This window comes from Pleurodeles waltl, chromosome 1_2, assembly GCF_031143425.1.
Source record: "Pleurodeles waltl isolate 20211129_DDA chromosome 1_2, aPleWal1.hap1.20221129, whole genome shotgun sequence".
In the NCBI taxonomy this organism is placed as follows: domain Eukaryota; kingdom Metazoa; phylum Chordata; class Amphibia; order Caudata; family Salamandridae; genus Pleurodeles; species Pleurodeles waltl.
In genome coordinates this window covers 958,440,262-959,483,475 of record NC_090437.1, presented here as the reverse complement: position 1 = coordinate 959,483,475, position 1,043,214 = coordinate 958,440,262, and the positions used below count along the sequence as shown (strand labels likewise).

The following is a 1,043,214-nucleotide window of genomic DNA, read 5'->3' as shown; positions in this document are numbered from 1 at the left end:
ATGTATTGACTGTAGGTTGAAATATGCCATTCATAGGTTCAAATCTACTTAACTGTAGAAAAAAAAGATTTGATGTATACTTAAAAGACCTTTTTCTTTAATATACACACACATTTTTCAAAATAGTTATACTCACTGTCTCTTCCTTTCACTAACCTTTGCAGTTTGCTGTGGAGTCTTTAGCAACAAGTGAAGAACACAGAGATTTCTAAACCTAAAATGAATTAAGCCGCATAACCATATTGAAAAAGCATGCAATTGGACAGTGGACCTCAATTACTGGATTGCTGTCACCACTTAATGCATTGTTTTCTTAACAACAATGGCCGATCAATTCAAAGCATGCTTAAGGTATCATTGAACATATTACTTTACAATTGGAACCTGCTATCACTCCATAAAAACGCATCTCTGATTTCCTTATTACAGGTGATGCCTCCAGTCAGTCACCTGCAATAACGAAATTACATAGCCCCTCAGTTGTAACATCATAATGCCTGCTGCTAAAGCCAGGAGCCAAAGTGTTAGATTGGTTACAGACATCATTACAGCTGCAGTTAACAAAAACAATGATTATTGGCTTTTCATTATTCTGATCTTTTTACCTCAAAGTAATGAGCAGAAAGGTGATATATATGAGAACCTTTGTTTTTTCTCAACAGAGGGCCGATTTAGTGTGTGTTGGACGGGTTGCTGCATCACAAGCATGAGAGATATCCCGTCTGCTGTATTATGATTTCCGTAGTATGTAATTGAATCGCAATACTCCAGATGGGATATCTGGCACATTTGTGACGGAGTAACCCCATCCGTCAAACTCTAAAGCAGGCCCAAGGTCATTATAGGAAAAATAAAATTTCCCTTCATTTACCTGCAGATTGTGAGCCCCATATTTGTTTAGTCTGGTTTACATTAAACTGATTGTAATATCTTTTTGCAACAAATTACTAACTGTTTTGGTCTGTTTAACTTTGCTTTGTATTCTGCTATTACTCGTCATGTGTGTAAGAGCAAGATACCAAGGTTTTAAGCAGTTTGAGGGAAGGGTGTTGGTTTGACCATGTATTATAAGGAATAAAACATCCTCTTCTGTTACATTTTAAGGATAGTTCAAGTCACCTCGGAGTTCCATGATCTTAAAAAGTAACGTGACCTTCGTCCTCATTCCTCTTTCTGGTCATGGAACTGCTCGGTGTCTGCAAATATCCCTATAATGTACAGCTAAGGGTGCTTTATTTCATCGAAGTCTGCAAAGCCAGTTTAAAAACCTGCGTCTGATTTACTTATTACAGTCAAGTTGTGGCATCTGTAGTCAAACAATGATGTAGCTATTCAACTTATTACAGTTGAATTGTAATGTCATAATGCCTGCAGCCAAGGCGGAAGGCAGGTCATGGAGCATTAGTGCAGGTGAAGCTTAAACAAAGAAATTGAAAACTGGCTTTTCATGCTTATTATCTCCTTTGGAAATAAACAGTGATCAGTACAAAGAGATTTATGGCAGCATGTTAATTTTTTTCCACCCAGTTCATTTTAGGAAAGAAAGAATCTCTGGATATTGCTACAGCATTTAGAGCTATAGCCATTTGTTCTGTTAATTAATTTCGGACTATCTTGTAAAAAATAATTTTATTTTCAAACAAGTTGTACATAGTTACATTAAGCTTCAGATAAAAATCACAAGTCCAGACATTTACATATAAAGTTCCTAATACAGGCTCAGAAGTCTCAATTCCTCACCCGTGAATATTCCCCAGTCAGACTGGATCCAGAAACTTTAAAAATTTCTCCTGTGAGCTAGTAAATGGGCTCTTGTGGATTACATACTAATGTCAATCCGCTCCAGAAGTAAGGAGGGGAGTTGCATATAAGTGCCACCCATGTGTGCTGACGTCATTTCATTTTTTCTCTGCATACATTTGCAGGTTCAGAGATTTTCCTTGGTCTTTCAGACCACTATTTGTCTCCAGAATTAACCAGTGTGCAAGGATGAACCCCCTAAAACAACGGGCTTAAAACAAGTAGGGAATGTCACAGACCGTTGTGTGTGACAGATCTTCACAAGGCCAGCTTATGGTGCTTTGGATCAGAGGATGACTCCAAAGCCTGAAATGGCTACACCCAGATTAACCTGAAGGCCAAATGTGATGGCAAGCCTAAAACTTACATCACCAAACACAAGAAGACTTCACATGTTACTGGTCCCAAATTCATTCCCTCAGCAGATTTCATCACAGTCGAAGTATTAGGGTAAGTCCAAGAAAAAGCATAAAAAGTCAGAGAAGGAATTGTTCTCTTCCCCACCACTCATGGACTCCACTAAGGGCATCATTGTGCCTCTCGGTCACACTCCTGATCTCTTTCAGAGCCGATTTATAGTCTAGACCTGGCACTCCCTCTATTTCCTGGTCCATCAGTGACATAACACCAAGTAGAGACCATTAGAAAGGACATTGTGCACATTTTGACTCTTTATTGGCTCCCTGTGGTGTGCCTTTGGGCCTCAAGGATCCATATGGGCAATCTCGTCTGTGCCTCCCAAACCCATATCCAGTCCAGCACCAACTTCCATGCCAGCTTTGGTCCAAACGCCATCGGCTGCACCAGTTACCTTCACATCAGTACCGGGAAGGATATACAGCCATTCTGCTATCCGACTCCAAGCAGAATCCACGACAAACCTAGATCACATCGGGCTCTTACACACAACCACTAGGCAATCCTTTGGCTTCTTACCAAGTGGTAGGGCCCAAACATTACACAATCTTTTTGGCACTGACTCAGATAATGACAACTATGACGAGGGGGGCATCTTAGTTCCCCAACATGATGATGGGAAAACTGGGATGAAGAACCTCAAGGTGCCAGTGGCCTGGATACTTCTGCAGAGACTGGCCTTGTGTCTTCCCCTTGTCTGGCTACACAGCAAAGTGCCTCCTTCACAACTGTTATGCAAAGGCTAGAAGAAGTTCTAGACTTACAGCTCCCCTCTATGAAAGTTGAGACCTAATTTGTTAACGGACAATCTTCAATTAGGTCAGGCTGCTACAGAGCCCATGTGACCTTTTACTGAGGCTGTTACGATAACCTTTTGGGCTCTGGGTCAAAACTATGTTCAGGTCCACCTGTTAATTGAGAGGTAGCTTTTTGCCATTTTCCTGTACCAAGCGACCCTTACGCAGGTGCTGCTGATGGTACAGGCATCCAAAAACAGAGTACATGGCAACACTTTTCACTCCATTCCACCTGATCTAGAATCTAAACCAATAAAGATGTTTTATAAACAAAGTTTTTCTTTCACAGGCGTTGCCCTGAGGTCAGAGAATTACAACTGCCTTATAGCAGCTACTCCCATGCTCTTTATGATACAGTGACACAAGTTGAACCAGCTGTTCCAGATGACCTTCAGGTGTCCCTCACCCAGGCTGTTCAAGACAGTAGTGACACTACGCTGCAAAGTTAATTATACGTTCTGGTTTGGGCACAACAGACTGTTTAGGTCTAGCGATGCGCATTAGTGCTGTTCAGCACCACACCTGGATGAGGTCTGAAGGCTTCTCTGGAGATGTCCCAGCATCCCTAATGGACATGACATTGATGGCTCTCGCATTTTTAGTGAAAAAGCGTACTCTAGCTTGGAACGGGTCAAGGAAAACAGAGCCACAGCATGTTTCTTGGGCCATTCTGCTCCCAGAAGACAGTTCCATCAGCAATTTTTTACTCTCTGGGGCTACGGTAGAGGTTTCTGTTTCACCAAAGGCCTAAAACTGCCCAGCAGGCTTTTCAGCCCTTTCGTGGCTGGGGCCACGGTTCTCAGAGACAATGCTTACGACAGTAGGGACAATGTGCTGCTTAATCCCACACCTCTCCAGCAGCTACAAACCAATTTAGTGCGCCCTTGCAGGCACAAACACCACCCTGTCAGAGGCTGGATTCTATATTTCCTACAGGATGGCAGGCCCTCACTTCAGAAAGTGGATCCTCCAAATTGTCCATCAGGGCTACTCCCTCCCATTCCTCTCTACCCCAAGACACCTTCCACCACCTTCAGGGTAGCTGACTGAGGACCATCTGTCCATCTTGCAGCAGGAAGTGCAAGCCCAGTTGGCCAAAGGAGCTATAGAGAAGGTTCCAGCCTTGGAAGTAAGAACTAGGTATTACTCCTTCTACTTTCTTGAACCAAAGAAGGACGGAGGTATTCATCCTATTTTAGATCTTTGCTCTCTAAATGTCTTCCTGCAGAAGGACAAATTCAAGATGTTCACACTAGCCCGGGTCCTGTCTGTCTTGGTCCTAATAGACTTGGATGGTGGTGATGGGTCTGCAGGATGCTTATTTTCATACTCCTGTCCTATAGGCCCAGAGACATTTGCTCCCTTTCAGCCTCACCAGTACCCCTTTTGTGTTCAGGGAAGTGATGGCATTGGTCACAGCACATCTTCAGAGGTTAGGGATCCCAATCTTCCCCTATCCCGAAGTCCGGCTTGGCCAGGCAGTTGTCAGCTACTTTAAGATGATAGTGAACCTCTTATTGCTGGGGTTCACTATTAACATGCCATAGTCGCACCTGACTTCGCAGATGTTCCCCTTCATCAGATCTATTATGGATATAGTATGGTTTTGTACCTTTTTCCCAGATAAAGAGTCCAGGACATTAAGGATATAATCCTAATGTTTCAACCTTTCTGTCGTGGATCTATGTGGGGATGACTGAGGCTCCTGGGCTGTTGACCTCCTGCATCCTGCTGGCCGAACATGCCAGGTGGCACATGCGGGCTCGGCAGTGGGATGTCAAATCCCATTGGGCTCAACATCAGGGGAGCCTGTCAGATTGTATCCAGAATTCAGTGGAGACTGCAAAAGATCTCCATGGGTGGCTACTGGACCTCGATTGAGTCTTATCCCACCCAGAACTGAAGGTGGTCAAAAATGCATCATTAATGGATTGAGGAAGGCCGTCTGGTTTTGGTGGATGCTAGAGGCCTCTTGTTGATTTGACTCCACATCAGTTTGTTGGAGTTAAGGGCGAGTCAGTTGGAGTTGAAGCCCTTCCTGCTTACCATCAGAGGAAGACTGATGCAGGTGCTCATGGACAATACCACCGCCATGTGGTGCTACAAGTAGGGGGGGGTGATATTTTGGGTCCTGTGTCAGGAAACTTTGTGCCTCTGAAGGTGTTTGGACCGTTAATGAATTTCTCTGGTGGTATACTTCCTGGCCGAATCCTTAAATGCCAGGGCAAACAAACTCATCCACTTAGTGGATCTCAAATGACAGTTGGATCCAAAGGTGGCGCAGGGCATCTTCCAGCAATGGGGAGGACTCAGGTTCGATATTTTTTGGCCAAGAACATGTGATATCAGCACTTTTGTTCGTAGGAGATGCCAAGTCAGATCTGTCTCTAAGACACCTTCTGTCTAGAGTGGAGCTCGCAACTCCTATATGCCATCCTGCTACTGCCTTTCCTGCCCTAAATTTTGAAGAAGATCAAGAACGATCCGGCCCAAGTCACCCTAGTGGAATCGGACTAAACCAGGACAGTGTGGTTCCTGGAACTCCTGGGCATGAGCTTCTTTCCTCTGATCAAGGTACCACTTTGGGAAGATCTTTTGCTGAAGCAGCAGGGCAGGAAACTGCACCCTGGCCTTTACAATTTGCATCTCCATGCTTGGAGATTCAGCGGCAACAGTTGACCTCCTTCAAACTTCCCCCTGGGGTCATTTATGTCATCTTGGCAGTGAGACATGCTTCAACAAATTCAGTGTACTCCAGTAGCTGGGACAAAGTTTGGGATTGGTACAGCACCTGACGAAGTGACCTACTACAAGCTAAGTTGACTGAAGTTTTGCTGTTTGTTCTGTCTCAGGCCCAGCTTGGTTTTTGTACAGTTAAGGGCTGCTTATCAGCTTTTTTGCAGTTGCCAGAACAGGCTTTGTTTAATCACATGTGATAAGATTTGTTTCTAAATATTTGATTCCACCAAAACCCTATGTGATACCACAGTGAGATTTGAACTTAAGCCTCATCTTTTTTGATGTGCTCCGCTTTTGAGCCACTGCATAGTTGTCCTTTGAGAGTTCTGATGGCCTTTCTCATTGCTGTTATTCCAGGCAGGTGTGTGAGCAAGCTACAGGCTCTTTCTGTCAACCCACTTTATACAATCAATGCCTTTTCCAGATAAGTTGGTGTTGCAGACAAGAGCCTAGGTTCCACGGAAAGTGGCCAATCCATTTAATGTCAGGCATGCTATCACCCTTTTAGCATTTTTGCTCTAAGGAGAAAGATAGACTCCATCATTTGACCCCAGAAGGGCACTAAACTTTTATATCAATCACACCAAAGAACATCGAGTGGATGATTAGCTCTCTGTATGGCGTTCTGCAGCAAAGAAGGGCAAGGCAATCCAAAAATAGACCATTTATTGATAGATTGTTCTCTGCATGAAGAACTGCTACACTCGGGCACAGAAGTAGCCCCCAGAAGGCTTGCAAGCTCATTCCACCAAAGCTGCTGCTGCTGTGTTGACACATAGCACTACTGCCTCAACTGTCAGGTCAGTTGAGAAGGGTATTTTGCCTGCTCGGTCCTAGAAGACTTTTTATATTGAGCCAGTTCTCAGACCCACCACATTGGGAGATACCTATAGAGTATCTATTCACAAGGTGGGGAATCAGCAATTAGAAAAATCCATCAGAAGAACAAGTTACTTACCTTCTGTAACGATCTTTCTGGTGGATATAATACCTAATCACAGATGCCTCACCGACCCTAAAGATCTGCACACTGGTCATGCCAATTTGCATATGGCCTCTGTCTGGGCACACAGACAGCCTAAAAAGCAACAGACATTACCACACATGGGTGGCGCTTACATGCGACTCTGCTTGTCCCCTCCAGAGCAGAACACCACCAAGAGCTGCACTATGCTACCTACTGACACGCAGAGGTACAGCTTTATAGCTTCCGGGTCAAGTCTGATGCCTGAACAAAAGTCACAATGTGAGGAATCTATAGATGGAATATCCACCAGAAAGATTGTTACCAAAAGGGTAAGTAACACAATCTTCTTGTCTTTGCTCTTTTCATATAATTAGTGCACAATCGCACAAAGGACTGTTTGGTTGACACTCTCCAGTTATGTGTTTACTGTAAGTACATTCCACTGTGCCTCTATAACATTATTGTTGTCATTACTTATAGCAAAGCTCTGTGTTTAGTTTTTGTTGTACCATGGCAGGTGTATTTTAGAAATCTGTTTATGGAGTGTGTACCTATATTTTGTTTCTAAATACAGTTTGTGCAGCAACATTTTTCAAATGCTAAGAACTTGCCTATAGAAGTTTATATAAGAACAGAACTTATTAGCATTGATGGAATCAAAATACACAAAATCAAATATGTAATTACAATCAGTATTTGTACAAATGAGGAACTAAACCTTCTGCATCAGTGTGAATTTAGTTAATTTTCTGTCTCCCTGCACTGAATTATCATTATATATGCCCAGTCAGTGTCTCTCTGTAGATTTTGTGCAGTGACACGCCATGATAAAGACCTAACATGCTCCTCCCATACATAGTCAATATAATAACATAACAGAGAATGTGGACAGATGTCCATTATCAGACTGGGTTCATCGCTGATCCAGGAGGATGCCTTGGTGAGTTTAGTGTTTGCTGCTTATACTTAGCTTGACCTGAAAGGGAAAATACCTCCTTCAGAGGTTAATATATTATGTGTCTTGGGTAAAAGTAACAACAGCTACTTAAAAGCAATTAGACAGTGGTGTTTAATATGGTTAGCCGACTATTGGACTATGAGAAACCAAATTTGGCGCCTTTCCCGGATCTAGTAAGTTGCTGTGGAGGAAACTAAGGCTAACTTGCTTACTGCGATCCTTGAAACTTCTGCTGCCCTTTAACAAGGCTCTCTTAACCCCTTAGCTGCTGGGCCTACCCACTGCAAATTCCCAGCACAGAGCCCTCTTGGCTATTTGGGGTAGTTCGTTCTTAGGCCTTCACAACTTTTTGTCCACATAAGCTACCCACGTCAAATCTGTGTAATTTTTTCCAACATCCTAGGGATTCTAAAGGTACCCAGAGCTTGTGGGCTCCCAGGGAGGAGACCAAGAAATTAGCCAAAATACAGCTATAATTTTGTTGTTTTCACAAAAATGGGAAAAAAGGGCTGCAGAAGAAAGAATGTGTTTTTCCCCTGAAAATGGCATCGAGAAGGTTTTGAGGTGGTCAAATCATCATTTTCCCAGCTTTCAGGAACAGGCAGACTTGAATCATAAAACCAAATTTTTCAACAAAATGTTGGCATTTTACTGGAACATACCCCATTTTTACTATGTTTTGTGCCTCCTTCCAGTTAGTGGCAGAAATGGTTGTGAAACCAATACTGGATGCCAGACAGCTAAACATTTCTGAAAAGTAGACAGAATTCTGAATTCAGCAAGGGGTCATTTGTGTAGATCCTTCAAGGTTTTCCTACAGAAAGTAACAGGTAAAAAAATTAAATTATTGAAATTGAGTTGAAAAACGTAGCCATTTTTGGCCACGTCTTCTTCTTCTATAACTTTTTCCAGCTATGGCAGATTTTTAAAAACAATATACCATTATGCCTGCTGGACTCTTCTGTTTGCAGGGATATATAGGGCTTGTAGGTTCATCAAGAACCCTAGGTACCCAGACCAACTAAAGCTGCACGTTGCAATGGGTTTTCATTGGATACCGGGTATACAGCAATTCATTTGGTGAAATATAAAGAGTGAAAAATAGGTATCAAGGAAACCTTTGTATTTCCAAAATGAGCACAAGATAAGGTGTTGAGAATCAGTGGTTATTTGCACATCTTTGAATTCCGGGGTCCCCATACTAGCATATACAGTACAGGTCATTTCTCCAATAGACTTATTTTTTACAAACTATCTTACTTTTGGAAGAATAAAATGTAGAGGAAGACAAGGGGCAATAACACTTGTTCTTCTTTTCTGTGTTCCCCAAAGTCTCCCGATAAAAAATGATACCTCACTTGTGTGGGTAGGCCTAGTGCCTGCGACAGGAAACGCAACATGGACACATCACATTTTTACATTGAAATCTGATGTGTTTTTTGGAAAGTGCCTAGCTATGGATATTGGCTTCTAGCTCAGCCGGGCAGCACCTAGGGTAACCTACCAAACCTGTGCATTTGTTAAAGCTAGACACCTAGGGGAATCCAAAATAGGTGACTTGTGGGGCTCTCACCAGGTTCTGTTACCCAGAATCCTTTGCAAACCTCAAAATTTGGCAAAAAAAAAAAACACCTTTCCCTCAGATTTCGGTGATAGAAAGTTCTGGAATCTGAGAGGAGCCACAATCTACCTTCCATCCACCATTACTCCAAGTCTCTCAATAAAAAAGGTACCACACTTGTGTGGGTAGGATTAGTGTCCGCAACAGGAAATGCCCCAAAACAAAAAGTGGACACATCACATTGTCCCAAAGAAAATTGACCTGTTTTTTGCAAAGTGCCTCGCTGTGGATTTTGGCCTCTAGCTCAGCCGGCACCTACAGAAACCTTGCAAACCTTTATATTTTTGAAAACTAGACACCTATTGGAATTCAGAATGTTACCCAAAATCCTTTGCAAACCTCAAAGTTTGGCAAAAAAAACAAACTTTTTCCTCACATTTTTGGGTGACAGAAAGTTCTGGAATCAGAGGAGCCACAAATTTCTTTCCACCCAACTTTCCACCAAGTCTCCCGATAAAAATGGTACCTCACTTGTGTTTGGAAAGTGCCTATCTGTGGATTTAGGTCTCTAGCTCAGCCAGTACCTAGGAAAGCCTACCAAACCTGTACCTCTTTTGAAAACTAGACACCTAGGGGAACCCAGGATGGGGTAACTTGTGGTGCTCTCACCAGGTTCTGTTACTCAGAATCCTTTGCAAACCTCAAAATTTTGCTAAAAAACACTTTTTCCTCACATTTCGGTGATAGAAAGTTCTGGAATCTGAGAGAAGCCACAAATTTCCTTCCACCCAGCATTCCCCCAAGTCTCCCGATAAAAATGGTACCTCAGTTGTGTGGGTAGGCCTAGTGCCCGTGTCAGGAATGGATCACACAACAGTCAATGTTGGTCCTTACCTGAGGGCAACTGCTGACCCTGGGGTGATCCATTCCTGACGCTGGCACTAGGTACCAGTATTTAAGTGAGGTAGCGTTTTTATCAGGACAGGTGGGGAAACACTGGGTGGTAGGAATTTTATGGATCCCTGCATATGTCTGTAGTTTGTGACATAAATATAAGAAAAAATAGAGTTTTTATTCAATATTTCACCTTTGCAGGGTATTCTGGGTAAGAAAGCTTTGGGGAATCCACACCTCTGTAGACTTCCACGGATGTCTAGTTTTCAGAAATGTACGTGTTTGGTAGTTTTCCCTATATGGCTGCTGAGCCCTGGACCAAAAATGCTGGTGCATGCTTTACAGTACCAGGTTCTTTGATGATAGATAAATTTGATGTCTCCACAATATGATCCAGGCGGTGGAATTTGGGGCTGAACTAAATTGGGGAGCTCCCAAGAGAGCACTCTCTCTGTGCTTGCCGCCACATGCACCTACCCTCTGGGTTGGGCTAACCTGCTATTGTCCCACTGCACAGACTGTACTTGCAAAGGGACAGGAGGGCTGTCTTCATCACCTCCCTCGGAATCACAGGAAGCGGAGTTGTTGGAAAAATCACTCCCAGAGTCTGCGCCATTCTCACTCTCCCTCAGATGTTGTCTCATTATCTGCTGTCTCGGATCTTACGTTAGAGCTGTCCTCTATAACCCAAGTTAGGGCTTGAGCAACAATCCTAGAATGAGACGCCATCTCTCCTACTGGCTAAACTCTTGCTCTAAAACACTAGCCTATGTAGACAATCAAAAAATTGCTGGTGGGTGCGTGTAATACGTGCAACAGTAAAGGTCGGTCACCTTACCTTTGCTTCTTCCCTCAATCAGCACGTTCTCTCAAGACACTAAAAAAAACGAAAAAGACACACTATTACTTCACCTTGCCACATACCTATTATACCTATCGTCACAGTCTTTAGCACCTCCGGGACCCAGTCAATCTTGGTGCTCCCACTCCCATGACCACCTCCTCAGATTCTCTCACTACCACCCAGCAAAAGTCCCCTTCATCTCTTCATAACCCCCCTCGCACATACGTTTAATTTGTATCATAGCACAGGTAATGGCTGGCCTTAATAATCCACTCAGCTATTTACATAAAATGCAGATTTGATCTTTGCAGTAGGCATATAAGCCTTCTGCGCTACTTTATGGCATCAAAACTACCACTAGACATAAGTCAGATCCTTTTGTTGCAAAACATAATCACAAGTTACTTGACTTTTTTATTGCTGCCTAAAAGCTACAGTTGAAACTTGTCAATTGAAGTATGTATGTTGCTTTCAAGATGCAAGATGCAATGGCAAGAGATTACTTTTATATGTGGGTGTGGTTTTCCTAGGGGCCCATCGCAGCCCCCAGGGAATCCACACACACATTGACAAAATTGATCTCTCTCTCTCTCTCTCCCTCCCTGCTCACGGACGACCCTCTGTCAATTTAATTTTCAAAACATTTTATTTTTATTTTTCAAACCCATCCCTGGTGTCAGCCAGGGCTGACACCCGCACCCATGGGGTAAACTTAGTGCTTGATCCCTGTGACAAGCCTCCTCTGCACTGGCAGAGAATAAGCAGGTGGCTAGGTACGAAATTTTATTTAGTTCTGTTAAGGCCTCATAAAGTAATTTGGCCCCTTTAAGGCCTTAAAAAGTGTTCATTCATTTCGGGGTGTTAAATAAACTACATTTGGATTATGTTCTGATGAAGTGAGAAACACAGTATTTGGATGGAAAGCTCGAATGCCGGACCTTAAGAAGATAAGAGTAAAAATGGCCAAAATTGATTGTTTTCAATTTCAAAATGTCATCTTGGCTCATCCCTCACCTGATAGTCTCTTGTACAGGCTGCCTCCTTCAAATAGAGATCTGGCTCTTACCGTTCCAGTCCCAAGACCATAGGAGTCCAAGTGCATTGAAGCTCTGAGGGAATGTTTTCTAGTCTGGAAGCCTGACCTTGCACTCTTCAAGTCCCATAAGAGACTTCTCATCACATTCTCTTGTTCATTGTGCTTTAATTCTAGATGGAGTGGTGGTACCTCTTGATGGTACTCCTGTTTCTTTATGGTCCCTGTAGGAGGCTGGACTGGCTTGTAGTGAGTACCAAGGGGTACTTGCACCTTGCACCAGGCCCAGTTATCCCTTATTAGTGTATAGGGTGTCTAGCAGCTTAGGCTGATAGATAATGGTAGCTTAGCAGAGCAGCTTAGGCTGAACTAGGAGACGTGTGAAGCTACTACAGTACCACTTAGTGTCATATGCACAATATCATAAGAAAACACAATACACAGTTATACTAAAAATAAAGGTACTTTATTTTTATGACAATATGCCAAAGTATCTTAGAGTGTACCCTCAGTGAGAGGATAGGAAATATACACAAGATATATATACACAATAGCAAAAATATGCAGTATAGTCTTAGCAAACAGTGCAAACAATGTATAGGATGCAATGGGGAAACATAGGGATAGGGGCAACACAAACCATATACTCCAAAAGTGGAATGCGAACCACGAATGGACCCCAAACCTATGTGACCTTGTAGAGGGTCGCTGGGACTATTAGAAAATAGTGAGAGTTAGAAAAATAACCCTCCCCAAGACCCTGAAAAGTGAGTGCAAAGTGCACCAAAGTTCCCCTAAGGACAAAGAAGTCGTGTTAGAGGAATAATGCAGGAAAGACACAAACCAGCAATGCAACAACTGTGGATTTCCAATCTAGGGTACCTGTGGAACAAGGGGACCAATTCCAAAAGTCACAAGCAAGTCGGAGATGGGCAGATGCCCAGGAAATGCCAGCTGCGGGTGCAAAGAAGCTTCTACTGGACAGAAGAAGCTGAGGTTTCTGCAGGAACGAAAAGGGCTAGAGACTTCCCCTTTGGTGGACGGATCCCTCTCGCCTTGGAGAGTCGTGCAGAAGTGTTTTCCCGCCGAAAGAACGCCAACAAGCTTAGCTAGCTGCAAATCGTGCGTTTGGCGTTTTTGGACGCTGCTGGGGCCCAGGAGGGACCAGGAGGTCGCAAATTGGACCTGAAGAGAGAGGGGACGTCGAGCAAGACAAAGAGCCCTCACTGAAGCAGGTAGCACCCGGAGAAGTGCCAGAAACAGGCACTACGAGGATGCGTGAAACGGTGCTCGCCGAAGTTGCACAAAGGAGTCCCACGTCGCCGGAGACCAACTTAGAAAGTCGTGCAATGCAGGTTAGAGTGCCGTGGACCCAGGCTTGGCTGTGCACAAAGGATTTCCGCCGGAAGTGCACAGGGGCCGGAGTAGCTGCAAAGTCGCGGTTCCCAGCAATGCAGCCCAGCGAGGTGAGGCAAGGACTTACCTCCACCAAACTTGGGCTGAAGAGTCACTGGACTGTGGGGGCCACTTGGACAGAGTCGCTGGATTCGAGGGACCTCGCTCGTCGTGCTGAGAGGAGACCCAAGGGACCGGTAATGCAGCTTTTTGGTGCCTGCGGTTGCAGGGGGAAGATTCCGTCGACCCACGGGAGATTTCTTCGGAGCTTCTGGTGCAGAGAGGAGGCAGGCTACCCCCACAGCATGCACAAGCAGGAAAACAGTCGAGAAGGCGGCAGGATCAGCGTTACAGAGTTGCAGTAGTCGTCTTTGCTACTATGTTGCAGGTTTGCAGGCTTCCAGCGCGGTCAGCAGTTGATTCCTTATCAGAAGGTGAAGAGGGAGATGCAGAGGAACTCGGATGAGCTCTTGCATTCGTTATCTAAAGTTTCCCCAGAGACAGAGACCCTAAATAGCCAGAAAAGAGGGTTTGGCTACCTAGGAGAGAGGATAGGCTAGCAACACCTGAAGGAGCCTATCACAAGGAGTCTCTGACGTCACCTGGTGGCACTGGCCACTCAGAGCAGTCCAGTGTGCCAGCAGCACCTCTGTTTCCAAGATGGCAGAGGTCTGGAGCACACTGGAGGAGCTCTGGACACCTCCCAGGGGAGGTGCAGGTCAGGGGAGTGGTCACTCCCCTTTCCTTTGTCCAGTTTCGCGCCAGAGCAGGGCTAAGGGGTCCCTGAAACAGTGTAGACTGGCTTATGCAGAATTGGGCACCTCTGTGCCCAACAAAGCATTTCCAGAGGCTGGGGGAGGCTACTCCTCCCCTGCCTTCACACCATTTTCCAAAGGGAGAGGGTGTCACACCCTCTCTCAGAGGAAGTTCTTTGTTCTGCCATCCTGGGCCAGGCCTGGCTGGACCCCAGGAGGGCAGATGACTGTCTGAGGGGTTGGCAGCAGCTGCAGTGAAACCCCAGGAAGGGCAGTTTGGCAGTACCAGGGTCTGTGCTACAGACCACTGGGATCATGGGATTGTGCCAACTATGCTAGGATGGCATAGAGGGGGCAATTCCATGATCATAGACATGTTACATGGCCATATTCGGAGTTACCATTGTGAAGCTACATATAGGTAGTGACCTATATGTAGTGCACGCGTGTAATGGTGTCCCCGCACTCACAAAGTTCAGGGAATTGGCTCTGAACAATGTGGGGGCACCTTGGCTAGTGCCAGGGTGCCCTCACACTAAGTAACTTTGCACCTAACCTTTACCAGGTAAAGGTTAGACATATAGGTGACTTATAAGTTACTTAAGTGCAGTGTAAAATGGCTGTGAAATAACGTGGACGTTATTTCACTCAGGCCGCAGTGGCAGGCCTGTGTAAGAATTGTCAGAGCTCCCTATGGGTGGCAAAAGAAATGCTGCAGCCCATAGGGATCTCCTGGAACCCCAATACCCTGGGTACCTCAGTACCATATACTAGGGAATTATAAGGGTGTTCCAGTAAGCCAATGTAAATTGGTAAAATTGGTCACTAGCCTGTTAGTGACAATTTGAAAGTAATGAGAGAGCATAACCACTGAGGTTCTGGTTAGCAGAGCCTCAGTGAGACAGTTAGGCACCACACAGGGAACATATACATGCACACCTATGAGCACTGGGGCCCTGTGTGACAGGGTCCCAGTGACACATACATATAGGCCACAAACCTATGAGCACTGGGGTCCTGACCAGCAGGATCCCAGTGACACATAACAAACATACTGAAAACACAGTGTTTTCACTATGAGCACTGAGGCCTGGCTATCAGGATCCCAGTGAGACAGTGAAAACAGTGACAAACACCCTGACATACACTCACAAACAGGCCAAAAGTGGGGGTAACAAGGCTAGAAAGAGGCTACCTTCTCACACAACCCCCCCCCAAACAAAGGACAATAAGGCTAACCTTGGCCAGTTGAGACTTTATTGTCTAAGTGGTGATAAGTAGAGAGTAGCTCTGCAATAGACTGGTTACTCCCTTTATCATCCACTATATGGTTACTTCCCTGTGGGGATGTAAACCACCCTGTTTGAAGTTTTTTAGCTAAGCAACAATGTGAAGGTGTATTTTCAGAGTTTCTATCAGTAAGTTTTAGTTTAGAGCAGTGGGAATTGTCCACTGAACCTATTTGTAGTGATGGAAATGCCAGACAGGGATGCTGTCTCAGAAAAGCCATAGCTGGGCAAAAACTTTGTCCATATGGCTGGAAGAGAGAACAGGGATGCTGTTTCTCTTGGGTTGGAGCAGGGCAGGGATGCTGTCCTATCAGCTCCACACTAGGGCAGGGATGCTGTCCTAAGTGTTGTGAGGCAGTGCAGAGTTTCTGCACTAAAGTTTCTCTGGGAGGGTTGGAGGGATGCTCCATGGTAACTAAAATGGTGCTCTTTTTTTCACCAATGTTAGTTATCCCACAGAGAGGTACTTCCACCTCAGGGAGTACAGTTTTGCCAACTGATGATTCCCTTGGAACAGGTGCCACCCCAGGAGAGGTTTCTCCCACCACAGGAATGGTATCCTGAATGGTAGGGTGGTTAGGGGATACTGTGATACCCTTTTTACCTGTTGATGGAGAGGGTTCCTGAGTTTTCAGGCCTTCTCTCCTTTGCTTTTTCATTTCAGTAGAAATGAGAGGGAACAATTCCTCAGGGATGCCCAGCATGCCTGCATGGGCATAAAACTCTACATCAGCCCAACCTGAGGCCTCTAGGTCATTACCTAAGAGACAGTCTACAGGTAAGCTAGGTGATACCACCACCTGCTTAGGGCCAGTAACTCCACCCCAACTAAACTGAATTATAGCTAAGGGAAGAAACTTAGTGGAGTTATGGACATCAATAATCTTATACTGTTGTCCAATGATGTATTGATCAGGGTGCACTAGGTTTTCAGTCACCAAAGTGAAACTGGCACCTGTGTCCCTGTAGGCCAAGGCCTCAACACCATTTATTGAAACTGTCTGCCTGTACTTATCCATTGTAAGGGGACAAGCAGCCAGTGTGGCAAGGCCAATGCCACTAGGTGTGACAGAAACTGTCTTGGGAGTGACTACCCCAGTTTCTACTATGGACCCAAAAGTGAACCCAACTACACCCTTAACTTGACTGTTGCCAGCAGTCCTACCACTAGTACCACTACTGCTAGGGGCACTAGAGCTTGATGTATTAGTGGTGGTAGGCTCAGGGGGTTTACCTGGACAGGACTTATCCCCTGGCCTATGGCCTCTGTTTTTACACACAAAGCACCAAGGCTTTTTAATGTGTGCAGGTTGGGAAGAAGAGGAAGAATTTGTTTTATCCCCACCCTCTGAAGAGTGTTTAAGATTTGAAGTGGGATCTTTGGTTTTACCCTTATCCCCATGCTTATCTTGAGATTTTTCACCATCTTTCTTCTTATTGCCATCTTTGTCACCCCCTGTATGAACTTTTCTGTTCACCCTTGTTCTGACCCATTTGTCTGCCTTCTTTCCCAATTCTTGGGGAGAGGTCAGATCAGAGTCTACCAGGTACTGGTGCAACAAATCAGACACACAATTATTAAGTATATGCTCTCTCAGGATTGTGTTATACAGGCTTTCATAATCAGTAACTTTACTGCCATGTAACCACCCCTCCAAGGCCTTCACTGAATGGTCAATGAAATCAACCCAGTCTTGTGAAGACTCCTTTTTGGTCTCTCTGAACTTTATCCTGTACTGTTCAGTGGTTAAGCCATAACCATCCAGGAGTGCATTCTTAAGAACTGTAAAATTATTGGCATCACTTTCTTTCACAGTAAGGAGCCTATCCCTACCTTTTCCACTAAATGATAGCCATAGGATAGAAGCCCACTGCCTTTGAGGGACATCCTGTACAACACAGGCCCTCTCAAGTGAAGCAAACCACTTGTTAATGTCATCCCCCTCCTTATAAGGGGGAACTATCTTGTGCAGATTCCTGGAATCATGCTCTTTTGCAGGATGACTATGGGGAATACTGCTGCTGCCACCATGGGTATCTAAACCCAACTTCTGTCTTTCCTTCTCTAATTCAAAAGACTGTCTATCCAAATCCAGCTGTTGCTTTTTAAGCTTCAGTCTGGTTTGTTCCACCCTCAACTTATTGAGTTCCCTCTCTAACATTCTGTCATCAGGGTTGGTGGGAGGGACATTTCTAGAAACAGAGCTATGATGGGAATGAACAGAAGGAGACCTGTCCCTTACAGAAGCCACCCTAACAGCTTGGTTAACAGAAACATTACTACCAGTATGGTGAGAATAAATGCTTTTGCTATGATGTGAGACAACACTATTTATATGGTGTGGCTCATCATCATTACCATCTATGCTAGACTGTCTAGTAATGGGCAGGCTAGGAAGTTTCTTTCCTGAATCTTTTCCTGGGGGAGTCCCTGAATCAGATTGAGAACTATTAGGTACTTTTTCAACAGATGAGGCACCTATGGCCTTATCCTGTTCTCTAAGCATATTAAGTAACAGTTCCAAGGAAGGATTCTTCCCTACACTCAAACCTCTCTCTATACAGAGACTCCTTGCTCTTTTCCAGCTAAGGTTGTCATATGCAAGTTTGGACAGATCAACATTTTGGCCTGTGCCAGACTTTTTAGAGAGAGTTAAAGTGATAGAAAAAGAGAAAAAAGTTTTCAGAACTTTTTGGAAAGACAGAAAAAAACTTTTTAAACTTTTAAGAACTTTTTGAAAGTTTTAGAAGTACTTTTCAGCACTTAGAAAAGAGTGAAAAGAGGAAATGCAAAACTTTTTGGCTATGTGTATATACACTGACCTTGTTTTGTATATTTTTCTCTTATGAAAAGTACAATGACAAGAGTGGTAAGTAGTCTCAAGCACTTATCCCACCACTGCACAACCAATGTAGGAGGCTGGACTGGCTTGTAGTGAGTACCAAGGGGTACTTGCACCTTGCACCAGGCCCAGTTATCCCTTATTAGTGTATAGGGTGTCTAGCAGCTTAGGCTGATAGATAATGGTAGCTTAGCAGAGCAGCTTAGGCTGAACTAGGAGACGTGTGAAGCTACTACAGTACCACTTAGTGTCATATGCACAATATCATAAGAAAACACAATACACAGTTATACTAAAAATAAAGGTACTTTATTTTTATGACAATATGCCAAAGTATCTTAGAGTGTACCCTCAGTGAGAGGATAGGAAATATACACAAGATATATATACACAATAGCAAAAATATGCAGTATAGTCTTAGCAAACAGTGCAAACAATGTATAGTTACAATAGGATGCAATGGGGAAACATAGGGATAGGGGCAACACAAACCATATACTCCAAAAGTGGAATGCGAACCACGAATGGACCCCAAACCTATGTGACCTTGTAGAGGGTCGCTGGGACTATTAGAAAATAGTGAGAGTTAGAAAAATAACCCTCCCCAAGACCCTGAAAAGTGAGTGCAAAGTGCACCAAAGTTCCCCTAAGGACAAAGAAGTCGTGTTAGAGGAATAATGCAGGAAAGACACAAACCAGCAATGCAACAACTGTGGATTTCCAATCTAGGGTACCTGTGGAACAAGGGGACCAAGTCCAAAAGTCACAAGCAAGTCGGAGATGGGCAGATGCCCAGGAAATGCCAGCTGCGGGTGCAAAGAAGCTTCTACTGGACAGAAGAAGCTGAGGTTTCTGCAGGAACGGAAAGGGCTAGAGACTTCCCTTTTGGTGGACGGATCCCTCTCGCCTTGGAGAGTCGTGCAGAAGTGTTTTCCCGCCGAAAGAACGCCAACAAGCCTTGCTAGCTGCAAATCGTGCGTTTGGCGTTTTTGGACGCTGCTGGGGCCCAGGAGGTCGCAAATTGGACCTGAAGAGAGAGGGGACGTCGAGCCAGACAAAGAGCCCTCACTGAAGCAGGTAGCACCCGGAGAAGTGCCAGAAACAGGCACTACGAGGATGCGTGAAACGGTGCTCGCTGAAGTTGCACAAAGGAGTCCCACGTCGCCGGAGACCAACTTAGAAAGTCGTGCAATGCAGGTTAGAGTGCCGTGGACCCAGGCTTGGCTGTGCACAAAGGATTTCTGCCGGAAGTGCACAGGGGCCGGAGTAGCTGCAAAGTCGCGGTTCCCAGCAATGCAGCCCAGCGAGGTGAGGCAAGGACTTACCTCCACCAAACTTGGGCTGAAGAGTCACTGGACTGTGGGGGGCACTTGGACAGAGTCGCTGGATTCGAGGGACCTCGCTCGTCGTGCTGAGAGGAGACCCAAGGGACCGGTAATGCAGCTTTTTGGTGCCTGCGGTTGCAGGGGGAACATTCCGTCGACCCACGGGAGATTTCTTCGGAGCTTCTGGTGCAGAGAGGAGGCAGGGTACCCCCACAGCATGCACAAGCAGGAAAACAGTCGAGAAGGCGGCAGGATCAGCGTTACAGAGTTGCAGTAGTCGTCTTTGCTACTATGTTGCAGGTTTGCAGGCTTCCAGCGCGGTCAGCAGTCGATTCCTTATCAGAAGGTGAAGAGGGAGATGCAGAGGAACTCGGATGAGCTCTTGCATTCGTTATCTAAAGTTTCCCCAGAGACAGAGACCCTAAATAGCCAGAAAAGAGGGTTTGGCTACCTAGGAGAGAGGATAGGCTAGCAACACCTGAAGGAGCCTATCACAAGGAGTCTCTGACGTCACCTGGTGGCACTGGCCACTCAGAGCAGTCTAGTGTGCCAGCAGCACCTCTGTTTCCAAGATGGCAGAGGTCTGGAGCACACTGGAGGAGCTCTGGACACCTCCCAGGGGAGGTGCAGGTCAGGGGAGTGGTCACTCCCCTTTCCTTTGTCCAGTTTCGCGCCAGAGCAGGGCTAAGGGGTCCCTGAACCGGTGTAGACTGGCTTATGCAGAATTGGGCACCTCTGTGCCCAACAAAGCATTTCCAGAGGCTGGGGGAGGCTACTCCTCCCCTGCCTTCACACCATTTTCCAAAGGGAGAGGGTGTCACACCCTCTCTCAGAGGAAGTTCTTTGTTCTGCCATCCTGGGCCAGGCCTGGCTGGACCCCAGGAGGGCAGATGCCTGTCTGAGGGGTTGGCAGCAGCAGCAGCTGCAGTGAAACCCCAGGAAGGGCAGTTTGGCAGTACCAGGGTCTGTGCTACAGACCACTGGGATCATGGGATTGTGCCAACTATGCTAGGATGGCATAGAGGGGGCAATTCCATGATCATAGACATGTTACATGGCCATATTCGGAGTTACCATTGTGAAGCTACATATAGGTAGTGACCTATATGTAGTGCACGCGTGTAATGGTGTCCCCGCACTCACAAAGTTCAGGGAATTGGCTCTGAACAATGTGGGGGCACCTTGGCTAGTGCCAGGGTGCCCTCACACTAAGTAACTTTGCACCTAACCTTTACAAGGTAAAGGTTAGACATATAGGTGACTTATAAGTTACTTAAGTGCAGTGTAAAATGGCTGTGAAATAACGTGGACGTTATTTCACTCAGGCCGCAGTGGCAGGCCTGTGTAAGAATTGTCAGAGCTCCCTATGGGTGGCAAAAGAAATGCTGCAGCCCATAGGGATCTCCTGGAACCCGAATACCCTGGGTACCTCAGTACCATATACTAGGGAATTATAAGGGTGTTCCAGTAAGCCAATGTAAATTGGTAAAATTGGTCACTAGCCTGTTAGTGACAATTTGAAAGTAATGAGAGAGCATAACCACTGAGGTTCTGGTTAGCAGAGCCTCAGTGAGACAGTTAGGCACCACACAGGGAACATATACATGCACACCTATGAGCACTGGGGCCCTGTGTGACAGGGTCCCAGTGACACATACATATAGGCCACAAACCTATGAGCACTGGGGTCCTGACCAGCAGGATCCCAGTGACACATAACAAACATACTGAAAACATAGTGTTTTCACTATGAGCACTGAGGCCTGGCTATCAGGATCCCAGTGAGACAGTGAAAACAGTGACAAACACCCTGACATACACTCACAAACAGGTCAAAAGTGGGGGTAACAAGGCTAGAAAGAGGCTACCTTCTCACAGTCCCTAGCTCCCTTTTGGATTTTCGTGTTTTGAATTATTTTCTCCACAAGATGTTTAAGATGGTCTCACTTGACAAGTACTGTTGGCCTGCGAACCTGGAGATTGGATAATTTATAGGATCCTCGTTTGTATATAGCTCCGCCCAGTACCCATTTGCGGTGCTCCCTTTCAGCTGTAAATCTGCCCTGCAAGTGCTTACGGTCATGTCAGTGATCGCAGCCCACTGTTGCCAGTCATGGTACATTAATATTTGTTGAAGGGCAAAGCTGATATCAGACCACCTCCAGAGCAAGGTGCCTATTTTCTTTGCTTCAGATAGCCGATTGTTAGAATTTGGGCCTCTAGTTTGCAGAGGATTGCACTCTGTCCAAGTAGGGACCACAATCCTAGTCACAACAAGTAAGATACACACAAAAAGTTCACATGTGCTCACTCTCTGGTAGCTTGGCACAGAGCAGTCAGGCTAAACTAAAGAGGCAATGTGTAACGTATTTGTGCACACAAACACACAAACACACAAACACAGTGAAAACACCTCAAAAGAACTCCACACCAGTTTAGAAAAAATAGTCAATATTTATCTGAGTCAAACAAGATCAAAATGACAAACATCCAACATACACAAATCAAGTTATGAATTCTCAAGGATTAAATCTAGATGCTTAGAAGACAATAACTCCAACCGGAACTCTCTCGTCGTGCTGAACTGGGGTGAATTGAAAAGTTCAGTCCGACCGCCATGAAGGGCGGACGGGTGCAGGAGTCACGCAGACCCACTGAGAGTACCTTTGTTGCATCGATGCTCGGTGATGATGCGTTGACCCAGAGGAGGGTATACGTTGCACTTGCGGGCGATGCAAGATTTCATGATGCAATGTCATTGATTCATCAATTTCTAGAAGCTATGAGTAGTGGTTCTGATTTGTCGGTGCTGCGTCGGCCTAGCTGGGGCTGCATTGTAAGTCAGGGTTTGTAGCCGGGAGACGGACTCCCCGGCTACATCCCACATAGAATCGGGAGCAGAACGGCGCTCCGATGATTCCTGGGGGTACGAAGTCAAGGCTATCGGGAATCCGGATGGCCGGATTCTCGAACACGTACCTGTGAGAGGCGGGGAGGAGGAAACAATCGCCGGAGTCGGGAACCCGGATATCCGGGTTCCCGACAGCTTAAACAGAGAGGAAGGACTACACGCAGGGCGCGCGCTGAAAACGGGAGACGCCGAAGGAGGAGAGGACGAGCAAGGAGGAGAGCAAGTCAGCGAAGGCAAAAGGGTGACCCACGGCCAAACTCGGGTGAAGAAACAGCCGAGTACAGGTCGAGACGACCCCACTACGGGACAGGACGGTCCTAAGAAACTTGAATGCCACCACATCCCTGGAGGGACGTGGCTGAGGCAGGTACGGTCCTGCGTAAAGGACAAATTTCGTTATGTGGTGGTCAGGGAGGAGGGTGGTGGAGACGAGTGGGGAGGGGGAAGAAAGAAGGGAGGTGGGAGTTTGAGAAGGGCACAAGAATACCACTACTGAGCACGGAGACAAGAAGGGTCTATTACATAGAGACAAATTAATTATATCTGGAAACCCTTCCTCCTCTCACCCGTAGTTGGATTCGTCAGCACCCTAATGTGGATACAACTATGGCTGTAGACTTACCCTGTGCATATCATAGGTCAACTGAGTTTAAGAGCGGAACCCCTAAAACAGCAACTCCTTCAACCCGACTGTCGCCGATATCGGTTTGGTCTTTTCTCCGGAAACCCACAGAGGACATGGCGTTACCCAGGGCGGGTGAAAAACCGCCTACGCAACAACCCCAATGTTACAGTTGTGGCGAGTGGGGACACATAGTACGGGTATGCCCTCGCAAGGAGGATAAAACCGAGCCTATGGAAATAGGGATTACGAGGGGAAGAGTCCTATGCACAGGGGGGAGGGGTAACCCCAGGTACAGGCAGGAAATAAGAGTGAACGGAAAATCCATTACAGCCCTGATCGATTCGGGATGTAGTGAGTCCGTCATCCGAACCGACGTGATAGACCTGCCTGGACAACAGACACCACAATGGGTCTCCATATGTTGTATACACGGGGATAAAAGAAAATACCCCTTGACCTCAATTCGGATTTGGTGGGAAGGGAGACAGGATCTGGTTCCTGTGGGGGTTATTGACCGCTTGGTCGAAGAATGTATCCTAGGGACGGACTACAGTATATATGCTTTCCTGAAATGTTACAGAGGGTAAAATCTAGAATCCTGTCAGACTCTTGGTGGGCCGAAGCTCCCTTTTCTGATACCCCTATAGAGAGTGAACCTCTCCGTTATAGACCCACCAAACGGGAGAAGAGACATGTAAAACAACTCTATTGGACACAAGAGAAAGAAAAGAACATAGGGAAGGTCTTGGGCACTATTCCACATTCCTCCCTCTCCTTCCGGGCCAGTCAACGGGAGGACCCATCTCTCCACAACGCATGGAAAAACAGCTAAAACAGAAAGCACCAACGAGGTGGGTCCATATTTCCTTATACCAAAAAACCTCCTGGACTGAGTCATCAGACGGGATAATAGGGAGAAAAGACAATTAGTGGTACCCGAACCCTACTGTACTCAAGTACCCTTTCTTTCTCACAACCAACCGGGAGGGGGACATTATGGTAGGGAGAAAACTGAGGAATATTTGTTACGCTGATTTTATTGGCCGGGAGTGTATGCACACATCCGACAGTATTGTAACCAATGTCCCAGATGTCAACTAGTAGACCTAGGACCCCAGAGAAAAGCACCCCTACAACCCTTACCAATAATAGACATCCCATTTTCTAGAATTGAAATGGACTTGGTAGGCCCCCTTCTTCCATCCACAAAAGGACACACATATATTTTAGTTCTCGTTGATTGTGCCACTAGGTATCCCGAGGCTATACCTCTCACTAGCATGACAACTAGAAATGTGGCCCAAGCCATGATTGCCTTTTTTGCCAGGGTCGGGTTTCCCAATGAAATCCTAATGGATCAAGGTTCACCTTTCATGTCGTCCTTGATGGCACATATCTGTAGACTTTAGGAGTCAAACAGCTCAAAACCTCGGTATATCATCCTCAAACGGATGGCCTAGTTGAAAGGTACAACCGCACAATAAAAACACTATTGAGAAAAACTGTCTCAGAATCAGGGCGAGACTGGGACCGAAAGCTCCCACTGGTTCTCTACGCCATAAGGTCTCACGAACAAGCCTCTACCGGACATAGTCCCTTTGAGCTCATCTTTGGACGACAACCCTGTAGTTTATTAGATATGGCGGCTGAGATGTGGGAAGAAGAAGAAGAAGAAAGCTAAAAACCCCTATTGGACTATGTACACAAACTTAAATCCCAACTACAGACAGTGTGGGAAGACGTACGCAGTCATATGGAGAAAGCCCAGAACACACAAAAAAGGTATTATGACCAGGGTACAAAAACAAGACACCTCCAACCCAATGATAAAGTTCTTATATTACGCCCCAGTTCTGACAATAAACTATTAGCCAAATGGCAGGGTCCCTATACAGTATTAAAACTCGGTTTCCCCTGTTACTTACCTCGTGGAGCTATCAAAGACTCCAAAACGAGTACAAATCTACCATATCAACTTACTAAAAAAAATAGGAAGAGCCCACTATATCCCTAAACCCTACAGCTACAGGTTTTCTGATAATGCCCGAAAAATCTTTAGATATTGAATTGTGCCCCACCAACCCAGACACATCCCCAGAACGGCCCCAAATTAATCCAGACATCACAGAACAGCAACTAAGACAACTAGAGAACCTTTTGTCTCAACATAACAGCTTCTTCTCAGGAAAACCCGGTAAAACAAATTTGATCCAACATCATATTAGAACCCCGGAGGGTCAAATAGTATGACTACGACCCTACCGTATTCCTGAGGCCCGCCGACATCTAATTGAGCAAGAAGTACAGACCATGTTGCAAATGAAAGTAATAGAACCATCTGTCAGCCCTTGGTGTTCCCCCGTCGTGCTGGTGTCGAAACCGGATGGTTCTATCCGTTTCTGTATTGACTTTCGCCGATTGAATGACATCTCCCTATTTGATACATACCCCATTCCTCGAGTTGACGATCTGCTCAAGAGGTTAGGCAAGGCCCGGTATATGTCAACTCTTGGCCTAACAAAGGGATATTGGCAAATACCCCTAGCTCCAGCAGACCGGGAAAAAACAGCCTTCTCCACTCCCTCTGGGCTTTACCAGTTTACCGTACTCCTGTTTGGCCTCCACGGGGCTCCGGCTACCTTTCAAAGGTTAATGGACCATCTCTTACGACCTCTCCAAAAGTATGCCGCCGCCTACCTAGATGATTTAGTGATCTTTAGCGAAACATGGAAAGACCATCTTGACCATCTAAATCGTGTTTTCCGTGTTTTACACACGGCCGGTCTCACAGCTAATCTAAAGAAGTGCCATCTGGCACATGATCACATAGCATACCTCGGGTACTTTATAGGGAAGGGGCAACTTCGACCTCAGAAAAATAAAGTAGAAGCCATCCAACAGGTACCTATTCCCACGACAACGAAAGAGCTCCGTTCCTTTTTGGGATTAATAGGTTATTACCGACGGTTCATACCCAGGTACTCCACCTTAGCAGCATCCCTTACAGACCTCCTTCAAAAAAACAACCGTCCAAACGATCAACCCTGACAGCAGACCAACTATCTAGTTTTCAACACCTAAAAACCTGTCTCACTACGGAACCTGTCTTAAGGTGTCCAGACTTTACTAAGCTCATTCACCTTCAAACTGATGCCTCAGACGTTGGGTTAGGAGCAGTATTGTCCCAGCCAGACGAGGATGGTCATAATCATCCCATCGTATTTATTAGTAGGAAATTGTTGGCTAGAGAACGACATTATCCAGTAATCGAGAGAGAGTGTCTCGCTATCAAGTGGGCCATTGAGAACCTGCAATACTATCTCTTAGGACATCCCTTTATTTTGTACACAGACCATGCTCCTCTAACTTGGTTGGCCTCCAATAAGAACATCAACTCACGCATCCTCAGGTGGTTTATGGAACTCCAACCCTTTTCTTTTCAGGTCCGACACATTCCGGGCGCTCTCCAATGTACTGCAGACTATTTGCCCCGGTTTCCTGAACCTTCTGAACTGTATCAGTCCGGCTCTTGGGAAGGGGTGTGTAGCCGGGAGATGGACTCCCTGGCTACATCCCACATAGAATCGGGAGCGGAACGGCGCTCCGATGATTCCTGCGGGTACGAAGTCAAGGCTATCGGGAATCTGGATGGCCGGATTCCCGAACACGTACCTTTGAGAGGCGGGGAGGAGGAAACAATCGCCGGAGCCGGGAACCCGGATATACGGGTTCCTGACAGCTTAAACAGAGAGGAAGGACTACGCGCGGGTGCGCGCTGAAAACGGGAGACGCCGAAGGAGGAGAGGACGAACAAGGAGGAGAGCAAGTCAGCGAAGGCAAAAGGTTGACCCACGGCCAAACTCTGGTGAAGAAACAGCCGAGTACAGGTCGAGACGACCCCACTACGGGACAGGACGGTCCCAAGAAACTTGAATGCCGCCACGTCCCTGGAGGGACGTAGCTGAGACAGGTACGGTCCTGCCTAAAGGACAAATTTCGTTATATGGTGGGAAGGGAGGAGGGTGGTGGAGACGAGTAGAGAGGGAGACTTACCGGTCTTTTCGTTCCTCTTTTTACGGTCTTCCTGGAAACACTGTCGGGGAAACCATCTTCAGTCATCATGAACCCTGAGGGAGAAGAGGACAGCGGACATCACCAACCAAAAGACCATAAACATTGAATATTATAAGTTATAAATACTCCACAATAAAACCACGTTTATTCACCCTTCCAACTGAGTACCTTCGTCCTTCATATCGCTATACCCACTGCCACAGGGTTGTTGCATCGTGCAGTTCGCAAGTGGTGTTTGCAGCTTCAGTGCAGGCACTTGACTTGGAGCTTGCGATGGACACTCTGGTTCCCTCTAGAAACTGAGGAGCTGTGACTTAGGGTTAGGATCCAGTTACATTGTAAAACTAAAACATTTTTGAACTGTAAGAGATCATGAAATGGTTTAAAAAGTTCCAAAATCTAGGTGATTACCCTAAACATAAGAGGACACTTACCATTAGGTCTATATGGAAACAGAAATGTGCCTTGTACCCCTTTATTAGTAGAGACGGGGTAATACTGCCCTTCAAAACTAATGTGTAGCATAGTCATATGGTTACAAGGTGATGTGGAATAATAGTAATACTCTATACAATGCCTTCTGTTGATATGTGGTTATTGCAATGAGTGCTATTAAAGGAGATACGACATATAATGACACTTCCTTGCCCTTGACATAAAATTAATTCTCTGAATCTACTGAAACCCTGAGGTAGATTTGTAATGTTGGGCATAAATACGTTCATGTCTGTTTCGTGGGGTCTGTGAGACTCCAAGGCAATAAAGAAGTCCTTGTGTCAAGTATTACCGTTTTCCCAGGAATCACAGAATACGGAACCTCGAACCAGTTTACCGATTTGCCTTGATCTCAAGTATTTACTCTAGTAAGATCAAGGCTTACTCCGGATGGCTGGTTCTTAGGATGGAATGTTATTTCTTATTAACATGTATCCATTGAAATAAGTGGATATTCAGATAATTGTATCTTTTCAAGTAAAGAAATAAGATTTTACCTCAATCGATTCTAAATTGCTTTAGCTTGTAGTAAAATATCACATTTACGATTAGAATAGAAGGCCCTGTGGATACTTTGTGTCATCTTCTGTGCTATTAAGGTGTAGGTTCCTATGTGATCAAGTATTAGACTACAGTAACAACCAAAGGTTTGAAATCAAAACAATTTATCAATATCAAAACATTTTTCATTAACATCCCGAACAGAGGATAGCGAGGCAAACCTGACGTGATGGTGTGCTCAGGAAAACAAAGTGATACACGTGACTTAAAAATGCAAGCTTTGTATCACTATCCTAGTAACTAAAGTACAGCCTGAAACATTTTCAATGGTTTACTTCCATGTTTTGTGCCAGAGCTCGCTTTGCTCCTGTGCATCAGCACTTTTTCCCGCAGCAACGGCTTTCACCTGAGTTCAGCTTCAGCCCTCCTATTATCCATTCACATGGTGGTCAAGTGGGAGGGCGTTATGTCATCATAACCACACTTTGGTCTATTCCTGCATAAGATAATCAGACATCTCACAATTTGTGAGGCCGTTCCCGTTTTTTGGGCATCCCAACAGTTTTCAGTGACTTACATGAATGTCTCAGTTTTGAAGGAAGCGTTGTGAGCATGTGCATAAGCAGTGTTAGAAAAGAGTGCGATCCTACAGGATTCTGTATGCGCCAGTTACTCTTGAGCGGGATACGGAACAGTGCAGGAGAATCACACAGTCTGTCCCCGGTGGATGAAGAGTACCTACCCCAGGGCTCTGCAATGGCGCCAGATCACATTCCAGCCTCCAGAGCTCTAGAGATGCCATTGCTTCTCATAAAGGGATCATCAGCCCCCTGGGTGTGTCCCAGCTGGAGCTCAGGCAGAGCTGGAGCCTAACACAATGATCAATGCAGACACCTTCAGCAACATACCAGTTCACACCCATCAAGAGGTAAACCCGAAGGTGAGGGGCAACCCAAGAAGAAGACATTTCATGTACCTTAAAATAATGAAAGACTGAGTAAAAAAACAGCAAGGTTTCGAACTTGTGCCTTGCAGATTACATGGAGCAGTTTAAAGTGGTCACATTACTAATTCCTCCTTTTTTGGGGTGATAGTAACTTATGATCTACTGTAAAGGTAAGAGAAGAACCTCTGCACCAACATCATTAACACCTGACAACGTTACATTATATGCACTATGCTCTGAAGGCAGCACTTTATACCTGAAATGTGATCCTTTTCACCTCTAACAATATATATTTTTGCATTGTTATGCTAGCATGAAAGAATGCAAAAAACACTTGTCGTTTGCATGTTCATCTGTGTAAATACCTCAGATGTCTGGTGTGTATAACAAGACTGGGTTTCTGCTTGCACCTCTTTTTTTTATAGACAAATAATTGGTTCCATGTGCATCACTAACAGATGGATGTGTTTGAGTTCAATGCTATTACAAATAGGCATCATATACTCCTAAAAGAGCAGCCTGTCACATTTGAACATACATATTTGTTCACCTTTGAAACTCGAGCCGGCCGATATTCTGAGCATATTAAATCAATCGGGTTCAAATCTCTCGCTTGGCACAACGCTGGTCTCAGTAATCACTAGTTGTTTATTTTCCTCTCTTTAACGTGTCTGAGGGATTTAAATAGCATAGATGGGGCCTCTTTTACAAGAATCTGATGCATTTGGCTCTAATGCGTCAGATTTCTTGTGCTGTTTCTAAGGATGCGTCAGAAATTCTGCCGCAGCTGTAGCACTAAAGTCATGCATTACTGGACTAGCAGGAAAAAAATATGACGCTACAGAGTTTCCGCCCGCTGGCCCAGCTGGAAATGGCCTACAGCATTGTCGCTGGCTCGTAATAGATCTGGTGGCAATGATGTAGTGCATAGTGTGAAAAGCAGACAGTGAACTTTGCGATGGGACTGGTCAGGCGGGGCCCTGCACTGCCCATGCCAAGTGCAGGGGCCCCACTGGGGCACCCTGAACCCCATCTCCGCCAGCCTTTACATGGCAGGGTTAGGAGAGGGGGGGTCGTAATCACCAGGGCGGTGCTGCTTGCGGCGCTGCCCTTGCAGATTATGCCTGCCAGCACCACCAGACCCTCCGGTGTAGGAAAACTGATGGTGCTGGAGGTCCAACCGTGGCGCTACCGCCACGGTCGTAATGTGGCCATCGGACTGCCACATTGGCTGCGGTCCAACAGCCACCAATACTCTGGCGGTCTTAAGGCTGCCAGGCTCGTAATGAGGGCCTATATTCCTTTAACAGAGAGAGATTTTTTTTAACTGCAATCACAATGCTTCCTAATTGCTTCTTTTTTTCACACGTTACCTATCAGAAAGCCTAAGAATTATTTTAAAAATATCGAATCAAATGATGACAAATAGTTTTATCTTCAACTACAAAACACATATTTTATTGAAAAAGCAATATTGACCCACAATAAATTCTTAATTTAACAAGCATTATTTCAGGAAATATTCTATCTATGGGGTATTGAAACATAATCCTACCCTTCCACACCTAACAACGCTATTTCACCCTATAACACAGCTACATACCTTATTTAACACTGTTTCGGTCTTCAGGCCTAACATATCAATTATCAACACTCTCACGACTTGGATGTGAATCACATCATTAAAATACTATGTTAACATATACTTCTTTAATTTGTTATAATGTTTAATTCAGAATTATGCATGTTCACGCACGTTAAGACAAATATGTTTATGTACCCTCGTTCAGATTTTATATATCTGATGTATTACACATTGCTATGTAACATGCTATCATTTGTTATGCATCATGCATCGCTAAGCCCTCTATACTACATGCATTACTACAATCTATACAGGATTGTAGTCTTTTCTGTTCCAATCCCCTAAAGAAATACAATGGCACCTATCTCAAATACTCCCCACTTTCACTTGAAACCCAAACCATTTCAAACTACTGGTCAGAATGTTATACAAACCATAATGCCTATTCCCTCCCCGCGACAGTATACTGTTCCTCTTGGCATTTTCCTTGGCCGGGCTAGGACTTCACACGTACTGCAGTAACTCGCGAGTCATGACTAAATATGCATGCTCTATCCCACTGTTTATAGCACAATGATGATGGTACCTACTTCTCCAATGTGAGTTGGGACTACACAAATAGACACTTACACCACCATTTATATCACTTTGGTGATGGCATCTTCCTATAATAAATACAATTGTATCAATAATAATAGACATATATATAATTACAGCCCTGATGAAGTCATTGGGATAATCCCAGACGAAACACGTGTTGGCTGGCTGTGATTTCTAAAGTCAAACCATGAAGATCATAATTTTATTTGAACTGAAGAAATTGGGACTTTGAATTTGGACTATACCAAGAATTTGGAGCATCACATCATATTATTTGACTACATTGGATACGAACATTGTTACTCTACGGAAGGACATTGTTATATGTTATTTATAATTTTATTTTCTTGTTGGCAATAATACACAGTATATGTATATAACAATATTGACCTGTAAGTACTCTGTTATTTGACCACATACTATCATATATAGTGTTACTACAATATTGATTACTACGTATGTATGAGTGCCTCTTGTAGTTATCGGCACTTCACATGCAGTCACGCTGAGGAGTAGGAGACTGAGCGGTGAGAGCTAAAGAGTCTCCTCCTGGGCCTGAGCGCCTCACAGCTCCTACTCCGCAAGCTCAGCTGATAAAGTCTCAATGTTAGGACCAGGCAGAAACCAGCTTCCATTTAAATAATAAATTAAATACTAACCACACCCAACATAATTTCCACACCCAACAGCGCTGCAGAACTAAAATGTAAAAAAAAAAAAGAGTTAGGGCGGCGGCAGCAAAGCGGGTGCTGTGCTGATCATAAGCAAAATGTCACAAGCAGGCGTGTGTAGAAAAACTAAAAGGTTTGTGGCCTTCTGAAGCACCCGCCATGCTTACAGAAGAAACTTGGTGGCCTTGAAGCAGGTGCTGCTCTGATCAAGGGAAATGCACAAATGGTTGCGTGACCAGAGGAGGCTCCTCCGCAATGGCGAAGGAGTGTCACCCTACTGGCTATGAGCCAGAAGCTAAAAAATAAAAACATATTTTATCATCATTTCATTTTTCAGCTGCTGACTGAGCTAACATTTGCAGGGAGGGGCAGGGCTTGGCAATGATAGGGCGATTAGGGGGAAAGGGTGGAGTGCACTTAAGTGCACATGTCAGTTTGGCCGGCCACCTTAGGCACAGCTGGTTGGAGAAACAGCACAGACACCTATGCACTGTCTGAGCGGCAGATAAAGCTGCTCAGACAAATCCTGGCGCTGCTCTCATGCTAGGTATAGTGGGGGGGAGCCTTTGCTGATGCCCCAGGGACTACAGGGACATCATCACCATCGGGAGAGAAGAGGCAGTAGCACAACAGTTTTTTAAAAAAAACATTTTTTTATTTTATGGTTTCTCCCATCCCCGTCCCCACCCTCCCTTTGAGATTTGTGGTGGCCACCACTGTGCGCGACATTCCTCTTTAAGAATACAAAAAATAACTCCTCTAAACAATCAAATAAACAACCAAAGCATAAAGATACAGTGCTTGGTCCCTGCTTCTGGGAGGAAACAAAAGTGAAAAGGGAGAGACAAAGAGAAAGGATTGACCACTAGCAAGCAAGAACTTAAAGTCCTTATACTAAAGAACACAAGAGTCAAAAGCTTGACCTAAAATTTATACAGGGAGTTCAAAGCATTCCCTGAACCACAGGAGTTTGATTTTATCTAATTTTACACAGCTCTGCTTCCCAGCCCAAACAGGTCGCTTTGTGCTACAGCAACTGTCCAGGACACATATCCATCTATCTAGCCAAGGGACGTATTGACCAGGATAGGGCACATAGAGGCTCATTTACAAGGTCTTTGCACCACCTTTGTGCCATTTTGTTGAAGCACCAGTTGCGCTTAGCAGTGCTTACACTGCTCCATATTTACAGACTGATGCATTGGGCCAATGCATCAGTTTGTAAAGCCTTGCATCACATAATACCTGTGCCAGGTATAAAGTATGCAAGGTAGGCGTTCCTGGGCAAAAATCCAGGCAGAACTGACGCAGCGAAATTTACATTTCACTGCATCGGTCTGCGACTACACTGAGTCAAAAATGTAACACCTGCTCAGAGCAGACGTTAAACTGATGCAGGGCTTTTTCCTATGGGAGCCTTACATGCATTGCTGTAGTAGCATCGCTTTTTTATGCTAGTCCAGCAATGCTTCAGTTTAGCATTGCAGATGCGTCCGAATTTCTGACACATCAGTGGAAACTTGCGCCATGGAGCTCTGTATTGTAAATACAGCACATCCATGACATTGCTAGGGAATCATTACGCAGCGCAAGTAATCTGACACATCGGGGTCAATGCATCAGTTTCTTGTAAATGTGGCTGATTGTATTTTACAACACATATGAGCATCAGTGTAGAAACGCTATTTTCACCACAGTAACGTGACTCATAATGGAAAGAAGCTGTTTTTCCAGAAATCTACTGAATGACTTAGGCAAGATATCATCCTCACCCTCAAATACCTGAAGCTTTCTTATTCCCAATCCAGTACCATATTCAAGAGGAAGTAATCCTCAGTGCATCTCAAATGCCCCAGGGGAAACAGCCTGTACTTACTGCAGTTGGTAAACCTGAAACTGCTCCACACTTTTCTAGTTCTTCTAGTGGCTGAGGACTTGTTGGATTTAGTCGTCTCTGCGGGATCATCCCCACACGTTTTGACTAAATTGTTATGTTTTCTGAACCTGTTTTTTTTTGTTGGCTTTTAGGACTCCATGCACTTTACCAAAGTTGATCAGTTCTAAGGTTCTCGTGCTTTCTCCATTAAACATGGTAAATTTGGCTTACACCCAATTGGCATATTTAATTTGCTTGTAAGTCCCTAGTAAAGTGGTACTACCTATAACCAGGGGCCTGTAACCGAAATGTTACTACTGGGCTTTCAGCACTCTTGGTGCCAACCGCTTAAGCAGCCCTTTAAACATGCCACCTGTGTGTGCATTTCAACCTGTCTAAATAAACCTTCTGCCAAGACTAAACCTTCCTTTTTAATACATATGTCCCTCCTAAGGTTGGACCTAAACACCCCATAGGGCAGGGTGCAGTGTACATAAAAAGTTGAACTTGTACTTTTAAACTTTTACATGTCTTGGTAGAGAAAACACATAAATTCATTTTTCACTACTGCAATATTACCTTTTTACACTTAAAAAGTGATAACTTTCAATTAGATCAAGAAGAAAAATCGAGTTTGATGTCTAAAGAATTATCATTTTAAACCATCTTTAATACTAAAGGTGGATTTTAAGTCACAGTTCTGAAAATGCCACTTTTAGAAAGATGGCGTTTTCTTGTCCCAACCATTTGGTGCCTACAGCCTGTACCCTGGGTCATGTGACTAGGTGTAACTAGCACTTGGCTTTTGTGTACTGCTCCCAGAAAGTAAGACACAGGTGTTGGCAGGATGGGCCATATCTGTCTTGATAGAGAGGCAGAGTTGTCACCTATCACACTTATAAAGGCTCTGCCTCAGCACACTCGAAAAGAGTTCTACACTAGTCTTTTGTACCCCCTACACTAGTCTTTTGTACCCCCAGACAAGCTGGGGCCCGGGTAGAGAGGCAGGGAATTCCAAACACCTCTGGGGCTGGTAACCTCCTGAACCTTCTCCTACTTCATAGCTGGCACCAAATATAAATATTGGACTCTTAGACCGAACTCTTCATTACACTTCTGGACCTATGGATGCTACATGAGAAAGACTGCTGAGCTGCTGTTCTACCAAAAGGACTGCTACTCTGCAGCCCTGCTTGCCGAGAAGGAAGAAATGGACATGTACTCTTCATCCCAAGCTGAAGTGACTACAGTGGAACAGCTGACTGACCTCCTGTTCTGAGCTACACGGACATTACTAATTCCAGAGGCCTCCCTGCATCTGCCCCACTGACTTGCTGCCTGGACATGCAACTGGCCCTGCACCTGGACCAGCCTGAGCCCTGCAGGCCTCTGCTGGAGTGGGTTCCTGATTCTCAAGAGGTGCCCTCAAGTCCTGGACCCCTGGTGTACCATCATTTGAAAAGGAGAAATCTTGCAGTTTGGGGCTCTTTGCGACCCTGATCATACCTGTTTATGCCAATATCTTTACACCTGCACTGACCGGCAATGCAAAGGTCTGTTGAACTCTGCTCTTCATGCTACGGCAACTGCCAGTGACAAAGGCAACACAATATCTGCACTTTGCACAACAACATCGGCAGCCCGCAGTGACCGCCAACCCGAATCTTCAGCTATAGTTTCCTTACATTTTGGAAATTGCATATCTGCAGTTCTCCTGATTGGATTTTTGTTGTTTTGGTCTCAAATAATTTCAGAAATTTTACTTTATTTGTCTATATCTGTGTGGGTTTTTTCTTGTGTTGTATTTTTACTTTATTACTTTTTTGAAGTGCTGCATAAATACTTTATTCATTGCCTTTGAGATAACACTGACTGCTTTGTCCCAACCTACGGGAGGGTTAAGAAGAGATTAATTTGGGGTTTTCTTGGGTTTCACCTTGACAAGAATTGTAGTTGCTGCCTGAGTAAGGTTTCACCCCCTCAACCAGTAACCCAATCTTCTACAGGATTGATCTGACAGTTCCCCTCAAATACACCAATGCATCATCTACTTATACTTAGTCATATTGCCAATCCAGATACCCCACGAAAGGAAACCTTAGTTGTAACCTACAATCGATAAGTACAATTGCCAATACAAATAATAAGGGTGATATTAGGCACCTTTGTCTATCTCCCCTCTCAAAAACCCAGGAATCCAACATTATGTTCCCCCACCTCGTTCGTACTTTGGCCTTGGGTTCCACATACAACAATTTAACCCAGTTTATGCACATAAGACAAAAGCGCATAGATATCAGGACCGCCCATATAAAATGCCAATTCAAGATATCACAGAGCATTCCAAATCAAGGGATACCAAAATCATCCTCTGGCGTTGCCAGTGAGTACATAACGTGTGAGCCTCCTAATTTGAAAACTCATGCTTCTTCTAGGAATAGACCCTCTTTGATAAACAGCAATCAGGGAACCTATAACTCTGATTAGTCTGTTAATTAAATCATTGCTTAATAACTTCCCATTTATCATTGACATGGGTCTATACGAGAATAACAGATTAAATTGATACTTACCCTCCTTAGGAATCAGTACTGTTGCAGTTTCTCTTTGGGGGAGGGGAATGCTGTCCCCTTTTGAGTCCCCCAGAAAACATTGTCTTTAACATCTTCCAGTCTGCCCTACAGCAGTAGTTCGCTCCTTTGTCAAGCCAGCAACTAAGACCAATAGTCATCACACCCAAGTATCACAGTCAAGCAGATTAGAGGGCAACTTCTCTCAGCCTACTATCGCTCTGCTTCTCTGGCAACATTTGCATATGCCTTTACTCTAAACATAAGGCCTCTTACATGAAACCTAGTTGGACCCAGAGGAGCCAAGCACATCTCTGTATGTTTAGTCAAGGTCACCACAATCGCAGAGGGCTCGCCTCAAACCAACCACAGGGTCGATATATAATCTGGAGCCCTTTCCCAGTTAACACCTCAAAGTTCAAACACATCAACAGGTCCCTGTAGTCCTGCAATCTAGGTCCTCCCATCCTGATCAATACCTTCAGAGCCATGTGGATGCCAAGAATGTCTTTACAGAGAGGATATGCTCTTCTCCATCTTCAGACGCCATAGTCTTCTACCCCCACTTCGGCGTGCCTCTCCTGTCTCTCTCCTCATCAGGAGGAAAGAGGTCCCTATGGGGAGCCAGCAATGGCAAAGCGCCAGCTCTGCTGGCTGTATCTTGGCCATTCCAGCTCCAACGCCATGCTGGCCCTTGTAGGAAAATGGCCAAAAGCAGCATGCTTCCGTCTCCCTTCATTGGCTTTTAGAGCTGTCGGGTCTGCTTGTGCAACCGCCAAACTCACCAACTTCCAAACTCACCAACCATGATAGTCATGCAGGGTGGTGTGGGCCACTTTTTTCAGTGTTTTGTTGTTGTTATGTTGCAGGATAATTTGGGATTGTTGCTTAAAGGACCAAGCTTGTTAACTCTGCGTCATATCGGTCATCTTCCCAGACCATGCCCTGATATGAATTTTAAACATTTTAAGTAAAACTAGTGACAAAGAGTACTAAGCACCAGTGATGGAGAGTGAGTTGGATGCTCCAAGCAGGTTAGCATCAGCCAAATATTTTACCGTCGGACTTCTTCTTTTTTTTTGGACTTCTAAATGGTCCAGCGGGACAAGGCTGAGGAAGTATCAGAAGAAACTGCATTGAAATAGGGCACCTTTGTCACAAGGTCCCCTAAAGATTCTGAGAGCCTCAGAAGTCCAAATACATTTTCTAAAACTCAACTTTTTAGGGTTTCTGGACCACAGGGACAGCACTTAGGGGACAGGACCCACTCCAGCTGAGGTCACCAGCATGGTCCAGTCCAGGTCCAGTTAGTACTGGTCAACTGCTCACTTCAGGAAAAGGCCTTTTGCAGCTTGCTGTGTCCTTATAGCCACCAAGGAGGGCAGCCAACGACCATTGGATTTCACTTGTCTTGGGTACCAGAGGAAGATGATGCAATTCTTCATGGTCCCTCTCATGTTATAGTAAGTAGGGCCCAGCCCTCTTCTGACCTTCCACAGTTCCAGAAATGGTTCTGAGGATGGTCATATGGGGTGCCACATTTATGGTTGGCACTAGGTGGTGGATGGGGGGGATGACTCCTAAACACTCCCTAACCAATGGAGAAAAGGTTCTGAAGGACAACCCTATCTGCTTTTTTAGCAGTTCCTGTTTGACCTACTGCAAACAATCCCACGGTGTCCCTCACTCCTAAAATCCAGGATGGGAAAACCCCTTCTCGCTTGTGCAGAGCTCTTGTGTCCACTTTAGTTGTGCAGCCAGGGAAATGAGCAGTCCTTCCTCTGTGGCCACTCCAAACCATTTCTGAGGGTACCTCCCCTCCCTCTGGGTACCAGCCTCACTGAGGAGATAAAAGGTTGCCTTCTCCAGGTCTCACCTTACATTTACTTGTGAAAGGACAGGCCCTTTTAAGAGTTAATGAAGTACTTGAGTCCACCCTAACTGGTAGTGCTGTGAGACGAAGAAAAACACCTCCTCACATCCACGCCATTTTTTCTGCTCTGGGAGCAGTTTTCATACCACATTCATGTCAATGAGTGGCTAGGTAGCCCCTGGAAAGCTAATGCCAATAAGCCTCTGGTTGCATTAGGCATTGGAAACGTACCTTTCTAAGAGTTATTTTTCCTACATATGTATTAAAAATCTAACTTCACCAATGTATTTAACTTTTAATAAACATAAAAATGGTCTTTGTGTGGCATTTGTTTCCACTTTTTGTCAAAAGTTACAGATTACATTTATAATTTGTTCTTCAACATTTTCTAGGCTTCAGGTACAGCTCTGCCAGTTCAAATATATTTAATTGGAGGAGCATGGCTGTTTTATGTTTGCAAATGTTCCAGTTTTAAATATCAGGTATTCAACCTTCAAACGGTGACATATTAATATTTAAAATTAGGGGTTCTCATATGTCAAAGGGGCTATTTTGACAGATCTATACACCAGGTTTTAGGCTGCTGTCATAACGCTATACAGGGTGACCTGGAGCCATGTTTTCTCTGACACTGTAGTGAATGGCACAATCAGTGCTGCGGTCCACAAATTACATTTACCTTTCCATGTCATTGGTGTGTTTCTTCACCATATGCTAAGGTCTTACTCCTGGTTAGCAGGGGTAAAGTGCACCGAGTCCAAAACCCCTCAAAAATTGGGTCCAAAAAGAGAAAAATCGGGGATGATCATGCAGATTTGCTGCATGGAGGGTAAGATGTCTTAATGATGTATGTCAATATTAAATGAAGGTGAAAACTAGTGTCTAATTGTTAGTTATGGCAGAACCTGTCCTTATGCAACTCTTGGTACTGATGGCTCTGGGCAGTGCCCTAGGCCGTATAAAATTAGGCAATGTTCGGTCTGTACTTTTAATGAGATCTGCAATATACGTTGTAAAACCACTTAGATGTCAATGACATCTACTTTGATGTTGGCCTAATTATTCTGGCCAAGAGAACTTACCTGTTAGACCTGACAGCCTTAGGATGGTCACCCCTAACTTTTTGCCTGCCCCCCTCCACTTTTTTGGACACTTTTTTTGCTGGTTTTTAGACTCTGCGCACTTTACTACTGCTAATCAGTGCTAAAGTGCATATGCTCTCTCCCTTTAAACATGGTAACTTTGGATCATACCCAATTGGACTATTTAAATTACTTATAAGTCCCTAGTAGTGTGCACTATATGTGCCCAGGGCCTGTAGATTAAATGCTACTAGTAGGCCTGCAACACTGGTTGTGCCACCCACTTAAGCAGCACCTTAACCTTGTCTCAGGCCTGCCATTGCAAGGCCTGTGTGTGCAGTTTCTCTGTCAATTCTACTTGGCATTTAAAAGTACTTACCAAGCCTGAAATCCCCCTTTTCTACATAAAATACACCCCTAAGGTATGCTCTAGGTAACCCATAGGGCAGGGTGCTGTGTAGGCAAAAGGCAGGACATGTACCTATGTAGTTTACATGTCCTGATAGGGTAAAACTCCCAAATTCATTTTTACACTGCTGTGAGGCCTGCTCCCTTCCTAGGCTAACATTGGGGCTTTCTTCATATATTGTTTGAGTGGTAGCTGCTGATCTGAAAGGAGTAGGAAGATCATATTTAGTATGGCCAGAATGGTGATATAAAATCCTGCTGACTGGTGAATTTGGATTTAATATTACTATTTTAGAAATGGCACTTTTAGAAAGTGAGCATTTCTCTGCACTTAAACCTTTCTGTGCCTTACAATCCACGTCTGGCTGGGTTTAGTTGACAGCTCCTTGTGCATTCACTCATACACACCCCAAACACAGGATACTCAGCCTCACTTGCATACATCTGCATTTTGAATGGGTCTTCCTGGGCTGGGAGGGTGGAGGGCCTGCTCTCACACAAAGGACTGCCACACCCCCTACTGGGACCCTGGCAGACAGGATTGAACTGAAAGGGGACCTGGTGCACTTCTAAGCCACTCTTTGAAGTCTCCCCCACTTCAAAGGCACATCATTTGGGTATATAAACAGGGCCTCTGCCCCTTCCAACTCACACACTTCCTGGAGAAGAAACTTGTAACCAGAACCTGCATCCTGCCAAGAACTAACTAACTGCCTGGCTGCCCAAAGGACTCACCTGACTGCTTTCTGTGAAGGACTGCTGCGTTGCTGTTGCCCTGCTGCCTTGCTGCTCCCTGGCTGTGGTGAAGAAGTGCTCTCCAAGGGCTTGGATAGAGCTTGCCTCCTGTTCCCTGAAGTCTCAGGACCAAAAAGACTTCTCTTTTGCAACTGAACTCCTTGTGCGGCGAAAATTCGAGGCACAGTTTGCTAAAACCGACACACAGCCTGCCCCGCAGTGAGAAATTCACCGCACCCCGAACCGGAACGACGCAGCGCGACTTCGCAAGGAGAAGATCTACACGACACCTGCGTTGCGACCGGAACTTCGACGCACCGCCCACCGGATCGACGTACAGCCGACCTGGGACAACGCAGCCCGACTTCCAGAGGGGAAATCGACACAGCGCCTGCTGTGCGGAAGAAACTTCCACGCAACGTCTACCAGAACGACGCATCACTTGTGACTTCGCTCCACAAGCCTAAGATTCCACGCACAGACCCCGGGGCGTCTGAAAACCCTGCAACCCAAAGAGGATCCATGACCGAGTGCCGTAAATCGATGCACAGCCATCCCTGCATGGAAATTAAATGACGCATCACCGTGTGCGACCAGAGAAATCGATGCACACCCTTTGTTTCCACGCTTCTCCTCTGCGGCCCGCTGTGGAGATTTGTCCCGCGAACCAGGTACTTTGTGCTTGAAAGAGACTTTGTTTGCTTTAAAAAGGCTTAAGACACTTTATATCACTTGTCAGTGCTATCTCTACATTTACTTATTGCATCTTTGATTGTTTTGACCTGCAAATATCCAGATACATATTATATATTTTTCTAAACACTGTGTGGTGTATTTTTGTGGTGCTATATGGTGTTATTGTATGATTTATTGCACAAATACTTTACACATTGCCTTCTAAGTTAAGGCTGACTGCTCAGTGCCAAGCTACCAGAGGGTGGGCACAGGATAATTTGGATTGTGTGTGACTTACCCTGACTAGAGTGAGGGTCCTTGCTTGGACAGGGGGTAACCTGACTGCCAACCAAAGACCCCATTTCTAACATTACCCATCTCCAATTCTACAGTAAAGTGGATTACCTACTGGTATTATAGCTTTTGATTTATTATTTTCCCTGGCTGCCCCACTGACTGCCCTGACCAGTTTGACTAAGAAGGTGAGGTGATGACTTTTATTCTATCTAAGTTCTTATATGCCCATTAGTTGTGATTATTTAAAAATTCTTTATATGAACATATTCTGTCTAAACTAATTTTAATTAAAAAACATGTAACGGTTTTGGTTTGATCTAAATCATTTGACGGAAGTGGTGAAAAAATGAACTTTAAGGAAGGCTTCAACCATGAAACGTGATGGAATCAAACCTGATAGTTATAAAATATTTAATTTACCTTACAGTTAAGCTCTTTCATTTGCAGATCTTGACAGCAGCGTTTAATTGTATTATTGGCAGAACAGTTATTCTTTTCAGGAAGCTTGTACACACTGTTCAGTATTTAAATACATCTGTGAATGTAATTGACAAGAAAGAAGAAAGAAACAAGATGTGTTGCTGTGGGAACACGCTACCGTGATTACCAGTGTGTTCTAATAATATTACAAAACAACACGTTTCTTCTTTTGCCTGTGAAAAGAAAGCAAGTCCCAGTGTGAGCTTACTCCTTCTCTTCTTTGCACTATATGTAAATGTAAGAGCTCTCTCTGTCTTTCTCTCTAAATGCACATCCATATTCAGTGATCTACATTTCATGAAAGTATTATTGTGAAAATGCTAAAATTAATCGTGTCTGAAAATGTTAAGATTAAGGTCCTTATTATGAGTTGCCTCTAGCGGTGTCCACTGTAGGGATACACTCTACTCGACAAGTATTCTGGTGTCTGCTGGCCCAAAATTATCGGGTCCTCAAACTCTGCGCCCGATAATTCCAGGCCCGGAATCGCCAGACCTAGACATGTGTGAGGAGTTGCATTGACTGTGGGCAGTTGTTACTCCTAGCCCTCCCTCCTTCATAGGGCAGCATAGGGAGCAGAAAAATCTCTCTCTAGCTGAAGTAATATAAACTATGCTCTTGATGAAGCAGAAAATGAAGGTTTTACATTTATTAGCGCTTAAACGTAGTGTTGAAATAATCATGTGTGACTTTAACCGAACTAATAAAGATTGTACGGGGACAAAATGTGCCCTCAGAATAGTTCGCCAACATTTATAAGCGTGCTTTATATAACGTGATGTATTAGAATTGCACTAATCCGACATAATCGTAAACGTGTGCTATGATTTGCTTGTTTGAAATGTTTTAGCTTAGCTTAACTTTAGCGGAGGCTTTGGCCTAGTTGCCTGGTCTCACGGTTTAGATGCTCGTATTTTTCCAATGTGCTATTAAACGTGTATTTTTGCTTGAAGCTGTACTTTTCCACTGAGATCGTTCACATGCTTATCTTAAAGTTTCGTGCCAGCTTGGCATTTTTCTCTTTACTCCAAGGTCGATCTGCAGGTGCGGACAATGGAGGCTCTGAAAGTGAGCTAATTGGTATAAAATGTTGCAACTTGCGTACCCATCTCCAAGGATAATGTATGCTTAAGTAAAAGCTTGAGAACTGTTGTTTTTGATTGGACAATTTGAAGCTAACCTATGAACCCTCCAATGGAAGACCCTACTGGATTTGAACTGTTGTCTATAAAAACCAGGTGCACGAGAAGAAGGTAGCCATTACCCGGACATTGCAGCCATTACAGCCATTACCAGCTCGATACTCGCCATTTTGTAGACTTTGCAGCTATTATGGCCCACTTTGCTGCGACGCCATTTTGAAAGAGACTTTGATGCTTTCTCTAATCGAGAGAAAGAGACTTTAAATGATTCTTACCCTAGAGACTTTAACTTTGACTTGTCCCCTTGCATGAAGTAGTAGTTTTACCTTGCCGCCGTGAGGCAATTGCCCCGTCCACCTTGCCCCTTTGCCCCGTCCCATGCCGGTCGAAATGGTACCCATGCTGATCGAGAAACGGTACCTGTGAGACGAAGACTTCCTTGTATGCTGATCGTAATTGGTAAATATGAAAGGAAATTGTACAATTGCATTGTGTTTCTTTTAGGTAACCAACTGCTGATTTTTGACAAGATCCCTAGTTAGGAGTTTTCTAAATTAATGTTGCTAAATTGTTTTTTGCATGAAGTCCCACATGCCGATGCTAATTTGAGGTTAGATGAGGATTCCTTTTGTTGCACGATGCAATTTGAGACCTTGTTATGCTGACTAAATGTATGCAATTAGTTCATTACAGATTATCGTATTAGTGATTTGCATTGCTATTATCGAATGCCTTGTGATTCAAATGCTGCATAGATTGCACCTGTTTCGCCGATATGGACAGCTACTAATGTTCATTTACGTTTATCATTTGGTGTTGAGACACATCTATATCGTGCTAGCTTTGTTAATATAGGGAAATAAATTTACTAACTTTGAATAAACTGGTGTGGTTATTCCTGACTGAAAGGTCAGGGTTCGCCGAAATGTATGCTGGATTAATTGTTAAGTGTTATGTCGATCAAGGTATTGCTTATGTTCGTTATTGATTATTGATCTGATTAAATTGACTGATTAAGAGTGCGGAGAGTCCCACTTAGTCAAAAGATTCATCGGCCTAAAGAGCGTCCGAATACAGGTACATTATTAGTACGGACCGCTCTATCAGTAGATGGTAGCAGAGGATGGTTTCGTCTTTTGGGACCCTGTACTCCTAGAGTACATGGTGTTGAATTAACGGGTACGCATTTTGAGACCCCACTCGAGAAGTTGAATTAGATTTTTCTTGGGTAAAACAGATTGACAGAATGATGATGGGCTAGGTCCACCGCGACTTTCCCGGGATCTCGGAGCTTGCGAATGGAGAGAATGGAGGTGCGGAATCAGCGTTGGCGGTACTAGTGATGGTTTGAGTGAAGTTAGGGTTTTGCGCTTGCACAGCTTATTGCCGCAGGGTGTGTGAAAAGGTTGCGAGGATTTTTTATTTTTTAGAGGATAGCGGAGGTGCGACTCCGAGTGTAGAAGTAGAGAAGTCGTCGAACTTCATAGAAATAGCGGAGGTGCGACTCCGAGTGTGAGAGTAGGGAAGTCGTCGAACTTCATGTGCGTGTGGCGCTTTGTGCATAAAAAGGTCCACGTGGTTGTTGTTGTTGAGACGGGCCCTGCGAGGTCAAGAGACTCCGGAGTATGTTGTTTTATGTTGTGGTCTGGGCGGTTTAGTAGGTTGATCGGGCGTGGTCAACGAGTCGGTACGTGTGTTAGGGAGTGAAAGAAACTTCGACTTCGGGCTTTGACAAGATTCTAAGTGCACTAGAATAGATCATTGACAAGTTGAGAGTAGGTCTGCGGGTCAGATTTGCTTGCGAAAGTGGGGACCGAGAAAGATGGAATAACTGCCGAGGCTAGTGAAAAGTCCCTAAGGTCCTGAAGCGACTGTGTTACCCTTCCTGTAGTAAACCGACAGATCTGTTTTATATTTTTGGTAGCTCGCGATATATGCAAAAAGTTGTTACGAAAAGAGCTGAGTGAAGGAGGACTAGCCGCGAGGCTTTGTCAGCTGCAGTGTGTGTGAGTGTGACGTCACTAGGAGCCGCGCTGGGATAGGTTGGTTGCAGAGAAGGGTCGCGCACGGGTTGGACGCAGTCCGTGGGACTCGATTGGAAGGGGGAAAGGCAAACGAAGAGTATTCCGGGAATTAAAGTCACCTATTGATTATAAACTTTGTGAAATAAAAGACGAGAAAATGAAATTCTTTAAAGCATTCAGGAGTGCGATGAAGGGGGAGTCTTACATTAAAGCGAGCGTAGGAGAGGAAACACCGCCCGAAGGCACACCAGATTACATTGTAATGGAGGAAAAAGGGGTAGCTCCGTGCCTTTGGCTAAAGCAATGGCACAAGCTGACAGAGAAACATGGGAGTGTAGCATTCCCGATCCATGGGACATTCAATATAAGGATTCTAGAGAATTTGAGATTCACGATGTATGACATGAAGGTGCCTCCAAGGCCAGCCCAGTTTGAGGCTCTAGCGATTTGGGAATTAATGGCTAGACAGCAACAGAAAAATAAGTTCGAAACAAGGATAAGGAAGGTAGAAAAGACACTAGCGGATGTTAGGTGGGATAATGCACAGAAGGTGTGGAGGTCAGATGTATTGCAGGGGATAAAATTGTTTCCCGCAATTACTGAGGAAGAAGAGGAGACAGGTAAGAAAGCTACCTGTAAGACAAACAGGAGGTGTTCCAAGGATAGAGAGGACGAGGAAAAGTTGAGAAGAGAAGAGGAGTTAGAGGATGAGGAGTTAATAATGCAATTGCTGAACGACCGTCCACCACCTTATGCAGAGAGTGGACAAGGTCCAAGTACCAGTTCTGCCCCTCCAGCACCGGTACAGAACGGTGGAACTCAGAGTTCAGGAGCATCATCGGGGTCTAAGGACCCGAGTTTACTGTTCACCCCGCAGATACCGCAGGTTAGGAGAATATATCCAGATGTGCCCATGCTGAAACAAGCAGAAAATTATCAGCCGCAGATGCCAGGGTACTACAGCAGTGACAACAGTGCAGGAATGATTCTAGATCCAACCGTAAGAGGAGTACAGAATGGTCACAACCAGACATTGACACAAGCTGAATCAACTCAGTTTTTGATGCCTCAAAAGCAGATGCAGGGGGGAAACGCACATGCTCAGATGACGGGGAGTCAGATGGGCATGCTGGCAATGATGACCTATGGTGTGGGAATGAACATGCCTCAGAACATGGGAAATGGACAAAACCCAGATGCGATATCGCTACCCATTACTGTATGTCCACCGGTACCTTTGTACAGTCAGCCTAACTTAGGTATGAGCGGTCAGGGATCAATGCTGCAGAGTGGGACATAAAGGAGGTGCATAGAAAACACTCCAGGGATAACTCCGATAGTGGCTCAGCCAACCGGATCTGGGTCCTTGATGGAGTTTAGTCCCATATGTGCTCAGTCGACACTGGTGAGGTCGAGTCCCCCTCTGATAATACCTCTAACATCGAACACTGAAAAGTTGCCGCAACCATCAATGGCAGTCGATGTAAATGCTACACTGATGGGGTTGAATGCGCAACAGCTGACACAATGGTTCAACAGTCTAAATTCCACACAAAGTTCAGCCAGTGGGAAGGGAGAAGATTATATGAATAGGGTTAGGTTGAACATGGAAGCACAAGAATTGGTGGAAGGGACTATGGGTGTGAATAGGTTAGAGTCCTACTCGGAAGACGAGCTGAGGTATCTATGTCCCAGGATTACGAGAGAAGTGAACAAGGTACATAAAAGCTTGCAAGAAATAGCTGACAAAAACGGGGTTGACATAGACAAGACAAAACACTTGAGCAGAAGCTACAGGTTGGATTTCGGAACCACAGATTTTGAACACATGAGGTCAGCAGGCATGAAGGCGCACCTTAGAGAATTGTTGCAGAGTGCACAAGTGTGGAGGTGCTTAGACAAGTGGGAAAGCAGGTGGGTAAAGAGAAAGGAAAAGAGGAGAGACAGTGCTACAGAGCACAATGAGAAAAGACCACAGAGTAGCGAAGCAGTAACCATGTTACCAATGAGGGAGACAGCAGGGAGAAAATTAATACATGTACCATGGCACAGAAGCGACATTCAGTCATTTACGGATGATTTTCCCAAACTGAGGGAGAAGCCGATTGAATGGTATCAGCAGACTGATAGGTTTGTGAAGCTTGCAAAATGTCTTTGGGAAGATCTGAACACTCTCTTTGAGATTGTGGTTCCGGCAGATTTGTGGGAGGATTGCAAAAGAGCTGTAGGTTGGCCGACAAGTGAACCAGAGAGAGACAGGGAGACGGGTGCACCATCACCTATGGTGATGAGCCTGTACTATAAGGTGATTGAGCATTTGAAGACAAAGGTGGCCGCGAAAAATGTGGATTCGCAGAAGATTGATCGAACGGCCCAAGAGGCTAAAGAGTCGATTCATAGTTACTATGAGAGGTTGTTGAAGGCGTTCAAGAACTACAGTGGCACGGAGACAATAGAGGCGAAGGACATGCTTCATTTTGTATTTAGATTTGTGGAAGGGCTGAGACCAGAAATAAGTCAGATGATAAAGTCGCATTTGATTTGCTGGCAGTCGAAACCGATTGATGAGGTGTTGAATTATGCGAAATACTGTAGCGACGAAATTGAAGTGAAACAGAAAAGGTTGAAAGAGAAGGTGATGATGATGCAACTTAAAGCAGCCCAGACAGGTCTGCAAGGTTTGCAAGGGATGCAAGGGTTCAAACAGCAGGTACCGCAACCGCAGCCGCAGTTGCAGGGAAACATGGCGTTTCAGCCACAGGCCAGAGGCAGAGGCAGAGGAGGTTTTGTGAATAATGGTCCGGATTTGAACACTGTTGTGAATGGTGTGCAGGCAATGAAGAAGGTGATGCCGTGTTACGTGTGCGGAATCGTCGGTCATTGGAAACGCGAGTGCCCGATGGTGGTGCAGGAAGGTGCAGGTGCAGGTGTTGGTCAGCAAAACAATGATGTCAATGCATTTCAGACAATGAGGGGACCGAAAATGAGAGGTCCAAACCCAAATTTTCAGACCGTAAATCAGTTGCAGGGATTACAACCTATGCAGCCGCAGCAGATGCAGATGCCCCGTATGCAGATGACGCAGATGCAGCCAATGCAACAGCAGTTTCCCATGGTACCTAATCAGCAAATGGAAATACCTTTGGCACCAATGAGTCAGCAGCAAGTGATGGTTCCTCCACAGGTCTCGGGTCAGGTAATGAGTACAAATGGCACCGTACAACAGTTCCCACTACACAATGAGAGTGGAATAAACAATGTATGGGAGAGTGAAAGCTCAGAAGAAGAAGGAGATTGTGTGCTTGCAGCATCCTTGGAAGTTGATCAAAAGGGTCCGTACGTAGAGGGAAGAGTAATGGGTCATCGTGTTTCATTCTTGGTTGACACAGGAGCCACACGTTCAACTGTTAAGAGCAGTGAAGTACCAAATTTGCCACTCTCAGGGAGGACAGTTCAAGTGGTGGGAGTAGCAAACAGGCACCTGACGAACCCAATAACAGATCCGGTACCAGTCAGCATCGGTAACTATCAAGGGGTGCATCAGTTTGTAATATGTGACTCAAGCCCGATAGCACTGTTAGGAAGAGACCTATTGTGCAAATTGGGTTGTTCGATCATGTGTTCGAACGAAGGAATAAAAATACAGACGAGCAGTGATGGGGAGGAAGAGGACAGTGTAGAGGGGGATGAGATGGAAACTGTCGATGAAGAGTATCCTCTGATTTGTCTTTTCCCGATGATAACTGAAGAAGATATTCCAGCCGAATTACGGGAAACAGTCGGAAAGGAAGTGTGGGATATGACAGGGAAAGAGGTGGGATTGATGAAAGGAGTGGAACCAGTGAAAGTGACTGTAAAGCCCAATGCGATCTTTCCCCAGACCCCACAATACCACATGGCACAGGACACCCTCATGAAAGTTGCCCAACTCATTGACGAATTTGTAAAACAGGGGGTACTGAAAGAAGTGTTAAGCAGTCCATGTAATTCACCAATAATGGGACTAATAAAGCCAAGTGGAAAGGTTCGACTTGTGCAGGACTTGAGGAAAATAAATGACATCATAGTCAAGTGTTGCCCTGTCATACCAAATCCAGCTGTGATAATGTTTCAAGTCCCTTGCGATGCCGAGTGGTTCTCAGTCATCGACTTGTCACAAGCATTCTTTTCTGTGCCTCTTCATGAGGACAGCCAATTCCTCTTTTGTTTCAAATTCCTAGACAGAGTGTACAGTTGGTGTCGAATTCCTCAAGGGTTCTCTGAGTCACCGTCAATATTCAATCAGATTCTAAAGAAGGACTTGGAAGCATTAGAGTTGCCATTCGAGTCAACTCTAGTACAGTACATTGATGACTTACTGGTTGCATCGAAGACAGAAAGTGGCTGCACAGCCGATACCATTGCTCTGTTGAACCATTTGGGAAGGAATGGACACAAGGTGTCTCCTTCCAAATTGCAGTTCTGTCAGAAGAAGGTGAAATACTTGGGTCACCAGATAGAGAAAGGGTCAAGGAGAATAATGAAGGAAAGAATAACAAGCGTACTTCAAATGAGTCCACCAAAGACAAGGAGGGAGGTGAGGAAGTTTTTGGGAATGGTGGGCTACTGTCGCCAGTGGATTCCCAACTTCTCAACTCTAGCAAAACCTTTACTGAAACTGACCCAGAAGGATGCCTTGGATCAAATTGAGCTGAAAGGAGATGAGATGGATGCTTTTGTTGAATTGAAAGAATGCATGTGCAGGGCTCCAGCTTTAGGTATGCCTGATTACACAAAGCCTTTCACATTGTTTTGTCATGAACGTGATGCATGTTCTTTGTCTGTCTTGACTCAAGCCCACAGTGGCATAAACAGACCAGTAGCCTATTTTTCAGCTACTTTGGATCCGGTCGCAGCAGCACTCCCAGGGTGTTTGCGCGCCGTAGCAGCAGTTGGTATCAGCCTCACTCAGAGTGAAGGAATAGTGATGGGACACCCAGTAACAGTCATGGTCCCTCACTCAGTTGAGATACTTTTGACCCGCTCCCGAACGCAACACATGACTGGAGCAAGACTCACAAGGTATGAAACGATAATTCTGGGCTCACCGAACGTGCAGCTGAAAAGGTGCACTACGTTGAATCCAGCAACCTTGCTCCCTGGTGAAAATGCTGAAATTGAGAACGCTGAAGACGTCGAGCATGACTGTCTTCAGGTGACTGAATTTTGCACAAAACCTCGACCTGACATTAAGGATACTAAACTTGATGAAAATGACCAAATTGTTTTTGTTGATGGTTCATGTCTAAGAGATGGAATGGGAATTCTGAAAGCAGGATATGCTGTATGTACTGTAACAGGTGTCTTGGAAGCGGGGTGGCTTCAGGGAGTCTATTCTGCGCAAGTAGCAGAACTTGTAGCCCTTACAAGAGCATGTCAACTGTCTACATTGATGAAAGTCACCATTTACACTGATAGTCAGTACGGGTTTGGGATTGTGCACGACTTTGGACAACTATGGTCACAGAGAGGTTTCCTGACTTCTTCAGGATCCCCAGTGAAAAACGGGGAGAGAATAAGGGAATTGTTGCACGCCATTCAAATGCCAGCTGAAGTTGCAGTGGTAAAGTGCAGTGCTCATACAAAAGGACAGGACTATGTCTCTCTGGGAAATGCATATGCGGATCAAGTCGCAAGATTTTGTGCCTTGAACTGTATATTACTCAGAGATGAATGGAATTCGATAAGTGAGCCAGAACTCGAACCAGCTGAAGCATTTGCCTTGAAGGTCGTAGATACAATAGATGAATTAAAAGCATTACAGAATAGCGTCAGAGAGGATGAAAGAGACTCCTGGATTAAATTACAATGTATAAAGAGACCAGATGAGTTATGGGTTTCAAATGAGGGAAAATTTGTTTTGCCAAATAGTCTCTTATCACAGCTTGCGCGGTTCTATCATGGGCAAGCTCACCTAGGGAGAGATGCCATGATAAGATTGTTCAAAACTGATTGGTTTAACCCCAGATTTCGTCAAGCTGCAGAAGCAGTTTGCCATCGATGTGTCACTTGCCAGCAGATGAACCCAGGAAAGGGAACAGTTGTGAACGCCAGCCACATTGGCAGGGCCAGTGGCCCATTCAGTAGGATGCAGATAGACTTCATTGAGATGCCTGTGTATGGAGGTCTGAAGTATGTGTTGGTGATTGTGTGCATTTTTTGTCACTGGATTGAGGCATACCCCACACGTAGAAATGACAGCCTTACAGTTGCAAAGCTATTGTTGAGAGAGTTGATACCACGTTTCGGATTCCCGATCTCTTTAGAATCAGATAGGGGAAGTCACTTCAATAACGAGGTGATAAAGTTACTCTGCGAAGCGCTGAACATTGAGCAAAAACTGCATTGTAGCTATCGCCCTGAAGCATCAGGATTGGTGGAGCAGATGAATGGTACACTGAAATCAAGAATGGCGAAAATATGTGCATCGACAAATTTGAAATGGCCTGACGCATTGCCCTTGGCGCTAATGTCAATGAGAAACACCCCTGATAGAAAGACTGGATTGTCTCCGCACGAAATTCTCATGGGCAGGGCTATGAGACTTCCTGCAGTTCCCGCAAACGCGCTTTTGAATATTACAGATGATATGGTGTTAGACTACTGCAAGGGTCTGGCTGACGTGGTTCGCTCTTTCTCTCACCAGGTGGAAGCAACCACCTTGCCACCGATCCAAGGTCCAGGACACGCACTGAAAGCAGGTGACTGGGTCGTGGTAAAGAAGCACGTGAGAAAGTCGTGTCTGGAACCCCGTTGGAAAGGCCCTTTCCAAGTGATCCTGACAACAACTACCGCTGTGAAGTGTGCGGGGGTTCCCAACTGGATTCATGCCAGTCACACAAAGAAGGTGTTGTGTCCCACAGATGAGGAAGTTGAAGCGCTAAAACTGCCAGTGCCTGATAAAACAGTGCTGAGTGCTGAGACAGAGCAAAACCGAACTGAAAGCGAACAGGCAGGAACGGAAGAGAGAGAGATATTCTCTGAGGACGAAGAGACCAACTCACTTGGGGGAAACCAAGGAGAAAGTTCAGACAGCGACGAAGCAGCTGAAGGTGACAAAGAACCTGAAGCAGCTGAGGGTAGCAAAGAGCCTGAAGCAGCTGAAGGTGACAAAGAACCTGAAGCAGCTGAAAGTGATAAAGAGCCTGAAGAAAGTAACGGTGACGAAGGGCTCGAAAAGGGTGAAAAAGCAGGAGAGCCTGATCAGAGGAGGGCTTTCCCAGAAGCAGACGATACAGAAAAAGAAAAAGAGAACGTGATTGACTCCCCAGAAGGAGGGGACAAGGCCGAACAGAACGAAACAGTTCAAGCCTCCACAGAAAAGATCGCAGGTCCATCAAATGGACATGGTGCAAAGAGGAGACTAAGCATATCACCAATAAAACAAAGGACTGAAGAAGGTTTGAACGACGGAGGAAGGCCAAAAGTGAAAGAGAAAAGAAAGGAAGTGTCTGTCGTGGTACCACCCCCGAGTGAAGAAAAAGACTTGACAAAAGTGGAAAGTACCAGCGAAGCAGAATCGAAAAGAGAAGCAAAATTGAAAAGGAAAAGGATACCGAACAGAAGATATTCCGGTCCTGAATGGGCATATGTAGTCAATGACGATTGGACTGATGAGTTTGTATCTCTAAGCATCGAGAACGAAGAAGAAGAGATACCAATAGAAAAGAAAAGTTTTATGGACAGTGTTGATTGAAAGGGTGATAAATGACATTGCCTGCTACAATCTAAAGTGATAAAACCAGCTGAGATATTGCTAAACCGAATGAGACTTTTGCTGAATTGATAAAGACTGAGTTATTGCCGAATTGAGACAAATGCTGCTAACCGATAAGTGACTGGCCTCCTGAAGAAGACGGTGTGAACATTGCGCTCGTTCAGCTTTGTAACTGAATTGCTAAATAGTTTCTTTATAGGTGCTTCTAGCTCTCTGATTCTATACAGATCATGACGCAAAACAGTAGAAAGAAATATTGTAAATATGTGTATATAGGCTTGATAATTGCATGTGTACTAATAATAATGGCAATAGTGCTTGGAATGCATGGAAAGGGTGAGAATGAGAAAATTGATGCTTCTACTTTTGCTCCTGTTACTGTCACTGAACTAACCGCATTGAAAAGACTAGAATTAGATGAGAGGCTCTTGCATGATAAGAAAGAGCTTTTGTATAATGTTTTCTATCGCTTATTAACAGAATATGTTGAGACTATGGATGCGAAAGATTGTTATGTGTGTACACAGATACCGACATCAGTAAAGGAAGGGGTGACTTATCATCACATGCCTCTTACATACGGGATTACATGTAGTATAGTAATGTCTAGATTTTATGGTCAAACTAACATACAGTATTTTTACTCAAATTATGATGTTACCTTTGCATATGTTCCTATAATAGCGCAGCTAAGCCAGATTGCTAAAGATTGGGATGCTAAAATAATGAGGGAATTTTTCGAGCCAATGCTACCTTTTGAAACGGCTCACGCTCATAGGGAAAACCTTACCTGCTCGCTCTCTGCAGTAGAGATAAGCTTTTTAGATCGCACAGATGATAGAAGGGCACAAATGAATGCAAAGTTAGAAAAGGAGCTACATAAGAGAACTTCAGTAGACAATTATGATTTTGCCGCAATAAAGACACAAGGGAGAATAGCTTTAGATGCTTGGCATGTAGGGAAATTTTGTATATATCGAGGTGAATCTTATTATGACAACATTTTTGTAGGAACGAGTGAGTGTAAACATACGTTTATCTTTAAGGCCAAATGGACATTCATGATGAACGGACTTGACCCTGTCATTCCAGGTGTGTATTACATTTGTGGGTATAATGCCTATTATCGTCTTCCAAAGGGATGGTGGGGGAGATGTTATTTGGGTATAGTGTTCCCAAAGGTTTATCAACTGGATGACCTATCGATGATTCAAAAGACATCTGGATCCCATCGTATCCAGAAAAGAGAGACCGCAGCTGCTGTGGTAGGAGATATATTTGGAGCCATGATTCCTTCATTGGGAGTTGTGCTGAATTCCATCAAAATAAGAAAGTTGTCTACTATAGTGGATAACATGTTGACAAAGTTTTCAGGTGCTATAATCCTGATAGATGCTGAACTTGCAGCGGAAAGAGCTATGACTCTTCAAAATAGGCTTGCTTTAGACATTCTTTTAGCAAAGGATGGCGGCGTTTGCAAAATGCTTGGTGCACGACACTGTTGTACGTATATTCCCGACAATAGTGTGAAGATTAAAACTATGCTTGCTAATCTAACAAAAGAGAGTGCAGATTTGAAGGAATTTAAAGAACCAGGAGTGTGGGAGAAGGTTGGAAAAGGACTTGCTTCAGTGGGAAATTGGATTGGTGGAATTTGGAATGGGATACTGCTAAAAATAATAGAGGGAATTATGATAGTTATAATTTGTGTATTTGGGGAATAAAAAGGGGAATAATAATGATTATGGAAAGAATTAAAAGAAGGAAGGAAGAGAAAATAATGAAAAGAATGGCAGAAGAATACAAAGCGAAAACTAGGGGAATTAAAAGGAAAAGAGAACTGACAGAATTTTAATGGAATAAAATTTGTGGGCATAATTTGGTGTGATGACAAGTAGTCATCAGAGGAGGGATTGATGAAGCAGAAAATGAAGGTTTCACATTTATTAGCGCTTAAACGTAGTGTTGAAATAATCATGTGTGACTTTAACCGAACTAATAAAGATTGTACGGGGACAAAATGTGCCCTCCGAATAGTTCGCCAACATTTATAAGCGTGCTTTATATAACGTGATGTATTAGAATTGCACTAATCCGACATAATCGTAAACGTGTGCTATGATTTGCTTGTTTGAAATGTTTTAGCTTAGCATAACTTTAGCGGAGGCTTTGGCCTAGTTGCCTGGTCTCACGGTTTAGATGCTTGTATTTTTCCAATGTGCTATTAAACTTGTATTTTTGCTTGAAGCTGTACTTTTCCACTGAGATCGTTCACATGCTTATCTTAAAGTTTCGTGCCAGCTTGGCATTTTTCTCTTTACTCCAAGGTCGATCTGCAGGTGCGGACAATGGAGGCTCTGAAAGTGAGCTAATTGGTATAAAATGTTGCAACTTGCGTACCCATCTCCAAGGATAATGTATGCTTAAGTAAAAGCTTGAGAACTGTTGTTTTTGATTGGACAATTTGAAGCTAACCTATGAACCCTCCAATGGAAGACCCTACTGGATTTGAACTGTTGTCTATAAAAACCAGGTGCACGAGAAGAAGGTAGCCATTACCCGGACATTGCAGCCATTACAGCCATTACCAGCTCGATACTCGCCATTTTGTAGACTTTGCAGCTATTATGGCCCACTTTGCTGCGACGCCATTTTGAAAGAGACTTTGATGCTTTCTCTAATCGAGAGAAAGAGACTTTAAATGATTCTTACCCTAGAGACTTTAACTTTGACTTGTCCCCTTGCATGAAGTAGTAGTTTTACCTTGCCGCCGTGAGGCAATTGCCCCGTCCACCTTGCCCCTTTGCCCCGTCCCATGCCGGTCGAAACGGTACCCATGCTGATCGAGAAACGGTACCTGTGAGACGAAGACTTCCTTGTATGCTGATCGTAATTGGTAAATATGAAAGGAAATTGTACAATTGCATTGTGTTTCTTTTAGGTAACCAACTGCTGATTTTTGACAAGATCCCTAGTTAGGAGTTTTCTAAATTAATGTTGCTAAATTTTTTTTTGCATGAAGTCCCACATGCCGATGCTAATTTGAGGTTAGATGAGGATTCCTTTTGTTGCACGATGCAATTTGAGACCTTGTTATGCTGACTAAATGTATGCAATTAGTTCATTACAGATTATCGTATTAGTGATTTGCATTGCTATTATCGAATGCCTTGTGATTCAAATGCTGCATAGATTGCACCTGTTTCGCCGATATGGACAGCTACTAATGTTCATTTACGTTTATCATTTGGTGTTGAGACACATCTATATCGTGCTAGCTTTGTTAATATAGGGAAATAAATTTACTAACTTTGAATAAACTGGTGTGGTTATTCCTGACTGAAAGGTCAGGGTTCGCCGAAATGTATTCTGGATTAATTGTTAAGTGTTATGTCGATCAAGGTATTGCTTATGTTCGTTATTGATTATTGATCTGATTAAAGTGACCGATTAGGAGTACGGAGAGTTCCACTTAGTCAAAAGATTCATCGGCCTAAAGAGCGTCCGAATACAGGTAAATTATTAGTACGGACCGCTCTATCACTCTCCTGACTAACTAGATCTCCCACCCTTCTCATAAATGTTATATTTTCCACCTAATCACAAATAATATCACAAACTATATTGGTAATCATGTTACAACTGCTACTGGTTGAGCACAGAGTTTAATATATCATTTAGGGCCACTTGTAGGAACATTCCGAATTGCGAAAAAAACAAGAAGAAATAAACATATTTGTCTTTGTTATGCTTTCCCTGTGGAGGCATAGGATTTTGATGCGGTCCCAGGTCTACCACTAATGGTAAATCTTGGAATGCACCAAAATACATGGATGGATGAGTGGAAACACCGCGCTCCACCCATGTAACAGCTCTCTGGGTAGAGTAACGCAAGGCATCGATTTGCGCTGCCTTGTGTTACTCCATATTTATCAAGTCATGTAGGGCCACTCAAGGTGGCCTTATGTGGCTTCATAAGTCTCTCTTAGATTTTGTGTCGCTCTTGCGTCCCCTTGTGCGGCGCAAGAGCGATACAAAACCTTAATAAATCTGCAACTAAGTCCTGTACATTTGTCTCTTTAAAGCACTTCAAGCCATGTTAAGCACTACGTAATTAACATACAAGGATACTCTTCCAGGTGATGGTCAGGCAGCTTAAGGCTCATCATTGTGACCAATCATGGTCATACTCTTCTTTCTAAATTTGACAGAAAAATCCTGCGTTCAGGGTCCTCTTAAGGGCATCAATCTTTCTTAGCATAATCAATGAGATGCTCTTCAGAAATGTTGTCACTGTGCCTTTTACATTTAGGCCTTGGAGTGATAACAAGACCTTCATTTCAGGCTTTTCCTCATCTAGTAGCTGAATTCGAAATAGATCATCATACGGCATGCCTTACAACAAGTCCCTAGTTGGTGTCTGCTCATTGCATAAAAAAGGGTTTTACATAAGGTGCACATGTACTTAGCTGTAATAAGTCCCATCAAGTTGAGATCACCTGAGCATGGCTTGAGGTGATGCAACACACGTTCTTCATTGGACACATTTTATATGTCTTTTTATCCATTCTTGTAACTGACAATGGCGGCTCGCGGCGTGCAGAATGGGTAGGGCTGCGCACAGGGTGGAGGGGAATGAAAATTAAACTAATTAAAAAGGATAAAAATAAACTTACCTTCTCCAGCGCAGCGCCCCGCTCCTCTGCTGGCGGCAGGCAGGCACCAGCTCCCAGCCTGCCTTGCAGCCAATCCTGACGCTGCTAAGAGCAGCGTCAGGATTGGTTGGGAGCTGAGGAGCAGTAATACTGCAATGCAAGGATACCCTTCCGGGTGATTGTCATGTTATACAAACGCAATTTGATTAGATGCTCCCTGATTTTAATAGAGGCACTAGTTTTTGTATATTTCATCTTGATTATAAGATTTTCTGCCAGGCTGGGGAGCCTAAAAACAATTTGTGTTTAGTTTTAACAATATTACAAATTATTTTAATGCACTGTTTATTATTAGTGCGTTTAATTTGATTAAACACACTGATAGTTTGCAGCTGCTGTAATCCCTTGTGATGCAGTTAGTATCACAAAGGATACAAAATCTGCAGTGTTTAAAAAGAGCTCTGTTTTATTTTATTGGAAGGAGGCTTAATTAGATTACTTCCCATAATGGACAGTTCTAACAAAGGCACCAGCAGCTATTGCAGCAATGGCCAAATGACTTACAAATGACTTATTGTTTCAACATGAAAACATTTTTTATTACACGTTGGTAAGGAGTTTCTAAAACAATTTGCATCATATGCTCTTTAGGATGTCCAAGTCACAAAGCGTACTTGAGAGAACCAATGACTGCTGCCAATGCTATATCCTTTTCTAGCTTTCCTAAATGGTCTAGCAGTTTGAAGTGTGTAGAGCAGGCACATGTCTTATCTTATCATTCCCCTTTTTTTTCAAACTGCAAATTCATAAATACTGTATTCATCTAATAACATCTTCCTAGGTGACTTTAACCGTAATTAGAACATTGGAATGTTTGCGCTCCATTGGAGACAATAGAGTGCTCTGGGCTTTTACTGGCCGGTAAAAGCCCGGAGTGCCAACATTCCAATCTTCTTTGTTCACAGCAACAGCTGTGAACAAAGCCTCACGGAGCCTGAGGGGATTTTGATCCCCTCCGGTTCCGTGAAGCCTTTGTTTTATTTATGAGAACATTCTGCCCTCTAATGGCAGAATGTTCTAATAGCCTTAGAACCCGCCGTAGCAGGCTCTCCCGGCTATGAAAGGCCCTCTCCCTTGTTAAAGGCCCGAGCCAAAGGCTCGGGCCTTTAACGCGGGAGCGGGCCTTTCATAGCCGGGAGAGCCCGCTACGGCGGGTTCTAAGGCTATACTAGAAAATTGGAATGTTGAGAGCTCCACTGAAGACAATGGAATGGTTCCAGTTTTATAATGGCTGGAAAAGCCTTCTGCTCCAGCATTCCAATGTTATCTTTCTGTTTCTCCTTTTTTAGTGAAAAACATTCTACCCTTAGTGGGAGGAATGTTCTAATAGCCTAATAGCCCTTCTTTCTTGAGCTATACATGTTGTTAAAGGCCACCACCCTCATTATAGGCACTCACCTGCGGCTCAGGCCTATTGTTCAGGGCCTTTAACAGCCAGTTTTGCCTTTGACATTAGATTATAGGTATCTATAGGGATTATGAGTCTGATCAAGCTGCTTTACTTCTATCTCTGTTTCTGTGCAATAATGACCTCTTACAATCATGTTTAATCATATTCCACACACGTGAAGGGCTCAGTCCTCAACCTCATCATATACAGAAATAAGCTCAGTGAAAGTCACTCTCCGAATCCAGCTGACTGGTCTGACCACTTGCTTGTTACTTTCTCCTTCTTGTACACCAAATTGTCAACCTGCAGATAAGCAAAGAAACAAAGGGTTTTGATCAGGAATTTTATTGACATCAACAAGTTCCCCCTAAAAATCCAAAACAGCAAAAAAGCTTATGAACTCACATAATGAGTATGATCCTAAACATTTGGTAGAGAACTTCCACTTATTAAGTCCCAAATGCACTTTAACCTCCAAACTACAAAAACATGGTGTTGGAAATGTCCCATTTTGCAGGGTTATCCCCAGACTTTTTGCTTCTGACCTCCTGTTTTTGGTCCTGTGCTGAATGTCATGCTTGCTGGCTTTAGGACTCTGGGCACTTTACCACTGCTGACCAGTGTTAAAGTGCAAGTGCTCTCTGACTAAATTGTATGGATATTGGTTTATCCAAGATTGGCATTTGTGATTTACTAGTAAGTCCCTATAATCGTGCACCATGTGTGGCCAGGGCCTGTGAATCAAGCGCTACTAGTGGGCCTGCAGCACAGATTGTGCCACTCACATAAGTAACTCTGTAAACATGTCTCAGACCTGCTGTTGCAGTGTCTCTGTGTGCTGTTTAAAGCTACCATTTTGACCTGGCACGTGCAACCACTTGCTAGGCCCAAACCTTCTATGTAAGTCACCCCTAAAATAGGCCCAATGCAGCCCCATAGGCAGGAAGCAGTGCATATAAAAGGTAGGACATGTACTGGTTATTTTACGTATTGTGGTAGTGAAATACTGCTAAATTCAGTTTTCACTATTGGAAGGCCTATCTCTCCCATAGGGTAACATGATGATTGCCTTGAAATATCTTTTAAGTATAATTTCCTATTGGGAGCAGTATTAGATCTAGAGTTTGGGGTCTCTGAACTTACAATTTACCAATACATCTTTTGGTGAAGTTGATTTTTAAATTGTAAGTTTGAAAATGCCCCTTTTACCAAGTGGCCATTTTCTTTTGTGACCATTCTGTGCCTCTGCCTGTCTGTGGAATACAAGCCTGGGTTAGGATGATATCCTGTTTGTGAATAGACGCTGGACAGTCACTCAAAGGGAGCTGAGGTGTGCCCTGCATAGCTTGATGGGTCTTCCTGAGCTAAAGTGGTGGGAGGAGCTAACACTTGCACCTGAATAGGGCTGTGCCATTCCTTACACAAAACAGTCTCCAACGCTCCATCCTCTAACCAACAGTATTTGGTTTATATATGGAACCCCATTCCTCCGTCCTAAGTATGTCTAATATCACATTTCTTCCATACATGGGAGATATACAGCTGGATAGCAAGATCTCCTCATCAGAGGACATAGTAAATCAAAAAATCTTCAATCCTGGATGTCACTCCAACATCCGAAACTGTAATCCTCAAAAATGCAATTTCTTTTACTCTCTCCACTGAACTGCACCATCCCGATAAAGGCGTGGTTAAATAGTTTTGTCCTCAATACCAAACCACACATTGTAGAGAACTCAAAATTTGTCAATTTTATCCTTGACAGAAACCTACATTTCCATATTCACATTAGTGCTGAAACAAAGGCCACCCAACACCAAATCAGATTGCTCAAGAGAGTCATGCCTCTTAACCCAGGGAACAAATTCAAGACTGTAGTTCAATATTATGTGATCTCTAAACTAGACTATGGCAACTTGATCCTGACTGGCATTCCTAGAATGCACCTAGCCTCTCTGAAGGCAGCCTTTAACTCTGCAGCTCGCCCAGTCACCGGTGCTAGAAAATCAGATCACATTAGCCCTATTCTAGCCAGTGCTAACTAACTACCCATCGAGGCCAGGATCATTTTAAAGATGTCTCGCGTAATCCAGAAAGTTGTTCATAAGAAGTGTCCCTTGTACTGGGCATGCAAAACAATCCTTTTTAGGAGGCACTTGCACCTTTTGAAATACAGTCTATGAGTGAAAACCCCTCCTTTCAAGAAAACCAGAGCACTGGAGCAAGCCTTCTCAGGCAACATTTGTAAAATATAAAACATCATTCTACCTGCCATCAAGACAAATCTCTTACATAAGTACTTCAAAAGAGACCTACAAATCTTTCGTTTTCAGCACTATCTCCCACTGTACTCCCCTGTAATTAATCATTTTTCTTCTGATCGGTGCTCCACTTTACGGTGTATATGACATTGTCCACATGTTGACCCCAGTGCTACCCTGCACTGTGCTCATCTATATCTCTCTCTGTCTTTGAATAGGGCTATTGTTGATGTTTAGCGTCATGTCCCTTGTTTTTAGGGTCGAGCGTGCAAGCGCTCCGACCCCTGTTGTAATCTCTCTGTGGACTTTTAACCACACCCATGTCACGCCCATCAGGTTGGTTTGTTCGTGGGCTTGCCTTTTAAAATTAGCTTGATTTCTTTAGTGAAAGTCTTAAATACGTCATGCCTTTTCCAGTGTTTAGCCCTCCGCGAGAGCACTGGTAAACTACTGAAAACATACGAAGCTCCATGTTTTTTCCGCATGGCTTCTGGACTACTTTTTCTTTTTCTTTCCTAAGCAGCGTGATCTCGCTGGGCAGTAGTTGAGTGCTTTGCATGACATGTTTCCTTTACATGGATAATTGCACTTTTGCCGGTTACATGGATAATTGCACGTTTGCCGATACGTTTGACAGCAAGCAAACTTTTGTTTCCTTTTGTGTGTCACCTTCACACTCATGGTGGCCGTCGTCTCGCTTCTGTGAAACTGTTTTACTTTTAATTTTCAGTTTATTTGCCAAGAAAAGTCCGGTTAGGAGTTTACAACGTTAATAGCTCCAACTCGAGCAAACGCGGTACCCATTGCATTGCAAATGCTCGTTCTACTTTGTAGCTCTTATTCCTGCATCACCTCTGTGACGCACTCTGATACCCTGTGGAGCCTGGTTCTCTATGTAATATCAATCAATTATTTAATTATTTTAATGCTTAGTGCTCATGTTGAACTAGTAGAGTCTGCTTTCTTTTAAATGCCACGTCAGTCATTAAAGAGGTTAAGCGAGCCATGTCCCCCAGCAACATAAGTTACCTTAACACCTTTGCTGAGAACTTTGCTGCATCTCTCCCTGTTCTGCACCATGATATGTGGTGTATCACTGTCCCCGTGTTTGTATTAACGCTGTCTTTGCATTTAGGTTTTATCATAAAATGTTGTATGGGATAAAACTCTTTTAATCTACAAACTGCCTGGACTATTATGGAGTCTCTTACCATTCATTTCCAGCCTTTATTCTGTGATGCCAAATCACAAAACATATCAGTTGATTGATTACTGGCAAGATTGATTTGAACATCTAATTTTGCAGAACTTTGACTTGGCTGGTTTAATAATGGTGAGATTGAATTAGAAATGTAATTTTGGGACCTTAATAAGCAGAAATATTTGATTTAGAATTTAAACTCTGGTCTTCTTCAGAACACCTCTAAGTTACAATATTGCAATTGTGAAGCAATTACTTTCGTCTTTTGAATAACTCTGATAGAACTGAATCAAAAATATTTCAGTAAAGAGTATTTTCTAGTGCTTTCTTTATTTTTCCCCTGACTGCACTGATTGTAAAGGACTTTCAGTTTGGTTATTGGCAGATAAGATACCGGGTAGTATTGTAAGTGGCCTCAGTGTGTTTGCAATTTAATTGAACTTTAATGTATTATTACGTATTTCAAATATTATATTCAAACAGTGAATGCTATGATTCTGTTGAGTCAACGAGAATTCTATGTCAGGAGCGGAGGCTCCGATTATGCTATCTCTTTCTTTACTGTATAAAAATAGCAGCCAATCAAATAACATGAAACAGAAAAACTGCACATCTCAGGATGCTGTCCATCAAGTATCACATGCTCCAATCACTGCACATGACCTTAGTCTATATTAAACATGACCCCCAATGCCATATCCTCTTTCTTTGCTGCTCCGCAGCAGATAAGTGTATTTTCCTTTTCTCTCCGTGATTGTGCATTTATTGAATGTGATTGTGATTGTTTTAGAAGCGGCTTATAGCGACGCAATTCTGCTCGTTTTCCTATTAATTTACTTTCACCTTCGGCTTCGTGACGATTTCATTGCCCTTTTATTTGTTTTTTTTGGTGGAGCGGGAGCGGTAGTTAGACGCGCCTCGCGCGCGTAGTCTGTTTTCTATTTTAGGCATGCTTGGTTTCGTGCGCGCGCATTTTCACGAGCCAATCCTTCCTTTCCCATTTTTGTTGGAGATCGGCTTGTGACTTCAGCGCTGAGCCTTGGAAACCACTTGCCACGTGTTAAATATTATTAACTCCCTGACGCCCAGCATTTTAACGCTAGGGTTGTCAAATAAATTAAGGCAGTGCCTATAGTGTAATTGCAGGCAGCTCCCTCCACATCTTATTGGGCCTCATAGTATATAGTGCCTACAAGGGGTTTTTACACTCCCCCTAGAATTTTATATTATTACTGGAAGTTTACTTTTACTTGACATGGCTCAATGGAATGAGCAAGATGCAGGATTTTATCCTGATGATTCTAACAACCAGTTAGAAGTAAATTTGGTTGAAGCATTGGACTCAAGGGTTCAACAGTCTGTTAATTATGCCCTAGTAAGAGCGTTAGGACCCTTTTCTGGTCAACGTTTTGACTACGCTCAGTCACAGGACTGGATGTCTGGTCAAACAGCACCCTTACCTGAAGAGGAGAAACCTAAAACAAAGACAAAATCTAAAACCAAATCCAAGAATCTTGAAGGTTCTGATACCCCGGCTGGGGATTTTCATGCAGATATTTTCGAGAAACTCCACAAGAAGAGAGTGGCGGAACATAATCATAGTACTAGAGATACTTCTCCATCTTCTTCAGATAAGAGTTCTTCAGACAGTGACTCTGATAATTCTAACAATCCTGGTCCCAGTAAAAAGTCAAAGAAACAATCCTCTTCTTCTCACGTTTTGGACTTCGACCCTTCTGAAATAATTCATCCTAGATCTTCTAATTGGCTTCCGTCAGATGAGGTAGCGCAATATATTCATGCTAATCTGAGACGTGGATTTGATAAAGAGGTTCGCTCTCTGCTGAGAGCAGAATGTCCTAGACCAGACTTAGATAATAAAGTTTCAGACACTCCTGAAATTGATCCTACAATGGTGACCTTCATGAAAAAGTTTGGAAAGGATCCCAAAAAAGGTTTGGATAGATCTTGGCGCCTGTGCCAAGACAAGCTTCGGTAGACACTGAAGTTCTGATGGGTTGGGCTCAAAGATCCATTTGTCACCTGGGTAACACCAATTGCGCTATTTCTGCGGAACTCAGGAAATCTGTTCTGATGCGAATTGACCTTAAATTAGTGGATTTAGCTTCTTCTGAAGTAGGTCCAGCAGCAGAAAGTCTGCTTTTTGGCTCCTCATTTATCAAAGATCTAGCAAAATTTTGCTCTACTTTTTCTTCATTGGATAAGGCGCATATGTCTCTTTAAAAAGTCTTTTAAAGAGGCCTTTTTTTCAGGGCCGGTCGTTTTGGTGGACGAATGTCCGGCCGTGGATCTTTTTCTAGTCCCCAGAACAACTACCCTAGAGGACGGGGTAATTGGTACGGAGAACAATCCGACTCTACATTCTATCCCACTCGCTCCAGAGGTGGTAGACCCAGATTCCAGTCTTTTTGGAGCTCATTCTGTTAGAGGTGCTATGGCCTCGAAATCTTATGCTTTAGGCTCTAGACTGGAAGATATTATGAAGGCAGCAGACTGGTCTTCTGAGGTTACATTTACATTTTTTTACCATAAACCTGTGGTAGATGTTGCATCTGTTGTAATTAATCAGCTTTGAATGAGCATAATCGGAGCCTCCGGTCCTGACATAGAATAAAAATATTTCTAGCTTATGCGTCAAGAATTTTCAATTCTATTAAGGACATGGAGGCGAGGATTATCCCTCCCTTAAGCGTATTAAGATGTTATACATGTATGTAAATAAATGCATATTTCTTTCAGATTTTGTATTTCTATTGCCCACCCTGGGATATTGAATACGTTTGATATACTTTTACTGACTATGTCAGCACTATGAGAGATTACCTTTCATCATTATTCTTTTAGGTTCTGATCAGTAGAATACCTGATTGCCTGTTTTGGTGGATATCGAAGAACATGTTCTTCTTCAGTCATTCGAAGGTTGTCCCGACTTCCAGTTTCCTATGAAGTCCGGTCATGTTGGGTTCGTCCTGGAAAAGTTTTGTTTCTACATTCAGAAAGATGTTTGTTGCAGAAGTTCAAGGTTATCGGTTTGGTCAAAGAAAGAGGATATGACGTTGGGGGTCATGTTTAATATACACTAAGGTCATGTGCAGTGATTGGAGCATGTGATACTTGATGGACAGCATCATGGGATGTGTAGTTCTTCTGTTTCATGTTATTTGATTGGCTGCTATTTTCATACAGTAAAGAAAGAGATAGCATAATCCTCGCCTCCGTGTCCTTAATAGAATTGAAAATTCTTGATGCGTAAGCTAGAATTTTTTTTATTGTTCAGTGTTAAATTGGTTATTTAAATTTGAATACCTGGGGTGCTGATTCTATAGTGCTTGGTTCTCACCGTGTTGATAAACTGCTGCGTGTTGGTGGTGCGTTTTCTGTTCTGTTCTATGAATAAGTTCTCAGTGGACGGAGACCCGGAAGACGCAAGAGAGGAGATGCGAGACGCAAGAAGGGGTGGCGGTTTGCAGTGTGCGGACTTCTGAGGGTCCCCAGGGCTCCTGGATGGGGGTCCCAGATGCTGTAATGGTGAGGGGTGCTGTGAACAGCTTGTGAATTGCTCGCAGTTAGCCGCGGTGGACCGGAGCACTCAGCAATTGGCACTCGGACCTGGACCACCGACCCGAAAAGTCAGAGAGTGAGCGTGGTGCCACCCGCTGCACCGCCCCTCCCATCTGCCCCTCTACCTCCACCATAGTGCCCCCAAGGAGATAGGAGGTGAGTGACCAAGTGCACCCACCGCTACCGTGCCTGATACCAACAGACACTGAGATTTGATACTTTGGTATCGAAACATTTTAGCACTATCCATGATACTATTTGTGGTTTGACAATCTAATCCATCCAATCCACACAATCAACCTAATTACTCAGGCTGACTACCTACCGACATTCATCGAGATCATTGGGGGAAGGTCAAGGGAGGACTTGGAATGGCAGAGCGTGGTGGCTATAGTCAGCCTCCTCAAGAGTGTGTCCCAGAGCCCTGCAGAAGTGGCCTGGCTAGTGCTGGGTGCGGCTTGCTGGGGTCTGGAGAGCCTCGCTCCGAACCCTTAACCTCAACCCCTGAGCGATTAGCCCTCCCCTGCCCACATCTTGCTCAGGCCCTGCTTGCTCTGCCACTGGCACGCTATTTTTTAAGATCTAAATTTAACTGCTAAATTAAATTTCTGTCGCCTACTCTACTCTGCCCATTTCACCCACCTTGTTTATCTTCACTTACTTTAGCGACATAGACGCTGGCATAGATGCCTGCAATACAGCCTGCAATGCAGTCAACATTGACTTTATTGTACTCAAATGCACATTAGACGCTTGCCTCCAAACCCGGGGCTTGACACAAGCAATGTCTAAATTACGTAAGGCCACCAAGAACAGCACAAGACAGCCCTCAGTCCCATCAAAAAGACCAAGCTTGCATTTGCATGCCTGGAAAATATCTAGCTTACTGTCTTTCCGCCGCCGATTTAAGTGAGTGGCAAGGCGTCTCATTGCCAGATGGGCCTCCAATTTAGGGCTATCAATAACATTATCGAAAGCTGCTCAGAAAAATTCATGGAAAGCAGCCCCCAGGGGGCTCATGCTCAGCCTTTCTCCAGCCCTGGATGCCCTGGCCCTCATGGCCACATAACACCTTGAGACTGCATTACAGTGGTGCTACCAAAGATACACTCTCTAGTTCGGCACAAAGCTTTGATCTATCGATGGATAGCCGCCCAAACAGGAACAGTGCTAAAGTAACAACAAAACAGGGCAAGCCAGCTAAAAGAACAGCACAAAGATCGGTTCTGGACTTCTTTAACCCTTTAAACACCACAGACGTAATGCTTACGTCCCGTGGCACAGCGCTCAAGCGCCACGGATGTAACCATTACGTCCTGGTACTGGCCCTCAGGGGAAGTGCTAGCGCTCCCCCCGATGGCCACCAGGGGAGGGATGGAAGGGGAATTGCTTCCCCTACCACCTCCGCCTCCCCTCAGTGACGTCTGATGACGTCAGCGTGCGATCGCACACAGGTGAGGTACCATTTTTATAAGGAGACCTGGGGGAATGCTGGATGGAAGGAAGTTTGTGGCTCTCCTCAGATTCCAGAACTTTGCAGCACCGAAATGTGGGGAAAAGGTGTTTTTTTTGCCATATTTTCAATCAATCAATCAGGAATTTGTAAAGCGCACTACTCACCCGTGAGGGTCTCAAGGTGCTGAGGAGGGGAGGGGGAAAAGGGGGAGGTGCTGCTACTGCTCAAACAGCCAGGTCTTGAGAAGTTTCCTGAAGGTAAGGAGGTCTTTGGTCTGGCGCAGGTGGGTGGGAAGAGTGTTCCACGTCTTGGTGGCGAGGTGCAAAAATGATCTACTGCTGGTTGTAGTTCTGCTGACTCGTGGGACGGTTGCGAGGGTGAGGTCGGCGGAGCGAAGATGCTGGGTTGGTGTGTAGAAAGAGAGTCGTCTGTTGAGGTATTCTGGTCTGGTGTTGTGCAGTGCTTTGTGAGCGTGTGTGAGGAGTTTGAAGGTGATTCTCTTGACTGGGAGCCAGTGCAGGTTTTTCAGGTGATCTGTGATGTGGCAGTGGCAAGGGATGTCCAGGATAAGGCGTGCGGAGGCGTTCTAGATGCGTTGCAGCCTCTTCTGGAGTTTGGCCGTGGTTCCTGTGCAGAGGGCATTGCCGTAGTCCAGCTTGCTGATTACGAGGGCTAGGGTGACTGTTCTTCTGGTTTCCGTGGGTATACATTTGTAGATCTTTCGGAGCATGCAGATAGTGTTGAAGCAGGAGGAGGAGATGGCGTTGACTTGCTGGGTCATGGATAGTGAGGGGTCCAAGATGAATCCTAGGTTGCGTACGTGGTCGGTGGGAGTCAGAGTGGTTCCGAGAGTGGCAGGCCACCAGGAGTCATCCCATGCAGAGGGGGTGGAGCCAAAGATGAGGACTTCTGTCTTGTCAGAATTGAGTTAGAGGCAGCTGCTCTTCATCCATTCGGTGATGGCCTTCATTCCTTCGTGGAGGTAGGTCTTGGCGGAGTCCTTAGTGAGGGAGAGGATCAGCTGGGTGTCATTGGCGTATGAGATGATGTTGAGGTTCTGGGACTGGGTGATGTTAACGAGCGGGGCCATGTAGATGTTGAAGAGGGTAGGGCTGAAGGACGAACCCTGTGGTACGCCGCAGATGATTTTGGTGGCCTCTGAGTGGAAATGGGGGGAGGCGGACTCTCTGGGTTCTGCGGTGAGAAAGGAGGTGACCCAGTCCAGGGCTCTGTCGCGGATTCCAGCATTGCTGAGGCGTGAGGTGGCAGACGGTGTTGAATGCGGCCGAGAAGTCCAGGAGGATGAGGGCCGCGGTATTGCCGCTGTCCAGTATGGTTCTGATGTCGTCGGTGGTGGTGATGAGGGCGGTTTCGGTGCTGTGGTTTCTGCGGAATCCGGATTGGGAAGGGTCCAGGGTGTGGTTCTCCTCGAGGAAGCGGGTTAGTTGTCTGTTGGCAGCCTTCTCTATGACTTTTGCCGGGAAGGGGAGGAGGGAGATAGGCTGGAAGTTCTTGAGGTCCTTTGGGTCTGCCTTGGGTTTTTTGAGGAGGGCATTGATCTCTGCGTGTTTCCAGCTCTCCAGGAAGGTGGCAGACTCGAAGGAGCTGTTGATGATCTTCCGTAGTTGGGGTGCGATGATGGAGCTTGCTTTGTTGAGGATGTGTTGAGGGCAGGGGTCAGACGGAGAGCTGGAGTGGTCTGGGTGCTGAAGCTGTTGTGGATGTCTGCAATCTTACGATGGAAGTAGGAGGCTAGGGAGTCGCAGAGGTCTTGGGATGGCATGGAGCTGGGGTTGGAGAGTTCCTTCATGACGTTGAAGAGCTCCTTGTGGCTGTGTGACTTGTTGTTGATTCAATCTTTCAAGGCGGTTCTCTTGGCGGCTTGGATGAGTTGGTGGTGTCTGCAGATGGCATTTTTCAAGGCTGTGAGGTTGTCCAGAGTCTGATCTTGGCGACATTTTCTTTTGAGTCTTCGGCAACTTTGCCTAGATTGGTGGAGGTCGGAGGTAAACCAGAAGGCCTTTCTGTTGGTGCGTCTGTTGGAGGGATTCTTGATTGGGGCAAGAGTATTGGCACAGATGTTGACCCATTACCTGAAGTTGCGGACAGCTGCATCAGTGTCAGTGGTGTCAATGGGTGGGTTCTGGGATAGGGTGGTGATAAATTGGTCTTCGGTGACCTTGTTCCAACTGCGGTGGGGGATCCGTTGAGGGTGGTGGTGTGTTGCTGTGGGTTTCTTGAAGGAGAAGTGGATGCAGCGGTGGTCTGTCCAGTGGAGTTCGGTGGTGTGGCTGAAAGAGACGTGATTGCTGACGGAGAAAACGGGGTCGAGTGTGTGTCCTGTGGAGTGGGTTGGTGTCTTGACGAGCTGTTTGAGGCCGAGGTTGGAGAGGGTGTTGAGCAGGGTGGCGGTGTTGTTGTCGTTGGTGTTCTCTAGGTGGAAGTTTAAGTCTCTGAGGAGTATGTAGTCAGTGGATGCGAGAGCGTGCGTGCTGATGATGTTGGTAATGGAGTCGGTGAACTGCTGTCGTGGGCCGGAGGGCCTGTAGACGAGGGTCCCTCAAGTCAGTGTGGATTTGAAAGTGCAGGTGTTCGCCGGTGCTGAGGGTATCTTTGGTGTTGGTCGTGATCCTGAGGATGTTCTTGTGGATGATGGCGATGCCTCTTCCTGGTATGTTGGAGCGGTCCCTGTGTGTGATCTTGTAGTCGTCCGGGATGGCTATGGTGATGTCAGGTGCTGAGGAGGGGTTCATCCGGGTCTCGGTCAGGAAGGCGACGTCTGGGGAGGCCGAGTCGAGTAGATTCCATAGCTCTACTGCATGCTTGTAGACGGAGCGGGTGTTGAGGAGGATACATCTGAGATGGTTGCGTCCTGCCTTGGAGGCTGGGCCGTTGGCGTGGAGGCTGGTGAAGGTGCAGTTCCGGCAGGAGAAGGGTCCGCAGATGGTCTGCGGGGAGGCTTGAAGGTAGACAGGAGAGTGGCAGGTGTTGAGGGCGCGGAGGGTGGGATTTTGAGGTTTGCTAAGGATTCTAGGTTACAGAGCCTGATGAAAGTGCCACAAGTTACCCCATCCTGGGTTCCCCTAGGTGTCTAGTTTTCAAACATGCACAGATTTGATAGGTTTTCCTAGCTGCCGGCTGAGCTAGAGACCAAAACCCACAGCTAGGCACTTTGCAAAAAACACGTCAGTTGTCAATGTACAAATGTGATGTGTCCATGTTGCGTTTTGGAGTGTTTCCTGTCGCGGGCACTAGGCTTACCAACACAAGTGAGGTACCATTTTTATCGGCAGACTTGGGTGAATGCTGGATGGAAGGAAAATTGTGGCTCCTCTCAGATTCCAGAACTATCACCGAAATGTGAGGAAAAAGTGGGATTTTTGCCAAATTTTGAGGTTTGCAAAGGATTCTGGGTAACGGAACCTGGTGAGGGCCCCACATGTCACCCCATCCTGGATTCCTCTAGGTGTCTAGTTTTCAGAAATGCACAGGTTTGGTAGGTTTCCCTATGTGCCGGTTGAGCTAAAGGCCAAAATCCACAACTAGGCACTTCGCAAAAAACAGGTCAGTTTTCTTTGGGAAATGTGATGGGTCCATATTGTGTTTTGGGGGCATTTCCTGTTGCGGACACTAGGCCTACCAACACAATTGAGGTACCATTTTTATAGGGAGACTTGGGGGAATGCTGGGTGGAAGGAAATTTGTGGCTCCTCTCAGATTCCAGAACTTTCTGTCACCGAAATCTGAGGAAAAAGTGTTTTTTTGTTATATTGTGAGGTTTGCAAAGGATTCTTGGTAACAGAACTTGGTGAGAGCCCTACAAGTCACCCCATTCTGAAATCCCCTAGATGTCTAGTATTAAAATATGCACTGGTTTGATAGGTTTTCTGAGGTACCGGCTGAGCTAGAGGCCAAAATCCACAGCTAGGCACTTTAAAAAAAACACGTCAGATTTCAATGTAAAAATGTGATGTGTCCATGTTGCAATTCCTGTCACGGGCACTAGGCCTATGCACACAAGTGATGTACCATTTTTATCAGGAGACTTGGGGGAATAGAGAATAGCAGAACAAGTGTTATTGCCCCTTGTCTTTCTGTACATATTTCCTTCCAAATGTAAGACAGTGTGTAAAAAAGAGGTCTATTTGAGAAATGCCCTGTAATTCACATGCTAGTATGGAGATCCCGGAATTCAGAGATGTGCAAATAACCACTGCTTTTCAAAACCTTATCTTATGCCCAATTTGGAAATGCAAAGGTTTCCTTGATGGGTATTTTTCACTCTTTATATTTCACCAAATAAATTGCTGTATATCCGGTATACAATGAAAACCTATTGCAAGGTGCCGCTCTTTTATAGGTTCTGCGTACCTAGGGTTCTTGATGAACCTACAAGCCCTAAATATCCCGCAACCAGAAGAGTCCAGCAGACGTAACGATATATTACTTTAAAAAATCTGCCATAGCTGGAAAAAGCTATAGAAGAAAACGTGGAGAGAAATGGCTCTTTTTTCACCTCAATTTCAATATTTTTTTATTTTAGCTGTTACTTTCTGTAAGAAAACCTTGAAGGATCTACACAAATTACCCCTTGCTGAATTCAGAATTTTGTCTACTTTTCAGAAATGTTTAGTTGTCCAGTATCCAGCATTGGTTTTACACCCATTTCTGTCACAAACTGGAAGGAGACCGAATGCACAAAAATAGTAAAAATGGGGTATGTCCCAGTAAAATGCCAAAATTGTTTTGAAAAATTGGGTTTTCTGATTGAAGTCCGCCTGTTCCAGAAAGCTGAGAAGATGGTGATTTTAGCACCACCACCCCTTTGTTGATACCATTTTCAGGGGAAAAACCACAAGCTTTCTTCTGCAGCTATTTTTTCCCTTTTTTAAAACAAAAAAAAAATGTTGCTGTATTTTGTCTAATTTCTTGGTCTCCTCCAGGGGAACCCACAAACTCTGGGTACCTCTAGAATCCCTAAGATTTCGGAAAAAAAGGTGCAGATTTGGCATGGGTAGCTTACATGGACAAAATGTTATGAGGGCCTAAGCGTGAACTGCCCCAAATAGCCAAAAGAAGGCCTGGCACCTGAGGGGGAAAAGGCCTGGCAGTGAAGGGGTTAAGAGAGCATCGAAACCACCAGCAGCACTTTCAGGCCAGAACCCCCCATACCCGCCCCCCAGGGTCACCCTATGTGCCAAGAAATTCGCTAAGAAACAATCTGCAAACCTCTTGGACCTGGCGCATAATAGGTTGGTCCAGCCGAAGGATTCCACAATTATAGAAATATCATCAAACAGTACCATAGATAACACAACAGCAGTTCCAAATCACATAAATTATGAGGAATAGATTGAATATGCTAGTAGAAAGGTCATGTCGACCAGTCTCTCAAACCCCTCAGCTTTCCCACCGGTTTTATATAAACAGGAACACAGGATCTGCGCTGCCACAACTCACACAGCACCTAGTCCACTGAAAAGAAGTCTGCCATTGGAAAGAGGATGTTTTCATCTCAGCGCAGAACCATTAGGGCCATTAGCTCTCATGCATGACCCCTATGCTGCTGCGGAAGGCAGACAGGTGGTCAGCAGTGAAAGAAAGTATAATGACTCTGTTGAAGCACAGCACTACTTGTCTTACAATCTTAGCCAGATGGACTTACCAAGCGCTCAGAAAGGGCAGCTTCCCCAGTACCGCAAATGGATGCAGACCAGAGTGATCTACTGGCATTGATTAATACAACCATGACAGCCACAATAAATGCTCTCACCTAGCAGTTGGATAAGATAGAGATGCAATTGGATCTCATACATGCACTAGCCAAATCCATTATTAAACTAAAAGCAAAGTTTACAGTCCTGGAACTAAGAGGGCTAGGCATCAGCACTAAAGCATCCAGCATTGTTACATCTGCATGTGCCTGCAAGCCACTAGTGGAAAAACTATCATCTTTGCCAGAGGTATTGACCACCATGACCACAGAATGGAAAATAGCCTTACAAAGCTCAGGCTCCGCCAGGCCACCTGTGTCTGCCACAGTGCAAGCCAAATTACTAAATCAGACTTCAGTGATCTAATTAAATCATACATCAATCCAAGATGCAAAATTATCTCCAACACTTATTGCTTCCTCGTCTCCTCTGCCTCAGTCGGACAACTTGCTCAACCTCTCAAATATTAGGGAGAATGTGCGAATAGAGGCCAAGACCACTTCACAACAATCTTGTACTGTGCCCCAATGGGAGACAGAGATGAAGAGAAAAACAGACGTTTGTAATGACTTAGCAAACAACAGAGATTCATACTGGTCAAAGGCGCTATCGAAGAGAGCCAAAAAGAGGTTCAAAAAGGCAAAGAACAAAGCAAAAAAGAATAGATTGCAGGCCCAGCAAAGCATGGAACAAACCGTGGTATCTCCTGATGAAATAAGCACCTGCCCCATTTTTAAGTGTAGGAAGACTGACAAAATAAACTCAGGAAAATCAGAAATCTCCGCAATTGTCAGACAATCAGTCAACAGAGTTCTCTTAGCAATCAGTTACTGGCCCAAGTTTGTACACATAGTAACAGTAGTACACGCACAAAGCCCAGCGAGCCATCCGGCCACTTAACCTTAACAAAAACCACACTAGATCCCAAACCTGTCACCTCTGTTCTGGTCAGTGCCGGTGTTTTGCTTCACAAGCTCAAAGCGCAAAGATTAGCTGACCCATTATCTAGCGTGTTACGATCCGATGCCACAGCTGGACTTAAACTGGGAAAATCAAAAGTCATGGGAAAAAAAAACACCAGGAAGGAAAAAATGCTTCGAAGAACAACACATCCTCTGCCAAGTTAGTCCTTACACATCAATACCACTCAGAAGGCAACCATGACATTTTGAATCGTTCAAATCTGTTACGGCTATTTAAGGCAGTACCAGAGGTGATCAACATCAATTCCTATGACAGCTTGAGAGTGGCATTTAAGGTGCTACCTGAATACAGTAATTACCATGAATCAACTATATTGACATTAAGCATCTCAGCACTGGCCGAACTGATATTGATAAACAAGCGGACTCTCGAGGAATGGGGCATAATGGCAGAGATGATCTGCCAGCCTAAATATCCTATTCCCTTAAAAAAATCAAGTGAAATTCCACTCCAAAAAATTTAACATTGATAGTGTTTTAAAAGGGGTAGGTCACCTCAAGGTAATGGGGTCGAACAATCATCTCTCGATATCTTGTACTTATTCAACCCCAACAAATGTCATCAGAAAGGTGTTCCTTGACCCTGGAAATGAAATCAGTACAAACTGGAGTCCCGCTACCTCTTATAGAAAGACCTATCAATATAGCTAGCAACGAGAACCAGGCATGGACGACAGAACGCCATCTGTCAGTTGTCTCTTGGAAGGTGGCGGGCTTAACAAGTCTTCTGAAACATGATGCAGCTCAACAGCTCCTGAAGAATGCTGACATACTATACCTTCAAGAAACTTGATTGACTTCCCCCCTGGTAATTCCCGGATTCCATGAAATACAACAATTTGCAACGAAAAGAAACATCTTCAGGAGGCCTTCTAGTGGCCTTTTGGTATATTTAAATGTCAACCTAGATTTTAAAGCCTGCAAGGTTACTACCCAAGATCCAATGCTGCAAGTATTAAGGTTGGAAACCTCAACACCAAAAGGCCATCCGCTAAAATCCCTTATAGTTAATGTCTACTAAAATTCTTTTGGCCAAACTAGGGCAGAAAGGATGTCACAATTAGTAGAAACCCTGAACGGAGTACTCTGTGACCATGTTGGCTCCAATACTACAGTATAATCTGCGGGGACTTCAACCTCAGATTCTTAGGAACAAGGGCAGACGTTCACCAGCCGGTATGCTTGGCAGCCCAACAACTTCAATATCTGCTCAGCAAACATGGCCTTTGTTCTATCCAGCATACTCAAGAAATAAGTTCCCCTGCAGAGATGTTTCCAAAACCTTTTCAGGGTAAAAGTACCCTGGACTACATCTTTGCCTCAGAAGAAGTTATTAAATGACTGGTATCTTTTGAAATCCTACAAATAAATGCCATTGATCACCTCCAACTTATAGTAAATCTTGAGGGGTAACCAAGGCATTTGGAAACTCAAAAATTAATTGGAACTTCGCTGGGGTGAAGATCTACAGCCAATCAGGCAAATAAAATGGGGACCGATTGCATTAAAGATATGCAATTCTTGGAAGAACTCCAATGGCTTCATTCTGCTGTCAATGACAGGCGAAACCCTTCAAATCAATTGGCCAGACATCACCAAGAACTTTTTATAATGAGCTGGATCCTCCACCGCCCCACAACGGAGCTACGTAAAAGCCCTTCCTCAGCATCCTATAATGGAAAGTGAGCCGAGGCTTGGCAGGCTACGAACATTCTATGGAAAAACTTGGAACTCTTCAACAAAAACGGATCTAGCATTAAAGTTATGAGCTCATGCTAACCAACACAAGCAGTTGATCTGGTCCTTAAAACGTAAACAAGCAGAAAGGGAGTCTGTCCATATTTACTCCCTGATAAGAAAATATAATCATGGTGACCTATAGAGGTACATTAAAAACAAGATGGGCCAGGGAGACTTACGAACCAATGTGATAAATGAAGACTCCTGGATAGAACACGTAAAAAAACTATATGCAGCTGACCTACTCCCTCTAGAAGGGACAAAGCCGGCACGCATGATACTTACCCGGATCCAGGACTTGCCCCCTCTCTGGGTGAAATTTCCCTCATTTTGTGCAGCATGAGGTCGTCTGGGGCCCCCGGACTCAATGGTATTCCAGCACAAATCTTCAGGGAATATATGGAGCTTTGGTCACCAATTCTCTCTGCCCTTCATTGCTCCTGCCTAGAGTCTCAGTAAGTACCACCTCATTGGAGAGGCTCCATACTACACCCAATTTATAAAAAAGAGGACAGACAAGACCCAGCTAATTACTGACTCATTGCCCTATTGGATATCGAAGCAAAGGGCTTCGCCTTAGTTCTTCTAAAAGAATTACAAATCTGGTCGGAGGCCACGAGGATAGTCACCCTCTGTCAAACTGGTTTCAGGGCAAAATCTGCAACCACCGATAACACTGTGGCCCTCTCTTTTCTGATACACGAGGCTGCCACTGAGAAGTCACATCCACTCTTTGCTTGCTTTGTGGATTATTGTGCAGCCTTTGATGCAGTGGACAGGACCTTGTTGTGGAGTAAACCCCAAAGCTGGGGGATCCCAAGCAAGTTATTAAGGCAATAATTTTACTTTACACATCTACTTGGGGAAGGATTAAGCTGTCGAGCTCTGCCATCAGTAAGGAGATCCCCACCACCAATGGGTTAAAGCAAGGATGTATGTTAGCACCACTTTTATTTAACCTTTATACAGCATATATGTCACAGGAGCTAAGCCATGCAAACCTTATCCCGCCAAAAATCTGGAATCTTAAATTCACCCTCTTACAATATGCAGACGATATTGTGCTGCTAGACCATTCAAAAATCGGGTTACAAAAAGCTTTAACTGCCCTGCATAGTAACAATATGGCAAATAAAATTAAGGCAAATGCTTCCAAGACTAAAGTAATAATCTTCGGAGGGCCACTTAAACATCAGCATTCCCGCTTAATGGGGCCACTCACCATTAGCAGCACTGACGTGTATAACTATCTGGGCATGTGGGTATCGGCGAAGGGAAAGCCCAAAGTCCATCTACATCATCTGAAGGTAAAGGCAGATTTCATAATAACCAGAATATGCCAGCTAAACAATCTCATAGAAAGTCCCTCTCCAAGACTAATTCTTCTAGTCCTCAAAACCTCTCTTCTTCCAGCCTTAAACTATGGACCTGAAGCCTATTCAGGCCAATTCACCACACTGACAGAAAAGCTCCAAGTTTAATCTTATAAAAGAGTGTTCAAGTTACCACAATACATAAGAAGCCACCCGATAAGGCTAGAATTTGGCCTGGGAGACCAGAACTGGGCCCAAATGGGCGCCTTCCTGACATACTATCACAGGACAATTATGGCCTCACCTAACACTCTGAAATTAGTTCTCCACCCTATTTTTGAAACAAAAGTGAATACCTGGTCGCAATACCTAAACATAGCATTAATTGTCCTTCAAGTTGATCAAGCAGAGCTGATCAAATAGACGGAGTCACGTATTTCCATCAGGTTTGTGCTAAAAAGGCAGATAAAAATGCTTTCCCAGGCAAGTGACCTGAAAAAACTTTAAAGGTTCCACCGGCTTTGACCTTGACAGACGTTCTCCATGCTATGCAATGCCTCAAATGAATGCTAGCCCTCAATAGTAGTGCATGCTTAGCATGGAGACAGATGTTCTCAATGCTATGCAATACATCAATTAAATGATAGCGTTTGATAGTAGTGCACTCACTAGATTAGACTTTTAGGTTTTCAACTTTGGCTCCTTTATCTTTTTTAAGTATTTCCTGTTAATGCCATAATAAGATAGCTTGTTGACCTTTTTGGAAGTGGATGATGGTATGCACTTTAAATTCTTATATATAAGCAGAAATTGATCCGTTATGATGAAATGTACCATCTTTTTACCAATATCGCAATGTTAGCTCTTGACAGTAGTACATCTCTTAACAGTATCTTATTTACTGTCAGTAGATGATTAGTACTGAAAGCATGCATGTCATACTGTTCTACACATAGGCAGGATATGATTTGACACAATGGAATGCTCTGTGGGTTGGATATTTCACATACACATTTCTTCTGATTTCTCCTTGTTTTACTTCTGTGTATTTTTGCACCGATTTTAAGAAATTGCGCAATAAAGATATTCCTTCCTCCCCCTTAAAAAGTTCTCATTGGACTTTTTTGTTCTTAGAGATGAGATTGAACAGCTCTTTTAATTGCTTGGCCATTCATTTTGATATTGGCTCTCTCCATTCTATGTGTGTATCACAGTGGGTGTAAATTGTGATGTATTACTTTTTATCATAGTCATTTATAGGCTAAATTATAATTTGGTTCCTTTGTTGGCATGATGTCTGGAGGGTTTGTGTGTGTGTTTTTGCTTGTGTGAGTTCCATGATATTTCTCCAGTAATATGGTCTCATCACTCCTTGCTTCACACTCAATTGAATTATCCTACTCAATTTAATCAAAGTACCAGCCTTCGCCCCTTTTCCGGAAAAGATCACACCCTACTATCTCTATTAACTATACTTGATTATTTTGATTGATTTCTTTATTTGTAGACTATCTGTTCATTAAAATAGGCATCTTGGCAATGCAGAATGATAAAATGCAAAAATTAGAACATTTCAACAAAAGAAGTACATTTTGCAGCTCAAAGGTAGGTAAGACTGAATGCTCTTGATGTGTTTAAGGAGAATGTTTCAAACTTGAGGCCCCAGAAGGTAAAGAGCACGACCCTCAAGTTGAGATAATTCAAAAGCAGGAACCAAAAAACTGAAGCCGTGAGATAGATTGCAAACTTCTCCTTAGAATGTAATGAGTGAAATTCTCATTAAGGAGAGCTCTTTCTACTTGATGTACAGACCTTGTGTGTAAGGCAGATCATTTAAAAAAGTTTGTTCTTGACAAGAAGCCAATGCAGTTGAATTATTGCATGGGTTACAGGATAGATTTGCACAAGTGGCTAACCAGCCAGACTGCAAAGGTCTAGACCCTTCAGAGTTTCACTAGTGAGGATTCCAGCAAGCTTGGGAAGAGAAGGTCATAGTACTCAGTCCTGGAGAAAACAGTAGAAGAGAGTAACTGAGCGTGCAAATGACAAGGAAGATATGGCAGGATTTTCCTCAAAAGAATGAGAATATGGAAGGAAGTTAAAGTGAGATGCTGTATGCATCCCCTTACAGATACATCCACTAGCAGTGTCAACAACAGACCTGACTTAGCCACATTCAACCACGTAGTAATTGTGTGGGAGAATAAGGTATGCTAATATTATTCCAAAACTACATCCTTGAGAAAGCCACCTTGTGTGGCATGCTCATTGAATGGCCCAATTTTTAAGGATTCTCAGTTTGTATCTAGTGAGGAAGTCAATACCCACATACCCGGGTGCAAGGCTATAATTATATACTCTCTTTTTCTTTCACATTCTACATTATATCCCTCCCCCCCATCTTCCATACTTCAGTCTACCTTCTTCTTCCTGGTCTCGCCACACCAACAGACATTTCTACACTGGGTGGAACATGGAAATGAATGCCTGTCATCATCCTTACCCATCAATCTCCTCCTGTTCTCACTTTAACTCTGACACACCAAGATTCTGTCCATAGTCCATTTACACTCATCCTCACATTTTACCATAGTCCATTTACACTCATCCTCACATTTTACCACAGACCCTCACTCTAGCCCTACCCTCTGCAGGTCCAGCCACTTATTTTTCAACTCTGTCCACTACTTCTGGCTTCCTGATCCTAACTAATTGGCTTACTTTGACCACAAACCAACAAGTGTCAGCCCCTTCTGGTGAATGTAACCTCTCATCTTATCTTGATACTTCTTAGATATCTTTTAACTTTCCACACCCTTCATTCCTGTCATCTTCAAATCTTGACTTCTGACTGTCCACCATGGAACAAACTTGGAAGTAGGTTTCTCTCTGTGATATAATTAGGTGGAATGTGGGCCCCTGGGATTTCTTCTGACACAATCCTGAATTCAACACTAGCTGGATGGATGCTTTCACAATTCTACCAAATAGCTCAGGTTGTCCATTTTCCTGTGGGTTGTATAATGCTACTCTTAAATGTCTGCTACCATTACATCCCAGCAAATCTGCACTTTGGCTGAAACAATTTGTACTCAATTGTCAGAGGTCAATTCTGTGATCAATTTCTTTGTAAACTTTCTCCACAAAAGACATTTTCCAAAACCCCAATCACCTCTTCAGTGGTGAAATTAAAATACTTACCTAAGTCTATTTGAAGAAGTAATCAAGTAATTCCTTCTGAAGAAGCATAGAGAACGGGTCCATGTTATCAATCTCTAACTTGCTCAAGGGACCACTAGGTAATTGTTCAGAACAAGTCAGCATACCACATGCCTTAGCAAACTTGTCACTTTTGCAAGAGATTGTGAAATTCCTATCTATCCAAGCATCAATTCCTGGCTACCAATAATGTTCTCTGGCCTTCCTTTTAGTGTGCAATATGCCACTACACCCTTAATGACACAACTCTGGTGAGGGAAGTGGAGTTATTCCTCTAGAAGGCCTGTGGTGGAAAACTGTGATTTTCCTACCTTAATATAGGTTTTGTTAACGACAAGGAGGTATAACTATGGTACAATGGTATATATTTTTTTGATTGCACTACCAGCAGCACTCACACATCAACAGTAGGCATTCTGATGGGTATGTACTAGGACTATTAGAACTTTAGAGAGCTCCAGAAACATGACGGAATGGGAAAAGGCCATGACTATGCAACATTGTCATGTTCACTTCATGTATTTTTTTAATTTGTAACATTTTAGGCTCAAAGTAGCAGAGAGGTTGATGGCTATATTAAACCAATAGGTATGAAAAAGGTCGATTTCTCAGTCGCTAGCCTCAATGCATGTTAGCCCACACAATCTTTCAAATCAGCTGCATCATTTACAAAGCCATCTCAACAAACTCTCCCACTTATCTTGCAGACAAATGCATCATCTCTGAAGGCTCTTGGCACACCCACAGCCAAGGCAACAGGCTTTTCTGTTTATGCTTCCAGGATATGGAACAACATCCCTTTAACCAACAGGACTGCCCTAATACTTGATCTATTTCAGCAACAAGTTGAAGGCTCACCTCTTTAAAGAACACCACATCACAATGAGTTAACCATCCATAACTCACCTTCTTGTCCTAATACTCGCTGACTTTAAACTTGCCTTTGACTATTTAAAGTGTTTCACTGACTTTTGGCTAGGGTTGTGCTACAGAAATAGCATATACATGCATACATGTTTTATTTTCCACACATGTGAATCTGTGCAGTAGCTCTGATGGTACTTGAGTGTATCTACAGTTTGATTGTTTGCTGTGCATGATGTGAGCATGATGCAAGATTGAAACCTCACTAAAGTGAGATGCTTTATGCATCCCCTTACAGATACAACGACTAGCAGTGTCAACAACAGACCTGACTTAGCCACATCCAACCACGTAGTAATTGTGTGGGAGAATAAGGTATGCTAATATTATTCCAAAACTACATCCTCGAGAAAGCATCCTTGTGTGGCATGCTCATTGAATGGCCCCATTTTTAAGGATTCTCAGTTTGTATCTAGTGAGGAAGTCAATACCGACATACCTGGGTGCAATGCTATAATTGCTCAACTCCATAATCCAGTGTTTTAAAGACCATAGCACTCCTACCGTTTTACTTGTAACAAGTATGTTTAACCAAGTCCTGAGCAGAGACAGAGCGTTTTTCTTCCCCACTGATCATCCATTCATGTAAAAGAGGAAAATACTTTGGCCCATATTTATGGGCTTTTGAAGCTCGGCAGCGCAGCAAGGTGACTTGCTGCGCTGCCCTGCATCAAAGGGAAAGGACAGAAATGCACTGTATCTATGCAATATGGTGCATTCCTGTCCTTTCTCACTGCGCTGGAACCATGTTGGCTGCCTAGGGCCAATGCCGACTGCCTTGCACCAAAGTGTAAGGGTTTCCGAGTTGTAGACAGGACTGTTTTTGTGCAGGAAGGAGCACCTTCCTGCACAAAAACCACCCTAGGAGGCTTTTTTTCCACTTGCTATGTGTGCTGCAGAAAAAATGAGGAGAAATTAAGATATTTTTCCTCGTTGCACCTCCCCTGCGGAGGCATAAGGTTTTGGCGCATCCTTAGGTTTAAAAGGTCTTGTATTTCTGGGGATACATCAGAATCCGTGGGAACACCCACCGCAGTGCCCATAGATTGCCTCCTTTGCGCATAATAAGGCAACACGGCGATTTGTGCTGCCTTGCCTTACTCCATATCTATGAGGTCATTCAAAGCCACGTAAAGTGGCTTCGCGTGGCCTCATAGATAGAAGTTCAACATTTGCGCCACTGTTGCATCACAAAAAATGACGCAAACTCATGTTCGTGCCTTGCCCCTTCACCAGACTTTATAACTGAAAAAGTTATTTTGTAGGAATGTTGTTCAACAAATTAGCAGACACAAGCAAAGATCAATCATTACTTTCCCTCCCCTCAGCTTTTTATGGATATTTGTTAGCAGTCACATCTTTTATGCACCTGTTTATTGCACTTGGTGACATTTTGCAATTTCTCCTAAATAAACGGTTATGCACCAATAGTTGTTTTGTATCAACCCATAAATCAGCCCGCACCAACTGAGCAGGCATAAAATAATTGAAGAGATCAGTCATATACTTTAGCAAAATGGAAGACTATAATCTAGTCCACCGCAGCAGGTCCTGAATAGCTACACATAATGACAGCTTCTTTACATCTCACAATGAAATTCAGATATGGGATGATAGTAGCACAGCCCATCCCATCAGATATCACCAAAATGTCTCTCTCCAACCATGCTTGCTCAAGACCAAGACTTTAAATCTAGTTGGGAAACCTAGTGCAGTACCCATCTCACTAAACTCTAATCAGAAAAATACCATACAGGGGTATGTAGAGACGCTCAAAGCTGCCAGCTTACTGAAAACCATAAACTGCCCATCTATCTCTTGCGCTTCTTCAATCCCACATTGCTCAACACTGCATCCCATAACACAAAAACTGCATATTGAGGGTCATCACGCATTGCATGGAAACACTTCCCACATAGGATCAGAAACAAAGAAAACCATCCTTCCAACCACTAGCCAAATATGTGACGAAGAACTTAATGCACAATTTTCACTTTTCACAGTTTTTTCACTTTATTTAGTGTTCAAAATTGCTTTATAAATTATAAACCAAACACTAAACAAACATTGGCAAAGTCAATTGGTCTCGTTTTAATCTGCTAACTCTTGCAAACAGCCTTTGTGAATATCTATGTTTGCATGCACTAACATATCATTCCAGACCTATTGGCTATGCCAATGGTTGTTCTGTGTGCAGTTTAGCAATATAACCCTTTCTAAACCGTCTTTATGTTTTTTGTCAACAAGAATTTTATTGGGACAACTTGCAAACCTTACAGTTTCTCATACACACACACACACATATATACATATAATAATACAAAATTGTCACTATGTATTTACAGTTAAGACCTAAGTATCATTGAAAGAGTGTTTGTTGGTTTGCTAATAACTTTGGTGCTGTTTTTCAACTCTTCAGGAAACGTCCACCTCAGCTCCTTTCTTGAAAGTTTCAGGGTGATCCATCAAGCGGGGAGGAGGGGTGAGAAAATTGGGGTAAGGGGATCCCAAAACACAATTTACCCATGCAGTTTGTGTAAGATATCCCCTCACCCAATTGGGGGACTGGCAGGTTTTGGCCCCCAGTGCTGCTCACTTGCAGAGCTTCTTCTTGCACAGCTCGACTGGCTGCTTGACAGTTGACAATTTTGGGGCCATGAGCTTCCTTTCTTATAGTCCATTCCCAGACACCTGATATGATTGAGAGTCTGAGGGCCTGATTATGAGCTAAGGTGTTATTTATTGCACCTGATAAATGACGATACCATGGGGTACATTATTTCTCGGGAGCAATAAATAACACCTCTTATGAGTTCATGTGGAATGTCGTGAATTTTGGTGTTTAACACACCAAAGTCTGCATGGTATGTAAATACCGTAGATTTTCCCCTGTTAAATTGAATAAAGGCTGAGTTATTTAATGCATCAGATAACCATTGGATGTGCTAAAAACCTTCAAATTCGTAATTCCGACCCACGCGTAAACAGGAATTTGCACATGGGTTGGAATATTATGAGGAACTCATAATCAGGCTTTTGGTCTTTAAAATTTATGTTGAGGGTCTGCTTCCTGTTGATGTGCCCTCTCCTCTGCCCTGCCCTTCCTACAAAAAGCAATCTGTTAGAAGGAGTAATTCCAAATCTGATAGCCCCACAACACAGGCCATGGGAGTGACTTGACGTACACACCTGGATGTCAGCCACAGTGATATGTGTATCAAAGGGGAACCACAGGGTCTCAGCCCTGCTCTTTATGATTCTTTTATCAGATCCTTCTTGAGATGTGCCTAAGCCCCTTCCCAGTGACCTCTCTCTGAATCGAAGAGTAGTCTTTGAAGTTAAGTGAAGAGCCTGAATTTTCCTTCCTCTAGTGTGTCCCACCCAGCTCACAGGAATGCAGCACTCCTCAAATTCTATCTAGGGGATTCCTCTACCTCCTCATGTTATGGAACCCACAACCTTCCATGTAGTGTACAGCTCACAGGCAGACATACAGCCATCACATGCATATAATTTGCACGCACTGCACAGCACTACATCTCTCATGTACTGTACCATTTATAGGCACACGTACACCATGCATATATAACATACATGCACTATGCAGCACTGCACACCAAACCACGCCATTGGTGAGCTAAGCACACAGCAGCAAAACTTTAAATAAGTGAACTCCTAAGCATCACTCCAGTGGCACATGTAAAAAAGGCCTGTTCGCTCCTACCGATCAAAACACGGTACGCTGCCACTACTTTGATTTTGCTGCGTAATTGCTGGCAGAGACAGTAGCCTTTTACCACCATGAGAATAGCACTTTAGTCACCCTGCCCAGTCCCAAAAGACTGCAGTCCGTGACACAGGCCTATGTCAAGGTGTACACACGTGAGCCGTATTCACCATGAAAACAAAAATCTGGCATCCAGACATCATTACAGTTGGGTCACTGAGGGCAGGGGTGCACGTTCATCACCATGGATGATGCAAGGGACTTTTCTGTCCCAAAAAGAGGCAAGTAAATAATAATAACCATTGCTATATAGGTATATGAAAACTCTATCGGATATGGATTCTAGTTAAGGCTCCTGGTTTTTACATATAAATACAGACGGAAAACTATCACCCCCTACGAACCCCTGTTTATCTTCACTCTGACCTGCGACCACCGCCAGCACACCCTCATTGAGGAAAGACGCCTCCCTGTCGCCTGACTCCACGTGTGCTCTTGGTCCTCGGAGATACAGGAGTCAGCTGTAGGTTGCTGGCCCACCCCTTCTCTAAGCAACATGTCTGAGGCTCCGGCGCTCCAGTGAGCTCTGCGCCAGCCCCCAGCAAAGGTAAGTGAAAGGGTGGGTGGACTTGTGCTTCGTTTTCTGCACCAGTACAGCCCGTGTAAGACAAGCTGCTTTAGCAGGTGGGGGACACTGCAAGAGGTGTGAATACTGGGTTTTTTAAAGCAGTGACAACCAGGCTTGAGGGGTTACTATGTTCATTAGCACTGATAGAAAGCTGCAGGAACCATCTGACTGGGCCTGCTGGGGTCAGCGCTGATAAGGCAGCCTGTGAATACTCACTGGCGGCAAGGCAGAGGCCTTTTAGCAAGAAGTGGTGTGCTCGGCAGCAGATAGCAGGCATTGGGGAAAAACAGACACACCAGCAGTGTACAAACATGATGCTGACCCCATTTCATAAAAACATTAAATTATTCGTGTTTTTACCCGTCTGTGTGAGGAATGCCAGCTGGTTCTGTGCAATTAGCCCTCTGTGGCAAGATGTGTGGATCACAGTCTTGTTCCTTTTTCGCAGTTGCCTTTGTAAAGGTAATTTCCTATTTGCTTTCATGCCACCTTCATTCCACTTCTGATCGTCCTCATTAACATGTGCTTGCTCTTTGATGAGAGATGTTGTAACAGTGCGTGTTGACAAGTATTTTAAGTACAATGCCAAAAGAGAGGCTGCACCCCATAGCCCCTTCCTAGAATGCGCTGCTTATGCTACCTGCTTAACGTGCCCCAGATGTCTGTAAATGCACACTTTTTGTTTGAAATAGAACGTTCCGTTTTTAAGTGTTTTCAATTTTGTTTGGCAACTTTTTAAGTGCGTGCCAGCTTTAAAATCTCTCCCGAGCCCTTTGTATGTATTTAATTTGCTTAATGGCCCCTCTCTTTCCAGCACAGAGTGTTGGATCACTTCACACCATACACACTTACAGAGACAATGAATCATACATGTGTAAATCAGTGTATAGAAATGTAATGTAAGACAAAGTGTGTAGGTGCAGGATTCACGTCATCCATACTGGTAGGCATTTTTTAAAGATTGCCTGGTCTGGGAAACAGAAACTCAGGATTCAGAACATAACACAGTGGTTAGGGTTGACATTACTAATAATTTATTTCTAACCAAACAAAACCTTTGTAGCAAAATTAGGGTATTCAAAAACTGGGAAAAACATAACTTTCTAATCTGTACCATGCTGTTGGCATGCAGCTCTTTGATGCCGTTTCATAGCTCACTGTGATAGATTATGTTTATGATTGTCATTTATTAACTGCACAGTAAGAGAAGGATCCATATGACAAAAGCAGTTTCCCAATGAGCTATGTACATAAAATACTGTTCTGTAATCTGCATAGTACACCTTCTTTGCAGCAGGCACATTAACGCTTTAGCCTACCTCAGATGAGTCAAAACTGCTTCTAGACAAAACTCCAATATCCTTCCAGCAGGTACATTAATCACCAGAGTTATCCTGGTACTTTTTGTTGTTGCCTGAAAACTATTGGATATACAAGGAACTCTACAGTACTTTTAAAACTACTGCACTGACACAGAATCACCCCCCCTGCCCTTCCAGCCTCCACTGCCCAATGCCCAATCCGGCCTCGCTTCTTCCTATCCACCCAAAGTATTAATGCCACTGTTGTGTGTAGTAGTACTCTATTACAGAGCTCTGGCTGTGTTGTGGTTAAAACAGTTGGGCACTGTTTGGGATGTGAACAACTAAAATGACTTATCCTAGTCTATATTCAATGTTTAAACGACCTTTGAAGCAACCAGCTTATTTGAAATGTATGGGTTCTCTTTATAAAAAATAGTGGCGTGGATGCAACTTTGATGTTATCCACAACTCAAGCCTCTTCACTGGCTTCCCTCTGGTTTAGATAACCAGAAACCAAATTAGTTATCTTGAAAGGTATGGACATATTTTGATAAAGACGATAAAATAAATTATTTGCAACTAAAAAAGTACAAGCTAACTAAAATCAATGAGAAACATTCATAGATTTGCATTTCTTTAACTTCTTCTATGTCGAGGACGAGGTGGTCTCGTCCAAGGCACCGGATCTCCGGTACCTTGGACGAGATCACCTCGTCCTGCACCCAACCCACGGGGGAGCGCTAGCGGTCCCCGTGGGCCCCCCACCCACACCCCCCGGTCGTGGATGGAAGGGGAATCCCTTCCCCTTCCACCCCCGACCCCCCCTCGGCAATCTGATGACATCAGTGCACTCACAGCGCATCGATGTCATCAAGTATTGCTGAGGACGCGCTGAAAGCCATTTGCTTCCAGTGCGTCAAGGACTTCAAACAGGTGAGTCCTTCCCTTTTTGGTGGTGTGGGGGGGAAACCAGACACGGGGGAAAGGAAAGGGTTTTTCCTTTCCCCCTGTGCCTGTTTTCAGTGGATTCCTGCTCCACGATTGCGGGCGGGGCCCGCGAACGTAGAGCAGGAATCCCCACTAGGCACCAGGGATTCTTTATAATGGGATTTAGGGGAGCGACCCCTTGGGCAAGGGTCGCTCCCATTGGGGGCTATTTTTTTTCCCTATTCAGCCCCCCTGGGAGCAGATCGGCTGATTTTTTGGCCGATCTCCCCCCAGGGGGGCCGAAAACCACTGGACACCAGGGAATTTATTTTGGTCATGTTTTTTTGGGAGTGACCCCTTGGGCAAGGGTCGCTCCCATTGGGGGCTATTTTTTTCTTCCTATTTCGGACCCCCTTGGGGCAGATCGGCAGATTTTTTCGGCCGATCTGCCCCCAGGGGGGGGGGGGGGGGGGCGAAAATCTGTAGACACCAGGGAATTTATATTTGTTATGTTTTTTGGGAGCGACCCCTTAGGCAAGGGTCGCTCCCATTGGGGGCTATTTTTTTAATCCTATTTGGCAGATCGGCTGATTTTTCATCCAAAAACCACTAGACACCAGGGAATTATTTTTCTTTGTTTTTGGGCAGCGACCCTTTAGGCAATATTTGAGGGACAACGCTGCCAGACTTAGGCCTCAGTCTAGAGCTAGTCAGTGGGTTCCCACATATCTGGAAGAGATGAAAAAGTTTTTAGGTTTGACTTTTTTGATGGGGTTGATCAGGAAGCCGTCACTGGCTTCTTATTGGTCTACTAGTCCCTTGATGGCAATGGCTATATTTCTTGCAACTATGACACGTAATCGCTATTTGCTTCTTCTTCGTATGCTGCATTTTGTAGACAATGCTTTAGCCTTGCCATGAGATCACCCTGATTGTGAACGTCTTTTTAATATTAGGCCTGTCCTTGATCATTTTGTAGATCGGTTTTCAGAGGTCTATGTTCCAGGCAAAGAGATAAGTGTGGATGAGTCTTTGGTCCTTTTCAAGGGGTGTTTAGTTTTTAAGCAGTACATTCCTAGTAAGAGGGCACGGTATGGGATTAATTTGTATATGCTGTCAGAAAGCAGTACAGGATATGTGTGTAATTTCCGGATCTACACTGGTAGGGATTCCAGTATTGACCCTCCTGGTTGTCCGGCCACTTTTGGAGTTAGCGAAACATTTGTGTGGGAACTTGGTAGACGACTGTTTAACAAAGGTCACCATTTGTACGTAGGTAATTTCTACACTGGAGTGCAGTTGTTCAAGGAGTTGTTTAGAGTGGACACTGTTGCTTGTGGCACAATCCGTTCTAACCGGAAAGGCTATCCAAGGGAGCTTGTCTGTAAAAAACTTGAGAGGGGACAGTGCAGTGCCTTGCGGAATAATGAGCTGCTAGCTCTGAAATTTTCAGACAGGAGGGATGTGTACATGCTATCTACCATCCATGATGAGAGTACTTCCCCTGTGACTGTTTGGGGTCAGGTTGCAGAAGTGCACAAACTTGCGTGCATTTTGGACAACAATAGGAACATGGGTGGTGTTGATAGAGTAGATCAGAGGTTGGAACCTTACACTGCTCTTCGTAAGTCTTCTGTGTGGTATAAAAAGTTGGCCCTACATTTATTTCATTTGGCAACTTTTAATGCTTTTATTGTGTTCAAGAATTGTTCACCTTAGTCAAGGATGACATTTGGCACTTTCCAGATCACATTCCTCCCACTCACAAAAAAGACTTGCCTACAAAGAAATGTAGAGTATGTGACCGGAGAGCAATCCTGAGGGAGAGCCGGATGTACTGCCCCGATTGCCCTTCAAAGCCTGGGCTGTGGGTGCCCGGCTGTTTTAGAAGTTACCACACCAGGAAAAACTTTTGGGAAATACAGTGAGCGTAAACTGCCTATTTTATATTTTCATATGTTCAGTTTCACGGTTGGCATTACTGTCATGTATTTAGTTAGAGATTTTGTGTTTGTAGTTTTGTACTTATTTTATAATTAGTTAGCGGTTTCTTTGTTGTTTATAAACAAAAAAAAAGTGATGGCGGTGTGCGCTTGGCTGGCGGTGTGCGTGGGGTGGCGTTTGGCTGGCGGTGTGCATGGGGTGGCGCTTGGCTGGCGGTGTGCGTGGGGTGGTGCTTGGCTGGCGGTGTGCTTGGCTGGCGGTGTGCGTGGGGTGGTGCTTGGCTGGCGGTGTGCGTGGGGTGGCACTTGGCTGGCGGTATGGGTGGGGTGGCGCTTGACTAGCGGTGCCAACCAAACGCCAGTCCACACACTCATCAGCTGGTGTGATTGCTGTGTCAGGCATGTGGGCGTATGAAGGTGGTGGGCCCTTGACTGGCGCTGTCTGTCGATGCGAGTGTTGTAATATACTGGGCCTGTTGCTGGCGGTGTGAATGGTCTTGTGCATGTCATGTATGAAAGGTGTGTGAATGGACTGTAAAGCGGTTGGTGCCTTGCTGTGCCTTTACAGCTCACGAGCTGTGAGTCATTGGATCAGTTTTTTGGCCTTTCAGTTATTAACCGTGCATTTCACTTTTGTGAAATCTCTTGTTAATAAAATTTGATCTACTGAACCATCACTCACCCTCATGCCAAATCCAACCAGTATGTGTGGTAAAAATTAAAGATGTATAAAAGAACATGTGCTTATCAACTCGCTGTGCTATCCCCATAATCTCTACAAGTTTGTGGCCTTTTTCTGTTGCAGGCACCTGGTCCACCCACACAAGTGAGGTATCATTTTTATCGGGAGACTTGGGGGAACACTGGGTGGAAGGAAATTTTATGGCTCCTCTCAGTTTCCAGAACTTTCTGTCACCGAAATGTGAGGAAAAAGTGTTTTTTTAGCCAAATTTGGAGGTTTGCAAAGGATTCTGGGTAACAGAACATGGTGACAGCCCCTCAAGTCACCCCATCTTAGAATCCCCTAGGTATCTAGTTTTCAAAAATGCACAGGTTTGGTAGGTTTCCCTAGGTGCCGGCTGAGCTAGAGGCCAAAATCTACAGGTAGGCACTTTGCAAAAAACACCTCTGTTTTCTGAAGAAAAATGTGATGTGTCCACGTTGTGTTTTGGGGCATTTCCTGTCGCGGGCACTAGGCCTACCCACACAAGTGAGGTATCTTTTTTATCGGGAGACTTAGGGGAATGCTGTGTGTAAGGAAATTTGTGGCTCCTCTCAGATTCCAGAACTTTCTGTCGCCGAAATGTGAGGAAAAAGTGTTTTTTTTAGCCAAATTTTGAGGTTTGCAAAGGATTCTGGGTAACAGCACCTGGTGAGAGCCCCACAAGTCACCCCAGCTTGGAATCCCCTAGGTATCTAGTTTTCAAAAATGCACAGGTTTGGTAGGTTTCCCTAGGTGCCGGCTGAGCTAGAGTCCAAAATCTACAGGTAGGCACTTTGCAAAAAACACCTCTGTTTTCTGTAGAAAAATGTGATGTGTCCACGTTGTGTTTTGGGGCATTTCCTGCCGTGGGCACTAGGCCTACCCACACAAGTGAGGTATCATTTTTATTGGGAGACTTGGGGGATAGCTGGGTGGAAGGAAATTTGTGGCTCCTCTCAGATTCCAGAACTTTCTGTCACTGAAATGTGAGGAAAAAGTTTTTTTAGCCAAATTGTGAGGTTTGCAAAGGATTCGGGGTAACAGAACCTGGCGAGAGCCTCACAAGTCACTCCATATTGCATTCCCCTAGGTATCTAGTTTTAAAAAATGCACAGGTTTGGTAGGTTTCCCTAGGTGCCGGCTGAGCTAGAGGCCAAAATCTACAGTTAGGCACTTTGCGAAAAACACCTCTGTTTTCTGTAGAAAAATGTGATGTGTTCACTTTGTGTTATGGGGCATTTCCTGTCGCAGGGGCGAGGCCTACCCACACAAGTGAGTTGTCATTTTTATCGGGAGACTTGGGGGAACATAGAATAGCAAAACAAGTGTTATTGACCCTTGTCTTTCTCTACATTTTTCCTTCCAAATATAAGAGAGTGTGTAAAAAAGACATCTATTTGAGAAATGCCCTGTAATTCACATGCTACTATGCGCACCCCGGAATTCAGAGATGTGAAAATAACAACTGCTCCTCAACATCTTATCTTGTGCCCATTTTGGAAATCTAAAGTTTTTCTTGATAGCTATTTTTCACTCTTTATATTTCAGCAAATGAATTGCTGTATACCCGGTATAGAATGAAAACCCACTGCAGTGCGCAGCTCATTTATTGGCTCTGGGTACCTAGCATTCTTGATGAACCTACAAGCCCTATTTATCCCCACAACCAGAAGAGTCCAGCAGACGTAACGGTATATTGCTTTCAAAACTCTGACATTGCAGGAAAAAGTTACTGAGTAAAACGTAGAGAAAAATTTGTGTTTTTTTCACCTCAATTTCAATATTTTTTTATTTCAGTTGTTATTTTCTGTAGAAAACCCTTGTAAGATCTACACAAATTACCCCTTGCTGAATTCAGAATTTTGTCTACTTTTCAGAAATGTTTAGGTGTCTGGGATCCAGCATTGGTTTCACGCCCATTTCTGTCACTGACTGGAAGGAGGCTGAAAGCACAAAAAATCGTAAAAATGGGGTATGTCCCAGTAAAATGCCAAAATTGTGTTGAAAAATTGGGTTTTCTGATTCAAGTCTGCCTGTTCCTGAAAGCTGGTAAGCTGGTGATTTTAGCACCGTCAACCCTTTGTTGATGCCATTTTCAGGGAAAAAAACCCAAGCCTTCTTCTGCAGCCCCTTTTTTCCATTTTTTTGAAAAAAATGAATTTTTCACTGTATTTTGGCTCATTTCTTGGCCTCCTTGAGGGGAACCCACAAAGTGTGGGTACCGTTAGAATCCCTAAGATGTTGGAAAAAAAGGACGCAAATTTGGCGTGGATAGCTTATGTGGACATAAAGTTATGAGGGCCTAAGCGAGAACTATCCGAAATAGGCAAAAAAAGGGCTGGCACAGGAGGGGGAAAAGGCCTGGCAGCGAATGGGTTAAGGTAAAATTTCTAAATATCTGTGTCCAACTCTGCAGTGTTAATAATGGCTGAGTGTTTTCAGGCACACACAGTATTTTAACCATCAACCCAATGGGCGCTTATTTGTTGAATCCTTACATTTAGAGACATGGGTTACAAACGTAGGGACATTGATGATTACCTACTGGAGTTCACAGAAATTGTAGGCATGTCCCATAAAGGAATGAAAATGTTCACCTGCAAGTCATGTCGGACAACTGTGGACATTGAACACAGGGCGATGGATAATATCAAAGCTCACCTGAGGATCAAAACCCATGAGAGACTTTTTTCTCCAATCGTAAAGAGGGCCTGTATGGCGCAAATGACTATGGAGCAATGAAAAAATCGTACATGTCAAACCAGTGAGGAGGCTGCAGATATCCCACACAGAGTTGTGAAAGTAGTGTTTCACTTCACCAGACTGATGGTCCAACTGGAGAGCTGATTAGTCTGCTGTGCCCTACAGCAAGGACAATGTGCAAATCCAGTCAAATGTATGAGAAGTATTTTCCTGAAGTGTTTGAAGCACAGCTTGGAAACATACATAATGCGAGGCAAATGTTCCTATCTGTTTAACAATTGATGAAACCACAGAGGTGCATGGTAACCCAGCCGTTGGAACATTGGTCACCTATTACACTGATGATGAAGAAAAGGGTTGCTGCTCAGCCTTAGTTGACATCACTGTATCTGATGAGTGTAATTCTGCTAAAGTTGCCTTAATTGTAAACAATGTGCTTCAGAGGTGGGGTAAATCATGGCATGACTTTGTTGCTAAATGTTCTGCATCCTACATGACAAAGGCAGTAAATGATTTGCATGCTGCTCAGAGGGTTAATTTCATTCATGTAAAAGATGTATGTCATCTTATCCGTGCTGCAATTTCCTATGCTCTGCCTCAGCCTGAGAATCAGGGCATGTATGATTTTGTAATAAAAGCTGAAGCAGTATTTAAGTATGCATGAAACTTAAAATACATTTATTCTCAAGGAAAAATGGACAGGAGAATGAAATATTCAAGGCCTGTTGTTGTGATCTGATGGTTCAGCTGGTATGGGGGGAACAGTAAGATCTTTGGAATTATGGCCCTATTTCCTTGCTTTTGTAAAGACTGAAGAAGCAACTGGATCCAAAATGGATCACCTATGAAAACTACTCGGCCCCATTAGTGCAAACCACTAGTTTTTCTATGCGAAGTTGCATTTCAATGTTAAAACTCTCACTGGTATCATCAACATTTGGTAGAAGATGGAATCAGAAGACACACATCTTCACCAAATACATTCAGTCATAGATGTTGACATGGCTTTGCAATGGAGCAAGACTATACTCAAGACCCAATGATCACAACTTTATTGCAAATGTTACCACAAAAAAGGTGAATGCCCTTATAAAAGAGATGATTACTTTTAAAGAAACAGATAAAAGCAAGTGGGATGCTATCCTAGCTAGGAACATAACAGGGCAAATGAGTTACAGCTCTTTTTGGAAATGAGTTTCAATCCTGGATCTATTCAAGAAAGTTTAGTACAGACAGGATTTTAATGATTACAAAGATGTATTCATGTTGGTTGGACCTTCTGATGACATAATGAATGTTGATGAAGAAGAATTCAATAAATATTTATTGCACAATATTCCACTAAAATAGATCAGTTCAATGACATACTGGTGTTCTAAGAAGCAAGAATGACCAACACTGTGTAATCTTTCCTTGAATCTTAAGGCCATACCAGTATCATCGGCAAATATTGAACTGGTTTTCAGTGTTCTTCATTCCATTAACAAGCCAGAAATAGCTTTAATGTCCTATAAATCTCTTGAGATGCACTTGTGCTTGTACTGCAATGGCAAAGTTTTTAGATGAATGTATTATGTTTACTAAAATGGTGTGCAATTGTGCCTTGACTATTTAAATAAATGTGTAAAAATACTAGCTGCAACGTCTTTTTTTGCTTACAACAAAAATAAATGTGGATAAATACAGATAAAATTACCAAAAAATAAATATGGATAAAAACAGATGAAAATGGTAAAAAAATAATACCATAAAGCGGGGAGCCCTGATTATAGTTATTGATAAATTATTGTGGTGATTTCATGTTAAAGCCAATAAGTCTCCTTTATGTAAGTTGATATGGTGAGCCTTTGCTAAAGCCCATAGGCCAGACTTTTAAAGTTTGGTACTCTGACACTTTGAAAAGGGCAGTAGATCTACTGTATTTAAAATTATTTATTTTTATATGTTTTCTTCACATTAAAAACATCCCTAGAAATTCACTGAAAATAACAAATGTTAAAGTGACATAATTAAGTATGGTAATAATCTTACTTTACAGTAAAAAAAAACGTAGAAATTCACTAAAAAACAAAGGTTTAAGTAACATTATAATTAGATGGAAATGTCACTTTTAACATGATATTTTACACTCAGATAAAAAAATGCACAGAAATTGATCAGTTAATTTAACTGATGTGACTACAACTCTGACCGTTGCTAGGCACTGCTTATGTCCTCACATTTTCCCCAGTGATGACATATTGTGTGACAGATCAATAACATCAATATGACATCCAAAAATGACATCATTGACAACAACACTGTGAATGTAGGGGGTGGGAATTATAGTCAATTCAGTTAACTATAATTTTAGCATTTTAAAATGTTACATTAAAACAGCGCCACTTTAACCGTTGATATTTTTCGGTAAACTACAAATGTGCTTTATAAAATATTTTGAGTAACACATAATCTTCCCTTTTGGTTGCAAAGTTCAGTGTTTGCCCATCCCAATTATGCATGAAGAGCAACAGGTGACTGCAGCCATGACCCTTGCTGTCGCATTGAAAATTAAGGCCCATATTTATACTTTTTGACGCAAAACTGCGCCAACGCAGTTTTGCGTCAAAAAAATTAGCGCCGGCTAACGCCATTCTGAAGCACCATGCGGGCGCCGTATTTATTGAATGACGTTAGCCGGCGTTAGCCGCCGGCGCTGTCTGGTGTGCGTTAAAAAAAACGACGTACACCAGGCAGCGCCGGCGTAGGGGGAAAATGGCGTATGGGCGTCCACAAATGGTGCAAGTTAGGCTGAGGCAAAAAAATCGCCACAACCCGATTTGCGCCATTTTTTTACGACGCCCATCCCCCATTGAAATGACTTCTGTCTTAGCAAAGACAGGAGTCATGCCCCCTTGCCCAATGGCCATGCCCAGGGGACTTCTGCATAGTGGCATGTAGGGGGGCACAAATCAGGCCCCCCTATGCCACAAAAAAAAAAAAAAAAAAAAATACTTACCTGGACTTACCTTAATGTCCCTGGGGTGGGTCCCTCCATCCTTGGGTGTCCTCCTGGGGTGGGCAAGGGTGGCAGGGGGTGTCCCTGGGGGCAGGGGAGGGCATCTCTGGGCTCATTCTGAGCCCACAGGTCCCTTAACGCCTGCCCTGACCCAGGCGCTAAAATCCAGCGCTAATGTGGGTTTTTTAGACCCGCCCACTCCCGGGCGTCATTTTTGCCCGGGAGTATAAATCCGACGCATATGCATCGGAGTCATTTTTTAAGGAGGGAACGCCTACCTTGCATATCATTAACGCAAGGAAGGTGTTCACGCAAAAAAATGACGCTGACTCCATGAACTTTGGCGCTAGACGCGTCTAACGCCAAAGTATAAATATGGAGTTAGTTTTGCGTCTAATTTGCGTCGAAAAAAACGACGCAAATTCGGCGCAAACGGAGTATAAATATGCCCCTAAATTTAAAATATAGCGCACACTGTTGATATAGACAGGTTAATTATAAAACCCAAATCTGTGATAGAGAAATAGCCTCGGGTTAATAAAATATGATTTGCCGGAAACAGCGATAATTTCCGATAATTATTAGTGGTTTAAGGGACCATATTATAATACATTTGTATATAGTGCTGCATATCACACACCTGTATTTTGTAAGCAACCCAGTTATTGAGACGTAATTTTCCCACTTTGGAAATGATGTTTATCATGAGTTGACCTTGCTGGGTTCCAGACTTGTGACATGCACATCACTGTATGCCTTAGCAGCAAGTGTTTCAATTGCTTAGGCCCTCATTCTGACCTTGGCGGGCGGCGGAGGCCGCCCGCCAAAGTCCCGCCGTCAGGTTACCGTTCCGCGGTCGAAAGACCGCGGCGGTAATTCTGACTTTCCCGCTGGGCTGGCGGGCGGTCGCCTTCAGACCGCCAGCCAGCCCAGCGGGAAAGAGGCTTCCACGATGAAGCCGGCTCGGAATCGAGCCGGCGGAGTGGAAGCCGTGCGACGGGTGCAGTTGCACCCGTCGCGTATTTCACTGTCTGCGCAGCAGACAGTGAAATACATGTAGGGGCCCTCTTACGGGGGCCCCTGCAATGCCCATGCCAGTGGCATGGGCACTGCAGGGGCCCCCAGGGGCCCCGCGACCCCCCCTACCGCCATCCGGATCTCGGCGGTCCGACCGCCGGGATCTGGATGGCGGTAGGGGGGGTCGGAATCCCCGCGGCGGTGCAGCAAGCTGCGCCGCCGCGGAGGATTCAATGGGGCCGCGGTACACTGGCGGGACCCCGCCAGTGGTGGCGGTCCGACCGCGGCTTTACCGCCGCGGTCGGAATCCCCATTGGAGCACCGCCGGCCTGTCGGCGGTGCTCCCGCGGTCCTCCGCCCTGGCGGTCAAAGACCGCCAGGGTCAGAATGACCCCCTTAGTCTTTTCGGGGCCTCAGACTTTTTTCAATAATATAATGTTACTCTTTATTATTATTAATTCCATTTCAGCATTATTTCTCAGTCAGATAGTCTTTTCATCTATATCGCGTTTCCTTTATGTAAGCATTTTTGTTACTGTCTTCCATTTTGTGTCCTGCATTCGCCACTGAAACAAGTAGTGACATGAATGGACGGAAATCACAATTTGTAAACATATCATAGCAGCAAAGGTGCAAAATGAAAGGTTCCATGGTGGAAACTAAAATAAATATCACGTTTTGCATTGTAACTGTGTTACTATAACAAATCTAGAAACTACTCTAGCTTTCCTCTTCCTCTGACATATCATGTTTCAAAGGTTGCAATGTATAAAAACGGAAAGATAGGCAAAGTATGTAAAAACGTAATTAAAAGGATAACGATTAGATAAATGAAAGCAATCCTCAATTGGCCAATTTGGCACAAGTTAAAACAGATGTAAAATTAAAAAATCAAAAATGTGTAAACAACATTTGATAATGTTTGGACACATAGGGGGTTATTCTAACTTTGGAGGAGTGTTAATCCGTCCCAAAAGTGACGGTAAAGTGACGGATATACCACCAGCCGTATTACAAGTTCCATAGGATATAATGGACTCGTAATACGGCTGGTGGTAAATCCGTCACTTTTCCGTCACTTTTGGGACGGATTAACACCTCCTCCAAAGTTAGAATAACCCCCATAATGTTAGTCAACAAATAGGTTAAACAAATTATATTTTGGGTCAGTTAGTAAGACATATATAGTTTTCGCTTTTGAAATGCATTGGAATTAATTAATATTTAAGAGACAAAGAGACACTGGACTCTGGCCCAACATTTTGGTCCCCTTGTCTTCACTTATACTGCTCTCACGAGGACGGGCTTTACACACATTATATCCCCACAGTAGCTTGTGTTACCCTATTTTTCTTTAAATGGGCTTTCAAACTGGTACAACGGCTTTTGGAAAGCGCATTTAGGACGATGCATACATTAATGCTTCAAACAGGTTTTATAACCCGCCTCTGCAAACTAAAAGCAACACAATTTGTCTCGTAATTTGAAGCCTGCAGTTTTTTTTAGATAAATTTTTTTTCTGGGCCACACATGATGACACAAATTGTGTTTCTTCGTCATTTGAAGTCTGCAGTTTTTTTTAGATACACTTTTTTTTCTAGGCCACAAATGATGACACAAATTGTGTTGCTTCGTCATTTGAAGCCTGCAGTTTTTTTTTAGATAAACTTTTTTAAGCCACGAATGATGACGCCAATTGTGTTGATTTTAATTTGCAGACGCTGGTTTTGAAGCCTTTTTAGCAACTGTGGGTGTAAGTGCAAGGTTTGATGGATTCCGTCTCTTATCACCATATTCCGCAGTGTCTACTTGCAAGTGTGCCTTCAGACAAATAGAATGGCAGATGTGAAATTAGATAAATCCATGTAGTAACAGCTGTAATTATCGGGGCCTATCCACTGCCATGCGCTCTGAGATCAGCCTCATGGCCTGGAATCAGCGAGATGCCCATTCCACCAGTAATTATTACAAAGTAAACAACATCCTACTAGTAAAGAAACATTTCTATGCTCAAATGGAAACGTATCCTGCAAATTGCAAGGCTTGAGTTAAAGACAATATGAACATTATAAAGGGCAGTTGATTAGAATTTAACAAACTAATGACTTTATATAAGACCACAGTGCTGCTGTGTCACCAGAGCAAACAATGTAACGCCCGGCGCTATGGTGACATAGGACTAACAGATGACAAGGGTTATGTAAACAGAAATGAAGGACAAGCATGGAATTCTTGTAAGAGATCATTACACCCATGAGTCTCAACGAGTAATATGCATATAAATAAGGTTTCTTTGGTACCCCATCTGCACATGGTCAGTACCCTGGAGCACACAAGGCAAAGCTGTTGTAGGACAGAAACTTGAAGACATTATCATGGAGCCAAAATATTGTCAGACCAAACTGGATATTTGTATTGTTAAGAAATTCAAAAAAGTGTGTTTACAAATAAATGGGGCCAACATATTAGGTAGGCTGCATGTAGGTAAATATAGATTTAATATTCTTAACTCCACATCTACGTACCATGAAGGTATATATTGTCCCAAGCCAGTCATATGCTCTACTTAAGAGGTTCTCCTAGCAGTATGTAATCTCACCCTCTCATTCTGTAATGACATACCCCAGGAGAGAGAAGCATACAATGGGGGGTAAGAAGCACAAGGTGTTGATCTGCAGCTCAGATGAGTAAGAGCGGTGCTTAATTTGAGCCAATGGTTGCAGGTGGGGCGCTAATTTTTGAGGAAAGGCACTTACTTTTTCCTCAGCAGACTTTTTAATTTTTTTGCGTTTGAATTGTTTTATTAAGAATATAGGGCGATACATACTGTATACAAATAAGCTTTCAACTTTCTAAGCATTTACTTTTTACCACAGGTGGTTCCATAATAGGAATATAAGCTCACACAATCAAACAAACATATATTCCTGGTTGGATAATTGAAAATTGTACACACATTTTAAAAGAGAGCAGGTGGGGGGGGTAAGAAGAAACAAAAAAAAGGATAAGGTGGGGGATTGGTCTTAGAATAGGGGAGAGATGGGGATGTCTTGTGAAATGAGGGATAGGGAAAGAAAGTTGGGGGGGAAGGTTGTTAGGTGAAGAGACAGGGGGATGGATAAGGGAGGCCATGAGTCCTGGAGCTAGCCTGGCAGGACCGGAGGGTAGGTTGCTCCATAGTTCCCCGTCTGAAGTGAGTTACCGCCTGGAAGTGGGCAGTGTGATACATGGACCTAATTTGTTGTGATATGGAGCAAAGCAGAGGTAGGTGCACCAGTATCTGTGGGGAGATAGCGCCAAAAGGGGGATGGATGAGCAAAAAAAAAAAAAAATTGTCCATAGGGGCATGTTAGTTGTAATGAGGTCAGTTAAAGAATGGATTCTTCTTACATGTATTGGTTTCTCAAACACTAATTGCGTAAAAGGGCAATGGAAGGTGTCAGGTTGGTTAGTCCAAGGTCCAGAGCGTTTGTCAAGGTGAGGGATCTAGGAGGTGATAAAGGGAGAAAAAGGGGAAGGAGAAATAACTGGAGAGAGAGGGAGAGAACGGGGGGGAGAAAGAAAATGATAGGTTCTAAGAGGGCGGTTGATGTTCCTTGGCTGTTGGTCATTGACCATTGACCATCCGCCAGCTGCTTCATGGTCTTGTCAGGAATGGGCGCCAGACTTCTGCGAATAGCGCTGCTTGGTCCTGCAGGTTATAAATCACTCGCTCATGGGTGGCAGTTTGGTACATGGCAGTCATCCAGTCTGTCGGTGTGGGGGCAATACTGGACCTCCAATGCCGGAGTATGCATATTTTGGCCGTAGCAAGTGCCTTATGGAGTAACCTTTTATGGGCTTGTGATAGGGAGGGGTACGGGCGAGTATTGTGTAAAAGAATAAGTGATGGGGGGATCAGATTTGGTATCTGTATGAGATCCGATAGGGCATGGCGTACCGCGTCCCATAGGGGCTGTATCGTCGGACAACGGCATAGGATGTGGAGTAGATCACAATAGGGTTCTATGTATCTCCAGCAGGTCGCGTGCGGCATCAAGCCTGCCCTGAGAAGTTTAGCGGGGGTCCAGTACAATGCTTGAAGGATTTTGAATAGGAAAAATTTCCGGCGGGCTTTGCGTACTCCCCTGTCAAGGGCTTCTAGTATATCTGGCCATTCTTCGTCCGTATAGGTTATCTCAAGTCTGTCCTGCCATTTTAAGCATAGTCGTTCGAGAAGAGGCTGCGAATAGAGGTGGTTTGTTAACTCGGCATAGAGACCAGCCATAATGCCTCTGTGTCGGCCCCATTTCTGGAGATAGGTGACGATGGGTGAGGTTTTAAGTGTCCACGGGGTGGGCTCCTAATATTCTATGCATACAATGTTTAAGCTGTATATATCGCCACTCTTGATTGCTGTGGATACCGAACTCTTCCTGGAGAGAGGCGAAGGTGCGAAAACTATTTCCATCTATAATATGAGATATATTGTGGATCCCTGCCTCGAGCCATTGGGGCCACTTGAGAATATTTCCTCCTATTTTTATGCTTTTATTCCCTGCTATGGGAGCCTGGGTATGCAGGGAGGGGTGCACTCCTAACAAGCGATGGGCTCTGCGCCACGCTGTGTTTGTAGCCATGAGAATGGGGTTAGCTAAGGGAGTATGGTCAGCGTATATCCCTCCCATCTCTGTGTACTGTCCACTTAGGAGTTTCTCTGTGGCTACCCATTGCGGTGGATCAGGTATATCTGGGAGTGTGTATACTAACTGTGAGAGTTTTAGAGCTAGTGAGTATTGTTCTACCGAGGGTAGGCTTAAGCCTCCATAGGATCGTCGTGCCATTATGATTGTAGGTTTCAGTCTTGGGCGTAAGGAGCCCCAGACGAAGGTCCTTATGGATGCGTCAATCAAGCGGAGCAAAGAGAGGGGTATCTGTAAGGGGAGCATACCTAGTACATACGTAAAACGTGTCAGGGTAACCATTCTGACCGCCTGTGTCCTGCCCCACATGGACAGGCCTAATAGTGACCACTTGGCAAAGTCCTGTTTCATTTTAAATATAAGGGGGTCTAGGTTGTCCCTGACCATATGTTCCAGGCCTCGGTTAATAAACGTTCCTAGGTATTTCGGACGGGTCGGGGTCCATTTAAATGGGAGGCCATGTATTGCTGCTCTCGTCGTTGTGCGGGACAGTGCTTCGCTTTTTTCCCAGTTTACCCGGTATCCGGATAGGGATGGGAAGTCCTCTATGGTAGAGAGTAGTGCTGGTAGGGAAGTTTCCAGATCGGACAGGGTTTACAAAATGTCGTCTGCATAGAGATAGATTTTGGATATGCCCCCGGTTATATGAATACCTTTTATCTGTTGGGAGTTCTGTATGGTGGCTGCTAGGGGTTTCATGGCCAATAGAAATAGGAGCGGTGACAGGAGGCAGCCCTGGCACGTGCCTCTTCGAATAGGGAATGGTTCTGACAAGAAACCCCCACAATTAACCTGTGCCGTGGGATGGTCATATAATAGACGTACTTTGGAAATAAATTGTTCCCCAAGGCCAAAGTGCTTTATGGTAGTGAATAGATAGGACCATTTGATGCGGTCGAATGCTTTCTCTGCATCTAGGGACAGAGCTAGGGCTTCTTCATGTAGTTGCAGAGATTCCAGCTGTGTATGGCAGAGAGTACGCATGTGATTTCTGGAGGTGCGGCCCGGTACGAACCCCACTTGGGTATTGTGAATCAGAGATGGTATCACCTTGCGTAGGCGTGCTGCTAAAACACTGGCTAGGAGTTTAACATCTCCGTTCAGAAGGGAGATAGGACGATAACTGCCACAGAGGAGGGGGTCCCTTCCTGGCTTTGGCAGGACGACAATTGTGGCCTTGTTGGATAGAGCGCCCAGGGAGCCTTCCTGACATGCTTCTGTCAGTGCTTCATGTACTGAGGTGATTGCCTCTTCCCCGGCCCATTTATAAAATTCCGCAGGGAATCCATCCTCTCCTGGAGATTTATGGTAGGGGAGGTTTGTTATAACTTGCGTTATCTCTTCTTTGCTTATATCGTCGTCTAGGAGAGCCCTACCTGCCTCTGACAAACGAGGTAGGTTAACCGAGTTAAGGAATACCTCCAGGTGTGTCTGATCAGTCGTTGTTTTCAGGAGTATACAGATGTCGGTAGTACTCGGCAAATTCATTCACAATATCTTGCGGGCGAGTCAGCACTGCTCCTGAGGAAGATGTTATGGCCGGGATGGCAGAAGCAGCCTCTCTTTGTCAGAGCTGGGCCGCTAGGAGACGTCCTGCTTTTTCTCCTTGTTCGTAATGGCGGTCTCGTAATTTTTGCAGTGCGTATTCCGCCTGAGATGTATAGAGTTCATTGTGTGCCATGCGGGCCTGTTCTAAGGAGCAATTGTGGCCTCTAAGGTGGTTTGGCGGGCTATTCTGTCTTTATTGGCCAATGCTGCGTCTCGCATCATATTCCCTCTCAGGGTCGCCTTTGCCGCTGCCCATAGGACCCTTTTGGAGGTAACAGTACCTGTATTCTCGGTCATGTATGTGGATACGTGGGCTCTTAATTGTTCCTTCCCTTGGGGGGAGCGGTATCTGCGTACAGCGAGGCGCCATGGTTTTCGGCCAGGGGGGGATAATCCTACCTGATCAGAATGAATATTGGAGAGTGATCTGAGAGGCCACTTTCTAGGATGTAGGTGTCTTGCATGTGAGGAATTACAGTGTGTGATACCAAAAAATAGTCCAGGCGTGACTGGGTGCCATGGGCAGCAGATAGAAAAGTATATTCCTTATCTTTCGGGTGTTGTATTCTCCAGCAATCAACTAGACCGACATCCGTAGTTAGGTCCGTCAGAAGTGCCCTATCATCGTTGTTGCTTACGTCAATGGGGCCTGTCCTGTCCATTATGGCGTCTTGGGCGAGATTCCAGTCTCCCCCGATTATATATCGAGTAGTTCAGGAGGCGATTTAGTTGTATGAGGAATGGGTGTTTTAAGCAGGTTGGTGCGTAGATGGAGCCCACACATAAGAAGGTATTCCCTAGTTTTAGTTTGGCAAATATATACCTTCCTTCCGTATCATTCCATGTTTTGATGATTGTGATCGGAAGGGATTTACGCAATAGTTTTGCCACTCCGCATTTGCGGGGCGCGCTGCTTCCAGATTCTTGGTTCACTGGGCAGCAGCTGAAAGCGACCCTCCCTACCCAATCCCGCTTAAGTTTACTGGATTCCAGAGTGTCAAGGTGGGCCTCCTGGATCAGAGCGATATCTGCTTTTTTGGATTGAAAATAGGACAGTATCTTATTCCGCTTAACATAACTCGTCATGCCATGTACGTTCCAGGAGAGTATCCGTAATGGTCGTGTCGCTTGGGAGGGCGTTCCTAGACATCCTGGATGAGTGTGAATAATCACACTTGTTCCGGGGTAAGCGCTGGCGGGGGGAGGGAGGGTGAGGGGGTAATAACTCAGTTGTTAGAGTGGGAGTTGTGTTTGTTATAGTACAGTAGTTTATGGGGGAGGGTAGCAGCTGGCGGAGGCCAAGGGTGTTCTCTGGGGAAGGGAAAGAAAGGGAGGCAGGGGGTGAAGGGAGAGAAAGCAGAATAGATAGAGCAAGAGCCGGGGGAGGATATGGAGGAAAGAGGAGGCAAGGAGAAGAAAGAGAGGAAAAGGAAATAAGAAAAGGGGGGAATGAAAAGATCGATGTATATACTGAATTTAAGATTAAGAAAATAATGAGAAAGCGTGCAAGAGGGGGAAATGAGGAGGGAAGGGATGGGGGAGCTAGGAGTCCAACCTCCTTAGTTAGATCCGTAAATGGCGGGTCCGATTCCTCTCGGAGTTCACGTGCCATCGGGGTGGTCCCTGTCAGAAGGGGTGAGGGGGGGCAACAGACAGCCAGCTGTCGATATGTCAATAGCAAGGAGGGGTGGAGAGTACATGATTGTGTCTCGAGAGACGGGCCTCTTCGTCGGCGGTTGATAGCAATTATAGTGTTTATATAGCTAAAGTGTGTACTGTTAGAGGTAGGGGGTAGTTGATAGTCGTCGTGTCTGGGCGGTACTATTGTGAAGTGTTGCTGGTCGTGCAGGAGAATTAGCAGGAAAGGAGAGGGAGAGAGGTTGATGTAGGGTGATACTTAATGGGTGATGCCTAATGCTTGATGGTGTAGGGGACGTGGAGTGTTTTATGGGCTCATAAGGTAGTATCGTGAAGTAAGGACATAGTAGATGAAAAGATAGGGATCGGCAGGTGGGGGGAGGTCAGGGCGGGGAGGGAGGGTGCAGACAGGGCAATATAGTTCTAGTACAGGCGAAGGTACATAGAGGTGCAAATATATAGTACATCCTGGATATTTCTTTTCAACTATAACACCACTTCATCACGCACTACGACATTTCTGTAACCTATTAATTCAATTAACATAATACGTCCTAGTACCTTATCGCATTATTATATTATGAGCTGTTGAACTAGGCGTCAAGCTATTTATCATAGAATAGATAATGAGTGTTGCTGAGCCCCAGGTTATGCGAGGGCAATATGTGTCTCACCCCGTTGTAGATATCTTGTCGTGTATTATTACATCATAATACTGTAAGGAGGAGTGTATTCATGTATTGCCAGTTTGCTAGATTGGCATGTGCTACCATCATGGTCATTCTGTCTTAGATGGGAGTTACGGGTAACGGCAATAGTTAGTCTGGGGGCGGGTACATGCGTTCGGGGGAGGGGTAATTGGCAGTTTATATTGTAATATCGTAGTGTGGGATACCATATTATTTCGCTATATTATGTGATATTGTATAATATTATAGTATTTTATTTTATTATAGTACTGGGGGCATTGATGTACCTTAGGTCGTGTTGTGTTGTGTGTCCCAGGGTTTAGGTTAATTTATCTTTGTTTGGTCTAATCCCAGCCCCTGGGATAATTATGGGGGTTAGTTGATTCTAGTGTAGGCGTTAGTCGTATGTGTTATGTGTTGGGGTAGGTTTGGGTTGTACTGTGTTGTTTGCTGCTATGGAATATTTTGTAGTGCGTTGAGAACGTGTCAGTTTCTATAATAGTTAGTTGTTATTTGTTATTTGATACCCTTTGTACAGTGTTGTAAAGCTGGGTCTGGACCCTTATGTAGCTTACGAGGAGACGGTCCCTGCATTGGTGAGTGTACCCTATCGTTCCCTGAAAATAAATTACAATTTACTTGATAGTTTCACATTATAAGGCCTCATATCTAATCATGGAGAACATGGGCTTTTCAATCGCCTGGTTTTAACAACAACACTAGCAATCTTAGACAATTATAGTAATGATACACATATATGATCTAAATAGGTACTCATCCGTCATCGGGATCAGCAGCTGTTGTTTTTTCGATTTTCAAGAAATTGTCCCTCATATACACAGCATCGCGTCGTCTTCTCAAGAAGATGAAGTCGTTGGCTTTGAAGGAGAGCAGGATTTGTCTCTTTCCGATAGTTGGGTGTGGGTTACTACTGCGTGTAAGACCTGACCTCTGTCAACATATGATCTGGCTAGTCTCTCTATGTCTCTGCCTCTTTGGCTGGCTTCAGTGTCATATAGAGCCGTATTCGTCTTCTCCTTTCCCAAGGGGAAGGTTCCGACACCTTCACTGTCTCCTGCGATATCATGTGAGCAGTCTGTATTAGTGGAGTACATAGGTTGAGATTGGAAAGAATCAAGGAAAAGTGTCAGTTCGTCTGGGTTGTAAAAATCCTTGGATACTCCGTTTTTGGTAACCCACATTCTTGCAGGGTCAAAAAGGCCATATTTCATCTCTAGTTGGCGAAGCCGGGGTCGTAGAGCTAGGAAGGCCTTTCTGCGTTCATTGGTCTCCTTGGAATAATCAGCAGTTCTTCGGATATCATGCTGATCTATTCGGAAAGGACCATGAGTGCGTGCCGCTTGCAGTATTTGACGGGTTTGGTTATGCCGCAGCAAGCATGCGATGATAGGTCAGGGCCTTGAAGAGTTGTCGGAGCGTTTTGGGCCTATTCTGTGTGCCCGTTGAAATTCTAGCGGTGGATCGAAGTCCAGTGAGGTCAGTTTTGGGAGGGTGGAGCTCAGAAAGGCCTGCGTATCCGTGCCTTCTTCATTTTCCGGGATCCCAAGTAGGCAAATGTTGTCTCTCCAGCTTCTATCCTCCATGTCCGTTAGTTTACTCCTGAGGTATAAGAGATCTTGGTCTCGGTCCTGAGACACATTGGCCTGCGCCTCTAGTGATCCCATGTGCTGTTCCAGTCCCGTCACTTTAGATTGAATGCCTGCAATGTCAGATCGCATGGATTTGGTCTCTAGTGTTAGCGAAGTTATAGAGGCGTCCATCCCCTCTATGCGGCGACTGACAGTGGTGATCTCCTGTAGTATCCGGTCCATAGTTGTTGAGTGATCTTTATCAGACATTGTGGTAGGCTCGGTTGGAGGTGGCGATGTATGAGGGCTTGTCGTTGTGGGGGTTAGGCGTTTGTGATGTAGCGCTTCTGAAAATAATAGCTGTCGTGCAGGTTTGCTGGCGGGTTTATGGTTCGGTTTGTTACCGGGCATCGCCTCAACTGTCTGCAGAGACTGTCCACTTAGGGCCAGTGTTTCCCTCCTCAAGGTCCGATAAAGGTATGGATTTTCCGTGCCAGACAATTCTCGTTTTTATTCTGTCTCTCCCCTTTTTTTGATTCTTGATTTTTGATTTTTCCCACCCTCTTGTTTCTGTGTCCGCTTATTTATTGTCCTCCACTTTCCTTTTCCCCCCCTTTTTTTTTTATATCCGCCTAGCAATTATTGCGGGTTGTGATGGCCTGTCATTGTCTTCGGGTCGGAAGAGAGGTTATGACAAGAAAAATTCAGCTGCCGTGGAATGGATGTAGAGCCTACCGTAGCCCAGAATGTTGAAAAGCTATGTCCACTATCTGCCGTGTCTGGCTCTTCTGTGATTGGCGTTGATTGTGGTGAGTATTAGAGGGGAGGGGTGGGCTTGCTGTCCTCCAAGTCTTTTGCCAGCTGTCTAACCTGGGCGGGGGTATGTATGACTGCGCTCTCCACCTGTCGTCGCCAATAACCCCCTGGTGAATGTGGGTTGCAGTAAGGGCGTTGGTTCCTACACTTGAGCCGACGTGACCTGGGAGGAGGGGGGAGGGGCAAGTGAGGATGAGGGCCTCCCCTGTATTCTAGCTTGGGTCACTTGCCCCTGATGTAGCTTTCTTTTCAGTATATCTATTCGTGGCTGTTGCCTTGTCTTTCTTTTGTTGTTATTCCTTCTTTACTTTGGGCACTTTTTTTTTTTGGGTACCCTCCCGTTGTTCTCTGGTCCTCTCTTACTCCAACATGTCCTATGGGGAGGAGGGCATGGGGTGTTTGTCCCTCTCTGGATGTGGTGAATTTTCTCGTCCCCCCTCCTCACCTCCCCTCTCTCCTGTCTCCCTGCTCCTCCGGCTCCCTCTGTTCACCTCTCGCTCTCTGCGTCTCCTCCGGTCTCTCCCCCTCTCCACCTCCCCGTCTCCTCGCCTCTCCTCCGCTCCTCTCCGTTCCCCTCCCTCTCCCTCTTCCACTGTTCTGTTCTCCCTCCTCCTCCCCTGCTTTATTGATATTGACTGTTTTGTGGGGGGAGGGAGAATGAGGCGTGGTGTCCCAATGGAGTGATATCGACGGCGTAGCTCACTGTTCCACGGCATCGGAAGAGAGGAGGGGGGAGGGATGGGGGGGTTGTAACTCTGCTGCCAATGGTGTTCTTCTGCCGTGTTGACTGCTCCGTCTTGTGTTCGAGAGGCACAGTCCCGCCTCTCTAACAAAACTCCTGCTCCCTCCTCGGCCGTCAGAGGATCCGTGCCGCTTCAATGGATCTCCCCGCCGGGGGCCGGAGGTCCATAAATAGGATTAAATAAAATAAACAAGTAGCCGCGGGTCGTCACAATACCCGCGGCTCTCCAGACTGCCTCGCAGCCGCCACGAGCGCGCTGGCCATGGCCTTCGGGTGACGCAACTCCGCTCCTCCGGCCAGGCCTTCTCAGCCGGGAGCGAGCCGCGAGTTTCTGGCCCTCCGACCCGCTCTTGCGGAGTACCAGGACGCAAGTCAGAGGCACAACTGTTGCAGGTATGAGAGGCGCCGGGAGCGATGGATTCTCCGGCTGTCCCTGCGCCCCAGTCGCCCCCCCCGGATCGCCGCGCCTCGGAGCTCGCGCTCTAAGCGGCCATCTTGTTTCGTGGCCTGGCCCCACCCCCCTCCTCAGCAGACTTTGATCCAGAGCAAGAGAAATTAAAACAGGAAAAGGGGAAAGAAGGATGAAGAGAAAGATGAAAAACCAGTGACAAATGGTGAAAGCAGGGATGAAGAAGAGCCCAAAAGACTTCGATACAGGGGCAGGGAGTGTCCGGTGGTAGATTAAAGAGGCAGGAGGTGGAATCAAGAATACACTCTCTTCACATTCGGCACCTCAATCTTTGATAGTGCAGGCTTCTGAACAAAAACATTGAGACCTGGCACCTATTGCATTACAAATTAAGCACTGAGTGGGGGAAATAACAGTACAGTACAAAGGGCCCAATTCTGAGGAGAGCAGGAGTGGAACATTCCTCAAGCAATTATCAGAAAACTAAACTTTGAGTGATGGTAAATCTGCTTCCAGTTTTATTGGGAAAGTGTTTTGAGAGCAGAAAATTTAACTCTAAAGCTGTGACACTCAGAGTATGACCTGGGGGCTGCTTGCGGCCCTCCTGACCTTTTTATGTGTCCCCCTGTTGAACTGCAGCACTAGGCTGCTGTTACGTGACTGAGCACTAATATTCAGAAACATGTTAAATAAACAGGCATTCATTTGTTTACAGGTTAACTGAAGTTACAGAAAGGAGAGGTGTCCTGCCTCACTTAAGTTTAGGAACACTTTCATTATAAAAGATATCTTGCAGCAAATATGTAAAAATATGCTAAAGTGTTTTAAAAATTCAAAAAGAGTATTTTTTTAACATGCAGAAGTGTTTAACCTTAGTACATCAGATTATATCAGTGCATTGAGAAATATTTGTAAGTGATAATTTTCAAACATGGATTTAGAAACATTAATGCTTCCCTGTCCTCACAATAATGCCAATAGTGATCTAAGAGGCAAGTCAGTTGTTATGTTCACCCTCTGGGTGGTCTGGGTTGCTATTATAAATGGACAACATTATAGTTCATTAAATCCAACCTAAGAAAAGATTTTATGCAGTGGTCATCCTGCATTTCGAGGTCCTAATATGTGATAATGAAGAAAATGGAGGCAAAATGAAATAAAACATTTGACTAGGTTCACACAATTTGGCCTAATGTGGAAGCCAGATTGATTTCAGGTTTTCTGGTTTCACATTGTGCAATTAAGCCACTAGATGTACTTGCGCTGCTTCCGCTATGGCCACCTTAAACTACCCCCCATCCGCCCCTGCCGAAGAACCCCCTAACTGCACCCCCACCCAAATGATGCAGCCCTTCTGGCATGAATGCGGCCCTCAGTCACACCACAGACCAAACCTTTTGGCCCCCTGGTAGAATGTTTGAGAGTACCCATGCTCTAAGGACTAAGGGCCTCATTACGAGGCTGGCGGTTTTGAGACCACCAGCCTTGCTGTGGCGTTCAGGACAGCCACTGCTGTGCCGGTCCGACTGCCACATTAAGGTCCTGGCGGTCAGACCACCAGGGTTCCGCCATCTCTGCCGGGATCAGTGATTCCGACGGGTTGACTGTGGATGGAGGTTGCAATCAGCCAGGGTGGCTCTGTATCCAGCGCCGCCCTGACGATCACAACCTTTTTCCCTGCCAGCCTTTTCATGGCGGTTTTGCCACCACGAAAAGGCTGGTAGAGAACAGGTGCAGGGGGCGACAGGGGGCAGTGCCCAGCACCATCGCAATGTTCACTGTCTGCTGTGCAGACCAGTGAACATTGCAAATGTGCTGGTGCACCTTGCAGGCGACAGCATTGTCGCCGGCTCGATTTCGAGCTCAAGAGAATGCTGCTGCCAGTTTCCTGCTAGGCTGACGGGTGGAAACCTCTCTTTCCGCCCGTCAGCCTAGCAGGAAACTCGTAATAGGTCCGGCTGGGTGTTCGCCACTACGGCAGCAGCCACCCTGTTAAGAGTTTGGCGACAGGTGTTCCTGTCTGCCAAACTCATAATTAGGCCCTAAATGTAACAAAAAAACACAATATTGAGGAAAAAATCTATCAATTCCTATTGATAAGTTAAGCTTTTAACAAAAAAGAGTTTAAAAAGACGTTTTACTTAACAGAAGTTAGATTATTCTAAAATTACAGACCGAAACACAGTTGCATCAAAATATCTTAAAACGCCTTGCCCACATGCACAATGCTGTTTTTTTTTTGCCTAGCTTGTTGAATCAAATATTTAAACTGCTTTCTTCTGAAGATGTATCGCCTTTTAGGTGAAGGTCAAAACGCACAAAGTCTGTCATGATACTACACATTTAAGAACTAAAATTAACGCAGACCTTTAACAAATTTTCACCCATCAGCATAATATGAAAAAGGCACTAATTGTTCCTTTGGAAACATCTAAGTCTCATTGAAAGGGGATTGGCTAAACGTGGCATACTAACTACAGGGTGATGACAGATCCACCACATTAGTCCCTGTTATCTGAGATAAATTTTTTGCGTATTCACTTCTTGACAAGGACATAATTACATTCAGAGTCCTGTGTCTACTTTGGAAGCCATAACGTGGATCGGCTCCAAACTGCATGAAGGGGTGTTTTTAATTCAAAGGCCTGTTAGAGTCTTGCAGCATTCTACAGGTACTTGCCTGGTCAGCCTAGGGGGAGATGCACTAAACATGATGGCAGGGTGGTCAGAGTGGCAGGCGCTAGGATCATGAATGTATTACCCTTCCATCTAAGGCAAGTCAGGTCTTTTTGTATCTTAGGTATTAATTGAAGTCTTACTGAATGAAGTCGTCTGCATTGCATTCTTCTTTTAATTATTTTATTGTAGTATGAAGTCGTGTGTTTAATCTTTTGTTTGTACGCCTCGAAGCTTGAATTGATCTGGTATTTTTGTGCGATACAGGTGATATGAATGAAATTAATTAAATTGTGACCCCTAGATAGAAATGATAACAGTGAAGCAACATTCTAGAATAGATTCATTCTCCCAAACAGAAACCATGCAGTTTTCCTACTGATAACATTTTTCAGTTGGGTCCAAAGTAGGCTACCTGATGTCATAGTTCCAAGTGATCCGTGCTATAATGGGACAGTCAACGAGCTTGATGGATCTAGCTAGTATTCTCGGCTGCTACCACTAGCATAAGAGTACATATATGCATGCATTCACAGATGTAGGTGCCTACTGCCAATTTCAAGAAAAACTAAACTATGCAGGCACAAATATGTCGGGCTGCTTTTATGAATAAAATCGCTTCATAATTGATTGCAAGTGTGTATGTGTTATTCTATTGGATGGGTGTGTGCGGTTATTCAACACTGAGCCAACAGCTGGAGAAAGAAGTGCATGGATGAATGTCTGAGTTATTGAGTGCATGGATGTTGAATAAGCGTATTCATGATGGGTGAGTAAATTCAAGGTGGAAAGCTTAAATTAATGAAGGAATGCATAGGTGGATGAATTGATAATTGAGTTAATAAATACATGGATGAGCAGTACTTGTTACAAATGTTTACATGGCCAGGGACATGGCTTGTCGTAAACAGAGTAAGATGCAAGGTTCTTATAACGGCTTCAGACACCCACCATCCACAGCTTTACTTTTATATAATATATAGAAGGCAAATGGGTGTCCACAAAATTATCTTCTCAAGTCTCACCTCCCCATCTAAGGTCTGTTATTATTCCTCAGTTATGTGAGGTGACGTCCAAGCTAGGCCTCCTAATGAGTTCAAGCTTTAGAAGTTCCACTGTTGCTCGGCGAAAGTCAGAGCAGGTTCCCCCCCAAGTCCCCATGGCTTTCACTGGAGTGTCCAAGGCACATGTCTATGCCCCAGAGATGAGCAGAGATCTGTATCCTTCAGCTGGGGTGCCAGATATTTATGGTGCTCGCTGGTTACACTCTAAGGCCCTCATTCCGAGTCTGGCAGTCTTAAGCCTTCCAGACTCCTGGTGGCAGTTGGACCGCCGCCATAGTGGCGGTCCGACCGCCACATTACAAGCCGGCGTCAATGTTCAGGCCCTGTTCAGCGCAGGGCCAGTGGGCGCAAACACTGTTTCCGCCCGTCAGCCCTGTGGTGAACTCTTAATAGGGTGGGTGGTGTTTAGACCGCAATGGCGAACTACCGGCGGTATGAGTTTGGCGGGCGGCACAGAATGAGGGCCTAAGACTTCCTGAATCTGGTGGCAGCTCTGGGATGCACCTAGATTTGGGTAGTTAAATAGTTTTTCTTCTTTAGTGGGTCATAGCTTGCGCCTTCTTCACAGCTGCATGATGCCTCAGGGTGAAGGCCCTTTCACTTCACAAAGACCCTCTCACCCTGATGGCATACAGGGCATTGTGAACAGTGGCACTTAGGATGATTACCCTCTCTTGTCATAGCAATGCACCAGGGCAAAGATTCTCAATCTTCCCCCTGCAGCTCCCACCTTCAATACAAGGGCTGTAAACAGTAATAACAAGGTGACTGACCTCTTCACATCACGTTGCTGCACAGGGCGATGACCCGTCTCTCAAGACCGCGCAGCACCAAGAGTAATGACCGTTATCAGCAGACTGACTGATCAGTGCATCGGTGTGGGTGACCTGAATCTCACACTCTGCTCCTGGGATCTACGTGCCAGAATCTCCACTGGACCTCTCTTCCTCTGGGCAATCTCCCTCTTCTTGCAGGGTCCTCTAGTCTTGGGTCAGGCAGGAGCTGGTGGTCCAAGCTCCTTTTAAGTTTTCTTGTAATCTTGTGTTATGTCCCCTCCCCCAGAATGGGTGACTGGCAGACCCGTTATCCCCAGTCCTGGTCACAACAGGCAGAACTCATGCTGAGCTTCTCCATGCTGATGAACAGCTTCAGTTTGACAATTTGGCAACATCTAGCGCCCTTATTAACAATGCATTTCCAGACACAAATGTGATTTAGTGTCTCTGTCTTTGACTTTTGTGTTCTGGGGTTGATCCCCCAAAAGTTCCCACTTCTCTGTTGTACTCTTCCTCCAGAGAATAATCTATCACAGAAGGACATCTCCAATCTATATTGCTCCAAACACTGGTTATGGGAGTGACTAGAGGGTCACACCTGTATGTCAACCTCTGTGATATGTGCATCTAAAGACTCCAGCCCTATTCTTTATGGTTTATTATTCAGCCCCATCTCCTTCCTGAGATGTGCCCAGGTCCCTTTGACCAGTGACTTCTTTCAGAGTCAAAAAGTCCCTTTTAAGTGTAGTGAAGAACCAGGCCCTTCCTTCTTCAAGTATGTCCCATCCAGCCCTCAGGAATGCATCAATTCATAAATATGTCTGGGGGAATCCTCCACTTTCACATGTTTCTCCAGCCAGCCCTGTGGTTCCATGTCTGTACCCACAGGCCTCATGCACTGTATCACTCACAGGCTTATCTTTAGTGCTCGTGAGAAATGTGGTTGTTGGTTGACTGGGCTGTGAGCCTTGGTCAAGCAGCAACCACAATTCTTGTAAGGGTAAGGCACAAGGAAACCCCAAATTAACAGGTGCTCAACCCCCTTGTGGCTTGGCACAGAGCAGTCAGGCTTAACTTGGAGTCAATGTGTGAAGTATTTGTGTAACACTTCAAACAGTAAAACAGTGAAAACACCGCACAAAAATATCCCACACCAGTTTAGAAAAGAAAAGCAAAATTCAACAAATAAAACTAGACCAAGACAACAATAATCCAATCAGTAGAACTGGAGTTATGAAGAATTATGAATTTTTAAAGAATAAAGTGTAAGATATCATCTTAAAGCACAAGCACCAACCGCGGCTATCTGGTCACACTGGACTGGGTCAAAGTCAAAAGTTCAGGCCGACAGCGATGGAGCACAGGTTGGATACAGTCCCAGATTAGTAGTGCTGGAGGTTTACCTTCTCAATGTTTGTGCCAAAAATCCTGTTTGTGTTGGAGAGGGCCTCAAGGAGCAAGGAGAGCTTTGTGGGACGTGGTCAGTGTAGTTCTAACAGAATGCCAGGTGGTGGGGACAGGCTGACTGGAGCTTCTCATTGGTGCCCCTTCGTGAGCAATCGATGCGGCAGTGCGAAGAGATGGGCTGGCGGCACTCCATGCTGATTTTCAGTGTGAGTGGCACAGTCTTGGTGAGAGCTGGCCCATTTGCGGTTGCAAAGAGCTCAAAAGCTTGATTTAAGCTTCCAGAGCCAAACCAAGGGTCCAAAACCTGAGGAGCACCACTTTGGGGTCAGGAACTTGCTCCATCTGGGACCAGGAGCTGATTGGGGAGCCTTTCATGTCCCTGATGCTCATATCAGGAGGCCAACAGGCCAGCTCTTTTATTGACTCTGGGGTCCAGGGTTCAAAATAAAGTTGCAGGTCCTTTTATTCCTCCACAGGCAGCAGGTCAGCAGGTCAGCAGGTCAGCAGGTCAGCAGAGCAGCAGTTCCTGTAGAGCAGCAGTTAATCAGAGAGGCAGTCCTTGTAGCATCACAGCAGCCCATATCCACAGGTCCAGAGGTGTACTGGTGTCTGAGGTCTAGTATTTATACCCAGATGCACCTTTAAATTGAGAGAGACGCTTCTAGAGGTTTCCCGTTGAAGTCCCAAGGCATCCTACCTTCTGCATCCTGCCTCTCGACTTACTACAAGAGGTATGCAGCCTACCTTCCGCATCCTCCTTCTCAACTTACTACAAGAGGTAGGCAGCCCTTTGTGTGGAGGCAAGACACAGCCTATTCAGGTGTGAGTGAGGCTGTGCCCAGCTCCTCCCTCCCATCCTGCCAGTGATGGCCAATCCAAGCACACCTAAGCTCCCTATTGTGTGTGACTGTCTAGGAGGAATACACAAAGCTCAACTGTCAGTTACAACCAGTCATGTGACCAGTGAAGGGATACAAGCACTAAATGGCTAAGGCAAAAAAATGCAAACTTTCTCAAATTGGCACTTTCGGCATTGTAATTTAAAATCCGATTTAACTGTAAGTTAGGATTTTAAATTTAGATTCCAGAGACACCAAACATGAACTGTTTACGCTTTCCTATTTACACTTATAAAATATATAAAACATAAGAAGGTAATTCCAGTGAAGTACATAGGAGAGGTAGGCCTTGCAGTGGAAAAAAACAAATTTCACTACCAGGACATGTAAAACTTAAAGGTACAAATCCTACTTTTTAAATACATTACACCCTGCCCTCTGGGCTGTTCAGGCCTTCCTTAGGGGTTACTTATATGTATAAAAAAGTGAGGTTTGGACCTGGCAAATGTTTTATTTTGCCAGGTGGACATACCAGTTTACAACTGCACACACAGGCTGCAATGGCAGGCCTGAGGCAGGTTTAAAGGGATACTGAAGTGGGTGGCACAATCAGTGCTGCAGACCCACTAGTTGCATTTAAATTACAGACCTTGGGCACATATAATGCCACATTCTAGTGACGTATAAGTAAATTAAATATGCCATTTGAGTATTAGCCTATATTATCATGTTTTTGGAGGCGAGAGCACAAGCACTTTGGCACTAGTTAGCAAAGTTAAAATGCACAAAGTCCTAAGGTCAGCAAACAAGATCAGAACAAATAGAGGAGGAAAGCAAACATTTTGGAGGAATATCACCCTAACGTTGACAGGTCTAACAATGCTGCAAGCAAACCTGTGTGTGGCTTTCCAGGTACTGCTGCCATGGGTACACATACATAACAAAGCACCATGTAAAGTCCCATACAGGAATAAGAGTGGGACAGATGTTCAAGTGGCAGGTATGTAAATAATAGTGTGATTGCTACAACCATGTATGTGCCTCCATATGAGTGACTTCATGGTTTCTGTATTTCTCAGTCTATCAGTATAACAGAGTAGTCAATAATCTGACCTCAAGATGTTGAGTTGTAAATGCAACCATTGCTGGAGAAGTCTCTTTGTTTCCCTCAAGAGATTTGAAAAGTTAGCCTAAGCCATCTCTGCCAAGTTCTTAACCACCTTTACCCCTAGATATTGAATTTCATCTTTCTCTAAGGTATTGTCCTGTGGGCCACTCCAGGTCATTAGCTCTGACTTATCACTATTGACTAAATAGCCGGAGATTTTCCCAAAACATGTTATGATTTCTAAAAGTGCTGGAAAGGACCTTTGGAAGCCCTGTGTATAAATCAAAAGACCGTTCTCATATAAGGGTTACTACTTAACCCAGCTTTGATACTGAAAGGCTACTATTCTCTGATCTAGTCTAATTCTATAGGTTAAAGAGGAGTGGAGAAAGTGAACATCCCTGTCGTGTTCCTCGTTCAATTTGGAAGTGTGGCAAAAGATTACCATTAACAAGAATCCTGGCCATGGGTGTTTTGTAAATTGCTTTAATAGCCTTAAGGAAATTGTCTCCTTAATTATTCTGCTTCATTACTGCCTGCAAAAAAGGCCAGCTCACTCTATTGAATGCCTTTGTGGCATCAATTGTCATTATGGCAAGAGGAGAATTAGTAGTAGTTGCAATGTCAATAGCGGAAACCAGGTCATGAGTCAAATCTGCTAAGTATCTATCTCTCATGAAGCCTTTCTGATTGTTATGTACTAGGCCACCAATCAATTTATCCAACCTCCTGCCAAGCACTTGTGCGAAGATTTTGTAGTCATTGTTAAGCAATGAGATAGATAGGTCTATACGCCTCACATCTCCTAGCATCTTTCTGTGGTTTTAATATTAGAGTTATTGTAGCTTCGTTCCATGAAGCCGTAACCAGGGAGGGTTCTATAAACACCGAGTTCATCGGCTGAGTTAAAAGTGGGGTACATTCTTCTTTCAGGACTTTATATAATTTGGCTGGTATTCCATCTGGGCCTGGTGCCTTCCCATTTTTTAATCCAGCAATAATTTTGTCTACTTCCCCTATTTGGATCCATTGATTGAGGATCTGATTCTTATCTTGCTCTAGCCTAGGGAGAATATCTACCCTCAACCAATTTTCAATTTCCTCCTCCGAGGCAGATGTATCTTCTCTGTAAAATTCAGAGAAAAACTTGACAAAGGCCCCTTCAATATCTCAGTCTTCTAGAGACATACTACCAGACTCGTCGATCATTATTTCTTTAATAGTATTTCTGGTATTATCAGACCTGGTTTTCCAAGCTAGTGACCTCCCACAGCCTTCGCCATACTCAAAATGCGCTAGTTTACTAGCCTCCTATTTACTCCTTACTATTGACTCCAGAAATACCTCAAGTGAGTTTTTAACTTCCCGGATTTGGTTCTGTAGGTCAACTTGTACTATCGGATCCTTAGAGATATCCATACGGGCCGGTAATTTACAGAGCTTACCCTCCAGAGTCTTCACTGTGGCTTTGGTTCTTTTTGCTCTAAAAGCTGCATAACTAATCAACTTCCCACGAATAAAGCCCTTATATGCTTTCCAAACTGCGCTTATCGGAGCCAAACTTTAATTAATCTCAAAGAAGTTATTTGTGTCCCTTTTTAACAGTTTTATAATCTCTTTGTCACCCAAGAGTGACCTGTCAAGTGTCCCTCTGATACCGCATGAGAGCCATTTAATGAAAGCTCGACTTGTACAGCTGAGTGATCCGAAAGGTGGCTTGGCTGGTGGGTGGCCCCTACTAGCTTATTTCAAAGCCTTGCATCTATCAAGAAGAGATCAATCCTAGAAGCATGTCCATATTTTTTATTTTTTAAATGTGAACTCCTTAATCTCCCCACTCTAGTTCGCCAGGGGTCTATCATCACCACATTTCTCATTATATTGTATAAACAATTTCTCATCCTGATTGTGCTAACTGTCGGTCTAGAGGTGGACCTACCTAGGGTAGGATTTTGCAAGACATTAAAGTTCCCCCAACTATTATCAGGCTCCTAACATCTGACAACTGGTGATAAAGTTCCTTAAGTGGGCCTGGGTCATCCATGTTGGGACCATAATAGGAGACCAGGGTATACTCGACCGCTTCTAATCTAATACTCGCAATCAACCACCTACCCCAGGGTCAGACCTTACATCAGTCAAGCAAACGTGGACCATGTTTTTTACAATAATTGCAACCCCTTTCACATTACAGGTTTGATTTGCACATGTAAACCGGGTAATCGATCTCTGCCCCTTGAGGATGTTCGCCCACTTGTCATGTCTTAAATGTGTCTCTTGCAGGAAAATAATCTGATTGTCTGAAAGTCTTAAAAATTCTAAAATTCCCCTTCTCCTACTACTTACCCTAAGTCCATTTACATTCCAGGTAAGAATTTTGAGTTTAAGACCGACCCCAGACCCCTTCATCCTATTCCTGTTTCGAGTGTTTGCTTCCTGTCCAACAAAAGAATTGTGTTTAAACATGAGGACTTTTCTTTTTTTATTTTTCCCCACATGCTCCCCACCCTTTGAAAACTGAATCAAGAGAACCAATTCATTCTACTTTGTGCCCCTCTACCCCTGAGTTACCCTTCCCCAACCCTCCCTGGGGAACCCTCCTTTTTTAAGCAGACTGGGTAATCCATCCTACCCTTGAGCCCGCCTTTCCGAAGCCAGCTAGCTCTTCCCTTTTATCTGTTCAATTAATGCCACAACTTCTTGGGGATCCCTAATATTATGCATTTTGTTTCTCCACATTATTCTCAGGGTAGCAGGGAATTTCAGTTGCAGGGCAGCACCTAAAGACTTAAGCTCCTGCATGTCCTTCCCCAACTCCCATTGTCGATCTTGGGTTGTCCTAGAAATGTCTGATCTTATTAAAAAGGTCCAGCCTTCATGCTTTAAGCCACTAACTTTAAGAGCTTCTCTGAGGATCTGCTCCTTTACTCGATATGAGGCAAAGTTGACCAAAACCTTTCTGTGTTTATCCCTATTAGAATTCCTCTTAAAGGGATCCCGATGGACACTCTGTATTGCCAGGTCAAGATTGGTGGGGGCTACCATAGTGATATGTTCTTTAATTAATGTTTGACAAATTCTTTGATTTTATCACCTTCTACTTCTTCTGGGATATTAAAAAATCTAAGGTTATTCCACCTACAGTTATTTTCCAGGGATTCTGGTTTATCTCTCAAGTCTTTCTCGCTTTGCTTTAAAGTTTGAACTTCGTGCCTATTAGATTCCACCTCTGCCTGCAATGCTCTGAGGGAGGATTCAATAGCCCCTAGTCTCTCTGTCAGATTAGTAATTTTTGCATCAATACTATCACAGAACCCCTGGATTTTAGCTTGGTTAGATTCCGATGTTGCAAACATATCTCTCATCTCTTCTAATAATGACTGTAGTATAATGTCAGTGTGGGTTATGCTACTCTGCACATTACCTGCCTCATGTGCAATACAGAGACCCCCCCAGTTACACAGGGTCCTACCTCCTGGATAACAGAGCTCTGTAATAGATCCAGCGGTATTGAGAATGCACCTGCCAACGTAGACTCCATATTTGTGTGGAGGTTGTCATGTCCTGTTGGTTAGCGGGGCTAATATGCTCTTGAGTATTTTGTATCTTGAAGAAAGATCTGAGTGAGGGGGTTATTTTCACTCTCCCAGTAGTAGGTCTTGTTGTAACCTTTATTTCCTTATTAGTCTTTGTTGAAGGTGATTGCTTACTTTGAGAAGGAACCCCTCTCTCATGCTGTAGTGGGGATAATAGTAAATTAGAGAGCTTAACTTTAGCAGCTCACTTACTTATTGCCCCAGTGCCCAACAGTGATTGATTTTAGACAGGTGCTGGGCCCGGATGGTCCAAAATGGGCTTAGATAAGCAAAATCTCTGTCCCTGGTGCGTGTCCTGGCGCTGGGCCTCAATCGTCATCTGGGGGTCATACAGGAATACTCAGGGACAGCCTGAATATCCCGATGTGCATTTGAATGAGCCTGTCTTCCACTGACAGAAAGAGGCTCTTCAGGCATCCTTTCTTCCAGCAGAGACAGAGTCAGTGAGGAACCTGTGCTGACTCTGCCCAGGCTGCCACGGAATCTCAGCCTGGCCGCCACGCCTCTGCCCCAGTGGACCAGCCAGGCTGCCTGGGACCATTGCGGCAGCAACGGCAGAGAGCGCGGCAAAAGTCCAGGCCCCAGGGAGGTTTCCCTCCGCGTTGGTAATCCCATCCGACGAAGGCGCGGCGTCCTGCACAGCTGGGAGGCCCCCCACTGAGGTGAGCGAGCGTTTTGGAGGTCATAGGCTCGCAGCCGGTGTACCTAGCTGGCCGCCATGTTCCCCCTTAGACATTATCCACAATGCTAGATTTCTTGTTTTGATTATATCTTGATTTTTAATGCTTTGCCCCTATTATTTAAAGCTGACTGGCTACAGAAATTGCAGGGGGAAATAGTCAGTTTTATTTTGTCACATAAAAATCCAAGAATTGCTTGAAAGAAACTGAGAAAAAAAGAAGCTAGATGGAGGAATTGCACTTCTAGACTTTCAGTTATATTATTGGGCTTTTCAACTGAAAAACATCAGACTACTATTGTCCAAGGAATATATGTCCTCCCGATTGCGGGCTTTGACAGAAGGTTTCCAGGAGCAGGGTTCACACTTTCTCTATAAATTTGGTCATCCACAGTACTACAAAAAAGCAAGATCAAAAGTTCTTAACACGGTCTGTAGGATATGGTTTTTAGTGAGAAGAAAATTAGGAATCCCATATAACAGTGCGTTGGCTCCAATCTGGGATTCGCCCGGCACACCAATATGTTTACAGGATCCACTAGCAATCCCATTAATAGAGGCGGGAATCTCAGGATGGGGACAAGTAATCATGGGGGGGGTTCTGCGATTTTGTGGGATTTCCTATCAGACCTGACAAATGCCACGCTATCTAGGTTTAAATATTTACAAATCAAAAGTTGGCTACAAGGAGAACCCGAGATAGGGCTCATCACAGAGTGGGAAAACGCAATAATAGACTCTGGGAAATTAAAGAAAGAAGTTTTAAAATGGTACTGGTCACTAATACAAGCCGAAGACAGTTCTCTCCCACTACTGGAAGATGTTTGGAAATCCGACCTGCAGGCCCTTGATCTCTCTCAACATTGGCAGGTATCAATGAATACACTTTGGTTTGTTGTGAAATCTGCACTCCTAAGGGGGAATCACCTGTTTGCTGTATATAAGGCCTACTGGACTCCCAGAAAGTTAGCGAAAATTGGACTCCATAGGAATAGTAACTGCCCGAAGTGCGGCCTGGAAGATGCGGATGACACACATTTTTGGTGGCAGTGCCCAGAAATTCAAACTTTCTGGAAAAAAGTGGGTAAGACGATTTCAACAATTACGAACAGATGACTAGAGGTAAGCCCACCAATGATCATATTTGGATTACAAGAGGGGTTTGGGAAGAGCTCACATGACAAACTGGAGAAGCGTCAGGCTCATTTTATTTTTTACCTGGTATTAATAGCTCGTCAGGAAATATGTATCAATTGGATATATAGATCTTCCCCCACTCATACAGACTGGCTATTGTCGGTGAAGAGAATCTCTGACCTAGATTGCAGTAACGGTTCAGACAAATGCCGGCGAATGTGGAAACCCTTTCTAGTCTTCTATATAAATATTTCTCCTATCCTTAGTCTGGGGGATGTATAACATGACTATGCCTCTGATATTTGCATAGGTAAATGTCCAATGATTAAACAATAAGACACAACAGAGAGGAGCTGAGGGTATGGGACTGTTTCTTCTCTTCCTCATGCCTCCTTTCCTCAGGTTTATGGAGGTTACCTCTCTGGTATCAACTTTCTGGTTAGGGGTCTGACCAGAGTTGAGACACAATTCGGGCTCCTCCTGTCTTTTGTTATAAAATGAGGACTTATTAAAAAAAAAAAAAAAAAAAAAAAAAACTCTGACCCCAATATCAGGTGACCCAGGGTATCTGGTGATACTTACTTAACCTTACAACATACTGGGTACATCATTGACCTCAGGGGATCTACCAGTGGCATGATCATAATGATTCTTGAGACAAAGGTGGCACTTTTGCCATAATGTTGGTAATCATGGCATGATGGTGGCCACCCTTACTTTAATGATGTTCCTAGCACGAGGGTGGAAAATATTAGCATATTGTGGGCACATGAGGCATGATAGTGCTTGCTTCTGGCATAATTCTGACTGTTGGGCCAGAAAAGTCCCTCACTTGATAATAGACATGTACACCTGCCCTGAGTGCCCCAGATTCGGTGATATCTGGATCCTTGGTAACGCTTTGAGGTCATGGGTGAACAGAGATCATGCACGTGCTCCATGACCTAGGCCTCTCTCCTGTAATGAGTAATCAGTAGCATGGCCAGGCCAGTTTACCTGCTTTTCCAGCCCTCCATCCATCCTGAGGTATGCCAAGGACAAGCTAAGCACACAGCAACAGAACTTCGATTGAGTAAACCCCACTCCTATGACACAGATTTTGTTATTTCAAATAACATTTTTTACGTCTATTATTTTTTTAAAGTATTGTGTAAATAATACATTTTAAATGTATTACTTGCACATTTAAAAAAAAGAAATTCTCACAAATGTCCTCAACTGAAGTATAAACAAAAATGCAAACTATGGCATTTTACCACAGTAACGCACTAACTACTACTATTTTTATTTCTTTTAAAATGAATAACATTTGCATTTTCTATGTGTAAACAAACTAGCCACCATTTTGAGTGGTTGTGATGCACTTAACATTCACAAACACACGTGTTTCACAACCTAAAATGGTGGCCATCTGATCTTGCCATAAAGACATTTGCAATCAGACGGCTGTTGGTGGAAATTGATGGTGCAGTGTGTGTAAAACTCCATGACGGCACAGCCATAGGCTAACATGTGTGACAGCAACATACGAAAGCCAATGGATTTGTCAGTCTCTGTTGATGATCATGAACATTGTGTACATGTACGTGGTATATCAAATAAAGCTCACTTGCCTTCTAACACTCTAGCCAACCACACGTCCCCTATGATTGCTGGTGTTTCCAACCTCTGAGAGCTATGATGCCCAGAAACGCATGTGACACAACCCCTAACTTCTCAGCAGAGGAGCTTGATTTGCTGACTACAGAGGTCCTGTCCCTGTACAGCCATCTGTATGCCTCACCAGAGGAACAGCCATGTTTAAAAAGAAAATGTAATTCTCACTAACATGTTTTTTTCTAAACACAGGCTAAATATCCCTTTTAGTTCATGAGTGAAGTGTAGTGATTGGAGTGAAGTCAATTCAGTATTGGAACTATGAACAAAATGATGTTTCTGAATGCTTTTAAATGCCATGAAATTTAAATGAACATTTACTTTGATGATTAAGGTAACTCTTCATTTGAATTTACTCACATTTCAAAGTTTTGCATTTACAGACTGCATGCCCTTTACTTCCAGTGGCCATGATACAATGTGCCATAAGTATAAGTGTAAAATATAGTCATTTGGTCAAATGAGAGAAATGTAAAGTGCAGAAACATTATTCATGTTTTGTAGCCCTACCAATTTTCTCATGTTCATGCATGATGTGCTGCTCCAGTTCAGTTTTATATTTGAATTTTGGAACTTGTAGTCTTGTTTATTCCATTATAAAACAAGACTACAAGTCTCAGAATTCAAAGAAAATAATCTGGTCGGGAGAAGCACATAACTCATGGACCTGGGAAAATTGGCAAGTGTGGTTATAAAGATGTGTGCAGAATACTTTTCTGCACTTTAAGTTTCCCCCTTTCCCCAAATCGTGAGTGCATGTTTGTATTATACTTATAACAATGCCACATACGGGGAAAGTTATGTGCTGCTAGTACATATGACACAGGCTATCAGTCACCTATGCAAATATATCTCATTCCTAGGCACACTTGTTCCCACATCACCAAAGACTGCACTCTCACTGAAACAAATGGCAGCCCTTTCATAGTATCCTTAGTCATAGTATGTGGTTCAAAACATAGTATCTGACTAAAAAACATTAGGCATTAAGTTGATGGGGTTGTATGGTAACAATGTGCAAGTTTAGCCTTCAGAACTCACAATGTTTTTCACTGATCAGAAGTAGCTCACTCTACGGAAATGTTTTAGACCCCTGGCCTAGATGATGTTAGCGGCCTGGATTTGTAAAATAAGGACATGAAAAGGGCACTCAACAGGTCACTACACATTTTTGGTTTCATGTAAGAAATACATTTCAAAATATATGCTGTATTAAATTTTCAGAAATGTTTGTGATAGATTTATAAAAAGTGTGTTACATCAATGCAAACAAACAAAACCTCACAAAAAATGTTTTCTTTCATTTTTTGTATCTACACGTCAACACTCATCAGAAGAAAAAAACACTGGAAGGCCATTATGAAGAAGGTGCGGACCCTAGGGGTCTTCAAGCAGCTCAGCATCCTTTGCAGGAAGAGGTGGGAGGACCTACGATGCTGGACCAAGATGTCAGCAGATGTACAGCTCGGCCAGTCCTCCTAGCATGGGAAGCATGTGCACTGCACCCTGATCCCCCCTAGAGGCCTATATACTTGTGTTGGCCTATACCCACTTGATGGGCAGTTGAGAGTTCAACAACAGCATCAAGAGGGTAAGTTATTTTTTGAGTTATTATTATTAGATATCTATTTTTTGTTACACCAACAAATTATGGCATCAACATAAAGGTTGACACAACTCCAGTACACAAGAAGAGTTCTGGAAGGCGTAAGTTTTGAACAAGGTGTATAAAGATGTGTATTGTATACTTTTTTAAACATGATACCACTATGTTTCTGATCATTACCAGAGGACTGTTTTGAGCAGACACGTGCCTGCCTAAGTAAAAAAAAAGGTACTTGATTTGTTTTATGTTATAAGAGGTAGTTATACCAAACAGGCCACAATTTATGATTGTTTCAGGTGTGAAGCACCATCACAATTGTGATAACGGTGACATAGCAGAAAATTGACTTTTGATACAGTGGATGTTCGAAACGTCACATTGGTGATTTGGTATCAGAGACAAAAAATGAAGAGCATGTGAGACAAAATGACTAGAAAGATGAGAATAATGTCAATTGTTTTTTGTAAAAATGTGTAACAAATATGTTTTCACTAAAAAATACAAGTCAATTTATTTTAAAAGTTGCAGATTGGCATGATGCCTTAATCCTTCACAAATGTGCATGAAAGCCAATCTGTTATTTCAAACCATTTGATAGGCATACATTTCTGAATAAAACAAACAGGAATGTGTACACATTAGTGACAGAGTAACACATACCCAAAACCATCTTTTGCATGTCCTTTGTTATATTAAGATAATAAATCAATATTGAAGAGAAGGGTATTAGTGAAAGGGTCTTTTGCAGATGGACAATACATTGAACAAAGTTTTTTTTGCTAGATATTGATTTTTATAGCATGGGTGCACTATTCAGGAGAAATGATCAAAAAATTAAATGTGAGTAATGATGGAAAATTACTAAACTGTGAGCAAATGGGTCCTGAAGATGTTCCCTACATGCATGAACTAACGATAAAGTATAACTACGTTTGAAAGCCTTGAAGCAGGTGAAATGTGAAAATGAGGAAATGTTTTTTTTTAAAACCTCATGATAACATGTATTTACATGGATACAATAAAAATAATGTATATGTCTTTTCAACATCTTCCGGAGCAGGCGGAAGGGACATTGGCCACGAAGGCATGGAAGCAGCTGGCCACTGTGTGTCAGGGGGTGAGACATAGGACACCGGTGGACCCAGTGGCATGGAGGTTGAAGGGACTGGAATGGAAGCCACCAGCGCATCATCTTCTTTGGAGGCATCCACAAGTGATCAGTCCCTACTGGTGGCGAACCCTACAGGACCTGCATCCTTATCTACCACCCAGATGCCCATCTCCACCCTCATTTTGCTACCCCTCAGTTGGCCAAACCCACCCTCCTAAAATGCCTAGGGTCAACCTTGCCGCATGCAACTCCCCCAACCCCTGTCCACCCCGCTGACGCTCAGTGAAGAGGCTATTGACCTGTTAGGCAGCATCTTCATAGGCCAGATTGCAATTGTGAATGACATTCAGGGCCTTAATTGCCAAATGCAACAAATGGTTGCATTTCTGGATGACATTCATAGTTCAATGTCTAGCATGCGGAGATAGCTTACAAAAATAACCTCTGCACTGACCGCAGCCCCCCAACCAGCCCAACCTTGTGCCTCAACTCGAGTCCCTTCATCAATTTACATCCCAACTCCCACCCTTATCCCAATCACACTCACTTCTTTAAGGCACCCACTCCAACAGACAATAGCAGCACACCCAAACACACGCACACATAACCTAAATCACACAAAGAAACTCAAACCCCCATCCAACATACACCCTCTACTAACACTACATCTGCAGGCACCACAAGCACCACCACAACCACCACGACCACCACAAAACCCACAAGTACCACAACCACCATTACACAAATAAGAACCACCACCACACCCACAACCACAACACCTACCACCACAGACACAAGCACTACAGCTACCACCACACTAACAACCACCACACCCAGAATCATCACAACAACCAGCATACCCACAACCACCACCACACCCATTAGGACCGCAACATCCACCTCAACAGCACACTCATCCAAACAAACACACTCACACAAATGCACACCTACACAGAAAACACCACCCACCAAACACAAATACACACTCACCAGCTAAACTCCACACATCCAAACATACACCAGACACACATGCAGCAGCAAAGCATACAGACACACAAACCATAACCACATCAACCACACACTCATCCATACAAACACGCTCACACAAAAGCACAAATACCAACCAAACCCAAAAGCACACCCTGACCTGAACGCCAAACACCTTCCCAAAAAATACACCCAATCACATACACCAGACCCACATGCATCTGCAAAACAGACACACACACATCACCCACACCAGCTCCCTCTATCTCCCAACCCCAATCCTCTCCCACCCCTCCTACCCATAATCCTCTACCTGAATTAAGGTTGTACCTGTCCCTGACCCCTGTGTAACATATTTGTACAGTGCATACATTTGTGATAAACATTTGTAATGGACATGGTAGTTTTGGTGCAAGTATTCAACATGATAATGGACACTTACAACAAAATTCAAAGTTTATATCTTTTTAACTTGTTTAAAATGATGTATTAAAAATGAACACATATGCATTACACATTAAATAAATGAGAGTTAAATAAAAATTAATGATATACAGAAAATGCACTAGACAAGGGGAAATGTGACATTAATACCTGTTTGAGATGTTTCAAGTTAAGAAGTAACATTGACTTTGCATTTCTTGTAAACCAACTTTTGCCTTGTCTAGTACAATTTCTTCATTTTATTAAACGTATGTTGTTCCAAAATGTTTAATGCACATGTGCCTGGCTTGATAGTTTAGTAAAAATGATTACACACACCTGTATGGACACATTTTGAATTTGTGATTGATGTAACTTTTTTGTATGTGTCCATTAGCATGAAGGCAGCTTGTACCAAATTTGTAAATGTAAATGAAATATACAGGTGCGTTTCTTTAAAATTCTTAAACCACCACTTTACACACATATACATTGCACATTATTATATTATTGCTTGTAAGTATGAATTGAAAATGCAAGTGTCCAGAGCTCATGTAAACAGATAATTTCGATGGTAACAGGTAAAAACGACACATCTTCAATTCCGGCGATGACGGGGTTGATTTGCTTCATGGTCAAGTACAAAAAGATAAACTTGAACCTTATATGTCTTCCAATCCACCAACTTAGGTGTGGAGGTTTCCCTGCCACAGTTATGTCAGTGGGAAGGGATTTCATGATTGGCTGTGGCCCCACTGACAGTCACTTTTGCCTTTGGCGCTATTGATGTGGGTGTAAAATTCTGGTGTGATGGTGGATAGCCGACGGGCTATCGTCTATGTGCCCGCCAACATCTATATAGAGCGGGCGGACCATGTACTTGGTGGACAGATTATCCGACTGAAAAATAATGGAGGGACCAGTTCTGTTAAGATCTAAATCAGGCCCTAACTGGCTCAGGTACACCACATACCCCTGCTCCACCTGCCACTTGCTGTACTTTACAGTCAGTCCTGCATGAGTAAGGGCTTGAAACACTCTCTGAGGTGCTTCACTTGTTCCTGCCAGATGAAGCTAGATATGCTGCACTAAATGTCTTCGGCTCAGATAGTACCTTGTTCACCAGCAGGGGCTTTCTTCAATAAAAGGGCATTACTTTAATTGGAAGTGGCCCTCAGAAGTTGAGAATACTGATCTCTCCTTTACTCCCTTACACAGGGCAATCTGCCTGTACCTGAATGTCAGATCAGATGTGTTGAGATACTTGGCAGCCCCCAACCGATCAATAAGCTCATCTCCTCAGTCGATATTAACATTAGGTCCTTTGAAGTCCCCCTTTCAGGTTGGCCTTGGGTACCAGCTCACCCAAGGACAACATTTTGAAATCTTCTTCCTAGATGCTGGCCCTTACTTTGATGACAACCTGTACATGTTGCTTTTGAAAATTAGACTATCATCAGTGCTAATATGGGAAACACACCACTACATCAGTCCTGGAGTCAGTGAGAACAATCTAGCAAACTATCCAACAATTGGTGACAGTGTCTGTGCTGCTGTTCTGTTAGTGTGGAATAGAACATCTGGGAGAGGTTCACTCTCCTCTTCCTTTCCTCCATCAGCATGGTCATATCTGCTCAGCTCAAAGTGGGGGTTTACTTGGTTGACATGGTTCATCCGGTCTGAGTTCTGGTGACACCATGGTATTCCAAGTAGATTACTTTTTTCATGCCCTAGTCTATTTGCCCTGGAGGGTCCAAGGAGCCACAGGCTCTACTATCCACTCCTTTTGGCATGGTCGATACTCCACTAAGGTTACTCTTTAGTCATACCAGTGCTTGATCATCTCTTGGCTGGCCTCCAAGGTCTTGTTAGCCCTTCACTCATTCCACATAGCCTTCAAGTATACATACATTAACTTTGCACTCCTATCTTACATCACAAAGCAGGGTGCTGGCCATCAAGTGTGCAGTTACCATCCTTAGAGGTATGGCTTCAGTATATTTAGTGACATTCTTACCACAGGGAGTGAGATCCAGGGTGCCTTGGGCTGCTCTCCTGTCTTGCCACTGGTTTGACAGGTGGTGCAGGAGCAACATAACTCCTTCACCTTTTTGGACATCTGGGGCCAATAAAAATAGTTGACTAACCTGCCCCAGGATTTGGCCTGCCCCAAATGCCCAGCAAAGGGGATATCATGGGCTAAGTTCAAGAAGAATGCTCCATAAGATTAGGGGACCACCAATCTCCCTGGTTGTTTCAGGTTTTGAGTTCTTAGCCTCACTGTACAAGACCCACTCTTCCCAATGGATCTTGTAGGAATCCCCCTGTTCCTAGACTTCAGCCTGGTGATGAAGGCCTTCAAAAAGAGGGCAGTCATTCTGGGCTTGGCAGAATTCCTCCCTGGAGGATCCTCCTGCCTCATGCATCACATAGAGTTCTGGCAGGTCTCAGGCGGTCGGCTCTTCTTCCTCTATAGGCTTCAGATCTGCCCCTTATGGGGTCAGATTCCTTCTGGGCTGAGGGAAGTTTTGAAGCTGGTTTTCCACGCCTCGTGCTCTTCCTCTCTTTTGTGAGCACCTGGGAAATTGTTCCAGACTCCAGGCTCCCTTGATAGTGTGTATGGCTTGTGCAGTGCAGGCATACCCCAGCATTAGAGGGACCAAAAGGTTTCTACCCCTTGTACCCTTTCCACTTAAGTTTGGAAAGGCATGGAATTTCCCCTCTAAATGAGATTTTGGGGCCATTGTCAGAACATCTAATTTTTACCCTTGTTGTGCTCCTCATTCTGCTCAGTGTGAGTGAACATACTTCCTTGGAATCACCCTCCTGGAAGTTCTTAGACACCATAGTGCACACCCACACATCAATTGCCTTCCCAAGCTGCCTGAGGCTAGTCCGCTTGGAATCTACTAGCTGTTGGTATAACTCTGAATGATAATTACTCAAAATGTGCTGTTTCATGATTAAATTATATAGTCCATCATAAGTAGTGACTGTATTGCCTTTCACCCAGCCCTTTTACAGAGATATCTACAAAGTTAACCAAACATTGTTGTGTGTCTTTTTGTATGTCCCAGAACTTCCTCAAGTACTCCTCAGGTGTAAGCCCTAACTTCTGAACAAAGGCATCTTTCACATGAGTGTAGAAGTCAGCTGATCCCTCTCTCAGAGTCGGACTGCATTCCTTCCCAGTGTTGGTGCTAACTCTCAGAGTGAAGTCCCCAGTATTGTTGATCTACTGTGTGCATTCTTAATTCTCTTTCATGGGAGGCAAACCACTTGTCAATGTCATCCCTGACCATAAAGCTAGGCACCTTGAACAAGTGAGGGGTGTTTGGCCCCCTGTAATCACATCGCCTTTGCTGACACCATCTTCTTCGGACCTCAGGAGTCCTAGGCTCGCTTTCCTCTCTTTCAAGGCCAGTCTCTTTTCTTCCAGTGCCTGTTTCTTCTCCTTCAGTGCTATTGCTGCCAGTTTGGACTACAGCTCCCTTGTGGTCATTGAGCTCCATTTGTGGACAGCCAGTTCGGAAGGACTTAGGCTGAAAGAGCCTCTGTCACTCCTAGCCCTGGATGACACACCAAACAATTCTTCTCTGCCTTTGCTTCTACCTCTTCATCCTCAGAGGAGATCTGTGCTTGACAGACTTCTTCCCAGGCTCCGAGAGCCCTTTCATAGTCTGCCTTTCTGGCATTCTAGCCCAGTTTCAATTGCCTTTCTCTGCATAGGGTCTTCATCTCCACTACCTACCTTGATGGTTGTGAGCATAGCCATATCCAACTCCTTGTTCCCTTAGACTTTTAGAAGGTACATCACTTATAATAAAAAGTATTAGGAAAAATTGAAAATGACCCAATCACAGACCCATCGCCAACTAAAAATCAAAAAAACAATTTTTGCTTTCAGTTCAAATTAGGAATTTTTCAATTCCAATTTAACAGCTGAGTGATACTGCTAAACACAAGTTTTGGCTTCCATGGTTGAATGCCAATATTAGAAAGTGGTTTATTAGTTGGGGTGGATTGAGGTCTACCATAAGGACTAAAGGCACTATCTTGTTAGATTCAGTTAAAGGTTTCAGTAATTTAAAGCTGAGCTCAACCCCTGGTAGCGATGGCACAGAGCAGACTAGCTTTCCTTAAGAAAATGTTTAAAGCGTCTAGAAGTACCACAAAGAAACACAATAACAACTCACTCCAATTTGTAAACATAGAAAATAATTAAACTAACAAAATGAAACCAAACAACAAAAATTCAATAAGGGGAAACAAAGATGTGAATTCTTAAAGGTTCTAGAAAGAATTGCGCCAAAAAGTTCAAAGCGCCAGTGGTAGTCAATGGTTTAGGTAGACCAGGACCTAGGCTGATTTCAGGCCGACTGTGATGGCGCTGGAGAGATACACCAATCAGTTTCCAACCAGTCAGACGTTTAATCTTGGGGAAAAGGTATTTTTCTGGATGTCAAGATCCTTCAGAGTGGCAAGGAAAAAGGTTGCATTCATGAAGGGTTCCATGATGCTGTATAGGTGTTGGATGAGGTCCTGGTGAAGTCATTGCTTTAATCCTGTAATGCTCCAAGTAGCAAAATTAAAACTTTGCTCCCAGGAACTCCTCTTGCTGATGGGATACTTTTAATATCTCTGCCTAGTCAAGTTTTCTATGTTCGTACATAGGCACTTTTTTGGAGCAAGAATTACTCCAGCAGAGCAAGGCTACGGGCTTTAGTTGAAGAGTGCTCCACGAGGTCGGATTCCTTTTCTGCAAGGTCCAGGTGAAACATATTTGCTGCAAAAACAAAAATGTGAGGTGCAGAAGCCTGAATCTTCAGCCCAATGGCCATGCACCTTGGTTGGACCCACTTGGCAAGTTTGTCCCGGTACCTTGGAGGTCTTTGGAGGAAAACATTTCTAAGTCATAGATTTTTCAGGATGGTAGGAGTAGCAGAGACATCTTAAGGAGTTTTTGGAGCCTCTGCGCAAGTCAAATTCTGGGGCACGGTATGGAAGAACTTTCAAATTATCATCTCTTTTCAGATAATTCAAGCCCTGATGATGCCAAATAACATTGAAATATATGCCAAACCTTCAGAAATGAGGCAGGAAAAACAGCCAATATCTTAAGATGCCTGGTGTCAGCCAGCCAATTTGTTCCAAAAAAAGCTTGAGCAACTGTTGATAAACAATTCTTTTTTAACATGGATCTATATTTTTTGGACTTGCAACAACATTTTACCTGGAATATAGGCCTTCATTATGACCTTGGCTGTTAGTACCACTTACAGCCATGCTGACTGCCGCCAATATACCGCGGCGGCTTACAGCTACCCATATTATGACCCACACATAGCAATCCGTCACTACACAGACACACACACAATTCCGCCAGCCCAAAGGTCAGTGATAAACTGGCGGTATCCAAACCCACACCGTTACGCCAACAGAACTATGCCCACAATATTATGACCCACGAATCACCACTGCGGTCATTCAACTGCGGTAAACCGTTGGTGGTACATACCGCCGCACTCAAATTACACACACACATACAAAACAACACCACATTGGACAATTTGAATAACACACACCTGACACATATACACACACCACATCCACACCCACACACCACTATGAAACACACACCCACACTACCCACAACCCCTTATGACTCAAAAATATTGCCAACTGAGAGAGACAGACCAACAGCTCCCAAAGAACCAGAGCCACAAATCACCATCACCCATACATCATCCACGTACCTTACAGCACACACCCCAACACATCACCCCACACACCCTCACACACATCACACACACTACACCCATGGCACCACAACGACACCTCAGGTTCTCAGAGGAGGAGCTAAGGGTCATGGTGGAGGAAATCATACGGGTAGAGCCACAGCTATTCGAGCACAGGTGCAGCAGACATCCATTGCTAGGAAGATGGAGCTATGGTGGAGGATCGTGGACAGGGTCAACGCTGTGGGACAGCACCCAAGAACAAGGGACGACATCAGGAACAGGTGGAACAACCTACAGGGAAAGGTGCGTTCCGTGGTAATAAGACACCAGATAGCAGTACAGAGGACTGGCGGTTGACCCCCACCTCCTCGCCCACAACTAACAACATGGGAGGAGCAAGTCTTGGCAATACTGCATCCTGTGGGCTTGGCAGGAGTAGCAGGAGGACGGGACTCTGGTAAGTCAAATCTTTACTAATATCAACGGCCTACCTGCATGTCATCACATACCCCCACCCTCACCCTCACTCCTATCACTTCAACACCTCACACACACCCCACCATCACAACCCACCCCTCCCACAACAAAGCCCTGCATGCAACACCAATGCATGGACATCCATCACAGACCTGCATGGACACCCATCACCAAAGCATGCACACTTGAGAAAATCACCTAGCCCACCAATTCACCACTCACACAAGCCTAAGCTTCCAGGGCAATAACAGCCATAGAGGGCAACACACCCATGCACAAGATGGCACACGCAGAAACAACAACACTGCATTTACGTTCCCACAGGTCCCCACACAACGTCACCGGAGAGGATTTGCCAGCAACATCCAGTCCCCCTCCCCCACAGAGGAGGCCAACAGGGATGACAGTAGCTCTGCATGCCTCAATCTGGATGAACAACCTGGCCCATCAGGGACCTCCGGACAGTGGGTTACCCAGGCACAGTCCCATACCACCACAGAGCCTCCTTCCAGGAGACACCAGCACAGTACTCACCCAGCGGGCCCATACCTCTGTCTACAGGACACACCAATCAGCAGTGTGTCCACCACTACAGGGACCCCAGGCAACCCCACAAACACAGGACGATCAGGGACTTGGGGTCAGTGGCAGTGGGCACACAGTTCAGGGGACAGAGGCACAGGACAACAGGGAAGCTGGGAGGACTGCTGTGCGACAAGGGAGGAGAGGCCCAGGGAACTGACCCTCCACGAGTCACTCACCAACATCTTGGGAGCATACCACCATTCCCAGGAGACAATGGGCCAGATACTGGCCAAGTTGCAGGAGACCCAGCGGCTGCAGGAGGGACAGTACCTGGGGATTTGGGAGGACCTGAGGGACATCCACACCACCCTGGTCACCATTGCCGGGGTGCTGGCAGACATGGCCAACACCATGAGGGAGGGAGTGGGACACCAATGGGCCCCTGACACTAGACACACCGATGAACAGCCTTCCACCTCCGCTTACGCTAGTGTACAGGAGGCCCCGCCACAGGAACAACAGGCCACCAGCACCCCTCCCCTGCAGAAGGAGAACCACCATGCAAACGGTCCCTGCGATCCAGGCAGAAGCCAGAGAATATTGCCAAGACCCCCGCCAGGAAAGAAGACTCTCCTGAATGTCACCCTTGTGTGCCACTCTGTCACCCTGTCAACCTTGAACTGCCATTTCTCCACTTCCCATGCCCCCTTGGACAATGCACCTGGGAGAAAAATAGACTAGAACTTTACCCTGAACTCTCCTCCACCACCACCCCAGCCCATTGCAATACCCCCTCCACTTATTAGCACATAAATAAGCACCATTGTAAAAAATACAAGTATGGAGTCTGTCAATTGATTGAACTATGTAATTGTTTAACAAGCTTTAAACATTGCATTTCAACTGTACAGTAATGTATACATAGATATGACCTGTAGTTGGCTGCAATCAACACACCAGGAGCCAGATATCTGAAAATAGACATACCAAAGGGTACAGTAAGTGGCCATAGTAGTGGGAAACTCAGCCTGCCAGTATCAATTTCCAAAACAAAACTGTCAATGGAAGGTGAAGTTACAATGTCTTACCTGGTTGTCACTGGAAGTACTGTTGTATGATTGCTGTTTTGTTGTCCTCATCCTCATCCTCATCCTCTGCCTCCTCTTCGTCACTGTCCACAGGGTCCACTGCTGCCACACGCCCGTCTCCAGCCTTATCCTCCTGCAGAAAAGGCACCTGGCGACATAAGGCAAGGTTGTGCAACAAACAACATGCCACGATGATTTGGCACACCTTCTTGGGTGAGTAGCACAGGGAACCAGCTGTTAGATGGAGGCACCGAAACCTGGCCTTCAGGAGGCCGAATGTCCTCTCGATTATTCTTCTTGTTCGGCCATGTGCCTCATTGTAACGTTCCTCTGCCCTTGTCCTGGGATTCCTCACAGGGGTCAGTAGCCATGAGAGGTTGGTATAACCAGAGTCACCTGCAAATATGGAGGGATACCTTTTAACCAAACACTAACCCTTAAGGCCGTCCCCATACCCATACACCATATACTGGGTGAGAACCATGGGCTCACCTATTAGTCACACTCGGTGCCTCTGGAGTTGAGCCATCACATATGGGATGCTGCTATTCCTCAGGATGAAGGCATCATGCACAGACCCAGGATACTTAGCATTGACATGGGAGATGTACTAGTCCACCAGGCACACTATCTGAACATTCATTGAGTGAAAGCTCTTTCAATTTCTGAACACCTGTTCATTTCTCCAGGGGGGGGAGGCCAAAGGCAATATGTGTACCATCAATTGCCCCAATAATGTTGGGGATAGGACCCATTGCATAGAAATCAGCTTTCACGGTGGCCAAATCCTCCACCTGGTGGAAAACAATGTAGCTGCGGATGTGTTTCATCAGGGCAGACAACACTCTTGTTAGCACTATAGAGAACATTGGCTGTGAAATTCCAGCTGCCAAGCCCACTGTCATTTGGAAAGAACCAGTTGCCAAAAAATGGAGCACAGATAGCACCTGCACAAGAGGGGGGATCCCAGTGGGGTGACGGATAGCAGATATCAGGTCTGGCTCAAATTGGGCACACAGCTCTTGGATTGTGGCAGTGTCAAGTCTGTAGGTGAGTATAATGTGCCTGTCTTCCATAGTAGCCAAGTCCACCAGGGTCTGTACACGGGGGGATGCCTCCATCTCCTATTCATCTGAAGCGGTTGCAATCCAGGGGGCAAAACGGTAAGCAGCTGGTCAGTATTCCACATTTCCAAACTGTACAGTGCATTGCATGTTGTGACTGAAACAGTGTGTTGTGTGTACTGTGACGCAGTTAGGTACCATGGCCTCCCCCCCCCCCGAAATGGCGTCCGCATGTCCTGTGTGGATGGACAGGTGGAAGTGAGGTAATGCCGCTGACGTTGTGCACCGTTGCGGGAGGCGGTCGAGTACCGCTGTGCAACTCCTCAATATTTGTCATTGGGCCCTATGGGTTACAGTGGCCAATGGTGATGTATGCCGGCACCACCCTGGACGTCACCACCATTTCCCATCTGTTCCCTTACTTGCTACCTGAACTTCAACAGGAGAGGACCTACACTGCAAGTGCTGCTGTGACCTGTGTCTGGAACCGACCATGGCTCTAATCATTGGGGAAAGGGCCCCTGCCTTCACCGCTGCAGAGTTGGAGAGACTGGTGGATGGGGTTCTACCCCAGTACCGAATGCTGTATGGGCCTCCAGACCAACAGGTGAGTACACTGTGAGCACGATGCATGGGGCATGAATGCATGGAGTGCTGTGTGTGAGGGCCTCATGCAATGGGGGATGGTGGGGGAAGGGTCCTGAGCAGCCTGCTGCATGTATGGTGGTCAATGTCTGTGTGTAAGGGTATGTGAGGGATATGGTGGGCCATGAGTGTAAGAGGCCGGACGGTCGGACTAATAGCTTTCCCTGTGTCCATTTCCCTGCAGGTCAGCGCCCATCAGAAAAAGGGTATATGGCGTACCATCGCCAAGGACGTGCAGGCCCTGGGGGTCCCCGGCAGGCAGAGTACCCACTGTTGGAAACGGTGGGAGGACCTGAGACGCTGGGCATGAAAGAAGGTGGAGGCCCAGCTGGGGATGGCCTCCCAACGAGGAAGGGGTGCCCACGAACCCTGACCCCCACTGATGTTCTGCATACTGGCAGTGGCCTATCCGGAGCTGGATGGACGATTGAGGGCATCACAGCAGCCACAAGGGGGTGAGTACAGTTTCCAAATCTACAACTAGCGCGTGTTAGGTGGTCTCCGGGTGGGGGATGTGGGCCTGTGTTGTGCCCTTAGGCCAGGCCGGTCATTGCATGGTAGGTCCAATGTTGGGCAGGGTTCTGATGTAAAATTCCTCCAACCAAGCTAGTAGGCCTCCACTACTGGGCAGGGGTCTGTGGGTCTCAGGTATGCTGCTATTGACCTTAGGTATTCCTGTCCCAGGGCTGGTGACTAGTACTGTGACTGGTAGTGCATTGCATAGTGCGTAGGCCTGTTCCCTGTGAGTGTGCTGTGTATGCCAACGGTGGTGTTGGTGCAACCATTGACCAAGTGTATCCTTTGTCTCCCCCCTTTTTGTTTTGTCGCCCTGTCCTTGTGTGCATCAGCATGATCTGGTGGAGGAGCAGAAGCACCAGTGACGGAGGGAGCTGCATCCCACATGGCCCAGGAGGCCGAATCCACCGAAGGTGAGGGTACCAGTGGGACGGAGGGCGAGGGGAGCACCACGGCGGAGACAGGATGGGACAGTTCTGATAGTGATACCTCCTCCGATGGAAGCTCCCTGCTGGTGGCGGACACCTGTGTGGCCACCCCAACTACAGGTACAGCAGCCACCCCACCCTCCCAGCAGCCCGTCAGTGAGTTTCACGTGCCCGCTCACCCAGGAGGGTGGGCATCTCCTTCGCCCCAGGCACCTCAGGCCCTGCCCCAGTTAGCCCAGCTGCCCTGAGTGAGGAGGCTATTGACCTCCTGCGATCCATCTCTGTTGGGCAGTCAACCAGAGGGAATGCCATCCAGGGGCTGGCAGGCTATTTGCAACAAACAAATGCATTCAAGGGAGGCTTGGCGGCCCAACAGAGATGAATCCAGGCTCTGGCTTCCTCCCTGATGGCAGCCATTGTCCCTGTCTCTAACCTTCCCCCTCCAACTTCCTCTACCCAGTCCCATTCCCCTGAACCCCAAACTATCCCAAGCAAACATTCAGACCAGCATGCACCCAAGACAACACACAGGGTGGCTCAGGCAAACACAAGCACCACACATCATACCACAGGCACTCACACAAACACCATCCACAATCAGACACTCCAACATCCACTACCTCCACTGTGTCCTCCTCCTCGTCCACCACCCTCCCATTAGCGTCTCCACTCACACCTGCATGCACTACATCCTCATCCACTACCACCATCACCATCACGCTTATCACTACACATCCCTCACTGGCAGTCACCACCCCCACATCCATGCACACGTCCCCCGTGTCCTCTCCCACTGTGTCTGTGCTCCCTCCTCCCAAAGTACAGAAACGCAAGCACTCAGACACCCAATGGCCATCCACCTCACAACAGCATCCAGCCCATGCACCTGCACCCAAACACAGCAGACAAACACCTCCTACAACCACTCTTCCTCCATTCCCAAACCTTCACCCTCTTCCCACCCCAGTGTCCCTAAGAAGCTTTTCCTCTCCACCTTTGACCTCTTCCCTATCCCTCCTCCCACGTCCTTCACGTCGGGCCAGGGTGGTCAGAACCCAGGCTAGCACCTCAGCCACCCAGTCCACGGCCACAGTAGTGTCGCCAGCTACTGCAGGTGGGAGAGGCTACAAGAAACCAGCTATAACCACTGACAGTGTGCCTGCACCAGATGGCAAAGGGAAGGACAAGGAGGCACCACCAGCTGGGAAGGGCAAGGTCAAGGAGGCACCACCAGCTGGGAAGGGAAAGGACAAGGAGGCACCACTAGCTGGGAAGGGCAAGGAGGCACCACCAGCTGGGAAGGGCAAGGGCAAGAAGGCACCACCAGCTGGGAAGGACAAGGGCAAGGGGCCTGCCCCTGCAGGCCGGAAGGTCAGGAGGCCTGGTGCAAGGACTGAATCTGAGCCCCCACCACCAACCATGGCGGTTCAGCCTTCTGAGGCTGCAGGGGAAGAGCAGGACCCTCCTACCACCACGAGCATTCCCACCATCAGCACCACCACCAGCACCGCCACCAGCATCACTGCCTGCAGCAGTGCCAGCAGCAGCAGCCCCAGTGGGCAGCCGTCTGAGGCTACAGGGGACGGGAAGGAGCCTCCCCCCACCACTGGCAGCACTGCCAGCAGCCCCAGTGGGCAGCCGTCCGAGGCTGAAGGGGACGGGCAGGAGCCTCCCCCCAACACTGCCAGCACCGCCAGCAGCCTCCCACTGCCACCACTGAGCAGGTGGGCAGTATGTAGTCCTGCCTCCATGGACTGTAGTGCGTCCTGGCCCCTGCAAATCCTGTGGGTGTGACACCCAGGTGAGAGACTGTGACCTTGCACTCCCCAAGTGCTTCATCACAGGGCACAAAGGCCCCTCTAGAACCAGTGGAAGAAGTGTAACGCCGTGCCTTGATGCAGCGTCTTTCTCTGCCTCCGCGGTGGGAACACGCTGCCGACATTCGGAGCACCGTTCCCCACGTTTTTTGGTTTCCTTGGTAGCGCGTCCTGGGAAGCATGTATTACGCTCCCGGTCGCGTTACCCTTACCTGTAAAGCATTTTTTCTCCTTTCCTGTCGGTGGTGGCTTTTCTCTGGTCTTTTTTCCTTCTTTTTTCTTTGCCTTTGTTTTGTACCCTTTTTCATGTCCATGTTGTGTCCATCTTGTCTTCTTCCTGTTTGTATTTCCCAGCATGCTCACTTTCTTATATACTGCTTTGTTTTTCCTATTCTTGTCTATGGGCTTTTCCCATTTCAAGATGGTGTTCTTTTCTTTTCCTGTGATGTCACTTCCACTTTTTCAGTATATAAGTCATTCAGTCTTGCTCTACCTTGCGTTGCAAACACTTGCCTTTGGTTGTGCTCTTCACTCCTGTTCTTCGTTCCTGCTTTTTTGCCTTGGAGTATTTTTGCCTTGTTTTGTTCCTGTTGTCAAGTCCTGTTTTTTCTTCTTCTTTTTTAGGAGTTCCTGTTTGAGGTTTTTCCCCAGTTCTTGGGTTTTTTTCCTCTAGGACTCCTTCTGGGGGGTACGGTCTGCTGTGGCGTTTCCTGTCAAGCGGCACCGTGGCTACTAGAAAGGGTCGCCCCTATCTGGGATTATCCAAAACCTGTAGAAGACCGGGTGTGTTCTCCAACCCTGTATCCAGAGGTGAGAAGTCAAGTGCAGTTCGTGACAAGAAGCCATCAACTCACCCCCTCCTTGCCAGGATGAAGCACACTGGGCACAAGGCCCCCTCCAGAACCAGTGGAGAAGCCATCCACTCACCCCCTCCTTGCCAAGATGAAGCACAGTGGGCACAAGGCCCCCTCCAGAACCAGTGGAAGAAGCCATCCACTCACCTCCTCCTTGCCAGGATGAAGCAAACTGGGCACAAGGCCCCCTCCAGAACCAGTGGAAGAAGACATCCACTCACCCCCTCCTTGCCAGGATGAAGCACACTGGGCACAAGGCCCCCTCCAGAACCAGTGGATAAGCTATCCAATAGAGAGACTATGGCTTTGCACTCCCCAGGAGCAAGCAGTGGACAGACCACCCACTTGATAGACTGTGGCTTTGCACTCCCCATGAGCAAGCAGTGGGCAGACCACCCACTTGAGAGACTGTGGCTTTGCACTCCCCAGGAGCAAGAAGTAGGCAGACCACCCACTTGAGGGACTGTGGCTTTGCGCTTCCCAGGACAGTGTAATGGGCATGTAGCCCCCTCCAGGACCTGTGGTGTTGTACCATCTTCTGGCTGAGGTGCCCCCATTCCCTGTCCCCCTGAGGTGCCTGTGTCTTTTTGACCTGATGCCCCTGCAATATTCTCTCTGTGTTGTTTCAGGAATCAAGTGGGGCCTTGGCTTATGTGATGTGGCCCTGTGGCCCACAGACATTGTGGACTGGGCAGTGTCCCTCCATTTGTATATATGTATATACTGTTTTGATTTTAATGCACGTATTGCTACAATTTTATCTTATTACACTCACTTTGATCAATTCCTTTTGTCCTTGCATTATTCCTGAGGGGTACGTTTGTAAATGTAATGTTACTGCATCTGGTTGTGTGTATGGTGTTGGGGGTTGGAGTGTTGCGTGTTGTGTGTGTGTGTCACTCTCTTTTTCCTCCCCCCTGCCATGTGTGCTAGGCGGCAGTACTCACCGTGGTCATCTTCGCTGGCGTTGGTATTCATGGTGAACAAGGAGATAGACGAGCATGGGGAACACCTGCAGCTCGGGCTCCTTGGCAGAGTGGTTCTTCCTTGAGTCTCCAGGGGTGAGTCGTTTCCCTTCTGTGCAGTGTTTCCGCCATGCTTTTGATGTCGTTGGTACCGCCCTGGAAAAGGTGGTGGATTGGTGTGTCATAATACAGTGGGCGGTACATTGTCTTCCGCCTGGCTGTTGGTGGTTACCACCGTGGTGCTTGTTGCTACAGCTATGGCAGTCAGTGTGTTAAAGTGGGTGTCAGTGGGAGCGGTTTCCTCGTGGTCATAATTCTTTTTTTTTACCGCTGGCCTGTTGGCAGTATTACCGCCGCTTTCTCACCGACCGCCAGGGTTGTAATGAGGGCCATAGTGTCTAACTATTACTTGGAGTACACTGTCTAACTATCCTGTTCCTCCCATTGTAGCGTAATACAAAATAAGACATAAGCATATTGTGCTTGATAGTCAAACTTTAGTTGCTGTTTACTCGTAATCACAAGTAAATTCCACTGCCCAACTGGTATTGTTTGTGCACGAGTGGCTGTCCAGATCACAGCTCAAAGGATTTTAAATGTTACATCCAATGTTCCCTCTGAGCTGCTCGCTTGTGGGCCCGCACACAGCTTTATCAATGCACAAGAGGTCATTGAGAGCGTGCATTATACACGGTTTTTCTGAGCCATAAATCATTGAACAAAGGAAGAGATCTTTGCAGGCTCCATGGAAAGCAGAATAAAACAAATAGAAGCTGGGAGGGCAGTCACATTTTTCAGAGCTAAAGGATTCTTTGTGTTGCTTTTCTCACTGTTCACGCTTTTAGTCCTGTTTTGGTTTCCAAGATTTGACTATGTTTTTTAGACCTCCCTTGAATCCTTCTGCAGAACCCCACACTTTTGGTCTCGTCCACCAGCCACTACACTCCTCGTTCTCCAAAATGTATGTTGATTCCTTCACAGACTGGAACACCACAAGGCACCTCAATGTGGACACAAATGTGATTGTTACTGTCAGAGACAAAATAGAGCAGCCTCATTTCCTTTATTCACTTTCAGCATCTGAATGCAGCATGTAATTCAACAAGAGGGTTCACCTCTGAAAGGTGACATTAAAGCTGTGGGAAAAGTGAAATATTCTAATTGTGCATACTTTAAACTACCAACTACTGGTATGTTACACTGCTATAGCTGTTTATACTGCAAGTTCCTGCTTTGTTTAAATTAACATTTGTGATGTCTGCATGGTGACATTTAGCAAATAGTAGAAGTGTAAGAGTAAGTAAGCATAAACTGTAAGCTAGAAAAGGTAACAAGTTTGAGAGTGATCATATAACACATTGGGTGAAAGTATAACTGTACCTTCACCAGCCTCCAGGCCAACGACCCACCCACCAAAGCAGGACGCAACCATCTCAGATGTATCCTCCTCAACACCTGCTCCGTCTACTCGACTCAGCCTTCCCAGATATCGCCTTCTTGACCGAGACCTGGATGGACCGAGACCTGGGTGAACACCTCCTCAGCGCCTGACATCTCCATAGCCATTACGGACGGCTACAAGATCACCCGCAAGGACTGCTCCAACAAACCAGGAGGAGGCATCATCATCATCCACAAGAACACCCTCAAGATCACAACCAAGACGGAAGACACCCTCAGCACCGCCGAACACCTGCACTCCCAAATCCACACTGACCCAAACACCACTTCCAAATCCACACTGACCCAAACACCACCCTCCGAGGGACCATCATCCCAGGCCCATGACAGCAGTTCAGCGACTCCGTTACTGACATCATCAGCACGCACGCTCTAGCATACACTGACTACATACTCCTCGGGACAAAAATTTCCACCTCGAGAACACCAACGACAAAAACGCCGCCACCCTGCTCGACAACCTTTCCAACCTCAGCCTCAAACAGCTCGTCACAGCACCAACCCACTCCACAGGACACACACTCTACCCTATTTTCTCTGCCAGCAATCATGTCTCTTTCCGCCACACCACCAAACTCCACTGGACAGATCACCGCTGTATCCACGTCTCCTTCAAGAAACACACAACACACCACCACCCACAACGGATCCCCCACCGTAGTTGGAACAAGGTCACCGAAGACCAACTTATCGCGACCCTCTTCCAGAACCCACCCACCAACACCACCGACACTGATGCAGCTGCCCACAACTCCAGTCAATGGGTCAACACCTATGCCAATACTCTTGCCCCAATCAAGAATCCCTCCAACAGATGCACCGACAGAAAGGCCTTCTGGTTTACCGCCGACCTCCACGAATCTAAGCAAAGCGGCCGAAGACTCGAAAGAAAGTGGCGCCAAGATCAGACTCTGGACAACCTCACAGCCTTCCAAAACGCCATCTGCAGACACCACCAACTCATCTGAGCCGCCAAGAGAACCGCCTTCAAAGACCGAATCAAGAACAATGCACACAGCCACAAGGAGCTCTTCAACATCCTGAAGGAACTCTCCAACCCCAGCTCCAACGCCAACGACATTCCGCCGTCCCAAGACCTCTGCAACTCCCTAACCTCTTACTTCCACTGCAAGCTTGCAGACATCCACAACAGCTTCAGCACCCAGACCCCCATGGCAACCACCAACACCACAGATTCACCTCCCACCAACCTCCTGTTCTCCTCGGCCCCCTTCAACGACAACGACACCATCTAAATCATGAACACATCCACTCCAGCTCTCCATCTAAACCCTGCCTTCACCACATCCTCAACAAAGCAAGCTCCGTCATCGCACCCCAACTACGGAAGATCATCAACAGCTCCTTCGAGTCTGCCACCTTCCTGGAGAGCTGGAAACCTGCCGAGATCAACGTTCTCCTCAAAAAACCCAAGGCGGACCCAAAGGATCTCAAGAACTTCCGGCCTATGTCCCTGCTCCCCTTCCAGGCAAAAGTAATCGAGAAGGCTGTCAACAGACAACTAACCCGCTTCCTCAAGGAGAACCGCATCCTGGACCCTTCCCTATCCAGATTCCGCAGCAACCACAGCACCGAAACTGCCCTCATCGCCACCACCGACAACATCAGGACCAGACTGGACAGCCGTGAAACCGTGGCCCTCATCCCCCTGGACCTCTCGGCCGCATTCAACACCGTCTGCCTCCACACCCTACGCTCATGCCTCAGCAATGCTGGAATCCGTGACAGAGCCCTGGACTGGGTCACCTCCTTTCTCACCTACAGAACCCAGAGAGTCCTCCTCCACCCATTCTGCTCGGAGGCCACCAGAATTATCTGCAGCGTACCCCAGTGTTCGTCCCTCAGCCCGACCCTCTTCAACGTTTACATGGCCTCGCTCGCTAACATTGCCTTATCCCACAACCTCAACATCAACTCATACACTGACGACACCCAGCTGATCCTTTCCCTCACCAAGGGCTCCGCCAAGACCAACCTCCATGAAGGAATGAAGGCCATCGCCGAATGGATGAAGAGCAGCTGCATCAAACTCAATTCCGACAAGACAGAGGTCAGCATCTTCGGCTCCGCTCCCTCAGCATGGAATTACTCCATGTGGCCTGCCACACTCGGAACCGCTCCAACTCCCACAGACCACACACACAACCTAGGATTCCGCTTGGACCCCTCACTATCCATGACCCAGCAAGTCAATGCTATCTCCTCCTCCTGCTTCAACACCCTCTGTATGCTCCGAAAGATCTACAAATGGATACCCACCGAAGCCAGAAGAACTGTCACCCAAGCCCTCGTAAGCAACAAACTGGATTACGGCAATGCCCTCTACACAGAAACCACGACCAAACTCCAGAAGAGGCTGCAACGCATCCAGAACGCCTTTGCACGCCTCATCCTGGACATCCCCTGCCATTGCCACATCATAGACCACCTGAAAAACCTGCACTGGCTCCCAGTCAACAAGTCAACAAGAGCATCACCTTCAAACTCCTCACCCACGCTCACAAAGCATTGCACAACACCGGACCAGAATAGCTCAACAGATGACTCTCCTTCTACACCCCGACCCATCATTTCCGCTCCGCTGACCTCGCCCTCGCAACCGTCCCACGTGTCCACAGAACTACAACCGGCGGGTCGCACCTCGCCGCCAAAGCGTGGAACACTCTTCCCACCCACCTGCGCCAGACCAAAGACCTCCTTACCTTCAGGAAACTCCTCAAGACCTGACTGTTTGAGCAGTAGTAGCACCATTCCCCCTTCACCCCCTCCCCTCCTCAGCGCCTTGAAACCATCACGGGTGAGCAGTGTGCTTTACAAATTCCTGATTGATTGATAAATGAGTGCACGAGACAGAGAAAAACAAAGTGGAAATGATTAGTAAGTTAGACAGTCAGATCATGACGGAGCTAGAGTGATGGCATGAAGATTTTGACAGAGAGAGAGAAAGTCAGTTTACAACAAAGAATTAACGAGGGAGTTAAGAGAGTGTCTGTGAAACAAAGCTTGTGAGTCAAGGTGAGTGAGGAAGTGAGTTTTTGAGGGACGAGGTTCCATTTAAAAAAATGCCTAAGAGAGAGACAGAGCTTGTGACAAAATGTGAGCAAATATTAATTATATATGAAAGATTGAGAGTGAGAAGGAGAAGTCTGACGGGCAGTGAGTTTGGAGAAGGAGATCTGTTAATGGAGTCATGGTGGAATGGAAAGCGAGCAATTATAGGCAATGTGAGCCATTGAGAAGTAGAAGAGGGGATGAGAAAGATGCCAAGTTAGGTAGTTATAGTTAGGACCATGTTACCATAGAAAAAGAGTTTTTGCCTTGACTATATCAATAGCACTGTTTGACGAATCTTCACAACATTTTCCCAAAAAGTGTACCAGTGATTCTTGTTGCATGCTGGAATTTTGGGGGTAATCGGCCAAGAGGGGGCCGAGAAAACGGGAGGTAAAAAAAGTTGCGATCACATGGTAATTTCCATAGGACCTTTTAACACAACTACAACCCAAACCAATGGACAGAATTACACCAAATTTGTGTAAATCTGTTCAGTAGTTTAGCAGAAATTTACGGAAATCCAAATTTGTATATCTGAGGTTGCAAAGACTTCGTGAATCATAACAAGCTCATGCAGGGAAATGTAGAGCTCTGATTGGCTGCCAATACTTCACCCAGGAAGTGTTTGCAGCCATCTTGGGACTCTTTGTCAGCCGAGCCCCACAAAACAAAACATTAAAAAAAGGAAAGGGTCAAGGTAGGAACACTCAGACCCCTTAGCTCTGGTGTTGGGATCGCAGAAGGACCCCGCCAGGGAAAAAAAGCACTTTTTAAAACATTTCTACAGTGAATTTGTGGTGTTGCTATGAATTTGCAGTAAAAACATTTTGTTAAAAACAAGTGCAGTCTCCTGCACTTGTTTGATGAAAGCTCCCAGGTAAGTCAGGTCTCGGAGGGCATGTTTAAGATAAAGGGGAGGGACACATGGGGCCCCCCTTCTGGGCTTATCTGTGCCCAGGGGACCCCCCCCCTCCCAGGGCTGAATGCTAGTTGAATGCAGGGGGATAACGTGGCCCCTCCACAGTCACGGGACCTCCACCTCCCCGGCGCTTTCAATAAATACAGTGTGGGGTGCCACATGCCCCCCCCGCAGCCCAGGGGACCGTCACCTCCCTGGGGCTACAATAAAAGAGTGAAGGGGGCCCATTACAGTCCTCTGAGCCCTGGGGACCACCCCCTCCCTCCCGGACAATGCTCACTGGAGGGGGGCCGTGTGGCCACCGTCATGGAGCCAATAATGGCCGTGGTGACTGCCACCCCCCAGGACCGGCTCCTGCTATGTCCTGGGGTGCCGACCCCCAGGACATAGCTGTTTACTTTTGCTTGGTGGGAGCTGTCTGCTCCCACCAAGCAAAAGCAAACACAGTCCACCTTCTGATAGTGAGAGCTGTCAAACAGCTCCTGCTGGCAGAAAGCGGAGTTTTCATCTGTTTCCCTGCACGCAAATGCTATTTAAAGCAGCTCCCTGCTTCTGGGGGAGCCAGCTAGGACCATGGGGACCTTCAGGCATCTCCTGTGATCCTGTCACTCTACCTCTCTTCCATCCCATAACGGGATGGAAGAGAGAGAAAGATTGTTATTGCAATGGTCTCTCCGAGCAGTGACTTCAAAGAGTAAGACTAGCCAGATGTTTGGTATGAATGTTATCGTTTCATTTGGATGCAAAGCAGAACAGAGTGACTTCTGAGTTAATGGTCATGGTCATGGTCAAGGTCTTGTGCTGTCACTCAGTAGGCTGAAAGTTCAAATCCTAGTATCGCTTGGCAGTGTGTTTGTTTATATACTAGTGTTTTGAAACATCTAATTCTAAGTATTTAATTCATCAAAGCATTAAGAACTCTCTCTCTCTCTCTCTCACGCTCTTTGCCTCTGTCTCTCAATTTCACTTTTTCAATCTCTTTCTCCCACTCAGACCCTTGTGCACCCACTGACAGACCCTCTCACTCATGCACCCATTCACAGACCCACTCAGACTCTCACACATCCACTCACAGACCCACTGAAACCGTCACACACCCTCTCACAGATCTACACAGACACTGACGCACCTACTCACAGACCCACTAAGACACTGATGCACCCACACACACCCAGGCAGACACTCTCACAGCCACTCTCACACCCAGATACACCCTCACACTATTCTCACACCCAGAGAGACAGGCCATGCTCAACTCCTGATGTGCCCAACATGCGGTTAGGTGGTTAGGGGGTTGGCCACAGTGTTTGGACAAAGGTCATGTGTGGCACAGGTTTGGGTGTTGATAGGGGTTTGGTGCATGGCTTGGCTACAGGCCAGGCCCTGGGGCCAACACTTGCTGTGCACAGCCAAAGGCTATGTGCAGCGCAGTGTTGGGTTGGTATAGGGGTTGGCCACCAACTGGCACTGCTTATGGCCAAAAGCTGCGTGCTGCAGTGGTTAGATTAACTTATAGTAATGAAACTTACTTTACGTTAAAAGAAGTAAAGAAATTCACTGAAAACACCAAAGGTTACAGGGATATTTTAGTTAGGAAATAGAATTAAAAAAACCTAGAAATTCACTTAAAAAAACAAAGATTACAGGGACGTTGTATTTAGGCTCACATTTTAAACATACAAAACCATAAACATTTATCTGTTATAGTTAGAGTTATGTCAAGGAACTATAACTCGTGCCCTACGGTAACTATAACTCGTGCCCTCGCCATGCACTTCTAATTACCCCACAAATTACGGCACTCATGACACCTTTGATAACATCATTGATAAACTCAATGTAATATTTGCAGTACATTTCTTTACAAAAAAACTGTGCATGGTGGGGACGCAAGGTATAGTTACTATAGGACATGAGTTTTAGTTACTTGAGATAACTCTAAGACGTGAATTTCTATGGTTTTGTACGTTTATAATGTGAGCCTAACTGTAACGTCCCTAGATATCACCTACTGACAGTCGCCATTAGGCAGTTATAGTTACGACCTAGTTTCCGTAGGAAGTGTGTTTTTTTCTTTGAATACATTTTACTAAGCAGAACAGAAACAGTGTAACATAAGTAAATACATTGCAATTCTAAGCATCGAATTATGAGATAACATGAGAAAAATACTAAAACTGATTAGTTGACATAGAGATTTAAAGGAGCTAAGCAATGTAGTTAGAAGGAAAACATGTTTTAAAATAAGAGAGAGAAGAAAAGAAGAGTAGAGAGGAAGGGAGAGGGGAGGAAGAATGAGATTATATATCAATGGCCTTGAAAAATATAAATATGAACAATATATTATGAAGCATTGAATGTAAAGAAGTGAAACTTATGTACAAGGATCATAAACAAACAGTCAAGAAAGAGGTAATTCAAGTTTATTAGCATTACGTGTCAAATAGTTAATGAGCGGCATCCATATCTGAGAGTGCTTAATTGATAATTACAATGAGTCAACTTTAACAGTGGTTAAGATTGTCTGAAGATTTCAAATTGGAGGTAATGACCAGTACAAAGTTCTTTCTTTTTGTTTAATTAATTAGTTATACCAATTCAGAAATTGATCTGTGGTGGGAAGAGTTGTAACATAATAAGGTTTCAAAAGCGCCAAAATTTGGGAGGGTTTGTAATAAAAAGAATCTGCTTATGTGTAAAAGGTGCTATCAGGCTTGATTAAGAGTTATCCATAGCTTCTGAGGAGCTTCATTCAGTGCCGATAAGTATGTTTGTAATTGCTTTATGATAATTCAAGAAGTCAGGAAAGTTAACTCCTGAGTAATTTCAACTTTTAAAAAGAGGGGGCATGCCATAGGAATAGAGATAATATTTTATCTATTGAGCCAAAAACGTTTTGGGGTATACGAATAGGAAGCATCATGAGATAAAAATTTATAATGGGAAGGAGCATCATTTTGATGGTGTCTGCCCCACCATGAGAAATATAACAAGGACCATTTCTGGGTAAAGTTAAGAGTTTGCCAGATAGGACCTCTAAATTAATTTTTGTGTATGCTTAAGAGATTGTCCATACAGAATACCTAGGCATTTAATTTTGTTCGGATTCCATGAAAGACCTGCTTCTTCAAAAATAGTTTTGGTATAATATTTGTTGAGCAGTAATACCTCTGGTTTGTCCATGTTTAATTTGTATTCGGACATTGGGGAATATAGGTGAAGTTCATGTAAAAAAAAAAAGCAGGAAGGGAGCTCTCAGGGTGTGACATAAACAAAAGGTTGTTTGTGCATTTGCATGTGAATCCTGTAAATTTGGTGGAAGTTTTCAGTTGATGAAGTAGGAGTTCCAATACTAACACAAGTAGTAAGAGGGGTCAGGGGCAGAGGAAAATAAGGGGCTCCAATGCATTAAATAAGACCAAAGATTTGGGAGATAAATACAATAGTGAAATAAGTTGAAGGAGTTTTGAGCCTATTCCATGCCATTGCAAAGCCTCATTAGAAAATCCCAACCTACTCTGTTGAATGTTTTTTCTGCGTCTAAATATAAGGCTGCTAGAGATTCATGTATTTTGTGAGCTTTATTAAGAATATTTAAGAAATTACAAGAATTGTCTGCAACATTCCTGTTTGGGACAAAGCCGGATTGGTGTACATCAATGAGGGTAGGCAGAATGGGGAGTAAGCGAAGGGCTAATGCTTTGACATAATCTGTGCTGATCAAAGACATAGGTCTATAATTCTTAAATTGTGCCAGATCTCAATCTTTTTTGGGGGATTAAGCATGTAGTGGCTTCTAGAAAAGGGCCTGAAGCGCAGTTTGAGTTCATAAAGTATTTGAAGTCAGAAGAGTTTGGGAAGGAGAATTTAAGCAAAGTGAAGATAAAATTCTAATGTAAAGCCATCAGGGCTGGGCGCTTTACCTTTAGGAAGAGATTGGAGGGTGGGCTGTAATTCTTCAAATACAAGTGGTTACTCTAATATTGATATTCCAAGTGTGATTTATTTATTGGTTTTAAAAGAGAGAACCAAAAGGTAAGTGCCTCATCTGATGGTGAGCTATCTGGAGTATTTAAGCGTTGATAGTATGAGGTAAAGTACGCTGCAATGTCTTCATCTCTAAACATTTTTTCTCCCTGTGTTGATTAATAACCAATTTAATCTCTGTTTTCTCCTTTCTGCATTTTGGATATTGAGCAAAACGTTTGCCAGCTTTATAATACCTTGCATTTATTTTGAGAAGTCTACCACAAGCTTGCTTGTTGTTCTTGTTCGTATAATAAACATGTTCAAGAGATTTAATATGTGCCAGAGCAGAGGCAGATTTTTGTTGAGTTCATTTGTTTTTTGAGTGAGTGTAGCTAGTAATAAATCCTCATGAAGCTGCTTTAAAAGCATCCCACAAAACCTGATATGATGTTTGTGTTTGATCATTATCATTAATCTGAAAATATTAATTGATGAAGTTGGTATAAGATTTGAGACAGGAGGTCTCTAAGAGCAGAAAATTATTAAATCTCCAAGGAGACTTATGGGTTCTTCTGGGAAGGATATCAAGATCTGTGAGCACTGGGGTGAGGTCTAAGATTAAGATAGACCCAATCTTTGAATTGACTGTTTGTTGCATTAGATTTTTATTAAGGAAAATGTAATCCAATCTGGATTGGGAGTGGTGAGTGGGAGAGTAGAATGAGTATTCTAATTGATCAGGGTTATGTAACCACCAGGTATCAGAAAGTGAATGATCAGAGATGAGATTCTGAAAGCTCTATGTAAGTGATTGGGAATGAAACGTGAGTTGAGTGTCTGTCAAAAAAGGGGTTGAAAACTTGATTAAGGTCTCCTCACAGTAATAGCTTATCTGATATGTGTTGGGTTATCACATGTGATAGATTTTTCCAAAATGTAGGATCTTGGATTGTTTGGAACACATATATTAAGAAGGGAAAAAGTGGTGCCATTGATTGTGAGAATAACCAGTAATGATCTACCCTCTGTGTCATGCTGTTGGGATTGAATCGTGATGTTTAAAGATTTATGGCAAAGGATTATAACACAATTCTTGTTTGTGTGAGAAGGGAATGAAAAAATGTCACCTACTCCTTTTGAGTTTGGCAGATTCCAGTTCATTTAGATGCGTTTCTTGTAGCAAAGCTATATGGCAATTCAAGCGAGCTAAATGAGTTAAGACATGTTGACGTTTAATAGGTTATTTAAGCTCCTTAATATTCCATGTGATTATTCTAAGTTGCATTACCTAGGTCAAACATGCACACTTTCCACATCATTGAGAAGACAAGGCCTAGAAAACATTGCAGAGAAAGTAAAGGCAAAATGGAACTGAAAAGGAACAAGAAATATGAAAAGAGGGAATTGGAGGTAGGAAACCTCCTAAAACAATATATACATGAATATGGCATAACAAAGAACAAGTCCACCTATGCTGAAGTAAATAATAGAGACAGGAGAATACCCATAAGGTATGGGAACATATGAACACCAGAGAAAGATGAGCAAAGCAACGTTGACACAAAGACATAGGGAGGAGGTATCTGGGAAAGAGTTAGGAAGAAGATAACAAAATAAAAGATGTCAAGTAACATATATGTAACATTACTAATGACACCAATTGCATACATATTTTGGATGTACGAAAACTTAGAGTTGAAGACTGGACTTACCTTTGAACATATGAGGAGTGAAATATGGGATGCAGTGAGAAAGGCACGTAGGGAAGCAATACAGGTTGTCCATATTAGGGTCCTAAATGGAGGAAGGGGAACATGAAGAAAAACAGTTAATAATGGACATTAAATTGCAATGAATTAACATAAATATCACAAATAAAGAGGATGTGCAATGAGTAATTATGACAATAAAAATATGAAGAATAACTTTGAATGCAAAGTCAATGCATTAAAGTAACAATAAATAGTGAGTAATTGATACATTCATGTGATAGAGGATGTTCCTGTATCCATGACTTGAGCTTTGTGTCAGTTTGGAAAATGCTGTTATTCCACAGGATCTTCAAAGGAGTAACATTGGTCTTTGAAAGTAATTTTGAAGAGGCATGGATATAACATACCAAAATGAATATTCATGGATAGGAGCTGAGGAGGAAAGTCTAAAAACTGTTTTCGGTGGGCTGCTGTGGTGGGAGATACATCTTGTGTAAAAAACACCTTATGGCCTGACCAATAAAGAGAACCCAATTTCTTGGCAGTAGAAAGTCGATGTGACTGTTTAGCAAACTGTAGAAAAAGAATGATGAATCCTCTGGGGCGTGCGTTGATGCCAGATGAAGGTCGAGGTCCTAGACGATGACCCCATTGTACAGACAGATGAGTAGTAAACGTGAGATGCTAAATGGAGGGTATCGCTGATTGTAGAAATGCAATCATGTTGGATCCTTCCAAACCTTCTGTGATGCCAAACAGGCAAAAGGTATTCCTCCTGTTCCTATTGTACAGATTTTCTGTGAGGTATTTAAGCTGATTTATGTATTTGGTAATGTGGGAAGTTTTAAGAGACACACCTAGGTCGCTCACTCAATGTCTGCTCCAACTCTGAAATATGCTGCTCATGTACTGACCATTTTACCTCAGTGTGCTGAAGTGAAGCATTTGTGTCGATCATAAATGGTCTTACAGTTCTTAGTTCCTTCATGACACCTTCTAAAGTCAAGTGAGTAGGTGATTTGGCAGGGAAATTGAGATCTTTTTTTTGTCTTTATGGATTTTTTTAGGTATTGTTACCAGTATGTTGAGTGGAGAAAGTACATTCCTTCAAGAAGTCTGTTGCCACATCCATATTACCTGTTGAAGTAGGTTTCATTAATTGAATGTGACGTACACAGAGGAGCAGCCTTAAAGGATGACTTATGGATAGCTTATAGTTTGCAGGGTTTCTACATATAATTTACTGCTTCAGGTAAGTAAATTGTTATTTGATTGTAAAGTAATATAAGTTCATCATGTGAAAAAGTAACTGATAGTCACATTGCATGAAGTAAGTAGATAGACTCAATTGTGCTGAACTTCCATAAAACATTCTCTAGTAAACTGCTGTTTTATAAGAGATGGCAAAAGTGTTTCATAACTGAAAATGTAGTAAGCAGATGAGAGTTCTTGATTTTATAATTATGAAAGAAAGATCTAAAATAAAGCAGGTCGTCTGACTTAATGAGAAGTTCGATGTGAAATATCATTCATTAATTTTGGCACCTCAATAGTATTAAGAATACAATGAACAAAGTCAGAGAGATTATGTGATTTTACAGGTTAAATAGAACAATTTGAAGAAAACCGTGTCTTCCGTATACAGAAAATTACCTCAGGTGCGCTAGGCTTGAAGAGCGCGCATTGCGTCAGGGCTCAGGAATGGCTGTAGTGTCATAGTTGAGTCAAAATAAAGACACATTCCGGTGGCGGAAAAGTTTCTGTGCTCAACCTGGCAGAAAAAGTCCATCTTTATGAAAGGAAAACATTTTGTTCCCTTGGAAAGGTGCCAAAGCCGCATGGAGCTCTAAGGAGCAGCGGCCATCTTGCATTGCGTCTGGCCACGTCCCCGTTGAGTGTTTTTTGTTTTGCCAAACCCTTTGGCGCCACTTGAGAAAACATCACAAAATGTTCAAAAATAATATGACAGTCGGTTCAGCTGCTGTCTTAAATGTTTCAGGGTGATCCATCAAGCGAGGGCAGAGAAAAAGGGGGCCTAAAATGCATTTTCCCCATTAATTTTCCAATAGGGTCTTTATATACGCCTACACCCTGAACTGCTGAACAGAATTACACCAAACGTGGCAGGAAGCTAGATTTTGGTACAAAGATTGTGCTTTTTGTGATTTGGTGCAAATCTGTTCAGTAGTTTTAGAGACATTAAAGATTAAAACATATAGATACCTACCAACGCAGAGGATCCATGGATCCAACTGTTCCCGGGCTGCCATCTGATCGGCTGCCAGCATTTCAAACAGGAAGTGTTGTCAGACATTTTGGTACTCGGCTTCTGAGTCTCAAAAAAAACAAAACACAAAAAAAAGAAAAGAGGGCAGTGTAGGCATACCCTGAGCCCCTAGCCTTAGTCCATGAGTCCGTCTGGGGCCCTGCCAGGGCTACAAAGCATTTTTAAAAATTTTGAAAAGATCCATGAATACACCAGAATTTTTTTTTAAAGACAGCCCAGTCCCTGCGCTTGTTGCTTTAATAGTCCCCTGGTGGACCAGGTCAAAGGGTCATTGCAGGGATGTAAAAAAATGGAGGCGGTGGACGGGACGGTTGGATTAATGTATAGTAATTAAAATTACTTTACATAAACAAACATAAAAATTCAATAAAAAAACAAAGGTTATAGGGGAGTTACAGTTGGGGAATAGAATTTAAAAACACATAGAAATTCACTTAAAAAAACACAGGTTATAGGGGCGTTATAGTTTGGCTCACATTTTCAAAGTATAAAACCATAGAAATTCAGCTGTTATAGTTGGAGTTATTTCAAGTAACTATAACTTTTTCCCTAAGGTAACTATAACTCGCGCCCTTGCCATGCACTACGGCTCCCCTCCTCTTTTTAGGTTTCTCCTGCACACATGCTGGCACGCTGCTTGCAAAATCTATTGTGAATAAAAAAACTTAAAAGGGGTTTAGAACCAGCCCCTTACTTACCTGAACTTACCATTGCCTTATTCCAATGTTGCTCGAATGTCCTTGCTTCTGATTGGTCAATACGTCGTCTGATTACACTTCCTGCTGTCTGCTTTGCAGTCCTGTAGTCATGTTGCTTCGGGACCAAGTACTCCTTCTGGTTACAGTCATTGGCTAATGGTCAGTGTCCTTCCACTGACCATATGCTTGTAAACTTACTTTTTTGTTTACTTCCAGTGTCTTAGTAATAATGATGCAGGCATTCCACATTGATCTGATATCGGCAGTTTATTTGTAAACCTTGCACATGAGATTAGCTCCGCTACATCCGTCATTAGCAGTGCTGTTACCTTGGACCATGCTCCTACCACAGCCGCACACTGTGTGAATGTCCGGGGCTCATTCCAAGCCCTCGGTTTGCAGCTTCCCATTAGGCAAGGCTGGCAGACAGGCAGAGTGCTCCTCAGGGAGGCGGCCATTAATGGGGGTTGCCCCCCTCCGCCAGCCCCCACTCATGCCTAATTATCGAGGCGCTCTGGGGGCGAGGGCTAAAATTTCCTGCAAAGGAAGCTCGGGGGCTTGCTTGCCCCATCATCCTAATGAAATTATTTGCATTATTTCTGCTACATGGAGCGATCTTACTATGGGCGTGGAAGGCAAAGAGTGGTTTGTCATTACTGTAGGGCAGGGGTTTTCAAACTGGGGTGCAGGCCCCCCTAGAGGGGCCTCAGATGATCTTGGGGGGGGCACCAGGCTCTGGCCAAAAGAGATATTATGCAGATGACACTGCTTTGTTTATGCAGAAAATAATTTTTTGCACCTTTAAAACTGTAACAGAAGTTAACTGCAATATTTAAAGAAGTCTAGACATATTTAAACATTGCCAACTTAATAGAGTAATTGTAAAAAATTCTGAGGGGGGGAGATGATTTTTTTTTTTCCCCATTGATGGGGGGGCGCAGCATTAAAAAGTTTGAAAACCACTGCTCTAGGGCAACTCCGTTTTTAAAGAAGAGAAAATATATTTATTTTACGCCTGTGTTATTGTGTATGCATATGATCGAATTCGGGTGACTGGTTGATGTTCTGCGTATCAACAGTTTTCAGTTTTGTTTTTTTTTAAACTGCCTGCCGAATTCCTTTGCCCTTGAAATATGTCTGTTTTCTGAGCACTTTGTGCCTTCCCACAAAGGGCTTGTTTACCCCCACTGATGCCTGGAGCCAGTGCTGGAGGAGAAAGGGGACAATCCTGGAATTGGTTAGTAATGGTTGATCCCTCTTCTTCCCCTTTTGTGGAGGCTGTGCAAAATGAGTATTAGCACAGGGGGCTTCCACCACATTTTAAGCACTAATGGTCTACTGAACTGGACACTGGATGCTGCTGAAAGAACTTGCCAGGAACCGCCTTGGGACTGCTGCTGTTGTGCTGACCTGTGACCTGCTAAGTCACTGAGAGAGACTGCCACTGCCTGTGAACCCTTGCGCTGGCCTGCTTGCTTGGGGCCTGCAGCCCTGTGCCCCCCATTACTGTCTTCAGGGGCTGGGTGATGTGACTCCCTTTCCTTCTGTTTGGATTACTTCGGCATAGAAGGAGAGTCCCAGTATTCTCCTGCTTGAGTGCAGGGAGGGTGCTCTCTGTTTTCCTGCGTCAGAGCATGAAGTAAGCAATCTTGTCCCTTTTTTTACTTTCACGCGTGAATAGCACTTTAGTGAAACAAAGAACGCGAGGGGAGCGCGTTAATCCCTGTTGGTCACAGCACAATAATGGTTTTATTTCAACCGCATGTGAAGTACGTCTGCCCTAGGTGCAGGACAAGTGCCCCCACTGTCCTTGTGGTCGGGCCCCCTGACGTGAGGAGGCACTGAGAATTTGTGGAGCTAGTATGGGCTACTGGACGTCCGGCAGTGCCCGCGGGGCAGAAGCAAGAACTGTTTTGCAGAGAAGACACCGCTGCAGGCGGGAACCACCTAGGAGAAGGACGCCTGCGGGTTGGGCAGGAGGTAAGAGATCCTTACTGACCAGGAGGCCATCCGGCGAGGAGACAAATTGTTACCTAGCACGGGGGAAGAGAGGAGCCAAGGGGAGCCACCCCCCCCTCTCCACCCCACTCCAGCACACTGCCCGAGGTGGGACCAACCTGTAGGAGAGGGGCCAAGAATCTGGGGCGGCCATGCCCGGGATTCACGGACTGCTGCCTTAGGGTGCAACAGATTACGTTGTGGAGGAGGGTGGGCCCTCGTGGTGGGAGCAATGTGGCCCTGGGGCACTATCCCGGCTGGAAGGTAGAGGAGGTCCTGCGTCTGTCCAGCTGTCCTTCCGATACCACATTCCTTGTAGTAGGAGCAAATGAGCTCCTCAGTGACCAGAGTGCTCATCAGAGTACAGCATTTCTTCTAGTAGGAGCACAGGAGCTCCTGTGCTTCATGTGTGAGTCTGCGGTTTACCGCCCAAAGTGTAATATAAGCGCAGGTGGATTTCCGATGTCTTGGCATTCCTGATGATATGTTCATGATGGCAGCTGCATTTTGGTGAGTCTGACATGTGCCAGGTAGGAATGTTTCCACTTGAGGATGTCTAGTATGTTTATTCTGACATGCGCCTAATAGGAATGCTTTTATGCTATGTGCATTCATGATATTGTTTTTGCATCTCTAGTGATCTGTTTATTGTGTATTTATGGTGATAATGACAACCTGACTACTGCTTGAGTTGCAGAATAACCAGTAACCTATATGTTTGCCTGACTACTGCTATTCTTGCAGAGTACTAGTAACCAATGTGATGTTCTGACAACTGCTTGTGTAGCAGGGTATTACTGATACATATTGTGTTTGGTCTGATGATGTTTTATACAATACAGTTTCATTTGTGGTGTATTTATTGTGTCACATGTGTTGTGTGTGTTGTGCAATCCCTTTACACATTCCCTCTGGGATAAGCCTGACTGCTCTTGCCAAGCTACCAAGGGGGTGAGAAGGGGTTATCTTGGATGTGGAACTCCCTCACCCTGACTAGAGTCGGTGGGTTCTGCCTGGCTTAGATGCATAGCCTAGCCAATCAGAAACCCCATTTCTAACAGTTACCAATGTTTTTTATCAATCAATGTGTAAGGAGAACATGAATCTGCCCACATCCAGATATATTCCCCACATACCTTTACCAAACATTTGGAAGGATGATACTCATCATTTGAATTCATATTCTCTATATCTAATGAATTTATAGAATCTTGTACCATTAACAGTTGAACTTCCGCCTCAGATTCTGATTTATCCTCCATGTTGTTTCTATTTCTTATATGATAGAGAAAATATTAACAGACTTGAACTTGCCACTACCTCCTTCAGTTTTACATGCTCTTACAAAATGCCCTACTTTCTGGAATTTGCAACAATTTACTTTTGCCTCTGGGCAATTGCAGGATGTGGCTATTTTCTTTGTACTACCACATCCATAGCATGTTTTCATGTTAACATTTTCATGACATTTTGTTTTCTTTTTCTTTCTTTTGTCCTATTCCTAGACCCGGACTCCTTTATTTTACACACACTATCATGAGATTTCAACTCTTCTACATATATAAATGTGTTCTCTACTCATCTGGCTGCTGCAATAGCTTTATCCAATGTTGGTTATTTCATTCCTAAAATGTTTTCCTTGATTTAGCATTGTTAGTTTGATTTATCAATTGATTTTGAATTATTCCTTCATGTAGCTCCTTAAATATGCACACGACTGCTAAATTACATAAAGCTGCATTAAACTGATCTATAGATGCATTGTCACTTTGCTCAGGTGAAAGAAATGTGTCTTTTTACGACCACACTTACTTTACGTCCAAAATGTTCATTTATAGCATTCATCACACTTATATATTCATCTTCTAACTCTTCCTCCATATCTGAATTTTCTTCTCCCTCTTTTTCAATATTTCTCACTCCTAGCAACGTTTTTAACACCTTCCTACCCTCAACTCCTAAACTATGTTTTAACACAGCTACTTTACTTTTGCAGTAAATATATCTCCACCTATTGCTTCTACATTTGTTTCAAATGTTTTGCGCCAATCCTCCAAACGCATTATAGGTTCTCCTGGACTAGCTAAGAATATCGGTGGAGGTAAAACTGCTCTATAACAAAAAAAATCTTTCAATAACCAACAAGTTCACAACTCACTTTAACCAACTATAATTATACATTTCAACATAGACGAGTCTTTGACAATATATATATAGGTGGTCATTACAACCCTGGCGGTCGGTGTTAAAGCGGCGGTAAGACCGCCAACAGGCCGGCGGTAAAAAATTTGCAATTACGACTGTGGTGGAAACCGGCAACAAAGACAGCCACTTTAACACTCCAACCGCCACAGCGGTACAAACAAACAGCGCGGCGGTCACCGCCAACAGACAGGCGGGAGACAATGTACCGCCCACACTATTATGACAGGCCAATCCGCCACCTTTTTGGGGCAGATTCAACGTGGATAAAAACACGGCGGAAACAGGAATCCTGAAGGAAAAACGCTCACCTTTACACACCCCACGAGGAATGAGGACGCCATGGACCCGTAACTCCAAATTCTACCTGCAATAGTCTCCCTGCTCCTCTACCAGGACCACAAACGCCGGCGGCGAAGGCCACGGTGAGTACTGCACCTATGACACAGGGGAGGGGGGAGGCAAAAAACAGGGACACACACACGCAACACCCCCACCTTCACCCACTACAACACACACACTAATGCATATCAATACATTACAGTTACACCCCCAAAATCCCCCGGAAGTGAGTGTAACCATTGTAATATATTAAAAGCAAGTAGGCAGAATATATATATATATATATATATATACACCATGTACATAATATATACCAAGCATAGTAGTCCAGGTAGTGCACTAAGAAAGTCCGTGGAACACTGGGCCCACACGGTATGGGTGAGGCCCACACAAGATCCCTGACCATGACGGAGAGAACACTGCAGGGGCATCAGAGAGCAACTAAACAGGCACCTCAGGGGGAGGGAAAGGGGGGGCACCTCAGCCGCTTGAGTGCACAATGCCAAATCCACGAGGGGCCACATGCCCACTGTTCAATCCTGGGGAGTGCAAAGCCACAGTCTCTCAAGTCTCTACAGTGGGTGGTTTGCCCACTGTTCAATCCTGGGGAGTGCAAAGCCACAGTCTCTCAAGTCTCTACAGTGGGAGGTTTGCCCACTGTTCAATCCTGGGGAGTGCAAAGCCACAGTCTCTCAAGTCTCTACAGTGGGTGGGTTGCCCACTGTTCAATCCTGGGGAGTGCAAAACCATTGTCTCTCAAGTCTCTACAGTGGGTGGATTGCCCACTGCCATATCCTGGGGAGTGCAAAGCCACAGTCTCACAAGTCTCTACAGTGGGTGGGTTGCCCACTGTTCAATCGTGGGGAGTGCAAAGCCACAGTCTCTCAAGTCTCTACAGTGGGTGGTTTGCCCACTGTTCAATCCTGGGGAGTGCAAAGCCACAGTCTCACACTGGTTTTGGAGGGGGCATGGTGCCCAGAGTGCTTCATCCTGCTAAGGACAGAGGTAGTGGATGACAGTCTCCACTGGTTCTGGAGGGAGCATGGTGCCCAGAGTGCTTCATCCTGCTATGGACAGAGATTGTGGATGACAGTCTCCACTGGTTCTGGAGGGTGCATGGTGCCCAGAGTGCATCATTCACCCCGTGACGGACTTAGTTGCGTCAGTGCCTTGCCGCTCATAAGCCAGCGGTACTTGAGATGGCGGTGCCCTGTTCAGCTGTGCTGGAGATGGCGGTGCCCTGTTCAGCCGTGCTTGAGTTGGCGGTGCCCTGTGCAGCGGTGCTTGAGATGGCGGTGCCCTGTTCAGTGGTGCTTGAGTTGGCGGCGGTGCTTGAATTGGCGGTGCCATGTGCAGCGGTGCTTGAGTTGGCGGTGCCCTGTGCAGCGGTGCTTGAGTTGGCGGTGCTAGAGATGGCGGTGCTAGAGATGGCGGTGCCCTGTTCAGCGGTGCTTGAGATGGCGGTGCCCTGTGCAGTGGTGATAGAGATGGCGGTGTCCTGTTCAGCGGTGCTTGAGATGGCGGTGCCCTGTGCAGAGGTGCTCGAGATGGCGGTCTCCATTGCAGGGTCTCAGCTGCTGGCAGTCCTTCATGGCCCAGCGGGGCTTTTGCTGGCGGTCCTTCATGGCCCAGCGGGGCTTTTGCTGGTGATCCTTCATGGCCCAGCGGGGCTTTTGCTGGCGATCCTTCAAGGCCCAGCGGGGCTAGTGCTGGCAGTGGCCTCCTGGGCAGGTGGGCTGGTGCTGGCGGTGGCCTCCTGGGCAGGTGGGCTGGTGCTGGCGGTGGCCTCCTGGGCAGCTGGGCTGGTGCTGGCGGTGGCCTCATGGGCAGCTGGGCTGGTGCTGGCGGTGGCCTCCTGGGCAGCTGTGCTGGTGCTGGCGGTGGCCTCCTGGGCAGCTGGGCTGGTGCTGGCGGTGGCCTCCTGGGCAGCTGGGCTAGTGCTGGCAGTCCTGTCCTGGGCAGCTGGGCTTGTGCTGGAGGTGATGGCGGTCTTCTCCGCTGTGCTGCTTTTCCCAGACTTGCCAGGTTTCTTGTGTCCCTTCCCCACCTTTGAAGGTGTCACAGCTGACTCCACACTCCCACCGGGACCCCTGGGAGCAGCTTTGGTGGCTGGAGTCTTCCCCCTCTCCCGCCGGGCACTGGCCAACTTCTGATGCTTCACAGGTGGGGGACTGTCTGTGCTGTGGCTCCGTGCCACACTGGCTGCCCTGGTGGTCGGTGCACTCCAGATTCTGGTGAGTACAGGCACCACTGGATCCGGAGATGTTGTGGCTGAGGTGCTAGTTCGGGACCTATGAGACGGACGGGGTGGGGGAGGTGTGGGAAAGAGGTCAAGGTTGGACAGGAAAAGTTTTTGGTGACACACTGGGACGGGTAGCTGGAGGGGGTTTAGGAGTGGAGGAAGAGGTGGTGGTTGTAGGAGGTGTACATTTGGTGACTTTGGGTGAAGGTGCATGCGCTGGAGGCTGTCGTGAGGTGGATGGCTGTTGGGTGGGTGTGTGCCTGCCTTTGTGTATCTTGGGAGGGGGTGTCACAGACACAGTGAGAGAGGACACAGGGGACGTGTGAATGGTAGTGGGGTGGTGACTGCACGTGAGCGGGGTGTGGTGGTGGGTGTGCTGGAGAGAGACGTAGTGGCTGTAGAGGTAGTGCATGCAGGTATGACTGTAGATGAGACTGGGAGGGAGGAGGGAGATGAGGAGGAAGGGGACACAGTGGAGGCAGTGGATGTTGGTGTGTCTACATGTGTGTGATGCTTGCGTGAGTGCCTGTGGGATGTGTGGTGCTTATGTTTGCCTGAGCTTCTCTTGTGTGTTGACGTGTGTGTTTGTTGGTCTGTAGGTGTGCTTGGGATAGGCTGAGGTACAGGGGATTGGGTCGGGGTGGAGGAAGTTGGAGGGGGGAGGCTAGAGACGGGATAATGGCTGCCATCAGTGCTGAGAACAGAGTCTGAAAAGCTTGCTGAAGGGCCGCCTGACCAGAATGAATGCCCTCCAGGAATGCATTGGTTTGTTGCAACTGCCTCTCTATACCCTGGATTGCATTCAAAATGGTAGACTGCCCAACAGTGAGGGACCTGAGGAGGTTAATGGCCTCCTCACTGAGGGCAGCAGGGGTGACCGGGGCAAGGCCTGAGGTGCCTGGGGCGAAGGTGATGCCCACCCTCCTGGGTGAGCGGGCACGGGGCAAAGGCTGAGGGGCTGCTGGGAGGGCGGTGCTGATAGGGAGGGGTGGCGGCTGTACCTGTAGATGCGGGGGGCACAGATGTTGCCGCCACCGCAAGGGAGCTGCCATCAGAGGACGAGTCCGTGTTGCTGGTGTCAGCTCCTGTCCCTGCCGTGGAGCTCCCCTCGCCCTCCGTCCCACTGGTGAACTCTGAGTCCGTAGTCTCGCCCTCCAGGGCCATGTGGGATGCAGCTCCCTCGTGCTCCGGTGCCTGATGATGCTAATGCACACAAGAACAGGAGACCACAAAAGGGGGGGGAGACAGAAGAAAGACATGTTGAGTACATGCATTACCGCTACCGTTGGCGGATACGACAGACACAGAAGCCCCCTGCACTGCGCCGTGCTCTTGGGGTCCACTGTTCAATTCCTGGGAATGGCCTACAAGGCTATGGATGACATCTGCACACATAGATGACACAGGGGCATGACTAGGTGTACTTGGCACTCTACAGAGGTGTGGTGGGGTGCCACATGGCCTGCCTTACGGAGAGGCCTTGCCTACAGAACTCGCCCTGGCCTAGGGAAACCCACAGCCCACCTCCCCCACCCAGACACCTCCACTGCGTGCAAAGTCACCAGAATGAGAGTGTACTCACCCCCTTGTGTCTGCTGTGATGCCCTCAAGCGCCCATCCAACATCAGGGGGGTCATGGTGCGACGGGCACCCCTCCCACGTCATCCCCAACTAAGCCTCCGCCATCTTCTTGCTCCAGCGGCGAATGTCCTCCCATCTTTTCCGGAAGTGGGTGCTCCGTCTGTGGTAGACCGCTAGGGTCCAGACGTCCTTGGCGATGGCAACGCTAAATATCTTTTTTCTGGTGGGCGCTGACCTACATGAAATGTACAGAGGAAAAGGAGAAGTTATTACCAGCTGCACCGACAAAGTGATTGGCCCCCATCCCTACCCTTGCCATGTGGCACATGCATTCACCGTCTTTCCTGCACGCAGCACTCTCCCCCCTTCCTTCTTACATCCAGCCCTCTCCACACAGGCATAGCCCATACAACATGCTCCCTGTGTACTTACCTGTTTGTCTGGAGGACCGTAGATTAGCGTGTACTGGGGGAGGACACCATCCACGAGCTTCTCCAACTCCTCCGATGTGAAGGCAGGGGCCCTTTCCCCAGACACTCGAGCCATTGTCCAGACCGAGGTCACAGCAGCACTTGCAGTGTAGGTCCTCTCCTAAGATCAGGTATCGAGTGATTAAATAGATAGAAAATGGCGGTCACGTCCGCGGCGGTGCGTACCGTCACCGCCGGCGTACATCGTCATTGGCTCCTGGGACCCATAGGGTCCAATGTTGACCAATACAGCATTGCGCCGCGGTCTTCGACCGCCTACCGCAACGGTATACAACGCCAGCGCAGTTACCTCACATTGCATTGTCCGACTTTACAGGTCAGGCAGATGCCATTTCAGGGGCCCACATGGCTTCATTTTCAACTGCGTCACACATACCTAGGCCTAGACTCAACACACATACAGGCCACCTTTTGTGTATGATTGGTGTTCTGGGTAAACTGTGGGTACGTACCTCTGAGTCATTTCACTCTGTGCTCGCTGTTGTCCTTCATAGGCACTGTCCGCTGGGACATGTGAGGAGATGGCGGCATCCTCCGGTGTACCGACCGTTGGTGGACCTGTCGACAATGGAGGAGCGACATGTGATTATCACATACAGGCTTGACCGTGCCACAATCCAGGAACTGTGTACCCAGTTGGAGCCAGACCTGTTGTCAGCAATCCGCCATCCCACAGGAATCCCCCCTCAAGTGCTGGTGCTGTCATTGCTCCATTTCCTTGCAAGTGGGTCATTTCAAACAAAAGTGGCCATAGCATCAGGGATGTCCCAGCCTATGTTTTCCAACGTATTGTCCAGAGTGTTATCTGCCCTTCTGAAACACATGCGGAGCTACATCGTTTTCCCTCAGGTGGAGGATTTGCCTACAGTGAAAGGTGATTTCTATATCCTGGGACACATCCCCAAAATCATAGGTGCCATTGATGGGACCCATGTGGCTTTGGTCCCCCCCCCCACAGGAGTGAACAGGTGTACAGAAACCGGAAGAGTTATCATTCTATGAATGTACAGATGGTATGTTTGGCAGACCAGTACGTCTCCCATGTGAATGCCAAGTTCCCTGGCTCAGTGCATGACGCCTACATCCTGCGTAATAGCAGCATCCCTTATGAGATGGGTCAACTCCAGAGGCACCGTGTGTGGCTATTAGGTGAGCACCTGGAGGCAAGTCAGTGGGAATGGTTGTCTGGGTCTGGGGATATCCCTCCAGGTTAGTGCGTGTCTAACAGTTGTCCCTCACCATTTGCAGGTGAATCTGGTTACCCCAACCTGTCATGGCTACTGACCCCAGTGAGGAATCCCAGGACAAGGGCAGAGGAACGCTACAATGAGGCCCATGGGCGAACTAGGAGGGTGATCGAGCGGACCTTCGGCCTCCTGAAGGCCAGGTTCAGGTGCCTCCATATGACAGATGGATCCCTATTCTACTCACCAAAGAAGGTGTGCCAGATCATCGTGGCCTGCTGTATGCTTCACAACTTGGCTTTGCGACGACAGGTGCCTTTTTGCAGGAGGAGGATCCAGATGGCGGTGTTGTTGCAGCTGTGGAGCCTGTGGACAGTGAAGACAAGGAAGCAGAGGAAGAAGACATGAACAACAGGGCCTCAATGATCCAGCAATATTTCCAGTGAGACACAGGTAAGAATACAGACCTGCCTACTACGTGTACGTTAACACTACTACCTCTCTACTGTCTGTCGTTTTCACCCAGTGTATGGTCACTGAGTTGTCACTTTCCCTTACGATTTCACAGATGTGGGTCCCACTGTGTGACATCTGCTTAGATTCCTCATGGACTAGAGCTGCGTGACATAGGTTTGTTGACATTATAATTGAAAGAGCATTTTGTCACTGCAATTGATAATACACTATTTCGAAATCACAGACAGACTCCAGATTGTTTTGTGCTTTAAGTGTGTTTATTTTAGTGCTCAATATTGGAGGGGGTAGTGAAATGATGAGGGGTGATGGCGGAGGAATGTCCATGGCAGAGTCCAGTCTATTAGTCTCACAGGTGCATTGCCCAAATGGGCATAGGAAGTGGAGCTGGGGCAGTTTAAGGATGGACAGGGTGACAAAGTGGGACAGTAGGATGACAATCAGGGTGGTCTCATTTCTTGGTGGGGGTCTTGCCCTCGTGCTCTGTCTTTGTCCTGGATCTCAGGGACCATTTGCGGGGTGGTTCTCCCTCTGCAGGGGGTGGGGTGCTGGTGTGGTGGTCCTGTGGCGGGGCGTCCTGTCCACTAGCACCGGCAAAGGTGGTGGGCAGTTCATTGTCCATGCTAGTGTCAGGGGCACCCTTGTAGTGCCACAGTGTCCCTCCTGGTGTTGAGTACTTCCTTCAGCACCCCTACGATGGTGCCCAGGTTGGAGCTGATGGTCTGAGTTCCTCCCTGAAGCCCAAATACTGTTCCTCCTGCAGGTGCTGGGTCTCCTGAAACTTGGCCAGTACCGTTGCCATTGTCTCCTGGGAGTGGTGGTAGGCTCCCATGATGGAGGAGAGGGTCTCGTGGAGAGTGGGTTCCCTTGGCCTGTCCGCCCCCTGCCGCACAGCAGCCCTCCCAGTTCCCCTGTGTTGCTGGGCCTCCGTCCCCTGGACCGTGTGCCCACTACCACTGCCCCCAGGTCCCTGTTGTTGTTGGGGTGGTGGGTTATCCTGGGTTCCCTGTAGTGGGGGACACACAGCTGATTGACGTGTCCTGGGGACGGAGGTATGGGCCTGCTGGGTGGGTGCTGTGCTGGTGTTTCCAGAGGGGAGAAGGTCTGTGGTGGCCTGTGCCAGTGTGAGGGAACCGACTGTCCTGAGGTCCCAGATGGGCCGGGCTGGTCATCTAGATCCAGTTGGACAGAGGTGCTGTCATCACTGTGGGCCTCTTCTGTTGGTGGTGTGGGCATGTGTGGACCCTCCTGTCCGGTGACGTTGGGTAGGGGTCCTGCAGGGGTATAAAAGGATGGTTATTACATCTGTGTGTGTCATGGTGTGCAATGGGTGGGTGACCGTGTACCCCAGTGCTTGCATTCCTGTGTGGGACCTTGTGTGATGATGGTTTAGGGGGTATGTGCAATGGGCATGCTTTAGTGATGGGTGTCCATGCTTTGTTGTTGCATGCAGGGCTTGGTGTTGGGATGTGTGGTTTGTGATGTTGGGACATATGTGAGGAGTTGGGGTGCTGGGGGTGAGGGTGAGGGTGGGGGTATGTGATAGCATGCAGGTAGGGTGGGGGATATAATAATTAAGATTTGTCTTACTAGAGTCCATTCCTCCAGCTACTCCTGCGAGGCCCTCAGGATGCAGAATCGCCGAGACCTGATCCTCCCATGTTGTTAGTTGTGGGGGAGGAGGTGTGGGTCCGCCGCCAGTCCGCTGAACCGCCTGGTGGTGTCTTGAGACCACGGAACGCACCTTCCCCCGTAGGTCATTCCACCTCTTCCTGAAGTCCTCCCGATTTCTTGGGTGCTGTCCCACTGCGTTGACCCTGTCCACTATTCTTCGCCATAGCTCCATCTTCCTTGCAATTGAGGTGTGCTGCACCTGTGCTCCGAATAGCTGTGGCTCTACCCGGCCGATTTCCTCCACCATGACCCTGAGCTCCTCCTCCGAGAACCTGGGGTGTCTTTGCCGTGCCATGGGGTGGTGTAGGTGATGTGTGGGGTGGAGTGTGTGGTGATAAGTGTGCTGATATGTAGTGGTGTGTTGTGTGAGGTGCGTGGAAGTTCTGTGGGTGATGGTGTTGTGTGCCTGTGGATGCTGTTGTTCTTGCTGGTGGTGTCTCTCTCTGACCTTCTTTCGGAATTTGTGGTTGTAGGGGTTTGTGGGTGATGTGGTGTGTGTATGTGTATCAGGTGTGTGTATTTCGAATAGTCCAATGTGGTAGTATTTTGTAAGAGTGTATGTATTTTGAGCGCGGCGGTGTGTACCGCCAATGGAATACTGCGCTTGAAAGACCGCCACGTGGATTCGTGTGTTGTGATAGTGTGGGCGTATTTCTGTTGGCGTGACAGTGGAGGTTTTGTTTTCGCCAGTTTATCACTGACCTTTGGTGTGGCGGACTTGTGTGGGTGTCTGAATTTTGGCGGATTCCGAAATGTGGGTCATAATAGCTGTGGCGGAATTCCGCGGCGGTGTGTTGGCGGTCTTCTGCACGCGGTAAGCGGCTTTTACCGCCAATGTTGTAATGACCGCCATCGTCTTTTACAATTTCCCTGAAAGAAATGATGGTGTGCACATCACCAATGTTCCTAAAATTCCTCTTGAAGTGTGCATGTCATCATTGGTTAATTACCCATAATCAATCTATGGTATGCACGTCACCGATGCGCTTCAAAATTCTTATCAGAATGTTCTCATTACCGTTAGGCATGCCATCTTTTAGGTGAGCATGTCACCGTTTAATCATTCCAGATGCACACGTTGCGCATATTGCCCAAACCACTTTGTATGCGCAATCAGTTTTTTAAGGTGTGCGCATCACTGATAGACATGCAACGTTGAGGTGTGCGTATCACCGTTCTTGTTTTATGGTTTATTATTATTTCCCAATCTAAAATGTCAATTTAATGTCACAATACTGATGATGGGACGCACACAAAACTCAAGATGCGTCATGCTGAAATAATGACGCATGCAAGTTTACGCTTGCTGGCTCTTCACTATGGAGCGCTCAAGCTCATGTTCGTGTTTGCTGGCTCTTCAACATGAAACACTTGCGCCAATACAATCGCTTGTGCCAATTAAAATTGTTTTACCTTTTTCAATGGCACAGTACAATACCTCGAAAGTATTTTACAGCTTGTACATGCATAACTCCGTGTAAGTACAGGTTTTTTTTTACATTGCACTCCACATCTTTGCTTGATTTCTTGGGCACTAAAATCGCAATCTCACGTTCACATAGACAGCATTCTTTCCACCAGTAAGTGCAGATTCCACTCCATATACTTACACTTTCAATTTTGAATTTTGAATGTTGCAATTGCTGCCAATTGCAGTATTCTCAACTGATCCTTCTAGTTTCCTATCAGTGTTCACTCGTTATATTCTTTATTCTGAATTGGGCTGGTCTTCACTGCTCGAAATCATCATCGTTGTCACTGAAACATCACCAATTCAATAAAATCCTTCTCTCAGTTTAGGTTTTCTTGTATTTTATCTCGGATTTATATAAAACGACCAGCCTGAGGTAATGACCGGCTCAACTGCCCTCTTCCCTCAACTCGCCTTCCACATTCCAATTCTATTTTCACTTCATTGCCATGACAAGTCATTGTCATGGCAACATTAACATATGTACAACATGGAAACTTCATTATCAAGTAGATTGCAAAGGTTATGGGCCGGAAGAACGATCCTGGAACCCTCTGATAATGTTCATGCTCCTTGACTTAAAAGGATATTGCACACACTGCATCCTTTGAAACTAAGGCTGATAAAGCAGGCATTGAGAGGGGGTACTGTCAGGAGTGAGGCATGTGTTTCTCTTATTAGTTATGGAGCAAAGATTAGAGTGTTCACTAAACGTCCAATGATCAATCATTGGAAAACTGTATGAATCTAATGAGTTGAGATGGACTCCAAGATGGCTGCCACTTTAGTAGAAGTCCAATGTCCTCAAGAACTCTCACGAAACTTCTCTTAAGCTCATTGGTGTGTGTGCTCCTTTTGCATACCAATGTGAAAATCTTGAAGAGACTAGTGTCTCTGTTTGGCGCCTCTGTCCTAAGTCTGTTCATAGCCTAAACAGTGAAGTATTTTCAGTGGTTTACAACGGGAGTAGAGTCTCCTTGTTGTTCAGTCAATCTAACTTGAGTCTGCACTCTGGAAGCCTTGGGAGTAGTGTCTCCATTTTCCTGGAAAGGCTCTTAGAGTTCTGTCAAGTGCGGCACCTCCTGACTAACCTGGTGCACGCTCCAACATTCCATTCGTTTTCCTGCCAGGATTTTGTGGAATATTCAACCTGCAAGGAAATTCAGTTGTTGAAGACAGTAAGGCACATAGCAACAGAGCCGATAAGCGTTCTTTCATCAGTCCTTTTTTGTTATTTTTCTTTGGTTGCACTTGGTCTCTACAAGTTATATAAGAAGCTGAATGAGATGAGAGCAAAGAGGAACGATAAAGGAAGAAACTGAGATGGAGACTAAACAAAGCATATATAACAGTGACATTAAGCAGTCAGAGGAGTCCAGAAGATCTTTCCTGGAACTACTGCAAAGATTTTGATGTGTCTCAATGAAAATGACAGATTGTAATCTGATGTCATGGCTTGAGTCACCATCAGAAGGGAGATTGGTGTAGCAGAAATGTTATTGCTACTTTTGCATCAGAATTATCTGTATGTGACAATCACTGCATTTTGTTATTTGAAGCACAAATAGATTCATTGTAAAATGGTGAACTGTAATCCTATATTAATGTGAATTCACTGTAAAGTGGAGGACTAAAGCGTGGTTGTATAGCCCTAGACCTTCATGTACATCAAATTAATTGAATTCTATGTCATTCTTTATGATGTTAATAGTTTGCACTAAAGCGACAAAGAATTTCTGAAGAGAAATGTTCAAAATGTTACATGCAAAAATCAAAGATTACAGTTCTGCACTATAGTTAAAGCAATGTATTTACAGAGGTATTTCATTTTCAACTTATTGTGGCACGAACACTGACAAAGCTTATTAATGATTAATTCATATTCTGGATGTTGTCTATGCCTTATTTTGTCAAAATGAATGTGCCATTTTAATTAAGTTACTTAGCTTAAGTGAGGCCTGCAAAGCCCTGTGCAAACAGTGTTTCGTCATTCTTGGTAACAAGTCATTCTTTTCAGATTTCGTTCCCATGAAACGTTAGCTCAGTAATAGATGTCCTATTGTTTTATGCTTAGTGAGTGTGAGAAATTAACCTTGAGCCCAGTACATTCAGGAACTGTGCAAGTAAAATGTCTACATTTGTTTCAACCCATACGGATGATCTAAGATGGATGCTTTTCTCATGTTGGTAGTGAGAATCTACACTTGTCTTGCAGTTCCATGCTGCATGACGGACTTTGATTGGAGAATTACACATTCCGAGTCATGTTGAATGATGGATGAGCAAGTCATCTTGCACTATGAGCTTTAATATACTGTTCCCCAGCTTGATTAGCAGCAGACTGCTCGCTCCTCTGCCCAGCACTTTCACTTGGCTTTGCTTAGGCACTGAGAGGTAAAGATCTTCCTAACCTTATCCCTTCTTTTACAATGCTTTATGAGACTTGGAACTTTTTCTCCTGACCCCAAAAAGAAGACTCTTGACCAACTTTCTGACATGGTGGCACCTTTGTTGTAGGGTCAGGAAATTAAAGAAGGACACAACTCTGTTTGGCAAATAATATGAGCATGTATGAATAACGGCCATGGGGGCCGCACAGCTCTCTGACTGATACCGCACTCAACTCTGTCAGTACAAACACCTTCGTTTATACTTTTAGGTGCTTTGAATGCGTCTTATCACTCGTCATGCATTTTGCTGAGTGCTTGCTTGGTACATTGTTATCTCTACGTACGTTAGCACAAAGCCACATTTCTCCTTGAGAAAGCATCTAATTACGCATTTACAGAAAAGCGAAGGTTACACATCTGTCATGAAAACATTTGTTAGTAAACCGCGGTAGCCTTTTGATCTCACGTTCTGAGGCTTATCAGTACGTCCTTCCTCAGCTAGCTCCGCGCTTGGAAACATTTTTGTCTGTCCTCCCTTGTGCAGCTGCTGGCCTTCAAGCATCAAAGCTTATCGTGTTCCCTTTACAAAAGCATGGTGTACCCTTTCCCTTGTGAACGTGGATCGGAATTTGCGTCCTTCCTGTGCGTGTGTTATCAAGTTATGACTCAAGCTTTCTATGGCCTTCTACTTCCAGCTGCATTAGAAATAAATGTTTCTGCTTGTCCCCATCCTTGCTTCTATGCATCCTATCCTGGGCTCTCTATTTGGACATCATGAGCATTCTAGGCCTGTATTCTTTCCTGGTCATGCACGATTCTGCACATTTTCCTCCTAATTTATGTATTAGCATAAGTGGGCCTTCTCCTTTTTCCATATTTTCAGTAACACCTTCCATTTTTACTTACTTTTTGCCAACTTTGGTTTGTCACCTTTTGACATAGATTTTCCAAATTATTTCTGTCCTTTTCCTTTTTATCCACATGTGGTTCAGTCCAGCACGTTAACTTTTGATTTGCTAATCTGTAGGGTTTTCCCTCGCTCTAGCTAGCTAAACTTAGATTACTTTCAAATTGCCTTAATGCTTAAAAGAACTGAACAGCTCTTGTTTTCTGCCCATCAGATTATCCTTCTGATGTTTTGTATTGCTTTGGTTGAATGGTTAGTCCTTTTGATGTTGGTTCATTTGTATCTTATCGTTCGCCTTGGTCAACCAATGGTGATTCTGTATCTTGATAACTTGGATGAGAGACATGTGAAAGAGAAATTAGATATGTTCAGAGAAGTGAGGTAGAGAGTTGTGAGCTAAGGACAAGGCTACAAGGGAGATAGAGGTGTGTAGCATAGAGTGAGATAAGGTTGACAGCGAAGTTAAGTAAATAGAGGAGAGGTACAGGAGGATGAGATGTAAAAAAACAATTAGGTATACAGAAAGAGGTACGGGAGAGAGAGTTGAGGTAGCAAGAGGGGGTTAGAGAGGATACATTAAGGTAAAAACACCCAGTGGTAGAGAGAGAGAGGCAAAGCCGTGCGAGAGACGGAGAGAGGTTAAAATGAGTAATATTGAGAAAGAGAATAGGGAGACACAGTTAAGGCAGACAGAAAGGTGGGTAGGTAACGATGTAGAGATAAGTAGAGAAAGAGGTAAAGAAATGGGTGAGATAAAACATAGAAAGATTATGTTTATTCTAATTGCCAGCAAGTCCTTGAGAGCGAGGGAGTTAAAGTTGGGCAGTCCAGACATACACATGAAGTTATTGTTAAGTATGCCCAGCTGTAAAATTAGAAAAGGTCCGATTTTTTTCATACACACCATTATTATGAAGTACATTTTGACTGTCTAAATCGCACTACTGGGGGATGGGTCAGTGAGGGGCCTTGGTAGGTGAGGGGAGGGGGCCAGTGCTTAATTTGTTAAAGAATAGGTGTGGGGCTCAAGGATTTTCTAAGAAGCCCGCTAGTCTGTTTCTAATCGAGGACTGCTGTGTCGAGCGATTGCCCAGGTGTGCGGAGACAAGAGTGTTTTGGGGAACTTTCTTTCCCCGCACCTGCGGAAACGCACTTGGTCCAGGTGCTGGGTCCACGCGCAAGGTCGGGCACCGAGCCGCCAGACTACAGCTGAGATCAGGCATCACTGCCGACGCTGCTGTCACATTTAATGAGCGCGCGTGGAGCATCGCGGTGGACAGCTGGCGCAAGTGCATCATCAGGTGACGGGCTTAAGGTTGTCCCGCCTGGGGTGAGCTCCGGTTCCGGGGCTGGAAAGCGTTCTCCGGGTGACAGAGCCGTCGTTGCCGATCCGGCCGCACGGTGGCAGCACTAACGCCAATGATCTCTAAGGGGGCCGCCTGGCAGCGGAGCCGGGGCAGCAGTGCTGCTAACGCTGCTGTCAAGGCAGCCTGCAGAGCCGTGCCCAGACCTGGCTCTGCCGCTGCTGCACCGAGAGAAGACTTACCGGAGCACCGCCGCTCTCGGCGGAACATGTGAATGGGACAGGTAAGGTCTTCACTCCTCCCCGCCGGTATGTACATGTTTTCTTCTTGCGCGTCTCAAATGCAGGCGCGTCTGCGATAACCTGCACCCCGAGATCCGACTTGGCCATAAACGCACCCTGCATGCACCGCCGGCCGTGGCAGCGCTCAGGATGCATCTTTGCTGAGGATAAGGGTTGTGTGGTGCAGTGCACGGTGCTAGTTGTGCGAGATGTGTGTCTGCTGTGACCAGCGGGCAGTAGCCGGGCCTCGGCTCCCCCCGGTCACAGCAGGTGGATTGCATGACGGAGATCAGACATCAGACTGTGACACCAGGAGGCAGACGCCACTCGAGTGTCGCCTCTTGAGCTCGCGCTCGCAGGGCATCCTCTGCAGGAGAGCTCGCAACCCCGGGGAGCCGGTTTGTAGCGCCCTTTGTTTGCACGTTCTCCGCGCACAGTCTGGCTGAACGAGCACCCCGCAGAGCACGGTGATTGTAGGGCACCGCCGAGGTCATAGTTTCCTCGCGGACACCTCTTATTACTTGCGCCATTGCAGCCTTCAAGCACAGGATGCCACTGTGTGACATTTGCCACATACCTCTACTGCCACTCTGACATCACAGAGCTGATGGAAACAAACGAATTGCTTCGCAGGGTTTGGTCCCTCTCCCTTGCACAGCAGGTACTCGTACGGCAAGTAACAGATGGATACGACATTGTCGTTCTCTTTATATAACCAGTTAGTGTATTTTTCTAATCCCCTAGGTGTTTTTGTAACTGTCTTTGTCCCCTTATTAACACCCCTGCAATACTGAGTCCGCTTGAATAAAGATAACTTGAGAAACACCCTTTCCTGATAGCTTAATAGACAAACAACAGCTCATTAAAGGCCCATCCCTGGCTTTGGAGGGTTAAACATCCTCGAAACCAGCCGCACGCTTTCTGATAATGCAATGTTTGGCAATAAAGGGGCTGGGAGCGACCAGCCGTCTGGAGGGTGGGGGATGGGCGGACTCATAAAGGGCAGTGACGATTTATGGCCGAAAGGCGGGCGATAAGTGTTAATTAGCCCATCGTCAATTCATTTTGCTGTCGTGTGGCTCCGCCGTAATGTGCACAAACAACTGGAAGACAACTAGACAGCATATCACACCGTCATGTGCTGTGTTTTGCACTAGCGTTAAAGGTGTAGATATCAAAAATACAAAGCGGGTGAGGTTCTTGAGAGCATGACTGCGTATTGCTCTGAGAGTACCCTTCCTCTTACAAATAACGTGCTTACACCTGTACCCATATTGCTGGTATGCACAGCAGCATCTTACCTCCGAAGAGTGTTAAGGCTAAAAGTGATTCCAGTCGGCGTGCCAGACTTCTGAGCATGCAGCCGGAGACACAGGGATGCTGGGTGACCGCTCTCTTGTGTATACTGACGCCACAGACGCAAACACTTTGATAACCTCTTTGTTTTGTTATATTTGTTTAGGTATTCAATTTCTACGTTTAAGCTGCTTTGCGTTTTTTTTTGTACACGGGTCACTGCAACAATTACATTTCTTTTTTCGCTTCAAAGTGTTACAGAGCCACGCTCGTGCAATTCCAAGTCTTGCAACTATAATAGTAAATGGAAAAAACCCTACCATAGGACGAGGAGCCTGATTTGAATAACATAATATTAATATTTTGATATCCCTTTTGGCATCCCAGAAATTTTCAATACCTAATAATTGAATCAATTCATAAAATACCGGACACCAGTAAAATGCTATTCTGGAACGTGCAGCAAAAATATTGGTAGAGCCTGCATTGATGATATTACAGAGAAAGCACTTAGAAGAATCTATAGGACGCCAGTTCTACAATCTAGGGGCACAGTAAAGATAATTTAGTGTTTTAAAACGATGGATTTTAAGTTGAGAGATATTAAGAATTATTTGTACAAGCTGAAAACTGTTCTTAATATTATCCTGAGTGATAGGTATACTCATATGCCTGGTCTATTTAGCAGCCGAAAGGTCAACGTTGTTTTCTTTGTTATTGATAAAAAAATACAGGCAACAAATATAAATAGACTCCCATTGAAGTGTCTTTATAAAATTATCTAAACATTCGTTGGGTGTCAGGTTAATCTCTTTCTGTGCAACTTTCTCTAAAAACTCCTGCAGCTGAACGTATCTAAAAATCCTTGATGAGGAATTGTGTACGGTCTTTCCAGGTTCTCAAACGATAATATGATACAATCTCTGACTACCTGTTCTAGAATTGATAAGTCTAGATCTTCCCAATTTCTTAAATACCTCATGTTAAAATGAGAGGAAAGTGAAAAATAAAGGAAGGCCTGTAATATAACAAAAAATTTGGAAGAGACATAAGATGTCAAAACTGACAGAGATAAAGAGAAACTTCGCCTTGTCCCACTGTTAATACAAATATCATCTGAAAGGGTGCCCATACAAAGTACACAAACTGTTAGAGAAGATTATAAAACTCTGATGCGGTTAAAAAAACCCAGAACCAATACCCATAAAATCCATAGCAGCCCACAGGATCTGCCAGGAGTCACTGCCAAGGGCCTTTTTCGGCACCCAACAAGATCGACCTTGCAGGTCTTGCAAGTTTCTCTACAGCTTCGAGCCCTGAGATAGTCAGATTAGTGTGGGAAGCGGTATCTCGTTGAGGTATAAATCCATGTTGCATAGGATAAACAAGTGAGGTGATAATCCAAGAAAGACAATTAGAAAGAAAACAAGTATATATTTTTGAGTCTGAATTAATGAGCAAGATCAGGCGATAAGAACCAAAATCTAGGGGTCCTGAAAAAAACAAGATATGTGTTTCATCCCAAAAGGATGGTACATCATGACAGAATGCTGCTGAATCGAGAAATGCAAGCAGCATTGGAATAAGAATATTACTAAAAACCTTATAAAAGTCAGTTGGAATCAAACCTGGGCCAGTTGCCTTACCAGCTGAGAGCTGGGATATAGCGTCCTCTACCTTATATGTGTGACACAGGAATCCAAAATACATCGTTGTTGGTCAGTTAAATTTTGTAAATGGACAGATTTCGAGACGTTGTCTATTTCTTCTTGAAAAACTATACATTTATCCATGCAAAGAATGTCATAAAATTGCCAGAATACCTCAAGTATACCAGGGCGACCTGGTATTAATTCACTAGCAGTGTTTAAGATATTTATAATTGCGTTTCTGTTCTGTCTTTGGCTTGAAATGCCATGAGGTTTGAAAACAGTGGTGTTTCCAGATCCGCAAGTTTGAAAAGCCTGTGTTCTATTATAACTCCTATCTTAGATTCTTTTTAGGTCAAGCCTCGGCAGTGCATGCGCTGTCTCTGCGAGACATGCTGTGTTCAGTATAGGGGTTTAAGCCACGCTCACTCGTGCCATTTGTTCCTTGTTGTGCTTGTCTTAAATGCTTCACTTTTATTGGTGCATTGTGCTAAATGTCCCTCCTTTGTGTGCTAAGTTCCTGCCCAGGGAGCATTCACTAAGAGAACATTTTTGTTGGCCACCACACTAAGTCACGCTTCCTCCTGCGTGTGATGGCACCGCCCCCCCCTCCTCCTGTCTGATTTCAGTTTTCCTTTTAATCCGAGCCGCGATCTTTTTTTCTCGCGGCTCGGCGCCATGCTTCATGTTCAATGGTATGTTTTATTTAACTATTGAGCCTTGTTTTCGTTTTGTGGCTCTCCTTCTGGCTCATGCTTATAGCAACCGTGGCGCTTTGAATCGTTCTGCTTATATCAACTGTTTTACTTTTCATTTTAAATTTATGTGGCAAGAAAACTCCAGTTAGGAATTTACAACGCTAATAGCTCTAACTTGACGAAACACGAGACCCATTACATTGCGAATGCTTGTTTTAATAATATTTGTGTAGTTACAAACTGACCATAAATGAGGGAGAGACTGAAATGTTAAACTGGATCTCTAAGGAAGGATGAGTAGGCTTCCAAGTTGTTTCTTTGATTTTTACCAAAATAGGTGCATGGGAATACACAAAATGTGTTTTAATTAGATCGTTAAATGTAGGGAATCAGATTGTTAAACTATGTGACAGAGAGACCACAATAAAGTCTTGGTGTCAGCTGTGACTAAACTCGCACAAACATTATGATCCACAAAGATAAACTGATTTCTAACAAAGCATCATCCTTGGGAAACACTTGAGGCTTCATTAGAACTAATGTAGCATTCTGGGTGCCAGTTACCCTTCTAACATTGCAGGGAATAGTATTTACTGTGTGCACAATTTGCAAATTATTTTGAGTTTGAGACCTCAGCCTGGGAGATAACACGCTAAAATCATTCATTTCCCCAATTCCAAGGAGTCCAAATTAACATTTTGTGCTGTTTATCCGCAAAATTGATGCCAGGTTTTCATGGCAAAATCGTGCTGACAAAAACGCTCCAGATGTGCAATTAACACTGAGCTAGACAAACAGATCAGAAATATGTTAAAGGTAAACACCGCTATCTACAGAGAAATCGTTCCTTTCTCAAAGTATCCAAAAGCTGTCATCAGTGCAGTTGTTTTTGGCACTAATTGGAAGCAATACCTGCACAGCAGCTTCTTCAGGCAAAGATGTCTTTTGGAAGGAGGTGCATTTAAAAACAAACAAATCCTCCAAGGTCTTCTCAGTTGCAACTCTAGTACCCAGCTTTGCAGAAAATGTTCTTATAGCACTGTTAACAACTAAAACGTATTTGAAATCTCCAGGACTGCTACTCCAAAACTTAGTCAAAAGTCTCCATTTACAGTAGGCTTTGCACAGCTCTATTTTCTTGTAAATAATAAACTGCCCAGTTCTAGGTGGTCACGTGGTATTCCCTGGAGCACCACCAGCTTCCCTTGTTCATGTGACCTTGTACACCCTCCAGTCATAGGTAGGAAGATCCACAAGGGCAAGCATGCTTTTCTGTTTTAACCTTGACCCTACTTAGCACTTTGGCATCATTTGGAGACTGTTGCAACCAACCCTGGCCTTAGAGGTTGAAGTCAAAAGAAACCCTGTCCAGTGCTTAGTCTGGTAAGAATTCTTCAGCACATCATGCAGGAAAATGTTCTTATTCCCTTTCCCCAGCAGTTCTATCCTTGGGTTAAGTTTCTTATTTTGGGCATCTTCAGGGTACAACCTGTCTGTTATTGGTAATGACCTGATCAATCAATCAATCAATCAATCAATCATTGGATTTATAAAGCGCACTACGTACCCGTGAGGGTTTCAAGGCGCTGGGGGTGGGGAAGCTGGTGTTACTGGTCGAAGAACCAGGTCTTGAGGAGTCTTCTGAAGGTGAGTAGGTCTTGAGTCTGATGCAGGTTGGTGGGGTGGGTGTTCCAGATTTTGGCGGCGAGGTATGAGAAGGATCTGCCGCTGGAGGTCTTTCTTCGGATGCGGGGGACGACGGCGAGGGCAAGGTTGGTGGAGCGGAGCTGATGGGTGGGGGTGTAGAAGCTGAGTCTGTTGTTTAGGTAGGCTGGTCCGGTGTAGTGGAGCGCTTTGTGAGCGTGGGTAAGAAGCTTGAAAGTGATCCTTTTGTCCACGGGGAGCCAGTGAAGGTTTCTGAGGTGGTGGGAGATGTGGCTGTGGCGGGGTACATTGAGGATCAGCCGGGCGGAGGCGTTTTGGATGCGTTGGAGGCGTAGTAGGTCTTTTGCTGGGATGCCTGTGTAGAGTGCGTTGCCGTAGTCCAGCCTGCTGCTGACGAGGGCCTGTGTCACTGTTCTTCTTGTTTCTGTCGGGATCCACTTGTAGATTCTGCGGAGAATGCGGAATGTGTTGTAGCAGGAGGAGGAAACTGCGTTAACCTGTTTAGACAAGGTGAGGGAGGAGTCGAGGATGGAGCCCAGGTTGCGAGCGTGGTCGGACGGTGTCGGTGGGGTTCCTAGTGCGGTGGGCCACCAGGAGTTGTCCCAGGGGGAAGGGGTGGGTCAGAGGATGAGGACCTCCGTCTTGTCCGAGTTCAGTTTCAGACGGCTGTTTCTCATCCATTCGGCGATGGAATTCATTCCCTCATGGAGGTTGGTTTTGGCGGTGTGTGGGTTTTTGGTGAGTGAGAGGATGAGCTGGGTGTCGTCGGCGTAGGTGAGAATGTTGAGGGTGTGTTGTCGGGCCATTTGTGCGAGGGGGGCCATGTAGATGTTGAACAGCGTCGGGCTGAGGGATGAGCCTTGGGGGACGCCGCAGATGATGTCGGTGGCTTCGGAGCGGAAGGGGGGAGGCGGACTCTCTGGGTTCTGCCGGAGAGGAATGAGACGATCCAGTCGAGGGCTTTTCCTTGAATTCCGGTTTCGTGGAGGTGTGATTTCAGGGTGCGGTGGCAGACTGTGTCGAAGGCGGTAGATAGGTCCAGGAGGATGAGGGCTGATGTTTCGCCGTTGTCCATTTGGCGTCTGATGTCATCTGTGGCGGCGAGAAGGGCGGTTTCGGTGCTGTTAGTCAATAATAATAAAATGCATCCCCTCTCCTCTTCCCCCAGATGCTACTTCAAAGTGATCCAGTTCAGGCTAGTAACATTTCAGTGCATCCAAAAAGTTGTTATGATGTTCATTGTTGACTGCAAGGAGCTATCTTCTCCCCCATCACCCTTTTACCTGCTCACTTCAGACAACTAAACTTCAGACAGTAATTCCCGCCTATGGACTCAAACTCTCTTTAAATTGTTCCAATTGCTGTTCCTGCCCTACAGTGTGGAAGGGAAAATATATTAAAGGAATGTCCAGCAGCAGATTACACCTTGGAAAAACATGAAGCTACTTCTTTCCCCTCATCATGGCCAGTATGCTGCTTTCTATTGTTCAAGGAAATGCTGGCTGAGGCTGAGCAGGAAGGTTAAAATTAGGTGCGAAGTGACAGGAACACCAGCTAAGGACATATGTGCCTTTTGAGAAAATCTTAACCAGTCCCCCTTACAATATACATCACATTCCCAACTAGTAAAAGAATAACGGGCAATAAACAAAGGTTCTGAACATTGTTTGTTCCAGCACAGATTAAAGCTAGAAAATCAAAAATGTTACAGTACTTTTCATCAAAAATCACTTAGTTATATTTTTGATGCATTTTGCATATTGAAAACAAGTCCTGCAATCCACGCTGCAGGAAACCTGCCTTCCGAAATTACACATTGGATCAGAATTGCAAAAATAGTACACTTACTACTGTAGTTTCCGTCCGAGGGATGCCTCCAACAATAATATTTTGTCCTGATGATGACCCTGTTAAATAAATTTCAAATGTTGGGTCGAAACGTCAACATAAAATTGTAATGTGGACTGGACTTTGAAAAATGTCAGCAGATTCTAAACACCTACATTAGGGGTGTTCTCTAGGAGACTAAAATAGTTTTAGCCACATTTGTTTTTATTGCCTTGCAAATAGCACTGATGCACTTTATTGACATGTACTCACTTGCGCTGCATTGTCACTCTTTGGGAGCACCTGATATAGTACTTTACTTCAGTTGTTCATTTAAATATATTTTTCCTAAAAAAATGGATATAGTAATGAATAAACCTTAATGAGTCAGAGGGTTTTAGTGGTACAACCACCACCATTGCAGTTGAGGATTACACTTCTCCCAGGAAGACCATTGTTTGTTGTTACTATGGGTAGGCCAGCAAGACTAGCACTTCTGTAATCTAATTGGGAGATGACTAGAGATTGTACTGCTAACTGAAAATCCACTGGGGGCAGGAATGGTTTGATTTCCCTTAGAATTTTAATTTGGTAGTTGGCTCCCCTGATGGTTGCACTAATATGAATTTGCATATTTACATGTTTGTCCAGTGTTATGCCTAGAGATCTAGTAGTGTCAATAATGTTGGGGGGGGGGGAGTTGAGGGCTGTGAGTTGTGTAAGCTGTTCTTCTATGGGGACAGAGGGATTGTGAGGGGCGATCAAAAGGAATTCCGTTTTGAGGGTGTTGGGCAAGAGGTGATTATGGGTCAGCCATTTTGGGGTTTTTCAGAGGAGTGCAACTGAGTGTTTTGCTATCTTCAGGTGACGAGCTTTTCAAATATAATTGTGTGTCATTAGCATACATGTGAAATGAATGTTTGAGAGCTTTAAAATGTCGGTAAGAGGTTCGATGAACTAGTTGAATAACAGGCGAGAGAGGTACACTAATTGTTACCAGTGTAATGTCAGATAGGGATTGATTGACTTTGATTCTCTAATTTATATTTTGAAGGAATGAAGCAAACCAGTTTAAAACTGAACCAGATAACCCCATCCTATTTTTGAGGAGGTCAATCATGCTGGCATGTTTGACTGCATCAAATGCAGAGGAGGCATCACGAAGTATAAGTAGACAGGGTTTCTTCTGATCAAGCAATCTTAGGGCATTGTCAGCTATGTGTGTCAGAGCTGTTTCAGTGCTATGACCAGTTCTGAAGCCAGATTGGTAGTAATCTGTGGTTGCAGAGTTGTAGGTGTACACACTTCTCCATAAGCTTTGCAAGAGTCGAGATATTGAAATTTAGGAGAAAATTGTTAGGTTCTGACGGGTCTGAGTTAGGTTTTTTTAACATTTGGGTGACATGCCCCATCTTTAGGCTATCGAGAGCCATGCCCAGAGAGAGAGGCTTTGACAATCTTCGTTGGTAATGGGAGCATGGAAGATCTAAATTCTTTGATGAGCTCAGTGGGCAGAGGATCAAAACTATTTTTCTTCTGCCATTTGCTTGAGTAAATCATTAATTTCACAGATTATAATAGGCAGAACAAATGTTTATTAAAACTGCAAACTCGTACGTTTGTGGGCATGCACAAACTTTCCAAGGCATCCCTGCTATGGGGCTTCTATGCCCCCTCCCATTGAGCAGATTTCCTCTTATCTAATATTACACAATGCTGGTGTAATGCTAAAATCGAACAAATGGATGTATGACTGCAAATTTATGTTTTGTGAATTTGCATTCGTAAATCAAGCCATTTGTACATGTAAATTGAAGCTTTACACTTTAAATCTGCCTTGTTAAATTTTAGGGGTAAGTCAGAAAATATTTCCTTCACACAAAATCTGCATGCCAGCAAAACTGTGCAGGAGGACTATTCTCAGTTTATGTACCAAAGTGACAGATTTGACAATTTGTACTAAAACATGTGTCCATTTAAATAGAGTAGTTTTTATTGAGGTCTTACTATGGAAGACCTTAGGTACTACAGATATAAAAAAACTGTAGCTGTCCAGAACAAAAAAAGTGGTGACATTTTCACATTTCTGTCATTTCACTCATGTAGAGAAATAGAATATTGCACCAAAGAATAACCGTGACAGTCTACCACCACTGAAAGGATGGAATAACAACACACACACATGTGTAACCAGCGCTGCGAAATACGAACCACTAACGTACATCGGCGTGCTTTGTGTTTCTTTGAATTTTTCACACACGCTCTCCGTATAGTAACGGTCCGGCATTTGAGTTTGGTTGAACTCTATTTATTTTTGTTTTGGATTCTAATTTTTGAATGAAGCGTTTGATTTTTTCTTTCTTCTTCGTTTTTTCTATCTGGAACTCTGTATTGGGACTGATTCTGAATAGACAACGTTTTTTTCACATATTTTTACACTGGTAACCTGGGCCTCTTGGTACAATTTTTTGGACTCATTTTATCAGTTTTTGAATTGTTTAATGCATCATGGCGAATCGGAAAGCCCTGTGGGAACAAGCTGCCACTACTCTATTTGATAATGTTTCTGGAACCTCAATGCCTTCGGACTTATCTACACGCACAGCAACCACCATTATTTCTGAACTAGAGAAGGCAAGAATCTTAGAATTAAAAAAATGGTGGGAAATGACTTCATTGACCAAATATATACAAAATGGTCGTGTGCCACGAGGTCTCAGAATTCTAATATTGCCTACCCTGGGTGATATAGATCCTGATCTTCTAGAACAATGGAGAGCGCATACATCTGAATGCTCAGTTAAATTGATGGACACTTTGATTATTCAATCAAAACGTCGTATGGAAGAACAAACCCATAAAATTGAACTTCTTACTAAAGAACTAGAAAAAATGGGTACTTCCTCAGAAATACAACAATTGTTAATGAAGATGGAAGAACGTATAACTAAAAAAGAGGATGAAATCAAGCTCCGCAAGGCCTCTAAATTCAATAGAGACAAGAAAGATTATGAAATAGGTAGAATTTATACATTTGCTCGTAAATAAAATACACTTAGAGCACAAGACAAAGTTATGATGATGGACAGTCCTAATATAACAATTAATACAGTAGAAGACAGCTCGGATTTGAGCTCATCAGCTGACGAAGCTTCTGCTAATAAACTGGATTTTCACGGGGAAATGAGACTACTACGATCAATCACGCCACAATCAAACAGAGGTCGAGGACGAAGTCGAGGAGGTTCAAGACGCGGAGGGGGAAGAGGCAGAAATCACAAATATCAAGACTAGAGAGGACCTTTCGATCTGACAATTCCAATATCATTGTAAATATCTCTAAAGTACAGCTCACCTCTAATCAGGAGCGAATTCTAAATTTAGGATTAAGTTTTTGTCCTGATAATCATTGGGATTATGTTGACACCAGAATAGAATTGTATAAATATACACGTAAGTTGCGGCTGTTGAAATATTTTTCCAAGACAACACAGGCCACTACATCTTGTTCCAACATTAATGTAGACACTTTATCTGGTTTTCATGTCAATGAAGCGCCTGATTTAGTAGAAATTGGCAGGTTGGGTTGTTTGGATGATGTTAGCAATGATATAGGTGAAGACAATAACACTTTGACTGATATGGGATTTGTTACTAATAAGACCGTTGCCAGTAGGCTTAAGCCCTCCAGCAGATTTAATCCTCAATTACCGACTGGTAATATGATTGATTTGTTCTATGAATTGGTAGTTGATGACGTTGATCGGTTTCGGAATGATTGGAAAAGGGTTAAAATGAAAAAAGCCCAAAGAGTGAATTTCTCAGCCTCAGATTGGAAAGATCTAAATGAGCTTAAATCCAATAACACAATTATCATCAAACCCTCCGATAAAGGAGGGCATATTGTTATTATGGATATTAATAGCTATATGAAGGAGGCTAATCATCAACTTTCCAATAAACAACATTATCAAAAACTAACTACTAATCCTACTAATGAATATCAAACCATCTACTGGGAGATGCTTGATAGCTGGCACACTAAAGGGCTAATTGACCAAAATGAATATCTTTATCTCAAAGTTTTGTTTCCTAGAATCCCTTGTATTTACTTTCTACCAAAGATTCATAAAAATACAAAACATCCTCCTGGTCGACCTATAGTGAGTATGAACTCATCCCTATTAGAAAATACCTCCCGTTTCTTGGACCTTTTCTTATGTCCTTTTGTCACCGAATTGCCGTCTTATCTTCGAGACACCAATGACTTTCTTGCTAAGATTCACAATGTTCCATGGCAACCCAACTATCTATTGGTAACCATGGATGTGACTGCATTATACACTTCCATCAAGCATGAATTTGGCATTCAAGCATGTTGTCACTTCCTGGGCACTCGTAAAATTGAATTTCTTCAACATACTAACATGCTAATTAGCATGTTAAGATTTTGCCTCACCCACAACGCCTTTCTATTTGACAATCAACATTACTTGCAGAAACAAGGGACTGCAATGGGAGCTTCATTTGCTCCCACGTATGCCAACCTTTACATGGGCTGGTGGGAAAAGGAGATAGCTTGGTCTGACTCTAATGGTAAATACATGGAACAAGTGATACTATGGGTCAGATATATTGATGATCCCTTTCTTATCTGGGATGGTGACGAGACTTCTCTCAAACAATATGTTGATATCTTGAACAACAATGAGTTGAACATTCACTTAGACTTGAAATATAGTGCACAAACTATAGAATTTCTTGATGTCCAGATCTCTATTGAAAAAGATGTCTTACAGACAACCATTTTCCGTAAACCAACAGCCTGTAATTCAATCTTGCATGGCAATAGTGGTCATCCAAAAGCTTTGAAATGGAGTATTCCATATAGTCAATTTTTACGGGCTCGTAGAATCTGTTCTAATGATGATTGCTTCAAGACTGAAATCATGACGATGACACAGAGATTTTTAGAGAGAGGATATCCTTTGAAGATCCTTAAAGATGCACACTTGAGGGTCTTGAATATGTCTCGAGAAAAATTGCTTTTCAAGCCTGATAACATTCATAATCAAGATCAAAATAAGGTATCATCACCTAGACTGTTCTTGGAGTTTAATTCTCAACATTCGCATTTAAATAATATCATACAGAAAAATTGGCATGTTTTGAGACATGATTCTGCCATTAAGGACAGTATAGGTCCACATCCATGTATCACATTTCGCAAAACTCAATCTTTGGGTAACCATCTTACCAGAAGCCTATTTCAGAGTCCCAAAACTAATATGTCATGGTTGGCTAAAAAAAGCTTGGGCTTTTGGAAATGTGGACATTGTAAATCTTGTTTGTATGCACAGAATACTCAGACATACACCACGTTTGAAGGAAAAATTTGTGACATAACTGAACGTATCACATGCGAAACTGAATACGTTGTATATGTCATTGAATGTGGGTGTCGCAAAAAATATGTGGGCAGTACCATTCATAAACTGAAAGTCAGGTTCCTGCAACATCTCAGAGCCATTAAGAATCATGATCCATCTTATCCTTTAGCTAAACACTTTTGGGATGTACATGAAGGTAACTGTAGTTCCCTAGCATTTTATGGTGTTAAAACCATTGCGGCCCATCCCCGAGGAGGCAATAGAATTGCACATTTGAGACAAATGGAGTCCAAAACTATTTTACTTTTAGGTACAGAACACCCTTGGGGTCACAACTTGGACGCAGAGCTTCATGTACATCTGTAAGTTTTTAGATTTTCCCATACAGATATATACACATTTTTTCACATTTTTTCACACATAGATTTTGTCCAATAGAAAACATGAAATGAAATTGATGACTTTTTTAGAATATTGTGTTTTGTTAGGATCCTTACTGATTGACTTTATCATTATTGTTATTATTATTATTATTAGCATGTTGCCGGATTGAAACTTAGTGTATTTTGGTAATAATTTTTTATTAATATTTTATTCACTTTTAGGGTGTTATACTCATCTATTTTATTCCTATACTGTTGCATAGGTCTTTGGGGAGGATAGCGGCGCACATATACATTCTCCTGTTGCTGAATTTGTGGGGTTTATTTACAATTTCCTAATCGATAACAATTTGACCTATGATATGGATCTATTAATTAATCTCTTCAGATTCCTTTTAGAATATATTAATTTATAGGACTATGACTAATTTTATGAATTATGATGATGAATATCCATTTATTTATTTATTCCACGTTGAAATCCCTTTTACCTGTATTTTATTTTGTATTTTTAGAATTGACTGAATTTACTCTATTTATTTGTCATCATTTGTCATCTATTTATAGCCTGTATATGGAGTGGATATATTGCAATCAATTGGCAGTACATATATTCATATATTTATATATTTATATTATTAATTAATTACATTTATATATCAGGCTTTTAAAATTAAAACTAAAATCAAAATTAAAATTATTAGGTATAAGTGGGCAATATGTGGACATCAAGAGTAAAAGGAAAAAGGAAAATTGAAAAAGAGAAAGAGAGAAAAAAATAGCATACATGGGATTTGTTTTGTATTCAAGAATTGTAAACTGTGATTACAATTAATTAATTTTTTAGTGTTCACAGGTGACCAGACTATATTTGTGATAATGTATTATAATATGAGAGAAATATATAATGTCACATTTTTAGTTCATAGTTTATTTCAAAACATGCACAGGATTAGGAGTTTCTCATTTTTAAGTTAAAATTGTGACGTTATAAAATGGCCGCTCCATTTGCACTTCTCTTGAGCTATGCAATGAACATCAAAGAAGGACTATATGGTTTAAATAGTTGAGTGTAAAATGTCTGCCAATGTCCTGTTGAAGGCTTCGGCCGAAACGCGTAGACATTTGGTTGGGACAGCGTGTGTGTCTTTTGAATGGTGGGCACATTGTCGATCTTCTTTTTGTGCTTTTTGTACCAACTTTTGCTGGTGTGATTTACCTGCAATTTAATCTTTTTTCAATAAATAGCAGCCGATGAATTTATCGATAATAAGTGGTTTTTTGAGTATTTTACCAGCTGGTATTGAATGATGTGCAGCCCTTGGTGTGCGATTTAAATACACCATTTTTCTGGATATATATATATATATATATATATATATATATATATATATATATATATATATATATAATATTAATAATATACACATGCAGAAAAACGTAAGTAACATTGCTATGGTTGTTGACCATTTATTGATCACAAGACCTAAAACCAAGAGTAATAACACACCTTACAATTTCAGAAAAATGAATAAGCACATTAGAGCAAATTAGAGCAATACTCCCAGGATGTGTCCCTTCTCCTCCTCATCTTTTGCAGTATTTCAAGTGAATATTACATCTTATGTTTGCATATTTTCTTTATTATTAAGCCTGTTTCGACTGCTGATGCCGTGAATGCCGCTTCCATGCATTTTTCACTATTCACTGGGGACCATTTCTATTACTTTTTTTTCCATTCAGTTTCACAATCCATTTGCCTGCTTTGTCTCAAATAAAGTTACATGCTAGTTGGACTTCACTCGACCTTGAGTATATCCGCCATTGTATTGTATTGTATTGTAATATTTGCATAGTGCTTTCTACCCCTGCATTGGTGCTGAAGCACTTACCCACATGGAGAACCAGTGACACTGTGTACAGTAGGTGTTCAGAAGGATGCAGTCTTTTGGTTTGAGCCTATGTGGGAAGTACATCTTATTGTTGTGCATGATGACCACCCAGGAACAGTTTTCGAATGATGGGACTCACTGCATGCCTGTATGATGGTGAGAGTATATGAGAGTTGGATGTGCAAATTATAATTATAGTGAGATATAAAACATAGTCAGCTACTCCACACCAGCCTGGCCATAAGAGTCACAGAATGCTCAGTGTATGTTAACCAAAAAAGAGAGGGTAATTAGAGAATGTCACTCCTCCACATAGCAGCATGCACGAGGAAGAGATGGTGTTGAGTGAGTAAAAGGATATTAAAAGGGCAAAAACTGCAATTGGTGACATGAGGAGTAGCCACACACTTTTTTCAAGGCAAGGATACTTCTTGTTGCAGAAAAAATACACCCCATGAATGAGGAAGGAAGTGGAAGAGCAATCAAGGCTGCTAACCTGAGCAGAAACTATACAATCTTTGAAAGGCCTAGGCTACACCTACTCCTGTTGGGCCTCCAGAAGTTAAATGTTTGAGTAGGGATTCATGCCCCATGCCCCTCTGAATCTCCCAAAAGCAGAACTCCCCTGTTTGGGCCAGCTCTAGTCGAGTAGTGGCTCAGACCCTAGCCAGACCTTCAATCTATTTGTGCGAGGGTGATTAAGAAAGCATTTTTCAGTTAGTGCCCCGATAGTGCAAGACTGCATTGGCTTGCCTCATGAAAGCCTTCTGTCCCCACCTCTATATGCGAGCCCAATACTTTTATTAGATCCCAGAGAACCTTGCTCTTTCTAGTTTACCTAAGGATTGAGCCTCCTGTTTACAATTTCCTCCCAGACAACTCCTATTTCATGATTAGTAGTGAATGATATTTCAGCGCACAAAAGAGATAATGTAGTGAAAGGAAACTTACCCTGCATCGAGTGTTGTGGCTAACTTAGCAGCATGGTACAGATTTGGTAGTTTTCATTTTGTTCAGTCTTAGCCCAGCTCTTCCTTAACCTGTTAACCTTGTGAAAAAAACCTTTTTCTATGTCTCCCCAAGTTAACTTTACTTCAGCTGGACTCTGTCTGAACCTTCCATTCTGTACTAAACAAAACCCTCAGTGTACCATGAAGGCTGCATCTCTGATCAATGTTCACAACCACTCCACTGATGGTCTGCCAGTGGTGGCTAAGCAGCTGTTTGCAGGATAGGTGGGGTTAGTGTGTATGGTGGGGTAGAGGGGCTTTGGATGGAGGGGGCGTCTGGTGTGTGTTGGGTGGTGGAGGAGCTGGCTACCGGTGACAGGGAAGGAATTCCCTTTCATTGGTAGGGCCTACCACCATGGTTTTCGTGGCATTGCTAACACCACGAAAACCATGGTGGTAGGCAGGCTCATAATGCCACCACCAGCGGTACTGTGCCGGCCGCCGGGCTGGAGACTGATATCTCCGTCCCGGCGGCTGATACTGCCATGGGGGTATGAGTGGAGAAGTGGTGGGCTGGTTGCAGCCAACCCGCCATTCATAATGTGGTGGTATTTACCGCCAGCCTGTTGGCGGTACTACCGCCACGGTCATAATGACCCCCTAAGTCCTTTATACCCTCGGTGAAACTTGTGTACTTTCCTTTGCACACGCTGCCCCAAAATTATGCACATTTACATGAAATACTGGTCTGGCACTCTGCACTATTTTTCCAGTGAAATTTGTCCTAATGTCCATTAGGGCTCCTTTTGCTAAAAAAAACAGTGCAAAATTGCATGTGCTGCGAACAACAGACACTCTCTTTAGGTTTGTTTGTGTTGCCCCTGTGCCCTGAGATAGAATTTTTACCTGACAAAAATCTCAGTTACATGACCAGGTGACACGACTCAACCATAGCATCTCACTACACACTTCCATGCGGGTCACTTGTGCACCCCTCGAGCAATCACCAATGTACTTTATGGAGTGAACGTTATGATTAGTTCTTTAGGTTTTTCCTTTAGTTTTCCCATGGAATGCCTCCCTCAGAATGCATTTTTTTAAAAATATGTTGAGTGCAACCAAGTAATGACTCAGGCACTCATTATGAGTTTGCCGGGCGGCAGAGGCCGTCCTTCAAACTCTTTGGGCTGGAATACCGCCACTCCGGTTTTCCGCCCGCTGACCCTATTACGAATTTCCGACTGGGCCAGCGGGACGAAACAGGCCACAACATTGACTCCGGCTCACAGTCGATCTAGCGGTAATGTTGTGGTGCGTCGGGTCGACACCACCGTCCCACTTTTCACTGCTTGTAATTCAGGCAGTGAAAAGCTTGGCGGGGCTGTCCACAGGGGCCCCTGCACTGCCCATGCCAATTGCAGGGGCCTCATGGGGGCCCCCAGCACCCAGTGTCCACCAGCCTTTAAATGGCGATGGAACCACCATGCAAAAACCGGCAGAGGGGACTCATAATCCCCAGGGCAGCGGCAGGCTGTCGACCGGCGGCAGCCTGGCAGTGCCAGTGGTCAGACCATGGCGGACTCATTATCCCACTGGCACTGCTAGGCTGTCGACCGGCGGCAACCTGGCGGTGCCAGTGGTCAGATAGTGGGGGCTCTGCTACAATCATAATGTGGAGGCTGGACCCCTGCTTTGGACTAGTTCTTCTCTGTACACTCAACTGTAAACTTAAAAAACACTTTAACATACAGTAGTCTGGCAAAGTAAGAATAATGAAGTGAGACAAAAGGAATGAGTCTAACATTTGCTGACATTAACATTTACTTATTAGGAGTAAGTAAGGCCATTTATAGTTTTTTTTTCCTGAGTACGTGTTGCTCTTCCATAAGATGGCTCAGTGGGTTAACCCTCAATGCTGACATTTTTTGTGTCCTGCAGGCCATGCGTCTGAATCTTGGAAAGACTAGCTCAGCCTTTCTTTGTTCTGAGGATATTAAATTGTTTAACAGGAACACCTGTTATTCAAAGCACGTAGAAACAAAAGTGCTTTCTAAGTGCTATATAAAAACAAGTTATCAATCAGCAATATGAAAGCAGTCCTTCAATTGAGATTTTCCCGTGCCCCTTGCCCTCTCTTGTGCAACTGCTAAATAGAGTTAATAAATAAACCCCAGTATAATGCTTGTTGTACCAAGAGACTGAGTACTGGGTTAGCTTTACTTCCAGGCCTTATTGCTTACACATCCCATGACAACATGTCATCGACTTTTCAACCACTTATATGACCTCATTTTTTTATGTACCTTATTCAGGGCACAAGCCCTAAAAAAAGAAGTAGGGGGACTTACCAAGTTAGGCAGTATGCAAGTGACATCATGGACCATGACATCACATCGTGTGACGTTGCACTTGGCATCACAACCCATGACCTCACAAGAACTGGCATCAGAGTTTAACACCTCAGACATATGTTTAGCAGTTCTATCACAACAACATTTGAGGGCATTGCGAGATTTAACAAGTGAGATTTTGTACTGGGGTTGTGCCAAAAAAGCTATAATTTTTTTTTTTTTACAACTTTACCACAAAGAAATTGGCAACAAGGAGAAAGGCGGCAGTAAATCTGTTCTGCTTAATTGGTTGCAGTCTGCTTTTTAATACCATTAAGGGTTAAGGCATCTGCTGCAGAGATCTTTGTATACCCAGTAAATCTCAGGCAAAGATAATAATGGTAAAATAACTCTGGAGGTTAACGCATTTGCTGGACAGATCTGTGCTTTTCCCAGTCCACATTTTGAATCAAAGTAGCATTGAGGGTTAATGTGTCTCCTTCAAAACACATGATCTAATATGCAGATGACAGAACATGTGAATCCTACACCTTGTAACCCCCACTGTATTATTTAACACATCCTATACATTGTTTTACACACATCATTTATTGTCAATGTATAATGTTTATATATGATGTTATATATGATGTTTATATATGAATCGGACTCCCTGCATTGGGATGAGTAGCGCTATAAAAGAAATAAAGCAAAAATGTGGTATTTAAATTATTTGTGTAAATACCGAAACAGACCAACACATCCGACATTCTTACACAGTATGACTCCTATATACAGGGGCTGAACAAAGTGAAAACCATGCCTGTCTTAAGTACCTGTGAATTGATAACGAGCGGTGTGCCTTTGTTTCCTTTATTGCAGTTAGGTATGAGGCTCCAGACCACTTCCAGGCAGGCTAATCAACCAAAAAGGGGCCTTTTGGCCCCTTAATTTCGGCCTTTGTCCTGGGCCAGCAGGAATTTAAATAACCTAAGAAAGCCCTGTCCCATCTTGCATGAACAAAAGCATACAACATGTAGGTGCTGCTGAAAGTGTGTGCAGGGGCTGCTGAAAGTGTCCTGCTACATCGGGACAAATTCATTATTTTTTTACTGGGGCCCAACTTCTTGATACGGTGGTCAGCATCTACTCTGTGAAAATAGTGGGTGGATGCCGTCCATCCACGTGTGACACGGACTTGTGCCCTGACCTTAGGATTGTCTTTAACTGTCAGTTGAATTTGCCTTTGTGATGCTATGACTGGAGGTCATGATGTTCAATTCTGCATACATACTGTGTGTTTGTGATTAATGTATATATGTGTGGGTACTTGTATTGTGTTGAGACTTAGCTAGAGAGCTACAGATTGGTGAACAGGGGTAAGAGCCTTGATCTTCCAGAAAGTATTCATGTGAAGGATACACAACTGAGTAGCGTTTTATGGTTTACTCACTTCTTGTATGTTATTGTGATAAAACAATTGGGTTATTTGTTGAAGGGGGTGAGACCTCACTTTAAATAATAATCCTAATCCTTTTCAGGGTGAACCACAAAAGTCACTAAATAAGCCTGTGCTTAACTAACACTCCAGCAGCTTGACACAAAAGCAGTCAGGCTTAACTAGAGGCAATGTGTAAAGTATTTATGCAGCACTCAAACAGTAATAAAGAGAAGCATAACACATGAAAAATCCCAAACCTAGTTAAAAAACTAGAGTAAATTTCAATAACTAAAATGACAACAAAACAACTAGAATCAAATAAGGGGAACCAGAGTTATGAAATTGTAAAGGCTTTAGTAAAAATAGCACTAAGAAGCACAAAGTGCCAATAATAGTCAATGGACGTGGTACACGCAATTTGACCTTGACCGCGAGGGAGAACAGGTCATATACACCAACAAGGTTTTAACTGATCAAAGATTTGAGCTTCTGACTTTAGTCCCTTAGGTTTCAACCACTGCAACAGTACGCTTGTAATGCCCCTCAGGATCTCAGGGCAGTCCTTCTTCTGTTCTTCTCAGGTCCAGAGAGTGTTCTGATTTCAGGTTCTGTGTTTGGGTGAACACATCCTCCGAAACTAGCGCTGCTCAGTTCTTCCCTCTTCCCTGTTTTTGGCTCCAGTCTGACCAGTGAAACAAAAGATAGGAGTAGGCTGGGTATCAGGTTCCTTTGTGTGGGCATGCTTCTTTGGAGTGTAATCAGGACATGACACATCTCCTTCCCTGCCATCCTGTCAGGAGGACACACTCCCCTATAGACCCAGACCCCTTTATGCACTGTCTGTTCCCAATTCACATTTTTCAGTGGGGGAGCCATCACCTGCCAAAGAGCAACTGGTCACATACAGGAAGACCATAGAAAGTTTAGGCAGGAAAACATAAACTTTTTAAAAGTGGCATTTCCAAAAATGTAATTTAAAATGTGATTATACTAGCATTTAAAATTACAATTACAATGAATGGAAGAAATATTTCTCCAGCTGTTCACAAACAGCGTTAGTCTATGGGGAGCTAGCCTTACCACAGTGAAAATCACTTATTTTACTGCCAGGACATGTAAAACATTAAAGATACATGTCATACTTTTTAAATACCATATATGTTGCCCTTTGAGCTCTTAGGGTCTGCATTGGGGTGACTTATACGTTTTTAGAAGGATGGATTAGGCCTGACAAAAGGTTTATTTTCCCAGGTCGAAATAGCAGTTTTAAAACTGCACACATGGGCTGTAATGACAGGCCTAAGATGTTTCAAGTGGCTACTTTATTGGGTGGCACAATGAGTGCTGCAGCACACTAATAGCATTTTATCTGGTCTAATCCTATAAAAAAGACAAGTTTCCAACAGCGATTCAGAAGTAGGCCTAGGCAACATTGCCCATTAGCATTTGAAAAGTTTGCTATACATTTTTATTTGGTATAATTACATTTTACATTTTTATATTCTGATTGGTTCAGTAGAAAGTGTTTGTTTGCTGCCAGATTTAAGCCTTACATCTGTGTTTCTTTATTTTGGTTTCCGTGTATTTTTTATTTCTTAACTGTAAAGTTCTTCTGATTAGTAAATACACCTACCACATGAAACTCCCTAAGGAAAACTGTGCAGTTTGAGCCAAGGTATTAAGGCTAAGCCATGGATTCCTCACATAAATTAGTTTACCATTTAAGAACCTGATAGTTTGGGGATTGGGAGAACTTAGTCACAACTTCCTTAAGACTATGGCTCTCTTCAGTTACCTACTTTGTTAATTGAATACTTTTTTATTTTGCGTTAAGTTCTTTGTGTTATCAACTTTACTAAAAAAAATGGCATTCATTTTATTTACAAGTTGCTTATAGTTCAAAATGTTTAGTGAAGCATTGCGTATTCCCTTCCTAAAATCACATTGTGGCAGTCACAAGATTAACTTCAACATTAACTTTAAAATATTGTTTCTTTTGACTAACTGTGCTTTCCTTTAAAAACACTCATTGTGTGAAGGTGTTACAGGAGGATACCAATCCATTAGTAGTGCCAGTTAACTAGAAAAATGCAAAATTACCCCACATGCCTTTTGACCACAGATGTTATAAAAGAATACACATCACAGACTTTTTACTTTGATAGCAGTGAATTGTTCATTTTCTTAAACAATAATAGGTGAAATCTAAAAGCTTCAGCCTGGCAGAAGGAGGATTTTAGCAGGCAAACTGGAGCACACATTCCAAACAACCATTGGCATACTCAAACTGCCTGGATTTGACAAGCTTATGATATTTATGTTGTTTATTTTTTGCAAACATATGCATTCAGTATTAAAAATGTAAAGCAATATAATGCAAAAATACCACCATCTAAAGGTGGTGTACATACCTTTGTTTAAAGGCAAAAAATAACCCATTACATAAATAAAAGCAGAACTGAAAGTAGATATTATCTCACCAACCCTTCACTGGTGCAGACTACTTTTATGGCGGATATGCACATCGGACAAGCAAAATACTGTCACTCACTGTGAAGATAGCCCTTGTCTGAGGTGGGTTGATCTTTATCCCCATGCAGTATGCTGTGGTGGGTGGAAGCAAAATGTGAATGACAATAGAACAGACCATTAGATGAAGAGTGCTTTCCGAAAGTCCCTGTATGCATATATAGATGCATGTTTTTTATTATTACATTTTTGTAAAACATGAGGCTGGTGAAACAGCTAGAGCTGTCTCTAGCCCAGACCAAACTTAATACATGAAAGAACCAATTAGGATATGAAAAGCACAGTGACAGCACATGAAGTAGTGCCAAAGGAAGTGACATAGCACTATTGCTGTTGTTGTTTGGCACATGCACAGCATACTATCTGAAATTGATATGGCATTGCAGTGCTTTTGATGCTATCATACCCCTCACTGAGAATGGGCCTACTTAAGAGTCACAACTGAAATATTAACTTTGATTTGTAGTTTATGAATGTACTTCTTTGTGTATCTTGTGTTTATTTGCATCTAAAATACACATTAAAGTTCACTTTGTTGTGTGGAATAATGAACAGTTGTACACAGCTGCTAATCAATTAAATATAAATTAAATAATGCATGTAATGCTCTTTTAGACTGTTGTCATGTATGTTTCAAATTCACATGGAGTCAAATCCAAATGCATTTGGTTTTAAATAAAAAATATAGCATATACTAATTGAGTGAGAGAATTGTATTTTGTTAGTGTACTTTGATAAGAGTGCCTCCCTGAAGTGGCCTCTTGAGGACATGAGACATATACAAAAAAACAATTATATTCACACACAGAAATATGAAAACAGTTTTCAGTCTAAATGTTTACCTTTTGTTAATAAAATGGAAAATGTAATTGAGTTTGAAAAGTAACCCAATGAAACAACATTTTTGGTTCTTAGTAGATATATTTAATGCTAACACATTTGAGTCATGCTTGCATTTTGTAGAGTCAAACCATAAAATTGCTTATCTTAACCCATTGGAAATATTGGTACTCTTGTTTAACAATCAGAATTATAGGTACCTTGTTAAGATGGTTTGTTATGGATACAACATGAGGCTATCACAGTCATTTTAAAATGAAATATAGGAATGGAACTGGAAGGAGACAAATGCCTGCCATAATGAGTTGTGACATAACATGATTCTCATTTTATTATTTCCTCTTCTTTTGTGGACTCAACCATCCTTCAAAACACAAACACCAAACTGCAGATCCAAATCTTAACATAAATAGATAGATGATTTAAGATTTTGATTTGGGCCTCTTGGGGTATCCTATTTGTAAAAAAATGTATAAATATTTATTTTTGAATACCTTTATCACATCTTTGTTATTTAATATAACATTATTGTTCAAATGTTCATTGTTAATATGAATTGGTTTAATGGATGTTTATTTCGAAATGCACTAGTTTTACTGCTACTCATGCTATGCTTATAAGCATAATGTAATGTGTACTTGTAAGCATTGGATGATCCCTTGTGCACAGTAAACACAACAGAAGTTCACCTATTCACCCCCTGTAGCTTCAACCTGTAGTATGTGGTGCATTGAAACCCATGTGAGTTACTCTACACTTTTTAGTAGTAATATTTCAGTAAAAGCATTGGGGCTGCTGTAAGCTGCTCTTGCACAATTAACTGTATATTTGAGTACCTTCAATATCATGATCACTTTAATTGTATTGACCATGGGAAATGCCACAGCACAGTGCAGTGACAAGGGCACACAATATGTAGAGTCACAGAGAGTTATCAAATGTACAACAAAAAACAACAACAAAAACTAAAGCATTAGTATATATCATGCATGAAATGATACCAAAACATGTATCCTTAAACAGTATGAGAAAATAGACCTGCATAGGTAAGTAAACATCATAATACAAATCTGTTAAATTGCTAAAATCACAAGGATAAAGAATTATGCATTTAAAATATGAGTCATAAGAGTATGAGTATCAAATTACCCCACAACAAAATCCTTTAGCTTCACATGAAGTGCCACAGCAAATCCTGACTAAGTTACACTGGGATTTACAGCAACAGCAGTATTTTCCTTTGACAGTTTTATAGACTCTGTTGGAACCAGGAGGGTTGCTCCAGTTCTCCTACACCTCTAGCAGAAACACTTACGTTTAAAGGTGGAGTTACATTTTTCACATTCAGGATGGAGTAGATGGAGTTCCATTCAGCGTAATAGATGGCGTTCCAATTCCAGTACCACTACTTCTCCTCCCACAACCACAGTTTGGAACTCCCAGAGCCCCGCCCATTCCTTCCTACCACAATTCCATGACATCATTTTACTGCATCTTGAAAGTTTGCTGAAATGCCAAACTTTCCCATTGCTTAGCCCGGCTGAACAAGAGTACACTTTAGTCACTCTGAATGGCTCGGAGAAATGTCTATCTCCTTTCCTTGTTCTTTTGACCAACTTAACACACACCCAATCAACTTCCTAAACTTTTTTTTTACCATAATATATTTTATAAGTTTGACATGCTTCTAGAATGGCTCTAACTACTTCGGATGACCACTTACTCTGACATTCTTGAGACATCCAAGCACAGATGTCTTTAGTGAATGGTTCAAGTCCCTTTAGGATTTTAAACAGACTATAACCTGTTATTGTGGGTGCTATTCTGTATGTCAATACCAGTTTATCAGGCTCATGTTCCCAGTTCTTTCCATCATTGATGGCAGCCTAGATACTGCCCATGATTATCCAGTTGAATATTTCTTTTATGAAAACTTCCATTCTCGCTAACCTTGTGACCAAAGTATGTCACAGACTGTCTGCAAAACTTATTTTCTTTTGCTTTTCCTATTAAGCAAAATATCATCCTGGAAGTAGGCTTCCTCAGGAAGTTCCCTCAATAGTTTGTGCACCAGCCTCTGAAATACAGCAGTGGCCACTGCCAAACCAAAGGGCATATGAACAAAACAAAAATACCCTATAAGCATAATAAATGCAGTAAAGTTTCTGCTCTCTGGATGTAGAGTCACTTGATGGTATGCTGATGTGAGGTCGACCATGGAAAACCAAGTAACTCATTGATCCTAGGTAAAGGAAATTTGTCCACTGTGATATTCTTGTTTAAATCTCAAAGATCTATGCTCAACCTTATCTTTCCACTGGTCTCCTTTGCAACAACTAAGGGTACAAGCCACGCTGTGCTTTCAATAGGTTCAATTACACCCTATCTTTGCAATGTTTCCAATTCACAGGCAGCGTCATCCCTGACACTTACCTATATATTCCTGACCTTATGGCAAACAGGTATAGCCCCTTCCTTAAGCACAATTTTGTGTACTATATTCAACTTACCAACCTTGCCTAAAAATACTTCAGGACATCTCTTCAGCTTATCTACAAGAGCCATTTCCGATTCCTCCAACAAAAGCATTTGATCGACGCTGTTCAAGTTTAACAAGATGTTTAAAGCCATTTGATCCACCCATCCTAATACAGAGAGTCCTACTTCAGTAACATATAACTTACTTACAGTTTCCCTGCCCTTAAACTCAAATGGTAAGACCTTAAAGCCTAGCATGGGAATTCTCTCATTCTTGAATCTAACTGGATGTATGTCAATTTCTTTTAAAATAATTGCCTAATACATTAGCAAACGTATCTTCTAACACCTTTTTGTTAATGATAGTGTAAGGTGAGCCTAAGTCAGCTACAATTCTGACTTCACCAATAGACATATCACATATGGGTGTGCTCTTGGGAGCAGTGTCTAAATTCAATACTGGACAATCAGCACATAACACTCCCTCAGTTTCATTTGTGTTGTCCTCAGCAGAGTGTGTGGGGTCAGATGTTTGTGATATTAACTTTACACTCCACAGTGCCTTATTCTTTTTCCTGCATGCCTTAGCATAATGTCTTATGACCCCGCAAAACAAACAATTGAGTTGTCCTTAGCTTAGTGACCTTTATTACCACCTCATCACAAAAAAGTAACCCTGTACCTACTCAATGGTTGTAATACTGACCACAAATCACTATGTGATTCCCTTTCTCAGAACAAAAATATTATTTCTTTTTTAGTGACCCTCAGCCACTCTAATAATGGCATGCTTCATCATCTAGTCCGCCTTGGTTCCTAAAGACCATGGTGGGCTCAACCGAGTTATGGGAGCACTTAGTATAGTTCCTGCTTGGGTCTAAATATAAAAATACCTTACTGGTCACCAAGGTGTCCCTTTATGTGTGGTGCCAGTAGCTATGATTAAAATAAAGCAATAAGGGAGATCGCTAAGTGTATAATGGTCCTGGACCATAATCTACGTGGATTTATTAATCAGGTGTCAACATGTTTCAGCCCTTATAAAGGCCTATTAAGTCCTGACCTTTCATCACAACAAATATAGGATAATATGTCCCTGGTTGGTGATCACACAAGCAGCATGCAAACACTCCTGTGGTCCTGCGTGCAAAGTGGAAATACCTTAACTGGCATGTATGTAAAATAAAGCAAATATATGGTCCCGTTGTTTGGGACCACCAAGTTTCTCATGGAGAAACCCGCAAATGGTGGGGAGAGCCTGGAGGAAGAGGAATGATAGGTACTAATGGTGGTGCGAACCCCTTGACGACAGAGGCACACTCCCTCCCTTCCAATAGTTATGACCCAGTTCAGAATGATCAAAGAGGCAAAGATTTATGAGAAGGAGGCTGATGAAAAACAAAATTAGTTCTAAAAGCCAGACTCCATTTCTCCTCCCCAACATGGTTTAAATATGGGTAAATGGAACATTGTGGGAGCAAGGTTGTCATGATTGCACACTAGGATCTGTTGAATTCATTTACTATAACATGACCTGTCAGAACTGACTAAATTCCCCATGGTAATATCATTGACCTCACACGTGGTCTCACAAATTATGTTACCAATTAACCCACTAATAGAAATACAGATTTATTAATATCACTCTTTGTATTAACCACATTGAGGGTTTCAACACAAAATGTACATAGCGATCTCAAAATCTATGGAAAATAAAGGAGCTGTGCGACCCATTAATAAAAGTACACTAATGCCTTCGTTATTTATGCAGTCTTTGTAGTTAGTAGAAATTCAACTTCTGCAGTTTCTGCTTGACAGTCTAAGTGATGAATATGCTGCTTTATTTCACCACAGCCCCCAATCCTCCTCCTGAGTGCTGCAGGATGTTTTTTTTTTCTGTAGAACTGACCACCACTTCAGTGGAAAAGAATATAGAGTAGCATGGGTGTGGTAAAAAACCCTTCACATCAGTTACATGGGGTGGAGAAATTGGCAGCACTATGGTATCTTCTCATTTCAGTGATTCTCATTTGATCCTGAGTCAATTTAATTTTATTAATAGAATAGGCATTAACAAGGCAATCATACAAACAGACACACACTCCCCCTCCCCCACCCCCAACATTACATCGCTAAACTTTGAAACCCCAGATCAGCTGCACTAAAGAGACGGACGGACCACCTGCAACACCTATCTGTGTATCTTTATCTCCCCCTTTCCTGGTTAATAGAAAGGAAAGAGGCATTTTGCAGAAACAGGCACTTACTTTGTGCCTATCTTTGCAGCCTGTTGCTTCCTTGTCACTGTACCAGAGACCATGCAGTCTGCTGCTTCTATTTAACTGTATTGAAAACAGAGAGAGGGAGAATGGAACCACAGAGGGCATTGCTGTTCGTACTGGTGGAACTGTGTGCGCTGGATAGAGTTTGTGCCTGCTTGTGTGTGTGCTTCTGTGTCTCTTGTTTCCCTTGTGCTTGTTCTTAGAGCAACACATGGTAGGAGTATGCAGACAGGGTAGACCAGGAAGAGCAGGGGTTAATAAAACTTGGGCAATCATTACTCGGTTCAAGGCCTTGACTGATGATCAAGACATGAAGTGGGCTGCATAACTGTCCAACACATTTCAAATATGCTGCATAATTTATACAGTGTCCCTAGAAAGATAAATGCATAAATGTTCAATTGGTGCTCAGCGTATGCAGCATACTTGGGCATCACTGTAGATTTTGTGTGGAATACTGACAGCACACACTGGTGGAACATTGCACTGCAGACATGGGCAAGTGGGAGTGTGGTAGGCAGCATGTGTAAATTGAGCCAAACATAACATAGAAGTTCGGGCCCAAAGGGGTGGCAGGGGAAGAAGGGAATGCCAGTAGGGGAAAAATCGGCAGAATGAGATGAGTTGCTGAATGGAGACGTAAATGGGAGAAAAAGGGACAACATCTGAGCATTACAGAGCACAATACCACACACACACAAGAAGATAAAGAATAGGGATGAGCATTAGGAAGTTCTGTCCATACTGCACTGTGCTAATGGTGTCACATGTGCATGTGGCGACTCAGCATCACATCTGACCAGACAAAGCAAAAACTGCAATATTCATAATAGTCATAACTACCGTTTTAGCCAATGGAACAAAGAGTCTTCCAAGATGGCGGTTAGTCCTCATAAAAGAGATCCATGCCCTTCACTGCATTGAGGGCTTCACCATTTATTCACTGAACCAGAATTACTCCTTTGCCATTATAAGGCCATGTGATAGCTGCAGCTACTTCCTGCCAAGTAGTCAATTTCTTGAAAGATACACTCCAGTACTTTTACTATGCGAAATGTAAAACTTACACTTCTAATATATATATATATATATATATATATATATATATGTATATGTGTGTGGATATATATATATACATATATATATATATATATATATATATATATATATGTATATATATATATATATATATATATATATAAAATAAAATGTTTATATTTTATTTCTTTTAACGTTTAAGACATACTTGATATGCAGTGAGAACTATTTATAGAATTAAAGGTGCAATATAGGGGTTAACTATGTTGAGGCAAGAACATAACATCCTTAATGTGTCCGAAAATTCACGCAGTGGGCTGTTGGAGGTACACTGGTAAATGACATAAGAGAGGAGGCCAAAAGGTTCAACGGCTATTCAGAAGATTAAAGCAAAATGAACACTCACACACCCAACCCACTCGTAGACATACACGCCTTTTCTTGTACATAAATACGAGGACTGACAATTTACCGAAATGGATTTGACGTGTTTATTTACTGATCATTATACAGCGGACTAGTCTTTTAGATTTCCAATGCACTCGCTCGAAAGTATCTATGTACACTGTCTCCTTTTCACACACGAGCGCACCGCCCCCACACACAACCACACGAATTACTGTATGTTTTATATGTATTTGTAAATAAAGCATTTCTATCAGATGCACTATACTTAGTACCAAGGCGGAAATTCGGTCATAGACGGCAGAATGGTTACGAAGATAGGTGGTGGAGGCATTAATTGGAATGACAAATTGACTCATTTTTTAATATCACATTATTACATTTTCAGGCCCAAGGGTATGAAGAAATTAGACCACATTCACACATTCTCCTGTGGAGTCAGAAGGCCATGATTTGAATCAGATTCCTTCGGTTTAAAGTCAGTATCTTAGCATTTAAAAAATGATAACCCGTGGCTAGAGCTCGTGTACTAATGCTGTAGAGGAAAGGTTCATGTGAAAATGAGGAAAGTCATGTGGAAGCAGGTGAGCTTCACACAGCAGACCTTGAAAGGAAGACATAATATGTGCATGCGAAAGAATATGTATGCATATCTCTCAATTTATTTCAACTTCATGTAATTATACGTGACTTAGTAACGGACATCATCGATGACGGCATCACTCATGTTATGCTATGAAGGATGCCATAAGCAAAGCTTGATGATGCGAGGTTGAATTGCTTCTTAATCCTTTTTTTTTTTTGTTTATTTGGATGCAAGTGCCATCCCTTCTACTGAATATCAACCAATGGCTGCCAAAGATTTTTAGATATAAGCTGCAAATCTTAGCATACTACATTTTCGATGCTATGACAGTGGAATGCCGCTTCATACCGCTTATGAAAGATCCATTCCACAACATCACACTTGTCTTACTTCAAAACACTTTTCGATTGACTGTAAAGTCGTTTAATAGTTTAACTCAACCATATTTCCTCTGCATTACCTTTCCCTATAAGACCATGTGTGAACAGTGCATTGGTCCTCCACCGTCTCGTCTGTCAGTATACAACACAAAGTCTACAGTGATGCTCTTCCTAAGTATGTTGTATATGGCTAAGCTTCAAGTGACCAATACTGTATATATCTCTGTAGGGACACTGTTTAAATTATGCAGTGTATGTGAATTTACCACTCTCCTTGTGTTTTTATCATCAATCAAGGCATGAAACTGAGTAATGGTTGTGCTGTCCAGTGAAATTTTATTTAATTACTTATTAATGTTTTTTCTATCTTTATTACGTTTTATGCAGCAGTTACATCATCATTTTCATGATAATACACAGCTTACGCAGCAACATACATTAATCATAGCTAAACGGTAGCGTGAGGTGGTACTGTTGTGTAAATATATCACCAGAAAACAAGATCATAACTGTGAGCCTAGTCCCATACAATACTCAGGAACGAAGCAGGTGTGTTGTGGCAACACCTGAAAGCCACCTGGGGGAGGGGGAGGCATGTGTGGTGGCAGTAGATCAGTCCTAGGTTTGCAGGTGTGTGGACGCAACATTGGAGGCCTGTTGGCATACCACGTCTGGGCAATGAGAGGAAACTGACGCATAGGTGGGGAAGAATTGTGGGTCAGGGTGGTGTGTGCCTTATTGTTCGTATGGATCTGGCTTTGTCTCCTGGGCCCCCTTGAATGGCACAGTAATTTTGAGAGTGAACAGTTTGACAGGAGTTCAATAATGTGCTAGTGCATACAAAAGTGGATAGTTTGGACCTCTAGGTATAGAAATATAAGTTTTATATGTTAGTCCACCTTCTGCCGTAGCGTAGGATGCTTTGTTTCTATATTTAATGGAACACCATTTGCAGTTGGAGGTGTCATGAATGACTATAGCAAGAATTTTCACTCCATGCCAAATTTAATGTGGTTGCAAACATCGGAGATCGGAATAAACTACATATGTGACCATGCCTTACTGTTGGTTACACTTCTGATCCTTACTTTTTTGTTTGGTTATAATGGGTCCAAAGCCAGTAGAAAAAGTTCCAGCATTACTCAGTGGATATTTCAATTCGTGTATTTGTGACATTACCTCCATTCCTTGTCTCCCTTGTCGCAGTTCTCATATGCGAGGCATCCGTTATGTTAAGCACCGTTAAGTTTCTTCTTTGTTTACATATTTATTTTTACAGAGAAGAAATGTGTTTCAAGTCCTCTCTGTTTCACTTATGAAATAGCCCCTCCCGATCCCCTATCCATAATGCTAGAGTCCTTCAATCGCACTCCCTGAAATACCAAGATTTGAAAATTGTCTCAGACTGTGAGTAAGGTGAAGAGGGATGTTTGGACTATGACTAGAAGATTTAAGCTAGGATTAATCATGGACGTCAATTCACAAAAATGCTAGGGTAGCAGAAGTGACATCATATACCCTTTAACGTTAATGACATCACAGGAAGTAACATCACATGACCTTTGACTCTAAATCTTCCTAGGCAGTGATATCACATGACCTTAATCCCTATGGCATCACAATAATTAACACTGGTGAATTCTCATAATTGCATGATTATTATAACACAAACAAATGTCTATTTTTGGATATAATCTATGTAAAGGTGTGGATATATTATGTTGAGAGAACTGTTATCTGAATTGTAGTAAGCAAGCAAAATGAGTCTGTTGTCTTCTAGTGGAGACTGGAGGGTGGGGGTGGGGGGGGGGGGGTTCTCTCCCTGGTAAATGTGTGAAAAACAAATGGCCTCCAACAGTGCATTTTAAGTCCTTTCATGGTGTGCCAAGCTATTGAAATCTGACAGTCCCAATGAGTTGAACGAATAGTGTTTTTAAAATATCCTACGTTTGCCCCATATGTCCAAAATTACCTCCAATGCTAGGGCCAGCATTTTGCTATGGGCGCCCTTTTGCCAGGCATTACATACAATATGCCAGTGCCATTTTGCTAATACTTCTGTCCATGTACTAGGGGAGGCTTTTAAGTAAAAAGCTATGTCTAGTATGTCGAGGATCACATTTTGTCATGGATTGCCCCCTGACATATGCCACCTTGCCCTCACATATGCCAAGAATTACCTCCAGTGTGCCAGCACCAGCAATTTGCCACAGTTATCAACTATGCCAAGAATATTCTCCAGTGTGCCAGTGCTGACATTTTTCTGTGGGTGCCCCATGCAAAAATTAATCTATACTGTGGCCAGTACTAGCATTTTGCCATGGGTATCCCATATGCAAGTTTTGACTCCAGTACGCCAGTGATAGCATTTTAACAATGGTGTTTCTATAAGCCAAGAAGCATGCCAAGTCCAACATCAGGCTTTCAAGCGTGACACACTATCAATTATGCTTACTTATATTCACTTACTAATTCACTCACACTCAGTGTTGCTTTGCACTCACTTGCACTCCTTCATTTTCACTGTCTCTTGCATTCACTCTTACCCTGACTCATTCACATTTTCTCACTCACACTTACTCACTTATATTTACTCACTCTCACACACACACACACACATGATCCCACATACAAACATAAATGGTCACACGCAAACACACTCTCTCAGATAAATTCCCTCTCACCCACGTGCACGCACACAACATATCTTTAAAGCTATTTTGTTTTTCTTACCTTAAACGCCAGTGAAGGTCCCTTCCAGATCCTGCTGCTCTACTTTTCACCACACTAACAGACTATTATTCGCTATTACTGTAATAAAAATGAGCAGAAAACGAGTTTGGAGTCAGACGCTGGGCAGCCACTTCTATGCTCTTGCCACTGATGTTGCCATCTCTGAGGCCAGGGGTGGCAAAGGCAGTGCTAGGGGAGTAAGGGGCAGGCTAGGGGTCGCAGCTGTGACCCCTGGCGACCCATAAATGACGTCCATGGGATTAATTAAGATTACCAGTAATTAAACTGATCCTTTCTTTACACTACAGTTTTGAGGGAAGTTTTAGAAAAAAGGGTCGTTTTGCTACAGTCATTGAAGGTGGCAAAATCATCTGCTTTAATGTACGTTCCATATGGAAAAATGTGTAGTTTTTCTCTGACTAACAGTGCAGAGGGGTGCAGTTTAAATTGTTTGTGTAACTAGAAGCTAGATTAGCGGTGAGAATGATAATGTGTTGAACGATGCTCTGACCTAATTGATTTATTTAGATGCCACGTTTTATGGGTAGTTGCAAGATGTCAGGTCTGTTGATCGGATGCTAAAGTAGAAGTACCTTCGGGAGATTATCAGGAACTGTCTGTTAGGTCCGAGAGATCTGTGGAAGAGAGGGCTAAGCTCGTACATTAGATTCGAGGTACCAAGATAAGAGACAGCAGTTACTAGGTGATCAAGCCCAATCTTCTGAGCCGAACTGTGTTGGATCCACCACACTTTTGCCATACATTTCCATTTACACCGTGAATGTCTTGCATGAGTTTCTTCTCTGCAGAGAAGCAGCTTGCTATGAATAAATGACGGGTTACCCAGCCCGCTCCCAAGCATCACCTCACCGGGACTTTGCAGGCGGCTGCCGGGGAAGTATGAAGAGTTGAGATGTATGTGTATGTAAATTTTCTTTCTCTATCTTATATATGTTACAAAATCATATGCTAATAAAGCAAAAAGAACATAAAGACGCACCACCCTTTGACGAAGACACAGTCACCTTTTAACCAGTGTTCCCAAACACCAGAGAAAATGCACAACATTGATGGTATAACTTGTAAATGAAGAAAATAATACCCTATCACACTAGAATCAAATATTTTAGTGTTCACAGTAATGAGGTATGGAATCAACAGGATATGTTTATGTCCCAGTTTCCATTTAGGGTATGGCGATCCCTTGAAAAGTGAGTATCTCATGATCTGTAGGGTCTGAGTGACACAGAGTTAGCAGCTCCACAGTGATGGGAACTGAGGTACGTAGTAGTGGGGCGGAAAGATGTCTGACCCACAGAGGTAATTAATGTGTGATCCAGCCGGTCCAAGGCCACACACCAATACCTTTATGTGGACATCTAGGTTCTGTTCCTTTTAGTTTCTGGGGCCTCTCCACCGGAACACCAGCTGGCTGAAATGTGCTCAGTCCCTCTGCTTGCTCTCAAGGAACACTTCATCTTACAAAATTGTATTGTAACTGACTGTTTTGCAATACCCACCTATGAGACAGATTAGAACTGGTCAGTTGCTCTGACCAGTTTGCATATTGCTTTGTGTGGCAAGCATGCCTGTAGCTCTGTGCTAATCAGAGACTATTTATGTCTAAAGGTCTGCTTCAGTAGAAAATCTTGTGTATTTTCCTCAGACAGATGAGGTGTTTTTGATTATTGAAGGGCAATCAAACATTCAGGTGCCCTTAAAAGGATTGCAGTCAATCTCCTGTCAACTGAAGTTCACATTTATTATAGCACCAATTACTCTACATGTATGGAGCTGCATACACTTTAAAAATATAGTTTCTATATAGGTTTTCCAATTAATTGCTTCATCAGCCAACCACATCAATGACATCCGTTTAGACTTCCCGATGATTAAATAATGCAATAAAATATTTAAACACAAACATGTTGTTTTAGTTGTAGGTTTTCTATTTCTAAGCATGGTTTATAAAGCTGTTGTGTGTCAAAGTCTCATTTGCAAAAATCCTGCATAAGGGAATTATTGGAGCCTACGTATCCTTTCAGAAATGTAAGAAAATTGAGAGTAGATTTTCTGTGAATAAATCCCAGGGGGTGATACTTTTGTGAATTATACATAGGACACAATATTTCAGCCAGACAATATTTTAGTTGCAATATTCTGGTATCAAATCTCCTAAACCTCTACATTCTCTCGTAAATGTGTTCTAGCTATTCCCGAGAGATCCGAGCACAAATATTTCAGTGGAAGTGTATTCCCTCCAAGTTTAGTCACATAATATATATTTGCTAACGTGCACTGAAATAGTAAATAGTAAATTTCCCCCAAGATTTCGGTATCCTGTGGAATGACCTGGTTACAGCAACTCCATCATTCTCATGTTCCAGTATGTGGAAGGTTCAGGATGAAGGGCCGTCAGGTGAGCTAATGCAAATGTGGCAATTTGAGGGACGTGAGGCAAGGCAGAGGGGCATGCAGGCAGGTACCCATCTCCTTTGCCCCTTGCTCTAACTGTGTTATTCGCCGGCAGAAAATGAGGCTCCATCCTTTTGCAAGAGAGGTCAAGGAGGGACGAGGTGGGGAGTCCATAAAAGCAGCTGGTAAAAGGCAGTGACAGGAAGGTCAGATGGACATTCATTTTTTACACTTTGCTGCCCTCTGAGCGGGCTCCTTGTTTACATGGGAAAGGTCCTTGTAGGGTGAGGAGGGGAGCCCTAAAACATAATGGTGCAAAGCGTAAGTGGAACTGTAAAGTCATTATTTGTAATAGTTATACTTGAGTGAGGGTACAATTGATATATTGCAGTCACATTCTTGTATTTGTAGCTTTATATGGCTTGGCCAAAGATCGAAGATGGTCTCGACCCTGCCCAACGTCTTGCCTTGTCCCAACTGCCCCACCTTGCATACAGACATTAGTGACTTCACTCCTCACAAGGGCTATGGCCCGATTGGCACCTGGCATATGGGGATCCGCACACAGGCGATGACCCAATTGATGTAGCAAACTTAATAGCCCACTTTACAGTGGCCCTTCTCTAGCATAGGGGGTTACAGATTTTTTTCTATGCTCTCGGGCAATGACCTGATTGGTGCAGCAGCCATCTCCTCACACCTCACTACAGGGATCAGTGCTTAATTTGTGCTTGTTATTTCCGGTGCTGAGCACCAGCACTTATTTTTGAGGGCCGACGCTTTGTCTTCTGCCTCAAGCATTGGCTGCGAGCAAAAGACACGTTTGGGAAAGACGGAAGAGGAGAAAAACGAAAAAGGGTCACAATGAGAGAAAGCAGAAAGCCACAGGGGTGAGCTGAAAGGGCAGGGAGTGGCTTTAAATGGATTGAAGAGGTCCGAGATGGCTTCGGGATTACGCTGCCTCAGTATTCCGTGTTCGGACATTTAATTGCAGCAGCTGCGTGTTTAAGAGGAAGGCTTTGGGCACCGGCACCTTTTTATTTACACATTAAGCACTGACAGGGATCCAATTGCCAGGACCCCCCACTTGGCCTTGCTCCCTCCAGAGCTCTTCTCTTCCTCACAGGGCACACTGGTCTTAGCAAGCAGGCAGGCACTGCTGCTCCAGGCTCCAGGGGTAGGTGTTCTTGGATTCCTTGGGTTCATGTCTCATCACTCACATGAAAGACTGGCAAGCCTTATCCTCATGTTCTGCACACAGGCTGAAGTTTTGCAGAGCTTCTCTTCTTTGAACAGCCTGACTGACTGCTTGACAACTGACAGTTTTGGAGACCTTGAGTTTTCCTTCTTATAGTCCATTTCCAGACACCAAAAGTGATTTAGAGTCTGGGTCTTTGATGCTTATGTTGATTTGTCTCCTTTGCTCTTCCTAAAGAAGGCAATTTGTCACAGCAAGAGTGACTCCTAATCTGAAAGCTGCATAAACACAGACAATGAGAGTGACTAGAGATTCACACCTGGCTGTCAGCCTAAGTGACATATGTATCAAAAGGTTACCCCAGGGCCTCAGACCTACTCTTACCAGCCCAATTTCCTTCCTGAGATGTGGCCAGGCCCATCTCAGTGACCTCTCTCCGAATCAAAGAGCACATTTTGAAGTAAACTGAAGAGCCTGGTCTTCCCCCAGTGTATCCTGCTCAGCTCACAAGAATGCAGCAATCCACAAATCTGCCTAGGCTGATTCCTCTCCCTCCTTGTATTCCTTCAGTTAGACAGGGGTCTCCAAAAATGGAACCCAGAATCTTCCATGTATTGTACCATTCACAGGCACACATATACTCCGCACATGCATATAACACTCACACAGCACTATATCTCCCACGCATGGTACCATTTACAGGCACACATACACCCAACACATGTACATAAAACAAGCACTGCATCATCCCTGCATTGTACCATTTACAAGCCCACATACACCCAGCACACGTATAACACACACCCACACACTGCTCAGCACTAAAGACCAAACCGATGTAGGCCAAGAGTGAGTCAAGCACACAGCAACTGACGTAAAGATATGTGAGCCTGTCGGCAACGCTTCAGCAGCACAAGTAAAAAGGCCTGTTCACTCATACGGATCACTACACAGTATGCTGCCCCCACCGTGCTTGTGCTGCTTAACTCCTGACAAATGCAATAGTCTTTCACCACTATGAGGGTAGCACTCTAGGTGCCCCTTCTGGGCATAAAAGACTGCAGTCCATGAATCATGCCCAAGTCCTGGTCCACACATGATCCGTGTTCACACATGAAAACAAAAATCAGCATCTGGGATCCAGTCATCGTTCCACTTGGGGTGCATGTCCATCACCATATTAAGGACTTTTTCATCCCAACATTTACAAAACCAGCAACAAGGCAAACATTCAATGCACTGTTCCTGTTCAGGGCACCGGTGACCCAACTGGTCACTTCCACTGCAAATATGAAACTGTGGCCAACTTGGAGGTAGGACTAGAAGGCCTGTACCACCAGTAGGCTAGCTCACTCTCTACCCAGCCCTTTACCCACCTGAAACTTTATTGAAGAGAGTTCAGATACTTGGCCCCAAATTTTAGAGTTATAATCTTAAGCATTCTTTCTGGCACAGGGTGAGGAAGCCATTATCAAATACTCCTTCCCTCACAAAAAAATCCACTTTCAGAACAACATGCCCCCAGAATTATCTTGACTTATCTGGATGGGTAAATCATGCCCTGGATCAGGAAGATGCACTCTATCCCTGACAAAGAAGTGCCTTATTAGGCCTCTGCCATACTGAGACAGATTAGAACCGGTCAGTTGCTCTGACCAGTTTGCATATTGCTTTGTGTGGTGAATCAAAGACCACGGCAAGCAAATTCATGCCTGAGGACCAGAAAACGGAGGGAGAGGGAGAGGGACATATCTTCCCCAAACAGGAATAAATGGAATATCCCAGACCGGCATTGTTCCAGCACTGAGTACCTGATATGGTAACAATAGGTTGAGTATTAAAAAAATCCATTATACAAGGTCGGACTCAGCATGGATATCAAGCACACCTGGGACTGGCATTTCCCCTGTAGCAAATGCGATTCTGAGAAATATTAGCAACTGTACCTTCTTAAACCTTTGCCCTGCACCCACCAGAACAGCAATTTAGGTTCCATTTAAGAATGCAGAGGACCCAGTACTAGCCAACCCTAGTGAGCTGTGGTGACGTCATAAGAACACGGTGAGACAGAGGATGTCCTCAGGATGATGCGTTTAAATACCCAGTGTACTTCCTCTGCTGCTGACCACATCAGTGTCAGATAGTACTAGCTGAAGTGGTGCGGGCAAAGGGCAATAGAGCACCAAGTCATTAGTGCAGAGGAAGTAGCCAGGCCACCAAGATGGCCAACAACACTTTTTAACATATATTCTGAGCAGGCTTTACCCACACCTAATTTTGATGTCAGATGCGATATACAGACATATGAATATATGAAGTCCTTCACTCATCTTTCCCTTTTTCAATTGGTCCATATTCAGTTGTTTGTCCTTTGTCTGTCTCGGGGATTTTAGTATTTCTGTCATTCGGTTAACCTTTGTTTCTTGTAGTAACGTATAATTTATGATTCCCAATTTTCTATATTTTTGTCTGTACAGTTCTCTTTTGCCAGTTGGGGGCCTATTCAGATTACGTAAACTCCCCCCCCCCCAAAAAAAAAAAATAGAAGGGAGTAGAAAAAGGAGGAGTGAATTGAGAAGGGCTGAGGTCTGGAAGTTAAATTAATGCAGTAAAAAGATGCAGTTAGTTCACAGGCATGTCGAGGAATAATACAAAGCAAGAGATGATTTGTTAAACGTAAATAAACGAGAATTACACGTTGCACTAATGTTTACGGAGACAAATGGCTTTAACTGAAATATTTCATCTTTGTCTATGTCTGTGCAGTGACCTTGGTGAAGGTTTTTACACTTTATTAAATGTCTTAGTATTCTTGTTCAGTGATATTGTTAGTAGTGCAATACCATGCAATGCAGCATGAGACTGGTGTTTATTACAGAGACCTTTTAAGGCATGTGCAAAGTGGGCTCTGGCCCCGGGCCCCATCCTTTCAGGGGTCCCCTGATAAAGTTGGTTGTGTTCTGGACCGTCCTGCCCCGATGACCTTGAATGATTCTTAAACATAGCTGGTTTTAACTACTGTTTTTCTTTAATGTATTTTTAATACAGGTAATGTGTGGGGGTCTGTTACAGACATTTTCAGATAAATGTTGTGTTTGTTTTTCAACACTATGCAACATCCATTAAAAAAGTTTATTTTAGATGGAAGCAGGACCTCACGTATTTGGAATGGGACAGAGTAACAGAGATTGTTTGAAATAATATAAGTGAGTTGCTGCTGTATTACAGTATTGAAAACACACGTTTCTATTCCTAAATATTAGATGGAAATACATTCAGAATGTGGGCCAGTGTGCAGGTCAGTGTGTCAGTGGCCTAGGGAAACAGAACATGAAAGCGCTGTAATTAGATCATAAATTCAAAGCTGTTCTGAACAGGGCCCCCAAAATACGTATGGCCCGGCCCCCAAAATCCTTAAGATGTCCCTAGTTTCTTAGAGAAATATAATCACCAGCGGTTCTTGATCAGATCACTGTGACCAACCCCTTGGGCGTTTAACCTGCCTTTCATTTCTATTTAACAAATTGGTTTCTCAGGCCTTATGTATATGTCCACAAAAACAGGATTATGCTGACAGCATCAGATTACAGTCTTGCTTGTTATCTGCATCAGAACTTCATTCTAAAGAGTAGCCAAATCCCTAGTTTTCCACGTATATGCGATTTACTGATATTTAGAGGATTCTAAGCCTCATCTATTGGCTGTAAACTGCAGATGGCACGGCGTGAATGTCCTTATCTAGCGACAACAGAGAGGTGCGGCACCTGAAGGGACCGTGTCTGGCCCATTCACTGAATATGACTAATTACACGCAGGTATAGATGTGCCCTTACAGCCGCCTACGCCACTAATTCGCATAGCATGAGTAATGGTTTCACATTCTTTTAATACATGCATATGTCAGTGAATAATCTGTTGTACGCTTGTCACCCATAACCCCAAAAATGCGGGGTCTAGCAAAGCAGAAAATCTGCAGTGGGTTGGGGAGAATGTGCAATTGCAGATTTTATTTTTTCTACCTGGAAAATATTTCTATGTTGAAGTCGAACTTTTCAAAAACGGAGTTATGTAATAAATTAAATCAACATATCCGACACGTGCAAGGGCTGCAAATTGAGATTACAAGTAGCAAATGAGAGGGCAGGAATAGAGAGGTCACATTCCACAATCCAAAACAATGAAAACACGCGGGCTTAATAATAACCGGTACTGATTATTTAGTAGACGTTTACAAAAGGTTTATGCTCATAATACCTGTATGATTATTGCCATTTCAACGAAAATATAATGTACATGCGCTTAAGCAAAAATCACTACTTAACAGGTGCATGATGTCCTGTCTAGAGATTCTCGAACAGAAACACAGCAATTTGCGTAACAAATAGCAAGGCAAGTCCTAGGCCCCGTGCCCAGAGCCGATGTCGTGGCAGATAACCAAGACAAGATGGCTAATGGTAAATGTCGCTATTAGTATTTCTTTCTTTGTTGATGCTCTGGTTCAAAGGATATGCAAGACGTGGGATATCCTCGATTGACATTTGCACAAGTGAATAAAAACGAAAGTTTGTGCTGAAATTAACACATATTTAGCTTCAGCTCACTCCATTTTAGACAACTCTACAAGAAATGCTATAAATATCAACAAATAAAGATACATAGGTGAGGATCAGATTGGTTGGATACAGTCAAGTGAAGGTAGCTGATGTAAAGATTTGCAAGTCATAACAACTAGAAAACGTACAGTGCATGAAAAAATGTATATTTGGAACTTTTTCATGTTATTCATATTTCCAGTAGTATATTTGCTGGGGCTAGAGGGCTTCATAAGCGGAGTATAGGGAGTCATTAGCCGGTGTGGCTAAATGTGCTTTGAGTGCAGTCTTGAAAGCATGGAGTGGGGAGGTTGTGCACTGATCAGCTGCGTGCAGGTTCCAGTGTACGATGCCCCACTAAGGTAAAGAAATGAAATCTTGATGTGGTACAAGGAAATTGGGGCGTGCCTGGATTTTAATGGCTAAGCAAGTGGGGATCTTACAGATAAGCGTGCGAAAGTTCGTTTGGGGAGAAGCCTTTGACAGCTTTAAATACCAAGATCAGAATAAAAAAAAAAAAAAAAAAAAGTCCTGTTTTGGGCTGAAAGCCGGCCAATCTAGTTGTGATAGGTCAAGAGAGAGATATGTCTGTGTAGGCTGTAGATGGTACTCTTGGTGAAGTTTGTCTGGTGAGGAGAAGCAGTATGTGGGGAACAGACTATTGCAGTAGTCAAGTTTGCTTTGGAATGGCACATTAATCAATACCTTGACCGAACTGATGTTTATAAGGATCTTGCTTATGTTTATAATGTGATACCAGGTTGCCATGGTTGTGGACTTTCTGAACGATTCCAACTATATGAAGCACTTGAGAAACATGCCAAGGCTTCAGGCTCACAGTGCCAGGGGTCAGATGTTTAGGGGAAAAAGGACAAAGATGGGTGGGGTAGAAGGTGTGGAGAGAGCAAGAATAAAGATTACATGTTTAGACAAACTCAGGGTGAGAAAGCGGGGAGCCATCTTGTGGCAGACTGCTTTGAGCAAGCCAGAGAACCTCAACTGGAGATGAAGGATACATGCTGAAAATGGGAAAAAAAATTGGGTATCATCTGTATATAGATGATGGGTGAATTCAGTACGGGTTAGGAAGAGGAGATTAAGTCATGTCAATGTGAGAAATGGATAGATGTCAAATAAAACTGCAGCAAGAACTGAGCCTTGGGGGACCCCAATGTGCAGAGTAGTGGGTAGGGACGTGTTGAGCCCCAGGCGAGGAAGTAAGAGCAATCAAGGCTGAGACAATAATGTCAAGGGTAGTGAGCGATCGGAAGTATTTAAGGCTACCGAGAGGTCCACTAGAATAAGTAGATGAGAAAAGCTGGTGACTGGCAGAGTTAATAAAGTTTGCCACCTGACAAAGGACTGCTTCGGTGGAGTGAAGCGCTCAGCACTCCAAGGGAAGTGGACTGAGCACACTATATGTTGCAAAATGGTGTGGTAGTGATATACAACATATTTGAAAAATATTTGGTAAGAAGGGGAGGAGGCTGACTAGGCAAAAGTTGGAGGGGTCAGATGGACCAGCAGTGGGGTTTCTTTAGCAGTGTTAGGAACACTATAGCATTAAAGCAGAGTAGAAATGTGCCTGCATTGAAGAAGTGAGTAAAGAGTGAGGTCCGACCTGACAGGATCGGGGAGGTGAATGCCAGGTTCTTAATGATTTGGGCCTAAAAGAGTCTGACGTGGCTCACATTTATCTGCAAATTTTAGAGTGGGGGCTAACTCCTCTTTAGATGAGTAAGTGAAGACAGAGTTGAGCAGAGTGGGTGCAGGATAAGGGGAGCTTAGGAGGCAGGGACAGGAGGAGTGGCGTGACAGTGCTCTGATGACTGACATTTTTGATAAGACGTAGGACGAAAAGTTCACAGATGAGATAGTGGAATAGGTGAAGGGCATTTGAAGAGAGACACCTAAGGTGTTGGTTGTGCTGACAACGCATTGATGATGGGCCTCCTGGGTGGCAATTAGGTCTTAGAAGTAGGATGATAATTAGGCGTAGCCAGAGCTTGTTTGTAGGAAACAAAAGAAGGCGTAAAGAATGATTGGGTAATCAATGTAACTAATCAAGGCAGTACATAAAACCCTTCAGCTATAAGACGATCTTAGTGAGCGAGTTAGTGAGTAAATAAACCATACCCTTTTGAAACAGATGTCCATCTACTTGCAGCATACATACTTATTTTTACTGTAAACCAAAAAGAATGCATGTTGGTGACCGTAAAAGGCGAGACACAGTCGAGAGTGTTTGAGCAGGGAGAGCAGGACATTTCTAGACTCCTCTCAAATCGTAAAATGGCTCTGATCTACTACTACAAAATCTACCTAAAAACAGAGGCTCGACCATTTCAAATTCTGGATATATATATACAACCTGTAGGAAACAAATGAGAGTGACAAAGATATTTACATTGCAGAACAAAAGAATAAGAAGACTGGTCAGCAAAATAGTTCTGATGCCGCTGTAGGCCATGACATTAGAGCTAGGGATACAGTAGGGCGAGGAACACAATTTAATTCTTATGTACATTATTACCATTCACATTGTACTTTAGCAAAGTTAAACAGGTTCAATCAAAATCTTCACAACATAAATCCCCCGAAAATATATGAATGAAATAGCATTATGAAGCCTTCCCTTTCCATAAGAATAGCACAATTCCTCTAATCCTCGAAAAACCTTATATTTCCTCTTCGACCATCAAAACTGGCTACTGTCCTGGGTAAATAGGTAAATAGCCCTGCTGCCAGAAACTAGAGGTACATTTTAATACATACTGTTTGGCAGAGATATTTCAAACACCAAAGAATTAATTTCTGATTGTCAACAGTCTGTCTTTGATGTGCAATTTACAGCCGACACCAGTTTTAAAATTATTGTAAAGCTTATGGCCAATTCCTGACAGTGCCACAAATAATGCACAGTCATTTATGTGCACAGGAGCAGTAACGCCCGTTCAGCATCTGTGTGTACGGACGCTCCACGAGACTTGAGGTACCCAGACAGCCCCGGGAGGGTTCTGCTGTTCTAGATGTCACCCACCCTCACGGAGGTTTTCAGGGCTCCCTTCAAGGGCTGTGCTTCAAGATGGCCTCGGCTGCGCTGTTAAACTCTGTAAATGGGCACCCTGTGTCCAGCAACTCCCCCAGAGAGAAATGCGCCGTGTGTGGTTGCATCCACCTGCTACAAGGAATGACTAGGGATGGTTTCATAACCCTCCAAGCTCCCTCACAAGATAATCCCAGGGGTTGTTCACTAACGTCCTCATTTACTAAAGTTTGTTGCAGGTGCACGTGCGACACAACCGGACGGGAAATGTAACATTAATTTTCTTGCCATTTAAAAGGCCCGCACATAAAGGTCTTCATTACATTAGGTCAAGTGAGCTCACACGATATGACGGCCTCACTATGGGGATGGCCACAGTTATAGCAGGTGAACAGAAGAAGCCTTATGGCCATATTAGCAGTACCAACAATGCCCTCCCGCATGGCATCCTATTAGGAGGAGATACAGTGTGGTAGCGTCAGCCTGTGGTGTTTCTTTTCTGCATCTCATGTATGCTTATTTCCAATTATTCCTGGGAGCTTTATTCGGCAGAAGGGGCGTCAGTGTATCTTAGTTTCAAAGTCTTATCCCTCACTTGAAAGGATATTTGCCCATGTGTAATAGTAAGAACTTGCTTTTCATAGCTCACTTGAGGCATTTATAAGCACTGCAACAGGTTTACTATTGCCCAATTAAATGATGTCTATGTTACCAACGTCGGAAGGATGGAGAGCCTTGCCACGAGTCGAAATTATAACCTACAGATCACAACGGATGTTAGCAAAGGATGTTTTTACTCGTGAGCCATCTTCTGCTTGTACGGCGTTAAGTAGCTTGGTCGTGGCACTGCTTAAAATATTTGGCTACTCATTAGCATCTTTGTTGCCTGATGCCGTTTTATGGTAGTGTGTTCAAACGTGTGATACTTTTGAGCTATATAGCCCAATAATGGAGACTAGGTAAGAATTTTTTTCAAACAAAATCTTATCGCGATTATGGGATCTGTGACCCCTTTGTCAAATTCATTTCTAATGAAGTCAGACATAGTTAGAGATCACAAGAACGTTGCTGAGTGCATATAAGAGTTAAATTATTTATAAATAAACACATTTCAAAGCAATGCAATTATTTCAGTAGAACAGTTTAAAAAAAACATTTTTTACATATGTAACAGGTATTACATATGTCCGTAACTGACGAATTACAAATAATTCCTCTTTTTTGTGCTTAAGGTTACCTTTGAAAGGGATGGTGCATTGGAAGCTTTTTGTTATCATTACTTATTATTGTTAGTAATTCTTCATAAGCATTTTCCAAGAGCTCTTATTAAATGTGGCCAAGAACAGTGGTTGTCACTCAGCTTTCCCTTGACAGGTGTTGACAATTTGGGATCAACATCATGAAGGTGGACGGGCAAGACAGGCAGTCCGACTGACAAAATGTTTTGTTCATCTAAGTTCCACGTAGGTATAAAAAGTGCTCACTTTGCAAACTGAAATTATCAGTTCTTTTTCACCGAATCAAGCTAGGTGGCATTTTCCATGCACAAAGTTCTTATCCATATGGATAAAATCCACCGGCATGGCGGATTTTCTGCATCCATAAATATAGTTTTAGAGCTGAACGTATGAATGTTATTGTATCAGTCCACCTATAAAAGTTGGAGAACACTCACATATGTCTAATGTTGTGGATATTTATCAACCATTTGTAGATGTCCCACTCTTGAAACACATAAAAATCCTACTCCTTCCCTCTCCTGTCAGTGGCATGAGTGGGTGCATTTCCAAGGTAGGAAAAGAGATAGAATATAGCCTTATTTCATCTGCGTTTATGGAAAGGATTTGCTGCACAGGGAAAATGATTCCCCTTGAGAAAATATTCAGTGAAGTAAATACACTATTGTATATTTGCATATGGATAAGTTTTCATCTGGAAGAAATTCTGAATGCAATTAATGTCAGGTATACAGTACTCCTGGAAAACTGACACTGTCGTTGTTTTCCAGAAGTGGTCTTAGCATTCTCCTAAAATTAATAGTAAATAATACATTTTCTCTAAAAGGTGCAATAGGCCTACAGGTGCAGATTTCCAGCTTTGCTCCTTGACATTTTCAAATCTGCCCCCTAAGTTGCTATGTGTTTATGTCTGTTAAGACATGATCTCTTGGATGTTCCACCTGGTGATCTGTGCGAGAAGGCAGGCTGACTGTGAGCTGTGATGCTGTTGACATCAGAGAGCAGCAGCACTTTACCCCGTGTTCTCACTCGTATGTATGCTTCAGAGACTCACTCTCTCTGGGCTAGTATTATTTCAGAACCAGTTTTCTAAATGATATCCGACTCTCATTTCAGAGGATCCAATCCATGTCGATGCAAAGATAATATTATACATTTACATTATATAACTAATTGGGTGGCACAATACAAACACTTTTCATAAACTAATCTTGCAAGGACAGTTCCCTGCTTGATTCCCCTCACTCAGCAAATATGGCCCTATTGAGGGATTAGTAAACTGAGATAAACTGTTTTGGTGTTGGAATTGCTCTACTCTTTAAGGACTAGGCAGTAAAAGCTATGACGGAATGACCCATGCGCAATAAAATGTCCTTTATTGTCTTTGTTTGTTTTGCTTAAAGAAAATTATTCGCGCAGATTCCATAGCTGGACCACCAAAGTGAACATCAACAACAAGTGAATGGTGGTCTCCATGGCGCCTTTATCGCTCATGCACGGGCAATCAATAATGGGTTTATTATTCCACATGGCGTTCTCAGCCATGAGAGTGAGCTGAGCCGTGTGACACCAATGTACAACTGCTCGGGTGACACAGACCCCGTGAGTCACAGATAGAAATCGAAGAAGCTCGAGGCATGTTTCTTTGAAAAACAGGAAGCCATTGCTTGGGTTAATTAGCTTCTTTAAACAGGCAGAAGTCTGTCCACTCTTGAGTAAGGTGAACATTAATTATGTCCAAGTTCTCTTTAGATGGGCCACGTATTTCATCCCAAAAACGGCAGATCTCAAGATCACTTAAAGCAGACATAGCCAAAAGGACTTTGTCCCATTTCTCTGCATCAGACTTACATTGAGGCTGTTTTGTATTCCGTTTTATGGCAAATAGGCTAAAGTTTGACCCAGAATATGATGATTGTGGCTAGTGCTTGTGTTTCAACTAGATAGATTCCCATCTCATTTGGAGCTACAACAGCGGAGGTAGATGTTGGTACGTCTAGTAGTTTTATACCTTCCTCAATGGTCTAATGCCACATACAAAAGTGTTATAGGTGCTTGCCACTTCTATAGCACCAGTGTAATATTATTAGCCCCCTTTCAGCTTATTCAAGGGTCTTCCTAGTCTTCTTGAATGGTTGGTCTAAGCTGCCTATTTACCACACATCACTCTCCCAGATTGCGAGATTTCCACTATAGGCTGGCATCCAATCAACATCCACATTGAGAGGAGCAAGGGAGCACCGCTGCCTAAACCCCTCACTGCATATTTATAAAAGCTGTGTACACTGACCTCCTACACTATAACAGACCTTGGAATATTTAATTCCATAGAGGACACTTGTAGGCCCCATGAGAGCCAGATTGGCTCCATTTAGATAAAGACTGCAATCAGTGGCCTTCTTTTAAGCTGCACATACTTGATCTAAGCAGATACAAAATGAGACATTCCTCGTGTGCCACAGTCTGTTCCTAGAAACCAGACTGCACATCTAATACTCTAATCACACTTGTGTCCCATCAGAACTTTATCATGGAGGTTTACATGGGAATGTACACTTATGATCAGTCAACAAAAGAAAGGATCTATTTTGTAGCCTTTAAAACACACATTATCAGTATCTACCAGGATCAAGCAACAACAAGAAGGGTCAATTATGCAGGCTTTAAAAACAGACTTGAACAATATCTTCCAACATAGTCGAGCTTCAAAGCCACATTTGACAGCCAGCAAAGTGTGCATATCTCTACAAATCATATCAAGGTCAAACGGTTTGCTTGACTTTTACTAGATTACAGCTAGGTCATTACAATGAAACCCTAGTCTGCTACACTGGGGAAGCGGGAGCCCTTCAACTACTAAAGTGTACCTAATAATTCAAATGATGGCTGCTGTATTCCACCTTAATTGTAACTCCAGAATATCATACTACTGGAATTTTGTGTACACAATATGTTTGGACAAAATATCGAGAAGGTCAGTGCATGTAGTCAAATATTGGTTTATGTGCAAACAGTGTACACATTTGTGATATATTAATTAAATTTAACCTGTACTTTCCCATATGCACTTACCTTCTCGATATTATGGCCACAATAGTTTGGTAGTCATTTTTTTCTGTGCTCACTATTTTGCTAATCAACTGATGTTAGCAACAGAGCCTCAAGTTACAACTAACTCCAAAAAGACCCTGATATCTTTTTCAGCTACCACTTTTTAAAAAAGTTTTCATATACTGAACTTTGAATTTTCTTAGTTCTTCATCGGTATAGGCTTCCTATAGGATTTAACAGTTTAGAAGCTCAGCCTGCTCTCTTAGTACATCTCTGTGGCAGTTTTGGTTTTGAAATAGTATTTCACATTGCTACTGCTCTGACATTTTAGGTAGTACTCGGCTGAAGAGCAGCAGAATCTTATGAGATAAACTATGGGAAGGGCGCCATTTCACATGAGTTTAGTGCCCCTCCTAGAAAACCTGTCACCATGTTCTGTACAACCATGTCGAAATTTGCATACCCTTAATGATTCCTGGAGATACTTCCTCTTTTACACTTCACCTGCATACATGATCTGTCGATGCGCAGATCTCTCATTTACCCTCTTATACGCTTCAACTCCTGGACCAGGAATGATGTAGTCCCTATTGGACTTTGGTGCTCCTCACTGTATCTGTCTCTCTCTTTGTTAAATCTTACTATGTAATATTAGATTGGATGCATTTGTGCTTAAAAAATGACAGAGAAGGAGTAAAGTTGAAAGATTTACTTGAAAAATATCAGTTACAGAAATGCATAAGCTGAACCATGAATTTACTAGTTCAATTAGCTTACAGATGAAAAAGAATGTAGCAGAGAACTCAATAGGTTTCTACAGGAAATCCTTCTTCTAAGAGTGGGGAAGGGGCCTCCTCCTTTGTGAGGAGAAATCACATTCTTATAAAATGATTTCATCAATTCAGCACGAGTACATGGTTCACAGGCTTTTCACAAATAGGAGGCAAGCAAAAATAAACATTTACTATAGACTACATTAGGACATTCTTTCACCATTCTACTACATTAGACTTGGGTATTTCCAGAGTCTGCACATGCAATATGACTTGTTACATTTTATGTTGTCCAGCTTGAGACAGTTAGGTTGTGCGCGGAAAAGTACAGGTCCCAGATCAGCTCTTCATGTTCTGCTTCATCATTCTTACTTCTTCCCCGCCTTCTGAGTGCTTTCTCCTGCTTTTCACTGTTTTTTACTGCTTTCTCTTTCCTCCCCCTTTTCTGAGTGCTTTCTCCTGCTTTTCCCTTGTTTTTTTAATGCTTTCTCATTCCTTCCCCTGTGTTTTCTGAGTGCTTTCTCATGCTTTTCTGTTGTTTTTACTGCTTTCTCTTTCCTTCCTCGTTTTCTGACTGCTTTCTCCTGTTTTTTCCCTTTTTTATTGCCTTCTCCTTCATTTCCCCTGTTTTCTGGGTGCTTTCTCCTGCTTTCCCTCATTTTTCACTGCTTCTACTTGTCTTTTCGTCATTTGGTACTCCCACCTGCCTCCCATTTTCCCACTTCCACTTAGCACTGCCCATCACATTCCAGTGCCCCTCCCTCCTCCCAGGACCTACTTAATGGAGGCTACATCACGGCCACGCTGCCAGCGCCAAAGGCAAGCCCTTCTGCACCCGTTCATGCCTGGACCGTGTCTAGCACCAGGAACCCTGGTTCTTCCACCCAGCACAGCTACAACTCCACAGACCTCCAAGCCCTTAACCCCAAGCGCATCAACAACAACTGCTGCAGCACATCTCTACACATGAGAGGACCACTCTCCTGCCAGCACTGCCACTTCACCTGCATCACCAAAGCAACCAACAATGTGGGAAACACCACAAACATGGCTGCACCCACCACATCGACTGAGATCGCCATGGCACACTTCAGTACATTCTGCTGAACGTACTACTGCTCTGCAAACACACCATGGATATCTGGGACATGATCTCATCCCTCACCCTGGACGTCTTCTTCCTCACAGATACTTGGCTAAAGCTTGCCTCTGTACCAGACTTCACCATACCTGAAGGCTACAAGATTATACACCGGGACCAAATCGACAAACACAGAGGTTGAATTGCCTTCATCTACAAGGACAGAGTCCACTGCACAACCTCCTCTGATGACCTGACCCCGATCATGGAGCATCTCAATTTTTAACTTCACACAGATGGAAAAAGCACCATCAGAGGCACTCTTGCATAAAGACCACCGGGACCACGCCCCAGCTTCTGGAACACTGTTCCTGACCTCATAGCCCTGATCACCATCGATTCAGAGCACTACATCTTCCTAGGAGACCTCAACTTCCACCCTGACGACTTTGATGACACGAACACAAGTGACCTCCTGGAAAGCATGAGCAGCATCAACAACTTGTTATCAACCCGACCCACATCGCAGGACACACACTTAAACCCATCTTTTTGTCCAGCAACAAAACCAAGCACCACCATGTCTCACAGCTCACCTGAACTGACCGCTATAGCGTCCACCTCACCACCTCAGGATCTACCAATACTGCCACCACACCCCCAGCTCCACACACAGAAACTGGAAAATAGTATCAGAAGACCAGTGGAACATTACTCTCAAGTCCCAGACGCATCACCCGACCCAGAACAGGCTGTAAAGAACTCCAAGGGGATCACAGAATGTGCCGACACAATTGCCCCCACCAAGCCAAACACACCCAAAGTATTGGCCAGGACAGCCAGGTAATTCATAGCAGAGCTGAAATCCTCCAAACGCAACTGCGGGCAGCTAGAAAGGAAGTGGCATACTAGTGAAAAGACCGAAGTACCACTACTCAACCTGTACCACCGCCTCCTGAGAGAAACAAAGAAGAACGCTCTAGCAGAGCACATTGAAGCCAGCACAAACCACAGCAAGGAGCTCTTGACCACCGTGAAGGAGTTCTCCAACCCTGCAGCCACAGGGAATGACATCACCCTCCCCCAAGAACTATATGACATCCTGGTGGTCTTCTACCACAACAAGATCTCAGCCATTTATAAGAACTTTGAACCTCAAACCCCCACCACCAACAGCATCAGCCTCCTCACAACCATGAACACAAACCCCAAACACCTGCTCACCCGTTGGTATCCTCTCACAACTCAAGCCACAGTCTCCATCATTAACTCCATCCCCACCACATCTTCAACCTCAGTAGCAAGATGATTAGCCATGAACTCAAGAAAGTCCTGAATGCCTCCATCACCACAGCCTTCTTCCCTGAAGACTATAAATGTGCTGAAGTGAGGCCATCCTGAAGTAAGCATCCGCTGACCCACCAGATCCAAAGAACTACAGACCCATCTCCCTGCTTCCCTTTCCAGCATAGGTCCTTGAAAAGGCAATCAATTAGCAACTCATCAAAAACTTGCAACGCTACAACCTTCTGGACCCCTCTCAATTCGGATTCTGAGACAACCACATCACTGAGACAGCCGTGATCACAGCCACCAACGACATCAGAGCCCTCCCAGACCACAACGAAACAGGAACCCTCATCCTTCTGGCCCTGTCAGCCGCTTTTGACACCGTCTCACACCACATCTTGATCAACAGACTCCACCAAATCGGATTCTAGGGAGACAGTCTGAAATGGATCACCTCATACCTCACTGGAAGAACTCATAAAATCCATATCCAAAAATTCACCTCAAAACCAGTGCTTAATTTATAAGAAAAAACGTGCCGGTGCCCAAAGCCCTCCTCTTAAACAAGCGGCTGCTGCAATTAAATGTGAGAACAAGGAATACTGAGGCGGTTTAATCCTGAAGCCATCTCGGGCCTCTTCAATCCATATAAAGCCACTCCCTGCCCCCTCAGCTCACTCTTCCAGCTGTCTACTTTCTCCCTTTGTGATGCTTTTTCATTTTTCTCTTCCTCCGTCTTTCCTATAAGAGGCTTTTGCTTGCAGCAAATGCTTGAGGCAGAAGAATAAGCCCTGACCCTCAAAAACAAGTGCAGATGCTCAGCACCAGAAACAACAAGCACAAATTAAGCACTGCTCAGAACCCAAGTAGATCATCTGCGGAGTCCCACAAGGATCATCCCTCAGCTCCTCCCTCTTCAACACGTACATGACCCCCTGGTCAACACCGTCAGATCGCATGGACTCAACATTATCTCCTATGCCAATGACACCCACCTCATCCTCTCGCTATCAGAAGACCCCTCCACCACTAAAATCAGCTTCCACAGATGTATGGTAAACATCGCTTACTGGAAGAAGGACAACTGTCTCAGGCTCAGTATGGACAAGACGGAAGTCTTCATCTTTGGGAACAAAACCTCACCATGAAATGACACTTGGTGGCCTGCTGACCTTGGCCTTTCCCCTGCCCCAACAGACCACGTCCACAACCTCTGCGTCATCTTCAAAAGCAAGTTATCTATGCAGAAACAGGTAAATGCAGTCTCATCCGCTTGCTTCCACACCCCAAGCATGCTCAGTAGGATCTTCAGGTGGCTCCCAATCGACACCAGAAGGACCGTCACTCAAGCCCTCGTCACAAGCACGCTGGACTATGGTAACACTCTTTAAGGAGGAATCACTGCACGCCTCCTGAAGAGAAGCTCCACTGGCTCCTGATCCAGAAGAGATGCCAGTTCAGTATGCTGACCCACGCATACAAAGCTCTGCACAACAAAGGGCCATCATACATCAACAAACAAATGACCTTCCACCAACTTCCTTCTCCTCGCAGACATCCCCCGGATCCGCCAGTCCAACAGCTGAGGTTGCTCTTTCTCTCACCTGGTGACCAAAGCCTGCAACAACTTTCCCCTCCACCTCATGAATGCTGCATTGCTCCACGAATTAAGGGAAGGACTCAAGACATGGCTGTTCGAGTGAACACAGCATGGTGAAGCAGCTAGCAATGCCCATTCGACCCTTACGGGTGATGTGCTGCACTTTATAAATCCTGATTGACACTTTTCTTTCAGTGTAGCTGGGAAAGCCTTAGTCTTTTCATGACAGAGCCTAAAATCTTTATTACAGTGACGTAATAACAACAATAATAGTTACATGGTATACATGAAGATGGGCGACAGAACAAAATTGTCCAAAGTTAGTGAAAGCTCATTTTCTCATACACTATGCATTACCTTTTGAAAAACAGGTCCCACAAATATTGCCCTACACATTCAATTATCAAGAATGGCACTACGTAAGGCTGTCCTGAAATGTTATATTGAGCTAGTGACGAAAAATCCAACAGTACCTAATTTAATATGTATCCTGCACTAATTAATTCATTACTTTAGTGAGGTATGGTTGTGTTATGAAGCTGAGTATGTGTAACTGCAGACATTCTGGAACCATTCTACTCTTGACAATGTCACCTATTCTGCATGCCATAATTTTCAAATTTTCTATCTTTTCTTAACATGTGTTTTCATACCCCTTCCTTCTAACTAACTAATGCAAATGAAAAGAGTTACAAAACTATAGTGGACTGTATCTTCTCAAGTGTTTGCACATCTAAGGGTGCAAAAATCATACTCCCAATTTACAGAATTTGAAAAGACAGTCTTTTACCATTGCACATAGGATATGCTAATATGGATATTTTGCCTACAAGGAGGGACTTCTGCATTCGATATCCAGGTTTAGGGGAGAATCTGTGGTTCTCGAGCATAGGTCTTCTTGCAAAAGTTGGTTAACAAGCACAAATTGAATGTTTGTAGTTATTCACCAATGATTTAATATAATTTTTTATGACAGTCATGCACATTCGTTCGAGGTTGCTGATTAGAAAGGAAAACACTGTAAATAGAGACAGGAGTGTATAAGAGGAAGGCTGTCGACACAGGAAGACAAAAAGGTTAAATGTGCAAATGCCGTTTTGCATTAACTTCCCACTATCAGAATAGTAAACCTGGTTACAACCCCACATGCAGTAATACAAATATGAGTGTTCCTGTAAATCTGTGACTGTCGAGATTCTTATATACGAATCCTGTAATTCTTTGTGTATTAAAAGTATTCAAAGATGCTCTAAACGCAGGAGGAGTCATATTGAAGCAAATTTCTTTCACTAACCACATTTCTGAAAGAAGCCTATGTAAATTTCTCAAAAGTCAGAACTTTTCTTCAAGCGTGGTAGTAAGTCTATGGAGTATAGTTCTGCCTGTTTCCCCTACACGTTTGTGAACTGGGCTGTCAAATAAGGAGGTGTAACACACATGTCTCATTATCTGTGTGGTAACCTTAGCAGTCAGTGTTAAGGACGAAACTCTGCTATCTTGTCCTGTCCACTCCCATCCATGGATATCAGATCCTCAAAGTTATTTAAGTTTCAAAGAAATTGCATACACTGAGTTACAAAATAGCATAACAAGTGATCTAATCCACTACATCTTTCACATGAAGGAACCAAGAGTAAATTATTTATTATGCACTATGACGTCTTAAACAGATGAATAATAAACATGCCTATGTAACGGCTTTTTTTAGGTCTCAGATAAACAGCACAGGTGCTATCTCTTTGACACCTTTGGTTTCCTATCAGTGAGGTCAGAGAGCACACATTGCTTACCAGTGGTTGGCTTCATTGGCACTCTCATTTGGTTGGTTCATATTGGTCAGCTGCCATACACTTCATATCACATCCTGTGTTTGTCCCTTTCCTGAAGTATGGGTACATTACTTGTGTCCTTCTACTGTTCACTTTTGTAGGTGCTACTGTTTTTTGAGGTTATGCGCTCAACCAGAGTGCATCTTTTTCAGCTGGCTCCCTCGTATACTTTTCCCCAGCTTTCTGTTGATGTTCTTACTCACACCCACCCTCCCTCTATTGTTCCCCATATTGCTTGCCCCACCTGCCTCCTTCAGTTGTTGCCTGTGTTGCTTGCCACTACCTGAACCCCCTTTTGTTGTTGCCTGTATTGCTTGAACCCAACTGACCCTCCCCTCTTCTGGATCCAGGAGAATGGATGGTAGCGTTGGACTTGCAGGATGCTTATTTCCACATCCCCGTCCTGCCTGCTCACAGATTTTTCCTGCATTTCATTGTGGGCTATGAGCATTTTCAGTTTGCTGTGCTTCCTTTTGGCCTTACAAGTGCCCCTCGGATGTTCACAAAGGTGATGGCAGTGGTTACAACTAATTTGCGTAGATCAGGGATGTCAGTTTTCTTCTATCTCAATGACTGCCTGTTGAAGACGGGCTCGCCTCTGGCTGTCCCTCCCACCTCCACTATGGCAGACCGCCTGCATTCACTGGGGTTTACTATAAATGTATCAAAGTCACACCTGACTCACTCTCAGACACTCCCTATCAGCGGGGGTGTTCTGGTTACAGTGGAGTTTCGGGCTTATCCTCCCAAGCGGCAAGTTCTGGATATTCAGGCTATGATTCTGATGTTTCAGGCTCTATCCTGGATTTGAGTGAGACAGGCTCAGAGGCTGTTGGAACTAATGGCCTCCTGCAGCCAGCTAGTAACACATGCACAATGACATATGAGGTCTCTGCAGTTGGACATAAAGTCCAGTGGGTGCAACATTAAGGGAATCTATCTGACATGGTCCAAATCTTGCAGAAAACTGCGAAAGATCTGCAGTGGTGGCTAAAGAACTGCAATTGAGTCAGAGGCTGTCTCCTCTGCCTTCCCCAACCAGATCTCACAGTAGTGACAGATGCGTCATTCTGGGATGAAAGGCCATCCTGGAGAGGTGGAGATCAGAGGACTCGGGTTTTAGGCAGGATCCAGATTCCATATCAACTTGTTGGAGCTCCAAGTTATCAGGCTGGCATTGAAAGCCTTTCTACCCTCCATCAAGGGGAGGCTAGTGCAGGTGTTCACTGACAACACAACCATTTTGTGGTACTGCAACAAACAGGGAGGGGTGGGGTTGTGGACCCTTTGTCAAGAGGCTATGCATCTCTGGACATGGCTGGAACATCACACATATCTCTGGTGGTACAACACCTGGTAGGTTCTCTGAATTCAAGGGCAGATGAACTTAACTGAAGATGCCTATCAGATCACGAATGACATCTCCATCCAGAGGTGGTGCGAGGCCTCTTTCAGCAGTGGGGACAGCCTTGATTATATCTGTTCACCGCTGCTGAGAACATGCAATGTCAGCAGTTCTGTGCACTGGAGTTTCCAAGGTGGCTCTTGCTCGCAGACACTTTTTGTCTCAAGTGCAGTTCAGGACTCCTGTACGCCTTTCCACCCATAGCACTTCTGGCCAGACTTCTCCAGAATATCAAGAACAAATGGGCCCACGTTATTCTTGTGGCTCTGGACTGGGCATGGAGAGTCTGGTATCCCAAGCTACAGAGTGTGGCTATCGATCCTCCGATTAAGCTGCCCCTTAGGGAGGATCTTCTGTTGTAGCAGCAGGGGAGAGTTCTCCACCTGACCCTCTCCAGTCTCCACCTTCGTGGGGGCAGATTGAGCGGCAACAGTTGACAGATTTTGACCTTCCTCCTAAAGTATGTGATGTCATCTTTGTGGCCAGGCGACCCTCCACCAAGAAGTTGTATGCCTGCTGATGGAAGAAATTTTTGTCATAGTGTGCAGAGAAACAAGTTGATCCCCTTTCTGCCCGACTTTCTCAGGTTCTACTTTTCATACTTTCTCTTGGGCATTCTTAAGAGCGACCTCTCTGCTGTTTCTTCCTTTTTGCGGTTGCCTGACCAGCCACCCCTCTTCAAGTCCCCTTTTGTAAAAAAAAGTTTTTCAAAGGACTTGCATATCCCTTTCCTCCTTCAGCATTTATCATGCCTCAGTGGGATCTTAACCTTGTGTTATCATTCTTTGTGTGTTCTTTTTGAACCTCTCCATAACTGTCCCCTTTGACTCCTTACAATTAAAACAGCCTTCCTTGTGGCAATTACATCTGCCCGAAGTGTGAGTGAACTTCAGGCCTTGTCATCCAAGCCTCCTTACCTCACCATATATCCTGACAAAGCTAAGGCTGCAACCACTGCGTTAGCACATGGAGTTCCAGTCCTGGATATTTCCCAGGCAGAAATGTGGCCTCTATGCACATGTTAACAGTGCACTACTGCCTGGAGATTCCAGTCCGTAGGGATGGGCACTTTGCCCGCTTGGTCCTGCAGGACTTCCTAATTTGAAATTGGTCTGCAGACCCTCCTCTGGGGATGGTATTGCTTGAGTATCTATAACAAGTTAAGGATTCTGCAGCTACAAGTCTCTATCAGATGGACAAGTCACTTGCTTTCAGAAACCTCATATCTGATAGAGACTATATCTAGCTGCCGATTCCTTAGCAATCCACCCAGCCTCCCCTCTCTTTCTAGGGACAGGACTGTTCCTTTTCAGGGCCCACAACAGTGGTCAGTATTCTTCATGGCTTGTGCTACTGGTGTATTAAGTCGTGAAAAGAAACTGAGATCAGCATGCGTAGGTGGCATCACTTCTGACGTCGACAACACCAATGATCCACACGGAGCTGATCAACACCACCTACCAGCATGCAGAGGTACTGCTCATGAAAAATCTTCCAGATCCAGTCTGACAACTGGAAATAATTCTAAGGTGAGGGATCTGCAGCTAGAAATAGTCTCTACCAGATAGGCATTACCGAAGTTAAGTAACACCGCCAACACTTACTGTGTGCTACTGCTTTTTTTCCCACTTGGGCTCTGTGTTCTCTCCCCAATCCCTTGTGTTGCATCCAGCCATTCCTTGTGTTACCTCCCACCCTTCCCCCTGCCAACAGTAAAAAGAAAACTGTCATGACACAAAGCCAATACCTTGTGTAGGCAAGACCTTTTGGCTTTGCCAATATTTGTTTATAAATGCTGTGACAGCTTTTTTTTCTGTGAGTAGCAGAGTTGTTTTTTTCCTAATAATTTTTGTGCCATCTATTTTTGTATTAGGGAAGAATTCCACCATTTCTACTCAATCTGCCCCTTCTATGCATCTCCTCATGTTATGTTTTTGTAATCTGTACCCAGGAATGTGGCTTCTAAGGGGGTGTTTGGGGTGTGACACCCCCCAAATAAATACATTCTTACCTTGGTAGTTGGATCTTGGGGTTCCTGAGTCAGATGTGCTATGTTTGTGTCGGTTTTTCTGGTCATTGTGATTTCATAAAGAGGTTTTTACTTGTTCAACTTTTGGATCACAAACTTAAATATAGTTAGCCACTGATTTACAAAGATTTTGTGTTTGAGCTGCATCACTTTTTTGACACAGCCCAAAGCAAAATCCTTTCTGGTGTTTATAAAGCCAGGCAAATGTGGATTTGCGTGGCTTGGTAAGAAAAAGTGATGCAGCACAGCACATTGCACTACCTTGTGTTACTTTGCGTTAGGTAGGTGTTCCATGGGTAGTGCGTGGGCATTCTCATAACATCATGACATCTAACTAATGGATGATGATGCAAACCCATATTTACAAGGAGTTGTAGACATGGAGTTATGCCAAAATTGTGGGCCTGCATGAGGCTTGTGTAACAAGGAGAAATATCTTGCAACAGATGCCATGAGGAAAAAACCTCCAAGGATAGCTTTTTGTGAAGGAAGGTATTCCTTCTTGAACAAAAACTATCCTAACCGTAATGCAGATACCCTTGCACTATGACGCAAAAGTGCCTGCGTTTGCGCTAGGCAGCCCTAAGTGAGCCAGAGTCTGGAGCAAGCAGAACTAAACTATTTCTTTGATAATATGGTGCAGTTTTGCTCGCTTCAGTTGACACAAGGCAGTGCAGAAACTTTGCGTGCTGCACTGTGTTGAGCCACTTCTTTGTAAATATGTCCATTACTGACACGTTAACAAAAAAAGTAAGTACTCTTTGAATGGATGCAAATGTACTATATAGAATTCACAAATACTGGTAGTAGTAGGCTTCTAAAGCTATGCCAGTCTCAGGTTTCCAGCATACTACTAGCAATCAAACACCCAAAAGTTGATAGGAGGAATGCTTGAAAATATTCTAACAACTGGCAAACCTTTAGAGTAGCATTCCAAACCACTGTTAATCACGCACTGTGCCACTCTAGACAGAGTACCAGATTCAGGATTTTGTGTATCGAGGTGAGGCATATAGGGGTGATGGAAGACTTTACTGTCTTTACTTTGACTGTCAGATTTAGAGATGTCCGCCAGCCCAGCAGAAATCTCTATACATTGGCAGGAGTCACCATTCCAGTCAGTGTAGGAAAAGTTTAATAGGCAGCTCCATCAAATATGATGTCTGGCCATCAATCGTTTCCAAAGTGTTTTATTTTTCAAAAACAAACTCCGATAGTTTTCTCCCACAGTGTGGGATCATTTTTCAGTGAGGGAGAGTTTAAAAAAGAGCCATATAACTATCCACTCTAAATAGGACGGACTGTTGGATGGCCTGCTTCTGATGGGACCTACTCCAATGGGCTGTGAAAGGAAGTTTTACACTGACAAAATAAACCTTATGGTCCACTCACCTCAAAATCAGATGGTCAGACCATGGTTTTGGCAGGCAAGGTAGTATGTCTCTGTTGTAACAGAGTACTTGTCTACCAATCTCTAAACTAGCCCCAGAAGACCACCTTATGCAAATCAGTACTAACCATGCTCCTCATGGAAACAGTCCATTCCAAACTCTAGTCACTTCGCACATTCACCTTGGGGCCCAGTGCATTTTAAGTAGGGAAGTTTGAGATTCAGGATCCCCCTCAAATCTCACTGGCTGAGCTACACCGCTGTTGGTACTAGTGTTAAGTTCTCCTGATTCACTGTTGTGTTTTGCTTTTTATAATTTTAGAACTGTTCAATCATTTCCCCCTCCATCATTTGTCATAGGTTGGCATAAAAACAAACACCTACACACAGACACATGTGCACAGCCTCCCCCTTCCTCCCCCCCTGGAATTCCTTTTCCTTTCCCCCTCATCCCCTTTCTGCCTGTCACGTTGTTTTTGAGAACAGTTTGAATAATCCACCAAACTGCATGTTGATGGTCCTCATATTTACTATTTTTGAGTGGCTTCTGAGCAGGACATTTTCATTGGCCTCCACATGCTCTTTAACCCCTACGGTGACTGGGACGTAATGGTTATGTCCTGGGCAGCACCCCCTAGTGACGTCTATTGACGTCAGTGCGCAGTTTGCGCGCTGACCTCATCAGAGGTCACCTCGGATCGTCCCGGAAGAGAAATGCAAAAGCATTTCTCTTCCGGCCAGGAGGTGGGGAGGGAGAGGCATAAAAGGAAAGGACCTTTCCTTTCCTTTCATGTCTCTTGAAGCATTTCTCCTGCCCGATCGTGATGCGATCGGGCAGCAGAAATGCCCACTAGACATCAGGGATTTTTTTTTTTGTAGATTTCAATAAGGGGAGCAGCTAATTAAATTAGGCCGATCTGCCCCGTGGAGGGGCAGAAAACCGATAGACACTAGGGATAGTTTTTTATTTATATATTAATTTTTTTATGTGTGGGAAGTGACCCCTTAGGCAAGGGTTGCTCCCGGGAGGGCAAATGATTTTTTGCCCATTTCTGCCTCCAGGGGGGACAGAAACCACTAGACACCAGGGAATTTTTTTTAATCAATACTTACGCATAAGGGGAGCGGCCCCTTGGGCAAGGGCGGCTCCCTAGGGGGCCAAATTATTTTTAGGCCGCCATTTCTGCCCCCCGTGAGGGCAGATCTGCCTAATGTAATTAGGCCGATCTGCCCCCGGAGGGGGGGGGGTAGAAAACCCCTAGACACCAGGGATGATTTTTTTTTTTATATATGTGGGGAGCGACCCCTTTGGCAAGGGTCACTCCCCGGGGGCCAAATTATTTTTAGGCCATTCTGCCCCCCCCCGGGGCAGAAACCTGTAGACACCAGGGATTTTTTTCTTTTTTTATGCTTATGCATAAGGGGAGCGGCTCCTTGGGCAAGGACAGCTCCCCCAGGGGGCAAAATACCTCTAGACACCAGGGATATATATATTTTTTTATTCACGTTATGTTTTTATGTATGGGGAGCAACCCCTTAGGTAAGGGTCGCTCCCCTGAGGGGTAAATTGTATTTAGGCCATTTCTGCCCCCCTTGGGGGCAGTTCTGCCTATTTTTGTTAGAAACCACTGGACACCAGGGATTGGTGTGTGTGTATATATGTGTTTTGTTTGGGGGGCAACCCCTTGGGCAAGGGTTGCTCCCCATGGGGGCACATTACTGTTGGCCATATCTGCCCCCTGGCAGATCGGCCTATTTTTGGAAGGCCCTTCTGCCCCCAAGTGGGTCAGAAAGCCCACCAGAGACCAGGGAAGATTTTTTTTTCAAAATAAGAGGATGGGGGTGTGGCCATACCCACACTCCAAATAAATGGGGCCAGAGTTGTTCTGCCCACCAGTGGGCAGATTGGGCAATTACCCCCGATCCACACCCTAGAGGAGGCAGAAAGTCTATTAGATCCCAGGGAATTAAAAAAAAAAAAAATTGTGGGTTGGTGGCTACCAACCAGTATGGGCCTGGTTATGCCCCCACCCCAACTGAAGGGGGTAACAGTCTTTCTGCTCTCCCCGCACACTAAAACATCTTATCCCGTGGCAAGCAAGAGGACATTGGATTATTTTGGGTTTTGGTTTTACATTTGGGCCATGAGAGCTTGGTAACTCTCAAAATCCTCCCACTTGAAATGGTGAGGGCTGCACTTTTTTGAATTTGGGATGCTGCCATGTAGAAAAACCCACAAGACGTAGACACATCTGAAAACTAAACATCTGGTTGATTCCAGGATGGTGTGCTTCACATGCACACCGCACCATTTTCTTACCCACTAGGCCCTTCAATCCTCCAACTTTGCTGGAAATCACACATTTGTCCCACATTTTTGTGATGGAACCTTGCGGAATCTGTAGGAATCCACAAAATTCCTACCACCCAACATTGTCTCATCTATACCGATAAAAATTCTGCTGCACTTGTCAGCCTAAAAATGTTTTTTTTCAAACTGCCCTTTTGGACCCGCTTTGGTTCGCCCTCAATGTTGACATGTTTTTAGCTCTTCCCTGTCACAGGCACTTGGCCCACCTACACAAGTGAGGTATCGTTTTTACAAGGAGACTGAGGGGAACGTTGGGTGGTAGGAAATTTGTCCCAGTGTGGTGATCCCTCACATAAATGTGGGAACAAATGTGATTTTCATTTAGTTAAATTTGAGGTTTGCTGAGGATTCTGGGTAAGAAAACATTGGGGGATCCACGCAAGTCACACCTCCCTGGGATCCCTTGGGTGTCTAGTTTTCAGAAATGTCTCGGTTTGGTAGGTTTCCCTAGATGGCTGCTGAGCCCAGGACCAAAAATGCAGGTGCCCCCCGCAAAAACAGGTAGTTTTCCATTTGATAATTTTGATGTGCCAGATAGTGTTTTGGGGCATTTCCTGTCACGAGCACTAGACCTACCCACACAAGTGAGGTACCATTTTTATCAGGAGACTTGGGGGAACGCTGGGTAGAAGGAAATTTGTGGCTCCTCTCAGATTCCAGAGCTTTCTGTCACCAAAATGAGAGGAAAAAGTGTTTTTTTTGGCCAAATTTTGAGGTTTGCAAAGGATTCTGGGTAACAGAAGCTGGTGAGGGCCCCACAGGTCACCCCATCCTGGATTCCCCTAGGTGTCTAGTTTTAAAAAAATGTGAAGGTTTGATACATTTCCCTAGGTGCCGGCTGAGCTAGAGACCAAAATCTACAGCTCGGCACTTTGCAAAAAACACATCAGATTTCAATGTAAAAATGTGATGTGTCCATGTTGCGTTTCCTGTCGGCGAGGATTAGGCCTACTCACGCAAGTGAGGTACAATTTTTATCGGGAGACTTGGGGGAACACAGAATAGCAAAACAAGTGTTATTGCCCCTTGATTTTCTCTAAATTTTTTCCTTCCAAATGTAAGACCGTGTGTAAAAAAGATCTCTATTTGAGAAATACCATGTAATTCACATGCTAGTATGGGCACCCCGGAATTCAGAGATGTGCAAATAACCACTGCTTCTCAACACCTTATCTTGTGCCCATTTTCGAAATACAAAGGTTTTCTTGATACCTATTTTTCACTCTCTATAATTCAGCAAATAAATTGCTGTATGCCCGGTATAGAATGAAAACCTATTGCAAGGTGCAGCTCATTTATTGGCTCTGGGTACCTAGGATTCTTGATGAACCCACAAGCCCTATATATCCCCGCAACCAGAAGAGTCCAGCAGACGTAACGGTATATTGCTTTAAAAAAATCTGACATCGCAGGAAAAAGTTAGAGTAAAACATGGAGAAAAATGGCTGGGTTTTTTTTCACCTCAATTTCAATATTTTTTCATTTCAGCTGTTATTTTCTGTAGGAAACCCTTGTAGGAGCTACACAAATTACCCTTTACTGAATTCAGAATTTTGTCTACGTTTCAGAAATGTTTCGGTTTCCAGGATCCAGCATTGGTTTCACACCCATTTCTGTCACTAACTGGAAGGGGGCTGAAAGCACAAAAAATAGTAAAATGGGGTATATCCTAGTAAAATTCCAAAATTGTGTTGAAAAATTTGATTTTCTGATTCAAGTCTGCCTGTTCCTGAAAGCTGGGAAGACGGTGATTTTAGCACTGCAAACCCATTGTTGATACCATTTTCAGGGAAAAAGCCACAAGCCTTCTTCTGCAGCCCTTTTTTCCCTTTTTTTTTTTGTTTTTTTTTTAAAAACCGAAATTTCTTGGTCTCCTTCTGGGGAACCCACACACTCTAGGATATTGGGGAAAAAAGAACCCAAATTTGGCGTGGGTAGCTTATGTGGACAAAAGGTTATGGGGGCCTAAGCGCGAACTTCACCAAGTAACCAAAAAAAGGCCTGGCACCTGAGGGGAAGAGACCTGGCAGCAAAGGGGTTAATAACAACACCTTTGTTGAATGCCACTACTTACAGAAAAATCAATAACTGTTTACATTGCTAGGTGTCATAGTTTTTACAATGCTTGACTTAGATGCTACCTTTTGATTTTCAAAAGTCCCAAGGCAGAAGTCAACTTTTGCTCTCTCTGCATGAGCCCTGCCTAGTGGAACCTTATTCAGTGTTTTGTGGGATGTCGTAAGTGCACTCCAGGGAGTTACCTGTTTTTGTCCTTCCTGTGTAAATTAATTCCAGTGGCGTTTGACTAAGTAGAGGGAGGGGAATAGGTGGGGTGGAGGATTTTTGTTTTTACATAGCAAACATTAGAATGAATGAGTATGATAAATGCTCACAAACGCCACTGGTGCACCCAGTGATCAAAAACATTTACCGCTATGCAAGAATGACATTTGCAAAATGGATAAAGAGCAGTGGCCACAGAGGAAAAAACTTCTTTGTTGTACTGCCTATTTATAAGGAATCCACATTGCTCTCTGCCAAAGCCTCCTCTTGGATTATGTACCTGCACCTCTGCATACAAGTAGAGGTCCATGTAACACAGTCTAGGGAGAAGACCTTCCTATATTCTGTCTGAAAACAGAAAGACAGATAAAGGGCCTGATTTAGAGTTTGCCAGATGGGTTACTTTGTCACAAACATAATGGATATCCCATCCACTGTATTACAATTCCATTATATCCTAAGGGAATCAAAATACAATGGACGCAACATCTCTCATGTTGTGACGGAGAAACCCGTCCACCAAACTCTAAATCAGGTCCAAAGTCTGGAAATTTTAATTGTAAGCCTGCACTAGACATTGATTGGCAGTGTAATCTAACTTTGTGAAAATAATCTGAGGTTGCCTAGCAATTGACTGGTTATTTTTTGGATGAGACCTTGTTCCTGAGTGGTGCACCTCACGTGTGGAACTGCAGGTTGTGAGTGATGGCTAGAGTTAAGGCTGAAAGCCCTGATGAAGCTCTGCTGGCTGGTCATTCTGCTGCTACTGGCTAGACTGCGTGGAATTCTCCAGGCAGCTCAAGGCAGCTGAAGGAGACCATCACTTTGAGGCATGCACCTACTGGAGGGGGGCTGCTGAAAAATAAATTTTGCAAATATCCACTTTCACTCGTGCATTTGAGAGTATCTACTAGGACATACAGGTCAGATGAGTGGTGGCTTTTCCTGGTAAACTCATTCCACAATGCACTGACTTTTTTCATTGGTCCATGACCATATCACGTATTGTGGTGAAGCACCTGGTTGGCTGGCTAGTCACCTGATTTCAAAAGGACTAGAGTGGGGAGGAAAGAGAAAGGCTTGGAAAATTTACTTGTAAGGGAAAACGGTAAAAACTGTTTTCTAACTGTCCTTAATGGTAAGATCATATATCAGACAAGCCAGTTCGAGATTGGTGTTGTACGAACATTACAGTGTTTCAACCTCTGGCTTTTTAATCAATATTCTCCTGACAATAATCGGGGCTACCTTCTCCAGCCATTGTGATCTCAATGAATGTGGCCTCCCTGAGATGCCATTCAAGCCTCACTAATCAGGCCCATCCAATCTTTAGAGGTTTAGTATCTGTATAAAACGCGTTGGTGAAAATGCACGCTTTAAAGGACGCCAGGAAAACTACCAACCAATTCCAATAGGAATTCAAAAATAGATCCTGTGTTTTCCTGTTGTAATATTAAGAATCACTTTATGAGCATTGCAGCCCAGCACCCAAATCGAATTACTGGTATAGAAATGTCAGTCTGGTTCACTTCAGCTATATTCGGTTTTGTAACGTGATTATTGGTTTCGAACCATCACAAAGGAAACATTGATGAGCCTTTAAGTTAATAAAACTACCGTATTTTGCTTCCAACCCATTTCCAACGTTTCCATTATTTTAATGAAGGTCTATCGTGTAACACTATTTTCATAGCATTAGAGTAATCTGGAAAAAATCGAAGCCGCATGGGGATATCACTCTGCTGGCGGGGGTATGTTATCTGATCTTGTTTTTTTGCCATTGTGCATTTCCGATCCATGGGTCTGTCTCCCCTTTCTCTTTGGCACCCTCTCCCCATCCGTGAAGGACGGAGAGGTCGCGCCTCTTTCAGCTCCTGGTTTGGACACTGAGAATGCGTTCGCATGAGATAATTACTCTGGTAACAAATGGCGCTGCTCATTGCAATGCACTTGCATAGTAGATAGTGTATTTATCAAAATCCACTAACGCTACATTCGTTTTGCATATATTTAGTCACCAATCAATGTTTAAGACTTTTTCAACTGTGCTGTTTAGGCGAGGACTTGACGAAACCACGCAGTCGAGTAATTTAATACAATTCTATAATGGGATTAACTCAGGGGACAGAATGCGAAAACATTGTTAGAGGACCACTGTCTGAATTTTATATTTCACAGATTTGAACCCAGTATTGCACCACCGTGTTGTGTTCTGTCATTCTACACTCAAATAGAAACAATGAATTCCATAGTATAAAGCATTGCTGTGTTTCTATATTATGAACACATTTAGTCCTACTCACAAAGGCATTCCGTACTACTCTTTTATATACTCTAGCATGCCTTTTGTGAATTGGTCCTAAAACATCTAAAATCAGAATACAATGGTAAAATTCAGTATTCATATAAATAGTGTAAATATAAAGGAGTATGGTCTCTTTGTACTATTACTAATAGGGAGTTAGACAGTTTTGGGCCAATTTACAAAGGCATGTAGGAGTATGTAAAAGACTACTCCTGTTGTACTGCTTCCTGTCCTCAAAAATGATTTTTTGAATAGGCTCCATAATGTCATAAGAATATTCAAGTTTTTTTCTGTGACTCGAAAGGTACACGTTATTACTGGACAATATCAACCATAGACTCCGTCCTTCGCTATGGGTGTATCATGACCACAGGTGCTTTTACACTTCATATGAATAAAAATCTTACTTCTCTTGTACACTTGCTTCTCCAAGTGTAACTGCATTGAGCATTAAAGCTAACTCCAGGAGCTGGTAGTAGGTTCAGAACTGAGAGCTTGACATTCGAGTAATTGCTTTGAAATAAATAGAGTCCTTTAGTTATAAGTAAGTAGCATAGAGTAGTTTAAGTGATGATCAACAAAGAAAAACAGCAATCTTGAGCTCTTTCGGGGTTGAAATACGACCCAACATTTTTATAGTCGTTTTGCTGTAAGTTACTACTGTAAAAAGCAAAAATATTGATGTCTATGTGCATTCTTAGTCTCTGAGCCAGGGGCCAGGGGTTTCTCAAAAAACTACAGAAATCCTCAAGTGTTAGTTATATTACTATATTTTCTGAACATTGGCACCACAACGAATGTTACATGTATTCAGTATGTTATGTCTGGCCTTTCTATCAATATCTCATCAGCACAGAGTACAAGGAGTTTATTTCAAAGAGTTCAGATTACTGTTGCTAAGATCTTACTAAACCTCTTATGCCATGACCAAAAAGTGAACTGGAATTCAAAACCTGCAAAAGGGACATTCTTGGTTAGGAAAGTGAGACTAGTCCAATCTCAATGTTCCCATTGCCAATGTATTAGGGCGGAATAGTGGAAGGATGGGTGAACCAGGCACAGTTCTGGGTGACCAGTCCTAAATTAAACTGGGCACGTCAGTGTGCTGTACTGGTGTACTTAGGACTCCATAGGGATCATCCACTACACCTTAATTGACTGACCAAGACGTTCAGACTTGGGAGCCTCCATAGGACATGGAATTAAATGCAATCACTATGTCCTCACAAATGGCACCATTCACACACTACAAAGTTTAATTATGTGACACACAAGTACAACATGCATCTCAGGTGCACCACACAGAAGGATGCAAAGGACTCTATTCATGGGACATTTAACACATTTTAGAAGAAGGTACTCATGTAGCCTTTCCCAGGAGAGCAGTTAGAAAGGCCTGTGCACTAATTATTACACTCACAACAACAGTGAGTAATCTGCTAATTGGCAAAGGGGTGATGAACACATTCCACTATGAATGAGGGACACTTTGGGTCTACACCATGTTCAGCAGATACTTTTGCCCTGCTGGTGAGTAAAACAAAAGCGTGGTGCACACACAGTCGACTTACAGATGTGGAGATTTTTGTAGGTAAAGGTCCCAGAACAGGCCAGAAACAAACAAAACCGGGAATGACGGCATAACTTTTCAGCAGTCCAAGAGCACTTATCCCTAAACATGAGTTTTACAATAATAATAATTTGCTATTGTAAGATAAGTAGCATTGGCGGAGTGGAGAACGTTTTGTACCTTTCATCAGTAACTGCCTGATAAATAAACAAAAAGGGATTCACAAAGCCAGTTTTTGTTCCTTATTACTTAAAAACAACTGCACAAATTCTGATCAAATAACAAAAATGACACTTTGCACACCATAATTTATATTCCTTTCAAATTTCATGTAAATCAGTTCAGCCATTGTGGTGCTACATCTGTTTAAAAAGTCTGTGGAAAGTCCTTTGGTAGCAAAAACAAGTTTGGGCTCCCTTTTTTTCTTAGCACCTTCTTAACTAATCGCCAAGAAAATCTGCATCATCACATCAGCCAATGTTGAAAAAAGATTAGGTCTGCAAAGTTTTGTGGAGGTTCATCAAACAGTGACAAAGTTATTAGCAAGCAAAAATCTGAGGAATTCCTATCTCTCGAAATCTTACCCATAACCACAGAGTGTATATATATAATAAAAAAATAAATATATATATATGTATACATATATATTACTTAAAAAAACAAAGGCTACAGGGACGTTATAGTTAGGATCTAAATTTACTCGTACAAAACCTTAGAAATTCACCAGTTAAGTTAGTTATTTCAAGTAACTATAACTTTTGCTCTAAGGTAACCATAACTCACGCCCCTGACATGCCCAGTATTTTTTATTAATAATTTTACAACAAATGTTACAGTGATAGTATCAATGATGCTATAAAAGATGTCATGAGTGCTGTAATATCTGGGGTAATTAGAAGTGCATGGTGAGGGTGTGAGTTATAGTTACCTTGGGCACTAGTTATAGTTACTTGAAATAACTCTAACTGGGCAATTGCTAAGGTTTTGTATGAGTAACCTTTGGTTTTTTTGAATGAATTTCTATGTTTTTCTAGTTCCTAACTATATTGTCCCTGTAACATTTGTTTTTTTCAGTGAATTTCTTTGTTTTTTTTAACATATATTAATTTTAATTACTATACGTTAATCCAACCACCGCTGCGCATGGCTTTTGGCTGAGTGCAGCGGGGGCTACCCCCCTATAACCATCAAGCCCCTTGCAACGCACCACCTTCGGCTGTGTGCGGAGGGGGTTGGCCGCAGGGCGTGGCCTGCAGCCAGTACTTGCTGGAAACCACCGTATCCACCCAACCCCACGCTGCACATGGCCTTTGTCCTTTCCAGAAGCAGGGCTTCAACTGGAGCACCTGCTATGTTTATATTTATAAGTGCTTCCTGTTGAGGTTTAATTTCTGTGAAATGAGCATCTAGCCCAGAACGGCCTAGCCTTTCAATAACTTTTTTGTGGGGTGGAGGGGTCATGCGGCCCCGGGTTCCTCATTCCCGGGGCCTGGCCTCTTATTTCATTTTGGAGGAGAGGGGACTCGCGGCCCCACTCCCCAGGCCGATTTCTGCTTTTATTCTTCACTTCTGCCACCATACTTTTATTTCATTTGAAAGAGCAAGGCACAAAGGATATAAGCGGTTTATGGGAAGGGTGATGGTATGATCTTCGGCCTTGTTCCTCTATGTGGTCACAGAACTGCAATATCCTTGTAATGTACTAAAAGGGGTACTTTATTCTGTGTATATTAGTCATATAGTAAAATCATAGATATATCTACATATGTAAGATTGTGCTTATTACTAGAATGTGTTTCGTAAGACCACATTTTTATATCCTGCATATATAAAATAATTTGAGTGCCACTTATTATTTTGTTTCTAACTTTTGTTTTTATATATAATTTGTTTAACATTCATTTAGTACAAATAGTGCAACGGGGGGGCCTACTTGACACTACCATTTTACACTGCACTCACTGATTTTAAGAAGGTCATTTTGTTAGGGATTCCCCAAAACTGAAAAATGCCAATGAACTGTATTGGCTAGAAGTAGGGCAGAAACATGTTGGCGTACAATAGATGGTTGGGCCATTAGGCCTACATCCCATCCCACTATTGGTTTTAGTTGCACTAGAGGTACCCACTAATAAAGGTGACAACTTGGAGTTACCTCTATGTATTTTTATAGTGACCTGGATCCCTTTCTGTCCAGTAAAGTTTTCTCTAAGAACACCCTCTTCCTCGAGTCTGCCCTGGTGGAATCATCTTACCATGGTAGGGAGAGGTCGCCAATGATGATGCATGCCACAAACAAAGGGTGAGGCTTCCTCTTCTAATGAAATTGGTGTTTTGTAAAAGAAATCACCAACACCCAATGTGAGGTATAGTCCTGACAGAACTTAGTAGGCACGTCTTGCTCTGCGTTCATACCCTGTTGTGATTTTCATATTTTTATATGCCACATCAACTTGCCAAGTCTTACGTGTATTTTTAATTGGAGCATAAAACTATGTCAAACCACCCATACCTTATTAATTATAAGTGCCATCCACTTTAAGGGTCAGTATTGATTAGGTGTTCAGAGCCTTTTCTCATGCTGGGTATATTTTATGGGCAAATACAGTTTTCTTTATGTCATAATGTCATTATAACAAAACCGTTTTTCAATGAGTGCATATTTTTCGTTTATAAATGAATGCACTTTTAAAGTTATGCTAATTTTTACATCAAAAACAGCCGCTCAAAATATTTCCATCACTTTGCTTGAAAGCCTGTGAATACCAATAAAAACTGCTTGGTCACCAGGGCATCGCCCCTCGTGTGTATCTAGCGTGACCCATTTAGGGTGATGCAGGTCACCTGAGTAACCATGGTTCATTAACATAGCGTGCAATGTCTTCAGGTGTTTTCAGCTCTAAACCCAGGCCCATCTCCTGCTGGTTTCAGTTTCCCTTCGTATCCATTATTGATGCCTTACTACCTAGCACTTCAAAAAGCAAGCCAGCCAGCCGGAATGCGTCTCCCGCAGAACAATCCAGCCTCATTTGCACTTCACCCGCGTCAGAGATTGCTTTGTGCTTGGCCTCATTCACGTAAAAACGGGACCGTTATTCCTCATGCGGAGTGGGTGACAAACGTAGCGGCGGAACGGTGGGCTCTTGCAGGACGTTTGAAAGAGAAACCAACGAGAACCGAAAAATAAATAACACGAAACGGGCTCTAATACAGATGCGAAAACCCAGCTGTCGCAACCAAGAAAGGGGAGGCCGGTGATGAGGAGAGGGTGCTGCGCCTCGGGACAGTGGAAGTGGAGCGGGCGGAGCGTTGTAAACCTGGCGTCGAATCAAGCTACCCGTGCAGCACAGGACTGCAGCGGGTGGAAGACGGGAGATTTCCCGACGCGTTAGTACAGCGTGGGCACGTTTTGCTGATGGAGCGAAACAATGGGTCTTTTGCGACCCAGAAGTACAAAACATGCAACTTTCCTCTCTGCGATTGTCTAGGTCTGGCCTAGCCAAGCTTTTGCCAGCCTCACTTATATATATATATATAAAAACATAAAAATAAATGCATATACATCTTTCCTCTCAAAATTGCAATTTCCAGAGCCAACATAGACACAAGGTGTTGGGAACTCTTAGTGTGAAACCACAGATGAAAAATGCCCTGCAAGACAGCTTTCTATAGAACAATTACAAATACTTTTACCGCAGTAAATTGTAATTAGATTCTCAGCTGAGCAATGATTCTTAGAATTGGAACAGACAGGCATTTTATATGTCCGAGGGCGGCAGGCTGCTGGACTACCAAGTGATCTGAATCGCACTGAACATTTTTGTGATAAATCAATTGATGGCCTTTAAAGCCAAACCACTAAACTTGTGAGTGTGACACAATAAGGGCAGAAATGATTGTGTAAAAGAAAACCTTTTTATGAGTAAATTGTCACTGTTATCCGCAGCAGGCAAATCATCTGTTATTTTAATTTGAAAGAGGATAACGTGCAACGTATCTGCTTATTTGGCTCACATGCACCTTTTTATTATTTTAAGGGTAGGAGATGGTCAGCCAGCCTTTGGTGATATAAAATCCATGTAGTTGTCTACAGTGGATTTGGTGACGATTTTGGCCGAGTGCGCATATGACGGCATTGAAACAACATCGTTTCTGTATCTGTATTCCCTATTTTTGAAATTGAAAAAAATAATTAATGTTGTGTTTGAATGTGAACAGTGACAAATTCTAGTTCTACCACTACCACGGCTATCACTACTAGTGCTACATCTATTATTCCTACTGCGATGTAACTGGCATTTACTAAATTTGTATAATTTTCTTTTGCGTAATTATGAGAATTTTCTGAGAAATTAGATAAAATGGCTTAATAGTGTCTTCACGTCCATTTTGACACCAGTACGCATTTCACCTTAGAAAAATAGAGTGAAAAGCATAACTGGGATTGAGAACAACAGATACTCGCATTCTGTTTGTAAATGTTGTTCCATTGCTGCTGCAATAGGATTTTTATCTGAATGATCCTTAACTAAGCAACCAGGTGCAATAGCGTAATGTGAGTTTTACGTAATGAGCATAATGCAAAAAGGCTGGGAATTATGCAAGATTATGTGACATAAGGTACATTTTGGCCAGTACTACCAACAATTAATACTACTACTACTACTACTTCTATTACTACTACTATTACTCATACTAATTTTACTCATCACACTACCCCTGCTACTACTAGTATAACAACTATACTGCTACAGCTACAACAGCTGCTCTGTTCAATGCACTCAGAAACTAGCACAACATCACTTTGATGATTATTAAGGGAACTGGATCACACACTCTTTCTAAAGCATGTAGTCTTCTATTTTTATTGGGCGCTGCTGCAGTTGCTTTTTAAAGGAAGTAATATAAATATTGTATTTAACTTTTTTTACTTTACTTGTGTGTGTGTCGCAAAATTGTACTAGACATGTGTGCTTTAGTGTACTTCTATATGGACAATAATATTTAATAAACCAATGTTAAATGGTTATACAATATATAGTCTGTTTGGATTCCTGTCTCGAATGGGTTTGCTAAATTTGAGCTAGAATAAGTAGAATGACTGGAGATGTGTTCTGCTGCTGCTCTCTCCAGCTAATTCTATATTGCTGTTTAACTACCTACACTGGTTGCTTCTCCAGTAGCTTCTGTTTTATGGCTATTATTATGAAACAGCAAAGAATATGTATGGATGGAGACTATGCTTGTTGGACATGGGTCCAGTAATGTGATCGTTCAAATACTTACCTCACTTTAGTCCACTTTACATAAACCTTAAATTACTCTAGTGGTCTAGAAACATTTCATATTTTTTTATTTTAACATTTGTTTCAGTATCTTCTTTCAAACACTAGCTTCATCACTGCCACCTACCCCTATAAAAACTTGGCCTGCATGCTAACCTCACGGTATAACAACCTTGATTCATGATCAGTGGCCGCTAAATTACCAGTATTACACTCTATGCCTGGGGTAGAGCCTCTAAATAGCTGCCATCAGTAAAGATTCAGGACCTGATTTAGTTTTTGGAAGACAAGTTACTGTGTCACAATGCTGAAGGAAATCCCGTCCGCCGAAATATAAATCCCATTATATCCTATGGGATTTATATTTCGGCAAACAGGATATCTATCCATCACTGTTGTAACAGAGTAGCTCTGTCAAGAACTAAATCAGGCCTTCATTCTTCTTACTTGTACAGCCTTCTGTGCAATTGCAGTGAGTCCAAAATAATTGTTACCAGGATTTGATCAGCTACATAATGAAGTTGATCCTAAACCTAACAATATTACAGAGAGCACTTTCAAAGTAGTGAGAGGGAAGTGAGGCGCTGTTGATGACTGTGATGGAATACGTTGGTGCTTGTTAAAGAATATTAAAGGCCAACTAAGGTGGATTTATCAATAGCTATTCCTTAGCACCTTGAAACTAGCCTTTGAGGTGTAATATTTTTTTTCTATGCTGTTTTATACAGCACACATTAGACTGGAAAGGTAAGACATCACATTGCATAAGGGCTGTTTTACAGGAATAACTTTTAGGTTACAAATTAATGTAAAAGTCGCATAGGAGAACAAATTGACTTTTTAGGAATTAAAAACCGGTAAGAGACAGGGTAAATACCATCTCAATACATTACATCCAAATGAAAAACTAGTATTTCATGGAAGTTTAAAGTCTTGTCTTGATCTGGACCATCGAAGGTGAAAGATGACTCTATAGCAGGGTTCTGCAAAGTCGGTCCTGGAGAGCTGGGTCCATGCCAGTGTTTTAGCATATTCACATTTAGAAAAATGTAGATTTCTGAAACATCTTTTTTCTAAATGTGGATATGCTAAAAACCTGGCATGGACCCGGCTCTCCAGGACCGACTTTGCAGAACCCAGCTCAATAGCAATAAGCAATTATGTTATTTTTTTTAAGATGACAGGTGAGATATTTATACCATAGTGGTGCATGATTATTTTGATGTTTTAGATATCTTGACTAGTGAAATTTTCAGGTGGGAGTGCTTGTACTCATAAGAAAATGTTGGACACCAGTGATAGTCACTGTTTTTAGACAGTTGGTGTTCCACAGTAAAGTGCTTTGTGGGTGATGCAAGACAATTTTTTAGAAACCACTTGGTATGGAGGTCCAGAGTGAAGTGCTTTGCACATGATACTAGGCAATTTATATGGAATTCCTGCAGTGAACTGAAGCAATTGGAAAGGGATCAGATTTGGACAGAGGTGTTCAAATGTTTCTTTCAATGCTGTTGCCAGTTTCCCTGCTGTTTTATCATTTTACTTGTTTTACATTTTATTGGGTGAATTTATATATTGTTTATAGATTGATGATACTGTATACAAAAGATCATTCATGGCTATGAAGCTGTTGTCCTACCCTAGCTCAGGAAACTTAGTTATGAGCAATACTAGGCTGCTGGCTACCGGTCTGTTTCAAAACCCTCTTCCTTCTCTACAATTTGGAACACTTTGATTTTAATCACCTCATTGTATTTTGTACATTTACTTTCCAATGTGGTTTTAGTATGTTATATTCCACTAAAACTGCACTTTGTCACATTCATAACATAATCATGTGTGCGTTATGAAAACTATCGTCCTTAATAAAACTGCATAGCCTTTTAAATGTGCTTGATACTGTCAACTACATTGCACTCCAATGATCAGTTCTGGGTCTTTTGCTTTAATGTCTTTTTGCTACGTCCCTAGCACACATAATCTTGCCATTCAGCTCTTCTTATCATCAGTAAGGGAATGACAAGCAGATTTATTTCCTCCCAACATACAACTTTGACCTCCAACCCAAATTTCCCACTTGTGTCACAGTCGCTCTTTGCTGGATGACTATCCACTCCTTAATGCTAATCCCCTCCAAGATAGACATGATGTACTTTTCTGGTAAGTCAGGACCCACAAAACTGCAGATTTCCTTTTTGCTACTCCCTGCCACTCTCATCAATAGACCTTTAGCCATAAGCCTTGGCGTAGTATTTCAGGTTCTTAGCTGAAATGTACATCACTACCAACAACTATTGCTCCCAGACACCAAGTATTTAATATCGGAAGAAATTGTCCCTACATTATCCCCGCGTACTTGTTCTGCACATATTGGATGGCAGCAACAGCCAATAGTTGGACATCCTCAATATTTAATTCTTCAGTTGGTCAGAGTAATACATTTCTATGTAAGAACTCTTTGGAACCTTCCTAATCACACTCCTGCATACTACAATTGTAATCCATTATGCTGGTCACTACTAAAATACAGGGCAACATGCAAATTTACTAACAATTTTTTAAAAGCTTTACATTATCTTTCTGGAATGTCATGAAGATAGTTGCTTACTTGCAACATTCACTTGTCTAAATTAAACTTTCTTGTATCCCCTCGCCCGTCTGGTGCTGCTTCACAATTCCACCACTGAGCTACATACTATACCTCTTGAACTGACTCAGCTGAACTGCACTCCATCTCCCCTCTTTCCTCTTTCAAAGTTGCCTTAAGGATTTACCCACTTATCCTGCTTGAAAGCAGTCGCAGCCAATTTTTATCAACTCACTCTTGCATTCCAGTGCCATTCCATTGCTCACTTATTTAAATATGTAGATATGTATATAAACAAATCAACCTGTTACCACCCAAACTGCATACGACCTTTAGTTACATGGTTAAGGTTGCTTTGTACAGTATTTTTTCTAGGAATGCTTATTTGTGCTCAATTAAATAAATAAATATAAACAAGTTTTAAAGAACGCTTTAAATGCTTTGAAGATTTCTAAACCTTGTTATGAAAAGAAAGGAAAACTTGTTTTTCAGAAAGCCCATTAAACATTTCCAGTCTTCTTTATTCAGTAGGTATCCCCATCGTTATTACAAATTGCCTTGGTTAAAAAAAGCTCCACTTATAGAGCATTTTTATATTGATCCTAATGGACAATGTAAGCTGTTTGGTTGCGAAAGGCCAATTATCAGCTTATCAAGATTTTACAGCGGGCTTAAAGCCTGCCATTTCTTGCTATTGGTTGGCTTTTTTGCACTCTTGTTTGCTTGCTTCTTATTCAGTGCCTTTTCTTGTCCATCTTTTGTTTGTCCCTCACCTAGAACATAGTCTCTTTACTTGTCTTTCTCCTGCTCACTTTTAGAGAACTATGTTTTCTTTTTGTTTAAGCACACCACAAGTGTATGTATTTTCAGCTTTCTCCTTCATTTACTTCTCTCTCCCTTACATGTTGCTCCCTTGTCCATCTGCTTTGTCCCCCTGCAGTGTTTTCTCTTGTTTCTTTTTGGTTAAGCACTCCATAAGTGTATGTGTTTTCCAGCTGTATTCCCTGTGTGCTTCTCTACCACCTCCTGCTCCATGTTTCTCTCTCTCATTTGTGTGCTCTTTCCCCATCACGCTGTTCTCTCTCTCATCCGTGTGCTTCTGTCCCCCATCCTGCGCTCCATTTTGCAGTCTTTCACCTGTGTGCTGCTTGCTTCTCTGGTGTTCTCTCCCTCTAGTGCCCCTGCCCTCTGCTCTACATGTGTGGCTTTTTCACTTCCTCACCTCCACTCATTCCTCCATTAACTCCCCCATGCCTTCCAACATTTCGTTTATAATTTGGCACCTTAGTGCTAAAAATCTTTATTTTTTTTTAACCAATCCAAGTATGGTCTGCCATCTTGAATCAATGTAAATAAAAAGCTAAAGCAAATTGTGAATGCATTATTCCCCTGATGCTTGTCCACATTATTGGAATGATGTAACTGCCAAGACATCTTTTTTACTTTTTATTTTGATGATGCTGCACAGCTGTCCCGAAACTGTACAGCAATTTCAAAACCAATTGGCAAAGCCAGAAGGCCCCAAGGAAAATACCTATTAGCTTCTCTGTTGCTTATATTTGGGTTTAACAAATTAACAGAATTAACATGCTACTTTCACCTGTGTAAATATTTAAAATATTAGTTATTAAATGTTTTTAAGCCCCGTTTATAGGGCTCAAAATATTTGGTGACTATACACACCATAAAGACCATATAACAAACAATTGTTACCAATTCATGTTTTATTTTGTAATCTTCTCTGTGATAGATACTTTTTCATTATTGTTAGACCTGACTTCCTTGGCATGGTATTCCCAAGCTTTTTGCCTTTATACTCTGATTTTTGCTGAACTTGTTATTTTGCATCACAGCTCTGCACACTTGTTAACCAGTGCTGAAGTGCTAGTGCACTTTCCTTAAAACATGGCAAATTTGGACTATACTTAATAGACACATTTAATTTACTTGTAAGTTCCTAGAAAATGGTACTGCATGTTTCCAGTGCCTGTAAATTAAATGTGACAGTGGTATTCAGTACTCATTATTCCACCCGCTATAGTAGCATTTTAAAAATATGTCTCAAGTGTGCCCCCGCAGCTTCCAGTGCAGTTTAAAACAGCTCTTTTGACCTAGCAAAATAAAGTTTTGCCAGGCCAAAACCTTCTTTTTTAATACTTATAAGTCACCCCTAAAGTAGGCCCTAAAGATTCATGGGGCAGGATGCATGATATTTGAATAGTTGGATATGTGTGTTTAAGTTTCACCAGTCTTGTTACATGTCCTGGCAATGAAAAACACCTTAAATCATTTTTCACTACTGTAAGGCCCGGTTCTCCCATAGCCTAAAACTGGGCTACTTTATTACATTTAATATGTGCTAACTTCAGACTGGTAGCAAATAGCGAAATGGTGTTTACACTCAAATTAATTGTAATTTAAAATGTTGAAATGCCACTGTTAGAAATTTGGCATTTTCATGTCTAATGTTTCTGGGGCCTTTCTGGGAGTTTCCATCTGCCTGGGCCTCTTAATGGTTCCCCCTCAAGAATTTGTATTGGCTCAGTGAACAGTGGGACCTGGGAGATGGTCGTCCTTTCAGAATGGCTTGAGAGAAGTTGTACTCTGCCCTGATTACATATTAAAGGGCTGTGCATGCAGCACAAACAAAGAAACCAAACACCAGGCCTACCCTGTGTTTTTTCACCCTCGATGGTTAGGCGCCTAGACCAGGAGAGGGGGGAAGAACTGATCAGAACCAGTTTTTTGGGGTAGACCGGGGAATTCCTCACACAAAGACTGGCATGATGTTTAAAAAGAGGACCTTCAGAACCACTGATCCAAAGACTCCTGGACCTGTGGAAGAATCAGAAGGACTGCACTGCTTCCAGAAGGACTTCCCTGGTGCTTGAAGGACTGCCTTGCTGCCTGAAGAAGAAAGGTTGGGCACTAGAGTACCCAGAGTGACTCCAAAGGTCTGTTAGCTGACCTTCCGAGTGAGCTACAGGGGCACAACAAGCTTCCAGAAGTTTCCTCTGCTTCCCAGCTAACCAGACTCAACTGGACCTTACTTTGTCATATCTGCTATACTCTGTGGAATTGAGTCCTGCACCCTTGGCTGGAATCAGATTGTACTCCTCCCATGGACACTGACGGTCTCAGCGGAAGTGGTGTGGCCTGATGCAGGACCTCGCATCTCACACCAAGGACACAAAGGTACAACTCCCAGGGGGCCACACTCAGTCCTGTACCCGCCCACGCTCTGTGATCTGCCTGAACTTGTGACCTAGTCCTGGTCCAGCGTGACCAGATAAATGCAGTTGGTGCTTTGTGCTTCTTGGCACTATTTGCACTTAAAATGCAATATCTCAGGTTCTACTAATTGGACTTATGTAATTCAGAAATCATTTTATTTATTAACATTTATTGACACCCTTAGCTGCTGGGCCTCCCCTCTCTTCCCCCCTCCCCATGCTGAGCCCTTTTTTGGCTATTTGGGGTAGTTTGTGCTTAGGCCTTCATAACTTTTTGTCCACATAAGCTATCAACGCCAAATTTGCGTCCTTTTTTCCAACATCCTAGGGATTCTAAAGGTACCCAGCGTTTGTGGGTTCCCCTGGAGGAGACCAAGAAATGAGCCAAAATAAAGATAGATTTCCTTTTTTTCAGAAAAATTGGCAAAAAGGGCTGCAGAAGAAAGCATGTGTTTTTTTACCCCTGAAAATGGCATCAACAAAGGGGTTGTAGTGCTAAAATTCCCATCTTCCCAGCTCTCTGGAACAGGCAGACTTGAATAAGAAAACCACATTTTTTAGCACAATTTTGGCATTTTACTGGGACATCCCCCATTTTTACTATTTTTTTTGTGCTTTCAGCCTCCTTCCAGATAATGACAGAAATGGGTGCGAAACCAATACTGGATCCCAGAAAGCTAAACATTTCTAAAAAGTAGACACAATTCTGAATATAACAAGGGGTCATTTTTGTAGATCCTACAAGGTTTTCCTACAGAAAATAACAGCTGAAATAAAAAAATATTGAAGTTAAGTGAAAAAAACCAGCCATTTCTCTCCACGCTCCACTCTTTAACTTTTTCCTGCGATGCCAGATTTTCAAAAGCAATATACCCTTATGTCTGCTGGACTCTTCTGGTTGTGGCGATATATAGGGCTTGTAGATTCATCAAGAACCCTAAGTACCCACAACCAATAAATGAGCTGCACCTTGCAATGGGTTTTCACTGTATACCGGGTATACAGTAATTCATTCGGTGAAATATAAAGAGGGAAAAATAAGTATCAAGGAAACATTTGTATTTCCAAAATGGGCACAAGATAAGGTGTTGAGAAGCAGTGGTTATTTGCACATGTCTGAATTCCGGGGGTCCCCATACTAGCATGTGAATTACAGGGTATTTCTCAAATAGACTTCTTTTTTCACACTGTCTTACATTTCGAATGAAAAACTGTAGAGAAAGACAAGGGGCAATAACACTTGTTCTTCTATTCTGTGTTTCCCTAAGTCTCCCCATAAAAATTGTACCTTACTTGTGTGGGTAGGCCTAGTGCCCGCGACAGGAAACACAACATGGACACATCATATTTTTATATTGAAATCTGACGTGTTTTTGGAAAGTGCCTAGCTGTGGATTTTGGCCTCTAGCACAGCAGGCACCTAGGGAAACCTACCAAACCTGTGCATTTCTTAAAACTAGACACCTCAGGGAAGCAAGGATGGTGTGACTTGTGGGTCTCTCGCCAGGTTCTGTTACCCAGAATCCTTTGTAAACCTAAAAATGTGGTAAACAAAACACTTTTCCCTCAGATTTCGATGATAGAAAGTTCTGGAATCTGGAAGAGCCACAAACTTCCTTCTACCCAGTATTCACCCAAGTCTCCAGATAAAGATGGTACCTCACTTGTGTGGGTAGGCCTAGTGGTCACAACAGGAAATGCCCCAAAACACAACGTGGACACATCACATTTGCCCAAAGAAACCTGACCTGTTTTTTGCAAAGTGCCTAGTTGTGGATTTTGGCCTCTAGCTGATCCGGCACCTTGGGAAACCTAGTAAACCTATACATTTTGTAAAACTAGACACCTAAGGGAATTCAGAATGGGATGACCTGTGGGGATCTCACCAGGTTCTGTTACCCAGAATCCTTTGCAAACCTCAAAAGTTTGCAAAAAGAAAACACTTGTACCTCACATTTTGATGGTAGAAAGTTCTGGAATCTGAGAGGAGCCACAAATTTCCTTCCACCCAGCATTCCCCCAAGTCTCCTAATAAAAATGGTACCTCACTTGTGTGGGTAGGCCTAGTGCCAGCGACAGGAAATGCCCCAAAACACAACATGGACACATCACATTTTCCCAAAGAAAACTGTTCTTTGCAAAGTGCCTAGCTGTGGATTTTGGCCTCTAGCTCATACGGCACCTAGGAAAACCTAGTAAACCTGGACAGTTCTGAAAACTAGACACCTAGGGGAAACGAGGATGGGGTAACTTGTGGCACTCTCACCAGTTTCTGTTCCCAGAATCCTTTGCAAACCTCAAAATGTGGCAAACAAAAACACTTTTTCCTCACATTTCGATGATAGAAAGTTCTGGAATCTGAGAGGAGCCACAAATTTCCTTCCACCCAGCATTTCCCCAAGTCTTCTGATAAAAATGGTACCTCACTTGTGTGGGTAGGCCTAGTGCCCACGACAGGAAATACCCCAAAACACAACACGAGCACAAACAACAGATGATGGACGGAATGTAGAGCAAATCAAACATTCACCCCCAGTCACAGATCTGGGTTTAATCCATCAGTTTTTTGCCATGCCATTCCATTTTGGACCCAGACATATGCAAATCAGTCTTGACCCTGTTCCCCTGGAGAACAGTCCAACCCGAACTGCCAGGCCAGGTCCTCCCTGGACCAGAAAAAAGCCTCCTTGGATCAGTTTCAGGGTATCACCCTTCATCAGCCAGGCTAGTTTGAATCTAGTGGCATAACCAGCACAGGACCCACGTCTGGGCATACCCTTCCCACTTGCCACCAAATGTATTCCAAATGCTTTTTTTTCAATGTAGTTAGTACATTATGGGCAAAGTATAAAGTTGGACGTGGGGTTCTGTACAGGCTTTTTTTTCCTCTATTTTTAATGCCTGCTATGGTTGGCAGACAAGGTTTGATTGTCACTGATTTGAAAGTATCAGTTTTACCTACCACCATACTTTACTTTAGGCTTTGAATGAGTTGACCTAAAGGCTGCTTGACAGAAAATAGGTATTAGCTATTTAAAGATGCTATTATTGTTGTGGTCAAACTTCCAAATACAGCTGATGTCAGTGCAGAGGGGTTCAGTCATGGATGGTTATTTGTTATCATCAAGATGGAATTTCTGTTGGGGAACCCTATTACAAATTGAGTCTCTAGTTGGCGGAGGTACGTACCCTGTCCAAGTAGGGATCCCAATCCTAGTCTGGGTAAGTCAGATACACACCATATATTAACCTGTGCTCACCTTCTGGTAGCTTGGCACAGAGCAGCCAGACTTAACTTAAGAGGCAATGTGTAAAGTATTTGTGCAACACTTAATTACAGAAATATAGTGAGAACACCACAAAAAGGCTCCACAGCAGTTTAGAAAAATAGAGAATATTTATCTGAGTAAAAAAGAGACCAAAATGACAAAAATCCAATTGGTAGAAGTCAAGATATGAATTTTTAAAGATAAAGGGCCTGATCACAATCTTGGCGAATGGGATACAGTGTCACAAACGTGACGGATATCCCGTCTACCGTATTACAAGTTCCATTATATACAATAGAACTTGTAATACGGTGGTCGGGATATCTATAACATTTGTGATGGCGTAAACCCATCCGCCAAGATCCTAATCAGGCCATAAATGTCAAAACAATGCTTAGAAGGCGATAGCTGTGAAAAGGACACTTGAGGTAGCGAGGGACTAGTGCAAAACCAAAATCCAGGCCAACCTCGATGAAGGGTAAGCCAGCTACAGAACCCACGCAGGGCCCACTAAAACAGTACCTATGATGGAGCAAAGCATTGATGGCGAGGGCATGATGCATCCATATTTTCCACACAGTTGGGTCGCTGCATTGTTGTTGGGCTCCACTGAAGTGAATGCGATGCATCATTGCCGAGCCATGCAGGCTGTGAACACATTGTAGTCGATGGAGCAATGCATCAGAATTTCTCCACACTCAAGGCAATGTGTCAGCTTTTGCGCTAATTAGCAGCAGAACCCACTTCTGAGGCCCAGGACTTGAAAGGGACAACACAGGCAAGTGTAGGACTCACAGATGGCAAAGTCCAGCATCATCAGAAGAGTTGCAGGCAGGCTTCACATGAACAGGGGGACAGCCAACAAGTTCTTAAATAATCTTGGGTGCAAGGATTTAGAGAACAAGTCCAGTAATTCTCACTGCAGGCAAGAAGCAGCAGGAAGAAGCCTTTTTTTTTGTTCATTAATTTTGACAGACAGTTTACTAGAATGTAAGTGACTGTAATTTATTGATACATACACAAAGTAGTTTTGTATTTTATTTAATTAATATTTAATTCCCCTTAACTTATTATGAGTCAGGAGAAGTTCTGTTAACTGTTGGTCCTGAAGAAGCGTCATAGGATCTGTATAGACCACCGTACGCGAAACATGTTGACCATGTCTTAGGGGATAGGTGATAATTTCCCATATCTCCGTGTTTAGTTAGAAAGTGGTTGAGCATGAATTCTCAATTTCCACTTTCCTTTTGCTTTTAACCTTGGTCTTAGCCCTTTCCTTCTGACACATTAAATAGTGCTGACTCTTGTGGGGCTAAGGACCAATTTTAACTTATCACTCTCCTGCCAGAATAAGTGCCTGACCTCTACAATTCTCTAGTGAGTGTTTATCACAACGGCAGCCACTTATAAAAAGATCTCTGGCAAAGAGCCCCCTAACGGGGAGCCCGTCAGATATTGCAGTGCCAGTCTGACGAGGAGCAACCCGATGATGAAGCATGACATCCATTTGGATGTGTGAGGGCTCTTGCTCCTGAACATTCATATTCCCCTACATTTATTTTTCTTTGAACTGTGTACCTATTTAGTGTGTGAGCAGCAGGAAGAAGGCCAGCACAACAAAGTAAGTAGAAACGTGTCAGTCCCTCCTACAGCACAGCAGTCCTTTTTGACAGAATGTCCTTGGTTTCAGAAGAGTTCAGATTTGGTGGGGTTTGGGATCCAGTGATTACACACAAATATGCCTTTGAAGTGGGGAAGACTTCAAAGGGGCCTTTGAAGATCACAAGGTCCTTGCCCTTCCTTCCCTGGCTCCAAACACTATACAGGGGGTTATGCAGCCCTTTGTGTTAGGTGTAAGGGAGGCAGTGCTAAACTACACTCCATTCCCCATCAAGCAAGTAAATGGCCCACTGAGGCCCATTAAGTAACACCTAAGCTCTCATTGTGTGTGACTGCCTAGAGGGAATGTACAAAGCCCAGCTGTCACCAACCCCAGACATCTATTCAAAGAGGCAGAGGCACAGAATGACTAAAGTAAGAAAATGCCAACTTTCTAATAGTGGCGATTTCAGACTTACAATTTAAAATCTGACACCATAGGTTGTGATGTTAAATTGCGAGTCCAGAGACACCAAACTCCATATTTCTATATTTTCCCAATTGAAAGTTACACTTAAAGGCTGCTTCAAGGTAACCCCAATGTTAACCTATGGGGGAGATAGGCCTTGCAGTAGTGGAAAACGAATTTAGCAGTAATTTTTTCATTACCAGGACATCTTAAACTTAAAGGTAAATGTCCAATGTTTTAAATACAATGCACCCTGCCTTTGAGGATAACTAGGCCCTACTTAAGGGGTAACATATGTAATAAAAAGGGAGGTTTGGGCCTGAAAAGTGGGTACACGTGCCAAGGTCAAAGTGGCAAATTAAAATTGCACACAAAGGGTCTGCAGTGGCAGGCCTGAGACATGTTTACAGGGCTGCTCTGGTGGGTGGTCCAATCAGTCTTGCAGGCCCACTAGTAGCATTTAATTTACAGGCCCTGGACATATATAGTGCACTGTACTAGGGACCTACAAGTAAATTAAACATGTCAATTATGGATACACCAATGTTACCATGTTTTAAGCAGGGAGCACATGCCCTTCTGCACTGGATAGCAGTGGTAAAGTGCGCAGTGTCCTAAAGCCAACAAAAACAAGGGCAGAAATTGAGGCGGAGGAAGGCAAAAAGTCACAGGATGACCCTGCAGGAAGGGCCATTTCCAACAAACCTGTTGGGCACCCTAGTGTGGCAGTGCATCGGTGTGTGGGTTAAGGTGGCTCATGCCGGAGAGGAAGGAGCTAGCGAACTCTGGTTGGTACTGGGATTTGATATGATACTGAGGTCTGGAGTGAAGTAGTTACTACATGTTTAGTGCCTAGGAAGTTATGCACAGTGGTCTTGTGTACATGCAGTACAGAGGGGCTACCAGCAGCTCTGGGTGCATGGCTTGTCTGTGCATTTGCAGTGTTGGGAGTTGGTGTATAACATTTTTGTAATAGATACCTCCTATGTTTGCCATTGAGCATACAAAATAATACATTGGTTTTATGTAGCGTTCATACTGCATGTATTCCATTTCTGAACACTATGTGGCTGCTGTTACTGTTTCCCAATTTAATGGATGTGTGTCAATGGCAGTTGTAATATGGTTTGATGGGACTGTAGTTTTGGGTTCCAGGGCCTGTCTGGTGTGTGGGTCAGCAAGCAGCCATGGACACATAGGTGGTCATTCCAACCTTGGTGGTAAAAGCCGCTTACCGCTGTCAGAAGACCGCCAACATACCGCCGCGGCCGCGGTAAACCGCCACGGTCATTCTGACCCACAACAGGCAAACCGCCAAAATACAGACATCCACAAAAGTCCGCCACACCAAAGGGCAGCGAGAAACTGGCGATGACCAAACCTCCACCGTCACGCCAACAGAAATACGCCCACACTATCACGACACACGAATCTACGCGGCGGTCTTTCAACCGCGGTATTCCATTGGCGGTACACACCACCGCGCTCAATATACACACACACTTACAAAACACAGCCACATTCGACAATTACAAATACACACACCTGATACACATACACACACCACTCCCACACACCCAACACAATATAAAACACACACCCACATCACCCACAAATCCCCACTGCTACAGAATCGGGACCACGCACTGAGAAAAAGAGAACTGAGAACCTAGACGCGCATTTTACTTTCACCCAGCAATATTTCCACGCACTTCACACAACACACCAATACACATCACCACACAATCCACCCCACACATCATCCACACCACCCCATGGCACCGCAAAGACACCCCAGGTTCTCCGAGGATGAACTCAGGGTCATGGTGGAGGAAATTGTACGGGTAGAGCCACAGCTCTTCAGGACACAGGTGCAGCACACCACCATTGCCAGGAAGATGGAGCTATGGAGCAGAATAGTCGATAGGGTCAACGCTGTGGGACAGCACCCAAGAAATAGGGACGACATCAGGAAGCGGTGGAACGACCTACGGGGGAAGGTGCGTTCAATGGTATCCAGGCACAACATCGCGGTGCAGCGGACTGGCGGCGGACCCCCACCTCCTCCCCCAGAATTTACAACATGGGAGGAGCAAGTCTTGGCGATCCTGCATCCTGAGGGCCTCGCAGGAGTATCTGGAGGAATGGACTCTGGTAAGTCAAATCATCACTACTTCATCCCCCCCACCCCACCAGCATACCAACTCATACCCCCACCCTCACCCCCATCACATCCTGCTCCTTGCAAATGTCTCACCATCACAGCCCACCCATCCCAACACCAATCCCTGCATGCGACCACAAAGCATGGACACCCATCACCAAAGCATGCCCACTGCACATACCCATCCCCCACCAAATCACCATTACAAAAGCCCCCACACGGGAATGCCAGCACTGGGGTACAAGGGCACCCACCCATTACACGCTATGGCACACACAAATGCAATAACCATACTTTTATACCCCTGCAGGACCCGAACGCCACGTCACCGCGCAGGAGGGTCCACAAATGTCCACTCCACCCCCAGAAGAGGCCCACAGTGAGGACAGCACCTCTGTCGACCTGGATCTAGATGACCAGCCCGGCCCATCGGGGACCTTGGGACAGTCGGTTCCCCTCACACAGCCACAGCCCATAGCAGACCTTCCCCCCTCTGGGAACACCAGCACAGCACCCACCCAGCAGGCCCATCCCTCTGTCCCCAGGACACGTCAATCAGCGGTGTGTCCACCACTACAGGGCACCCAGGTTAACCCACCACCCCAACAACAACAGGGACCTGGGGGCAGTGGTAGTGGGCACACGGTCCAGGGGACAGAGGCCCAGGGAAACAGGGGAACTGGGAGGGCTGCTGTGCGACAGGGGGGGGGGACAGGCCCAGGGAACCCACTCTCCACGAGGCCCTCTCCTCCATCATGGGAGCCTAACACCACTCCCAGGAGACGATGGCGACGGTCCTGGCCAGGTTTCAGGAGATCCAGCTTCTGCAGGAGGAACAGTATTTGGGGTTCAGGGAGGAACTACGAAACATCAGTTCCGCCCTGGCCACCATTGTAGGGGCTCTGAATCAGGTAGTCACCACATTGCGGTACACTGTGGCAGGACAAAGGGCCCCTGACACTAGCATGGACCAAGAACTGCCTACCACCTCTGCCGGCGCTAGTGGACAGGAGGCCCCGCCCCAGGACCAACAGGCCACCAGCACCCCACCCCCTGCAGAAGGAGAACCACCCCGCAAGCGGGCCCTGAGATCCAGGAAGAAGACATAGTAAGATGCCAAGACCCCCGCCAGGAAAGGATACCTCCCTGATTGTCATCCCACTGTCCCACATTGACACCCTATCCATTCTTATACTGCCCATGCTCCACTTTCCACAGGCAATTGGACAATGCACCTGTGATACTAATAGTCTGGACTCTGCCATGGACAATCCTCCACCACCACCCCTCACCGATTTGCAATCACCCACCAATATAGAGCACTGAAATAAACACAGTTATTGCACAAAACAATAAGGAGTCTGGCTGTGATTTTGTACTAATGTATTAGACATTACCGTCCCAAAATGCATATTTACATTGTGATGCCAACATACCACTGTCACACAGCATGTAGTCCATGGGGAAACAAAGCAGATGTCACGCAGTATGGCCCACATCTCTGAAATTGGAAGGGAAAGTCACAACTCAGTTACCATACACTGGGGGAAAAGGTCAGACAGTAGAGAGGTAGTAGGGGTTAAGTATATGTAATATGCCGGGTTGGAATCTTACCTGTGTGTCATTGAAAATACTGCTGTATTACTGTGTTCCTGTTGTCTATGTCGTCCTCTTCGGCTTCCTCGTCTTCACTCTCCACAGGCTCCACAGCTGCTGCAACACCACCATCTGGACCATCCTCCTGCAGAAAAGGCACCTGGCGTCGCAAAGCCAGGTTGTGAAGCATACAGCAGGCCACGATGATCTGGCACACCTTCTTTGGTGAGTACAATAGGGATCCACCTGTCATATGGAGGCACCTGAACCTGGCCTTCAGGAGGCCGAAGGTCCGCTCGATCACCCTCCTAGTTCGCCCATGGGCCTCATTGTACCGTTCCTCTGCCCTGGTCCGGGGATTCCTCACTGGGGTCAGTAGCCATGACAAGTTGGGGTAACCAGAGTCACCTAATAGCCACACCCGGTGCCTCTGGAGTTGACCCATCACGTAAGGGATGCTGCTATTCCGCATGATGTACGCGTCATGCACTGAGCCAGGGAACTTGGCATTAACATGGGAGATGTACTGGTCTGCCAAACACACCATCTGTACATTCATCGAATGATAACTCTTTCTGTTTCTGTACACTTGTTCACTCCTGTGGGGGGGGTACTAAAGCCACATGGGTCCCATCAATGGCACCTATGATGTTGGGGATATGTCCAAGGGCATAGAAATCACCTTTCACTGTAGGCAAATCCCCCACCTCAGGGAAAACAATGTAGCTCTGCATGTGTTTCAGAAGGGCAAACAACACTCTGAACAACACCTTGGAAAACATAGGCTGAGACATCCCTGATGATATGGCCACTGTTGTTTGAAATGACCCACTTGCAAAGAAATGGAGTACTGACAGCACCTGCACTAGAGGTGGGATCCCTGTGGGTTGGCGGATGGGTGACATCCGGTCTGGCTCCAGCTGGGCACACAGTTCATGAATAGTGGCTCGGTCAAGCCTGTATGTCAGTATGACATGACTTTCCTCCATTGTCGACAGGTCTTCCAGCGGTCTGTACACGGGAAGATTCCTCCATCTCCTCGCATGTCCCAGCGGACGGTGCCTATGAAGGACAACAGCGAGCACAGAGTAAATCAACCCACAGGTACGTAACCACAGCTTGCACATAACACGATTCCCAATGCATTGAATGGTTTGTATGAGTGTTGATGCAAGGCCTAGGTATGTGTGATGCAGTTAAAAGTAAGCCATGTGGGCCCTTGAAATGGCGGCTGCCTGACCTGTGAAGTGTGACAATGGGATGTGAGGTAAATGCGCTGGTGTGGCACACCGTGGCGGTAGGCGGTCGAAGACCGTGGCGCAAAACAGCATTGGTTAACATTGAACCCTATGGGTCTCAGGAGCCAATGACGATGTGCGCCGGCGGTCGCGGTACGCACCACCGCGGGCGTGACCGCCATTTTCTATCTGCTTAATCACTCGATACCTGATCTTCGACAGGAGAGGACCTACACTGCAAGTGCTGCTGTGACCTCGGTCTGGAAGAGACAATGGTTCATGCGACTAGGGAAAGGGCCCCTGCCTTCACTGCTCAGGAATTGGAGAAACTCGTGGATGGGGTCCTCCCCCAGTATTCGCTACTCTACGGTCCCCCAGACCAACAGGTAAGTACACTGGGACCATGCTTTCAGGGCAATGGCTGTCTTGAGTCGGGTGGATGAAAGATGGTGGGGAGGGGAGCGAATGAGGCATGCATCAAACGACGGATGACAGGATGTGCCACATGGCAAGGGTAGGGATGGGGGGCCACTCACATTGAGGGTGCAGAAGGTGATGACTCTTTTTCTCCCCCTGTACATTTCACATAGGTCAGCGCCCACCAGAAGATCGACATTTGGCGTGCCATCGCCAAGGACGTCCGGGCCCTGGGGGTCCACCACAGACGGGGCACCCACTGCCGGAAGAGATGGGAGGACATCCGACGCTGGAGCAGGAAGACGGCGGAGGCTCAGCTGGGGATGGCCTCCCAACGTGGGAGGGGTGCCAGTCGGACTTTGACCCCCCTGATGTCCCGGATCCTGGCGGTGGCCTACCCAGATTTGGATGGGCGCGTGAGGACATCACAGCAGACACAACGGGGTGAGTACACTCTCATTCTGGTGACTTTGCGCGCAGTGGAGGTGTCTGGGTGGGGGAGGAGGGCTGTGGGTATCCCTAGGCCAGGGCGATTTCTGTAGGCTAGGCCCCTCCGTAAGGCATGGCCCTGTGCCCCCACGCCCACCTCTGTAGGGTGCCAAGTACAGCTATTCATGGCCCTGTGTCATCTATGTGTGCAGATGTCATCCATAGGCTTGTAGGCCATGTCACACGGATTGAGTAGTGGACCCCAAGTGCGCGGCGTAGTGCAGGGGGCTTCTGTGTCTGTCCTGTCCGCCAACGGTGTCGCCAATGTATGCACTCAACATGACTTTATTTTCTCCCCCCCCCTTTTTTGTGGTCTTCCTGTTCATGCGTGCATTAGCATCATCAGGCGGAGGAGAAGTGGCATCGGAGCACGAGGGAGCTGCATCCCACATGGCCCTGGAGGGCCATGCAACGGATTCAGAATACACCAGTGGGACGGAGGGCGAGGGGAGCTCCACAGTGGGGACTCGGGCAGACATAAGTGACATGGACTCGTCCTCTGAAAGGAGCTCCCTTGTGGTGGTGGCAACATCTGTGCCCCCCGCAACAACAGGTACAGCACCCACCCAGCGCACCAGCACCGCCCTCCCAGCAGCCCCTCAGCGTTTGCCCCATGCCCGCTCACCCAGGAAGGTGGGCATCTCCTTCGCCCCAGGCACCTCGGGCCCTGCCCCAGTCACCCCTGCTGTCCTCAGTGAGGAGATCATTGACCTCCTGAGGACGCTCACTGTTGGGCAGTCTACCATTTTGAATGCCATCCAGGGTGTCGAAAGAGAGGTGCACCAGAGTAATGCATACCTGGAGGGCATTCATTCTGGTCAGGCTGCCCTTCAGCGATCGTTCAACACTCTGGCCTCAGCACTGATGGCAGCAATTGTCCCTGTCTCTAGCCTCCCCCCTCCAACTTCCTCCACCCATACCCTATCACCTGTACCTCTGCCTATCCCAGACACACCATCAGACCAGCCTGCACACACCTCAACACCCAAGGGAACCTCATCCAGACATAAGCACCACACATCACACAAGCAACATCCACATACAGACATACCAACACCCACTGCCTCCACTGTGTCCCCCTCCTCCTCGTCTCCCTCCTCCCTCCCTGTCACGTCTCCACTCACACCTGCATGCACAACATCTTCAGCCACTACATCCATCACCAGCACACACCCCAGAACCCCCCGCACACGTGCAGTCACCACCCCCACTACCATTTACACGTCCCCTGTGTCCTCTCCCAGTGTGTCTGCCACCCCCTCTTCCAAGATACACAAACGCAGGCAGCCACCCACCCAACAGCCATCCACCTCACGACAGCCTCCAACCCAAGCACCTGCACCCAAAGACACCAGACTTAAGACTCCTACAACCACAACCTCTTCCTCCACTCCCATACCCACTACACCTACCCGTCCCACTGGTCCTAAATTGCTATTCCTGTCCAAACTTAACCTCTTTCCTACAACACCCCCACCCCGTCCATCTCATAGAACTCCAGTCAGCACCTCAGCCACCATAAAACCGGGCCCTGTGATGACAGTCTGCCATGGACTGTGGAGTCCCCCACCCTCAAGGGCAGCCAGTTCAGTACGGAGCCAAGGCAAGGGCAGCCCACCCCCGGAGAAACAATCGAAGATAGTCAGCGGCTGGCGCGAGAGGGTGAAAACACCAGGCACTAAAATCCCTACCATGGCTCCGGCACGAAGTGTGGAGACAGGTGGCACACCGCCCAAGGTGGGGAAGGGCCACAGGCGAACAGGGAAGGCTGGGAAGGGCAGCACGCCTGAGGAGAGCGCCATCAGCCCAGCTGGCCAGGAGGGCCCCGCCAGCCCCATCCCAGGTGGGCAGGAGGACACCAACAGGCCCGGTACTGCAGACCAGGAAGGCCCCGCCAGCCACCCGACAGATGGGCAGGAAGGCCCCACCAGCCACAGGACAGGTGGCAAATGACCTGCACGCCATGGCCTAATCCGCTGAACTGGGCCCTTCATCTCAAGCACCGCTGCACTGGGCACCGCCGTCTCAAGCACCGCTGAACTGGGCACCGCCGTCTCAAGCACCGCTGCACTGGGCCCTTCATCTCAAGCACCGCTGCACTGGGCCCTTCATCTCAAGCACCGCTGCACTGGGCCCTTCATCTCAAGCACCGCTGAACTGGGCACCGCCGTCTCAAGCACCGCTGAACTGGGCCCTTCATCTCAAGCACCGCTGCACTGGGCCCTTCATCTCAAGCACCGCTGAACTGGGCACCGCCGTCTCAAGCACCGCTGCACTGGGCCCTTCATCTCAAGCACCGCTGCACTGGGCACCGCCATCTCAAGCACCGCTGAACTGGGCCCTTCATCTCAAGCACCGCTGCACTGGGTCCTTCATCTCAAGCACCGCTGAACTGGGCACCGCCGTCTCAAGCACCGCTGCACTGGGCCCTTCATCTCAAGCACCGCTGCACTGGGCCCTTCATCTCAAGCACCGCTGCACTGGGCACCGCCGTCTCAAGCACCGCTGAACTGGGCACCGCCGTCTCAAGCACCGCTGGCCCATTAGCGGCAGGGGCAGGCCCGCATCTGTGTCGGGCAGGGCTGCACGAGCACTCTGGGCACCAGTCCCCCTCCAGAACCAGTGGAGACATGCATCCACTTGAGAGACTGTGGCTTTGCACTCCCCAGGATGGCACAATGGGCAACCCACCCACTGGAGAGACTTGAGAGACTGTGGCTTTGCACTCCCCAGGATGGCACAGTGGGCAACCCACCCACTGTTATCCACTAGAGAGACTGTGGCTTTGCACTCCCCAGGATGGCACAGTGGGCAACTCACCCACTGCAGAGACTTGAGAGACTGTGGCTTTGCACTCCCCAGGATGGCACAGTGGGCAACCCACCCACTGGAGAGACTTGAGAGACTGTGGCTCTGCACTCCCCAGGATGGCACAGTGGGCAACCCACCCACTGCAGAGACTTGAGAGACTGTGGCTTTGCACTCCCCAGGATGGCACAGTGGGCAACCCACCCACTGGAGAGACTTGAGAGACTGTGGCTTTGCACTCTCCAGGATGGCACAGTGGGCAACCCAACCACTGCAGAGACTTGAGAGACTGTGGCTTTGCACTCCCCAGGATTGAACAGTGGCCATGGAGGCCCCTCGTGGATCTGGCGTCGTGCCCTCATCTGGCTGAGGTGCCCCCCGTTCCCTTCCCCCTGAGGTGCCTGTAGTTTTCCTATCTGATGCCGCTGCAGTGTTCTCTCCGTTGGAGTCAGGTATCCTGTGTGGGCTTTGCCCATGTGATTTGGGCCCAGTGGTCCACGGACAATGCCTGCTACAATGCTCGGACTTGTACATATATGTATATAAGTGTTTTTGATGTGTAGATATATATATATATATATATAATTCTGCCAGTAATACAATATATTCCAATGTTTAGAATCATTTCCTTTTGTGTTTGCATTCTTCCAGGGGCTTTGGGGGGGGGGTAACTGTGATGTATTACTGTGCATTGATGTGTGTGTTGTAGTGGGTGAGGGTGGGGGGTGGGTGTGTCGCGTATGTGTGTCCCCGTAATATTTTCTCCTCCCCCCTCCCCTGTGTCGTAGGTGCAGTACTCACCGCTGTCTTCTGCGCCGGCGTTCGTGCTCCTGGTAGAGGAGCAGGAAGCCAATCGCTGGGAGGATGTGGAGTTCGGGTTCCATGCTGTTCAGATTCCTCGTGGGGTGTATGGAGGTGAGCGTTTTCCGTTTGAAATGGCTGTTTTCGCCATGTTTTTATCGGCGGGGCTACCGCCCCGGAAAAGGTGGCGGATTGGTGTGTTGTGATAGGGTGGGCGGTACATTGACTCCCGCCGCGCTGTTTTTTTGTGCCGCCGTGGCAGGCGGTGTGGTAATGTGGCGGTCTCTGTTGGCGTTTTCCGCCAGTGTCGGAATTCCATTTTTTTACCCGCCAGCCTGTTTGCGGTTTGGCCGCTGGTTTAACACCGACCGCCAAGGTTGGAATGACCCCCATAGTGAGGGTTGTGAACCCTGCCTTCAGTCATGCCAGGTCTTTTATTTGGGATGCCCGCATGACACGTGGGTGATCCCCCCCTTAAAGCCACGGCCCCAGGGGACCATAAAAAAACCCAACAAACTCTAAATCAGGCTCTGGGTTCCCCAGTTCCAAAGTTGCCAGCTCTAGTCATTAGGGTGCATCTCCTCTGATGAACGCTACATCTGCTGTAATCTTTCAACACTCCACAGTCACTCATTTTCTCACTATAGGTAGGGGTCTTGCAAAGGAAAAGCAGACAGTAACAATGCAATGACACCAGTGTTGAACGCACTCTCAGTTGCTCGTGAACACTGATTTTGAATGGTTCAATCAAAGAATAGATCAAGAGAGCTCGTACAAGAAAATATATACATTTATACATGCTCAACACTCCCATACGTGCACCCTACTCAGCATGGATTCAGATCCAATTGACATCCACCATCTTTGACTGGTAAATTTGATAAAAGCAAAGCAAATGGCCCCAGTGGAATGACACAACCACATTATCTGAGCTTTCTTGTTATTATTATTTTGCTGCTAATACTCGGCTGTGTTTCCTTTCTATCCTGCCACCTCCCACCCTCTCCACTATAGCTTCCCTGCCAGGACGCTGGGCTTAAAGGCAGCCATTTAATCAGTTTGACAGACCACCTTCCTGCCTTTCTGTTTTAAAAGTTTAACACATACTTATTGTCCACAACACATTCTCTCGCTCTCTCTTTCTCTCATATTTTCATATTCTAGTCCCTGTCAATATTAATTGTGTACTTACAATCCTTTGCACACTGTGCACTTCAAATAAATTCGGTATTTGTACGCATTGAAACTAGAAGAATTCACACCCTCTGTGCACCACAAGTGATCATTATTAGAGTCAGACTATTACGAAGACTTACCCAATTCCTCCTCCCTCCACTACACAAAGTTTAATAATAGTGTGTTGAGTGAAATCCAGAGCTGGGCAAGCCAACATGAGTCTACTATACATTTGAACCTGCAAAACAAGGGTACTGAGAAAAAATGGTTATATAAAACAGTTTTGTGACTTGTGCATTTGTAAGGTGTTGACAGGCGTCAGAAAAGGGTGCTAATAACCAGGATTAATCAATGACTTATCTGAACGTGACCCTGTGTGTGGTGTGTGTGGTAGGGGTTCACTTACTATCACGTAACTATCATAGGTCGTTCTGTGTTTCGTATGCTATTGAATTGTGAAAAGCTTTAAGAAAAAATACTTTCTTAGTGTCTCTTTCTTGCAAATCACGAAACATCACTGAATTTATGAAAACAGCAGTGCCAACAGCTTGAAGGGGAACATGTTTTTGGTAAATAGTATCTCTCCTTACAAAGAAAACACATGCCCTTTGACTCCAAATTCATTATACTAGGTAATACCTGTTAACCAAGTAAGAGATGATTCAAACCCCATAAAGCTTAAAATGTGTTAATGCTGATTTTATTAATGAATATTCATGTATTCTGAGTGTTGAAATTGCGTAGAAAATATAATAACTTCGAGAAGAATAATGCACGCATTTGAAGGTGTGCCTACCTGAGTGCCCACCAATGTTCACGAAGTGTATTTATTAATGGCTTATTAATATGAAATTATGAGCTTTTTTTATTAATGTAGTAATATGTCATATTAAGGGTTATACATTATGTATTAGCTTTATTAATTGTAGGGCTTAACTTAGAGAGGTCTTGGCCTAGTTGCACAGCCTCATGTCAAGCTACATTTCTAAGGCGTTTAATAAAAAATGTCTGCTTAGAGAATTAAATTGTGATTTTCCTCTGTACTGTCCATGTGCTCATAGCTAAAAGTATTTCTCGTGAGAACTGCTTGCTAGAAGATGCAGGACTTGCTAATGCAACAATGTTTAATGTAGTATGTGTGAGACTGACTTTCCCAGGAGAAGACAATGGAGACTGACTGGAGTATAAGCTGCAACAATATTGTTACCTGACGAGCTAAATGACGGGAGAGGGACAAGAGGAGCCAATCATCGACATGTGAACCATGTGCTAGTAGAAATGTAGATTTGAAGCTTTAGTTTCATTGGACAAGGTGTGAACATGCGATCCCCTGACCAATTAGGATGTGGGAAGTAGTCTTTGGAATGGTAACGTAGCCAGACTGCACCTGGAGGAGATACTCCATTCTCCCCATTCTTCTTGAGAGTTTAGACCATATGCTAATTTTCTATCTTGCCGTTAAGACAGCTATTACTTTCTTAGCCATCTTGAGAAGAGACATGTTTAACTTTACTGCTTAAAGAGACTTTGCCTTTTCTGAACTCTGATGCTGAATCCTGATACCTTGCTGACCAGACTGATGTCCTGATGAGGAAGACTATATTAGCTTGCTGATCCAATTGAGGAGTGGTATACTATCACTGATGATTTTTGCTATGTCTATTTGTTTTTGTTTCTAGGTACCAACCGCTATTTTGATAGAGCCATAGTTAGGTGTTTTTACAAATGTTTTGCATGAAGCCCAAATATGCTATTCTAATCTAGTTAGGGAGCTCACTGATGAAATTCGCTATATGAAATAACAGCAGATGTCTTTTCCTTGCTGAAACTAAATGTATGTAATATCGTATGCACAGTTATTCTTTCTATTAATTTGTACTGTAACATTGGAATGTGTAGTTGCACAAGCCTTGATTAGATTGCGATTTTTTCGCTGCTTTGGACAGCCAATTGATTTTGAGATTGGCTTATGTTACATTAGCATTGTAAGTATAAAGCAATAAATATTCAAGTTTTTACATAAAGGTGTGGCTATTCATGACTGCAGGGTCATAGTGTGTGACAATATCTGACTCCTACTGATTACTAATGTTATTGATTGTTATTGATTATTGATCTGCATGTACAGGATATATGGTGGGAAAACCTTGAAGCGAGTCAAAAGGTTCACCAACCTATTCGCGTCTCTCTTGTAAGTTTACTTATTAAGGTCTGACGCGCTAACAAATGCAACACTCGATTTTCAAACCTTCCATTTTAGGATTTGAATAAAGACATTTGTCCGCCAGGGTCGACGACCACGGAAGCACCGCCAACAGGCTGGTGGTGCTTCCTTTTGTATTCCGACCGCGGCTGTGAAGCCGCGATCGCCCAGCCGGGTCCGGCGGTTTCCCGCCGGATTACCCCCGGCTGGGAGAATCCTCCATGGTGGCGCTGCTTGCAGCGCCGCCATGGGGATTCCGACCCCCTTCCCGCCAGCCTGTTTCTGGCGGTTTTCACCGCCAGAACCAGGATGGTGGGAACGGGTGTTGTGGGGTCCCTGGGGGCCCCTGCACCGCCAATGCCACTGGCATGGGCAGTGCAGGGGCCCCCTAACAGGGCCCCAGAAAGATTTTCACTGTCTGCATTGCAGACAGTGAAAATCGCGACGGGTGCAACTGCACCCGTCGCACCCCTGCAACTCCGCCGGCTCCATTCGGAGCCGGCTTCATTGTTGCAGGGCCTTTCCCGCTGGGCCGGCGGGCGCTCCTTTGGCGGGCGCCCGCCGGCCCAGCGGGAAAGCCAGAATGGCCTCCGCGGTCTTTTGACCGCGGAGCGGCCAAGTGGCGGTTCCCGTTTGGCTGGCAGCTACCGCCGCCAGCCTAACTCGGAATGAGGGCCTAAGTTGTCTCTACTTGAAGAATTTGTGTGAATAATAACAATATTTATAGTGCCTTTGGGTCCATGCATTGCTTAACAATGGTTACTTCTTTGTTAATCATGTTTGCTTGCATCTTATTCAGTAGCTTTCCTTCCTTTTCTTGTGTTTGTCGTTTCCCTGGAGCATAGCTTTTCCCCATCTTTTAGTGTAGATTAATTTTATTTCTCCAAGCCTCTATATAACAGATATACGTTTATTTTTTTTCTTTCAGCTCTCCATGGATGTGCATGTGTTTTCTTGCTCTCTCTGCTGCTTCTCTCTTATATCCCCGACCCTCACTGCGTTCTCTGTGTTACTCCCACCAAGCTCGTCAGTTGCTTCCCTCCCCATCCTGCTCAGGTTGTGTTTTTATCTTTTTTATTTAATCCTCTCACATATGATCTGTTGTTGCCACTGTTGGGCAGTGTTTATTTTTAGTCCCTGACACTTACTCATTCCTCTCTGTCATGTTCTGTATTCAAATTTTCTTTTTGTCTTTTTAGGGAGGCCAGACAGCTGCAATCTATTGCTAGGCTTCTCCTGTCTAAAAAAAGAAAACATGAATTCTACACACTTTTTTAATGTTCTACTCCAACATAAGTGACTGCCATTTTGGAATGGTAAAATAAACAAAAACAATAGCCACCACTTCTGATGTATACAGGCGCACATGTGGTAACATACGCATGTACATCATCACTGTGGGGCCTCTAGCATCATGACCTATATGTGCATTTGTCATCACGCTGAGCTTTTTCATTTTTGCTGATGCTCTTCAGCATCTGCATTAAACTCTTGTCTTTATTTACACGAATGATGAACAGCATCATTTAAAAGCATTGCTAAAGGAAAGTCAAACCTTTGCTAATAGTTGTTACAGATTGATATGGGTTTGGAAACTGCTTTCTCACAAAAAGCTTCTCAAAACCAGCAAAAGATAGTAGAATGTAGCTGATCCTATAAGGGTTGCACCAAGAAAAATGGCAGGCGCCAACAATAATATTGAAAACAATCTGCAGCCTCCATTTAAAAAGAGTGGAATTCAAAAATTGTTGTGGTAGATTACTAAATGTTATTATTCTCTGTAGGCAGTTAAAGTGAGCATAGTTCGACTGACTTGTTTTTTACGTGCACACCTCTGAAATAAATATCTGAGTGCCAGTAAATGCCAAAAGCACTCACTTTTTGTGCTTTATCAAGATGGCAATTTGCCACTTTTAATTCCCACCCTGCTCTGCCATCTTCTTTCATCCCCCTACCTTCTTCTTCCCCCAACTCCTTATTCTCCTTTAGGTCAGTTATGGTCATTCTCCTTAGGTCTCTCCAGCTTCTTTTGTCTTTCTGCTTCTCTCCCAAGTTCCTTCCCACCCTCTCCCTGCAGCTCTTTGCCACTCATATACCCCAGCTCCTTTACACCTGGCTCCCTGGCACCTTTCTTGTCCTCTCGCACAGCATGTTTCCTCCCTTCTCCCTTTCACCCATCTCCTTCACCTCTTGTTTTAATTTAAGCTGCTATTTTTCTTTTGCATTACATGAAATATGTCCACTTTCTTGTACGGAAATCCTCTTGCTAGTCCAAACAGCTACCCTGATCGACTGCTTGACTAGAAGCATCATCGACTGCTTGACTACAGCAATATTTTGCTAACAATGTCATAGGGTGCCCTGTTTATAGGGAAGAGTGTATCTCAGGTGTGAAAGGGGAATTCCCTCTGTTCTTGGTCAGTGTCTTGCTTCTGCAGAAGCTAGCTATGAGGGATAGACATACAAGTAACAACCAGTCACAAGGACTCATTGATTGGTGAGTTTGTGTTTGTGCATGTTTGTAGTAATGATGATAGTTGAGTGGGTGAATGGAAACATTTGTCATAGTGTGGGTGTAGGAGTGGAAGGATGAGTGCACAGATGAGTGAATGCATGGATCAAAGTGATATTGATTCCCGAAACAGACTCCATCTTTAAATATAGTTAACATCAGTTTGACTGAGTTATTTTCCATTGTCAGCCTCAAACAAGCTGTTTACACACTTCACGATACAGATGCTTATAGTTTGTACAACACCATCTTCTTGTTTGATTATTAGCAGAATAGGAGACATAAGTCTGAACAAGATGCCCTGAATATCTACAACGCAGGGTCATCTGACATACACATTAAGCTGGAGAGATGGTATGTGCACAAGAGTGAGTTGATGTGTATTAGGAACATTGGCTGCAGCTGGATTTTTTGGTACCATGTTTCATTATAAACATTTAGATTTGAAAGTCAGGTTAGAGAAGGCTTCACACCCGAGCTATCCAGAAAGAAGTCAGATTCCATATTACTAGTTGCTGTCCCTTTTTTGAACTGAGAGTGGACATCCACACGGAAGCCGAGTTCAGCTGAGATCCACTGACCGAGAGCTTCCTCCTCCCATTCTGCTAATTCAGCTAGGAGTCTGACAACAGAGAGAGACTTAGGGGGTCATTACGACCCTGGCGGCCGGCGGTATGTTGGCGGTAACACCGCCAACAGGCTGGCGGTGTTCCGCCAGCAATTATGACCGTGGCGGAAAAGCCACGGTCATACCGCCGGCCCCTCCACTTTCCCGCCAGGTTTCCGCCTGGCGGGCATAATCCCCAGGGCAGCGGTGGAAGCACCGCTGCCCTGGGGATTATGAGTCCCCGACCGCCAGCCTGTCCGTGGCGGTAAACACCGCCATTGAAAGGCTGGCGGTAAGGGGACTGGGGGTGCCCCTGGAGGCCCCTGCACTGCCCATGCACTTGGCATGGGCAGTGCAGGGGCCCCCAGGCATAGCCCCATCGCGCATTTCACTGCCCGAATTGCGGGCAGTGAAATGCGCGACGGGTGCTACTGCACCCGCTGCACATCAGCATTGCCGCCGGCTCCATTACGAGCCGGCTGCAATGTTGATGTTACATTTTTGCTGGGCCAGCGGACGGTAACACTGTTACCGTCCGCTGGCCCAGCGGAAAAGTCAAAATTGGGAGACAGGAATACCGCCGGCAATGGCGGTATTCTGTCTCCTGCGGCCTCGGCGGTCTTTTTGAAAGACCGCCGAGGTCGTAATGATCCCCTTAGTGTTGCAGGTATGCCGGGCTAGGGTCTAGTTAGTTAACTTTATGCTCTCAGAGTAGTGCTAACATAGGGTGTAGGAGTTAGCAAATATTTTCTCGGGAAACATGCTAGTATGTTGTTATTTTCAGATTTATAGTAACTTTGATGATAGCAATATTGTTTATGTATCTTGTGGTCAATATGCATGTATAAGTAGCAGGATACTATAATAAATCTTTTTCAACATGCGTTTTGTCATTATTAGTACAGATGCTTGAGGGTGACATTCTAAGCATGAAAAGGCTGGCTTCCCAATCAAGACAGTGTTCCTGAGAATGGGGCTGTTTTGTTTACCAGAAAGCACTTCTCAATACAACAGAGCAGAGTACAAGTCTGCAGAAAACCAGACCTGCCTTCCTCATGCATGGCACATTGAACTAAGTCCTTCTGTTATAGGTTTAGGGGATCTACACCTGTAAGGTTAGTGTATACCCTTAAGATACAGAACAGACACAGCCACTGGCTTATTCGTACCTACACACGTTCGCAGACTCTCCCATGGACAGTATCACACTCGAAACACACCTATCATTGAAGAAGCCCTTAACAAACCAGACCGATTGTTTTTTTCCAGCTCTTGATAAAACATGACTTTTCATCATCGGCAATTTACACACACTATCTTCCCAAAGAGCGTTGTTATTGGTTAAGGATGACAATCACAACAGAAAAAAGGCTCTTATTTTGTCATAAGGGGTGGTTTGGTGTGGTAAGAAGACGGGCAGAGTCCTATAAAAGAGAATACTGTTTTCATAGTGCTGGAAAAAATGGTATCAGTGAAACTGATTTTCCTATCAAAAATGATTTGTGTAAGCTGAGGCTTCTTTACTCCACCGTGGCTATGCCCTGAGAACTGCTTTTGGATGGGAACCTTTGTTCCAAAACATAGTTGAATATTGGTGACCAAAAGTAAGCAATCTGCAACCGCATTCAAATGAATGACTGGCACACAGAGAAAAACATCAGCAACTTCCATGTGAGTGCTACTATGCTACTTCGAAAATGGTAATTAAATGCATGGCGCATAAAACATTGAGTTTATGCTTTCTGATAAAATTGAGGAACTTCAGCTATACTCTGTTGTGTCGTTTTCCAAATTTGATATAATGCCAAAAGCTGAATAAGACAATTTATCTCTTTTTGGCAAAAAAAAACTTTACTATGCAATTAAAACAGGCGAAAGAAATTTGATCTTGAAAGTTGGTGAAAGAGTCCCTGTTACTTGTTCTTGATGCATTTGTGCGTCAATTGTACATCAATTCGTATCTTTCACATCACAGGAGCTGTTTCAGTCATCATAGTAGTGAAGAACCTTAAAAGAGCAGGGCTCATCCACTTTTATTTTAAGTTAGAGATTTTGAGTTTCAGTGCATTTTCTTTCAACAGTTACTGGCTCAGTTTCTTCTACCGTGGAATTTTAAGCATTCATTTCCAGGGTGTAGATACATACCAATGATCAAGCCTCGCCTCTTAAGCATACTCAGTTAAAGGGGTCAGAATTTGTGACAGTGTACATGCAGAGCCGAGGAGCCTACTGTGAGTTAACAGCCACAAAACCTTGTTTCTGCTTGTTGCTGACACCACGGCTGAGAACCAGTTAAGGTTGCCACCTTTTGGAACCTATATTTAAATATGGGTTTTCGTTTTTTGTGACACACTCAAACCCTTATCAGCACATAAGCCTTTGTTACACTCCTAAGGTCTTCTACTTTTCATTGTATATAAAAGTATAAATCACCTGTAGTCAAAACGCCTTCACTTTGTTAGTGTATATCTAAAATACCTAATCTGGGTTTAGTACTATTCGTACATATTATCTATGATAACTCTTTCCTCCTTTCCTCACCACCTAAAGGAGTATCTGTTAATTAATCCCCATCAGTGCGCATGTATGTTTGGTGAGCCGTCTCAAGCCGGCCAAGCACACATGCGCACTTGGCTCTCTCAAACCTGCACTCTGTTGCCGGGTTGAAGAGAGCAGGCAGAGACTTCCAATCTGCCTTGGAGCACCCTGGCTGGGCACTCCGTCCAATCCTAACACTGCTTTCATGCTACTAGCAGCATGAAAGCAGTGTTAGGACTGGACGCAGAACAGGCTGGGAGGCTGTGCCTACAGTGGTAGAGAGGAGCGGATCGGAGCGGCGCGAAAGGTTAGTTTAAAAAAAAAAAATGATATCAATTTTTTTTATTGCTGTCCCCCCTGCCACGCCCTGCTCCTTTTCCCTCACGCAAGCTGCCACTGCCCTGTGCATGCCTCTCACTTTAGTCCAACCTGCTGTCTAAGTTTTTCAGAGTAGGGGGAAGGGAAAGTAACCTTCCTTTAAAGATGCTTAGCTTGGGATCCTGCCTTTCACCTATGAGCACAGGGTCTACCATTTTAATATAGTCCTTGATATGTATTTTTCCAGAAGAACTCTGCCGTGGAAGGCTGGGACAACTCACATGAAGGCCTTTTCAGGAGATATGGCGAACAGCTCCCTACAAACTTCAGCTGAATTCATATTATCTCTCTTCAGCTGCATGGCATGGGCTTTCCTTAGCTCGAGTTTCAACATTACATGAAGATATTGCAGCACTGACTAGTTCTATAATGTTCCCTGATTGAAAGCACACACGGGAGGTCAAAAGGTATGCACCAAAACATACAAACGAGGCATATGATAACAAAATATACTCACTTTAATGTATAAGAAATGAATCAGTTGCAGCCCCAATTCCACTTTTGTTAACGTTGCTGTCAGATACAGGTTATTAACAGTACACTTCATGGGTTCCACATCAGCACCTGTCACCGCCTGTTTGTTATAGTCACTCTGTTCTGTGATTCAAATCACATTTTTATGAGGTATTTTTGGTAATTGTTTCATGATTAGACTCGCACATAAATTCCTGAATCATCTGCTTTAAGTAACTTTTTGTGATGAATGCAAAAGAAAACTCGCTCTTCAGCAGTGCGGGTCATAGTGTTTGACTATGCATGCATGTCTTTTTGCTCTTCATACTCTGTTTACTGCCTCCTGTAAAGTATAGGACCATGAGCAGAATTTGTATCAAATTGACATCCCAGCATATGTGTTGTCATCAATGTTGTAAACAGGGGTGTGTTTACAATTTCCTGGCGTTGTGCTCCTTGTTAGGCATCATTGTTTTTTTTTTTTTTGATAACCAACTTTATTGATTTATGTGTATAGCTACTTGTCACATTACAGGAGAAGGCAATTCGTGACATCACAATATAGTACCATTTCAACAACCCACAGTAAATATCCAAGACAGTCATTATCATGCAGCTTCCAACCATCCAGCCCACACCATATTGTCATTTTTCAGGCAGCCCATCACTTGATACACAGGCCTCTCCATTCGGGCACAGACATCAGTCCACCCCCTGGCCCTGTCTGCACCGGAGTGGGTCACTTGTTGCCCAACACATGGCGGTCTCTTTTTGCCAGAAGTAATGCAGTGCCCAGAAATGTTTGGAGTGCCAGAGTGCCCCCGACTCCCTCCATCACACTCAACAGCACCATCAGCGGCAAGGGCTCCTGGACGGGACCCGACACCCCACAGAGTTCATTTAGGATTTGCGTCCAGAATCTCATAATGCTAGGGCAGGACCATGCCACATAGAAAAAGTCAGCAGGTGAGTGGGGTCATCTGTTACACTGTGAGTTAGGTCATAACCCAGCTCAATGAAGCCTGGCTGGGTTAGATAGGTGCAGGTCAAGTACCAAGCGTGCCCGGGCACAGATTGAGATACTACGTGGCGCCATCATTGCATCCTGCTAGTCTTCATTTTCTATTGGACCGATCCATTCCTTCCAGCGAGATCGTAGGGGTTGGAGTGAAGGAGAGGCATTCAATATTAAGGGAGCGGTATATCTGTGATATCCCTCCTGCACCCAATGTCCCCCCCATTGCCTTTTCCTCCAGAGGGCTACATTTAGGTATAGGGATATCTGTGGAAATGTGTATTTTTTTAATTTGTCTCATTTGTAAGAACTTATGAAACTGTGTTTTAGCAAGTGCATAAGTCTTCTGGAGTTCTTGAAATGACATCATATGGGTACCTTCCCAGATATCTCCCATCACTGTAAGGCCTATAGCATCCCATCGCGAAAATCCTTCCAGGGTTGCGACCTCCCGCTGCCATGTTCCTCGCCAAAGTTTCATGTGCTGGGTGATCCGGCCCCACCATCCTGTCTGTTTTTGAGCTGAGTGCCATCCGTGAAGGGCCTGACTTGTTACCTCTGACAGGGTCTTGGGTATGTGACTGCTGCATAACATATCCATAATGCGTGAAAACCCCATCATAGAGAGTTCCAACCGGTAGGCTGGATCATCCCAGCCCCCGTGAGCCATTCGTTAATGGTGAGTACCTGAAGAGCTAGACAATAGAAATATAAGTTCGACACACCTAGGCCACCGTCATATGTACCTTGCTGGCATGTATCCCAGGAGAGGTGTCGCCTATCATTTTGCCAAGTGAAGGAGCGGGCAACAGTGTCCATTTCCTGAAACCAATGGCGTTGGAGTTGAATGGGGAGACTTTGAAGGAGATAAAGAGAGCGGGGCACAATCACCATCTTGTAAAGTGCCTTATGGCCCATAACATTCAGCAGCAATCCTTGCCATTTCCCTAGGACAGCTTTCACCTCAAGGTCTCGGGAGCCCGAGAAGGGAACCAGGAGAGATTTTTTCAAATATGCACAACAGTTGGAGACACCAGGGTCCACTCACCACCGGATGCGATAAATATAGTTACACATTGTCGGCGCAGAGTGCAATGCTATCCTGACCCCCCCACCTATTACCATCCCGAAAGGAAGGGATCTTGGCGAATCAAATTTACTAGCGGCTCTATAGCCACAGTGAAGAGAAGTGGGGACATAGTACATCCCTGCCTCCCATCTCTCCCAATGGGGAAGGCTAAGAGAGCACCCCATTCACCAGAACACAAGCTGTCGGTGTGTGGTATAGAAGCTGTATCATGTGGCGGAAAGAACCCCTCAGGCCCACCTCTTGAAGAACAAGGTCTACTGTATTGAACGCTTTTTCAAAATCAATTATTAAGTGGGCCAGCAGAGAGGGGAGCATGCGCTGGTGCGCCAGGGCAACATGCAGCCTTTGTAGCAATGCCTGGTGCTGCGGTACGGCATAAAACCACATTGATCAGGGTGGATTAAGTGGTGCAGGACTGTCTTTTGACAGGTGTCCAATATAGTGCCATATATTTTAATTTCGCGATTGATTAGTGAGATTGGTCGATATTCTGCACAGGCCACTGAGGGGGGATGAGACTTTGGAAGGACCACTATTGTTGCCTTGTCAAGATTGCAAAGAAAGGCGCCTTTCTCCAGGGAGTCTGTATATAGGCCATGGAGATGGGGGATCAGAATATCTTTGAATCTAGAATAGTGTTCTGCAGGATAACCATCTGGGCCGGGAGTTTTGCCTGACTTCAGGGCCTCAATAGCCTCACCGATCTCCTCAATGGTTATGGGTTTATCGAGACCTTTGCCAGCCGAGACTGGCAAGCAAGGCATATCTATCTCATTCAGGAGTGGCACCTCACGTTTGATGACTGGTCTAGGCATGCTGTATAGAGTGCAGTGTACTAATGTGGCAAAGGTAGGTGCTATGCCCTGGTGGGATATATGGATTATCCTGGTTCCATCTGCTATCTAAGGGATCACCCTCCCCACCCATGGTCCGGTGGCCAGCCAGTAGAGCAATTTACTATTCTTGTCTCCCCATCCATAAATGCGCGCCTGCGAGGCTCACGAGATTTGTCTCGCCTCCTCTAGTGAGTGAGTCCCGATTTCCTCCCTTGTCATCTCCAAGGCACATTCAGCAACCACCCTTCTGATTTGCCCTTTAATAGGAGCGCTTGAGCTTCAAGGTATGTTATACATGCCTGTTTCTCCTTCTCCTTGCAAGAGGGCTTTGGCGTGACCACAGATGGTAGCCTTGCTTGCAGCCCAGAGTGTGACGTTAGACTGAACAGTGCCCTCGTCATCATGGAAATAGTGTTCAATCTCCCTGCAGAGGCTAGTAGAATAGATCTCATCCAGAAGGAACCACGCATTGAGGCATTTGGGTACAATCAGGGTGGCCAATAGTCAGGAGGGTCAACGCGTGATCAGAGACCCCGCGGGAAAGTATCGTGCCTGGGTGACTAAGGGTAGATCAGTAGCAGGAATAAGGATCATGTCTATCTGAGCATGTGTGTGATGTGCCGCAGAGGTGTGAGTATATTGCCAGGAACGAGGATGCTAGGTCTGACATACATGACAAAGGCCTAGACTCTCCACCCATTTGCTGAGGGATATGAAACATATGCAGCGGGCCTCTGACAGGTGGCAAGTGATGTCTAAGCCCAAATCTAGAACAGCGTTCATGTCCCGGCCGATGATGATGGAACCCACGGGCATCTAAGCAAGTAAGTCTGCGAGCATGAAAAAAATAGGTCAAGGGCCGTAGGGGGGCATACACATTAAGTAAGTTAATAGAGTGACTGTCTATCTGGCTTGTCAGTGCAAGAAATCTCCCCTGAGGATCCAACCACGTCTTCCACACCACCAGAGAGTAGTCACAGTGTAGGAGTATCGTGACCTCTCTAATACCACACGCGAATCCTGCATAGTAGACACGATCAAAGCTGTATCGAGCAAGGAACGGGCATGAGGTCCCCAGTAAATGTGTCTCCTGGTAGAACAGAATAGAGGGGTGAAGCCGCTGTACATGGCGTAGCACGGCCACCAGTTTAATCTTATCTAAGAGCCCATTCCACAAGATTACAGTGGAGAGTATCAAGAGTTGTCCAAGAAAGGTAAGCCATTTGAGAAGGATCATGTGATGAGGAGCGCCGTCAGCTCGCTAGGTGGGACTGCTATGTGAGGTGGAGCTTGTGTTTGTGTGGGGATCTGAACAATCCATGACCTTACATGACTATGTCACATCAGTGGGCAAAGCAAGCAACCTTTCAACAACATAACGATGCATTGAAAAAAAAACAGGAAGGATCTCCACTTGGGTCACATGAAAAGCAGAATTGACCTTAGGTACGAAAGAGGGAACTGGAACAAGAACAACACTATCCAGAAAGACCTTACAGAAAGGGAACGTGCAGGACAAAGCCCCCAAATTCCCGAAGCGCATGGCAGATGTAATAGCTACCAAGAAACATGTTTTGAAAGTTAGAAGCTTCAAATCAACCCCCTCCAGAGGCTCAAAAGGTGGACCAGTCAAGACATTCAATACCAACTGGAGATTCCATCTAGGAGAAGAGTGAGTTGGTCTAGGAAAAAGTTTAACAGACCCTGAAAGAACCTAGGCATCAAACCCCCCTCATCCTTCAGGTTCTGCCAAGGACCATGAAAAACCTGAATCGCCACCCATTACACCTACTAGTTGGCCACAGACAAACCCATGGTAGCCCCATTATGCAAAAACTGCGTAACCAAAAACAGAGACCACCGTAGGAGCCACCTGTTTCTGCAAACACCAAGAGGAAAACACCTTCCACTCTCGAGCATAAGAATGCAGAGTGAACAATCTCCTAGAAACTTGTAAAGTCACAGCCAACTGTCAGACCCCTCTGTTCATCCTCCATGCTGTCACATGCAGTCTCCTCAAGGACCCCAAAGACAGGCTTGGAAAAAAACAGAGGAGATGGATGTATTGGAAAAGCCACTCCTACTCGGTCGTCAGCAATTGTAGAAAAGGGAACCAATTTGCCGCAGGCCACTGAGGAGCTACCAAAATCACCTGAGCCCTCTCCCCCCGCACCCAGAAAGACCTGACCAACTGAAAGGGTGGGAACACATAGAGGAGACCCAGTGGCCAATGACAAGTCAGCCTGTCCACCGCCTAAGTCAGAGGACACCAAAACCGGGAACAAAACCTCTCCACCTTTGCATTCCCTGGGGAAGCAAACCTGTCCAACACTGGGTGGCCCCACCTCTGTACCAGGAGACTAAACAGCAATGGCAAAAGGGAGAAATCATTGGAGGAAGGAATTTCCCTGCTCAAAATAACTGCCCTGACATTGTCCACTCCCCGATTGTATAGGGCCTGAAGCGAGAGAACAGAGACCTAAGCCCACAAGAAAATGTAATGTGCAATCAAATTCAAAGCCCTGGACTGGGTCCCCCTTTGTCTGTTGATGTAGGCCCTGGTGACTAAATTGTCCATTTGAACGAGTAGCGCCTTCCCCCTCAAGAGCCCCTGAAAGTGCACCAGTGATAGAACAGTTTTCAGTTCTCTCCAATTCAAAGATCTCTGTGACTCCCTGAGGGACCAAAACCCCTGAACCTGCTCTGACCCCAGCCAAGCCCCCTCACCTGAAGAGACTGGCATTTTTTGTCACAAACACCAGAGCCGGGGGAGACAGGGGAATCTCCTGCATCAGGTACTCCCTTTCCAGCCACCACATTGAGGCCCTGCGGATGGGTACAGGCATCGGAATCCACTCCAGAATGCTGGTGACTAGATAATAGAGGTGAAACCTGGCTCAAGGAGCCAGAAACACCACTGAAGCCAAGTGACCTTGTATCCTCAACCACTGAAGTGCCCTGGGAGCAACCTGAGTCACTAAAGATCTCACTTGATCCTGCAGGCAGAGAAACTGCCTCTCTGACAACGTCACCAGTCCCAGAAGTGTCAGAAAGCGAGCCTCAATGAAAACCAAGTCCTTAGAGGGATCCAAATCTGACCCCGCCCCAATTTATCAAAAACCAGTGCTCCTGGAGGACCTGCAATACTCTTAACATAGGAACCCTTAACTGGACCTCGCTGGGATCCTGCACCAAAAGATTGTCCAAATAAGGATGCACAAACACCCTTTCTGCATGAAGGAGAGCCTTCAGCAGAGCCAGCAACTTTGTGAACACCCTGGGTGAGGACTTGAGCCCAAAGGGAAGAACACAAAACTTAAAATGATCATCCCCTATTGCAAACCTCAAGAATCTCTGAGAGGGCCCTGCGACAGGGACGTGAAGGTAGGCATCCTGCAGATCCAGGGACACCAAAAACTCTCCCCGACCAATCAGAGGGACAATCGCTTGCAGAGTCAACATCCTGAAATGAACCGTTCTGATCCAGAAATTGACCCATTTGAGATCCAGCACTGGGTGAAAACCCCCGGACACTTTCTAAAACAGAGACAGGATGGAATAAGCCTCTTCCCCACTTTCCCTCAATGAAATTCTGGAGATAGCTTCATTGGCCAACAGCTCTTGGGCCCCATCTACCAGGGCCAATATTTTTACTCCTGCCACAGGGACTGGCGTCGGCCAGACACCAGTTGTAGGAAGCTGGTTCTGTATAATCAATGGCTTTGGTAGGAGAACAGTCCTCAGGATTGACCACCGTCTTCCCAATCAAGGTAGCCAGCATGTAATCCAGAGGAATTGAATGAGGTAGAGCGTCCTCTCCTTCAAACAAATACCGCTTGTGCATGAAATGTGGGACCTGAACCTTATCCACATCCTTCCATTCCTTGACAGGACCCTGGAATGGCATAGCAAAGCGAGATGGCGTAACATGCTGGGGAAACAAGTCCAACTCTGTCTCTGCTGGCTGAAAGGAAGGAAATGCCAGGTTTTCCCTTACATGTGCCAGGATGTCCCACATCTCCTCCCGGGACACATATTTCTCCCCTGAGGAGGTAGAAAGAGTCTCCAAATCCAAGGTTGAGGAACCCCCCATCCGCCATCGACTTCTGCGGCCTCGATTACCTTCGAGATTTCGCAGCACCCGCCTGAAGGGCCCTAGACATTGCCACCTCAATGATTTTGTTTTTGTTGTTTTAAGGGTACATCATGCACATCTACTTCACGGCACAGACAGTTCACACCTTAGATTACTGATCTCGATCGGTACATCCATTAGTAGTAACAGAGCGGCGTTGGCAGGGCGCCTTTACGTTCCTCCTTATATTATGGCCACAGAATACAAGATAATCACATGGAATGTTAGGGGCCTAAATAACATGTCCAAAAGGTACAAAGTTCACAATTTCCTTAAACGAAGGGGAGTGCACATAGCTATCTTGCAAGAAACCCATTTGCTAGAGCAGGAGGTTAAAGCCCTGAAAAAGCGCTGGAGGGGACAAATCTTCGCCACTGTCCACTCGGCGTTTGCGAGGGGAGTGTTGATATGGATCCGACCAGGTGTTCCATTGCAGGTTCTCCATACCTTGATTGACACGGAAGGGAGATATGTAGTGATTTCTGGTAGATTGGACGGGAGGGAGGTAACCATTGCGGGACTATACGCCCCAAATCACGACCAGGGGAGATTTCTAGATCAACTATCGCTGGTCATGAGCACGCTCCTCACCAGCACCACACTAACAGGAGGGGACTTTAATTGTGTAACGGATGCCACAATGGACAGATCGCACCCACCATTGTTTCGGCAGTGGCAGAGACACTGGCAACTGACTGATTGTTGGCGCAAACTTAATCCCTTCAACAGAGAATATTCTTTTTACTCAGCAGTCGACGACCTGCACGTACGACTGGACACCTTTTTGGCATCTCCGGAGGTGCAATCTGTGGTGGTGAAGGCCGAGTATCTTGGCCGCACCATCTCAGATCATAATCCCTTGCTAATTTGTTTGACCTGGTGCAGCGAGAGACCTTTGATTCCCACTTGGCGCCTAAGAACAGTGTCACTTGAGGACGAGGCTTTTAAGGCTCTACTGAGTACGCAGATGACTGACTTCTTTAGGAAGAATGCTGAAACTGCCTCGTCCAGATCCATCGAATGGGAATCCTTTAAAACAGTGGTCAGGGGATATTGTATTAGCACGACTGTAGGAGTACGCAAGGTGTTGGAGACTGAACTAGGTGATCTTGAGAATTCCCTTAAAGATCTCGAACGCAAACACCCGGCACAGCCCGACCTCTCAGCACAACTAGAAGAGACAAGGGCTGGAATAGCGGAAGCTAACATTAGACTGTCTCGTTTCGATTACAAGCAATTTTTGCAGAGGCAACACGCGGAGTGAGACAGGGCGGGTGCCCTCCTGGCCTGGTTGGCTAAACCACCTCAGCATCAAACCATAGTGGTAGAGCTGGAGGCTACCCTGGGTACTAAAGTGCATGGGCAGAAGGAGATCAATGCTACCTTTCTTGAATACTACTCGGAGCTATATGCCCCCCCCACCGAAATACTTAGCGACGCTCAATTACAAGAACTGGGAAACCTCAACCTCCCAACACTGGGAGGGGAGGATAGAATAGCCCTGGCGACTCCCATATCACTTACAGAAATAAAGACTGCAATTCAAAGTATGGCCAGGGGCAAGGTCCCGGGAGCGGATGGTCTCCCCCTGGAGTTTTACCTCACGTACCAGGATGCATTGGCTCCCCAGCTCAGCATACTATATGCGGAGGCATGGAATAACAATAGCTTGCCTCCTTCCACTACGGAAGCTATAATGATTCCTCTTTTGAAACCCAGCAAATCCCCCACGGACGTTCGATCATACCGCCCACTATCAATGTTGATCTTAGATTATAAAATACTAAGCAGGGTGCTAGCTAATAGACTTCTACCGCACATGTCCTCGTTAATCCATCAGGATCAATCGGGATTTATCCCACAGCGTAGCACTGCCCAAAATATTCGACGATTGATTTCACTCCTTCATGCCCTGCCTTCTGATGCATCTAGAGCAGTGATCATCTCGATTGATGTCGAGAAGGCTTTTGATAGCCTGCAATGGGACTACTTAGAACGAGTCATGCTGCAGCTGGGACTGGGGGAAGGTTTTGTCAAATGGACGAGGCTTCTTTATACAAACCCCACGGCGCGAGTGCACACAGGCCGTACAATATCCCCTTCTTTTGTCATAGGTAGGGGCACCAGATAGGGCTGCCCGCTGTCACCTTTACTTTTTGCATTGGCGGTTGAACCTCTCGCCCAGTCGGCTAGATCCCAGAGGTTTTATAAAGGCATTACAATCAATGCCCGGACACATCATATTGCCCTATATGCGGACGACTTGTTACTTTTTCTCCAGAACGTAGAGGCCGACCTGCCGGGAGCAATGACAATGTTAGACAACTTTGGTGCGGCATCCAGGCTCCGGATTAATTGGGGGAAGTCGTCCATTTTTCCGGCTACCAGGGGCATCATAGAACCAACAGATAATCGGGGCCTCCCGTGGTCCCCGTCCACATTCAAATACCTAGGGGTTAATATCTATCATTCTGCTGAAGAACTACTGGAGGCGAACATACAGAGCACGATTAGGAATATCAAAAACAGCATGGTATTCAGGCAGACACTTCCGTTGGCGGTCACTGGGAGAGTTGCGCTGATTAAGATGATAGTGCTGCCTAGAGTGTTATACTACTTCGCAACCATTCCACTCATAATTCCGAGGGTAGTATTTAAAACAATCACGTCCTTGATTACAGGATTTATATGGGGAACCGGCAGACATAGGATTGCGTTGCGCACCCTCCAAAGATCAACAGCGGAGGGTGGTATAGCCGTTCCCGACTTCAAATTATACTATTGGGCGAGCCAACTCCAGTGGCTGGCGCGATTTCTCAGGGCACCCCCAGTGGGAGAGGCCCTGAGAGCCCCTCTCCACTGCTCCCGAGATAGAATTTTGGGCATACTACTAAACCCCAAGAAACAGAATAGACCGCTGCCGGTGGAATGGGAGGCATCACGTTACTGCTGGGAACAATACCTAAAGCGAACGCACACCAGAGCTCCATACTCACCAGAAGCCCCCCTGACTTGCGTGAGATCTATTGCAGAAAATCATGTGATAGGGGGTATCACCCGATTCATGTCATTTCAGATCGACACCATAGGGGCTCTATATAATAATGGGATACTATGTACCTATGCAGAACTGCAAGAAAGGTTCCAGCTCCCACCAGGGCTGTTCCTAACCTATAAGGCGATTGCCAGAACTCTTCGTAGACAGTGGGGTACAGGGCTGGGGGAATCCCCCAGACATCCTACCTGTGACCAAATATGCACTATAGGAGACCAAGGGAGGATGATATCAGGGATATATACTTCCTTGCTAACCAGCACATGTCTTCCCTTAAATAAACTTAAGACCAAATGGCAGGGGGAGCTGGGTGTTACAATAGACGACGCACAGTGGTCCAGAATAACTTCACACATATTTACAGTTTCCAGAAATGCCAGGTTTAAATGAATAAATGTATATGTCTTTTATAAGGCCTACTTAACCCCCTATATGATATCAAAGATTTATGGTGTAGAAAATACCAGTTGCCCTCGCTGTGCAGAACTGGCAGCGGAATTGTTGCACATGCTCTGGAGTTGCCCACTAATCGGGGATTACTGGGTGGGGATATTTGAGGCGCTCTCCACCTGCACGGGTAGAACATTACTCTGAACAGCCATGGTGGTGGTCTTGGGAGATTTCCCACGCCCCAGCAATCATAAAATCACAAACCGGTTCATAGACCTGGCCCTGATATTAGCAAGGAGAGAAATAACCTCGCACTGGAAAGATCCGAAGGGCCCACAGATAAATCGTTGGAGAAATGCATTAATTAAATGGGCGGAAACCGAAGGGGCAGTACTACTGAGGGAAGCTCTCAAGGGCCTTGGAACTAGAGACAATGCTCAGCATTGGAATACGATACTGGACAATTTTAGAACACCCAACACTTCTAATTCTGATACTAAGGCTAATTTATCAGAGCCAGATCCTGCATAACTAACTAAGATACTCATACAGGAGATTGTACAAGAGGTCAAATATGTTATCCATTTGTGAACTGATCAAACACATTTAATGCAATTGATAGAATGTGCAGAAGGGAAAAGGGAGGGGGAGGGGGGATCAAAAAATTAGGAAGTTATTTTGTTATGTATGCGTTGTCAGGCAAATATAAAGCAATAAAAGAGATTTCCAAAAAAAAAAAAGACACTGCCACCTCAATTATGTCCTGCACGTTCCCTCTAAACATGAGAGGTGCAGTCTCTCCTTTAGAACCCCGGGGGGTCTTAGACCTCTTCCGAGGGACAGGATCTTCATCCCCCTCTGATGAAGAAGAGGTAGACAGCATGCGCCATTGCTTCCCGCTGCACGTGCCCTCCATTGCAAGACACAATGCCAACACCACACTGGACAGCATTTAAATAGGGGAACAACCCTGCAATCACACCAATGGGAAACCTTCCAGGAAGTCCACCAACTGCATTTTTACCTGTCTTCCCCCCAAAAAGTAAAGAAAAACGGGCCAAAAACCCGTTTCTACCACAATATTCCCCACAACATGCTGCTGAGGATGCATCCTGCCCAGCAAAGGTGCCGACCCTGAAGCACTGCTCCAGCCATCCTTGAGCTGCCTGACTCCGTCGTAGCAGCCGGAAGCCACGTCTCCACGGAAGCCATGCTGACCGTGAGCAGACGCTGCCAAGCTGAGAGACCGCTGCTGGGAGCACCGCAACCTGCAGCAAAGAAACAATGAAGGTCCCCCAGGACTGCTGTAGAGGAGGAAGAGAGGTAAGTCTATGGGCGTAGACAAGTAGAATAGGAAGGGGTTGGGGTGGGGGCCATTTTAAGTTGGAAAGGTAGGGGTCTAGGTGAGGCAAGGAGCCTCATTGTTTAATAAGGAAGGCGACGGAGGGACGGGAGGTAAGAGATAAATACCCTTTTCTAGGTAGAGAATAGCTCCTGATCACAGAGCACTTTTGCAACGCCAAAGGCAATCTAAATAGGCTTGCCTATCACAAATGACTGGTTTTCAAGGGACATTTAGCCGTAGGATTATCTTAATTGCTGTTCATGCTGAGCTCGAAAAGTCACAGAGTTTTGCTATTTTCTACCAACGTCTTTAAGCAAAAGATTGTGCTCAATGAACAACTTTGGGTAAGTCCCTATTTTTAAATCAATTGCCGGTTTGAAAAAAAACCATCTTGAAAAAAGTATAATTCATAAGAGAGGGCAGACTGGTCTAGTTGTTCTTTTGAATTTTGCCAACTATAAAATCAACCAATCAAAACTGACGGATTATTATTTTTAATTAAGTAATTATTGTGGGAACCACATCGCATCTTTTTTAACGACAGGGAAAACAGGATCACATATGTCTCCAAAAGAGTAAGACACAATCGAGGCTTCAGACCTGGTTACCGGGTCTAGGACCTAAGCCCACCTGAGCAATGTGACAGTCTCCGGGGATCTTTTCTGAGACCACGTGATCATCATCATATCTGGTCTGCACCTCCTTCATGCAGAAGGGGAAATCCGCAGCCCCAGACGTTCGTAGAACTACACTTCTCTGTAATCCGAAGTGAAATGTGGGGCATGGGGAAGGTAATCAACAGAAATTGTATTTTTTACACATTCTTTTAAATATTTTAGAAAGGTAGCAGAGATATGTTTTATGCATCATACTTATGAATATAATGCAGTGCCGCACAGAGCAGATAACAGATCTCCCCATCCTGCAGGTAAAACTGCACATTCTCCAATAAATGAGGGGCTGGATGTAGCTGGCAACTACTGTCAAATCAAACGGAGATGGAAGAACATAGAGTGCTGTTATCGACAGGCAAGTAAGGGCAGTTTATATGAGAAAGCGTATAGGGGACCCGTCCTCTCAACCACCAGGGCCACATTACGGTTTGTCAATGCCATGGACTATCTAATAGCTAAAAGATGCACTAAACTCTCAGCGCCAGACTGGAGAAACAAAAGCAGCCCTAGCAATAATGCAGGGGCTTAGCTTGGTCAGTAAGATTGGGGAGTGTGAGCTCAAATTTCCCAACAATCCCGCTGGTATATGATGTTAAAATACATTATAGACCAGCAGGGTGCACGAGAGGGGCCTAAGGGGCAATGGAAAGGGAGAGGGTACTGAACGAGAGAAAACATATTTGTTTGTGTAATAACCAACATTTTTGAAGTTTTTCCAAAGCGAGAGATGGAAAGAGTGTGTGCGTGGCAAATCCGACTGAAAGCACTTATACCAAACTGTGTATCACAAAATTCATTTATTAGCGGGGTGTAACACCCCAAACACCCGCCTGAAGCTACGCCCCTACAAAATGCTCTAACCAGCCACACTCACTTCCTTTCCTCACTCTATCGCTCCATTTTCTGTCGCTCTCTCCTCTCGTTCTTTTCCCTCCCTGAGTGCTTTCTCCCTACCCTCCTCCCTTTCTCTCTTGAATCGTTCCTGTCCCTACTAACCCCTGAGAGCTCTGCATAGTGACAGACACCAGGAGCGTCGTTGCGCTTTTAAGGTCGGTCTCCAAGGGCTCCTGCCCACTGGGGAACTCCCCGGCAGAATAAAAGACTTGTCGGGCCACGAGCTCAGTGCATGGAGGAAAGCTCTCGGCACGCCTTCTACACAACACAACGGGGCAACGTATTTGAGCCGTGTGGGGCACAGTACAATACGTTTGCCCATTAAAGTTCAGCCAATGCAACGCCCACGCCGATTCTGAGAGCTTAATTCACAGAAATAGAACATGCGAATTTATAGGGTTGATGGTAGAATTCACTACTGTGAAAATCTGATAGCATGTCTGATACTCACTAGTACTAAATTAACGGGATAGGCCTTTAAATGTGGGTATGTATGTTGGTGCAGACCAGAGCAATGACGGCCATCCAATAGGTATGATTTCCAACGTGGTCTGTAAATTTGTAGATACTCACAAAAACCTTTTCTAGTCCGCATCCCGTCATATAAGCCCATATAAATCTACTCCTGCAAAAGTACATGTTTCCTAGGTTAGACAATAACGAGAATCACTCCAAAGTAATGTGGATATGGTAAAAGGGGATTCTGTATAAGGCAATACAACTTCATGCTGGAAAGAGTTAAAAAGTGGTATTTCTGCAAGTGGGCAAAACTGCTGCACTTACACATGGAACTCTCTGCCCTGAACTCAGTCCTCAAGGGTAAGTTTTGAGAAGGAGAGGAGTGTGAATTGAAATCTATATTGTCTATAGATTTCCATGTGTAATCCTGAGGATTTTTCTGAGTACTCAAACAGACAGAAATTCACAGAGCTCATAGGTGTAGCTCTACAACTCATAAGGTTCCCACTTTACTCAAGAATATGGTTTGGGCAACTCACAACCCTTCCTGGAGAGGATGGAACAGATAAGACTCGGGAAAGAAAGTATGCACAAGAGATAACACGCTTGGTACCCATGGTATCGCACGTTGAACAGAAAGTATTAAATCCACTTGTAAAGAAATCTAACATTAATTCTGTTACCTGGCAGAAAGGATGGGGGAAACGCATTCCATTTATTGTCCTTATTTGTTTAGCTTTTTCATGCTGCTTGTGACTCTTTCTGTATGGTCAGATTGTATAATTTATATAGCACTGCATACACCTGGTGAGGTGGGGAAGCCCTCTGATTTGCACCAGGATCCTGGGCGCCCTTTAGAGTGTGTGTGAACCTGCATTGTGTTTTGATGAAAGAGCGAATGACTCCCTGCCCTTCGCTAATGCCAAGCGCGGAGAGATTGAATCCCTGCCATCATCTGTTCTGGCATCCAGGTGATGGCACACATGGAAGAGAAATTTGTTCTCATCCCTGAGTCTACTGACAATACCGTGGAAGACGGCTCAAACGGGAATGGAAATGGCGAGAAAGTGGTGGCAGCATAAATAATGTGACACATAGTTACCTAGGGCCATGTCGAAGAGAGGCTTCATTGCCAACACTGTATATTCCAAACTAAATCTAGTAATTCATTCTTCAGGTACCACATTTTCAATACCTTATGCACATTAACTCCACATTGTAAGTTTCGCAAATTAAACTAAAGTCGCAAAAAAAAAAAAAAATCACAATCAATGTTTTTAATACTGTTTAGCCTAAGCTATGCTTTTCAGAGCTCCCATCTGCCTTAAACTATGGCTCGTTATTTTTCACTGTCAATTTTCGCAGCAATACATTGTGCTTTGGCATATCCTGTAAGAGTTTGCTATGCTGATCTTCAGTGAGTGGAGAGGAGAGATTGCTTTCTTATCGCAGGACACCATAATAATTCAACCACCTTTTTTTTGCACCAAGTAAAAAAGTTACCTCAGGGGTGAATGTTCCGAATTTACGGAAAACAAATATTAATTTCACTCTACAAGTTACCACCCCTGGCTCACATTAACACAATATTCCGTGGTCTGGTAGACTGGCAGTCGAAACACGGATTTTAAAAAGTCACTGCGCTTATAGTGTGTTTTTAATGTAATGTCATTAGTGCTTGCATGTGTAAAGAAGAGGCATGCCTCTTATTTAGATGAAATCTGCACACATATGCCATACTTCACTGGAGCGCCTCCGCTGCAGATACCACTGCAAAACATGGAAAATGTAAAAAAAAAAAATAATAATAATAAAAGAAATGTAAAAAAACCGAAAAACTGCCCCTGTTCGGCTCTTTACCTCTTTTCTGGACCAGTTCATGCCTTACTTTCACATTTTCCAGTTTTAGGTAACGAAAGGTGGGCGCCTTATTTTATTTATTTATGTCCTGATTTCACCAGCAGCATCTTCACGGGTCTTCCTTAAACATGAGTTTAGCGCTTCCTGTTGATGTCTGTGTGTGACCTGTTGGCAAAAGTTTCAGCTCCCAGCGTTGCTAACTCAGCCCTTCATCTTCAGTGTGGTCCATACATTCAGTGCCAATCAAATGGGAATAGAACCATCTGTTCTTTAAAGCGCCACAAAACGGCAAAACTAGTAGTCATTGCTATGTGGGAAACAAGTTGCTACTAGAGATCAGGAATGTCACTTTCTCGGTACGAATGCTGTAGAGTGTACGAAAAAGTGTTTCTTGTGTGTTTTAACTAGGCTTCACCTTCAAGTCTACACACTGTTACATTCTGAGTTTCTGACTGGCAGGCAGACCTCAGGTTGTTCGAAAGATCTGAATAAAGTGGGAAGAACAGACATTGGTGAGACCGGCATCCAGAGCAGAACAGTCACAACTCATTTATTGAATTCAAGCAAATTACTAGTGACTCTGAAAATAGAAACCGTTTGTTCTACAGCTGTGCAGCAGCAAGTGAAAAATATGCTTCCTGCAGAGGTTTTATTTTGGCTGGCTCACTGACTGAGCACGCAAATGAATAACAGACATATTTGAGATTGCTATGTCCTCATCCTAATAGGATGATACTTTCGGTCTGTTTCACAGAACGAATTGCAGTCATTGTAGGATATCTGAGATGTGAATATTAGTATCTGAGTGAGCTAATGTAAATCCCTCAAGCAATGTATAGTTTGTGATTGTGGGTGTGCGCATACCTGTGCGTGGGAGTGTTTAATTTTTGGCGTTTGTGCTTGAGCAAGTATGTGTGTAAGGGAGTCAAGCTCATATATGCATCAACATATGTTTAAGGAGGGTGCATATGTATGTGCATATGTGTGTACCTGCTTGTATGGGTGTGTGTGAGCACATGCCTGGGCATATGTGTGCTTCTTTACGTATGTGTATCTGTACCTGCTTGTCTATGTGCTCATGATTATCCATGTGTCTACGTCTTTGAGAATAGGCAAGTGTGCATCTGCAAGCACATGTGTGCATGTTGCGTGTGTGCAGACCATGCATGCACTTGTGTGGGCATGTGGATGTGCTTGTGAATAAGTGTGTATACGTGTGTTTGCCCACACCTGTTTGCACCTATGTCAGATACTTTCTTCCCACATCTTTCTTGTGACATTGCAGTAGGTTGTGCTTCACGGTAAAACAATAAATTAGGTCCTACTCTGAGCTGGCACTAGTAACCGTCATCTGTGCTTAAGGCATGTTTCTATTTTTTATGATGTGTTCGAGGCACTACAGATGTAGAATAATTCTTGCATGGATGATTTTAAGCCAGTCACCTACCAATAAATTGGTTTTCAGCTTCTACCTGTCAGTTTCTCTGACAAATCTCCTATAAACGTTCTTTTAACAATGACATATGTTTAATTAGAGCGCAGGACCAGCCTATTTGAATCATACAGCAGTGACATTATGTTTATCTTATTAGGTCTGCAAGACACACAGTCACCAACTCTTTCAACTATACATAGATTGGGCTTCGACTCCACCTAGAGAGTAATGCTCTCTCACCTCATGGTATCTGGTGTAAAATTCCGCCTTCTGGGAAGTGAAAAGGTCACTCAATCATCGCATTGTTTGTCACATTCATTTCTTTATTTACTGTTTGCATTCTACACAGATAGTAAATTTTGCTTCTCTTTTTCCTAGTATTAGCAACGTCCAAATGGCAGCTTTAATGTGATAACAGCATTTGTTCATGCAAAGTATATAAATGGCATTTGTAAAGGTTTGTCTTCACATGTGTTTGCACATTAAAGTCAGATCTACTGCCCTTGCCAATACTTGTTTGTACTTCACATTGATTGCCTGAAGTCCTCTGGCAGAAGTACAAGGTCAGGCATAAAAGAAATTGAATAACTATTTGGAGGTAACAGTTACAGGATAGGGAGGCTTTTAGGGTTCAAAAAGCAATAATGTGGATAGAACATGTGTATTTACTGAAAGAAAGAACGTGGTTGTCAGTGTAATTAAAATATGTGTAACACAATTCAGCAGTAAAGTGAAGGCCTTACTTTAAGGAAGGTGCAATTCCACTTATGAGTAAACTGGGGAGACATCACTTAATGGCTGATCGGAGATTTCCAAAGGTCTTTTATTGTTTGGGTCTTTTAAGGCCTTTCTCGGTATAATTTCATACTCAGTGTTTTAAATATAAAAAATGCATTTTTCGAACATTTTGTCCATTGTCGGAACCAGCCCTTTGAAAGCTCATCAAGCAATATAGCATTACAGGGGAGACACTCTCTACTCACTGCCCTTAAATTTTTTCCAAGCATACCCGAAAATCTCCTTCCTAACATTAATTTAATCTGTCCCTTGCCTTTTGTATTTACTAATTTTTCTAGATCTTCTGATGGCTTGTCTTATTTTAGACATTTCATTAATTATTATTTCCAACTAGTTGCAAGGAAAAACTTAACTAGCTCTTGCCAGCAACATTTGCTGAATGTTTCACTTGATGGATACATTTATTGCTCCCTACATGCTTTTTGAGCATTCAAGCTGTAGGCTAGGTTGGCACCTAACATTTCTCTCAGTATTCCTTATGCTACACACAGGATCTCTTTCCACATTTTTCTTTCACATTTTAACTCTAATCTTCTGCCTTCTTGGTATGCCATGCTTCTGCTCTGAAATAATGTTTGCATTAATGGCTTTATTGAGGGATTTCATAGTGTTGTTTGGATCTATTTGTCGTGCTCTTCCTATAATTGTAATAAGACTGCGTATTTAGGGCGGCAGCACCACCATGTGGAAGACTAAGTCAACCCCACACCACTTTGGAAGCTGTCAGCCTAACTCCTGGTTAGCCCGCAGTGCCTCACCCACCCAACCCTAGAAAGCAAAAGGTGGCCCCTCTCACTCAGTTACTCAGTGATGCATATATGCAAAGGCAGTACACAAGATGCAAACTTGATTTCAATGCATTTATTGAAGCCATTGCATCCTAGTATAAAAAGCATGGGCTGCGATAATGAGGCAGATGAAACATAATGCGGTAATGATCATTACAACCAGTGTAAAGAGAATAAACAACCCCACCATTTTGAAGGGATCTAGAAAGTCTAGAAATTCCTGCCTATACTCTGTCTAAATCTGACAGCATAGTGATTGTAATCCTTTTGCCTGTCCCGATCTAAGGGAGTAACCTTGACCCCATACCTGAATGGGTTGGCAAGGGTCTGCCTGTTGTCTGGGTGGCAATCTTCTTGGTAAGCTGAAGACTCAGTGCCAGGATCAGCAAAGCTGTCCGTGGAATGGTTTGCCAGGAATGACCTCTGCCCCCCTTAGCCCTATGTATTGTTTATATATTAGCCCGTACATTGTTCTAAGAACAGGCCTGACATACTGTTGTGTCTAGAAAACAAGGACTGTCTCCTGTGCTCCTGGATTGACAATACAAGTTAGAATATCACAAACCATACATGACAGCCTTGAGCAGAGCACAGAGTGCACGTTGTACAAACGGCTGATAAAATGTGCAGCATGAACAACTCTTTCTTCTTGATAACAGGCAGCTCATTAAAATATAAAACAACAAGCTAAAAGCTGGCTGTGCTAAAAATATGAAAAATGAACAAAACTGATATGAATGTAAAAGGCACAGGCTATGGGCCTAATGCTATAATAAGGATTCTCAGACTAGGTGCTAAAGGGATCCTGCAACACCCTCTCCTTGCTAAGTGCAGAGTCTAGTTTCTAAAAAGCAACCAAGAAGTCAAGAAGCAACCACAATCTCATGGGACAACCGTGGCAAAGAACCCTTAGCAAGAATATTATCTGATTTATTTCCACAGTAAGTACTTGTTGCTGGACAAGATACACTTCCAGTGCACGTCCAAAAGAGCACCAAAAGCAATGGAAAATAGGCTGCTTTAGCATCATGCTATATTGGATATTGAGTTTGTATTTGTCGATTGGACTGCATAGGTATGGCATGATAAGGAAAGCCCCTATCCCAACACACATGATGGCAGTACACTGCTGGTGCCTGTGCCCGAGGCCCATGTTCAGCATAGGCTTCTATTCATGGATCTGGAAAAAGGGGCTGAAAAAGATGGCAAAATGACATCTTCCCCTTGTCACAGTGTTCGGACAAACTCTGGCAGCTAATCCTTTTCTACCAGAAAAATGTCATAGCTTAACATTAATCTGTCCCAGAAAATTGCTTTAATTGCGTGCTTAATGCCCCCCTTAATTTCAATTTTTAATTTGTAGACCCTATCGGGTCGGGCATTGTACCAGTCTGGGGTTTCGACTTCAAGGTAGTCGTTAGTTGTTGTCACCTCCAGAAGCTCTTGAAGAGTCTGCTGTACTATTGTGACCTCTGCTGCGCTGTCTAGCAGAGGCACTGCCTATGTCCTGTTATTCAGTAGGGTTTTTAATATGTGTGGCATACTTAGCCAAAAGTGCTGCAACCACTGTCTGTTTTTTTTTTTGTTATTCTCTCTGTCTCACCTGTCTTACTCATTTGTTGCCCTCTCATTCTCACCCCATCTTCTCCTGTAGCTCAATTTAGTCTTTTTCACTGATCTCCTTAGAATGTTGAACACATATTCTCCTTTCTCACTTGACATTCTCACCTGTCTCTTTTACAACTTTCTCTTCACTCATATACTCTGTCTTTTTGTCAGTGGCCCTTGTCTCAATATCACCTTTTATCTCTTACATCTCCCCTCACCAACTGTCCATCAGCTGTCTTTTATTAAACTTGTCTGTCTCCTTATCACCACTTTGTTTCACTCCCTAATTTGTATAACCTCTCTATCTCCCATTCTTCTTTGTCACTTTATCATCAGTTTCTCAACTGTCACCCTTCTTTTTTGCTGTCACTTTCAAATGTCTAGCTCACCTGTTTTTCTAACATGTTGCTTCATTGTACCTCTTTCACACTTGACTCTTCTTCTATGTGCTGTCTCTCATCTTTTTTTCTATCACCTCTCTCACATGCCTCCCACCCTTCACTCCATCTACTTCTCCCTGAATATACTCTCTCTCACTAGTCTCTCACATCTCTCCCCCTCAGCTCCCTCTTTCTAATGTCTCCTACCTGATCAGCGCTGATCTGTACCTGCCTAATGAGTCTCACCTACCTCCCTTTGCCTCCCAGTTGTTTTCACTCATTGTCTTTTAAAAATATTTGCACACCTGCCTCTACCCCTCTCTATGTTAATTAATTATCTCTCTCATCTATCTATAGCACATCTCTTATACTGCCATCCTCTCTCATCAGGCTTACCCTTTAACTCTCAGTTGTCCCTTTGTCACATGCCTGTGTGTCTATCACCTATCCTTCTCAACTGTGTCAGACTCTTTCACATCTGTCTATATTTCTTTCACAACTGTTACCTCTCTCCGATGTCTTTAATCCCTCTCTCCCTCACACTTCTTTGTCTCTGTCTCCCACCTGAAAGTAAATAAAGCTCATTATAACCTTTTTAGCTTCTGTTTCTGACACTGTTGTTTCACCTCTGAGGCCACTAGCCAAAAGGACACTGCTAGGGGTTGAAGGAAGCAAGCCAGAGTTCGCATATATGACCCCAGGTGACCTTTAAGTGGCTTTCATGCATGAAATACTGCAGACCATCGTTTTACTTTTATTCTAATAATTCTCAACTTGTTGGGTGGCCATTTTCTCAATAAGATATCTGAGGACAACTGTAAAAAAGACCACATTGCCTTGTAACATATGTGAACTTTATTGCTTGTCTGGATATGGAAAGACTTCCCCACTTTATAGTCCAGTCAACTCTAAATGGCTGTTGGCCCTCTCAGCACAGAGGGAATGTTGCCATACAAGGTAAAGGACTGGAAAAGTGGTGAAGAAACCAGTTGGTTCAAGTAAAGGTAGATAAGAAGGCCTGCTGGGATATACCAAAGGGGGTTACAGAAGAAGAAGGATATTATAAAATATCTCCCTGCATCACCACAGAACAGTAAAAACACAGAAGAACTTCACAAACTGGCTTGCAGAGGATGCCATGGAAATGATTGAGGAGTGGATATTTTTCTGGTGCTGTATCTGGATGCGATGGTCAGTTTAGTTACTGTATCTCTTACAAAGACTTTGATCGCTGCATCACGGGAGGAACATTTCACAGTTGATCAATGCTCCACGTTTACCCATTTTACTCAGATGTAAAATTTAATTACCACCTCAATCGTATGCAATCAGAAGACATTGAACCTATGCCCACGATAATTTTTCTTAACATGAGCTCAACAGATATAATTTATATTGATATGGGTGCAATGTTCTACTTTCCAATGAACATCCTTGACACCATGATTACGATGACTGTATACCTATGATTGAGTTTGGTGTATTATGGTAAGCCCCTAACATCTAATTCGCTGTCTTAAATAGGAATCTATTGCTTCCTATTAGTTGAGGATTTTCTTCGATTAATATGTTTACCCTTTCTTCTAGGGCACTGGCTCTTGGGCAATAAATTGTGGTTTTGAAATGGGATGTAGACCTTTCCTAGAGGAAGTATCTAATTTCTTCAGAAGTGAATTGCACCCTATTGACATTATCAATGTCTGTATATATTTCCATATAAGAAAGTGTTTCTTAAGAAATCTATGAAGGTTCAGGAAGTGACTTTGCATACAATTTTAGCTATGACCCACCAATACTGGTAATCCACAAGTAGAAGTAGTTGTTTCCCAGCCCTATGTAGATTTTAGACAGGCTCAATTATTTCTAAGGCTAATTTGTTCCATGGGGTGGCAGGTATTCTTATATGGTAAAGTTGAGTCCTTTGTACAATCCAGATGTTATCACTAGCTGTGCATTTGTAATAGTTTTTACCCTTTCCTTCTATCATTTTATCTGTATCAGGCCACCAGTAATGAGTGTGCACTCAAGACTAAGTTGACATCTTCCCAAATGTCCTTCATTCCTAAATGTATTATTTTGACACACATACGGAAATCTTCTTTATTACCTCTTATAGCCAGAACAATAAGCGTAAGACATTCTAAGAATTCAATAGGTTCAATAATCTTAGCTTCAGTAAGTTTCCTTAACTCTTTCTTGAGCTGTTCTCTAACCAGACTGAGAACTGAGTGAACTTTGTACTATGGGAAAGACCTCATCCTTCAATTTAATCTAATGCTGAAAATGCATTAAGTGACCGACTTTAGCTGAAAATACTCCCAGGCATTCTCACCACATGCCATTATGACTTGGGTATCTTCAAACTATTAAGACTGGATCTTTTATATTGGTGTTAAGTCTTATTCCTAGTTTCTCCTGAAGTTGCCATCCCAACAGGTTTTGACCTTCCTTTGCTATATAAGTTGTTCCTGCTTTGGGCCGGCCTTTAAATGCAATGCACATTTTTGGCCATTCCTTCTAAAGGAATGAGATATTCATTGTAATCACGAGGATTGATGTCACCTTTTTCAAGGTTCTCTTTCCACATATGGAGCATGGAGAGTTTCTTGCCTAACAGTTAGTCCCAACAGTAATGACATAGGATACTAAAACCTCAATTTTTCATAGAAAGATTGTTTTTATCTGTCATTGAGAAAAAGAGAGGGCTGGAGCATGCTGGCTTAAGCCATGGTGAGCAGATGCATGTAGAATTAAAATAAAAAAAAACAATACAAAGATTTAAATAATAAATTATGCAATGGTGAGTTCAGTAATTTTAGCTGTCAATTAAAAAAAAGTTTGCAGTTACTGTTTGGGGACAGTGAAGCTTTGTCCAGTGAATTCTGAGGATGATATGGATATTATTTTTATACTGCCTTTTTTTAATATGGTGGACAGGAAAAAATAATTTCCAAAAGATAATTGCACATAGGACTTCCTCTGTCTGAGGAAAAAAAATATAATAGGAATGAGAAAACTTGCTGATGAAGTCAGCACACGTGAGTGTCTGCTGCTTAAACATTCAATCACCTTTGTCCTAGATCAATGGCACGCTGATTGCAGGGTGCCAGTAGCAGGTAAGAAACATGCCTGAGGAGAACATTTGCTCCTGTCTCTGTAAGCGCTGTGTCAGTTGTAGTATGTGGGGTTCTTAGCAGAATGTGATGGCGGCAAGGCACAAATGCTGCTTAGGAAACTTGGCTTTGCGAGGTTTACTCATGAGACGGTACCTTGAGGAATGGTATTTTGTGGTACGGTGGCTGGTAGAGGGACCAATAACAATAACAATGAAACTGCTTAACTCTAGCAGTATACAGTCCTCAATGAGGAGAGATGGCACTATAGGACGCAACATACCAGTATCTCTGCACAAGAACATCAGTAATCCATCATGGCAGGAAATAACTTAGTGGCATATACAAGCTACGCCAGAGGACAAATGTGCCTCACTGACCCCCAGCAGGCAGTGGCTCAAATTCACATAAATGATAATCCAATGTTTACATTGTCAGCATGAGTTTGTGGTAGCTCTTTCTAAACCTGCAATTTTGGGTGACAATTTACTTCTGAATACTAATGATGTTTATGATTAATCTAGCCCTAACTGATACATTATTGATGTTGCACCTGAAACAAGTTTTATTAGGTGTTTAGAAGTGTGATTATTAAAGTAGTTTAGTTGTGCCACGTTTTTGCTGAGACACCATTTTAGCACTTTGGATATTGTTTTGGTGCTGTGTTTATCTTGCTCCTGTTCATTACTCCTCTCAATCAATGGCCCCCTGCATGTCTTCTCTCTCCACAGTCTTTGCACAGCACAGAACACTGTGACACAGCTAGTTATTTTCGTTAGAGCGCATGTATTATGAATGAAACTTTCTTCATGTGCCCAATGTAATAAACTGAAGGACACTACAGCTAAACGTTTGCTAGCGTACACTAGAATACAAATCTTTGTTTGAAAATGTTTCATATTGTGTTGTACATCTACAGACTGTGCTGTGGGAGCCAATAGTTTCCTTTTTCGTTGAAATGGACTTGCGATATAACTTCATGATGATTTTCTTTCCTGATTTGTTCAAAATGTGTTATCACCAGTAATAGCATTTGTTGTTGCTTATTGGGACTTAGAATAATTCCTATTTCTGACTATATACCCTACATCTGAGCCTTCAAGGCATATATATTTAAAATTACTCTGTTTTTAATATTTTTTGATTTTTGTAATAACACCCATTAACTTTTCACTGATTGTTGACTCATTTATTGACTGGCCCCAGTCACTATTTTTATTACTCTGTCAATTTGACTTGTAGAGCCTGATGTCGAGGAGGGTGGGGACTCTTATTGCGAGATCAAGGGTGGAGGAGCTGAGCCGCTACAGGTAAATTTTGTTGTGATCAAAATATTGGGGCTTGTCTCCCACAAGGTGACAACAAGCAAGTAGATGATTACCTCTGGCTCGATGGTTGTCAAATGACACTGGATCGTGACAATCATTCACAATGGTGGTATGGTGACTCTGCTCCCTTTATAGCCAATGTCCTCTTTGCCAGTGTAAAAAAAAGTCTCATAAAAGACGACAACTCTTTTGCTCAGAAAGATGGGAAAGGAGAACTATGGGCAATATACCTTAAAGTGTTGAGAAGGGAAAGAATATTATAACAACAAAAATGTAGAAATGTAGTCTTAGAAAATCTTTTCCTGAAGCCCACTGCAACAGTGCCAATATGCTATTCTCAATCCAGTTTTGTTCGACCTCTACAATACATTTTGGCCCATATTTATACTTTTTTGACGCAAAACTGCGCTAACGCAGTTTTGCGCCAAAAAAATTAGCGCCGGCTAACGCCATTCTGAAGCGCCATGCGGGCGCCGTATTTATTGAATGGCGTTAGCCGGCGTTAGCCGACCGGCGCTGCCTGGTGTGCGTGAAAAAAAAACACGTACACCAGGCAGCGCCGGCGTAGGGAAAAATGGCGTTTGGGCGTCCAAAAATGGGGCAAGTCAGGCTGAGGCAAAAAAAATCGTCTTAACCCGATTTGCGCCATTTTTTTGTGGCGCCCAGACGCCATTAACATGACTCCTGTCTTAGCAAAGACAGGAGTCATGCCCCCTTGCCCAATGGCCATGCCCAGGGGACTTATGTCCCCTGGTCATGGTCATTGGGCATAGTGGCATGTAGGGGGGCACATATCAGGCCCCCCTATGCCAATAATTTTTTTTTAGAAAAAATACTTACCACAACTTACCTTTTCTTCCCTGGGGTGGGTCCCTCCATCCTTGGGTGTCCTCCTGGGGTGGGCAAGGGTGGCAGGGGGTGTCCCTGGGGGCTTGGGAGGGCACCTCTGGGCTCATTCTGAGCCCACAGGTCCCTTAACGCCTGCCCTGACCCAGGCGCTAAAATCCGGCGCAAATGCGGGTTTTTTAGTCCCGCCCACTCCCAGGCGTCATGTTTGCCCGGGAGTATAAATCCGACGCAATAGCATCGCAGTCATTTTTGAAGACGGGAACGCCTACCTTGCATATCATTAACGCAAGGAAGGTGTTCACGCAAAAAAATGACGCTAATTCCATGAACTTTGGCGCTAGACGCGTCTAACGCCAAAGTATAAATATGGAGTTAGTTTTGCGTCGAATTTGCGTCGAAAAAAACGACGCAAATTCGGCGCAAACGGAGTATAAATATGCCCCTTTGAATTTATGTCGATCAGCCTTATTGAGTGTTATTGTTCAGGTCTTTTATTGTAAATCAGCACCACTGTGAAATGTAACCGTAAATTATGGAAGTGTTATGGAGCTAAGGGTGCTAAAATGACTTGCTCAGAAATAGCACCTAGTCCTTATTCCTTTCCATCCCTTTGTTGGCTTTATTCAGATTTATTGTAGCTAAATTTGCTCCTGGCATTGTGTAGATGCCTGCTGGTACAGAGGTGGTGCTGGTCCCTATCCATTCGTTGAGAGCCTTCAGCTCTGTGAAGATTTTCCCAAAATATTTGACCATGATATCATAAGTAGAACATACCTTAAAAATGTGAAAATGTTTTTTGCATTCCTGTTTTAATGAATGGACATCATTTATTAAAGTATTTGGTCATAGATGTTACCATTTCCACCTTGTAACTTCGCTCTAGTTTAATGCCTCCACTTTACAAAAAATAAAATATCACCCTGACCAGCCAACCCCTACCAGACCACCATTTGGAGGAACGAGCAGTTGTCAGAATAGCGATGTGTTGTTCATTCTGATTTTCCTGTTGGCTGGAATTGTAGAGACAACCTGGGCCCTCATGCACGCAAAGCTGCTGTAGGATAGTGAATTTACACTGCAGCAAAAGGGTGGGAAGGAAGGGAAATCAGGACCACTTAACGAAGTAAAATAACAAAAGAGAAATACACAGGTAAATGTCTCCCTGCAGGAAAAAAGAGGTTAGGCTTACCAACTTGATACTTGATAGGCCCCTTATGCACCCTGTACAAGCAAGAACCACCACCTCTAGTCAGGATAAGCTGAATACACACTTAGAAGTAACTTACACTTAGGCTCTGGTAGCTTGCCACAGAGCAAGCAGGCTTATCTAAAGAAACAATGTGTAGAGTATTTGAGCAACAAACACACAGTAACACAATGAAAACACCATAAAATGACTCCACACAGGTTTAGAAAAATAGAGAATATTTATCTGAGTGTTTTGAAAGAATAAACTAAAGATAGTGCTTAGAAGTCATAGCGCTAAAAGGTTACTTGAGGTCACACCTGCAACCCGGGTAATTACAAAAGTTTAGGGCCGACCATGATGGACAATAGGGTGGCTACAACACAACACAGAGAGCTGCTGAAAAAGTACCTTGGATGGAGCAAGCATTGACATCAAGGAGCGATGCGAAGGCGATGTGTAGGTTCCAATCCACACAATCAGGTACATTCATCTGTGTTGAGCCTCACAAATGGGCCACGTGTTGAACTCCGTTGAGATGTTTGCAATGCATCTCGTCGAGCTGTGCAAGGATGTCCTTCAATGGGTGCTGCATCATCATCAAACATTGCAATCTGGTCCGTGTCATCGTCGAATCGGTGTTAGAGGGCACTGGTTCGCTTCCGAGCAGTGCAACAGCCCACAAGTGTCAATTCTTGCAGAGAAACAGCTGAAAAACCCACTTCTTAGGGCAAGGGTAGGGCTCACTGAGTCACCGAGCCCAGCAGCAGGAGCAGAGTTGCAGGCAGTCTTTAATATCCTTGAGACTGCACAAGAACAGGGACCACAACAGCAAGCCCTCGGACTCACTCTGGGTCAGATGAGAAGGTCTAGTCCTTCCTCAGCAGGGCAAAGATCAGCAGGCAGCATGGTGGCTCATAAAGGGCAGAGAGCAGTCCTCTTGAAAACCAGTCCAGCAGCATGGCCCTTCAGATAGCAGAGCAGTCTTTACTCCTGGCAGAGTTCTTCCCAGGTCCAGTACTGTACTGATTTGGTAGGGCCAGAGACCCAGTTCTTCAGTGAGAAGCCTAAGACATGTTTAAAGGGCTACTTCAGTGGGTGGCACAAGCAGCGCCGAAGGCCCTCTAGTAGCATTTAATTTACAGAGCCCTGGGTATATGATATACCACTTTACAAATGTCTTACAAGTAAATTAAATATGCCAATTGTGGACATACAATGCTACCATGTTTAGGGGATAAGCACATGCACTTTAGCACTGGGCAGCAATGATAAAGTGCTCAGAGTCCTACAGCCAACATAAAGAACAGAGCAAAAATGCGAGGCAAACGAGCAAAAGGTTTGGGGGAAGTCCACCCTAAGGCTGACAGGTCAATTCCCCATGACTTCTCTTCTCACTGAAGCAGAGGATCCTTCCTGGGGTTGGATACTGGGATCTTAGTTGAAGATCCTTTATAACTTTTTGTTCCCTTTAAAGGAGAAGTACACAGGTCAATCATGGGTTCTCTAAACTAAACTAAACCAAACCTCTCAGCTCACATTTGCTTTTGCTTTTGAGAAGGTCGACTTACCAGAATGTGCCTTCGCTATGTTTCCCTGTTGACCCCCTGAGCGGGTTGCCTTTTTTCTGTCAAGTCCTGCGACCAACATATAAGGATGTTTGAACTTTTGAAAACTCATATTTGCTTTAAGCACTAGACCTACGAATAATGGAAGTATGACCAAATGTACAGTTATGGAGGGTGTTTGAGCATCACACCCGATCTGCGTACCATACATGAAAGTTCTAACATGCACTGGTCTCTTAAGGACAGCTGGTTACACACTGAACAGTTATACAAATTCACACACACTCTACAGACTTATCATCACTGGCAAGAGTTATGAAACCAATCAGTTTCTCGCACTCGTGAGCCTTGCTTTAAACACACAATAAATTACATGGTTTTACTGTCTAAAAACAAGTATGTATTGGTAAACAGCGTACCCAAAGACACATATCTATCTATCTATCTATCTATCTATCTATCTATCTATCTATCTATATATATATATATCTCTCTCTCTCTCTCTCTCTCTCTCTCTCTCTCTCTCTCTCTCTCTCTCTCTCTCTCTCTCTCTCTCTCTCTCTCTCTCTCTCTCTCTCTCTCTCTCTCTCTCTCTCTCTCTCTCTCTCTCTCTCTCTCTCTCTCTCTCTCTCTCTCTCTCTCTCTCTCTCTCTCTCTCTCTCTCTCTCTCTCTCCCTCCCTCCCTCCCTCCCTCCCTCCCTCCCTCCCGACAGAGTGCAGTATACATAGTCTCAGTCTTTCAAAATGGCCTCTGAGACTTCAGGAGCTCACAAGAGCCAGAAGTCTCTAAAGAATTCAGGCAAAAGGTGGCCTCGGAGGTAACCATTACCTGATCTATGGTGCCAAAGGGATTCCCAGGAAAGGGGAAGATCTGAAGCAAGGTTTGTTATGCACCCCACTCCTTACACATGGTGGCACAGAGCCGTTGTTTTGTATGTTTGCCTGACATCAATGCAAGAAAACCTGTCCAATTACCTGACCCAATATTGCATAATGTAGGAAAATCTCTGGCCATCAACACATTTGTTATTGAGAAAATAAGACACATTCAAGACCACATTGCATCAGATGCCCTTACCACTGGTTTAATGTCTATCCTTTTCATGACTCATAAAATAGTTTGGCATGCAGATGTACTAGTCATGAACTTCTCAGGCATTCTTGCATCACTGAAAGAATCATTCGATGACAATGGTATCCTCTGACCCCAGTCATGAAAACACTCACAAACAGGGTTCATGTACCCACGTGTACTATTCCTGTGAAAAGTCATCCAGCCAGTCTCCATGGGTCCGTGAGGAGTGAAAAATAATCTCCTCCCACCCTACATAAACCTCCTTTTCTTAGGGAAAGTAACTGAGAGACTGGTGGACTTGAAATTCCAAGATCCTATTGACATACAGACCGTGGGACAGATTCATAGTATTGCAGGAGGACAAAACACGACTCCGAAATGGCCAACCTCCAAAGACTGGACCCTGCCCTTTGATTCCTTGTCCACTGTGACCTCTGTTTCCCAGTGCTCTGAGACCTCCTGGCAGCCTCCATCCCATAAACCATTATCCTCAGAATTCACATGTATATGTCCCCTGTTTGTAGGGAACATATTCTAGAATGACTGTCTTTATTAATGAACAGCTAACACTGATTTGTGTCTGTTCACCTCTCGTGCTTGTATCCTGAAAAGACACTTGGGGTTCCATTTTCATTCTGTGAATGGACCATAGAGGACTTCACTTGAAGACCACAGTACCTACATTAGCTAATGATATCTGCAGTCTCGAAACATATATGTCTATCATCTGAACATAGATGTCAAGTGAATACAGCACATCACTGCATATTCCATCACAGCCGACATCTATAATCCCTGGACGTTTCTCTTACAAATGACCCTTGGGTCTAAGCTTTCATTGTTTTTAAACACTCTAGAATTGCATCGAATCTCTAGCGCCTTCCCAGTAGTTACATTCCGCAGATTGCTTGCTGGTATGGAATAATATAGTTTATGTGCACAAAATGGTCAGTTCTTTGGGGTCTTAAGCAAGCTGCATGTTTTGAAAAGATTCAATGATCCTGTTGATTTACACTCTTCAAACACGAACGCCGTTTGTTACAAAATTACTTATTTAATGCAAAACAGAATATCTCATGTATTGCTACTTGTATTACTATAAGATAGCTCATGCAACTAACGCATCCACTGTAGAGATCAAATCCGTGTGGGTCTACTCAGCTTTGAATTCTTCTGAAGTCAATAAAATGAATACCTGCAAGTTGAGTAATATTTAACACCGTTGCCAGACAAGTTATTGTTATCACTCAACAAATTATGAACTTATGCTTAGAGACGAGTTTGCACAAATATGTGTTTCATAAACTATCAGATGACTTGAATTGAGTTGGAGGATCATTGAAAAATCATTCTGAAATTAGTCATTAGATCCATATGGTGAACCGTCATCAATATACATGATGGTTTACAGGAGCATAGCTGTTAGTGGTGCAGAAGGTGCAGTGGCATTCCACTGATTCCTATACTACCAAAACCACAATACTTTGGCAATTTTCCTTGCTTGCACTGGGGCCTAGCACTCTTTCTATACCACTGACGGATTTAGAATAGTCTATGGAATGGACCTTGAGATCTCCCAGCTTTGTGGTGTGCAATGTGGCAGGATTTGGAGAGGGGATGGGGCCTCAAGCCTGTTACTGGTATTGAAGATTTTTGTGCATTTATATATTTGTGCATCATTTGCCTCATTAACAACACGAAGAATGTAGTTTTACTCTTGATTACACATGTACACACTGCTATTGCGCTAATATTTTTTTAACTAATTTCCTATGACGTGTAGAATTGTGTTTTCCAGACCCTTGTTAACTAGGCTTCAATTTAGCAATAGTAGCTATGTTTTTCCGATGCCTTCGACCTGCACATTTCACCATTTCACTGTTGGTAATTTCTGCAGCACGCAGTCGAGCAGAGTGATGTTGACTTCGACTAGCATTGTTCATGTTGTTCTTGATTAATCTCCTCCACTTGGTCACAAAACTGTAACTATCTCCATGGCCTTTCCATTATCTCACTGTACCCTATTCATTCATAATAGTTTCCTATTGTTCAAATATCTACTTTCTTCCACCATCTTCGGATGACATTAGCATAGAGTGGGCAGAATCAATTTTCATGTAGAGGGATATTTCTTAGGTGCTAAGGCACTATGGTCCTCATTATGACCCTGGCGGTCTATTGACGGGCAGGGTTAATGTGGCGGTATCACCGCCAACAGGCTGTCTGTGAATACCACCACATTATGAGTGTGGCAGGTTGGCCTCTGCCAACCTGCCACATCTCCACTCATACCGCCATGGAGGTATGAACTGCCGGGCCAGAGATGTTCATCTCCGACCTGGTGGTCCACAGAAGACCGCCTGCAGCATTATGAGCAGGCCTACCACCATGGTTACCGCGGCGGTAGCACCATCACGAAAACCATGGTGGTAGGGCCACCGGTGACAGGGAATTCCTTCCCTGTCACCAGTAGACTGCTCCCCCACCCCCCAAGCAAGCACTTGACTCCCCACCCACTACTCACATAGCATCCCCCACCTCCCTACAGTCACTGCACCCCAACTCCCCTACAGTCACTGCATCCCTACCTCCCTTCCTGCATACATGCACCCACATGCACCACACATACACCCATTTAACTCCACTTCCATACACCCATTCACTCATACTCATCCATACATGCATTCACTCACGAATACACGCATTCAGGCACGCATCCATACTTACATGCTCACACGCATACAGACTGACATGCAGACATGCACTCACTGCGACATTCATTCACGCATTCACTCACATGCATACAGGCATGCATACACCACAACACTCACAGATGCATTCACACACACACATTCAAAAACACAGGCAGACACCACACACAACACCCCCCCCCCCCCCCCCCCCCCCTGTTGGACGCCGACTCACCTTGTCCAGCAAGGAGATCATCCAGCAGTGAACGGGAATGGGTGCTGGCCATAATACGGCTGGCGGCATCCTTCAGGCTGGGCGGTGCAGGTGGTAGCACCGCCCAGGTGCCTCGCCCGCCAGCATGGCTACTGCCGGATTTCCACCCTAATTGTGGCGGAAGTCTGGCAGTGTCCATATTATGGTGGTCTTCTGGCGCCCGTGGCATCGGCGCTCTTGGTAAAAGACCTCTGATGTCATAATGAGGGCCTGTGTCATTTAATAAAATTGTGCTCTGATTTGCTGAGAATGTAACATTTCTGATCGTACCAAAATAATTTAGCATTTTCAGTGATTTAATGTGTGAAATTAGTGTACATAAACCCTCAATTGTGGGGGTGAGCCAAAATCCCGAATTCTACTAGGGATTCTGTGTGTTTATTGATTTTGCTGCCCACTTGAGACTTAAGATACTTTTGATTTCACACTATTTTGTAATATTCTATTGGCTGAGAGCCTTCATGACAATTATTCTGTCCTGCCTTTTTAAATTTTGTAATACAATCCTTATATGTATTCTGCCGATTTGGAAGTCAGTTATTTACTTTAATTAATTGACAGTTTTTCTGATATGAATTGGGCTTTAACCTGGAGACACATTGCCTTATGAAATTTTGGTTTAATGCCATTTCGACTTATCAAACTGTGGGCATTCTGTTAAGGTAACATGTTTTTTGTGGGTGCAAGAATTATGGGGGACCCCTAACCCACACGGGATCCACTTGTGGATGGATCTATAAGTGGGCAGAGCCTTTGAAAAGGGGCGTGGGTCATTGTAGAACATTTTTAAGAGCCAAAGTTACCCCCTCCCCTGTAATCAAAACAAAAGCTTATGAGGCTTGCACGGATGTCCTGGGAGGTTATGAACCACCCAGTGGATGTTAGCTGCATAGAACCTTCTCAGGTGGCCTGGAAGCCGATTTTCCATCGAGATTTTCATATTCTTTTGTCTCACACATGGTGATATTGGCTCTGTGAAGGGAGGCGACATAGTGAGGCACACAGTGGGAACCTGTGAGTTTGCACTCATGGGTTTTATTTTATTTGTTTTATGAATCTTCTTCTTACCTGATAGAGCATGTGATGTGCTTTTGCCCTATTGTATAGCATTGACTACACTATAAAAATCGATTCATCAAAATGCAAGGGGTAGCAGAGGATACATCATTTGCATCTTGACCCCAAACTCCTCACTGCAGAATCCGCATGCTTACCTGTGACCACTCAGCAACTTCCTATTTGCAGCAGAAGGATAAGAAAAGGGCAAACTAGAGGAAGTACCGACAGAAACGGACAAGATGTGCTTATTTTGTGTTTCTGCTACTGCACCCCAGAGTCTAGAAGCAGCAAAGATATTGCCATGGGTACAATTGGGAAACCAGCAGTAGTAGCTGTTACTCTTCACTACACCTAATTGCAGATTGCATGCATTAATTGATGTGAATAAAATCACCTGGTTGATAACCATCCCACTATTCTGTTTGAAATTAAATAAAATTAAAATGTATTTTATAAAGCGGCTGTTGCCCGAAGGAGTTGTGGTGCTGCCAGAAACAGAAGGAAATCAGTGAGAAGAACAGTAATATACAGAGACAAAGAAGCTAGAAAATGAAGCCAGAAACCTATTGATTGAAAAGCTAGGTTTTAAAAGCTTTCCTAAAGGAAAGAAGGTCGGTGGTTTTCGTCAAGTGAGACAGAAGTGAATTCCACAATTTGGCAGTGCAGACAACAAAGCTTCTGCCACCCCAATGTGACCTTCTAAATTTGGGAATGACCATATTGGTGTCAGAACGTAAAGACCTGGATGGAATGTATCATGAAACATTTTGTTTGAGATAGTCGGGGCTTGAGTCATGGAGAGCTTTGAAGTCAATACACAGAACCTTATAATCTATTCCTTACTGGTAGCGAGTGTAACTGGATTAGGGCCTGTGATGCAGATTGGTGCTTAGGGATCCCAAGCAGCAGGCAAGCTGCAGCGTTCTGCAAAACTTGCTCTTTGTTTAAATGTTTTTGCTGTGTGTTGGTGTATGGGGCATTACAATAGTCCAGTTTGGAAAGCATGAGTGCAGTGACTACCATCTTCTGCAACCCCTGAGGGATAAAAAGAAGCACTTTCCTGAGAATTTTCAAAATGAACAAGGACAATGAGGTCACAGCATTAATGTGATTTTAAAATGACAATTTGTCATCGAAAATAGTCTCTAAACTTCTAACGTTTGTAATGGAGGTTGGCAGAGTACCCAGTTCCTGCAGGCACCTACTTGGGCACCAATAGGTGGTGTTGTTACCCTGCAAAAGGACCTCGGTTTTTCCAGAGTTCAGTTTAAGGCAGTTATTAGACATCCATTTGCCCATGCATAGCATGACATCTGGCTGCAGTGTTGACCGGATTACCAGACAATGAGACTACAATCTGGATATCGTCCCTGAAGGACACTACTGAGAAGCCAAATGTTTTTAGGAGCCTAGTCAGAGGAGTGACATATATATTAAAAAGGTTGAGGCTCAGGGACAAGCCCTGAGGCACACCGCATGGTAAAGAAAAAGGGCAGGATGTGAACTCATCCACAGCAACAAATTGTTCTCCCTCTGACAGAAAGGATTTCAGGAGAGTGAACGCTGATCCCCTGATTTGAGTGGAGTGGAGACGGTCAATCAACAAATTGTGATTAACCGTGTCAAAATCAGTTGAAAGATATAGCAGGATCAGGGCTGCATTACCTCCTTTGTCCAAGGGAGCTCTTATATGTTTGAACGCAACTATTAGGGCTGATTCGGTGTGGTGTTCACTCCTGAATTCAAATTATGATGGGTCAAAGAGATGATTAGAATTAATGAACGAGTCAAGTACTTTATTTATGGCCTGTTCCACAACTTTGGCCAGAAAGGGGAGGCGTGATATTGGCTGATAATTACTGGGATTCAATGGGCTGAGATTAGATTTCTTCAGTAAAGGCAGGATGGAGGTTTTTTCCATGCATTAGGGTAATATTCAAGGCTAAACATTTCATTGAAAATGTTAACCCGCTGTCTTGATATCTTGGGGGCTAATTGAATTATTTTAGAGAGACAAGGGTCCAGAGGGGAACCAGATTTTATGGATTTAAGTAGACCCAACACCTAATTGGCCAAAAGCAATGGAAATGAAGAGAGTATTGCTGTGCTGGTGGAAGAAGGGGAGTTCCATGATAGCACAGAGGTGAGGCCCCGGTTTCTATATCAGAAGATATAACCTGTTGAAAGGGTGAGGACAGCTGACTATTTACAGTAAAGATGTTGTAGATGTCCTCTACCTTTGCCTAAAAAAAGGGAGGCTAGCGTGTTGCACAAGGACTGGTGGCTGTTGGTCTTATTTTTGTCTGGAATATTAGCAAGTGTTTATACAATCATGAACAGCTCTTTGGTTGAATTTTTTTGAGGTACCAATCTTCTGGATGAAGTAAGAGTTGTTTCTTTTTGAATCAGGGATTTATATTAACTGATCTTTTGTGTGTAAATATCTTTTTCAATTAAATCCTAGTTCTGTCTCCATCTGCTCTCCTGTCTATGCCAGAGTTGTTTAAGGCATCTAAGTTTATCTGAGAACCATGGTTGTGATGGAACGGCTCTCCAGCTGGTGGTAACCATTTCCATGGGCTAACTGATTTATTGATGATTTGATCCAGAGATGGTATTCAGCAGTGGCTAAGTCAATATTTTTGTATAACTATAGGCATGGATGCAACTAGAGCTGTGTCTTGCAGGGTGGAGTCAATTTTGTGCCAAGGGCGTTTTTTCCTGGCTAAACGTGAGGTAGTGGCCATCATAGTTTTGGCCAGGATATTTAACACAAATATAACCGCTATGTGGCCAGACCAAGTGAAAGGCAGTAGCTCCATTGGGAGAAAGAAGGGATTATCTGAGAAAATTCTAACAAGTGGCCAACCAAATGAGTTGTAACGTTGACTAGTTGAACTAGGCCTAAACCAGTCATCATGTTGATGAGTAATTCCGAATCCTTATCCTGAGAATTCTCTAAAGGAAAATTAAAGTCTCCAAGGACCGTATAATCTATGAAGTTAACTTTAGATTCAAATACATGACTAAAAGCTTGAATGAACAATGATCTAGGACGAGGTGGACAACAGATCAACTGTCCATTAAAGGTGGTATTGTTACTAAGTTCAATTTTAAATGAAAGTGCCTCATACACAAATGAAGGGAGAACACCTTAGAAAGTAGCCGTTAGATGGTCATGGTAGATCATTGTGAGTCCTCCATCGCTCTCTGCTGTTCAATTGAGCCTGAAGACGGTACACCCATTTGAAATCGCAAGGACCACGGAGGGTCCCACGGAGGGATCCACCCAGGTTTCCCTAATGAATGTTAATTCTAGTTTTTGGGACTGAAGAAACTAAAAAAACTTGAGTGTGTTTTTCACAAGAGATCTGGCATTAATTAAGGTGCAGCGTATTATTTGCTGAGAAAGAGGCATATTACTATCTACTGATTTTAACTAATTGTCTATTCCAATGTTAAAGTTAGTTAGAGCGAGATAATAGTCCAGACACTTCAGCCTGTCAGTAGTCTTAAGAGCATCTAGTTTCGAGCATTTGCAGTTTTTGCAAGAGGAATTAAGCTTCATTAAGTCTTCCTTTGTGTAGCTGAGTGAGGTTTTAAATTTGGGAGAAAAGGGTGCAGACGGGCTTGCCTTTGGCGCACCTTTGGAATAGCAGTCTGCATTCTACTACTGCCAGTAAGTCATTTGTATAAACAAAGCCCTTCCTACACTTGAGAACTTAAAACCTGGATGAAGGTATGGCTTCATACTTGTTGATTCTGGCTTCATACATGTAGGGTTCTGGTACCAGAACCCTAAGTGAGACTGATGTTTAACATTCTGAATGTAGTAAAAATAATACTATGAATCAGAGCAGATGTGACACGTGACATGTTATTTGATATGTGCTATGCGATTAATACTCCACTTAGGAATAACATGCTGGAAAGCAGTTTGTATTGTTCCCATATGCAGGGGCGTCGCTTATTCAATTACATTTGGGTGTTGAGAATCTTACATTTCCCAACTGAAAAAGCAGTGGTCTCCAGGGTGGAGGGATTGATGACCAAGGTTTGAGATTAACTGTTCCACGAAGAACAGGGCCAATATTGATTTGCATTAGTTAGACCTCTGTCTAGAGTGGCACAGTGGACAAAAAACTATTGTTTGGAATGCTACCCTGAGCGATTGCCAAGTGGTTATGCTATTTGCAAGGGTTCCTCCCTTCACATTTTGTGTGTTTATATTGCCAGTAGTACTTGCCAGTAGTACTTCTAGAAACCTGGTGTAGCTTTCCAAACCTACTGCCAATGTTTCTGAATTACAAAAAAAATTACATTTCTTCCCATTCAATGAGTACTTCTATGGGTTCACATTTGCAGTTTTTTTGGTAAACCGGTCACTATTTAAATATAAGATCCCGATCCAAAAGATGAACAAGTTAAAACCTCTCAGTGAAATGAGAATGACCAAGAATGCATCTGAGGGGAGTCACAGCTGAAGGTTGGCCCCGCTCTGTCCCACCTGGGCCTAGTCGTTCTCTCTGAGAACTCACAGCTATGATCACGTGTAACACAAGGCCCAAAGTACTAAGCCCAAGTGGCAAATAGAGGAGGGTGTATAGGCAAATCAACAGGGAGAGCCGAGCCAGAAACGAGCCATGTGTCCAACTGAGCCACGAAAATGTTTGGTATATGTATAATTTTCACATTATGTTTTTGCAGTATAAATAAGTATATATTTATACTGCAAAAACATAATGTGAAAATATGATTCAAACTCTTCAGAATTCAAAAATGTCTATTTCCTTAACATGTGGTAGTGTTTCACTTTAGTTCATCAGATTACATCGCTACATAGACAGACAATTTGTGAACTTGGAGGCATGTCAATAGTCATGTAAACCCTAAAACATGGCCTAGATTATTATTATAGATTGCACAACATTACAGTTGAAAAAAATATATATAAGAGTAGGCCTGGGCAGAGCTCACGGAGTTCCACTCTGTGGAATTCCACGGAGTTGATTAGAAACTCCATGGAATTCCACGGAGGAGCAGTTCCGTGAGCCGCAGAGTCCTGAATGCGCCTGATCTCAGAAGCACTAAGCAGACCCGACCCTGCTTAGCACTTCCAAGATCAGGCGCATTCAGGAGAGAGCCCCAGGCAGTGAAAGCTGCCATTTCAGGCCTATTGTGGACCCACCTGTCCCGTGTTCAGTGCACACGAGCCCTGAAAAGGCAGCTTTCTTTCGCTGCCTACAGCCCTAGTCTGAACTCAGACCAGGGCCGCAGGCAGCAAAAGCTGCCAGGCCTCTCTGGTCACTGGCCTGTCCTGTGTGCACTGCACATGGGACAGGCCGGTGCACAAGAGGCCTGAAACTGCAGATTTTGCTGCCTTTTCAAGCCTCTTGTGAACCAGTGTGGACAGTGAGAAGAAAACAAGGATTTACCTGGGTTCTCTTCTCTCCCAAGGGGCCTCATTGTGAAACATCAGCCTGGCTGTCTGCCTCCGCCAAAGTCCACACAACTGTTGCTGTTGCTGTGAACAAAGAACATTGAAATGTTGATGCTCCAGGCTTTTACCAACCAGTAAAAGCCCAGAATACTCCATTGTCTCCAATTGAGCCCCCAACTTTCCAATGTTATAATATAGAGTAATAACAATCCCCACCTAAATGGCTATCAACTCTGAAATATGCTTTTCACAACACATTGGCTTAGTGCCTTTACCATAATGTTTCATAAAAGACAGATCAAGGCTGTTAGACTTTTCATCCTTGGCGCAGTCTCCCTTAACTTTTTGCCTCTGTTTCCCAGGTTGTTGATGTGTGCTGGGCTCTGATTTTGCTGTTTTTGTTACTCTGGGCACTTTACCACTGCTAACCAGTGCTAAAGTGCAGGTGCTCCGTTACAAAATGTGTATGTAATTGGCTTATCCATGATTGGCATATTTGATTTGTTAGTAAGTCCCTAGGACAGTGCACTAGAGGTGCCCAGGGCCTGTAAATCAAATGCTACTAGTGGGCCTGCAGCACTGGTTGTGCCACCCACATAAGTAGCTCTGTAATCATGTCTCAGACCTGCCACTGCAGTGTCTGTGTGTGTAGTTTTAAACTGTAAATTCGACTTGGCAAGTGTACCCACTTGCCAGGCCTTAACCTTCCCTTTTCTTACATGTAAGGCACCCCTGAGGTAGGTCCTAGGTAGCCCCAAGGGCAGGGTGCAGTGTATGGTTAATGTAGTAATGTGTTTTATTTGTCCTGACAGTGAAATACTGCTAAATTCGTTTTTCACTGTTGCCAGGCCTGACCCTCTCATAGGTTAACATGGGGGCTACCTTTAAAAATGATTAAAGTGTAGATTCCCTTTGGGAGCGGATGGACATGTGGAGTTTGGGGTCTCTGAGCTCACAATTTAAACATACATCTTTTAGTAAAGTTGATTTTAAGATTGTGTGTTTGAAAATACTACTTTTAGAAAGTGAACATTTTTCTTGATTATACCATTCTGTGACTCTGCCTGTTTGTGGATTCCCTGTCTGGGTCAGTTTGACAGTTAAGCTGGTAGCACCTCACACTAGACAGTGACACAAAGGGAGCTGAGGTATAGCCTGCATATCCGGATGAGCCATCTGTGCTAGGAGGGGGGAGGAGTGGTCACTCACACCTGAAAGGGCTGTGCCTGCCCTCACACAATGCAGTCTCCAACCCCCTGGTGAGTGTCTGGGGCCTGGCCTGGGCAGGGCAGGATTTCACAATCAAGAGAGACTTTGCTTTGAAATAGGCCTACTACAAAGGAGAAAATGGGTATAAGAAGGGCAGCCAAAACCACAGACTTTAGAACACTTCTGGAAACCGAGAGGAACCTCTGCCTGGAGAAGAGCTGAGGAAGAAGAGCTGCCCTGCCTGTGACTGTACTTTGTGGAGCTGTCCTGCAGTTGTTACTTCTGCCAGAGTAAGAGGGCAAAGACTGGACCTTGTGGGCCTTCGATCTTGTGAAGATCTCCAAGGGCTTGATTTAGAGCTTGCCTCCTGTTGTTGAAGTCTCAGGGACAGCAAAGACTTCTCTCTGCCAGCACCTGGAGTCTCTGGAGAGACTCCTACTCTCCCCTGTGGTGCCCATCGAGTTCCTGGGACCCTGAAAGGAGAAGCTGGCAGTGTAACAGAAAGAAATCCACGCATAGAACGCGGTGCGGGAAAAAGATCGACGCAACTCCGATCTGCGGCTGGAAAATCGACGTGCTGCCGGCTTCGCGGCTGAAAATCAACACTCGTCTGTAACGTGACCGAAGAATCGACGCACGGAGCTGGAGGAACGACATGCAGCATTGCTGACGGAGGCTGGTGAGATCGCAACCTGCAGTGCGTGGTTTTCGGATCATCGTGCGGCTGGATTTCCGACGCAAGTACCGCTGGGCGTGTAAAAACAACGCAAGGCCTGCCCGGACCCGAGAGTGCGGAGAGAAGAAACGGCGCACCCCGAAACAACAAAAGGAGTAACTACGCAAGGTCTCACTCGTGAGTGAAATCGACGCATCGCAAGCCCTTTTTGACACACACTCGCCCGTGCAGGGTTATTTTTGACGCACACAAGGTACATTTTCACGCTAACAGTGGTAACACTTGGGTATTGTGCATTTTTTTCATTTTGGTCTTGTTTTGTATAGATAAATATTCTCTATTTTTCTAAACCTGCGTTGTGTCATTTTGTAGTGGTTTCATTAGGTTACTGTGTGTGTTGGTACAAATACTTTACACCTAGCACTCTGAAGTTAAGCCTACTGCTTGTGCCAAGCTACCAAGGGGGTAAGCAGGGGTTAGCTGAGGGTGAATCTCTTTTACCCTGACTAGAGTGAGGGTCCTTGCTTGGTCAGGGGATGACCTAACTGCCAACCATAGACCCCATTTCTAACAAAGGCTATAGCCAAGATCAATGGTTTGTCACCATAACCAACTCAGTCCTGCTGCATTGAGTGTAAACATTTCCACAAGCCAAAAAGTTCAATACATGCAGTCTTTTTAGTGGACGCACACAAATTCTGCCCAATAAAATCCTGTACTCAGGGAGTTCATGGAGCCTAAGCCCCTCTCTCAGTAGGACTCTGAAAGCTCTTTTTGTTGATCACAAATAAGGGCAGGTTACAGATGCCCTGTACAGCCATTTCATGTTTTCCTCCCATCTGTGCCGGTGGCAGAGGAAAGCACCATAAATGATCTAGTTATCTAGGACACTTAAATAGCATTACAATGTCATGTGTATTCCCCTGAAATGTCAAGCTCCCAGATACCTGGATAAATAAGTAAAATGATCACAGGTGTGTAGAGGGTAAGCTCTTTTTGTAGAAGCACACAAATTATCCCTAATCAAAATTCCTGCCTCCCAAAATACAGGCGTAACCAAAGCCTTCTCCTGTTTATTCTCACATAATTGTCCAGTGACAGCAGGCTGTCAAGCTGGACCATAAAAAGGAGGCCCTGTGAAATAAAATATGTGCATAAATTCTACAATTTGGACAAGCTGAGAGGCCAGTATTGAGTTCAGGTTATGTGGTTTCACATTCTGACATTCATCTACCAGATTGGTATCTCTCTCGCTCCGTTTACATCAGAGGACACTGTTATGTCTTTCATTCTTCACTCACAGCGAGAAAAAAACAACACATAGTTAACAGACTTGACTAGTGGGGCCCCGGACCCAACTACCATGCCAAGACTACATTTATCATGGGGGCTTCACAACCCAAGCAACCTCCATCCCCCAAATTCGCCATCCCCGTGTGATATGCGAAAACGACATCAACAACTCTGATCTGGTGCAGGTGAAAGCAGTCGAGGCTGCTCAGTGGCAGTGTGGATCAAGAACGCACTCACACTGCGGTACTACTCCCCATCATTAGGGTCCGAAAAGCACAAATGCAGAAATAAGTTCGCTTGCAGGCTTTATATTCGGACACGCATTCGTGTCTCCCTTCCAGGTCTGCATTTGTACATTTTGCGCCATTTTCATTCTCGAAACTTTGCCCGCACAAGTGGAACACATTTTGATGAATTGCTGCTTGGGTGCTTTTTCGGAATGGAAACATTCCAACATTGCATTTTAATTTTAATTTTAATTTTTATTGAAGCTGTAAAGTCCTCGCCAAGGCCCCGGAACACATATTTATACAATCAGTACATTTCAGGGGAAAAAATGAAACAAAATAACAAGAAAACTCTCAACTTAGCATCTGCTTTCGTTTTGGAGTCCGTTCTTGAGTAAAGCCATAAAGAATACAAACTAGAGAGCAGCAGGCATGTCACTGCCTAGCCATTTGATTCTAAGATCGCCAAATGGGGTGGAATGATTTTGGTAGGGTTGTGGTGGGAAATGCCAGCTCATGGCGCCGAGTAATATCTGGAAACTCAATCAGCCCCTAACCTGGAAGAGGTCTCCTTTCAACCCTGCAGATGGATGCACAGTGGTAGTCACATGGTTTGAGGAAAGGGAAATCATGCGGATTCCTTTCCTGACACTTTTGTTAGGTGTTGTGCGTAAACCCCAGCGAAGGCAAGGCTTAGAATTACCTGTGTGCCTTTAGACCCCACCCTGTGAGGCACCCTGGTATTCTCTCACTAATAGCACCTGGATGCATGGTTCTGGCTAAGAAATCCCTGAAGATTCTCCTGGACCCAAACACCCAGTGCTTTTAATGGGCCGACACTAACTGGTACTGAGTACCTGCACTATTAAATATTTCCCCATTGAGTACCAAAACTTCTCTGAGCCTACCTGTGCTGTTCAGTCACTGCATTCATGTCACCTGCACGTCGCCTGCACTAAAAGCACTTAATGAGACTCACGATAGGAGATGTGGAGGATCAATCAATCAAACACTTATAGAATGTGGCAAATCACCAGTGAGGGTCTTGAAGCACTGGAGCTGAATGCTGCTCTGTGGTGGTATATTCATTTGAACATCCAGAAAATCCTGATATTGAGTGAACAAGATTCCACCCATATAGTATTACAAAACCATTACACTTTAGGTCCTGCTCCTTCAGCTACTCAGATTGCAAGAATCCTGTGAACTCTTGACTACAACGTCTCACATACCTTGAAAATTAGTGCAGTGGTCAATTAACTCCAACTGCATTTATCCTCACTCTGCAAAATCCTCTCTCTCCTGCAAACTTCTAACCGAAAATACCTCACAAGAAGTCTTGTTTTTGAATGGATAAACTACTGTACCGTGATGAAGACAGGTCTGCCAAAGAACTTGATCAATTTATAGAGACTACATGACCATTAAAACTATACCCCCAAGATGTGCCTAAATCTACATACATTTTATCATACTAAACCTGCACTGAAAATGCTCCACTGACTCCCAGTATGTAAAATTAAATTCAAGAGACTATGGCCCTCATTAAGACCCTGGAGGTGAGTGATAAAGTGGCAGTAATTCCGCCAACAGGCTGGTGGTAACTACCGCTAAATTATGACCATGGCGGTGATAACTCCCATAGCCAATGTACCACACCAAGCGCCAGGGCGGAAACAACACTCACCATGGCGGTAGCCGCCAAAGTACCGCCCACCATATTATAACACTGCAAACCGCCACCTTTTCCGGGGCGGTACCAACACCATCAAAAGCCTGGCGGAAACGCATCACTGAAGAGAACTGACTCACCATCGGAGACACAGGGAAGAAGAACGCTGCCATGGAACCCGAACTGCAAGTTTTCCCGATGATCTTCTGCATTATGTTCCACCTAGAACATCAACACCGATGAAGACGACGACGGAGAGTACAGCCGCCTAGCACCCAAGGGAGGCAGGGAGGGAGGAAAACAAGAGTGACACACACGCTCGACACACCCCTGAAACACACACAACATACACACGTCCAGCTGCACACAAAAAACAATTCCCATCCGATACACAGCAGAATAATACAAGGATAACAGGAATGCACAAAAGTGAATATATTCATATCAACAGCTAATAAATGATCGAATTGTCAATTAAACAGATATGTACACATGTACACAAAGGGACACTGCCCAGTCCAATGTTCAAAGGTCCCACATGGCCAGAGGGCACAGTCTAAGGCCCAACTCGAATCCTGACTTCATCCGGATAGAACTCTGCAGGGGCATCAGTTTGCAAGTAGGCAGGCCCCTCAGGGGGTGAGAGGGGGCCCTTCAGCTGGATTCGGGAACAAGCCCATTGGTTCTGGATGGGGCTCCATGCCCATTGCTCTGTCCTGGGGAGTGCAAGGCCACAGTCTCTCAGGTGGGTGCCTTTCCCACTGTTTCTGGAGGGGGCAACATGCCCATTGCTCTGTCCTTGGGAGTGCAATGCCACAGTCTTTCAGGTGGGTGACTTTCCCACTGGTTCTGGAGGGGGCAACATGCCCATTGCTCTCTCCTGGGGAGTGCAAGGCCACAGTCTCTCAGGTGGGTGACTTTCCCACTAGTTCTGGATGGAGCAACATGCTCATTGCTCTGTCCTGGGGAATGCAAGGCCACAGTCTCTCAGATGGGTGACTTGCCCACTGGTTCTGGATGGGGCCCCTCGTACAGCAGCCCCTGGAGGGTGGCATACATGGCGTACAGTGGTGGTGATGGCTGCAGTCTGGTGGCGGATGGAGGTGCCTCCTGGGCAGCCTCTGCAGTTGGTGATGGCTGCAGTGTAGTGGCAGATAGAGGTGCATCCTGGGCAGCCTCTGCAGTTGGTGATGGCTGCAGACTTGTGGTGGATGGAGGTGTCTCCTGGGCAGCCTCTGCAGGTGGTGATGGCAGCACTTCCTCAGCTGGCGGTGGGGACCCCATGACCGCTGGTAGTGGTGGAGGTGTCACCCTGACACCCTCCACTGGATTAGAGGGCTTCGTCCCCTCCATGACATGGGGCATGGATTCCTTACCCTTCCTGGCAGAGGTTGATGGCTTCTTCCCCTTCTTGGATGGAGGTGCAGGCTCCTTCCTCTTCTTGCCTGGAGGTGCAGGCTCCTTCCCCTTCTTGCCTGGAGGTGCAGGCTCCTTTCCCCCTTCTTGTCTGGAGGTGTGGTATCCTTACCACCACGAGTAGATGGTGCCGACACTGTCCCTGTGGACTGTTTTGCTCAGGTGCTGGGCTGGGTCTTTGGTACCCTGCTCATATGGGCAGGACAGGGGAGGGGGAGGAGGGAAGAGGTCAATTTGGGCACGGAAAAAAGCTTTCTAGGGACTGTGGGGCGAGAGGAGGGATCAGTGATGGTAGTGGAGGGAGTGGGTGTAGGAGGTATATATCTGCTGGATTTGTGTGCAGGTGCATGGGCTATATGCTGTTGTGAGGTGGATGGCTGTTGGATGTGTGAGTGCTTGCGTTTGTGTCCTTTAGGAGGGGGGACAGACTGGGTGGGAGCGGACAGAGGGGACGCGTGCATGGATGTTGTGGAGATGTCTGCTAGTGAGGTGTGTGTGTGCTGCTTGGTGTGGTGATGCTGGTGGTGGATGTAGTGTATGCAGGTTTGAGTGTGGATGTGACTGGGAGGGAGGTGGAAAAGGAGGAGGAGGGGAAGACAGTGGAGGGAGTGGATGTTATTGTGTCTGCAACTGTATGGTATTTGTGTGAGTGCTTGTGAGATGAAGTGTGGTGCTTATGTTTGCCTGTGCCACTCTTGGGTGTTTTATTGTGTGCATGCTCATCTGTATGTGTGCCTGGGATGGGTTGGGGTTGAGGAGAATGGGACTGGGAAGTGGTAGTTGGGGGGATGGTAGAAACAGGGACAATGGCTGCCATCAGAGAGGAGGCCAGAGCCTGAATCGATCTCTGTTGGGCCGCCAATCCACCTTGAATGCCCTCCAGGAATGCATTGCATTGCTGCATCTGGGATGCCAGCCCCTGGATGGCATTCACAATGGTTGATTGCCCTACAGAGATGGATCTCAGGAGGTCAATAGCCGCCTCACTCAGGGAAGCAGGGCTCACTGGGGCAGGGGCTGAGGTGCCTGGGGCAAAGGAGATGCCCACCCTTCTGGATGAGAGGGCACGGGCAACTCATTGAGGGGCTACTAGGAGGGCGGTGCTGGTACGGGGTGGCAGCTGTACCTGCAGCTGGGGTGGTCACAGAGGTGTCCGCCACTACCAGGGAGCTTAAATCGGAGGAGGTATCTGAGTCAATCTTGTCACCTCCTGTCTCTGCCGTGGTGCTTCCCTCACCCTCCATCCCACTGGTTCCCTCAAAGTCAGTGGACTCTGCCTCCTGGGTCCTGTGGGATGCAGCTCCTTCTGTTGCCGGTGCCTCTGCTCCTCCGCCGGATGATGCTAATGCACCCAAGGACAGGAAGACAGAACAAAAAAGGGGGGGAGAGACAAAGGAAACACTGGGTCAATGACTGCACCAACACCAGAGTTGGCATACACAGCACCGTCACACACAGGGAACAGGCTTAAGCACTATGCATTGCACTACCAGTGATTATGGCTAGATGCTAAGGCAAGATTAGGGCCACACACCGCCAACTGCAGCACTCTTGGGACCCACAATGCCCTGCCTGAAATGGACCGCTAACAAGCTAGGTTACCTGTATTTGCCATACACCCATTACCCTAGAGATGACCCATGCTGCAATGTCTGGCCTGGCCTTAGGGGCACCCACTAACAAACATCCACCACCCGGATCCCACCCCACCTGCCAAAATATGTAATGATACCCACTGTGATTCCCTCAAGCGCCCATCCAGTTCAGGGTAGGCCACTGCCAGTATGCGGGCCATCAGGAGATCAGGGTCCGATGGGCACCCCTTCCTCATCGGGGGGGCCATCCCCAGCTGGGCCTCTGCATTTCTGCAGTCTTTGTCCAACTGGGGACTCTTCTTTTGCACCCTTTTCTGGGTTGGCAGGGGCTCCTGTCCTTCCTGGAACTTCTTTCAACTTCTGGACTTGGTCTCCTTCATTTGTAGGTCTTCAGGTCCAGGAATCCACTATTTGTTGTTTGCAGTCTTGCTTGGTTCTTGCAATATCTCTAATAACGGCTTGTAGTGTGTCCTAAGGAAACTTTACAGTACTTTACTCCTGCTTTTCTGGGCTCTGGCATAGGGTAATTTACATACATTTACTGTATTCTTACTCTCCCAGCGATTCTGCACACACTACACTTGTCTAGGGGGGAATTCGTGATTCGCATTCCATTTTCTTAGTATATGGTTTGTGTTGCCCCTAGACCTATTTTCTCCCTTTGCATTCTATAGCATTTCCTATTGTTTGCACTATCCTATGTCTAATTACTTACCTTATTTTGGTGTCTAGTGTATATATTGTGTATAATACTTAGCTCCAGAAGGAGTATTGCCTCTAAGATATTTTTGGTACTGTGTCACCCAAATAAGCTACCTTTATTTTTGGTAATACTTAGTATTGTCTTTACTTGTGTATAGGTACTGTGTAACTATAAATGGTATTGCATGAGCTTTGCATGTCTCCTAGTTCAGCCTAAGCTGCTCTGCTATAGCTACCTCTATCAGCCTAAGCTTCTAGATCACTACTACATTTCACTATTAAGGGATAACTGGGCCTGGTGTAAGGTGTAAGTACCCAAGGTACCCACTACGAACCAGGTCAGCCTCCTACACAGGCACATTATCCTCAACTATAGACTGGACAGGGCCACAATCACAGAGCTGTGTCCCTAGTTGCAGCCAGACCTGATCTCATCTATCCATCATCCAACTGGGATCCCCCTCTTGTGCAAGTGCTATCAGTGCTTCATTTCTTGGCAACTGGCTCCTTCCAAGTGACAGTGGGCTTGAGTGCAGGAATGTCACAGCCAATGTTCCCATTAGTGCTGGCAAGAGTGTTGTATGCCCTGGTAAAACACATGTGAAACTACATTTCTTTCCCCCAGGTGGACGAATTGGCCACACTCGTGGCTCCAGTTTTTAATCTCTTTTCGCTTTCCTTGCAAACCACACAATCTTCCGCCCATTGAGAAATCAAATCATCCATACCAGGCCACCAACAATTCTCTCTAACCCTTTTTTTTTTTTGTCAAAGTCTGCCCCAGATGACCCTCATGAGCCAATGCAAAAATCTTCCTTCTGATACCCTCTGGAGGTACAAATTTGTCATTCCTCATTAATAGCTTTCCATTTATTAATGTCAACTCATCAACTAATTTTGCATAAGTTCGCACCGCTATACTGACTGCGCTCTCTCTCCTTTTTCCCCTTAAAACCATACGTACCACTTCACTCAATATAGTATCCTTCTCCATACTCCGCTCCCAATCTTTAGCCCCGAAGGTGCCAGCCCCACAGTCTACCACATCAGACAGCCAAGCTACCGCACCTTCCTCATCTCCACAAACCACATGTTTGTCATTGACATCTTCACACTCCAAAGGCAATCTAGATAAGCAGTCAGCTTGGGAATTTTTCCAACCAGGAATGTGTTCAATCACAAATTTATACTCTTGCAACTTGGAGGCTAGTCTAGCTAACCTGGCAGAGCCCTTACCAGCCCCACCTGGACTTAAGATTTTTAGTAGAGGTTTGTGATCAGATCGCAATGTAAACATTATGCCCCATAGAAAGGTTCTAAAATGCTCCACAGACCAAGTAGCAGCTTACGCCTCCCGCTCAATCACGGAATAGTTACGTTCACTCTCCGTTAAGGGGCGCGAAGCAAAAGCTACCGTCACTTCCTTCTTCCCAACCACTTGCGATAACACTGCTCCTACGCCACACGCACTAGCATCTACAGTTAAAATCGTCTTGCGAGGCGTGTCAAAAGGTGTTAATATCCCTGCATTGCAAATCTCTTGTTTCACTGTATCAAACGCTTCCTGTTGATCAAGCTCCCAATGAAAACTATTACCTTTACATAACAGTTTCCGCAGGCACTCTGTTTTCATTGCAAAGTTTTCTACAAATTTTCTGTAGTATTCAATGAGCCCCATAAAAGAACGTAGTTGTTCTTTGTCACATGGAACAGGTACAGACTTAATAGCCTTTAACAAGTCTTCCTTGGGTTTAACCCCTTCGCCAGAAATTGTGTGGCCCAAGTATTCAATTTCCTCAACCAAAAATTTACATTTGTCTTTCCTCAGTGTTAACCCCGCTTCTCTGAGTATGCACAACACACCTCTGAGATCTGGATTGTGCTCTGTTTCTGTTTGACCAAAAATCAGGATGTCATCCTGAAAAAATATTACGTTTCGTACTCCTCTAAAGATATGTGACATTGCTCGTTGGAAAACACTGGCGGCTGAAGACAGTCCAAAAGGCATTCTAGTGAATTGGAAAGTGCCTTCCATAGTTCTAAATGCTGTAAACTGCCTGGAATCTTCATGCAACCTAATCTGATGGTATGCACTCTTGAGATCTAACTTAGAAAATAATTTACCTCCCTTAAGCAATAACAAGAGTTCATTTATATTAGGTAGGGGAACACACATCAGTCACCACAAATTGGTTCACACTTCTCAAGTCCACACAGAAACTAAGTTTTCCATCACACTTCTTGGTTATAACAACTGGAGAAATCCAGGAAGATGCCTCTACAGGTTCGATGATACCCTCTTTCATCATGTCATCTAGCATTTTCTTCACTTCACTCCTAACTACTACAGGCACCCTCCTAACCTTGTGTTTCACAGGCACGGCTCCTTTTTGTAAAATTATTTTGTGTACATACCCTTTCAACTCGCCCAACCTTTCTCCAAAAACATCTTTCGCGTCACTTAAAATTTCATCTAGACCGACCTCACTCACCATCAACACCTTCTCCGCAGAATGAGGATCAATGACAATATGTAAGTCATATTGATGAGCCCAACCTAATATGGGAGGACCACTATCAGCTACATATACTTTCCCTTCAATGCTCCTTGACTTAAAGAGAATGGGTGAAATAAAATATCCTAATACGTTGATCTTTGATCCCTGATACCCTCTAGGGTTGATATCTTTGGGTAACAACAGCACCTCAGACCAATTCTCAATCCACATTGACTTTGGTACAATGGTATACAATGAGCGTGAATCTACCATCAACTCTACACTTTTGCCTAAAATAGAAAAGTTACCCCAGGGTCTCACTTCTCGTTGTATATCAGTTTCGTCTGAGCACACCAGGAGTACACGATCATCCAATCCATTCTCCTTTGCAAAAGATTCAGTCGTAGCCACACGCATTCTATACATATCCTTGCACATTCGCGCAAAATGCCCTTTGTGACGACACTTTCTGCACTCCTTGTTTAGTGCATAACACCACTTGGCATCATTGTTGTGAGAAAAGCTCCCACACCCGGAGCATCCTTTTGATTTGGATGGTTTACCTTGTATACAGATTGTTTACTAACTAAGCTGCTATTCTTAGAGGCCGAATTTTTCTTTGAAACAAGTGCTACATCTCCCTCTCCCGAGATGATGTCCTTTTTACTAATTTCCTTCATGCATTGTTCCGATTCTTCAACAATTTTGGCTTTGCCAATCGCGTCCTTAAGAGACGGAGTTTTCGCCGCCCATAACCGCTCCTGAGTCTTTTTGCTCTGACAATGTACTATAAGATGGTCTCAAATCAGTTCATCCGTCATTGCACCAAACTTGCACTTCACTGAAAGTTCTCGTAGGCTCGAAATAAAGTCATCTAGTGACTCTCTGTGGTCTGGTGTAGAATTTATATTGTGACATGACGATGTTCTCTTCTTTAGAAAATCTCTTCTCCAAGCGTAATTTCGCTTCATCAAAAACATTCTGCAAAGGTTGTCCATCATCATCGCAGATTTCAGGCAAATACTTAAATATGTGATGAGCTTCCTTACCAATAGTACTTAATAATAAAGCTTTTTTCCTCAAGGGTGAAATGTTTTGTCCATCCAAAGCTAATAGATAATTGTCAAATACATCTATCCACTCCTCCCACTGAATGGCTGGTTGTCCATGCAGATCTAACAAGGTAGGAGGTAAATTGATGGAGGAAGCCATAGACATATTACGAATAACTGTAGTGAAGTTGCAAGCACAACTGCACTACAGTAAATGAAGCTGTTATATAGTCCACTTTCAGTTTCTACTCTTACACAGAAGTATAGCTGCTAAAGTACTTTCCTCTAACAAGAGGTTCTCATGGCAGAAAAAAAACAATGCAGAAGCTTTCCCCAGGGAGAAATTCACACGAGTTTACTGTGCACTGAGTGTTGTGGATGAGCGTTGCTAGGTGACAGCCGTTGGAAGTAAAAAAAAAAAAAGCTGTGCGTGCCCGCTCTCAATAAAAAAACGCTCCATCCAAAAATAACAACACAGACCTCACCCGAATCTCATACGCAGAAAGGCCTCTTCACAAGTTCAAAAGTGGCACAGGTCTCCGGCCTCAGCAACCACGGCTCCAACCAAGTTCCCACTTCGAGATCGCCGCTCGTCAAACTCCGGTTCCATCCATCAGCTGACCGTGACTCGGAGCACGTCTTGTTCGAGTATCAGCACGTCACGGATGTGACAGGATCACATCCCACTCTCGTCGCCAAAAATGAAGTAACGGGACTGACACGCAGGATTGATTATTTAAAGTAATTTCCATCAGATTTATTGTGTCAAACAAGTACGTCTCCTTCCCTCTTGCCAGTCACATCCAACTGCTGCAAACTGAACAACAGCTCTCGCTCACACATTCCATTCGAACACACACGGCACCATGACAACATAACACCCCGCCACCCCATGACCAACTCCTCAGATCCCTCACTACCACTCACCAAATGTGCCACTCATCTCTCCATAGCCCCCATTTCACATACATTCATTAGTTTTAAAGGGCTTGTAAAGGCCGGCTTTACTAATCCACTCAGCTATCTATGCAAAATATCATTCTGTTCTTTGCATCGGGCACATTCACCCTCTACGCTACTTTATGGAGAGTCAAAGCTGCTGCTAGACAAACCTCCCATATGTCTCGCTCTGTAGCAAGAACATTAATCACAAGAGGTATCTTGACATTTTAATTGCTTCCTTAAGACTGAACGCACAAGAAACCTTTCAACAGATGCTTTTAAATCTCAAGTTTCGTAAGTTATTGCTAAACACAGCGCCCCTCTGAGGTCAGCACCCAGCGCAGCCACAGCACTTGCACCACCCTAAAGCCGACCCTGTTTCTGATACTTGAGCTAATGACTCAGATCTCATTAAAGCCACAAACAACTGATTAAGGATATAAAAGTCTCATTCTACTCCTCCAGCATTCTTGAAGGGAACAATTCCTCTACAGAATTTTTTTAACATCGGAGAATATCTATTTGAACTATCTACTTTCTTCTATTTTATAAAATTCTCTGAAGAGGTTTGGGGCTCCTTATTTGATTTTTTTCCACAGAAAATGCAAGAGCTCTGTTATTACTTCGGTACATCCACTAATATGCAACAGTCTTCCAACCTGACCACTAAGGAAAGTACCTTTTCATTTTTTCTTGCTCCAATGTTTATCTCAACCCCAAACTCTTTTGATTTCATCCTTCAGCTGCTCATTTACGTCCTATGCAGAAGACACACAGATTTTAGACTTGTTCAAGGACAATTAGGATGGTACCCGGAAACATGCAAAAAACTGCCTATACACAGTTTCACTTCAGGATGAATAACTACAGCCTTAAATTGTATGGCGATTAAACTGAGGTCCTGATAGTTGACTCCCACTTGGTCTTCTCAATGGTGGGCTACGGAATTAGGCTTTCCTCCAACTCCAACAAACTCTGCTACAAATGTGCCTAGACACATTGACTGCAAACTTATTTTCATTGCTCAAATAAGAATCATAATGATGTTCCATTTTTTTTTGCTCCATTCACAGGCAAAGAAAAATTATCCCTCCTCTTCCTCTCAATTGTTGGAAATTAGGCATTCAAGCCTTCATTTGTCTCAATCGACTATTGTAACTCTTTGAACTTAGGCCTCTCCAAAAGCTCAACCCATAAAATGTAACTCAACCAAAACTTGGCAGTTGGGCTTCTACTGGATATTCCTGATTCATCTCATTGTTCATCATGGGCTGCTGGTAGCCAAACATGATCTATTGCAAGCACTCTATTTTGGGTACCGGGCTCTTGGCCCCTCTTTCATCCTACAATGGTTGCTTCCCTCATTTCCTCCCAGATGAGGTCAATCTTCTTCTTTCTCCTTCTTACAAACCTCATCTGTCACAAAGACCTGTAACTGTGCCATTCCTTCTCTTAATGCTGGAAATCTCTTCCTTTGCTATGTGCTCTGACCAGTGTCACTGACCAACTTAAGACCTGGTAGTTTAGGAAGCCTCGCTGCTTCAGAAACCCACAGCGCTAGGAAATCCTTTTCAGGGTTTCAAAGTGCTCTACAAATTTCCGTTCATTGATTCAGTCAGCATTCAATGTATGAAGTTGAAATATCCCAGCTGGCTTCCCTGCATGGCTTACATTTTTACTATGCAACTGTTTTTGTTCCTAAATTCTGTAAGCGGCAACAGTGCAAAGTTATTGCGACAGTCAGTAAGGCACTTAGGGCTACATGTACCAGACTTTGGTTTTGTGACTCGCAAAACCTTATGTTGCACAGTGTCAATGACACTATTTGCGATTCGCAAGGGGCCGCAAATGCCCACCTCATGAATATTCATGAGGTAGGTCGCAATTTGCGATCCCCTTGGGAATGGCCACCCTCACAGGGATGGTGGCCTGCTGGAGACAGCAGACCACCATGTCTGTGACTGCTTTTAAATAAAGCAGTTTTTTTTTTTAATGCAGCCCGTTTTCCTTAAAGGAAAACAAGATGAATTTCAAAAACAAAAAAATGAAACGTTTTCGTTTCATTTTTTCAGAGCAGGCAGTGGTCCCTAAGACCACTGCCTTCTCTGATAAAATGTTTTTACTGCCATTCACATAGGGACACTTTCCCGTTTGCGAAAGGGTTAGCACCAGTGTGACACTGGTGCTAACTGCTATTGTTTTGCGACCGCATTCGTGGTCACAAAACAATCATACATGTGACTGCGACTCGCAATTAGGAAGGGAACAACCCTTCCTAATTGCGACACCCCTTCCTAATTGCGACTCGCAATCCCTTTTTGCAATTCGGTAAATAGTTTTCTGAATCGCAAAAAATGGGTTTGTACATGCCAAACTGCATTTTGCACATCGCAAACGGCCCGATTCGCTGTTTGCGATGTGCAAAATGCTATGGACATGTAGCCCTTAATGTATTAAATATATAAAGAAATTATTAAAAGCCAACAGCAACAATGTGTTTAAGATTTACACGGTCAGGGAAATCCTCAATGGTTTTTAAAAGTTGACACTGAAGTCTTGTGACCCAGTGGCCTTCTGAGAATGGCCGTCTCCTCCCCAGTAGGTGCTGATTTTGCCAAACATACATCGAGAAAGGGTACTTTGAAAGATTTTACGAACTGAAATACGCTTAGATTTACCTGGGTCTTTTAAACGCACAGCTTAGACAAATCATGAACTCAAGTCAGAGAAAGTTACAATCTCTAGATAACACATAGATTGTTCTTTCCCGGGTATATTTGTCATTACAAGACAATTTGACATTTACTATCCAGGTCCCATATGCATTACTTTAGGTTTGGTTAAATTATTAGCAAGATCACGTTGGTGCACACATATCATATTACCAATTTCTGCAAACCATTTGGTGCCTCACAAAAAAAGAACGGTGGTGCCTGCATTAAAAAGAACGGGATGAAATGCAACCTCCCTTCATCGCTAGTGTGTATTTATCAATACGGCTCGTAGGACCTTATTCAGAGTGCCCCGGTAATCACCACGACCCTGTAAAGGAAGTTAATGGCCCATTGGGTTCACAAGATCCGAGGTAACTATCCAGATCTAGATGATTGTATCTAGAGACTGGGGATTCTGAAAGAACTGAGAATTCTAGGTGAAGTGTTGGACAAAACGTGTTAATCAGCGCAGAAACACTGATTCCCGCGCATTATTTCCCAAACTCCCGTAATCAGAATTTTTTTTAACCGCTAGGAGTTACTCATGCCTTTGGCATCTGCATCTCCAAGGAGGGAATAACGCACTGGGTAAGCGTCTGACTTGTAAATGGCCCCCGTGTTGCATCTGTAATTATTGATCGAGAAAGAGGCCAGGGCAAACCCTTGCCCGGACCTATGAATTCAAGAACACGAGACAGGAAGAGCCCCTTTGAGTACCGTACTGCACCATACCATCGTAGTGCAGCCTGTAAAATTCCAGAGAATGCCCCCGAGTTTGCTCCTACAATTACGCGAAGTGAAATTGATGGAAGCTCCTTGACACTAACGTGATGGCGCAACATAAAACAATTTCAACTATCTATTACTTTGATCGGGGAGTTTTATGGTTGCTTTTAGCCTCTGTGAATGTTAGCATGCAGCTTAATTCCATTCTAAAAGGAATATTACAGTTCGTAGCATCTTCGTAAATGGATTCTACTGCCTATATACATAAATAACCCAACCTCTCAGTTCAAAGCCAGTTAAACTCTTTCAGTAAGTGTTTTCGAAGCCGTGTTTTCTTTACTGGCTTGGTTTAACAATGCTGCAATTGCGTGAGTGCTGCAGACCAGAGTGCGTCATGGCCTCTGTAGCTCCAGGGTCACGTCTAGCGAGGCAAATTCACTTTACTTGCATTCTAGTCTCGCTTTGCCACCGTTCTACAAAATCACTACGTGGGAATTTGAGCTATGTCCACACGAATTGTTTGAAACAAATCCCCAAAAGCCACGCGACTATGGTTTACATGAGATTTATTCTTCCTGAAAAATAAATTAAAGAAAATGAAGGTAGATGGAGGCAAACTACATCATCTTCAGATAAATGTCCTAAAAAACAAGCACTGAACACTTCTAGGTTATTGAAAAACAAGTCAACAACACTTCACCGCCAACAGGTTTATGTAACAAACACTTAATAGTAATAACTAAAGCATGCTTAATACCACATTTCTGCATTTTCTAAACTCTATAAATCAAAGATGTTACTATCAAATAATCTAAATATTCTCTGTATACTGTCCTGGAAAGGATGGGTGTCCCAGTTGACCCCGACATACAAACTCTTGACCTTGTAATAGTAGATGCCAGGGAAGAGAATTTATTGCCTATTTCTTTTCTGCTCCTTTTTCCCATAATCTCTTTTCTTTTTTCCGTTTTTTTCTCCCCAAATGATTGTAACGAGCTTTTAATATTGTGTACTGCCAACAAAATATTTAATAAAAATAAATCAAATCAATAATATGTCTTGCCGGCATAAAAACTCCTTTCAGACTATTGGCATATTATTAAACCCCTTCAGCACACGAGCATTTGGTATTTATCGTGCTCCAAGGGTATTCAAAGATTTATAATTATTTTGTGGAGAAAATTCAAAACCTACCCTTTATTACTTAATCACCTTGAGCCAAAACTGCGTTCTGAGTTCATTCTGAGGCTTGCTTCTAAGAGATAAAAGTTAAGTCGGCAAAGTGATATAGTCCATTCAGCAACTGTTCAAAAGTGTCCGTCAGAATATACTATGCCGCTGTGCACATGCCAGAGCTATGCACATGGCCGGCAGTGTGACATGGCACGACAGAAGATGTAGGTCCAGATGCTTCGTTTTGAAAGAAAGCAGAGGAGCTGATTTCTTTTTCTATCAACACCACCTTGTTCAAAATGTCTCATCGGGCTCATTCTTTATGTTTATCCTGCACATAGTCAAACAAGATGTAGATTTATTTATTTCCAGAATGCCACTGTCATTGAAGAAGGGCCTCTAGCATGGGCTCATTACTATAACACTTTTTCAAGGATCTTCTACTTGCATGTAGTAATACATTCCTTCAAAATGGTTCACTGTTTATGTTGCTAGTTTGTTCTGACATCTTTGGATGACAATAGGTCAGACGGGTTGAATTAATATTCATGTAGTGGGTTAGTGCTCAGGTGGTACAGCTGTGTAACAATTTAAAAATCTGATTCGTGACTTGTTAAAATGTTTTTCTTTACTCACACCACAATATTTCTGCTGTTTTTATACTCCTCTATGGAGAAATTTGCGATATAAACTTTTGAATTTTGGGTGGAAGGGTGAATCAGATATTTCGTAGTTCTGCTAGTGATGATGTTCAATTTCTTACAGATTTTGCAACACATTTGGGACTTAACATTTCTCTGATCTTGTCATTATTCTGTATAATTCTGAATTGATGGTAATTATGACAACTGGATTCTATGTAACTGAGCAATGTTTGTATTCCACCACCTTGTATTGTAGTTTCTGAATTTTTGTAATAAACCTTCTTGATGTTTATAAATTCCGCTGTAGAACTCACTTATTGAGTTACTCTTTTCTTATTTAAATGTTTTTGATAGGCTGCTTTGTACCTTGGCTCTGGGGCACATAGCATCATGAAATTCAGGTTAACACTGCCCGATCCACCCAACTGTTTGGAGTGCTTTTGAGCTGTAAGATTTTAGGGGTACAACATGCACACAACAGTGATATATTTTCAGGATAACCACTATGTTATTTAGCCTATTTAAATTTATTTGCATATAACTGTATCTTATGTGTATAGTCTAAAAATCTGGTATTGGGTCTGGCTTTCCTGGACCTATGCAGGACACCCCTGCTTTATGCTATATCATCAGGCATTTCTTATCTTCTAGGAGCAGGATAAGAACTTACATCAAGTTTGCTTAGCTGTGAGTGCTGGGGGACTGTATTGTCATTGGTTTCAATAAGACATTCCTGATACATCAACTCAATTTTTATAGAGAAATATAAAAAGGCTGGCTGAAAATGCATTGGTCTCCTGGAATCCTAGTTCTTTTGGTGGCCTAGTAACCAGCTGAACATTTAAAGTACAACTACAATCCAGCGTAGACCGTTGCTAAGCTGGCAGTATTTCCCTCGTGTTTATTTTAAGAAGTGCTCTGCAGGTGATTTCATGGCAAGAAATGTTTGGGTAGTGTTTGTTGAGCAAATAGTTAAAGCAATGGTTTTACATTGTCCATGCGTGTTGATCTTGTAATTTTTCTTCTTTTATGTGTGTGTAGTTGCCACTGTTTTAGCTGCTTCGAGCATAAATGGCACAATTTCAAACACTTTTTGACGTACAGCACTTTAAAATTGGTGACGTGTGACCCGGAGAATAGTGTAGCGTGTTTTTGTTGTTTTTCATGTTTGTAAAGCTCGGCAGTAAAATAATGCATACATTGCCTTAAAAGAGTACCTGGGATTATAAAAGCAAAATCCAAAGTTTAGTAAAGTTATAAATGGCATTGATGTAACATAAAGAAATAGTATGCGTTGATATGTTAATTTTTGTGAGGCATGGGCCGATCACCATTGAGCACGGGAATTTAACACATTTGTCACAACCCATTAAACATTCACCAAATGGAAATGTATTTACCTCAGTCCTGGATTTCAGGAGACTACTAAAAAAAGACTGTCCAAAATGAATCCTAGAAAGAAGATCTTTCCTTTAGAAGCACTCGCGATTAAGGTTTTTGCCAGTGAGCAGCCTCTTGTTAGCCCAGCAACGTTCCTGGTAAGCTCATACAGGCTCCGAGGAAATATTCCTTGAAGAGAACTACCATAAATTTCTGCTGCAATTTTTCAAAGTACTCGGTTTGAGTGTTGTACACATGCATTTCCTGATGGAGAAGGAGAGTGCAGAGCATGAGCTACAATGCGCTTTGAGTGAAACTTATATGCAGTGTTCTGCACTCCCTGTTCCAGAGAGGCGTACAGTAATTATGGAAAAATTAAAGATATATTTTGGATTGAGTTAAAACGGATGCTCCAGTAGTAGGAGAGACTGATCAAAATTTAGCCTCATTGCTCTGATAAAAAGTTGTAACAGCAAAACTAGCATTCAGATTGCCTTTAACCAGTTTTGAATGATGTGAAATGGAAAATCGCTGCAGATGCTGAGTGGGCCTTAGAATACACAGTTAGGCTTCAACAGACAAAACCACGTGGCACATCACTTTCCCACCTCATCTTTGTGTTAAACAGGTCAATCCACAAATACTAGTCTCGTTCTTCTTGAGACTACCGCAGGTGTTGAAGGCACCCCAGAAGAAAGGATACGGTCCTAGCAGCCAAACAGAAGCAGCCTCCTTCTTATCTATTTAGGCGCCCTCTCCGGGCATCCCGTCACTTGTGTGTCATCAGGTAAAACTTGATACTGTTCATGGCATCACCTCTCCTATTTTGTCCTCTTTCCCCCAAGAAGAGTCTGGAATGAATGCTCTCTATGTAAGGATTTGCTATATGTGCAAAAGACTCACTGTATCACACTCCAGGCCTACACTCAACACAAACCATGCACTCATATACACCATACCTATACAGAAAAAAACTCCAAAAACCTCACCCACATCTCAACAAAACACACACAACCAGTACTGCACACCCTTCAACTCATTGGTGCCCAATCTGAAAGTTTCTACTCTCATGACCTTGCTAACATCATCAAACAATACACGTTGATACACTCTTCATCATAGAAACATGTTTCACACCAACACCCTTAATCAAATTCATAGTTTCTCATCCATGCATTTTACAGCATCCAACACCCAAACCACACCTACACCAGAGCGGATGAGAACATTCACAGATCTATCTGTTAGTTTAAGCATGGAGTCCCCAATATTCTGAACCTCAAGCAGCACATAATCAAATCCACCCATTCCAATGGCAAACAAAAACCATTGACCTCATCATAACATTGCCATACACATTTCCTTGGAAGGCCCCAATACCCCTGGACTGGATAGATCACTTTGCCCTCTCCTTTTCCCCCATAACACTGCACCTAAGCATCAAGGACAACTGAAGCAAGAAAAACACATTTACTGCTCATTCCATGAATTCTCCTTAGACATCCAACAAGAACAAGTCACAAACGTTCTAAATTTCACCAGCCCGCAACAGATGTCAACACACATACAACATAGCACTGAACAAACATGTGTTACTCAATATTCCACTGTAAACATGGTCTTCCAAACCGAAACCCTGAAATCCGTGGTACACACACGGCCTTTCAGAGAGCATGCTTGGCATATGTAGCAAAAAACAAAACCATTCTCTGAAGTGGACTGAACTCAAAGCACTCCACCCAACTTGAAGATCCCCCATCAACACAGCCAAAGCCATCTTCTCCAAGTGCACTATAAATGAAATGACTATATGAAGAAAAGCATTTTTCAAGTCAGTCAAGCACTGTATTTACCCAGATCAAGACCCTCTAATCAGATAGTTAGTTGACAATGGCAAAACTCTCAAGCACATTTTCACTGAAATGAAAACTAAAATCAGAATCCACAATGTTGTAGTGAAGCAGGCATCCACTTTACCTTCAATACCCTATTGTTCCACCCCCCAAGTGGATAATCTTGAACCTTCTCGCACACACTCTGCTCACATCCATTGTCCCCCAAGGGTACCTCCAAAGAAGGCAACATTATATCCTCATCCACAGTGACATCTTTTCATTATGAGGCCCTTGCCATTCTCCATATTTTCAGTGCATCTCTAGGTGAATGGACCTCCCCTAGTTACCTTAAAACAGGACATATTTTCATTCTGCTCAAGAAACCTGTGCTGCACCCTTATGACTTTGCCACCTACTGTCCAACATCCCACCTACTTTTAATTCGGAAAATCAAGCAATTCTGTTCAATGAACTACATAATCTGTTGTACAATAGCAATGCTTTAGAACTGCCAGTCCAGTTTCAGATCACCCAGCAGCACAGTAACGGCCACCCTTCAAATAGTAGATCATACTGTTCTATTGATGAAACTAATTACTCTGGCCTGTTGATGCTGCTTGACCTCTCTGCAGCTTTAACACAGTCATCTATCAAGCACTTTCCATGCCTCAGAAACATATATGGGTTTCTCTGACAGAGTCCTACCTTGGTTCATCTTCCACCTCTACACTCATCCAGATGGGAACCTCAGGAACCCAAACTCTCTCTGTTTCCTGCACAGTACCCCAGGGGAGCAACGTTTCCATCATAATCTCTAGTCTCTTTGGTTCCATTCTCACTAACAACAACATCAAGACCCGTTACTATGCCAATGACAAACAGCTCTACCTGAATATATCCACAGTGTGTGACACTCAGCAGCTCAAAATCAGCATCAAACTAATCTAGAAATGGCTATCTGGTACCCATTTAAAGCTCAATCTGATAAAAACAGAATTCTTCCTTTTTGGTACAACATTAAGCAACAACAGATTAAAGTCTGACTCTCCCACAGAAACCTCAGTGGACAACCTTACAAAATTATTTGGATTCACGCTCAACACAGATGACGACTTAAAAAAACACATCACCAAGAAACCCAAGACCACATGATGCAAGCAGTCTTCTCTGAAAAAAAAGCACATCCCTTCCTACAGAAAACTCACTTAAAAGAAGTAGTGCAAAACCTGACACTCCTCCAGCTAGATAGAAACAAGGCTTTGCTCCGTGATCTCCTTGACATCACATTAGCTCCACCAGAAGGAATCCTACATGCTCCAGCTTGCCCGTCTCAAGGGCTTGAAGAAGGTTACACATCACTCTAGCACTGAAGGAGCTACATTGGGCACCCATCCAGTCACATACCATTTTCAAGCTGACCTGCATCACTTTAAGCTTGCCGGGCACAATACCCCAGAATACCTTGTTAAGAAACTCTCATCACTGAACAATACCTTCCTAAGTAACTCATCATTGAAAAATACCTTACTGAGAAACTCTCCACTTCAGGAGACAAACCTGCTTCAGGAACCAGGACATCAGAAGATCGAAGACTAAGAAATGCAAGAAAGAATATAGCAGAAGTCGATCTTTTCATAATATGCACCAAGAATTGAAAGAATAGCCATATCGATGTCTGAATTGACCCTACCCTGCTGCAATTCAGAAATAATCTTTAGTTACTTCTCTTAAAAGAGCATTACCACTAAATGCCATATGCAACCTGCACTCCTTTTACCTATTGATTGAAATCTTGAATCATTTAACTAGGCTTCACCCACTGTACACCACTCTGATGCTTCCTAGCTAGATTTGCACTGTATAAGCCCACCTATATAAATACATACATACATGCAGACATATATTCAAACAGCACATAAATCCAATAAACCAATCCCAAATGCCCTGGAGTTACTAAAATATATAGATTCACATATGCATACAAACCAAGGATTATATAGGAGTCCTCACAGAACATGAAAAAGGTGACCAGAAGTGACAGATTCCTTTACGAGACACCCACACAGATTGCTGAGTGAGAAACGTTGTGCTTCACCAGCTATTTAACACTGACCTTATGTTTTCTAAGTGCCTGATTCATGAGCGTGGAGCTGAATACCGTATCTAGCATCCAGCTTGAATGAATTTGGATATTTTATTGCACCCCGCTTGGTCCTTACATTGTTCCAGTGATGTTGTGAACAAACTGCTCTGATGCTGACTCCTCATCAAATAAAGATATATATATATTTTTTAATTTAGATGCTAGTTAAGTTTCTCTTGCTCACCTTGGGCTGGCCACTATACTATCCCCATAGACAGGTACTGGTGTTTCTCTGACTTATTGACTGTTAATGTTATTGTCTCCATTTGTGTCCCTCTACTGCTCTCAGTCTATAGAGATTGTTGTGCTGGGCGGATGTGGGGGTAACACAACAATACACTCCTTCAGCAAGCCAGAAAGTGAATTCAAAATTCCGGCCTTGCCTCGATCTCAAACAATGTCATGAAACACACCTACCTAATGCAACAGTCAACTTATCGGTCAACCTTTCACAAAATGTTATCTAGCTTAAATCTACCCTAGCATTTTTGGGCGCTAGTCTGACAGAGCTGCCGCTGTTGGGGCCTTATGATCCACAATCAGGGGATACTATCAGTATAACAGAAGAGGCCCTCATAAACAGAAAAACAGAGATAAATCACATTCCCCTTTGTATGCTGCACGCCGTATGAAGGTGTGGAATATATTTCTCTCGCACTTGAAACTGTGAAGAAAAGTTCCAAGTTTCCAACAAGGCACAGAAACATTGATCATCCGCCAGTCTTTTTTCTGTATCAGTCCTCGCTATTTAGTGCTGTACATGGGGGTCCAATAACATGCCTTATACCATAAGAAAATAATAATAAAAGGATTCCCTCCCACCTTTAATGCTTAGTGAGTCCTTGGGCCATGGTGAGCTCTTTAGAATGACCCACTGCCAACAAGCGCCCTGCCCACGTGGTTGTCAAAGGGACAGAAAAAAGAGAGAGTATTGCTTATTAACAAATTGAGCTTAGCACCTAGTACACGCTTTATGAACTTTCTGACTATTCAAGGGGCACATTTTCAATTCCACGCCGTCCCTACTAAGAACTGTTCACAACTAGCTCTGCATTTAACACCTAGAGTGTCCCTGACCCAGTAAACTGGTTCTATTTGAGGGAGAATAGACGAAGATATGAGAAGGAGAATGTCAGGGTAAACTGGGGAATGCCCAACTTGCAAAGAAAAGAATTTGATTGATTTTGTCAAACCACAAGATAACGCTCATATGGTCTCTTGCAGCAAAATACCTCAGGTGATGCTTACATGAACAGAAAATGGGATTTGGGTCAGCCCCCTCCCTCTAATGGCTTGTTTGGGTCATCTTCCTCCAGCCATTGATTGTCTTACATGTCTGACATATCCTTCAGAGTCTGTGTCATCCCACGGTATTTTGCGAACATTTACATTTTGTGCATTTACGTTTTACATTGGTGATTGGCAATAAAGCAGGCCTCTCAGCGTTCTTCTGCTCTTCACTGCCCTGCACCAAGAAGCATATGCAAACAGTCTTTCAGTTTGCCGTTGACAAATATGGGGAGACCGTAGTGTGCCTTAAACCTTTCAGAGTCAGGTCCTGAGAGAAACAGGACATCACCTGTGTAAACTCTTCATCACAGCATTTCAACTGTGCCTGTAGATCAAATAATGGTTGAATTAAATCATTTGTTACATTAAAATGAAAGAATTGAATAAAGAATATCAAAAATCAAACTAGAGTTAAAACATAAATGTTACAGTTAGAGTTAATCGTTTTACATAGTCCACTACAAATGTCGTACAGGGTATATCAGTTATATCATTTGTAATTTAGAATCTCTCCAATTCTTAATTGTATTACATACATAGATTATAGTCATCCAATATCTTTCTATAAGACAAATGAAAGACAACAATTTGTGTTCAACACAAGGTGTACTACTGCATGTGCATTATGATCTACTTTTTGATAAAACTGATATTTAAGTTTTATAAGAATCGCAATATTTTTTTTTCATATTTCCTTTAATGAAAGTGCTCTCTTAATCCCTGTCTCCTTATAACATAGTACGCTGCTTCCTCCTTTATACATGCATAATGTGTTAGATGATGTGCAGAACTCAAGTATTCTGTCTCTGTCGTGAATTTCTAATCCAATTACATGGTGGCTCAGCATTTCATGCTCAGCTAAATTTCCATCTACATTTCCTGATTTCAAGATGGCTGCCGGCTATCCCTTCTTCAAACTAGTATGATCTTGTGACCGGCAACTAGAACATAACTTTCTTTTTAGCCTCATTTTATATCAAATCTTTATAGGCAATAGTCATGATTCAAAAGTGGTAATATGTATATTACAAAAATGGGAAGCTAATTTTAAACTGGCATCAATTAACACGATCAAACAACTTATTGAAATATCCCAAGAAGAATACGAAAAACATCGAAAAGAGGTTGACAACCTTACCCAATGCATAGAAGAAGCCAACTGGGGAGAAATGACAACAAGAAACTATGCGATCCTAAACAGCATAATTGATCGTTATGAGGAGGACATCATTCAAAGAAAGAATCGTAAATTCAGAAGGGATCTCCACGATTATCAACAATGGAGAGTCTATACCTTTAGTAAAAAGTACGACAACATTAAAGACTCTAATCTCTCCTTGGACACACAAAGTTGCCCAGACACCTTACCGTCTTCAGAAATTGAAGCTTTTGATGACACTGAAAGATGCTCATAAATTAGACCTCAAGTACATTTTTCCGAAGAGGCTAGGCGATATATCGCCTGGGAACTTTAAAAGATATACGAGTAAAACCACCAGATACCTCAATGGAAGTACCAAGTACATCAGGGATACAAACAAGAGCTCGCAGCAAAACTATAAGACCATGAAATCTGACGAACAACTGATAGTCAATCTCTCTGATCACGAGCTTTCCTTAACAGACCATCACATTCTCACATTCTGAATAGAGGCCTTTCCTTTTGTCCCACCAATCAGTGGAATATTACCCAAACCAAAATTGACTTCTTTAAATTCATATGCCATTTCAAACTTAAATCTTTCTTCTCTACTATTTCCCCTCTTCCCCATCCCCTTCTATCATCTCCCTTACAAAACTCAAGTGATTTCTCTGTTCAACACCTTGAAGATATCGGTCTTCTACAAAATCTGCCTAATACTGATGAACCAGACCTCCCACTTTCTTCAATAGCACAAGAACTAGACCTAGATATCAACCAATACCACCCCTCTGACTTACGACCTAAATCTACCTTTACCCCCATTCTTCCGGCAGGTAACTCTATTGATTTATTTTCAACAGCTGTATTGAGGGACCTTGACCGAGAGAACAAACGCTATTGTGACAAACGGAAATATTTACCTTCTAACATTACCAGACATCAAGCACTAGCTCTGTCACAACTGAGCAAAAATAGTCAAATTATCATCAAAGAGGCTGACAAAGGTGGGAATATAGTTATTCTTAATACCCATGACTATCTGCAGGAGGCTTATTGACATCTTCAGGATAAGAAATGCTATGAAAAACTTTCTCATAACCCAACAGTTAAAATCCAACAAAGGTTGTCTGACCTTCTGGAGCATTGGCATTCTCGTCAAATCCTTTCAAGTAAAAAAAAAAGTGCTCTCTATCTTCAGTTTCCCACCATCCCTACTCTATCTTTTACCAAAAATACACAAAAAAGGCCAACCACCAAAGGGCAGACCGATAATATCAGACATTAACTCAGTCTGTTCCAAACTGGGTACTTTAATTGATAAGGAGTTACAGCCTTTTATGACTAACTTACCTTCCTTTGTCAGAGATACCAAAGACACCTTACAAAAATTACAAAACATTGATTGGCAACCTGACTATTTTCTTGTTACTATTGACGTAGTCAGCCTCTACACATCCATAAAACATAGTGATGGTTTAGAAGCTGTAAGAAAATGTCTCTCCACTAAGTCTGTGAAATATATGGTACGCAACTCGATGATTTTGGAAATGTTGAAATTCTGTCTAGAAAACAACTATTTTCTCTTCGACGGTCAATTCTATTTGCAACTCCAAGGGACAGCAATGGGGGCAAAATTAGCACCACCGTATGCCTGTATCCTGATGGGAGCGGTTGAAGGTTTCTGGCTTTGGAATGATAAAACTGAACATCTCTCACCACACATAATCTTCTGGGGATGTTATATTGATGACATATTGTTAATTTGGCAAGGCCAGAAGGACCTTCTCAACCAATTTTTACAGACATTAGTACCCAACAGATGGGGAATTGATATTACATATCAAATCTCTAACTCATCAGTAGAATATTTGGACCTCTTGATTTTCATTGAAAACGACAAGCTACCGACCCGGTTTTTCCGGAAAAAGACAGCGGCCAACTCAATCATTCATGCTACCAGTTGTCATCCTCCTAGCACCATCCGGAATATTCCTCAAGGCGAATATAGGAGAGCCAGATTGAATTGTTCCAACACAATAGACTATGAAATCATCTCTACCCAAATGACTGAGAGACTTACAGCCAGGGGCTACAATCGGAAATCACTTAACACTATAAAGGACAAACTGAGAGATATGGATCGTAACAAGATGTTAAACAAATCACAACAGGCTAGTAAGAATTCTGTCATTCGGTTCATTACTGAGTTTCACAATGGCCACCACCTCATCCGTAAACATCTGCGCAAATACTGGTACCTACTACAGAACAATCCTTCCATTAACAAACATATTTCGAACTATCCACAAATAGGCTTCAGACGGGCTCCTAATTTAAGAGACAAACTTTGTTAATCTTTCTTCCATGTCAAGCCACCCACTACATTCCTACCGCCAAAACCAAAAGGCTTTTATACCTGCAACAAATGTTCTATTTGTAAGTTGGGTCTTTCTAAATCTAGAACAATTACCATAAATGACCAATGCTGCCATATCAATGATTTTATAGACTGTGAAAGCTCTAACGTTGTTTATGCAATATGGTGTCCATGCCATCAAGCCTACATAGGCAGCACCACTCGCTCACTCAAAATAAGGATTCAAGAACATTACCGCAACATTCAGAAATTGGATACGAAGGCACCACTTGTAGAACACTTTACTGAATCTCATCCTCATGAACGTACGTTTACATTCAGTGGCCTTCGACGAATTATATCATCACCTAGGGGTGGCAATTCTCTATAACGACTGCGCCAGGAGGAAAGCCGACTGATAATTCAATACTACACAGTCAAAAATTGACTTAATAAAGACCATGAGTGGCATTATTGGCTGATATAAAGGGCCAATTATGTACTATTACCAATTGGTGATTACCATTGCCAGACAGGACAACTCACTGATTCATCTAAAGTACCTGTTCCAAGTTTGTTGCCTAATCCTTATACCAACCATTGTTTAACTATACAGGTACATTTTGCCCATTGAACAGCTTCTTTTTTCTCAATAGTTCTTAAAAATGGTTAGTGTTATTTCACTGGTAGGGGGATACACAATGTTGTTAATGAGCACATTGGAGTTCATTGAATATATCTTTTTGTCAAATGTTTTCCAAGGTGTATCAGCTTTTTTAACAAAAACAACATTGCTTTAGAATTCCATCTCACTCTGAGTTAGCATTACTATTATCAATATACATTTTTATAATATTTGTTTCGCTCTACACTTTCACTCTGTTGTATTCATCGTCCTTTTTCTGGCCGAAGGTTACACCATTACAAGATGGCGCCGCCTTTTCTGTGAACCCAAGATGGCGCCGCTTATATTGGTCATGGTATTCAATGACGTTGCATTTACATAGTCCTTCCTTTGTGTCCGTACCTCACAGACAACATTGAGGTAGGACACACATCACACCGGCCATGCATAAAAGATGCGATGCAAAATCAGCGCGTCTCCTCTCTTTTGAAAAAATGGCGACGGACGCGAATACTTAAAATTACACAATTCTACCTGCACGAAATAGGTGAGTTTGGGCTCCAAAGCAGTGCCTTCTGCTATGATATATGCATGTGATACCAGTTCCACGTTGTGTCCCTCGACACTTTAAAAATAACAACCCTTAATGTATTGGCCACTTGTACCCACCTGATTATGCACTCTAAACTTGCATCAGCATTTAAACGAGAGCACAACAACAAGTTTGACTCTTTTTAGGACAATAACGTTTTTTCTAATATTTTCGGTTTCTGTTATGATTTGTACATTTGTAAAGCATTCCCTTGTGAGAGTCTACCCATACCTGGGCTAATAGTGCATTTTCAAAGTCTTTTGTATCCCTCATGAAAAAGACACAATTTCTTAGTATGTAATTTAATATCAGGCGTTATTACCTTGATTGTTTTTCCCTATGACATTTACCTTTGACTGCCAACCGTGCTTCCAATTTTACAACAATGTTACATGTCGATATGTATATATTTATCTTGCAGATTATCTATTGAACTAGTGTTTACACAACTGATTGTTTTTGCTAGCCGAATTTAGTCTACATAGTATGGTATGTTGCATTTACTTGTTTTGTCATAAATCTGTTCTTAATTACACTATCTTTTTTCTGTGTAATACTAATTAGCCCAATCAAATCACTCTCCCTTGTTCTCTTTATAAGTCAGTACCGGCACCATTAATACTGTTCTTAGATTACTACTCGTCTCATACTTTTATTCTTTCCAGCTACACCTTCTGCAATAACAACTTTTAGGTTATTTCTGCATGCCTTTCATCCTCCTTCATAATTTTCAGCTTGCAATAGCATTTGGTATTACTCTTTTCCTTTAAATTTTTTCACTTTTCATTCTCTTGGATCACCAATCACTAAGAAAAAGTTTTCTTGGAATGATGAATTATGTTTTGAGTTGCATGACCCTCCTCACGGACTTTGGGTTTCCACTTTTTCGGTGCTTCTTTCTTCATAACCCTTTTTAATATAATTACACTATATTCCCTTGTCTAATGACGTTTCTCTTTTTCAGCCTTGAGAAAGCTCTGTTGGCTTTAGGACCCTGGAAACTTTACCACTGCTGACCAGTGCTAAAGTGCAAGTGCTCTCTGTCTAAATTGTATTGGTGATTGGTTTATCCATGATTGGCATATGTGATTTACTAGTAAGTCCATAGTAAGTACGCTATGTGTGCCCAGGGCCTATACATCAAATGATACTAGTGGGCCTGCAGCACTGATTGTGTTACCCACATGAGTAGCCCTGTAAATATGTCTCACACCTGCCACTGCCTTGTGTATGTGGGGAGTTTGGAACTGCCAATTCGACCTGGCAAGTGTACCTACTTGCCAGGTCCAAACCTTCCCTTTTACTGCATATAAGTCACCCCAAGGTAGTCCCAAGGTAGTCCCATGGGCAGGGTGCAGTGTATTTAAAAGGTAGGACTGGTGTGTTGTACATATTCTGATAGTGAAATACTGCTAATTTCGTTTTCACTATTGCACGTACTATGTCTCCAATAGAGTAACATGGGGATTGCATTGAAATATCTTTTAAGTGTAATTTCCCATTTGGGAGCAGATAGAGATGTGGAGTTTGGGGGTCTCTGAAATCACAATTGAAAAATACATCTTTTGGTGAAGATGTTTTTTAAATTGTAAGTTTGAAAATGGCACTTTTAGAAAGTGAGCATTCTCTTGCTTAACCCCTCAGTGCCTCTGCCTGGCTGTGGAATACAAGTCTGGGTCAGGATGACACTTGAGCTGTTTGGGCATTCACTCTAGACAGTCAGGCAAAGGGAGCTCAGGTGTGCCATGCTTATCTTGATGGGTCTTCTTGGGCTAGAGTGGTGGAGGAGTTGACACTGGTACCTGAATAGGGCTGTACTTGTCCTTACACAAAGCAGTCTCCAACCTGCTGGAGTGTGTTTGGGCCCAGGACAGGGAGAGGCAGGGTGCACTACAAAGACTTTCTTTTGAAGTTTTCTTACTTCAAAGGGAGAAATGAGTGTAAGTATTGGGCGTCTTCAGAACACTTCTGGACAGAGGACAATCTGCCAGGAAGAAGAGCTGGATGCTGTAGGAGGGACTGCCTCTCTGCCTGTTGCTTTGCTGTGCTGGCCTGCTGCTTGCTGCTTCTGTCCTGGGAGTGAAAGGACTGGACTTTGCTTTCTACATCCTGCTTTCCAAGGTTCTCCAAGGGCTTGAACTGAGCTTGTCTCCTGTTAGAAGTCTCAGGGACTTCAAAGACTTCATCTGCCAGTCCTGACTTGCCAAGTGGCACCATATCCAGTTCCTGGGCCCTTGGAAGTGAGTTCTAGAGAAACCAAGAACAAACCAAATGCACTTACTCTAGAGCGACTTCGGAACCGGACTCTGCCTGCACCAGGAGCAGTGGTCCCCGCTGAATGTAAAGACCATGACCGATACCGCAGGCCCGATGCTGCTGCACCACCTCTGAAGTCCCGCCACAGTGTGAGTCCTGAGTGTCATATCCCCAATGTCCTGGACACCCAACTCCAACCCCGCTGCTGCACCTGAGGCCCTGTGATGTGATTGCGACACTGCAAAGTTGACACTGCATGTCTTGACCTGCTGGATTTATCGACCCCACCGGTTTGTAAGGAACCGACACCTCGCCACCAATACCACATCACCTTCTCTGCAACCGTAAGGAACTGATTTCTCACCTCCCCTACCTTGCAGTAAGGAACTGACGCCTCACCTCTCCGGTAGCAGTAAGGAACCAATGCCACACTGGTACCAGCAACGCCTCACCTCCCTGACTCCGTGAAACGTCTTTGCTTCCTCATCGTTTTCCAAGGTACTATTCTTATGGGTCCATGTGACTCCATGGCGGCCCCCACTCCCTTGGGAGGGGCATTGGACTGTTGGGAACAACTCCGTTGCTGATGTTGTGACAGCTCTAGTTGAAGCTATTGTGTTTCTACGCACTTTACTGAGATTTAATCTTTAAAAATAAATATTGGCTGTTTTTCTAAACTGGTGTGGAGTACTTTTGTGCTGTTTTCACTGTGTTACTGTGTGTGTGTGTGTACAAATACTTTACACAATGCCTCTGAGGTAAGCCTGTCTGCTCATGCCAAGCTAACAAGGGGTGAGATGGGTTATCTTAGATGTGTGACTCCCTTACCCTGAGGGTCCCTACGTGGACAGAGTGCAAACCACTGCCAAATATGGATCCCATTTCTAACAACATCATTGGAATTACTTTATTAAATTTAATAAGCTGTAATTTCCAAATGGGAACAGGTAACCTGTTCATGTTTGGTGTTTTTGGAATTGCAATAAAAAGTCCTAACAATGGCGAAGTCTGATTTTAAATTACAATTTAAGAAAGGCACTTTTAGCCTGTCTCTGGGTCACATGACTGGGTGTAGTTGACAGGCTTTGTTTAATCTTCCAACATACCTCTAGAAGTTTCTCCCCACTTCAAGGGCAAAACTGGGTATTAATAATGGACCTCAGAGACTAACTCATCTGCACCTGTGAATACTCTGTCACGAAGAAGGACTGTTGTGCTGCTTAAATGTCTGCCACTCTACTGGACTGCTGCTCTGATGGATTGCTGCTCTGCTGTGCTGACCTTCTGCCTGAGGGCCACCTGCTTGGGTGAGAAGGACTGGGCCTTCATCGGTTGAAGCCATGACCCCAACGTGACTTCAAGGGCTAGTCAGCGGGACTCCTGACTACAGCCGCAGGGACAGAAGGCTCCAATAACCTTGAACCCAGCACCTGGGCTCTGCCATATGTGAGTCTACCCTTCCAAATGATGCCACCCCAGGCCTGGACCCTTGTAAGTGGACTTAAGGTGCTTAGCCAGCCATTGTGAATTGAGGAGAACTCACTCATCTCCTCTGCTGCATGGCACAACCCAGTGCAGAACATCGCAGGCTGTTGCCTTATTTGAACCGCTGCTGCTTGGTGCATCCTCACAGCCCTTGTCAATGGCAGCCTCGATGATGATGCTGGACTCCACATCGCAGGTCCTTGAAACCAATGCATTGCCCAACTGCGCAATGTTTGCTTAAAGCTGGATTTTGCAATGCAAGCCTTTGTCAACAGAATCCTTTATGATGATGCAGGACCTTTCACCTTAGCCTCCCCACATTTCGGAACTGACGCATCAATTCGGCTGTGCAATGCATTTTCAACACAGACCTTCACAGTGCTCCACAAACCAGGATTTAAGGTACTTTGTTCAGTGGCCCTAACTTAGTCCCTGTAGCCAGCTGTGCTCCATTGCGGTCAACCTGAACCAGTGACTTTGTCCTGGTCTGGCGTGATCAAATATCCACAGTTGGGGCTTTGTGTCCTTTGGTGCTATTTTCTCTGAAATCTTTAAAATTGTATAGCTGTGGGTCTACTGATCGGCTTTTTGTAGTTTTGGTCTTGTTTTATTTATTAATAAAAACTCTAGTTTTCTAACGTGGTGTGGTATCCTTTTTATGCGGTGTTTTTCACTTTATTACTCTTTGAAGTGTTGCACAAATACTTTGCATATTTGATCTAAGTTAAGCTGGACAGCTTTGTGCCAGGCTACCAGAGGGCTGAGCACAGGTTAATTTAGTGTTGGCTTGTGCCGCACCCTGACAAACAGTAAGGTTGCTGCTTGACCTGGGCTCATACCCCATAACTCATACCCAGTTAAACAACAACCCAGTTTCGTGTATCCATGAAAGTAGTTTGCTTGCCACAGGTGTATTACCAGCAATTCCAATTTCCACATTTATAAAAAGCCTTTCACGTAGTTTGAATTCAAAGCTCTTGTATTTTCTTTCTTGGACTGAATTGTATTTCTTGGACTTAAGATGTTTCATCGCAGGCTGTTGCCTTATTTGAACCGCCGCTGCTTGGTGCATCCTCACATCCCTTGTCAATGGCAGCCTCGATGATGATGCTGGACTCCACATCGCAGGTCCTTGAAACCAATGCATCGCCCAACTGCGCAATGTTTGCTTAAAGCTGGATTTTGCAACGCAAGCCTTTGTCAACAGAATCCTTTATGATGATGCAGGACCTTTCACCATAGCCTCCCCACATTTCAGAACTGACGCATCAATTCGGCTGTGCAATGCATTTTCAACACAGACCTTCACAGTGCTCCATAAACCAGGATTTAAGGTACTTTGTTCAGTGGCCCTAACTTAGTCCCTGTAGCCAGCTGTGCTCCATTGCGGTCAACCTGAACCAGTGACTCTGTCCTGGTCTGGCGTGATCAAATATCCACAGTTGGGGCTTTGTGTTCTTTGGTGCTATTTTCTCTGAAATCTTTAAAATTGTATAGCTGTGGGTCTACTGATCGGCTTTTTGTAGTTTTGGTCTTGTTTTATTTATTAATAAAAACTCTAGTTTTCTAACGTGGTGTGGTATCCTTTTTATGTGGTGTTTTTCACTTTATTACTCTTTGAAGTGTTGCACAAATACTTTGCATATTTCATCTAAGTTAAGCTGGACAGCTTTGTGCCAGGGTACCAGAGGGCTGAGCACAGGTTAATTTAGTGTTGGCTTGTGCCGCACCCTGACAAACAGTAAGGTTGCTGCTTGACCTGGGCTCATACCCCATAACTCATACCCAGTTAAACAACAACCCAGTTTCGTGCATCCATGAAAGTAGTTTGCTTGCCACAGGTGTATTACCAGCAATTCCAATTTCCACATTTATAAAAAGCCTTTCACGTAGTTTGAATTCAAAGCTTTTGTATTGTCTTTCTTGGACTAAATTGTATTACTTGGACTTAAGATGTTTCTTAAGGTTCTGTGTCTTCTGTACATGAGCTGGGAGTTTGTTCCAGTGTATTGTGTGATATGTGGTCCTTATCTTAGCAGATGCTGGTGCTTATTCAAAATTGTGTATACTTGTCCCAATTCATTGGATTATCTGGTGATATATCTAATGTTAAAATAATTTAGATATCTTTCCTTGTACTGTTTTATTCAGCGTTCATTCTCTTTAGTTGGCTGTACTTTCTTGAGTGCCTTGGTAATGGCAGACTTACAGTATCCTCTTTGAGTATTTTGCATATTATCTGTTTTCTTTTTCTCTTTCTTCAGTACATAGTGTTTCTGCTCTGAATAATTCAATAAATGGAATGTTGGATTTCTGGTACTCAAAATGTCCAGAATCGGCATGTAAAACACTGTTGGTAGATATTGGTTTTCATTTACTCTTGTTTGTCACATATTTTTCAATATTTAGATGTCAGTCTAAAAAGATTATGGGGGTCATTCTGACCCTGGCGGTAGACTACCGCAAGGGCCAACGACCGCGGATGCACCACCAGAAAAGGAAAACCGGCGGTGTCCCGCCGGTTTCCCGCTGCCCTGAGGAATCCTCCATGGCGGCGCTGCAGGCAGCGCCGCTCTGGGGATTCCGACCCCCTTACCGCCAGCCTGGTTCCTGGCTGGCGGTAACGGGTGTTGTGGGGCCCCTGGGGGCCCCTGCAGTGCCCATGCCAATGGCATGGGCACTGCAGGGGCCCCCTAACAGGGCCCCACTAAGATTTTCAGTGTCTGCATAGCAGACACTGAAAATCGTGACGGGTGCAACTGCACCCGTCGCACCCTTCCCACTCCGCCAGCTCCATTCGGAGCCGGCATCCTCGTGGGAAGGGGTTTCCCGCTGGGCTGGCGGGCGGCCTTCTGGCGGTCGCCCGCCAGCCCAGCGGGAAACTCAGAATTACCGCGGCGGTCTTCTGACCGCGTAGCGGTATTCTGCCGGCTGAACTTTGGCGGGCGGCCTCCGCCGCCCGCCAAAGTTAGAATCACCCCCTATATGTCCTCTACTATACTCCAGACTGAGTTCTGTATTAAGTTTGTTTCTGTTTAGTAGCACATGAAATTCTTTCATATCATTGAATTCACCTTTCCAGATTAGAAAACTGTCATTGATGAAGTACACCCACAATGCAATGTTATTCTCAAATTTCTGTATGTCATCCTCCATTATTCTGTCCCCTTCATATTTAACCAAGAAAGATTTACATATGATGCGGCAAAGTCTGAGCCCACTGCAGTACCTCTTGTTTTCCAAATGGAGATTGCCAGCTCCAACAGCATCTCATTCTAGTTTAGGTAGTTGGCTCATTGAGTATTTGGAAGCTATGCATGACTTCAAAATCATCTATTTGATCTGTTCATGCCTATAGTGCATTGACATCCATTGTTGCCATCATAAAGTACGTCCGCATGGAAAATCAGTTACATTGCACAGAAAGTAATCAATGTCCTTAATACATAATGAATGTGTAGAAACCAGAGGTTGGAAAAATGTATTTACAATTTATGAAATGTGTTCTTTTAGGAACCCAGCACTTGTATATGAATATCGCAGTTTATAACCAATGTAATTTATTATACATTTCAGCTAGTTTTCAAGTCTTTTCAGAATACTTAATCCACTATATATTACGTTGTGGATGATTTTGCTTAGGAGCAGGTTATGAAGCAGCTGACTGTGATAGACATTCAATCCTAAAAGCAATGGTACTTCTTGATAATGAACAAAATTACTACGTGATGAAGTAATCAGTGTTCCATGCACTGAGCACCCATGAAAAATGTAAAGTTAGCAGGTTACTTGCAACAATGTAATTCTTTATATTTGTGCATGTGTCTGCACTGTACTAAAATCTTAGAAATTCAATTCCATTGAAGCAATGCTGGAACTGCCCAAATCGCTTAAAACCTCAATAATAAAACAGAATGCTTTTCACTTAATTGATGATTGATGTACTAAACTACAATTGTGCAGATTTTCTTTTTCAAACTTTAGCTATGTGATTTCACTACACGCTTTGTTCCATTTCATAGATCTGTATTATGGACCGGGGAATATGAACTCTATACAAGCTTATATGGCACTGTAGTTCAGTTGTTTTGTATAAACTAAACTCCTCACTGAGAAGTCCAGATTTAAGGTGATGTGACATTTAGCTATTGGCAGAAGTCATGTAGAAGTGTTGTCGAATTTGCTCCTATGAGGTGAAGATGGTGAACCATACAAGTGGGTGCCCAACCAAGCAAACGAAAATCCATCAAGGAGCCTTCGTCTTTCTGTTAGGAGACACTTACTGAAATGGAAACTGATAACTATATGCATTTAACTTTGTTAAACAAATAAACAGCCCCACCCTGCGAGTGGCAAATCACTATATTAGTACCTCTGTACCTGTGCATTCCCTTATTCCTCTGATGTCAAATGATCCTTCTAAAACCTTACACCTAAGTATATAGACTATAAAAATAGCCTGAAATGCATGTTGTAAATATTGAGATATTCATGTTTATAGTAGTCAGACATAATGTTATAGTCTTTATGTCTGCATATTTAGGTCGTTATTTTTATAGTCTAATATTTTCTATTCATATAGTTACTCATAGATTTATTCTCCAAAATATGAAGACAAAGTTTTTCTCTACAATACCGTTAAGTGCATGGAAGTGACTACCACTCTATATAAGTATTTGGAAGTAAGTATAAATGTAGTATTCTTATCTCCACATCCACTATACATACTTACTTTGACCATATAGGGTTGCTGATATTCTGCACTCACAATTGTAGCAGACCATCTTTCACATGGGGTACTAAGAGCAGTAAATAGGAAAAGTATGCCTGACATGGGGTAGAGTAGCCGAAAGGGGGAACATGAAATTCTCCAAGACAAAGTAAATTAAAAGAAGAAAATATGCCTCACTTCATAGAGTGCGAAATATTCGAAACCCAGCTCTTAGTGTTAGGCAACTGATGCTTGACAAGAAAATAGCAAATGTCCCCCAGACTGACGTACATAGATAATAGATTAGATCCTGAATCTTTTCAGAGGTAGTTAGCTATTGAAAGTACACATTCAACAATACACATGGCAGACAGTATTAAGACGAAAAAGTGTGAGAAACACATCAATCATTGGCCTGCTGTCATCTTCTCAGTCCCAAACCGTATACACAAAAAATACTCGATTCCACAATTTCAGACACCCTCAGCCATTCATGGTGCAGGGAGGGTCGAACACATGTCTCACCTGCTAAGCAACAGGTAACATCACATTATACAACACTCTTACATCTTTCCTTATAGTTAACCTGCATATGGTGGCCAAATACTCAATGCAAAAATCTTTCCCTGGGATTTTACAGTTGCAGGCTGCTTAGCGAATTGGTCAAACTCCTCATTACAGAAAAAAAGAGCAAAATCCCCTAGCAGCTTTTGCTACTGCTAGCCATACTACTTCTATTATTGACAATGATGATTTGTTTTTACAGAGCTTATGAAACAGATAGACCCACAATATTTCCTGTTAGCAGAAAATCCATTGTTTTAGGGTTAGGTTTAAGGTGCAATTCATCTTATACACTGACAAAAAATATCTGTTCTCCTGGTGTATTTCACAGCAAGTTTGCAACTTTCTCGAATTGTTTTGATAATATAGTTAACAGTTCAATTGTAGTGTGAAAATCAATGGAATGTTTTGTGAATACCAACAAAGTTGCAATATTGTAAATGAAGACCTTCCCCATTCCTAGCGGCATAGGATCCAGCTCCTGTTCTCTAAATGTACACTTGTGGGAGATTACTCGATCTCATCCATACAGTCTTCCACCAACAGGAAAGGTCTACATGCCTCTTGGAAGGCAGGGCCCATATGGACCTAATGAAGACTTGGCACTGACCTCTTCCTACACTAACTTTAAAAAAAAGGCTGGTTCAGCATTACAAAGCTAGCAAATAAAAGGAATATACCATTCAGGTTCTTGGGTGTTCTCCAGTCTCCTCGAGAATGGCTGCCATGTTATGAGCTTTTGGTCGATCACCCACAACCTTTGTGGAATGGCCACAACATGGACGTCTCTGCTTGTTGAATACATCATCATCAGGCAGGTTAGTAGCCTGCCCGCTTTGGTAAGACATTAACACCCAGCATTATGAATCCAGTCAGCACGGGCAGACATAAGGATCGCCATCTTAAACACCACCTATTTTTAGCGTGTTTTTTTTAGCCATAGTACAATATTGCAAATTGTGCTATGTCACAAGAGTGAGGGGCTATAGGCAATACTCGTACGCCTTGACTTTGTTAATATAGTTTAAACGCCACTCCTATAGTGACCTTATGAATTCCTCAGTGAAATGAAACCAACAAACATTTGGAAGCTGAATAGTTAGTTTGGCATTATCCGTCTGATTTTTCTCACGACTAAGCAGGTCGTTTCACTTGACAGCTTGACAGCTAGGAAGAGAAAATGCCGTGTCTGGTTGACAGTTCGAGAGGAACCTTCTCTGAAAAAAGTCTGAAGCAAATGTCAGTATGCCACAGAGAGAATCTGAATAAACCCAGCCAGACTGTGCTGGCTCCACTCCAGAGGGTGGCACATCGCTTAAAATGCAGGAATCTAAAGTATTCTACACAGGGAATGCTTTCATATATCTATAGGGAAAAGACAACACAATAACACATGTAATTTGTGTGAGCTTGCTTTGCCATTTTTGCTATTTGTCATAAATTAGTCTTTCACAATAGCTTATAAGCACTATGAAATTTTAACAGAAATTCTAGAAATATTTGAGACCAATTTCTTATATCACTTAGCATTTTTTAACTTTCAGGTCGTCATTTTATTACATTAACCTAGTAACTGAAAATACACATCAACATAACATGTAAAAATTGTGCTACTTACGTAATTATGTTATTGAGCATAGGTGTGTCAATTTGGAATTACAAATGTATGCTCTGTTTGTGCAGCAGCAGTAGTTAATTTCATAGTACGCTTTTCAGATTCACAAAGTTTGCCAACTAAGTGATAATTTGGTGCCCAAAAAGTTTAATTTGAAATTGTAAATCCCTAATCCCCATTCACAAATTCAGACTGTATTGGGCCGATATTTTCTGTCAGTGTAGGAGTAGAAATTGCACCACAAAAGCTTTTATGAGTGGGTGACGTAGCACTACAGGAGTACTGCATTTTAAGTACTTTTACATGTTTGTGAATGAGTCAAGAATGCCCAACTCTCTAGTAGTAAACGTGCAAATATGACACAGTCCGTTGCATATGCATATGAGAGCACTTGAAAGCGTACTACAGAAGTACCCTTTTATGTACTCTTACATGTCTTTGTGAACCACCCACACATTGTGTTTTTGAACCTTAATGGGTACAGACAGAGAAATGGAAATTAGCTGAATGTCGTAGAGGTGACCTTGGTACATGCTTGAAACACTACTAGAGCCAAAACCTTGTGGTATTTGCAAGCAATTTACATTTACATGCAGTGGTGTAGCTATCAATAGGGTAACAGGTACAGTGGTACCAAAAGTGTGAGGTGTTCACTGCGCCATGATTGTGGCATTCTTTTCTGTTTCAGTCTGGGGGTTGGGCTCATTTTCCTTGCTTTCATTGAGTCCCATGGGGCGCTTTTAAGTCTGCTGTTGTTTGGATGGCCATTCCAGCCATGGGGACCGTCCTAAATCGACATAAATAAGTTGTGTGTTTCAAGGTTGAACGGCCTGGAAACATATTTCCAGTCCAGAAAAATAGGAAAACATTAAGCATTTTACATGTAACTGCAAAACAATAGCTTTTCTGTCTATGGAATATCTCTCATTCTCAGGTTAGGTACAGACATGAAAATCTGCCACTTTGTAAATTTCCTTGCATATGCTATGGGTGTTTTGTTAAATGAAAGACAAGAGTAACTTGACAATATCAGGCAGATGGGAACATAAAGAGGACTTGTCTGCAGAAGGAGTGACGCCCTGTCTTTGGTACCACTTGCAATAGTGCAAACCTGGAGGTCTGTGTCAGGTCACCAAGACGTTGGTGTGTACAGCTGAACTGCAAGCTGAAGTGTTTCTGTCTTTTGAGTGTTCTTTGACCCTAAGAGGTAATTCAACTTTCTCAAACAGGTTGAAATCAGTCACAGAGAGTGCTAAAGATTCGCAAAGCCAAATGTATTCAATCAGAAATCACCAACAAGATCTAGCCAGAGTTGTCAGGCATTTTGTAATGTCACAGGTGTTGGACCAGGCCCTTTTTGCAGGGTCATCCCCAAACTTTTTGCCTCCTTCCCCCTTCTTTTTCTGACCTGTTTTTGTTGACTTTAGGACTCGGGGCACTTTACCACTGCTAACCAGTGCTAAAGTGCATATGCTCTCTGTCTAAATTGTATTGGTGATTGTTCATCCATGATTGATATAATTTGATTTACTAGTAAGTCCCTAGTAAAATCCACTAGAGGTGCCCAGAGCTTATAAAGCAAATGCTACTAATGGGCCAGCAGAATTGATTGTGCCACGCACATGAGTAGCCCTGTAAACATGTCTCAGACCTGCCACTGCAGTGTCTGTGTGTGAATGTTTTGCACTGCCAAATTGGCCTGGCACATGTACCCACTTGCCAGGCCTAAACCTTCCCTTGTACTACATCTAAGTCACCCCTAAGGTAGGCACTAGGCAGCCCCATGGGCAGGGTGCAGTGTATTTATAAGGCAGGATATGTACTGGTGCGGTTCACATGTGCTGATAGTGAAATACTGCCAATTTAGTTTTTCACTATTGCAAGGCCTATCTCTACCATAGGTTAACATGGGGATTCCCTTTTAATATCTTTTAGTGCAGTTTCCCATTGGGAGCAGATGTGGAGTTTGGGGTCTCTGAACTCACGATTTAAAAATACATCTTTTGGTGAAGTTGGTTTTTAGATTGTCTGTTTGAAAATGCCACTTTGAGATTCTCTGTGCTGCTGAACTACCAGCCAAAGCATTTAACCTGATTAAATCAGGGCTGCAGATCCTTAACTTTAACATAGGACGACGCCAACAAGTTTTAAAAAGGACTTTAAACACTTGGCTCATTTTCCTTGGAACGATCTAAGACCTTCCTGAAGCCATTAGATGGCAAAGTAAAAAAGTAGTATTATTAACAAGACACCAGGGCTATATGAGATGGAAGGCAAACTGGTATAGTTTTATTGTTAACATGACTAGGATGTGTCTGAGTACAATTAAATAGGGGTGCTTCCTATTTCAATATTCTGTCCTGATGATGGCCTGCCTGAATTAATTTCTTTGTTTTGGGTCGACACATCGACATTGTATTAGAAATTGTGGATTGACTTTGAAAAATTCAGCAGGCTCACAGTACCTATGGTTATCGGGGCTTATTTGCGACCTGATAATTTTAACCACAGTTTGGTTTTAGTTTTCATGTGAATAGCACTGCAACACTTATACTAACACATAATTCACTCACACTGTGCTGTTATACAGGAGCACATCAACTACTTTACTTTAAATTGTTGAATTTAAGTTTCTTATAAATGTGATATATTACTCACAAACCTTATCGGTACAGAAAGTTCTTTATGGTACAACCCCTATCGTGGAGGTTAATTCATATCCTTCCCCCAGAGGCACCAAAACATTTTTTGAACATTATATACTTTTAGAACATAGGCATTTTCTTGCTTAACCATTCTGTGCCTCTGCCTGGATGCTGAATACACATCTGGGTCAGACTGACAGTTGGGCTGTTTGTGAATTCACTCTAGACAGTGATAAAAGGAAGCTGAGGTGTGTCCTGCACATCCTGGTGAGTCTTGCTTAGCTAAAGTGGGAGGGAGGAGCTGTCACTTGCACTGCTGAGAAGAGCTTGATGCTTGAGGAAGACCTGCCACTCTGCTTGTTGCTTTGCTGTCCTGGCCTGCTGCTTCTGCCTTAAGAGGAAAAGGACTAGACTTTGCTTTCTGAAATCCTGCTTTTGAAGTTTCTCCAAAGGCTTGGACTGAGCTTGCCTCCTGTTAAGAAGTCTCAGGGACATCAGAGACTTCACCTGCCAGCACCTGGGTACTCCTGCTGAGGACCCCTACTTGCCACATGGTGTCAATCCAGTTCCGTGGCCCTTGGGAGTGAGTTCTGGTGAGAAACAAGAAGACTAGGGCACACCGACTCCAGCAGACTCCAGAACTGGCTCCGCTGCATGACTCGCACCACTGCCTGCAACACAAAGCCGTAGTCCCCGCTGGAGTGGACAACCCTGGCTGACGCTGCAGGCCTGATGCCACCGCAGCCTTGCTGAAGTCCCGTGGCTCAGTGAGTCCAGAGGGCGAACGTCTGTGACACCCGAGCCTACTGCGGTGCCTGGAGCCCGTGGCGTGACCGCGTCTTGATACACTGGATTCATCGACTCCGTGTCAGCGTAAGGAACCAACGCTTTGCACTGACCCACATCACCTCCCCTGCTCTGTAGTAAGGGACCAACGCCACACCAGATCCAGCGATGCCTCTTCTCCCTGACTCTGTGCACTGGCTTGTTTCTTCGTTTCCAGAGGTACTGCACCTGGGGTCACGTGCAACTTTGTGCCTGGCGCCATTGCTTTTGCATTGTTGGGAAAGACTTCATCACGATGCCATGATAACAGCCAACTTGAAGCTTTTGCGTTTCTAAGCACTATATTGAAGTTTAATCCTGAAAAATTCATATCTTTGCTTGTGGATGTTGGATGTTTGTCGTTTTGTTTTTGTTTTACCCAGCTAAATATTGGCTACTTTTCTAAACTGGTGTTGAGTGGTGTTTTGTGGTGTTTGTGCTGTGTTACTGTGTCTGTTGGAACAAAATACTGTACACATTTCCTCTGAGATAAGCCTGACTGCTTGTGCCAAGCTGCCAAGGGGGTGAGTAGAGTTTATCCTAGGTGTGTATCTCCCTTACCCTGACTAAAGTGAAGGTCCCTACTTTGACAGGATGTAAAGTGACTGCCAACTAGAGACCCCATTTCTAACCACAGGTTGTACCAGTAATCTATAACAATATTTTTAATACTGATAATCAAAAAATTAAATGATGTATTTGAAGTTATGTATTGTAATATGTTGCATTACATGTAGCACACAGGAAGTGTTACTCTTTTTTAAGAATATTAGCAGTTCTAATTTATTTTGTGGTTAGCACAGAAACCCCATGTGTCTATACCAGCTTGCGTTCTCTTGCCAGGTTCATGCTCACATTGAATCCTTACATATTCCACTTAAATATTTTGCAAAAAATATTCTTTATGGATATCTTCTAGTGCATCTACATGTAATGAAAATCTTTGGTCAGATATTCTACGTACCATCACACAACCTACTTCGGCCTATAATATCTTTTAATGATATATGTATATAGGATTATACACACACACACACACACACACACACATATATATATATAATATATAAAATCCTTTTATGGTTAATGTTTTTTAATTGCTTTTCATTCCAACTTTATGTTTTTTTGTAAACTGAAAGGAAGTAAAGCAATAACGGACAATGGGTACATCTGCTGGTCTGAAATGGGCCTTGCCATCAGTGCACATTGATCTCAGCAGTGGGTTGTATAACGATATTTCAAGCTTGTCCTAATAACCAGTAACTAGTTACAACTTTGTTCTAACAGGAGCAATACAAGAAAAGAAGGGAAAAAACGCATTTAAACTTATACACATAGCATACTTGTCATTTATTGCATATCTGTTTTTCACCTGTAATGATGGCGGCCCTCCACTTGACCTATGTCACACTTACCGTTACAGCTTGATAATAGGCACAGCTAACACGTTTCTTAAGTAGAGGGCCCCCTCTTTACCACCACCCACAACCAGCACATCCCTCAATACCTGATTTCTTCTGACTTTGCATTAAGGTGGTCAGGAATCAGACTTGACCTCTAACGCTAGTCTGTCCTAGACTATACCCACTTGTGCCCCTCCTTTCCCCTCTTTAGGGCAGTGAGTGTGTCAGCTTTCTCAGTAGCCACCTTCCAGAGGTCTTTAAAGCTCAGTTCTGGGCCTTGGGCGACCTCCATAACATCACAGCGCGACGTTTAAGGACAAAATCCAGATCTATAAAAGTGCTTATCTATTTTATGTTCTTCGACCCGTAAGCCTAGTTGAGACAGTGTGGGTTCTGGAACCACTGTTTTACTTGTTATCACCACCACCACTTCTTTAACAATTGATTCATGAAATGTATGACATCACGAAATATGGCACTGGCTGTTCCTGTCAATTGTAACTGAGAGAGTGTAGTTTAAATAACATATATTAAAATGAAATGCTCATATCAATGCTTAACGATGTTGCATAGAAAACGACAATAATAGTGATTTTGCTTAAATGTGCATCTGAATTATGACTATAATGTGTGTGGCTACCAATGTATATGTGAACTAATAACTCATTAATAGAATAATTAATGCTGTGGTTAATCAAGTTATATTAACGATTATGATATTGCATTAAAATCTCATAGGCCTTAAGTTAGCGTGAGCTGCGGGTTTTAGTTTGCCTGGCTCTCATATTAAAAGCATTTTTCTGTTTTCCAGTGTGCTGACTCGCAAAGGGCCACGACCCTGCAAATGTTCTTTTCTTCATTCTAATGCATCAGTGCAATTCCGTTCTCATCCGCATGCTTGCTGCTTTAGTATGAGTTTATACACAAAGTTGAAACAAAAAGTAGATTAATGTAATGTACAAGGACGTTTAAACCATGGACAAAAGAACTCATGACCCGAGGAAACGTGCCAGGTGATGAAATAACCCCCGGATGTGCCACCTCCGAAGACTTCAATTATGAAGACCAATCAAAATTTTATGAATTATCGTGGGGTGACAATTAGAATTACCTAATGTATAATTTGATAGGTTAAAGATAGTGGGGTATAGTAAATGTCCAATAGAATTTTGGGGGAAGGTATTACGAAAAAGGGATAAAAACCCATGTCACAGGAGGGTCATCAGAACTAGGTAGAGAATGCTATTGATTTTATCCAGAAACTCTGTCACTCTGTATGGTGACTTTGAGACTTATTAAAACCATCTTCACCCATAGACTGCCCAATACACTTCTCCTCCTTATGAGGAAAGTGTCCCCTGTCCTTTAGACAAAGTTTAGACTGACGGCATTTTGACTGATGTCCTGAAGACGAAGACTGATCCTGCGTGCTGACCTAATCTCTGGAGGGTAATTATGAAATTTGTAATTTGTCTGTTTGCTTTTCCTTTCTAGGTACCAACTGCTCATTTTGATAGAGGCCACAGTTAGATCTTTTCTAAATTGGTGTCCTAAATTGTTTTTGCATGAAGCCCAACATGCTGATGCTAATCAGTGGTTAGGACAGGAGTCCACTTCAACTGACGCAATTAGACAAATGACTGACGTTACGCTATGCTGAACGGAGACATATATTTGATATTCACTGTATTCTAATCTATGTTCACACCGTGCTATGTTCTTATATTTGTAATTCTTGCATTAATGAAATCTTATCACAGTTGCCATATCGTGACTATGCTGTTATGCTTCCTGGTATTAAGATTAACTCTTCTGCTCGTAGATTGTAATCAATAGGGAATAAAATTCATGAAATTCTATCAAAGGTGTGGTTATTCATGGCTGAAAGGTCATGGTTGCGCCGACAATTTGATTAATGTCTTTATGTAAAGTAAAGTGCATTGTGGTGGTAAATATTGATGACATTATTGATATATTGCTTGACATATTGATCAGTTATCTCGTCCTACGGCGACTCACCACTGGGTCACAAGATTAATTGGCCTAAAACAAGTCCTAATGTGTATAAATTAACATAGAAGGACGCGTTATCAGTTCAAACATGTATGATGGCAAACTAAAAAACGACAATACTGGGAAACTGACAAGGTAAGAACGAATTATTATTTGCTTTTACCCATTGTGACTATTTTAGCCTGGCGTGTAGACGGTCATAGGTGTACTTAAATGGTTCTCTATTTTTCAGCCCCATTGATCAGTTCATTATAGAGTTAAAGATCAATTTTTTCTATTTCTATATATCACCGTCTCATTTTTTTGTGCCCGATATCAAACAAGAATGGTCTTATTCACCTAGACTGCACTACATTGCCCAGTTCTGCAATCCTGTAAGCATTGGGTCAAATCATCAACTAACTTGCGTTGATGATGGAGAAGTCTTTTGCTTTGTCCCCTACCAAATTACAGCATCTTTGACTAGGGGGAACACATTTTTTATCCAGTATTCTTCAGTTGTAAACTCAATTTTTAATTTTCTGCACAGTAATTGTCATATTAGTTTTAACTACCCATGCACACCAAGTGCCCTCTGAAGACATCACAACATACACATACTCATACATGCTGCTGCATGGGGTAGAGTTTAGGAAAACAATGGAGGCAGAAAATGGATGTATTTTATGTGGCACCGAAAGTGCATTATGTTTGCATGAAAGTTACAACGTGGTGCATTTTCTTAAACTCATGCATTATTCTACCCGCATACTGTTGCTTTGAATGGTGCATAGGTGTTGAATTATGCCTAAGGCTTGTTCAGAGATTTATTCAAAAAGTATGCCACGTGCTTTGCTAGAGAAGTGAATTCAGGCTAGTGTGCTCCACTGGACTTCTAGCCATATGCAGGGTGAAATTTAATGAGAGCCTCATTCCAATTATTGCTTTGAGGGGTGGTGAGTGTCAGTCCTAGCTTTGTTGGTCACCTAGTGTAATGTGCTCTTCCTAAAGATCACTATTACGGTCTTGTGGGTGTTCAGCTTTAGACTGTTGGTCTTCATCCAGAAGGTGGTTTCAGGCATTGAACTTGATCCAGGTGCAGGGCGTCTTGTCTGTGAGGGAGAGAATGAGTTGTGTGTTGTTGGCATAGGAAAGGATGTTGATATAGTGGCAGTGGATTATGCTGGCTATAGGGATCATGTATGCATTGAACAGGGTCAGGCTCAGGGAGGATTCTTGTGTAGCTCCGCAAACTAAGTCGTGGGAGTCTGAGGTGTACATTACCAGGTTGATGGACTGGGTCTTGCAGTCAGCATGGAGCAGATCCATTGGAATGCATGTCCTTGTATTCCAATGTCGTGTATGTGTTGGATGATAATGGGAGACTGTGTCAAATGCTTTGGAGAGGTCCAGGAGGATGTCTCCTCTGTACAGAGTCCTATAGATGTAATCTGTGGCAGAAATGAGGAAAGTTTCCATGATATGGTTGGGTCTGGAACCAGACTGAGTGATTTTGAGGAGTTGGTGGTCGCTGAGATATCTATTAAGATGTCTATTGATGATTTTCTCAAAGACTTTGGTCGCGAATGATAGCAGGGAGATCGGTCTGTAGTTGGGGAGCACTGAAGGGTCTGCGAAGGGTTTCTCCATCAATGGTAGGACAATTCCTTGTTTCCAAGCATCTTGGAAAATCACGGAACAAGTGAATGCATTCAATATGGGTGCGAGCATGACGCTGAAGGGGTGCAGTCCTCTGGAGTAGGTGTGGTGCAGGGCCAGGGGTCCGATGAGGCCCCTGAGTGGATGGACTTCATGGTGGCTGTGTTTTTTTCTCAAGTGATGGAGGTCATGTGGTTAGCATTGTTTCTTTGAATAAGATCAGGAGGCATTTGTCGAGGTTTGTTGGGTCCAGCTGTGGGCTGAAGTTGCTTTACATGGTAGTGATTTTGTTGTTCAAGTCTTTAGAGAGATTGTAGCAGAGGTCCTGCAAGGGAGTGATCGAGTTGGAGGTGACCGATGGTGAGGTGAAATATTTCACAATGGCAAAGATTTCTTTCATTTGGTGGTGGTGTCTCTGGGAGGATTTGAACGTGACCTTTCTGCTTGTATACATTAAATGTTCCATCAATAAAGTGAGCACATAGACTTTTTGACTCAAGATGTTAATTAATTATATGATCTTCATCAGTACAACATGGTGGTAGCATAGTACAGAGTATCAATTAAACAAAAAGAGGAGACAATGTTACCCTTGTATTCAAATTTATGAAATGAATTAAATTACAATTGGTTAGAGCCTTGCCTCTTATTTGCAAGGAAATATGGATTTATGGGTAAACTGGACCAACTTCCAGTGATCTCGGATTCAAAAAAACAGTCCATTAAATTTTTATATTCACTATGTCGCTTAATGCATAAATACAGAACTAACTATATTGGAGATTATATCTACATTAAACATGGTTCAGGACAGCAAACCATCATGTAACTGACTGTTTTGGAGATTATATCTACATTAAACATGGTTCAGGACAGCAAACCATCATGTATACAGTGCTTGCATTAAAACGATTAGCTGTAGGAGCTCCGATATTTTACAACATGAATAGTGGTTGTTACATTGTGAGTTAAATTTAGTCTGTATAATATATCACAATCTGATGTATCAGATAATAGCCATTTCACATAGTACCAATTTTAGTCAGCATCAGGAGGAACATATTTGTGTCTTTTACCTCTGTGTGTCCATCAATTCAATCTCTGTAGACATGCCAATGTATAAAAAAATGATCTGTTGAAAATATGGAAATGGTCCCATCAAGTAGAACACCACTGAGTTAACACAACACTCACTGCCTCCACAGTGCAAGATGGCTATGTGTATGCATGCACACAGTTTCTAAAGACTGGATTAGCAGTTGGGGATGCAGCATGCACTCATTATACGTCTCTTGTATAGCGTACAATTAAGTTCGAAATACAAGAACCTTGCATGCAGAAGAATACCAAAATATTAACAGAGGCAGTGCTTAATTTGTAAATAAAAACGTGCTGGTGCCCAAAGCTCTCTTTTAAAACATGCGGCTGCTGCAACTAAATGTGCGAGCATGGAATACTGAGGCAGTGTAATCCTGAAGCCACATCAGGCCTCTTTAACCCATTATCAGTCACTCCCTGCCCCTTCAGCTCGCTCTTGCACCTTTCCGTTTCTCTCTTCATGATGCTTTTTCATTTTTCTTTTCCTCCGTCTTTCCTATATGTGTCTTTTGCTCACACAAAATGCTTGAAGCAGAAGAATAAGTGCTGGACCTAAAAAATAAGAGCCGGTGCCCTGCACCGGAAACCACCAGCTCAAACTAATCCCTGAACATAGGCCACATTGTAAATCCAGGATTTCAAATTAGTAGTTTTATCGACATTCATGGACTCTAATGATAAAAAGAAAAGAGACTCAATTTGTCATTGCCCACATTAACCAAGGGTAATGATGAGTTGTAAAAACCAGATAAGCTCCAGGACTTACATATTAAGACACGTGCAATTCATATCATTCATAGTCAATAATTAAACATAAAAATTGCAATGAGAAGACAGCATTTGTGTTCGGTGGAAATCCCCCACAAATGCAAACTACACCTGCACAATTTATTTCACAAAAAATTATAATTGGCAAAGAAGATCAGTTGGTAAACAGAGCACTCTGAAATAAGTCACATTACACAATTATTTTACCAATTTTTTTTTCTTGCTTGGCCCCATTCTTCTAGCTCCTTCAAGCACTGATCAATTGATTTGCATTAGTCAATCCATTTGAGCTCTTGAAGCCTCAAAGTGGCTGTAAAGCTTCAGCCACATGAGTCTGCATAGGCTGACTCCACACCTTGCTCCACACCTTGCCAGATTAGCTCTTCAGAGCCATGGCCTCGTGCCTCAAAATGTTCAACTAAAGATGCGCCAACTATTCTCCCTCGCTCAGAGGGAAACGTTCCAGAAAGTATGGAGCTCAACTGTTCGCAGCCTATTTCTGCATTGAAAAGTATGTTGATAGGTGTTCATGTTTACAAGCTTGTTTTTTTGTACTCATATATAATACAACCTTGTTGCTATCACATCATTAAAAAAGAATAAAGATCAAAACTAAACATTATAAACACTTAGTTAAATGATGACGTGCAAAGACTAGCAAGAATAAATCACCATAAAGCAGAGGTCTTCAATCTGGGGGTTGTGACCCCCAGGGGGGCCGTGGAGTCCTGGAAAGGGGGTCCCGCATTCCCCCAGCAATCCTCAAAAAGCCTCAGCTGAACTTTGAGTCTCCAGTGCTGTGAAAGCTGCACAGACAGCTAAGGAGGCCTTCCCAGGGCGTCTGCTTCCTGAATGAAATGCAAATGTGCTCTACCAGCTCATCTGCAAATGTAAAGGGTGCTTGGGAGCAACTTTAAATGATCCAATCACTCAAAGCTTTGGGACCACAAATATTTATTCTTTTTGAGGGTAGTGCAAATAGTTAACAACTGCGCTGTGAAGTGCATGCTCTTAATTGTAATTGTATTTCCACAGTGCTTACTTCACCTGGAGGTGTTGAAGGGACAGCTATTAAAAAAAAAAAAGGTATTGCATATGCTCTGGTATTACTTAAATCTACATTTTGGAACCACAGTTTTATCTTTAGCCTTTTTGTAGTGGCCTATCTTATACTGTGTGTAATGCAAGTATAAAATAATGCCTCACATATTCACAGTGCTTTCTGCCACAGGCTGTGACCTCATGGCACTAAAAATACACAAGTCACTATTCTCAAATTCACTAACCAAGATTTAGTTCTGTCGCTCTCTGGTTACACGCAGACCTCTGCAGTGCATTAACTAATAGAGGTTTCATAATGCACTACAGTGCATTTACCAATGAGTAACAACTTTTTTTTATTTATTTTTCATTTAAGCTGGCTGTTATTTTATATGTAGCTACCTGACAGTGAAAGACCTAAAAAAAAATGTAGAGAATGTTTTGAGTTTATTTATGGAGGCTTGCGCTGCTGGAGCATCACTTTTTTTTGATGCTCCAGTGGCACAAGCCTCTCAGTCATACCTATGAGGTGACGCAAAGCCTTCCTGAGTGGCTTTGAATGGCGTTGTAGATATGGAGTAAGGCAAAGCAGCGCAAGTCGCTGCATTGCCTTACTTTGCGTCGAAGAGGCGTTCCATGGGAGTAGTGGTGGGTGTTCCCATGCAACACGCATGGATTTTGACGCGGCCCCAGATTTACAAAATCACATAAACTTGAGCAGTGCCAAAACATTACGCCTCCCCAGAGGCATAATGAGGAGAAATGTTTTCATTTCTCATTGTTTTTTCCTCTTTCCATGTGTGTTGCTATCTGCCGCACATATAGAAGAGGTACAATGCCTCTCTGGATTGTTTTTGCGCCGGAAGGTGCCCCTTCCTGCACAAATACAATCCTGCCTATATTGGCGCTAGGCAACAATTGTGCGCCAGCGCGGGGGAAAGGACAGAAATGCACTGTATTTCATAAATACGGTGCATTCCTGCCCTTTTGTATTGGCGTGGGGCAGTGTAGCAAGAAGACTTGTGGCACTCTCCTATGCCAAATCCTCATAAATGAGTACCTTTGTTTTTAGCCACACTCTTGACCACGCCCCCACACTCTCTGACCTTTGGTTTGCTAAACACTGTTTAATATTATTTCCTCACAGTAAAAATGATTTGCTGTGGGAAATGGGGACGTTTATTATTGTTGTTGATGATGAGGAGTACCAGGTTCTAGAATTTTTTATCAGAAGGGGGTCCTTACACCTAAAAATTTTTAAGAGGGGGTCCCAGCATCAAAAAGTTTGAAGACCTCTGCCATAAAGGGAAGGGCATGCTCCATGCTTCTAGATTGTGGGGATCTGTTCATGTTGATCAACATGTTTGGAAGCTATAAATAACGAAAATATCTGTCATTTGGATACTATGCTATTTAGGAAATGGGTGCTCATCGTGAAGGCAAAAAATGAGGTTTGGATAGGAGCTTCCAATCCACATTTTTTATTAGATTGATTGTAAATCATTTTTTGGCTCCAACTCTGTGATTGAAATTGGGAAGTCATTTAATGATATGAGCATTTCCTGAATTATTCAGAAAAAAATAGATTTAGATTAAGAAAGTGCTGCATATGAATAACACAAATTTAGCTTTCGAAGCATTAATGATTTATTTGAAGAGCTGGCGGTTTCACTATCTGTGCGCCACCCTTATCTCTTACTGTATGTGTAAAACACTATGGCCCTAATTCTGAGTCTGACGGGCGGCGGAGGCCGCCCGCCAGACTTCCCCCCTCCGAAATACCGCTCCGCGGTCGAAAGACCGCGGAGGGTATTCAGAGTTTTCCCCTGGGCTGGCGGGCGGTCTTCGCAAGACCGCCCGCCAGCCCAGGGGAAAACTCCCTTCCCACGATGACGCCGGCTCGTAATAGAGCCGGCGGAGTGGGAAGGTGCGACGGGTGCAGTTGCACCCGTCGCGTATTTCAGTGTCTGCTTTGCAGACACTGAAATACTTTTAGGGGCCCTCTTACGGGGGCCCCTGCCGTGCCCATGCCATAGGCATGGGCACGGCAGGGGCCCCCAGGGGCCCCGCGACTCCCCCTCCCGCCATCCGGTTCCCGGCGGGAGAACCGCCAGGAACTGGATGGCGGGAGGGGGAGTCGGAATCCTCCATGGCTGCGGAGCGCGCTCCGCAGCCATGGAGGATTCCTACGAGCGGCGGAAAGTCAGCGGGAGACCGCTGGCTTTCCACGTCTGACCGCGGCTAAACCGCCGCGGTCAGAATGCTCGTAGGAGCACCGCCAGCCTGTTGGCGGTGCTCCCGTGGTCGGTGGCCCTAGCGGCCACCGACCGCCAGGGTCGGAATGACCCGCTATATGGACTACTGTACTTTCAGCTGGTGATTTCGTTTCAGTACATTTGTCTCCTTTCCAGCATACTTCAAGCATATCCCATATCTATCCGTTATTATTTGTGTAATATTATATTCAGCAAGATTTGGTAGGTATATGCATTGAACAGAGTAAATTATGTGAATGTATTTCATACCCACTTAAATTGAAAAGCTTGTTTCAAGTGTTTGATTTTATTGATTCAGTTTCATTCAGTATATGATGGATTTGTCAGGATTAAACTCGAAACCTACAACGTTGTGGGAGGCATTGAGCTCATTTATTGCTGATTTGGATGTTTTTGTTTCCTATCCTACATTTGATGTCATTTCCTAATAGTGCTAATTCATCTTTAATTTTTGTACTAAGTCTTATCTTGGTAAGGCCTGATCTTCTAGTCCAGCACTGAAAGGAAATATGTAATGGAAGTAGTAAAGAGAATAAGGAATGCTGCATATGTCAGTTATGCAGCACTGATGCCAAAATTATATTTTCCATTGCCGATTACAAATAGATCTAATTAATGCAATCACGTGGCAGTGCTCTTTTAGTTTTTTGAGAAATCCACCACGTTGAGCACTTTTCCGATGTCACCACAGGTCTGCTGTTTATAGGAAACTCTGCCACATCAAAAATACATTTTGGGCTATGATATCTATGTCAGAGAATACTTTTGTTATCAGTGTTCTGACATTCCAACATTTTGGTATATTGAGATAATATTTTAATGGATCTTTGGCTGGGTTTCAGATTAAAATTACAGTGATGCTGTCCTGGATTTGTAATTGCACCTGTGGTACACAGCTTTGCTAGCTCTTCATTGATTTCCTTTATGGAACAAGATAGACAAACACCTGTCCCTACACCAAAATGAACATAATCAGATATGTATAACCAGAGTTATGGATTTTAGAATGAAAAAAAATCAGTGACGTTGACTTTTGTCAAACTTTAACACTGCGGTCAATCGAGAAAATAGCTAGTGACAATCATTCACTTGCAGATCAAGTCCAGGACCAGATTTCAGCAGTCAGTACAATTTTACCTGGCTTGTAGGGCCCGGGTGAAGAGTTGTTCTGCCTGATCCTGGTGCTGAAAATGCGAGCCACAGTTGCTGGAAAAACACACTTGTGACACTCAGTCACTTGCAGGTCGAGTTCAAGGGAATCCATTGGAGGTTAAGCTGGTGTGGGTCCCTAGAAAGGTCTACCAGGAAGTACAACTTTACCTGGCTGGTTGCAGAGTGTCCTGGCTGTCCTTGGTACTGAACACGGGAACTGCTGGTGCTGGATTTCCAACTTAGATGGTGCTAGAAAGGAAACGGATGAAAAGTCTTGACAACAGAGCCACTGAGGTGGGTTGTTGAAGGTGTTGGAGAGTTCCTGCAGGGTGTAGCATTGAGAGAAGGTGGTGATAGCCTGGCTGGCCACCAACAAGCCTTGGCAGCGGGAAACAAAACATCCTGGAATCCTTGCTGGAGGTCAGGACCACATTTCCCACAATGCACTAGACTATTTACTCTTGAGTGATCCCTCGGCGTGCCCGATGCGCAGTGATCCTTTGTTTCTAGGAGCGTGTTCGTTCCTGCGGGCTGCAAGGGACTAGTACCTGTAATCCAACGGAGTTTAGGAGTTGCCCATGGTGCTCAGAGAAGTTCCTCTTGCCTTTTGAACCGGTCTCTGGTCAGGACAAGTTGCAGTGGTGCAGTTGCAGAGTAGATGCCACAGGTGCCGAGTTTTGCAAAGGTCCTGAAGTAGCAGGCTCAGATTTCATCTTTGTCCTTGGGTGCAAGTTGAATCATATCTGAGGTTCAGGTGTCAGGGGTGCCCCTTAAATCCTAGATTTAGAGGCATTATGGGTGTGGGGACAAGTGGTCAATGGGCTGCTAGCCCCAGCGGCTAATCCATCCTTGACATGAAACATCTGGAAGTGTGTGTCACTTTTTCTACCCAGAACCCTGTTTTGTGCAGTTTTTCAAAATGGTAGAACCCATCCTTGGTGGTACAGACCAGGTAGCCCTCCATAAAGGTGTGGCTAGCCTTTTGGGGGTGTACACCTCCTGACTTCATAATTTTCTCACCTGACCAGGTGCAAATGTGCCTGGGGGCAGGAGGATGGCTTTGCTCTCCTCTAGGGGACAGCCTACTTTTAAATGACAGGCAGTGCGCCCTTTGAAGCTCACCACCTTGATGTGCTACTTCACTAGCCATCCTGCCAGATAGGGGGGTCAGATTCCTGTCTTGGCGGCAGCTGTTGCACGCTGTCAGTTGGGGCACAGAAAATGCTGGGGCAACCAGGTGAGCAACCTCTAAGGTAGCCATCTGTGTGCATGTCACATTAAATCTGACATCGGATTCAAGTCAGGTTTAATGAGACAAGTTGTTTGATACCAAACTTGAAATACTTCAGCAGAGCCATTATGGAGTTGACCACCTCGGGATGACCAGGAGCCAGTCCATGTTAGTCTATTGCCCGCTGACCAATTATAGTAGCCTTTAACGGAAAAGGTTGCTATAAGGACATATACATATGTCTACACTTTTAATACAATTCACCCTGCCTCCTTGCCTCAGGAGGCTCACCTTAGGTGTGATTGCCATATAAAAGTAATGCCTCAACACATGGTGAGGGCAAAGTCGAGTTGGAGCAGTTTGCACTGTTCCTGCAGTCTCAAATGTCAGGATTGCTGTCATTTGTTTGCTTGGGTCACTCAGGGTGGCACAAATAGTTCTACAGGTCCTGGTGACCCCTTAAATTTCCATGCCCTGGGTACTAGTAGTACCATTTATCAGGGACTTATAAGGGGGTTAAAGTCCTTGTCAACTGGGTATACCAATTTACAGTTGTCATACTTAAGGAGAGGGCACTGCCACTGGGTTCTGGTTAGCAAGCTCAAGTGCACTTTCAGATTCATAACCATCAGCACTGGGGCAACAATTGTATGGGTGACCTTACAAAAAAGGCACTTTGCTACATACACAATACAACCTGACATACAAGTTGCCTCTACTAAGGTGAGAATATGATATGATGGTATGAAGGTATTATGTTTAGGATGGGGCTGCTGCCATTTTTCAGAACAAGAGGAGCAGTATATTGTACTCCAAAGTAAATGCTATGTCTGTATGGCTAGTGCCTTGAGACAGCACAATATATTTTTACTGATTGTTTTCACAACGTAATATTCAGCTATAAACCACTAGCACCTTTATTAGGATTATGTGGTCTGGTTTTGAAAGATTGATGCCACATAGGTTCTCATTACAAGTGGTAGAAATTCACTTGAAGAGATAACTTTGGGTGAAATTCTACCAGTTCAGAGTCTCTGTCCCTGAAATGATCGGATCTGCAAAGCCAGGACAAGATAATTTCAGACACAGGGACATCGAACTCTGTTACATGGCGCAGGGGTTGAGGCAGGAACATAGACGGTTCTAGCTAAATACCTGGTGCTGCATGGGGGGAGCTAACAATGCCCCCTCCCCCACCCCCCCCCACCAACAAGCTCAACCCTGGTCTGGCTCTGTGACTGCTGTTCCCTGGTATGCCTGTGCCAAATTCTGATACACTCATGATGAAAGCCATAGTGTTTGAAATACTCTTTTATGTGAGCTCCAGGCACATTACATCTAAATGTGATCTATTACAGTCAAGAGTCTGATCGTTGCACTTCGGTCACACGCCGAACCTGTTTGAGACCCTTTTATAGATATGTCCAATCGTTTTATTCTTGAGACTGCCATTTTAATTATATATATATGGTGCATAATGTATCAGGTGTATAAAGTGTTGTGAATTGTGTTTATCTTTTTATATGTGTTTACATGGTTTGGACACACCAGGGAGGAACATAATCAAATACAAATAAAAAGTGTTGCTCCCCCTGCCATTCCGTTCAAATGAATGAGGTTTGGATGTCAGATTGGTTTAACTTTTGGCATGAAATTATGATCAGTGTCATGACTTTAAACCTGGTCACTTCCTACTTCTTGCGGTTGTGTGAGGGCCATCTGCGAGCCTGTACTTGTGAGTGTGATGAAAGTAGGAGTTATGGGCAGGTCTGTTCCCTTCGGAGGGACAGGAATGAAGGATATTTTCGCGGAAACTGTTTTCATTTAAATAGAATAATTTTGAAGATTAGTGGTCTGTTTCTCATTAAAATAAACACAACATTCAAAGGAAGGTGAGTGGAAAGTTGTGTTTACAGGTTTTAATCTTCAGGAAAATGCCTGGTGAGGCTACGGTTTGGATGATTAGAGCTCTGTAAATCACGCAAAGATTTCTGAGAGTACTGCTATCGAGGAATTCTTAGTTTATGAGGAGCCTGTGGAGCGTACATGACAGAGAGGACCCTCTGAGGGCATATAGGAAAAAATGTTACTGTGGCATCAGTGCTTTCTCTTCCGGATGTGTAGAGCTGAGATAGTAGTGGCTTTCTTAGACTTGAATTGGTCCTGACCACATGGTCATTTGTTTTCACCGTCGACAGCTTTGTCTGAGCACAAATATCACTCTTGTCTCCCTCTCACCCTGCTAGCGAGAGATATTTCACTCTTTCACAGAGTATGATTGTGCTGGTCTAGTGCTTCCTCCAGCAGTGCTTGGAGAGCAAGCTGTTTGCCATCACTTTCAATCAGACTCACCATGGTTCACTTCACATCTTCAGGAGCCCTCTACCAAAGGCTGATTCACTGCCACCTCCAGCTAAGCATGCCAGAGGTAAGCAAGCGCAGCGGGGATAACAATTATACTACCTCAGCGGAAGCACCCACTGAAAGGGGAGGGGATAAATCAGCAATGACTTTATTCAGATTCTGATGTACAGCACTATAATATGTCCCATAGCACTTTTAATCGAGAGAGCTAACGACTGCTGATACAGTCAGCAAGACCCATTGGCATCCTCGTCTGATAAAACTCATTGGCCGGGTCAAAGATGTTATGCATCTACAAAAGCACTTTCTCTCTCCCATTTGTCTGTAAGAATGAAGAGACTGAAGCATAGTGCAGCTCAGATGACTCCTGGAAATGGCTTACACCCCAACTCCCATTAATCCATATTCCTTTTCGAATGACCCTCCCTAAAGTATGGTCATGGTGAGTGCCTACCATAATTAGGGGCAGCGGTCAAAGTGCATTAAAGTATGAGAATTGTGATGTGATGCTGTATGCAAAGGGGGCAGGGTCAATGAGTGTGTAGATGGGTGTAGGAGGCTGGCTCAGTTTATGGTGTACACCTACGGTGTGTCACCCTATACTAAGTCCAGGCAACCCTTAGTGACAATGAATAGGTGTCCAGATAGCAGAAGCTCTCTAGGGGTAGCTAAATAGAGCAGCTAAAGCTTATCCATGAGTAATTTAAAACACTAGCAATACCACAGTAGTCAGAAAGTAACTCACTCACAAGAAAGAATCACACAATTGTTGCAAAAATATGGGATACTTTATTACAGCACTACTACTAAACTAGCATTGGTATATTTCCTTTTGGAGATATATACACACAATACATACACAAAATATTCAGCATAAATAGCATAAAAACACACAGGGCCTTATTGGGGGGGGCAAACCATATACTAAAAAAGTGGAATGTGAAACAATGACCCCAACCAAGGTAAGTGTGGTAGTTAGTTATGGGCTGGGGACAGTTAAAAACACCAGAGGTACGTACAGTGAATGACCCCAGCAGCCAGGAGTAAAGTAGTTACTCACCCAGTTGTCCCAAAGACTAACATAGAGAGTAGTGGTTGGAGATTGTGGAATTCAGTGCCCCTCCCAGTAGATCCCTAGGAAACCAGCAGACAAGAGGATGGAGGAAGAATGCCCCTACCCCAGGATACCCAGAAGACAGGAGTACCTACAACAGAGATCAGGATGCAGAGGGGAGAAAGGACTCTTTCTGAAGTCAGTGGATGCCTCAGATTGTCCAGCTGCTGTCATGACTCAGGGACCAGGCTGGTGAACCCAGGGATGGATTCTGGATGTGGAGAACCTGCAAAGAACGGGGACAGACTCCAGCACCCTTGGAGGTGAAGTGCCTGCAATTTGGTGGATAAAGAAGTCCAGCTGTGGGGTCCAGGAGCTGCAGAAGATCCCAGGAGTCACCTACAAGCTGTCGCTTGATGGTCGCTGGATTCCAGAAGTGTTAGTGACCAGCCAAGTCACCAACATGCACTGGCAAATGCAAATAGGAGTTGCAAAAGGGTTTGCAAAGTGTTGCGGACCAGCAAGCTCCAGGAGACTCTTCCTAGGAAGTAGAGTCAGAGCTGGCCCTCAGCAGACAGGAAGGCCAACAGAAGTCAATGGAGCCCCCACGAGTGACCCACAGGTGCTGGACACAGGGAATCACAAGGAGACCTTACCACCAGACCAGCACAACAAAACAGAGGTCCCACATCTTAGGAGCGCAGGACAAGGGCTGATCTTCATGTTGCAGAGTGCTGGAGACTGGGGCTTCCTGGTGCCTGAAGATCTCCCAGAGGAAGAGTCATAAAGCTTTGGCAAGTGCAACAGTTGTGGTGCACAGGGGTTCCAGTCTAGTGGCAAGGTGAGAAGACAAGCAGGACCCAGAGGAGGCCATAGACTCACAACCTGTGTTGCACGATCTTGAGATGTCCATGGACAGCAGACCCCACCAGCTGGTCAATGTTGTCTTGAGGTGCCTGTGTATGCAGGGGAGTGACTCCTTCACTCCAAGGGAGATTCCTTTTTGCTTCCAGGTGCAAACAGAGTCTTGTGACTGTGGAGGATGCACAACCGTGGATGTTGCAGAATTCTTGCAGGATCCAGAGAAACAATGTTGCAGTGGGATCCTCCCCACCAGAAGCAGACTTGTTTGGTTCCGAAGAAGACCAGTAGTGGTTTCAGAGGGCAGGAGCAGAAGATGTCTTGCAGAGAGTTCCTTGGTGAGTCTTGTTCGATGAATCTGAGGACCCACTCATGAGGGAGCCCTTAACTAACCCTAACATCTAAAATAGGGTTGGTCACACTCTGCAGTGACCAACCTATCAGAGGGGGTCATGGACTTCATCTACCTGGCCTAAACAGTCAGATGCTCCCTGGAGCCTCTGAACATCTTATTTCCATGATGGCAGAATCAAGTGGCCACCTGGCAGAGCTCTGGCCACCTCTCTAGGGAAGGAGCTGGCCAGGGGGTGGTCACACCGCTCCCTTGCAGGAAATCCTTGTTCTGCTTCTCTTGCCCGAGCCTGGCTCACCAGCAGAAGGTCAGAACAGTGTCTGGGGTCAGCAGCAGAGTGGGCTGGCAGCTAGTCCCTGTAAGGCTGCACAGGCAGAACTGGGGGTCCTGTAAGGAACACCCAGAGTACGTGGTATCATGCAACTAACACTGGAATCAGGGTAGTTGCTTGATTCCAACATGTATGATACCAAACATGCCTAGATTTGGAGAAGCCATTATGTAGTTGGACCACTCATGATGACCAGTGTCCACTACATACCTTAAGATGGCGTCCCCATACTAACAGAGTCCAGGAATTGGCTCATGCAGGGATACCCTCACACTTAGAGACACGCACCATGCCCTTGGGGTGAAGGGCCTACTAGAGGGGTGACTTATAATGTCTAAGTGCAGTGGTCCAGTTCGGTGGTGAAAGGGTGCATACACCATTTCACACAGGCTGCAATGGCAGGCTGGCAGTCACAGTTTGCGTGGACTCCCATGGGTGGCATAATACATGCTGCAGCCCAGGGGGACCTCTGGTGTACCAATGCCCTAGGTACCTAGGTACCAAATACTAGGGACTTACTTGGGTGCACCAGTATGCCAACTGTGGGTGTAAGAAGTTACAAGCAACTAAATCTAGGGGAGAGAACACGGTCACTGGGATCCTAGTAAACAGGATCCCAGTGAACGACTGTCCAAACACACTGACATCAGGCAAAAATTGGGGGTAACTATGCCAGAAAGATGGCATTTTTCTACAGCGGGGTCAAAGGTGTAGCAAAAAACCCAAAATGTTCTCCTTCAGATAGCTACATATAAAATAACTCACAGATTAAATTTAAAATACATTTAAAAAAGTTAAGTTAATCAGTGGTAAGCGCACTATTATGTATTATAAAACCTCTCTTAGTTAACTCACTGAGAGGTCTGTGTGTAACCAGAAAGCCACAGAATAAAGGGGGTCATTATGAGTTCTGGATGTTTTTTACCGTCCACAGAACTTCTGACGGGGAGGTTGCCGCCACACAGGCTACCTCCCCGCCAGCCCCATTAAGAGTTTCCTGCTAGGTCAGCAGGCGGAACCCTGAGTTACCGCCCGCTGGCCTACCGGGGAAGAGGTTACAGAATTGTCTCCGGTTCATATTCGAGCTGGTGGCAATGCTGTAGACTGCAGGGTGCATCAGTACCCTCGCAATGTTCATTGTCTGTAAAGCAGACAGTGAACATTGCAATGATGCTGGCTAGGGGGGCCTGCACTGCTCATGCCAAGTGCATGGGCAGTGCAGTGCCCCCACTGGGGCCCCCTGCACCAATTCTCCACCACCATTTTCATGGCAGTGGTACCCCCATGAAACCACTGGCAGAGAAGGGGGTCGTAGTCCTGCCCTGGCGGATTAGGCCCACCACCATTTCCAGACCACCAGGATCTCTGATCCTGGAGGAGCTGGCGGTTCCCTGGTGGCCCGAACGCCAGGGTTGTAATGTGGTGCTCAGACCATCGCCTTGGCGGCGGTCTGACTTCCATCCTTGGCGGCGGTCTGACTTCCATCCGTCAGACTCGTAATGACACCCAAAATCTTGGTTGGTGCAATGGAAAATGGTGGCTTGTGTATTGTTAGTGCTATGAGGGCCCAGCCTATGGCAGAAAGCACTGAGAACATGTAAGTCATTTAGTTGAACTTGCATTACACGCAGTATAAGACAGAATTCTACCAAATGGGCAAAAAGGTTTCAGATGAAATGGTGCTCACGAAATATAGGTTTTAGTAATACCCAGACTGTACGTAATTATTTTTTATTTAACTCACCTGAAAAGCGCACACTTCACAGCTGAGCTTGTAAGTCCCTTGCATTACCATTGAAAAATAATAAATCTTTGTCATCACAAAGCTTCATGTGATTTAATCAATTAAACCAGCACTGGCTCCCGAGCCCCCTTTACATAACCAGTTGTGTGCATTTGCATTTCTTTCAGGAAAGTAGACATCCTGGCAAGAAGGCCTGTTTATTGTTAAGCTGTCAGCCACTCCGGAGTTTCACAGCACAGGACACTCCCCGAATGAAACTTCTGGTGAAGCATTTGAACTATTGGAATTTACCGTCCTGGGGAGGTTGTCTTTTCACAAAAAGTAGGGGAACATTTTTTTATAAATTTAAAAAGTAGGGCCACGTCGTGCCCCTCTGATCTCACCCACTTCGACCACTGATTATAGGAAGCCAAGCCCTAGATGCAATAGGAACCCTAGCATTGGGAGCCAAGCACAACTCTAGCCCTTTCAGCCAATTAGAACCCAATCCCTAAGCCCTAGGTCCAATAGAAACCCTTGCCCTTGGGGCCAATCAAAACACAGGTGCAACCACCAATAAAACCGTATTCTAAGAGCATGTGACCCTAAACCTAATGGGCTGTGCAAGGTGTGAGAGGAGGAAGAAAACCTCAGGTGACTCTAGCCTAATCATGTAACCAGAAATTGGAGTGTAGAGGAAGGAGGGAGTTGTTCTTTATCTGACAATAGCCTTGGATGCAGACTGGCCCAATATACACTTAGAAGTTTTTGTTCAACCCTGCAAGTATGACCCAGTGTAAAGCCACTAAATGATGCTGCTCACACTCTTACAAAACCTTCTCTCACCAACCCAAATCAAGTTCTAAACACACTCCAAAGCACAATTTAAAGCACTGGAAACAGATTAAGCTGTCCCGCACACTCAGGTTAAAGTTTGAGGTTTGTTTTTTTTGCCTTTTTGATTGTGTTTGGGGTGAGAGGATGGGCTTGCCATTAGTAATCTTAGTACGATTTAGGGAAAACAAGCAAAGAGAGTTAACCTGTCACATATGCACAAAAACAGCAGATTTAGAGTGAAATTACACATCATAAAGTGAGTGCTCTTACTACTTATCCTTTGGTCTCGCTGTCTTGGCTGGGAGGTACAACATAAACCTCACTGATTCGTCTTGTATTCATATTGTCAAATGGGAAACTTGTTTTTAAAATCAGCCCATTACCCTTAAAATGGCAGATGTTGCTTCAAAAAAATAATTTTGGGAAGACATCTTTCAGGGGGCTACGAGCATGCAGTAGCATTTGGACCACTGTCTGGCTCAAGGTTGCCCAAGACAATTCACAAAGGGGAAACTTTTCCCAGCATACCTTCCCATTTGCGAAAAAGATACCGCCATAAGTTGGGTACTGGTATCTAGTCAATGGTGTGTAACTACAATTGTAAAGCATGGATACATTTCATTGTCTCACAAATGGGCAAGTACACCCGTTTCACATTTCATCCTTGTTGTAATTCAGAATGAATTACTAAACCACTTTTGCGAGTCAGAACGACTTGTCCGATTTGCGAAACAGTTTTAGTACATCGCAAACCCATCTTTTGTAGTTGCAAATCCTGTGATTTTGCAAGTTGCAGGGTTTGCAACAGCAAGAATGTTTCGTACATTGGCCCCTAAATGTGGAGAAATGTGAAGACACGTCCGTGGCAATGAACCTAGCGCTGCTAGCGGCTTCCGCTCTTTCGCGGCCCCTTGCCTTCTGTAATTTGGCGTGAATTCCCTCCAATGACAGTTTCATCCAGGGATATTTCCTGAAAGTGGAAACCTTCGTGAACAGCAATGCAGTAAATATTTTTCTATACTACGGTACACAGATGGTAACAGATGTGAAATAATTAGTCTCCAGGCTTGGAAAATGCATAATTTAAAATGATTTGCCTGTTTTTTTTTTAACATCTCTTGATCAACTGTACCTGCCTACTGACAGTGGGATAAATAAAACGCAGTGGAAAAAGAACTGTTTGGTAAAATCTGAACATTGTGCACATCTTCCTCCCTGGACTGCCCTAGTGATCTCCTAAGGATACAGCAGTGTAGGCTTGTAATGAGTTGGCCCTTGTGACACTTCTTTCATCCTCGTCATCATTGCTGACAGTTGTTGAGAGACATACAATAGGAAATACTAACAGACTGGCCTACAGTGAACTTCACAGATCAGTTTCTCTTGATTGACAGATAAGAGTTCAAGGCTAATCTTTGAAGGAAGGCAAAGAAAATATCAAGGGTCTTGTGCTCAAAGGTCATTTTCATTTTCAAAGCCACAACATACAAAGCACTAATTCACATTACACATACGTACAATGCTTTTCTCAATTGCCATTATGAATCATAATGCAAATATTACAGTTCCTAGAGAGTCTCAAGGGCAAGGGGTACCAAAGGGGTGTTACTCACTCCATACAGCTCACACGTTTATTAAAAAATTATTTGTGACCACCTTTGTAGTCGCAAAACAAGGAATTGTTATTGAAGGCTGAGGGCAGGCGACAACCAGCAAATTGTAAGCTATCTTTTTAGCTTTCAGGAAACAGGAGGAGCAGTCAGTGGTCCCATCTGCACCTTCACCCAGATGTCCCATACACAGCATGCCATTTTTTTGTAATTGTGATCTCAGAGCTTCCAGAAGAACTGAGAACAAACTAAATGGCTTCCATTACCAAGAACGCTAGATGAATGCCAACCTGTATGCCTTAAAACTGTAAGACCTCTCAGTAGCACATGGCATTATGACACCATAATTTATTGACAATAACAATACTAATTACAGAAGCTCGTGGGATGCCCAGGGACGACCTTTTAACGTGGTCATATACAAGAGATACCTTTAGACCCATTTATTTCAGAAAGCAAGAAGCAGCCTCTGGGTCCACAAACATTCAGCTGTTCTTCGGTGACTGCATGTATATGCATATATGCCCCTAGCCAATATTACCGACCAATGCAACGTCCCCTTTGAAAAGGAGGATTATGACACACAAATCATACTCCGTTTAGGGATTGGGCCTGGAAAGAGACTTTACACCTAGGTTAATTTTGTTTATTCTTTTAAAATGTGCCACAGAATGTTTACTCTTTTTTATTATTGTCCTGTCTTGTTTGTTATCCATTATTTGCCTGTCCCTAAACCTCATCTTCTAAGGTCGGTATGCTGTTATCATTACTAGAGGCAAATTAATGAATGCGCCGCTATGTACAATAGTGTAGCCAGTGTATCATGGCCCCTAATGCAAGGAAGGAAATTACAAAATACAGCAATAATCAGGGCCCAGTGGGCCCCTCAGGCTTCTGGACCTTGGTACCACTGCTACCGCGGCAGCAATGGAAGGTACTCCCCTGGTTATATATGTTTTGTGCAGAAAACCTTTATTGTAAATACAGGCTTCACTGTTCTGACGTCAAGGCAGTTCACAGTTCTGACATCAGAGCAGTGAAGCACCGGGCCATGAAGCACGGGTTCTCCCTGGCATCAATCTGCTACCTGGGAGAATGTGGAGGGCGCTGCTGTGCCACCAATTGTCAACTCTCCTGTCAGCACGGGTAATTGCAGACCCGCGGTGACAAGGGAAACTAGGCCTCACCCACGAGCACCTCTCACAAAGCCGCTGTCAGCACAGTCAGCATGCCACTGTCCATGTTAGAACAAAGAACAGTTTCAGACAGACAGGGGATGGAATGGTCAGGGGGTGGTATGGAAGGACTGCCTGGATACCAGTGTCTTATGTTGTACTAGGGAGGGTCATAGGATGGTTTACAGAGTGTGGACTGGAGGGTGTCAGGAAGCCAGGTACCTGATTTTTTGTCTGTCACACGTGTGCACCAAGTAATTTTGTTACATTTGGGCTGGGGAAGGGAGGGATAATGCCTATGGTGGTTTGCAAAACACCAGTTATTTATATATTCGGGCTGGGGAAAGTGGTGCAGGGGTTTGTGACAGGAAGCCAGGTTATGCTTCACCCACCATGACTGCTCTACCCCACTCTGATAACTGAAGCAGCGTAAAAGAGGGTTTGCTTTCATTAGGCCTGGCGTGGGAGCGCACCTGCCTGCAATCCGAATTGTTACCAGTGTTTTTTAAAATATACATTAAGTGGACTCTGGCTTCACCCAGAGGAGTAATACTCTCTCCCTTCATGCAACTGGCTGTTAAAGAGTATGGAGCTCTACCACTGCAGTGCACGAGGGACTATTTCACATTTGCAAAATACAAACACCCATTCCAGTTTTTAACTCACACATGAATGGTATAAAGAAATTGTCTTTTTTTTTTTTTTTTTTGGTTATTTATTACAATAGTGTTAAATGTGAACTATGTCTTCCAATCCATGGCTACATGTAAAAAATGTTCTTAGTCTTCAATGATGATTTATCTAAAATTAACATAAAGACCAAATCTTCCAATTATGTTATGGGTTCAATATTTGGAAAATTACCAAACACCTGCTGTTGCCCAATTGGGCTAATTTATTACATTTCTCTCTAATCAAAGGAGAGTTTACCTGACAGCTGTAAATAGGCCAAATCAGCTCACTTCTCAATTAACCCTCCCAGATGTGGAAGATCAATAACTTTCACCCTGTATCTGGCCTTCCCTTTCCTGAAAAAGTTACCAAGAGCTGTATTGCAATGAAACTTAGTTAATACATTTGTGAGAATGAGCTCTTTGATGAGTACCAGTCATTCGTCAGTCAGGGTTGCAGCACAGAAACTGTACTGTTAGCGGTGGTGGATGACGTCCTCCACATGATTGATTTGGACAGTTCCTGTCTCCTTGTCCTTTCTGAACCATCTGCCGCATTTGATACAGCAAATGACTGTATGCTCATCGAAACCCTTAGGGAATATATGGGCATTGAAGGAGTGTTCTCCAAGTGGTTCACATTTTGCCTGACAAACAAGTAGCAGAAGATCAAAAAAGACTCTTGCCTTTAAAAATCCTCTGGCTTCACTTTGGGCTCCATTGTGGCACCTAGTGTGTTGAATCTGTGCATTGAACCACTTTGAATCATACTAAAAACTCTTGGATTCTTTGCCATCAATATGCAAATAGCACAAAGGTATATCTTAAAATCTCTCCTAACACCAATTCTCATTTAGCTTACATCCTAAAATCTATTAAAGCCCTGATGGCGGATCATCATTTAAAACTTAATTAATCTCAAATGGAATTTCTCCTCATTTTCTCTTCCCAAACACCACTACCAGAGCAATTATAGATTAATTCAAATAGCATTGTTGACTGCTGACCTACCATCAATGATTGTGCAAATCCCTGTGTGTCATTCTCGACAAAAGGCTGAATCTGAAAATATAAATCAACACAAGGGCCAGAAATGCATACTTTCCGGTGCTTCTGGCTTAGATCCTTTTCTAGGCACCAAAGATTGCTCAGTGGGGGCAGGCATTGAGTTTTCAAAAGGCCTGGTCACTCTGAGTCATTGTTCAGTTGCTCAGGTCGTCCCTGGGCAGAGGAGGTTGGCAGTCCTCTTCACCAGGTGGGGGGCTCTGGCGACACACATCCAGGTGAAAATACTGCATTACCATGGCAGTACCTCCGTATGATGCTGAGTACTTCGGGGTCACAGCTGCAAGGCTCTATCTTTGCGACATAGTGCCATGGGGTGACATTTTTGGGTCTTCTAAATAAGGCTTGTTCCCAGATACATCTGATGTTATCTCGGGTTCTCTACTCACGGAAGAGTACTCTGGGGGAGGTGGGGGTGACACCTCTGAATTTCAGTCTTTTTTGGGGCAGTTGGTGCATCACGGCGTGAACTGGCAATGCTGCAGTGACACTATCTAGGTTCAGCAGCACACATGAATGTGCCACAGGCAGATACCTATCCCTGGTTGCACAGTGGTCTTCACAGTACTCTTTGGTAAACCCCATCCTCTGTTGAGAAGAACGTGGAACTGGACCAATTAGTGGGTCAGTTGCTTTTAATTCTATACAGGATTGGCAGAGAGAAAGTGTGGTTTCCCAGTCTGTCTGAGTTTGGGTTGATTCCCTTTTCACGTGCCATTCACAGGCTGTCTTCAAGACTCTTTCTTGATTGTTGTTTCTCATAGGAGGGTTGCCTCCAGGCTGGAGCACCCACAACATAAGCACAAAGAGGTGTGAGCAGTCTGCACCCTGGCTATGAGTGATCAGGAAGGACTGTTCCCTTCTAAGGGACCTTCACACTGTGACAACAGAAACTGTAGTCCCCCTGTCACCCACCCAATTGCAGTTCCTGGAAGAGTAACCAGCAGCCCTCTTTATCGGAAAGGATGTGATAGAATTTCTAATGGGAAGCCTGTCCTTTTTTTCCCCACCTTGTCATCACTCTAGTTTCAGCAAAGTCAGAAATACAATTCTACTATCTGGGAAAGCAACCTCATCCCCATCTTGTGCAGAGGAATAGACAGCAGGCTTCCAAAATGGAACCCACAGGCATTATGTCACTCTGGCTCACTCTTACACTTATGTACTGCACTCCATTGCACTAAGATATACACACATGCTCAAAACACATGCAACAAGGTCTGGAGTTTGGTTGTGTTATTTTATATGCCCAAAACTGTCAATACACTTAACTGAAAGTACAATTCAACTACATGGATACTCAAATGTTGCATGAAGGTTTCACATAACAATTATGTGCTCTCTTGAAAATTCAAATTCGGTCCTCACATCATGAAAGTAATTTTGATATACTTCCCAGTGAACAAATTCAGGGGGTTATTCCAACTTTGGAGGAGGTGGTAATCCGTCCCAAATGTGACGGATTTACCACCAGCCGTATTACGAGTTCCATAGGATATAATGGACTCGTAATACGGCTGGTGGTATATCCGTCACTTTACCGTCACTTTTGGGACAGATTACCACTTCCTCCAAAGTTGGAATAACCCCTTCAGTGTTTAATACCTGAGCTCCTGATTCATACAGTGGTCACTGGATCTCTACTGGTTTGTTCTAGAGAACAGTGCTACCATGTTGTTACTTTACCCAATGTAGATGACGTAATGTAGCACTGACCAGTGATTTCATAATGTGAACCAACGTGTATAAGTGTTAGCGATCATAGTGCTTTGCAGCATGCTTAACAGAATGAAGGTGGAGCGTTTGAACACCACGCTGACCGGGCTCAAGCTTGTAATGCAGATGAAGGTGGAAACGCTGAACTTTATTAGTTGCCAAGATTTTCCAGAGTAGTCTTTGAGAACACAAAACCAAAAAAAAAGCAAGGAAATAAAGTGAAAAGCAGCCGCAGTAGACTATACAAAAACAGTACTCCGAATATAAGCAAATTTTGATTATAGACCTTTCTTGGTCATTGGGTGTTGAGACTTCCAGTGGGTTTGCCTGCTCAGTAGCTGCCAGGTAGTTAAAAATGTCCACAGGGTGATAAAGAAGAGCCTTAACATCAAAGATAGAATTCAGCAGTTAAGTTTATTCTGTTGAATACATTAAGGTAATGACGTGTACTTTTATTGCGTTCTGTTTTGCTAATTAAATGACACAGTTGCTCACACCATAATGATGTTACAATTTTTCTAATTTGTTATGCAAGTAATATGTGCAAGAACCTGTTAATGTTGGGGGCAAGCCACAATGTTTTTAGAGATTTTGAGAAGATTTTCCTAAGCTGGTAGGGATGCTGCCCAACTTATTTCTAATTTTGCTGTTCATTGGGGACTTAGATTGATTTTTCATACTTCGTATAATTTTGCACTTGAGAACCTTTATAGCATGGACTCTGTAATGCTTATTTCTGACATTGTAATGAAACCTTTTAACTTTTACTGATCTAGAATACAGTTATCGATTGATTCCCATTACATATTTGAACTTTTATACTGTTTTACTCTGCTATTGATTGATTTGATATTTAAGGTGTGTTTTAATTCACAATTCAATCTGCTGGATAACATGATGTGGTAAATTGTTAGGTTGTCCACATTTTTGAGGTGTCTAAATTATGGGGTGCGTTTGCTCCCACACCCCCAGCTCACTGATATGTGAGCCTGGTAGCACACTCAAAAATGCCCACCAAACCACAACAGACACTCCAATACCCCCAAGAAGCCTTCTTGTCCTCTCTTCCAGCTCTGCAGCGCTCTATTCTGTCTCATACCATCACCTTTACACTTTAAAAAAGTCCATGGCTGGACAAACTGAGCTTTGCACTGTTTCGACACACATAAACTGCATCAGGTGGGTTATACCATGGGCCATATAACATAAAGTGAACACTGGCAGTGCTAATTTAAAACACAGTCTCCACCGCACTTGTGGGCTGTCTGCTGTCTTAAATAGTTGAAGAGTTGGAGCAGGGGAATTTTACCACCTTGGGCAGTGGTAAATGCACTCTACAATATCAGCCGATGGTTGCATGGGGACAACTGACAGTCATTTAAAGTCAGAAAAGGTTGAAAGAAGGTGGAAGAGAAATAATAAAAAAAAGTGTCAAAGAGAGAAACGGAGATTAAAAAGAAACTAAACTGCAAGAGTTAGTAAAATGTGCAGAGATTGTAGTGAGGTGGATGAAAGAGGCATGAGATGGAATAGAAACTAGTCCACATTGTTAACTGGAAATCCTGACAGTCAGTCAGTCAGCCAGCCAATACTTAGTTTATTTAGACCTTGTTCTTAAACAATTCTACCATAAAAAATATTTCAATAAATCTACAATAGACATTATAACATTTACATCGAATATAAACAAGTTAAAGATTTCATTTCTAATATTAAAACAATTCTAGTTAATTTAGCCTTCTGCCTGGTATGAAGATGCTGTAATCAGTCTTGTGTTAATGCTTTGTTGACATATAACAAATATCTCCCTAGTGCACTTTACATTCAAATGTCCCATTTACAGCAAGAAGGATGCAGCTTGTTCCCTACCCTAAATTCATATTACCATAAAATAAATCTCAGACATGAATTTTCCAATATTCTAAAAATCACACTTACCGATATTATCCCTTTTCAAAAGAAACAAACTCTTGAAAGTCGAAAGTTAGGATTGGGTGTACACCACATCTAAATTATGAAAGTGCCAATCTTAATGCTTTGTTATGTAGGCTTTCTAAATATGGAAATAATTATTCCTCTATCCAAGCTGATCTTAAATGGATCACAGATCTCTTATTATCCAAGTTTCTAATATCATTTTCTCACAACATATTTTTTGTTAACGTATGAAGGTTGCGTTTGCCGATTCTCAGTAGCTGGTGCAAGTTGTGAGTTTTAGATAACTTTTATTATGTACCAATAATCCTTTTCCTTACAGATATTTCCCCTTTTACTGAACATTTCCAGATCTCCATTTTACATAAAGTAGAGTGGAGATTTTAAGAGAGTTAACCTGCTTTTACTGTTTCCAGAATCTAATTATCTGGGCGAATGCTAAGTGGAGTCTTTTCTAAAACCTCCCATCCTCCAGATCCCACTTAATTTTACTGCTTAAAAAGAAAAGCTTCACTCCATATTGAAACTGTGGCTTGATCATAGTTTGATAAACTACCAAAACAGATCTTAGGGAGGGCCATGAATACTCTTCCAAATTTCTTAAGACCACTTGCAGTCAATAGAGCCTTTACCTGCAGCGCTTAAATGACGTCTTTCCATGACAACTTGTCACCTAACTGCTTCCCCAGGTTTTAATATCGATTGACAACCTCTACTTATGCACTGTCAATGAACCACTTAAACTTCATTTTTTTCCTGAACGACATCATAGTTTTTTTCCAAATTTATAGTTCTTCCTTTTTACAATATTTCGAGAAAACATGTGATTTTCTCTGCAAGCTGCTTTCTGTCAGATCAAAAATAGCCAGGTCGTCAGCATGAAGACGTCAGCTGAAATGAGTACAACTCATCTTGGGGCTAAAACCATTTGTTGTTCCAAAAAGACTGGGTAAATCTCCTAAAAATACGGGAAATAAAAGCAGGGCCAAAATGCATCCCTGCCATAGGCTATTTATAATATAATTTTTTCTTAAAACTAATCCTCTGGTATCTATTTCCATCTGTTCTCAAATTTCCCCTATACTTTTTTTTTAGAATCACAAGGAGGCCCTTGGGTATTTTGTAATTTCTTAGAATTTCCATAGCAGTTCCTGATTGACTGAGTAGAATGCCACACGGAAGTCCACTAACAGCAAGGCTTCCTCTTTGCTCCAGAGAGTTTTGAGCTATAGCCCACAAGCTGAAACAATGGTCAGTGGTTGAATATCCCTTCTTAAATCCCCCGTTCTGCATTGGATTTTTCAATTTCAATGTTATAGTTTATCACCATATATAAATGCCTCCTTATTGCTTCATCTACAATTAATATACTTGGATGTGGGCTGTTCACAGCCCCTTTGTTATCCAATTCTTCCAAATACAATATCCATGAATCTTCTTCCACCAGACACGTCAATATTCCTCATTTCTTTCCTATTCCAATTTGTACTAGGACCCAGAAATTCCTAATGTTCTTTGACTCAAGTACTTCTAACATAGCTTTCCAGCACTTTTCTTGAAGAATTCTCTCATTATACAACATTAACCCTTCATACTCTTTTCATACTATAGTACGCTTTTTAATGGCCTCATTGTTCCTAGAAAGCCTTGTCAGTTTTTCCAATTTTCTTACCTGTTTTTTAAACACGTACATTCATCGTCAAGCCACGTTTTTCTTCCACTTATCAAGCATTTTCCTGTTTTCCTTAAATTTGATTACATTTAGTTTGACTTTAAGACATAATACCACCTGTTTAATCCTTTCCCCATACCAGCCAACAAATGTTACCACTACCTCCTTACCCCTGATCACATTGTACTTGTGCTGAAACATTTTAACAATGTTAGATGCTTCTTTGTTGGCCTAGTCCTAAGGTATTTTGAGTAATCCATGTTCAGGGGAAGCACTTGGTCTTTTCTTTTCTTGGTCTTGATACTTATCACTATGTGCAGTAGGCGGTAGTCAATTTCTCTCCCTTAGTTTCCACTTTTTTCCTTTCTCTGTTTCCGTCTAGTTAAAGTATTATTACGGTGTATGGAGTAACAGCTCTCTTTTTTTATTTACTTGGGCCATTTTGATATGTATACCGATGGAAGAACTTCAATTTTTGATATATCAGACCCTTCCATCACTATCTACTGTTCCAGTGAATCTTCCACTTTTTCAATAGGACTTACTAAAGACAGCATAGACTGTAAGTAGGTCTTATGTTCTTTTAAGGTCTCATTGTTTAAACTACATCCTCCACAATGCCTTGCAAGGTATTTTGGATTAGGATCATTAGTTCTAACACTGAGGCGAATGGGACTGAAGACCTCTCCATATCCAAAGTAGAGGGAAAGTTTTGTGACAATATGCTTGCACTGTCCTGATCACAAATTTGGGAAGTATTAATCCGGAGGTAACTATTTAAATGTTCTCCATCATGCTCAATATCTAGGTTTCGGTTCCCTCGCTGGATGTCTAGACCCTTACTTGTTCTTCTGTTTGAGTTATACTTTGGACTTTTTCTAATAGACTCTTTTAACATACAAGGGAATGGAGAGAGTCTGGTTTCCAACCTCTGAGCATCCAACTCGGCAACGTCAGGAAACTCTATGATGTCTGGATTATTAAAGCCAGTGAGAACCGTCCTCTGATCCAGAGTTGACCAGTTTAGACTTTATTTCTCTTATGGATTTAATTCTAAAATGCTTCCCTACAAAGCCTTTTATAGATGTTACTACTGGTGAAGCTTTAAGCAACTCTGTCTCTTCTGGCATCAACTCACTTTGCTCAACCCTTACCTTCTTCTGCCCCCTCTTTTCAATACTTAGAATAGGGCTTTCCTCACCAAGTAGCAGACTGGACAAATTACTTTGACCTTTGCCCTTCCGAGTTTTTCTAGTTGTTGCTTTTTGAGACTTACTCTGGGGCATCTTACAATATTACAGGTGTGCAATGTGGATCCTCATTCTTCTTTCTCTCCTTGCTCTTTCCACTGGGTTGTCACTCAGTCCTCGCTTAGGGCTCTAGGGCCTCATTTACAGGCCCTTTGTGCCATTGCTGTGTCATTTTGTTTTCAATGCAGTGGTGGTGCTAGCAGCGCACTGCTGCAGATTTACAAACTGACGCATTGGACCCAATGCATCAGTTTGTAAAGCCCTGTGCCAGACATATACCTGTGCTAGGTATAATGCTTGCAGGGTAGGCGTTCCCAGGCGAAAAGCCACGCAGAACTGATGCAGTGAAATTTACAACATTTCCTTGTGTCAGAATTTTAACGCCCGCTCAGAACAGGCATAAAATTGATGCAGGGCTTTTTCCAATGAGATCCTGCCTGCCTGCATTTCTGGAGTAGTGTCATTTTTGCAATGCTACTCCAGCAGTGAATGACTTTGGCGCCCACAGATGCGTCAGAATTTCTGATGCATCTGTGAAAACGTGTGCCATTGAGCTCCATATTGTAAATTTGAGGGATCTTAGTGAAGCGCTAGAAATCTGAAGCATTGGTGCATCAGATACTTGTAAATGGGGCCCTTAGTATTTACTGCTTAACTATTGGTTTATTATACATCAACCAACAACAGCAAATTCAGTGAATTCAGGGTTGTAAACAATTTGCAAAGGTCAAGCTGCATAAAAATGTGATTGCGGCCTCCACCCACAGTAACTTGTTTAGCTCTATAGCAGTTCATATCTCATTCAGTTCCAGGCTAAAGTACCTGGTGACTTCTTATTCAGTAGGGCATCCTCGACTCACTGCTCCATTGCACTCCACTATTAGAGTATCCAGGTGTCCAGTTGTCCAGTGTCCAAGAACCAATAGGGTAACATCTGAATAGTTTACAGGCACCTCAAGGGCAACCTCCTATGGCATCTTGGGCCAGTGGTGGCTGACATGCTACCCCGCTGCACACCTGAATCACCCGGTTCCCCGGGGAAAATCAGACAGTGACGGCAACCAAGCCTACTGCGAACCTACTGAGGCACCATGATGTGCACTATTTGTAGGAGAGGAGGTGAGGTATTAACTACAATAAATCCCACGTGGTAGGTTCCACGAAGTCCGGCCCGTGAACAGCGTTTCGTTTTCGGCGTCCGTCACAAACAACATCGGGTGGATACAGGAAGGTGAGGGGTGTGGGCACTGACGTGTATCGTGGCGCATAGATGAGTTCCATCTGCGGGCGGGCACGAGCACATTCAGCTGTGCTCGTGGCAAGCTTATAAGTTTGTGGTCTTGCTCCTATTCTTTAACAAATTAAGCAGTGGGTAAATGACTACTTGTTGCTTGCACTTTAAAGGAATGTGCTGCTATTAACTGAAAGTGTAGCAGCGTTTATTGACATAGTTAAAGTGAGCAACAAACAGTGCTTTAAATGAGCCAGTACTCAGGGGTACTTAGTACCCTCACTTTTAGTTTTTTTCCCCCTGTTAGTACCAGTACTTCTCCACTGCCACGGAGAGTATCGGTACTCATGAAAGTAGGCTTATTGCTGCTAATACTGTTGAGTACTGTCTGAGTGGAGCCTGTTTGTTTGACACTGACAGCCAAAGCACCTCCGTAGCCCTTTGCTGGGCCGCTGCTGAACCATTCATCAGAAGCCCGTTTGCATTATTATCAGGGATGCCCAGGTGTGTGGAATTGAAGCGAATGCTGTGTTTGACTAAGCAGGGTCCATTTAGGCCCAGTCACATTCACACTAATGTGTGCATTTTTGCACACACTGGAATCCAGGCAGCCCGCTGAGAGGGTAATTACGAAAACAACGGGAGGTAAGGAGTTAAGAAATGTCTCTTATCCTCTGGGAGACTTTTGATGAGTGCCTGTCTGCTTGTGGTATTTTTTGTATTTGTATTTGTATAATGCTTACAACCCCTGGCGAGGTGATTTGTGCTAAAGAGGAACAAAGAAAATCTGGACACTCTCATAAGGTATTCTATTTTTTAAAATGCGTGGATTGCTTTTTGTGTGCATGTCTGCTCGTGCGCACACAAGAATATTTGAGTATTTTTTCCAGTGCAAACAATAAGTTTGGCATCACGAAGCTGCGCATATCACAAAACCAGGAAACTTTATTACAACATGATCTTTGGCCTTCATTTTTTTTAACGTCAACCTGTTTTTGTTTATTTTAATACATTTAACTCGTTTTGGTATGTGCTACAACTGACATAGAAGGCATTATTAATATTTCTAATCCAAAGTGTCTTTTATCAGATGCCAGGGCACAGGCCATTAACCTGATAATGCTAATAGTGCTGTTGGTGACTTGGCTGCATTCATGGCTAAAGAAGTGTATTTTTCTGGTTTATGGCCTCTTCCTTATAGGTCTCCAAACCACTCCTTATTAGCATATGTAAAGGTCGAAGTCTCACCCATGTCACCTTGATCTGAAATGGCTCAGTCAGGATCAGAGGCGGCTGAGCTAGGAACCCACATCACTTGCACAAGATAATACATTGGTGGTCCAGTACATCTAAGAGCTGGCCTAAATCACATCACAGCTATGGCTCACAATCAGGCAAGGATGGCTTAAAATAACAGTGTTGAGGCAAGTTCATGCTTTTGTTGCCAAAGACCACACAGCATAGGTCAAGATCACTTCAAATGCATTTGGGTGCAGACATATTTCAGTTGGCCATAGCAGCAGCTTGGTCATTAATCACCATTGATGTGTTCTGCCATCTGTGCAGAGGAAATCTACAAATGCAGTCAATTTGAGACTACTAACAAGGACAATGAAAGAGCAAAATGAACACCTGGCAGATGACAGAATTGTCTTTGTATCATACCTGACCTTAGCCCCACCCCTGGCCCTGCCCACTACCACACCACTAGCTCAATGAGATCAGTACTTGCACTCTTTTTCCATTTAAAGCACTGGGAACAAATGATAATTCAATTAGATATACATAGCACCACAACAACAAAATTACAGCATAACGGGGCACATAACACAACAAAACGTTAAAAACCGAAGCAACACAATCACCACAAAGTAAAACACATGCAATTGCAATGCAAAATATAGCAGTCCTAAAGGAAACATATCACCACTACAATAAAATGCCACATAACAAACATGCATAACCTACATGTATATTACAGTCGTGGCTCGCGGGTGCTACAAAGGGCGGGGCTAAACGCGGAGCGGGGAAGAATACTGAAATAAGAGAATTATATATATTTTTTTTAACTTACCTCTGCTCCGGTGCCGCCACTCCTCCGTCTCCTCAGGCTGCAGGCACAGGCTCCCAGCCTGCTCAGAGCAGCGTCAGGATTGGCTGGGAGCACCATGACAGCATCAGGATTGGCTGGGAGCACCCAGCCAGGGCCCTCCCATGCAGACTGGGAGCCTGTGCCTGCATTATTCAGCCCGTCAACACAATGACGGGTTGGAGAGAGCACAGTGCACTCCCCTCAGTGCTCGTCACCCCCAATGCCCCGCCCTTTTAACAATGAAAGGATAATAAACTTAGTTTATTATCCTTTCACTGTTAAAGTATGTGCAGTGCTTGCTGGTGGTGGTGGGCAAAGCTTCTCCGCCATAGCGGAGGAGCTGCACTGACTTATTACCGACTTCAGATACCTGCTTTCATAAAACTGTGGTAAAAGCAAATTGAAGTAAAGCCTCTTAAAAACGTTTTGGGATCAGCCCAGATTACTACACAGATCACCTTGTTTTCATCTGAGCACTGAAAGTATCAGACTGCTTGTTACAGCACATTTTTCTGTTATTGAGACATTTTGCTTCGCTCGGTATTGGCTTGCTTTCAATCGTGTCTGTTGTTTTTCGCTTGCGCCTGCTTAATGTGGGTCTCAAATGCTCAACAAGGACAAACAATAAATGCATCAGCTGAACATAATTTATTACATATTGCACAGTTAACGATATTTTTTCTGAATTGAGTAACGGGGGAGATTATTTACACAAGCATCGTGGGTCTCTTCAGCCACAAGCGGTGCGCCTTCACCACGCAGGTGATTGGACTCGTTAATTGGAATCCAAACCGGAAACCAGCCTCCTATCTAAAATGTGCAGTCCCTTCATCCCCGTTCACTTACTCCTTCTCTCTAGGGGGCGCACATTGATCTGACGAAGATGCTTTCCATCGCCAACTCTGGAGCCGATAAAAGCAAGGTTCAGTTTCTGATCAATGAAAACTGCTGACAGGACTCTCCCCCCGGCAGCGGAGAGACTTCACCTCTTTAGTGCAAGAGCACAGGACCAACGAAGCTGCGTCATTTATAGTGTTCTTTTACAATTTCATGTCGGTGCTATGATTAATATTTAAACAGATGAAAGGTGGACGTGAATAGAGCTGTCTACTATTCCTCTTCGCCTCCGTCTGTCTGGCTCTCTCTTTCTTTCCCTCGCTCTCTGCATCCACGGGCTTTGCCTGGCACTTCGCATGGTCTCATCCTAGCTGCGAACCTGACAACAACTATACTAATAGTAACTTGTTTTCATCTAGCACTTTATACCACTCTGCCGTTTCTAAGCTCTGTAACAACATGTTACACCACGGTACTCAATTCACTGAGATCTTAAAGTTAGAAGAGTGCGTTGCCCTTCTAGGGATATGAATTGGTAAGGACCGCGCTACAGAAAAGTTCAGAAATCTGTCCCTGCGGCTGACGGCGCTCATGGGGACAGTTTATCAATGTTAGTAATCCAAACTGTTTCCAAAGGTCCGCCTGGAACTTGAGACAGACGCGAGTGTATACCTGGAGGATGTTTGTGAAATTGTATGTGTATGAGTGGCGAGCACCTGAAGTGCTTTCCATGCACCTCCTGGACTTTCCCGAAATGTACAACTGTGACTGGAAAAATTCAGTCATAGCTGTGAAACAAAACCTCGTCTTTACCCGTGAAGTGATACCTCCACGTAAATCACCACCTTTTTTTCGAGGGATTCCCCTTCACATTTGAACCCTGCAAATGGATTTACTATGCTTTCTAACAATAGTAACTCTCAATTTTCAGGGTGTGAAATGGTCCATCCAGTTCAACCTGGTTCTGGATTTCTTTCACACAATATTGATTCATGCACAATATTACACCATCATTGGTACGTGTAAATCAAGCCATTGGTGCTTAAAAATTGAACTTACATGTGCCAATGGGTTTTTGATATGGGCGCATATTCTACAGATCATTGGATGTCAGAAGCACATGTTTGCTGAACTTTATATCAGGTGTAACAATAGCCTCCGCAGCCCCTGCTGTGTGGGGAGGACCCTCGAGCTTCTGCGGGCCCCCTCCAGCACTGTGTACGGGTGGCAGGACCTTTAGATGAAAGCTCCTGACCGGGTCTGGAGTGTGGGGCCACACTCCATGTATTTTGCAGGGGTAACACACCTCAATTTTGTTACGACACGGCCTTACATATTATACTCAATAGAGATTGTGGCTTAACCACCTCATCTAAGTGTATTTATGAGGATGGCTCATCTAATCCAACATGAACTGACCTTCCTTTCAATACTCAGGACCCACTCATGCACTTGGTACTGGTGTATTTGAGGGTCTGGTGAAGCCCACCGTAATACATGGTCATCTGACTCGCTCAGTCACCATTATAAGAATTTGCCTCCCATCCATCCTCCAGCTTCATGAAGAGGGGCACTTCCTTCAAGCACATCTAATGCCCGGGGGTGCCACTTCTTTGGAGCAGGTTGAGGCTCCCCATGTTTACATGGGAAATCCGATGGCATTGTCTGCCCTGAGATGAAAAAAAGAAGCTCCTTTCATCTAGGCTGCTTTGCTGCCTCTTTCGTCAACTGAATCTGTCGCTGCTAGCGTCCAATAAATTATTTTAAAAACACACAGACAAACACATACATCCTTTTACTATGATATTACAGCCAATTAGAATGTAAACAATGTAGTGCATGATAAGCATCTGCAACATGCTCAATCGAGTTTACCAAAGACCCAAAATACATACACTTTCTCTCGTATCTACCGTGCATTATATCATGTGGGCTACAGATGACCGCAAAAGTGAGGTACATTTTAAAGTCACCCTAGATTTTTTTCTCAATGCATGTTTATGCTGCTGCTTTGGTTCTGGAATTTGCCAAGGCCTTTTTTTAATCTATTGGTCTGGTATTGAATCTTTTGCAATTTGCTTCCACCCACAACAGCATATGGTATATTGCAACAAGTCAGCTTACTTAACTAGTGGGTTTTCTCACTGCAAGTGACAGCATTTTGCATATGCACAATATGTACGTGGCAGAAAATTAGTCTTCTTCAGTGACAGTAGTTCGGGCAATGTGTCGTTCTTGCATGCACACACACAGAAACCCATCTTGTAGTGTTTTTTGTTATAGTTTATAACACAAAACACTCCAAAATGGCAGCCCGTGTGTGCCTGTGAATGCACTTGTGAGCACATGCATGGACGGCCAGCTTAGATTGTTCATTGACAGAGTGTAACAAAAACCTTTCCAAGATGGCCACCTGAGTGTGCATATGCATGAAGTCCCATGGGCACCTATCTTGAAGTGGATTTTGTTATACTTTAAAGCAAAAAAATGTCCACGATTGTTTCCCAAATGTGCTCATGTGTTAGATTGTTTTTTGATAAAATATAGCAGAAATCATTACGAGTGGCTGCCCTTGCATCCTCACCCATAGAGATCTTTGAATGTATTTATTTTACCTTATTAAAAACCATTCAAAGAAGCAAACATGGGCAAAGTTATTACTTTAACAGCTAAATCCAGATGTTTTGGCATTGCCAATGTTTAGTTACATCTGCATTTGCACTTAACTGGACTGGGGCATAATACACAAAATATAATTTTAGAAACTAATACTTTATCACCCCCCCCTACCCAGTCAAATGCCACCTAGATTAGCTAGTTTAGAAAATTCAGAGTTGTAGTCCCATTGTTGAAATGATGTGCATTACTGTGCACTGTCCTAATAATTTGTTTCTACAGTCATAATTCTTTTCATGAGGGATATTCCAATGTGAATGGTAATGTTTTGTACAGCCCTGCACATTGTCAGCCATATTCTGTCTACCACCAGCCCATGCAAGTGATGGTAGATATCTACCATAATTTGGTAGATTATCCTGTCCTCCAACCTTCAAATAAGGCCTCTATTCTGTTAAATGAATAATAGAAATTATTACAGTGATTCAGTTTGAGGCATATGGTGTCTGTGTTTATCTGCAGAATTTTAATATTATGTAATTCATACCTGGCAAACCAATTCCGACAAACGATTTAATTGTAAATTCAAACCTGGCAAAATAAGTTTATGAGATGTGTTTCTGACAACAATGTAATCCACTCATTACAGTAATACAAAGATAAGTGCAAAGAAGATAGAGTACTTAAAAAGTATCTAGGTAATCTACAAAGCAATTGATTACTTGATAAGGAGTATAATTCACTAGCATGGTATAACAGATGTAATTTATGGATGCAACTGTCCAAACACAGTAGAGAAACTACGTATGCTTCTCGTGGTGGCTTGCCATTGTTCTCAAACTAACCTCAAATGTAGGAAATGTAATTTAAGAGGTTGACCAAACTGCTACGTACCTCAGTTCAACATCCTCTTTCAGCAACCACTTCTGATTTTCTGACTTAGCTTGCAATCTCAAAGAAAAACAATACATTCCATCCAAGCCAGAAGCGAATAGACCGTTGAGGGTAGATATAACGAGCATACACTCCGCCAAAACATTGTCCATAAATCCATTCAAAAATAGGATTAAAAAACTGCAGAATAAAATAAAATAACTAAAGTTCATTGAAACAGACTTCCCCACCCACCCTCTCGTGATATGCAGTGCTTTACAAGACTCTTTAGTAATAACATTAATAACAACAACGACAAGAACAACCTCCATCACTATTTAACCAGAAATGCAAAAAAACTCTCAAAAGAAACTTACAATAGCATCCACCTACTAGCAGAAACTGACCACAGACCTATATGTGGAGAAGACCCATAAAACAGTTTGTTAAAGAATACCACCAGATTTAATTCACAAAATCTTATTGAAGCATTACTGTATGTTCAAATTCTAAAAGTGAAACGGTTTGTTACAGACTACAATAGATATTTATAAAGATACATGGGCAGCAATATCTTGAAAGAATAGTCCACAAAGCTTGTGACAAAATTTAAAAAGAAATTTAAAAAAACAAGCATCAAGATTAAAAAGGATTGGAACCTAAAAGGAAAGGAAGAAAATGATTGTCCCTTATTAAATGAAAAGTACCAATATTACCAAAGTAGTTGTGAAGCATTGGACCATCCTAGAGAAAAAATACACATTGAATACATAAAAACAAAAAAAAAAACATGATGGTTTTTGCCAACAAAAAGACATTACTCCAAATTCTGATTACAGCAGATACTTCTAAACCTGTTAAGCAGAGCTATGTCACATCAGTACCTAAAGGAACCTTTCCATGCCTCAAATGTATTCAGTGTAATAATGTTATTAAAGGAGATTTTATACAACATCCAATTTCAGGGGAAAAGATACCTTTAAGATCATAAGCAACATGCAAAACTCCGAATCTATATTTTGAAATGCTTGTGTGGCAAAATCTACGTTGGACAAACGTCCAAATCAATAAAAGACTTCCCAAACATAAACTACATATAAGAACTGATAACAAAAAATCTGTTGTGGCAATCTATTATATGGAATTGAAAGTGAAACATTATGCTGCACAGCTATGGTATAAAATTTGTGAAGTGATCAACACACACAGTATGGGTTGTGATATACATAAAAGATTATTACAACGTGAGACTTGAAGGAGAAAACGATGGCAAGTCTCACATCCTATAGACTTAAATTAGATTACTTTATTTAGTTCTGTTGCTAGAACGTAAGTTGTTGTTACACCACAATGATTATGTATTATATGTGATTATGATGAGCTATTGGCATGTGATGGATGTAACTATTTATGTTTTAGATTCACAAGGATATATATATATCCGTGTAAGAAGGAATTAATTTATCTGTAAGGCACGATTTTGTCATGGTCTGCACAGTGCTTCTCACCTTTGGCTGAGGAACTTGAAAGAGCACCCGTTCTTCTGCTGGTTCTGGACTGACCAAGATAAGGGCAACCCTTTCTAGTAGCCACGGTGCTGCTTGATAGGAAACGCCTAAGCAGACCGTACCCTCCAGAAGGAGCCCCAGAGGAAAAAAAACCAAAAATGTGGGAAAAGCCTCTACACAGTAACTCCTGAAAAAGAGGAAAAACAAAGAATGAAAAAAGGAGAAAAAGGGGAAAAATGGAAAAATCTCAATCAAAAGCAGCAGGAACTGGAGAAAAGTATGACGAAACAGGAACGAGGATCACCACCAAATGGAAGTGTTTACAACGCAAAGAAGACCAGGACTGAATGACTTATATATCAGGAGACAGGAAGTGACAAAACAGGAAAGGGAGCGACACCACCTTGGATTGGGAAAGGCCAAAAGAAAAGAATAGGCAAAATGTAGCAGTATAAAAAGAAAGAGCATGCTGGGAAAAAGGAACACAAAGAAGGCAACATGGAGACCAGAAGAAGAAAAGGCGAAGTGAACTGAGAAAAGGAGGAAAAACAAGAAGAAAAGAAGTAAAGAAGAAGAGTCCCCCCCCACCAGGTAGACAAAGAAAATATGTCAGGGAGACAGGCTATAAGGGCGGCGCAACAGGGAGCACAAAATGTGCCTCCCGAAACGCGCCATCAAAGAAATACAAAAATACGGGCTGCAGTAATGACGGTGCTCCGATACTCAGAGTGGCGGCCCGACCGCGGCTGGCAAAAGAGACGCCGCGGTTAAGAGCGGCGTCACAGATTTATACATTCATACTATAGGATTTGTTTCTGAACTGTTCTGAATCTGACTGCAATTTTCACGAGACTACAATGAATACGGAAAAAGTATTCTCACCAAATCCGGCTTATGCAGTTAACAAGTAGATAATATTTAATCCATAAAAATCTGACATGTAATTCCCCTATAACAGTGTTTTTCCATTTTTTTCATATCTCTAATTGCTGAGACTGTTGGATATAATTAGCAGCTTTTATGCGAGGCGAATAAACTACTCTAGACATAGACCAAGCACTGGCAAATCCAATAGATCTCGCCAATGCAAGAGCTATTGGTGTTGTCAATGTCTTTTAGCCATGTTGTATAGCAGCACTGCTGCTGTTCAGCCTGGCTCAAAGTCAGGGGAAAAAGCTCCATGATGTGGCCATCACTGTCTGTGCCATACCGCTTTTTTTGTCTGGCAGGAGGGGTGGGAGAAGCAACACAATACAGCAGGTGGGGCAACTAGGTCAGAGGAAGGGTTGAAACAAGAAGAGAGGGTGTGGGTTACAGCCAGAGCTGGTGAATTTGGAAATGGGGAACCAGGTTTGAGCTTCAGCGTCGAAATCCCATGATTCTGAGCTAATGACCGAATCTTCCCATGCCTACCAAATAACTGTGTTCGTATAGAGCGCTCCGATGCCTAGTTCGCCCTACACCAAAGTGCATAAACAAAAAAAAAGGATGCATACGGAGAGAGAGGGGGAGACCAATGTGGATGCTAGTGGGATTTTCATAGAAGCACACCGCAGCGCTTGGGGGGAAGTTGGCTCAAAATCCTGTAATTTTTGGCAAATCACTGAATCTCCCAGTGACTACAAAATACAGGGGACCTTGTGTAATGCAGCTGCTATTAATGTGAAGCACTCTGATCCCTACTTCTTGCTATACCAAACTGCATAAAAACAAACAAACTGTAGGGAGAAAAAGAAGATGAAATGCAGATAGGGAGGGGGCTGAGAGGTTGAAAACAGGAGGGGAAAAAAAGGAGAAATACTGAGAGGCAAGGCATGGGAGAGAGCAATATGGGTGCGGGTGGAGGTTTCACAGAAGTACACAGCAGCCCTGAGAGGGAAAAGAAGCAACATGGACGGGATATGGGAGACATCCTGAAAACACAAGCACTGTCACAGAGTGCTTGAACACAAAAATAAAAGTAGCTCCAAAAAACGAGCAGTGGAAGGATACAAGTACTTTGTCCATGCATCAAGGCATGGCCAAACACAAGAAGAAGACGTGACACATGCATGGCGTGACAAACGGGAATTAAACAAATGAGAGTGAGGCTGAAGCTCCTTAATGGTAAGCTATGGGTGGGCTGTAAACCCACTGATTCTAAACAAAACAGTATGAAAAGAGAGTGCAAGAGCTGTCTGTGCGAGACCTAAAAATGACTTCCCAGCTTTCATGTACTTATTATGCATGGTACATGTGATGATGTCAATATGATGCGGCAATCTCATTGATTCAGATGCACCTACCTAGAAACCAGATCAGAATGCCAAACCTTGGTTCGAGAGCCCTATCTGACTCTTTTTGCTTCGAAATACAGGCTCTGGAAACGTGAAATTTACTGACCGAGGTGCATGTAGGAAACCCTTTTATTGGCTAAAACAAGAAACAGGTAGTAAGTAGCTTCCGCATCTTGGTAATAAAGATGATGTGAGCTTAGCGGCCGAATTATATTGATCATAAAAGTGACCACTATTTCAATGATGGGTGTCCAGTGAAATCGTAGGTAGGAAAATATAGCTTTACATTTGACAACTGAAATATAATTCAGAATATAGTGAAAGAGACTGAGTTATTTGCTATATATTAATGTTTGTTAACTCGTGTTTGTTAAATAATTTGCATTCGCTTAATGATTCTCAGAATGTTAAACTACTTTATTATAATGCAGCTATTGTGTACTTAAATGTAAAGAAGAATTTATCCGCTTATGAGCAATATTTTCTTTCAACAGGTTGGATTTTAACCGGACTGGCGTTTCTTCAGATTCACTGTTCTGATGGAAGATTTCCGCAGGTAGGTCTTTTTCAGAAAGAGTTTTACCCGCCAAGATGGAACGAACCGACATAAGCAAAAACAATGCAACATGTAAAAGGAAACAAAAATATAAACTGTCCCTTCTATGAAGATTTTATGGAGGAGTTACTGCCCAAGGCCCCTCATATTACCCTGAAGTATGACAAAGGTGGAGAATCTCTAATTTGGCGTGCATGTGCCACTACTAGAGTGCTGGCACGCTTCCCTGGCCACAACTAGCGAGTTGGTACACTGCCCGTGCCACTACTACAGTGCTGGTACACTAGCCGCACCATTACTACAGTGCTGATGCACTACCTGTGTCACTACTAGAGTACTGGTGCGCTGCCTGTGTCACTACTAGAGCAAAAAGAACAGGTGATGGAATGCTGAACAGTGCAAACATTCACCCCCAGTCACAAGGATATAGGTTTAGTCCATTGTTTTTATCCCACCACGCCACCGTAGTTTGGACCCAGCAATAGGCAAATCACTCTTGACCCTGTCCCCCCTGGGAAAAATCCAACCCGAACTGCCTGGCCAGGTCCTCCCTGGACCGGAATCAAGCATCCTGGGACCGGTTTTGGGGCATCACCCCTCATCAGCCAAGCAAGCTTGAATCCTGTGATGTAGTCAGCAGAGGACACATGTCTGGGCATACCCTTCCCAATTAGGGAAATAAAAGCAAAAAGAACAGATGAGGATGGAATGCTGAACCATGCAAACATTCACCCCCAGTCACAAGGAGCTAGGTTGAATCTATTACTTTTTTGCCTACAACGCCATCCCAGTTTGGACCCAGCCATATGCAAATCAGTCTTGACCCTATTCCACTGGGAACAGTTCAGCCCGAACTGCCAGGCCAGGTCGTCCTTGGACCAGAATCAAACATCCTGGGACCAGTTTTGGGTATCACCCCTCAACAACTTGAGTGCTGGCACACTGCCCGTGCTACGACTAGCATGCTGGCACACTGCCTGTGCCACGACTAGCATCTTGGCACACTGCCCATGCCACTACTAGCGTGCTGGCACACTGCCCCTGCCATGACTAGAGTGCTGGTACACTGCCCGTACCATAACTAGCGTGCTGGCACACTGCCCCTGCCATGACTAGAGTGCTGGTACACTGCTTGTGCAATAACCAGGATGCTGGTACACGCCCCTGCCACTACCTGAGTCCTGGTACACCACCCTTGTCATGTATAGAGCGCTGGTACACGCCCATGCCACTAATGGAGTGCTGGTACAATGCCTATGCCACTACTAAAGTGATGGCACACTGCCTGTGTCAATACTAAAGTGCTGACACACTGCCCATGCCACAACTAGAGTGCTGACACATGCTTCAGTGAGACATTGGTAATGGGAACATGTGCTCGGGGCGCACAAGATCGGGAGATTGAAGACGTCAGGAAGGGTGGAAAGGGGGCGCTCGGTCAACCCGCATCTGTTCTAATAGTGAATGTTATTTTTACAAATGCTTGCCACAAAGAAACTCACAAGGAGAAATGCACTAGGACTGTTGCTCCTGCTATTACTGTATTGGAGACAGAGAAATATAATAATCTCTTAAAGACTACTTTACCGGTCACAAAGCTACCGTATTTTAAAACAGTTTTAGGTATTATGGCACCTGTTCCAGGGATATAAGTGTATCCTGAAAATATCAGGGGATATTACTAGTAAGATAGTTCGGTATCTGTCTGCTGATGTGGTGTATTAACTCTTTTGAATAGATTGTATTTCTTTTCTCATTGTGTGATGTGAATGATCGTTTGTAACCGACTGAAATATATCAGATTTTGATTGGCTTTGCTAGTCCATGTGGTTAATGACCTTGCTGCAGAAGACTGTGTGTAGTCTGGTCGCATTGTGACCCATTGTCAAATCGTTTTGATGGCAAAAGCGTCTCCTGCAGAACACTTTATATCACCAGGGTTGTATCCCAGTGCAATAGCTTATTTGGCTAATTTGTCGGTTGCTCTTATCATAATCTGCAGGTCACAAGTTCCAGTTCTTGTGAAATAGCCTTGTCAATGATGTGGCCGCTGCAAACAGTCACACGTAACCTGCAGCATACAAGACTGAATCCTTCTAGGTTTAGGTGTGTATACAAAAGGCCTTTCCTCACTGAAACCTCTAATTCTCAATGTTTTAGCCTGTGGGTCAATGTTTTGTTGGGAGAGATTCACTGTCCAGGTATTAACATTTATCCAGAAAGTAAGTCGGAAGAAGCGGCTCAAACGAAAAGACACATCTCTCTATCTCATAGTTTAATCCTTCAGGTGTGGTTGAACCAGAGAAGGGAATTCACATCTTTACAAAGGAAGAAACAGCTGAGAACCGCTGGACAGTAGATTATAGGTAGAAGACAAATAGAGAGCAATATGAGAGAGTGAGAGAGTGTGTGTGCTCAGAGTTAATTTTAAAACTTTCCAGTGCTGATGTTGGGCCTTAGGACCGGTGCTTTCGACTTGGTCTTTGTTTGCGAAAGTAATGAAAAGGATACAGTAGTTAGATAGCAGGCCAATTATTTTGGGCTCCCTTGAGGTCAGGTTTTGTCCTAATTAAATACATACTTTTGGCAATGTATTGGTGTGCTTGTGTGTGTGTGCATGTGCACAAAAGTGTGTGTGTGTGATGTGGCATCTGTCACTATTACTGAGTTTCTGGACCCAATAGACCTTTTTCTAAGTTACCAGAGGTGAAGAGAAACACATTAAAAGGTTCAGTTTAAATTACAATGTAACCCATTTGGTCACACATTCAAAATAGGAGGCAGAATGAATGTTCATAAGGCTACTTACCAATTCAAAGCCAAACCTATGTAAATGAGTCTCAAAAACATTCTATAAAAGTACAAGATTACCAAAGGTGATTAAATTATTTGAATGAAATTTAAACACACCAGCATAAGACTCACCAAAACTTTAGTAGCTACAATACAGAAAATATGAAAAAGTACTTGATTCTCGGAGTTAAAGCTTTGTTTCTTTGGCCTAACAACAGAACTTATAAATGTCTAGCTACTCTGATGAGCTATTGGAAACCCTAAAATATTGTAGCCTAAAATATTAGAAATGAAACAAAGTGTCAGCACTACAGAAAACTCAGAAGTTCCTGCAAGAGAGATGTGGTTAGCATAAAGCCACACCAGCCAAGCAAAAGGGAAAACAGAGATCTGAGTGAGCCTCTCTAGGTTTCTATACAGTCTGCACTAGTCAAAAGGGAAAAAGGATCTGAATCTAGCTAAACTATTCTTATCCTCTCAAACTTCAGATAGTCCCTGCACAGTCATGAATAGTATCCTTTTAATTAGGCTTTCCTCTCTTGGTTCAACCACTAGGACAACATTGGATTTGTTCTTGTCTTAAGGAATCCGGTGGGGAGTTCTCCTGCACAATTTCTCCTTAACACTCCCATCCTTGGCAACCTGTCTTCTCATAACTCCCTTATCTATAACTAACAATAAGCTTTTCATTAAAAGAAGGCTTTTGTTGACACACCTGCAAATAAAGAAATACACAGCAAAAGAAAACTGTCAAGGTAAAGATTAAGCACAGGAAAAAGTCTCCAGCCCTTAACTCAAGCCAATTTAACATTAACCTCAATGCACATTCAGACACATGGTTATACGTTCATTTCACTTAAAATAAATGAGGAATAAGTATAAATGGCAATTAGCTTGAAATTCATAATATTCACACATGGAATAATACTGCATACATGTGATTTGCATATGATCATTCTATGTTTTTTCTTATAAGTGCATTTCAGTTCACGACTTTCAGTCTCTTCATTTACATGAATACATTGAAACACACATTATATATGTTGGCGAGTGCATTCCATTGCTCTTTCTGAAACTATAATGGCACAGCCAAGTTATGCTCTCTCGTGTGTCTGTGTGAGCATAAGATGTTCATTGCCTGGGAAGAGCAAGACAGCGAGAGAGATCGTGAAAAAGATAAGAATGAAAGAGATAAGGAGGAATTGCCTTGTTTGGATATTTCTTTGCTCTTAACTGACAGACAAATTAAGCTATGATTTTTTACATGGAACTGCAACTCCTTAGCGCCTTACAAAAATGTGAAACCAGGCTCTGTCTAGTGTGCACTGACACCTTCTATAGACTTTTCACAAACTTGTCAGGCTTGGCAATGGCAGTGGTTCAGATTAGGACCTCTGTAAGGGTAAGCTTACTTACTCAGAGAAACAGAACCTACGGACTCATCTAGTGCCACTCTGCACCATTGTGTATGTTCTGAAGGCAAAAACTTACAATATCTACCTGGACTAGCATCCTTGTGAGGAAATGTTTTCTCAAGGGCTTGCTAGAAAAAGATTTTGATTGAAACTCACAATGTGTACTCCCTGCCAGGCAGGCCTCCTGGCCAAGAGACCTTAGACACCCCTTGGAGTCGGCACAGGAATCCTCTTTCCTCATGCTCTACGTGTGTTAATGATGATCCTGTAGTTAAAAATACAGACTACCTATACACAGTTTGGCAACAAAAGCATACAGTCATTCATCGAGCAGGCATGAACATATAAAGTAATTCATTGAAAAACAAAATTCTAAATGTCATAATACCTGCTTGTGAAATACATGGCAAAATTAAATCCACATGGACTAATACCAACTTTTTTACATGTAGCAAACTCGTTACATGTACTTTTTACACTGTTCCCATTGTTAAATCAGAGACAGTAACATCTTTTGTTTGAAATAATACAATGCAGTTAACTTTGTGGAAACACATCTTTGAGCTAGACAAGAACACACATTACTCGCTAGTGAAAAGGTATCTGTTTTCAAATCTTTTATGGCTACATGTCATATCAATGGAAGCTGCTGCTGGTTGTTAAATTAGTTCTCAGAACTGCTACATCTGTCTGTCCTAAATGCGAACTGTTTCATGGCTTGATGCAGGAAATTGTCTGGAGTCCACAGCAACACATATGCTTTTTTTTAGCTAATGGTAAAATATAAAACTATTGACAGAATCTGATTTGTTTTTTTAGACAACAGAGGGATGTCTGACGACTTATCCACACCTGAAGGTGTAGGCATTACTGACCTTATTTTATTTTATATTATTATGATACAGTGTCATGTATAGGGTAAGTTATCTATTACCCAAAGAGATAGACTTGGATCTTCTGACTCAGACAGGAGTGAGAAAACATTCAGTCAAACACTGTAAACCAGTAAACATCAAATAAATAATTTAATAATCAAAATATTCAATTTAGAGTCAGTAATTTAAACCCACCATGGTCTGTGGTCATGAATCACCACACCAGTTTAGTAAAGTTTATATATTAATTTACTTTTTGATTAACAATGCTAAGATCACGTAAATGATAGAAATACAGAAACATCACAGGCTGTCAAACGCCTAAAGAATCTCAATCTAACCAAAACATTTATCATTAGACTCTCCAAAAGAACAATGCAGAAGAACAACTGAATTAAGTGAAAAATAGAAACAGCATACATTTAGTTTGTGCAGTTGAATGAATTACAATAATTTAATAAACAAATCAAATTTAGACATTGAGTTAGGCATCCCTAAGTATTACTCTAATTTGAAAAGCAGGTGTGGGCTTCATGCAAAAGTAAAAATAAGTCAAAAATGAATTGGGAAAACATCTAACTATGACGCTAAACCAAAATAAGTGGTTGGATTTTCTAAGGGAGAAAAACCTGCAAGAAAAACAAATGCGCACTGGTTATACCTCTCCTAAAAGGATTAGCAATCAGTTGTCTTCATCAGGAGAGCGCAGGAACCTCAGGTCTTCATTAGTCAGCATCAGGACATGAAAGAGAAACAGCTCTGTAATGATGAGGCCTAATGTATCTGAACTGTCAGAATCATAGGCAAAGACAGAAACACATCTAAACAGAACTGAACTGAAACTAAATGGAATCTGACTTGCATCACCTAAAATGTACTATATTAAAGTCCCAAAAAGTTACTAGCTAAGCCTCTGTTGGACAAGGCTATGAGGTGGTTTAGGGTGCAGCCAATAAAAACACCATATGCGATTCAGATGTATCTTTTCTTCATAGAGAAAAATTCAGATTGGTTTATGCTGTCACTTCTTGCTTGTCCCTGGTCAGCAGCTTCCGCGATTAAACACAATTTTAGAATGCAACATGAAACACAACATTGAGCACTTAATCTCTTTTTTTAAAACTAACAATTTTTATTACCAGGATACATACAAGAACAGTAAAAGGAGGACAGAAATTTCCACTGTGCAAGTAACACATGATATTTGAAGAAAGTTAGCACAACATTTAAACACAGTGTTTCTGAAATATTACTAAAATGTGAGGCTTTTTAAAGAATGCTAAACATGAAGAATAAAACATTTCATAATTTATAAAGCATTAACCTTTTAATAATCAGTTTTTGTCAGTACATTTAATTATGGTAAAACCAAATACATTTACATTAGTATTAACTAACATCATGGACTTCATTGTGGCTGACACCAAGTCAATCACATTTCAGAGCACACGTTTATTTTTCTAGCATACGGATTTCAGTTAGGCCTTTTAATACACGCTATTTCAGACTACATTTTAGTGTCACATTTTTATTAATAATGTTTGCTCTCTAATAAAGGTGTTTCAGTTCTGAATGTGTGCAGATAAAATATTTGCTCTGTGGACTTCAATATTTTATTCAAAATTAATTCAACACTTGACAATAATGACAAGGGGCCTAGATAAAAAGCAAGTTAATAGGGATCATTCCTGCAGCACTCTGCTGGATGCATAGTCTGGGATCTTCTTCAAATGTTAGTGACTTACTGTGGGAAATCCGGTCAGAGTCCCAGACAATCAAATCTTGTAGCACCAATAGGGGCACCCTTTACAGGACCCCACAAGTTGCAATGGGTGTACACTAAAGCAGGATTGTTGTGCTTAACTAACTATCTAGATGAAAGTTTGACTCCATGGTCTGAGGCACCTTTAATGGTTTGCATATTGCATGTCAACTGACCCTAAACCCTACAATCTAAATAGCCCCTATAAGCCTAGACCAAGCTATCAGGCTCAAAGTTATAATAGTGCAGGACCTACTGGCCTTGCTACAGGATGTTCACCATACATTCAACAATGAGAACATTTGCATTTCATTCTGCATAAACACTTCAGTACTGTTGCTACAAATATTGGAATGTTTCACCTTTCATTATGAACACATCATGCCTCTTCCATTTGACACAGTTACTAGATTATTTAACAACATATGAAAACCCAGAATTCAATGGAACACTCTTCCACAGTGCACTAACAGATCAAACCTGGAAGAATGGAAACAGCCTAAACCTCTCCTAGGGTATTAATTAAATTCCTGGAAGTCCTATGGTGACTCTTAGAAATCAATATAGGGGACAAATGGGGATACCACCACTGCTCCTGGGCACTCCCCTGACACATTCTAATAGTTTTAGTGGTGCCCAGCTTTTCTACTTTTTTGTTATTTAAAGCAGTCCTTTGACCTTACGGGGCTTCCTTTGCTCCAATGCGATCATTTGCAAGAGGCCATGGACAACTGGAGATTTACTTTCTCATTTGTTTTTTTAATGCTCAACTTTTGATGTGCTTGCCTCAGGAAGGAGGGGTGGCAGTACAAATCCAGCATGGGAGCCTCATCATTCCTGGGCACCCATCCATATTGGACTATCCAGCAAGCTCCTGATCTGGGTGGAATGTTTTTCTCCCGACCAACCTTACTCTAACCATGGTGCTCAATGCGGGAAGCCAGCAGGCTCCTGCTCTCCCAGTCCTGTCCACACTCATACCCAAAGAGTGTACCAGAAGGGGAGGGAAACAGAAATAAATTGTATCCATTCATCCCGATTAATGGGCAGTTGAAGATTCATCATGAAATGAAACTATAGCTGATATTGTACTATATTCTTTTGAAAGACAAGAACATGGTCACCTCAATTTCAAGGCGGCTGATAAAATGACTATGCTGACCACAACCGAATCACAGTTTGAGTGTTGAGAGAGAAATATTAGGGGCAAACTGAGATTTTTCCTACCAATTATGTTCATTTCGACTGATGTTTAACTATACTCCCAAAATATAGTAATCTGCTTAACACATGAGCTGCTTCACAATATAGATGACATATTTGGTCGGGCATTACAATTTGCTTGCATTTTTACCCACATAAAATAATTCCATTATAGGTTACTGTTTTTCAGAAATAACTTACATAGATATATAGGGATGCATTAACAAGAGATAATTTGCTTAGAATCCATTAAGGAGTTTAGAAAAATCAACTCAGATTTATTAATTTGAATACTTTAATCCAACGTTTGCTTCAAATTTGGAGTCTTTAAAGGAAACATCATGTCGCCCTGTTCAGAAGAGTAGCCATATTTAGACTAAAGAGCCACCATCTCAAGTTAAATACTTTCAAAGTGGATATTGATAGTAACATTTATTCACTACCTACCTAGGACAGACTCTAAATAAAGCTCTCACTTTTCATGAGCCTTTAAACTTTGTGAAGCAAGTGACTCTAAGTTACCAAAACAGTTTAAATTATTTGTGAAAAACAGACGTTGCTCACGTTTATTTAAACAATTAAATATATTTCAACCGTTAATTAGAAATACTTTGGGTACTCGGACTATTATTAAAAAAACATACAGTTGCTGAATGCTGTGGTCTCGTCCCTCAAGTGACCAACGGAATGGGACGGGGCATAACTTGCAGTTGAACAAAAGTTTGTTTTTGTTTTTGTTTTCAGTCGAAATTGAAATGTACAAATTCAAAGGGCAGAAGGTGCCCGAGGAATTATGTGTGGATGATAGGTAACTGAAATTGTTGATTCACTGACAATCGCAACTTTTGTGCTGAAAGCAGCTTTAGTAGTGGAAAGTCCTTAACCATCATCGCCCTCTTGTGCTTAACTCGGAATGCGGGCGCATCTGAGAACAAACACACGGACAATTTAGCAGAAGGGTTGTGCGCAGGTACGTTAGTCGCCACAGCATAGACAGGCATTTGGAAATGTAATAGATGAGACAAGATTGCAGGTAGAAGATGCATATAGATATACATAGCCCAGGAGTCTGGCATTAAGAGGCAGGAATGTCCTGAGGTTATAGGAAAGATATTGTTAACTGAGGCAGGGATTGTATTTCTTCGTGAAGGACAAGAAAGCAGGTGTCAGCTTAAAAATATGTTCCATTTCAATACAGATGATGAGGCACATGAAGCTATGGGCTGTTTTAAAAAAAAATCTTGTTTTGTCTTTGTGGGATGTGTGGTTGTGCCACTGAGGGAGAGAATATGTTTCTGCTAGGCAACTCCTTTTGCAGGTTTGGAAGGTCATTTGAATGATAAAAAGTGACCTGCACTTTGAACAATCCCTGGAGGGGGAATAAGTGAAAAGTGTAATGGTGGGGGTGATGTGGTCGTGCTTGGCAACGGATGAGGTGGGCAACTACATTTGCCAAGGTTGAATCTGGGTTGCCTATGAACATGATACTGCCTCTGCCCAAGTGAAAGAGGTGGCAGATTAAATCCTATATGTGTTGTTAAAATGCTACATTGCCCTTTCCCTAAAGGAATTTCAATGACTCCTAGGTTAATGAGCACAATCGTTATCATCTCAATAATATGCCTGGAAATGCAGGCTGTGAATTAGCATTGTAACTATCCACTACCGATTTCCCATCAGCGCCACTGTGCCTACAAGCCAAAGTCATATTGCTTGTAGTGTATCTTGATAAACAGCTTCAGAAACTGCCAAACATTAGCATTCGTTTCACTAGTCCTGCTACTGGAGCTCCTATGTATTTCCAGTCAAAATAGTTCCTTGTTGTCAACGACCCTCTCCATTAAGCAAGTGTTTGGAGAGGGTAACAGGGGAGGGCACTAGAATGAATCAACACGTCAAAACGAACCACAAACCAGACTGACTATAACCGAATCTGCCAGCATTGATGCTGACCTCCAAATTAGATTTAACACCCTTACGATACGTACAATGTTGCCTAGACAGGTGCACGGCTGCAAAAAGCACAATTTCACAATGCGGGCATGGTGACTCTTTCAAAGAAGTACACCGTGCTATAACAATCTAAAAAAAATATATAAAACAGAACAACCCACGTGGGGCAATAGCACTAATCTTTATTGTTCAGTTAATTCAAACTTACAGTTATAAAATCACAGTTTAAAAACATCAAAATAAAATCCAGCACTTTGTGTGTCTCTGTGTACAGTTGCCCATCATTACATATAAAACTTTTAGCACTCCTGGGCACCAAAACCAGATTGCTGAATAGTCATACATCATAAACCCTGTCAGCCTTACTGTGACATATACTCAGAAAAAAAATGTGGTTAGGCCTTTGACTTGGTGACAATTTCGTCGCACAATAAATGCTGAGCCAGCACATGAAGACGACTGGCATAGGGCATAGTAGGTTTATTAGTGCAAATACTCTGAAAAAAGTGCCAAGTGCATAAACATGCTTTCATTTTGTCTTACAAGTGCTCTAGAAAATGTGCCTGTTGCACTAATATGATTCCATGTCGTCATACAAGGAGTACATTTTATCAGTAGGAAAATACTGATTCGAAAGAAGAACATAACAGGCCACAACCCATAACAACTTTAGTGGTATAAGAACTCTGGAAAAAGTGCCTAGTGCCTTGACTTGACTGCTTACTCTTAAATTGATCGGTGCCCTACACAATAGATGGTTAACGACAAGGACCTCACAATCCTGACACAATATTTAATAAGTTGGTGACTCAATCAATTTGCAGGGCTAACTAGATCATAAATAGGAAATGTTCCTTTGTAATTCTGTCTTTGCTAGTTTTGAGTCTCCGTGCTCATGAACTTAAGTAATTTCCAGCAAAACATTACATTCTCTCCTTGAAGACAGCCTGTAATTGCTTGCCAACATGTATGTATACTGTTACTAATAAAAAATTGTCTCAGCAGACGTTTTCGTTCTGTCATTAAAGCTGGACAAGTATAGACAATGCGGCAAATGTCTTCCTTTGGGCAGTTGCAGAGCTGACAAGTAGCTTCAGAGGAGGATTTCTTCCAGACAGGGGAGTTAAAGCGGATGCAGAGTTCACGTAGGGAGGTTCAGCAGTTTGAGCTTGGCCTTTAACCCAAACAGTTTCCCTAAGCCTGACTGGGGTTTTAAAAGGGCATACAAGACTATTTTCATCCAAGCGTGGGATCTCTTAGACAGCACAGCTTTATCATTGAGGGATGATACCCTTTTGCCAATTGAATTTATGACTCTGTTAAAGGCTGGTTGCGAAAAGTTTGAGGCCAGAGTTTCTCTGCCTTTAAAGTGGTTAGAGCTAGATTTAAGTAATCATGTGCCTGGGAATTTCTTGGATCGTTTATGTCTCTATACATGATGCTACTGAAGGTGGAACTTGATGCATTTTTTAACTTGTAATGAAATTTCAAATAAGCACTCAGGCTGCGTACATTCTGTTTCCATAGCCAAACTCAAGTTGAAGTTGAGCTGGAGAGAGAGGCATGTCGGTTGAGAGTGAACACACATCGATATGTCCCTGTTACAGCTTTATCAATTATTTTGTCAGCTTTTCCTCCCTAGGCCTCTGCTCCACATGTGAGAGATGGAACATGCTAAGCAGCCATACCTTCAAGGAGCGAGTGGAGAGACATTCCTTTTAAAGAGTTTTGTGAGGAGCAGAAGGTCGAGATCAAAGTGTTATTTCTCTGTTCTGTTGCACTGTTTGGTGAAGGCACCTTTGAGTCAAAGATTATGCCCAAATATTTGTACTTCGACACAGGGTCCAAGGCTGAGCCATCTCCCTTGAATATTGGTGGCAGGCATCTTCTCGTGGTCACCAACATAGTTTTTGTTTTGTTAAGATTGACTCGTAACGCGTGATTTGCAGCATGCTGGGCAGTTGCATTAACTACACACGGAAGGCTGTCTGACCTTGGTGTAACTAATCAAAACAACAAGGTCAGAATACAGCATGTGAAAGATGCTAAACCCAGACATCATGGGAGAGTGTGAGTTAACACTATTGAAGACAGCTGATTGCTCCACTAAATACAGGTTGAAGAGAAACTGAGCCAAGAAAACGCCCTTGTTTAATGCCATTACTGGTCGATATTTTCTTTGCGATAGAAGCACCTGTGCCCAGCCTTACCCTTGTCTATGTTCGAGTACAACAGTTGATTGGCATTTAGAGGCTCACAAAATGTTACACTGTACCTTGTCAGAGGTGGATCGGAAGTCCACACAGGTGCGGCTCCTCCACTAGGGCGGATGAGCGTCTCCCTCGCCAGCAGCAGCGGCTGCACACCTTTTAATACAAAACGATAATAAACCACCTTTATTATTGTTTTGTATTAAAAGGGGAGGGGCATTGGGGTGACGAGCACTAAGGGGAGTGCGCATGTATGTTTGGCCCACTGTCTCAGGCCGGCCAAACACATATGCGCACAGGGCTCTCTCCAGCCGGGCACTGTGTAGTCGGGCTGGAGAGAGCCTGCACAAGCTCCCAGTCTGCCTGTGAGCAGCATCAGGATTGGCTGCAGGGCAGGCTGGGAGCCTGTGTCTGCAGCGACGACGGAGGAGCAGTGCGGCACAAAATGATGGTACTTTTTTTTTTTTTCAATTATTATTTTATTTTATTCATCCCCCAGCATGCTGTGCCACACCACCCCTTTTCCCTCTCACAAGCCACCACTGAATCCATGTAGCACAGGTGTAGACTTGAGGTAGGCAGTGCCTATCTTGATCGATTAGCAGAGCAAGCATTAGGATTTTTGTGGTTGTTCCTGTTTTCTTAATGTACCCGGTCTGGTTCACCAGAACCAAAGAGCCTGCTTCAGCCCGCACTGTCAGATCGGCAAGCAGGAGTTAAGCAAAATATTTTGCCTCACTACCTAGAAGGCCAATCAGCCAGTAATTAGAAGGGTACTGTTTTCTTCCAGTTTTGTAGATTGGTGCCAAGATCAATTCACACCAGCTGTCTGGGATTACCTGGTTGGAGAGGACATAGTTGTTCAATGTGGGCGGGTGTTTGGCCCATAGAGGGGATTCTGTTTAAAAATAGCTTGGGGCACCAGCACATCAGACAGCAGTGATTGCGTTTCCTACTTTGATTGGACTTACAGGACATACCGGACATGCCACCACCATACTTGAAGGCCCTGTTTAATAATACTCCTGTAGAGACTTTGTGCCACTGTCCATTTCCTAGAGGTAAATGGTCCATGTTGCTTTTAAGATATTGGAGGTTGACGGGGACAACCGTGGGCTAGTGCGTAGTTCACATTTTGCCAGAAGTCTCTGGCGTCTTTTCTTCTAGAAACCAATAGAATTTTACACCAGTACAGGTCTACCTCTGATTTTGCTGACTCCCATGTGGTTTTGCTTTTTTTTGGCTTTAACGAGTTGGGCCAAGGGCTTCCTCAGTCAGGCTCATGCGGGAGCTAGAACTTTCGATGCCCCATGGGAATGGGCTTGATCTTCTAGAAGTAGTGGCGAGAACTGAGCCCACTGGTCCAATGGGTTAGAGATTGTTTCACAGCTCCCATTTGTGCCTGACTGAATTTTCCACCCTCTCAATGGATCCCATTGACCAGTAAAGCCTTCTGTAATTAGTGGTGGAAACTGTGGCTGTGTGTGGCTGGGCCTAATCATGCATCGAACAATATGAGCTCAACAAAATTCTTTGTGGTTGATGGTCACTTTCCAGTCTGCTTCCAGGATGTAGGGAGTAACCAGATGAAATAGAGTGAGGGAAACAAAAGTCTAATCGATAATTGAATTGGAGGTTGCTGAATGATGAGCTGGCTAAGCCGGAATGTGTGGATTATTGTAGCCGTTCAAGGCTCTCAAACACAAGTTCTCCACATATTTTTTACAAAGAGTTGCCCTCTGTATCCTTTCTCTGCGGGACTGGATGAAATGAGGGTATGTGCCAAATCTGATTGTGTATTTCTACTAGTTGATCTAGTGTTGTGACCTGTAGTAAGTTCATGTTAAAATTGGCCATCTTATTAAAATAAGAAAAGCCGGGTTTGTGGTAGTTTGAGCTCTAATGAAGGCCAGTAGGATGTCAATTATTTCTTGCTTCTTGGCAAGAGAGAGATGGATGTCAGCATTTATAATCAAAAGAGGAGAGGCATTCATTGGCAAGCTTTCCAAGAGGTTTACAGTTTGCAAGTTAAGGTGGTTGATGTAGATTAATTCTGTTTTCACATTGAGTTCTGCCAGTACATAGATGGCAAGACCCCGGCAGGTCGACCTTTGCTGAAACGCAAGAATGCAGAAAGGTCTAGAGTCTCTAGGGACCAAGTTTCTTGGAAGATTGGCAAGTGGAAGATTTTAATGGAAGCTAAAAAGTTATTTTCCTTGATTTTGCTAAGAAGTCCCTCAATGTTCCAAGTACCGATTGAAAGAGTGTCTTTAAGGAGCGGTCAGCAAGATGATTACTCTGTCAGTACAACTGGCACCTATCTGAATCTGGAATCAGTGCACCCGGTAGCAAAGTCCAATTATCTGTGGCATTGTGAAGTTGGCTTTTTGATCAGGCGGCCTCAACATATCTGCTTGTTTCGATTTCTTGACCACATATCATGGAGGATGAGTGGCTCTGAGTCCCTCTGAGTACTGACACTGGCTGGACTTGCTTGCCCCGTTTTCCTGGATGAGCTGTGGTGAGAGAAAGATGACTTTGTGACCAACATGCCTCAAAATATCTGGTTGTTTCAATGTCTTGTTCACATATCATCGAGGACAAGTGGCTCCAATCCCCTCTGAGAACTGTAAATTGGCTGGACATACCCATTGGCATAATGCCCGCCAATCTGGTCTTGGTTGCCCCTTTTGCCAAGATGGCCCAGGAAAGAATGGCCTTTCCCAGGGGATATGAGGCATTACAAATTGAGAATAAGCTTCAATCACCTCACAAAAGATCTTGATACCCCAATTGGCCAATGTCTACTTCTCCGCACACACCTGTTCTAGGAGCAAGCCAGTTGCCCAAGTGATAACTGTAGCAGGGTTTGAGGAGCTTAAAAAGGTGACCAAGTGAAGGTCAGATGATTTAATGTCCCTTAGAGATGAATTTTCCTGCATTATGCGAAGCATGTGGCCCTCTGCTAATTTTACCGAATTGCCCCCTTGATTTATATCTGAGTTTAAAGGTCACGTTGCATGTTCTTTTATGGAAACAGTCAACCTTCGTCATTGGACAATGAGCTAGGATCAATGAGGGATTGGTGTTTTATAATGACCTGAGGAACGGGTCTTACATCATTGCCTGTATTTAAGTGAGGGCCCGTGGTGGACAGTTACGCTGCTGGTTAAGGGTCTGGCCTTCTCTGTAAACTAATCAGGAGTGGTTTGTAGACCCTGTTATCACCACAGAGAGTGGTAGTTAATCTTTGTGTACGTGCTGAGTAGCTGTCAAGTTAGCTCCATTAGTTGCTGGACAGTCGAGGACGCACATCAAGGAGTGCTGTTTGCGGGCCCTCCGTAGGTGCCAACTGCACCAGCCTAATGCCAGCCACTTCCACCCCTTACAGAGATGACCGCGGCCCTAGAGCCTTACCTCCACTCTGACACTGCCCCCTTGCACCAATGGCTGCTCGAGCCAGTTGCCCCAGAGGGCTGGTCCCGGTAGGTCGTGCCAAACTTGTAGCTCCTCTCCAGTCCCGCTCTACTTCTCCGAGCAGGAGCTCTAAGGGCTGCTCCCTGGTGTAATGGGGATCAAAGGAAAGGCCCAAACTTAGTGCCGGCCTAGGCCGACACCAAGACTGGGAGGGTGAAGTACCAAAAGCCATGGGCTGGGGACCAGGGCCTCTGCGGAGCCAGATCCGATGCGGCCGTCCTCGCAGGAGCTGCAGCGTGTGGCAATGTGTTTCGGCTTATCCCACATGTGTGGCACATATGTAACCACAACTGTAGTCAGCCACAACACACTAGTTGTGTGACAGCTAGTGCTTTTTTGAAGCAGTACAGCCGGTGCTCTTTTGAAATGGTATAGTGACCTTGTCAAGTTTTAAAGCTTTAGAGAGCCCCACAAATATACCACATTCCAAATATTTGCCCTACTTCATAAAACAGGGCTCCTGTGATTCCTCAAAGTCTAGCCCTCAGTGACTCAAGGTTTAGGAACAGCCACTGATTTTCACATTCCTTGAATCTTCGTGCAAAAACAAGGTATTTTCTGTTCCATTGGGGTTAGCACAATTGAAGTTTGTCAGGAGGCTGCAGGCTTTGCTGGATCACTCTTTTGTTTAACACAGCTCATGATGGTACAGGTTGTGAAGCCCGTAAGGCTGACTTCAGCAGGGAGGCTCGGGATAGGGCCCTATTGAGGACCTGTGCTGCTACCTGGGTGGAAAACCGCCATTTCTCAGAGGATCCCTGCCCCCCTCACCTCCCGTTTAGAGCCTGCCATGAAAGCACCCAGGCTCCACATACTGAGCTATGGTATCAGAATATCATAAGTAGAATATTGTCGTTTCAAAATTATCTCCTATAACGGCTTGCTCTAATGGGTGTCAGGGCTCTGTTCCCCTTTGTTTCCTGACCCTTATGTCAATAGTGAATAACAGCCTATTATTCACTACTGGTGCAAATTAAAAATGCTAACCCTCGGGTCAAGCAGTAGATTAGGATAGGGACATCTGTGTGATGGTGGTGCAAGTGCACGAAGGCATCAGCATTAGCTATTCGACAGATTATCCAGGGCTGATGAAGTTCAAGTCCTGGCTTCAGAGACCTGCTAAGCTTCAATGCCTCTCCATTTGTGATGCACTGGAACGTCACTGTTACGTTTAAGGTAGCACAGGGCAGATTAGGCTCACGTCCTGCCCTGCCCTGGGTTACTTGCCAATCAGCATGTCAGCCCACCCTCTCTCAACTCACCGCAGAGTTAGGGAAGGGCGGGGCGAAAAAGAAAGATGCTGAAAACTGCAACCTGTGACTGCACCAGTTTCGTGCTTCAGGGCTGCTTGATGCAGGAGGGGGCTGTGTGCCTTCATCGAGGTCAATGGAGCGCCAAGACCTGCACAGGCACCGGGGCCACAAAAAAGCCTTTGATTTGTTTTGTGTGTGCACATGCATGCAGGTGAGAATGTGTGTGGGATAAAGATCATATCTGTTTTAGCTTGTGTCTGCATGCATATATATTGGCATGTGCAAGTGGAAGTGCGTGAGAGGGAATGCGTGATAGTGGCAGTGGGTATTAGTGAGTCAGAATGACTGTGAATGAGTGAGAGAGTGCAAGTGAGTTACAGTAGGTGCGTAAAGAAGAATGAATGAGAATGTGAGTAAGAACGAGACTGAGAACGAATGTGAAGGAGTTAGTGAGTGCAAGAAATATTAAGAATAACAGTGTGTGTACCTGTGAATAAGAATGAATGATAGTGAGTGCCAGTGAGTGACTTTAACAGTCAGTGAAAATGAGTGAGTGAGAATACGTGAGACTGAATGAGAATGAGTGACTGAGAGTGCAAGTGAGTGGGTGAGAGTTAATGAAAATGAACGAGTGGGAATTAGTGAGACTGGGTGAAAATGAGAGAGTAAGAAGGAGTGCAACTAAGTGACAATGAGTGAGTATGAATGAGAGTGAATAAGTGAGACTGTGAGAATGATGAATAAGTGAGAATAAGAGTTAGTGCAAGTGAGTGGAAAGGAGCGTAAGTGAGAGTGAATGAGTGAGTGTGAAGGACACTGGATTTTATTGAAAGAATGTAAGGGAGTGTGAGTGAGTGAATGTAAATTAGCATGAGTGGGTGATAATGTGGTATTATGATTTGCATGCCTGTTGGCCCTGGCACACTGAAGGTAATTATTAACTTACAGAGGCAGCCACGGCAAAATGCTGGGGCTAGTTTTCCGAAGGTAATTCATATCATAAAGGACACCTGTGACAAAATACTGGCCCTGGAATGCCATTGGTAACCCATGGAAAAATGCTGGTACTAGCATATTGGTGGTAATTCTTGACATAATGGGTGCATGTGGCAAAATACTGGCCAAGGATGGCTTTAGAGGGGTGCGACTGGTGCAGCCGCATTGGTTGCTGACTTGTAAGGGGGGGCGCTGACCTCAGGGGGGGGCGCTGCGCTTAGCAATAACTTACAAATTAAAAGCACCTGAAGCAGAGTTCCATGTGCATTCAGCTGTCAGGCAACAATAAAAATGTCAATATAAGTCTTGTGGTTAATGTTCCTGATAGAGAGAGAGATTGAGTTTTGTCCAGTGGCAGTTTTGACTTGCCATAAAGTAGCACAGAGGGTTATTATGTCTGCTGAAAAGAACAGATCTGTATTTTGTGTGGATAGCTGAGTGGATTAGCAAAGCTAGCCTTTACCAGCTCTTTAAAACCAATGAAAAGCACTATGGAGAGATTAAGTTGCCAAAACAGACTGTCACGCAAGGTGCTACCAGCACTAAAGCCTGCCCTGATACTGGCATATAGGGCACTGGCATATGGGGCACCTGTGTAAAAATACTGGAACTGGCACACTACATGAAATTCTTAGCATAACAAAATGGAAGTGGTAGCACATTGGAGGAAATTCATGCTACATGGAAAGACAAATATTGCATTTGAGGGTGGTAGGGGAGATCAACCATATCAAAATGCTGGTCTTGATATACTGGAGTATATTGTATGTACATTTTGGCATGAGGGAGGACCTGTGGCATATCGGGAGCACTCATGACAAAATGTTGGCTCTGGCACAATGGAAGGAAATATCTGTGAAGCAACCCTGTATTCCTTGAAACTTTAGTCAGTACACAAACAATACCAGTAATGGCTGCTTCTAAATTATCCTTCAACTCTTTAAAGTATTCTTGGAGAGGGTCATTCAATGTATTCCATATGGCATCAATTTAAGGTCTATATGTATTTATCAAAGATTAATAACGAAGTTACATAGATACTTAACTTCATTAAAAAGAAAAGGTGCTTCAAAGAAACAGCAAAAAGGTGCAGTGCACATGAGTAGTGTTAGAGTGACTTGTGATGATAAATGACATCTCAATCAAATGTATCTTATTGAACCAATAATACGTGCTGGTCAGAGCATGTTCATTTATCAAATGGAATTTTCCCACAGCATAAGCAATTTTAAAACAGTCCAATAATTAAGTTAAAGTCTACGTTTCAACCACTAAGAAATCTTGCCTTATGTCAGGGTCTTATTCAAGACCGTATTGGAAGCACCCTGCGGTGAGGGTTAGATGACAAAGTCAGTAAATGAAGAAAAAGAAACTAAGTATTTCACAAGAGTCCTTACAAAGTATTCTTACCTCTGTCCCAGTGGAATTGTAGGCCACCAGGGCTGCTGAAGGCAAAATGAATATCACTAAATAGTGACACATAGTGGCATAGTTAGAATAGCATACAGTGAGGGGAGTCATGCTGTTAATTGAATAGTGTTTGTATCAAAGAATTGGTATGATCAACCTGTGTTACACTTCACTAAGTGTGTAATATATGAGAGAATGGGGAAACGCCGTGAACGATGACTCCGTAACAACGAAGTTGTGGTTAACGAAAGCGGAACAACGCTTTCCTTAACCACGATTTCGTTGTTTTGTGCCTTAACCACGCATGTGCTGAACAACGCACATGCGTGGTTAAGGCACAGAACAAGGGAGTCGGCTGAGGAGGACGACGCGATGAGTCAGGTAAGTGGGGTGGGGGTTTGGGGTTTTAGTTTTAGGGGCAGGGGTGGGGTGTCGGGTTATTTTTAGGTTTAGGGGCAGGGTTGGGGTTTTAGTTTTAGGGGCGTGGGTGGGGGTCGGGGTATTTTTAGTTTTAGGGGCGGGGTGGGGGTTGGGGTTTTAGTTTTAGGGGCGGGGTGGGGTGGTCGGGGTATTTTTAGTTTTAGGGGCGGGGCAGGGGGTTGGGGTTTTAGTTTTAGGGGAGGGGGCGTCGAGCGGTTTAGGGGCGGGGGAGGGGTATCTTTAATTTTGGGACAGGGGTGGGGGGTCGGGTATTTTTAGTTTTAGGGGTGGGGTTGGGGTTTTAGTTTTAGGGGCGGGTGGAGGGTTGGGGTATTTTTAGTTTTAGGGGCGGGGTGGGGGTCAGGGGGTTTTAGTTTTAGGGGCGGGTGGGGGGGTCGGGGTATTTTTAGTTTTAGGGGCGGGTTGGGGGGTTGGAGTTTTAGCTTTAGGGGAGGGGGCGGTTTAGGTTTAGGGCGGGGGAGGGGTATTTTTAGTTTTAGGGGCAAGGGTGGGGGGTTGGGGTATTTTTAGTTTTAGGGGTGGGAGTCGGGCGGTTTAGGTTTGGGGAGGGGTATTTTTAGTTTTAGGGGTGGGCGGGGGGTCGGGTATTTTTAGTATTTGGGGGTGGGAGTTCAGGATGGTTTAGGTTTTTAGGAGTGCGGTGGGGGATTGCGGTGGTTTTAGGGACGGGGTGAGGGGTTGCGGTAATTTTAGCGGTGGGGTTTGGGGTGGTTTTAGGTTTTAGGGGTGGGTTGGGTGTCGGGTAGTTTTAGGGGTGGGGTGGGGGGTCGGGGTGGTTTAGGTTTTAGGTGCGGGGGTGGGGGCTCGGGGTAGTTTTAGGGGTGGGAGTGTTGGGGTGGTTTTAGGTTTTAGGGGTGGGGGTTAGGGTTAGGGTAGTTTAGGTTTTAGGGATGGGGTGGGGGTTGGGGTTGTTTTAGGGGTGGGGTGGTTTTAGGCTTTAGGGGTGGGTTGGGGGTTGGGTAATTTTAGGGGCGGGGTGGGGGTTGGGGATTTTAGGTTTTAGGGGTGGGGTGGGGGGCTTGGGGTAGTTTTAAGGGTGGGGTGGTTTTATGTTTAAGGGGTGGGGGTTGGGGTACTTTAGGTTTCAGGGATGGGGTGGGGGTTGGGGTTGTTTTAGGGGCAGTGTGGGTGTCGCAGTAATTTTAGGGACGAAGTGGGGGCTGGGGTAGTTTTAGGGGCAAGGGTGGGGGTTGGCGTGGTTTTAGGGGAGGGAGTGGGGGAGTTGCGGTAGTTTTTAGGGGTGGGGGTGGGGGGACAGGGGGGACGCATGCTAGAACCATGCTTGCTTATCACTAATGTCTTTACCAGGAATACCTTTACAACGAAAAAACGTTGTTAAGGCATTCGTGGTAAAGGCATTAGTGGTAACAATGCGGTCGTTGTTCCGACCTCGTTGTTCAGGCATGCGTTGTTCCAGCATGCGTTGTTCCGACATACATTCGAGAGAATGCATTCATTGTGGGTACCTAACTCAATTTGGGAGCAGTGCACCAGTAGACAAAAAATGTCAATTTACCCTTATTTTTACTATAGAAAAAGTCTAAAACTCCCCTGTAGGTTTTGGGAGAACCAAACAAATCCTAATTTTATTAAGGAAATGTGAGAAAAAGAAGCTTATGGACCAGGTCCTCCAGAAAGTAGCAAAAGTACTTCCCGACTTGATGGCAAAACAATGCAGAAACAGAGGTGGGAGGGAGGGGGGGAGGGCAGAATGCACATGCTGGTACAATTTATGTAATTTTAAACATAGGAGGATACCTAAAGCATATTTTGAGCACAATGGAGTAAACTCTTAGGATGCATCAGGCTTCACTGGATTGGCACACCATGAAAAAACTTGAATATTTAATGACTTCCATTTTAGAGCCTATGGCTTTCTAGAGAATGAATGTGAAAATTGTTTTTAAATGCGCTATTTGACTATTTTTAAAAACGTTTTATGGTGAACAACCTCTTGTCCTTGCATTATCATTGAAGAATTCAAACTTGCCCACTTCTCTGCCTCACTGGATGTTATGGCCACTATTACAGTCTTCCTCCTTCAAAGACCAACAGCCTCGACTGGATTGATATCACACTTTTGTATTTATAGAAAATCTACATCCAATTGGATAACATTTTTGTAAAAAATAATACAGACACAACATTTCTGTCAAACAATGCTTTTGCTAACAGTATTTTGACATATCCCCTCATCTGATAGGTGACATAGTATTAGGCACAATACTTCGCTTAACAAAAGAAAATATCAAAACCTGCAATTGGACAGACTTCCCCTCCAATGAATTCTGGATTGTGCTATTGCCTCCCAGAGATGGACTCTTGGGAAAACAGAGAAAGAAGGCATTTGTGCACTTTGCAAGTTCTGCAAACAAGGAACAGCACCCACTACAGCCGAATTGTATTGTCCTCTCCTTAACTTCAGAAATTGATTTGCAAGGATGATATAGATCTCTGTCTACTTCTGAAGGTGTGCAGCCTTGTAGGTACTCCAGTAGAAACCCTGACTGGTTGCCTGTTATTATGCCACCCTGGTGTCACTGTGACGGGTAAATGTGTTTTTCACAAAAAGTGTACACATTTTTTTCTAGAAGGACCGCTGCCCTCACACTTCCTACTGTATGGGTTCAAGCCTGGAGAGCACTTTTCAGGAACTGCCACCTGTCCTTGAATACAGGAAAGCTCAACACCCTGTATTTGTGAGCCAAAAAGTTACCCAGCACAGCTTTGGAAGTTACTCCGTAGAGACTTGTACAACAATTCTTTGTATATGATCCTAAGGGTGTTGTGTTCTTTCTGGGAGACAAGATCTGAAGGGTTGTTGTCCTTCTGTTAGTGAAACTCTATCTGCATCCTCCCAGATCCTAGGTATAATGCTAAAGTTGATTCCTAGCTCGTGGGAATTTTAGGTCCTGTAATAACTGCTGTAGTTTCGACCTTATGGTGAACTTTCATTCTATGACAGAAGTAAACTGTCTTACCTGGCACACTTTTAAAACATGAATGTGTTCCTGGCTCCACTAGGGACAACAGATCTAGGGCCAGATGTATCAAAGAATTTTGCATTCGCAAACGGTGCGAATTGCAAAATTCGGCCATTTGCGAATGCAAAATCACCTTTCTGAATGTAAGAAATGCATTGGCAGTGCAATTTTAAGGAATCGCTATTTTAGCGAGTCCTTAAAATTGCGACCCCATTTAGAGAATCGCAACTCTCCTTATTTGCGATTTCTTAAGCACATGTATGAAGCAATTCCTTAATGCGAATTGGGCATTAAGAAATCGCTATTACCACCAAGTTGAACTTGGTGGTAACCATGTGCAAATTTTAGAAATGCATTAAAAATGCATTTTTAAAATTGACATGTAACGCACACATGCCCTTTTGGCATGTGTTCACCTTACATGTCTTCCAAAATTGTTTTGGGGTGCAGCAGAGCGGGCCTTAGGCCCCCAGGACCCTGGAGTTTGCATTTCCCAAATTGCGAATTCCAGTTAGGAATTAGCAATTTGGGAAATGCAACAAATTTGCAAATACGGGCCGACAAGCCCATAGGTGCGAATCGGTAATAGCATTTGCGATTTTTAAGAAATCGCTATTACTGAATCGCAAATATGATACATAGCATTTTGCGACTCAGAAATAGCGATTTCTTAAAAATCGCTATTTCCGAATCGCAAAAGGCTTTTTTGATACATCTGGCCCCTAGTTCCTAATTCATGCTGGGTAGAAACAGAGACCAAAGTAAATTTCCTGCTTGCATCTGTGGTCTGAGGCTGGAGTGGTGTCACAACAGGTGGAAATGCAATTTCCTGTTCAAGTTTCTTGGGATATAACCAGTATTGCACATTCATCGTGATATTGACAGGTATTAGATAAGATTCTTATATGTCTGAGTGGCTGAATGACGAAGGTGAAGCAGCAATAGGTCCAATCAGCCAAAATCATCATTCGAGCTGCCAAGTAGTGAGTGTGAGGTATGCTGAGTGAGTGAAACTGAGGATACTCTACTATGAATGAGATTGACTGAGGATGCTTCTGCGGAATGAGTCTTTGGGGCACTGCTCGTTGAATGAGATTGTGGAGAAATGAGGGAGAACTTATACTGTGGCAGAACAGCAACCGTGATAGACTGGCTTTGCTGATGCGGTGAGAATATAGGCCATCTTGGACAGAACTGAGGGCACTGCTTGTGGAGTAAGAGAAGAATGGGTCACTGCTAGGTGAATCAGCCTGCATATTGCTGTAGGGATAACATGGAAGACACCACATAGAGAGTGAGATTAGAGAACGAGACAGAGAATATATGAAGGAGAGGGACTCTTTGCTGAAACCTGGAAGTACTTCCGAAGAAGGGAGCAGTAACACCAAACGGATATGTAGGAGCACCACAATAGGAGCTATTACAGGCCCCTCTTAGTAAGGTGTGAGGTGCAAGTTGCTTTCCTACGCAAGAATGAGGCAGGCCTGAGCTAGTCTAGCTTCTTCTCTATTGAAGCAAAGTAGGCTTGTGTGGGATGAAGCACACAGATTGTGTGGGCCTTTTCATCCTCCATGAGCATACCAAGAATCCCTATAGTGGTGTAGAGGGATCCACGGGTACCCAGCTGCACCCACTCCCCTTGCACAGTGCTTCCCACAGACCCCTGCTGGAGCACTGGCTTCGCCCACACTGCCCAGCGGTAAAATAGCTGAAGAGTCCTTTCCAGCACTAGGGTGGGGAGAAATGCAATCACTGTCGTCATTACTGGCGTGCAAATGTTACTATTAGGGTGGTGATAGTTTTGTAACAAGGATGATTTTATGATGTAGGGACTGGCCACAGCATCCTTAAGGGTTTACAGAGCTCATTTGGGCTCTGCTGTCTGCTACATTGTCACCTCATAGGAGAAACAACCTTAAAACCAATTGAAATTATTGCTATCTACCTCCAGTTTGGACGTAGAGTTGTGTATTTTGACATCTATGAAGAAACAACGAACTTCCACATTTCTTACCATTATGTTCGTGGTTTAGAAGTCAGTCCACAACCTGTTATAGATGCCCAGTTGTCAAAACAAATAAGTATGTACTCCATTTATTTGAGAAGCAGGTGCAGGATGGAAGAAACAATACAAGGTTTCAGGCTGCGGAAAAAGGCAGGTGTAGGGTTCTACCATATGCACGCGCTTGCTGCTTTCAGAATCTGCCAGTTCGGATACCACTATATGTCACTTACCTTTGTGTTTCAGAGAGGTCTGCGTGATATTTTAATACGTGATGACATTTTTCTGCATTATTAAAATTATTTTGTTAGTACACTCCAATTTTTAAAATGTTATTTTTTGCAAATTTGGTAACAATTCAAGAATGTATTTCCTTAACTTCAAACAAAATGGCTTTATAGGGACTGTGAATTTTATGCAAATGAATATCGTGCAGTTTATTCCTACAGAATGTATTTCAAAGTAGCTAGCAGTGGGATTTATTGCTTAGCGGTGTTTCAGAAATTGCCACTTATCAAATAGGCCTTGCAGAAGGTTTGACAGGTTACAAGCAGTTATAGTGATTTACTCTTCCCACAGAAGGGTTGGCAGTCGGGATTGTATTGCCTTTATATTGGTTTGGTTGCAACTGTGCTTAATAGAGTAAGTCGCAACCAAAAAGTGAGGTATAAGAACAAAATAATTGGATATTTTGGGGAATTGGGTTTCTTATTTACGGGTGTTTTTGAGTTTCTGTTAACCTCATGAATGTTGAAAGTTCAGAATTAATAGTTGCCAGTGCTGTACCGATCTTTAGGTGCAGCAATAATGTCCTCCTACTGACAAGTTAATTGCATTTTGTGACAGCTGAGCCTATGTGATTTTTTTAAACAAATGTCTTATTTGCTTCCGGATCAGAAAGATCTCAGTGGATGGTGATAAAATCACGGTTGGCCCAGTCATATAGCCAAACTAGGCAGATGCATAGGAGCGCCAAATTCTAACTTAAAATTACAATGAAAAAAAAGTATTTGGAGCACAGATTGGATGATGTGGCCATAGTTACTGGTAGCTACTTTATTCCTTTTTTTTTTTTACTGTCCGTGGTAGTTAGTTGGGGAAATTGGTAATGTCTCTCCAGTGAAACCTGCATGTCAGTTTTCTTTCTTCCTCTTTTTAATGTGTTAGATCCATTTTTTTAACGAAGCTATACCATATACATGGCATTGGATGCAGGGCTTGCCAAAGCAGGCATCTCACATAACAATTACACACTAGATCTTATTCCTTACCATCGCTCACGGCCATCATTATCAACCCACGTGCGCTGTACCTGAGTTTTAGTATGTAGCTAGTTTGTAAATGATGTTCTGCAAAATCGGACTAACTCAAACAATCTTGCTCCCAGAGGTAAGAAAGTGGTTTGGTGCTCTGCAACTCAATATTAATATTTATATCGTCAGCAGTTCAGAAACGTTAGAGAACATTATATGCTGTAATTCCCAAATGTTTTAAGAAATGAGTATCCACTTATTACCATTTAAAACTAAAGGTACCACTTAGGGATGTTAGTGCGTCAGACCTTAAAAAGTAAACTTACAAGGGGATACGTATAGGTCGATGAACCTTTTGACTCGTTCAAGATCTTCTTACCATAGCTCCAGAACAGCATCAATAATCAATACACAATAATCAATAATCATTAGTTAAATCAATAATCAATGGAGTCAGTAATTATCACACATCATGACCCTTCAGCCATGAATAACCACACCATTAGTAAAAGTTTAGTAAGTTTATTTCCCTTATATTAACAATACTAAAGTCATGTAGATTACTCTCAAAATCAAATGAAACACATATAAAAACAGTACTGGTTGACCAAAGAGATGGAAGAAACGCAATCTAATCAAGGCTTGAATCACAACACATTCTAAAGCAATGGTGCAAATCAATAACAAAGTCAGCTGCAATGAAGTAATCACATATTTAGAATTCAGCAAGATAGCTCATCAAACATTTGTCCCTGCACTGTCAGTCGTAATGTGAATAGCCTCAACTAACCCAGATTAGCATCAGCATGTTGGGGCTTCATGCAAAACAATTTAGAACACATTTTAGGAAAACATCTAGTTAGGAAAGCTATTAAGACAGCGCAGTTGGTACCTAGAAAGAAAAGGCATACAAATGTATCACGGTCACATTGTCATATCTACCTATCCACGGTATGGGTCAGCAAGCAGAATCAGTCTTAGTCCTCAGGTCATCAATCGATCAGCAAAGCATCAGGCTCTCGGTCAGAGACTATGAGCCCAGTGACAGAATCTCAAATCTCTTCTTCTCCCAAAGTCACTCTAGATCTCTGGTCTCGTAATCTCAATAATGGTCTGAGGTCTTTTCTCTCTGTCATGTTGTTATATCAAAGTCACCCAAACTATCCCCTAATTCCCTATTGGTCAATTAATCATACCTTATTGCTCTACCCAATAATATTTCTATACCAAATCTATGAATTCTAATATTTGTTGCATCTTCGTCTCCAGTCAGTGTGTTCATTGTTCGCGTCCTGGGAAAGTACTTCTCAAACACATTACACACAGCTTGTTACATTTTTAAGGACACTGTCTCCTGTTAATTGGTTCTCACGGAAACTTTTAACAAGACAATGAACATTTCACAGTTAGTTCACTGTGTCAGCATTTTTATTAAACGCTAAGAAATACAGCTTCTGCATGAGGCCCTGCAACTAGGCCAAGACTCTCGCTAAATTAAGGCCTACAATTAATAAGCTAGAACATACTTCAAAACCCTTAATGTGACACATTACTACATTAGTCTAGTACATTTTCAATATTTCATAACTGTTAACCATTTAGTACATTACGTGAACACTGGTGGCCATTCTTTGAGGTCACATTTTCAAACGTGTGCATTATTTTATTTTTCTACATTATTTTATTTTCTACATAATTCAATTATTCAAAATACATAAACATTCATTAATAATCTCTAATTAAGACACCTGCTTCAGCTGGGATTAGCAGATAGATCCTCAAAACTCGATTGTGGCTAAGGTAACAACTACACATTCCTAGAAGCCCATGGTGATGGTGTGTGGCATAAATACCATAACAATAAATAAATACATAATAATAATTCCTCACCACATAGATGTATTTCACTCAAAGTGGCTCTTGAGGACTCTTGAAAACATGACAGGAGCCCCAATGGGGAAAATGTCTATGATGGCAGCTCCACCATGCCTTTCTGCCAAGGTGTAGATGGAATCCAAATATATATACTGAAAAAGTATCCTGAAATTGGGAACAGTTTCCACTATGGGCAGTAAAAATGTCACTGCTTTGCCAGATATCTCACAGCACATTAGAGACATTTTAAGAGTGTTCCATGCACGAACACCAAGGGCATCATACACAGAAGTGGCACCACTGGCATCCACGGTGTGGTTCCCCCTAGCTTTACCGCTTCTAACCAGTACTAAAGTGCTTATGTTCTCTGCCCAAAGTGCATACCCAATTGGCATATTTAATTTACTTGTATGTTCCAAGTAAACTACACTACATGTACACAGGGCCTGTAACTTAAATGCTACAAGTGGGCCTGTAGAACTGATTGTGCCACCAACTCAAGTAGCCCTTTAAACATGTCTCAGTCCTGCCATTGCAGGGCCTGTTTGTGCAGTTTTAACCTGTCATGTCGAGTTGGTAAAATAAACTTTTTGCCAGGCCCAAACCTTCCTTTTTAATACATATAAATCACCCCTAAGGTAAACCCTAGCCAGTCCCAAGGGCAGGGTGCAGTTTATTTAAAATGTTGGACATGTACTTTTAAATTTTACATGTTCTGGTAGTGATAAACTCTTTAATTCGTTTTTCACTATACTGCTGCAAGGCCTAACTCTACCATAGGATAACATTGTAGTTGCATTATCACATCTTATAAGTATAATTTTCAAATGGGAAGAGATAGCTCATTCATGTTTGGTGTCTCAGAAATCCTAATTCAAATCCTAACATGGTGAACTTGGATTTTAAATGACAAATTGAGAAAATGTCACTTTTTGAAAGCTGGCATGTTCTTGCCTTAGCCTTTTTTATGCCTGCACCCTGTCTGTGGTACCAGTACTGAGTGCAGTCAGCAGTTGGGTTTTGTGTATTCCTCCTAGACAGCTACACACAATAGGAGCGTAGGTGTGACTGGGTGGGCCGTCATTGGCAGGATGGGAGGGAGTAGCTTGGCCCAGCCTCACTTACACATCACTTACACCTGAATAGGCTATGTTCTGTCTCCACACAAAGGGCTGCATACTCCCTGTAGGTAGTCTGGAGCTAGTGCAAGGACATCAGGGCACCTGTGCACCTCAAATGCATGCCTCTAGAAGTATCTCCCCACTTCAAAGACAAAGCTGTGTATAAAAGAAGGACCTCAGACACCATTACTTCAGTACACTGCTTGACCTGTGTATACTCTGCCAGGAAGAAGGTCTGCTGTGCTGCTACAAAGACTGCCACTCTGCTGGACTGCTGCTCTGAAGGAACTGCTGCCATGCAGCCATGACCTTTTGTCTGCTGCCCTGTTGCCTAGGTGAAGATGACTGGACCTGCATCACTTGAACCCGGAACCCAGAGTGACTCCAAGGGCTAGTTGGTTGGCCTCCTGAACTGAAGCCTGAGGGACATATCAGGCTTGCAACAACCTTGCACCTGGACTCTGCCATCCGTGAATCTTCCATGCCAAGAGGTTCCACCCCAGTCCTGGACCCTTGGAAGTGGGCCTAAGATGTTCTGCCTGCCTCCCTGGATACAGCACAACTGACACATCACCTCTGCTGCATGGCACAAACCAAAGCAGAACCGATTCACAGCCAGACACCGCATTGGAACCTCTGCTGAGCAATGCACCCAGGCGCAGGCCCTTGCATCCTCCATCAATGCCAGCCTCGATGACCACACTGGACTCTGCATTGCAGCTCTGCAGCTCCTCAGAGCCTTTTGAAAAGATCGGTTCTGCACACACAGGTAATGTGAGATAAGTTTATCTGTAGTATGACCGGGAGGGAGACTCTCAGCAACAGCCAAGCTCCTCCGTTCCAAGCCATCACCATACCATTGAATCCACAGACAATATTCTGCAGTGCAGGGCTGCTTCATCAAAACATTACACTTAAACATTACACCTTTGCTACACCCAGACTGCACAACACATCCCTGACTCTGGAATTTGAATCAAAAGCCCTCGTCAACAGGATACTCACTGACGACGCAACAGGACCTCGCACTGCAGCCTCACTGCATCTAGGAATCAACTCATCACCTCAGCTGCGCAACATATTTTTGACCCAGATCCACACAATGCTCTGTAAACCAGGATTTAAGGTAATCTGTTCAGCGGGCCTAACTCGGTCCCTGTAGCCAGCCTGTGCCCCATCGCTGTCAGCCTGAACTTGTGACTTTGTCCCAGTTGGGCCGACCAGATATTCACAGTTGGCGCTTATTGCCTTTTGGTGCTATTTACTCTAAAACAATTCAAATTCAATATCTCTGGTTCTACTAATTGCATATTTGTTGTTTTGGTCTTGTTTATTTATTATATTTTGCTCTATTTTTCTAACTTGGTGTGGGGTCATTTTGTGTGGTATTTTCACTGTTTTACTGTTTGAAGTGTTGCACAAATACTTCCCACAATGCCTCTAAGTTAATCCTGATTGCTCTGTGCCAAGCTGCCAGATGGGTGAGCACAGATTTGTTTGGGGTTTAATTGTGTATTACCTTTACTAGTTTTGTGGTTGCTGCTTGATCAAGGTTCATAACCTGGTCAATGAACAACCCAATTTTTAATACAGTTACACATCACAATCTGTGAACATCTACTTCAGTAAAAATATTTGCAAATTGCAAAATGAGTGTGACATAGTGAATTATTTTTGTGATGTGCAATAAAATCCTCTTACAGTCAGGTTCTTGAAATGTTTTTTTTTTAACTTGTTCATTTATGCAGCAGATAAACAAATACAACTACGTACTACAGTATGACACTGTGCTTTAAGGGGGGAATATCAGACCATCACACATTCCATGCCAACATTTTGAAGAGTCCAGCTCCAGGTCGACATAACTGCTCCAGCTGAGTGTGTATAGAAGATAAGGCATCCGTGATATTGGGTTAGGGAGACCCAACCATCATGACTCCAACGGCAGCCCGCCAGCACAATGCCTACCCCTACAGAGAAAATGTAGTACACTATAACATACTAACCAACACAAGACACTGTAAGTATAGTAAGCATCGACAGACCAATGGATAGCGCAGCGAGTAATCGTCATTCATCCTGAGCAGCAGGTAAGTACGGTGGGGGGAGGGCTCCCTGGAGTGGTTCACAGCAGCATCCCAGGATGACACCGAAGCCAGAACGAGGGGGCGTAGGTGGAGTCACCCACAGAGCCCCCCCTCATGCAGCACGACCGGGTGCGCGCCCTCCCATGATCCCCAGAGCACACATCTATACCTCAGGAACCTCTGAATTTAATACGCCAAGGCTCGACCACGACCAGGGCTCAACAAGCAGACGCATCAGTCTAAGGGCTCTCTCCCTCACTCTCTTGCACACGAGTCAACTCATTAATCATGGCACGCCAGAACTCTAAATTCCGGGAAGCATGCTTGTCCAAGCGTACCTTTCGCAAGCGGCATTCCTCTGCAGTAGCCCATTCAGCTAAATCACTCAGCCAGATAACATGTATCCAGGGAGCGGGCTGGCCCAACAAATCGCAATGCGTCTCTTCCCCAATATAAGCCCCAACTGTGCAAATCTATATGCCATTTTTCAGCCCTTTTTGAGGACTGAAATCAGGCCCAGCAGACAGTGCTTCATTGTCACCTGCACTCTCACAGCCGTAACCTCCCTTAGCATCTTCACCACTTGTTGCCAATAAGGTTGGATAGAGCCACAGACCCATGCCATGTGATCAAATGAAGCCGACGGCTCTCCACAACGGCCACAACTATCAGGTCTTGAGGGAAATATTCTATTTAAGTGTTGAGGTGTCAGGTATGCTGTATGTAAGTAATAAAAGTGTGTCTACTTAAACCTCGCATTGCTAGTCGCATCCCGCACCAAAGAACGGGCCCTACTCCATTCCCCCATCTGTGAGTGCCGTCCCGAGACTAGTGTCCCATTGGTCTCTAATCCCCTGAATGCTAGTCAGCCTGTCACCTTTAAGAGCTTTATATATTTGGGATAGCAGACCACGGTCACTTCCGGGATCAAGTATTGACACCAGGAGGCAAGATTCAACGGGCTCCTCCGGACAGGACGTCCACATGTCTCTAACCGTCTGTGAGATATTTGAATATTGTAAGAACTGCCTTGGACCTATTACAAACAAGGATTCTGCCTCATCCCTCGTAATGAACGTGCTGTTATGAAATACGCCACCAGCATTATTGCAACCCCCTGCGCGCCACTGCGCAAAATCCATTTCCTCAGCAGCTTTAGCAAAAGGCTGGATCCACCACAGGGGAAGCAGGCGCGCGTATGGGGCCTTATGGAGGACCTGTGCCACTGCACTCTCCCAAGCTCTCAACACCTGCACTACCAAATAGGGGGTGCCCTTCGGAACCCCAGAGCCACATATTAGTATATGCGGGAGGTGCTCCACACAGACAGAACCAGCTAACAAATCCTTTTCCCAATTGGGCGTCTCCTCACACCATCTGGCTGCATATTGTAGCAGCCCAGCTAAGTAATATAAGTATAAGTCTGGCAGTCCCAAGCCTCCATCAGCCAGGTTCAATATCAAAACTCCCATGCGGACTAGGCATCTTTTACCGCCCAAACTAAGGATAAGAGCAGTTTATCCAGCTGTCGGAATACCGAAAGAGGGAGCTCACAGAGCGAATTCTGCATGACATATAGGCAGTGAGGCAGCAAGATAATTTTACTGAGCGCACTTCTACCCATGACCGATAGAGGGAGAGAGGACCAAAAGTGAACTGCGGCTCGGAGGCCCTCCAGTACTCTTCCCATATTTAAATTGAACTGCAATTGCGGTGAGTGCGCAACTCGGATGCCTAAGTATGAAAAGAACTCAGTCTCCCAGGATAGGCCCAATTGGGGCAACTCTGATGCCTCTATCCCCATCAGACCTGCCATCGGGAACAACACCGTTTTGTGTCTGTTAACACGGAGGCCCGACACCTGCCGAAAATTATCCATCATTCCCAACAAAAGGGGGACCGCCTGTTCAGGTTCTATGACGTAAACTAAAGCATCATCTGCATACAATGAAATTATGTGCATTCTCATCCCCACACGGATGCCCCGACCATCCAAGCCAGACCGTAGTGGAATAGCTAGCGGTTCCATGGCAACCCTGCCATGTGCAGCGTTCGATAATAAAGGAGTCTGACACAATCGCCCCCCTAAGCACTCTCGTCCGGGGCGTAGTGTACAAAAGATGCACCCAGGATAAAAAGACAGGACCAATGCCCATCCCTGTGCATCACCTCCCATAGGTAGTCCCAGGACAAGGTGTTGAACGCTTTATCCATATCCAGTGCCACTAGCGCTGCGGGAAACATAGAGCCTTGGGTCTCGTGAAGTATATGCAATAATCGCCGTATATTCATGTGAGTCCCCCTCCCCGGCATAAAACCGCATTGATCTCCCTGCACTAGACGCATCACCACCCGACTTAAATTACTAGCTAAAGTTTTGGACTCCTGTTTAACATCAACATTCAGCATGGATAACGGCCTATATGAGCTCGGTCGTCAACCTCCTTTCCTGGCTTCGGCAGCATCACTATCAGTGCTTCTCGCATATGCTCCTGCAGCAGACCCTCCCCACGCACTTCATGTATCGAGTATTTCCAACAATCGTGGAAGAAGCACAGCAAAATTCAACAGGCAACCCATCCAGACCAGGCGTTTTCCCGGTCGCCATACCACTCAACGCTTCTCCTAAGTCTTCTAATGAAATCTCTCCCTCTAAATCGTCCACCTGGGCTGCCGTAAGGCAAGGTAACCGGAGTCCATTCAGGTATTTCTGAATCTGGGTCTCGCCCACTCTACTTGGTGAGGCATAGACAAGTGCTCACGCATGTGCGCATTCACCCTCAACTGCCCTAAAATCCTTTCCCCAGAAGGGTCGCAGAGCATCTCTATAATGGGCCTCTCTCGCCAGAGGAGCCAAGCCAGCATACGCCCAGAGCGGTCTTCTTCCTGGAATAGACGCTGCCTATAGTTCCAGCGGACATAGGTCTCTAGTCTGTCCCATAGGTCCACAATGCTACCTCTCACCTCAAGGCAATCCACCTCCGAAGCGTCGCCACTTTCAACTTGGCGCTGTAGAGCAGCCAACACCTCCTCCTGATGCGTGACCTCCCGGTCTAGGCACTGCCTAATTCCATATGTTTTACTACGGCTTTCCCCCCTAATAACTACCTTCAGTGCCTCCCATTCTAAGCCTTGCATCCTTGCCGAACCCCAATTCGTATGAAAGGATCACCTAGTAAGTCTGGACGTAATCGCCACAGGGGGATCGCAGGTCTGGGTATGTGCGATGCACACTCCAGAAGGAGGGGGCATGATCTGACAAAAACCGGGCCTGGTAAACAACTCAGCGAACGTCCAGGGAGCCATCATTGTCTAGGAGAAATCTATCTAGACGGCTGTAAGCCCCATGGGTGGGCGTGTAACGCGAAAACACTCTAGACGAGGGGTACATTTCTCTCCACACATCAACAAAGTGGAGATTCCGCATAACATTCCGCAGTTTGGCAGTCATATGCGGTTTTGTACTCATCTTCGGGTGGTCCCTATCTAGCGCTCCATTGAGGACGCAATTAAAGTCACCCGCCCACAGAATGGGTATCCTTGCATATGAGATTAATTCCTGTTGGATCTGATGATGGAATCCCGCATCATCACTGTTAGGGGTGTAGATATTCAACAGACAGATCTCACGCCCATCCAGTGTGCCGTGTAAAAATATGTAACAACCCTGCACATCTGCTTTTAGACTATGTAACATGAAGGGAGTCCCAGGGGCCACCCAGACAGAAACCCATCTAGCATAAGTGGAATAGGTCGCTGAATATAGTTGCCCCCTCCACTTGTTCTGTACTTTCTGCGCTTCATTCTCAACCAAATGAGTCTCTTGCAGGAGCGCAATATTTAAGCCAAGCCGTCTAAGATACATATGTACTCTATAGCACTTCACAAAGCAGTTTAACCCCCTAACGTTCCACATAACTATGCGTGTCATGGTTCCCACCATAGTCTAATCCATCCCACACACCCCACCACCCCCGGGCCGCCTCCCCCAATCACACACAGCCTCCACAATTTAATCCCCCGGTTCGTGCATGCGCAACCAGGCCAGCCGATGCCCCTAAGCAGAAGGACACTCACAGTGCCTACAGTGTCAAATAGCGAAGTCCAACTCAAACAAAAACCCACAAACAAGTTCCCCATCCTACCCCGGGTAAACACCTCCCACAACTAGTGTCTGCCCAATTGAGTGTGTACCCTGCTATCACTTCTATAGTCCAGAAGTGGGAGGCAATCGCCGTTCCGGCTCGATAGCTAGATTCAGGTCCAGACGGCGCTCCGACACTCCGCCCACGCCAATCGTCCGGCCCGCACATACACTGTACCCACAATTATAACCAAGAACAACCAGGGGGTTTAGCTCAGTTCCACCATTCCACAGCAACTCCCGGAACAATCATCAACCCGGACCCCCGTCACTACTCATCTCAAGGCAGCAGCTGGAGGGGGGGGGCAGAGAGAGAAAGGAAGGTACAGCAGCGGGAAGACCTCAAAGAATCATCCATAATCAAAGTATGTGGCTCTAACCACGTCCGAAAGGCCAGTGAAGCATTCAGGTGACCCCAGGGCTCATGACTGGAGACAGTCCGCCGGCAACACAGGGAGATCCGGAGCGAGAGGACGCCTCCGAAGTGACAGTTTGAACCAACAGTTTAGCCTCCTCTCGCTCCTGTCTCAGACGTTCAAGGCTCAGGGTACCGTCCGAACGAACAATCACTCGGCCTCCCCGGCCAGCACGATGTCGTCGGGTGCTCCTGTGGCTGCATTATGAACCTCTGCTGTCCCTCAGGGTCTCCTGTCACTCTCTCCAACTAGGAAGTCCGGCGTTCCCACCACATCGTTCCGCTCCAACCAGTCCCAAGCCGCTTCAGGAGATTGAAAAAAATGCGAGCGACCTGCATGAAGAACTTTCAACTTGGCTGGAAACAGCAGCATATATAGGTATAGCCCAGTTCTTTGAGCTTGTGCTTAACACCAGTAAAGGATTTTCTCTGGAGTTGCACCATCCTGGTGTAGTCAGGGAAAAAATGGATAATGTGATTTTAAAATGTAGGATCTCCATGTTTGCGCACCTCCTGCAAAATTACATCCCGGTCTCTATAGTTAAGGACCTTGGCTACAATCATTCTTGGGGGGTTCCCGGCAGCGGCGGCGCTGCTAAGGCTCTGTGCGCACGTTCCATCACAAATACAGCTGATAAGGGGGCATCAGGCAACGTTTTACGGATCCAGTCTTCCAAGAAAGCCTCAACATTCGCCCCCTCCACCGATTTGGGGAAGCCCACTATACAGAGGTTATACCGCCTCGCCCTACCTTCCGCATCTTCAACCGCTGCTTCCAGTTTGTGCGTTTTAGCTTCAAGGATGGCCACCGAGGCCTTCAGCGTGTCCATCTCAGACTGCATGCATGTCACTTGTTTCTCAGTGGCCACCGAGCGTTCTGCCACCACTCTTAGATCAGTTCGGAGCAGATTGACATCAACCACTATGGCTGCAATCTGAGTTTGCATGGCATGCCGGGAGGACTCAATAGCAGCCAGGATTTGCGCCCCGGTGGGTTCGGCATCCTTCCCCGAGAGGCTTGGGGTTCTTTTTGTAGATTTGCACCCGAACCCTGCGCCGTGTATTGGTCCATCCCAGTTTGCTGTGTACCTTTTTGCGTTCTATCCTTGCCCATGGCGTCCACCTGCTAAAGGGGCAGTCACGAAGGAACACACCAAATGCCAGGCTCAATCCTACCAGGCGCGAGGCAGGCAGTTGAGCTCCGTATCCCTGCCACCCAGCACCTCTCTGTCTCTTAACCCCCTACCCCTCACAGGGATGGGTGCTGGCCCATGTACACACGTAGGTGTCATACCTGAGCCGATGTATCCAGTGCACAGCTTGCCGGTCACCCCAGGGTCGCAAGCAAATCTCCAATGTAGGGGAGTGTCTCCTCAAAAATCAGCCCAACAACGGCTCCAGCTTCCTCTGTATGCCCACTGCGGCGCTATGAGCCCCAAATGTCTAAGGCCTGTGTGCTCCGTGCAGGGGCAAGCAATTGCACTCCACCACTGCCCCTATCAATGCAGAGGCCTCCAATGGGGAGGCCCAACTCCAACTCTGCATCCACTCTCAGAGGGGGTTAGCAAGAGGGGGCCGCAGTGTCAACTGCACTCAACACCTCACCTCGAGGGGCCCCCCTTCAGAAATCGCCGCCTCCAAATTCGCACTGCTCCAGTGCCTCTCTCTGCCGATTTTAGCGCATTTCAGATCGCTCCCGCGATCGCGGCTGCCATTTGGGGGTCAGGCGCCCTTCTGCCGCGCTCCCCTGCAGCTATTTTTCAGCGTCAGGCACCTTGTATTCTCTCACCCGCACTCCCCAGGCTGCTCTTTTGCTCCCGAGGTGGGAATGAGGGTGGGTCCGTGGTGCCAACTGCACTTAACACCTCACCTCCAGGGGCCCTCCTTCAGGGACCTCCGCCTCCAAATATGCGCCACTCCAGTGCCTCTCACTGACGATTTTGCCGCCTTTCAGACCACTCACGCGATCACAGCCGCCATCTTGGGGTCAGGCGCCCTTCTGCCGCTTGTTTTTGGCGTCTGGCACCTCATATTCTCTCCTCCGCAACTCCCCTGTACCGCTCCTCCGCTCCTGCAGGCTCCAGGACTCAATTGCCAGGTCCACGGGGGACCGGGGTGTCAGGATTAAGTAGGATTAGCTCGCTGGGATCAGAAGCACTCGTCTAGTGCTGCTGATCAGCCATCTTGCCGGCCATGCCCCCAGGTTCTTGAAAAGGTTGAAGCTAAAAACATTACAGCATGGTCGGTTGCTACTGACCAAGTGGATGGACCATTTAGAATAATTGTCTTTTCCAATTTCAGTTATCAGCTTTTCACCATAAAACAATGGTGCTTGGGCAAGTTCCTATGTCCCAACACAGTCAGGATCCAGGATGCCTAAAAGAAGCCTTTCTTTTTTAACAACAGGATTTGAATAAGCACATTCTTGGACTGACATAAAGTGTATTTTTCTCTTAATTGTTTCTTCAAATTGACCCCAAATTTAGCTCCTCCATTTCTTCCTTTTGCTGCTCACTTCATCCTCAGACAATGAACCAACGTGCCCGCCATACTGCCATGTGGTGTAGTCCATCAAAGATGGTCACTCCCACTCACTCGCGCCACACCGCTATGTGGTTCCATAGATATCAGGCAGGCTAGTATAACACACACTTGCTCACACATGCTCCAAGCACTCTAATGTGGTGCTCTAATATCCGGTAGGCTAGTGGTCACTGCACTGGTAGAACCTCTCTTGCGTCCAAACCTTCCTCCAACCATTTCCTACTACCCCACCCCCTCACTAGCTGGAAATGATAGCATTCTTTCTCTGGGATACTAGGCCACCCATGGCTGGAATTATGCTTATTCAGGACCCCAGAGCAAAGGTGGGGGGAGCAGCAGCAGACCAGGCAATAGTTGACAAATGGAGATCTGGCCACCACTCGGGGAGTTCACTCTGGGGTCACCACACTGTGCATTCCATCACGGGCACGCACTGCCAAGCACGGAGGGAGGGTCACTGTGGGACACATACTGCTCACAGTGGTGCCCGGCCAAGCTAGGCGCTCCAAAATACAGATAGTTACCAAACTGCACATAGTCTGGCACCCAATGATTTGAGTCGTACCAGACAGATCTGGACACACACAAAAAGTTATCACTGCTGTAGCTCCCTGGAATGAGGCACAACATCTGGTGTGCAATGACTTGAGTAGCACCAGACAGGTCCAATCGACCACAGAAAGTTACCAATCCCGTACCTCCCCGGAATGAGGCACAGCATCTGGTGAGTGATGGCTTTGGTCGCACCAGTCAAATCTGATCACACACGGAAAATGACCAATGCTGTACCTCCCTGAAATGAGGCATAATGGGGGTCATTCTGACCCTGGCGGTAGACTACCGCCAGGGTCAACGACCGCGGATGCACCGCCAACAGGCTGGCGGTGCATCCCAGGGCATTCTGACCGCGGCGGTAGAGTGGCGGTCAGAAACGGAAAACCGGCGGTGTCCCGCCGGTTTCCCGCTGCCCTGAGGAATCCTCCATGGCGGCACTGCAGGCAGCGCCGCCATGGGGATTCCGACCCCCTTACCGCCAGCCTGGTTCTGGCGGTTTTGACCGCCAGAACCTGGCTGGCGGTAACGGGTGTCGTGGGTCCCCTGGGGGCCCCTGCAGTGCCCATGCCAATGATATGGGCACTGCAGGGGCCCCCTAACAGGGCCCCACTAAGATTTTCAGTGTCTGCATAGCAGACACTGAAAATCGCGACGGGTGTAACTGCACCCGTCGCACCCTTCCCACTCCGCCGGCTCCATTCGGAGCCGTCATCCTCGTGGGAAGGGGTTTCCCGCTGGGCGGGCGGGCGGCCTTCTGGCGGTCGCCCGCCCGCCCAGCGGGAAACTCAGAATAACCGCGGCGGTCTTTTGACCGCGCAGCGGTATTCTGGCGGTTCCCGTTTGGCTGGCGGCGCCCGCCGCCAGCCAAAGTTGGAATCACCCCCCATGTCTGGTGCATGATGACTTGGGTCACACCAGACAGGATCAGTCAAATGTTCAGTGGTACCACATGAGGTAGAATGCAACACTGCTCTGGGCACGCCCCCACGTCTGAGGGTCGAAACCAGTGAATAAGCATGCAGTTGGATGTCGCACAAGAGAAATGCAGGACACTCAACAAAAGTGGGCCACATTAAGTCCTGCAACTGGTGAATCCGCTCACTACCAACCAGATGCTTATGCATGCCATGGCGCTACAAAGGAAGGCCATATTCCTTGAATGTGAGCAGTACTTTGAAGTCTCTGCACTAGGCAAATCTGGTCTCCAGGCTCAATATTTGGTTCCACGCCTGCACCGCTGCTATCAGGTGATGTCCAGCAGACGATGTTGGAACTTAAGAGGGCACCCTTCTCTAGATGACACAGGTAGAAGGTGTAGGTCCCTCACTAAAGGCCTTTGATGTCTCTGAGACCTCCACCGAGGACATGTGACACGACAACAAGCCCTTTGAGAGCACACTTCAGAGTACCACACAGCAGCAACCAGTTTGCCCAAGCCAGCCATGATGCAGGAAGAATGTGTGGTCTGTTCCTAGGGCAATAATTCCTCCTCATTCACTACAGGTTCTTCAGGCAGTGTGCAGCAAGTCCCTGCAAGTGTATCTCTGTTTTGCTGCAGTAGGGCACCAGTAGTTATACAGTACTGTGCCTTTGAAGTTGGGGGAGGTTCAGAAGGTTCCCCTTTGAACCCCAGATGTCTCCCCTAAATTTCAGTCCTGTCTGCCATGGGGCTGTGGAATGTATATTTTATCTTAAGTGGGGCTATGATCCACTCCGAGAGGCCAAGTGTCAGAATCTCTCCTTCCACTATATCCAGCCAGGCCCACAAATGGCAAAGGTCTTTGTTCCCGTTGTGCACCCAGGTTTTATCGCTGTCACTGGAGAATGCACAGATGTGCTCTTCCATCCCCCAGTATGGACTTGAGTCTAATTGAAAAGCACACAATACATTTTAGAGCAGAGAAATCTCCTCTTTCTAGAAATGGCATTTCTCCATGATTATTCACAAAACCACCTTTACCATAGAGAGGGGTTTGTCAAAAGGAATCCAATGATAGTAAACAATATTAGGCTGCTGTGCTGCAATCCACTGTTGCATCTTGGAGTAATTGTAACACTTCCATGTTAATCTGTGGGCAAAGCAGCTCTCCTATGGAAGGAAAGCACCCATGGGTATTCTTCACTGTTTAGGCATACATGCCCTTTTGCACATACCAGCCTGCATTGGCAGGCTGACACATGTTTAAAAGTATCAAAGGTGCAATTGCGCACACAGACCTGATAAGTCAGGCCAGTTACATGTTGTAAAGCACCATAGGTGCTAGTGCACACACTGAGGTCTACACCACTTCCCAACATATGTGGGAAGGTGAGCGTACACTTTCCCACTGTACCTACAGTGGGAAAGTGCCCAGGGCGCTAAGGCCACTGGGGGTAATCAGCAAAACCTACCAGAAAAAAGCCCCCAAAAAGTTTGGGGAAACACCACCTCAGCGTGTCAGTCTAACATGTCTGACAATTGGCAAAGTCACTATATCGGCATTCTTCAAAGCGAAAAGGTGAGATCTGTTACCAATACCAATTCATGTATGTTTTTTGAGGGTCGCAATGGAGGAAAAGTAATCCTATTTACATGGGGGCATCTGCCACTTGCTTCGAACTCGGAAGGTTTGCATGTGTCAGCAACAGCTGTTTAACAGATGAGTGAGGGAACATTAGCAGAAGACCTGCAAGGCAGAAGAGACAGCCTCTGTTGGTTTCCGGGAGCACTTATGACGTTTAGCACGGGTTTGAAGGCACATAGCTGCATGAAATTCGTAGAAGTTAAGGTGATAAAAAGCATGGTGACACTCAGAGTAACATAGCTACCTTTTGCCATCTTTCTATGCAGGAGAATCATCCAGCAGCAGATAATGATGTTCCATCTTTGTTGACACTCTGGTATGGTAGAAAGATGACAAACAGCTCCACTAAATTTGGAACATAGGCTTTCAAACATATCAGATTAAGACATAACAAGAAAGAAAAGGAAAGAAGGCACAGACTTGAAAACTGATGAGTAAATAAAGGGAAGGAAGGATTTAAAGTTGTAAGGAAAGAGAATAGGAAAAATATATGAAGGATAGGAGGAATGAATTGGCAGAGGAAGGACAAAATGAATGAAGTAATTGAAGACTTAAAGATAAAAAGGAGCAATGGGTCAAAGCAAAGATGGAATGGACAGGAAGGAAAGAATGAAGGAAGTGGAAAAGGGAAGAAATAGTCATCTCAGTTTCAGAGAGTACAACTAACCTATTGGACCGTAGTTCAAAAAGATAACAAACAAGTAACCGAAGGACAAATGACATTCAATAGATACAAAAAGGCCCAGTGTAGGCCACACACAAATTCAGGAAGGCAGACAAAATCCGCAACTCTTTGCCCATGGTATATTAGACGACTTCCAATGGGATGGGTTCCCAGGGGATACATATAATCACATGGAATAGTGAAGTATTCTGTTTCAAACCACTTGACAAGAAAAGATATGAGATTTGAAGGTTATCAGTTCTTGATAGCGAAAAACAAAAATCTGGGTCAACAACAGGAGGCCTGCAGATAAGCGGGACTACTGAAAAATTGAAAAATATCACCATTAGGTCCCTAATCCTATAAATAGTTGAAATTGTCATTGGAAATAAATAGGCCTGGGCATCTCTTGTAATTCTGTGAAGTGTAATCACATGGAATTACCTAATAATTCCACAAGACTACTTAGAATTACATGAGAAAAGTAATTCTGCATATAGTGCTATTTTCTTAGTGCAAAAAGCCCCCTCACGTCCAAAATGAACATGAGGGTGCATTTTGAGCTAAGAAATGTTTTTAAATGCAATGGAATATAATTAGCAGCAAGGACAGCTGGAATGTAATGGAACATGAATGGCAGCGCTGTAGTATTTCCCCCCCATCCCCCCAAATTGCTCTTAATTGTGCAAGTTGGTGTAATCATGGTGTAATTGGTAATTCCATGTCAAAGAGTAACGCAGAACTACCCAAATTACTCCGATTACTCCAGTGCCGATATAATTACTGCCAGGCCTATAAACAGCTAAAATGGAAGGTGATGAATCTCTATGCACAACCATAACAGTTTACAAATTACTGTGCAGAATATTTAGTTTGTCCTAGAAGACCAATCCACCCACCCCCCAACAAATACCTCACTGAAAAAAACAAAAAGGTGGTATTTGGAATGCTTGCATTTATTTCATTCCTCTGGGCCACATTCTTGGCCATTGTACAATGCCTACCCAAGTATACCAGTGGCTGAGTTTAATCCAAGCATCACGTTCTTGTTGTCCTAATTGTGACAACTCGCGTGCTAATGCTGATCCCAAATGTGGGCCCTGAGCTCATTGTGTAGTTGATTTCAAGCTGCACCTTACTGAATATGTGAATGAAAAATTAATACAGTCAGCTGATGGAATGCACGAGGCACAAAGAACAACATGCAATTTTACTTTAGATCTAGAGAGCAAAAAAGATGTGGGTCAGAGAATGAGAACAAAACGTTGACATGAGAAGCCTAGGGATTCCATCCTGGCCATACTGGATCATGCTCGTGAACAGAATAACTGCCTTCAGCAGCACGATAAGAACCTATCACAATGCATTGCTGGAAAGCATTTCTGATAGAACAGTGTTGACCAGTCCATCACACAGCAGTAGTGGGTCTCGAATCAGCAGCACTGGGCTTAATCAAATATCATTTTCCAGGCAGAAAGTAAGGCCAGACGGTCGATTAATTAAGCATTAGCAAAAAAAGTACCTCAAAGTGCAACCCGGTAAGAAACTAAGGATAAGATGAAACATCTGCCACGGATAGATAGAGCCATTTTTTTACCATATGTTATGGAACTAAGAAATATCAAAGAAAGCTGTTATTTTGTGAATGATGACAATTAACATCAGTAAATCTAAGGATCTGGCCTGTGGCTAAAAACTGGACCAGACTCATTAATGCCATTGTGTGTAAAAAACACTTGGATGAATTGCATTGTATCTTATCCTGCAACTACCTTCAGGAGCCCAAAGAAAGTGACTTCTTAGGACTAGGTGGGCTGCTAATGTCTGATACAACAGTAAAACAATAATGCTTTTCCTTCTGAGAGATTAGTCACAACAGACCACCACAAATCACATTTGTTTAAAGGAGTCACTCTGTATATGGTCAGGTGCTCGAACCACAGAGGTATGTGTGCACATAATTGTAACTTTATTAAAGTGTTTTTGCTCACACTTAACAATGTGCCATTATGGTAGAATTATATGTGTGGATGAGTAAATCTGCTACTGGGGCAGGTTCTAGGTGTTCCAGTTAACACAAACTCACAAGTTTGCGGCCCCTCACATACTATTTGCATGTAGAGTCCCACCATAAAAACGATCAAAAATGTGCTGTTAAGGGCAACAGTATTCCTATTTTCAGGGCGAGAGAGAGAAGGGGACATCTACAATTAGTGGGAGTTGAGGAGAAGGGATTTGTACTGGAATTCTTTGTAAATTTATGAAAGTCAAAAATTACTGGAATTCGTAGGTGCTAGTCAATAAGTGTATAATTGGCTTTCCATGATTAGCATATTTGATTTACTGGTAAGTCCCTAATACAGTGCACTAGAGGTGGTGCCCAGGGCCTGTAAATCAAATGCTACTAGCGGGCCTGCAGCAATGGTTGTGCCACCCACATTAGTAGCTCTGTAAACATGGCTCAGACCTGCCACTGCAGTGTCAGTGTGTACAGTTTTTAACTGCCAATTCGACTTGGCAAGTGTACCCACTTGCCAGCCTAAACCTTCCATTTTCTTACATGTAAGACACAACTAAGGTAGGCCCCAGGTAGCCTATGGTCAGGGTGCAGTGTATGTTTAAGGTAGGACATATACTAATGTGTTTTATCTGTCCTGAAAGTGAAACACTGACAAATTTGTTTTTCACTGTCGCAAGTCCTGTCCCTCTCATAGGTTAACATGGGGGCTACCTTTAAATATGATTAAAGTGTAGATTCCCTTTGGTAGCAGATGTACATGTGGAGTTTGGGGTCTCTGAACTCACAATTTAAAAATACATCTTTTAGTAAAGTTGGTTTTGAGACTGTGTGTTTGAAAATGCCACTTTTAGAAAGTAGGCATTTTCTTGCTTAAAACATTCTGTGACTCTGCCTGTTTGTGGATTCCCTGTCTGCGTTAGTTTGACACTTGGGCTGTTTGCACCTCTCTCTAGACAGTGACACAAAGGGAGCTGGGGTATAGCCTGCATATCCTAATCAGCATCTTGTGCTAGGAGGGAGGGGAGAAGTAGTCACTTACAGCTGAAAGGGCTGTGCCTGCCCTCACACAATGCAATCTCCAACCCCCTGGTGTGTATCTGGGGCCTGGCCTGGGCAAGGCAGGATCTCACAAACAAGAGAGCCTTTCCTTTGAAGTAGGCCTACTTCAAAGGCCAAAATGGGAATAAGAAGAACACCCAAACCCCTCAAATTAGGTCACTTCTGTACATCGAGGAGCCTCTGCCTGGAGAAGAGCTGAAGAGATGAGGAGAAGTGCTGCCCTGTCTGTGACTATGCTTTGTGGAGCTATCCTGCAGTTGCTGCTTCTGCCTGTGCAAGGGGTCAAAGACTGGACTTTGTCGTGCATTCCTGCTTGTGAAGAAATCTCCAAGGGCTTGTCCTGAGCCTGCCTCCTGTTGTTGAAGTCTCAGGGCCATCAAAGACTTCTCCTGCCAGCACTTGGACTCTCTGCTGAGACTCCTGCCCTGCCAAGTGGTGCCCTATCCAGTTCCTGGGGCCTTGGAAGGTGAAGCTGGCAGACCAAGACTGAAAATCCATGCACAGACCGTCGTGCAGGGTAAATATTGACGCACCATCTGAGACACGACTTAAAAACGCCACGCCACTGGCTTCGCGACAGAAATCGATGCTTCACCGGCATCACGGCTGGAAGATCAATGCACGCAGCTGGAGAAATGACGCGCAACACCCGCTGACGGAGGCTGATAACATCGCAACCCACATAGCGCGGTTTTGCTGATACCATGCACCAAGCTTTTCGACGCAAACCTCGCTGGGCACGGAAAAATGATGCAAAGCCTGCCCAGACCCGAGTGCTTGCCTGTATCGATGCATCGCTCTACTGTGGAGAGGAAAAACGGCGCATGCCCACACGACCAGAGGAGGAGAAACAACGCATAGTCTTGCTTGCGGGTGAGAAATCGACACATCACTAGCCTTTTCCAACGCACACTCGCCCGTGCACGTTATTTTGACGCTACCCAGGTACTTTTCAGTGCTAAAAGTGTTTTTACTGTTTTCTCGAGAATTTAAGACTCTTTTGTTTTTAAAATTAATAACTTGACTTGTGTATGGTGGACTTTTGTCGTTTTGGCATTGTTTTGTTCAGATAAATATTTTCTATTTTTCTAAACTTGTGTTGTCATTTTGTGGTGTTTTCACTGAGTTACTGTGTGTGTTGGTACAAATACATTACACCTAGACTCTGAAGTTAAGCCTGCCTGCTTGTGCCAAGCTACCAAGGGGGTGAGCGGGGGTTAACTGAGGGTGAGTCTCCTTCACCCTGAGTAGAGTGAGGGTCCTTGCTTGGACAGGTGGTAACCTGACTGCCAACCAAAGACCCCATTTCTAACAACCAGGTTCAAAAGCAAGGACAAACTCAAGCCTAACAAGACCTCTTAGGATTAAGGTTAAATATGAGAGGCACCCTCAATATTGAGAGAGTCACAATTTGCTATTGTAGCCACCAGTGATCATGCTACAGGAAAGGAAGGAATTTTCCTTCAACATATTGAGTACTTCTTATGTTTTCTACAGTCCTTGAATTTATATATTTATATTAACTACCTCCTGTTCCACTTTTTATGTTTCTTCCTCTCTTAACCACACACTGTGGTCTTTATTAAGCTTACTATCCACCTTTTCCCAGGCCTTACTCCTTACTTTGCATGAGCTTACTTTTGGTTTCCTGTTTTGTCTTTAACTTACCAATGTGGAATGTCTAACAAAACCTGTTGCCAAAAAAGTACATAGTTTCATATGCGAAAACCTGAAAAACATAAAAAGAAGTATTGTTAGAAATTAAAAAAAGGAATGTAAAGCAAGTAAAGAAAGCAATGAAAAATGTTAAAGATCGCGCTGTGAAATAAAGAGAAAAAGTAGTCCAGAAACCAGGCAGAAAACATGGAGCCTCATATGTTTTCTGTAGTTAGTTGGTGCGTTTGAGGAGGGCTAAACACCGGAAAAGGCATGACGTATGCATGCCTTTCACTAATGAAAGCAAGCGGATTTTAAAAGGCAAGCCCACAAACCAATGAAAGTGACTGATGTGACATGGGCATGGTTAGAAGCTCAAAGAGAGAATACAGCAGGGGACGGAGCACTTTGCGCTCACCCCTAAAAAAAAGATGACAGAGGAAAATAAATAAATGATGGAAATAGTGAAGAAGGAAAAAGCAAAAGCAAAGAAGAAGGTAAGGAAGGAAATAAAAACTGTGAAGAAAAACAGAGGGTTAAAGAAGGAAATAAATAGAAAGAAAAGCATGTAGGAGGGCAAGAGAGAGAAACAAAGAAAAATAGCAAGAATAAACAAAAACAAAAGATGCAAATAAGTATGGGAAATGAAAGGGAAGTGGGCGTGGCTGAGCCAGTCAACAAGGAACAGAGTTAATCTTGATCAAGCAGATGGGGAGTATTAGCTTTGACTTGGAGGTATGGGAGATCAGTGGTGAAAGTGAACTGCAGATACTCCATAGATGGCAGCAACACTCTACACCAGGGGTCTTCAAACACGGGAGTGTACCCCCATATGTGGGTCTTAAGGGATCCTATGGGGGTGCCCCAGGCTCTGGCCAAAAGACGCATTATGCAGATAACAGGACTTTGTTTTAAGCAGAAACAAACATATTACAATTTTTAAAAGGTAAGAGACCTTAAATGCAACGTTTAAAGAAGTCTAGGCATAATTAAACATTGCCAAATTTATAGAATAATTGTGAAGCAATTTGAGGGGGCCCAGATGATTATTTATTTTCCGCTGGGGGGACGTGGCATTAAAAAGTTTGAAAACCACTGCTCTACATGGAAGAGATACAAGGCACAAGGTGGTGCTATCGGTAGACTTTGAAAAAGAGGACTGTTGTGAGGAGTAATTTAGGTGTTGGTAGAGGCATAACCACAGCTGTTCCAGTGGCTGTGAGTTATTTGTTAATCATCAGGACCAAACATCTCAGAAATGCTTGGTATGTTTTCTCAGGCTATGGTTAATTCCAGAGGACACATGTACAGGGAAGATGTCCTGGATTTTTTGAGCCTTCAGGTAGGCAATGGACAAGTGTGGAAAAGTCAAAGGCATAGATCCTGCGACCTAATTGTGAAAGAGAGTATCAAGCCTCCTTTATCAAATAAGCCACAGACAACAAAACAGAGATCTAGGGCCAGATGTACTGATTTTTCACTCAAATTTGCTATACGGCATTGCTCCAGGAGAAACACGCAGCACAAAGCCATGGCTATGGAGGTTGGCCCGCTGCTGGTGTCATCCTCCTTGCTGGTGGAAAAAGAGGCTTCCTTGCACGAAGTGAGTGTTTGTCATCTAGCGTAGGATTTGTACAGGACGCTTACCCTTCCAGTACAAATTAGGATCCCTCTCACTGGACTGCAGTGCAGCACACATTCAATCTATGTTTTTTTATGTGAAACAAACACATTTTCTTTGTTTAAGGAGGCATTTGTTTTTGACACAAAGCCCAACCTGGCTACCTTCTTATACTGGGATTTGTGTGAAACCCTACGGGTATTTTCATTGATCTGCCTAAGGAACCCCTTAGAAATGCCCTCTTCATGCAAATAAAGCAAAGCATCCCACAGGTGTTTTTGCGAGAAAAGGGCGCCTTTCCAGTGCAAACACCTTAGATTTACATGGTTTTGTGCCTGTGCAAACCTTTGATAAATCTTGGCCCTAGTGAAGAACTGTTCTTAGGTACGGAGCTATGTTTAGCATTGATTTAATAGCGCCAGCGATCCTTTATGATCTGAAAGGTGTTGGGCCTCTGGGAACTGGAACAAGACAGATTGTAAACCATTAGAAATAAACACGCGCCATCTGATAGCCTATAAATAATCAAGGCAAGGCATGAATGCATGCTTAAACTCTGTCACATGAAAATTCAATTGCTTTAATAGGTGGGATTTCGTAAAGGGCTTTAATAACCATCCATTCTTTTAGCTGCGTGGGTTTGACGGTGGCTTAGCTGATGCATGTGCTGATGTTTAAATGAGGGTAACAAAGGCATTAATCATCCCCTGCAGGAGGGCAGGTGGAGAGGGCGGGGTGTAGGCACTGCACAGTATAACAACAAACAGTCTCTTATCTCGTGTATGCAGACCCTGCATCATGGAAGCAGGGCGGCCTGCAGAGGGAGTACTTCCGGTGGCAGTCCGCTTAGAAGCAGAGGAAATCACATTTTAGAGTCCAATGAGTCTTAAGTGCATGGAGGTTCATTGATTCTCACCTAGGTCAGGTTTAACCATCAGCATGTTTCCCAGTCTGGCATCTATTGTATTAATTGTAATAGTATCTATATATGACAGAATGGTTATTGGGACAGCCACGGGAATACGCATTTTTGGGCCTATTGAAGAAAGAATGAGCTGGACGTAGTGGTGCTGTGCACTTTGACAATTCAGAAGCTCCTGCTCTTACCAAATATTCAACAATGGGTTGAGGGTTAAAGAGATAAATGAAGGACAACAGTGCTGAGCAGGTGGTGGGATTATTGCTATGGTGAGCAGGTGGTAGGAGAGTGGAGTTGATTAGGGTCGACTTTTGTGCTGGTGGAACTCCGTGCCACAGTCTTTTTGGTGCCCCCCACCACATTACCTCCTTCTCCACGAATTTCCTCACTACTACTCTCCAACAGTGCCCCTCATTTCTCCATAATCCCTCTCTGAAATACGTTTTTTTTTTTTTTACTCTACTCATAGTTCACTCACAGTTTTGTGATCTGCATGGTACACGTTGTTTGCAGCAGGAACATCATCCCTCTGCGCTACTTTACGATGAGTCAAAACTGCCAATAGACAAAATTTTGATCTCTCCCCAGCAGAAACATTAATCACTATCTTGACATTTTTACTGTTACCTTAAACTGCTGGATGCACAAGGAAGTGTATGTCCTTTTGAACCCTTGAGTTACTTTTAAGCACAGCGCCCCTCACCACAGTCAGCACCAGGAGCAGCTGCACGGGTCGCACTGCCCTAGAGCCGGCCCTGGAGAAGAGCAAGCGTTCTGAAATCAGCTGTGGTGAGCATGATGGCGGGTGTTTTATACAAGCATGAGGCAGGACAGAGGTGAGCAGGTGATAGGAGGGGGAAGATAAACAAGTGATGGGGTGTAGCTTTAATGAGCAGGCAGCTGTGGAGAATGGTGGGCAGCAGGTGCCATGAGGGCACTAGGGGCATGGAGTGGTGAGCAGTTGGCGGGAGAGCATCAGACATCAGGGAGTAGAAAACAGGGTAGATAATGGTGAGCAAGCAGTGGGAAAGCAGCACGTGGTAAGCATGTTGTGACGATGGTATTAGTGGTGAGAAGTTTGTAGGCGGGCAGTGGTCAACAGGTAGTAGAAGAGTAGAAGTAAGCAGCTGGCATGAGGGCAGTAGTGGTGTGAAGGTAGTATGAGAGTAGCAGTAATGACTGGGTGAAAAGTGAGTAATGGTTAAAAGTGATTGTGGTAGGAGAGATGGGCATGAGGTACAGATAGCAGATACTGGCAAGACGTGCATGCTTCTATGGGTGGGTGGCTTGTAGGAGGTAATGGAGAGTGGGTGGTTAGAGGACAGTAGTTTCTCAAGTTTCTCAAAAACTGTATATGCAAGTTGAGTAAGTTTGTGTTCTTACCTATACATCGCAAGCTGCCTCTGAAGAGGCATAGGCTTGACCCCTGCCTGCATCCAGCTCGAAGGTGGTCCATACATGGGGAACAGTTTGTGCACTTCACAATGAGAAGCTCCCCAGTGTTCCTGTGTCACACTGGCAGGGGAGATAGGCTTGCCATTCCAAGTGGGAAAGGCGACTGGTGATAGTCAGTCCACCACCTCCTCATTTTATGGACGTGATTCTTGGGGATTCCTCTTGTGGCAGGGCAAAGGGAGATGCTGGAGGTGGTAGCAATAAAATTACAGCTCCAATGCCCATATTATATATCAGGTGCACTGTTCATGTTTGAGCTACAGCATGTCTTTAAACAGTTGTGCCAGGCACAAACAGTGCACTTGGCTTACAAAGAACATGCTGCTCTCAGGGCAGAGGTGAATTCCGAGCTGCCCTAGGGGGTGCGTATTCAGTGAAATATAGGACTGCTGCTTTAACCAGCCGCTCCTTGTTTCTCTGTGTAGGTGGCACCCACCTGCACTTTAGAGAGGGGACAGAGGTCCCCTTTCAGACAGGTGCAGTGAGCGACTGCACTGACTTGCAACAGGGTGTCTGGGTTGGTCCAGTTGACCTCCACAGTCGCCTCCAGAGGGCTGGCCTCAGGGGGCGTACCAACAGTGTGCCACTTTTTTGGAGCACACTGTCAGTGCAACTCCTGACGGCTTCTTTGCCTGTGCACCTATGTCTATAATACAGCACGGGTGCAAAGGCAAGGAGATTCCCTCATTTGCATGAGGCCACATCCCCATGCAAATGAGTAAATGCCCTCTTGTGATAGTGCTGGTGCTACATGTGCACCAGCACTATCAGTATTACAGAAGGAGTCCCACAAGTGTCCATGGCTACCTTCTGTAATACCAAAGTGCCCTGCGGGCGCACAAAGGGGGCAGACATGCCTGTTGTGTCCTGAGTGCACTTGTGTAATAGGGCCCATGTGGTTCCTCAAGGTTTCATAGCACATTGGCAGTGATAGGTGTGATATAAACAACACGCTCAGCATCATTTCTTGCAACATGGAGCAACATCTCCTGTGCAGTGTAAGCATTGTCTTCCAGTACAGGGGTAATGGCATGCTCAACAGCAGAAGCATTACTGAACTCACTGAAGCCCTCACATAACATAAGCATACACCACCACCCAAGGCATAGGGAGCACTAGGAGCGCGGCGTGCTGGCTTTTATGCAGCTTGAGCGCAGTTTTCACAGCGGAGGAGTAATCCTTCAGTACTGCACAGCCAAAGATGCAGAGCCTGCCCTGAGCTCTACAGCAACCATTTTGGCGCTGACCTTACTCCACTACTGCCCTATGCACACCACTCTTTACGAAGTCTGATAGCTATTTAGAGACTCATGAATCTGATGTGGAGAAGGTTTTGTTTTGCAACTTTTCCGATCACCAACTTCAGCTACAACTGCTGAAAAATATAGTCACTACTGATTACAAAAGTGAGGGAGAACCCAGCAAGCCAGTACCTGAAGACAGCTCATTCTAACAAGCCAATGGCTGGCAGGGATATATCCAAAGCCCCTTTGTCTTGGGTAGGTTGTGTTGCATGTATATATTGTCTGTTGTGTGCTTATGCTGTGCGTTGTGTGATGATTATAAGTCCTGTTGGATAGCTTAAGCTGTCTATAGCAGACTGAAAAAGGTGCACCCTATCTAAATAACACAGAAAAGGGGGGGTGAGAAACTCACTGAGTGAGTTCAGGATTCTTCAATATTTATAAAAATTGCTTATACCCTCAGTCAAAGGAAATCTGTAAAGCCCCTGTGTAGTCAAACTAATTTGTTCAGACTAAAAAGATCTTGCGTTTTCATTGATTTCATCATCTTAACATTACTTTGTCAATTATACTCAGATCTTATTCTTTAATAATCTCACGACTATCTGACACTGTGACACTTTACTGCATCATGCTTAACTTCTCCATGACTGAAATAGCCTACTTTCTTGCATCCTGTGCCTATGCTATCTCGATAACCTTCATCTTTGAAACACCAATCCCTTCTCCCCTTTCCATGAACCTAGTTGTACAAATAGACTCTGGTATATGATTAGCATCCTTTATCACTGCCACTCTTTCGACTGCTATTTTGACCTTAATATTGCATACAGTATCAAGGCTGTTTATGTATACAATGATAGCAAATAGTAACAGATTAGAAGAAGCGCAAAACATAATTTAAGCACATGAAGTGTAATGTTTTATCACCTGCTGCCGAGGGCTGTACTGGTTGTTAAAGGCCCTGAACCCAAGTTGTGGAATGGCACCGCCGCGCGAGGCAGAAGGGCTATATGGCATTGGAATGTTTGAGCACAAGGCTTATAGAAGTGGGTATCATCCCTGATCCGCTCTATTGTCCTTACTAGAGCTCCTAATATTCTATTGTTATAATACAGAGGTCTACAAACTGTGGGGCATGTCCCCCGGGGCTCTGTGGCTGCAACTACTTGTAAATGAAGATAGATGGCCCGAAAGTACAACTTTGTTATTTAGCACATTTCCAGATTGTTTTCATTCACAGGCAGCAGTTGAAGTGCCTATAAAAAGTATGTGAACTGTGATCCTGGATTTTGTTGGTTCGGGTCAGCACGTGGAGTGACGGGCAAAGATGTGACTAAAAAGAGCAAAATATTCTGTAACTATCATGGTATTTTTTACTCCTTCAGTTAACACTATATAAAATAAAGTACACTTAAATTATGTCTGTGTGCGACCAGAAAGACAAAAACATGCATCCTAATTAGCACAGTGGTCAATAATATATTCTGTATTTATAGTGCAAGGATAATCGACCCTTTGACAGAAAGCACTGTGAACATCTAAGGCATCATCCAAATATTTTAGTAACAAGTTATCAGTTATACCTAAAAACATTTTTATGTGTTTGCTTAAAGGGCACACTTCAGAACTCAGTTGGCAAAACCCTAAAATTACCGCTCAAGAGAATACATTTTTGCCAGTGTGGAGCTCCAAGTGACTCACATCAATTAAAGCTATGCTAGCTCCCAAGACTCATTTATATTTGGTGATTAACCAATTGCACATCTTAACATTTCTTTCAGGTAGGAACACGCCCGGTGAAAAGGCTTGTTTCTTTGGTTTTCTGTCCTTCTCTCTGCTTCCCAACATAGTATTCCCTCCCCCTTTGACTTTCAGACAAAAGCATCTGAAGGTCAGTCTTAACCATTAAGGTATGGTTGTTTTTGGTTTAAGTGTGAGTTCAAGGAGTGGCCCTGCGCCTCTGGACCCCTGGGGCCTCAGATTAAAGGGCCAAAAGAAAGAGAAAAGGAGCCAGGCCCATGTGTAGTGTCAACGAGGCATGCAATCTCATTTGTTAACAAGTGGAGTGACTGCTTCCTCTGAGAGATGCTCCTGGTGAAGGATGGGGGGGTGACATGTGGGGGTCTTTTTGTTATAATTGCCTTCACTACCATTAGTGTAGTAGGTGCTATGGAACTAGGGCCAGAGATGTCAGTGGCCACTGCACAACAATTATGGCTGCCATAGTATGGAAAAGGGGTGTGGGGACCCACAAACACACATAGCCCTGAGCCTCCAGCCCCTAGGGCCATGGTATTGCATATTTGTACAACAGGAGACCAAAACATCAATGTACATTCCAATACTTTCACATAGATTTATTATCATTGGTATATTTCCTACACCACAGGGATATGTGCTTCAGTAATGTTCCTTGTATTGAGTGGATTGCACACTTCTATCTCAGTGAAATTCTATATAGAAATATGTACACCAATGCACTGGACAGATGTATCTATTTGATTTTGGTGTTAAAAGGACCCTTTGAAACCTTTTGTTCAAATACATACCAACTGATTGCCATCATATTGAGGGTAAGTCTGCTTCTTCATTTAATGTTTTGTTTCAGGCATCTGTAATATCGGATATCTGATTCATTCTTGTGAATTTCTTTCAATGCTCTATAGGTTTCTAGGTGCATAAATATTTATTTGCAGTATTTATGTTTTGTACATGATCCCCTTGTTTGCCATTTACTTTAGTTTATACTGTTAACCCCTTGTGAGTTTGGGTATTGAGTTGCCTTTCTTCCTTCTGTAGTGGCCCAAATAGTGGGCAGAGCAGCACGCACTTTCACAGGTATCATTAGCGCTGCAGAGGCGCCAGACCCCACGGTATCAGAGGCTAACTTGAGCCTAAATATGGATGTTTTACTATCTTTCCTTGCTTGCATTAGGGCCCAGTGCATACTTGCTGTGCCATTATTGCTTTAGGCCTCGGAGCAATGACCCAGGGAAGGGAAAAACTGAAGCAGAGGTGTTACCTTAGCTTCAACATCAGAGAAGGTATGAAGGGAGGATGGGGTTTGATACCAGCATTTATTTTAGCAAAGGGCAGAGGAGTCAGCCCATTTTGAAAGTCAGTAACTATACTTAGTGAAGCAGGTGCTGTGGCAAGGGGCCAGGGGTCAGAGGGGTCCACTGTATCACAATAAGGACTGTCTTTCTTTTAAAAAAAGTTATAGGTGCGCATGTTCCTTGCTAGCATATGGGCCAAGGAGACCTTTGCTGCAAAGAGGGTTGCAAAATGTGGGAGTTCATTTTTTTCTGAAATGGAGCATATGTGGCCTAATGGTGAGGGCTGCTAAATTTGCAACTGGAGAACCAGGTTCAAGTACCAGCGTTGGCTCAACATCCTGTGATAGTGAATAATTCACTTAATCTCCCCTGGCATAGAAAAATGAATCTGCTCATGTAAAGCTCTCCAATGGCATTCAGCTAAGATTACGCTATATAAAGGTCCAAAGAAAAGGGGACAGCAAGCCTGTTTGGTATGAATCAGGCAGAAGAGCTAGTCTGCTAATCATAGCCACAGCTATGGTTAGTACAGCGGTGCACTTGCATTGAGACCCTGGAGTGTGAAGGACTCACAAAACCCCAATTGTGAAGAGTAGAGCTTTTTTGGGCAATTTCTGTTTTTGTTTTATGAATTTGCTTCTTTATAAGTCTCACATGCGCGATTTAAGCTACAGCAAATGTGTTCTCGAAATGATCTCATAAGCCCCACATCTGCACTCTGCCCTGCCTTCCCAGTGCCCCAATCCTTGCCAAACATATTTGTAGGGGGCCTATTTTGAACATATTTTGCTTTGGGGGGCTGAAAGCAGAAGTGGTTTAAAACTTATGTTCTAACATGTTATTACACTTAATGGCAAATACACAAGTGGAAGAAATTGATCAGCAGCTGACAGACTATTTACTTTTAAATGGGTAGTGGTTTACAATTGTCCTCAAAGCTCCAAATTCGCTTCGTTATGTCTAAGATTAAGGACCGGAAGTATAAAACTTCGTCACAAACCCTGCAATCTGCAAAATCAAAGGATTTGTGACCACAAAATTATGTTTGACCTATATTACATGTATAACACCTATTTTGTTTTTTGATAAAGCCTTTCCAAATGGCAAAATGGATTCAACGACCCATTCCGAATTGCAAATAGGAAGAAGTGTGAAAGGGTCGTTCCTTCCTAGTTTCAATTCACAGTGAGTGGCCCCAAGGGTTTGCAACTGCAAATTGCATTCACAAAACATTCAAATGTCACTGGTTTCTCGAATGAGCTGAAAACAGTTCACAGAGAGAAAGCTGTACCCATTGAACAGCTCCCCCTTTAAGAAAAATGTCCAGCATCCTCGAGGTGAGAAGGTCCATATCATCCCAGCTATGCCACTGTTTTGAAAAAATAGATCAGGTCCCTTTACGGGGCATGGTCTACTTAAAAAAAAAAGGATTGCTGATTGCTGCTTGGGAGTGCAAACACAGGGACGATGGTCTGCTGTTTCTTGTTGACCACTATCCCTTTGTTTGTTGCCATTTAGAAGGTGTCAAAAAGTGAAGTACCTAATTTATATTCATTGGGCGGATCGTTCTGCGACCCACCCTGTAACTGGAGATCTGAAAAATAAAGACTGGTCACAAAAATTTGCGACCTCTTTATGTGACCAATCTGTACTTACAAGTAGCTCAAAGTGTGCAACCCTTACCAGGATATATTGTTCAAGAGGTAACCTCTGCTAAGATTGGTATGGGCATTCCATGTTAATCTGCACGTAACACAAATTTAGTAGAGTGGGTGGACTGGATCTTTTTTAAACCTTGGAAGTCTAGTAAATTGGGACGGAAAAATCAAGCCTTATGTGCCACTTTGTAGAACTGAAGGATCAAACCCTTTTTGCCAGAGAATTTTAAACTGGACCTGCATATTCTTCTTTTGTGTCTCTGATTAAATGCCTCTGTTTTCAAGGTTGATATTCCTAGATACCAGGATGCTATAGCTGAAGAATGGATCTGTACATTTCAAAATACAGCTAGGGAAACAAATGAACGTAGATTATCCGTTTGTCAATGTAATAACAGACTGAGGGAGACCTACTTTATTCTTATTGTGGAAGCATTACAGTTCAGACACTGACATTTCAATATTGTCCCCTTCCAGGGTTTCTATCTTCTGTGCTATGGAGTAGATCAATTTGCAGACAATGGGGATATGAAGGGAGATGCATCGATTTGCACTTTTGGCTTCCATTGTGATATTTCTTTTTGGCTAGATATATTGTTTTAGAATTGTGTTTGTTTTGTTTTGAATTATGTGGTATTTGCTGGTTGATGGGTTGGTGTATTCATCCAAAATAACTTTGCATTTCTTTGTATTACTACTGGTGCTATTGCTACTACTACTGTACCAACTCAAGCGTAAGCTAGTGTAAGTTTCAAATATAATATACGCATTTTTACTCTTTTTTATTGTGTAAACCACGTTTAGTGTAACATAACACAACTATCATTTCCACAAAACAAGTAGGAAAAGAAAAGGTGAAGTTTAAGGAATACGTCTCTTCAGCATTTTCCGAGGTCAATGTAAAACTTAAGGTGCCCTTTACAAACAGGTGGTAGTGGTGTTGAGGCATGCATAGTAGAAGTCCTAACTGTTACTGCTCACCTGTGAATATCCCTTATCCCTCACGCCCACATCTGGCAAAACTATACTGTTCTTTGGTTGTGCTGTGTTTGAGCAGCCAGTCAATCTGGAAATGACTTTGGGAGATTGAAAAGGGTAGGACTTGATTCAATAACACTCATTCATGTCATGTCATGTCATGTCATAACAACAAGCAAGATCCCTCATCAACCCTGCAACACTGTTTTAGGAATCGCTAAACAGGCAACCAGACTAGCCAACCTCGTTCTCAAAGACTGTGGCTTTGGCAGGAGAGACAAGATCAGCCAGATGTCCAAAGGGATTTAAAATTGAGGATTTTGTTGATTTGTTCAAATATTTTAGACTATAATTCTTCAAAACTGGCACAGTTCTATTGGCTATGCAACTGAATATAAATTGAGCATCCACATGTAGGGCATCTAGGACCATGGTTCAGATCACTTCTGGTCAACAGCCAGTAGGTCTAAAGATTTAAGGTTAATTTATAGACTCTTTATTATTGTTTTGAGCTATTTTGGCAAATATTGTAAAGGAAAATCTACTCCCTTCGGTTACATTAATATATTTAGTAATTCTGTAAAAGGTGCTTGCAAAGCTCAACCCCTGCAGCCCAAAGATGGTACACATACACCCAATTAACTCTGTCCTTCCTCCCGTGAAAGAATGTAGACACAGTGCCTGTTTTTTGCACAAGGTAATCCAGTAATTGCAACTGTTGTAAAAGCTTTGCAAGGCAGCCAGGTGAGGCTTTCAGGGATAACTCTTCCCGCACAAAGCTGAATCTCGTAAGATCAAAAAAGCAATACTCTATCTTTAATAGGTAAATTCAACAGTACCGCACCTGGGTCAAAGACTCACTTGGCCGTTGTTGTGATGTTTTATTACATGTTGAATCGCTACGTTGCCCTTTGTGTTCAGCTTTACCATAATTAACCTAGTTTAACTGCGTTAAGAGAATATTTGGACTGCGACAACTAAGCCAATGAGATGGATTCTTTCGGGAGGATGTTAAAATCGGGTTGCTTAAACATAGCAGCAGCATCTTTTCATACCTGTTGAATAATTCGGGTTGACAAAATGTACAGGCCAAAAGCAAAGAAAAGGGCTAGAGAACGAGGACCATTTACCAATTACATTATCTATAAAACAGTCTTAAAACTGGTTCATTTTGTGATGTTTGCTCCTGCAATCCGTTCTTCAGATATACACGTAACGTCCTTCTCACAATTTGTGCTAGAAGGAATGTCAAAAGGACACATTGTGTAATTAGGAGAACCAATTGTTTGAGTCTCAACCGTTCCCTCTGCCTAAATACGCGTATTCGTCGCTCATGTGTATGCAACACCATGCCAGCTCCCGTCAGCGCAGGCTGTCTCCTCACAGCCTCCCACCGGAGACACTGAGGAACGGTCGGTGTCTGTCCTTGAGATTTCAGGGTCAGATAACGAGTGAGGGTGGAGGAAGACTCGGTAATGACAAAAAGAAGCACAACATAATATATAGTAAATATAGCAAACCGTGATATGACAAAACCTAAGAACATAATTTAATAAAACATATAGCTTAACATAACAAATAACACAGCGACATGTAACACAATATAGCCCAACCTTAGGCTAGACCCGAGTCGCCTTCCCTCACCCCTCTTCCTTTTAGAGGCAGCCTTGCAGTACCCTGTGCTTGCAGGTCCTCACTGCACGAGCTGGGCCTAGGAAATTAATCGCTGCTGGACTCGGGGCATGTACTTTTATTTCAAACTTTTTTATTGAACATATTGAGGTTCTGCAAAACAATCGACCACAAAGTGGTTGGGCATATACTTACATATATATTTACTTATATGGAAAGATGATCAAATAAACATGGGAATATAGTGTAATATGGTATTGTAAGAACTGTACCACATTAATAGCGAACATTGTAGTTATGTTTTGTGTGGGGTATTAAGATTTAACCCTTCTTTGGTTAAGGAGCATATAAATGTGTTTTTGTATATGTACATCTATCTTCATACATTGGGTATTCATTGGTGCCTCATCACGCATCTCTTAACCTATGGTGTGGAAATGTGACAGTCGGGGTGTGCCCCGTTCTCGGCCTCGTCTACGCCTCTTACCCGGAAGCCTTTGCATAAGTAGTGACCCGCACCCACAGTGGCTTCCCACGCCCTTAATGGCGTAGCAAGCAGGAGATATGGGTGAGTTCTATCAGGGTACAGACAACCTGTGAGTAGGAGGAGGTCCTTTAACTGCACAATACAATGTGGTGTATACACAATTCAAGGTGGGTGGGTATCATTTTTTGGCCTCCATAGTGACAATTAAGGTGTCCCAAATTTCAGACCCTCCCTGGGCCAATCCCCGGTGTTGGAGCTGACTTAGGGCCTGATTACAACTTTGGAGGACGGTGTTAATCCGTCCCAAATGTGACAGATATACCACCTACCATATTATGAGTTCCATAGGATATAATGGACTCGTAATACGGTAGGTGGTATAGCCGTCACATTTGGGACGGATTAACACCGTCCTCCAAAGTTGTAATCAGGCACATAGGGGGTCATTACAAGCTTGGCGGGCGGCGTGCAGCTGCCAATGCGGCCGCACTCCCGCGGACCCCATTACGACATACCCGCTGGGCCGGCGGGCGCAAACCAAGTTTACGCCCGTCGGCCCAGCGGGAATGAGGCCGCAACATAGGAGCTGGCTCCTAATGGAGCCGGCGGTGTTGCGGCCGTGCGACGGGTGCAGTAGCACCTGTCGCGCTTTTACAGACAGTGAAAATCTGCCCGGGGCCCTGTTAGGGGGCCCCAGGACACCCCTTACCGCCAGCCTCCACCTGGCTGTGCAAACCGCCAGAAACAGGCTGGCGGTAGGGGGGTCATAATCCCCAGGGCAGCGCTGCTTGCAGCGCTGCCCTGGCGGATTATCACCGCCGGGGCTAAAACGGCGGGAAACCACCGGCCCCGGCGGTGCGACCGCGGCGCTACCGCCGCGGTCGTAATACGGGTCTCCGTACCGCCAGCCTGTTGGCGGTACGGACGCCACATTACCCCCCATAGTGTGTTCGCTTCTGCGTAAGAGCATTGTATCAGGTCGTGCAACCAGTTATTGTATCCTGGAGTATGCAGAGCTTTTCAGTGAGTCGCTATTAAGCATTTAAACACCATGAAGACCAAATCAATAAGCCTGTGTACTTGCTTATCCCCTTTGGTGTGCCGGCGCAGACCCAGCAAGCATGATTCTGGTTCCATATGTAGCGTATAATCCTTAATATCGACTATGGTGTCCGTAATGCGCTGCCATGCAATAACCAGAGGTGGACATGCCCATACCATGTGATAGAAATCTGCTGATGGTTGTGCACACCTAGGGCACACTGGGTCTGAACCTGGATATATTAGTTTTATGTGGGCTGGAGACAGATAGGAGTGATGTACATAACTGAACTGAGTGTAACGAAGTCTGGTATTGCGAGAGACACTTTTGACAGTGGATAGCACCGCCATCCAGGCGTTCTGGGACAAGGGAGAGGGAAGTACCTCGTCCCATCTGGCTTTGGCGCGCGTCAGTTCGGGGCATACCTGATCTAACATTGACGAGTTTAGTCTGGAAATGTTGCCCCTTGTGTTTCCAATCGATAGAATCAATGTGAGCAATTGTGATTCTTGTGGTTCAGCGCTACCCCGTTCCCATGTGGCTCCCAACAAGTGTTTGATCGCGCAGTATGTGATGAAGGCGCCAGCTTGAATCCCCTCCGTTGTCATGAGTGCGTCAAAGGATCTTAGCATAGAGTCCTCCCAAAGCTTACCTAAAGTTGCTAGGTCCGCTTCGCACCACAGGGACACGTCGTGATGCCTTATTAGAATTTGGGCTGTAGGCAACTGAGTCCATGGGAGCATGGGAGTGTATGGCACTGGGGCGCCCCTACCGTGGACATATCGTTGCCAACACGAATTTGCAGCTAATAGTAAAATGGAGCCATTTGGTGGACGGTGTGAACCGTCTAGCAGCCAAGCGAGCACCGGGATCGGTGCCAGCATCTCCATTATTGCCGTACACTCCGCCGAAGGGGTTTAACCAAGCCATAAGGCCGGCCATTATAATTGGGCTGGCTGCTGCATAATACAATTCAAAATTGGGCATGCCCAGTCCTCCCTTCAACTGTGAGTATTGCGTTATGGACAGCACCACTCTGCGTCTGTCCCTGCCCCTGCCCCATAGTAAATCGGTCATTATGGAGTGTAAGGTCTTGAAAAAAGAGCAAGGGAGGATAATCTGGAGCTCTATAAAATAATATAAAAATCTCGGGAGGCTGAGCATTTTTGCAATAGCTATCCGCCCGATAGGTGACAGAGGGAGATCCATCCAGAATGGTAAAGAACCCCGCACTGAGCGAAGAACCCTATCTACGTTGCCCTCCAGAGGTAATCCACAGAGTGATAGATCTGTATGCCCAAATACTTAAAAGCGGTATGGCACCATGGTAATTGATAATTTGGAAGAGCCGAGCAGAGCTCCGATGGTACAGGGAAGAGAGGAAAGATGCAAGATTTAGACCAGTTGACCCGTAGGCCAGATATGGTTGCAAAGGTGTCGAGTGTTTCCATAACACTGACCATGGAGATAGTATGATCACGCAAATATATCAAAGCGTCATCCACATACCGAGAAATGATATGATGTGTATTAAGTTCCGGGATGCCCCATATAGACACTCATGCGCGTAGCTTGGCTGCCAGCGGCTCCATGGTGATTGCAAAGAGAAGGGGAGACAGCCGACACCCCTGTTTGGTGCCTCTGCATATTGGAAAGGACTCAGAGATAACTTGCCCTGTTTTCACGCGGTCCATGGGCTTAGCATAAAATGTCTTAATCCATTGAACGTATCAGCCCCAAATACCATTGTTTCTAACGTGTCAATAAGAAAGTCCCAACTGAATGTATCAAACGCCTTTTCTATATCCAGGGCCACCACACTGGTAGGGGATTCAGATTTGGCGCTGTGTATTATACAAAGCAATCTTCTGATATTGAGGAAGGTGCTTCTGCCAGGTATAAACCCCGATTGATCCTCATGGATCAGATGTGGCAGAAATGGAAGGAGTCTATTGGCTAAAAATGTTCCCAACAACTTACAGTTGGTATTAAGCAAGGAAAGAGGACGATATTAACGGACATCCAGGGGGTCGCGGCCAGGCTTTGGGAGTACAACTATAAGAGCCTCATTCATCGAATCAGGTAATTGTGCCCTATCATATGCCTCATTAAACACCCGGAGCAGTTGTTGTAGAAGATGAGTAGTTTGAGATGTCAAATATTCCACTGGCAGGCCGTCTGAACCCGGTGCCTTGTTGCGGGCCATCTGTGATAATTCCAGGCGGATTTCTTCTATGCTAATTGGACCATTTAACGTGTCAGCTTGCTCAGGCTGTAAGCGTCTCTGAGGAGTGGACACCAAGAGATCAGCCATCTGCATTGCAGGTGGCGAGGGACTGAACGAGTACAGGGACCGATAGTACTTGTAAAAGGCTCATTAATTTCTACCTGTGAATTTACCATCCGCCCTGAACCCAACCTAATTGCTCCTATAGGTGAGGGTTGAGAGGTTTGTCTAACTAGCCAGGCCAGTAGACGGCCTGCTCTATCTCCCTCTGCATATTTACGTGTCATATAATGTCTATAATCATGTTTGCTTGGTCTGGTGTCCGCTTCCCTGTAACTCGCCCTCAGTGATTGTAGCTCCTCTATTGTCATCTCATTGCCCGCCACTGCGGTCTCCGCCTCACGCAACCGGGACTCCAGATCCGAAATCTCCCTTATCAACACCTGCCTGACCCCCAACGAGGCGGCCATACACTGGCCCGCACCACCACCTTATGGGTGTCCCATTCAATTGCTCGGCTAGACGCGGTGTTGTCATTTATAGAGAAGTAGGTGTATAAACACTGAGCAAGTTCAGCACAAAAGGCGGGGTACGACAGTGCTTCTACCTGCAGGTGCCATGTAGGGATTCATGTGCGCGGCTTTCCCCAACCCAATGTCACATGAAGAGGGCTATGATCTGATGAAGTGCAAGCCAGGTAATCTGCTGCATGGATTTTATGTATTACAGCCGGCGATGTGAGAATCATGTCTATCCTGGTATGTAGAGCTTGGACAATGGAGTAAAAGGAATATTCGTGCTGTGCCAGATATCGCAGTCACCAGACATCACACAGCCCATTTGTCGACTTCCAAGCAGTCAGCGTGCGTGAAATGTGACCGCTTGGGGCAGTCGGAAGTAGCGGGAAGGACCTATATATGTGGACATCCATGACACAGTTAAAGTCCCCGCCCCAGATGCTATCTACTGTTGGATCACGGAACAGGCCTGTTGAGAATGTGTGCAGAAAACCAGGCTGATTAATGTTGGGAGCATACAGCGAAACCAGTGCCAGTGGTGTACCATCCAGGCTTCCCTCCACTACTACATGTCAGCCACCAGGATCAATCCGCGTGCAGGCAACCACATATGGTACCCCCGGAGCGATCCAGATCGCCACCTTGCGGGCAAAGGATGACGACCCCGTGCCCAACAGTTGTCCCCTCCAATTCGTCCGACTTTTACCCAGGGTGGTGTCTGACAAGTGTGTTTCCTGGAGCAGGGCAAAATGTATCTGGTGACATTTCAAGTAGGCATGTATATGCTGCCGCCTTCGTGGGTTCGCCATCCCCTTTACATTCCATGTAAGCACGTTATACCTTGGTGTATGCGATTGACCTTGTATAGTCATTGGAATGTGGGAAAGAAGAACGGTGGGAAGGTGCAGAAGTCCAACCCCATGACGACCATGAGGAGTATCTGGATCATCCTATTCCAGACATGCCTGCCCCTAAAAGCCCACGATGTACTCACCACCCTCCAGGATAAGTGTATTGTGTGGCAATTATATAATAGTCCCATGTAAAAGCAAAGAGAGAACCCCATTGAGGAAAAACAAAAGCAACAACAACACTGATAAACAATAGCACTAAGTGTGCAAAAAACAGAACAGTTCCTGCAAGCAGGTATAGGGACTCGGGGCATGTACTTAACGCTCATCTCACACATGCAAATTCAATACTGAGAGCAGCGTTTTAAAGGCGATATTACATGTATTTCAGCCGTTTAAGTGTGGCTTACCAGGATCAAACTTTCTAGCCGAAAATATTAGCAGTGGGATGTCGGGATACGAGACTCAGTCAAGCAGGGGCAATTTCTCGGAACTTGCAGGAAGTGTATTTCTATGCGTATTTTATAAGAGATAATGAAGCGTGTTTTTTTGACATAAATGTTGTAGCCTGAATTTCTAGTGTAATGACACTGAAAGAGAGCGGGGGTTTCTGCAACCTCTCGTTTTCCCTGCATGTCGCACCTCTCTCGTGTGTACATGCTAGAATATTTGGCAACCTGTTTTTCTTGGACTCCATGAATGCGCTGTGGTACTGGGTACAAAAATCCTGCTACATTATTGCTGAGGTGGTGGCCACAACAATCCCGCTGCTCTAACAAATGATGTTCATATATAATCAATGTTAGACCTGCCGTAGGGTGGTTTTCCCACAAACCCATTGCCTTCCTCCTCCATTTTTATTTATCTCGTTTTTGCTGGTCTTAGGACTGATCACTGCTAAAGTGCATGTGCGCACTCCATAAACCATGGTAACATTGGCTTATCCCCATCTGGCTCATTTAATTTACTTATAAATCCCTAGTAAAGTGCTCTTACATGTACCCAGGGCCTGTAAATTAAATGCTGCTCGTGGGCCGGCAGCACTGATTGTGCCATTCACTTCAGTAGTCCCTTTAAACATGCTCAGGCCTGCCATTGCAGCCTTTGTATGCAGTTTAGTTTTAAACTGCATTTCAACCTGGCAAAATAAACCATTTGCCAGGCACAAACCTTCCTTTTTAATACATACTTCACCCCCTAGAGTAGGCCCTAAACAGCCCACAGGGCAGCATGCAATATAGCTTAAAAGTTGGAAAGTCCTGGTAGTGAAAAGCTATTTAATTATTTTTTCACTACTGCAAGGCCTACCTCTCCTATAGAGTAACAATAGAGTTACTTGATTACATTTAATAAGCTGTAATTTGAAAATTGAAGCAGGTAACCAGTTTATGTTTGGTGCCTTGGTAATTGTAATGAAAACTCCTCTTGGTAAAGTTGGATTTTAGATTCCAGTTTTGAAAGTGCTACCTTTAGAAAGTTGGCATTTTCCTGCCTTATCCATTTAGAGCCTGTATTCTGTCCCTGGGCCACATGCCTGAGTGTAGCTAACAACTGGGTTTGTGTATTGCTCTCAGACAGCCACATACAAAAGAGAGCTTAGATGCACCTGGGTAGGCCATCACTGGTAGGATGGGAGGGCGGAGTTGGGTACATCCGTATTTACACTTGAAAATGCCTGCGTCTGTCCTACATACAAAGGGCTGAATACCCTCTGTAGTCTGGAGCCAGGATAGGGAAGGGAGGATTCCTGGGGACTTCAAAGGTAAACCTCTAGAAGATTCTTCCCACCTTCCAGAGGAAGGGCGCGAGGTATAAATATTGGACCTCAGACACAACCTCTTGAGTACTCTTCTCAACCTGTGAATACTGAGCCTCGAAGAAGGACTGCTGTGCTGCTGGAAAGATTGCCACTCTGCTAGACTGCTGCTCTGAAGCTCTGCTGTCTTTCTGTTCTGAACTGCTGTCTGCTTTTTCCTTGCCTGGGTAAGAAGGTCTGGACCTGCACCTGTTAAACCCAGGACCCCAAAGTGACTCCAAGAGGTAGTTGGCTCCTGACTGGAGCCCCAGAGACCGAAGGCTCCACCAACCTTGAACCCAGCACCTGAACTCTACCATCTCTGAGTCACACCATGCCAAAAGGAATTTTTGAACTTGTCAGCAACAGTGAAGCATTTGAACAAGTGTTTTTAACACTGTGTGTGAGGTTTGGTGTTCCACCTTCCAATAACAAGCACTAGCAAACATTCACTATCAAAGAGTCTACTACTCAATATCGACAACATATTGTGGTCTAAAAATAATGATTAAAGAATAGAAGCACATATTGATTTTGAATTGAGTCTATTGAAATGACAAAAAGATTTAATGCTATAAAATTGGATGTTTCGATATTGACATTAACAAAATATTTGTAGACAAAATATAGAAACTAACACGTTTGTACCTGCACCCTACAATGACGAGAGAAGCCTGCCGCATTGTCCACATAAATTCGGAAAACCAACTGCAAAAAGTAAGTAAAACTATTTAAATAACATAAACATTACAACTCTTGGAACATACCTTCTAAACTATAATTAACACAATATATTTTCTATATTCCCTTTCTCATACCTGAAGGACTCCCTTACCACAGAAAACAATATCCAAACAAACCAGGGTGAAACAGAAAGCCCAAACTAAGAAGAAATCAGTACAAAAAAAGACAAAGTAAAATGGAAGTAGCCTTGAACAAAATTGTGTTAATATATAATACCAATAAAGGTAGCACAAAGAAACATATATTTAATATTTCTTCACATTTTAAATGTAATACAGAGAATAACATCTCCAATGAATCCACTTTCATAAAATCTAAGAATGAGAAATTCCTGTTCAAGTATCTAGCCTGCACCTACATCAAACAATGTAGCCACTAATAATGTGCTAAGTATTTATACTAATGGTTGCTACAGTAGTGCCATCACATTAAATGACCAAGGAGGAAATACAACGCAGGCTAGACACCTGCCAAATATGGCAGAAATTGAGATCTGCAACATAATTCATGCATTAAAAGGTTCCACAGCTCCAAGTGAAAAAATGCTTAAAGACTATGGCACTCATTACAACCCTGGCGGTAGGTGATAAAGCTGCTGTAACACTGCCAACAGGCCGGCGGTAAAAAAAATGGAATCATGACCACGGCGGAAACTGCCAACACATACATCCACTTTAACACACAGACTGCCACGGCGGTAGCAACAAACACCGCGGCGGTAACCGCCAACACCCAGGCGGAAGACAATGTAGCGTCCACAGCATTCCACCACCTTTTCTGGGGCGGTACCAATGCTATCAAAAGCACGGCGGAAATAGTACACTGAAGGGAAATGACTCACCTCTCGACACTCAAGGAAGAACCACGACACCATGGAGCCCGAGCAGCACTTTTTTCCAATGCTGGTGTGCCTTCTCATGCACCAGGAACACGAACGCTGGCGAAGATGACCACGGTCAGTACTACACCTAGCACAAAAGGGAGGGGGGGAAAGAGAGTGACATACACACACAACACGCAACACCCCCATCCCCACCCCCACCCCCAACACCATACACACAAACAGATACAACAACTTCCTCAGGAATAAAAGGAATGGATTAAAATGAGTGTATCAGTACAGTTTTAAATAAATACGCCCTTAAACAATAAATAGTATGTACAATACATACAAAATGAGGGACAATGCCCACTCCAAATTGTCCGTGGCCCACAGGGCCATAACACATAGGCTAAGGCCAAACTTGTCTCCTGCCTTAATACGGAGAGAATACTGCAGAGGCATCAGGTCGAAAAAACACAGGCACCTCAGGGGTACAGGGAATGGGGGGCACCTCAGCCGGAAGATGGTACAACGCCACTGGCCTGGAGGGGGCTCCATGCCCACTGCTTGGTCCTGGGGAGTGCAAAGCCACATTCTCTCTAGTGGGAGGTTTGCCCACTGCTTGGTCCTGGGGAGTGCAAAGCCACAGTCCCTCAAGTGGGTGGCTTCTCCACTGGTTCTGGAGGGGGCCTTGTGCCCAGTGTGCTTCATCCTGCCAAGGAGGGGGTGAGTGGATGCCTTCTTCCACTGGTTCTGGAGGGGGCCTTGTGCCCAGTGTGCCTCATCCTGCCAAGGAGGGGGTGAGTGGATGGGTTCTTCCACTGGTTCTGAAGGGGGCTTTGTGCCCAGTGTGCTTCATCCTGCCAAGGAGGGGGTGAGTGGATGCCTTCTTCCACTGGTTCTGGAGGGGGCTGTGTGCCCAGTGTGCTTCATCCTGGATGGTGCAAGGTCACAGTCTCTCACCTGGGTGTCACATCTACAGGTGTTTCAGGGGCCAGGACGCACTGCAGCCCATGTAGTCATGACTACACACTGCTCGCCGGCGGTGATGGCTGCTCAGTAGATGTCATTTGTGGTGCAGGGGGGCGGTGCTGTCAGTGGTGGGGGAGGCTCCAGCCCTTCCCCTGCAGCCTCGGACGGCTGCCCACTGGGGCTGCTGCTGCTGGCAGTGGTGCTGCTGGTGGTGCAGGTGGCTGTGCTGGCGGCGGGCAGGTGGCTGTGCTGGTGGCGGGGCAGGTGGCATTGCTGGCCATGGTGCAGGTGGCGATGCTGTCAGTGGTGGTGGTAGGCTCCACCCCTTCACCTGCAGCCTCGGACGGCTGCCCACTGGGGCTGCTGCTGCTGGCGGTCGGGCAGGTGGCGGTGCTGGCCGCGGTGCAAGTGGTGGTGCTGTCAGTGGTGGTGGTAGGCTCCAGCCCTTCACCTGCAGCCTCGGACGGCTGAAGTGCCATGGCTGGTGTTGTGTGCCCTTTCCTGCCCTCGGCAGATGGTGGTGCCTCTTTGCTTCTGCCAGCTGGTGTTGGCCTTGGCAGGTGGTGCTGGCAGACTGGGTGTGCTGACGGGTGCCTCCCTGGAACCTTCCACACTTGCAGTAGCTGCAGAAACCACAGTGGCCATGGACTGGGTAGCTGAGGTGCTAGGCTGGGTTCTGGACACCCTGGCCCAAAGTGAAGGACAGAGGGGGAGTAGGGGATAGGTCAATGGTGGCGAAGAAAAGCTTCTTAGGGACACTGGGGCGGGAAGAGGGTGAAGGGTTTGGGTTTGGGGGAAGAGGGAGTGGTTGTAGGAGGTGTCAGTCTGCTGTGTTTAGGTGCAGGTGCATGGGCTGGATGCTTTTGTGAGGTGGATGGCTGTTGGTTGTCTGTGTGCTTGCGTTTAGGTACTGTGGGAGGAGGGGTCACAGACACAGTGGGAGAGGGCACAGGAGACGTGTGCATGGATGTGGGGGTGGTGACTGCCAGTGAGGGGCGTGTAGTGATAGGCGTGCTGGTAATGGAGGTAGTGGATGAGGATGCAGTGCATGCAGGTGTAAGTGGAGACGCTACTGGGAGGGAGGTCAACAAGGAGAGGGGGGGGACACAGTGGAGGCAGTGGATGTTGGTGTGTCTGCATGTGGATGGTGCTAGTGTGAGTGCCTGTGAGATGAAGTGTGGTGCTTGTGTTTGCCTGATCCATTTCTGTGTGTTGATTTGGGTGAATGCTGGTCTGAAGGTGTGCTTGGGATAGGCTGGGGTTGAGGGGATTGGGACTGGGTAGAGGAAGTTGGAGGGGGGAGGTTGGAGACAGGGACAACGGCTACCATCAGTGAGTTGGCCAGAGCCTGGAATGCTCTCTGTTGGGCCGCCATGCCAGAGTGAATGCTCTCCAGGAATGCATTTGTTTTTTACAAATGCCCTGCTAGACCCTGGATGGCATTCAGAATGGTTGACTGCCCAACAGAGAGGGATCTCAGGAGGTCAACAGCCTCCTCACTGAGCAGGGCTGACTGGGCAGGGCCTGAGGTGCCTGGGGTGAAGGAGATGCTCACCCTCCTGGGTGAGCGGGCACAGGAAACACTCTGAGGGGCTGCTGGGAGGGCGGTGCTGGTACCGGGGTCGCCAGGGAGCTTCCATCAGAGGAATAGTCGCTGTCGCTCCCCTCCGTCCCACTGGTGCCTCACCGTCGGTGGATTCGGCCTCCAGGCCCATGTGGGATGCAGCTCCCTCCGTCGCTGGTGCCTCTGCTCCTCCGACAGATGATGCTAATGCACAGAAGAACAGGGTGACAAAACAAAAAGGGGGGGGAGACAGAGAATACACTTGGTCAATGCCAGCAACAACACTACTGTTGGCGTACACAACTCACAGGGAACAGCCCAATACACTAGGCCATGCACTACCAGTTACAATGCCCATGAGGTACAATGCCTAACGCCATTAGCTGCACATCTGAAACCCACAGGACCCTATCCAGTAGTAGATGCCCACCAACATTATTGTGGTTGGAGTGCATCTGAGCTTGCACACCATGGAACCTACCCTGCCATGTTCGCCCTGGCCTAGGGGCACCCACAGCCCACATCCCCCACCCAGGTAACACCTTAACATGCGCAAAGTCTAGAATCCGAATCTGTACTCACCCCCTTGTGGTTGCTGTGATGCCTTCAAGCACCCATCCAACTCCGGATACGCCACCACCAGGATGCAGAACATCAGGGGGGTCATAGCACGACGGGCACCCCTTCCTCGTTGGGAGGCCAGCCCCAGCTGGACCTCCACCATCTTCCTTGCCCAGCAGCGCAGGTCCTCCCACCGTTTGTGGCAGTGGGTGCTCTGCCTGTCAAAGACCCCCACGGTCCGCACCTCCTTGGCGATGGCACGCCAAATACCTTTTTTCTGATGGGCACTGACCTGCAGGAAAAATACAGCAGAAAAGGTATGAGTCATACCGTCAGGACTGACTTACTCATGGCCCACCATATCCCTCCCATCCCCTTACTCACAGAGATTCACCACCATACATGCAGAACTCTGCCCAGGAACCCTCAGCCCACCAACATGAGACTTACACACACAGCACTCCATACATTCATGCATCATGCTCACAGTGTACTCACCTGTTGGTCTGGAGGACCATAAAGTAAAGGGTACTGGGGTAGGATCCCATCCACCAGTCTCTCCAACTCCTCTGAAGTGAAGGCAGGGGCCCTTTCCCCAGACACTCGAGCCATGGTCGTTTCCAGACACAGGTCACAGCAGCACTTACAGTGTAGGTCCTCTCCTGTTGAAGGTCAGGTAGCAAGTGAGTGAACAGATAGAAAATGGCGGTCACGTCCGCGGCGGTGCATACCGTCACCACCGGCGTACATCACCATTGGCTCCTGGAACCCGACCGCAATGACGCACAATGCCAGCGGAATTACCTCATTTCCACTTGTCCCTTCTCACAGGTCAGGCAGCTGCCATTTCAGGGTGCACAGGCCATGGCATCTAACTGTGTCATAGCAGGCATATGCACATCAACTGACTTACAATTTCACATACTGTGTCTGTAAAACAAAAATTGCATATTAATCTGAGCACATGTTTGAAAATGACATTCTGCTCACCGTTTTTCACTCTAGAGTTCAACCACTGAGGATGAAAAGGCGATGGAGACATCCCCGTGTACAGACTCCTGGTGGACCTGGCGACAATGGAGGACAGGCACATTATCCTAACCTACAGACTTGATAGGGCAACAATCCAAGAGCTGTGTGCCCAAATGGAGCCAGAACTGATTTCAGCTATCTGCCACCCCACAGGTATCCCCCCTCTAGTGCAGGTCCTGTCAATGCTCCATTTCTTGGCAAGTGGTTCCTTCCAAGCGACTCTGGCCATGGCATCAGGGATGTCACAGCCTATGTTCTCAAACGTGCTGAGCAGAGTGTTGTCTGCCCTGCTGAAACACATGCGCAGCTACATCGTATTCCGCCAGGTGGAGGATTTGGCCACAGGGAATGCTGACTTCTATGCACTGGGACATATCCCCAACATCATTGGTGCTATTGATGGTACACATATTGGCTTTGTCCCCCCCCGCCCTCGGAGAAATGAACAGGTGTTCAGAAATCAAAAGAGCTTTCACTCTCTGAATGTGCAGATGGTGTGTTTGGCAGACTAGTACATCTCCCATGTCAATGCAAAGTATCCTGGCATTGTGCATGAAACATTTATCTTGAGGAATAGCAGCATCCCATATGTGATGGCTCAACTCAAGAGGCACCGGGTGTGGCTAATAGGTGAGCCCATGGTCCCCACCCAGTTGATGTAGGTATATGGGTGTGGGTTTGTCCCGAAGGGTGAGTGTGTGGCTAACAGGTATCCCTCGATATTTACAGGTGACTCTAATTACCCCCAACCGCTCATGGCTACTGACCCCAGTGAGGAATGCCAGGACAAGGGCAGAGGAACATCACAATGAGGCACATGGGCGAACAAGAAGGATCATTGAGCGCACCTTTGGCCTCCTGATGCCAGATTCTGGTGCATCCATCTGACAGGTAGATCTCTGTACTACTCACCCAAGAAGGTGTGCCAGATAATTGTTACATGTTGCACAACCTGGCCTTGAGACGCCAGGTGTCTTTTCTGCAGGAGGATGAGCCTGGGGTTGGTTGTGTGGCAGCGGTGGAGCCTGTCGACAGTGACGAAGAGGAGGCAGAGGAAGAGGATGTGGACAACAGAACTACAATAATCCAACAGTACTTCCAGTGACACACAGGTAAGACACTGTAACTTCACCTTCCATTGCAGTTTTGTGTTGGACATTGTACATGGCAGCCTGATTTCCCTATTTCTATGGCCACTTACTGTACCCTTTGGCATCTCTATTTTCAGATATCTGTGCCCCACTCTGGCTCCTAGTGTGTTTACTGCTGCCCACTACAGGTCATACCTATGTAAATATAACTGTACATTTGAATTGCAATGTTTACAGCTTGTTTAAGTAATACATATTTCAATCAATTGACAGACTCGATACTTGTATTTGTTCCAAGGATGTTTCTTTCTGTGATAATATGTGTAGAGGGTATTGCAATGGGCTGGGTTGATGGTGGAGAAATGTCCAGGATAGAGTCCAGTCTATTGGTATCACAGGTACATTGTCCAATGGGGCATAGGAAGTGGAGCAATATCAGTTCAAGGTGGACAGGGTGACAGAGTAAGACACATGGTGACAATCAGGTGAGTCTTATTTCTTGGTGGGGGTCTTGGCAATGTTCTCTGACTTCTGCCTGGATCGCAGGGACCTTTTGCGTGGTGGTTCTCCTTCAGCAGGGGGTGGGGTGCTGGTGGCCTGTTGTTCCAGTGGCTGGGCCTCTTGTCCACTAGCGTCGGCGGAGGTGGAGGGCTGTTCATCAGTGTGGCTAGTGTCAGGGGCCCGTTGGTGTGCCACTGCCTCCCTCATGGTGTTGGCCATGTCTGCCAGCACCCCTGCAATGGTGACCAGGGTTGTGTGGATGTCTCTCAGGTCCTCCCTGATCCCCAGGTACTGCCCCTTCTACAGCCGCTGGGTCTCCTGCAGCTTGCCCAGTATCTGGCCCATGGTCTCCTGGGAATGGTGGTATGCTCCCAGAATGTTGGTGAGTGCCTCGTGGAGAGTCGGCTCCCTGGCCCTGTCGCACAGCAGTCCTCCCAGCTTCCCTGTTGTCCTTTGCCTCTGTCCCTTGAACCATGTGCCCACTGTCACTGACCCCAGGTCCCTGATCGTCCTGTGTTTGTAGGGTTGCCTGGGGTCCCTGTAGTGGTGGATACACTCCTGATTGACGTGTCCTGGGGACAGAGGTATGGGCCCGCTGGGTGGGTGCTGTGCTGGTGTTTCCTGAGGGGGGAGGCTCTGTGGTGGCTTGGGCCTGTGGCTGGGTCACCCACTGTCCAGAGGTCCCTGATGGGCCAGGTTGGTCATCCTGATCCATGTGTGCAGAGCTGCTGTCATCTCTATGGGCCTCTTCTGGAGGGGGGGGGGCTGGATGTTGCTGGCACCTCCTCTCCAGTGAGGTTGTGTGGGGGTCCTGCGGGGATGTAAATGCAGTGTTATTGTTTCTGCGTGTGACATCTTGTGCATGGGTATGTTTCCCTCTATGGTTGTTATTACCAAGGCAGCTTTGGGTTGTGTGAGTTGCTATTTGGTTGGCTAAGTGATTGTCACTAGTGTGAATGCAGTGGTGATGGGTGTCCATGCAGGTCTGTGATGGGGGTCCATGCACTGGTGTTGCATGCAGGGCTTGGTATTGGGATGGGTGGGTGGTGATGGTGGGGTATGTGTGAGGTGGTGGAGTGATGGGGGTGAGGGTAGGAGTTTGTGATGGTATGCAGGTATGGGGGTGGATAGAGTACGAAAGATTTGACTTACCAGAGTCCAGTCCTCCTGCTACTCCTTCCAGGCCCTCAGGGTGCATGATCCCCAAGACTTGCTCCTCCCATGTTGTTAGTTGTGAAGGAGGATGTGGGGGTCCACTGCCAGTCCTTTGTACAGCTATCTGGTGTCTTGCAACCACAGAACGTAACTTCCCCTGTAGGTCGTTCCACCTCTTCCTGATGTCATTCCTTGTTCGGGGGTGCTGTCCCACGGCATTGACCCTGTCCAGCAGTCTCCGCCATAGCTCCATCTTCCTAGCAATGGACGTCTGCTGCACCTGTGATCCGAATAGCTGTGGCTCCACCCGGATGATTTCCTCCACCATGACCCTTAGCTCCCCCACAGAGAATCTGGGGTGTCATTGTGGTGCCATGGGTCTAGTCTGAGTGGTGTGTGTGTGAGGGTGTGTGGGGTGATGTGTTGAGGTGTGTGCTGTGAGGTGCATGGATGGTGTATGAGTGATGGTGTTTTGTGGCTCAGATTCAGTGGGTGCTCCTGGCTTGTCTCGCTCTCTCAGTTGTCAAATTCTTTGGGTCGTAAAGGGTTGTGGGTAATGTGGGTGTGTGTTTTATAGTGTTGTGGGTCTGTGGGTGTGGTGTGTGTATGTGTGTCAGGTATGTGTTATTCAGATTGTCCAATGTGGTGTTGTTTTGTTAGTGTGTGTGTATTTGGAGCGCGTGGCGGTCTGTACTGCCAATGGTTTAACGCGGTTGTATGACCGCCGCAGTGATTCATGGGTCATGATGCTGTGGGCATATTTCTGTTGACATAACAGTGTGGGTTTTTGTACCGCCAGTTTACCACTGACCTTTGGGCTGGCGGACATATGTGCGTGTCTGTATAGTGGCGGATTTCTATGTGTGGGTCATAATACCCGTAGTGGTATACCGTTGCGGTATTTTGGCGGCAGTCAGCATGGCGGTAAGTGGCACTTACCGACAATGTCATAATGAGGGCCTATGTCCACAGAATACCTACTCACTGGATACCCTGATTACCAACTGTACCAAATTTAAGAACAATATCTAAAAAAAGAAGTGAAATAGCTAACCCAGCACACAAAAAACGTTTACAGAAAGAAACATGCCAGAACTCCACGTTACAACCCAGACTAAAAACGTTTTCCTACCATATGATAACTTCAGTTATGAAAAAAGAAGAATCATATTTGCTACTGCACAAAAATACAAACACTAACACAGTGCTTTTAATGGCTCATTAATGGAAAATTTAGAACACAGCCCCATCCATTTTACCAGCTATTTTGGGAATATCAAGATAACAACATACTCCTCATATACCCACTACTGCTAAACAAACAGAACATAACCTACACTGAATATTCAACATAATTAAAGACAAGCATAGGCAAAGCCAATAGGTCTCACCTATGAGAGAGCTATCGGCTTTAACCATTATGTACACCTGTGTGGCTGCTGCTCAGCATGGTTAAAAGTTAGTGGTGTGGAGTGGGGTGGATTAGGGTAGAGTTGAATAGGGTAGAATGGAGTGGGGTAGATTGGCACAGAGTGAGTGAAGTGCGGTTAGAGTCTGGTAGAATGGAGTGGGGTGGATTGGGGAAGATTGGAGGGGTGGAGTGGAGTAAATTGGCGTAGATTGGAGTGGGATAGACTGGAGTGGGGGAGTTAGATCGATTAGCATGGTAGATTGGACTAAGTTGGACTATATTTGGGTAGAATTGGAATGAGGTAGATTGGGGTGGAGTGGATGGGGTATATTGGAGTTGGGTAGATTGAAGTGGGGTAGATAGGAGTAGGGTTGATCAGGGTGGATTTGGTTAGAGTGAAGTGGGATATATTTAAGTATATTGGAGTGGATTGGGGTAGACTGTAGTCGGGTAGATTGGAGCGGGGTGGGTTAGATTGGATACATTATAGTAGTGTAGAATGGAGTGGGGGTAGATTGGGGTGGAGTGAGGTAGATTGGGGAGTGGGGTAGACTGGAGTGGTATGGGTTAGATTGGAATGGGGAGTGGTAGATTGGAGTGGGGTAGATTTGGGTTGATTGGAGTGGGGGTAGAAAGGAGTGGAGTAGATTGGGGTAGATTGGAGTGTAGTAGAATGGAGTGGGGTAGACTGAATTGTGGTAGATTGGGGAAGTGGAGCAGGTTGTGGTAGGGGTAGATTGGGGTAGAGTGGAGGGGGATATATTGAAGTAGATTGGACTGGAGTGAGGCAGAATGGAATGGGGTAGATTGGAGTGGAATAGGGTAGATTAGAGTGGAGAGGAGTCAATTAGAGTGAAGTGGGGTAGATTGTGGTGGAATGGGTTAGATTGGAGTAGGATAGATTAGGTGGATTATGAAAGGTAGATTGGAGTGAAGTGGGCTAGATTGGAGTGGGGTAGATTGGAGTGAGATAGATAGGAGTGGGTAGATTAGGGTAGATTGGAATAGAGTGGTGTAGATTGGAGTGGAGTTGGATAGAGTGTTGTAGGGTAGATTGGGGTGGGAAGGGGTAGAGTGAAGTGGGGTACATTGGGTTAGGGTGGGGTGGATTGGATTAGACTAGAGTGGGGTTGATTGGAGCGGGACGGATTGGATGGGGTAGATTGGAGTAGGGTAGTTTGAGGTAGAGTGAATAATGGTGGATTTAAGTGGGATACAGTGGGGTGGATTGGGGTGAAGTGTGTTAGAATGGAATGTCGTGGGACAGATTTGGGTGGCATGTGGTAGACTGGAGTGGGGTAGATTGGGTAGAGTGGAATCAAGTGTGGTAGATTGCGGTAGAGTGGAGTGGGGTAGATTGGGTGGACTGAAGTGGGTATATCGGAGTGGGGCAAACTGGGGTAAAGTGGGGTGGAGTAGCGCACAGCAGAGCTGGATAGTTTGGAGTGCAGCGATATGGCGAACAGGATATCTGTCATATTTGTGATGGAGTATTCCCCTCCAGCGACTTCTAAATCAGGCCCAGACTGTCACATTCGTATTTGTTACCAATTTCTTTGGGACAGACTGTAAAAAAAACAAATGTATTAGGTGACGCTCAGACTCTGCTTTTCATGACTTCCTCCCTTACGATTCCACCCCCTTTCTGTTGCCACACTTTTACCCTCAATTTAAGCAATGCTGAAGTATTTTTTTCCATTTCCATCACCGCGCTGCAGTAATACATTCAGTTCACCATACTGGCTGCAGACCATAAATGTACCTGAACAGCCGGCGGACAAAGTTCTACTCAGAGTTTTTTTAATGCAAGTTGTGCCGATTTTACGAGCGAATGCCTGCGGCCTTGGAAAAAGAGGGCACTAGGGCCAAAGAGCTATCAAAGCATTCATTAATATACGTTATGCTATATTTATAGTCTTAAGCAGGCAACGTCTCCAAATTATCAATGTATTGTTTATAACACTCATTGTTCAGACATGACGTTGTCAATAGGACGGTCTAAAACTGGCTAGTTGGTTACAAGCAAAGCACCAAAGAACTTCATTCATGCCACAGGACAGAAGCAAGGCAGGAACCGCTGTTTCCTGCTCCATACAATGCCCATCCATTGTGAAGCCCCTCGCCACTATCAAGCTGAGGAGTGACAGCCTGGTTCAGTGGTCCCTTTGTAGAACAATTGCAGTGTTGTATAAGACAGCCTTGCAGACACAGCTCTTGCTTGCAGAATCATGTCAGCTGAGCACAGTGGGCGAATAGAGAGGGTGATTACAAACAGCATTCTGTTTCTTTGGATGCTGTGAAGACTGAACGGGGACTGACAACACTCTACAAAACTCCTAAATAAATACGAGTTTTTACTCTGAACCTTGCCAATACCATACATTCCATCAGATTACTCGTTGTACAAATGTGGATGTACATTGCTGGAAGGGGAGGATAAACCCAAGATATCTTTCCTCTTAACTGTTTCATCACAGTCGTGGGAAAGTGCAGTCACCATTAATGTGCTGTGAGTGCTGGAGATTCACTGTGCTACCTGGAGGGTATGTTGACGTTCCATATGCTAATGGAATACAGACAGTCTGGGGAATTTAGGTTGCATGCTTTCCTTATTTAAGAATTACTTGCATTATGAACCCTAAAACAGAGGGTGGTCTTATGGTGAGATGCAATATTAAATTTGACTAAAACTGTGCCTTAAATAATCCCCCAAAAATAAGTGATTCCCAATTAATAATCCAGAATGTCTAATTCCAAGAAACCTTTTGGGCTACATGTACAGAAGGTTTAGTAGTAGCCAACAGAGAATTGGGCCATTTGCGACCACCAAATAGCCTTTTGACATGTAGTAACGCTATCTTGTGATTCAGTAACCTTTTACCGAATCTCAAAATAAGTTTGCATGGTATGGAGGGCCGTGGTAAGGGCATCCTTTCCTAATAGCGAGTCACAAGGGGATGTATGAATGTTTTGCAATTAGAATGTGGTTGCAAAACATTTGCAGTTTACCACCAACATAAGGTTTGTGGTAACTAATTTGCAAATGGGTAGAGGTTCTGGATTATTGGAGGAAATTCTTCGCCTCAGAAAGGGCAAACCTTGATATATTGGGAGTGAGGAGGGGGACAGGTTAAGAGAAACAATCCATAAGGAAATACTAGCTCTTTCATAATGGACGTCATTTTTTACATACGGGTCATCCAACGATGTATGGCAGTATCAATGACAAAAATCTGTTACTGGCATATTGTATGTTACTCTTGGCATAAGGTGGACATAGGGTAACTTATAAATTACTTTTGAGTTTTCATCAAAAGTGAGCCCTGGTAACATGCCCAATACACCTTTTTGAACAGTAGAGTTCATACAGATTGTGGTGGACGGTGCTCACATTGATTATAAACAATTTTCCTATCTATAATACTGTGGGAGCTGCACTAGATTGCATAAAACACAAAACTCTCCCATAGGTGTGTCGCGTGGGCTCTCATTATTCTAAATGAGACTACTGGATTTCTAGGTAGCAGGATCTATAACGGTGTGGGGGACTGAGTCTGACCCACGTGTTAAGAACTCTGTCACCCTAAATCCGTTTTTTGCTCCGGCTAACTAGCAGTGCCTCATTTCTCCCATGTGGAAGGAATGATTTGGCAGCCGAGCGCATGACATCTTGGGAACTTCTCAGGGAAGTCGTGGTTACTCAGATCCAAACCAACTCTCTTATTTCCAATATGATCTCATATACAAATGACAAAGACAGTATAAGTTATATATAATGTTTTAATAAAACGACTGTATTTTAGATATTAAGGCGTGAGCCGCAATAACCAGAACGATACAACACAGTAGGATTGTAATAGTTACCAGGAGAGTAAAACATAAAAACAAAGCTATCATATTGTCAAACAGTTTCTACTCTCCCTCTGCTTGTTCTATCTAGAGCACAGCATGTTAAGCTTCTAGCTTGCCTATTAGAATCACTGTGGAGACATCAGCCCTCATACCTGAGCAAAGACCTGTGATCTTGGTTCAGCATCTGCAACGAGGCAGTCAGCGTCAAGTTGTGGTTCCCTGGTCGGAATCTCCCTCTTGCGTGTATTGGGACAAGAGAGTGATTTTATAACTAACATGTCATCGTGATCACAAAATGTCCCTACGCAGGAATGCCAAGTCTAAACTCTTACCACGTCTATCGGCAATGTACCAGACTGTATCCTTGACTGAAGCACAGAGTAAATATGTTATGGAGAACTCCAGTGCTGAAGTAGGCAAAACAGTGTGATATGAATAAAAAACAACACCGTAGAACTGGCTATTTGAAAAATAACAGTACGAAGCCTAATAAAAAGCATGTAGAGCAAAGTACACAGAGGCTCTAAGCTGTCAGCAAATGAATAAAATATATTCAGGGCAAAGTGCACAAAGGCCTAAAGCCTGAAGTTAAAGCGCAATGAATACGTAAAACTAACCACACTACAGGTGTTCCCATATGTCAAGAATTGCTTCCAGCATGACATGGCCTCCATTTTACCATGGGTCCCCCCTTTATGAAAGAAATATCTCCAATATAACAATGACAGCATATTCCCTTGGGTATTCACATAAACCAAGAATTATCTCAAATATGCCTGACGAGTGGGCGACTCTTAAATATAACACATCCTAACACTTTCTTACTCATTCTCACTAACTCTCGCCTCACTCACCCTCACTCTAACCCATACTCCCTCACTCACACAATTTGACTCATTCTTACTCATACCCACTCCAAATCACTGTCACTTGCACACAAACATACACTTACTGATTTTCACTGTCACTTGCACACTTTCAAACACAATTGCACTCACTCTTTCATGCTTACTGACTCTCACCCACAACTGCTAGTGTACAGTGGACTCTGCTTTGAACTCGTGGTGCTCAGGCACTCTGCTTTAATAATTATTCTTCAGTAGACCTCCCATCCCTCCAAGACCTCTGGGGCCTGGTACAATGACACTTTCTGCATCTTTGATAGCTCTGCCCCTGAGTCAGTCCTGCTCCTCTACGACTCTTCCCTCACTCACTCAATCATTCCAACTCATTCTCCTTCACTCACTCGCCACATACATTTTCACCTATTAATACCCTCACAATTTCACTGATTCTCATTCACTTTCACTCTCATTGACATTCTCAAAAAACACTCACAAACATGCACTTACTGACTCATCAATGTACAGAGAACCAGAAGTGTATTTTTTTTTTGCTAACCCTTTTTCTCTTGCCGGCTTTTACATGAAAGCCGCAGCAGGGCAAATCTGGCACTGGACTTTGAGAGCAGCAAGCCATTATTCCCAACGAGGAGCCATACAGAGAAGCAGGACCATGATTAAAGGGAAGACCTACCTCAAATCCTCTAGCAGCTTCTTGATAGAAGTGGAAGCACAGCTCTATCAAAAGGTGGTGGTGGGATAGTGCTTGGGATCCTGCTCCTCCTGCTCTGTGTTGATCTCTATTAGCCTCAGGAATGCAATGATGTGTGCTCTGACAGCCCCATTGCAGCTGATTTACTGTGCTGCATGAGGCATGTGCAGTATGTCGGCAAAATAAATGTTACTGTGCCAGAATGACAGGACCACAAATGAATAACAACCCTCAGCCCCCTCGTCCTACTCTGGTCAACTGCAAATTGTGTTATTTCACCCAGATTTACTACTCGGGTGAAATACCACAACTATTAATGAGGGCCAAAGCGTCTTCATAAACATTGCTAAACTAAATAATGTGCAGTGTCCCCACAGCCATGGGTCATTATGTGGCAGCTCACATGTGGCAGGTCAGAGGTTAGCAAAGAATTTAACTAGGTTTAACAGAACTTATGGGCCAGATGCATGAAGGTTCGCAATTGCGAATCCCAAATTGTGATTTTTACTGAATCTCTATTTGGGATTCGCAAAATGCGATGTAACAAGGCAATCACAGACTTTTTTGCGATTTCTAAAAATTTGCAATCGCAAATAGCAAGTCCCAAATAGCGATTCAGTAAAATAGCGAATCAGTATTTTGGAAATCACAAATTGCAAATTCTGTATGCTGGAGTAGCCTGATGACATCACGACCAGGAAGTGAGTCAGTGTATGCTGTTACCAGAAGCCACAGGAGCAGGCTGAGAGACCCAGCCGAGCACTAGGGAGGCACTGGGGAGAGGAGAACACAATGGCCACTGATGGCAGTGGCAAGGACACAGGAGGGAGAAAAAGAAACCTGAAATTGAGTGAACAGGAGTTGAAGGTGCTCACGGAAGAGGTGGCCAGGAACCATGACCAGTTATTTGGAAATAATTCACTACATGTCCCAGAAAGTGAGAAAAGGAAATTGTGGACTGACATCCAGACCAAAATCAGCAACGGTGGGCGTTACGCAGCGTACAACTGAGGAGCTACACATACGATGGTATGACTTATGATCACATGCCAAGGAGAGGGTAGAAAGCAGGCTGAAGGAAGCAAGGAGCACTTGTGGTGGACCATCCTCAACACTGCTGCCTGAAGCAGTAGGTAGTGTCACTGACATAGACACCTCAGACACACCTGGTACCAGCAAAGGTAAGGGCAGTAGTGATCTGAATCACTATATGTGCATGTACAAACGTGCTTTAGAAAATTGCAATGTCACCATGCACTATGAGAAACAATCCATGTCATATTTTCCATTCAACACAACAATGCCTTGTGGACGTGGAAGTCCATACCCCAAAAATGTATTTACTACATAAATAGCAGTATTGTGTAAAACCAAACAGAGAGACAACAGAACAGACAATTAGAGACACTGCCAAGGAAAATGTTGAATACAAAAGTAACTGAAATGACATATGCAAAAAGAACATCATGAATGATATGCTGTGCATTGTTGTTGCGGATGGTACTGCACCTGACGCAGCAGAAACTGAAACAGGGGGAAATGGCGAAAGCCAGCCACAGTCTGATACCAACATCACTGAGTCCATCATACCAGCACCACGGAGACGCAGGGCAAGAGTGGGACCCTTCCCTGAGTTTACTGAGGAGTCAGATGAATTACAGGAAGATGTTCACATGCCACCTTCAGATGATAGATGCATCCACAGACAGCAGTCTCTGTTCCGGCACCAGTCTACTCCCCTCAGGAGGCGTTGTGAAGAAGGCAGACAGAGCACAGAGGAAGGGGAGGGCACATCTTAGTTTGGTGGTCTTGAGGCATCCATGTTGAAGGTGCAGCACCTACAATGTAAACACATAAGATCAATGTACAGGCAGTTGGTGCCTCTCAATCACAACATGTGCAAGCTGCATGAGGGACAGCAAGCTACAGCAAAACACATAAGGGAGATGACAATGCCATTAAGGAACTATGCACTGTAAATCAGCAGGAGCATGTCAACCACCATAGGCACCATCACCAATTGATGGGTAGGTTAGATGGGTTCAGCAGATCTGTTAATTGGCTCACAACTGCTTTGTTGTCACGATGTGCTGTGGGCATGCAAGTGGAAATGGCACTTTGCAGTCGGGACTTTGCACGAGGATTGGTGCAAGTCACCAATGTATTGGACACAATGCAGACAGCCCGGAGTGCTGCAAACAGCGATCTGGGTGGTGGGGATAGTGAGGAGCTCTGTAGCCTCAGCAGTGTCACAGCCACTGTAATTGATCCTAGGCGTCGCAGTTCCAGACACAGTACTGGCTTAGACACTTCAACAAGATGTGCAGCTGAGCCCACCAAGCGTTCTAGCTGAGTGCGTGGATGTAAAAAGTAATGTGGAGAAGTTCAGGGCCTTTATTATTTTGTGGCAATGCATTGATACTATGATGTTAATAGTGTGACACTAATTAGGAACTGATTGTGTCTTTGGAATACCTAAGTCCTATTCACACATAATTGTTCTAAAGTTAAGGCAATAAATGTGATACCTGTAGCAAAAAAGAAACAAGATGTGGTATTGTCATTACTTACATCAGAAGTAGTTGCACGTAATCTCAGCACGTCTTTGCCTGCAGTCTGCTGCTCTGGTTCGGTCTGCTGGGTGAAGGGGTGGCAAGGGGTCATCATCCTCATTGGAGTCCGTCTCTCTGGGTTCCACTGGTATGCCTAGTGTTATAGCAATGTTATGCAACATTGCACATGTGGCCACAGTCTTGCAGGTGTGTTCTGGACTGTAATGGAGTGCGCCCCCACTTTAATGCAGGCACCGGAAGCAGCTCTTCAGCAGGCCAAAGGTCCTCTCAATCACACTTCGTGTCCCCTTATGCGCAGCATTGTATAACCGTTCACTTGGCATGGCAGGATTGACGTACAGTGTCAGGATAAAGGACCGCACTGCATATGCACTGTTTCCTAGAATGACAGGAGTGTCATATTAGTTATTTTTATCTGTGACATCACTTATACGATATGCAGCATTATTCTCTGTTACATTACCAAGTAGGTATCCTTTGCCAATCTCCCCAGCAAGAAGTCCTGTGTACATTTCACTGTGCCTAAAGATATATGAATCATGTGAGCTACCAGGGTATCTGGCCACCAAATCAGTTGTGCTGCGGGAGGTATTGCAAATTACCTTGTTGTTCATTGAGTAGCTATTCTTTCGATTCCTGTATATATACTCTGTTGCAGATGGTGGACAGATTGCGCTAACTAAAGGGGAGAAGGAGGGTTTAAAGGGATTGGGTCTATCCTCCTTAAAGCTTCAGTAATCGTACAAAAAGGCCCAGCCCAAAAGAACTTCCACAGGGAGACAAAAAGGTTTTTTTGTATGAAAAACCCTCACCCACCAGGGTTACCCCTTGGTGGCATGCTTAATCATTGCGTTTCCTCCTGTTCTGCTACAGAACGAGGTGTGCTGCGACTGACGGAATACGTGAGAGCACTGTTGGTTTCAACAATGTGAATGCTAAAAGGGATAGGAGTTGTGGGGTCTTGGTGAATTAAAAATACCACCCTCTGGATGATATTACTAATTTAATACGTCTCACAGGGGTGGTATGATTAAAAAGGGGTGTTGGGAGGGTAAGTATATTAGGTACCATACCTCCTAAATGGTCTACATGTTTTGGAGTCTACCCCTAGACTCCTCATCAGGACCAAGGTGAAACTCCCTAGTGTCACTCCTTGTACGCCTACCACTACTAAAAGCACTATTACTACATGCTCTGTGGTGTGGTTGATATATACAGCTAAATTAAATTAAATAATACCCATAGGCATTGTTGTTCTGCTCAGCAAACTTTCAATGTATAAGCTATTCGCCTCTTAGATCCTCCAGGAGGGGTGTGTGCTTGTGGTCACACATTTGTTAAAGCGGCACTCCCACTTGCAGCCTAATTCTCATCTCACCATGGCCGAAAACACATTGCCACATGTGTCCCATCAATGCAGCTAATGACATGGAAAATTAGCTACCTGGTAGAAAGTATATTTAGTTCGCTCCAAATCCTGTGGGGTGTTAGGGAATTTTATGTGCACATTAAGGTTTGCCAACATAGCATTGAGGAATGCATTAAAGAAGCGTGAGAGTGCACTTTGAGACACACCTCCAGCAGCTGCTATACCCTCCGATAGGTTTCTGAGGCTGAGAGGTGCAGGGAGAATAATACCCGCACATAAGTCGGTATGGAATTGGCTCTGTGTGTGTGTTTGTGTGTGTGTGTGTGTCGCTGCAGTTGGGGATGTAAATCTGCTATTAAGACTGTACTTGTCATATATTTCCTTCTCTGTCTCATCAAAGAGAGTAATGTGCACTCTGAAAATGCACTCCTGTCTCCTCCTCCCTCTCCTCAAACCTGCCAGGATCCTCATCCTCCTCGCCACGACGTAGAGTGCAGCCATTATTGAAAAGGGCTGATGCTGGGCCTCTTTATTTAAGTTGCACTTGTTTACCACCTGATTTAATTTTGTTGTAAATTGCACATGCAAAATCCCCATTTTGCGACTAATTACAATTTGTGACTGCTTCATACATTGACTTTGCAATTTGCGATTCACAAAATCTAGTCACATTTTTAGAGAGTCACTATTTTAGCGATTCCTTAAAAATACACTGAGAATGCCTTCCATGCCTCGTAGAAGGCTATTTTGCATTTGCAAATGGTGGAATTTTGCAATTTGCACCATTTGCGAATGCAAACTACTTTGATACATCTGGCCCTAAGTTCTGGAGCAACCATTGCAGCATGGGTTGTAAATCTTGTGTGAACAACGTAAGCGTAGGGTCATAGACTTCCTGTGGAACTTACTTTAAAAGTCTATGTTGTTGCTAGATGGTTTCCCAAAGGAAAGGGCTCGAGTGGTAATTGTAAACTTGAGTATGAATTTGAAGACTGGCTCAACTGTAGGTACTGGGTCTTATGCACATCAAAGCCTATAAACAAATGCGTTCTCTTCAGTAGAAAGTTAGAATAAGCTATCAATATATTACTTTATATGCATATGCTAATGGGATAAACTCTCCTTTGCTGGTTACTTTCCAAAATGTTGTTTAAACATTTTTTATTAATGTTTAGTTTTGTAGTTTGCATGTTTTTCATAGTGTTTTTACTCAATTTGTTCAGACATGTTAAAAAAAGAAAACTTTTTAACTATTACCCTGAAAAAGTGTAATAGTATATAACATATTTTAACTTAATTTAATTTGAAGATCTTTCTAACAAGCTGTACTAGAAATATAAAGCTTTATTTGGCATATTTCACAAAAAATACACATGCAATATTTATACAAATGTTCATGAAAAATATATGTGTGGCATTTTTAAAATGCTTTGCAAATCATTTGACAATCACCAGCACAGGATATAATGATCCCCATCTTGTAAAATAATGACACAAACTTGTTCTGGGTATAATCGACTTAAAATAGTGACTGAACTTTCAGCGCAACACACAAAGCATTTAAAAAGTGTTATTAGCCCAAATGCATGAATGTGAAGTTTACAGATGATTAGTCGCTTGTGTTGTAGCATTTTCATCCTTTGCAGGAATCAATGCTCTTTGAGGTGGATTAATTTTTGTACCCCGTAAGTAGTGTGGTAGAACCATCAACAGAATTTCAAAACCACCCCAAACAATTTAAAACGCCAGAACCAAAGTGTCCATGGAAAGAAAACTCCAATCTGACAATGAAGTTACAAACTTTATTGCAAACTTAAACTCAAAGTTATGTAGACAATTCGCAAAAACAAATTATAAAGATACACAATCACCTAGGGTTGCCCAAGGCATCGAAATACTTTCAGGCAAACTAACATTAATAAAACCAAGCATTCGAGAATAATAATGCATAACATCAATAAAAAATATCTGCAACACTGAGATAATACGTTGCTCAGAGTTAACCGTCATTGGTCAATTCAGATTTAGCAGAGTCAATAATCTTTGGCTGGACACAGGTCAACCCTACATCTAACCAAATCAGGGAAGTACATGTGTGGGAAGAAGCACACACAGGTAAAAGACAAAAGCATAAAAAGGCCAAAAATAATCTGAAAAAAAATAATCTCGGACTGCGGGTCACTAAGTTAGGCAAAATAAAATAAAAAGGGAAAGCGTCAGCATCTCAGAAGGTCGGTCAAGAGTCTTCTGAAAGGGAAAATAAAAGGATTTCTAAATCTAAAAGAACATTTCAACAGCAATGGCAGAGAGGAAGATACCTCTCCAAGGGTATAGCATTCAGAGAATCTTCATTAGCAAAGCATCAGGATCAGCAAGCATCAGGACAGCATTTGGGAACTGCATGGGTCTGTCAGGGACTGCTCGGGACTGCTTCAAAGTTCAAATGTCCATCAATATTTTAAAATTCACAAAGCTTTCCAATTTGTCAAAGATATCAGTTCATGTCACGTGGAAGGGGCATCATCCAATATAGCCTTAGAACCCGCCGTAGCGGGCTCTACCGGCTATTAACGGCCCGCTCCCCGCGTTAAATGCCCGAGCCGAAGGCGAGGGCATTTAACAAGGGAGAGGGACTTTAATAGCCGGTAGAGCCCGCTACGGCGGGTTCTAAGGCTATTAGAACATTCTGCCACACAGGGCAGAATGTTCTATTAAAAAAAAAATGTTCACGGAGCCCGAGGGGATTTAAATCCCCTCGGGCTCCGTGAGGCTTTGTTCACAGCTGTTGCTGTGAACAAAGCGAACATTGGAATGTTGGTGCTGCGGGCTTTTACCAGCCAGTAAAAGCCCGCAGCACTCCATTGTTTTCAATGGAGCCTCCACATTCCAATGTTCTAATAGTGGTTGATCACCAGATTCCAAGTTGTAACAGTTCAGTTCTTACCCAGGTCTGCTACGGGAACATCTTCCGTCTGTGTAACTCCCCGCAAGTTTGAAACAATTGTATATGATACCAGTCAATGTTCACACTGTCCTTCCGTCAAGGACACTGCACTACATTTTCTCTATACTCAAACAATAGTCTATTACCAACTAGCTAAGCTTCTCATGAGAATATAACCTAACAGAAAGATCACGTTAGGAAATGAATCAGCATTTCTAGTACAGTCACAAATCATAAGCTTCAACAGGCCACACTCATGTTAATGCAAGAGAAAATATAAAATGAGTTTAATTAATATGTTTTAGTAAAACACATTCAGCATTAGCAAGCAGAGCCAGTCAGTGGTCCGTGGAACCGCTGCTTGCTCTTAAAAAATGTTCACACCCCCATTTACAAAGGGGAAAGCAACCCTGGGGACCCCTTCATTTGTGAATTGGTTACCACCAATTTGAACTTGGTGGTAACTGTAATTGTTTTGCAATAGCATTCCCTGTCACAAAACAATCATACATCCCCCTGCCTCTTGGTATAAGTAAGGGACGCCCTTGCCACACCCCTTCCTAATAGTGAGTCACAAACCCTATTTTGTGAGTCTGTAATAGGTTGCCGACTCAAAATATAGGGTTGGTACATGGTACAAGGCCATTTAGCGGTTGCAATTGGCAAATTTTACCATTTGTGACTGCTAAATTTGATTTAAAAAATTTGTACATCTGGTCCGTGATTCCTAAAAGCTATGAATATGGTACAAGTCAAGGCACTTGACGTTTAGCAGATTTAAAGCCCATCACTAGCTTGTGGTCTACATTAGCTGCCGACGGCTCCTGAAATGATGGACAGCATTGATTTGACATCATTTTTGCAGGTTGCATCTCTTGCTTCACACCTGTTACTCTGACAAATTGTTCCACTCTGGTGTCCAATCCTCTGACATATCACAAGCTCCGGCCCCCTGTAATCCACCAAAAAGCCTGAGTTGTACCTTGTTAATCCATAGAGGTAGTTCCAGTGCGTAGCAATATATATTGCGTGCCTGTTTTGCAGAGCTGACAGTGTCCTGAGCAGCAGTACATTGACAGGATGTAGGAGTTAATGAATCAAATTGCAACAAGAAGCGCAACCACCCATCAGTACAGTGCTTCACATCCACTCTTAACCATTAGTCTTTTCATGATTCTACCTGCATTTTCTATTAAAATGTTTCATAGGCAGCAGTGTCATGCACTAACAGACTACCTTTGGAGGCTTCATTGTCAGACGTTTTCCCTATGTCAGATGACATTCAAATCAGTGACTTTTCATTAAAGAGGTGGCACCGAAATGTAAATAAAAAACTAAAATTCAGCCTCTAAAGGTGACTGCTAGTTTTTGAGCTGACTCTTAAACTCCGCCTAACTCATGGCTTGCAGTGCCCCATTTAATAAGTTTGCATTGATGGCGTAGCATAGAAACATTTTGTTGTGTTGTCCTGACTTAACATCTAATAAAGAATTCTACTCAACTTGACACTTAGGGCCTGACTTAGATCTCAGCAGGTAGGTTACTCCGTCGCAGCGGTGATAGATATCCCGTCTGCCGAAATCTAAATGGCACTGATTTCTATGGTATTTAGATTTTAGTAGATGGGATATCCATCTCTGTTGCAACGGAGTACCCCTGGATGTCATTTAGGGGTCACCAGAGGTCACACCTGCGACCCCTGGATTGCCCTTTGCTACCCATGGCACTGCCTTTGCCACCTCAGTCAGTACCAGGAACATAGTGGCAGCTCATCCTTCAGTTGGAGCTCCACTCTCTTTATTTTCTGTCAATTTGTATCACAATGATAGTGAATAATCGCATATTTTTCACTATAAGTGTAATAAAAATGGAGTACAATTAGCTGGAATATGCCCTTCCATGGCAGCAAAGGTAATTAAAAAATGCTTGTAGATGTGTGTTGTGTGCATGCTTGAGGGTGAGAGTATGTTCAGGTAAGAGACTTTGGGGGTGATTCTAACTTTGGCGGGCGGCGGAGGCCGCCCGCCAAAGTTCCCCCAACAGAATACCGCTACGCGGTCAGAAGACCGCTGCGGTTATTCTGTGTTTCCCGCTGGGCTGGCGGGCGACCGGCAGAAGGCCGCCCGCCAGCCCAGCGGGAAACCCCTTCCCACGAGGAAGCCGGCTCCGAATGGAGCCGGCGGAGTGGGAAGGGTGCGACGGGTGCAGTAGCACCCGTCGCGATTTTCAGTGTCTGCATGGCAGACACTGAAAATCCTTTAGGGGCCCTCTTACGGGGGCCCCTGCAGTGCCCATGCCATTGGCATGGGCACTGCAGGGGCCCCCAGGGGCCCCACGACACCCCTCACCGCCATCCTGTTCCTGGCGGTCAAAACCACCAGGAACAGGATGGCGGTGAGGGGGTCGGAATCCCCATGGCGGCGCAGCAAGCTGCGCCGCCATGGAGGATTCCTCAGGGCAGCGGAAAACCGGCGGGAGACCGCCGGTTTTCCGTTTCTGACCGCGGCCATACCGCCGCAGTCAGAATGCCCTTGGGAGCACCGCCAGCCTGTTGGCGGTGCTCCCGCGGTCGTTGACCCTGACGGTCAATGACCGCCAGGGTCAGAATGACCCCCTTTGTGTAAGCATGAATTTGAAAGTATGCATGTGTGTGTGAGTGAAAGTGGAGGTCAAAAGGCGTGTGTCACTTCCGCTACCCCTGGCATTTCAGTGAATTAATATCCATGAGTAACCCCTCCGCCGAGATCTAAATCAGGACCTTATTCTATTCAATAAGTATGTGGAAGTGAGAGGAAGTGGAGTAATGGCCTGAGTTGCCGACCTCGGAGCTGGAGGAACCAGGCTCTAGTCTTGGCATGGGCTCAATTTCCTGAGATTTTGGGCAAATGACTTAGGGGGTGTTTCCAACCCTGGCGGGCGGTGGTAGCCGCCATTTGGCCGCCAATCGGCCAAAATACCGCTGCCCCCATTCCAACATTCCCGCTGGGCCGGCGGGCGCTAACCAAGTTAGCGCCCGCCGGCCCAGCGGGAATGAGGCCTGCAACACAGGAGCCGGCTCCGAATGGAGCCGGCGGTGTTGCGGCCGTGCGACGGGTGCAGTTGCACCCGTCGCGCTTTTCACTGTCTGCTAGGCAGACAGTGAAAAGCTGGCCGGGGCCCTGTTAGGGGACCCCTGCACTGCCCATGCCAGTGGCATGGGCAGCGCAGGGGCTCCCAGGGGCCCCAGGACACCCCTTACCGCCAGCCTCTTCCTGGCGGTGAAAACCGCCAGAAACAGGCTGGTGGTAAGGGGGTCAGAATCCCCAGGGCAGCGCTGCTTACAGCGCTGCCCTGGCGGATTCTCCCAGCCGGGGCAAAAACTGCGGAAAACCGCCGGTCCCGGCGGGGCGACCGCGGCTTTACCGCCGCGGTCAGAATGGCATGTGAAGCACCGCCAGCCTGTTGGCGGTGCTTCCGTCATTCGTGACCCTGGCGGTCCAAGACCGCCATGGTCAGAATGACCCCCTTAATCTCCCTGTGCCTGCAATTCAGCGCCTTGTGCCTCACTTTACAAATCCTGGATCATGTTAGAAATGGGGTCTTTGGTTGGCAGTCAGGTTACCCCCTGCCCAAGCAAGGACCCTCACTCTAGTCAGGGGAAAGGAGAAACACACCTGGTTAACCCCCACTCACCCTCTTGGTAGCTTAGCACTAGCAGAAAGGCTTATCCCAGGAGCAACGTGTAAAGTATTTGTACCAACACACACAGTAACACAGAGTAAACACTACACCACCCCAGTCTCGAAATACAGGTCATATTTATCTAAATGCAACAAGACCAAAACAACAAAAATCTAACATACAGAAGTCAAGATATGAATTTTTAAAGGAATAAGAGTCTTACTCCATAGAAAACAATGGAAACGTTGATTTCAGCAAAGTACCTGGTTTGCGTAAAAAAAAAAGCTGCAAGGGGGAGCTTGCCTTGGAAAAGTCAGTGATGCGTTGCAAGTGAGGCTGTGTATCATTTCTTCTCCGGTCAGGTAGGCAATGCGTAATTTTTCTCTGTCACAAGAGAGCGATGCGTCAATTTCCAGATGGGGCACCTCAGATCCATGCTGATTCACGATGACTGTAACGCCCAGGGACAATGCGTGAGAAATCCAGTCACATGATAGAAAACTGTGTGGGGTTTGTGTCATTATCAGCAGCCGCAAGCGGGAGTTGCATAATTCCTCCAACTGCGATGCGTCGATTTCCAAGTTGCGATGCAGGTGGAGCATTGATTTTAGCCACAAAGCAGGTGGTGCGTCGTTTATCAGCCATGTTGCAGATGGTGTGTCGAAAATTTCCCCGCACGGTGTTCTGTGCGTGGATTTCAGCTCTTGTTCTGCCAGCTTCACCTTTCAAAGGCCTAGGGCAGTGGTTCCCAAACTTTTTCGACCCGTGGCTCCCTTGACCTATTGGCCATTGGCTGTGGCTCCCTGTTATGTCACTTTTCTTGACCGGTGGGGGGATGTAAGCCAAGATTTGGAGCACTTCCATTTTTCTCCCTAAAAAATAATTGGGATGAAGGGATAAAGCGCTTCAACGATTGGGACTTGTCTTTAGTGACTTGGAGTACGCACTGCCAGTAATCTGCTGCTGCAGGCCAATGCACAAAATTTTTTTCAAGCTCTTTCTGCCTGCCATAGCCCTTTCTCCTTGTTCCTGGCAAGTTAAAAAAAAAAAAAAAAGCACATTAGCATTTTTGATCTCAGATCCTGCAGCACCACACTTAGAAGTCCCACATATGAAAATAGACCTGACTCAGGCCTCAAGGGGAGAAATACATTCTCCTGATTCTTTTTTTTTTAAAATCTCCCACTTTCCTCTTAAATGTTACCCTCTTTTCTTGAGGAGCTGCAGCACACGGACAGAAGTAACACTCCATCACTGTCCTGATTGTGCCTGACCCTGCCTAAACGGACACGCTCTTTATTTATTAGGCAAAACGTCATGCGCTGGTCCAAACCATTCCAGACGCTGACAGCTGTGGCTTCCATAACACCACCACATGGCATTCCCACATGGGTTACTCAGGGCAGCAAATGCACATTACAAAACCCCAACAACTTTGGTTTTTGCATTGTGATTCTTTTTTTTTCATACTACCGTACGGCTCTGTTCCAAACATAACTTCTTTAGAATGGAGCCGTATAGTAGTATGAAAGAGAAAGAATCGCAGTGCAAACACTGCTTAATTTGAGCCAGTTCTTTTCTCAGGGCTTAATTTGAGCAGGTGGTTTCCAGTTTTCTGCATCAGACATTTAGTAAGAGCAAAAGATACATATGGGAAACGTGAAGGAAGAGAAAATTTAAAAAGCATCACAAAGGGAGAAAGTAGGAAGCTGCATGAGTGAGCTGAAGGAGTAGGGAGTGGCTATAAATGGATTAAAGAGGCCCGAGAAGGCTTGCACATTTAAATGCAGCATCCGCTTGTTTCAAAAGAGAGCTTTGAGCACCAGCACATTTTTATTGACAAATTAAGCACTGGGTTTCCAGTGGGGGCACCAGCACTTATTGTTAAAGACTGGCACTTAGGCCCATATTTATGAAATGTTTGTGCCGCATTTGCATTATTTCTTTACGCAAAAGCAGCGCAAACTTACAAAATATAATGATATTTTGTAAGTTTGCAACGCTTTTGCATAAAAAATGACGCAAATGCGGTGCAAACTTTTCATAAATATGGGCCTTAGTTTTCTGCATCAGTCATTTACTGTGAGCAAAGGCACGTATGGGAAAGACGAAGGAAGAGAAGGACGGAAAAGCTCCACATCAGGAGAAAGATGCAAGAGAGAACTGAAGGGGCAGGGTGAGGCTGTAAAGGGATTGAAGAGGCCCAACATGGCTTTAGGACTACAGCTGCCTCAATGTTCTGTGCATGCATGTTTAATTGCAGCAGCCACGTGTTTCAGAGGAGAGCTTTCAGGTAAATATTTGTATTTGTAAATAATTAAACATTGAGTGGAAACAAATCAAACTTGATGGGTTTTACAATTTACTATGTAATACTGCAAAACCATAACAAGTTTGATTTATTTCCACTGTGATTCTTTCTTTTTCATACTACTGTTCGGCTCCATTCTAAACCTAACTTGTCTTTACAATGGAGGAGCCGTACAGTAATATGAAACAGAAAGAATCGCAGTGCAGATAAATCAAACTTGTTAGGTTTTTGCAGTGTTACGATGTCTATTGTAAAATTCATCAAGTTTGGTTTGTTTCCACTGCAAGTCTTTCTCTTTCATACTACCATGCAGCTTTGTTACCTGTACAGTAGTATGAAAGAGAAACTCACAGTGGAAACAAATCAAACTTGATGGGTTTTACAACTTACAACATAACATTGCAAAACCCTAACAAGTTTGACTTATTTCCACTGTGATTCATTCTTTTTCATACTCCTCTACAGCTCCATTCTAAATGTGATGTATTTTTAGAATGGGACCGTACAGTAGTGTGAAAATGAAAGCATTTCAGTGTTCCCTAGAAATGTGCGGCACCCCTGGTGAGTTCTGATGGCGCACCAGGTAGCCACGGCGCACACTTTGGGAAACACTGGTCTAGGGACTTGATAGGGCACCACTTGGCAGGGCAGGAGTCTCAGCAGAGAGTCCAGGTGATTGCAGAGTAAGTCTTTGATGGCCCTGAGGAATGTATGTCGGAACAACGCATGCTGGAACAACGCATGCCTGAACAACGAGGTCGGAACAACGACCACTTTGTTACCACTAATGCCTTTACCAAGAATGCCCTAACAACGATTTTTTGCTGTAAAGGCATTCCTGGTAAAGGCATTAGTGATAGGCATGCATGGTTCCAGCATGCGTCCCTCCTGACCCCCCCACCCTCACTCCTAAAAATTACCGCGACCCCCCACCCTTCCCCTAAAACCATGGCAACCCCCAACCCTTGCCCCTAAAACTACCCCAAACCCCCAGCTCGTCCCTAAAATTACTGCAAACCCCCCCACCCTGCCCCTAAAACAACCCCAACCCATCCCTGAAACCTAAAGTACCCCAACTCCCACCCCTTAAACCTAAAACCACCCTGAACCTAAAACTACCCCGAGCCCCCCACCCCGCCCCTAAAACCTAAACCCCCCCAACCCCACCACCCCGCCCCTAAAATTACCCGACCCCCAACCCACCCCTAAAACCTAAAACCACCCCAAGTCCCACCCCTAAAACAACCCCAACCCCCACCCATCCCTAAAACCTAAACTACCCCAACCCCCACCCCTAAAACCTAAAACAACCCCAACACAACCGCCCCTAAAACTACCCCGAGCCCCCCACCCCACCCCTAAAACCTAAAACCCCACAACCCCGTCCCTAAAATTACCCGACCCCCCAACCCACCCCTAAAACCTAAAACCACCCCAACCCCCACCCCTAAAATTACCGCAACCCCTCAGCCCACCCCTAAAACCACCCCAACCCCCATCCATAAAACCTAAACCACCCCAATCCCCCACCCCACCCCTAAAAACCTAAACCAGCCGACACCCCACCCCCGAATACTAAAAATACCCGAACCCCACCCCGCCCTAAAACTAAAAATACCCCTCCCCAAACCTAAACCACCTCACCCCCCCACCCCTAAAACTAAAAAATACCCCAACCCCCACCCTTGCCCCAAAACTAAAAATACCCCTCACCTCCCTCCCCCGCCCTAAACCGGCCCCTCCCCTAAAGCTAAACCCCCAACCCCCACCCCCCACCCCGCCCTAAAACAAAAAATACCCCGCCCCTAAAACTAAACCCCCCCAACTCCCCACCCCGCCCCCAAACTAAAAATACCGCTGCCCTCCCTCCCCACCCCTAAACCGCCCTGACGCCCCCCCTAAAACTAAACCCCAACCCCCCACACCTCACCTAAAACTAAAAATACCCCGACCCCCACCCCCTCACCTAAAACTAAAAACCCCAACCCCCCACCATGCCCCTAAAACTAAAAATACCCCGACCACCGCACCCTGCCCCAAAACTAAAACCCCAACCCCCGCCCCTAAAACTAAAAATACCCCAAAACTCCACCCCACTTACCTGACTCATCACGTCGTCCTCCTCAGCTGACTCCCTTGTTCTGTGCCTTAACCATGCATGTGCGTTGTTCAGCACATGCGTGGTTAAGGCACAAAATAATGAAGTTGTGGTTAAGGAAAGCGTTGTTCTATTTTCGTTAACCACAACTTTGTTGTTACAGAGTTGTCGTTCACGGCGTTTCCTGGCCCTGACACTTCAAAACAGATGGCAAGCTCAGTCCACGCCCTTGGATATTCTTCTCAAGCAGGAATGCACAACAAAGTCCAGTCTGTGTCCCCTTTCACAGGCAGAAAGAGCAACTGCTGCCTATGGGGATAGCACAACAAAGCACAGTCGCAGGCAGGGGCAGCATTTCTCCTCTGCCTTTCAGCTCTTCTCCTTGACAGAGTTTCCTCTCGGTTCCCAAAGAGATCTAAAGTCTGGGGTTTTGGGTCCAATACTTATACCCCTTTCTATCTTTGAAGTAGGCAAACTTCAAAGGAAAGTCTCTGCAGTGTGTGAGGGCAGGCACAGCCCATTCAGGTGTAAGTGACCACTCCTCCCTACACTCCAGCTCAGATTGCTCATCAGGATATGGAGGCTACACCCCAGCTCCCCTTTGTCAAATCAAATCAAAAACATTTATAAAGCGCGCTACTCACCCGTGAGGGTCTCAAGGCGCTAGGGGGATTACTGCTGCTCGAAGAGCCAGGTCTTGAGTTGCCTCCGGAATGCGAGGTGGTCCTGGGTGGTCCTGAGGTTGGTGGGGAGGGAATTCCATGTCTTTGCTGCCAGGTAGGAGAAGGATTTCCCACCTGCCGTGGTGCGGCAGATGCGAGGGACGGCGGTGAGTGCGAGGTTGGCGGAGCGAAGTTGGCGGGTGGGCGTGTAGAAACTGAGGCGACGGTTGAGGTAATCGGGTCCCTTGTTGTGGAGGGCTTTGTGTGCGTGGGTGAGGAGCCAGAAGGTGATCCTTTTGTTGACGGGAAGCCAGTGCAGGTGTCTCAGGTGGGCGGAGATGTGGCTGTTGCGGGGTATGTCGAGGACGAGGCGGGCGGAGTCGTTTTGTATTTGCTGCAGACGTTTCTGGAGTTTAGCGGTGGTTCCTGCGTATAGGGTGTTACCGTAGTCCAGGCGGCTCGTGACGAGGGCGTGGGTCACAGTCTGTCTGCTGTTGGTGGGGATCCAACGGAAGATCTTTCGGAGCATGTGGAGGGTGAGGAAGTAGGAAGATGATACGGCGTTGACTTGTTTGGTCATGGTGAGAAGTGGGTCCAGGATGAATCCGAGGTTGCGTGCGTGGTCTGAGGGGGTTGGTGCGGTGCCAAGGGCCGTGGGCCACCAGGAGTCGTCCCAGGCGGACGGGGTGTTTCCGAGAATGAGGAATTCCGTTTTGTCTGAGTTCAGTTTCAGACGGCTGAGTTTCATCCATTCCGCGACGTCTTTCATTCCATCTTGCAGGTTGGTCTTGGCGCTGGTGGGGTCCTTGGTGAGGGAAAGTATCAGCTGAGTGTCGTCGGCGTAGGAGGTGATGTTGATGTTGTGTTTGCGTACGATGTCGGCGAGGGGGCTCATGTAGACATTGAAGAGAGTCGGGCTGAGCGAGGAGCCTTGTGGGACGCCGCAGATGATTTTGGTGGGGTCTGAGCGGAACGGTGGGAGGTAGATTCTTTGGGAGCGGTTGGAGAGGAAGGAGGTGATCCACTCCAGGGCCTGTCCTTGGATACCGGTGGAGCGGAGGCGGGATATTAGGGTTCGGTGGCAGACGGTGTCGAAGGCAGCCGAGAGGTCGAGGAGGATGAGGGCGACTGTTTCTCCGTTGTCCATCAGAGTTCTGATGTCGTCTGTGACTGAGATGAGGGTGGTTTCTGCGCTGTGATTTGCTCGGAATCCAGACTGGGAGGGGTCGAGTAGGTTGTTGTCTTCAAGGAAGTTGGTGAGTTGCTTGTTGACGGTCTTCTCTATGACTTTGGCAGGGGAGGAGCAAGATGGGGGCGGAAGTTTTTCAGGTCGCTGGGGTCCGCCGTAGGTTTCTTCAGTAGGGCGTTGACTTCCGCATGTTTCCAGCTCTCGGGGAAGGTGGCAGAGGCAAACGAGCTGTTGATGATGGTCTGGAGATGCGGGGCGATGATGTCGTTGGCTTTGTTGAAGATGAAGTGTGGGCAGGGGTCTGAGGGGGCCCCGGAGTGGATGGAGTTCATGGTAGCTTTGGTCTCTTCCGTGCTGATGTGAGTCCAGGCGTTGAGGGTGATAGCTGGGGTTGTAGGTTCTGTGGTGGTTGGCTGTGTCTGGTGACCGAAGCTGTCGTGTAGGTCATTGATCTTACGATGGAAGATGGTGGCGAGGGAGTTGCAGAGTTCTTGTGAGGGCGTGATGGCGTTGGCGTTGGCGTTAGGATTGGAGAGCTCTTTGACAATGTTGAAGAGTTCTTTGCTGTTGTGGGTGTTCTTGTCCAGTCTGTCTGTGAAGGAAGTTCTTTTGGTGGCGCGGATCAGTTGGTGGTGTTCGCGGGTGGCTTTTTTGAGGGCAGACATGTTTTCTCCAGGCTTTCTCGAGGGTGCAGCATTTTTTTTTAGATTCCTTTAGGGTGTCTGTGAACCAAAGAGGTTTCCTGGTGTTGGTCTGTCTTGGGAGACGTCTGAGGGGTGCGAGGTTGTCTGCGCAGTTGGTGATCCAATGCATGAGGCTTTGTGTCAATGTCTACAGGAGATTCACAAACAGTCCAAATGTCCGCCTGGCCCAGGCAGGGAATCCACAAATAGGCAGAGTCACAGAATGGTTTAAGCAAGAAAATGCCTATTCTCTAAAAGTGTCATTTTCAAACTAAAAATCTAAAAACCAGCTTCACTTACAGATGTATTTTTAAATCGTGAAATCAGAGACCCCAAACTCCACATTTCTATCTGCTCTCAAAAGGAAACTGCACTTCAAGAATATTTAGAGGCAGCCCCCATGTTAACTTATGAGAGAGATAGGCCTTGCAACAGTGAAAACCGAATTTTGCAGTATTTTACTGTTAGGGCATGTAAAACACATCAGTACATGCCCCACCCTATAACATACACTGCACCCTGCCCATGGGGCTACCTAGGGCCTACCTTAGGAGTGCCTCACATGTATTAAAAGGGAAGGTTTAGGTCTGGCAAGTGGGTACACCTGCTAGGTCGAATTGGCAGTTTAAAACTACACACACAGACACTGCAGTGGCAAGTCTGAGCCATGTTTACAGGGTTACTAATGTAGGTGGCACAATCAGTGATGCAGGCCCACTAGTAGCATTTGATTTACTGGCCCTGGGCACCTCTAGAGCAGTTTACTAGGGACTTACTGTAGGAGGCTGGACTGGCTTGTAGTGAGTACCTAGGGGTACTTGCACCTTGCACCAGGCCCAGTTATCCCTTGTTAGTGTATAGGGTGTCTAGCAGCATAGGCTGATAGATAATGGTAGCTTAGCAGAGCAGCTTAGGCTGAACTAGGAGACGAGTGAAGCTCCTACAGTACCACTTAGTGTCATATGCACAATATCATAAGAAAACACAATACACAGTTATACTAAAAATAAAGGTACTTTATTTTTATGACAATATGCCAAAGTATCTCAGAGTGTACCCTCAGTGAGAGGATAGGAAATATACACTAGATATATATACACAATACCAAAATATGCAGTAATAATCTTAGAAAACAGTGCAAACAATGTATAGTTACAATAGGATGCAATGGGGACACATAGGGATAGGGGCAACACAAACCATATACTCCAAAAGTGGAATGCGAACCACAAATGGACCCCAAACCTATGTGACCTTGTAGAGGGTCGCTGGGACTATTAGAAAATAGTGAGGGTTAGAAAAATAGCCCACCCCAAGACCCTGAAAAGTGAGTGCAAAGTGCACTAAAGTTCCCCAAAGGACAAAGAAGTCGTGATAGGGGAATACTGCAGGAAAGACACAAACCAGCAATGCAACAACGATGGATTTCCAGTCGAGGGTACCTGTGGAACAAGGGGACCAAGTCCAAAAGTCACAAGCAAATCAGAGATGGGCAGATGCCCAGGAAATGCCAGCTGTGGGTGCAAAGAAGCTTCTACTGGACAGAAGAACCTTAGGTTTCTGCAGGAACGACAAGGGCTATAGACTTCCCCTTTGGAGGACGGATCCCTCACGCTGTGGAGAGTCGTGCAGAAGTGTTTTCCCGCCGAAATAACGCCAACAAGCCTTGCTAGCTGCAAATCGTGCAGTAAGTGTTTTTGGATGCTGCTGTGGCTCAGGAGCGACCAGGATGTCGCAAATTGCGTCAGGAGAGAGAGGGGACGTCGAGCAAGACAACGAACCCTCTCAGCAGCAGGTAGCACCCGGAAAAGTGCCAGAAACAGGCACTACAAGGATGCGTGAAACGGTGCTCACCCGAAGTCGCACAAAGAAGTCCCACGTCGCTGGAGAACAACTTAGGAGGTTGTGCAATGCAGGTTAGAGTGCTGTGGACCCAGGCTGGACTGTGCACAAAGGATTTCTGCCGGAAGTGCACGGAGGCCGGAGTAGCTGCAAAAGTCGCGGCTCCCAGCAATGCAGTCTGGCGTGGGGAGGCAAGGACTTACCTCCACCAAACTTGGACTGAAGAGTCACTGGACTGTGGGAGTCACTTGGACAGAGTTGCTGGATTCGAGGGACCTCGCTCGTTGTGCTGAGAGGAGACCCAAGGGACCGGTAATGCAGCTTTTTGGTGCCTGCGGTTGCAGGGGGAAGATTCCGTCGACCCACGGGAGATTTCTTCGGAGCTTCTAGTGCAGAGAAGAGGCAGACTACCCACACAGCATGCACCACCAGGAAAACAGTCGAGAAGGCGGCAGGATCAGCGTTACAGAGTTGCAGTAGTCGTCTTAGCTACTATGTTGCAGTTTTGTTAGTTTTCTTAGCTACTATGTTCCAGCGCGGTCAGCAGTCGATTCCTTGGCAGAACGTGAAGAGAGAGATGCAGAGGAACTCGGATGAGCTCTTGCATTCGTTATCTAAAGTTTCCCCAGAGACAGAGACCCTAAATAGCCAGAAAAGAGGGTTTGGCTACTTAGGAGAGAGGATAGGCTAGCAACACCTGAAGGAGCCTATCAGAAGGAGTCTCTGACGTCACCTGGTGGCACTGGCCACTCAGAGCAGTCCAGTGTGCCAGCAGCACCTCTGTTTCCAAGATGGCAGAGGTCTGGAGCACACTGGAGGAGCTCTGGACACCTCCCAGGGAAGGTGCAGGTCAGGGGAGTGGTCACTCCCCTTTCCTTTGTCCAGTTTCGCGCCAGAGCAGGGCTAAGGGGTCCCTGAACCGGTGTAGACTGGCTTATGCAGAAATGGGCACCAAAAGTGCCCATGAAAGCATTTCCAGAGGCTGAGGGAGGCTACTCCTCCCCTGCCTTCACACCATTTTCCAAAGGGAGAGGGTGTAACACCCTCTCTCAGAGGAAGTCCTTTGTTCTGCCATCCTGGGACAAGCCTGGCTTGACCCCAGGAGGGCAGAAACCTGTCTGAGGGGTTGGCAGCAGCAGCAGCTGCAGTGAAACCCCAGGAAAGGCAGTTTGGCAGTACCAGGGTCTGTGCTACAGACCACTGGGATCATGGGATTGTGCCAACTATGCCAGGATGGCATAGAGGGGGCAATTCCATGATCATAGACATGTTACATGGCCATATTCGGAGTTACCATTGTGAAGCTACATATAGGTAGTGACCTATATGTAGTGCACGCGTGTAATGGTGTCCCCGCACTCACAAAGTCCGGGGAATTGGCCCTGAACAATGTGGGGGCACCTTGGCTAGTGCCAGGGTGCCCTCACACTAAGTAACTTTGCACCTAACCTTTACCAGGTAAAGGTTAGACATATAGGTGACTTATAAGTTACTTAAGTGCAGTGTAAAATGGCTGTGAAATAACGTGGACGTTATTTCACTCAGGCTGCAGTGGCAGGCCTGTGTAAGAATTGTCAGAGCTCCCTATGGGTGGCAAAAGAAATGCTGCAGCCCATAGGGATCTCCTGGAACCCCAATACCCTGGGTACCTTAGTACCATATACTAGGGAATTATAAGGGTGTCCCAGTAAGCCAATGTAAATTGGTCACTAGCCTGTTAGTGACAATTTGAAAGCAATGAGAGAGCATAACCACTGAGGTTCTGATTAGCAGAGCCTCAGTGAGACAGTTAGTCACTACACAGGTAACACATACCTATAGGTCACAAACTTATGAGCACTGGGGTCCTGACTAGCAGGGTCCCAGTGACACATAACAAACATACTGAAAACATAGGGTTTTCACTATGAGCACTGGGCCCTGGCTAGCAGGATACCAGTGAGACAGTGAAAACACCCTGACATACACTCACAAACAGGCCAAAAGTGGGGGTAACAAGGCTAGAAAGAGGCTACTTTCTCACACAACTCCCCCCCCCCCAAACAAAGGACAATAGGGCTAACCTTGGCCAGTTGAGACTTTATTGTCTAAGTGGTGATAAGTAGAGAGTAGCTCTGCAATAGACTGGTTACTCCCTTTATCATCCACTATATGGTTACTTCCCTGTGGGGATGTAAACCACCCTGTTTGAAGTTTTTTAGCTAAGCAACAATGTGAAGATGTATTTTCAGAGTTTCTATCAGTAAGTTTTAGTTTAGAGCAGTGGGAATTGTCCACTGAACCTATTTGTAGTGATGGAAATGCCAGACAGGGATGCTGTCTCAGAAAAGCCATAGCTGGCCAAAAACTTTGTCCATATGGCTGGAAGAGAGAACAGGGATGCTGTTTCTCTTGAGTTGGAGCAGGGCAGGGATGCTGTCCTATGAGCTCCACACTAGGGCAGGGATGCTGTCCTAAGTATTGTGAGGCAGTGCAGGGTTTCTGCACTAAAGTTTCTCTGGGAGGGTTGGAGGGATGCTCCATGTTAACTAAAATGGTGCTCTTTTTGTCACCAATGTTAGTTATCCCACAGAGAGGTACTTCTACCTCAGGGAGTCCAGCTTTGCCAGCTGATGATTCCCTTGGAACAGGTGCCACCCAAGGAGAGGTTTCTCCCACCACAGGAATGGTATCCTGACTGGTAGGGTGGTTAGGGGATACTGTGATACCCTTTTTACCTGTTGTTGGAGAGGGATCCTGAGTTTTCAGGTCTTCTCTCCTTTGCGTTTTCATTTAAGTAGAAATGAGAGGGAACAATTCCTCTGGGATGCCCAGCATGGCTGCATGGGCATAAAACTCTACATCAGCCCAACCTGAGGCCTCTAGGTCATTACCTAAGAGACAGTCTACAGGTAAGCTAGGTGATACCACCACCTGCTTAGGGCCAGTAACTCCACCCCAACTAAACTGAATTATAGCTAAGGGAAGAAACTTAGTGGAGTTATGGACATCCATAATCTTATACTGTTGTCCAATGATGTGTTGATCAGGGTGCACTAGGTTTTCAGTCACCAAAGTGATACTGGCACCTGTGTCCCTGTAGGCCAAGGCCTCAACACCATTTATTGAAACTGTCTGCCTGTACTTATCCATTGTAAGGGGACAAGCAGCCAGTGTGGCAAGGCCAATGCCACTAGGTGTGACAGAAACTGTCTTGGGACTGACTACCCCAATTTCTACAATGGACCCATAAGTGAACCCAACTACACCCTTTGCTTGACTGTTGCCAGCAGTCCCACCACTAGTACCACTACTGCTAGGGGCACTAGAGCTTGATGTATTAGTGGTGGTAGGCTCAGGGGGTTTACCTGGACAGGACTTATCCCCTGGCCTATGGCCTCTGTTTTTACACACAAAGCACCAAGGCTTTTTAATGTGTGCAGGTTGAGAAGAAGAGGAAGAATTAGTTTTATCCCCACCCTCTGAAGAGTGTTTAAGATTTGAAGTGGGATCTTTGGTTTTACCCTTATCCCCATGCTTATCTTGAGACTTTTCACCATCTTTCTTCTTATTGCCATCTTTGTCACCCCCTGTATGAACTTTTCTGTTCATCCTTGTTCTGACCCATTTGTCTGCCTTCTTTCCCAATTCTTGGGGAGAGGTCAGATCAGAGTCTACCAGGTACTGGTGCAACAAATCAGACACACAATTATTAAGAATATGCTCTCTCAGGATCAAGTTATACAGGCTGTCATAATCAGTAACTTTACTGCCATGTAACCACCCCTCCAAGGCCTTCACTGAATGGTCAATGAAATCAACCCAGTCTTGTGAAGACTCCTTTTTGGTCTCTCTGAACTTTATCCTGTATTGTTCAGTGATTAAGCCATAACCATCCAGGAGTGCATTCTTAAGAACTTTGTAATCATTAGCTTCATTTAATTTCACAGTAAGGAGCCTATCCCTACCTTTTCCACTAAATGATAGCCATAGGATAGCAGCCCACTGCCTTTGAGGGACATCTTGTACAGCACAGGCCCTCTCAAGTGCAGCAAACCACTTGTTAATGTCATCCTCCTCCTTATAAGGGGGAACTATCTTGTGCAGATTCCTGGAATCATGCTCTTTTGCAGGATGACTATGGGGAATACTGCTGCTGCCACCATGGGTTTCTAAACCCAGTTTCTGTCTCTCCTTCTCTACTTCTAAAGTCTGTCTCTCCAAATCCAACTGTTGCTTTTTGAGCTTCAGTCTGGTTTGTTCCACTCTCAATCTATTGAGCTCCCTTTCTAACAATCTGTCATCAGGGTGGGTGGGAGGGACATGCCTTTAAACAGAAGTATGATGAGAATGGACAGAAGGAGACCTGTCCCTTACAGAGGGCACCCTAACAGCTTGGCTAACAGAAACATAATTTCTACTGTGATGAGAATGAATGCTCTTGCTATGATGTGAGACAACACTATCTGTATGGTGTGACTCAACATCAGTACCAACTATGCTAGACTGTCTAGTAATGGGCAGGCTTGGAAGTTTCTTTCCTGAATCTTTTCCTGGGGGAGTCCCTGGATCAGATTGGGAACCATTAGCTACTTTTTCAACAGATGGGGCACTTTTAGCCTTATCTTGTTCTCTAAGCATGTTAAGTAACAATTCCAAGGAAGGATTCTTCCCTACACTCAAACCTCTTTCTACACAGAGACTCCTTGCTCCTTCCCAGCTAAGGTGGTCATATGCAAGTTTGGACAGATCAACATTTTGGCCTGTGCCAGACATTTTTAGAAAGAGTTAAAGTGATAGAAAAAGGATAAAAAGTTTGTCAGAGCTTTTTAGAAAGACAGAGAAAAAAAACTTTTTAAACTTTTAAGAACTTTTTAGAAAGTTAGAAGTACTTTTCAGCACTTAGAAAAGAGTGAAAAGAGGAAATGCAAAACTTTTTGGTTATGTGTATATACACTGAACTTGTTTTGTATATTTTTCTCTTATGAAAAGTACAATGACAAGAGTGGTAAGTAGTCTCAAAGCACTTATCCCACCGCTGCACAACCAATGTAGGAGGCTGGACTGGCTTGTAGTGAGTACCTAGGGGTACTTGCACCTTGCACCAGGCCCAGTTATCCCTTATTAGTGTATAAGGTGTCTAGCAGCATAGGCTGATAGATAATGGTAGCTTAGCAGAGCAGCTTAGGCTGAACTAGGAGACGAGTGAAGCTCCTACAGTACCACTTAGTGTCATATGCACAATATCATAAGAAAACACAATACACAGTTATACTAAAAATAAAGGTACTTTATTTTTATGACAATATGCCAAAGTATCTCAGAGTGTACCCTCAGTGAGAGGATAGGAAATATACACAACATATATATACACAATACCAAAATATGCAGTAATAATCTTAGAAAACAGTGCAAACAATGTATAGTTACAAGAGGATGCAATGGGGACACATAGGGATAGGGGCAACACAAACCATATACTCCAAAAGTGGAATGCGAACCACGAATGGACCCCAAACATATGTGACCTTGTAGAGGGTCGCTGGGACTATTAGAAAATAGTGAGGGTTAGAAAAATAGCCCACCCCAAGACCCTGAAAAGTGAGTGCAAAGTGCACTAAAGTTCCCCAAAGGACAAAGAAGTCGTGATAGGGGAATACTGCAGGAAAGACACAAACCAGCAATGCAACAACGATGGATTTCCAGTCCAGGGTACCTGTGGAACAAGGGGACCAAGTCCAAAAGTCACAAGCAAGTCGGAGATGGGCAGATGCCCAGGAAATGCCAGCTGTGGGTGCAAAGAAGCTTCTACTGGACAGAAGAAGCTTAGGTTTCTGCAAGAACAACAAGGGCTAGAGACTTCCCCTTTGGAGGACGAATCCCTCACGCCGTGGAGAGTCGTGCAGAAGTGTTTTCCTGCCAAAAGACCACCAACAAGCCTTGCTAGCTGCAAATTGTTTGGTAAGCATTTTTGGATGCTGCTGTGGCCCAGGAGGGACCAGGATTTCGCAAATTGCATCAGGAGAGAGAGGGGACGTCGAGCAAGACAAGGAGCCCTCTCAGCAGCAGGTAGCACCCAGAGAAGTGCCAGAAACAGGCACTACGAGGATGTGTGAAACAGTGCTCACCCGAAGTCGCACAAAGAAGTCCCACGTCGCCAGAGAACAACTTAGGAGGTCGTGCAATGCAGGTTAGAGTGCTGTGGACCCAGGCTGGACTGTGCACAAAGGATTTCCGCCGGAAGTGCACGGAGGCCGGAGTAGCTGCAAAAGTCGCGGTTCCCAGCAATGCAGTCTGGCGTGGGGAGGCAAGGACTTACCTCTACCAAACTTGGACTGAAGAGTCACTGGACTGTGGGAGTCACTTGGACAGAGTTGCTGGATTCGAGGGACCTCGCTCGTCGTGCTGAGAGGAGACCCAAGGGACCGGTAATGCAGCTTTTTGGTGCCTGCAATTGCAGGGGGAAGATTCCGTCGACCCACGGGAGATTTCTTCGGAGCTTCTAGTGCAGAGAGGAGGCAGACTACCCCCACAGCATGCACCACCAGGAAAACAGTCGAGAAGGCGGCAGGATCAGCGTTAGAGAGTTGCAGTAGTCATCTTAGCTACTATGTTGCAGTTTTGCAGGCTTCCAGCGCGGTCAGCAGTCGATTCCTTGGCAGAAGGTGAAGAGAGAGATGCAGAGGAACTCGGATGAGCTCTTGCATTCGTTATCTAAAGTTTCCCCAGAGACAGAGACCCTAAATAGCCAGAAAAGAGGGTTTGGCTACTTAGGAGAGAGGATAGGCTAGCAACACCTGAAGGAGCCTATCAGAAGGAGTCTCTGACGTCACCTGGTGGCACTGGCCACTCAGAGCAGTCCAGTGTGCCAGCAGCACCTCTGTTTCCAAGATGGCAGAGGTCTGGAGCACACTGGAGGAGCTCTGGACACCTCCCAGGGGAGGTGCAGGTCAGGGGAGTGGTCACTCCCCTTTCCTTTGTCCAGTTTCGCGCCAGAGCAGGGCTAAGGGGTCCCTGAACCGGTGTAGACTGGCTTATGCAGAAATGGGCACCAAAAGTGCCCATGAAAGCATTTCCAGAGGCTGGGGGAGGCTACTCCTCCCCTGCCTTCACACCATTTTCCAAAGGGAGAGGGTGTAACACCCTCTCTCAGAGGAAGTCCTTTGTTCTGCCATCCTGGGACAAGCCTGGCTTGACCCCAGGAGGGCAGAAACCTGTCTGAGGGGTTGGCAGCAGCAGCAGCTGCAGTGAAACCCCAGGAAAGGCAGTTTGGCAGTACCAGGGTCTGTGCTACAGACCACTGGGATCATGGGATTGTGCCAACTATGCCAGGATGGCATAGAGAGGGCAATTCCATGATCATAGACATGTTACATGGCCATATTCGGAGTTACCATTGTGAAGCTACATATAGGTAGTGACCTATATGTAGTGCACGCGTGTAATGGTGTCCCCGCACTCACAAAGTCTGGGGAATTGGCCCTGAACAATGTGGGGGCACCTTGGCTAGTGCCAGGATGCCCTCACACTAAGTAACTTTGCACCTAACCTTTACCAGGTAAAGGTTAGACATATAGTTGACTTATAAGTTACTTAAGTGCAGTGTAAAATGGCTGTGAAATAACGTGGACGTTATTTCACTCAGGCTGCAGTGGCAGGCCTGTGTAAGAATTGTCAGAGCTCCCTATGGGTGGCAAAAGAAATGCTGCAGCCCATAGGGATCTCCTGGAACCCCAATACCCTCGGTACCTTAGTACCATATACTAGGGAATTATAAGGGTGTCCCAGAAAGCCAATGTAAATTGGTAAAATTGGTCACTAGCCTGTTAGTGACAATTTGAAAGAAATGAGAGAGCATAACCACTGAGGTTCTGATTAGCAGAGCCTCAGTGAGACAGTTAGTCACTACACAGGTAACACATACCTATAGGTCACAAACTTATGAGCACTGGGGTCCTGACTAGCAGGGTCCCAGTGACACATAACAAACATACTGAAAACATAGGGTTTTCACTATGAGCACTGGGCCCTGGCTAGCAGGATACCAGTGAGACAGTGAAAACACCCTGACATACACTCACAAACAGGCCAAAAGTGGGGGTAACAAGGCTAGAAAGAGGCTACTTTCTCACACTTACTGGTAAATCACATATGCCAATCATGGAAAAGCCAATTATACATACCCTTTACACAGAAGCACTTGCACTTAAGCACTGATCAGCAGTGCCCAAAGTACCAAAAACAGCAAAAATAGAGTCTAGCACACAGTCAAAACATGGGAAGCAGAGGCAACAAAAGACCGGGGAGACCACGCCACAGATGTCAGGTCTAACAGATGATTATTATTATTTCCTTGCATTGCCAATTTCTCTTTTTAAAGCAATTACTCCAGCATATTTATCTTTAACAATGAAACATAAATATTGAGCTCATGCCGACACACCAGATGGGGTTCTTCCATAATATTTAGCTTGGATAAGACTATTGCACAGTAGGACTCTAATGCATGGCTCTGGGCTTCATAAGATAGCACTAGCTTTGCACTAGCATGAATGAGACTTCCCCACTAGTAAATAAACTCCCAACAACTCTGCCCCTAAAAAACAACTAAGAAAAGAAGCCGTCTAACTTTCTCTTCACCCTTGACATGCTTTTCTATACAACTTTGACTTGTTCCCAACTGTCTCCACTTCGTTCTCCCTTACTTACTAGCTAGGTATATGCTTTATTAGTTCTAATGCACACGGACATAAAGACATACATACTTAAAATCATACATAAATACATGTATACATCATGGAGGTCAGACTTCTTAGCTAGCAGAATATTGTTAAATGTAAGAGATCTCTGAGGTTCCAGTTCAATTACTGAATGGTGTGAAATCACAAGATACTCTCATCACTACATTACATGATAGATGTTATTGGGGGCAGGATGGGGTGGGGAGTTGGTAGCGTTATTCCCGCTTTTGGCATGAGTTGCAGGAAAGCATTGGCATTAAAATAGAACCATCAAACATATGCAATCTTTAACCTATAAAACTAAAGCAAAGGATCAAAGGATTCCGGATCCTTCTAAATAATGTCTTAAGCAGGATGCAGAAGTACATAGAATGTTAGCATGAAATTGTTCTACTTCCACTCCCAATCACTATGCAATCCCGCTTCCCATGAATCCACTTTCTTGTTATGGTGACAAGCCTTGCAACCCTTTCCAGGTACACTTGCCGCCAACTCTAGCAGGGGCTACACTGGCAATGGCCTTCTATGAGCTTCTCGGTGTGTTACCTACATATATCATGCAAGCAAACACGTGCTGATCTCATCAGCAACTTAGTACTTCTATGAATGAGCATGTACATTTCTTCAGCTCGTCTCCTTGTGGAAATGAGAATAAGTTAGTTAGTGGATTCACTGTTGTGATGCATTGATTACAATGACACACCGCATCCACCCTACTATTTTGTTGAAGGGGATTAAAAGGTAACCCAATTCAGAATTTTCAACAGATCTAGTGTTTGCCACAGTGCTGCACAACTTGCTTGCTTTACTGTGTTACACTTTATACTTACTACACTTTGCTGCTCTGGTGAGACTTTGTGTTGGGCAATGAAAAACGGTGTGTGAGAGAGGGACATTGTGTTGTTTTCCACAACCCAACACAAAATCTCACCAGAGCAGCAAAATGCAGCAAGTGTAAAACAATAAAGAAAAAAAGTTAATGAGCAATGTGCATTGTAGATGTGAAGATTGAGAGACACCGTCCAGAACACATGTTTGTGCCCATTGCATTTCCTTCTATTCAAGTATCTGCCTTGCTGGCCTTAGTGTGGATATCAAGGTATTAGGAATTTTTCAAATGAGGGGAGGCCTAGTTGGATACTCCTTTGAAACTATTATTGGCTGTTACATCTGGCATCCTTAGTGTCATTTTCCCTTTAACATTTTGCTTTAAGACTTCGTGTTTTGCAGACTTCGTTTTTGCTGGTGTTAGGACTGTGCAATTTTCCACTGCTTACTAGTGCTAAAGTGCTTGTGCTTTTCCCTTAAAATATGTAGCATTGGCTTATACCCAATTAGTAGATTTTGTTTGCTTGTACAACCCTAGTAAAGTGGCACTACCTGTGCCCCGGGACTGTAAATTAAATGCTCCTAGCAGGCCTGCAGCACAGCTTGTGCCACCCACTCAAGTAGCATGTCGCAGGCCTGCCAGTGCAGCCTCTGGGTTTGCATTTTTAAACTGTCATGTCGACCTGACAAAATAAAACTTTTGCCAGGCCCAAACGTTCCTTTTTCATACATATAAGTCACCTCTAGGGTAGGCCCTGGACAGCCCGGAGGGCAGGGCGCAATGTATTTGAAAAGTAGGATATGTACTTTTAAGTTTTAGTAGTCCCAGTACTTAAAATCTCTTAAATTCATTTTTAACTACTGAAAGGCCTACCTCTCCCACAGGATAACATTGGAATTACCGTATTACATTTTATAAGTGTATCTGCCAAATGGGAGTAGGAAGTCGGATCATGTTTGGTGTCTCTGGAATTGGAATTCTAAATTCTAGCTTATGGTAAAGTTTGATTTTAAATAACAACTTTGAAAATGCCACTTTTAGAAAGTTGGCTTTTTCTTGCCTTACTATTTGGTGCCTGCAGCCTATCTCTGGGTCACATGACTGGGTGTGGGTGACATTTGGGTTTTGTGTATTCTTCCTAGAAATCACACACAATGGGGAGCTTAGATGTGATTTGATGGTCCATCATCAGCAGGAGGGAAAGGAGGAGCTGGGCAAAGTCCCACTTACACTTGAATAGGTTGTGTCCTGTCTCCACATAAAGGGGTGCATACTCTATGTAGTAAGTCTCGTGCCAGGGCCAAGAAGGCAGGGCACCAGTGCACTTCAAAGGCCTACCTCTAAAAGCTTCTCCCCACTTCAAAGGCACAACTGGTTATAAATACTGGACTTCAGGCACCAACACTTAAGTGCACTTCTAGACTTGTGAATACTCTACCAGGAAGAAGGATTGCTGTGCTGCTACAGGAAATGCCACTCTGTTGGTCTGCTGCTCTGAAGGGACTTCTGCCCTGCTGTGCTGACCTGCTGCCCTTTTACCTGGGTCAGAAGAACTGGCCATGCATCTTTTGAACCCAGAGTGACTCTAAGGATTGGATGGCTGGCCCCCTGATCTGAAGTCTCAGGGACTTATTAGGCTTCCAACATCCTGCACCTGCACCTGGACACTGCCATCTGTAAGTCTACCCTACCAAGTGGTACAGCCCTAGTTAAGGACCCTTGAAAGTGGGCTTAATGTGCTCTGCCAGCTCCTGTGGAACTCCTCTGCTGTCCAATGCATCCCAATCAGACCCAACACAAATTTTCTGCTGTGTGGAATGGACCGATGTCCAAGACCTGCATCGGCGCCACAACTGCCAGTGTGCAACACATCCTTGGAGTAGGACCTTAAATCTCTTGTCGATGGCGGCCTTGATGACAAATATCAGACTCTCCATCGCAGCCACACAGGTCCCCAGAACCGACGCATCTCCCTGACTGCACACTGTATCATCATACCAGCATAGCAAGCCCCATTGACAGAATCCTCAATAGTGACTCAGGCCCTCGCTTTGCAGCGACTCTGCATCTCGAAACCGACACATCGCTTCAGCTGAACGACTCATCTTTGATGCGGATCCTCACAACTCTTCAGAAAAATATATATATCCATATGTATGTACCACATAGATATCATACTTAAGTTCCAATTCTCTCCTGTATTATCTGAATCCCACCAAGCTATTTATTCCTGTTCCTGACCAAGATGCTTGTTAATGTGCTCCCCCTCTCATTCACAGAATGGTTCCCCTCCTTCACATTACTATTTCAGGACTGCACCTAGGCTTCCCTACTGACCTCTCTGACTCCTACACGAGCTGTGCAAACAAACCTCTCCAAGCCATGTTAAGTTCAACTATGTCTCACACATTAAGTTCAGCCTGTCAGCAACCCGCAAGCAAGGTCACAGCCCCCTTTGCCTACAGTCCGTCTGTTTAGTTGTTTTTCCCACACTGCATTATGTATACTTTTACTCTGTAGTCTTGTAGTTTGTGTATATGTAACATTTCTATTTTGTATATGCTTGCTCATGTTTGGACTATGTCCCCTTTTGGGGTTTTGTTGTGACAGCACTTTCTAACATATATAACTGCCCGGCAAATAATGACTCAGGGCAGAAGGTGCTTGTTTGTAAGGCGTAACACTGGGATGTGTGTCTGCCTTCTGCCTTGACCTGCCAATAAACATTGGTGTCTCAACATATATTTCCTCTGTTCCGGAGCCTTGCCTGGTGTTTGTGTTTTCTTTGCATCACTTTGAGGCGGCACTCCCGGTGGAAGTGAGCAGACTTTTCTTATTGGTATTGCACGCTTGGAAACACCCCTCCTCTTGATAGACCTCATGTGATATGCCTTTAAACCAGTGCTTAATTTGTAAAAAGAAATAAGTGCTGGGGCCCTCATCAGAAGCCACCAGAGCTTGCATAACTCATTGCTACTACCAGCACCGCCACTGACAGTACCTACACAACTACTAACCATCACACTGCTACCTGTATAACAATTGAGTTGGTTTGAGGCCCCCAAAGCTATAAGAAAGGCTTAGATGCCAGGTATTTGTTGTTTTTAATGGATATTAAATAAACAACTGTCGTTTTTCTCATCTCTAAGGTACACAAACAGTGCCACCATGTGGCAGCTGTCATAAGTGCCAGTGTTGACAATTTCATGCCGGTCCCAAGCACCAGGAACTATGACTAGAATCAGAACGGAGCCCACCCCAAATAGTTTACTAGTATTGATAATTGTGTCCATGGATCCTTCAATTGTGCTGGAGAGTTATAAGAGTAAATCTAGTAATTCAATTGTGATATCAATGGTGTGTGATAGTTCCAAGACTATAGTATTAAATTGTCAAAATGTAATGCTAATAATACCAATATACCATCAATACATACATAGAAATTATTAGAAAAAAGATAAATCAAAACAAATCAAATTACAAACATAAATCACAGAAATTTAACACAAATCATTAAAATTCAATCAAAAACAGTTTGTCTCCAAAGTAATCACAGTCAATACACCCTAATCCAATTAGTCCATGGAACGAGTGTACAATGTCCAATTTGTTGACTTGGGGCAATAGAAGTTCTTGTTATCCAATGCGAAAATTGATTGCACGATCCAGACCAGATTCAGCCGACACGTGTTTCGACCTATAGAGGACTTTATCAAGGCTTATCTTTCTGTGTTTGATGTAAGACGCACCGCAAAAAACGCCCTTCCTTGTCAACATCATGGTTTCTTGATGTTGACAAGGAAGGACGTTTTTTGCGGTGCGGCCATTATTAACAAGACAAAGCAATTGTTTGGACTTTTGAACAACTTTTGGGAGGTATTGTTCGCTCTGTGAATTTAAAGTATATTTATTTTGGAATTGTTCCATTGGAGGTAATCTAGTACAGATACAGTGGGATCCTGTTTACAATCGGCAAACCATAGCCTGAACAGCTTACATCAAACACAGAAAGATAAGCCTTGATAAAGTCCTCTATTGGACGAAACATGTGTCGGCTGAATCTGGTCTGGATCGAGAAATAAATTTTCGCATTGGATGACAAGAACTTCTATTGCCCCAAGTCAACAAATTGGACATTGTACACTTGTTCCTTGGACTAATTGGATTAGGGTGTATTGACTGTGATTACTTTGGAGACAAACTGTTTTTGATTGAATTTTAATGATTTGTGTTAAATTTCTGTGATTTATGTTTGTAATTTGATCTGTTTTGATTTATCTTTTTTCTAATAATTTCTATGTATGTATTGATGGTATATTGGTATTATTAGCATTACATTATGACAATTTAATACTATAGTCTTGGAACTATCACACACCATTGATATCACAATTGAATGACTAGATTTACTCTTATAACTCTCCAGCACAATTGAAGGATCCATGGACACAATTATCAATACTAGTAAACTATTTGGGGTGTGCTCCGTTCTCATTCTAGTCATAGTTTGTTGGTGCAAGTTGTCTTGCCCCAGAACACATGTTTGACAACAGGCATGTTTTGAATGTTTTGAGCACCATTATAATACTCTACACTATAGGAAAGTGCAGCCTTTCAGTAGGTTTTTCTGTTGTCAATTAAATTCCAAGCACCAGGAACCACCGGCCCAAATTAAGCACAACTTTAAATACACAATGTGCTCCTCAGCTATTAACAGAACTGTTCAGTCATCACATGGAGAATGACTGTATTTACTTTGTTTAGAGCCACTGTTGGCATAATCTGTTGAAAAGGGATCTCTTAAAGCAGTTCTTGGTTTATAGGGGACTCCTCAAAAGCAGATTCAATGATGTGTTGCACACCAAAGTGCAAGGTATTGTGGAAGACTTCCTGATTTGTACAAGGAAGCAAAGATTGTCAAAAGCCCTGATAAATTCTTGTTAGCCAAGTGTCCCATGCCTCTGAACACAAGGATTACAGTAGTAAAGAAAAGTCTTAATACTAGACAGAACAAGTGTTGAAGATGAAAGTAAGGTAAACTAAGGATATTAGGTTTACAATTTTAGTGTAACACACAACATAATTACATATATTCACCATGAGGGTGCTCTTAGTGCGGGTGATACATAATGCTTGTTGTTACCTACCTCAACGGTACTAATTTTATCAACCTGAAAAGGATGGAAGGCCGGCTGGCCTCAACTCAAACCCAAGACCCTGGGGACAAGCAAAATTTGCAGGGGAAGCAATAGTCCACTAAGCCAGTAGACTTAGAGAGAAAGTATATAGGTATAACAGTTGATAAGGAAACCCCCAGAGAGTCTGACTGTGCTAGCTTTGGAAGGAGGGATATAAATGTTAAGAAGGTAATGGAAATATTACATAAAGGAATTCTTTGCAAAAATGCCCAAGAGGATGAGTTAATGCCTGCTATAACCCCCACCATCCTAAATCACATGCCTAAGAGGATCAAAAGGTTGAAATAAGAGGTGGTACCTCTCACTCAGTTGCAGAATGTAGTAACATCAGTTAATATAGACAAAGATGTTAAATCCTTTCCATCACCACTTAACCTTGTTAAATGGTGTTCCTCTCCGTGAGTCGGTTTGAGACCATGCCATACAACAATCTATTCAGTTTATATGCAGTAGTTCTCAGGTCATGTGACTTCCTTTAGGAAGTCTCTGAAATGGGAAAAGCCTTATTAAGAGAAAGAAGTCGGAATCTGACTGGGCTGAGAAGGACAGCTAAAGCGCAGCATTTAATTACCTAACATAAAACAACTTTAGTTTGTTGATACAGAGAATAGTCCTGAGGTTACAGTATTGGATTTTTACTCTAAACATGTGAAAGTCCATGTCATGCAAGAGAAGTTGCTGGAAGATGGTATTCACATGTTAGGTACAAAAACCATTAAAAAGCCATCAAGCCACCATGGGGTTTAGCATTGCATTTACTGTATACTGATTTATGGTCCCTTTGAAAGCATAATATTTGGAGAGAAATATTTTCTAGAGATCTAGAGACTAAGGTAGATGAGGGGCAAGAGGGAGGTGTTGAGGGGCAAAAGGGAAGTGTTAATGAAAGGCATCTAAAGAGCTCTTTTAGTACAATGAGTCTTAGTGTTGGAAGTGGCCAGGTGAGAGGGCCACTCGGATTTCATGGCTTCAGAAGTCGAGTGGCTCATGCTAGTGGCTCTGCTAAGGGCTTCTCAAATTATTGCTATTAGGCCATGAGCCAGGACCCCCACAATTAGGCCATTGGTACCACTCAGGAAGGGGGTGTTGTAACATGATTTTTTTGTCAGGTATGAATGCCTAGAGATGGAAAATATGTGATAGCAAATCATCACTCTTTGCCTTTTTTCTGATATTATTGGGTTAGCAACCATAGCTGAAAAAATAATGTTTTTCATGTTTTTGATAAAAAGCATACACATTCATCATATGTGGAAGAATAAATCTAATGCCACCCGATCGGTTACATTTAATGTAATTTAAAAATAATTCTGATTATTAATTGTAATACAGTCCTTAAAATAATAACAATCAACCTTCATTGTATTCCTCATATATTGATTTAGATTATATGCATAATGTTCACTTACAATTTCGAATAATAATAGTTTTCACATTTTACATAGGCAATGTATATTATGAGCGAACATAAACACAATTATATCATTCACATTTGCGTCATCATCATCTTCTTCTTTTGAGTAGGTGTCATCATTCTCTGAGTCTGTTTGATTTTCACAGGCAGGAAGTCTGCACGTCAGTGCACTTGCGGTCATTTAGGCAGCCGACACATGTTTGTAGCTTGCAGTTCCTAATGCAGTTGCAAGCTAGTAGAGTTAACACAGCCTGAGGTGTTGGCTGTCCCTCCATCAAATAGTCCACTACCAGTTGCTATGCTCACTCGTATTTTTCCAACTTCCTCCCTCTCTCAATTGGGCTAGGTGTCTGTGGATCATTCAGAAGACATCTCTTGCTTATAGCGGTTTGATAATTCGCACATTCAGCATGTTTCTTTATACAATCCCTGCAAGGAGGAAGTTGATGACTCGCTATCTCACCTTTCTTTGCTCAAAATTGGTGATATCTCAAGTTATTCATGTGATGAACTGAAGATTTTGGTGCATACTGCAAGCATGAGAATTGCTCCTATTTGTCTACTAGTTCTTCAGAGAGATCCCATTTGTCTCCAAGCTGTGAAAATGTTTCCTGTGCATGTCTGTTGGCAGACAGGAGTTTGAAGACACTTTTCCTTTTTCTGCACATACGCTTACTGTGTCACATCCAGTAAATGTATGGAGACCCATCATAGCTCAATAAACATTTTCATCAAGATTTGAAGATATTTTCTCAATGTAAAGGACTCCCATGCGTATTTTAGTACCAACTTTCAGAAACAATTTAGCCATGATTCTGTCATGGAAACACAAACACACAATAAACAATCTGAGCTTATTATTACTGGCTCATTACCCATTAACATCATGTGCAGCATGCAGCAACAAACAGCCATGCGCTTCTTTGTGTGTACTGTTGAGATCAGGCACTTTGTGGCTCCCTTCAGATGTGATTTTGAATCATTTATCTTCACAGATCGCAAACAGTATTCTCAAGTTTTATAAAATACTCTGGTTTCCTCCAGTTGTTAAAGAAAAATGCACTGAGAGTAGTTTTATTCCTTCCGTGGCTTAGGAATTTCCTCCACTGTCTGGGAAGGTGAGATGCTCTATAACTGGTGCCGAGTTCTTCCCCTCTGATTGTCCTTTTTCTGTTCTTGATGGACGTCTCATTATATGTATCAAACAAACCATTGATTCTTTGGCTCCTATTTCCTTCCCTAAAATGCAATGGACAAGACAGACATAGCCACATCACCACAGTTTGATTCCTATCCTTTTACTCTCTGAACAAGAACCATACCATCAATCAAAGTGGTGTATTTCCAGGTATTTCCTCAGCAGGGGTAACCTTTTTTCTGCAAGTATGTTGTTAAAACAGCTGTGTTTGTCTTTCACAACAGATCTTCTGGAGATGCTAAAGCCCATGGTAAAGGTCTAAGGGATGAGAAAGAACATCCACCATTTGAAGGTTCCAATTCTGTGCTGTCACAATGATTCAACCAAATAGTGCTTTGTTTGCTTTTGTGATGATTGTCCTGCCATTGCTGTTCACTGCCTTCCAAGTAGACATGTTAGTGAAGGTTTTAGTTTGTTTATTTTTTATTGGGTCATGGAACTTCTTAATAGGTCGATTATTCTCAAGTCCCTCAAGTTTGAAGTCTGTATAGCACTGTTCACCTATTTCATGTGCCTTCATTATCTCGGATACTGTGTCTTGAGATGCCTTTTTGCCATGGAGAGTCTAATGAGATCATGTGTTCCAACAAATGGGTTTATCCAGCTTTGAACCAGACTAACAGCTCTCGTAACAGTATTTTCATCTTTTTAAATTTGTGACTTATGTCGGGCTGCATTAATAAGATCTGATCGGTTGTTACAAACTATTTTCTTTGTCTGACCGAAAATTGTGCTTCTGTGTTCAGCTGTCATATAATATCTTTTCATAGCACCCGCTTTGAGGTTGAACCTTCTTGTACCACCCAGAGACTGTGTTTCTTTGTTGACTGTTGCCGCTATTGCTTGATCAACCAGAATTTGTCCAACAGATTAACATTTGGCAGTTGAACTAAAAATCATCAGTTGAAGAAGTTGTGGTGTATCTCTGGATGTTCCACTACAAGTAATGTCATTTTGGCATAGTATACAGAAGGATATCTAGGGTAGTTCACCCTGTCATGCACGAAACACCATGGGATCAAAGAGCGTATGGTGGTGGGATGTAAATGACAATTTCCTTCTCTAGGAGCACACAGAGGAGCCAGCAAGACATTTTCAACAATATCTACATACCACATCCAAAATAGAGTGAGATCTCTACTGCCATTGTGAAGATGCTCCAGGAATACATCCCAAAGCTGTTTTACTTCGGCAAAAGCAGCATTCTACAAGCGGTCGTCTAATCTCTGTTGTCATAGGTCTTTTGCAAAGTCATTAACATCCTCAATGTAGGAGTACACAACCTGAATGTTCTCTTTGTAATTCTCCTCCACCCAGGGGATAAATTCCAACCAAGCCAGTCACAACATAGCTTCACACATGCATTTGTGTACTCGAACTGCACAATTGTGCGCACAACCATCTAGTACTGATTATATTGCTCCTTCTGCTATCATGTCTGCTTCATTGCAAAGGTCGCGAAGGCCAGCATCTTGAAAGCATTTTCCAAGAATTGACATGACACTGCAAATGGTATGAAGGTGTCCATTGGAAGAACGATTCTGTCATACGTTGCTTTATGCTTACATACAATCTCAGTTGCTTTTCTGTAGAGAGCTTGCTTATCAGCTCTGACCTTTTCAAAATTTCAGAAACAGTTACCAACTCAGTTGAAGGGCCATTAATGGTGGGCAAGTAGCCAACGAAATCCTGTTATACACTAACTAGGTCTCTAGTACTGATGTTAAATCCTGTCCAACTTGGTATTATCTGTGCTAGGTTTGCTTCTTGCCTTGTAGCAACCCAGATGATGTTCTTATTTTGTGCAAGTTTCAATTATGCAACACATTCCCGCATGACTTTGGTACTTATCATCAATGGCTGAGGCCCAACTCATTCCCCAGAAACATACATGAACAATTCTTCAATATTTATGGCGGTCAATGTTCTTTGCTTTTGTTTCTCAGTGCTTGGGAGAGGAGCTTTAAAAGGTTCCCTTACCAGTAAGAGTCTCTTCCAGCCTATCAATGCTATCCCATGCTAGGTTAGTGAAGACATGAGGCTGAATGTCAGCTGGAAGAACAATTTGCACATTTAAGGTTGCAGCAAGTTTCTGAAGACACAAGGCAGTATCATTTTCTTCCAGCTTTGAGTACGAAATCTCATGACCAAGTCTGTTTAGATGGCGAATTATTTCAACATTGCCTGTCAGCGTTTTTATGGTGTATTGGAGAAAAAGTTGCTTGGGGGTTTCTGCTGGCCATTTGTGACTGCAGATATAATGGCCTGACTGAATGATTGCATAAGTACATAAGTAAGGTGACCCTTTTGGATGGCTTTGTGTTTTCTAGATCTCCAGTCAGAAGTCCTAATAGATTGATTGATTGATTGATTGATTGATTACACAATTTCTAAAGCGCATGGCTACCCCTCAGGTTTCCCAGTGCTAGCTAAGGTTACAGTAATCAACAATCAGACCTCCAAGAGCTATATACTCAAAACCAGCCACGTTTTCAGCAGTTTGAGGAATTCCAGAAGGAATTTACAATCTTTCAAATGTAACAGGAGATTGTTCCACAGTTTAGGTCCAAGAACATGGAAGGAACAACCACCTTGTCGAACCGTCCTAGCTCTGAGGACAACAGATAGCTTCTGATAGCTTGATCTGAGAGTACACGTAGGCATGTAATTGGCAACTTCTGAGCTCAAGTAAGAGGGGGCAATGTTATGGAGATATTTATACATATAACAAAGTGCTTTAAAATGTACCCACTTGTCCACAGGCAACCAATGGAGAGATTTTAGTAAGGTGGCAGAGCTAGTAAACTGTGCTGGGCGAAACAAAAGATGCACCACAGCATTCTGTACTATTTGAAGGCGTTTTTGGCACTCCAAGATAGAGAAGATTTCCGTAGCCCAGCCTTGACATAACTAAGGCTTGTATTACAGTACGCTGAGCTGTAAATGGGATACAGTAAATATTTTTTTTCAGCCATTTCAAAATGCCAAAACAGGTAGCAGCCACCTTAGTTATCTGTTGCCTCATTGACAGCTCCTGATTCAAGTGACAACAAGACAGGGAGTGGAGGAGTGCTCAAGGATGCCGACTAGAGGTGTGGGCTCCATTGTATAGGGGATTTACCAACCACTAGTACCTCGGTCTTGTCACCATTCAGCTTCAAGAAATTTGAGGCCATCCAGTCTGCTACTTGCTGAAGACAGAGAGGAAGTGCAGCTATGGTTGACTGGTCCTTTGATGACAGAGAAACCACAATTTGGGTATCATCCATGTAGGAAAAGAGAGCGAGGCCAAAACCCTCAACAATATTAGCCAGTGACTTCACATAAAGATTAAAAAGTAGAGGGCTCAAAATGGAACCCTGAGGCACTCTTGACGTAAGGGTGCATGGCTTAGATCTGCATTGATTTGAGTGGACCTGAAAGAAACTGCCCTTCAAAAAGGATTCAATCCAGGCGAGCGCTTTGCCCTGCATACCCAAGCCATCGAGTCTCCTGAGTAATATCTCATGGTTGACAGTATCAAATGCTACACTCAAGTTTAAAAGCAGGAGTGCTGCTGCCCCTCCGCCATTTAATTTATGTCTCAGGAATTCATTTAAGGTAATCAGGCACTGTAAATTAATCTTTATTAACGTCTGATGAATGATATGGCCATGGTGTTGATGTCAAGTTTGTTTTAATCATTGTTCTTATGTGCAATGATGTTTGATCAATGATCTTATTCTTGTCTGTTGCCTTAACTTTCAAAACGGATCATTCTCTTTTCAAACTCTGGTTTTCTCATACAACGTCCTGTAGTATTACACTATCAGGTTGGGCCAATAATTTTCCTTGGTTGTCTGGGAATATGTGGGAGCTGTCACCAAACTCAGAGTCCACTTTTTTTCTAATATGCTTCTTGGCTGATTCATCTATTCCCTATATTCCTCTGCATGTCATGAGGGTTTCAAGCCTTTCAGTGAGAGTCGTCACATGTATTACCTCTTTGTTAGGAATAATCACAGTTCTAGTTTATTGAAATAGTTAATCAGATGCTTCATCTCTCATATTTTTGTAGTGATCATCGGTTTGAATGCTAGATACATGATCTGCCTCCTCTGCTTTAACCCTTGGATAGTTCCTATTACAAGATGATAATGGGCTTCTGCAGCCATTGTGTCCCTACTACAAACTGCTAAGATCGTTGAATCACAATTAATGGTTGCACACTCTCAAAGCCTTTTGTCAACTCTAAGCTCTGTGGCCTTGATTCATTTCTCACAAGTTGATGTTCCCTTGTTGCATTTTACCTTTCCACAAAATATACATTCTTCAGCATACACGTTTGACTTTATTGATGTTCTTCTGTACAAGCATTTACCCGTGCACTCACTCGTTCCAGCATTATCATTGAGGCTTGCTTCAGCTTTTCGCTTAATAGTCTGTAAATCCCTCTTCATAGTAAACAGACTCCTGCACTTCCTTTGTCAAAATACTTGGGGAACCGTGTTGCTTTCCACATTTCTCACAATGCCTAACGATGGAATGTGATTCCTTACTTGAGCTGTCTCCAACAAAGTTTTCCATGATGAGTAGTCCTGCGGGCTTGTCAGCGTAACTCCATGTTGGACATTTGAACATAAATGAATGTTCTTAATATAATCATAATTACTCTTATCGTTATTATCAATTGATATAATCTCATTTATCATAATTGTAATTTTTAATGATAAAATTCACAATAATAAAAATTATGGAAAATGTTCTGTTTACATCAAGGTATCTTGGGAATGGAGTGGTAACTCATAAAAGGCAAAGAATTATGACTTGCTATCAGATATTTTCCATTTCTAGGCATCCATACCTGGCCAAAAAATCATACTAGAAGCCATGCCCCTGCTAGCACGCCTTGTCCTTAGTAAGTAAACTTACAAGGGGACGGTTATAGGTCGATTAATCTTTTGGATCGCATAGGGTATCCTAGCTAAGTGGTAACTAGTGGAACATCAATAAACATCATAACCCACTTGTAACACCATAAAACCTGGTCTAATAAGAAAATACCATCACTCTCAAGAAGGCTAATTCGTTTTATTCCCTATTAGTTACAATTCTAATCAAAACCTTTATTTCAATTCAAAACTTTATTAGCATCATGAGCAACAATCCACCATTATTTCATTAATAAGCAACACAACATCAATCTAAGTCAGAAAATCTTAATCAATGAATAATTCAGCAATGCAAGCCAGTCAGTCAAGCGTCACCATTAAGTCGCCCTTGTCAGCTTACCTATCTCAGATTAGCATCAGCATGTGGGTGTTCGTGCGAAAAACAATTTAGTCAAAAATCATAATTTGGAAAAGTCTAACTAAGAGAGAAAAACATTTTAAGCAGCACAGTTGGTACCTAGAAGGAAAAGCACACGTTAGTCAGTCAGCATTTTATAGCTACCTATCCAAGATAGATCAACAACAAGTCAGACTTCGTCTCCAGGTCATCAATCATCAGCAAGGCTCGGTCTCACAAGGAGCAAGCCCAAATTTCAGCACTTCGGACAACGTCTCCTGACGTCATCAACTTTCGCCTCTCCACTCTGATTTCCCTTCTGGTGTCATGACTTTTTATTAGGGTATCTCAGTCCATCCCACAATTTGCTAATTGGTCAACCTTATCTGGGGCCATGATTCTAACCTATAGTTTTTGTTTACCACTTGTTTGTGTCGGTTCAAGCATCAAGTTCTATTATTATGATTGGTCCTCATGTCGATGAGAATATCATCCGGCCCTTCAGGTAACGAAATTGTTGCCCACAGTCTTAGTCAGTGCTTCCATTGTTCAAGTCCTGGGAAAGTACATTTACCCTACTTTACACATAATTGTATCAATTTGTTCTGATTGTCTCCTGTCCGATGGTGCATTACAGAAAATTCTAGCAGAGCTCATCTGAACTCTGTACAGTTCAAGGTCCTTTTCTCCAGTTCCAGTCCTCGGCAGCTCATCCCGTCTCCACGTTTAAGCAAGCAAGGCCCAGCGCCGACCAGGCCTCTACTTCAGCTGAGTTAAGAATACAAAGCATCATAAAACATAGGTTATATCATTGGTTATGACATATTAATACACAATTCTTATAATTTCACATTATTTTAGTACTGTTAACATAAATTGTGGCCACTCCCCGTGGGCACATTTTACTCATTACACGTTGTTTTCAATTATTAGTTCCAATTGTCATTATTTCTCATTAGTATGTATACGCGAATCATTAGAATATTCTCATATTAGCATATCTGCTCCAACACCCCCAAGTGATACCAATAACATGGTTGGCTCAAGATCTATATGGATAGGGCTGGAACTGTGCAGTAGCCCTATCTCTTATGGAAGGAACACACACACAATTGGAGTGAGGTTGAGGATTTAGACACATTTAGACAGTTTTGATACGTTTCTCCAAGTGAGACGAAGTTAAGCGATTCTAATATGAGCTACATGGCTTTCATGCATAAGGCAGTAAAGGGCATGGGTGGATGTCCCTTGGAAATGGACACACTAGATGGGCTCCTGTGCGCTGCCATATTTTCTAGATTTGCACTCACATTAAACCCTCCAGTACAAATTTCATCACAAGTGCACCCACCCACCCAACTGTTTGCTGCAAAAGACGAAAAATGTGCAGCAATAAGACACCTTGCAGTTAGGAAGATCGTACGACATTGCACTTGCCCCTTGTTTGCACCTAGTTTCTTTTGAAGGTAGAATTTCACGGAAAGCCATCATATGCTATTTTAGTGGATCAAACTTTGCATGAAATCCTATGTGAATCTGAACCGTGGAACACTTGTATAGATTACAGAGGGCAGGTGTTCCATGGTTTAGAGAGACCGCTGTCCTTGAATCAACTTTCGGTGCAAAAATGTTTTTGCATGCAAAAGTTGAGCAGTGCTGCCATTTGCGCCAATTTACATCACAAAGCACAATCGTAGCCCCGATCCGAACATATAATAAATCCGGGCCTAAATGACGATGCTCTATGTTGAACTGTGGTCATTATTTTCCTGCAGCACTTAGCAGTATTTGGACGCACCGAACTGAGAAGCAGTAATGCATGCCCAAAAATACTAGAAGGACATCGCAGACTAAAGCTTTAAACATACAAATCATTAGTATACTTATAGTGATCACACACCAGCGCACGACCACACATTCATTAAAAGAAATGTTCTCTAAAGAATTGAGCACAGTGTTATGCACACCTTAAAGCTGAAGTGTACCTCGTTTTCTCATGTCCCATTCTTTGCCCAGCTGTCATAAATGTATAGCTCTCCACCAACCAAAGACTGTAATTATATATTTATGTATATATAGGAATGTTTTCATACATTATAAATCCACCCCACTATGGAATTTCAAAGAGAGAAAAAAGGATGGCTGCTTTTAAGAGCCGCTTCAAGAGATATTGACAACCAGAAATAAGACCTAAGCTGATTGTGTAATATTTAAGAAAGTAGTTTAGTTGTTGCTAAACATTGAAAATGCTGGTAGTAATTATTTAAGCACAATAAATAACACAAAATCCAACAGCCTGAGTTCAAAGGGAGCAAATGTCCTTTCACCTTACTCAGATGACTGTGAGCCGCCTTCTTCAGGACTAGGGGTTAAAACAGTTAGTATTAGGTGGCATAAAAAGTCCCTCATTAGATGGGTCAATAGGATAATGTTCATATTTATTTGTGCCAGGAATACACATTTCTGCGTTGTCTTCCGTGAATCCTGGAACAAGTCAAAGTGGCCGCACTGGATGGCAAAGTCTTCCAGGAGCACACAATACAATTTGTGTTGTCTGCCACTGCACAATCAATTAAATGCAAATGGACAGTTCAATTTAATGTATGATTCAGCATTGATTAATACTGAAAATCGAAACCATCCGATTCTTGCCTTCTCTCTGACTCTACTGTATCAACTAACCCCATGTTATTGGCTTCTACTATCAATTAGGCCCGTCTGCACGTTGTGGAACACACTGACCTTCTCAACATCAACATGAGTCAAGGAGTAGGAGGATCAACAGAAGAATACCATCCTAAAACTTACTTAGATACCAGGTATCTGTTACGCTATCTTTTCTTGAAGTATGAAATGTGTGTTTAGGTCTGAAATGAAATGGATTCAATGAAGAGTTCGTTATTTGGTGCAGTTGATATTTATAAAATGCACCACGAGTCCTTTTATAACCATTAGAGCACTTTGGGTGGAGAGGCACAATCTAGATTTCATCGGTACATAGTTTTTCCTGAGGTCATTTGACAAGTCCGCAGAAACCTTTAGGCAAAGCCATGATTCACCTGAGTGAACCTGGTCATTTTAAAGTGAGAAAGTTGGAATGCCTTGCCTAAGACAGTCTTGGAGGCCCCCATTATCAGCCGGCATAGAAAAGGAAGGGCACAGTCCTGTGCATCAGACCAGAGGTCACTTTGGTGTTTGAGGGTGGTGGGTGAGGCTACGCCAAGATCCCAGAACTTACTTAACCACAACCTAATCATAGGCTGTGCAGAAGGGGTGTGTCTTCAAGTTTCTCAAAATTTGATTAAATTAGATTTGAGTCTTTGTTACAGATGTAGGTGCAGTTGAAACTGATGCAGTCTTCCTGCATTCTTTTTTTTACCTGGAAGACAGATGCAAGTAAGTTCACAGAGGCCAATCTCAAGGTTCTGGAAGAATGGTAGGTTTAGCAGATCATTGACATCCCTGGGCTAAGCCATGCAGTGTCTTCTGAGCTAAGAATAGAGTGTTTAATTCTTAGTCCCCTTTGACTGGGAGAGAATGTGGGTCTTCCTGCAGCGTAATGTGTTCCTATAGTCTCAGATCAAATATTGGCTCAGAGGCATGGTTCTGGATTCTTACACCTGAGGTCCCAAGATGATGAGGTTGCACTAGTATGGGCAGTAGATAACACTAACACGTTTTTTTAGGGAGCTGCAGAAGGGAGGGAATCCACACAGCATGTAGTGGTATGCATTTTGATGGCTTTCTTTACTTGTCTCCTCATATGAATGCCATATCAAATGCCTGCGCTTCACACATTATTTACTGTACTTGATGGCAGGTCCATGGAGGTAGGCTAGGTGAGTGGTAGAGATGTTGGGTCCTTGGGGCCGAGGAGCAGATTCATTTTTCGATGTATCTAATTTTGAACCTAATTTAGAAGAAGAGTGGCATTCTAGTTGTTCACTAGAGCTGCAGTACAATACTGGCTACGAAGAGAAGGAGTAGTGAAATGTCACTTGATACAGAAATGAAGCTTATCTCAGATACTAGCTTTGTATCGACTGTCTCAAAGCATTTTGGTAGAGTAGTTTGATGTACAATATAGTGATGTATTCTTTTGCTCAGTGGCCTTTAACACAGAATTGTAATTGAAAGAAAAGTGTGACTCCTGTGGGAGTTAGAGTGGTGAGTTATGTTCACTTGTGACATATGTGATTTCCACTGAATTCTCTTGTAGACAGTTATTTATTCGCATTGTGACAATAATGCACTAGCTCAATTTTTTTTAGAACTTATGCATGAATTAGTCAAAATCACACACATCACAATAGGAGTGTAAGTGGGCCTACTTTTACATCTCTCAACATGTTGAGTCTTCTTAGTCAGGTCCATGTTGATCACCAACAAGCACAATCCAAGCGTCAGGGATGCAATTCGTGCATTGAAATAACATTGCATTTTGTAAAAAAAGCTAGGATGATGTAAAAAATTAAACACTACACGTAGGGAAGCCTACGTTCAAACAGTATTTAGTGCAAACTAGCAGACAGTACAGTAAAATATCAAAGACAATGGCCATTTAAACTGACCAAGACTTACACTAGAAAAATGGTCTGTTGGAGTAATACACTAAAACCTGCAAATTGTGATCTACAATATATACATTTTTGCCAAGTATAAGTGAATGTGAGAAGGTCATGTAACAATAATTATTTCGTTTCAGCGTAATCTTATCTAACATGCAGGTGTCCACAGACTTTCCTCAGAGGAAAAACTTGAAAGTCCTATATAGGAATATAGCATTCATATCCATAAATAATGGCTCTATTCTTCTCACAAAATCCCTCTCGTCTTGCCAGGTTTGAAAACGAGGCTCCGCTTGCTAAAATGTGCAAAGTACTTCATGAGACATATGGCTCCATGGCTTACGATGGTCTAAGTTGTCAGTGTACACAATATAGCATACAATGATGAAGCAGAACAAAATGTTTGCTTTCCAGCTGCACACAGAGTATACATGCATAGTATTGTAATATGTTTTCACACACCTCTTTTTACGAGTGTACTGCATCTAGTAATTTCTCTTTACACATATCCTCAGTGTAATACAGCATAATACAAATGCTTTACTCAGACACTCCAGGATATAGAAATATTATGAAGTGCTAAAAATTGCATTTTTGTAAAAATCAGTACTTTATACAAACGTCCTTGCAAACTGTTATGAATGTACTCTTTTGCTGGGAAAATAAGTATGTTTGTAGGTGCAGCTGACAGTAGAATTTTGTTTTACTAATTCTTCTCCTGCAGCTGAATGAGAACTCGACTCTTCCTACTAAAGCCATAGTGAGTCACTTAGAAGGTCTACCTGTTTGTCAGTCCAGTGACCCTCGCTTGCTGGAATGCTTTGGTGTTAGGGTAATCCAGTCATATGAACAACTCATCTTCCTCGGATAGTATTGGTGGCTTTCTCCACCCTCCTCCATCCTAGTAGATGTCTGTCAACTTCTGTGCTAAGCAGGGTGAAAGAGTCTCTTGGCCAGGCACCAGGAGTTTGAGCTACAGTCCTGGCAACCCTTCTCTGCCCTCCTTCAACCAGAGTGTCTCCATCAACATGTTTAGGCAACTAGATAGGGTTAATTTTGGTGGTTAAGAACAGCCTAACCAAGTATGATTCTACTTTGGGTGTGAGGTCAAGCAAATCAGATATGCAGCCCTGTTTCAGTTGCGGGGTGGGCGCAGAGCTATCAGATACAGATCTGTGTTTGGGTTTTTGAAGGGGGAAAAATACTATATATAACTGTGTGTCTAGGAATTCTGTGGCTACGATAGGACAGCCAACATAGGGGGCATAACCAAGTATGTTGCTTTATTTGTAGGGTTTTGGAGAATGGGTATTACTACTAGTTATGCTGGTTTTTATGTAGAATTTGGAAGAAGGCGATACAACCAAGTAGGTGGTTCTGGTAGCGAGGCTGGAGGTCGTCCTGAACAGGCCCACTTCCTGAAATACAGTATACTGCTTTGGTGACAAAGAGGGAGCAGCATGACCTAGAACATTTGAGATTTTAATTACACTGATGAAATTTGTGAATTTCACGTTGTGCAAAACTTTTAGATGTCAACGGACTGGTTTGAGCAGAATATATCTAGCGGGGGTCCCCTTCCCAGTGTTGCATATTACTTCTTTACACAAGTTGTGCCCTTGCTTTCACTTTTCACACAAAATTCCATGAAGTGAACTTTGTAACATTCTGTGTAATATTATGCAATTTTCAGAAACGTTCATCAGATTTCATGATATAAAATGGCACAATTTCACACAGGTGTGGTATTAACTTCTATGGTGGCTGGGCGAAAATGATGGTCTGCCTGGGGTCTGAGCAATAAGCAGCTACTGCTGTTCCTCATTTTGGGCTGAAAACCACGGTAAACTACCGAATGTGCTGCAATTTCAATTGTATGGCCCGATGTTTCAGTTTTTTGTGATGCAAAGTTTTCTAATTGATGCCATGATTTCCTCAAGGCACTTTTATATAAGCAACTGGAATAGCTATTACTTCTGTGCACCTTCATTGAAACAATCGCACTGTTGTGAACACCCTGACTGTTCCGGTTCAGAATTTTTCCTTTCCATTAGTTTTATTCTTTCAGACTATACTATTTCTATTCATTGCCTTATTCATACTTGTCAGCAGAAATACTTAAAATGCCTGCTTCCTATGCTCCTACCTTGATCATTATGATAATCAAGTTGATGAATTTGTTGCCATGATTGCTTTCACGTATTGCTGGTTTGGTGCATGCTAGTCCCATTATTGTTTTCAAAATATAAAATAAGATTGATATTCAGATAGATCCCGCCAGGGCTATCGAGACGTGTACAAAGCCAGTTCACACACAGCATTAACTTTTGTCGGAGATGACAGTCGAAATAAGTAGCCTTTGTCCATTCACTGTTTACTTTCAAGCTTCAAATAGACTACAATAGTAAATAACTATTTTGCTATTTTATAACGAAAAGACTTGCTATTTATTGCTTTAACTAAAACTTAACATAGCTCCTAGAAATAGCTTGAGGGTATTAGGATGAAATCAACAATTAACAATGTTAGAAATGTTCTTTTCGTTTTCACTTTCTATGAAATGTGAGGCTGCATTACTTTTCATATTATGTGTGGCTACTATTCGTATTTTATGTACAAGGATAAGATTTTAAAACAAATATTTTAAAATACATGTCCTGTTTATTAATGCCATTCTCGAGTGTTTATTAACAAAAGAGGGTTTGGAGTTCCTCTCTGCCCCTGAACTCATCTTGTGGGACTGATTGTTGCCAAGAAACAATTCCTTCACAGTATTGTTCATTGAGTTGTGTATAGGTTCCAGCCAAACTAGATTTCTAATTCGCATGGGCACATTGACTATGTCCTTGCTTCAGATTGGTGGAAATCATACCCCTACGACTCTGGAGGGGAAATACCACAAAGCAGTATGCCAGTTGTCAACCTTGGCGGGACTCGGATTACCTAGATCATTGAGTAGTTTTTGATAACTCGTGAAAAAAAACCAATGGTTACGATATAACAATCAATCAATCAAATAATTTCTTAAGTGCACTACTCACCCGGTAGGGTCTCAAGGTGCTGGGGGGGTAGTGGCAGGTTACTGCTCGAAAAGCCATGTTTTTAGGTGCTTTCTGAATGTTAGTAGGTCCTGGGTCTTGCGTAGGTTGGTGGGGAGGGAGTTCCAGGTCTTGGCGGAGAAGTGGGAGAAGGATCTGCCGCCGGAGGTGGTGCATTTGATGCGGGGGACTGTAGCGAGGGCGAGGTCGGCGGAGCGGAGCTGGCGAGTAGGTATGTGGAAATTTACTTGTTCGTTAAGGTAGGCCAGTCCAGTGTCGTGGAGGGCTTTGTGAGCATGGACGAGGACCTTGAAAATGATCCTTTTTTTGATGGGCAACTAATGTAGGGATCTGAGGTGGGTGGATATGTGTTTGTGGCGAGCGAGGTTGAGGATGAGTCGTGCGGCTGCGTTCTGGATTCGCTGGAGTTTTCTTTGAAGTTTGGCTGTGGTCCCAGCGTAGAGGGCGTTGCCGTAATCCAGTCTGCTGCTGATGAGGGCGTGGGTGACTGTTCTTCTTGTTTCCAGGGGTATCCATTTGAAAGTCTTGCATTGCATGCGAAGGGTGTTGAAGCTGGAGGATGATATGGCGTTGATTTGCTGGGTCATGGAGAGGGATGAGTCCAGTATGATGCCAAGGTTGCGTGTGTGGGTGGTGGGGGTGGTCCGAGGGTGTTGGGCCACCAGGAGTCGTTCCATGCTGTCTTGTTGGGGCCGAAGATGATGATCTCTGTTTGGTTTGAGTTCAATTTGAGGTGGCTTGTTGTCATCCATTTGGCGGTGTCGAAGAGTCTGGCGTGCAGGTTAATCTTGGCGGTGGCTGGGTTCTTGGTGAGGGAGATGATGAGCTGGGTGTCGTCAGCGTAAGAAATGATGGTGATGCCGTGGGGGCGGAGGATGCTGGTGAGAAGAGCCATGTAGAAGAGGGTGGGGCTGAGGATCCTTGGGGGACCCTACAGATGATCTTGGTGGCTGTAGACCGTAAAGGAGGGAGGCATCAATTATAGTATTGGTTATCTCCTTCAGAATAACTAAGGAACACTTATTTTCTCTAAATTTGTCAAGCTTCACTAATAAATGCTTATTCTCAATTCTTTGATCTTTGAGGTTTTTGATGTCATATTTAGTAAAATTGTTCATTAAAAAAGTTTCAACCACCTATTGTAATACTTATAAATTACAGGGCACCAGTTACACAACATCTCATGAAAAGAGGCCTCCCTGGGGCAGGGGATGCAGTGACATTTGTCATAAATATATATGTCTTTGAAATTGTTTACTCATGGGTGAAATTTGATCCTGTAAATCCCACCACTGTGAATTTTCTTACATATAAATATGCACCTTTACCACAGGTCTCAAAATCAAAAAATGAGATTTGCACCAAGAACTAGTGCTTGATGTTGATTCAAATTATAATAAGGCTGTAGTGGTAGAATAGGACTATAGGATGAGTAGCTGAAGTTGATCTGAATGTAGTGTCCTCGTGATTACCAGTGGATAAGGTTTGCTTCTGCTGCTTTGTGTGGCCACTGATAAAGATAGATAAAAGTAGGAAAGTAATTGGTCAACACCTGGGTGCAATAACTATGGTTTATATGAAATTTGGTACCTTTTCAGTAACATCCTCCTCCATAGAGGTGTACCGGGTAAGGATGTGGCAGGTGGATTGAAATTTGGGGCACAGTGAATTGGGGACCTTTAATTACAGCTGGAAATGTTTGCGCCAATTGCTAGCTCAGTGTCCAGGAGCTTCTAGGTGCCACTTGAAGTCCAGGTTGAGCCACTGAGTGCGGTAAACCTTCTCATGATTTGATTGCACCTGTAGTTAACCACTGCTGCTATTGCTTGCTCACCTCACCTATAGGAGTTCTGATCCCGGAATCCTCTGCCTCCCTTGTTTTAAGTTTATAATAACAATGCTGGGGTAGCTGAATCTATATTGTATAGGGGATTAATCTGACAGTTTGTCTGCACAGAACACACATACTCTAAAATTAGTCTACTGCAAATGCAGACGACAGAAGAGTCTGTGAAGACAAGCTGTCTGGTGAACCCAAATATAATATAGAGCCACTTCCGTGGGTATTGTGTTATAATTGCTTATGAATGTACCTTGAAGAAATATATCTTCCAACCTTGAGAAAACTGAATGCATGTTTACATTGGGAACGTTAGCCTTGGCGGCTAGTGTGGCTAGATGGCTGTCAAGCATTATCCAGCCACCCTGCAAGTGTGATGGTGTAAATCCGGAGGCTTTTTACATTATTTTTAATGTTTCGTTTTTTATGCTACCTCACACAAACAAATGTTAATTTCCCTTAACAGCAGTGAACAGATTAGGATTGCCCGAGCAGCCTCTCTCGGTTTTCATCACATACAAAACAGGCTAAACCAATTAACTGTGGCATGATGGAGAGCCTGGCGTAGTGCAAGTGCCACTGAATTATTATAGTATTTATCTTTTGCGGTTTTTAAGTATTCTATGAATATTGTATTTAGCTGGATTTGCGTTTAATTTGTTTTCCTATTTCTGTGAGCTAATCGAAATATATACCAAAAAAATGATTGCTTTCTGTATGCAATGGATCTATGGGATAGCACATTTAATTTGTCAAGATGTTTGAGATGCAAAAAAACAGTCCCTCATACACTGCAGTGCCAGCACTGCATAAGAAGACAATGATGCACCAATAAATAGCAAGAAGTAAGAGAGCAATACCCCTCTGGGTCTAGCTAAAGACCGCCGTCTACATATTTCTAAGAATTGATTTCAATTTGTTTTTCAGACAGCTGCACTGTGAAGGCAGACCTAGAGTGGGGCTAGTCTTTCTCAGACCTGAGGATGAGCCAGTCTTTCTCTAGGTGTGTGTGGTGGAGCAGGGAAGGCGAAGGCAAATCCCAACAACTAGGCTCAGGACTGGGCAGGGTGGCTGTGACTACAGGAGCATTTGGATCTTACTAAAGTTTCTGCTCCTTAACCTCTCAGCAATGCTGGACACCGATGGGGTCAGATGGCTTTTAACAACAGCACCTACTTCATACCTCCTTGGGCCACCCAAGGTGACCTGTGACAAAGGCAGCAGGTTCTTCTTATAAATGCGACTTGCTCTGAAACATTTCTGGATGTTATGTTATCTTATGTCAATTTGCATGGCGTGCTAATCACCTGTGAGAATATCCAGGTTCTTCAGCAGGTATGCAGGCGTGTGGTCCCTGAAGAGTTATTAGAAGAGACAGGTCTTCAGCTTCTTGTGGAACTCCAGGTGTGAGGAGGAGGCTCTGGTGTGTTGTGGGATGTTGTTCCATGTTTTGAGTGTGATATAGGAGAATGAGTGACCTCCTGATCTGCTTTTGTGAATACGGTGGTGTGTTAGAGTGAAAGCGAGGCTGGCAGGCTGGTGAAAGTGTATGCAGCTGTTCAGATATGCTGTCCCAGTGTTGTGCAAGGCTTTATATCTATTTGTGAGGAAATTGAATTGGTTGCTTTTATGAATGAGGAGCCAGTGGAGCTCCATGAGGTGGGGTGGGAGGTGGGTGCAGTGTGGGAAGTAGAATGTGATTCTTTTGGGGGCATTCTGGATGGTCTGAAGTCTGTATAGGAACTGCTTGGAGATTTTGACATAGAGTGCATTCCTGTAGTTGAGTCTGCTTGTGATGAGTGCTTGAGTGAAAGTGCATCTGGTATTCTATGGCAGCCACTTGGAGATCTTTCGTACCATACGTAGGATGTGAAAGCAGGCAGTGTTCACTGTGTTGACTTGTCCATCATGTTGAGCTTGTCATCCAGATGATCCCCAGATTTCTGGCGTGGTCAGTGGGTGTTGGTGTTGATCCTAGCTCTGTCAGCCACAAGGTGGTGTTCTACTGGTAGGTTCTGTTTCCAAAAAACAGTGATTCCGTCTTGTCGGAGTTGAGCTTCAAGCAGTTGGTTTTCATCCATTCTGCTTCAATGGTCATATAGTTGGTGAAACTGGTGAAATTGGCTCTGGTGGTGGTTCTCTTATCAGTCAGGGAGAGAATACATTTGCTGTTGTCGGCATAGGAGATGAGTGTGATGCCTTGGGGTCAGATGACATTGGCGAGCAGAGTTATGTAGATGTTAAATTTGTCAGAGAGACAATCCTTGGGGTACTCCACAGATCAGGCTCTTGGTCTCCAGTGTGAAGGGTGGCAGTCTGAAATTGTGTGTTCTTCCAGTGAACAAGGAGCAGATATAGTTGAGTGCAGATCCCTGGGTGCCAAGCTCATGGAGTCTTCTGATGAGTGTGTTCTTGGAAACCATGTCAAATGCTGCAAAGAGATCGAGCAGGATAAGGGTTGCAGTTTCTTCTCAGTCCAGATGGTCCAGATGTTGCTGGTGGCTGCGATGAGTGCTGTTTCAGTGCTGTGGATTTTTCTGAATCCTAGATTGAGTGTTGTTCAATAGGTGGTGGTGTTCAAGGTGGGTTGTGAGTTGCTAGTTGATGGCCTTCTCTATCACTTTGGCTGGGTAGGGGAGAAGGGAGAAAGGACAGATGTTGATCAGTTGACTTGGGTAGGCCTATTGCTTCTTGAGGATGGCGTTGACTGCTGTCCGCTTCCAGTCTTCCAGGAATGTAGGGGATGTGATAGAGGTGTTGACAATGTGAGTGAGGGCAGTGCTGATGGGTGGTGCTCTTAGGTTGAGGACTTGGTGGGGGCATTTGTCTTTTGGGGCTCCCGAGTGGATAGTCGGCATGATTGTGACTGTATCTTCTCAAGTAAGAGTTTACATTCGGTCAGGTGGCCATCTTGGTTGGTGATGGGCAGGTTTGCAATTAGATCACTGGGATCTGGTTGGTGTGTGAATTTGCTGTGGAAGAGGTTTGATAGATAGGCACAGAGTCTTGGACGGGAGAGATGCTGTTGACAAAGGCTAAGGGTATGCTGAACTCCTTGATGATTGAGGAGATCTCATTGTATTTGTTGGAGCTCCCTTCAATGCGTTCAGGTAGGACTCTTTTGTTGTCTCTCAGTTGCTTTTGGTGCCATATGAGTGCAGCCTTGTAGGTGGTTCTGTCAGTGGTTTTGTGGCTGGCTCTTTTTTCTTTCTATCTGTTTGAAGTGTTGCTTGGAGTCTCAAAGGTCTTCTGAGTACTAGCTGGCCTGCTTGTTAATTTGTCTTTGCTTGTTGGGTTTGATTGGGTGTGAAGACATCTGCACAGTTCTTGATCCAGTTGTTGAAGTTGGTGATGTCCTCGTTGAGGTTGTCTGTGGTGTTTGGTTGATCTGTGTTGAGGGCATTAAACCTGTCTGCTTCTGAGATTTTGCCCCACTGTGGCTGTGTAGGCTGATTCTTGTCGGTGTATTGACTTGTAGTGTGTTGATTTGAAAGTGTGTCCTGCGCTGTGTGTTGGGTCTTTGATGAGCTGGATTAGTCCAATATTATTCAGACTTTCAAGGAGTGTTGTGAAGTAGGGGTCGGTACTGTCTTCTACACAGAAGTTGAGGTCGCAGAGGAGTATGAAGGCTTTGGACTCGATGGTGAGAGGGGCAATGAGGCTAATGAAGGTAGCTCACCTTCTGAGTGGTTAGTAGGCCAGGGTTCCATTTACGGTGATGATAACGCGTCTCTTTATGATAATTTGTTACACATCAGGACTCGTTTTAGGCCAATGAATCTTTTGACCCAGTTGAGAGACACCTTAGGACGAGATAGCTAATCAATATGTCAATCAATACACCTATGATGTCATCAATATTTATCACAACAATACATTTCACTTTAGTCAAAGTCATTAATATTCAAAACACTACCATGACCTTTCAGTCATGAATAACCACACAAGTTTAGTAGAATGTTATGAGTTTTATTCCCTATTGGTTACAATCTACTAGTAGGTGCGTCAATCTCGAAACCAAGAAACATAATAGCATGGTCACAATATGGCAACTTTGATAAGATTTCATTAAGGCGAGAATCACAAACATCAGAACATAACACGGCGTGAACTTAGATCAATTTAGCAGAGTATCAATAATGCGTCATTTCAACAAAGCATAGACTTGTTCGTTTGTCTATTTGCGTCAATTTGGTGAACACCTGCCCTAACCACTGATTAGCATCCGCATGTTGGGCTTCATGCAAAACAATTTAGAACACCAATTTGGAAAACATCTAGCTATGGTCTCTGTCAAAAGTAAGCAGTTGGTACCTAGAAAGGAAAAGCAAACAGACAAATTACAAATGCATTGTCATAATTACCCTCCAAAATTAGGTCATCACACAGGTTCAGTCTTCTTCTTCAGGACATCAGTCAAATCGCCATCTGTCAGAACTCAGCTCCGGGGCAAAAGGGCACTTCGCTCATAAGGAGGTAAAGTGTAAAATGGACAATTCTAAGGGTGAGGATGGTTTTAAGTGAACCAAAAAGTCATCAAATAGAGTGACAAAGTTTCTGGATAAAATCAATAGCATTCCCTACCTAATTCTGAATGACCCCCCCCCCCAGACATGGGTTTTTATCCCTTTTTCGTTGTACAATCCCCCAAAATTCTATTGGACATTTGCTATACCCCACTATCTTCCACCTATCAGAAAATTCATTAGGTCACCCAACTCTTCACCCCATATTATTTTACAAGTCTTTGATTGGTCTCCATAATTGACGTCTTCAGAGGTGGCACGTCCGGTATGATTTCATCCTTCTGTAACATCTTTTGGTCAGTAACTTCATTGTCTCACCGGTTTGAATGACCTTGTACATTACATTAATCTACACTGTTTCATTTTAATTTTAACATTTATTCTGCAAGCAATGAAGAATGCATGAGAATGGATCTAACATGGTTACATTCGTCTTTAGTTTGAAGAAAAAGAACACACTGGGTCGTGTCCCTTTGTGAGTCAGCGCACTGCAAAATAGAAAAATGCATTTAATATGAGAGCCAAGCAGCTAAGCTTCGGCTCATGCTAACTTAAGGCCTATAAGGATTTCAGCATAGATTCAATAATGCAATCATTAGTACAAACTTATTTAGACATAATATAAACATTTTAGTCATCATTATTAGTCTACGTATATATTAGCGGCCACTCCCCGTGGTCACATTTCAGGTGCATGTTTAAGCAAAATGACTATTATAGTTTCTATGCAGCATTATCACACATTATTTCATAAACAATTTATGTTAATATAGATTATATAAGCTACGCTCTCTCAGTCCCTCCTCTGATGACGTTCGTCATCACACAAACCTTTCCCTTTGACCTTCCACTTTAATTTTTAACCTTGCGCATAATGCGCATTTCAACATCTTGTCCCTTGTGTGAACTTTCCCAAATTTCATTAAACATTTTCTCCCTTTCACTTTCTTCGTTTTTCTTAGTCCTCTTTGTCCAATTTCTTTTAATTTTATCATTCATCTTGCATGCTCCCCATAATCCTAGTAGACAGGCCAGAACAATTAATAGACCCCCTAATATATTTGTGAGTACCCCATTCCAAATATTGCTAAACCAGCTCCCCACTCTGGCAATTCCTTTACCTAATTTCTCACACACTCCAGGTTCCTTTAAATCCTTCAAATCTGCACTATCTTTAGTTAGGTTAGTCAGCATACCTCTAATCTTTTTACTATTGTCAGGTATATATGAGCAACAATGACGCTCGTTGAGCATCTTGCAAACTCCGCCACTCTTTGCTAAAAAAATGTCTAAAGCAAGCCTATTTTGAAGAGTCATAGCTCTTTCCGCAGCAAGTTCAGTATCCATCAGGAGTATAGCCCCGGTAAAATTTGTCAGCATGTTATCCACAATAGTAGACAACTTTTGAATCTTTATGGAGTTTAAGATAACCTCTACTGAAGGAATTATGGCTCCAAATATGTCTCCAACTACAGCAGCCGCTGTCTCTCGTTTTTGTCTAGCATGTTGCAATTCAGACGTTTTAGGTATTTGCTTTAAGTCATCAATCTGGTAAATCTTTGGGAAAACTATTCCCAAATAACATGTCCCATACCATCCCTTAGGGAGACGGTAATAAGCATTAAGTCCACAGATATAATAGATCCCAGGGATCGCTGGATCCTGTCCATTTAACATGAAAGTCCATTTACTCTGAAACAAAAACACATGTCTGCATTCACTCGTTCCCACAAATAAAGTGTCATGTTCAGATTTCAGCCTATATATACAAAGCCTTCCTACATGCAGTGCATCTATAGCTAACTTGCCTTGTGTCTTTATTGCAGTGTAAGCATAATCATTTGCATATGTGCGTTTCTCTTGCCCCTTTTCTAATCTTTCCTTCAATGCTTTGCGTCTATCGTCGGTGTGATCTAAGAAGCTTTTCTCTAAAGGTGTCAATAAGCAAGTCAGATTGTTGCGGTGTGCATAAGCTGTCCCAAATGTAAGTGTCGGTTCAAAGAAGACTCTAACTAATTTTATACTGTGCTCCTTAGCTAACTTATTCAGGAACTCAATCACAGGCACAAAAGAAAACACTACATCCAAATTTGAATAAAAATATTGCACATGCTCTTGATTATAGAATCTTGTTAGCAGCAAACTACAACTTATCCCGTAGGTTAATGGAAGACTATGATAGGTGACCCCTTCTTGTACTGATGAAGAAATATTCGTGCACACATAACAGTTTTTCGCATCCATGGTCTCAACATACTCATTCAGCAAGCGATAGAAGACATTAGTGAATAGTTCCCCTTTTGAGTTAGTTCCCTCATGCAAGTGTTTTGTATCCTGCTCAAACTTTTCCCACGGTGTTAGTGTTGTAATTTCAGGTTTTGAAGCATTGTTAGTCACTTTCTTATCCAACCACGGCATTCCCACTATCACACCTACAATTATTATTGCACACAGAATACCTATTATAAGATTCAACCAACCACACACTTTACCCTTTTTGTTACTACCTCTATTATAAGCCATGTCTGTAAAGAATCAGATAGCAAAACAATAATCAACTTGAGGACGATATAAAACTCTCTTTTTTTTTCTCCTCTCTCTTGATGCAAAAGTCTCTTTCTCTCTGCGTGTATTTACAGCGTTTCACTCTCTCCAGGACCCTTTTGTCAAATTAGGTGAGCAGCTTGTCATAATCGGGTTCTCAAAGTCAAATCAGGTTATCAGTGTCGCATCCGGTAATTCATAGGTCTCTTTTCTTTAGCTTTTCAGTTTTCGATTTTTAACAAAGTCTCTTTCTTTGAGTTATTTCAGGTAACATAGGGGGTGATTCTAACCCTGGCGGTCGGTGATAAAGCGGCGGCCAACCCGCCAACAGGCCGGCGGTCGAAAAAATTGAATTCTGACCCTGGCGGGAACCGCCAACACAGCCCGCCACATTAACACTCCGACCGCCGCGGCGGTGCAGACAAACAGCGTGGCGGTCACCGCCAACAGGCAGGCGGCAGACAATGTACCGCCCACACTATCACAACTCACCAATCCGCCACCTTTTCCGGGGCGGGAGCCCCGCCGATAAAAACACGGCGGAAACAGACTACGAACGGGAAAACGCGCACCAAAACACACTCCACGAGGAAGGAGGACAGCATGGAACCCGAATTAAACATCCTACCTGCTCTCGTCTACCTTCTCATCTACCACGAGTACGAACTCCGGCGCAGACGACAACGGTGAGTACTGCACCTACGACACACGGGAGGGGGGAGGGGGGAGGAGGGAAGCTTACGGCACACACATATGCGACCCCCCAAACTATGTACACACTAATGCAGAGCAACAATGCACAGTGACACCACCCAAACCCCCCTTAAGAATGCAAAGACAGAAATAAATTGGGACGAAAAATTTATATAAAAAATAGACTCTGATATGGAGCGGTCAACTACGCAAAATATCCATAACAAAATGATACTATATACACTGCCATGGAGAACCGAGGCAATTAGTCCTGTACATGAAAGTTAAATGGAACAGTCCGTGGGCTACAGTGTAGCGACACAAGGGCAAAGCCCACACAGGAGACCTGAGTTCTTTGGAGAGAACACTGCAGGGGCATCTGATGAAAAAATTACAGGCACCTCAGGGGGAAGGGAAGGGGGAGGCACCACAGCCACATGAGTCCACGACGCCAGATCCACGAAGGGGCCACCATGCCCATTGATGTATCCTGGGGAGTGCAAAGCCACAGTCTCTCAAGTCTCTCCAGTGGGTGGGTTGCCCACTTCACCATCCTGGGGAGTGCAAAGCCACAGTCTCTCAAGTCTCTCCAGTGGGTGGGTTGCCCACTTCACCATCCTGGGGAGTGCAAAGCCACAGTCTCTCAAGTCTCTACAGTGGGTGGGTTGCCCACTTCACCATCCTGGGGAGTGCAAAGCCACAGTCTCTCAAGTCTCCACAGTGGGTGGGTTGCCCACTTCACCATCCTGGGGAGTGCAAAGCCACAGTCTCTCAAGTCTCTACAGTGGGTGGGTTGCCCACTTCACCATCCTGGGGAGTGCAAAGCCACAGTCCATCTGGTGGATGACAGTGTCCACTGCTCAAGGAGGAGGCATGGTGGGCACAGTGAACCATAAACAGTGCTTGACAGGAAGGGCCCAGCGGAGCGGTGCTTGACAGGAAGGGCCCAGCGGAGCGGTGCTTGAGACGGCGGGGCCCAGCGGAGCGGTGCTTGAGAGGAAGGGCCCAGCGGAGCGGTGCTTGAGACGGCGGGGCCCAGCGGAGCAGTGCTTGACAGGAAGGGCCCAGCGGAGCGGTGCTTGACAGGAAGGGCCCAGCGGAGCGGTGCTTGAGACGGCGGGGCCCAGCGGAGCGGTGCTTGAGAGGAAGGGCCCAGCGGAGCGGTGCTTGAGACGGCGGGGCCCAGCGGAGCGGTGCTTGAGAGGAAGGGCCCAGCGGAGCGGTGCTTGAGAGGAAGGGCCCAGCGGAGCGGTGCTTGAGACGGCGGGGCCCGGCGGGGCCCAGCGGAGCGGTGCTTGACAGGAAGGGCCCAGCGGAGCGGTGCTTGAGACGGCGGGGCCCAGCGGAGCGGTGCTTGAGAGGAAGGGCCCAGCGGAGCGGTGCTTGAGACGGCGGGGCCCAGCGGAGCGGTGCTTGAGACGGCGGGGCCCAGCGGAGTGGTGCTTGACAGGAAGGGCCCAGCGGAGCGGTGCTTGAGACGGCGGGGCCCAGCGGAGCGGTGCTTGAGAGGAAGGGCCCAGCGGAGCGGTGCTTGAGAGGAAGGGCCCAGCGGAGCGGTGCTTGAGACGGCGGGCCCCAGCGGAGCGGTGCTTGAGACGGCGGGGCCCAGCGGAGCGGTGCTTGAGACGGCGGGGCCCAGCAGAGCAGTGCTTGAGAGGATGGGCCCAGCGGAGCGGTGCTTGAGACGGCGGGGCCCAGCGGAGCGGTGCTTGAGAGGAAGGGCACAGCGGAGCGGTGCTTGAGACGGCGGGGCCCAGCGGAGCGGTGCTTGAGAGGAAGGGCCCAGCGGAGCGGTGCTTGAGACGGCGGGGCCCAGCGGAGCGGTGCTTGAGAGGAAGGGCCCAGCGGAGCGGTGCTTGAGAGGAAGGGCCCAGCGGAGCGGTGATGGAGACGGCGGGCCCCAGCGGAGCGGTGCTTGAGACGGCGGGGCCCAGCGGAGCGGTGCTTGACAGGAAGGGCCCAGCGGAGCGGTGCTTGAGACGGCGGGGCCCAGCGGAGCGGTGCTTGAGAGGAAGGGCCCAGCGGAGCGGTGCTTGAGACGGCGGGCCCCAGCGGAGCGGTGCTTGAGACGGCGGGGCCCAGCGGAGCGGTGCTTGAGACGGCGGGGCCCAGCGGAGCAGTGCTTGAGAGGAAGGGCCCAGCGGAGCGGTGCTTGAGACGGCGGGGCCCAGCGGAGCGGTGCTTGAGAGGAAGGGCCCAGCGGAGCGGTGCTTGAGACGGCGGGGCCCAGCGGAGCGGTGCTTGAGAGGAAGGGCACAGCGGAGCGGTGCTTGAGACGGCGGGGCCCAGCGGAGCGGTGCTTGAGAGGAAGGGCCCAGCGGAGCGGTGCTTGAGACGGCGGGGCCCAGCGGAGCGGTGCTTGAGAGGAAGGGCCCAGCGGAGCGGTGCTTGAGAGGAAGGGCCCAGCGGAGCGGTGCTGGAGACGGCGGGCCCCAGCGGAGCGGTGCTTGAGACGGCGGGGCCCAGCGGAGCGGTGCTTGACAGGAAGGGCCCAGCGGAGCGGTGCTTGAGACGGCGGGGCCCAGCGGAGCGGTGCTTGAGAGGAAGGGCCCAGCGGAGCGGTGCTTGAGACGGCGGGCCCCAGCGGAGCGGTGCTTGAGACGGCGGGGCCCAGCGGAGCGGTGCTTGAGACGGCGGGGCCCAGCGGAGCAGTGCTTGAGAGGAAGGGCCCAGCGGAGCGGTGCTTGAGACGGCGGGGCCCAGCGGAGCGGTGCTTGAGAGGAAGGGCACAGCGGAGCGGTGCTTGAGACGGCGGGGCCCAGCGGAGCGGTGCTTGAGACGGCGGGGCCCAGCGGAGCGATGCTTGACAGGAAGGGCCCAGCGGAGCGGTGCTTGAGACGGCGGGGCCCAGCGGAGCGGTGCTTGACAGGAAGGGCCCAGCGGAGCGGTGCTTGAGACGGCGGGGCCCAGCGGAGCGGTGCTTGAGACGGCGGGGCCCAGCGGAGCGGTGCTTGAGACGGCGGGGCCCAGCGGAGCGGTGCTTGAGACGGCGGGGCCCAGCGGAGCGGTGCTTGAGACGGCGGGGCCCAGTGGAGCGGTGCTCTTCTGCACGGCGGGGCCCTGTTCAGCGGTGCTCTTCTGCACGGCGGGGCCCTGTTCAGCAGTGCCTATCTTCACGGCGGGCCCTGTTCAGCGGTGCTCTTCTGCACGGCGGGGCCCTGTTCAGCGGTGCCTATCTTCACGGCGGGCCCTGTTCAGCGGTGCTCTTCTGCACGGCGGGGCCCTGTTCAGCGGTGCTCTTCTGCACTGCGGGGCCCTGTTCAGCGGTGCCTATCTTCACGGCGGGCCCTATTCAGCGGTGCTCTTCTGCACGGCGGGGCCCTGTTCAGCGGTGCCTATCTTCACGGCGGGCCCTGTTCAGCGGTGCTCTTCTGCACGGCGGGGCCCTGTTCAGCGGTGCTCTTCTGCACGGCGGGGCCCTGTTCAGCGGTGCCTATCTTCACGGCGGGGCCCTGTTCAGCGGTGCTCTTCTGCACGGCGGGGCCCTGTTCAGCGGTGCCTATCTTCACGGCGGGCCCTGTTCAGCGGTGCTCTTCTGCACGGCGGGGCCCTGTTCAGCGGTGCCTATCTTCACGGCGGGCCCTGTTCAGCGGTGCTCTTCTGCACGGCGGGGCCCTGTTCAGCGGTGCCTATCTTCACAGCGGGCCCTGTTCGGCGGTGCTCTTCTGCACGGCGGGGCCCTGTTCAGCGGTGCCTATCTTCACGGCGGGCCCTGTTCAGCGGTGCTCTTCTCCACGACGGGCCCTGTTCAGCGGTGCTCTTCTCCACGGCGTGCCCTGTTCAGCGGTGCACATCCAGTAGGTCAAGGGAGCCAGACCTGGCCTGGACTCCCTGCTCAGTCGCCCTCCGACCGTGATGCTTCTGGACCCTTCGGGGACGGAGTCCTGGGCCCTTTGGTGTCCTCCTTTCCAGCTGGGATGTGGCATGTGGGGCCCACCTGCTCCGCGCTCCTGCTGCCTGACTTCTCCGCCCTGCTGCCCTTACGCTCCTTAGATGGGGCTCTCGGGCCCTTGCCTCCCCTAGATGATGTGGCTGGTGAAGTGGGCGAAGTTTGCTCCTTGGGGGCAGCCGTGTCAGTCCTCGCACGGCGGCCCTTGTGTTTCCTGGTCCTCTTGCCGGGGGGGGGGCTGGATGTGTCCTTGCTGCTGATGGAGGTGTCACTGCTGGCAAAGGGTGGACTCCAGAACCCATGCACAACAGTGACACCCGAAGCTGGGCTGGTGGTGGCTGTGGTGCTCTTGGGACTCTTTGCAGATGGAGGGGGTAGGTCATCGGAGGGAAAGAGGTCAAGATTAGCCAGGAAAACTTTTTTAGGGCCAAGGTAAAGGGTAGGAGAAGTGGTGATGGGAGTGGAGGAAGAGGATGTGGTTGTAGGAGAGTCAGGTGTGCTGTCATTGGGTGAAGGTGCTGGTGCTGTAGGCTGTCGTGAGGTGGATGGCTGTTGGGTGGGTGGCTGCCTGCGTTTGTGTGTCTTGGAAGAGGGGGTGACAGACACAGTGGGAGAGGACACAGGGGACGTGTAAATGGCAGTGGGGGTGGTGACTGCACGCGTGCGGACTGTACAGGAGGGTGTGGTGGTGATGGAAGCACTGGCTGATGTTGGTGTGCATGCAGGTGTGAGTGTAGACGTCACAGGGAGGGAGGAGGGAGACGAGGAGGAGGGGGACACAGGGGTGGCAGTGACTGTTGGAATGTCTGCATCTGGGTGTTGCTTGGGTGAGTGTTTGTGGGATCTGTGGTGCTTGTGTCTGGATGAGCTGCCCTTGGGTGTTGAGGTGTGTGCAGGCTGGTCAGATGGTGTGGATGGGATAGGCTGAGGAACAGGAGACAGAGACAGGCTGGAGGCAGTCAGAAGAGGGAGGCTGGAAACAGGGACAATGGCTGCCGTCAGTGCTGAGGCCAGAGCAGTGAACGATCGTTGATGGGCAGCCTGACCCGAATGAATGCCCTCCAGGTAGGCATTGCTCCGATGCACCTCCCTTTCTACCCCCTGGATGGCATTCAAAAGGGTAGTCTGCCCAACAATGAGCGTCCTCACAAGGTCAATGAGCTCCGCACTGAGGGCAGCAGGGGTGACAGGGGCAGGGGCTGAGGTGCCTGGGGTGAAGGAGACGCCCGCCTTCCTGGGCGAGCGGGCACGGAGCGTAGGCTGAGGGGCTGCAGGGAGGGCGGGGCTGTTGCGCTGGGTGGCGGCTGTACCTGTAGAGGCGGGGGTCCCGGATGTTTCCGCCACCGCTAGGGAGCACCCATCCGAGGACGTGTCTGTGTCGCTGCTCTCACCACCGGTCCCAGTTGTGGTGCTCCCCTCGCCCTCCGGATCACTGGTGCCCTCGGTGTCTGTTCCTGGGCCCACCGGGGCCTTGTGACTTGCAGCACCCTCGTGCTCCGATGCCAAATCTCCTCCGCCTGATGATGCTAATGCACACATGCACAAGAAGATGAAGAAGAAGGGGGGGGGGGAGAAAAAAGAAGACCAGGTTGAGTGCATGCAATGTCAACACCGTTGGCGGAGAGGACAGACACAGGAGCCTCATGCACTAAGCCGCGCATTTGGGGTACACTACTCAGTACTTCTGACTAAGACAACAGGTCAAGAGAGGACAAACGCGCAGATGTGTGAGGCTGGACCATCAATAGCTATACTTGTCACCCTACAGAGGTGGGGGCCGGGAGCACAGGGCCATGCCTAAGGGAGAGGACTACACTACAGAAAGCGCCCTGGCCTAATGTCACCCACAACCCTCCTCCCCCACCCAGACGCCTCCACTGCGCAGAAAGATAGCAGAATGTGCTGTTACTCACCCCCTTGTGTCTGCTGTGATGCTCTCAAGCGCCCATCAAAATCAGGGTAGGCCACCGCCAGGATCCGGGACATCAGGGGGGTCAGGGTACGACTGGCACCCCTCCTAGGTTGGGAGGCCATCCCCAGCAGTGACTCGGCGGTCTTCCTGGTTCCGCGGCGGATGTCCTCCCACCTCTTGCGGCAGTGGGTGCCCCGTCTGACGTGGACCCCCAGGGCCCGGACTTCCTTGGCGATGGCACGCCAAATCTCGACTTTCTGATGGGCGCTGACCTATGTGACATGTACAGGGTGGGAAGGAAACATTCATCAACTTACTGCATGTTAGATGTGATTGGCCCCCCCTCCCCAACCTTGCCATATGGCACATGCTCTCATCTGTCGTGCATTGCACTCCTCATTCGCCCCCCACCCCACCAACTTACATCCACCCCACTCCACACAGGCATCGCCCATTCCATGTGCACCCGGTGTACTTACCTGTTGGTCTGGAGGACCGTAGAGTAACGCATACTGGGGGAGGACCCCATCCACAAGCTTCTCCAACTCTTCAGACGTGAAGGCAGGGGCCCTTTCCCCAGTCGCAGCAGCCATTGTCACTTCCAGACCGAGGTCACAGCTGCAATTGCAGTATAGGTCCTCTCCTGTGGATGATCAGGTCTCGAGTGATTAGGCAGATAGAAAATGGCGGTCACGCCCGCGGCGGTGCGTACCGCTACCGCCGGCACACATCGTCATTGGCTCCTGAAACCCATAGCATTCAATGTTAACCAATGCGGCTCCGTGTAGCGGTCTTCGACCGCCTACCGCCACGGTGTGCTCCGCCTGCGCATTGACCTCACATCCCATTGTCCCACTTCACAGGTCAGGCAGCCGCCATTTCAAGGGCCCACATGGCATAATTTCTACTGCGACACACAGGCCTAGGCCTTGCATTGCCACACATACACGCCTTTCAAAACATAGATAACCGTGTGCTATGCAAGCTGTGGTGAACGTACCAGTGATTGGCTCGACTCTGTGCTCCATGTTGTCATTCCTAGGCACCGTCCGCTGGGACTTGCGAGGAGAAGGATGAATCCTCGCGTGTACCGACCGCTGGTGGACCTGTCGACAATGGAAGAACGCCACATCATACTACGATACCGACTTGACTGTGCCACTATCCATGAACTGTGTGCCCAGCTGGAGCCAGCCCTGATGTCCCCCATCCGCCAACCCACAGGAATTCCCCCTCTGGTGCAGGTTCTGTCAGCCCTCCATTTTCTTGCAAGTGGCTCATTCCAGACAACAGTGGCCATGTCATCTGGAATGTCTCAGCCTATGTTTTCCAAAGTTTTGTCTAGAGTGTTGTCTGCCCTGACGAAACACATGTGGAGTTACATTATATTCCCTGAGGAGGTTGATTTGGCCACTGTGAAGGGTGATTTTTATGCCCTTGGACATATTCCCAACATCATTGGTGCCATTGATGGGACCCATGTAGCCTTAGTCCCCCCAAAAGACGATGAGCAGGTGTACAGAAACAGGAAAAGTTACCATTCTATGAACGTCCAGGTGGTCTGTTTGGCTGACCAGTACATCTCCCATGTGAATGCCATGTTCCCTGGGTCAGTGCATGACGCGTATGTGATGCGTAATAGCAGCATCCCTTATGTGATGGAACAGCTACAGAGACAACGTGTGTGGCTAATAGGTGACTCTGGTTACCCCAACCTGCCTTGGCTATTGACCCCAGTGAGGAATCCCCGGACCAGGGCTGAGGAACGGTACAATGAGGCCCATGGGCGAACTAGGAGGATCATAGAAAGGACCTTTGGGCTCCTGAAGGCCAGATTTAGGTGCCTGCATATGACAGGGGGATCCCTGATGTACTCACCAAAGAAGGTGTGCCAGATCATCGTGGCCTGCTGTATGCTTCACAATCTGGCATTGCGACGTCAGGTGCCTTTCCTGCAGGAGGATGGTCCAGATGGTGGTGTTGAAGCAGCTGTGGAGCCTGCGGAGAGTGAAGAGGAGGAAGACTCAGAGGACGACACAGACAACAGGGACAGATTTATCCAACAGTATTTTCAGTAGCACACAGGTAAGAATCAACCACGCCATTTTACTTTTCCTGCAAGCCTCCTGCTTCTCAACTTTGTCTATGACCCCCCAGTTCTTTTAAACTGATGTTTGATTTTCCCTTCCCTTTTCAGTGCTGTATGACCCACTCCGTGACTACTGCTTGGTTAGCCCATGGACTAATGCTTATTGATCTCGGTATGTGTTCAGCACAAAGTTAACAGAACATAATTGATCGGTAATGTGTTATACATTTGTAAATAATACAGCCTGACTCCTGTTTGATTTCAGTGCATTGAGTGATTTATTTTTTGTGCTAGATAATGGTACATGATATAAACACGGTGATGGGTGGAGGTGGAGTAATGGCCATGGCAGAGTCCAGTTCTCAGTCTCACAGGTGCATTGTCCATATGCCTGTGGAAGGATGGAGCAGGGGCAGTTCAAGGTTGGACAGGGTGGCAATGTGGGACAGTGGGATGACTTCAGGGGGTGTCTCATGCTGGCGGGGGTCTTGACATCCTACTCTGTCGATTTTTTTGATCTCAGGCTCCTCTTGCGGGGTGGTTGTTCTTCAGCAGGAGGTGGGGTTCTGGTGGCCTGTCGTTGTGGTGGGGCCTCCTGTCCACTAGCGCCGGCAGAGGTGGTAGGCTGTTCCTGGCTAGTGACAGGGGCCCTGTGTGGTGCCACACGGTCCCGCAACGTGTCTTCTATCCGGTTGAGGGCCTGGACTATGCTCCCCATAGCGGTAGAGATGTTGGTGAGTTGATTGGTGAACCCCATGTAGCGTTGCTCCTGCTGTGCCTGGATCTCCTGGAACCTGGCCAGTACCGTCGCCATCGTCTCTTGGGAGTGGTGGTAGGCTGCCATGATGGTGGTGAGGGCCTCTTGGAGAGTGGGTTCCCTGGGCCTCTCCTCCCCCCCCTGTCGCACAGCATCCCTCCGAGTTGCCCTGTTTCCCCCGGCCTCTGTCCCCTGGACGGTGTGCCCACTACCACTGCCCCCAGGTCCCTGTTGTTGTTGGGGTGGTGGGTTAGCCTGGGTGCCCTGTAGTGGCAGACACACCGCTGATTGACCTGTCCTAGAGACAGAGGCATGGGCCCGCTGGGTGGGAGCTGTGCTGTTGGTCCCAGAGGGGGTTGGGTCTGCTGTGGCCTGTGTGTGGGGAACCGACTGTCCAGAGGTCCCCGATGGTCCGGGCTGGTCATCAGGTTCCAGGTCGACAGAGCTGCTGTCATCACTGGGGGCCTCTTCCGGGGGGGGGATGGACATTTCTGGACCCTCCTGGCCGGTGTGTTGGCGTTCGGGTCCTGCATGGGGTAAGAGAGTATGGTTATTGTTTCTGTGTGTGCTATTGCGTGCCACTGATTGGTGCCCTTGTCCCCCAGTGCTGCCATTCCCTTGGGGGAGGTGTTGTGGGGGTGTTTTGGGGGGGGTATGTGCAGTGGTCATGCTTGGGTGATGGGTGTCCATAGTTTGTGGGGGCATGCAGGGGTTGGTGTTGGGTGGGTTGTGCTGGAGAGACATTCTCAGGGAGGATGTGTGATGGGGGGTTGGGGGTGAGGGTGGGGGTGGGGGTTAGCATGCTGGGGGGGGGTGAAGTAGTTGAGATTGTACTTACCAGAGTCCATTCCTCCGTGTACTCCAGCGAGGCCATCAGGATGCAGGATGTTTAGTACCTCTTGCTCCCATGCTGTGAATTCGGGTGGAGTGGGTGGGGGTCCCCCGCCAGTCTTCTGCACTGCGATGTTGTGTCGCGAGACCATCGAGCGCACCTTTCCCCTTAAGTCGTTCCAGCGTTTGCAGATGTCGTCTCGATTTCTGGGATGCTGTCCCACCGCGTTCACCCTGTCCACGATCCGCTGCCATAGTTCCGCCTTCCTGGCTATAGTGGTGTGCTGCACCTGTGAGCCGAAGAGCTGCGGTTCAACTCTTATGATATCCTCCACCATGACCCGGAGTTCTTGGTCCGAAAAGCGTGGGTGCCTTTGGGGTGCCATGGGGTGGTGTGGATGAGGTGTGGGGTGGTGTATATGGTGATGAGTGTGTTGGTGTGTGGTGCTTTGTGCTTCTATGTGGTGTGTGTGATGGTGTAGTGTGCCTCTGTGTGATGTAGCTCTCTATTCTGTGATGTGTCTCTCTCTCCTTCGTCTCTGATCTTCGGTCGTAGGGGTTTGTGGGTGATGTGGGTGTGTGTTTTATAGTTGTATGGATGTGTGGGAGTGTTGTTGGTATGTGTGTCAGGTGTGTGTATTTCAAATTGCCCAATGTGGCAGTGTTTTGGAGCTGTGTGTGTATTTTGAGCGCGGCGGTGTGTACCGCCAATGGAATACCGCGGTTGAAAGACCGCCGCGTGGATTGGTGGGTCAGAATGGCATGGGCGTGTTTGTGTTGGCGTGGCGGTGGAGGTTTGGTCATCTCCAGTTTTCCGCGGCCCGCTGATGAGGCGGCCTTCCTTGGATGTCGGGTTTTTGGCAGATTCACAGTTGGTGGTCAGAATGACCGTGGCGGTTTACCGCGGCCGCGGCGGTAGTATGGCGGAGTTCTGACCGGCGGTATGGCCCTTTTACCGCCAAGGTCAGAATGACCCCCATAGTATTGGCCTGGTACTTCACGATCAAAACAGAACGCTAAGAATTCTTGTTGCCATTCAGATATTGTTGCATATGCCCATTCAGGACCTGCGTACCTTCTATTTGGGGTTCTCTTTCTTTTCAATCTGCGTTCGCCTTGCAATTCTCCTTCACTCAGATCCTCTATTCGGGATGTATCAGTTTCCTCTGTTATTGTTTCACCTGGTACGATCCTTTCTTTCACAGCCTGTTTCTCTGGCCAGTTATCTCCCTTATGCGTCTTTTTCCTGCTTGACCTTTCAGGACTCTGAACAGCACCCTCCTCTTGTGCTATGGTGTTTTCTCTTGATGGACCTGCAACTGGCTCGGGGGATGCCGGTGTACTTTGATCTCTTTCTACTATTTCCCCTTCTCCTTCTTCTTCTGGATCTGTAACGGGTTCAAGCTCTAACCCGTATCCGTCTGCTTCTGAGAGAACTTCTCCTTGATTTAGTTCTCCGGCTGCCTCTACTGAGATAGGCACATGGTCACCTCTCTCAAACTCGTTTACTGTTTGAGGGACTAGGCTGTTCTCAGTGGGCTCTCCTGCAGTCTCAGTTCCCTCTTGGTTATTCTCAGGCCCTGAGACTTCCCTCACTGGAACTGTTGAGTCAGAGACTTAAAGTTCCTCATCAGTTGGACAAGTTACCTTCTTTGTGTGACTGGCATGTATCCAGTTTGGAACGCCTGCACATTTCACAGCAGTTGTTGTTGTCAGTATTACTTGATATGGCCCCTTCCAGCGCAGCTCCAAACACGACTTTCTCACGTGCTTCTTGACAACCACCCAGTCACCGCCTTGCAGGGTGTGACCTGGATCACTGATCGGTGGCAATGTGTTAGCTTCCACCTGGTGAGAAAAAGAGCGAACCACATCAGCCAAACCTTTGCAGTAGTCCAACACCATATCATCCGTGATATTCACAAGAGCATTTGAAGGTACTGCGGGCAGCCTCATAGCTCTACCCATAAGGATCTCATGGGGTGATAGTCCTGTCTTCTTATCAGGGGTGTTCCTCATCGACATCAGCACTAAGGGCAAAGCATCTGGCCATTTCATATTGGTAGCTGCGCACATCTTCGCCATTCTTGACTTCAAGGTCCCATTCATTTGTTCTACTAGTCCTGAGGCTTCAGGGCGGTAACTACAATGCAGCTTCTGTTCAATGTCTGATGCAGCGCACAAGAGCTTAATCACCTCATTGTCGAAGTGTCTGCCCCTATCTGATTCTATAGAGACCGTAAACCCGAACCTGGGTATTAGTTCCCTAAGCAGCAGCTTTGCAACTGTGAGACTGACATTTCTACGTGTGGGGTAAGCTTCAATCCAGTGGCTGAAGACACACACAATCACCAACACGTACTTCAATCCTCCACAAACAGGCATTTCAATGAAATCCATTTGCATCTTGCTAAATGGACCGCCTGCTCTCCCTATGTGGCTCAGAGTTACCACAGTTCCTTTTCCGGCATTCATCTGTTGACAGATGATGCACCTGTGACAAGTAACCTCTGCAGCATGTCTGAATTTTGGGTTAAACCAATCAATCTTGAATGACCTGATTATTGCATCTCTCCCAAGATGTGCCTGTCCATGGTAAAGCCTCGCAAATTGTGACAGAAGACTGTTTGGCAAAACCAGTTTCCCCTCCTCTGAGACCCATAAGTCATCAGCTCGTTGTACGCATTGCATTCTCTGCCAGGAGCGTTTTTCCTCTTTGCTAGCACGACCCTGTAGTGTTTTGAGCTCATCTAGTGTATCAACCACCCTTAATGCGAGGTTCAAACGTGTCATTTTCGGTTTGTGGCAACAATTCCCACTGATCTTTGAACGATATACAGTTCAATGCGCAAAACCTTTCGACTTGATCTGCATAGCCGTTTCCCATGGACACAAAGGGGGTCATTCCAACCCTGGCGGTCGGTGTTAAAGCGGCGGCTAACCCGCCAACAGGCTGGCGGTTAAAAAAATGGAATTCTGACCCTGGCGGAAACCGCCAACAGAGACCGCCACATTAACACTCCGACTGCCACGGCGGGACAAACAAACAGCGTGGCGGTCACCGCCAACAGACAGGCGGGAGTCAATGTACTGCCCACCCTATCACAACCCACCAATCCGCCACCTTTTCCGGGGCGGTAGCCCCTCCGATAAAAACACGGCGGAAACAGACATTTCAAACGGAAAACGCTCACCTCCATACACCCCACGAGGAATCTGGACAGCATGGAACCCGAACTACACATCCTACCAGCTATTGTATTCCTGCTCCTCTACCAGGAGCACGAACGCCGGCGCAGAAGACTACGTTAAGTACTGCACCTACGACACAGGGGAGGGGGGAGGAGAAAATATTACAGGCACACATACGCTACACACCCACCACCACCCTCACCCACTACAACACACACATCAATGCATAGCAATACATCACTGTTACAACCCCTAAACCCCCCGGAAGAATGCAAAGACAAAATGAAATGATCATAAACAGTTGAATATATTGTATTATTGGCATATAAAAATATCACACATTTAAAACCAATATATACATAAATATTAAAAGTCAGATACTTTTAGCAGTCATTGTCCGTGGACCACTGGGCCCAAATCACATGGGCAAGGCCCACACAGGATACCTGACACCAACGGAGAGAACACTGCAGGGGCATCAGATAGAAAAACTACAGGCACCTCAGGGGGAAGGGAAGGGGGGGCACCTCAGCCACATGAGTACACGACGCCAGATCCACGAGGGGCCTCCATGGCCACTGTCCCATCCTGGGGAGTGCAAAGCCACAGTCTCTCAAGTCCATACAGTGGGTGGTTTACCCACTGTACCATCCTGGGGAGTGCAAAGCCACAGTCTCTCAAGTCCATACAGTGGGTGGCTTGCCCACTGTACCATCCTGGGGAGTGCAAAGCCACAGTCTCTCAAGTCCATACAGTGGGTGGCTTTCCCACTGTACCATCCTGGGGAGTGCAAAGCCACAGTCTCTCAAGTCTCTACAGTGGGTGGTTTGCCCACTCTTACATCCTGGGGAGTGCAAAGCCACAGTCTCTCAAGTGGATGACAGTGTCCACTGGTTCTGGAGGGGGACTGGTGCCCAGAGTGCTTCGTGCAGCCCTGCCCGACACAGATGCGGCACTGCCCCTTCCGCCAATGGGCCAGAGGTGCTTGAGATGAAGGGCCCAGTGCAGCGGTGCTTGAGATGAAGGGCCCAGTGCAGCGGTGCTTGAGATGAAGGGCCCAGTCCAGCGGTGCTTGAGATGAAGGGCCCAGTTCAGCGGTGCTTGAGACGGCGGTGCCCTGTTCAGCGGTGCTTGAGACGGCGGTGCCCTGTTCAGCGGTGCTTGAGACGGCGGTGCCCAGCGGAGCGGTGCTTGAGATGAAGGGCCCAGTTCAGCGGTGCTTGAGATGAAGGGCCCAGTGCAGCGGTGCTTGAGATGAAGGGCCCAGTGCAGCGGTGCTTGAGATGAAGGGCCCAGTGCAGCAGTGCTTGAGATGAAGGGCCCAGTGCAGCGGTGCTTGAGATGAAGGGCCCAGTTCAGCGGTGCTTGAGATGAAGGGCCCAGTTTAGCGGTGCTTGAGATGAAGTGCCCAGTGCAGCGGTGCTTGAGATGAAGGGCCCAGTGCAGCGGTGCTTGAGATGAAGGGCCCAGTGCAGCGGTGCTTGAGATGAAGGGCCCAGTGCAGCGGTGCTTGAGATGAAGGGCCCAGTGCAGCGGTGCTTGAGATGAAGGGCCCAGTTCAGCGGTGCTTGAGACGGCGGTGCCCAGCGGAGCGGTGCTTGAGATGAAGGGCCCAGTTCAGCGGTGCCTGAGATGAAGGGCCCAGTGCAGCGGTGCTTGAGATGAAGGGCCCAGTTCAGCGGTGCTTGAGATGAAGGGCCCAGTTCAGCGGTGCTTGAGACGGCGGTGCCCTGTTCAGAGGTGCTTGAGACGGCGGTGCCCTGTTCAGCGGTGCTTGAGACGGCGGTGCCCAGCGGAGCGGTGCTTGAGATGAAGGGCCCAGTTCAGCGGTGCTTGAGATGAAGGGCCCAGTGCAGCGGTGCTTGAGACGGCGGTGCCCTGTTCAGCGGTGCTTGAGACGGCGGTGCCCTGTTCAGCGGTGCTTGAGATGAAGGGCCCAGTTCAGCGGTGCTTGAGATGAAGGGCCCAGTGCAGCGGTGCTTGAGACGGCGGTGCCCTGTTCAGCGGTGCTTGAGACGGCGCTGCCCAGCGGAGCGGTGCTTGAGATGAAGGGCCCAGTGCAGCGGTGCTTGAGACGGCGGTGCCCTGTTCAGCGGTGCTTGAGACGGCGGTGCCCTGTTCAGCGGTGCTTGAGACGGCGTTGCCCTGTTCAGCGGTGCTTGAGACAGCGGTGCCCAGCGGAGCGGTGCTTGAGATGAAGGGCCCAGTTCAGCGGTGCTTGAGACGGCGGTGCCCTGTTCAGCGGTGCTTGAGACGGCGGTGCCCTGTTCAGCGGTGCTTGAGACGGCGGTGCCCAGCGGAGCGGTTCATGAGATGAAGGGCCCAGTGCAGCGGTGCTTGAGATGAAGGGCCCAGTGCAGCGGTGCTTGAGACGGCGGTGCCCTGTTCAGCGGTGCTTGAGATGAAGGGCCCAGTTCAGCGGTGCTTGAGATGAAGGGCCCAGTGCAGCGGTGCTTGAGACGGCGGTGCCCTGTTCAGCGGTGCTTGAGACGGCGGTGCCCAGCGGAGCGGTGCTTGAGATGAAGGGCCCAGTGCAGCGGTGCTTGAGACGGCGGTGCCCTGTTCAGCGGTGCTTGAGACGGCGGTGCCCAGCGGAGCGGTGCTTGAGTGAAAGGGCCCAGTTCAGCGGTGCTTGAGATGAGTGTCCAGTGCAGCGGTTCCGGCCCAGGCATGGATGTCACTCGCCACCTGACATGTGGCTGGCGGGGCCTTCCTGCCCATCTGTCTGTTGGCTTGCGGGGCCCTCCTGGGCTGCCGTACCGGGCCTCTGGGTGTCCTCCTGCACACCTGGGATGGGGCTGGTGTGGCCCTCCTGGGCAGCTGGCCTGCTGCCGGACTTGTCGGGCGTGTTGCCCTTCCCACCCTTCCCTGGTCGTCTGTGGCCCTTTCCCACCTTTGGCAGTGTGCCAGGTGGCACCCCACTTCCAGCAGGAGCCAGGGTAGGGATTTTGTTCCCTGGTGTCCTTGGCCTCTCGCGCCGGGCACTGGTAATCTTTGGGTGCTTTTCCGGGGGTGGGCTGGCCGTGCCTTGGCTCCTAGCAGAATTAGTTGCCCTTGAGGGTGGGGGACTCCACAGTCCTTGGACAACAGTCTTAATAGGTCCTGGTTTGGTGGTGGCTGAGGTGCTGATTGCAGTCTTATGAGATGGACGGGGTGGGGGACTTGTTGGAAAGAGGTCAAGTTTGGAAAGGAAAATCAATTTGGAAAGAGAGGGACGGCTAGGTGTAGTGGGTATGGGAGTGGAGGAAGAGGATGTGGTTGTAGGAGTGTGAAGTCTGGTGTCTTTGGGTGCAGGTGCTTGGGCTGGAGGCTGTCGTGAGGTGGATGGCTGTTGGGTGGGTGGCTGCCTGCGTTTGTGTGGTTTGGAAGAGGGGGTGACAGACACACTGGGAGAGGACACAGGGGATGTGTAAATGGTAGTGGGGTGGTGACTGCACGTGTGCAGAGTGTTCTGGTGGGTGTGCTGGTGATGGACGTAGTGGCTGAAGATGTTGTGCATGCAAGTGTGAGTGGAGACGTCACAGGGAGGGAGGAGGGAGACGAGGAGGAGGGGGACACAGTGGAGGCAGTGGCTGTTGGTATGTCTGCATGTGGATGTTGCTTGTGTGAATGCTTGTGTGATGTGTGGTGCTTATGTCTGGATGAGCTTCCCTTGGGTGTTGAGGTGTGTGCAGGCTGGTCTGATGGTGTGTCTGGGATAGGCAGAGGTACAGGGGATTGGGTCTGGGTGGAGGAAGTTGGAGGGGGGAGGCTAGAGACAGGGACAATTTCTGAAGTCAGTGCTGAGGCCAGAGCGTTGAACGATCGCTGATGGGCAGCCTGACCCGAATGAATGCCCTCCAGGTATGCATTACTGTGGTGCACCTCTCTTTGTACACCGTGGATGGCATTCAAAAGGGTATACTGCCCAACAATGATGGTCCTTAGGAGGTCAATGACCTCCTCACTGAGGGCAGCAGGGGTGACAGGGGCAGGGCCTGAGGTGCCTGGGGCGAAGGAGATGCCCACCTTCCTGGGTGAGCGGGCAGGGGGCAAACGCTGAGGGGCTGCTGGTAGGGAGGTGCTGGTGCGCTGGGTGGCGGCTGTACCTGTTGTTGCGGGGGGCACGGATGTTTCCGCCACCACAAGGGAGCTCCCTTCAGAGGATGAGTCGCTGTCACTGACATCAGCACGAGTCCCCGCTGTGGAGCTCCCCTCGCCCTCCGTCTCACTGGTGAAATCCGAGTCAGTTGCATGGCCCGCCATGGCCATGTGAGATGCAGCTCCCTCGTGCTCTAATGCCACTTCTCCTCCGCCTGATGATGCTAATGCACACATGAACAGGAAGACCACAAAAAAGGGGGGGAGGAGAAATAAAGACATGTTGAGTGCATGCATAGGCGACACCGTTGGCGGAGAGGACAGACACAGAAGCCCCCTGCATTACGCTGCGCACTTGGGGTCCACTACTCAATCAGTGGGACATGGCCTACAAGCCTATGGACGACAACTGCACACATAGATGACACAGGGCCATGAATAGCTGTACTTGGCACCCTACAGAGGTGGGGGGTGGGGGCACAGGGCCATGCCTTACGGAGGGGCCTAGCCTACAGAAATCGCCCTGGCCTAGGGATACCCACAGCCCAGCTCCCCCACCCAGACACCTCCACTGCGCGCAAAGTCACCAGAATGAGAGTGTACTCGCCCCCTTGTGTCTGCTGTGATGTCCTCACGCGCCCATCCAAATCGGGGTAGGCCACCGCCAGGATCCGGGACATCAGGGGGGTCAAAGTACGACTGGCACCCCTCCTACGTTGGGAGGCCATCCCCAGCTGAGCCTCTGCTGTCTTCCTGCTCCAGCGTCGGATGTCCTCCCACCTCTTCCGGCAGTGGGTGCCCCGTCTGTTGTGGACCCCCAGGGTCCGGACGTCCTTGGCGATGGCACGCCAAATAGCAACTTTCTGGTGGGCGCTGACCTATGTGACATGTACAGGGGGAGAACAAAAATCATCACCTTCTGCATGCTTGATGTGAATGGCCCCCCCATCCCCACCCTTGCCATGTGGCCAATGCTCTCATCTATCGTCTGATGCATGCCTCAATCGCTGCCCTCCCCACCATCTTTCATCAACCCGACTCAACCCAGGCATTGCCCACAAAGCATGGTCCCAGTGTACTTACCTGTTGGTCTGGAGGACCGTAGAGTAGCGCATACTGGGGGAGGACCCCATCCACGAGTTTCTCCAATTCTTCAGAAGTGAAGGCAGGGGCCCTTTCCCCAGTCGCAGCAGCCATTGTCTCTTCCAGACCGAGGTCACAGCAGCACTTGCAGTGTAGGTCCTCTCCTGTGGAAGATCAGGTATCGAGTGATTAAGTAGATAGAAAATGGCATACCGCGACCGCAGGCGCACATCGTCATTGGCTCGTGAAACCCATAGGGTTCACTGTTAACCAATGCGGCTTTGCGTAGCGGTCTTCGACCGCCTACCGCCGCGGTGTGCCACGCCAGCGCATTGACCTCACATCCCATTGTCACACTTCACAGGTCAGGCAGCCGCCATTTCAAGGGCCCACATGGCTTAATTTCTCCTGCGTCACACATACCTAGGCCTTTCCTCAACACTCATACAAACCATTCAATGCATAGTGATCGTGTTGTGTGCAAGCTGTGGGAACGTACCTGTGGGTTGATTGACTCTGTGCTCGCTGTTGTCCTTCCTAGGCACCGTCCGCTGGGCAATGCGAGGAGATGGAGGAATCTTCTCGTGTACAGACCGCTGGTGGACCTGTCGACAATGGAGGAACGACATGTCATTCTGACATACAGGCTTGACTGAGCCACTATACATGAACTGTGTGCCCAGCTGGAGGCAGACCTGATGTCACCCATTCGCCAACCCACAGGGATCCCCCCTCTAGTGCAGGTGCTGTCAGTACTCCATTTTTTAGCAAGTGGGTCATTTCAAACAACAGTGGCAATATCATCAGGGATGTCTCAACCTATGTTTTCCAAGGTGTTGTCCAAAGTGTTGTCTGCCCTGCTCAAACACATGCAGAGCTATATCGTTTTCCCTGAGGTGGGGGATTTGCCTACAGTGAAGGGTGATTTCTATGCCCTTGGACATATCCCCAACATCATAGGTGCCATTGATGGGACACATGTGGCTTTGTTACCCCCCGCAGGAGTGAACAGGTGTACAGGAACAGGAAAAGTTATCATTCGATGAATGTACAGATGGTCTGTTTGGCAGACCAGTACATCTCCCATGTTAATGCCAAGTTCCCTGGCTCAGTGCATGACGCCTTCATCCTGCGGAATAGCAGCATCCCGTATGTGATGGGTCAACTCCAGAGGCACCGTGTGTGGCTATTAGGGGACTCTGGTTACCCCATCCTGTCCTGGCTACTGACCCCAGTGAGGAATCCCAGGACCAGGGCAGAGGAACGCTACAATGAGGCCCATGGGCGGACTAGGAGGGTGATCGAACGCACCTTTGGCCTCCTGAAGGCCAGGTTCAGGTGCCTCCATATGACAGGTGGATCCCTAATGTACTCACCAAAGAAGGTGTGCCAGATCATTGTGGCCTGCTGTATGCTTCACAACCTGGCTTTGCGCCGCCAGGTGCCTTTTCTGCAGGAGGATGGTCCAGATGGTGGTGTTGTAGCAGCTGTGGAGCCTGTGGAGAGTGAAGAAGAGGAAGCCGAAGAGGACGACATAGACAACAGGAACACAGTAATAGAGCAATATTTTCAGTGACACACAGGTAAGAGTACACACCGGCATATTACATTTACTTAAAGACTCCTACCTCTCTACTGTCTGACTTTTTCCCCCAGTGTATGGTAACTGTGTTGTAACTTTCCCTTCCGTTTTCAGAGATGTGGGCCCCACTGCGTGGCATCTGCTTTGTTTCCCCATGGACTACAGCTGTGTGACATCGGTTTGTTGGCATCACAATGTGAATAAAAATGTTGGCACTGTCATGTCTAATACATTTGTTAAAATCACAGACAGACTCCAGATTGTTTATGTGCAATAAGTGTGTTTATTCAAGTGCTCTAATTTGGATGGGTGGTTGCAAATCGGTGAGGGGTGATGGTGGAGGATTGTCCATGGCAGAGTCCAGACTATCAGGTTCACAGGTGCATTGTCTAAATGCCTGTGGGAAGTGGAGCAGGGGCAGTTTAAGGTTCGACAGGGTGACAATGTGGGACAGTGGGATGACAATCAGGGCAGTATCCTTTGCTGGCGGGGGTCTTGACATGTTACTCTGTCTTCTTCCTGGATCTCAGGGCCCTCTTGCGGGGTGGTTCTCCTTCTGCAGGGGGTGAGGTTCTGGTGGCCTGTTGGTCTTGTGTCGGGGCCTCCTGACCACTAGCGCCGGCGGAGGTGGTAGCCAGTTCTTGGTCCATGCTAGTGACAGGGGCCCTTTGAGGTGCCACAGTGTTCCGCAATGTGGTGATTAACTCATTCAGGGCCACTACGATGGTACCCATGGCGGAACTGATGTTTCTTAGTTCCTCCCTGAACCCCATATGCTGTTGCTCCTGCAGAAGCTGGATCTCCTGAAACCTGGCCAGGACCGTTGCCATCGTCTCCTGGGAGCGGTGGTATGCTCCCATGATGGAGGAGAGGGCCTTGTGGAGAGTGGGTTCCCTTGGTCTGTCCCCCCCCTGTCGCACAGCAGCCCTCCCAGTTCCATTGTTTCCCTGGGCCTCTGTCCCCTGGACCGTGTGCCCACTACCACTGCCCCCAGGTCCCTGTTGTTGTTGGGGTGGTGGGTTAACCTGGGTTCCCTGTAGTGGTGGACACACCGCTGATTGACGTGTCCTGGGGACAGAGGTATGGGCCCGCTGGGTGGGTGCTGTGCTGGTGTTCCCAGAGGGGGGAAGGTCTGTTGTGGCCTGTGACTGTCTGAGGGGAACCGACTGTCCCGAGGTCCCCGATGGACCGGGCTGGTCATCTAGTTCCAGGGAGACAGAGCTGCTGTCATCACTGTGGGCCTCTTCTGGGGGTGGAGTGGACATTTGTGGACCCTCCTGCGCGGTGACCTGGCGTTCGGGTCCTGCAGGGGTATAAAAGTATGGTTATTGCTTCTGTGTGTGCCAATGGCGTGCAATGGGTGGGTGCCCGTGTACCCCAGTGCTGGCAATCCTTTGTGGGGGCTGTTGTGACGGTGTTTTGGGGGGGGTGATGGGGATGTGCATTGGGCATGCTTTGGTGATGGGTGTCCATGCTTTGGGGTCGCATGCAGGGCTAAGTTTTGGGATGGGTGGGTTGTGATGGTGAGACATTTGCAAGGGGTAGTTGTGATGGGGGTGGGGGTGAGGGTGGGGTATGAGTTGGCATGCAGGTGGGGTGGGGGGGATGAAGTAGTGAAGATGAGACTTACCAGAGTCCATTCCTCCGCCTACTCCTGCGAGGCCCTCAGGATGCAGGATGTTCAAGACCTGCTCCTCCCATGTTGTAAATTGTGGGGGAGTAGGTGGGGGTCCGCCGCCAGTCCGCTGCACCGCGATGTTGTGCCTTGATACCATGGAACGCACCTTCCCCCGTAGGTCGTTCCACCTCTTCCTGATGTCGTCCCGATTTCTTGGGTGCTGTCCCACAGCGTTGACCCTGTCGACTATTCTGCTCCATAGCTCCATCTTCCTGGCAATGGTGGTGTGCTGCACCTGTGTCCTGAACAGCTGTGGCTCTACTCGTACAATTTCCTCCACCATGACCCTGAGTTCATTATCTGAGAACCTGGGGTGTCTTTGAGGTGCCATGGGGTGGTGTGGGTCGTGTGTGGGATGGATGGATTGTGTGGTGCTAAGTGTGGTGATGTGTATTGTTGTGTTGTGTGAAGTGCGTGCTAATATTGTAGGGTGACAGTGAAGTGGGTGTCTGGGTGCTCGGATGTCTTTTCTCTGTGCGTGTTCACGAATCTCTGGGAGTGGAAGTTTGAGGGTGATGTGGGTGCGTGTTTTATATTATATTGGGTGTGTGGGAGTGGTGTGTGTATGTGTATCAGGTGTGGGTATTTCGAATTGTCCAATGTGGTAGTGTTTTGTGCGAGTATGTGTATTTCGAAACCGCGGCGGTGTGTACCGCCAATAGAATACCGCGGTTGAAAGACCGCCGCGTGGATTCGTGGGTCGTAATGGGATGGGCGTATTTCTGTTGGCGTGACGGTGGAGGTTTGGTCATCGCCAGTTTATCGCTGACCTTTGGTGTGGCGGACTTTTGTGGATGTCGGTATTTTGGCGGTTTGCCTGTTGTGGGTCAGAATGACCGTGGTGGTTTTATGGCGGTCTTCTGTCTGGCGGTAAGCGCCTTTTACCGCCGAGGTTGGAATGACCACCAAAGTCTTGTGACCTAACATGAGCATTGCATTTCACCACGGCAATTTCAAGAGGTAACTGAATCACATGTAACAAATCCTTAATTTGTTCACCATTTTTCACAGGAGAACCAGAAGAGGTCATGAAACCTCTCTGTGACCACAATTGGCCAAAATCATGTACAATTACAAATCCATATCTGCTGTCAGTATAGTGACCCTCACTTTTTCAGCTGCGTGGCATGCTTTAGTAAGGGCGATTAGCTCTGCAACTTCTGCGGAAGACACTCTTTCGAGCCAGGCAGCTTCAATGACACCAGCTATGGTACATACAGAGTAACCGGCTCTCAGCATTCCGACTGAATCTCTCAAACAGGATCCATCAGTAAACATAATGCAGTCATTTTCTTTTAACTGTGTATCTTGAATATAAGGTCGGGGCTTGGTACATAGTTCTGTTACCTCAAGACAATCATGCTCCACCTCCTCTTCATTATTAATCTCGGTACTTTCAACAGGAAGTAGAGTTGCCGGGTTTAATAGAAGTACATAGTTTCAGTGAAACATTAGGCGACCCTAAAATAATTGTCTCATATCGGGCATTTGTCATGTGCTGAGTTTTGGTTTGAGTCAACAAAATTTCAACTGAATGCCATTACTGTTAGGGAATGTCCCATCACTATGCCTTCACACTGCGTGAGGCTTTGACCAACTGCTACAACTGGGCGCAAACAACCAGGCTGCTGCGACGGGGTCCAAGGTAGCTGAAAAATATGCTAAAGGGCGGTTTGCACCTCCATGGACCTGTGTTAAGACAAACAAAGAACAAGCATCACGTTCATGACAAAACAGTACAAAAGGCTTTATGTAATCAGGCATACCCAAAGCTGGTGCCCTGCACATGCACTCTCTCAATTCCATGAATGACTCAAGCTCTTCTTTGGATAAGGCTATGGTATACGGCTCATCCTTAATCTCTTTACCTGTCAGTTTTATCAATGGTTTAGAGATAATTGAGAAGCTGGGTATCCACTGGCGACAGTACCCCACCATTCCCAAAAACATCCTCACATCTCTCTTTGTTGTCGGGGGGTTCATTTGCAAAATGGCTGTTATCCTTTCCTTTGATATTCTCCTGGACCCCCTTTCAATCAAATGTCCTAAGTACTTCACCTCTTTTTGACAGTACTGCAGCTTCTTTGGTGACACTTTATGTCCATTCTTTCCCAAATAGTTCAGTAAGGCAATTGTGTCATACCTACAGTCGTCTTTTGTCCTGGACGCAATCAGCAAGTCATCAATGTACTGTACTAGTGTCTAATTGAAAGGCAGTACTAAGGAATCTAGGTCCTTTTTCAATATCTGATTGAAGATGGACGGTGATTCAAAAAACCCTTGAGGAATTCTGCACCAACTATACACCTTGTCCAGAAATTTGAAACTGAATAAAAACTGGCTGTCCTCATGAAGAGGTATCGAAAAGAAAGCTTGTGACAGGTCTACAAAGGTGAACCATTCAGCATCACACGGGACCTGAAACATAATCACTGCTGGATTGGGCACTATGGAGCAACATCTCACCACAATCTCATTTATTTTTCTCAAGTCCTGCACAATTCGAACCTTCCCACAAGGCTTTTTCAAACCCATTATCAGTGAATTACATGGGCTGCTCAATACTTCCTTCAGGACTCCTTGCTTTACAAAGTCCGCGATTTTTTGCGACACCTGGATAAGAACATCTTGTGCCATGTGATATTGTGGCACCTGGGGAAACACTGCATTTGGTTTCACGTGTACTTTAACTGGTTCTACTCCTTTTATCAGTCACACTTCTTTTCCTGTCAAATCCCACACTTTCTCTGTCACCGTTCCCTGTAACTCGGCAGGTAAGTCAATCACTGTAAGCATCGGGAACAATGTTATCAAAGGGTAATCTTCATTTGTAGTTCCTGTCTCTAACTCTGAGAACTGACCATCATCCCCTTCATCATCACTGTTTGTCTGCACCTCAATTCCATCATTGGAACAGGTAATCGAGCATTTCGTTTTGCACAAATAGGGCCAGATGTACGAAAGGATTTTACCCATTCTGTGTCTATGGGAAAAAGCTTTCGTACATATGGCCCTAAGTCTCTTCCCAGTAGGGATACCGGACTCGAATCACAGACTACAAACTTATGTAGTCCCTGGAAGTTGCCAATCTCAACTTGAACCGGATCTGTAATTGGATTTGTCAAGTACTGATTTGCTACTCTGACCACCCTTATGGTACGCCCTGATAGTGGTAATTTTGGAACTTCTGCACTTCTGACTGTAGAGCGTGTAGCTCCGGTATCAACCAAGAACGAAACCTTGTGACCCATCATCTTTCCCTCTACATAGGGTCCCCTTTGATCTACTTCTAGGGACGCTGCAAGCCTGCACTCTTCGCTGTCTGAACTGTCATCCGACCACTCCTCATTCATTCCATCTTCACCACGCAATGGGAATTGCTGTACTGTATTATTTTGGCTCATTACTTGACCTGTGACATGCTGAGGAAGCATCACCTGTTGCTCTCCCATTGGAGCCATAACCTGCTGTTGTACTTGCTGCATTTGCGCTGGTTGAACACGCGGCATTTTCATTTGCTGCATGGGCTGTAGCCCCTGCATCTGAACCATGTTATTTTGGAAGTTCGGGTTTTGATTTCTCAACTTTGGACCTCTCATATTTTGCAATGTACCGACATTAGTGCTTTGTTGAATGACACCATCCTGCACCACATTTGGGCATTCCCGCTTCCAATGCCCCACGCGCCCGCACGTGTGACATGGTGACATATTTTTCATTCCTTGTACATCATTTTGAACCACAACAGTGTTCAAGTCTTGACCGCGATTCACAAAACCTCGACCTCGGCCTCTCGGTTGTGCCTGAAACACACCATTCCCTTGCGGTTGCTGTTGTATCATCTGTTGAATTCCATTTCCCTGCATTCCTGCCTGTGCTGCCCTTATCTGCACCACCATCACTTTTTCTTTCAACTTTTTCTGTTTCAGCTCAATCTCATCACTACAGTATTTTGCATACTGCAATACCTCATCAATCGGCTTCGCTTGCCAACAGATCAAATGATTCTTAATCATCTGGCTAACCTCTGGTCTCAGCCCTTCAACAACTCTGAAAACGAGATGGTTCATGTCTTTCGGCTCAAAGGTTTCAGTACCACTGTAATGTTTGAATGCCTTCAACAATCTCTCATAATAAGCATGGATGGATTCTTTAACCTCCTGTGAGGTCCGGGCAATTTTCTGCCAATCAGTCACTTTCGGCTACACTTTCTGCTTCAAAAACTCAATCACTTTGTGATAATACTTCATCACCTCCTCAGAGGGTGCTCCAGTCACCTTATCCCTTGCTGGCTCCTGCGTCGGCCAGTCTACCCCTCTCTTGCACTCAGGCCATAAGTCGGGCAGGACAATGATCTCAAACAAGGTATTCAAGTCTTTCCAGAGACACGTCGCAAGTTTCACAAACCTATCCATCTGTTGATACCACTCTATCGGTTTCTCCCTCAACCTGGGATAATCATTTGTGAAAGATAGGATGTCTCCCCTGGACCACAGTACATGGATTAGAACCCCACCAGCTGTTGTAACAATGGGTAACATTTTTACTGATTCCGTATCTGGTGAAGTTTTTGCTTTACCCGATCCCGGACTGTCACCTTTCTCCTTATCTCTTTTCTTTGCCCATCTGCCTTCCCACTTTCCTAAAGCTCCCCAGATCTGAGCACTTTGCTGTATTTCCTTTAGATGCACTTTCATTCCGGCAGGCCTCATATGCTTGAAGTCTTTTGAATCAAAGTCTAATCTGTAACTTCTTTTCAAATGTTTAGCATTCTCAATCTCAATATTGTGTTTGTCTGCTAGGTTCGCTAATTTCTGATGTACCTTGCCTCTTCTTTAGTAATCTTAGGGCACAGATATCTCAGTTCTGCCTCTGTGTATGACTCTAACCTATTTACCCCCATTGTTCCTTCCACTAATTCAATAGCTTCCACACCCAGTCTCACAAAGTTCAGGTATTCATCTTTCTCTGCGGTTATTGTAGCAGGTTGTGAAGGTTTGTTATTTCCCAGCCACTCGTTTAGTTGCTGCACGGAAAAACCTTGCAACAAGATATTTTTTGCCTGCATTATTGGTATCTGTGATGTTTCCACACTCATTGTCTGTGGGGCTAACACACTTGACCCTACTTGTCTTAATACCTCAATAGGAGCCCCAATCGGACTAAGGTTTAGCAAAGACCTGAGGTGTTCGGCTGTTTGTGATCTTGGCGATATTGATCGTGGGGTTCCTGTGAATCCCTCTCTCATCATCTCCTGGGCCCCTCTTCCTTGATCACTTGTCTCTGGTTTACCCTGCGCATATAGTGGTACAGGTGGTCCAACTGTAATTGGTAATGAAATGGCAGCTGGTGTCCGACCTGGTCCCAAACCTCGTGGAGCAGCGACTCCAAAGGTCTGAATCTCTGAAGCTGGGGCAGGTATTAATGGAGTTCCTGCTGCTGGAATATACCCTGGTATCAGCTGTTGCTGCGGCTGGGGCAGCAATTGTGGAGTTGGCTCAATCTGCACTAACCTCGATTTTGTATATATCGGGTCTGGCGGCACTATCAGATTTGTAGTAGTCTCTAGTACTGGGATGTCTGGATAGATTCTCTATATCTGCGGTAGAGGTTGCGACTGTATCTGCATGTCTGGCGCAGTGGGTACACTGACACCATTCTGTATCGAACTCGTATCACTAGTCTGTGCTGTATCAGTAACACCCTTTTCCTGCGTCTGGTTCCCAGGATCCGCACTAGTGCCCGGAACATTGTCGCTTACCGCATAAGGTGGCGGGCGATCATGTAATATCTGATTTAGAAATTCTTCGTTATCTGAATCCTCCTCTTCTTCCCAAGCTCTTTTAGTCTCTTTAGGCTTACTAGAGTCTTTGTCCGTTTTGCATGTGGCTTTCTCTCCCTGTGCCTCATCTCCCTGTGTTCTTGCTGGGAACAATTTTAATCCATCATATATTCCCCGTCTCCACATTTTGCTTTCATTATCCTACCTAGCTTCCGCTAAAGTCTTTTCTGCCCTTTTTATTCTTCTTTGGAATTTTTCTTGCCGCTGTTTAATAGCCATTAAATCCCAAATTGCTAAAGCCTCATACTGTGCTGGCCTAGGAGGTGGCTTCTGTACACTTAACATCCACATTAAATTCTCTAGAACCCTCGTATTGAACGTCCCATGTTCTGGGAATGCCAAACATCCCTCTTTTTCTGTCAATTTGCACCACTGTTTCATCCACAAACAAGGCGCAACACCTTTTTCCTCCATGACTATATAAGCTGGAGTACCCTCAGGCGGTGTAGGCTCCCCTTCACTCGCCATAATGTATGTGTCTCCCTTCAGAGCACTCTTAAAAGCTTTGACAAAGTTCATTTTACGTCTTTCTCTTGTTGTATTTGATCAGAAAGTGACTTTAATTCCCAGGACACTCTTCACACACCTTTCTCAACCTATTGCCTCTCACGGATGGCAGCCAAATCCGTGCGTGACCCCTCTTGACAACTGACCTATTTCAGCGTGGCACCACTGACGTCACACTCACACACTGCAGCTGACAAAGTCTTGCGGCTCGTCCGCCCCTCACTGGATTCACACTACACTAATGCAAAATTACTGCGAGCACCTTAACAACAACAACACAAATTTGCCGGTTTACTACAGGAAGGGTAACACATTTGCTTCAGAACTTTACAGAGATTTCACATGAAGCCTCAGCCGCTGCTCTCTCCTTCTCAGTTCCCACACCGCAAGCAGAATTCGACCCACAAATCCTACTCTCGATTTGTCAATGGTTTGCTCTAGTGCACTTTAGAACTTGCCAAATCTCCATCAAAGGTTTCACACATACAATTTGACTCAAACTCGATTTGTCAACCACGCCCGATTGACCTAATTAAACCGCACAAATTACAACATGAACCCGTGTCTCCTACACTTGTCAATATACTCCGGAGTCTTAGACCATGATGGGTCCGTACATAAACAACGAACCACATGGATAATTTTTTAGCACAAAGCGCCACACTCATATGAAGTACGCCGACTTCTCTACTCTCATACTGCGGAGCACACCCACTCCTACTAAAACAACATTTACCTGGCCTAAATACACACAAACTTCACAAATCACCTGCAAAATGCGTAAGCTGAACAAGCGCAAAATCCTACACCACACATACTAGGACGCCGAGAACATTCCCAACTCACTTAGGCAGGCTCCGAGATCCCGAGAAAGTCATGGTAAATTTAGAAACACATCATACCTCCAATATGCATTATCGCAGAAAAACAATTTAAACAATGATTCTCCGTCCTAGGGCCCCAAAGGGCCAAACAGTCGCTCTGCTACCAGAACTGATAACGCGTCCCTTTATGATAATTTGTTACACATCAGGACTCGTTTTAGGCCAATTAATCTTTTGACCCAGTTGAGAGACACCTTAGGACGAGATAGCTAATCAATATGTCAATCAATACACCTATGATGTCATCAATATTAATCACAACAATACATTTCACTTTAGTCAAAGTCATTAATATTCAAAACACTACCATGACCTTTCAGTCATGAATAACCACACAAGTTTAGTAGAATTTTATGAGTTTTATTCCCTATTGGTTACAATCTACTAGTAGGTGCGTCAATCTCAAAACCAAGAAACATAACAGCATGGTCACGATATGGCAACTTTGATAAGATTTCATTAAGGCGAGAATCACAAACATCAGAACATAACACGGCGTGAACATAGATCAATTTAGCAGAGTATCAATAATGCGTCAGTTCAACAAAGCATAGACTCGGTCGTTTGTCTATTTGCATCAATTTGGTGAACACCTGCCCTAACCACTGATTAGCATCCGCATGTTGGGCTTCATGCAAAACAATTTAGAACACCAATTTGAAAAACATCTAGCTATGGTCTCTGTCAAAAGTAAGCAGTTGGTACCTAGAAAGGAAAAGCAAACAGACAAATTACAAATGCATTGTCATAATTACCCGCCAAAATTAGGTCAGCACACGGGTTCAGTCTTCGTCTTCAGGACATCAGTCAAAACGCCATCTGTCAGAACTCAGCTCCGGGGCAAAAGGGCACTTCCCTCATAAGGAGGTAAAGTGTAAAATGGACAATTCTAAGGGTGAGGATGGTTTTAAGTGAACCAACAAGTCATCAAATAGAGTGACAAAGTTTCTGGATAAAATCAATAGCATTCCCTACCTAATTCTGAATGACTCCCCGTGACATGGGTTTTTATCCCTTTTTCGTTGTACAATCCCCCAAAATTCTATTGGACATTTGTTATACCCCACTGTCTTCCACCTATCAGAAAATTCATTAGGTCACCCAACTCTTCACCCCATATTATTTTACAAGTCTTTGATTGGTCTCCATAATTGACGTTTTCAGAGGTGGCACTCCATTATGATTTCATCCTTCTGTAACATCTTTTGGTCAGTAGCTTCATTGTCTCACCGGTTTGAATGACCTTGTACATTACATTAATCTACACTGTTTCATTTTAATTTTAACATTTATTCTGCAAGCAATGAAGAATGCATGAGAACGGATCTAACATGGTTACATTCGTCTTTAGTTTGAAGAAAAAGAACACACGGGGTTGTGTCCCTTTGTGAGTCAGCACACTTCAAAATAGAAAAATGCATTTAATATGAGAGCCAAGCAGCTAAGCTTCAGCTCATGCTAACTTAAGGCCTATAAGGATTTCAGCATAGATTCAATAATGCAATCATTAGTACAAACTTATTTAGACATAATATAAACATTTTAGTCATCATTATTAGTCTATTTATATATTGGGGGCCACTCCCCGTGGTCACATTTCAGGTGCATGTTTAAGCAAAATTACCATTATAGTTTCTATGCAGCATTATCACACATTATTTCATAAACAATTTATGTTAATATAGATTATATAAGCTACGCTCTCTCAGTGACATGTTTGGGAAATTTGTAGTTTGAAGTGCAGATGTTTCATGAATGGGATGGCAATTTCTGTGGAAGTTGAGCAATTGACAGAGTCTTTATAGATGACAGCGAGTCCTCCTTCTGGCTTGTTAATGCAGTCCTGTTATCCAATCGTGTAGCACACTGGGATTGCTGTGATCCACACAGTCAGTCAGTGACTACAGGAGCAAGTGGCTCTCAAAAATATTGTCTGCTTTATTATATCTTGTGGTTTGGAATGTTGGGGGATTACATGGTGTGGACTTTAATGAAGGGGGCAGACAGCTTTAATTAATGATGCCTGTGTTGTAACTTCTCGAAGGTGACTGATAATCAGGTGTCTATGACTACAGGAGCAGCTGGCACATACCAATGCCAGCTGCTGTGGATCTGCAAGTTATTATATGTTGGGGCAGGTGGGTTGTGACTACTAATACACCATGACAGTTTTTGCCAATGGATGAGTACACAGCTGTAACATCAGATTACTAAGCAGGTGAAACATCACATAGTGTACTACTTCAATACTGAGTTTTAAATATGGTCCTACAAACCTATCCTATCCAGATTATCAATTACCACAATGTTCCATGTAGTGTAGATTTACTATTCTTAGCTCGCCATCTACTTACCTTGACAAAATAAACATATCTCTAAGATACGTAAATGTAGAACTATCTGTATACAGTAGAAAGAACAATGCTAAAGAACAACTTGTAGGCTAGTGAATAAATATTTGCAAAAAGAAGAGAACAAAAGGCACCAAGGTTTGTCACAGGTCAAAAGGTAGAAAGAAAGACAAAGAATCAAAAATCTGAAATACTAAAATACTGTAAGACTCGCAAGCTAGCAAGAGACATAATAATAAAAAGGAAATTCCGAGAAAGAGAGATGTAAGACTTAGTTAAATGTAAGATAAGCATGTAGGGTGCAGATGGGACATAGACTGTTAGTTCTTGCCACTGCCACCTGTCCTGTGGGGGTACATAGAGAAGCAAAAGCAGGTGGCTAGTGCCAGTTTCGCCTGTGGGGCTGCAGATAGGGGGAGGGGGAGGTGGCTGCTGACAGTGCTACCTCTGGGGGTACAAAGATCGACAGAAGCAGGCAGTTCTTGTTAGTGCCTCCTGCTCCTCTAATTGCCTTTGGGTGGTGGCCACTTGGAAGCCCTGTGATGCTGTTACTTGAGTTCTATGTGGAGTTGACTCTCTTAATTTTCTCATCCTATTTTCCCTGATTCTTGGTGAATGCTTGGAATCAGTTCTGTTCTCTGCGTTGGCAGCACACCTGATCATTGACTCAACAGTACTTAAGAGAATAGAATGTGCAGCCCCGTCGCTCCCAAGACCCTGACCTGGATCCCCCCATTTCCTTGTGAGTGCTGACTGTCTCTCTGTACCCGGTGAGAAGAATGCAGGTTGTCAAGGAGGATTGCGGTGGAGGCAGAAATGGCTGCTACTGGGACAGGGTGAATGGAGGCTGGAAATAAGAGGGGGCGCTGTGAGAAGTAGTGTGAATTGTGGTGAGGGTAGCACGTCAATGACCGTGATACGAATCTCTCAGCCACATCATTTCTGGAGCCGAGGGGAGGGTGAAGGTGGTAATGGAGTATACTGGAGTAACCAATCCTTTCAATCGGAGAGGTACTTTTTGATCATTTTAGTGTCTCCAAACTATTACACGTGTGGAAAGTTGAGTGTCAAAATGCAAATTTTGTGTTGATTTTCTAACAAAGCTTTGGAGTGGCAAATGCACCTCATTTTGGTAATTTGCGCTCTGTGCTCGCTTGCACATTGAGTTGTTGCATAGCTTCAGCACACAACCTCTTTGCGGAGGTTTGCCGAGGCTCCTCAACGACACACAAATGAATTAAAACATTAGAGAGAATATTAGTCTGGTCAAATACGGCATGCTGGTTTGTAACCTGCTCTGTTGTGTGAATCCTAGACGTCCTGCAGCATTTGTAATGGCACGTGTGTGGTGTCATGTCCTTGTTATTGTTACCTCAACATGTCAACCCACGCGACTGCCTCGAGTTACATTCCTATGCACCTGCGATCTGCACGACCAAAATATCTTTGTGCAGGTGAAGATCTTCATTTACTAGATTTTACTAGTGTATACATCGACTCACAATGTTGGCCTTTGTGCTTTCGCTGTGTAGGCCTCTGTTACCTGCATGATTTGACCTGGATCATTGTCACTGGGAGACCGTAAGAAATGCTGTGTAGCGAGTTGAGGTTTGTGTAGGCGTCCATATCACGTTACTACATACACTGATAATGCCAGGTGGAAACACAATCCCAATGGATATCTGCCAGCAATAACCAGACAGGTACTTCAAATGGCAATGACTGCCGCTGCAGGCTCCTGAATGAAAACAATGAAAGTCCACAGAGACCGTCCAGTGTACAGAAAAACACAACCCTCTTTACCTAGTCCTGCGCTTTAACCATCAGCAACCACAGACATTTTAGAATGTGGCTTTGTTTGATGGCATCAGTCGGTGGTTTTGAGATGCAGTGACACATCATTATTTGGATGGTCCCTTTAAATAGGCTGCTACTGGCCGGCTCACGGCACTGGTGCTTGTAATTGTTAACATTGTGAGTACTTGTATTCTCATTCTCAGTGTAGAGTACTGATGCTCATCAGACGTCAGGAGAAGCCCCAAAGAGGCAGCTCCCGGCTGGCATGTAATTGTAATTGTGTATATATATATATATCGCTTACTCCCCCTGATGAGGCTTCAAAGTGCTTTTCAGCGAGTAGCACGCTACTCCAGAACCCAAGACGATTAGTGGTGGATTAGTATAGGGAAATTTGAGTACAGTATTAGTATTAGCATGAGTTAATTTAAGCAGAGGATATGTTAATTTGTTAGTAGGTCTCAAGAGAATAATGGAGGGATAGAGGAGGGGAAAATCCAGAAGTGTTAATTTGGAGTTTATACTAATATGATGAGGCTTTGGATGAGTAAAGGAGAGATGGAGGAGGGAAGAGTCTATAGAAAGTGGTTAGGTAGATCATAGTAGTAGAAGGGGTTTTGGATGAGTCAAAAGGTGAGATAAGTGGGGGAGAATATAGTAGGGTTGTTTGGGAGATCATAGTAGTAAACTAAGGTTCAGGTGAGCCAGGATCGGTAGAGGAGGGAAGAGTTTAGGCAAGGTTATTTTAGAGATCATAGTAATGGAAATGGTTTGGGATGAGACAGAGAGTGGGGATAGATTGATAGAGGTATAGGGTGATGGGGAGACAGAGTAAAGCTTACGAGAGAGAATTTATATATATATATATATATATATATATATATATGTGTGTGTGTACATATACGTATATATATATGTATATATTATATATAAATTTTTATTTTCTTGTACAGTAGGACTAAAGTAATAAATAAATATGTAAGTACATAGTAAGGGAATATGTGTAAGGAATATAATAATGGATGTAATATTTTGAGATTTAAAGTTGTATTGTACAAACACAGAGTTTTAAGATTAGCAATATTTGAGGTTAATTCATTTGTGTACTTTTCTAACATTATTTTCTTTCCTCAATATTCTATACCTAAATGCTTGCTGATAACATAGTTAGGATAACATTTTCTCATTGTGATAGCTATAATGAAAGCAGGGATTCATAAGTATCTAATCCAACAACTTATCTAGGAACTATGCAATGACCTATGAACATGTTAAGCATAGAATAATATACACATGTACAAGTATACATACACATGCAGTGCTCATTGCTGCAGAAGGTTCACTGGATCAGCAGCAGTGAAGTGGCTCCCACCCAGAAAGAAAGTGTGCTGTGTAGGTTTCGCCTGTACTGCACTTGTGCTGTGTTTGTGAAATCTATTGTATTCAATATACATTAAAGGGCCTACATCCCACCTTTGCTTTTGATTGGTTCCTCTGTTTACCACTTACTGTTTCTATTGGCTGTAGCATATTTCCTACAATTCTCAATGCTTGTGTATTTGCTCTTATGAGTGTCGTGAGGCCACAGTATTGTTTTCATCTGTTTTTGTGGAACTCTTTTTTTAAAGTTTTGCTTGCACAGTGCTTGTTTAGAAAACCATTATTCTTGAACCATTTTTGCTCTGCAATTTTACCTTGCTGCTCAGGGGAAGGGATGAATTTTGAATTATGAGCTGAGTTAGCATTCTAGTTGTTGCTCTAGCCCCAGTGTAGTCTCAGTGGTAACGTTTGCCTCATGACACAGAGATAGAGGTGTCAGGGATTGGAGGGCTTGGGTCTCCTGTCATGCTTTGCCATTCTTGTTGAACTTTTCAGGTCACTCACAGCTTACACTTGCAAACCCGGCATGAGCGGTAGCATTGATGGCAGTCGGTTGTGTTCAATGTGGACTGTGGCTCCGGTGTGCTTGAGCTTGGTTGCACGGTACCGCATCACACCGAGTGTGTGTAGCAGGTGAGGCATGCGTTGACGCTGTTGTACCTGCAGTGATAGTTGACTGTGAGAGGGTAGAGCCCCTCAAAGGATTTTGCAGACAGTTACCAGAGGCTGTGAACACTGCCAAGCAGTAGATTATTCCAGTGTTTCCCAAATTGTGGTCTGGGGACCCCTCGGGGTCCGCGAAGCCTCCTCAGGGTGTCCTTGACTGTTTAGACAATTATCGCATATTAACAGATTAATAAAGTGTATATAAATAAAGTGGAGAACCATACAATTTAACATTTTTAAACATACTATAAATGCTAGGGAATTAGAAATTGAAAGCTAAAAATGAAATTAGTATCCTCGCATTGATTCATAAGAGCAGTGCAGGTGCATCATACAGAATATACTATGGATCACGGGTCGCTACAATTGAATTTAAAAAAGCTCCAATCATCCTATTACATTTAAATTTGTATTTTTTGTTTATTTGCTTGCAAATTAAATAAAATGTGTTACATTTGTGTGTGTGTTTGATGGAATGCTTGTTTCTGTACTTTTTATACATTATTTTGTGGTTCAAATCATCGACAGTGTATAGACCTAGGTCACCGGCTTCCAATAATGACTCAGTGGGGTTCATGAATTCCAATACTGGTTCTGTGCGGGTCCCCTGGTTCCAGTAATGATAAAGTGGGGGTCCACAGAAGTTGAAAGGTTGGAAACCACAGGATTAGCCGATTTTTCATATGGTGACCATTGAACGGAACAAGGTAGATCTATCCTATCTTTCTACAGAGGTGAAAGTTGCAGATGTACTTCACCATTTGATTTCTAAAGCAGTATTCAACTGTTGCCCTAACACGTCTCATTAAGCATTAACCATTGGCAAGTAGCTAAAACTTGTGTATTAATAATGCTTTTTTTATGTTGGCATTTCCTCTTGACCATCAGGCGTGTGTGATCTTGGGCCATTCTCCCTGTCCCTCATTTCTCTTATACGGCACATGCTTGGTGTAGTTTCAAGCAGGCTAAATGCTGCTATGTAGCATTTTATGCATACATTACCTTTACATTGGCTGGCTATAAAACATATGCCTCTGCCTGTCATGGAATGCGTAGGTGCACAGCAGTGCTTTCTTTTATTATAACAGTATTATGGCAAATTAGTGATTTCATGAACACAATTTGCAAGAAAGCATTGCCTTTCTCTATAAACACTTTAACGGACTTTCAATAATTTATATGGCACAATTGCTCACCAAGCCACAACTTACAACAAAAAAAGTTAATTATTGTTCATATAGGCGAAACCTAATGTGGTTAACCAATGCTTGTTATATTTGCATTGAGTCCTCATATTTTTGTTCCTATTCCTCAACTTTTCCACCTTTAAATGGGGGCATTGAATTTCCAACCAGTACTAGTAAAATGTGTGCATCTTTTACTTTATTCTCTTTTTTGAAAAACTATTCTGTCACGACCCGGCGGGTGGCTTTCTTTCGTTAGTGAGTCAAATGGTATTAAAAAGTAAGTGAATTCCCGCATGCTAAAATCTCAAATTAAAGAAACAACTGTGAGCGTTATCATGCTTGAATGTACTGGCATTTCATGCGGTCATCCACTGCATAGGAAACTTAATCCCACTTACTAGCTAAGGAAAGTGCTATTTCAACAGGATCCGAACAAGCAACCTGCGGGTTATTCATCTCTGCAGCAGATTCATAAACCCATCAAGCTTTCTAAACATAATTGCAATCTATACCCTGTGGGTTAATCCCATATCTTTACAACAATGTCCCCGGCTCTTGAGCTGTCTATATGGAATGGAGCCTGCAATGTGTAAATTAGACGGGCTTCTGTGCTATGATCTTAACTCACATATATATTACCAACGTTCACTTGTCAGCACAGTTGTGCCTACGTTCAATAAAAGCCCGATAGACCAAAGGGCCTTAGACTAGACACATTGGGCAATGCCATGAACGGGAAGCCTGCTAGCCTCATACACATGAAACACGTTTCAATAACTCCAAGTTCCATTAATTTCCAGAAATGCAGCGATTCAATTCCCCGTGTGGTTTAGCAAGGGACATAGTATTCATCAGTGATACTGAGAAGCAACAAGTCTTAAGTAATTCAGGTGACGAAACCCCAAGGGACGATACGGTAGAAGATCCCCAGATGTCCAAAATGGTTATGTGTTCAACTATTCTAAAGGGGAGAGGATTATCAGCATGGCTTCAGTGGTTGAGATCTTCCTCTGAGTATGTCAAGGGCAGCATGATGCAGCAAGCCGGTGATCTCAGAATGGATGAGCAAAGACAGGCTGGCCACAAGCCTTGTATGTCCACTAACAGTAGGTGCTCGCTGCCCAATTCATGCTCCTAAAGAAGACAAGACCACTAAACTGTGAACAAACCCTCCAAAGTACAGTGAGGCAATGTCTCAGCATTGAGGCTGCAAACTACAGTAGGCATTCATTTTCAGAGCCTTGTGGATTTCCAAATTCTGTTTCCGATGGGAGAAGATAAAAAAGGAAGATTATTCCAGATCCTGAGGGCAAGAAAGCAAAATGATCTACCGCCTACTCCGATCTAACGAATTTAGGATATTTAAGCAGAATGTTGAAGGTGGATTAAAACGTTTTAACAGGCTGATAGAGGGAGAGCTACTGTTAACTGTATATAGGGCCAGACCTATCGAACACTCTTTGACAGAAGCACAATTTTTATTTTTTTTAAACCGCGTTTTTCAACAGAAAGTCAATGTAAAACAGTGAGCCCATTAGACATGTGAGCACGGAGAGGACATTGGAGAAGAAGCCTGTCCGGTGCATTTTGTACTCCCTGCAAGTAACTAATAAGGTATTTTGGAAGACCCAGGCAGATATGTGAGCATGTTCCAATTTCGTAATAATCACAGACATACAGCAGATTTTAACTGGTCAAGCAGGAGATGGAGATACTTCTGTATCATTGTAAGATAGTAAAACAGCAGGAGCAGACCTTAGTGATCTGCAAAGAAAATGATAACTGGGAATTTAAGTAAATACCAGGATTCCTAGCTTAATGGAAAGAAACAGGACGAGGATCTAGCATGTCTGGCCACCAGCTACCGTTCCATGTATCTGAGAGGCCTCGGAAAACAATGATTGTTTTATCTGAATTTAGCTTGAGGTGGTAAAGCCTTATCCAGGGGTCTACCTCAAATTGGTAAGATCGAAAATTAGCCTGAGTTTAGGAAGGAGACTGGTCCATGCAAAACTCTATTTGGATGTCATCTGCATAGGACATCATCAAAAAACCCACAGACTCAAGGAGAGCAAGAAAGGGGGTCTGGGGCACATATAAATGAAAAATGATGGGGCTCAAGAAAGAGCCCAAAGGTACTCTGCAGATCAGGGTGGCAGAAGAGGAAAAACGATACCTGATGGTGGCCTGGAAGAAAAGATTTAGGCCGAGTAAGAGTGTTGCCTCATATTCTGCAGTCATGCAAACAATTAATAAAAATGGTATCATGCTGAAGATTGTTAACAGGCTAAGGAGGACCAGAGCAACCATACTTCCTGGTTCACCAAGGGCCTAGGTTGTTACCACCCAACAACATGGCCGACATCGTAAATAGAATGGAAGGTGGATAAGATTGTCAGATCAGTAAAAGGACTTTATGCAAAGGAATTATTAGTGTTTTTTCCAAGAATCAGTAACTATGGAAGAGGTAAGGGATATATTGCACATATCCCTGAATACAATGCCAATAGTGTTCACGGAGTGGCATAATGTATGAGGAGGTAAGGATCAAGAGGCCAGTCACAAAGCATGGAATTACAGCTAAGGGATTCAACAGTGCAAACAGAGGTAAGAGGAAAGAAGTAGTTAAGCACAGTGCTGGGAATGGAAAACAATTACTCTCAGACCCCACAGTTGAGGGTGAAGGAGAGGAATTAGAAAGAGAACACAGTTGTTGTGTTGTGGGATGGGCCAGCCCACACATGTCCGATTCACAGAGGGGAATCTGTCAAGACCCCTTCTGTTGTCACCCTGATAGGCTGAACCAGTTCAGTGACGTAAGCTTAACAATAAAGGGGACCTCCGGACTTCCCCTGGACAGGTCTGAACCCAACACGAAGTCTGAATGTATGGTGTATGGTGTCCTGCGCAATTTCAGCTGCGTAGTCTTCTACGCTTAAGGTGTGTCCACCCCCTCATCTCAAGCGCAGCAACGGAAAAACTGGCGGCGAGGATGGGATGCGCCCACAATGCACCCTCGACCCCCCTCGCATCCCATGCAACATCACCTTGCCACCGTTTGCTCCTGCCCGCACGGCTCCCACGCGGGCTCCTGCTGGCAGCCGGTGCTCTTTAGCCATGCAGCCCTGCTGGTTTACTGCTCGCCACACACAGAGGTTTTCCCCGCCAGTCAGAGACCAACGTCCTCTGTTTGGAACAGACAGTGTGTGCACGCTTTGACTGCACCATCGGCCCAGCCTCATAACAGAAAGTGCCTCCCCTACGTGGCGCCCCAGCCACAAAGGGCTGATGGCATCACTCCAGAAGAGCACTCTGTGCCTCTCCACACAAGATTGCAGCCCAGTATGCCTTGTTAGAAGTTGGGACCAAGAGCACAGTTTTTGGAAACAGTCTGGCCCCTCCTATAGTTGTCACCCCCCTTCCCACACCTCCCACACAATTGTGGCCTGCTGCCACTGTTTTGATACACCATATCCTAGATCCATCCCAGTTCAGATTCAGAAGCAACCACAGCACCAAAACCGCACTCTTAGCAGCAACCAATGACATACGTATCATACTGGACCGCGGAGGCAGGGCTGCACTCATCCTCCTCAACCTCTCAGTGGCATCTGACACTGTCTCCCACTCCACCTTCTGCGACAGACTGCACGACGCCGTTATCCAAGACAAAGCCCTGAACTGGATCAGGTCCTTTCTCACCAGAAGAACACAGAAGGTCAGACTACCACTGTTCATGTCAGGACCTAAAGACACTTGCTGCAGAGTGCCCCAAGGATCCTCACTCAGCATGACGCTTTTCAGCCTCTACATGGCCCGCTTGCCAAGATCACCAAACAACACAAGCTAAACATAGTTTCCTACACCAACAACCCCCAACTGATCCTCTACCTGCTCAAGGACTCTGCTCAAGCAGAGAGGAATTTCCACAATGGGATGAGAGCAGTCGCTGCCTGGATGGAGTCCAGCTGCCTCAAGCTCAACTCAGACAAGACAAAGATCCTTGTGATCGGCTCCACCCCTTCTGCCTGGAACGACTCCTGGTGACTCTGGGTAATGCCCCTGCCCCCACTGACCATGCGCGCAACCTGGGCATCATACTGCACTCTTCTCTATCGAAGACCCACCAAGTCAACGCTGTCTCTTCATAATGCTTCCACACCCTTTGACTCCTGCTGCAGATTTTCAAATGGATTCCACCCGACACGAGGAAGACAGTCACCCACGCACTCATCACCAGCAAACTGGACTAGGGCAACACACTCTATGGCAGAATCACCAAGAAACTTCAATCAAGAATACAAACAGTCCAGAATGCAGCAGCTAGACTCATTCTGGACATGCCCCGACACAGCCGCATCTCCTCCCACCTCAAAGACCTACACTGGCTCTCAGTCAACATACGCATCACATATAAACTCCTGATCCACATCTTCAAGGCACTGCACAACACAGGACCGGCATGCCTCAACCACCGCCTCACCTTCTACGTACTCAACAAACTTCTCTGTTCCTCCCAGCTCGCCCTTGCAGCCGTACCCATGATCCAGAAAAGTACAGCAGGAGGAAGATCATTCTCCTACCTAGCAGCCCGGACATGGAATGCACTACCTCTCAAGCTCAGGCAGAACGGATCACTGAAGCAGTTCAGGAAGGACCTCGAGACCTGGCGCTTCAAATGCGCAGGTCACCCATATACAGCGTCCTGAGACACTATGGATGATTAGCCATGCTCTACAAATCCATGATTGAGTGATTGACACATCTTCTTAAGGGTATTATTGTGGCCTCCTGTTTGCTACCCGTTTGATCCAATCCAAAGACCTGTTATGAAGAATGACTTTTTATGCACTGCCTGAAGGGGGAGAGGATAACCTCAGGCATCACGGCCTATGGTATTTTGTAATCAGTCAGTTCAAGCTCCTCTAAGTCATGCCAGCAAAATATTATTCACATCTTCCGGGCCTAACTATGCGCAGTGATGGCTTTCATACCTACCCTAAAGCCGTTTGTGTTTGATGGGCCTTGGTCAGCTCAGGCAGCAAAATGGAAAGACAGGTTAGGTCGGCTAGAAACGTATTTCACAGCAGTCAAATTTAAAAATGACAGAAGGCGTCCCATGCTCCTTCATCTGGGAGGCGCTACAATACACAAAATTGCCAAGTCAGTAACCAAGGCGGGACCACCCTACACCTACACCTCTCTAAGGAACACCCTAACAGTCTATTTTGAATCGCTTGCCAACCCAGACTATGAGCACTTCCTACTCCAGCAAGCAAGACAACAACCAGAAGAATCAGTAGACGGTTTTTACGCCCATCTCAAGGAGCGAACCAGCACATGCTCCTTGCCAGATGTTGAGGATGAAGTCTGTGCATAATTCTGTGAAGGCTGTTCCTCCACAAAGCTAAGAGAAAATATGTGCACTAATTGACACCGGTGCCTCCATTAATATCATGGCCCAATCTGTATTCCACACTCTACCACACAAACCGATGCTATGCTCCACCGCAACACAAGTATATGCATTTGGCTCAACCACCCTGCTATCAATAGCAGGCGTGTTCATGACCAATATCGCCCACGAAGGTTGCACAACCAGGACCAAAGTGTATGTAACTCGCCGAGGCACTGGAATGCTGTTGAGATGCAAGACAGCAGAAAGACTACAGCTGTTTGCGTTTGCATTCAGCGTCCATCTATCAGCAATGGATTCCCTGCTTGGTGATTATGCAAAGCTGTTCAAAAGGATAGGATGTCTTAAGGGTTTCATGGTCCACCTCTATGTGGATGAATCCATTCAGCCACTCGCACTCCGTCATTGCCGAGTGGCATTCCATCTTTGCCCAAAGATTGAAGAAGAACTCAAGAAGCTAGAAGCAACAGATATCATTGAGAGGGTCAAGGGTCCAAACCCCTAGTTGTCACCAATAGTGATTTCCTGCAAACCCAAGCAGCCTGGGGAAGTTTGAATCTGAGGGAAATGTGCCTCCCCAACATGGCAATAAGACAAGAGAGGTACCTAACACCCATGGTTGACGTGTTAGATACAAGGTCCAAGTGGTTCTCGAAAGTAGACCTCTAAGCCTGCTACCACCAATTAATGCTATCATCAGAGTCAAGGGTGATCACAACTTTCTCCACTCATGTGGGTTTAAGAAGATACAAGAGCCTCAGTTTCGGAGTGTCCAGTGCTGCAGGGGTATTTCAGGACACTATCTGGGGATTCCTGACTGAGCTCCCTGGCGTCATCAGTGTCAGCGATTACATCCTTGTGCATGCTCCATTCTGGAACAACATCTTGAGTGACTTTGCGCGACATTTCAACATCTTGTGGACAGTGTACTCACCCTCCACAAGGAAAAGTGTGTTTTCATCCAAAAGGAAATCAGATTTTTAGATATCGCTTCTCTGAAGGTGGAGTTATGCCCGACTTGGACAAAGTGAGAGACATTCAGTCAACTCCAGCCCCTGTCAATGTCTCTGGGGTCCGAAGCTTTATATGGATGGTGACCCGCTGTGGCCGTTTCATTCCAAACCTCATGGCCCTCACAGCTCCCCTCCGCGAACTGACTAAGGCCAATGCTGTATGGGAGTGGGTCCCCTCTCAAGAAGAAGCCTTCAGAGCTACCAAAAACACGCTCTCAGAACACACCACCCTTTCATACTTTGATCCATGTCGTGAATCCACGACAGCAGCTCTGTCTGAGAAGCAAGATAATGGGGAATGAGCACCCATCGCGTATTCCAGACGAGCACTGACCAACACCGAACAGAGATACTATCATATTGAAAAGGAGGCAATCGTAATTCATTGGGGATGTCATCACTTCCATCTGTACCTCCATGGACACCACTTTACAATCTATACCGATCACAAGCCTCTACTTCCACTCTTCACTCGCTCATCCTCCAAACCGCCACCAAGGATAGAAAAATGGATCCATCAGTTGCATGAATATGACTTCTCTGTGATCTATCAGCCGGGAATCCAAAACCCGGCTGATTATCTGTCCTGACATGCAAAGCCGGAAACTGTTGGTGAAGAGTCTGAAGCAGAGGAAACTGAAGAATATCTGAGGATGGCGGCTGAGAGATCATGACCGTTACCCATATACAAGTCAGAAATTCTGAAGACAACCCAAGAGGATGAGTGCCTCCAACTAGTGCTGTCCGCTGTGTCTTCTGGTAATTGGGACAAGCTGAGAAAGAACCTACCCTTCCGCACCACCAAAGCTGAACAAACCCTGCTGTCTCTGCACAATGCATGCAATGAACCGGCTACATCACCAGAGGTGTGCTTACTGCATGGGCCTGGTCTGGGTAATCCCAAAGCAGCTTCAACAATGAGTAGTAGACTTAGCACATTCATCCCACCAGGGTGTGGTCAAGACAAAAGCCAGACTCCGGACTAAGGTGTGGTTCCCTGGCCTCGACAATATGGTTGTCACCCAATGCTCTATGTGCTCTATGTGCCAAGCAGCTGGGCCTCCAGAGCCACCTGCCCTTATCATTACTCCTGCCATCGCTCCAGTTCTGTGGCATCAAACCAGTGCTGATTTTGGCAGCCTTCCAGATGGCCGACATGTTGATAGTAATCAACGATTTCTCAAAATACCCAGAAGTAGAGATCGTAAACTCTACAACTGCTCACTAGATCATATCTCCGCTAGAGAAAATTATGGCTACCCATGGCCTTCTACGTGACCTATGCACCGATAATGGACCACCATTCTCCAGTCAGGAATTTTCTGAATACTTAAAATCCAGAGGCGTTCACCACCGGAAGACCACACCCAGATGGCCTCAAGCAAATGGGGAAGTGGGGCATTTCATGGGGACAATTAACAAAGTGGTCTGCATTGCACTGGTGGGCAAGCAAAACCTGGATTGTGCCCTGCATGCCTTCCTGCAGAAATACCGGTTGACTCCCCACTCCACTACTGGAGTCCCTCCAAGTACACTGTGCATCAACCGCCAACTTGTGGACACCATTCCTCATGTGGACTTGCCGTTGGAAACCAAATAAAGGTGTCAGCTATCCTGAGTCAACAGAAAGAGAAGAATGACCTGATGCCCTCCAAAAGAAGAGCACGTCACCACCAGTTGAAAGTTGCTGACACAGTACTTGTCAGAGGCTGGCATCCAGGGAGCAAGTTTCACTTACCTTTCGAACCACACCCTTAGAAGATTGTAAGGATAAAACGGACAATGATCACAGCCACCAGAGGCGAGATGACAGTCACCAGAAATGTTTTTTTTTTCAAGTGTTATCAACCTTTCAACTGCCACTCCAATGAGGTTTTGTCAGCCTCAGGGGAAATAAATCCAGAACATGCAGATAGGACCTCAGACCACATCCAGCAAGTTCCACGAGGTTGAAGGATTCTGTTATGCAGTGAAAATACGCAATCTGCAACCCTGTGCCAGCGCATGTTTTGAATTTGTCATGCTCTTCTGTTTTTCTTTGTTTTGTGTGCACATTTGTTTTCTTAAATCTCGAATTTTCTTTCATGTTTTGTGGGGAGGGATTTTGTGTTGTGGGATGGGCCAGCCTACACATGTCCAATTCACAGAGGAAAATCAGTGAAGACCCTTCCTATTGTCACCCTAATAGGCTGGACCAGTTCAGTGACGCAAATTTAAGAATAGAGGGGGCCACTGGACTTCCACCGCACTGGTCTGAACCCAACATGAAGTCTGGGTGCATGGTGTCCTGCGCTATTCCAGCTGCGCGGCCTTCTATGCTCAAGGTGTGTCCACCTCCATGTCGCGAGTGCAGCATCAACAACGGAACAACAATGAGGAAGGGCAGTATCATGAGAAGTGGAATCTGAGAATCGATTTATACACTTATTGAAAAAAGTTGTTGAAAAGATGATAGCACAAGCCCCTGGCATACCGGAGGGACCAATTCATATACAATACATTAGATCAATAATGAAACAATCAATATTTACTGGATAATGGACTTAATTCCACCTAAATCAATTTGTCTATTTTATATCCTAACTCTGTCTATATATACACCTTTACTCTGTGTTATTGTTTCATGGTCTCTGACACAACAGAATAAAATAACACTGATAACCTGGCTTATATACACCGTATTATGTACTAACACTTTATACATTTTTTGCATGCCACATGTTCTGAAATTTTTCACTCCTCAAAGAAATATATTGTCCTGTTTTTTGTTTTGGGAGACCTTTTGTACCTCCTTGTTTCCTTTTTACTCCAAAGGAAGTGGTTACATGAAAAGTCCGGTGTTCTAACCATTTGCTTTTTATACTAATGGCTCAACCTGTGTCTGGAATCATGTTCTGTGAAATGCATTACTTGGTGTGTATATGTGTGTGTTAAGTGTACTTGTTTTTGATTAGGGTATTTGAAGGTTTTTGGTTCCTTTTGGTTTCTAGGTCCTGAAGAAGCCTTAAAAGGTATAAAGGCTGCAACACGTCGACCTATGTTTAGGAGGAGTTCCACAAGATATACTGAGCTTACTAGTACAGTTCTAAGGAGACAAGTAAAGGTGCTGATGCCCTGAGACTCCTTAAACCTTGCAGTTATTTATAGGTGGAAATGCATTTGGACTTGTCCTGTAACCACTTCCTTTAAAGAAAAAAGGAAACAAGCAGGAATGAAAGGACTCTCGAAACAAAAAACATAGAACAAAAAAAATACAACATTTTCCTTTGAGGAGTGAAACACTCTAGAACAGTGGTTCCCAACCTTTTGACTTCTGTGGACCCCCACTTTATCATTACTGGAACCCGGGGACCCCCACTGAATTATTATTGGAATCCAGGGACACCCCCATTAATGTATTACTGAAAGCTGGGGACCTAATCTATTAGTAATATTTAATTTTCTAAGCAGTCGTGGACCCCCTGAGGAGTCTTTGCGGACCCCCAGGTGTCCCCCTACCACAGGTTGGGAACCACTGCTCTAGAATATGTGGCATGTAAAAAAATATATAATGTGTTTGTACATAATGTGCTGTTTATAAGTCAAGTTATCAGTGTTATTTTATTCTGTTGTATCAAAGTGTAGGTGTAGGTATGTACAGGCAGAGTTAGGATATAGATAGACAAATTGACTTATGTGAAATTAAATCAATTTTCCAGTGAAAATTGATTGTTTCAATGTTGATTTAATGTACTGTATATGACTTGGCCCCTACGATATACCACAGTTTTGTGTTTGCGTTTTATTGCCCAGGTTATGTGGGGTGAGAAGGTCACACCTCATATTTTCTTTGTTTTTTGTGAAAAGAAAATTAAAATAAGTACAAATTAGATAGTAACTCTGTTATTGTTTACTTAATTGTTACAAACGGACTTTGTTTTAAAATCACACGTGAGTTTAAGGCACCTGCTCGGAGAACTTTGTGTACCCGGCAAGTTCTATGATATAACAACGTAAGATGACTCTGGTGGTCAGTGCACCAGCTAGAGAGCTCCATATGGAGTCTACTTACAGCTTTATCTCGTCATCCGAAATGTAGAGAGTTAATGTGCCTATTGCAAAGTGCATAGTTTAACAGGTAAGTCACTGATTTATATTTATGTAGCTAGCTTAGTGGGTTACTGCTTCTGTTTCTGAAATCCTGCTATGACATATAGGCCACAAGATAAAATCCTTGAAATAAAGCTCGGTGAGTTGTTAGGTGGCATCAAGAAGCTGAATGCAAAAAAAAAAGTTTCGAATTTTAATTTTTCAATTGTTCATTATTTTAAAGTTATAATGAATGGTTCCCTTCAGTTGTAATGAAGATTTATTAGTGATTGGTACATAAATGCTTGTTAGTATACTTACTAACAGGGACCGATGCATAAGACATTTTACTTCTTGTCAGGAAGAAAAATCAAACCAAACTTTTAGATCTCCGAATAGCACACAACATTTGAAGTTTTCAAAACAAGTTACCACAAACTTCTAAAATGCCAGATAGAAATTTGGAAAAAGGGACAGTGGTTCAGTGGTTCAGTAAAACAGAATGCCTGACACTGAAATTGAAGGGTGTTGGGCCTGGCCCTCTTTGCAGGGTCACCCCACACTTTTTGCCTTCCCTCCCTTCTTTTGCTGAGGCATTTTTTGTTGGCTTTTAGGATTCTTTCTGCTTTACCACTACTAACCAGTGTTAAAGTGCTTTTTTTTTCGCTCAAACATGGTACAAGTGGTATATCCCAAATTGAGACCTTTCATTTACTTGTAAGTCTCTAGTAAATTATAATACATGTGCCAGGGCCTGTAAAATAAATTATATTAGTACTCATCAGCATTTATAGTGCCATCCGCCAAAGTAACACTTTAAAACATGTCTCAGGTCTGCCTCTGCACCCTGTAGTGCAGTTTTAAACCGCCATTTCAACCTTGTAAAATAAACTTGCCAGTCCTAAATCTTCCTTTTTAATACATATAAGTCACCCCCTAAGGTAGGCCTCAAAGGGTCATAGCATAGGGTGCATTGATTGTATTATTTAAAAAGCAGGTCACATGTGCCTTAGTTTTACATGTCCTGGCAGAGAAAAACTCCTAAAGTCTTTTTTCACTGTTTTTAGGCCTGTCTTTCTCATTGACTCACACTGGGTTACCTTATTACATTTAATAACTGATAACTTTGGATTGAGAACAAATTTAGAATCCTCTGTATTGGTTAAGCCAGATTTGTAATTTTGAATCCTCTGTAACAGTTAAGCCAGATTTTAAGTCACTACTCTGAAAATGCCACTTTTAGAAAGTTGTCATTTCTTTGTCCTCACCATTTGTGCCTTCTGCCAGTGACCTGGGTCACATGACTGTGAATGGCTCTGCTGTTGGAGTTTATGTAGTCCTTCTAGACAATGACACAAAGGGGGCATAAGAGTGGCTAGGATGGGCCGCCCTGGCAGGATGACTGGGGAGGAGCTGTACCCAGCCCCACTTACACTTCAAAGGGCGCACGCACAAAGGAATCTGACACCAGACTCCACTTGCACTTAAAAGGGCTTGCTTCCAGCACACACAAAGGAACCTGATACCAGCCTTTTGTCACTCAGACCTTCTTGGAGACTTGATAGGGAAAGGGAAGAATGCTAAAGAACCAGGTGTGGGGTAAAACAAAGTGTCCCTCCCACCCAGAAAGGCTGGCACCATGTATAAATATTGTACTCCAGAGCCGCTCATCGGAATACTCTTGGGCCTGTGAACATTACAGAAGAAGGACTCCAGAGGACTGCCCTACTGCTTGAGGGCTACCTTGCTGTCTGGGAAGGAATACTGGACCTCCTTACCTTCATCCCAAGCTAACCTGAGTGACTCTACGGGTCATTTGGCTGACCTTCTGTTTGAGCTCCAGGGACATAACAATCTCCAGAGGCCTCCCTGTAACTGCCCAGCTGACCTGCATGACTGGACCTCCCTGAACAATGCTGGCCTCTGCTGGAGTGAGTTCCTGATCCCCAAAAGGTGCCCCACAGGCCCTGGACCCTTGGTTGGCATCAGTCTGAGCTCCTTCAATTAAAAAGTGCCCCTGGTGCTTCATGGGAGTTTTGGACTTAAGGTCCCACCCTTCCTTACACCCTCTGGAATCAGCCCAGTCCCCAAACCTCATCCCTTTAAATCCCTCTTCTCATACAGGGAGATTTATCACCAAGTTGGTGAAGAGGATGGCCTGCGGTGCAGCAGAGAAGATGACATGCAGTTTCCAGACAACAGGAAAACTTTGTTATCATTGTTAGCCTGCAATTATATTGTTTTTACTTTCTTTCTGACTTGACTTTCTGCTCTGGCTCAAGGGGATCTATGAAAAATTTGAACGGTCATTGTGCTTATGAGCTTAACGTTTTCTCATCCTGATGTCTGCATAGCTGATTTCGGTCTAACTGCACATGATTGATTTTTGAATGTCATATACGTGTGACCTTTGCTATGAACTTGCATTGTGCATATCCAGTGCTGCATTTAACAATTACCATGTAATCAGTTAATGCCTTTTTATGGAATTCATGTTCTCTGGGCACAGTCCGCTTCACACTATCCATTGTTAAAGATCTACTGTGGACAATACCAGTATTCCAAGGGACTTTGGCCCAATTGCTTATAATTGTTCATCTTTCTTGTCAATTTTATTTGCTTGCGTCTTAAACAATAACTTTCCTTCCTCTGTTTATCCCTTCCCTGGAGCATAGCTTCTTTACCATCCTTTTCACTGCATGACATGTAGTTTTCCACTACTCACATTCAAGGATCTCATTTTATTATTTTTATTTTATCGCTCCATGACAGTGCATGTGTTTTCTTGCTCTCTTCCTCTTATATGTGTTCTGCTTTCCGCCTCAGAGCCTACACTTCCGACACTGTGTTGCTCTCCCATCCCAGATAATTGTTGCTTCCTCCACACCATCTTTCCCTGACCCACTTTGCTTTTTTATAAGACCTCCTTTACTTTCCACCCCATCTGCTCGCTGCTACAACTTCTATTCCGTGTTTACTTGCTCCCTTAAACCCTTTTCCTTCATTACTCCACTGCCCATCCTGTTCTTTTAATTTTTTTTTTTTTAATGTAGGCAGGCCTAGTAGCAGCAATTTACTAATAGTCACTCCTTTCTGAAATTACCCTTTCGTACATCTTTTTTCTGAATTTCCATTCCATTTGCAACTTGGAACAGCAAAAAAAAGCAAAGTGGCTGTCTCGTCATGATGTATGCACACATATTTACTCTATCAACGTGGGGACACCATAACGTCATGACAAATAGTGATCATGAATGCAAGTGTATGCATCATCAAGATTTATTTTTTATGCTGATGCTTTTGAGTTTTGGCAATAACCATTTCTTAGGTCTGGTGTTAACCAAGACCTTCTAATTTTACTAAAAGTATATGTATAATATACTTACTTAAAGGGGCTTTAAGCCACTTCTCTTCATCCATTGATCTGTTGTCATTCACATTTTGCTTCCGCCCACTACAGCATAGAGCATGGGACAATGGGTCAGCCTACGTCAACCACTGGCTAACTTCACTTTTACATTTAGCCCTTTCACAAGGAGCACATACACATTAAAGGTAATTCCTTTCAGTGCCAGTGTTTTTGTTTTTACTTTATATTACTTGAATGTTGCCTTTGTTTGTTGCGCCTGATGTGACAGCAGAAGGCTTTCTACTGTTTGTGAGCATAGGGCACATTCCAGCTTTATCAGTTCCTGTCTCCTGCCCATATTGTTGTAAATTTCTTTTGAACTGGCTTTTGTTTTTCTGACTGTTGTTTTTCACACCTTACCTAACCAGTTAACATGAACTCTGAATATAAGGTCATAAGGGTTCTCTCCTTGCAACCTTAACTGTTGCCTTCCTTCCTTCCTATTCTTTCTTGCCCTCCTCTTTCTTTCCTACTTTCCCATTTGTTTTACTTGCCTTCCCCTTTCTGTCTTGCCTTCCTCTTTCTTTCTTGCTGTCGTAAAGACACAACAAGACTGCTTGATTTGGGGTGGCAGCACCTCTGCTTGTAGGCGACTGAGTCACTCCTACACCAGTAGCCCAGCCCTCCTACCTCACCCAAACCCAAACTGATTTGTAGCAGCCTAGCGCATGGAACTCTAAAAATTCCTCAGGGAAATCGTGGTGAACAAGCCTTACCCTTTTCTTTCCACAAAAAAGTCTCTTACACACACCGAGGCAAGAAAAGAGATGCAGGATAGTTTTCAATACATTTTTAAAAATACTGCAATCTATGATAACATGAATTAGCTGCAATGATTAGGAAAATGAGGAATAACAAAAACAGGATTGTGAAACTCAGAGATACAAACATAAACACCCCCAACATACTGTAATAACATAGATATATAGTTCCTAACTAAAACCTGATCTCTAGATCCTAGCGAAAGCATGGCAGTGTAAGCCAAATCTGTCCATGTAGTGTCCATGACACCATCTAATTGTAAGGGCCCGCAATGGTCTTAGTACACACACTGCAATGGTTTGTTGGAAATTAAGAGGGGTGTCTGCAATGGGCATTTCACAGTAGACTCTTTAATTTGTTCGCAAATGTCACAACTGAGGACCTACTGCTTGGTCTGTTTGTATTGACCAGGCCACCAATAGCGTTTCTTTAGAAGTGAGATAGCAGCTGCCACACCAGCATGGGCAGAAGCAACCCCTTAATGTGCTGCTTTAATCCGATCTAATCTGTGTTCTTGGTTGGGAATCACACGATCACCGACCCCTGGTATTGTTGCAAAAGCAATGTTTTTGGTGCTTAAATGGCAAGAATACTTTACAAGATATGGTTTTGGTAAGGACTAGACATCAGCTGTGGCTTTCACAGCAGGAAATGTTTCATCATCCAATCTCGTACAGGAATGAGTAATCACAGCAACAGAAGCCATATCTACTACAGATTTAGCAGCTTTGTCAGCCAATGAGTTTCCTACAACGTGTATTCCAAAATGCTGGTGACCCAATGTATGTACTACATGAGCCCGTGGCAGCTTCTACATGAGATCTGCTACTTTCCGCAACAAGAAATTGTGTTTTATGATGTTTCCCTTGGAGTCTCTGAACCCTTTAAGGTGCTAGTAGTGTATGTATTCATTAAATGACTGGACACAGTAATACAAATCACACACAATCAAAGTAGAAAGTTCAGGATCCGTGTTTCCAGTGCTAAAATTAGAGCCTTAAGCTCTGCAAAATGTGCTGTGCAGTCCTGTAGGGTCTGCATGTAGGTCTGGTGACGGTGGAATTCACCATACCTAATTACTCCACAAATGGCTGCACAAGCTGTGGAGTACTGGTGTTTTGTACCAAGAGCTGGTTGTTTTCGAACCATTGGTGTAAATTATGATTCTGTATTGGTCAAGAGGCAATATGTTGGTGGGCATGGGGTATTCTAGTTCATACTGAAGGAACTCTTTGGTCTAACGTTTTGTATCAACAAGATAATCAATGTCAGTGGCAGTCAGGGAGGTAGCCCATTGAACCAATGTGGAAGTAATGCTTATGTGTTTGGGACACTTGCTTTTGTGACAGCCTCAAGGGCTCGTATTGGATTAACAACAATAATGTGTTTCCTTTGGGCTGGTGGTCTCTCCTTTATGACCGCCATCAGAACTGCAGTCAGTATTTTTTCTGTGGGTGCAAAATGCTGTTCTGCCTTAGAGTACAAGTGTGATTTGTATGCCATGGGTACAGTGTCACATTCATTGAATGTGACATAGGTGAACCTGATACCAGGAATGACCCTGATTGACACGTTTTGTGCCAAACGTCACGCACATTGTGAGAATTGTATGTTTGTCTTGGGGTCTCGCATGTGGAAACACTTCTTCCAGCTGGTTTGTTTTTTGTGCAATCCAAAATGAAATGTCCTTCCATTTGCTGGGTGCTTTACCCATCATTGAATGGACAGTTTGCAGATTTATCCCTGTTACAGCCAATTTAAAGCTGGAGCAGTCCTCAATGGGGTGGTGTTTGGTGTCTGCAGTACAAATTGTATTAAGCATCTATAAATATCGACGAGATTGTTGTATAAAGTACATAATTCTACTACTACCTTGTTTTGTATAAGTGCATTCTGTCGAGCATAGGTTTTGTACTGGAAGGGGATCATTCTAGTTTATAAAGTATGCATCAGTACTATTCACATTTTGCAAGCGTGCTGTACAATGCAGCAGCAGCAGACATACAAAGTTTGAAAAACTAGTAGACTTTTTAACCTTTTCCACTTAGTTCTGACTCCAGGAAGCATACTTTTTTTAACACACTTCCCTGTCTACAAATGTTAGTTGATAGGAACTTAAGTCAAAAAACATTGATGGGTACAAGCGAATGCTCATGTTCCACCCAAAGAATACCCCCTTGACGCAATATAGTATAAAGTAGCACACAGCTCCTCTCTGTGTTACTTTAGGCAACTTGTTTGCGTTGGAAATTAAATTTCAGCACAACGTTTACGCTGGGTTTGCACCTCGATTGGGGCACAAACCCTGATCAAAGTGTTTGAAAATTTCCCCATTGATGTTTTACCAATTTTTTCTTAACCAGCAGTACTTTGACCAATTATTTTCCACAGCGTCTCTATTTAATGACGAATAGAGATTTTCAGTTTCAGTGTTCCTCGTGCGTATCATGTTTGACGTTGCGGCGTTCACAGGGGTGTAATTAAGCCAATCTGCATTGTTTGATTATTTGACTCATATCAAACCTCTTAACTGGGTGTGTATACTGCAACTCTGTGCACACCTTACAACAGAAGAGCAGCGAGAACTAATCGTGCACATCTCTCGCCCTCTGCTGCGCAGGTGAGAGGAGGCTCGGTGTTGGCAGACTCTCATGGGAACACGCCTTGAGACCAGACGCATTCCCGCCAAGCGCCCGTGTGGAGGAGCTGCCCCGGGAGGAGACGCGCGCGCTGAAAGCCTCTAACACCACCTGCGCGTGGAAAAGGTAAGAAATGAACTCTTTCTTAATGACATTTAAAACGCAACCAGAATCTTCATGGCACTGGCGTGGGAGAAGAGGCTTAAAACACATTACTAAGTTTAACAGACTGTTTACTGTGCGTCTTGAAAGTTACTTTCTACAGGACAGATATTTTATTATAGGTGCACTCCGCTGGCTTTGAAACAATGAGAGCGCACGGAGATGGGATTATGTCACGTGCTCCCGTATAGACGTTAAAACGGGCCTTAGAACTAGGATTTTACAGCTCAGTTGGCAGGGCTGATCATTTTGTTCAACATTTCTTGCTCAATATGTGAGTCACCCGTTGTTGACCCATGCTCTGTGGTTGTATTGCAGCCTGCGAGTTGTAAGCATTTGAAAACCCAATAAGAATGTTAAAAACATATGATGCAACTCTGCCCAGTGACAGCAGTCCACCAATATTTGTACAAGAGCCCCTTTTAAAGTATGTGCTGCATATAACACAAGCATGTGCATGTTTGCCTAAAGTATTGGTCTCTGTTGGAACTCTTATTTAAATAGGCAGTACAAGCAAGGGCACGAAGAGGCGTTTTAAGGCATGGGCAAAGTGGGCAGTCGGTCAGGCCCCCACCTCCCAAAGAGCCACCTGGTGAAGTGAACCTTCTCTCTGTTTGATCTGTCCATTCTATTTCTCTAGCTAAACTGCTCCCCTTCGCGGCCTACCTCTATCGATGTCTCTTTCTTTCTACCCTTTGTCATCGTAAGGATTTTTGGGGTATTGCAAGACATATTTCAACTATTTTTGCGCGGTCTTGTTAAAGTTTAACATACAATTTACTATCGTGTGCCTGAAATAGTAGTGAAGGGGTAATACATTTCAAATTTGTAATGTACATGGTCCCCTTAAATATGTCTTGCCAGGGCCCCCAATATCTTTAAGATGACACTGCAACAACATTGCAATTGGAAGAAAATACGTCATTAGCACATGCCTGTTATTCTTCTTGCTCTTTTCGCTGCTAATATTTGTGTATTTGAGAGCATATTCATGAAAGAAGGTATCTATTTGTATTATGTAATAAAAGCGGAATTTAAACACCAAGACCAAACACTACGGGAAAACAAAATCCAGGAGAACAAAATGCAAATAAAATAAACCTTACCATCGCAAATCACTTTGAATTTAATATGGCAACCTACACAAAGACATATTTGCCCAAGTGTTTGTGTATGTTAGCACACAAAAGTAGGATGTGTATTTTAACGCATAAAAGAACTACTGTTGGCGCTACCAATGCTTGTTTAAAGCTAGCTAAGGTTATGCAGACCAGTGAGCATGTGTTCGGAATCCAAAAAAAGGTCTGAAATTTAAAGGAGAGATTAAAGGACATTTGTATGGCACAAAGCATTTTCAATTTCACTTTGCAAACTACACTTGTAAATATTGTTGTACACATTTAGCCTCCTCAAATTTTATATTTTTCTCATCTTCTACACTATATTTACATTTAAAAAACTAATTTAATAATAAATATTGTCTCCTTCCTTTAAGAAGCAGCACAATTCTATTGACACCAACTCTTAAATTGCCACTCGCGGGCTGTAAACCCTTTCCTATTCTTCCAGTACACTCCCTGCATCCCAGTGCCTGATCCACCAGATCTAGCCGCTTTCTGCATGCACCAAATACAAAGAAATGTGCTACCTCAAAGGAGGCAGGGACCACGGACAGGAGGTGCAGCCTCAACGGCAATAACCTGTTTGCACCTGATAATGCAATAAACTCGCTTCTGGCATCGTTTGCTACTCATGTCATCAAACCATTGCAAGCTACATCACATCGCTGAAGAAACGCACCTAAAGCCACCCTGACTTCATTAGTCGGTGGCATTACCAAAGGAATCCTTCCTAAACAAAATGACCTACAGTATGGAATGGGTTTGCATAAACACAACAAAGTGCTCCTATTGAGTAGATTCAATACAAAAACGAGTCTGTCAGTACAGACATGCAGTTTTTTCTGGGGACTAGTAATCTTACAAATATATTTGATGTGATCTCACATATTTCACTATTTATATGAATTATGTTTAAAGCAGTGTTTCTCTGTTCCAAATAAATATAATAATGCTTAAACGTCCAAAATACATAAAATCGATCAAGCAGGATAAGCAAGGAAGTGTGAGAGTAATTCCTGTGCCTTTGATTGTCCTTAGCCACAGCTGTTCATCTGCAGATCCCCACTACACACAACAAACAAGGAGATGCTTCTTAAAAGATGCCTATACTGTGGGTGCTCTTCTCTGATTTCATCAGCAAACCTGTCAAGTATTTGGGTTCTAAAACCCCTAAACATCCATATTTATGCTCACTATAAACTGAAATCTGTTTGGTCAGGTTCGAAGAGAGTTGGGGTCTGTTTATTAAGGGCTGTAAGAGCGCTCCCATGGTGTTATATAATTTTACGCTACACCGAAGGAAGTGCCCCTGAAAAATCTTGGTAAGTAATCCTATTACGCTTCTCTCTGGGCCTTGACATTACTCCATTTAATAGTTTGTCTGACTAGAAACTAGTGCAGCAGTTTCATTACTGAGAACACAATATCTTCTCCTAATACCCAGCTATGAGTGCACACCAGCATTCTCTGCTCCTTGGATGTGCTCCATCTATTTTGCCTGTTACTGTAGCTAAAGAGACAGGCATACAGAGTCCTGAAGTTCAAAAGAGCTTCATTGATTTTTGCTTACAATGCACCTAGAAGAAAGGGAGTTTTTCTCTGACCTCACAGGTTTGGTGGGAAGTCCACTTGATCAGTTGTTGACTTGTGCATTGAGTTTTTGTGCTCTATTAGTACTGAAATCCCAAGCCTTCTTTGCCGGCTTAATGTCACTGGGAAGAACTTGGTAATGGTTTTGCTGGAGATATTCTAAGTTTGGGGGTCCCAAAGAATATGAGCTCTGTTTTTCTGCATATTGGTGGGTCTTGGCATCACCCACTCCTTTATTGTTGACAGTCAATTATTCAGAATGTGTAATGGGTCTTTGCTAATCAGAATTTCATTTGTGTTTCGTCTATCGATGACTTTAACTTTAGATTACAAAGGACCAAACACATCAGTAGGGGAATCAACATGTTAACTCTGTGTCTAAGGCTTCAAAATGCCCTTGACATTTTGTGTTTTGTTTTGTTTTTTCTTTGTTTAGTGCCATTGAACTGCAGTCTTGATTGATTTCTTAATTCAAGTAGCATAGGATTGATATAGAGGTGAAAGGGAACGCATTTCCTAACTTTGCCACCACTATGGACAAGGCACGATTTTTTTAGTTTTACAGTTCTAACCAGGGCCATCTTGCTGGATCAAGGGACGTACTATATAAAAAAGTTTCAAAGTAATTCCTGCCACTCATATCAGGTGGTCCAGGAAAGTTGGGTAAAAAAGATAGCGCTGTTTTGCAACATGACCCAATGTGCCCCTTGCCTTGAGTCATAATGCTGACTAGAATGTCTCCTATGCAGGGAAGTAACACCCTTGCAGTCCCTGCAGTGCAGAAGGCGCTCTACCCTTGCTGGGGCTCCCCTCAATGAAAAGCCTATGAATATCCATGAATTACAGAGTTTCAGAGCCCTTTACGACAGTCTGCCAGTGGCACCAATCATTTTGTGTTATGCTACTGCACCTACAGGTGTGAGGCACTATGTTGTCTGAGCCCGTTTGGTAGGGATCTAAAAGAGGCCACAATTTCATTTGTTCTTGCAGTTGTTTTAGAGTAATGTACTTTTCAGCTCTGCAATGATGCTGTGTGTGGCAAGGATCTGTAGTTCTTAGGACCATAGAGGGCAATGTGTTTTTCCAATACCTGCATCTTTACTACTTCATGGAGCTATTCTTCCACACTCTGAGTTTTGCGGACGGGAACACCCATCTGGTAAACTCCTGACGGGGTGGTCGCTGCCATTCTGGCGACCTCCCCTCTTGCCCCATGAGGACTTTCCCACTGGCCTGACCAGTGAAAACCAAGGTTTCCACTGGTCTGCTGAGTGGGAAAGTGGTGGCAGCATTGTCACCGGCTCATAATAGGGCACCAGCACCCTCGAATGTGCACTTTCTGCACAGCAGTCCGGCCCCCTGCGCTTGTTCTCCGCCAGCCTTTTCATGGCAGTGAAACCTCCATGAAAAGGCTGGTGGAGAACCAGGTTGTAATCAGCAGGGCGACGCTGAGTTCATTGCCACCCACCGCCCTGGCTGATTGCAACCTGCATAGCCGTCAGCCCGTCGGGATCGCGGATACTGGCAGGTACGGCAGTAGGTTGGGGGGTCTGCACTCCAACCTCATAATGCAGTGGTTTGACCACCACAACCGCGGTGCTCCGACAGCCACCACAGCATTGGAAGTCCTCGGACCGCCAATGTCGAAATCTGGCCTCTGGGTCCCAACTGCCAACCTTATAATTCACTTATATCTCGAATCCACCAGCTTTCATCCCTGAAATCTCCACATTCCACCTTCCTCATTTAAATACAAACTTGACACTTAGTGAGGGTTGCTTATTTGTTGTCTGTCATTTGGAAATTTTCTAACTTGAATCAGCCTGATGGCATGTTGCCATTTCTCTTTTATTAGCATGTCGAAATCCCAGATCTATATTTGTTGTCCTTACACAGAGAGGAACACCTAACCTTTACAGTGCTGGTTTCCATCACCACCTTTTCTTTTCTGCTTACTTTCTGGAACAGGAATGTGTCCTCATTAAATCAGAGTGAAGAGAAAGTTGAAAATGACGGCTTTGTCTGAGCTGCTGTTTGACACGCTCAACAGAACAGCTCTGATTATGAAAACCCTTTGATGCATTGATGTATTGCATAGGGTTGCATATGCCCTTTTGAGTCTAAACCGACACAATAGTCAAGTCCTGTTGCTACCATTGCAATGTTTTAAGTCTGATTTTGTGTTTTCTGACCTCCTCCCTCGTGGTCACAGAAGTCCGTGTTTTCATTGCATCCTAAAAGTAATCTCTCCTAGACTTTTCAGCCAGGCAACATCCCACCTCCAAAGTGTCCAAAAGAAGGCAGGCAGAGTCTTAGGAGACATTAACAATTCAATGACATCTCTTTAGGACACCATGCTTTACTGTGGCCTTCAGTATATAAATACATCTGTTTTGATTCCCTATTGTTTGGCAATAGACTTTTCTGTAATTCTGGCCCACTTAGTATGTCTTAAGGAAACATTATAAAAGTACCAGCCTTTGCGAAGGCTGGAATCTGAAGCTAGGCCAGATGTGGAGGTAAGACTTTCCATGTGCAGGCTCCCCCTCCTGTGAATCCATCCACTTTTCGAGAAGCTTACTTAGCTTGTTCTTTTGCTCTGTTCCATTTGATTCCAGCAGGGTGATGAAACATTTTACAGAAGCAACATAGCATTATACTGCACATGGGTTCAGCAGAGAGTGATTAGGGGCCTGCTCTTGAGCTTGGAGGGCGGTTGTCAGTCCATCAGAGCTACAGAGTAGTTTATTCCTTCACCCTAAGTTACATTCTCTAATTTAGAGATGTCTTTTGGCCCCTCAGGTAAGTCTATTCCTCAGCAGGAACCATGGTTCCTGTCAATGCTGGAAGGGTTTGACAGATGGCTCCGTGAAACATGATGGACAGCCATCCAATCTTTTCAACGTTTTGCATTTTAAAGAAAAAAACACCCAAAGCAAGTGTTTTTTTAACGTAAAACAAATGCCCTCCACTCCATGAGAGTTTCTTTTTACGCTGCTGTGGTCATTTAAATATTGTTATTGTCCCTCATTGCCAGGTTTTACCTGGCAGGGATGGATAGCAAAAATAAAGACTTCTGACTGCCCATTCTAAATTAGGCGGACAGTCTGGTTGCTTACCTCCGACAGCCCGGACTCCGCTGGGCCTTTGCGAGTATGTCAACCACGGAGCCGGAGTAGGCTCCGTTCACATACTGTTGGTTTACCCAACTCTAAATGGCGCAGACGGACCGAGAGTTGGCAGAGACGGTACTCCATCCGCGATGCAACCGGCTCTAAAACCTAAATCAGCTTTTTAGGCATAAGACCCAATGTAGGCATTGCTGTGTGTTCGTAGGCACAATAATTAAGCCATGGGCAATGCTAATACATTTGCTTTTTGTGAAAAAGAAACTGACTTTAGAATTTACCTGAAAAAAAGACCTCGAAGCCTACTGATCTAGGTATTTGATCGGTCATGGTTTAGATGCCTCGAAAAAAGAGGGGGGTAAGAGAGGAGGATTGGTCGGTCCAGTGTACGTCCTCCCAACACAGTACTAATATGATAAGGTACACTGTTCCGAAATTGGAAGGAAAGGAAAAAGAGAAAGAGTCCTGTTAATCAGGAGCAATGGTCCTCACACACCGTATTCGGTGTCATGCTTCATCATCGGACAGCTCCTCGTCAGACTGGCGCTGCAATGTCTGACGGGAACCCCTCGAGGGGGGGCTCTTTGCCGGAGATCTTTTTGAATATACTCGATGATGCCGCAGAGCCAAATATGGGTCCGAGAGAGGAGAAAATGTGCAGAAAAAGAATAATAAAATTGGCTCAGATCCCTCACCTAATAGTTTATTATTTGCTGTTGGGAAGTGGTCAAGATTAAAAAGAAATCAAGGGAGTGAAACTAGAGTCAATGCTTGAACACTCACACAAGATCAATCAAAGTAATTAAGGAGGACGGAGAAGGTCCGACTCTCCTTAATATGTGGTCGACATGTTTCGCGTCGTTATTGGTCCAACAGGATCCCGTGACGCTTCTTCAGGACCTAATTAATCATAGATTTTCTCCACAAGAAAAAAACAAAATACTTATACTTCTGTTGACTAACGCTCACAGTCAGAACGTCATCAGTCGCTTGACAGGACTAAAACGGTCTGGGTTTCCTTTCCTATCAGTCGCCCTAAGTATGGGAAACAAAAAAGGCGCTAGAATTAGCTCAGTATATCATCGCTTCACCAGTATTCAAGGGCGACGAGAGTAGGTTAATGAGGAAAAAGGGGAGTGACAAACTAGTGCAACACTCAGTGATCAAGTGATTGTAGGCACACCATGCTGGTAACATATAAAGTGGCTTACCATTTCAATTAGAGAATAGGCTTCATGGGATATCGCTGGCCCATCACCCGGTACACAGTAAATCTGGTGGTAAGAGAACATATGCCAAAAAAGGGGGGGCATCGTATTGGGGTAATACAGTCATCATACAAGTCCAAGGCACAAATGGCTGAGGATGGGCCGATCAAATTTGAGGAAATGAGGGATTTACAGTAAAAGTGGAATTCAAAAAATTGTATTTATATATGACTCACTTCAAATCTTATACATATACATCATAGAAGCAACAAGAGAGAAAACAATCATCAATTCTGTAGAAATGTTCATAAGTATCCCTAATATCACATATAGGGTAGGGCATGTAGCCAGTTTTATCCAGTGAAGAAATACTTCATTATAAAACAACATAAGAGACGTTCCTAAAGGTCAAAGGAAGGGTGGCACATGAGGGGGATAAAGATGGGAGGGTATATCGTGACCCAGAAGTAATCATACCCTTATGTAACACACCGTAGTCAGTTAAAGAAGAAACAAAGAATTGGGCTGAAGGAGTACAGTCTGTTAATCCACGGCCATATCATTAAATGCAGGACACGAGGTGCCCCGACCTGAATGCATCGTAGCGTTCAAAAAAGTGCCGTGGTAAAGTTTCTATAAAGGAAGTGGGCAGATGGACACTTACTTGCGAGGTCACCGGTTTATGCAGCAGCACCTACCCGGGGGTCGCGTTCCCGAACATATGCGGAAACGGAAGGCTGTCGGCATAAATAGTATGCGCGCAGAGCGCGCGTCCATCAATTAGATGATCAGTTGCCCAGTAAAGTCCTCGTCAGTGACGAGCCTCTAAGGAAATCAAAAAGGGACTAAAAAAACAGGACGCGATGGGAGCACTCTGTATATGGCGGCCATCTTAAAGTGGTATGTGGATTATAGAGAAGCCGGAAATAGCTCAGTTCCAACTGTCAGGAGATTCCAAAATCCTATTGTAGATAAATTTAATCTTACTAATGTCATTTGTCCAGAAAGGTTAGTTCTAATCTCTTCTAGTGGGAGTAAAAAGAGGATGACCAACAAACAGGACCTTCTGAGAGTGGTTGTAAGAAGGGCAAAAAAATTGAATAAAAAACCAAGCTGCTACCTATTTGGAGAGGTGGAACCAGGGGATGTCATCGTTTAGTCCCTGTTGGTGAGTATGGAGTCTATATACCCAGCGTTGTTCAAGCTCAAATAACGGGCGGGTGCCTGGTGAGTCGCAAGTCTGTAATACCACCCATCGCATGTCGTATGGTGTGTGGTTAAGTTCAATGAAATGTATACTAAGTTTGGTAGTAATACGTCCACACCGGATGTTGCTACGGTGTTCATTTATCCTAATCTTTACAGGTCGTGTGATCATCCCCACGTATCTAAGATTACAGGGACATGTGATAAGGTAAACACAATTGCGGGTGTTACAGTTAGTATGTCTCATCAGATGCCATGTTAAAAATGGCTCTAGCTGTAAGATGTCTGTGTGTTTGGTGAGTGAGCAGACATTGCAATTCCCACATGGAAAGTGACCTTTAACTGGGGGGAGATCCCATAGAGATTTCTGTCTGTTTGGGGTGTTGGTGGGTCTGGGTCGGGTGTGTACCAGCATGTCTTTTATGTTTGCGGTCCTCTTAAACGCAAACACAGGCTTGGGGATATTTTCACCACCACTGCAGAGGACCGGCCATCTCTTATTGATTATCTTCTTCACTGTGTTAGAAAGTGGTGTAAATGTTGAAACACAGGTAAGCTTGTTGTCCGTAGATTTAGGGGTAAGCTGTAGTAGTGAGTCCCTATTACTATACTTAGCTCGTTTGTAAGCTGTTTTAATGACTCTATCCGGGTAATGGCGGTCGTGTAGTTTAACCTGTAATTCAGAGGCTTGGGTATTAAATAGTCGTACATCACTACAGTTCCGTCTAAGGCGTAAAAACTGTCCAAAGGGTAAATTTTCTCTTAGTGCTTTGGGATGGTGACTCTCGTATAGTAATAAGCTGTTCCGATCAGTGGTTTTTTGAAAGGTGCGGGTTTTCAATCGACCTTCCTCTATGCTGATTAACAAATCTAGGAAGGGGATCTCTTTAGTAGATACAGAGGAAGTGAAGTTAAGGAAGGGGTCTAGACTATTTACCCAAGTCGAGAATGCATCTACTACGTCAATAGGGCCATGCCAAATGACAAGGATGTCGTCTATATAGCGACGCCACAATTTGATATTGGCGGAAAAGGGATTGGACTCAGGTAGGATAAAACGTTTCTCAAAGTCGTACATGTACAAACATGCTAAGCTCGGGGCAAAAGTGCTGCCCATCGAGGTTCCGCGGATTTGGTGGAAAAGTTTATCCTCAAACTGGAAAAAATTACGAGTCATAGCCAAACTAGCACAGTGCATGATAAAATGAACAGGTGTTGTGAATTCTGAACTGGTGGATAAAAGAAACGACTCAACTACCTCCAGTGTGGCCACTTGTGGGATGTTTGTATATAGAGCCTCAACATCAAGTGTGATCAAGGCATCGACACGTACTGTGGAATTTATGGTTTCAATCAGATTAAGAACGTCTGTAGTGTCTCTCAGGTAAGTGGTTGATTGTTGTACAACAGGTCGTAGGAAATGGTCACAGAATATCGAAAGTGGTTCAAGGATGGACCCAATCCCTGAGACTATTGGGCGTCCTGGTGGAGGAGATGTGCCTTTGTGAATTTTTGGGAGGCAGTAAAAATAAGGGATACGGGGGTCCTCTGTATCCAAAAATTCTGCTTCCTTTTGGGATATCCAAGTGTTGTTAACAGCTTCCTCTATCATCCCACGTATCTCGGTTTGCAAACATCCCGTAGGATCACGATCAATATGAGCATAGTAGGTAGAATCGCCAAGAAGGCGAAGGCATTCCTGTCTGTAATCTTTAGTATTCATCACAACAATGGCGCCTCCTTTGTCAGCTGGTTTGATAGTAATATTGGAATCAGCTGCTAGAGCTCGGAGTGCCTCATTCTCGATCCTGGACAGGTTAGTGAATCTATGTTGTGGTTGTAGGTTTTCGACATCGGAGGTGACCGCTTTCTCGAAAGCCTGAACCTCACAAGGCATGGAGGAAAGTGGAGGTATGAATTGGGAAGGCTTTTTGAGGCCAGAGTCTAGTGGAGAATCGATAGTAGGTCTGTCTTTAAAGAAAAATTGGAGGCGTATTTTTCTAAAGAACCGGGACAGTTCGCATTGTAAACGAAAAGAATCGTCCTTTGGAGTGGGGACATACCCCAGTCCTTTATTCAATACCTTGGTTTCATTAGGGGAGAGGAGCTTAGAGGACAAATTAACCACTAGGTCATCGTTGAGGGAGTCTTGCCCTGGCTCCTCGTGACCATCTGTGGTTCCTCCTGAGACCAGTGGACTCGTCTTCCTCTCCCTCGTCTTCTGCCTCTTCCTCTGCCCCTGCCTCGGCCTAAAAAAGGCATATAAGGTGGCATTGGACGGGGTTGATAAAAAGGGAAGGGTTGTTGCCATGTCATCGGGTGACCAGGATGATATTGAGGATAATTAAAATAAGGTTGGGGTCTGTCATCATCCGTGCTCCATCCATCAGAGGATGAGCTATGGCTATATTTACGAGGTTTCCTACCAGAAGTGGAGGAGTCATCTGATGAAACGGAAGGAGTCTCCATCGTGTAATCATCCCTAATGTATGGGTAGATCTTCTCTCTATTAAACCTGTTGATGTCTTTTTGTAACTTGGTGATCTTCTGTTGAGTCAAGAATTCTTTGGTTTCGTTAAGGTCAGTGTTGATTTCTGCTAATCGGCTCTTAAATGCTGCTATAGAGATTGTAGTTTTGAGTGTATTCTCTATGAAGGTGATCTGAATCGCTATAGACTCAGCTAGTCGTCTAGATGTATTGATAATGAGGACCAGCCAGTCCCGGGTGCATTTCCATGCTACCTGAGCCCAGTCCTTCCTAAAGGCAAGGTCTTGTAGGAAGATCCTGGGCATGTTCGATACCAATAGTCCATTTGGAGCTATATTAGCTCTCAAGTATTCGGTCATAATAGTCCCATGAAGGACTGTTTTGACCAGGTCACGTTTGAGTGAAGATAGTCTATCCCATTCTTCTTTGGTGGGACCAGAAGGTCCTGCACAATCATTAACCAAAATAGAGGGAGTCTGCAAAATAGCAGACACGATATCGTCGTCAAAGCTGAGACCTTGAAAATTATCCATGTTGATGATCTCAGAGAAATTATCAAATAAACAACCCCACCACGAACCCGCTGTACTAAATACTTCGAAAAAAGAGGGGGGTAAGAGAGGAGGATTGGTCGGTCCAGTGTACGTCCTCCCAACACAGTACTAATATGATAAGGTACACTTTTCCGAAATTGGAAGGAAAGGAAAAAGAGAAAGAGTCCTGTTAATCAGGAGCAATGGTCCTCACACACCGTATTCGGTGTCATGCTTCATCATCGGACAGCTCCTCGTCAGACTGGCGCTGCAATGTCTGACAGGCACCCCCCGAGGGGGAGCTCTTTGCCGGAGATCTTTTTGAATATACTCGATGATGCCGCGGAGCCAAATATGGGTCCGAGAGAGGAGAAAATGTGCAGAAAAAGAATAATAAAATTGACTCAGATCCCTCACCTAATAGTTTATTATTTGCTGTTGAGAAGTGGTCAAGATTAAAAAGAAATCAAGGGAGTGAAACTAGAGTCAATGCTTGAACACTCACACAAGATCAATCAAAGTAATTAAGGAGGACGGAGAAGGTCCGACTCTCCTTAATATGTGGTCGACATGTTTCGCGTCGTTATTGGTCCAACAGGATCCTGTGACGCTTCTTCAGGACCTAATTAATCATAGATTTTCTCCACAAGAAAAAAACAAAATACTTATACTTCTGTTGACTAACGCTCACAGTCAGAACGTCACCAGTCGCTTGACAGGACTAAAACGGTCTGGGTTTCCTTTCCTATCAGTCGCCCTAAGTATGGGAAACAAAAAAGGCACTAGAATTAGCTCAGTATATCATCGCTTCACCAGTATTCAAGGGCGACGAGAGTAGGTTAATGAGGAAAAAGGGGAGTGACAAACTAGTGCAACACTCAGTGATCAAGTGATTGTAGGCACACCATGCTGGTAACATATAAAGTGGCTTACCATCTCAATTAGAGAATAGGCTTCATGGGATATCGCTGGCCCATCACCCGGTACACAGTAAATCTGGTGGTAAGAGAACATATGCCAAAAAAGGGGGGGCATCGTATTGGGGTAATACAGTCATCATACAAGTCCAAGGCACAAATGGCTGAGGATGGGCCGATCAAATTTGAGGAAATGAGGGATTTACAGTAAAAGTGGAATTCAAAAAATTGTATTTATATATGACTCACTTCAAATCTTATACATATACATCATAGAAGCAACAAGAGAGAAAACAATCATCAATTCTGTAGAAATGTTCATAAGTATCCCTAATATCACATATAGGGTAGGGCATGTAGCCAGTTTTATCCAGTGAAGAAATACTTCATTATAAAACAACATAAGAGACGTTCCTAAAGGTCAAAGGAAGGGTGGCACATGAGGGGGATAAAGATGGGAGGGTATATCGTGACCCAGAAGTAATCATACCCTTATGTAACACACCGTAGTCAGTTAAAGAAGAAACAAAGAATTGGGCTGAAGGAGTACAGTCTGTTAATCCACGGCCATATCATTAAACGCAGGACACGAGGTGCCCCGACCTGAATGCATCGTAGCGTTCAAAAAAGTGCCGTGGTAAAGTTTCTATAAAGGAAGTGGGGAGATGGACACTTACTTGCAAGGTCACCGGTTTATGCAGCAGCACCTACCCGGGGGTCGCGTTCCCGAACATATGCGGAAACGGAAGGCTGTCGGCATAAATAGTATGCGCGCAGAGCGCGCGTCCATCAATTAGATGATCAGTTGCCCAGTAACGTCCTCGTTAGTGACGAGCCTCTAAGGAAATCAAAAAGGGACTCAAAAAACAGGACGCGATGGGAGCACTCTGTATATGGCGGCCATCTTAAAGTGGTATGTGGATTATAGAGAAGCCGGAAATAGCTCAGTTCCAACTGTCAGGAGACTCCAAAATCCTATTGTAGATAAATTTAATCTTACTAATGTCATTTGTCCAGAAAGGTTAGTTCTAATCTCTTCTAGTGGGAGTAAAAAGAGGATGACCAACAAACAGGACCTTCTGAGAGTGGTTGTAAGAAGGGCAAAAAAATTGAATAAAAAACCAAGCTGCTACCTATTTGGAGAGGTGGAACCAGGGGATGTCATCGTTTAGTCCCTGTTGGTGAGTATGGAGTCTATATACCCAGCGTTGTTCAAGCTCAAATAACGGGCGGGTGCCTGGTGAGTCGCAAGTCTGTAATACCACCCATCGCATGTCGTCTGGTGTGTGGTTAAGTTCAATGAAATGTATACTAAGTTTGGTAGTAATACGTCCACATCGGATGTTGCTACGGTGTTCATTTATCCTAATCTTTACAGGTCGTGTGGTCATCCCCACGTATCTAAGATTACAGGGACATGTGATAAGGTAAACACAATTGCGGGTGTTACAGTTAGTATGTCTCATCAGATGCCATGTTAAAAATGGCTCTAGCTGTAAGATGTCTGTGTGTTTGGTGAGTGAGCAGACATTGCAATTCCCACATGGAAAGTGACCTTTAACTGGGGGGAGATCCCATAGAGATTTCTGTCTGTTTGGGGTGTTGGTGGGTCTGGGTCGGGTGTGTACCAGCATGTCTTTTATGTTTGCGGTCCTCTTAAACGCAAACACAGGCTTGGGGATATTTTCACCACCACTGCAGAGGACCGGCCATCTCTTATTGATTATCTTCTTCACTGTGTTAGAAAGTGGTGTAAATGTTGAAACACAGGTAAGCTTGTTGTCCGTAGATTTAGGGGTAAGCTGTAGTAGTGAGTCCCTATTACTATACTTAGCTCGTTTGTAAGCTGTTTTAATGACTCTATCCGGGTAATGGCGGTCGTGTAGTTTAACCTGTAATTCAGAGGCTTGGGTATTAAATAGTCGTACATCACTACAGTTCCGTCTAAGGCGTAAAAACTGTCCAAAGGGTAAATTTTCTCTTAGTGCTTTGGGATGGTGACTCTCGTATAGTAATAAGCTGTTCCGATCAGTGGTTTTTTGAAAGGTGCGGGTTTTCAATCGACCTTCCTCTATGCTGATTAACAAATCTAGGAAGGGGATCTCTTTAGTAGATACAGAGGAAGTGAAGTTAAGGAAGGGGTCTAGACTATTTACCCAAGTCGAGAATGCATCTACTACGTCAATAGGGCCATGCCAAATGACAAGGATGTCGTCTATATAGCGACGCCACAATTTGATATTGGCGGAAAAGGGATTGGACTCAGGTAGGATAAAACGTTTCTCAAAGTCGTACATGTACAAACATGCTAAGCTCGGGGCAAAAGTGCTGCCCATCGAGGTTCCGCGGATTTGGTGGAAAAGTTTATCCTCAAACTGGAAAAAATTACGAGTCATAGCCAAACTAGCACAGTGCATGATAAAATGAACAGGTGTTGTGAATTCTGAACTGGTGGATAAAAGAAACGACTCAACTACCTCCAGTGTGGCCACTTGTGGGATGTTTGTATATAGAGCCTCAACATCAAGTGTGATCAAGGCATCGACACGTACTGTGGAATTTATGGTTTCAATCAGATTAAGAACGTCTGTAGTGTCTCTCAGGTAAGTGGTTGATTGTTGTACAAGAGGTCGTAGGAAATGGTCACAGAATATCGAAAGTGGTTCAAGGATGGACCCAATCCCTGAGACTATTGGGCGTCCTGGTGGAGGAGATGTGCCTTTGTGAATTTTTGGGAGGCAGTAAAAATAAGGGATACGGGGGTCCTCTGTATCCAAAAATTCTGCTTCCTTTTGGGATATCCAAGTGTTGTTAACAGCTTCCTCTATCATCCCACGTATCTCGGTTTGCAAACATCCCGTAGGATCACGATCAATATGAGCATAGTAGGTAGAATCGCCAAGAAGGCGAAGGCATTCCTGTCTGTAATCTTTAGTATTCATCACAACAATGGCGCCTCCTTTGTCAGCTGGTTTGATAGTAATATTGGAATCAGCTGCTAGAGCTCGGAGTGCCTCATTCTCGATCCTGGACAGGTTAGTGAATCTATGTTGTGGTTGTAGGTTTTCGACATCGGAGGTGACCGCTTTCTCGAAAGCCTGAACCTCACAAGGCATGGAGGAAAGTGGAGGTATGAATTGGGAAGGCTTTTTGAGGCCAGAGTCTAGTGGAGAATCGATAGTAGGTCTGTCTTTAAAGAAAAATTGGAGGCGTATTTTTCTAAAGAACCGGGACAGTTCGCATTGTAAACGAAAAGAATCGTCCTTTGGAGTGGGGACATACCCCAGTCCTTTATTCAATACCTTGGTTTCATTAGGGGAGAGGAGCTTAGAGGACAAATTAACCACTAGGTCATCGTTGAGGGAGTCTTGCCCTGGCTCCTCGTGACCATCTGTGGTTCCTCCTGAGACCAGTGGACTCGTCTTCCTCTCCCTCGTCTTCTGCCTCTTCCTCTGCCCCTGCCTCGGCCTAAAAAAGGCATATAAGGTGGCATTGGACGGGGTTGATAAAAAGGGAAGGGTTGTTGCCATGTCATCGGGTGACCAGGATGATATTGAGGATAATTAAAATAAGGTTGGGGTCTGTCATCATCCGTGCTCCATCCATCAGAGGATGAGCTATGGCTATATTTACGAGGTTTCCTACCAGAAGTGGAGGAGTCATCTGATGAAACGGAAGGAGTCTCCATCGTGTAATAATCTCTAATGTATGGGTAGATCTTCTCTCTATTAAACCTGTTGATGTCTTTTTGTAACTTGGTGATCTTCTGTTGAGTCAAGAATTCTTTGGTTTCGTTAAGGTCAGTGTTGATTTCTGCTAATCGGCTCTTAAATGCTGCTATAGAGATTGTAGTTTTGAGTGTATTCTCTATGAAGGTGATCTGAATCGCTATAGACTCAGCTAGTCGTCTAGATGTATTGATAATGAGGACCAGCCAGTCCCGGGTGCATTTCCATGCTACCTGAGCCCAGTCCTTCCTAAAGGCAAGGTCTTGTAGGAAGATCCTGGGCATGTTCGATACCAATAGTCCATTTGGAGCTATATTAGCTCTCAAGTATTCGGTCATAATAGTCCCATGAAGGACTGTTTTGACCAGGTCACGTTTGAGTGAAGATAGTCTATCCCATTCTTCTTTGGTGGGACCAGAAGGTCCTGCACAATCATTAACCAAAATAGAGGGAGTCTGCAAAATAGCAGACACGATATCGTCGTCAAAGCTGAGACCTTGAAAATTATCCATGTTGATGATCTCAGAGAAATTATCAAATAAACAACCCCACAGCGAACCCGCTGTACTAAATACTTCGAAAAAAGAGGGGGGTAAGAGAGGAGGATTGGTCGGTCCAGTGTACGTCCTCCCAACACAGTACTAATATGATAAGGTACACTGTTCCGAAATTGGAAGGAAAGGAAAAAGAGAAAGAGTCCTGTTAATCAGGAGCAATGGTCCTCACACACCGTATTCGGTGTCATGCTTCATCATCGGACAGCTCCTCGTCAGACTGGCGCTGCAATGTCTGACAGGCACCCCCCGAGGGGGAGCTCTTTGCCGGAGATCTTTTTGAATATACTCGATGATGCCGCGGAGCCAAATATGGGTCCGAGAGAGGAGAAAATGTGCAGAAAAAGAATAATAAAATTGACTCAGATCCCTCACCTAATAGTTTATTATTTGCTGTTGAGAAGTGGTCAAGATTAAAAAGAAATCAAGGGAGTGAAACTAGAGTCAATGCTTGAACACTCACACAAGATCAATCAAAGTAATTAAGGAGGACGGAGAAGGTCCGACTCTCCTTAATATGTGGTCGACATGTTTCGCGTCGTTATTGGTCCAACAGGATCCTGTGACGCTTCTTCAGGACCTAATTAATCATAGATTTTCTCCACAAGAAAAAAACAAAATACTTATACTTCTGTTGACTAACGCTCACAGTCAGAACGTCACCAGTCGCTTGACAGGACTAAAACGGTCTGGGTTTCCTTTCCTATCAGTCGCCCTAAGTATGGGAAACAAAAAAGGCGCTAGAATTAGCTCAGTATATCATCGCTTCACCAGTATTCAAGGGCGACGAGAGTAGGTTAATGAGGAAAAAGGGGAGTGACAAACTAGTGCAACACTCAGTGATCAAGTGATTGTAGGCACACCATGCTGGTAACATATAAAGTGGCTTACCATCTCAATTAGAGAATAGGCTTCATGGGATATCGCTGGCCCATCACCCGGTACACAGTAAATCTGGTGGTAAGAGAACATATGCCAAAAAAGGGGGGGCATCGTATTGGGGTAATACAGTCATCATACAAGTCCAAGGCACAAATGGCTGAGGATGGGCCGATCAAATTTGAGGAAATGAGGGATTTACAGTAAAAGTGGAATTCAAAAAATTGTATTTATATATGACTCACTTCAAATCTTATACATATACATCATAGAAGCAACAAGAGAGAAAACAATCATCAATTCTGTAGAAATGTTCATAAGTATCCCTAATATCACATATAGGGTAGGGCATGTAGCCAGTTTTATCCAGTGAAGAAATACTTCATTATAAAACAACATAAGAGACGTTCCTAAAGGTCAAAGGAAGGGTGGCACATGAGGGGGATAAAGATGGGAGGGTATATCGTGACCCAGAAGTAATCATACCCTTATGTAACACACCGTAGTCAGTTAAAGAAGAAACAAAGAATTGGGCTGAAGGAGTACAGTCTGTTAATCCACGGCCATATCATTAAACGCAGGACACGAGGTGCCCCGACCTGAATGCATCGTAGCGTTCAAAAAAGTGCCGTGGTAAAGTTTCTATAAAGGAAGTGGGGAGATGGACACTTACTTGCAAGGTCACCGGTTTATGCAGCAGCACCTACCCGGGGGTCGCGTTCCCGAACATATGCGGAAACGGAAGGCTGTCGGCATAAATAGTATGCGCGCAGAGCGCGCGTCCATCAATTAGATGATCAGTTGCCCAGTAACGTCCTCGTCAGTGACGAGCCTCTAAGGAAATCAAAAAGGGACTCAAAAAACAGGACGCGATGGGAGCACTCTGTATATGGCGGCCATCTTAAAGTGGTATGTGGATTATAGAGAAGCCGGAAATAGCTCAGTTCCAACTGTCAGGAGATTCCAAAATCCTATTGTAGATAAATTTAATCTTACTAATGTCATTTGTCCAGAAAGGTTAGTTCTAATCTCTTCTAGTGGGAGTAAAAAGAGGATGACCAACAAACAGGACCTTCTGAGAGTGGTTGTAAGAAGGGCAAAAAAATTGAATAAAAAACCAAGCTGCTACCTATTTGGAGAGGTGGAACCAGGGGATGTCATCGTTTAGTCCCTGTTGGTGAGTATGGAGTCTATATACCCAGCGTTGTTCAAGCTCAAATAACGGGCGGGTGCCTGGTGAGTCGCAAGTCTGTAATACCACCCATCGCATGTCGTCTGGTGTGTGGTTAAGTTCAATGAAATGTATACTAAGTTTGGTAGTAATACGTCCACATCGGATGTTGCTACGGTGTTCATTTATCCTAATCTTTACAGGTCGTGTGGTCATCCCCACGTATCTAAGATTACAGGGACATGTGATAAGGTAAACACAATTGCGGGTGTTACAGTTAGTATGTCTCATCAGATGCCATGTTAAAAATGGCTCTAGCTGTAAGATGTCTGTGTGTTTGGTGAGTGAGCAGACATTGCAATTCCCACATGGAAAGTGACCTTTAACTGGGGGGAGATCCCATAGAGATTTCTGTCTGTTTGGGGTGTTGGTGGGTCTGGGTCGGGTGTGTACCAGCATGTCTTTTATGTTTGCGGTCCTCTTAAACGCAAACACAGGCTTGGGGATATTTTCACCACCACTGCAGAGGACCGGCCATCTCTTATTGATTATCTTCTTCACTGTGTTAGAAAGTGGTGTAAATGTTGAAACACAGGTAAGCTTGTTGTCCGTAGATTTAGGGGTAAGCTGTAGTAGTGAGTCCCTATTACTATACTTAGCTCGTTTGTAAGCTGTTTTAATGACTCTATCCGGGTAATGGCGGTCGTGTAGTTTAACCTGTAATTCAGAGGCTTGGGTATTAAATAGTCGTACATCACTACAGTTCGGTCTAAGGCGTAAAAACTGTCCAAAGGGTAAATTTTCTCTTAGTGCTTTGGGATGGTGACTCTCGTATAGTAATAAGCTGTTCCTATCAGTGGTTTTTTGAAAGGTGCGGGTTTTCAATCGACCTTCCTCTATGCTGATTAACAAATCTAGGAAGGGGATCTCTTTAGTAGATACAGAGGAAGTGAAGTTAAGGAAGGGGTCTAGACTATTTACCCAAGTCGAGAATGCATCTACTACGTCAATAGGGCCATGCCAAATGACAAGGATGTCGTCTATATAGCGACGCCACAATTTGATATTGGCGGAAAAGGGATTGGACTCAGGTAGGATAAAACGTTTCTCAAAGTCGTACATGTACAAACATGCTAAGCTCGGGGCAAAAGTGCTGCCCATCGAGGTTCCGCGGATTTGGTGGAAAAGTTTATCCTCAAACTGGAAAAAATTACGAGTCATAGCCAAACTAGCACAGTGCATGATAAAATGAACAGGTGTTGTGAATTCTGAACTGGTGGATAAAAGAAACGACTCAACTACCTCCAGTGTGGCCACTTGTGGGATGTTTGTATATAGAGCCTCAACATCAAGTGTGATCAAGGCATCGACACGTACTGTGGAATTTATGGTTTCAATCAGATTAAGAACGTCTGTAGTGTCTCTCAGGTAAGTGGTTGATTGTTGTACAAGAGGTCGTAGGAAATGGTCACAGAATATCGAAAGTGGTTCAAGGATGGACCCAATCCCTGAGACTATAGGGCGTCCTGGTGGAGGAGATGTGCCTTTGTGAATTTTTGGGAGGCAGTAAAAATAAGGGATACGGGGGTCCTCTGTATCCAAAAATTCTGCTTCTTTTTTGGCATATGTTCTCTTACCACCAGATTTACTGTGTACCGGGTGATGGGCCAGCGATATCCCATGAAGCCTATTCTCTAATTGAGATGGTAAGCCACTTTATATGTTACCAGCATGGTGTGCCTACAATCACTTGATCACTGAGTGTTGCACTAGTTTGTCACTCCCCTTTTTCCTCATTAACCTACTCTCGTCGCCCTTGAATACTGGTGAAGCGATGATATACTGAGCTAATTCTAGCGCCTTTTTTGTTTCCCATACTTAGGGCGACTGATAGGAAAGGAAACCCAGACCGTTTTAGTCCTGTCAAGCGACTGATGACGTTCTGACTGTGAGCGTTAGTCAACAGAAGTATAAGTATTTTGTTTTTTTCTTGTGGAGAAAATCTATGATTAATTAGGTCCTGAAGAAGCGTCACGGGATCCTGTTGGACCAATAACGACGCGAAACATGTCGACCACATATTAAGGAGAGTCGGACCTTCTCCGTCCTCCTTAATTACTTTGATTGATCTTGTGTGAGTGTTCAAGCATTGACTCTAGTTTCACTCCCTTGATTTCTTTTTAATCTTGACCACTTCCCAACAGCAAATAATAAACTATTAGGTGAGGGATCTGAGCCAATTTTATTATTCTTTTTCTGCACATTTTCTCCTCTCTCGGACCCATATTTGGCTCCGCGGCATCATCGAGTATATTCAAAAAGATCTCCGGCAAAGAGACCCCCTCGGGGGGTGCCCGTCAGACATTGCAGCGCCAGTCTGATGAGGAGCTGTCCGATGATGAAGCATGACACCGAATACGGTGTGTGAGGACCATTGCTCCTGATTAACAGGACTCTTTCTCTTTTTCCTTTCCTTCCAATTTCGGAACATGGTTTAGATGCCGCAAACCCTACACGGTCTCCCACTTTCAGATCTTAAAAGATATCAGGTGTCTCTCCTGCTCCCCCATGAATTTCTGACACTTTTAATTTGAATAAGAATTCATGCTTTGCGGTATAAATCCTTTTTAACCCAGAAGCTTGTATCTTCAATGGTTTTAATTAAGGCACTCTTACATTGAAAATACAGGCTTCATTTTACATCCTGTCAGTGTGGGTTTAATTTTTTTTCACTGTTTTCTGTGAGACCCCAGACATAAATCCTGCACTGTTAATGCTCGCTTTGTTTCTGAACACGAATTCAAAAAAACGCATGGGTTACTGTTGAGCAATCCCATACATTGCTTTAAGTTAATTTTAGAACGTTTAGGGAAATTAGTGTGTAATTTTGCAGTTTGCGTAATTAGAATCTATAGTCTCGTGAGGGAATGCAACCTCGCCTGCTAGAGCTTGAAAAAGAGTATTTTAAGCAATTTTTCTCTAATTATCTACAAGCAGGACTGCTGATTTTTCTCATAGGAGTTAGACCTTCTCTGCTTCAAACATGGGCCCTTTTGAGAATGTAACTATCCAGCACAAGATATACTCTGTATTTCACAATGTTTATATGGCAGCAGTTCATAACATGTGAATAAATGCGAATTATGCAAACCCAACAAGAACTCTGTGGTCCAGAGAGAGGCAAACATAATGATTTGAGTTACTGTTCATCGCTGTAACTAAAGAATACAATATTTGCGCACCTGTTGGACTGCCTTAGAATGTTCTCCTTGTACTGTGCTAAAGTTATCCATGAAGCAGATGGATGTGCAAATAGGTTGTATGAACAATTAGCCTGTATGCTCAAGTCCTACAGAGTCACTTAACCATGAAAGAAAGCAATTTAGTGATCAGTCACAATCCAGTGATTGGGCCAAAGCCCTAAACACCCTTCACGCTTCCTAGTTTATTGTTAGCAGAGAGCACATTTATTTTCTGCTTTATGCACTTGACAGAAGCCATACATTGAGTGGCAGGAGCCATACATTGAGTGGCAGGAGCCATTGCACTACCCCACAACCGCTCTGAGCTTATGGTCTTGCATATGCAGGTTGCAAAGGCAAATACTCCCCTACTATGTACTACTTTTCTGCTTAAGGTAATGAAGACACAACACAAGATTCTGGCGCTAGTGAGGGTTAGGAGACCACCTGAGAGAGACCGAGCCTCATGTATCCAAAAGAACAGCAGCCAACTGGGAAAAGGAGGACGATCACAGAAAGCATAGAGGGGAGATATTCAGAGTGTCAGAGCTCAGGTTTGTCAATTTTTTGTTTAAGGGTATTGAACTGATATCTCAAAGAGACATGAACGTCCATCCAAACTAGGATTTCAAACAGAAGTAGTCAGCATAGAAAGGGGTATGAGGTTGTGCAACTTTAGTGTATGAGAAGATCACTTGGTAATTTATGCTATGTGGTTAACACGTGCATTTATGCAGCTGTCATCAAACTAACATTTTGATATGAGAGTTTGTATATTGCCAAAGAATGATAAATAGCAATAATGATAATAATCATTTGTAATAAATAGCAATAAGAATGCTAATTAGTTTAATTAGGGAAATATGCTTGAATTTGTCCTCTCGACACTTTGTAGAGGCTGATCACATCTAGTATTTGAATATTTGATTGCCAGTATCCGATTGTAAATTGTAATTATGTTAGTTGTATGTTTGCAATAACTGCTGTTTTCAGGTGATAGTTAATTACAAGAATATGTTATGATGTTGTATATTTTCTTTCAAGGTTTTATGGTATATTGGTTGTTTTGATTTAAAGGAGACGATATTTTGCTTCTCAAATCACAGAAGGATATTTGCCAAAATAATAGTATATTTTATTGTGTTTGTAATCTGCCTTATTTTAATTAGAAACACAACTGGGGATTTAGATGCTCGGCCATGTGTTCAACTGCAGACATATCACTTTCAAGATTATAACGCTATTGATGGCTGCTTGAGAAATGACAGAAGCCAAATCCATTACATTCCCTTAACTGTCATTGAGAAATTGAAGGGAAGCAATTGGAAGTTAAACGTTTTTGGGAAAATTAGATCTATAATTGGTTGATCTGTATTATATTAACAAAGGTATTGACAGAGGAACAATGATTTTATAACATGCTTTAACATAGTACGTGTGATGTTGCCTACTCTGGATCAAAGTCAGCAAATGCTATGCGCACTGTACATGCAATTATACATTTTTATTGCAGTAAAAATATACCAGAGCCATGGAGGGCAAGGAGTCCGAGCGCGATCTGGGTATTGAGGTTCTGGGTACTGAGGTCTCAGGTAATGTGTGTTAGTCATTTGGTGTGAGCATTGAAGAGACAGAATCCATGGACTTTGTTCTATGATGAATAATTTTCATGAACCCTCCACATCACATGATCTGCCTTTTCAGGATCAAGTGCCTGAATCCTAAGAAGGTGCACTCTTTGCCATTTTACAACAATCCGCTTTAGTAGAGCTTCGAACACCAAATTTGGCCTTCCCAAAATGCATTTACACTTTAAAGTATCCGTGTCCCTCTGTATTGTTTGTTCAGAAGTAATTCTAAAATCTAATTTACTCCTGGAACATACCGTTCGGTGGTTCAGCGTAATTTCATGCTCCAAAGAAAAAGAGCTCAAGTTGGTACCACGGACAATTATGAAACCCGACCAGCACTTACTGCCACCTGATCTGCTGTATAACTTTGAAGGAAGGAGATGGTGTTTCATGTGATCAGCACACAGGCTGAGCATGTAAACCGTGATGAGTATATGCGTCTATTGGTGCATGGTGTTTGTACGCACGCACACAAACATGCAACCAATTGCTGTAATGACAACATCTCAGCTCCCTAGAGAACACTGCAAATAGAGGACATACAAAACTAGTCCAAGAAGAACAATACAGGGAGTGGGTAGGTTGTAACGTAAATAGGCCATCAGCTACTGGCCAACGACAAGTGCTGATATAAAGACTTCCTACAGGTCTTAAACAACATGGAATCGCCTGGTTTACAATGGGTATATATGAATGTAAAGACATGAGATGACACCTGGCATCAGTTCTACCGTTGATATTTTTAGTTCTACCACTGATATTTTAAGAGCTTTGACACCTTGCTACATTGGGCCATTTTCACTCCTGAGTTTTCCTTTTCTTTTTCCCTGTCTGATTCCTTTTCTCAAACGATCTGACGCACAGAAATTGACCGAGCAGAAATATCCTAATATGGCAGGCAAGTCCTAAAATGTTATGACAAGTCTGACACCTACAACTAATAATAGGTTATTATAGATGTAAAGTGTAATCAATTAAATGAATGTATTCCAATTCAAAACGAGCCCTGAGAGAATTACTTGGTACCAATATATTCTTCACTGCCTTTTTGTTGAATATATGCTTAAGAAGCATGCAGACGAGTAATAGCCTACCCAGCTGGTACCTCTACCTAACTTGCATTTATCCTAAGGGGCAAACTATGAATTAAATATAACATGTTCAGCTATCAGCCAAAGACTGCTGCTAGGATTTCTTAGTTTCAGTCCATCTAACATTTTGAAGTTATTGCATGAACTGGCTCATCTATGACACTATTGCCTGCAAAGAGACTCTGGCCCCCATCATGACTTTGGCGGACGGAAAAGGCCATCCACCGAAGTCCCACAGTCAGGAGACCACCAGGGTCGTAATGAATGCCTCTGTCTTGATGTAGTGTTAAGTGGTAGGGGAACATCCTCTGATTTCTAAAGGATCTCCTAAATGCTGAGGAGAATCCACAAGTGAAGTTTCTTCCACAACACTATTGCCTATGGTGGAGGAAATTCCACCCATGGATTCTCCTCCAGAGTTAGCATTTTTCATTACCATCCCACTGTAAATGAGACCTTCTATGTTCTTGAGTTCTTTTTGTCATTTGGAATCATGAATTACTGAGTTATCGTGTGTGATAAATCCTTTGTGGAAATTTGTCTTCCTCTGCCAAGTTATAGAGGACAAGGAGGAACTGGAACACTGCATTGTTGTAGCATAAAATATTTCACCCAGTGCCCCAATAAGACTCCCTGAAGGTGTCAATATCATCTGTTTTTGGCCGCAGACTCAGCTAAAGGATATTCAGGTAATAAATGGATATCATGTGTAAACCAATGCAATTCATGAAAGAAAGCAAACTAAACAATGAATAACACACTGTAAGACTAGCGAATATACAATATTGGAAGCAAAAAACAGACTAACCAGCCTTGAAGTAAAATATCTGTGATACTGTAAGTTAAAAGACAATTGACGGAATACAAATATAGTGTATGAAATGTTTAGGTGCCTGGGTACTGGTTTTAAGTCAGGTAATAATTTGACTAGCAAATTCCTACAGGAACTCTCCCTTGTTGGACTGACATTGATGGATTCACCCTACGGAATAGCTCCGCATAGACTTGCTTTTTGGTGTTTATGGATTGGGAGAAGCAAGACACCTAAATGAGGCCATTCTCAGTGTCCTCTGGCTGATCAAGCACTGGTGCCTGCAGCAGGATCAACTGAAGCATTCAAACTACAAAAGGGACGTCCCACACCAGCCATTTTGTCAGATAATGCATTCAGACTTTTCCAATGAACTTGTGGAAAGAGAATGAAGTGGGTGTTGGATGGAAGCCAAACCATGAGCACCATATGACAGCACTTATTACACTCCTCCTCCCTATATGTCTTGCAAAATCTAAAACAAAATCACATTTAATCTCAGGGTAGTAGGGGGGGTAGTTGGTGATCAAAGAAGGTCAACCCCTGTCACAATTCTAAGACCACCCTCACTATTTCCATGTAGTCAAAATAGCTGAGTTGCTTCAAACTAACAGGCTATGTGGCTTTTGATTATTCCAAGTCATTTTCTGCACAGTACCAGGAGGAAACTCGTGGTTGAACTTGAAAACTGCAGTAATAGTCACATCCAGGTGTCCCAGGACCTGGGAAATGCAAGATAGGATTCTCTCAGTATTAACGGTGAAGTTCACCACAAGAACGGAATTCTGCTTTCACACAGTAGTCTCTCTTCTTCTTAAGTATTGCAGGCTGGCAAAGCAAGCACACGTCTAGACCTTTGTATCTGAGGTGCTCTATGGGACACTGGATGACCTGTTTGTCTAAGGTTCACCAAAGGGGTGATTGGTGGAATGCTTGAATTAATCTAAGCCACTGGCAATTTCTTCTGATTATAGTAGCCTGACAGGTACAGAGTCTCAATTTCCTCAAAATGTATTCAAGCCAAGCACCACCTCATCAAAAGGACAAATATAGGAGTCTATGCTATCCTCAGGTACCCACCAGAGAGTGATCTACACTCAAAGATCTCAAAATCGTCACTGTGCCCATGTGGACACAAACCAAAAGAGCAGATTACATATTTCTATGCTGCAAATAAAAGGTAAAGACATCTCAAGGAGAGAGCTGCCGTCCTCAACTACTATACAGCACCTGAAATAGTTAATCAATGGTGGGGTGAAGGCATGTACTGCTGACATCGACCACTGGCGCTACCACTGGCAATGAATAGTTATAGAAAAAGGGTCAAATAATGGGGAGTTGATTGGTCCCTTACAACGTGAAAGTGAACATGCCTGTTGTTTAAAGTAAATGTTTAAAGTAAATGCCAGAGCACATGATATTTGCTGTACCTGTGCATGCAGATAGAAAATTAGTTGGAGGACAGGGTCCTTTGACCTTGGATACAAATGCAACACTTTAGAAGCACTGCTTAACATAACTAGCCACGCCTTTTTTAGAATGTAACCTAAGGGCACCTAAAACAACCTGATAAGTGCTTAATGTTCCCCCAAAAAAGATAATTGCAGGGGCCCAACGTTTTCTTTAGGAGCCCAACGTCAGTACTTTTGCATGCCTAACTAGCAGAATAACAAGTCAGCCTACACTTCCTGTCTCTTGTGGTTCTTTCTCAGCCTAGGTTCTCCCCTTGTTCACTGTTTCTCTATCTTTCTTTTCCTTCTTCTTTCTCCCTTTCCTGCCCTTTTCCCTGTAGCTCTGAGCCAACGTCTGGTGGTGAAAGTAAGTCACAGTCCTCAAAAGGGAGATCTGGTGCCCATCACTGGCAACCACCCGCACAAACAAACACTGATGCCGGTCAAGGAAAGCAGGCATGTTTCCGAGCCTCCGCGCCTGCGCAGAAATCGATAGCGGGAAGGCTGCCACGCAGACCTGGAAGGGAGGAGTGGAATGTGTGGGTGGAGTGTTCCCGTCCGCAGGTATGCGGACAGGTGAATGGCTGAACTTCGCGTTTCTCGTTCTAATGCGGCCAAGGGTGTGGAACTGTTCACAGCAGGTGCTCACTCCCAGATGCCAGGGTGCTGCCGAGCTTGTACCATTCTTGCATTGGTTACATAGTCAGCACGTGGCAAGGAGGCTATTCTTAGTGCAGATAAAAAAACGATCAACAACAGGTTGCGTTAAAGAAGTAGTCATTGCAAGGCATCAAGTAAGCAAACACAGCTCGTAATTAGAGGTTAGAAGATTATAGTCAGGTATTTTCACACTCCTCCTATTGGGCATTATTGTAATCACTACTGTGCATTATTGGTACTTGCGACTCCAGTCTAAATGAGCGGACAGCCTGTTTACAGGAGCCAAATGGTGACTATGCATGGATTCTGTCTCTTTAAGCTGGTTTGCTGTGGCACTGCTGTGACTTCAAAACGTGTGCATGGACTTGATGGAGTGAAATTAGTAAAAGCTTTTCTGATGTGGGAGCGCGTTCTGTGCTCCGAGTGAGCCCAAGAGAATCGTTCTTTTTCATTTGTGATTATTTTACCTGTACCCTACTTAAACACGTCGCTTCACTGCACAACTTACTCATGTGAAAACTCGGCACCCTGCAGATGCTGTGAGAACCTGAACGCTATAATCGCGAGGCAGTCAGGAACCGTACTGCGTGGTAGCGTTGACACAAGTATGCTGCAAGAAGAACTAATTTGTGTTTCAAACTAAATATTATTAGGCAACGAATTCTGTGGCATTTCTGCAAACCCGTTTTGACATTTCATTACTCGTTGCTACTGACAAAAAGAATCAGCGTTATAGAAAATACAGAGGGCAACTTTGCAAACTATACTCCTTCAGGAGTCTCTATCTGAAATGTTATTCACTAACTAGTTCCGATTTGGGGATTAATGGAAATACAAGAGCACCACAGCAATTTGGGTAAAACGTGCAGCGTAAAACTCGACAGAAAGCGATCCTTCCTGTATTCACTTCTTCTAATGATAAGCCTTTGCAAAGCCAAAAGGTGTGGCTCGCTTTGTGATATGCAAGCCACACCCATGGGCTTTGCCAATGTTTGTGTGCAGCCGGAGGAACCTGTCAGGCACCCTTAGCAGACGTCGCCTGGCAGGGGAGAAAAGCTGCTGGGCTCACTCACTGTGTGATCGGTTTCCGAGTGGCAGTGAGAAGAGCTGCTAGGTAGGCTCGAGGTGTGAAACTGCTCCGGCCACAGGGAACTGGAGCCAAGCGGGGCCCGGGCAGGAATTGAAGCAGAGCTGCCTGGCACGCGGAGAGAAGCAGCCCAGCGGCAGGAAAGAGGCACTTTACAGCACTAAATGTCTGATAAATGGCTCTTACAAAGAATCCTATGCCTGGACAAGCTGTAAAACAACCCACACCCTGGATGTGTGCTGTACAGTGCGTGAGTGGAATGTTTGGAGAAAATCATCTATTTTTCCAAGTTATCACTTTCTTTAAGGAGGCGTTTTCTTTTGATGCAGAGCCTGATCTGACTATCTTAGCAGATCAGGCTTTGTTTTAAGAGCTATTGATGCTTGAGTTATAAAATCCAAGTTCCACCCAAGTAGCACTCACATGATGCAAAGTGCTGCAGAAAAGAACACCAGTTTAGTGCAAAATACCTTTTGCATTGGAAAGTAAAAAACCCAGTAAAAGTGTGCATCACTTTGCTCCACTTAGAATGACTTAGCACTTCCCAGCATCATGTATCTGGGCTATTCATGCCATGCTCAAATCTTCAGATTCATCCGGCTGGGCAAGTTTTGTTGAAACAATATTTCTAAGTAAGAAGATAAAACCTTTAACCAGGACAAACCCACTGTTCCAATCACACCATGTGCACCCTCTTTAGGTCCTCAGGTCCCAGTCAATCCGGTTAGGAACTTTCCGACCCGGATTTTCAGAAAAGTGCAATCACTGACCTCGGTGTGCATGTCATATCTGGCTTCATTCTGCCTAACCGTTGTTTTGTAGCTCGTACCAAAATATCCAATGGGAATGAAAATGGAGAACTGTTTAGGGACTACGGCTATAACTTCTCCGGTGCCCACTTTGCATTAAATCTTCAATGATTGAGCAAAAGTGAATTCATTTTTCTTTCTGACTATTTCATGCAGAATCTTCAAAGAGTTACCAAGTTATTAGCAAAACAAATAGCGCTCTTCCTACCGAATAATAAATCAGATCATACCTACATAGGTGCTTTCACTGTTTCTGTGAAGGAACAGTGGCTTTTAGATGTGAGCAGGACCCCAGTACGGCAATATATGCAATACTGGACATTAACCATTATGAATGTTTTATGTTGCATGTTATTTTGGCACAGTTAGCATCAAAATATGTTCCTAAATCAGGGAAACATTTATGGAAAAAGTTAGTAAAATGTGGGACTCTGCTGTTGCTAGAAAAAGGAGATTTTTTTTTTTTTTTTTTAAATGTGTAGTTGTGGTGGCAGGATTTTATAAAATGTGTTTTGCTATACTGGAAAACAAATTATATCTAGAAGTTGGAGATTTCTGATGCTACTGTATTCAAAGTAAAGCTATTAAATAGTCTGATAGCAATTGGAATTGTCATTATTTTATAGAGAAATGCATTCTGTATCGCACCGGCTGTGAAGAATTATCTGCTGATATTTTCTATATGTTAGTTCTTCACAGCATTAGAAGCAAGAGGCTACTGTTGTCCTTAGTGGATGGTCACAAGGAAGAGTAGGCCACCTTAGCTCTGATTGCATGCTCAAAGTCTGCCGAATGTAAAGTTGCATTTCCTAAAAAACACATATGGAGCTCTGAAAGGTCCTTTAGTGGTATATTGCTGATTGTTCTGATTGAGGTCAAGCAAATGTATCCTAAGTCCTTTTTGCACAGAAGAAAATGATCTCTTATCATGAGTGGATGAACAACACCCTTGTCCTAGTAAGCTGAGCTTTCCTAGCTACATTAGAAGTAAGTGTGTGGAGCATGCTGTTTCAGCTGTGCTCCAGCGTATCCCATGTCTCACCATCTCTGATGCTGTGTGCCTGGTATGTCACTTTGGGACCCTACTGCTGATCTTCACCCATGTTTCTAAACCGTTTGATTCACTTTGAGTTCTGAAGCACAATTGTTTTGGAGATTCACATGTAATGTCCACATATCTTAAAAATGTAAGATATAGTTCACCGATTAATCTGTGTATGGGGAGTTATATGGGGAGTTATATAATATGGGGAGTTTTCTCAATTATATGTTCTCAGTTAATTCTCAGTTAATTCTCAGTTATATGGGGAGTTATATGGGGAGTTGTATAATATGGGGAGTTTTCTCAATTCATGACCTGGTTTGGAGGGAATCAGCTTAGAAAGAGAGTATCAGAGAATGTCGTCGTAAATAATGCCCATCAGGCCCTTCCATTGTGTCTATGCCCTCTGCCATTTATGTTGCATGCCTCCATATATTATATCTTTCTCCACAGTTTTTTACTGAGGCTCCCCATTCAGTATCAATTAGGAAATGTGTCTCTAGAAGAACTTTCCCACTCAATAACAGTTGCCACTTGTCTTTACCCTTCCTGGAACTGAATAAATCTGTCATATCTGCCCCTTCTTTTTTGGGTCTCACCTGAGATAGCACATGTGCTGTCACTTTCAAGACATTTTGTTTATTTACAGAGGTGTTAGAACACCAACCATTGCTTACATTGGTTGGTTTAATTGTTAATCTCATTTCCTAGCTCCGCTTTGGTCACCAAATTCCAGCTTTACTTCCTCTTCATGTGTTTATCTCTACTCTAGTTCATGGCCCAAGTACCTCTTCCTTTCCCAGTTTCCTTCCACTGTGCCGCTTTCAGAGCTACTTTTTTCTTTTTGGGAGCACTCCATAAGCACGCATGTGTTTGTGGGCCATCTCCCCACCACCATCCTGTCCTACATTGTTGCTTGCATCCCCACATCATGCTGCCAACCATCTTGATGCCCACTCCTGCCCTCTTCCCGCTGTCCTTGTTTGGTCTGCCCCCACCCACCATAACAAAAAAACTTTTTGGGGGGAGGTTTTTTGTAGTTAAGATGTGGTGCCGTGATGAATTGTTGATTGCCCCTTCCACCTATCCCTCATTGCTGCTTTCTCTCTCTAATATGTCTTTCCATTACCAAAAAAAACAAAAAAACATTGATAAAGCAAATAAGCTCTTACCAAGCGAGAGCTATTTGTCCTTGTCCAACTGTTTTTAGCATTGTTGCAGAGCAGCTTAGCTGCTGTGTAGCATAGTTGAGAATAAAAAAATAAGATAAAGTACTATATTGCGGTCAGTATTGACTTATCATAGCACTTTTGTTTGCATTCACCTATGTTACACAGCAGCCACATTGCTGACCAACATGGCTAAAAAAATTGAAAAAGCTAGTAGATCTCAGGTAGTTGAGACCCAGTATTCAGCCTCGCTACAAAAGGTATATGGTTTAAACCATGCAATGTTTATTATTATTATCCTGCCTTCAGTCAGGCATTATCCTTCGGCAGTTGAGTGCTCCTAGACTGAGTGCAAAGCTTTAGAGAAGAGGTTTCCAGTGATATGTACAGTGCCGAATTAAACCCTATGGAGGCCCCAAGGCAGTCGAAATTTCGGGGGCCCCCTTGCAAATGATCTCCTACTACGTTTTTAATTTTACTAGCCAACAATTTTAATAAACCAATTTTATTAAACAAAACTAAGCACTACACGTACGTAGTTTGCACTAACAATTTTTACAAACTCACAGCTGACAGATGATGAGCTTTTAAGAGACAAACTGTTATGTGAATCTGATGTCTATGGTTTATGTACTTTAAGTTGTGAATGGATACATTATATTAATACAGTATTTTCTCTATAGAGTCTTTAATGTAGAGTTTTCATTGCTGTGAACTGATTAATTTTTTCTATATTTTGGAAACAATTTAATGAAGCTTGATTGTAATTTTCTTTTAAGATCAAATCAATATTATTTTGATCCGTTGTCGCGGGGCCCCTAAAAGAAGTGGAGCCCATAGGCCGGTGCCTACTTTGCCTATTTGGTAATCCGGCACTGGATATGCATGCCTCTATTGTACAACTTTCTGTGTTCAATCCAGCCCTCCATGTCCCCAGTGACTTATCATTACTTAGACAGTTTCTAAGACTATCATTGAAAAGGCGATTTCCAAAACTAATCTGAGGGCTTTCTTTTAATCACCAAACAGATGGAAATCCATTGAAATGGATGAGTATACTTTTGACATTTAAAGTAAAGTTTAGGAATCGGTCCTGTAATAAGACTATAAAATGTATTTATTTGTGTATGCCTATCAGGCCCTAATTTAGCATGCGTCAGTATATGCTGGTTACTTTATCTCGGCATAGATTCACAAAGTTATAGATTTATTTCCTGTTCAGTGCATTTATTCTGGGTCCATTTACTCACGATATTGAAGAAAATTCAAATGGACAACTTTACCAAACCACACATGATCATTTGCAAAGCTCAGTTTTCTACTCACAGGTGTGAGAATTTACTGCACCTGATTCACCATATAGGAAATGGACGTAGTTAGTCCAACAGGCCTGTGACCCCCACCTATGTGTGTCCAGATGCATAACCTTTCCATGGATGGGTCATAAATGGCTTGTCAAGGAAAATCCACTGAAAATTGTTTCTTCCACTAATTTAGTGGTAGAATTGAATCTCAGTGATGTTGTACTGGAGCCTACATGTGGGTAGAGGATTTTTTGTACCGTTTCCTTATAGTGTCAGCTTCTGCTTGACTCATTCACGTGTCAGATTGCATACATTGGAATCACATGCATTGGCAAAGCCAATTGATTTCCTTTTGCCAGTTCTGTGCTAATAGCAGTGACTGGCCATTTGAAAAGTATCAACAACATTCTTTTCAATACTTATACGCAACGCATTGTGTGATGCAACATGAGTGTGTTTCTTTCTAATCGTATCATGCAATGCTGTGGCCATTTTGGAACTTCTAGATACTTTCTAGATGGCCGCCACAGGTTTTCTATACTCTTAAAGTAGCTGGTCACTGCTATTGGCTTTGCCCATGCAGGCAGATTTAAAAAAAATCCAACATTGACAAAGTCTGTAGCTGCCACCTCCATGGCAGGTGAGGAAGAAGGTGGGGGAGGGAGACACTGCGTGCGGAAGAGCGCTAGGATGAGAGAAGAGGTCAGCGAGGAACCAAGGGAGTGTGCTCTGAAGAAAAGAAAGCAAAGGATGACACATGCACTCCACTAGAGTGCTAAACCACAGCTGAAAGTTAAAATAAGAGTTCCAAGACGTCAGCAGTGGAAAGACATATTCTATCCACTCACAACTTATGCTCCAGGAATTGAACTAACACAGAATAGGGAGTGAAAATTATGCACTATAGAGCAGGGTGACTGAGACTTGACAAAAAGCCTTCTAAGCATGAGCAAGTGGTGGGACAAACGCACCGTGATTACTGTTGCATACTGTCCTGTCTGACACAGACAGCTGACGTTACGTCCCCGTTGAGACCCCTAGAATAACTGAAACCTCAGCATAACGACCGTTTATATGACTTGTTTCCAGAATAGTGTACATGTGGTCCTTCAAGTGCTCTATAACTTTTTTGAGCAACTTTTTATTTTTTATTTCCTGCCAAATTACTATTTCAACATATACTTGTGCTTCGTAGACTCATGGCTTTTTCACCAAGCACACATTACCCTGAGAGGTTACTCTCATGTGTTAAAAAGCGTCCTCTGCGAAAAACGGATTTCTCGACTGTTCTCCAGGGTACAACACTTGCCATTTGCTGTTATCGGCTTGTCACTCGGGTGCCCTTGGCTTGTCCGTGCAAGTCTTAAGAAACTGGCGATGCTGGAGGACGTAGCTGCAATTCTTGAATATTTGATGCTGCCTGCTGCGGCTGACATCAACACACTGGGGCCAGGGGTGTGCGCTACTCCCTTTGAGGGACATTTCTGTTGCTTTTTCCTTAAGAAGCTAGGCGTGGATCTTTGCTTTGTGTGTCATTATTTGGGACACCCTCACCAAAACTAATTTATTCTGCTGGAAAGTACGTCCACGGTTCTCTATGCTTAGATTTATTTGATCACCTTGTTATCGCATTAACATAACTGCTATGTGGCGTGCCATGCATTCTTACACATTGCTTTTTTCAGAGTCATAGTCCTAGGCGTCCATTCACCAAAATGCCAGGGGTAGCGGAAGTGACACCACGTGCCCTTTGACCTCCACTTTCGTTCAAATACACATACACATAAATTCACACTTACACACACTCACATAAACACACTCACCCGCAAGTGCGCACACAACATACATTTTAAAGCATTTTAACTTACCTCAGCTGTCATGGAAGGGCACGTTCACATTTTTATTACACTAATAGTGAATAATATTTTATGTTTCACTATTAGTGTAATAAAAATTGACAGGGAAGGTGCTGTGCTACTGGGTGGATTTGGGGTGGGGCGCGTGGCGAGTTTTCGTGAGGAATTGAGTCACTCCTCTCCGAATGTCCTCTCCTTACTGCACATTGGGAGGTGGGAGATAAGAAAGGTGGAAATAAGAGATCCATCATTACCTATTCCCCCCTTTCCCCCCAAGCTATATTACTTCTGCTACCTGCTGGCTCCTCTCAGGGTACCAATGGAAACCGGAACCGTGCCACGGCATGCCAGGAAAAATATTTGCTTCCCCCGATTATTATAAATTCTGTTCAATCAAATTATATGAAAAATGTAATCTATAAGCAATTTTAACATCAATTTTAAGTTTTTCTGCACCAGGAGCGGTTCCTCACTGCTCTGGTATAAGACTGCTCGTGGGCCCTGTGTGTTTGGTTTCTTTTTGTTTTGCATGTGCGTTGCTGTAATTAATGTTATGGGGGCGCTAGGCACATTCCCCACTGTGTCTGACTAGTGTGAAAAGACCGGAGACCAGAGGAAGGCGCGTGTTTACCTCCCAACAAGGATGGTCACAGTTTCTACAATTCTTGTTAAACAAGCAGAGAAAGGACAGTGAGATGAGTTGGAGGCAGGGATGGAGCTTCAGGGGAGTTTGGGGTGTGACACCCCACCAGATAAACGCATTCTAGGCCTGGTAGTTGGGCCAGGGGGGAACGAATAACCTACACTATGCACGTTTAAGTTATTCATCGTGGCCCCAGAATAAAAGACAAAACTGTGATCTTTGCTGTAAAACAGGAAAGAGAGACAGGCATGTACATCTCTTTAATTTCAAAATGTGAAACCAGATAACCTGGAATCAATACAGACTTCCCTGCTAGTCCAAATTGTGTGATCGTAGACAAACATTTAATTTCAGACCTTCCTTTTACTTTATTTTCACATTTGAATGTGCTTCTAAATAATTGAGTTAAGGATGCTGTACAAGCACCTCTTTTCATTGATTTAAAACACACTTATGTTGGTCCATCTACAATAAGAATCTATGTCATGTTTAGGATTTACATGACTACTTTAGGATTTAAATAAAGGGCCTGGGGCTATTCACGAACTGCATATTGTAGTACTATTATAGCAGTACAAACATATCACAAAATACTATTCCCAAACTACATTTGTAAAGTACTAATGTTTTTTTCAGTAGCACGTTATAAGTGCATCATGTGTGATTACCATTTTGTAGTATGTCTGTAGTAATATTGTAGTACTACAAACATACAAGAAAATGCAGCTTGTGACTAGCACAGGCACTTTAATTTGGTGGAAACACGAGTAACACTTTTGGAGTGAATTTACACTCAGATTGTTTAAATAGTCAAAAAATAGTGCATGTCCTCAAAAGTGTAACTTACTCAAAAGTGTAAATTACCTTTGTGCATCAGGCACATATAGTGACTAGTTTACCAGAAAAAATAGTAAATCTGCACCCATACAAGTACTCCTTTAATGGATGCAAATGTGTTACTTTTTGGAATTCACAAACATTGGCAGTGAGAGGCTTGGAAAGCTTGGAAAGGTTGATAGGATGAACTCTGCAAATAGTTTAACCAGTTGCAATTGGTTTAGGTAGCATTTTAGCCTATCTTTTTTTCTCCTACTGCTACTCAAGATAGAGGCCCACCTAATGCAAATCAGTACTGATCCTTTTCCTCGCATGAATAGTTTAATCCAAACCGTGGTCACCTCACCCATTTACCCTTCAGCCCAGTGCTGTTGTAGTTGGGATATTTAAGATTCACACCCCTGAATCTTACTTCCTGACTAAGCTACACTCCTGGGAAAAGGCGCTAAACGTAGTCGCTTGACAGAGATTGGCTGCCATTATATGCTCCATAATTAATACCAATTGGAAATTTATCTTAACTAATAAAAATTCGAAATTTACCTCTGGATCGACCATGTATATACCACCTCCAACTCAACCTCTGGGAACAGAGGTGCCAGTCTCCATCTTCGCGTTAAGCACTAGGGGGGCAAAGAACACTGCTCAGACTTGTGGATGAAAAAACCTGTGCTCATCACCCTCCATAAGCAGACTCAACTGAAAGGTTTGCTTTAACTAAGAAAGTGCCCATTGTGCTGGCCAGGTGGGAGGTTCTTCATTTCATGTACAGTTGCGCACAATGGGTGGTAACTGAGGCCGATTCACTGACTCACCCTTAGATAAGGCGTGGAAGGTAGGGTTCTGACTGCTTCATTAAACACGTGACTAATGATTAGTGCCAGCCAGAACACTCTCTCAAGCCCTTCAACCACGCAATCAATATGTTCAGAGAAGTTTGCTATTCATGAGGTTAACAAGTTATTGCTTAAGTGCGGCGTTATGAGGCACAAAATGCCAATGAGGCTCACCTCTCAGTGGACTCTCCCATTTGTGCAGATATTTACAGAGGGGGTCTATCCTTTGTGGAGTTATTATACAGGAATCCAGTGGGGGGGCCCAGCACCCCCCATTGATGCGGGAGAAATTGGACGTTGAGGGGCTTGCAGTTTTATCTGAATAAAATGACATATTATAGATGCAGCAAATATTATTGGCTGGAACACAAAGGAGACAACAACCGATTGTGAAGTCCATGCTGTGGACAGAGGGGAGGGGGCTGGGTCTTTGTCTCTCCTGTGGGTTGCAGTTTAAGCAGGGCACCTCTGTATGTAACGTGGGGGTCCCCCAGAAGCTCGAGCCTGCAACAGGGCACATCTGTAAAGCGCCGCCCTCAAAATCTGCTATCTGAATCCAGGGCACATCCTGCTTCCTGGCACTGAATCCCTCTTCCTATGTCCAGTCGTGATAACCGAAGGGAAAACAATGGTCTTTGTGCGCTTTCTGGCCGGAATGCTGCTGAAAGTGCTGGCGGCTCTGTTTAAGCCTTTGTTTCTAAGAATACTTGTTCTTGAAAGACTGTGTAGGGAGAGAAATACCCCACGTCTTGTATGCTTTAGGACCGACAGAGGTCGAGATGTGAGTTCTTAACTCTTTTTCTTGTTTAGAAAATGTGGCATGATGCATGTATTTTTCTTCATTTGAGTAGAGCGTCTATCCGGGGTGTCCATCTAGCGAAGGTAAGGTATAAAAAGGTACAAGCAACATTAAGAAAACAAAGGGGTAACAGACCCAGTCGCTGAGAGAAGAGGCTTAGAGAGGAGGAGAGCAAGGTAAAAGACGATGGGAGTGAAGTGCAAAAAGTGACTTTATTATGTCTGTAGTACACGGAAGTTTACAATACATATATGTAAATCTTCCTCTAACTTTGTTGTTAGAGTTCAGATGTGACAGCTCTAGTCACCTTTGATAAGAAAATGATGTAACTACTGTACTGTAATCATTTATTACAGTTGAGTTGCCAGAATACCTTCAGTCAAGGAGCACAATTACAGTTTCTGTATAAACACTGAAAGGCAGAACTAGCGTCTCAACTCTTCCCTGAAAATGAGCAGTCACTACCTGGGAGGATTGTCTTTGATGGCAATTTGTTTAATTTTTCAAGTGAGGTAGATCATTTCAGGAAACTGGGCTCCCTGCATGTTACTACACCTCCTGATTTACAACAGTTTTTGAAAACGACGTATACCTTTGTGTTAAAGAATGAAGATGTGTTCATGTAGTATAAGGAATAATATATCAAATCACCTCTGAAATTTTTTATTTTTAAAAAGAAAGTTGTCCATCAGCCTAGTTCCTCTACATGCTCAGTGACGTGTAATGTATTTACAGTGTACCGTAGAGAGAGCTTGATCCCACACAGAATTAAACTAATGTTTCCCTGAAGGAGAGGGGAGTGATCATTCCCCATCATTACATTTACTTATTGGGAGAGGAAGTTGCCACCCGTCAAGAGGAGTGGGATATCAAAAATTCAAACTGTTCTTCCATCCCGCACTCAGGTATCTTCCTCACTAACATAAGTGCCCATAGATTGCCTACACGAGTTATTTCCAACAGCGCCCTCTGCTGGGAACTACTCTTATGAACCTATTGAACAAGGATATGGCGGCTTTGATATTGAAAAAGACGGGGCTGCAAAACATGTACCTCACATAAGCCACACAAAATGCCCTTAGCGTGACGCCCCAGCTGCTGTTACAATTCAAGTCGTGTGAACAAACTATTGTGTTCTGTTCCCATTTTAGTGATAATATTGCATTATATCAAACGTCACTCATCAGCTCGCAACTGGGTTTGATCTTATGACTTGAAATATATCAGTACAAAGCTCGTATTGCACTGCGTGAAAAGAATTAGGAGACGTAATGAATAAATTAGGAAAAATGTTTAATTGTCATGTGTAAGATCACGTTTATATGAAAGATTCAACTTTCCTTGGTACAAAGGACTCTTTGGTTCATTTTCTGCTGCCATTAAGGCCCATATTTATACTTTTTAGCGCAGCATTTGCGCCACTTTTCAACTCAAAAGCGGCGCAAAGTTACAAAATACAATTGCATTTTGTAAATTTGTGCTGCTTTTGCATCAAAAAGCGGCGCAAATGCGGCGCTAAAAAGTATAAATATGGGCCTAAATGTTTTCTAATGTTCCCGTGGGAAGAAGAGTGGTATATGGTTATTCTTGCAAACCCATGTCCGCCCTGTGATTAACTGGGCACTGTAAATGAATGAATGTTTTCGGTAATTTCTTACTGGTGTGCTTGTTGGCTTTTCTTTAATAGTATTATGAAAAACATAATACTGTGCTGTAGTCGAATTGAATGGTGCCAAAATACATTTGTTGCACTTGTGTCATGTATTGTTGCAGGAACATTTAAAGTAATCAACAGTTTTTTTTCACTGTTAAGATGAAAACCAGCGTTGCCAATTTATAGGCCGTGCTATTGCCGGGGGGAAATTGCAGCAGTGCAAACTATGTAGTCCAGAATGTTGGTGCAAGTGTGCACTAGCACTATTGCAATCTGTGCAATACGGCCCAGACACTTTACTGCTTCAATAACACATGCCCATATAAGTTATCTCTTTGGATAGAAAATTAACTTATTTTTGATCTGTGAGAAACAAGTAACTTTACACTGAGTTTGCTTGTGAATTTCAATGGATCAGTAGCAGCTCACCGTCAGGGATTAATTCACTTTTCCCGTGTTTCTGCCATTTCTTGTTCTAAACTGCTGGGAAAATGAAAAAGAGATGTAGAATGCAGGTAGATTGTTCCTCTATGTGGGCTGTTGCCACTGCAGGTAACAGCCCTTTTAAGCCATAAATTGACGCTTTCATGTCTCATTATTGGCATGCAGTAAAGTGCATGCACTAACCGGCCATGGACGTCATTTAAGAGTTGCCACGGGTCACAACTGCGATTCTTGGCTTGCCCCTTGCGACCCCTGGCACTGCATTTGCGACCCCTTGCCTCAGAGGTGACAAAATCAATGCCAAAATCGCAGGGGCATATATTGTTCTTCTGGACATCGGTTGAGGCTCGAATCTACTTGTCTTTTGTCAATTTTTCTTACACTAATATGACCCTTCCTTGCAGCCGAGTAAGTAAAAAATGCTTTAAAATGTATTTTGTGTGCATGCGTACAGGTGAGAGTATGATTTTGTGATGGAGATTGTGTGTGTGCATGATTGTGTGTGTGTGTGAGCATTCGTGTGAGTGAACGTAAAGTTCAAATGATATGTGGTGTCTCTTCCACTGTCGCTGGCCTTTTGGTGAATTGACGTTCGTGCAGCCGGCTGATCCTTTTGGGGGCAGAGAATCTTACTTACAATTTATAACTTGCAAATCCATAGCCCACATTACTGAAGACCGTCCTTCAATTCATGTAGGTAAAGTTAGCCCTAGTCATTTCGGGCATGAGCCCTAACGTGCCTCTGGCTTTATGTCAGTTATGGGACTGGAGACACAATCACACATCCAGGCCTTTCACAACTCATCACAGTATGGATAGGAACAGCAAAACTCAATGGGCCCGTCCCACCCTGCGATGAGTGGTGAAGGCATGGGATTAGGCTTCAGGCAGGACGCTGAATGCTGGAGCATGCGCAGTGGATGTGCGCGAGTTGTCAGTTACACCACTCGCTGTCAGTGTAGACGTCAGCTACCAGGGCTGTGTCAAGTGGAAGAGCGAGAACACCAGTACTGGCGTGTGCATACGGAATGCGCACAGCGTTACCTTCCTGGCCTCTCGCCTCAGAGTGCACACAGGAACGTGGCATCTCGGAGGCCAGCAGGAGCCACAGTGGGTTTCCAAGTGGAGGGAAATTTAGAGCCCTATCCATTTCGCTCCTTTTTGCAAATATTTTCCTCTCCAGAGAGGTGGGCGAAACATTAGCATTGCATGCTGCGTTTTTATTGCTCGTTGTCGGCAGTAATTACGGGAGCAGTAACACTCTAAAGATTTTCTGGCATCACGTTCTATTGAACATCCTATGGGGATGCGTTTCAGTATAAAATCACTGCTCCTCCGTACTGAGGGACATATTTATACTCCGTTTGCGCCGGAATTGCGTCGTTTTTTTTGACGCAATTTCGACGCAAAAATAACTCCATATTTATACTTTGGCGTTAGACGCGTCTAGCACCAAAGTCCATGGAGTTTGCGTCATTTTTTAGCGTGGACACCTACTTTGCGTTAATGATATGCAAGGTAGGCGTTCACGTCTAAAAAATCGACTCCGAGGCATGTGCGTCGGATTTATACTCCCGGGCAAAATTCACGCCTGGGAGTGGGCGGGTCAAAAAAAATGACGTACGGCCGCTTTTGCGCCGTTTTTTAGCGCCTGCAAAAGGCAGGCGTTAAGGGACCTGTGGGCTCTGAAGGAGCCCAGTGGTGCCCTCCCATGCCCCCAGGGACACCCCCTGTCACCCTTGCCCACCCCAGGAGGACACCCAAGGCTGGAGGGACCCATCCCAGGGACATTAAGGTAAGTTCAGGTAAGTGTTTTTTTTTTTTTTTTTTGTGGCATAGGGGGGCCTGATTTGTGCCCCCATACATGCCACTATGCCCAATGACCATGCCCAGGGGACAGAAGTCCCCTGGGCATGGCCATTGGGCAAGGGGGCATGACTCCTGTCTTTGCTAAGACAGGAGTCATTTCTATGGGGGTTGGGAGTGAAAAAAAATGGCGCAAATCGGGTTGAGGCGAAAAAATTGCCTCAACCTGACTTGCCCCATTTCTTGACGCCCCAGCTCCATTTTCCCCTACGCCGGCGCTGCCTGGTGTACGTCGTTTTTTTTAACGCACACCAGACGGCGACGGCGGCTAACGCCGGCTAACGTCATTCAATAAATACGGCGCCCGCATGGTGTTTCAGAATGGCGTTAGCCGGCGCTAATTTTTTTGATCGCAGTTTTGCGTCAAAAAGTATAAATATGGGCCTGAATCCGTAAACGCAGATTGAGAAACTAGGGAGGGCGAAATGAAGGCATGGCAAAATAGTTATTATTTATTATTGGACTATGGGTAAACAACTGTCCATAATCTGCAGCCCACAACTAACCAGGACGTAGGTTTCACTTCAGAAGAACTTTAAAAAGCGCTTCACATGTCTCTCTCAGAACGGTTTCATTTATTAAAATATACATTTTGAAATGAAGTGAGCCTCTGACTCTGAAAGCAACAATTGGAATGAGAAACAGATTGCCCGCGTAAACCGTTTTTGTAAAGTTTAGCGTTCGTGCAACAAATCGAGGAAACATTTGCACAGTTTTTCTTCTTGCATTAAAACAGGGTTAGTTCAAGTTTTAGCATGGGCCATATTTCTTTTGTTATAAGAAGCAGCCAAATATATTTACCTTTTTTTGTTAAAAGGGATCCACGTCTGGGATAAAATCAGCTTGCTCCATTTTTAGGTTTTGCCTACGAGACGCTGTCATAGTGTTGCGAACATGATGAGGTTATATCCACACCAATGGGTCCCACGTTAACTTTGTTAATTTGTTAAACTTCGTTGTTCACACCCTGCAGGCGTCTAGCTGGTGGTCCAGGCTGGCATCTCTGCATGGAGGGGCCGGCCTTGCGCAAGGTGTGGTCTTTTGGACGCTAGCTACCACACCTGTGTCCTTGTACTTTATCTGCTGTAGCGCCATGCGTTCGCCCCACCACAACAAGGCCCCACGTGCTGGCCGCCCCCTGCGTTGCTGCTATAGAGGCTCACTTTGAGCGCCACACGCCCATTGCCCTGTGAGCCAGACACAGCTCAAAGAAGTTCTTCAGACCCCAGCTGCACTGTCTGCGGCCCCGCCGGTGCCCCACTCCTCCTGCGGCCCGACCTGTGAAGTGAGTGCCAGGACGCATGGCAGTAGCCCTGCCCACAGGCACGGAAGTGCCGCACCCTGATCTCAACAGGGGCAAGAAAACGTCCCGAGACATGAGCTGCCATACTGCTCCGGCATACGGCTCATTTTAAACAGTAAAGAGGCAACACAAGTCTCCACAGCCCCTCGCCTGCTGCAGCCCTGCCCCCTGCTGTGCGTGAGTGATCTGCTTGACTAAAGCACACCAGGTTTTTTTCTTGGGCAAAGACTGACTCCCCCATCCAGGTGTCTAGCTTGATACATTTCCCCACCGAGGGTGCCCACTTTGGCAGTCACTCTGCATTCTACTATTGTCAGAGGCCCACCTATCACTGTGTCTACAACCCAGTGAGTGTCTCCCATATCGGAGCCCTGCTGCAGTCCGAAAGATGTGGTGATCTTGCCCAGCGGCTACCTACTGCAACTCTAACACCTACACCTCAACCCCTGCGACCTCACCTGCCAGCCCCAACACAGGGCCTACAGCCAGAGACTGACATCCTTCCTTGTGCTAGAGCCCTTCGCGGTGACAGGCCCCCCCTACTCAGGTGGCCAGGACGCAGACCTTATTCTAACTCCCGGTGACATATTTTCTGGCGGCAGCCACAGCAGCGGAGAGAAAGAGACCACTACTCCTATCCCTAGGGGGAGATGTTGTGCACAACATATCCAAAACTATAGTGGAGGCTGGTCCGCCCCTCACATACATAACTTATAAGAATTCCATCATGCCCCATTTCGAACCATTTGCAAACCCGGATCGTGAACGCTTAATTTTGCGGCTAGCCCTCCTGAAAAACGATGAGTCAGTGGATGTTTTCCACGCAAGGCTGCAGGAACTAGGTAGCACATGCGCCTTGCCTGATGAGGAGGATGAGGTCCGGGTGCAATTCACATAAGACTGCACCTCTGTAAAGGTAGAACAGCAAATCCCTGAAGCAGCCAGCATGTTGATGAGAGACATTCTCACCCTAGGATGATCAAAAGAGCTTCCCAAGGCTTGGAGAGTACACATGGATGCAGCCCTACTGCAATCCATCAAGACAGAAACTGTGAATGCTGACAGCAAAGAACCTTATGGCACGAAGCCCAAAGCGCCATTGCCCAAGCCACCCAGCTGACCATCCCGGTGGTGTGGAGGACCCTCCCCCATCAAGGCAACTGCCCAGCATGAGGCAAAAAGTATGGGGCCTGTGAGAAGCTTAATCACTTTGCCGAAGTCTGCCCCTAGACATCAAAGTGCACCAACTCCTAAGCCACCGAAGCATATGTGCCATTGTCACTCACTCCGAGATGCAGAGAAAAGTTGCATGGACGATGATGACCAAGAAATCATCCATGTGGTGCACATGGTAGAACTGCTTAAGGTTTTGGCCCATATGTCGCCCAATTGTGACATTGAAACCCAAAGCCAGGTTATAACAGCCCTAATTGACACCAGTGTATCTTTTAACCTTATGGTTGCTGAGCTATATCATTGACTGCCCTCACCACGGAAACTGGGTCCCACAAAAGTCAAAGTCTATGCTTACAGTAATCAAACACCTATAAGCCTTGCAGGTGTACTCCACACCACAATCAATCATCAGTGGCTCGCTACGAGAACCAAAATAGGTATCTAAAGAGGGCAGTGGCTTCCTGATAAGCTGCCGAATAGTCCAAGAACTTGGACTGGTACAGTTCGCATTTAGCATCCATGCAAGTGAAATCAACAGTTTACTGCAAGAGTTTGTCCCAATATTCAAAGGCATTGGATGCCTAAAAGCCCCAACAATTAAGCTTCTCATCAACAAGTCGATCAAACCAGTAGCACTGCACCACCAGCAAGTAGCTTTTCACCTCCATCCCAGGGTGAATCAAGAGCTACAACATCTGTAAGAGGCTGGCATAATTGACCCAGTCACCTCCCCCACTGGTCTCCCCGATTGTAGATGCTAAGAAGCCCAAACAGTCGGACACAGTGAGAATATGTGTCGACAGGAGAGTGCTAAAGGTGGCCATCAACAGAGAGCGCCACCTCACGCCCATGATAGATGACATCATTGAGGAGCTGGCTGGGTCACAATGGTTTTCAAAGCTGGACCTCAGGTCTGGGTAGCATCAGGAGCCAGCTCACAGCCTATCACTTCATTTTCAACCCATGTTCGCCTCTGGCACTACACCATGGTGAACTTCGGCATCAAGTTCCGCAGAAGTTTTCCAGAACATCATAAGAACCATGCTGGTCAGCCTTCCTTGAGTCCTCAATGTGAGTGACGATACTTTAGTGCATGCACTGACCCTGGACAGCCACGTCATGCGCCTCCGCGTAGTGTTCCAGAGACTCAGAGACCAAGGCTTGACACTCCATTGCAAAAAATGTGAGTTATTACAAATTAATATCAGTTTTTTGGCTGCCAGTTCTATGAGGATGGCATCGGACCTGACCCTGCCATAGTGCAAAACATTCAGAACACCCCTGCCCCTACCTCATTGTCTGGAGTCTGAAGCTTTTGGGGATGGTGATTGTAGGAAGTTGGCTCTGTATGTGCTATTTCAAAGTAAGGAATAGCATGCACAGAGTCCAAGGGTTCCCCTTAGAGGTAAGATAGTGGCAAAAAGAGATAATACTAATGCTCTATTTTGTGGTAGTGTGGTCGAGCAGTAGGCTTATCCAAGGAGTAGTGTTAAGCATTTGTTGTACATACACATAGACAATAAATGAGGTACACACACTCAGAGACAAATCCAGCCAATAGGTTTTTGTATAGAAAAATATCTTTTCTTAGTTTATTTTAAGAACCACAGGTTCAAATTCTACATGTAATATCTCATTCGAAAGGTATTGCAGGTAAGTACTTTAGGAACTTCAAATCATCAAAATTGCATGTATACTTTTCAAGTTATTCACAAATAGCTGTTTTAAAAGTGGACACAGTGCAATTTTCACAGTTCCTAGGGGAGGTAAGTATTTGTTAGGTTAACCAGGTAAGTAAGACACTTACAGGGCTTAGTTCTTGGTCCAAGGTAGCCCACCGTTGGGGGTTCAGAGCAACCCCAAAGTCACCACACCAGCAGCTCAGGGCCGGTCAGGTGCAGAGTTCAAAGTGGTGCCCAAAACACATAGGCTAGAATGGAGAGAAGGGGGTGCCCCGGTTCCGGTCTGCTTGCAGGTAAGTACCCGCGTCTTCGGAGGGCAGACCAGGGGGGTTTTGTAGGGCACCGGGGGGGACACAAGCCCACACAGAAATTTCACCCACAGCGGCGCGGGGGCGGCCGGGTGCAGTGTAGAAACAAGCGTCGGGTTCGCAATGTTAGTCTATGAGAGATCTCGGGATCTCTTCAGCGCTGCAGGCAGGCAAGGGGGGGATTCCTCGGGGAAACCTCCACTTGGGCAAGGGAGAGGGACTCCTGGGGGTCACTTCTCCAGTGAAAGTCCGGTCCTTCAGGTCCTGGGGGCTGCGGGTGCAGGGTCTCTCCCAGGCGTCGGGACTTAGGATTCAAAGAGTCGCGGTCAGGGGAAGCCTCGGGATTCCCTCTGCAGGCGGCGCTGTGGGGGCTCAGGGGGGACAGGTTTTGGTACTCACAGTATCAGAGTAGTCCTGGGGTCCTCCCTGAGGTGTTGGTTCTCCACCAGCCGAGTCGGGGTCGCCGGGTGCAGTGTTGCAAGTCTCACGCTTCTTGCGGGGAGCTTGCAGGGTTCTTTAAAGCTGCTGGAAACAAAGTTGCAGCTTTTCTTGGAGCAGGTCCGCTGTCCTCGGGAGCAGTCTTTTCGAAGCAGGGGCAGTCCTCAGAGGATGTCGAGGTCGCTGGTCCCTTTGGAAGGCGTCGCTGGAGCAGGATCTTTGGAAGGCAGGAGACAGGCCGGTGAGTTTCTGGAGCCAAGGCAGTTGTCGTCTTCTGGTCTTCCTCTGCAGGGGTTTTCAGCTAGGCAGTCCTTCTTCTTGTAGTTGCAGGAATCTAATTTTCTAGGGTTCAGGGTAGCCCTTAAATACTAAATTTAAGGGCGTGTTTAGGTCTGGGGGGTTAGTAGCCAATGGCTACTAGCCCTGAGGGTGGGTACACCCTCTTTGTGCCTCCTCCCAAGGGGAGGGGTCACAATCCTAACCCTATTGGGGGAATCCTCCATCTGCAAGATGGAGGATTTCTAAAAGTCAGAGTCACCTCAGCTCAGGACACCTTAGGGGCTGTCCTGACTGGCCAGTGACTCCTCCTTGTTTTTCTCATTATTTTCTCCGGCCTTGCCGCCAAAAGTGGGGCCTGGCCGGAGGGGGCGGGCAACTCCACTAGCTGGAGTGTCCTGCTGGGTTGGCACAAAGGAGGTGAGCCTTTGAGGCTCACCGCCAGGTGTGACAATTCCTGCCTGGGGGAGGTGTTAGCATCTCCACCCAGTGCAGGCTTTGTTACTGGCCTCAGAGTGACAAAGGCACTCTCCCCATGGGGCCAGCAACATGTCTCGGTTTGTGGCAGGCTGCTAAAACTAGTCAGCCTACACAGATAGTCGGTTAAGTTTCAGGGGGCACCTCTAAGGTGCCCTCTGGGGTGTATTTTACAATAAAATGTACACTGGCATCAGTGTGCATTTATTGTGCTGAGAAGTTTGATACCAAACTTCCCAGTTTTCAGTGTAGCCATTATGGTGCTGTGGAGTTCGTGTTTGACAAACTCCCAGACCATATACTCTTATGGCTACCCTGCACTTACAATGTCTAAGGTTTTGTTTAGACACTGTAGGGGTACCATGCTCATGCACTGGTACCCTCACCTATGGTATAGTGCACCCTGCCTTAGGGCTGTAAGGCCTGCTAGAGGGGTGTCTTACCTATACTGCATAGGCAGTGAGAGGCTGGCATGGCACCCTGAGGGGAGTGCCATGTCGACTTACTCGTTTTGTCCTCACTAGCACACACAAGCTGGCAAGCAGGGTGTCTGTGCTGAGTGAGAGGTCTCCAGGGTGGCATAAGACATGCTGCAGCCCTTAGAGACCTTCCTTGGCATCAGGGCCCTTGGTACTAGAAGTACCAGTTACAAGGGACTTATCTGGATGCCAGGGTCTGCCAATTGTGGATACAAAAGTACAGGTTAGGGAAAGAACACTGGTGCTGGGGCCTGGTTAGCAGGCCTCAGCACACTTTCAATTGTAAACATAGCATCAGCAAAGGCAAAAAAGTCAGGGGGCAACCATGCCAAGGAGGCATTTCCTTACAGTGATGTATTGTGGCCATTTTATGCAGATCCTCTCTGACCTCTGAATTCCTAAAATAACTCACAAAGGCATCCAGCCCCTGGGAGTGGAAAGTAGAATAAGCTTTGGCTTTCAAAAACACCATAGATGCAGTGTCTGCTGATACAACACTTGTGTACTTTGACCTGGGAAAAGGATTGGCCATTGATACAAGCCTCACAGCTCTAGGAGCAGTGTTGACACAACCTCAGAGCTGTGGGAAGTAGGCTCCAGTCACCTATGCAAGCCAAACTTTGACACCCTCTGAACAGTGATACTCCCGAATTGAGAGAGTGGCCACTGTGATCCATTGGGATGTCTCCACTTCTGTGTTCCTCTATGGATATCCATTTGTCACATACACAGACCACAATCTGTAATCCCTTTCTTTAAAGGATCAGTATCCAAACCACCCCAACAGATCAAAAAGTGGATCCTGCAGCTGCAGGACTTCAACTTCACAATTGTATACCAACCAGGCACCTGAAACCCAGCGGATTTTCTGTCACAACATGCCAGGCCAGCCACTCTGACAGAGACTGAGGAGGCGCAGGATACAGTGGAATATGTTCGGTTGGTGGTCAAGCGCTCCAAGTCCCTGCCGATGACATTGGCCAATGTGGTAGCTGTCACAGAGCAGGATGGCTGCCTTCAGTTAACCATCAATGCGGTTCGAGCTAGCGACAGGAAGGTGCTGCACACCAATGCTGCTCAAAGTATGGAGGAATCTAAATCGACACTGCAAGCCCTGTACCAAGTGAGGCAGGAACTTTTCGTAACAACAGAAGGCTGCCCGGTGCGAGGTCTCCATTTGGTTCTACCCCAGACCCGCCAACATCAAGGGGTCCTGCTGGCTCATAGAGTGCACCAGGGGGTGGTTAAAACAAAAAGTAGACTCCACAGCAAAGTCTGGTTCCTAGGGTTGGATCAGAGTGTAGAACTGGCTGTGAAAGATTGTGCTGCCTGGCCAAGCCAGCAATCTACTAGACACCCCCCTCCGGTCATCACAGAAGCAGAACCCACTTCACCCTGGCAATGAGTAAGCACTGATTTTGGTAGTCTTTTCGATGGCACGTACACATTCATCGTAATTGACAATTTTTTTAGCTATCCAGAAGTAGAAATCATAGCATCCACCTTGGCATCCGACGTGATACCAAAAATGGAAAAGATCATTGCCACCCATGGCCTGATTAGAGAACTTCACACAGACAATGGGCCTCCGTTCCACGGCCATGAGTGAGCAGAGTAACTTCAATTCTGCAGCACCAAGCATCAGCGCATCAGCCCAAAATGGCCTCAAGCCAGTGCTGAGGTGAAAAGATTTGTATGAACTATAACAAAAATCATTTGGATTGCTGCAGATGGAGGCAAAAACATAGACTGTACCATCTACTAATTTTTGTGTGAATACTGTGGGACCCCACACTCCACTGTGGAAGTAGCTCCCAGCAAGCTATGCTTAAGACACAAAGTCAATGACAGGATTCCCCATCACCCAGTGTGGGCTGCATACCCTGATACCCAAAATCAATTAGATGCTCGGCGAGCCCATAACAATAACTGTGCCTCAAGGAATAGACGAGCCAAGCAGCACCACATCCAGCAAGGGGATCTACTGCTCGTGCGGGATTGTCACCCAACTGGAAAGTGCCATCTGCCATTTGAACCCTGCATGTGGTTGGTCAGGGCAGTGAAGAGGACCACGGTCACTGCTCATCAAAGAACCAAAACAGTAACTAGAAACATATCCCATTTTAGGAAAGTGCTCTCTACTTGTGGCAGTGACCAGTTGGGTCAGCCAGGAAGGCAGCCAGGCCGATGCTCCATCCCTGACCCGCAGACATCAATAGGAGCCATGGGAATAGCCTTCTCTCCTCCCAGGAGCCAGGGACAGATCTGCCCTCTCATCACTTGGCATCTCAACCCTGAGTCGGGCCCTCTTTGGAAAGCTTAACGCCATCTCCTGGCTCAACCCAACAAGGAAGAGCTGAGCGGTATCATCTGTGGACCAACCCACTCCCATCACAGTGGCTCAGACTTTTTTCAGTTTACTGACCACCATCCAGCACCGACCCTGTGGATATTTCTGTTTTGCATATTAGTAATAACATGCCTTTTCTTAGACAACCAGTTCTGTCTAACCATTTCTGCACTGTGAGACAGGGGAGGAATGTAGTGTTGCGAAAATTATGAGGTTATGCACACATCGGTGACTACCACATTAATCAGGGAGTTCAACTTTTTTAATTTATTAAATTTGATTCACGCACCCTGCAGGCGTCCAGCCAATGGTCCAGGCTGGCATCTCTATGTGCAGGGCTCAATAAAAGGGCTGCAATGCGTAAGGTGTGATCTTTTGGCCGCTAGCTACCATACCTGTGTCCGTGTATTTTATTTGCTGCAGTATCGTGCATAGACCCTGCCACAACATCTGTATGGAAAATTAATTGCCGACCATGCCAAGAATGTACAACTCTCTTGGAGGCCACCTACTGCGTACGTTGGTTGGGTTCATTCACAATCTCATTTGCTTGCTTTCTTTACAATGGCTTGCTGTCCTCTTTTTGTGTTTATTCCTCCCTGGAGCATAGCTTTTTCCCCATCCTTTGGATTGAATGGCTTGGTGCTTTTTGGCCTCCAGCACGTCCAGCCTCAAGTGTCTCCATTGCTCTCTCACCCCCGCATACCTGCACCCCTCACTCACTTCTTTGTTCGCTCCCGAGTTCCTCACAATCCATATTTTTTGTTTAAATTTTTTTTTTTCCGAGGTCCTGGCAACTATTTGCTGTCACGCCCCTCTGAAGTGTAAAAGCGCTTTTACTAAATTAAAATTTTGGATCAGTAAACAAATTAAAAATGGCACCCGTGTCATTCCTAATACATGCATACACAGGCACTCTCCTAGGGGACAGAGCAGATACCAGCCGCAGCCACCTCATTATGCATGTTTGTTATTTCCTCTTTGTTGCCGATGCTACACAGCATCGGCAGAAAGCATTTAGCTTTTTGTCAATACAGCACAGCATCATAAAAACAGTGGCAAAACCTTTTCTTTACCACTGCTTGTTTCCTAAAATGGAGCAAAATGAAAATGCACCAGTAAGGGGCTAATTCTTGCATAAAATTTTATGTCAAATCCTCTATTTATACATATAGACTTATATGCGAATTCTTTGTCAAAATGTGCTGTAAAAAGTGCCTCTTTGGGCAATATTTTGCAAACAATTCTTAGGGAGGGAACCTCGCCACCAGAAGCCTCCTGGGGTAACGTGTTACCTCCAAGTAAGTTGCTAACGACTATTATGCTCCATCATTTTCAAAAGTCACAAGCTGCTTCTGCCATGTACATTGCACTGTTTGGATTAAAAAAAATGGACATTAGTGATGTAGGCCCTCGCATTCGATTAATCGTAGCCATGGAATAAACCAATTATTATGGCAGCCCTGGGACATATGAACTTTGATACCTCGTGGTATGAAACTGCAACCAAATGTAATTTAAGCACAAACCCTGTGTTTGTTCCCATCAAACAGCCAGACAGACTGCTTTACAAATTCGCCCCTCCGTATTTCCTTCCTGCTCATGGATGCTTTTCTTTAAGTGCATCTATTTTTAAACTTTAAACAGCTGTGTCATTGTAACCCCTGGTAATTTTCCCACAGTTCAAAGCCAGCAAAAATAAAATCCCATCAGTTCCGAAATTTTAGAGTTAATGATGGAATGCTTGATGAAGCTTGGTTGCCAAAAGCACATAGAAAATCAGGCCCAAATACACGAAAGCTTTCAAGCGTTCAGAATGTCTATTTTGCCACAGTGACTATGTGTAATCTGTCATTGTGACTGGGCTTTTGTTACGGTATTCCTTGCACATAGTAACTGTTTAGAATACTGCAATCTTGTGGAAATGTTGTGTCACCCTTACTGATGACGTGCATGGCTACAAATGAAAGGGATTGATGTTCTATTGCTTCCTTCGTGCTGGCTGTTTGCAAATGTAGTTTTGCCTTCAACCCTCATGCTTTCTGAACCCATTTTTGTTGCCTTATAGGACTCTGTGCACTTTACCACTGCTAACTAGTGATAAAGTGCTTGTGCTCTCTCCTTTAAACCTGGTAAAATTGTCTTACACCTAACTGGTACATTTAATGTACTGGTAAAACCCTAGTAAATTGTACTATATGTACCCAGAGCCTGTAATTTAAATGCTACTAGTGGGTCCGTAGCAAATATTGTGCCATCCTCTTAAATAGCCCTTTAAAAACATGTCTCAGACCTGCCAGAACAGCCTGTGTTTGCAATTGTAAACTGTCATTTCAACCTTGCAAAATAAACCCTTTTCCAAGCTGAAACCTTCCTTTTTAATACATATAAGTCACCCCTAGGGTAGACTGTGAACAGCCTATAGGGTGGAATGCATTTTATTTAAAATGTTGGACACGTGCTTTTAAGTTTTACATGTCCTGGTAGTGAAAAACTCTCAAATTTCTTTGTAAAGCCTATCTCTCCCATTAGATAACATTGAGTGACCTTATTAGATTTAATAAATGTAAACTTTTGATCTGGATCAGGTAGGAAAGTCATATTTGGTGTATCAAGATTTGTTATTTAAAACCCTCTTTTATGATAAAGTCAGATTTTAAGCCACAGTTCTAAAACTGCAACTTTTAGAAAATTGGCATTTTATTGTCCTAACTATTTGGTGCCTACAGCCTGATCCTGGGTAACATGGGCAGGTGTAGTTGGCCTCTGTGTATTCCTAGTAGATAGTATCAATAGACACTCTGGGTGTTGACAGGACGGGGGCGGAGCTGTCAACATGCACGTCAAAGACACTGGCAAAGTTCATACAGAAAGGACTTCACCTTAGCATACAGTGCATCGAGATGGACTAGGACCATGGTAGGGAGGCAGGAAATGCCAGACACCTTTGTAGTGGGGAATTGTAGAAGTTTCTCCTACTTCAAAGTGAGCAGCAGGTATAAGAAGGAAACCCTCAAACCTACTCTTCAGTACACTCCTGGACCTATGAATACTGCAGGAGAAGGACACCCTGCTGCCCAGCTGGTTGAGGCCTGTCCTGTTTTCTGAGAAGGAAGACTGGACCTGCTCCCTTCATTCGAGGCTGAGTGACTCCAAAGGTCCGCTCACTAACCTTTTCTGAGCTACAGGGACATAACACGTTCCACAGGCCTCCCTGCATCTGCACAGCTGACCTGCTCAGCTCATCTGCCACTTGGACCTGCAAGTGAACCTGCAACTGGAACTGCCTGAGCCCTGCTGGCATCTGTGAGAGTGAGTCCCTGATCCACAAGAGGTACCCCCCAGGTCCTGGACCATTGGCTGGCATCAGAGTGCACTCCTCTGACTCAAGAACGAGAAATCCTGAAATTTTGAACTTTTAGCGAACTGGCCCACACTGACCAATGCAAAGTTCTGGTGAGCCAGACTCCTTGCGCTAAAGTGACCCCCAATGAAGACCGACACTAAGATCTGCACTTCACACTACAGCATTGACAGCCTGCGGTGACTGCGCAGGAGCTCTGCACAACAACGACAACCATCTGTGATGTCCAGCCTGCTCACCACACTACAGAAACAACTATCTACAACACTGTCCTTAATCCTTGCGGCCCATCTACAGCGAACAGACTCTTAGAAACTGAACTTTAGAAGGTAACTTTTTCAGTGGAACTAACTTGGTCCCTGTATCCAGCCATGCTCCATCATGATCTATCTTAACTCGTGGCTTTCACTCGATCCTGAATGACTAGATAACAGCAAGAGACACTTTGTGCTTTTAGGAGCTACACGCACTGTAAATCTTTGAAATTGGCTATCTCTGGTTCTACTGATTTTTATCTTTTTGGTGACAATTTTTCAAATTTTACTCTATTTTCTAAAATTTGTGTGAAGTTGTTTTTTTGCTGTGTCAACACTTTATTACAGTCTCTGTGCTGTATAAATACTTTATATATTGCCTCTAAGTTGAGTCTGATTGCTTTGGTGCCAGGCTACCAGAGGGTTAAGCACAGTTTCATTTAGTTACTTTTGTGGTTCACCCTGACAAGAATTGTGGCTGTTGCTTGAGAAAGTCTCACACCCCTCTTTCTAACATGGTTACCCCCATTTGTGGCTTGTTTGTCATTGTTTTTCAGTGTTTTTACTATCTCACTGGGATCCTGCTAGTCAGGATCCCAGTGCTCATAGTTTGTGGCCTACATGTCAGTATGTTTTACTGTTTTGTCAATATGCTTGACTGTGTCACTGGAGTCCTGCTAACCAGAACTCCACTGCTTATGTTCTCTCTGATTCCAAATTTTTACTTACATACTGGTAACCCAGTATTCCACTCCAAATTGGCATACTGGACCCCCATTTAGGTCCCTAGTATATGGTACCTAGGTACCCAAGGCATTGGGGTTCCAGGGGATCCTTATGGACTGCAGCATTTCTTTTGCCACCCATAAGGAGCTTGTACAAACACGTCTTCAGGACAGCCATTGCAGCCTGAGTGAAATAGTGCAAGTATTATTTCCCAGCCATTTTCACTGCACCAGGTAACTTATAAGTCACCTATATGTTTAACCTTCAGTTCCTGAAGGTTAGGTGCAAAGTTACTGTATGTGAGGGCACCCCTGCACTAGCAGCGGTGCCCTCACATTGTCCAGGACCAATTTCCCAGATTTTGTAAATGTGGGGATGTCATTATAAGTGTGCACTACATATAGGTCAATACATATATGTAGCTTCACAATGGTAACACTGAATATGGCCATGTGAGGTGTCTAGGATTGAGACATTGTACCCCCAATCTGATTCTAGTATTTGGGGGTCCAATTCCATGCACCCTGGGGGCTCCACCATGGACCCCCAGTACTGCCATACCAGCCTTCTGAGGTTTTCACTGCAGCCCCAGCTTCTGCCACCTCACAGACAGGCTTCTGCCCTCCTGGGTCTTGAGCAGCTCAATCCCAGGAAGGCAGAACAATGCCTTCCTTTAGGAGAGGGGTGTTACATCCTCTCCCTTTGGAAATATGTGTTACAGGCATGGGAGGGGTTTCCTCCCAGAGCCTCTGGAGGTGCTTTGAAGGGAACAGATGGTTCTCTCCCTGCATAATCCAGTCTACACCGGTTCAGGGACCCCCAGTCCCTGCTCTGGCACGAAACTGGACAAAGGAAAGGGGAGTGATCACTCCCCTGTCGATCACCACTCCAGGGGTGGTGCCCAGAGCTCCTCCAGAGTGTCCCTGGGTTCTGCCATCTTGTTTTCAGGATGGCCAGGGAATTCTGGGAGCATCTGAGTGGCCAGTGCCAGCAGGTGACAACAGAGACCCCTCCTGATAGGTCCATATTGGTGATCAGTCCCCATTTGAGGGCTATTTAGGGTCTCTCCTGTGGGTGTTTCCTCAGAAATTGGATTGAAAGACTCCAGCAGGGATCCTCTGTAATCTCTGCTTCACCTTCTACCATCGGATCAACCGCAGAACTGCTCCAGGAACTCTACAACTGCAACAAAGTATCCAAGAAGGCTACTGCAACTCTGTAATATCAGCTCCTGCCTGCAACTGCAACAGTTTCCAGGTTGTGTATGCTCTGAGGACTACCTGTCTATATTCTGCACTAGAAGGGCTGAAGGAATCTCCCGTGGAGTGATGGAGTCACTTCCTTGTTTTAGCAGGCACCTCTCTGCAGCAACAACCGGTACTCTGGGACTCCTCTCCTGTCGACGAGCGTGATCCCTGAAACACAGGTAGTAGACTGAAGTGATCCTGACTGTCCAAAGGTCCAGCTGTCCAAACTTGGTGGTGGTAAGTGCTTGCCTCCCTGAGCCAGACAGTACCCCTGCGCACTGTGTGTTTTGCAGCTCCAAGGGCTTCTCGGCACTTCTCCAAGAAATACTTTGTGCACAGCATAGCCCAGGTCCCCAGCACTCTATCCTGTGACGCTCAGCTCCCTGAGTTGTTCTCCGGCACCTTGGAATCCCTTTGTGTAGTGCTGCAATGACCATGATTTGCAACTCCTTTGTCCCCGTGTCCTGGATCTCCTGTGGGTGCTGCCTGGTCTTCTGAGGGCTCTCTGAAGTGCTGAGAGTCCTCTCTGTCTCCTCAGTCTGAGTTGAGACCCCCAGATCCCTCCTGGGCCCAGGTAGTGCCTTTTCCTGCCAACCGCAACATTTACATGAGCCAAGGCTTGTTGGCGGAATCCAACAGCGAAAACCAGCCTGCTTCCAACGACTCGACGTGGGATATCTTTTGCACCATGCAGGAACCCGCAGCTGTCTTCTTTGGTGCATTTCTGACTCTTTCTCCCAACCAGAGAATCTACTTTTGCACATTCATCCGGGTTAGCAGGGGCTCCTGTTCTTCCTGGACTCTTCATCTGTTCTTGGACTTGAGCTCCTCTCTCCACAGGTCTTTAGGTACAGGAATCCATCATTGGTATCTTGCTTGGTTTTTTCATAATCCTTTACTACGACTCCTAGTGTGTTCTGAGGAAACTTGCTGTACTTTACTCCTGTTTTCCTGGGCTTTGTGGTGGGGTACTTTACTTACCTTTGGTGTTTTCTTACACTCCAGCACCCCTCTACACACTACTCTTGCCTAGGTGGGGAATCGACTTTCGCATTCCACTATTTTAGTATATGGTTTGTGTTGTCCCCAGGCCCCTTCTAGCCCATGATGATTTTCACTATTTGCACTATTTTTTGACTGTGTACTTAACTGATTTTGGTTACTAGTGTATATTTTATGTGTATTACTTACCTCCTAAGGGCGTATAGCCTCTAAGATATTTTTGGCCCTTATGTCACTAAAATAAAATACCTTTATTTTTGGTAACACTGAGTATTGTCTTTCTTGTGGTTGAGTACTGTGTGACTACAGTGGTATTGCAAGAGCTTTGCATGTCTCCTAGTTGAGCCTTGACTGCACTGCCTACAGCTACCTCTAGACAGCCTGGCTTCTAGACACTGCCTACATTTCACCTGGTATAAGGTGTAAGTACCTGTGGTACCCACTACAAACCAGGCCAGCCTCCTACATTGGTGGTGCAGCGGTGGGATAACTACTTGCAATTGCCTTATCACTCTTTCACTGGTGCTTTCCACAAGAATGTGTACTCTAATACTTAGAGCTATACATAACTATACCTAGCAGTGTCACTTTCACTCTACAACTTCTAAAAAGTTAGATAAAGTAAGTCTTGTTCTTTTCTCTACTTTATCCCAACCTTGTCCTTTGCTGTGTCTTCTGTTGAGGCCACCCCTAGGGTTATCAAGACAACTTATGAGAACCTTAACTTTAAAAGTGTGAGGGGGGTGTGCTTAGAGAGAATCTTAGGGACTGGGAAGAACCCCAATAAGGGTTTCCTTTTAAATCTTGTCTTGCAAGATGATCAGGAGCATTCTTATAGTCAGGTATAACCAGAGGGGGAGGTTGAGGGGGATTCTAACCAGGTAGATTCAGGAGAGGGTCCTGAAGATCCAGGGGAGGGTTCTTCCACAGATCCTTCCAATAACAAACCTCCTAGTGTAGCTGGTAGTGGAAAGGGGTCACACACAGGTAGGGCACCCTTCACACCTAGAGGCCAGGTTACTAGGGTTACACAAGTTAGGGAAAGACCAGCCTCTGCTCATTCCCAAGTCACCTCTGTCTCAGAGGTGTCCCACACATTCAAAACCTGAGGACAACAACCTAGATAGGGAACTCAGAAAGCTGCGGTTGGAGGAGGCCAGACTGAGGCTATAACAGCAACAGTTGGCCTTAGATAGGGAATTCCTAGCCATGGAAAGGGAAAGACAGGGGTTGGGGTTAGTTCCCCATGGTGGCAGCAGCAATAGCAGTTTTAGAAGTTACAATGTCAGAGAAAACACATTTGACTCTAGTAACTTCCATAAAATTGTTCCCCCTTACAAGGAGGGAGATGATATTTACAAGTAGTTTGCTGCATTTGAGAGGGCCTGTAAAGTTCAGAGGGTCCTTCAGGTACAGTGGGCTGCTGTTCTCTGGTTGTCCTTCTCTGGCAAGGGGAGAGATAGACTCCTTAATGTCAGAGAAAATGATTCAGATAATTACAATGTTTTGAAGACAACACTCTTGGATGGATTTGGCTTAACCACTGAACAATATAGGATTAAGTTCAGAGAAACCAGGAAAGAGTCTTCACAAGATTTGGTATACTTTGTGGACTGTTCAGTGAAGGCCTTAGAAGGTTGGTTGCTTGGCAGCAAGGTGTCTGATTATGAAAGCTTTCATAATCTAATCTTGAGAGAGCATATTCTTAACAATTGTGTGTCTGATTTGATGCACCAGTATTGTTTGCATAAAAGCTCATACAGGGGGTGACAAAGAAAAGAAGAAATATGGTGAAAACTCTCAGGATAAGCATGGAGATAAAAATAAACATAAAGATCCTTCTTCAGGTCCACAACCCTCCTCTGTGGGTGGGGATAAATCAGCTTCCTCTTATTCACACTCTACACACAATAAAAAGCCCTGGTGCTATGTGTGCAGAGGTAAAAGCCATAGGCCAGGGGATACATCTTGTCCAGGTAAAGCCCCTAGCCTACCACCACTAATACATCCACTTCAAACTCTAGTGTCCCTAGCAGTAGTAGGAATAGTGGTGGGACTACTGGCAATTGTCAAACAAAAGATGTAGTTAGGTTCACTTTTTGGTCCATTATAGAAACTGGGGTAGGTATAGAAACTCCCAAGACAGTTTCTGTCACACCTGGTGGCATTGGCCTTGCCACCTTGGCTGCTTGTCCCCTTAACATGGACAGGTGCAAGCAGTCAATTCTAATAAATGGTATTGAGGCTCAGGCCTACAGCGACATAGGTGCCAGTATCACTTTGATGACTGAAAACCTGGTGTCACCTGCACAACACCTCCTTGGACAGAAGTACCAGGTGACTGATGTCAATAACTCCACTCAGTCTCTCCCCTTAGCTGTAGTGGAACTTAGTTGGGGTGGAGTTACTGGCCCAAAGCAGGTGGTGGTATCATCTAGCTTACCTGTAGAATGTCTCTTAGGTAATGACCTAGAGGCCCCAGGTTGGGCTCAGGTAGAGTTCAGGACCCATGAATCCATGCTGGTAATCCCTAGGGAATTGCTTCCTCTCATTTACAGTGAAATGAAAAAGCAAAGAAGCGAAGGAGCCCTGAAGCCTTAGGATCCTCCACATCCCACAGGTAAAAAGGGTATCAAAGTGCCTCTTCCCCACCCTACCACTAAGGATGCCATTCCTGTAGTGGGAGAAAGCTCTCCTGTGGTGGAACCTGTACCAAGGGAGCCCACAGCTTCCACAGCTGAACTCCCAGAGGTAAACGTCCCTCTCGGCTGTTCAAGCAGTAGCAGCACCCCACCTTCCCCCCTCCACACCCCACTCAGCGCCTTGAGACCCTCATGGGTGAGTAGTGCATTTTACAAATTCCTTGATTGATTGATCTGTGGAACCACTAAACCAGACAGGCAAAACTGCACTGTTTTAATACATTTAGAGCAACCCTCCAGCACTCCCAGAGAAACTTCAGTGCAGCAGCCCTGCACTACCTCTAAACACATAGGACAGCAGCTCTGTCCTTGTGTGGAGCCTATAGGACAGCAGCCCTGTCCTGCTCCAACCCATGAGAAACAGCAATCCTGTTCTCTCTTTCAGCCACTTGGACAAACATTTTGCCCAGCAATGGCCTTGCTGAGACAGCATCCCTGTCTAGAATTCTCATCCTTAGGACAACAGCCCTGTCTTGACATAGGAACAGTGGAACAGTCCCGCTGCCCCACTTTAAACCTTACAAATATAGAATCTGGGAATATGCACTTGCACTGTTTTCTAGGTAAAAATCTCCAAACAGGGTGGTTTACATCCCCACAGGGAAGTAACCATACAGTGGATGATAAAGGGAGTAACCACTCTATTGCAGATCTACTCTCCACTAATCACCACTTAGAAAATAAAGTCTCAACTGGCCAAGGTTAGCTGTATTGTCCTTCATTTGGGGTGGAGGGTTATGTGAGAAAGTAGCCTCTTTCTAGCATGGTTACCACCATTTTTGGCGTGTTTGTCAGTGTGTTTTACTGTCTTACTGGGATCCTGCTAGTCAGGACCCCATTCCTCATAGTTTGTGGCCTATATGCCAGTATGTTTTACTGTTTTGTCAGTACGCTTGACTGTGTCACTGGAGCCCTGCTAACCAGAACTCCAGTGCTTTTGCTCTCTCAGATTCCAAATTTGTACTTACATACTGGTAACCCAGTATTCCACTCCAAATTGGCATATTGGACCCCCTTATAATTCCCTAGTATATGGTACCTAGGTACCCAGGGCATTGGGGTTCCAGGAGATTCTTACGGGTTGCAGCATTTCTTTTGCCACCCATAAGGAGCTCATACAAACACTTCTTCAGGACTGCCATTGCAGCCTGAGTGAAATAGTGCAAGCACTATTTCACAGCCATTTTCACTGCACCAAGTAACTTATAAGTCACCTATATGTCTAACCTTCAGTTCATGAAGGCTAGGTGCAAAGTTACTGTATGTGAGGGCACCCTTGCACTAGAGATGCCCCCATGTTGTGCAGGACCAATTTCCCAGACTTTGTGAGTGCGGGGACGCCATTATAAGTGTGCACTACATATAGGTCAATACATATATGTAGCTTCACAATGGTAACTCCGAATATGGCCATGTGAGGTGTCTAGGTTTGAGAAATTGTACCCCATTCTGATTCTGGTATTGGGGGGGCAATTCCATGCACCCTGGGGGCTCCACCATGGACCCCCAGTACTGCCATACCTACCTTCTGAGGTTTTCACTGCAGCCCCAGCTGCTGCCACCTCACAGACAGACTTCTGCCCTCCTGGGTCTTGAGCAGCTCAATCCCAGGAAGGCAGAACAGAGTTCCTTTAGGAGAGGGGTGTTACATCCTCTCCCTTTGGAAATAGGTGTTTCAGGCATGGGAGGGGTTTCCTCCCAGAGCCTCTGGAAGTGCTTTGAAGGGCACAGATGGTGCTTTCCTTGCATAATCCAGTCTACACCGGTTCAGGGACCCCCAGTCTCTGCTCTGGCACGAAACTAGACAAAGGGAAGGGGAGTGACCACTCCCCTGTCCATTACCACCCCAGGGGTGGTGTCCAGAGCTCCTCCAGGGTGTCCCTGGGTTCTGCCATCTTGTTCTCAGGATGGTCAGGGAATTCTGGGAGCATCTGAGTGGCCAGAGCCAGAAGGTGACTTTAGAGACCCATCCTGATAGGTTCATAGCGGGTTTGGTGACAATCCCCCTCCGAGGGCTATTTAGGGTCTCTCCTGTGGGTGTTTCCTCAGATTCGGATTGCAAGACTCCAGCAGGGATCCTCTGCAACCTCTGATTCACTTTCTAACATCGGATCAACCGCACAACTGCTCCAGGAACTCTACAACTGCAACAAAGTATCCAAGAAGGCTACTGCAACTCTATAACTCCAGCTCCTGCAAGCAACTGCAACAGTTTCCAGGTTGTGCACACTCTGAGGACTGCCTGTCTTCATCCTACACTAAAAGGACCAAAGGAATCTCCTGTGGAGTGACGGAGCCACTTCCCTACTTCAGCAGGCACCTCACTGCAGTGACAACCGGTACTCTGGGACTCCTCTCCTGTCGATGCGCGTGATCCCTAGGACACAGGTGGTGGACCGAAGTGATCCTGGCTGTCCAAAGGTCCAGTTGTCCAAATTTGGTCGAGATAAGGGCTTGCCTCCCTGAGCCAGACAGTACCCCTGTACTGCATGTTTTGCAGCTCCTAGGGCTTCTGTGCGCTTCTTCAAGAAAACTTCCATACACAGCGTAGCCGAGGTCCCCAGCACTCTATCCTGCGATGCTCAGCTACCTGAGTTGTTCTCTGGCGGTGTGGGATCCATTTGTTTAGTGTTGTGACTACCACGATTTTCAACTCCTTTGCCCCATGTCCTGGGATTCCTGTGGGTGCTGCCTGGTCTTCTGAGGGCTCTCTGAAGTGCTGAGAGGCCCCTCTGTCTCCTCAAACTTGAGGCCCCCAGATCCCTCCTGGGCCCAGGAAGTGCCTTTTCCTGCCAACCGCAACATTTACATGAGCCAAGGCTTGTTGGCGGAATCCAATGTTTAAAACCAGCCTGCATCCAATGACTCAGCGTGGGACATCTCTTGCACCAAGTAGGAACCTGCAGCTGTCTTCTTTGGTGCATTTTTTACTCTTTCTCCCAACCGGAGAATCCACTTTTGCACCTTTATCTGGGTTAGCAGGGACTCTTGTTCTTCCTGGACTCTTCATCTGTTCTTGGACGTGGTCTCCTCTCTCCACAGGTCTTCAGGTCCAGGAATCCATCGTTGGTATCTTGCAGTCTTGCTTAGTTTTTGCAAAATCCTTTACCACGACTCTTAGTGTGTTCTGAGGAAACTTGCTGTACTTTACTCCTGTTTTCCTGGGCTCTGGGGTGGGGTACTTTACTTACCTTTGGTGTTTTCTCACACTCCAGCACCCCTCTACACACTACTCTTGCCTAGGTGGGGAACTGACTTCCACATTCTACTATTTTAGCATATGGTTTGTGTTGCCCCTACGCCCATTAGAGCCTATGGTGATTTTCACTATCTGCACTATTTTGTGACTGTGTACCTACCTGATTTTGGTTACTAGTGTATATTTTATGTGTATTACTTACCTCCTAAGGGAGTATGGTCTCTAAGATATTTTTGGCCTTGTGTCACTAAAATAAAGTGCCCTTATTTTTGGTAACACTGAGTATTGTCTTTCTTGTGTTTGAGTACTGTGTGACTACAGTGGTATTGCAAGAGCTTGGCCTGTCTCCTATTTGAGCCTTGGCTGCTCTGCCTACATCTACCTCTAGACCGCCTGGCTTCTAGACACTGCCTATATTTCACTAATAAAGGATAACTGGACCTGGTAAAAGGTGTAAGTACCTGTGGTACCCACTACAAACCAGGCCAGCCTCCTACACCCCATCAACCAAAAACCCAATTTCTTACTTATGCCAAGTTTCATCCTTTCTCACAGTGGCAAGCTATTCATCTCTATTAGTGTTTGGTATGTAAAAAACTTACAAAAAAATAGTATGTCAAAGAAAGTGACTTGATTCCATTGCCCATCACTATACATTAACCAAAATAGCCTGTATTGTTAAAAGACTAGCAAAAGAATTGCTCCGAGTGCTGATTTCCTTCCAGAAATTAATGCATGCCTGTCTTTGCATTGCATGAGTTTTATCCACTGAGTGCAGCCATTTTGCTTTGCCAAGCACCACAACTTCTTCTTGTGGTGAGGTTAAATCCTAAACCACCTAATATGGCCATGTACAAGGTGATGTGGAGACACCATCTTCACCACAAGTTACTTCTTGAAAACTCCTCTTTAAAAATGTAGATTTTAAAACTTTAATTTAAATTCTGGTTTTTAAACCTTGATAGCAGTTGCAATGGTTTCCACCAAATTAAACTCCCCATTTGTTTGTGCACTTAAAGTAAAATAAAGGGCCTTTAAAGAGTTTGGAGGAAGCAGGATTATTTAGACGGCGTAGAGGCTCTACAATTGTAAATATGAAGAATGTAACTTATGCTGCATTTCGGCATATGCCCCTCATCAGCCAAACTCTAAATAAGGCCCAAAGGTATTAGAATCAGGGAGAGATTAGCTGAAGAATTTATTTAAGTTTCTTTTAAGGCATACATGTCTGTCCCTCAATATTTTGCACAGTCCTGTCCTGAGTAGGTACTTAATTTGAAATTGAGAAGTGGTATGTTTCTTTCTTGCTTCTTTCTTTTGGTGGCATCACATTGTAAGCCACTTAAAGCAGCCGAGCACAGCTAAGCCCCATCTGGGTCACGGTCCACCCTGACAGCTATATGTTCTTGGTGTCCCTCTGTGGCTTATTATTTAATCTTCCCAAAATAGGTAATCCAGAAAAATTAAACTATTCTCCTTACTCTCCCTTATTCTTACGGGGTGATATAATCTATTTTAGATCCCTGCAGGGAAATTTGTCTTTATGCATTGTCTGCTCAGGTCTTTTGAATTCAGAGGACAAACGTTGATGGCATATTGTGACTCTGGGTAATGGAAGGCTGCTAAACACCACCAAGGACTTGTGCTCTGATCCCTAAAACATGAAAGTGGTCTGTGTAAGAAAGTGGATTTATAATTGGGGTGGATGGGGGTCCATCACAAGTAATAAGGTCCAAACAGAGCTTTCGGTGATTTAAACCTGAGCTCTCGGTAATTTAAACCTGAGCTCAACCACTGATAGCTATGACACAGAGTAGGCAGGCTTAACTTAAAAAACAGTTCAAAAACATTTAGAAGTACCCAAATGGTTAAAAAGTCAAAAACACAACACAATAAAATTCAACTCCAATTTGGAAAAATAGAGTAAACTTTGCACTTTTTTCTATTTTTACAAAGTCATGCAAGCCACACAAATCAGGTTTTAGATCGCTTGTAAATACCAAGATTTTGTGTCGGGCCACACAAAAAAAGTGACACAACTCCAACACAATATCTTAGTAAAACTCTAAACTGGAAGTTGAAATCCTCCAGTGAGGCAAGGTTGCAGACTTTATCAGTCGATGGGTTCCACAAGGCCATATGCTTTCTCACCGAAGGCCTGCTGAAACACATTTGCTACTGCAGATAACTATCAAGCAGGAGTACCCTGTTTCGTCAGCCCAGCAAAGATGTACCTTGGGTAGATTGTCTTAAGTGGTTGGCCCCAGGCTCTCCGGTGGCTGGAAGTCAGAACTTTCTGCAACTTTTAGGGTATTGTTAGAGAAGTCCAGTTATATACAGCCAGGGGTCCTGGGACCACAGGAACAACACTTGGGGTTCAAGATTCACTCCAAGAGAGAACACCAACAGCCTGCTGTCCTTGTCTAGTTGCAACTAGTCAGGTAGGTGCTTCAGTAAAAAGACCTGTTTCGGCTGCTTATGTTCCTGGAGCCACCCAGGTTAGCCAGCTAAACCTTGAATTCCACTTCTTTGTCTTGGGTACAAGTAGAAGCAGGTCCAGCCCTTCAGTTCTCTTCACAGGTCCGAAACAGCAATTCCTCTGTTCTTTCAAAGCTGCAGAAATCATTCTGAGAAGGGTACCTTCAGGTGCCATATTTATGGAAGGCACTAGCTAGTGAGCGGCAGTGACTTCTAGCTCCTCTCATTGTGGTAAAAGTTCCCATGAGCAACTGTGTCAATTTTTGCAGCAGTTCCTACTATAAACAATCATACAGTACACCTTACACCTAAAATCCAAAATGAGGGAACCCTTTCTTCCTTCTGCTGAGTCTGTGTGCCCATCCAGAGATGTGGCCAGGGACGTCTGTGGTAATTCAAAACTGGTTCTGGGGGTCGTACCCCTCCCACTGAGTTTAAGGTATCCTGGCAGGAGGAAAAGGTTTGTCTTCTCCCAGTCTTGCCTTACATTTACTTGTGAAAGGACAGGTCCTCTGCAAATTAATGAAGTTGCTGGGTTCACCCTGACAGCTGCTCCTGAAAGGGGTAGAAAAACACCTTCCAACACCAAGAGTTTTGTCTCTTCTTCAGAGAGCAGTTTTCACTAGAGCAGTTTCATTAAAGCCAAGCACTGACTGGGCAGCTTTTGGAAAGCTAATGCAACTTAACCTCCATGAGCTTCAGAAAGAGAAGTGGTATTTTTTTAAAGTTAAGCTCCCTAAATTTTTGTCAAAAATCTACCTGCACCATAGAATTGGACTTTTAATAAATATTAAAAATAGTGTAAAAATCTAGTTCATGCCAAACCACAGACATGAGAATTAATATTTTAATCTGCACTCTGGTTTTCTTCAAAGGCCTGCAGTGCCTTCTACAGTGAAACCCGATTTTTAGGGGGTTGTCACTCTGGGGACATGGCAACATTAAGGGGGTCATTCTGACCATGGCGGTAATTACCGCCATGGCGGAGGTCGGCGGTAGCACCGCCAACAGGCTGGCGGTGCACCGCTGGGCATTCTGACCGCGGCGGTTCAGCCGCGGCCAGAAACGGAAAGTCGGCGGTGTACCGCCGACTTTCCGCTGCCCGTCTGAATCCTCCATGGCGGCGGAGCGCGCTCCGCCGCCATGGGGATTCTGACACCCCCTACCGCCATCCTGTTCATGGCGGCTCTCTCGCCATGAACAGGATGGCGGTAGGGGGTGGCGCGGGGCCCCTGGGGGCCCCTGCCGTGCCCATGCCAATGGCATGGGCACGGCAGGGGCCCCCGTAAGAGGGCCCCAAAAAGTATTTCAGTGTCTGCCCAGCAGACACTGAAATACGCGACGGGTGCAACTGCACCCGTCGCACCTTCCCACTCCGCCGGCTCAATTCTGAGCCGGCATCCTAGTGGGAAGGTTGATTTGCCCTGGGCTGGCGGGTGGTCTTTTGGCGGCCGCCCGCCAGCACAGGGCAAATGTCAGAATCACCGCTGCGGTCTTTCGACCGCGGTGCGGTGTTCTGACGGCGGTACCTTGGCGGACGGCCTCTGCCGTCCGCCAAGGTCAGAATGACCCCCTAAATTTCTACATGTCCCAACTTAAAAACTATAAACCTTATCTTGTGGGCTACAAGGGCTACACAGGGGTAATTTATTAGTATTTAAAAATAAGGGTTTTCCCCTGTCAAAAGAGCTATTTTGACAGGTCTGTCAAACCTGAAGGTTTGAAGATTTAAACTACAGCAGTCAGGCTTCAAGCCATGCTTTTCTTTTTCACACTAGTGGACGGCACAAAAAAGTGGTGCAGTCCACAGGTGATATTTAACTTTTCATGTCATGGGTGTATTTCTGCACCATGTACTGTGGCATTTTGGGAGAGTTAGATATGCCACCTAGGGATTAGCCACTTCTTACATATTTTAGGGGCCAGAGCGCAAACACTGACAGCAAGGCAGTGTGCAGTCATAAAACCAGCAATAAAACTGACCACACAAAAAGGGAAATGTTCTTACAATAAGCAAACTACAATTGGCCTTTTTGACTTTTAAGGAAGGTCAAAGTAGAAATGTGGAAAAACTTCATAAGTGACATAGAAGTTAAATGTTTCCAGTGGGCCACAGTGTGACTTTGCCCTACTCACAATGCATACCTTAAATGGATGTAGTTGATCAGAATCCCGACTGATCAATCTTTCATTACGTTACTTAGAGAGTTTTAATACTTGGTTTGAGTACATGACTTCTCATTCTCAACAAAAACGTAGACACTATTATGGCTGTGCTTCTTAGTAAGTGATTCACCTTTTGGCCAAATAGGGCTGGCACATTCTTGATCTGGTGTCCTCCACTGACTCTAGTGAAGCGGGGATCGATCACGGTCCTTCAGTTTGACCAAACAACCCCACTCTATTTTTATGCTTTGCCTCCAGATGCAAAATTTAAAAACCCAATGACGTACACTAAAGCCATGGTATGTGAATAGCAGAGTCTGCAACTAGCTTACTTAAATACCAACCTGTTCCTGCTAACTATAAGGGTTAGGATAAGGCTATCTATAGAGTGCATTTTATACTTGCGGGTTTCTTGTTGCTTTGAGTGATACTGGAGAAGTTCAGAGAAAAACATGCTGATTATTAATTAAATAAACATGTTTTTGCCGCATTCCTGAAGTGAGGAAGAGAAGACAGTGCGAAAGGGGAAATGCAGTAGGTTTCATACCCTTGCTGAGGAAACGGGAAAGGTGCACAATCTCCGTATCTTTGTTTTAGGATCAGACATTTCAATTCGGACCTCAAACATCGGGTGGACTTATACCAAACATATTTGTTGGCCACAAATTCTGGTTGTTGCTGAGGAGCGCCTTCTCGGTGATTGTTAAAGTCTCTCTTGTGGATGGGCAGCCAGTGTAGGTGAATAGGTGAGATGGATTAACATTTTCGTATTCTCCACAAGAGTCGGGCTGCAGCGCTGCATTTTAAATTAATTCCAGATAGGGGATTAAGTATTGTAACTGGTTCGTGAGAATTTCGCGGCTTTGAGAACCAGGGCTTTTAAGTTTTAAGGAATAAGGGAGTGAAAAACCTTCAAACGAAAAAAGCAAGATGTCTTGACGTTGGCTACATGAGCTCCTAACCCCAGATTGGTGCCAATGTGAGTCTCCAGTTGATGAGCACAGGAGTGGGGTTGACCCTTATGGAAGGCCAATCCAAATTCGATAGTTTACCAATGGGAGAGGAGCACTTCTGTTGTAAGGAATCAGTTTGAGATGGATCGTGGCCATCCATTCCTTATTTACTGCCGAGCAGTCGGCTGTGAAGGACTGAGTTGTTGAGAGATCCAGAAGCACTCGACCTCTAGCATCCATCATTCAGCGTTGACCATCTAAAACGGAGACCGCTACCAATGGTACTACTGATAGTTATAAACAATGTACTACCTTCTGGGAATTCCACAGATGTTTTGTCTCAGTAAATTAACTGGCTAGTTGTTACTATATTTTCTCTGCAGTCCCCAACACATCACTCTCTTTATGAAACAGTAAAACAACACATATGGAGGCCGGCAGGATCCTCAGAACCCCGGAGTGCTAAAGGAGAGAAACAAACCCAAAGAACAGTATAGGAACATTTTCTCATCCTATAAAGCCGTATGAGATAGCCTTGCACCAAGTTAGAAGGCATTATTGTATTGTAGCTCAACAAGCATTGGCAAAATTATTGTAATGCAAACACGTGCCACAAAAATACAAAGAAGAAAAACAAAAGAAAACGCGGCATCACCTAATGCATTGTCCATTTGTTTGCAATAAAAATGTTAAATTAAAAAATATCCATCAGTAGTAAGTTTAGGAGAAAAGTGCAGGTGCTTCCTTTCAGGCAAGTGTACATAGATCGTTTATGAAACCCTTTTAGTTTAAGCGCACAAAGCAGGAGCATATGATTCTTACTGATGCAAAGAAAATTTACAGAAGGCATAGTTTAAAGAGACAAAAACGTCTGTTTTTTTAAATGATAAAGAATCGGAAGAAGAAAGTACGGGCAAAGTCAATTATTAGGCCGCCTGCCATGGCATTGAAGTGAACGTTTTAGGTGAGTGTGCACGTGTTCAACAAAAATGTTATGACTCGCAGTGCAAGACAGCTCTTGGCTGAAGTGAGCTGACCCTTTTTACTCCATTAGTGTAGTGAGGATGTCAAAGGCCCTAATGCAAGCAGGGAAAACGAACCTCGGCCTCCATTTAGTTAAGAAAATACTAATATAAATGGGGCTAAATGGTGGAGCTCACATTCATGGATCCCAGTGCAACTGCACCAATTTTTATCAACGGCCCCGATTGGTCCATGCTGCATGACGTGGTGTGCAGATTCAAAATGCGAACAACAGCTGAAGAGGTTAATGGGTGAAGAGGACTGATTCAATTCGCCCGTTGTAATGTATGTATTTTTATTATACGAATTTGAAAAGATGCAGCTTGAGAGACCGCTAAAACGGTTTCTAGGCCATATGTACATAGTGGCAAACTCATTTGTGTGTCTGTGTTTTGTACACAGGTCAACGAAATACAGAACATCCTGAAAAGACTATTAGCATTTGCTATCTGCAGAATCCACAGCACTAGACAAAACCAAAACCAGGTTTGTCTTATGAGAGCGAAGAAAATTAGAGGCCTTCTTGTAAGTGCTTGCCTCCCCTCCAGAACTGGACCCTCGGCCATCCCTCTATGGGGATTGGTCTCGTTGCTGGCCCATACTGAAGTCTTTAGCCATGGAAACACACTACCACAAGGCACACACCAAATGCAACAGTGAAAATGTCTATGCAATCCGGTGCCCTTGTCACTAAATCTATGTATGCCAATTAACATAGCATGTCAAAGCAGGTGTACTGCAACAACAGGGTTGCATTACGTCTAAAAAACACAGACTGCTCCATTGATAAAGCATTATCTTGAATCCAACCCTACTGAAGAGGATTTGCTGTGTAAGGTAATGGAACCCGCTGCACTACCAGAAACAGGGGTGACATGTCTTCACTAATCAACTCTTGTAAAAGGGATTGAAGCTCTACTAACTGAGGGCTGGACGAGTTGAATTAATTGAATCCAGTCATTAGCATTTAGTGATGCCCCATATGGAGCAGGAAAGATCATGCATTTGAGGGCATTCACAATCTCCTATCGAACCCTACACCCACTACATACGGTTAAGATATTTACTGAAGAGAAGGACTGGAGTAACCCCTCTTCCAGGGTGGAAAGGGGTGGTCACCACCACACTTTGTGGGGTTGTAAGTGGAGTTTTTTTTACTAGGATTTGTTTTCCCTGTGGAGAAAATTAAGAAACAAATGTTCATTTGCACCTTGAGCTGCGTTTAAGTAGTGCAAAATTGTCTCTAAATATGTTGAACTGAGAAGAGCTCAGAGGAGACTCCCTCACATGATGTGAGGCTGAAAATCTGAGAGACAGAAGCCTCTGAAGGGAGTATCCTAGAGGGTGCTGCAACCTGTTTGGTTTCTTGTATATTCAGTTATTATTCCCAAAATAGATATAGGCCTTCATTACGACCCTGGCGGTCGGTGGTAAAGCGGCGGTAAGACCGCAAACAGGCCGGCGAAAAAAAAATATGAAATTATGACGTCATCCGCCACTTCACCATTCCGACCACCATGGCGGTGATGACCGCTGGGCTGGAGATTTCGGTCTCCAGCCCGGCAGCCGTCACTAGACCGCCAACGGCATCAGGACCCTGCATACCGCCATGGATTTCGGGTGATTGGGAACCGCCATCAGATCCATGGCGGTAGGCACTATCAGTGCCAGGGAATTCCTTCCCTGGCACTGATAGGGGTCTCCCCCACCCCCTGCTACCCCCACGAGTCCTCCCCCCACACCCCCTGGCACCCCCCAAAGGTGGCACAACCCCCCTCCCCACCCTTACCCCAACATGCACATATACACATATACACATCCCTACACGCACACACACCCAACATGCACATACATGCACCCCTACACACACACATACATCACAACACATACCCGCACACATACAAACAGACATGCAAACCGACTGACCTGCACACATTTCCCATACACACAGCACCCCCGCACGCATACATGCACTCACACACCCCCTCTACACACTCACACGCATACCCCCATGCACGCACATAACACACACCACCCCCCCACCTCCCTCCCCTAACGGACGATCAACTTACCTTGTCCGTTGGCCCTCCGGGAGGGGATGGAATCCAAGGGGGCAGCTCCGCCACCAGCACACCGTCACCAGAACATTGCCACACCGAATCATGGGACGTGATTCTGTGGGCGGTGTTCTGTTGACGTGGCGGTGGAGGTGGAGGTGGAGCAGCCTCCACTTTCCCGCCGACCGCCAGTATGGCTGCTGGCGGCTTTCTGTACGGAAAAGGATGGAGGGCTGCCAGCAGTCATAATACGCGGCGTGGAAGACCGCTACCACTGGGGGTCTTCAGCACGACGGTACCTCAGCGGTCTTGCGAAAAGACCGCCGAGGTCGTAATGAGGGCCATAGTTTTTTTTCTAAATCATTCTGTTAGTGTTCTTTTAGAAGGTAACCAGTGAGTGACTGAACTCTCTCAGTGAAGGTGTAGATCCCAGAGAATCTCCTTCACACCTCTCAAGGTGACTTAGCGGGTGTTTCGCATTATACTCCCTTCTTGGTGACACACAGTTAACCCTTCCCTCAAAGTTCTTTTTTTCACCAGCAGCTCTTGTATATGAGGCACAGGCAGATCCATTTCATCAATGGATGTTACCATAGCCCCAGGAAAGACAAATGAAGGATTGACTATTGTTCACTGACTGAATGCTGCAGATACTATTAAAGTGCCAGGAGCATTACTATGCTCAGAGTAACATGTGACTTTCCTCATGACTTTCATTAACTGGTTATTCAGGGTGGTGCCAATACCTGAACATCAGGACCAGTTACACTAGCCCAAATGTAATGTTTCAGTCATCATGGTCACAGATCCCAACCTCTTTATATTGCTTTCGTCTAGCATGATGCAAACTACTGTGAGATCCAATTTTCATAAATGGCCTGCTGGCAGGCCAGAGTGATACAAACTAGTCTTTTCCAATACACGACTGGCCTGTACTCCAAAGTCACCACTCCCCTAAACCCAGTAACATTCTCACTGCCCTCGTGGTGTTAAAAGTAGGTCTGCTTCTTGCTATGGCCTCCTGATGTTCAGCTGCATGTGTTCGTTTTCTGCCCTCTTTATGTGTCCGTGTTATGCATCTCATATCACGGAGTTATTTGAGAGTGCAAAGGAAGACAAGAGAAGGACAGAAATAGCCCTTCATCCCATACAGAATTCCAGCCTTGATTTCCTAGATGAGAATGCAGTGGTAAACCTCCTGGAGACAAGAGACAAGGGAGGTGCACAAAAAAGAATAGGCACCTGGAGTCAGGTATAATACTTTTGAAGTTTTCTGTAAGGCAGTTTGTACTGAGCGATGAGGTTAAATGAAGTGTTTAGTTATTTTTTATCCTGGCCTTTGTGAAAACTGTGTTTAGCATTTCATTGTCCATGGTCGTTAGGGTCCCAGCATTATCATCACGCTGTTTTTTTGTATGCAACAGCTTTTTATATTTTGGTTTTGACCACTACTTCCTGGGTTGGGGAAGGTGCTACACGTCTCTGGAAAAGCCAAGGATAAGTTTCAATAATCCTTGAGTACTCACAAAGGCATCAGAGGAAGATGTAAAAACACGTGGTTGTATGTCAGAATATTATATACTGAAATATTGTCTGACAATTTCGTAAACCTCGTTTAAGAATTAATTGTCCCAGTAGGTGTAGATTTTCTGTCATTAACTTCAATAGGGTGATATTTTGTAGATGATATTTATGACCCAATATTTATATTGGATAATACTCTGATAATGATACTCTGGTACCCAAAGTTGTTCCCACAGTGTTAACAAGGGATACAGAGTTGCACATATTGGAATTGGGGGATGCTGGTCAAGAAGAGGTCCTACTCGTATCTTTCACCCACAGAATAGTCAAACCAGATATTTGTATTAAAGGATTCCCATCACAGGCAATTTGCTCACCTCTTTTTCTCTGGTGCTCTGACTTGTGTTTGGCTTTTAGCCACGCCCCTTTCGGTGGCAGCCTTCAGAAGGAACTGAAGAGTGTTTTTGCGCAGCATCTGCACCGAACAGAACAGAACCAGCACTATCTTACTTTTCCTTGTAGACACTTGGGGCTGGATGTACTAAGAAATGGGTTTGCGACACGCAAATTGCGAGTCTGAGCGACTCACAATTTGCGACTCGCAAACCCATATGCAGGATGGTGTCCCTGACACCATCTGCGAATCGCAAGGGGGTCGCAAAGACCCACCTCATTAATATTAATGAGGTGGGTTGCAATTTGCGACCCCCTCGCGATTCGCTGCACTCACAGGGATGGTGGCCTGCTGGAGACAGCAGACCACCATGTCTGTGACTGCTTTTTAATAAAGCTGTTTTTTTTATTTTGTATTGCAGCCGAAAACGAGTTGCAATACACTCAAGAAAATGAAACGTTTTTGTTTCATTTTTTCAGAGCAGGCAGTGGTCCATAGGTACACTGCCTGCTCTGAAAAAATGTTTTTAGAGCCATTCACAAAGGGGAAGGGGTCCCCTGGGGACCCCTTCCCTTTTGCAAATGGGTTAGCACCCATTTGAAATGGGTGCTAACTGCGAATTGCTTTGCGACCGCGTTCGCAGTCACAAAGCAATTCTACATTGTGATGCGAATCGCAAATAGGAAGGGGAACACCCCTTCCTATTTGCCAGTCGCATCCCATTTTGCGAGTCGGTAACCAGGTTGCCGACTCGCAAAATGGGAATGAGCATTGCGATGCACGTTTTGCATGGCGCAAACAGCGAAATTCGCTGTTTGCACCATGCAAAACGCTTTATACATCTGGCCCTTGGTGTCATTATACGGAGATGCCTGGCTCCTTCACGAGCATCATGTTGTAAGGGTCATAGCCCAGTTGTTTTAAATTTATGATTGTACCTTGACATTGTTTATTTAACTTCTCTTTCATTTCTAGTATACTGCTTGACACAGGGGAGACTGTATGAGAAGCAAGAGTTGCTGGACTCCAGTTTGTCCATTAATTTGCCCACCTGTTTTTCTCTGACGTGCTGAGTCGCATTCAGATTTTAGCCACCGCCCCAGACATGCCGTTTGGAAGGCGGCTTTCTTAAGGAACTACATAGCGCATCCGCGCAGTATCTGCATTGGATGGAACTGAACCAGCACTAACTTTCTTTTTCCTGTAGACACTTGGGGCCTGATTACAACATTGGAGGAGGTGTTAATCCGTCCCAAAAGTGACAGTAAAGTGACGGATATACCACCAGCCGTATTACGAGTCCATTATATATTATGGAACTCGTAATACGGCTGGTGGTATATCCGTCACATTTGGGACGGATTAACACCTCCTCCAAAGTTGTAATCAGGCCCTTGGTGTCATTTTTTGGATGTGCCTGGCTCCTTTATGAGCTCCGTGCTGTAATGGTTATAGCACTGTTATTTGAAATTTTGGATTTTACGTTCAAACTGTTTATTTAACTTCTCTTTCTTTTAAATTATTCTCCTTGACTCAAGTTTGTCTATTAATTTGCCCACCTGTTTTCCTCCGAAATGAGGAGTCACGCTCAGAATTAAGCCATGCTCCCAGCCGCACTCCTTGGATGGCGGCCTTCTTAAGGAACTGCAAAGCATGTCCGCGCAGCCCTGCACCCTGTTCTAGAATCCCTGGCCAAATTGCTTACATATCTTTCCCCCTAACTAAATGCTCCACTTTCGATTTTAATACTGCAACATGTCCTGAATCGTTATGCTGTAACAGCTGTAGTCTCTCACTTAAGAAGGTTATAACTCCTGTAACATCCGCTAGACTCTCCTCTTAAGAATACGACTAGTCATAGAAATATAGGCTCGTAGGAGATCCTTTCTTGCGTGCTGATGAATGCAGGCTCCTTAATTAAAAACAAACACAAATTTGCAGATTATATGGAAAATTACTCCCCCAAGATAGCTTTTCTCACCGAAACTTGGGCAAACCTGACATCAGGTCCTGATATAGTAACAGCTATCCCAGCAGGTTACTCTATTTGTAGGTTGGATCACTTATCTAAATGTCGAGGCAGCTCAGAAATTATTTATTGCGAAGATCTGGAGGCTACATTCCAATTTGTTATCCAATTTGATTGCGAAGCTCTCACTTTCAAATTTGAGTTATTTAAAGCTAGGTATTTAACAGCTTGCAAATTTAGCGATCTCCTGGTCCTAGGGCTGACTTTCTGCTATCCTTAAATCAGTGTATCGAACATGTATGCACTTGTTCCACTACACAATATTGGGGGATTTCAATTTTCACTTAGAGGCCTTGGCTGATAAAGACACAGAACAGCTAATTGACAATATGTTATGCTTTTACCTCGTACAAAGGGTCAGTTACCAGTAACCCTGCTCTTGTATTTGACTCCACCATACCGCTAACCTGGTCAGACCATAAAACAATTGTCTTTTTCATAAAATTTAAAAGAGAACCTGGCACTCATGCTTCTCAAATGGTCAAAACACGTGCATGGCATTAAATTGAGGGAAATTGACTGAAATAAATTTTAATAGAGACACAACCTAATATAGACAATGATTCAGATCTAGCAACGATAAATTACAATAATTGGATGCACAGCGGTGAACCAGTTGCCCCCCTTAAAGATCTAGAAAAATGATAGAAGTACACCATCAGCCCCTTGGTAATCTCCTAAATTAAGATTACAGAAACAAATGTGCAGAAGCCAGGAACAAAAATGGAGGAAAATTGTAGCTCATGTGAAAGAGTTAAATAGAAACAATGTATTAAGATTACAAAGCCATTATGATAATTGGAAAATCGAACTATTTTTCTGAAAAAAATTATAACAGCCACAAATTCTGCCAAAGAACGGTTAACACACTTCTAAATTTCAACAATAAAAAACGGCCAGCCTTAATCAATCCTTCTGTGATAAACTGGCCAATTATTTTCAACATAAGGTTACCGAAGTCTATCTAGAGTTTGCCTCAAGTTCTGATACCAACCTAAGCGATCCTATTTATTCACCTACATCGTGTCACAGAGACAGTGGTGTTATATTTTACTGAGCTCGTGCTTAGCTCAGGACACTTTTCAGAAATCTGGAAAAAGGCTTCTGTTTTATCATTAATAAAAACCCACCCTTAATTCACTTGAAATTAGCAACTATCATCCCATCTTTCGTCTTCCTATGCCAGCTAAAATAGAGGAAAAAAACTTTCCTCATTCCTGGATAGTAATCATCCGGTAGATTCTTAGAACACTGATTTAAAAGTAATTACAATACTGAATCCGCTCTGATCATAGCAACTGAAAAAGTCAGAGCAACAGTAGATAAAGGTGGAAGCCTGCGCTTATCCTTTTGGATTTGCCGGCTGCGTTCAACACGGTTAATCATAAGGTGATCTTGGATCGCTTGGCGAGCATTGGGATTGGGGACTCTGCCTTGGCTCTTCTCAGCTCCTTCCTTACCGATGGAGAACAATCAGTTTAGTTAGGAGACTATTTATCCAAACCCTTCTCTCCTCCTTGCGGAGTGCCGCAAGGGTGTTCATTAAGCCCTACACTATTTAACATGTATGTCGCACTGCTGGCAAAATTGATCTGCTCCTTTTGCTACGTGGATGATACTCTGATTGTAGTCCCAATCTCAAGTGACATCAGTGATGTAGCAAAACGTTTTAACAACTGTATGCTCGAGATAGGCAGATGGATGAAAAACAGGTGCCTAAAACTTAACTCGGGTAAAACCGAGGTTCTTCTGTTTGAAAATGACATTTCCTTCTGGTCCCCTATCTGGTGGCCACAGGATTTTGCCCCGCTGCCTCCCCCTGCCAAAAAGGTCTAGAATTTGGTAATACATTTTGATGACAAGCTAACGTTTGCTGATCAAATTAATCAGGTCACCTCCACTTGCTTCTTTCTACTAAGAACTTTGCGAGAAATCTTCCCCTTTATCACTTTGATCTCCAAAAGACCGTAATTGTTGACCTTCATTGGCTACCAGTAAAAACATTAGTTGCTTTCAAGGCCTTTTGCATAGCTTATAAAGCTCTTCATGACTCCAGCCTGTAATATCTAAAACAATTTCAATGGTCGTTCCCAAGAGAACGGTACAATGGGGTGGTAGAAGCGTTGTCTCGTCCACATGTGAACTATGGAATAACCTACCATTGCACCTTAAACTTCAGTCCAATATACCTCAATACAGGGAATCACACAAAACATGGCTGTTTTCAGTCTTACAATTGCAGCAGGTTCATATCCCAGTCTAGCGGCAGGACGCCTTTTGAGATATGCATGCTATACAAGTTATTCATTCACTCATTCACAAACATAGTCACATCAATAGGTTTTAGATACCAGCATTCCTGAGAAGAAGCATATATTGCTGATAGGGAGACGTGCATTGATTGCAGGTTAAGGCAAGGAATGTATTTAAGGCAAGGACTCTAATTCTTAAATCGCTGAACCGATCCACTCAAATGTATTTAAAAGCAAGAGTGGCACCTTTAAGGATTGCCCACTCTCTGCAACATAGCAAAAATACTCTTTTTAGAAAAAACAGAAATGCAAGAAAACCTGAGCTGCGTGCAAGCCTTTAGCCCTGCATGCGTCCAGGTTGTGGAATTTACTGACATAACACAAGCATTCCTTCTGCACAATTTACCTATTTTTTGAATGAGCATCAGGGCTCCAAAATACTAATTTGTGAGCAAAACATAAAACAGTTTCTGCGCTTGAATGCCTTTTAAGCGCTACATAACGAGATATGGAGATGAGGATGATTGTGTTCATGCGGCCTGCAGATCAAGGACCTGATCAAACACTTCTAATGTCCTAATCAATGCACAAATTATAATCAAGGCATATTTTAGGTAATAGAATGTTTACGGTATATTCGTTGGGTGACATCAGTTCACTTATGGCAGAATATGTAAAATCGATTGGTCTTTACAGAAATTCACATAATTCAGAAAGAGCGCTTGAAATGATAACATAGCCAATTCGCGGTAACCTATGAAGAGGGACGAAGTGTGATATTTTACATATAAAATGTTAGATTTAGAGAAAGACAAGTTAATTACATGTCCAGACACAGCGTGAGAAGCAAGGGGCCGGTTCCACCCATCAGCCTGACATATGGATGCAAAGTCCAGAGGTATTTGCTTGTGTAATCATTTTTAGTTGTTGATGTCTGTGGTGGTTACCAGAGCAGCGTCCACACTTCACTGTCTGACGCTAGACCGCAGGACAATAAAGCACTGCACAAATGTAAATAATCAGATGGTGAACAAAAGTAGGCGAGAGAGTTCACAGAGAGCTGTTTGTCAAAACTCCACTTTCTGAGCTGTGTTGCACAGCAATAAGACACTCTTAGGGAATGTTGAAGTGTTCTCAGTTCATTTGTCACAAACATATTGTAAGGCGACAGGTTATACTACAACTGTGAAGGTGGAATTTAGGGTTATTATTCTGAAATTATCATTTACAAAATCATGAACTGAGGGGTTCAAAAGCTGTTTACAACCGTGGAACATCGTAGAGGCTCAAGGCTATTACAGTCATAATTGTATTGAAATTCATCCATATTTGCCATGGTTTTTCACACACAATTTGTTTAGCAGTAAAAAAATGTGGGGGTAGGAGTGCTAAATCAGGGTATACAAGCCTCAATCCACTCACGTTAGCAGAGACTGTAAAGAGGAGTGATATATCTGTCTCAAAATGTTTTTCATGTCATGTAGGGAAAAAAGAAAACAAGTTAAGGTGTGTTTACACCTTACCCATAAATATAAGAAAATGGCTGATTGTCCCTTTGTGGGAGGATTGTGTTTATGCAAGGCCCTCGAAGTTTTTTTTAGATTTCTGTGATTAATCTATAATAGTTTTATGAATCCCACAATTCTTTTACAGAAATCGTAGGACTGAGCCACTGTATTGTTAAAGTACTCCTTTCTTAGTCTCATGCCAAAAAGAAGCACCTTCAGCACGATAAACTCTAACGTGATAGTTTTGCATTATAACCTTGCACAATAACCTTTATAACTTTACACAATGTGCATATCATTTGCATTGTGCCCAATATTATCCGACATGTGATTTTATAGCAGTACCACTACCAGCATTTGGTTCCTCACTGCAGACAAACGTATCTTCTTGTTTTTTAACTCTTTTTCAGTTTTTGTAGTAAGGACTCTGGTTTGGTAGATTTCCTTTTTGTTCACATATTTGCTTTTTTTCACTGACTCTAGAGTTGAGGTTTGTGAATGCTGTGGAATTACTTTGACTTAAATCCCACTTTACACGTTTATAACTATTCACCCTAAACGTGGTTCAGTAAACACTTCTATGTGTTATGTTATGTTAAAAATAACGTATAAAGCGCACATTCACCATAGGTCTCTTGGCGCTGGATAACAAACTTATCAGAGGGACATAGAACTCAATTAGATCACATGTTTGTTTAGAAAGCCATGTCTTCAGACTTTTCCTAAAGAAAAGAGTATCCATCACGTATCACATTATCCTATGCAGGAGATTTCAACTTGTAGGGGCTATAGCCAAAACTTAGGCCTCGCGCTCTGCTCTACGTGTGTTTTGGGACAGTTAGTGAATTAGTATCTGTTGACCCCATGCTGCATAGCAGAACACATTTGCTAATTTTGTCCAAAATAAATTTAGGAGCTGAGTTATTTAAACTCTTTAAAACAGTCTAACAGTGTTTAAAATGAATTTGTTGTTTGATTGGGAGCCAGTGCTGTTTTTTTTAACAGAGGGGTGACATGTGTATGCATAGGAACCCCAAAGACCAGCCTTGCTGCTATGTTCTGTATCAACTAAAGTCTGTACAGCACAATCTCTGGTAAACCAGCATATATTGCATTTGCATAATCCAGTCTAGACAGAATGGATGCAGTAACAATTATCTTACGTGCTTCAATGGCCACAAGAGAAGCAACTTTCCTCAGCAGTTTCAGCAGAAATAAATATCCCACCGTGGGTCTGCACTGAAAGATTTCCATCCATCATAAACCCAAGGTTTTAGGTCACCATTGAGGGGCCAGTAGCGTGAATTCCAAGCTTAAAAACTGTTCTTAAGTAGGACTACTTCCATCTTATCAGCGTTTAATTTTAGTGGGTTTAGTTCCATCCAGCGAGCAATAAATAACATTGTGTCCTGAAAATATGTCTGTGCCAGATGAGTGCCATCTAGGTGAAAATTAGCTGGGAGTCATCAGCATATTTGTATATATTGCACACTCTGTTCAATAAATTCCTTTACCAAAGGTTTAAGGTAAAGGTTAAACAGATGGGGAGACAATAAGGACCCATGAGGAACCTCACATCACAGTTTTTTCTCCTGGGAGGTAAAAGATCCCAATCTCACCAATTGTGTCTGATCCATTAAAAATGATTTAAACCACTGCAAGTCCGTGCCCTGTATCCCTGCATCATCTACACTGCCGACCAACATCTTGTGGTCACCTGTGTCAAAGACTGCAGACGGATAAAGCAGAACCAGTCCCTGACCTAGTTTCCATCTAAGATCATCTAATACCAATAGCATGACAGATTAAGTATTGTGTTGAGGACGGAATCCAGTTTAGACAGAGTGAAAGGATTCTGTATTTCATAGATCTTTACAAAGTATAGAGGCAACATGGGCCACTAGAAGCTTTACTGGGAAAGGCAACAAGGATATTGGCCTGTAATTTGTTAGGTCCTTCGGATCTAGCCCTCGCTTCCTAAGCAGATGAATAACTTCTGCATGTTTAAGAGTGCTAGGGACTATCCCCCGTAACAGTGATAAATTGAGAACATTTAAGAGGGTAAAATGGATTATATTCTTAAATTTCTTTAGTACTTATGGAGGACAATGGTCCCTAGGAGAACACAATTTAACTTTGGCAAATAGGGAGTCCATGCTATCCTCATTAATTTTTCGAAAATCTGGTATGATGTCCTTGTTAATTTCCCTGTAGGATTCAGCACAGTGGAGGAGCACCCAGGAATGGTCTCTTTAATGCTCTGATTTTGGAAAATGAAATAGGCGTTTGCCATCACAAAGTTCCTGTGATGCTATCACATTAGCTTTAGCTGTATAAGGGACCATAAGTTCCTTAAGTATTTGAAGCGTCTCTCTTTGTTTATTTCTAGCTTCCAAAACCCTATTAGTATAATACTTAGATTTAGTTGAGGTAAGCAGATCTTTATATTTAGCTAACTCCTCCTCATAATGCACCTTACGTTCTTCCTGATATTTTCAGAGCCATTGGCATTCAGTTTGCCTTAGCTTAAGTTTGGCTTCTTTTAACTCATTTATAAACCAGGGAGCCCATCTAATCATGGCCCGTGTAGATAGTCCAAATATTGGTGTGTGAATATCGGCAGCTGCTGTCAGCCAACAGGTAAAGTTATGTTCTGAAACTAAAGGGAAATCACTTTCGGCAGGTTTTGTCTGTGAGAGCGTAAGCGTCATCTCATCCTTGTTGACTGACTGCCACTTGCATGCTGTCCTAGTCACCAGTGACTGGCTATGAGGAGGTTTGACATTGGGAAGCTCAATTCAATTAAGTAGCTGCTCGACCAAATATATTTTTAGGTCAATCACCTGGATAGTTTGAGACCAAACTAGATCAAGCATGTGACCCTTAGCATGAGTGGCCTCCAAGATATGTTGTTGGAAAATCAGGCTCATCATAATAAACAAAAAAAACTTGCCTTTTGTTTTTGGAACCCAAATTAAAGTCACCTACGACTAACCTAGTGAGCTACTGCAATCACACGATAGTTTGTAAGCATTGTAATTGGACAAGCCGGCAGGATAACTCAACAGTTCTAATGTATTTAACTTAAGTTTCAGCTCAGAAGAGATTTACAGTCCTACCGTTCTTAATTCATGCAGCTCAGACACAGAATAATTCATGTTTTGGGCAAAATGGCTGGTCCTTGCACCCATACGGGCACGGACGGGCTTGCCTTTGGTGCACCAGCAGCGCACACGCTCAGGCAGATGCATTGGCCCTCTCATTTTATAATTGCCAGAGCAGGCCAATCAAGGATGGAAAAAGCCTAGAGTGCTAACCCCCACTCTGGTTACAAAATGTCAGCAGCACCGGGCAAACAACCTTTAACCTGCAAGTGAAAATGGTGGAAAAGGGTGGGACCAAGTGTCGAGTACAGTTTCATCCTCCCATTAAGTATGAGACCAACTAAGACTTCTCCTGCATTGTCTATAAAAATAACTTTAAAAAACAGTCAGAACAGTTTCAATTCAGATTCAATTTACATGTTAAGAATCATTATTTCATCAAATTCAAGATCTCCACATTCATATTAAATTTCTACCTAAGTTTCAAAAGCTTTTAAGGTCCAACAAAGTGTTTTAAAAGCTTTTAATAGTAGTCTCAGCCCTCCACCAGTGGAGTCATCTGGGCAGCTGAGCTGGTCCTCTCATTTTATAATTACCAAAGCAGGCCAATCAGGGATGGAAGAAGTTAAGAGCGCTAACCCCCGTTCTGGTTACAAAATGCAGTGGCACCGGGCAAACAAGCTTCAAGTGCAAATGGTGGGAAAGGTGGAGCCAAATGTCAAGTGCGGTTTTACCCTCACAGTAGGCACGAGACTAAGACTTCTCTTGCATTCATTATAAAAAGAACTTTTAAAAACAGTCAGATTAGTTTCAATTCAGATTCAATCTATAGGTTAAAAATGTCATTTCATAAAATTCAATCTCTCCATATTTGATATCAAATTTTCTACCTAAGATTCATTATAACTTTTTAAGATCATACAAAGGGTTTTGAAAGTATTTAAGAGCAGTCACAGTCCTCCAACAGTGTAGTCATCTGCTCTAACATGCTGTCTCTCTCATTCTATAATGTATTCAAATAGTAAATTTACACTCTCTCCATATCACCAACATTTATATTTACACCCACCTCAGAGTATTGTGTCACATATTACCCTTACATATTTACTTTGGTTTATTATCCTGTGGTCTAGGACACCCTGCATTTAAGAATAGTTGCTTCAGCATGAGCCCAACCACTTTGCCCTGAGTCAGGGGAGACTCGGGGCAAAGCTCAGAGTAGAGAGAGAGGCGTTGAAGCTGGGATTACCAAAGAGGTGGAGACTTGCCTGTCAGAAGCGTTGCTGATGCCCCGGTCAAATACTTAATGAGGTGCTCCTACTCCCACTCCACTGTCCCTTCTCAATATAACTCATCCTTCAGTCCGCCAGTCTGGTTATCAAACAATGTGCGTTGGAATCATCACCAATTTAAAAATGGAAACACCTAAAATGAAATATTAGGTAAAGCCATGGATGGGAGCACTGGCTTGTGAAGAGATGAAATCTTCCATCCCTTAAGTAAGGTGGAGGGCAGGGGCATGATTAACCCTGCTTGCCCTTGGTCGAGAAAGGGCGAGTTATGAAAATTACTCTTCATGGCATGACACCTACAAAAGACTGTAACTATAGAGAAAAAAGGACCATTTTTCTCCTGGGCTTTCACTCACACACATAATTTAACCAAGAAAACGTGTTTTCAAATAATCGAAAACGCCTGGAGAGATTAGAAAAAAGGCAATATTATTGATAGTGAGGTACTACAGAACTTTGACAGTTCTGCACTTTAAGCAGCATTTCCTATTACTTTTAATGTCTCCCGGTGTTTATGAAAACCAAGCAACATTTGAAAAATGAGCACTGGTAATGGCAATAAGTCTAGTTTTAAGGTAAAATTGTAAGGTGATGTGAAGCATTAGAAGTAGATGGCATGAAAATGGATATGTATTTGTGTGGAAGTAAAGAACCACATGGAGAGGTTAAAAGGGCAGGTAACAGCTGTGCTGTCAAGCCAAACCTAAAAATCCATGTAGATTAATGCCTGACCTCCTTCCATATGTGCTGCTGCCAAGGAAAAACACCATCAAATATCTAATTATCTTAGAAATGTTAATAGCATCACAGTGTCAGGTGTGTGCTCCTGAAAGGTCAAGCTCAGGGAGCTGAATAAATAAACAAAACAATCATAGATGTGTGGAGGACAAACACTTTTTTTGTAGAAACACACCACAAATTCTGTCCAATCCTAACACGTATTCCTGGTTCCCAACATGTATTCCTGGCTCCCAACATGTGGATGAAGGCAAAGACGCTCGCCTGTCAATTCACACTTAATTGTCTGGGGACAGGTGTACTGTCAGGCCAGACTATAAAAAAGGGAAACAACTTATTTTACCTTTTCTTGCTTTTAGCACTGTGAGATGCAAATACCCCACAGAGCAATTAGTTATTTTTATTGTTCGTTCTTTTTGTTAAAGACAATGGGAGATAGCATCTCACCCTCCTGGTCGTTGATGTTCATTGCAGCTTGAAGCCATTACTGTTTATCACTGATCGGAGGCATTGATGCTTATAAATGTCCAGGCAATAAATGTTCATTAATGTAAGGACCATTGTAGGTCATTACTAAAGGGAGTCATTTGTGTCTATTACTGCTTCCACCCATTCCATTACTGCCTGGACCCACTGAAGCTTGATTCTACCTAGACGTTCGAATTGAGGCTTAATACTGCTTCGGGACAATGAAATAATACTGCATTGGGTAGATATTCATACTCCTCAGACACCCACTGATATTCATTATTGGCTGGGGGGCCTTGATAATCACTAGAGCCTCTTTTCGATAAATCAACTTTATTGATGTTTGTATAAGAAAGTGTAAGAAAACAAAACAATTAGTTCTGGCATCATAATACAAATCACATTGTAGCATCTTCAATCTATGACTTTGCATCGAAGAATCACTCATTCTCCATCTAACTCATAGTACACCCACCATTGACTCCAAATCCTGGAAAGCTTCTGGGATCAACCTCTGGCTTGGTAAATGGGTTGCATTTGCTTTGCACACCAATCCACTCCTTACCAGCAGTCCAACAAGGTGGGGTGGTCTGGGGACTTCCACTTGAATGTGATATTTCTTTTGGTGACTACTGTGGCCACTCTCACCAGAATACATTCTCCAGGGTCTTCTAATATTCCCAGAACTGCCACACTGGGGATAGATCCACTGGCCATTCCAAGACCCGGGTAAGTACCCCTTCAATCCCCTGCCAGAACCCAGCAACTTTGGGGCATAATCATAACTTATGAAAGAAGTCTGCGTATGTGTGGTGTAGCAAAAGCAGGTGGGACGAGGATTCCTGTCCCATGCCAAACACAACAGTGTTTGAAATAAGTTATAAGTAGTTCAACTGGATTAGACGAAGCAGAGAGGAGATATTAATGTCCCCGGGGGGATAGGGGCATCTGAGCATCTCTCCAATCAGTGTCATCAAGGAACCTAGCTCCTTTACCCATTTGACCCATCAGGAACTTGACTTTGAGCAAGTTTTATTCGAGCAGTTCTGTTCTCTCAGTTAGATGACTAGCAAGGCCTTGGTGGAGCTGCTGATATCTTTGGAATTGGGTTCAGAAATGTTTGCAATTGTATACCCTGACATATGTCTCCCCGATTTGTTATTCCAGTCTTCTACCATTTTACAAAACTTTCCAGTTGGTTGGCATGATATAGCCATTTCCCCTGCCATAATGTAGTTTGTTGTTTCAATTTGCTGTCCCAACCAATAAAGCATATTGCCACTCACCAGTTAATAAAGACAACCCTCATACCCTATAGAAGACACTGGTAAACTGGACTACGGTATATAGCATACCCATCACATTACCAAAGCCCAGGAGGGAGAATTCCATCTGGTATGCCACATCATCCCAAAACCCACTCAACCACTTATTTATAACTAGAGTTTGTACAGCCCAGTAGCACGGTTGGAGGTCGGCCATCCCATCGCTCCATCGTACACTGATTGCCAACATTTGTGTGCGGCTATGTGGGGAGAGTGATCTGTCCTCAAATTAAAGCAAATCATGGAGGCAAGGCTCCTGAAAGTTCTGAAGTGTGTACAAGAAACATGAAAGTATTGTCATTTTAAACAAGGCCACCTGTCCAAGAATATGGAGTGAGATCAGCACCCATTTTTGGAAATTATTTTTCATTTCAACTAAAAGGGGGAGATTGTGGCTCTATTGCAGGCCAGATTCTCAGGAAATGTTTATGCCCAGGTATTGAAAGCTCAGTCCTTTTATAGGGATAAAAGTTTGACAGGAAGTGACCTCACAATCTCCTTGGAGTGGGACCAGTAGGGACTTGCTTCAATTCACCTAGAGGGTTCCTCATCTAATATTTGCAAACACCAAGGCCTGAGAGGTGTGAATTGGCCAGAAAAAGAAAGAGATTGCTAGCATAAAGCACCCATCCCAGCTCCAACCCCACACCTGAGCATCGCATGTAAGGAGCCTAGCTAGGGGTTCTAGCGCTAGGGTGAGGGGAAGTGGGACAAGGGGCAACCTTGTCTAGCCGCTCTGTGGAGAGAAAAGGAGCGACAGACCATGCCATTTGCACTCGAGCAGAAGGTTCAGAGTATAGGAGCCTATACTTTCAAGCACTCCGTTCAAGGAGTAACATTCCACAGATTTAACTGCCTTCTCAAAGTCTACTAACAGGGCATGGGAATCTCATATGTGCTGGAGGAGGGCTAGTGCCACCTGCATGCATTGTATACAGTGGTGGGTACTACTGACGGGCATGAGGCCACATTGATCTGGATGAAAAACAGAGATCAGTACCCGCTGGAGTCTGTTAGCAAGGGCTTTAGCAAATATCTTAACTTCATTGTGAATCAGGGAAATAGGCCAGTAGGAGGAGCACCAAGGTGGTGGTTGACCAGATGCAGGAATAAACACAATGGTGGCCACATCAAAGTCCATAGGGAATTTCCTTTCAAGGCTACACCAGGATCAAGTTTCGTTGTTCTCTCATGGATCAATATTTTTGGTGCATAAAGTGCCTGGCAATACTGAGCAAAACCAGCTACAATTTCCACAGATTCAAATGTATGCTTGCCTCTGAAGTGGAGGATCTCAGAGACTATCCTGGATGCCATCTCCCTAGTGGCTAACCAGTAGAGTAGCTTCCCGGTTTTATTCCATACTCTTAGACGAACCTCAGAGATGCCCTCCAGCATTGGTGGGCATCTTCCATGGAAATCTGCCTTAATCAGACTATAGCAAGGTCGACTTGCTGGCTGAGGATGAGGGAGGGATGGCTCCATCAGCCACTGACCCTCTAGGTTCAGGATTTCGCCATCAGCAGTGGCTGCATGTTGAAGCTTGTCTTTCTCTTTTCACCTGATAAAACTCTTTGCAGTCTCCTCATGGCAACTTCAGCCGCAACCCATAATGTACCCACTGAGATCACCAAACCCTGGTTTATGTCAAAGTATGACCAGAGATCAGTAGACAAGTACTCAGAGCATTGTTGTCCATAAGACATAATGCATTGAGGTGCTAAACAGAGCATTGGACCCCATTTGTCACCCCAAAGCGTGGGGTAATAGAAAGGTGGTCTGAGATACCCCTGGCCTGGATCATCATTTCTATGATATGGAGAACATCTGCCGCCATTAGCAGAAGGTCTATGCAATCAGAAACATTTATAGAGTGCAATTTATCACCGATAGGGTTTCAAGGCTCTAACAGGGAATGCAGGTATGTCGAAGAGCCAGGTCTTGAGGTCCTTCCTAAACGGAGCCAGTGATATGGACTGCCTGTGGTGACAGGCATTGTGTTCCAGGTCTGTGCGGCGAGGTAGGAGAAGGATCTTCCTATCGCCATGTTCTTCCGGATCCTGGGGATGGTAACGAGGGCCAGTTGCACTGAGCGGAGTTGCCTGGAGGGGGTGTTGAAGGAGAGGCGGTGGTTGAGGTAGGCAGGTCAGAAGTTGTGGAGGCCCATGTATGCGTGGGTCAGAAGTTTGAAGGTGATGCGTTTGTTGACAGGGAGCCAGTGGATATCTCTCAGGTAGGCGGAGATGAGGCTGTGGTGGGGGACGTCCAAGATAAGTCTGGCCACTGCGTCCTGAATTCTCTGGACTCTTTCTTGTAGTTTTTTGTTGATTCTGGCATAGAGTGCATTGCCGTAGACAAGCTTGCTGCTGACAAGTGCCTGAGTGACTGTTCTCCTTGTGTCAAAGGGGATCCACTTGAAGATCTTCCGGAGCAGGAGAAGGGTGTGGAAGAATGAAGAGGAGACGGCATTGACTTGGCAGACTATGGACAGTGATGTGTCAAGGATGATGCTGAGGTTGCGGGCATGGTCAGTCGGAGTTGGGGCAGTTCTGAGGCAAATGGGCCACTAGGAGTCGCCCCAGGCGGAAGTGGCTGGCCCCAGAATGAGGATCTCTGTCTTTTCAGACTTGAGCTTGAGACAGCTGTCCCTTATCCAGTTAGCAATAGTCTTCATTCTGTAGTGAAAGTTCTTTTTGGTAGATGATGGTTCATTGGTGAGGGAGAGAATGAGCTGTGTGTTGTCGACTTATGTGATGATGTTGAGCCCATAGTGTCTGATGATATTGGCGAGTAAGACGATGTAGATGTTAAAGAGGGTGGGGCTCATGGAGAAATCCTGCGGAAATCCGCAACTGGTTTCTGTCAGCTTTGAGGTGAAAGGTGGGAGTCTGACTCTCTGGGTTCGGCCAGTGAGGAAGGAGCGGATCCATTCCAGGGCATTGCAGTGGATGCGGCGTCATGTAGTCTGGTGCACAGGGCTGTGTGGGAGATGGTGTTGAAGGCAGCGGAGAGGTCAAAGAGGATGAGGACATCTGTCTTGCAGGTGTCCAGTAGGGTGTGGATGTCATCTGTGGCTGCTAGGAGTGTGGTATTGGTGCTGTGGTTGCTCCTGAATCCGGATTGGGAGGGGTTGAGGATGTGGTTGGCTTCGATGAACTCGGTGAGCTGGGCGTAAATTGCTTTTTCGATTACCTTGGCTGGAAAATGAAGGAGTGAGATAAGTCTGTAGTTTTTCAGCTCCGTATGATCTGCTGAACATTTCTTCAGGAGGGGCTTTATCTCTGCGTGTTTCCAGGCTTCCAGGAAGGTGGCGGTTTTGATGGAGTAGTTGATGGTGCGGCATAGTTCGGGAGCGATGACAATGCTGGCTTGATTAACAATGTGGTGGGGGCATGGGTCCAAGTTGTGCCCCAGAGTGAGTGTCATTCATGAGTTTGAGGGTGTCCTCGGGGCAAAGGGGAGGTCCAGTGCTCCAAGATCGGTTGGTGTTAAGTGTCCCTGGTGCTGGTGGGTGGGGGTATGGTCCTCTGCTTACCAATCCTTTATAGATGTCCTGGATTTTCCAGTGGGAGGAGGAGGCAACGCTGTTGCAAAGGTCATGGGATGGAGAGATGTCTGTAGTGTTCGTGTCAGGATTTGTGAATTCCTTAACTATAGCGAAAAGTTCCTTGCTGTTGTATGCGTTGGTCTTGAGCCTCTCCAGAATGGCTGAGTTCCAGGTGAATCTGATGAGTTGGTGGTGGGATGTGATGGCATCCTTGAAGGCCTTGTGGTGTGTAGCACTCTTGCTGCTTCTCCACTTTCTCTTGAGTGGTCTGCATGTGCTCTTGGATTCCTGGAGGTTGGGGAGAACCAGCAGTGTCTCCCGTGTTGATGATTGCTGGTGGGTTTCCTTAGGGGGGCTAGGGTGTTGGTGCAGTCAACAAGAGTGCAAGAGAGCGTCTTGTGTGCCTCTGAAGTGTGGGTATATTCCCTGTCTATTGAGTGTCACACCCGCCAGGCATCACACATATTTAGAGACTCCATCTGCTTTGGAATAGTGTGCTTCCCTTACATACCAACCTCACCAGTGGGGGAGCAGCTCCACTTCCAGGGCAGTAAATCATGGCTCTTGATAGCCAAGTCAGCCATCCCATTTTGTGCCTGACCCCTGCTGATTTAACAATAGCACAGGTTAGGTGGTTAAGGCTGCCAGCACACCATATTTAGGATAGCTACTGAGACATTTATCAAGGCATTGCCTACCCAAATGATAGTGTGCCTGACAATCACATACAATATGAATGAGAAACATTATGCTCATTCAAGAAAATACTACATGTGTATTTATCTTTTGGATTCACCAACCAGTCTCCCACCTTCTAAAGTAGAGCCGTGACCTAAATGCACCTGAGTAAAGATCTATATTTTGATTGAATCCCTGAGATTGTCATAAAGTTTGACCAAGTAATGGTTGATGTAATTCCAACTATCAGCTTAGGTGACCTTTGTTCTTTAGGGTTATAAGATCAGCTGAAGTTAATAATCATTTAAAGGATGCCTTCTCACAATTCGTAGTCTATATTATGCAGTTTGATAATCAAGAAATTTCAATAGAGTTGTCTGAAAAAGAATATAAAGTGAATATGATCCTGACTCCAGTATAATAATTCCACTGATCATCCTCTACCCTAACAAAACCATGGAAAAGGAGGTACGAAAACTAACTTAAACAGCATTTGGAACACACAAATCTCTCCATTGACATCACTTAGGATTGGCACCTGGAAGAGGCACTGAATCTGCCTCAGCTATCATTTGGGAAGAGATCCTTTTCTCCAGGATGAAGACAAGAAAATAGCTCCTATACTTGACCTTTCCACTGCCAGTGACACAGTCAATCACATAATGTTGTTAGAAATATGGAACAATGGTCAAGCATATTCAGAACTGCACTGAAAAATGTGGGTCAGTGAAGAGGTCTATAAACACGATTCCCTGTGGTGTACTCCAAGGTCATCTCTTTATTATCTCCTGTTCAACATCTACATACACACCCTGACATAGCTTCTTGAGCAGTGCCAAATTAATTCCCAAATGTACCTTGTTGATACCTGATTCCATAAATGGCTGAACAACAGGTAGTTCAAACAACATTACCTTGTGCCTAGCCCACATCTTTCACTGGGTGAAGGAGAACTTTCTCTGCATGAATAGACCCAAAAAACAAATCCTGGACCCTGGCCTAGGAGCTGCTCCATTCAGTGCTCTGAAAGTAATGAACCTGGGAATATTTTTTAACTAAGAACTCTTGTTTGACCCAGAGATCAATGCAGTAGTGAAGGGTGTCAGTCTACCATTCTCTCTGTTCCAGATGACCTATCCACAGCTCCAAAGGGACCACAAGGTGTAGCTGACAGCAGCACCCATCATAGCCTGTCTCAACTACTACACACTGGTCTGGCTATGACGGTTTCAACATTATGCTTATACCTTCATACGCACTTTTATATCAAATCTGCCCTCAGAGGGCTCAACAGACTTTCAGTAAGCAGAAGGATTAAATTCAAGCTGCTGTGCACCAATCTTGAAAGATATATGGGTCTAGAATACAAAGAAATGCACAAAACACTCTTCCTCAGCATTCATTCTTAACTAAGCATCTACAAACCTCATTAACCAATGTCCTGTTTTTTAGATGTGCCTCCAACTAATCTATGCAATTCCATCTAATAGGGGAGTCACCATTGAAGAATATTGGGCATCGGTGTCCACACCACCTGACAGAACTCGACCTTCACCCTAATACGTAATTTAGTTGCATTTTTTGTCTTCATCTTTAACCCCTTCTCTGCCACAGACGTAATGGTTATGACCGGTGGCACAGCGCTGAGGCGCCACGAACGTAACCATTACGTCCTGGTAGAGGCCCTTGGGGGGAGAGCTAGCGCTCCCCCCAAGGGCCTCCCTCCACCCCCAGGGCAGGGCTGGAAGGGGAATCGCTTCCCCTTCCACCCCTGCCCCCTCACATTTGATGACGTCAGTGCCCAATCGTGCGCTGACCTCATCAGAAGTCACCTCCCATCGCGTTGGAAGTAAGGAGAAACAAATTAATTTCTCCTCGGAATGGGGGCAGTGGAGGTCAGGGAGGCATGAAACGGAAAGGAAAGGCTTTTCCTTTCCTTTTCATGGCTCTCTGAGCATTCCTGCAGCACGATCGCATAGCGATCGTGCTGCAGGAATGCCACTAGACACAGGAAATTTTTCTTTTTTTTATGACATGAGGAGAGCGACCCCTTTGGCAAGGGTTGCTCCCCAAGGCGGGGGAGGGGGAGCAGATCGGTTTATTTTTGTAAGGCTCATTTGCCCCCCAGGGGGGAGAAAGCCCATGAGACACAGAGAAGAATTTCTTTTAAAAAAAGTGGGTGAGGGTATGGCCGTATCCCCACCCCAGATAAATGGAGACAAAGTTGTTCTGCTCAAGGGTGAGCAGATGAGGTAATTACCCCCGATCCACTCCCTGGGAGGCAGAAAGCCTACTAGATGCCAGGGAATTAAAAAAAAAAAAAAATAGTGGGGTGGTGGCTACCAACCAGTATGGGCATGGTTATGCCCCTACCCCAGCTAAAGGGGGTAACAGTCTTTCAGCTCTCCCCCGCACACAAAAAGATCTTATCACAATGGCAAGCAAGAGGACATTTGATTATTTTGGGTTTTGGTTTTACATTTAGGCCATGAGAGCTTCTCTAACTCTCACAATCATCCCACTTGGCACTTTTTGGACTTTGGGACACTGCCATGTAGAAAAATCTACGAGACCTAGACACATCTGAAAACGAAACATCTGGGTGAGTCCAGGGTGGTGTGTTTCCCATGCACCCCGCACCATTTTCCTATCCTCAATGCCCTGCAAACCTCCAACTTTGCTTGAAATCACACATTTTCCCCACATTTTTGTGATGGAACCTTCCGGAATCTACAGGAATCCACAAAATCCCTAGCACCCAGCATTCTCGCATCTATACCGATAAAAATTCCCCTGTCAGCCTAAAAACATTTTTTTCCAAACTGCCTATGGACCTGCTTTGGTTCCCCCTCATTTTCGACATGTTTTTGGCTCTTCCCTGTCACAGGCACTTGACCCACTTACACAAGTGAGGTATAATTTTTATCGGGAGGGGAATGTTGGCTGGTAGGAAATTTGTGCTGGTGTGGTGATCCCACACAGAAATGTGGGGAAAATGTTTTGGGTTTTTTTAGCCAAATTTGAGGTTTGCTGAGGTTTCTGGGTAAGAAAACACTGGGGGGATCCACGCCAGTCACACCTCCCTGGACTCCTTCAGGTGTCTAGTTTTCAGAAATGTCTGAGTTGCTAGGTTTCCCTAGATGGCTGCTGGGCCCAGAATCAAAAAAGAACCAGAACCAAACAGGTAGTTTAGCATTAGAAAATTTTGATGTGTCCACGTAGTGTTTTGGGGGCATTTCCTGTTGCGGGAACTAGGCCCACCCACACAAGTGAGGTAACATTTTTAATGGGAGACTTGGGGGAATGCTGGGTGGAAGGAAACTTGTGGCTTCACTTAGATTCCAGAACTTTCTATCACTGTGAGGAAAAAGTGTTTTTTTGCCAAATTTTAAGGTTTGCAAAGGATTCTGGGTAACAGAACCTGGTGAGAGCTTAACAAGTCACACCATCCTGGATTCCCCTAGATGTCTAGTTTTGAAAAATGCACAGTTTTAGTACGGATCCCTAGGTGCCGGCTGAACCAGAGGCCAAAATCCATAACTAGGCACTTTCCAAAAAACACGTCAGATTTCAATGTAAAAATGTGATGTGACCATATTGTGTTTCCTGTCCGGGACATTAGGCCTACCCACACAAGCGAGGTACCATTTTTATCAGGAGACTTGGGGGAACACAGAATAGCAGAACAAGTGTTATTTCCCCTTGTCTTTCTCTACATTTTTGCCTTCCAAATGTATGTAAAAAAGACGTCTATTTGAGAAATGCCCTGTAACTCACATGCTAGTATGGGGACCCCGAAATTCAGAGATGTGCAAATAACCACTACTTCTCAACACCTTATCTTGTGCCCATTTTGGAAAATCAAAGGTTTCCTTGATACCTATTTTTCACTCTTTATATTTCACCAAATTAATTGCTGTATACCCAGTATACAATGAAAACCCATTGCAAGGTGCAGCTCCTGAATTGGCTCTGGGTACCTAGAGTTCTGGATTAACCTTCAAGCCCTTTATATCCCTGCAACCAGAAGAGTCCAGTAGACGTAACTGTATATTGCTTTTGAAAATCTGACATCGCAGGAAAAAGTTAGAGTAAAACGTTGAGAAAAATGGCTGTTTTTTTACCTCAATTTCAATATTTGTTTTTATTTCAGCTGTTATTTTCTGTAAGAACATCTTGTAGGATCTACACAAATTACCCCTCGCTGAATTCAAAATGTTGTCTACGTTTTAGAAATGTTTATCTGTCCAGTATCCAGCAAAGGAGGCTAAAAGCACAACAAATAGTAAAAATGGGTTATGTCCCAGTAAAATTACAAAATTGTGTTGAGAAATGTGGTTTTCTGATTCAAGTCTGCCTTTTCCTGAAAGCTGGGAAGATGGTGATTTTAGCACTGCCAACCTTTTGTTGACACCTTTTTCGGGGAAAAAACACAAGCTGCCTTCTGCAGCCATTTATTTCCCATTTAAAAAAAAAAAACTAAATTTTTGCTGTATTTCGGCTAATTCTGGGTACCTCATAAACTCGGGGTACCTCTAGAATTCCTATGATGTTGGAAAAAAAGGATGCAAATTTGGCGTGGGTAGCTTATGTGGACAAAAAGTTATGGGAGCCTAAGCGTAAAGTGCCCCAAATAATCCAAAAACGAGAAGGGGTTAATGCACTGAATAACTCAAAAGGTAACTCAGTAATAAATAAATAAATTAGTTAAGAAAGGCTTTGAATTGAGGTGCATCCGAGTATATTGAACAAGCATCGGAAAGGCCAATAGGTCTGACTCCGGCAAGCTGGTATGATGATTAATTTTGTTTTGGTTGGACTTACAAAATATGCCACAAAAATGAAAAGTAGTAAAAAACAAACAAAAAAAAACACCTTGCTTAAGCAGGATGGCTCTACAATTGTAGTTAAACGTTTAAACAAACATTGGCAAAGCCAGTATGTGTTGCCTATGCGAAATCTATTGGGTTTGTTCATTTTTTTTTACGTGTTGCAGAGCAGTTCAGCTGGTTTGCACCATTGATTAAAATTTGTTTTTTTAAGTGCTGTGATGTAACTAGCATTATCCACGTCATGGTGTTTCTTTTTTTTTTTTTTTACTTTGAACCATGTTGCAGAGCAGCTCAACTGCTGTGCAACATGTAAAAAAACATTGACGAAGCAAATAGATTTCACATAGGTGCGAAACCTATTGGGTTTGCAAATGCTTTTTTGTTGCTTACTTGGCGGGTCTGCGAACTCTGCTTGGTGCCATCTGTACTGTGGGAAATCACTTCCAGAGTAGTACAGATTGCTCCCTGAACCCAGACAGATTAGCCACTTCCACAAAGAGCGCGTAATCACCCTCTCGGTCGCAGATATAGGCCTCATTTATTGCAGACACAAGGGGGGGGAGGGTCTCTACAATGCCTCAGCATGTGCAGATGCGTAAAAATGCAAACATGCATAACAGCGGAGAAGAAGGGCCTGGACAAAGCCTAACGCGACTATTCTTTGGCACAACCTCTTTGTCTGAAAGTTTTCAAATGGACATTTTTAAATAAACGCCCAGTTCCAAGAGATGCTTTGTGAAATGTTTTTATTTTCACTTTTGAATAGATTATTTTATTCGCCATCGATGTAAATTAATATAGTCAGCTTTTGTGACTAACTGCCCTGTGAATAGAGACTGATGTGGAATGCATGGAGGGGGTGGATCGATTGGAGGAAGCATACAGGTGATGCTGCAGGCCTACACCATGAATTCATTTACATTTTTTTTCTTCAACACCTCTCCGTGTAGTAAGCGCAATATAAATACAATTACAATTTAAAAGCATGCAGTTCACAGCCTAGTTGTTAATTCTTTGCACTACCACTCAAATGCCTCCTTGAGCCCATGCTTTCTCAAATGGAGGTGTGACCTGCACAAAGTTTGTCTCAAATTGAGGCTTAAAGCGCATGAACTCCACCTCCGGTCAGCAAAAGATAAGTCTGTCAAGCTGTGACTTTGGTCCGTAAAGGTGATGTATGGGGTAGAGATTTGGCTGCAACTTAAGTTCTGTCTGCAACTTGTACTTATTTACTTTATGTGCAGCAGTTTCGGAAAAAGGTCCTGATGCAACAGACCTGTGTCAGACTGCATAAATATAAGAGAGTTAAAGTAAGTTTTTGCACCTTTTTTGATGTCGCCCCGCTATGACGAGGATCTTTTGTATAAAAAAAATCCACTTGTGTGGAGTGCGGACATGAAATGATAAAAAAATAGTTCCTCAGAAGCATGCGGCCAGTGGAAGGACATTGGGTGCCAGCCACTGATTGCCAACCGGACAGAGTACTTCATCCAAGCTCCAGGGAACATCCGAGGAACGAAGAGAGGAAGTGCAGCCAGATGACGTCAGCAGCTGCTGCAGACCAATACGGAGCAAGAAAAGGAGTGTGGCTGGGGAAGCCCACCAATGGTAAGTAATGGTAAGTAATGGTAAGGCTGTGGGCGGGCTAAGCCACTTTTCAGATTTTTTTTTAATACAAAAGGTTTCACCACAGCGCAAGCGCTGTGCAGACGGAACCTAGAAATGGCCATCAAATAGATGTTAATAGAGCCTTATTGGCATGTCATAGCAGATAGGCGCACTTAGAACAGGTATACAAACCCCTTTTTAGTTTTAGTACACATGGCCGGAAAATATAACCCTTATTGTTGCAAAGTAAGGGTATTATTGGCTTTAAATTGATGTAACCTGAAGATAAAGTGTAAACTCAGAAGGGTGAATAAAACATAAAAATGTTAAAGAATTGAAAGAAACAAGCACTGGCAAAAAATTGCATACGTCCACCAGCCCTTCCGCTGAAGTGCTCTGTTTTTTTTTTTTAAGGGAAGAGTGCACTTGTTATCAGGCACACTGCAGTCACTTGGTTGAAGAAGCCAATGGCTGAAGTGAGCTGACCATTGCACAATGCTGTATGCTGTATGCTGTGATGGTGGAAGGAAAATGTGAATGACACATGAACAGACCAATAGACAGGAAGGGCTAACCGAAGAGCCCTCAAACTATGTACATATGTGCATATTTTTTATTTATGATTTATTTCATAAGATGAGGTTTGTGGAACATTATATGAAGGTGCTAAGACAACTATTGCTGTTTCTAGATTGTGACCTAAAAGTATCAATTTTTGTAGTGAACAAACACACCCATCTTGAGGTTAGCCATAAATCCAATCTGATATTTTCTTCAACTGTGGGTTGTCTAAAGAAGCCTTAGAAGACATCACCAAACTATAGACCACACTATAGACCCCTAAGTCAGTGCCAGTGTATTTATGGTTGTGTATGCTCTAATTAGAGGCCTCAAAGAGGGAAAGGCCATTCAATGCCTAAACAACTCCCACATGTATGTGAAAAAAAGTTGTGACTTGGTGCTGTTTAGTTTGACAAGATAGTCTTTATTTTCTACTTATGTTCCTTGCCCTGTTACATAATGAAGGTGAAAATGGCACTAGCATTTGGCCATCTCTGACGCAGTGCTTGCCATTACATGGCCCATATACCACTGACAATTGCTCCAGGGAATGTGAAATGGTAAGATCTTGAACAGATGAGGAAGGAGTCAGCTGGGCAGTATTATTAAGTGATCAAGGTATGTGTTGCTTTGCTAGACGCGAGAACGGCAGAGGCATAATCAGAACCTAGGCAATAATGGATGATACAGCAATTGAGTTAAGACCCATTTTAGAAGTTACTAAGCAACATGCCAGCAATGAAAAATACACATGATGGGTCCTAATTGTGGACCTATTTTCTGCTCTTACGCACTTACTCACAGAGCTCCCTTTTGCACAGGCTAAAATAAAGATTAGGATGCAATGGGATTTTGACAGCTCTTCTTGAATGAAATCCATAATCTGAGCCGGTCCCACCAACTTGTCCAGTCAGTTTCCTGGGGCAGTATACTGAAGGGACACAGCAGTGGAACCAGCACTCATTCATGGTGTGGGTCACCTCATGCTGCAGGGAGTGATACAAATGAAATGAGCAATCAACTTTTTTTTGTTTGACTTCTGTCCTGATAAGAAGCATTTGGAGTGCATGTAAAGTATAGCTGAAACCTAACTCCTTACCCTTGAGGGGAAACAAAGATACATTGAGAACGAGACACAGTGATCTGTAGACTTTGAGATGTCAGCATACATGTAAGATGTGTAATGATAAAATCATTTATATAGTACACAATGCAAACTGAATATCAAATACAAAACTATAAAAAAAATACAAAACGGAACCAGGAGGATGAGTAGGACCTAGGCCAGGAGCAGATGAAATAGGATGGTCATGGGAAACTGGGCCAGGAGGACTAGAACCAAAACCAGAAGGACCAAGAGGAACAGGATGTGGAGGACAAAGATCAATACTGCCAAAGGACCAAGATCAGGACAAGGAAGTTGGGGACTACTCAGATTATAGGGACTATGACCATAACAACGACCATGACTATTGGGACAGGAACTAGAGAGAGTGGTATGAGAGGATTGAGACTAGGAGGAACAAAAGGAGCAGGAACAGGACCAAACCTAGGAAGGCCATGAACAAAGTCAGGGACAAGGGCACGAAGACCAAGAGGACCAAAATCAGGCGAGCCAAGACCAGAAAAACAGGATAACCAGTGTCACAAGTAATTGGGCTAAATGGACTAGAATAGGAAGACCAAGACCAGATGGACCAAGAGAATCGAGGCAGGGTGGGCTAGAAGGACCACGACTATGGAAACCAGGAAGACCTGGAACCGGAATACCAGAAAGACCAGGAGCAGAAGCAACAGGAGCACGACCAGGGCGAGTCAGAGGGCTGATCCCAGGAGAACCAGGGCTGTGAAGACCTGGTGCACTAGGACCAAGAAGACCAGAAAGACCAGAATAAAGAAGAGCTGGAGGACCAAAACCTGGATGATAAGGACCAATAACAGCATCAGGACTCGGAGCACTAGTTCAGGGCAAGGTCTCAGAGAAAGAGGACCAAGACAAAGCAGAGGACCACCAGCAAAAGGGGGAAGATCAGGAAGAAAAGAGGAGGATCAGGTGACAGGGTAATAAAACCAGGACTAGGAGGAGAATGAGCAGTAGGTGGACCAAGAGTAGATGGAAGAGGACAGTACCAGAACGTGGAGAAGGACCATGATGATAAGGAGAACTGGGAGGGTGGACATTCAGAGGAGATAAGGACCAGAAGTGGAGGTAGAACAGTACCCAGAGAACCAGTTCAAGACCAGGACCCAGAGAAGGACAAGGGCCATGCGTAGGTTGAGGACCAATATGAGGATGAGTATGACCAGGAGGAGGACCAAAAGAAGGAAGAGGAATATCTAAACCAGTAGAATGTGGACCAGAAGGAAGAGCAGGTGTCTGAAGAGTCCAGGAGAATGAGGACCATGAGGGTGATAATAATGATGAGGAAAAGGAGAAGAACAGGATGAGAAGGAGGACCAGTAATAGTTCTGGACCAGGAGAGAGAAGTGGGACCAGGAGTCCAACCAAGAGCAGAAACTGAGAGAGGAGATTGGCCAGGAGTCAGACAGAGAGTATTCAGAGGAGAGTCTGGAACAGAGATATCAGTGGAGTTTGGGGAAATAGAACCAGTGGACATATGTTGGTGAGGTCCAAAGGACCGGGGCAATAAGGACTAGGTGAGTTATGACCAGAGGAATCATGGGGACAAGGAAGACCAGGGTCAACCTGCTCAGAACAGGCACAAAATGAGGACCTGAAGGAGGACCAGTGCCATGAACCATCAAGGCTGAGAAGACCAGAAGAATCAGGAAGGCCAGGAGAACACAAAACTAAAGAATTATGACCAGAAGGACAAAACCAGGAGGATCAGGTCAAGGCCAGGAACTGGTAAAGGACCAGAAGGAAGACCACAAGGAGGACCAGAGGCCAGAACCCAAGGATGAGGAGGAGGAGAAGACCTGGACTGGGAGGAGGAGGATCTGAGCCAGTGGTGAAAAGTCCTAGGGCACCCAGAGAAGGACCATGAGTATGAGGAGGTCCAGGACTAGTAAAAGGATAAGGAGGATCAGGAATCAAAAAAGGATCACAGAATCAGGACCAGGAAAAGCACCAGGTGGAAAACAAAGAGGGGGAGGCGACCTGGAGGACGAGAAAAAAGAGGTCCACAGGGGGATATAGGATCAGGAAGAGTATGATGATGAGGAGCAGAAAGACCTAGAGGAGGAGGATGAACATGTGGAAGAGGGGAGGAAGACCAGGTTAACAACAGCGTCACTAACATGTTTCCCTGTTACCCATTTCTTTTGGGTATAGTTTTTTAAACTAATGCACATACTCCCTTTCACTCCTCATGATGCTGCCCTCGTGACTCCACCCCAGTTATGCTACTCCAATTTATAAGATTCCACAGATAATTTCTTCCAATTTCAGCGCCTGCTTGTATCTCGTCGCTCCATCCCCCTTTTAAATGCCTCTCTCTGTGAAAAAAAGACAGGGCACATAGGAAAACTGAAATCAAAGTAGAATTAAGTGACATGAACTTAAAATAGACTTGTTCAAGACTGAAAGAAATTGAGAGCATATTGTGATTAAAATGCATGTTCGTTGTAAAATTAATGATCTTATTAATGAACATGATTCATATGTAAATCGCAAAGGTTGTGCAGCTCAATCAAGGCCATATTCAGTAAATCACATCACTCCAGTTGCTAGGCTAAAAGGAACAGTTTTTCCAGGAGATGCTAAAGCATGCATCAGACAATATGAAGGGGATTGGACCAACAAACATGTCTTTCAGCAAAGGAGCAGTGCCAATATTCTTTCAAATGAAGAGCAAACGTCTAACTTCTATTAAACCACAGGTTTTAGGTACTGAGGGTCATATTTATACTCTGTTTGTACCGGATGTACGTCATTTTTTGTTTTGATCGGCTTATACCTAATTGGCATATTTAATTTACCTGTAAGTCCCTTGTACAGTGGTATCTTTATACCCAGGGCCTGTAAATTAAATACTACTACTGGGCCTGCAGCACTGCTTGAGCCACCCACTGACGTAGCCTGTCAAACCTGTCTCAGGCCTGCTAGCGCAGGGTCTGGGTGCGCAGTTTTCTGCCACAGGGACCTGGCATCTAAATTTACTTGCCAAGCCCGGAACTCCCCTTTAACTACATGCAAGTCACCCCTAAGGTACGCCCTAGCTATCCCTATGGGCAGGGTGCCATGTATGTAGAAGGCAGGACATGTGCCAGGCTGTGTGGCCTGTCCTGGTAGTGACAAACAGCCTAACTTGGTGTCTCACTGCTGTGAGTGCTGCCTTCTCATAGGATTGCATTAGAAATGCCCTGCTTTATGTGTAAGGGGTATTGTCTGATTTATGAGGGGTAGCATAGGCATGTTTGGTATGGTTGTGATGGTGATAATAAGTGCTGCTTACTGGTGTAGGTGTATTTTTTATTACTATTACAGAAATTTCACCTCGAGAAAGTGCGCTTTTCTCTGTGCTTATGACTCTGCTGTTTTGCAGCTTGACTCTAATCCATGTCTGGGCAGAGTGACAGTTGGGGCTTTGTGCATACTTTTCAGACAGCCTGTACACAGGGAGGGTGGAGGTGTCACAGAGGTGCATCTGCATAGTGAATAGTCTTCCTGGGCTGAGAGAAGGGAGAGGCGGGGCACACATGCATTTGTAAAGGCTGTGCTCTGGCCTCACACAATAGGGTCATTTACCCCCCACTGATGTTTGGAGCTTGTGCTGGAGGAGAGAGGGGGCACTCCCAGAACCAGTTGTACCTGGTTGGAACCTCCTCACCCCACCATTGTAAAACACTGTAAAGACTGAGTATAAGTACAGGGGAATTTTCCCCACAATTTGGAGACTCTTTGAGACATCTTGAAAATGGACACAGAAATGCTGGAAGGACTCACCAGGAACCGCCTTGGACTGCTGCTGCTTGGTCACTGAAAGGACTTGCCACCTGCTAGCATCCTCTGTGTCCTGGCCTGTTGCTGGACCCCTCCACCTGTGGGCCTTTTTCCTTGGACTTTGTCCCCCAGGAGCAGGGTTCTGTGGCCCCTGACTCCTGCAACCGTTTTCAGCACAAGGAGTGCTTTGTGTTCACACATCGCCCTGGAAAGCGCATTTTATGGCTTGCCCTGCTTCCCCCACGAAGTTAGCGCTTTGAAAGCGCTTGTTGCCAGTGTTCACCGCCGCAACCCGGGCTTGCCATGATGTCCTAAGCGCTTTTTGGAGAAACGCCTAGCTGAGCCCTGTGTTCACCGCCACAACCCGGGCTGTTTGCTAAAAAGCACAAGTGACGCGCTGTCCCTGGTAACCCCATGGGCACTCAGGAAATGAAACTGGTGCGAGCGCACTCCTAATGTGCCCCCGGGGCGATGTACACGTAGTGCCTGCACACCACCGCAGCCCGGGCGGGCCTCTCTACTCTTAGAGTCGTCGGGCGGGGAAGGAGGCCTCATCGGAGGCTCCCCCACCCCACAGGGCCCCCAAAAGGATCACTAAAAGACTGCGGGCGGGGCGGGAGCCTCGCCGAAGGCCCCCTGCACCGCCTGTCTTCTGTCATGGCCCTCGTGGGCTTGTGCCAGCATGTTGTGTTCTCCCCCGAGTGGAAGGGCCAGTGGAGGCCCGTGGGAGCCCTAGCAATCGCAGGCCCCAGAAGGGGCCTGTTACAAATCGGAGGGGGTGCATGGCGCCCCCCCTCCTATATAAATCATCTTTGCTGACTTTGGCCCCCCTCATGAGGGGCAGTGGAGGCCTGGGGGCCCCCAAGTGATCACAGGCCCCAGGAGGGGCCCGTCCTGAAAGCAGAGGGGGTGCGTGGCGCCCCCTCCTTCACAAAAAGTATTGGCTGACCTTGGCCCCCAACTATCGTGGCCTCCTGGAGGGGCCTCTCAGGAATACAGAGGGGGTGCGTGCCACCCCTCTCTACCCCAGACTGTAAAGGGGAGCCCCTCGTTGCGCAGAGGAGTGCGGGAGCCCCTTCGTCATTCCTTGGCACAGGAGGTGCCTCATCAGAAAAGCAGGTACTATATATTTTGTGCCGGTGGTAGCCAGCAGGGGAGGCATCAATACCGACGAGATGCGGCACATTGTGACTGGGACGTAGCGGGATGCATTTGGACTCCGTTTCGGTTCCCCATATATAAGTTTGATATTTTATCACAGAAGATTGATATGGAATTTACCTCGGTGCAACTTTATTTTGGATGCAACATAGAACTTAAGGTTGCTCAATGGCCCTTTTTGGATATTTCGCTACTAAACTAACTAATTTTATTAAGCCCTGATGAAGTCCTTAAGAGATTAACTTCTCATGGGATGAAACACGTGTTGGCTGTACTGTACTATACTTATGGAGAGTTCCATACATTGAGAATAAAATCTGGACTCTGAGATGAACATGAGTCGGTGATTGATTGACTAAGAAGACTGGATACATCAATAACTCCTAATTAGGAATATCATGAGTGCTCTGACACCTGTTCTTTTTCTGTGTGTTTGCCTTGAAACATGGGAGGACTAAGGGAGATCCTCTTGTCATGAGCACCATACCATAAACTTATTGGACTATTACTTGATTGGACTTACTGTGAGCGCCCAAATCCTATGAATATCTTCCCTGTTGGCATTGTTTTGTTTTGCAGGTACTATATATGGCCTAAGTTCTTCTTAGAGACTTTAGTGACTTATGTGTTGCCTACCTGTTTTATGATGTGTTCATAGGCATATGCAGATGTTCCTTTTATGGGCATACCATGCTAATATGTTTTAATAACTTGCCATACATTTTCTAATTTTCCTAATATGACCATTTATGATATTCTTATGACAAGGGCTTTGGTGTAATAACGTGTTTCCTGACTACTGCTTATGTTGCAGAATACTGAGTAACCTGTGTGTTATATGTGACTACTGCTAGTTTGCAGAGTAACTAATGTGTAAAGTTCTGACAACTGCTAAGGTAGCAGGGTACTACTGATATGTGATCTTTGGTCTAATAATTGTGTTGTGTACAATACAGTATATTTTTATATAACCTGGTGTTGTTTCCTTTGTGGTGGGAATAGTGCGTCACGTGTGTTGTGTGTGTTGTGCAAACGCTTTACACATTGCCTCTGGGATAGGCCTGACTGCTTGTGGCAAGCTACCAAGGGGGTGAGCTGAGGTTATCTTGGACGTGGAACTCCCTTGCCCTGACTAGAGTGGGTGGGTTCTGCCTGGCTGAGGTTCATACCCTAGCCAACCAGAAACCCCATTTTTAACAGTATTCAAGTGCAGTAGTTAATTTGTGCCGGTGGTAGCCAGCAGGGGAGGCATCAATACTGCTTTTGGGGACCAGCACTTATGTTTCCTTATCAGACATCTACCGATAGCAAAAGAAGAAAAAAGACACAAAGCGGAATGACAGAGTAAGACAGACATGGGAAATCCATCATAAAGGGAGAAAACAGGGACCGGCAAGGGTGACGTAAAGGGGCAGGGTCTGTTGGAGGATTGAAAAAGCAGAAACTGGTTTCCAGAATTCACAACCTTCGTAATCTGTGATTTGTAATTGTGTAAATTCTTATTGCTACAGAAAAATATCACACTATGCAACTCTAATTAGGCTCTAAAAAATTTTAAAACGTCAATGTGCCAATGGAAACGCACGTAAACACAACCAGAAGTCGTAGGCAGGCCCTAATACGCACACAGGATTTTGGCTAAACATATTTATAACTAGAGATGAAGGTTTACATCAAACCCTGTTACGTCTGCTCTATTTCTAGAAGGCAGATCGAAGTAAAGAAATGAATGGCTCCTGTCTCTCCTGGTTTCCACTCATCACCATTTCACATCAGCTAGGCATTCGAACATGCTCCTTTTAGAGGGGTTCACCAAGCACACACCACCACACATCTACTTCTATTACTAAACACTAACATGAAACAACCAGGCACTGCAGCACCTCCCCTTTTCACGAGAAAGCCTATGCACACTTTAGAGACTCACAAAATAGGAGACAGCCTTCCCCGTTCCTCCATGGCAACATCAGAGCTCATTCTCTCATCGTACTTACCGTTTTGTGTCATTTCTGCCATGATTAATCAGTTTCTTAGCTGCAAGTTCAATGATGAGTGGTAACAGTATTCTTGATATGGTACACAGTTTTTGGACTATACATCAGAATATCATGTATTGAAATATCATCTGACATAATTGTGTCTGAAATAAATGTTATAATGGCATTGCCGCTTTAGGAGTTAATTGTCTATTATTTACCCCAATGGTTCAACATGTTTGCATAATAATCAAAGAGAGAATTGGCTCACTGTTTATCGTACTAGAAGCTCTCTAGATCCATATAGAGAAAGAAAAAAAACTTTTGTTCAAAAGAACTCTTATCCACTAATTCATACAGTAGCATGCTTCATCATTGAGTTCACCCCGATACGAACTGTAATGAGGTGTGTTTACAACATTGAACCTCAAAGAAACACTAGGTTTATTCGGAGGTATCTCAGAAAGTAAAATTGTCTAAGTCGTGCCCTAGACTTAAATTTTTAATGTGGATCTGTGTGGCAAGATTAAAAACAAAGGATGTTTCCATCGAGGTATAATTACTCGAGTATCTACTGCAGTCTACATGTTTCAGCCATCTTTTTTGCCAATTTATGTCATGTGGCTTTCCTCAGAAACAGATCAGACCCTAGATTCCCGCAGAATCCTAATGTGATTACTTGTTCTTACAAGCCAATTTTGTTCAATCGCAATCACTTCAAACATTCATACAAACCGATCTGGGAAAACTCTCCATATTCTATAGGCAAAAAAGAAAGGCATAGCTTTTTGAGTGGCATACACATTTCCATGTTTTTTTTTATTTGAGTGATAGTTTTTTATTCCTTCTAATTGTGCTTTTTCTTGCAATCGAATCACAGTCTGTGCAACCATTCCATTGTTAGGCAACTATGCGCATCCTGAGGAAGACAGGTGCTCCCAAACTGCACCCTTTGTTGTTTTTTCAGTCATTTAAACTTCTCATGAACCTAGTAGGTGTTCGTGAAAATATAAGTGCATAATTACGAAGATCATTATTAGTATTGGTGGTCAATAGAGTTCGGTAGACCTGTGATAACTAAAGACTCTCGATAAATCAATTAGACATAGTATGGCTACTTGATCAGTATCCCTTTCTTTGACCTTATAGGTGACGGAGGAGGGACATGCCTTGTAGTCACACACTGTGAGGTAATCGAAAAAAAGAGAGACCAACACGATCCCATGAGTTCATTACAGGCCCAAAGGGAGGTAATGCGGTAGCGGCAATCCATGCAGGTTTTTTTTATTATTGTTACATACTTCCTCAAAGGATCGTGCCCATCAACTTATCTAGATTTCGTCTCTGGCCCTTGGGGTTAAGCGTGGTGCATGAGACCCATGTCTTTTGAATTTGAAGGGGCCGGGCGTGTCTGTATCAAGTGACTGCATCAACACAATGATGTCATGCTTCACGGCAGCCAATCACTCCCTTTATGCGCAGCATTGGTTACATTGTGCAGTGGGACACCCACGTCATTTGGAGTGACCGGGCGCTCCCATATCATGTTAGTGTGTTAATATGATGACGTCACACATCACAGCAGATTATTTTAGACAATCACTTTCTTTTTGTGCACTAGTTTAGTCATTTTGGAACTAAATACTCCTACCTGTATGTCATTGTTCTCACTACTGAACACTCATTTCAAATTCTCTAGAGGGCATATAAAAGGCATCATTCTTATATTAGGCGTCTTTTCAAATGTATTCCTCCATTTCTTCCAATTTTTTTCAAAATGTGTTTCTTCAGAGTAGTCTGGTTTGGATATTGACGGGCAAGTTACTCCGTCACAATATTAACAAATATCCCATCCACTGAAATCTAAATCCCGTTATATTCTATGGGAGTTAGATTTTGGCGGATTGAATATCCGCCACTGTTCTGACCGAGTAACTTGTCCACCATGATTTAAATCTGGTCCCTATTCGTTTTCAGCACACTGGAGGTTAAGAAGTAATCCAAAAAGGGATTATTGTACCGTATTCAGCAGATGATTTATCATTTCCAAACATCCTTTTAAACAGTTATGAGATGCTAAATTTACCTAGGACCTTCAAATCTTCCTCCTGCCTTCTTCAGAGCGGATTAAAATCTGATTTCTCTTAAAACATCCTATCTGTGTCTTCCCTAATGCTTTGTGTTTGTTCTGCATGCTGGGCAGAACCAAGCCTTCCTATTGTGCGTCTAAATAGAGTAATGGAACGGAGGTAAATATATTAATTATCTGTGCAGAGATTACTGATGATCAGCATGCGGCGCATTCTGAGGACTCTGTAATCCCGGCCAGTGGGACCTCGGGTATCATATTGGAGAGATTTGTTCCATAGATGTAACTTTCCTGTTATTGCTTTTTCGCCACAAGAACTAAAATCTGATACACAGTTGTATTACTGCATTTTCACGACAATAACTGCAATCTGATACACAGTTTTTATATTAAACCTAGTCTCTGCGGTAGAATGCCCTTGATCTGTTCTTGATGTCTGCTGCACGCTTCCTGGCATCCCACAAAGGGGATCTGGCATGCATTTTTTTTGCAGGACTTTGTAAGGCAATACTGCGGCTTATGTGTCCGCGAAGCCCACCAAGGGCTGCTGGGACATAATGGGACACACGAGACCTCGCAGTGAGTCAGCCGCTGTCAATGCCATGTCAGAGATTAAACCAAAGAAACTGCGCATTCCTTCTATGTTTCTGTGGAACTGGCTTAGCATATCTGCAATTTTGAACCCTAGATTTTTGCCTTGCAGTATTGCTAAAGAATGCAAGTACACTGACTGCAGCTCAGAAGCATTATATAGTTGGACCTCATCAAACTCACAAAGGTAAACCACTTCTTTGTAAAACAAAAAAAAATACCACTCCATGACAACAAAATACACTACATCTACACCCATTAACATGCTGCAGCTGCTCTGTTTTGAAGGGCTGCTGCAAAACCTACCAAGACATCTTACTCCCTGTTACCTCTAACACGTGCTGGGCAAAGCACATTCCAATCTTCCTAGGTGACAGGTAATAATGGATAACGTCCTCCACACTTAACATTACAAAACACATACAACCAAACATGCAAAAGCAACATATTAATCACGACTGATGTTCCAAATCAAGCAATTAGAAAAAAGACTCCGACGGTGACAGATCCTTGAGACCCAGGGGCCAATGGTATCTGAATTCCAACAGCGCTGCAAGGCCACACTGTGCTGTATGAATCTCGAACAGACTTGAGACAACATACATTTCCAAGGATTACTGATTCTTTGGTGTTCAAAGTCGTTGCTTTACTTCTCATTATCTCTGTCTTGCCCTTTGTTTGCTGCACTTGGATTTCTGCTTTTCACCATCTCATTTACCCTGTTCGCCCCTTCAGTTCTAATTTTGCCAGTTCTGAATTGCATTTCCTTAGTTCACAGGTCGAAATCCGCTTGCCCCACGCTACTAATTACATCGTTCTCTAAAATGCATTTATAATGTTCTCCAACCAAAGCGTGACACGGTCTGTAGGGGCAAGATCCTGGTAAACCCTCTGCACCTCTCTCCCACCTGAAGCATCTTTTACTAATATTGTTTCACAACGGAAAATATTTCCCTTTGTACGGACTCAGTGAGAACACAGGGAGATTTCAACTGACACGGAATAGGATTTCAGAGTATTAATCTACGAGGTCAGCTTCACACAAGCGCAGAAGCCAAGCTGATACTACTAAAATTGTATACAAATAATATACATACTCGTAAGAACTTTCGGCCAGCCCTCCTCACCCAGTGGCCTGTTGTGTCATTCACGTTTCTTCCACCCTCTACAGCACATAGCAAACTTTTTTCAACAGCGCCCTGCTCTTCAAGAAGGAGCACACCTGCACACAAGTACTTTTCAGGGACTAGCAAGGCTACACGTGCTTATTGAGACCAATGAATAGTTGTGCTTTTAACTGATTATTGTTTCTTATTGGGGAGGACCCGGTTGTTCCCTCAACTGTAGAGATTTACAGAATCCATGACAAGATAGGACAAGCATCGGCAAAGCCAAAGAGCTGACATTAAACACCAGACATGTTGGCTTTGCTAGTGCTTGTTTCTCCTGTTTTTAACAAGACCGCAAAGGCAGAAGATCCGCATGTGGGAGAAAATGTGGTTGTTGTACGGGAAATATGCAGAGAATGGTGAAATGGCAGTTGTTCCGACTACATTTTCCACAACTCATATTTAACTTCCAAGCGAACCAGACCGTTTCTGCTCTTCTCCACTCCTTTCAGCACTTTTGACATGTGACAAATGGCAAATAAGGAAGGTTATGGTCTCCAGGGAGAGCACAGCATTCCCCTGTGCCTGCAGTAGTCTCCACTATAGCCTCCATCACATGCAAATTCAAGAATCACCATCATGCACGGATGCTGCTTCCTGACCTTGCTGGCTGCTCAAGGTCAAATACATCCTAGCACCAACACGCAGTCCTAATCATTGCTAAAGACCCACCAGCAGCAAGAAAACAGCAGTTACTTTGTAATCGGGTGGACTAAATAGAACCTCTCATGCAGAGTCGGACAAACCGCCTGAGCTGTTAATCTGAGGTTAAAAAACATATAATATCCGAGATTTTATTGAGGATGAACGGTGGAAGTTGGAATCTATTAATTATAGACCTTTGAACAGAGTGCTGGCTGAGGATCACTTTAGGAGTTTCTGATTGGGAGAGGTAGAAAAATACTAGCGGGTCCACCCAACCTTCAAATTTTTTATGTGTAGCACTACGTAGCGACCCTCGTTAGTCTGCAGCAGTACCCTGTAGTATCCCCCAATTTGAGCTGATCTGGGTGAATTGCAAGCATTTCGACATAACATACCTTTGCACTTCAGTAGTTTCTTGCATGTCTCAGTTTCACACTTGGGAGCAGATTTACTAAAAAGTCTTGCAAGGCAGTGCAACAATGTAAGTTGCTGTGGTGCACTGCACGAGAGTGAGAGGGCAGATCACCTCATCTACTAAAATGTGGTGCTTCTGTCTCTTCCTAAGCACTGCTGCGCAGTTAGGTTACAGTACAAAATAATTGTCTCGGACATTATTTAAAACTTTTCCCAGTTTGTAAGTCTACTGCAAAGTTTGAAAAGTTAGAGGAAAAAAAACATTTCTCCTATTTTTCACCAGCCTCAAGGTGGCATATTTTTTGGTTCAAATCCCTGTCTACAAATTTGCACTGTGTGTCAAAAACCATGGGTGATAACATGGGAACGGCCATGTGCCATTCATAGGTACTCCATTGACCCAGAGTAAGACAAAGCAGTGCATAGTGCTAGTTTGCGTTACTTTAGGACAACTTTCCAGCACCAAGTGTTAATAAATATAGCCTGTAATACTTACATTTCACTATAACCAAAGGCAAGCAGCTGTAGTCTCTCTGAATTCTCTTCACATCTCTGAAACAATTCCAAATGAGTATGTCTTCCTCTTCTTTTTGTGAAAGTGTGTCTAAAAATAAGTGATAGGCTCTCTGCCACTGGAAGGCTGACAAGTAATGCCAGTGACCAATTTAGCGCCTGTTCCATATTCCTTGCTTAGCCTAAGAGGACTGGCAGATGCCTACACAGGAATGAAATCAGTCCTGTTTTATTTTTATTGTACTATGAGCTAAGCTCAGTTTCTTCCAAGGAAAGCAAATTTCTGAGTGGCCCAATACCTGATTTTAAATAATGTCTTGTTGCCTTAGTTTCTCAATTTCCTGATTCTCAGATTCATAAGACAACTGAGTCATTATTACTGCTGTCCAGAATTGGGTTGCCCTTTTTTACATTCCATTTGTGAATTGCAGGTTCTGCTTTGTTTGATTAATCAGGTTTGAAATAATGGCCACAATTCAATATGACACTTTTGGGGAAGAAGACACGTTGAAGAAGCATTCTGGGCAGGAATGCAGTACATCACAGGGCCACTGGGCTTCTTTCTGTAGCTTTAAAGGGGCTTGGTGTCAGACTTCTGTTACTACAAGCAGTGGTTGTCATTTGGCAAGGTGGTGGGTGCGTGACTCCAACAGAGGACACTCAGTTCTGCAACAAGTCCTCACTATCAGTGTGGTCCTTAAATTCACCTGCCATGAACTCAGAAGTGAAAACTCTGCACTGGGGGCATGGCAAGGAGCCATGCGAGGCGAGGCAAAAGTACAAGGAACACAACTCAGGCCATAGCGGTGCTACAGCAGGCTGCAGCGGGGTCATAGCGGAGCTGAAACGGGGCCAAAGCAGGGGTGCCTGCTGCCTTCGAGGCCAGCCCTCTTGCCCTGTTCAGCACTGAAGGAGGCTGGAGGAAAGGAGGGAAGGCGTGGTCCATACAAACATTTACGCAGAGCTGCCAAACATGGTAAGCCTGTGGCAGAGCGGGGCCTTGTGGAGTCCATGTTTTTTCAAGCCCTGCTCCCCACTTTTTGAGACAATCTAACAGGACTTGCAGGACTTTCAGCCTTGCCGGTCCTTGTCCCCTGCCGTACCCTGCTGCCTGCTGCACAGCCTTGTAGCTCTGGAAGTGCTCTGGGGCTGGAAGAGGGACATTTCTCTGGATTTCTACCCTCCTACTTGCTGCCTGTTATTATTACATTAAGCCTACGGAGCCTACAGAGAGTGTGTCGGTGCCACGGCTTTATGATGCGGTCCTCGGGGCCATTGGACCACAGTCAGAATCAGAATTCCTCCTAGGCCATGGTGGTCTGACTACGTGGGGTTAGCAGGTGGCAGAAGGAGGAGGAAAATCTAGGAGCTCAGTGCTCACCCTCCGGAAAGGGGGCTGCATCAGGGGGTACCAAGGGGGCTTCAGACACGGCCAAGCTAGGATTCAGTGCAGCTTGTTGCCCCACACACCCCTAACCAGTGTACCCTCCTTTTCTGGCACATCAGTTCTGCAGCAAAGTATATGGAAAAGCACTGCTGGGAAAGAATACTGTAGTCACCGCTTTTTTCACTATAAGGAGTGAGTCCCAATATTTAAGCTCAGCCCAGAGTGACTCATCACTGTGACCAACTCTGCCAGCCCCACCAGGCTAAGTTCATAAGCACTGGGGATAAAAAACAAAATGATGGCAAAGAAATTGAGATCCGGGCACCTGATAATAGGGAAGGCCTGTACTAAAACCAACTTGAAGCCGTTACGAAATAGAGTTCCTCATATTAATGTGCTGAAAGGCAAGAACCAGATTTTTTCCCCCTGGGGTAAAGAGAAAATGATCCAAGATGATTTGAATCATAGTGCATATTCTTCTTTGGGTCATAACGCAGATAATCCTGATGTGTAGCTTCATCCTTGAAGCCCCTCTGTTGGTAGTATAGCGATAATACACCAAGAGGAAAAGCCCCAAGAGGAAATGCCCCGCCAACTGAAAAAGGACTTTACTCTGCCGGACATAGATCCAGATTTCAGCTGCAAGTGCAAGTCGCAAGAAAAGGACAATAACCATCATTCCTTTTTTACATCCACATTGACTACTGGCCTGCAACTCTTCAGTAGTACACCTTGAGAACACTTTATATTACTTTCTCAAACATTGGCAACTCCAGATCTGGAATTACCTGGTAATTTGCCAGGTCCGGAGGCAAAGGTCCCCCATTCGCTGTTTTGTTTTAGTAGAATTTTAGCCTATATTTTAGCTTTACTAGAAAAAATTGTAGGGGGTCTGACACTATTAATGATACAGTTACCACAATACTGAAGGTATTGATCAGTATTAAAAAGATAAGGGAAGGGTAACACAAGATAATCAAAGGGCAGCTATTGGTGCAATCCCAGAAGTTGATGTTAATGCTTTGACCTCAAGGGTCCCAACTTTTGATTTCTGCTCTCAAGCAGGAAAGCCTCAGATTAAAGCATGCAAAGATATTCCAAAAGAAGACCCTAAGGTAGGAAGCCCCACCCTCTCAATAAGATATATTTTTTACCCCTGTCTGGTGGACTCTACAACAGCTGGGCCTACCATAAAAGTCTTGAACCCAGAACGTAAAGTCTTCCCTATCTTTAAGCCTCAATCTGTGCCATAGTCAAGCAAGGTTATTTTACCTAATCCTCAATCTAAGTGTATAGGTAAATTTTTAAAAAAAGGGAAGAGGGAAGGAAAGATGGAACCGGCAAATTTCGAAAAGGGGTCCTACAAGTCTTCATTTCAGGGATGCAGCAGATACCTTTTAACAGCTGGATGCACACAGCTAAGACTCTCAACTGTAACATTCGACATCGGAGACAGCAGCAGGACCACCCTCCTGTTCACCTATTATATGCCCCTCTACCCTTAATCCAGCATCTTTCTCAATTATGGGCCCATGTACGGCGAGAAGACCTTTGGCGTTATTTGACCAGGATGTTAATCCTTCATTTCTTTGTGATGCTGACTCTTTTATGCTAGATTTTGTTCCCATTTTTTACTTTGATTTAATTCTGAATAATACATCCCTATTTGCATGTTTTACCAATAGTAGGATTTTGAATTTCATTCAAAGCAATAACATTTCATTGGTTACCGTGTTGCATAATGGGCCAGGGACCAATTCGAGGGTAACATTTTATTCTAAGATTGTTGTAAATATGACACTGAAGAATAGTGAAAGTTTACAATATAAAGGTATCAATGTGATCCCTGTCTTTGAAGAAATGGATAGGCAGGATGAGGGGCGTGATATATGGCAAAGAAATGGGAGGACTGGGTGTTTTTTCTTCCTTAATGGGGAACCTTTGTTGGATCTTAAGGGTTTGAAAGTTCAGATAGCAATGAATGGAAGACAAATGACCATCAGACAATCTTTGAATACCCATGGGGATTTTACAGTTGATGAAATCCAAAAATGGAACTGGTTGTCGGGTGTTTTAAATAGTGCCTTCTCTACAGACGGAAACTACATAATTAGCAATGAGTTAAAGTGGTCTCCTGGAATGTGGCAGGAATAAAGAAAAGTAAAGAGAATTTGCAATTAAGCACTTTAAATGCTGATATGATCTGCCTTCGGGCGCGATGAAGAGCTCCTGGGTGATCATTTTTTTATTTTAGAGTGTAAAGCCACTTCAACTAGGAAGGGGCATGCAAAGAGGGTAGGGGGGAGCAATTTTTCTGTCCAACAAAATAAACTGGAAATATGACTGTTATAGGAATCCTTCCAACATTTTTGTAGCAGTAATATTGTTCCCTAATGGAGGACAGAAAGCATCAGAGAAAGTATTAGGGACAATTTTATTGGTAAATGTCTATATCAGCCCTGATGCTGTGTATGACATGCTTGTGCACAAGGTTTTTACATTCATTATAAATATTTTAGACAAGAGGCAGGCTCATTTGTATTTTTGGTAGGGGACTTAAAGTGCAAAATCTCCAATCATGCTCTTGATATATTTTCTGAAATAGAAATAGAGGATGCATTGCATATTCCTTCTATTGTTGTTCCCCCCCAAATCCAGAATCGATATGAGCGGGAAGCTTCTCCTTGACTAACGGAGAAGAAATATCTTCTTAATAGCAAATGAGAGATCACCATCTGATTCCCCCCTCAGAATACCCACAAATCTCCAACAGGGGAGGCTATCTTAGATTACTTGGTTTTTGGGTCATCTTCATTCTACCTGTTGGGCGATCTAAAAATAATTGACTCTATGTACAGTGACCATCGTTTGCTAGCTTTTACTCTGGGGGTAAAAACTTCTTCTGTTGGTTCCAGGAGATTTGGTGGGGCTTCCTCAAAATTTGATAGTAAAATCAGGAAGAACTCAGTGGGACCCCAGAATGACAACTGTCCTTAAGGGTAATTTAGAAAATACAGCCATCAATTTAGACTCTTGGGAGACCAATGTTCTGTAGAGTTTTAATATGTTTATGACGCACATTGTAACAACATTGGTGTAAGTTAAAAGGTCAAGTAAAAGTTACACTGTCAACCCAGACCTAAAATCCAATTAGGTTAATGACTGCCCTCCTCCCATTTGTGCTAGTGCAGGAGAAAACAACATAAATCATATAGTTGTGTAAGATACTTTAATAACATTACAATGTCATGTGTGTCCCTGAATGTTCAAGCTCAGGAAGCAGGATAAATAAACAAAATGATCACAGCAGTGAGGAAGGCAAGCAATTTTTTGTGAAGGAATCACATCATTTCTGCCCAATGAAAATATGTACTCCTGGCTACCAACATGTGGACTGAGCCATAGCCCTTGTCCAGTGATTCTCACATAGTTGTCTGGAGACAGCTGCCCTGTCCAGCCATCCCATAAAAACTTTAACATTTTTTAAACATGTCCTGTTTCCTTTAAGTAAAATTGGCTGCAATAAATAACTAAATAAAAAGCAGACATCGTTGTATGTTGACCCCAAGAGGCTATCATGATTGTGATGAACATCAATCATAGTGAGTTGTAACCTATCTAATGAACATTTATGAGGTAGGACAGATTGTGGCAAACTATAATTTGTAATGTTGTGAACCCATCTATTTGTATGTAGGTTTGTTTGCCAAATTTCAAAAATATTGATCACAATTTGTAAGCAGTATTTTTGCAACCAGTATTTAGTACATCCGGCTCCTGGTCCTGTGTCTTTTTGTACATGTTCCGTTTTCATAAAACATGCCACAAAAAATGTCTGAATGATCAATATAGTGTAGAAAAGATACATCTTCCAATTCTCTATTCAAACCACTCTTGCCAATACCATCGGTAGCTGAAAACATCAAGACTCTTTGTAGAAATTTTGCAATAGTGAAAGGCAGATTGCTTGCAAGCTTTCCCTCTTGAAATGACAATTATAAACCTTAATGAGGGCACTTGTGCAGGGCCATCTCATTTCATGCCAATTTCGAAGCGAAGATTGTCTATTGTGCAAAATCATGCCAACTAATTACACATCCTGATATGGTGTAATTGACTTAAAGATGATTTTGTAAACTGCTGTAACTAAAATCATCTCTAATTTAATGGTGCAGCAAAAAAAGTATCATATGCTAATTACATATGATAGAAGTGGGATTCATAATATCTAGGCAGTGTAATTCTGTTTGTCATGTGCGATCACATTTCTCACACCCATCATAAAAGTAAGGTACATATATTATATTAGTACATTACTTTCAACATTTCGAAAAGTATTTTTGTTTTACATTGCAGTTGAATCCCCCTGATGCATTATGGATGCTTGTGGTTTTAGGAAGTCTATAATATAGCTCCAAAATGAAATGAAATGTTTCTCATCTTGTCTACTCAGCTTTTGACTCATCCACTTGTTTTTCTCTCTGGAAGGAGAAGTAGGTATCAGGACACTTTTATGTGTTTCATGTGTGGACATCTCCGGACTTCCTTTTTCTATCTACCATTGTCAGATTTACGAGGATCTGAGTCTGCAGTGCATCATCTCTGTGTGTGCAAAATAACGTCAACAGCCTTGTTATACGTTCTCAAAGCAACATAGTGAAAGCTTTTGAGAGGCATCTTACCATGGCTTCTTTTGCTTTTATGGCCCACAATTTAAGGGTGCAACTACAGATTAGGACAGCTGATTCCGCAGGTCAGAAGCATTTGTGATGCATGGTGGGGGGGGGGGTAACATCCTCAGCTACTGTAGTACTTTCATTATAATGAAACAAATATTAATGTGTTAAAAGATATCCTGATCAGAGAGGGGAGAATTGAAGATCCAGAATAAAAAATGAAATCTAAAGAGAAGAATTTATACAGAGAGGCTGCCATCCCAAGGTAATTTAGTTGAAAGAAAATAATATAAAGCTTGAAATCCCATTCTACATGTCAATTCTAAACCAAGGAGAGAAATCCTTAACTAGGAGAGACGTATGATCATAAGATGTTTGGTGGGGGGAAGCTCTACTCAGTAGAAAATACTTCCTGACCAAAGGAACATGAATGCTGCTTTAGTAGACGAATATCAATGAGAGCACTGTGATCAAGGGGATCATCATCACCACTATCTCTAGGGGAAAATATTCTTTGTTGTAGTCGTGCTCTATAACCCTTAGTTAAATGGGAAATCCTCCGCTAAATGAGGATAAAGTGGGATGAAGTCTCATTAAAGGGGAACATTTCCTAATTAGGAAATTCCCTTTCTTACAGCAGTCTTTATATAAGACAACAGCCAAGAACTAAAAAGTGTAGGATACACAAAGAATCCCACTACAAGAGAGCATCCTTATGCACCTGCCATCCGTAGAAGTGTGTAAAGAGTGAACTCCCACTTTAAGAGTGGGCAACTAAATGAGTGAAGTGGTAACTTTGAACTGCAAATAGGTACGCTGTGCTAATAAGCAAATTCGTATTTAAGGAATGGAAACATGAAGTAAGAAAGGAAAAGTATAATGTAGTGAAATCCCTAAATTGAGGGGAGAAATAATGAGTAGAGATCCTGACAAACTGAATGTAGAAGTTTCTTGCATGAACAAGCTATTTCTTCCTCTCCCCTTTTTCTGTATCTAGACATCTACAATGTTCTGCTTTTCATCGGATTCCCAGTATTGCTGTTTTTTTAAAGAAGGATTATGTATTCTGCTTAGCATTATATACCCAAACCCTTAGCCTGATTGTGGAGAAATGCACATATCCTTTACATGCAAGTACATATTACCATTCCTTTATTGTAGAGTTTTAAGTGTCTTATGTTCTTCCTGCATCTTTAACCGAGCCATCACTAGTCCTAACTAGTTTCAATGTGCCTTTATTTTATCTCCACTGCTGCTGTGAATTAATGAAATACATATTCACTGTCAGCATGTTGTCCAATTGAAGATCTAATTTTATTTATTTGTCAGATGAATTATAAGATGTGAACATGCAGTTTAGCATTGATTTGCAATTGTGTGTCAGCAAAAAGAGAAATAGAGTCCTTATATTGGTTGGCTGCAGTTTCTTTATCCATACAAACAAAATCTATGCAGTTGATTACCCTATCACAAGCAAGGGAGTTTGTAGATATTCAGTTGCTGGCTATATCTACTGTCAGATGTATTTCCCTAATCATATTCCCTGCCACCATAATGGCTGCCCTTATCACTTTCATCTTCATTTGCTTCTTTTCCTGAAAAGATCATGTAGAGTTGTTACTACGGGCATCGTTTTTATTCCAAAATGTAAATTGGTCTATCCCTCTGCACCTTCTATATTACATATCCTGCCTCTCTGATTGTTATTTTTTGAAAATGTTAAGACATTCTCACAATTTATGTTAATTAGTATCCTTGAAACTTTGGCTTGGAATATTTCAGGTTAGTATATTTTATAAGAGTTTCGCTTTATAATTCTATTGACAGCTTTTCGCCTTTGCAAATTAAAATATAATTAAAGCAATAACTCCCCCATTATTATTGGCCTGGAGCGGTACTTCTGCGGGGAGCATACCACTCCTGGCAACTACTGGTGGTCCTGTGTTTCGGGACCTGGAATTTCGAGGGCTGGAAACACTGGACCCAGTTTCCTAAGTAAAACCACGGGTCGAAGGGGCTGGAGAGCAGAAGCACTGTCTGGCCCCACCTGCCCCATCCAACACCATGGACACAGATAATGCGCCAGTCAAAGAACGCCCAGCCTCCTTGCCCCTAGGTGCATTCGTCGCCATCCACCCAACCTCTCCAACCCCTACCAGGCTCCATTAGATATATACCACCTGCTAAAAGCAGGTAGTAAATAGCAGAATTAAACTACCTGAAATGAGAAAAAACCTGCAATGAGGAACCCAGAAGTGAGGAGGTTATTTCCTGCTCTGGGGAGTTTAACTCACAGGAAGGTACGGGCTGGAATCATTAATTCTGACCTGCATCACTCTGATTTACAGGTAACTTGGAAAAGGAGCATAATGTTTTAGTTTTTTAAAATAATTTTTTCCATTGTCTACTTACCATTGCAGGTATGCAGCTATGGGTTGATAACTTGTAATGAAGGCCTATATCTGTGGTTTAAGGTAGGATTAAGCACTGGGGCTGGTTTTGGTGCATGTGGGGGTTGGGTTTGGTGCTGGAGGCAGAGGTGACCCCTGGCTATGTAACGCACTGTAAAACCAGTTGCTTAAAAAGCAACGGGTTTTAAAGCGTGCACGACAATCAGTGATGAGTACCCACATGAACGAACTTTAAACATTTGATTGCCCCCAGGTGATGAGTAGCACTGCCGAGCCTTACTAAATAATGCACCTGAGACTTAAATGCAGGTTGTTTTGCATACCATTAGATGAAATGCTGTGAATTCCAGACACAGAGGAGTGGACCCGGCATCTATTTGACTGACCCCCGGGGTTTGTTCTGTCTTGTGATGGTGCACTATACCTCCTTTACTCACTTTCAGCCTTTGGAGGCGTAGCTATCAATGCTGCTGCAGGTGCAGTGGCACCAGGCCTTGAGGCTGATTATTGCTGTACTTCACTACCGAGGGGCCTATTTTCCTCACTTGCACTAGATGCTACCACACCATTGCTACGCCACTACGGGAAACATCCTGAGCAACTAGGTCTAAACCACTACTTGCCTGAACCACTACTGCTAAACAACTAAAAAGTCTCTACAACTAAGTACTGAACAACTACTGTCTAAACAACAATTGTGCCTGAATAACAATTGCCTGAACAACTAATTTTAAGGTAAGGTTTTCTTTTTGGTTTTTATGGTTTATTAGTTGTTTAGACTATATAAATATATATTAGTTGTTCAGGCAATTGTTATTCAGGCACAATTGTTGTTTAGACAGTAGTTGTTCAGTACTTAGTTGTAGATACTTTTTAGGTGTTTAGCAGTAGTGGTTTAGACTATAGTTGTTTAGGACCTAGTTGTTCTGTCACATATTCCGCCACTACCCTTAATGTGTGCGTGGGTCTGGAGAAGAACCTCAACTATCCAATGATGCTCCATCTGTTAATTCATTTTTTTAATAATAATATTTGGAACTTGCTTGCAGTGGGTGGGTCCACAAGGTGTGATGTCTCCCTCTTTATAGGGGCTGGTGTGACAAAAGTTGCTAGAGCTGCTTTTGGTTCCCTGTCCGACCCTAGTCTGGACTCTCTTCTTGAGCAACAGTTGTACTTTATAAGACTTGATAACAAATCATAGCATTCAGCAACTCGCATCTATGAATTAATAACTCTAAGTAGGCACAAGTTTTATCAGTCACGCCTGCATCATAAAAAACACGTGTTTTTTCTAGGCCCATCTTACTGCATATCTATTAAGGCTTCAAACAATTCCTTCTTAAATTCAACAGGCCTGGACAAATGCAGACTGTTTGCAACACATGTTCAGTCTCCAGACCAAACCTGACACTGGTCACATTGGGCCTGTTCCAATAGTGACTATGTTCCTGCAAATTCATGCATCCAAATCAATATTTAATGAAACCCACATGCACTTTAGGCTGCATGAGGACAGTAAGATACTGCTGTATTTTTAACTTTGAACTATCAAGCAACCAATTCTTTATAAGAAGGTAGCTGGTTTAGCTGAGAAAGGTGGCGTCCTTCTCATATTTCGTACAAATGGTAATGATGCAGCATTTTGCCTCATGCAAATTTTTGCTGAAAATTCAGGTTCAGGCTGCACTCCAATTGATCTTTAGTTCCAGACTAAGAGCCCGATTTCGAATTTGGACGTTGGACCACCAGACCGCTAATGCGACAGTTGGGAGGACGCTGCCAAACTGGCGGCCTCCAAACCGCTGCATTACACTATCACTGAGCTGGCAGTGTGTCGCTGCGGATGCATGCTTTGGCTCATAAAGCGAGCCTGAAGCACATTCCACTGCAGTGCAGCCCCAGATGCACCTCTGGCACACAGTTGCCATGCACAATGGTGTGCATGGCAAACAGTGTGCAACAACAGTGTAGAAATGGGGGCACAACATGTGCCCCCAGCCATACTACCCAATGGGCAAGATTGCCCCGGGGCCCTGTTTGGAGTGCCTTCACTGCCTTTCTTCCGAGCATTTCATGGCGGGGTCCTCTCGATTAAAAGCTTGGCAGAAAGGCAGGTTGGGATCAGCATGGTGGTGCTGGCATTGGCACTGCCGCAATTGATCATGGCTTTCCGTACCGCCGCCGCTGGGGGATCAAAGATGCTGGTGGTTGCGCTGGTCTTGTGGCGGTTTAACCACCATCTTTGTGATCTGGCAGTCTGACGGACACCATAGGCACAGTGGTCCCAGTACTCGTAATCAGGCCATATTCGTAATTAGGCCGTAAGGCTGTAACAGCTACTATTACCATTGAATAATGTGAAGCACATTTGGCCTGACAAAGATGACAGAAAGTGTTGAATTTGCAAACTATGGGCATTTTATTAAAATAATTAGCAAAGTTACAAATTCAAGTGTCAAACTAGCTGTGGGTCAATAGCCAGTACATGAATACATTGGTCAATATAATGCAAAGCAATTCAAAATCATAAATGCAAAGATAAAATGTTATAAAGTTGTCTAAAAATAAATCAAAGCAGACCCGGTTTTCGGATGAAGGGATATCCCTTACTCAGCTAAGCTAGGAAAAGGCTGTGAAGGTTTGGGAAATGTCAGGCAGTCGGTATTAGTGTGGAAAGCGTTTGAAAGGCAGCATACATTAATCAAATAAATCTTTGTCTAGCAAGTGGGGAAGTCATCTGCCTGTGAGTCAGTTAAACAGCTTTTATGCAAGGTAAAATTACATCTGCTCTAAAGGGAGATAACAAAGGATCTACTCTAAAGGAAGCTAGAAAATAATTTGCTCTAAACGAAGTTAAAAGAGAGTCGGAATCTAAAACGCTGCAAACACATTTCCAACATGAAAGAATTCTAATATTATCAGTAACTCATAATTTCTCATAGCAGTCATCCAAGCTAGTGAAGACAGAAAAGATACAGTTCTAGTTTCATTAAAATATAGAAAACTTTCTCACAAGCAGGTTGAGACTGTGCTCTTCAAACTAGTAGATAAAGCATAAGAGCTTCTTGCATTCACAGGTTCAGCTAAAAGGCATATATCTATTCAATTAGGAAATGCCACTACAATTTCAATGAACAAAACAATATTTTCTGCATGAAAAACGAGGAAAATAAGCATTGATCATTTTCATCGTTGCTTCAGCTTTGACAAAAAAATGAATGCTCCCTGTCTCACAGATGGGTGCAGTGTTCCTGGTTTTAATTATAATAATCCTCATAAGGCTCTGCATTCATTGCTGTGTATAATTTTATTTAATTTTCCAACATATACTTCAAAAGTGAACAACATCTTTGCTCCACTTTACTAGTAAAAGATTTACAAATAGGGTCCACAGAGAGGGTGACATAAATCTAGTCTGGCATGCGAGGGTTCACCTTTTGTTTGATAATTCCGGCTTGAATGTTCCAGTTTAATAGCGCCCTGAAGGTCACCTCAATATGGGAATAATCTTTATCTGAATCATTGTTTGCACTCTTATAATACTAGCTAGGTTTTTGGTCAAACTTAGTTTTGAGATTATAATTAAAGTTATTGGCTCGATTTTATTCATCCAGATTGTTGACCGAGCGTTGAGGCCTTGTTGGAGTTTTCTCTAATAAGACTCAATCGTCAACGTACATCATCAGACGTACTTGAAAGTTTACAGCTGGGTAATAAAATGTGCTTTCGCTATCGAGAATAACTATCAAATAATAGTTCACAGTTCGTTTAGAAGTCTCAGGTTGGTTGCTTGATGTGTGAAATTTGTTTTGACTTGGCTGAGTTGACGTGATGGATGTGCTTGGTACATTAAGGCCGTAGCATCCAACCGCTCTCCTGGCAGCACCACGTCTGTCCACAAGATGGTGCCAGATTACTACAAAAATAATTGTTGCTAGGGCAACAGGAGTGTCTGAACTTAACTTTTTTCTTTTCTTATTGCTAAAAATTCCAGACTCCTCGTGTTACAGAAATATTATTGACTGAATTTCTATACACATAGTGTATCTGTAAACGTGGAAATTCGGCCTACAAAATATGTAGGTTAGTGGGTATTTACCTACAACTTGAATGTGGACTTCCACCCTGGAAAACCCCACAACATTACTCCTTCAAACTGCAGGAATAAACGTGTTCAGGAAGAGAACCACCTTCCTATTAAAGTAAGTTGCAGGGAAAATTAGGTTTTTAATGGGAAGGCACTGATTTCAACATGGAGAGTAGCAAAAAGAAGTACAAGTGCTGATACGCATTTGTGTCATATTTCCATTTGCAAAAATGTCACATATGGAAATGTAACGTGTGTATATTCTTCATGAAGACTTCAGCTGTCATAGATTCCCATGAGTCCTCCTAGAATTCTTTGAGAATTCCAGAAAAGTTAGAACTGTTTTCCTCCTTCTAACAGTACTAAGCCTAGCCAAGCAAATGTCCAATTTTTCTCATAAATGTTGTGTTAGATCAGTGATACTCAAAGTATGGCCCAGGGGCTGCATGCGGCCCTCGTGACCTTTACATGCGGCCCCCTGGTCAGGAGCACTGGCCTGCTGCTTTCTTATCTCAGCACTAACACTGAGAAGGAAGTTAACTGAAAAGAGAAGCCTTAATTTAAAGGTTAATTGAAGTTAAAAAAGGGAAGCAACTAAGTCATCCGCACCAGCTAACTTTAAAAATAAGTGTGCTTCTAAAGGCATCCTGCAGCAAACATGTAATAAAGGTATTTAAAATTCCAAAGAGTATTTCATTAACATGCAGAACTATGTCACCTTAGTACATCACATTATACTATATCAGTGCATCCTATGTACAGCCACCCTGCCTGCATCAATGCGGCCCTTTGTCACATCACAGACAATACCTTTTGGCCCCTGGAATAATGTTTGTGAGTACCCATGTGTTAGATTGAGAGTGTAGTTAAAATGCTGCGTCAGGTTGCTGATCAGATCACACCGGACAGCAGACGAGCTAAACCCAGTTCTTTTCTGTGACCCCTTCCTACTTGTGGTGAGGAGGTCAAAGGCAGTGCCTAATCAGAATAAGTCTTATTACAGCTTCATACTTCATCCTCGTCACAGTTCTTACGTTATAAGGATGAATCATGTCAAGGAAACAGACTACCACCCTTTAAATGTTAACAGCAACTTTAGGCCTCTCGCGCTTGTCTGTTTAATTGGCAACACATGTCAAACAGCATGATATCCCTTGCTGGAAAAATGTGTTGCTTTACCAGTTGTGATGTGGTCCCTTGACCACAAGGGTTAAAACATACCTTGGCTCTTCCGGGTTATGCTTTTTTTTCTTTCATCACTGTTTTCTATTTTTTTGTTTGGTGGTCATCTGTATTTCTCGAACGAATGGAATGGCTCAGTTGGTTGGGTACCTGCTGTCAAAGTCTTCGAGGGGCTTTCAGTAATATGTGTGGTTTCCAGTGTTAGGCGCTGGGTAACTTTAGTACTTGCTTGGTCGTTTGCATGAGCCTGTTGCATTTTGCTGAGATGCATGGCACATGTATTCACAGTGTTTTCTAGGCTATAGATGCCTCACTATTAGGCATGTACGCTCCTCTTTTCTTATGTTACTGGTCATTCATAAATCACACTGACGCCAAAGTTTCCTAGAGCCGAATGACATGGAGGAGGTTATTGAAGAAAACTTACAACTATTGAGTGAAAAATCAGGTTTTCAGATGCTTCCTATGAGTGGCAAGGGCGGATGCACACACGATGGCGTGATACAGAATTCCAGAGGTGTCAGCGACAACAGAGAAAGCTCTTTCTTTGGAATGGATTTTCCATGAATTATGACTCTGCAGGACTAATTGGTTTGGGGATCTCGAAGAGCGAGACAGAGTGCCAATAGAATGTATCCACTCGAACCAGAGGTGAGGAGGGATAAATCAAGTGTGTTTATGAACCAGCTATCAGTGCCCTAGGTGCAGTGAAAGGCAGATATGCTCCCACTTTTTGCAACCTGTTATCAGCTTGGCTGCTGCATTTTGAATCAGATGGAGGCCCCTGTTGACCCCGGGTAAACACTGTGACCAAAACCCATCCTGGGCTGAGTGAAGGCATTAGCCACCTGGTTATTTTATGGAGAGTCAAGGAATGCTAAGATACGTCACATGATTTTCAATTGGTAACACTGGGTGCTGGTGACTGCTGCCACTTGAAATTCCAGTGTAAGCTTCACATCGAGAATTGCCAAAATTCAACAGCCTCCTATGCTTTACTTCTGTGTTGTGATGGCTCGATCTATGCTGTCATTTAGGTTATGCAATGGCTTGGAGACTTTCGGAGGCATTAGTACAACATAGTCAAACATGTTGTCACAAATAATAAAAGAAATAGGATTCTGGTTTAAATCTCAGAGAAATATGTCACTCTTGAGTATTTGCATCTGATGGCCACACTCAAGGTTTTCACTAAAGGATATAGATTATTTTCCTTATTTCTAATCCTTTCTCTGTGACACTTGTCTGTTGGTTTTAACATTGTGTTAATATTTCAATACTGAAGGGTTCTTTGTTGACTACCTAGAGGTAGTCCTTTAAATGATACTTCTCATCTCGATCTGAAATTTCTTGTAAGCAGTTAATGGTTCATGAAAGTAAGTGGTTTTACCTGGGCATTAACAGAGCCAATTCCTATTCAGGATTTCAGATAAAGTACCTATCTTCTTAGGTAGATGTTTTTGGTCTTCAAATATGAGTTAGGACAAACTTCTCTCTGAATGTGAAAGACTTTGACCATCTTGAGAAGGTTTGATGTGCCTTTCTGTTGGTTGGGGGTTCTTGTTCCACATAGCTTTAGGTACGCTATTCTCTTTCTCAACAAGCTCTTGATGGTGGGAAAAAGTCAGTAGCTGATCAGGCTGTGATGATCAGCTCTGTCACCTGATTTAAGTCAACCAGGAGATTTAACATGGTTATGTTCTCCTGACATTCACTAACAAACTATTGCTTATCACACACTGTTTTTTCAAGTGTTCACCTTCAATGCTGACCCTTATTAATACAAGTAACTGTACCTCCAGACTCTTAGGGCAGCTGTCAGGAAAGTTCAAGTTCGTGTCTCCTTCACAGGACCATTTCACATCCCCATCAATTTGCTGTAGATTTGGGGTTTTTTATAACCTATTGCTTTGGACATATTGGTGTTGATGTTACGTCCTTTCTGCAATAGTGTCTATGACGCCTTTATATTTTTTCCTTTTGGATATGGAGTCGGGCTGTGTGCTGTGATTTGATGCTGTGACAACAGCTATGGCCTGGTGATCTTTAGCTTGGTTACACATATTGTTCTGCCTGAATTGTTCAGCATTTTTATGGTCTCTGGTAACAAGTTTCTTTTCAGACCCAGGTATCAATTCCCATCCTCATTTAGAAATGTGCACATGTGTGGCCACTGGTATCAGGTAGGTTAGAGTAGGCCTGTTCCTGTGTCCCCGCTTGTTTACCTGTGAATCATGCTCCTTTTTTATTCAATATAATGTTTGAAAGTAAGCATTTTCTGTGCTTAGATTTTGTTGGGAGTTTAGTACCTGGCTCATTCTCATTCGATTGGTGTCTGAACAGTTCTCTGGCTATTAGTAACCCGGTGTTTATTTTCCTGAGGCTGATGTGTCAAGTCAGTTGTTTGCTCTGTTCCTGTGATTCTTCTTTTCACCATTCAGTGGAAGATGAGGTGGACCAGGGCATGGCTGAAAATGATGCATAAGTGCATCCTTATGTGTGACTAAGGGAATATGTTCCTTAGTCTAAAGAAAAAGTGCATGATGGCAGCAAGTGAGGTGCACCGTATTACTTCTGGGCCATAGGTATTCCACCATAGGCATGTACAAGACCATTGCAATTCCATCAAGGTGACTTTTATTTAGTACATCTTGTGCATTCCACACTGCCATCACGCACTAATAAAAATATCCCTATTGAAGTGTGAGATGGGATTGTGCAGCCAGGGCCGGCTCTAGGGCAGTGCAACCGGTGTCACTGCACCGGGTGCTGACTTACGGCAGGGTTGCTGTTTGCAAGTGTATTATGGTTTTAGAAGCACCTGCTGTGGCGTTCCTTGCCTCCAGCAGTTTTCAGGCCACACAAAATATGTCAAGATAATTCTGGTGATTAATGTTCTGCCTGGAGAGAGTTGACATTTTCTCTAGTGGAAGTTTTCAGGTAGCATAGAGAGTTAATATTCCTGCTGCAAAGAACATGTACCATGCAAATTTAGTGCATGTAATGCAAATAGGTCAATGGTTACTACTTTTGTCAGAGAGGTCCTTTTGTTACTTGAAGTTTATAAGTTACAATCCTAATAAAGAACAGTAAGCTATAAACTGTCATCAAAGAACTGCATGCATACTGCAAGGTATAGATTTGAGAGTTATGTTTTCCTCCCCAGTCTTTCATTATCCTGAAGATGCAAAAAGGGCTCATTTGGGTAGAAATCAATTCTTATTATTGAAAAGAACCCCCAAACATAGTGTTACATTTTAAATTCTGAGTTTATGCTTCTCCAGACCAAGCACTGAAACTATACAGCCTACCAGTATGGATGACATGTGACTCCTACACCTTGTAGTCTTCTGTCTATGTAACATTTCTTATACACTGATTGACACCCATATGATTGGTTGTCTCTGTGTAATGTGTGTGCAATGTAAAGTGCTCCGACACCCTACACTGGTATGAGTGGCACTATAAAACTAGTTAAATGTGTCTGAGAGAGAGTGGTTATGAAGCCTTGAGGGGCACTGTTAAAGGGTGGTAGTGAGGTAATCCATGGCAGAGGTGGCTATTGGAAGACATCAACAAACATTGTCGCAAAGGGCGCCACCAGCGCTAAGTCCGGCCATGTACGCAGCTAATGCGCTAGGCATTGCATTGCCTTGTTCACTACAACTATATGTGCAGTTACCCCCCCACTGAGCATCCATTGCCAGGATTAAACAGTGAAGCAATTAAACATGCATTTCCCCATGCAAGCTGAGCCTTGAGAAAGTTTATGGGACAAAACGCGTGTTGGCTATCATCTCCAAAGATCACCTGCTGCATTCCTTCATAAGAATCTTTTGACTGAAAAGGCAGATACATGAAATGAATCGATGCGTTCTTATTGCCAATTTAATTGCAGAATTATAATTTGCGAATGGATGTCAGTGCTCTTTTTGTCACAAAAGTTGTTAGTGAGGTATGAAAGTTTGGATTACATCTCCATTCTGTCTAGTAGCCACAAACCCGCTAAGTTAGCAGCCAGCCATAATAAGCCTGAGGTTTTTACCAATGGTAGCAAAAAATCTACAGTTGTGCTGCGCAGTGGCTCTCATTTTGCGATTACCGGCTGCTGCAGGGATAGCATGATTTGGATAATAGCGTTAACACAACTGTTTATCGTGATATTACATTGCATTTGGAAATGATTAAATAGACCTTTTTTCTGCATTTGTAGGCACAAAAATAGCAACCGTTTCTTTGTTGGTGCTTATTCGCCCGAAGATCCCTTGCATACAAGTAGTACCACCACAATTGTTCGGCACGTAAATCATGGGAAACGCACGAAAAACTAAATTCATCACGATTTTTCCCACCTCCAGACTTGTTACCACAGGAAATGCTCTCCTGTGGGCGTGGATGGCATACGCTGCATTAAAAAATGTATTTTCTGTCATAAGATGTACCACTATGTCAGGCTAATTACAAATATCAAAAAATGACAGGATGTTAAGATGTATTCTTCCTAACTGAGCGGATTGAGGCTGAATTGGAATGCGGGACACAAATAAGCCCATCGTCTTTATTCCAGCCTTCACGTGGAGCCTTTTCGTGATTTCTGTTGCTATGGAAACCAGCACCCGAAGATCTTAATTTCTGCAAATAAGCTGTATAGAGTATTTTCACATTGTACATTATGTACATTTAACCTAAACCTTCACGAGCAGAGAACCATCAGCGATTGTTTGAAGGCCCCGTGTTAAGGCGTTTGGTGACAATGACTGATGCTGGAGTGGAGCTTGACTGGCGTTGTCCATTTTGTGGTGTGGCTCTTTGAAAACGCGGTTTCTAAAACAGGTTTATGGAACTTTCTTTCCTTGCTTGTGCGTACACGTAGGACAGTCTATGAGCAATTCTGTAAACTAGATGGCAGCACTACATGACCTCGCTATCCTGAAGGCACCAGCAGTGGCGTAACAAAGGCCCCTCCAACTCCCGCTGGGTGGGTTGGGGCGAGCTCCAGGGTGCCCCCTCAACATGGTACACTGTGCACGGGCGGCAGGCCCCTGACTGGGCCCAGGGGTAGAGGGGTCCCTCAAGGTACTTTGCAGGGTGGCTCCCTCAATTTTCGTTACCCCCCTGGGCACCAGGGCCAACTTCAGGTTTTTTAAGTATTTTTAGATGGACTGCTCAGAGTTTCATGACTTTTATTGCAATGTCATCGCCACATGAAACCCAAACAGATTGAACTTTTGCAAAATTTGACCCCCTAGACACACAGCCCTTTATGGGGCACCCTGGAGGAAAGAAGAGCAGGTGGTGGCCCTCCACTGGGGTGATTTCAATCATTTAGCAGCAGAGGTTAATAATGTCATAGCTGTGTCCCCAGATTTTCTTAGACTTAAGAGTTCCTGATCTAGTCCAATATCTTTTTACTGCTAAGTGAACACACTTTTTCTTATGTGGTACATATTCTAGTGGTGCCTCAGTGACATTTGATCACCCTGCCTACCTGTGAGAAGATACAGACTAGGCCCTGTGCTATGTCCGTGCTGCACCTCATTGATATAAAAATCAAAGCAATTCGAGGGGGTTCTATTCCCTGGAGAGCAAATAGAAGTTTCTAACAGCCATCCCCTACACTGAAGATTCAATTCCCACTGCAAAACATTGTGCAGCTTGGCCGGCCTGACATACATCATCCAACTGAGATGGCCGAAGGCGATTCGCTTTTCCCTGCCTACTTCTACTTCCCAACTGAATCTGCTCCTTTATCCTTCACCAGTTTTAGGAGCAAATCTTCAAAAACAATGCGCCATGGACAAGGGACCATGGTCATGCTAGTCCTCCGTTGGCCCCTCCACTGCAAGATAGGAACATATTAATAACATAGGTGAGAGCTGTTATTACTATCTATGCAATAGGTTCTTTTTCACCTGCAAGGTAAAATAATCATTCACCAATTTACCAGGCAGTTCCATTCATCTGCAACAATAATTTTAATTGCATCCATAACCAAAACAGCCAAAGTGAATGCTGTGCACTCTTCAGAAATTAACACACTAATAAGACTTTATGTCACCAATCAATTATGTATTAACTACAAGCATCTCTGTGCGTCCCAGAAAAGGCACTTTCACATTTTTTGTAGGAATCATGCCTCTACCTCTAAGCATGTCACAGCTCCCACCATCAAGGCACTATTGTTTGCAGTCGTCTCCTCAGTCTAATTTTCAGACCCTTCTTTGAGGTATACCTTGAAGACGATGTGTGTTGCAATCTATTTTTCTGTACACTATATTAATCTGGTGCATCCTACCAACTGATAGAAAGCAAAATGCCTCTGTTTTTGGCAGATGAGGGAGCAATAACAGACTTCACTGAAAAGACCATGCCAGACGCCTAATTTCTTTCAGGCTTTGATTCTTGAAGAGGAAAGGAGGAGAGCAGGGCTCCAGAATAGTGACTGGATGCCGACATAATCCTGATTTACAAAAAGAGGACGGACCACAAGGGCCAGTCACAGGTAAATCTGTCTCTTAATCGCAGCTAGTAAGAACTGTGGGTAACTATTTTGAAGTCAGTTACATACTGAGAGGGAGGACTTGGGTTCACTATTTCATGCAGCAGACCACAGGAGAGGATATGGTACAATCAAAAACAGTGATTCACACTTAATGTTTCAAGAAGCAAGGAATACTGAAAAAGGGCCAGTATTACTAGGTTTTGCACATTTTGAAATTGCGTTTTTGCTGAGCAGAACTTGGAGCCCTACTAAAAATGTCAGTTTATGCACAAGCAAACCTAGTAAGATATCATACACCATACACAAATGTACACTTTTTGTACTGCAAAAGGAGAATAAGAGGCTATGTGTTTGCTGTCAATCACAAGGTCGAAGCCTATCAGACAGCACAGTTATCTAGTTGGCTAGCGACATCTTGGGGACATTCAGAAAGCTTCCCTGGGAATGCATTCCGCCCATTGGCCTTGTGGTTGTAGCTCACATTTGCTTGCTTTCTATTTGCTAGCTCTATTTGTTTTAGGCTACCCAGCTTGAGTTAATTCCTTCTTTTACCCAAATCCTATTTAATGTATTCGTCAACCAGTGCTCGATTTCTGTAAACTGGCCTGTCAGTCTTGTTTTTATCCCTTGTCACATTTGCTATGCATTCAAAGACAGAGGTCAAATTTCAGGCTTTGTCTTCCAGGGAGCTTAATGTTTAGTTTTCATTCTCTGACTTCAAAGTGAGAGGATTTATGTGACAATCATGCTGGCTTCTTGGAGTGTGCTTGAGGAAGGCATTACAATGTAATTTCTGTCCTAGCACACAACTAAATTTAAATGTCTGTAAATGAGCTGTGCAAATATTTCAAAATATATAAAAATTAGAAAAGAACAAATGAAGCACATTTTGTGGTAATTCTGAAGCGTGGTGGAAACAAATATTTTGATACAATCAGAACAAATCAATACACTAGGTGATGGCATTTCCACACGTCATAGTTTCTATGCTGTGTACTTTTATCAGTAAAACTGTTAGAAATGGGGTCTTTGGTTAGCAGTCAGGTTACCACCTGTCCAAGCAAGGACCCTCACTCTAGTCAGGGTAAAGGGGAATCACCCTCAGTTAACCCCGTCACCCCTTTGGTAGCTTGGCACGAGCAGGCAGGATTAACTTCAGAAGCAATGTGTAAAGTATTTGTACCAACACACACAGTAAGTCAGTGAAAACACTACAAAATGACACAACACAGGTTTAGAAAAATAGGTAATATTTATCTAAACAAAACAAGAGTGAAACAGCAAAAATACAACATACACAAGTCAAGTTATATACATTTTCAAAGAATAAGAGTCTTAAGTCCTTTAGAAAACAGTGAAAAGGTTGTTAGCTTACAAAAGTACCTGGGTAGCATCAAAATAACACCGCAAGGGCGAGTGTGTGTCAGAAAGGGCCAGCGATGCATCGACTTCTCACTCGCAAGTGAGACCGTGCATCGTTTCTCCTCCTGTCGGGTCTGCCTGCATCGTTTCTCCTCTCCCACAAGAGAGCTATGCGTCGATCCGGACAGGCACCTTAGGTCCGGGCAGGCTTTGCGTTGATTCTCCGCGCCCAGCAATGTTGCGTTGAAATCCGGTCGCACGGTGTCAAGAAACCATGCTGCGCGGGGGCTTGCGTCGTTAACAGCAGCCGCTGTGGGTGTTGTGCGTCGTTTGTCCAGCCACATTGCCTCGATCTACCAACCACAATGCAGGTGGAGCATCGATTTTAGCCGCGAGGCCGGCGGCGCATCGTTTTTCAGCCACAAAGCGGGTGGTGTGTCGAAAGATTCCACGCACGGCGGTCTTTGTGTCGATTTCTGTCCTTTGGCACCTTTCATGGGCTCAGAGACAGGTTAAGGCACCACTTGGCAGGCAGGACTCTCAGCAGAAAGCCCAAGTGCTGGCAGAGAGAAGTCTTTGCTGTCCCTGAGACTTCAACAACAGGAGACAAGATCAGTTTCAGGCCCTTGCAGATTCTTCACCAGTGGGAAGTCTCACAAAAGTCAGTCTTTGTCCCCTCTCAGGTAGAATCAGATACTGCAGGCCAACCCAGCAAAGCACAGTCACAGGCAAAGGGGCAGTACTCCTCCTCCAGCTTCTTCAGCTCTTCTCCTTGGCAGAGGTTCCTCTTGGTTCCTGAAGTAATCTGATCTTCAGGGGTTTTGGGTGCTCTTCTTATACCCCTTTCTGCCTTTGAAGTAGGCCTACTTCAAAGAGAAGTCTCTGTTGTTTTCAAGATCCTACCTTGCCCAGGCCCGAGACACATACCAGGGAAGTGGAAACTGCATTGTGTGAGGGCAGGCAGAGCCCTTTCAAGTGTAAGTGACCACCCCTTCCATCAGCCCAGATGGCCCATCGGGATACGCAGGATACACCCCAGCTCCTGTTGTGTCACTGTCTAGAGGAGAAGTGCAAACAGCCCAACTGTCAAACTGACCCTGTCAGGTAATCCACAAACAAGCAGACCCACAGAATGGTTTAAGCAAGAAAATGCCTACTTTCTAAAAATTGCATTTTCAAACACACAATCTAAAAAACAGCTCCACTAAAAGATGTATTTTTAAATTGTGAGTTCAGAAACTCCAAACTCCACATGTCTATCTGCTCCCAAAGGGAATCTGTGCTTTTAATCATATTTAAAGGCAGCCCCCATGTTAACCCATGAGAGAGATAGGCCTTGCAACAGTAAAAAACAAATTTGGCAGTATTTCACTGTCAGGACATATAAAACACCGAAGTACATGTCTCACCTTTAACATACACTGCATCCTGCCATGGATCTACCTAGGGCCTACCTTATGGGTACCTTACATGTATAAAAAGGGAAGGTTTAGGCCTGGCAAGTGGGTATACTTGCCAAGTCGAATTGGCAGTTTAAAACTGCACTCACAGACACTGCAATGGCAGGTCTGAGACATGTTTACAGGGCTATTAATGTGGGTGGCACAATCAGTGCGCAGGCCCACAAGTAGTATTTGATTTACAGGCCCTGGGGACCCTAGGGCACTTTACCAGGGACTTACTGGTAAATCAACTATGCCAATCATGGATAGCCAATGTACACATACAATTTATATAGGGAACACTTACACTTCAGCACTGGTCAGCAGTGGTAAAGTGTCCAGAGCAAACAAAACAGCAAAAACAGATGCCACTCTACACCACTGTACTCTACCATATACGACCCCACCCCACTCTGAAACAATGTACTCTATGCCACTGCACTCGGCGCCACTGTACTCAGCACCTCTTCACTCCACTCTGCTCTGTTTCACTCTGTGCCTCTCTACTCTACTCTGCCCCACTGAACTCTACACTGCACCACTGCACTCAACTCTGCATCACTACACTCTAGTCAATGCACTCTATGTCACTTTACTCAACACCAATGCACTCTATGTCACTTTACTCAAAACCAATGCACCAAAGCACTGCACTCTGCACCACTGCACTTTATGCCACCTTGCTCAGTTCCGCTATGCTCTACTCCATAACACTTTACACCACTGCACTATACGCCACTGTACTCTACATCATTGTATTCTACATAATGTTTCTCTACATCAGTGCACTCTAGCTACTTTATTCTACTCTGCACCACTGCTCTGTACGCTACTCTACTCTGCACCGCTCTACATCACTGCACTACACACCATTGCACTCTATGCCACTCTACATAAACCACTGCACTCCCAGATAGTACATTCTGCAGCACTGCACTCTTTGCCACTGAACTCTATGCCTCTCTACTCTAAGCCAATGCACTCTACACCGCTACACTCTATGCCACTGCACTTTATAGGCTACTTCACTCTACCTAGCACCACTCCACTCTGCACCACTGTATTCTATGCCAGTGTACTCTACCCCCTACAATCTACATCACTCCACTCTATGCAACTGCACTCTACAGTGCACCACTCCACTCTATGCCACTTCAATCTGTACCACTCTACTCTGCAACACTGCACTCTCCGCCACTGAATTCAACATTACTCTTCTCTGCCTCACTGCACTCCATGCCTCTGCACTCTACTCTACTCTGTACTACTCTACTCTACACCACTCTATTGCACTCTATGCCAATGCACTGTATGCTGCTTCACTACTCTGCATCTCTCCATTTGACACCACTGCAATGTATTCCAATCCACTCTGTCACTCTAATCTACTCTGCACCACTGCACTCTGACACTGCACTCTTTACCACTGCAACCTACTCTGAAACAATCTAATTTATGCCACTGCACTCTATGCCACTCTGAGCCATTCCACTCTACTCCATTACACTACATGCCACTGCAATCTACCCTGCGCCACACCACTCCACACCACTTTATTCTTCGTTGCTGCACTGTACACGACTGCACTCAATGCTGATGGACTCTAGACCGCTTTACTCAAAACCAATATACTCTACGGCAAACTACTCAGCACCACTGCACTATATGCCACTATACTCTACTCTGCAACACTCTACAACATGCTGTACAACAGGGCTAAAACATATTGACAAACCCAATAGCTCTTGCACAGGCAAGACCTATTGACTTTACCAATGCTTGCTTAACAATGTGTATGCTCTTTAGATCTTACTCACTCTCAGTGAATGTTTCAAAGCTGAACCATTTTGCTTGACTATTACTGAAGATATCCTGGGCAAATACCTACAGTTTTCACTGTTTTGTCCATTACTGAAATGCTGCCCTGTAATGAAAAGAAAACACCACCAATGAAAATCTAACCCACAATCAGAAACCTTGGGGCTTATTCACAAACAACTCTAATACTACAAAATGCCATTTACAAACCTACAGGTGGAGACTCCTGCCTTTCCTATGTTTTCAGTGAGGAGATATCTCCCACACTGGCAGGGACCTCCTCAAATATAGGCATAAGTGTAAGTAGTTAATGGGGGAGGGACAAGGGGAAGTGGTTGGAAAACAGGAAACACACCTAAATTGGATGAGGGTAAGGAGGGTTGAACGGAGGGACCTGCTAATACAAGCACACATACACAAAACAGTAAGAAAATTGCTGTTCACAAGCTATACTTCTAAACTTACTGCAGCTCAAAAGTGTCAAAACAGGTGTAAATGCACAGCTGCTCAGCCTTAGAATATGCCAAGAAACACACATGGCCACTCAAGGTACCACACCATACTCCCATAGAAAACTATGGAAGCAGTGAATACAATAACACCCTATAGGAACTAATGTTAAATTAATTTCATTATTTCAACATTTAAAATATGTATATCTGTGCGTGTGTGTGTGTGTGTAGTGTGTAAACACACACACATTACATATATAAAAATATATCTGTGTGAGTATATATGTATAAGTATATATACATGTGTCATTATTGTGTATATATATATATGTATGTGTGTGCACACACACACACATATAGATACATATATTTGTGGATATATATATGTATATATATATATATATATATTTTTTCATTTTTTAATTTTTTTTTGACCCAGAGGCAGTCGCCATGCTTAGTTGTAGTAAGGATCGTGTTTCTATAGAAAAAGTTGTATTTATTGTGTTGCTAATAGCTTTTGCTTAATTTGATGACTCTCCACAAAACTTTCCTGAAAACTACTACTTTTTGGTTAGTTTGCACATGAAAAGTTTTGGGGAGATCGTTCGGCCAGGGTTCCAAAATGCATTTTTTCCATTAATTTTTCCATAGGTACTTTAGACACAGCTACAGCCCAAACAGCTGAATGGATTTTCACCAAATTTGGCATAAAGCTAGATCTTGGTACAGAAAGGGTGCTTTTTTGATTTGGTTTAAATCCATTCAGTAGTTTGTGAGCAATTAAGACTCAAAAAAAAAAAAATATATATATATATATATATCAGCGGAGGATCAGCAGAGCCGACAGATCTCATGCTGAAATCTGATTGGCTGCCACCACATCAACACTGATGTGGGGTCAGCCATCTTAGGACTCAGTCCCAAGTCCTAGGAAATAAGGTAAAAAAGCATTTGGACCGCCCTAGGTCCAGTGGTGGGCTCGTTTTTTTTTTTTTTTATGCAGATTCACAGAGGAACTACCAGTCTGTGGTAAAATGTTTAAAAAAGTGTGACCTCCTATGTGTCTTCTGAAGATACTCCCTCGCAGGTTGGGTTAGGGCCCATAGGGAAGCAGCAGAAATTGTTTCTCAGGAAGGGGGGTACACTGCCCTCCTCCCTGAGCCGCAGTAAAATGCCAGGACCTTATAGTCTGGGCTGAGATACAAAATGAAGGGAGGGGGTTATGAGGTCCCTGCCCCAGAGCTTTATTAGGCCCCAAGGGCCCCCTTCCTCTGAGACCAAAATGAGGGGGCTGCAAGGCCCTCATCTCTCTGCCTTTAATGGCGCCGGGGACCCCATCCCCGGGCCATAAAATAACTTATAAAGGTAGGGATGCTGCGTACCCCCCTTCCTTGAGCTTTTGAAGACTCTTGGGAGCCCATCCCTTGGGGCCAGCTCAAGTACTTTCTCCCGGGGATCCAACACCTAGGGCAGAGTAGGTTTCCTGCCTGCATTGATGCAGGCAGAGAAAGATTGTTTTGTTTCCTTCTGGTGGGGGAATTTTTAAATCTACCTCCAAACTAGAGCAAACATGCCTTTCCTTTCTGGAGCAGTCCGGGCAGGGAAGGCATGTCTGCTGCCAGGTGGTGGGAGATTTAAAAATACTTCCACCAGGTGAGAGCAGCCTTCTGTTTCTCTGCCCACACTCATGTGGGCAGGTAAAAGGATATTGATCCCACCTAGAGGGAGCAAGCATAAATAGTTGCTCCCTCTGGGGAGCTAACTGGGGCCGTTGGGGCCATGGGGCCCCCATGAGGGTTATGCTTGGTGAGTGCCCCGGGTTGCCACTGGGGCACCCACCTACAATTTATAGAGGCCCTGAGGGGTGGGATGCCCAGGGTCACAATAAGCTCTGGAGGGGTCCAATGCGTCTCCCTTTTATCCTGGGGTATGGGGTCCTGGGGCCCTAATAAAGCTCTGGGAAGGAGCTTGGCCTTGGGGGATGGGTTCTCCAGGAACTATAAAGGCTTGTGGAGGGGAGCCACATTACCTCTCCTTTTTTATTTTAATTCGGCCTTGGGGGATGGGGTCCCCATGACCTATTAAGGTTTGGGAAGGGGACCACACAGCCCTTAATATATATATATAGATATATATATATATAGAGAGAGAGAGAGAGAGAGAGAGAGAGAGAGAGAGAGAGAGAGAGAGAGAGAGAGAGAGAGAGATAGATAGATATAGAGATATATACCCTGTGACCCAGGGGGTGGGATCTGCAGGGCCAATTTTGGCTTGAGGAAAATTACTGTGTGCTCCCTTCCCCATTAAGGCCCCCTCAGCCACTTCTGGTTCGGGGAGGCGGGGGGTCACTTGCCCCTTTCCATTTTACACATATCATTTAGTCCATGGAGCCCAAAGTGGCCAAATATGAAAAAAAGTTTTGTTTAAAAAGTATTTATACATTCAAATTATAGATTTGAAATATGTTATTTATTTCACATTTAAATTGATGATTTAATGTGATGTGTATTCATTCTTGGTTAAAAATATATATTTAGAATTAACATTTATAGTTTACATTAAAATATTTTTAATAAGTTATTTTAATGAATAATAAACTTTGATGATTTTCCTTATACTTTTCCGTAGGGAAATCATTGCTACGGTGGAGGAGAGCTCCATCTACACATTCAAGGTTACTAATAGTAACTTTAGTCTTGCAAACCTTTTTGTAGGAGGTTACAGCCCTGATTTGAGAGGGTGGTAGTGCGGGATTATACCTGAGAGTGAATCTATACTCGGAAATGGTGAATAGCAAAAATCTGAACTATTACACCTAAAAGTAGCAGTAGATGTACAGATGCATATTTATCATTGTGAATCAGACCCCTTTGAGTTCAATCTAGTTACCAACTTGAAGAAGGCTGGAGTGCAATTGATACACATACGCAAAAACTTTGTCAGTATGATTTGTTATAGATAATGGCATCGAAGTTCAATGTGGGAAAGCAAATTAATTCAAATGTGTATGAAAAGTCTCAATCTTGAGTCACAGAAGCATGTTTGGATTTTACCCTCACAAATGGAATTTTTAAATATGGAAATCCACATGCATGCTGAAGTTTCGATCATTGCAAATTTAGGGTTAAAGAAAGGTTACAGGGAAGCATAACATGCAAATGTAGGGGGCATTCATAAACTCTTAGGTTTGTGGACAATCATATGCAATTTGCAGATATTTTTCCTCCCGGAAAGGCTTACAAAACAATCCACTTAAGGGTGGCAATAAATATATTTCCAGGGTGTGAAAAAACCCCAAAAGTGATGAGCGACTAGAGGAGGAAATTGTTCAACAGAGAAACATATTTTCCCTCTAGCAAAACATAAAAACATTTCAGTGTGGTAATGCAAATTGTCCACCTTGTGGAAATACTGTATCTGTCAATGGTATTCTTTGGGGCACTCGTAGAAAATTACAACTGTACTTTTTCATGAGTACTCCTAGAATTCTTTGCTATTTCCTTAAAAACCAGAAATGCGTTCCAAACAGAGGAATAATTCAACATTTAGATAATGTTTTAACTCTATTGTTATGTCCAAGCTTGCACACGCATGTCCAATCATTGGTAAACTAGAATTTGAGATGGTACACAGTATGGTTTACAGCCAGTCCTTTATTTAAAAATTCATTTGATGAAACAAATGTGCTTGCAGTCCAAACAATCATCAATAACAAAAGCCAACATGTTTCGTTTCTTTCGATTTTCTTTAGGGCTGGTTAATTTACTCAGCCATATTATACCTCAACTCCTCTTTCTTCATATATGCACAATAGTTAGTACATCCTTGTCACAGTCCTGATGTCTTAGAAGGTTGGTTGATCAATTGATTTCCTAGAGGCAGGGCATTTCTTCTGTTGTTTATTAAGGAGAGCTTGTCCTCATCCCACCTTATTGACATGCCATCTCCTTGCACAAGAGTTATTCCCGCTTGGAAAGTTGTTTGGTTTCAAGCAGTTGATATGTGCGCTGTTCTACAATAGTTTCATTATACAACGTAAGACTGAAGATTGGATATCTGACAGAGGGATTGTGGTGGCTGTTCCCTCAAACATACATCTGTACTACAATGCATTGTTGATCTTAATGACCAGTAGTTACCGGGAATGTTCAGTGTTCTCTCTCGCTTTAGCCATCTTCTCTAAATCATTTGATGGGAATAATTCTATGTGAACAGATCTTCAACTTGTCCTCAATGCTTGTTATGAATCAACCACATTTTTAAAGGGTCTCTACAGAAAATTCCAAATTTTCCAAATTGGTATTTGGACAGAGTCATGTTTGATTATGTTTAATTATATGATGGCAAAAAATAAACCTACAGGCAGAGGGATTTTCAGTCATAAATGAGGGATTGTAACTGAAACACCGCGTTTGCACTTACTACAAATTTGCAAAGGTATTTGTGGCACAAGTAAATGCATCCACTACTGATGATGTCTCTGTGTCAGGGGCAGAGAAATAAGCAATAGTATATCCCATGCAGGGGTGGAGAGTGGGTATTCCAAACATGATCTTTCTTGTAAAAATTATTACATTTCTCTGTTTCCCCTTTCCCATGTTACTCCTTTCCACCCTCGATTTACAGTACTAGAATACCTCCCCTTCCAGGATGAGTAGGGAAATGGGTCATCACAGATTAGGTTGGGGTGTAGAGGAAGAGTTTTCTCCACTGGGAAAAAGCCCTGTAGAGACAGAAAAAAGCATGCATCTGCACAAGAGGCGCCATTCGCCCTGTACATATTTGTAAGCTATGTACAACTCCGAACAGTGGGAACAGAATACCTGCAGGAATTGTCTCATGGCATTCCTTTTGGTATGTCTGGACACCTGTGCCTGGCGCACCTCTCCAGACATACTACTGTGAACCTTTAGGAGGAACTCTAAACCTTCGTCTATACTTTTATGTTTTTTGGTAAATAGAGCCTAATGCTTTAAAATTTTGTGTACATGTTTTGGAGCTTTAGAAAGTTCTATTCACACACATTAAGTAGATATTTCAGTCAGATTAAATGTTTCATGTCAAACATTTATTTCTAAAAAAATTTATATATATATCTTTGAGATTTTTCAAACTGTATTTTGCTGAATGATTGCATTTGAATCACTGACACTGAGGGGCTGATTATGAACACCAACTTTAGTGGTTCGACCGTGGTATCCTCGAGGGCCGACCGTTCAATTAGGATGGTGGCGGTCGGACCACCACAAGACCGACACCACCGCTGACTCCTCACCTACAGCGGCAGCCATGGTCAGGAGAGCAGCAGACAATGGAGGTAGTGCTGGCAGTGACACCTCTGTACAAATTACGACCGGCCTTTCTGCTGGCCTTTTAATGGCGTGGACACCGCCCCAGTGTGGGGCCAGGATGGAAATTGCCCATGTCATGAGCAGCACACTGGCCCCCCTGCCAGCACGGTCGGTGTGCGCACTGTCTGCCATGCACGACACGGTGCATGGCAACAGTGCACTCGACTTGCAGCCAGCATTGGCTTCAGCTCTCTCTTGGGGCTGAAGCCAATGCCGCTGCACTCACTGCACCGCCAGCACCATAGGAGCACCGTAATGTCGGCTTAGCTGAGTCCTCTCGACCGCCGCCTTGACGGTATGGCAGTCTAACCGCCTGGGTCATAATCAGGCCCTAAGCCATGAAGATTTCCATAATTGCTTTGCCAGTGACAACACATCCTAAAGTGTGAAGGTAATGCAACACAATATTCCCTTATATGTTTCTTTGCTTTTATTTGCACCCAAAATGCATGAAACAATTATGGAACAATTTTGCGTTTTATGCATTTTCTAGTAATTTGCCCAAATGATAGACTTCTCCGATGTAAATGACTTTAATGCTAAGAATCAACTTAGGAAATACAGTGAACACAGCAGAAGCCCATACCTGCTGATAGTTCAATAGACTAGAAGTATTTCTATGTGCCAACCTGTCAGAAGTGAGTGAAGTAGACTCTTAAAGTCTGGATCTTGTGGCATTGTACCACTGGTGGTTTTTGTTTGTTAAAGCCAAGCATTAAAATAAAATATTGCTATAGCTTCATGACTATTGAAGCAGAATAGGAAACTGAATAAGTAAATGAGCAACGGCAACATGTTACCAGCCAATTTCATTAATACACAAGAGCATTTTTATTAAAGTTGCTAATCCTTTTAAATAATGATCTACCTTGACGTTAATCGTGAGATGAATGTGTTCTTGTTTTTTGTTAACTGTGGGGTCTTATTAATGTTTCTTTTAAAGTAAATTATTGTACTTAATTTTTATTGTTGACTTATTGTTTTATGAGCTGTGAGTCCAAAGCAGAAAATGGTATTGATCTGACAGTGAAGAGCAGAATTACCCTAAGGGTGAGATACACAATGGTATTTTTGTCAGTAAATGTCCTTTTATGGCAAAAAATACTCATTTACATATCTCAGGAATCACAAAAGAATTAGTGGCACCTGCACATGGATTTACTGCTGCAGATTTCTCCCCCACAAGCGTGGATAATTCCACGGTAGTAAATCCCACACAAGGGGTTGGAAGTGGGCATTACAAGGCTTGGTTTTCCTTTTAAGATTGAGAACGGTCACAAATAAGTATTGTTCGGGCATTCACAAAAGCCGATCCACCCACTTTCCACCCTGGAATTGATCAGAAATGTACTTCCAGGGTGGGAACGGGACCGGATCAGTTCCATTTGGTGGTAATTTAGAGGAAAGACCTTTTCCATGCAAAAAAGGCACACGTACATCTCCTCGTGTGGAATGAGTTCTATTTAGACTTCCACACAGTGTGAAAGGGTGCCCCTGGGAGATGTCACATGACATTAACAGTAGTACTCGTAGAAAGTATGTTCAAGCCGAATCTCTGCCAGAATCTTTACTGTTTTTTTGTGAGTCAGGTCCTCTATCTGTTTACGGTTATTATCTACTCATTTCTCGTGCGTTTCCCCATCTAGTCCAGTCCCAATCCTTGCACTCACATGTTCCTTGTTCCAGCAATATCTACTTTTGTTGTTTACACAATTCTTTAGCACAGGACTCTGAATTAAACAATACTTAACAGTCTTTGGGAAGGTTAAAAAGAAATCTGTAGCAAACGTTTTCTGGGACTTGCACAGCATGAGTAGGAAAACGGTGGATTAACAATATATTTGCATGGCCCTGACAGCAGTAGCAGTTGTGTGCACTTGGCACTCACGGATTAGATTTAACTGAGGTCACCGGTATTAACTTCAAAGCCTGTTAATAGGTTTTGAAAAGCGCTTAACGATGTTTGTACTGCAAAGAGCAGTTTAAAGGCTGCTCTGATTCGTCACAAGGCCAATATCCGTACAGTTAAACGAAGAGGAGGGTATACTTCTAGGCGAGTTATGGAAAAGGAGAGTTACCAACCACGAGGTAAAGGCGGTGGGACAGACTCTTCCTAAGCGAATGACAACTGATACATTAACAAGCACATTCACATGCACATAGACACACCCCAAGCCTCAAAGTAGAGAAAGATATTAATTTGTAACTAACAGTCAATAAGGAAATTGATATTTCATTATGCCTGTAAAAGCTTCTACCATGTCAGCAAACTGAGAAGTGCCAAAGAGAACCATGACAGAAAACACAAAGGGGCATGCATTATCCATCAATTAGTGAAAGGTTAAAAATACCTACATGTTGTATTGGTTAAAGATTTTTGTGATAGAATGAAATTAATCAGGGAGACAAATGCCACTTGTGGAGTTAATGTAGTGACATCATCCATCACTTTGGTTGAACTTGCATTTTCCGTTGATTCACTTTTGTTTTATTTAGTTAATAAAATATGTTGAATCTGATTGGTTGACTGCCTCATCTCCTCTGCGAGCATTAGTGAAGAGGCCTCAAGCCCAGTATTCTCCCTACTTAATACAGTCTAGGCTGTTGCAACCTATGTATGTATGTATTTATGTATGTATGTATGTATGTATGTATGTATGTATAGTGTATTTAGTAAACCGCATTTCGACCAGAGGCATCAAAGTGCTCTGAAGGGAGCGAAACCAGAATTCTGTGATTGCTCTTAATTAAGACTGAAATAACCAGGTTTTAAGTTGTTTGCGAAAAAGCTGAGGAAAGGGGATATTCCTAATTTTCAAGGGGAGGGAGTTCCTTAGTTTAACAGCAGCTGTAGAAAAAGCTTTGTCCCCCCCATTTCACTTTCTTACTCCTAGAGGCGTAATCTAACTTCAGGTCAGCTGATCGGATGGTCCGCCAAGGTATGTACCACTTGATAGATGGAAGAGGCGAGTAAGGACCCTGTAAGTAGAGGGACTTGTGAGCCAGACACAATGTTTTAAAAGTAATGCGCTTCCTAATCTGTAGCCAATGGAATTTGTGCAGACTATCTTTGGCAGATGCAAACTTGTCTAAACCCAGAACCAGACACGCGCTTTGATTCTGAATAAGTTGTAGCTTATTTAGTGAGGCTTGATTGATGTCCAAATAAAAAACATTACAGTAGTCCAGTCTAGATCCAATCAAGGCTAGCACTACCATTGCCCTCAGATCCTGAGGTATAAAAGGGAGGATTTTCTTAAGCATCTTAATGATCCAGATGCATGAATTGGTGATTTTGTGCACCTGGGTGTCAAAAGTTAAGGCAGAGTCACAAACGATTCCAAGATTTTTCACTGTGGCTGAGGGAACCGGCAGTGTCCCACATGACTCCGGCCACCCGTTTGAATACCAGTCAGATGAATTGTCCCCAAAGATAATGACCTCCGTCTTGTCTTCATTCATCTTAAGCCAGTTACGATCCATCCAGTTCTTTACTTCTCGCATGCAAGCCTGAAATTGTGTAGCTATGTCCTGCGTCTTGTTTCCAAAGGAGACAATGAATTGTGTGTCATCGGCATAGGAGGACACCTGAAATCCAAAGGAGTTCACCAGTTTGCTAAAGGTGTAACATACAAATTAAACAAAGTTGGGCTAAGAGAGAAACCCTGAGGGACTCCACAAGGGAGCTGAAAAGGATCCGAGCTATGGTCACCACATTTAACTGATAGTGATCTATTCTGGAAAAAAGATGTAAGTAAATTTAAGGCTGGTCCTCTCACTTTGACCTTGTAAAGACGGTCAGTTAATCTAAGTGCAAAATGGTATCAAAGGCTGCCGATAGATCGAGCAGATTAAAATTCCTGCATCCTGCCTCCTGCCTCCTGCATCCACCTGTTTTCTGATTGGAGCGGTAGTTGCCAACAGGGCATTTTCCGTACTATGATGTTTCCGGAACCCATGTTGGGAACTATCTAGACATACATGAGTTGTTAAGTAAGAAGCGAGTTCTTGATTTAAGTATTTCTCTAAGATTTTAGCTAGGGTAGGTAAAAGAGTGATTGCGTGCAAATTCTTCAGGTATTCTGAGTTTTCTTTATGGGAAGAATTATTGTTTCTTTCCATTCCGGAGGATAGGTACCACGTTCAAGCACTTCAGAATACAGCTTTTCTTGAGGCCCTAGAAGTGAGTCGCAAATCCGTTGTAACACCCTGGGGGGACACGGGTCAGCCGGGGACCCTGAATGAGTCCTGGAGAAAAGGACCTTAATTGTTCAGAAGTTAGTGGAGCGAAATTTTCTAGGGTGGGGCGCTCATGCTGCTCTGGATAGAGATCTGAGTCCTGGTCTCTCGTCAGAAATAGGAAGTCCTGAAATTCGGAGTGGATTTTGATTATCTTGTCCCTAAAGAAACTAGCTACCCTATCACAGAGAGATTGTGAGTTGTCTAGTCCTTGAGGTACAGAGGGAGTAGAAAGGGTATTAACTGTTTTAAACAGTTCCTGGGCGGAATTTGAGGCCTTTAGAATTTTCTGAGAAAAATAAACGGTCTTAGCCTGTCTAATGGCTATTTTGTATTGATTTCTAATATCTCTTAGTTTGATACTTTCTAATAGGCTAGGATAGAGTTTCCATTTCCTTTCCTGTCTTCTGCAATCCCTTTGGAAAATTCTTCAGCTCAGAGGAGAACCAAGGGGCAGAAGTTCTTGTCTTCTCTGTGCAATGGACTACCCACAAGGAAGCCACTAACTCAACGGCATCCTTAATCCAAGTATTACAATCAGAAACAGAGAATCCAGATTCATTCAAACGCTCCATCTGAGTAGTCTCTAAAATGGCAGAAAGATCTTCACTCTTTATCTGATCCCATTTTCTATATGTCAAAGTACGAGGGAACCTATGGTCATGAACTAGCATTACCTATATCAGGGGTATATACTATGTGCTTTACAATTCAATGATTAAATGCTGAATTAAAAATTTTACATGTATATAATGCCTTCAACCAAAGCAGCTCCAGCACACTATTTATACTGCTTCTTAGCACGCCTGTGTAGACTCCTCATTAATATTATATAAATGGTTGTATAATGGTGTTCCTTTGTTGCTCCACGATGGACATATCTAATAAAATGGCTGTCATAATTATACCTTTTGCTTGTGGGTTGCTCCTGCTGTTCATGGATGGACCCAGAAATTATGATGGTTGATGCAAGGATGCTTCTCCCAAAATAAGCATATTCTTCATCCCCATATTCAATGGGGCTGAATCTGTGTCACAAAGAGCACTCGAAAGATTGTAGGTGTCTGCATGCATGTACAACCACGTAATTTCTTACACCTATTTCCCAGGTACAGCTATATGTTGGTTGTGCATTTGATCGCTCTGTGCCATACAGCTACACAGCAAACCACTTCTCCACATAGACCATTCTGGACACTCATTTTAAAGCAACTATCTACACACTAGCATAAAATGACTAATAGTCTGATTTAGATGCTGGTGGAGGGAGTACTCTGTCACAAACGTGATGGATATCCCATCCGCCATATTATGATACCCATAGGCTATAATGGGATCATAATACAGCGGATGGGATAACTGTTGCGTTTCTGACGGGGGACCTTCTCTGCCAGTATCTAAATCAGGCCCTTAGTGTTCTATTAATCACTTCACCACAGAGACATCAAGACAAAACACAATAGGAGCACAACTCTTGTCCTCACACAAGTCATCAGAACCCTAAGCCTGTAGGCCACATGACAGGCACACCCTCTTCTAACAGCACTCTCATCAAAGAGTAGCATGCTACTTGTCTACCAATGCCTTCGCTGCCACTTCAGAGTTTAGAAGTTTAGCACTTAAACTTATTTTATTGCCAGCAGAATGGTAAAAAGAGTCAGATTCAAATCTGCGATCTCCAGACTGCAGGTTTAAAACTGTACCCACAGCCTGCAATGGTTGACCTGAGACATGTTTTACAATGATACTTTAGTGGGTGGCACGAGTGCTGCAGACCACTAATAGCATTTAATTTACAGGCCCTGGGTACACGTAGTACCATATACTGCAGATGTATGAGTGAATTAAATGTACCAATCAGGTGTGTACCAATATTACCATATTTGGAAGGGAGACCACACACACTTTACCACTCGTTAGTAGAAGTTTTGTTTCCAAAGTCTTAAAGCCAAAAGACACAGGCTCAGCAAAAATAGGGTAATGCAACACAAAAGATGGTAATTTCCAAGACTTCCCCTTTGTGAATTGTGCCTGGTGATCTCAGGTGATGAAGAATAGACAAGGGTCTAGGGAATCACTGCATACTCTATCTGATGTATTTTCACATTGGAAAAATAATTTATAAAGCTACTTTAAAAAAGTTTCTTAATGTGAATGCAAATGCAGGGATGGAGGTCTGCTTTCCATACCAGGCCACCACTCCTCTTTTGGCAGTCAATTGAAGGGCATTGCAAACTACAATCTGCTAATTAATAAACATTATGCAGGTAATTTGCAAACCTCTGTAAATGGGCAATTTGGATACAACCTCTTTGATCTTAAGTTGCATCACAAATTAAATAGGTTTCAGGGCAAATTGCATCCCTGTTTGCCACTCAGTAAGTGTGTAAGTACGTGGCTTTCGAGGGAGAAACTTGTCCCCATATTCCCATTGCCTCTCTCTGCAGTCTTGTTCTCAACGGGGATTTTTCTCTGAGGACTTACCAGTCCCCCAAAAAAATGACAGGTGCCGGCCTACCTAAATAGACAGCATGTTCAAATTGCCCTCCTCCAAGAGGCGCCGACTTGGTGGCGACTCGACTAGCCTCTTGCTACTCCTCATACTCCAGGGGCGTACTGATTTTAATCAAAAGAGGAGTGCTCTTCATGATCACTCACATTGAGACCAATGATCAAGGTAGCTATGTGATAATACAGGGTAGCCTATGCGTCAAATTGGTGACCCTAGTGAGCACATATGGACCTAATACTGACAACTCTGAATTCTATACTCTGTTCTGGAATAGGCTACACACCATATCACCATCCGCCATCCTCTGGGGTGGTGACCTTAATATGTACTTAGACCGGTACAAAATAGATTGGCGTGCTCTGACTGGAATGGTAGGCAAATCACCAAGGTCCTTCGTGAGGGCATGGCCGAATATGGACTATTGGACATATGGAGATTAAGAAGGCCTTGCAACTGGGAGGGCACAATCGCCTTCTCAGTGCATGCCTCATGGTCCCGTCTGGACTACTGGCTGGTGACCTGGGAGGTAAGTGTTAGATGCTGCCAAAGCTTTTTACTCCATTGAGTTCACAGTAATGGGTCGCATGGGCATGCCTGAGACTTTCCTAAGATGTGTATGTCTGCTATACACAGCCCCCGTGGTGAGGGTGCGTGTCAATGGCCACACATCAGAAATAACTGCTGTGTGCAGAGGTACGCAGCAGGGCTGCCCCATCTCCAATTTTATTTGGTACCAACCCTTGAACCCCTGGCCTGCATGCTCCATCAAAGACATGCAAAATTAGCACTGCAATTTCATTCCCATTAGTGTCTCCTCATATGCAGACATGGTACCATACATGCGTGACCCTAGTGTACACCTAGTACCCATACTTTGGGAATACACTGGAAGGGCGTTGGTGAAACTGGAGGAGCAGGTGGCCAGATGGTCCAAAATGCTGCTCTCACTGGCAGAAAGAATGCGACCATGAAAATTATAGTGCTCCTCAGATTTCTCCATCTCTTCAATAACATCCCTATAGTGCTGCCACAACATTTGTTCAAAACTGTCCAATCACATTTGATATTGCTGGCTTTGGTGGGAAAGCAGCCCAGAATCTTCTGGGCCACAATGACACTTCCATATACACAAGGAGGCTTTGACACGCCAAACCTATACGTATGTGCCCAGGTGCAATTTGCACATTATTGGTATGGTCCCCACGCATATACACCACACTTAGTAGAATCTGATGATGCACAACCTATTCCCCTCAGTGCTATTCTACGCCATAATCGTGCGGAAGTACATAGAGGGGAAATAACCACTATTCACTGCACCACAACAGCTTGGAGAAGGCTAGGCATGCCAGCTAAGAAGCTCCCTCTGTACGCCCGCACTTTCCCTGACATATCACCTGGCCATATCAGTCACCCGTGAGACTTGTGCACTCACCATGTTCAATAAAGCCAAATTGAAAACCTTCGGGGATGTATGCCAAACGGGATATGTACCTCTCCCAAGCACACAATGCCAGATGTCTCTACTGACATTCACATGCCACCGAGCTGAGATGAGGGGACTGTACCTCTCCTTCCCAACAGAACGCCCCGCCCGAAGCACGTTCCAGAATTTACTGAGTAGCCCTACGCACAGGAATCTCATCAGGAAGCCATACAATGCAGCTCAAACTGACGGGCACAAAACCCAAACCACAGCATTCGACAAATGGATTGCTCTCCTTGATATACCTATGACGATGGAGGTATGGGGATTCTGTTGTACACTGACAGGACTGCTGACACCGAAGTGTAACCTACGGATGATCCATTTTAAATATTTACAACAAATGTTCTACACTCCTGTTAAGCTGTTCAGATAGGAGTTATGGGGGGATGCAAACTGTTCATGCTGCTGTGGGGCACCAGAAGCAGACTTTCTGCATTTGGCTTGGCTATACAGCCCTATCAGGTAGTTCTGGGAGCGAGTAGTGAATGATCTATCGGCCATGATTGTGGAACAAGTAAACTGCACCCCCAGCTATGGTTGTTCGGCCTTGTTAAACAACTACAACCCATGCACTGCATATTTGTGGCAATAGCATTACTATTGGCAAAATGTAGGGTGACTATGCACTGGGGAAAAATATCAGAGCCCAAGCCCAAATGCTGGTTGCTTGATATGACACATTGCAAAGAATATCTAGAAATATTTGCTGAAGAACTACCACCCAAAAGACATTTGGAGCCCACTTACAACTTACTTCTTGACAGCTCAAGAAGATATGACAAAAATGTTTGCATTGGAAAAAAAACACCAAAATGGTGGTTGGGGTAGAATGCTTCAACTTATACTACTTTTACTGTGTCACTAATGCCATATGATGTTATAAGCAGCAACTGCTGGCAAATGTTTGTTCTAGTTCTTATATGCCGAAAAAAACTGGGATTGTTCTCAGTGTGAATATAGATCCCCAAATGTAGGAGCAAACACTGGTGTGACAGAACATTTCAAGTGGGGATGATCAATTTTGGAACCACTTTCCATTGCCCATTCAAGTTTGCTACATTTCAGAAGGTACCTTAACCCACTGAATATCCATCAAATGGTTTCTTTACTATCACTCACATCGGTGAAGTTCACTGTTTTCAAAATCACAAATAGGCTGTTAGATTGGAGATTGTTCTTTTAAAATAGTCAAATAATTATAATAATAGCATATGATGGCTATATCCATTGCATATGTTGGTTGATACAATCTGTCAAGACACATCATGATGCAGTTGTAGCACATCATAACTTCATCCCTAGCATACCAAGGGCTCACCGTTGTTTACAGAGTTTTGTCAGGTATCCGCTTTTACCTCCATAGGCTGTTGACTTGTAATCAATCCAATAACAACAGTCACTGGTCATGCACTTGGGGTCAGAAGTCAAGAGACATGATGCTGGACATGTCCTTATTAGGGGGATTACCCTCACTTTTTTGCTTTTCCCTTCCAGCTTTCTGCTGACTTTCTTGGCGCAGATTTAGGACTCCGAGCACTTTTCCACTATACTGCATTTGAAAAGTGCACACACGCTTCCGACATAGGCCAGGGAGGGAGACGTGTACCTGGGCAGTTGAGGTGCTGCACCCAGGTTTGTCCTTTAAAAAGGTACACAACATACCTCAGGCATGTACAGCTACTGGTGGAGTGCCTCACTAAGCATGTCACCCACCAAAATAGCCTGACCCAAATGTATCAGGTCTGCCAATGCAGGCCTGTGGTGACGCAGGTGCATCTGTGCCCAGGGTGGCATCTCTTATGTCTGGAGCATCCCTGAGCATGCCTTATGCTACCCCTACGGTACCCTGAAGGGTGGTAAGGGTGATAAGCGTGGTAGGCATTAGGCAGTGCAAGGGCACCAGGGTGTTCCCTACGGAGGCAGGGAAGAACCCCTACATGGGTTCTCCCTACCTAGGGGGTCAGCACCTCTCATATGATTTGCTGATTTCCTGGGAGTGGCCTTAGGGCCTGTGGCTTCGTCCAACTGTGAGTACAGTGTGGAAGTGCCAGCACCTTTCCCATACATGGTTGGAAGTGGTGAAAACCAGTGTGTACTGAAACTGCCACTGCAGGCCAGAGTGGGCACATTTGCACTGGTATTCTGACCTGTGCTGAACATGGCCCAGCAGGTCAGTATGTGCGCACTGACCCCATGGGGTCCAATGAGGGTCTGAGTCTGCCATTGCTTACCAGTATGTGCCCACTTGCACAATGGCGTTTCAATATACACCGAGCCTGACACTGCAGGCCAGTGGGTGTGCACTTGCATGATGAGGTTTAAAGTACCTTTGGGGGCCTGAGTGCTTTCCCAGTGTGAATACAGTGTGGAAGTGCATGGGCCTTCCTACCTATGCCAGGAAAGTGGCGCTGCGCAGTATGTTCACATATGCACACTGGTGTGCCCCTATGTACTTGACCTATCATAGCAGGCCTGAATGGGCATACTTGCACCCGTGTTGTTTCCTTTGACATGTCTAGCCTGCCCCTGCAGGCTTGTGTGTGCACCAGGGCAGCTAACTGGCAGGATATCAGTGCACTGCAAGTGTATGCAAGTGTGTAATTCAGAGCAGCCTTATTTCCTTGGCACCGCTTGATGGTGTGGAGTGAGTGTGTGGGAGCGATTGTGGGTGATTGTTACACCGTATGACGGTGTTGCCAAACACGTTAATTCTTGTCAGAGGACTTATACAGTTGACATTAGATTTTACCTGTGTGGCCCAGGTTGTGGGGCTAATTTAAAAGGCTGTATTGCTCTGTATGAACATATTGTTGCTATTGTGAACCGCAGTGCAACCTAGGATTGTGTATAATTGAATTGGGGTAATCGCTAGGTTGGGTCTCATGCTGACCACGTTTGCCACCTCATGTAGGGGCTTGGAGGGAATGTATTATTTATCTCACATATTCATTCTGAAAATATTGTTTCAACACAGTTGGGCCTAGTACTGCTAGTGTTATTTCAAATGTGATTCTTGCCCAGCGTTACATGTTATTTGTGCTGTGTTAACTGATGTGTGTGTTGAATACAAAATATATTCACGTACAGCTTGTGTAAAGTTTCTTTTATGATGCCCAGGGTAACTGTTGTGTGGTATTGCTGTGCCATTCCTTTACACATTGCCCTTTTGATAGGCCTGACTGCTCTGTGCCGGCTACCCAAGGGTGAGCACACGTTATACAATGAGTGTAATCCCCCACCACTGACTGGAGTGGTGAGTTCCGCCTGGGGCCCAGCCTCAGCCAACCAGAATGCACCACCTCCAACACTTGATTTCCTGTGATTGTGGGGTTGAAAAAGCACAGAAAGTGATGTCACTGACATCTGTTAAAATAGATTTGCAGTGTCTGTAAAATCGTTGGTATTGCTGTTTACTATATCTGAATAAGACCAGACCAATATGTTCATTAGAATAAATGAAGAAAAGAGACATTTTTGAAATAGCAAAAACACCATGTCATGAATAATGAGAAAATCCATTCTTAACAGAAACCTAGGTTATTTAAATGATATATGAGTAAGGAAAGCAGGCGCAAAGAAGCTACACAAGAAATTGCACGTAAACAAAAGCAAGCTGGGTCACCCTGGAGGCTGTTTAAACTGTGAAATATAACAATAATCGAGGTTCAGTGGGCCACTCAGTGCCACAACTATCTCTTTCTTTTACTAGATAACTTTTAGTGTACTTCATAGGAGTTTTAAAGAACGATAATATTAATAGAATACTATGACTACAACATATTTCAGCTTTCGCTACCCTAAGGTCAGCGATATTTGGACAAAATATTGAGTTTTAAATATCATGATACAAAAATATCATCAACAAATTGTGTTCATACAAAAATAGCATGGTACAGAATTGTGGGTAAGAAATAGTTTTCAACAACATTGCTCCTTTTAATATTGTTTTCATTAATATAGTTGTAAAAATATAGTTTTTTAATTAATTTATAATGTTTTACCTACATTATTATTTTAGGTGCTAATATTGTTGGTATAATTGTCATACATAGATTGTAATTTTAAGTGTTTTAATGATTTATGTTTAAATTTAATTAGAATTTTAATTTTTTTTAGAGAGTTCTGGGTTTGTAGGGAAAGACTGGGAGAAGTTAATTAAATTATTATTATTTTAAATGTTATATTGTGTTTTTATTGTAAATTATTTGAGAATATTGATTATTAATTATGTAATTGTTTAATTCTTACCTTATATTTTTGAGGTTATTCTGTTATATTTAATGTATATTTTGATTTTATTATTATTAATAGTATGCTATATTTTAGTACTGAGTTATTGGGTTTGTAGGGGAATAGGGTTGGAGGTTAATAAAATTATAATTAATAAAATTTTATTGTTAAGTTGTTTTATAGTATCTTATCCCCTTCGCTGCCAGGTCTTTTCCCCCTCAGGTGCCAGGCCTTTTTTTGGCTATTTGGAGCAGTTCGCGCTTAGGCACTCATAACGTTTTGTCCACATAAGCTACCTATGCCAAATTTGCGTCCTTTTTTCCAACATTCTAGGGGTTCTAGAGGTACCCAGAGTTTGTGGATTCCCCTGAAGGAGAACAAGAAATCAGCCAAAATACAGCAAAAATTTAGTTTTGTTTTTTCCCCTGAACATGGCATCAACAAAGGGTTTGCGGTGCTAAAATCACCAGCTTCCCAGCTTTCAGGAACAGGCATACTTGAATCATAAAACTAAATTTTTCAAAACAATTTTGGCATTTTATTGGGACACACCCCATTTTTACTATTTTTTGTACTTTCAGCCTCCTTCAAGTTATTGACAGAAATTGGTGTTAAACCAATGCTGTATCCCAGAAACCTAAACATTTCTGAAAAGTAGGCAACATTTTAAAATCAGCAAGGGGTAATTTTTGTAGATCCTACAAGGTTTTTCTACAGAAAATAACACCCGAAATGAAAATATATTGAAATTTAGGTGAAAAAAACAGCCATTTATCTCAACGTTGTACTCAGTAACTTTTTCCTGGGATGTCATATATTTGAAAGCAATATACCATTACGTCTGCTGGACTCTTCTGGGTGCTGGGATATATAGGGCTTGTAGGTTCATCAAGTACCCTAGGTACCCAGAGCCAATAAATGAGCTGCACCTTGCAATGGGTTTTCATTCTCTACCAGGTATTCAGCAATTCATTTGCTGAAATATAAAGAGTGAAAAATAGCTATCAAGAAAACCTTTGTATTTCCAAAATGGGCACAAAAGAAGGTGTTGAGAAGCAGTGGTTATTTGCACATCTCTGAATTTCGGGGTGCCCATACTAGCATGTGAATTACAGGGCATTTCTCAAACAGACTTCTTTTTTACACACTGTCTTACATTTGGAAGGAAAAAATGTAGAGAAAGACAAGGGGCAATGACACTTGTTTTGCTATTCTGTGTTCCCCAAGTCTCCCGATAAAAATGGTACCTCACTTGCGTGGGTAGGCCTAAGGCTCGCGACAGGAAACGCAACATGGGGACATCACATTTTTACATTGAAATCTGATGTGTTTTTTGCAAAGTGCCTAGCTGTACATTTTGGCCTCTAGCTCGGCCGGCACCTAAGGGAAACATACCAAACCTGTGCATTTTTGAAAACTAGAAACCTAGGGAAATCCAGGATGGGGTGACATGTGGGGATCTCACCAGGTTCTGTTACCCAGAATCCTTTGCAAACCTCACAATTTGGCTAAAAAACACGTTTTCCTCACATTTTGGTGACAGAAAGTTCTGGATTCTGAGATGAGCCACAAATTTCCTTCAACCCAGTGTTTCCCCAAGTCTTCCAATAAAAATGGTACCTCACTTGTGTGGGTAGGCCTAGCGCTCGTGACAGGAAATGCCCCAAAACACAGCGTGGACACATCACATTTTACCAAGGAAAACAGACCTGTTTTTTGCAAAGTGCCTAGCTGTGGATTTTGGCCTCAAGCTCAGCCGGCACCTAGGGGACCCTACCAAACCTGCGCATTTTTTAAAACCAAACACCTAGGGGACTCCAAGATGGGGTGACTTGTGGGGCTCTGACCAGGTTCTGTTACCCAGAATCCTTTGCAAACCTCAAAATTTGGCCAAAAAACACTTTTTCCTCACATTTCGGTGACATAAAGTTCTGGAATCTGAGAAGAGCTACAAATTTCTTTCCACCCAGCGTTAACCTAAGTCTCCCGGTAAAAATGGTACTCACTTGTGTGGGTGGGCCTAGCGCCCGTGACAGGAAATGCCCCAAAACACAACGTGGACACATCAAAATGATCAAATACTAAACTACCTGTTTTTGCAGTGGGGAGGACCTGCAGATTTGGTCCTAGACTCAGCAGCCATATAGGGAAACCTACCAAACCCAAACATTTCTGAAAACTAGACACCCTAGGGAATCCAGGGAGGTGTGATTTGCGTGGATCCCCCAATGTTTTCTTACCCAGAATCCTCAGCAAACCTTGAATTTAGCTAAAAAAAAAATCACATTTTTCCCACATTTCTGTGTGGGATCAGGGCCCCGGGACAAATTTCCTGCCAGCCAAAGTTTCCCTAAGTTTCCCGGTAAAAATGATACTTCACTTGTGTAGGTGGGCCAAGTGCCTGTGACAGGGAAGAGCCAAAAACATGTCAAAATTGAGGGGGAACCAAAGCGGGTCCAAAAGGGCAGTTTGAAAAAAAAACATTTTTAGGCTGACAAATGGGGCAACATTTTTATCGGTATAGATAAGGCAATGCTGGGTGGTAGGAATTTTGTGGATTCCTGCAGGTTCCGGAAGGTTCCATCACCAAAATGTGGAAAAAATGGGTGAGTTCCAGAAAAGCTGGAGGTTTGCATGGCATTGTGGGTAAGAAAGTGGTGCGGTGCATGTGACGCACACCAGCCTGGACTCACCCAGATGTTTTGTTTTCAGATGTGTCTAGGTCTTGTGGATTTTTCTACATGGGAGTGTCCCAAAGACCAAAACTTGCAGCCCTCACCATTCCAGGTGGGACGATTTTGAGAGTTAGCCAAGCTCTCATGGCCCAAATGTAAAGCCAAAACCCAAAATAATTTAATGCCCTTTTGCTTGCCGTGGGATAAGATGTTTTAGTGTGCAGGGTGAGAGCTGAAATACTGTTACCCCCTTTAGTTGTGGTGGGAGCGTAATCATGCCCATACTGGTCGGTAGCCACCACCACTCTATTTTTTGTTTTTTTTAAATTCCCGGCATCTAGTAGACTTTCTGCCCCCCCCCCCCGGGGTGTGGATCGTGGGTAATTGTCCCATCTGCCCACTGGTGAGCAGAACAACTTTGGCCCCATTTATTTGGGGTGGGGGTATGGCCATACCCCCACCCTCTTATTTTGAAAAAGAAAATCTTTTCTGGTCTCTGGTGTGCTTTCTGCCCCCCTTGGGGGCAGAAGGGCCTTCCAAATATAGGCCGATCTGCCCCTAAGGGGGGCAGATATGGCCATCAGTAATGTGCCCCCATGGGGAGGGACCCTTGCCCAAGGGGCTGCCCCCCCAAACAAAACACACACATACATACACCAATCCCTGGTGCCTAAGTGGTTTCTGCCCCCCACCCCGCCCCGGGGGTAGATCGGCCCAATAGAAATAGGCCGATCTGCCCCCAAGGGGAGCAGAAATGGCCTAAAATAAATTTGCCCCCCCCAGGGGAGTGACCCTTGCCTAAGGGGTCGCTTCCCTTGTGTGAAATTGGTGCAAAAAAAAATCCCCGGTGCCTAGTGGTTTCTGCCCCCTTGGGGGCAGATCGGCCTAATAAAAATAGGCCGATCTTCAGAAATGGCCTAAATTAAATTTTCCCTCCAGGGGATCGACCCTTGCCTAAGGGGTCGATCCCCATACATAAAAACATAAAGTAAACAAAAAAATATAGATCCCTGGTGTCTAGGGGTTCCTGCCCCGGGGGCAGATCGGCCTAATTATAATAGGCCACTCTGCCCCCAGTGGGGGCAGAAAAGGCCTAAAAATATTTTGCCCCCCTGGGGAGCGGCCCTTGCCCAAAGGGCCTCTCCTCTTATGCGTAAGTATAAAAAAAAAAAAATCCCTGGTGTCTAGTGAACAGAAATGCTTGCAGAGACATGAAAGCAAAGGAAAGGCCTTTCCTTTCCTTTCATGCCTCTGCCTGCCCCCTCCTCCCGAGCGGAAGAGAAATGCTGAGAATTTCTCTTCCGCATCGCCCTGGATGGGAGGTGACCTCTGATGAGGTCAGCACGCGATTACGTGCTGTCGTCATCAGACATCACTGGAGGAGATCGGGGGGTCGGGGTGGAAAGGAAAGCGATTCCCCTTCTATCCCTGACGGGGGTGTGGGTGGGAGGCGGGTGCAGGACGAGCACTGTGGCTGAGGGCGAGACCAGCTCGTCCAAGGCACCCAAGGGATTTCTTATTTAATTGATTATTAATTATGGTAATTGTTTGTTAGATTAATTGTTACATTATATTTTTTAATTTCTTCTGTTATTATTGAAATTACCGGAGGGCGTGGCCAAGGCGTCAAGATGGCGGACGCACTTTCATAGTGCTCCGGACCCCTCCGTCATCCGCCTTGAATCCGCCCGGAATCCTCCTCCCCTGGACGTCTCCCTCCCGTCGAGGGGACACCAAGACCTCCTGCCCCGTGCCCCGAGACGGGAGGAAAAAAGCGAGGCCCGAGTCCGATCCAGAGGCTCAGGCAGACTCACGGAGTCACGGCTGCGAGGAGCGGCCGGGAACATCGGAGGCCTCGGACAGGGGCGAGACCCACCGGGACAGACCCGGGGAGAGGGGCCAAGGCCGCCTCTGGCCCACTGCCTCCTACCTGCTCTCCTGCTTCCCCCCCATCTCCCCAACGCAGAGGACGAGGCCCAGAGTCAGCGCACGCGGCGGGGGAGAGAGCGGCCCGGGCCGCGGGCGCAAGATGGCCCAAGCGGACCTGAGGGTTTGCGACCCGCGTCCGGCCACGAAGAAAAGCCAAGAGCGGCGGAGGCACGAAAGCCCAGTAAAAAAGCGGAACTCGCTGCAGCAGATCCTGGGGGGGGGGCCGTATCCCCCGTCTTCTCTCCTGCATTCCCCCTCCCCGGCCGGAAAGCCGAGGCCCAAGGCCGGGACGTGGAGATCGGCCCAGATCGCAGCGGTGGATCGGAGGGAAGAGTTCCATCACTGAGACGACCACAAGCAGAGGTATTGGGCCGGGGGTGTCTCCATTGTGACTGAAACCCGGGGAGGAGCACTGACACTCTGACGGAAAAGCCCCCTCTCTTCTGAATAAATAATCCTTCACCCCCTCACTGCTTCTGCCATCATCGGGCCCTCATCTTCCTCTCCCCCCGGAAAGAAGAGGGGAAGAAAACGCACAACACCGGGGTTGCCCCTCGGGCTCTTGTATCTACAGCTCATGCACTACAATCTGAGGCCACGAGGAAGAAGGGACACAGAGTCAACCACCAGTCATAAAAGATCGATCAACCTCCCACTGCGTGTGAAACCAGGGAGATCAAAGTTAAAAACAGCCATAACTAGATATACAGAGGCAACAAGAACTTAAACAAGGGCGGCTTCTTATCCTGGCCAAAAACGTAACAAAACCATGGGCAAAGATAAAACATCAAGACAATCGACAGCCCAGACAAAGATAGAACAATATGTCACAAACGCAACGGGCCCCCGAACAGAGGCCCATACCCCGGGCGAAAGAGACAATCAAGCACCAACCTCCAGAGACCTAGAAACAATCCTTCAGGCCATCCATACGTCCCAGGCCGCAGTGGAGGCCAGAGTCGGGGAGGTCAGGGAAGAAGTGACTCTAGTGCGCCAAGACCTACGCAATGCCACAGCCCGCATCACAGAGGCAGAGACCAGAATATCCACGGTGGAGGACGAGGTAAAGACCCTTAAAACACAAGCGTCCGCACTCATATCTTGAACGGCAGAGCTGCACCGAAGGGCAGAAGATGCTGAAAACAGATCAAGACAGAACAACCTCAGACTGGTTGGGCTCCCAGAAGACACAGCCACAGCGTCTCTTACCGAGTATCTGGAGGAATGGTTTCGCTCCTGGATTCCGAAGGACCGTCTTACCCCGTGGTTCGCTATTGAGCGGGCACACAGAGCCCTTCAGATGAGACCTCCACCAGGATCCCCACCAAGACCGGTAATTCTCCGCCTCTTCAATTTTAAAGACAGGGACATGATCCTACAGGAAGCACGCACCAGAAGAGATATCCTCTGCAATGGAGTTAAAATCCTCCTCTCCCCTGACTACACACGAGATGTACAACAAAAGAGACGCTCCTTTCTAGAAGTCAAGCAAAAACTAAGAACAATGAACATCCAATACCGACTACTATTCCCTGCAAAACTGAGGGTAGTCTATGGCAACAGAACACACTTCTTCGAACAGCCAACCGCAGCATGGACATGGCTAACAGAAGAGTTGCCACTCAGACAGACTGGAGAGCAAACTGATTGGGCACTGAACGGAAACAAACTCAACCATCGGCCAAAACGTACAATCACTAAGGGACACCGCATGAGGTCGAGAAGACGCAGAGGGGGACGGAGTTCCCGCTCGCACTCCCCGTCGACGACGGCGGCTCCCACGCCTACTAGCCCGAGAGGCCACAGATCACCACAGACAGCTAATGGAAAAGAAGATGGAAGAGACTCGAAACAACGGAGCCCGCCCCGGGCCGGGGCCGACTCGCCGGGAACCACGGACCTATCCTGCAGCCAGACTATATAACAAGGGGCCTGAGAGGGGTCTTTAGAAGGGGAGAGAGAGGAGAGGGAGAAAGGCGAGCAAATCAAAATACTAATACTGCCGACAAATAACACCAGCAAACGCCTTCAATGCTCTGATCCGACACTATGGAGGGGTCCACCACTGCTCAACCAGCTAGTTAGTTTAGTTTAGTTTGAAAAACCATCTCGCTGGGTTCAAGGCGCGATGGTCAGGGGTCAGGGCGACAGATGCTTCTGGGGGGAAGTATGGGGTGGGGAGGGAGTTGGGGGGATTCAAACGCTACACGTAGTAGCAAAGGGTAAGACACTGTTCATTGTCACGTTGACAAACCTGTTGATTTTAAAAATGGCAGAAACACAGGACAACCAACAAACAAATGGGGAAAAGGTAAAACAGCTTTCGAAGACACGTGGGGAGACCGGGGAGGGAGGCACCCTGTATCTAAAACAACCACGCCCGCAAGGCAGAGCCAAGACAATCTCACAATCAAACCCTGATGCACCCAACACAGGCCATCTCGTGGAATGTAAACGGGCTGCTAGATAAGATTAAACGCACAGCAGTGTTCACTTTCGCACATAGACACAAACCCGAGATACTTCTCTTGCAAGAAACACACCTAGCCAGAGAACACTGCCCCTTCCTATCGAGACGGGGATTTGATAGAGTATATCACGCCGGGTTCATGAGGGGTTCGAGAGGAGTAGCGATCCTTTTACACCGTTCCTTCCCCCTGAAGGTGATACAGACCTGGAAGGACAAACAAGGCCGATTCGTGGCCATTACTGGGACAATAGAGGGAATGACAATCAACATAATTAGTACATATATTCCCCCAACCTTACAACGAGGAACTATTAAGGAACTAACACAAATCCTCCTAGACCTACCCTCAGGACTGACTGTTTTGGGAGGCGACTTTAACGCAGTCCCAAACCCTAAATTAGACGTGGAAGGCCCAATAACTGCTCACAGATGGGAAATGGCGAAGGGCTTTATGAACTGGATGACAGCAATGGGACTCAGTGACATCTGGCGATTGAGACACCCACGACACAGACAATACACTCACACCTCAGCAGCGCACGGCTCGCAATCCCGAATAGACTTGATACTACTACCCAGTGCAGACTGCGGTGCCACATCACATATTGAAATACTGGCAAGAGGCATATCTGACCACGCACCAATACACATAGCTCTGGGTCAGGCCCGACGGGCAAACCGACCCATGTGGAGATTAAATGCTTGGTACCTACAAGACGAAGAATTCGTAGAACAGCTACAAGAGGCACAAAATGAATATTTTGGCCTGAACGAGGGATCGGTGTCCTCACCTGGCATTTTGTGGGCGGCAGGCAAGGCTGTCCTGAGAGGGTCAGCCAGAGGCCTGATAAGAAAGATAGAACATCAAAAAACTCAAAATATTGAGTCATTAGAGAAACAAGCAGCAGAGCTAGAACTAACGCAAGAAGAGAACCCCAACGGAAGGGGCGCAAGACAGCTGTCCCTGATACGAGAGGAAATCAGAGATCTGTCCCTAGAAGCAGCAAAAGCTCTCTGGCGAGCAAGCACAGCCAGAATATATGGATGCGGGGACAAAACAGGGAAATTACTACACTGGCTGATCTCCCATCACAGAGCCTCAGCCATTATTTCTGAAATATGGGATGGAGAAAAGGGCAAAGTCGAGAAACGCCAAGATATAGCAGAGGCCTTTGCCCGATATTACAAAACATTGTATAAGGCCTCAGACTCCATCGACCCAGCCCATGGCCGTAGACTACTAGACACAATCCCCCTGCCCAGTCTGCCCCCTCCAGAAACGCAGATCTTAGATGAACCTTTGCAAGAAGAAGAGATAAGCAATGCCATCTCGGGACTGAGAGCTGGAAAAACCCCAGGCCCTGATGGCTTCCCAGCAGAATACTACAAGAAATACAAGAAGGAGCTGTTGCCACATCTAATGGCCCTTTTCACAGAAGTAGAACAACAGGGGCGTTTCCCGAGAGGGCTAGATGAGGCCACCATAGTAGTGATTTCCAAATCTAACCCTCCATCACCACACTGTGCAGACTATAGACCGATCTCATTGATCAACTGCGAGGTCAAGATCCTAGCCAACATACTCGCAACACGTCTCAAAAGAGTACTACCGCAACTGATCCACGCAGACCAATGTGGGTTTATGACAGCCCGCAGCACCCGTCACTGTATTCGCCGCCTCCATGTGGCCCTCGATGAAAGACATAAACTACCCCAAGACTTAGCGCTGCTCTTTATTGACTTTGAGAAGGCTTTTGACTCCGTAGACTGGAACTTCCTATTCATGGTGTTACAGAGGGCGGGATTGGGACCAAGATTCTGTCAACTAACCCGAGCGTTATATGCGGACCCCTCGGCCCGAGTACAAATCAATGGAACCCTATCATCACTCTTTGAAGTCAGAAGGGGAACAAGACAAGGATGTCCGCTATCCCCCCTTCTCTTTGCCCTAACTATAAAACCCCTGGCCCAGATGTTCCGAACAGACCCGGAATATTGTGGGTGGAAATGGAAACACGCCACAGAAGACAAAATAGCTCTATACGCAGACGATGTATTACTTTATATGGGTACCCCAAGCACATCTGGCCCACGCAGTCTCCAACTCCTTAAGAGCTTTGCAACAGCCTCAGGCCTGAAGATGAACCCAGCCAAATCGGCTTTGGTCCCTCTGGCACATACTCGAGACTGCTTTGACTGGCAGGACACAATTCCCCTCCGCAGACTGAGCTTTAAATACCTGGGTGTCTGGGTAACCCTTCTACCGGAACTAACCTGGGCAAAGAACGTAGACTCGCTGTTAACACGAGTCAAGACAGACCTACAAAAATGGCAGACACTACCATTAAACATAATGGGGCGGACAGCCTTATATAAAAGGATGATTCTACCCAGACTAACATATGCCTTTCAGAACTTCCCCCTCCCCATCCCACGTTCATGGTTTCGAACTCTAGAAACAGCGACACTACAATTCCTTTGGGGCGGGAACAGACACCGGGTAGCCACAAAACACTGCAAGAAGGGAACGCACGAGGGAGGCCTGGGGATGTCTGACCCATACCTATACTATTTGGCGACACAAATCTTAACAATACATGACTGGTTCAACGGAGGGTGGTCGGACCCGGCATACCAAATGGAATTAAACACCCTAAGCTTCCTGCGCATCTTGGATGCGCTGTACGGTACACCTCTTCCCCAATGTATGGGCGAGACAACCAGAGCCGCCCTCCTGGCATGGCGGGCTGCACTAAGACACACCCAATGGAATGCAGTAATCACCCTACAGACCCCGCTATGGAGAGGGAAATGGATGAACGCCACCGCCACACTGGAGGAATTTACAGAATGGGATAAACTAGGGATTTCACTGGTGGGAGACATATGGAAGGGAGAAACACTTAAATCCTTTCAGGAACTACAGACAGAGTTCCAACTATCCCGAACACAATTTTTTAAATACCTTCAACTCAGACATGCCATAGGAACGCAGCTCCCCAAAAACCCACTACCGGAATTTAACCCCCTTGAAGCCAAAACTTTAATGGGAAACATGGGAGGGAAAGGGATATCACAACTATATAGAATATTGATTAACAATACACCAGGAGACGCGAGCTCGATGAGGATGGGGTGGGAGACCTGGACCGGAGCTTTAGAGGACTCGGAATGGGCAGAAGCTTTAGAAGCCCCAAAAACCCTAGCCATATCAGCAAAACTACGTACCATAAAATTTTACTACCTACACAAAGCATACTTGGCGCCCAAAAGGCTTTCACAGGCGGGAATATGGCCGAACAGCCGCTGCCCACGCTGCGACATGGAACACGCAGACTTCTTCCATATGGTCTGGTCTTGTCCGACATTGCAGATCTACTGGGAAAAAGTGCTAAACGAACTAAACAAGACAATAGGAACGAAACTCCAACTCTCCGCCTCCATGGTGTTACTAGGAATCATGGAGGAGAGATTAAGATCACAAACCAATCGAGCGTTCATCGGAGAGACATAGCCGCGGCGTGGACTTCGCCTACCGGCCCATCCCTGCAGAAATGGAGAAAGGGAGTAGACTGGTGCGCAATCCAAGAGAAACAAATATATGAATCGAGAGGATGTCCCCGGAAATATGAACAAATATGGGGCCCATGGCTCGAAACACTGTCATAGACTAGATCGAACCACCCTCCTCCTCCTCACCGAACGTGATCAAGGAACTATCTATGCCTTCCCCCGAAAGGAAAAGAAAAACATGTACATAGTAAATGTACCACAATTGAATTGTATGGTTGTACCTGTGCTAAACTGTTGTTGCCATAATTCTCTGAAAACAATAAAATTTGGTTATAAAAAAAAAAAAGAAATTACCATTTTTAGGGGGTATAGAGTGGGAAGATGTTAAGGTTGTGATAATATGTTAAAGATTTTTTTTTATATGATTATTTTTTACATTATTTATTATATTGTTATATAATGTGTTTTGATATTTTAATTATTTATAGATTTTCAAATTATATTTCTTTCATGTTTTTATATATAAACTTAATTTGATAAATTATTTTTTCACTTTTAGTTTTTCTAAATTATTAATCTATTTTAATATGATTGTTTTTGTTTTTAAATGTAATCAATAGTATAAATACATAACATTTATTTTAATATGTTTATTTACACATTGTATTTAAGTTGATATTTTTGTTGTGGTATGTTCGATACCTTTCAGTTTATTTTACTGTAAATATGTAAAAATAAAATAAAACATTGTTTATTGTTGATATTGTTTAAATATATATATATATATATATATATATATATATATAATTTAAGAAAATGCCTCAAATTATCAAACTACATCACATTTAAAGGATAAACTGTTTTAAATACACTAATTTAAAGTCTATAGTTAAGAAATTACATTTTTACCTGTTTTTGGTCAATATTATTTTAAATCATATTTTTGCCACAATATTTTTTGTCATTTACATTCTAAGTATAAGACAGCGATAATTTTGCTAACAATATTTTTGTCACAATATTTTTGTTTCTGTCACTCAACATTTATGATCACGATATTCTAAAAGTGTCTTATATTCATCCAAAATGATACAATTTGCCAGCTAATTATTTCATTGTTCTCTTTATGCAGCTTGTGTCCTTTATTCATCAGTTCCAAAGGAACCTTTCTCTGGTTTAGGAAATGACTGAAGACACATCTGGCACCTTTGGGCTCCCCTCTCCTGACACTGACACTCTGACCCTCATTAGGAGTTTGGCAGTCCCACCACAGGACCACTAAACTCTCGGGGAGAACGCTACCGCCATGGCTGTGGCGTCCCCACCCGCCTATTACAAGGTTTCCACCGGTCTGACAGAGCTGACCGGCGGAAATCTTGAAATAGAGCGCTTCCACCGGTCATATCGGTGGAAACTGTGCTACGACATAGCACTCGGCTCCCTTAAAGAAGCCGGGAACTAACTCATAGCACAAAGGGAGCCGTCCAGCATCCTTGGAATGCGCACTGTCTGCAGAGCAGACAGTGCACATTCTGATGGCACTGGGTATGCCAGCTGGTATAAATCTCCTGATGTGTTTAAGTCCATTTGTTTTTTTGTTTTTCAAAAACAAACTCCCAATTTGGAAGTTTGTTTTTTTGAAAAATAAAAAAACATTGTTGAGCAGACACATGAAACATGACGGCCACTCAACAAAGCTATAGTGCCTTCAAGGGAGCCACTGTGATGGTGGCTGCCCTGAAAGTACCGAGATCAACACTAGGCAGGCACAGATCTTTAAATATGGTGTGCACTTATTTGCCAGTGTAGCAGAGGTCATCACCTTCACCAGCTTTGCGGGACAGCGGGACAGCTGCCAAACCTTAACCAGGTTCTTCACCTTGACTTTGTTTTTTGAGATGTCAGGCACGTGACTGACTTGTTTCAAACTGAAATTCTACAGTTACGTACATGCCAAACCTCCCAATTCAGACAGGAGACTACTGATTTCAAAGATATCTCTGGCCTTCCGATGCCAGCATGTATAATCCCGATTCGGATCGCTGAATCATGATCTACTGGAAACAGGCAGCTTGAGCTTGGAAATATATTCTGAGCTAGAACGCGTTGCCCTTAATTCTTGGATTGGGAAGTTAGAGGGTGTGACAGGCCTCCACACTTAATTTTTGGCAGTTTCACATAGCGCATACAAAAACTAAGGGGCATATTTATACTCCGTTTGCGCCGAATTTGCGTCGGTTTTTTCGACGCAAATTCGGCGCAAAACTAACGCCATATTTATACTTTGGCGTTAGACGCGTCTAGCGCCAAAGTATCAGGAATGAGCGTCATTTTTTTGCGTGAACGCCTTCCTTGCGTTAATGAGATGCAAGGTAGGTGTTCCCGTCTAAAAAAATGACAGCGACGCAAATTCGTCGTATTTATACTCCCGGGCAAAAATCACGCCCGGGAGTGGGCGGGGCAAAAAACCCTGCATTTGCGCCTCTTTTTAACGCCTGGGTCAGGGCAGGCGTTAAGGGACCTGTGGGCTCAAAATGAGCCCACAGCTGCCCTCCCATGCCCCCAGGGACCCCCCCTGCCACCCTTGCCCACCCCAGGAGGACACCCAAGGATGGAGGGACCCATCCCAGGGACATTCAGGTAAGTTCAGGTAAGTATAATTTTATTTTTGTTTATATTTTTTTTTGGCATAGGGGGGCCTGATTTGTGCCCCCCTACATGCCACAATGCCCAATGGCCATGCCCAGGGGACATATGTCCCCTGGGCATGGCCATTGGGCAAGGGGGCATGACTCCTGTCTTTACTAAGACAGGAGTCATGTAAATGGCGTCTGGGCGTCGTTAAAAATGGCGCAAATCGGGTGGAGGCGATTTTTTTGCCTCAACCTGACTTGCCCCATTTTAAGACGCCCTAACGCCATTTTCCCCAACGCCGGCGCAGCCTGGTGTACGTGTTTTTTTTCCACGCACACCAGGCAGCGCCGGTCTGCTAGCGCCGGCTAACGCCATTCAATAAATCCGGCGCCCGCATGGCGCTTCAGAATGGCGTTAGCCGGCGCTAATCTTTTTGGCGCAAAACTGCGATAGCGCAGTTTTGCGTCAAAAAGTATAAATATGGCCCTAAATAGTTTAGAACCCCTATGCAGAATTAAATAGTCCAGCCATGAAGCTTCCAAATGGTTCACAGATTAACTATAACTTGCAAAACTAGATTTACTTCGCCACAAATGCAAATGGCCGAAAACCTATGAGATAGGGCCTAAAACCAAATCTGCTTTCTTGACAGACAGAATTCTCTCTTCCACAAGCAAATCGATGGGGAATAATTTCAGAACTCTCCAACCCTGATAGAGGGACACTACCCATCAACCATACCCAGACTCTTTGTAATGCACTTAACACCTATTTCATAGATACAATCAAAACCATTAAACATTCCCTCTTGTTCCCCCTCTAACCGAAATAACCCAGATGACATAAACCCTATCACTTCATCCTAATTCCCAGAAATCAGTAAAGATTCCCTCATGAACCTACAGATAAAAGTAAAATCGGGCTTTCCAAATGACCCTTGTCCCCTAAAAATTTTGAAAACGGTTCTCTCCGTTATCCCAGATCTAGTCTTGTCCCTTCTCAATCAGTCCTTCAATTGTGGGAAAGGACTCAGAACATTTATGGTAGCAATAGTGGTATCTCTCCAGAAAACAAAGTGAAGACCACCTCACCTTGAAAAACTATCACCCAATTTCCCTTTTAGCTTAGGTAGCTAAAATATGAGAGGCGCATGCAGCACACAATCTCTGCATTTCTGACCCGATGTCAAGCCGGCCTCTGCCCGTTCCACTGAGGTAGTCATCCTGTCTGTAACAGATGACATGCGCGTGGAAGGCAACAAAAGCAATACCTAGGAATCCTCAATCTATAAGCAGCCTTTGACATATTGTACCACTAGCTCCTGGCAGACCGTGTCAGGGCCACAGGGCTGAGGGGCCCAGCACTCGACTGGATTACCTCCTTCTTAAGAGACAGATCCCAGCCTGTTCGTCTAACTCTGTTCACCTCATCCCAGGTCCATGTAAACTGCAGAGTCCCCCAAGGATCTTATGCATCCCTCCACCTGTTCATCATATACATCTGCCTCATAGTTCAAAATTTGCAGTTATGCAGATGACATGCAACTAGTCTTCAAACTAGATAACTCCTCTAAATCTAAAGAGCATTTTCAATACATAATGCTGTTCATCCACGTGTGGATGAACAGCAGCCATTTGAAATTAAAAGGGCAAGAAACTAAAGTTATTATCACCAAAAATAAGCTGGAATACTAGACTGATTCATTCTGGCCACCCAGGTTGGGAGGTGACCCCCTCCCCCCCACAAAAAAAGCAGTAGAAAGTCTCAGGATAACCATTGATGAATATCTATCCATGAAGCCCCAAATTGGCTCAGTAATCTCCTCTTCCTTCTTAATGCTCCACAAAATCAAGAAAATCGCTCAATTCTTCACCTTTGAGGCCCTTGTCCAAGCCGTCATCGCCCTCGTCCGTCACCAACTCTCCTTATGTTGGCTTACTCAAAGGCCTCATGAAAAAGCTCCAAATTGTCCAGAAGCAGACAGCCCACCTAATCTATAAATAACCCAAACTTTGCAACATCACCCCCCTGATGAAGGATATTTACTGGCTGGCTATAGAACAAAGAACAACCTTCAAAGCTGGCTGCATCATTTTCAACCCATTCCACAGCACAAGTCCCCTCTTCATCAGCTCCTGAATCCAGAAGTACGCCCCTAAACGCCCACTACGCTCTGCCCACTTGAACTTCTTATCAGTTCCTAATTTTAAGAAGAAGAGACTGGATGGCTCCAGATTTTCAATCATTGCCCCCAAAATTTGGAACTCCTTTGCCCTTGAGACAAGAATGGCATCTTGCTACCCAGAATTGAGGAAATCATTAAAAACCTGGTTATTTAGAAAAACACACAGCTAACAGGCTGCCTATTCTGTATCTTGCCTACTTGTTCACCCTTCAGCTCCATGAAACCATTTGGTGTACTTCCGATTTATAAACTCAGTAACGTAACATAGCTCTGTTTTTGTTTGCACTGTTATTAAACTTTTAAAAATGAAAAGCTGATTGGCACCATACATTGCCTCGGCTTCAGTCTAAGTCATTGTGGAAAATACATTCTCCCAACTATTTGTTTTTAAATCTCCCACTTGCCTGCTCTAAAATGTTGGCATCCATGCAGATAGTAAATCCTGTATAAGCTAAAGAATGCTCAGTGCTGCGACACTGCTTTGGGAGTTGCCATTGAAACGACTAAATATGGTACTGATGCTACACTAAGTAAATAATTAAATGGGATATTCCTCGTTGAAGTGCTGGAGCCTACATTAAAGCTGCCTCTAATGACAGTCGAATGACTATATCATTCAGTATTATATATGGATTTTTGTATGTTTCTATTGGTTTCTTCTTTAAATTCTAAGGTGTTACATGAGTTTCAGAGTACTGACACAGTACAGCACTAGTTAATGCTACAAACCTGCTCAAACGTTCTGTTGTATTTTCATAGAAAGAACAGATGATAAAAGGTAACTTTCAGTGAATTAAGCCACGGGCTGTTTTTTCATTTTATCAGAAACTTCCACTTTAATATATATTTAAGAACTGATTATTTTTTCTGAACACTATAAATGAGACCCTCATTTTAAGTACACCCTTTGGCACATACTGGACTTTAAGTGGGCTGGCACCGTCGGGGTCTCAGACCTGATAGTAATTTAAAAGGGACCTTGAAACAGATCCTTAACTTTAGTGGCAAAACACTGATTAGCATTTGAGCAATGCATGTTGAATCCATTAATGTAATCCCTATGTTAGCTATTTCAAGGAAGCTGTGTTTCTGTATTTTTAGTGCCACATATTACTCTTGTATAGTGCATATTTGAAGTGAGTCCCCTCCATGTGTTCAGAATACATGGCCATCCACTTCTTGGAAACTCTGCTCAGAACACACAGCAGTGGACACCCACGTATTCCAGTTGTAATTGTGGTTCTGTGCATATGTGTGTGAAGGAGATTCACAGTGGTCAAAATATTGACAAGGCAAAAGTGAAAGAAAATGCAGTGCTTACAGCATTAATGTAAATTCACCAAAATGCCAGGGGTAGAGGAAGTGACATCATGCACCCATCACATGCATTGTGTCCTTATATTTCACCCACACACGTGCTCACACACACACACAGACTCTCTCATGTAAACACAGACACCCACGTGCAAGCACGCACACAACATACATTTAAAAGCATTTTTGGTTAAATATGAACTGTCACTGTTCCAGGAACTGACTTTGCCACCTCTGAGGCCAGGTGTCACTAAAGCAGTCTAAGGGGTCGCAAGGGGTCGCAACTGCGACCCCTCAATTATAGGTGAGTGGGTGCGTTGTGTATTTAGGGGACTTTTAAGTGAAGGAGCTATGAGGACGTGCATTCAAAAGAAAGTAAAAAGAGGGCGATGAAGAGGTATAAGATACACAGAATGAGATGTGGCGAGAAAAAGGGCATGCATGTCTAACACAGAGTGAAATAACAGGAGTGGTTGAGATCACTACTCTTTCCACAGGCTTCAGTAATTTTCAATTCACAGTCTCATAATTTCAAACTTGAAAGATTGTGGCATTAATTATTTACAACAAAAGCATTGTTGTTCTTCATTCATCCTAAAAAGCATTGTTGTTGTTCATTTATCCTAAACAGCTGACAACCACTGACAAAGCCAATAGTCCTTGCTGGTTGTAGGTGTATATCATACATTGTGTTGTATAACTGAATGCAATAACCAAAAAAACAGAAAGGAAACGAAATACCGGTCAGGTGACAGGGAATCACAAAAATGTAGTCTCTGTTTTAGCAAAGCCCTTAATTACATAGACCACACCCCTTCTAGGAATCCGCCACCTGTTTCAACCCACTTCCAGCCATGGGCACATGTGCACTTCGGAGACGTGAACAGGGTGTTGTTATTTCCTAGTAGCTGCTGCGCCTGTGATGTGGTGATAGCAGTAATGACCGTCTGTGCTGCCTCCGGTTGACTATGGCTTCTCTCTGCTCTGCTGCCATCAGGTAATGGGATGCAGGCTGGCCTATTTTAATATTATAAGCTGTGTGTTCACTTTCATCATGATTGACTGCACGCTGCATAGTTCAGGTCTGCTGGAGAATGGCAGGTAGGCATGTCAATAATATGCGTGTGTCTGAGCCAGTGAACACAACAGCGGAACTCCTCAGGCTGTCAGGATGTTTCACGCCGCACACCCCATCAGCCAATCCCGCCAAATCATATTAGCCTTTAAAGAATACTCTCTGGGGACAGGATCATATATTTAGAATTATCTTTATTACAGATAATACTGAGAATTCATGTGAAAAGCTAGAAGTAACTGTTTGCACTTGAATTTCATAACAATTTCAGCATGATTTATTGCGTACTTATGGGTAATAAAGCTTACATACATCCTACAGGCAAAAAACGTCACTTCTAGACTGTAACATTGTTATTGTATTGAGCTTTCCGGATTAATCTGAACTCTGATTTAAATGACTCCCAATCCCCAACAGCCTGGTAATTCAAGTTGCTGGCACTTCAAGATTATCACCAGGCTAGCATTAAGCATTTGCTGTGTGGGTAGCTGCCCATGGCTTTGCTCTCAGCCCACCAGCATGGGGCCCCACACCAGTCCTCTTGGGCCCCCTGCTGATCCAATTGAAAAAAAAAATTTCTCTTTGCAATTGGGCCCAGTGAGGGGGCTCTCTTCCTGGGCTTGCAGAGGTGCTGTGGGGAGGCATAGGGGAAGGGGACCCCTCCTCTTGTCCCAGTTGCAACGAGACACATTACCTCCCGACCCTCCCTCACCCTCTTTTGTAACCAATGAGATTCCCTTGCCTCCAATAGATCCCTTTCTTCCTAAATAAAATGCCCCCTGCACCCTACTCACCCCGTTTTTTTTCATCTCCCGGGAGACTTACCTTCTTTCCTCCCTCACGGCGGGGCATGAGGAACTTCGTGGTTGGATCACGGCGTTCTGTGTTGGCAGTGTGGCTGGTGAGGGAACGTTGCAGGCAGATGCCACAACAGAGATGGGAGGTCATGCTCGGCTGGGGCCGTGCTTCTGGGTCAGCATCTCTGCTTGGCAGGACACGTTTTCTGAGGCCCTTTTTGGTCAGTGAAATGGTCGGAATGGGTTTAAACTTTTCTTTCCATTTTTGGTTCTAAAATGTGAAGCTTTGATTGGCTCCTGCTTCCGCTCTACTGGCATTTCCCCATTGGTTTAGCATTCGGTTGGTTCCCTCATCCAGAGGGCTCTGATGAGTTCTGGGGCGTTCCTGTTCGATTATGGAGAGGAAGATAGCTAGTAAAAGGAAGCATGTGTTGTCACCTACTTCTTCCTTGGAGTAGGGGGGATGTTCCTTTCCTTCAAAAAAGGATCCGGGACACTCTGAGTCCAGGAGGGGGAGTGCACCTCTCATGTCTAGGGAAGAGGTGCAGGACATGATTGAGGTGGCAGTGATGACAGCTCTTCAGGCTCGTCCAGCGTTCTTCGGCCTCAGATTTGGAAGCTTTATCTATGTCATCAGGAGGGAAGTATGCTTTCCATGAAGAGGTGTGGGGCAATCTGGTCTGTGTGAGGGAGAACCTGGGTATTCCGTTCTTTGCAGCAGCAAAGGTGGTGAATGCTCTGTTTCATCAGTATGTTTCGTCTTCTAGATTTGACATGCCCTTTCAGTGTCCTGTTAGGGATATGCTAATGAGGGAATGGAAAGATGTGGGTTTGATTCAGGTCCCTCAGTTTCTACAAAAATTATACTTGTTGGAAGGGGAGTATGCTTTTCCTCATTCCATTTGTCTGGATTCGATTCTGGCTACCTTGATCAGCAAAACAGCCACCAATCTGGAGGACTGTACTCCTGCTGATGCCACCTATGGGAAAGTGGACTCCGGTCTTAAGAGAGCATTTACAGCTGAGAATTTGGCTTTGAGGGCAACTCTTTTGTAAGCGTATTCAGCACAATCCCTGGTGCAGGTTTTTGATAAGCAGGCTGTGGCCATTTAGGAGAGGACTGAGTGCTCTGTTTTATTGGCAGTAATGGAACAGCAGGCGAGGTTGCTGGCGAGGTTGCTGTCTGACATTTCCTCAGATATTATACGCACCTCTGCTATGTTCACTGGGACTTTGATTGCGGCCAGACATTCTCTGTGGTTGAGACAGTGGAAGTCAGATCCTGGGGGAGAAGACCACCCTACTGAAAGTCCTGTTCGAAGGTCAGGAGCTATTTGGGGAACAGTTACAGGCCATGATCTCCAAGGCATTTAAAGAGATGAAACATGCTTTGCCATATAAAGGGGGTTCCTCTGCTGGTGAAGGTTGGAAGAAAGCTTATAATCCTTCCCTGAACATGAGTCCTGGCCATCTTCCTTTCAGGGGAGGAGGATTCAGCCCCAGTTTTTCCCAAAATGCACTGTTCCTGCTGAGAAGTGGGCCTCAAAGAAGGGCTCTGGCAATCATTGTCCCGGTGGGGCATTACCGGTTGGGGGCAGGCTCCACCATTTTCTGTCTGTTTGGCAGCAGGATGTGTCGAATTGATGGGTGCTAGCCTCTGTGCCCAATGGCTACACAATATACTTTAATCACATTCCTCCAGATACTGGCATCCAGCTGACTCCGGTTCCTGTTGCAGGGTGAAAGAGGTTGGCCCTGCTCGATGGGGTCTGAGAGTTTTTGGACAAAGGGGCCAACTACAGGGTTCCAGTGGCAGAGCAAGAGAAAAGGACCTATTCCATCTTGTTTCTGGTTCAGAAAGTGTCAGGGAAATTTTGACCTCTCCTGGATCTCAAGTGGGTCAATTCTTGGGTAAAGGATATTCATTTACAAATGTTGACTGTTTAAGTAAATATTACACTGATAGGTCCAGGAGATTTGTTGGCATCCATGGATCTGCAGGATGCTTACCTGCACATCTTTGTTGCAGTTCCTTCTTAAAGATTTCTACTGCTTGCAATAGGGGGGCGAGCATTTCCAGTTTTGTGTTCTTCTCTTTGGGCTCAAGAACTCACCCCAGGTTTTTACAAAGGTTGTGGCATCACTGATAGCTATACTTCATGCAGAGTGTGTGTTCATGCATCCTTATTTGGACGATCTCTTGGTTCAGGCTGCAAGCAAGTCACAGATGTGGATTCATGTGAAAAGAGTGTTGCAGGTCTTACAAGAGCACAGATTTTTGATAAACTGGGGAAAGTCATCTTTGGATCCAGGACATGGTGTTCATTGGGGCACGGTTTCTGACTCCCAGGGGGTTGGTGACATTGTCATAGAGAAGTTTGGCCATCCTGCAGGATCAGGTTCAGTCTTTTTGGCCCAGACTACTCCCCAGGGTCTGGAGTGGTTGCAGGTGCAGGGTCACTTGGCATTGCTATGTTCCTGGTGCCTTGGGCCAGATTTCACCTGCACAGTCTGTTCAACTGGATTCTCTCCCGTTGGTTGCAAGGGACTTTGTCATCGGGACCATATTCCAATGGCCACTCCTGTCTGCAGGGAACTGTGATGGTGGTTGGAGCAGGAGCATCTGGTCAAGGAGGTCCCTCTGTCTTCTCCGGCTCCGGTGATTGTTACAACGGATGCCAGTCTCTCCAGGTGGGAGGGCTTGGCTGGGCTCGAAGCAAGTTCAAGGGTTATGGTCTCTTCAGGATTCTCAGATGTCATCGAATTGGAAGGAGTTGAAGACTGTTCTTCTGGTTCTGGTGCATTTTCAGGTGCTCCTGAGGGGGAAAGCGGTACTGGTACAAACGGACAATCTGGTGGCAAAGGCTTACATCAACAGGCAGGGGTGGGAGGGACCAGGACCTGGACTCTGAACTTGATTGCAAAGGACATTTTCTTGTGGGCACAGGTTTCTGTTCTGTCTCTACATGCTTTGTACATTTGGGGGAAGGATAATGTCTGGGTAGATCTGTTGAGCCGGGAAATTCCTACCTCCAAGGATTTCCCGCTTGGCCCGTCTCGGTTTGATCTGCTGGTGCTGAGATGGGGTCTTCCAGTGATAGACCTGTTTGCTTTGCCAGGTAATGCGAAAGTGAGGAGATTTTGTTCCCGGAGCCAGTGTCTTCTTGCTTGGGTGGTGGACAGGTTGGCTTTCCTTTAGCCTCTGGGACTGATATATGCCTTCCTGCCCTTTCCGTTGGTCAGTGCTTTTCTGGTGAGAGTCAGAAGAGAGAGGACGCAGGTGATTTTGGTGGCACCACATTGGCCAGGAGCGAACTGGGTCCCTCTGCTGCAGTTGTTGAGGAGTGGTCAGGAGTAGGTTCTTCTGATGGTTCCATCTTCACTTGCCTTTCTGGCCCTTCCTCTAGGGTCATTGAGGAAGTTCAATTTGACGGCATGGAGGTTGAACATAGAGGCTTAACTGATTTGAGGGTTCCTGCGCAGCTGGCAGTGACTTTGTAGGCTTTTCGTAGATTGTTCACTCTGCCTTCTTATGCCAGGCATTGTAGTGCCTTCTCTTCTTGGTGTTTGAGGAAGCAGGTGGATCCTACGGTGGTCAGTATCTTTCTGATTGTGCAGTTTTTACAGGATGGTTCTAGCTTGAGTTTGTCAGTCACTACTTTGAGGGTTCATTGGGCAGTGATTCAGGCATTTCGTGGTCCTTGGCTGACTCTAATTGATAATGGGGGCTGATGCCTAGGTTTTCAGGGCCTGTTGAACTTATTTCCGAAAACGGTTTGTTTTTTCTCTAGTTGGAATCTACAACTGGTTTTGGATGTCTTGACTGGACCTCCCTTTGAGCCCCTGGAGGGTGTTGATTTCAAAACTTTAACGTTTAAGATTTGCTTTTTGGTGGCTACTACATCTGCCAGGTGCTTGGGGGAGATGGGGACCTGTCCTGTAGATTTCCTTTCTGTAAGGTGTTTCAGGACAGGATTGTGCTTCTTCCGGTTCCCTCATTCATCCCTAAAGTCAACTCAGATTTTCATGTGAGCCAGGAAGAGATTCTGCCAGCTTTTTGTCCTGAGCCGTCCTCAGATGAGGAGTGCAGATTACACAGTTTGGATGTGCGACGATCTTTGCTGTGGTAACTGGATGTGGTGCAGTCCTTCTGTAAAGGGGACGCATTATTTGTCAATTTTGGTCCTGCTAAAAAGGGAGAAACATTCAACTGCTACCTTGAGTTGGTGGCTCCATTCTCTGGGCCTATTGGCTGAGTTGAAGGGGTGTTCAGGGGTAGGTCCACACGAGGTATGGTGAAAATGGTGGATGAGTTGCAAGGGATTTAAGTAGTGGAAATGTTTATGGTGGCGACTTGGTCTACTCCCTTCACGTTTGTTTTCCACTATTGGATTGTTGAGCTGGAATGTTTGGATAATGTATTGGCTCACAGGGTTTGTCCTCTGTGAGGGAATAGATGTGTTTTTGTATACTTTGTGGACACTCTATAAAAGTTGGGTATTTGCAACTCAGTTGTCCATTTCTGTTCTTTCTTGCTATGTCTCATTGGTTGAGAAGGAAGGCGAGGGAAGGATGGGAGGTAATGCGTCCATTACTGACTGATAATGACATTACTCCTAGTCCTGCTCCCTCGCCTTCCTTCTAGGTACCTCCCACCCTCCCAGTATGGAACAAATGGGTGTCTGATTGGCTTGTTTACGTACAGGATGGCGAGGGAGTGGGGAGCGTTTTATTTAGGAAGGGAGAGGTCTATTGGAGGCATGGGAGCCTCATTGGTTAAGAAGGAAGGCCAGGGAGTACGACTAGGAGTAATGCCATTATCAGTAGTTAATGGGCGCTTTTGCACGTTTCTCCTGCAACTAGGCCTCCTGTCTGGCTGCCCTATGAGAGCCACTTCTTGACACCCATTGTCCAGCAGTTTAGCTCCACCACAGTTTTAACAATCAGACTGTAAACAATTCTCTCACCTTTAGCCCTATATGAACTGTAAAAGAGGTGCTTGTAAGTGGTGGAAGGAGGAGCAGCAGCCCAGGAAGAGTCTGCACATAGCAGCTTCTGGAGCCCTAATTGTGTCAAGTATGCAAATTAGAGGGGCCTCGCATATTCTCTTTCTTCCCGGGGCCCTAAAAATCCCAGAACCGTCCTCGATTACCTGTTATGCAGTAATCCAGTGGGTCCTGCATATTTTCCTTTGGAAAATCTGGCTGCTCAAACCAGCCAAAATTCCTGGGCAAAAATAAGAAGTCAGATGTGTTAAATCGTAATCCCCCGGTTAATCCATATTACTAAATAGTCCCTCTGAGTACAATTTGTAATGGCTGTGTTTTTTCCAATCCACGGAGATACCTTTACAGCTCGCAGTGCTAATTCAGGGTTTAAATGCAGGCATCGTATTTCAATTGCAAATGTATGTGTTGCTGCGTGTTCTTGGCTGAGAGTCTTTATGGACCAATGGAGATTATGGGAGCTCGAGCTAGAACAATGAATCATTCATTTACCTTGAACAGCCACGCGACATGTATCCTTGTCACTAAATAGCTAAGATAGCTAAGATCTTTTCATCGGATTCTGACCCATCAGGTACCACAAAACCAGTCAACCTGCTTTCTTGATGCAACCAGGAAAACTTATAATCATATACTTATATCATCAATGGCTACATCGCCCCTCGGCGGTACTTGCCGTGGCGACCTTAACCACAGCCTGCTGAATGGATCACTGTGATGATTGAATGGGTTGGGTGGTGTGGATCGCTCTCTAACTTCTGGTTATTATTGTTTTCTGGCTCTGAACAGTGATTAAGACCCTCGTGTGCTGGTAGATGATTATTATTGGAATTGCAACAGTGAGAAACGTGGATGGTGTCTTTATGTTCACAATTTGGCCTCCCAAAGGTGCATCCACAGTGAGGCAGAATGGCAGCAATATCTGTTTGCAAGTGTAAAGCAGGCCAACCACTGAGTCACTACCATGGATGTTCAGCCGCCAATATGCAGGGCTGGGACCAGATGACATATGAAGCATCACAGGCAGCAGCTGCATTCAAGACTACTAAATCTGTTCCTTATTTAACAATCAGCGAAAACCAGGCATGAACAGAGGCCTAAACGTTGAACTTAACATAATGTAGGCCTGAGCTAGCAGGTAATTGGTACAATGTTTAGTAGTTAAAGTTCATCTCAGACCCAGTAACAGCAAATGGATTATGAACTAAGATTAGAGTCAAACGAAAGGAGATAATCGACAGAAATATTGCAGAGCCTTAGTCTTCATAATTCTCACGCCAGGTTTGGTATTAACCACAACTTAAGGAAATAGATCCCTGGAAACAAAAGGTGAACAAAGTTCATCTTCCATGTTGTATTTTTTGCACGCTTGTAAATCTGTGTGTGTTGCACTTTTTATATGATGGTCATACACGCTACTTAGGAACTTTGGGTCACAGCTGAAACAAAACTCTATTAGTGAAAGAGGGGGAGAAGGGAATGTAGTTTGAGTACAAGAATTGCACCAGGTGAGTACATTTCATTTTCTAGATTACAAAGTGGTATGTTATGTTCGTTTGATACCTGAAAACAATATTAGCGCCCCGCAGTTTTGTTTAATTCGTTTGATATCTGAAAACAACATTAGAGCCACCGAGCTTTGCAGAAATTACTTGTAGGAAGAGACATCTCTAGTGTATTTGGTGAATCGGGCCTTGTAGTGGCATGTTTTTAAAAGAAGACTGCACAGAAAGGAAACATTCCTCGTTATCTACGTGATCAAACACAGACTTTAAAGATGCAGCTTAAGCGCACATCTATTATTATTTATTGTGTGTTCAAACAATGGCATGACGTAATTCTGGTAAAACACTGAATAAACTGGCTGAAAAAAAGTTTTAAGGAGCAAGAACTAGGGATGAAACCTTAAGCATGCCCCTCCTGTAGCTGAACAAGACAAAAGGGGCCCGGTATAAAATACTCTATTTTGAATCATCAGAGGATCCTTCAACCCTTTACTCTGAACACATGAAAGGTAAGGATAAACCATCTAGGTCCTGATGAAGATCTCACATTAATAAAAGCCCCAAATCAGGTCAAAATTCTTAGACTGACAATGAGGAGTGTAGCAATAATGAAAGACTGTTAACAGTGGAATAATTTGCTAACATTTCCTTTATCAGCACCCCTGTGAGATGTATAATATAAACTGAAATTGGGTCCAGACTGACCATACAGAATATTTGGCACACTAGATGCATGCACCAAGCTAAGCCATTAGGAACATTTGAAAAATATTCTAGGCATAAAGAGGCTACTTTTGTTGGTATTTATTTCACATTATTTACTTGCTTTTTTTGTCAGTTTTTGACGCCACTAAGGCGACCTTACAGACCATTGTGCAAATGAAGTGTTCACAAAAGCACCTTTACTGTGACAACGTTCTATTAAACTTTATTTTTAGGCACGGCGCTAGCCAAAACCTCTCGATTTTGCTAACATTATACTAATAGGGCCTTTCAGCCAGGCCTCTTTATTCACTAGCCTGTTTCTGTGCCATATATATATTTCTTCTACCCACTACAGCACGCAGCATGGCTCACGGGTCATCCCACTTCAGCCGGTAACTAACGTCATTTTGAGTAGTGGCATTCCGCGCTTTCACAAGAAACACGTCCACACACAAAGTAGTTCCCTTCTGTGGTGGGCACAACTACAGCAATGTGTGTTTTTGAGACTGAGAATATATTTGGTTTTAGCCAGTTTTTTATTGGCAAGGGCCCAGCAGTTCTCCCCACACAATAACGTTTTATAAAAACGAGGACAAAAAAAACCCAGAAATTGTGAATCAAAAGCCCGGCAGCCAATGCCAGACCTATTGGCAGTGCTTAATTTGTGCTGGTGGTTTCCGGTGCTTAGCAGGGACATTTATTTAACAGGGCCGGGGCTGATGCATTCTTCTCCCCTGTGCAATGGGCCCAGTAATTATTAAAAATATATGTACCTGTCCTGCCCTCCTCCTTCAGTTCATGTACCTGTACTGCAACCCACAGTCATTGTCTGCATCTCATAGTGTGTTCAGAGCACACTCAGGGGCATATTTATACTCTGTTTGCGCCGGATTTGCGTCTTTTTTTTTACGCAAAGCTAACTCCATATTTATACTTTGGCGTTAGACCCGTCTAGCGCCAAAGATCTTGGAGTTTGCATCATTTTTTAGCGTGGACACCTACCTTGCGTTAATGATATGCAAGGTAGGCGTTCCCTTCTAAAAAATGACTCCAAGGCATGTGCGCCTTATTTAAACTCCCGTGCAAAAATGACGCACAGGAGTGGGCGGGCCTTAAAAAATGACGTCCAGCCGCTTTTGCGTCATTTTTTAACACCTGGTCAGGGCAGGCGTTAAGGGACCTGTGGGCTCGGAAGGAGCCCAGAGGTGCCCTCCCATGCCCCCAGGGACACCCCCTGCCACCCTTGCCCACCCCAGGAGGACGCCCAAGGATGGAGGGACCCATCCCAGGGAACTTAAGGTAAGTTCAGGTAAGTATTTTATTTAGTTTTTTTTGTGGCATAGGGGGGCCTGATTTTTGCCCCCCCTACATGCCACTATGCCCAATGGCCATGCCCAGACATAAGTCCCCTGGGCATGGCCATTGGGCAAGGGGGCATGACTCCTGTCTGTGCTAAGACAGGAGTCATTTCAATGGGGGTTGGGAGTAAAAAAAAATGGCGCAAATCGGGTTGAGGCCAATATTTTGCCTCAGACCTGACTTGCCCCATTTTTTGACGCCCAAGCTCCATTTTCCCCTACGCCGGCGCTGCCTGGTGTGGGTCATTTTTTTTGACGCACACCAGTCAGCTGCGCCGGCTAACGTCATTCAATAAATAAGGCGCCCGCATGGCGCTTTGGAATGGCGTTAGCCGGCGTTAACTTTTTTGACGCACAACTGCGTTGGCGCAGTTGTGCGTCAAAAAGTATAAATATGGCCCTCAGTTTGGGTCTCCCCCTTTGTCTGGCTGTGGATTAAAGGGTCCTGAGGTGGATTTAAGGCCACGTAGCATGGTGCTCGGTGCGCCAGTGCCGCCGCAGGTTTCTGGGCAGCTCTTTGAGCACCAGCACCTATTAATCTACATATTAAGCACTGCCTATTGGTTTTGTTATTACTTGTTGTAAATACAATTACATGGTTTTTTTTTTATTATTGATGAGCACACATAGCAATAGAAAGAAAAAATGTAAGATACACATTAAGGACTCTGGGATCACATCTAGAAGGAGAAGAATTCGTAATGATGTGCAAAATTTACGACTTGGTCAGACCTGCAAAATGCATTCTTATAGGAACAATGACTGGAAGAAGGGGCCCTTAAATGTTCTTGTCATCCCTGGATCAGTCACTACAACCCAAATGAACCTAACCCTCTTCCTTGTGCACTTCACAGCATCGCATACATAAGTTGTACAATGACATGGATACTGGGTCCCAGGAAACAAAAGATATGAAAGTGGGTAACAAGGGCGGAGGCTGGATATGGTCAAGCCAGCCAATGTTATTCAGGTAACAGCAGGCAATGTCACTGCCACCTCTGATGTAAATTATCACTTTTTATAGGAAATATCATGATATATAGAATTTGAAAAAAAATGTTTTTAATGATACTACGATTACAAACCGTGTCTGGCATAAGGAGCCATTTTAGTCTGGTGTGTACGGATGGATTCAAGTGTAGGTATTTCCTAGATGATGCACTTAGAAGTGTGCGTGTCTTTCTCCCACCAGCAGGCACGTGCTTGGATGCTTTGTCTATCTTTGCTGTGTCAATGTTGTCAACTGCCTGCCAGACCCAGGCGCACAGTTTCCAAGCTGCAGTTTGCTCAGCCTCAAGATTGCTCTTTGACTCCGTCCTGCCTGAACAAATAACGTCAGTTGCTGAGGCAATTTTGCATGTACAGGTGCCGTGCTGCAGAGAGACACCGCGGTTATCTATTTCTCTTCTCGTCCAGCAGACAAGAAGAAGTCAGGCAAATTCCAGCCTTTCAGGAAACTCTTCGGCAAGAGGAGGAAGAAGGGGACGCTGCGCGCTGCGGAGGACGGGGAGCTGAAAGCCAGTCAGTCCAGTGACAATGTCTGCCATGGCGGGTTCTCATCGGACGACGAGACTAATGACGCTCTGAGGTCAGTGAATCCCGCGCCTGTGGCCGTTTCGTGATAATTTCTGATACATTGTCCTTAGTGGCAGAGGGGGTAAAGGTTCGCCACATTGCAGGTCAAAACACCCGAGAATGCAACTCTTTTGGCTTCGCTGTAGCAGGGAGATTCTGTCTTAGAAAAGGTCATGCCAGGGACATCGCTTTGAATCCGAAAGCTCATCCTAAAACAATAAATGATTTGTTGTTCAGTGGCCTAGCAGAGGTTCCATGGCCAGTGCTTTAAATTGGCCATACTGTCCGGTACTGAGTGCCGGCACTTTTTTATTTTAAGAGGGACATCTCAAGAAAAACGTAATACTTTTAATTGGTGAGTACCGGCACTTCTCAGAAACAAGCAGGTACTCTGGCACAGAGCACCTGCACTTTATTTTTTTCATTTCAAGCACTGGCCATGGCTCCTAATGCTCGCAGTGTCAGAGGCCTTCCTGGCCAAAGGTTGTGTAGTAAAAGACAGCTGTAATTGGGGGAGAGGGGCAGTGGGCCCCTCCCACCACTGGGCACCGGTGCAGCTGCACCTACTGCAACAATGATAGCTACCCATGTTGCTTTTCCACAAATGCAGGCGAGCATGAGGGCTTATGTATTGTACTGAGGAAGAGGCCAGACCAGGCCGGGGAGAAAAAAACATGCGCCTATGTTGTATTTTGTTTGTTCAACCGAATGTATAATGTACTAGCACGATTGTGAATGACTGCAGTGCATAATGTTCTAGCACGATTATGACAGGCGCCGTTGTCATTAAAGAGTTGCTCCTTGGTGTTCCTTGTAAATGACTCTGCTGTCCAATATAGTTGTATCAAATGTACAGCAAGCAATCTTACCATTCAACAAATGTATGACTTACAACACCACTGTAGATATTGTAAAGTCTTAACAGTGTAGCTAGTAAATAAGCTGGTTGTGAAAGAGTACCATGTCAGAAAATGTAGGAGCTTCCCAAGGCCAGCTTGTTGCAGGATTCTGTTAGGGGTGGTCGAAATTTGTGTAATATACATTCGGGTAATGATGAGAAAGTTCTCGAAATGTATCTAAATGTCGTGTAATTATGCAAAATACAAACCTGACATACTCAGCGTTATATTTAGCATGAAATGCATCCTCATGTCCATTTTGAATGTGAGGATGCATCCTTCAGTAAAAAAAAAAAACCAATAGTGCAAGAAACACAAGTGCCGTAAACTACAGCCACTCCTGTGCTGGTTGTTATTGATCCTACGTTCATTCGCTATAACTTTGTTGTGAACATGGCACAATTATGATGTGGCATAATTATGGGAATTCTGTGAGATAAGCGTAACATATTCTAGAAATTACACTGGTGTAATTAAAATTTTTCCCAGGTCTACATTGTAACTGATGAAACAGTCCTGTTGGACAGCAGCATATTTTCACTACCATTACTAACTACAAATAAAATTAGGTGAAGTGGATAAAAGTCAGGGCTGCCACAATCTGGGCTGCTTTTTCTGCAGGCAGTGGCAAGGCAAGCAACCCCGTGCCCATGTTAGCTACTGAAATTTGGTAATAACTGTGATGCATGTGGTCCCCCAGACTCATGAAGCTGTTGGCACGGCCTGATGCACCATTGATAGCGCCGTCCCTGATGTGGGGGAGCTTTTGCCCAACAAGTAATCCAAAACTAAATCTCTGCTCCCGTGATGTTACTTTTTCACTTGATGGGCATTTGGCTGACTCAGCTGAACGTTGGTTAACTGAGGGGAAAGAGTTTACAATATGAAGGACAGAGGATCTGTGACTTCAATTGCAACAGATACAGAATCACCTGCCCTAACCGCAGGGAAATACGGCGAAGTGAATTAATTTAACAATTGGTTAAATGTTAAGTAAATCCCTTCTTAACCTTTTGAGTGCTGAACCCCCTAAATAGTTGGCCATGAAATTACAGCCCTTCCGTATATCTCCTCCAACTGAACAATTAGGCTTCCAGAGTGACTCACCGTTGTTTCCTCCACCCATCCCTCACACACAGGAAGGATTCTTAGGTAATGTAATGACTATAGGTGAAGTCTCTGAGGCACTTCCTGGGTAGGAGATGATGTGTGCCCCCATGGTGAATTTAAGGCAGCCTGAATCTTTAGCATACCTTCGGTCATTGTTAGTTGCTAACTGTAGGAAATCTACCTTGTCTGGTAGTCACCCTCGATTTGTCACTTTTTGATGAACCCTATTTATTTGGTGGTTTTTAGACTCTGCACACTGGGGCACCATTGTTCATTGCCAATAGTATGGGCTCTGATGCCTCAAAATGGATAAATTGGCTAATGTCTGAATGGCATATTTAACTTTTCTTTGAGGACATAATATATGGGAAATAGACCCATGGCTTGAAAAGTTATCTGTCACGTTTGGACTGCAGGACTTATTGTGCCATCCACTAGTGTGACAACAGAAAACATGGCTTCAGGCCTACCACTGTACCCTGACTGCTGCATTGTAAAACCTGTAGGGTGGCCTCTTCAAATAAAACCTTTTGAGGGGGTAAAAATCTCCCTTTTAAATATTAGTAAATCACCCCTATGTAGATCTTGTAGCCCACAATATTGGGTACTTGGGGGCATATTTATACTCCGTTTGTGCCGAATTTGCGTCGTTTTTTTCAACGCAAATTCGACGCAAAACTAACTCCATATTTATACTTTGGCGTTAGACGCGTCTAGCGCCAAAGTTCATGGAGTTAGCGTCATTTTTTGGCGTGAACACCTTCCTTGCGTTAATGAGATGCAAGGTAGGCGTTCCCGTCTTAAAAAATGACTCCCAGGCATGTGCGTGGTATTTATACTCCCGGGCAAAAATGACGCCCGGGAGTGGGCGGGGCAAAAAACCCCGCATTTGCGCCTCTTTTTAACGCCTGGGTCAGGGCAGGCGTTAAGGGACCTGTGGGCTCAGAATGAGCCCAGAGGTGCCCTCCCCTGCCCCCAGGGACACCCCCTGCCACCCTAGCCCACCCCAGGAGGACACCCAAGGATGGAGGGACCCATCCCAGGGAAGAAAAGGTAAGTTGTGGTAAGTATTTTTTTAACTTTTTTTTGTGGCATAGGGGGGCCTGATTTGTGCCCCCCTACATGCCACTATGCCCAATGACCATGCCCAGGGGACATAAGTCCCCTGGGCATGGTCATTGGGCAAGGGGGCATGACTCCTGTCTTTGCTAAGACAGGAGTCATGTTAATGGCGTCTGGGCGCCCAAAAAAAATGGCGCAAATCAGGTTAAGACGATTTTTTTGCCTCAGCCTGACTTGCCCCATTTTGGGACGCACAAACGCCATTTTTCCCTACGCCGGCGCTGCCTGGTGTACGTCGTTTTTTTTCACCCACACCTGGCAGCGCCGGTCGGCTAACGCCGGCTAACGCCATTCAATAAATATGGCGCCCGCATGGCGCTTCAGAATGGCGTTAGCCGGCGCTAATTTTTTTGGCGCAAAACTGCGTTAGCGCAGTTTTGCGTCAAAAAGTATAAATATGGCCCTTGGTATTTAAAAGTAGGACATATAAAAAATTAATGTTACTAGGTCCCTGCAAGACAAGGCCCAAAAAGCTAGTTTAATTGTGGTAGGCCCATATGTGCTACGTAGAAAACCAGAGTACAGATTAAAATACTAATACTTTATCTTAGGAACAAGATGGTTAATATTTATTAAAAAATATCAAAGAAAAGTAACTTTTAAAAAGTCAAATTGTTCCTGCCTGAAGATCCTGGAGGCTAACTTGCATTAGCTCCCCAGCTTCTCCCAGCCTGTGCTCATACTTATAGGTGTACACAAGGTGTGAAATGCCTCCCTGGAACAAACTATGTGTTTACGTCAATGGGCAGAGATGGATCCTAAGAACTCCACAGAATATTCAGAGTGGTGGCTGTTGGCATCATGGCACACCATGCTCTAAAATCTTGTTGGACAGGTCTGTTGAGCTGCATGTTTAACTTGGGGCACAGCTAAAACGGAGAGAACAAGATGCCAAAATAATTCTTGTGTATCCCCTGCCTGGTTGCTCAAGGATCCTACTTTTTTTACTACTAGACATTTGTCTCTGGGTTTGTTGTGGGTACAGGGCCTGATTCAAACTGTCTTTAATGTTAGATGTGGGAGGACACTCATGAGTTCTCTATAACACTCTTACACACACCCCAAGTCTGCCCCTAGAGACCAAGTTTAGTGTGGCTGAAGACGTTCGTCATATTGAAAATGCTCTTACCAATGGTATTATGGACCTGTTTGCAGTAAGACAAACAGGAACTACTGCACAGGAAGCTGTAGTTACCCCTGAGAACTTGTATCACATTGATTATAGAGGAGCTAGGATTCACCCCCAGATACTAGCCGGTATAACTAACTAGCAACCATAGACTATCATTGGGATACATTGCTTTTTTTCACTATATCGAATTAAAACTTTAAAAAAATGATATCACTGGTTCCCCTTTTTGGGTATTTGTAATTTTGGTGTCATTTAATTTATTAAATTCTACTCAATTTTTATTGTTTAACATTTTAACTTTATTACTGTCTTGGTACTGCTGAAATACTTTACACATTGCCCCAAGTTAAGCCTGCCTGCTCTGTGCCATAGCTTCTGGGGGTTGAGCTCAGTTTAATTTAGTGACTTGGGGGGAGTTCACCCTGACAAGCGTTGTTTATTCTTTGAAGTGGGCAGTTGCATTATTCCTCAATGCGAGGGACAAGACAGTGGTCCTCAGGGACCTCTGATCAAAATCCTTTTCCTTCCCTTGTGGGTTCCCCCACGGGTCATCACTTAGCCCCACTCTTCAATATCTATGGGGCACCATTGGCTAAACTAATTATTTCTCATGTTTTTGCCAAAGCAGCATATGCCAACGATACGCAGATCATGGTTTCAATTCCAGGCAATGCTGATGAAGTGGCCGAAAGGTCTAACAAATGTATGAAGGCAATAGCAGGTTTGAAATTTAATTCAGATAAAACTGAAATCTTATTTTTTGGTAAAGAACCCACATTCTGGGGCCACTCATGGTGGCCCTCAGGATTAGGATCCCCTCCAATCCTGGCCTTCAAGGAGGTAGGGAACTTTGGAGTCATTTTTGATACAGGCCTGTCTTTCAAGGAACATGTTAATAAGCTCTCATCTTCTTGTTTTCTACAGCTCAAGATTCTAAAGAAGGTACTTCCTTACATTTCTTTTGAGCATCTAAAATCAGTTATCTTAGCCTGGGTCATTTCAAAGATTGACTACTGTAATACCTTAAATATGGGGGCAAGACAAACAGGACTTAAAAAGTTACAGACACAGCAAGATGCAGCTGCACGCCTCCTAAAAAAATTGCCAAAGTAGGTATCAGTAGCAAATCTGATAAGAGACCTCCACTGGCTTCCGATAAAGAGGCAGTGGCATTCAAGGCACTTTTCCTAGCCCACAAAGCTCTGCACAGTACTAAATCTGGCTACCTGGCGAGAAAAGTCAGGTGGTATTGACCAACCTGAAATTTGAGATCTCTGTATCTTACTTTGTGTCAACCACCAGGATAAATAAAGCTTCTTGTGGAGTTTGTCCACACTGTCAGTCAACTATGAAACAAAATGCCATTTCATCTAAGAAATCAACCTAGTCTTTTCAATTTTCGCAAGCTACTAAACTCTGGGTTGTTTACGTACTGTCTCTAAGTGGCTTGTCGCCAAGCTAGGAGCTGTTCCACTTTGTCCAGATCATTAGCGCCAAGATAACCTTGGGTATTCGCATGCTTCAGAATTCCTGCTCATTCATTAGAAATCCCACTCCCACTTGCCCATCCCAAATAATAATTCAATTTCTTACAAATATTATGCTGTAGGACTTTCAGAATACATTCTGCACTCGTTTCCACATTGTAAGGAAATGCCTCTTTTAGCATGTTCACCCCCTACATTTTTGGACTGATGTTGCTGTTTTTTCGAATCTGAGAGTGCACTGAGGCCTGCTAATAAGACCTCAGTGCCTGTGCTCTGACACCATGCAAGGTATAAGTCAAATTGAATATCCCCAATTGGTAAGGCCTGATTTACTTAGAAGTTCTTAATATATTGTATCAAGGGCATGTAAGTCAGAGTGTCCACTCAGGCTTGCAGCTCTATTTGTGGCACCTTTCGTGTGACAAGACAAAAGATGCTCAGGTTGAAATTAATTTCACTGTTAATGGCTGGCCACTGTTAGAAAAGGGACCATTCTGTGCTCTGCTTGTCTAGTGGCCTTACAAAGGCACACAAACACAGACAGCTTTCTGATTGCATGGGGAGATGTGTGAACAACTCCAGGCTAATGGACAAAGGCAGTGCCACAGCAGCAAGGTGTCACCTCCTCTGCCAGAATGGCCACTCCAGGGAATAGCCTGGAGGCGTGCTTCAAAGGGGAAACTGGCTTTGAAGGGCTTCCTGGCTTAACACCCCTTAGCAGGATGCCTTTTGTCCCTGTAGACAGTGTAGGGAGAGGGCCAGAGAGAGGAAACACCCCCAAATCATTTCTACAGTGAGTGTGTTGTTCCCAGGTAACCACACCTCTACGATGGGGTTACCTTGCTCCTCTTGACCAAGGAAGGATCATGCCATCTTGGAGGGGACATGAATATGGTATTCTGAGATAGCTAGATGTAATGCATTACAGGAACTTTATCACTAGCTAGGAGGGGACCCAGTAGCCCATTAGCTGTTCTGGGATAAATATGGCATCCCTGGCACATTGACTTTCAGTACTCGTTGGACTTGGAAAGAAGATGAGAAGGAGACCAATATGCTCCCGTTATAAGCGCACAATGAGAGGCTCTAACACTGGAGCAACTGCACCTGCTGCACTTTAGGCTAGCGAAGTTTGGATCCTGTTCTGCATGCCTAGCTTGGAGAAATGCTGACCCCTGGCCCCAGTCTGAAGCAGAAACTCCAAGGGGTAGTTGACTGTCCCTCCCCCCACACCCTGTAACAGCATTAGTAACATTCAGGTTGAAGTAACCCAAGTCGCATCTGTGGTAGCCCCTGCAGATGTCTTGCCACTACGGGCGCTGGCTTTCACCAAGGACAGTTCAGAAATAGCCATAAGAGGCACCCATGTCTGCTGGACCCATGAGTGTTGGTATGACCCTATTCATCACCCAAAAGGTACACCAGCCTCCACCAAATATTTACACCATGATCACTGTGTTGCAAAAGCGAACGCCTGCATCAGCCTTCTTTGGAACCCTCCAGAGAGGACTTTGTGGGACCCCGAAATCCGTGGCTAGTCGCTCACACTCCACTGTGGACCAAGAAATTGACCGGACTTCACCTCCATGGACTGCACAGCATCAGGAGCATCCTTGAGCATTTTTGAATCTGCATCCTCCAGCATCAGGACCACTCGATTATCCTCTATGGCGGTCATCCTGTAAAATTTAGATCTTGCTAAAAAAATGCTCTGGTGGCCAGGAAACTATCCAAACCAATTTTTCTGGCCCCCTTGACCTCTGTCCTGCCAGATTTGATCTTCCAACTCAGGCCGGAGTTGCCGATCTAACTTTCCCAAACGTTTCAAAACTTTCAAATGTTTTTGTTGACCAATGCTTGTTTGTAGTTGATGCTAAACTTATTTATTCCTTTAAAAATCTATATCTCAGGAACTCTGGGGGGATTTTGATGATCAAGGTCTCTAACAATTTAAAAAAATCGAATCTATTATTCTAACCTGGTGCCTTGTTTCTTTTGTGTTGTGTGACTTTCTTATTTTGTTGTTTGGTGCTGTTAAATGCTGTTAAATGCTTTACATATTGTTCCTTTGCTAAACCTTACTGCTTGCAATCACAGCTACCCAAGGTTGAGATTAAGGTTGAGTAAATGTACCTGGCTGGACCCATGGTGGTATTTGTGAGTGTACTGCATGGTAGGACTATCTACCCATACCATATAGTACCACCCCAAATCTTCACATTGGTGCCTAGCAGTGAGATCCAGAACTTGTGTTTGACTATACCAGATAACTAATAAGTTGGTAACTGACCAAAAGTGTTTGTGTCAAGTAGCGAAGTGAAAGTTTGACCAAGTTCTGCCATTTAAGGCACCTGCTTCCGTGAAGAAAAGTTAAAGGAGTTGCAAAATGTTTTTTTCTTGCTACTGAAATTGTTCAAGGATGGAGGGCAAAGGAATTGGCTTGCCCACCTTGCCTACTTTGAAATTCAATGAATTGAGGGCTTTGTGAAAGAGAGGAAAACCCTGCCTGGGGATTCAGCTAAAAAGAATGACCTGGAGAAAGCTCTCAAAGCATAGGAAGAAGCCAGGAAAGCACAGTCCCTACTGGGGATGTGAGAGTTGGGATGAGGAGGTTAACAATGACCCATTTACAGAGGGGGACCAGGAGAGTGTGATCTCCGCAATTCGTTCAAAGCATGACTCCCTGTAGGGAAGTGAGAGAAGCTTCACATCTGTGAAGAGGCCTAAGGACATAGAGGCCCAGCTTAGCCTCCTGGAACTACAGGGGAGGAAGCTGGCCTTGAAGGAGAAAAGGTTGCCCTGGAGGAGAGAAGGGCCAAGTTGGGATTGAGACCACAGGAGACTGGTGGCAGTCACAGGTTGACAGAGGTAACTGCTGAGGGTGCCTATGATCCAAGATTGCCAATAGGGATTGTGCCCAAGTATACTGAGGGGGTAACATATACAAATGGCTAGCATCATATGAGAGAGCACTTAGGATGAGAAGGGTGGGTGTACAACACTGGGAGTCCTTACAGTAGGAGCTCATTCCAACTGTAGGGAGAGATACATTGCTGACAATAGAGGATGAGGTGGCAGAATCTTACACCCTCATGAAAGTTGCACTCCCCCTGAAGAGTATAGACAAAGGTTTAGGAGCACACAAAATGGGCCAACACAGTCATGGGTCGATTTTGTAGATTCCTTTGTGAAGTCACTGGATGGGTGGATTAAGGGTAACAAGGTTGATACTTATGAGTGCTTGTACAATTTAGTGGTCAAAAAGCATATTTTGACTAATGGTTCCTCAGAGAACTTACACCAGCATCTGATAGTCTCTAAGTTATCTAGCCGTAGAGAGTTGAAGAAGACAGCTGATGAGTGGGTATGTCCTAGGGTATCCAAGAAGTCCTCTGGTGGTGAACCCAAAAAGAGAGGTCAGGCCCTCCTCCAGGGAAAAGATGGGGAGAAGTTTAAAAAGTTGGATAAGCCCAGAGTCCCCAAAAGAAGTCTATGGGAGGGGCCCAGAGCCACATCCCAAAGTAAGGGGAGAGGTATCAGGGAAATAATTCTGACTCTTCAAAGGCTGGGGTGTGCTTTGACTGTAAACTGCTAAGGCACAAGAGGGATCATACAGCATGCAACAAAAAGTCACCCACTTGTGACACTCTCAAAAGTATTGCCAGTGTAGGGATGGGGGGTTAAAGTTGTCCCTGGGGATTGCAAGAGGTATACTGAAGCCACATTAGTGTCCCTGGGTGGTAAGGAAATTGAACCTTTGGCCAGCGTGCCTGCCAGCATGGTGAAGTACCTGCGTGGAAGTTCAGGCCTTGAGGGATACAGGTGCCAGCATAACCATGGTGATGGCCAAGCTGGTTTGCCCCAGCCAGGTCTAACCAGATGAGGTGAATGAAATAGTTAACTCTGACAGTGTTACAAAGTCACTACCATAAGCTGTGGCAGACTTTGAGTTGGAAGGGGTTACTGGCCCAACGAAAGTAGCTGTATCCCCTGCCGTCCCTGCGGAGTGTCTGCTGGGCAATAACCTTTACATTTCTGCCTGTGTAGAAGTGGAGAGAAAGACTCATGCAGCAACGCTGGGTCTCCCTGAGTGGGTTTGTTTATCTACTAGAGCACAGAGAGCCTCGAGGTAAAGTGCAGGGGCTGTGGCTCATGAAACAGTGGACCGAGTCCCTACTAACGGGAGGAAGGGCAGGGCACCTAGGAAGGCTTCTACAAAAAGCCCACAGAGCCAGGAGGAGCCCACTCTGGGTGAGGGCCTGGTCTCTGAAGAGGAGGGGCTTACTTGAAGGACTTGCCTGACTTGGAAGAACTTCAAGGAGCAGGTGGCCCCTCCAAAGAGTACTTGAGCTAGGGGCAGAAGCCTTGCCCCACTCTTGAAGGCTTGAGACAGTTAGCTGTCAAACAGGAGAATGGCGATGTCATTGGGACCCATAAGGTGTACTGGGTGGAGGGAATTCTCTACAGTGAGGCAAGGGACCCCAACCAGGGGCAACCATGAGAGTGATGTTCCCCTAACAATACAGATAATTCCTCCCTAACTTAGCCCATGACATCCCCTTGGCTGAGCATCTGGCGCAGACTAAAATCTAGGAGGGACTGGTCAACCATTTCTACTGGCCCCAGATGTCAGATAAAGTAAAGGAGTTCTGTCTCTCCTGTGTAGCCTGCCAGGCCAGTTGCAAGGCAGGGGGCAAACCAAAGGGCCCCCTTGATATCATTACTCGTGGTGGGGGTTCCCTTTGAGAGGGTGGGGATTGACATTGTTGGTCCCCTGGACCCACCTAATGGCTCAGAGTGTAGGTTTGTTCTAGTGGCAGTGAACCATGCCACTAGATGCCCAGAATCCATTCACTTTCGGACTGTTACTGCCTCTGCAGTAGCCAAAGCCTTACTCAGTATCTTTACTGAAGTAGGCTTCCCTAAGGAGGTCATCTCAGAAAAGGGCAGTCATTTTATGTCTACGTATCTGAAAGCAATGTGGGATGAACGTGGGGTGACTTACAAGTTCACCACCCCATATCACCCACAAGGCACTGGTCTTTTTAAACAGTTTAACAAGACCTTGAAAGTCATGATGTTGGGTTTACTAGATTTTGTACGAGGCCTTCATTCCGGAATGACTGAGTATGTGAAAAAGGCAAACAATAACTTGGAGGCCAGCCAGGAGCTTCTCAAGCACAGGCAAGGCCAAAAGGCTGCCATGGTTGAGTACCAGCCTGGGCAATTGGTTTTGTGTGTTGGAGCCTGTAGAACCCAGAGCATTCCAAGACAAATAGACTGGGCCTTACCCTATCTTGCAAAAGAAGGGAGGTGTCACATATGTGGTGGATTTGGGTACCCCAAGAAACCCTCATAGGATGATTCATATGAACAAGCTCAAGTTGTATCATGACAAAGCAGATATGACAATGCTCATGGTGACCAATCGTGGAGGAGGAGGAGGAAAGTCAACCTCTCCCAGACCTACTGTCCACCAATGTCAGGGATGGGTCAGGGGAAGGAGTAGTACTGTCTCTCACTTTGACAGATCAGCAACAGCAGGATTGTCTTAACTTACTTAGGCAATTCTCTGGATTTTTTTCCTTGACTTTAGGTCTGACAACATGGTGTACCCATGATGTTGTCACAGGTGGCAGTTTACCTGTCAAAAGTAAGATTTACAGACTGTCAGGCTAAGTCAAGGACAGAAATGCCAGAAACCTTGGTATCATCATTGACAACAAGCTCACCATGAAATCACAGATCAATGCTGTCTCTTCCACCTGCTTCCCTTACTTTGCTACAAAAGATCTTCAAGTGGCTACTCCTACACATGAGACACACCGTGACACAGGCCCTCATCACTAGCCAACTGGACTACAGCAATGCCCTCTATGTAGGAATCGGCACACACCTCCTTCAGAGACTTCAGACCATAGAGGACGCCACAGCCAGACTCATCTGCAGCATTTCCTGATGAAGTACACAACACACCACCTCAGGCAACTCCACTGGCTCCCCTGCAGAAGAGATGCCAATTCAAGCTGCTGATCCATACACACAAAGCTCTACACAACCAAGGACCCGAGTACATTAACCACAGCTTGAACTTCCACCAACCATTAAAAAGACTATGCTCTGCCTCCCTTTTACTTGCCCATACTTACTGCATCTACCGAAGCAGAAGTTGAGGACACTCCTTCTCTCACATCACAACAAAATTCTGGAACAGCCTCCCCACGCACCACCAGACCATCACCTCACTTCTGGAATTCCAAATGGCCCTCAAGATCTGGCTGTTCGAATAAGCCTCAAGGACCTGCAAGCGCCTTTCTTACCCTATCAGGTGATTAGCCGCACATTATAGATCCTGATTGATTGACCATGCCAAGCAGATGGCCTTTCTAGGTTCTTCCACTTAGATGATGAGAACAACCAGGAAAAGGACTAGGTTGCTAATCACTTTCATCTGAAAGGGGACCATGTAAGGAAGTGCCTTTTTTTTGCATGTTCACCACCCACATTTTTGGACTGATGCTGCTGGTTTTCTGACTCTGAGAGAGCACTGATGCCCGCTAACCAGAGCTCAGTGCCTGTGTCCTGACTCCATACAAAGTATATGTCAAATTGGATACCCCCAATTGGCAAGGTCTGACTTACTTAGAAGTCCCTATTATATGGTATCCAGTGCACCCCGGTTATGTAAGTCAAAGTGTCCACTCGGGGCTGCAGCATTATTTGTGCCACACGTAGGCCCAGATTTAGGAGGGCCTAGAGCTTCCTTGCACCACATAAATGTCATTTTTCTTTATGCTAATGTGGCCCAACGAGGCCAAAATCATGTGCCATATTTACAAAGTGGCGAAATGCATGCATTGCACCACTTTGTTACTCCTTGCGCCACATTATGCCTATGCTAGGCACAATGTATGCAAGGGGATTGTTCCCCTGTTAGGGGGACCACAAAAATGGCGCAGTGGAATCTAAGACATTCCACTGGATCATCTCTTGCGGCTACTTTTAATGCCTGCACAGAACAGGAGTTAAAAGGGGGCACACCATTGCTTTCAATGGGCCCCTTTGTACTGTGCAGGATTAGTGCCAAGGATTTGGCACTAATCCTACACCGTACATCAATAGCATCAAAAGGTTTGGCATTATTGCTCCTACCCTGCGCCATGGTGCACTGTATTTTGTTAAGTGGGACATATATATTTCGATGTGTCTCAACAGCAACATTTCCAAGTTATTGTTTTGCTGTGAGTAAAGTTAGTAGCCACATTGACTAATACAGGATACCAGGTGACCCCCCCACCTGGTTAACTTTTGGCTGGGGCTAACAAACTGGGACATGTGAGATATCAAATTAATTGTGACATTAAGGCCCATATTTATACTTTTTTTGTGCCGCATTAGCGTCACTTTTTAAAGCTAAAGCGGTGCAAACTTTCAAAATACAATTATATTTTGTAAGTTTGCGCCGCTTTTGCATCAAAAGGTGATGCAAATGCGGTGCAAAAAAAAGTATAAATATGGGCCTTAATGTCACAATTAATTTTATATCTCACATGTCCCAGTTTGATAGCCCCAGTCAAAAGTTAACCAGGTGGGGGGGTCACCTGGTATCCTGTATTAGTCAATGGGGCTACTAACTTTACTCAAAAATGATTATAGAATATGAAAGATAGAAAATAAATAGAGCAGTTAACACACAAAGGAAGTAAAAATAAACCAATAAAGAGTAAGATAAGGTGATCAACAATACCAGGGCCAAAATTAGACTAGAGTTCCTGTTGCAGGGATGAAGGCCCATATTTATACTTTTTGACGCAAAACTGCGCTAACGCAGTTTTGCGCCAAAAAAATTAGCGCCGGCTAACGCCATTCTGAAGCACCATGCGGGTGCCGTATTTATTGAATGGCGTTAGCCGGCGTTAGCCGACCGGCGCTGCCTGGTGTGCGTGAAAAAAAACCACGTACACCAGGCAGCGCCGGCGTAGGGAAAAATGGCGTTTGGGCGTCTAAAAATGGGGCAAGTCAGGCTGAGGCAAAAAAAACGTCTTAACCCGATTCGCGCCATTTTTTTACGACGCCCATCCCCCATTGAAATGACTCCTGTCTTAGCAAAGACAGGAGTCATGCCCCCTTGCCCAATGGCCATGCCCAGGGGACTTTTGTCCCCTGGGCATGGCCATTGGGCATAGTGGCATGTAGGGGGGCACAAATCAGGCCCCCCTATGCCACAATTTTTTTTTTTTTTTTAAACTTACCACAACTTACCTTCTCTTCCCTGGGGTGGGTCCCTCCATCCTTGGGTGTCCTCCTGGGGTGGGCAAGGGTGGCAGGGGGTGTCCCTGGGGGCTTGGGAGGGCACCTCTGGGCTCATTCTGAGCCCACAGGTCCCTTAACGCCTGCCCTGACCCAGGCGCTAAAATCCGGCGCAAATGCGTTTTTTTTTGACCCGCCCACTCCCGGGCGTCATTTTTTCCCCGGGAGTATAAATCCGACGCAATAGCATCGCAGTCATTTTTTTAGACGGGAACGCCTACCTTGCATCTCATTAACGCAAGGAAGGTGTTCACGCAAAAAAATGACGCTAACTCCATGAACTTTGGCGCTAGACGGGTCTAACGCCAAAGTATAAATATGGAGTTAGTTTTGCGTCTAATTTGCGTAGAAAAAAACGACACAAATTCGGCGCAAACGGAGTATAAATATGCCCCGAAGTTCGCCAGCTCGTCGCCAAAATGTGGTATCAAAGTTGAGGAAGAGTCCAGGTACACGCAGGAGATGAAAAGAAAAGCCTTTTATTCAGTAAAACTTCACAGGTACAATAACAGGAACTCCAGCCTGCAGTAAAACCTCCAGCACCCTCAACTGTCCAGCACGGAATGCTGTCCAGCTGAGGGAGATACTAAATGCCGCAGGTGGGACTGGAAGATACCAAATGAAATCTACATAATACCAATAACCCTAAAACATAAAATACAAACATACATTAATATACTACACAAACACTACCTACAATATTGTTACAGAAATAAACACAATATTACATCCTGTATTGGCAAAGAGAGGAGTCATGCCCACCACCCCAATGTCCAGCCCAGGGGACCAATGGACCCATAATACCAAGTGCCGGGCAGGGGGCCCTCTGTAAGGGGCACCCAATGGCACAGAAAAAAAGATTGAACTGGCCCTGCAGAAGCTGACGCACAGCCCTGCTAATTGATTGAGTGAATATAGGTGCTGCCTACGATGTCTGCACAGTGTTGCAAGTCATGCATCCCAGGTATGCTATGTGTTGGTGGGTCGTGGCCCAAGCTATAACAGGAGCATGCAGCACCCTTAGGAGAACGTAGGCCATGACATTATTGTTGTTCAGGCCACCCTGCAAAATTCTATGTGGCCTAAAGTGACTTTACCATATAAAAGTCATCTAAGCCAATGCCCTGTATACTTATCAGATTACAGCTCTCAGATAAAGCTGTCTACAGAAGATCTGAGAAACATGCCACAATACATGGTGTGCAGACTTGGGGGGGGGGGAGTGTCCAAGCCATAGGGAACTAATTATTCAGAGACTAGTGCTACCTTGGCAACCTCATCTCTGCTTGTACCCTTCAAGCTGACTGGGGCTCATTGGTATGGATTGCTAGTTCCCTCCTCAGATGTTGAGTGTTGCCAAGCTGCAAAGCAAAAAGTAAATTACCCCAGAACACATTTTTCAAGCAATATGCAACACTCTGCCTACCCTGGAAATAGAGGTGTTGGTCTTAATGTGGGCCTGCCTGTGACCTTCTAGCCTCTGCTGGAGTAGGTTCCTGACCCCAAAGTGGTGCCCCTCAGGTCCTGGACCCGTGGTGCGGGCTCAGTTGAGCTCCCATTAAGTTTTTAAGCTCTTCGGGAACAAGCCTGTTTGTGCGAAGCCCTTGCCGCCTGCACCAGCTGCCAATGCAAAGTTCTGGTGAACCAACCCTTTGCACCACAACAAGAACCGCCACGGTGACCACCATCACGAAAGCCCACGCCCAATTGCCTGCATCACTGACAGGATCTTGGTGCTACAGTAACAATAATCTGGGACGCCCAGCCAGCTCTTCATTCTACTTTGATGGAAACCCATGACACTCTTCCAGCTTCTCACATCCCCTTCTACCACAAACAGAACTCTTGGTGCTTCACTGGGAAGGCAACTCTTTCAGCTGGACTAACCAGGTCCCTGTATCTGACCCTCACTCCATCGTGATTGACTTAAACTTGTGACTTTCTCCCGGTCTCACATGACCAGATAGCCATGAGTGTCACTTCAGGCTTTTTGGCACTATTTTCACTTCTTAAATCTTTATAAATTCATAACTCTGGCTCTAGTGGGATTTCTCTTGTGTCGTGTTTTCACTTTATTACTATTTGAACTGCTACATAAATACTTTATACATTGCCTGTATGTTAAGCCTGCCTGCTCTTTGCCAAGCTACCAGACGGTTGAGCACAGGTTAATTTGTGATTTGCTTATGACTTCATCCTGACAAGGATTGTGATTGCTGCTTGAGTAGAGTTTCACCCCCTCAACCAATCAACTTAATTTCTTACACTGATCACCTCTGATAGCCTAGAAGAATGAAAAGATGGTATGTGGAGTTTGAACACCTGGTGGCTTTGGGACACTGACTAAGGGGAACACCTTAGACAACAGATAGCAGACTACTTTAAACTTAATACTGGCACTGTTGAGTCTCCCTTGATATTGTGGGAAGATTTTAAGACAGCCTATCAAGGGCAGGGCACCTTCTTCCAAACTTAAGCCAAGAACCAGAAACTAGGAGCTATGCACCCTCACAGATAGCATCACAGAGTTAGGGGAAGGAGAAGAATGACTCCTCCAATAAGACATTTTTAAGATGCCTTGAACAGTCGTGAACCTCACTGAGACAGAAGATGTTATACACAGTGGCCCTAGCCAATAGTGATATCTAATGGAAGATAAACGAGGTTGAGTATAAAGCTGGAAAATGTCTATACTGGGAAAGTATAGAACTGGGACTGGGCGATTGAGATTCAAAGGGCTCACAGATTTCCAAGAGTTAGACGTGAGGGAGGCCGCAAAGTGGAATCTAAATATCCCAGAGCTATATTGGTTTTCTTTGGCAATTATTTGTTACGCCAGGCTATTTTGGAAAAAGCTCGCCCAGAGGCCCCACGCTGTGTGGATAATGTCGCTTTTTTTTACCCGACCGGATTACTGCCACGTTACTGTGGAGCGAAGGTGGAGGTTTCGGCAGTTGATCTAACCCTTTCAGGATAAAGGAGTGGAGGCATACCTGTTGGTCCCCACTCAACTGAAGACAGTGGTTAATGGGAAAGTCAAAATGTTTACTTCAGAGGTTCAGGCAAAAGAATACCTGATGGAGCTGAAAGCCCCTTAAAAGTTAGAGTAGAGGTTTCAGTCCCCCAGCGGTAATGATCGATAAGAATTCAGGGGTATTTAAGTAAGTATGAGTCCGGTAGTCTAGGGTGGGCTCGCGGCCGGCATCTGTGGGTCACCAACATTCAGACCAGCGGTGGTCTGATTGCTCTTAGGGGTGGGGGGAGATGGGGTTGGGGAGGGTGGTTACAGCGAGGTATGCGGGGTAAAGGGGGAGGAGTAAGAATAAGAGCAAGGGAGGGGGGAGATGGGGTGTAGGGGGTGGAGGGATGCTGGGGGCGTAAGGGTAGAAGGGGCAGAAGGGGAGGGGGCAGGGTGAGGTGGAGGGGGTTTCTGGGTGGGGGGAAAGAAAATTGTGTACTCAAGGGAACGCATAAAAGGCGTAGTAGCCAAATGCAGGTCGACTTAGCACTCGGAGGGCGGGGTAGGAAGATGGAGGTAACGGATCATAGGTGCAGCTATAAGAACAGGGAGTTTATAATCAACTTTGGTAATGAGGTTGTGAGAAACCAGCTCGAGGCACATATATGGCGGTAGTCCGGATAGCATCCGTAAATATATGCGGCCTAAATAATCCCCGTAAGAGAGAGAAAAGTGGCAGAAGAATGCTAAAAGCAGACATTTATTGCCTGCTAGAAACTCACATAGAGTATTCTGATAAAGCTATGTTGGAGACTCTAGGCTTGCAGCTGTTGGGATGTACTGAGCAAAGGACTAAAACAAAGGGGGTCGCCATTCTCGCAAGCAATACTAAATGTATAGTCACCTGGAGCAGGGCTGATCAGCTTGAAAGATGGGTAGTAATAGAATGCCTGCTGGGTAAAGTAAGGTTTACGCTATGCTCACTGTACGGTTCGGTGTATGATGATCCGTCATTACTCGATTTTCTTTCAGCAGAATTAGCAGTATGGCCTGCCCCGTGCAATTTCTGCGGGGATCTGAATTTTAATGGGTCAAGGGATAGATTGCAGAACCTAAGGGATGTCAGGAATAAAAGCTACTCGGGTGTAAACCTAGAGTATTTCAGGCCCTCAGGAATTTGCAAAAGGAAGTTGGATTGGTAGACGTATGGCCAACTTTGAAGTGGCCAGATCCTGGATATACATATTTCTCAGCTCCTCATAGGAAGCTGGCTGGGTTAGATTATTTTCTCATCTCACCTGAATTCCTAGAGGGGGTGGAAATGAAGTTATACCCTCGATTCATGGCAGACCATAACCCTTTATTTCTTGAGGTTAAGATTAAGGATGGGCAGAGACATAGGAAGGGCTAGACATTCTAGAGAGGACTGTTGAATAACCCCGCGTACATACAGCATATGAAAACACGGTTGAGGGAGTTTTTGGAACTCAACATGGGGCTGCCTCAGTTGAGATAGTGTGGGATACATTAAAAGCCGTGATAAGGGAGGAAATGCTTAGTTTCAATATTGGACGTCAGAAACAGGCAGCAGGTCAGATTGAAGAATTATTTGAAAAGCTCCACGTGGCAGAAAAGCAACTTCCCATGGCGGTCGAGAGTGGCATGGATGTCAAAAGTGCCCTACATCAGATAGCGATAGCTAAAATGTTAATAGACAAGCGCCCGGTGGAAAGGGCGACTGAAAAATACCTGGCAAGGCGGAAGGAGTGTTATGAATTCAGCGAGAAAGTGGGTCATCTATTAGCAGTATGGACTAGCCAAAGGGCTACCACCGGCTCAATTCTGAAATTCAGAATAGGCTGGGGAAGTTAGTTACAGGCTCAGACACAATCAGGGAAGCCTTCCGGGAGTATTATGCGGAGTTAAATAGAGCCACCCCTACAGGTGTGGAACAGGTTGATATGGTTGGGTGAGTGAGATAACAGGTGGTAGGACCACTCCCGAAGAGCAAGCAGTATTAAGTCAAGAGGTTACAACGGAGGAGATAGAAGGAGCGCTCCGAGGGCTTCCAAGTGAGAAGGCTGTAGAGACTGATGGTATCCCTCTTGAACTATATAAACATTTTAAGAATACGTTACTACCGGTGATGTTGGAAGTGTTCATTCAAGTGCAGCAAGGAGGCAATCCTCCCCCGTCTTGGGGTACCGCTAATATAGTGGTGTTTTTAAAGAAGGGCAAAGATCTGCTCAGCTTAAGCTCGTGTAGACCCATCACACTTATAAATAGCGACGCGAAAATGTATTCTAAAATCCTTTCGACTCGTCTGTCCTCCTGTATTAGTAATTTAGTAACTCTCTCCCTGGGAGAGACACAACCGATCATATCAGAACAGCTATAGCTCTATTTGATGCCACTCATGTCTCAGAGGAGCCTATGGCCATGGTTTTGTTAGATGCTGAGAAAGCATTCGACAGAGTCAACTGGGAATACATGTGGAAAACTTTGTGGGTCTACGGCTTGGGAAATAGATTCATTACGGCTGTTAAGGCCCTGTATAATCACCCAAGTGCCAGAATACAAATGTTTGGTGACCACTCACATGATATTCGGATCGAATGTGGTACAAGACAGGTATGCCCGTGTTCGCCTTTATTATTTGCATTATATATAGGTCCTTTCCTGCGATATTTAGGAAAGAATACGACTATACAGCCTGTGATTCTCAATGGTTGGGGTACTAACATTTTGACATATGCAGATGATGTGGCAGGTATCACTGCCAACCCAGATGTGGCTCTTAAGGAAATTGAAAAGGCTGCAGAAAGTTTCGGGATAGTACCCGGTTATTTACTTAACAAAGATAAGACCCAACTAGTGGTAAATGAGCATTGTAGGACAATTGACACTCGGAGGGTCAACCACGCAGCCTATTTAGGGATCGATATCAGACCCCAAGTGGAGCAGATAGTCCAGCTTAATCTAATGCCGATTGTCAAAAAAGCTAGATATAACTTCGGCAGATGGAATAATTTACATATGTCAATCATGGGGCGGTGTAACATGATAAATATGATGTTTCTCCCCAAGGTCTTATATTTATTCAGGGCTATTCCCCTGGAGTTTGAGAAATCTTGGTTTAACATGCTGGATCAATTAATGATAAGGTTTATCTGGTCGTATGGCAAGATCAGGAGGGCTAGTGGATATGTGACATTGCCTACGGAGAAGGGGGGCTGGTCTCTTCCTAACTTTAAATTATACCAGCTGGCAGCCGCACTACAGTATATGCACCCTCTGTTTAATATTAGAGGATCGGTGAGTGGCGAAGGGTATGTTCCGGATATTTATGAATTGTTATTTATACAATGCCCCCGGCTAGCGGGGCATTGCTGACATTTACGGAACCCAGTTATTACGAGAAGGTGCGTTTTAAGGCCTTAAATGCTGCATTCAAATGCTGGGACCCCTGGCGAAAAAGAATGGGACTTGGTAGATATAACTACTATACGGGTGACTGCGAATAATACATCGCTCCCTGAGATATTTAGAGATAATTATACGGTGAGCTGGAATCGATAGGGGGTGCAAAGGTTAGGGGATTTCTTCGCAGGATCCACAATAGTTACATACGAGGACCTACAGGAGAGATTTTGTTTGGGACAAAGGGGATTTTTTTAAATATCTACAAGTAAGGGATCTCATTCATAGGAAAACGGGTGGGGCAGCAGGATTTGCAAACTGTCCTTTGCTTGAGATGATGGTAACTAGTGACAGGATTACTATAAGATTAGCTTATGCTAGACTGAATGAAGAGTCGCCAGAAGATCTGGAGAAGCACTATAAGAAGTGGGGTGCCCAACTTAATGTGAGTGAGTCAGAATTTTATGAGTCTCTTGGGTGGGGGTGTAGTATCCTGATCTCCGCAGCACTTCAGGCACAGAATCATAAAACTATTTTTGATTTGTACTTTACCCCTGGGAAGCTAGTTTAGTGGGGTAGGGTAGAGGGGATACACTGCCCAAGATGTCAGTTATATGGTGCAGATCTATTACATATGTTTGTTACATGTACAAAGCTGGCGACTCTGAGGAAGGATGTTGGGCAGTTTATCAAAGAAGTCGCTAGTCAGGATGTGGAACTAACCGCCGGGGTTGTAATCCTCGGGGTATCTGATATAATTGAGCCACAAGTTTCTAAGTTTATTTTTGTAACTATGGCTGTGTATCGACTTTGTATTTCTTCTGCGTGGTTGGACCAGCAACCCCCACATTCCAATACTGGCTAGATCGGCTCCTCTTGGTATATCAGCTTGAACATGCGTTGTATGAACGGAAAGGGAGGGAAGGGAGACGGAAAGGCCAAGCCATGTGGGGATTATTGGGCATATGTCCTTCTGTTTTTAATATCCCTCTAGAAACCGTGAATAATCTCAAATGACAGTCTTTTTGAAAGGGATTTGTATTTATAGCCATATTATCCCACACATCATGAGAAGGTGACCCACCCATAATAAAGCATCCCTGCACTAACAGGGAGCTCATTCAACCCGCTCCAAGTAAATCTCGGGCATTTGAGACATCCTGATGATGAAGCATGCCACCTAAATTGGTGGGTGGGGCAGTTATATTATTTCTTATAAGAATACTCTGACACAGCAAAACATACATACGTGGTTCTCCTGTGCAGGTAATGCCACCTACCCTTTGCCCAGATCGATTGTTTGTTATTGTATTTAAAACAAATGAAGCAGGGGCACGGGGCAGTCCCCCCCCCTCCTTCTGACCCCTCCCCATACCCCTCCCCCTACCCCCCCACCCCCCCCACCCCCCCCGCCGCTCTCCCTCTCTAAAAAGGAAATAAGGAAAAGGTAGGGGCAAGTGAGTGGGCAACCCCACAAAATAAACACTGTAAAAGGGCCTCGGAAATGGAAAACAAATCTTCCTGATTGCCACCTGCCCCACTTCAGTTAAATCGAGTTAGTTGTGCTGCTCTCAATACATAGAGAGGAAAGGAGTAGAGAAGAATAGAAAAAGAGAAAAGCATCTTTAAAAAGGTTAGGTGCGGGCAGGGAAGTGCACACTCACGGAATTCACCGCAGGAAAGACACCAGCCCACACTATGGTTTGGGGAATGTCCCGCAGTGAAATGTCCTGCAGCCTAAAGAAGGATAAGTACGAACGAATTACAGGGCTGCAGTTGAGCGCCAATGCCAAGCTCACAACTCGGAAATCCAAAATCAGGAAGTTCCTGTTCCCAGTAAGCGTTGAGTGTACTCTGAGAGGAAATCCAAGTGCGATTACACAACATCTGTAAATCTCAAGGTTCATGTTCCTCAAGATTACAGTAAATCCATCTGATAAAGTGAAGGTAGCTTCCAGGGCTGCAGGTTACTAATAACTGATTAAAATCAAATTAACCATTTTGCAAATCTGTTAAACAACATCTCCTAGGCAAACAGTCTTAAAAGCAAACAGTTCCCTACTATTTTATATCAGTCAGTGCTGTAGAATCTCTAATGCAAACATGTTTTGTGATTAGTATTGCAAACGTGTTAATCTGTTAGCATGAAGACTAAACGTTCTGTGCACCGGTGACGCGTCAAAGAAAAGAGTTAAAGCACTTCAGTTCCAAACAAGTTCTAAACCTACTACAGGAAATGGTTATTTGGGAAAAGGACTCCTCATTTTTCATTAATGTCTGATGCTGACAAGTGGTCCTTTTCAAATACCATTATATGTTTTACCTTGAATACTGCTGGTATGGTGGGGATTGCACTACGTATCTGTCACAAAGACTTCTTGATTTCTAAAAAGCAAAATCATATATATTAGCATTTCTGTGACTGCAGGGAACACAGCTAAGACACCTAGGGGGATATTTACAAGCAGATTGCATCACCGCTGTGTCACTTTTTGTGGCAGGCTGCAGACCGAAATCTACAAGGCCACACAAAGCCACTTTTCATGGCTTTTCATTGCCTTGTAGATATGGAGTAAGGCAACACAGAGCAAGTCGCTGCATTGCCTTGCTTTGCGTCACAGAGGCGTTCCATGGGCATTGAGGTGGGTGTTCCCATGCAGTACCCATGGATTTTGACACATTCCCAGATTTACAAGGATTTGTAGACCTGGGAATGCGTCTAAAGCCTACACCTCCCTAATGAGAAGAAATAACTTTATTCACATTCTTCATGAAACATAGACTGAAGAAAACACCTCCATTGATTGTTTTTGTGAAAGAAGGTGTCCTTCCTGCACAAAAACAATCATTCCTACAATGCAGACACCCTTGAACCATGGTGCAAGGGTGCCTGCATTGGTGCAAGACAACAAATTTCGCACCAGTGTAGTGGAAGAGGACAGGAATGGGCCGTATCTCATTGAAACAGCCCATTCCTGCCCTTTTCTTTTGATGCAGGGCAGTGCAGCAAAGTGACTTTCTGCACTGCCTTGCATCACAAACTTGTAAATAAGCCCCCAGAATAACCCATAATGTCCTCAGATTTTCAGCTTTCAGATGTGCCACCAGTTGTATCTCTAACGTGTACAGAAATTGAGCATGAAGTGTTTTACTAACCACCACCTTCATGCAGGCAGCAGCCCGGAACTCACATCCAGGAATTCTGTGATTATTATTTAGAATCATAGGTGGTTTACAACTGTAACTCCTTTACTGCCCCCCTACCCCAGCCTTGCAAATCTGAGAAATGTTGTGGTTATTGTTTTATCATTACATCTCATTCAGGATTTTGTGTGTTTAAAAATTCTTTATTAAACGACAGAAGTAGAAGTACCAGCATGTCTGATAGAGACTTCTAGTTGCAGATTCCTTACCATAGAATTTCCCTCAGGCGTCAGACTGGATCCAGAGATTTTTCTTTGAGCAATACCCTTGCGCGTTGGCGTCGGGGTCACAGTGATGATGTCGGGAGTCATAGATAGACACTGCCTCTGCGCGGTGACGACAGTTCTTTTCTTTTCCCGCCACGCCCTGATCCAGAGAGAGCTACCCTGGTCAATTTTTTACCAATTTCGACACTTTTGTCAAGTTTTTGTTTTGGTGATTTTTTGTTGTGTCAAGGATGTCCCCGAAGACCAGTTTCAAGCCTTGTGAGGCTTGTCACCCCATGATGTCGGTGATGGATCCGCACTGAGTCTGTTTATGGTGCCTGGAGCACGACCACAACCCAAATTCGTGCTCCGAATGCAGGGCCATGCACCCAAGGCGTTGAGGGAGCATTCCCTCAAGCTTATGGCGGCCCGGCGCTCGACTCCGCATCGCTCCTGATTTCGCTAGAGAGGAATGTCTTGAGACCGCTCGATGAGTCACCACCACTTGTCGTCCTTCAAGTCTTCGGGTCACTCAGGTGAGAAGAAGAAGTCAAAGAAGACTAGACATCCTTCAACTTCACCCGAGTCACTCGGCTGAAGCGATCCAAGAGGAGCGTTGACGCTCTAGGCCTCCGTCCTCAGAGCCTACTTCTGGGTCCGCTCCGCGCTTCCCTGACTTTCCAGGAGCCAGAGCAACCCCACCCCCCAATTAAAGGAATTCTATGAGGCATGCGTCTCATTTTTGGGCAGTCCGACCCTCCTTCCGCACCTTCAGGCCCTGGGATTTGACTGGGGGCCCTTCAGGTACTGCACTGGTAGCTCCGGCCCGACCTCCGAGGGCCCCTCCAGATCCGCTACCAGCTCCGTACCGACACCGGTCGTACCATTGAGACCTTCCCCTTGCGCCGGCTCAGCCATCAACGCTCCCAACGTCGGGTGTGCCCACAATCGACCCAATCCTAATCCCCAATGACTCGCAGTCGGAGCAGCTTCAGCCGATGCCAACCTTTTTTTCTTTTTCTATTCACCCCAGGTTGGATTCAGACCCTTTTCCTTATGGATATGAATACAGGGAAGAATTGAAGGGGTCCATGGAACCTTATGAATACCAGGACAATCCTAACGTAGTCTGGGCACAGGAACTGGGCATGGCCAGTGGTCTGGATACTTCTCCAAATGCTGGCATGCTTTCTCCTCCTACTGTGGCTATGGCGGAGGGATCCGCATATTCTATGGTGGTCAGTAGGGCAGCTGAGGTCCTTGGCCTTGAACTGCCTACTGTTGAAGTCAGGTCTAATCTCCTGACAGAGATGCTTCAACCAGGGGCTTCTACATCTGAGCCTCTCCTTCCTTTCAGTAAAGCCCTCACTGATGTCCTTCTGGGTAGTTGGTCCAGACCCAGCACAGGGGCTCCTGTGAACATGGCGAGGGCTCGCCGCCATCGGCCTGTCCCGAACGACCCTAAATTAGTGCCCCAACACCCCACGCCTGAGAGCCTGGTTATGCAGGCATCCTCGTCATCTAGCGCATTCCCTTCCGCACCTCCGGATCAGAAATCAAAGAGACTGGACCAACCTGGTAAGAAGATGTTTTCTTCCTTCAGCCTGGCATTGGGGTCAGTGAACACTGATGCCTTTTGGGCAGTTATATTCACTCCCTGGGGGATACGGTCACGCGGGTCCTGCCACAGATACCGGACTATCGTCTCCCAAGCTGTTGCTAATGGAAGAGACGCGGCGAAGTTCACTGTTCGATGTGGGCTGGACACGACCGACTCTCTGGGTAGATCGGTTGCATCGGCGGTGGCCTTGAAGTACCATGTCTGGTGGAGGACATCTGGTTTCTAGGGTGATGTCCAACAGACCCTTATGGACATGCCCTTTGATGGCACTCATCTCTTTGGAGACAAAGCGGACACAGTGCTTGAGAGGTTCAAGGACTCTTGGGCTATGGCTTGGTCCCTTGACCTTTCCACTGCACCTCACTCCCAACAATCCGCCTTTCACCCCTTTCATGGCCATGGAAGAGGCTCCCTGTCATGTCCCTTTCCCAGCCACTGTACCACCCATTTTGTTCAGCCCCTGCCTGGCCAGGAACGTGGAATCCCACGGGCTTGTGGGACAGGGAACCATAGGTCTGCCTAGTCCACCCCCACCCCTGCTGCAGCCTCCAAGCCTTCCTAGTCGGTCCCCTTTATCCCAGACCAGTTGGTGGCAGGATTGGCCATCACCTGCCCCACTGGAAATCCATCACTACAGACAGGTGGGTTTTGCAGATAGGCGGAAGGGGCTACTCCCTCTCCTTCGAGACTGCCCCTCAAACCATGCCTCCATCCTACGGCCACTTACCGGAGGATCATCTGACACTTCACTGTGAGGAAGACACAGCTCTCTTAGCCAAGGGAGCCATATAGAGGGTCCCTGCACCAGAAGTAGGTTGTGGTTGTTATTCCTGCTAATTTCTGGTTCCCAAAATGGACAAGGGCTTACATCCTATCCTAGACCTTCGGGCCCTCAATCTCTTCCTCAAAAAGGTGAAGTTCAAAATGCTCACCCTGTCTGCCTTGGACCCCAGAAACTAGATGGTTTCATTGGACCTGCAGGACGCTTATTTTCATATCCCCGTCTTGCCTGCCCACAGACATTACCTATGATTTGTGGTAGGTCACAAGCACTTTCAATTTACCGTGCTTCCCTTCGGCCTTACCAGCGCCCCTTGGGTGTTGACGAAAGTGATGGCGATGGTTGCAGCTCATCTGTGCAGGTTGGAGGTTTCAGTCTTCCCCTAGCACGATGACTGGCTGTTGAAGGCGGACATGCCCCAGAAAGTCGTCTTCCACCTTTAGACTATGGTGAACCTCCTGCACACCTTGGGGTTCACTATAAATGTGCTGAAGTCACACCTGACTACCTCTCAGATGCTCCATTTCATCAGAGCTGTTCTGGACACCGTGCAGTTTCGGGCCTTTCCCATCCGAAAAGCGAGTCCAGTATAGTCAGGCTATGATTCCGAAACTTCAGCCTCTATCCTGGGTTTTGGTGAGAATGACTCTCAGGCTGCTGGGCCTCATGGCCTCCTGCATCCTGCTAGTGACACATGCCAGATGGCATATGCGGGCTCTGCAGTGGGACTTGAAGTTTCGGTGAGCGCAGCATCAGGGGAATCTCTCTGACGTGGTCCAGATCTCAGAGGGAACTGCGAAATATCTGCAGTGATGGCTTTCGAATCAGAATTGGGGCAACAGCAGGTCCCTCTCCCTTCCCCAACCAGATCTGACAGTAGTGACATACGCGTCACTCCTGGGATGGCGCGGCCACATGGGAGATTTAGAGATCAGAGGTCTCTGGTCTCTGGCAGAGTCTGGACTCCACATCAATCTTTTGGAGCTCCAGGCAATCAGGCTTGCATTAAAAGCATTCCTTCCCTCTCTCAAAGGGAAAGTGGTGCAGCTGCTTAAGGACAACACTACCGCCAGGGCGGAGTGGGGTCCTGGACCCTTTGTCAGGAGGCTCTGTGCCTCTGGACATGGCTGGCACAACAGGGCATTACCCTGGTGGTTCTACATCTGGCGGGCTCTCTGAACGTCAGAGCAGACAAACTCAACCGTTTATGCATAGCTGATCATGAATGGCATTTCCATCCAGAGGTGGCGCAAGGTCTCTTTCAGCATTAGGGAGAGCCTTGGTTAGATCTGTTCGCCTCCGCAGAGAATGCTCAATCTCAGCTGATTTGTGCATTGGAGTTTCCAAGGCAGCACATGCTCAGCGACTCTTTTCGTCTTGAGTGGAACTCCAGCCTCTTTTACGCCTTTACGCCTATACCACTTCCATCCAGAGAAATGAAAAGAACCGGGTGTAAAATGAGGAGATATGGCGCTCAGGGTGCCTAATCTACCCAAGTATATAATGGGGAACCCCACTAGGGAAACACCCAACCCTTAGAGGTCAAACAACCTCACAAATCAGAAAATACACAATGAGGTGCCCCTACAGTATATAGAAAACAACAAGATAAAGAATTCACATATGTATTATTGCAAAAATCAATCCATAATGCCACCAGTAAGTCTTTGGAGTGAATCAGTGCAGGCAAAAAATCAGTCCAGAGTTTATTGAGAGTATGATTTCATAATGAACAGTCAGCAATCCAACGTAATATGTACTTCCAGCTTTCCAGCCAACACGTGTTTCGTCTTTGGGAATAATTAACATCCCTTACGACTTCTTCAGGGCTTAAAAATCCAATACCACCATTAATAATAGTCAATGATGTCAGATGATCCGTAAATGATATGTTGCAATATACACATCCACCGAACATAGGTTTACATACACCCAATGTTCACAAGTTAGAATCTCCAATAAACAAGTACCGACGCCTCCGTTTCAAAACGACAAGCGAGTGAGCTGGTATCTCCACTACACAAGTGTCGGCGCCTCCGAGTCAGGACGCCCAGCGAGTGCGCTGACTTCCATCCAGAGTACTGAAGAAGATCAAGAATGACCGGGCCCAAGTAATCCTAGTGGCTCCGGACTGGGCACGGACAGTATGGTATCCAGAGCTACTGAGCATGGCCACAGATCCTCCAGTCAGACTGCCCCTTCAGGAGGATCTTCTGTCACAGCAGCAGGTGAAGGTTCTCCACCCTGAACCTGTCCAATCTTCGCCTTCATGCGTGGAGATTGAGCGGCAGCAGTTGAAGGCTTTTGACCTTCCACCCGAAGTGTGTGATGTTATCTTGGCAACCAGGCATCTCTCCACCAAAATGATAAACGCCTGTTGTTGGCATAAATTTGTGGCACGGTGTACCAACAAGTCTGTTGATCCCCTCTCTGCTCCTCTATCTGAGGTTCTTTTGTTCATTCTTTCTTTAGCCCAGCAGGGCTCTGCTTTCGGCACCCTTAAAAGTTACTTATCGGCTATCTCAGCTTTTCTTAGATTGCCTGATCAACCTTCCCATTTTTAAGTCTCTAATTGTTGGTGGATTCCATAACTCACCCATTTGTTTCCTCCCACTCCATTTATCATGCCTTAGTGGCACCTCAATCTTGTCCTTACTTGATGTGTGCTCCTTTTGAGCCATTACACAATTGTCCCTTACAGCTCCTTACTTTCAAACCTGTTTTTTCTTGTTGCCATCACCTCTGCTCGCAGAGTGAGGGAGCTTCAGGATCTTTCTTCAAAGCACTCATTTTTGTCTGTGCACCCTGACAAAGTGGTGTTACGCACTAGGGCCTCATTCCTTACCAAAGTAGTTTCACCTTTTCATGTAAGTCAGTCCATCAATTTGCCTACTTTTTACACACCTCCACATCCTTCTCATGAAGAGGAGAGACTCCACTGCTTAGATCCAAAAAGAGCGTTGGTGTTCTACCTCAATCGTACTAAAGATTTCCCAGTGGACGAATCAACTCTTTGTTGGATATGTGGGTGCGAAGAAAGGGAAGGCGGCGCTAAAGCATACCATCTCACGAGGGGTACTACTTTGCATCAAAATGTGCTACGCTTTGACAAAGAAGCAACCCCCTAAAGGCTTTTGCGCTCCTTCCACCAGAGCAACTGCTGCTACCACAGCGTTAGAATGCGGAGTTCCTATCCTGGATATCTGCCAGGCAGCAAGATGGGCATCCTGACACACATTTACAAAGCATTACTGCCTGGACAGTCAGGTCCACAGGGACGGCTACTTTGGTTGTTCGGTCCTGTAGGACTTTCTAGTATGATCTTGGGTTGCAGCCCACCACCAAGGATGGCATTGCTTGGGTATCTATTCTAAGGTAAGGAATCTACAACTAGAAGTCTCTATCAGATGAACAAGATACTTACCTTCGGTAATGATTTATCTGGTAGAGAAACATTCTAATTGCAGATTCCTTACCGACCCACCCATCCTCCCCGCTTGCGAAATGATTTCTAGGGACTGGGATTCCCCATTCAGGGCATTAGCTCTGGCACACCATTTTCAGTGTTCTTCATGGCTCTGCGCTTTGGTATGGAAAGTCATGAAAAGCAACTGATGTCACTGTGCAGAGGCAGCATCTATGTACGACTTCCAACGTCATTGTGGCGACCACGAAGCCAATGACTCTCGCGGGGTCGACCAATGCCAACTGACAATGCACAAGGGTAATGCTCGAAGAAAAATCTACAGATCCAGTTTGATGACTTGGGGGAAATTCTAAGGTAAGGAATCTGCAACTAGAATATGTCTCTACCAGATAAATCGTTATCGAAGGTAAGTAACTTGTTCATTATTACAACATACCCAGACAAAGCCTTGACCTGGTCACCAAAGTCTAGCCCAGAATAGATATGTGATATTTGTAGCTACAGAAAGGTGTAGAGGAGAAAAAAACAAGTCCCCCATCTACTCTACAAGTAGAGCTATGCATGTATAGCCACTCTCGTCCCCCGTTCCATGCAAATCCGACAAAGCACACAGGTGCATCGTAAGTGTGTAACACTTTCACTTATTGATAAGGAATCTTCCACATATCTCCTCAAATTCTTTTGCCATGAGTTCATTTGGGTTGTATTTTCCTTTTTCTTGTGATGCCATCTTAAGCATATGATGGAAGGGTATTATTTGTGTTTTCCTAACTCTTAGGATTCCTAACTTTTCTATGGCGTTAGCGGTTGGGAACCACTATCTGCATTGGTGTGTGATATCTGGGAAGTCGGATGTGTCATTAAGTAGTACAATTTGAGCCATCAGTGAGTTCTCAACATCCATTTCTTACATCAATTTACCCCAAATGTGCACCCAGCAACCATTTGTTTTCTGCCACCCCATAGAACTTGTACTATGTCACAGCTGGTGCCTGCGCATCTCCAACACTTTCAGTCCAGGCTCACCTTAAAATTATTCAATTTACATGGGGACCAATGCCACTGATGCAGAATTTTAAAATATCGTATTTTCAGCCTGGCTTTCCTCAACCCTTTGTCGCATTTAGGATTTTTATATCCACATCCAGTGACCTCGTTAACAGCTCTGATATTGTCTTGTGAGGTCACTACGTTGAAGGACATACTATGTAATTGCCTATATTTTTGTTGATGGGTCAGAGGGTGTATTATGAGTCTAAACCACTGGAATTATACGATTCTACAGCATGGTAATTTAAGACATAATAATGCACTTGCCACATAATCCATCATCTGCTGTGTAATCTGCAGAGTTAAAAAAAATATATATTATCTCTAGCTCAAACGGATCAAATGTTACAAAGAATATGGCGACTTTGGTTCTCTTGTACCAGAAGCCTTTTTGCCAAGGTTGGCTGGTCATCTTTCATTTATTTTACTGTATTTGGGTGTTAGCTTGGTACTAAATTGAACTTTTTTCCAGTGAAAAAATGACAAAATACTTGAGTAATACCATCCCAAAATGTGCTGCACTTTGAAGCATATTTTGCCTTTTCTTGCTGCATAACTAGTCAAACCTATCGCATAATTTGGTCCTCCTCTGCCTCATAATTCCAGGGCTCCTGACTGTATACTTATAGGATTTTGTGTAAACATTTTATGTGTGTGTTGTGAGACATTCTGCAAAAGTCTGCACTTCAGGTGAGCATCGCAAATCACCAATCTCGGACTACACAAATCTCAGACGACACACAGATCATCATTTCTATCAATAATAATAATCACAGCCTCTATATCCCAAGTTGCCACCTAGATGAAAGAGAATTGCCTAAACCTAAATGTGGACTAAACAGAGATCCTTTTGTTTTGGGAAGGACCCCTCCATCTGGTTTTCAGTGTGCTGGCCTGCCAAACACGATCCCCTCCCGTCTTCTACTTCATCTCTCAGAAATCTTGGAATAATAGTTGATAATTAATTTGCCTTTTCATCCCAGGTATGCCAGGATACTGCCATTTGCTTCTCCATGATAAACATGCTCAGAGAAACCCTTCTGTTTCTTCTTGATAATTATGGAAAACTGTAGTGCCATAGCAATTTCATGCCTGATAATGGTACATTTCTATATTTGGGCATCTCCAAATCCTTACTTCGCAGGCTAAAGGTTGTTCAAAATTATGCTGCATGGTGATACTGAGGCCCATATTTATACTTTTTTAGCGCCGCATTTGCGTCAGTTTTTGACGCAATAGCGGCGCAAACTTACAAAATACAATTGTATTTTGTAAGTTTGCGCCGCTTTTGCGTGAAAAAGCGGTGCAAATGCGGCGCTAAAAAAGTATAAATACGGGCCTGAAGCTCTCCTCACATTCCTTTGTTTACCCTAGACTTAAAGATCTTTATTGGCTGCCCATTTTGAAGCATATCTTTTTCAAGAACTTTTGAATTGTACATCGCTCTATCTAAAATTGAGGCCCATCCACCTAAGACAATAATTTCCTCTTTACTGTCCCACCCATTCACTCTATTTACTCCATTCCTTGGGCATTTTGCTATCAAGTATTCATATTTTACGAAGCCATAATGGCGGATGTACTTTCTCCATTTTGCCATTTAACAGGCCCAACTCTAGGATTCTTGATCTGGGTGACCCATGAAGAAGCACGGGTGGGTCAAGGAGATGACTGGGGGAGCAGGCAAAAATCAACAAAGGGTTGAGAAAGGTCTGCTGGATGAGACACTAACAACATCTGTCCAGTTCTGACACGTCTAAGAATCAGAAGCTTCATATCATTCATAAAGCTGGGTCTAATGGATAAGACCATTGAGTATGCTCTGTATCCAGCACCCAGTGTGTACTCTGTGCAGGGGTAATGGATACTGGGCATCAGTGCAGATCTTCCCCCATGCTCAGTGCTGAACGGTAACAGTTGTAGGCCATGCTCAACATGTACTGGCAGAAAAGTACCTTCAGTTTAGTGCACCTGCTAGGCAGAACAATGACCAGAGATTACCACAGGGATGCGTGTTTTGGACACAGGGCTCTGAAGTTCATGAATTTGGGTAATGCTTTGGTAGCATAGATCATAATTATAATAGTCTTTCAGCAGTGGTTTTCACGCCCATGTTTCACAGCAATAATGTCACACCTAAGTGTATTTTTTTTATCTTTATATTTAGTGAAATTATATTATCTATATGACTATGGATTTCACGATGTAAGCGGGTTGAATAGTAGTAAATTATAATGTGTCATATGTTGTGCTGTTTTCAATACACATGTTCCTGTTTTGCAAATATGCTAAGTAAAACATGCAAAACAGATATGTTCTGAAGTCATGGTGACCTTTACTAATCACTCCGTCTCATAATTGATGTTTTATTAACGTCACAAGAACCCCACATTGATAACAGGGAACTATGGTTGTATGAAAGATACATTTCACCCACTTAGGTTTTGTAGCAGTCTTGTCTCCTCCAGTTGGAAGTTCCACCCAAAGTCCATTTGCAGGGATATTGATTTCCCTGCTGTCGCTCAGTGCCTTACGCCATGAGGGACAGAGGGAAAATGCAATAGCCACTGTCAGAGTAGCCACATTCTTCACTTTCCAGGGTCCCAGAGATGGAGGGGGTGAAAATAAAATAAAAAAATAAAAATAAATAAACTTACCTTTACCACAATGCTGCCGTCTCCTGCCACCTCGCTAGTCGCTTCGCTTCCCTCAATGTGGTGTCCCAGAATTCAACACAGGCTCCCCAGAAATCCTGGTGCTGCTTTCATGCTAAACCTAGCAAGAAAGCAGAGTCAGGATTGGTCTGTGCGACTTGGACTGTCGCTCAGACACAACCCTGCGGTCTATGCCTGAGACAGTTGGCCAAACACACATGCGCACTTAGGTGCACTTTCTCTTCATCCCCCCTCCCACCTCCAGTGTCCCAGCCCACCCATCCTTTCACATGCAGAAAAATAAAACTATAGTGAACTGTTGTTTTATTTTTTCTGCTGCTGGCTCAGCCAGGGGAGCGACGCTCCTTTGCCATTGCGATGGAGCCACCCCTGCAATCTATACAATGTTTTCAGGGAAAGGTAAAGCAACAGTGTGTGCCAACTGCAACACTTAAGAATATATCTCAAATTTACCAAACCAGTAGTTTTAAACAAAATCATTCACTAATTCAGAATGATCACGGATATTGAGCTACATCATTCTATGTGTTTTTTCAGAAAGAATATAGTGCTATGCTTTTATATATTTTAAAACTGCACCTTAATTAATGCGTTGCAGAACTTTTTGAGATCTGCTTTGTTTTGTAGTGTGCATCTGATTTAGCTTTTGCTTCTTTTGAAACCTTTGTTTTTCATGACATATGTAGTATTGTTTTAGGTAGTCATTGCTAAAGCATTTTCTATGGATTTCTAGCAATGTAAAAGGCACAAGTGTTCCTAATAATTAACTCCGTGATACCAATTTTATCAGCCTCAGACGGATGAAATGCAGTGATGCGCATGCTTGGAACTGAAAGCAGTTTCCTGCACGTTATACATCGAACCGAGAAGAAGGCGTAATATCGGGGCATATGCCCATGGACATAGACTTGCACATCGTACATATATAAGCACAGAATTTTTTTATTTAAACCACTGTTGGGGTACAATATGCTTTTTGTTATTTTAATATTCAGATAGTGCTCACATTAAAAAAAAATAAACCAATCATAACGTATCTTATATAACTGTATGCATATTTTATGATTTTCTTGGGAAGGCAAAGTATTTTTCGGATTGTAGTTCCCATTTAACTGTCTCTGAGATTTAGCTATCTTTTGATGGGATCTTGTATTCTGGTTCTTGCTGTAGTCCTGGGAGTGTAGCAGCATGCCGCTGCCCAAATGAGCATGGGGGTGGATGTGAAAACATCAGCTTCCATCACTGCTGGCTTCACACCTGTCCACAGCAGGCTTTTCAGAAGGATTTTAAGGTCCATTCTAAAACGCACTGCTTGTACCATTGTTGTTTTATTCCAAAATACTTTTGACCATCCGTAGCCACAAACTATAAAGCACATATTTACATGCAATTAGACGTCCCCTCATTGAGGGGTTTTGGGAACATGAACGGCAAAATCAACATTTTAAAGCAATATGGGCAAATAAAATTGCTAAATCATAATAAGATCATTTGTAAGTAAAACTAGGGGAATGCTCTAAGGAAATTGGGAAAAGGGGTCAGAGGTGTTGATTAATGGATACAGGGCCTGCAGCATTGTTTAAAACACATGTAAATACAATTTTACACAGGAGTTGTAGTGTCCTCCAAGTGTAATCTGAAAGAAAAAGAATGGCACTGGTGTATTTAAAAGTAATTGAGTCAGTTGCACTGGCCAGAATTTGGTAAGGTGTGATGAAATAACACAAAAGCAAATGATTTTCAAATGTACTTAGAAATAAGAACATTTTATATTAACTTGGTGCTTATGAAAGAACAGAAAGGCCAAGATGGTTTCAGTCACAGGCTGGGGAACAATGTCATTGAGGTACTCACTGATAGATTATTGTCTCTGTCCCAGCCCTATAAGCCTGTCAGAGATGGTATCTTTCATGAAACCTTATCAGTGTACAGAGCAAACCCGCTGCGCTTACAGTGCTCCATCGCTAAACAAAGGAAGCTGCAGAGAGACTCCTCGTTTTGTGACATGTCTAACTCTAACAAACCTGCAGGGGTTACAGCAGCTGTCATTCATTGCCGCCAAAGCAAACTGACAAGGACTGGATTTACTGACAATGAAACCCCATGCTCTTGGAACAGGGACCAAGGATAACGGACCCACGCCCAGTCCTGTCCTACACACACTTTAATGGTCAAAAGGCATTTACAAGAGACCCAGGCCCACGGGCACACACTAAACATACAAAAACAACCCGAGACCCTTCAACTTTTGAATGGGCCTATCGGTGGGCCAAGGGACTCCTTTAGGAAGGCGTGGCCCATCCGGGCCTGGCATCTAAGCTTTGGAACTCTCTGCTGCATCACCTCAAATGTACCCGTTATCATCTTCAATTCAGAAAGAAGCTGAAAACCGGGCACATTAATGTCATCCTCGATGTTTAATTTCTGATCACTGTCTCACTGTTAAGACACCCACTTTATGGTAACAGCTGTGCTAAGTAAATCCACGTCCATTCATTTAGTCATTCATATTTCGGTGGCACTGTAACGCGTCATGTGTTTTGACAGTCGTTTTGCTTTGCTTGGGAGACCTGGACCATATAGTATTACATGTTCATTGCCACCATTCTTAGTGTGTAGCAGTGGGAATCGTTCCATACACTGAAATCAGAGCTAAAAGGTATCAAAATAGTCTAGGATAAGAATAATGTTCTTGTAATTATCAAACGTTTTATATGTTTTCCAAAGGCGTGATCCACAGCTTGTGTTGTTAGGTTAACGAATGTGCCTTCATTTTTGGCTATGAACAATCAAGACAATTGTTTTACTCCTTGAAAAATATGTATGTTGTAAGATTTCGTTTGGTTGTTGGGGAAAAAACAAAAAAATGACCAAGAGCAAAGCAGGTCGAGTGAATTTTTCAAATGAGAAAAAACCCTCAGTGAGTATGCAATGGTATTTGGTCGTCCCTTGAAACACCTGTGTTTAGTGTTCCTCCCACGGTTTATGTATGCTAATTAATGTCAAAACTATTCACAGGAACATTCAAATGAACATCTGGTACTGTCAAGTGCACAGGAGAGGGCTGATTTCGGTGAAACTGAGATGATGCTTACTACGTCAAAGGTGGTACAGCACTTGAGGCCTCAGTTACCGTCCAAATCGAAGTGGCCGTCCTGCGTTTATGCCACAACAATCTTGTAGGAGCGATTTCCGATAACCTTGCTTACAGTTTCCTTAAATATCAAGAAATATCAGCTGATTATGCTTCTTGTTTTTTAAATATTAATAATTTAAAACTGCAATGTCCCTAGAATACGGGAAACTGACGCACCAGGAGCTCTGTGATAAAAAGCCCTTGTTTGGAAGAAGCACTGTACTTGATTATCACATTTGATAATATCGGTGATTCGAGGGTTCTGCTGGTATTGCGCTACCTGCCTGTAAATTTAAGTTGGTCTCATTTTGCTTCAAGGCAGAATGGCTAATATAAAGCATAGTGACTCCTGGTTGGCAGGAAAGGTAGTGACGAGGAAGAGGGTGTTGAAGGTGGGTCTACTATCGAGTAATCCTGGACCAACTGAAAAATCTAGCAGCGGCATGATCTAACGCGAATCTACCTTTGTTTAAAGGAGGGTCTGCCTCCTACCGTTACTGGGGGAAAAGCAAGATTCACAGAAGAACCTATCTGAAATAGCTCCAGGAAAAAGGAAACTGGGTTACTGGTTGACTGGAGTGTGAGCCCTGGTCAAGCAGCAACCACAATCTTTATCAGGGTAAGGCTCAAGCAAACCCAAAATTAACCTGTGCTCAGACCTCTCTTAGCTTGGCACAAACCAGTCAGCCTTAACTTAGAAGACATCTTTAACATATTTGGGTAAAGCTTCAACAGTAAAACAGTGTAAACAACAAAAAAAGATCCCACACCAGGTTAGAAGGATAGAGCAAAATGTAATAAATAAAACGAAAACAATGTTTATTTTGCCAAGTTGAAATGGCAGGTTAAACTGCACACACGGGGTGTGCAACAATAGGCCAAAGACGTGTAAAGTGCTACTTAAGTAGGTGGCACTACCAGTGCTACAGGGCCACTAGTAGTATTAGGTTTACAGGCCCTGGGCACATGTGTTACTTCTTTACTAGAGACGTACAAGTAACTTAAATATCCCAGTTGGGTATAAGTAAATGTTACCATGTTTTAGTGAAAGAGCACAAGCACTTTGTAAAGTTTAGGGAGAAGCCACGCCAAGGATGCCAGGTGTAACAGGTATCAACACAATAAGCTACAATGGTTTCACACCTGAAAGCGTTCAGAGCTAGATAATACTTCCCCGAAGCGTTCCTAATTTGAGCTGGTGGTTGCAGGAGGGATCTACAGACACTATTTCTTGAGGACACCCCAGCAAAACCAATAAGAGACAGAGGCCCATATTTATACTCATTTAGCGCCGCATTTGCGTCATTTTTTGACGCAAAAGTGGCGCAAACTTGCAATATACAATTGTATTTTGTAAGTTTGTGCCGTTTTTGCGTCAAAACGCGGCGCAAATGCGGCGCTAAAAATGTATAAATAAGGGCCAGAGTATCTGCTATTGCCTTGGAAACCTGGTTGCTCATGAGTCGCATATACTGCTTTGCATGGACAACCTCAGACCGGCAAACATAACAACGTTTTTTCCCTAGTGGTGGGCAAAGCAAGAAAGAGAATGCACATATTTTTCAGAATACTGAGGCATATAAGAGAAAGGAAACAGCGAGTTACTGGGAAAACAATGAACCGTATGCCAGTTAATTTAAGCAGGTTGTGAAAATGATCTAAAGAAATGCATGGAAGCTCCCTATGAATTCTTCAAGGATGCATGGGCAGGAAAAACAAAGGTACCATACATAAAAGAAGCACTGAGAAGCACAGGGACTAATAAATGTGGGAGAATGAGAATGCAAGTGCAAGGAAGAGAATGGCTCCAGGCATAATAAATTAGCAAGATGGACAGTAGATACACAAAAAGCGTGAAGCACTATAAACACAGATTTATGTTTAACACCTTTATTGTTAATAAATATTGTCTGACAAGGGTGTCACAGATTAATGGGAGAGAGTTTCATAGGACTTACCTGGTGAGTATTGTGCTTGTATAGTACTTAGATCTGATATTATCAGTTCCAGTAGCATATAGGTACACCCACAGACATGATATTCCAGTGCTATACATCACTGCAGGAATCCCAGCATATTTGTTCTGTCACTAGAATTAAAATTAAATGTCTTGCCAGATACGCTACTCCAGTGGTTCCCAACCTGTGGTCCAGGGACCTCTGGGGGTCCATGAAGCCTTCTCAGGGGTCCGCGACTGCTTAGAAAATTAAGTGTATGTAAATAAAGTGGCTAAATGTACAATTTAACATTTTAAAATGTACTGTAAATGTCAAGGAATTCGACATTGGAGCCTAAAAATTAAATTAGTATCCTCAGATTGATTTGTGGGGGCAGTGCAGGTGCATCAAACAGAATATAGTAAGGACAATATGTGGCTTCAGTTGAATTTAGAAAAGCTCCAACGTTCCTATTAAAATTCAATTTTTATTTTAATTTTTATTTATATTTGTTTGCAAATTAAATAAAACGTAATATCATTTTGTATGAGTTTGATGAATGCTCGCTTCTGTATTTTGTTTGTATTGTTTTGCATTTCAGATCATCGACAATGTTTAGGCTGGGGTCCTCGGTTTCCAGTAATGACGTAGTGGGGGTCCCCAGATTCCAATAATAATTCAGTGCGGGTCCCAAGGTTCTAGTAATTATAAAGTGGGGGTCTATGACAGTCAAAAGGTTGGGAACCACTACACTACTCTATAAACGTAATTGCTGCTTGCACGGAAACAGAAAACAAAACACAGCAAGTAAGACCTAGGTGACACCCAAAGCTACCCTTAAGCCAAGATCAGTCTTACTCTGTAGCTTTGTTCGCATAGTTATATACTGGCAGAAGCAGTCTCCATCTAACACCTCTGCAACAAGTGATCAAGCTTTTCTGCCCAGAAAAATACTGCCCCACACCTATCCGAGAGAAATGAGGGATTGTGTGATGTCACTATCTGGTATTTCAAATGCTTTTATAAAAATATGTGGCATACATGTGGGAAAGCATAACTTTCCTCATGCTAGATTCCATTTGGCGTCATGATAGAAAGCTAAAGATGTTGTCAGGGTGTAGGTGGAGATTAATTCCATGAGAGTGAGGAACCTCAAGATTTTGAGCTTCCTCCTTGATGAACACCCTAAGAGAAATTTTCAGGCCAAAGGGTAGGCCCAAGACATGAAACTGAAAAGTTCTGATGGAGAAGCACTGAAATGTCTAGTAGGCCACCCAGACAAAAGATAGTGAAGAACTCCCTAGCAGCAACAATGGAATACTCTATTGTAGTGCATCAAACTTGAAATGTGTTGTTATAATGTGCATGTTGGCATCTTTCAAGTAGATTGTTATTCTGATCCATCCTGATGCTTGATTGAGTATAGCCCTGTCTCAAAGTTCTAATGGGGTACATGGCACATTACATGTTTGTCAATGGGGTATTTGACAAATATAACATTTCTATAGCTCATCCACAATCATGGACAGCAAAGTCTCTTGCTCTGTCTCGTTCATTAGTGAAGAAATTAACCCAGAAAAAGAAGGGGTTCAACATGACAGCTCATAGACTCTGTGTACATCTCCTGTTTCCACATCCTATGCATGCTGTGAAAGATCTTCAAATGGTTGCCTCAGTAAACCAGACAGACCATCATGCTAGTGCTCATCAGCTGCCTATACCACGGCAAAACACTCTACACCAGAATTTCCAAACTGCTCCCACACAGACTCCAGACCGTCCAGAATGCAGCAGCAAGACTCATACTTGACATTCCATGCCACACCAACATCACATCACACCACACCACAGGAAACTTCACTGGCTTCCTATTCACAAGCACAGCCAATTCAAACTTCTTGTGCATACATACAAAGCCCTACACAACACAGGACCAGAACTGCATTGCACAAGCAGGAAAATACAGCACCGAGCCGTATCTGCTATTGGCTTGCAGCTGGTGCCATCCCTGGCACACAAATCCGCTACTTGACGTCATGGACAGCCTCACATTAAGGTGCATAAGTAAATGTAAGTTGTCTAGCATAGGATTTGTACTGGAAGCATACCCTTACAGTACAAAGGGTTCAATACATTGCATATGTTCTGTGAACTGCAGTAAACATGCCGTGTGTGGGTTCTGTGAGAAATAAACACATTTCCCCCAGTTAACACCTGCTTCAAGGAGCTATTCGTTTTTTTGTTAGTTGTGAACACAAAGCCCAGTTTTGCTATTTTGGTTGACTGGGTTCCGCATCAAAACATATGGCTATTTCTGCTGATCTGCCCCAGGAGTGCCCCAGTCACACACCCCTTGACCCAGTGAGGCACATAGCTGTGGAAAGAGTGTTTTCTACTAAGAAAAGGGCACCTGTTTAGCACAAAACACCTTTTGCGCTGGACAAAAAAAAACCTTGTGAGACATAATTTTCTGTCCCTTTGTACTGGCTGAGGGCCTATTTTTTAAGTCCTTATTTGTGTGGTTATAGCTGTATTATCAGGTTGCATCATTGCCTGAGTGACAACCATGACGTGCTGCTTACATGATCATATGGACGGTGTTAGACCTGACAGCCTTAGGGTGGTCACCCCTTACTTTTTGCCTGCCTCCCTCCACTTTTTGGACACTGTTTTTGCTGGCTTTTAGACTCTGCACACTTTACCACTGCTAACCAGTCCTTAAGTGCATATGCTCTCTCCCTTTAAACATGGTAACCTTGGATCATACCTGATTGGACTATTTAATTTACTTATAAGTCCCTAGTAATGTGCACTATATGTGCCTAGGGCCTGTAGATTAAATGCTACTAGTGGGCCTGCAGCACTGGTTGTGCCACCCTCTTAAGTAGCCCCTTTACCTTGTCTCAGGCCTGCCATTGCAAGGCCTGTGTGTGCAGTTTCACAGTCACCTCGACTTGGTATTTAAAAGTACTTGCCAAGCCTAAACCTCCCCTTTCTCCACATATAAGTCACCTCTAATGTGTGCCCTAGGTAACCCCTAGAGCAGGGTGCTGTGTGGGTGAAAGGCAGGACATGTACCTGTGTAGTTTACATGTCCTGGTAGTGTAAAACTCCTAAATTCGTTTTTGCACTACTGTGAGGCCTGCTCCCTTCATAGGCTAACATTGGGGCTGCCCTCATACAGTATTGAAGTGGTAGCTGCTGATCTGAAAGGAGTAAGAAGGTCATATTTAGTATGGCCAGAATGGTAATACCAAATCCTGCTGACTGGTGAAGTTGGATTTAATATTACTATTCTAGAAATACCACTCTTAGAAAGTGAGCATTTCTTTGCACTTAAATCTTTCTGTGCCTTACAATCCACGTCTGGCTGGGCTTGGTTGACAGCACCTTGTGCATTCACTCAGACACACCCCAAAGACAGAGTACTCAGCCTCACTTGCATACATCTGCATTTTGAATGGGTCTTCCTGGGCTGTGAGGGTGGAGGGCCTGCTCTCACAGAAAGGACTGCCACACCCCCTAATGGGACCCTGGCAGACAGGATTGAACTGAAAGGGAACCTGGTGCCCTTCTTAGCCACTCTTTGAAGTCTCCCCCACTTCAAAGGCACATTTGGGTATAAAACAGGGCCTCTGCCCTACCTCATCAGACACTTGCTGGAGAAGAAACCTGAACCAGAACCTGCATCCTGCCAAGAAGAACTGCCTGGCTGCCTAAAGGACTCACCTGACTGCTTTCTACAAAGGACTGCTGCCTTGCTGTTGCCCTGCTACCTTGCTGAACTCTTGTCTGGCTGTAAAAGTGCTCTCCAAGGGCTTAGAGCTTGCCTCCTGTTCCCTGAAGTCTCAGGACCAAAAAGACTTCTCTTTTTCATTTGGACTCTTCGTGCGCCGAAAATTTCGACGCACAGCTTGCTCCGTGGCGAGAAAATTGCCGCACACCGACGCTGATCGACGCGATGCCTTCGGGGCGACCGGAACTTCGACGCACAGCCTCGCAAGGACAACGCTGCCCGACTTCCAGAGGGGAAATTGACGCGACACCTGCTGTGAGAACGAAACTTCGACGCACAGCCTTGCGGAACAACGCGCAGCCGGAAAACAAGCCAAAGAATCCACGCACAGACCTCGGGACATCTGGTAATCCCGCGACCCACAGAAAGAGACTGTCCGCGCGCCGGAAAACGACGCACGACTTCCCCGCGTGAAAAATAATGATGCAAGTCCGTGTGTGCAGGGGAGAAATCGACGCACACACCATTTTTCCACGTATCTCTTCTTCTGCGGCCCTTTGCGGAGATTTTCCACTTTAAACCAGGTACTTTGTGCTTGAAAGAGACTTTGTTTGCTTTTTAAAGACTTAAGACACTTTATATCACTTTTCAGTGATATCCCTACAATTTCACATTGCATCTTTATTCGTTTTGACCTACAATTATCCTGATAAATATTATATATTTTTCTAAACACTGTGTGGTGTATTTTTGTGGTGCTATATTGTGTTATTGAATAATTTATTGCACAAATACTTTACACATTGCCTTCTAAGTTAAGCCTGACTGCTCGTGCCAAGCTACCAGAGGGTGGGCACAGGATAATTTTGGATTGTGTGTGACTTACCCTGACTAGAGTGAGGGTTCTTGCTTGGATAGAGGGTAACCTGACTGCCAACCAAAAACCCCATTTCTAACAGACGGGTCAGCGCTGTCTAAAAAATCTAAATATTAATAAAGAAAAAACTATGTAGTAAAGATTTCCTTCCAGACCAATTTCATTGTTTTTAAGTTAAAGGAAAAATTCAGAACTGGCAATGCCCTCTGTGTTCGTTTTTAACAATACATTAAACAAAATGAGAAAGCAATATTATTATGGTTACAGTTTTGCCTTTTATGTATTTTTGTGTCAGAAAGGTGAGTTCCAAACATCACAGTGTACCTGGGTGCTACTTTCAGACAAAAGGAAAGAATAGTACATGTCACTTATCTTCTGTGCCCTGCTGAATTGTTCAGATTTCTCCTTCCTAATCAGAAATCTGGATTGTCTCGAGGGTGAAGAGGGGGTACTTGTGAAGAATACCTGAGATGTCTCAATTGTTTCTTGTACTCGCAGTTTAGAGTACATTGGAACGGTTTTGAATAGATTAAGATGTACCCTGGCATAGAGAATATACTCATCATGTATTAGCCCACTAGTGGTACCTGATTGTGGGCATGGAAAACTAGTCTGTCTAAAACTCCAGAAAATGTATTGTGTCATAACTCAGGTGAGCAACACCCACTGGGCTGAAAGGGCTTTAGTGCCTTGCCCCACCTATCTGCATTACCGAAAGAAATCAAAGTAAGGTGTTAAGTACAACTCTTTCAACAGCCAGAGCTGATGACTCTGGATATGGGGAACAGGTTTGAGTCTTCACATCGGCTGGACATCCTGTGATTCTGGGCAAATCACTTAATCTCCCAGCGCATAAAAAACTGAGGCCCATATTTATACTTTTTGATGCAAAAACGGCGCAAACTTGCAAAATACAATTGTATTTTGCAAGTTTGCACTGTTTCTGCGTCAAAAAATGACGCAAATGCGGCACTAAAAAAGTATAAATATGGGCCTAAATGTGTCCTTGTGTAATGTAACTGGTGCTCATGTAGAACACTCCAACACCTTCGGTTTGAGTTCCAGCTTTATAAAACTGAAAAGAAAAAAAAATCCTCACTCTGAAATCCAATAATACCTAGTCCATTCTAGCCTCACTGTTAATCTCTTCAATAACCTGTGTGATGCCATAAAGCCCCTATAGTCACTTAGGGCCAGATGTAGCAAAGGTTTTTACCCATTCTGTGTCTATGGGAAAAAGTGTTCGTACATATGGCCCCTGATTCCTTTTAATTTATTTCAAGGAAACCAAAGAAAATGCAAGGAGTTAATTCTTTGAAAGCATGTTGCTTATCCTAATAACCAATAATACACTCAACTAACCACTAACCTCGGTCTCCAGTAGAACAGCGCAATTCATCTTAATGCCTCATCAGGGGTCGCAAGCACTATATAAATGGAATTGCAATACAAGACGTTTGTAACATCAAAAAAAGTGTTAATGGAAGTTAGTGTTACAATGGGTACAGGATACAATGAGATGAAAGTGTTTAAAAAGCACTGAAACACATCATAAAGTGATTTTTTATTTCGAGGACCTTGAGCTATACAAATCATAACTTTTTCTAAATTATGCATGATGTCATGGGATTTGTTGTGAGTATTCAACTATAATGTGTTTATTCAATGCACCTTAAGTGGTGTACAACTGTTGTATTGCACCACTAGGAACAGGGATCAAAGTGTCCCATATTACCGCAGAAAGCTGCAAATATAGCCCTTTTGAAGAGCCCACAGCCACAAAACATGTTTGCCTGTGACTCCAAAAATCCTTGTACTCTGCCTTCTCTTAATAGAAACTTTGTCTTAAGTGAATGACAAAAATGAATGAGCAAAGATAAGTTGAACATAGTATGCAGATGTTCAGTCTCAAAATGTGGTCTTTGGTTAGAAGGAATCTACCTTAGTTTTGCTAATTGTATACTCATTAGAATAAATGTACGTTTGTTTAGGTTCAGTTATTATGTGCCAGATAGTCAACAAAGTGGAATTCGTACCAGTTGCAACACCATGTTGTGGTCACTGGATAATATCCATTGCTAGAGATTTTGCTTTGGTTTTGGCTTTGTAGAGTACAATATTATATTGCAGCTTTTATATACTATCTTTCTACCACTAACAAGGACTTACACTTCTTTTGGGATGTTCCAGTATGCATCTACTTAGGTTCTGATTTATGGCTGGTAGAGTGCGTGTTTCGTATTGTGGTCCCTGTTGAAAGTTATTTGGGGTTGTGTGTGAGGTTCAGAGGCTTTTACTAAACATACAGTAGTAAATGTGTGGCTTACGTAACCACAACATGAAACTGAAAGATGCGGAAAACAGAATCGCATTAACCTACACATCCCCTACTATTTTTACCATCATTGTCTGTTATGGTAACTGAGGGGTAAGCTGTCCCCATTGTGTTTGGTGAGCAGGTGTAGGATGGTAGCCTACTCTTAAAAAAGGCATGACCCAGTGAAAATCAGCAGACACCATTCTTGCATGGTGGCCTCAAGCAGAGACACTCTTACGCAAGACGATCAACCGATCTCATTCATAAATGGGTTTATGGGACCCACACAGGGTTGGAGATTATATGGTTCAAGAAAATCAAGAGACACTTTTATATGAGTCCCAGTGGCACACAGCAGATTGAAGGTGCCACAACCCTAAAAAATCATGCATCTGTTGGGTCCACTAAAGAGCAGAGGATTCTGTCTCAGGACAATCAAGAGACACTTACTTAGGAAACTTGTTGACATCACTTGTCGATGGGCCTCTGGGGCCCACTTGAAAACAGTAAATAATACACCCAAGTCTTTTAATGGCAACTTTTTTGATAAATATTCTTGTTTTGATAGTCGCTAAGGGTGGTCCATGTTGGGACAAAAAGTCATTTGTATGGTTCTGAAGAGTGTGCTGCCCTGCCTTTGTTGATTTTCCTGTTACATTATTTTCATACAGTGAGCCCAACAGTGCGTCAAGATAACTGATGCACCTCCATGTTGCATAGATTTAGCCCTCAGAGGATTGCTATAAAGTCGAGAAAACACACACTTTCCGGGCTTTGGGGGATTGGTGTTAGTGACAGCATGAGTCCTACTGAAGGCACAGTCCTTCTTGCCAGTCTTCTTCAGTGTAAACATTTATCTCCACATGATTAGGGTATGTGTGAAAGAATATGTACACTGCGGAACTGTGATTTAGGGTTAAAGTCTCCTTGACTACCACCCTTCTGCCAGATTCTGGAATGAGTATGAAACAAGAATCCTGCTGGAAGCCTTTCAAGGACAACAACTTACGGAGAACCTGCCTGGAAAAAACAGAATCACCTAGCTGCATGAGGATGCATGGAAGATGTTGTAGTTGTGAAGTCTGTGTCGCTGCAGGGCTCAACGTTACCTAGGTACTGTACAGGGAAAACACCTTCATCTGTCTGCATCACTCAGGGTCCAGGGGATTGATTAGTACTGCAGGAAACCAGAGCCTGTCCCTATTTGTCGCCTAAAGCTTTGACAACACCCTATATTCCATCTCCTGCCCTGGATAAATCTGACAATATATTGATTTCAACTTTAAGTCACTGTCTTCAGCTCTGCTTTCAATGAGGACTGCGCACATCTGAGTCCATGCCCCAGTACTCTGTGCATTCTCCACCACTGTGAAAATCCAACCATGACTTGTGGCTTCAAAGACACAAAGCTGCAAATATGGCAGTTCCAATATGAAATCAACACTAATGCGCTCACTTATTTTGCTGAAGGTGTGTTGCAAAGGAGCCAAATGGTTACCCTCAGTGAACATATTATGCCAGTGTTAGAAATAGGGTTTCTGGTTGGCAAGGGAGGCAGGCAGAACCCATCCACTCTAGTCAGGGCAAGGGAGTTACACGTCCAAGATAACCCCTTGCCCCCACCCCCTTGGTAGCTTGGCACGAGCAGTCAGACCCATCCCAGAGGCAATGTGCAAAGCGTTTGCACAACACATACAACTCACGTGATGCACTCCCCCCACCACAAAGAAAACACAACACCAAGTTATATGAAAATATACTGTATTGTAGACAACAAAATTATTAGACCAAACACAACATGTCAGTAATATCCTGCTACCTTAGCAGTTGTCAGAACGTTACACAGTAGTTACTCTGCAGAACCAGCAGTAGTCACATATACCACACAGGTTACTTAGTATTCTTCAACATAAGCAGTAGTCAGGAATCACATTACAACACAAATGCACTTGTCTTAGAGAGATCATAAATGCCCATATCAGGAACAATATAAAACATATGGCAAGTCAGGAAAACATATTAGCATGTTTTGTTCATAAAAGGAACATTCGCACACATATGTAGCACATCATACAACACACAGGATAACATAGGCCCTCATTCCAACCCTGGTGGTCTCTGACCGCCAGGGCGGGGGGCAGCGGAAGCACCGCCAACAGGCTGGCGGTGCTTCCTGGGCTTTACCGCCGCGGTCAGAAAAGGGGAACCGGTGGTTTCCCGCCGGTTTTCCCCTGGCCCAGGGAATCCTCCATGGCGGCGCTGCTTGCAGCGCCGCCATGGGGATTCCGACCCCCTTCCCGCCAGATTGTTTCTGGCGGTTTTCACCGCCAGAACCAGGCTGGCGGGAACGGGTGTCGTGGGGCCCCTGGGGGCCCCTGCACTGCCCATGCCACTGGCATGGGCAGTGCAGGGGCCCCCTAACAGGGCCCCACAAAGATTTTCACTGTCTGCTTAGCAGACAGTGAAAATCACGACGGGTGCCACTGAACCCGTCGCACCCCTGCAACTCCGCCGGCTCCATTCGGAGCCAGCTTCATTGTTGCAGGGGCTTTCCCGCTGGGCAGGCGGGCGCTCTTTTGGAGGGCACCCGCCGGGCCAGCGGGAAAGTTGGAATGGCCGCCGCGGTCTTTTGCCCGCGGGGCGGTCATTCGGCGGTGACTGCAGGCGGGCGGCGACCGCCGCGGTCAGAATGACCGCCATAATACTATATCATGTCCATCCCAGGAACATGATAAATCATGTGTCCTTCCAAAGGTACCTGTTTTGCGATGATGAAGGAGGCACCTCCAGTGCCCTGAAGTTCCAAAAAGGCGGGCCCCCGGCGCTCCTCTGCACCAATGGGGGCCTCGCAATATTTTTGGGGGAAAGGGTGACACGCACACCATCCTACTTTACTATTGGGCTCCTCTGGGGGCCCGCGATCCCAGGGGGCCCCCGGGCCTTAACTGGCCCTCCGGGAGGGCCACAGCACACAACACTTGGGGGCCACTATGGGGCACAGACGGAGCGGGGGGACCTCCTGCGAGGCTTCTGCCCCACCTGCGGTCCCCACCATGACAATTAGGGTTTTGATGGGGCCGGGTGGAGCACCCGATGAGGCTTCCTTCCCCCCACCCATCCGGACCGCGCACACAGAGCACCCAGGGGCAGGGGGAGCCTCTGATGAGGCTTCCTTCCCCGCCTGATCCTTGTCAGCCCTGCACAGAGCAGCCTGGGCCTCAACAGTAAAAACAGCACCAAAGCAGGTGCCTGCGTGTGCCCCAGGGGTGCTCCTCAGATCGCGCTTCGCCCCGGAGGCACAGTAGGAACGGGCTCGCTCCTTTTCCTTAATCCAGGGTGCCCCAGGGGCGGCAAAATACTCATGCTTAATGGAAGCAGCCCGCCCGGGCTGCGGCGGTGATTTTCTGCACTCGATAAGCGCTTTAACAAGCGTGCCACCAGTAAAACGAAAGCACTCTCCAGGCGCTTGAAGGTAATTAAAGCAGAGTGCTCTTCCCAGCACTAACACAAACTTCAGCGAAGCGCCTTCCAGGCACTATGAAGTGAAATGAAGCACTCCTCGTGCTTTAAGTAGTTTCAGGGGTCAGGGGCCCCAGCACCCTGTCCCTGGGGAACAAAGTTTAGGAAAAAGGAGCACAGGTGGCAGTGCCCAGAAGCAGGCCAGTGCAAGGGGCATGCAGGCAGTTCCTTACAGTGACCAAGCAGGTCACAGGTCAGCACAGCAGCAGCAGTCCATGGCGGTTCTTGGCGAGTCCTTCCAGCATTCTGTGTCCAGTTCCAAGCAAGTTCCAGTGTCTCCAAATTGGGGGGAAAACTCCCCTGGACTTATACTCAGTTTTACAGTGTGTTTACAAAGGAAGGGGAGAGGAGGTTCCAACCAGTTACAACTGGTTCTGGGAGTTCCCACTCTCTCCTCCAGCACAGGCTCCAATCATCAGTTGGGGGTAAACAACCCTATTGTATGAGGCCAGGGCACAGCCTTTACAAATGCAGGTGTGCCCCGCCTCTCCTTTCTCCCAGCCAAGGAAGAATATTCAGTATGCAGATGCACCTCTGAGACACCTCCACCCTCCCTGTGTACAGACTGTCTGAAAAGTATGGACAAAGCCCAACTGTCACTCTGCCCAGACGTGGATTGGAGTCAAGCTGCAAAACACCAGAGTCATAAGCACAGAGAAATTATCACTTTCTAGAAGTGGCATTTCTGTAATAGTAATTAAAAAATCCACTTATACCAGTAAGCAGCATTTCTTATCACCATAACAACCATTCCAAACATGCCTACACTACCCCTCATAAATCAGACAATACCCCCTAGACATAAGGCAGGGTATTTCCAATGCAATCCAATGAGAAGGCAGCACTCACAGCAGTGAGACACCAAATAGACTGTTTGTCACTACCAGCACAGGCCACACTATCTGGCACATGTCCTGCCTTCTACAGACAAGGCACCCTGCCCATAGGGCTAGCTAGGGCCTACCTTAGAGGTGTCTTACATGTAGTAAAAGGGGAACACTGGGCCTGGCAAGTAAATTTAGATGCCAGGTCCCTGTGGCAGAACACTGCACACACAGGCCCTGCGCTAGCAGGCCTGAGACAGTTTTGAAAGGCTGCTTCAGTGGGTGGCGCATGCAGCGCTGCAGGCCCACTAGTAGCACTTAATTTACAGGCCCTGGGTATAGGGATACCACTGTACAAGGGACTTACAGGTAAATTAAATATGCCAATTAGGTATAAGCCAATCATACCAACTTTAGAAGGTAGAGTACCTGCAGTTTAGCACTGATCAGCGGTGATAAACTGCTCAGAGTCCCAGAGCCAACAGCGAGAAGTCAGATAAGATAGGAGGAAGGAGTCAAAAAGTCAGGGGATGAACCTGCCATAAGGGCCAGGTCCAGCAGCTAGTATGTGGATAGACTTTGCCAATTTGTCTCTAACCATGACCACAAGTACCAGCAAAGTAACAACTGCAGAGAATGAGCATGAGGGTGTCAACGTAAGATTTCCAGAACCGTTTTTTTAAAAGTGTTTTTGTTGGAAATGCACTTTGAACATGAAATTCATGCTTGGATGCAAAGCCATGGCCATCATGTTAGAGAAACATTGTTGAGAATGGTGATACTCTTGCAAATTCATACACTTGTAGTGAGTAGGGTGCAGGTGTCCTTTTTGAATGCTTAAGGTGATGAAGATGCATCTTCAGCTACATTCCTACAAGATCATGAGAGTGCAACTGCACTAAATTTAGACATCTGAGAAGGGAACCTTGCAGATGCAATATGGCTGATCCTTCCTGTAAAGGTGAAGTAGTAGTATGACAAACTGACTTATACCAGAAAGCTTGACTAACTTATTGAACCCTGGCAATGTGGAACTGGAAATCAACTGTGCAGGATCAATACTGGATTGTTCAGAGCAGCCCAAATGAGAAGGTTTCTGTACTTGAAAACATTTGGCAAAGTTCAGACTGCACCATCTTCTAAACGCACTGTATCTGTTGAACGCATGCTGCATGTCACAGTGGTCATGCAGATTTTGAGACTGCATCTGATGGCTCAGTGGAGTAGGACCCCAAATTCTGCAACTTGCCAGGGCTAATGGCTGAATGTACAAGTATCATCCAATCAGAGCAACGAGCCAAAATAGTCCACCTGCCCCTCCCCCTTGTCCCAAATGTTTCGTAATGCCGTGCTCCAACCAAGGCGCAACCAAAAAAGGTCCAAAATCCATACAAGCCAATTGGAACGGCACCAACAATATTTTGAAGAGAGACGATAAACCATCCAATCAAAGTGTGTCAGTGCATCCTTTATTTTCCTCCATATAGCGACCAACAGCCAACGCATTTCGTTCACCACATGTGAACTTCTTCAGGGCATAATATTTCATAAAGGTAAGAAACGTAATCTTGTTGGTCACTATATGGAGGAAAATACTATTCCAAGGAGCATAAAGAGGCTTAAGGTTGATTGATCCTTAATCTAAAATGACATGGTTCAATGCAAGGGTGTCTGCATTGTGGCCAGGATAGTTTTTGTGCAGGAAGGAATACCTTCCTGAACAAACTCTATCCTCTGAGGATTTTCCCTCTTTCTTGTGTGTGGCACAATGCATCACACATGCAAAGAGGAAATAATAAGGAAAGCGAAAAATATCTCTCCTTGTTACATGAGCAGGTGCACCATTCCAGCACAAAGCCACATCTACAAATCTTTGTATATATGGGTTTGCATGAAATCCATGGGAAGATGCACTAGAATGCCCATGCAGCATCCATGGAATATGCCTCCCTAACGCAAAGTAACTCAAGGCAGTGCAATGTGCTGCCTTGCCTTATATTTGTTCTTTCTTTCTTTTTTTTTTTTTACAAAGCAAGGCAAATCAACATTTGCATTGCTCTGTAAATACCAAAATAGATTTTGCAACGTGTCTGCATTAAAAAAATAATGCAAATCTGACGCAAAATCTTTGTAAGTCAGTCCCGTAATTCATATTTTGGCCAACCAGCAATTAATGGGTCCAGTTTTATCTGCGAGAACAATTTAGTACCAAATGGCTTTAAGCAAAAAGCACTCAACAATCCACCCCTGCATCTATGACGTCATAGAACACGTCATGGCACCCTCTGCGTATCCTGGGTGGCTTGATATTGTTATGAAGTACAGCCTCATGTGTTAAAGTTACATAAGATGCAAATAATATGCACAGCTTGACATGCATTCATCCTATTGAAGTTTATCTCCTTAATATGTAACTATGGGGAAATGCCATGATACAGTCTTCGGAATTCAAAGGGCGTACATTGTAAAAGATTCCACCTGCACATTATTTCTAAGGGTTAATACTCTCCATGACACAGAGGGGCATATTTAAGAGAAGTGTCGGCGCCACTTTTCTTGCACCCCTTAGCACCTCCCTAATGTCACCATGTGTGCACCGTATTTAAAATACGGTGCACCATGGCAGTAGTTAGGGGAATAGCATCAGAATTTTTTACGCTAGTCCGGAGCTTTGCAGGATTAGCGTAAAAAATGTTGACGCTAATCCTGCAAAACTCATTGAGGCCCATTCCAATCAATGGTGTGCCTCCTTTTAACACCTGATCTGAGCAGGTGTTGAAAGTGTCGAAAAAAATGACGCAAAAAAATCTGTTCGATTTCTTTGCATCATTTTTTCAAACCCCCTAACGGGGGAACTCCCCTTTGCATACATTATGCCTGGCGCAGGCATAATGTAGCACAAAGGGTTACAAAGTGTTGCAATGCATGCACTGCGCTACTTTGTAAATATGGCACATGGATTTTGGCCTCGTTGGGCCACATTTGCATAAACAATTGGGTCTAATGTGGCACAAAGAGGCGCTACAGGCTGTTAAATATCCTCCAGAGTGTACAGTAGAGGGAGTAATAGATATAAAAAAATGTATTCCAATGTGAATATTTGCCCCTTCATTCTATGTAAGATGTCACCCTCTATATTTCCGTATAAATAGCACAGATGTTCCTCAGCAAGTATTCTTACTGAAAATTGTAGCTTTGCATTCTAATGTTCAATCGAGTTTGGATTAAGGGCTGTTAATTGTAATACCAAATTAAGTACAATAGGTGCCCCAAACAGATCTCTTCCAAACTCCCCCTGTTTTGCTTCAAGCCCTGGCGTGCCAAGCTGTAGCTGCTTTTCGGCAAGAATAGCATTCTGGTTGCCAACTGCTAATTATTGCAATAAAGGCTGGTAGTCATAGAAACAAGACGAAAATATGAATCTAATTATATTTGCCTGATTTCCATTAAAATATATATATTTTATAATTACTGCAGTAACTACCCAACATTTACTTCAAAAGGTTGCCTGGCACTTTTCCAAACAAGTCGGCCATTATTAATTAGGCACATTTGTGTCTTTATGTTTTTTTACCAACAAGATGGAATTCTTTTGGTGGTGACATGGAAAGCAGGGAAGATCTACGTACTGCACTGCTCTCACACTCCACCAATCTTTCAGAGATCATCCTTCTCATCCCTGCAATTTCACATGTGCCGCGTTGAAATAAATACCTACAATGCTCTCTCCTTGGTGAATCGCTAGGGGCTGTTAATTGTATCATGTTTCTCACACAGTTTTGGATCTACTTTACATATTTCATTAAGATTTGGGAATAGGGGTTTGGATAAAATGTGACAATATCCTTATCACAACTGTTTGCTTTCATTATTATTTTGCATCTCCCACGTTTTTTACATTTTCGTGAATAGTCTCACACCCTGGAGAGCCAAATGTATTACCTTACTTTTCTTGTACATTATTGGGCTCTCTGCCTTTCTCTGTTTGTCTCACTCTCCCTAGTCTGAAACTTTCTGGCCAGTCTTCATCAGCAAAGTTCTCTATCATCCTTGGTATTATCAGTGTCTGTTTGGTCCATAAAACCAACCCTTTCCTCCTTACGTAACAATGTCAGACTTTTTCAGTGTCCACTAACCTAAATTTCAAGTCAAATACAAGTGATCCGCACTTCTTTGTATCCACGGGCAGCAATGCACAATGGGAATATGATGGTTAACAGTAGACCTGGCAAAGGAGAATGGGATAAGAAAGACAACAGAGACACTGGATATCACCACGCTGGCTCATCGCTCTGCTGGTCGCTGATATCTGCAATGTAGTAGCGGATATCTAAAAACAAGATTGAAATGTTTAGTACCTTATTTCTGCACACACTTGCTATGCAAATGATATACTTTCAAAATATCTCTATGTCTCAGCCTCCTCGAGGAATTGGTGGAATGCCTATATTTTGGGAATTCATACATAAGTAATACCGTGGCAATTATTATTACTTATGTTTTGCCTAAATCACATTCTCTTCTCTGAAATAGTTAACTACTTCTATTTTGTTAAATAGTAATATAAATAAACATGCATCAGGATCGTATAGTTCACCTTGGCACCAATAAATCAATTTCCTGAGTACACTCTACCACCATTAATACAATATCTCATCATGAAATAGCAATAGTATTTAAAAGTCATGAGGATCTTTTCCGTTCCCTCACATAACTTTAGAATCCAAAATGTGAGACAAAAAATACACGTTGTTTACTCCTTCAAGCATAACTCTGAAAAACTACTTTTAACTATTTTAAGTTTGCATCCAAAATATGTCTTAATTCTGTAGAATACTTGAAGCCATGCTTCCAAACAGGGACGCAAACTGTCTCCAAGGTTTCACAACGTCTGGTAATAAGATTCAGCAACAAAGAATCTTGATTGCTCTACAAGGGACGGTCTGAACCACGTAGAAATTTTTACTCAGTATCTTCAAAATGGCTCCTCCCCTTCCCAAACATTGTGAGGGTGCTGTGGCTTCAATAAAAATAGAGTTTCCACACACGAGTTCAGACATCTGTGGATAGTACATCCTCAAGAGACACAAAGCATTTCTCCCATTGGCATCAAATGTCTAGGTGCATCACCAACCTTTCCTTCCCTAGACTAAAATGGCTGTGTGAGTTCATGATGTTAAGCTCAGTGGGTGTGCAGAAAGGTTCGTGCCACAGCTCATAACATTTCAGCATTCACCTCAGCCAGCAGAGGATTTGAAGCAAGATGTGTTTGTGCAGAAAAGGGTTTCAACAAAGATACATGGAATACAGGATACATCTTCTTTGACTGAGGCACTTTTAAGTGTGCAATAACTGGTTTAACAATCTGCGTAACAGGCAATGGGCCAATGCAGAATCAATGTATTTCTATAAGAAAATGACTCAATTACTACAAAACATAAGAAATAAGAATAAATGCAATCACCAAACTATGATTTCCTCACAATACACAAATGAGAATTAATAAAAAGCAGCAATAAATATAGAATGAAATCTCAATCAGGTGTAAAACAATGAACAGTAAATGATAATGTCAGTACACGAAGATACAGTTAAGATCAAATAGTTTACTATCTGATTTCTTGGATTTTGATGCAGTAACCAATTCTTGTGACTAAACTGGGCCTTCCAGGTTATACAAACTATCAGGAGGCGATACCTCCATTTGTCCTCGATTTAACTTTGCTAATAGAATATATTTGTTGTCAGAATGATTGGAAGCTTTCTGATCTAACAGATATTTTAAACAAGAATGGACTAGCTAATCCATACTTACTGTCAGGAGATTGAAGGTTTTCCTTCTAGCTTAGAAATGATTCCCTTAAGACACGACTATTCTTGGGGTAATGTCATGTAAATGCGTCTCGGGGTGTATCATTGAACAACATATTATGAAAATAGTGGTGGTTGATTCTTTGAAAGTGAAAACAGATAATAAAACGTTTTTAAAAAAGAAAGGATTATCTTCTTGTGGTGTGGTGTTCAGTATTTTTTTAGATACATGCATTATCGGTTTTTTATAATGTTGGAATTTGCAAATTTGCAACTTCTGCACCGTGGAAAAAATTACAAGAGAAGTGGAGACAAGAAAAGATATGAACAATGATAAATGAAAAGGAAAAGTTACAGCAAAGATGTTAAAAACTGCATTTAGCATAAATTAAATTTGGAGATCAGAGAAAAAATTAATGCACATAAAAGGCACCACTGCATGAAGAAAGGCAAAGAGCACTCATTAGTTGAACATATTAATCCCGTTTTTTTAGAAAGTTTAAGATAACAGCTGAAAATTGGTGAGGAGAAGGTGGCTTGTGAATATTACCCCAAAAAAACTGGGTAAAGACATTATGGCTTTGGCTAGGAGAAGGAACTGACAGGATGCACAGGCAGGTGGCCGCAGGGTCGGCCAAAGGCCACTCTTATGGTCAACATGCACTGCAAATGGCCAAAGAACTTGTGTAGCATGGGATGGGTGCATAGTAGTGGATAGCGGTATATCATTTTTTAAAGAGAGAAAATCACTGCAAAACTACAGCTGAAGTGAAGTTATGGTTAGGAAAACAAATCAAAAGCCCTGAAATTCACCAGTTAAGGTTCAATATGCAAACCATAACTCATGCCTAAATGGACTGCTTATGACCTCAAATTATTTATGCCAATAAAAAAAAAAAAAATTAACAAAACACCAGCATAACAAAACGTTATGGCTTTACGTGAGATTGCGTTAGAGCCTATTCTGTGACCCAGAAAAAATCCACATTTGTGGCTTTTGTGCCATTACATAATTATACTTACCAAATGATATTTCAGCTTTTCTCCACACCCTCCTTGTATTCGGTGGCGGGCTATTTGAGGCGCCGAAGGACAAGCATCCCACTCCTGGATCACTTCTCACTCCTGCACCACCTGCTGGTGCCCGGCAAAGTGAATGTAATTAAATGCATTATACAATTGAAAACATTTCATTTGCAAGATAGTTAGGCTGCAGGAGGATATTTTGAAACCAGCTTTTTGCATCAACCCCCTTGCTGCTTGAAAGCATTTTAAAGGACAACGAATATGCTACATAGTAATTTTCTACTACTTCTATGTACAGCATGAAAACTTACATTTGTTGTTAAAACAATGTCTTCATGGATGACCCTTCACTTTAGTTGGACTAAAACTAGTACGTAAAAACATCTAATGTTCTACCTAGTCAATCTACTGTTTCCTTGGAAAGGCAATAATCGATCGGGGAGTAAAAGTAGGCATTGTGGGTTGTGCAGTTTACTTCCCCTGGCACCTTGTTTTTTCATATCCCAAGGAGATTGAGGTCAAACACCATTAATAGTGTCACCTCATTCATATTTATTAGAGCTAAAAAAAACATGGCTTTACAAATTAATAGAGACTATGGTCCTCATTAGGACGCTGGCAGTGGGTGATAAAGTGGCGGTCATACCGCCAACAGGCTAGCGGTAATTAGCGCCAAATTATGACCATGGCAGTGATATCTCCCATAGACAGCCAATGTACCACACCGACCGCCAGGGCAGAAACAACACTCACCACAGTGGTAGCCGCATACAGCCAGGCGGGAGACAAAGTACCACCCACCATATTTTGACACAGGAAACCACCACCTTTTCCGTGGCAGCACCAACGCCATCAGAAGCCTGGCGGAAACAGAGCACAAAAGTCAAAGGACTTACCACTGGGGACACAGGGAAAAACCATGCTGCCATGGAACCTGAACTGCAAGTATTCCCAATTATCTTCTACGTTATGCTCCACCTGGAACACCAACGCCGGCGAAGATGACGACGGTGAGCACAGCCGCCTAGCACACAAGGGAGAGTGGGAGGAAAACGAGAGTGACACACACACGCACAACACACACCTGACACACACATGCCATACACACAACCAGCTGTATTACAAAAACAATTAGACCCAGAAAATCTGCAGAATAATGCAAGGACAAAAGGAATGCACAAAAGTGATTGTAATTAGTACAACAAAAAAATCAATAATCCAATTTGGCCATGAAACAGATATGTACATTTGTATGAAAAAGGGACACTGCCCAGTCCATAATTCAAAGGGACCACATGGCCACAGGGCACAGTCCAAGGCCCAACAAGAATCCTGCACCAATCCGGATAGAATACTGCAAGGGCACCAGTTGTCAAATAGGCAGGCACCTCAGAGGGAGGAGTGGGCAACTCAGCTGGATGCGGGAACAAGCCCACTGGTTCTGGAGGGGGCAACATGCCCATTGCTTTGTCCTGGGGAGTGGAAGGTCACAGTCTCTCAAGTGGGTGTCTTGCCCACTGGTTCTGGAGGGGGCAACATGCCCTGTGCTTTGCCCTGGGGAGTGCAAGGCCACAGTCTCTTCAATGGGTGTCTTCCACACTGGTTCTGGAGGGGGCAACATGCCCCGTGCTTTGTCCTGGGGAGTGCAAGGCCACAGTCTCTCGAGTGGGTGTCTTCCCCACTGGTTCTGGAGGGGGCAACATGCCCTGTGCTTTGTCCTGGGGAGTGCAAGGTCACAGTCTCTCGAGTGGGTGTCTTCCCCACTGGTTCTGGAGGGGGCAACATGCCCTGTGCTTTGTCTTGGGGAGTGCAAGGCCACAGTCTCTGAAGTGGGTGATTTGCCAACTGCTTCTGGAGGGGACAGCCCGCACAGTAACCCCTGGAGAGTGGACTACATGGGGCCGCCGGCGGTGATGGCTGCACTGTGGTGGTGGTTGGGGAAGGCCCCTGGTCAGCCCCTGCACTCTGTCATGGCTGCACTGTGGTGGTGGTTGGGGGAGGCTCCTGGTCAGCCCCTGCACTCTTTGATGGATGCACAACCATGGCTGGCGGTGGGGGCCCTGACAGCTGCTGATGGTGGCGGTGTTTGGCTGACAGCTTCTGCTGGCCTAGATTGCCTCCTCTTCTCCTGGGCATGGGTTGGGGATCCCTTACCCTTCCTGGCAGGGGTGGATGGGCTCTTCCCCCCTCTGCCTAGTGGTACAGGCTCCTTCCCCTTCTTTCCAGCTGGTGCAGGCTCCTTCCCCTTCCTCACAGCTGGTGCAGGCTCTTTCCTGTTCCTTCCAGCTGGTGCAGGCTCCTTCCCCTTCCTCACAGCTGGTGCAGACTCCTTCCCCTTCTTCACAGCTAGTGCCAGACTCTTCCCTTTCATCCCAGGTTGTGCTGCCCTTCAGTATTGTTGGTCTGGTATCCCTACCACCACGACTAGGTGGTGCTACCACTGTTGCTGTGGACTATTTGGCTGAGGTGCAGGGCTGAGTCCTTGCTACCCTGCCCATACGTGCAGGATTGGGGGGGTAGGGGTAGGGAAGAGGTCAATCATGGAAAGGAAAAGCTTTTTAGGTATGTTGGGGCAGGAAGAGGAAGGAGTAATGGGAGTGAGGATGAGGGAGTGGTCGTCGAAGGAGTATGTCTGCTGGATTTGGGTGCAGGTGCATGGACTGTATGCTGTTGTGAGGCTGTCTGGTTCACAGGGAACGTTTGCGGGGTGGTTCACCTTCTTCAGGCGGAGGGGTGCTGGTGGCCTGTTGGTCCTGTGGCCACTAGCGGCAGTGGAAGTGGAAGTGGAGGGCTGTTCAGATGACTGGCTAGTGGCAGGGGCCCGCTGGTGTGCTGTTGCCTCCCTCATGATGTTGGCCATGTCTGCCAGCACCCCTGCTATGAGATCAGGGTGTTGTTAATGGCCTGCAAGTCCTCCCTGATCCCCTGATACTGTCCCTCCTGCAGCCGCCTGTTCTCCTGCACATTGCCTAGTATCTGGCCCATCGTGTCCTGGGAATGTTGGTAGGATCCCAGGATCTCGGATAGTGCCTCCTGGAGAGTCAGTTCCCTGGTCCTGTCCTACCCCTGGCGCACAGCAGTCCTCCCAGTGTCCCTGTTGGCCTGTGTCTCTGTCCCCTGAACGGTGTGCCCACTGCCACTGACCCCAGGTCCCTGATTGTCTTGTGTGAGAGGTATAGCCTGGGGTCCCTGTACAGGTGGGAACACTGCTGATTGATGTGTCCTGGGGACAGAGGTGTGGGTACGCTTGGTGGGTGCTGTGGTGTTGGATCCTCATGGGGGAGGCTCTGTGGTGGTCTGTGAGTGGGCTTGGGTGACCGGCTGTCCAGTGGTCCCTGATGGGCCAGGTAGATCGTCCAGATCCTGAAGTCCAGAGTTACTGTCATCACTGTGGGCCTCTTCTGTTGGGGGGCTGGATAGTTGTTGGCACCTCCTCTCCAATGACATTGGCTGGGGTACCCCTGGGGTTGTAAATGATGTATTATGCTTCATGTGTCTGACATTTGTATTTCTGTAGCTTCTCCTCTATGGTTGTTGTTCCCCTGCCAGCGTTTGCTTGTGTATGTTGGTGTATTGTGCTTATGTTAGTTTCCCTATGCTGTGCATGCTTTGGTGATGAGTGTCCATGCAGGGCTGAGAGGGGTGTCCATGCATTGGTACAGCATGCAGGGCTTGGCATTGGGATTACTGAGATGTGATGGTGGAGTCTGTGGGATGTGGTGGAGTGAGGGTGTGTGATGGCATGCAGGTATGGGGGGTGATAATTGTTGAAAGTAGACTTACCAGTGTCCAGTCCTCCTCCAACTCTGGCGAGTCCCTCAGGATGCAGTAATGCAAAGACTTGCTCCTTCCATGCTGTGAGCTGTGGAGGAGGAGGTGGGGGTCCACTGCCAGTACTCTCTATGGCGAGCTGGTGTCTTGCTGCAATGGAACGTACCTTCCCCGTGGGTCATTCCACCTCTTCAGGATGTCGTCCCTTGTTCTTGGATGCTGTCCCATGGCGTTGACCATGTCCACGATTCTCCGCCATATCTCCATCTTCCTTGCTATTGATAGCTGCTGCACCTGTATTCCAACGAGCTGTGACTCTACCCTGATGATTTCCTCCACCGTGACCCTTAACTCCTCCTCAGTGAACCGGGGGTGCCTTTGTGGTGCCACAGGGTTGTGTGTTGTGTGTTGGTGAGGGTGTGTTGGGTAATGTGGTAGGGTGTGTGATGTGGAGTGCGTGAGGGGTGTATGGGTGTGAGTGGTGTGTGTGTCTAGTTGTCTCTGTGCTCTTCTTCTCAGTCTCGTGGTGGCAAAAGTTGTTGGTAAAGGGTTGTGGGTAAGTGTTTTATAGTGGTGTGGGTGTGTGGGTGTGGTGTGTGTATGGGTGTCAGGTGTGTGTTGTTTGAATTGGCCAATGTATTGTTGTTTTGTATTTGGGTGTCCATTGGGAGCGCAGAGGTATGTACTGCCAATGGTTTACCGCCGTTGAATATCCGACGTGGTGATTCGTGGGTCATAATGTGATGGGCGGTGTTCTGTTGGCGTAACGGTGTGGGTTTTCGGACTGCCAGTTTATCACTGACCTTTGGTCTGGCAGATTTGTGTATGTGGCTGTATTCTGTCGGATTGGGGTGTGTGTGTCATAATATGGTGAACCGATATTTGCCAGCGCAGCGGTAAGCGCCATTTACCGCCAATGTCATAATGAGGGCCTATATTTTTCAAGGCTTGTACAAGGGAACCACTTTCAAGTACGCATTGCTTACCGTTTGTATGTTTGCACTTGTGAGTGGATTCGGCCTTCTTTATTTTAGACGTCTATTTGTGTTCGTCTTTCCCACATATATTTGACGACTACATTTTTTGATTTTCTGTGTTAATATTCCCTGTTGGATCTGCTTGTTTGTGTTGAGACTATGTCCCTTCCACCACCCACTTTCCTGTTCTCAAACAGTCTTGATTACATCTTTGCTTGTTTACATTAAAGTTTAATAACAAGCCTCGCCACTGACAACGCCAATCCTTAACTCACTACTTATGATATTATTTTTGAGACACTTTGATAGAGTAGCAAGAGCACGCATGTATCTCCAGAAATCGGGTGACATCTGCCACCACCGCTCAAGAAAGGCATGGTAAGTTTGTTAGTCAGGGCAGCGACTTTGAGTCAGGTGTGACATTGTCTGTGTTTTACCTGGGCTCAGAAGCACTTAAAGCATAGGTGTACGGAGCTGTCCATGCTTAACATGAAATTCCTAAGTTTTAGACCACCATTTGGCATTCATATTTAGATGTTAAAAGCCATTCTTACAAATGTTGGAAGGCACCTTTTTCTGTAGCTGAAGACTGAAAAGAACATGTGGCATGTTAATTGCACACAGACTCTTGCATTCGACCTCCCAAACTGAGAACTACATTATTTTATAACCATAACAAGTGTATTCATTTCGACTTTAGAATCACAGACCTAGGTTCTAATGCTATATTATTATGCTGAATGTGGGCAAATTTCTGCATGTCAAACAGTAAATATGTGTAAGATAAAAAAAACAAATACATGTAATGGAAAAACCTAACTTTGTAGTTTGCTGACTAAGGGCCTGATTCAGAGTTTGGTGGATGGGGTTATTCCGTGACATAGACTGTTGACCATACTATGATTCCATTATAGTCTATGGTGATCGTAATACAGCGGACAGGATATCCATCAGCCAAACTCTAAATCAGGCCCTAGGTATGTCCCAATACTGCTCTCCAACACCTCCACCCCACATGCTGGCTTTTGTAATCTGCTTTCAGCAGGACCCATCACACACAATACTGATTCATGTAATTCCTATTTACATAAAAATGGTTTCTCTAAGCTCCCCAGTGTTCTTTGAAGTTCAGTTCATTCTGGGTCAAATATCTAGTGTTGCAAAGTCATCTTTTGGCCCTGTTCATCCCCAATTTATTTTGTTGCTGACTAGTACTGATGATAACTGACTCTGACTGGGCCCTGGACTCTGTTAGCAAGACCCAGGCCAGTGCTATGTTAAAACACACACTTGTAGTAGAGTACACTAGGTATTAGGGTACTCTTCCAATTGTCCTGACAGACCGTGTAAGACCCTAGTATATAATAGGGCAAGGGTGTACAATCTGCCTATATGCCCTTGTATAATAGAAAGATGTTTTATAAACACTGGTTAGGGAAAAACTGATCATTTCATTTCCCCCCCATTATAGATACTGGCCTTCATAGATTATCATTGCCATATTGTATTTCATGGTAATAAGAGTAATGAAACGCGCAGAAAAGTAATTCAAGGACTTAAAAGATTTGTTTTGATAAATCCAGCAATTTGACATTGGTGAATTTATCACAACTTGTACAGAAAATAAGTTATAAGGCTATTCTTTCTGTGAGCCAAAATCCAGCCTTCTGACTGTCCCTTCTGATTGGTCAGTGCTAACAGGATTAGCAGAGCTGCTAGATTAAATGATAAGTGGCTGTCCAGGGGAGAGCCTATCTGGTGAATGGCAGCTCGGGGGCCATACAGGACTGCATGAGCAGTGGGAGGGTTAATAAAACATACAGCCTCAAAGGAGATCAAGACAGAAGACAATGCCAGATCACCTACCCCCACCTTCTGGAACCCTCAGCCAGATACCAGGCTTAAGGAAGGAATTTGCAGATGTTAGAAGGAGGAGAGCTATGGAAATGAGCCACACTGGAGGATGGTTTAGTCAGCTCTTAGTTTCAGACATCATGGATTTTGGAAGAATGGTGCTTTCTGGGGCAGGAATATGCCACACTTTGCAGGAAGTGGTCATGCATCTGGGTGTCACTCTGCATTCTATTGGTTGGGTGCCCCCCTTCCTGATGCCCAGGAGCTGGGAATAAATATGTGAGAGGTGCAAAGCCTCTCCCATCTGCTGCCTAAAACTACAAGAGAAAGAACGACTGCCCTGCTGGAATCTGGATCTGCACCCTTGGCCTGCACTTCTGAGTGAACTGTGCCTGCTGCACAATCTGGTACTACAGCCCTGGGGACGGTGCCTTTCTTAAAGAAGGACTCAGGAGTGGACTCCCTGCAGCTACAGGTTAACAGAGCTTCACCTGCATCATCCCCAGCAAAAGTCCCCTGTCTGGAGTGCATCCAGTGGACTTTTAAGGATTTGGCCAGGTGCATTGTGAGAATTGTGGTCCAACTTTCCAAGGACCATCCAGGAGATTCTGGACCCTTGGATTTGTGTTTTGGACCCTCTGTACCTGCAAGGAGGACACCTCCTGAAGTTTGGATAATTTTAGTAAAGTTGGTGCTTTGTGTTTCTAAGCACTAGGAAGTGTTCACTCTTTAAAATCTCCGGTTCCAAGGACCAACCAGGAGATTCCAGACCCTTGGATTTGTGTTTTGGACCTTTTGTACCTGCAAGGAGCACTTCAGGAAACACCTCCTGAAGTCTGGAGAATTCTGGTAAAGTTGTCACTTTGTGTTTCTAAGTGCTAGAAAGTGTTTATTCTTTTAAAATTCATATCTCTGGTTCACTACATTGGATTTTTGTCATTTTGGTGTCTATTTACTCATAAAAATATAACCTATTTTTATAAATTGGTGTGGGAGTTATATTGTGTGTTTACTGTATTGGTGTTTTTCAATGCTTTACACTCTTGTCTCCTAAATTAGGACTGCCTGGTCGGTTCTAGCTACCAAGGGTTGAGCAAGGGGCTAATTTACTGAGACCTGTACTGAACCTATTTGGTTAGTGGCCTTAGTGCCAGTGGTAGGTTCATAGTTACCACTGCCAATACCCCACTTTCCAACACCTAGCATAACTGAAAAATAATCAGAATGCTACACACATACACACACACACACACACACACACACACACGTACACACACACCCTGCCTCTCCCACCCTTGTGAAGCAGGTCTATTACTCCCACAATGCTTTCTTGGAAACCTGTGACCAGCAAGGTACACACAGATTTCCGCTGCAGTCACTCAACCTAGTGGGCACTGGGACTTAAGTTTATAACTTTCATGCTACTAAGTTACATTGGAAGGTGCACAACTCACCAATGTACTTTCACTTTTTTTCAAACTCATTTTATATAACATACAGAGGTTTCCATGCCTGGATGGATTAAAAACGCTTAATTAATTTAAATAATTGATAGTGGGAACGCCAGAAGCTACATCAGCAGTGACCAGCATGCTGTGACACACAGGGCATGGTTTTTGGCCAATCCATGTGCTCAATAACCTTATTGTTATATGTTATGCTATATGTTATGTGCTATGCTTTATGTTATGTGGATTTGTAGAGCATGGCTAATCACCCATGAGGGAATCTAGGCACTGAGTAGGGCTGGCCTGAGGAGGGAGGAGGAGATCATGCCTGTTTGATCTGGAAGAATCATCTTGAGGTTCCTTTGGAAGTCCATGAGGGCGGGGAGTTCTGAGGTGTTACTGGAGGTCATTTAAGGTCTACGGGAAAAAGCGCTCTGCACTTCGGGTCTTCTTGATGCATGGGAGGTGTGTTCTTGTCTGGGACGCAATCGAAGGTGTCTGGTGGGTTGGGAGAAGGTGAGGCAGTAGGTGAGGTAACAAGTGCTTTGTAGATGTGAGTGATTAGCTTGAACTTACATCTTTCCTGGACTGGGAACCCATGGAAATTGTTGAGGTGTGGAGAGGTGTAGTTATTTCACAGGATGAGTCTAGCTGTGGTATTCTGGGTGATTTGGGGTTGGCGTAGGACATGGGCTGGGATTTCGAAGTAGAGGGCATTTCTGTAGTCAGGTCTACTTGTGATGAGACTTTTGTTTTTCTCATTCAAGGAAATGGACAACAGAAAACCTAGAAATTACCGCACCTTCCTATAGTACTGAGTATTGTTTAGGTGCTCAAACATTCAAAACATGCCCGTTGTCAAAAATGTATATCGGGACAGAAACACCTGTACCAACAAGTTAACTCTATAAAGAAGTGATAATGGAGCACACGAAAAATAATAATATCCCTCTATTGCCAGTATTCAAAAAGTCATTGTACACTTAAACATGTAAGAAGAGCATAATATGAATTTCCACTGAAGTGGTCAACATGACCGCCCTCAAGAACGCTACCCGCGAACACCACCACCTGATCCGCGCTGCCAAAAGGAACTTTTTCACCGACAGACTGGACAAAAACAGACACAACAGCAGAGAACTCTTCAGCATCGTCAAGGAGTTCTCCAACCCCAGCGCCAACGCCGTCACGCCCTCACAGGATCTGTGCGAATCCCTCGCCACTTTCTTCCATCGCAAGATTAGCGACCTCCACGACAGCTTCGGACACCAGACCCAACCATACACCACCGAACCGGCATCCACGGCCATCACCCTCAACAACTGGTCCCACATCAACACGGAAGAAACCAAATCCATCATGAACTCTATCCACTCCGGCGACCCTTCGGACCCCTGCCCGCACTTCATCTTTAACAAAGCCGACGACATCATCGCCCCACACCTCCAGACCGTCATCAACTCTTCTTTTTCTTCTGCTACCTTCCCCGAATGCTGGAAACACGCCGAAGTCAACGCCCTACTAAAGAAACCTACGGCTGACCCGAGCGACCTAAAAAACGTCCGCCCCATCTCTCTTCTGCCTTTCCCAGCCAAAGTAATAGAGAAGACCGTCAACAAACAGCTGACCACCTTCCTGGAAGACAACAACCTGCTCGACCCCTCACAAACCGGATTCCGAACCAACCACAGCACTGAAACCGCCCTCATCTCAGTCACTGACGACATCAGAACCCTGATGGACAACAGTGAAACAGTCGCCCTCATTCTGCTCGACCTCTCGGCTGCCTTTGACACCGTCTGTCACCGCACCCTAATCACCCGCCTCCGCTCCACCGGGATCCAAGGCCAGGCCCTGGACTGGATCGCCTCCTTCCTCTCAAACCGTTCCCAAAGAGTTTACCTCCCTCCGTTTCGCTCAGAACCCACCGAGATCATCTGCGGCGTACCCCAAGGCTCATCACTCAGCCCGACACTCTTCAATGTCTACATGAGCCCCCTCGCCAACATCGTACGCAAGCACGACATCATCATCACCTCCTACGCCGACGACACCCAACTTATACTCTCCCTCACCAAGGACCCCGCCAGCGCCAAGACCAACCTACAAGAGGGTATGAAGGACGTCGCAGATTGGATGAGGCTCAGCCGCCTAAAGCTGAACTCTGAAAAAACAGAAGTCCTCATCCTCTGCAACACCCCGTCCGCCTGGGACGACTCCTGGTGGCCCACGGCCCTCGGCACCGCACCGACCCCCACAGACCACGCCCGCAACCTCGGCTTCATCTTGGACCCTCTTTTCACCATGACCAAGCAAGTCAACGCTGTGTCCTCCGCCTGCTTCCTCACCCTCCGCATGCTCCGCAAGATCTTCCGCTGGATCCCCGCCGACACCAGAAAAACCGTGACCCACGCCCTCGTCACGAGCCGCCTGGACTACAGCAACACCCTCTACGCTGGGACCACAGCCAAACTCCAAAATCGCCTGCAACGCATTCAAAACGCCTCGGCCCGCCTCATCCTCGACATACCCCGCAGCAGCCACATCTCCGCACACCTGAGACACCTGCATTGGCTCCCTGTCAGCAAAAGGATCACCTTCCGACTTCTCACCCACGCACACAAAGCCCTCTACGACAAGGGACCGGAATACCTCAACAGACGCCTCAGCTTCTACGTCCCCACCCGCCTCCTCCGCTCCTCTGGCCTCGCACTCGCTGCTGTCCCTCGCATCTGCCGCTCCACGGCGGGTGGGAGATCTTTCTCCTTCCTGGCGGCCAAGACCTGGAACTCCCTCCCCACCAGCCTCAGGACCACCCAGGACCACTCCGCTTTCCGGAGACTCCTAAAGACCTGGCTGTTCGAACAGCGATAACCCCCCCCCCTTTTTCCCCTAGAGCCTTGAGACCCGCACGGGTGAGTAGCGCGCTTTATAAATGTTAATGATTTGATTTGATTTGATTATGTTGGTATGTCTGCATGGGTATGATGCTTGTGTGAGTGCCTGTGGGATGTGTGGTGCTTATGTTTGCCAGAGCTTCCCTTGTGTGTTGAGGTGTGTGCATGCTGGTCTGATGGTGTGCTTGGGATAGGCTGAGGTAAAGGGGTTTGGGTCTGGGTGGAGGAAGTTGGAGGGGGGAGGCTGGACATAGGGACAATGGCTGCCATCAGTGCTGGGGCCAGAGTCTGAAAAGCTTGCTGTTGGGCTGCCTGACCGGAATGAATGCCCTCCAGGTATGCATTTGTCTGCTGCAACTGCCTCTCTACACCCTGGATGGCATTCAGAATGGTAGACTGCCCAACAGTGAGGGATCTGAGGGGGTCAATGGTCTCCTCACTGAGGGCAGCAGGGCTGAAAGGGGCAGGGGCTGAGCTGCCTGGGGCGAAGGAGATGCCCACCCTCCTGGGTGAGCGGGCACGGGGCACACGCTGAGGGGCTGCTGAGAGGGCGGCGGCTGTACCTGTAGATGCGGGGGGCACAGAGGGGCCAGCCACCGCAAGGGAGCTCCCATCAGAGGAGGAGTCCGTGTCGCTGGTCTCAGCTCCTGTCCCCGCCGTAGAGCTCCCCTCACCCTCCGTCCCACTGGTGCCTTCAGACTCCGTTGTCTCGCCCTCCAGGGCCATGTGGGATGCAGCTCCCTCCTGCTCCGGTGCCATTGCTCCTCCGCCTGATGATGCTATTGCACACAAGACCAGGGAGACTACAAAAAGGGGGGAAAGACAGAGGAAAGACATGTTGAGTGCATGCAATACCGCTACTGTTGGCAGACACTACAGACACAGAAGCCCTCTGCACTACGCTGTGCACTTAGAGTTCCCTAATTAATCACAGGGACATGGGGTACAAGGCCTATGCCCGATTGCTGCACACATGGAAGTCACACGAGCCTGACTAGGTGTAGTTGGCTCTGAATACTGGTGGGGTGGGGTGCCACATGACCTGCCTTACGAAGGGACCTTGCCTACTAAACTCGCCCTGGCCTAGGGGAACCCACAGCCCACCTCCCCCACCCAGACACCTCATAATGCGCGCTGATTCAGCTGAATGAGAGTGTACCCACCCCCTTGTGGCTTCTGTGATGCTCTCAAGGTCCCATCCAGCTCCGGTTACGCCACCGCCAGGATCCGGAACATCCCCAGCTGGGCCTCCACGTCTTCTTGCTCCAGCTGCGAATGTCCTCCCATCTTTTCCGGCAGTGGGTGCTCCGTCGGTGGTGGACCCCAGGGTCCGGACTTCCTTGGTGATGGCACGCCAAATATCCTTCTTCTGGTGGGCGCTGACCTACAGGAATAGTACAGGGGAAAAGGAGAAGATATAACCGTCCAGACCGTCACAGTCATTGGCCCGCGTTCCTACCCTTGCCATGACGCACATGCACTCACCTCCGTTTCATGCACGCCTCATTCTCCCCCTCCTATCTTCCGTCCACACCACTCCACACAGGCATTGCCCATACAGCATGCTCACAGTGTACTTACCTGTTTGTCTGGAGGACCGTAGAGTAGCGTGTACTGGGGAAGGACCCCATCCACTAGTTTCTCCAACTCCTCTGTGGTGAAGGCAGGAGCCCTTTCCCCAGACACATGAGCCATTGTCTCTTCCAGACTGAGGTCACAGCAGCACTTGCAGTGTAGGTCCTCTCCTGTCCAAGATCAGTTATCAAGTGAGTGAACAGATAGAAAATGGCGGTCACGTCCGCGGCGGTGCGTACCGTCACTGCCGGCGTAAATCGTCATTGGCTCCTGGGACCCATAGGGTCCAATGTTAACCAATGCAGGATTGCGCTGCGGTCTTCGACCGCCTACCGCGATGGTGTACAACGCCAGCGCAATTACCTCATATCCCCTTGTCCCACATTACAGATCAGGCAGCCGCCATTTTAGGGGGCCACATGGCATTATTTTTAAATGCATCACACATATCTAGGCCTTGCATACACATTAAGACAGGGACATAGCGGATTGAAAAATGTGTGCAATAAAGTTGTGTTTTCGTACCTCAGTGTTGGCTGACACTCTGCTCGCTGTTCTCCTCCGTAGAGCACATCCGCTGGGGCAGGTGAGGAGACTGCGGCATCCTCCGATGTACAGACCGCTGGTGGACCTTTCGACAATGGAAGAGCGACATGTAATTGTCACCTTCAGACTTGACCGTGCCACAATCCATGAACTGTGTGCCCATTTGGAGCCGGACCTGATGTCAGCTTTCCTCCATCCCACAGGTATCCCCCCTCTAGTGCAGGTGCTGTCAGTACTCCATTTCCTGGCAAGTGGGTCTTTTCAGACGACAGTGGCCATAGCATCAGGGATGTCCCAGCCTATGTTCTCCAATGTGTTGTGCAGAGTGTTGTCTGCCCTGCTGAAACACATGCGCAGCTACATTGTTTTCCCTCAGGTGGAGGATTTGCCTACAGTGAAAGGTGACTTCTATGCCCTGGGACATATCCCCAACATCATTGGTGCCATTGATGGGACACATGTGGCCTTGGTCCCCCCCGGCAGGAGTGAACAGGTGTACAGAAACCAGAAGAGTTACCATTCAATGAATGTGCAGATGGTGTGTTTGGCCGACCAGTACATCTCCCATGTGAATGCCAAGTTTCCTGGCTCAGTGCATGACACTTACATTCTGAGGAATAACAGCATCCCTTATGTGATGGGGCAACTCCAGAGGCACCGTGTGTGGCTATTAGGTGAGGACATGGACCCTATACTGTGTGACTAGGTGTCTGGGTCTGGGGTTGTCCCTAAGGGTTAGTATATGTCTAACAGTTGTCCCTCGACATTTGCAGGTGACTCTGGCTACCCCAACCTCTCATGGCTACTGACCCCAGTGAGAAATCCCAGGACAAGGGCAAGGGAACGCTACAATGAGGCCCATGGGCGAACTAGGAGGGTTATAGAGAGGACCTTCGGCCTCCTGAAGGCCAGGTTCAGGTGCCTCCATATGACAGGTGGTTCCCTATTTTACTCACCAAAGAAGGTGTGCCAGATCATCGTGGCCTGCTGTATGCTGCACAACTTGGCTTTGCGACGACAGGTGCCTTTTCTGCAGGAGTATGGTACTGAAGGAGGTGTTGTGGCAGCTGTAGAGCCTGTGAACAGTGAAGAAGAGGAAGCAGAAGAAGAGGATATCGACAACAGAAACACAGTGATTCATCAATATGTCCAGTGAGACACAGGTAAGAAGACATCACTGCCTGCTACATCTGATTCACTTGTTCTACCTCTCATCTGTCTGTCACTTTCACTCAGTGTATGGACCCTGAGTTGTCACTTTCCCTTTCGATTTCACAGATGTGAGTCCCACTGTGTGACATCTGCTTTGTTTCCTCATGGACTAGAGCTGTGTGACATTGGTATGTTGACAATACAGTGGATATTGCATTTTTCCTCAGTTATTGAAAATACACATTTTCGAAAGCACAGACTGACTCCAGATAGTTTTGTGATTTAAGGGTGTTCATTTAAGTGCTAAATAGTGGAGGGGGTTGTAAAATGGTCAGGGGTGATGGTGGAGGAATGTCCATGGCAGAGTCCAGTCTATTAGTCTCACAGGTGCATTGTCCAAAGGGGCATAGGAAGTGGAGCTGGGGCAGTTGATGGATGGACAGGGTGACAAAGTGGGACAAAAGGATGACATTCAGGGTGGTCTCATTTCTTGGTGGGGGTCTTGGCATTGTTCTTTGTCTTTGTCCTGGATCTCAGGGACCGCTTGATGGGTGGTTCTCCATCTGCAGGGGGGGGTGCTGGTGTCGTGGTCCTGTGGCGGTGCCTCCTGTCCATTAGCGCCGGCGGAGGTGGTGGGCAGTTTATCATCCAGGCTAGTGTCAGGGGCCCCTTGTTGTGCCACAGTGTCCCTCCTGGTGTTCACGAGTTCCTTCAGCACCCCTACAATGGTGCCCAGGGTTGTATTGATCGATTTGAGTTCCTCCCTGAACCCCAAATACTGTTCCTCCTGCAGCCGCTGGGTCTCCTGAAACCTGGCCAGTACCGTTGCCATCGTCTCCTGGGAATGGTGGTAGGCTCCCATAATATTGGAGAGGGCCTCGTGGAGAGTGGGTTCCCTGGGCTTTTCCTTCCCCTGTCGCACAACAGCCCTCCCAGTTCCCCGGTTTTCCTGGGCCTCTGTCCCCTGAACCGTGTGCCCACTGCCCCCAGGTCCCTGCTGTTGTTGGGGTGGTGGGTTAGCCTGGGTTCCCTGTAGTGGTGGACACACTGCTGCTTGACGTGTCCTGGGGACAGAGGTATGGGCCCGCTGGGTGGGTGCAGTGCTGGTGTTTCCAGACGGGGGAGGTTCTTTTGTGGCTTGTGCCAGTGTGAGAGGAACCGACTGTCCCGAGGTCCCAGATGGGCTGGCTGGTCATCTAGATCCAGTTGGACAGAGCTGCTGTCATCACTGTGGGCCTCTTCTGTGGGGAGAGTGTACATGTCTGGAACCTCCTGTCCGGTGACGTTGGGTAGGGGTCCTGCAGGGGTGTAAAGGCATAATTATTGCATCTGTGTGTGCCATGGTGTGCAATGGGTGGGTGACCCTGTACCCCAGTGCTTGCATTCTTGTGTTGGACCTTGTGTGCTAATTGTTTGGGGTGTGTGTGGGTATGTGCAGTGGCCATGCATTGTTGATGGGTATCCATGCTTTGGTGTTACATGCAGGGCTTGGTGTTGGGATGGGTGGGTTGTGATAGTGGGACATTTGTGAGGTGTTGGAGTGATGGGGGTGAGGGCGAAGGTGGGGGTATGTGATAGCATGCAGGTAGGGTGGGGGATATGGTAGTTAAGATTTGACTTACCAGAGTCCATTCCTCCAGCTACTCCTGCCAGGCCCTCAGAATGCAGTATTGCCAAGACTTGCTCCTCCCATGTTGTTAGTTGTGGGGGAGGAGGTGGGGGTCCGCCGCCGGTCCTCTGAACCGCGATGTGGTGTCTTGAAACCACTGAACTTACCTTCCCCTGTAGGTCATTCCACCTCTTCCTGATGTCATCACATGCTCTTGGGAGCTGTCCCACTGCATTGACCCTGTCCACGATTCTGCGCCATAGCTCCATCTTCCTAGCTATGGAGGTGTGCTGCACCTGTGATCCGAATAGCTGTGGCTCTACCCGGATGATTTCCTCCACCATGACCCAGAGCTCCTCCTCAGAAAACCTGGGGTGTCTTTGCTGTGCCATGGGGTGGTGTGGGTGATGTGTGAGGTGGTGTGTGTTGTGATGTGATGGGGTGATGTTTAGGGGTGTGTGGTGTTTTGTGCGTGGATGTGTATGTGTGATGGTGTTGTGTGCCTCTGTATGGTGGGGTTGTCTTTGCTGTGCTGTCTCTCTGCCCTTCGTCTAAATTTCTGGTCATAGGGGTTTGTGGGTGATGTGGGTGTGTGTTTTATATTGTATTGAGTGTGTGGGAGTGGTGTGTGTATGTGTATCAGGTGTGTGTATTTCGATTAGTCCAATGTGGTTGTGTTTTGTAAATGTGTGTTTATTTTGAGCGTGGCGGTTTGTAACGCCAATGGAATACCGCGGTTGAAAGACCACCGCGTGGATTCATGGGTCGTAATAGTGTGGGCGTATTCCTGTTGGTGTGACGGTGTGGGTTTTGTTATCGCCAGTTTATCACTGACCTTTGGTGTGGCGGAATTGTGTGGGTGTCTGGATTTTGGCGGATTCTGAGCTCTGGGTCGTAATACCTGTGGCGGATTTCCGCGGCCACGGCGGTGTGTTGGCGGTCTTCTGCACGGCAGTAAGCGGGATTTACTGCCAATGTTGTAATGAGGGCCTATGTGTCCCCCAAACTACTTCCTTCTGTGATGCAGAATATGCAAGTAGCCTCAGGTCACTGATACTAATTAATGGTAACTTCAACAACATTTTTAGTCATGGTTAAACAATCATGTCACTCGGATCCATTCTTGATCCTCAGACACTAAAATAGGCAACCTGAATAATTATCCTTGGTCCTTGGATATGAATACGTAGACAATCTCTGAATTAACGGTACACTTATGCACAAAAGTAACGCTACGACTCCCACACTGAACCCTTTTTGAAATGCAAATATCATTAAAAACTATAGAAAGTGATATACACCGCTCCACAAAAGGGCATATACTAAATCAAGCTTTATCCTTATGATGTAATTCTGCCTATTTGTTTATGATGTAAGAGAGAGCATATATTCCAGGAATATTGTTCTTGGGTTCACGGTGGGCACACCCTGCCATCAGGCAGGAGATTCTCAGACGGTCGGACATTTCTCAGTTCTCCTAGAATAAATAGTTATATTTAACAGAGGACATTGCAAAATGCCCTGAGTAATGGGCACGTTTTCTTTTAAAGCAAATTTAGGATGAGAAGACATTAATGTATCTACCAGGATACCCTATTTCTAACCACAAATCTAACTGTATTCCTATCCTTACTTCAAACCGGGAACTGATGCCAGAGTGTACTGCTTTGAGGAACGGATCATGCCCCATGTTCCTGTTGATTCTGGTGGATACTGGCATTACATGCAGCCACAAAAATCATTAGGAGTGTTCAAAGTTGTGGCCTTACATTGTGAATTTGCATGAAATCCTCTTAAAACAATACAGGCCCACTTAAGGGGTATCTTGGAAAGTTGGACCCATTCAAAATGTCCTATGTGGGCAAACAACTTTGTACCTTCCTTTAGCACAATGGACTTTTGGCTGACACTTAAGCTGGCTTTCGGCAGAGGCACTGAAACAGCAATCCTTGCCGTCCTTAATGGTCTTCGCATGGTTGCTGGAGTTAACAGTGTCTGCGCTCTGACACTGCTCTACAGTCCTACACTAACACTATAAATATCGGCATTTGACACTGTTGACCATTCTCTTCTCCTGAATGAGCATTGTAGCATTGACATCAGTGGCACATCCTTCCTACGTGGGAGACTGCAAACATTACCATTTGATCTTTTTTTCGTACCTGTCGGGGAAATTTGATGTGGTATGCCCCCAGTCTCCTCTCGGTTTCCTTATTCATTTATTGTATAACTTAGCAGCACTCAGGTGCTCTTATGGCCTGCAGAATGTGAACAGGGGTCACTGAGTCTCCCACATCTTAAAGACAGCCATTGGCCTTGGATGGAATGGACCCTTTGAAGGGTGTGGGACCCCTGAGGGGTTGCCCTCCGTCCCCCCACACTACAAGCGCTGCAGGGGCCTGTCCTCAGCCCAGATCAGTTTGTGTTCCTATTGAGTAATCTCTCCTAGGATGATCTCTCCTTACAAGCCTCTCCCTCCGCAGTGCGAAGCTGGATGAGACAGTTCTGGTCACGGGGAGAATGCCAATCTTGAGCACTTCTCATTAAGGCCAGCTAATTTTGGCCTATGTCCTACCTCATCTGAGTCGGTTAAAAGCTTGGGCAGAAAGTTTGAGTCATCTTTGCACATGGATGCTCAGGTGTAAACTGTTATTTCCTCCGGCGCCTTTCATTTGAGGAAAATTCGCCCTATTAACCCTTTAGTCAATGGGGAAGGTTGCACCACCACCATCACAGCTTTGACTGGATCTAAATTAGATTACTGGATTAGTGATTAAGGGCCTGATTTTGAGTTTGGACGGTGGATTTCTCGGTTACAAACATAACGGATATCCCGTCTGCCGTGTTACGATTCCCGTAGGGTATAATCGTATCTTAATACAGCAGACGGGATATCCGTCACGTTTGTGATAAAGTAACCCATCTGTCAAACTCTAAATCAGGCCCTAAATCCTCTCTGAGCGATCCAACTCAAAACAAAGCAGCTCACATTATTATGATCATGCCTAGGTTGTTGTTCCTCAATCTTGAAATCTCTCCACTGGCTCCCAATCCAAGCCATAATACACTTCAAGATGCTTTGCATCATTCATCACTATGTACGCAGCATAGTCCCTAACGTCATTGTTGGTCGCTCAACCCATTACACACCTTCCAGAGCTTCTTTCTTCCCACCAGCTCCTCCTTTGCATTGCAAGATTTAGCTTACGTGATTGTCCATTAGTCCACAGGAACAGAAAAGGAATGTATTTGTCGTTATCTTTCCTCCCATTATAGGTTTAGGAAGGAACAGGAAATTTTAATTTTAAGCTTAATTATTTAAGCCTCCTTTTTCTTTTTGAAAAACGCTTGCTTGGTGCTGTCAGTGTAGCACCAAGAAACCCGCTGGGTGGTAGTGCGCTATACAGAAATATATTAAGATTATTTACAACATGTTGGTACCATACCCTTTTGTGTATAACCAAAGTCATGCTTTGCTGGGACTGCACGCAGGACACAGCGAGAAACATGTAGTATTCACAGGGAATGAAACCAGTCGTGCAAAGTGTGAACTGCACAGTACAGCTGCGTCAAGTAGCAAGAGGCCATGCATGGCTTGTAGCCATGCCCTCTGCACGTTACACTCCTGCATGAAGTGTACACCTACGGAAGGTGATAGCCCAAGAGTACTGAAGGTATGGTCAAAGAGCCTAAATTAACATACTACCCTACATTATAAAAGACTAAATAATTCCCTGAAAACGTTCTGTTAAACATCCTTTGTGATTATGAGCCAAAACGTATAAAAACTGAACTTTGGCTTATAAAATCAGCTACTGTCTCAATCTCCCTTCTCCCAATGCACTGCTCATTGCCTTGCATAAGACCCTCAAAACATCCTTTCTGTGGGCACGAGGCACATTACCACATCTGGGCCATCAAATGCTTGTCTAAACCATTTTTAGTAGGTTAATGGAAAAGAGATGTTTTGCTTATGCATGCTAGAGAATGGGACCCTGTAACCCAAATGATCTGCTCCTGTGCTGGGTCTGTTTGCACTTCTGCATCTTGGTAATGGAAGGTTTAAAGTGACAGTTTTTCTCGCTTGGGTGTGATGTTAGGTGAGCTTCTTCAGGTACCCCACGTTTATTTTAGGGCATCTTTTAACAACTGTCTCCTTCAGAGCTTGTGTTAAGGTTTCCTAAGTACATTGTAACCTTCTTCACATCCCAGCTGAGTGTAATAATTTGGCTAAAAATGAATACCCCACAACTGTTCCGCCAGGCTGTTCCCAGGCGTGGCTTGCAGGAGGAAAAAGGGGCGGTGTGGCTCGTGGCGGGAGAGTGAAAAAAAAAAAAAAAGTTTAAAATAAAACGTACCTTTTTCCCACGCCGCTCCATACACTCTGCTCTCCTCCATCTCACTGCAGGCACAGGCTCCCAGCAACACAGTGCCGGGCTGGAGAGCGCCTACTGCGAATGTGTGTTTGTCCGGCCCGAGACAGCTGGCCAAACACACATGCGCTCTAAGGGGAGTGCTCTGGGCACTCCCCTCAAGTGCTCATCTCCCCCAATGCCCGCCCCTTTTCATGAAAACGATAATAAACACTGTTTATTATTATTTTCCTGGAAAGGTTTTGCAGCTGGTGCTGCTGGCCAGGGGGTGGGGGGTGATGCTTCTCTGCCCTAGCAGAGGAGCCGCTCCTGGCTGTCCCATTCATTGTGCCATGATAATTTGCAATTTGAATTGACAAAACAGTGTTCGAAAGGAGGAGCCTTATGTTGTCAATTTAGCCAACATAGTGATGATTATTAAGGCACATATGTGCCAAACTGAGCAGAGCTCTCTGGTATATTTTGGGTACAAGGTGGACAGACAGGATACCCTATTAGAATGCTGAGGGCCATGATTGGGAGGAGAGCTTCCCTAGACCCAGCAAAAGGTAATGTTAGGTGTGCACAGAAGTCCATGTGGTACGCCATGATTTATCCAACAGATCAAAAGTGAAGTATTAGAAAGTGTGTATTATAATGTGCCCGAAAGCTTTTAGTGCCACATTTTTTGTCCTGGTAATGTAACACAAGCAGGCTAGCCCAGACATAAAGCTACTTAAGTCACAATTTCTTCCTTCAATTTCTAGGGTTGATCTGTGTAAGGCTTCGGCTTCAGACGTTTTGTTCAAAGTAAAGTAGGAATGTGAGGTTAATAATGGTAATTTTGACCAGCCGCCCACCGGTCCCTCTTTAGTGTACATTCCTATGCTACCATATACCTACCCACACTTGTTATCCATTTTTAACTGTTGGCCATAGAAAACTTTTTAGAAGTATTCCATTGATGTACATATGCAGTTTTTTCTATTTTGTTTATAGTTATATTGATAGCTATGCAATGCAAGTTTAGAAACAAAACATTTACACATCACCCTTTCCCTTCTTACATCCCTGGATTTACCCCAGTTATCACTGTTTTACCTGCATTTGCCTTTGATCACAACGGCAGAGTCCTGGTAACGTTTCACCAAAATGCTTTATTGGAGAAAACAATCTAACAGCTTCCAGGGATGGCGAAAGACGAGTGGGATGTGCCCAGTTCTTTGTCACATCCTAACTTTTATTTGCCAGAGCGCTCGTCCAATAACAAGGCGTTTCTTGGGGTCAACTTAGGATGGACTTTGGAGTCTTTGAAATGCGAGTTAATATGATTTCTCACAACAGACGAAAAGTGAAAGCTGGAGCCTCACAAGCAGAACTCGCCTTTTGCTCAGAGAGCGCCCTGGGCATAACCAAATTTTGCACCCCCCCCCCCCACACTTTTCTGAATGGCCAATGTCATATGGAGATTACTGCAAGGAGTGCCCGTGCCCTACTGAGGGTCGGCGCCATGGGATGGGCATGCAAAAGACCAGCCCTGGCACAGAGAGCACAGCATGGGAACCAGCAGGCCCGGACAGCACGGAGAGCAGAGGCATTGTGAGGATTAGAAAAGCGAAAAACAGCAGTAAGCACAGGCAGAGGATAGCGGGGAAGGAGTCCTATTAAGGAATGAGGCAAAGAGCCAAGGACCACAGAGGCAGGAGAGCTAGAAGAGGGATCGAGGGCATCACAGCCCCGGGCAGGGAGCGGGGTGGGGGGAGTGAGGAAGGGGGGCTGAAAGGACTGTGGCACAGCGCGCACAAGAACAGAATAGGTCTGAGGCCTAAGTGGATGGAGATGACAAGGGCAGAGTACCAGGGCAGACAGAGCTGGCCTTTGGTCAGAGAGCACGCTGGGTGAAATCGAAGTTGGCACCGCTCTCTCCTCTCCTCTTTAAGTGTCTATGGATTGAATATTTTGGAGGAGTAGGAGGAAGGTAGGAGGGCAAGATTCAGGAGCGACATGAAAAAAACACACATAAAAACCAGATAAGGATACTAACAACGTGTAAAGTCTTTCTTTGGATCTAACCCTGGAGGTCGACGCTCCGAGGGTTGCCCTAACTCACACATGCTAATGGCCGACCCTGCTCACAAGCCAGTTCCCCAACTAACAGGCACCAAAACCTCGGCCGCCCAACGCCTCACCTTGAGTGTTTAATTCTCAAGGTCTTAGCAGTTCATGTTGCCACAGCGAGCAACAGCTAGCGGCAGCGGAGTGATGTGGGGCTCTTCATTATGCTCTGGGACCCACATCCAGGGATCAAATAGTGAACAAGGCCTCAAGGGGGGTCAGAAGGAATATTAGCATGTCACACGTGTTTGAGAAGAGGAGTAATATGTTCTCTGACATACAGAGACTCCTCTCCTTGGTTTCCTTCTTGTAGCTATGAGGAGCATTTGTCAGCCAAGCAGGGAATTGAATCTGCAAGAATAAAGTTAAAGACAGTTTCTCGCGGTTATCCTTAAAGACATGGTTATTTGAACAAACATTGGAGAATTATATGTTGGAATCAGAAATGCTGTTGTGAAATAAAAATGAAAGTAATGTCTGTGGTTAGAGAGCTCTGCATTTTGTGTCTGTTCCTTAGCATTCATAAACTTTCAACTGCCAGCTCGATTTTGAGTCTAAAACGTTTTTTCCAGAGATCGGTGCTCTTTTTTAAGCAGTCGGGGTTGTTTAACAAAGATGTTCCTTTTGACACCCCTGAAAAGAAGCAGAAGAGCAAGCAGCAGTTGTCTTATTGTTACCGTTTTAATCGAAATTAAGAAAATTAGGATATCTGAATCATTTAAATGAAGTATAATATTTCGGACACAGTATGTAACGTAATGCAAAATACTATTTCATTTTAACATAAAACTTTGTTTTTAAATAGCAATTTTTATCTAATACATGATCCGAGGGTAATCGAGACCGAACTGAGACACTGTTCACCATTACAAAATGAAAACGACCAGCAACAATGCACTTGAAGGAACAATTCAGCTTCAAAGTTGGGGTCAAAGGCGACACCCTAGTAAAGAAAGACAATATATCACAACCACGGTGAAGAAAAAAAAAACATTAGTGCATTGCTGACTTGTACCTGTGCAAAAATTCTTTTAAAGTGTGTACAGCCCACTAAATTACCTCCTAAAACAAAACTTAGGGGGTCATTCTGACCCTGGCGGTCAGTGTTAAAGCGGCGGCCAACCCACCAACAGGCTGGCGGTCCAAAAAATGGAATTCTGACCCTGGTGGGAACCGCCAACACAGCCCGCCACCTTAACACTCCGACCGCCACGGCGGGACACACAAACAGCGCGGCGGTCACCGCCAACAGGCAGGCGGCAGACAATGTACCGCCCACACTATCACAACTCACCAATCCGCCACCTTTTCCGGGGCGGGAGCCCCGCCGATAAAAACACAGCGGAAACAGACTACGAACGGGAAAACGCTCACCTATACACACTCCACGAGGACGGAGAACAGCATGGAACCCGAATTAAACATCCTACCAGCTATTGTCTACCTGCTCATCTACCACGATTACGAACGCCGGCGCAGACGACAACGGTGAGTACTGCACCTACGACACAGGGAAGGGGGGAGGAGGAAAGCTTATGGGCACACACATATGCGACCCCCCCCCCAACTATCTACACACCAATGCAGAGCACCAAGTCACAGTGACACCACCCAAACCCCACGGAATAATGCAAAGACATAATTAAAGTGAGAAACAAAATTTATGTATAAAAGAGGTTCTTTGAAGTCCTGGTAAAATAGCAATATGAATTGTAAAAAATCAAGTAAGAACATTGCGAAACCGATAAACATAGGCAATAAGTCCTGCACAGTCACTTAAATTTCCACTGTCCGTGGGCCAAAGTGTATTAACACATGGGCAAAGCCCACACAGGAGACCTGAGTCCGTTGGAGAGAACACTGCTGGGGCATCAGATGACAAAACTACAGGCACCTCAGGGGGAAGGGAAGGGGGGGCACCTCAGCCACATGAGTCCACGACGCCAGATCCACGAAGGGTCCACCATGTCCACTGTGCCATCCTAGGGAGTGCAAAGCCACAGTCTCACAAGTCTCTACAGTGGGTGGTCTGCCCACTGTGCCATCCTGGGGAGTGCAGAGACACAGGCCATCAGGTGGATTACAGACTCCACAGGTAGGGCCCAGCTGAGCGGTGCTTGAGACGGCGGGGCCCAGCGGAGCGGTGCTTGACAGGAAGGGCCCAGCGGAGCGGTGCTTGAGACGGCGGGGCCCAGCGGAGCAGTGCTTGAGACGGCGGGGCCCAGCGGAGCGGTGCTTGACAGGAGGGGCCCAGTGGAGCGGTGCTTGACAGGAAGGGACCAGCGGAGCGGTGCTTGACAGGAAGGGCCCAGCGGAGCGGTGCTTGAGACGGCGGGGCCCAGCGGAGCGGTGCTTGACAGGAAGGGCCCAGCGGAGCGGTGCTTGACAGGAGGGGCCCAGCGGAGCGGTGCTTGACAGGAAGGGCCCAGCGGAGCGGTGCTTGACAGGAAGGGCCCAGCGGAGCGGTGCTTGAGACGGCGGGGTCCAGCGGAGCGGTGCTTGACAGGAGGGGCCCAGCGGAGCGGTGCTTGACAGGAAGGGCCCAGCGGAGCGGTGCTTGAGACGGCGGGGCCCAGCGGAGCGGTGCTTGACAGGAGGGGCCCAGCGGAGCGGTGCTTGACAGGAGGGGCCCAGCGGAGCGGTGCTTGACAGGAGGGGCCCAGCGGAGCGGTGCTTGACAGGAAGGGCCCAGCGGAGCGGTGCTTGAGACGGCGGGGCCCAGCGGAGCGGTGCTTGAGACGGCGGGGCCCAGCGGAGCGGTGCTTGACAGGAAGGGCCCAGCAGAGCGGTGCTTGAGACGGCGGGGCCCAGCGGAGCGGTGCTTGAGACGGCGGGGCCCAGCGGAGCGGTGCTTGACAGGAAGGGCCCAGCGGAGCGGTGCTTGACAGGAAGGGCCCAGCAGAGCGGTGCTTGACAGGAAGGGCCCAGCAGAGCGGTGCTTGACAGGAAGGGCCCAGCAGAGCGGTGCTTGAGACGGCGGGGCCCAGCGGAGCGGTGCTTGACAGGAAGGGCCCAGCGGAGAGGTGCTTGAGACGGCGGGGCCCAGCAGAGCGGTGCTTGAGACGGCGGGGTCCAGCGGAGCGGTGCTTGACAGGAGGGGCCCAGCGGAGCGGTGCTTGACAGGAAGGGCCCAGCGGAGCGGTGTTTGAGACGGCGGGGCCCAGCGGAGCGGTGCTTGAGACGGCGGGGCCCAGCGGAGCGGTGCTTGACAGGAAGGGCCCAGCGGAGCGGTGCTTGAGACGGTGGGGCCCAGCGGAGCGGTGCCTTTCTGCACGGCGGGGCCCTCTTCAGCGGTGCCTTTCTGCACGCGGGGCCCTCTTTAGCGGTGTCTTTCTGCACGGCCGGGCCCTCTTCAGCGGTGCCTTTCTGCACGGCGGGGCCATCTTCAGCAGTGTCTTTCTGCACGGCGGGGCCCTCTTCAGCGGTGTCTTTCTGCACTGCGGGGCCCTCTTCAGCTGTGCCTTTCTGCACGGCGGGGCCCTCTTCAGCGGTGTCTTTCTGCAGGGCGGGGCAATTCTTCAGCGGTGTCTTTCTGCACGGCAGGACCCTCTTCAGCGGTGTCTTTCTGCACGGCGGGCCCTCTTCAGCGGTGTCTTTCTGCACGGCGGGGCCCTCTTCAGCAGTGTCTTTCTGCACGGCGGGGCCCTCTTCAGCGGTGTCTTTCTGCACGGCGGGGCCCTCTTCAGCGGTGCCTTTCTGAACGGCGGGGCCCTATTCAGCGGTGCCTTTCTGCACGGCGGGGCCCTCTTCAGCGGTGCTTGTCCAGTCATTCAAGGGAGCCAGACCTGGCCGGGACTCCCTGCTTAGTCGCCCTCCGACCGTGCAGTTGCTGGACCCTTCTGTGACGGAGTCCTGGGCCCGTGGGTGTCCTCCCTCACACCCGGGATGGGGCTTGTGGGGCCCTCCTGGTCCGCGCCCCTTCTGGCTGACTTCTCCGCCCTGCTGCCCTTGCCCTCCTTCGATGAGGCTCTCTGGCCCTTGCCTCCCCTGGATGTTGTGGCAGCTGACGGCCCAGGACTTTGCTCCTTGGGGGCAGCCGTGTCAGTCTTCTGGCGGCGGCCCTTGATTTTACGGGTCCTCTTTCCAGGGGGGGGGGGGCTGGCTGTCCCCTTGCTGCTGGCCGATGTATCAGTGCTGGGAAAGGGTGGACTCCAAAACCCGTGCACAATGGTGACACTTGAAGCAGGGCTGGTGGTGGCTGAGGTGCTCTTGGGACTCTTAGCAGATGGAGGGGTGGGTCAGGTGGGGCAAAGAGGTTAAGTTTGGAGAGGTAAACTTTTTAAGGACCAATGTAAACGGTAGGTGTAGTGGGTATGGGAGTGGAGGAAGAGGATGTGGTTGGAGGAGAGTCAGGTGTGCTGTCTTTGGGTGCAGGTGCTTGTGACGTAGGCTGTCGTGAAGTGGTTGGCTGTTGGGTGGGTGGCTGCCTGCGTTTGTGTGTCTTGGAAGAGGGGGTGACAGACACAGTGGGAGAGGACACAGGGGACGTGTAAATGGCAGTGGGGGTGGTGACTGCACGTGTGCGGACTGTACTGGAGGGTGTGGTGGTGATGGAAGTACTGGCTGATGGTGGTGTGCATGCAGGTGTGAGTGGAGACGTCACAGGGAGGGAGGAGGGAGACGTGGAGGAGGGGGACACAGAGGTGGTAGTGACTGTTGGCACGTCTGCATCTGGGTGTTGCTTGGGTGAATGCTTGTGTGATCTGTGGTGCTTATGTCTGGATGAGCTGCCCTTGGGTGTTGAGGTGTGTGCAGGCTGGTCTGATGGTGTGGATGGGATAGGCTGAGGAACAGGAGACAGAGACAGTTAGAAGAGGGAGGCTGGAAACAGGGACAATGGCTGCCGTCAGTGCTGAGGCCAGAGCATTGAATGATCGTTGATGGGCAGCCTGATCCGAATGAATGCCCTCCAGGTATGCATTGCTCCGATGCACCTCCCTCTCTACCCCCTGGATGGCATTCAAAAGGGTAGACTGCCCAACAATGATGGTCTGTAGGAGGTCAATGACCTCCTCACTGAGGGCAGCAGCGGTAACAGGGGCAGGGCCTGAGGTGCCTGGGGCGAAGGAGATGCCCGCCTTCTTGGGCGAGCGGGCACGGAGCGAAGGCTGAGGGGCTGGTGGGAGGGCGGAGCTGGTGTGCTGGGTGGCGGCTGTACCTGTAGAGGCGGGGGGCCCGGATGTTGCCGCCACCGCTAGGGAGCTCCCTTCCGAGGACGTGTCGGTGTCGCTGGTGTCACCACGGGTCCCCGTTGTGGTGCTCCCCTCGCCCTCTGTATCACTGGTGACCTCGGTGTCTGTACCATGGCCCACCGGGGCCTTGTGAGTTGCAGCTCCCTCGTGCTCCGATGCCAATTCTCCTCCGCCTGATGATGCTAATGCACACATGCACAAGAAGATAAAGAAAAAGGGTGGGGGGAGAAATAAAAACAGGTTGAGTGCATGCATTGTCAACACCGTTGGCGGAGAGGACAGACACAGGAGCCTCATGCACTACGCCGCGCAATCGGGGTACACTACTCAGTACTTGTGACTAGGCCAACAGGTCTATGGACAACAAATGCGCACATGGGTGATGCTGGACCATCGATTGCTGTACTTGGCACCCTACAGAGGTGGGGGGCGGGGGCACAGGGCCATGCCTAAAGGAGGGGACTACACTACAGAAAGCGCCCTGGCCTAATGTCACCCACAGCCCTCCTCCCCCACCCAGACGCCTCCACTGCGTGTAAAGATAGCAGAATGTGCTGGTACTCACCCCCTTGTGTCTGCTGTGATGTCCTCACACGCCCATCCAAATCGGGGTAGGCCACCGCCAGGATCCGGGACATCAGGGGGATCAAGGTACGACTGGCACCCCTCCTACGTTGGGAGGCCATCCCCAGCAGTGACTCGGCGGTCTTCCTGGTCCCGCGGCGGATGTCCTCCCACCTCTTTCGGCAGTGGGTGCCCCGTCTGTTGTGGACCCCCAGAGCCCGGACTTCCTTGGCGACGGCACCCCAAATGTTGGCTTTCTGATGGGCGCTGACCTATTTGACATGTACAGGGTGGGAAAGGAATTTTCATCATTTTTCTGCATTTTAGATGTGATTGCCCCCCCTCCCCAACCTTGCCATGTGGCACATGCTCTCATCTGTCGTGCCTTGCACTCCTCATTCGCTCCCCACCCCACCATCTTACATCCACCATACACAACCCAGGCATAGCCCATTCAACGTGCACCCAGTGTACTTACCTGTTGGTCTGGAGGACCGTAGAGTAGCGCATACTGGGGCAGGACCCCATCCACAAGTTTCTCCAACTCTTCTGAAGTGAAGGCAGGGGCCCTTTCCCCAGTCGCAGCAGCCATTGTCTCTTCCAGACCGAGGTCACAGCAGCACTTGCAGTATAGGTCCTCTCCTGTGGATGGTCAGGTCTCGAGTGGTTAAGCAGATAGAAAATGGCGGTCACGCCCGCGGCGGTGTGTACCGCCGCGGTGCGTACCGCGACCGCCGGCGCACATCGTCATTGGCTCCTGAGACCCATAGGGTTCAATGTTAACCAATGCGCCTTCGCACTGCGGTCTTCGACCGCCTACCGCCACGGTGTGCCACGCCAGCGCGTTGACCTCATATCCCACTGTCACACTTCTCAGGTCAGGCAGCCGCCATTACAAGGGCCCACATGGCTTAATTGCTACTGCGTCACACAGGCCTAGGCCTTGCATTGCCACTCATACAAGCCTTTCAATGCATAGCGATTCGTGTACTGTGCAAGCTGGGTGAACGTACCTGTGGGTTGCTTGACTCTGTGCTCCATGTTGTCCTTCCTAGGCACCGTCCGCTGGGACTTGCGAGGAGAAGGATGAATCCTCCCGTGTACCGACCGCTGGTGGACCTGTCGACAATGGAAGAACGACATATTATACTTCGATACCGACTTGACCGAGCCACTATACATGAACTGTGTGCCCAGCTGGAGCCTGACCTGATGTCCCCCATCCGCCAACCCACAGGGATTCCCCCTCTGGTCCAGGTTCTGTCAGTACTCCATTTTTTGGCAAGTGGGTCTTTTCAGACAACAGTGGCCATGTCATCAGGGATGTCTCAGCCTATGTTTTCTAAGGTTTTGTCCAGAGTGTTGTCTGCCCTGATGAAATACATGCGGAGATACATTGTTTTCCCTGAGGAGGGTGATTTGGCCACTGTGAAGGGTGATTTCTATGCCCTTGGACATATCCCCAACATCATTGGTGCCATTGATGGGACCCATGTGGCTTTAGTACCCCCAAAAGACGATGAGCAGGTGTACAGAAATCGAAAAAATTACCATTCGATGAATGTCCAGGTGGTCTGTTTGGCTGACCAGTACATCTCCCATCTAAATGCCAAGTTCCCTGGATCAGTGCATGACGCGTATGTCATGCGAAATAGCAGCATCCCTTATGTGATGGAACAGCTACAGAGACACCGTGTGTGGCTAATAGGTGACTCTGGTTACCCCAACAAGCCTTGGCTATTGACATCAGTGAGGAATCCCCGGACCAGGGCAGAGGAACGCTACAATGAGGCACATGGGCGAACTAGGAGGATTATAGAACGGACCTTCGGGGTCCTGAAGGCCAGGTTTAGGTGCCTGCATATGACAGGTGGATCCCTAATGTACTCACCAAAGAAGGTGTGTCATATCATCGTGGCCTGCTGTATGCTTCACAATCTTGCATTGCGACGCCAGGTGCCTTTCCTGCAGGAGGATGGTCCAGATGGTGGTGTTGTAGCGGCTGTGGAGCCTGTGGAGAGTGAAGAGGAGGAAGACAACGGGGACGACACGGACAACAGGGACACAGTTATACAACAGTATTTTCAGTAGCACACAGATAGGAATCACCCACGCCTTTTTACATTTACTTCTGCCCTCCTGCATCTCTACTTTCTGTGTTTCCCCCCAGTTCCTTTTAACTGATTTTTGACTTTCCCTTCCCTTTTCAGAGCTGTATGACCTACAGCGTGACTGCTGCTTTGTTTGCCCATGGACTAATGCTTATAGACATTGGTATGTTGTCATCACAATGTGACTGAACATTATTGCACTGTTATGTGTAATACATTTGTAAAGAATACAAGCAGACTCCTGATTTTTGAAGTGCAATTGGTGATTTATTTTAAGTGCTGCATATGGGTCCATGATAGTAAAACAGTGATGGGTGGGGGTGGAGTAATGTCCATGGCAGAGTCCAGTTCTCAGTCGCACAGGTGCATTGTCCATATGCCTGTGGAAGGATGGAGCAGGGGCAGTTCAAGGTTGGACAGGGTGACAATGTGGGACAGTGGGATGACATCAGGGGGTATCTTATGCTGGCGGGGGTCTTGGCATCCTACTCTGTCTTCTTGTGTGATCTCAGGTTCCGCTTGCGGGGTGGTTGATCTTCAGCAGGAGGTGGGGTTCTGGTGGCCTGTCGTTGTGTGGGGGCCTCCTGTCCACTAGCGCCGGCGGAGGTGGTAGGCTTTTCGTGGTCCGGGCTAGTGACAGGGGCCCTTTGGGGTGCCACATGGTCCTGCAATGTGGTGACTATCTGGTTGAGGGCCAGGACGATGGTCCCCATTGCGGAACCTATGTTCCTGAGTTCGTCTCTGAACCCCATGTACCGTTCCTCCTGCTGTGCCTGGATCTCCTGGAACCTGGCCAGTACCGTCGCCATCGTCTCCTGGGAGTGGTGGTATGCTCCCATGATGGTGGTGAGGGCCTCTTGGAGAGTGGGTTCCCTGGGCCGGTCCACCCCCTCTCGCACTGCAGCCCTCCCAGTTGCCCTGTTTCCCCGGGCCTCTGTCCCCTGGACGGTGTGCCCACTACCACTGCCCCCAGGTCCCTGTTGTTGTTGGGGTGGTGGGTCAGCCTGGGTGCCCTGTAGTGGCGGACACACCGCTGATTGACACGTCCTGGAGACAGAGGCATGGGCCCGCTGGGTGGGAGCTGTGCTGGTATTCCCAGAGGGGGTTGGGTCTGCTGTGGCCTGTGTCTGTGTGTGGGGAACCGACTGTCCAGAGGTCCCCGATGGTCCGGGCTGGTCATCAGGTTCTAGGTCGACAGAGCTGCTGTCATCACTGGGGGCCTGTTCTGGGGGCGGGATGGACAAATCTGGACCCTCCTGGCCGGTGTGTTGGCGTTCGGGCCCTGCAGGGGTAAAAGAGTATGGTTATTGCTTCTGTGTGTGCCATGGCGTGCGATTTGGGGGTGCTCTTGTCCCCCAGTGCTGGCATTCCCTTGTGGGAGGAGTTGTGAGGGTGGTTTGTGGGGGGGGGATGGGTATGTGCAGTGGTCATGATTAGGTGATTGGTGTCCATGGTTTGTGTTGGCATTCAGGGATTGGTGTTGTGTTGGGTGGGTTGTGCTGGTGAGACATTGGCAGGGAGGATGTGTGTTGGGGGGTTGGGGGTGAGGGTGGGGGTGTGGGTTGGCATGCTGGTGGTTGGGGGGGGTAAGGTAGTTGAGATTAGACTTACCAGAGTCCATTCCTCCGCCTACTCCAGCGAGGCCCTCAGGATGCAGGATGTTCAAGACCTCTTGCTCCCATGCTGTGAATTCGGGTGGAGTGGGTGGGGGTCCGGCACCAGTCTTCTGCACAGCGATGTTGTGTCTTGACACCATCGACCGCACCTTCCCCCGTAGGTCGTTCCAGCGCTTTCGGATGTCTTCCCGGTTTCTGGGATGCTGTCCCACAGCGTTGACCCTGTCGACGATCCTTTGCCATAGCTCCGCCTTCCTGGCTATTGTGGTGTGCTGCACCTGTGTGCCGAATAGCTGGGGCTCTACCCTAATTATTTCCTCCACCATGACCCTGAGTTCTTGGTCCGAGAACCTGGCGTGTCTTTGGGGTGCCGTGGTGTGGGGTGGTGTTTGTGGTGATGAGTGTGGTGTGTGTGGAGGTGTGTGGTGTTTTGTGCGTGGATGTAGTGTGGGTGATGATGTTGTGTTCCTGTGTGTGTTGGGGTTTTCGATAGCTGTGCTCTCTCTCTCTCTGTCTCGCCTTCTCTCCGAATTTCTAGTAGTGGGGTTTTGTGGGTGATGTGGGTGTGTGTTTTATAGTTGATTGGATGTGTGGGAGTGGAGTTTGTATGTGTATCAGGTGTGTGTATTTCAAATTGTCCAATGTGGCTGTGTTTTGGAGCTGGGTGTGTATTTTGACCGCGGCGGTGTGTACCGCCAATGGAATACCGCGGTTGAAAGACCGCCGCGTGGATTCGTGGGTCGTAATGGCATGGGCGTGTTTGTGTTGGCGTGACGGTGGAGGTTTGGTCATCTCCAGTTTATCGCTGACCGCTGATGAGGCGGCCTTCCGTGGATGTCGGGTTTTTGGCGGCTTGGCAGTTGTGGGTTAGAATGACCGTGGCGGTTTACCACGGCCGCGGCGGTAGAATGGCGGTCTTCTGACCGGCGGTATGAGCCTTTTACCACCGAGGTCAGAATGACCCCCTTAATCTTTAAATATCAGTAGGAGCATCACATTGAGATTATTAAACAGAAGCAATTAAACAAGGACTGATAAAGCCAATAGGTTGCTATGAGAAATTGGGTTGTTCGTTGACTGGGGTGTGAGCCCTAGTCAAGCAACAGTGATGATCCCTGGCAGAGTGAACAACAAAAAGTTACTAAATTAACCTGTGCTTATCACTGGGTAAATTGCTACAAAAGGCAGTCAGGCTTAACTTAGGAGCAATATGAAAAGTATTTTTGCAGTACACAAACATTAATAAAGTGAAAACATGACACAGGAAAACTCCCACACCACTGTAGAAAAATAGAGTAAAATTTAATAAATTATTGGACATCAAAACAACAACATTCCACTCAGTAGAACTGCAGTTATGAATTTTTAAAGTTTTGAGTAAAAGCTAGCACCTAAAAGATCAAAACGCCAGCCACGGACATCTAGACACTCAAAACTGGGTCAAAGTCGAAAAACATGGCTGACCATGATGAAGTGTGGGTCACATACAAGAAGTGGGTTGGGCCCGGTCGATGCTTACCTTCACACTTAGAACAAATTTAGAAGAAAATTGTTCTGAGAAGGTAAAGGTCATCAGGGCAAGGCAGTCAGTGTCTTAGGAGGGAGCTTAGTGGGAGGTGAGGTGAAGATTTCTACGTTTGGAATTAGTATGCTTTTGGGAAGTCGAAAATCTCCAGTGGGATGAGGCAGGAGGTTGTAGCCAAAGACAGTTCTAGGAGCTCGAATACCCCCTTGGCGAAAGACCGCCGAACAGGATTTGCTGTTTGGAGAACAGCGTAGCAGGAACAGCCAGAAAGTCAGGCTGACCGGCAATGCACCTTGTTCGGATAGAGGAGCAGGTGTTGTGTCGATCTTCTTTCAGTCCTCAGAGCACTTTTTAGTTAAAAAGTCCCAAGTTTTGGATTTTGATTGTCTGCGCACCTTTAGCACCACAACAACAACAGGGGACCAGAACTTGTAGGACACCACTTGTGGGTTCAGGGTACACTCCGGCTGCGGTTAAAGATGGTGGAGCCTTTTATGTCCCTTTGGTTCTGAACAGGAGACAAGCTGACTAGTCCTTGGAGTCACTCTGGTAGTCTTGGGTTCAGGTGAAGCTGCAGGGCTCAAGCAACAGAGCCGGCCTCTGAGGGTTCAAGCCAGGCTCCAGACAGCAAAGCAGTCCTCTGAGAGTCCTTTCGCAGGTCCAGAAGTGAATTTAGGAATGGGCCTGAGGGTCCTTTTTTTTTTTTTTTTTTTTTTTTACAGAGTGCCTCCTTTGAAGGTGGGAGAAGTTTGTAGAAGCTTCTCTTTGAAGTGCTTAGAATTTCCTGACACCCCTAAACTGGCTCCAAGCTGGCTGCAGTGACAGTATGGAGGTGATAAGTCCTTTGTGTGAAGGCAGAGCAGTCTTTTCAGTTGCAAGTGGGGCTGCGCTCCGCTCCGCCCTCCCATCCTGCCAGCAGATAGCCCATTCAAGCAGACCTAATCCCTCTATTGTGTGACTGTCTGAGAAGAATTCACAAAATCTAACTGTAAGTTACACTGAGTCATGTGAGCCCATAGAGGCTGCAGGCACCAAACAGCTAAGGGCAGGAAAATGCCCACTTTATAAAAGTAACATTTTCAAAATTGTAATATAATTTCCGACTTTACCATTAAAAAGGATTTTTCATTGCAATGTCCTAGATGCCAAACATTAAACGGTTGTTTGTCTTTAATCAAAAGTTAGCACTTATTAATAAATAATAAGGCAACCCGATATTATCCAATGGGACAGATAGGCCTCACAGTAGTGAAAAACATATGTAGGAGTTTTTCACTACTAGGACATGTCAATAATAAGAGTACATATTCCATCTTTTAAATACAATGCACCTTGCCCTATGGACTACTTAGGGACTACTTTAGGGGGGATTTATATGCAATAAAAGGGGAGTTTACGGCTTGGCAAGGGGGCAATAGTGCCAAGTCGAATTGGCAGTTTAGAGCTGCTATCAGGCTGCAATGGCTGGCCTCAAACATGTTTCAAGGTGCTACTTAAGTGGGTGGCAATGTAAGTGCTGCATACCCACGAGTAGCATTTCATTGACTGGCCCTGGGTATATGGTATACCACACTACAAGGGACTTGTAAGTAAATTAATAATGCCAATTAGGTGAAAGCCAATTGAACCATGTATAGAGGAGGGAGTACAAGCACTTTAGCACTGGTTAGACGTGGTACAGTGCACAGAGCCCCAAGGCTAACAAAAACACATTTCAGCCAAGGTGGAGGCAAGTAGATAAATTGTTTTGGGGTAGATCACCCTAGGACAGTTGGTGTTGACTGTCAGCGTTTTGGCTGTGTCAGTGCTTATATTGCTTTGAAATAGTTTCTGTAAAACCTATCTTTGAGGAGCTGAAGGGCCATTACCAAAATAAAAAAAAAAGCATTTTCTAAAGGCAGAATATTTTTTGACCTCACAAAGCACATTTTGCCATAGCAGTTACTGGTACTGAAGGAAATACTTTGTGTGGGTGAGCTCTTTGTGAAAGAGCAGAATGCTGTAACTCACAGTGAAGTTACCCAGTGGCTGAAGTGTGTTGACCTATTCCCCTATTCTGCATGTCGTAGTGGGTGGCAAACAATGTGAATTGCACTACAACGGACCAGTGGACAAAGAGGGTTGACTGAGATTCTCTACAAGTAAGCAGCCAAGCCACAGCAAACACTTCAGGTTTTCACAGCTGGACCTTTAAAGCAGGTCCTGCTGCCAAAATCTGAAGCTTTCATCTCTGTCCCCTGTCAAAGCAGCTCCGTTCTTGCTGAAGCATTGGCACTGCATATGCAAGTCAGGAAAATGGGAGGTCAGAAGGAAAACAAAAGTCAGGGAAAGTCATGCCAAGGATGCCAGGTCTAACACTCACCCTCCTATTTGAAATCAATACATTTGAGGGACTTCTTCCATGGAAGACTCAGTAGATAATAGTTTGCACTTAAAAATTTAATTACTGATTTGAAATTCAATATATGCTGAGCCTTGATTAGGCTCTGGGACAGATGCTTACCCCACCAGAAGCCAAAGAATGGCACTGAAATGTACAGAGATGGAGCCGAGTGATTAAAGGCTGAAATAGAAAGCTAGCTGCTAATTCTAGAAATTGTTGTATCTGCTGTTCAAGTATCTTGGTTAGGCAGAGGTACAAAGAGTGTCAGTATTGCATGTGCATTAAGACAATCATTTAGACTACAGAATGACTTGAGTCCATGTGAATTAAAGGAACTGTCTTACATAGCAGTAAATAATGAAAGCACAACAAAGTAAAACTATTGATTTGATTTGTGAAGGACAAGGAGGTACCCAGATTAACTCCGGGATCATGAGCACTAGCAAACAGTTTCCCTGGGGCAAGAAAGTCTGGTCTTTGATGTGACCAAGGGCCGCATTGATGTCAGCAGGGCTGTGGTTGGGTGGGGAGGTTGGTGGTAGGGTTGGTGTAGGGGAAGCAAAGCATATACATCTAGTTGCTGATTTGCACATTGTGAATCCAGAAAACATGGGATGAATCCCAACTTCCCTACATAACCAAATTGTGTTATCCTAGATAATTGTTTTATTACACTCTCTCCTTTTTCCGTGAAATACATGACTCCAGGACGTTAACTGTACAAAACATTCCCATGTGTTTGATGTAATAAACTATAATGTTCATGAATAATAGGAACCTAGACCACCCAAAGAGTGGGCATAAAAATTGATTTGCCTCTTAGTTTACTATTGGCACTGTTGTAAAGGTGGGGGAAAGAATTAATGTTTATAAATTCATGTTTGAAAACTATCACTTTTGAATAATACTTGCATTAATATAATCTGTTGTACTAAGGTGATACGGTTCTGCATGTTAATGAAATGCACCTTTAGAATTTTGAAGATACTTTATCATATTTGTACACTTTTGCTCCAAATGTCTTTAAAAATGAAGGGTGTTCCTAAAGTTAAACAGTGCAGGACACCCTAGTTACTTAATTTTTTCAAACTTCGGTTATCCTTTAAGTAAATGCCTTCCTGTTGATTTAACATCTTTTTGATGTTAGTGTTGATTTAAGTAAACAGCAGCTCAGTACTGCTGTTGACCAGGGTGCTGTATGGAAATATCTGAGGTGCTGCAAGGTCTCTGGGTAGTACTTTGAGTATCACTGTCCTAGATTTCTTGCCAAGTCTTCAGGAGATGAGGCTTTATCCATTACAGAAGGTCACTTTGAGGGGGACCAAACAAAGTAGTAGCTCAGTTTTGTCTCCATTCAGTTTTAGTGAGTTCCTTCTCTTCTAAGGAGCCACAGCTGATAAACATATGTGGAAGTCACCTTTAAGTAAGTGCAATTTATGAAGGACCACCTTGGCAGCTAAATTAAAACACCCATGAAAGAATGGATGACATATAATAAGGGATTTAAAGTAAGGGCTATTCAGCTTTTTGTAGCAGTTTGACATCGGCCCCCCAAGCAAAGTTGCTAGGTTGTCCTTGCAGATACCTCCTGTTCTGCCAATAACTTTGCCGGCAAAAGCAAAGGTCGCACTCCAAGTTTGAATTGGTCTATGGGGCAATCAGGCAATGCCAGAAGGGCTGGCTTGACAGGTTTGTGTGTGGGCCATTTGTTGTCTGCTTTTGGGCCTTCTTATGGTCTGATGGGTCAGGTTTGTACTGTTAATTTCCCTAATATAGAAATTCCTTCCAGTGGAAAGCATCATATTCAAAGTGAAACAGTCCATATTCAGCTACAGCATGCCTTCTAAATTCAGACCATTTATAGAAAGATATATCCACCTCTACCTAATAAAACTAAACACATACGTTCAGTATAAATCCTCTCTTAAGGGGAATTAGTTACCAGCTAAAATAAGCGTACATTCATTTTCACCTTTATATTTAAAACAATAGGTTCTTTGGTGTCTAGTAGAATAATATATCTTGATTCTAAGCTTCATTAAGAGCTTTCTCTATTTCCCCCTTTTACCCTGCTCATTTTGGAACATAATCTATTAATGAATATTTCATTTGCTCACCATTTCTCTGAGGGTGTTTATAAAAATGTTTAGTGGCCTTATAATTCTGGTCTACATTTTTGTTGGCCAGCAAATGCTGTAACATTCTTTTATGTGCTTTCAAAATAATGCTTCCAACATATTACTAGCATATAAACTGCATATTCAGTTTTACAAGTGAGATTTTGTTTGATTATTCTTGATTGTTTTTGGGAAGGGATATCACATGTTTTATAATTCTGACTAAATTTGCTTACTGAATAGTTATTACACCGTTTACTCCCCTTAGTAGGTGTCAAACATTCTTTATTGGATGATTTAATTTGGCTGCTAAAAGGTGGTCGTCCATAAATTGCACTTTTCTGAAGGTCAAACAAATTGACAATAATGAGATCACTTGTTAAAAGGTTCAATTCTTTCTGTGTTTTTCTGATGTTGTTGTGCTGTATGTCAAATGTGCAATCAGTCTCGACCCTTAATCAGCCTTTTTCTTTTCTGCTTCTTTTTTGGTCAAAAAGTAAAAACTTCTGTTTAACTATGTGTTTGTATTATGAATCACATTTTGTAAAGTGGTTTGACTGTAGCCTCTCTTACTGAGCCTTTTGCAAATTCTTCCCTGTTCTTATATATATGGTGTTGACTTTCTGCGCACACATTTAGCTCGTAATATTTCACAATATGGGATGTTTTATTCTGAAGGTTTGTGGTGGAAATTGTTAGCATGTAAAATACTGTTTCCTAATGTTTATTTTCTGTACATTTAAGAGTCTATTTTCTCATCTATGATTTCTACTCTCACACCTTGGATCACTATTTGTTTTTAACGTTAAGGTTTAGATCATTGATGTTAATTCCTCTAATGAAAGTTGTAATTTCTTCCTCCGTAACTCTCCATATAACAAAAAGGTAATCTGTATACCTTAGTCAAAGGATTACCTTTGCTTCCTTGATCTCTTGGTATTTCATATGTAGCACCTGTTTCTCCCAACAGCTCATATGCAAATTGGCATAATTGGGTGTTTAACAGGTGCCCATAGCTGTTCCTTGTAGTTGTCTGTACATCTCATTAGTGAATAGAAAAAAGTTCTCAGTTAAACAAAGTTGCATCAAACTGAGCAGCAGCTGATTATGTTTAAATACTCTAATAGCTATAGATTTCAAAAAATGTTTTGCAGCTTTTAGCCCATCTTTGGGAGGGATACTAGTTAATAGCAAAGTTGCATCCATTGTTGCCAATAAAAATGCCTCACCCATTAGATGTCATAGATCCCAACTAAAAAGTCTGTAGTATCTGTATTCTCCTATTTGAATGCTGTTATGATGCAAAGCAGACTGGATGTTGAGGTGGGGCAGACTGGATGTTAAGGTGGGGCAGACTGGAAGCCATGGTCAAGCCTGCGTGCCCTGTTATCCAGTGAGCATGCAATCTAGTTAGCATGGTGGGAAGAAAAGACATGGAAAAGGTGACACTTATTTGTATCTGTATTTATTTATTTCAGACTTTTGTATAGTCACACATGTCAACTTGCAGGTATTTCAGGGTATTAGGATTTACACATTTTAGCGTTTTCTGGTTTCTAGTTTTATTCTCACTGACCCAATTATTTCTAAATAAGTTGATTTGTTTATTTATTTTTCCACCCAATGCAATTTCATTTAATATATTTGACCTTAAATGTATGCTGGGCTGGTTGTAGATTTTTAAACATGCTAACAAAGCAAATTGACCTCATTATTTTAGACTTCAAAATACACCAATGGTTTCCTGGTAGATCTAATAATGCTTGAAAGGATGATGTATCTGTCCAATTATTTCTCTTGATTAACTTTGGCAATGGTACTTTGTTTATTTCAGATTTCCAAGATATGTATTTGCTCAGAAAGCCAATATGCCTTGGTTCCAATGTGCAGTAATCTACATCTAGCTATCAGACACAAATCACTAAGACCTTTCATTAGCTTCTAATAACTTTTCTAAATTGCATTCCAGGGCTCCCAACTCTACTATGGGCACAAGAGCCTTTTCTCATGACAGTATTTTTATACCTGATGGACAAGAAGAAAACGAGCAAGCAGCCCAAACAATGTCACAAGACAACATTATAGGAAAGGTCAAAACACTCCAGGTAAGGCTTACAGGCCATTTCTTTGATGTGGTGGGACTCCTATAATCAAAGATTCCAATTTAGAATGATGAGCATTATGGGGCAGATTTAAAAAAAGTGGTGCTGCACCCAGTACAGTGACACTTTTTGTGCGCCCCTCAGCGCCCCCTACCATCGCCATGTGTGCGCCGTAATTAAAATATGGCACACCATGGCGCAGGGTAGGGGGTAATAGCGTCAAAATGTTTGATGCTATTGATGTGCTGTTCAGGGTTAGCACCGAAATTTTGGCCCTGAACAGTACATAGGGGCCCATTATAAATAATGGTGTGCCCCCTTTTAACTCCTGCTCTGAACAGGGGATAAAAAAGCTGCAAAAATGGCGTGAAAAAATCTTTTAGATTTCACCATTTTTTCGGTCCTCCCTAAAAGGGGAACGCCCCCCTTGCATACATTATGCCTGGCACAGGCATAATGTGGCGCAAGGGGTTACAAAGTGATGCAAAGCATGCATTGCACCACTTTGTAAATCTGGCATGGTGATTTTGGCCTTGTTTGGCCATCTTAGCATAAATAAATGATGCTAATGTGGCGCAAGGAGGCACTAGGCCTCCTAAACCTGAGCCTAAAATTGACTATAATCTTTTACATCATAGAACTCCTGTACTATTCTTTTATATACTCCAGCAGCCTTTGTGAATTGGCCCAAAAACATCTCAAATAGAAATAGCATTGGAAAATGTGGGCACTATTCACATACACTTGCACTCATAGGTAGTTGGATATTTTGGACAGATTGTTAAAGGCATTAAAGTGACTTTAATTTACGTACTCATAAATGCTTTTGTGAATCATCCCTACTGTTTTGAGCTTACTGAGACCGAGCGCTCGCTTGTGTTTTACCCATGACATTTTAATTAATAACCATGATGTCCTCTCTGGGATGCTCTTTTGAGCACCCACATATCATAGTAGCCCTGCTTGTTCTGAATAATGTTAAAAGTTTTCTTGCATTGTTGCATGCTTTCTGATACTTGTCTCATTACTCAAAGTACTCGAAATCCAGTTGCTTTGACTGTCACTGCCACGTATACTCTGCAAATTGATCTATTTGTTCTTTAATACAGAGCTGGTATGAACAGTTAGCAATTCTTACTTTTTGATATTTCAAACCTTCTTGATAGTTCTCACATTATTTCATGTGAAACTACTTAACAATATTGGCCTTATTTACATTTTGGCAGAGAGGGTTCCCCTTAAACGTAGCGGATGTCCTTATAACTCACTTGTAATACTGTGAATGCCACGTTTTTCGATGGAATACCCCGTCTTCCAAACTCAAGTGCACAGCGCTCTGAAACCTTGCTGGGTGGATTTAAAAATATAGAAAACAATTCATAAAAAAATAAAAGTTGCCATATATGAAACTGTAAAGTAGAAACTATGTATATATGACAAATAATTCGTATTTTACATATGGGAGTTCTTAGCTGAGAAGCATTGTTTTTTTTGCATCACATTCCTTTTTATATGTGCCTTTTTTGTGTGGTGATCTTTTAAGATAAGTATACACCATCCTATTCCATTAATCTTTGTATGCTTTTATTTTTGGGTGGTGCTAATTTTTTTAGATATGTTTACACTGTATGATAAACATATTGACAAAATATACACGAAACAGTCCATTCACTCCAAGTATTTTCTCAATACTGGGGCCAGAGCTGACAGGTTTCGCTCATTCATATTGTATTCAGCAATTCAGCATCTATCACAACAGTACACGAAGTGCATATAAGATCAATGAAAGCATAATACTGTGTAATTTTTTGGAATTAAACTAATTCTATTATCAAATATAAAATATGAATTAAATGAAGGATTTCCATCGAAAGTAGAGATACACAACACTGAAGCAAACCGAGTTAAGAAAGATTTCAAGAAACATCGTGTTCATTGATGTAACGTATTTCCAAATTTGCATCATGCATCATATTCAGGAAGATTCATCTACAGATTAATTAACATATACTTCTTATACAAGAAGAAAAAGCGAAGAAAGAGTAAATGATCAGAAAATAAATAAAAACAGTATTAATGACGTACCTTCCATACCTAAATTATCCATGAGGTGGCGCTGTTGCATAAAACAACCAGCTTCCACACTTGCAACAACAATCATACCATTGTTAAGTCAAAGCTCGTGGTGATTCACACCTTTTTGACTTTTCCTAGAATCAGAGCCGTTGCAGATTCAGTTATTCTCCTTTGTGTACATGGTAGCTCATTATTTTGATATCGCATTGCATGTAATGTATGCAATCTCAATATAAACCATTAATGGGCAGAGAATCAGGAGATATCCAGTATCTACAAATGAAGAGATGAAAACAATCTATTCAGAAATCTTTGCTTTGGTAAAGCTTATAGCAGGTATATCCTTATAGCGAAAATAGATATTTCAAATGTAAAGGGATTCATTGTGTTGCTAATATCTTTTGTGTGACAAGTAGCAAATATATTTCTCTTTTTAGGCTATTGCCAGGTGTGCCACTTCCCACTGATTTTTTTTGCCAGCAGCTAGGGCATGGATTACGTCCAATAGAAACATTTTGTTACTTGGGAAAATTAATCCCAATGAAATAGCTTCTAAAACATCTCTTGTGCATGTTCCCAAGGGTTTATTGTACCCTACGCAACAGAAACGGACCTCTATCATTTTCTGGAAGTGAACGATCAAAGTAATAAACCAACTGTTCATTCATTTCATATCATTAAAATAATGAGAGTTCGTAAAAGAGATTTCCCGTGTTTGAGTGCATGCCTGTGACACAAGTATTCAGGCCGAGGATTATAACTTTACCGTTACAGTGGATATATAGCACTGACCAGACTCGGTTGCGAAATATGGTTTTGAGGAAAACAATATTTTGAAAATAGAGGCCTTGCATAGAAGAGAGGCACTACATGTGCACCTAAAAGGAAATGGTTAAAAAAACTAACCCAGTGAATACATGGTGAGACGGTTTCTGGTACTGATAGTGTAGAGGTTCCCATTGTCAGTCCTCTGCCATACCATTCATGACAGATTTTATTTAAGTATATCGATTTTTGAAAATGTTGATCATTTATCCTGGCTCTTAAATAAAGAACTTGGAGGGGCGTGGCCAAGATGGCGGCGTGAGCGGACGCGCTGGTCCGAGCTCTGCCACCCGGGCCTCTGAAATCGCCACAGGACTCCCGACCTGGAGGGCCCACGGGGCCCGGCCGTGGTGCCTGATGTGGAGGGACCCCGAGGCAACCCAAAGAATTGAGGACGCCCATGGCTAGGTCATCGCACGCGAGGTCCGGCGCGTCCTGGGCCGGTGCTTGCGGCTGGCGCAAGAGGAGGGCCGCGGTCCCTGCTGCGACGCGGGCCTGAGGCCCGGCGGCCCACTGCTCGGGCGCAGGAGAGCGGCAGCGCACATGGAGAGGGCCGAGAGCTTTTGGTGAGGCGGGCTCGCGACGAGGGCCCAGCGCTACGCAGGGTGCTGGAACTGGGGAGCAGAGGTACCGCCTTGCTGGGCCTACCGGAGAGGGGCCCTAGAGATGACAGAGAGAGGACTGAGGCGCATCTGTGCTGCGGGGTGCTGTGCTAGAGGAGTTTGCGGGCACACAGTGGGATTGAGCCACTGGTCGGCGGTGCAGTTGGCCCGCGTTGGCCTTATTCAAAGCTGAGTTGAACTGCTGAGTGAAGAAGCCCCCACGGGGCACCCTGCAGTGTGAAAGGTTGACGGCTACTGGCAGGAGTGTACGGCCAGGAGAACACGACCCCTGAGGGCGACGCGCAGAGGTCCTGCTGATATACATGTGCCTCCATAGTTAGAGGGCAGGGGTGATGGTGACCTCCAAGACCAAGCGGGACCGGACGGTAAGAGACATGCTCACTGGGGTCATCCAGTCCCGGGAGAGGCCCCTGTGGAGCCGCCGTTCGCGAAGGCCCCTGAGACTCGGAGGGAGACAGCAGAGGATGAGGCGGCACCAGTTATAAAGGCTTTCCTTACCTCCCTGTTTGAATCTCTCTGCAGCGACTTGCAGGAACTCCACAAAGACATATCTCAGGAGGTGAAGGAGTTACGGGTTGAGCTTACCTCCCTGGGTGAGCGGGTAACACAGGTTGAAGATGGTGAAACCGCCCGTGGTGAGGAGGTGGCGGACCTAAAGCAGGAGGTTATTCGCTTGTGGGAGAAGCAGGACCTCCTTCAGATGGCGGTGAAAGACCTGGAGAATCGGTCACGCAGGCATAATATCCGCATTAGAGGGGTACCGATCGGGACGGAGAAGGAGGACATTGGAGACTTTGTGGTGGCGTTGTTCCGCTCTGTCCTCGACCCGGAGGAATCTCAGGAGATCGTCCTGGATAGAGTCCATTGTGTGCGCCGTCCTGGTGGAACAGGGGACCGCCCGCCGGATATTTTGGCGTGTGTCCACAACTTTGGGCTGAAAGAAAGCATCTTGCAGCGAACGTGCAACCTCCCGCAGGTCCACTTTAGAGGACATCAGCTCCAATTATTTCAGGACCTCTCGGTTCGGACTTTGCAGCGGCGGCGTAAGTTTAAACCTATTACAGAGCACCTGCGAGCACATGCTGTGTCGTACTCGTGGGGTCACCCGTTCCGCCTTGTCTTCCGCTGGGAGGAGCAGCTTCGCAAGGAGAAATCGTTGACGGAGGTGAACCGGATCCTGGGTTTGGAGGAGGACACCCAGGGCCTGGCCCTGAAGCTGGGGGCGGCCGACGGGACTTGCCCGCAGTGGCGGAGGAAGGAGAGATGGAGAAATCTGTGGCGCCCTACTGTGTCAATCGGCAGTCAGCAGTGTGGCGGCTGGGACAAGTGCCTAGGCGACGGGAGCCGAGGAGCTGCTGGACGGCTGTGGGCCGCTTGTTGCGGGCCTACGACCCTTTGAGGCCTAAAGGCCGGGAAGTCCCCTGATCCCGACGGGTTCACAGCGTTATTCTATAAGACCTTCTTTGTGGAGCTCGTCCCGCTCCTTGTGCGGCTTTTTAATTCCTTCCAGATGACGGGAGCCCTGATGCTTAGTATGTTAGACGCTACCATTGCTGTTATACATAAGCCGGGTAAAGACCCAGAAGAGTGCGCTTCATATAGGCCGATTTCACTCCTGAACATTGATGCCAAGCTATTCACCGGGATTCTTGCATGTCTCCTCAATCCTTATATGCCGGGTCTTATCGATCCGGATCAGTCAGGTTTTATCCCAAACTGACAAGGTGGTGATAACACGAAGTGGCTTCTGCATTTTTTAGATAAAATACATCGATCTCGCAGGGCAGCGCTCTTTTTATCTATAGACGCCGAAAAGGCGTTTGACAGGGTTCACTGGCCATACCTCTTTCAGGTATTGAAGCGTTTTGGTCTGGGTCCTGGGTTTAGGTCTTGGATACGATGTGCCTATCAGTCCCCTAGGGCGGCAGTTCGAGTTAATGGCGTGCTTTCCCTACCGTTCCCGGTTAGGCTTGGGACTAGACAGGGATGCCCGCTCTCCCCCCTCTTGTTTGCGCTACATATGGAGCCCCTCGTGCAGTGTTTGCGGGACAGTCCCTTGGTCTCTGGTGTGAAATTTGGTGGAGACCACCATCTCATTACTCTCTACGCAGATGATGTGATCCTTACTGTTGCGGAGCCCATGACCTCGTTGCCTGCGCTTATGGGGATATTAGCTGAGTTTAGCTAGGTTTCGGGATTTAAGGTGAACATGCAGAAATCCCAGATACTGAGCTTGTCGGTGAATTCGGATCACGAGGAAGACTTGAGAGCTAGATACCCCTTCCTGTGGTCATCTTCGCGTCTTTCCTACTTGGGGGTTGAACTGGCGACGTCTGTTGCAAAGACAGCGAGCTTGAATTATACGAAGTTGGTCCGCGAGGTACAGCGAGATCTGGAGTTGTGGGTGAGACACAAGCTGTCTTGGCTGGGCAGGGTGGCGGCGGTCAAGATGAATGTTTTACCATGCATACATTATGTGTTTCAGGCGCTTCCACTGACCTCACCCCCTCGGACGATCGCTACTCTTCAATCGGCGGTTCTTAGGTTTATTTGGGAGGGTCGACCGGTGCATCTGCCGCGACAGGTTTTATATCGCCCTAAGAGTGGAGGTGGACTGGCGATTCCGTATCTTCTGCATTATTTCCAGGCAACGCAGTTGCGCTTTCTTTTAGAGTGGAGTTGCCCGCTCATGGAGAAATATTGGTGCTTTATGGACCAAGCGGTAGCGGGCTCCCATATATGGAAGGAGCCTTGGCTCCTACGTCGGCATAGGGCACGGAGACCTTACGCTTCTCCGGTCACGGGACCAACACTGCGAATATGGGACACTGTGGCCTGTCGTTCGGGGTTGACGTCTTTTCCGTCCCCGATGACCCCCATTGGCGCGAATCCCGACTTTGAGCCTGGACTCAATCTAGAAGGCCTGAGACGCTGGTATGAGGGGGGTTGTAGGAGAGTGGGAAGCCTCTTTGATGAACATGGGGTACTGTCCTGGAGTTGGAGGGGGGGGAAGGGGTAGAGGCTTGGAGAGACAGGGAGATGACTTGGACTCTGGAGGGGAAGCATTGTTAGTATGTTTTACTTATATGTTTGGGTGGTTCACATCAGCGGGACTTGCAACCTGGAAGACTATTGGACGTTGCCAGCCTACTCTCTGGATTGCGAAATGGGGGATGGCGGTGTGGCCACCTTTGGTGTGGTCCAGAGATTAAGAACTTAATGGGAGGAACTCCTGTCAACGGAGTTGTGGTCTTTGCTGGAGCGATATATTTCATCTACTGCCCTGAGATGTGTTGTATTTTGTATGTTTATACTTTCAAAATAATAATAAACAGATTTGATCCATAAATAAATAACTTGGCTCCATTGCTAGCTATTTTTAAGAGTTTAAATCTGACTTAATAAATCAATTTGGGGTGACTTGGGCCATTTTACAGTATGTTTGTAATCCAATAAGGATTTATCACCTGATAATACTGGTAACATTTCTCTACCGAAATTTGTGAATGCCCTAATCCCATAAAAAATATAATTATTGTAAGGCTGAATATTTTTCAAAATAATCTGTTATTAATGTACAGGTGTGCACCAATGATAATTGTGATCTTTTTCAGACCACCATTTTATCCCACATCTTATTAATTATGGCATACTAATTGAGATTTACTAATCAACCCCTTTTTCTGACTAATATATATGGCTTTATAGATTATATTTTACATGTGTTTTTACAGTAATATAAAGAAAAGTAGAAAATCAGCAGATAAGGGCATAAACTGACTCTTACTTGGGTTTATGCTTAGACCATAAACTAAGGAAACATATTCATTAATTCCATTAGTGGCTCAACTGTCAGCTGAGATTATGTAAAGACAATAAGCAATCATATACAATACAATGATCAATTACTTCTCTGGTTATCCCCTTAAATTGGGTATACCTGTGTATAGTAGTCAATAATGGTTATTTAGTCAAGCTGAATAGAGAGGGGAAAAAAGAGGACAACCCACATAGATGGCAAGTTGAAGTACAATACGATTAATGGACATGTTATTAATGCAAATATAGTTCCTAAATAATCCCATGCCATGCCTTCAAATACTTCGATATGTTCAGAGTTGCCAGGGTCTCATCATTATTATAAATCAGTCAGCCAGGGGAGATACCTGTAACTTTATACAAATTTATAGGAGCAGTACAACCCGATAGAACTTCATGCACGAATCTTGGAAGTGATAGTAATAACCTTAATGTGAGAATTTTGGAATTAAATTTGATGTCCAACTTTAGCAGTGTGAACAGATGTTTAGAGCCATAGGCCATTTTTTCTATGCATTTTCTTCACAAAAAGCATGGTCTTTACCATACTGAAGCCCCCTCCATTGCAGCTCAGAAGAAAGATAATCTTGATCAGAATGTCTGCTAACTGGATAATGGATGAGAGAAGGTACCACTAAGGTACCAGTAAACCACTTCGCTACATATAATTGTAGTGAGTTACTTTATTCCAACTTTACCTTCCTTGCCAAAAGCTGACTCACATTATCACCTGAATTGATATCCAATCTCTCAGTATAGAATTCGTACTGCTTAAGGATTGCTAGCCAGTATTGTTATCTGCATATGGAACCTCTGACTTTGCTAGTATTAATGCTGTAATTTGAGTTTGACCCAATGATTGTGTCGTAGATTCCTCAAGGGTTCTTAGCATTGTTTTAATTGCATTTCCATTATAAGATGATTTATATCTTGTGTAAACCAACTGCTACATGTAGTCTTCCATCTACTTTGACCATGGGTATCAATTGAGTTACTATCACTTAAGAAATTATTAATAGTTTTGGAGACTGATTTATAATGGCTGATTGTTGATTCTTATTTTTCTTTTATAAGTTCTAAGTGTTGTTCACTAATTCACTTTCCAGCATAAGCACTGTCCAGTTTCTCACTTCCTGAAAATATTAATAATATTCCCCATCTGTTTTCCTCCAGGACAGTGAATTCATTATTTCTCAAACTAGCACAAGTCAAATGAAAGATTAATTATGTAATTCCTACATACAATTCTATTCCTTTGTAATTTCTCAGTTTTCTTTATTTGTACCAAACTCAACATACTGGCCACTCGTAGCAACAGTCTTATCATCTATATACAGATTACACATACATCATTCATACCTGCCCTTAATCTCATGGGTGAGTGCAGTTGTCTGCTCTCACTCACATCTGACATTTAGTTTAGCTTATATGTGATGTTTTTGCAGGGAGTGCCCATGCCTAACCATTTATCTTTGTTATACCTTTCCATAACTTAATAGTGATATTGGAAAATAAATCAATTACTTTACTACAAAGAGTCAGCAAGCCCCTGGAAGAGGCCTACTTATAATCTCCAGAGTAACAAATTAGACTTCAACCCACATTACAAGCTACTCTGACAAGTTCTTCAGATGAATTGTTAACAATGTGATCCACTTCTGTTTTACCTGTAGGCTACCAATAAACACCAGTACATGCTGCCAACAGTTCACAGATCTCACATCTTCAATTAACATTCATTTAAGAAAACATACATTCATAGGTAATTATACTATTCTTTGGAGAAAACAGAACTTTGAAAAATATGTGATACAACACAGTAATTTTCTAACACAATCAAAACAACTTCGAGTTTACACCTACCAAAAAAAAGCACCACTACAACAAAATCACTCATAGCCTGGAGTGATCTGACAGACATTCTCCTATCAAAAAGCAGATAGAAAAATCTTCCTGGATCTTCCTTTGGAAATCCCTAAAATGTAAATACTGAAAAGTGCTTCCCTCGCTTATAAAAGCTTACCCACAATGCCAGCAAATTCACAGGTATAGCTTACATGTAACAAGTGTATCATAGACTCATTGACCCTATTACACTAAAAGCCCAAACGCCATAAGCACAAATCCATTGCACACCAAATCCCACACCAACAAAAGACTGCACTTTGTTCACTTCTTTTAAAGGCCTAGGAAACACAGAGATCGACGAAATGGGACTATGTTAAAATAATAATAACTGATGCAAACAACCACTCACAAGTGTATTGTAATAATTCCCTCTCCATCCTCACTTGTGTCACCATCACTGGCAAATTCGCTCATAACAGTAATGGACTGACCAGAGCTCACCCACAAACCTTTAATAGCCTCTTTGAGATAAGCCTTATAACACCACTGACATTTTTTGCCATAATTATCTATCTTTGAAATTGCCAAAGACATGATCCTAGTTATCGTCATCAGTCAAGCCTGCCACAATTCCAGTTAACCTTACCAAAATGTGCACTGACAAGGTTTGACTTCTAACCCTAAAAATAATCAAAACATCACTGTTGCAAAATATCTCCCCTCAGCAAGTATGAGTAGCCTAGGTACCAGCACTGGGTAAGAAAGACTACTAAACCTAAGACAAGTCTCACAACTACCCTTCTATGGTCAAGTTGTTTAAAAAGTGGGCAAAATTGAGTCCCCACGATTACTTCTTCAAAACAAAACTCTAGGTCTCCTAACATTACATTCAACCCAAATACATCACAGAGACCGCAACCTTGTAAGCAACTGAACATGCTCTGCATATTCTTGAAAATGGTTGGTGACACTGGCTTCCAGGCCTTGCTCAAACATTTAACAGACTTACACACTGTTGAACATACCACACTACTCCATATTTTTGACAAATGTTTGGTAATGGGGAGAGCTCTATTGAGCTGCTTCTCTTCTTTACAAAAGGACAGGCTCAGCTGGTTTTCTGGGCACCTTTCAGTCTCCGATGTCATAACTGGTATTTGGTGTTTTTTAGGTTTACCAGTCTTCAGTTTCTGTGTTTAATCACTAGGAGTATGAAGTGACTGCCTCAAAATGCATGACATCTATTCTTCAGGGAATCCTTTGGGTATGACAATGATAAACCAAATTCCTTCGTCTGTTAACCCCCAGATATTGACTTAGAGCTTCCCTTGAATCCAAACCTAAACAAAGGGGAATTTCTACTCCATCATGGAGGTAATGCATTGAAGATATCTAAATATGGCTGGGACAATGTAAATCATTAGACAACACACTGACAATAGTAAGTACAGCCATATCGCTGCAGCTAGTTATTGATGCCAGTCTGAACATGTAGGAACACACAGCCGGCACTGCAAAGAGTGCAGTGCCCCAACTGCACCAGCTCAGTAAATGAAAACCCTGACAGAAACCTCAGCCAAGTTGTTCAATATTAGCTCACATGGACGGAGGGTATGCTCCCCTCCATGGCATTTTTTATAAATGCCCTATCCCATGTCAAAGAAGCCCTACATAAAGCTGGTAGATACATGACACTAGCTCATTGCTAATAATGCCAAAGACTATAAAACCGAAACAACTGAACTAACCATTCTCTAGGTATGTCACTAAAACTTTCCTTACCTGAATATTACAGATCATCTCCATGATGCCTGATCTTTCCTTGTCAAAAGATAAAAAGAAGTTCATGGATTCACTTTTGTTTCTTACTGCTGGGTAGTTAGTTTTCATTCTCTATGCAGCGTTCTATTATATAAGTGTTAGGATTGTGCTTTATAATTCAATTGATGAATCAATTATAGCATATCCTGAGTCTGATTAACAAATGAAAAAGAAATGTTGAATGCACAAAATATTCTTCCACAAACATGAGTTTTAAAAGCCACCAAAGCATGCATCTTCACATTAATTTTTAATTCCATGAACCAGTATATTTTGAATATTCCTTAAAAAATAAAGATCATGATCAAAAATGTAAGGAAACTTACCTTACATTCCATGTCCCTGAATTAATCAATATGACCCCCTTTAAGATATTTTCTGTAAATTCAACTTCATCGTAGGCATTGAAAAAATATGGGTTTCATCTCACTAAATTATAGAGAAATCGCCATGGGAAATTGTTGCAAAACTTATTTACTTCTTTGCAAATTATCCTGTTTCTCAAAAACCTGGTTTTGAGTTCCGGGCTGATGGGAAATATTTAAAGTTTTTGGGAAATGCTGAAATCAACCATTCTACCCCCTATGTTGGAAAAATATATAATTTTGCCTTACCTTCCCAATTCTGTATTTTCTCCCGGAATCTAAGAACTTTTCATTAATTAACACCAAGCTCAAAACAGACCTGAGTATTTTGTTATTCAAGTTTCAAGTATCTAAGTATTACTATTCTCCTTTTGTTAACAGACAAAAGTTAACACTCACTCTCAATAGCTGACACAACACTTTATAATTGCAGTGTTGGGTGCATGTAGTTTAGGGGGTCTTATCTGAACCACAATTAGACATATTCAATATATCCTCCTGCACAATTAATCATATTCAATGATCTTAGAGACTAAGGAAATAGTTATTCCGACTCATCCTCTTACTCAGATGTAAATACCATGTTTTGCAAGCCATCAGGTCCTCTCCTCTGAGGACAAAAGTTTAACAGTTTAGCAAATGTCTCTAACTTAAGATCCATACTCTCCTAAAGAGTGAAGCGTGTATACAAAAATGCCCATGTTAATCTTTAATATTCATTTTGCATGCTAGTGCACTGTTTTGAACTATGAATATTATATGTCCATCACATTAACACTCAATGCTGTAAAAAACATATTACAAGAAAACACTTATTGGTGTTGATTTGAGTGTTAGGTTGAATAGTTAGGTGCACTACCCCATTGTACACTGTTATTATTTTGTGCTCTAATTTACTGGCTTTGTTAGCTTCTGTTGCATCTGCGGTATCCTATGCATCTCCTTTGACAGAAGATATTTTTAGAGAATGCTCGCTCTACGCAGTCAATTTAGGTTAGCCTATCTTGAATTTTACAAGACAAGCTGATTAAATATCTGCTTTGCTTTTAGTATTGCATCAGATATTTCTTATGACTGTTAGATGAGATTAGATTGAAACAACCACCAAGCTGCACCCAGCAGGCTGAGCCACTTTCACTAGTGTTGAAAGCGACTGTAATCATTAATCTTTTTGTAATCATACAGTTGTGAAATTACAAGTAGCTGATTATATTCCTCACTTTGCAATGTCAGTGAATTATTTTAGAGAAGATGACTTCTGCTCATCCGCTACCCTGTGGAAAAGCGCACTGGTGAATTCAACTGTCCATAGCTGCGCATTCCCAAACAAAACTTCATACCACTTCCAATAGGGCAATAAAGTGTCCTTATTAAGTACGTTTTAAGTATATTTTCAAATAAATTAAAAAGTAATGAAAAATCACTTCAGGTTCACATTCCTTAATGTAGCAATCAGCCGCTAGTACAGAAGTCCTCAGTGAATTATTATATCCTAACTGTGTACAATTGAGAATGCAATATTTATTATGTAGGAATATGAATGGCATTACTAGCCAACTAACAGTGAGTGGAGCAGAGCTTGGGGACCAAGAGCATCAGCTTACTTTCTGCTCCTACACTGATCAATTCAAGATCGATCTGCCGACTAGAAGGGATTGGGATAACTTCTCAACTATGATAATAGGGCCTCATAAGGTGACATTAGACCAATTATGTAAACTTGATTATACCAGATGAAAAAACATGTAGAAGGAGATAAGGCAGTCAAACTCCTAGCCTGGCTTCTACACTCAGAATGCTCCCCAGAGTCCCTACCACTACAATCCATGAAAACATGAGCTGACTGGTTAACACCCAAGATGCTATCAACACAACGTTTCACTCCTACTACACATAATTATACTCAGCTGTGATGTCTAACAACTCTCATCATATTGACACTTTTTTGGACGCGGTCCCCCTTCCACATTTACAAGCCCCCTGCAGGAATCTGAAATAGCAAAAGCAATACAGCAACTGGCACACAGGAAAACACTTGGAATGGACAGTTTGCCATCAGACTTTTACTCCACTTATAAATCACAACTTATTCCCCAATTGTTAAAGGTGTAAACATCAATTTACGACTCAGACATACTACCGGCCTCTATGAGTGAGGTAATACTGGTGGTCTTGCGAAAATCGGACAGAGACCCACTGCTGTTGGGCTTTTACTGTCTTCTCTTTTTGCTAAATTTGGATTGCAAAATCCTTGGTAAGGTGCTAGCTAATCATCAGGTTCCTGTAGTACAACATATAATCCACCCTGATCAGAATGGGTTTATACCGGGCATAAACACCTTCATGAACCTGTATCGCCTGTTGATGCTAATGGGCTAGGTGAGACGAGAGGGCGCACACCCCTGAGAGCAGCCTTAGAGATAGGGAAGGCGTTTCATACTCTGGGATGGGAATACCTGCAGGAAGTACTTAAGAGAATGGGAATAGGCTCATGCTTTCACAGATGGATTACTTTATTATAGAACACTCCGCTGGCATGAGTGTAAATGGGGAATGTCATCTCCGACACGTTTCAAATTGAATATGGCACCCATCAGGGATGCCCTTTATCCCCGATGATCTTTGCTCTAGCCATGGAACCTCTTGCGTGCGCTCTGCAACTGCGGGCAGCAGAATGGGGGATACAGACAGAAAACACCTGCACGTAATTTCACTATATGTCAATGACTCCCTGGTTTATTTACGAGATGATGTAACAGTACTCCACCAATTAATGGACCTCTTGGGATGCTTCGGTCAGGTGTCAGGGCTGAGGGTCAATTGGGAGAAGTCTCAACTGTTCCCCCTTACAACCCTGTCAGATGAACAACGTGGAGAACTCCAGATTACCCCTCTTATATGGGTATATGACACCATTAAGTACCTTGGAGTTAGAGTACATCACTTAACAACAGATCTAATAGAGTGTAATTTGGGTAAGGCACTGTTAGACTTTTCATCCTTGGCCTGGTCCCCTTTAACTTTTTGCCTCTGTTCCCCAGGTTGTTGATGTGTGCTGGATTCTGATTTTTCTGTTTTTGTTACTCTGGGCACTTTACCACTGCCAGCCAGTGTTAAAGTGCAAGTGCTCCATTACAAAAACTGTATGTAATTGGTTCTCCATGATTGGCATATTTGATTTACTAGTAAGTCCCTAGTAAAGTGCACTAGAGGTGCCAGGGCCTGTAAATCAAATGCTACCAGTGGGCCTGCAGCACTGGTTGTGCCACCCACATAAGTAGCTCTGTAATCATGTCTCAGACCTGCCATTGCAGTGTCTGTGTGTGCAGTTTTAACTGTAAATTCGACTTGGAAAGTGTACCCACTTGCCAGGCCTAAACCTTCCCTTTTCTTACATGTTAGACACCCCTTAGGTAGGCCCTAGGTAGCCCCAAGGGCAGGGTGCAGTGTATGGTTAAGGTAGGACATATAGTAATGTGTTTTATATCTCCTGACAGTGAAATATTGCTAAATTCGTTTTTCTCTGTTGCAAGACCTGTCCCTCTCATAGGTTAACATGGGGGCTACCTTTAAATCTGATTAAAGTGCAGATTCCTTTCGGAGTGGATGGACATGTGGAGTTTGGGGTCTCTGACCTCACAATTTAAAAATACATCTTTTAGTAAAGTTGATTTTAAGATTGTGTTTGAAAATGCCACTTTTAGAAAGTGGGCATTTTTTTCCGTATACCTTTTCAGTGACTCTGCCTGTTTGTGGATTCCCTGTCTGGGTCAGTTTGACAATTGGGCTGGTTGCACCTCACACTAGACAGTGACACAAAGGGAGCTGGGGTGTAGTCTGCATTTCCTGATGAGCCATCTGTGCCAGGAGGAAGGGGAGGAGTGGTCACTTACACCTGAAAGGGCTGTGCCTGTCCTCACACAATGCAGTCTTCAACCCAGTGGTGAGTGTCTGGGGCCTGGCCTGGGCAATGCAGGATTTCACATTCAAAAGAGACTTTACTTTGAAGTAAGCCTACTTCAAATGAGAAATTGGGTATAAGAAGGGCACCCAAAACCACAGACTACTTCAAATGAGAAATTGGGTATAAGAAGGGCACCCAAAACCACAGACTCTAGAAAACTTCTGGAAACCAAGAGGGACCTCTGCCTGGAGAAGAGCTGAAGAGCTGAGAAAGAAGAGCTGCCCTGCCTGTGACTGTGCTTTATGAAGCTATCCTGCAGTTGCTGCTTCTGCCAGATTAAGAGGGCAAAGACTGGACTTTGTGTGCCTTCCATCTTGTGAAGATCTCCAAGGGCTTGATTTAGAACTTGCCTCCTGTTGTTTGAAGTCTCAGGGACAGCAAAGATTTCTCTCTGCCAGCACCTGGATTCTCTGGAGTGACTCCTACTCTGCCCTGTGGTGCCCATCCAGTTCTTGGGACCCTGAAAGGAGAAGCTGGCAGCCTAAGAGGAGGAAATCCACCCAGAGCGCTGTGCGGGGAAAAGATAGACGCAACTCCGATCTGCGGCTGCAGAAACGATGCGCCGCCGGCTCCACAACTGAAGAATCGACACACGGAGCTTGAGAAACGACACGCAGCATCGCTGACGGAGGCTGGGAGATCGCAACCCACGCTGCGTGGTTTTCAGATCATGGTGCGGCTGGATTTCTGTTGCAAACACCGCTGGCCGTGTAAAAACAACGCAAGGCCTGCCCGGACCCGTGCCTATTTCAAAGGGCAAAATGGGTATAAGAAGGGCACCGAAAACCACAGACTTTAGAACACTTCTGGAAACCAAGAGGAACCTCTGCCTGGAGAAGAGCTGAAGAGCTGAGGAAGAAGAGCTGGCCTGCCTGTGACTGTGCTTTGTGGAGCTATCCTGCAGTTGCTGCTTCTGCCAGAGTAAGAGGGCAAAGACTGGACTTTTTGTGCCTTCCATCTTGTGAAGATCTCCAAGGGCTTGATTTAGAGCTTGCCTCCTGTTGTTTGAAGTCTCAGGGACAGCAAAGATTTCTCTCTGCCAGCACCTGGAGTCTCTGGAGTGACTCCTACTCTGCCCTGTGGTGCCCATCCAGTTCTTGGGACCCTGAAAGGAGAAGCTGGCAGCCTAAGAGGAAGAAATCCACCCAGAGCGCCGTGCGGGGAAAAGATAGACGCAACTCCGATCTGCGGCTGCAGAAACGATGCGCCGCCGGCTCCACGACTGAAGAATCGACAGACGGAGCTGGAGAAATGACACGCAGCATCGCTGACGGAGGCTGGGATATCGCAACCCACGCTGCGTGGTTTTCAGATCATGGTGCGGCTGGATTTCCGATGCAAACACCGCTGGCCGTGTAAAAACAACGCAAGGCCTGCCCAGACCCGTGCCTATTTCAAAGGGCAAAATGGGTATAAGAAGGGCACCGAAAACCACAGACTTTAGAACACGTCTGGAAACCAACAGGAATCTCTGCCTGGAGAAGAGCTGAAGAGCTGAGGAAGAAGAGCTGGCCTGCCTGTGACTGTGCTTTGTGGAGCTATCCTGCAGTTGCTGCTTCTGCCAGAGTAAGAGGGCAAAGACTGGACTTTTTGTGCCTTCCATCTTGTGAAGATCTCCAAGGGCTTGATTTAGAGCTTGCCTCCTGTTGTTTGAAGTCTCAGGGACAGCAAAGACTTCTTTCTGCCAGCACCTGGAGTCTCTGGAAAGACTCCTACTCTGCCCTGTGGTGCCCATCCAGTTCCTGGGACCCTGGAAGGAGAAGCTGGCAGCCTAAGAGGAGGAAATCCACGCACAGAGCGCCATGCGGGAAAAAGATTGGCGTGACTCCGATCTGCGGCTGAAGAAACGACGCTCCACCGGCTCCACGGCTGAAAATCGACGCTTGCCAAAAACGCGACCGGCGAAACTATGCACAGCATCGCTGACGGAGGCTGGGAGATCGCAACCCATGCTGCGTGGTTTTCGGATTATCGCGCGGCTGGATTTCTGACGCAAACAGCCCTGGGCGTGTAAAAACAACGCAAGGCCTGCCCGGACCCGAGAGTGCTGACCGGATCGATGCATCGCTCTCCTGCGGAGAGAAGAAACGCGCCCGGACCTGACGAAAGGAGGAACAACGCAAGGTCCAGTGAGTGAGTGAAATCGACGCATCGCAAGCCCTTTTTACGCACACTCGCCTGTGCGAGGTTATTTTTGACGCACCCAAGGTACATTTTCACACTAACAGTGTTAGTGTGTGTTTAAAACTACTTAAAGACTCTTTTTGATTTTTAATTGATAACTTGACTTGTGTGTTGTGGATTTTTGTCGTTTTGGTCTTGTTTTGTTTGGATAAATATTTCCTATTTTTCTAAACCTGTGTAGTGTCTTTCTGTAGTGTTTTCATTAAGTTACTGTGTGTGTTGGTACAAATACTTTACACCTTGCACACTGAAGTTAGGCCTACTCCTGTGCCAAGCTACCAAAGGGGTAAGCAGGGGTTAGCTGAGGGTGATTCTCTTTTACCCTGACTAGAGTGAGGGTCCTTGCTTGAACAGGGGGTAACCTGACTGTCAACCAAAGACCCAATTTCTAACAGGCACTTGCAGAAGCAAGGGGTCACTCCCATTCTGGACCTCTCTCCCTGGCAGGCAGGATAGTCATCTCTAAAATGCTGGTACTACCTAGGTTTCTCTACTATTTTTCTGCTATACCTGCACATCTGCCAACCAAGTTGTTTACTGATATGTGTCCCTTCTTAACCGCACTCATATGGGGGAAGGGTAGGCGCTGAGTGGCACTGACTGAATTGTACGCCCCATTAGAGCATGGGGGACTGGGCTCTCCACACTGTGAATTGTATTATGCAGTGGTGCAACTACAGTGGGTGATGCGCTGGCTGGCCAGAATTTGACTGACCTGGGTGGCTAGGCTCGGTTGGCTTTTGAATGCTGTGGCGAATGCACCAACAGACGATACAAACATGCTGACACGGGTACCTAAGAAATGCTGGGCCACATATAGACTCAAGAAACACCAATGCCCCCAAATGCATCAGAGTTATCTCTCTGGGTGATGCCAGATTGTTACAAACTCCTGTCATGACCGGAAGCCGTCTCTTGGATGGAGGCGGGACTAACTGAATGGGGAGACATCTTTAATAAGATACTCACTATGGGCCTGATTACAACTTTGGAGGAAGGTGTTAATCCGTCCCAAATGTGACGGATATACCACCAGCCGTATTACGAGTCCATTATATCCTATGGAACTCCTAATAGGGCTGGTGGTATAGCCATCACATTTGGGACGGATTAACACTTCCTCCAAAGTTGTAATCAGGCCCAAAATTTGAAAGTCTAGTGGGCGACTATGGAATACCACCAGGACCCTTCCTATTATGTGCCACATTTAAACAATATTTTAACCAACACCGGCACAAAACACATGACAAACTAACAACATTGACTCAATTACAGATGCTGCTGACACATGGGGTGTTGCGAAAGGTGATCACAGCTCTATACCGATCGATAAGTGCGGACATGAACCCTCGTTATCCAAAATTAAAGCATATTGGGATGCCTCCATAAATATGGTAGTCACTGACCAGCTATGGGCACAATGCTTATCTGCATCGAAAATAATATCCACAAATGTCAGATTAAAATATACATAATTTGATTATTTACACCACACTTATCTCACACCAGAACGTATAGCACGGATATACCCAGGGGTGATAGACACAGGTTTTGTACACATGGTCTGGACCTGTCCCAAACTCACCACTCATTGGGGTGACATAACAGAGTTCCTTACGGAAGCCTCGGGTCACCATATATGCAAAGATGGCTTACATTATCTTTTGGGGGGCACCTCCCGCACCGCAGAATGGAAACCAATATACAAATGTATTGATCTGGCATTAATACAAGGAAAGAGACGTATTGCGATGTGGTGGATGTCTGCGACTCTCACCCTGTTCTCTAGTGGTTGTCGGACTTGCGCATTGGAATATTAGCTGAGCAACTGGCATTAACCGAGGGCAGGACAGGGGGTATGCCACCATTTAAGCCCCCAGACTGGCAGAGGTACCTAGAAAAAGTAGAAGTCAAATCTGATATTAGACCTTCGTAAAGTACTCCAAGCTGTTTATATACATATACAATATACCAGTGTACAAATCACTACTGTTTCACACATTCTGATAAAGCTATACAGACATGAATTACAACACTATTGATGTGTTTACATTAATGGATCAACTGCCTGGGGTACCCCTTACATTGCACCCACATCATAATAATAATAATTCCTTTTTTATAAATGTTAATTAAGAATAACTCCCCCCTCCCCACCCGACCAGCAGTTATGTCTACTAATTGGCCTTCACCACACTCAGCTTACTGAGGCACAATGTCGCTCACCCAACAATTTGCCAGTTAGAAAAAACACTGTTGGATGGGCTGGATAACATTGATTGCCTTACCTTTCTACTACATGCACAAACTCTACTGGGCACTTACACTGGTGAATAATGTGTTTTGTTCAATGTTTACATTTTGCTATACATGAGTGCACACATATATAGAATGTTCCGCAAAAGAATGTTATCATGTTTCACCATTGTCTGCATATATATTGCGTTTTTTTTGTTTATTGTTTCTTCTTCTTACCTGTTCTTTTCCTTGTAGAAAACCAACAAAGATATACTTTAAAAAACTATAATAGGGCTTTCAGCCTCAGCAGATAAAGCTGCGAGAGTCATCAATAGTTTAAGGTTCAATAGTGGTAGCACTGACCTGTTGGTGGTGATGAGTAAATGTTTTGTTAGACAAACTTCAACTCTGTCGAGCTCCCATCTTCTTAGAAGCCAATTAATGTGTCAAATATAACAGAGGGCAAAACTATTGGAGTAAACTTGGATGCCAACATAGACCTATTGAATCTAATTGGTATGATCTTTTACAAATAAAACTTTTTTTTGTTTGTGTTCCTTAGCTCTTAATTGGACTATACAAATATTTGTATGCTGACCTGTTGATTGTTGAATTCTTACTTGCCGTTTCAAGCATCCCTACCTGGAAGACAGCATTACCCCCTTTCTAGCTGAAGATGTTTTTTTCCTCAATATCTACATTTGTGGAAGTGGGGTCAGCTGGTCTTAGGTCCTTAACTCAGAACTTATCTTCCCTTTAATAGTTCAACGGACCCTTGCTTGTCGTTTTTATCCTCCTAACAGTGCAAATAGACAACTTTTTGGTTGGTGCTATGTAGATTATTCATTAACACAATCAAATCTTGAGTGGGAGGCAGGATCCTTTTATAATTACCCACCACAGTAATTTGTGGTTTAATTTCTTCTTATAGTTCTACAGGTCGTGGGTCAAAATGGGGCAAGGCAGTAGAGCCCTGTTCTGTAATGGTCTACCTAGCACGCTTTGTATAAAGAGCTCTTGGCTCTTTGTACTCCCAGTTAGATAGTTGTCTGTGCATCACTCAGCTTATCCACAATGGATATTACAATATGAGACAGTGAGTCTGTTACCTAGGTGTAAAAACACATTGCCTTTGCCTAGCAACTAGCAGTGCACTCACAAACATGTGTACTGGATGTCTTAGGGTCTCAAGAGAAGAAATATTTGGAATTATAATGGGTTACTGTGAGTTACAGGGTTGTCTTTGACTGAGGGATTGTCATTGGGCTGTTGCAATGTCACTCTGAACCCTGAAGTGAAAAACATCATCGTAATTTACTTTTAAATACCTAGAATTTTATGTTATATGTCCACCAAAATCATATGCCCCTGCTTAGTACTGTGAAGCAGAAGAGTAATGGGGGAGTCATACATAACATGGCTTCAACTCCCTGCCCCTAATTAAAAAAAAATATGGCCTCCTACCACCCATCTCCACCACGCCTTCCCTTCCCTCTGCTCCAGAAGCTGGATTCCGTGCTTTCCAGTGTTGCTCTGACGGGCTCTCAGATGGCCCAGCCAGAGCAGGATGGTATTCCTTAATAAGGTAACAGTGGTTAACAGGTTCTATCATAGTATTGAATTACTGCATTTAGAACCAGTTGTTCACGCTAATGGCTGTCTATGAGAACAATGCATAACATATGGAACATATAGAATTATAGATAGGTAACAGTGAGTTCTGGGGATGTTTATCACAAAGGGGTTCTGAGTGACATCAAATAGACTACAAGAGTGAAAGATGCCAGTAATTGTGTGCATTTGTGGTCCTAGGTTTAAGGTTTTAAGGCAACAATACCTTTCTCCATTAAGACTATTGTATCTGTTGAGGTGCAGCATTGTCAGTTCCATATTTCAGTATTTCCAAATTAATTTACCCTCATGTTGGTATCTGTCAAGATGAAGCGGTATGGGTCTTGTAGTTCATTGAACTTTTAATGCTTCTTTTCTGAAATCACTGCGTAGTGAGAAGTTCAAAAGAACAAATAACACATCCCCGAAAATTAACACACACCCTAGTATAATGAAGTAATAGGACCCTCAAAGCAAGCAAAATATGGCTAAAAAGAAGGACCTATAAAACAAATGATAAATGGCTTGGGAAACGGACAGGCTGCACTTTAAAACAAATCTAATTCAAATACAAATTCTGTTTCCAGTGAAAAATTGCATTGCTCACGTCATGAAGTTTCATCTTGAACTTCTAGTAACTGTGCAACCTATTCAACCATATCTATGAGGCCACACAAAGCCACTTTGCATGGCTTTCAATGGCAGCAGAGCAGACAGTGAAAATCGCGACGGGTGCAACTGCAGCCGCCGCACCCCTGCAACACCGCCGGCTCCATTCGGAGCCGGCTTCAATGTTGCAGGGCCTTTCCCGCTGGGCCAGCGGGCGCTCCCTTGGCGGACGCCCGCCGGCCCAGCGGGAAAGTCTGAATGGCCTCCGCGGTCTTTTGACCGCGGAGCGGCCAATTGGCAGTTCCCGCTTGGCGGGCGGCGCCCGCCGCCCGCCAATGTCGGAATGACCCCCTAAGTCCTTCTGCTCAGACCTTCAGCCCTTAGCTCCGCAGGCTGGGTTTAAGGCACCAAGGCCCATATTTATACTTTTTTGCACCGCATTTGTGCCATTTTTTGATGCAAAAGCGGCACAAACTTACAAATACAATTATATGGTGCAAAAAAAGTATAAATATGGGCCCAGGTCTCTCTCCAGCCAGATCTCCTCGAGGGTTCAGTCCTTTATGGTCAGCTTAGCCCTCTTGGAGTCAAGAGTCCTGCTTTTTGTGTCCCTGAAGCAGGCAAACAGGAGGCCAACAGCTTGACTCTTTGAGAGCAGGCCAGTTCCTCCATGTCAGGAGTCCTTGAGTCAGTCCTCTGTTTTTTTTACTAGCAGGGACTTCTTCAGATGGAGCCTTTCTGGGTCCAGAAAAGAGCAGTGTATCCAGCGTTCAGTCTTGTACACTAGCCAATGACTAGAGAATTGTGCCACCCAATCCTTATTATTTTCTCACCCTTCCCTCACCTCCTTTAGCAACACTTTCTCTTTTTCTTATTGTAAAATTAACAAGTAGTACTTATTTCAACGTGGTATGACCTTACTGCCACCTACCAGGCAGACCTTTATTCAGTGTCCTAGCCACTCTCCTACTTATATGATCTCTCCTTCCACTTGGCAGACTCCAAAATGGCTCTGCCCCCACTGTGACTGGAGGCAGACTGGCCAGAGAGTCCTGAGGGTTAGCAGGAGAAGCCTTCACTAGCATTTCTAGCTGAAAAGAAGTGTTATGTTTGCTCTTTGTCCTGCCAGCTTTCCTGCACCCTTTCCAGATGACTACCAGTTAACACCAACCTCTCCTTCCTGGGCTCAGATGCAGGCCATTATCTTCTTAGACAGGGTTGTTAACGCCCCCAACCAAGGATGTGTGTTCCGCCCTGGAGTTGTGATGAGTGGCAGAACTGGTTTTACACACGTTCTGACTTGGGCAGGGCAAAGCCAATTTTTACAAAGTTACTTTTCCTTTATGGTTAACAGAAATCAGTTTTCACAATGAAATACGAATTTGAAAATAAGTGAAAAATAGCTTTGAATTACTTTTCTAGCATTTTTCCAGAAGGAAATCTACAATAAAAAATTGTAATATATGAAAATAAGTTTTCCTACATGGGGAAGACACTTTTCCTTGCCGTGTGTTACTGCAGTGCTTTTAAACTGCAGCCCAAGCAAAACCCAGTGGTGCTCCTGGTAGACAAATATGTTTGTCATGTATGTGAGTGGTGTGAATACACACTACAGCCTACATATGATAGTTAATTCCCATGCCATGTTTACATTATTTGTGCCATCTACTACAGTCTTACAGGAAATTTAAATAGACTAGTTGGATCAAACTCATTTTACCAATGCCATTTTAGGGCGGTACACAAGCACAGAGTCACTGAATAGAAGTGTCATAGTGCAGAATCATAATACTAATAAAAATGTGCAATGCACATGTTGCAATAATAGTAGGCACCAGGCATTCAAATGGTTCAAATCAGAAATCAGTGCTATCTCCCCCAAACCAGTTCTATCCATGATGTCCAGGAAGGGAGTGTGGCAGAAGGACGGTGGTGGAGCCTATAAGCTCATGAATGTTATTAAGGGCCTGATTATGAGTTTGGCAGTCGGATAACCCGACCTCCAGGACCCATGGTGAGGAGACCACTGTTGAGGTGGCAGTCTCTCCACCGGCCTATGACAACTCTCCCATTGGGCTGACCAGAGGAAACCAAGGCATCTGTTGATCAGGCCAGTGGGAAAGGTGTGGCAGCATTGTCCCCAGCTCATTATTGAGCCAGCGGCAATGCTGCCACACGCAGGGTGCACCAGCACCCTTCAAATGCACACTGTCTTCATGGCAGACATGGCGCATTTCAAGGGCGCTGGGCAGGGGGACCCCTGCATGGCATGGGCAGTGCCGGGGCCTCCTGTGGCCTCTATTCCTGTTCTCCGCCAGCCTTTTCATGGCAGTCAACCACCATAAAAAGGCTGGCGGAGAACAAGGTTGTAATCAGCAGGGGGGCCCTGACTTCTGTGCTGCCCTGGCTGATCACAACTGAGACCGCCATCATCCTGTCAGGATCCGTGTTCCTGGGGGAGATGGCAGTCCTCTGGCGGTAGGACCGCCAAGGTCGTAATGTGGCAGTTGGACCGCCTCAGCCACAGTGGCCCGACCGCCACTGGCCCGACCCCCACTGCGAGTCTGGTGGTCTTGAGACTGCCAGACTCATAATCAGGACCCAGATATATACCCCATCCCTGTACTCAAGGAAGCACCAGGACACCGTGAGGCACAATGCAGGAGAAAGAGGTCCCAATTAGTCTGCATGCCAGTTATATGTGTAATCGAAGGGCTTGCCTTTCTGTCGGTGAGATAGCATTAGCACTACAACTCTGCTGATGTCCACCAAAAACCCTGACTTAGCTGACTCCAAAACTGGGAATCAAGTCTACTTGGGAGTGTGGTGAGGCAGTGGCAATGAGATAATCTTACTTCCGACCAATTTGATATCCTGACAAAAACAAGTAGTGCTTTAAACACAAAGTCAAACCTATTGTCTTTGTTAATGGTTGTTTGCTTAAAGTCAGGAAATACCGCACAGGTTACTAAAGTGATGTTATATTGATCGAAATATTTGCAGCACTGCCCATATCCATTCACTCCTGCTGGGTAACACCTGACCAAAAGGAGGTGACATTCACATCCGTGATCAGTGTGATAAGCCATAAGTAAGGACTGTGCTCTCGCATTTTACAAATGGTGTAGCTACTCAGATACAGATGCACACAACAGTTCTTGCATCTTTTTTATAATGGAATATCATTCGGCATTAATGTTGTAACAGTTGACGGTGTTGAGATATGGTCAAAAGTGTAATTTCTTTTATCTGATTCTAACCCAGTAAACTAAAACTGTTGCACATGACATATGTTTGCAAAATAAACTCACTGCACTCCTGTTTCATGTAATGCTTGTGTTATCTTTTTCAGCAACAGTTAGTAAAAAACATTAGGTTCGGTCAACCTCCGACCGCTGCTCCCGGAAAGAGAATGCAAGATAAAGAGGAAGATAAAATGAACGGAGGACCAACTGGTGACCCAATGGAGGTTCTGTGCCAAATGGAGGCAGCGTTGTCAGACAGCGAGTGTAAAGTAAGCACATTGTTGTTTACTTACATCCAGCATTGTGCAAATGATTGGGGCCATTAAATCTTGCAGATGTGTGACACCTCATGAGGTAATCCAACGGGACAATGCCGACGTCATCTACTAACAACATTAGACTCTTGATTCACTGGAAGTTCAGTGCACCAAATACTGTAAGAAGGGTTGGTCATGTCATCATGACTGACTCAACTTGCAACAGCATTGTTGATAGTAGGCATACACAGGCGACACCGGCAAGTATACATTGACAGACAAGATGTGGCAACTTAAAAGTGACTACAATTTTCCTGATTGTCAAAATAGTATCTTTTTGTATAAGGAAAGGTTTTCAGTGTCAGAAGTAGTGTATTTCAATTTGGGGAAATGTGTCTACACTGAAGTGCGGTTGAACACAGACATAAAAATTTCACAGTGGCACAAATGGTTTGCTATCACCACTATAAAATTAACAATAGTACAGCCATTTGCCAGCTCTACCATTGTTACACCTCACAGTGTTACATATATTTATACAAAAACTGTCAATCTCAAAAAGAAGACCCACAAAGTCAGGCTTAAAGCAAGGCTGCGTGCTGGCCCCTATTCTTTTTAATCTATATTTGGCAGATCTTGCTGGCGCACTGGCACAGGTAAATAGCCTTCCCCTGACCTAGGCTCAGAAAAAGTTGGGTGCTTAGTATATGCGGATGACATCTTACTTCTAAGTCATACTCCACGAGGCCTCCAACAGTGCCTGTCAACACTCAAAGTCTTCATGGACCAGCAAGGTCTAGAAATACATTTGGCCAAAACAAAAATGATGAGACTCTTGGGGTCAAACTATAAATCATTTAATTGGTTTCTTGGAGGAAAAAAAGTGGAAGTAGTGCAGCCGTATAAATATCTAGGACTCCATCTTGAACCAAGTCTGAAATGGACACACCATCTTTCGTCGATCCAGGCAAAGGCCTACTCACTGGTTTCAAGCTACTTAAGAGGTCAATGGATTGTCCAAATTGGTCCCACCTTTTAAAAATTATGTCAGCTCAGCTGCTCCCTGCCATCTCGTATGGGACTGAAACCCTGCAGGGACTGGAGATTCCTTTATTAAACTCCAGTCCAGTTTAAGTTTACCAAGCCGTCTTTAACATTCTGAAAAGTGCCTTCCCGGCCCAGGAGACATTAGAGAGGGGCCTAAAAAGATCACATTTTTCAGTGACAGGGATCCTTTCTCAAGGCATCATGGAAACTATGCCTCGCGGAGGGCACATCCATTCTCCATTCCTGTTGGCAAGAGGTGCAGGCACAACAATCCAGTAATAGAAAAGGATCCTGGGGATGCTACTTTAACCAAGTCATCACAAGCCTGGGCATGGAAGACGCCTGGAAACAGGGCATGGGGAAGTCAGAATTCAACAGATTAGTCAACATCTCCGTATGCTCTCTCTCGGTCCTTAGACAGATAAGGCCTCCCTAACTAAAAGACAGCATGCCTGGGCAGTCTTAGGGTCCTACTCATCACTGTCCCCTCAAGGCTATCTAGCCGAACACTTCTCCAATCAAATAAAACAACAGTTCCTGCGCTATCGCATGGGATTCTTTGACACCAAGGACGCCCGTCCATCTTGGAAAGAGCTGTACTCCTACCAAAAGTGCCAATTATGCGGTTATAATCAGGAATCATTGTTGCATGCCTTTTGTACCTGTCCAGCTCTTGGACTAGAAAGAAGGAAGCTGCTAAAACCTGTTTTTTTAACTCACAATATCCGTTCCTGCAGACCAGCGGTAATAGCTTGGCTCAAGGGTGAGTCAATTTCTTTCTGCTGCAGAGGGACAAAGTTCTTACAATTGGTCCAAAAGAAATTATCCTTAGCGGACTCGGGATAGCTGTAGACAAGCCTAGAATTGCAGAAAATACATGTTTTATCTTCTTCTTGACAAAATTGCAATACTCACTGTTTTTAACGTTTTAAAGAACTCTTCCTCAGTTTCAGTAATTGGTTATTTGATTGTGTTTTATAAGGTTTTACACTGCAATGGTTTCTATTAATCAAGCAATAAAGATTAACTTACTTGCAGTGTTAATCTAGGGTTTTGCTTGACAAATCTTATTACATTACCAAAAATAAAAATTTGAAATGCATGACGCGTCCCCGAAGCTCAAAAAGTCTGAACACGTTAGCGAAGTGCATGTGACTGAATTTTGTCAGCACTTTGTATAGTGAACTAATAAATAAACAAATCTATTTTTTTTCAAGACCATTGATTCCCCAGATGCTGTTAGTCCTTCCCGTGTACCAGGAGCAGGGGCAGATGAGGAAAAAAAGGTACATCATAAATAACAGTAACAAACGGTTATATCTTTTATATATTCCATAGCTTTTCCTTGCAACTCTGACTTGTTTTTATAGCACTACATTTTGTCAAAATGCATGATATTATTCCATACAGTTTGATATGGCTGATTGTGCATGAGCATGCAACAATACAATGTAAGTGAAGCAAAGCTCTGCTTTAATGATGCTAAGGTAATCTACTTTTTGCACGATGTGGTATTACAGATTCTATTCTTCCTTTGTCTTACTCCCTGACCACGTTATTCAAGATTGGTAGCATGACAAATGTTAACTGCAGATGGGGTTGTGGCCAGGTGGGCACATTCTATCACACGATTTGGGAAGGTCCAAAAAAACAGGACTTTTGAGTGGTGGAATTGACTGTCTGAACAAAGTGTGTGAATCCTCCCTCATCCCAACAGTGAAATGGTGCCCCCTACATCTGTGAGAGAAAAGAGACCTGATCTGTATGGAACGTATATGGTTAACATTGGGGTTGGCAATCATAAAAATAAATATTGCAAATATGTGGGGAGGTGAACGAGCAACCCAGTTAGAAGTTTGGAAACACAGCATGGACTGGTGCATGTTGGCCAAGATGGTTCTCTATGAAGGCTGGGGCTGCGTCACAGGCATTGTTGAGCATGGTACTGAGAGGGGGAAGGTCAGAGGGGAGGGGAATGGGGTTTAAAGTGTTCAGGTGTGTGATGCCTTAGTTTTTAACAGTGCTCTTTGTTGTATTATTCTCCCTACTGAAAATGTCAGTAAAAAGATTTGGAAAAAAAAGCTAAATGGCAGGTATGCACACAAAAACACACACTCTCTCTCCGGCTCTCTCTCCACAGTGGAAGTCGCTACTGTGTAGTTATTGTTTGGGTCCAGTTACCATAGGAATAGGAAATTGTTTTTTTTGTTTAATAATAACTTTGGAATCATTTGCTGAATGTTCATGAAACTTTTCCAAAAAATATGTTCAGCCACTTCAGTTTCTTCCTTGAACGTCTTGGGGTGATCCATCAAGCGGGGGGAGGGGATGAGGAAAAATGGCCGTATGCGGGGAGGGTGGCCACCTGCGGGTGATTGGGTGCAGGGCCTAGCTCGTGCCCTTGTCGTGCACTGCTTATGACGTCACATATTACATCATTAATTACATGTTCTGTGACATCATTGATAACATCACTGATGTCATTTGCCATGAGATCATTGATGACACTAGGCATAGCGAGGGAGCAAGTTATAGTTAGTTCAGTTAACTATAATTGGCGAATTTCAGTGTTTTTCATTAGTTAAAAATGTTACATTTAGACTGTCACTTTAGCCTTTGGATTTTTCAGTATATGTATATATAAAATGCACCAACTGAAATGTATGAAAAATAATTTGACTCCTTCATAGAATCATGCATAACAAACCCTGAGATTCTATCTGAAGGAGGGCCCATGCCCTTTATGGAGAAACCATGCCTGGTACCAGGGTGGTACCCTAACATTTCTACTCATCAGGGTGTGAATATTTAAACAAAAAATTATTCATTATAGCTCCTTGAAGACCAAGAACTAGTTGTCCAAAGATGTGCTATCCATGAAATAACCAAGTTGGCATCAACCACTGTTGACAATAAAACAACAGCAGTTCTAAACTGTGTCAGTTGAAAGCTGTGTCCTTATTGCCAGTGGCTGAGTACATTTTTATCCCGTGTGCCAGTCTCAAGATGCCCAATGCAGATACAACTCGTGTCCAACTCATGTTTTAGTAACGTTGAATCAGAAGATCCTGATAGAAGAAACGTTCAACAGCCTCCTTCTGTTCTGGAGTACAGAGACAGGAACTTGTCACATGTAGCTGGGGACATTGCACATTTCTCCAACTGGCTCAGTAGCTTTAGTATACTTCAACATCTTAAAAATAATCAATCAGGAGCAGTCAGTTTATTCATCTGAGATCCTTGCTTCATGCTTCGAATTCTAGCTGCTTCCGCTGCCACCTGGAATATTTTCATTTGTGTCAAGCACATGTGGAGGCTTTCAGAAGACCACAACACATCTCAGATATCACTTCAGACCAATTTTCCCTTGAGGGACTAATGCACATAGGTTTCAGCAGTCTAACTGACATGGAGAGACTGCTGAGCTGATTGGAGGTATTGCATTCTACTTCTAATTCTTGTGATAATGCAACTGCTTGAAATATATTCTTCATCTGAAGACTTTTTCAAGCACTTGCCTAATCAAACATTGATTTGTAATATAACCTGGGCTCAACAAGGTTTAGTGAGATAACCTCTTTAGAGCCCTGAATTGTATACTGTTAAACCTCCATATTGGCACATTACCCCAATAACAGACTCAACGGGCTCCTGAAGAAAATAGGCCCAAATGCTAACCTCCAATTGGTTAGCTGATTCATAGTTTTCCCAACATTTTAGGTATTCTTTCTTAATAAAGAGTTATCTATTATAAAGTTTACCATATGATTGAATGGAAATCCAAGCAGAACTCCAAACAAACTTAGCCGTCGGTCAAATAGAATTCTTAAAACTTCTGTTTATTTTCCTCCTTTTGAGTGATGATTTTTTAATTACCTCTGAATTGCCTCACAGCAGTGCACTGTTGCTCCATAATGATTATAGCAATTGTAACGGCCGGAGGAAGGGCTGAGACGAAGACTCAAACGTGTGTTCCACAACAATGTAAAATGTGAACTCAACAGAGTTTCTCTGGCACATTAGAAAGGAGATTAAACACAATTTTAAAGAATTATAACTGATCCTGGACTCAATTAATATGAAGATCCCCTGGAATTACAGTAAACCATATGGTAAGGATTAATTTGTTTGATAACCACCCATGTCCTGGGACCTAACAGCACAGGGTTAAAGAATACCTACAAAAACTGAGAGGTGCAGCTTATGGGTGAAATATAATATGATAAAATCTTTGCCAAGACATTATGGCCCTCATTATAAACTCGGTGGGAAAACCCACCAAGTTCGGCACTGGCGGTCAACAAAAGACCGCCAGCGTGCAGAACCCCCTGCCGGCCACATAAAGATCATTCAGCTGGGCCGGCCGGCGGAAACAGTGTTTCCACCAGCTGGCCCAGCTGAATGCAGGGCCTGAACATTGACCAATGGAGCCGGCGGCAATGTAGCAGTGCGGCGGGTGCAGCAGCACCCGTCGCTGATTTCACTGCCCGTAAATCAGGCAGTGAAATGCGCGACGGGGCTGTGCATGTGGGCCCCTGCACTGCCCATACAAGGGGGGCCCTGAGACACCCATTCCCCAAGCCTTTCCCTGGCGGGGGTAAACCGCCAGGGAAAGGCTGGTGGAACCTGAAACATTATCCGGCGGCTTGCAGCGCTGCCCTGCCAGATATATAACTCCACCGTTGCCAGGCTGCCTGGTGGCGGAAGCCTTGCAGTGGTAGAGTTACAAAAGTGGCGGTTCTGCCACGTATATTATATGGCAGTCTGGACCGCCATGCTGGTGGCGGTAATTACCGCCGGCATGGCGGCCCAGACCACCATGTTCATAATAAGGGCCTATGTCCTTTTTCTCATATTTGTTCTGAATTATCTGCTTTAATTACATCACTTCACTATTTATGTTATAAGTAAGAAAAGATCTCCAAAGACACATTTCCTGTTCAGACATGATCTGCCAGTGGCCTTCTCTCTCCACACCCATACATAGCTCCTCTTAGGCAGCATGTTCCCATATCTGTGGTAGAACCCTGTGGTGACACCAGGGAGAGGACTACAATGAGCTAAACAGTGCGCACAATATAATTGCTTTCAATACACATATAACCCAGTGATGTGGGATTAAGTAGGCCATCATAACCATTTATTAGAATGATATACAAACATGGAGATCTCCTTAATGTCACCTGTGGAAGACTGCCCCTAGCTATTATACCCTTCCAAAAATATCTGAGGAAGCTCCAGGTTGACTGACACTGTTGGACTGGCCTCCACTTCAGCTACCTATGTATTGCCTGTTGGTTTGATCTTTGTCTAAGCCACTGTTGCCCCTAGATGTTCTATTTCCCTGACATACACTTATCAAGGCTTGCTTGCATGCCAATCATAAGTTGTCCATGTCCTAGACTTACTTTTCTTCTATGCACATGAAACAAAATCTGCAATGGTGTCCTGCTCACTAACATAGCAGCCTTCAAAATAATTTCTGTGTTTGCTAAATTCTACTTTAAATTTCTTTTGAGAACTAACAAAAATGATCAGTTATCAGTGTGTTCACTCTCGGGCAGTCATTTTACAAAGATGCCAAGGAAAGAGTACCTTTTGTTACTTTGCCAGTGAGAACATCCTCCTGAACATTTTCTGCTTTAAATTAAAAGTATGTCAACCATTATAACCATTATAATTATGAAAACCATTATTCAGAAGCAAAGAGAGAAGTACAAGGCCATGCAACAAGCACAAACTGTGCAGCCATCAGATATGAGGTCTGATAAATAACTGGACCCCATCAAGCTATCTGATCACAAAGTTGCTTATTGCCACTGGCTTTATCTCACAGATGCACGGCCATATGCTTTGAAAATTACATTAAGAATTTGTGGTTTGTGTCTAGGTCCTATCGACCCATTATGTAGGTCATTTCCTGGTGAACCATTTGATTCATATGATAGCCCCAAAACTGATTTCACCTTCCAGAATTTGCTTACACTAGCAGGTCGAAACTGGACTTTCACTCTCCATGTCACAACACAACTGACCTACATTTTCCAGAAACCAGTCTCATGCCTCCAGATTCTTGTTTATCCTCCTAGAAAATCTTGGGGCAGATTTAGTAAGGGCTTGTGGTGCCCTTGCGTCACGCAAGGCAACGCAAGGCCTCAAAATAGATTTACCAAGCCATGCAAAATCACCTTGTGTGGATTAGTAAATCCAAGGTAACGCAGGGCACTGCATTTTGCTTTCTTGCATTACCCTGTGACAGGGAGGTGATACATGGGTGGATCATGAGCATTCCCATGAATCTATTCATGGATGTTGGCGCATTCCCACATGTACAAAGAGTAAACCTGGGAATGCGTCAAAATGGTAACCCTCCCTGACCCAGGTGTAAACAGGAGAGCTATCTTTATTTCTCCTGATTACTTCCGTTTTCTATATGTGATGCATTTCACATCACACCAAAAAAAGGAAAATGCCTTTATGGATTGTTTTTGTGCAGGAAGGTCTCCTTTCCTGCACAAAAACAATCCTGCTCGTAACGCAGGCACCCTTGCACCATGGTGCTGAGCAGCGCACAGTGCGCCAGCACAAGGAGGCAGCAGGAGAGCACCATATCTTTGTAAATCTGGCACATATCTGATATCTCCCTTTCATGCAATGTAGCGCAGCAAGTTGACTTGTTGCACTATGTTGAGTGAAATGTTAGTAGAACTGCCCACACATGAAGTGTTTTAGTAACTGAAATAGATATCTCCCTAGCCAGCAGGGGCATGAAGAGGGGCTGCAATGGCATGAATGTAATCACAAAAGTTAGACTGCCTATTCAGCTGGAATCACCAGTCCACTGAGCAGATGTTTGACTGCTTCTATTTATCATTTTCCAGCAGGAAGTGTGAACCTGTCATCTCAGGAAGCCCATCTTGATGACAAAATTTACAAACATTTGTCAGTCCTTCCTTTACCTCCGACTTGTTGGAAACCCATTTGCAGCCTCTGAGTTACCTTTGTGAGCATCTATAGCAGCCTAGGCGAGCCTGTGACTTCATACACTCCACAGCTATGGAATATTCTTTAAAGGACCACTATTCGTCCTTACATTTACATCCCTTGAGTGTTCTGAATTTCTGGAGCCCCGCTCAGGGTATCATGCAGCCCACTTGCAGGTATTTGTCAAAAAAGAAATCTAAATCTTAGACATAGGTTGCATACGTGCCAGGGGAAGTCAGAGAGCTTACAGGATACCTGTCTAGGGGCGTAGAGTTCATACCCCTTGACCCTAACTTTACACAGTTGCATGTTTGTACATTGCTGCTTTAACACCTGGAGTGGGTGCGCTCCCAGGCCACCACCTTTATTTTCTATTACTTTAAGCCGTTACCCTGCTTTTAATTATTTAACTCTATTTCATATAACTTGCCTAGGACAATGTAACAGCCGGCCGACCTAGTGGTGGTGATTTAGTAGGATGTAGAACTTAGCACACTGCTGGCTCAAAAGAAATGAGCATGACAAGTACCAAAACACATTCTGTAAACCAAACAAGACAAATCCTATCTAATTACTGACAAGTCTTGGGAGAAACTATGTTTGCAACCTGTTTTTTTCTGAAATTGAGACAAGGCAAACATATTGCTTCTAATTAAATATTTTGTAGTTATTTAATTGACAAATCGGATTGCAAATGAACTGCAAATCAGCTATTGAATGCCTTTATTGAATATTATTCAAGGAAGCATTTGTTTTTGTAATTTTACACTCATCGGTCAATCTTGGGCTTTTGGAGTGGACTGCAAGAAGGAGGGGTTCTAGCAGAAGGGGTTCTAGCAACAATCTCCTAGCATAAAGTCTGACGTTTTAGCGATCACTGGCAAGAAAAGCCCAAAAAGCATTTCACCTCTAACGTGAGTCATTCTTTAATGAAACAACATCTTGTTTCATTATAACTAGGATGGACAATGCAAATTGCTCCCTACAGTTTTCTTAAATATGTTATTGTTTGGGAGGGAGGGGAGCAACACAGACCACAGACCATTTGTTGTTGTGTGAAAAAGGCTGCTTTATTGAAACAGGTGCACATCATAACCTTTACCTCAGCAAAATCTCCTTATAGAAGTATAAACCTCTCTATACATCATGTGAACTAACCAATCCCCCCACACGTTCTCAGCCACATGCCCCACCCCTGCAAACATCTCATTTTGCATTGTGATGTATTTCAACAGTTTCCAAATTTAACTTTTCCGTACAGCATATAACTGCCTGAAACAACCTGGAGGCAACCCAACTTCCTCAACTTAACCTTAAACCTCCTGCCTACCCTCTCTTCCCACGTAGTTCACTAACTGTCAATGCCAAACTTCATTAAATTCATGCAAAACTTTCCAGTTCCCCGCCACCCAGGAAAAGGGGGGCCACTAACTTTTTCTGCCCCTTACCCCCATCTGCCTCTCCATCCTCCTCTTTAACTTAGCGTCTGACGTTCAGCGTCCAGGCCAGGGTTTCCCTCAACTCTAATAAATACAGTTACATACCTACCCTTGAAAGATGTACCCCATCACCCCTAAAGAACTCCTCACTGTCATACTTTATATCTGAGTGAGAAATGGAAGTGTAACCAAGTTCCCTACACAAGCGAGCCATTTCTCTGTTTATATTTCTGTGCACCATGTCTATCGCTGCTAGTTTGCTGCTCCCCTCCAGAACCTCCTTGCAATGAATTTGGTCCACAACCCAAAACACCCAGCTTTACAGGACATAATCGGTAGTAAATTCTGCTTCATGGCCATCAACAACACCACACGCTTCTCTCTCACCTAAACGTTCTCTCCCAAGTGTATGATCAACACGTCCAGGCATCTGTCATTTTCCAGCGTGCTATTCAAGCAATGGGGTAACTCCCTCCAGCACATGCCCCATTTTCCTCTCCACATGAAGGGAAACAAAGACCAATCAAAACCCAAATTCGGCCCAAATCCCGTCTGCGCAGTTTGTCTCTCCGCCCACTAGACAAATAGGTGCCCAACCACCCATATTGTCACATCCTCCACTGCCAGGCCAGCAACAGAACCTATAACGAAACATGTGAAGCACACATTAAGAATTCAAAAGGCACTACCTTGCCTCACTCCCCCGCAATACCTGGTACCCTCACATAGTGCTGGAAACAGTTTGAAGACCAGTGCCCTAAATGCATTACACACCCCCTGCTATTCACTTCTGTTGCTGCTCCAATGCGAAAAGAATGAGTACCATTAGCCGCTGCAGGCGTCACCACCGCAGTACGTGCTTTTCCCAAGACCGGGAGCAAATGTAAAGCCATGACCCTCGCCCCCAACCTGTGTATGAAAACTACACCCCTTGCGTCCCCAATGTATTCTGCCCAGTGCTCCCCCAACACTTCTGGGCACTGACCCTTTGAGCTTATGGAAGGCAGCACCACATTCCTCCCTTGTGATCTCTAATCCGTTTTGGAGCTATGAAGCCACATCTCCAGCCCTCACTGCCTTCTTGTGACCTCCCCCCACAGTATCCCATCCCGGCCCCTGCTGCCCTGTAGCTCTGGCATGCGTAAAGCACCAAAATACATCCAAGACATGAACACAGAAAGGAAGCATGCCTCTGACAAGTCTCTGCATACCTCTGGCAGCTGTCGAAGTACTGCACATAATAAGCACCATGTCAAAGGCTTCCTCAGCCTCCCCAAGCACCCCTGCTTCCATGCCCAGCCTTCCAGCATTCTGTGTCCCCGTTCTTCTGCTGACAGGATGTATCCCCACAACGGCTTTCCCATAAAAGCAATCCTACCAATTTTCCTGCAATGGTCACACATAACAAAACTTTTTCAATGAGATCCAGCATGAACTGTATCATATCTTCCACTTGAAGTCAACCCTCCTCCCTGCTCCTGATGCAATAAATTCTGCCCACGCCTGGCTGTAAGCTCTCTGCGTCAATTCTGCCAAGGACCCTCCCACCATTTATACCATCCTGAGTTTCCTACTGACCACAGTTCTTCAGGTATGGGCGTCTTGCACCTGTTGGTGTCTTTGACCAGCCCATAGAGTCTCCCCCCTGTGAACAAGACAAAGCATCCACAATGTCATTGCCCACCCCCGGAACGTAATGCATCTTGAAAGCAATATCACACTGCATGCACCCCAGAACAAAATTGCCTTTTCATCACCTGGACCACAGACCTGTTGTCGACCCTGCAAAGCACCTTCCTATGTGCTAGCTAGCTCCTGCCCCCACAGTGTAACCAAACACCACCAAAGGAAAGAACTCTAAGGGCCATATTTATACTTTTTGACGCAAAACTGCACTAACGCAGTTTTGCGTCAAACAAATTAGCGCCGGCTAACGCCATTCTGAAGCGCCATGCGGGCGCCGTATTTAATCAATGACGTGAGCCGGCGTTAGCCGCCGGCGCTGCCTGGTGTGCGTGGAAAAAAACGACATACACCAGGCAGCGCCGGCGTAGGGGGATATGGAGCTTGGGCGCCAAAAAATGGGGCAAGTCAGGCTGAGGCAAATTTTTCGCCTCAACCCGATTTGGCCATTTTTTTCGACTCCCAACCCCCATAGAAATGACTCCTGTCTTAGCAAAGACAGGAGTCATGCCCCCTTGCCCAATGGCCATGCCCAGGGGACTTCTGTCCCCTGGGCATGGCCATTGGGCATAGTGGCATGTAGGGGGGCACAAATTAGGCCCCCCTATGCCACAAAAAAAACAACAAAAAAAATACTTACCGGAACTTACCTTAATGTCCCTGGGATGGGTCCCTCCAGCCTTGGGTGTCCTCCTGGGGTGGGCAAGGGTGACAGGGGGTGTCCCTGGGGGCATGGGAGGGCACCTCTGGGCTCCTTCCGAGCCCACAGGTCCCTTAACGCCTGCCTTGTCCAGGCGCTAAAAAACTACGCAAAAGCGGCCGTACGTCATTTTTTTTGACCCGCCCACTCCCGGGCGTGAATTTTGCCTGGGAGTGTAAATACGGCGCACATGCCTCGGAGTCAATTTTTTAGACGGGAACGCCAACCTTGCATATCATTAACGCAAAGTAGGTGTCCACGCTAAAAAATGACGCAAACTCCATGGACTTTGGCGCTAGACGCGTCTAACGCCAAAGTATAAATATGGAGTTAGTTTTGCGTCGGAATTGCATTAAAAAAAACGACGCAATTCCGGCGCAAACAGAGTATAAATATGCCCCTAAGAATCCAATGCTCTTCACTTCTGCTTTCCACTGCTCTGGCCATTCTTCTGCACACCACCTGCTCTGCCAGTGCAGGCCAAAACCCAATCCATCTGCTGCGTCTGAGAGTATTTGCACATCCCACTTCATGTCGACCTGCCTGGCCAGCGGAATCCCACTAAAGGACTGCAAGAAAAGGCACCACGTCCTGAGATCCTCTTTTACTCCAGCTGAAATTCCCACATGGTGGTGTGGTAACAAGGAACTTGAGAGTGCCAAACCCAATCTCCTGCAGAATGTCCTCCTCACCCTGGCCACCCTGCAAGCAAAGTTTAGATGTCCCAATAGCATTTGAATATCTCTAACTTTCACTTTCTCCTTTGCCCGGATGCTAACAAGCAGTGTTTGCATTGCCTCCTTTTTGTCCTGTGGCAATCTTGCTTCCATTTTCAGTGAATCAAGTTCAATACCTAGGAATGTCACCATTGCACTCGAACCTACCATTTTCTCCAGTTCCAGAGGAACTTCCAGGTCACCAATGAGCTCTTGGAAGTCTCCCAGCAGCCTCTGGCAGTCCGTAGAGCCCAGTTTCCCCACAAAAAAAGAAATTATACAGAGTGTATTACCAATGTATGGACCGTATGCCATGTGAATATCCACTGCAAAAAGGAACTAAAACACTTGACACAGGACACATGATATTGAGCATCACATTGGCAGGGTCTTGTACACATACCACCTTCCTTCAAATTGCATGCCCAAAAGCTGGAAATCATCTGGGTGTACTGGAAGCAGCCAAAAAGCTGACATCACATCACATGTTGCCATCAGTGCTCCCGGGCCCACCACCACCACCACCAAGGACATAGCCACATCCACTGAAGACTGATACCGAGGCTAACTTGTCTGAAATTAAATCATTCACTGAGCCCCCTTCTGGTCCGGACAAATGTTAGATGAAACTGACCCTGCTCCTTTTTGGGCACCACTTGGATTGGTGGCACCATCAAATTCTCCATGGGCCAGTCATTGAAGGTGGCCTGCCATTCTGCCACCTCCTTATCCATTTTTGCCTGAAGAGCTTGATTGTATTCCACCACTGAGCGTAAACTGTCAACCCATCTCCTGACCCGGGGACTCTGATAACCCAAGTGAAAACCCCATTTGAACCCACCCTGCAAAAATGTTGCCTCTGCCTGCTTATCATAAAACCCCAGCCAGTACTCCAAAGTGTCCAGTATAGCCAGAATAGAAGCCTTTTACCCCAGATGCCTGTGTCTCTCGGCCCCCTTTATTGCTGTTGCTAGTGCATCCCCTGACTGCTAGTGTGTGGCTGCTACTGCCCCGTATTCAGACTGTGGGATCCTCCTGCCATTCTGTTTTGAACACTCATGCCTGAACTTGCAATATTCCCCTTGTTACAATCCCAGCAGGTGCCCTCTTGTCCCAGCCTGAATTTTGGATGTTCCACCCACCCCTCACTGTGTGGGGCATGCCTGGAAGGGCTGATATACTATCGGCAAGCCACTCATTGAAAAATTGTTTTTCCCAACTACACTACACCCATAGTGTGTTGCCAAAGGTCTGTGCCCAATTCCCCCCACTTCACTTCTGGGTCCCACACTAGCCATGCCATGAATTCCTTATCATATTGTGCCCTTGCATAACCTCCTCCAGTAAGATGAACCTTTCTGATAACATCCTTGTACTTGAACAGGGCTACACAGCACTCTGAGAATTTCTTGCAGTAACACTGGCATAAATTAGGAATGCCGCGGTCCAATTCTCAATCGTCAAGGGAACATTAGGTCTCTTGGCCAGTTCATAGTCCTCTTCGTTTGAACCTTCCCTTGAGCGCACCCTCCCTGTATAGCAGTTTCAGCATTTCCATACTTGCCTCTCTATATCCTCCACTTAGTTAGCATCAGGTGTGCATCTAGCGGCTTTGTGACTCACATATATGGCAGCCTCTCTATCTTAAGTTCCTTGTTTACCAACCCTTCTTTCTTCTGTTATTACTCTACAGTTCCCCCTTCCTTGCCTGACCCAGCTCTCACACCTGTCTGCTCTACCCCCTGTCCTCCCTGCTACTGCTTTTCTACCTACCCCCACATCTGCAACATACTTCCCCTTGCGCAACCACTCCCCTCCCCCACCCGGTGCCCCTCCTGTGTCCACACCCATGGAAACCATCACCGAACCCCCACTGGAATCCTGGTTCTTACCTGGCTCCAAGATTCGTGCCTGTGCAGGTGCTTGCCGCCTCGCCATGAACCCCTGTGCCTCTACCTCCGGCTCCAAGATTGGCGCTGGTACAGGTGCTTGCCGCCTCACCATGTACCTCTGATTTCCTGCGGCCAAATTCGGCCATCCCTTCTGTTCCTGCAACACACTGGAAAGGGCATTAACAGAGCTCCCCATCTTCTTCCCCTTACCCCTCCTGTCTCCCCTTCCTCTCGCATCTTGCCTTCCTCCAGGCTGTCCTCATCATAATCCACCAACATAAAACACCAAATGGTCCTCCTCCCTGGCCTCTTTGGGCCCCGTGCTCTCCCTTCCACTGGATACACAACCCACCTGTCCTTTGTGACGTGTGTACTGAAGGCCATCCAAGACCTTCCAGCCGGTGGGGCTGACGAGGCTATTCTGGACCTTCCTCTGCCAGCTTACCAGTGATCCCCCAATGACGTCCGGCGAAGCGCACTGGGCTCAGCCATCTCTTCACCTTGGTGTAATCGAGCTACTCCCAGCTTCACCGAGTGCGGAAATCTGTGCTGTTCCCCCACCTGTAACAAAGACAACAGGACTGATGTACTGGTACACTGATCCCGTTGCTGGAGGCCCTTGCCTTCCATAAGACACCTGACCCAACTGCTGATACCTACCTCCTAGCTCCCAAAATCCTCTGCATCTCTGCCCCCCCCAGCTACCATAGAGTCCTGTAGCGCCTATTTACCCACTTCCTCTTCTTCTCCACTCCATTCCAGTCCAGGCCTGCCACCAATACGACAGGTGCGTGTCTTTGTCTTGCCCCAACACCCCTACCCCCTCTCCCCACACTATTCTTGGGCATACCCACTGGTGGTGTCTGCCAGATCCCCAGCCTCCCTCCTCCACCCGTCGCCCAACCACCTATTGCAACTGGAGACCTACTGGGGCCATCTTCAGCCACTCCCATTTGTCCAGGCATGCCCCCAGTGACCTCTCTTCACCCAGGCCCTCCAGGCCCATTGGATCATACTGCTCATGGGACCCAATGCACCCTGATCCCTCCCTGTCCCTTCCTCACTTCTTAAAAGGCCCCCCTGGGGGGCCCTCGCAAGTTTCACCCTCTCCCATTTCCCTACCGGCAGGCTTGGCAGCTCCTCTTCCCTTTGCTGACTGGCCCTGTGACACCGCCCGCCTGCCAGCCGTGATCACTCCTCAAGACCTTGGCTGTCCTGCGATGTGCCCCGCTGACTCAACCCTCGTCCTCTTGGCTGGCTTCCTAAGCTTGCTCTGGTTTCCACAGGTGGCTAACTGACGCTACACGTTCTGTGTATGTTTCCCCCTGCAATGGCCTCTGACAATCTCCTTTCATGCTGTCTGGCAGCTGCTGCCAGTCCATCGCTGGTGCACAGTCCGACCCTCCCGACCGCAAAGTCAACCTTACCCATTCCCCCACCATGCTCCCATGCAGGAGACATGCCGCGATTCCCCTAAGGCCTCAATCGCCTGGACGGGCTGCGTGCCCCATCCCGTCCCCGAAACTACTGCCCCTCTAGTGCCTGAGCTTAGAGGGGCCACTCGATATGCATAAGAGCGGCCTCAGACACTCACATGTTTCTCTGCCGCCACTGTTGTTCACCATTTCTTCAGCAGCAAACAAGCCGCAATGGTTGCAGCCACCCATGTGAACACCGTGCGGGCCAGGTGCACCACTCTCGCCACTTCGCCTCTGGCCACCAGCAGGTCGAGGCTCCCAGCCTTGTGCAACAGCCTCATCATTTCAGCCACTTTGGCAGCCGAATCAGACATTGCAACACTACCAGGTCGCCCTCTATATATAAACCAATACTATGGTACTCTAAGTACCGTCCTGCACCTAACCTCCAAATCTCCCAACAAAGCATGGAAAAACACCAAAAACTCTCCCTGCCACCAGGTCACCTGTGCCTAAAATGGTGTCAGGGAGAAGGCTATAGTCCCTTATATACATTGGAATATTTGTGCTATCCGCTAGAGGAGCTCAAAGCATAAAATGGCAGTTTATGAGTGCAACCTCCCTCCCAAGCAGCCCGGGGGACAGACTCCTTGCTGCCCCCCCCACATCCCTCTTCTTTCAAACTATAAAATAAAGAAACGAGTTAAAGTGAAACAAACAGGCAACTATATTATGGGGTTTTCATGAATCTATTGATTCCTACTCATGATGTTTTCTTTTCAATCAACAGGGAACACCAGTCAAACCATCTCGCCCAAAGAGACCGATTACTGGTTCCAGCACAATTCAGTCCATAAATCTCGATGCAGTTCCTCGCGCCGTGGCTCGCTTAGACAATAGCGCTGCTAAACACAAGCTTTCCGTGAAACCGAAAAATCAGAGGCAGTCAAAGAAACATAAACTGGCAAAGGTATTTGATTTTTTTTGTCTTTCCTGTCTAGAAATGTAAAAAAATACTTAGAAATGTATACAGCGGTTTCACAAAAAAACATGGAACCCTGGCAAACTTTGTTAAATATCCCTAAAATTTCAATTAGATATCTGCCAATAAATACCTGATTGTATGGGACTGTACAGTAAATCATTTTTTCATAATTGTCATGTTATGCAAATCCACTAAAACTACGTCCCAGAGTACAGTAAGGAGACACGACATCCAGGTAAAAACACACAGAGTTGTCATCTCCTTTCCTCATTTCCTACTGAGAATCGGTTAAATACAAAAGGGAATCAGGCGAAGGAAGCGTTTCTACAATTCCTTCTCTCTGAAAAACCATAAGGAAAGTCATGGAAGCACCTAAGCCCCATTTCCGTTCAGCATCAGATTTCTGCTCACACCACAGCTGACAAAACCACAAAGTGACTTCTGCAACGTCTGTGACTTTTCCCTAGCCTTTATTTATGACATTTGTAAAGCGCAACTGTCACCAAACCTGGTGTCGAGGACTAAGATCAGGTAAAGGCTCTGCAGGTATAAAAGCAGATGTAATGAGGCAATCATGTGTTAAGTGAAAAGGTTGCATAGTCTAAACACCTTCCATGTTCCTGGTATGATGCAACCATTCTGGAAGCCAGAAGGATCTTTAAATTAATTCAAAAACACAGAGAACACAAAAGTATCTTGCTTTTTTAATTATACAGCACACATTCCAGACAGCAGCTCTACATTATATTCTATCCCTTCATGATTCACGGTAGCCCTCTATTTTTCACACGAGGCATGGAATGTTCCCTGTTAAAAAAGTGGATTATTAATTGTGGTGCATGTGAGTCCACCACAAGGAAAAAGACTACCAACTTGTCAGGGTAAAACACAGTTTCTGGCATTTAAAAAGAAGCTCAACCTGTGGGAGCTGATGCACAGAGCAGACAGGCTTAACTGAGAAAAATGTGCAGAGTTTAGCAGTAACAAAACAGTTAAAATGTCAAAACGTAACACAATAAAAATCCCACAACCAATTTAGAAAAGACTACTGCTGCACGTACTCACTCTACCTGTGAGATTTTTTTTTTAAAGAAATGACTGCAAAGATATTTGAGAACTCATAGAAAATGTGTCCTGATTTTAGCCTCCCGGGTATGGATTCTAGAAACCACAAATAATAAAGTCAGAAATGTGTTAGGTCCAAGAAAAAGTTTTAATAACTTAACAGACTTAGAGAAAATGTGTAAAACATTTAGAAGCACCAAGACACTATAAGTACTAGGAACGATAACCTGCGGGCGACAAGGCCTACTTAGGGGGACATTCAGTTTTCAATATTTAAACGTAGGGTTATTTTTTCTCAAAAGGAGTTATTTTGACAGGTTCATCTGTAGGTTTCACAGCTTCATGAGTCTGGAACACAGGTAGGCCTGAATCCATGTTTTCATTGTCTGTCTAGTGGATGGCACAATAAGTGCTGCCTTATACAGGTGACATTTAGCGTTCATTGCCATTGGTGAATTTTCCTTCCCCATACGTTATAGTTTTATTGTAAGGTAAATCTGTCAGTTGAGGATTAGCCTTTTTACGATGTTTTAGGGGTCAGTGCACATATACTGGGGTTTGGACAGAAGTGCAGAGTTAAAAAAAAAAAAACAGCAATACCAGTTGTTTGAAAAGAGATCTCTAGTTGGCAGTGGGTTGCATCCCGTCCAAGTAAGGACCTTCACTCTAGTCAGGGTAAGTGAGCCACACAGTTAAGATAACCCCTGCTCACCCTCTTGGTAGCTTGGCAGGAGCAATCAGGCTTATCCCAGAGGAAATGTGTAAAGTCTTTGTACACAAACACAGTGAAAACACCACAAAAGATACTCCACACTAGTTTAGAAAAATAGTCCATATTTATCTGAGTAAAAGAAGAGCAAAACAACACAAATCCAATATACACAAGCTAAGATTAAATGTAATTGAAGTTCCTTGAAATAAATGATGCGCTTGACTGAGGCAAAGTATCTTAGATGCATGAGAAACAAAGATGATGCGGGCCGCAAGGGAGGTGACGCTTCGAAAGAGCCGGAGATGCATTGGTACCTTACTGGTGCAGGGGAGGTAATGTGTTTGTTTCTTACTGCTAGGCAGGGGAGGTGATTCATCGGTTCCCTACTGCCACAGGGTAGGGGATGTGTTTTTTGCGGCATGAAGTGTCGGTTCCTTACTGCAGTGTGGTGTCGAAAAAGAAATGGCATCCAGGGGCTATGCATCGATGATGAGTCACAAGCCAGTCGTGACGCGTTGATCTCATAATAATGAAGCAGGCATTGAGTCAGAGTCAGGACAGTACATCATGGACTTCAGTGATGCAGTGCTCGAAACTCATGCAGTAGTGGTTCTTCTGGTGCACTGCAACAGAAAGCTGAGACCTGCGTTGAAAACCATGGCCGTCACGTCCAGAGGGGACCACACTTTGGTGCAGGCAGCAGTGATGCGTTTAATCCTTTCAGCGATGCGTCGGTTTAGAATGACTCTTTGAGACAATGCTTGGATTTTCTTCTAGCATTAAAAACCTCCAAAGACACCAACTGAATTTGGCATCCCTTGACAGGACATGGCTCTCATGAAGTCTCTGATGTCCCTGGGACTTCTTAACAGGAGGCAAGTTCAGCTCAAGCCCTTGGACAACCTTGGAAAGCAGGATGTCGAAAGCAAAGTCCAGTCCTTTTACTCCCTGGACAGAAGCAGCAGGCATCAGGCCAGCACAACAAAGTAGAAGGCAGAGTGTCAGTCCCTCCTACAGCATCCAGCTCTTCTTCCTGGCAGATTCTCCTCAGTCCAGAAGTGTTCTAATTATGTGCGGTCAGAGGTCCAGTACTTACTCCCATTTCTGTCTTTGAGGTAGGCAAACTTTAAAAAGAAGTCTTTGTAGTGTACAAGACCCTGCCTTGCCCTGCCCTGGCTCCAGACACAATCCAGGGGGTCGGAGATTGTTTTGTGTGAGGACAGACACAGCCCTATTCAGGTGCAGGTGTCAGCTCCTCCCACAACTCTAGCCCAGGAAGACCCATCAGGAAATGCAGGGCACCCCTCAGCTCCCTTTGTGTGACTGTCTAGACTGAATTCACAAACAGCCCACCTGTCATCCTGACCTAGACGTGTATTCCACAGACAGGCAGAGGCACATAATGGTTGAGCAAGAACATGCCTACTTTCTAAAAGTGGCATTTTCAAACTTACAATTCATAAAAACCGACTTCACCAAAAGCTGTATGTTTAAATTGTCAGTTCAGAGACTCCAAACTTCCCATCTCTATCTGCTCCCAATGGGAAATGACACTTAAAAGATATTTCAAGGTAATCCCCATGTTACTCTATGGGAGAGCTAGGCCTTGCAATAGTGAAAACTGAATATAGCAGTATTTCACTATTAGGACATGTAAAACACACCAGTACATATCCTACCTTTTAAATACACTGCACACTGCCCATGGGGATGCCTTGGGCCTACTTTAGGGTGACTTACATCTAGTAAAAGGAAAGGTTTAGGCCTGGCAAGTGGGTGAACTTGCCAGGTCGAAATGGCAGTTTAAAATTGCACACACAGACACTACAGTGGCAGGTCTGATACATGTTTACAGGGCTACTTGTGTGGGTGGCTCAATCAGTGCTGCAGGCCCACTAGTAGCATCTCATTTACAAGCCCTGGGCACACATAAAGACAGACAGCATATGCACCTTAGCACTGGTTAGTAGTGGTAAAGTGCCCAGAGACCTAAAGCCAACAAAAACAGGTTGCACACAATAGGAGGAAAAAGGCAAAAAGTTTGGGGATAATCCTGCAAAAAGGCTCAGGTCCAGCTCAACCCCTTTCCAGTCTATAGCCAGGGTAGACCAACCAATACCTTGATGGACTTCCCTGCTTAGGGCGATAGAGCATGGACCCTGGCCCGCAACAGCAGGAGTGCGCTCCAGTTCTAGGCCATTCTGCCACAGGGGAGGTGATGTGTTGTTTGCAGCACGAAACATGAGTTCCTTACTATGGTGCAGTGTTGATGGAAAAAATAATAGTGCCCATGCATCGATGATGCATTGTAAGTCAGGCCGTGATGGGTCGATCTCACAGAAATGAAGCAGGTGCACCATCGGAGTCAGGGCAGTGCATCACAGACTTTGGTGATGCAGTGCTCGAAACTCATGCAGTGGGGGTTCTTCTCATGTGCTGCGCTGGAAATCTGGGGTCTGCTTTGAAAACCGTCAAGCGAGGACTACGCTCTGGTGAGGGCAGCAGCGATAGATCAAATCCTTACAGCGATGCATCGGTTCGGAATGACACAGCGACTTGATGCATGGGTTTTCTACTTGTAGTGACAAAAACCTTCTTCAAGGACCCAGTCTGGATTTGGCACCACTTGACAGTACATGGCTCTCAGCAGAGGATCCCAGGTGCTAGTAGAGTAAGTCTTTGGGCCCATATTTATACTTTTTGACGCAAAACTGTGCTAACGCAGTTTTGCGTCAAAAAAATTAGCGCCGGCTAACGCCATTCTGAAGCGCCATGCGGGCGCCGTATTTATTGAATGACGTTAGCCGCCGGCGCCGTCTGGTGTGCGTTAAAAAAACCGACGTACACCAGGCAGCGCCGGCGTAGGGGGATATGGGGCTTGGGCGTCAAGAAATGGGGCAAGTCAGGTTGAGGCAATTTTTTCGCCTCAACCCGATTTGCGCCATTTTTTTTCACTCCCAACCCCTATAGAAATGACTCCTGTCTTAGCAAAGACAGGAGTCATGCCCCCTTGCCCAATGGCCATGCCCAGGGGACTTATGTCCCCTGGGCATGGTCATTGGGCATAGTGGCATGTAGGGGGGCACAAATCAGGCCCCCCTATGCCACAAAAAAAAAAAAAGAAAACACTTACCTGAACTTACCTTAATGTCCCTGGGATGGGTCCCTCCAGCCTTGGGTGTCCTCCTGGGGTGGGCAAGGGTGACAGGGGGTGTCCCTGGGGGCATGGGAGGGCACCTCTGGGCTCCTTCAGAGCCCACAGGTCCCTTAACGCCTGCCTTTTGCAGGCGCTAAAAAATGGCGCAAAAGTGGCCGTACGTCATTTTTTTTGACCCGCCCACTCCCGGGCGTGAATTTTGCCCGGGAGTATAAATCCGACGCACATGCCTCGGAGTCGATTTTTTAGACGGGAACGCCTACCTTGCATATAATTAACGCAAAGTAGGTGTCCACGCTAAAAAATGACGCTAACTCCATGGACTTTGGCGCTAGACGCGTCTAACGCCAAAGTATAAATATGGAGTTAGTTTTGCGTTGAAATTGCGTAAAAAAAAACGACGCAATTCCGGCGCAAACGGAGTATAAATATGCCCCTTGATGTCCCTGAGACTTCTTAACAGGAGGCAAGCTCAACTCAAGCCCTTGGAGAACCCTGGAAAGCAGGATGTAGAAAGCAGGATATAAAAAGCAAAGGCCAGTCCTTTCTCTCCAAGGAAAGAAGAAGCAAGAAGCAGACCAGAACAACAAAGCAACAGGCAGAGTGGCAGGCCCTCCTACAGCATCCAGCTCTTCTTCCTGGCAAAGTTTTCTCAGTCCAAAAGTGTTCTAACTATGTGGGGTCATAGTTCCAGTACTTATACCCATTTCTGTCTTTGAAGTAGGCAAACTTCAAAGAGTAGTTTTTGTAGTTCAGAGTCCTAACGCCACCAAAACAGGTTGCAAAAAATATGAGGAAGAAGGCAAAACGTTTGGGGATAACCCTGTAAAGAGAGCCAGTTCCAACATCAGTCAGTAAATAAATGGGGCTGACCATGCACATACAGGCACTTTCTCATGTTCCCTAAACAAACTGCTAATGACACTGTACCACAACCCAGCAAACACAAAACAAAGGAAGTTCAAATCATCAATGCCATTGAGTGGCAATTGGGTGTTCAAAGAAAGGTTAACGTATCTGCATTAGGGCATATTCAAGAGCTAAATTGAGCCACTGAATGCAAAGAATATGCTGCAGGTCTATTCTATGCTACACAACATGGATGTCAGCAGACTCCTCCCAGTGCTTAATTTGTGAAACAGTAAGTGCCAAGGCCCGTCTAAGGCCACTGCAACTTGCACCACCCATTGCTCCTGCGGGGGCTGCCAAAGGCAGTACCAACACAACTACTAACCACCAGACTATTCCAGGCGACCCAAGGCTATGAGAAATGCATGGGCATCTGTTATTATTCTTTTTTAATGTATACTGAATGATTGAACAACTGTTGTTGTACTCATTTAAAAAATAGCCAAACAGCACCACCATGTGGCAGACTGTTATAAGAGCCGGTGTTGAGGACTAAGTGCCGGTGCTGAGCACAGGAAACCATTAGCTATAATTAAGCATTGATAACTCACCGTTCTGAAACGCTACAGCAGCCCTTGGCAAGGGCCCCGCCCTAACTATTGATACATGGAGGAGTGAGGCAAACTGCTACTGGACCAGAGCTCAGGAACAGGCACGGAGTACATGATGGAGGCACTAACTAGAATAAGTGTCAATAACACGTACACAGGCAAGTATTGTATAGGACTATGGATTTCTGAAGTACTTGGAACCCTTGGTCAGCGACTTATGATTAAATGCACGCCTCCTTCCATTGATCCTGATTACCATGCCTACCTCATTGGGCCTAGCACTGTAGCAGGCATAGATACAGGTAGGTTATAAAGAGTGGGTGCAGTGGCTTAATGTGAGCTCAAAGCTACAGGAATAGGAAAAAGTCTTAAATGGCACAGATAAAGGGGAGATACTTAAAGCCAAAATTATGCTTAAAGCGGGATATTCCTCCACAAACTTCACACATGAAGGATGCAAAGCAGCTGGATGCAGAGGATTACACAGAATTTACACCCAGAGTTCAACCACTGTCCTCACTATTGATAAAGCAGAAATCTTGGCTATATTTTAGATATAATACACTAGATAGCGGATTTTACGCTTTAGGTCGATGAACCTTTTCTTCTGCTTCAAAGAAAAACATCAAAGACAAAGTCAATTACCAAACAATACTATATACAATATTAAGAAATCATTAAAAAATGCACCACAATCAATGCATCTATGAATAACCACACCAGTGTATTAAGAATATAGAATGTTTATTTCCCTGTATTAACAAAGCTAAGGTCACGAATATTAATCTCAAAATCAATTGATACATGTAAAGAAACAACACAGGCTGATCGAAACAGCGAAATAATCTAAGCTTAATCAATGCAATGAGAGTAATTATTTCAATAGAGAATACACAAATTAATAGCAATAGTATCTGAGCACAAGAAATGTATTACATTGAATCAACAAAAGAAGTGTCAATGGCCGTTCATAAGTATAAGAGTACTACCTCACTTACCGCTGATTAGCATTAGCATGTTGGGCTTCATGCAAAAGTTTTAATAACCCAAATTTGGAAAACACTTAACTATGGCACTATAAAATTAAGCAGCAGGTTGGTACCTGTAAAACAAATGACAAAGAAAAAGACATTATGATATGACCATATTTACCTATCCTAATTGGAACAGCAAACAGCTTAGCTTCAGCAAGGGGTCAGCAGCGTCAGAACAGGAACAGGGAAAGGGGGAGATGGTTTAGAAGTTTGGACAATGATGTACCCAAACCATCAGACTGTTAGTTTATCATAGAACACGTAAGTTAAACTCAGAAGATAATAAAAATAAAGAATAGCTCCAAAGTATAATAGCAGCTAAGAATGGCCCCAAAGGAGAATAGTTAAAGAATCCCAGTGTAGTCTCGTTATATTAAAAGACAATAAACTTTCTATTGGACATGAAAGTCAGGCAAAGAAAAAACAACCAATTATCAAGACATTAGATATCGACATTACATTCTAAGTTTCTCTTTTAGACATTCACAAAACTCTAGTTGGTCACGTCTCTATTCACGTATTGCCAAACTTATACAAAAGTATCTCTGTAGGTTTCTTCCATCCGGTTTCAAAAGTTCCTTTTGTTCGACATTCTCAGTTACGGTACAAACATTTAATAATAACAGTAGGAACATGATGTAATGTTGTGAATCCTCGAAAGAAAACAAGAGTTAGAAACATGCTCTTACATAAATGAATAGAGCTAGGCAAACAGCGGACATGAAGTCATAAGAGTGGAGTACACTAGAAACATTTAATACAGAAAGCATTGCGGTGTGGCCTTGCTCAGCTTCAGGCCTAGCAGAGAACAAGAAATACTGATATTATTTCAGAAAATTAATTTTACAAATGACAATTTAACTCTTAACATTATACTAGTTTTTCACAGTTAGTTTTCATGTAGGCCTTACATTTATGGTGGCCAATTTAGCAGGAACGTTATGCGCAATACATAAAATTTAGCATATAATGATTTATATATTGAAATATAAGTATGATAACATATGGGGGAAATAGTAGTACAACATTTCTGCGCTCACAATCCCTCCTATATATGTCATCACACAAAAAAAAACAAATAAATGTCTTTATTTCATTGCATGTCTTAAAACCTAGCTTCTTGCACATTTCTGTGAATTTTGTTTCTCCTCGAATTTTCCCCATATAATTTTTCCATTTGAAATTCTACCCTCCTCTGATTCATTTCAAATCTTCTTCTTTTGATCATTTGAAACAATTTATACATTCCCCATATTCCAATTATACAAAACACAAAGATTGAAATCCATTTCACTAATTTTAATGTAATACCTTCTCCCAGGTTGCCAATCCAATTTCCCACTGAAAAAATTCTCTTGCCAGCCTTTTCCCAAATAGTAGTTTTGGTTAATTCTTTTAGTTCCGATTCATGTTTTGTTAGATTGTTAATCAAGCATCTAACTGCTTTGCTATTGTCCGGTATGTATGAACCACAGTGAAGCGGACCTAGTAATTTGCAGACTCTGCCTTCTTTAACCAAAAGAATGTCTAACGCAAGGCAGTTCTGAAGAGTCGTAGCTATTGTCGCAGCCATTTCAGCGTCTAAGAGTAGAATAGTTCTTGAAAAATCCGTTAACATGTTATCCACTACTGTAGACAACCTTTGTGTTTTCATTGAATTCAGAAGAACTCCCACTGAAAGAATTATTGCTCCAAATATGTCTCCTACAATGGTAGGAACTGTTTCTCGCTTGTGTCTAGGTTGTAATTGTCAATTTAGGAAATTCATTCAAGTCATCAAGTTGGTATATTTTCAGGAAGACTATTCCCAAATAACATGTGCCATACCATCCTCTAGAAAGACGGTAATAAACATTTTTCCCACAGATGTAATGGATGCCAGGCGTTGCTGGATCCTGACCATTTAACATAAATGTCCATTTATTCTGAAACAAAAACACATGCCTACAGTCACTCGTTCCCACATATCTTCTATCAAAATAAGACTGCGGCCTATATATACAAAGCTTACCTAAATGTTGTACATTTAAAGCTAACCTCCATTGTTTTGTGATGTCAGTATAAGCATGATCAGTTTCAGGGCTTCGTTGAACCATTCCCTTGTCAATTTTAGGCTTCAGTGCCCTCCTTCTTTCCTCAGTGTTTTCTAAGAAACTCTTTTCAACAGGTGTTAGTAAGCAGGTTAGATTATTACAGTGTGCATATACCATCCCAAATGTTAATGTAGGTTCAAAGACCACTTTTACTAATACTATGTCATTATCCTTGGCTACTTTACTCAAGTACCTAATTATGGGGACAAAGGAAAACACAAGGTCATGATTGGATTGAAATATTGAATACTCTCTTGATTATAGAACCTTGTTAGTAAAAGACTGCAGGTTATGTCATAAGTTAATGGCAGACTGTGTAATGAAATTCCCCCCTCAACAGAGGTTGGAATCTGCGTACAGGCATAGCAATTTCTCGCATCCATAGTGTCAACAAACTCTCGCAATAAGTTCTCTCGTAGAAAGTTCTCTCACTCCGTGTAAGTATTTTCCATTTATTCTAAACCTATCTATTGATGAAAGAATAGGCATTATTTCTAAAGGAGTAGTACTTGTATGTATAGCTATGGTATGGTTGGCTCTATTCGAATCAAAGACAATCACACTCACAATCAACAACAAACATATAATTGCACAAACGATTGCATATCCAATAACTATACATTTACAGCATCTATTCTTAATGTGTTGTTTGCTAAAGTCACCCATTGTCTGTGAGGAATCAAAAGTTAAAGGCAGTACAAAATTATGGCTATGCAGCAAAAATCTAAACAAAAACAAACAAATTCAATTTTTCAATCTTCAGCCTTCAATCTTCTATTCCACCTATTTTTTTTTCTTCCAAAAGTTAATTCACACTTTCAGGACCCTTTGTCAAAGTTCTGTAGAAGTTGTCAAAAATCCTGTATTAATTTCCACTAAAGTCTCATTTATCTTCATATAGTCCAGTAATGTCTTTGTCAAAAAAAAAAATTAAAAAAAAATTCTTGCCATTCCTTGGTAGTTCCATATGCCCATTCTGGACCAAAATATATTTTATTGGCAACTCCTTTTCTTTTCAATCTTCGACCACTGCTTACTTCTCCTTCACTCAGATCTTCTTCTCTAGTTAAGTCAGGTTCTTCCTGAATTGGTGGCACCACGTTAATCTTCCCTGTCTTTGAATTTGTCTCTGGCCAGATGTTACCTTTCAGAGGATTCTTTGTCAACGCTCTCTTCAGCACTGGACACAAATTCTTCTCCTTTGATGTTCCCGCAACTGGTTCAGGATGAGTCAAACCCTCTAGGCTTGGATATGTCTCAACTCCTTTTTGCATGGGGGTCAGTCACTCATTCAGTTTGGTTGCCCAGACCACTTTCTGCAACCAATGCCCTCCTCTATGTGGGCTCAGTCTGAAGAGGTTCTTCCTCTCTCACTGTTTCATTTGAGGATGATTCATCCTCATCTTCCAGTATACCCTCCACTTCGTCTGATACAGAAGTGGGTAACTTGACTGGAGTATGTTCAGGTATAGTCTCCAGTTCTTCTCTTTCTTGACCTGGAACACACTTAGGTGCTGGTAATCTCAACAGCTCTTCTTGTTCTGTTGGATTGTTCACTTTCCGAGTGTGACTTGCGTGGATCCAGTTCGGAAGTAAGGCACACTTTACAGCCGTAGTAGTGATCAATATCACCTGGAAAGGTCCTTTCCAGTGAGCAATCAAACACAATATTCTCACATGCTTTCAGATCACAACTCAATCACCAGTATTCAGGTTGTGTCCTTGGCCTTGAGGTGCTTGAAGTGTGGTAGCTTCTACCTGATGAGAGAAAGATCGGACCACATCAGCTAGACTTTTGCAATAGTCTAACATCATATCATCCATCTGTAATGTTCACAAGAGCATTTGCAGGTACAGCTGGCAATCTCATAGCTCTTCCCATGAGGATTTCATGGGCAACAGTCCTGTTTTCTCATCAGGGGTGCTTTTCATTAACATTAAAACTAACGGCAAAGCATCTGGCCATTTCAAATTAGTGGATGAACACATTTTTGCCAATCTCAATTTTAGATTGCCATTTATCTGTTCTACAAGTCCTGAGGCTTCTAGGTGATAGCTACAATGAAGCTTCTGCTCAATGTTTAAAGCTGAACATAGCAATTTAATCACTTCATTGTTGAAGTGGCTTCCCCTATCTGATTCCAAAGAGACCGGAAAACCGAACTGTGGAATTAACTCTCTAAGCAGTAATTTTGCCACTGTGAGACATTTCTCCTTGTAGGGTACGCCTCAATCCAATGACTGAAAATGCACACACTCACCAACACATATTTCAGACTAGCACACGCAGGCATCTCAATAAAATTAATCTGCATTCTGCTAAATGGTCCTCCTGCCATGCCAATATATCCCATATTGACCACTGTCCCTTTGCCAACATTCATTTGTTGACAAACAATGCACCTACGGCAAATAGCTTCGGCAACCTGTCTAAACTTTTAATTAAACCAGTGCTGTTTAAAACTACGAACCATTGCATCTCTACCCACGTGAGCTTGTTCATGATATTATCTGGCCATTTGAGTTAGTAGAATACTGGGCAGCACTACCTTTCCTTCTCCCAAAATCCATATATCGTCCTCCCTTTGGACACTTGAGTTTCTGCCAATCCCTACTTTCCTCTTTAGAAACTTTATCTTGGAGAGTCTTTACCTCTTCTAAAGTGTCAACAATCTGCATGGTAAAATTTGCATAGACGTCATCATTTTCAGGCAACAATTCCCAGTTTCCTTTGAAGGATATGCCATTCAAGGCGTAGAATTTTACAACCTGATCCGCATATGTGTTACCCATTGACACATAATCTTATGATCCCTGATGTGCACTTCATTTCACCCCAGCAACCTTTTCAGGCATTTGGATGGCTTGCAACAACTCGTGAATTCTCTCACCATTCCTTATTGGTGAACTAGAAGAGGTCAGGAAACCTCTCTGTGACCAAATTTGACGAAGTCATGCACAATGCCAAATCCATATTGACTGTCTGTGTATATTGTCACTTTCATTTGAGTTTAAATATGGCAGGCTCTAGTAAGAGCTACCATTTCCGCCACTTGTGCACAAAACACTCCTCAAAGCCATGAAGCTTCCAATATGCCAGTAATAGTACACACTACATATCCTGCTCTTAATGTGCCCATATTGTCTCTCAAACAGGAACCATCAACAAAAATGATCTGGTCATCCTATTCCTGACAAGTATCAGTAATGTCAGCTCTGTGTTTCGTGCATAACTCCGTAACTTCGAGACAATTGTGTTCTGTATCATCCAATTTGTCAGTGGAAATGTTTTTAATCATGAGTAAGGTTGCTGGGTTAAGTGCTGTACTTCTTTTAATTGTAACATTAGGAGACCCCAAGATTGTGGTCTCATATCTGGTCAGCCTAGAGCTAGTCAGATACTGTGTTTTTGACGTGGTAAGCAAAATCTCAATTGAATGTGGGACCATAATAGTGAGAGGATAACCCATCACTATGCTCTCACTCTAAGTGAGGCTCTGCTCAACTGCTTCAACAGAACCCAAATATCCTGGTAAAGGCTGCTGCAACCGTACCAAAGTGGCTGAAAAATATGCCACCGGGTGATTCACACCGCCATGAGTCTGAGTCAAGACAAACAAAGAGCATGCTTCACGTTCATGACAAAACAGCAGAAAGGGTTTTGTGTAGTCAGGCATACCTAAAGCTGGAGCTTGACACAAACTCTCTTTCAGATCATTAAATGCTTTCATACAAGCTGCATCCATTGATACAGGATCAGAAACATCTTTATGAGTCAACTTCTGTAAAGGGTTTGAAAGAGCCAAAACATTTGGAATACACTGGCGGCAGAAGCCAACCATTCCTAGAAACATCCTCACATCTTTTTGTGTACTCTGTACTTGAATTTGTAAATTGTAGCATCTCTTTCTCTCTGGAAATTGTCCTTGTTCCTTTTCAATCAAATGACCCAAGTATTTCACCTCTTTCTGACAGTACTGCAATTTAGCAGGGGACATTTTATGTCGATTGTCTCCCAGGAAATTCAACAATGCAATTGTATCACCCTTATTTTGTTGTGGACGCAATTAACAAATCATCAATGTATTGTAACAAAGTTGACGATAAGGCATCACTAATGATTCTAAATTCTTCTTCAGGATCTGATTGAAAATAGATGGTGACTCAGAAAACCCTTGTGGAATTCTACACCAACTGTAGAACTTGTTCAGAAATTTAAAACAAAAGAGATATCTGCTGTCCTCGTGAAGAGGCACAGAAAAGAATACATGACATAGGCCTATCCCAGTAAACCGTACATGGAATTTGAAATATAATTACAGCTGGATTTGGCACAACCTGGACAAAATTTGACCACAATTTCATTTATTTTTCTCAAATCTTAGACAAGTCAAATTTTCCCACCTGGTTTTTGCAGACCCATTATTGGTGAGTTGCAGGGACTGCTCAATAATTCCTTTAAAATTCCCTTTTCCACAAACTGCTCTATTAAGAGTTTCACACTCTCAATTACATCAATTGACATTGGATATTGTGGAGTCTGTGAGAAAGCTGCATTAGACTTAACTGCAACTTTAACTGGCTCTTCTCATTTTATTAACCCAATGTCTTTCCCTGAAAGATCCCAAACCTTGGACTTAAATGTTTTCTGTAAATCAACGGGAAGTTCTTTCACTTCAAAAACTGGAAAGAAACTGATCAAAGGAGATTCTTCAACTTCTGTCTCATTGTTTCCTAGCTCATTGAAACTAATCAATGGAAATCTTCTGTCAATACTGTCTCTTTGTCAACAGTAATTATTGTATCCGCTTCATCATCACGGTGTTTCTGAATTTCAATACCCTTGTCTGAACAAGTAATTGAACATCTTGTTTTGCACAATAGGTCCCTTCCCAGTAAGGACACAGGACTTGAATTACAAACCACAAACTTGTGCATACCCCTAAAATTTCCAATTTTGACCAAAACAGGTTCTGTAATTGGGTTTGTAAAATATTGGTTTGCTACTCCCACAATCTGGACTGTTTTCCCTGATAAAGGTAAATCTGGAACTTCTGCAGATCGCACTGTCGAGCATGTAGCTCCAGTGTCAACCAGGAAAGAGGCTTTGTGACCGTGCACTTTTCCCTTAACATAAGGACCTTTCTGATCCACCTCTATTGAAGCAGCCAACACGCATTCTTCCTCATCTGAACTATCCGACATCCAAACATCGTTTATTCCATCCTCACTGTGTAACGGAAATTGATGAACTGTATTCTTACTCTGGTTTACTTTCTGACATGTGACCACTTGAGAAAGCATCACCTATTGCTGATCCATAAAAGACTGTGGTACCTGTAATTGTCTAGGCATTTGAATTTGTTGTGCAGGCACCATCTGCACTTGTGGCTGCATCTGTTGCAATTGGGGTGTTTGTACTTGTTGTACTTGCGGTTGTACAGTTTGTATAGACTGCATGAGTTGAAAGGGTTTGAAACCCTGCATCGAATTTATATTATTCTGGAAATTTGAAATTTGACCTCTCATTCTTGGTCCTCTCATATTCTGAAAAGCACTGACACCATTCATCTGTTGAACACCACCTCCCTGATTTAACATTGGACACTGCCTTTTCCAATGTCTGACGCCTCCGCAAATGTGACAAGGAAACAATTTCTTTCCCTGAGGCTTTCCATGTATCATTACAGAATTCAAATTAATACCGCAATTAACATTTTCCATCGCCATTCCTCCACGTCCTCTACTTCTGCCTTGATTCTGAAACGTACCACTTCCTTGCTGCTACTGTTGAAATGGAAATCCTCCCTGCATTGCTGATTGTACTGCCTTAATCTGCATCACCATTGCCTTTTTATTCAACTTTTTCTGTTTCAATTCAATCTCATCACTACAATATTCTGCATACAGCAACACCTCATCAATCAGCTTTGCTTGCCAATAAATCAAATGATTCTTAATCATCAGACTAATTTCTGGTCTGAGCCCTTCAACAAATCTGAACACAAAATGAATCATGTCTTTTGGCTCAATTGTTTCTGTACCACTGTAATGTTTGAATGCTTTTAACAACCTCTCATAGTATGCCTGAATTGATTCTTTTGCTTCCTGCTGTCCTATCTCTGCGCTGCTAATCAATGTTTTTGGGTGAAATTCTTGTTTTCAGAAACTCAATGACTATAGTAATATTTAATTACTTAAGGAGATGGTGCACCTGTTGCTGGATCGCTTGGAAGCTCACTTGTTGGCCAATCTACACTCCTCTTACACTCGCTCCAAGGAAGATGTACAAAATTCCCTCCTGGAATTTCTCTCATTGATAAAACTTTCACTGGCTCTTTATTTTGTGATATATCTACAGGAGGAGTAAATATAGCTTTTCTCTTTTCTTGACCCATCTGCCATCTCATTTTTCTAAAGCTCTCCAAATTTGTACTTTCTCAAGTAGCTCTTTAAGGTGTGTTTCACCCCTCCAGACCTCACGTGTTCAAAATCTTCAGCTTCAAAATTGAATCTATAACTTTTCAGGTGTTTCATTGTTGTAAGATCTATTCCATGTTTATCTGCTACTTCTTGTAGTTGCTGATGAACTTCAGTTGCTCCCTCTGTAATTATCAGACACAAATATCTCAATTCTACTTCAGTATAAGACTCAAGCCAATTTACTCCACTTGTCCTTTCGAGAAGCTCAAATGCTTCCATCGACAGTCTTGTCTGATTTATAAATTCACTTTCTTTGGATCCATTATCTAAGGCTCTTAACTCTTCTAACCACACTGTTAATTGCTGTGTAGTTAAACCCTGCAATGAAATATTACCAGGTTGTATACTCGGCAACTGTTGTTGGGTTGAACTAACAAGTTGAGGTGTTAACATTTTCAGCTCAAAACCATTTTGTAATTCAACCAAATTTTTAATAGGAGTTAAATCTAATAATGACCTTGATTTATTAAAAGTCTGTCTTATAGCTGAAATCAACCTAATGTTTTCATTCTGGTTTTGAACTCCTTGATTATCTGCACTGTTATTACTTGAGCAAATGAAGGTACAGGTGGACCAATTGTGATAGGCATCGACACTGTGTCCGGATTTATTCTAGTCCCGTTTTGTGTTTGCGCAACTACAGTGTTCTGAGCCATTAATACAGATCTGTCAGTCTGCGTGCTTGCTAAAGGAGTAAACTTCAGAATTTCCTGCAGCTGCATTTGTGGCAGCAATAGTGGAGTTGGTTCTGTCTGGATCAATATCAGTTTCTGTAAGGTCTGTCCTGTGGGCACCACTAGATTAACAGTTGTGTTCACAATCGATACATCTGGATAAACCCTAGGAATACTGGACTGCTGTAACTGTACAGAATCATTTGGTAGGTTAAAGCTACTCTGCATAGGTATCTTCATTAGGTGAGGACTAGTCTGTACTGAACTCTGTGACATTTTAGTATTAAATGTAATGGAACTCCCAGTCATGTTGTTTTGTATAGAACTCTGCACTAAGTTCTATATCGGATTCTGTGTCATTGTAACTGGTATTGGTGCAGTAGGGTTTGTGCCACTTGTACTCTGACCTTCTTGAGCCACATAAGGTGGTGGACGATTTCTCAATAACTGTAAAGTAAACTCTTCCTCATCCAGTTCCTCATTATTAGTCAAAGTATTTTCAGGCTCTTTTGATTTCTGCTCTTCGTCTGATGAAGAGAAACTCATTTTAGATTTCTTGGAAGCTTTCTTTGCATCCTTTTCACTATCTTTAGAAATAGCAGGAAATAACCTAATACCTTGTAAGGCATCTAATCTCCACTGTCTTTGGTTATTGTCCCACCTAGCTTCTGCCAGTGACATTTCTGCTTTTCTCATTTTTCGCTCAAATTTCAATGCCTGTTGTTGTCTAGCCACTAGCTCCCAGATTGCTAATGCTTCGAACTGAGCTGGTCTTGGTGGAGGTCTTCGATCATACATCACCTGTCTCAGATTCTCCAAAATTCTCAAATTAAATGTTCCATTTTCCGGAAATGCCAAATACCCTTCTTTCTCTGTAATCGTACCCCAATGGTTTAGCCAAAGACAAGCTCCAGTACCTTTCTTTTCAATTACAATGTATGCCGGAGTACCTTCAGGCAGACAAATTTCTCCTCGCCTAGCCAGAATATACTCATATCCTTAAGTGCACTTTTTAAAGCTTTGAAGAACTTTATTTTTATAAATTTATGTCAAAAATCAATATTAAGGAAGTGACTTTTAATCCCACAATCCTCTTCGTCTCGCTTCTCAACCAATTGCGCTTCATGGTTGCCCACCGATCCGTGTGCAACCCTTCTCACTAACCAACCTATCCCAGCGTGGCACAATATGACGTCACACTTACGCACAGCGGCTGACAAAGTCTTGCTGCTTGTCCTCCTAAACAAAACAACACTCAAAACTAATGCAAAGTTATTGCGAGCACTTCAACAAATAATAAAAAAAAAAAATCAAGTCCCCCAGAATCGCAAGGAAATTTGACCTGCAAATTTACTCTCAACTGATCAATAGATCTGTCCTGGTTCACATAGGGACTCGCCAGATCTCAGTCGAAAAGACCCTACGCTCAATTTGAACTCACAAACTTGACTTGCCAACCACACCTGGTTGATCTACTAAACAGACAAATTACAACAAAACCAAGTGTTTAAATACACTTTTAACATATTATACTATACTCCGGAGTCTTTGGCCTACCTACGTGGTCCGTATATCATTTCTACAACCAACCGCGTGGCCAATTTTTGAACACCGAGCTCCACATACAGATAAAGTTTGCTGACTTCCCTACTCTCACACTTCAGAGTACTCCTTCTATAACAACATTTGGAGAACGCCAACTCCCCTAAATCTCACAAACAACTAAATCACCTGCAAATTAGTTAAAGCTGTGCAAGCACATAATCTACTTCATTCTTCCTGAGAATAGAATGCTGAGAACACTCCCCATCAACATAGGCAAACTCCAAGGACCGGGGAAAGTCACTTTGGGCATTTAGGGACACATCTTCTACATATTATATAATAATTCAAAAATAACAATAATCAAAACGATCAAATTGATTTACACAATCTACGACGTCATTTAAAGAGACACAAACCATCAAATTCTGCTACCAAAACTGATAAAGCAGAAATCACTGCTATGTTTTAGTTATAATAAACTAGATAGCGGATTTCTTGCTTTAGGTCGATGGACCTTTTGTGCTGCTTCAAAGAAAAATGTCAAAAACATGAAGTCAATTACCAAACAATACTATATGCAATATTAAGAAACCAATAAAGAACACACCATGATCAATGCGACCATGAATAACCAAAGGAGTTTATTAAGAATATACAAAGTTTATTTCCCTATATTAACAAAGCTAAGGTCACAAATATTGATCTCAATATCAATTGATACATTTAAAGAAACAACACAGGCTGATCGAAACAGCGAAAGAATCTAAGCTTAATCAACTCAATGAGAATAATTATTTCAATAGAGAATACACAAATTAATAGCAATAGTATTTGAGCAAGAGAAATTGAATGCATTGAATCAACAAAAGAAAAGTGTCAATGACCATTCATAAGTAAAAGAGTATTACCTCACTAACCTCTGATTAGCATGTTGGCCTTCATACAAATTTGAAAAACACTTAACTATGGCACTATCAAAATAAGCAGCAGGTTGGTACCTGTAAAACAAAAGACAAAGAGCAAGACATTATGATATGACCATATTTACCTTTCCTAATTGGAACAGCAAACAGCTTAGCTTCATCAAGTGATCATGCAGCGTCAGGAACAGAACAGGAACACAGAAAGGGAGAGATGGTTTAGACGTTTGGACTATGATGTACCTAAACCATCAGACTAATAGTTCATCATAGAACAGGTAATTTAAACTCAGAAGATAATAAAATATGCAGACATCAGTAGACTATGTGGCTAAAGAATAGGTCCAAAGTATAATAGCAGCTAAGAATGGCCCCAAAGACTGCTTCAAAGGAGAACAGCTAAAGAATCTCAGTGTAGTCTTGTTATATTAAAAGACAATAAACTTTCTATTTGACAAGAAAGTCAGGCAAAAAAAGAACAACCAATTACCAAGCCATTAGATATCGACATTACATTCTAAGTTTCTCTTTTAGATGTTTACAAGACTCTAGTTGGTCGCGTCTCCATTAACGTATTCACAAACGTATACAACATTATCCCTGTAGGTTTCTTCCATCCGGTTTCAATAGTTCCTTTTGTTCGACATTGCGGGTTATGTTACAAACACTTAATAACAGTAAGAGCAGGATGTAATGTTGTGAATCCTCGAAAGAAAACAAGAGTTAGAAATATGTTCTTACGTAAATGAATAGAGCTAGTCAAACTGCAGATATGAAGTCATAAGAGTGGAGCACACTAGAAACATTTAATACAGATAACATTGCGCAGTGGCCTTGCTCAGCTTCGGGCCTAGCAGAGAACAAGAGATACCGTATTATTTCAGAAAATTAATTCTACAAACAACAATGTAACTCCTAATATTAGGTTAGTTTTTCACAGATAGGCCTCACGTTTAATGGTGGCCAATTTAGCAAGCACATTGTGCACAATACATCAATTTAGCATCTGATGATTTATATATTGAAATATAAGTATGATTATATATGGGGGAAATATTAGTACAACATTTCTGCACTCACACTATCATTATCCAGACTGTACTTCCCAATAATCTCATTACTATAAGTAGCAGGGCATAAACATTCTACACTGACATGGAATTATACATTTCAACCAACACTGTCAGACTTTTTGTTGATATGTTGCAGGTTACACAGGTAAGACAAATTCAATCTTGTCTTGGGTTCGCAGGAACAACACAAATAAACCTCAAACACTTGAGAAAAACACACAACACTAAAGCAGACATCTGCATGAATTTTAAGAGATTGACATATAATTACATGTTACTACTTATATTACTATGTAAAGAATGAAAGTTCTTGGTACTTCATAAACTCTATCAAACCTTCAATCCAGTTATCAAAACATTGTTTAACCTTCTAAATACATATCAATACTATTTTTTCTTAGCGGTGATAATCCATTGGTCTATTTCTGTTGACAGCATAGGCAAATTGCTTGATCCTGAGAGCAAACCTAATACCGTTTTTAAATGTGATTAAAATACACTTCAGCCGTAGACCATTGGTGGATGAGAATATGTTGCTTCATAATTCCAACAGAATATTCCTACTAGTTGAAAAACACTCATACTAGTGGTTAAAACCCAATGGTGATAAGGGACACGTGCTTCACATCTTCCCAATAAAATGTGCTCTTGTTCAGGAAAGGTTGAACGATGAGTGCAAGGGATCTTACAGGTAGAGGTTTGTGTCTTGACTATTATCTTTGCCCTCCATAAGCCCCGAACAGTTTGCTAGAATAGAAACAGAAAGAGTGAAGAGACTGTGGAAATTAGGTGGGTTAACCAAAGAATAATGGGGCAGGAAAAATGTGGGAAATGTAAGCATCAATTTTGTTAAAGGTCAAGAACATTTTGTATGGACAATTTTTTCCAGAGCTATGCTTTTCATTAAGAGCCCTGTCAAGCTTCCTGATTCACAGACACAAATACCTCAATTGTTGGTCTGGTCCTACTCTACTGAGCTTTCTAAGATCTGCAAGATTAAACGTGCTTGACCCCGATTTATTGCTCATTCAGGCTACGAGCTTACAACACAGGTGCATTACTCTTGACCCTGGATAGATGGGTAAATCATAATAGTTTGTTCATCTACCTTTGATCTCTTGTGTTACATTTTTGAATGTCACGGTCCTGCTCAGAATCGGACTTGTCATGCTTGTTCAAGACACAAATAGGAAAATCTCTGCTCAATTTCTGCTTTTTTGTGAGGGAGATGTGTAACTATCAGAGACAGAAGGATTAGGGTAACACGGTAAGCGCTGAAGTAAAGTAAAACAACATGCAAGATCTGTTCTCAATCAGCATACTAGCAATATGGGCAATTTCTTTCTCAGAAACTCTTCTGGATAACTGGGTGAATATATGCTACGGGTTCACAATGAATGTTTCGACTAATGGCTAAGATACCTTTCTCCGATTTTAATACCTGCATAGAGAATAACTCACTCGAGTCAAAAGTAAAGCATTTGATTTAATCAATCAAGGAGCTCTTTGTGCGATGCGTAGGTGCTGTGAACACACAGATAAGTTATATGAATGCACACCAATATCATTTTTGAGGTAAGCAGCGTGTAATATGGGGGGGTTAACTTGAAGTAAACTTTAACCTGTAGGATCAAGCACTGTTTGCTATTTCCTAAGCAGTGGCATAATGAAACTTGAGGGAGCCCCCTTGCAAAATACATGAAGGAGGCTGCCCACTCAAGCTGGTGGCACCTGGTGTGATAGTCTTCTTTGGCGCCCCCTATGACTTCTTTCTCTATGAATTCCCTCACTACCACTCTCCAACAGTCCCCCTCACCTCTCCATAGCCCCTCTTTGACATACATTTCTTTATCTCTTTTGAAATGCTACTCATAGTTCATTCACAGATTTGTGATCTGCATGATCGAAGCAGGCACATTATCCCTCTGTGCTACTTTATGATGAGTAAAAACTGCCACTGGACAAAATTCAAATCTCTCACTAGTAGTAACAATAATCACCAGAGTTATCTTGACATTTTTATTGTTGCCCGAAAACTGCTGGATGCACAAGCATGTTCAGTGATTTTAAACCAATGTATTATTTTTAAACACAGCGCCTGTACCAAACTCAGGGGCAGATTTATGGAAAGTGGCGCTGCACTCGGTGCAGCGCCACTTTCCCTGCGCCACTTAGTACCCCCTACTGCCACCATGTGTGCGCCGTATTTAAAATACGGCGCACCATGGCGCAGGGTAGGGGGCAATGGTGTCATTTCTCATGACGCTATCGATGTACTCTGCTGGAGTAGCGCCAAAATAATGGCGCTACTCCTGCAGAGTACATAGGGCTCCATTCTAAAGAATGGAAGCCTACTTTTAACACCTGCTCAAGTGCCGTAAAAAATGGGGCAAGGAAATCTCATAGATTTCCGTACGCCATTTTTCCGGCTCCCCTCATGGGGGAATGCATTATGCCTGGTGAAGGCATAATGTAGGCAAAGGGTTACAGAGTGGCGCAATGCATGCATTGCACCACTCTATAAATACAGCGCAGGGATTTCGGCTTCGCTGGCTCACAGTAACGTCCAAAATAATTACGTTAATGTGGCGCAAGGTATGGCTAGGGTAATATTAATATGCCCCACAGTGCACGTGTCGCACCGCCCAAAAGCAGGCCCTGCACCCACAATCTAGACCCAGTCAGGACGTCTCAGGCCAGGCGCCTGTGCACCATGACTGGGCCACGCCCCCCTTCCTGCCCACCAGACCCCCCCAGAGCTCGGGGGCCTCGTCCCGCAGGGGGCTGCTGGGGCTATTGTTACCCCACTGTTCCTATGTCACCAAAAAAAAGTGGCTAAGAGAAGACAGCCATGGTACAGAGTCAAAAATGGTCACCTAACGTGGTCCTGACCAAATGCGCAAAAACGGTTTTCTATAAAATAACAAATAACCCGTACTTGTAAGAATAGTTGCCATCTGTCAAAATGGACAAAGTTTTTTTTACTGCGAGTGAATTTGATCAAGGCAGTGAATAGTAGATGGAAACTGAAAATGTAAAGCAATTCACGTATCTATGGAAGTATCAGAAGGAGCCCTTGAGGACCGGGGATTATAAATATAATAAACCACGCCAGTATTTATGCATTTATTTGGATTCAAACGCATAATATGAAAGCACTGAATAAAATGTTTAAAAACTGGGAAGACTTAGACCCTCATTCTGAGTGGGTCAGATTTAGCCAAGGAAGCTGCAGCTACTGAATTTAACGATTCCAGAAGGTATCCCCTAAATACTTCCTTCATGAGATAAAGTCCCAGAATGGGGAATAACCTTCTAGCCCCAGAACAGGGTCGGTGAGTTTTGCATACTCCCCTGGTACTAAGACTGGGTCGGGTGGGCGCTCAGTATGTACTGCAAGCCCATTCCACATCCCTGCTCCCTGGACAATAACAAGCCCGTATCTTACCGAAATACAATAACTTCAATAGCTCCACAAACTTCCAAGAGCCACAGAGATGGATAGATTCTACTGGGTTTCCTACTCACAGCAAGCTCAGCAGGGCTGCAAACACGTATTCAATTGCTAGATGGAAACAATCTGAAAACAAATTAGACTGGTGAAATTGAAGGGTCCCACCCCCTCCACATGTTGAGGGCTTCGGGCTTGTCATGAAGCTGACTCTTTCATGGCACATTCATCTGTGCCATGAATACAACCTTCCTAGGTCTGTCCTATAATGCCCTTGCAGGAACTCCAAAACGGACAAGAGCGGAAACTCTGCTCACTTTCTGTACTTACACCTTCCCTGCAGGAGGCAAGCAAGGAAATCAGCTTCTGCTCTTTTCAGGTTCCTTGCGGCAGGATTTTAGCGGAAGTGTCCAGTGCAGGAGGGCCGGCTCAGCCCTGGCAGACAATGCACCGCACTCTTTCTGAGCCTGGACAGTCAGACCGGTTTAGCTATCGGAGTGTGATGACACAGGTCCAAGGATGTGGGGTCCCACTGCCACACAATTATATCTTTATTTGACCACCTAACCAGGGGGACATTTTCCTTGCTTGCATCATGTCCAAGGTGTCCGTGCGACTCTACTGCAGACAGATACCACCCTTTACTTTCTGTGGCACCCAAGCAATTTTTGAATGGGCTGCACGTTGCCATCAAGGCCAAATTAGTTATCAAATATGTGAGCCACTACCAGCAGAGGAGATTTTTTATTGTCCGGACCCATTAGTGACAACCATCTTTCTCTGTCCATGCTATTGGACTTACCTGTCCACAAATAAAAAGCAAGGAATAGTCCAGTATATTGTGGATTTGTGAGGGAGGGGAGAGTCGGAGGGAATGGTTCCATATTAGGGCATTTGATGTTGCATCGCACCTTGCAGTCCTTCTGATAGCTGCCCACGTGTACAGAACGTGGGCAGTCAAGTGCCCGTCGGTGTGTTGAATCCAAATGCTACACCAAGCGAATTGGTGAAGTAAACCAGACAACACCGCTCAACTTCCAACTCTGTGACATTAGCAGAAAAAAATATTTCACAGTACTACGTTTGGCCTCCCATTACATCAAAGAATCCGAAACAAATTCTTCCATTTAAAGCTTTTCTCTAGTTTTTATATATGTTGTACAATTGATGGTAAGCCTTCGACTCTTTGCGTGATAAAGTAATAACTATAGCAGGAGCCTGTTGGGTTCTCTTCAAAACAGTTCCAGGCAGGCAGATGCCTGACATTGATTTCCACTGTCTCAAATCTGCCTTGATCAGCACAGGTCCGGTCCAGAGAAATGTGGGAGCAGAAATTCACCTGCCATTTGCGTAATTGTATCTGCTTCTATAGCGCGATGTCATAATTACAGTACAATGTCAAATTTAAAATTATTATTAAGGACCCGCACTAACTCTGTTTATTTCCTCTTTACAGGATCAAGAAATGGAGTCAGTCGTTCAAAAAGAAAGCACAGAAACACATCAGTACAAAGAAAGAAAAACGGTAAATCAGACCCCAGAAAAGCACACCGTTCATGCAGAGATTCATGCCCAGTCCGTGCTAGAAGAAGGCAGAAGGATGCAGGCTCACCAGCACAGGTGTGCAGAGGAAGAGAAGCGGCTGGAAGAGGCGAGGCTGCAACTTATTGAAGAGGAAGGACGCCTCACGTTGGAAGAACAGTTGCTAAGTGAAGATGAGAAAAGGCGAGAAGAATTAGAAGTGCAAGAACTTGAGGCACACAGAAAACATGAAGAGCAGCAACAGCGTGAGAAGGAAGAGCAGAGACAGCAGGAGCTGGAAGCACAGAGGCGCATAGAGGCGGAATGGAAAGCGCGAGAGGAGCAGAAGCACCTGGAGGAGCGCAGGAGGCTGGAAGAGCAGAGAGCGCGTGAGCTGGAAGAACAGAGATGCCGTGAGTTAGCAGAGGAGCAGCGCCTGGAAGAGGAAAGGAAGAGACAGGAGGAACAAAAACAAAAAGAACTACAGGAGCACAGGCAACAGGAGGAGCGAAGACAGCGTGAGTTAGAAGAACGAAAGCACCGTGAGATGGAAGAACAGCGGCGCCTGGAGGAGGAGAGAAAGAGACGAGAGGAAGAAAAGCAAAAAGAATTGGAGGAATGCAGGAGATTGGAAGAGCAGAAGCGCCGTGAGTTGGCAGAACAGCAGCGTCTGGAGGAGGAAAGAAAGAGACGAGAAGATCAAAAGCTAAAAGAACTAGAGGAAAGGAGAAAATTAGAAGAGCAAATGCAGCGTGAGCTGGAAGAACAGAAGCGTCGTGAGCTGGAAGAAGAGCGGCGCATGGAAGACGAAAGAAAGAGACAAGCGGAAGAGAAACAACGGCAACTGGATGAACAGAGACGAGTGGAAGAGCAACAGCAGCGTGAGTTAGAGGAGCAGAAGCGCCGTGAGCTGGCAGAAGAGCACCGTGTAGAGAAGGAGAGAAGGAGACAACAGCAGCTGGAGGAAGCCAAAAGACTGGAAGAGCAACAAAAGAATGAGTTGGAAGAAAGGAAGCGGCTTGAGCTGGAGGAAGAGAAAAAGCGCCAGGAACAAAGAAAATCAGAAGAACATTGGAAGCTAGAGAAACAGCGGGAGCAGGAGCTAGAAGAACAGACGTGCTGTGAGCTAGAGCGCCAGGTAGAGAAGAGAAAGAGACAAGAGGAAGAAAAGCAAAAAGAGGCCACGGGCCAACGACAGCATGACTTAGCGGAACTAAAGTGTACTGAGACAGAAGAAGGTCAGGGGCTTGAGAAGAGAAAATATGAGCAGCAAAGAAGACAACACACTGAAGAGGATGCTCAACAGAAGTCAGATCAAAAGTTTGTGATGAAACAAGTCGAAGATGTGCGTCAACAGAATCAGAAAGACATGCTCATTGCTAACAGCGACAGGCTGTCTTCATCGAAAGAACCTAATCTCCTTCATAAGGAGAAGGAACCAAAATTAAAGCAGCCACACCATGATGTGAAAGAAGTTCCAGAACAGGCAACCAGGAGCCCAAGAAGAGTAAATGTGAGAGAACAGGAAAGAATAGGAGAGGAACTAAAATGGCAAGAGGTGGATCAAAGGCAAACAATGCCAAGGCCATACACTTTTCAAGTGTCATCTGGAGAAAAGCAAATAATATTTCAGAAAGTTAATTTGAGTCCAGTTACTCCTTCTAAAGAGCCAGTGCATTCTTCTGACACGAAAGAAACCAGGAAGCAATCACAGAGCAAGGGATCTCATGCTTTGCAATCTTCAAAGAGTGTCCCCCACACTGCTATATTGGTCACTGGCGCACAGCTGTGTGGCACTGCAGTGAATCTGAACCAGATAAAAGATACAGCTTGCAAATCTCTACTCGGTCTGACTGATGAGCGAAAGACAGTGGATTATCCTCCGCAAGAATCTGCACCCAAAGGCAGAGAACAAGAGGCCAAGCCCAGCAAAACAAAGTTTACGTCCGAGTCGATGGACAGCCAGGCCATGTTAGCGGAGTGGGCTTCTATTCGATCTAGGATTTTGAGAGGTGCAGACAATGGCAACGTATCTGAAAAAGACCAGAAGAGTCACAATAGATGCAGTGAGGACTTGACAGGCAAAGGAAAGGGGGATTTTCATAACAACTTAAGGAAAACCTTGTCAGCCAGCGCAAAGTTCTCCATAACGCCTGCATGGCAAAAATTTTCAGAAACTGCAAAAACGAATACTAATGTGGAGCATACCAGTCCGGCTAAACAAGGAGATGATGCAAAAGTGGAAAACAAGGCTAAGCAGTCTGAAAGTTTAAATAAGGAAGAGCTTGATACCCCGCCACCAGCACCTGCGGAAAATATACACGAAAAAGACCCAGGTCTATTAGAAAAGACTCATAAAAAAGCAGATAACGCAGAGGGCTGTAAATTTGCCAAAGACCTTCCATCCTTTCTCGTCCCAAGCCCACCCCAGTCTCCACGTAAAGAGCCTTTGCAGCCCGTAGCTCCTGCTTCGCCGGAAGGCCAGTCGAACAGCAGTGTTAAACATCCTGAAAAAGCAGGGCAGAACGGAGAGGTGAAGGCATCTCCATTTGGAATAAAATTAAGAAGAACAAACTACTCCCTGCGGTTTCACTATGATCAGCAGGGCGATCAGAAACGAAAGAAGCGGTACAGTGCGGGAGATAGCTTCGACGGGGTACCGGCGCCGCTGCTGAAACCGGACACCGAGAGAGAGACACGGATCGCGCCACGGAAACAATGTACTTCGCCCCAAAAGGAATACAGGGATGCTTCGACTTGTGTTTCAAATGACTCCTTAAGTGACGTTTCTGGCGATGTCGGGGTACCACTGCTACCACCAATCAACAGCCATAATGCTTCCTTTGGGAATGAGAAGCAGGTGCCCACATCATTAACCCCACAAAAACCATCTCTTTCGCCAAAGCCTGCTAGCCCCACGCCGCCTTCCTCTCCTCTTGCAAGAGCCACTCGGTTGCCCACCAGTGAGACTTCGGGTCAAGGTATCAAGAAAACAGAATCGGATGCAAAGGGGCAAACGGGAATCAGCAATGCAGGCCTTGTGCTCCCCCCACTGCTAACTATTAAAAACGAAGAGGAAGAAACGAAAGAAAAGAAATCTTTTTTTCCATCTATCAACATTCCATGGAGGGAGAAGGCGGAGAAAAAGTCAGAGCTGTGTAGAAAAGGTACAGTAACTCTATCATTCGTGCGTTTTACAACCTGTACACTTTCAGTGCTTTACTGTGGTACTTGTATGTTCTTTCTTCACCTCACTGTCGTTCTGTATTTCTTTATATACATTATTTGTCCACATATACAGTTACCCCATCCATACATCTACTTTTAGGCAGCGAAGCCCTCAGTGCATTGAAGTGTGCCAGTGATGAGGAGCTGGAAGGTAAGCTGTTCTGATTTGTCGAGGGAATTGGGGAAATAAAGTAGGGCGAAGAAACACTGGCAAGGAGGTTGTGAAAGTTGGCAAATCCAACAGCACCCAAGTGCAAGCTCTGTATTCAAGGGACAGACACGTTGAAGAAGTTTACATGTTGGTAGTGAATTATTTACTGGTGGAAATTCCATTTGAATACTTGCAAATGGTTTCCACTTGATCTCTTGTGGCACAGGTAGTAAAACAAGAGTACATAAATGCTAATTAAATTCTACTGATTTGAATTTGAAACCAAAATATATCATTAAACATTGGACAAAAGGTGTAGTGTGGATGCTGCCAGGAATCATAGCTTGCACTGATGGGTGGAACAACAAATGGGATCTGTAAATCTGGTTTCTCTTCAAATGCACCACTGGGAAAACCACTCGGTCTGGGCACCTATCTAGTCTTTAGTTTTATAAGCAGTTGAGGGGAATCCCCATCTGCTGTAGAAAGCTTCAAGCTCTCAAGAGATTTTGGAGTCGAGGACCAAGGCAGCCTAGCCGAATTCACATCATTTATATAGCCTATCAAACCCTTCTCAGAGACTGAATTGCCCCTACTATTGGCTTTTTCCCCTAAACTATTAACACCACGCCAAAACTGTCTAAATGTGCCAGTTCTGCAATTATCATACATCTTTTTTTATTGATCTTCAGAGTGACTCTCCAGTTTGTGTCAATGTTTAAACCTGTTCTCCTTAACCTTCTGATTTCCCTGATCATTATTTCCCCCTGTTTTAACATAGCGTAGAACCATAAGTTTGTTGAATTTTTGTCAGTGTTCCCTGTTTATGAATCAAATCCACCAGGAATGTATCAGTTAACTTGCCCAACACGTTATACACTCTTGTTTAGCAGAAAAATCCAACAGTGCACATCAGTGAAATATCCCTGATTCAGCTACTTTAAAAGTCAAATTGTCTTTTGTGTCAGCACAAGTGATCATTTTCAGTTTTTCTAATGCAATATATGCCCCAATATTATATACACTTTCCAATGGCCTCCGACTGCTTTTCACAACATGTTATATTTTGAGACTCATCAAGAAATTTCAATGGGCAAATGAGAGATGCCTGAAGGTTTGCAATTTAAATTAGCCCAAGAAAGCTTGACATTTAGATTAAAAAAAAGACATTAAATGATCTTTTTAATCACTGAGAACATTGCCTCCTTGGGCACTAGTGGGACATTATTGTTACTGCACTCTTCAGCTTACCCCAGACCATCCCAGGCTAGTAGGCTTTATGTACAAAGTAGATATTCTTTAGGCATCTCATCCTTATCTCAAAACTATCTACGTCCTGTTCCTTTTTATCATCATCTGCATCCCTACCTACTCCCTGCAATTAGCAATACATCCCCTCATTTTAAAGCCACCATTATTCTGGCCCCTATGCGCTGGTGAGCAATCTTACTAAACTGGAGAGCAGTGACCATCCAGCCTAAACTTCAACAAGGCTCTCAAGCCTCCAATTATGAGCAAAGACAACCCTCTACCAAGACCTGCTCTGTTACTCACATAGTCATGTAGGCCGCTCATGGTCATATAGGCATAAGCAGCAGGAGCCTCTTGGGATTCATGAAGAGGCCTAAATGGGATTTCTGGTTTAAGGGTCCTCTCATTCCAGTGCCCCCTCCCAGACTATGTAAATCAACAGCTGATTAGCACTTATGGCAAGAAGTTACACGATTAAATCTAAATAAAACCAGTCAATATGAGGACCAATATGAGCATTGCTTTGTTCATATTTTCAGAAAAACAGACACCATAGAACTGAAACAACAAAGCAAAACATGACAACGTCCATTAATTAATTGCTGGACAATACCAAAAATTCTATTGAGCCATTGATCTGTCTAATCCTTTATGGAAAGGTAATCTAGGGAACAGTAACAGTCAGGTGTTGGCAGCCCAATAGTACTGTGACCTCATCACCCTTCGAGTCCCTCTTTTGGTTTTAGTATGGCCAATGAGCGCATCCGTCCCATTTCATCCACAATTAAATTGGTTTTTAATTACCACGTTTTGGTTTTGGATCTCAGGGTAAGGGAAAGTTAGAAAACATGCTAAAATAATATAATGTACATATAAAATGAAATTTGTAGTTTCAGTGCATATATTTGCTATAGATACGCCAAATGTCTTGTTCTGATACAAAATATATTATACAGCCAGGTAAGACTTTACAAAGACGTCTCAAGTATCGAGCTAACTAGCACATTGCAAAGAAATTAGTTGGAGTTGTCCTAACACCAAAAACTGTGTAATTTGCTGTGCGCTTCTGCAAAGGGGCTCTTTCTTCCTTGTTCTCCAAGCCGCCTGCTGGCTTACGCACATCTCACGCCTTCTCACGCCTCCTCACTACTCCTCAGTTCTTTTTCCTCTCTCCATTGCTGCCAGGCCACTGCTGGGATATGGAGACCTGCATGCTTCTGTTATTGCCTTGTTTCCTTCATGCAGTGGAACAGTAAGATCTGTTCAATCTGACTGTGAGAAAGCTGCAGGGTAGCTTGTTTAAAGGCAACACTGTGAAAGAGACCTTTCTGGTGTGAGTGCACGCACGGCCTTTCCTATCACCCCGTGCTCAAGAACTTGATTTAAGCGTTCACATGGCAGCAAAATCCTTTATATCTAAAACATAGTTGTCAGCCCAATGTTTACATTCTTTACTTACCATATTTAGCTTAGCAAATATAACAAGCATTGACAAAGCCAATAGGTCTGTCCTATTCTAAGTGCATACTTACAACTAACAGTCACAGCTTTGTGTTGTATGAGATATGACTGCACACAAAGACAACAATAGTACTCATGCGCATGGAGACAGCGGGAATATAGGTATACACATGTAGTTCTTATGTAAAAAAATAAAGAAAGAATAGAGAATTTCTTTGTGCCCCATAGGTATACGAAGGTGTTCTATAGTACTTGCGACTGCTAGACAATATCCTAGTACAAAATATACTCTCACAAGTGGACACTAAACACACTCAAAGTGCACCAAATGTAACAGAAAGGAAAAAGAGTGGAGATACTCAGAATTATTTTAGTGTCATTATTTAAATACTGTTTTTGCTAGTTATTTTGTGCAAGAGTGTAACTCCCAGTAGTGTGTCTGAGTTTTAATGGGGGGGGGGGGGGATGGGGCTAGAATACCCTGCATCAACTGCAGTTAGTTTATTGCATGCCCTTTCAGAACTTTTCAAAATCAGAGCTTGTCTGGGGACTCAATTTGTGTTTACTCTCTGGAAAGGGTAGGAGCAGGACGGGCACTTAGGGATGGAAGAAAAGGGAGAAATAGAGGACAGGGAAAGGATGAAGAAAATGAGAGGAGGAGAAGATTGAAAAGGTGACAAAATAGGGGAAGGAGTTAGGGATCACAGAAAAGGAAGAACAAAAGGGGCATGGGAAGAGGAAAACAAAGCACAAAGAATTAAGAATGTCAGTAAATAAGGAAGAGTGAGACAGAAGAGGGGAGGCAGAGCAATAGAGAAAGCGGGGGGGGGAAGGTTAATGTGATTGTTAGTCCTGAAAGCCTTAGGGTGGTCTTCCCCCAACTTATTGCCTGCTTACCTCCATTTTTCTGATCTCGCTTTTGCTGGTTTTATGACTCTACACACTTTACCAGTTCTGTCCAGTGATAAAGTGCTTGTGCTCTCTCCTCTAAACATGATAACGTTGGCTCCTACCCAATTGGTATATTTAATTTACCTCTAAGTCCTTAGTAAAGTGCACTAGATGTGCCCAGGGCTTGTATATTAAATTCTACTGGTGGGCCTGCAGGGCTGATTGTGCCACCCACATAAGCAGCCCCTAAACCACGTCTCAGGCCTGCCATTGCAAGGCCTGTGTGTGCAGTTTTTCTGCCACCTCGACTTGGCATTTAAAACCCTTTGCCAAGCCTCGAATACCCCTTTTTATTACAAATAAGTCACCCCTAAGGTAGGCCCTATGCTAGGTTTTACATGTTCTGTTAGTGGAACACTCCCAAAATTGTTTTTCACTATTGGGGAGCCTGCTCCTCTCATATGTCAGCATTGGGGATTCCGTAAAATGCTTTAAAGCTGTAATTCCTGATCAGAGCAGAGTGGCTACCTCATGTTTCATATCTTTAGAATGGTACTGATAACTCCTCTTTATTGGTAAGGTTGGATTTGACCTTACTATTTTAGAAATGCCACTTTTAGAAAGAAGGCATTTCTCTACTCTTTATTAACTATATGCCTTACAGCATGGCTCCAATCCACGTCTGATCAGTGCTGGGTGACAGCCCCCCTTGTACATTCCATCCAGACATCCATAAACACACAATACTCAGCTGCATCTGCATACTGCTGGGTCTCCCTGGGCAAAAAGGGCGGAGGGGCTCACACTTACATTTCAAAGGGTAGTGGCTTGAACCCTCCTAAGGGACTGATGACCCCCAAAGATAACCTGGCAGACCGAACTGGGCTGAAAGGGAACTGGTGCCCTTAAAAAACACTCTTTGAAGCACCCCCCACCCAACTTCAAAGACACATTTGGGTATACGTACTGTGGCTCTGCCACCACAAATCATGCACTACTGGACCAGAAAGGAAGACTCTATCAGAAAAACTGCTGGGCTGCTCAAAGGACTCAACTGGACTGCTTTTCTGGCAGGAGTGCTCTGGTGCTCGTTGCCCTGCTGCCTGCTGATCTGTGACTCTGTTGTATGGACTCTGCCTTCTCACCAGAAGTAATCTCCAAGGGCTTGATGGTTTGGCCCACTGTTTTTACCCCAAGGTCTTAGGCGCTTGTTCAGCCCCAGCGGCACTCTGACCAGGTAGAACTTTGTCATGGATTATTGCTAGTGAGCGTGGTGCTTCTCTGCAGCCCCAGCACCACTCTTCTGAAGTTGTACCTGTTGTCACTGATTACCGCTAGCGAGAGCACAGCTCCTCTGCAGCCCCCGCACTGCTCTTCTGAAGTTGTGCCTTCTGACCCGGACCACTGTTAGTGAGCGCAGGCCTCTACGCAGCCCTGGAGCTGCTCATCCAAAAGTTGTGTCTACAGTTACGGATTTCCGCTAGCGAGTGTGGTGCCTCTTCGCAGCCCCACGGTGCTCTACAGCTGTGGTGCCCACTGACCCCAGAGTCCCATTTCATGAGTGTGGTGTCACCCACACCCTCTGAACTACTGTATAGTTGGGACCATGCCTTGCAAACTGTGACAAACATCTCAGGAGGAGTGTATTTTCCCACCGCTGTGTCAGAAGCCAAGTGCCGCCGCACCTCACGCATATGTACTGAACCACCCAGGCCCACGTGTTCTGTCACTAGCCCTCTCTCAGGCCCCCATTCAGAGCTGCTGTGCCCGTATTCTGACATTACCGTATCACTCCTAAAAAGAGTGCACCTGATTTCTAAAGAACTGTAGGAATATTTTAGCCAGTGATTATGTCGATGTACGCTTATCGGGTTTGTGCCGTTTTTGGTCTTGATTCATTCAAATAAACAAGCTACATTTTTCTAACATGGTGTGGTGCCTTTTGTGGTGTTTTACTGTGTTGCTATATGAGTTATTGCACAAACACTTTATACATTGCCTGCTCTGTGCCAAGCTACCCGAGGGTGAGCACAGGATAACTTTATTTTGTGTTGTGACCTGCCCTGATTAGAACTGTGGTCCCTACTTGGCCAGGGTGCATACCTCTGCCATGTATAGGCCACGGTTTTCTAACAGTGATGTTATAGTTAAGTATGGGAATACTATGTTAGCCTACATTTAAAGAAAACTGTAAATCAATGTAAAACAAGGGTTAAAGAGATCTTATAAATAGGTGTTGAAATGAGATAAGAATTAACATTTGAAAAATGAAAAGCCACTGAAATTTGTAAGTTATAGTTTAGTAACCTAACTATATCTTAGGCATCTAAATCATGTTACTCACTGTTACAAACACAATTTGGGTAACAATGACAGTAATTTAAAACTTCATACAAAACCTTTAGTGATGTAACAGTTGTTGTATTTAAAACAGTAAAATTTAATCTAATTGTGTGAAAATACCAGGGTAACATCACATTTCAAAGTATCATTACAAGAAACGGGCAAAAGACAAAAGATCTTTTTTCAACCACACAACCTACAGGATACACTTGCTAGCTAAGATTTTCATGAGTATCTAACTACTTCTGTGGGGATATTTAGAAATCTAAATCCCATTGTAAAAAGGAGTTTCACTTGACTGGGCAGTCCTTAAGTCAAATATTGGAGTGGGGCTAGATCAACTTAAGTTGAAATAACTCAAAGTGGGTGCAGCACCACTTTTCTTGAATCTGGCCCTAGATGTCTTGCCACCATCGATTTTTAGATGGATTGTACTCATCCAGAGATGGATGTTGGAGAGGGACTCAAGAAGCTGAGTTGCTGCAATCTGTAGATCTCCCTCAAGTTTTACAATAATTTGGATATCATCTGCGTAAAATGAGATTAAAGAAACACGTTCAAGCCTCCAGCATAAACCAGAACTCCTATTAAAGGAGAGGAGGACTTTTTGCAGTAATCGCTGTATGAGTTAGTTGTTGTTTATATGTAAAGAACACATTGTCAGTCCATGCTACATGAGATGCACCTTTTCAGAGTAGGAGGGAACCCTGTACTCCAGCTACCGTAGCTTGTCACTGTTCTTTTTGTGATGAATACTCTCCTCGCTGCTTCCTGTGCCTTACATTTTTGTGTCTTTGAGGCGTTTGTACTGTTGCCGTATGTGCTTTACCTGTTATCTATGTTGGGGATACATCTACTGCTTATGCTGTACCAATTCAGTGTGTGAGGATAGCATTCACCTCTGCTGCCTCTGCTGTACCTTTATTGTACATGAAGGAAGATTATTCGGTTGTTGCATATGCTTTACCTGCGCTGTATGTTTGGCAAGTTTGTATCATTGTAGAATGTGCTTTTCCAGTTCTGTATGTGAGCGACATTTGCATTGCTAGTACAAGTGCTGTACCAGTTTTGTGTGTGACAAGGAAATGTGAAACGTATCTTGCTGTATCAATTGCTGGTGAATGATGAAAGGATGAACCTGTGTGGTAATGGTTTGTGTGCATGTGTCTGTCTCTACATGTACATGTATGTGTAACTTGAACATCATACTTTTTAAAGTCTGGATCGACAGTGCAGCTCCTGCCAGACTGAATGTGTTTACCGGCGAAAGAGCTTTAAGAAGCAGTACTGAGAGAGGCCTTGGCAACGCCCACTTGTTGATTTTCCTATTTACAGCCTTTGATTAGGCGGAAGCTGTGTTAATCCATGAAAACAGTATCTGCACTGCATTCCTATTGACTGAAAAGGAGGTTTTCCTCACCTAATCTGGCCACGGAATTCAAACATAATAATGCAGCGGCATACGAAGGGAAACCTATCGCTTTATTGTCAGTTGTGCTAAGAGTGAGTTGGCGCTATGTATGATTTACCTCACTCCAGGAGTCCCCACACTCATCTTGTTAAAGTGGTGGTGGTATTTTTAATAAGCTCTTTTAGTTATGAATTGCAGAACCAGTGCTTCCTGCCGTCACATGCTCTCCTGGTGCCTGCCTGTGATCCAGATGGTGCTGCACCTGCGCACTGAAGGTGCTAGCTGTTGCAGCCCATCTGGACCTCCAACCATGGCTGCTGCCAGGGAGACAAACAAAGGTGACTAACCCCAAGGAGACCCCATGCTATATGAACATCCCAGTGAATATATCACCCTGCAGAACTTCAAGGATTTGCTGCGCTGTGGACTGAAGTGCAAGTACTTCTCCAAGACCATATACCTGGACAACTGCTGAGGGAGACCTGAAGAGCGGCACCAGTGACTGGGGGAATGTGACTGTAGGAGTGGATGGGGCTGTAATCTTGGTAGTGTTGTTTTTCACACTATAGGGGAACATAAGGGAAGAAGAGGTCTGGGAGACTGTGCCAGAGTACAAGTGGAAAGTTTAGGCATTTGGAGACCTCTTCATGTCTACACTTTCTCTGTGCTTGATTCACTCTGCTTGCTCCCTTCTTTTGCCTGTTCTCTAACATTGCATGCTCAGTGACTCTGTCAGCCCATCCTCCATTGCCAATATCCTCTGGGCCATCCATAGTCCCCCACTTCCCTACCCCATCTCATTCTGTCTATCATCTGTCTGCTCTCCATCCTCTGTGTACCCACTGCCAGTTGCACTACATGCCCTTCTTCCTATTTTCTGTGACTGCCAGCCTCATGTACAAACTGCTCACTGTGACTTCCTGTACTTTAACGTCTATCCTCTGCCAGCCTTAGGCCCCCTTGCTGCCAGTCTCCTTCTGCCCTTCATGGGCTCCTTTTTGGGTACATTACATGTTCCATGCCTCTTTCCCAGCCTCTCTGCCAGCTCAACAGTCTTCCCTGAACCAAAAGCAGTTTTATTCCAAAGACCCTCCTGAGAGGAGCAGCTGCTGCTACTTCCATAATCATATGCAGTGGACAATGCAAGGGGAGGGTTGGATAATGAGTGTGTACATGTTAATGCAGGGTGATGGAAGTGCTTATGTGTGTGTGTGCTGGTCACCGATGTGCCTGTGAAGTGCAGGGTCAGCGGCGTGCATGTGGAGTGAAGGATGATGTGTCTGTAGGAATGCAGTGTGAGATTTGTCTGTGTTTAAGGTGATAGTTTGCGGCGTGTTTTTTGTGAGTGCTGGTAAAGGGTGTGCCTGTATGAGTGCAATTGAGGAGTATGTCTGTGTGAGTGCAGGATAAGGGTGTCTCTATAAGGACAGGAGGACCAATGTGTGTTAAATCTGTCAGCTTTAGGGTGGTCTTCTCCCAAACATTTTGCATTACTCCTTCTTTTTCTGAGCTCCTTTTTGTTGGCCTTCGAACTCTGCACACTTTACTACTGCTAACCAGTGCTGAAATGCTTGTGCCCTCTCCTGTAAACATGGTGAAATTGTCTGACACACCATTGGCACATTTAATTTACTTGCAAGTCCTTAGTAAAGTGTTATTACATGTGCCTAGGGCCTGTAAATTAAATTCTACTAGTGGGCCTGCAGCACTGATTGTGCCACCCACGTAAGTAGCATTTAAACATGTCTCAGGCCTACCACTGCAGCGTGTATGTGCAGTTTTGACACTCACACAAAGGGAGAATAGGTGTTGGCAGGATGGGCCATCTCTGACTTGATGGGGCAGAACATGTTACCTACCACACTTGCACATCACAAAGGCTCTGCCAACCACACTCACAAATGGTTTTGACACTCTTCTTTTGTGCCCCCAGACAAGCTTGGGCCAAGACAGTGTGGCAGGAAATGCCAAACACATCTGGCGGTGGACATATCTAGAAACTTTCACTTCAAAGCTGCCACTAGGTATAAATATGGACCCTTGGACCTAACTCTTCAATACACCTCTGGACTTGTGGAAGATTCAGAATGAATGCTGTTCTGCTCTGCAAGAAGGACTGGTACTCTCCTGCCTGAGTGAAAAGGACTGATCCTGCATTTTGAATCCAGGACCACCAGAGTGACTGCAAGAGCTGATGGCTTGTGTTATGATCAGAGCCTCAGGAACAGAAAAGGCCCCAACCACCTTGAACAAGCACCTGGACTCTGTCTGCTGCGAGTCTTGACCCACCCCCCCCCCGGCTCAAGTGGTGCCACCCCAGTCCTGGACCCTTGGAAGTGGGCCTGAAGGTGCTTTGCCAGTCCAGCTGTGATCCTATGGGCAGAACCAACGCAGCAGGATGCATCTCCTCACAGCTCCATTTTGAGAACCACCGCTGTGCGACGTATCTCCAATGCAGGACCTAGCATCACAGCCTGCAGCCTCCTCAGAACTGCAATTGCATAATGCATCCTCAACAGGATGTCACAACGCTCCACAGCCAGGATTAAGGTACTTTGTTCAGTGGGCCTAACTTGGTCCCTGTGTTGGGAATGCATCAGGGTCAGTCTGAATTTGTGACTTTGTCTTGGTCACGAGTGACCAAATAACCACAGTTGGCCCTTTGAGCTTCTAGACACTATTTTCACTTAAATCTTTAAAATTACATATCTTCGGTTCTACTCATTCGATTTTTGTCATTTTGGTGTTAAATAATGTATTAAATTTTACTCTATTTTTCTAAATTGGTGTGGGAATTTTCTTTTGTTTTGTTTTTACATTGATAATGTTTGAAGTACTGCATAAATACTTATCACATCGCCTCTACGTTAAGCCTGACTGCTTTGTGGCAAGCTACCAGAGGGTTAAGAACAGGTTAATTTGGGAGATCGCTTGTGACTTCACTCTGACAGATACTGTGGTTGCTGCTTAAGTAGGGTTTCACCCCAAAACTGCAGAGGGAGTGGGTGCCTTCTGAGTCCTGGGTGAGGAGAGCATTTGCATGGGTGCATAGTGAGGGAAGGCCCTGTATAACTGCAGGGCAAGGAAGTACCTGTGGCAGTGTGCGGTGAACAGTGTGCCTGTGTGAATTCAGGGTGCGTCTGTGTGAGTGTTGGGTGCAAGGTGTGCCTACGTAAGTGAGGACAAGTAGTGTGCCGTGTGAGTGTGGGCTCAGTAATGTACTTGAGTGGATGGCTTCAGTGTTTATTTTGAGTGCACCATAGGGTGAGTGTCTGAGTGCAGAGCAAAGTGAGTGCCTGTGTATGAGTTTACAGTGTGTGTGAAGGAAGAGTCAGTGTGACAGCATGGGGAGGGAGTGTCTTTGTGAATGCAGGGAAAGGGAGTTCCTGGGTGAGTGTATAATGTGGGTTGTGCCTGGGTGAGTGCGGGATACCTGTGTGCCTCTGTGAGTGAAGGGTAACCCTGTGCCTGTGTGAGCTTATAATGAGGGCTGTGCCGGTGTGAGTTAAGCACAGGGGTGCGTCTTTGTGTGATTACAGTAAACAGTATGCCTGTGTAAGTGCAGGGTGCAGCAATGTGCATGTGCTGAGTGAGTATTATGTGTGAAGGGTGAGAGGAGAGTCTGTATGAGTGCTTAGTCCTGTGGCTTACAAAGGTAGTACTTTCTGTACTTGTTTTAAGAATGACGAAGCTTGCTCTGCATACTCTTTTCATTATCTTTACAGAGTGTCTGTGGAACCACATTCTTATCTTTCCATTACATTTATCACATTTGATGCTTTTTTGTCTGAAGATTTTACAAAACTGTGCACAAAAACCACAGCTGTGAACAGATAACACAAAATTGTTTCCCCTGAAAAATGAATAAAAAGGGCTACTGGCTTTGTGAATGCTTGTTGTTAAACGCTTCATGCCAAAAATCATTTTCCTTTCGAAGAAAACTATACAACAGGTATTACTGGTACTCAACCCAATGGTAATTAGCGTGTGGACCACGTAAAAATGGAAGGGCATAGTGGAAGTTGAACCAAGGGGCCGCAAGTTACACCCAGATTTTACCATCGACTTATACATTCACTGATCAGTTTTACCCTTCAATGTTGTGATACAAAAGGTAGTAATCCATTGGAGCTGTTGGTCTTGCGCGTATTCCTTAACCTAACTTTTTACAAATGCTTTTCTTCCTCTGCCAGATAAGCCAGTGCTCCAGAGCAGGCACTCGCTAGACGGTTCCAGATTGCCTGACAAAGTGGAGACAGCACAACCGCTGTGGATCACGCTGGCGTTACAAAAACAGAAAGGATTCCGCGAGCAGCAAGCTACCAGAGAAGAGAGAAAGCAAGCCAGAGAAGCAAAGCAAGCGGAAAAACTAGCAAAAGAAAACGTAAATACACGGAACATCCTATTTTATGAAGCAGTGTCACTCTAGGAACCATGTTAATAGCAGCATCTGCTTCCCTTATGTTACCTGACATAATTACTTCACTACAAATGGTGCATTGCCCCGTGCACAGATAGCAATACACATGATTACTACATTTGTGTTTTTCCCAAATTTCCCTCCATTCTTATACCTATGCAGTAGGAGCAAATCAGCACCTGCTCCAAAGCGATCATTTCTTTGGCAAACTGAGGCCCATATTTATTCTCAGTTTAAGCTGAATTAGCTTCATTTTCTTTTTAACGCTAATTCAGCGCAAACCTAACTCCATATTTACACTTTGGCGCTAGACACGTCTAGCGCCAAAGTTATGGAGTTAACGTCGTTTCCGCTTAGCGCCATATTTATCCCTCCATGGTAAAATCCAGCACGGACGAATGGGGGCCTTAAATAAAGGCCCTAAGCTTGCTTAGCGCCATTATTTAACACGTGGGTATGGCCAGGCGTTAGGGGACCTGTAGTCATATTTCCATTGTCAGAGACCATGGAAATAGCCCACAGGTGCCCTTCCCTGGCCCTAGAGACACACCCAGCCACACCAGAGGGACACCACAGGAAGGGGGACCCATCCCAGGTTAGTATGTGTGTGTGTATGTATATATATATATATATATATATATATATATATATATATATGTGTGTGTATATATATATATATATATATATATATATATATATATATATATTTTTTTTTTTTTTTTTTTCATGGCCTCAAAGGCCATGCTCAGGGGACATTTGTTCCTTGGACATGGCCATTGGGTGGTGGGCATGGCTCCTATAAGAAAGAAGCCATGTCCATGGCGGTTGTGCACCAGAAAATGGCGCTACACTGCTTAGAGGCATTTTTTTGCCTCTGAACAGTGTAGCGCCATAATTCAGCGCACAAGCTCTGGTTTCCCCTACGCCTCCCCCACCCTGTATGTGTTCTTTACAGCACTAGCTAGTGCCATTCCATAAATATGGCACCTGGCTGGCGCCTTGGAATGGCGCTAGCCAGTGTTATACTTTTTCACGCAAAACTGCACTAATGCAGTTTTGCGTGAAAAAGTATAAATCTGGGCCTGAATATCGGCTGCACAAGCGTAGATATTATTTGTAGTATGAGAAATGATTTGACAGTCTACACTGTGCATTTGGCATGTTGTTTTCAATTAGTGACTTTGATGTGAAGATTATAATTCCACTAAATAGGTGAGCTTTCTAGAAGTACTGCAAAAAAGTTCTGAATGTAAAGATACAGTATTCTGGGTAGTTAAACATTCAGAGTGCACCTATTTCTTAATTAGGAATCCCTTGCATGCAGCAGTCAAGATTAGAGGAGCAAACAAAAGTTCGGGATGCACAGGTGGAAAAATGCAGTTTGGTTATTTTAGGTGATTCTGTATTTAATTCTGTATGGTCCTTGTCCCAAACGCTACTTCCTGCCCCTTTATTACCCCCAAAGGTTTCTGAGATTTTCTGGTATTGAAAGATACATTGGGAAGCACTGTGTTTTAGGGCACATGGTAATATACATGAGCTTCTTGAGGTATTTGCTTGACATTTGTGATCTGTTTAACCCAAAGGAGGTGGAACCCGGTGCAAATGGCCAAGGTTTGGGTTCTGGCCATTGAGAAGCAGTTTGGTACAGTATTTCAGTGTGGTGATATATACATTTTCGGCCATTTAGAAACATTTAACTGAAGAAGGGCTGGATCAATATTTTCATCTAGGTGTACGCTGACAGCATGCATCACCATCCACAGCAAAGAAGGCACAAGAAGCCCATGTGGACGCCCCTTTAGTCGCTTCATAGCTTGCCCCTTTCTCTGTAATGCTAGCACCATTTTCCTGCCCAGTCCTGGGTACTGTCTTAACCTGCATGACCCACTTTCCTGGGTTATTGCACCATAATCCCCTGCACTGGCTTGCCATTCTGACCTTCTGTTAATGCTCTGCCCATCGCTGCTCACCTTGATCGTTTCATTCAGCCCCCTGACCTATAAGCACTGTATAGCTTTTCTTCAGCTCCCATTTACTTCTTATGGATTCCCCCAGATGAATTTTCAAAGGGATTTCGAGTTGTAGTGCCTCACATTATCACTTTTTTTATTGATTTGTAAACCACTGGATTTTGAGTCACCCCTTCATAGTCTTGTATAGACAGGTTGGATTCTCATGTGGTGTCATCTGGCGGAGTCTTACTGCAATCTCTAGACGTTCTTAAGAATGTTTGCTGTATCTGCTGACAAGAAGAATGACCTTTATGGGGTCTCTGAGGGAGGGGTGGCCTTTGGAGTACCTAACAGATGGGAAAGTGCTCTTTGACGAGGCTGATTTCCAAGTTTCTCATGAAGGACATAAATTTAGGTTGATAGCTTAGATCTGGACTCAGTGAAAATTACTACAGTGGTTTAGCACCATACTACTATAGAAACAGAATGATTTCGTAGTCCACTCTCTCACTGTGGGCTAACACTCATTCCCATTCACACTTGCTTTGTCATTCAAAGTTGCTGATCTATCATTCTATTTATGTGGAGTGCAAGGAATTTGTCGCAAACAACTTTTAAAATCTTTTCTCGCCCCTCTAGCCGATTGGGGTCAGCAATCAGAGTGACAGCAGGTCCAACGATACAAGCACACAGCACAAACCAGCTGTTCTGGATGACCAGAAGATGGAAACCGTCATCACCAGAATAGAGCGTCGGGAACAGTTCAAGAAGTCCAACACGCTTCCCACATCAGTGACAGGTAAAACACGTTGGGCAAGAACACAATTTTACTATGAAAATTAAGCATAGTACTACGAAAAATATGACTCCGAGTGTGTTGGTTTGGAAAGACTTAAATAATTAAAAAATAAATCAATAGTTTGATGGCAACTTTCAGGCTTAGCAATGTACTTGGGAATCCAGCTGTGTGGGAGGACAGAACTTGTTGGCAAATAAATGATTTATTGTGGAATGCACAAATGTAGGTTCTATAAACCTATGTCGGAAAGAGATAGTGATTATATATGTAGCACGCCACAAAGGGGCTGCACTATCAACAGTGCTACGGAAAAAAAGTTGATTTCAGTAGTAGCTGAAACGTTCTGTTGTGACAAAATAAGAATTTCAGTAGTTAGGGAAATTTACATTTCCAATGTAAAACAAGAAAAGTCATACACAGAAAATCACATTTATGAAATGCAAAAGGAGGTGGGTTTGGGTCATCAATTATGCAAGTGCATATGTACAGATGGATGCGCTGTTATGTCTTGACTGGGAATTTTCACTCCTATCTTGAGTCCAGAGAGAAGAACAATTATTTGTGATTTTTTCGAGCAATATTTGTTACTGTAGACTACAGAATATGAAAGAAACATTAAATCTATTAAATAAACCTGAAATAATAACAGGAAGCATGTTTTTGGGATGCGCAGCATTGATTGCTGATAGTTGAATCTACTGGACTGTTTCTGAAAAAGTGCACAGCAAAGTAAACAAGTGTACCATTCAGAAACGCAGGCAGCAAAGTCACTTGCATAATTTTAACAGGCAAAAACAAAGAAAAAACAATGGAAAATCAGAAGCAGAGAAGATGGAGACTCGTGTCTGTGATGCCTGCAGACTTCCAGGGCTAACCACACTTTCTCAACCAAGGAGGCAAAGATATTAGGGGGAATATTTATACTCTGCTTGCACCGGATTAGCGTCATTTTTTTACGCAAACTCGGCGCAAAACTAAGACCATATTTATACTTTGACGTTAGACCCCGCTAACGTAAAAATTTCTGGATGCGTGAAACTGCCTTGCGTTAATGCCATGCAAGGTAGGCGTTCCCATCCGAAACATGACAAACACCCGTGCGCCATATTTATCCAACCGGGCAAAAATGGCACACGGCTGGGAGGCGGAGCCGGAAAATGACATAAACCCCGATTTGCATAAAAAAATTAACACCTGGGTCAGGGCAGGCATTAAGGGACCTGTGTTTTTTTTTCCCATGGTGGGGGACCATGGAGGCAGTCCACAGGTGCCCTTCCCTGCAACCAGGGACACCCCTTGCCACCCTAGCCCACCCCTGGAGGACACCGAGTGGCATGTGGGGCCTAACGTGGGCCCCCTACATGCCACTGTGCCCAACAGCCATGCCCAGGGGACAGAAGTCCCCTGGACATGACTCCTGTCTTTGCTAAGACAGGAGTCATTTCCATGGGGGTTGTGCGTCAAAAAATGGCGCAGGTCAGGTTAGAGCCAATATTTTTGACTCTAACCTGACTTGCACCATTCTTTGACGTACAACCCCGAGTCTTTGAGACATTTATTTTTACGCAAACCAGGCTGCAGCGCCGGCTAACGTCATTCCATAAATAAGGCGCCCGGCTGGTGCGTTGGAATGGCGTTAACCGGCGGTAAACTTTTTGATGCAAATCTACCCTGGCGCTGATTTGCGTCAAAAAGTATAAATATGGGCCTAGGTATTGTCTCTGGGGCACTTCAGACATTGGCTAGATATGTGTACTAGGCTAGTGAACCACTAATTGGCATTATACTTTGTTAGAGTGCTTGTGAGCAAAATTTACACTCCCATATTTACATTAGCCATCACCCCTCTACAGATGAAGAGGAAGGTGAATAGCAGTGCCAGTAACTCTAGAAAAGTGACACCCAAGGACTTATATTATGAGGATTAGGGAGACTTCTCAAGGAGACACTGTTAGAACCTCAAGCACAAAAACATGGAGGATCCACCATCTTTAGATAAAGGAATGAAGAGAAAGGCCATATACAGTACTTAGAGAGAAAACAATTATTTGAAAACTAGAAACAGAATAACTTGGTTGAGGAATTTGAAAACTATTGCAACTTTATTAAAAAAAAAAAAACAGGAAACGGATCAAGAAAATATGATAGCACAGGATTGTCCCTTCAGCAAACAATGCAAGCAGTCCTTCATGAGACAGTTGGTAATTAGGGCTTAGCAAATTAAAATGGAGCAGAAGTCCCTGGATTCCAGACTGTCAATAGCAAACTCTCATAGTCACAATGGTGCCTGGATCCAAGACCACCTGCTGTGTATGTACATTTGCCCAAGCTATTGTGGAAATGCATTGAAAATCAAGAGGAAAATGGGAAGAATAGACATAAAGGCCCATATTTACACTTTTTTTAGCGGCGCATTTATGTCATTTTTTGATGCAAAAGCAGCACAAACTTACAAAATACAATTGTATTTTGACTTACAAAATACAATTGTATTTTGTAAGTTTGCGCCGATTTTGCTTCAAAAACGACGCAAATGCAGCGCTAAAAAAGTATAAATATGGGCCGAAGATTGATAATCTCAATTAAATTTTACTGAAATTGAAAGGGAGAACAACCAAATACCAGGCTATTAATTAATATGATATGGTTGGCACCAGCAGTTGAATCAAAATGATGGAGGACAAATGGAATAACATTGGTCTACTGAAAGCAAGTTAGAAAGGCCTGGAATTCAGTTGCGGATGCCCACTAGAAGAGTTGCTGTCTGCAAACTGTGTGTAGAACGCTAACCTCTAAAACTTTGCAGGCCATAACTGGCGGTCACGTTAGAGAGACACGTGAAGAATTATACGGGCACGATTATCAACATTTTGTGCTGTGTTTGCATCACAAAAGAGACCCAAACCAGTAAAAAAAAAATATTTGTTATTTACTTTCTAGCTCAAAACTTGTTTTGCACTGGAAAGGTGCCTAAAAGTAAAGCAAACCAGCTCAAAGTTCTGATTTGCGTTACTTAGTGTGAAGGGGGCACTACATGTGTGGTACACAGCCGTTCCCATGCAATTACCCATGCTTTTGATGTAAAACCCTACCTATGAAACAATTGAGACATGGTTTTGCGTCGAAAACTAATGCCATTTAAAAGCAAGTGTTAAAAAGATAAATGTTTTAATTTCTCTTTTTTTCCAACTTTGCATATGTGCTGCACTGTACAGCACACATACAGAGTGGGAAACGTTTTAAAAGTTGTTTAGGTGCACACCCTTTCACTAAGATGCAAAGGTCTTGCCGTGGCTTTGCAGTCTAATCTTGTGCCAGCACTGGGAGGAGGGTGTAGAGTCCAGCTGGACTCATTCTAGTCTTTCTGCCAGCCACTCTGCTGAGGGCTGGTCTTACAGATGTAACCCACACCCACCCAACACAGGCGTCACCAGTCAGGTGACCCTGCCAATAAAAGAGGCCAGGCGCACGTGCCTGAGGCCAGTTTATTACCACCCTACCACGTGTCTGCGTCACCTTGATTAACTAGCATGAGGGCCTAGGGCCCCACATTACATTGGCGACGAGAGGGTTCGATCCCACGTGGCAAGGGGTATCTTCTGCGATGTGCTGGGGGAGAAGAAGGCTGTCGCAGCCCCACAAATGTTAATGAGGGGGTGAGTGCTGCCAATCGGAGCGTCCGCAGTACTGCCAGAACGGCTGCGGGCGCCGAAAACAATTAAAGCGCTGCGAGGCACGCAGTGCTGCTTTTCCCGCGCCCCCAGGAACATGCCCTGAGCCGACCCCCCAGAGTCGGATAAAGCGCGGCCCGCAGCGTGAGGAAAGGCTGCTGGGTCCGCGGAGTATATGGGCGAAGAAGAGAAGTGAAAGTGCCAAAAATGGCCGGGGCCGGTCACCCCCAGGAAAGAATGCGGTTCGCAGCGTGTCAGGCTGCTCCGGCTGCGTGTATAATACATGGTGCGATTGGGCACCACGAATAAAGAAAATGACCGGGGGCCATTTCCCCCCTTGGTCCTTTTAAATTGGCGCTGTCGCGCGCCGTGCGAAAGAGGAGAGCGAAGGTACCACATGGGAGCCAGGGCTGGTCGCCCTTTTTTCCTTTGGAAGTGGTGCTCTCGCGCACCGAAGAAAATATGCCCAGGGCCATCCCCCCTCTTCCCTGCAGGAGTGTAATGGTGCTCAGAGGCACCAGGGAAAAGACACGCCCGGCAGCGCAAGTGAAGCTCCCGCGCCGGAGAGCAAATGGTGCTGTTTGCGCACCGAACAAGATGTGCCCAGGGCTGCCCCCACCCCAAAAATGCCAGAAAAACGGCCCGCAGCACAAAGCACGGCTGCTGCGGCCGCAACGAGGGATCCGTGTTGGTGCTGGCATGCACCACCAAAGGAAAGCAAATTACCCAGGGCCGCTCCCCCACCTCCAAGGGAACAACGAAGAAGAGAGGTGCTCACACGCACCAACAGTAAAGAAAAAAAGCAGTGCCCGGAGCCCCCACCCACCTCACTGAAGTCCTGCCGTCTGCATGCCTCTTCAAACGAGGCTGTGCAGTTTAAAAAAAAAAAAAAAAAAATGGACAGAAGTAAAAAAGAACATGAAAAGAGAAAAGGGACAGATGAGAAATAAAATAAATAAAATTGCACTTACCTGCAGCCCCCACCAGCATGACGGAGTCCGCCCGGCAGCATGTCCTCCTCACCGGCATCTGTTCAAACAAACGAGGCCGGTAACAGGAAAGATTGTCTTTCAAGCTAGGAAAAAAAAGTGCACTACTGGCATCCAGTGGCCAGAGTTGGTATTGCACCCTATTTCTGTTTTAAAGGTAAAAGAAGCTTGGATGAAGGAAAGTTTACAGCAGCACCTTCAGAAAGTGACTGCTCCAAACCAAGAGTGCGCCCGTGGACAGAAACGGCGCAGAAGACGGAAACGGCGAGGAAGAAGGAAGCGACGCGGGCGACGCTGCAAAAGGGAAGGAGAAGACTGCAGCTGTTTCAGCCAAGCTGCAACGGTGAGAAACGGACGCAAGTGCCACGTGAGGTACGAAGAGAGCGCGCATGGTCTGCGCAGCCTCTGGCGGCCGTCCGCCGCCACCGCTGAAAGAACGCCACATGCCCCAGCAGTGATGGACATCACCGCAGGACAAGAAAGGGACATGCCAGGCGTTGCCACAGGACGCCCAGAAAAAAAAAGAGACTGACACGTGCGCAACGTGCACAGAGAGCTGCGCCAGAGAATGTGACGACATGGGTAAAGTCCGTGAAGATGGAGAGAGTACCCGAGAGCGTGACGTAACGCACGGGAAAAGAGGCCATGTCAGCTGGCTGCGCAGCGATGGAAGATGGCCACTGTTGGCCCATCAGTGAGCAGGTCATCTGAACTGACCGACCCTGCCAGAGCAGATGGCAGGAGTGAGCGCCACAACAGCGCAGCCTCGAGGCGCAAGAGCAGCGCCCTCGAGTGAAGAGAAGGAGGAAGAGAGCGGGGACCCTCCTGCCAGAGAGAGGTCCACCAAGAGGATCCGAGAACGGACCAGACCGGGAGAGGTCTGCCTGAAGAGCAGATCATGTCCTACCCGCAGGACTCAGCCTGTGAGAGGCTGCGACCGAGCAAGATGCACCAGAGGAGGTGCAGTGATAGGTCCATGTGACGCAGCACGCGACCTGTGGCACAACGCCACATCGAGGGCGAAGAGGAAGATGCACCAGCGAAGGTGCAGTGATAGGTCCATGTGAAGCAGCATGCGACCCATGGCACAACGCCACATCGAGGACAAAGAGGAAGATGTACCAGCAGAGGTGCAGGTCAAGGTCCATGTGCCGCAACATGTGACCTGTGGCACGACGCCACACCAAGGAGAAGAGAGAGTGGCACGATGCCAACAAGAAATGAGGAGAGGAGTGTGACAGACCGGTCACACCACAGATCAACTCCATCGCAGGTGTGAAAGTGGAAGGAAGTAGAGTGACACAACTGAGGACTCGTGCGAGCAGATGAGGAGGCACCCATCAGTACAAGACAGTCACCGGGGTGAGCAGACGTCACTGAAGACAGCGATGCGGGTGGTCCCCCACGCTTCCTAGAACGACCGTCCTGTCACCTGTCACCGGCTGCTTGGCTGTGATGGCATCCCTGACGCCGACTGCACAGGCTACACAAGACGCGCCGTGGCCACTACGTCCATCAAGTGGTCCTTCCGCTGACGAAGCCGCCGCCACCTGTTTGATCTGCAAAAGGATGAAAAAAACATCATCATCATGATGAGGTGCATCGCTCAATCATCGAAGGAGGAGCACAGCACCACCTGAGTGGAGACAGTCAGCAACAAGAACCGACGCTGACAAGGCATGTCTGGCAACGTAGAAACTTATCATCTGAACACTTGCCATGAGCTCCGTGAACCAGACGCCTGCCGGTGAGAGCAGACCAGATCATTTGGACCATCCACCCTTGGGGTTGCACAAGACTAGGACGTGGCCCTGTTGGGAGTTCAGAGAGACTCCTTTGGCGTGGCCAACGTTGGCCCGCACAGCCCACGCAGTCCCGCCGCAATCCAGGGACAAGAGCCTCCAACAAATTCCTGTGAGAGCGGAATATCACTGAGAGAGAATGCATCTGAGACAGCTCCACGTCAGGCATCCGGAAGCACGGAGGTCTCATATCGAGAGACTGGTCACCTGAAGACTTTGCACTATGGCCAGAGCACCTGAATCCAGATGGCTCGAGCAAGCGGACCCTGCATCAACAACCCTTGTGGCTCCATGCGAGACTAGGATGTGGTCCTGTAGGCTGTTCCTCTGAGACGTCTTTGCTGGGCCTGAGATAGGCAAGCACAGTCCACACAGTCCTGTGGAAGCCCGCGAAAGGGCCTCAAGGAGACTCCTGCTTGATGGAGATCAGGCACGAGAGGGAAGAATGCTGCTTCTCTGCCGCTGGACTCCCAGGCGCCCCAGGCCGTCACGTCATCTGCAGTCTTAGGAGGTAGACAATCTCCAGAGTCAGAATGCCGTCCAGAACTGTGTACAGTGGACTCCCCACTGCTCAAGATGCACCCGCATCAGAAACTGTAAATAGACTTTGACCACGTGAGCCCAGGCAGGACCCGATCAACAATATCCAGCGAACTGTGAGGTCGTGGACAAGCAACTGAAGTATCTGGACTTCATCCACACAGTGTTCGTGCCCAGCTGTACCTGGTTAAATTATGGACTCGTGCGGAGGTGTCCGGGTGCTCCCAGCTGCACCATGTCCACTGCAATTCTGCAGTCTGCCTTTTCGAGGCCGAGAGACTGATTGTGGTGCTTTGTTATTGTTTCTTTTACAGGTTGGACTTTTGTTTGGTTCCTCAATAAAGTTTGGGAGGGATGTAGAGTCCAGCTGGACTCATTCTAGTCTTTCTGCCAGCCACTCTGCTGAGGGCTGGTCTTACAGATGTAACCCACACCCACCCAACACAGGCGTCACCAGTCAGGTGACCCTGCCAATAAAAGAGGCCAGGCGCACGTGCCCGAGGCCAGTTTATTACCACCCTACCACCGTGTCTGCGTCACCTTGATTAACTAGCATGAGGGCCTAGGGCCCCACATTACAGAGGGCAGGACAGCACCATATCCCCGCACATACGGCGCTGTCCTGCTCTCCTCCTCTCACACAACGGGAACTCTGTGTTGCGAGTCATTTTAGTAAATACACCCCTACGTTACCAGGGTAGCAAATAACTCATCCTTCACCGGGGGACTCTGGCTTGCCCCATAGTTTTAGCTCACACTGATGTTGGTTATAAAGAGATATGAAGTGCGTAGAAAGAGGTACGTAGTACATCATAAAAACTCGCAAAAACTAAAAGTGACAGTTTTTCATTTGCTGGAAGATAATATGCCTAATTGACAAGGTGTTTCATTAAAATCCAAACCGTTTGCTGCAAATTTAGAAGGAACTTGCAGAGGTGGGTTGTTTTTTAGAAAGATTCCCAGCTCTCAAAGCTACCCAGCTGAAGCCAATTAGATCCCTTTCATGCCATCAGACTATGACACCTAACCTTATTTATTTTAGGCCCAGCGCAGACACACTGCTTCCACTCCACCCCTCCAGAATATTTTACACCGACGGATAAACGCGGTTGCTTTTCGTTCAGACTTCAACACTCAATCCCGTCAGCCTTTTTCACACCGCAGAGATAGTGGGCGGCTGACAGTTTTCTGAGTTTCTTTGTAACAGTTGGCACTTTTTTTTTCAAACTGTCGTTTATTGTTTAGGTATAATTTGCTACAAATATATTCCAAAGGGTTTTGTTTTTCTCCGACTTCGCCATCGTTCGACACGTTAAACACTAGCCTGCAGACATTGCATTACTTTTTCTCATATTTCCAGCTAAATGTCACAGTCACTTAATTGTATTATTCCCCTTAGACAATCGGCCATCGGCACGGAATGATAGGGTACAGCCTGCAGTTGCAAACATTGGGGTGCAGTGTAAAGCTTCTAAATCTGTCTGAAGCATTCGACACCATTGATTATACATTTTAAACTAGATCAGTGGGTTAATGTATCCCGTCATGCTTTTTATCGTCGTTAGAGGTGGCTTGATGTTCATAGTTGACATTTTGTTTTGTATACGCAGTGGAGATCGCGGACACAATTCCATCGCCTCCTCTGGTGAAAGACATTTCCAAGAGATTCTCTACACCCGACGCTACTCCGCTGACCACCGAACCTGCCTGGCTGGCCTTGGCGAAGAGGAAAGCAAAAGCCTGGAGCGACTGCCCACAAATTATTAAGTGAACAATTACAGTGACTGATTCTGTTGTAGTTGATGTTTGTTACCCAAGTCTCCTTTTTATTCGAATTGTATAACCGTTTTTTTAATGCAGTGCAAAAAAGGAATGGTGCGAGTTCATGTGGAACTGGTGCCCAGTGCCTGGGGGACACGTAGTGAGTCGGAGCAGCTAGGAGTGACAGCCGCCTCCAGGCAGTGTGAGATGGTCTATTGTCTCTAAGGGCGACCCGTACTTGTTGGATAATCTAGACAGTTCAAAATAGCAACTTGGCAATGGATTCATACAGAAGCCCGTGTAACTCTTGTGCAAGAACACCCACCAGCGTGTAGTACTTATACAATAAGACAGTGTCTACTGAAAGATATACACCAGCTGGTTGTATTCCAAGTCATTTACTCATTTCCTCTGGGGTTAAAATTTTACCAAACTCTTTTAATATGCTGGAATTTGAAAAAGTTACATGAATTTAAAAATATTGTTGATATTTTAAGTTTTCTTGCGCATGGTGACTCAATCACAAAGAAGCTGGAAGCAGGCCATGTTCACTATGTGACAATAGAGTAACAAATGTTGCAAAATTTCAAATGTGTCTGGAAAGCAACGAAGCTAACATGCATAGGTGATCCAATAATTACATCTAAAAAAACAACTTTCCCAAGTGACTACAGGAAATCCCGTTTAATGTATGTATGTATGTATGTGAAATTTATAGAGCGCATTCCGGCTCAAAAAGAGCATCGAAGCGCTAGCAGAAAGGTGAGAGACGTAGAGGCCAACAGAAAGCGACAGGATAGAAATAAAGCCACCAAAGACTAGCGCGGAAAAAGCCAGGTTTTGATCAGTTTCCTGAAACTTAAATAACAGGGTTCTTTCCTAATATTCAAAGGAAGCAGGTTCCAGCATTTTGCTGCAGCCACGGTAAAGGCTTTATCACCCCATTTAACTTTGTTGGTGCAAGGGACGTGAATTCTAAAGGCATCGGATGACCTAAGATGTCTCTTAGGTCTATACCAACAGACCTTGGTGGTCAGGTATTGGGAACCAATGCCATAAACAGCTTTGTGACTTAAGCAAAGTGTTTTAAAAGTCATGCGCTGGGCCGTTCAACATATTTTTCTACAGCATATGTCCCGCTATGTTAAATAAAATCACATCCCATGCCTTTTTCTTCTCACTTTTACCTACTCCTGTATCTGTTGACTGCTAATTCCATAGGTGCACATGTCTGTCCTTACACCAGTTACAGTCTGAGAAATTGTGTATGAGTTTGAGGCAAGGTTGGGTCTGAAGCCTTATTAAGGCATCATCTGAATAAGTCACTCACATTGATAGCATTTCTTGAAGTGGTATGTGCAGCCATAATGTGAAAATGGAGTGTCCTGATTGGTAAGAGTGCAAGACTTAGTGTAAGCTATGAAATAGTTAAATATTAAATTAATATAATAGTATAAACACTGATTTTGAGCTTTGCTTGGTTGTTCCCAAACACATGTAAATGGTCAAAATGCAAACCAGTTGCTCCGATTCACAAGTAGGCCATCTTTAGGCATTGACCTGGAGTCTGACTGTAGGTAATCTGGTTACAACACTACACCAGGAAGTGGTCTGTAAGTAAACTAGACACCTCTGACACCCAGACTCACTCCTACAAAATCCAACGTGCAGCTGGATTCCTCTGAACCCATGAATCAGATGACCACTCATCCCGTCAGCCCTTAGAGTCCCACCTTCAGCTACTCTTGGGACAACATTCACATTGAAATTGCATAGGAGAAATAATGTTCTGAAGGTGCATTACTCAATGTACCGTTTGTGTAATTCATAAGCGTTGTGCAGTGCTCTCTTACCAGTGTCTACAAATTTAAATTATGTTGTGCGAACTTGCAAATGTTGAAGTGGTTGTCTCCTGCATGGGCAGTATATACATTAAACACTGTACCTAGATAATCACAGATGTCTTTTTACACTACTCTACTTTTTGCATGGTTAATAAATAGTAGCTGTTGCGTGCCACCGAAAGTCACGCTCAACACATTTCTCTAAAGAGATGGGTGCAAATGTAATCACTGTTGATTGGTCGACATCTTCCAAACAACAGTCTCCCCTACAGAAAGTAAACTACTCCACAGGACATATTCCTTCGCCAGTGTGTTGAGGATCAGATGGAGAAGGGGCTTTTGATACACAATGAAGGAACTCCTCTGTAGAAACAATCCCTTGAGCCAAATCTAGCAATTAATGATTCTGCTTCTTAAGTAGGTCACGCTTGCTACTTAAATAATATAATTTAAGCTGTTCATTGTTTTTCACCAGAATATGATAACTTCTAACGGTCGATATTGAGGCAGACTCCTAGGGCAACATCTTGTCAAGAAAAACAACTTTTTCGGTAATTTTGGAAAAATCCATCAGTTCTGACATGTATGTCCTGGTAGAATGCATGATTTCACACCTGTTCTCAAACATGACTCGGGGTAGGGACTTCGTGTTGTACCTGCAATGTAAAGAATGTTAACCTCATTTCACTGACGTTGCGATAATGATATTCAAAAAATTTACCTGCTGATATTTGCTTGCCATTCACAATAACACAATCACTTTTCTTGCTCAGTTTTCACATCATTAACATATGTGGGGTTTTACAATAGAGTAAAAATACCTTAGAGTCTCACCATATGATCTTTGCTCTTATTACAGGATGATCAAACAATGAAAAAAACAAATCAAATAATTTTCTTTAATCTACGAAGGCAGGTTGCTATGTATTCACTATTTTCTGCCTGGCGCTTATTTCCAGGGGTCAAGAGGAGACAGAAAACGTGCTGGAGGGATTTTTAAGTCTTTTGCTTTTGCCTTTTCTTAGCTACGTTTTATCTTACTTAAGTAATTTAATCAGTAACACGCCTAAGGAATACCAACATGTTGCTGGTATACAGGATTGTACTTTGTTGAATTAGCTATACAATACAATCTAATCTGCTTCTGGACATATATGTCCTAATTCTCAAGGTGTTTTTTTTCTGTGAGTAACTTTCATCAGGAAATCCAAAGGACGGTAACGTCTGATTCTGCACTAAGATATACTTTCTTAGTCTACCATTATAGATCATTTTTCTTCACGATCACCTATAAGAATACAGTAAATATCCAAACATCTTTAAAGCCATGGTTGTCATATTCTGACAGAATAAGGACTGTCCTATAATAGAGTGAGATACTGAACATCACACACACACCCCCTGATGTTAATTAGTGATGCGTCCTTTTCTGAAGGTCTTGTTCTTCTTTCGAAAAATGTTATCTCGAATGTCTCTTCTGAAGAAGCACTTAATCCAGGGGCACTGACAAGTATTTAACCTATTAATAATTTTCCATGATCCTTTTTCAAGTTGGAAAATGTGTTTTTTTCCCGAAAGTTTATGAAGTTTTGTTACTTAACATAAAATCCTCAACTTATTTCAAAAAGCATCCTTGTTATTTTTGGTACAGAGGCCCCACTGATTGCGACATGGGAAGATATTTTTAAAATAGCTGATGAAGGCCGACTCTCTACAGTGTATTTCTTTTGGTCACACTCAAACACTGCCTTAAGTGACCTTTATTGTCTTAAACTCATTCCTAATATTTACATTTTTATTTATAAAATACAAAACAGTTTGGCTGTGAAACCTGCCCACTTGAATCAATATTTTCTTTGGATTAAGGACCTTGTGGGCACACCTCAGCTGGCATACCTTTCTTCCATATAACTATGGGCCTGATTTAGAATATGGCTGAACGTGTACTCTGTCACAAATGTGGCGGATATTTCATTTGCCATATTACAAGTGACATTGGATAGAATGCACTTGTAGTAAGGCAGATGGGATATCCGTCATGTTTGTGACAAAGTAACCCATCTGTCAAACTCAAAACCAAGTCGTATATATGCAGTGTGACTCTCCTTCTCTTAAGATTGCATGTTCCAGGCCCATTGTGCAAAAAAAAAAAAACTGGCATTTACTTCTTGGTCTCCTTTTTGACCATTATTCATTGTTTGTCCCTAATGGCATTTGTTCTTTTTTGTTGCAAGCTTGTTCCCTGTTCTCAAGAAAATCAATTTGTGCTTTTCAAACTTATGTCCAATAACTTGGCTTTGCCTTATGTATTCTAGACAAAGCTGATCACATCTAGAACCACAAACACAATCTATCTCAGTTTTCTTATCTTCTATGTATCTGGCTTCAGATCCCTAATTAGTACATAACACGTCCAACTCACAGGTAATAGATGATGCACTTAATATACTTGATTGAGGTCCAACTGTGCTTATAGGTCTTCATGAAATTTCAGTGGCTCTCAACATATCTGACCATGGCCTATTTTACATAAGTTGAAGGGCAATAGTTTTAATGTTCTGAGGTGGTTTTCTAAACGGCACTAGATTGTCATGAGGGACTTCTCCCGGAATGGGCAGTGCTTGTGAAGCACGGGGTGCCCCAAAGGCCCATCATGGTATAATTGCTTCCTAACACAAAAAGCTACTAGGATATCTGTTTTTTTCCGAAAGTTTATGAAGTTTTGTTACTTAACATAAAATCCTCAACTATTTCAACACATCATCCTTTTTATTTTTAGCACAGAGGCCCCACTGATTGTGACATGGGAAGATATTTTTTAAATCACTGATGAAGGCTGACTCTCTACAGTGATTTCCTTTTGGTCACTCAGACACTGCCTTGAGTTACCTTTATTGCCTTAAACGCATCTCTAATATTTCAATTTTTATTCATTAAATATATAACACTTTGGGCAGTGAAACTTGGCCACTTTGATCAAGTGTTTTTTTTCTGATTCAGCACCTTGTGGGAGCAACTCAGTTTGCATACCTTTCTTTTCTAAAACCATGGGCCTGATGTGGAGTATGGCAGGATGTGTACTCTGTGACAAACATGGTGGGCATCCCATCTGCCATATTACAAGTGCCATGGGATATAATGCACTTGTAGTAAGGCATGTGGGACATCCGTCACATTTGTGACAAAGTAATCCATCAGCCAAACTCAATACCAAGCCATATAAACACAATGTGGATCTTCTTCTCTTAAGATAGCATGTTTCAGGCCCATTTTGTAAATAAAAAAAAAATGGCATTTACTTCTTGGTCTCCTTTTTGACAATTATTCGTTGTTTATCCTGAATCGCATTTGTTCTTTTATTTTGCAAGCTTGTTCCCTGTTCCCAAGAAACTCAATTTGTACTATTCAGTCTTGGGATTTCCAATAACTTGGCTTTGCCTTAAGTATTCCAGACAAAACTGAGCACATCTAGAACCACAAATACAATCCATCTCAGTTTTCTGATTTTCTAATGATCTGGCTTCAGATCCTTTATCAGTACATTACGCATCCAAACTCACAGATAACAGATGATGAACTTAATATAATTGGTTGAGAGGTAACACGGCTTATCAGTCTTCATGAAATTTCAGTGGCTCTTGACATATCTGACCATGGCCTATTTTGCCTAAGTGAAAAGGCAGTAGTATTAAGGTTCGGAAGTGGTTTTCCTAATGGCCCTAGACCTCCATGAAGGACTTCTTTGGGCATGGGAAGTGCCTGTGACGAAGTGGGTGCCCAAAAGGCCAATCCTGTTATTATTGTTTCCTAACACAAAAAGCTACTAGGTTATCTGTGTACTGGGGCAGCTTTATGCACCAGTTCACTGAAAACACAGAATAATATGTTATATTGTTTTTTCCAATAGCTATAGTTTTGTAAAAGATGACTGTCTTGATTACATTGAAGAAAAGATGGCCTCTTTACATCACAACTTTCATCCTATGAAGACAGAGCTTCTCATGTTCACTCTTTCTCCAAATTCCCTGGCCAGCTCTGTTTTTTCACTTTGCAATGGATGGTATATCAGGTTTGTCCCACTTGCAAAGTGTCTTGTCTTTCCTCTTTATTTTGTGTGCTGGTCCCCACATTGCAAAAACATCCAAACAATCCACTGAAACTGTTGAAAATAATTAAGGGGCCTACTCACAAACTGGATTTTGTAGTATGTTTAGTAGTACTAAGACAGCATTACTAAAGTATCACAAAATGCGATTCATAAACCTACAAGTGTAAATCTCCACTTCTATTTTGTCTATGGAGAGATTCTCACACATGTAAGTTTATCACTTTGTAGTAAATGTGGTAGGGAATAGGGGAGTGGCTGGTAAAAAGGGCACACTCACTACAAAACAGGAATGGTTTAGGGATGAGTAAGAAGGGGTTTCGGTTAGGCTAGGAATGGCTTTAGAGAATAATAGGGAGGGGTTTAGGGAGTGACATGCACCCATTCACAAAAGAGTAAGCCCATTGCAGTTTACAAATTGCACTTCTAAAGTTGCTACAGCCAAAACAGTAGTAAGATACTTCCGCGCAGAGCTACAGTAAGTCCAGTACCACACATGGATAACCACTGGTACTGCAATACCCTCCCATATAATATAATGGCAGTAGGGACTGAAAATAAAAACCCATAGCAAATATTGTAAATTATTTACACACCTTTTGTTCTACAACAAACGTTTATAGGTAGTACTGGGTTCACCAATTGTGCTCTGCATATTTTTACACTCACTGCTTGTCCATGTGCTAGTAAAATTCTGCAGTACTCTCATCACTAGCAGCAAAATTGATGGGATGTTACAATCAATTTTTCATGGAGCACTACACTACCCCTGACCTGACTGTGTACCCTTTATCTTTCCCCAACGGTTGTATCGTCCCAAGGGCCAGGGTCCCGGGCCAGCACACCATTGCTCTTGAGCTAGGCTTGTGCTTTACAAATATCAGCTCCTACATAAATACATACATACAGTGTCTACTGGTGAATTATTTCTTTACACATATACGCAGCAATCAATCTTGCAAGTATGGTAACTATTAGATAATCCATATTTGTGGCTGTCAGCTTTCAGAATCCACTAAAATAATTGAGTAACTGATGTATGTGGTCGTGGCAGCTGGCACCATATATTACTGAATGTTCTCATAAAGATGGCAAAATGACTTGTTTTGTGCTTTTGAAAAAATATATTCATTTTTCTCCAGCTAACATGCCATTCACACTACTATAAATATATGTGGATGATTCATAAACCCTTCTACCCACCTAAAATCAGCTTGTGGACAAAATTAATCTGTTCTGCATTCCACGATCCAGATTCAACAAATCAGAATTTGGAACGAAGTACCTTGGAAACTCCACTGCACAATGCTTATGACTCAGAGTCTGGGAAGATTATTTATAGCCGGTGGCAATGGAAAATGGATGCACCTTGTATATTGCCATAACTTTGTGGGTATTCACCACCATTTTGCATGGTCATTCTCACCATGGAAAGACATGTAAATGTAATTTACATACAGTTGGAGTAAGTGTGTTTACAGGATGGGAAAGAGAAAAACATTCCCACATTTTATTGGGGTGTAGGAAAAGGATTTTGCCAGATGAAAAATGTTTGCTTGTGAAAAACAAGAAAATGTATTGTGGACTTACACAATTCTGCCATGTATATTCTTGAAGAATGTCCATAGGAATAAGATAAGAGGAAGTGTGGAAAACTAAGACAAGCAAAGATTTCCATTGTTTGCACTCCTGAGTTTTTATGAATCCCCAAAAACTGGAAATGTATTAAAATCAATCCATTTTGAGCAGGTTTTCGACACTGAAAAACTGCTTTTTGTATTAGCTCCACATTTTTTCAGCTCAAACAATTACAATGCACACCAAACGAAGCACTTTCCATCAGTTGAAAGGTTTCATTTTGAATTATGATTTTGTTTGGGTTCTTCGAGCATTTAAAGACTACAAACTATAGATTGTAGTAAATGGTTATTGCCTTTACTTCTACTACGGAGGGAATAAAGATTGTTTGATAAATAGATACATAATACTGTTTCTTTTACAAATGGTGTCCTAGGTAAAATTTCCAAATAAGAACTTTCTAGAAAGTCGAGGAATTTCCTATAGAGACTTAGTTTAGAACCTAATACATGCTTAGAAGAGTGTGCATGGACAAAATGTAGTTTCACCATGCGTGAAACCAATGCTCTGCGAGATGAATTTGCACTACATGTGTACCAATATAGTGTTACTTCTCTTTTGGGTCTACTACCTGTCTTGAACAAAGTTATAAATCTGTATAAAAGACAATTACATCCTACTGATGCAATTACTCAAACCTGTAAAGATATATTTTAAATCTGAATACATCACTGTACTGAGATATATTATTTTAATGTAACTTAAAACAATTCTATTGCTGACAGGATTTGGTATTATTAGCCCCTGTACTACAAGAGAATTCTAGAAAACTATACACTAATGTATACTTGTGGGATTGTTCTCTTTTGTCTAATGTATTTTTTATTGTTTCAAAGTGCAATTGTTTCTTACACAAAGTATATTACTTCTTATTAAATTATAATCCAACCAGAATTGAAACATTATATATTGAATGTCTCATTTGTTATCTATAATTCAGTTTTTTTTTAATTTCCATTAAAACTTTCAGTGCTACAAGTGTTTTTGCAATGTGTAAACTAAAATAAAATTGAGCAACAAGACAGATCTTTGTAACTTCTGTTTTTGTTTTGTGCAATTTGATATAAAGGTCAGTTAAGGAAAACTGTTTATCATACAAAAAGTGTGCACTTTTAATTGCTTCAGTACTATGGCTCTCTAAACTAAAGAAATATACAGTTTAAAATTAAAATTTCCTTGTGCACATAGTGTTTGAATGTAGTACAAAGCGCTTTTTTATGGAGGAAATAAGAGGCATTACAAACCTGACCATGGATGAATATCAAATGTATATGTTCTATGGAGAATAAATCTAACGTATGCAAGAGACTTGTATGGCATCTATGTGTAAAACGTACTGCACTGGTGGCACAGAAATCCTGAAATGATGCATAGGTTTGTAGTTTGAGGACTCTGGCTATCATTCCAAGTGGCCCTGAGTAATTCGTTATTTTTCTGTACCAGGATATACCATTACTGGGAGTCCCATCTAAGTCTGGATGCAGGGAAATATCTGGTAGTACACATTTTTGGGGACTCACATGCTGGAATCTGTCTTTCCGGGCGTATCTCATGTGTTTTCCCTGGTAGATCATGCAGTGACTTCACGTGCCAAAATCTTCATTTGGAACTCCATATTTTTTATTTGATTACAATTGGCCAGTATTTTTGTAATGGGACATTTCGAAATTAATGGGCCTCTCATAATGACGGCCTCAGAGTCAGAAAGCTAGGACAAATGTAGCAGGCTAAAGGGGGAGCAAGCATGGGACACACCACAGTTCAAGCACACATTGCACACAGAAAGGGGTAATGACTCAGCCCCCCCTCATGTTGGTTTGTTAGAAGTGGCACCATTTTGATGCAAGCCCATGTTTACAAGTCTTTGTAAATTGGAGTTTGTGTCAAAATACGTGGTTGAATGCATGGGAATGTTCATTATCCACTCATATAATGCCTACCCAATGCAAAGTAATGCTATCCGTTGCTTTGTTATTACTAAACCACGGAAAGCCACCCATCCGATTGGTGGAGGAGGTGGATGGGTCAGGTAGAATAGAATGGCTGCTTTCTGCAAAGGTTTCCATCATGACCTACAGCGGATCCCCAGGATGCCATAGGCCAAAGAAAATTAGACCATAGGGTCTTAGACATGTCTGGTGGGCTACCAAGTCTAGTTAAAACATCATGAATTTCTACATTATTGTGAGAATAAACCATGATAAGGCAAGGCTTTCCATGACTCGTGCAGCCAGCAGCAGGTGGGACTGCACAACATGGCTAAAAGCATCTTAATTCAGAAGCAGCATAATCTTCAGATCATGGCTATGCTTCTGGCTCAACATACTCCTGGGTCCGTACTGCCATAAGTGCTTCTGTTTGCACTTCAGTGCTTCTAAAACAGCAGTGGAAACCTTGGCATAGATATTGGAGATCATATGAAAACTTTGTTAGCATTATCGCTAGTCAATTTTAAATCACCCTTCTTTCCAGTCTTCTACATCAATATGCTGGAATATGTTTTATGTCTCCTGTACTACTGTGGTATATTGAGAAGATCTCCAGCAACGAGGAGCATGCCCAATGATGAAGCATGCCACCTTTGGGTGGGTCAGGACTTTTGCTTCTAAAAAGCAAATGCTTTAGGTGACTACAAACAACCAGACTCCTAAGTGAATATCTGGAAACCAGATTACAGAACAGTATACCTTTCAGTTCTTTTAATAAAACTGTAGGAAATCAATACAACCATAATTGAGTGCCAAAAGAGACAAGCAGTGTGCCTGTGAAAGAGTATGGAATTTGCCTTCAGTAGGATGTGGTACAACCATCTTTGTTAGGGTCACATAAGTATGAGAGCAGAATAAGTGTTGATGCTGTCTTTGTAGAAAGCTCATGGAATTAACTAACTGCCGTGTTTGTAAGGAACCAATAAACAAATAGGAAGAATGAGCGCAAATGTCATCTATGTAGAGGGTTTATAGAATCATCTCAGAATAGGCATGAGCTGTAGCAATCTTTGTGAGTATCCCCCAGATTCTGCTCAGAGAAGGCATACTGTGGCCATCTTGTCCAGCTTGTTTTATTTTTTATTTTCTTGCACTCCTCATATAAACCTCAGATACAAGTCTGGAGGCCCCCACTTTAATAATATTTTGGTAAACTTTGCATCTAACTGTTCCTATGTTATATGCAGAAATTTCCCAGATATCAACCCACACTGTTCCACCAGTATCAACCTGCACAATTCCCACGTCTACTAGCCTCTCCCAACACAGATTCAAGATTATGCCAAAACGTAGGTCTCCTTCATATAGGACTGCTTATGTCTAAATTGTGCACCATTCCAGCAGATAGCAGGCATTCATGACGGGCGTGTTTCAATACCTATTTCTTGCAAGTCCCAGGACTTGCAAGTAGAATGAAATAGAATATAACCTTTTTGGAATCTCGTTTTGGTGTCCTGAGATTCCAAAATTAACTAGAACCTTGCTTATCTTGATTTCTTGTTGTACGTTTACAGATATTAATGTACTTAGGTTTCACCAGTGACTTTTGAGTGCTGCATAGCTTATGTACTTGTGCAAATAATACTGATTTAGAGAGTGATATTTTGGGCATGTATCAAGTTGGACAAAATTTTCGGTGTCCAGTAGAACTTATGAAGGGTAAATATATTGTTCTTCTCATGAAGGCAGATTTCACAACAGGATAAAGCATCTTCAGTGATACTGGCTATAGATCTTCACATGCTGATATTGGTATCATTCTCTGGTATTCTTTCCATACTTGTTTCAAAGGGGGGGTTTATTCCTCAAGCTTTTCACAAACTTCTATATATTATCTTTCAACTTCTTTTCTCCTGGATGTGACTTCTTGAACATCACATGCCATTTCCTGATAAAATCACTGGTCGCCCAGTAATCTCAATGGGGTAAACCTTGCAGACAGTTGCACATATTTTTATCTTTAACAAGTGTCCTTGGTAGTCGGTGCAGTGTTTCACAGATTTCAATTCCATCTACCTCAACAGTGTACAGTTCGTAATAGAGGATTAAGGCATTTTTTAGGCAAATCAGTATTCCTGGTAAATCCCAGATTTGCAAATAACTATAATATGGAATCTGTAGCATCTTATTGAGTTTAGACAACATGTTTGCAGCCACTTGTAAACCTCAAGCCAAACCGTATGTAAAGAATTTGGGAGAGGCAAATTTATACAAAATGCTTTCTTTACAGATACCCAGTAACATAACCCTAAACATTACTCCCATTTTGTGTCACTGGGATAACTTATTAAGAATCTAAAACTTTTTAATGGGAATGGCCAATAGTTCACCTGAATTTCTGGCATCGCTAGGCTTCCTGTCTTTTTCACTGCTGACCAACTTCTTCCAAGACATCCTATCACTTCTGGATACCCATACAAAACTATGCATTCTGCCTCCAAACTTAGCTAAGCTTTTTGTCAAAATGTAGAGGAAAGAATCAAATACAAAATGATATGTTAGGACCAGAGTCATTTCTAGAAAGTTAACTAAGCCATAAATAGCCATAGTTAGTGGAGCATTTTGACACATGCCCATCAGTGTATTAACTTGTTGACTAAACTTATTTAGGTTTCTTTCAGGTATTTTAGAAATATCACGAGGAATCATAGCACCTAGATATTTAAACTCTTGGCATACTTGCTATAACCACACCTTGACCATGATTTCTGATTTTATATTGTTCAACAAATAATCTGATAATATACCAAACAAGTGAAATAAATTATCAGTGGTATAGATCAATACATTGTCTCCATATATTAATATTTTCTTACTACACTCTTGGAAATGGTGTGAAATAACCTCTTAATATTAACTTCAATAATTGTACTAATAGCTCAATTAATATATCAGACAACAGGAGAAAAGGGGCACCCAGCCTAATGCCTCTCTCAACATAGATCTTCTCTGGCAAATATCTATTAACTAATACTTGAGCATAACCCATTTCTAAAGTAATTTTTGGTTCACACAAGTTCCCACCCACATGGACTTTCCTGAAGCACCTGCTACAGATACCCACAATTAGCATTATTGAAAGCTTTGGCAGTATCTAAAGTTCATATAGCTAAAAGGAGTACCGGTGTCTAGTGCCTCACCAATTATAGCTATCAAGGTGAAAGTGAGAACCTTAAGATGAGGGCCCGGTATGAATCGTTTCTAATCTTCACTTATTATTTTTCCTATAATGTTGGCTAATCTCTGTGCTAAAACACCAAGCAAAATGTTATAATCTAAATTAAGCTTTGGTATAGGCAAACACAATCCACATAGCAGAGGGTTTTTATCTGGCTCATTGATCAGATAGATAACTGCTCCATAACATGACTCTGGATTCTCTCCCTATGTAAGAAGTAAAGTGAATAACACACCAACTTGGGACAATAACCTCATCTATAGCTTTGTAGCCTACTAATAGCAAGCTATCAGGCCCCACAGACGTCCCCTTTCTTTGAGTGTTTTTGGGCTGGTGTAACATCATCTACCCTTTATTTTAGTTGAATTCTTCCAGTTGCATTTGGGTGAAGACGGAACTTGTAAATATTCGAACCATTGTCATATCTGCTCTTCTTTGGGAAATAGCTCCTCTTCCTAAACCAGTCAAACATCTTCTGGAACGTAGTTAAGTTGCAACTCTGGTATTTGCCTGGATTTGTGGTACTGGATCGAGAAATTCTTTGATAAAATGTCTTGACCTATCAGCCCTAACTTTTCAAGCTAATAATCAACCACAAGACTCCTCACACTTACAATTTTGCAGCTTATTAATTTCCCATTGTTGGCAAAGTCTACCTTCTAAGCAGCTCTTTTAGTATAGTGCATCACCTAGGACATGTGAAACCCTTGTTTCCCCTTCCAAATCTAGCCGATCACCAGCTAGATTTACAACAATTTCATTCATTTTTGCTTTTAACTAGGAGGTGGATGGAAATCTTGGAGTTTGATTCTGAAAAATCATCCAGAATTACATTATTGGTCCTCCAGTTTCTGTGGAATTCTGCGGTGGGGTGGAGTGGGCATTTGGTGCAATTTTCTTGGCGCAAAATGCACCCTCACATCCAAAAGTGGATGTGAGGATGAATTTTGTGCTAAGAAAATAGCACAGCTAAATACCACTCACCGCTCTTGCATACTTTTCTAACTTTAGGAACCACTTCATAATATTTAATACCGCCTGTGGAGTGGCAGAAATGTATTTTGTCATCCCGTGTTACAAGAGCATGGAATTTCGGCAAAGGCCTAGTTTTAACCTGCCATTGACCACCTTTTTTTTAGCTCTTCGTTTTTAATATTTGGGTTAACACACTTAAAAAAAAACCTTTAAATGTAACATAAATTGCTAGCAACATAATAGACTCTTCAGATAGAACAAAAAAGTAAATGCGTGGGCTGTTAAATTCCTGCATCATGTCTGCATCTAATAGTAGTTTGCCATCCAGAGTTCATTAAGATTTTTGAAATATAGATATTGTCTTCAGTGTTAACACTGCAGTTGAATGATCTAAGGAAACAATTAAATGAGCTATTTCTTTGAATTTCTCAGCTAATACTTTACTCAGTAAAACATTCTAGTCTTAAAAAGTGTTCATACTTCTTCAAATGTCAAGTGTATCCCCTTCTTGTACCCATACTTCTCTCCTAATGTCTGTCAAACCCAGATCTTAAATTGGGTCTAACAGTGCCCTACAGATGCTGGGAGTGTCAAGCGTTGGATGACTTGTCAGCTTGTCCAAACTTTTGTCTACTAGAGCAGTGGTTCCCACCCTGTGGTCCAGGGATGTCTGGAGGTCCGCAAAGCTTCCTCAGGGAGTCCGCAACTGCTTAGAAAATTAATATTAACAGATTAATAAAGTGTATACAAATCAAGTGGCTAAATGTACAATTAACATTTTTAAAACAATCTGTAAGTGTTAAGGAATTTGAAATTGGAGGCTAAAAATTAAATTAGTATCTTCAGATTGATTTGTGCAGTGCAGGTGCATCATACAGAATACAGTATGGATGATGTGTGGCTCCAATTACATTTAGAAAAGCTCCCACCTTCCTATTAAAATTAATATGTTTATTTGTTTTATTTATATTTGTCTGCAAATAAAGGAAAATGTGTTATCATTTGAGTATTTGTTTGATGAATGCTTGTGTCTGTATTTTGTGTGTATTGTTTTGCATTTCAAATCATCTACAATGTTTAGGCCGTGCTCTCCGGTTTTGAGTAATAACTCCGAGCGGGGTCCCCAGATTCCAATAATGATTCAGTGGGGGTCTCCAGGTTCCAGTAATGATACAGTGGAGGGGTACACAGAAGTCAAAAGGTTTAGAACCACTGTACCAGAGTATTAAAAGCTCCACCCATGGTATATGTCAGTGGGAAATCTAGCAAATTAGCTGGAAGTATAGAGACAGGATATAAGGATACCGTACAAAGAAGAATATGAATATATCCTAATAAAGGTTTGTCTTCGCTATAATCCTTTTACCTAACTTATCTGTTCTCTGTTAAAAAAATCTCAGACTCCTTGACTGATGTAATAAAGATAGTTACCCCTTTAGATATGGAAGTCTGATCAGACAACAGACTCTTCAGAAATGCTGATACTATAAAGAATGTTTTGCATTCTTCTGTAGCTATATGGATTTCCTATAACAATATCATATATTTATTTGTTGATTCTGGGTAACTTTCATTCTTTTAGAATTCTCTCTCAGATAATCTATATTCCAAGACAAAAATCTGTTATTTTTTCCAGAGTATCCCAGGAGAATTTTATACCAGAAGACATAATTTAAAATACAAAATCCTTGTCACTCTATTTTTTTGTTTTTCCCCTTCACATGCTCCCTCACTGTGCGTCAGCCTGGGAATCTTCCTTCCCCTTCCATTTGCTCCATTGAAAGCTGATGTGAGCTCTCTCTCACTCACCTTTCCTTTGCATTTCTCACCAAGTACTGTCTACTTCATCTGCATATATCAGGTTATGTATCCTATTAAGACCCATGATGCGAAACATCACCAAGAATCTGAGGTAGAGAGAAGTCTAGCTGTTTCAGCTTTAACCTTTTTTTTTTAGTTTCCATTGCTTTATCTCTGTCTGCTTTGCAGATATCTGAACACACACAAAAGTAAAATTTGCAAGGATTTTGATTTAAAGACTTCCATTTAAATGTTCTCTTTAACAGCATGTAAGAAATTGTGTTGCTGGTTGACTGGGGTGTGAGCACTGTTCAAGCAGCAACCACAATCCTCGTCAGGGCAAGGCACCAGCAAAACTCAAATTAACCTGTGCTCAACCACCTAGTAGCTTGGCACAGAGCAGTAAGGTTTAATTTACAGCCAATATGAAAAGTATCTGTGCAACATATCAAACTTTAACACAGTGAAAACAACACATAAAAAGATCCCACACCAGGGTAAAAACATTGAGCAAAATTTAATACATGGACAGAGTTAGAAATCTAGATCCTAATTTAACAAATAAAAGAGACAAAAACAAGAAATCTGATTAGTAGAACTTGAGATAGTGAATTTTAAGGTGTTTCGATTATTATAGTGCAAAAAAGCATAGAGCAGTAACTGTGGGTAGAGGTGATGCATCAGTTCAGAGATGTGCTGAGGCTGTAGTGCGAGGTCCTGTTGCGTTGACATCGAGGATCCCTTTAACGGGGGCGTGTGATGTTAAGTCTGGTTTTGGGATGCAGCATGCAATAGGGGCGATGTGTTGGTTCTGAAGAGCTGTGAGAATGCGATGTGGAGCCCAGCATCATCACTGAGGCTGCATTCGCCAAGAGATATGAGGGCCTGCACCGGGGAAGCATCATGCAGCAGCAGTTTTGAAGGCAATACGGGCTCTGACGATGATGCAAGTCTTTGCGATGTGTCCAATATACGCAGCAGCAGTGATGCATCAGTTATACTCAAGTTAGCGCCGCTCAGCAGAGGAGATGCATCAGTTTCACTGGATCCACAAGCTGGCAGAGTACCTTAAGCACACTTCCAAAGTGTTCAGGACTGGGGTGACACCACTTGGTAGGGCAGACTCACAGATGGCAGAGTCCAGGTGCAATGCAAGTTTGTTGAGAGCCTGTTATATCCTTAAAGATTCAAATCAGAAGGCCAGTCAATTAGCCCTTGGAGTCACTCTGTGTTCTGGGTTCATAAGATGCAGGTCCAGTCCTTCTCACGTAACAGAGTATCCACAGGTCCAGAAGTGAACTGAAGTGGTGGTTTCTGAGGTCCATCTTTTAGACCCTGGTGCCCTGGTTCTAGAAGGTGGGAGAGGCTTCTAGTCAGTGGCTTTGAAGTGCAAGGAATTCCCTGCCTCCCCCACCCCGGCTACAAGCTGGGTGGAGTAAAACTGCAGGGTTCTTTGGCCTTTTGTGTGTGCGTAGGGCACAGCCTATTCAGGTGTGAGGCTGGGTCCAGCCCCTCCCTCCCATCCTGGAAGTGATGGCCCATTCGGTCACACCTAAGCTCACATTGTGTATGGCTGTCTAGGAGGAATAAACAACCCCAACTGCCAACTACACCAATTCATGTGACTAGAGACAGGCTGTAGGCACCAAATGGCTAAGGCAAAAAAATGCCAACTTCATATAAGTGTCATTTTCAGAACTGCAATTTAAAATCCAACTTCACCAAAAATTAGGATTTTAAGTTATGATTTTAGATACACCAAACATGAGGGGCATCTCTTCTCACGTGGATGTTACAGTTATAAAATGTAATAAGGCAACTCAAATGTTATTCTATTGGAGAAAGAGGTCTTGCAGTAGTGAAAAACACATTTAAGAGTTTTTCAATACTAGGACAAGTAAAACCTATATGTACATGTCCTACCTCATAAATACATTGCACCCTTCCCTCTGTGCAGTCCAAGGCCTACCTTAGGGGCGACATATGTATTGAAAAGTAAGATTTGGGCCTCACAAAATTATTATTTTGGCAGGTCTGAATGACAGTTTAAACTGGACACAGGCTCTGCAATGGCAGGCCTGTGACATGGTTAAAGGGCTACTTAAGTGCAGCACAATCAGTGATGCAGTCTCACTAGTAGGATTTAATTTAAAGGCTGTGGGTACATGGATTGCCACTGTACTAGGCTTAAGAGTAAATTAAATATGACAATTGGGGATAAATCCAATATTACCATGTATATAGGAGACATCAAAAGCACATTAGCACTGTTTAGCAGTGGTAAAGTATGCAGAGTCCTAATTGCAGTAAAACAAGGTCAGAAAAATGGAGTAGGACGGCAAACAGCAAAAAGCGGCAGGGATGACTAAGCTACGTCTGACAGCATATGATAGAAACATTACCAAAAGTTGTTTTCTGGAGGATGGGGATAGTTTCCTGCTGGCATATATCTTAATGGGGTCCCTATGCACAATCTGGATCGCGATTGTCAAGTCTATTGCATCAGAGTCTTTCAGAACTGCCCTCCAGAGCACAAATCAGTTGTTAAAACATAATTTATTTCAACCTGGTACTTAACTGTGCAGTTTTTACCAAGACAGACTTTAAAACACACTATAATGTAACTGTATGAAAATTATATTTAACATGAAGCACTTTGCAACATGTTTTTAACAATCATTTAAAAATGCATGCATTCCATGTAAAATTATAATTAAAAATTAACTAGCAAAAGTATAATGATAAAGTTTAAGAACTGTAATTAAATTTCCACCCCCAACCAAGAAGGCACTACTAAATTACACATGCAAATGTTGAAATTAATGTTTCTAAAATCAGTTAAAAAAATGTTTCGGTCACAATAAAAATATACATATGAAATGTATTTTTCAAATTAAAAAAAAATACACGTCAACACAAACATTAAACTATCAGCCATCATTTTGTTATCACTCCTTAGGTTACCAATCTGTGGACAGGATGTGCTACCTCGGAGTTCCGCAAAGAACAGTGCCACCTACCTCCAAAATCAGATAAGGATGTATATATTAAACTGTAAAGAAATAGGGCTCCCTGCTAATGTTGAAAGTTTCAAAGGCATGGATAAATACAAACATATTTTTGATTCCCAAGGCAACTCTAGCTCCCTTTAAATACGGAAAATTGTAGGTGCATGGTACAGGTAGTGGGCAACAAACCAATTATATTTAATTGCGTAGATCGGCATTTCGTAATGTAGTCTTCCTGAATGATTGTTTTCGGAGTATTTCACAGATTTCGTACATAATGCGCTATTGACTGGCTTGACCTCATTAAAGCTATTACATATATAGGGATTTAGGAATACAGACTCCCGGAATAAGTTATTTTGCCATGGGGTCAGTAACAACGTGAGGCATCCTATCAGCCAGTTAGATATAGGATCTTAACATTTTCCTGTCAAGTACATTCAGAGATTTCCCCCATTAGGTCCATTAGGGAATAATAGATGTACTGATGAGATGGGGTGTATATATTGTTTTGCTACAGCTTAAACATTATGGCGCATATTTATACATTTTTAGCGCCGCATTTGCATCATTGTTTGATGCAAAAGCGGCGTAAACTTACAAAATATAATTGAATATTGTAAGTTTGCGCCTGTTTTGCGACAAAAAATGATGCAAATGCGGTGCTAAAAAAGTATAAATATGGGCCTATATTCGGATTTCTAATTACCATTCCGGAGGGTCCCCTATCCCAAGTAAACCAGCATTGACCACACAAGTTGTGATTGCCAGGCCAATTGGCTATGGTGGGTGAGGTTTCTTGGTTTATGCATGATGGTAAAATCTTTAATATGCATGTCGAGCGCACTTTTAAGATAACAATTTTGCCTATTTTGCCTGTATGAATTATCCACCTTCATATTTTTAGATCTAGGAGGCCATTATCACGTGGTGGTGGTGCTTTTGCGATGCATGTTTTGTGAGGCCTTGATCTTTTTGGTTCACTGTGGTGATTTTGGTTTTAGTTTTGGGATGGTGTTTTTTTGTTGTGAGTCTGTTTAGAATTATTTCACTCTCACTAATATGGAAGGGGATATTGTTGAATGGGATTACAATATTGCTATATCATTGTTTGTGTGCTTGTGTTAGCATATATTGGTTGGTAAAGGTAGGGCATTAAATGAGATTTTCTAATTTCAGAATAGTTTTGGGTGTCTCACCTGAAGAAGACGCAAGTGTGCCGAAATGCACGTCGAGTGTCAGCATGAAGTGAGAGCCAACAAGAAGTGATATATGTCTATTTCCTTGAATACATATACAAAGTATACAATGAATTACATTTATTCTGATAGTGTTGATGCTACTATGTTTAGACTTATCAAAATTGGATGTATATAGTATGACAAAAAATATGATTATATGCTATGAACATTGGATTATCTATGTGTATTAGAGGACAATTTGATAATTTAGAAGCTATGAATATTGTATCATCTCTATGTATTGGTGCATAATATTGATAATTTCTGTTGTTTCTTTCAATCTATGTTTTTATGAAGGGAAGAGTACGACTGGGGGTATGTATGATGACACGCAAGGTGTGTGTTTGTAGTCTCATGGGTTATTTGATATTATTTGTATTACACTGAAGAGTTTAAATAAATAATCTTTATTTTTTATATAATCGGTTTGTTACCCTTTACCTGTACCATATGTAATACAAATGTTCAAATGTAAAGGGAGCTAGAGTTACTATAGAAATTAAACATATGTTTGAACACTAAATCATGAACATAGAGCAACTAATAAGCCAAATTCTAATAATTACAATATTATTTTTGCTTTCTGTTAAAGATTTCAAATTGATAATATCAAATCTGATAAAAAATGAAATCCAATTATTTTAAGAGACAAATAGGTCACTAAGCAAAACCTTTCATAATTTAATAAGTGAAGGAATACTTTTAACACACTGAATGGGAAAAAAGTAACTAAACTTTTGTCATTTCCGCAAAACCCAGATTGGAAGCAACAACACTGTAAGAGTCCTTTAGCAGTTTTTTTTAAAAGCAATAAATATTTACATTTATTTTACCTTTTGGATTATTATAAATAATCCACAATGTTAACATATGGTTTTGGATAAAAGGAAAAAAAAAAACCTTGTGAAGTGTTACTTTGTCATTTAATAAGTAAGAAAGAGAAAACAAAATATTTTATCAAGAAATAAAAGATAACATTAACTAACAACTAATTAATAAAAATTAACTTTTTTTCTTCATAAAAACTGGTACCTAATCAATATATCACTTTTCAAGTGGAAAACCAATTCAGGTAGAGACCCAATTATTTTTTCTTTTAACAGAATTCAAACAAAGGCACCAACAGAAAACATTTCAACGTGCTTGAAAATATCAGAATAAAATCTAACGTTCTGGTAACATAAATATAAAAATAATTAGTCATTTTTCTACACATATTTTTTAAATATTTTCCAGAATGGCGATCATGTCTGAGTCAGCATCTGTCTTATCAAAAAGGTGGAACCATTTAATAAAATGTGAGGTGCACTTTATTCTTTTTAAAAGAAAGGCATACTGACCCCTTGGCTCGTTGGAGGTGTGTAAACTATTTTCCACTCTTTGAAGAGGAATAGCTGTTACTTTGGAGATGTATATTGAATGAGCCTCAGAGCATAACCACAGTGCCTCTGCAACTGAGATAGAAGTTAGAGAAATCTTATCTATATCTACCACTTCCAATTAGCCCTGTGTTGCAGTATTAAGGGAGGAATCACATAACAACCCTATTCAGGTTGTCGGAGAAATGCCTACCATGCCAATTTTAAAAAGAATAATAAGCAGAAAAAGACAAGTAAAGTGAATCCTTCCCAACTAAAAACATTTAGCGACATTTACATCCCTCAACCACTAACTTAAACATTTAGGGGTGAATTATGACTTTGGCAGACAGAAAAGCCCATCTGCCGAAGTCCTGAAAGGGATGTTGCCGCCAGTGCGGCCATCTGACCGCGGGCCCCATTACGAGTTTCTTGCTGGCCCAGCGGGAAATGGCCTGCAGCATTGTCTCTGGCTCATAATAGAGCTCATGTAGTGCGTAGGGTGCACCAGCACCCGTTGTAATGTTCATTGTCTGCAAAGCAGACACTGAACATTGTGACAGGGCTGGCCAGGGGAACCCCCTGCACCCAGTCTCTGCCAGCCATTTCATGGCAGTGCTACCACCATGAAACTGCTGGCAGAGGTGGGAGTCCTAATTCCCAGGGCAGAGCTGGTTGCAGCACTGTCCTGGTGGATTAGGACCGTCAGCACTGGCAGCCTGTTCTGCGGTGGAAAAGTGGCAGTGCTGGCGGCCCGACTGCGGCGCTACCACTGTGGTCGTAATGTGGCTGTCGGACCACCACATTTGCTGCGGTACGACCACCACTGCGACCCTGGCGGTCTTAAGACCACCAGGCTCATAATGAGGGCCTTAATCATGAACCCTTCCTTGTATCTGATAAAAAAAACTATCTGAAAAAAAAATCACATTTTCCCATAACTTGGAGAATAGTGTAATTTGGATGATGAATGCACCCTTTAAATCAACACATCCTTTACCCACATTTACACTATTCACATTGCAATACATTTTAACACTGTCCCACTACTGCATACATTGCTACCACATAAGCAGCCAACTACTTATAAAAATCCTGAGAAAATAATAATTGATTCTGAAACAGCAATGATAACTGTAATTAAACAAATTACCCAGAACCACATTCTGGGATGAAGTCCTCCACATGATACTGTCGCGTAGGCTCTCATTATCCTAAAGAGACTACTGGATTTTGAGCGGCAAGTTCGTTCAATGTGGGGGACTAAGGGCCATATTTATACTCAGTTTGCGCCGAATTTGCGTCGTTTTTTTCGACGCAAATTCGACGCAAAACTAACTCCATATTTATACTTTGGCGTTAGACGCGTCTAGCGCCAAAGTTCATGGAGTTAGCATCATTTTTTGGCGTGAACACCTTACTTGCGTTAATGAGATGCAAGGTAGGCGTTCCCGTCTTAAAAAATGACTCCCAGGCATGTGCGTGGTATTTATACTCCCGGGCAAAAATGACGCCCAGGAGTGGGCGGGGCAAAAAACCCTGCATTTGCGCCTCTTTTTAACACCTGGGTCAGGGCAGGCGTTAAGGGACCTGTGGGCTCAGAATGAGCCCAGAGGTGCCCTCCCCTGCCCCCAGGGACACCCCCTGCCACCCTTGCCCACCCCAGGAGGACACCCAAGGATGGAGGGATCCATCCCAGGGAAGAAAAGGTAAGTTGTGGTAAGTATTTAAAAAAAAAAAAATTTGTGGCATAGGGGGGCCTGATTTGTGCCCCCCTACATGCCACTATGCCCAATGACCATGCCCAGGGGACATAAGTCCCCTGGGCGTGGCCATTGGGCAAGGGGGCATGACTCCTGTCTTTGCTAAGACAGGAGTCATGTTAATGGCGTCTGGGCGCCCCAAAAAAATGGCACAAATCGGGTTAAGACAATTTTTTTGCCTCAGCCTGACTTGCCCCATTTTTGGACGCCCAAACGCCATTTTTTCCTACGCCGGCGCTGCCTGGTGTACGTCGTTTTTTTTCACGCACACCAGGCAGCGCCGGTCGGCTAACGCCGGCTAACGCCATTCAATAAATACGGCGCCCACATGGTGCTCCAGAATGGCATTAGCCGGCGCTAATTTTTTGGACGCAAAACTGCGTTAGCGCAGTTTTGCGTCAAAAAGTATAAATATGCCCCTAAGGGCCATATTTATACTCAGTTTGCGCCGAATTTGCATCGTTTTTTTCGACGCAAATTCGACGCAAAACTAACTCCATATTTATACTTTGGCGTTAGACGCGTCTAGCGCCAAAGTTCATGGAGTTAGCGTCATTTTTTGGCGTGAACACCTTACTTGCGTTAATGAGATGCAAGGTAGGCGTTCCCGTCTTAAAAAATGACTCCCAGGCATGTGCGTGGTATTTATACTCCCGGGCAAAAATGACGCCCGGGAGTGGGCGGGGCAAAAAACCCGGCATTTGCACCTCTTTTTAACGCCTGGGTCAGGGCAGGCGTTAAGGGACCTGTGGGCTCAGAATGAGCCCAGAGGTGCCCTTCTCTGCCCCCAGGGACACCCCCTGCCACCCTTACCCACCCCAGGAGGACACCCAAGGATGGAGGGACCCATCCCAGGGAAGAAAAGGTAAGTTGTGGTAAGTATTTTTTTTAAAAAACATTTGTGGCATAGGGGGGCCTGATTTGTGCCCCCCTACATGCCACTATGCCCAATGACCATGCCCAGGGGACATAAGTCCCCTGGGCGTGGCCATTGGGCAAGGGGGCATGACTCCTGTCTTTGCTAAGACAGGAGTCATGTTAATGGTGTCTGGGCGCCCCCAAAAAATGGCGCAAATCGGGTTAAGACGATTTTTTTGCCTCAGCCTGACTTGCCCCATTTTTGGACGCCCAAATGCCATTTTTCCCTACGCCGGCGCTGCCTGGTGTATGTTGTTTTTTTTCACGCACACCAGGCAGCGCCGGTCGGCTAACGCCGGCTAACGCCATTCAATAAATACGGCGCCCGCATGGCGCTTCAGAATGGCGTTAGCCAACGCTAATTTTTTTGGCGCAAAACTGCGTTAGCGCAGTTTTGCGTCAAAAAGTATAAATATGCCCCTAAGTCTGATCCACGGTGAAGGAACCTTGTCACTCTAAATCCGGGTTTCGCTCCGGCTAACTAGCAGTGCCTCATCTCTCCCAAAGGGAAGAGACAATTGGGCAGCCGAGCGCATGACATTTTAGTACCTCTCAGGGAAGCCGTGGTCACTCAGGTTCCAAACGGTTCTCTCATTCACAGTATGGTCTCACATAGTAATGACAAAGGCAGTTTAAGTTTTAAAGAATGGTTTAATAAAATGACTGCATTTTAGATAGCAAAGCTTGAGCTGCAACAACCAGAACTACACAACATAGTAGGATTAAAATAGTAACTAAGAGAGTGAAACACAAGAATAAGGCTATCATAGTGCAACTAGATTATGTTCTCTCTAAGTTATATTCTGAGCACAGCATGTGAAGCTCTAAGTCTGCCTTTCAGGTTCCCCCGGGAGGACATCAACCCTCATACCTGAGTAAAGGCCTGTAATCTGCATCTGCAACGGGGCAGTGAACATGTAGTTGTAGGTTCCTGGTCGGAATCTCCCTATGCTGTACTAGGACTAGAAAGTGGTTTTATAACTAACATGCAGATGTTCTAAGAAAATGTCCCTACGTAAGGATGCGTATTGTCTACGAACACTAGAGACTAAACTTCTACCACGTTTACCGGCAATGTACCAGACTGTAGCCTTAACTGAAGCACAGGGTGAGCAAGAATGCATTGTTTGAGAACACAGTGCTGAACTAAGCTAAACAGTGTGATAGAAAGAAATAAAACAAGACCGTAAAACTGGTTATTGTAAAATAACAGTGCGAGGCTGAATAAAATGTATCTAGGGCAAAGTGCACAAAGGCCTAATATGTCAACCTAACATGCATGAAGCTATATAAAAAATGGCTACACTACAATACAAGCCATCACTAATGTCTCGCTACCACACAACCTGCTTAAGGTCATTCTAAGGAAAGAGGGTGGAGAGACTGTTCCCCACAACGACTCCTTGGGGCGATTTTTCTCACAACCATGACAAGCAGCGCAACTGAGTGTAGCCCAGATGTGGAAACAGCATCAGGCACCTTCACTGAACATGTGGTGGGGAAAGACCTGATCACTGTATGCCATGGAAAAGCCAATGGCAATTGTTCATGATCTGGTGGCCAAATTTGATGTGACCTGGTGCCCATTTACCACTTATATATGATGACTACAAAAGGTGGGGGGCCACACCTTACAATGTCCAGGACTCTGAGGCTAACTGAGATATAGATTACGAACCCCCTCAGACACGGTAGGTGGTTCAAAAAGAGCCGAACACCCAGATTGACCGATATAGCTCATTGGGAACAGATGGAGAGGCCCAAGGGTCTCCCTATGTATTTATTGAGTGGGTACATACTAAATGAACAAGCACTGTACAAGTGTATAAGGGTTGTGTTACTCATACTTTTTCACACTGCTTCATCTGGAATTGTACTGTGTGTCATGTTATTTCATTTAAAATGCAAAAATAAAACTGTTAAAAAAAACTAAGTGAATTAGTTTTTGTCCCTCCTTCACACATAGGTGATTTCCTCACAGTTTTAATACAATTAGACTATTTTCTACAAAGAAGAACGACTGAACTATTACTAAATTACTTTGAGAAACATGTACTCACCACATAAACAGGTCAGGCCACAAAAGGATTGCAAAATTCCACATTGAATGGTGGAACTGCTACTTGACGTGCTCAGAGGGAGGTGCATAAACTAATAATGGTGCAGAGGGTTGGCATAACACTTTTTCTAGGTTAACTGACAAAGCGCACCTTAATTTCTGCCATTTTCTAGAAAATCTGAAAAAGGACCAACCTTTCCAGGAAATGAGAATGAGGTAATCATTTACAAGTAGTTTGCAACCAAAAATCAGTACAGAAACAAAAGAAATGTATGAATGTCTCCTTTCAAAGGTTTAACAATTTGGAATGTTTGATAGAATATACTAAAACATTGTCTACATTCTACACTACTAAAGGCACTAATACAAAATTAACAGTAGATAAAACAATCAATAATAAAACTTTACTTTCCTTTCTTAACAATAACATAATTTTAATTGGCTACTTTTTATTTTAGGAATTTTTATAGTCTTCCAACCCGGGGCCGGCTTCTCTTCTCTATTAACAGTAGTATTTCAACATTTTACTATCATCACTCTAAGGCAATTCATATAGAAACAATCCATGTAATAACCCCCAAAAACACAAAAATTTTAAAAAACAACAGGAAAACACTCTGTGAAAACAGTAATCTAATGGCAAACACTTAAAACCCAAAATGTTACAAAAAATATTAAAAAACACTCCCAATTAAACGAAAAAAGAAATGTAGGGAGTGTTTTTAAAATTTTAATTGGCATCCACATAACCCCCTACACTCCAAAACGAGTTTAGTAGGCTAAAAATAAAAACACAACCTACTATGTTTAAAATTAAATTTAAAAACATAAATAACATTTTAAAGCTTCTAAACAAGCACAAAATAATCTGAATCCACTGTGCGTAATAAACAGTAACCTTAATATGGGGAATATGTTAAAGTACATATAAAACATTGAAAATACTCATTATTTAACTTGAATAACCTCCCTTAGACTTTCCCTGTAGTGAAGGTATGCTTATTAACGAGCTCAAGTGAAAATTTAAAAGTTCCTACCTGCCCGACAGAGCAGCATCTGCCCAGCCTTGACTGTGATGCTCAGCCAGCTAACACTAGAAAATACATACAAAGAAATAGCTGCAGTAAAAATATAAAAAGGACTGTTTATCCCATAGTGAACTGTTTAAAAAAATATTACAAAGTGTTGTTTAACAATCTTCTTTATCAATGCATTACAATTATAAACATTGGGTATATTTTAATATAAATACATTATATTGTAAAATAAAATTACATTTATTGGCTTTCTATATTAAAACAAATTATTAGTTGTGTATTTTAATTTTAATCTTCATAAAAAGTTGTTCATGTAATGATATATTATTGACATTTTTGAATGTGTGATTGTACAAAACAAATTGTTGAACAGTTGAACATAATTATATTAATATATATATCTATAAACAAAAATAACTATAAAAAAGTATTTACCCAAAATTAAAACAGTCTCCACCCTGGCCTCTAAACCCCTCACACCCCACTCTTTAAAAAAAAAAAAAATGATAATAAAGAAAGGTTTAGGGCCTCATTACAAGTTCAGTGGTCAGACCACTGTGTTGGCGGTCCAAAAAAGACTGCCATGTTGGTGGTCTTCCAGACCTCCCTATCACAAGTTACACAGGCAGGACCTCTGACTGCCAACCAAAAAAGGTGGACCACCAGCAGCAGAGGCCTGGAAATAGGCAGTCTTACTTCCAGCCCCGTCAACACCACAACCAATCACTGACCTTACTGCAAGCACACAGTAGCCATGGTGGACCCCCATGGAGGTCAGCCAATCGCTCTGCACCATGGCGGTCCGTGGTCACCAAAGTAATACACAACAGCATATTGGAAGAATTTGAGAACAGCACCCCTTCTTTCACCATCCCATTGAACACACTGCACACACTTTTGTCCATTCACACTCTATTGCACTTTCCCTGTTAAGTATGTCACTGTCACTCTTTTGTTTTGTTCCACCATGTCACGTTCCAAAAATCCCCATTTTTCTGAGGATGAGTTAAAAGTCATGGTGGATGAAATCCTAAGAGTAGAGCCACAATTGTTTGGCACACAAGTCCAGCACACTCCTCTCTGTAGGAAACTGGAAATTTGGGCCAGGATAGTCAACAGAGTGAATGTAGTAGGCACCACCCTGCACACAAAGAAGGACATTAGGAAGAGGTGGAACGAGCTCAGCGGCAGGGTCCATTCCCTGGTCTAAAGGCACTAACTTCAGGCCAAGAAGACTGGCTGTGGCCCTCCCAGTGCCCCATTACATCTCTTTCCCTGGAAGAAGAAGGTCTTGGCCATCCTGCGTTCTGAGGGCTTGACTGGAATACCTGGGGGAGTGGAGTCTGGTAAGTCACAACACTAAAAATGTCACCACAATGCTATGTCATGCAAGCTCACAGCTCACCTTTTGCCTCATTTACTGTTACTCCAACTCCCAGCAGGCACTGGACCAGACCACTGTTCACTTGTCCAAATAACCCTGTTTGTTATCTATAAATTTAAGGGTACAGTCCTGGGGAGATAAAATGTGTCAGGTGTGTATAGTACAGGAACTACAAGCACTAGCGCAGTGGCCACATGCTACAATACATCTGTTAGTGAACTCTCAATTGAAGTGTACTCACCTGGCGGGAGAACAATAGTCAAGTGTGTGTAGTAGAGAGAGTGATGTGACTGTAACTCACAGAAGCCACTGTTTCTCTGACTCCAAACACCAGAACAATGTTTACTTGTCCAAAGACCACTGTCCGGCAATTTACAATTTAAGTTTACTCAGCTGGGAGGATACCATTTGTCAAATGTGGGAAGCAGAGGGATGGAGGCCAGGAACACCCTCTGTCTGTAAATACCAACCACTAGCACAGTGTTCTCTTGCCCAATACCATTGTTTGGTAACTCTCAATTGAAGTGGACTCACCTGGGAGATACCATTTGTATAGTGTCTGTAGCACAGGGAGTTACATGACTGCAACTCTCAGCAGGCCTTGTGTCTGTAACTCTAAACACCAGCACAGGGTTCCCTTGTCCAGGGGTTCTCTTGTCTTGAAATGTACTAACCGGGAGGATACCCTTTGTATAGTATGTGTAGTAGAGGGAGTTACATGACTGCAAATCTCAGGAGGCTCTGTTACTGTCAATCCAACAACCAGCCAGTGTCCTCTCCTCCAAAGATTCCTGTTTGGTAACTCATCCCTGATGTGTACTTACCTGGGGGATAATATTTGTATAGTGTGTGTAGTACAGGGACTGACATGACTCCAACTCCTAGCAAGCCCTGTTTCTGTAACTCCAAATCCCAGCCTAGTGGTCACTGCCCATCTACCCCTGTTTGTCAACTCTCAAATGCGGTATACTCACCTGGGGGGATGATGTTTGTATGGTGTGTGGACTAGAGAGAGAGTGACCTGATTGCAACTCACAGGAGGCACTGTTTCAGCAACTCCAAACACCAGAACAAATTCCTTTACTTGGCAAATCACAATTAATGTTTACTCAGCTGTTAGGATATCATTTGTCAAATGTTGGAAGTAGAGAGAGTGACATGACAACTAAGGATAGGAAGGCACTGTGTCTGTAAAACCAACCAGCAGCCCAGTGTTCTTGTGTTCAAATACCATTGTGTGATAATTTTCAATTGAAGTGGACCCACCTGAGAGGGCACCAATTGTATAGTGTGTGTAGTACAGGGAGTTACATGACTGTAACTCCCAAGGAGGCACTGATACTGTTACTGTCACTTCAACCACCAGTTTTCTCTTTTATAAAGACTCCTGTTTGGTAACTCACACATGAAGTGTACTCACCTTAGGGGATAATATTTGTATAGTGTGTGTACTAGAGAGAGTGGTCTGACTACAACTCCCAGGAGGACCTGTTTCTGTAACTCCAAACACCAGACCAGTGTTCTCTCGTCCAAAGATCCCTGTGTCTTAACTCTCAATTGAAGGGTACTCACCTGGGAGGATAATATTTGTATAGTGTGTGTAGTACAGTGAGTTACATGACAGCAACTCCCAAGAGACTCTCTTACTGCTACTCCACCAGTCCAGTGTTCACTTCTCCAAATACCCTTCTTTGGAAACTAACAAATAAAGTGTACTCACCTGTGGGATGACATTTATCAAGTGTATGAAGTAGAGGGAGTGACATGAATGCTAAGGCCAAGAGGCTCTGTCTCTCTAACTCCAAACACAAGCCGAGTGTTCACATGCCCAAATACCCCTGTGTCCTAACTCACAAATGAAGTTTACTCATCTGAGAGCATAACATTTGTATGGTGGTAGGAAGTAGAGGGAGTGAACATAATGCAAAGCTCAATAGGCCCTGTGTCCCTAACTCCAACCACTAAAACAATGGTCACTTGTCCAAATCCATCTATTTGTGAACCCTCAATTGAGGTTTTATGACCTGGGACGATAACATTTGCCAAATGTGTGTAGTATGGAGTGTGACATGACTGCAACTCCCAGGAGGTACTGTTTCAGAAACTCCAAACACCAGACCAGTGGTCACTTGTCCAAAGTCCCTTGCCTGCTAACTCTCAATTGAAGTTTACTAAGCTGTGATTGACCAAGACACAGATCGTGCTCAACACTGAAATGTGTCTGGCTCCCTAGCTCCATCTTGACCTGCTAACCAAAGATGAAACTATTGAGGCCAGGAAGGGCAGCTTGCCCAGTGTGCAAAAGGATGGTCCCAAATGCCTCAAGATGAATAATCAGAATGGTATTGGCAGCAGACACATTCACAATGCACTGACCATATGACTCCAGTCACATATACAACAAACTCCTGGGTCTGCCTGCATCACAATCACCGAGGTCTCAAAATGGCCAAAGGCATATCTTGCCTAGCCACTGTTTTGCCTGCACTTATGGCAAGATGGCATTCTCAGGCCCTCCTCCTAAGTGCTTGCTAATGATCTGCACATTTCATCAGCTGTTTGACTTAAATGGAATTTAACCAATAGCAAGGGTTAACATGATTAACTGCAAATTAACTTTGTACAAGGTCTATGCTTAATATAACAATAAATTGTTGGAGGTAGATGTCACAATACAGCCAGTAACATTGTATCAGGTTGAGCTGCCACTGGGCACACAAAGGCCACAAATATCAGGTTTGTAGAGCTTGACTTTTCCCTTCAATTTTTTCTCATAAACTGCTTTGGGAATCAATCTTATCTTGGCCCCAGAATCGAATAACATGCACCAGCGCATCTTCAATTTGCACAGGACTACTTGCCCCCTCCTTCACTTGTAAAATTATTTCCTCACAATCCAAATCTTGTTCACAAGTTATCTCCTGAACTCTCTTACTTGAACCAACACTTCTACACCATCTGGTGACATGTCCCTTTCTACCACAAGACTTGCAAGTGGCTTTCCAATCATTATAGTTTTTTTTTTATTTGTAAAGTATCTATATTCACCACACCTAAAACAGAATCCTTGGAGATTCCTACAACCCTTTTCATTTTCTTTCCGAACATTTTGATGACCAACTTGTACATTGTTTTTCTTTTGAGATTGAACAAAATGTACATCCCTTTCACGCCTGCCACTAGCACACCCCTTTTTTATCTCATCCATGCAAGTTGGCTATGTTCGCAAGCCTTGGCTACTGTAACCACTTCTGTCAAGGTTGGGTTATCTTTTTGCCAAACTGACTCCTTGGCTTTTTCTAAGGTGCACCCCAACATAAATTGATCCCTCAAACACTCTTCGTTGCTTACACCAAAATTACAAGTGAATGCAAATTTTCTTACAAACGTCATGAACTCTTCTACAGACTCACCAAACCTACGCATACAGTTGCCAAAATGATATCTTTCATGGACAGTGGAAACTTTTAGTAAATAATGTAAATCTAGTTTCTTTAAACAAATCTCATACTCATTCAAGTCGAGAGCTTCATCCGGAGTTGAGTCAGGTAAGTGTTCAAAAACTTCTTGACCCTCTGGTCCCAAACAGTGCAATAATAAAGAGGTTTTCCGTTCTGCACTCAAAGATGTTCCACACACTCTCACATAATGAACACAAATATTTTTAAATTTTCCCCTTTTTAACGGAGATTCACCAAGACTCAAAAGAAAAAATGGGGGGAGGTGTCACGTTCTGCACTGTATGACAAGCAAAGAAAAAATAAAAAATAAAAAAGAATTGTGGAACTAAATAAAGTCCGCCAATATATGAAATAATACCAGAAGATTTGCCACACCAGTAAAATGATTAGTTGAACCACTTAAATACACCACAAGAAAACCAACATTAACTCTTTTGTTCACTTGTGTTGGTTTCTCCTCTGTACAAATTCCAATTGTCAGCAGGTTTCAAAGATGAATGATTAAAAGTAATCCCATTCTTTGTAATACACAGTTCAAACGAAGGGATCTAAATTATGGATTTATCTTAAAATGCCCTGAAATCATTAAATCTGACTCATACAGGTTTTGCCGCATAGGCCATTCACTGCATTGTATCTAGGGTGACCACCTGACATGAAGGCAAATTCTGGACAGGACTGTAAAAAAATTCAGGACAAAGGGTCAAAATTCAGGACACAAATTCAGGACAGTGTCGAAATTCAGGACAAAAACAGGACAAAAGGTCCACGTTTACGGATATATCCAAGGAGAGGCCATATCCACTACTTTATCAGTGCATTTATTTACTATTTTCTACTTCACTATTGATTTACTGTGGTCTTTATATGATTGCCTCTAGGTATGCTGCTACATTCAGGTGGCACATTATGTCCTTGTTCAATAGTAAATTAAAGCCTTCGAGCACGGTATCAAGGGCATCACCCCTATCCAGATGTACTCAAACTTTCCTTTTAAAACCTATGGCAAATAGTTTGGGAAACATTAAGATAAGTGAAATCTGCTAGGTTATACAAGCGGAACAAAAACATCTGGCTCACCTCAAGCTCCAGTGAATATTAAATAAAAAAAAAATAATGAGGCAGAACGGATGGCGTGGGAGACCGTCTCCAACCTATTGTCAGGATGTAAGGTACACACAACTTGTCTGTAGTCTCACAGCACTAAAGTGTGCTTCCGGAACTCTACATTTAAATCAGAATACCAGACTAATAGAATTAAAGAGCAGGATGAAATTGAGATCAAGTGGAAGATCCACAGCAACTGATTCAAAGGGTTGTTGCTAAGACCTGGACAAATAAGGATGAGAAGGACAAGGTGGGAAAAGTCCTAAAATCAGAAAAGATGGGCCCACCATGAGTGTCGGAAAGTATTGTGTACTTGGGGATTTGTCTCAGCAGAGAGAAGAGAAACAGAAGAGTCATTGTTGAACAAACAGCACACACCCACCCTGGCCAGTGGCGTCTGCCGCCAGTCATAAGCGGTGAGGCGAAAGGAGAGGGGGGTACAAATTACACAAAAAAATGTATATGCCGCTCCAGCCCCAGCACCGGCCACCTTGGTGATCCTTGTCCTTCCGCCAGTCATTGGGGCACGAAGCACAGGCTCCGAATCCAGACTCTACTCTGATGCTATACCAAGCATGAGAGCAGCGCCGGGATTGGCCTGAGTGGGCTGGTCTGATGCTCGTTCAGGCACAGGAACCCTGTGGCATTTCTCCACCCAGCTGCTCAACACAGCTTGGTTAGAGAAATGTAAGTTCGCATGTTGGTTTGCCCGATCTAAGATAGCTGGCCAAACCTATGGCCATGCCCGGCACGGCCCCGTCCTAGATTCCATGGTTGTCAGAGAGACAGTTACAAATAAAATGCTAATAAGATTGTTCTATTATGATTTCATTTGTCACTGCTTGACTATGAGCATGAGGGCGACGCTCCTCCACTATTATGGAGGAGCCGGGCCTGACCCTGGCAAACTCTGCTGGTACAAATGTCCGCTGCTCATGCCTGTAAAGGGTAAGCAGGGGCCAGACCCTTTGGAAGGTTGTGCTGTGTGATTGCCCACTCTGTCCATGTCTTAAAATAGTTCTGCAGCCAAGGCCAAACCAGTGATCTGGCTCATCTCTAAGTGCCAAAGTACATGCAGGTTCATCAAAATATTTGGGATGTAAATTACACAAGCAAAATATAAAAACATGATAAAGGTTTTATAATGTAAGAAGTGTTTCTTTAACATAGGGTAGTGTTTCCCCTTTATATACAATTAGAGCCCAAATTGAACTGGGCATTAGTTACCTTTCGATACCAAGGGATTAATATCCACCATTAATCCACTGAATTTGCTCGACGTTAATATGGGCAGAGCGACTCACTCCCTTCAAGCCCAGTTTGCTTTTAAATCTTCTCTTCCACTTTCAGTAATGGCTCATGTGGCACTAGTGTAGATGGTGGTGCTACCCCAGTTATCGCATTATCTTGCAAACCTTCACCTGATCAGCCCTAGTTCCTTTTTTAGATACCTCAACATGTTCAACATCTGATTTGGGGGCTGGGGTGCAGCCGGGTAGCTTTTTTCCACACTAAAGCTGTCTGTGACTGTGGGTAGATTAGCCCACCTGGGCTTAGAATACTATCATTTAGCTGCACAGCTCCAATGGGTGTTTCACTGGCTGTCTGGCTGCACCCTGCATAAGACGGGGTTTTCTACAGACCATTCTACTCAGTGCCAACCAGGGTTATTCCACTCGTCTTTGTCTCACTTTACTAGAACCCATAAACACACTAACGTAGAAACACTACGCTTCTGCAATGCCTTTGCTAGGCATCTAGCTTTTTCCTGCCTCCTCCGCTCTACCTAGGATGTGGTGTTAGGGCCAGGGCTACTGACTTTGGAACTGGGGAACCAGGTGCGAGTCTCAGCATCAGATCAGCATCCTGTGATTCTGGACAAACCACTTAGGCCCGTATTTATACTTTTTGACGCTAAACTGCGCTAACGCAGTTTAGCGTCAAAAATTTTTGCGCCGGCTAACGCCATTCTGAAGCGCCATGCGGGCGCCGTATTTATTGAATGGCGTTAGCCGGCGCAAGCAGACCGGCGCTGCCTGGTGTGTGTGGAAAAAAACCACGTAGACCAGGCAGCGCCGGCGTTGGGCAAAAATGACGTTAGGGCGTCTTAAAATGGGGCAAGTCAGGTTGAGGCAAAAAAATCGCCTAAACCCGATTTGCGCCATTTTTTTACGACGCCCAGACGCCATTTCATGACTCCTGTCTTAGTAAAGACAGGAGTCATGCCCCCTTGCCCAATGGCCATGCCCAGGGGACTTGTGTCCCCTGGGCATGGCCATTGGGCATAGTGGCATGTAGGGGGGCACAAATAAGGCCCCCCTATGCCACCCCCAAAAAATTAAAAAAAATAAAAAATTATACTTACCTGAACTTACCTGAATGTCCCTGGGGTGGGTCCCTCCATCCTTGGGTGTCCTCCTGGGGTGGGCAGGGGTGGCAGGGGGGGTCCCTGGGGGCAGGGGAGGGCACCTGTGGGCTCATTTTGAGCCCACAGGTCCCTTAACGCCTACCCTGACCTAGGCGTTAAATAGTGGCGCAAATGCGGGGTTTTTTGACCCGCCAACTCCCGGGCGTGATTTTTGCCCGGGAGTATAAATACGACGCATTTGCGTCGCCATCATTTTTTTAGACGGGAACGCCTTCCTTGCATCTCATTAACGCAAGAAAGGCGTTCACGCAAAAAAATGACGCTATTTGCCAATACTTTGGCGCTAGACGCGTCTAACGCCAAAGTATAAATATGGCGTTAGTTTTGCGCCGAATTTGCGTCGAAAAAAACGACGCTAATTCGGTGCAAACGGAGTATAAATATGCCCCTTACTTTCTACATTCCTATAAACAATGAATGTGGCTTTGTGTAATGTAAGCGGTGCTCATGTAAAGTGTTACAATATCTGTGGGTCAAGTGTCTCCTACATAAAAACTGCAGAAAAATGCACAAAGCAACATAGCAACATACGGAAAGATGAACACCGAATTCCTGGCTGATTTATACAAGGTTAAATTAGAAAACTAAGATAAATTGCAGCTCCCCTGCTTAAATTGTGTGATCCTAAGCAAATATTTTACTTCACCAAAACTATTTTTTCTTCATTAATGCGTAAGAAAGCATTTTCAAATATGTGAGTTCTGAATACCAGTTGTACAAAAGCAGACTGTATTAGTTTTAGTAGACTTAAGAGTGACTTATTAAAGTCAATGCGGAAGCAGAATCAAAAGTGTGGATAAAAAGAGCCAAATACTCTGAAACTAGTTTGTTGATCTCTCACCGTCAGGTACTGACATATAAAATAACACACACCTTAACTGAAAAATAAATAAAAGTTCAACTAATAGGTGGGAAATACACTATTTTCTGCTCTGAACCTCTTCTGGTTAATGCAATTACTACAGATATATATGTGTGCAACCAGAGGTCCCCAGAATTAAATTGTATTTAGTGCAGCAGGGAAAAGTCATGTGTTTTTAATGCTAGGAGTCCCTGAAAGCTCTGTGAATGTTTCAGTAATTGTTTTAAACATGCATTATACACAGTATTATATAGACTTCCAATAAATGAACATATAAATTTACGTTACAGATAAAAGTTCTTCTAAAGTGTAGTTTTCAGTAATGTGCAGATTATACCTGGTACAAACATTTTTCATAACAGTCTAATAAAAGCACACACTTCATAGTTCAGCTCTGAACACCCTTAAAGTACCCTCCTAAAATGAAGTATCTTGTCATCAGGAAGCTTCAAGTGACCCCACAAATTAACCCCAAGCAGCCTTTACATTTGCCAATTGCCAACATTTGCATTTCTTTAGAAACTGCAGACACCCTGACAAGAAGGCTTTTTTCTTTTTAACTGCCTACACCTCCCTCTGAAATGCCGCACAGGAAACTGCCTCCAGGTCAGCTGGGGAATGAATGGTGGGAATTATCCCTTACCTTTTGGCTAAGAGGTGCTGCAGCGCCACGGAATCCTAGCTATTATTTTCACTGAATAGTGGATTCTGCGCTAGAGGACGATGGATCGAAGCGACATAGGTTTTGAGGGGATGTCATCAATGTACATTATGAACATCAACAAAAGTCAACATAATCAATAATACTAAACCTTATTCAATAACCACACCCGTTTATTATGAAGAATTAATGAGTTTATTTCCATAGATTAACAATGCTAATGTCACAAAAATAACTCTCAAACACAAATGATAAACATATAGCAATAGCGGTTGTTTAAAGCGTCTTATATATCTCAATCTGATTAAAACAACCAAACAAATCATCTCTAAAAGTATCACGCTTATTAATAATACAAAAACCAGTAATAATGGCAAAGTATACATTAGTTCAGCATTTAAATGATTTCAAGATAGGTCATGAGCATTTCAAATTAGTTCCCCTCACTAACCACAAGTTAGCATAAAAATGTTGGGCTTCATGTGAAAAGAATTTAGTGACACAAATTTAGAAAAACTCTTTAACTTGATTAATACAAATATTAATACTGTGCAGCAATTTAATCATTAGGTTGCAGCTGGTATCTGAAAAGCAAAATAGACACATCACACAATACAATGACATTCCTTACCAATAATTAACACCTAATAGCTTGCTTCTGCCAGAGGACACCATCAGTTGTATCATCAGAAGATTTGGGCCTAACAACAGCTAAAACCCACTCAGCTAAACCCGAACCATTGGAATCCTTCTCTCAAGTCTCTATCATGGAATCTCTCTTCATCTCTAACATAGGATCTCTAGTCTTCTTCTGCCCACCATTAGTTGTTATACTAAATCCTAATAAGCTTATGATTGGTCAATCTATGGGGTGGTTACGTCTCAGCCAATCAACAACTAAATTGATGACCCAAAACACAACAATTCTACATTAACTAGAACATTTTTCTTCAACAGTAACTTTTCCTCTTCTGTCTCGTCTGTAGCTCCATTGTTTCATTGCCTCTCAAATGCCTCATCTTAGGAAGAAACGTTTACAGTTTCTCTTTACTTCCATCCTCGAGGGAAGAACAAATATTAGTAACATTCTCAAACAATAGGACATTTCAACTCATGCATTGCTCGGTTAAAACATGACCCTGTAAGACATAATGCAGCAACCCACTAGGGGTAGCTGTGGGCACATCTACATAAACTTCGAAAACACTTTTATGTAAGCTTTGAATTATGGAAAATAACCATCACATTTAGTTAGAATTTTGCTCAGTTAGGGACAGAAAATGAACATTAACCATCATTTTTCAAAAGTTACTTGTTTTACATGTTAATTCATTACACATTTTAGTATTAAAATCATTAATAAACATATTAGAAAATTCACACTCTCTGAATCCCTGCTCTGATGACTATTTATGTCATCATATCAATCCATAATAAATTCATTTATCGTCATCAATTTCAAAATTTTGTCTCATTTATTTTCACATTATTTCTCTTTCTTCTTTTATTCCCTCTGTAGAATTTATTCATCTGGATTTCAAAATGTCTTTTATTCTTTTCCAATTTCCTTCTCTTAAAACATTTTATCACTTTATATATTCCCCAAATACCAATTAGACAAAATACAATTATTGATATCTATTTTACTACTGTCAAAATAATATTTCTTCCCACATTGCTAAACCATTTTTTTACATTTTTAATCAGCTCTTTAACTTTACCTGAATTGCCAGGTATATAGGAACAGCAATGATTAGAACCCAATAATTTACAAACTCCGCCCTCTTTCGCCAAAAGAATGTCTAATGCAAGGCGATTCTGAAGTGCCATAGGTCCTGCAGCAGCCAATTCTGTATCACGAAGAATGATAGCTCCAGAATATCTTGTCAACATGTTATTTACTATTGTAGACAACTTCTGAATCTTAATTGAATTTAGGACTACTCCCACTGAAGGAATTATAGCCCCAAAAATGTCCACCACAATGCTATAAATTGATTCTCGCTTGTGTCTCGTTTGAAATGTCATCGATTCAGGAATCTTGCTCAAGTCTTCCAACTGCTAAATTTTTGGAAAGACTATTCCCAAATAACATGTTCCATACCATCCTCTAGGAAGACGGTAATATGCATTTCTTCCACAAACATAATAAATCCCAGTCCATTCATCATAAAATCCCACTTATTCCTAAACATAAAAACATGTCTACATTCACTCTTTCCAACAAACACACACTATCATTCTTACTCCAAGGTCTATATATACAAAGTTTCCCTATGTGCTCAGCATCTATTGTTAGTTTTCCTTGTTTAGTAATGTCAGTATAAGCATAATCAATTCCAGGCTTTCTACTTATAATTCGCTTATCTATCTTTGCCTTTATTTCTCTTCTTCTGTCTTCTGTACTATCTAAGAACTTTTTTTCTACTGGTGTTAGTAAACAAGTCAGATTATTCCTGTGAGCAAAAGCTGTGCCAAAGGTTAAAGTGGGCTCAAAGAAATCTCCCATAAATACTATGTTATTTTCTTTGGCTATTTTATTCAAATAACCTATGACAGGTACAAATGACAATACCATGTCACAGTTTGAATAAAACTACTGAATACATTCTTGATTATAGAAACGCATAAGCAAAAGACTGCAACTTATAGCATAAGTCACAGGTAAACTACGATACGTAGCTCATCTTTCCACTGAAGTCGGAATCTGTGTACATACATAACAATCTTTCGCTTCCATCACTTCAACATACTCATGGAATAAGTGATAGAAAATATTAGAAGAAAGCGCTTTCTCTTCGTGTAAGTATTTGACATCTGTCCTAAATTTATCTTTTGTTAGTGACTTATCACTCAAATCTAAAGAACTTAAAATTTTCGTAGTCTGGTTGGCTCCATCCATCTCATAAACAGACACTCCTACAAACAACAATAAACATAATAACACACTCACTACCAACAAACCAATACTAAACACTACAACAAAATAATCCCAATGTTTTGGCTATGAAAGTTATCCATTTTTCGATATTAAAACTTTTTTTTTTAAACAAAACTTTTCAAAATTCAACAAAAACACTTCAAAAATCCCTCCTAATTCTTTTTTTTCCAAGGATTCATTCACTCTTGGACAGCCCCTTTGTCAAATTCAGTATAGCAGTTTTACAGTTTTTAGCAGCTTGTCCAATCCAGTTATTTATTTGTCTACTCCAGAAAGTATTATTATTTGTCTCTTCAGTATGAATTTTCAAATTCAGTTTTTCATTTCCCTTCTCCCAAAGTCTCTTTCTTACAAATCTTCACGTTCCAAAGTAAAACATTTCTATGTCTCTGTCAAAACAATAGCTCAAGAATTCTTCCTGCCAGTCATTAGTATTTAAATATGTCCATTCAGGCCCAGCATATCTCTTGCTTGCAACTCTTTTCCTTTTTGGCCTTCTGCCACCCTCACTTTCTTCTCCACTAGTGTGTTCTCCTTCATTCAATTCTTTTTACTCTTGAATTAGTGGAATTACATCAACTTTTCCACTCTTCGAAGCTTTCTCTGGCCAACTGTCTCCTTTCAATGTCCTTGTTGTCAGTAATCTTCTCAGTATTGAGCTTTCACTTGCCTTTGGACCCTTTTCTTCTGACGTTCCCGCAACTGGTTCAGGAAGAGTATAATCCACTTGGGAAGGACTATCCTCAATTCCTTTCCCAGTGGAGTCTGTCTTTTCTTCAGTTTGGTATGTCAAATCACCTGCTACTGAGGTCACCCTCCTCTGAGAAGATCTTTCTTCTAATGATTCTTGGCTTTCCTCCTTGTTCGAGCACACCCTCCTCAGATCGAAATCAGTCCTTTCTTTCCTTCTTGGACTGATTCTTCTACTCCATTTGCAGCTTGCTCAACTCCTTCAGCATTCTGCTCTTTTTCATCTGTTATAGGAGTAGGAACATCTCTGCCATTTCTTACTTTCTTTCTCTTTGTTTCCAATGTTCTCAACTGTTGGTAATCTCAACAGTTCTTCTTCGCTTTCTGTTGGATCATGCACTTTTCTCGTAAGGCTCGCATGCACCCAATTTGGCAAACCAGCACACTTCACAGCAGTCGTCGTAGTGAGCACAATCTGATAAGCTCCCTTCCACCGCGGCTCCAGGCAAGACTTTCGTACGTGCTTCCGTATAAGCACCCAGTCTCCTGCTCTCAAACTGTGACCCCTACTTTGCGCTTGTTGTGCTGTTGCAACTTCCACCTGATGAGAAAAAGACCAAACTACATCAGCCAGGCTTTTGCAGCAATCTAGCACCATTTCATCTGTAATATTCACAAGTGCATTTGCAGGTATTGCTGGCAATCTCATTGCTCTTCCCATCAAAATCTCATGTGGAGTCAACCCAGTCTTCTTATCAGGAGAGCTTCTCATTGACATTAGTACTAGTGGTAAAGCATCTGGCCATTTCAAATTTGTCAATGCACACACTTTGGCCAATCGTGATTTTAATGTTCCATTCATCTTTTCTACAAGGCCTGAAGCTTCTGGGCGATAGCTACAATGTAGTCTCTGCTAACTGTTTAATGCAGAAAAAGCAACTTTACCACCTTATTATTGAAATGTGTTCCCCTATCTGATTCAATTGAAACAGGAAAACCAAAACGTAGAATTAGTTCTTACAAAAGCAATTGAGCCACTGTAAGACTATCATTTCTCCTCGTTGGATATGCCTCAATCCAATGACTGAAAATGCACACAATTACCAACACGTATTTCAAACCAGCACATGCAGGCATTTCAATGAAGTTCATTTGCATTCTACTGAATGGACCTCCCACCATACCTATGTGTCCCATTTTGACAATTGTTCTTTTGCCGATATTCATCTGCTAGCACATTATGCACCTATGGCATACCAGCTCCGCCATTTGTCTGAATTTTGGATTGTACTGGAACAGTTTAAAACTTCCGATCATCGCATCTCTTCCTATGTGCGTTTGACCATAGTAGTATCTGGCCATTTGTGTCAACAAGCTGTTTGGCAAGACTACTTTTCCCTCTACTGTTACCCAAATTTCATCTTCCCTTTGTATGTAACGATGTTTTATCCAATCCCTATGCGCCTCTTCTGGAACATTGTTCTGTATTGTTTTCAGCTCATGTAATGTCTCAACTATCTGCATGGTGAAATTTGCATAAATCTCTTTATTTTCAGATATTCTCAATTTCCTTTGAATGAAATCCCATTCAGAGCACACAATTTTGCAACTTGGTCTGCATAAGCATTTCCCAATGTTACATAATCTTGTCCTCTCTGGTGTGCACTGCATTTGACCACGGCAATTGTCTCAGGTTTCTGTACTGCTTGTAACAAATCATATATTCTTTCCCCATTTCTCACAGGTGAATCTGGAGAAGTCAGGAACCCTCTTTGCAACAAAATTTGCACAAAGTCGTGGACGATACCAAATCCGTATTGACTATCAGTGTAGATCGTCACTTTCATTTGGTCTGATAATTGGCATGCTCTAGTAAGAGCCACCAATTCTGCGACTTGTGCAGATATTACTCCTTTAAGCCATGAAACTTCTAATATGGCAGTAACTGTACACACTTCATATCCTGCTTTTAAGGCACCCCTGTTGTCTCTTAAGCAAGAACCATCAACAAAATAATTTGATCATTGTCTTCCAAACAAGTGTCTTTGATGTCGTCTCTTGGTTTGGTGCATACTTCTGTCACCTCCAAACAATCATGTTCAACATCGTCTATTCTATGTAGATCTTCCCCCTCATTTGGTAATAGTGTTGCCAGGTTAGGTAGTGTGCACCTTTTGATTGTTACATTTGGTGCCCCAAGAAACACTGTTTCATATCGTGTCAGTCTTGCATTTGTCAGGTATTGTGTTTTTGACCTGGTGAGAAGAATTTCTATTGAATGAGGTACCATCAATGTCAGAGGATAACCCATCACAATGTTTTCACTTTGAGTTATACTCTTCTCAACAGCTGCAACTGCTCTTAAACAACCAGGTAAGGCTGCTGCAACATTATTCAAAGTAGCTGAAAAATATGCTACTGGACTATTGACACCACCATGTTTTTGTGTCAAGACAGACAAAGAACATCCATTTCTCTCATGACAAAACAATAAGAAAGGTTTTGTGTAATCAGGCATACCTAAAGCTGGTGCTTGACACAAACTCTATCTCAGCTCAGTAAAAGCTCTCATGCATTCCTCATCCATCATTATTGGATCTGAAACATCCTTATGTGTCAATCTCTGCAATGGCTTTGAAACAGCAGAAAAATTTGGAATCCACTGGCGACAATATCTTACCATTCCCAAAAACTTTCTCAACTCTTTTTGTGAACTTGGCAGTTTCATTTTCATTATTGCCGCTACTCTTTCTCTTGAAATTCTCCTCGACCCTTTCTCAGTCAAATGTCCCAAACATTTTACTTCTTGCTGACAATACTGCAACTTAGCAGGAGAAACTTTATGACCATTGTCTCCCAGTATATTCAGCAATGCAATCGTATCCTCTCTACAGCCTTAATTTGTCTTTGATGCAATCAACAAATCATCAATGTACTGCACTCAAGTCGATTGGTAAGGCATCACCAATGACTCCAGGTTCTTTTTCAAAATCTGATTGAAAATCGATGGTGATTCTGAAATACCTTGAGGAATTGTACACCAACAGTAGACTTTGGTCAGAAATTTGAAACAAAAGATATATTGCCTGTCCTCATATAGAGGCACGGAAAAGAAAGCTTGGCACAAATCAATGACTGTGAAACATTCTGCATCACATAGAATCTGAAACATTATCACTGCTGGATTTGGCACAACTGGACAACACTTCACCACTATGTCATTTATTTTTCTCAAATCCTGGACCAGACAAATTTTCCCATTCAGCTTTTTCAAACCCATTATTGGTGAATTACACGGAGTGCTCATCACCTCTTTCAAAACTCCTTGCTCCAAGAATTGTTCTATCAAGGGTCTTATCCCTTCAATTATAACATTTGTCATCAGGTATTGTACAGTCTGTGGAAACACCACATTCTCTTTCACTGCCACTTTGACACCTTCAACTCCTTTAATCAAACCATTGTCCTTTCCTGAAAAATCCCAAACTTTTGATTTAACTCTTTCCTGCAAATCGATCTGCAAATCTTTCTTTTCAAAGACTGGGAAGAAATGAATTAAGTATTCCAAATTGTGATCTTCATTTGTCTGCTCATTGTCATCTGCCTGACCATCCTCAACATCCAGCAAAGATATTTTGCAAGACATCATCCTTTTCCCTTCATCAACTGACAAATCTTTCTCATCCTCACTATTAGTCTCAATTTTAATTCCCTTAGTTGAACACATAATCGAACAATTTATCCTGTACAGTAGGACTCTCCCCAATAATGATACTGGACTAGAATCACAAACAAAAAAACTATGATAATGTCTAAAGTTTCTGATTTTCATAAGAACTGGTTCTGTAAGGGTGTTAACCAAATGTTTATTTGCAACTCCTACTATCTGCACTGTCCTTTCTGAAACAGGTATGCTGGAACTTCTATTGTCCTTATTGTTGAGCGTGTCGCTCCCGTGTCGACCAGAAAATTAACCTCATGACCATGTACTTCACCCTGCACATAAGGACCTTTCTGATCCACTTTTAATGATGTGGCCATCATATACTCCTCTTCATCTGAACTATCCAACGGCCATTCAGCGTTTATTTAATTCTCACTGTGTAAAGGAAACTGTTCAACTCTTTTCACACTTTTGTCATTACTCTGATTTGTGACCACTTGCAAAATCATAACCTGTTGCTGTTCCATTGGGCTCTATATCATTTGAACCTGTCTCTGTATGTGTATTTGCTATACAGGCACCATCTGCACCTGTGGCTGCTTGTTGTATTTGTGGCATTTGTACCTGCTGTACCTGATGCTGTACATTTTGCATCTGTTGCATCGGCTGTAAAGGCTGAAAACCTTGCATATTATTCACGTTGTTCTGGAAAGTTTGATTTTGACCTCCCATTCTAGGTCCTCTCATGCCCTGAAATGAATTGACACCATTTGTCTGCTGAATCATTCCTACCTAATTTAACATTGAACACTGTCTTTTCCAATGTCCCACTAATCCACAAATATAACAAGGTAACACCTTTCACCTTTGCTGCCCATCTTGCATCACCACTGAACTCCAATCTACATTTCTATTGACTACCGGAAGCATCATTCCACCTCGACCTTGACTCGGAAATAAGCTATTTCCTTGTGGCAGTGGTTGAAAATGTCCTTGCAATCCTGTCTGTGCAGCTTTAATCTGCCTCACCATTGCTTTCTCTTTCAGCTTTTTCTGCTTTAACTCAATTTCATCACTACAGTATTTAGAATACTGCAAAACTTCATCAATCAGCTTTCCTTGCCAGCAGGTCAAATGATTCTTGATCATTTGACTTACTTCTGGTTTCAACCCTTCAACAAATCTGAACACCAAATGATTCATGCTCTCCTTTTCAATTGTTTTTACACCACTGAATTGTTGAACCCCTTCAACAATCTTTCGTAATATGCAAGAACTGATTCTTTCCCTTCCTGTGATGTTCTGTCTATGCGCTGCCAATCAACATTTTTTGGCGAAATTCTCATTTTTAGAAACTCAATGACTTTATAATAATGTTTCATTACTTCATTAGATGGCGCACCTGTTTTTAAATCCCTGTGTGGTTCGCTCGTCGGCTAATCAACACTTCTCTTGCATTCAGTCCATAAATCTGCTGAAACAACAACGTCAAAAAGTGTATTCAAGTCTTCCCACAGACACTTTGAAGATTTCACAAACTTTTCTGTCTGCTGGTACCACTCCATTGGTTTCTCTCTGTCTTGGGTAATCAGTTGTAAAACCTATAATATCACTCCTATTCCAAGGTACATCTATAAAATTCCCTCCTGGTGTTTCCCTCATTGGCAGCATTTTCTATGCATCTCCTGTCTGTGTCACATCATCTGTCTTTGGCCTTTCTCTTTTCCTGTCCCATCTGCTCTCCCATTTGTCTAGTGCCCTCCAAACCTGTACTTTCTCAAGTAATTCTTTAAGATGTGTTCTCATTCCTGCACATCTCATGTGAATAAAGTCTTCCTCCTCCAAATTAATCTGTAACTTCTTTTCAGGGTTTTCATTTTTGACAAGTCAATATCATATTCATCTGCTACTTCTTGTAACTGTTGATAAACTCTGTCTGCTCCCTTTGTAATTATTTTACATAGATATCTCAACTGCCCTTTAGTATAGGATTCAAGTCTGTTCATACCCAGTTTCCCTTCTAAGAGTTCACTCCCTACCATGTTCAATTTTACTGTGTTTATTGTTTCTTCCGCTTTATCTTTTCTCTCTTGTTGTTTTGAATTGTTTAAATCTTCCAGCCATTTTGTTATTTCTTGTGCTGACAAGCCTTTCAATGATACTCCATTGGCTTGTGCACCTGCATCTCGCTCTTGCCCTGAACTTGCACATTGTTGTGGAGCCATTGTTCACAAATTCTCAACAGGAGAAAAATCTATTAAAGAATTTGTCTCATTCAAACTTGGCCCTTGTCAATTCTGTACATTTATTAATGAATTCACTCCACTATTGTCTACACAAGCATATAATGGAGTTACCGGACCCATTGTAATAGGTACAGTAATTGCGTCTGGATTAATCAAGGTTCCAACTCTCTGCATCTGTCCTACACCCATGCTCTGCATCTGCAGAAGCTGTATATGAACAGGTTCTCTTTAGTTCATCCCTTGCCGACCTTGTGACAACACTAAATTAGTAGTTGTTCTCACAATCCGAGCCTCTGGCGGTATCTCAGGAATGTTAATTTCAAACTGTTGTCTGTTACTCAATGAGTCATTAAAACTACTCTGCATCTGAACTCTCTCATTGTCCAAGATACTCTTCGCTGTTTCTGAAATCAATGGTGCAGTAGGAATTGTATTATTAATTCCACTCCCATTCAATCTATTATCATTTTGCTGACTCACATTTGGTGGAGTCTCTAAAATTAGAGGAGCTATCTCATCTTCCTCCATTTTACCATCATTAAACATAACTTGTTTCAAGTGTTCCATGTTTTGTTCTTTAACGTCTAGTGAACCCTTTTTCTTTCCACCTTTTGTTTCAATCTCATCCCCATTGTTCTTGCAGGAAATAATCTGACCCCATGTAATGTTTCTACTCTCCACCTTTTCTGCTCTTCATCCCATTTAGCTTTAGATAACGTCTTTTCTACTCTTCTCATTTTCTTTTCAAATTTTAGAGCCTGTTGCTGTTTAGCAACCAGCTCCCATATCGCCAATGCTTCGTATTGTGCTGGCCTCTGTAAAGGTTTTAAACTGTACATCTTTGACCTCAAACTATCCAAAATTCTTAAATTAAATGTACCATGTTCTGGGAAAGCCAGACAACCTTCTTTCTTTGTAATCTTGACCCAATGTTTCAACCAAAGGCATGCCGCTGCACCTCTCTCCTCAAACACAGTATATGCTGGTGTATTTTCTGACGGACAAATATCTTCTTCGAGTGCCGGAATGTATTCATCACCCCTCAACGAACTTCTCAAAGCTTTGAAAAACTTCATTTCCAACTGAATTTATTCAAACCTGATGTCCAGAACAAAAATTATCAAACTCAATTAAACTAAGCAAATACAAATAATTAACAAGGGATAAAGAAAGAATAACCAATCATGAAAAGTGACTATGATCCCACAATTATCTTCAACCCCCTCACCCTCCAATAGCGTTGCTCTATTGTCAGACTGATTGACGAATCTGTGCGCCACTCTTTCTATCAATCAACCAATCCCAGCGCAGAGCCAACTACGTCACACCAACACCCTCTTTCACTGAGATGCTGACAAAGTCCATCGTACCAATCTTTCACAACCCACACGCAAAATCAACGCAAAATTAATTTGCGAGCTAACTTAGAATAAGAAAACAAATTCACTCATTTACTACGGGTAGGGTAATACAATCACTTCAGAACCTTCCAAAGTAACCTTCAGCTTAGGTCTGCTCTTTTTCACAGTTCCCACAATCGTGAGCAAAGTTTGACTTGCGAACTTCACTTCTCCACTGTTCCTTGGATTATTGTCTTGTGCACTTAGTACTCACCAAGTCTTCAGTATAATTTCATTCACACCAATTTCTCACAAACTTGACTTACCAACCACAACAGATCGGCCTATTAAATGAACGAATTACAAGGTATACCAAGTGTCTCTTTACACTTAGCAATATACTTCGGAGTCCCAGACCTCTCTCCTTAGGTCTGACATCAACAACCATGTGGATAATTTTTCCTGCATCAAGCGCCACACTCAAATGAAGAACGTCACTTCCCTACTCTCATACCTATAGGAGTATCCCCACTCCATCTAATTAACTTATTTGAGTATCTCTACTCCTCTAGACTCATATCAATCACAATCATCTGCAAATTAGCTAAAGCTGTGCAAGCGCAAAAACACTTCATTCAAATTCAAACAAGCACCACTAAGAACATTCCCTTCAACCTAGGGGGTCTCCAAGAACCGGGGAAAGTCACTTAAGGCAACTAGCAACTCATCTTGTTAAATCTGTATGACAACTTAGAAAAGAAAACAACAATCCAACAATTTTATTCGCACCCAAACCTCACAACCTCATTATGACATCATCAAAACAATGACATAACCGTAATCTGCTACTAAAAACTGCTGCAGCGCCACAGAATCCTAGCTATTATTTTCACTGAATAGTGGATTCTGCGCTAGAGGACGATGGATCGAAGCAAAATAGGTTTTGAGGGCATGTCATCAATGAGCATTATGAGCATCAACAAAAGTCAACATAATCAATAATACTAAACCTTACTCAATAACCACACCAGTTTATTAAGAAGAATTCGTTTATTTATTTCCATAGATTAACAAGGCTAATGTTATGAAAATAACTCTCAAACACAAATGATAAACATATAGGATCAATAGCGGTTGATTAAAGCATCTTATATATCTCAATCTGATTCAGACAACCAAACAAATTATCTCCAAAAGTATCACGCTTATTAATAATACAAAAAGCGGTAATAATGGCAAAGTATACATTAGTTAAGCATTCAAATGATTTCAAGATAGGTCATCAGCATTTCAAATTAGTTCCCTCACTAACCACAAATTAGCATCAACATGTTGGGCTTCATGTGAAAAGAATTTAGTAACACAAATTTAGAAAAACTCTTTAACTTGATTAATACAAATATTATTAATGTGCAGCAATGTAATCATTAGTTGCAGCTGGTACCTGAAAAGCAAAAGAGACATCACACAATATAATGACATACATTACCAATAATACACAGCTAATAGCTTGCTTCGGCCAGGGGACACCATCAGTTGTATCATCAGAAGATTTGTGCCTAACGACAGCCAAACCCACTCAGCTAAACTCTAACTACCTGAATCCTTCTCTCAAGTCTCTACCATGGAATCTCTCTTCATCTCTAACATAGGATCTCTAGTCTTCTTCTGCCCACTATCAGTTGTTATACTAAATCCTAATAAGCTTATGATTGGTCAATGTATGTTTCAGCCAATCAACAACTAAATTGATGACCTAAAACATAACAATTCTACATTAACTAGAACATTTTTCTTCAACAGTAACGTTTCCTCTTCCCTTTTGTCTGTAGCTCCAATGTTTTATCGCCTATCAAATGCCTCATCTCAGGAAGAAACTTTTACAGTTTCTCTTTACTTCCATCCTTGAGGAAAGACCAAATATTAGTAACATTCTCAAACAATAGGACATTTCAACTTATGCAATGCTCGATTAAAACATGACCTTGTAAGACATAATGCAGCAACCCACTAGGGGTAGCTGTGGGCACATCTAAATAAACTTCGAAAACACTTTTATGTAAGCTTTGAATTATGGAAAATAACCATCACATTTAGTTAGAATTTTGCTCAGTTAGGGACAGAAAACGAACATTAACAATCATTTTTCAAACATTACTCATTTTACACGTTAATTCATTACACATTTTAGTATGAAAATCATTAATAAACATATTAGAAAATTCACACTCTCACAGAGGTGAAAACTACAGACAAATGTTGTCCGTTAAGACACCAATCATGGACAACGGACGACATGGTGAAAATTTTGGACAGGTGGTCACCCTAATTGTATCCAGTAAGTACTCTGACCCATTGTAGCCGGCTTGCGGTAAGCAGAGCATATGAGAAAATGTTTACTGAAAACCATGGCAACAGGCATCACAGGCACGCGTCATAAGCATGTTGAGTTTCCTTGGGCAAATAACAGCGCCGTACACATGATCGCATCAGCATAAGCACTATGGCAATAGCAGGGTATCGGGCAACATCTTGCATCTCAGAATCCGGTGCATGAGCAAGATGCACGAGAAGCTGTACGTAAGGCACAAAGTGGCAAGTGGTTATAACAGCTGTCACTGTGCTGCAGGGTAGCAGGCAGCAGTACCGGCTATTAAGTCAGGGAGTGGCATGTGGTAGTGTCTGGCCAGGCACTCGGGTGGCACGAAGAGGTGCGCAATGCAATTGTGTAGTTTTAGAGTTCATAAAGAAAAGTAGCTGTAAGCAGGGTCTCGCCAACTCAGTGGCGATATAACACAGTCTTCCCTGTGAAGGCTCTTTCCAACTCACCATAAGGTGTAGCAGCAATGTAACAAGAGCTGACTCACCACGGCAATATAGCACAGTCTTGTCTGGGGAGATCATGCAGAGTTTTCTCTATGAAGGCATCACATCTGGAGAGATTGCACAGACCTCGCAGGGGGTGAGTCCTCAATAGTGGGAACCTGATATGAATTGTAGCGGGGTTGAGGTGATGGTCACAGGTTCATTTTCAAGTCACTGCCAACAAAATGAAGCTGATCACACAAGTAAGGGTGGAGCTTCAACTTTAAGTTCCATGGTTCACCTCTGCCACCACACTATGAAGCTCCTCTTCAGCCCTCTCTCCTCTTTGAATAACAACCATCCCACATTCAAATGCTCTATCAAGGTTCCATGGATACCAATGCTACATGGAACCCGAGAAGGTGTACATTCCATCATGAGGAGATACCACAACAGAAATATCTCATTTGCATTTATGTTAAGAATGGAACGAAAATCAGTCTGCAGCCTTCAGTTTTTATTTTATTGAAATTCTGTGCTCCACAAATCAAATGCCACACGTGACTAAGGACACATAATATGAAAACTGGGAATCTACTCACAAAGAAGCAACATTAGTTACTTCTGGTACTCTACACAAACCTCTACAATCTTTTATCGACAAAGTAAGGTAAAACTATCTCTGTTTAATACTGTATTTTTACTAAACCACATAATGTTGAAATATAAGCCATTTACACACACACGGGGGGACCAGCGGAACAACATGCTCTGCACCTAGCAACCAATAATAAACAAAGTCTCACCAGTGAATACTTAACATAGGAGGAATGATTCTGAACTTACAGGTAATTGGGTGTTCAGTGTTTAATTGTGGTTATAACAAAATAAAGTCAACAGTGACTCACTCAGCAACACATCCCTCAAAACTGTGAGATCATATGGTGAACACATATGGTGCTCTAACACTAAAACACATCTGTTGCCAGGATGTGTAAACTGGAAACCAGAATCACAGACCAGTAAATATTAGAACAATATAATAGTGGAGCACACAACAGAAATTTCTATAAATCCTATCGTTAATTTGGTACTTTGTATAATCATAAATGTATTTCCATTAAATGCATACAACTTCAAAAACACATAAATAATCAAAAAATATTTTAGACATCCAGGTGTAAATCGCTTTTCCTTTTACTATATCAAAATTATATAAAAAATAGTTTACAAATAATTATACTCATTTTCTTTACAACTTCATCTAACTATATTCAGTACCAATACTTTAAGAAACACATTCTTGGTACTTCATAATTCCAAATGTCATGAAGGTTGAGTTTTCATAAATCATCCCGGCCTATTTCCTCATAGATGATTTCAAGCATCCAGGCTCATTTCTTAATTTTAGAAATTACAAGACTTCCTCAAAGCTGATTTCAACATAAAGGACAGTATTAAAACATACTCTTTATTCCTATTTGTTATATTAAAAACTTTTCCTATAAACTTTAATATTGAATCTACCTGTGATAATAAATGTCTAAAACATACCTCAAAAGCTCTGTATACCCTAAAATCACCGCACCAAAGTGCATTTACAGAGTACATTACAGAAACATATTCATTATGATCCTTCAAGTGGATCTTAACAAATTAAGAGAACAGAAGATAAACCTACTTACACCAATACCCAAATGTCTACTTAGAATAGAAAGATATAAATCAAGACGAGCACCATGTGATCCCACGTGTTTTAAGAATAATTTAAGTTAAAACAAGATGACCCATCCAAAGTAGATTTTATCACTGCTTTACCTTGCTCCTGGTATTAAGTACTTCTTAACAGAGAAAACAACCACTAAAGAAGAAAAAAACACCAAATCAAGACTTCGAATTTAAGATTATTTGCACAACTAATAAGGCCTAGGATACCACACATCAACTAACCTCATACTTTGCCTAGAGTTAAGAAAGTGTGCGTTCCTATTAGATTCAAGATGATTTATTTCAAGTTCCAATGGAGAAATGGGTCACTTCTTTCAATATCAATATACACTTTATTAAATGTATTGATGTATTTAAAAAGTCAAACAAAAATATTAATGCAAGTCCAAATCTATATCAATGTGAATATTAGAAATCGCAGCATATCCAACCAAAATAAATGCCTATCAACATATATAACAAAACAATATCCAACAAACTACCAATACTATAAACTCATTTTAGTTCAAACACTTTGGCAATCATTACAACTCTAGCGGTAAATGGCGCCTACCGCCGTGCTGACGGCCGCCAACATACGGTGACCGCTGCAGTAATCCGCAACGGGTATTATGACCCACACTGAGAATACCGCCACAATACAGACACCCACACAAGTCCGCCACACCAAAGGTCAGTGATAAACTGGCATTAGCAAAACCCACACTTTCACGGCAACAGGAATACACCCACAGTATCACGACCCACGAATAAACACAGCAGTATTTCAACCGTGGTAAACCATTGGCGGTACACACCACCGTGCTCAAAATACAGACACACTTACAAAACACAACCACATTGGACAATTCAAAATACACACACCTGATACACATACACACACCACACCCACAACACTATAAAACTCACACCCACATTACCCACAAACTCTTACAACCAAAAAAAAGAGACCAAGCACAGAGAGACAAGCAAAGAGCACACACTCACTCAGAGGCACATAACACCATCACCCATACACCATCCACGCACATCACAGTATACATCCCAACACATCACCCCACACATATCACTCACACCACATCATGGCACCTCAAAGACAACCCAGGTTTTCTGAGGAGGAGCTAAGGGTCATGGTGGAGGAAATCATCTGGGTAGAGCCACAGCTATTCGGATCACAGATGCAGCAGACGTCAATTGCAAGGAAGATGGAGCTATGGCGGAGAGTCGTGGACAGGGTCAACGCTGTGGGACAGCATCCAAGAACAAGGGATGACATCAGGAAGAGGTGGAACGACCTACGGGGCAGGGTGCGTTCAGTAGTATCAAGAGACCAGATAGCAGTACAGAGGACTGGCGGTGGACCCCCACCTCCTACCCCACAACTACCAACATGGGAGGAGCAAGCCTTGGTCATTATGCATCCTGAGGGCCTCGCAGGAGTAGCAGGAAGACTGGACTCTGGTAAGGCAAATCTTTACTACTTTATCCCCCCCGCCCTACCTGCATGCTATCATATACCCCCACCCGTACCCTCACTCCCATCACTCCATCACCTCACATCCACCCCACCATCACAACCCACACATCCCAATACCAAGCTCCCATGCAAAAACAATGCATGGACACCCATCACAGACCTGCATGGATACCCATCACCTCAGCATGCCCAGTAGAGAGACCCACCAAGCCTACACAACCAGCAATCATACAACGCCAAGGTGACAGGGAAAGCACAAACCTAGATGGGAAACACACCCATTGCACAAGAGGGCCCACAGAGATACAATAACAATGCATTTACATCCCAACAGGACCCCTACCCAACGTCACCGGACAGGAGGTGCCAGCTACATCCAGTCCCCCAACAGAAGAGGCCCACAGTGATGACAGCAGCTCTGCACGCCTGGATCATGATGACCAACCTGGCCCATCTGGGACCTCTGGACAGTTGGTTCCCCTGCCACAGTCCCAACCCACCACAGAGCCTCCCCCTTCAGGAAATACCACCACAGCAACCACCCAGCAGGCCCATGCCACTGTCCCCAGGACACATCAATCAGCAGTGTGTCCACCACTACAGGGACTCCAGGCAACCCCACAAACCCAGGACGATCAGGGACCTGGGGTCAGTGGCAGTGGGCACAAGGTTCAGGGGACAGAGGCAAAGGACAACAGGGAAGGTGGGAGGACTGCTGTGTGACAGGGGGAGGACAGGCCCAGGGAACCGACCGTCCACGAGGCACTCTCAAACAGCATACCACCATTCCCAGGAGACCATTGGCACGGTACTGGCCAAGTTTCAGGAGACCCATCGGCTGCAGGAAGGACAGTACATGGGGATCAGGGAGGACCTCACAAAAATCTACACCATCCTGGTCACCAATGCAGGGGTGCTGGCTGATATGGGCAGGACCATGAGGGAGGGAGGCAGTGGTACAACAAAGGGCCCCTGACACTAGCCAAACCGCTGAACAGCCTTCTACCTCCACCGGCGCTAGTGGACAGGAGGCCCGCCACAGGACAAACAGGCCACCAGCACCCCACCCCCGGCAGAAGGAGAACCACCCCGCAAACGGTCCCTGCAATTGAGGCAGAAGACAGAGAACATTGCCAAGACCCCGCCGGGAAATAGGACCCTCCTGATTGTCACCCTTCTGTCCCACTCTGTTACCCTGTCCACTTTGAACTGCCATTGCTCCCCTTCTTATGCCCCCTTGGACAATACACCTGTGATGCCATGAGACTGGACTCTACCATGGACCTTCCTCCACCATCACCCCAGCCCCTTGCACATACCCCTATACTTATTAGCACCTTCGATAAACACCCTTGAAACAAAGACCAATCTTGAGTCAGTCTGATTTTTTTTATTTATATATTTTTATTAACAATTCGCTGTTTTACATTACACAAGTCCATTAATGGAAACATCTTGTTCTTATCATACACAATGTTTAAAAGATACATCTTTATATTAGACATCACATATGTGTTGTGTCATGGCTTATTGTTCATTTTGACCTTCTCTTGGTCTTCATTATCCTTAGTTCTAGTGTTCTAGCGTTCCTGTCTCTAGGGGCTCTACGCTCTGTAGTTCTGTGTTACCCTTTTATTTTATATGTCCGCATAACAGCTTTAACTCAGTATTAAACTATGTATAAACATGGTGGCTTCTTGTGGGTGGTTCTTGTGTTAGCTGGGGGAGGTCTCCCACTGCGGTCTCTATTATATGGGGGGCAACTGACCATCCTCTCACTTTCCTTCTGTTTTTTTTGTGGTAGTTTGTGACCAACTCCGCACCGACCCACGTATCATAGTATGGCCTGCTGGTATGCTCGTCAGACTGCTTCTCTGGTGTTTTTTCCTCCCCAAGAGGTGACTCTATTGGGCGCATCCGTTGTCTCATCTTTATACCCACTCAGGGCCCTATTTCTACTGGTACCGCATTGGGAGCTATTGGTCCTTTCAGTACATCGTCCCAACTCATCACTAAGTCCTCCCATTCTGGGGCAATGGGAGTCTGTCGGATGCATTTGGCTTCCTCATCTTTCAGGACCTGTAATTCGCCCCTAGTCAATTTTGTGACGTCGCTTTTCCATTCAGCAAGCGAGGGGTGGGTAGGAGCTTTCCAACACCTCGTGATCAGCCTTCTGTAGAGGGCTAGGTCTAGGAAGCGATTCCCAACTTTCCCTCGTAGGGTACCCGTTTTGAGGCCCAGCAGACATATATCGGGTGTTAACGACAGTTCCATGCCAAATAGTCTTGACACGACTGCTATCATCGCCCTCCAGCCAATCTGTAACACTGAGCATTTCCACATCATGTGGTCAAAGTCAGCCTCACCGTCACCACATCTGGGGCATGTCCTAGGGGTCCCCCCATATATACGGAACAGTCAGTGAGGAGTAAGGTACGTCCTATGTAGGTAATTATATTGGATGTATCGCAAGCGGGTGTTACGCGAGATCTCCCGGGGATAAGCCAAAGCCCTGCTCCACTCCGTCTCGGACAGATCGCGCCCGACCGTTTTTTCCCACCTCTCCTTCAGCGAATGCAGGGGATCCAGTGCAGCTTGTACCTGGGCCCGATATATTTTAGCGATCAAGTGGGGCTCTTCACCCAATGTCAACAGGAGGTGTAACACTCTGTGGACAGTGGGCTCTGCATTGATCGTATCCCAGTGGCCTTTCAGAGCATGCACCAATTTCCTGAAAAGCAAGAATTGACCCTGGGGGACCCCCCCTCCTACTAGGTCAGTGAAATTCCTCAGCACCCCTTCCTTGAAAAGCTCTCCCACCGTCCCTATTCCTGCCCCCGTCCATGGTCCCAGCCCCAGGCCCCCGGATCCCACCCCCTTCGGGTCTACGACTAAGACCGACAGCGGTAGCGCCGGAGAGTAGGGTGGGCCCACTCCAACCCTTCTCGTGCATCTCTTCCAGCATGTCATTGCAACATTAGTCATTAGGTTGTCTCCAAGGGGGGCAACCTTCCTCTCTATCATACGTGCTACTATTCGAACTGTGTCCAACATGCCGTGGGAAGTAAACAAGTCCAGTTGTCCCCTGTCCACCATCCATCCAGACACCCATTGCAGTTGAGACGCCAGATAATATGCCTCGAAGTCAGGGGCCCCCATTCTACCCACATGCGTCGGCCTGCATATAGTCGTCAGTGCTGTGCGCCTGCGACCATCGTCCCATATTAGCTCCCAGAGCAGAGCGTTCAATCACGAAACCACGCCGGAGGGATCCATAACGGTAAATTAGCGAAGTAATATAGGAGGCGGGGAAGCATAACCATTTTAGACAACGCTATTCTGGCCATTGTTGTTAGTTTCAGTGATCGCCAGAACCCGACCGAGGACCGCAGGGAGCGGAGCGTCCTACCTAGGTCGCCGTCCCAGAGGTCGCCCAGTTCATGGAATATTTGAATGCCCAAATATTTAAAGGTCTGTGGGGCCCAGTTCATGTCCCTCGGGCATGTTTCAGGGTGCATACAGTCTGGCAGCATGGGGAATACAAATGTTTTGTCTCGATTAAGGCGAAGCCCCGACAGCTCCCCCAAATCTTCCAGAATCCTCAGAGCCCACGGGAGACCACTGGTTCCATCTCTCAGATAAACCAGAATATCATCAGCGTATAGGGAGATAACATGCTCGTTTAGTCCCCATTCAATTCCTTTACCTACTCCCTCCTGTCGCAGCTGGGCCACCAGAGGCTCAATTGCCAAGGCACATAGCAGTGGGGACAGGGGCATCCCTGCCTAGTTTCCTGATATACCGGGTATGTGCTAGATATAGTTCTGCCCGTCTTCACCCTTGCTAGCGGGGGTGAGTACAGCAAGTCCACCCATTTCAGCCAGTCCTCCCCTAATCCCATTTTTAACATCACAGCCCTGAGGTAGTCCCACCTAATCGAGTCGAAGGCCTTCTCGAAGTCCACCGCAAGCAAAACCCCCGTAGGAGGCTTCTCTTCTTCTGGCATATGTAAGATAGCAAAAATTTGCCTTAAATTTAGCGAGGTGCTGCGGCCAGGGACAAAACCGTTCTGGTCCGCGTGCCCAAGTGTGGTCATAAGGGGGAGCAACCTGCCAGCCATGACCTTGCTAAGAATCTTAAAGTCGCTGTTCAGCATTGATAAAGGACGAAAGTCTGTCAGTGGTGCTTCCCTGTTTTTTGTCTTAGGGAGCGGCACCACTAAAGCCTCACAAAGCGTGCTCGGTAGCTCCCCTCGGTGCAGAGCCTCCGCGTACACCTCCGTCAGCTGGGGAACCAGTAATGTCTTATATTTTTTATAAAAGTCCATTGGGAGTCTGTCTGTACCGGGAGTCTTCCCGGGAGCCAACTGCGATATGGCCTTGCTTATCTCCTCCTCTGTCACAGGACCCCCCATGCTATCCCTCTCTTCCGGGTTTAAAGTTGGGAGTGGGGTTTGCTGCAGGAGGCTCTCAAAGGCCTCGGCCCCCAGGTCGTTCGGTTTCCTATACAGGTGCATATAATATTCCTTAAATGCGTCGTTAATTGGGCCTGGACTATGTCTGCAAAGTCCCTCTTTATCTTGTACACTCGTGATGGGCTCTCCACCCCCGCTTGGGCGCACCAGCCACGCCAACAGTTTCCCTGATCTACCTTCCTCTGATTGTAATGATGCCAAGTATTTTTGCATGCTATGACACCTAAGCTGCTCCTCAATCCGGGAATGCTCTCTGCAGGCTCGATTATATTCCTCGGTCTCCTGATCTTCAGGACCCTGTCTCAACTCCCCTTTGTGTATTTTCTTCTCTAAGGCAGACAGTTCTCTTTCAAGTGTGCGTTTCACCCCCACCGATTGACCCAGGCAGAAGCCCCTCGTCACCACCTTAAGTGTTTCCCATTCTGTGGCCCTGGATGGGGTGGATCCACCATTAATCTTAATATATTCTGCCAGGTGGCACCGAAGGGTGTCTCTATACGCCTGATCTTCCAGCACCGCGGGAGACAGTCTCCATGATGGTATAGGGGGCCTGTCCTCCAAAACTCTTAGTGTCAGCAGCAAGGGATTATGATCCGACAGTGTGCGGCCAAGATACTCAGAATGGGTCATGTAACGCGCAAGGCCCGCAGTGCATGTCACTCTATCAATTCTAGTATGCAGCCGGTGGAGGCCTGAATAATACGAGTAGTCTCTGTCTTTTGGGTGTTGTTCCCGCCAGATATCCACCAGCCCCCAGGTATCCAGCCATTCACATAGCTTTTTGGCTATTCTAGTTGACACTGCACCCTGCAGTGGCGGGGTTGACCTGTCCATGTTTGTGTCTAATATTGCATTGAAGTCCCCCCCCCCATTAGCAGTTCTCCTGTGCATTGGAGGGTAAGGTGGCTCGATAACCTAGTCAGGAAGGGGATCTGGTCCTGATTGGGGGCATAAATGCAGCTCATAACAATCGGAGTACCATGTAGTCTCCCCTCCAATATCACAAATCTGCCTTCCCGGTCTATATTGGATGAGTCTATTATTAGAGGGACCCCGGCCCTAACCCATATCATTACTCCTCTTGCATAAGCTGAGTACTCCGTGGCAAACACCTGTCCCCTCCATCTGCGTCTCAGTTTCTCCACCTCCCCAGTTACTAAATGGGTCTCCTGCAGCATTGCCACCTGCACACCTCTTCTCTTTAAGTAGGAGAGGATTCTATGTCTTTTGGCCGGTGTGCCCATCCCCCTGACATTCCATGTTAAGAGGTTGTAGTCTGCCATTTTAATATAATAGTCTGATAATAGAGCCCTTGATCCACCCAGGCTTCTGACTTACCCCTTCCCATGTTCAGACCTTTGCTACCGCCAGCCAACGCCACCCACTTAACCAATTTAACTTGTAACCGTAAACCCCAGCTCCCCCTCCCCAGGGCGCCTACTAACCTGCAGGTAGCCCAGAAAATCATGCAACAGTGCAACTTGTTCAAACATGTAGCTACAGTTCTCGCCAGCCTAAATGGACCAGCGAGGTACTGGATCGGGGGGTGGCCAAGTCCGGAGGGGCCTCTCGTTCTCCTGTTGTACCACATCTCCGGGCCCTCCCGCGTCAAAATTATCAGAGTTCATCAGCAGTTTGCGGTGTCATCCTGGGAGCACGCGCCGAGCAGCCCGAGTCCCCAGCCGAGGACACCACTGTATCATCCGATTCCTCTCCTGAACCCTCCGGGGGGGACACTCCACCACCCACTCGGGCCGCCGCCTCCAGAGCCGCTCTCTTGCCTTTTTCTTTTTGCGTTTGTGTTGGCACCAGCCGCGGGCGATTCCCGGGCCTCCGCGCCTTAGGGGCCTGGCGAGCCCGACCCCCAGCCGCGCCCTCACCCATGGATCGCCCCACTTGGGGCCCACATTTCTCGAGCCATTCCCATGCTTCTTCCGGGGACTGGAGGAAAGTGGTTTTCCCTTCCAATTTCACTCTTAGTCTGGCCGGGTACAACAACGAGTATTGAATCCCTTCTTCTCTGAGGGCCCTTTTGACTGCTAGAAATGAAGTTCGCTTGTTCTGAACATCCAATGTATAGTCCGGGAATAGTGTCACCTCTCCATTCGCTACTTTAAACGGGCCCATCTCTCTAGCCTTCTGTATAAGAATGTCTCTGTCCCTGTAGTGCACTAATTTGGCAATCACTACACGGTGTGGTCTGCCGGGGGTGAGAGGCCTCGATGGCATCCGGTGCGCTCGCTCCAGCGTGTAGAAGGGTGTCAGGCATCCGGGCGTAACTGTTGTACTAAACCATTTCTCCAGGAAGTCCACCATGTTGGCTCCTTCGGCCCCCTCGGGGAGGCCCACCACGCACACATTGTTCCTCCTGTTTCTCCCCTCCGCATCCTCGGCTCTTTGTTCAAGTCGCGCCACTCTGGTAGTCAGGGAGGTCACCTCGGCCGCTAAATCTTTCTGTTTCGGCCCAATGTCTGCCAATGTGGATTCCGTTTCTTTGACTCTGTCCGCCAGTTTATGGTGGTCTGCTCTCAGTAGACCCACCTCAACCGCTACTTGGTTGATATCGTGTTGTAGTGTTGTCTTTGTGTCTTCTATCGCCTCTAATATTTTGTCCAGGGTTTCCTGTACATTGAACTGTGAGTGGGCCTGTTCCTCCATTTCTTTGTGCCCCGATGGCGTTGCGGGGTCCATGATTTTCCTCTTATGTCGGGCCTTGGAGGGCATCGGCCGGAAAAGGCCACTCCCCCAGGGCCTAAGCCCGAGTCTATTCACAGGCGCATTCACCTCCTCAGGGTTCTCTCTACGGTGTTAGCCGCTTGTTTAGGCGCACTCCGCTTTGAGTCAGTATGATGATTCACAAATGTATTACTACAACATTAGCAAAGCATTGCAAGGTTTCTGTTCATTTACACATACCACTGTATGACAGTTGGTGGGCAGCAGTACACTTAGCATAAGCCAGAATGGGGTACACAGATCTGAAAAAAGTAAACCCAAAGGGAACAGTCACTGTCCTTAGACAGAGTGTAAGAGGCTGCCATGTACAATGTCCTAAAGTATACTGAAATGTGAAGAGGAGTTACAGTCTCTTACTTGTGTGTCACTGGAAGTACTGCAGGATAATGTTTGTTCTGTTGTCAACTTCTTCTTCCTCTGCCTCCTCTTCCTCACTGTCCACAGGCTCCACCGCTGCCACAAGACCATCACCAGGCTCATCCTCCAGCAGAAAAGGCACCTGGCGTCTCAAGGCCAGATTGTGCAACATACAGCATGCCACAATGACCTGGCACACCTTCTTGGGTGAGTAGTACAGGGGGCCACCTGTTGCATGGAGGCACCGGAATCTGGCTTTCAGGAGCTCGAATGTCCTCTCAACAATCCTCCTAGTTCGCCCATGTGCCTCATTGTAATGTTCCTCTGCCCTTGACCTGGGATTCCTTACTTGGGCCAGTAGCCATGAGAGGTTGGGGTAACCAGAGTCACCTGCAAATATCGAGGGACAATTGTGAGACACACACTAACCCTTGGGGACTACCCCATACCCGGACACCTACTCATACTGCGTGGGGACCTTGGTCTCACCTATTAGCCACACCCGGTGCCTCTGGAGTTGGCCCATCACATAAGGCATGCTGCTATTTCGCAAGATATAGGCATCATGCACAGAGCCAGGATATTTGGCATTCACATGGGAGATGTACTGGTCCGCCAGACACACCATTTGCACATTATTCGAATGATAGCTTTTTCTATTCCTGTACACCTGTTCAGTTTTGCGGGGGGCAAATGCCACATGTGTACCATCAATGGCACCAATAATGTTGGGGATATGTCCCGGTGCATACAAGTCAGCTTTCACTGTGGCCAAATCTTCCACCTGGGGGAACACGATGTAGCTGCGCATATGTTTCAGCAGGGCAGTCAACACCCTGCTCAACACGTTTGAGAACAATGGCTGAGACATCCCTGATGCCATGGCCACTGTAGTTTGGAAGGAGCCACGTGCCAGGAAATGGAGCACTGACAGAACCTGCACTAGAGTGGGGATTCCGGTGGGCTGGCGGATAGCTAACATCAGGTCTGGCTCCAATTGGGCACACAGTTCTTGGATTGTGGCACGATCAAGTCTGTATGTGATTATGATGTGTCTGTCCTCCATTGTCAACAGGTCCACCAGGGGTCTGTACATCTGCATCAGCGGTTGTAGCCTATGGAGGAGAACGGTGAGCGGAAGGTAATTCACCACACAGATAGCACAACTGTGTCTGAATCAATGTTACAGAAGCAGGGTGTGACATTGAGAGTCAGTATATGTGCCAGTATGTGTTGTGACGCAGTTAGGTGCCATGGCATGTGCCCCCCTGAAATGGCGTCTGCCTGACCTGTGAGGAGGGACAAGGGGAAATGAGGTAACTGCGCTGGCGTTGTGCAGCGTCGCGGTAGGCAGTCGAAGACCGCCACGCAACTCTGCATTGGTTATCATTGGGCCCTATAGGTTCCAGCAGTCAATGGCGATGTACGCTGGCTGTGACGGTACACACCTCCGCGGACGTCACCGCCATTTTCTACCCATTCACTCACTTAATACCTGATCATCAAAAGGAGAGGACCTACACTGCAAGTGCTGCTGTGACTCGAGTCTGGAAGCGACAATGGCTCATGTGTCTGGGGAAAAGGCCCCTGGCTTTACTGCGGAGGAGTTGGAGAAACTGGTGGATGGGGTCCTCCCCCAGTACAAGCTACTCTACGGTCCTCCAGACAAACAGGTGAGTACACTGTGAGCATGATGCGTGGGCAATGCCGGTTTGGAGTGGTGTGCATGGAAGCCCCATGTTGGGGGGTGCTAAGGCGTCCTGGCCTGACTGCTGCTTGAGAGGTGGTTACTGTATGTGCGTCAGGGCACGGGTGGGAACTGGTGGGCAATGAGTATGGCGCTCCGCACGGGTGAGTAATTACATTTTCCGCTGTCTTAACCCTCTAGGTCAGCGCCGACCAGAAGAAGGGTATTTGGTGTGCCATCGCCAAGGAGGTGCGGACCGTGGGGGTCTATCACAGGCGGAGCACCCACTGCCGCAAAAGATGGGAGGACCTGAGCCGCTGGAGCAAGAAGACGGTGGAGGCCCAGCTGGGGCTGGCCTCCCAACCTGGAAGGGGTGCCTGTCACACCATGACCCCCCTGATGTTCCGCATCCTGGCGGTGGCCTATCCGGAGTTGGATGGGCACTTGAGGGCATCACATCAGCCACAAGGGGGTGAGTACAGTTTCAGACAGTTGACGATGCGCGCTTTAGGAACTAGTTGGCTGGGGGATGTCTAGGCCATGGTGATCATGCCAGGGTAGGTCCCTTGTTTGCAGGCTCTGAAGCACCACTACCCCAATGGTGCAAGTGGCCAACTACTAGTGAGCAGGGCCCTGTAGGTGTCAGGTGTGCAGGTGCTGGCATTAGGCATTGTACCCCATGAGCTGGTGACTACCTTAGTGAGTGGTTGGGCATGGCCTAGTGCATAGGGCAGCTCAGTGTGCGTTGTGTATGCCAACGGTAGTGGTGTTGCTGGCATTGACCACGTGTGTCCTCTGTCTATCCCCCCTTCTTGTTTTGTCACCCTGTCCTTGTGTGCATTAGCATCATGTGGCGGGAGAGCAGAGGGGGAGCTCCATGATGGGGACAGGAGGGGAGACCAGTGACAGCGACTCCTCTGATGGAAGCTCCCTGGCGGTGGCAGACACGTCTGTGCCCACCCCAACAACAGGTACAGCTGCCACCCCCCCCTACTAGCACCGCCCTCAGCCCCATCAGTGTGTTTCTCATGCTCGTTCACCCAGAAGGGAGGCATCTCCTTCGCCCCAGGCACTTCAGGCCCTGCCCCAGTCAGCACTGCTGCCCTCGGTGAGGAGGCTATTGACCTCCTGAGATCCCTCACTGTTCGGCAGTCAACCATTCTGAATGCCATCCAGAGTGTCGAGAGGCATTTGCAACAAACAAATGCATACCTGGAGGGCAATCATTCTTGCATGGTGGCCCAACAGAGAGCATTTCAGGCTTTGGCCTCAGCACTGATGGCAGCCTTTGACCCTGTGTCCAGCCTCCCCCCTCCAACTTCCACTACCCAGACCCAATCCCCTCTACTTCAGCCTATCCCAAGCACACCTTCAGATCAGCATGCACAGACATCAACACACAAAAGTGGCTCAGGAAAACATAAGAACCACCCATCATCACACAGGCACTCACACAAGCACCATGCACACATACCAACATCCACTGCCTCCACTGTGTCCCCCTCCTCCTCCTCCTCTACCCCCCTCCCTAGAGCCAGGGTGTCTAGATCCCAGGTCAGCACCTCAGCCACCAAATCAGCATCCGCTGTGGTCTCTGCAAGTCCAGGAGGATTGAAGGGGCACCCGGCAGGCCGCCAGTGTGCCATCTATAGATGGTAAGGGCCACCCGATTCCGTCACCTGCCAAGGTTAAGAAGGGGCCAGCATGCCGCAGGGAAAAATCGCACCACCCACCCAGCAAGGCCTCAACCAAACACAAAGAGGACAGTGCGAAGGTCCCAGGAGTGACTACCAAGGTGGGGAAGGGCCACAAAAGTAAGGGCAAGTCACCTAAGGGCAGGAAGCCTCCTGGTGATGGGCTGGTGTCCACCATTTTCCCAGACAGGCCAGCAACCTGTACCACGGTCAGCACTGCGGCATGGCCGCCACCTGCACCACCATCTGCACAACACCCTGCACCGCCGCTGCCACAACGTCAGTCACCAGCATCCTCCACAGTGATCAGCTCTCCAAGGCTTGCAGAGACGGTCTGGTGTCTCCCTCCACTACAACAGACACCTGCACCACGGGCAGCATCTCCACCGCAGCCGCAGCCACCGTCGCAGCCCCCGCCACAGTCACCATCACCTGCACCGCCGTTGCCACATCGGACATCAGCAGCATCCCCAGTGGGCAGCCGTCTGAGGCTGCAGGAGACGTCCTGGAGCCTGCACACACCACATGAGGCACTGGCACTACTAGCAGTTTGCAGCCTACGTCGCCGCAGGATGGAGTGTGGCTCTGCCTCCATGGAGTATCATGCTACCTGTTCCCTGCACATCTCGTAGCTCAGACACCCAGGTGAGGGAATGGGAACTGCCACACCCCAGGTGCAGCATCACTGGGCACAAGGCCCCCTCCAGAACCAGTGGAGAGATGAATCCACTCACCCCTTCCTTGGCAGGAGGAAGCAGACTGGGCACAAGGCCCCCTACAGAACCAGTGGAGAGATGCATCCACTCACCACTTCCTTGGCAGGATGAAGCAGACTGGGCACAAGGCCCCCTCCAGAACCAGTGGAAGAAGGCATCCACTAGAGAGACTGTGGCTTTGACCTACCCAGGAGCAAGCAGTGGGCAAACCATCCACTAGAGAGACTGTGGCTTTGCACTTCCTCGGACCAAGCAGTGGGCAAACCACCCACTACAGAGACTGTGGCTTTGCACTCCACAGGAGCAAGCAGTGGGCAAACCACCCACTACAGAGACTGTGTCTTTGCACTCTCTAGGACCAAGCAGTGGGAAAACCACCCACTGCAGAGACTGTGGCTTTGCACTCCCCAGGACCAAGCAGTGGGCAAACCACCCACTTGAGAGACTTGAGAGACTGTGGATTTGCACTCCCAGGACCAAGAAGTGGGCAAACCACCCACTACAGAGACTGGCTTTGTACTTCCCAGGACCAAGCAGTGGGCAAACCACCCACTTGAGAGACTTGAGAGACTGTGGCTTTGCACTCTCCAGGACCAAGCAGTGGGCAAAGCATCTACTTGAGAGACTGTGGCTTTGCACTCCCCAGGACCAAGCAGTGGGCATGGTGCCCCCTCCAGGAGCATTGGTGTAGTACCATCTTCCGGATGAGGTACCCTCCCTTCCCCACCCCCCTGAGGTGCCTGTGTTTTTTTTTACCTGATGCCCCAACAGTTTTCTCTCAGTTTTGAGGCAGGTGTCATGAGTGGGCTTCGCCCATGATTTTTGGGACCACTGGTCCACGGACATTTACAAGGGACAGTGTACGGACTTCTGTACATAATGTAAATATTTGTATATACTGAATTATTTTTTAATCGATTGCTATTTCTGAATGTTCCAAAATATCACTGGTTAAACTAAGTTCCTTTAGTCCTTGCGTTCTTCCAGGGGGTTACGGGGTGTATCTGTCATGTTGTTGGATGTGTTAGTGTGTATGGTGTTGTGGGTGAGGGTGGGGGTGTTCCGTGCCGCGTGTGTGTGTAACTCTTTTACCTCCCCACTCTCCCCTGTGTGCTAGGTGCAGTACTCACAGTCGTTGTCGCCACCACCTTCTTTCTATTTCCTTGTGTATTAGTAGATACACCAACATGAGGAGGACCTGCAATTCGGGCTCGATGGCGTCCTGGTTCTTCGTGGAGTGTCAGAAGGTGAGTGGTTCCCCTTCAGTGTAGTGTTTCTGCCGTGCTTTTGATGTCATTGGTACCGCCCCGGAAAAGCTAGCGGATTGCCTCTCATAATAGGGTGTGCGGTACATTGTCTTCCGCCTGTCTGTTGGCGGTAGGTGTTTGTTGCTACCGCCCTGGCAGTCGGAGTGTTAAGTTGGCTGTCTGTGTTGGCGGTTTCCGCCGTGGTCGTAGTCCCTTTTTTTTGTACCGCCGGCCTGTTGGCGGTGTTACCGCCACTTTAACACCGACCGCCAGGGTTGTAATGAGGGCCTTTATGTTGACATAGACCGTGATATGTCCCTTTACAAATCTGTCGGTCTCACTTGACCAGAGGTGAAACCACCACTTTACGTTATCAATGCTCTTCATAACACCAAACCACATTGCCCTGATGATTTCACCGGCCACAACTAACCCCCCCCACATGCCACACAAGCAGGGCGAATAATTTTCTTAATTTCATTTAATCTACATAAAATCGCTGTGCACATTGACCTGACTCATCGCTCAGAATATAAAACAAAGTTCAAAGATTCCCGCAGTGGATTAGATACAGACATTAATCCCCTGAGCGCACAGGCATCAAAGACCAAAGATAAGCAACACATGGTCTTGCTCCGCCACAAAGAGATAAGAAAACCAATAAAAGTCAAAGAAGGTAATCTAGGTAAAGACTAAGCAAGGTAACCAGAAAAGGGTAAGAATAATAAAGGTGAAGACGCAAAATTGGGTGGATGAACTATCCAACGTAGCAAGCAAATACAACTACAAATCACCAGAGAGAGAGAGTTGCGTGCAGTGTGGTTAAAAGGTCTTTTCCACTACTTACCTGGATGTGTACGGCAACTTGGAAGTTCCCACTTTCATGGTAGTTAGGCATCTTACTTTCTCTCGTCATTGCTCAGTCTTTCAAAACGTGTGTTTGGTGAATCGGAAATTAATACAGGAGACAACGCAATTAGCACTTAACCCTTTCCTTGGCCTTTCTGGGACATACATTCTGCCCTGCCATCTCTGGCAGCCAGCTACCCACTCAGGTGAGAGGACATCACCTGGGAAGGATGCATTTCTGCAGATAGTGCTGAAGATTTGCCTTGAGGAGAAGACCCTGCCCTTCCAGCTGTCACCTGACCCCGATGGCTCCCTTCTGGTGAGATGTCTATTGTTTCTAGACCGTGGACACAGGGCCCAGGGAGAGGGGCAGGAGACTCCACCTTTAAAAGGATTGCCTGGGGTGGGGGGTTGGGGGTGCACAGCCCCTTCCTAAGGTTCAAAGAATGCTTAGCTTGTAACTGACAGATGAACCACACACCTAGGCCTGCCTCCCCTTCGTCTCTGTCAGGATGGCACCAATCCTAGTGTGTGTGGAGGAACTGGCCAGAACCGGTTTAAGGAGGACAAAGGCTTGCCCACCACCCACAGGCTGACACGGGGCATAAAGGTGGACCCCATAGGCCTCTCCTAAGAACACTCTTGGACCTGTGAAGAATCAGGAAAAACTGCACTGCTGTCTGAAGAACCTGAAGGAAGACTAGACCTGCTTGCCTTGAACCCTGGACCTCAGAAGTGACTCCAATGGTCAGCTGGCTGACCTCCTGTTTGAGTTACCGGGACACATCAAGATTCCAGAGGTCCTTGTCCTACAAATGCCTAGCTGAGCAGAACCAGCTGCACCTGTCCTGGGCCCTACTGCTAGCCTCTGCTGGAGTGTTGCCTAACCCTCAAGTGGTGGCCCCAGGTGCTGGACACTTGGCTGTGGTTGGAGTGTACTCCTCCCGTCCTCAAACTTCAAGATCTGGAACACAAAAACATTTTGCCAACTTTCTGTCTGGAAAACTGTCGAAGACCAGGCCTAACCTTTGATCTGGTGCAGAGTGGGATTGGCTGCAGGGCCTAACATGCCCCCTTATATTTATTTTCTACAACTCAGTAACTGAATCCCTGAGTCATAAAATGGCAACCACAACTTTCTCTTCATGTTGTGGCACGACAGAGTGCGTGTTTGGACACTGCAATACCTCGGTAGTGCCAGCGAATGCAGTATCGGCCAATCAGGCTGTGAGTTTTGATCATGCAATATTTTGGGGAAGTACCACAAAAGTACTATCTATCAAACTAATGATCAAATCATAAGAAGCATGCTTTATGGATCCAGATCTAGCATTCTGCCAAATTTGGTGTAATTCTATCCAGCCTTTTTGGATGAAGCACTGTTCTCGGCCCACATTTGATGGATCACTCGAAACATTCCAGGAAGGAGTGGGTTTTGCTTAAGCTTTTTTGCGGCATGTTTTATGAAAACAAAGTTATTAGAAAACCAAAACATCTATTTCTTATGGAAACCTGTTCCTAACTATACCATCACAATGGTGACAGCCACTGTATAATACATACATATATATACTAGCTTTTGGTCTACTCAACTGCTGTTCGCATTTTGCTTCTACACACATAGTACAGGAAGAGGGCAACGGGGCAGTGGTTCTCTTACACTGGTACTGATTAATTTTGCTAAACCACTTATGCACATCACCCTAAAAAGAAGTGCACTTTAGTGCCAGGGCTGGTGGGCTATAATGTAACTATGTCAAAGCCTTTTCTTTTTATTCTTTAACATGTTTAATCTTTTGAGTTAGCCTTTTGAGTTTAACCTCTGTGTTTAGGTTACGGTAATTCAAACCCAACAGTGCATTTTCTTTATGCATATAAGAATTATATTTTCCTGTGATATACATTCAAACTAACAAGGGTTCAGACCACTAGCTGGAGTTGAACCTGGACAGGAGAATCAAAACATAAGCAGAAAGTAGTGCTTTTATTGGAGGGTTGGAAATCCGGAGACTAACAAGTAAAATGAGTAATGGTATGGGGGGGGGGGGAGCATAGTGCCTTAAAGGAAATTGCAGAGGCACTCACAGAGCCAAAAAGCAGGATGGTTCTAGGGCCAAACAGTTTCCTTGTAGAACCGTCTAAATGCCTAGCATTCTAGTTGAAGTAATGGCTAACAGGCTCCTCAAAGGGCACACCAAAATATACACACCAACCGGGCTTTATGCCCTGATTGTCTAGTCGGCAAAACAGACTCTTTGATTGGCTACAAAAGGTAAAACAAAATGGAAGACCCAGTGGTGATACTCCCCCTTGAAGATAGCCACAGCATCACTTAGCTGTAGGGATAAAATCATAAAAGAGACACCTAATATGATCAGTCACTCAAGTGGTGACTTGGATTGGATTCAGATGCTGGGATCTCATAGGAATATCCAACGCTGGGGACATGGTTGGTGAAGGAGTAATTAAAAGATCTGTCCAAATGGAAGACAAATATGAACTGTTCCCGGGTCAGGAATTTCGCTACAAACAACTAGCATGCCTTGCAATCATACTCGCCTGACTAAAATGCTAACTAAG

The 1,043,214-nt window shown here is 44.4% G+C and overlaps 1 protein-coding gene across 3 annotated transcripts; it reads left to right on the top strand.

The window, feature by feature from the left end:
* The first annotated feature begins 175,194 nt into the window (after positions 1-175,194).
* Positions 175,195-977,153, top strand: CRACD (capping protein inhibiting regulator of actin dynamics). Of its 3 annotated transcripts, none has more exons than XM_069200863.1 (14): positions 175,195-175,353; positions 405,944-406,005; positions 532,153-532,259; positions 599,666-599,810; positions 782,308-782,479; positions 878,826-878,961; positions 904,294-904,455; positions 906,708-906,776; positions 921,113-921,292; positions 946,431-949,662; positions 949,824-949,874; positions 961,425-961,615; positions 964,246-964,405; positions 973,018-977,153. In XM_069200863.1, exons 6-14 carry the CDS (start codon positions 878,842-878,844, stop codon positions 973,176-973,178), a joined length of 4,326 nt encoding a protein of 1,441 aa, XP_069056964.1. In that variant the 5' UTR covers positions 175,195-175,353; positions 405,944-406,005; positions 532,153-532,259; positions 599,666-599,810; positions 782,308-782,479; positions 878,826-878,841; the 3' UTR covers positions 973,179-977,153. The 3 variants fall into 3 exon arrangements, with proteins under 3 accessions (XP_069056964.1, XP_069056983.1, XP_069056974.1); XM_069200873.1 differs by having other exon boundaries at positions 175,215-175,353; positions 782,311-782,479; XM_069200882.1 differs by lacking the exon at positions 949,824-949,874.
* The last annotated feature ends 66,061 nt before the right edge of the window (positions 977,154-1,043,214 follow it).

Coding starts and splice junctions, on each gene's coding strand:
- CRACD (XM_069200863.1), top strand. CDS start 878,842: ATGGGCACAAGAGCCTTTTCTCATGACAGTATTTTTATACCTGATGGA. Junction 878,962..904,293: donor GAAAGGTCAAAACACTCCAG/GTAAGGCTTACA, acceptor TATCTTTTTCAG/CAACAGTTAGTAAAAAACAT. Junction 949,875..961,424: donor CAGTGATGAGGAGCTGGAAG/GTAAGCTGTTCT, acceptor TTCCTCTGCCAG/ATAAGCCAGTGCTCCAGAGC.